At 34.0% G+C, this 1,153,433-nt stretch overlaps 18 protein-coding genes and 5 long non-coding RNA genes across 37 annotated transcripts; 11 read left to right on the top strand and 12 right to left on the bottom strand.

Annotated features, from left to right (window-relative positions):
* Window positions 1-63,653: 63,653 nt before the first annotated feature.
* LOC135839106 (uncharacterized) lies at window positions 63,654-79,414 on the top strand. The gene is made up of 8 exons (XM_065354981.1): window positions 63,654-64,125; window positions 64,214-64,417; window positions 65,165-65,307; window positions 65,394-65,943; window positions 76,315-76,466; window positions 76,970-77,534; window positions 77,638-77,835; window positions 78,012-79,414. Exons 1-8 carry the CDS (start codon window positions 63,654-63,656, stop codon window positions 79,250-79,252), a joined length of 3,525 nt encoding a protein of 1,174 aa, XP_065211053.1. The 3' UTR covers window positions 79,253-79,414.
* Window positions 79,415-182,008: 102,594 nt separating this feature from the next.
* On the top strand, window positions 182,009-196,097 carry LOC135839335 (procollagen-lysine,2-oxoglutarate 5-dioxygenase-like). Its single transcript, XM_065355326.1, has 16 exons — window positions 182,009-182,284; window positions 182,658-182,746; window positions 182,819-182,952; window positions 183,057-183,220; window positions 183,298-183,477; window positions 183,555-183,757; window positions 183,834-183,965; window positions 184,040-184,161; window positions 184,267-184,368; window positions 184,446-184,571; window positions 190,701-190,839; window positions 194,424-194,606; window positions 194,690-194,794; window positions 194,883-195,029; window positions 195,405-195,533; window positions 195,634-196,097. The coding sequence occupies exons 1-16, from the start codon at window positions 182,197-182,199 to the stop codon at window positions 195,787-195,789; spliced, it is 2,199 nt and encodes a 732-aa protein (XP_065211398.1). The 5' UTR covers window positions 182,009-182,196; the 3' UTR covers window positions 195,790-196,097.
* LOC135839336 (immunoglobulin domain-containing protein oig-4-like) lies at window positions 189,442-190,479 on the bottom strand. The gene is made up of 4 exons (XM_065355328.1): window positions 190,266-190,479; window positions 189,981-190,177; window positions 189,769-189,918; window positions 189,442-189,699 (listed from the first exon to the last, which is right to left on the bottom strand). Exons 2-4 carry the CDS (start codon window positions 190,170-190,172, stop codon window positions 189,541-189,543), a joined length of 501 nt encoding a protein of 166 aa, XP_065211400.1. The 5' UTR covers window positions 190,173-190,177; window positions 190,266-190,479; the 3' UTR covers window positions 189,442-189,540.
* Window positions 196,098-279,743: 83,646 nt separating the features above from the next.
* LOC135839960 (uncharacterized) lies at window positions 279,744-281,159 on the top strand. The gene is made up of 2 exons (XR_010557672.1): window positions 279,744-280,045; window positions 280,267-281,159. It is a non-coding gene; the product is annotated as an uncharacterized LOC135839960 (long non-coding RNA).
* Window positions 280,371-320,597, bottom strand: LOC135839963 (uncharacterized). Its single transcript, XR_010557675.1, has 2 exons — window positions 319,613-320,597; window positions 280,371-281,203 (listed from the first exon to the last, which is right to left on the bottom strand). It is a non-coding gene; the product is annotated as an uncharacterized LOC135839963 (long non-coding RNA).
* LOC135839512 (transketolase-like) lies at window positions 287,347-289,707 on the top strand. The gene has a single exon (XM_065355577.1). The coding sequence runs from the start codon at window positions 287,595-287,597 to the stop codon at window positions 289,479-289,481; it is 1,887 nt and encodes a 628-aa protein (XP_065211649.1). The 5' UTR covers window positions 287,347-287,594; the 3' UTR covers window positions 289,482-289,707.
* A 46,509-nt stretch (window positions 320,598-367,106) lies between the features above and the next one.
* LOC135839961 (uncharacterized) lies at window positions 367,107-379,864 on the top strand. 2 transcript variants are annotated; one of them, XR_010557674.1, is made up of 3 exons: window positions 367,107-367,549; window positions 377,942-378,287; window positions 379,653-379,864. It is a non-coding gene; the product is annotated as an uncharacterized LOC135839961 (long non-coding RNA). The 2 variants fall into 2 exon arrangements; XR_010557673.1 differs by lacking the exon at window positions 367,107-367,549 and adding an exon at window positions 372,712-372,824.
* Window positions 379,865-398,118: 18,254 nt separating this feature from the next.
* Window positions 398,119-400,356, bottom strand: LOC135840563 (uncharacterized). The gene is made up of 3 exons (XR_010557759.1): window positions 400,132-400,356; window positions 398,439-398,643; window positions 398,119-398,333 (listed from the first exon to the last, which is right to left on the bottom strand). It is a non-coding gene; the product is annotated as an uncharacterized LOC135840563 (long non-coding RNA).
* A 4,786-nt stretch (window positions 400,357-405,142) lies between these two features.
* On the bottom strand, window positions 405,143-409,186 carry LOC135838782 (uncharacterized). Its single transcript, XM_065354540.1, has 3 exons — window positions 407,478-409,186; window positions 405,811-406,054; window positions 405,143-405,726 (listed from the first exon to the last, which is right to left on the bottom strand). The coding sequence occupies exons 1-3, from the start codon at window positions 407,539-407,541 to the stop codon at window positions 405,624-405,626; spliced, it is 411 nt and encodes a 136-aa protein (XP_065210612.1). The 5' UTR covers window positions 407,542-409,186; the 3' UTR covers window positions 405,143-405,623.
* Window positions 409,187-420,950: 11,764 nt separating this feature from the next.
* On the bottom strand, window positions 420,951-422,149 carry LOC135841778 (uncharacterized). Its single transcript, XM_065358952.1, has 3 exons — window positions 421,691-422,149; window positions 421,333-421,546; window positions 420,951-421,225 (listed from the first exon to the last, which is right to left on the bottom strand). The coding sequence occupies exons 1-3, from the start codon at window positions 421,749-421,751 to the stop codon at window positions 421,120-421,122; spliced, it is 381 nt and encodes a 126-aa protein (XP_065215024.1). The 5' UTR covers window positions 421,752-422,149; the 3' UTR covers window positions 420,951-421,119.
* A 251-nt stretch (window positions 422,150-422,400) lies between these two features.
* On the bottom strand, window positions 422,401-458,183 carry Rim2 (replication in mitochondria 2). Its single transcript, XM_065358951.1, has 7 exons — window positions 457,804-458,183; window positions 457,412-457,699; window positions 456,929-457,107; window positions 436,852-436,976; window positions 426,439-426,670; window positions 423,243-423,513; window positions 422,401-422,878 (listed from the first exon to the last, which is right to left on the bottom strand). Exons 1-6 carry the CDS (start codon window positions 457,854-457,856, stop codon window positions 423,263-423,265), a joined length of 1,128 nt encoding a protein of 375 aa, XP_065215023.1. The 5' UTR covers window positions 457,857-458,183; the 3' UTR covers window positions 422,401-422,878; window positions 423,243-423,262.
* Window positions 458,184-465,162: 6,979 nt separating this feature from the next.
* On the bottom strand, window positions 465,163-828,854 carry LOC135840860 (rho GTPase-activating protein 20-like). Of its 5 annotated transcripts, XM_065357586.1 has the most exons (18): window positions 828,321-828,854; window positions 795,681-795,867; window positions 795,348-795,541; window positions 787,448-787,493; window positions 764,350-764,419; window positions 763,292-763,394; window positions 528,003-528,113; window positions 514,169-514,267; window positions 509,745-509,909; window positions 508,897-509,114; window positions 477,408-477,534; window positions 472,549-472,823; window positions 472,285-472,462; window positions 471,768-472,039; window positions 468,488-468,774; window positions 468,189-468,376; window positions 467,664-468,088; window positions 465,163-466,878 (listed from the first exon to the last, which is right to left on the bottom strand). In XM_065357586.1, exons 1-18 carry the CDS (start codon window positions 828,534-828,536, stop codon window positions 466,311-466,313), a joined length of 3,729 nt encoding a protein of 1,242 aa, XP_065213658.1. In that variant the 5' UTR covers window positions 828,537-828,854; the 3' UTR covers window positions 465,163-466,310. The 5 variants fall into 5 exon arrangements, with proteins under 5 accessions (XP_065213658.1, XP_065213662.1, XP_065213663.1 ...); XM_065357590.1 differs by lacking the exons at window positions 787,448-787,493; window positions 795,348-795,541; window positions 795,681-795,867; window positions 828,321-828,854 and adding an exon at window positions 780,057-780,093; XM_065357591.1 differs by lacking the exons at window positions 764,350-764,419; window positions 787,448-787,493; window positions 795,348-795,541; window positions 795,681-795,867; window positions 828,321-828,854 and adding an exon at window positions 780,057-780,232.
* LOC135840861 (uncharacterized) lies at window positions 568,821-601,003 on the bottom strand. The gene is made up of 2 exons (XR_010557793.1): window positions 600,184-601,003; window positions 568,821-573,744 (listed from the first exon to the last, which is right to left on the bottom strand). It is a non-coding gene; the product is annotated as an uncharacterized LOC135840861 (long non-coding RNA).
* On the top strand, window positions 625,046-626,096 carry LOC135838692 (deoxyuridine 5'-triphosphate nucleotidohydrolase-like). Its single transcript, XM_065354424.1, has 4 exons — window positions 625,046-625,349; window positions 625,443-625,579; window positions 625,662-625,807; window positions 625,878-626,096. The coding sequence occupies exons 1-4, from the start codon at window positions 625,267-625,269 to the stop codon at window positions 626,094-626,096; spliced, it is 585 nt and encodes a 194-aa protein (XP_065210496.1). The 5' UTR covers window positions 625,046-625,266.
* Window positions 828,855-832,583: 3,729 nt separating the features above from the next.
* Window positions 832,584-834,491, top strand: Vti1a (Vesicle transport through interaction with t-SNAREs 1a). 2 transcript variants are annotated; one of them, XM_065358013.1, is made up of 7 exons: window positions 832,584-832,737; window positions 832,882-833,078; window positions 833,157-833,215; window positions 833,298-833,439; window positions 833,514-833,719; window positions 833,798-833,947; window positions 834,333-834,491. In XM_065358013.1, the coding sequence occupies exons 2-6, from the start codon at window positions 832,970-832,972 to the stop codon at window positions 833,942-833,944; spliced, it is 663 nt and encodes a 220-aa protein (XP_065214085.1). In that variant the 5' UTR covers window positions 832,584-832,737; window positions 832,882-832,969; the 3' UTR covers window positions 833,945-833,947; window positions 834,333-834,491. The 2 variants fall into 2 exon arrangements, with proteins under 2 accessions (XP_065214085.1, XP_065214084.1); XM_065358012.1 differs by having other exon boundaries at window positions 833,508-833,719.
* A 786-nt stretch (window positions 834,492-835,277) lies between these two features.
* On the bottom strand, window positions 835,278-864,070 carry LOC135841174 (long-chain-fatty-acid--CoA ligase 5). Of its 2 annotated transcripts, XM_065358010.1 has the most exons (13): window positions 863,761-864,070; window positions 847,612-847,775; window positions 838,353-838,476; window positions 838,069-838,212; window positions 837,851-837,976; window positions 837,571-837,770; window positions 837,294-837,494; window positions 836,968-837,185; window positions 836,695-836,845; window positions 836,344-836,622; window positions 836,118-836,261; window positions 835,869-836,042; window positions 835,278-835,783 (listed from the first exon to the last, which is right to left on the bottom strand). In XM_065358010.1, exons 2-13 carry the CDS (start codon window positions 847,696-847,698, stop codon window positions 835,646-835,648), a joined length of 1,986 nt encoding a protein of 661 aa, XP_065214082.1. In that variant the 5' UTR covers window positions 847,699-847,775; window positions 863,761-864,070; the 3' UTR covers window positions 835,278-835,645. The 2 variants fall into 2 exon arrangements, with proteins under 2 accessions (XP_065214082.1, XP_065214083.1); XM_065358011.1 differs by lacking the exon at window positions 847,612-847,775.
* Window positions 864,071-871,916: 7,846 nt separating this feature from the next.
* On the top strand, window positions 871,917-952,825 carry LOC135841760 (facilitated trehalose transporter Tret1-like). Of its 4 annotated transcripts, none has more exons than XM_065358922.1 (5): window positions 871,917-871,956; window positions 936,417-936,496; window positions 947,612-947,759; window positions 950,570-950,755; window positions 950,838-952,825. In XM_065358922.1, exons 1-5 carry the CDS (start codon window positions 871,932-871,934, stop codon window positions 951,947-951,949), a joined length of 1,551 nt encoding a protein of 516 aa, XP_065214994.1. In that variant the 5' UTR covers window positions 871,917-871,931; the 3' UTR covers window positions 951,950-952,825. The 4 variants fall into 4 exon arrangements, with proteins under 4 accessions (XP_065214994.1, XP_065214991.1, XP_065214995.1 ...); XM_065358919.1 differs by lacking the exon at window positions 871,917-871,956 and adding an exon at window positions 879,344-879,405; XM_065358923.1 differs by lacking the exon at window positions 871,917-871,956 and adding an exon at window positions 924,839-925,139.
* A 152-nt stretch (window positions 952,826-952,977) lies between these two features.
* On the top strand, window positions 952,978-959,597 carry LOC135840946 (dynein axonemal assembly factor 1-like). The gene is made up of 6 exons (XM_065357703.1): window positions 952,978-953,437; window positions 953,506-953,597; window positions 953,684-953,905; window positions 954,148-954,290; window positions 954,388-954,483; window positions 958,588-959,597. The coding sequence occupies exons 1-6, from the start codon at window positions 953,298-953,300 to the stop codon at window positions 958,663-958,665; spliced, it is 771 nt and encodes a 256-aa protein (XP_065213775.1). The 5' UTR covers window positions 952,978-953,297; the 3' UTR covers window positions 958,666-959,597.
* Window positions 959,598-961,894: 2,297 nt separating this feature from the next.
* On the top strand, window positions 961,895-1,021,419 carry Gbeta13F (guanine nucleotide-binding protein subunit beta-1). 3 transcript variants are annotated; one of them, XM_065358595.1, is made up of 9 exons: window positions 961,895-961,989; window positions 993,490-993,685; window positions 1,005,607-1,005,752; window positions 1,011,917-1,012,087; window positions 1,012,252-1,012,374; window positions 1,012,474-1,012,603; window positions 1,012,797-1,012,868; window positions 1,013,053-1,013,269; window positions 1,017,932-1,021,419. In XM_065358595.1, the coding sequence occupies exons 2-9, from the start codon at window positions 993,629-993,631 to the stop codon at window positions 1,018,036-1,018,038; spliced, it is 1,023 nt and encodes a 340-aa protein (XP_065214667.1). In that variant the 5' UTR covers window positions 961,895-961,989; window positions 993,490-993,628; the 3' UTR covers window positions 1,018,039-1,021,419. The 3 variants fall into 3 exon arrangements, with proteins under 3 accessions (XP_065214667.1, XP_065214665.1, XP_065214668.1); XM_065358593.1 differs by having other exon boundaries at window positions 961,914-962,188; XM_065358596.1 differs by lacking the exon at window positions 961,895-961,989 and adding an exon at window positions 976,107-976,125.
* A 7,175-nt stretch (window positions 1,021,420-1,028,594) lies between these two features.
* Window positions 1,028,595-1,031,096, bottom strand: LOC135840265 (gastrula zinc finger protein XlCGF57.1-like). Its single transcript, XM_065356703.1, has 8 exons — window positions 1,030,577-1,031,096; window positions 1,030,409-1,030,505; window positions 1,030,236-1,030,338; window positions 1,029,828-1,030,165; window positions 1,029,535-1,029,755; window positions 1,029,290-1,029,453; window positions 1,028,961-1,029,224; window positions 1,028,595-1,028,872 (listed from the first exon to the last, which is right to left on the bottom strand). The coding sequence occupies exons 1-8, from the start codon at window positions 1,030,640-1,030,642 to the stop codon at window positions 1,028,638-1,028,640; spliced, it is 1,488 nt and encodes a 495-aa protein (XP_065212775.1). The 5' UTR covers window positions 1,030,643-1,031,096; the 3' UTR covers window positions 1,028,595-1,028,637.
* Window positions 1,031,097-1,031,541: 445 nt separating this feature from the next.
* LOC135840267 (uncharacterized) lies at window positions 1,031,542-1,151,557 on the top strand. Of its 2 annotated transcripts, XM_065356705.1 has the most exons (14): window positions 1,031,542-1,032,069; window positions 1,032,189-1,032,361; window positions 1,032,436-1,032,587; window positions 1,032,681-1,032,949; window positions 1,033,021-1,033,079; window positions 1,049,215-1,049,447; window positions 1,060,600-1,060,750; window positions 1,148,643-1,148,850; window positions 1,149,026-1,149,161; window positions 1,149,252-1,149,397; window positions 1,149,560-1,149,730; window positions 1,149,822-1,149,972; window positions 1,150,068-1,150,154; window positions 1,151,101-1,151,557. In XM_065356705.1, the coding sequence occupies exons 7-14, from the start codon at window positions 1,060,737-1,060,739 to the stop codon at window positions 1,151,226-1,151,228; spliced, it is 1,041 nt and encodes a 346-aa protein (XP_065212777.1). In that variant the 5' UTR covers window positions 1,031,542-1,032,069; window positions 1,032,189-1,032,361; window positions 1,032,436-1,032,587; window positions 1,032,681-1,032,949; window positions 1,033,021-1,033,079; window positions 1,049,215-1,049,447; window positions 1,060,600-1,060,736; the 3' UTR covers window positions 1,151,229-1,151,557. The 2 variants fall into 2 exon arrangements, with proteins under 2 accessions (XP_065212777.1, XP_065212776.1); XM_065356704.1 differs by lacking the exons at window positions 1,031,542-1,032,069; window positions 1,032,189-1,032,361; window positions 1,032,436-1,032,587; ... (2 more) ...; window positions 1,049,215-1,049,447; window positions 1,060,600-1,060,750 and adding an exon at window positions 1,148,335-1,148,531.
* LOC135840264 (metabotropic glutamate receptor 5-like) lies at window positions 1,034,448-1,048,667 on the bottom strand. 2 transcript variants are annotated; one of them, XM_065356701.1, is made up of 15 exons: window positions 1,047,931-1,048,667; window positions 1,045,069-1,045,207; window positions 1,044,687-1,044,987; window positions 1,044,323-1,044,581; window positions 1,044,015-1,044,241; window positions 1,043,742-1,043,899; window positions 1,042,849-1,042,931; window positions 1,039,531-1,039,765; window positions 1,039,326-1,039,446; window positions 1,038,841-1,039,229; window positions 1,038,431-1,038,754; window positions 1,037,827-1,038,017; window positions 1,037,641-1,037,747; window positions 1,034,685-1,034,770; window positions 1,034,448-1,034,594 (listed from the first exon to the last, which is right to left on the bottom strand). In XM_065356701.1, exons 1-15 carry the CDS (start codon window positions 1,048,188-1,048,190, stop codon window positions 1,034,526-1,034,528), a joined length of 2,949 nt encoding a protein of 982 aa, XP_065212773.1. In that variant the 5' UTR covers window positions 1,048,191-1,048,667; the 3' UTR covers window positions 1,034,448-1,034,525. The 2 variants fall into 2 exon arrangements, with proteins under 2 accessions (XP_065212773.1, XP_065212774.1); XM_065356702.1 differs by lacking the exon at window positions 1,047,931-1,048,667 and adding an exon at window positions 1,045,322-1,045,398.
* LOC135840268 (uncharacterized) lies at window positions 1,082,596-1,097,943 on the bottom strand. Its single transcript, XM_065356706.1, has 2 exons — window positions 1,096,707-1,097,943; window positions 1,082,596-1,083,592 (listed from the first exon to the last, which is right to left on the bottom strand). Exon 1 carries the CDS (start codon window positions 1,097,341-1,097,343, stop codon window positions 1,096,717-1,096,719), a length of 627 nt encoding a protein of 208 aa, XP_065212778.1. The 5' UTR covers window positions 1,097,344-1,097,943; the 3' UTR covers window positions 1,082,596-1,083,592; window positions 1,096,707-1,096,716.
* Window positions 1,151,558-1,153,433: the final 1,876 nt, after the last annotated feature.

The following is a 1,153,433-nucleotide window of genomic DNA, read 5'->3' as shown; positions in this document are numbered from 1 at the left end:
TTACAGCTAGGCTAATAATGGCAGCCACCAGCCAATATCTGTAGAATGGTAAAATGTTGACATTGCGTCATCATCTTTGTGAAAAGCCAAATGGGTAGCTAGATACTGGAAAAGCAATGAATAAGGAATAGAAACAGCTTAGAGTTGATTTAGTTTCTCTTTTCATCAAAAATCAGGTGTTTATCTAATGTCTTTTTATGAATGTCAAAAATTTCCGATATTTATATCGATATGAGACCTTCGGTATTTCAACGGTATCAATATCCTGAAATGTCGATAATATCCTATCACTATAATCAGAAAAGAGAAGAAGAGCACAAATTCACGATGATAGTTTGGAGAGGCCTCAATTTCAACAATAGAAGATCTCTACCGGCAATTGAAGGTTGTCTGGGGTTCAACAGCAAAGCCAATACAATATGCATAAACCCATTCACCATTACTACCTGGGAGAAGCTGGTAAGCCATTTTTGTTGTAATAAAGTATAGTGTTGCAATAATAAGCTGCTTCCACTGCATTTCATTTTTTAATTTAATTCACAATTCAGATCCAATTCAATTCCAAGTTGCTTAGATATATTATTCTAATGTTGATTTAATCCTACAGTTGCAGATGATGCAGAGGAATTTACCAGTAAGGAAGATTCCACAGAGGTCAGAGGATGATAAATTGATAAGGAACCAGCAGAATGCAGATGAGGAATCTGCAGAAAGTAAGAAATTTCATTTCATGATTGATATAATGTTAAAAAAATTATTCTAGTGCTAACCATCCACACTCCTCAGAAGTGCAGACATAACATTGACCAAAGAAAATTTATCACTTGATAGATTTACTCTAAAAACCCAGCTTCACGATTATATTAGCATGCTTGGAGATTCATTGGAAAGTAAGCAATTTCATTTCATAATTGATTTATTCTTGAAAAAATTACTCTAGTGCTAATTTATTCTATCTGCAGACATAACATTGACCAAAGAAAATTTATCACTTACTAGATTTTCTCCAAGAACCCAGCTTTGCGATTATATGTACTAGCTTGCTTGGAGATTCATCGGAAAGTAAGTAAGCAATTTCATTTCATAATTGATTTAATCCTAAAAAAAACTATTCTAGTGCTAATTTATTCCATCTCCAGACATAACATTAACCAAAGAAAATTTATCACTAATGTATTTTATCTAAGAACTCAGCATGGCATTCTATTAGTATGCTTGTATGGAGATTCATTGGAAAGTAAGCAATTTCATTTATTGATCAATTTAATCCTAAACAAAATTATTCTAGTGTAAATTTATTCCTACAGGTTAGAAAGTGATAGAAGATGATCAGGACATAACCACAACCCATATTATGGTATTATCATGGCCCACAATGTGAGTTGGGGAGCGAACAATGAAACAATTCAAGTTGAAAAATGGGGAACCGAATCATTATTGATTCTAACGATTCAACCATCATCATGTAGAAAATCACTGCAATGTTAATAAGTTGGAGCTTCGGCTGCAGCCAAATCAGGTGCAGAGCATTGCAGTTGGATGCATCTGGCGCTGCTGCTAATCTGCAGATGAAGGGAATGGTTTCAATTTCCATCAGAAATGGAACAGAAAAAAAGGTAACTACATAAATACAATTTTTAATATGGATTTTCAAAATTAAGTTTCATCATTTTAAGCAGGTAAGGTGAGCCAATTTTTCAGATACCTTTGTATTGTACGCTATATCAGGACAAGGGAGGGTGGTATTAAAAGATATCACCCAAGATGGAAATGGGAAGAGATGGATGATTTGCCTCTCATTTAAGGGAAGATTCACAATGAGGTGTGTACTCATTAGGTACTTTCTGAGGCTCCAGAGTTTGAACCGATTGCTAATAATGCACCCATAGAAATCTTACTGAATTGGAAGAAATTATTGTGAACTGATTGCAACTGGGATTTTGCTTTTTGCTCCGTTTTTCCCATCATTCTGCTACCACGCACTCTTCCGTTTAAATGAAACCAAGTTTGATCAAAACAATCTGTCCTGAAACACTTTTGCTCTGTAACTTTAATTTCAAGTCCTGGAGTTCATATTTGAACTTTTGGCAGATTTCTGAAATTTTAAAAAAAATTCAAAAGCTATTTCAAGTCAATTTTCAAACTTTTTCTGTTTTCATGAGAAATAAGTAAATTTTTTTCGAACAAAGTGAATAATGTGAATAATTTCTTAATTTCCAACTCCGACACCTTAACAACTTCTAGTTTTGGGCCATTCTGAAGCTGTCAATGATTTTTCAATTTCTTTAGAAAGTCCAGATAAACTTCAGCACCTGTACCTTTGGTTGCTGCTTACTGGAGCACTCCCTCTGTGGTTGAAGTAACTACTGTGTAATTCCAGAATTGTGAATTCAAAAGTGATGTTTTGATCAATTCCAAAAAGAGTAAAAAAAGTCGACTTTCCAAGGAAAACACATAAAAAGCAGGTTTTTCAAAAAAATATCATCTACCTAGTAGCCTAGTAGGTTTACGCGATCACCCGACTCAAAAACAATCTGAACAGAATTTGAATGTGACCTTCTTCCAGTGTGACTTGAAATTTCTGGGGATATACTGAAACCTCCTTAGAGCCTCCAAAAATGGTCAAATTGAGATTTTTTTCGAGTAAGATGATCACGTAAACACTACAAAATATTCCTTGCTGAAAAATTGCTCGTAATACAGGCCTACTTTTGTTTAAAAAGTTGATTTTTTCACTTTTTCAGGAATTTTCAAATTGTTGAAAAAATTCAGAATGATTAATAAAACGGCACCTCTTTCACTCAAATTAGTGACAGTTTAATTATGAATTTTTAGTTGTTTGTATTCTGATCTAATACATATATTTTTGTAACACTGTGGTTGTAAATGTCTGATTCTCTTTGGTTGTCTTGGGTAAATAATTTTTTATTTGGAGAGGTCAGTTTTTTTTAAAGTGGGTAATAATAAACCGATGTAGGTAATTAGAACTCATTCATTCGTGTTGTTATTTCCGTAAAGAAAGTACTCGTATTTACACACTGATAAAACCATGAGATGTTACAAAGTCTATATGTTCTTTTACGTATGTACTTAGGTATTCCATCTTTATTAGTTACAAATCTACGAGAGTTAATGGCAACACATTAACTAAATTAATACATATTTTGGGGTGTATTACCCTTTTGAACAAGCTGCAAAAATTTGACAAAAAAATCTCACTTAAACGCCACACATACATATAAACATGTTTAAAGTAAGTAATTTTTCATTTTGTTGGAAAACTGTATTAGGTACGTATACCTAACTGAAAATTCAATTGGTCATTCACGAACATTTTTCTTCAAAAAATAATAAAATAATGAACTACATCTTCATTTTCAAAACATATAGGTACCTTACCTATACCTTCTGCAAACATGTTCAAGAACCCATTCGGGGCAAAATTTTAGGGATTTTTGAATGAAAACACTTTTCTCTCTTCTTCTCGCCACTTCAATAGTAAATCTAAATAGGTGCCTAATGTACTTGAATACCAAAAACCAACACTGAACAGCTAGGTAATTCTGGCCCTGCTAATTCTCAACTGAAACCAAAACCACTCCTCTATTGAATCAGTTGATCAATTCCATGATACCTAATACAGATTTCTGATTGGCTAAGCACACAGGTAAGGTCATTCTAGTATTGGTTTAAGTTGGGCAATCTGCGGCATATAGCATATGTGTGATGCTGAACTAAATACGATCAGCAGTAATTATCAGGCAAACAATTTGAAGTCATTTTTGAAATTGAACATCGTTATCTGATTGCAAGAGGAGTTCTGCTTTATCCTTCGCTTCTTATTCTATCTTTCTGCTATACTGAGTTGATTATCAGTTCAGAATTATTGTAGATTAACACAACATCACCTGTTGAAAAAAAAAACGCTCAATTGGCCGTGTTTCCTTCCTCATTATCCGTCTTCACAGTTGAATAAAAAGCTAATGGGTATCTACTTGAAGGAAATCGTCTGAATGAACATATATCCATAGTTCAACTCAAATTAAGACGTTCAGAAACCGAACGATGCAGTGTTAGGCAAAGAATCTAACAAACTTTCAACACTACCACTTAGAATTCGTACCTACCTATGTGTAAATGTTAACTGCGGACTTTTTGCACGATTAAATTCAATACAATGTTTCATAAAAATGTATCCTGGAGTAGATATTTCATGTTATTCACATGTGTAGGTTGGTAACTGGCCTAGATGTACCAACCCTGACGAATTTGGGATAATTACTTACTCGTATGTTTTCTCCTATTTATTAAAATTATGCGAAGTGCTGGTTTAGACAGGACAGGACAGGACACTGATTTCATCAGAATTCAAAGCAAATGTCTTTTTTTTCAGGTACCTAATTATTTTTTCGCCATCTGAGCTATAGGGAACGATCAAGGCACATTTCTGTTTCCAGATTCCGAAGCTTCAGAGTTCTATTCTTAACTACCTATACGTTAAAGCTGTCCCAGTTTCAAGTTGCGAACTGGTTCTCTGCTCCTATAGGCAGATGCACCCGGACCTGGACGAGTGAAGTGAAGTTTTTTCAAGCTTATTCAATAATACCTCCTTATTACGTAAATTACCGCTAGGGCAAGTACCTACTGATTCAGTTACATTCCAAGAGATCGTGCATCAATTCGACTTCTTTGTAAATGCTGAATAGGCTGATCTCGTTGAAAAATTAAAAATCGGCTCAATTGACCATGTTTCCTATCTTATAAGGTTATCTGCATCCACAATTAAATAAAAAGATAGCTGAGTACTTGAAGGAAATTATCCGAAGGAAAATGTAGTTTGACTCGCTCTCAGATAAGGTTCAGAACGATACAGTTTAGGCAAAGAATCTAACAAACTTTCAACATCAGTGATTAAAAAAATAAAATGGGAGGGGGGATTTCAGCGAAATCACACTGACGAAAATTGGAATACTCCGTCCTGAAATTGTATTCATTGATTCTAACTGTGAGTGTTAGCCAAATTCTGTCGAAATTGATTAAAAAATTTAGGAACTTTTGATCGAAGAAATTTTTCTCTTTTCTTTCAACCACTTCCATAAGACAAAATAATATACTTTTTTGAAAACTTGAACATCGTTATCTGATTGCAAGAGGGATTTTGCTTTTTGTTCCGCTTTTTCTATCATTCTGCTACCTCGCACTCTTCGATTTGAATGAAACCAAGTTCGATCAAAACAATCTATCCCAGAACCCTTTGGCTCTGAAACTTTAACTCTTAATCTTGGAGTTCATTTTTGAATTTTTGGCAAATTTCTGAAATTTAAAAAAAAAGTTACCCACTTATTTTAAAGGAAATTTTCAAACTTTTTCATTATAGAATTAAATTTTTTCGAGCGAAGTGAACCAATGCGGATAATTTCTTAAATTCAACTCCCACACCTTAACAACTTCTAGTTTTGGGGCATTCTGAAGCCGCCAACGATTTTTCAATTTCTTTAGAAAATCCAGAAATGAACTCAAGCACCTGTACCTTAGGTTGCTGCTTACTGGAGTACTCCCTCGGTGGTTGGAAGTAATTAACGTGGAATTACAGAATTGTGAGTTCAAAAGTGAAGTTTTGAACAATTTGGAAATTCCAAAAAGAATACAAAATCAACTTTTCAAAGAAGACACATAAGACAAGCGGGTTTTACGGTAAAATATCATCATCTAGATTCCGTCACTTGGTAGCCCTGGCCGATGCAAATAAAAAAGCTTATGAATACAATGGTATTCATCTCATCATGGGAGAGAACAAAGTGTACCTAAAGTGTTCCACTTCCCTCATTTCTTTATAAATTAAGGACATACGTGTTCGGAAATATATCACGGAAAAAGAATTATGAAAAGATCAGGTTTCCAGTCCCCAAAAAGTGTTCCAAAATGAAGGAATGCCTTATAATTTACTTTTTTTTTTTGTTGAAAAACTGAACATCGTTATCTGATTGCAAGAGGGATTTTGCTGAAATCAAGTTCGATCAAAAGAATTTGTCCTAAAACCCTTTTGGCACGACTCTAACTTTAATTTCAAGTCATGGAGTAGATTTTTGAATTTTTGGAAACTTCAAAAGCTATTTTAAAGTCAATTTTCAAACTTTTTTAATGAGAAATTAATGTGCATCAATTCGACTTCTTATTGTAATCTTTCCAGCTATGTCGTCGCTGATTCTAATTGCTCAGTAAGGGACCAGGACCGCGATTATGAATAACATTCGTTAATGTTAACGAATTCGTTAACTCGTATTTTTTGTCTGTGACTTTTCGTTAACTTTTCGTTAAGCCAAGTTAAGTTTACGTGAGAAAACATCTCACGTTAAGTTAATGAATAGTTAACGAAAGTTCATAATTGCTGCCCAGGATGGTCGAATCCGCTGTAAATCTGAAACTGAAAGTTTCATAGGATGCATAGTTTTCTCATTTATTTTTACCAATTTGATGATGAAAAATACAAAAATGTAAAAATCTGATTGAAAATTGTTGATTTTGCGAGAAAAAAAAATTAATAACCATCAGAAAATATTATGAGTTCTACAAATTTAGTTTTATGCATTTTTTTGAATAGAATTCTTACTTATACGGTCTTCTAGTAGCCTACTGTTATAGCTTTTTATCGCAATTTAGAGTTTTATGTAGAAAAAACTGGGGAAAAAGTTGCATCAAGTACCTTAAACCTATTGAGAGTTGCAAACAAATTAGGAGTTCGAAAATTTTCGCTGAAAAAAAATGATAGGTCTGCCTAAGTACATACATAGGGGAAAATACATACCTATCAACTCTCGATAAAGCTGTTCTAATGATGGAAACATGAAAAAGATTAGATACATCTAATTTTTGCTTTTTTATAATGAAATCACGCGATCAACTTAAAACTCAGCAGAATAAGACTGATAGATGATCTTGACAATTTTATGAAAAAATCAAGTAAGAAATCTTGTTTTTTTTTTTTTTTGAGCTTCAAAGCAAAAATGTTTTTATTATTAGTTATCCCCCACTACAAAGCTCTCAATTTCGCCAAATTTTGTGTCATAAGTATTTCGGCCCAATTTTCGACAAGATTCTATGACTTGCTAAAAATCCTCTGTTTCTCTTCGCAGCCTAGATTCTTTTTGGTCAAATGCATTTCTTTCACTAAATTTTCATTTTTGCTCATCTAGGGAATACATAGCACATGACCTTATTTTTTTTCTAATCAATTTTCAAAAAATATATTCAAAAACTGCTTTCGACCCATGTTGTTTTCTCATGCTGTTAAATTATTTTTTGTTGGAAATCAAGGATTTGAGCTTTTCAAAACTTTCATGTTTCAAAATCTCTATTTTTTTGTAATTCAGTCAATTGGGCAAGATAGGTATCCTATTACACTCTTGAAAGCAATATGTTTTCCCAACAAGGGAACCTAGAGAACCTCCAAAGAGTTGAACGACGCGATAAAACTCCATCAGTGAATTGGACTCCGGGCCAGATCAAGGCCTTTGATAATGCTAAAGAACTGTACTCATAATTCGTCGTCGTCGTCGTAGTCGCGCTCCTTTACAGGAGATAGCGTATACTTCCATCTATATCAGCCGGTTTCTAGCGTATCTGATAGTTTCTTTCAGGGTCTTACAGGGAGAGTTGGTCGGTGAGTTTGTTGTTAACATCTCCGATCGTTTCCTCCCTCTTGTAGTTCTTCCTTGAATTTTCCCCTGTACCGCTAGCATGAAAATACCGTTTTCTCGTATTTTATGAGCTAGATACTTTAGCTTTCTGTTCTTTATATCTTCTACTACGACTTTCCGCTCCTCTCCTATTCTTGCTAATACTTCCTGGTTGGTGATGAAGTCCTTCCATGAGATCCGTAGTAGCCTTCGATAGCACCACATCTCAAAAGCAGATACTTTCTTCTCGCATTCTGCACTCATGGTCCATGTTTCACAGGAATACTTCAGAATGGTCCATACGTAGCATCGCATAATTCTCTTTCTCAGAGCTAGACTCATCGTTCGATTTCCCAGCACATTGGCTAGGTTGTTAAAGGCGCTTTTTGCCATTCCAATCCGTGATTTAATTTCTTTATGATCTCTACCATCATTATTTATCAGTGCTCCAAGGTATCTGAACTGATTTACATTTTCAATTTCTTGAGTTCCGATGTTGATTTTGACCTCCTTGAAGTCTCCTTTTGTAAATCTCATCACCTTGGTCTTGCCTGCATTTATCTTCATTCCATATTTTAATCCAGCACTGTTGATTTGGTTGATCATTTTCTGCATCTGCGCTTCTGTTTCAGCAAGGATCACTTTGTCGTCTGCGTAGCTTATTTCATTTATTCTCTTGCCGTTGATCTTGAATCCCATTTGTTTGATTCGCGCTTCTCTCATTATTTCTTCTGCGTACACGTTGAACAGCCTAGGTGAGAGGGGGCATCCCTGTCTCACGCCTCTCTTTATACCACATCTATTCTCCGAGTACTCAGTTCCAAACTTGATATTTGCGCTCTGCTCCCAGTACAAGTTCTTGATTATCCGCAGGTCTTTGTCATCGATATTGTATTTCTTCAGGATCTCCAGCATCCTCTCATGGTTGACACGATCAAATGCTTTTTCATAGTCGACGAAGCAAGCAATAATTTCCCTGTTTGCATTCAGTGCTCTTTGGATGATCACTTTCAGCAGGGCAATTGCATCTCTCGTCCCTTTTTTTGCTACAAAGCCATATTGTGTTTCGCTTAGATTTTCGTCTATCTTCTTTTCAATTCTGGCATTTATGATGGATAGTAGTAGCTTTAGAGCATGGCTCATTAATGCGATGGTTCTATATTCAGAGCATTTTTGCGAGTTATTTTTCTTCGGTATTGGTACAAAATTTACTGCTTTGAAGTCCTTAGGCAGTGTACCTTCATCGTATATCTCATTTATCATCTTCAGCAGTTCTTTTTCGTACTCAGGTGTTAGATGTTTAATCAAGTCTACTGGTATGAGATCTTCCCCCACTGCTTTGTGGTTTCTGGCTCTCTTCACCGCATTTCTCAGCTCCCACATTTCGATTCGTGGTGCCTCCTCTGTGGATGAAACTTCCATTTGAGCCGGACGTGTGTCATCTCCATACAGTTCCTGTATGTAGCTGATCCAGACCTCTTCTGTTTCTTGATTGTTAACACAATACTTTCCGTCTTTTCTTCGCATGTATGCTATTCCACTTCTCCTTTTCTTATGGGCAGCCATCATCTGCTTCACTTTGGTATGCATTTCTCTAGAGTTGTGTCTTTTCTCCAGTTCTTCTACTTCTCGACACTTCTCCTCATACCATTCATTTTTGGCCATTCTGCACATTCCCATGATCTTGTGATTTAGTTCTGTGTATTCACTACTTGGTCTGTTTGCATTCCTTCGTTCTTCCATCAGATCCAGTATCTCTTGAGTTATCCATGGTTTGTGTTTTCTTTTATCTTTGAGTGGAATAGACTTTTCTGCTGCTTTTTTAACCTTTCGCTTCCATTCTTGCCACTTCTCTTCAATACCTTGTTCTTCTTCCAACTTGTCTTCCTTTTGTTTTTCCAGTTCTTCTTGGAATTTCTTCTGCACATGCTTTGATTTGATCTTTGCAATGTCAAGACCTTATTACATTAGCCACGTGATGACGCGACATGTGGAAATTTTGTCAATGGAATTACACTGACAAAAATTCAATTGAGATACTTATTTCATCCTGAATTTTTTTTATTGATTTTATCATCATTTTGGTAATTTATACAATTGATTATCACCAATAACTGTGTGTGTTCGTCGAATTCTGTTGAAATCGATTGAAAAATTTAGGAATTTTTGATCAAAGAAAATTTTCATTTTTCTTCCTGCCTCTTCAATAGTAATGAATGTGAATACCAAAAACCGAAACTCAACAACTAATTCTCAACTGAAACCAAAACCACATCTTTATTGAATCAGTTTGTTGATCAATTTATTCAAATTCATCAATATTTCCATGATAATACGGATATCTGATTGCTGCCGCGTAATCTGTAGCATATGCGATGCTGAACAGACTGATAAATAGGCTACATCCATGTTCCAACTGTAACACACAACAAATTGAACATGATGGTTATCTGATTACAAAAGGGATTTTGCTTTTTGCTTCGCCTTTTCCGTCAATTTTTGGTACCAAGTTGCTCATAAGTTCAGGATTACTTATTAGGTAATTTGCAGATTATTAACACAACTCACTCCTTGAAAAAATCCGCTGAATTGACCATGTTTCCTGTCTTATATCTGCATTCACAATTGAATAAAAAGATGGCTGAGTATACTTGAAGGAAATTATCTGATGGAAAATGTAGTTTGACTCGCTCTCAGATAAGGTTCAGAATGATGCAGTTCAGGCAAAGAATCCAACAAAAGCTTTCAACATCATTTAGAATAATATGTTTAAACTGCGGCACATTTCTCCGTGATTAAAAAAATAAAATAGTAAGGGGGATTTTTAGCGAAATCACTCTGACAACAATTGGAATACTCCGTCCTGAAATTGTTTTCATTGATTTTAACTGTGTGTGTTCGCCGAATAATTCAGTTGAAATTGATTGAAAAATTTAGGAACTTTTGATCGAAGAAATTTTTCTCTTCTCTTCCAGCCACTTCCTGAAAACTTGAACATCGTTATCTGATTGCAAGAGGGATTTTGCTTTTTGTTCCGCTTTTTCTATCATTCTGCTACCTCGCACTCTTTGATTTGAATGAAACCAAGTTCGATCAAAAGAATCTGTGTCAGAACCTGTTGGCTCTGAAACTTTAATTCTTAGTCTTTGAGTTCATTTTTGAAATTTTGGCAAATTTCTGAAAATTTTAAAAAAATTAAAAGCTACATATGTAAAATTTTCAAACTTTTTCATGAGAAATGAATTTTTTTCGAGCGATGTGAACCGATGCGGATAATTTCTCAAATTCAACTCCCACACCTTGACAACTTCTAGTTTTGGGCTATTCTCAAGCCGCCAACGATTTTTCAATTTCTTCAAAAAGCCCAAAAATGAACAGAATGAACTTCAGCACCTGTACCTTTGGTTGGTGCTTATTGGAGCACTCCATCTGTCGTTGGAAGTAATTACCGTGGAATTCTAGAATTGCGAGTTCAAAAGTGAAGTTTTGATAGGTAAATTTGGAAATTCCAAATGGTAAAAAAAAATTACTTTTCAAAGAAGACATAAGACAAACGGGTTTTACGGCAAGATATCATCATCTAGAAGGTTTACGCGATCATCCGATACAAAAACCATCATCTGAACAGAATCTGAATGTGACCTTATTCCAGTTTGACTTGAAATTTCTGGGCACATACTGAAACCTCGTTGGAGCCTCTGAAAATGGTCAAATTGAGATTCTTTCAAGTAAGATGATCGTGTAAACCCTACAGATGATACCTTGTTGAAATAATCGCTCGTAATGTACCTAGGTAACGTAGAGTGCCCAGTAATCGACATGCCTCAAAACGTCGCCAGTAATCGACACCTAATTTCAATAGACGAAAAAACGAATTTATTACTGTTATTACCACTTTTACTGCAGTAAAAACGATTGATTAGGTCTCCAACTATTCATGCCTGTCAAAATCGTCTGTTTTCAAGACCCAAAAGTTAAAAAAAAATAATGTTTTTATCAGCTTGAATTTTGGTGGCATTTTTAGCTAAATTTTGGTGTTCAAATCTAAGGAGCAACGGCGAATGGTTAAGGATTTCTGAGTAAGTAAATCAACTTTTGGTGGCAAATTTTATTTTAAATGTATTTTATAAGGTTTCAAGAAGTGGATTTTGCTTTTGTTGATGTTCTGAAAGCCTTAATATTTAAATAATAAGTGAAAATATCAACTGTCGATAATAGGGTGTCGAATAATGCATATCATACCAGTAATCGACAGCTGTTGTTTCAATGCAAATTTCACTGAATTTTCAATTTTTGTTGATTTAGAGTGGTTTCAATACTTTTCTAGTCGGATGTAGTGCAAATATAATTTCTTTTAAACCATTCTAACACCAAAAAAAATTCGAAAAGTACGTACATTGAAGCAACCTGTCGATCACTGGTACAATCCAATTCCATACCTATTCAGTTCAGTACCAATCATCGACAGCGGATATTTTCACCTAAATTATAATATTATTAAAGCTGTGATTACGGTTTTATTATTTCATTGCTCCGAAGTTTCAAATTTTAATGCATAATTTAATTTTTCCTACATGAATCAATTTTCAAAAAGCAGTTTACATGTCTTATTTTATTGTGTCGATAACTGGCACCCTTTTTGTCGATAACTGGAACATGTGTGTCGATTACTGGTCCATGTATGATTTTGGACTTTATCATGAAAAAACGCAATTACTACATTAAATAATGAATAAAAATCTAAAGTAAAATATATTTTGTGTACCCAAATAGTGCCAGAAAGTACACAAAACAAATGCAGCTCAGTAACCTAAATTGTTTTGAAGATACATCAGTATTTGGAGGAAAAAATTCTTAGCACTGTCGATCACTGGGCACGCTACGTTACCTTGTTTGAAAAGTTGATTTTTTCACTTTTTCAGGAATTTCCAAGAAAAAAAATTTAGAATGGGTAATGAAACGTCATCTCTTTCGCCCAAATTGTGACAATTTAGTTATGGATACTTATATAGTTTCTGATCTGATCTGTATACTTACTTATTAGTAACTGTGGTTTGTAAATGCTTGGTTCTCACTGGTTGTCTATGGGTAAACAATTTTCTAGTTGAAGGGGTCAGATTTTTGTAATAACATATCTGTAGGTAATTATGTAGAACTCATTCATTCGTGTCGTTATTTCCGCAAAGAAAGTAAATAAATACTTGTATACATATAAAACCCTGAGATGTTAACAAAGTCTATGTTCTTTTAAGTATGTACTTATTCCGTCTTTATTAGTTACAAAACCTACGAAATGAAAACATCGTTGGGGGAAACTAAATAATATAGGTATCAATATGTTTGAGTAAGTAATTTTTCATTTTGTAAGACAACGGTATTATACCTACCTAACTGAAAATTCATTGACCATGAACATTTTTCTTCAAAAAATAACAAACTAGGTACATGATAATCAGTAAATAACTGAATGATATGCGCTGACAATTAGAAATGCTGATACACATACTGCAATCCTACATAAATATCACATTACGATCTCGTACAGTCATACACTTATTAACATGTACTTCGAGGGCATGAATCAATGAATCAAATACTCCACTCGTGGCAATGTTAAGTATTAATTTTTTCGCTTCAAGCGATCAAGTATCATCTAAATAGAGTGTATATCATCAAAGTTTCCGAGTATTCCGTCAGTTGGTAGCCCTAGCCGAGGCAATCAAAAAAGGTTATGCACACAATATATCATCCATCTCATCGTGGGAGAGAACAAAGTGTACCTAAAGTGTTCCACTTCCCTCATTTCTTTATGTAAATTAAGGACGTACGTATTCGGAAATAAATCACGGAAAAATAATTATGAAAAGATCAGGTTTCCAGTCCCCAAAAGGTATTCCGACCAGCAGATGATTTTTGGATCAAACGAGCGAAGCGGAAAGAGCTTGAAAAAATACACCATCAAGCCAAATAACAGGAGCTGAATTTTATTTTATTTGATTACCTATTGATGAATTATTAAAAACTAGCGGGAACCCGTGTGACGGGTACTGGGGCAGAGTGAACCTGTGTACCCATGTATCCGTAAATGACTGAGGAACATGATATTATGAGAAACAATCAGTTACCTAATGTCATTGTACAAGTAGAAATTGTGTAGTATAGTATTGACTGGCAGATGATTTCCAGTCGTTTTGGAGCTTCCAGTGACCTTTTGGAAATTACTGGAGCTTTCAGCGGACTATTCGTCAGTACTCGAAATTGAATTTCCATAAAATTTTACCTTTACCAAGCAGAGTTGAAAATCCAAAATGAATTCTGCACTCCAATTTTAACACAGTATCATTGTATCAAGTCTACTGCAGGTGGGTTCAAGTCATTTTGGAACCTCCAGCAAGTTTTTGAAAATTCCTATGGCCTGCAGTAAATTTGAGAAACTTGAAATTCCCACAAAATTTCATCAAATGGAGTTGGAAAATCGAAATTCACTCTGAAAACCAATTTCAATACGCTTTGAAGTTGACTACTGCCTACTGGACAATGGTTTCAAGTTGTTTTGAAGCTTCATGCTATTCAAGCTAAACCAATTCGTTTTGTTTGGATTTTGGAACCTCAAGAGGCTGTTTAGAAACACTACAGTTTTTCAAAACTGCCACAAATACCAACCGATTTTTTTGCGAATCTCCCCATCTCTGCACTCTGCACCTCACCCAACAGTCAAAACCATGTTTCCCCGTCAATTCAAACATCAGAATTCTTGAAAATCATTTTACCTCAGATTCCTGATGATTATCATTTAAAATCCTTTCACTAAATAAAATAATTTCCCCGTCAAATTAAATCAAGCACAAATTGTGGTTAGGTACCTATTATTACCTATTTATAATTTTCGAAAATCATCTTATCTCACTCAACCATGCCTAATTTCCCCGTCAAATAAAACTTGAATATGAATTGTGGTCATTACTTAATTTTAAAAAACCATCACATCTCATTCAATCTCCGTCAAATCAAACACTAATCCTAATAGGTAATTAATAATTTTTGAAAATCAGCTCATCTGACTCAACATGATATTTCCCCATCAAATCAATCAATGACATCAATCCTGGTAACATTAATTCATAGTAAGGTAAGTAGATATTTCTACTTTACTTAGAGCAATCAATCATACCCATTATCTACTTCAATGAACAAAAAAAATTGAATTGTGTGAGTAAGCCCTGCCTCCCTTCAAACCACCTACTAATCTTATTTGTAAGATAATGAGAAATGTAGAAATTCGTTGAAAAAAAATCAAAAAATGTGTTAAATTTTTTGTTAATTAGGTATTGATCATTTTACTGCATTCCTCTCCTTTCCACATAACCCTCGAAAAATCATTGCAATAAATTTTTGAAAATTGTCGGACTGAAAATGGGGCACCCTACTCCCCCCGTCCCCTGTCAAATCAAAAATCAATTGCAATAAATTTTTGGAAATTGTCTACTAAAAAGCGGACATCCTACTTCCCCATCAAATCAATAATCAATCATTCTGGTAATTAATTTTTGAAAATCCTCTCACTCATCGCCCATCGGAGAAGAGAACATCATGCTTCCCTGTCAAATCAATATAATTAAGTAAATAATAATCAATCCTGGTAATTTGAGTAGTTGAAATTTCGAATTGAAAAATATTTGCATTTTAAATATTTTCGAAACGAAAGTCGAAAATACTGACAATCAAAATGAGTACTTTAGACTTTAGTAACTGATTTGATGCAAAATGAAATGAAAAAAAAAAAAAAAAAAAAACAAAACTCGTTTGTGGGCACCTATTTCACGTACCTACTAAACGCTGTAAACAAACCAACGCTGGGTAACGTGACTAATCGTTAGCCGCCGCAAAATTGGATTTTACTCCGACCAATGAAAACGTGTTTTATGTTTCCATAACCTCTCACTGAAATTGTGATAACACTGTTGTGAGTGTTGTGTGTTATTTTTGTAAATTTCAATCTTCAATTTTAGAATTGTGAAAAAATAAAAAAGGAGAGTGAAATAAACGTCCATAACCGATTCACGAACTTCTTTGATGAATAAGTATATTTAGTTATCTCAGTTATCTGGAATTTTACTCAACGTTTTCTGAGTTGATTTTCCACAGTAGACTGATTTCCAGGTCTAGAAAGGAGAATACGTACCTTACCTATTATTAATTAGAAATTTTGGGAACTGAAAAACTACTTGTACTACTTTAGAATTAGATCTCGAGAAAAAACAAAATAAGTAATGAGAACTGAGAAGGAAATATAATAAGAGAGTGAGAATACAAAATCATTTTTTACCATAAGCCCTTCGGCATTTTGAAAAGTCAATTCATTCTAATCTAATCGATTTCTAGATTAGTGTTGGGCAAATTCGCGAATATTCTTTTTTTGCTTGCGCATGCGCAAGAATATGCGCATTTTCTTGCGCATATTCCGCAGATTCTTTTCAAAAAATAGAACATTATTGCTTAGTTTAGAGATAATAGGAAACTTTCCATGAAAAAGTTTCAAATTATCAAGGAAAATTAGAAATTTTTAAATAAAAGTGATGGTAAAACTTGTAAATTGTGGAAAATTCTAGAAAAATCTTCAAATTTTTTGAAAAAAGTCGTGATTTTTATTTTTTTGAGAGAATATTCTCCAAGCATTCGAGAATATTCGCGAATATTCGCGAATATTCTCAGATTATGCGCATTGAGAATATTCTCAGGCCAACACTATTCTAGATCAAAGTGATCATTCATATTTGTAAAATGTACGTAGATCAAAATTTATTCTTTTCAGATTGAAGAATTATCTGGAAATTTTTGACATGAGTTGTAATATCGCGAGCAAGATTTGCTAGTTGCTACAGTTATCAAATTATCAATTAAGTATTTATACTTTATACTTAATAAATGAAATGACATGATTGCATAGGTAGGTAGGTACTGCATAGAAAAATTACTCATTAGTCATTTGTAATGAATAATAATTGAAACAATAAATTAATATCACGCGAAATAGCAAAATTAGGCAGTTTGAATCTATTTTCAATAAAAATTGTAAGTTTGCTATACTGACTATATCCTTTTGTGTGTGGGGAATGCGTTTTCATTGGTCGGAGTAAAATCCAGTTTTGCGGCGGCTAACGATTAGTGGTAACGTGAAAAAGCCAACAAATTTACATACTTTCGCTACTGGGGTTTGGATTTTATTATAATTAGATTCTGAAAAATCTAAATTTGATAAAATCAAAATCCCAAAAGTTTAAAGCTGAAAGCTTAATGAAATATAGCTGAAAGCTGTTAAATTGAAAATATGTGAGGGCGCATACGGAAAGGGACCTACCGACCAAAAAAAAAAAAAAAAGTTCTCTGAAATTGTTTCCTACAACAATTTCAGAAAACTTTTTTTTTTTTTTTTTTTGGTCGGTAGGTCCCTTTCCGTATGCGCCCTCACATATAAGGGAAAGCCATTGGAAGCCGAAAGTTTGGCTAAAGCAAGCCTTAAAAATCGAAATAGCCGAAAGCTAAAGCCAAAAGTTTCAATTTTGAAATTTCAAGCTGAAAGCCAAAAGCTGAAGTTTCATTTTAAGGCTTTTCATCCTTGCAAATTGGAGTGATAAACGAGCAACTAAATTATCAACAATAATGTTTAAGTAAGTAATTTTTCATTTTGTAGGACAACGGTATTATGCCTACCTATTAACTGAAAATTCATCGATCATGAACATTTTTCTTCGAAAAATAACAAACTAGGTACCTACATGATAATCAGCATACCTATAACTGAATGATATCCACTGACTATTAGAATCGCTGATACACATACTGCAATCCTACATAAATATCACATTACGATCTCGTACAGTCATACATAGGTACACTTGTTAACACTTCGAGGACCTGAATCAAATACTCCATTCGTGGCCATGTCAAGTAATAATTTTCCGCTTTAAGCGACCAAAGTCTCATCGAAAGGGTACATCATCAATGTTTCCGAGTATTCTGTCAGTTGGTAGTCCTGGCCGAGACAAACAAAAAAGGTTAGGCACAATTCGTGTCCATCTCATCATAGAAGGGAACAAAGTGTACCTAAAGTGTTCCACCTCCTCATTTCTATAAATTAATTTTTTCGTAAACGAAGAAAATTTTGGGGAGAAGATATTAGGCCAGCTTTTAGCTTCAAAAAATCCTTTGGGTTCTGGTTTTTATAGCTTTAGCTTTCAGCTTTTCAAATTTTTTTCAAGGTGGTAAATTGAAAAGAAAATCAAAACTCACCACCGCAACGAAGAAAAAAAAATGAAAGAACTGAAAAAAGGAGAAAAATAAAGAGTGAAAATTGAAAAATAACTCAAACTAAAACTGAATTAAATGAATTTGCAAAAAAAGCTGAAAAATAAAGCTTCTGGTTTTTCAATCATCCATGCAGCTTTGGCTAGCTTTTGGCTAACAAAAAACGCCAAAAATCATCGACTTTCAGCTCTTAGCTTTCGGCTAGCTATTTTATCCCTACTTTTTTGCTTGTCCAAGTGAGATCTACTGTATCTACACGCGGTTCAATTATTTCGAAACTTCTCTAATTCTGTATAGAGAAATACATGTGTAGGTAGAGGTACCTACAGCTCGGTTCATCATGTGCTAATTTATCGTGTATTAGAACTTCAAAACACGAATCTGATGCACTTGCATCAGATTTGCTGATTGCAAGAGACTTTTTGAATTTACTTTTTGCCTAATGATTGCTTTCGACGAGCTTGCGATCTTGTCTTCTTGTTCCCTTCTCGCTTCTTTTTAAATTCTAAATACGTAATAGCCATTAGGTACCTATTACTAGTAGCTTATACTGTTAGTTTTATCGCAATTTCGAGTTTTGTGTAGAAAAAACTGGAAAAAAATTGCATCAAGTATGCCCCTTAAACCTATATTTAGAGTTGCAAACAAATTAGAGTTCAAAAATTTTTGCTTAAAAAAAAAAGGTATAAGGGTAAGGAGCCCCAAATCCGACCACTTTTAGTAAAACTGCCACCGATCGAAGACTATTTCACTTCAGATCATGGGAAATGGCTTAAAAGATAGGTTGAACCTTCCCCTAACTCATACCAAAATTTTGGCGTAAACGAATAATTCTTTATACTTTTTTTGAATTTTTTCCCGCAACGTCTCAAAAATGATTTTTCAAATTTTGGTGCCCTAATCCCGACCACCTCCAAAAGTTAGGTACCCTAATTCCGACCACATTTGAAAGTGCAGCAACCAATAAAATACTATTTCACATGAAAATACAGTAAGTGGCTTAAAAGATAGATTGAACCTTCCCCCAACTCATATTAAAATTTTGGGGTTATAGAATAATTCGTTATGGCTTTTTGGAATTTTCTTCTGAGGCACCTCAAGAATGACTGAATTTGGTACCCTAATCCCGACCACCCTGACTGAATTTACATGATCTTATGGGTGGTCGGGATTAGGGGACCCATACCATTTTACACTTACGTGAAAATTTTTTATACATACCTTTGATGGATTAAAAAAGCAGCTATATCATCGGAATCTTCAGTCAATAACCATTACAAAACGTATTTAAAACCATAAAATTATTCAAAACTAATTAAAAAATTTTGGCGACGAAAAATGTTGAAAAACAATTTTTTGAACATGGAATTTCTTCAACTTGGATTTATTTCGCGAGGTTTGGCTCTACAGCGGCCGGGTATGTCTCAAATTAATCGTCTGTGATAGAGGAACACGTTTATACCATTTTCCAATAGGTAGCGCTAAGAACAGACGAGATATAAAGGGTGGTCGGGATTAGGCACTGGTCGGAATTGGGCGTCCTTACCCTTACCTACTTATAGGGGAAAATATCAACTCTCGCTACAGCTGTTCTAATGACGGAAACTTGAAAAACGATTCCATCCAATTTTTGCATTTTTAAAATGAAATCATGGGATCAACTTGAAATTCAGCAGAAGTAAGTAGTAATACTAACTGCGAACAGTCCCTTCTTTAATTAAACCTGACAATTTTATTAAAAAATCAAATAGGTAAGCAATTCTTTTTTTTTTTTTTTGGATAAGAATTTGATGGAAAAAGAGCGGTTTTCCGCATTACATTATTACTTCAATCACTGAAATTTTTTAACAACTTGTTGCACGTAAGTTATGTGCCGATCAAATTCAAAAGTACCTGCAGAATTCTATTTTTTTGCCAAGAGAATTCGCGTTTGTGTTGGTGGAGGGCGCGAGTCTTAATTATTCTTTTTTGGAGACTTTTTTGGGGCCCCTGTCACAAGTCGAGTCAACTCGGTACCTCGGAATAATGATTGATTCCAAATTGATCTGGAAAGAACAGAGTTTATATTTACAAACTAAACTTAGAAAACTAAACTATTTGATTCGCTTCCTGGCACAACATTTTGGCACTCAACACATGGAAAAAATGTATTATGCTCTCTATCAATCTGTGCTCCAGTATGGCTTATTCATCTGGGGTGGAGCAGCGGACTGTCACTTAGAACCTATGCATATTCTACAAAAATGGGCAGTTAGGAGCATTGTAGGTAAAAAAAAGGGGGGAAGTAGGTACAAAAAACAATTTTCAAAAACTAGAAATTCTGCCTATTCAAAAACTCTATCAAGTCCAGGCAATTGACTATGTACACAGGAATAGGTCCAAATTTAGAGTTTATGTGAATGTGAGGGGGAGGAAAATTGATAACACCGTTGCCCCCCTACCTAGGTACTGATGAGACAGATCTGGTGCTCAGGCTCCGTGGTGTTTGGCAAAGCTGTTTAATGCAGTGATGAGTAGAGGTTTGGGCTCTCGGCTGGCACTAGTCTGGTGGTTACTGGAAAGCGAGAACAACATGACCTTACAGGCTACTGGGTAATATTACATCACATGTCTGCTCTCTGTTTGCTTATAGTTGTGAGGTCCTATATTCTGCTGTAGATGCACTTATTTTATATTCTAAGGATGATCAGTGTTGAAAAAAAAAACTTTTTTTTTTTAAAAAAAGGACAAAACAAACGGTTTTTTTGTTTAAAACATGGTTTTAAACTGCTGGATTCCCATGTGTTTTAAACGTGTTTTAAACATGTTTAAAATGTGTTTTAAACACGTTTTTAACAGAAATTCATTTGTTTTGGATTCATTTATTCAAATATACGTCATCCAGTCATCAACTTTTAAGATGTGATGTCATAAAATAGCTATAAGGCTCAATAAATATTTAAAAATTGAAATCAAAACACAAAGTTTGCCTTTAAAAAAAAGTATAGGAAGAATGAAAATCTAAAAATTCAGTTCCTTCAATTTCACTACAGTGGAAATCGCTTATAATGAGATCGGTTAGTACGAGATTTCGGATATAACGAGCAAAATGCTCGGTCCCGAGCACAACGCCATTTAAACATGTACAAAATGGTACCTGTTAGAACGAGCTCATTTATAACGAGAAATTCGGATAGTACGAGCTGAAATTCTTGAAATTTGGTTCATTTTATTGTTTTTTCTTCCGCTTATAACGAGTGTTCATGCAGAAAACATTCATTAAATCCCAAATTTCAGCTTTATAACTTAATTTGATAAAATTTTGAAATTCAGACAGATTTTGTGGCATTTTTTTAAAGCACAGAACTTTTTGAAAAGCTGCTGAAGGCTCTAGAACTGCTCAATACGAGTTGAAACCGTTTACAATCGACTTGACAAGTCGAAAATAGTAATGAAATTGACAATTTTTTTTTGCTACATGTGTTACGAGTATCATTTATAACGAGAAGCTCTTTCTTTAATACTCGGTTATTACAAGATACTCGTTATAAATGTAATACCTTTTAGAACGAGAGACCGGATACAACGAGCAAAATGTCTGGTCCCTTCAATCTCGTTGTAAGCGATTTCCACTGTACTTTTTTAACCAGAAATTGAAAAAAAACGTGTTTTTTTTTGTGAAATTGGACTTGAAAGAAAAACGTTTTTAAAACAAAAAAAAAAACCATTTAAACAGAATTTTGTTTTAAACACTGTCCGTTTTTTTCTCGACGTTTAAAACACTGTTTTAAACATACGGTGCTTGTTTTAAACTGACAACACTGGATGATACAGGGTGCCCAGAAATATCGAGTACCCCTAAAAAAGTTTTCTACTAAAATACTTTGGTTGGTCACAGTGAATGATAGTAATGATAGCACATGATTGGTTGATGGACTGGAGAGATAACATTTCACCAATCATATGCATCTATTTCACGTTGCCAACCTATATTTTTAATGAAAAACTTTCTTAGGGGTACTCGATATTTCTGGGCACCCTGTAGATGAATTTGTCGTTAAACTTTCCTGTGTGTTCATTATTTTTAGCTTTTAGTTTTGTTTTATACTCTATAATTTGCTTAATTACGTATTTATTTTTTGGTTTGTTTTGTTTGTTTTTTTTTTCTCTCCTCCTTCAATCTGTTAAAATTTTTTTCTCATATGAACAATGTTACCATGGAGGCCCCCTCGCTCGCATAATTGCACATAGGGGGGATATCTTGTAATTTCGAAATATTTTTAGAAATAAATAGGTAAATATTGATTGATTGATTGATTGAAATTGATTTTCAAACTTTCAGAATTTTAGTACCTACCCATCTAAACGTCTAACCAGATGTGGATCAATCAATCATTTGAGACTGGCCGAACATTCAACGAGTTTGCTGAAGAATTTGAAGTCGCCTGTCCCATCGCCGAGCCGGCACCTGAACCTCAATTATCGAAGCTATAGGGTATGTCAAGTAAGTAATTTATTTTCACTGGTCGATCAAAACAATTCCACTAAATTGTTACACCTCATAGGTATACCCTTGATCAAATCTGCTCAGAATCTGATCTTTTTCTGTCCTGCACAAAGATGCCCACAAAATGCACATCTACAGTAACTCATTATAATACAAACTACGACTTCAAAAAAAAAAAGTAAAACGACCAATCTACCCAACCACCTCTTACACATACCCAATACCTCATAAAATCCACAAACCCTTCTTCGCATAGCAATTCGCAAACACACATCTCGAAATACACAAATCACCACTCAATCTACAAGTGTATCTATACGCACAAGCAAAATCTACAATCTACATGCAAAACAAACAGAATCCAGCGCCAAAACCCTCGCTATCGTACTACATTCGAAAACTAAATAAATGTAAAAACCGAGCACAGCTCGCGAAAGAAGCGAAGTAAAATACACAGAAAAAAAAAGATAAGAGAGAAATCGTTGCAAATGGGAATAGGATAAAGCTCATTCATAACGAATAACCGCGAACCAATTAAAAAGGGCAACGAGCAAAAAGTTATAAAAACCGTAGCTTTCTCTTCGATATGGGTTCGTTGCCGTTACCCTTGTCCCTTCCTCTTTCTCTTTCTTCATCAGCATGGTACACTCGACACAGCATCCATTTCGCATATATATACTCGTACAAGCCGCGAGAAAGAAGAAAGATATTATAAAGATGGGAAAGAGAGTTGGTGTGTAACCGTATAGCAGAGCGAGTGGTACAACAAAATCTAATAAAATCGTTGGAAATAACGCGTGTGTATCTACATTATAAAATATATGCAAGCAGACACACATACACACACACACTGATATACGAGAGCAGCACTACATATATAGGTATGTACACGATAAAAGTATCCTATATGCTCTCTTATATTATGTAGATGTATTAGCAAGGTATATTTATATCGGATAAACGACCTATATGTATACACAAGGCGAAAGCGAGAGAAAAACTGGCCCAAGGAATAAGGATACCGACTATACCGACACCGAGCAAGGGATGAGGTAGAAAGCCAGCAGCGAAAAAGGATATGTAACCAAAAAGTATAAACTAGAGATATTTTTCGCGAGAAATCCTCTCTCTTTTTGCCCTCTTATATACCCTACATGGTATAGGTACCTGGTTACTAGTAGGTACGAGTATAACCAAGTCCAGCAACGGCTCGTAAAAGTTTTTGATTAATGTGGATTCAAGAAAATCATCTAATACCTCGAAAAGCCTCCTATTATGTATTCTCTCCTTCGTCCTTTCGCATTCCGTACCCTTCTCTGGTCCCTTCGCCTTCGTATATTCAACACGACGCCGCCGACCAAGTGAAGTAGTAACCGATGCGATAAAACTCCTCTGTCCGGCTTATAAATCCGAATACGCGCCAGGACGAAAAATATACGCGAAGGTTGCCAGACAGAAGGGGATTGGGGTAGCCTAGATACCCATACATGTTTTACAATATTATGCAGTGTGCAAGAGAGAGTGTTTTTTCTTTTCTTTTTTTATTATTGTATCTACACTTCATGTAAATATGTACGTTGAGATTGAGAACCCCACTGGTGGGCTATTTTGGATTCATAATTATGTTAATGTGTACTCGAAGATTGTGTACCTACTTATAACTTGAGGTGATTTCTCACTACATTGAATTTCAATGTAGAGATATTATACACACGAATCGAATTCCCATCCATGGAAATTGGAAACAAAATCTTCAAAATTTGAATTTCGAGTCTGCATGATCTTCGCAAGAACGAAAAAATCAGTTAGGAGCTCGTAAGAGTCCAGTACAGCGACATTTTCGACCGGGGAATAGGTACACATCTAGGTACACAGAAAGATACAGTATAGGTAACCCACCACTTAAATTTAAGGGATGAAAATCGCCCTAGAAAGGGTCCTAAATGGCTCGAAGAAATTATGAAAATCTGATAGCGGGGGGGGGGGGTTTCAGACAAGATACTACTTAGTCAGAGGTCCCAATTACACAAAAAAATAACATGTCTACTCGCCTATTTTGTTGAAACACATCAATAAATAAAAATTCAACCCGAATGCCTATTTTTTCCCCTCCCCCTTTTCCAAGGATCCACCCTCCCCCCGACTAGAAAATCTGTCTATCTCTTCAGCTACCGAACAAACGAAAAAAAAGTTCAAATAAAGATTGTTCCTTGAAATCTCCTCTACAACGTGGTTATTATCAATTCTTGTTTGGAAGAACCTTTGAGTTTGAAAACTCAAAAGGAATATTTTCAAAATCGTCAAAATCAGTTTCTTTGGTTTTCTGCCGAAATTTACAAAGATAAATTAAAAATTATAATAACAAAATGTGTTTAGAATCAGGTTTCCTTTCGAAAAACTCGTATCATAACCAACTTTCTCACCTCCTCCTCGATTATTTGAAATATATGTAATTAGGTAAGTACCCTATTTTACTGAAAGAAAATCTCAAGTCTATTATAACAAATTTTGTTTCCTTTTATTTTCCCCAAAAATCCATTCTCTACGAAGAAAAAATTCAATTCAATTTCGTATCTTCAGTTCTTCACCATAAAATTCCTCAACAGTGCAGCCTTGAGTACTTAGTTCTTTTCTTGGAGGCTTTGTTCAAAAATATCCACATTTGGAGCAGTAAAAAAATGAAATAAAATGATTATCCTGAACAATTTTTTTCAGTGCAGCTAAAAATAAAAATTTTTATAGGGTCCCTTTAAATTTTTTTTTTTTTGGTAAATGTCGATAATGCCTCAATGAAGCAGGTTTCATGTTGCGGTGCTTCTTATGGATAAAAGCTGTTCAGTTCTCTACCAGCCAGAAAATCGAAATTGAAAAAAAATCAAGCTTGAAAGAATATTTTTGCGAATATTTTCAAAATGAATGACACCCTTACTGTTTTTTTCCTCTAAAATTTGATTTCAGTCCTTGAAATTGAAAAAAAATCAATCTCCGAATTGAATGAAAACAAACAATTTTTTCAAGGTTTTTTCTTTAATTGTCACTGAAATCAAAAATTGGAGTCTTGGGAAGGGGAGGGGGTGGGTCCTATGGAATTGAAGGCGCGGTGAGGAAATTGGTTGTGATACGGGTCTTCTGAAAGGACATTTGTGAATGCTTTTTTCGAGCTTTTAAGCTCAATGGTTTCTCAAAATTAAAATTAATAATAATTACGTTGTGGAGGAGATTTCAAGGAATAATTTTCGTTCGAACATTTTTTTTGTACGACTATCTAATAGGTGAAAATAAGGACGGATTTTCAAAGGGGGTGGATCCTCAGAAAAAGGGGGGAAATGGGCATCCTGGCTTAAATTATTTGTATTGACGAGTAGAACAATAATCAGTCATAAAATTGCTTCAGAAATTTGATGAGGATACAATGAAGAAATATATTTTGCTTTTAAAAAGTGACTGTACTGATTTTCATATGATTTCCAAAAAACGCTTCTATAGGGATCAACAAACTGACAAATGTTCCAAATTTGTACCATTAGTATTTCTTTCCTGAACGCACTCCGAGAACTGCGGTTTGGGCCACGTGTCATTTTTCATCGAGATCTACTAACATGAAAAATGTTTTAAAAATCGCAAATCTCAAGGACATCCAGATCGGTTTTTGTCCTTATTGCATTTTTTTTTCTGTGTATCTACTTTTCTGTAGGTAAAAAAAAAAAACAACATTTTTTTCGATTCAATAAAACGATAACAACGTCCTCAACTTTATGCAAACATGAAAAAGATCGATCTTTTCATGTCGATCAGGTAGGACATTATTTTTATAATTTTTTTTTTTAGTTCATTTTTATGACGAGCATGAATCTCCATATGGACGAGAGGGGACGCGCCAACATAAGATTATTAGTGGAAAGACTTTAGTGCACAATCTCAGATTTACCTATTTCAGGGGTTTCCAAGATGATGGCTGAAAATATGAATATGTAATTAGAATAATAAAAATAAATCACTGATTCAGCGAGCGATTCTCATGACCTACTTTCAAACGTTTGTCAACAGACCATTATAATGTAGGCCCAACAAAGATCACTAACCAATTAAAATGCATGGAAGGAATTGAAATTTAATAATATCCATTAATTTATCGACGAAGAACCAGCGTTAATTTTTAGTAGAGCAATTTTCAAAGTACACAGATCTGTCAAAAAATCGTGTTTTTTCTTTGGTACATCCACTTCCAAGATTTAATTCCTGCAAAACATGTTGGACGTGCTTTGATACAAATGGAGTGGTGGAAAATGAGAGGTGGGAGGTTTCCAAGCTGAAATTTTTGCTAAAATTGGACGGGTCGTTTGTAGCAAAAAACTGTGAAAAAATAAAGCGTGCTTGAGCAAAAAAAAAAAAACAATAGCACAGTGATAATTGAAAGCTATTAATTTGCTCAAAAAATAATTATGAAATTTTCCAAACTGATCTGTTTGAAAATCAACTCATCTTTTTGAAAAATTGTTCTACTCAAAAACCGTGATGTTCTCTATCAACAAACTCACCTACATAATTATATATATTAATTAATACCTAATCCTCAACATTTTGATGGGTCAGCGATACATACTTGTATTTTCATAAAGGGTGCAGCTTAGCCTGTAATAAAAGTTTGAAAACGAGTTCCGAGAGACGCGACTTGCATTAATCCTTGATTCTCTGAATTTCATACGTACATAAAGGAATGTAAGTATATCATACCTGATTTTTTTTCTTATTTTATCACTAGCGTTTGAAAACCTTGATTTGTGAACTCGATCTACCAAAGCTTTCTTAGTTTAACCGTTTAGGTATACTTTATTTCACATAATATAGAAAGGTAGGTAATTATCTACAATGGTTTTCAAATTAGTAGGTAGTCTCGACAAGTTTTGACAGTGCCATTGTTGCATTTTTGAAAGGGGGATGTTTGAAAATTTTCACATTGCGTCACATGGAAGGCTGTTTGTTTTAATGGAATTTCTAAATAAATTATCGCGAAGTGTAATTTTTTTCAGCAATTGTCTATAGTTCAACACCCTACTTCTTTCATCTACAAAATGATAAGTAGGACTTCCTCATCATTTCACAAAAAATGAAAAAGGCAATATTATACCTATCCTTCTTTCACAGCTTTGGAAATTTGCCACCAGAATACGATTCTTTCAGAGCAGATTCCGAATTGCTTTAGTTTTCTTTTTTCTCGCGACAAATAATTTCACGAATTACACAGTTTAGCACTTATCCATTTCTTGTTTTCAGTTTCATAAAGATGTATGTATTTGTAAATCGATGCTACCCCTCTGGCTCACCTGCATAAGGCTCATTTATGAGTAAATTCATATTGTTATGAAAAATTTTTTTTTCTCGAATTATTACGTAGGTAAGTATTAATTATTCCGAGCCAATTTCAAAAAACAAAAAAATTCGAGTTTTTAAAATTGCTTATAATTAATGATCAGTGATTGGCATTTCTTCATTTTAAAATATTTTAGTGGTCGATATGAGGCAATCGATTTACCCTTACTCAAGAAAATTGTTCATAATTAATTATATTTTATTTTTATAGATGATAAAAGTAGGTACATACGATTCAGAATACGTATCAATGGTAACTATCACACGAAGTAGTGAAATATAATATTCTACGAGGAGTAGGTACGCAGGTAGTAGGTACTTTTACTTTTTTTTATGATTTTAGGAATCACATCATAGTACATATATGTCACGCGTCTGCTGGAAAAGATTCTATTAATAGGTACCTATGTACTTGCAAGAGGAAAGTCAAGACAAAGGTAAATTGCCATTTTTGTAATAAGTTACCTACTCATAGGTTTTGCAGATGAAATCTACTTATTTTTGTAACCACGATGTGATTACTCGAATCGCTTGAAATTAGTTTATTTGCTGCACAGCACGATCTCTATAGGATCTGTAACGCGACTTTTCGCAACAATATTTCAAAGTTATTAAAAGGGTGCAAATGTAGTAAGTGGGATAGAGCGAGGCACAGTTTGGTTCTGTCGCATCGAACGGAACTCCACGTCAACTACCCTTTTAGAAAAAGCAAAATAAAGGGAGACCTTTTCAAAAGCATCGAAAATGAGTAGGGAATTATTTACATAGATAGCGTAAGAAGTACCCTAGTTACTCTACACAGGTATGAATTTTTCCTGTCATTATGCATGAAATATCAACATGCCATTCATTCTTAGAATTATTGCTTCAAGATGGAGAAGTAGGTACCTTTAGATCTACCCTCTGGTTGAAGGACTTTATTGGTTTCTAGGTTAGATTATCAAACTCACAAAAAATTATGCGAAAGTGAATTGTGAAATCCAGCACCGCATTTATAGGTATTTTAAAAAATAAAAACGATTAATGATCGATATTCTCAAAGTATCAGTTTCAAAAGTAATTTAAATGCCTCAAACTTACTCTCAACATGTGTGCGTTACAAATCGGATGCACTAAAAAATCTTTAAAATTCGTCAAGTAAAGACGAAATCAGTAAGTATTCCAATAAAGTAAGTAAATACATTCATTTAAATTAATCGCTAAGGTGTCGAAATTAAAAATGCATGTACTAGTACCTCTACCTACCTAAACAAAAACCGAAACTTAAAATTCGTCAAGTAAAGACGAAATCAGTAAGTATTCCAATAAAGTAAGTAAATACATTCATTTAAATTAATCGCTAAGGTGTCGAAATTAAAAATGCATGTACTAGTACCTCTACCTACCTAAACAAAAACCGAAACTTTAAAAAATATATTTATTTTACCGGTGATCTGGTGCCATTGCCCAATCAAAATAGTGCATCGCAACATCTCAAATCGAGAACCTCATGTCCCTAAATTTTTAAACGTATACGTACCTACCCACTTAGTGGGTACTTAATACGTATACAAGAAAACAATTTCGTAAAACTGTTCATGAATTCAAAGTATTAGGTACTGATGCAAAAATACAGCATGCAACGAAGTCAGAATCCGGTACCAAGCGATCTTTCAGACAATTACCAAGTACTGGGGTGAGCCAATTTTCAATTTTTTGCACAATTTGATTATTGATGAAATCACTGGCAAAGAACTGTGGATAAAAAACCTCAAAAGTTTGATATTGCTTGATCACCAAAAAAACACGAGTGCTTAGGATATGAGTAGACCGGTATGAGTTATGGCATTCGAGTATATGACAGTGAAACTAAAATCAGAAATTACGGAAATTCCACTGATTGCAAGCAAGTTTTTCCATTTGATTTTTGCTCAGGTAGGTATATTGGTTGCTTGAATGCTTTATGCTCTTCAATATTTCTCAAACAACTCTTGATAGCGATGGCATCATGAAAAGAACCTCAATCATTTATAGCATATCAATTTGAAAATTTGCTTGTTACTTTTTGATATCTAGGTACTACCTAAATAGAAAGATGGCTGATTCTTACATGTAAGATTCATTTCAAAGAATATTTTAATCATTTTCAAGACAGAGAGATGTGAATTACACTAGTCTCATGTAGTAAAATACGTTTAGAGTTTTAATCGATTGCTACAGCTTTCTACTCGAAGAGAAAGCATAGAAAATTCGATTTCTAATTACTTACGTATCGGGTACATTTATAGTAATTCAATGTGTAGGTAAATTTTCTTTTTGAAAAAAGCCATGTATTTTTTTTTCAATGTAATCTTTATAATATTGCAGCATACCTAAGTAAGGGTAGAGGCACCAAATATGGACCACTTTTTTTTGGAGGATTGCCACTTGAAAACTATAGGAGGTAGAAACCTCCACAAAGGCTTAAAATGAAGTTCCATCCTTCCACTAACACTGTACAAAACTTCAGGGTTGAAGGTCAACTTTAAGTATGTTTTTTTTTATTGTTGAGTGATGAGTGTCAAAATGACAGTTCGAAATTTTGGACGCCTAATATGGACCACCTATAAAATGTCAAAATAAACATACTTTCACATTTTTCAAAAGGTCATATTTATTTGTAGAAATGAACAAAAAAACTTATTCTAAGCAGTTCAGGTTAATTTTGAATATTTTTTTCAAATTGTTGAATGATGAGTGTCAAAATAGGTCTTTTCGGGCAACCTGCACACGCTGCACGGTTTTGTCTAAAACGCAAAATCGGAGCAACCTGCACACTCTGCTGCAGGTTTTTCTCGCAGTGGAGTGTGCAAGGGACGTCGCTTAACTGGTTTTAGCTGCACAGTTTGCAATGTGTGCAGCGTGTGCAGGTCGCCCGAAAAGACCTAATGACAGTTCAAAATTTTGGACGCCTAATATGGACCACCTAAAGAATAATTTCAAAATAAACATATTTTTACGTTTCAAAACATCATATTTATTAGTAGAAATGAACAAAAAAAAGTATTTCAAGCATTCCCCTTATCAGCGGCTGTAAAAAATGAGTAAAAAATTCAATATCACAGGTGGTCCATATTAGCGCACCCCACAAAAAAAACTTTGCACCAAAAATTTCTGTACATACCCTCATCTTTAGCAAAAACTGATCACTCCAGCAGAAACTACATTCTTTTTTGATATTATAAACATCAATGACATTTAGAAAATTACACCACATATATATTTTAATAAAAGTTTAAAAACACACTAAAAAATTTTTTCAGTGTCTCAAAACAGTTTTTTGTAAATTTCTCAGCAAGTTTTGACTTTACAGTTGTAATTTTTGTCCCATTCGTTTTTTTGATGAAAAATACATCAGAATACACTTTTTCCTGACAGATTGCGCTAATTACCAACGAGAACGGGCGCTGGTCCATATTGCGGACTGGTCCATAATTGGTGCCCTTGCCCTTAGTTGTTTTTATTTTATCAGTGTTTTCGAATCGCCGCCACTGGAACTGCACATATGTTCGGAACGTGGTCCAGTCGGCATGGTCACCACGCTTTGAAATTACCAGAAAGACGGATAAGCACATTTTTTCTGAGAAATTGATTAATTGTTGGTGAATCATTCGCGAACGAATTGAATAATTTTTGTTGAACCAATCGCGAACGAATTGATTCATATAGGTGACTCTGACTCCTTCGCGAACGAATTGATGAATTAATTAATTCGTTCGCGAATGATTCGCTGAAAATGAATCTATTCGTAATGGTTCTTTCGAAAAGTAATCAATTCGTTCAATGAATGGTTCCCTTAAATGAATTGATACTCTCACGAACAATTCACTGAAAAATAATTCAATTACCTACTTGACACGTAATCAGTTCGTTCGAAAACAGATCATCTTGATTCTTGTTAATAAACGATTCCTTCAAAATAATCGTCGTCATGTCAAGTTGAGTCATACTATCGTTTAGAACACGCTGCTTGATGAATAATTCATCATCGTACTTATCAGTCACCAAACAAAACAACAAAATAGCCTACGTTTTATGACGTGGAAATTCGCTAATATGTCATTCCCAATTTCCCATGGTGTGAAATGGCATACACGAATAAATCATTAAAAACTGAATTTCTCAGGAATAGTTAGTTGAACCGATTTCGATCAAACTTGAAATTTCAATTTCACCATCATTTGGTATATCTTCATGCTCCAAAAATTCAAAGAAACTATTCAAAATTATTATTAGGTATAGGTACCTAGAAAACGACTGAGCTAGTTTTGAAGAAACTTGAAATCTCATCAGTCCTCCGTCGTTTCTACAATCGAGCGAATGTCACCATAAGTAGGTACTTACTTAATCTAAAACTTAACAGCTTTCGAGTTTGATAGCTGACAATCCACATGGGGTGAATTGGCACAAAAAATTCACTTAAAATTGTACCTACTTCTCAGGAACATTGGAAACGATTTTTATCAAATTTAAAGTTTCACAGGCTTCTAGCCTGATATTTCGTCATCATCATCGTGCTCCAAAAGTTTACAGCTTCCGAAGAATAAAGTAAATCTCCTAATAGCAAGAAAGTGTCTACTTATGGTTCAGAAATCATGTTTACTAAAATAAGGAATACAGTATAGGCCCATAGACAGGGAATACATTTTTCAAACACACCTACACACATTCAACTTCAACTTTTAGTTGTACTAATTTCAAAATAAGTACATGTAGAATTCGAATCACTGGCAAAGAACTGATGATGAAACAACCTGAAAAATAAACACGACTAAGAAAGGAAACTATTCTTTGATACACAAACTGAAAATTCCACTGATTGCAAGAAAGTTTTTCCATTTGCTTTTTGCTTATGTATTGATGGCTTGGATGCTTTATGCCCTTCAATTTTTTTCAAACAACTCTTGATAGCGATGGCATTACTTATTGAAATAACCTCACTCGTTTAGCATCGATTTGAAAATTCATTTCTTACTTCTTGCTACCTATAGGTATGGAAATAAGTCTGATTCTTACGAGTAAAATTAATTTCAAAATCCCCTATTTTAAATATGTATTTTCAAGACAAAGAGTCTCATGTTGTAAAATAAGTACTTTTGAAGTTTTAAAAGATTGATAGAAGCTTTAAAGTGTATTTAATTTATTACCTACTCTCTAAATTTGAAACAGTCAATTTCACTGCTTAGCAGTCACGACATTTTGCCTTTTTAAAGCAGTAGTTTTTTTTTTACTGCAAAACAGTGAAAAATTACTGAATTAATTCAGTAATTTTTCACTGTTTTGCAGTAAAAAAAAACTACTGCTTTAAAAAGGCAAAATGTCGTGACTGCTAAGCAGTGAAATTGACTGTTTCAAATTTAGAGAGTAGGTACCTATAATAATTTGATAAATTTCTTTTTGAAAAAGGCCACGTATTTTTTGTACCTACAGATATTATTAATTCTAATCGTTATGATTTCAGATTCTAATCGGTATGACTTCAGCACAATAAGTATAAGTAGGTATATTTTTGCCAAATAAGCACATTTTTTCTTAGATTTCTCTTTCATGTTTTTCCTTATAGTGAAAAATATTGTTCACTTTAAGTATACACACTCACTTCAAAGTGCAATAATACCTACAGGCGGGATTTCACAAACATAGGATAAATGTGTGAAACTACTGAATACACTATGGTGCCATTTATTTATATGCGCCAACTGATTGAAATTCTACGATTGAGATTTTCTTTTTTTCTAGGTATTCCTGGAGTTTGAAAGAAGAAAATCCTAAAGATTTTCAAATCACTACCTACCAAAAAAAAAAAAAGAGGAACGAGTCAAAGTGAAAAAAATAAAAAGTAAAATAACAACTCGGCGACTAGGAATTTGGCAAAACCAGTTGTTCTACTGTGCGATTTTATCCAGGTCAGTGATTAGCATAAAACCACCAAGGTGCACCATTGGAATTGATAATAAAAGTAAGTAATAAATTAACTCGAACCATTTCAAGCTTTTTTCAACACTAACTACTCCGACATCACTCTAGTCTAGACTAAAATGTTGAAGATTTACTAGAAAATGATTCAGCACTGAACTCGTTTCGATCGACCCTACAACGATCAACAGAAGAAGAAAATCTCCTGATTGAAAGAGAGTGTCTACTAATGGCTAAAAAAGAAATCATCATGTTTACTAAATAATTATGGAGTTCGCCCATTGACAGAGAATAAACTTCTCAGGGATATACCTACACACACTATTCAATTTGAAGGGCTAATTGTGAAAGTCGCCTTAGTCATTTTTTTGTTCACACAACTTTAAACATTTTTTTTTTCATATTTCATAAATTTTAAAGGGAAAAATAAGTATTGTAATGCATTCTTGGATAGTTGAAGATGTTTTTTTAATACTTGACCATAAATTTTTTACATTACCATTGAAGTAGGACAACAACGTTTTCATTGATTTGTACAAAAATTGCTTCTGACTAATAAGGTGACTTTCACAATTAGCCCTTCATTTTAACTCTTGGTTGAGTAATTTCAAAATATGTACATCGAATTCGGGTAAATTGCAAAACCTTCTTTCAAAATGCTTTTATGGAAATTTAATAAGAAAGAAATGTGCTCTGGAATCCGAGTCAAAACTCGATAGTGTGATAGATCACCGAAGGCGAACATGGGTATCTTTTATTCTTACTTACTGACCTGATCTTGTTACCTAATGACTTTGAAGTACACACAATAATGTACCTACTTGAAGTAATACCTATCTAAATAATTTCTGGACATTTTCAGACATATAGATAGGTAGGTAGGTAGGTACCGAATTCCATCATATCATTCCAGGAAACTAGAGAAATGAGCTGGACTATCTTTTGGACGATCTGGAAGTGAGATCGATTCCACCACAAAGAACATTACGACATATGGTCTAATATGCAGTTTAATTATAAAGTCATCATATGCTGATTGCGAGAGAATTTTTGCATTTGTTTTTTGCTTATTGCGGTTGATAAGTACTTATATGCGTGAAAAATGCAGTTTTGTTTTTTGCGCAACAGGTTAGCAGTTTTGGAATTTAGATCGAATAATATGCTGTTTTTTGATGAAAGAAGAACTTTCACTCAACATAAAAACGACCACTTTCGGTGCTTGTATTGTAATATTTATACCCTGCTTTCATTAATGATATAAGTATATGACGCGAGATGTCATAAACGATAGAGAAATCATATACCTAATCAATAATAAGGAGCTTCAGATCGTCCTTCAAAGGAACAAAAATTATAATTACCGAGCAGTTAAAATGGACTGGTGTAATAGGTAGGTAGGTAGTTATTAAAATGTGAGAAATCGTCCCGTGATGTATTATTGTAGGTGGCTAACCTACTTAATTTCAAGTCACATTAAATTCAACAAAAATTACATGCACATTGCACTTCATGAAAACTTCATGAAAAGTAGTAAAATTAATGAAGATTAAGAGATTATAGTAAGACCGAATATCAACGAAATCGTCGATAAAATCGCTATACGAATAATGCACAAAACAGAGTAGGTATATAGGGTGAAACTTGTCAAAATAACAACACGACGAATTATAAATTCTTGAAAATTAATGTGAAAATTTCACGAAATATCACTAGGTAAGTACATCTGAATGAATAAAATGTTGAAAAAATATCTCAAAAGATCGTTCAAAATTACTCACTTACGATGCTCACATCCAGATAACATTTATGTAATTGACCAGGGACAGGACAGGTTACCTATGCAACGATGAACGATCGGAAAAAAATACACGAACGCCGCAAAAACAACCGAAAATATCGCCAAAATTAATCAAAACCGAGAAAAAATACTACGTCGCGACAACTTTGCACTTTAGAACTTGCACAAACATAGTTGAAGAGCATTTTTTCGAAATTTAATAACGATATTAGATAATGAATCGGTAATAATTCACCACCGAACACGATTTCAAATTATACGATGCGAAGTACTTCACGCCAAATGCAAAACTGAACTGGAAGAATCGAAAAAATGACAGAAAATATTGCACCGAAACGATCATATTTTATTCTGCAATTATTATCTCTTCTTTTCACTAGCTGTCTTTCTACGAATTGCTTTCCATAGCGATAAAATCAGATAACAGATAAGACAAGTCGCCTCGTAACTCTATGCAGCTTACACGATAGACAGGGAAAAAAAAGGAAGAACGCAATGAAACCGAACAGGGCTTTCAGCAAATATGCAATGTAATTTCATGCATGTTGTAAACTTGAAACTACACAGACATACTGTAGGACAATCGGGTAGATTGTGAACAAAAAAAATATGGGAGGATTTTGACCAAATTCAATAGATACCTCAATTTTGAAATGAAATTCACTCAAAAAAAAATCAGCTTCGGAGAAACCATTCCTACGAACGGGAGATATGAGTCATGAGTCCTCAAAGTTGAGACATTTTCGGAAAAATCGTAACTTTTCGCTTCTGTCGCTACCGAACTTGTTTTGGGAAAAATTGCGTACATACTCGCATTTATTTGAAATTTTGCACCGTCCTAAGGTCGTTATGTCATCACAACCAAAGACCACCTTCAAGGTTGTACTGAGAGGTTGAAAATTTGCGAATTGCCAATTTTCTAGATGAATTCGTACCTGTAATATTTTGAAAAAAATTCTTCTCAAATTCTAATTATTTCTCGAATGGAGGAAATATTCTGGGACGCAGCAGTCGTGCAAATTTTTTGATTACTACCACCTACCTATTTCGAAAAAATCTAGAATAATATGTAGCCAAAAAATTAGTTCGTTTTTTGAAATTCGTAGTAAATGGTCAAAAAATTGGCACCAATGCGTTCCAAAATATTTTCCCAAATTCAAGAAATGATGACTTGATGTTTTAACGTAAGTACATCTACAATCTACATATCTACATATAATATGTAATTAATGTAAAACATTGAAAAAGAATACCTAGTAGTTTATTCAACTATAGGGAGTAAAAGTGATTTTCGACGAATTTTGAGGTTAATTGCCCGAGCGAAGCGATGGAAATAAACCTCAAAATTCGTCGAAAATCACTCTTACTCCCTGGTTGAATAATATATTTTTCATTATGAGGGAGAAAAACGCCAGTATTTACTTTCAAAAATCAGAAGCGAGAGCAAAAGCAGCACTTTTTCTTCCTAAATACCTACCTAACGAAAATGATATTTTTCAAAATAAATACGAATTTGTCCAAAAATGAGCGATTTGCAAATTTCTAGCCGCTTAGTTGAATCCTAAAAGTGGTCCAGAATTTTGATAGCAATTATGAGCCCTATGCTAGCAGAATGCCACATTATGTAGGTAGTTATACAGTCAGTAATGTGAATATTCGTATAGTACTGGCTCTTCGTCAACAGTTTTCGTTTCTTACTGATCTTGGAAATTAACGCTGACATAAAATAATTACTTATAGTGATTTCGAAAGCTCTATTTTTCTTCTTTTCAATGGTCTAATTACCATACTTTTATAATTTGTTGAAGTTATCATGTCGAAAAATGCATTCTTAGTATAACACGTTGAAGAAAAAATAGGTATTAAAAATATTCGCCCTCAACACTTTAATACAAAATTAGTTTTGGGCGAAATAAATTATTAATTACAAAAAAATGAGCTCGCTATTTTTTCTCCTCCCCCCCTCCATTTTTCCAGTGTTTTTAATTATTGTAACAGCGTAATTCAAAGTTTGCTCAAAAATGATGAATTAGGTGGGTATAATCATTGCATTATCATTGGTCTAACCATTCATTGCTTGAAAACAAAATTGACAAGTTGCATTGACAATTTATAAAAATTATAAAATTCCTGAACCACCTAGATGTTCGCGTTGTTTTTCACGAGAAACATATTTTCTGAGAATTTTTTACAGACAAAGGTGGTGAAAATTTGCTGTGAAAGTTCCTGCTCCAATTTTCTGTTTTCGTGTTACTGCTATACTCAAATAAGTATAGTTGGGTCTTTAATTTTGTACTGGTTTTTGTTTCGCTTGCTGTCATAGAAAACCTATATTTGAGGAGTAGATATCAATCATTTATTTGATTTATTCAATTTTTTTTTTGAACAATATTATTTACAAAAGTTCAATTAAATTCATATCACACCTTTAAATGGTCATCAGCGAGCTAAAATCCTGAAAATAGAGGGAGGGGGGAATTCAGAGGACGAAAATGAATGAGTTTTATATTTTTTCATCCAGCTATCCATGGAAAAAAATAAATAAATTGGGCTTAAAAAGTTCCCTATCTTTTTACCCCCTCTTAAACATTTTAGCAAACAATTCTGATGAAGAATAACTACCCAACTCATTTAGGTAAACCAGAGTGTGTATAGGTACTCACGAACTCGTTTAGTCATTTAGCTGGGAATAATTAGCGCTTCCAATCCTTGAAATCAAAACTCACTGTTTGACTTTTTTAAAATTTCTGTTAAGAAAATCGACTAAAATTCATATCACATTTTTTAAGGTCCCCTGAACCGGCTGAACCATGAACAATATGAACATTGAATGAGAAGTGAAGTTTTTCAAATGTCTCAAGAAAAGCAATGCTGTCGATATGATTTTCAAAATCAATTCGTGACTTTGGTATAAGGTTTATTTTTCATAACTTTTTTTTGGGGTGGGAGGAGGGGAGGGGTAAAAACCTGGGCCGTTATCCCTACCTAGTACCTACAGGACGATACGAATGAAACAGGTTAATAATTTTTTTGACAGGAAATCAAGATTTTTATTCAAAAGTATAACTTTTCATCTCTTGGAGCAGAGAGTAGCTTTATTCGTTTGATTCTAACTACTTTTTTTCAAGTTATGGGCGCGTTTTCAGTGAAATTTTCTTAACGATTTATATAATTTTTTTATTCTTGGAAATACTCGCCGATAGGTTTTAGGTACCTATCTAAATAGGTATACACGTTCTGATAGCGTCTTAATTGAAATCAATTTTGATGTAGCTGCTAATTGAAAGGAAGTTTTTGTATTTCCCAGCGTATTTTTGAGCAAAAATTGTACCTATTATATTTGAATGAAATATTGGACAGAGTATAAAACTTATCAAATTTACACATAAATAAGTACCTAAATGCTTACTTATTGTATTAAAATTTTCAAAAATTTTCCAACATTTAGCTGTCATCGTAGGAGTTGAACATTAATCTCAAGACCGTGGGGTATTTGGGGGGAGTGAATGAGGGTAAGTATAATCGAACCTCCCCTCTCCCCCTTCAGGTCCAAAAATCTACAGATTAAACAATTTTTTGAAAGTTTTCGTATACTTGCTTCGTTCAGGTCAAATTGTGTTTTTTGCAAATTTTTCAACATCGAAGTAAGTACATGGGTGAAAAAAATAATATCGCACCGGCTAATGAGGTAAATTTTGATGTAGGTAGCTGCTGATTGAAAGGAAGTTTTTGCATTTCCCAGCGTATTTTTGGGCGAAAAATTGTACCTGTAATATTTGCATAAAATATTTGACGGAGTTTAAAGCTTCTAAAATTTACACCTAAGTGACTAGGTACTTATTGTATTTAAAATTTTCAAGTGTTGTTTTACTTCCTGAGTTATGAATTTCCAATGCTTTTGATTTCCTTTTCTGAAATTCAATTTTCTGAAATGTTTTTATTCAAATCCGAGGATCCAGATATCATGAATCAATTTCACAATCAAAAATGATGTTTTTTTTACCCCTTGGATTGCTTTGCTCGAACCGATTTGAAATTTTATTATGGAAAATTTACTAAAGAAATTTCAAAACCCTTAATAAAATCAACACAGATGTCAAATGTCAACGAAAATTATAATAGGGAATCTTTTTTTTTTTTTTTTTTTTGATACTGGGGAATGGGGAATTTTCAGATGAGTCAGTTGGGAATTTTGGGACACCCTCTCTCCCTAGAACCCTAGAAATAGTTCTCTGCTACCTGACTATGCCTAATTCGTTACTCATACGAGTACGTAGGGAACCACAGGAGGATATTCAGGATACGAGCCTGATGAATTTAAAAATTTGAATTTTTTTTCACGCTTTGTTGAGATCATTCGATCAGACTTTTTGCCAGGTTCTATTAAATTTTGAAAAGAAAAAAAATTGACTCAATACTCACTGAAATAAAGATTTAGCTTACAACGAGAATGAAAACCCAAACCCACTTCGAAAGTTCACTAATCCACCACACCTTTCACTCAAACATCTCTCGAAAATGTCTCGTATAAAATTAAACAAGTTCTTCGCTTCAACATTTGCACACGTAGTTAGTGGGAAATTTACTTCCCCTTTAAAGATGATTGATTAGAGAAATAATGATGACATTCTACGTCGACATTCATTATGTACACGTAAACTTGAAAAATTTCTTCTACAATCTCCAACTTTAGGTAAATCATCTAACAGGACGATGATTCGCCTCGACGTTTTTGAAAATAAAATTCTCGAAAGCATACAGAGATTATTAGATACTTATATGTTGAAATCGAGCAAAGAGGGATGAAAGATGTCGTATGATCAAAACCAAAACCACAAACAGCAGCTTTGGCTCTTCAGGAATAACTTATATGGTATGAAGGTAAGCCACATTGTCACGTCACCAGTCACCAAGGCAAATGTATTGTTTAATAATGTGTATGGCATATCGAATTCAGATTCGGAGAATGGTATAGAATAAGTAAGTTGAGACGAAATCTTCGGTAATGGGGTTTGATTGTATCAGGCATTGTTTTCTTTCAATTTGAAATCTGTCTCGAATTATATTTCGAACTCTTAATAGCATCTCTTCAGTGAATTTTACTTCAAGAGTTATGTACTTACTAGAATAATAAACCAGACAACGTTTACCCAGGGTGTACTTAAATTTCATGCGATACATGTAGGTAAGATGAACTTTCCAATTTTTCAGACTTTCATTATGGATATTTCTGACGTAAGAATAAAATTTCAAAAATTCCCAAAAAACTACCTTTTTGAAAAAAACAAAATTTTTGAAAAAATTGGTTGTACTAGCAGTTTATTTTTTTCCCATCCAGAGTGATTTGAAATTTAATGAACCATCATAAAAATTATGTGGAATCGGGTAAACTCCATAAAATATTCTGAAATCATATTTTCCAAGTTGAAAAAACACAAATTTAGAAATTTGAAAGCTCCATTATGAAAATCCAGCCACCTACTTCTACACATACCTATCTACCTGAGCTATCATCATATACCTACCTATATAGCAATATCTTTATGGCACAAAAGACAAGCAGCATAAAGACGAGGACGACGATTGCAACATCTACCTATACCTACCAGTACGACGACGACGATGACGATAGCGATGAAGATGAAGCAGAAGAAGACGGAGCGAAACTTGCATAAAAGCTTTCAAAAGCTTTCAAAGGTTATGAAACTTTCCCATTAGGTTGGAATATAGATGAAAGATATAACTCTAAGGAAATTTAAATTACTCCGTGCACGGTCGAAAACTTCGGAACAATAAATTGGATACAAAGCTCCGGCTCGCCGACCATCTTTCTCTCTGTCGCTCTCTCGGTGTGCTGCGTCGTCGTCGACGACGAATATACAGATGCAGGAGGAGGAGAAAGCAACATACCTGCGAATTTTCTCCTTTGCTTTAAATCTTGGCAGCAGCCGTACCCGCTGCTTCTGCTTCGACTAGGTACATAGAAGATTTCGGTTGTGAAATCTTTACGAACTCTTGACATTTCCTGAACCTGGCTGCGTATAGCTATGGAGAAGTTGCCGGAGATGGCGAACGGAGAGGGTAAGGGGGTAAAAGGCTTAAGGTTTTGACGTATTTAATTTATTTTCGAAGCTTGTCAAAAACAAAATGCTTTACGCGAGTTTGTGTACGCTTCGGTGTGTATAAAAGAGGCAACTTCGGCCCCTCCTCCGTCTCAGCCAGTCGTCTTTGCTAGAATTCTACTCTTGTTTGCGTGGCTCAGCCCGGCTAGAGCTTCGTCGTCGTCGTAGGTATTACGATGAAGTATATACGAGGAGTAGTATACACGCCAAGTATTTGCTGTTTGTAAAGAGAAATTTCTCCGGCTGAGCGGCCTACGCTGCTGTGCCCGCTAATTAGAATAATTATTTTAATTAAAACAACGTTTTAATATGTAAATTCCGCCATTTTCGTACCGTACTACGTATATAACCATAATAACGAGTATTAAGAGAAAATAGCGTTTTCTTTGAACGCTGCGGCCTCTTGTGAGATGCGGTTAGAAGAGTTTTTCAAGAGATGGAACGAAGAGGTTTTGTGAAGCTGCGTTTGGATTTTTTGGCGAACGAGGTCGACTTGATTGAAATCTAACATGAGCCATCTGGATCCGCAATTCTAATTTGTACGTTGAAGAGCAATCTATTTATTTATTTTTCTCGATTAGGTAACTATTAAAAACTGATTCACTCAAATTTGAAAACTCAACTCCGACATGACATAAAGACTAAACAATATGTAATCGATTGAAACTTAGATAAGAAGAAGATCAAGCCAATGATTCCAAGAGAGCTTTTATTGGTTGCTTTGCACTATGCATCTGAATTTTCTTCAAACAACTCACCATTGTAAATGATTATGATTTAAAAAAATCATTCACACATTCATCGTCATCAATATATAGGTACTTAATTACCTAATTTTTATATGTACCTAATAGAAATATAACTGATTTTATAATGAGTACCTATCAAATTCAAAAGATTTTTTTGTTCGGTTTTAGAAATATGGGGCTATTTTTCAAATCGTTTCAAAATCCATCTGGGTCATTCCGCGTCAATTCGACCAAAAAGTGGTAAGGTGGGTCGGCGATTTTTTTTTAGGAATTTTCCCTGTGGAAAGACCTTCTGAAGGATGACTGGATGACCAATGGCGCAAATCGCAGCCCTCTAGCCCTTTTTCAAAGGATGCTAGGGGGTGTCAAAATTTTCTGTGAACTTGAAATATCATCCATTTCAGCAGTGGATTACTCGATAACCACGATACCTACCGAAATGGAACTTTTTTCAATGAATAGGGATTTTGATATGCTGTTGGGTGATATCGTAAAATTCAGTGTTGCCACTTTTTTTCGTACGAAAAATCAGCTCAAAAAGTTACAAAACGTAGTTTTCATATCATTTCGACTCTCAAAAATTTTGAAAAAAATATATTGTGGACAACTTTTTATTCTGAACAACATATCAAAATATTGAGTTGGCATTATTTCGTGAAGTCGATTTAAAAAAGTGAAAGTTATTCGCGAAAAAATGCGATCTTTCGATTTAAAACACGAAAAAAAGTTTTGACTGGCGAAGTTGACCCATTTGACCACTATTTTTACGTACCCGTTGAAAAAAATGAAAAAACCCCTTCACTCGATAAAATTAACTCATCATAAAAAAATCAAAATTCGAAAAAATTCAATTTTCAATTCCAAACATCAAAAAAAGTTTTTATTTAGTTGTCTTACCTATTTTGACCTCTTTATGGCGTATTTCATAAAAAAATTGATAAAAATTACACTCATAGAAAAAAAATTAAAATTTATTCAATTTTGAATTTTTTCAAATTTTGGTTTATTTGTGATGAGTTTATTTCTTCGAGTGAAAGGGTTTTCCAACTTTTTCAACGAATAGGTGTGTAAAAATAGGAGTCAAATGGGTCAATTTCACCCATAAAAACTTTTTTTCATGTTTTAAATTTAAAAATCGCACTTTTTCGCAAAGTTTAAATTTTTTAAAATCAACTTTGCAACATGGTACCATCCCAATTTTTTAATATGTTGTTCAAAATGAAAAGTTGTCCATAATATATTTTTTTCGGAATTTTTGAGAGTCGGAACGATGTGAAAACTACGTTTTGAAACTTTTAGTGTTAATTTTTCGTACGAAAAAAGCGGCAACACTGATTTTTATGATATCACCAAAAAGCTTTTCATAACCCTTGAATATTGGAAAAGTTGCATTTTGGTAGGTATCGCGGTTATCGAGTAATCCACTGCTGAAATGGATGATACATATTTTGAGTTCACTGAAAAAATTGATACCTCCTAGCAGCCTTTAAAAAAGGGCTAGAGGGCTGCGATTTGCGCCATTGGCCATCACTCCGAAAGGCCTTTCCACAGGAAAAATCTCAAAAAAATCGCCGACCCCCCCCCCTTACCACTTCTTGGTCGAATTGACGTGGAATGACCCAATAAAAACCCAATAAAATTCAATTGATTGAAATTTAGAATCTGATTTTAAATTTCAACACAGACGTAGAAAAAAAAACAAATTTCAACACTTCGCTATGGAAGCAGTACAAAGAAGAACAAGCAAATGATTGCAAGATAATTTTTGAATTTGCTCTGTGTAAGTATACAAATACAAGGTATTGGTTTGAATGCACTATGCTTTCAAATTTTATTCAAACAACTCTCGGTGGTCAAAAAAGCTTCACACATGCATTATCAATATGAAATTGAATTTTTTATGATGTAAAAATAACTAATTCTTATAATATCAATCAAATTCAAAAGATTATTTTGTTTGGTTTCAGAAATATGGGGCTATTTTCTAAATCGTTTCAAAATCCATCTTCCATGTACATTTCGAATAAAGCTTTGGCTATTTCAAAAAATCCACCAGAACTAGACCGTTCAAGAATTGCAAAACGAACGTAACTTATTGTAAGTAATGCCCAAAACTAAGTAGGTAATTTCAAATCCTCGCCGTCGATATATTGGTAACATAATTCAAAAATTCAAAAATATTCATTTTTTATGTTTCTTAAATTTCAACATACCTAGGTAGACTAGAAAGAGTAGGATTCCCCAGAAGACTTGAATAAGAAGCACAAGCCACTGATTGCAAGAGAGTTTTTGCATTTTCTTTGTGCAGAAGTACCTATTGGTTGCTCTAATGCACTATATGCTTCTGAATTTTCTCTAAACAACTCTCGGATAATGGCCTGGATGGTTACTAATGATTTAAAAAGCCTCACAGTCACACATTCGTCATCAATATAGGCTAAAATCGATTTACATTACAGAAAAATAACTGATTCTTATAATACTCGTACATATCAAACTCAAAATATTTTTTGTTTGGTTTTAGAAATATGGGGCGATTTTTTAAATCGTTCCAAAATCCATCTATTTCACCATCTCTGTTATTTCTGGAGCCTCTAGCACAATTTCTGATTCCTTCAGAAATTAAGTAATTTCTCCTGAAGATTTGGATACTTTGAAACGTTATTTGAACAGAAGTATGTAAACGCAATAAAAACACGGTAAATCAATCCTATACACATATACTTACTACAAAAATGGGCAATACAAAGTATTATGGGACTGAAAAAAGGGGACAGTACTATGGAGGCTTTTGTCAAATTAAAAATCCTGCCAGTCCAGAAACTTTATCAACTGTGAGCTATGGATTATGTACAAAGGAACAGAGGGAAATTTGGAGTGTATGTTAGTGAGACGGGTAGAAATACTGGGAATTTCAAATTTGGTGGCAAAAACTCCAGTTTCAGGCGGGTTTGGTCTGGCATGCAGGCCCCTGGGAAATTGCCCAGAATTTTCAACAGAGCCATGAGCTGCATCAAGTCCCATGCAGAACTCAATAAGTGGCTGGCTGGAAATAGTCTTATCTCTAAAAACTGAACTATACCTTTGCTCTAGCTAAAGCTTTCTCTCAAAATCTAGGCTTGGTTTATTTATATTATACTTGTAGCACCCTGTGGCCTATTTGTGTACCTTTCATTTTGTCATGTATTACAGTTGTGGTTGATTAGATGTAAGTAATGTCATACCCTTTGTTTTGTTCGATTTATAATAGTAAACTGTATTTACTGCTCCCTAGTAAATATTCCCTATGGGCAAAATAAATTGGATATTATGCGGCATCATGGACGAAAAAGTGGGCTCATAATGTTGCGCTCCTACAACTGTTTTTCAAAAAAACTAGGTACCATCTTTGCAATTATCAGCTGCAATGCCGCATATTTGTTTGGCGTTTCTGATAAAGACATCTGTAGTAGCAAATTTCTTGGAAACTCTTCTACAGCCATACTGCTGTTCAAAACTTATCAATATAACAATCTGCATGTATACCACGCGATTTCCAGGAATGAAGCTAGTCAGTAGTTATCTACTGATAAAGCACACTCTTAATGTGGAGATTTGGGTCTGGTTTACATGATACCTAAGTTTTCATCAATGGTTTTTTTGGTCAGTTCGTTTCTGTCGTTTGTTTAATGGTGATGTTTTTTTACTGCGAATATACTGCTACGAGTAGATTTTTTAAAATGTCTTATGATTCAATTTTTATGAACACTTCTTTTGTTGATCATCACATGTTACGTTGAGATTTGTTTCGCGCGTAATCTTTTGGTGTTTTTAGTTCAAAAATTGCGTAATTCGCGAATTCAAAGTGCAAAGTATGAGTATAGTGCTTGGGTTCGGAGATTCATTTGGCATAATGTATTTTTGTTGTTTTTTAGTTTGAATGTAATGTGTTTCTGTGTAGTGCTTGTTTATTCAAGTGTTCTTTTACTGATTTTGGGTGACCTGCATAGGTAAGTTGCTCATGTTACACACTGTGTGAACTGTGAAGTGTGCAGTTTGTGAGTTTGCTCTAATTACGTTTCAGACAAAACTATTGCAGTTCACCCAAAATTACCTATTGTTAGGTCTCGCTTTCAACTCGTTATGTCCGGTGAAATTGAATTATTCGAGATGTGACATGTGTTGTGTGCTAAGAAAACTGGTGGTAAACATCCTCCATAGTAAGCAGTTTTTTCTTTTTTCAAATGCTTTGATTCTGTTAATATAAATTTTTCGACCAGCTTCAATATTGTATAGGTAAATCAAATTGATTAGGCTCATTTTCAGAGTATCAATAATAATTCAACCCGAGTGGATCGCGAAAAAACAGTCGAAAGATTTTATCCTAATTTAGTAAAGATATTCATTCTGAGTTAAAAGTATGTAACACAGAAAAAATGTTTGATTTTGGAGGTGCCTCTAGAGAGAGAAGATACCTAATAGTCTTAAAAGAGGACGAATTTTCAAAAAAAAAACAAAAAAAACAGCAGCATTTTTGCTCCGGTGCTACTGCCTAACCAACCTGTTTCAGGAGAAAATGGTCCAGTTCCGAAAGGTAAAAGCCTGCATTTAAAATTCTGCATGGATCTGGGCCAATGCTGTCGATTATGCTGGCAATTGTATCCTTCAATATGTTTGGGAGAGTCTTGTATTACACTTCATGAAATACCTAAGTACCGTTAAACATTTTAGGAATATGAATCGCAAAAAATGACACCATTGGATTTATTTTTAAGCGACGATAAAAATATATTCATTGTATGTAAGATTGTAAGTACATCATACCTGATTTTTTTTTTTCGATGAAAACCTTCATTCTGAGTGAAAAATCGCTCAGAAAAATTTTTGGCTTCGAAGGTGTCTCTGGAGGAGAGATCAGGGTACGGGCATTTTCAAACAAATTGTGAGGTTTTCACTGTACTTCACATACTCAATCTGTTTCGGGGAAAATGGCTTATAGTTACGTAGTATTGGAGATTCTAAGTCGGTCTGAGCCATTTTCATTAAAATCTAACGATAACATGACAATTAGAATTCTACTGATTGCGAGTGATGGTTGCTTATTTTCATTTTTTTTGGGGGGAGGGGATAAATTCGTATCTCTGAATTTTCAAAATACTTATTTTCTTCTCACATATCACGCATTAATTTATACCAAAACACTGAAACATATTGTTTCTGAAATTAGAGAAATATTTTGGAAAACAGTGGTGCCAATTTTTTGGTAATTATTGACAATTTTGAAAAATAAAGGAAAATACGAGTTTTAAAAACATGAACGTATTATCAATTTTATTCGAATTTTTGAAATTGATACATAATTTAAGATCATGAAATTGGCGTTGCTGTACTCCAAAGGATTCTTTCAGTTTCAGAAATTATATTTTTCGTGGTATTGATATAATTAATGAAAATATAGGCGAATTGCAAATTTCCAACCGTTCAGTAGGACCCCAAAATAGCATTATATTTTGATGGAAATGGCTTATAGATTGAAGAACATTGGGGGTCAAATCCAAAAAAGTTGTGGATATTTGAACTTGATGTTGACTGCTCTTTAAAATCTCTAATAGACGAATAGACGTTATACGTCGTTTCTGATTTTGTGCTATTCTGGTCACGTTCAAGACACTGTAAGTGGTGGAGGAGTGAGGAAGAAGATAAATTAGAGAATTGGGATTTAAAGAATAGGTAGCTGTAAGCTGATATACCTATTTGAACTCGCGATGTCTTTAAATTTACAAGAGTAACGATCGTTTTCTTTATTCCTCGTTGAATTTTAATATTTATAGTCTTTAGTGGGGGTGAGTTGTTTTTCCATATTTTTTTTATATAATAATGGCTCACGAACGATGATACGAAACTTTTTGTTCAAAACAGAATAGCTAATCGATGCATAAATCCTTTCCCTTTTTCAGAGAGTATTTTGTGGCAAGAGGACCCTTCTTGGCTGTACCAAAGGGAACTCTGGCTTCAAACTCCAGAAACCGTGGCTATCGTAAATATAGGTACCTACTTAATCTTCGATGAAGGTTACATACTATATACCTACCTAAGGGCGTTCTAACTGATGAATTTGCAAATTCTTGGTATACTGCTTCTTGATTCGATATCGTCCATAATTCTGAGAAACTTATTTCACCACTATTGATTTCGAAATCGCGGCTGATGCTACTTAGAAATATGATCATCTGGAAACAGAATTAATCAAAGAATTACAAAAAAAAATATTTAGATTAAGATACTCGAATATTACGTAAAAATCAACAAACAATAGTATAATTCACTTGATTTATTTTTCGATAAAAAAGTGATGTACCCATCACAATAGATGAAAATCTCGGGAGAGAATGAAATAAATTTTTATCAGTTTTTTAAAACGTTACTTTGAAGAGTTTTAAGCTCAAAATTGGGTCATGATTTTCGAGATTTTTGAACAAGTGTCATGAAACTCATTAAAATGCATTGAAATTTCAGAAGAAAGTATAAGAATTCTCTCTCAAGTAATACTTTTCATGAGTATTTTAGCAGAATTTTGAGAGCCCAGATCGAGTAAATGCTTTTTTCTATAAGGAAAAATTATGAAAAAATGACACACGACCCATCAAAATGGGCTATACACTCGTGGAGAATTCAACGATACCATCAAGTAAACTGAACTAAAATTGAAAAATGGAGTCGATAAATCATTTCTGTTTATCAAGTCCCAGACATTGGAAATTTTCGAAAGAGATAAAAATTACTATAATTACGAAGATTACAACACTGGATTTTCTTAAGATGTGCCCCATTTTGAAGAGTCGCATGACACTCAAAAAAATGTATTCCGTTTTGGGCTCGAAATTCTTTAAAAATGCTTAGAATAAGTTTTGATAAAAATACTCGAATTTTTCACAAAATTGTAACTCATTTCAACAAGTTGTATGACACTTCTTTTAAAATCTCGAAAATTTACATTCATGACTCAATTCTGGGCTCGAAGGTCTTCAGAAATGTTCAAAAAACATTTTGATCACAATTTTTGAAATTATCAAGAAATTTGAATCCGTATTCGATATTAAGTATAGTAAGTACCTATCTATGAACCATCTATCATTTTCAGAGTGTTGCTGCGTAGCCAACAGATGAAGTAATGCAAGATAACGATGCAACCTATTCGTGGAAATTTGAGTGCTTCAAAAATATGTAGTTTCATTCGTATTCTGCCTGATCTAAAATATGTAAGAAGCAAGACAACTTCAAAAATTTAATCGATCATGGCTCCTTGGCCCTTCCCTTCAATTTTCAGCTTGGACCTTTGGAAAAGAACCTTCATGTGTTCTTTTCAATATCTGCAACACGTTGCAGCTGTTTTCATTTTGTTGAAAACATGCATATAAAGGATTGTGCAACATTGAAACTTCGAGTGCATCAGTAAAAAGACACTAGTTTCACGTTTAAAAGAAGTAAAGATTTTTTAAGAGGTAAAGATGATTTTTTATTTCTCTTCAGCAACTCAACATTGGTCACGTTATGTATCAACACCATTATAAAGGATAATAAATACTCCCGAGTAAAATTGGTGAGATGCTCCTGTCCTCGAATTATTCTTGAAATTTCGATGAAACATTGTAGCGTAATTCTGAAAAAAAATGTTGGAATCAAAAAATTTCCCCCGACCCCATTCCATCCTTCTTTCCCCCAATGGTGAGAAAAAAGATTTTTTCTGTAAAAAAAAATCATACTTTAACGACGAGTTTTGAACAAAAAATGTTGAATTTACCAAAGTACATATGTATAGGGAGGAAACATTTCCAAAATTTTTGGCGCCCTAGAAGGGAAATATATTGACATAAGAAAATTTGAAATCGTCATTTTCCCGAACCTAATTCCAGCATACGAAATTTTTTCTCCCAAAAATACGAATACCTGCATGAGTGCTACGAGTATTATTGGAATTCTTTCCAACTTTTTTCTCAAGGTGGGTCATCTTCACAAACTCAGAAAATCCTCAAAAATGTGTTTTTTGTGTCGTGGCATCATAAAAAAAGTGATACCATCTGTGAAATAGTTTTTAAATTTTGCATGCTGACCTCTAAAAACAGTGGAAAATCAAACAACTTCTTGAAATAAAAGCCCATTTTGAGCCCATGAGCAGTCGAGCACTCCATCCCAATTTTGAGACGAAAGAAGACTGACAATATGGGTACCGTTACATATGAATCGAACCCACTGAGCACGAATATGAATTTAGATTTGCAGTTGGACCCCTCCTAAGGGCCATATTGTGGAGGGGGGTTACAAAAAATAGAGTTTTTTTGAGAAAAAATTAATTTTGGGGCAACTCACCTCCTCAAATGAGGCCTTTAGAAGGGTTCAAGGGTACCTGAAAATAACTTCCTGTCCCACACTAAACTTCAGCCTGGAAAAAAGTACTAATCTGCGATAATTTATCATCTCACTTCACAGAAAATGTGATTCGTGCCTGCGGAGAATATGTGAGGGCGCATACAAAGACGCACCAAATGGTCAAAAAATTTTTTTTTTAATTTTCCTACGGAGGGTTCTACTGGATGACGTCAAGTTTGTCCCATTATTGCCCAACACAGCACTCACCTCCTTCAGTCCCTATGTTGCTTTCTTTAGACCGATAGAAAGTGCTGAGACAATATAAAATTGACCATAAGAGAGTAAAAGTTGCTCCAAAATGCGATTTTACAACCCCCACTTTAACTGCAGTGAGGTGAATGCCACAACTAAATATCATTTGCAGGATTATATTCGAAATATAGCTATTTATAGCCCAAAAACTTTATGGTAAGTACTTTCTTTTAAATTTTGAATTTTTGTGCCTAAGTACTGCTTGAACTGTTGTAATAGTGAAGATAAGAATAACTGAGGTTAGGTGATAATAGTGATAATTACATCTTAGGAAATCATGCTAATTCCCCTCATCCGAACTAGCTCAAAATAACGGAGAAACATCACCATTCTTACCTTCAGTATTAATTTAAATCAGAAGAGCACAATTATTAAATAAAAACACTCATTTGAAACAATTTATATCCTATTTAATCAATGTAATTTATAAATTTCTTTCAAGAACTATAGTTAGAGTAAATCTAAGTGCAATTAAAAATAAAACTTGACATAGACAAAACACCTGCATATATGCCAGTTTGGTTGCATAATCTAAAGTTACAAAAGATTATGTTCATCTATGTTAAAGGTACCTATTAAAGAAAATATTAAAACTATGAGGACATCTGATATAATTATGCCTTTCGCCTTTCTGCCTATGTCCATGGTTCACACTAAATCCCCATGTCCATAGGCAGGATTGTGATTAACATAAGCATTAAAAAGGTTAATCAAAAGAGGGTCTGATCGGGGTAAAATCCCAAAACAATGTACGCGTTAAACCTACTCACCTGTGAGACCCCTAATACTAGGCTCGATTGTAGGTTCTAGTTAGAAGATACACATTAATATGGGTTGCCTTTTTCCCAGCCTAGGCTCTGGTAAAAGGTCCGAGAGATATAAAGATATTTATTAATTCCCCCATTCGGGGGTTACGTTACGACATTGAAATAAATTACGTTAGCCACCAGAGGTGGTATAAAATATATAAGGCACTGGCACTGGCACTGGCACAACACATCCTATGTTAAACAGTTAGTAGGTCATAACCCAGACCTTGCCATCGCGAGTAGCAAAAACTGAGTAAAGAAGCGAGCTCTAAGATCTATGAAAGATACCTCGAGTTGGCGAATCATCTGTGATGTCATAGAGTTCATACATTGCCAATTACTGTAGGGTGAGAGGTACCCAGGGGGTGAGTATGATGGAATGATCTAGAATGATCAAAACTAGATGACCTTCACGAGGTACATCTTCGAATTATTGCTTAAGGGGATATTCTCAATACACCAAATTTTCTCATAGCATAACCAAAATGCCTTAATTTTACATTGGTCTTATGGGACGGAATGGGACAAACTTCATTGTTATAATTTAGAGCCGCGGATGCATGGAATGGGCTCAAATTTGAAATACATGTTTTTCAAGACATTTTGAACAATCCTGTGCATGCATTTGTCAATACGTTGAATAGTTTTTCAATAAATACAGTTTCAAGAAATGTTGGATTTTTCTCAAAAAGTCCAACATTCCATTAAATCGTATTTTTTCCAAAACTACTCAACGTATCGACAAATGCATGCACAGGATTGTTCTAGTGGTCTTGAAAAACATGTATATCAAATTTGAGCCCATTCCATGCACAAATGGCTCTGAATTATGTGTTTGAAGTTTGGCAGGCGGACAGATATACTACCATGTATTGAGAATATCCCCTTAATGTAATAAGTACGACATAGACTACCATAGGCAGTCAGTGCATATTTCCCCATTACACTGTGTATTGCACAAAAATTTTATCCTTTTAAAATTTTGAATTCTTGTACAAGTACCTATTGTTTGAAAATTGAAAATTATTTTTTTTAATTTTGAATTTCTTTTTTGGGTATTGTTTGAATTTTTAATTTTTTTAAATTAAAATTTTGAATTCTTGTATTGCTTGAACTGCAGTGTATTGCCTAAAAATTTTGAATCAGCACTTTAGGGCGTGTAATTTCAAACTCTACCAAAGTTATCCCATTTTTTATTCATTTTTTCACAAATTTTCAAAAAATTCTCATATCTTACCAAGATTTACTACAGACTTTGTTCTGATGTCAAAATGTAGAGAAAATATGGCTCTTTCAGAAAACAAAATATACTTATATATTAAAAAAATCTAGTTCGAATTTCAGGGGTTGAAACATCTAAAACCTGAAAAAAACGACGATTTTCCCATCAATGTCACCCCGTTTTATAGGTAAGTTCAGAGACACGCATGGCGGTTTCGAATTTCCTCTTGTAAATATCCCCCCCCCCGGGTTGCCTAAAAATTTCGAAAAATTCACGTGGCTATATATTGTATTTTGGGTGAATTCAAAATTTTTTGTTCAAAACTCGTTGAAGTATGATTTTCTCCCCCAAAAAACGCGTTTTTTCACCAGTGTGGGCAATATGTGAGTAGGGTGGGGGAATATTTTGTGGGTCCAACATTTTGTTCAAAGGTACCCAACAATGTTTCATGAAAATTTCAAAAATCCGAGGACAGGGGCATTTCACCTATTCTATCCTGGAGTACCCTTTCCTCCTCAGACGAGGAGGGCAGGTTAGATAAGTATCAGAACGTTCGTCTCTTTGGCTATAGGGAAACAGCAAGGTAGCATTTTTCCAAAAGTGAGTAAGCTCTCGAAAAAAACAGAGTAATGTTTTTATCTTCACTATCGAGTGGGGTTTCTCGAGAGAAAAAGAAACTACAGACAACCAAACTCCAAAACAATAAACAATCAAGTAGGTAATTTTTTGTTTTTTATTCAACTTGAAAAAAATTAGAGTAGGTAGGTAGGTAATGTCTTGGAATGAGTTTCAAAATACATTATTTACCTATGTAATAGAAAACAAACGCTTCGAAGTTGAAACTCATACTTTCGCTTTATTTCACCTCAAATTTCATCATTTTTTATGACAAACACCCATGTAAAGGTAACCTGAGAAAGGGTGGCAGATTTTGAAAAAGGTATTTTCTGAGGACGTGCGGAACGATATCTTTAGCTCTTTCGATTTTACTGCACATTTCAATTTTTCCATTTTCCTTGTGCTGCGTTTATCGCTGTGTATCGGACTACCCTCGATCGAGTTTCAGAAAGAGAAAACGTTCGGCACAAAGGCCGAGCGAAAAGATCGGTGGTAGAGAGAAAATATCTTAGCTTTTCTTTCTGGCGAGACACCGCGAAACGTGTAACAAGAAGAAAAGCGTGCGTTCGTGGAGCTGCGAAAAGCGACGTGCGGTGGTTGCCAATAAGAAAACAACCATCTTTACTCAGCGGCGTGTTTTCTGGCCGGGCTCTTTTATATTATGGAAACATCTCGTCCCCTATTTTAGATTTGGCGTTTTCTTATTGGTTGTGCGTCGGCAGCTCGCAGCGTTAAGATACTACATACCTAGTATTTTCTCTTCGTCGTCGTCGTCTCTGTCGTCGTCGTAGTTTCTCTCGTAGGGTGTACTTTTGTGTGTGCACAGGGGTAGTATATATATACGGTAGATATACTATAAGTGTTGGAAAATAGGTAGGTGTTTTCTTTCTGGACGTGCGTGCGTGTGAGCGGGAAAGTCGGGTGCGGGCGAGGGAGCTGGCATGCTAAGGCGCTCGGCGAGGCCTTTTTTACACGGTATAAGTTCGATTTTTTACGCGGTGCTTTCTTCGTCTCTGTGTAGGTCGGCGAGAGGGGGGCTGGGTGTACGCCGTTCGGGTACACGAGGGTAGGCGAGCAGGGTACAACAGTAGCGAGGATAAGTTATTCAAAAGTAATTTTCTCTTCTCCGCTGAACAAGATTACCGTGTGCCAGCGAAACGACGACGATGCTTGGAAAAAGATTGCTGCGCTGGGTCGTTTTTAGAAGCTAAGGTGGCGGTGTGAGGAGCAGTGTTGAGGTGCTTTAGTTTTTTAATACGACTACGACGACTACTACTACTACGATGTAGCGATGAGAAACCGTATAGAAGCGAAGAGATGAGAATTTCGTATGCTGTCGTAGGAAAGCATTAATGGAACTGCTTTTAATTGGATACCTATTTGTTTAATTTGACGACGTTTTCATTTTTATTCTCGGTAATGAGATTGATTAGAAGGGTTTCTTAGGTGGTGTATGGTGAAGGAGTTTGTGCAGCGTATTGATCGCTTTTTCGGCATACTTATCAGTAAAAAAAATACTGAAGCGAGTATATTCACTTTTGCTCATTGGTTGTTTTTTTAATGCTTTATGATATTCAAACGTCAAAGTTTTATACTTTCTTCAATCAACAGCTTATGGTAATTGCACGATCAGATCAAAAATGATTGATTAGATAATAATTTATCGAATGAACTTACTCCACGCAATTCACGATTTGCAATTACACCAATTTATAAAAATTGATTTTTTTACTTCTTCGTAAAGCAAAATGCCCGATTTCAATTAAAATTAGCTAAACTTGAAAATATAATTCCTAAATAAAAACTTGAAGGCGAATATTCATTTCACTTGAATTGATTCTCGTAGCTTCTCTGGATGCATAATCGAATTGATTCCAGCTCAAGTTTTTGGCCAAAGAAAGACCCTGGTTAAAAACAGTCACATACCTAGTATTTTTTAAAATAGGTAGATTTTCTTTTATGAGCGCAAGTAATATGAAAAGGAGGCCAAAGGAATAAAAGATTCAAACAAACACAAAGTAATATGAATAAAATTTACATCAACAGGGGCGCCGAGAAAGCATATTCTTGAAGACCAAGTCTTCAAACAGATTAGGAGGGGGGGTGAATTTAGGTGGTATAAGCAGTGTCCATTTTTGGTGCAATTGTTACAAAGTGTCCATTTTTGGTAAAGTTATCAAAAGGGGCCAATTATTGCCAAGTGTCAACTTCTGATGTTTCTTTGTCAAAATTCTTAGGTAGGTAAAGGTAGTTTTTTGATGAAATAGGTAATCAAATGGTCGTAATCTTTGCCAAAAATGCTAAGATGCCTTTTTTGGCAAAACGTCAAAAAAGTACAGATTTTCGCCTTGCATGCCTAAAAGTCCTCTTTTTGTTTCGAAGTTTACCAAACAACTTCATTTTCTTCGTTCATTCTGCTAAAAACTTTTCGTAGCGTCATAATACATATTTTTGTCGTTGTTTCTATGTAAGTAAGTAGGTAAGTATATTTATTTTTACATCGTCGTTGGTAACATTTTCTGTAGGTAACTAGGTGATTACTTTGAACAGCTCACTTATGCTCTCCAAACTATAGCACCTTATAATAATGTAGTCTGCATAAATAGATCGCGGACTGAATTTGGTCCTCCGAGCCGGACGGTTTCTTCATTTGTTATTTTCGCAATTACGCATAAGCATATTTTGGTCCTCCGAGCCGGATGGCTTTTTATGTTCGTTTTTTTCATGATTTTGAGTACCTATGACAGGTGTGAAATTATCGAAATGTATTTGAACAATAATTTAGTCGATTTCAGCCAAATTTGATTATTTTATAGTCATTTGGTCAACTTCTGACGAGTATTGAAAATTATTTCTCAAGTTTTGAAAATTTTGAATGAAATATTTTTCAAAAAAAATAATTGCGAAAATTGTTCAAAGTGCGCACCTAGCATAAAAATGGAAATGCACAAAAAATAATAATTTCGATGGAAATTTAAGAAAAATTATTGAAGATGTAAAAATTTGAATGATTATTGGTTCATGAAGGACGTTCTATTCATCAGGAAATCGTTCACGATTTGCAATTGCACAAATTTATAAAACTGATTTTTTTTACTTTTTCGTGTGGTAAGATGCCCAATTTTAATTAAAATTCAACTTGAAAATGTCGCTTTTAAATAAAAATTTGAAGGCAAATATTCATTTCATATTATATTTCTTTCCAAGTTTTGGTTGATTGTCGTTTTTCATTTAGAAAGAAAATTCATTGATAAGACATGACTTCGGCACTACGAACTTTTCTGTGAGATGAGCAGGCCTTTTTTGGTCACTTATTTTTTGGGGGACGCGAATTTTCGAAAGTTTCAAGTGAATAATTTTTTGTACCCCTCCCTTCCCACAATATCTAAAAAAATATATATGTTTTCGGGTTTAAAAAGTCCTCTTTCTGTTCCAAAATCGCCAAACAAAAGTCCTATTTTTTTGCCAAATTTTCTTTACCTGTAAGGTTCTTTTTTTTCCAAATTTGACCAAGTCAAAAGGTGTCAATTTTTCAAAAAGTTGTCAAAAAGTGTCAAAAAACGTCAATTTTTGGCAAAATTGTCAAACAGTTCTGTTCTTGCCAAGATTGCTTAAAAAAAAAACGGTTTTGCTAAAATTGCCAACATATTCCCTTTTCTATAAAAATTATCAGAGTGTCAATTTTTGAAAAATTGACGAAAAATTAGAATGTTTTTTGCCAAACAACTTCATTTTCTGTATTATTACCCTAGTGTATAAAATTCGCATAATTTACCTATACCTATCGTTCATTTATTTTATCTCGTGGGCATCTCTTAATTTATCGTAATGCGACAGCAAACTACCTACTTATTTACGTAATCTTAACATTTTTGTCGTTCTTTTTATGCATAAGTAAGTAAATATATCTAATTATTTATTATAACCCCAAAGTTCCAAATTTGCAATTTTTTATCCTAAACTTGAATTGAAACATGGAAAATAGAAAATCAAAATTAAAACACTACTTGCACTCTATTTCTGATCTCTTTGTACGAACCAAATTCCAAATTATTAGCTAGATTTTTTCGCATAAAAGGTACAACAATCAACTATCAAGTATGCAGGTTTGCAGGTCGACTGTACCAAGTGAGCAAATCTTCTACAGTAGGAGTATGTATTATGCTACAAAAATTGACAAAGATGCAAGTATATACGAGTAAGTAAGCAAGTAAGTAAGTAAGTAAGTAAGTACCTATATTTATTTTTACATCGTAAGTATGTAAGTACTTGTAATAATTTCTCTGTGCTTTGTACAGTCCACTTATGCACTTATGCTCTCCAAACCAGTAACTTATTATAAGCGTAATCTGTGTAAATTGATCGTGAATTGAAGTATACATACCTATCTACTATTTGTACCTACTTGGTTTGTTCATTCGTTATTATCGCGATTATGCGTGAACATTTTTTGATCCTCCGAGCCGGACGGTTTTTTCATTTTGTTATTTTCACAATTTATTGTGCATGAACATTTTTTAGTCCTCCGAGCCGGATGGTTTTTCATGTTTTTTTTGTGAGTTTGCTTGCCGATTTCAAAAAATAGAGAAAAATGTCCAAAAACTTAGTAGATATGTTAATTTTTTCGGTGTTTTAAAATCGTAAATTATGTAGATTACCTAACATTATTCATTCCTTGATGATCAGATATTCTGTACTATTTTGAATGATTGAAAACAGGCCACTGATTGCAAGGTAGTTTTGCATTCGCTTTCACCAAATTCCTCATCCTTTACCCCACATCCACATTGAAGTCTTTTCATTTGCAAATACCGCAAAAATTATTTCTCAAGGTTTGAAAACTTTGAATGAATTGTTTTTTCAACAAAATATCGCGAAAATTGTTCAAAGCATAATCATACTTGAAAGTATCAGGATAATGTTGGAAACATTGCCATATTTTTATTGAAACGTAGCGGAAAATGATTGGATTTGCGATCAGATCGGGACATTCTATACTAATCCAATTCAGATCAAAATTTGCATTGGATAAGGTAGATCTGTTCAGACTTGAACGCATCCAATAGGGAAGACTGATTGATTCTGCACAGATCTGAATAGGTGTAATCAAACCTGATTTCAATAAACAGATCAAATAAGAATATTTTCCGGATCAATTAGATCTGCCCAGATTCTACTTAGTTGATTGTACCAAGATCAAAAGTTTTGGTCGGATTAGATCTGTTCAAACCTGATGTATTTTAAATTGAGAAGGATTTTAAGAGAGCGTTAAAAAAAAAATTAACAAATAGATTTATAATGCAACTATACATGGTGTTCTACTGGTAAGTTATCTGGCAGAGTTTGACAACTCAAAACGAAGGAAAAAAAAATTTAAAAACCACACAAAAAACAAACAACGCAAGCTAGTTATTCGCTGATTGCAAGTGAGTTTTTGCAATTTTGCTTTCACCATATTGGTTGATATAAATTTCAACTTGAAGCTGAATTTTCATTTCTTGATCTTTTTTTTATAATTTATGAAGCAGATTACCGGACATTTCCCCGAATCCACTTCCCCGAAAGACATTTTCCCGAATGACAAAATCCCGAATTTTTTTATCCCGAATCCATTTTCCCGAATGCCGTGTACCCGAATCTGTAACCTGAACGTCCAAAATCCCGAATGCCTTTAACCCGAATGCATATATCCCGAACACCTACATCCCGAATGCCTCGGTGTATCCCGAATAATAGTACATTTACCATGGAAATAGAAATGATGAGGTGTAATGGTTACCTGTGCCGTGTAAGCACTTATGTTACTCATATGTATGAAAATTGAATTTTCTATTAGGTATAAAAAGAAATGGCCGCCATCAGTGCCGGGAAATTATTGTTGCAAGGGTACGTCTACGTGAAGTCAAAGAAAAGTCCAGATGGAACGAAAACGTATTGGGATTGCCGAAGAGTGAGGCTGTAAGAGTGCAAAGGGAGCAGGACGTCGTAAGTGGATGGAATTTCAACAGCGACTTCGCACAATTACCCTGAGATACGAGGACTACATGGACGAAGGTACAGAACTAGAATACCTCCGCTCTTTAGGTAATAACATCAATCTTTAAGATTAAAAAATTAAAAAAATTTTTAACTCAATTTTTTTTCAATTTTCGGGTGTAGGTCTTTCGGGGAAACGGATTCGGGGAAATGGATTCGGGATAAAAAAATTCGGGATTTTGGTATTCGGGAAAACGTCTTTCGGGGAAGTGGATTCGGGGAAGTGTCCGGTTACCTATGAAGCATATAATACTTATAGGTAGGTAATTTGACGTTCATTTACTTTTATCTGTCGTGGACATTGCCTAATTTATCGTTCATTTTGCTAAAAACGTCTCGTAGCTGATTTTAATAAATATTTTTTGTTGTTTTTTTTTCATGTATTAGTTAAGTAAAGTAAATAAGATACCGCGATTGTGCATGATAATTTTTTGGTCCTCCGAGCCGGACGGTTTTTTCAATCGTTATTTTCGCAAAATATGCATGAGCATTTTTTGGTCCTCCGAGCCGGATGGTTTCTTATATTGTTCTTTTTTTTCGTGATTTTCCAATTTCCATACACCTACATAGGTATGACAGGTGTGAAATTATCGAAATGAAAGTACATACATATTTGAACAATCATTTAGCCGATTTCAGCCAAATTTGATCATTTCATGATCATTTGGTTAAATTCTGACAAAATTGTTTCTCAAGTTTTGAAAACTTTGATGAATGAATTATTTTTCAAGAAAAATATCGCGAAAATTTGTTCAAATTGGGTACCATACCTTGCAGAAAAATGGAAATGCACAAAGAATAATAATTTCGATGGAAATTTTAGAAAAATTACTGAAAATGTAAAAATTTGAATAATTATAGGTACATGAAGGACGTTCTATGTGCATCAGGAAATTGTTTTAGAAAATTCACAAATCTTACTCGAAAATATCAGGAAAATGTTGGAAACACTGAAATTTCTTTATTCAAACCTATAGTGGGAAATGATTGGATTTGCGATCAGATCAGGACATTCTGTTAATCCAATTCAGATCGAAGTTTACATTGAATTACATTTGTTCAGAGTTAAAACCAGAACGCATCCAATAGGGGAGACTTGATTGATTCTTTCTGCCCAGATCTGAATATATGTAATCAAACCGGATCAATGAACAGATCATATATAGGAATATTTTCAGGATTAAATTAGATCTGCTCAGATCTAATATGTTCCACCAAGGTAAGATTTTGATCGGATTAGATATGTTCAAACCCGATATATTTTTCAACCTGAGAAGGAAATTACCGTTAAAAAAAGAAGAAAAATAGTTCATAATGTAATATTGTAAGTATAGGAGAGATCCCACTAGTAAACTGGCAGAGTGGCAGAATTTGACAACCCAAGGCGAAAAAATTTCACAAAAAATAGTTACTGCAAGAAAAACTAGCCATCAACTAAGTAGGTATTCGCTGACTGCAAAAGAGTTTTTGCATTTGCTTTCACCATTATACATATGTTGACGGTTGCAATGGTTGCTAAGCTCGCTTTTAAATAATATCAACTTGAAGCTGATTTTTAATTTCTTGATCTTTTTTATAATTCATAAAGTAGAATAGGTATCTTACTTAACTTAACCTACCTACTACTTATACTCTAATTAAAATGAAGTCGAATAAGTTACTCGTCTTGAATTAGAATACCCAAAGTACGAGTATAAGTATGATCATCTATATTATGGTGTACCAATGTGAATTAAACAAAATGTATGGAAAAAAAAATTAAAATTGAAGATTTTTTGTTTGGTTTTAGAAATACGTGGCCATTTTTTTATCGTTTCAAAATCCACATTTCATGTACATTGGGCAAATATATTTGGCTATGTTTTCATTATAATCACAACCATCATCACAACATAGCCATAGCTCACAAAGTCACAACATGTGCATGCGATCTCGTTTCAAAATGGCTCGAATCAGCTCATACAGTCACAAACAGAATAATTTCTGAAAATAAAAACCAATTGGAACATTTTTTGAAAAATTTTTTGAAAGAAATCTAGAGAAAATACTTACTTGAAAGGTTCCATGGAAAAGGGGCCTTAATCTAATTTTTTCGATTTTATGATTTTTACAATTCTGAATAGCTTGAGAATTATTTTCCCTCAAGTACATATTAATTCTACAAGTAGCTTCATGGAAAAAGAGCTTAGTCAATCTTTTTTCACTGATTTTTACAATAAGTTCAAATAGACTTAAAATTATTTTTTATGAGCAAACATTTTCCAATTCGTTTTTTTTTTTTTTTTTTTTTTTTTTTTTTTCATAGAAGAATTACTTCAATATCACTGCAATGTGGTGGAAAAGATGAAATTTTTTTCAAAATATATTCAAAATTGTAATTAAGAATCAAAAAAACCAAAAAAAATTGACTAAGGCCCCTCTTCCATGGAACCCCTCAAATATTCTCAAGTAACCATTACAAAAAAAAAAGAAATCAAGTTGAAAATTCCCTGATTAAGGCCCTTTTTCCTTAAAAATGGTATTTAAAACAAATTGAAAAATATCAAATTCAACACTACATTTTCATTCTCCTTTTACTCGAGTAATATTAAAGGTAAAAAACAGTACAGTAATCAGGAATGAAGTGATCACCATGTGTGTAGGTATGATTTGTTTACATCCTATTTTTAAGGAAAAGGGGCTTTATTAGTCGGCGAGTCGGGGAGTTTTCAACTTTAATTCAATTTATTTCCATATTTTACCCAGATTTGAGGTGAAAATAATGTTTTTAATTTTATCCATTTAATTTCCAAATCGTATAATAAAGCAACACTAATATTCCGTTTATTGCAGGATGTTACATGGGACAGTTTTTTCCCTATACCTACTGAAAAATTGATGGTAATTGACTAAGCAGGTCCCTTTTCCATGGAACCCTATGGAACCCCTCACTCGCACCCCGATGTTCAAATCTAAAATGGGCAACTTCAATTTCATCGCTTTGTTTACATTTACATTCGAGTGCGGAATTTCCCGAATCAGTGTGAACCCCTCTTTTATTTATGTTGTGGTTACGATGGAAAGTGATAACAATCGACACAAAATAATCATCATGCCATAACGAGCTGATAGTTATTAATTATACCTCTGTTTTAGATAAAAATAACATTTTTACGTGGTTGTAAACGTTTTTTTCAGTTACCTACTAATCCCATCAACGAATCGTTGTTGCACAATCCCATCTAGAAATGTTCGAGGTAAACCTTTACACACCAACTTTAGTCATCCACGATACGGAGATCGCTTCCATATATTTTTAAAAAGAGTAAATTGAATTGATATGCGACAGAAAATCGTTGAATATTTCTATTGGCTTATACTCATACTGATAATAGATACTGATGTGAATTTTCATAGGATTCCAGGTACGTACCTTCCTTCCTACAACTAACTTTTACCATTGATTGTTAATACTTATGGATTTAGACAATGATGTAAAGATTAATCTAGAACTAGATGAAATATTCGAATTCATCATCATAATCTACTCCAATCATTATTTTCCAGTTGGCTATTACTCGTGCATTGTAATTCTGGGAGCGATCTCATCAGTCGAATCTGCATCGAACTGTAGATTTTCGGAAGATGGTAAATCTGCTGACTGCAGTAATTTAATAATTCAACAAATTCCAGATGATCTGGATTCCAAGATAACTGTAAGTACTTTTTTAGCATTTCTATTCTCTCGTATTTTTGACACAAGTATTGAAGTAGAATTGAATCGAACCTCGTATTTTCTGTTCCACGATACAGAGTTTGGACTTATCCTCCAATCCGTTCACCGAATTGAGAGAGAACTCATTCAAGAAATACACTCAGCTGACCTCGTTAATGCTCAGAGACTTACAATTACAAACATCTGTAATAGATCTGTACCTATTTCGCCCGCTAAAAAACTTGAAAGTTTTAAATTTATCTGGATCTGATTTCACACCGCGAGCTTATTTTTACTATCCTGAAAATCTCCGGATACTGGACATAACCAAATTAGGAGTTAAGGACGCGGATATTTCACGACTGAAATTTTTACAACAACTGCATGCTAAGGATAATCAGCTGCTCGAGTTTCCAATACCGCACGAAAATGCTAATCTGACATTTGTTAATTTGGAAGCAAACATGTTGGAGACTTTAACTCATATGAGACTAGCGCTTTCGTGTAAACTTCTATTTTTAAATGTACGACTGCACCCAGATGCTAAAATAATTTCGAGTGAATCGAGACTCTGCCTTTGTAAGCGTGCGAATTTATGGATAACCTCGTTCAAAATAAAAGGAGAAATACTTCCGTGCAAACCAGCAGGTATTATTCTTTAATTGAATTGTAAGTAGGTATAGAGGTACAGATTTGATAAATTATGATAATTATTTTATTAATTCGTCGTTTGCAGCTACTGATGAACAATGTGATGAAAAATTTTCAGACGAAGCTTTATCGGCACTCAACGAATGCAAAACGAGAGATGATAAGAAGACTTCGAGTTCTTGGATTTACTTTGTGTTGATTGTAATATTTGTGTTAGCCTTGATTGGATCTTCAGGGGCTGGATATTATTTTTATACCACTAAAATAAAACCAGCTTCATCATCATCAGGTAGGAATTTTATTAGCGATTATAAAATTGGGCAGATTTTCATAAATAGATATTCATAATTCGATTCATTTTAGAACAAACTCGATCAGAACCAGATGGAAGTTCAAAAGTAGATATTGATGAAGATTGAATCGAAATTCGCACACCTTTTAGGAATGTAAAAACGGACAGAATCGAAGAAAAAAACGATGGATTTTTGTTTTATATTTTTTTTTTTTTTTTGCATTAATTAGCAAAGTAGAGTCAACATCAAAATATAATAACTTATCTTCAACGTTCTACTAGCACCATTCTGTTCGTTTGAGGAGTTTTTGAAATGATTTTTGAAGCAAATGATAGGAAATAATAAATTGTAATATTTTTTTTTTTTTTTTTAGATATTTTGCCTTCTTAATTTTCAACATCTTGAGGAATTTTTAGTTGATTGAAAAAAAATGAAATAAAAATAAATTCCAAACATAGGATTTTTATTTTGTATTTTTGCAACAAAAAAAAATCAATTTAAATCTTCTTTCCGATGAATTTTCTGTACTTACTTATCGTTAGCCATCTATTTTTAGTCAAAAGCTTCGAATGAATTGTGATAAGAGTAACTGTGTTTATTTTTTCGATATGTAAAATTTCAATTTTTGCCAAAAATGCTGCTTCATGAATCATCTTCTTTTATCGGTACGTGAATATTCTCGTATTTGGGTTGTATTTTTTAAAATAATGTACTGGAATCTGACTACCTGCATCTTGTAATAGGTTGTGGAATTATCCTGTTTTATTTCCCTTTCATCTTCGGTCATCGTTTCTGTTCGGTTACTTATATAAACGAAGTTTACACCGCGAATTGTGCATACAGAGGTCGAGTAGTAGTTCCTCGAGATTTAGATCCCAGCATCAAAGTACGTAAATTTAATTATTTTATAATTCGAGAAAAGCGTCGAGTCTTCTCTGGAAATAGGTACAAATAACTCGGTTTCTTTTTCAGGTTTTGATTCTGTCCCACAACAACATCGAACTCGTAGACGAAGATTGTTTATCAAATTACGAAAATCTAGTCGAACTGTACCTGAACGATAATACTTTATTGAATAATTCATTCCATAAGAACGCTTTGTTAGCTTTGACCAATTTGAGAATTTTGGATATCAGTTTTATTCGATATTACATCCCGTTCGATATAAATTGGCCTTCGTGGATTGAGAAATTATCCATAAATAAGAACAGAAATCAACACAGAATTGATCTTTCGGCAATTTTCGATCTAAGAATTCTAAATGCTATCGATTGTTCGTTATCGTATTTCCCAGTGTTTAACGAATCGGCTTCAGTTGAAGAGATAAATTTATCGAAAAATTCGTTGAATTATTTTTCCGTCGGAGATTTAGCGTCGTTGTGCCAGCTTCAAGTTTTGCACCTAAGGTGGACGGCGGAAAGCACTTTGAATGGATCGAAAAGATGGTGCGATTGTTTGAAAATTGATACGTGGGTAAAGCAACGACAGATACAGGCGACTGAATTGAATTGTTCGATTCCAGGTATGCATTTGTTTACTTTGATTTTCGTTGATGTTAAAAAAATTTACTAATGAATTTGTAAGTAGGTATTTTTTTTTTTTTTGAATTATAGGCAATGTTGACGTTTCATCTTGCGATGTATCATTTGGAGAAGAAAAGAAACTATTAGAGAACTGTTTCAAAAAATCGATTAAAACTGGTAAAATATTAGGGTACGTGTTCCTTTCGATTATTTCCGTTTCAATTATCGTTTATGTTTGGTATTCGCGGATGTATGCATAAATTTTGAAATATATTGATGTTGTACATTGTGTTTTTATCACACGTTTATCATACGATTATTACTATAGACTGCTGTTTCAATCAGGCGTGTCACTATATACAGGAGGAAGGGAGGTAGAATGGAGAGGTGTAAGACCCCCAGCCAAATTTTCATTCGACAATTCGACAAAATTTTTTACTTCTCGAAACAGAAATTTTTGAAAGCTTTTGTCCTTGCATCACTACTTACTCTGCAGGCGTGTCTTTTTTTAGCTAGTCGCTGATTGCAAAAGAGTTTTTGCATTTGCGTTCACCTTTCACCATATTGGTTGATTCGATTAACAATACTTACTCTTCAAATTTCAACAATATACGAGCCCAAACGAAATCACGCACTTTTGATAGGTAATTATTTTCTGTAAAATTCTTTATTATCTGTTCATTATTTTGGCAAAAGAATTACTCAATCAAACATTTTTTGTTTAGTTTCTGAAATGCGTACTAAGCCAAACAAGTATTTGTCGTTTCTTCTGGCTATTGTTGACATCTTATTTAAATTTATCAAAATAATCCTAATTTTTAGAGTTTTGAATCAAAAAAATAAACTGCTCGCAAAAAAACATCGTTTTTATGCCTCTGGAAGTACAATAGCTTTCACCTTCACTTAGCCCTCTTCTATTTTCTTTTTAAAATTCAACTTTCTTCAAAAAAATATCATTCTAATTTTAAAATTTTAAAAGCCAAAAAATAAACTCCTTGTTCTTACATTTGAAAAACACTATAAGTATGCATTTTATGCCTCTCGAAACACAAAATCGAGGATTCCATTCTTTTATGGCTCAAAATTACAGAGAATTTTATCCTCTTTCCGATTGTACTTACTAAAATTTTGAAATCCGCATAAGTCTTCTTGGAGATAATCGCGAATTTAAGAGCTGAAAAAGTCGAGTAGTGCGATTTAGATCACCATTTTGCCCACTTTGTACCTACTTTAACGCGCTAGAACTTTTAAACTACGCCGAGGACCCCATTATCTTATAGGTATGGCTCAAATTTGCAGAGAATTCTTTCTCTTTCTAAAGGCTACGTTTGGTGTATATAGAACTATGACTTGCCATAATATAATTTTTAGACCTTCTTGAGAAGTATGATTTTTGGGGCCAAACTGCGCCAAATTTAATCGAAATTGAGTTTTCTTTTAAATGGTCTCAAATTTATGAGCATCTGTTTAGTCTTTTCCTTCGTTTCAAGTTGTTTAGGTACCTAGTTGGCTGAAAAGCATAAAATTCAAAGAAATTATCTTTATTTCGAGTGAAATCCGAGTAGCCTAAAAAATTGATCTTTCAGGATCAACAATCTGATAGGAAATTTCGAGCTCTTTTCAAATATGCTAATGAAATTTCATTTTACGTAATCTTTCATACATTTCAGAGGTAATTTGGCACCTTGAAATCACAAAAAAAGATGTACAATGGTCCAACACCAGTAACAAGCCATCAACTATTCACTGATTGCAAGAAAGTTTTTGCATTAGCCTTTTGCTTATTGGCTTCTTTATGTTTTTTCAACGTTCTTGGTGGAATGATAAACATAATCTCATTTCTGACTGACATTTTCCATCAATTCGAAAATTCATTTTTCCAAATTCACCGTTTTACTTCTTGTTAACAGAAATAGGTAGTCTGCCCAATTTCTATAAAATTAATTGTTTAAGAATCCAATTTTGACCAGGGGGTCGCCGGTCGGTAGTACTTTGAAAAATGAACTAAATAAATTACTTATTTTGATTTTTTGCCTAACTTGCAAATTGAAGGCACTACAAATGATTTTCAAATTCAAAAAATTACGATGAAAAAAATAATACGGAAATACGTCATAGATAATTATGTACTACGTCAAAAAATAAACAAATTTTGTTGTGATCATTTTTCTTCTTAGATACCTACTTTAAAAATTTAAAAAAATTTGTGAAGCTCAAAAATTGTAAATTTCATGAAATTTTTAGTAAATCGAAAATTGTTGAGCTTCAAAAACATTTTAAATATTAGAGTAAGAATACAAAATAAATGATCATATACCTAACAAAGGGTACCCCCGGATAAGATAGGCAAAATGCCCTTAACCTCGGATTTCGATGAAACTCCCCTCAGGCAGGGGGGCCAAAAAACGCGTTTTTCAGGGGAAAAATTCTACATCAACGAGTAATTGAGATAAATTTATTCTGTAAACGAATATAGTTAGAGGATACATGGGGGTACCTCCCTGAATTTTTTCAGAATTTTTCATCGCATGGGGGGAGAAGGAGGGACAAAAGAAAACTTTAAATCGACATTACTCCGAAACGAAAAAACATACCAAAACGATTTTTTCGTCAAATATGTATTTTTAGGTCTACTTTCTATAGAAATCATCACCCGGCCATTTGGAGTGGTGGGTCAAGCTCAAAAGTTCAAAAAACTCTCAAAAAACCACGTTTTTTACGTTTTTCTCCAAAAATATGGACAAATGGCCGAAATCGAAGGGAACCAAGTTGTTCAGCGTGAAATTTTACCTCAGAATTGTGTAATTGAAAATTCATTTATACCGCGTGATCGTAAAACTACACGCGCAGAAGTATTTGTGCTTATATCAAGATAGCTAAAAGGGTATTACTGGGTAAATAGATGAAATGCCCCTGTCCTCAGATTTCTGAAACTTTGATGAAACATCGTTGGGTACCTTTTAAAAAAATGCTGCAGCCAAAAAAAAATCCCCCACCCCACCTCCCTTGCTCACATTAGCGAAAAAACGTTTTTTGGTGGGAGGGATCATGCTGCAACGAGTTTTGAAAAAAAATCTGTATTCACTCAAAATATGTACTTGAAGAAGATATGATTCTAGCAACCTAAATTTTTTCAAAAATTGTTGGCTCCCCAGGGGGAAGATATTGACAAAAGAAAATTTGAAACTGCCGTATCTTCAAACCTAATTCAAGCACATGAATTTTTTTTCAAAAATATATCAGCATGAGTACTATATACATGGTATTTTTTTTTCAAATTTTCCCTCCAGGTGGGTCATCTTCAAAAACTCAAAATACACTCAAAATTGTGTTTTTTGGGTCACGGCACCATCAGAAAAAAGCGATCTGTATTTTTGCATTCTGGCCTCCAAAAACAATAGAAAACCAACTAACATCTTGAAACTCCAATTTTGGCGCCATAGGCACCCCCTCTCACAAATTTTGGTGCGAAAGTAGATTGACAATAATTACGGGTATCGTTATCATATGAATCGAACTCGCTGAACACGAATATGAAGCTTGATTTGCAGTTGGATCCTCCTAACGGTCACATTGTGAAGAGGGGTTGCCCAAAAATTAGATTTTTTATTGTGCAAAATGCTTCATTATAGCGCAATTAACGCCATGTAACTTCTTAATCAAGATTTTCTTGAATTACAAGTATTTTTCAAGTACATACATTGTATCTAACTCAAAACTATCAGAAAGGTTTCTTTTTGGTGTCGACCATTAAATTTTCATGTGAGTTACCTACCAAGTACATTGAAAACACAATAAGTATACCTACCTAGTAGATTGGGTGGATCGCGAAATAACAATGGGGAAAAAACTAAATTTTTATCAATTACAGCAAAAACCGTAATTTTGAGTTGAAAGTCGTACAGAAAAATTCTAGCTGTAGAAGTGCCCCTAAATGGAAAACATGGGCCCTCAAAGTTGGGGGTATTTTCGAAAAAAATGCATTGTGTAGCCCCTGTACCCAATTTGTTTTGAGAAAAATGACGACCCAGTTCCAAATGAAATTATTTGAGATTCTGCGTCCATTCTATGCTATTATTTATATGTTATTGCCAATTTCGAAAAATTACCCACAAGTTAGGAATTTTTTGCAATTTTTCTCGATTTTTTGGCGTCACTGCGTTCCAAAATATTTCCTCAGTTTCAAAAATATATCTTTCAAGCGAAAAATTTGCGAAGAAAATATTTTCAGAACACCAAATACTAATACCCCCCCCCCCCCCCAAAAAAAACCGATTTGCAAATTTTTAACCGCTCAGTAGGACTCTAAAAGGTGGACTTGGATTTTTACGGCAATAGCATAGATCAACGCAGAATCTCGAATATGTACGTACTTTCATTATACTGTCTCCTCCATATATTTTGACTGAATTCAAAACATTTTTTTTTTCAAAACTCGTTGCAGCATGATCCCTCCCACCAAAAAACGTTTTTTCGCTAATGTGAGCAAGGGAGGTGGGGTGGGGGAATTTTTTTTGGCTGCAACATTTTTTTAAAAGGTACCCAACGATGTTTCATCAAAGTTTCAGAAATCTGAGGACAGGGGCATTTCATCTATTTTACCCAGTAATACCCTTTTAGCTATCTTGATATAAGCACAAATACTTCTGCGCGTGTAGTTTTACGATCACGCGGTATAAATGAATTTTCAATTACACAATTCTGAGGTAAAATTTCACGCTGAACAACTTGGTTCCCTTCGATTTCGGCCATTTGTCCATATTTTTGGAGAAAAACGTAAAAAACGTGGTTTTTTGAGAGTTTTTTGAACTTTTGAGCTTGACCCACCACTCCAAATGGCCGGGTGATGATTTCTATAGAAAGTAGACCTAAAAATACATATTTGACGAAAAAATCGTTTTGGTATGTTTTTTCGTTTCGGAGTAATGTCGATTTAAAGTTTTCTTTTGTCCCTCCTTCTCCCCCCATGCGATGAAAAATTCTGAAAAAATTCAGGGAGGTACCCCCATGTATCCTCTAACTATATTCGTTTACAGAATAAATTTATCTCAATTACTCGTTGATGTAGAATTTTTCCCCTGAAAAACGCGTTTTTTGGCCCCCCTGCCTGAGGGGGGTGGGGTGGGGAGCGGGTTATGGGCCCAAAATTATTTTTTGGGGGTACTAAACATACCCTGTGAGTTTCATCGAAATCCAAGGTTAAGGGCATTTTGCCTATCTTATCCGGGGGTACCCTTTGTTCATTTTTTGACATATAATTCATTTTTACGTTAATTCGTTTTGATCGCGATTTTTCAAAATTTGTATCCCCTTCAATTCGCAAGTTAGGCAAGAAGCGATTCATAATAGGTAATTTTGTTTATTTTTCGAAGTACTGACGACCCCCATGGTCAAAATTGAATTTTGCCTCTGGTTAGATTTTGAATATGTATTTTGCCCCTTCAATTTTGAAAATATACAGATTTCAACAATTTCAGTATCATCGGAAAGAGAATAAAATTCTCTATAATAATTTTAAGCTATGTACGTAATAATGTGATCGTTGAGGTGCTTCGAAAGTTCTGACGTATGAAAGTTCAAAGTACCCATAATTTTGTTTCAAAAGATGCACACTCTGGTTGAAATGGTTCTCAAACATACTCGTACTTATAGGTAAACCTTCATTTCCGAAATAGGTTCGGCAAAATCTAATTTTTTTCATGGAAGACTTTCGCGAATTTCAAAAACTTTAGATTAGAAAGAAGAGAAAATTCCCTATAAAATGGTACCATAAAATAATGGGGTTCTTGATGTGGGTTAAAAGCTCTGTCGGGACAAAGTACAGCGTGGACAAAACTAGTGACCTAATCGTAACTTTCTTCAAAACAAGACATTTACAGATTTCAAACATTTTTGTACCATCGGAAAGAGGATAAAATTCTCTATAAAATGGCTCCTTAAAAATACAAAAGCGGAGAACTTTACGTAATAGGCCATCATCTATTTGCTGATTGCAAGAGAGTTTTTGCATTTGCCTTCTGCTTATTGGCTGCATTAAAGCTTTATGCGTTTAATGTTTCTTCGACAAATCTTGATGGCATGATCAATATAATCTTACTTCAGACATTTACCATTAATTCGAGAAAAGCCAATTGATTTTTCTGAATTTGCCGTTTCACTTCTTGTACTTGTAGATAGAAAAATGCCACATTTCTATAAAATTGAATTCAACAAATGATTTCCATTTTTACCAGTTCATAGTCCAGTAAATAAAGAGTTTGACCCAAACAAAATTGCGACAAAAGATTTTTTTGCTTTAAAAGGTGTAGGATGATGTCCTAAACAACATATCCGGAGCCGCCCCCGATCCACCTGGTGCGTTCCCCCCCACAGTGGATTTTAGCCCCCCAAAACACGTTTTTCGTTATTTTCTCCTCCGCATTGCATTTTAGCGAAAAATGTGTGGATAGATTAAAAATCTACGTCAAATTTCCGATCTAATGATGTATCAACTTCCCTTGTTGGTACAAGGGGGGTGGGACTACAACCATTTAAAGAAGGGGGTTTTCTGAAAAATGCGTAAAGGCAATAGCCTCCTAAGAGGGGTGAAATGCTCTCCGAGAGCGTTTAGATTGATATTATCATGGAAGGTGGGTACCATTGAGAAACTTCCGCGTGGAAAATTTCAGATCCACTGCCCCTCCCCTTTTTGGGGAACCCCCCTTTTCTAAAATTTCAAAACCATTTTTCTCAGCCCCATGCGGACCGAATTTGAAAATTTTTTAGTATGTTGTACACATCCTTTGGAGGTACACCCACAAAAATTTTCAGCCTCCTCCCCTCATATTTACCCCTCAAAATGATGTAAAAATGTGTCGTAAGGAGGGTTGGGGTAAAATGGGAATTTTGCGGAAAATAACTAAGTATCAATAAATAGGCTGTCGTTTTCTTATGATTCGATACCGCTGAGCACGAATATGACGTCAGCTTTTTTCCTACCCTCATCTAGACCTCTCCAGAGCACTTAGCCCCTTCAAATTTGACTATTGTTAAAAAGCATAAAATAAGTTTGAAACGCCATTTTAAGGGGTAAATATGAGGGGAGGAGGCTGAAAATTTTTGTGGGTGTACCTCCAAAGGATGTGTACAACATACTAAAAAATTTTCAAAATCGGTCCACATGGGGCTGAGAAAAATGGTTTTGAAATTTTAGAAAAGGGGGGTTCCCCAAAAAGGGGAGGGGCAGTGGATCTGAAATTTTCCACGCGGAAGTTTCTCAATGGTACCCACCTTCCATGATAATATCAATCTAAACGCTCTCGGAGAGCATTTCACCCCTCTTAGGAGGCTATTGCCTTTACGCATTTTTCAGAAAACCCCCTTCTTTAAATGGTTGTAGTCCCACCCCCTTGTACCAACAAGGGAAGTTGATACATCATTAGATCGGAAATTTGACGTAGATTTTTAATCTATCCACACATTTTTCGCTAAAATGCAATGCGGAGGAGAAAATTACGAAAAACGTGTTTTGGGGGGCTAAAATCCACTGTGGGGGGGGGGGGAACGCACCAGGTGGATTGGGGGCGGCTCCGGATATGTTGTTTAGGACATCATCCTAGACCTTTTAAAGCAAAAAAATGTTTTGTCGCAATTTTGTTTGGGTTTACCTCCAAAAAGTGCTTTATTTACTGGACTATCAGTGAAGAGGAAATTTTTGGGGAAAATAAATTTTTTATTTTACATCACTCTCAATTTGCTAAACTAAAATTAGTAGGTATAGGTACCCTATGATTTTAATTTTTTTTCAAATATTTCAGCGTACTTAATATTTATGTGACATTGCAAAAATGTCCATATACCTACTATTTTGGGTGATGTCTTTGATGATCATTTTGCTAGGTACCTACATTTTATATCACCGGTAAGTCACAGGGACATCACACTGCAATATTACATATCTCCTCGGTGATATTGCATAATGGCATAGTGACATTGCAATGCTTACTGGATTTCAAGTAAAATCCGAGTAAAATTAATTTTTCAGGATCAACAATCTGAAAGGAAATTTCGAGCTCTTTTCGAATTCACGCAAATGAAATTTCATTTCACATTACCTACGAGTATGTATTTTTTAGGCAATTTGGCACTTGGAAAACACAAAAAAAAGATAGCAACCAGCGTTGGAAATACCGATTCCATGCAGTTACAAGCCATCATGCTATTCGCTGATAGCAAGAGAGTTTTTGCATTATTGCCTTTTGCTCATTGCAGCTGCTTTAATGTTGTATGCTTTCAAATGTTTCTCCAACGTTCTTGATGGAATGATCAACATGATCTCACTTCAGACATTTTCCATCAATTCGAAAATTGATTTTTCCGAATTTAGAAATACATCTTACGCCCTATTTTCACGGAAGTCGGTATTACTTTGAAATAATATGAACAAAATCACCTATTATGACTTTTTGCCCACCTTGCAAATTGAAAGGCCAAAAAATTATTTATAATTTTAGAAAATCGCAATGAAAAGAAAATGAATCTTGCGTAAAAAAATGAACAAATTGTACTATGATCATTTTTTTTTTCTTATTCTAAAACTTAAAAAGTTTTTAAGCTTGAAAATTGTAAGTAAAATCAATGAAATTTTTAGTAAATCGAAAATTCTTAAGCTTCAAAAACTTTTTAAATTCTAGAACGCGAAAAAAATGGCCGGATAACAAAATTTGTTTATCATTTGGCGTAGTATTTATTTCCGCATTCATTTTTTTCATCGCGATTTTTTGAAATTAAAAATCATTTTTAGCCCCTTTAATTTGCAAGTTGAGCACGAAGTCATACAAGGTAATTTTGTTCATTTTTCGAAGTACTAACGACTTCCATGGTCAAAATTGGATTTTGGCTTTTGGATTTCTAAAACGTATTTTGTTCCTTCAATTTTGAAGATACGAATTCCAAAAGTTTGGTATCATCGGAAAGAGAAGAAAATTTTCTATAATTTTAAACCACGTAATAATATGATCGTCGAGGTGGTTCGAAAGTCCTGGCGTATCAAAGCTCCAGAGTGGTCATAATTTTGTTTCAGAAAAATATAAACCTTCATTTTTGAAATTGGTTTGACAAAATCCAATTTTTTTCATGGAAGACTTTCGCAGATTTTTAAAATTTTAGTACCATTAGAAAGAGATGATAAAATTCTCAATAAAATGGTAGATACCATAAAATAATGGGGTTCTCGATGTTAATGCTATGTCGAGTCAAAGTACAGCGTGGACAAAACAGTGACCTAAATCGTAACTTTATCCAAAAGAAGACTTTTACGGATTTTAAAAATTTTAGTACTATCGAAAAGAGCATAAAATTCTCTAAAAAATGACACCTTAAAAATATACTATAGTCCTAAGAGGTGGTTCAAAAGTAAGTTATAGTTGTGGTAAGTCAAAGTTTGAAATGCGTAGTTACCTGGTTCAAAAGAACAAAATTGTATACTGCCCGATTATAATGATTGCAAGAGAGTTTTTGCATTATTATCTTATCTGCTTAAGTATTAGCTGCTTTAGTGCTTTATGATTCTAATACTTTTTCAACAAATCTTCATGACATTATCATTTTAATCTCACCTCAGATATTTACCATCAATTTACCATCAATTCGAGAATTGATTTTTCTGAATTTGCCGTTTCATTTTTTGTAGATAGAAAGATGCCAGCTTTCTATAAAATTGAATTCAAAAAATAATTTACCACAATTTAAAAGTTGTGAAGAAATTTTTGATAAATACATGCAGTGCTAAAATTTCAAAACATCACGGACGCAAACAACTGCTATAGTTACTTCTGCAAGTTTGGCGCCAAAATAAGCATAATAATATGATCGTAATCTATGATTGGCTATCCATTGAAATACTATTCGCTGATTTGGCTCGTAAACACAGCCAGCAGTTTCATCATGTCACATTTCAATACATCCATCTCGAAAAATAAAAGGCTGCTTTGAATTTTGATGTCAAAAAAATATAAACAAATTTCTTATCAAAAAAATTCAAAGTTGAAAGTTTCAAAACATTTGTTATCATGTAAAAAATTTGATATTTTTGCCAACAACTTCGATGTATAGTTCATCGTGCACTACCTTTGCTATACAAAATATCCATGTAGGATTCTAAAAAGTGATTCACCAATTTGTTGGTGAAATAAGAGGATTATGAAAGTTTTATTATTGAAATTCATAATCGGTACGTATTGTCAACACATCAAATGTTGATGCCTTCAGTCCTCTCACCTGTATTTTGGGGAACTTCAAAAATACAATCATTAAGTATTTTGGATTGTAGATGTTTGCATTATTTTAATGTGTACTTATGCTCTTAAATAATTTTTGTTGTAACAATAAAGGTTTCATATTTGAAATATTGATCTGGAGAAAAAGAATTTCGGCGAATAATAGCAATGTGTGTGATATCAGTGTGCAAACTGGATTTTCAACAGCAAACTGCTCATCTCGTCAACTGGCAGATGTGCCACAAGATTTAGACGATAATATCGAAGTAAGTTTTGTATCCAGAATAAAATATGTACCTATCACTGAAACTGTCAAAATTTATAATTTTCAATGTAGAAAATTGAAAAAAAAAAAAAAAAAAAAGTCAGCCTCAATAAATAAGTAGGTAAGACTTTCTCGCCAATTGTAAAATTTTTGGAATTTTAGAACCCATTTTTTTTACATACTTATTATTTTTAGATTAGAATAATAAGTTGGGAACAGAAGGGGATATTTGAGAAAAAAAATGTGAATATTCAAGATATTAAAATTCGAGTAAAAATTTTGAAAATTTGAAATATATTTCAAAAATTTGTGAATCATTTAATTTTTTAATAATTTTTTTCAATTGAAATAAGCATTCTGACATCACTTTCCCTTGCGTTTGAATTTTTGAAATACCCACCTACCTCAACCAAAAATCATTTCTACCTAAAAATCAACCACCACAATGAGTTGAAGAGAAAATTACCATCCTAATTTCTTTATTGTTCATTTCAATTGTTACAGTTTCTGTTTCTAATCAACAACACATTCGTACGACTGGACGAGACATCATTCTCCAGATACCCAAAACTAGTCCTTCTATCGCTACAAAACACCACATATCTCGATAAATCAGATCCCATAAATTATTACACATTTCGTCCTCTGAAAAAATTAGAATTACTCATACTCAACGAAATAACCACTCCGTTTAATTTCTCATTCCATTGGCCTCCTTCTTTGCGATTAATATCGGTCAACCATAACGAATATATTACCGATATAGATGTATCGGGGCTCAGAAAATTACAAGATTTACACGCCCTCACCTACACTCTACGTGATTTTCCTAAATTCCATACCCTTTCCCCTTTATCTTTCGTGGATTTACGAGGTAACCCGATGGATAGTTTGACAGCTGAAGATTTGGCACCTTTTTGTTCGTTGAATTTTATATCTTTGGAATGGCCCAAGAATGCTGTGATTAATGGTTCTGATAGATATTGCCAGTGTCAGCGGTTAGAGAAATGGATAGATCAGTTTCATATTGGTCATCATGGACCTTTGAATTGTACTCCTTCGTATGACCGTAAGTTTTTGTATATTTATTCCAATGTAGGTACAATTTTTCTACACAAATAGGTATGACAATGCTTTGTAAGAAACCTTTATGAATGTTTCAATATTTTTAGCTGATGCGGAACCTTGCGATTTAGAATATTCTGAGGATACATTAAGCAAACGGAGAGATTGTTTGAGTCGAATGGCAAAATCTTCGGTTTCGATTTGGTTTTGGGTCATTTCGTGTGTTTTGATGTTTGGACCTCTTATTATTGTAACTTTCAGAGAGACAAAAGCACATCGACGAATGAATCTGAATTCTACCACTAGTAAGAAATAATACTGCATAGTGCATACTTTTTCTATTTCCACCTATAAATGTCCATCTCAGTTAGAATCGTATACCTACCAATCTACCTACTAAGCCAATAAACACAAATATTCCCCATTTCCCACCCACGTTGACATATTTTTAATAAAAATCACACCTATTTCTGATTCACAGCAACTCGTCAACCTGGAAAATACCCCAACGTCGAACTAATGATCGACATCGACGAAGACTTCGTAGACGAAGACGAACAAGAACTCGAGCTTTTCGATATAAACACCTTTAACGAAAACCCTTCAAAACCAGACAAAACAGCATTGCACCTAAAACAAGGAACCGATCTAAAAGAACAATTCAATCTTCGTAAATTACCCGGCATCGGCAGTCACTTATTCGATAAAGACGAAGAGTCTGAAGAAGAAGAAGAAGAGGAAGAAGAGGAGGAAGAGGAGGAATACGAATACGAAGAATTTGTCCGAAAAGATGGTAAATTCGCTATAGAAAAATCGAAACCTGGTCAAAAACGCGTACCACCCAAAAAAGATATAAAATACCCGGCAAAACGTTCTGCAAGAGTTGAAAGAAGACCTTCACTGCAAGTAAAACCTCACGAAGACTTCGAAGATCAATTCGACGTCGAGTTACCAAAACCTTACGAACAACATGCTCGTAAACTTCCCAAAAAGAATGACAAAAGATCATCGCCATTCCAGATGAAACTACAGAAAGATTTACGATCTAAATTCGCCTTAGAATCTCCGAAACAAAAAAAAGGTGAAAAATCAGACCTCAGTGAGACAAAAAATACCAACGATGGGAAGAGAATATCACCTTTGTTGAAAAACTACGAGAAATTCGAGAAAGAATTTTCTTCTAAAACGACGAAAAAAGACGATAGACGCGATTCGTCACCGTTCAAGCACTTGAATAAATCAGGGATCGACGATAAACCAACATTGAGAAGACCTGAAATACGAGCACGATTTGTCGAGGTTCCATCACCGAAAAGTCGTAAAAGAGGTCATCTCGAGGGGTCGGATAATAAAGGTACTGCTTCGAGTAATCCGAATATTTCTGATGTTTTTGAAATACCTTCACCTTCGTGCATATCGGAGAGAAAAGAATCTATTAAAATTATCAACGAAGTTGCTGAATCGAGCAGAGAACGGTTGCCAGTTGGAGAAACTCGAGTTCATTCGGCATTCGAAAGTCCTATTATATCGGTTGAAGGTACCTCTAGAGCGTTTGGTTTCTTGAATATGCCGGCTGAATACGACAAGTGTTCGAAATGCAGAAAAGATCAACCGGTTGCAGCAAAACAGCAAATTGAAGAAACTCAAGCTGCGGAGAGTAATAGTAAGTTTGAAGAAGAAACGTCTCCGATTATAAATTTTACTGGGCATAAAAATAAATGAAGAAGATTTAAGCCAGCTTATATAATTGCCTTCGAGGGATGAATGCGTGTGTAAGTAATTATTGTTCTACATACGTGATTAGATAGGTAGTAAAACCGATCATCGACCTTTTCTGTTTGATTTTATTCCTCTTTTTAAAAATACAAATTTTAAAAATCGAAATTCAGAAAATTTTACACACATTTTCTTAGCACCTCATTGTGAGTAATAATTTTACCAACTTCAAGAAACGAGAAGCAAACGACACGAAAAATTGACCATTATGGCAAAAAAGTACTAATTTATCAGTTGCTTGTTTGTTTTTTATCTAAGCCTACGAATCGCTGGCCTTCAAAATACACATCTTTTTGTGATAGAAAAAAAAAATAATCTCACACATGCTCACACATGAAACGTAAAAGTTCTGCAAATAATTGATTATTTTTTATAATTTTTTTTTAATTTCCACGAATTAATGACAAGTTTATTTGAAATTCAAATCCAAATAATCATCAACACTGTTGAGTCCCCGTAAAAAAAAAATTTAGGGAAAAATATGAAAAAATTACTTTGACGATGGATAATAGGTACATACATACTCGTATAAGCTGAAGCTGTGCTTGGAATCAGGCAAATAAATATAAAATAATCCCTTTAATTACTCGTATCGAAGTATCGATAGAATAGGTAAAATATTTTTCATAGTTTATTTCATTTTCATCCAAAGGGAGAATCTTGCGATATAAATTATAACGATTTAGTGAAAGAAATCTTCGGTGATGAGAAGAAACTCGAACCTGAGAAATGTGCAAAAATTATAACCATGGTTCTGATTCCGCTAATCATTGTAACATTTATGGAAATTTTTATATCGACGCACATTATAGGTACATAATCAATTCCATGAAAAATCGTTTCGAGAGGAAAAAACAACTGATTCGGCCGATATAGAAGAAGGTAAATGAAGAATTTATATTTGAAACACACTCGGAAGTACTCGATAATTTTTCATTGGATTTTTCCTATGACTTTCATAATTGAGCTTTTTTGGGTCAAATTCTGAGATTTTACTTCTTTGAAATAGTTTTTCGAAGAGTAAAATCTTAGAATTTGCCCCAAAATACATAGCTCAAAATTATTAAAGTAACAGCAACAATCAGATGAAAAATTATCGAGCGCTTGCTAGTGTGTTTTCAAATGTAAATTCTTCAATTTAATCGAAGAAATATGCATAAACGCTTTAACTAGGGGGTGCCTAAAGTGGGGGCTCTAAAAAAAGGGCTCAAAATTACGAATATACAGAGAGCTCAATTGAACTTTTTCATCTAGTTAATACATGCCTTAAAAAGTTACGTTTGGCGCAAATCGCAGGTTTCTAGTTTACCAGGGGTACCCAAAATATTGAAATTACGAAAATTTGGAAAATTGGATTTTTGAGTACCAGCTCAAAATTTTATTAAGCTCAAATATGGTAGGATGGAGGTCTTATTTCAGACACTAATAAACCGTAAAAAGTTTTTCAGAGCGGTTCAAAGGGGTAGGTTCAGAATGATGGTTCCAAAATTTTCCAAAAATTGACCTCCTCCTCCCCACATTTCTGCCCCCGAGGGTCGAAAATAGGAAAGTCACCTCGCATGGCGTTTATCGGGTTAAAACAGACAATTTCCATTCAAAAATATTTTTTCGGACAGAACTCTGTAATGGTCAAGGATATGGCCACACTGCGGGTAATTCTCCCTTTCCCATGGGTTTTCGATATGCAACGTTGTCTAATCTAGATTTCGATACTAGAATTAATATTGTCACGTCCACGGTTGTGTACAGTCGTAGTCTTTCGGTCAAAACGTAAATCTCCGGTTAATTGTTAGATATTCGTTAATTAAACACTGTTCTATTCGCGATATGACGTGTTACTACTTTATTGAGCATGGTTTGAATGCAGTACGTTAGTGACTTAATTAGCTTTTCCACCCTTACAGCATCGGACTTATTAGTCGAGGTAATTAAGTACACGTGAGTTATCGATTTGATCTATTGGTTCTTATACCCAGTGCTAACCAGTATTGATTTGCGTGTCTGACAACTCAGTGGTTCCTAGAATTCTTCAGTAAATAATTTTTTTCCAGATTTTACAGTAGGTAGGTAAATTGAATTTTGTTTCGTAGAGTATCCAACTTAAAGAAATCTCTCTCAATATGAAATTCAAATGTCTTGAGACACCATTTTGATTATTATAAAATGGACCTTACCAAGTAAGATAGATCAAAGTTTTACTTTTTGGCAGCTTTCAATTCGGAATTGATCATAATAAGTTGAGCTATCGCTATGAATGTCTAGTTCCAAATTTTCCAAACTTTAATCACTTATTAATCTTCTGCTCATTCACTTTCAAAATTCGCTAACGGGTTTTCTCCAAATTCATCTTATCTCGCGATATGAGCCTTGAAAGTTCAGAACCTTCGTGAAAAATTGCACACGTGTTGAAAATTACTTACAAAGCTCCTCTCATCTCTCTCTCTGCAGAGTTGAGGCGAGAATGACGGTGATTATTGCACTGAACCATTACAGAAAAATCTTAAAAATTGAAAAAATGTGCGAAATCATTGATTTTTGGTTCTAGACAAGTAATAAAATCACGAAGAATGATAAAAAAGTTGATGCACTGCTTTAAACAGTCAATTGATCAGTTTTACTGTTTGAAACAGTGGATTTCTACTGCTTGAAACAGTAAATTCATGAGGATTGCAGTTTAAAGCAGCACCTAATTTAATAATAAATACTGATTACAACAGTTTAGATGCAGTACCTAAGAATCTGTTTAGCACTAGTAGGTAGTTTGACAACATTTAAAATTTAGGTACTGAATAAAACACTAATGATTGACTGTTTAAGATTTAGAGAAAGGATAAGAGGAAGGAAAATCTAATCGCATCTGCTTTAAACAAGTAAAATCAGGCGCAACCCTTATTCGCAAGCAAACATTTGAAATCAATGTCAAAAATACCTACAATGATAAAAATCAAAAAATGACTAAAGTGAAAAAAGAAGAGGAAAAAGTTCTTATAATATATTTCATACTTGGGATTTTTATGCTCGCATCCTTGTATTATTTTGGAAAACGTCAAAGTTGAAAAACATCCAAAAAGTGATGAAAAAAGCGTTATTTAAATTCTTTTCAAGAGAAACCACTAGTCTTGCAAGCAGTATAGATCCTTCAGTAAAGAACTTCCTCCCTCAAAATTATTGAAAAAGGGAATTTGAAATTCAAATTACTAATTTCTTTACTTATAGGGAACCTCATGAAGTGTCCCTCAGGGATTTACATGGAAAATGGTCTCAATGGTAGCCCATGGCCAAAGTACAACACTATTAAAATTTTATCTGCCAGTTTTGAATTCAGCTATCACAGTAAAATTTTGAATTTCAAATTTTCAAAAACCATTACCACTACTCCGACGCTCAGGTTTTTCACACGCACTCGACCAAGGGGCTTGTTACATTTTCCTTTTTAACTAAGTAAATTTTTCGTACTGTATTTTTCGAAAATTATTCGAATTCTTTATTATCGATGAAAATTAAAAAAATCCTTGAAAGGTCCAAGAAGCAAAATTTAATTGAATGGGAAAATGATGGAAATTCTTTGTGCAAGCGCGTGGGTCAGAAATTTCCCATGACAACATCGTGGAAAAAACCTGAGCGTCGGGGTAGCAATTTTTGAAAATTCAAAATTCAAAATTTTAGTGTGGGAGCTACCTAAATTTAAAACCACCAGTCAGAATTTTAATTGTGTGGTACTTGGGTTAAGGGCTAGGTACCAGTGCTACCACTGATACAATTTTCCATCCAAATCCTTGGTGGACACTTCATGGGTTTTCCCTCCATTCTACAAATAAAAACCTTCCTCAGCACCCTACAAAAGCTAGGTATAGTCCTTTTGCAAGGAGCCGTCTCCCATTTTAGTCGAGAGAAAAACAAAAAATGAAAGGAAAAAGTTTACAACTTTTTAATCTTTTTGTTAAAAAAATCCATTTCTAAAAAAAGACCTCATCTGCTAGTTTGTTAAATAAAGCCTTCAGGGTATGAAGAAAAATCCGAAAAATTGAACGAAAATAATTCAATTTTTTTAAGAAGGAGGATTCGATGGATTTTATTCTCTACAAAATCGACCATTAAGAGAAAGTTGAAAATGCTTGCAATTTTTTTTTTTTCATTTCATTTGTTTGCAACACGTGATAATTCGTAATTGTGATTTGTACGTAGAGTGTCCGTGCATGTATAAGAAAAGTAAGTATATAACCTTGATTACGGTATCAAACTGGTGGAAGTTTTTACTCGCAAATGAGGGTATAGATACGTGGAAGAATTCTAGCGCAGGAAGTAAAAAAAATGTTGAAAAATATCCAAATGAGTCAATGACTGTTTTACATATTCCCGTTGCGAGGGGAGGGGGAGTGCTCTGTACAACGGTCCAAGATTGCTGTGAAGACCATGGGAGATTTTCTTGTAAATGCGATCGTTTGAAGAAAGGTCTTTTGCAGAACTTCGTATCGAAATTATAGTTGTTTTCCGACTTTTTTCAACTCGGTAGGGAAGGAAAAAACATCCAAAACGAGTCAATGACTATTCCATTTCTTTGGGAGGGAGGAGGCCTCTGTACAGCGGAGCAACATTGCTATAGGAAAACCATATATATATATGGCAGATTTTCTTGTATGTGCGATTGTTTGAAAAAAGTATATTGGAGAACTTCGAAATTAATCGTTGTATCTTTCGACTTTTTTTCAACTGGGTAAGGGAGAGAGGAGAGATTCCCCTAGACCATTTTTTTGGGTAATCAAAAAATTGAGAATCATTTTCTCATGAAATGTAGCAAATTCAGAAAGCGAGAGTGTAAAAAATCTCAACTTGAAAATGAGGACCTCTCCAACCCATACATGATTTACTTTTTACACTAACACGATGTAGCTATTCTAACGTTTTATATGGAATAATTCTCGTCATTCATAAACTACTCGCTGATTGCAAAAGAGCTCTTGCTTATTGCTTTCTTCAAGAATTGAAGTTTGAACTTCTATTTTTCGACGTATTGTGCACTATTTTTCATTCGCTGATTGAAACATATTGAATGAAAGATGTTTGATTTCCTCGACGATGACATGGAATTCAAAATTATTTAAAATTGTAAAACATCGCAAATCATAAAAATGTTGTGAATTTATACTTTCTGCAACTCATCTCGTTTACCAGTAAATTTTGTAGGGAAAATGAAATTGCAGAAGTTGAATGGAACCGTAAATTGTGAGCGAATATTGATGAACATTCCATTTCCTTTGAACGACGTCCATTTTCAGAGCCCACGTCACAGTATCCCCAAAAAGGGAAAAAAGTAGAACCTTTTTTAATAAGTTTTCTTGAATGCAGTTCAACTTTCATTTTCAAAATGAGTGATCATAATCAACAACGAAGTAAGCACTATAATTTGCAAAAAAATTACCCACTTAAAAAACAACAGAATCAGTGCTTCGAAGAAAAAGAAACAAAAATTATTGGTGAGGGGGAGGATTTCAATTCAACTCCGCATTTTTCTCGCTCCATCTTTAAAAAAAAGAGGATGCAAAGTAGGCATCAAAAAACAAAGTTCGTCGCAGATAATATGCCTATTGCAAGTAGCTACTTTGGCATCCTTCACCACATTTTGCTTTTTTCTCTCATAATTTGACTCCTATACCTGCAGTAGAACAGGAAAAATGACAAATAAAATTGAGATCCTGATTCCCGGAAGGAGAATTGGTGGACTACCTTGAATTTTTAAAAATGCAACATGACATGAATTTTAAAATACGAGTATTATGATTCTGGAGGACTCCGTGTTGGTTTCTAAGTCACAATTTTCAGAATTGTAATCAGTGTCTTCGAAAACATTTCAACATCTTCATCTCTTCTAGGGGTGATGGTGATTTTTTCGAAAATAGTGAAAAAAAAGGCAATATACGAGCATGATGAGATCTTGAGAGACATGTGTACTCGAAGACGTCAAATGTACCTATACTTTGCTTCGCGGAGCTCAACGTTTTTAGAATTAAAACTGATTCGCTAGCCAATACAGCAGACACCAGCAACTTCTGTCAGTGATTATATAACCAAACCAGTGATAAAATAACGAATTCGTTTGCATTGCCTCTCATAAGATCATTTATAGAGTTATACTGAGCGGTTGAAAATTTGTAAACCTCTCATTTATGGTGGAATTGATTTATTTCGGTAAAAATTCTACAAGATAGCAAAATATGTATTTACGTATTTCATCGGAAAATTATTTTTTTGATTTCATTTGAAAAATAATTCTCCATTACTTTGAATTAAGTAGATACTACTCACCTATTCCAATAATAAATTATTCGATATTTAATGGAAATTCCAGTTTTATCATTGGTCTCAATTCTCAAATATTTTTGATGTTCAAAATACATGAAGGAGGTTTTCAGCTTTCTGAGGAGAAATTCGAAAAGTAATTTTCTTCTAAAACGATGAAAAAAGACGATAAAGACGATTCGTCGCCATTCAAGCACTCTTGAACAAAGCAGGGAGCGATGTTAAACCATCATTAAGAAGACCTGAAACACGAGCACGATTTGTCGAGGTTCCATCGGCTAAAAGTCGTAAAAGAGGGCATCTCGAGGGGTCGGATAATAAAGGTACTGCTTCGAGTAATTCGAATATATCTGATGTTTTTGAAATACCTTCACCTTCGTGCGTATCTGAGAGAAAAGAATCTATTAAAATTATCAACGAAGTTGCTGAATCGAGCAGAGAACGGTTGCCAGTTGGAGAAACTCGAGTTCATTCGGCATTTGAAAGTCCTATCATATCGGTTGAAGGTACCTCTAGAGCGTTTGGTTTCTTGAATATGCCGGCAGAAAACGACAAGTGTTCGAAATGCAGAAAAGATCAACCAGCTGCAGCAAAACAGCAAATTGAAGAAACTCAAGCTGCGGAGAGTAATAGTAAGTTTGAAGAAGAAACGTCTCCGATTATAAATTTTACTGGGCATATAAAAATCAATGAAGAAGAACTATAAGTCCACTCTACTTAATTGCCTTCGAGGGATGAATGCGTGTGTAAGTAATTATTGTTCTACATTATGTGATTAGATAGGTAGTAAAACCGATCATCGACCTTTTCTGTTTGATTTTATTCCTTTTTTTAAATACAAATTTTTAAAATCGTAATTCAGAAAATTGTACATAAACATTTCTTAGCACCTCATTGTGAGTAATATTTTTACCAACTTCTAGAAATGAGAAGCAAACGACACGAAAAATTGACCATTATAGCGAAAAAGTACTTTAATTAAATCCATCAGTTGCTTTTGTTTATTTTTAATCTAAGCCTACGAATCGCTGGCTTTCAAAAAACACATCTTTTTAAAATAGAAAAAATATCTCACACAATATGCTCACACACAAAACGCAAAAGTTCTGCAAATGATTGATTTTTTTTTTTTTAATTTCCATGAATTAATGACGAGTTCATTTGAACTCAAATCCAAATCATCAAAGACCAAAAAAAAAAAAAACACTGTTGAGTCCCCGTAAAAAAAAAAAAAAAATGTTGGAGTAAAAAATATGAAAAGACTACTTTGAGAATGCATAATAAGTATAAGCTGTGCTTGGAATCAGGTACACACCTAAATTAAATTCTTCCAATTACTCGTATCGAAGTATCGATAGAATAGGTAAAATATTTTTCATAGTTTATTTCATTTTCATCAAGAGGGAGAATCTCGCGATATAAATTATAAGTAAAGTAGGTAATTTAGTGGAAGACATCTTCTGATCTTCGGTGATGAGGAGAAACTCGAATCTGAGAAATGTGCAAAAATTATAACCATGGTTCCGATTCCGCTAATCATTGTGACTTTTATAGCAATAATTTTTATATCGACGCACATTTTTAATTAATTCCATGGAAAAACGTTTCGAGAGGAACAAAACAACTGATTCTGCCGAAATAGAAGAAGGTAAATGAAGAATTTATATTTGAAACACACTAAGAAGTACTCAATAATTTTTCATTTGATTTTTTCTGTGACTTTCATAATTGAGCTATATAGGTATTTTGGGTCAAATTCTGAGATTTTGCTTCGTTGAAATAGCGAAAACGTGATTTAAACAGTTTTTCGAAGAGTAAAATCTCAGAATTTGACCCAAAAAGCTCTATTATATGAAATTTACAGGAAAAATCAAATGAAAAATAATCGAACACTTGCTATAGTGTATTTCAAATGTAAATTCTTCAATTTAATTTGAAACTAGACAGCTGCGCCAAGCGCAGCTGTAACCGTGTGCGTAGCTTCTTTAGTTTGGAAAGCGCAACGCAATTTTGGAAAAGAAGCATAACAAAATTTCAAAAAAAGGCGCAACTTCGAAAAAAGCACAATGCGACTTCAAAATAATAAGCACAATGCGATTTAGAAAAAAATCACAACGCAAATTTCAAAAATAGAACAAGATTCCGAAAAAAATCAAAATACGATTTTGAAAAAAAAGCATAACGCAACTTTTTTAAAAAAAACGATTGGAATTTTGAAAGCAGAACGCAATCATGATTTTAAAAAAAATCACAATACGATTATGAAAAAAAAGCACATCACGATTTTCAAAAAAAGCACAATGCAACTTTGAAAAAAAGCGATTGGGATTTTGAAAGCAGAACGCAATCATGATTTTAAAAAAAACGCACAACGTGATTTCGAGAAAAAAAGCACAATACGATTTTCAAAAAAAGCACAAAGCAACTTTGGAAAAAAGCAATTGGGATTTTGAAAGCAGAACGCAATGATGATTTAAAAAAAAGCGCAACGCGATTTTGAAAAAAGGCACATCGCGAATTTTAGTTTAAAAAAAGCACAACGCGATTTCGAAAAAAAAGCACAACACAATTTTGAAAAAAAAGCACAGTGCGAACTTTGAAAAAAGATCAACGCGAATTCTCAAAAAAGCACAACGCCAACTTTGAAAAAAAGCACAATGCGACTTCGGAAAAAAAAGCACAATGCAAATGTTGAAAAAAAACAGAACGTGAACTTCAAAAAAAAAGCACAACGCGATTTTGAACGCGTTTTTGAAAAAAAAGCACCACGCAATTTTGGAAAAAAAGCACAACACAATTTCAGAAAAAAGCACAACGCGATTTTGAAAAAAAAGCGAACTTTGAAAAAAAGCACAACGCGATTTCAAAAAAAAGCACAATGCGATTTTGAAAAAAAACATGATTTTGAAAAAAAAGCACAACGTGAACTTCAAAAAAAAAAGCACAATGAGGACTTCGAAAAAAAAGCACAACACGATTTTGAAAAAAAAGGCACAACGCGAATTTTAGTGAAAAAAAAGCACAACGCGATTTTGAAAAAAAAGCACAATGCAAACTTTGAAAAAAAGCTCAACGTGAATTCTGAAAAAAGCACAAGGCCAACTTTTAAAAAAAGCACAATGCGGATTTTGGAAAAAAAACACCGCGATTTCGAAAAAAAGCACAACGCGAACTTCAAAAAAAAAGCACAACGAAATTTTGAACGCGATTTTGAAAAAAAACGCACAACGCGATTTTGAAAAAAAAGCACAACGAGATTTCAAAAAAAAGCACCACGCAATTTCAGAAAAAGAAGCACAACGCGATTTTTAAAGAAAAGCACGACGAGAACTTCAAAAAAAAAAGAACACAACGCGAATTTTAGGAAAAAAGCACAACGCGATTTAAAAAAAAAAAAAAAACACGCAAATTTTGGAAAAAAAGCAGGTGATTTTAAAAAAAAAGCGCAACGCGAACTTTGAAAAAAAAGGCACAACAAAATTTTGAAAAAAAGCACCACACCATTTTGGAAAAAAAGCTCAACGCAATTTTGGAAAAAAAGCATAACGCGGTTTTGAAAAAAAAAGCACAACGAGATTTTAAAAAAAAAGCACAACGCGAATTTTAGAAAAAAAGCACAACGCGATTTTTTTTTAAAAAAACAACGCAAATTTTGGAAAAAAAGCACGTGATTTTAAAAAAAAAGCGCAACGTGAACTTTGAAAAAAAAGGCACAACAAAATTTTGAAAAAAAGCACCACATCATTTTGGAAAAAAAGCACAACGAGATTTTTTAAAAACAAAGCACAACGCGATTTTGAAAAAAAAGCACAACGCGAACTTCAAAAAAAAAGAACACAACGCAAATTTTAGGGAAAAAAGCACAACGCAAATTTTAGAAAAAAAGCACAACGGGAATTTTGGAAAAAAAGCACAATGTGATTTTTAAAAAAAAAGCCCAACGCAAACTTTGAAAAAAAAGCACAACGCGAACTTCAAAAAAAAGGCACAACAAAATTTTGAAAAAAAAGCACCACACCATTTTGGAAAAAAAGCATAACGCGATTTTGAAAAAAAAAGCACCACGAGATTTAAAAAAAAAGCACAACGCGATTTTAAAAAAAAAGCACAACGCGAATTTTGAAAAAAAAGCGCAGCGTGATTTTTAAAAAAAAGCGCAACGCAAACTTTGAAAAAAAAGCACAACGCGAACTTCAAAAATCAAGGCACAACAAAATTTTGAAAAAAAGCACCACACCATTTTGGAAAAAAAGCATAACGCGATTTTGAAAAAAAACACGATTTAAAAAAAAAGCACAACGCGATTTTAAAAAAAAAAGCACAACGTGAACTTCAAAAAGAATAACAACGCAATTTCAAAAAAAAGCACCACACAATTTCGAAAAAAAAGCACAACGCGAACTTCAAAATAAAAAAACAACGCGAATTTTAGAAAAAAAGCACAACGCGTTTTCGAAAAAAAGCACTACGCAATTTCAGAAAAAGAAGCACAACGCGAACTTTGAAAAAAAACACAATGCAAATTTTAGGAATTGAAAAGCACTAGATTTCGAAAAAAAAGCACAACACAATTTTTAAAAAAAAGCACAACGCGATTTCAAAAAAGAAGCGCAACGTGAACTTTGAACAAAAAGCACAATGTGATTTTTAAAAAAAACAACTCGATTTTGAAAAAAAAGCACAACGCGATTTTAAAAAAGAAGCACAACGCGAAATTTGAAAAAAAAGCACAACGTGATTTTAAAAAAAAACTCGATTTTGAAAAAAAAGCACAACGCGATTTCAAAAAAAAGCACAACACGATTTTGAAAAAAAAAGCACAACGCGATTCCGAATACACTATGCTATGCTATTCTGAAAGCTCCGGAGCACAACGCGATATATCAGGAAAGCATAAGCACTGCAGTACTGAGAGATTGAGAGAACCTCTTGGGAGCACAGCAAAATCACAAATGACTGGAGGTTTTGATTCTGAAAGGGTAACCACCTGCTTTCTGCATCTACGTGTGTAAATGAAACACCTGCAGGTGTTTCACAAATGACTGGTGGGTTTTCATTCCGAAAGGGTAACCAACCACCTGCTTTCGGCATCTAGTCTAAAATTGAACAATGGGAAAGATAACACTGTAGATAAGAATATTTTAGGACCCCTGCAGTGTTACATTTTAAAACCGATGTCGGCTTCCCTTTTGATATGGCCCTTTTCCCTTTTTTATTCTTTTTTTGGTACAAATTTTCGTAATTAATTGCAATTACTCAAGAAGCTAATTGAGTAATTGCAATTATAATTACGACATTCCCTCCCTCAAGTTATGCCTCACCTACCTACGAAAGATTCAAAAAAATCGGCCCATTCCTCTAAGAGAACATTCGAGCCAAAGAATTTTTCAACTTTCGGAACGAAACCAATAGTGTGCTACGCACACTAAAAATACGCATGAACGTCTTTTTTAGGGGTGCCTAAAAAGAGGGGCTCTAAAAAAAAGGGTTCAAATTTACGAATATACACGGAGGTCAATTAAACTTTTTCATCTAAGTAGATGACTGAATAATATATGCCTTAAAACGTTACGTTTGGCGCAAATCGCAGGTTTCTAGTTTCCGAGGGGTTCCCAAAATATCGAAATTACGAAAAATTGGAAAATTGGATTTTTAAGTACCAGCGCAAAATTCTATTGAGCTCAAAATATGGTAGGACGGAGGCCTTTCAGATACTAATAAACTGTAAAAAGTTTTTTATATGGGTTCAAAGGGGTACGTTCAAAATGGTGGTTTCAAAATTTTCCAAAAATTGACCTCCCCCACATTTCTGCCTCCGAGGGTCGAAAATAGTAGTATCACCTAGAATCGAAACCAAAATACCCAGTGGTTCCTAAAATGCTCCAGTAAATAATTTTTTTCCAGATTTTATAGTACCTAAGTGATTGAATTTTGTTTCGTAGAATATCCAACTTTAGATGCAACGCATAAAGAAAGAAATTCCTCTCAATAGGAAATTCAAATGTCTCGAGACACCATTTTGATTATTATAAATGGATCTTAGGTAAGATAGATAAAAGTTTTGCCATTTAGAAATCATCAATAAGAACCCTCAAATTAGTCAAAATCAACATTTCATATCGCGCATGCTTCTGTAATTTTTCGAATCGAATTTCTCAAATCAAAATTGAAGCAGTTGGTTTGGGTTCTAAGAGATGAATCCAAAAAATTGCTGGATACTTCATTACTTCAACTCGAAGGAAGGAGGATCAATGTTGTCGAATACCAGAAAAAATAACACACGTTTGCACTCAACGTTTTTTGAAGTAGATAGTACGAGTAAGAATGAATAGGTATGTCTCTTCGCACGTTTCAGCTTTTTTTTTTTTTTTTTTTTGTTAAAAAATTGAAACCCTACTCTTCAAAAGCGCTACGCTGCTTTTTTTTGAATTTTTAAATGCATCCCTCAAATCTAACTCAACCCACCGACGATTAGTGGAGATTCTGGCCGAGATTTCGCTACCGTGTGCTCACGACTATGAGCAATGTGGTTGGGCTTTCAATTCGAAATCAATCACAATAAGTTGCTATCGATATGAAAGTCTATAGTTCCAAATTTTCCAAACTTCAATTACTCATTTTCAATCCTCTGCTAATTCTACTTTAAATTTCGCGAACAGATTTTCTCCGAATTCAACCAACGTCACGATATGAGCCTTGAAAGTTCAGAACCTTCGTAAAAAATTGCACACGCGTTGAAAATTGCAAAGTTCCTCTCTCTCTCACTCTTTGCAGAGTTAAGGCGAGAATGAAGGTAATTATCTCACTGAGCCATTAAAGAAAAATAATAAAAATTTAAAAAATGGTCTAAATCATTTCACCAGACTCGATTTTTGGTTCTAGACAAGTACGAGTAGGTACTAGGTACATAATAAAATCACGAGGAATGACACGAAAGCTGATGTACTGCTTTAAACAGTACTGATTACACAACAGTTTATCTAGGCAGTGCCTAAGACTCTGTTAAGCACTATTAGTTTGACAAAATTTAAAATTTACTGAATAAAACACCAATGATTGGCTGTTTCAGATTTAGAGAAAAGATAAAGAGGAAGGAAAATGCAGTCTCATTCGCCTAAAACAAGCAAGTAAGGCAGGCGCAACCCTTATTAGCAAGCAAACATTTGAAATCAATGTCAAAAATACCTACAATGATAAAAATCAAAAATGACTGACTATGACTTGAAATTTAAAAAAAATCATCTTTCCAGTATTGATTTTGATATAACTAGAGTCATATAAGAAAAGTTTCAAAAAAAAGTGAAAAAAGAAGAGGAAAAGAATTCTTATAATATTTCATACTTGGGATTTTTTTGGCGATTTTTATGCTCGCATCCTTGTATTTCGTAAATTGAGTGATGTTTAAACGTATCCCAAAGTTGAAAAAAATCAAAATAAAGTGATAGGTAATAAAATCGTTATTGTTAATCTATTTTATAAAAAAACCACTAATCTTGCAAGCAGTATAGATCCTCTAGTAAAGAACTTCCTCCCTCAAAAAAATTAATGAAAAAGGGAATTTAAAAATTCAAATTACTATAATTTCATTACTTACAGGGAACCTCATGAAGTGTCCCTCAAGGATTCAGATGGAAAGTGGTCTCAGTGGTAGACCTTGGCCCAAATACTATACCATTAAAATTTTATCTGCTGGTTTTGAGTTCAGCTATCACAGTGAAATTTTGAATTTCAAATTTTCAAAAACCACTACCTCGACGCTCAGATTTTTCCCACGGCATTGTCGTGGGAAATTTCGATCTACGCGCTTGACCAAGGGGTTTGTTTCATTTCCCCTTTCAACTAAATTTTTCGTGCTGTATTTTTCGAAAATTATTCGAATTCTTTATTATCGATGAAAATTAAAATAATCCTTGAAAGTTGAATTTTACTGTAGGAAAAAAAATAGGAGCTCAACTCAACCTGGCAGTCAAAATTTTAATGGTGTGGTACTTGGGCCAAGGGCTACGACTGATACAATTTTCCATCCAAATTCTTGATAAACAAGAAATGAAAAAAAAATTTTACAACTTTTTAATTTTATTGTTGAAAAAAAAATCTATTTCTAAAAAAAACCTCCTCTACTAGTTTGTTAAATGAAGCCTTAGGATATGAAAAAAAAAAATCAGGAAAATTGAACGAAAATAATTCAATTTTTTGGGAGGGAGGACTCGATGAATTTTATTTTATACAAAATCGACTACCTATTAAGAGAGAGTTGAAAATTTTTGCAAAATCTTAGCAATTTTATTTTATACAAAATCGACTACCTATTAAGAGAGAGTTGAAAATTTTTGCAAAATCTTAGCAAATTGTTCTTTCATCTCATTTTTTTGCAATAGGTTTAGCAATATAGAGTGTCAGTGCAAACAGAAGACAAATTACATTTGTGTCATTCCGCAGGTAAAGGGCCCATTTGGTCGATATTGAGTTAGGGGTGGGAGGGTAAAGTAGACCTCCGGAGCAATCATATGAGCTGGATAGAAGCCCAAAAAGTGCAAAAAAACCTCCAAAAAAAATCCAGAACTAAAAATTTGAAAAACTCAACTTTTGAGAAAATTGCCTTCAAAGTTTTTTTTCTGAAAAAAGCTGAAATTTCACGTAATCCGAAAACCTTCATACCTAAAATTGAAGATTATTGTTTCTGATGTCAAATATTACTACCCACCTGCAATAGCGATTTTTTTTACTCAATATTTTCATGTTTATGAGTATTTTAAGTCTGAAAAACAATGATTAATAAATTTAAATTTTGCATAAAAATTCATTACTCTGTTCAAAAGCAGAAAAAAAATGATTAAATTACATTTTCTATCAAAATTCAACTTGTAAAAATAAAAATCATGAAAAAAAATTTTCAAAAAATTTCATCCCCAGGCGCGATTCGAACTCAGACCTCCTACTCCGCGATCCGTTATCAGTGCCACACAGCTAACCTGCACCAACGTAACATGTGTTTTTGAATGGTATATATGTTGCCACTGGCAACTAGGTGCAGTATAATTTGTAGGGTATTTTTTTGGAAGTGAATTTACTGCTAAAAAGCAAAAACGACCAAATGGGCCCTTTATAGAAAAACTTTAGTTCTGTTTTTCTCTGCTTGGGGCGCACCTGCGGCCTTGATACTTCGACACGAGATAGTCGGATATGTAGTACATTGAAATCCATCAAAACCTCGATTTTCGATTTTTTCAACTGTTTCACTAAAAACACAATTATCTCGATCAATAGAAACGACCAAATGGGCCCTTTACCTACGGAATGACACATTTATGCAGCGATATCAATGATTCACTGTTAAAAAACGACCATTTCGTAAAAGAAAATTTACAAACATGTATAATAAGATATCGCTGTAATTTTAATGGTGAACAATCAATCGACACATTTTTCATCAACGGGGTAATGATCATAGGAGACGCTTTATGTCAGTAAGTAACTTTGATTACGGTATCGAACTGGCGGAAGTTTTTACTCGCAAATGAGGGTATAGATACGTGGAAGAATTCTGGCGTAAGAAGTATAGTCAGGTCTCAATTTGACAAAAAATGACGTCCGCTCGCGTATTCTGTCGAAAGCAATTTTATGACTGATTATTGTTCTATAGGTCACTACGAAAAAATTTAGCCCAGATGCCCTTTTTTTACCCTCCCCCTTTTCCGAGGGTCCACCCCCCTAACTTGAAAATCCGTCTATCTCTTCACCAATTGGTCTTACGAAAAAAAAGTTCGAATGAAAATTGTTCCTTAACATCTCCTCTACAACGTGGTCATCTTCAAGTTCTGTTTGGAACAACCGTTGAGCTTAAAAGCTCAAAAAAGCGCTCTCAAAATCCGTTTTTTTGATTTTCCGCCGAAATTTACAGATATACATTAAGAAATATAATAACAAAAAGTGTTTAGAATTAAATTTACTTTCAAATGACCCATATCACAACCAATTTTCTCACCTCCCCCTCGATTCCATAGGACCCACCCCCCTCCCAAAATTCCAATATTGGATTTCAGGGATAATTGAATATAACTTTGATAAAAATTGTTTGTTTTCATTCAATAATGCTGAAATACTCAGTTTTTGATTAGTATAAGACATGAAAATAGTCAAAAAGAAGTGGCCAATCCTCCCTATTGCCATATCCACTACTCAATTTTGAATTTTTTCCCCGCTACAAAATTACATTTTTTTACTCGAAAGGTTGAAAATAGGATAAAATGAATCTCACCGTTCTCATTTACATGCCTGTTCTTTTCTCGATTTTTGATGAATTTTCAAAATTTCAAATTTGGCTAATTTTCTTAAGTTTTATAAGATTAACCAGAGAAAGTTGAAATTTAATTGTACTCTACTCTACTCTAGATCTTTCGAGTCGATTAGTCATGATTTCGAACCATTTTTGATTTTCCAGCAATTTTTGGACTCTGGTTTTCTAAAAGATAGGTAAGTAGGTAAGTATATACAAAAATAAATAGGGACAAAATGTAATTCGATTCAGACATATATTTTCAAAAGCATTTTTTTAAAAAAACTTTTTAAAATAATTTCTTCATTTTATATGGCAGTGTTTAACACATTTTCTGTTCATTCAAAAGTAATCAGTGGATAAAATTTTGGTCTCAGGGTGTAAAGTTGTATAAAAAAATTTAAAAATTTTGAAACTGAGGTATAAACCAAATTTCACCTTTCTCAGTTACATGCCTGCATTCAGAGAAGCAACGATTATAATCGATGCTACATCGAGTATTTCGTCCCAAGTACCTAATAGGATATAATCGATTGATCGGCCAAAAAAATCTGCTGTTCCGTGATCGGTTAGAATTGAGTGACGTCAATCATCGCCATCATCTTCTCAGAACCATTATGTGAACCGTTTTTCATTCCAATTTTCAATGAAAAAGTCATTCTAATGAAAGGGTTGAAGTGAAAAAGAAAATATGAAACTGAACATAACAAATTACATAAAACCAAAACATATGAATTAATTCAAAAACTATGCGAAGATCTGATTAATCGATTATGGACGATTGTAAATAATCGATTATAATCGTATAATCGTTGCACCTATCTGTGTTTTCATTCAATAGTGCTGAAATGCACAGGTTTTGATTTGTGTAAGGCATACAAATAGTCGGAACTACATACGAGTACATAATATAGGTTTGTTCTGTAAAAATGAAAAGATATTATGATGGAAACTTCGATCGATTTTTATAAAAAATTTTAAAATTTATTTGTGCAGATTCATATCATAAGACTGAAATTTTCTCCAGTGATTTTTTGAATGATGGAAAGGAAAATGTGCTAAACACTGCAACATACATATAAGTAAAATGAAAAAATGACTGGAAATGAAATGTTTGTTATCTAGGTGTTGATACGTTTACGTATCTGCCTATTGTATGTAATTTAACTTTACTCCATGTTTTGAAACCTACCAATTGACCACTTCTTTCCTAATATTACTTACCTACCTATATGTAATTTGCTAATCAACTTTTCATTTTCACAGAACAAGCCTACAGTTTTGACTATTTTCATTTCTTATACTAATCAAAAACTGAGTATTTCAGCATTATTGAATGAAAACAAACAATTTTTATCAAAGTTATATTCAATTATCCCTGAAATCCAATATTGGAATTTTGGGAGGGGGGTGGGTCCTATGGAATCGAGGGGGAGGTGAGAAAATTGGTTGTGATATGGGTCATTTGAAAGTAAATTTAATTCTAAACACTTTTTGTTATTATATTTCTTAATGTATATCTGTAAATTTCGGCGGAAAATCAAAAAAACGGATTTTGAGAGCGCTTTTTTGAGCTTTTAAGCTCAACGGTTGTTCCAAACAGAACTTGAAGATGACCACGTTGTAGAGGAGATGTTAAGGAACAATTTTCATTCGAACTTTTTTTTCGTAAGACCAATTGGTGAAGAGATAGACGGATTTTCAAGTTAGGGGGGTGGACCCTCGGAAAAGGGGGAGGGTAAAAAAAGGGCATCTGGGCTAAATTTTTTCGTAGTGACCTATAGAACAATAATCAGTCATAAAATTGCTTTCGACAGAATTAGCGAGCGGATGACCAATTGAGACCTGACTAGTAAGAAAAATGTTGAAAAATATCCAAAACGAGTCAATGACTGTTTTACATAAGATTTCCTGTGCGAAGGAGGGGGAGGGGGAATGCTCTGTACATCAGTCCAAGATTGCTGTGAAGACCATGAGAGATTTTCTTTCAAATACGATCGTTTGAAAAAGGTCTATTGCAGAACTTCGAAATTATACCTAGTCGTTGTATTTTTTGACTTCTTTCAATTCTGTAGGGAAGGAAAAAACATCCAAAATGAGTCAATGACTGATCCATTTCCTTGGGAGGGAAGGGGGCCTCTGTACAGCGGGCCAACATTGCTAGGAAGACCATTTATATCTATGGGAGATTTTCTTGTAAGTGCGATTGATTGAAAAAAGTATGTTGCAGAACTTCGAAATTAATCGTTGTATCATTCGACTTTTTTTAACTGGGTAAGGGAGAGAGGAGAGATTCCCCCAGACCATTTTTTTAGGTAATCAAAAAATTGAGAATCATTTTCTCACGAAATGCAGCGAATTCAGAAAGCGAGAGTATACAAAATCGGAACTTGAAAATAAGGACCTCTCCAGTCCATACATGATTTACTTTTTACACTAACACGACGATGTAGCTATTCTTTAACTTAAAGCGCTTGAATTTATTCTCGTCATTCATAAATTACTCGCTGATTGCAAACGGGTTCTTGCTTATTAGATATTGGTTTCTTCAAGAATTGAAGTTTGAACTTCTATTTTTCGACGTATTGCGCACTATTTTTCATTTTCTGATTGAATCATAATTATATTGAATGAAAGATGTTTGATTTCCTCGACGATGACATGGAATTCAAGACTATTTAAAATTGAAAACATCGCAAATCATAAAAATGTTGTGAATTTATACTTTCTGCAACTCATCTTGTTTACCAGTAAATTTTATAGGGAAAATGAAATTGTAGAAGTTGAATGGAACCGTAAATTGTGAGCGAATATTGATGAACATTTCATTTCCTTTGAATGACATCCATTTTCAAAGCCCACGCATAGTATTCTCTTCAAAACGAAATAAAGTAGAACGTTTTTTGATAGGTAAGTTTTCCTGAATGCAGTTCAACTTTTATTTTTAAAATGAGTGATCATTATAACAGCGAAGCAAGTACTAAAATTTCCAGAAAAATTATCACTAAAAAACCAACAAAACCAGTGCTTCGAAGAAAAAACCACAAAACTTATTGGAGAGGGGGAGGGGATTTCAATTCAACTCCGCATTTTTATAGCTTGCTCCAAAAATAAAAACCGAATGCAAAGTAGGCATCAAAAAACAAAGTAAGTCGCAGATAATATGAGCTATCTTTAGGATCATTCACCACATTTAGCTTTTTTTCAAACTATTTTCAAAATTTGACCCCTATTCCTGCAGTAGAACAGGAAAAATGAAAAATGGTCCCGAAAAATTGAGATCCTGATTCTTAGAAGGAGAACTGGTGGTCTACCTTGAATTTTCAAAAATGCAACATGGACATATGAATTTTTAAATAGGTACGAGCAATTATCATCCTGGAGGACTTCGTGTTGGTTTCGAGGTCACGATTTTCAGAATCGCTAACAGTGTCTTCGAAAACATTTCAACATTATTTTTCTCATCTCTTTTAGAGATGATTTTCTCGAAAATAGTCGACAAGAAGGTAATATACTTACGAGCATAATAAGAGATTTTGAGAGACATGTGTATTCGAAGATATCAATGTACATACCTACACTTTTCTTCGCGGAGCTCAACGATTTTAGAATTAAAACTGATTCCATCCAGTAGACACACCTCAAACGCAAGACGATACAAGTCAAAAGCCACTGATTATATAACCAAACCAGTGATAAAATAACGAATTCGTATGCATCGCTTCTCCTACGTACTATTTTTTTTTCGTCAGGGTGGCTGGATTTGTTCTTAGTAACTCCCCTTCAATGAAAAATATTGAAAATTTCTACGTTCAAAATTGGACCACATACAAAAATAGGTCATGGTCTCGCATAACAAACAGGAAATCACGCTAGAATCTTCGCTAGTTTCAATACTTCTTTAGTAAAATAATATAAACTTTAAAAAACAATTGTCACTGATAGCAAGAGAGTTTATGCCTTTTGCTCTTAGTTTGTTTTTCTTAGTACAAAGGAAACAATATTCTGAAAAATAGTTAGTCATCAAATCTAAGGTACCATATTGAGTGATCCTAATAAAGCCACCTTAATTTTGAGACTATTTTTGAGCTACTACAGGTTACTTTTTCGCCCTTTGAGCAAATAAAGTATGTAGATTTCTGAAGTCAAATTTTAAAATGCAGATAGAAATAAAAAGTCAATTAAAAAAAATTTGCCAAAAAAATTTCACCGCTGAAAAATGTTTTGATGATTGTCTCTCAAATTGTTCTACCTAGTACCTACAGGGTGTTCCAAAAATTGTTTGCCAAAATTCAACTGTAATATAGTACTCGAGGAGACGAACAAAAACCATTATTAAAAGACTACCTACTTGCCTAAAAAAAATCATAAAAAATCAAAAAATGTTTGATTCATTCAAATGATGCTCATAATAACCCATACTTAGCCCTCGAGTGAACAAACAAAAAATGTCATTATGACAAATTGCCCATCTCCGAAATTGAAAGGGAAAACTTGATTCAAAATTTTCCAATTTGGGATGCTTCAAATTTTGGCGATTTCAAATTTTCAAATTGTTCTTGCGTCTTCAATTTTGAAGATAAGCAATTTGTCATGATTACATTTTTTTGTTCGTTCATTTGAGCAATATGGGTTATTGAAGTCATTTCAATGATGCAAACATTTTCTTATATACTAACTGTAAATTGAAAAGGTTACACTATTTTGGTCAAAAATTTACCAATTTTGAAAAATTCGCTAAAAATGAGAAAATGTTTGGAACATTCAAGTGATACTAGATAACTCATGGTATTTGAGAAGACAAACAAAAAAAATGATTATGACAAATTGCCTCTCTTTCAAATTAAAGGGGCAAACACCGCATTTGAAAATTTAAAGTTTTCAAAATCTAGGACACGAAAAATTTGAAAATCTTGAATCAAGCTTGCCCCTTCGATTTTGAAAATAGGAAATTTTGCATAATAAAAAATGTTATTCGTCCACTCGGGTAGTATGAGTAATGGGCATAATTTGAATGATTCAAGCACTTCAAAATTAGTAAATTTCAAGTTTTTCAAAGCACGTGACTCCTTCAATTCACAAGATAGACAACCAGTGACGATAACGTTTTTGTTCGTCTCATCGAGTACTATTTACAGTTAAATATTGGCAGACGATTTCTGGAACACCATGCATGAAAAAAAAAACAATTGTAGATACAACGAAGATTTTATTTTTATGTAGGCCTAAACTGCTTCATTAATATTAACCGATGGCTCAATGCAGACCAGCGACTCACCAGTATTCGATTAGGTACCTAAGATTATTTTTGAATTTACGGATAATTTCTAAATTGCAATAAACAAAATAGGTACTGTATGGTTTTATAACTGGTTTTCGATTACCGAATTAACCGAATAGATTGGTGTCTATTTTCGATTCATTCTGGAGCCCTCTGCGAATTTTTACATTTTCCAGTTTTGAATAAATTTCATTCAAGTGAATGAAATTCGTGATCCAAAACCTCAGATTAATTTAGTTGCAATAAATTAACAAAATCAGTTTCTCCTGGACCCCGTGAGCATCACCGAACATGCACAGATGAACTTTACAGGGTATCTAACGGATTATTTTTTGAAAAAATCACTACTTTTTCACTACTTTTTTCACTACCTTTTTTCAAACAAATTTTCAGAATGCCATCCACTCGTCCACCCCCCCTCCCCCCTTACACACAAAAAAATTAACAAAGTCAAATTTTTCACATGCCATTTTTTTTAAAACACCGAAACTGGAAGAAAATTTGTAATTTTAATCAAAATTATTGAAAAAAAGAATACAAATAAACGAGCTAAATATATTCGTTATAAGACAAGGTGTCAAACAAAATTTCATAATAAAAAATCAGGACTTTAGCAGGACATTTTTTAAACACTAGAGATTTTATTTAAAAAAGTAGCCGGAGGGAGGCAACATTTTACGTTAGAATTTTTCGCTTTTAGTTTTCCAATGTCTTCAACATCCCAAGATTTTTTTTCCAGCAAGCAGATGTCAAAAACATAATTTTATCATTTCAATTTTTGATTTTTTTTTCACGTTAAAGGTTCTTGCTGTTGTAATGAAATTGGGTGAATAAAAAACTTTTTTTTAACAAACCAAATTTTTTATTTCGAGAGAGAGGTACAAAAGTAAAAAACGATGATTTTTAGTGTGAGGAGTTGGTTAATTATAAGAAGCTTACCTATTACTTTGCTTCAAAATTTTGAAATTCAAATATTTTTTTTTTGAAAAATTCAAAATTGAAAAAAAAGCAAACGAGCCCGAGCGAAGCGAGGGCAGAAGCTTTCAAAAATTCATGTTTCGAGGAGTGAAAAAAAAAATTCTTCATGCAGGGAGGAGTTTATTTTTTCTGATTCAAACTTCAAACATTTCTTGAATTTGAACAATAGTCTATCACGGGGAAAAAGAGTAAACAGCCCGAGCGAAGCGAGGGCAAAAGCTTTCAAAAATGTGTAATTCAAGCTCTAAAAAATTCGACAAATGAGCTCTTTTATACGGAATAAAGATCGAGAAAAAGGAACGAATTTGAATTTTTTCATTTTTTCACTACCTTTTTAACAAAATCCACTACTTTTTCACTACTTTCACTACTTGCACTACCTGTTAGATACCCTGCTTTAGCATAAGACAATACTGTATAGGTATCCAATATTTATCCAGTTTAGCTAATTGCAAGAGACTTTTTGCTTTACTAATTTGCTTATTAGTTATTTTCAAACGTTTCTGTATTTGTATTTAATCGGAAAACAATTTTTTCGATTTCATTTGAAAAATAATTCTCTAATTACTTTCAATTACTTCACCTATTCCAATAAATTATCCGATATTGAAAGATGTTTTCAGCTTTCTGAAAATATCAGTTAGTTAACTATTTGGTTGAATTGAAGACTATATATATACTCGTAGGTGAGTACATAATTTTTTCAACGATTTCTTTGTTTTTAAAATAGTAATTTCACAACAAGAAGTCATATTTTTTCACTATTCTCAACACTCAAAAAAGGGATTTAAAAAATATATATTACACCACTCTGACTTCTCAACTCTCCCAGACTTCTCCATTGAATTGCAAGTTTACACTGATTAGGTAGGTACATCTTTGGAGGAAAATGAAGAAATAACGTAACGTCGTAACGTCGGCTCCGAAAAAAAAAAACCAAAACATGCAGCTATTAGCTAATTGCAAGAAACTTTTTGCTTTACTAATTGCTTATTGGTTGTTTTCAAACATTTCCTCGATTTTCAAAACATGTACATTCGGGTGGCACTTATTAACACTGGCAAAAGTTTTTTTGCGATGTTTTTCGCTCTTCCGATCCTCTCACGACACAGTATCGCCCACCAGATAGGAAAAAAATCTCATTTATTTAAAAATGTCCCACTTCAGCATCAGAATTCTTCTGAATAATACGTCTAAAAGGCTCTATCGGCCCCAAGCTAATTTAGAGCCCTTGTCTGGAGCCTCCTCCTTGTATAAAGTTGGAAAAATCAAGCAAAATGGAGTACACGAAAGTCGGTAATTTTTTTTGAAAATTGACCATTTCTCTGTCAGAATTTTTCTAAATAATTATCTCCATTTTCAAGAAAACACCTTCCTCGCTTCTCCAAACAACATCTGTCCCCATGCATGGAGTCCTACTAATTGGAAGACAAACATAAGTAGCCTAAAAATAAAATGAAAAATTCAGGTGTGTACAACTTTTTTGTAAGTTTTCCATTTCTGGCTGGACTCGTTCTTAGTAACTTCCCTTCAATGAAAAATATTCAAAAAAAAGTTTCCATGTTCAAAATTTGGCCACATACAGAATGTGGGATTATGGCCTTGCATAACAAACAGGAAATCACGCGCTAGAACACTTCATTAGTTTAAACTTCAAAAAACAATCATCGCTCTACATCTGCAACAATGCCGTTCTCCAAAAATTATATGTACTAAGTTGAAACTTAAGGTATTTAAAAAATAATAATCACTGATAGCAAAAAAGTTTCTGCATTTTGCCCATAGTTTGTTTTTCTTACAGTGGAAACAAATCTGAAAAATAAGTATTCATAAAATATAAGGTACCATTGGATAGTCCTAATAAAGCCACCCTAATTTTGAGACCATTTTTGAGCTACTTACAGGTTACTTTTTCGCCCTCTGAACAAATAAGAGCACATATGTAAATTTCTGAAGTAAAATTTTAAGATGCAGATTGAAATTAAAAGCCAAATAGTTTACACTGATTAGGTAGGTAGGTACATTGTTGGTGGAAAATGAAGCAACGTAGCCTACTAAAACGTCTTTTAGATGTAATAAACCAAGACATCTGCAGCTATTAGCTAATTACAAGAAACTTTTTGCTTTACTCATTGCTTATTGGGTGTCTTCAAACGTTTCCTCGATTTTCGAAACATGCACATTCGGGTGGCACTTATCAACACCAATATACATTTTTTGCGATTTTTTTCGCTCTTACCTACGATCCTCACACGGCACAATAGGTAAGTCAAGTCTCGCCGTGAATCCCACCAGATAAAAAAGAAATCTCTTTTATTCAAAAATGTCCCACTTCAGCATCAGAATTCCTCTGAGAATAATATTTCTCAAAACCTCTATCGGCCCCAAAGCTAATTTAGAGCCCTTGTCTGGAGCTATGTACCTCCTTACAAAGATGAAAAAATCACAAAAAATGTAGTAAATGATAAAATTCGATAATTTTTTTTTAGAAAATTTCTCATTTCTCTGACAGAATTCTTCTGAATAATTATCTCCATTTTCAAGAAAATACCTTCCTCGTTCCTCCAAACAACGTCTGTCCCCTCTCATGGAGCCCAAAAAATAAAATGAGAAATCCGCAGGCCTGTAAAATGTTTTTGAAAGTTCTCCATTTCTGGCTGGGCTCGTTCTTAGTATAACTCTCCTTCAATGAAAATTTAAAAAAAAAGTTGATATGTTCAAAATTGGGCCTCATAGGTTATGGTTTTGCATAATGAACAGGAAATCAAGCCGCATGAATTAAGTAGAGTGGCGTGGACTTATAAAAAAATAAACGCTGATAGCAACAGAGTTTCTGCATTCTGCTCACGGTTTGTTTTTCTTACAGTGGAAACAAATCTAAAAAATATTCATGAAATATAAGGTTCCAATCGGGTGGTCCTAATAGAGCCACCTTAATTTTGAGACAATTTTTTAGCTACTACATACAGGCTAGTTTTTTTCAAATTCCCATTTCTCTGTCAGAGTTTTTTAAAATACCTAATTAAGTACTTCCAGTTTTAAGAAAATACTTTTCTAGGTCCCCCAAACAACGTCAGTCTCCTTGCATGAAGCCCTTCTAATGGAAGACATAACTTGAGTAAAAATAAAATGAAAAATCCAGGTCTGTAAAACATTTTTGAAAGTTTTCCATTCATGGCTGGACACGTTCTTAGTAACTCCCGTTCAATGAAAAATTTCAAAATAAAGTTTCTACGTTCGAAATTGGGCTACATACAGAAGTTGGTCATGGTTTCCCATAACAAACAGGAAATCACGCTAGAATACTCAAAACCCATCAGTTTTAAAACTTTAAAAAACATTAGGTAATCACTGATAGCAAGAGAGGTTCTGCATTTTGCTCATAGTTTGTTTTTCTTAAAGTAGAAACAAATTTTAAAAATATTCATAAAATATATAGGGTACATATTGAGTGATCCTAATAAAGCCACCTTAATTTTGAGACAATTTTTGAGCTAATACTACAGGTTACTTTTTTGCCCTTTGAGCAAATAAGAGTTTGTAGGATTCTGAAGTCAAATTTTAAGATGCAGATAGAAATAAAAAGTCAAATTAAAAAAAATTGTCAGAAAAATTTCACCGCTGAAAAACGTTTTGATGATTTTCTCCCAAATTGTTCCACCTACAGGGTGTTCCAGAAATTGATTGCCAACATTTAACTGTAAAATAGTACTTGGCGAGACGAACACAAAACGTTAGGTACGTTATGACTGGTATGCCTATCTTGTGATATATTTACTCATTTTGAAAAAAATTTTAAAAAATAAAGAAACGTTTAAATTTTTTAAATGATGCTCATAACCAAATGTTATTATGACAAATTTCCCATCTCCAAAATTGAAATGGGAAACTTGATTCGAAATTTTCAGATTCGGAATGCTTCAAATTTTCAAATTGTTCTTGCGTTTTCAACTTCGAAGATAGGCAATTTGTCATGATACTAATTTTTTTTGTTCGTCCGTTTGAACACTATGGGATATTGAAGTCATTTCAATGATGCAAACATTTTCTTATTATTTGTGAATTGAAAAACTTACACAATTTTGATGCAAAAATTTACCAATTTTGAAAAATTCGCCAAAAATGACCAAGTGTTTGGATTATTTAAGTGACTTGACTAACTCATACATTTGAAAGGATAAACGAAAAAAGTTATTTTGACAAATTGTCTGTCTTCCAAATTGAAAGGGCAAACACAATATGAAAATTCGAAATTTTCAAAATTTAAGACACGAAAAATTTTAACATTTTGAATCAGGGTTACCTCCTCAATTTGGAAGATAAGAAATTTGGCATACCTAATATACAATTTTTTATTCGTCCACTCGAGTAGTATTGGTTATGAACATCAGTTAAATTATTGAAACATTTCCTTTTTTGATGTTTTTTTTCAAAATTAGTAAATTTCGAGTTTTGCAAAGCACATGGCTCCCTCAATTCACAAGATGGGTAACATAGCCACGGTACCGGTAACGTTTTTTGTTCCTCTCATCGAGTACTATACCTACAGTTGAATTTTGGCGGACGATTTCCGGCACACCCTGTATGAAAAAAAACAACTGTAGGGACAACAAAGATTTTATTTTTATGTAGGCCTAAACTCTGCTTCATTAATACATACCTACATATTAACCGATGGATCGATGAAGACCACTTACTTTCTACAAAACTACTGGTTCCAAAGAGATTCGCCAGTATTGCACCAGTAGTCCAGATACAAGTACAAATAGAACAATGTTGCACCAGTATTCGATTAGGTAGGTAAGATTATTTTTCAATTTACGGAGAATTTCGAAACTGCAATAAATAAAATAGGTACTGTATGGTTTTATAACCGGTTTTCGATTACCAAATAAATTGATGTCTATTTTCGAGTCATTCTGGAGCCTTCTGCGAATTTTCACATTTTCCAGTTTTGAAAAAATTTCATTCATAAGGGAATGAAATTCGTCATCCAAAACCTCAGATTAATTTAGTTGCAATAAATTAGCAAAATTGGTTTCTCCTGGACCCCGCGAGCATCACCGAAAGTCCACAGATGAATTTTGGCAGACGATTCCCGGAACACCTTATATGTATGTATGTACCCATATTATATTAGTGAGCAGGAACGAAGAAAAATCGGGGGCTTACCTACCACAAAACAATACATCCAGTTTAGCTAATTGCAAGAGACTTTTTGCTTTCACTAATTGTTTATTGGTTGTTTTCAAACGTTTCCTCGATTTTCAAAACATGTACATTCGGGTGGCACTTATTAACCCGATAAAAAAATTTTTGCAATGTTTTTCGCTCTCCCGATCCTTACACGACACATTAACTCAAGTAGTGCCAGGAATCACCCACCACATAGGAAAAAAATCACATTTATTCAAAAATGTCCCACTTCAGCATCAGAATTCTTCTGATTAATACTTCTCTAAACCACTATCGGCCACAAGCTAATTTAGAGCTCTGGTCTGGAGCCTTCTCCTAGTACAGTTAGAAAACTGCAGTGAACGAAATTCGATAATTTTTTTTGTTGAAAATTTCCTATTTCTCTGTCAGAATTTTTCTAAATAATTTAGTACCTCCAGTTTCAAGAAAATACCTTTCCAGGTCCCCCAAACAACGTCAGCCTCCTTGCATGAAGCCCTTCTAATGGAAAACATAACTTGAGTAAAAATAAAATGAAAAATGCAGGTCTGTAAAACTTTTTTGATAGGTAGTTTTCCATTTATGGCTGGACACGTTCTTAGTATACTCCCCTGTTCAATGAAAAATATTCAAAAAAAGTTTCTATGTTCAAAATTGGGCCACATACAGACAGGTTATGGTTTTGCATAACAAACGGGAAGTCAAGAAAGAGTGTAGTACCGCCGGTTTAGTTTGCACTTTAAAAAAATAAACGCTGATAGCAAGAGAGTTTCTGCATTTGGCGCATAGTTTGCTTTTCTTAAAGTAGAAACAAATTTTAAAAATATTCATAAAATATAATTATAAGGTACCTACATATTGAGTGATCCTAATAAAGCCACCTTAATTTTGAGACCATGAGCTACTACAGGTTACTTTTTCGCCCTTTGAGCAAATAAAGTACCTATGTAGATTTCTGAAGTCAAATTTTAAAATGCAGATAGAAATAAAAAGTCAAATAAAAAAAATTTACCAGAAAAATTTCACCGCTGAAAAATGTTTTGATGATTGTCTCTCAAATTGTTCTACCTACAGGGTGTTCCAGAAATTGTTTGCCAAAAATCAACTGTAAATGTTATTGAAGTCATTTCAATAATGCAAACATTTTCTAACAATGTAACTATCTGTAAATTAAAAAAGTTTCACCATTTTTGGGCAAAAATTTACCAATTTTGAAAAATTTGCAAAAATAAGAAAATGTTTGGAACATTTAAGCGTCTACACTAATTCATAGTTTTTGAAAGGACAAACAAAAAAGTTATTATGACAAATTGCCTGTCTTCAAAATTAAAGGGGCGAACACAATTTGGAAATTCAAAATTTTCAAAATCATGGGACACGAAAAATTTGGAAATTTTGAATCAAGGTTGCCCCTTCAATTTGGAAGATAGGAAATTTGTCATAATAAAAAAATTTATTCGTTCACTCGGGTAGTATGAGTAATGGGCATCATTTGAATGATTCAAACATTTCCATATTTTTTCATGATTTTTTCGAAATTAGTAAATTTCTAGTTTTTCAAAGCACGTGGCTCCTTCAATTTTTGTTCGTCTCATCGAGTACTATTTACAGTTGAATTTTGGCAGATGATTTCCGGAACACCCTGTACGAAAAAAATCAACTGTACAACGAAGACTTTATTTTTACGCAGTCCTAAACTCTGCTTCATTAATTAACCGATGACTCGATGAAGACCACTTACTTTTTACAAAACTACTGGTTCCTAGGAGATTCACTACGAGTAGTATGGTATTGCACCAGTAGTCCAGTATTGCCTCTCATTTTACAGTCCAGTATTGCACCAGTAATCGATTAGGTAGGTAAGATTATTTTTCAATTTACGGAGAATTTCGAAATTGCAATAAATAAAATAGGTACTGTATTGTTTTATACTGGTTTTCGATTACCGAATGGATTGGTGTCTATTTTCGATTCATTCTGGAGCCTTTTGTGAATTTTTACATCTTTCAGTTTTGAAAAAATTTCATTCAAGTGAATGAAATTCGTCATGCAAAACCTCAGATCAATTTAGTTGCAATAAATTAACAAAATCAGATTTTCCTGGACCCCCTGAGCATCACCGAACGTCCACAGAAGAATTTTGGGAGACGATTCTCGGAACACGTCTTGTACATAAAATGTATGTACTTACCCATATTAGTGAGCAGGAAGAAAGAACAATGAGGACTTAAATCCACCATAAAACAATACATCCAGTTTAGCAGTTAGCTAATTGCAAGAGACTTTTTGCTTCACTAATTTGTTTACTTATTGGTTGTTTTCAAACGTTTCCTCGATTTTCAAAACATGTGCATACAAATACACTCGGATGGCATTTTTCAACACTGGTAAAAAAATTTTCGATTTTTTTTCGCTATTCCGATCCTCACAGGACACAGTAACTCAAGTCGTGCCAAAAATCACCCACCACATAGGAAAAAAATCACATTTATTCAAAAATGTCCCACTTCAGCATCAGAATTCCTCTGAGAGTAATATGTACTTCTCAAAACCTCTATCGACCCCAAGCTAATTTAGAGCTCTTGTCTGCAGCCTTCCCCTAGTACAGTTAGAAAAATCAAGAAAAATGGAGTAAGTAAATGAAATTCGATAATTTTTTTTTTTTTTGAAAACTTCCCATTTCTCTGTCAGGATTTTTCTAAATAATTAAGTATGTACTTACTTGCAGTTTCAAGAAAATGCCTTCCCCTAAGTCCTCCAAACAACGTCTGTCGCCTTGCATGAAGCCCTTCCAATTGGAAGACATAACTTGAGTAAAAATAAAATGAAAGATCCCGGTCTGTAAAACTTTTTTGAAAGTTTTCCATTTATGGCTGGACACGTTCTAAGTAACTCCCGTTCAATGAAAAATACTCAGAAAAAGTTTCTGTGTTCAAAATTGAGCCATCATACAGACAGGTTATGGTTTTGCATAGCAAACGCGAAATTAAGCAAGAGCAGTCAACCATTTAGTTTGGACTTAAAAAAAATAAACGCTGATAGCAACAGAGTTTCTGCATTCTGCTCACCGTTTGCTTTTCTTACAGTGTGGAACCAAATCTAAAAAATATTCATAAAATATATAAGGTACCTATTGAATAATCCTAATAAAGCCACCTTAATTTTGAGACAATTTTTGAGCTAATATACGGATAGTTCAATTTTAAGATGCAGATAGAAATAAAAAGTCAAATAGGAAAAAATTGGCAGAAAAATGTCACCGCTAAAAAATGTTTCGATGATTTTCTCTCAAATTGTTCTACCTACAGGGTGTTCCAGAAATTGTTTGCCAAAATTCAACTGTAAATATTTCAGATTCAATATTTTCCTGCCTCCTAGCATAACTTCTTTCTTCCATCCCTCTAGTGCTTCTCTCATTATCCATTCTCCATATCCATTGAACAATATTGGACTGAGAATGCATCCCTGTCTCACTCCTTTACAGGTCTTGAAGTGATCAGTCAATTCCTATTCTACCTTTACATGTTCGTTGTTGTTTTTGTACAGGTTCTTCATCAGGTCTAGTAGGTGTTTTGGTACTCCCATTTTTTCAAGGTTTCCTCATAATATCTTCCACTTAACGTTGTCAAAGGCTTTTTCATAATCAATGAGAGGTAAGTAGATGATTTTGTTGAATTCTCGAGCCTTTTCAATTAAGTATCTGACAAATGTTGAGGATTTGTTCTCTTGTTCCTCTTCCTGGAACAACACCTGCCTGTTCTGGAGGTATTTGAGGAAGTATAAATGACTTAATGATGCATTCGTGTATGATAAGGGAATAGTCATAGTATTTGAGATGACAAACAAAAAAATTATTATGGCAAATTGTCTGTCTTCAATATTGAAGGGGCAAACAATTTAAAAATTCAAAATTTTCAAAATCTGGGACATGAAAAATTTGGAAATTTCGAATGAAGATTGCCGCCACTTCAATTTTGACTCGAGATGAAACAGGGTCAAATATGTACTTATATTGTGGGAGTTTCCAATATAGGGAAAATTTTATTTTGGAATTTTTTAGATTTCCATTCAAGCATACTTTTTCTATGCAGCATCAAGATTCCCTCGCAAAAAAATTTTCGCAATGAAGACTATTCGGTAAACCCAAGGAGGAAGTAACTATATCAGTTCAAAATTTTGGTAGGTGGGTAGGTAGGTAGGTCTATTTTTCTTGCAATTAATTTTTGGATTATTTTGTTTTGAAAAATTTGATGATTTCTCAACATTTACTTCACATATGAGACGCTTACCATCTCATTTTCTCCTACAAATTCTATAACCTTTAATAAAATTCAAACTTTTCACAATTTTTTCACTTTTGTTTCTAACACACAAGTTTTTATACTTATGTATCTGTGTAGCACTGATGTGATCGTTAGTGGCCTTGACAAAAGTATCGACATAATTTTACATGATTGTTGATTGAAAAAAGTCGGAACATTATCCACAAAGGGGTTAATCTGACTACGTTTAAGATGATTGATTAAAAATTGACACTTTTTTCAAAAACTATGATGAAAATGCTGACGCTCCTCATTGCTGTCTACATTTGTATCTACAGTCATGTGCAAGATGTCGATATATTGTAGATACCTTTGTAGACCCATGATCAATATCTAAATTCAGGTCGTCTGGTCAATCCGAAGTTGATGTCGACTATAAGATCGACAAAAGCATCTACAAAATTTTGATCTTGTATAGTTACTTTTGTCGATCTAATAATTGTCATCAACTTTGGCATCGGCAAGACAACCTGAATTTTGATATCGATATAGGGTCTACAAAAGTATCTACAAAATGTCATCATCGAGTAGATACTTCTGTAGATCTTGTAATCGACATCAATCATCTGGTTAATATTGATGAGGAAGTTGATGTCAATTACAAGATCTATAAAATATTTTTAGAAATTTCGAAACTGTGTTGCCGACTCATTTGTCGATGTCTGAGTCGACAATACAATAAGAAAAATTTTCCCAAGTCCAGAATAAGATGGACTGAATATTCTTTTAAGGTCTCTCCAGTCTCCACTCAACAGTGGCAATGGTCTAGTGGTTAGAGAACGTGGCAGAAGTGAATGGCAACCTAGGTTCAATCCCTACCCAGGGCAACTTTTTTTTTCAAAAATTTTTTTTAGGGTGAAATACTTTTGAGAATAATTTTACTTGAATCAAAAAAAGAGTTTTGGGCACATTTCGCACATTTTTCAATCAAAATTTGCTTCTTTTAGCCTAAAAAAAATGACACCAATGTCAAGACCTTGTCAAGACAAAAAATGAAGGGATACGACAGTCGATTTTGATATCAACTTCTCACTCGCCATTTATCGACATTGGTGTCAACAAATATTGTGTCGACAATTGACGGATTAGAGATCTCATCTCTTCCATCAACTTTGGCATCGCTTGTGCTACGCGGGATTTTTTCAAATTAAGAAAGGTTTCCTAAAATCTTTTGTTCACAATAAGGATTTGTAGAAAATTTCAAAATTATTCCAAAATGAATCTTTTTGAAAACTTGAAATTTTCACGACATTTGATAGTGTCTCATTCTAATTACATATGTAAAAATGAGACAGTTTTTCCTCAAGAGCAGTCAAATTTAGTCAAAAAAAATAACAACATTGATAAAAAAAGCTGTGTTCAAGTTTTTCCTTCATGGGTGTGCAAAAAAAATTGATGGAGAAATTGAAAAAATTTTCAGTTGATGAAATTTTAAGGCAATTTCTTATCAACTTGCGTCTTGGAGAACTTCAAACTCTTCGTAGTTATTTATTCATAGCAAATTACAAGATCAATGAAATTTACAAATACTGCACCAATCTCTACAACATCAACTTGGAGCCAGCCTGCCTATTTATGCCCAATAACAATTAATCAAATGGCAAGACTTTATCCTCCAACTACAACAACGAGAATTTCCACAAATAAATTCCAAACATGTAAGTTATTACGAAAACTCTCTCCAGCTTGTTTTCCAACTTGTTAATACGTATTTGCATCAAAAGAAGCAAAATAAAAAAGACACCGCGCTATGCTAATAGTATGATTATAACGGCCGCAGTATGCAGCATCTTGAATAATCGAAGATCGAACATTGAGCCATAAGAAGAAGACGAAGAAACACAGCAGCATAAGAACAAGTTTAGCTTTATACGACCATACTTAAATGAAGCACACAGCGAGCGAGGCAGCAAAAGGATACGAATCAGGGGAAAAAGACGAAGACGGAGGAATAAAGAACCGAGATAGAGAACGCACAACTCTATATTATATAGCACAAAATGTAAAATCTTCTGGTGAATAGAAAGTTTCCACAGAGTAGAAACATTTCCGAAGTATTTGAATTTATTGTGTATAAAGCGAAAGAGATCGCATAAAAGGCAACCGAACTTACGAACGAACTTATGGCGTACCTACTCGTTCATCCTCCCCTCGACCATCTCTGCCCCGCATACATTTGCGAGTAAAAGGAGACCGAATGAGACGCGCAGCGTCGTAGTAGAAGGCGGCGTCGTGACATGGCGTAGTAGAAGAATGCGGTTATATATATCTATAAAGTATGTATATGGTATATAAGTAGAGAAGAGAAAATCCAGAAGGTTTAGAATTCCTTCTGTTACATTATAAATTTCTACTTAGAAAATGGGCTTTAGAAAGAGAGAGGAACGCGCGAATCCCTGAGAAAAGGGTTTTGATGACGTCGAATAAATAATTAAGATAGAGCCGTAAGGTGAGGAGGTTATAGCAATCCGCCTTCCTTTTGTCTTTAAATCACATTTTACCTTGGCAGAATGTTAGTAGTTGTATCTCGTCGTGTAGAGAAGTAGATTGTAGCGAGTATTTTCGGCGGATTTCGTACGTATATACCAGTCCCTGCCCCGTCACACTTTGCCCATCATTCTTTAGTAAATTCCTCCCAACGGTAGATGAGTTTTCGTCGTCATCGTCGTCGTCGTTGTAGTAGCGAAGAAGATGGAAGAGAAAAGTGTCTGTGTGTTGGTATACTATGTATGCTATAAAAGATAGATATAGTACATAAAACGCTGAGATGTAAGGGCAGACAGGCAGGGAGAAGGGTTTATACTCTACATGTTCAACTTAAATCTCTCTTTGCCGGCGCAGGCTTTATCCTCCTCGCGTCGTGTCTTATATATTTATACATCTCCACCTCCACCTCCACCACCTCAACACATACACCTATTCCGCGTTGCTACGCTATTTAAATTGTCCCTTTTTCGCCGAGAAAACGCAGCAAATGAAAATTTCTCATTATAGTAAACGTTATAGTGCGACCCAAAGTTGGTTCTTTCCTTTTATACTTGGGTATATAATGTATCCAGCAGCTATCTTACCCGAATCCACAGAGTTAGATGGAAATAATATTAGATAAAAATGAAAATAGATAGGTAGCTTACCTAGAAAAATTAACCTTTGTGTTTTTAATCGGTGAAACTTATAGAATTCTTGAAATTTAGACGCATTCCTTTTGGGCTAAGATAATTGGTAGTTCGATTTGGAAGATGGATAACTTGTAATGTTGATTTGTCATTTCTTCCAATTTTTTGGATGTTTTGACTAAGGCACAGTAAACACAGGAACGAAAGAGGGAATTTCATGTACCTACTCACGGCGAATTGAAAAAAAAAAAAAAAAAAAAACAGAGTGTCTACTGTCTACCAAAATTTCATATTCGAAAATCGGGACTTTTCGCGATCTTTTTTCGCGACCTTTTTCTTCAGTAGGCTTACCCTCTCATTTTTTAACAAAAAAAACAGGGTTCCCATAAAGTTCACACATTTTTTAGGTTGTTTTACAGTTTATGTGACATGAAAAAAATTTATGAAATAGGTACATAGGTACTCAGTACTCTCTACTCTGTACTAAAGAAATCTGAAAAAAATTGAAAATTCAATTATAATTAACGAAATAAATATTATAGGTAAGTATCAATAGGAAGTACCTTCTTCAATAAAAAAAATTTAATTTAAAGCCAGGACGATTTTTAGCAACTTTTTGGTGATTTTTGGTAAAAATAGCGACTTTTTCACGACTTTCGCGACCTTTCTATTTTCAAAATCTCGACTTTTTCGAGACTTTCGCGGTCTGGTAGACATCTTGATAACTTAATGATCAATACCTATAAATAAGCTGAGGCAAAAGTCCCCACTTTTTGGGGAAATTGAGCCTATATGGAGCAATAAAAGTCCTCAGGGGTAATTTTGAGTTGAAAAGTATGTATGAAAATCGTAAATTAAATTTGTCATTGAATAAAAAACTGTTCATTAGGTGCACAAGTCTCCTCGCTCACCTTCTTGGTACAGAGGGGCTATCGCCTTCTAATTAATTTGTAAAGGAAAAAAGAATCCGAAATATCTATTCTATTCGATAAACAAAAATCACAAATTATGAGAACAAGGACTTTTGTCCCATATCGTCCAAAAATTTTTTAATCAACACTGTGATCGTAAAAGTTGATGATGGGATTTTATTGCATAATACCTATGATAGGTAAAGTCGACTACCAATTATCCGACTCCGAATGTCACCCCAAATTTTTTTTTCTGCCCCCCTTCAAAGTTTTCAATCCCCTCAAAAACTAAGAAAATGGAGGAGAAAATTTTCAAAAAATTATTGTGTGTAAGTAAGTACTTACCCCTACATGATGTACACAATCTGTGAAAATTTCAAAATTTTTCATCAATCCCTCCGAGAAACAACTCTTTGAAGTTTTGATGTTTAGGGGAGTTTTTACATTAAGGGTGATTTTTTGGACCACTTTCGACCCCACATGGATCAGGGGCCATTTCACCCATCTTATAGGGGAAAGCCCTGTATCCGACCTATCCTTTGACTTATCCGACCCACCAAAGTCGGATAATCCAAATTTCTAAATAAACCCCTTTATTTTTGATTTTGGAAGTTGTGTGTAGGTTTATGTTTGTGAATATGCAATACAAACATACATAGGTAGTAGGTAAGGTACGCATTTTGTTTTAACAACGTTCTTTTCCTGGAAAACGGCGCTAGCGCTACGCGCTACTCACTTATCGATAACTGATAAGACTACGAAAACAAATTCTTGGGAACAGACGAATGCATACGACTTCATCTCATCATTTGTTGGAGAATCATCAGTGCGGTTATTGCGATCATTATACGATGCATATTTAGTTTGCGTGCAAGTTAAATTTTTTTCACACGTTTTACGTTTTTGAATGTTTTAAAAATGAGTTCGAAACGGAAGCGTGTTTGTAGTATCAATTTAGCAAAAAGTGGAGGCAATTGGCCCTGTGGAAAAAGGCCAACTTATGGAAAATGTTACATTGCGGTATGGCGTTTCCAGAAATCTGGATGAAACAGAATTCTGTTTCTTAAAATTAGAAGAAGTTACACGTATTATGGAGAAGGATCTAGCTCCAAAAAATCAGTGAAAACCACCGCATTTTCTAAAACAAGTGAGGCTTTATATGTATGTTTGGTTTAGCATGAAGCGTAACGTAATGTTGGTAAGTATACCACTTTCTGGACCAACTTTGAGAGAAAAAGCAAAAAAAAATTTCAGGTCAGTTTCCAGAAGATGAGGATTTTTTAGCTAGCGGAGGATGGCTCAGTATAGGTGGAAGAAAACTTATGGTATAGGTACGCGAAAATTCGTAATTGTGGTGAAATTAAGTTATAGCTAACGAGGACGCAGTGGATTCTTTTTGTGATGAGTTGCAAAGTATAATTTTGAAGAATGGATATTTCTTAGATCAGATCTTCAATGCTGACAAAACAGGCTTAAATTATGAGATGCTTCCAGAAACGACATTGGCAATGAGAACTGACACGTCAGCTCCAGGTACAAAAAGAAAGAACAACTGTAATGACTTGCGCTAACGCATCAGGCACATTCCAATTACCATTATTGATGATTGGTAAAAGTGCCAGACCCGGTGCTTTGAAAGAAATGAACATGAATTCCTTGCCAGTTATTCACTTCAACCAAACAAAAGTACCTGAATGGACATTCAAATTTTCAAAGCTTGGTTCTTCGAAGAGTTTGTTCCAAAAGTTACATCTTTTTTGGTTGAAAATGGTCAACCTGTGAAAGCTCTTTTACTTCTTGATAATGCTGGTACTCACTCGCCAATAAACATGCTTAAATCTGAAGAAATTACAGTGAAATTTCTTTCAGCTAATACCACAAGTTTAATACAACCGATGGATCAAGGTATCATTGCAATGTTCAAACATCTCTACAGGAAAAAACTTCTGCAACAAATTTTGCTAACTTGCAATGACAATGATGATACGCCAAGTATATCTTGTTTGAAAAAAATAACCATGAAAAACGTTGTGTAGGTAAGTAAGTGTATTGGTCTTCGGAAGCTTGGGAAACAATTCCATCATCTACATTGCTAAAAGCATAGTCAACAATTTAGAGAGCTGGATTTTTGGATAAAAATACAATCGAACAAGATGTGAACTTGAAGCAGTATTTTCGCAGAATTCTCGGATGTCAACTCAACATGTAAGTACCTATCTGAAGAAAATATATTCAGAACTGGAAAGATGACAATGAATTTAAATTGAAGGATAGGGATATCGCTGAGTTGCTTTTTCAAAATAATGAGAAAATGAACCAAATGAGGAACATGAGGGCGATGAATTGAGCAGTGATCAGGCAACATTTGTTAGATGAAGCTTTTCTTGCTTTAGAAACATCGCCACGTTTTATTGAAACTCAACCTGAAGTGACATCCAATGAGTTGATTATGTTTGGAAAGTGGCGTAATTATGTGGCAGAGAAAAGAGTAGCTGTGAAAAATGGACAAACTTCAGTTATTATTTTGAAAAATTATAAATTGTGTAGGTAAGTAAGTAGGTAGGTATGTGTAATTTGTGTACATATTTCAGTTGTGTAAGAATTTGATTTTTGTTGATTTTTTCAATAAATGTAATTGCTTTTCTTAAGTTCATGCACATTAAAAAGATTGATTTTGGATTATCCGATTTTTCTGGTATCCAACGCACCTTATCACCTCCTCCTCCCACGATTAGGTCGGATAATTGGGAGTCTACAGTATTTTGGAATTTCAGCAAACTTCTGATCAAGCAGGGTTTAGGAAAGGGTTCTCAACAACCAACCATCTCTTTACAATAAACCAGTTGATAGAGAAAGGCAAAGCTAATGAGTTTCAAGTCCTCCTCCACCTCGCCTTCATCCACGTCCAAAGGCCTTTGATTCTCTAACCACAACTTCATGCTAAAAGCCATGTATAACCAGGGTGTACTAGAGGATTATCACTTATATGAGACTCTGTGTTGAAAACGTCTCAGAAACAAAATATTTGAGCTAAATTACTTATTTCATTTGAAAACAGAATGGAGAAAGAAATTTGTTTTTACGGAAATTAACGCGGCATCAATTTTTACATTTTTTATTGAAAATTTCAACGTTCAAAAAAAAAATCACATCTTTGATGCCGCGTTAATTTCTGTAAAAATTTATGATCCTCTGATCCGGATGATTTAATGATTCAATGTATCTTCCGATTTATTTAGTGTTTGTTTAAATTGCTGACAGTTTCGATTCGCCGGAGTGCGTTGTTCCGTCTGTATTTTAAATTTTTGATTGTTTAGATTTTACTTTCTAAAAAAGTTGATAATTTAAAAAAATTTTCCAACTCGTTAAAATCTTATTTCATCTTGGACTTATGAAAAAAAAGATTTATTTCACCAAATGAAACCTTTCTCAGCAATAGGCTACCAATCCTGAATTTCTATCAGACCAAATAAGTAACGAGAGTGTGATGGTATAATATGAAATATTATGTTTATCATTAATCATATAGATGTTAAACATTTAAAAATGATCGAAATATTCCCGGTTTTTAAAATAAAATGTTTCAAGTTTAGGTAAGTAAGTAACTTTTCACGAGTTGATTTTTATTTTTATGAGAGGAAGAGGACAAAAATGACGTATGCTGAAGACCTATTTTTATTCGTAAAAGCTCTGGATTCGTTTGAAATTCGTTGTACAGTAAATAAAATTTAATCACAGTACCTACTTAGACCTATTTACTTTTCCAAAGTAAACAATTTTTCTTACGAGGAATTTATCTTGAGCACAGATACATATTTCACTATCTGCACAGCGAATGAATGCACAATCAGCGATGCAATGTTATTGGTAACGGAAATGGTCGTCAACCTACCCCTCTGCTCCACTAACAAGTAACTAATGAGAGTGAAATTGACCTTGAGATCCTACTGACCTACTAACCAACATCTTCCATTCCCCCTGTAAGTAAGGTAATTCATCATAATGGATATAAAGTCGAATGTGTCCGCACTTCCGGGAAAAGTCAGCTATCCAAAGCTGGGTAATTTTCTTAAAAATGATGAGGCCAACGCAGTTACGCTATCCGTTAAAATAGAATTAATACTGGAAAAGTATTATGCTGCATTTCATAAAGCTCAAAATGAGATTGAAGGTCTTATCATTGTTGACATCGGTTTTCCAAACGAAATTGAAGAAAGTGAGTTTTTTGATGAATTGTAACTATTGCGACTTTGAAATCTGAATTGATTGATCTCATGCCTAAAGTCACTCCATCTGCCGCCAGTTCACAATTACCCACAGTCAACCAGTTTAGCATTGTCACAAAGAACGATTTTGAATGGACTTTATTTAGAGACATGTTTTAGTCCATGATAGGCGCTCATAGGAGAACATCCGATGTCGATAAATAGTGATGTACTGTCATAAATCTAACCATCCATGGGAACGATAAGTACGCGAGAGAAAATTAGGACCAACAAAACTCATGATGAGTGAAGAGCAGCACAGATCCGTAATGTTCCAATTCAACACACCAGAGGCGGATTTAGGGTTTTGCCGCCCCTGGGTAGTAAATTGAGTAAATTTGTGCCGCCCCTCCCCACCCCAAAATGAAAAATATTTTTGAAGCATATTTTTTGGTTTTTTGAAGCATATTTTTTGGTTTTATAAAAAATGAAAATTGAAAAAAAAAATTAAAACAAGAACATCTAGTTAAAATTTTTCAAAAATAACGTTTTAAATTACATTTTATTTTGGTTTCATTTTTTTTTTTTAAGTAACATTGAACACTTGGCTTTATTTAAAATAGTAAAGCAATTTAAGACGTATTTCTTATCCAGCTGACAACCTAATTTTTTTTATCAATCGTCATAATATTTACATCTCAAATTTAAAAAGTAGTGAAAAAAATTAGAAATTTGCCGCCCCTAAAATTTTGCCGCCCTGGGCTACCACCCACTCTGCCCATGCCTAAATCCAGCGCTGCAACACACCCAGTGTCCTCAAATGAACTGGAGCAAGTGTTCAATACCAAAAATTGTTTAGACCCAGGAGCAGAAGATTAGCATAATTAAAGCCCTGTAGGTCTGTGTGACGGATGTCGTGGAATGGTTTGGAGCTTTGGACGCAGTCACTATCGCTAATTGCAAGAGAGTTTTTGCTTTTTCCTGATAGGTTGCTTCAGTTAGTTATCCCAGAGTCAAGTAGAGTAATTCAAGAACGTTCATCTTACTGAAGAAATAATTCCATCAGTTCCATCTATTACGAGTAAGCCTACTTATCTTACAAGCGAACCTTTCGAACAGATCGACATTTTCTGATTCAAACGAAACCACACAAGATCGAAAGAGCATTCCCTAAGACCACCATAACCAAAATTTCAACAGATTTTTTACATCTACTTACGGTATGATACCAATCTTCAAATTGACTGTGGAGAATTGAGAGTTGTTTTTGAACCTCGAAGCCAATTGATCAAGAAGATTCAAAAACATTTCAGAGAGGAGGAATGTGACCGGGGTTCTGCATAGGTTAACGGTGTCCAAAAATGGCAAGAAACTTTGTTTGCTTCTGAAATTACCATATTTTGAATACTCCTGGCGCAGCTTCCTGTTCGCGGCTAAGGAACTCCAAAATTTTTCTGGGTAGTCTGCGTCTCTGCGACTCGAAGTAAACTTCTTCATCAATTTTTGCCAGAATCCAGTAGGTATATTTTTTCAAGGCATTAAAATGAATATAATACATATGTTTGGAATTTTCAGTGCTTATTTACTTAAAAGCGTCAAATTTCGACCTTATGCGATGTTTATTAAGGATTTCTTGGTAATGTCTTGACGGAATTCGATGAATTGTGGATATTTTGTACCTACATAATTATGCTATTTAACATTGGTAAAGAGCCCCTTTTTGATTTTTTTTTCAAAATTTTGTGGAATATTTGCATCCTAAGAAAATAGTGATAAAACTTTTCAATGCCATTTTCTAGGTTATAAATAATATTTCATATAATTTTGAAAAAATCCAAAAAAGAAATCTTTAGTAATGTTAATCGCATGGCAATGTACAACGAATCCAACATTCATCAATAAGTACGAGAACACACAATACTGACAGTCCGACACAAACTCTCGTTTAAGTTAGTTTAAGCAGTTGGTTGGTCTACTTTATTTGTAATTTAATTAGTAATTTGATAAAAATTGGGGGAGAGGGGTCTCGTCCTCTTTCCTAATCAGTGATGTGGATTTCACACTGCAAACAGTTAGTTGAAAATAGGGATGAAAAAACTCTTGGATGTTATTTTTTTGAAATTTTAAAAGATGGCTTTATACGTACGAGTACTTTGAAATTTATCGCAGAGAATAATTAAAAGCTCCGCTTAAAATTTAACGAAATCATTTTCATTTTTTCGTTTCAGGTTAATAAAGAATAAAATATCATAACTAGCGTACCTAATTAATTTGCATATTTACGGCAAACTGGTTACGCAATTATTCTTTCTGTCGAATTATTTGAGCGAAGAGTGAGAATTGAAATTAGTAAGTGAATTTTTTCAAATCGATGGCTCTCTCGTGAGTTAACATTATGATCGTCGAAAGAATGGAAACGCAAACGGTTGCAAACCAGTTCATTTTAACGTTGGTGTCATGTCGAGACACTAAACATTGACATAGTAAGATGAATTTTCATTTTCAGGCAGGTATCTACAATTTTCTTTCTTCCAGCATGTCACTTTCTTTGAGTATAAATATAATGATGATATGGAGGGATAAAAATCCAGGTTTTTCGCATATGTACGGTTTCACCTGCAGAGCGCGCAGAACGTGGTCATTTGCGTACCCAAACAAGAGAATTCGGGTGACGAGGAGTGAAGAGTCTCCACTTCCTTCACTCCTCGTCACCCGAATTCTCTTGTTTGGGTACGCGAATGACCACGTTCAGAGCGCTCTAGAAGTGAACCTCTGAAGCTGCGTTTTTATCTCTCCATATCATCATTATATTTATACTCAAAGGTCACTTTTCAGCGGATTTGATTGTGAAGGTATTCAGTAGTTCTCAAAATGAGGACCAGCATACCCACCTATTGGTTGAACACCAAAACCCAATAGATGGCGCTCCAGATTGAAGGCACTTTTACACGAGGTATCAAGTGAACAGATGGACATACGCTACTTTGCAACTTGGGCAACAAATTGTTAAAAATCCAGATACAGAAACACATTGGACGCAGTCACTATCTCTAATTGCAAGAGAGTTTTTGCTTTTTCCTGATTGGTTGTTTCAGTTAGTTATCCCACAGGTATGCACAGTAATTCAAGAAAGTTCATTTTACTGAAGAAATAATTCCATCAGTTCCATCTATTATACAAGTAGGTAAGCCTACTTATCTTAAAACTCTTACAAGCGAACTTTTCGAACAGATCAACATTTTCTAACGATTTAAACGAAACCACGCAAGATCGAAAGAGCATTTCCTAAGACCACTCAACCAAAATTTCGATAGATTTCTTTTATCTACTGTAGATACCAATTGTCAGTTGATTGTGGAGGATTGAGACTTGTTTTTGAACCTCGAAACCAATAGATCAAGGAGATGCAAATACTTTTCAGAGGAGAGGAATGTGACCAATGTTCTGCACAGGTTAACGGAGTCCAAATTCCAAAAATGGCAAGAAACTTTTTTTGTTTCAAAAATGAGCATATTCTGAAGACTCCAGGCCCAGCTTTCTGTTCGAGGCTCAGGAACTCTAAAATACAAACTTAACACAGCTAAAAATCTCCTCAATCGTATTTTGAGACTCACATCTTCTAAATTTCATGATGATATTAAGGCTCAGTTTTTGAATATTCTTAAGGATAACAATTTCCCTAAAATTGTAGCTAAACAACTTTTCGAATATGGTTACTATAATTTTAATCAGAATACTCCTAATGTTGACAATATTATTGATAAACCTAGCATTAAATATTTCTCCATACCATATATAGGTAGGTACTTTAACAGAATAAAACACATAGTGAATACTTAGTGATTCCACCAGAATTGCTGCCAAAAATTGCAATAGTAATAAATTTAAATTTTACTCTAAACTCAAAGATAAATGAAAAACTCAAATGTAGTAATGTAGTTTATTCTATAAAATGTAGTCAATGTGATAGCGTATATATTGGCGAGACAGGTACCTACCTATCAAATCGTCTCTACAGGCACAAATACGATGTACGTAATTCTAAAACATCTACTGCTCTTTCCGAACATTCGAAAATGACAGGGCATAATTTTGATTTTGACAATACTAAAATTTTGGCTTTTGAAAAAAACACCCTAAAAAGACGAATTCTCGAATGTATTTTTATCAATCAGGGCAAAAATGCGATCAATTTTAGGACTGATTTGTCTAATTTTAACGAAATTTATCGTCTGGTTATAGGTTAAGGTTGTGTGGAATTTTCCTGTCTTTTCTAGTCTCATTCATCTATTTTATCTATGTACTGCGTTTCATCTCTGTTCTGTACTTGCATAATTGTGTAATACTTTCAGTCTTGTTTCTACCGCTGAAGAAGGCAACGAGAGTGCCGAAACGTACGGTTATTTGATAATATCGAAATATAGCGTGAATAAAATCGACATGTGTTATATTTTTTTTCAATCTGTTTGTAATTATGAAGAGAATTCACTAGAGAGTATGTAAAGTTCCGTGTTTTACTACTCGAAAGCTAGTGTTTTCGAAAATGGTGAAGCCATGACTTCGTACACCATTGCCAGACGCTAACTCAAATTCAAAATAAGTATGGTAGGTTACTTATTATTATTTTTTTTCTTTAATAATTACTAGGTACCTACTTACTGATATTTTTATGTATGGTAGTGTACAACTACAGAAAAGTTTGAGTGAATAGGCACAGAATGTGACTAAACGAAGTTAATTGATACTCATCTTCTTCGAAGATGCCATTTAAGACCTTCGATGAGGATTGTTTTTGTTTTTAATAAATTTCTGGAGGGGGCGGGTGTAGCGAACAGGGGTTTCGGGAGAGCATCCCCACTGGGGAATTTGAAAATTTGGAAAAGTTGGCAATTTCCACTTTTCAGCTCACAAGTTGTCCGTTATGGCTAGTCGAGGAATGAAATTATTATCATCTATGCTGAAATGATTACTTGCCCCGTTTGCAACGCCACGCGCCACTAGATTTCTAACACATATTTGTACTAAGTAACTGCATAGTTATGATTATAAGCTGTGACTGTTCTTGAGATCTAGAATCTGTATATTTTCTATGTATGACGAACATAATGTCAAAACTCATTTCTCAAATAGTTCAACTTTTAATCAATCAGGTTCTGATAATATGAATGCTTAAACGATTACCTAATTGAGAAATATTAGAATTAAGACATTACCGAACATTCACGTGTAACTAGGTGAATTCAGCCTACCCACCTAAGTAAGTAAATTGATTGATTTATTAAAACACTGTTTTGGGAGAAGACGTCAGCTCGATCGAATTTCACCAAATTCTTAATCCTATATAGGTAGGTACTAGTGGTCTGCGCGGGTCGGGCAAGCCCGCGGGCTTACCCGACCCGGCCCGAGTACTTCGGGCAAAAAGCCCGACCCGACCCGAAAGCCCGAAAGCCCGAAACAAGCCCGACGGGCCCGAGCCCGACCCGAAAATAATTTTTTCAACACTTCCGATAAATTTCGTTGCAACGTTGGCGTGATGCGACGAGATGGTTTTCCCAACAATAGGCATTGTTGTGACGTGAACATGGTGCTACACTTTTTGTACTCACAGCGCATGCGTTGAGTACGAAACCTGAGCCCGAGAAAGCCCGTCAAGCCCGACAAGCCCGGCCCGACCCGACCCGACTTTTATCGGGCTCGGCCCGCGGGCTTTCGGACAGGCCCGTGCAGACCACTAGTAGGTACCTACCTACGTACGAGTATGAACACGAAAAATACTCGAGTGACAAATTAGAGACGTTGAAACACAAGAATAAGCTTCGATAGAACAATGAATAAATAAAGGAGAAATTTGAAGAACCGAATGAAATTCCCGGTGAATATTTCAAGACGATGTCTTAAACAAGAGACACGCGCACGTGTAAGTATCAATCGATGTCTTAAACAAGAGACACGCGTACGTGTAAGTATCAATCGTCATGACCAAAACAATATTAGGCTAGGTACACAAGTTTCCAAAAAATCCTGTGTTTCGAAAAAGATGGAAGAAAGTCCTTCTGATTTCATCTTTAACTCGAGATGAATACCTATACATATCGCACCTCGGGAGTAATAAGGTGACATCTCAAAAAAAATTGATTTTGATGTTTTTGCATTTTTGGGGTTTGTATGACCCCCCTCAACCAAAAATAACACTTTGAGTTGGGTACATTATCTAGATCATGTAAAAAACCCAAATGGGCTAACTCAAAATCCCAACAACATTGCAAGTTGTTTGGAGTTATAAGGTGACATCTCAAAAAACTCCACCTTTTTTGAGCAAATTTCATACATACAAAGTGTTAACAAACAGTTTTGATTGTTTTGAATGTTTGTCAGTTAGAAATAGTCACAATGAGTGCATTTTTTATTGGTTTGTACCAAATTGAAAAAATTTTTTAAATTGATCACTTTTCAGAAAAATGAATTTGCACATACAATGAAATTTTAGTTTTTTGAGAAAAACTCAAAAACTAAGCACTCTAGAAAAAAACTAACGACATTATGTCGATTGGAAATTTAATTCTCTACAACTTTGTTATAATGAAAATTTTTTTGGGTGCTTCTTTTCGCCCCCACATCAACTTTAATGAAAGGTGCTAACTCAAAATGTTTTCCAAACATTGAAATATTTTCTCTTTAAGATTTTATTTTTCAAATTATTCTTATGCTAAATGAAGGTAAGATACCCAATCTTTAAAATGAGATGCTATTCATTCCTCACAATTAATTATAAGTTGATAAAAATAATGATTCAAGTTTTTAAAAAAAAGAAAATCACTCTCCTGTAAAATTTCACTTTTTTGAGATGTCACCTTATTACTCCCGAGGTGCGATATGTACTTGTGTGCGATGCACATTTCAGTCCATCTTTTCATAAAAATAAGTTCTTCAGTGATTTCTGTTTTTTTTTTTTTTTTTTTTTTTTGTAATTCTAAAAACATACCTAAATATTGTGTGATGTTATTAATTTGTGTTCTGTGAATACAGAAACTGGTGAAACCAACAGATTTCGAGAATAAACTATTCCCACAAGAAATCTTCCAAAAAAATGTGTTCAAAATAGGGAATATGAAGATCAGAAATTTGAATAAGTGGAGATAAGTGTATTCTATTTTGAGTCGTTAACTCTGTTCGGTTCCAATTGATTGGTAAATGTGTGTTAGAGCAAACTGCAAAGCAATATTGGTCCATGAGCAAGTAAGATGAAAACCAATGTACCATAAATGAATTTACCAACTAAATGAATTTACCAACGAAATGAATCATTGCCTGGTGCCTGGTAGACTTGGCTAATGACAATGACAACATAAATGTAAATGTAATTACTGGTAATAAAAAACCACTTGGATTCGGAATTGGCACAACATACCTATTGTTCCTGGCTCATGTCCGGACTTACTCTATTGAAAGCCAGACTGGGTAAGTCCAGACACCTATCAAATCAGTGAATTAGGAATAAGTAAAATACCTTCTGGCTGAAAGTACATAGTGATACTTAGGTATCCATTGTAGGGAACCACCTTGACTCCCCCAGATAAAAATCTATCCTTCCCAGCCATTCTGAAGCCTTCACCCACCTTTCCAAAGTTTAACACGCTCATGTAAAAATTGACAAGACCTCAAGGTGTAAATAATATACATTATCTGAGTTCGCATTTTCATGTATCCTACCCAAGATATTTTTCACGTTGTAGGTGTTTGAATAATCACATAACATTTTTTTCTTTCAATTTTTTCTATTTCCCTTCGCGATTAATTTAATACACCGATGAGTTTTCCGGCTTCGCAATGGATTTTACCTCGCAATTAATTTTACCCGGCGATAAATTTCACATGAAAGATGAATTTTCACTTTTAGATATCTACCATTTTTTTCTTCCATCATGTCTTCCAATGGATTTGATATTGTAGGGATTCAGTAGTTCTCAAATGATTAATAATCTGTCGATGGTACAGTTCTTAAAATTTCGGTTACAGTGGTTTTAGAATATGCTATTTCCAATTTCCATCTTGCTTGTTTTTTTGTTTTTTTTTTCGAATTAATGAATACCAGTTCTGGAGGTTCTCTCCCATATTGGGAAAAAATAAATCACCTTTTCAATGAGAAATAATGTTTTAATCAAGTCATTATTTGTATCTAGGTAAGTACCTATTTTGAATGAACAAATTGAAGAAATCTGTTTCCGTTCAGTTCCAATTTCAGTTAGCAATTGCTTTTGACTTAATCCCAAGATCATGACATTCATGAGTCTCTTACCGTTTTGTCTTTTATTGAAATTTCTTTGCTGATCTTGTTCCGGCTTTGACTTATTTCTGCTTAGGTTGCAAGATCCACTAAAAATCATGAAAAGTTAGCTAAATACCTATATGCGAAAAGAATTGTTGAAATCATAAAAAAATTTACTGAAGTGGTGTGAAAATACTTAAGGTATGCACTAACTTGAACATATGATTTCATAAAATGAAGAGAAGCATTCGAGAACGCCGCCAAGCAGCAACAGTTGAGCTTTATTGTTGCAAGAATGAAGGATGTGAGGCGTTTTCCACATATATTACAGCTCACCTAAAAAGCATGAAAGCTACGATTCTTTACCGAAGATTCGCCCGTTCACGTGCAAAATTTGTTTGTAGACTACGCAATACAATCCGTGATGGAGGATCATGTAAGATAAATTTTTATTTCTAGTTATTTGATATTTTTTCTTTAGTTACAAATAGATCCTTTCTCAGTGGATTTGATGTTGTAGGGGTTCAGTAACTTTAGTTCTCAAATGATTTGTCAATACTGAGAAAATTGTGACTATTTTTCAGGGGAGCCCAGTACAAAAAGGAAACCTAAACACCACCTCCACAGAAGGCCTCAGCTCAGTTTTATGTGTCAGTATGGTGTAGGCTTGAGTTTGACATTAGCACCCATCTTATGGGAAATCATTTCTTTTTCATAATTATTTTCTACAAGTTGAAGAATTACATCGATATTTTAGAAGTGGAAAATAATCTACATAATTGTATTTCATGCGCTGTAGCGCTATAATCTTACACTCTAAGCGAAGCTCTTCCTTAAACGAGTTGATAGATTTGCAAGTTCGAAGTTCAGTGTATGTGAGTACTCACACAAATACTACATCGGAATAGAATGAAATTCTGAATGAGCACATGGGTATTTGAGGATGGAAACGTTACCCACAATTTTGGCTTTACGATTAGAGCTTTTGTTTGACTCTGTAGCCTCACCTGGTCAAAAGTTCAAAAAGTTGTAAAAGCTCAAACATTAAAATTTTATAACTTTTCACCAGTAAATAAAGTTACAGAGTCGAACAAAAGCTCCAATTTGTACAGGATGTATTGTAGATCACTGTTCCATCTTCAAACATCCATGTTCTTACTCAAAATTTCATTCTATTCCAATTCAAAACTAAAGTACTCACGCACACCGAACTTCAAACTTTCATATTTGCATAGACCCATTAAAGGAAAAGTTTGGATAAAGTGTGTGATTGTAGAGCATGAAACGCAGATTATTTTCCAATCACGAAACACATTTGTGCTTCCCGTACGGAAAAATACTATGGCGAACTATAGTATTTTCGCGAACTATAGTTAACTATAGTAACCATGAATTTTTTTTTCAATATTTTGGGCAATTTATTGGCTTACAATGCCTGAAAACACACAATTTATCAGTGCAATGATAAATTGTGTGTTTTCAGGAATTATAAGCCAATAAATTGTCCAAAATATTGAAAAAAAAATTCATGGTTACTATAGTTAACTATAGTTCGCGAAAATACTATAGTTCGCCATAGTATTTTTCCGTACAGGATACTACATTTTTTGAGTTATAGGTATATACTTACCTACTTACTAAAAAAATATGTACCTACAAAATACAAAATCATTTTAACTAGCAGCGCATATTTTCAATAGAAATAGTAAGTGATTACCTACGGTTAGCGGTAATCCTACTTTTGAGATCAGTTTGAGTTTATTATGATAGAATTAAAACTATTCAATTTTATAATGTCATCTACACTTAGGCGGGGGATCTGGGGTACATTTCAGTACCATCACTCCTCGTGATACATCACTTCGTCATGCCTATGATTTTAATCAAGAAATTCGAAATTGATATGAGCGTTTTTCTGTGTTTCTCATTGTCTTTAGCCAAGTGCTGTTTGTGATACCCATGGAGATGGATATGAAGAAAATGGCGAAGGAAATACTGGAGCAGCTCAATTTAAAATTTGCGGTATTGGATATGTCGAACCTGCTTCACAGATTTCATTTTGTAACGGACCAAGGAAAAAACCTGGTGAAGTCCTTGGAAAAGTTCGATAGTTCATTACGTGCAGCGCACCTGCCAAACACGGTTTTGAAAAATATTTTCAAATTCGTGAAAAAAAAAGTGGCAATCACTTGGAAAAAATTATCCATCAGTGCAAAAAATTGGCCGAGAATTTCAAAAGAACAGGCCGCAATGAAAAGCTTCCAAAAACCATCAAGCAAGAGGTCCACACTAGATGGGATTCGTTGTTTGATTTATTGACATCAATCAAAGAAAATCTCCCGGAACTCTAGAAAATTTTAAAAGAAGCATGAGAGAGCTACCTGCTTGAACTTGAGAGGTATAAAGCAAAAGGTGTTTCTCATCAGCTAAAAGACGATCTACTGATGTGGTGGCGTATTCGTGTGAACGAATTTCCACGGTTCAGTTCTTTAGCCAGAAGAAAATCAGCGATACCTGCCACCAGCGCTGGCAGCAACAGTTGTTTCAGCACATCTGGCAGAGTGATTGACAAAAGACGAATTGCGATCTCTCCTGAACACGTGGATGGTAGTGTGTTCCTGTATTCGTTTGCTCAGGACGCAAAAAGGTCTGAGACTGCGTAAATTATGAAAATAGGTATGTGGCCTACAAGCACTTTGGAAATTGAGAAGGTCGTAGAGATTTTCGGTTTTAACAGAATTCGATATTGGAAATTACAGAAATCAAATGAAATAGAAGACTTCTCTACGCCATCATTTGCTGAAAAACTTCAGAAATTTACCTTATTTAAGAAATTTGCCTGAAAGCAGTAAATAAAATCTCCGCGAGTCGCCTGAAGTGTAGGAAATTTTTCGTTTGTAAGTTTCATCTTCTTTACTCTTTAGTCGCGTCTCTATAGAGTTTGCATTAATTGCATGAAATCGAAAAATTCCACCTTCGAAGCACCCCTCAACACAGGAGAAAAGTTACTGTTCGAAGACTGCAATTTTTAAAAACATTGAAGTTCATGCATTTTACCTTTACCAAACGTTCAGTGATTCTTTCATTCACGAACGATTTTTTCGCTTACAGTAAGATAAATTTTTAATTTTAGTTCAGTATCTACCATTTTTTCTTCTGTTATGGTACGCCTTTCTTTAGTGGATTTGATGTTGTAGAGATTCAGTATACCTTAGTTCTCAAATCATTTGTCAATACTGAGAAAATTGTGACTAATCTCAACACCACCTCTACAGAAGGCCTCAACACAAGTTTATGTGTTAGCATGGTGTACGCTGAGTTTAACACACACGTCTTATAGGAAATCATTGCTTTTTCATGTTTTTGATTCTCTAAAAGTTTAAGGAGCACATATAGGTAGTTTGGAAGTGAAAAATAATCTATAGGTAGTTCATGCGCTTCAATCTTAGACTTTAATCGAAGCGCTTCCTCAAACGAGTCGATATACTTAGATATGAAAGTTCAAAGTTCAGCTTATGTGAGTGCTCACTCATACTTAATCTTCAAATTGGAATAGAATGAAATTTTGAGATAGCCAACGAATGTTTTGAGGATGGAAAAGTGACCTAAAATTCATCCTTCACGGTTTGAAATTTTTTTCGACTCTGTATAGTTCCACTTGGTGGAAAGTTCGAAAAATTGTAAAAGCTTGAAAGTTGGAAATTTCATAACTTTTTGACCTGTAAAAGATACAGAGTTGAACAAAAACTCTAATTGAACAGGATGTTTTGTAGATCACATTTCCATCCTCAAAACATCCATATGTGTGTTCACTCAAAATTTTGTTCTATTCCAATTTATAGGGAAAGTACTAGCGCAAACCGAACTTTGTACTTTCATATTATTTATTGACCCATTAAAGGGAAAGTTTCGATTCAAGCCTCTGATAGAAGAACATGAAACGTAGATTATTTTTCACTCATGAAACACCTAGGTATGGGCTCAAAGACAATAAAAATCAGGGTTTTCCCATAAGACGCCAATGCAAAATTCAGCCTACCGGGAACTTTTCTTTCAATATTCTCTTTTCTCATTTGAAAATTTTATGCGAAAATTTCAGCTAATTGTTGCAGAAATCATTATGAAATATGAAAGGTTGTAAAATATGTGTACCTATTTCGAAAATTGAATGAAAAAATTCTCAATTTTTTTACAAATTCGGTACATGTCATTTTTATTAACTTTTATGCCAATTACACCAATTTTTGTTGTTGCTTTTTGAATATTACCAATGTCTCTCGATGTTAAACGAACTGTAAAGTAGCCCCCCAGTTGGGTGAAAATCTGCTCTTACGTGACATAAAAACGTGGGCAGGAGATTTAACACTTTACGCCAATGCTTTTTCTGCCCATTAATCGGTGTGTATTTTATTTACGCGTAAAAATCTGCCATTGAACAATATTCTTGAAAATTTTTTTGGCACCAGCGGGGATCGAACTCGAGTTGCCGGATCTGTGAGCGGAATCCTTGCTACCTGCGCCACCAGAGCACTTGGTAGAAGTGACTAAAGATTTATATACTAAGCTGAAACACACGCGCAAAATACTACATTTATGTGCGTTTTTCAGCAAATATGCGAATAAATACGCTACGAAATATTTGCGTATTGTATTTTTGTGGCTAGTTTTTTCAACATGCAAAAATACGCCACTTAATTAGAAGCGTAGCGGCTTTACGTGATAAAAATACACTACAAAATACTTATTCTTGGGGCATGTTTATCAGCAGAAATTTTTTTCTGCTGTGCAGAAAATCGATATCGTCGTTGACATACTAATTCCTCGTAAGTCCAGCTTTTACCGAAAATCACTTTTTTGTATATTCTTATAGGAAAAAACACGAGGAATCGAATGGAAAAAACCTCGTAAGTCCAAACAACCCACAAGCGCTCCTACCGGACCGTTTTAAAATTTCAAATAAACAAAACCTCGTATGTCCAAATTTTTTAGGACAAAAACCTCGTAAGTCCTCTGGACTTACGAGGTTTTTGCCATGAATTACCATGGACATACGAGGTTTTTGTTACAAGAAAACCTCGTATGTCCACATTTCATTAAATAAAATTGAATTAACTGATGTTGAAGTACCAATAATATGTGTGACGAATACCATCCAGGTATTGCCATAAAACATAAAATTGAAAAGTTGCTGGAATTTTTATAAAATGAACGTTTTAAACAGTTTTTTGTGTCTCCTGAAAAATTTCACTTTTTGGACTTACGTGGAATTAGTATGTCAGCGACGATATGTGCGCGACTTAAGAGGTAAGGTTTTCTTTCATGAGAGGGATTGTGGTGCTCTCTGCTCCTGTCCAGCTCTCTTGGGCAAGTGGGTAGATCAGTGCTTAACGCGGAGGGAACACTGTTTGGTTTTGAGGGCAAAATTATCTAAAATTGTACATCTGATTTGCTACTTGTCTGGTTTGGTGTCTAGTGTTCATCTTCGGAGGTTCTATGTGGCTGTGTTTGAGGGTACCTTGAGGTATGGGATCGCAGTGTGGGGGGGGGTGCGGCTACATGCTGGATCCGGCTTCTACTGATGCTTCAAAAGCGAGCAGCTCGCTTAGTTGCTGGTGAATGCTGGGACGCTCCCTCTCAGCCAGTTTTCCATTCTTTGGGTATCTTTAAGGTGAGGCAAATTATTACATCACTGTGTTATCTCTGATGCACAGGTATAGAGATGCATTTGGCTATGCTGTGGGGGTGGGATGTACTAGATGTGCTGCGCCGTGTGTTGTTCCGCTCCCTGGCTGGAGAAAGTCAATGTCTAGGTCAGTTTTTCAATACTTTGCTGCCCATCTGTACACTGTACAACAGGTTAGCCAGTGGAATGTAAAACTGCGAGTGTAAATGGTTTCAAAAGAATGATTGAGGAATATGTGTTATCCATCCTAGATGAATGAATGTTAGTGTGGTGTACCGAGCTATTACAGCAAGTTGTTTGAAATTATTAATCCGCAAAAAAATCTTTGGGAAAGTGGCTAGATTGCATTGGATATCACCTTCCCTTGGCAAAATATTCTATTTGAGACTACTCCTATCAAGGTTTCCAGCTTATGGTTTTGAAGAACTTAGAACTGTGAATAATGAAGTGTTTGAAACTTTTCAAGAAGTTCTCAAATTGAAGAAAAACCAAACAAAATGCTGGAAAGTTGCTACGGCCTTTTCCGCGGATTTCCATGGAAATCTCGGAACAGGAGGGTGGGGGGGGGTGGCACGACCGTGCCGCTTAGATTGTAGGGTATTGTTCGCTCTCTGGTTTTCTATTTTCTAGTGGCTGAGTGTTGGTTAATTATCTATTTATCTACTTATCTATCTATTTGTTTCTTTGTTTCATTTATTTTTATTATTTTCTTATTTTTGTATTTTTGTTTCTGTCTGTGTAATGTGAAGAGATCCGATCCCCCACTCACTGAAAGGTACTGGTGGGGTCGTAATATGTATCTATTAATAAGATTGTACTGTACAAAAGAAATAAATAAAATGTAAATGTAAAAAAAAAAGTAAAAAAAATGCGACAACCTAAAAAGTTGCTTCAAATTACGCCCGTGAATTGAAGCGCGATTTTGAAAATTGTAAAATCTGCTGCATGGCAGCAGTTTAAAGTCGCGTTGAAGTATAAAACGCCAATTAAACTGCTCTTTACCGCGTATTTATTGGCAGAAGGGCAGATTTTCACCCAACTGGGCCATTTTCCATAAATTTTCCAACATTTTTGCATGTCAAATTTATTTATTTATGTATTTTAGGTATTTCATTTTTGTTACGGATCTGCAATTATTCAAGCATTTATTTATTTATTTAGGTATATCTATTACCTAATACCTACTTATTGCGAATTTTACTGTTTTTTCTTGTCTTTTGATAATTTTGCTCTTTGTTCATTTTTTGCGTAATCAAACGTCTTTTGTATTCATCGCTTCCAACTCGTTTTGAATAACTGTCAACCACTTATCACGATCTGGACCTGATATTGCCATCTCTACGAGACTTGCTTGTAAAGCATTAAACCGATGATAAAACGATGAAGTCGAATAAAATTTTGTGAAAATGTGCGTATAAAATTGCAGGTTAAAACATTTATGAAATCGATTTAAAATGACTAAAAGTTGATAAAAACAAAGAAATTTTTTTTTTAAATGTCTGAAATGGCAAAAAATTATTGAAAATTCAATAAAATTGATAAAATAAGATACAAAATTTCGAAAGTTTGTATCTACGTATCGAACACATTGTTCAAAAATTATAAATGGCACAATAGTAAGAGGAATGTTTGTTCTTTCGGTTGCCTATACCTAAACAAAATTTTTTTGTAATGTGCGTATTGCTTATACCTAATAATCAGTTTTCATAACAATTAATAACCCAATCTCCGATCTTCTATGTATAGTTTAATGAGATAAATAAGGTATTTCCCCGCCCTTTCCTGAATGAACATATAGGTAGGTACGTAATAATTTAGTACATATAATGATATGGTGGCTTGAATGATGTTAGGGAGGTGAAAAAGAGAAACGAACGAGAACAAAGCTTCAATACAGTATGTATTTATATTGCAAGAGAGCCTACAGACGATATAGAAAATCGCTGGAGGAATATTAAAGCGCGATAGCGTATACTCAACACAGCTACCTCGCTCGTACCTACTCATCCTACAAAAAGATATAGGACAACGAAGACGACGAGCTATAGCTTTATAAATGTATCACGACGACGAGTCGGGTGATGGCATAGCATTTTCTTATTTAACGTTCTGCCTCCACCTTTGTATCTTTCTCCGTGCGAGCTTTTCTCCTTTAAAACCGCAAACGAACGCGAATCTCGCTCACTCAATTTTCACCAAGAAGACGAGAAACGTACTCGTACTCGTAGAACAACTCTCATCGTATACTATCTCCCTCTTTTACGTAGTTATTTCTGCGTTAAGTTATTGTAGTAAGTGTATCGCATAGCACACTCGACGGAAACACCTCTCCTTTTCCTGTCACGTCGTCGTAGTCGTCGTCGAAGCTGCGGCTGTAAAGAAGAAAACGACAATCGTGGTAGCAGAAAGCTCTCTCTGCCATACTATACGACTGAAGTGAAAAAGAGATAGAACGAAGAGACGTCGAGTAGGTGTACGTATCTTTAGGCGACGCCATCTTGAATATTTTCCTCTGCTTAAATTTGTATACACGTAGAAGTAGATACACTATACCTCGTACATATACAGATACCTACACAGCACACTTCTTGTCTTACTATAAAGTGGTGACAATTCCAATAAGAAGACATTCGCAGGAAATGCACAAGTAGCTAAGCTCAGCAATCTGAGTAAATCTTTGCATTTTGTAAGAGAGATGAGAAGACGTGACGGTGACGCGACCATCTTATTCTCTACGTGTATCTATCTACCTACCTAGATATATTGTTTCTAGAGTCAACGAAGGAGAGGGGGGGGGGTTCGCGTCGTTGGCGTATTTTTTCTGCTTTCAATTCCGCCGTCAAGATATTTCCATCTTATATACCTTACTCTCTCGAGTGTTTCGTTAGCTCTTGAACGCATCATCGTCATCGTCTTCGTATTCGTCGTCAGTATACTCCAGAAAATAAGACGCGGATAGAATTAAGCATTCGGTTTTTGTTACCGAGAGTTGCTTGCGGGAGGAGCTGCCAAGACTTCATATCGTGTCACTTTTGAGCTCACGACGCCAACCAGCCTTACTCGTCAAAGTGACAAGAAAACGAATGAAATACAGCAGGAGTAGTTACTCGGTTTTCAAAACTAATTATATGTTTAATGATGTGAATGCTTCTGTGTGAACTTACTTCCTTCATGCATATGAGAATATTGAGGAGGAGGAGGAGGAGGAGGAGGAGGAGGAGGGTGGAAGAAGATGAACGTTGAGCGGCTGTATCGAGCAGCCTTTCAACTTGGGATGCTGGTAGGTTACACAGCTCTATGGAAATTATATACGACATCCTTCAAATTAAAAATTTAATCCGAGTTAAGTCAAATTTTTATCTGATATGTATAGTCATAGTCAGATTTCTTTCGATTCAAATTTCCTTCCACAATGTACATAGATACCTATAAGTAGATATAGTAAATAATTTTTCAATTTTTCAATTGAAAAGTGAACTCGAATATTCCGCCGAGCAAACTTTTCTGGAAATAGAAAATCTTTGATAAATTGAAGAAATCGTGATTTGAAATTTTATCAACGAGAATTGCGAAATTGAGAATTTCAATTCATACGCCTGGCTCTTAATTGATCAAAGCGAAAAAATAATTGCATTTTTGAGTTTTTTAGATCAAAAAAATCCAAACTTTGATACCCTACTCGGAAATTTTACGAATTTTTTTTAAACTCTCAATTCTGAAATTTCCGATTTTTTTTCAAAATCTCAATGCAGTCCCCCTCCACTGAGGGTTGAAATGAAAAAATAGTGCAATTTTTGAGTTTTCAAACTCATAAACCCAAGATTTCGATACCCCACTTCAAGTTTTCGGATTTTTTTCAAAATCTAAATAAAGTTCCCCCTCTTCTGTGGGTCATGGGAAAAAATTGACTAAAAGTTTGAATTCTGCGTTGAAAATACATCGAAATGGTGATTTTTGGATTTCAGGAATCTCTTTATATTTATAATTGTTGAAACAGATCATGGATCCTTTTTTTGCTCTCCTGGCCCACTGAGGGGCGTCTTAAGTATACTAAATGAGCAAAAAAAAAATGAAAAATGATCAAAATAAATACATTCAAACTTGGAAAACTTGTAGAGAATTTTTTAAAACTGAAAATTTGCAATTTTTCGCATCGGCCTACCTTCATTTTTGAAGGAACTATGCAACTTCGAAGTTTCGAAACAGATCCATTTCTGTAAAAGATGAAACTTTTCAGGAATTGATCTGTTGCAAAACTTTGAAAAAATGAAGGTAGGCCATTACCAAAAATAGCAATTTTCAGCTTAAAAAAAATGCTTTACAAGTTTCTCAGGTAAAATTTTTCATTTTCACAATTTTTCATGTTTTCTTCATTTGGTACACTTCAGACGCCCGTAGTTTCCTCCCATGAATATAAATGGAGGGTCTTATAAACCAGAAAAATAACTTTTTCGCTTCCCGTTTAAAGACTCATATTTTATGGAGCTCAAAAGCCCCCTCTTATCCTAAAATCTTTTTTGATTTAAACTGAAAGTGAAACTATTTTCACTATATGAGGATATATTTTTATATCAGACCCTTTTTTTCGAGTCAATTTACAAGCGATTTGTAGCATTTCACGTCGAAAACATGAAATCAAGACCAAATACGTAGAGACGAAAAACGAAAAAAATCAACCTCGAAATCGAGTTTTTTCAAAAATTGAGCAGAATAATAGCAAAAAACTGCATTTTGAGACAGATTAGCTCGCTCGATTCTAATTTCTAATACAGATATCGTTTTCAAGACGTCTTTAATCCGATGTTTTTCGCTAAAACAAGTAGTGATATGAGTCATGACTTCGTCATCAGTTCTTTTGACAAAACTTAAAAGCGTTGCTCGCGAATTACAAAAATGTTACTTTGTTCCTTAGGAGATTTTTTTACAATCTAGGTACATTTCATGTTGAGTAGATTTATTCATTAATATTGGGCCATTGAAGACACGCGACGAGTAATTTGCCTAGTTTTTGGCTGGTAGGTGGCAACCCAAGCTATGAAAGAGTGAGTTGGGTTGCCGATGCAAAAATTCACTAGGCAAAATACTACTCCATGTTCAATCCTAATTTCTGTTTTTTAAACGATGTTGATGCAATTACAGGACCATGTAGTTGAGTACATTGGGGTGGATATCGGGGTTGGAGGGTTTTGACCAAATTCAATGAGACCTCCATTTTATAATTTAAAAGTCATTCGGGAAAATTTTCAAATCCATAAGTACCCTCAGAGGAGAGATATTGATCTTCAAAGAGAGAACATTTTAAAAAATCGTGTTTTTTCAGTCTAGAACATATCCAACCTGTTTTGGGAAAACTGATTTCTTGTCAAATACCTATAAGTACATACTCGTATTTCACATTAATTATATCTACCGAAACATGGAAACATATTGTTATTTCTCCTTTCTGAAACTTGAGTGATTATTTCATTTTGAAACACAGAAATACCAATTTTTTCCCGTCATTGTTGCTAGGTATTTTTAGAGCTTGAAATTTTTTTAAGAATTTGGCTATTTTCGACCAAAAAGTTGGCACCACTGTGTTCCAAAATATGTCCCCAGTTCCAGTAATGAATTTTCTTCTACGTTTTGACATAGTTAATAGTAGGCACTTTCAACTGCCATGTATGCAAAAAGAATCAATTTCTTATGAATAATTTTCGGGTAATTTCAAGTTCTAATTGTATAACTACCTATGTACTTTGTATATTGAGTTTGTATGAACTATTGGCTGTAATAAATTCGAACCTATACCTAACCCTGAGTGTCTCAGCTTGTTACGTGCAAGGTGTACTCGTATCTGTCATGTTACACGGTGTTCTCCGACCACACGTTGCTAGTAATTCAAACTGGAATTATATATTAGAATGAAATTATTCGGTAGAAATTATGTAACGTTCTCAGAAATTTTTAAATTAGTGTTGAATAAATAAAGTGATGATCAGTTCTGTACAAAAAATCCTTAAACTTTATTTTAGATAATCGGTACTCGTATATAAATTCAAAAACCATCTTCTCTGATTGCAAAAAGATTTTTGCATTTACTTTTCGCTGATTAAGTGATTAAGTAGTCATTTTTAATATGTAGTTTTATGATCCTAAATTTTTTCCCTCCACACAACTCTTGATGGCATTATTTTAAAAAACCTTTTATAAAGCCATCTATGTACGAGTTTGAAAATTATTTTTCACTTTTTGTTGAAAAAATGGAAGATTTTTGTAAAATAAAATTCAAAAAGTATTTTTCAAAATGCCAAGTCAAAGAGATGAAAATATGTGACAGCTGTTTTATAATTCTTTTCACACAATACTTTTGCATTTTTGGAGTTTCAGTTGATTGCCTTTATTCTCTACCAGGAAAGCAACTTGAATATCTACTTATCGAATAAGTAGGTCTACTTCATTAATGATATTAAGTGGATGAAAATCGCATTAATGACAGTTAACAACATATCACAATTATAATAAATAATATTTCGCAGCCTAAACCCCTATTTTTACAAAATTATGGAACAGAGACAGAGTACCTCCTCCTCTTCAATTAATGCAAATAGGTTATTCAAATTTTCACCAGATATACTTACTAAGGAAGTAGGTAATTATCAAATATATGTACCTACTTACTCAAGATATTTTGTGGTCGTATTTCAGTTTTTTCAAAATTTTGGGAGGAGTGGAGAGTACAAAAATCTCAAAACCGAGGTCCCTATGGAACCAAATCAGTTCAAATTCTATATTTGAGATTAAGTAAAGTACTGGATATTTAGGAAAATAACGTTTATATATCCACGATTTTTTTCATTATTGATCAAATTCCAATTCAATCCGACATTTCGGTTTCTAAGATTAATCGCTGATTAGTATACCTACCTAAGGGAGGTTCAAAGTTCACTTTTTTTGAATTTTGAGTCGCTCACTCTCTCATATGTACTATTCCTTGAGGTTAGTGAGCGCTGCATGTTTTTAATGAACGAACGAATACTAACTAAGTAGATTAGAGAATTAAAGAAACGCATATGGCGCTCACATTGCAAGAAAGTGTTTGCATTAACGTTTTGCTTACTTATTGGCCGCTTTAATGGTTCATGCTTTCAAATTTTTCGTTGAACAATTGAAGGGTTTAATTCCAAGTCGGCCTAAGTCCATTTTTTCCGTTTCGAGAAAAACACAAATAAGTGTTTTTCTCGCCCTTCCGCTTCAATAATAAATGATGTGATTATATGGTTGTGAAGCTTGATCTTTCTGCTTTAAAGTACCGTATTGGTATTTTTTAAATTTTGCGTATTTTCAGCTCCAGAGCGCGTCAAACAGTCAGAAAAAGTGGACTTAGGCCCATTTGGAATTATCTGATGTTAAAAATTTCGAAAAAGAGCTGAAAAACGCGTTTTTTCAAAAAAAAATTCACGAATCATTAATTTAATACATTTCTGAAACAATTTCATTCAAAGCACCTTCAAATTTCGTCTCTCGAAAATCGTTGAAAAACTTGAAAAAAACCCGGCACAACCGCACTTGTATACAAATACTCTTAGAAAATGTATGATTTAGGCCACTTTGGAATAATCAGCTGTTTTTTTGAGCCGGCAAAACAGCGCTCCTGAGCGAAAAAAGTAACGCCAGGTGTTGGGACAAGGTGATAAAGGTGTTAACCGACCTGTACCACCAGATGGCGCTGCTAACTCAATAATGATAAAAATGGACTTAGGCCGACTTGGAATTAAACCCTTCAATTTTTGAATTTGATGGCATAACCAACAAGATCTTATTTCAGACATGTAAATAGGACCATATTCATAGACGTTTCTTATGGATCACTTGGCTATCTAAGTGGTGAATCTTGATTCAATTTTTCTCATTATTGAATAAAAATTTCGTATTTAAAAAAAATAATAGGTAAGTCCAATCTCTCAATTTAATAATGAACAAAAATTCAGTCACACCTGGAAAAATTGCTTCAAAATAGATGTCTGATTTTTATAAAATTGAATTCAAATAATAATTTATTGTACCATTAAAAAATTGCCATAAATTCCGTCCAAAAATCGGGAAAAATGCAGAACACTAAATTTAGAAATTCGAAGCTTAACAAGCGATCAGTTATTCGCTGATTGCAAGAGAGTTTTTGCATTAACTTTTTGCTTATTGGCTGCTTTAATGGTTTATGCTTTCAAATTTTTCGTTAAACAACTTTTGATGGCTTAATAAACATGATCTCACTTCAGACATTTATACATTTTAATCATTTTATAGCATTACTTACCTAATTTAAAAATTTAATTTTTCAGATTTTTCAGTTCCACTTCTTGTTGATAGAAAGATGTCTGATTTTTATAAATTGAATTCAAAAAATAATTTATTGTACCATTAAAAAATTACCAAAAACGCAAAACCTCCAATTTGTAAATCTGGAGCTTAACAAGCAAGATATCTGGAGCTCAAGAAAAGCGATCAGTTTCAGTTATTCACTGATTGCAAGTGAATTTTTGCATTAACTTTTTGCTTTTTGGCTGCTATAATGGTTCCAGCATTCAAATTTTTTGTTAACCAACTTTTGATGGCCTAATCAACGTGATCTCACCTCAGACATTTATGCAGCATCAATTTAAAAACTTTATTTTTCTGATTTTTCAGTTCCACTTCTTGTCGATAGAGAGATGTCTGATTTTTTATCAAATTTAATTCAAAAAATAATTTATTACCTTACATCTACCATTTGAAAATTGTTTAGCAATTTTTTATGAATCTCACCCCAAAATTTCAAATCATCTTGACAAAAACAACAGCTGGTAATTTTTTCGAATTTGGCAAAAAAATATTATTGCATTATGTACTACTCGTTAATTGGCTATCTTTGAAAACACTACTCGCTGATTGGCTATATGTTGACAATGATGTAAAAGCAGTTACCTGCTATAGAGTTTTTTCGTGCTTCACGCCAACAGCAAACGAGCGCCATCAGAAGCTTAACAAGCTATCAGCTATTCGCTGATTGCAAGAGAGTTTTTGCATTAAATTTTTGCGTATTCACTGCTTTAATGGTTCGTGAATCGTGCTTTTAAATTTTTTGCTGAACAACTTTTGATAACATGATTAACATGATCTCCCCAGTAAGCATGCTGTGACATTAATATCACAGTGATGTCATTTTCTGATGTGTATAGGACATTACAAAGTAATATTCCTGTGACATTTTTGCGACATTGCTTTGGAATGGAAAAAGAAATATTTGGCCGCAATGTCTCAAAAATATAACTTTGATGATATCACATAGACATCACTAAAAGATATTATGGTGACATTTTTGCCTCAAACTATACCTACCATTTTTACTTCTCGCAGATACAGTATGTTGACAATTAGTATATAAGAAAGATACTACCTCATGCGAATTTGCCCTCATTAATGATGGGCGCTGGAGACTTTGCCGAATGTGGCGGAGTCAACAGCCTCAAATCTCAACTCCAAACTTCAGGAGTTGAGAGAAGAGAATATTTTTGCAGAAAATACATCTGGAATGTTACCTGAATATGCCTACTGCAATTCAAAATTCAAATGAACCCCAATAATCGGTATTTCAACGACATTCAATGGGAATGTTTTAGAAATATTTACATCAATATTGCGTAGACATTTCCTGGTGATATATCTGTGACATTCTGTGACATTAAAAAATGTCACTGGGCCCTTCTGAGTGATGTCTGTGAGACCATTTTGCTGGGTACATTTTATATCACCAGTTAATCTCAGAGACATCACAAAGTGATATTACATATCTCCACCCGAGTGATATTATGTGATGTCACTGTGACATTGCAATGCTTACTGGGTCCCCTCAGACATTTAGCATCAATTAAGAATCTTCATTTTTTTTTTTTTTTCAGTTCCACTTCTTGTTGATAAAAGATGTCTGATTTTTATAACCATTTATTTCTTAATTGCAGCTAATTGCAAGAGAGTTTTTGCATAAACTTTTTGCTTATTGCCCGCTTTAATAGTTCACGCTTTCAAATTTCTACTCGCTGATCAGCTATGGGTTGACAATGATGAAAAAGCAATTACAACAAAGTATTCAAATTTGGAAAATATTTCGTTTCTATTCCGGTATGTGGACATTTCAGAAGCAATGTTTATGTCTACTGTTTGTGAAATACAGAACATAATTCAGCCCTCTTGGTGAAAATTCAAAATAAATTATTCAAATTTTAAAAATCGACAAGTAGAAACCCAAAAATTTTGAAACATTTTTTCAATCCAAAAAATTGCGTAGATATGATCCCGGTATTTTTGAGTTGAAATTAACAAACTAAGTAGGTGAGTGCAAAGTTAACATCTTTAACAGTCTCCCTCCACAAATTAGAGATGTTCATAACACTAAGCTATTTAAAAAAGCTCTTCATAAATGGCTATTAAAAAGGGCATTATATAATGTAGATGAGTTCCTAAACTCTAACCCTGTTTAATTATTTATATGTATTCATTACTTTATTTTATTTTGTTTTGTTTCAATCCATTTCATTTTATTGTGTATTTTTATTGTTGTAAAGTAGCTCAGTAGGCACTACCATGTAATAATATGTACCTAATATGACTTGTAAATGCCGCTTGCGGTCCCTTACAGCAATAAATTATGTATTTGATTTGATTTGATTATTACGGAAACAACTACGTGTAACAATAAATTCGAATTTTATATACTTAAGGTAAGGTATCATTTCTGATTTGTGTTATTTTGAATTTTTCCTCACGCAGGGCTGCTTAAAAATGTTTGTTTTGACTCAAATATACTCAGGGGCGCATACGCAAGTTTCTGGTTGGAAAAAAATTAAAAAATTTTAAAACTGCCCTTGCTTGGGCTTGGGCGAAGGGTTACTACTGAAATCACTTTCCATCAAAATCTCCGTGGGACACATCATGGGCTTTCTAGAGCCCATCAGGGCAATTTCTTGAGGATCACAATTAATTAAAGGGAAAGATCATGGGGTGATATTCTTTGCAATAATAACGAGCGTTACGAGAGCCAGTTGAAAATTGGTCCAAAGTCAACTTACTCTCCAAGGAAAGTCTTGAATCATTGGTACTTACTTATGTTTTTTGCTCGATTCGAGTCGTCAATATTTAGAAATTAAAATTAAATTTTTTTTGAAGTCAGCGTCTATAAGTGGATCAGTTTTTTTTTAAATGTCTGACATAATATCATGACCGCAATACCATTTTTTCCAAGTTTCAAAAAGAGTGCTCGAATGGAACGTGCCAATCGTGAAGATGCTGAATTGTAGCCCTGGCTCTTCATACTGAACATTCAGTATTAAGCCCTAGCGAAAGTTTTACGTAATCGTTTTACTTCTCTATTCAGCTTTATAAACGATCAACTTGTTGTATACCTATGGCATTGATAAAACTTCGTCAACTCGATATCATTCCATGTCGGAAAGTCAACTGAATTATTTTCCAGTTTTTCAAAAGTCAAGACGCTGATCAGCGTTTCACGAATCAGTGTACTCGTACTTCTGATTTTAGTCTTTACAACTTTTGACGCGTACATATACAGTATACACTCCAACTCAAAACTTAAGGTATTTCAACGCTGCTATACTTAGTGGTGAAGCCACGACTTATCACATCGGAATTACAATATCAAGTACACAACGATTTTCATGTACAGTAATGATGATCATTTGCTAATTTGCATCAATTTAGCAGAGTTCTTTGCATCAAATGCAGCCAAACGGAATTTGGAACGATGTTTGAAACAAAACGTAATTTCCAAGACGAGGGTTCTCTATAGTTGAGATCCAGGTAAGAAATCATATCATACACAAAATAGACGTTCCGCCAGTTTGATTTTGTATTCAACCATTCGTAATATGTAGTACCTATTTCAAGATCAAGTTCTCGTAATAGCTGTAGCCCAAATCTACGTGACCAAGAGCATGAGAAGCCAAAATTGAAAATCACCGTTAAGGTATACCTATCCGAAATAACGAACTAAAAGCTAGTTCAGAGAAAACGGCGATGGTCAAAATGACCGAAAAAACAAGAAAAGGACAAACGAGTGTGGTCGATCGAATAAAAAAACTAAAGAATAGAAATAATATAGGTAGTAAAAGCTATCCGATTCTCAAATTCGATACAATATTTTAATTAGGTGCACGGTATACACATATCTTTAAACTGCCCTTCATTTGCAAAGCTACCTCAATATTCCAGATTATCAAGATACATTTCTCACGCTAATTTTAATTTTCTCACACTTCGATAAGGATTAGATCGCCTTATATTATCACACCGTGGGCGCAATGAGTACCTATGCATATTTTAAAAACTTGTAAGGTATAAGTAAGTAAATGAAAAATTTAACCTTCGTTCGTCCCAAAAATCAAACATGAAATTAACATAGGGTAGACTACTTGATAAACATGAATTACTCGTCGCGTCACATCGACCAGCCTGACCGACCCCTTTCCTAAACAACTCGCAACAAGACATTAGGTAAGGACAAGAAGCGTGAACTACTAAGCACTACTTTACACTAGAAAGTGGACGCAGGTATGTATCTTATTATCGTAGGTACGAGTATGTATAATAATGTGGCGTCTTCGTCACTGATTAAGTATAGGTACATAGGAAGGTAGGTAAATGACCCATGCTTTTTATTCTTTTCGTTTTTCAACTGTTTGGTTTGTTTTATAAGGGATTTGGGTGGATGAGAAAGGATAGTAGGTACCTACGAATATGCCTTATACGTATTCCAATTCCATTCACTATTCAAGAATACAATTATCGCGTTAAGTATAAATATTTTAATTCGTATCAAGGTAAGTAACTCATTTTTTTTTGTTTTTTCTTCACTTTTTGGTACCCTTCCTCTCCATTGAAAAGATGTTCTTATTTAGTTTATTCGCCAACGATTTTGTTCGTGTTTTTCACAAAACATATTATTCTGCTTCAAGTGTTTGAAAATTTTTCATGACTCATGAGGGGATGAAAAATAGGTAACATTATTCCTTTCCCTTTTCTGTGTTTTTTCAACATCAATTACAAATTTGAAAAAAAAACTGAAACAGATAATCTCATTTTTTTTTTTTAAATGATTTTTCAAGTAGTACTCTCTCGATCTCCTCCTCCTTTTCACTTCAAATAAAAGAATAACTAAATCGTTCGAATCGAACAATTCTTGCAATAATTCAAATATATCTTTGAGTATAGGTACCTCAAAAAGCTTCTCGAACTTCATTTTTGAATGTCTTGAAAAATTGTAAACATATTCCTGGAAACTTGGAGAAGTCAGGAAAAGTGAATTCCAAGAGAATTTTTTTCAATTAAAGTGCCTGGTAGGATTGGTAGGATTTTCACAATTAGACTTCGACAGTTGTTGTAAACGTACCGAAGAAACGTTCGTATTGGCTGATTGTGATTTTGAAACCAACCATCAACGGAAATCGTTCTTTGTGATCTAAAACCCCAGTGAGAAAATTTATAGACCACAAAATCATCACCAAAAATTTCAAAATAGGTGAAATTGCAAATTCAGTTGGAAATTTTCAGCTTTGAAAGTTTTCAGCCGAATATTTTCCAACTTGTAGGAATGTTAGACACTATCGAGGTTTATTTATGGAATTTTTTTGAAATTTTTTCAATCATGAGAAGATATTGGAATACAGAATTTTACCTTGGAACAGACGCTCTTCACCGGCTCACAGTAGTTAATATGCATAGGTAAGTACTCGTAAGTAATTTTTTTCGCCATTTTTCCCGATTTAAGTACATACGAAGTATTCTGAATTCAATCTATTCGCCAATTGTTCATTTTAGCTGAGGAAGACTTACAATAATGTCAGGGCAGAATACATACCTATATTATTCAAAGGGGATAAAGTACTTACCTAACGACAAAAGTTTGGAAGTTTCAACAACAGAAAGAATAAGTTCCCAAGAATTATGCATTCGTGATTGACAATATAAAGGTACGCAAGTCTGTATATAAGTAAGTAATTTTTTTCAGTCATTTTTCCCGATTTACGAAGTATTTTGAATTCAATAATTTATTCACCGATGTATTTGTTCACGTTTTTTTTTTTTTTTATGAATCGATTAGCACAGTCCCAATCTCCTCTTCCTTTTTACAGCAAATAAAAGAATAAATATGTAGTTCGAATAGAACAATTCTGGCAATAAATTAAGTAGGTACCTATCTTTGGGAATAGGGTTAGGTACCTACCTATCTCGAAAAGTTTATCGAACTTCATTTTTTGAATGTTTCGAAAAATTGTAAACATTTTCCTGGAAACTTGGAGAAGTCATGGGAAAATGTACCTATTCTAAGAGAATTTTAGATATTTTTTCAATTGAAGTTCCTGGTAGGATTTTCAATTAGGCTTCGAAAGTTGTTGTAAACGTACCGAAGAAACATTCGTATTGGCTGGTTATGATTTTGAAACCAATCATCAGCGGAAATCGTTCTTTATGATCTAAAACTCATGTGAGAAAATTTATAGACCACCAAATCATCACCAACAATTTTAAAATAGATGAAATTGCAAATTCAGTTGGAAATTTCCAGCTTTGAAAGTTTTTAGCCAAATATTTTCCAACTTTGTAGAGATGTTAGACACTATCGAGATGTTCAATATACATATCAGTAGCAGTATTTACCGTAATAGTACGCATAAGTAGGTAAGTAATTTTTTTCGTCATTTTTCTCGATGTAGATAAGTACGAAATATTTTGATTTCAATTTATTCACCAATTGTTCATTTTAGTTGAGGAAGATTTATAATGTCAAGACAGAATACATTACCTATATTATTCAAAGGCGGATAAAGTAACGACAAAATGTTGGAAGTTTCAAAAACACGTATGCGTGAGAGAGAATATAGAGGTAAGTCTGTATGTATAAGTAAGTAATTTTTTTCGTCATTTTTCCCTATTTACGAAGTATTTTGAATTCAATAATTTATTCACAAATGTATTTGTCCCCTTTTTTTTTTTTTTTTTTTTTTTTTACAAAAATGTAGTAATAAGTTACATTTTTTTGATATAAAAGACGAAAAGTGACGTTTTCATTTTCTCCTTCTCTTTGTTTTTCAACCATATCTTGTAAGTATAATAAAGGAGGAAAATATTTTTTTCACTTGAAAAAAAATTATTTTTTCATCTATGTTTTTCTCAATCTCGCCTCCTTCTGACCACAAAAAATGAACATTATTTTTAACCATTTTCGCGACGAAAAACACTATACAATGAACCTTTGTTAGGCCAATGTTCCCACATAAATGTATTATTTTGGGAAATCTTTTGAGAAATTTTTGCATTTCAAGACCATGGTTTTCAAGCACATTTAGCTAGGTTTTTCATTTCCGGACCATTTCCTTAAAATGTAAGTAGGTAACCACATTTTTAATTATACAATGTCAGATAATTTGGTTTTACGCTAGCTGAAATACATAGGTACTAGTTACCGGGTAGGTAGGTACTTCAAAAAATATATTTTTGCTCTGAATGAATACCACGGACTTTATAGGAAATACGTAGAATACTTACATGTGAAAAGGTAAGCCAAAATTCTTGTTTTTTTTTTGTTTTTTTTTTCAAAATTATTCAAAGGTTCACTAGTACAGGGTATTGGAATCCAAAATTTAAAAATAACAACATAAATTACTCTGAATTTTTTTTAATTTTAATTTCACCGCTTGATGAATCAAGTATTCCATTACTACAAGATATCTGATATACTTATATGCGGGTTATTTTAGTTGTTAGTAAGTAACTCTTTTTTTTTTTGTATTTTTTTGTATTTTCCTCCGGGATGTTTTTTTGAATTTAATTCATTCACCAATGAATTTGTTCAAATTTTTCGCAGAATTTTTAATTTCAAACGTGTTTCATCATAAGTTTGCGTACCTATCTAGAAGTCAAATTCAAATATGTACAAAGGACGGAAAATCACATTTTCTCCTTCCTTCCCTATGCTTTTAAGCAAAAGTGTCTATAATGAATTTGAAGAAGAAAAAAAACTCAGCCATCAACTTTTTTTAAATGAAAAAAATACCGAAACAAAAAGTACACAATATTTATTTCAAGTAGTGGAAAAAATGATCAAAATTTATTTACTTATTGAAAATTTACACTATCACGACAGAATGAAGTAAGTAACTCTTTTTTTCTGTATTTTTTTGCGACGTGTTTCAAAATTATAATTTATTCACCTGTGAATTTGTTCATATTTTTCACGATTTTTTTTTTGTTTGAACATGTTTCCCAAGTTGACCTCGCAGTCACAATGTCACATTCAGATAAAATGGATGGAAAATAAACATTTTCTCCTTCCCACCTTCCTTCTCTATCCTCGTTTTTCAATTAGAAGTACATATCTATGACGAATTCAAAACACAAAAAACAAACAAACAAAAATGAAACAATCGAAAGTAAGGCATTTACTTTAGTATGAAAAATAATGAAAATTCTGTTTCTTTCGAAAGGAAAATTTGAGAAGTATATCACGACAGAATAAATTACCTACTTATGAGTATAGTAGAACTACACTGTTGAATTATAATCAAAATAGGGTGTTTCAACGACAAACAGAATAGGTAGGTAAGGTACCACAACAGTTCAAATTGTCAGCATCACTGAGTAATTATTAGAAAGCGTTTTCAAACGATAGGAAGTTGCACGACAATAATGGATATTTCCCCAAAAAAGGAACACAAATTTTCGAAGAAAAAAAATAAGGCTCCTACCCTAGGTCAATTTTTTTATCAAATGTGTTTGAATCAGAATTACGACATACCTATGGATAAGTTTTGATGAGTTTACAAACCAAATCATGGTATTTCGTGCATTAAAGTACATAATATACCTGCCTCAACTGCCAGCCCAACTGATGCTTGAAAGCGGACTAATACAGTGTACATCGTCACTACTTCACAAAATATCGAAAATATGTTAACATTCGTTAGGAATGAGCATTCTACTGCGACTAGCCAACCATCTCTGAAACATTGACCTGATAGGCCGTTCAGCATCCCATGTAATATTCTCAATTTTGGGTTGGTCATGGGTTCTATGAACCATAAGAGTTGAGGCTACAACTTACAAATATCATGTTACTAGAGCAATTATCACACTATCTACATGTCGCTTACCCCATCGCTAGCCGGATCTTTACAATCCTGAGTTCCGGAGAGCGCCATGTAGTTTCACAAGCTGCCCCTTGACGCGAAGATCGGGCCACTAGAGCAATATTATCACACTATCTACTTACATGTCGCTTACCCCATCGCTAGCCGGATTTTTACAATCCTGAGTTCCGGAGAGCGCCATGTACTTACATAGTTGCACACGGTTCCGTGCCCAATGAATACCTATTCCAAGGATGCTAGACAACAGATTGCAAGAATGCTACTGCTTTTGCTGTTTTAACTGGCAGCTGCAGCAGGCAAGTACAAATAAAGTATACACAGCATGTAATACTCGGATGTTAAATGCTTGTGATGTAGAGATTTTCACCTCAATACATATCATAAGTAGCTTAGATCTATAGCGGGATTCAAACCATACCTCCCATGAAACCTGATCTCATAAAATATTGTCATAATTTTTTGTTAAGTAACACATTTGTAGTTTTTTCTTTTCTGTTTTGTATTAGCAGGGTTACGATGTCGTTCATTAATCGCCCTTCGTAAAAGGACAATTTTTTGACATCGGAATTTTTTTTGTTGGGGAACCATTTCAGGTTGTTTGAAACTTACTTAATCTGCGTCCCGAAAACCTTCCATTTATGTCATTTTTCCCGCCATTCTGTTCTAAAAGCCTTTCATTTTTGTAGTGTTCCTTACCATTCTGTCGTGAAAATATTCCACTTTTGTCGTGTTCTCCGCTACGCTGTGTAGTGAAAACCTTTCATTTTTGTAGTGTAAACATTTCACAGTTCTGTTGTGAAAAGCTTCCAATTTTTGTCATTTTCCCCACCATTCTGTTGTAGAAGTTTTCATTTTTTGTGGTATTCTTTATCTACTATTCTGTGGAGAAAATTATTTCACTATTCTTGTCGTGGAAGCCTTCCAATTTTTGTCGTTTTCCCACCATTTTATCATTAAAGCTTTTATTTATTTTTTTTTTTATTTATTTTTTTTTTTCTAACTATTCTGTCGTGAAAGCCTCGCATTTTTGTGGTGAAGTTATTTCACTATTCTGTCCTGAAAGCATCCAATTTTTGTCGTTTTCCCCACCATTCTATTTCTGTCGTAACAGCCTCCCATTTTTGTTTAGCTCTTCGCTATTCTGTCGTGATACTACCTACCTATTCCATTTTTGTCATGTAGGTACTCTGTTGTTATTCTATCGCAATAATCTGCCATTTTTGTCGAACTTTTGAAGCAAGAACAGAACTTCAACTTTATTTTTATAAAACTATAAAAAGAAAAAATAGTTAAAAACCCAATAGTAGGTATAAAATGACCAAATATTTATAACAAGATTTTCGTCGTCGTAATACTTGCAGTGCAAGAAATGATTATTGAGGGCGATAATAAAAGATTTTGAAACTACCTAACTGTAATTTCTAAATACCATTGAGTTGAATGTTTTAGTTGATGGCTTGATAAAGATCTGCTAATTAAATCCTGTTATTTTCAATAAAATCCGTCGTTATAGTAAGTATAAACTACTATCAATGAATGAAATAAAAAATTCTCGCGTTCATCATTATATGTAGCTACCCTAATTTAGGTATTTTCTTAAAAGCGATGTCTATAATTTTATTCTATTTATCAAAAATTGAAGTAATAACTGTGGGAAAAAATTTATTAATTTATTTTTAGTGTATAAGTAAGTACCCACTTAATTAAATTTGTATAGATTACAGATTTGAGCGAACCCATTTCACCATGTTATGTACATTTATTAAAGCAGGACCAAAACTTAGCTTTACCTACATAAAAATACTAGGGGGCTGCGCCCCCTGGCCGCTTCGCGACCTAGCCCCCATACTTGTTCTTGGGGACTGCGCCCTTCCCTCACCCTTTTCTCTTTCAGAACTAGCTTTTTCAAGGTTGACCCCAAATCCCTTTCCTTACAACTTCCTAAGCAAAATGAATAATTAAAAAGAGAAATACTTGGCTGAGAAGTATAAGTTGGATTTTTTGTTTACTATTATTATAAAATGCTTAGCAAATTAGAAATATTCGGCCGAGAAATTTGAAGTTCAAAGTTGAAATTGTTTAAAATAATGTTTTTTTGATTTTTAATTTTCCATGCTTAAACTAAAAAATTTTGAATTCAAAATGTTTCATAACATATCTACACGTCATAAGGAAGATTTTAAAACAAAAATGAGCAAAATCGGTTCAGCTTTCATGAATTTTGAGGAGGGGGCCCAAAAATTGGTTTTTGGGTCATATCTCCCCCTGTATGGGATCAAATCGGTTCAAATCTTGGAATTCGGTTCAAAATGCTATTTGGAAGAAAAAATATTTCCAAAATTTTTTAAAATTGATTTTAGGGTCTCTTTTCCTAAATTTGGGGCTCTAAAAATCAAAATTTGGACCTCGCTATAGTTTTCGCATCAAGTACTCGTCGAGAGCTTCCTATTAAAAAAAAAAAAATGCTTCCTATGTGTAATTGGGGCTAAATGAGAGCCTGCTGAACTTTTTTTGCTTGTAGCTTTAATGCTTTATATGTTCTACAAGCAAAATTACCCGCCCTTCGGGCGAGAAATAGAATTGAATACAGCCGTCTTGAAGTAACTTAAAAAAATTGATAATTTTTGACATTTTTTCATTTTTTTGGCTACAACATAAAATTTACAATTTCACCCCAAGGCCCCTCTCTGCTGGACGTATCTCAAATTTGTATGGAATTTTTGAAAATCCAAAGTCCAGTGGACCATCTACATCCCAACATGAGTCTATAATGATCAGAATGAGAAATTGGGCGATTCGAATCCCGGAAATGAATCGCGAATCAATTTTAAATCGGATTTTGAATCAGACTCTGAATCGTGAAAATTGAATTCGATTCACAACTGTAGCTGAATCGAACGATTATTTTAATCAGTTTACCTATCTTTCCAATCGGTTGGTTCAAGTAATTTTTTGGCCTCCATCGAAATTTTAGAATTTTTCAGATCCTTCAGCAGATTTTTGAACCTCGAAATTTCCACAAAATCTCACCAAATGAATTTTTTTTGGTTCGGACCTGTTCGTTTTTTTTTGTTTTTTTTTTTCAAAATCAAACCTTCTAATTTTGAACCATGAAATTTCCACAAAATTTCATCAAATGGATTTTTTGGCTCGAGTCTGTTCGTTTTTTTGTTTTTGTTTTTTTCAAAATCAAACCTTCCTAAAAATCTATTATTTATTCAAATTCAAAAAAAAAAAAAATGATAAATAAACTTCCAACATTGAATTTTTTTTTTACTTCTCGAATTACAAAATTCTGAGAGCATTTGCCCTCACTTCGTTTGGGTCTTTTGCTGTTGTTTTTTAGAGCTGAAATTTCTACAATAAATCACTTAAATTTTGAAATTTTCCAGCCAAAAAATCAACTTTTTCCCATAACAAAAACGTTGTTCTTTCTTCGTTATCGAAATTAAAATTTTCAAATTCCATCTTGCATCTTTTCTGCCAAAGATGAGGGCAAGATTACCATTTACCTACATCAAGGCAACTTAGCAATTTTTGATTTAAAATTCCCTGGATTCAAACTGATTTTACACTGGACATTCAAAAAAATTAAACCATTCTGAATATTTATCAAATTTATTGCATTTAAACTGATTTTATGCAAGGTGTAAAAATTTTAAGTTGACAATAAAAAAAAAATGTAACCATTTTGGATATGCTTATCAAATTTCCCGTTTTTAAACTGATTTTTATGCAAGTAGTTGGCCAATGAGTTCACCCATACTTTTCGAGTTTCTTCAGGAATAGATCCACCTTCAATATCCTATTATCTATGTTAAAAATTGAAGCTTTGATGATTTTGTAAAATTCTTAGCAAATAGAAACTCGAATTTTTCCTAAATCTATTATTTATTCAATTTCAAAAAATCACTCAAATTTTTAAATTTTCAAGCCAAAAACTCGAATTTTTCCCAAATCTATTATTTATTCAAATTCAAAAAAATAGATAAATAAATTTCTCACATAAAAATTTTTTTTACAATTCTGAGATCTCACATAAGGTAGACATTTTTTTTTTACAATTCTGAGAGCATTTACCCTCACTTTGTTTGGGTCTTTTTGCTTTCGTTTTTTAGAACTGAAATTTCTATTTTCAAGCCAAAAAAATCAAATTCTTCCCTCCCATAACAAAAACATTGTTCTTTCAATTATCAAAATTATAATGTTCAAATTCAATCTTGCATCTTTTCTGCCATGCATAGTGGTGCATCTATTCATGAGATTAGGGCAAGATTAGCATTTTACCTACATAAAGGCAACTTGGCGATTTTTATTAAGTTTCGTGTATGTATTGAAATTGGTTTTATGCAAGGTGTAAAAATTTTAAGTTTACAATCAAAAAAAAATCTAACCATTTTGGATAGGTATACTTATCACATTTCCCGTTTTTAAACTGATTTTTATGCAAGAAGTAAAAATTCCAAATTGATTAAGTAAAAAAAAATTGAAGTTGAAGAGATATGATTGGCCAATGAGCTCACCCATACTTTTCGAGTTTCTTCAGGAATAGATTCACCTTCGATCTCCTATTCTCTAAGTATATAAGTACCTATGTTAAAAATTGAAGCTTTGATGATTTTGTAAAATGCTTAGCAAATCGGAAATATTTGGCAGCGAAATGAAAGCTCAACGATATTCGTGACGTCATCAAAACTTTTAAGCTTAATTACAGCTTTTTAAGGCCTCTAATCGCGAAAAAAATTCCAGTACAACCATCTACGCATCACGCTGAACATTTTGAGTATTTTTTCAAAATTTTCCGTTCAGCCGTTTTGCAGTGATTGCGTTACAAAGAAAACACCACTTCAATTTATTAAGTAGATAGAAGAGAAGAAAGAAGATATAAATAGTGAAATAATTTAAATCTGGTGTTATCGCATCCTCACCATTTTAAATTTCGGGAGAATAGGCTTTAATTCTCTGTCCATCGTACCAATCGAAATACCTACTCAGTGCAAAGGCTGTTACATCGAACTATAAATACATCTAGCACATTTTCCGAAATGATAATATTGTGATTCTCATTGTGCAGTTGATTACAACATCAGGATCATCACATTGGAAGTACATCCTACATAAAATACAGCATGACTCACATGAGTTAACATCTAGATTCTTATTCACTTGTTTGCGATTAAGTACAGCTGGATGCCAATAAACTCAAAATGTGATAGTCAAAGAATACAGATGAACATTGAAGATATAAATCCATTACTTAAACTAGCGGTAGGCAATTTCCAGTCATCATATTCCTTTAACCGCATTGATTAGTAAGAAAAATTCTTCAGAGAGGTCCTACTTGACAAACTTTACCACCAATATTAATTTTATTGTATGTTACTATAGTGTTTAATATTAAATGTTTGGTATGTTTCTTATTCAAAATGCCTTCATTGGTCGATTTTAAAAAAGAATTGGGGTCAATATTGACCCATTTTGAGAAAAATGTAACTGTTATAAAAATAGTTGTTCCTAGAAAACATTTTGAGAAGTTTGAAAATTTGATTTTACGAAATGGGTTTAGGTTTTCAACTCGTACTTAACTCTGAAAGTGAGTAAGCACTTAAGACTAATTATTATGAAATTCAACAAGAAAAAAAAACAGAAGGACATACATCAAATTATATACCCAGGAAAATGAGTAAGTATGTAAGTTTATTTATTTATTTAGCCACGCCATGTACAGTCATGTGTATATAGGTAGTTATAATATTCAAATTTTCAATTTTAGTAGGTCTAGGTACATACTTATACCAATTTTCAAATTTTGTTCCCAAAACTTGTGTAAAATATGTCAACTGTTCAGCAGTTTGGAGAAAAAGTAGGAAAATCTCCGCATTTCAATTTTTTATGGATTAAAATGTAAAAAAAGAAAAAAAATACCATCAAGTTAATTTAACTTACTTACCTAGTTTAAAATAAAATTTATCAAAATTTTCGTCAACTTAAAAAAAAAAGAAGGAAAAAAGGAACAATAAAAGTCTCAAAAAATAAAAAAATAAAAATTTATTTTTTTAACGTTTAATTTTAGTCAACAATGACGATGGCGACAAATGTGACAAATCAGAAGAAGAAATGATCTGCAGAAAGGCCTGTCATCTCATAATGCATCATCCACAAAATCAGTACCTGCTATGAAAAAGAAGGCAAAACATTAAATTAGAAACCCTGTGACCTAACACATCTGGGCATCATAAAATCAGCAAACCCTTTCTATGAGAGTTGCAACTGATAATGCAATAAAGTCACGTGCCTGAGTTTGATGGGAACTCGCCTTGGAGTTTTTTTCGACCCACCCGATATAACAGAATGTATGCTGGTACGATTCGCGAGTTTCCTTATACAAATTACTATAGAAAAGACGACGAAGGAGGTGCCTTTGGAAAGAAAATCGAATACGCAGGATGAAATTCAAGATAACAGGGCTGTGACTATATAGGTAACGAGGGGGGGGGGGTGTACATGTAGTTCACATCAGAAAGAACCTAGATAGAAAGCTAGCTACGATGAGGTAAGTTATATCAGTATAAGCAAGTATCGCGTAATATATTATGAAAAGTTACTTCGTTATATAGACACTGACGTGCAGATACGAAATTAAGAAAGACAGAGAAGACTTGACGATGATACAAAGCGAAAGAGATAGAACCGAGGTAGAAAAGATACGCTGTGACGAGGCAGGGGACCAGGGGTACACTTACGATATACGTTCGTACGAATGGAAAAGAGATATACTTTACCTACACTTGTATCTAGAAACACAACACTTTGGTAAAGAGAGAGATTTCTACGCTAGGTGTACTCGTATTCGTTCGTTGCGATGTTGTATTTATCATAAGACATTCGAATTTTGCGAAAGGAAACTTATCTTGGGATGGGGACATGGTGCAGTGTTAAAATTCCTTTTGAAGTTCTCAAATACACACCCTTCATTTCGTACCCTGTCACCCTTTTCTCTTATACCCCCCTATCTTTATCTCTCTCTCTTTTTATGCCATATAAATAGATATATGACGAAGAAGAAGAAATGGTATATTATGGTAGCAGTGAAGGAGGAATGGAAGGCAAACTAAACTTATATAACTTATTGCTTTATATATACCTTTTCGGCGCATATATTAAAAGCGAAGGAAGGATTTTCCAAGCCAAGTTATTTGATGAATTCCAAATCGCGCGCACAAGTCTTCTACAATAAATAGGCAGATGGGTAGGCTGAGAAATGTTCACAGTCGAGAGTTTTCTAGTTGTACGAATATGAGAGTAGAACTACCATTACCTAGGCTCGTAGTATGTATACTATATCGTACGAGTATGATAAGAGTTTTAATAGTTTGGTAAAACTTTTACGCGGGACGAACTCCAAGTATACGAGTAAGATAAATTGTGAGGAGTTGGAATGTTTTGCCATAGAAGTTTGGTCTTTTTCCAAGTTCCCAGGTATTGAAAATTTGCTCGAATAGAACAAAAGTACCTACTACTGGACTGAGTTGTGAAGGAGGAGGTTGAAATTTCAGATTTGTCTGTTTTTGGGTGCTCTTAAACTACGTATAAATAACTTTGATTGAACAAAGCTAGGCAATTTGTTTCGCAATGATCTAAATGTTGAAGTTGACAGAAGTGTTTTTGGTTGAGAAAGATGAATGAAAGAATGAAAATTTCCAATTCCATTACCTGTAAATTCAACAAAATTAAGCCATTCATATGAAGGGTCCTTGGAGAAAACCATGTAGGTAGGTCCAAATTTCTTAATTAATTCAAAATTGAGATATTGGTATCCCTAGATTTGTCTTGACGAGAACTAAAAGATACATTGTTCATTTTTCAAAAATAATATACCGAGAGCCCTTACAAGTAAAACTGGGTAAGTTTATTGTATCCAACACTCTCTACATTTTTGGGCCAAAACAACATCAGAAACTGATTTGGGAGGTCAAAAAACATGAACTTTTGTGAAATTTCATCGCCCCCTCCCCTGCAGGAGAGTCTCTGTTCGGTTTGAGGTCAAAATTATTACACCCTTTAAAGCAATTTGTTTTCCCAACATGGAAACCTACAGCAGCACCTCCAAAGGATTAATCAGGAGTTTGACTCGTTGTTAGCAATTTTTCAAAAGATGGAACTTCCAAAAAACTCAGTGCCCATTCTTGCATGGAATGTCAGGAATGTCAGACACAAATAGCTGTTCATCTATTCATAAATTTAAACGATAAATACCTATTGAAACAAATATACATTTTCAGAAGAAAATTTATCTAACTATTCGTTTTTAATTTCATGATGAGCAATAGGTTACAGATTACATGAGAAAGTTATTTTTTTTCACATGCTTTGGAAGTCAGGTGGCTCATTGTTATTCAGCTAAGAATTGGGTCACAAAATATTATGATGATAAATTAGAGGACTGCAAATTTTCATGACAGGGGTCTACCTGGTCGCGAAGTCGCGAATAGTCGCGATTTTGAAAATAGGTCGCAAAAGTCGCGAAAAGTCGCGATTTTCACCAAAAATTACCAAAAAGTCGCGAAAAATCGTCCCGAATTTAAATTTAGAAAAATTCTCGTAAAGTATTAGGTAATCAATGGTAGCGCTACTGCTAAATTGGTATTTTGAATAACCATAAAAATTCAAAACTTCAAAAGTTTTCGCCCTCGCTTCGCTCGGGTATACTATTATTTTTCTTTTTTTTAAACCAAAAACTGACCTCTCACATCAAAAATTATGTTTTTTCACTTGTGAGGAGTTGTGAATTCTTGTCTTTCAAGTGCTTTTGCTCTCGCTTTGTTTGGGCCATTTATGCGTATTTTCAGAATACCTACCTGTAATATTGGAATTTTATTATGGAAATTATTGTTAGATTGCTGGAGGAGCGAGGTTGTCAAGACTGTCAAGAGGGCGTCAAAAAGGGCAATTTGCCCCGGGCGTACTCATCATTCTGAAGGGCACGACCAAAGAACAGCCCGTGATGAAAAAAAGCATAATTTTTTTACTTCTTAAAACACAAATTTTCAAAATCGGTTGCCCTTGCTTTGCTCGGGCTTGTTTTATATTCTGTTTAGAAAGCGAAATTTCTAAAAAAAAAAAAAAAAAAAAAAAAAAAGGTTGCAAAAGTTTTTTTTTGTCACATGGGAACTATTGAAAGTTCGGCACCCCTCCCCCCCTCCCACAATAAAGTTTTAACTTTATTGAAAACCCAGATTTTTTTGTTAAAAAAAGGGGGGTACCTACTGAGAAAAAAATGTCGCAAAAAGTCGCGATTTTTAAGTAGGTATCAAATTTTGGTAGACACCCTGTTGAAGAATAGTAGGTTATACAATACCCATTGCATAAGTAAGTAATTCTTTTCACATGCTCTGAAAGTCAGGTAACTCATTGTTATTCAGCTGATTGATAAGCATTAGGTCACAAAATATTATGATGACAAATTAGAAGATGTCGCAGAATGTCATCATGATGAGTTATCGGTTACACATTACACATGGCATGAGTAAGTAATTTTTTTCACATGCTCTGAAAGTCAGGTGGCTCATTGTTACTTACAGCTAATTGTTACACATTGGGTCATAAAATATCATGATGACAAATCGGAAGATGCCGCCGATTAAGAGCTAGGTTTCAATGAACATGAAGTGCAACATTTACTAGAAGAAGCTACAATTGATCTATATCTACGAATTCAACTAATTGGCTAATGAAGATCTTCAAGACAGATGCGAACTGGAGGAAGTAGACATCTGCACAGAGGAAAACGTCAAAGAATTATTTTGGATGTTGTTTTCAGCTACCCTAATATATACCTACCCCTCATCCGAGGGCCATTGAGTGGCGGTTGGAGAACATATGGTGAATATAAATCTGTTATTCAAGTTCATGAAGAGCTATTTATGTATTATTCTTTGATCCCAATTAATAATTTTCCTAATACCAGTAAGTAATTTTTTTCACATGCTTTATCAGCCACACACTTCTAAACCTCGGTTCTCAACAATCTTCACCCACCATTCATTAAAATGTGATCAAGTATCATTCTCTTCATTGAGATGCAAGTACACTGAACAGTGAACGTTCGAAATAATTTACGCATTCAATAATAATTTCAAAAAACAAAAAAAACCGTGATGTACAGTACACAAGAAAGGGGGAGATACAATTCATCAAAATAACAGAATACCCATACTTGGAGGCTGGGCTTCACCTATTCATTATTTTGTTAAAAAATCATTTCACGTGTTCTAGTAGCAAAAAACTAGGCATCTGAATTTTTCAGTACCAAGTAGGTGGAAAAGAGTTTGGGTATCTAGGTACCTTATATGTAGCATACAAGGTGGGCAGAAATATCGAGTACCCTGAAGAAAGTTTTTTGCTAAAAATGAGTATAGTTTGGCAATGTGCTATCATTATCATCATTCACTATGACCAACCAAAAAATTTGACAGAAAACTCTTTTGGGAGCGCTTGATATTTCTGCGCACCCTGTAAGATGCATATTATTATGGTCAACAATTAGGTAAGTACCCACATAAAACACTGTAGAGAATGGTATACATACCAATTTCAAAAATTCATATTTTTTTAACAATTTACGCAACTGATATAATAGGCAAGAACTTTTTTTTGCTATAACTGAACAAGCTTTCAGGTATTCGCTGATTGCAAGAGAGTTTTTGCTGTTTGATGATTGGCTGCTATTCATTTTTTTTTTTTGACTAAACGTTTGAGTTTTAACATACCTCCTAGGTCAGATTCATTTCTTTAGGTACTGCTTCATATGAGCCACTTAAATTTTGCTGAGCATAGCCTATATAAAACATGATTCTAATTTCTCAAGTTCTCATTTCTTCATTTATAAGATAATGGATTTTTCATCACATATCCATTATTTATAACAAAATTATCCAGAAGAGTACCTGCCAAAGAAGATTATACCTAATAGGTGATTAATGTGCATAATTATATCGTAGCTACCTCATTCACATTCGTCTGATGTCGTTTTCTACAACAAGTAAGTAAGTTCAATTTTTTATTCATTTTATTTAATTAAATACCTACCTAATGATGAAGTGATAAAAATTCAATTTTATGTTGATAAAATACAACATATCGCACCTCGGGAGTAATAAGGTCACATCTCAAAAAAGTGAAATTTTACAGGAGAGTGATTTTCTCTTTTTTAAAAACTTGATTCATTATTTTTATCAACTTATAATTAATTGTGAGGAATGAATAGCACCTCATTTTAAAGATCTGGTATCCTACCTTCATTTAGCATAAGAACACTTTGCAAAATAAAATCTTGAAGAGGAAATATTTCAATGTTTGGAAAACATTTTGAGTTAGAACCTTTCATTAAAATTGATGGGGAGGCGAAAGAAAGCGTCCAAAAAAAATTTCATGTCAACAAAGTTGTAGAGAATTAAATTTCCAATCGACATAATGTCGTTAGTTTTTTTCTAGAGTGCTTAGTTTTTGAGTTTTTCTCAAAAAACTAAAATTTCATGATATGGGCAAATTAATTTTTCTGAAAAGTGATCAATTTAAAAAAAAATTTCCATTTGGTACAAACCACCCACTTGACAATAAATTCGCCGCTTTCAGCCGAAACGCCGGTTGTTTTTGCATAACTGCCACTTAAAATGCGCTCAAAAACGACAGTGAATTTGCCGGTGAAAAAAACGCCGGCTACTTTTAAGAAAACAGCTACTTAAACAGCCAGCGAATTGCAGTTTTTTTTTATTTGCCGAATCGCCGGTTAGCCCTAGTAAAAAGTCGCCGGCTACTTTTATAGAAACAGCCGCGTGTTGATTCGCTGATTACAATGCACATGCGCAACGTATGTTTCACAACTCATTTTCACAAAATTTAAAGGAAAGTACGAAGTGCGGTACATGTATACCGCTTGAAAACAAACATTTTAACGTTGCTGTGATAGCTGAATGGTGAGCGCTCTGGACTTCCACGCAGGAGTCGTGGGTTCGATCCCCGCTTGGGTTCAAAATTTTTTGTAGTTTGGTAGATTTTTCGGCGTTTTAATGAAATAAACAGCCACTTTAAACGGCCGGCGTTTTTTTACCAGCAAATTTACTGTCATTTTTGGGCCGGCTTTTTCACCGGCTTTTCAACCGGCGAATCTATTGTCAAGTGGGGCAATAAAAAATGCACTCCTTGTGACTATTTCTAACTGACAAACATTCAAAACAATCAAAACTGTTTGTTAACACTTTGTATGTACGAAATTTGCTCAAAAAAGGTGGAGTTTTTTGAGATGTACCCTTATAACTCCAAACAACTTGCAATGTTGTTGAGATTTTGAGTTAGGCATTCGCGTTTTTTACAAGATCTAGATAATGTACCCAACTCAAAGTGTAATTTTTGGTTGAGGGGGTCATACAAACCCCAAAAATGCAAAAACATCAAAATCAATTTTTTTTGAGATGTCACCTTATTACTCCCGAGGTGCGATATGGAGTGTTTTTACTTCATTTTAACACATTGTCAATTTTTACTGAAATCTCTTCACTTTTACGGTGATTTAACATGTTTTCAATGTATTTTATTTTCAGTTCTTTTTTTAAAGACTGTAGGTACCTATCGTTTCAAACGATTTTTATTTCAACATGATGTTTGGCATGCTTTTAAAAACTTTTTCTGTTGATTTTTGGTCCTTTCTCCCCTAAATCTGGGGTCCTTCAAATCAACATTGATCCTTCGCTATGTTTTTCCTGTTATTAATAATTAGGTAATCGATGAGAGCGCTTTCTACATAATTAGGCTAAAAGCAAGACTTTTTGCTATTTTTGACAAAAGCGACCTGCGAAAAAATAGAAATGGAAAAATCTGTTAGAAAAATAACCTTTCACACAATTCCCTGACTTTTGAGTGAAAAATGCTGTCAATTTCCAAAATTCTTCGACTTTTCCCTGACTTTTACAGACCGATCAAATTCCTTAACTTTTCCAGATTTCCCAGGCTTAAGAACACCCAGAAAAATGGACATACTTCATCAAAAAAACAAAAAAGACCTACCTGAAAAATCGCTGATTGCAAGAAATCTTTTGCATTTGCTTTTTGCTTATTGGCTGCTTTAATGCTTTATGCTTTTAAATTACTTACTAGTTCTTCAATAACTCTTGATGGCACACAGTGGGACCTGAGCAGAATTTAGGAGGAAAAAAGTCCCTTTGAATGTAGTAATTTTGGAATATGTCTGACTAGAAGTATTTTTTAGCGCTGAATCTGAATATGATATCAATTTTTGACTATGGGCATTAGGGGGGTGAGGGGAGGGGGTAAAATCATAAAAATAGGCTTAAAAACCAATATGGGTGTCCTCATGTATGTTTTTTGGGGCGCTGAATCCGAATTCGATGGTAGTTTTCATCTATGGTCATCAGGGGGTGTGGGAGAGGGGGAGGGAGGGGGTAAAATCATGAAAATAGGCTTAAAAACGAATATGGGTAATTGGGTATTCTCATGTATGTTTTTTGAGGCGCTGAATCCGAATTCGATGGTAGTTTTTATCTATGGTCATCAGGGGGTGGGGGAGAGGGGGAGGGAGGGGGTAAAATCATGAAAATAGGCTTAAAACCCAATATGGGTATTCTCATATATGTTTTTTGAGGCGCTGAATCTGAATCCAATATTAGTTTTTTGTCTATGGTCATCTGAGGGTGAGAAAAAGGGGGAGGAAAGGGGTAAAATCATAAAATTGGTTTATAAACCAATATGGGTATCCTCATATACGTTTTTTGAGGCGCTGAATCCGAATCCATTATTAGGTTTTGTCCATAGTAATCGGATGTCCAATGGTTTTATATTTTTTTTTTTTTGAATTTTGGCTGAAGAAGGGGCAAGGGAGGAGGTGGAACGGATAGAGAAGCCCAGATCGAAAAACTAAGTCCATATTCGGATTCACCGTCCCCAAAAACATAACAAACAATACGTCACATGGTATTATTTTTTTTTCAATTTTGGATCATAAAAGGTGGGGGGAGGGGGTGGAAAGGGTAGAGAAGGCCAGATCGAAAAACTAAGTGCATAGTCGGACTCAGCATCTCCAAAAACATAACAAACGATATGCCACATGGTATTATTTTTTTCAATTTTGGATCATAAAGGGTGGGGGAGGGGGTGGAAAGGGTAGAGAAGGCCAGATCGAAAAACGAAGTCGATATTCGGATTCAGCGTCCCCAAAAACATAACAAACGATACGTCACATGGTATTTAAATTTTTTTCGATTTTGGATTATAAAGGGGCGGGGGGTGGCGGTTCACCACGTTAGGGGTACGATGTTTCAAATCGGACATGAAATTTGCATTCAGAACCAAAAAAAAAACAATTTTTACCCCTCAAAAGCTGGATTACCATAGAAAAAGGTTTCGTGCCCCCTCCATTTCATTCTGATTCCACCATAGGGGGAGAAGTTGCAAACTTATCCCATTGGTTGAAACAAATTATGAGAAGGTATCAAATTTAGCATCTTTCAAAACCAAAATCATTACACCCCCGCCGGAATTCACCCTAAAAAATTTGAAATTAGAAAATTCAGGTACTTGAAAAATCACTAATTTTGATGTAATCTCTAGAAAAAAACGATTTTTGGGCACTTATTATTGGAAAAATCCAGTATACGAGAGGTGATTTAGAAACAGCATAAAATTTCGCGTCTTTTGAGCCCAAAACCATTTTTCTGAAAAAATTTTTAGATAGAAAAAAAAATGACTAAATATAACAGTTTTTTTTGCAAAATTTCAACGTTTTTGGCTGCTAAAACCAAAAATTGCAAACCAACTAAAGCTCAGTTGCAAAAAATTTTCGATTCTTTCAAAAGCCTACACTTGGTGTCACATTTTCTTGCATTTGAAATTTTTTTAACTTACACCCCAATTTTTGAAAGCCAAGTTTACCATTTTTTTGAAAATTTCAAAATTACAAATTTTTTCTCCAACTTCAACAGCTTATAATTATATTATAAATAATTGTAAATTCAAAATTAAGTACATTAATAGAATCTACATCCCTTCAGCTTTCATTTCCATGTTTCAGAATTTTCCTACCTACTATTTAACTCACGCAAACTTGAAATGTACAACACCGCGCACTTATCAACATTACCTTCACCATTTTTCACATTCCTAGAACATTGAAGTTCCTCTATCTGTAATTCCAGGAAAAGTGGGTGGGGCGAGTTTTTAATGATTGTATGTGTTACTCTAAAGTATTTTCAAGTAGAAAACAAAGGTTTTAGGTGCATCCGTCAATTTGACTTTTTTCCTCCTAAATTCTGCTCAGGTCCCACTGTGTGGCATGAGCAACATAATCAGTTACCGATGACATTAACCATCAATTCGAAAACTGAGTTTTATGGTTAGAGATGCCTACCTTTTATAAAAATAAATTCAAATAATAATTTTTTTTCACTATCCACCTCATTGAGCACACATACTCAAAGAGGTTACCTCGTTTTCATCTTTTAAAAACTCACGCCTTACTTCACCCCTTTCAAATTTTAATTTCCATCCCTAAACCTAAAACAATCCCAAGGAAATCGTATATATACGTATACCGTACCCTTGTACAAATAATTTATCGTACTCCTTAAAGACAAAAGGGAAATACAAAAAAAAAAAAACACCAGCTCTTCGCTCGTGTATCAAGACGACTACACATACCATACCATACACTATATAAGAACACAAAGGCATATAGTAATTTCCTCTCTTTGGTATAAATCTTCTCACTGTAGCAACATAATAAGTACATCTTAATCCTATTCTTAAACGCCATCCATCTCTTCCTCGCCATTACCGTCGTCGTTTTATACCTTCTCTATAGTGCCGGAGCACGCAGTGTAACTTATATACCTATTTGCACTAAAACATAGGATACATTTCGCAGCACCATCAGCTCGAGAAACGAGAATGGAAAAAAAACCATTATACACCATCTTTGAGAAGCTTTAATGTGGCGGTGCTCAGCGACGAGAAAATCCGCCAGAATATACAGAATAAGGTATACGTACTACGTACGTTTAAACGTAGTAATAGTACAGTAATAACCTCAAGAAAATAATATATACGCGCGAGAAGCTTTTCTCGGGGCTGCGTCGCCTCGCCTCGCCTCATCGCACCCTAGCCCAGCTCGAGTGAAGGGTGGCATGGCAGCAGCCGCGACGATGAAACACCTACCAACACCCCTAGCATCCAGCTGCACACAGCACGTACCTCTTACGGCGAATTTCCGCTATAAAGAAACTCGTCGCGGGAGAAAATTTCCTCCATTCGTTTCTCATTTTATACTATTGATTTTCTTAGGAAGGTACAAGTGTATATACGGGTGGCGGCTTTGCAAGGGGTAGCGAGAGGGTTCGCGGCACTCTTTTTGTACCCGTGTGTGTAGTAGTTGTGCTCGTAGCTATACTACAAGTATTACACATACACACGCAGAGATACCAGCATCCGAAAGAGTAGAATATACAACGACGAGTTAAGTAGGTAGGTATAGAAGGATGGCGGACAGGGAGACGTACTATATCTTTCTCGACACAGCTCTCTGTTTCTCTTTCTGCTGCTGCTTTCCTTCTCGTGTACAAATCGCGACCATTTTTCCGCGGCAAAGAACGCAGCACACGCTTCTTGGGAAAGCTCTTTCGTCGAGATAAACCACGCCCTATCAGATAAGGCAAAATACACGTACGAAGTCGTAATTCTGCTCATGTGACGAAGACAAAAAAGCTGCGAAAGTTGGCGAGGTTTTTTTACTTTCTCAGGTACACGACAAAAAACCGCTGCGCATTAAAAATCCGAAATTCTAAAATTGGTAGGTAAGTGAATGCTGAGCACTATAAATACTGGATGAGCACCGTACCAGTTTTGTTTCCATGTAGAAAAGGTCAAAATAAAATTCGACATCTAAAAACCCAGATTGTCTTCGTGACCTTTCAGATTAAGTTTGAAGCAATAAATTACAAAAATCTATTTTTCCAGCTCGTTCGAATCCAATTGCACGAGTATTGTATTGAATTTAAAGCTCGAAATTTTCAAATTGAAAAAGTAAGTGAATGCTGAGCACTAACACTGGATGAGCACGATACCAGTTTTGTTTCAATGTAGAAAAGGTGAAAATAAAATTCGACATCTAAAAACCCAGATTGTCTTCTTGACTTTTCAGATCAATTTAGAAGCAATACCTTAAATTGCGAAAATCCGTTTTTTTTTTAGCCACTTCGATTGCGAATTTTGACATTTTTTCGATTCACAAAGCTGAAGACTCTATAATAGCTCGAAACCATCATGAATCGATCTGAGAGATCGAAAATGCAGAGTTTTCTTTTCGTGAAAAATGCACCAAAAAAGTGAAATTTAAAAATTCCATAGAAATAAAAAAATGTTTCTTCACTATAAGTTCAAAAATATTGCTCTTGCAGTTGGAACAACTCCCCATTTAAATTCGATTTTTAAAAAAGCAGAATTATTGTATAGGCTAGTTTTGAAAATTTCGAATTGATTTTTGGAGCGGTCTTCCCAGAAATAGAAACTCACAAAGGAACCCTCCCACATGATAATCTCCGATTTGAATGAAACTTGGACCTCAAAAAAACGCCATCGCCCAATTTTCAGCTGCTGAAGTTGATTTTTCGATTTTTGGCGAGCGTTTGAAGTTTTGTGTATTTTTTATATCTACTTTTCCTCATGTTATGTGAAAAAATTTGATTTCTGGTGATAATTCCAAACTTGACCGACGGTAGTACTTATCGATTAGGTATCAAGCACAGACCCTTTGGCCAAAATTTCAGCTGTTGAAGTATACGTGGTATGGAGAAATGGCCATTTTTCGAATTTACGTACAAAACAACTTTACCTGTGTACACAAAACTTCAAATGCTCCTCAAAAATCAAAAAATCAACTTCAGCAGATGAAAATTGGCGGATGGAGGTTTTTTGAGGTCCTCTTTCTACCAGTTCAAGTTTAATTCAAATCGGAGACTATCATGTGAGAGGGTTCCCTTGTCAGCATAGCTCGGAAAAAATTTCACATTACACTAAATTAGAAAAATGTACAAATCTTCAGTGTTTTTTTTTTTTTTTAAAGCGTATATATGTGCTTATAATCATATGAAACCCAGATCAGGGGAGTATGGGGCCGAAATGCACTAAAAATAAACACACTATTCTTAGGTAGACCAAAAAAAACTTAAACCGTCCTGAAAGTTAATTCGCTGATTGTAAAAAGGTTTCCACGTTTCAATGTCTAGTCGACCTTTTGACTGACTTATGAGAAAGGGATCAGAGAAGAAACAACCGGTGGGTATGAGGGGGATGATTCGACCTCCCTGAAGGTAAATTTTCAAAAATTGATCGCATTTCGTTCCAAGTCCGCAAGTTTATCGACTTGGGTGAATTTTTTTTACAAATTTGAAAAACAATCAAAATACAAAAATCGGAAAATTTAATCAAACGTTGCAAAGAAAGTTTGAAAAATCCAAATTTTCAATTTTTTTCGAGTACTAAAAATTTTAAAAATTTGCTTCTCAAGACTCTACAAAAGATTGAAACCACCGGCAATCGATCCGAGAGATCGAAAACGTTGATTCTTGTTTTCATGGAAAATGCATCAAAAATATGAAATTTGAAAATTCCCAAGAATTCGTCTGGTTGGAATAACTTTCCATTTAAATTCGTTTTTTTCAAAGATGAAAAGTATTATAGGCTATTTTTGAAAAATTCAAATTGATTTTTGGAGCTTTCTTCTTATAGAAATCTAATTCTGCAAAGCTCTGGATAAAAATTCAAATATAAATCCCAGATCGAGGGAGTATGGGGCCAAAATGTGTTATAAGGGAAGCGCAATTTGAAAAAAAAAAAACAACTGCATAGCTGAAGACCAGAGACAAACGAATTAATTCGCTGATTGCAAGAAGGTTTCTGCTTTTCAATGTCCAGTCGTCCATTTGTCGCATAGTGAACTGCGTGACGGACTTACGAGAAAGGAATAGAGAAGAAACAACCTGAGGGATTTTAGGGGATGATTCAACACAACACCCCTCCCCCTACTTAAGGAAATTTTCAAAAATTGATCGAATTTCGTTCCAAGCCCGCAAATTTTACGACTTGGGTGACATTTTCATCAAATTCGAAAAATTGACAAAGCATAAAATCGGAAAATTTTATGATTTTGACGAAAAATTTGGTCTTGTGAATTCAATTTTTTTTTAGAATGTTGAAGTAAGCAAGCAAAATTTACGAATTTAAAAATCTGAACTCGGAATTCGGAAATTGAAAAATTTAGGAAGATTGAGTTCGATGAAATTGTTGCTGAAGTAAAACTGAAAAGTAAATTTTCATTTACTTTCATCGATGGATTCCATAAACTTGAAATTCTGGGGGTTTGCAATAATATTAATCCGCCAATTGGCATGAGCAATGAGAGTGTTATTTGGTCGACTTTTTGGAACTTATACATTACATATTAGGTAGGTATGTTTTTTTAAAAATAATTATCATGTAGGTATTTAGTTGAAAAAGGATCGAGTCGCTCAATGCCGATAACACTCCGGAGCAGAGGTCTTCGAAATCCAGAGTGTCTTCGAATAATGAAGTTTCGATCTCATTGGTTTCGTCACCGTCAGCAGCCTTGCCCATTCCGACTCCAAAAAAAGTGACTTTCGCTCCGGGCACTAAGTATAAGCAGCCATCAGTGTGAATTTACTGGGGTGGTCAAATCGTGACATTTAACAAGAAGAAATCGCCGAACTACGAGTCCTGCTCCTAACGCACATCCTGACCCACACCTAAACAAGTCAGCTAAACGCTGATTGCAAAATAGTTTTTCCGTTTGATTCTGTCTTTTGATTTTTACGTTTGGTTTTTATCAACCAGATAAATCCGTTGGTTAGGTTAATCATCATTAATCGGTTCGAGACGTCCAAATATGTTAATTATTTTTTCACAAAAAATAGCTTATCGTGATTGAAAAATTCACTAAGAATGAAAAAGTACCTAGCCAGGTATACCTACTCGAGGAGACGACTAAAACACTGTTATCATGACTAGTTGCCTAACTTGTGTTTTGAAGAAGCTACCTGCTTCGCATAACTGGAGGAAAATTACCCAGTTTGAAATAATCATCAAAAATAAAGAAATGTGTAAATCATTCAAATGATGCCCATAACCTGTAGTACTCTAGTGGACGAACAGAAAAAAATTCTCATGACAAATTGCTTATCTTCAAAATTGAAGGGGCAAACTTGACTCAAAATTTCCAAATAGTGTTGTGCCTTAGATTTTGAATATTTTGAATTTTCAAACTGTGTTTGCCCCTTCAACTTTGAAGACAGACAATTTGTCAAAATGACCTTTCTTTTTTGTTCGTCCATTCAAGTAACATGTTATGGGCATCGTTTGAATGATTCAAACACTATCTCATCTTTGATAATTATTTTTTTCAAAATTAGTAAATTACGAGTTTTGTGAAGCCCATGGCTCCTTCAATTCACAAGATAGGTAACCATTCATAATCGCGTTTTTTGTTCAACTCTCCGAGTACTAAGTAGTATCTACAGTTGAATTTTGGCAGACGATTTCCGGAACACCCTGTACGAAAAAATCAACTGTACAACGAAGATTTTATTTTCAAGTAGGCGTAAACTCTGCCTCATTAATATTAATCGATGGCTCGATGAAGACAACCTACTCTCTACAAAATTACTTGTGTGTAGGAGTTCGATAAGTAAGATTATTTTTCAATTTACGGAGAATTTTAAAATTGCAATAAATAAAATAGAATACTGTATGGTTTTATAACCGGTTTTCGATTACCGAATAATAGATTGGTGTCTGTTTTTTTACATTTTCCAGTTTTGAAAAAATTTCATTCAAGCGAAATTCGTCATCCAAAACCCCAGATTAATTTAGTTGCAATAAATTAACAAAATCACTTTCTTCTGTCGCTTCAAATCCATATTACATGACTTTTTTCTCAAGCACTAAAAAATTCAAAAATCTGGGTAGGCACTGTCAACTCCGTAAGTGACTTGAAATCATCGTCAATCGATTCGAGAGGTCAAAAATGTTAATTATTTTTTCACGTAAAATAGCTTATCGCGATTGAAAAATAGTTTTATTTTTGTTGCAATGAGTACCTATGCAAAAAGTAATAGAAATCACAAAAATACTCAACTTTGAAAGTTTGTGGTGAGTGAATGCTGAGCACTAATACTGGATGAATACGATACCAGTTTTGTTTCAATGTAGAAAAGGTCAAAATGAAATCGACATCTAAAAACCCAGATTGTCTCAGTAACCTTTCAGATCATCTAATTTAGGCGAAATAAATGGCAAAAATACGTTTTTTCAGCCACTTCGAATCCAAATGTTGAAATTTTAACGAGTAACTACCTACTGAAAATTTCAAAAATTTGCTGAAGACCGTATATAGCTCAAAACCACCATCAATTGGTCTGAGAGATCGAAAATGCTGAATCTTCTTTTCATGGAAAATGCACTAAAAAAGAGAAATCTAAAAATTCCCAAGAAATAAGTATAAAAATTAATTTCAGTGAACGAGCACGCTGTGTGAATTTTCCTTTGCAATGTTCAAAAATATTGCAGGTGGTTGGAACAACTCTCCATTTAAATTCGACTTTTTTTAAAGGGAACAATTATTGTATGCTATTTTTGAAAATTTCGAATTGATTTTTGAAACTTTTTTCCTAGAAATTGAACTTTGCAAAGCTCTGGAAAAAATATCATATTATACTAAATTATAGAAAAACAATACGAAACTTCAGTGTTTTTTTTTAAAGGAGTGTAGACCGTTGAAACAGTCTTATTAATCCAAAACGATCTATTAGAAGAAACCGGAATTACAAAAACTGTCCCGAAAGTTAATTCGCTGATTGTAAGAATGTTTCCACTTTTTAATGCCTGGTCGACCGTTTGACTGACTTTTACGAGAAAAGGATCAGAGAAGAAACAACCGGAGGGTATAAGAGAGATGATTAGACCTTCCTGAAAATAAATTTTCAAAAATTGACCGCATTTCGTTCAATGTACGCAAATTTTTCGACTTGAGTGAAATATTTTTAAAATTTGAAAAATTTACAAAGTAAAAAAATCGAAAAATGTAAAACGTTGCAAAGAAAGTTTGAAAAAACTAAATTTTGACATTTTTTCGAGAACTGAAAATTTCAAAAATTTTCTTCTTAAGACTCCACAAAAGCTTGAAACCACCGTCAATCGATCTGAGAGATCGAAAATGTTGATTTTCCGTTTCATGGAAAATGCACCAAAAATATGAAATTTGAAAACTCCCAAGAATTCGTCAAGTTCAAAAATATTGCAGCAGGTTGGAACAACTTTCCATTTAAATTCGATTTTTTAAAAGGGAAGAAGAATTCTTGCAGGCTATTTTTGACAATTTCGAATTGATTTTTGGAGCTTTCTTCTTATAGAAATTCAACTCTATGTGTCTCTGCAAAGCTCTGGAAAAAATTTCAAATTACACCAACTTATAGAAAAACAATTATGAAACGTCAGTGTTTTTTTTTAAAGAGCGTAGGGTATTGAAACTGTCTATTAAGACCCCGGACGGATTCATTTATATGATGGTATTGGTATAAATCCCAGATTGAGGGAGCATGGGGTCAAAATGATCTATAAAGGAAACGTAATTTGACAACAAAAAGGGATGGCCACATTCTAAACCCTTGACCCACTACTTACCGAATCGCTAATTGCAAGAAGGTTTCTGCTTTTCAATGTCCAGTCGACCGTTTGTCACATAATGAACTGCGTGATTAGACAAGAAACTAATGGAGGGGAATTTGGGGGGAGAGGGTATGATTCGATCCCCCCAGGTAAATTTCCAAAAATTAATCGAATTTCGTTCAAAGTCCGTAAATTTTACGACTTGGGCGAAATTTTTATCAAATTTGAAAAATTGACAAAGTAAAAAACTCGACAAATTTTATGATTTTGACGTGAAATTTGGTCAAAATTTGGAAACGTTGACTAAAAAGTTTCGAAGAAAGTTTGTGAATTCAAAATTTTTTCTCGAATGTTGAATTCGGCAAAATTTACGAATTTAAAAATCTGAACTCGGAATTCGGAAATTTAAAAATTTAGGAAGATTGAGTTCGATAAAATTGTTGCTGAAGTAAAACTGAAGAGTAAATTTTTTTATTTACTTTCATCGATGGATTCTACAAACTTAAAATTCTGGGAATTTGCAATAATATAATCCGCCAATTGGTATTAGCAATGAGAGTGTTATTAGTCGACTTTTTGGAACTTACATTATTAGGTAGGTATGTTTGTTTTTTTTTTATATAATTATCATGTAGGTATTTAGTTGAAAAAGAATTCGGTCGCTCAATACCGATAACACTCTGGAGCAGAGGTCTTCGAAAGCCAGTGTGTCTTCGAATAATGAGGTTTCGATCTTGTTGGTTTCGTCACCGTTAGCAGCCTTGCCCATTCAGACTCCAAAAAAAGTGACTTTTGCCCCGGACACTAAGCAGCCATCAGTGTGAATTTACTGGGATAGTCAAATGGTGACATTTTTTCAAAAAGAAATCGCCGAGTCATGCACCTGATCCTGATGAATCTGACTCACCTAAACAAGCCACCAGCTAAACGCTGATTGCAAAATAGTTTTCGCGTTTGATTCTTTCTTTTGATTTTTACGTTTGGTTTTTATCAACCTGATATACCCATTGGTTAATCAAAATGAAATTTTGAAAAAAATTATCATCCAAATTCAAAAAAAATATTGAAGTAAGCTAAGAAAACGAACTTCTTACATAAAAAACATTTGTTTTTCTACTTCTCCACGTAGGAATTTTCAATAACTTTTTTCATCATGACGCTGGGACCATTTACGAGGTTTCCCGATACAAAATTTCATATTTCAAGTTTCCAAAAATTCAAAATATGAAAAAATGAAAACTTTTTCAAGTCGTATAAAATATATAGGTACTCATCAATCGGCGAAATTACAATTTCGTCTCTTGGTCAACTTTAAAAACTTGCTATTTTATGCGACAAAATTTACGGAGAGTAATTATTTTGGAATATGTACAATAGTATCAATTTTTACTCACTATGGCCCATTTCAAAAAATAAAAAAAAAACATGTACCTACCTACCTACCTACCTACCAAAAAACTTGACAAATTTTTTCAAGTTTCTGAAACTAGCAATAATGCCTAGAAAAATTGGCACCACTGTATTTTAAAATATTCCACCAGTTTCAGAAATGATATATTTTCGATGTTTTGGCATAATTATTAACGCGTGCCAAAACATAGGGTAGGTACGATTTGCAAATTTTCAACTCTTTATTAGTGAAACCCTATAAGTGGTTTTAGTTTAGATTGACGGCAATGGCCTGGAGGTTGATGCAAAATGTCAGGTACTTAGTACCATCTTTTGGAACTGGGTCACTTTTTTCACAGCAAGTTGAAAGTGCATAGAAACCGAAAAGTCCAATTATCTATACAATTTTTTCCGATAATGCAAAGGTAAGATAATTTTTCAATTTACGGAGAATTTCAAAATTGCAACAAATAAAATAGGTATACCTACATATTTTATAACCATTTTTCGATTAACGAATCGATTGGTATCCGTTTTCAAGTCATCCTAGAATCTTCAGCGAATTTTTACATCATCCAGTTTTGAAAAAATTTCATTCGAGTGAAATTTGGCATCCAAAACATCAAATTAATTCTCTAGGTAAGGTACAATGACGTTTCAGTATAACCTGGTTGCAAAAAATTGTCACAATCAGTTTCTTCTGTCACTTCAAATCCCTATATGAATTCTTTTTGAGTACTGGAAAATTCAAAAATATACTCTAAACTCCATAAGCTTGACTTGAAATCATCATCAATCGATTCGAGAGGTCCAAATTTTTATTATTCTTTCACGAAAATTTGCTCATTGTGATTGAAAAATTCACAAGGTAAGAATGAAAAAATGAATTATGGTGCATGAAATATGGCCTGATAATGTGTTTTTGTACCCTATATCAATTTTTTTCACCCAACGAGCAACCTCAACTCCAGTTAACTTAAGAAAGTGGAAGAATAGGTACTTTTTTCAATTGAATGATTAAAATATGATCAATTTTTCACCACCATAAAATTATAGGTATGTACATACTTGGAAAAAAAAATCGAAAATAGAGTGTTAAAAATAAAAATAGAAACGAAAATACAAAAATCGCCATAGCAAATCATCCCAATACAACGTGTTCTGGGAATCGTCTACCAAAATAATTCAACTGTAGATTAGCACTCCAGGAGACGAACAAAAAACCGTTTACTTGACTGGTTGCATATCTTGTGATTTGAAGGAGTTATCTGCTTCGCATAACTGGAGGAAATGTACCCATTTTGAAATAATCATCAAAAATAAAGAAATGTTTAACTTTAAATCATTCAAAAATGATGCCCATAACCCATAGTACTCTAGTGGACGAACAGAAAAAATTCTTTCGACAAAATTGCCTATCTTCAAAACTGAAGGGGCAAACTTCGATTCAAAATTTCCAAATTTGTAGTGCCTTAGATTTTTAATTTTATTTTTAATTTTCAAATTGTGTTTGCCCCTTCAATTTTGAAGACAGACAATTTGTCAAGATGGTCGTCTTTTTTTGTTCGTCTACTCGAGTACTATGGGTCAAGGGCATCGTTTAAATGATTCAAACACTTTCTTATCTTTGATAATTTTTTTTCAAAATTAGTAATATTACTGGTTTTGTGAAGCCCTTGGCTCCTTCAATTCACATGATAGGCAAACAGTCACTATAACGTTTTTTGTTCGATTCCTCAGTACTATCTACGGTTGAATTTTGGCAGAAGATTTCCGGAACACCCAGTACCTATGAAAAAAACAACTGTACAACGAAGATTGTATTTTTATATGTATGGGCCTAAACTCTGCATCATTAATATTAACCGATGGCTCGATGAAGACCATCACATACTTCATACAAAAGTAAGTACGGGTTCATCGGAGTTGAACTGGCATTACACCAATGTTACGTATGGAAAATTAATAACTTTCGGCCAAATCCACAAAAACAAAAGTACCCGTTATGGAATCGAATGATATACCTAACGGTATATTATAGGTAAAATTATTTTTCAATTTACGGAAAATTTCAAAATTGCAATAAATAAAATAGGTTAGTAGGTACTGTATGGTTTTATAACCGGTTTTCAATTACCGAATAGATTGGTGCTTGTTTTCGAGTCATTCTGAAGCCTTCCGCAAATTATTACATTTTCCAGTCTTGAAAAAATTTCATTTAAATGAAATTCCGCATCCAAAACCTTAGATTAATTCAGTTGCAATAAACTGAAAAATTCAAAAATCTACTGTAAACTCCATCAGGTGACTTTGAAAATCATCGTCAATCGATTCGAGAGCTAGGTCAAAAATATTCATTATTTTTTGCACGAAAAATAGCTTATTGTGATTGAAAAATTCAAGTTTTATTTCTATTGCAAAGGGTACCTATTCAAAAAGTGATAAAATCACACAAAATACTCAAACTTTGAAAGTTTGTGGAGGGAGCTGCTAATTATGGTTCAATTCATCTCAATAGAGGGGAGGGAGGGGAAGTCAAAAGGAAAAAAACACCTACTGGATGTGGATCGTTGACGTTAACAGAGCACATACAAGTCGTATACCGTATAGGTTATGACTTGTATAGGTATAAGGTAAGTAATTTTTTTTCACGTATACCGTATAGGTTATGACTTGTATATAGGTATAAGGTAAGTAATTTTTTTCACATGCTTTTCCAGCCACGAGCTTCTAAACCTGCGTTCTCAACGATTTTCACATACCATTCTTCAAAATATGATTAGGTACTCGTATTATTCTCTTTGTCGTGGTCTACACTGAAAATTTGAAATATTCATTCATTCAATATCAAAAAACCAAAAAAAACTCACGATGAATACATACAAGAAAGATAAGAGTGAACATTTCATAAAAATAGCATAGGTAATTGTTGAAACTCACGTGCATATGTGCTATGCTCAACAAGTAGGTAGGTAAGTAAGAACCTACTTATGTAGAACGCTGTAAAGAAACGTACTTATGGCAAAAATTCATCTTTTTTAACAATTAATTCAACGGAAATAGTCGACTCAGAAAATGTTCATTCAGTGAATTCAGTGACATACTGAGACAAGTCGCTTTGCATATTTATCAATATATATATCGCCGAATGTTACTTACTTACTTACTTACTGGGTGATAGAAATTATTAGAGAAACTATGATAGCTAGAAAGCTCAAACTTGGGGTGTGGAAAGGTTGTGGATAACAGGTTGTCAGGAAAAATCTAAAAACTTTGAAAAGTTAATTAGGAAAGCTTCTAGAGCGAGTTGAAAGTTGAGAACTTATACAGCCGAATCCAGTAAAGCGACGTTTTGGAACGTTTAGGGATGTTCAACACGTCATCATGCACTAAAACCGGTTTGGTTGGCGAGTATTTTGTGGCTCTTTCGCGAATACCTGAAGGTGGTATCACTGGTATCTCACAACAATACAGAAAATCGCCTCTTCCTCTTCACCCTACATTTAATGATTTAAAGCATTTCACGATACAATGTATATTTTTTTTGCCGTTTCCAAACACTCCACAACACCAGACACATGCATCAATAATATGAATAGGTAAGACAATAATTAACAGCCAAGCCTTATTGTACACAATTTCCACGAAAACCAGATCACATAGGCTTACATACATTACATACATTACATACATACATACATACATTATGCACCAGTAAATCTGAATTTGCATTTCGAAGGAAGGAAGGAAGGGAGGGAGGGGGTGAGTTGGGAAACACAGAAAGGATAGATAGAGATATTAGATAAATCAGATTTCAGAATATTTTGTCTGCATTTTAAGAACTTGAAAAAACAATGTTTGAAATTTTATTCATGTTGAAATAGAATTTTACTTATCACTCAAGAAAAAAATCATTAAAGGGTACCCCTGTTGTGATAAGTGAATAATTCGGTGATGAGATATCGTGGGAAATTGTAAAATAGGAAAAAACATGAGAAATTGATTCTCAAAATGAGAAAAAAATGTAGGAAATTTTGAGATTTCGACCAAAAAAGTGAGAAAGTGAAGAGATTTTGAGATTTGAGTGGCTTTACTCTTAAAAAAATTATAATAATATCGGACCATTTTTTATACTAAAGTTTTAAAATTAGCAGTTGTGATTTTTATTTTTTCCTCACTTTTTTCTTTTTTTGTTTTTTTATAAGTAGGTACTTTTTTCGTAATTTTAATTTCAAAAAAATGGGAAAACCAAGGGAAATAATATCATGAATTTTTGTCGGAAAAAGTGGGGAATTTCCCGCTTCTAAAATCGAAGATAAGGGGGAAAACACAATTTTGATATCCCATCACTGAGTGAATAGGTTTTTTAAAGCCCAAATTTTGAAAATATTCATATGTTCAAGAATATGTTATCAAATTAATAAATCGCAGAGTATCTTTTGGGGAACCAAAAAAAAAAAAAAAAAAAATAGAATTTTAAACTTCTGTGGTATATAGAAATACGGAAGGTGAATCCGTAGATTTTTTACAAATTTCATGGACTGTATGCCAGGCAAAAAGCTGAGAAGAAAATAATTTCAAACTGCTATTACTTTAAACCTAAAAGTGGTGCAAACCAAAGTACATAGGTATTTTTTTCAAATTTTTTGAAGTGGTGGACCTCGGTTAAAAATCCAAAAAACTTATTTCTTGAGGGTTCTTTCATTTGTTTTCGAGCTTCTTAGTTACATTTTTTATTTTTTTAAATATTACTTCTAACAATGACTGTATGAAAACAAGAGTAAGAGGCTTGAGCAATGTGAAGATCAGGCGAGCAGCCCGAGCGAAGCGAGGGCGCGAGCTGTTGAGTGAAAGGAAGAGGCAAAGCCTGAGCGAAGCGAGGGCCATGCGAGCAGCCCGAGCGAAGCGAGGGCGCGAGCCGGGGGTTGGAGCCGCGAAGCGGCTCAGGGGGCGTAGCCCCCTAGTTGTTTATATCACCCTTCCTGTGCTACAAAGCAAAAAAGGGTAAGAGTTACCAAACTTAAATTTTTCTGGAGGGAAAAATCCATTTAAAATCACTCAAAATAAGTATTCATGCTTGAACTCCTTCAACTCCAACAGCGAAAAGGTCAATGGACTACGCATATTTTGAGAAAATTTCACTTTTTAGTGATTGCAAGAGAGTTTTTGCTTTTTGATGATTATACCTATACCTACGCTATTGAATTTTTTCAACTTCAACCTTGCAGTTTCAACAGATCTCCCTCGTCTTCCACTTCTGGTTACCAAAGATCTTAACGTTGATCTCATCCTTGGTAGATCAATTTAACGTGATTTTGCAATGTTGTTGGATATGAACAAGAATAAGGTAGCTGTCAAAGATCCTGCTACCGGTACCGATTTCGAGATTCCATTCCTCGAACATCAAACTCGACCAATCTAATTCGATCTCAATAAGAAACATGATGAAAGGTTACCAACAGTTAAACTCATCACGATGGCTGAAAAAACTTACGAATTCAAGTCTAGCAATGACGCCGCAGAAATCGAGAAAATACGACGAAAAATTGAAATCACCGAAGCCGTTGAAAATGCACTCGTCGCTAAAGAAGCATTAGGTGAGTTACAAAAAATCCTATTTAGTTGTCCAACTGTTTTTACTGATAGGATAGGCATGTGTAATAAATATGAACACACCCTTCGATTCAAAAACAATGAACTGCCTAAAAAAAACTGTGGTGCAAAACTCGACCAATTCCCAAGCGATTCGAAAAGTCTGTTGCTGAAACTATTGAGAGATGGAAGCGTGATGAGAAAATCGTTGAAGAAATGTCTCATTACAAATTGCCTATGGTTTTCGTTGATAAAGGTGGTAATCGTGTTTATACCTGTATCGAAGGTCGTCCGTTTTCTACCTACAGCAAGTAAGTAAGTTTAATTATTTATTAATTTTATTTAAATCCCCCCCCCCCGGAAAGCATTTTCCCCACCTTCAAGCCATTCTGGAACATCCAGCTGAAAGTTGACATTTCTCCAGCAACTTCAAATCGCTCCAGAAGGCGTTATAATCTTGTTAGCAGCAGTTGAAAATGCAATTCTTTCCTATTATGAGTTCAACATTCCGAATTGATTTGAGTATAGGTGAACCGTAAATCAGAGGTGACGAGTTGAAAAGTATTAAGGTTTGTACTTACATATTTTTTTACAAATTTATAATCTCAAATATGGAGAAATTCTCAAATATGTCATGTTTTATTTTTGCCACAATTTTTACAGAAAGGAGAAATGAGACCTAAGGGCGGGGGGATGATATCCATTATGCACACTAAATCCATTGAAGCGTTCGACAGCTGTCTCTCTCTGCTACAGGGTTGCCATTTCAGCGAATTTTCCGCTGTTCCTAGCGTTTTTAATGAGAGAAATCCGCTGACATTTTCAGTTTTAGCGGCTAGCGGATGTCCTGGCGGATTGCTTTTATTCTTCTTTCACCCGTTTTTTTCGTTCTTTTATACATAAATTTCAAGGATTTTATTGATTCCATCTTCGAATTTCTCAAAATTTTGGCGGAAAATCTAGTGAATTCTGATTACATCGAAAATTTTGGCGGAAAATCTAGCGAATTCTGATTACATCGAAAATTTAGTGGATTTTAGCGGATTTTCAGAGTCCATCTGGCGGAACATTGTAAAACGGCTCTGGCAACACTGCTCTGCTATTAATAAAATTCCAAACGCTTTTCTGCCCATTATTTTCGCCATAACGTTCCAATATATCCAGATAAAAATCATCGACATAAGAATTACTCGTACTAATTTAGGAACCATTGCGGCAAACATTTAAACAGAAATACTGAGAATCACTTTGTTTATGTTATCACTATAGCACACATAATCTGTCGAAGTCTATTCGCTTCATTCATTTTGTAATTATTCAGTACCCTGTTGCTGTATGCCGGTAATAACTTCTGTAATAACTTCTGTGCTGCACCTAAAACCGTTCGAATACTCTAGTGTGTCATTTTTCATTCGAAATAGCATTATATTTAAAAATAGTCGCGTCTTACAGTATTAGTAATCTGATAAGTGTTTATAAATGAATCTCTATGTGTATTTCGGTGTTTTATTGTTTTCTGGAATCTTCGAACAAATCGCATCAACTAACTTGGATAAATATGTAGAAAGTAAGTAATTTGCGACTATAGAATCACGTTATCTTCATAAGCACGTGTTACTTCGTAGAATTCTATTCAAGGAATATAAAGATTAACGTAAAATAGGTAGTCTGAATCGACGTTTGTTTGCGTGCGCGTCGCAAATGGGTGAGATTGTGACGTCAGTGATTCCAGAAAATGCACAACTCGCATACGTTTTGTGTAGCGAGACCACCTTTTACACCTTTGAGCTTTAGTAAAATTTGAACCATAAATGCTAGCACTTTCGGTAAAAAAACATTCGAAAGAGGATAAAATTCTGAACATTTTGATGTATTAAAATACGTACGTGTTCATTGAAAATTTCGCATAATTTTAATTTGAAGGTGGATTATTGTTTCAGATTTCAAAGCCTTCACGGTAGCGACCAACGAGACCGATGGCTACCGACAATTCATTAGATCTGCTAAATTTTATCAAATTCCAGTAGAGGTGAGTTCATAATTACATAATATCACAACAATGTTCGGAAAAATTTTCTACAACGCTGTTAATTTCATTCAGGTGCTGGGATTTGGGAGCGAATGGAAAGGAGGCGATATGAACGGCCCTGGTGGTGCTTACAAAGTTAATTTACTCAGAGAAGCTCTAAAACCGTACAAAGATGATAAAAAAAGAATAATTATCTTCACTGACAGGTATACGTACCTATATTTATCACCTATCTACGCACGTTTCTTGGAAATAGGTACCTATTTTATTTTCTTGACCATTAAAATTGAAAACGTATTTTCAAGTGCAGTTACGACGTCTTGTATTTATCACCGGTTCGAGATATCGTGTCGAAATTCCTATCCAAAGATGCTGGAATAGTTTTTAGTGCCGAAAAATGGATTTGGCCGAGTAGAGAAATGGAAGCTGAATACCCTGATGTAAGAGATGGGTATAGATTTTTAAATTCTGGAGGTAGGTAAAACTAATCTGAACTGATTTTTTTCTCTAATTATTCGACCTACTAAAGTATAGTTTGTCTGTAACTATAGGTTTTATTGGATATGCTGATCTGATCTATAAATTACTCGACACCAAGCCTGATATCGACAATACTGAAGATGATCAACTTTTTTATACTTCTTGTTACGTGAATCAAGAACTTCGCGATTCACTCAGAATTAAATTAGACCATACAGCTGAAATATTCCAGAACTTAAACGGAGTCTCTGGTACGTTTATTTAAAAAAAAAAAAAAAAAAACGCACATCAAATTTTTCTAATTTAAAAATCATTATTCTCATTTCAGGAGACATTCAATTAGTCCCAAATGGCAATAAATTGGAACTAGTGAACATAAAATATACCACGAAACCGCTGCTGTTACATGGGAATGGATATTCTAAATTTGTCGAATTTCATACCTTGACTAATTATTTGGCTGGCAGATGGTTGCTCGATGAAGGCTGTAAACATTGCGATGAAAGCAGAATCAATCTTCAGAGTTTATCCGTAAGTGTGATTTTTAGGTATTTCAATTTCAACCACGTGTGACTTCTTCAATGATCATTTCTGTTGACTTTCGTAGATCAACAAGTATCCGACGATCGTTATTGCTATTTTTATTCGAAAACCTACGCCATTTATTGAAGAATTCTTCGCAAAAATTGTGAATCAAAATTATCCTAAAAGAAAAATTCATCTATTTGTTCACAACGAAGTAAGAATTGTTTTCCTTCATCGAAAGTATTCTTCATCTGAATAGAAATCAGAAAAAATAAAATAAAATTACAGGTGCCTTATCATGTGCCAGAAATTGAAAAATTCGTCGCAGAAAATAAAGAGAAATATCGCAGTGTGAAACTAATCTCACCATCTGATCAAGTCGATACAGTGACAGCTCGAAATTTGGCCATGTAAGTAATCAGGATAATTCTCAGAAACTTCTATCATTTTTTCCAAATGCAATGCCTATTATAATTATAGCCTATCTATTGAAAAATACTTCGTAATTTCTATAGAGATTTATGTTTGAAAAAATCATGCGACGGATACCTGAATGTGGACAGCGATGCTCATTTAGATCTCGAAGATACTTTGGCATCTTTAGTCGAATTGAATAGGTATGTTCTTAATTCATTTTCAAAATTTGACCTGCCTATACTCTTATTTCTTATTCTTGTATACGTATGTATTTTAGAACTGTAGCTGCGCCTATGCTAAATATGCCTTACAAAGCATGGTCTAATTTCTGGGGTGCTCTGGATAAAAATGGATACTACAAACGGTCGTTCGACTATATGGATATTGTGAATCGTAAAAGAAGGTATGTGCCAATATTTACAGACTATTTTGTACTTTAAATGCTACAGAATCCGAATAATGATTTTGTGGTTTATTATTACCTACAAACCTTGTAGTAGTCGATTTCATTGTGTTTCATCCTGTGACCTGATCGAGAACTCGACCAGGAGTGTTCTCGACATTAAGAAGGTATTGGGTTTCAATCGGTTGATAATTAACTAATATTGATTTAATTACATTTCACTTCGAAGGTGTATTTGAACTCGTTGAGTGAGATTAGATAAGAAATGTAGGAAATTCGAATCACGAGAGGAGGAAGGAGGATTGATAATACTCGTAATGTGAGATAAGAATGTCGTAAATCTCTGCAACAAAGTAAAAAAATGGAAAAATTGTTGTCGAATACCTACATAAAATAATTATTGATAAACGGAAACGAAATGTAACGAAAACAGCCGATGGACAAAGAAAAGTTACAGATGAACATTCGTGATTTCTTCTATTTGTTTTTTCAACCTCCGAAAGGTAAGCGGAGTGAAAATGAAGGAAAATATTTTCAAAGTCGTGAATTACAAATTTAATTACTTATTGTAATAATATTTGTGTAGTTATTTCTTTCGTGGGAGCATGAAAAATGCAGGCGAGGCCTGTGAAAATAAATATTCAATTTTTCAATTTTTGCTCGTGATTTTTAAATTCATGTTTTTGACCTTGGAATTCTTCGATTATGAATTGAAAAATAAATATTTTCCCCTCAGGATGTCAGGATCGGAGGTGGAAAACAGGAGACAATGAGATCAGGGAAAAAATTGACAACTTGATAAGCTAAAAAAAAATCAAACTCAAAATAACAAAAAAAGTAAATGGTTCTTTGCGATCGAGCTGCCAAGTAGGTACTCATTTCAAACCATCAATTTTAAATGCACTTTCTAAGTAATCCATTGAGCGGGGGAAGGGGAAGGGTAAGAGATGTATAAGCCTATATGTTGAAATCTGTGTTTTTGAGGTCTTGGTTGAGAATAAACTGACCATATTTTTTCATATTTTAGGTAAAAGTGGAGAGATGGATTGAAAGTAGGCAATTTTTTTCGATTGATTTCTCTAAATCTATGTTTTATAAAGAAAAATGAACTGCACTTTTCAAAAAAAAAACAAAAAAAAAACTCACCGTATTTGAACAGCTGAACCCAACTCTCTTCAAAAGAGTTACAGTATTTTTATTCAAACTCTTTATCAAAATACCGAAATTTTGAGTTTAGCTCTTCTTCAAAAGTAGTTCAAATCATTTATGATTATTTTTGCTCAAAAAAAGTTTGAGGAATTCTTTTTCAGCATTTTTTTGGTTTTCTTCTAAGTGAAAAAAAAAAATCGAAAAGAATCAAAAAATGAACGAATTTTTATTTTTTTGTTGTGAGTGTAATTTTTATAAACTTTTTCATGAAATACGTCAGAAAGAGGTCAAAATAAGACCACTGAATAAATTTACACTTTTCTTGATGTTTGAAATTGAAAATTGAATTTTTTTCGAATTTTGATTTCTTTGTGAGGAGTTCATTTCATCGAGTGAATAAGGGGTTTTTCAACTTTTTCAACAGATACGTAATAATAGGGGTCAAATGAGTCAACTTAATCAATGAAAACTTTTTTTTATGTTTTAAACCAAAAAATCACATTTTTTCGCAAACTTTGAATTTTTTTAAATCGACTTTGCAACATGGTACCATCACAATTTTTTAATATATTGTTCAGCATGGAAAGTTGTCCATAATATATTTTTTTCAGAATTTTTGAAAGTCGAAACGATATGAAAACTACGTTTTAAAACTTTTTGAGCTAATTTTTTGTTCGAAAAAAAGCGGCAACACTGATTTTTATGATATCACCAAAAAGCCTTTCAAAACCCCTAACAATGGGGAAAAGTTCCATTTTGGTAGGTATCGCGGTTATCGAGTAACCCACTTCTGAAATGGATGATATTTTAGGTTCACTGAAAACTTTGACACCCCCTGGCTGCCTTTAAAAATGAGCTAGAGGGTTGCGATTTGCGCCATTGGTCATCCCTTTGGAAAGTCTTTCCACAGGAAAAATTTCAAAAAAATCGCCGAACCCCACTACCACTTCTAGGTCGGATTGACGTGGAATGACCAAATGTTTCTAAGATTTTTAAAGCTTTAAAAATCAGCTATACCTACCTCACTTAAAATGAAGTTCAAACTCTCTGTCTGTTTCAAACTTTTTTTTGGAAAAAAAAAGGAAATAAATGAAACTTACGAGTTCTTTGAAGAGCTGTTTCAAATTCAAATTCTATATTTCAGATATGTACATGCGGCAGCATGCTGCCATTATATCACGTTGAACATTACATAATTGAAAACTGTAAGATGTTGTTTTCAAAAACTCAGTGCCCGTCTCTGATTCCAAGGTCGCGTTTATGAATCTTCATCAAAGGTGTAAAGAGTCTAACGGTGAAAAAAAAATAACTGAAATTGCTTTGAAAATCCACAACGTACCTATGTAAAAATTCAACAGCAGCACACCAGCAAAATTCAATAAAAATTCGCCGAAAACGCTGCAAAAAATTGATACGATATTGCTAACATTTCGTAAAGTACGAGTACCCAAAATAGTTGACCAAATCTCTCAGAATGGCTATAGAAAATCAGTAAAAATGGAAGCCTTCATTATACGAGACAATTCAAATGAAATTGATAATGCGTCGCACAAGTCGTGCAGAAATGTAAAAGTTGAACAATTGCGAAAATTCAACATAAATTTAGTAAATTACCAAAAAATCAATGCGAAAATTGTTCAAAATTCGAAAAAATTGACACATTGCCTTTCTTTTAAATCGCGAAAAAAAAAGGAGAAGACATTAATACATAGAAATGAAAAACAAGCCATCAGTTATATTCGCTGATTGCAAGATAGCTTTTGCATTTGCTTTCACCATATTGGTTTGAAATATTTTTAGAACGAATTAGGACAAGTATTGAACCAGTTTCCAAGTACTTAGCCTAATTTTGAAAAGAATGATACTCGTAGAAGTGAATTTTTTGAAATATTGATTCATAGTGATCTCAGTGAGAGCTGTATTTTTGGAGAAAGTGTGTTATCCAAACAAAATCCAAAACTCGCATAACCAGAATTTCAACAAAGTAGGTTAAGTAGGGGTAATGGCCCTATAGTTTTACCCCCCTAAGGACATATCTTGAAATTTCTTTTGACCTAATGAAGCTAGAGAAAAACTGAAAAGCGCATTGAAATCAGCGAACATTTGTTGACAAGATTCAGTGTTTGCCAAAAGTTTAATTCCATTAGGTTCGCCAAAAAAAAATATTTTTTGCAAAAAAACGAGTTCGCAATTTTTTCCCCCCAATTTTTTTTTGTGTTTTCAATTAAGTATAACAACTTAATTCAACGTTTCCTAACAAATTATTAATTAACCACGCCAAAAAGTGTCCTTTCCGTTATCATCAGTGTATTCGTTGCTTGAAAACATAATTGAAAATAAAACTGAGAATTTATATCTCACGATTATTTGAGCAAATTTTCAACAAAAAAATTCAATACACGTATTTTTGGACTTTAAAATTCCTGAACCACCAGATGAACGCCTTGTTTTTCACAAGAAACTACTTTTTGGGAATTTTTTGCGGATAAAGGTGGTGAAAAATTGCTGTGAAAGTTCCTGCTCCAATTTTCTGTTTTCATGCTACTGCTATACTCAAGGTCTTCAATGTAATACCTACTCGTTTTTGTTTTGTTTGCTTTCATAGAAAACCTATATTAGAGGGGTATCATTCATTTATTCAATTTTTTTGGTTGATTGTTTACATTGATGTAATCAACTGTAGAAAGTGTTTTTTGGACAATATTATTTACAAAAGTTCAGAGCCGTACATTCAAATACTTCCCCAAAAATGAATAAAATTTATATCTCGCATTTAAACGGTCGTCAGTGAGCAAAAATTCTGAAAATTGAGGGGGGGGGGGGTAAAAAAATTAGAGAACAAAAATTAATATGGATTTTCTATTTTTTTACCCGGTAAAAAAAATAGAAAACTGGGCTTGAATCGTTCCCTATTTTTTTACCCCCTCTAAAAATGTTTAGAAAACAATTTTGATGAAAAATAACTAGCTCATCTAATAGACCAGAGTGTGTAGAATTCAGCGATGTACTCACGAACTCATTTTGAAGGAAACTAGCGCGTCCAATCCTTAAAATCAAAAGACACTTTTTCAAAATTTTGTTAAGAAAATCGACCAAAACTCACATCACATTTTTCAAAGTCTCCTGAACCATAAACATTGAATGGAAAATGCAGCTTTTCAAGGGCACTGTGTTCCAAAAGAAGCACAAAACATGTTAATATGGTTTTCGAATTGATTCATGACTTTGGTGGCTTATTTTTCAGAAAATTCTTGGGGTGGGGGAGGGTAAAAAAAACTGGGCCGTTACCCCTAGGTACCTAGATTTTATTTTTCATTTTTGATGAATTTTTGAAAATTTCATAATGACAATTTTCCAATTGAAAGTGACATATAGCTTTTCAACTTGATTCATTTGAAATCCCCCCTCCCGAAAAAAAGTACTTAAATGGTCAAATTCTTCAATTTTCAACAAGACTCATCTCTCTAATTCGGGATGACGGAGAAGGACAGAGTTAGACTCAAATCCCTAGTTTTATTGGACAAATGAGGAAGCATTCTGTTTAATAATCAATTCTTTGTGCTCGTATCCTTAAAATGCACCTTCGTGGTGAAGTTACTTACCTACGTCAATCATGTTTCTTTATTCTCATATAGAATTATTGGGCATCACATTGAAAACTTATTCTCACTAACGAGAAAATTATTACTTTCAATGATCAAAAAATAATTACCGCAAGCGATCACTTTTCAATGGATATATTAGACATGAGAAATACACCAAATTCTCTCATAGGTAGCACGTTAAATATTATCACAATACCAAAGCCATAAGGTATATATTAAAGAGTAAAAACGACGTAGTCAGTTCGAAAACCTCTTTTATCAAGGGCGTACTGATTATCCGCTTGACACTCGTAGTACCCAGCATCTTTCTGCGTTGTCGGATCAATTTCCATCTTGGACTTCAACGTATCATTGCCAATAGCCCATTCGTGCACCTTAACAAACCCCATAAAAACACTTGCAAAATTCAACCGAAAAACCAAAAAAAAAAAAAGGCAAGATACCTGAAAACATTTATGAGCGTAAAGCTCGACTCCGTCTTTGAACCAGGTAATATGCGGTCTTGGAATACCTTGAGCCATACAGAAAAATGTGATTTTACGCCCGAGCATGTAATCCAATTCAAAATGCGACGATTTTATGATCCTGGCGCCCTTAAATTAAAAGTCGAAATGGACAAAACGAGCGATTAAAAAAATCGAATAATCAGACTTACATTTGTATTATCGTAATAACTGGCACCATCTTGATTCCTCGGTATAAAGATTTGCATTCTGGAGCCTGCTCGGCTGCCGGATTTTCTCGAACCACCCCTCCGGCCACCTCCTCTGGCTGCATTTACGTCGTCGTAACTGACAGACAGCAAGAGTATCGCAATAGGTATCCATTTTCCGAGGCGTAAATCCATCGATTCTTTACAATAGGGGGATATAGTTTAAAACCCATTTAGCTTGTTTGTAGACCTATTAAAATATATATTGTGGCGGAGAGAAGTGCTTACCTGAAGACCTTTTTTTTCTCCTCCAGAATAGCTCAATTACGTAAATAGAAATTTAACCGATTCGACAACTCGCAGCACACGTGTAATCGCGATATGTATAAGCATCATATGTCGCCCTTCGTATTGTTTATTGTATAGAATTAGCTTCTTCCTTTTTTATTTTTGTTTTTTTTACCAAGCGACAACTATAGTCGGGTTCGAGGTGCCCCTTTCGTTCAAGTATAGGTATTAGCTGTGTTCGCGAGCTGCGGTTTGTCATATATCTCTCTCTCGGTGTGTGATGGCTCAATTGCCATTTGGTGTGTGTATTTAGCGAATTTTATTATCCTTGACATTGAAACGTATTTACGAGTTGATTGATATTTTTGTGAACGCGGTTTATACGAGTACGATCGGCAGTTCCAAAACGTGACGCATTTTTTTCTCTAATTTCAGAGGATTATGGAACGTGCCTTATATCAGCAGTTGCTATTTGATCAATGCAACGGTGTTGAACAATCCGGTATTGAGGCCTCAATACACGTATCGCGATTTGGACTACGATATGGCATTTTGCGCTGAAATGAGGATTAAAGTAAATACGTAATTCTAGTTTATTTGACGATATTAATGTTTTCTATGGTACCTAAATTGTGAAAAAAATCATCGTGATTGATCGAGGGAATTATTTCAAGCTGTAGCTTGATGTATGATTTTTGAAATTGATTAAATATCCTCCAAAAAAACTCTCCGCTCTTTCACGGTTCCTAATGAAGCTACTTCGTCGATTTTGGCCGAAATTCAACTTCGAACTTTGATAACAGCTTTCCAATTACAAAAGCTAGAGCTTTGCACGAAAAATTGAAACGAAGAGCAATAAAATCAAAATTTGAAAAGATTCAAAAAATAAACGAATTTTAATTTTTTTGCTACGAGTGTAATTTTCATTAACTTTTTGATGAAATACGCCAGAGAAAGGTTAAATTAAGACAACTGAATGAATTAAAATTTTTTTCGATGCTTGGAATTGAAAATTGATTTTTTTCGAATTTTGATTTTTTTTGTGATGAGTTCATTTCATGGAGTAAAAGTGATTTTTCAACTTTTTCAACGGATACGTAAAAATAGGGGTCAAATGGGTCAACTTCACCGATTAAAACTTTTTTTCATGTCTTAAATCAAAAAATCGCATTTTTTCGCAAACTTTCAATTTTTTTAAATCGACTTTACGAAATAATGCCATCTCAATTTTTTAACATGTTGTTCAGAATGAAAAGTTGTCCATAATATTTTTTTCAGAATTTTTCAAAGTCGAATCAATATGAAAACTACGTTTTGAAACTTTTCGACCTAATTTTTCGTACGAAAAAAAGTGGCAACACTGATTTTTATGATGCAATTACCAAAAAGCCTTCAAAAACCCCTAACTATTGGAAAAAGTTCCATTTTGGAGTAACCCACTGCTGAAATAGATGATATTTCAAGTTCATTGAAAACTTTGACACCCCCTAGCAGCCTTTAAAAAAGGGCTAGAGGGCTGCGATGTGCGCCATTAATCATCCCTTCGAAAGGTCTTTCCACAGGAAAATTTTCAAAAAATAGCCGACCCCATTTACCCCTTCTTGGTCGAATTTACGTAGAATGACTCGATAACTTTTTTTCTTTTCAAGTAGATGTGAAAAATTTGGAGTTTTTCAACAATTAATTTAGTAATATTTTGTGGAAATTTGAGCTTCGAAAAATCTGCTAGAGGCTCCAGAATTGCTCAAAATAGTTTGAAACTATTTCCAATCAATTTGAAGAGTCGATAAAATAAGTTACGTATGTACCTACAAAATTTCAGCTTGCCAGCTTGACTTAGTAAAATTTTGATTGTTTTTTAAAAATTTCAATAATTCAATTTAAAAAAAAAAACATAAATTGATGGAATATTTTGGTTGACCTTATCGTTATATTTTTGAATGCCTACTTCAATCTGGTGGGGTCTGAATACCAGTTAAAATGGAATAACTACCTCTTATGAAAAAAAAATTTCAAAAAGGAACCAAAGCCACCACACAGAACACGTATAAACAAGCCAATCAGCTATTCGCTGATTGCAAGATAGTTTTTGCATTTGCTTTCACCATATTGGTTAATGGACTGATGGTTGTATTTTGGTAGCTAAGTTTGCTTTTAAATAATATGTACATATCAAATTGAAACAAGAAGCTGATTTTCAACTTCTTGATTTTTTTTAATAATTTATTAGGTAGAATGTACCTAGACTTTCTACTTTTATTAAAACAGGGTGTCCACTCATTTCTGGAAATGATTTTCCCTGACTTTTCCAGGTTTTCCAGACCAATTTTTCCATTTTTCCAGACAATTTTTTTAAATTTTCTATGCTTACCCCACACTTTAATTAAAAAGGAATGGAGGGGGCGGTATAATTTTATTTCATACGCCTCTCTTCGAACTGGATACTTCTTTGGATATAAAAAACAGCTAAACTTTGATTATTAACTTTTTAAATTAAAAATAGGTAAATAAATAAGTAAATAAAACATGCATCAATTTTGGCCAATTTATACAATATTCATATGACATATAAATTTCTTTTTTTTTTGGATTTTTGAAGGCATCAAAATATAAAATTTGTTCATTTTAAAATGAGAGACAAATTGACCCGAGCGAAGCGAGGGCTAAACTTTTTAAAATTTTCATTTCGAGATCTCTAAAAACGATTTTTTTTTTTGAAGCAATAAAGAATTCATTTTTTGGTTTCTTAAATTTTAATATTGGAATGATGTTTTTTTTTTGAAAGAAGTTACTTTTGAAAAAAAAAAAGAGGACAGGCTCGACCAAAAGCTTCTGAAAATTTGCATTTCGAGAGGCATAAAAACGAGGTTTTTTAATGCAAAAGTTTATTTTTTGGTTTCTTAAATTTTAATATTGGAAGGATGTTTTTTTGAAAGAAGTTACTTTGGAAAAAGGAAAGAGAAAAGGCTCGAGCGAAAGCTTCTGAAAATTTTCATTTCGAGAGGCATAAAAACGAGGTTTTTTCATGTGAGGACAAGTAGTTTTTTTTGGCTTTTAAAATTTTAGAATTTGAATGATGTTTTTTTCGAAGGAAGTTGATTTTGACAAAGAAAACAGAACAGACCCAAGCGAGGGCGAAAGCTCTCGTAAATTTGTACTTCGAGAAATCGAGATACATAAAAACGATGTTTTTTTGATCGTGAGTTCATTTTTTGGTTTCAAAACTTGATTTTTATTATCTAGGCATGGTCTTCGTCATCTTGCCTTTGAAAAAGAAAAGAAAACAAGCCCGAGCGAAGCGAGGGAAAAAGCTTTTGAAAAATTGTTTTTTGAGAAGTAAAAAATAACGTTTTTCTTTCATCACGGGTCTTTAAAAATTTGTAATTGATCGTTTTTCCAAAATTCCAGGGATTTTGCGTGAAAATTACGAAATTCCCTGACTTTTCCAGACCGACCAAATTCCCTGACTTTTCCAGGTTTTCCAGTCTTGTGGACACCCTGTAAAATGAAGTCAAATAAATTTGTCGTAAATGAGAACATTCAACTAGATAATATCATTTGTACATAAATAAAAAAATATAAAAAATTAAATTCCAAATTAGTTTAAAATTTGGTTTTCATAAACAGTAATTCGCTGATTGCCTTTATGTCGAAATATACTGTTTGTTGATTGGCTATAAACTGAAAATTCATAAATTTTATATTACTGATAGATGCAGTGCTCTAATTTCAGAACTGCAGGTTATCATACAAAATCGTTCTTATTTCTGAAAGAACTTTGAAAAATAAAAAGAAATGAAAGTATTCTTACTTTTTTTAGAATAAATATAGGTAATTATGTATAGTTATTGCAAAAATTGCATAGGCGACATTGCCAATATCATGGGAGAAATAATTGGAGAATATTACTCGAACGCGTTTCACGACGCGTTTGGAACTGTTGAAGGGGGGGGGGGGGGAGGCAACGCGGTTTCGTAAATTTGCTTTCGAATTAATTGGTACAATAGAAAACATTGAACTTCCGTTTTACTATCTCATTTCATATTAAGTAGCCTAATTTAATGTGTCGACGAGTTAACGAAAAAAGGAAATGGCCATACATAAATCCGATAAGGTTTTCGTCCGGGTTAAACTATAGAGGAGAATTTTTTTCTATAGGATATCTACATGCATGTAGATAATCGCCAAGATTTTGGTCATTTGACCAATCTTGAAGGATTCGATGTGACTAAAATAAATCCAGAGGTGTATGAATTATTTGCCAACAAATGGGATTGGGAGCAAAGGTACTTGAACTCGGAATACTATAGAAATTTTGAACCAGAAGCAGAACTGTTGCAAGTAAGTTTCAAATACCTACCATTCATCATTTTATTGATTCATTTTTAATTTTAAAAATATCAACAATTGGTAAATTTTTTTAGCCTTGCCCAGATGTTTATTGGTTCCCAATTGTTAGCGAAAGATTTTGTAAAGAGTTTGTAGAAATAATGGAAGATTTTGGACAATGGTCCGACGGATCTAATAATGTACGTGAACCAGGCATAGAACGATTAAAGAGAAGGAAGATATGATAGATATCTTTATTTTTAATCAATTTATTCTTCAATTGTGTAGGATACAAGACTGCAAGGTGGTTATGAAGCTGTGCCCACCAGAGATATTCATATGAACCAAGTAGGCTTGCACGATCATTGGTTGGAATTTTTGAAATCTTATGTTCAACCTCTGCAGCAAAAAATTTTCATTGGATACAATAGCGATGTACGTATTTATTTATGTGTAAGTCTTGATGGGGGGAGAGATCTCCCTCTGAGAAAAAATCTTTCGAGGTAAAATTTGGATGAAAACAGGTAGGTAAATGTCACAAAATTGACGATATATACCTAAAAAAATGTGTAAATTTAAAAAGTGGTATAATACCTATTTCAAAATTTTTTTCCATCCTTTTAAAAATGAATCACAAGTAAAAAGTTCATTTTTTTTTTTTGAATAAATCTGGAGAGAGAAAAGGGAATTTTTCGATGATACATACAAAAAAAAAAGAAAGTAAATCCCTGCTCACCCCCTCTGAAGCTTATTTATTTCATGTTTTGTAACGAGCAATCATGTAAATACCCTCTATTAATGATTTTACAGCCCCCGAGATCATTAATGAATTTTGTAGTACGCTATAAACCTGATGAACAACCTTCTCTCAGACCTCATCATGATTCGTCCACATACACAATTAATATCGCTTTGAACAGGCCAAATATTGATTACGAGGTAAGCAATAAACTAATAAAATGAAGAATATTTCATCTTGAATATGATTTCTCTGATTTTATTATATGTAATTGCATTGTGGACCTATTTATACCTACAGGGAGGCGGATGCAGGTTCTTGAGATATAATTGCGAAGTAACCAAAATGAAATTAGGATGGATGTTGATGCATCCGGGTAGATTCACTCATTACCATGAAGGATTACTTGTGACTAAAGGAACCAGATACATAATGATTTCGTTCATCGACCCTTGATCTGAACAATATTGCAACAGTATACTGCCATTGCCATATCAAAAGACAGTTTGACGTATCAAATGTGTTAATCGAAGTGCCATTTATGACTTATTGAAATTAAGATTGCCTATTCGAACAAATTTCTCAACTTATGGACTTTCACATTATAGTTTTGTCTTCCAGGTGCTATTATCTTGCCTTTGAGAGTATTTTTAACCAACATCTATGTGTTTTATGTTGTTTAGTCATTGATAAAATTAGTCAATTTTATTTTAAATAGGTACTTATTCTTTTTTAGAAAACTTTGAAGAAAATTTCCAAATGTTTGCATTTATTTTTTTTGTGTTTTATGAATACTTTTTACCAATAAGGGCTGTATTACTTGATGATTGTTTTAATTAGGCTACAATCAAATTTTAATAATTGTCTTTGAAGTCAATGTTTATTATTTTTTTACAAAAAATGGTTTATCAAAAAATTCATTAAGAATGAAAAAATGAATTATACTGCCTGAAATCTGGCCTAATGATGTATTTTTGTATCTCATATAATTTTTCTTATCCAATGATCATCCTCAGCTCCAGTTGACCCAAAGAAATTAGATCAATAGGTACTAAGGAATTATTCTAAAATTAAATGGAATTTAAAACAGTGTGAAAAAAAAAATTGGAATATGATCCTGAATCCTAAATGATAGGAAAAAGGAAAAGAACACGTAACTTCGGAATTTAAAGTGCTCATTTCAATTTCAAAAAATGTACCTGTGGTACCTACCAGGTTAGGTTAGATTTTCACAGTTGTAATTTCAGGTTGACGCATCGATTTATACATAAATTTGTATGCAGGTAAACAGATTTGAAAAAAAACAAGCCATCAGCTATTCGCTGATTGCAAAAGGGTTTTTGCTTTTTGTTAGGTGTTTTTTTTCTCGTAAATTTGATCACAGCCAATGAGCCAAAAGCAAGAAGAAAATATTTACTGAGTAATGAATTTTGCAAAAAAATTTAAAGAAAAGTAAAACTGAATAAATAAAGCTTCTGGCTTCGGCTAGCTTTTAAGTTGCTTTGCTTTAGCTTTCAACCCCCCCCCCCACTTCCTCAGCTTTCAGCTTTCAGCTAGGGCTAGCTTTCTGCTTTCCTGCTTTCCATCCCTATTAATGTACATTCAGTTTTCAGTCATTCAGTGATAATTAATTAGTGTAATTATTAGCAAAACAATAAGGAACATCACACATTTTCACATTTCGTCAAAACGTCGCCTGTACGCGGCTATGACGTCACGTAGACTCTATGCACACTCGTATCCAAATCACAGAATTGGTCTCTCCGAAATACTGTTCACTGATTGGCTACAAATTGAAAATTGAAAATAATCAATTGCAATAGGGTTTATGCTGCTAGCAGCAAAAACCCTAAAAAGTTGATAATTCATGCAGTCTTCTCACAATCCTTATAATATCTTGAAGCTAGTGCTAGTTACTAAGAAAACATGACTTGAGGTTCACTTTTATGGATAAATGGTATGTAGACGCCTGATTGACTAGTCCAGCAAACGTTACTCTGTTATGCTTATGCTAATTGCAGTAAGTAGTCGCGTCATTGGCGATACAGTGCACTTGCAAGAACGATCGTTAATGATTAGGAAATTATCGTCCCATCGGTGTGATGTATCCTTATTATTGAAAAGAATTTTTAATATTGTAATTTAATATACCTACAACAATCAGATAGTAGGTAATAACATAAGGGATCGTGATATTCGATTGTATGTACTACCTTTTGCAAATGTCTCTATTTATATTTTAATCCTCAGGAGCGATTTAAAATTTCCGGAGGAAAGACATCTTTCTGCTGTATGTTCTAGATTGGTCTGAAGCTGGTGGCAATCCACGCAGGAAGGGGGGAGGGGAGACGTTGACTTGAATGCATAATTCGAGTTTCAGATTTTTACCCCAGGTTAGAAGATCTACAGAACTTAGGACTACCTCTGATTGCACCTCCGGCAGCAGAGAAGTTGGCTGCAACACGCTGAAAAGACGAGTACCTATACAATTTTTTTATTTCAAGTCCTTTGTGAGTATGCTGCGCTATACTCTAATTCAATTGTGTTTCTATGATATCAGAATTTGAGAAATTGAAACCGAATCTTCCATATCCAGGCGGTGTGTGCGGTGTGCTCCGTAGACGTTCACTCATTTCACTCATAGAGATAAAATATGTAGGTAAGGCTTCTTCATTTGCAAAATAAAATTATTCTTGCATTCAATCATATCTTTGCAACATCATGGCCACGTATTAACTAAATTACAAACCTGTATCATTGCCAGTCAATCCCAATTTTTTTTTACAATTTTTTTCAGTGTTGATGCCACATAGGGGGTAATCAAAACTTAAATATTAATTAACTAGGAATTATTTATTGACAATGGTCAGAAATTTGTGGAAATAATCATAGATTTATGTCTATTAAAATTAAATCAATATTTCAAACAGTTATCACGGTTATAATTTTCTTAGAAAAAGTCTTCGTTGCAAGCTTGTTGTAAGTTAGTATGGATAGGTTTTTATGCGAGATGTTTCAAAAAACACAAACAAATTTCTGAATTCTAAAACTTGGTACAGGGTTTTTTTTTACAACTTGGAGAAGATGAACAGGTACCTAAGCGATTCTAAAATTGATTGGAACTGTAAATAAAAAAAGCAAGAATTGTAAAATGTTTCTGAATGACAGAAAATAAACAACATCTAACTTCGGAATTGAAACATTTCCATTTCAAAAAATGTACCTACCTACCAGGTTAGGTTTTCACTGTTCGTAATTTCAGGTTGAGACATTGATTTATAAATTTGTACGCAGGTAAACCTGCATACAAGGATTTGAAAAAAAAAGGCAATAATTCATGCAGTCTTTTTACATAATCCTTAAATATGTACTTACATCTTGAAGCTTGCCTGACAAAATATTATTTAAAGGTCCACTTTTATGGATTATAAATGGTATGTAGACGCCTGATTGGCCAGTCCGGCAAAAGTTACCCTGTTATGCTGATTGCAGTCTTAGTCGCGCCACTGGCAAATACCGTGCACTTGCAAGTACATAACCCCAATAATAGTCAGAAAGGCAGAAACAACCATCTTGTAAATTGTTGTTATCCTGAGAAAGTCGAACGATTGTTTATAATAACGAAATTATCGTTCCATCGGTGTGTTGTATCCTTATTAGTTAATACTGAAAAGAATTTTCAATATTGTAATTTAATATGCCTACCACAATTGGGTAGTAGGTAATAAGGGATCGTGATATTCGATTGTATGTACAATCTTTTGCAAATCACTTGATATTTAATCCTCTCTTCTACGTTTTCCACAAAAAGATATGGATTTTACAAGGCTGTGAAGAAAGATGGAAAAATTCTGCTAAATTACCTACTCGTATCGTCAGCACCAGCAGAGTTGGTACCTATTTCAAGACATTATAATTTAATAATCGGTGCCAAAAGTAAGTTTCATCATTGATTATAAAATAATTTTTTTTAAAAGATGCATATCTGCAAATCAAGAAAGAGTTATATTCAGGGAAGATCTACTTAGGGCTATCTTATTGTACCTCTGGCAGCAGAGCAACAGAAGTCTACCACTGAAACGGCAGGTTGATACCTATTTCACTTTTTTTTCTCTTGACTCTAGTGAGACCCGGAGACATCTACTAGGTGGACTTAGACTCATGAAGTCAGAGATAAAATAGGTAAGATTTCTTTATTTGCAAAATAAAATTATTCGTGCATTTAACCATATCTTTGCAACATTTGACCAGTGTATCAACTATAAATTACAAACCCATATCATTGCTAGTCAACCGCAATTTTTTATACAATTTTTTTTAGTTATGAAGAGGTATAGAAGATAGGTAATCAAAACTTTAAGACTGAATAAACTAGGAATTATTGGTGGACAATGGTCAGAAATTTGTGGAATTAATCATAGATTCGAATTAAATCAATCTTTTAAACAGTTATCACGGTTATCATTTTCTTGTGGTTTTCCAGTGCAGTAAATACCTACTTATTCCCCTTTTCAACATTTTTTTGTTCTATAGATTTCATTTCCTGTGCGAATTTTCATTGTTATAAGTATCACTTCTGAACGATTTAATCACCATAGTGATGCCATCCAAATCTGGAGTGAAGCGATTAGAATAGAAACTGAAAACATTGAACAATAAGTAATTTGTTGTAAGTTAGTATTAGGTAGGTTTTTATGCGAGATTTTTCAAAAACAAAAAAAACTTTGAGAATTCTAAAACTTGGTGTAGGGCTTTTTTTACGACTTGGAGAAACGCCTCCTCGATTTACGGCTCTCCTGGTGCCCTTTGGAGGGTCTTGAAAATATTTTGGGCCCAGGGAGAGCCAAAATTTTGGATTTGGGGCTGCGAATTTCAGTTATAAAAGGTTTGGAAATATTTACAACGGGTTAAGAGAGTGAAGGTCTAACTCTTTATCATTATCGTGGTGTTTGGGCGTAACAACATAATCAAACCTTTACAACTTGATGCAAGTTGGGCACTATAAAGAAAATATTATGATTTTAAGAATTAATTGGAAGGAGCCCCTCCACCATTATACCAAATTTCTAATGGCTGCCTGTCGACTGTCAAGTTCCAAAATTTTTTGTCAATTTGTCATGAAACTGGATTCTCAGGTGAGTTTATAAAGCACACTCCAGCTCACTTTTTGACAAAAGTAGAAAATGTAAAATTTGGGGGGAATCGTCCGATCGAGCTGGAATTTGTGGCAGACAGGGAGCAAAATCGAATGTGAACAATTTTTGGGCCCTCAAAATGCAAACTTACCTTCCCCCTTCCAATCAATTCTGAAAATCACATTTCCTGTATCTGGTGAAGCTACTATCATTAATGAACCACATCCAAGATAAGGGTGTTTCAATTTACGGAGAATTTCAAAACCGCAATAAATAAAATTGGCATGGTTTTGACTACTTACAAATTCTTACATTTTCCAGTTTAAAAAAAATTCCATTCAAGTGAAATTTCGCATACAAAACCTGAGATTAATTTAGTTGCAATAAATTGTAAAATCAGTTTTTTCTGCCACTTCAAACCCCTACATGACTTTTTTTTGAGCACTGAAGAATTTAAAAATCTGTAAACTCCGTAAGTGGCTTAAAATCATCATCAATCGATTCGAGAAGTCGAAAGTATTGATTATTTTTTCACGAAAAATACCTTACCTATTGTGATTGAAAAATTCACCAAGAATGAAAAAATATAGCTGCAATTCTCCTTTGGTTACTGCGTGAGTATTTAGGTGATGTCATATTTTCAAGCCAAAGTGGTCTATATACTCGCATGTACGTAACTCGTTGCTGTTGGTTCGCAAGTATCCTACATTTCAGTTTCAGTGTGAATCACTCGTTCGCTCGTAGTTCATTTTTAATTCGAACGTTGTTGGTTTGCAAATGTTTCACTGTCTTTTAGGTTTTCTACATCACTTTACTTTTAGGCCATTAATGAATTCGACAAAAAAAACCATAATAACAATGGTAAGATAATTTTTCAATTTACGGAGAATTTCAAAACCGCAATAAATAAAATTGGTAGGTATGGTTTTATAACCGGTTTTCGATTACCGAATCAATTAGTGTCCATTTTCGAGTCATTCTGAAGCCTTCAGAGAATTTTTACATTTTTCAGTTTTGAAAAAATTTAATTCAAGTGAAATTCGGTATCCAAAACCTCAGATTAATTTTGTTACAATAAATTGTAAAATAAAGTTTCTTCTGTCGCTCCAAACCCCTACATGATTTTTTTTGAGCAATGAAAAATTCAGAGATCTACTGTTAACAGCGTTATGTAATTTCAAGTTGAGACATCGATTTATATGTTTGTATACAGGTAAACCTATGCACAATGATTTGAAAAAAATGCAATAATTTATGCAGTGTTCTTACAATCCATACAACTTGAAGTTTTTTTTTTTCAATATTTTTCTAGTGACTGAGAAAACTTGACTCAGGGTCTACTTTTATGGATAAATGGTAGACGTCTGATTGACTAGTCCAGCAAAGGTTACCCTGTTATGCTAATTGCAGTAGTCACGTCGCTGGCGACACTCTGCGCTTGCAAGTAGGTAACAACCTCAATAATAGCCAGAAACAACTAGGTATCTTGTAAATTGTTGTTATCCTGGGAAAGTTGAACGGCCGTTTATAATTACGGAATTATCGTCCCATACGTGTGTTCTGTCATTATCATTGAAAATAATTTATTGTTGTGTAGGTACTTTAATCGTATTTCAAGACATTATTATAATTTAATAATCTGCGCCAAAAGTAAGTTTCATCCTTGATTATAAAAATACTTTTTTTTTTAAAGATGCATATCTGCAGAGCAAGAAAGAGTTATTGTATTCTGGGAAGATCTATGTTCTTTTGGCTATCTGATTGTACCTCCGGCAGCAGAGCAACAAAAGTCAACCACTGAAACGGCAGGTACTTATTTCATTTTTTTTCTAGACTCTTGTGTGTGTGTGCCCAGGGGATGTCCATTAGGTGGACTTTCCTCTCATCAGTTGGCATGAGATGAAATAGGTAAGACTTCTTATAATTTGCAAAAGAAAATTATCCGTGCATTTAATATCATATCCTTTGCAAATATCTGATCAGAAAACCCGAGTGGACGAACAAAAAAATATCCGTATGACAAATTGCCTATATCGTTACCTTAATGCCAAATCCGAGTATGTCCATCAAAAAAAGTACGATTTTTTGAATCACTGATAAGGTTCGGATATGCTCGGAAGGGTTCGTTGAGTTCCGATTGAACATCGGTTAGCTTCGTGCATCTTCTGTGGTGCACTTTTACTGCATTCGGGTGAAAATTTTTCAATTCAGGGCATCCTAGAGTCTTATCAGTGACGCAAAAGACGATTTTTTTTTTCGGATGGACATACTCGGATTTGGCATTAAGGTAACGATATCTTCAAAATTGAAGGGGATGGCCTTGATTCAAAATTTACAAATTCGTTGTGCCCTAGATTTTGAAAATTTTGAATTTTCAAATTGTGTTTGAGCCTTCAATTTTGAAGATAGGCAATTCATCATAATAATTTTTTTTTGTTCGTCCACTCAAATACTATGAAAAGGATCAAGTACTTCCTTAAATTGGCTCTGTCAGTTCTGAGTATTTGGTAAAAAACAAATTTCAAAAAATTGAATTAGTGATTGAAAAGTATGAGTAGCCTAAGTATGTAAGAGTGGCAGCGGATAGTAAATGCTCCAGAAATGGAGCGAATGATGCTATAGCACGCATAGGTATTTGTTTTTCATTGACTACCAACAAAAATGAATTAATGGTAGGTATACTATAGATACCTAGTAATTGTTGCTTTAGACATACCTACTCGTATTACTGTACAACAAAATCAAAAAAATCAGTTATTTACACAGATTGGAAAAATAATTACAAACGCCATGTACCATTTGGATAGCGACCAACTGGAAAAAAGTGAGAAAACCTGGTAGTTACTCCACCAGAAAATTTTTGAGAAAATTCTGAAATTTAAATCCCAGTCCAAAACATGTATGTATGTGAAATTCAACACTTATATGTATAATATATTGTGGGTGGTTTTTTGTAGGTAAGTAACCATATCTACACTTTATGTTCCTTATAGGTTACGCAAGAATTGACCAACGCAAAAGAAAATGGTTTTGGATCGCTTTGCTTGACAAATAAATCAATCGAATATTCCGAAGAATCTCAACAATGACCGAAGATATTCAATACCGATGGAATTGAGATATTCAACTTGTAAAAAAATATGTAAGTACGTAACTATACCTACTTTTCAACTCGTTACCTCCGGGCTCTGATTTGCGATTCACCTAGGTACTCAAATTGATTTGAAATATTGAAAGCATGACAGGATTAAATTTTCAACCGCTGAAGAGATTATAACGCCTTCAGGAGCGATTTGAAATTGCCAGAGGAAAGTCAACTTTCAGCTGGATGTTCTAGATTGGTTCGAAGCTGGTGGGAATTCATGCTGGAGGGGGGGGGATGAGTTGAATGCATAATTCGAATTTCAGATTTTCATCTCTCAGGTTAGAAGATTTACAATACTCAGGGCTATTGATTGGACCTCCGGCAGCACAGAAATTAGCTGCAATAATAGTCAACCACTGAAAAGGCGGTCACCTATTTATTGTATTGCTAGATAGCGCTTTCTTATAAAGCCAATAGGTAATTAGGTTAAAATTAGTATTAATTTAGATACCTACACGTTATTCATGTGCCGAATGTGAATTGTTTGAATAAAAGTTTATTAAAAAACGTATTTAAAATGTGAAGTTCGAATTCGATAAATTAATCCGTCGTTGGTGTTAAACACTATATTTCATTTTGTTCCTTCAAGTCCTTTGTGAGTAGGTATGCTGCGCTATACTTTGATTCAATTGTATTTCTACGATGTCAGAATTTGAGAAATAGAAACCGAATCTACCGCAACCCGGAGAAGTATGCTAGGTGATAGACGTTAACTCATAAAGATACAATAGGTAAGACTTCTTCATTTGCAAAATAAAATGATTCGTGCATTTAATCACATGTTTGCAAGATCTAACCATGTACTTATAATACTAAGTTACAACCCCATATCATTGCTAATCAAGCTTTAATAGATCAATATTGCAATAAAAAGTCATCGATATAGCTCTTCGTGAAAGGAAAAAATTACGAGCATCTCAAATTACTGATAAATTCAAAATCGTCAGTTTTTGCTGCAAATACCTACATATGTATATCTAACCGAATTAGGCTATACCTATAATGGAAAGAAATAGGTAAAAAGAACTTTTGAACAATTTGTGGCAAAAATAAACAATTTTGAAATGGGTAGGTATGATTTATCGTTACGACAAAAAAGGGGGAATGCACGACAAAAATAAGGGGTTTAAGCGACAGAAAAAATAAATACCACGGCCCACAAAAAACACGACAAAAAAAATACTTCAACGACATCGACAGGCATTTTATATTGCACGGTAAAAAAATGCATTCAACGACAAATAATTATTTTACACGACAACCGGATAAGCGAAATTCACGACACAATAGTATCTAGGAACGACTAATTTTATGATTAAAAAACGACAATTTATACAATGAAAAAGAGGCTACACAGACTACACATTTGCAAATTGATAGAAAAAAAAAGTTTTATTGCACCAATAGTGCCCTTTAGGATTTAGCTGGCCTCCCACGCTTGCGTTTTTGGCCGAAGGAAATGGATTTCACCTCGGGGGGGGGGGGGAGCCCAAACCCATTTCTGACAACTTTGCATTCCAAGTACATGTTTACATGTTGTTCTTTTCATGAAATAAGGGCATGAACAAGTTGATAATTCCAAATTGTTCGATACAATGCTGATTTTCCAAATTCCATGCATGAGTTTGAGGAATTCGTCAAAAGTTTTCCAATGTTTGTCTGCAGATTTGAAGGTTTCGATCAATTTGGGAGTAATTGAGTGTTTGGCTGTGCTGGAGGTGGTGAAAAAAAAGGAAGCAGCGCTGGAATCGCCTGGAATTTGAATCACTTATTTGTTTTGAGCAGCCCATTGATACCCAGAGATCCACTCCTTTAAAAACACATCTGGAGAATTGGCAAAATGTAGACAGTTTTGAATTACAACTTTATCATATTCCATCGTACCAATTAAGTATGTGTAATTCAAACACTATACCCAAGTAAGTACAGATGTAGTTGTCGCTGAAAATCATACTTTGTCGTTCTAACACTCATATCTGTCGGGAGAAGTAGTCGTGATTCATAAACAAAAATAGTCGTGATGACGACCTGTTTAGTCGTTTAAAAAGTTCTGTTTTTAGTACCTAATTTGTCGTGAATACCCCTCTTATTGTCGTAAGACTTGCCTGTCGTTCAAACCACCTTTTTTGTCGTTCAATTAAATATTTCCCTTTTGAAATTTATTCAAATTTGAGATTTTCAACTTTTAAAAAAGTATGTAAGTAGGTCGAGGTACGGTAAACTTCGGATTATCCGAAGTCAATTGGGGCGGAGACGCGTCGGATACCCGGAAATTTTTCACTGAATTCCGTGCCAAAAATAAGTTTCATGTTTCATCATTGGTTATAAAAATATTAATTTTTTAAAAAGGCCCATATCTGCAGGGCAAGAGAGAGTTACATGCTAGGAAGATCTACTCAAGGCTGGATATCTGTTTGGACCTCCGGCAGCAGAGCAACTTGAAGTCAACCGTTGAAAAGGCACCTGCCTATTTCATTTTTTCCGCTCTCGACTGTTGTGTGCCCAGGAGACGTCTACTAGGTGGACTTCCCACTCATGAGAAGGTCAGAGATAAAATGGGTAAGATTTCTTCATTTGCAAAAGAAAATTATTTTTGCATTTAATCATATCTTTGCTACGAGTACATATAGTGTACTTTCAAGACACCAGAAGCACGGTGTGCATAAGTCGATCCCCTCTTCTCAATTTAATTTCAATTTCCAGCATTTTTGCGTCAAACTGTAAGCCTCCGGCAAAAACTGACTTCTCTTAAGCAATTTCAAAATGCTCCAGAAGGCGTTTTAATCAACTTCGGCATCTAAAAATTTAATCTCATCGATGAGTTGAAAAGTACATTTTTTACTAGTCTGATCGAATCGGACCTCCGGCATCCGAGCAATGTAAAAGTTAACCACTGAAAAGGCAAGTTCCAGTTTTATTTTTTTCCTCTCGACTTTTGTGTGACCCAAGTGAGGAGACATCCACTAGGTCGATATCTTCTCAGGACTTCTATGTACTTTGAAGAGTCTTGAAAAAGTTTTGGACCCTGACGGTCAAAATTTTGGATTTGGGACTGTAAATGTATGTTATATGTATAGGTACTATAAAGGTTTAAAAATATTTACAACGGGTATATAGAGAGTGAAGGTTCAACTCTATCATTATAGTGGTGTTTGAGCGTAACAGATGAATCACGCCAGCGTCATTTTAGTCCCCCCTCCACCACCATTCCAAATTTCTAAAAGCCACCTATCGAGTTCCAAAATATTCTGACCATTTCTCAAGAAATTGGATTCCCAGGTGAGTTTATAAAGCAGACTAGAACACTCTAACTCAGTTTTTGACAAAGTAGAAAATATCAAATTTGGGAAATAATGGTTCAACTGAGCTGAAATTTGGCAATGTGGTTGAGTGGGAGCTAAAACGAATGTGTTCACTTTTTGAGCGCTCAAAATGAAAAATTAACCCGTCCCTTCCCATTAATCCTAAAAAAAAAATTCTACATCTAATATAAACACCAATGGATCACACCCAAGGTAAGATAATTTTTCAATTTACGGAGAATTTCAAAACCACAATAAATAAAATAGGCATGGTTTTATAACCGGTTTTCGATTACCAAATCAATTGCAAGATTTCCGTTTTCGAGTCACTCTGGAGGCTTCTGCGAATTTTTACACTTTCCAGTTTTGAAAAAATTTCATTCAAGTGAAATTCGACTCCAAAACTTCAAATTAATTTTGTTGCAATAAATTTCTAAAATCAGTTTCTTCTGCCGCTTCAAAACCCCAACATGATTTTTTTTGAGCACTGAAGAATTCAAAAATCTACTGTAAACTCTATAAGTGGCTTAAAATCATCATCAATCAATTCGAAAAGTCAAAAATCTTCGTTACTTTTTCACGAAAAATAGCTTAATTATTATGATTGAAAAATTCACTAAGAATGAAAAAATTATTTATACTGCCTGAAAATCTGGCCTGGTGATATGTTTTTGTATCCCGCATCAATTTTTTTGCCAACAAGCATCTTCAACCCCAATTAAACAATGAAGGCAGATGAACATGTACCAAAAGGATTCTAAAATTGATTGGAGCAGTGCAAAAAAAACAATAGATCCTAATAAATACGTAAGGTATTGCATGCAGCGATTGATACTTCAAGATGTAGATATTCTTGAGAAAAATTTGGAGAGCACTTATATGTCATTTAACCAACGTGGGTTCAAGGAATGCAGAGAAATATATCCGAAAATGGACTACACAGTAAAGGTATCCAGACACCATATAATTTTCAAATCAATTATTTCGTGTAGGTAAGTTGTCATATAAAAGACTGTAGAATGTTTCTAAATGACAGAAAAAAATAAAAACAACATGCAACTTCGGAATTGAAAGTATTCATTTCTATTTCAAAAAAGTGTATGTACCTACCTACCTACCTACCTACCTACCTACCTACCTGCCTGCCTACCAACCAGGGTAGGTTTACACCGTTTGTAATTTCAAGTTGAGACATCGATTTATAAATTTGTACGCAGGTAAACCAACAACGATTTGAAAAAAAGGGAAACAATTTATGCAGTCTTTTTACAATCCTTAGGTCCTTACATCTTGAAGCTAGTGACAGAGAATATATCACTTAAGGTCTACTTTTATGGATTATACATGGTATGTGGAAGCCTGATTGACCGGTCCAGCAAAAGTTACCCCGTTAAGTATGCTAATTGCAGTAGTCGCGTCACTGGCGATACCATGCACTTGTAAGTGGTAACCCCAATAATAGCCAGAAACAACTATCTTATAAATTGTTGTTATCCTGGGAAAATCGAACGATCGTTTATAATTACGGAATTATCGTCCCATCGGTATGATGTTGTGTCCTTATTATTAAAAAGAGTTTTTTGTATGTGCGCCTATAATTTGCAATTCATGTACTCAAAGGCTTCAGGAGCGATTTTAAATTGCTAGAGAAGAATCAACTTTTAGCTGGATGTTCCAGATTGGCTCGAAGCTGGTGGCAATCCATGCCAGAGGGGGAGGAAGGCGATGACTTAAATGCACAATTCGAGTTCCAGATTTTTATGCCAGGTTAGAAGATGTAAGGTACTTAGGGCTACCTATCTGACTGGACCTTTGGCAGCAGAGAAGGTACGACTACCTATTTAATTTTTTCCCCCTTCAAGTCCTTCGTGAGAATGCTGCGCTATACTCTTAATTCAATTGTACATATATCCACGATATCAGAATTTGAGAAATTGAAACCGAATCTTACAGTTGCTCTTAAAGATATACAACGTTCACTCATAGAAATAAAATAGGTAAGGTTTCTTCATTTGCAAAATAACATTATTCGTGCATTCAATCATATCTTTGCAACATCATGACCATTGTATCAACTAAATTACAAACCCATATCATTGCTATAGTCAAACCCAATTTTTTTCTACAATTTTTTTCAATGTTGATTCCACATAGGAGATAATCAAAACTTCAAAACTAATAAATTTGGAAATTATTTGTGGACAATGGTCAGAAATTTGTGGAATAAATCATAGATTTATGTCTATTCAAATTAAATCAATCTTTTAAACAGTTATCAAGGTTATAATTTTCTTGTTGTGGTTTTCCAGTGGAGTAAATATTCCTCTTTTTAACATTTTTTTGGTTTATAGTCGCTTCGTCGCAGGCTGAATTGCAAGAAATTAATCAAGTTATGGATTAAGTTCTACATAAAAAAATATTTATTCATTCTCATTGTAACATTAATTTGTCAAATTAGAGTGATTTTTTTTTTGTTATTCAATTTATACTTACCTAATTTATGAATTTTAATATTAATCATCAATAATTGAGAATTCTAAAACTTGTTACAGGGATTTATTTACAACTTAGAGAAAACCCTCCCCGACTTGCGGTTTTCCAATTGCCCTTTGAAGGGTCTTAAAATAGTTATGGGGCAGAGGGCCAAAGTTTTGGATTTGGGGCTGTGAATTTAAGTTACCTATAAAAGGTTTGAAAATATTTACAACGGGTATAAAGAGTGAAGGTCTAACTCTTTATCATTATCGTGGTGTTTGGGCGTAACAACATAGTCAAAGCTTTACAATTTGATGCAAGTTTGGCACCAACTACATACAAAGAAAATATGATTTTCAGAATTGATTAGAACGAGCGAGAGGTGGGTAATTTTGAACTGTGAGCGCCCAAAAAGTGAACACATTCGTTTTAGCTCCCTCTACACCACAATGGCAAATTTCAGCTCGATGGGACCATTGTCCCCTTTGAAAATTTCTCCGTTGACAAAAAGTGAGCTAGTCTGCTTCATAAACCCACCTGAGAATCATTTTTGGAATTGTGGTTGAGAAGGAGCTAAAACGAATGTGTTCACTTTTTGGGAGCTCAAAATGCAAAATTACCCCCTCCCTTCAAGTTAATTCTGAAAATTGAATTCCCTGAGGTATTTATATGAAACTAGCGGACCACACCCATGTTGTGAAGAACTAGTGGCCACACCCAAAATACTGGTACAAGGTAAGGTAATATTTCAATTTACGGAGAATTTCAAGACTACAATAAATAAAATACATAGATATGGTTTTATAACTGGTTTTCGATTACTGAATCAATTGGTGTCCGTTTTCAAGTCATTCTGGAGCCTTCAGCGAATTTTTACATTTTCCAGTTTTTAAAAAATTTCATTCAAGTGAAATTTGACATCCAAAACTTCAGATTAATTTAGTCTCAATAAATTGTAAATGATTTTTTTTTTAGCCAAAATGAGCATCCTCACTGCTCCAGTTATAACCAATGCAAATAGATGAGCAGGTACTTAAGCGATTCTAAAATTGATTGGAACAGTGCAAAAAAAAAGCAAGAATCGTAAAATGTTTCTTTTTTTTTCAATCAATCAATCAATCAATTTATTATTTGGTTCAGTTTTTACCGCGACAGAAAAAAAAACAACATGCATGTAACTTCGGAATTGAATCATTTCCATGTCAAAAAATGTACCTACCCACCAAGTTACTAGGTTTTTGCTGTTTGTAGTTTCAGGTTGAAACATCGATTTATGTACCTACTTGTAAATTTGTACGCAGCTAAACCAACAATGATTTGAAAAGAAAGGAAATAATTTATGCAGTCTTTTAATCCTTAGATCCTTAGATGTTGAAGCTAGTGATTGAGAAAATATTTTTCAAGGTGTCTACTTTTATGGATTATAAATGTTGTTATCCTGGGAAAGTCGAACGATCGTTAATAATTACGGAATTATCGTCCCATCGGTGTGTTGTGCCCTCGTATAGTATGGTGGGAAGATTGGACCTCAGGCAGCAGAGCAACAAAAGTGAGCCACTGAAAAGGCACGCACCTTATTTCATTTTTTCGCCTCTCGACTCTTGTGTGTCCAGGCTGAATACATTAGGTCGACTTCGCACTCATGAGAAAGCCAGAGATCAAATAGGTAAGATTTCTTTATTTGCAAAAGAAACTTATTCGTACATTTAGTTAATCATAGCTTTGCAACATCTGATTATTATATCAACTAAATTACAAGCCCTGATCATTGCAGGTCAAGCTTTAGATCAAGATTGCAACGAAAAGTCATCAATATAACTGTCCATGAAAGGAGAAAATTACGGGAATGGGTATCACAAAAAATGATCTATAAGAGTGTACCTTCAAAGACACCAGAAGCATGATGTGCAAAAGTCGACCCCTATTCTCAATTCAATTTCAATTTCTAACATTTTTGCGTCAAACTGTAACCTCCGGCAAAACCTGACTTCTCTTAAGCAATTTCAAAATGCTCCAAAAGGCGTTTTAATCAACTTTGGCATCTAAAAATTTAATCTCATCGATGAGTTGAAAGGTACATTTTTTACTAGTTGGATCGAATCGGACATCCGGCAGCAGAGCAATGTAAAAGTCAACCACTGAAAAGGCAAGTACCAGTTTTATTTTTTTTTCTTTCGACTTTTGTGTGACCTAGGAGAAGTTTATTAGGTGGATATTCACTCAGGTCAGAGATAAAATAGGTAAGACTTCTTTATTTGCAAAAGAAAATTATTCGAGCATTTAATCATATGCAACATTCGATCATATTTATATCAACTAAATTACACACCCACATCATTACATATGTCAATCTTTAACAGACCAATATTGCAATAAAAAGTCATCAACATAGCTGTCCATGAAAGGAAAAAATTACAGGAATGGGCATATCAAAACGATTTGGAAGTGTACTTCAAGACACGGGGAGCCAGTGAGCAGAAGTCAAAACGTCGTCCAAAAAGCATCCATGACGAGTATCTTTTTAATAAAGCTCATGGAAATCCCACTCCACTTGAGGGGGTGATCTTGCTCTCCTTACTGAACGTAAGCAAACCAGTTTCAAAAAATGAACCACTGGAAAATTTAAGGTAAAATGTAAGGTCCATAGATGATATGAAGTATTACAAAAAACCTGTCCCAAGAGCTGTTTGGTAGCTCCAATAAGCAGAGTTTTAAATCGGTATAGGTATGTATTAGGTATATACGGTCTACTTATTGTACTTAAATTCTCCACTATTACACTTCTATGTAAGTATTTCACAACAAAGATACGGATTATATTGTACAAGAATGTGTAGAAATACTGAAAAATTCTCCCTCATTATTTCAAAATTCTCCAGAAGGCGTTTTAATCAACTTCGGAATGTAAAAATTTAATCCCATCTTATGTATGACATTCCGAATGAATCTGAGGTGATGAGTTGAAAATTGTAGGTATTTTTTACAATACGTTGGATCAAATCTCAAATTAAAAATAAATGCAAAATCGTACAAATTTTGTTCAAATTTTGAAAAAGTGCACCTTACTTTCTTTCCACTGACGAAATTAAGATGGTAGAAAAATCGAAACCGTCAGAAGGAAGATATATATGTTCACTCGTAGAGATAAAATAGGTAAGGCTTCTTCATTTGCAATTTTTTTTCAGTTTTGGTGCCATAAAACTGGGATTATTTTTGGACAATGATCAGGTGGAATTAATCATAGATTTATGCCATTCAAATTAAATCAATCTTCTAAATGAATTAAGCTAAGGAACAAATTCTAAATAAAAAACTATTTAGGTAGGTCTATTTATCAGTGTAACAATAATTTGTTAAATTGAGATCATTTTTTTTTATTATTATTCAATTTATACCTAATTTATGAATTTTAATATTGATTATCGATATAATATATAATAATATAAATGTAATGACTAATGAATGATTACATTTACCTATGTTTGAATTATTAGACTACAGTTTTTTTCTTTTTTTATTGAAAATTTCATGAGAAAGGTGTCTCAAAATCCATATATGATGTTGACTTTTAAGAAAGAGTGCTGAGAATTTGATAGAAAAAGGACAGTTTTTCATCCTTCCTATCATCACTTTTATCACTGAAATTTTTGAACAATTTGTTGTAAGTTAGTACAGATAGGTTTTTATGCGAGATTTAAAAAAAAAACCAACAAATTTGAGAATTCTAAAACTTGGTAACTACAGGGCTTTTTTACAACTTAGAGAAAACCCGCTCCAACTTACGGCATCTCCAAGTGCCCTTTGAAGGGTCTTAGAATAGTTTTGGGCTCGGGGGCCAAAGTTTTGGATTTGGAGCTGTGAATTTAAGTTATTTGTATAAAGGTTTGAAAATATTTAAAAGGTTATATTTTGTAGAGAGTTGAAGGTCCAACTCTTTATCACTATCGTGGTGTTTGGGAGTAAGCAATCATAGTCAAAGCTTTTTACAACTTGAAGCAAGTTTGGCTTCAAAATCAATTAGAGAGGGAGGGGGTAATTTTTAGCTCCTTCTCCACCGCAATGCCAAATTTCAGCTCAATTGGACCATTGTCGCCAAATTTGAAAATTTCTCCGTTAACAAAAAGTGAGCTAGTCTGCTTCATAAACCCACCTGAGAATCATTTTTGTGAGAAATCGGCGAAAAATTTTGGAACTGGACAGGCGACCTTTAAACCGTCCAAAAAGAGGCTCTGAACTATACCAGTGTCATCTTAGTCCCCTCTCCTTCTCTATCTCCATGCCAAATTTCTAAAGACCACTGTCTAGTTCCAAAATTTTTCTCCAATTTCTTTCAAAACTGGAAGCTCAGTGTTTCGCAAAGTATGAAACTATCAAATTTGGGGGAAATGGTCCGATCGAGCTGGGATTTGGCATTGTGGTTGAGAAGGAGCTCAAACGAATGTGTTCACTTTTTGGGCGCTCTAAATGCAAAATTACCCACTCCCTTCCAATTAATTCTGAAAATCGAATTCCTGCAGTATTTATATGAAACTACAGTGGACCACACAACACGGAAATTATATGGAACTAGTGGCCACACCCAAACATGGTAAGATGATATTTCAATTTACGGAGGATTTCAAAACCGCAATAAATAAAATAGGTATGGTTTTATAGCCGGTTTTCGATTACTGAATCAATTGGTGTTAGTTTTCGAGTCATTCTGGAGATTTCGGCGAATTTTTACATTTTCCAGTTTTGAAAAAATTTCATTCAAGTGAAATTCGACATTCAAAACTTCAGATTAATTTAGTCTCAATAAATTGTAAATGATTTTTTTTTTGAGCACCGAAAAATTCAAAAATCTACTGTAAACTCCGTACGTGGCTTGAAATCACCATCAATAGATTCGAGAAGTGAAAAATGTTCATAATTTTCTTCACGAAAAATAGCTCATTGTGATTGAAAATTCACTAAGAATGAAAAAATGAATCATACTGCCTAAAATCTAGCCTGATGATGTGGTTTTGTATCCCGTATCATTTTTTTTAAGCATCCTCACTCCTCCAGTTAACCTACCTAAGCGATTCTAAAATTGATTGGAACAGTGCAAAAAAAACAAAAATTGTAAAATGTTTCTTTTTATTTCAATCAATCATTGGCCCAGTTTTTACAGAGACAGAAAAAAAACAACATGTAACTTCGGAATTGAATCATTTCCATTTTAAAAAATGTACCTACCTACCAGGTTAGGTTTTTGTTGTTTGTAGTTTCAGGTTCAGACATCGATTTATAAATTTGTACGTAGGTACACCCACGATGAATTGAAAAAAAAAAGGAAATAATTTATTCATTGTTTTTACAACCCTTACATCTTGAAGCTAGTGACTGAGAAAATATTACTCAAGTGTTAAGGTGTACTTTTATGTATTATAAATGATATGAAGACGCCTGATTGACCAGTCCAGCAAACGTTACCCTGTTATGCTAATTGCAGTAGTCGTGTCACTGGCGATACCCTGCACTTGCAAGTAACCCTAATAATAGCCAGAAACAGCTATCTAGATAGATGTTATCCTGGTAAAGTCGAACGATCGTTAATGATTACGAAATTATCGTCCCATCGGTGTGATGTATCCTTATTATTGAAAAGAATTTTCAATATTGGTAATATTAATATACCCACCACAATCAGATAGTAGGTAATAAGGGATCGTGATATTCGATTGTATGAGTGCATGTACTATCTTTTGCAAATGTCTCAATATTTAATCCTCTCTTCTATGTTTTCCACAAAAAGATATTGATTTTACGCATGGCTGTGTGAAAGATTAAAAAATTCTGCTAAATTATAATTAGCACCAGCAGAGTAAGTATTTCAAAATATTATAATTTAATAATCTGTGCCAAAAGTAAGTTTCTCATCAATGCACATCTGCAGAGCAAAAATGAGTTATATTCAGGAAAGATCTACTAGGGGCTATATTATTGTACCTCTGGCAGTAGAGCAAGTCAACCACTGAAACGGCAGGTACTGATTTCATTTTTTTTCTCGACTCTTGTGTGTTGTGTGCCTAGGGGATGTCCATTAGTTGGACTTTCCACTCACTAGAAGGTATGAGATGAAATAGGTAAGACTTCTTTATTTGCAAAAAATAATTATCCATGCATTTATATCATTTCTATATCTTTGCAGCATCTGATCAGAAAACTCGAGTGGACGAACAAAAAATATCCTTATGACAAATTGCTCATCTTCAAAATTAAAGGGGCGACCTTGATTCAAAATTTACAAATTTGTTGTAGCTACCCTAGATTTTGAAAATTTTGAATTTTCAAATTGTGTTTGCGCCTTCAATTTTGAAGATAGGCAATTTTTCATAATAATTTGTTTGTTCGTCCACTCAAATACTATGAAAAGAATCAAGTACCTCCTTAAATTTGCTCTGTCAGTTCTGAGTATTTTGATAAAAAAAACAGATCTCAAAAAATTGAATTATGTGATTGAAAAGGATGAGTATGTAAGAGTGGCAGCGGATGTTGCTGGCTCCAGAAATGGAGCAAATAATGCTATGTATTTGTTTTTCATTGACTATACCAACAAAAATGTTTTGAAAAAAAAAAAAAATCTGAAATTTAAATCTCAGTCCGAAATACATATGTATGTGAAATCCAACACATAGGTATGTCATATGTATAATATTGTGGGTGGTTTTTTGTAGGTAACTTTATCTACACTTTATGTTCCTTATACTTAGGTTGTACGCAAGAATTGACCAACGCTTGAATGTGCTTCTTCGCAACGGGGTAGTAAAACGTCCTATTAAAAATCGTCGATAGTCTCGTGCATCCAAGATGTCCAAGGCCACACCAAAAATGTAGAGGAATAGGAAATTCGATAGAAAGGTAAGATTTCTTTATTTGCAAAAGAAAATAGTTTTGGATCGCTCTGGTTGACAAACAAATCGATCGAATATTCCGAAGAATCTCAACAGTGACCGAAGATGTTCAATACTTACTTACCGATGGAATCGAGATATTCAACTTGTAAAAAAATATGTAGATAAGTACTTAACTATAACTTACCTACTTTTCAACTCGTTACCTCCGGGCTCCGATTTGCGATTCACCTACTCAAATTGATTTGAAATATCGAAAGCATGACAGGATTAAATTTTCAACTGCTGAAGAGATTAGGTATAACGCCTTCAGGAGCGATTTGAAATTGCCGGAGGAAAGTCAACTTTCAGCTGGATGTTCTAGATTGGTTCGAAGCTGGTGGGAATTCATGCTGGAGGGGGGGATGACTTGAATGCATAATTCGAGTTTCAGATTTTCATCTCTCAGGTTAGAAGATTTACAGTACTCAGGGCTATCTGATTGGACCTCCGGCAGCAGAGAAATTATCTGCAACAATAGTCAACCACTAAAAAGGCGGTCACCTATTTCGTTTTGTTCCTTCTGAGCTCTTTGTGAGTAGGTATGCTGCGCAATACTTTGATTCAATTGTATTTCTACGATATCAGAATTTGAGAAATTGAAACCTAATCTACCACAACAAGGAGCAGTATGCTAGGTCGTAGACGTTAACTCATAAAGATACAATAGGTAAGACTTCTTCATTTGCAAAATAAAATGATTTGTGCATTTAATCATATCTTTGCAAGATCTAACCATGTACCTACTTATCTACTAAGTTACAACCCCATATCATTGCTAATCAAGCTTTAATAGATCAATATTGCAATAAAAAGTCATCGATATAGCTGTTCGTGCAAGGAAAAAATTACGTGAATCTCTAATTACTAATAAATTCAAAATCGTCAGTTTTTGCTGCAAATACATACTCGTATACCTATCCAACCGAATTAGGCTACCTATAATGGAAAGAGATGAAAAGAACTTTTGAAAAATTTGTGGCAAAAATAAACAATTTTGAAATTCATTCAAATTTGAGATTTTCATGTTGAAAAAAATATGTAGGTCGAGGTACGGAAAGTTCTAAATCCGAAAAAAAGTCAGGTAATGTCTTTCTTTAATTTTTCACTGAATAATGTGAATGGATACACCCAAATGATCTATGAGTGTACTTACTTCAAGATACTAGGGCACGGCGCTGTGTGCGAAAATCGGTCCCTCTTTTTAATTCAATTTCCATCATTCTTGCGTCGAACTTTAGCCTTTGGCAAAAATCGACGTCTCTCTAACAATAATTTCAAAATTCTCCAGAAGGCGTTTTAACCAACTTCGGCGTGTAAAACTGCAATCCAATCTTAAGTACACACGTCATTCTGAATGAATCTGAGGTGATGAGTTGAAGAGTGTAAGTATTACCTAATTTTTACAAGTTGGATCAAATCTCAAATTGAAAATAAATCCAAAATCGTCAGTTTTTGCTGCAAAAATAGGTAACTAAATTATGCTATAATGGAAAGAGGTAAAAAGAACTTTTGAAAAATTTGCGGCAAAAATAAACGATTTTGGAATTTTTTAAAATTAGAGATTTTCAACTTAAAAAAAAAAAAAAAATGTACATACGTCGAGGTACAGTAAACTACTGTGTATCCGAGGTCAATTGAGGCGGAGAGGCGTCGGATACCCGAAAAAGTCGGATAATCGATTTCTTTAATTTTTCATGCACTGAATATACCTACTCGTAATTTAATAAAAAATAATAAGTATAATCTGAGCCAAAAGTAAGTTTCATCATTGGTTATAAAAATAATAATTTCTTCAAAAGGTGCCTACCTATGTGCAGAGCAAGAAAGAGTTGCACGCTATGAAGATCTATTTAAAGCTAGGTATCTGTTTGAACCTTCGGCAGCAGAGCAACCAAAGTCAACCACTGAAAGGCCAGGTACCTACTTTATTTTTTTTTACTCGACTCTTGTGTGCCCAGGAGACATATGTTAGATCGCTTTTCCTACTCATGAGAAGGTCAGAGATAAAATAGGTAAGATTTCTTTATTTGCAAAAGAAAATTATTTGTGCATTTAATCATATATCTTCGCAACATCTGACCATATCAATTATACATAAATTACAAATCCATATCATTGCTAGTCAAGCTTTCGATCAAAATTGCAATAAAAAGTCACATCAATATAGCTGTCCATGAACGGGAAAACCTACACGGGAATAGATTGTACCTAAGTAAATGATTTATAAGTATACTTCAAGACACAGAGAGGCATGTAGTGCAAAAGTCGGCCCCTCTTCTTAATTCAATTTCCAAGCATATTTGCGTCAAACTAGAGCCTTCAGTAAAACCTGACTTCTCTTAAGCAATTTCAAAATATGCTTTAATTAGAAGGCGTTTTAATCAAGGGTACATGGTAAGATAATTTTTCAATTTACGGAGAATTTCAAAACAACAATAAATAAAATAGGTATGGGTTTACAACCGGTTTTCGATTACCGAATCAATTGGTGTCAGTTTTCAAGTCATTCTGGAGCCTTCAGCGAATTTTTACATTTTCCAGTTTTGAAAAAATTTCATTCAAGTGAAATTCGACATCCAAAACTTCAGATTAATTTAGTATCAATAAATTGTAGATGATTTTTTTTGAGCACTGAAAAATTCAAAAATCTACTGTAAACTCCATACGTGGCTTAAAATCATCATCAATAGATTCGAGAAATCAAAAAAAATGCTCATCATTTTCTTAACGAAAAATACTTAGCTTATTGTGATTGAAAAATTCTCTAAAGAATGAAAAAATGAATTATACTGCCTGAAATCTAGCCCGATGATGCGTTTTATTTGTATCCCGTATCGATTATTTTTTAGCTAATGAGCATCCTCACTTCTCCAGTTAACGTATGCAAATAGATGAACCAGTACCTAAGCGATTCTAAAATTGATTGGAACGGTGCAAAAAAAGGCAAGAATCGTGAGATGCTTTTTTTTCAATCAATTAATTTAATTGGTTTGAAGTTTATGCAACGACAGAAAAAAACATCATGTAAGTTCGGAATTGAATCATTTTCATGTCAAAATATGTACCTACCCAGCAGGTTACTAGATTTTTGCAATTTGTAGTTTCAGGTTGAGACATCGATTTATAAATTTGTATGCAGGTAAACCAACCATGATTTGAAGAGTGATATTCCAAAACTCGCTTTGTCCATTTTTATCGAAGTGCGTTTTTCAGCAAATAAAGTGCTAAACTCGCCTAAAAAGCCAATTTACCCTTTTAAAGGGAAACTGTTTTTCCTCTTTCCTGAAAAGTTGTGAAAATGGACAAAGCGAGTTTTGGAATATCACTCTTCATTTGAAAAATAAAATAAAATAATTTATGCAGTTTTTTACAATCCTTAGATCCTTACATCTTGAAGCTAGTGACTGAGAAAATATTACTTAAGGTCTACTTTTAGGGATTATAATTGATATGTAGACGCCTGATTGACCAGTCCAGCAAAAGTTACCCTGTTATGCTAATTGTAAGTGTAGTAGTCGCGTCACTGGCGATACCGTGCAGTTGCAAGTAGGTGTAGGTAACCCCAATAATAGCCAGAAACAACTATCTTGATAGATGTTATCCTGGGAAAGTCGAACGATGGTTAATGATTACGAAATTATCGTCCCACTGGTGTGATGTATCCTTATTATTGAAAAGAATTTAATATTGTGATTTAATATACCTACCACAATCAAATAGCAGGTAATAAGGGATCGTGATATTCGATTGTATGTACTATCTTTTGCAGATGTCTCCATATTTAATCCTCTCTTCTATGAAATTCTGCTAAATTAACATCAGCACCAGCAGAGTAAGTATTTCCAAACATTAGATATAATTTAATACCAGTACCTAATCCGTGACAAAAGTAAAATTCATCAATGCACATCTGCAGAGCAAGAAGAGTTATATTCAGGGAAGATCTACTTAGGGCTATCTTATAGTACCTCTGGCAGCAGAGCAACAAAAGTCAACCACTGAAACGCCAGGTACCTATTTCATTTTTTTTCTCGACTCTTGTGTGTTGTGTGCCTAGGGAATTTCCATTAGATGGACTTTTTCCACTCATTAGAAGGTACATATGAGATGAAATAGGTAAGACTTCTTTATTTGCAAAAGAAAATTATCCATGCATTTATATCATATACCTATTTGTAACATCTGATAAGAAAACTCGAGTGGACGAACAAAAAATATCCTAATGACAAATTGCTCATCTTCAAAATTGAAGGAGCGACCTTGATTCAAAATTTACAAATTTGTTGTAGGTACTCTAGATTTTGAAAATTTTGAATTCTCAAATTGTGTTTGCGCCTTCAATTTTGAAGATAGGCAATTCGTCATATTAATTTTTTTTGTTCGTCCACTCAAATACTACATATGATAAGGATCAAGTATCCACCTCCTTAAATTGGCTTTGTCAGTTCTGAGTATTTGATAAAAAACAAATTTCAAAAAATTGAATTAGTGATTGAAAAGGATGAGTGTGTATAAGAGTGGCAGCACATCGTGCTGGTTCCAGAAACGAAGCAAATGATGCTATAGTATAGCACGCATAAGTATTTGTTTTTCATTGACTGACTAGGTACGTAAGGTACCAACAAAAGTGGGTTGGAAAAAATTTTCCATTCCAAATTTTTGAATTCTATTGATTCAGTATTATACAACATATCGGTCGAAATAAAAAATAGCAAAGAAAACGCACAAAATAATCGAAAAACGAGTCGATCATTTGATACTGACTCCGATGACGATACAATAGAGCAATACCCTCGTAAAGAAACCGTATCGTCTCCAATAACATTTACTTCAACCGAAGACGAGAAAAAAATCGCAAATTTCGTATGTGGGCGACCAATTTGAAAAACAGACTTGACAAAAGCGAAGAAAAATACGAGACACTGAAAAGAAAGTACGAAAAGTTAAGAAATCATGTCGTACCGGTTGATAAAAAAATAAGATTACCGACAAGAAACTTTTCCAAAGCCAAAGGAACGAGATTCGTTAAAATCTATTGGCGAAAAATAGTCGGTAGGTACTGGTATTTTAGGTAAGACTTCTTCATTTGCAAAATAAAATTATTGGTGCAATTGATCATATCTTTACACCATCTGACCATGTACTTATCAACTAAATTACAAACCAATTTATCATTGCTAGTCAAGCTTCAATAGATCAATATGTGTTTGTAATCTCAAGTTGAGACATCGATTCATAAATTTGTACACAGTAAACCTATGCACATAAAATGATTTGAAAAAAAAGCAATAATTTATGCGGTGTTTTTACAATCCGTACATCTTGAAGCTGGTGACTGAGAAAACTTGACTGAAGGACTACTTTTGTAGATAAATGGTATTACGTAGACGCCTGATTGACCAGTCCAGCAAAAGCTACCCAGTTATGCTAATTGCAGTAGTCGCGTCACTGGCAATAGTGTGCGTTTGTAAGTAGGTAACCCCAATAACACCCAGAAACAACTATCTTGTACGAGTAAATTGTTGTTATCCTGGGAAAGTCGAACGATCGTTTATAATTACGGAATTATCGTCCCATCGGTGCGTTGTGTCCTTATTACATATTTTATTTTATTTTATTTTATTTTTATTTTACAATTTAGGTCTCTCCAACAGCTAAAGCCAATTACAGGAGAGACCATTTATAATTAAAGAGATAAGACTATGATTTGCTCCAGAGAAACAAGTTTGGGAAATACAAAAATAAAAAAGCGAGCAAAAAGGAGAAAAAAAACAAAAGAAATATTTACAAATGTAGTTCTTCCTATATAAAAGAGAAGGTAAGAAATAAGCAAAAAGGTGTAACACCAAACAGAAGAAATACTTATATAGAAAAAAAAAAACAAACAAACAAATAAACAAAAAAGATAACTAAAAATATAAAACCAAAGGAAAAGATACAGATTATGAAATGGTTCACAAACAGCCCCCATTGCACCCTCACTCCTACTCCCATGCCATCCTCACCGCACGCCTGAAAGCAGATCTACCCATACTAAAAATATCAGCATCTGCACACCTACAGAGGAAAGCGTCAGAGATACCCATGACATTGTTCATAGGAGACACCTTCATCCTAAATGTGTTGTAACTGTTTAAGGAGAATATTTTTTTCTGCCTGGAGTGGATTTTTGGGGCCCAGAAATTGATTTTTCCCAAGAGGTTACTGTCATTTATGTTGCAGTGGATGAGATCATATAGAAACATTAATGCAATTGTTCCTCTTCTTTTTTCCAAAGGATCCACTTCAAACCCTTCCAAAAGCTCTTTTTGTGATAGGTCATAAGGATAATACTCAAAAGTCTTTAGATATAGGTATTTCAAAAATCTAGTTTGAATTTTTTCAAGCTCTTTTATAAATTTTTTAGTATGAGGGAACCAAACTAGTACACCAAACTCCAGAATTGACCTGATGAAGGAGAAGTATAGGACTTTGAGTGTGCTAATTCTCTTAAAGTGCACTGAGTTTCTGACAATAAAATAGGCCATCCTCCTTGCCTTTGCTATCACAATGTTAGTGTGACACTTGAAAGTAAGTCCAACATCAAGGTTTATACCCAGGTCCCGAACAGTAGTTAAACGACAGAGTTCTTCCCCACTAACTGTGTACTTATACTCCAAAAGAGTTTTTTTCCGAGTAAATGTCATTGTTGCACATTTAGAAATATTAAGGGGCAGTTTGTTCTCAATACTCCATTTTACAAACATATCCAAATCTGCTTGAAGACCCTCACAATCCTTTATATCTTGGATTTTCTTGTATATCTTAGCATCATCAGCAAATAGCTCTATTTCAGAGTTACCTATCACAGATGGAAGGTCATTTACAAATAAAAGAAAGAAAAGGGGACCCAAGTTGGAACCCTGGGGAACACCCGATGGACAGGAGTAAATACTAGATATTTTATTTTTGTAAGAGATATATTGGGATCTACCATTAAGATAAGACCAGAACAAGTTACACAACTCATTGGAGAAACCAAGTCTGGCTAGTTTTTGAATCAGTATCCTATGGCTGACACTATCAAATGCTTTTTTAAAATCTGTATATATTGCATCTACTTGAGCACCACCATCTAGGGAGCTTAGACTATATTCGACAAAGTTCATTAAATTTGTGTTTATTGATCTACCCTCAACAAAGCCATGCTGGTTTGGCGAAATAATATTCTTAATTTTAGGATATAGCCTGCCATATATCACCATTTCAAACAGTTTTGCCGGCGTAGGTATTAATGAAATAGGCCTATAGTTTATAACATTTCCTGATGCCTCTTTTTTAGGAACAGGTATGACTTTTGAGCATTTCCACCCAGTCGGGAACTTGCTCTTCTGGATTATCAAATTGAATATATAGGTAAGGGGCTCAATTAGAAAATCAGTTTTTTGTACCTAAACCTATACTGTTATTTAATACCTGTCACTATTGAATAATAGGTGGGTACCTATTAAGGAATCGTGATATTCGATTGTATGCAATCTTTTGCAAATAACTTGATATGCAATCTTCTCTTCTGTGTATTCCGCAATAAGATATGGATTTTATATTGTATGAATGTGAATAGAAAGATTGAAAAATTCTGCTAAATTATATCAGCACCAGCAAAGTAAGTATTTCAAGACATTATAATTCAATAATCTGTGCCAAAAGTAAGTTTCATCATTGGTTATAAAAATAAGAATTTTTTTAAAAACTGCATATCTGCACAGCAAGAAAGAGTTACATTCTGGGAAGATCTACTAAGGGCTATCTGATTGGACCTCCGGCAACAGAGCAACAAAAGTTAACCACGTTCATGAGAAGGTCAGAGATAAAATAGGTAAGACTTCTTCATTTGCAAAAAAAAAAATTATTCATGCATTTAATCATATATCTTTGCAACATCTGATCATATCATACATATCAACTAAATTACACTGCAGCCATATTATTGCAGGTCAATCTTTAATAGATCAATATTGCAATAAAAAGTCATCAACATAGGTGTCTATGAAATGGTAAAATTCTGGGAATGGACATATCTAAACGATCTAGAAGTGTACTTCAAGAAGTCGAACCTTTTTCCGGGGGGGGGGGGGGGGTGGCGACTAGATTCAAACGACCAAACGATACCCATACTGGTACCCCATAGTACTCGATTGGACAAACAAAAAATACCCTTATGACAAATTGCCTATCTTTAAAATTGAAGCGGTGAACTTGATCTAAAATCTACAAATTTGTTGTGCCCTAGATGAGGCTAGATTTTAAAAATTTTGAATATTCAAATTGTGTTTGCGTCTTTAATTTTAAAAATGGGCAATTCGTCATCATAGCTTTACTTGTTCGTCCACTCACATACTATAAAAAGAATCAAGTAGCCACCTACTTAGATTGGCTCTGTCAGTTCTGAGTAGGTATTTGATGAAAAAATAAATGTCAAAAAATTGAATTGGTGATTAAAAAGGATGAGTATGTTAGAGGGGCAGCGGGTGGTGCTGGCTCCAGAAATGGAGCAAATTATGCTATATAGCACGCATAGGTCTTTGTTTTTCATGTTAATATGAAAAATTTTTAGAAGATGACACAGTCGTGCAGGAAATTTGATCGAAAGGTAAGATTTCTTTATTTGCAAAAGAAAATAGTTTTGGATCATTGGTGAAGTAAGTAATTGACAAGATACCAAGACCACCGCCGAAGGAATCAGCCATCGCTCTGCTCGACAAATAACTCGATCGAATATTCCGAATAATCTCAACAGTGACCGAAGATGTTCAATACCGATGGAATCGAGATATCCAACTTGTAAAAAAATATGTAAGTACGTAACTATACTTACTTTTCAACTCGTCACCTTTGATTTGCGATTCACCTATTCTACTCAAATTTATTTGAAATGTTGAAATCATGACATGGATTAAATTTTCAACCTCTGAAGAGATTATAACGCCTCCAGAAGCGATTTGAAATTGCCGGGGGAAAGCCAACTTTCAGCTGGGTGTTCCAGATTGGCTCGGAACTGGTGGCAATTCTTGCTGACGGGGGAGGGGGCGAGGCGATGACTTATGTGAGTATGCTGCACTGTGCTTTGATTCAATTGTATTTCTACGATATCAGAATTTGAGAAATAATTGAAGCGCATATCCGGTTTAGAAGTTCACTCAAGAGATAAAATACCTAGGTAAGACTTCTTCATTTGCAAAATAAAATTATTGGTACATTTAATCATATCATTTGCAACATCTGATCATATGTCAACTAAATTACACACCCATATCATTGCTAGTCAAGCTTTAATATCTACAAATACATAGATCAATATTGCAATAAAAAGTCGTCACCTTATAGCTGTCCAATTGTCCATGAAAGGAAAAAATTACGTAAAAATGGATGTACCTAAATGGTAAATGAGTGTAAGTACCTCAAAACATCAGGTGAACGGTGTGCAGAAGTCGACCTCTCCCCTCTTCTCAATTCGATTTCCAGCATTTTTGCGTCAAACTAAAGCCTCCAGCAAGAACCTGACTTCTCGTAAGCACTTTCAGAATACTCCAGAAGGCGTGTTAATCAACTTCGGCATCTTAAAATTTAATCCTACCGTATAAGTATCACATTCCGAATGAATTTGAGGTGATGAGGTGAGAAGTGTGAGTATTTTTTACGAGTTGGATTGGATCTCTAAATTAAAAATAAATCCAAAATCGTTTTTCATTCTTCTATTGTTCCTTTTTTTTTTGTTTTAAAAAAAATAATTTTAGTGTTTAATGTACCTTTGTAGAAAATCTTTTCTTTTGCAACTGTGATATTAAGCTATTTGTGTAAATCAAAATTGGCTTCTGTTGTGCCTACTTCGAAAATAGAAAAGATGTCCAAACGATAAATTACGAATTATTCCGCAGCACATACTTACTGGTACCTATCTTATTTGAAGGGAGGGATGGAGGGGGTAAGGCATCATTTTATGTTCCTTTTGGTTGACTTTTATTGTGGGTGAAATGGAGAAAAAATTTACCGGAGAAATTGCAAGTTACATTTGTTTGATTATTTTGTGATGCCGAAATTTAAAATGAGATGTGCATTTTAGGGTTTTTATATTTTAATATTAAAAAAAAAAAATCGGAATTATGCAGTGTTTTTACAATCCAAGTTACATCTTGAAGCAAGTGACTGAGAAAACTTGACTCAAGAACAACTTTTGTGGATAAATGGTATGTAGACGCCGCGCCTGATTGACCAGTCCAGCAAAAGTTACCCTGTTATGCTAATTGCAGTAGTCGCGTCACTGGCGATACCCTGCACTTGCAAGTAACCCCAAGTAGCCAGAAACAACAATCTTGTAAATTGTTGTTATCCTGGGAAAGTCGAACGATCGTTTATGATTACGGAATTATCGTCCCATATCGGTGTGTTGTGCCCTTATTATGAAAAAGAGTTTTCTGTACTGGAATTTGATACCTATCACCATCGAATAATAGGTATTAAGGAAACGTGATATTCGATTGTATGCAATCTTTTGCAAATAACATAATTTATTAAATTTTCTCTCCTATGTATTCCGCAACAAGATATGGATTTTATGAATGGCTGTGTATATTATAAAGATTGCAAAATTCTGCTAAATTATATCAGCACCAACAGAGTAAGTATTTCAAGAGACCGTAATTTAAAAATCTGTGCCAAATGTATGTTTCATCATCATCATTGGTTATAAAAATATTAATTTTTTAAAAAGCTGCATATCTGCAGAGCAAGAAAGAGTTACATTTTGGGAAGATCTACTTAGGGCTATCCAGGGATCGCGGGGGGGGGGGGGTCTAGTGCCTCCACCTCCAGCTCCGGCTCCCAAAATTTTTAAAAAAATACCTCCGGCTCCGGCTCCAGCTCTGGAGATTTTTCATGAGTACCTCCACCTCCACCTCCGGCTCCACTTGAAAAATTTCAAGTACCTCTTGCTCCGGCTCCGGCTCCCGGAGCAAGGCCCAAAAAAGGGTATCCTCCGGGGGGCTCCTGCCCTCCAGCTCCGCCTCCGGAGGTCAAGGAGGGGGGTTTTGAGCATTCCCCTCCGGCTATTTGAAAAAAAATACCTCCGGCTCCGTTTTTTTTTTGTAAGTGCCTCCGCCTCCACCTCCGGCTCCAGTAAAAAAATTTCAAGTACCTCTTGCTCCGGCTCCTGCTCCCGGAGCAAGGCAAAAAAAGGGTACCCTCCGGGGGCCTCCGGGCCTCCACCTCCGCTCCGCTCCGCGATCCCTGGGGCTATCTGATTGGACCTTCGGCTGCAGAGCAACAAAGGTCAACTACTGAAAGGCAAATACCTATTTCATTTTTATTCTCTTGACTTTTGTGTGAGTCAGGAGACATCTATTAGGTTGACTTTTCATACTCATAAGGTCAGAGATAAAATAGGTAAGGCTTCTTTATTTGCAAAAGAAAATTATCATGCATTTAATCATACTTATCAACTAAATTACACACCCATATCATTACAGTTGCAATAAAAAGTCATCAACATAGCTGTCCACGAAAGGAGAAAATTATGGGAATGGACACATCTAAACAATCTAGATATGTACTTCAAGACACCAGGGGCCAGTGTGTAGAAGTCAAATTTTCTTCCCAGGGGGAGGGGGGTGACTAGATTCAAACGATACCCGTAACCCATAGTACTCGAGTGAACAAACAAATGATATTATCCTTATGAAAAATTGTCTTTCTTTAAAATTGAAGTGGCGAACTTGATCCAAGATTTATAATCTTGTTGTGCACTAGATTTTGAAAATTTTGAATATTCGCCTTCAATTTTGAAAATAGGCGATTCGTCATCGTAGCTTTACTTCTTCGTCCACTCAAATACAAATACTATAAAAAGAATCAAGCAGGCACCTGCTTAGATAGGCTCTGTCAGTTCTGAGTATTTGATACAAAAATAAATTTCAAAAAATTGAACTAGCAATTAAAAAAGGATGATATGTAAGAGGAGCAGCGGATGGCGCCGCGCTGGCTCCAGAAATGGAACAAATGATGCTATAGCACTCATAGATATTTGTTTTTCATTGCGACTACCAACAAAAATGTTTTGAAAAATTTTTTCCAAGATGACGGTCGTGCAGGAAATTCGATCGAAAGGCAAGATTTCTTTATCTGCAAAAGAAAATAGTTTTGGATCATCGGTGAAGTAATAGTCTCAAAATACCAAGACCACCGCCGAAGCAATCGGCCATCGCTCTGATCGACAAATAACTCGATCGAATATTCCGAAGAATCTCAACAGTGACCGAAGATGTTCAATATACCGATGGAATCGAGATATTCAACTTGTAAAAAAAATATGTAAGTACATAACTATACCGACTTTTCAACTCGTCACCTCCGGGCTCCGATTTGCGATTCACCTACTCAAATTGATTTGAAATGTTTAAATCATGACTGGATTAAATTTTCAGCTGCTGAAGAGATTATAACGCCTCCAGAAGCGATTTGAAATTGCCGGAGGAAAGTCAACTTTCAGCTGTATGTTCCAGATTGGCTCAAATCTGGTGGAAATTCATGCTGGAGGGGGTGGGGGCGATGACTTTTATTCCAGGTTAGAAGATCTACCGTACTTAGGGTTATCTGATTGGACCTTCGGCAGCAGAGAAATTGGCTGTAACAATAATCAACCGCTGAAAAGGCGGGTACCTATTTCATTTTTTTCCTTCGAGTCTTTTGTGAGTATGCTGCGCTATACTTTGATTCAATTGCAGTATTTCTATAATATGATATCAGAATTTGACCAATTGAAACCGAATCTTCCCCGGCGTACTTATAGCTAGATATCAACTCATAGAGATAAAATAGGTAAGGTTTCTTCACTTGCAAATTAATAAGATTATTCGTGCATTTAATCATATCTTTGCAATATCTGACCATGCATCAACTCAATTACAAAACCTATATGATTGCTAGTGAAGCTTTAATAGATCAATATTGCAATAAATAAAAAGTCATCAATACAGCTGTCCATGAACGGAATAAATTACGTGAATGGACATACCTGAATGGTCTATGAGTGTACTTCAAGACATCAGGGGCACAGTGTGCAGAAGTCGACCTCTCCCCTCTTCTCAATTCGATTTCCAGCAATTTACCTACGTCAAACTAGGCTTCCAGCAATGCCTGACTTCTTGTTAGCATTTTCAAAATACTCCAGAAGGCGTTTTTAATCAACTTCGGCATCTTAAAATTTAATCCTATCGTATCTAAGTAGGCACCACATTCCGAATGAATCTGAGTGATGAGTTGAAAAGTGGAAGTATTTTTTACAAATTGAATCGAATCTCAAATTAAAAATAAATCCAAAATCGTCGATCGTTATTATGTTTTTATTTCTTCTCCTGTTCCTTTCATTTTTTTTTTTTTTTTTTTTTTTTTTTTTAATAAATAATTTTAGTGTTCAATGTACCTACCAAAATAGGTACTTGATGTATTTAAGAAAGCTTTTCTTTTGCAATTATGATATTAAGCTATTAGTATAAATCGAAATTGGCATCTGCTGTACCTACTTCGAAAATAGAAAAGATGTCCAATACCTACCACGAACTGCGAATTTTTTAGCCGCTCTTACAAGGCTTTATCTCATTTGGAGGGAGGGGGTAAGGCATTATGTTATGTTCCTTTTGGTTGACTTTTACTGTGAGTTTAAATAGAGAAGTGAAAAGTTTACCAGGGAAATTCCAAGTTACATTTGTTTGATTATTTTGTGATGTCGAAATTTCAAATGAGATGTGCCATTGAAACACGCTCACTTAATATTTTTCACTTGTTTGATGAAGGTTTTTAACTTTAATATTTTTGAAAAAAATTTCGGAGGACCAAGGAAGTAGTTTTTCAATTAACTAAATAGCTAACGTATCTGTGATTTTTCATTGTTCAAGAATTTGTTGCTTTTATTTGTATTGAATTATGTACCTATACCTATATACTTACAGGTAGAATTTTATTTTCGATGTTTGGGGGGGGGGGAGTCTCGATGAACCAGCTTGGCATAATGGTTCACTATAATTGATGACTGATGAGATGGAAGTGTCATCCCTTCGTTATTTTTTTCGCATTTCAAGTTTTCAGCAAAATCTGATTGGATTTTCACGTGTTTTACGAAGGTATAGGTAATAAAAACGAGTCTTATAATACTTAAGCATGACTCCAATATCTCACGATTATTGATTAGAATTTTTTCATGAAGAATATGGGGAGGGGAATTTACCTAAATGATCAATCTAATTCATCAGTTTTTGGTGGAAGACGTTTATAAAAAAATTGAATTCAGTTTTAATAAGGCGAAAGACTGGAGTTTCATCATGTGTACTTTTTTTTGAATTTTATTTCCATTTTCATTTTTTACATACATGTCTTTATTGGTAAATTTATTATTCGTAAACGCTGATTACCAGAGAGTATTTGCTTTGCTTATAACTTACCTATTGGTTGCTATTTTCATCTGAATTTTCATCTGAATTTTCATCATTGGATGAGGTAGCTTTTACTAATTTGGTCTCATCAATTTAGAACACATACGTTATAAAAAATTGTGAAATTCCTCAATTTTTAATTTCTTGATTAAAATATTATGGTCATATTTTTCACCACCATAAAAATTGAACTCGAAAAAAAATCGAGAATAAGAGTTTAAAATAAAACTAGAAACGAAAATGAAAATACATACAAAAATCTTCATTGCAAATCATCCCAATTCCCAACCATTTAAGTACAATCCTACAACAGCAGCTTCGGAATTGCGATATTTCTAATGTTATGTTAGAATCTGTTTCATTTCAAATTTATTTATTTTTAAAAATTCGAATTAGAATCGTGCACACAAAAATCTTTCCAATCTAATATCCTCGGGCTTAACTCATCGCGCCAAAATGAAAAAAATAATTCAACTTTCCATTATATAGGACACCCTGTATACCCAGGATATAATACACGAACACAACCCACAACGAAGAAAAAAAAGGTACAATGAGTACAAAAATACCCCTCCCCCCTTTCCGTTCATCACCCACATCCTTCTAAGTTCATCTCAACACACATGCGAATAGAATTCGCCACACAGAATCCTTTCTGCCGAAAAACTTCGAATCGATAAAAGTGAAAAATTAACGTAGCTGGGAAAAATTTTCTGCGGCGTGTATTCGCAGCGTATATATATAGGAGAGAAAGAGAAAGAAAACGAGAAAGAACGTATTTACATGGCGAGAAAAAGGCAGCAAGGCAGGCTAACAAGGAGAAGGTAACCTTTACACCAAACGCAGGCAAAAAATATCCTACGACGAGGACCACTGGTACCTACTAGAGTAGGCCTACATTTTACTTTACACACACAAACATACTCTCTTCTTTTCTTTCTGCTACTGTGCTGTAGTCGTTTTGTCCAGCTTTTTCACACGGTTCGGATTCGTTTGTTTTTCGTTACTTAGTTGAAAAATCCATATAATACGTGTTCGTGCTGGATACGAGTCCAGCCACCTCTCAGCCTTGTTAATCCCTTGAAAATCAGAGTGTCTACTAAAATCAAAAAAGCGAATTTCTCGCCTTTTTCTTGCTTTTTTCTTGCTTCCAAAAATGAATTTTCTTACCCCCCTTCAAATTTACGCATCTAGATAATCTTCGCTAACCCCTCTAACCTCCCCCCTCCCAAACAAAATTTCTCAAAAATTTATTCTTCAAAGCGGAGAAGTGAATTAATTTCTCAAATGAAAAAATAGTAATAAAAAAACGTGATAAAAACAGACGTTGAGGCATGTCTACTGAAGTGAATTCAATTCTATGATGAAAACAGTAACAAAATAAAAAGTTAACTCGAATGCGGATCGAAGTCAGGTTATTTGGGGGAGGGTGTGTAAGCTGTATGATGTCATTTTTCCAACAAAAAATAGTTATTTTTCCGAAAAAAATCAAAATTTTAACGTGCTAAATACCAGTGACATATATGTACAACAATTACAGGATCAAACCATAAAAGAGCTTATATTCTTATTTGTGATTGAGGGGAGAGCAAAATCAGAAATTTAGACACGAAAAATGGACATTTTAGGTAGTTTTCAGAAAACTCTTCACAATGAATGATCATTGTATTGAAATGAGGGTGAAATTACAGCTCGAGCGAAGCGAGAGCGAAAATTTGTTGAAAAAATTGGTGTAAAAAACGAAAAAACGACCATTTTGTATGCTTTATTTTACATTTTCAGCGAAGCTCAATAATATCAACAATTTTGAAAAGTTAGTCGTTCTGTTCAGAAAATGAAAAATTTGCACTTTTCAAATGGTTTGGGTATTACCTGGAAATGAAAAATTTCCTATTTAATTTTTGAATTCTTGAAAATTTTGAAAATAGCATCTTGAATGGCCCGAGCGAAGCGAGGGCAAAATTTTTGGAAAATTTTTAATTCGAAAAGTAGAACATCATCAATTTTAACAAAATAAAAACTTAAAATTTTGGTGGGATAACTTCAATTTTTCAGAGATTTTTGATGTGAATTCTTGGAAATTTTCTTGCTTTTCGAAGGAATTTCTACACTATTTTCTAACTTTCTTGCCACCCATGTGAATTTCTCGCCTTTTTCTAACTTTCTTGCCTTTTTCTTGCCAGTAGACACCCTGAAAATGTATATAGGTATTGTAGCAATAAAACAAGAAGAGTGGGTATGAAAGTTGAAATACAGGTAAAGAAGGGTAAGTATAAGGTAAAACAGAAAAACAGGCTGGGAAATTAATAATCGAATTTTACCAAATGTGTACCACTGTACCAGTACCTGTTACTGTGGCTATCGACTACCTGGGTATCATTCGATGGGTATTTTTTTTTTCTTTCTAGGAGAGGTTTTTGTTTAGTTACTCGAATTTTTTTTTGAAATCTCGTTGGGAAGATTTTGTTGTCATAATGAAAATTTGAAACGAAATCCAAAAATTCCCCAGGATTATTATTGCAATCGATGAGTAGATAACTCGAAAAAAATATCTGATTTTCAAAAACTTCGTTTTGTGTTTTTATTTTTCGATTTACTTTCAAAAAAATTATAACAAATAAAGACGAAAAATACATAATAGACCCACACGATATATCTGAAAAGTATGTCATATAGATGCAGGGAAAGTAAGTACATACGACCATAAAAACCATTTTGAAACAGAAACAAACCCATCTACAAAATAGACCAGACCCTAAAAGAAAAAGAAGAAAATACATCGCCTTACTATTAAAGGATGTACGTAAAATCGACGTAAGATTATTTCAGCATTCGTGGAATCCAACTCCCAAATGGAGTTTACTAAAACCAAAATTACTTTTGGAGAGGATACATTCATCTTATTACACACCAGAAGAGCAAACTAAAGAACCATCCCTTCCCCTACCCTTACTACCTCATGCATAAAGCTCATCTTCTTCGTCTGCTTCGCAGCATCTCTAACTCAAGATAGGAGCACCGTGGGGAGGGGGGAAGGGTGAAAGAAGACGAAGAAGAAAAGCCATCTTCTCGAGCTAACTTTCTCGCTCTTTTCGCAGCAGCGTTATATAATATAACATTGGCTTCTTCGCAGCAGCATTCGTTATGATACCGGTAAAACGACGATGGATGGTGGAGCAGGCAGGCAGGCGAGAGGTATAGCGAGCTGTTTTTCCTTATTCCACACCCAATTTCCTTCTCCGCGTTACTTTCCATTACTACAGCGTCGTCTTGGGATTTCATTTGAGACATATTAGGTTGCAAGATATACCTACCTACCGTACCTCCACCAGTCCTCCACCGTCCACGTCTATTATACGAGAAGATACACGTACAACCTACATCATGTACGAGTATACGGGTGCGATATACGAGACGTTCTTCGTTGCAGGATTAAACACACACCTAACCCCAGTATATCCTGCTAGTGCCATCCCTTTTTCATTTCGCCATGTCTTATGTATAATATAAGGTACCATAAGACGACGACGACGACGATGATGGTGTATTCTTACCATACTTAGTTATTTAGAGAAACGTTATACCAGAAGGTATAATATGTGCATAGGGTGGGTAGGTATATACGAAAAGGGTGGCGGCGTTTTCTTAATCTCTTTAAAACATCCGCACGAGAAAATTAATCTCGTGACCCTTTAACCGCGTTTATATCGTATATGTGCGATACGTCGTGTAGTGTAAGTATATATTGCAGCTTGCAAATATAATGTACCTACCAAGTGTATTACACCGAGCATACGAAGTAATGCAAACCATAGAGTCTTTATTTATGGGTGCAACTATGTTATACTTTCCTGTACTTATACTCCTCTTTTAATCTACAGTAGATACCATACACCATAGCACCAACATACCATCAAATAACTAGGACTACGTAATTTCTGAAACTACAGGAAAGGTATATACTTTGGTTACTTTGATTTCCAAAAATATCTCGCCCATAAGTCTCCCTCCTTCACCCCAACTTCTGATCAATAAATCAAAAATCTCAATATTCTCGTTACATTTTTATTTCAATTATTTTGCTAGGAAAATTTGAAAAATAAACATCAATCTCATTATTTTTAGATAGCCCATTAGTGATTTTCTAGATATTGGGAATCACTGATTACAATAATGTTTCTACTCTCAAGTGCATATAAAATTACTCACTTTTTTTTTTATCCACAAGTAGATTGCATAGTTAGGTAAAAATTATAAAAACAGTCAATACCCATTCATGTTCAACACGTTCATAAATAAATTTATTTTCCAATTTAATCTCACTTCTAGGTAAAGGTACATATACAGGGTGGCCCAGTTATGAGTGTGCTCATTTTTTTTATTAAAAAAATTTTTTTTTTATTATTTTAATTTTGAGATCAATTTGGAGGCGAAATGGAGCGTTCTACGAGAAAAATATATCGACTAAAATTGTAGAGAATTGAATTTCCAACAACCATATAAAAGATTCATTTTTCTCCAAAATGCATATTTTTTCCGTTTTTGCTCAAAATAAGAAAGTTTTACGAATATCATCGTAAGATTTTTGTTTTTTGAGAAAAACGGAAAAAATATGCATTTTGGAGAAAAATGAATCTCTTATAGGTTGTTGGAAATTCAATTCTTTACACTGAAAGAAATGATTTTCAAAACGCTTTATTCAGTCCCAAAATTGATGCAATGGTTACTGCACAGTACAGTAGTTTTCAAATTACCTCATTTTGATGTAATGATTACATAGGTTAAATCAGAGAATGCATCAAGTGATGGAATGAGTACATTGCCAGGATGGATTTATTGCATCACTTTTCAAAATTCATTACTATGTTCTCATTACATTTCTTTAGGGACCCAGTCCTGCAGACATGGTATTCAAAACATCATTTTGGTGGGTAATAAGTACATTGTATAGAAAGCAATGATTAGGTACATTCCTCAAACATGACTGAGAACCATGTAGTGATTTACTGAATACAGTAAACGATGTACTGAGTACATCACCGTACTGCAATGAAATCATTTTTTTCAAACAGTGAAAAACCTATAAATACTTTGAGGGCCTGAATCGAATATTCTACTCGCGGCCATGTCGTTAAGTGTAGGTAGTTAGGAACAAAAGGTCACAGGTTCGAATCCCAGTCAGGTAGGAAAATTTTCTTAGGGAAATTAGGTCTAGAAAAATTTGTTACAGTGAGAATTATATAGATGTGCGGAGAAACCTGAAATTGATAGTACCTATCTCCACTTTTTAAATATTGTTGAATAAAAGCAATGGAATGGTTACCGCACTTCTGTGTAATAGTTACTTATCTAAATATGTACTGATTAATGCGTTTCATTCCTATACCAAAATTATCACATTTTAATGCACTGAGTGCATCGTTTTAATGTAACTATTACTGTTTATTTATTTCAGTGTACAATTTTGGCCCATATATTTTTTCTCGTAGAACGCTCCATTTCGCCTCCAAATTGATCTCAAAATTAAAATAAAAAAAAAAATTTTTAAATAAAAAAAATGAGCACACTCATAACTGGGCCATCCTGTATATTACTTTGGTTACTGTGATTTTCAAAAATATCTCGCGCATAATACCCTCCCTCACCCCAACTTCTGACCAATAAATCAAGAACCTCGACATATTCTCGTTTTTTTTTCAATTTTCGAAGGAAAATTTGAAAAAAACACAGTTCTTTCTGACAGAAATGATTTGCTACATTGGGAATCACTGATTACAACAATGTTTCTACTTTCAAATGCATATAAATATCTCTTGGTTTTTTTTTTATCCATAAGTAGATTACATAGAATCATAAAGAAGTTGAGCTTTCAAAGAAAAATCATGTTGGAAAATGAAAGTTTTGAAAAAACTTAAATCCTTCATTTCCAATAAAATAAATAAATACAAATTGGACATTTTTTTTCAAAAATAATTCAACGACACGAGTAAAAAACCTTAAACAAAAGCACTTTTTGAAAATATTTCCAAAGAATTAATCAGGAAAAAATCTGAACAACACCCGCACCGAAGTCACCATCTTGCGTAATTATTTGGCCGATGCTGACCAAAATATAACGCGACCCTCAAGAAGCAGCTCGATGACGTCACCTGCAAGCTCCACGAGACCAAAACTCGGTACGATTTGTTAATCAAAACGCGCACTGACGAGTTTTGCTCCGTCAAAACCATCCCCTCAACGTCGCAAGGTATCCAGCTGCCGCAGAATCCCAAAACTGCTAATGTTGACGGATTCACTCATGAGCTTCAGTAACTGTACACAGACGAGTAAAGTAAGGAGTAAGTTGAGTAATCGCTTTCCTACGCAATACTCAGTTTGTTTCGTTGAAGAAAATGGTAAACTGCGAAGCAAGCTAAAGTAATTCGCTTCCCTTCGCAGACATACCACTTTCGCCGATGAAACGAACACTGGTTATTTCTCAGAGCTCAAAATTACCCAATTTTGAGTAAAAATATGACAAATACCAGTATCTCAATTAGACACAAGCGAGAATGAAATAAATAAACTCATAGTGGTTTATTATTCATTTTTTTTGTACACCCGAATTAGTCACGATTTCTGAAAGAAATGATTTGCTACATTGGGAATCACTGATTACAACAATGTTTCTACTTTCAAATGCATATAAATTACTCTTGTTTTTTTTTTATCCACAAGTACATTACATACGAGGGTGGTTCAAATATAACCCGGAAGTTTCCCACAGGCATGTGAGAAATTGAGTTTAGAAAAAAATTGCTGCACTGGATGATAGACTGGAATGTTATGAAACGTAAAGAACAGCTGGAACCGCGAAGCCTCACTTTTTAGTGTATTTTTAGCCATGCGCAAGAATGAAGTTCTAGTGTCCCTTGCGCAACGCATCATTTTTTGTTTTTTGGTCAAAAATCATGTAAAATCCGCGGAAAGTTATCAAAAATTACGCGAATAGTTTGTGGATGAGTGCCTTTATGAGAACCAATCGTATGAATGGTGTTCCATTTTCAGAAATAGCGGAAAAGTGACGATGAAGGGAGCGCCAATTGAAGCAATGGTCAGGGCTTCAGCTGGGAAGGTCGTGTATGGAGTGTGTTGGGACATGAGGGGGTAATCTCATGTGATTTTCTGCCTTAAAAACCAACTATGAACTCACTGTAACATAGTAGCCTTCTAAGAAGCACAATAAAATCCTCCTATACTGATCAAAACGATGAGAAATCACGATTCTTTGTGTGAAATTGCTGCAAAACAGTGCCAGGGCTCATACAGCTCAGCTTATGACTAAAAAATTGAACGAATTGGGATGAGAAATACCAGAACACCTTCCTTATAGTCTAGATTCGACACCTTGTTGATAATTACTAAATTGGTCCATCGATAGAGGCACTGAGTAAACATTACTTCAAAAGCAATAATCAAGGAAAATCATTTTTGCGCAAATGGCCACTTGAAACGCCGCGAACTTTTTGCAAAAAAAAAATTATAAAGCTCCCAAAGAGGTGGCAAATGCACACACCATATGAGAGAGACTACCAAGAATAACTGTACAAAATTGTAGCTCTGTAGGTGGATAGCAAAATTTTTTATGAAAAAATTCCGGGTTATATTTGCACCACCCTCGTAGAATCATAAAGAAGTTGAACTTTCAAAGAAAAATCATGTTGGAAAATGAAAGTTTTGAAAAAACTTAAATCCTTCATTTCCAATCAAATAAATAAATACAAATTGGACATTTTTTCAAAAATAATTCAACGACACGAGTAAAAAACATTAAACAAAAGCACTTTTTGAAATTATTTCCAAAGAATTAATGAGGAAAAAATTGTAATAACGGTAGTAAAAAAGGTCGTCTGGCAGCTCACAAGTTGAGCCAAAATAAAAATTTGGTGAAAGAAATGCCTATGACCAAAAAATGAAAAAACAAAAATCTATCTCGCCAAGAGATGATTTTTGATCAGTCATAAAATTTTGTTGGAAATCGGACCAAAATATGACATAAAATATGGCCAAATCGTGAGCTTTGTCATTGTGGGGGGGGGGTTGGTGGAACTAATAAAAACATTTTTGCTTTGAAGCACGAGATGTGGCACAGAATTTTATTTCATTTTGGATAAAAATAAGTACATATTTCACCACTTAATCGTATGCTGGAGTATGAAGATGAACATAGAGAGAAAATAGTTATGGTGATGAAAGTAAACAAAAATAAAAATTCATCTGCGAGTTCAGTCTAGTCATTTCGTTTACGCTATGGATGTTATGTTTTTTTCACTATTTCTCTCTATGATCATCTTCATCATATTCCAACATTCGATCGAGTGATAAAATACTCTAGTCCCCCCCACCCTTACAAAGCTCGCAATTAGGCCAAATTTTGTGTCATATTTCGGCTCGATTTCCGACAAGATTTCAAGACTTGATAAAAAATCCTCTCTTAGCGACATAGATTTTTCTACAAAGGCATTCTTGCAAACAAGATTTGATTCTCACTGAATTTGTGAACTGCCAGATGACCTTTTTTCAATATTGTTTCTTCATATTATTTTTTCTAATTCATTTTTTATTTTCATTTTTTAAAGAGTGCTTTTGTTTAATGTTTTTGACACATGTTTTTGATGCATTTATTTAAAGAATGTTTTGCATATATTCAATTATTTTGTTGGAAATGTCACATTTGTGCTTTTTGGAAACTTTCATTTTCCAACAAAACTTTTTATCGAAAGCTCAACTTTTTTGTGATTTGGCCAGTTGGGCAAGGCGCCCTATCAAACTCTCCAAAGCAATTCAATTTGCTAACCCCACAACCTAGAGAACCTCCGAAGGCTAATCTCACTTCTAAAGGTATGGTATATAAGTACGTCTTTGGTTACTTTGATTTTCAAAAATATCTCGCCCATAAGTCTCCCTCCCTCACCCCAACTTCTGACCAATGAATCGAAAATCTCAATATTCTCGTTGTTTTTTTTTCAATTTTTGAAGGAAAATTGGAAAAAAGTAATTAAACAAAGAATCATATTTTTTTGATACGTTAGTGATTTGCTACATACTGGGAATCGCTGATTACAATAAAGTTACTACTCTCAAGTGCATATAAAATTACTGTCTTTTTTTTTTAAATCCACAAGTATATTGTAGATTACATAGGCCTAGTAGGTAAAAATTATAAAAAACAGTCAATACCCATTCACGTTCAACGTTCATAAATGAATTGATTTTCCAATTTAATCTCACTTCTATTAGGTAAAGGTAGGTATATACTTTGGTTACTTTGATTTCAAAAATATCTCGCCCGTAAGTCTCCCTCCCCCACCCCAACTTCTGACCAATAAATCAAAAATCTCGATATTCTCGTTTTTTTTTCAATTTTTGAAGGAAAATTTGAAAAAAAAATAACTAAAGAAAAACACTCATTTTTTCTAAATAGCAATGATTTGCTACATTGGGAATCACTGATTACAATAATGTTTCTACTCTCAAATGCGTGTTAAAATAACTGTTCTTTTTTTTAATCCTCAAGATTACACAGAATCACAAAAAAGTTGAGCTTTCAAAAAAAAAAATTATGTTGGAAAAGAATTAATGAGGAAAAAAATCGCAATAACGGTAGTAAAAAAAGTCGTCTGTCAGCTCACAAGCTGAGCCAAAATAAAAAAACAAAAATCTATGTGGCTAAGAGAGGATTTTTCATCAAGTCATAAAATTTTGTTGGAAATCGGACCCAATATGACATAAAATTAGGCCAAATTCCGAGCTTTGTCTGGGGGGGGGGAGGGTAACTAATAATAAAACCATTTTTGCTTTGAAGCACGAGATGTGGCACAGAATTTTCTTCCATTTTGGATAAAAATAAGTATTTCACCACTTAATCGTATGTTGGAATATGAAGATAAACATAGAGAAAAAATAATATGGTGATAAAAGTAAACAAAAATAAAAATTCATCTGCGAGTTCAGTCTAGTCATTTCGTTTACGCTATGGATTTTATGTTTTTTTTCACTATTTTTCTCTATGTTCATCTTCATCATATTCCAACATTCGATTAAGTGATAAAATACTCTTTTTTTATAAAATGAAAGAAAATTCGATGCTACATCTCGCTAATCAAAGCAAAAATGTTTTTATTACTATGTAGTTATCCCCTCCCCCCCCCCCTTACAAAGCTCACAATTCCGCCAAATTTTGTGTCATATTTCGGCCAGATTTCCGATAAGATTTGAAGACTTGATAAAAAATCCTCTCTTAGCAACATAGATTTTTCTTTTCTTTATTCTTTAAACAAAGGCAGTTTTGCCAACAAGATTTTATTCTCACTGAATTTGTGAACTGCCAGATAACCATTCTCGTTCTTTTCAATTTTTTAAGGAAAATTTGAAAAAAATAACAAAACCAAAAACCATTATTTTCGTCAGCGATATTAGTGATTTGCTACATATTGGGAATCACTGATTACAATAATGTTTCTACTCTCAAGTGCATATAAAATTACTGTCTTTTTTTTAAACCCACAAGTAGATTGTAAGTAGATTACATAGCAGGTAAAAATTATAAAAACAGTCAATACCAATACCTATTCATGTTCAACGTTCATGAATAAATTGATTTCCCCACGAGTGGACGTAACTCATTTGGCCTGATTTTTTTTTTTTTAAGTAGAGGGCCTTAGGTTAGTTTACCACAACATTTTTATAGCCAACCAATCGCAAAAGTCCGGGTTCCACAAGGGTCTAAAGGGTATGAAAATTTGATTTTTGATACGTTTCGCGAATACTCATTGAAGAAAATGTGCCTATCAAGAGTCAAAAAGTCATGGAGCATAATAGGACACTTTTTAGACCCCGAAATACACTTGGAAAATTGCTCAAAAATGGTCGAATAATGACTACTAGAAAAGCTACGACTACGGAGAACATTTTTTACAGCCACTAGTCAAGTTTTTTGAAGGTTTATCAGACGCTATTTGGAGTGTGGGCAACTGAGAGGGTATTTTCGGGCACCATATTAGCCCAAAAATGACCAAAAAAATGAGATTGGGTCGCTGGAACTTGAGGAATCATCGTTTCCAGTCACAAGTCGAGTTTCGGACGAGTGGTAACAGACCAATCGCGATTTCGACCATTTTTGGTTCATTTCTCGAAAATTATAATGACGTGTCCAAAAATACTCTTTCGGATGCGCAGTTGATCTGAATCATTTTTCACAACTTGATGAGTTGTCATGCATACCTTTGGAATTTGAATCACAATTGAGGAGTCGGCCTGCAAAGTGACCTAACTGCAAAAAATTGATTTCGAGATAAATGAGAAAAACGTGTCCTAGGAAAATGAAGTCACATTTTCGAAATCTGTTTTCGGGAATCGAAAGGGTCAACCCTCACTCACTTAATCACCTTTTCGTTTCTGAAAAATATGAACACAGGTTCGCTACAGGGTGCAACAAAAATGAAAAATGCTGCAGTTAGGTCACTTTGCAGGCCGCACATACGTTTTTTTTTTGTTTTTTAGTGATATGTACGCAATTTTCTCCGGTTTTTCATTGCGTATGTTATTTTTTATGAAAGCAAAGATTTATTCATTCATTCAAGATTTTTTTATGTACAGGAAGCTGGGTAGCTAAAACTGGAGTTGTGGCTTATTCTCAACTTACGATTTTACCATTTCGAATCACTCTGGAGCCTCCAGTGCGATTTTCGATGTCTCCAAAATTTTTGAATTTCTTCAGAAGGGGTTAAAATTAATTTTGATTTCAACAAACAGTACTTAATGAAACACATTTTCGGAAAATCGTAAAAATAAGGTCACTTTGCAGGCCATGCTTTCAATTTTATCATTTTCAAGGAGGGGGGAAGGGGTGTTATGAGTGAAACTGGATGAAGGTGATATATTCCTTTTTTAGGGCATGTCCTAAACTATCAGATAGCGTTGCTATCTCAAAAATCATTTTTTTGCAGTTAGGTCACTTTGCAGGCCGACTCCTCAATTCATTGATTCTGTAAAATTATTCGAATCACGCAGTTCTCGTAAGAGTTCGCTGAGTTCAACCTCCATTTCTGAGCTCGACGATATTGATGAGATCGCAGCGAAAAAATTAGAAGAAAAGCTGTTAAATTCCGAAAGCGATGAAAACGCGCAAAAATCGCCGCCGATCCGCCGCCATTCTTCGCCGATGCGTGATTCAGCCCAAATTCCTGGTTCATTCAACGAATTAGTACCGGTCGTCGAACCTGAAACCCAAGGTAAAGTAAATTTTTCATTCAAAATTCCAAAAATCGTTGGAACATCGCCGACTAAAAAAAGAAAGAGTAACGAAAAAACATCTTCACCGGTCAAAAAACGCAAACTAGCGAAAAAAGAAAAAGGGAAAACCTCGAAAAAAGAAAAGTCTAACTCACCCAAAGAATCTACGAAAAAATCCGAACGCAAACCATCCGAGAAAACCGCCAAAAAAGCCAAAAAATCCGACGAACTGCCGAAATCAGCCAAAAAGCAATCCGTTAAAACTCCAAAGTCGCCAAAGAAAGTTCCAAGATCACCGGTATCACCGCCGAAAGCCTCGCTTAAAATCAAATCGCCGTCGCTGACGTCAGCACAAAAAAAGCACGTCGATTCAAAAAGAGAGTAAGTAGCACAATATTTCTCAAACTGCCTGCCTTCTAAGTTACATAGGTACGTTACCATAAATACGTAAGAAATCAGCCCTGCAATTGAGTCAAATTTGAGAAAATTCCTTTAAATTTCGTTAGAATGCCATAAAATTACAAGAAAATCACTGAAATTTGATAATACATCTCGAAATTTGAGTAAAATAGTTACCTATCGCAAAAAAGTCCAATGGTAAAAAATAACAAACCATTGAAAAATTATCAAAATTGAATGAGCGCGATTTCGCAAATAGGTTTCTGAGATTACTGTGAAATTGACATAAGAAAGTATAATAAGACCAAAAATTGATCAAATATCACACAACTTCAACAAAATTCACTCGTAAAGTGGACATGAAAACAGTTAAAAATTACCGAAAATTATAATCCGAAAATTCGAGTTAGATGCTGTAAAATCAGAAGTAAGTAACGTCATTCGATGAAAAGAACGAGAAGCGAAATATGATTCGTGAACATGATTCAATGGCTCATAATTGTCAGGAATCATGAATCAAAAATCACAACTTGAAAAAAAAACTCAAATCTCGAATTAAATCACGATAATTATTTCTGATCCGAAATGTTATTCGAATAGTCTACGTGTCCTCCCTGGTTCAGAAGTACCTAAATAAAGAGGTCGTGTTCCAACAGTAATTACCTGCTATTTGATTTTTTTCTCCACCGATTTATGTACTTTTTGAGCTATTTTACAAAATTCAAACCTCGTCGTCAGCATCTCGATTATTCAATAAATTGCTGAATTTTTATTTGTAAGCCACCCTTTACTTCTCCATGTTCCACTGAAAAACTGACAAACTTGACGAATGAGAGATCCAGAAGAATTCTCGTATAATAAGTACATACTTGAGCACCACCAACAAGCGGTCGGTTATTTTTTTTTCAAAAAATGAATAATTAAGAAAAGGTTTATCACTTAATAATAAAGGGCTTCAGATGTTTCGCAGAAAACTGCTATACTGACATCTTGGGAAACAGTTTTCATTTAAAACTTGACGTAGGCCTACTTCTTCAAGGTATTCTGTAAAAAGTTATGTTCGAACACGAACGCGATGATGGTGTTAGTTATCCCGTCAAACCAAAAAAGAAAAAAAGAAGAAAAAAAAGATTTTCAAAAAGTAAACGCATCCACTCAAAACCTAAAATCTGATTAACGTGTTCAAAAGAACCACAAAAGATATCATTCAGTTATTTCTGAACAGCTACAAAAGTTTCAAAAATAATTGAACCTCTGTTAATCGAAAATTGTCCAACTAATTAAAATTTATACATCGTGAACATTCTGTAATCGAAATTGAATAATATCTGGTACATATAGCCTTCATATTGAGCATTCATTATCAAATGAAAATATTATGAACCTCTAAATCATTATAATGAGATCACAATAGAAATTTTATTCGTAGGAGTTCTTTGTAATGCACCATGAGCGAGCCACAGATAGATGCTACATGCACAACATCACGATTTATTGGTTGCTTCAACTTTTTTTTCAATTTTTGTACGAGTATTCAAAAGTGAACATTTTTTTTACCTACAAAATAAGCTACTTTGTAATTCTTTTTTGATAAAAAACAATACAACCTTCGGATGTTTCCTATTCTCAGGACAATGGTGGAATTAAACAAGACAAATGTATTCATAAACAAGCAGCTAGCAAGCAAAAGAAGTCTCAGCCTGCAGTCTTGAATGATCAAAATACAAAGAAATGATGCAAGAATAGGAGTATATAGTTTATTAGATCAGGTCAGCAGCTGAAGCCTGATTTATAAGACCATGAATTCAACTGCAATGTGGAAGAGTCTAAACATCATTCAAAAATGTAAGGGTTGCATCACGGGAAGAGCTACGACGAAGAATTAAAGCTCTCTTGGACGATTTTTGAAAAGGTAAGCTGTTTTTTAAAAGATTCTAACACGTGCTTAATAACAACACGCCAAAGATATAGGATTATAGGATTACCATCAGGCAAGTCTTGGAATTCGCTAGATACTGCACTCGAGGAGGAAACTTCATGTTTAAATGCCAGGTATTGACTTAAAAGGTCCTCCAATTCACCACTGTACAGGAGTTCACCTCCAAAACCGTGTCAATAATATAAAAAAAAGCTACAATCAATGATTTTGGAAAATAATTACCTACTTTATTTAATAGGTATTGTGAGGAAAATATGGAATGATCCATATCAACCCGTACGATTACAACATTGGATTATAGTTTTGATTCAACATTTGAAAAACTGGTAAGCAATTTTCATTTCCACCCACAAAAATGACAACGCCAGCTTTGCATCGTAAAAAGCCTGATCATTGTATTCTATATTTTTTTTTACATCTCCCTCTAAATGTTGGTGGGAGAGATAAGGGGAGAGAAAGGCACCAACTTTCACATTCGATTCTCAGTACTGAAACACAGCAAAATAATACTTTGCAATGCTTATCTTCTGACTAAGGGAATTTAATCATGCGTCCTCTAGGGGTTTAGATGGAAAGTGGTCTCAGTGGTTAGTAGCTCTTGGCCCATGTATGTACTATACCATTAAAATTTTAGCTGCAAGTTTCAAGTTTAGCTCTCACAGTAAAATTTTTGAAATGTAAAATTGTCAAAATCCGCTACCCCGAATGTTCATGGTTTTTCCCACGGCGTTGTCGTGGGAAAATTTCGACCCACGCGCTCAACCAAGGGACATATTTTATTTCCCCTTTCAACTAAATTTTTCATATTATTATATTTTTCCAAGATGATTCAACTTCTTCATTTTTGATGAAAATTTGAATAATCCTTGAAAGATGTAATCTGAAAAATTCAGTTGAATGGGAAAATGAAAGATGTCCCTTGTGTTGGCACGTGAGTCAGAATTTTTCCACGGTGTTGTCGTGGAAAAAACCAGAGCGTATCGGGGTAACGGTTTATGGAAATTTTAAGATTCAAAATTTCACTGTGGGAGCTAAACTTGAAACAGGCAGCTAAAATTTTAAAGACGTACACTTGGGCCAAGGGCGACCAATGAGACCGCAGTGAAGAATTACCATAAACTTACTGATCAGAAGAGTAGAAAATATCTGTACCGTGGTAAATTGTTGATTGAAAAATTTAGCTATTTCTTCTGATTTAACTCAACAATTAAGTAGAAAACTGCAAAAAACGGTACGGCACTTTCACACAACTGCAGCAGCATCAACGTTTGCTATATTTACGTCACCACAAATAGATGATAAATCAGTATAATTGAACTAAATTTGAGAAAATTCCTTGAAATTTTATTGAAATTTCACAAAAAAAAACCTACTTACTTGAAAATCACTGAAATAAGAGCAGAATTTTTATTTGTGAGTCAATCTTTACGTCTTCATGTTCCACCAAAAAACTGACAAACTTGACGATAAGAGTTCCAGAAGAACTCTCATAATAATAAACAAGTACTAAGCACCACCAACAAGCGGTCGGTTACTTTAAAAAAAAATAATAATAAATAAGTAAGAAAATGTTTAATACAATATATTAAAGGGCTCTAGCTAAGCTTAAGCTATCTCGCCTATCTCGCAGAAAAACTGCTATACTGACATCTTGGGGACCATTTTTCATCTAAAACTTGACGTTAAGCCTACTTGTTCAAGTTATTCTGTAAAAAGCCATGTTCAAACCCACATGTAACGTTTGTAGTTTGTACACACTTATTGACTTAACCCCAAAAAATATATTTTTTCAACAAGTAAACGCATCCACTCAAAACCCAGAATCTCATTAACGTTTTCAAAAAAACCATGAAAGATCATTCAGCTATTTCAAGTTCATGCTTGAAATTACACGCAATCTTTCAAAAATACTTAATTGAACCTCTGTTACTCAAAAGTTTCCCATCTAATCGAAATTTAAACATCGTGAATATTCTACATATAATCGATATTACATAAATGATACCTGGACCTTTAGCCTATACTATATTGACCATTCATTCATCATTGTCAAATGAAAAGATTCTGAACCTCTTAATAATTATCTATTGTGAAATCACAACAGAAATTTTATTCGTAGGAGTTCTTTGTAATTCAGCATGAACTGCAGATTCTCCTCCCCTAAAATGCTTATAGGTACCTAATTCGAATCTACATTTTGTCGAAATACACGTTTTTTGTGGTTAAAGAATTCAAGTTTGAAATTATTTTTTAGTTGGAGAAGAACATGAGGCAGGCAGTGGAGGCAGGTGAAGGAAAAACAAGTTTGCATTGTGCACCGTGCAGTCTTGACGATTTGATTATTTGCACCAGTTACATATTTTTATAACCAGGAGTAACAAATTTTGAATTATTGTTTTTTTTTTGTTTTTTTTTTTTTAAATAAATTTACACCGGATTCTACACATCAGAGTAAGTATAGATGCACAACATCATGATTTGGTTGCTTCATCCTTGATCTTTTTGTTTAATTTTATATGAATAAGAAAGTTATTCAAAAGTGAACGTTTTTTTTTTTAAACCTCAATTAATTTACTTTATAATTCAGTTTTGATAAAAACAATGCAACCTTAGGACATTTCCTATTCTCAGGACAGTGTGAGAATTAAAAATACATGGGTACTTAATATTTAGGTATAAATAAGCAACCAGCGAATCAAATAAGCCTGAGCCTGAAGTCTTGACTGATCAAAATACAAATAAATGATACAAAAATAGTCAGGTCAGCGGCTGAACCAGATTTACATACAAGTCATCACAGATAGAAGAAGATGTTTTGGACGATTTTTGAAAAGGTAAGGTGTTTTTAATAAGATTTTAACACTTGCTTAATAATGACATGCCAAAGATGTAGGATTATGATTGAGTACAACAAGTCTTAGAATTGGCAATATGCCTACTGCACTCGAGGAGGAAACTCCATGTTTAAATGCCATGTGTTGACTTACAAGGTCCTCCAATATTCACCACTGTACAGGTAGCATTTGCCAGTGTATCTATCACATTTGTATACGAAGTTCTGCAGTTCTTCTTCAAAACAAGTCAATTTAAAAAAAAAGCGACAATCAATGATTTTGTAAAATAGGTAGGTACTTGACTTGTTCCATAAAGCGAGGAAAAAATGGAATGATACACACCTGAACATACAACACCAATGTTCTGATTCAACATTTGTGAAAACTGGTAAGCAATTTTCCTTTCCACCTATGAAAATGACAACGCCAGCTTTGTATAGTGAAAAGCCTGATCATTGTATTCTAGATTTTTCATTTTACATCTCCCTCTAAATGTTGGTGAGAGGACAAGGGTAGAAAATTGTACTAACTTTCACATTTGATTCTTAGTACATACTTGAACACACCAAAATGACTCAAAATATATCACAATTCTCATCTTCTGACTGAGCAAACTTCATCAAGTGTCCCTTAGGGATTTGGGTGGGAAGTGATCTCAGTGGTATGATATGGCCCTTGGCCCAAGTACCACACCATTAAAATTTTAGCAGCCAGTCTCGAGTTCAGCTCTTGCAATAAAATTTTAAATTTTCAAATTTTCAAAAACTTGCTACCCCGACGCTCCGGTTTTTCCCACGGCGTTGTCGTGAGAAAATTTCGATCCACGAACTTGACCAAGGGGCATGTTTTATTTTCCTTTTCGACTAAATTTTTCATATTATATTTTTCGAAGATGATTCAGATTCTTTATTTTCAATGAAAATGTGAATAATCCTTGAATGATGTAGATAATATGAAACATTTAGTCGAATGGGAAAATTATAAAGAATTATTTTTTGCAAGCGCGTGAGTCACAATCTTCCCACGGTGTTGTCGTGGAAAAAACCTGAACATCGGGGATAGTGGTTTGAGAAAATTTTAAAATCCAAAATTTCACTGTGTGAGCTTAACTCAAAACTGGCAGCTGAAATTTCAAAGGTGTGGTGTTTGGGCCAAGGGTTACCACTGAGACCACCTACCGTCCAAATCTTTGGCGGATACCTCATGATGATGTCCTTGAGAATAAAATGACAAAAGGAGAAAATATCTGTATGTACCATGGTAAATTGTTTATTTAAAAATTAAGCAATTTCTCCCGATCTAACTCAACATTTGAGTAGAAAACTGCAAAAAATGGTACAGTACTGTCACAATTAGCAACAAAATATGCCGAAATCCAACGAGCTGCAAAGTTACATTCATTTGTACCTAATTCACTTAAAAATTTCTCCTCGTCTTTCCAACGCAAGTAAACAAAAAAAAAGAGCTTTATTTTTCCCTTCTCTCGTTTATTTCATTCCTCTCCCCCACATCCTGCAACTTAGAAATCAGTATACGTACTCGTATCTTGAAAACACCCACCTTTCAACAACATCAAAACAATATACTTGCAGATCAAACTTTTGTTTCAGACTATACCTACTTACACGACATGTAAGTAGTAATCGAGTTCGTCGTCATTTTCCTTTCATAGTTCTCATACTCAAAAGTAAGCAAGTATAGGTAGGTATATAAACGCACCTTATGTAGATACGATATAAGTTTTAAGATACGAAAAGTTCTACACTCGCTACAAACGCGAAAGTAGAGATACTCGTACCTATACATGTTAAGTAATCACAACTCTAAAAAGGGATGTCGGTGTATGGCAGGGTGCATCGCGCACACGCGGCAAATAGAAAACGCCGAACGAACGCGAAGCAGCGCAGTCGAGAAAAACATGGAAAACAGAGGGAGTAAGATAATTGCTACTTTATTACAGCTCGAGGATGAAAATAGCGAGGTAAAAGAGAGGAGATGTGTACAAGAGAGAGAGAAAGAGATAGAAATACGCGAGAAGACGTTCGAAGATGCTGAATATATAATGAAGAAAGTTCAAACTCGCGTCGCGCCCTAGCTGCAAAAGAAGCATAAAGCCCCGAGAGCTTAAATTAGAAATTGAAATGACGGTAAAGAAAATTGGAACTATGCAGATTACGCAGATTTAAGTACCTAAATAAGTTTACCATCAGGATGAATATACCTATACTTACGAGTTACGACGCAGGTAGGTTGGTATGACGTGTAGCAGAGGTCACCTACCTATTGTGATGGGTGGTTTTGAGGTTTGAAAAAAAGTAAAAATGATGAAAATTATAAAAGTACTTAGCCGAAAAAATGTAGGTAAAACAACTACCATCATGGAATATGTAGAATGAAAATTGAGCATTGGCATGTCCTCAAATGAGTAACAGGTAGAGATCTATGGCCCATATTCAGATTTCTGTAATAGTCTTAATATAATGGAAATTAAAAAGCCAAGCAAAAAAAATCATTCACTAAGAAAGTCTGATTACTAAATTTCAGCAAAAACACACATTCAGTGAGTCGTTTTTTTTTCTTTTAGCGGCGGAAAGAAAATCTATCTAAAGACAGACTATCTTTCGAACATTTATGTATTGAAAGATCAATCAAATCTACCTGAAAATATTTGTATGGTAGATAAGTTAATTTTTGCCAAAATGTAGGAGTTCTCAAAATTCTCCTTTTTTCCTCAAAAATACGATGATTTTGAAATCGTCTCTTTAATATCATAAAATTAAAATTGAACAGCAGATTTACTTTGTACGTGATTAAGGGCATTAATAGGCCACCTGAGCCGAAAAAATACACTCGTAAAAAATTTTAAATTTTCAAAACTTCGAGCTCGAGCCACGGAGGGAGGGGGTCAAACGTTGACCAAAAAATTTAAAATTCATCTTACGCCTTATTTGGCACTAACTGCTTGAAAAATCGATCAAAGACGATCGAGTATGTCAAAATTTGAGCAAAATGCTGCAAAACTCGAAAGTAACGTCATCTAATGAGCAGAACAAGGATCAAAAAAATAATGTTAGATATGAACCACAAATCACAGCAAAAAAAAAATGATGAGTCGAGTGTTATCTGATAAATTCTATTTCCACTCATAGTAAGTAACCTTTATTTTTTTCATTCGATTACTACATTTTAAGAGCTTAGCGTGTGAAGAAGCGCGAATCAGCCACAGACGCAGTAGGAATTTTGAAATAAAGCATTGAAAGTTTGTTCTGAGGTCCAAAACCCTTGTGACCACTTTCAGAGCATTACATCAACCTTGGCCCTCCAAAATGAGTAAAACTGCAATTTTATAGTTGAAAATTTCTAGGTACTTATTTCATTAGTTCAGTTTTCAATCGTATTTTTGCAATCTTGAAAAAGACACCATCAAGGGTCATCTATGAGATTTTTTGTCCCATCGCCATAGGGCCATGTCGCAATTTCAGCAAACTTAGAAAACTTTAATTTTTTGGAAAAATTTAGGTATCCACTACAAGTAGGTATCTACATACCAAGGAAAAAATTCAAGTTTTTCAATACCCTAGCTAAGATTCTCTTATTTTGGGGTAAATTCATATTTTCAGAATATTTATTCTTTGCATACCAAGGAAAAAATTCAAGTTTTTCAATACCCTAGCTAAGATTCTCTTATTTTGGGGTAAATTCATATTTTCAGAATATTTATTCTTTGCAAATATTTTGCGATAATCATGCCAAAACCTTTGATAGATATTGTTTCAGAAACTGTGGAAATATTTTAGAACGCAGAATGCCATTTTTTTTGGTCATTTTATTGTCAATTTCAAAAAATCGAGAAAAATGGTCAAAAGCTTATCAAGTATTTTAGGCTTTTGAAATTAGCAATAATGACCTCATGATCAGCACCACTGTGTTCTAAAATAGTTTCCCATCGTCAGAAATGATATATTTATTCAATATATCAGCATAATTGTAGCAAAATATTTTCCAAGAAAAAATTTTCCAAAAATGAATTCGCCTACACCCAAAAATAAGCGATTCTCAAATTTTCAACTACTCAGTGCCCTAAAAGTGATCTTGGATTTCTATAGAATTGGTCCAAGATGATGCAGAATCTCAAATACCATCTTTTGGAACTGGACCATTTTTCCATCAATTCTCATCCAGTCTATGCAGATGCTCTAACAACGACGTTTACCTCTAGCGGATGCGGTCCCACAGTCAAAATCCGGTGTGTATGTGTACTAAAGTAAGAAATTTTTTTTTTAATTTTGAGTGAAAAAATTAGTTGTTTTCATAGTTACTTATGTTTTTCATTCATGTAGGTTAATCAGAAAAGAGAAGAAGAGCACAAATTCATGATGATAGTTTGGAGGGGCGTCAATTTTAACAAGGTTGTCCGGGGTTCAACAGCAAAGCCAATACAATATGTATAAACCCATACCATTACTACATAGGAGAAGCAGATAAGCCCTTTTTGTTGCAATAAAGTACAGTGTTACAATAATAAGTGGCTTTCACTGCATTTCATTTTTTTTTTTTTTTTCATGTTCTAATTTAATGCACAGTTCAGATCCAAGTTGGTCAGACATATTATTCCAACGTTGATTTATTCCTACAGTTGCAGATGATGCAGAGGTATTTACGAATGAAGAAGATTCTATGGATGATGTGCGGTAATCTGCAGATGAGGAATCTGCAGACATAGACAATACCTTGCTTGAAGAGAGTAGATTTTCTCTAGGAAACCTCGGTGACTCTGCAGAAAGTACCTAAGAAATTTCATTTCATAATCAATTTACTCCTAAAAAAAATTATTCTAGTGCTAATTTATTCGATCTCCAGACATTGGCCAAAGAAAATTGATCAGTTGATAGATTTTTCTCTAAGAACCCTTGGCAATTCTACATATTAGCATGCTTGGAAATTCATTGGAAAGTATACCTGGCTCCTCATTCTATTTCGTAATTGATTTAATCCTGAACAAAATATCACTGATTGCAAGATAGTTCTTGTATTTGCTTTCACCATATTGATTGATGGCTGCATTGGTTGCCAAGTTCGCTTTTAAATATCAGCTTGAAGATGATTTCTCATTTCTCGATCTTTTGTATAATTTATAAAGTAGAATGTACCTATACTACTTTTATTAGAATAAAATTGAATTTTCTCGTAAATTAGAACATTCAACTAAACAACTTCTGATGGCATAGATATTCAACATTTAGCATCAATTTAAAAATTTCATTTTTCTGATTTTTCAGTTCCACTTCTTGTTGATAGAAAAATGGCTGATTTTTATAAAGTTGAATTCAAAAAATAATTTATTGTACCTACCATTTAAAAATTGATTGACAATTTTTTATGAATCCCGCCCTAAAATTTCAAATCATCATTGACAAAAACAACTAAAATATTAATCGCTCAGAATTATAAAAATGCTACTCGTTAATTGGCTAATAACTAGGTTTTTTTTTGCGCTTCTCGCAAAAACTTTAAAAACTTAACAATAAACTGATACAATGACCTCTGCAAAAACTTCGGCAAGCAAACAGTACTTCATAGGTAATACATGTAATAAAACTGGTATTATTGTTATAAAGACAACGTGGTATCTGGTATCCGCGATTATACCGCATCAAAATAGCCCAATGTGGTCGAGAATTTTACCAGGCTACAGAAAAGCAAGACCAAGACAACCCCTAATTTTCTCGCGCTCGCTATAATTCGGTGGATAGACAGATACCTATATAGCGATGTACATATTACCTACATTTAGGTTGTCATACAATCACAAAGGGTTGGATTGAGGAAGAAGGGAAGGGCAGACAGACGCATACTTATTGACGTAGGTCATCGTACTTTGTTTAAACTTGTAATTTGTAGCCTATTCATAGGGTAGGTAATGATAATGATGATGTTGATGACGATGACGCTATACACGCACCCTTGAAATGTATTTCGCCATAAATCCCCACAACAACCGAACGAACGTGAAATCACCTCGTGCAAAACTGACCACTTTACAAACTGGACTGCAACTAATCGGTAGCGGAAAGAGACGAAGTACTACATTACTACCGTTTATGAGAGATGGGTGGTGGTGCTTTTCCTCTTCAAAGTAAGTAAATTTTTTCCATGTCTCATCGTCAGCACAAAGAAGTTTAGGCCATTACACTTTTGAAAATTTGTAAGTCGCATTTATTTTGGATAAATTCGTGTTTTGGAAATTTTCAACCACTCGGTAGAACTCTAAAAAGTGGTTTTGGATTTTGACGTCCTTCAATTGCATAGATCGACGCAGAATCTCAAATACGTGCTTTCATTTGAGACTGGGTCATTTTTTCCCAAAACAGGTTGAGTAACGACTGGAGCGAAAAAAAAAACGAAAATACATCCTTTTTGAGGATCGAAATCTCCCCTTCACAGCTAAAATTTTTTGTGCGCAACTTTCAACTGAAAATGAAGGTCTTTGCTGAACTTGATTCAACCCCCCTCTCCGTTTTTTATCCACCCAATGGCCAATATCCATGTGTAGGTCTAGGAACATTACAGTTATTTTTTCCACCCCCACTTTTGAATCATCGAAAATTCACTAGGTCCTTCAATTTTTTATGTAGAATGTTTAATTCAAGGAAATGGACAAAAAAATTGAAAATTCTTCACAATACAAGTGTTACAGCTTGTCTACGCTTTCAAATTCATCGATTAAATTTTTCTGTAAGTTCGTTCTACGAGTAGATGCAATCGGAAATTTGTTCACGATTACAGGTGGGTACCTACATTAATTTTTTTGTGTGTGTTCATTTTTTCATTATTTCAAATTTATGTGTGACAGAAATTTCCAACAACCTACAAAGAATTTATTTTTATCCAGAATGCATTGTTTTTTCGTTATTTTCAAAAAACAGAAACCTTATGATGATATCGTAAAATTTTATTTTATTACCTGGGTACATTTTTTTTTGAAAATAACTCAAAAACTATGCATTTAGGAAAAAATTAATCTTTTTTAGGTGGTTGGAAATTTAATTCTCTACAACTTTGGTTCTCTTTGCATTTTTCACGTAGAACACTTCGTTTCACCTCTAGACTGATTTGTTACAAGTTTAAAAATTGAAATAATGAAAAGAATGAGAAGCTTTCGAATTCAATTTTATTTTTTGAAAACAATGAAATTTTGGTATCTGATCGATATTATCATCATCGAGTCGTATAACCGCTATGTAAAATCCAAAAATGTTCAAAATATGAGTCGGAATTGTAATTTTTCAAAATATTTGACATTATACCTACATAAGAAAGAACATGTACAAGTTTAAAATAAGACAAGCTATCAGCTATTCGCTAATTGCAAGATAGTTTTTGCATTTGCTTTCACCATATTGTTTGATGATTGCATTGGTTGCTAAGTTCGCTTTCAAACAACTTTTGATGGCATAATCAACATGTTCTCACTTTACACATTTAGCATCACTTGAAAATTTTTTTTTTCTGATTTTTCAGTTCCATTTACTGAAGGTAACTTTTTCGAATTTGGCGCCAAAATAATTATTATTGCTTAGCATTATAAAAATACTACCTGTGGTACTTAATTGACCAATGGCCATCTTTGAATACTACTCGCTGATTGGCTAAGTATGCGTTGACAATGATGAAAAAGCAATCCACATACTAACCAAAAGACTTGATCAACTATGAATGACGTAGGTATCCAAGGAGGCTATCAAACTGCTAACGTAGTATGTACATATTTAATTTTCATTGAAAAATTGCAATACCTAACCTATTAATCTGTTTAATATTCTATAAAATTTTCCATTTATTTATTTAATATAAGTACCTATCGTAGGTATAAGAAAAACTACCAAAGATTTAATAATATGAACAATTTTGAATGCGATAAAATAAATACTCGCTATAATACTCGACGAAAATCGCATCGGTCAGCAATTCTCTTTCTCATTCAAAAGTAGGTAGGTACACCAAACTTCCGAAAAATCTGGTAGGTACTGGTACTACTTAGTCAGTGGCGAAAAAATCAAAAATGGTTGTAATTTATTCGTCATTGAAATTTTTTTATGATACATGGCAAAATACTACGTTTGACATGGTGTTGAACGAGAATGTAGGTAGAGGAAGAAATTATTTCGCTGAATAGGCAATTGAAAGGGGAAAAAGTTGTAGTAAAAAATGCTGATGCTGCAATAAATCAACTTCAAACACGATTCTGCAATCTATAAGGTAGCTAAAGCTAAACCACACCGAAACCATCAGCAATAATGCATGTCCATATGATATGTGTCCATTCAAGTAATTAATTTCAGACACTGATTAAGTCACGCTGTGTATGAGTAAAACCTAATAAATTTGCTGCCCTTTTTTAAAAAACAACTCGATAGAAATATTTTTCCAGAAAAAAATTGAGAATGGAAATTGGAAAAGAAAATTTCAAGTTGAGGGATCAAGCATAATATAATATTTGCAATTCATCAACATATTGTTTCTTCGACTCCAAACTGCGCGATTATTTTTGGTATTTTCCACATCTACTCTCTAAATTTAAAGCAGTCAAATTTCACTGCTTAGCAGTCACGACATTTTGCCTTTTTAAAGCAGTAGTTTTTTTTACTGCAAAACAGTGAAAAGTTACTGAATTGGTCAGTCAAAATGATTTTTTACTGACCAATTCAGTAATTTTTCACTGTTTTGCAGTAAAAAAAACTACTGCTTTAAAAAGGCAAAATGTCGTGACTGCTAAGCAGTGAAATTGACTGTTTCAAATTTAGAGAGTATGGTAGAAGACGTTGCCTTTATATAGGAGAATAAGTCAACTAGAAATCACATCGTAAAAATGAGAAATTCATCAAAAATTGCATGATTAATACAATACCTGTAGGATGATAATTCACTTTCCTTCGGTGATTAAGTCATCTTATTGTTAGAATCTACCAAGTACCTACCTATATGAATATTGTAACGTCTCCGGCCAAATGGCTTCATGAGTCGGAAGTCGACAATCTCAGGGATATATTTTTGCTTTCAGAGTAGTCTAAACTTCTTGAGAACAGCACTAACAGCAAAGTCCCTTGAAAAAAAAAACAAGCCATCGGCTAATCACTGATTGCAAAATAGTTTTTGCAACGTTGTATATTTCACAATAGCTTGAAACTTCTCAAAGTTATCTAAAGTAATATTCGCATCACTTATGGAAAATTTTAATCTGCATGCAAAGGTATAAGGTAAGAGGACACCTAGATTGAAGAGTGATATTCCAAAACTCGCTTTGTCCATTTTCACAACTTTTCAGGAGAGAGGAAAAACAGTTTCCCTTTAAACGGGTAAATTGGCTTTTTAGGCGAGTTTAGCACTTTATTTGGGTGGATTTATGATGTAGGAGTGTAGGTATACATTTCATCCACTAAATACTGCTGAAAAAAATTTCAATAAAAGTGGACAAAACGCGTTTTGGAACATTATTTTTTTTTTAATTTTTAGTGAATTGGCTATTTAGGTGAGTTTAACACCTCATTTTGGTAGGTTGATGATGTAGGAATGTGAGTTAATACTTCATCTACCAGGTACCAATGAAAACCCAACTTTGATAAAAATGGACAAAGCGAGTTTTGGAATATCACTCTTCATATCAATTTAATGGCAGTAAAAAAATGATAATTTAATAGATAATGATTCTAAAGTGAAGATTGTAAATTGGAGACGATATCGACCTAATTAGGCCACATAATAGTCCGAATTCGTCAGATATTATCAAAAAGTCAAATTATAATTTATGAATAAAGATAACTACATCAAATTCCTGGAAGATTCATTAGTAGAGGGTGTTCTGGGAGCGGAAATTATTGACCTGGTAGATCCATCAACCACCAGAAGTTTGGCAGTCAAAATCGCTGAAAAAAGAAAAATTTTCAGAAATTTACCGCCAACTCTGGTGCAGTTAGGTGGAATCCACTAGGCTGCATTTCCTCCTGTACCTGCAACAGAGGTAAAAACGATGAGTAAGTAATTTTTTACAATTTCTCCAGATTTTATCAACGACACAGCCAAGGAAAATTTACCATTCAACTTTCAACTACTTATAGTTAACTGAATGGAATTCGAACAAATTAATTTTTAAAAGAAGAGTCATGGTGTAAAACTCATTTGGTGTACCTACCTATACTTATTCCCATTATCTATCAATAGTTTTAGAAGACTCTGGACAGTCAAATTATTAATTTTTGAGGAGGAATAGATGAGGTGTTGAGATTGGGTAATTGGGTATATTTTACAAAAATATGTACCTCAAGTTGAGCAATAAAAACAATTTCAAACATATCACAACGGATGGAAAAATACGAGATTGTTGAAGCAATGATTGGAAAAGTTTCCAACATCGCTCACACAAAAATTTGTTTTGAGTAGTGAACCATTCCGATTTCAACAGTCCGAATTCGTCGGATAACAAAAAATCCAACATAATTTATAAATAACAACGAATACATCAAATTCCTGGAAGATTCATTAATGGAGGTTGCTCTCAGCTCTGGGAGCGGAAATTATTGATCTGATGGATCCGCCAGCCACCCAAAGTTTGGCGTTGAAAATCGCCAAAAGGAGAAAAAAGTTCAGAAATTTGCTGCCAACTTCGGCGCAGTTAGGTGGAATCTACTAGGGTGATTTGGCTTCAGGTACCTGCAAGGTAGAAAAAAATCCGACTAATTGCAAGAGTGTATTTACTTTTTAGGTTATGAAAGTTTCTTGAGAGTTTCATACTACATATAGCAATAGCAGTTTAGCTTTCGACTGCAGTAGAAAAGTTCATGCAAAACAATTGAAAATTGATTTTTTTTCTTTTTGAAAAAATTTTAAATCTTGCTTTGTTATTGAAAGTATAAATTTTAAAAGTTTTCATTTTTCCCAAGATGAAAAAGTTTTGAAAATGACGTTCTTATAGGTGAAAAAGGAAAATAGGCGACGAAGTGATTAGCTTTTTCTGTGACATCCATACTGCCAGTAAATAACCAGTTGGAAGCCAAATACTTTTTCACCGCTCGAAAAAAAATTTATGATTTGGTGAAAAATTTCACGAGAAAATTTCAAAGTAAATATGCCATATGCCATATCCATTCAAGTAGGTAAGTAACTTTAGACCCTGATTAAGTCACGCTGTGTATGAGTAAGACCTAATAAATTTGCTGCCTTTTTTTAAAAAACAACTCCATAGAATTATTTTTCCCGAAAAAAATTGCCTCTCATAAGCGTACCTACACTTCTCTGAGTACCGATTTTTTTTTTTTGTTGTATAGATAATTATTTTGACGCGAGGGTGACTCCACAGTTTACAAATTGTGTTTGCGCCTTCAAATTGGAAGATAGGCAATTTGTCAAATCGTCGGTTCGAATGGCTCCATGAGTAGGAAGACGATCACAGGGATAGTTGTATAACAATCTACATGGAGCTGATGCATATTATCGTTTCAAGAGTAAGTAGTCTAAACTTTTTCAGTGCCGCAGAGTATCTTTTAGAAAAAATGGAGATATGAAATCTGAACTTCAAGAGATGTATGACCAAGAATTGGTGGAAAACATCCGATTTTTTGTAAATCATCGAACCAGTATAGCACGTTGTATATTTCACAGTAGCTTGAAACTTCCCAAAGTTACCTATACATATTTATCAACGGCGTTCACAAAGAAAAATTTACCATTCAATTGAGTAAGTAATTTTTTACAATTTCTCCACATTTCATCAACGACATAACCAAGAAAGATTTACCATTCAACTAACACTCAAATGGAATTCGAACAAATTATACTTTTCAAGAGAAGATTCATGGTGAATAGTCAAACTATAGATTACGGTTTTAGTTGTTAATTCAATTATTTCTATTCTGTGTCGACTCTTATTAGTGGTTGCTTTATTGTAAATAGTGGTAATTGGTGGAAGGGAGCCGTTGGGTTTTTGTATCTATAAAAAGTTATATAAAGTATAGGCTAAATCATTCGTGTTGTAACTTTTATGTAAATACATAAAAACTATCCCTGAGATTAATTATCAAATGTTCATTCATTTATGCGTTATGAAATCGTATAGAGTACCCTGGTACACCAACATCAAGAGTTTTAGAGGGCTCTGGAAAGTCACATTATTAATTTTTAACGAGGAAGGGATAAGGTGTTGAGATTGGATAATTGGGTATATTAATTTTACAAATAGTTATATACCAAAAATTTGTTTTGGATAGTGAACCATTCCGATTTCAACAGTCCGAATTCGTCGGATAACAAAAAATCCAATCGTAATTTATGAATAAAGATGAATACCTACATTAAATTCCTGGAAGATTCATTAGTGAAGGCTGTTCATGGGAGCAGAAATTATTGACCTGATAGATCCGTCAGCAACCTGAAGTTTGGCAGTCAAAATCGCCAAAAAAAGGTAACATTTTGCAACCCTCATCCAGGATTAATAATAAACGTATTGTACTCGGAAGACGATCGCAAAGCAGTAGTCGTTGCTCCAGGTAGCACAAAGACGGATCAATTTTCACCATACGGGTAATTCTCAGAAAAAAGGTCAATTTTGATGTGCATAATTTTGAAAAATAAAAATCATTTTTTTGGAAAATTTCAAGTGGGAATCATTTGTATAGGTGTCCCAGATCCCTGTTCTAGTGTTGGCCTCAATTCAATCCCCCCCCAGTGTGGACCCCGGCCCCCCTAAAACAGCGATAATTAGGATTCGACCCTCATCGATGTGTAATATGTCGATTGATATGTTTTCGAGGTCGTAGAATTCGAATCTGGAGTTATTTTTTATGTAGAGGTGGAGGGGGAGGCGTGGGGAGGGGGAAAATGTCAAATTTTGCTTATATTATCGTGTAATATGTCAATTTATGTTTTTCAAGCCGCAAAGTTCGAATCTGGACTTATTTTTATGGTAGGGGTAGAGGTGAGGTGTGGGGAGGGAGAAAATGTCAAATTTTGCTTGTTTTATCGTGTAATATGTCGACTAGCGCGATAAAAGTACAGCTGTCTGAAATTTGGCCAAGTCGAAGGACAAATGGGCGCTGGACAAGCCGAAGGACAATCTCAACGTTTTTTCGTTTCTAGCCTTACCTACTGGACATTATTCGATTTTTAACACGTAATAAATGTGTACATACTTACTTATCATGTAGAATAACTTCCCTTTCTCAATTATCGTTTTTGGCGGTATCATCAGGGTAAATAAAAAGGCAAGCCGAAGGACACCGATTTTGCGAAATATCATATTTTCAGAGACAAGTACGATCAGAACGAGCCATTGCGTAGGTTATGAGAATAACATTGCGGGGTAACATTTTTATGAAGACAGTGAACCAGTGCAGCCACTCACCAGAAAAAAATATTGGATTGGGAAGCTACCAAAAATAATTGAAAATTGCTCGAAAATTTTCGCAAAAAGTGTGTGACAGTTTTCAAATGTGAAATGTCAGCTTCCTATGGACTTATTCCAATTGTAATTTGCACAATAATGGACCTTCGTGTTCTATGATAATGAGAACGTGCCAATTTTTCCCCCAAAAAAATGAAGTTCATGACACTTTATAACATTCATTTTCAAAAACATGGTGTGTGACAGCCAAGTCGAAGGACATTTGGGGTATAAAATCGAATGTACACCAATGAAAGGAGGGGCTAAAAATTTCAATACCATATGTGAAATGTGTGGGGGATGATCCTTGAATGGACCAAAAAAAAAAAAAAAATTCATGCTAAAACCTTTGAGAAATTTGCCATGTACACGATTTTTACCTTTTTCTGAGAATTACCCATACACCAAAATGTTCACGGTCCAGCTGAATAAAACAGCAAATTTGTACGCGCAATTTTGTTTACTGGAGTCAAAGTGGGTGGTACCTATTTGAAATTTAAGGGCCAACCAAGCTTTGAAAAAATAAATTGAGAAAAACATTTGACCTTGGGAATGGGTAGTATGTACTTTGGAAAATTAACAAAGTTTGTCAGTATGAATTTTTGTGTAACTTTGAAATTTATTGAAGGGGCAGAAATATTTCAACAGTAAAAAAAATATATTTCTAGCCACCGTTCAATTTCAAACTTGGGCAAAAATTCATAATGGCAAAATTTGTTTATTTTCCAAAGTACTACTCATTCCCAAGGTTGAAAATACGTTTTTCTCGATTTTTTTCCAAAGCTCAGTTGCGCAGTAACCCCTTAAATTTTTAATGATAGGCAACTATTTTATTATAGTAAGAATATAAGGACATCTATCAATTTAAAGACAGTAATAAATGATAATTTCATATAGATAATAATTCTAAAGTGAATAGTGTAAGTTGGAAAAGTCACCGACCTAATTAAGCGAGATAATACTTGTATTTTCAGTAAATGCGGAATTTCTCCAGTTATTGGCGGTCTTTTTACTTGATTTTTGTTATAAAGATGTTTATTATGTTCCTTGAAGTCGTTTGAGTCTTCGGCGGATCCAGTAAGTAATTTTTTTCCAATTTCTACAGATTTCATCAATGGTATGACCTAGAAAAATTTACCATTCAACTAACACTCAAATGGAATTTCAACAAATTAATAATAATAAGAAAAAAGATTCATGGTGTAGAACTCGACTCATTTGTTCTATTCCCATTAGAAGGCTCTGGAATGTCATATTATTAATTTTTCAGGGGGAAGGGATGAAGTGTTGAGATTTGGTACATTAATTTTACAGATACCTCAAGTTGAACGATAAACATATGAAGAGTCCAGGGAAAGAACCCCGTAAGTCACTTTTTCAAACTTCTGAGTTACGGCGTTTTGAAGTATCAGAAGGCTCCAATTTTGTAGCGAATTTGAATTTCATCAAGGTAATGACTGGAAATACATCACACAACATCCCACAAACACAACTTGAGGCATTGTAGGAAAAAAATGAAGAGATGAGCCAGTCACGACTTGAAAAGTCACTGTTTTCGTGAAAAAATCAAGCAAAAAATCGAAAAATCAGTGTTTCGCAACAACTTGAATTCGATGAAAATCGATTATTATGATGACATAATGAAAAATTTTTGTATTCTAAATAGTTGACGATGTTGAAATTTTCTTCCTGTCGCCTCACATTTGGTCTCGGCTCATTTTTCTCTTCTCCTCTTTTTTTTAAAGGCCATTTTAACCACAAAAAATCGATTTTTTTTCAAAATTTAAAATGGACTACATTTTTCTACTCCTCAGTGTGAATTTAATTCAACCCTAAACTCATTTTTGAAAAAAAGTGACTTACCTGGTTCTTTCCGTGGACTCTTCATATGTATTTTAAATATCACTTCAAACATTTCACAATACCTAGATAGAAAAATACGAGATTGTTGAAGCAATGATTGAAAATGTGAGTTTTCAAATTTTGATGATTGAGAGTCTTGAGACAACGATCCGGGTTTTCTATTGCTTGTAGGTATGTGATGTAATTTCAATTTTTAACAATGAGTAAGTCATTTTTTACAATTTCTACAGATTTTATCAATGGAATGACTAGGAAAAATTTACCATTCAACCATGTAACACTCAAATGGAATTCGAACAAATTAATTATAAAAGAAGATTCATAAATGGTGTAAAACAGATTTGGTCTGCTTTACAAATATCTCAAGTTAAACACTTGGAACATCATTTTCAAACATATCACAATAGATGGAGAAATATGAGATTGCTGAAGCTATGATTGGAAAAGTTTCCAACATCGCTCGTACAAAAATTTGTTTTGAGTAGTGAACTAGGTATTCCAATTTCAACAGTCCGAATTCATCGGATCGGTCGGATAACAAAAAGTCCATTCATAATTTACGAATAAAGATGAATATAGATACATCAAATTTCTTGAAGATTCATTAGTGAAGGGTGTTCTGGGAGCGGAAATCATTGATCTGATAGATCCGCCAGCCACCTCAAGTTTGGCGGTCAAAATTACCGAAAAAAGAAAAAATTTCATAAATTTACCGCCAACTTTGGTGCGGTTGTATACATACCTTTACCTATGTATGTATAATGAAATTTTTCAATTTTCAGGAGGAGTAATCCTTTGGGGAGTGGTGATACAAACTTCAGATTGGGATATACCTAACCGGGTACGATTTGAAAAAAAATGTAGAATGGGCAAGTTGCCTATATTCAAAATTTAAGGGCCAACCGAGCTTTGAAAAAAAATTGAGAAAAATATTTGACTTTGGGAATGGGTAGTACGTACTTTGGAAAATGGACAAAATTTGTCATTATGAATTTTAATCTGTAACGTTGAAATTGAAGGGGCTAGAAATATTTCAACAGTAAACCCTTCAATTTCAAACTTGGTCAAAAATTCATAATGACAAAATTTGTTCATTTTCCAAAGTACTGCCCATTCCCAAGGTCAAAAATACGTTTTTCTCGATTTTTTCCCAAGCTCAGTATTGCCTCTTAACCCCTTAAATTTCAAAGATCGACTTGTCCATCCCATGTTTTATTCTGTTAGGGTACCACAAAAATGCGATTTCCAATGTCCTGTAAAGGATAAGGAACCACGACGACGACCCATGTTTGTACCACCACACCTCGGATACCCTGGATTACACAAATACATCGAGAAAAACTAAGTCATTTCCAGTGTACACATTTTACTGTCGATCGGAGAGTATTAGATTGCCAAGCTGAATATTTCACAAATGCGAGCTAACATATTCGCTTTAATAAACGTGTTCATTAATAAAAGCATCCACCAGTAACGATTGAAAAGCCTCATGAAAGATTTCTACTCTACTTATGATTAGTAGAAGAAGAAAGCGATTTTCGACATATATAACATCCCATCAATAAGAATACATTGTAAGGTAGGATTTATGTTTATTATTATTATTTTTTTATCGTCAGTGTTTCTTGTAGTTTCATTTTTTTAAATGATTGCAATAGAGTTTATTTCTAAGTAATTTTATTCTAAGTACCTATTTCATTTTCTACTTCAGCACTTTCAGAATCAGAAATCGAATTCTCGCAAGTGATATACCAATCACGATACCACATATAGAAATAGGTACATAATACATGTTAGACCTACTCAAAAAGTAAACAGTCATTATGCCCGAATCCAAGGCATCAACGAACGGTGACCCTTCCACTTAAATAGGTTCTTAAACCTTTCAATTTCTTTCAATATGATTAGGAGACCAAGACAGTAGCAAAACACCGGAAAACTATGAGAATGAACTATACACAGTTTAAGGATACCTCTGTCGCCATTTTACCCACACATTCGAGAACCAAAACGCATAAAGGAACGTCTCCTCTATCGACAAAACGATCTCTTTTATTTCTACACCGCGAGCAGCACAGCAGCCAACAGCATCAGCACAGCATAGTCGAGTCGTAACAATAAAAGAAAGAAGTAGTGGCAAAGGACGATTTTTAATCGTCAACGATTCGACTATCCGTGTCTCACCCTGTTCTCTACCGAACCACCCTATCGAAGTTCTCTTCTACCCCGTTCGACCCTATTTTTCGAAAAACTCCACCCATTATAGTCGCGGCGACGATTGAATATCTAACAACAGCGAGGAAAAACGAAAGAAAAAAAAGTGTACAGTCACCACGCGTTTCCAACCACCCCTTTGGCAATAAGGGTGGTATAGAGTGGTCGAGGGTGCCATTACAGAAAAACGCGCATGTTATTCGGAACAATGGAGGCGCCTAGAGTAGTATGTGTGTGTGTGTGATTAACAAAGCTAACTGAAAAAAAAAACTGTGGAAAAGAGAGGCGAGTATAACAAAATGGTACGAGTAGAAAAAAGAGAAATGTATGTTGAGAGGTGAATGGAAAAAAAATCCCTTCTTTTTTAAAGCGAATTACTTTATAGGAGCTTTGAACGCCTCCACCATCATCATCGCCCTTAATGTGTCCGGCTTTTAAAAATGGTTCTTTACACAATGACACCCCTCGCCCCATTGGATCTTTGTTTGGTTTCTTTCTGGTTATACCGGCGAGTTTTTCCTTTTTTCGAAAAAATTCCAGTAGTTTTAAATACAGCGTTATGATGCGTAGAAGGTGTTATTTTTTTATTCTTTTCGGTAAATGTGAAAAGTTCGAAGAAAACGAGTTCATTTTTTCGATTTTTTTCAACAAGTGATTGGTGAAATGTTTTGAGGTGTTTCGATGGTGCGCGATATTCGGTTCATTAGAAGTTTCAAAACTGATTCTGACGAATGGGTACTTAGGTATATTTCAGGAGTACAAGATTTTCCATGAGGTACGTAGGCTATCTGAAATTGTTACAAAATTATAATCAGGCACATCTATCGATATGTTGAAAATTTAGCTGTTGGAGAACGTCTTTGAAATGACTCTCTCGCAACTTCTTTCCAAAAAAAGAAAAAAAACGTAAAAAACTGGCATTAAAAAATAGGTAATTATCTACATAAAAATCGAACAACTTCAATAATGTAGGCAGACGTCAACTTCTCATCAAAATCGAATATTTTTTCAACAAAGATACCTCGTCAACTTGTCATCTCCGATTTGGCTTGAAATTTGGCCCACTGAAAGTTCATGTCATTGAACCTCAGAACCCAACTTTTAGCAATCAAAGTAATTACAGCGATTTCTGGAGCGATTCTGGTACGCAGGAGAAAAAACTAACTTTTACTAGAGGCCCCAGATTGTCTCGAAAATGATCGAAATTCATTCGAGAGGTCGACTTGTGTATCCAAACTAAATTTCAGTTTTATCTGGTGGTTTACCATTTTTTTGAAAACCTTGTCACTTGTCAGTATAATGGGCTACTTTCAGCCATTTTCAAAAATTCGTCAAAATTTGAAAAATCAACTTCGGCAGCTGAAAATTTGTTCATGAGGTGCAAGTGATATGAACTCTCAGTGGAAATCGGAGGTGATAAGTTGACAATAAAGTTCCCTAGTTTATAAATAAAAAGCAAAGGTTATAAATCTCAGCATATCGAAGGTGACCCGTTGACAAGGTTCTCTTTTAAGTAAGCAATCTTCAATCGCTACAGCTTCAGTAGGTACATCGACGAGGATCAAATTTCATATAAAATATTTCCATACTCGTTACGTAAAAGGAAAAATTAAAATACAGGCAGTAGCGAGGTAGTCGAAGGCGATAAAAATTATCGTCGTTGGTAAAATAGCATTTTGTTCGAATTTTCACGTCGACGACGACGAAGACGAAAGCGTTTCGGACAACTATAGAAACCGCATTTATATCCTTATAATGTACGTGTACCCTAAAATTATGAACCATTCGACGATGTTGTTGTTACATCTTCCACTTACCAACTCATATAATAATATATTTTCTCGTTGGTTTTGATGGATGCTATGAGAGGACAGCGAGATTCCAGGGCGTAAAGGTTATCAAAAATGATCTCTCACTTCAAATGTTGGATGATTTTTGAAAAAATTTAAACGAAACCCTGATTTAAGAAGAGGTAAAGTCTGAGAAACGAATACGTAAAGGACGTGTTTCATTTTTTATTCCATTTGCAACCATTATGTAGGTAACCATCGTAATGCAATCCAGGTATACACCACATATGTAAGAGGCAGAAAAGAATCTTGAAATTTAATTTGGAAGAGGGTAAGTTGTTTTTTTCCAACATTTTTTTATGCTGGGCGTTTTTAATTTTTCACTTTTGATGTTTAATGAAGCCTAAGAAAAAAATTATGAACACGTGATCTCAAAAAGACGCGAGATGTATAGGAATAATTTCAAATTTTCAAGTCAATGCTTATAAATTCCCTGGTACTCGTATTAGATAATAACTTAGAATTTGGAACCTTTTTTTAAAAAAAATTTGTATCGAAAAATTGCTCCAATTTTTTAGGTTCTGGTGATTTTTCAATTTCTAACATCGCCTCATTGATTAAGCCTCACTTTCCGCAAATGGTTGATCATCTATATATACACCGAAGAGAGACTGGTACCTATGTATATTCGCGAGTAAGAAATTTCTTTCGCTGGATTTCATGTTTCATGTGGATCGTTACTCTAATTTTTTCACGATTAATGTCAACTCTATCGACGACGTTGCACTATTCTGAAACCTCCGGTGATTTTTTAATATTCTTCGGAATCATCAAATCCACCATGGAAAAGCCAATAATGAACCTTGAGCCTTAAAACTTTGATACGAGCTTTTATTCGACACCCAATCCATCTTTTTAGTTGACCTTCGCGAAATTCCAGGAGGGCAAGTTTAAAAGTGAATCTTCGACTGATTGGTTAATTCCTGCAGAAAACGAAAAAAAACATATCTTCGAAAAATCTGTCTGAAAAACCACCCTCAGGGTTTCGTTTTCCAGAATAGTATTTTTCAATATTTTCTGCAATTTACAAATTCGTCAAAAGTTTACTCTTGAACTAGCACTCTTGGAATTCTTTTTGCGGTAACTACCTAAAACGGTCAAAAGGGTGTCCAAGAAGCACTTTGGCGATTAACTTTAAAGGTACCTAAGTTGATTTCTGGCACTTCTCGAGCGATTTGAATTTTACGAAGAAAATTGAAAAATATTTTGGAGATTCCAAAATGACTAAAAACTAAGATCGTTGTTGATGTGTGGGAGTTGAATTGCAGAAATTATTCGGATTTGTTCACTTTAGCTCGCGATGAAAAGTTCATACTTCGTGAAAAAGTTTAAAAATCGTCCTCGAAGCAGCTCTTTTAATTTTTCAAATTTTCGAAAATTCGCTAAAAGTCGAAAAATGAACTTTAAGACCTGAACTTTTCATCATACTTATTATTCTATCTAGCTTGGTTTCGTTTAAATCAGAAAATGTGGGCTCAAATGACACCCTTGTTAGAAGAGTTTGAAAACAAAAAATTCCAATTCTCAACCACCTTCGCTATTTTATACAAATTCCTCCCCAAAAAATATTTTCAGTGGAAAATCGCCGGTTCTTGAACAATCATGGCATAAACCTGCTGACACGTCAACATATGCCTATTTTTATTTGAATCTTTAAATTTTTATTCATGAACACACCTGTTTTAATCAGACCAGAAAATGTCATACCTACATAGAAAATATTTATAGGTTGTAAGAGAGCTAAAAAGCCGTCAATAAAGTTCAGATTTTTTCATTTTCAATAATTAATGATGTTTTATTATCAGTTTGATTTCACTGGCTAGTTCTTAGTTTGGGGTTTTACAACGTCAGGAATAGATCCGTATTTTTGAACCCAGTTTGTATAAATATGTAAGTGTACGAGTATAAGTAAGCAATTTTTCATCATTTCACCAACCTCTGAAACCATTGTGAGACAAAATCATTAGATACATCTTCACAAATTTGGCGAAAAACTTTCCAACAGAATGAGCACTACAGTAATCACTTCGATTATCATCTTCAAAAATGAATTAATATCACTTGAATAACACAGTAACTAAGTACATACTTAATATAACGTATCCAAAGTTTGATATATCGAGCATGCAACTCTCAAGTTGGTGAAAAAACTCTACGAATAACACTAACCCATCGCAGAGAAAAGAATCGAAACGTGTTTCGTTTAGAGTCTACGAGGTAAGGTCCCTTTTAATTCTAATTTAATAACTTGACCATCGACGTCACTCCTCGCCCATTATTCGGATCTTGATTTTATAACCCTCGCAAAGAAGCTGCCGGTTTTGCTAGAGCAACGTGTCTTGCAATACGGCTAGTGAATTTCCCCAGTTTCAGTACAGATATCTTTCTGGGCGAAAAAAATTCAAAACACGAATTTAATTAAGAATAAGCTATTTGAAGATTTTCAACCGCTCACAGTAGAACCCTACAATCTTGGATTTTGACGGCAATAGCATAGATTGACGTGAGTACTAATAACGTATTTCAATTTGGGACTGGGTCATTTTCTCCAAAAAATGTTGAGTAGCGACAGAAGCGAAAGAACCGGAATTTTTTTTAAATAATGATGTCTCTTCGAGGACCGATTCAATTCCTCCATATGGGGCACTTTCAAAACTAAAAAAATTTCTGAGTCAACTTACAACTCAACGTGAACGTCTCATGCTAAATTTCATCAAAATCTACTGGCTTTTTTTCGCGATCCACCCTAACCAATTTTACAATTTTTCGGACCCTTAAAAGTATAAATTATCAACTACAATCAAATGGGTGGGGGGCGAAGGGAAAGGGTCCAATCTGGCGAAGCGGAGGGTGTAAATTTGTTCAATTCAGAATTTTTGGAGTCGAATCAATTCTCACTATTCCCAGAGAACAGATTGATAGAAATGAATGAAAAAAAGTAAGTAACCTTACATTTTTAATTTTTTCTTTTACTGTTTCTGTTTGAATTCCAAAACTAACTAAATTTTCAATTTTTGATTTTTTTTTCAATTCTATAAATGTAATACGATAACATGGAATTATACGAAAATATGTTAAATCCACCGGAATTATACCTAAAAATGAAAAAAATACAAATTACAATTACCTATTACAAATTTCAAAGAAAGATAAATTTTTTACTCGCGAGTAGGTATTCCAGCTTCATATTATACCGCATTCGGTTGATCAAAGATCTACGAGAGACTGGGCTTGGCCAATGGTGCAATGAAAACTTCCCTGCGTTGTGACGAGAACCCTCTGGTTGTTCCATTTCCGGACAAGGGGGGGGGATTCGTCCCCGAAGATCAGGTCAAAGTCTTCGGCCAAGGTGCGAGATTACTCTTGAGTTTTCTAGCACTGGGTAAAAAATGAACATTTCGATTGATGAGTTGTTCTTTTCTATCTTTTTAGACTCTAGTCGTAGCGACGAAATTAAAATATGACGATGCTGAGAAACATATCGATTGTATGTAAAAAAAAAAAAAATCGATGAGGTTAGTGGTACACCATACCTATACACACGTTCGTTCATTGAAGTCAGTGACTATAGCAGAAAACGTGAATTTTTGCAATCTCATATTACAAGTAAAAATTGAAGGTACTTTCTGCTAATAAGGCGGAAATAACTACCAGAATAGTAATAGTGTTAAAAGGTATTCATTCCAAAAGTTCTTGACATTTTACTGGAAGGAAATTTTCATCTCCTACAATTTTATTCATAATCATAACTATTTGTATTGTAGGACAATGAGTTTCTGGGCAAACGGTACATCCCACAGTAAAAATGGCAACGAACCAAATTGTGGAAGATGATTTTCTTTCAGAAAATGTCATTTATGAACTTCCGAATTGAATGTACAAGTACAACAAATGGATATTTATTTCAATTTCACTGATGGAAAAAACACCATTTTTTCTCGATGACGGTTAAAAGGATACCGTTTTGAAATTTTGAAGGGTTTTGGCACTTTTTGAGAGGGGTGTAGGGGGGATTTATCGCCAAAAGTTGTTGACGGATGTTGGAAGGCATCTTCAGTTGAAATTTCGTCCACTTTCATTGATGCTGTGAAGACCAAGATATACCTAGTTTTTTTCGATTAGGTATCTCAGAATACTTTTAGTGGAATGATTGCCTTTTAGGTAACAACTAACCATAGCCGCAGAAGAACTATTTATAGACTCTCTGGATTCAGTGGATTCCAAACATTCTGATTACAAGAAATTTTCTGACTAAACAACATGATGCCGGTACCAGCTCCTGATTGTATGTACTTCAGTGTTGAAGATCTTGAGGTAAACTAATTAAGAAAATTAGTACATCAGTAATTTTTAGAAGACGATTTTTGCAATAGAAAAATTCAATTTGAAATGAACTATTCTGGAGACAGGGCCATTTGGGACTCAAGGTGAGTACGTAAAAAATATACCTAAGAAATCTGAAATTGCCCAAAATTTGAAAAATCTGTGTTAAATTCATTTTCAAACATCTTGTCATCATGTTGAATTCAATTCTCATCTCCAAAAGCGAATAGGTAAGTAAGTATATAGTTATTAGGCTATATGACGCATGCGTTCCAAAAACACCGAAGAAATTTGGGAACACAAAAATCTCTGTTAGCAGCACACCCTAAAAGTTCCTAACCATTTTTGAATTTATGAAAGGAAAATCCTCAGACAGGGTGTGACTTACCGTGGCCTTCTGTAGTATTTGAGCACAATGGACACGCCATTTTCCTGATAAAAGATGATTTTTGAATTTGCATAAATTTTGGGAAGTTTTTTTTTTTTTAAGTTAGTAAGTAGGTACTTAAGTATTTTTTAAATTGTACAGTCAAAATTTTTTAGCGTAAAATTGTTGAGAGTGATTCCCTAATGCTTGAAAGTTACCTTTTTATACCACCTTTGCTGTGAATTCTTTCAAGGGGGCTTAACTCCCCTCCTTTTCTTCCTGGCTGATATTTCTTCTGGGTTTGTTTTTACGTTGAAAATAGATAGGTCAGTAATTTACCATCTGTAAGTATCAAATTTCCTACAACTATTGTCTTACAACTTTCCCCTCTAATCATTAAGAAGGGAGGCGGAGGATTAATTTATGTATTTCATGAAAAAGACTTTGTATTTACCAGTAGAGGGGCTGAGGGCAAGATTTGGGCATGATTTTCATCTAGAAACAAAGATGACTAAAGATGCCAAAAATGCAGTCCCCTGAATCAAATAGTAAATGGTTTCGATCAAGTAAGTGATGTTTGCTGTGGTGATGTAGAGCTCAGAAAAGAGTTGTTTAGAACCTAAGTGAGCAACGCCTTCAAGCCTTAGCAAAAGAAATTACTGTTGATGTACGGTTACTGTGCTCCAGTTCAACAATTATTGTACAGCTCGTTTAAACTGATTTTACTGTTATATGCATTTGTAAGTATACTTTCCCATTTTCACAGCCCTCTAGTTGACAAGCTCTCTACATGCTAGATTCATGATAAGACAGCTACATGGATCAGCTCTATTTCAACTGCCATAAACTGATTTACAATCTATCGAAGAAGAAGGGCAAGTGGTGGGATGTCTATAGTCCAGGTTTCAAAATTGATATTGTATGAAACCAATTGGACACAGCTGGTTCATTTACAGGAGATATCGACCCCTCTTCATCTTATACTTAAATCGGTGTGTCTCATTTCTCAAGTAAACACAAAATACCTATTCGTTTATTGTGTAAGTTGAGTAGGTAAGGTACGTAAGTCTAGGAAATTTGATACAAAATACCTATGCTGACGAGCTAATTTCAACACAAAATCAACCCCTAAGGAGATTACATCAGCAAAAAACCCATCAGAGGGAGGGTTTCAGCAGGATTTGGAAAGTTGCGACTTTCTGGCCTTCTTCAGGAGGCCATTCTTGACAATTTCTGGCAATAAAATCTCGATTTCATAACCGTGAATCGATTCAATTTTCCGCAGCCTAATTTGAAAAATTCTTATTCCAATACAAATGAGAAATATTCACTCATCCACGTCCACGTCAGTGACTTGCAAAACGCTTGTTGTTGTAGAAATAATGTAAATTGAGATACTATACGATACGCAAAAGTGGCAGCATCGGAATGATGTGGCGACGACGGCGAGAAAAAGCATATCTATGTAAATTATCCGCAGATATAATATTTCATGTTCGCGAATCGGCTATAACCTATTCAATGGTTGTTGTTGCCACCTCACCCAATAACGTATAAACAGACTATATACGAAACGATTCAATTAGGCGAAAATAATGATAAATTACCGTTCGAAGGTATAGGTACATATAAAGGTACATATTTATGTACTACAAGCTACAAACAAGATTGGCCATCGGCGTCCAACTCTTGTACCTCAATTTGAAAATAATGTAAGAGCTTGTTTTGAAATTATACAGTATTTAATTCGTAGGCAGGCAGGTACATTTTACAGTGTGTCCATCAAGTTATGTATTAGGTACCTAACCTACTTAGTTCATGTAGATTGCCAAAATACAGACAATTTAGAGTTCATGCGGGATATTTTCATTCTGATTCGTCATCCAAATGTCACTAAATTTCCCATCAGTGACAGATAACCTATACTTAAAATTTGATCTACGCCGGATAAAAAACATAGAAGTTTTTGAGATCTTAATGGGGCAAGGAAGTAGAGTACTGGGTATACTGAGCCAGATTATACTGAGAGAAGCTTAATTCTACAGACAAAATTTTCACAAAGCTGAATTTCGTTTTAGTGCTCAACATAGGCAGTGGAGTGCGGTACAATGTTTGATTCGAATAAGAAACTGATTACCGCAAATGGAAGCAAATCTTAAAACATTTTAATTTGGAATGGTAACATCCTAACAGTTCATGCTGTATTAGAAATTTCAAAAATTCAAAATTAGATAATTCTTTCAATGCACAGCTGACATAGACGATATTCTAATAGGTAGCACAAAAATCTTGCAGGTAAGGTAAGCTTTCATTCCATCTCACGATGAGCGTGTGTGGCAAAGCACCATCAATAGATACCTACATATAATTTTAATTGATGAGATATAATCATTGATCACGTTATTGTAATTTTTTCGTGTAAAAATAAATTTGACGATTTCAAGTACGTTTTATGAATGTTCGCGTTCATTTCAATACAAAAGCAAAATCTTCACATGGTAGCAGAGCGTGGTTTTCCGGAACAGTATCGGTTTTGTTGCTACCTTCCCACTTGATCAGAAAACAATACGTTCCATCATTCTCGATAACGCCCATGATTTCTAAAGGCGTCAGACCACGTGCAAATCCGACCTTTTCGGAATTTCTTTTCTTATTTTTTGGGCCTCTACTGCTATTCGAAGTCGATTCGTTCTCAGTCACAACGACGTTTTTAGGTTTCGTTTTCGATGCTGATGTATTAAGCGACACGTTTCCATTGGGGGGGCGGAAGGATGGCGGTTGCTTTGGGTGATTTTAACAAATTCCTACGATTATTCCGATGCCAGAGACTACAGATACGATGTCTCCGATGCCGGAAAACGCGAATAAGAAGCCAAGGCGTACCTCCAAAAAAGAGAGCCGATGGAAGACGAGTGGCTTAAAATTAGTTTTTATTATTTGATTTAATGTAAGTTCCTGTTACCTGTTACTTGTTACTATTAATTTTACTGCCGGGAGTGTGGCGAATAAGCGCCATTTATAGATAAAATTTCAATCGATAGGTATCAAGGATATAATACGTATTATAATCGTTGATCACGTTTTGTAATTTTTTTTCGTGTAGGAAATTATAAATACATGATGATTTTAACGTATGTGTTTCATCAATGTTCGTGTTCATTTCAATATGAAAGCAAAATCGTCACCGCGCGTGTGTACATACGTACGTATTTCATGTCTATGTGAATAGTTAAGCCTTCAAGACGAAATATACCTACCTACGACCGACATGCCCCTTAAAGGGTCACATTATATCTCGACGAACAGGTCAACAGGTCGATCATAGTCAGAACAACCTGTTCTTTTACACACGACCAAATACCTGAACCCTTCTTTGCACACAGAAAAAAAGGGTGATCGTGAATGAAGTTGAAAATTAATTCGCAGGTACATTTAGGTAAGTATATAAAAAAGCGAAGATATTATACCACCATAAATGTACTTGTATGATAAATATTCATACACTACATCTTATATATAAATATAGCATGAGAATTGATACCTGTTTGAGAATGTAGATCAACAGGTCATCATGAAAATTAATAACAAGTTATCAATGTTTGGGAAACCAAAAAATAGCGCAGTAAAAATCGAATTGAAAAATGTCATTGTTGTCAAGGAAATTATGTCATGAGAAAATATCAAAATTATTGAAAAAAAACTTCGTGTAGGTCTAGGTACCTATGGGTCTATTACCTAATTAGTGCCTCTATATCTGATTCCTACATCTTTCCATCCAGATATTGACTGCTTAAAACAAAGCATCAATATTCAATGCAATCTACGAGTCAGCTGGAGCCTGTAGCGAGCGACTCCAGCAGATAAAATTGGATGGAATATTATTTGATAAATTTACAACCGATGAGTAAAATGCAATCTCGGAATACGGGAACGCGATGAACTATTGCAAAAATTCTAAATAAACTGAATTCATTTTTTCTTCACCCATTGGAGGTGCTCTAGGTTCCCATGTTAAAAAACAATATCACAAAAAAGTTGAACTTTTCCAAGAAAAATCATTAAAAATTTCGAAAAAGCTCAAAATTCTCCATTTCCAACAAAACAAATTGATATTGTATATAAATTGGAAATTTTTTCAAAAATAATTCACCAATTTGAGTAAAAAAAACATTGGTTAAACGCACTTTTTTGTAAGTGTGTTTAAAAAGTGCCTTAGACTAATGTTTTTCATTCATGTTGTTGAATCATTTTTGAAAAAAATTTCCAATCGTATATTCATTTGTTTTGTTGGAAAATTAAGGATTTTAGCTTTTTCAAAGCTTTCATTTTCCAAAATTATTTTTCTTTGAAAGCTCAACTTTTTGGAATTTGGTCAATTGGGCAGGGTATCCTATTAACACTTTTCAAAGAAATTTGTTTTCCCAACATGGGAACCTAGAGAACCTCCAAGCTGTTTAAACATGATGAGTGTGGTCCAAAAATATCAGATGACCAGAATAAAATGTACAATGTACATCTACATATATTTGCAACCACACAGTAAGACAACATTTTTTTTCCAGTTGATTATTCGAGAAAACGATGGATTTGGACTGATATTAATAAAAACAAAGTTTTATTTTTAAATCGATACAAATCTGAAAAACTGAAAATTTTTACCTACTTATATATACACCATTGGACGGAGGATGATGAAACTTGCTACAGAATTCACTCACTTTTGGGTAGGTACTTGATAGAATATTACATTCATTTTGAAAATGTTTTCATTCTATACTAGGCTAAGAGTAATTTTTAAATCTCTCAACTGGAACGCTGAGATCATGTTAGCCCCAGAGTTGAACTATTGCAAGTTTATAAGGCTGACTAGAATTTTTTTGGCCATTTTAAAGAGAATTTTCACTATATCATAAGTTCTGAAATTCACTGGAAGACTCCAAGATGGCTCAAATCCTGCTTCCTATCACAGATCAATAATTTATATCGAAAAAATTATGAGAATTCAAACATTATAATATGTAAGTAGCTTTCTTTTTACCTCTCCATTGAACCTAATTTCCACGTTGTGTATGAGCCAAATAAAAATCTTTGATTGAAAAAAAAATGAAGTACCTACTCCGGAATCAGCAAGCAAAAATTGACGAGTTGAAGCGCGACTTGGAAAGAAAATATCGCAAGATTCGGACGTCGCGTCGGAGGACGAGGCGAGACGACTAAAAGCGAAAGCGTCTGAGACAAACGTTAGATGCTGGTATATATGAAAATAAAGTACAAAATACACGTAAAATAAGATGTGAGAAATCCACAATCATTGAAGTACTCGTACATAGAATCGTTGAGGTGTGTTATCAAAACCCCAAATTTCTCAAGAACACTTTACGTGAAAAAAAATAATTGGTAAATTCCAAAGGGTGACCGGGGAAGGGGGTGGGGGGGGGGGGGGGGGTTTGGCCATCGTACTCGAAAAAAATCATCGAAATATTCACATCTCTATTTCAAATACTGAAAAAAAATCAAATTCTCTTCACAGAAATGAAATGGTTTTCTTACCCATTAAAATTCAACGATGAAAAATTACTGTTTATGATCTTGTAAAGTTGAAACGATTACCTTATACCCCATCCCCTCTTTACCACACAAATTAAAATTTCTATTTTATCAAAAATCCAGGAGAAATTTGAAAAAAGTAAAAATTTTTGCATCAGTGCGTTCTAAACTGAACAAATTCGGAGACAGATTTTTTTTTGACAGGGAGATGGGAGGCAAGTTCAAAGTCCTAAAAATTCCGTAATCAAAATTCAAGATTCTAAAGTTGATTTGTGAATGTTTGACGAATTCTTGAAAACTTGAAAAATTCAAAAAAGTTGTTCAAGAGTAATATCACCAATTTTTGGGTTAGGAGATTATATGTGTACACATCAGGCGATAACTCAACGAAAAAAAACCGCTCGTGATATACCTACTGCTACCTTCTTTGAAAATGACTCGAAATTTTTAGAGAAAATTGAAACATTGTCAAGTTATAGGCTCCAGAATGGCCTGAAACTAGCGATTGTTGATGAAGGAGTTATTCACATTGGCTTACTTCAATTATTGAAAAATTTATGCTTCGAGAAAAAGTTTGAAAAATCACTTTTGAAATAGTTTTTTTTTTGTTTTCAAAAATTTTCCAAAAATTTAAAAATGAACTTCAACGCTTGAAATTTTGGTTAAGGGTACCTACGAGAATTTTATGGTCATGCTCTATTGATCTAGCTTGGATTCGTTCAAATCGAAGAGCTTCAATTTGAATGGTTCCCTAGTGAGACTTGTAATTGTTTTCTGTCCAATCTCTGGATCCACGACAATGCACAGCGTACACAGGTAATTTACGCTTTTTTTTTAGACAGCAAGTAATTTGTTTTACTGAATTGCATACCGACTAAAATTCACCATATCTGAACATACGTAATTATTATCTAAAATACCACGGAAGATGTCGAGGAAGAGGTTAAATTAGACCCATCTAGGTACACCACTTGGCATACACAATACCTACGCAAAGTGACCACTTGTGCATATTGCATAGTGCATACATAAATAACGTATCAATTCGAATTTTCCCACGCTACTACCAATCTACATCAAATCACCCCCGCATCCTTCTGCACCAAAAAATAAGTTCCCCATCGATCACAAGTCGGTTTATATGTACATTGAATAACGCGTGGCATTTCCATATTACGAGGTAGAAAAAATAAAACAGAAACATTCGCCTGTCGAGAAATTTCAAATGATATGCGCTCGCAAAAGAATGAAAAAGAAAATCAAAATTGAATATTAACGATACCTAAGTAAACCGAAGTAATGGAATAATTTAATCAGATCGCCGAAAGAATAAAGACAAGGAGAGTAGGTCTAGTCTCCTTTCCAGTTATCGCGGTTGAAGGCAGTGGCGATTAATTCAAAACTATCCTTTTCTTTCGAGTAGAATCGCGGGAAAGGTCATCAAAGGCTGGTGTGGTTCAGCGAGAAGGTTACATTATAGTGACCGGTGTGTGTGTGGTGATTATTATGCGAGCGACGACGAAGGGATTAATAAGGTATGGAAGATGATCGGTGAGAAGACGATGTTAAAATCAAGACTGAAACTGGTCGTGTTGTTTTTCGAGGCATATGACAGGAAAAACCAGTGTAGCGTATTTGTTTCGAGTTTTCATACCTATAAGTACTTGTATAATTCAGAGGCCAGTATATTAATACCTTTTGATCATCGAAATTCAGATCACAACAATTCCATTCAAATTGTAGACAGACAAGAAAGGTTCCCTTACCAATTGAGTGGACACCATTTTGATATAACTGACAAACTGAGACCCTCCATTGATAGGTCTAGGTACTCACTCCTAGAATTTTTAAACATCACATTTATTTGTTTTCACCTACCTACTTCAAAAAATTCTTCAAAGAAATCATACATAAATGTAAGTAAGAAAACTTCACGTGAAATAAGGTTACCCAACCTAAAATAATCAGCGCCCTGCACTCTGGTACACTTCCGAATAATCATTTCACTCTCATGGGTACGATGAATGTGCTCTAGTGTGATTTCAATATCAAAATACCTGATAAATGTTGCAAGAGATTAGAAAAATAATCTATCTTAGTCATTTATGTGGTACATACTTGTATATACATAACTGACGAAATGCCTTTCGAATTAATGTGCTTCAATTATTTCAAACTGCATATTTCCCAATTATTTCATCAAATCAAAATGTAAAAATGGCCCGGAAAATAGTAAGTAAATAATCCAACGATATTTTCTTAATTAAATTAAGCAAGCAGTAAACGAATGAGTTTCGCTTTCACATAGCCACCTGTAATTCAAATTTTTAAACTATCAACTTAAGTTACATAATTTCTTCGCTTGAAAAAATGAAAAATTTCATTAAAATTGATTCTATTCTTCCAATAACCTCTATCACAAAATAACACCCACCTATATTGCCTTATTGCAGTGATACCAAAAACGAAGAAAATGCTCCTAATCAGCCTGCTGACTTTTATTCTAATACAGTTGAAAATCATCAGCTCGAATTCTCTTCCAAATGATTTTGAAACACTGCTGGTAAAAAATGACCTCAAAAGCTTATCAACTGCACTTACCACCTCGAACCAAGAAACAAGAACCCTCTTGGAGACCAAACTAGTGCAATGGGTATCTGAAAAATTCCGTATAATACCGGATGAATTTCGTTCTTTTGTCGCTAGAATCCCTCAAGAAGAAATATACAAATTCCAAGACTCCTTACAGGTATATCTCGATACAGCTGGCAGTATTTACCCTCTGAATGAAACAACATCCCAACTATTCTATCCCAGTTTTATGTTAGCTGTTAAAAATGCATTATCGACCAGCCACACCATATCTCCGCCCGATCAAGGATTCGATAAAATGAACGATACGCTGTTTTTGCCGATTCTGGGTCAAAGCGATGCTGCCATTTTCATCACTTATAAGATAATCGCAGAAGAGCCAAATAAGTTGAAATCGACTGCTAAAGCTGGACTATGGGATATGTATTTCCGTCCTTATGATGACCGTTGGAAACCATTATCGCATATTAAAAAAATTATCGAAATATGCATGGCTTTCTGCAACGAAAAAGTTCATGTGCAATTCAGTATTGAAAAATTTAAGCAAAGTTGATTAATATTCGCGTACATTGTGTGTAAGGAAGAGAAAAGTGCAGACAAACTGGTTGATTTTTTTCAAAATTGTTGTGAATTTTAATTTTATGCAGGTAGGAGGAGGAAATGATGGGTTGAGAATAAGTATTTAATCAATTGTGTTATTACAATGTACCCATTAAGTAACAAATATACACTATTTTCAACATAAAATCGTAAACGATTGACTTACTCATTATCGTTAACACAAACATGGACACTCACCTGAAACAGAAACCAAAACAAAAGGTCAATTAGTGGATGGCCATTGATTCCATAGAACATGAATAATTCAAGATAGGTACCAATAAATATAGCAAATTATGAGAGTAAAAAATTAGCATTTGCTCTACCTTTTTCTTGCAACATCTCATCTCATAGGTACAATAAAATAAAACAGCTAATATGATGCCCAATAAGCGCCAACCAAAGTAGTAGGGGCGAAAGTTCAGTTTTGATCTTCTCAGCGTAATTTGCAATTTCTGGAGAAACGGTATAATTTGCTGAACGCTCCAGAATGGTCAAAATGGGTGGTTTTCATAGCGGTAGAGGAAAAGTGGTACTGCTGAACTGAGGTTGTTTTCACCCTGGTTTATTTCATTTTGTTTAAAAAAAAAAAAAAAAATTATGAACAAGTTGAAACAATTTTTAAATTTTTTTATTATTCAAGAATCCTTTGAAAATCAATTTTAGCCCCTGAAATGTTGGTTACGAAGGTTTTAAGACATATCATCTCGATCTAACTTGGTTTCGTTCAAATCGCAGAGTTCCAGTTCGAAAAAATCATCTCGTAAGTACATGACTTTTTTTTCATGATTGTAAGTTTAGTCTGCATGAAGTTATCAAAAAATTTTGCAAATATGAACGTTCTCTTCGAAATTGCGATTTTGTCTCTTCAGTTTGATATATTCGAGGTGTAACCTCCGCCCCTCCTTTAAAAAAAGTCAGTTTTGCTTCTAATGATTTTAGTAACGTTTTTGTTATTCGGCAGAAAGTTGTTTGAGCCTATGAAAAAGAAGTTTATGCAATTTTATACCTTGGTATCGGCTTATGTTAATCATGTTGCCTGTATATTTCATTCTAGGCGAAAAGAATGAGAAAATGTTTTACTACTAGTCTATACGAGCGCATTATCAGTAATTTGTTTAAAAGCTCTTTCAAGTGGAATAAAAGGATTCATTATTTTTTAGTTTTTTAACTACAATACAGGAAGCGTTTTCAACGTTAATACCTAGTACAAGTACATTAATTAATACATATTAATAAATTGATTATGAATCGCGTGAATCTGGCATGTATTGAAAATATGCAATGATTATCAATTTTCATATCCACTATAGCATTAAAAAACCAATTTATAAACGTTTGAATAATACTGATAGTTGTTTTACATGATGTAACAAAATGCCTAAAGCATAGTAGGTAGGTAGATACGTACTAGAGAGTACAGAGATTTTTGAAATTCAATTCCCTACTTTCATCATGCATTCTTGTGGGTATATTAGAATAAATCAATTAAACGTTGAGAATGAAGAGTTTATTAAAATTTACGAGTACGGATATCTTTTTTTTTTTATTAACTTAATAAACTCGAATAATCAATAAGTAGATTCTACCATTTCATTTTTGAGATTATATTACCTTAACTTCATCCTTCAATATTATGTGGAAGGCTTCAAAAAGACGTAAAATAAAAAATCGAAAAGAATCGCAAAAAATTTTTAAAAATATTAGATCAGATGATTAAATAAAAATTACCCTCAATTAAAATAAAATGATATAAAATTCCAATTTAAAAAAAAAAAAAAAAAACATTCTAGAATTATTCAAACTTTGATACAAAAAAATAATAAAATTTAAATTCATCTTCAAAAAAGAAAACAATAACAGAAACTGCAAAAGCACGACAAGACAGTGTCGATGTACATTAGGCAAGGCAAGAGTATAATTTAATGAACTCTGAATTCGAGAGATCGAAACGAAGAGACAAGAAAGGTTGTTAGCCAATCCCAATTTCAGGAAATCGACCTTCGTCAGTCTGCTCGATTTTGAACAAATACATACATAATAATATGTATTAACAAGTTTAATTTAAGGAAAGTCAATTAATCGAGCAAAATGCGAAGTAATGAAAGTAGGTTCAAAATGGAGGGAAGAAAGGGGGTATTGAAACACTATATTCGAGGAAAAAGTGGACTGAACAGAAATATTCTTTGAGATATGACATTAAATGCCAAAAAAAAAAAAAAAACAATATTCACATATCTATCTACATAAGTCTATTCAAATACTGACCAAAAATGAAAACCATTTCAGTAATGTAACGACTCCTGCTTTTCATCTATCAGATATGGAGGACGGTGAAAAATTATAAACAGCAATCAATCGAGACATTTTCGAATTACAGGAAAAAATTAGAACTTTTTTCATATGTTGGCTAAAAAAGCGTGACATTTTTCAAATTTCCGACAAAAATTGTCACCTTATTCATTAAAATTCTGAAAAATTAAACTGGCAAACATTAGGACTTTTTTTTAATTTTCGGGAAAAAATTTAAAAATTAGAATTTTTTTTCAAACTTTGATAAAAATTAGCCTCGATTACCCCATTTTTATAGACATCTAAAACAAAAAAAAAACAAAAAAACAAGAAGAATTGGACTATTGAGCCTTTTTCTGATTTCTGTTTTAAAAATAAGAACTTTTATCTACAATTCTTGCTAGAAAATCGGCGCTTTTTCAATAATGAATAACGAAAAAAAAACGTTATTTTAAGTAACTGAACCAAACATAACTTTTGAAAAAACTCAATTTATTTTATTTTTTTTTGGGGGGGGGGAACGAAAACGAAAAGATTTTGTTTTTACAACGCTGAAAAAAATCCAAATTTTCTTTGATGAAAATTAGCCTAGATTAGATACCCCATTTTTTTAAACTCCTGAAAAAAATAAAGTCGGTTTCAAAATTGAGACTTTTACCTATTGATCAATTTCTGTTTTAATAATGAGGACTTTTCTTCAATTTTTGCTAAAAATCGGGACTTTTTCAAATTTTAGACAAAAACCCGAAACTTTTTCACAACTTTTGGCAAAAAATCAAGACTTTTTAGAATCTCTCGCTTAAAAAGCAAGATTTCCATTATTTTCTTGCAAAAATTGGAGTTTTAAATGAAATTCTCTGTTAGAATCAAGACTTTTATCAATTTTTTTCAAAAAATCAGGACTTATTAAAATCTCTGATTAGAAAATCGAGACTTTTTTGCATTTCTGGCAAAAATCATAACGTTTTTCGAACTTTAGATTCGTGTTTAGCACATAAAAACACAGACCATAATATACCAAAATTTAGGTTTCGACCTCGCTTTTCTCAATGACCCCCCCCTTTTTTTTGACTAATTTTCCCTTGGCTAACTAGGAAGTTGAAAAATTGTAAAAATAAGCAGAATAAGATGAGTACTTTCTAGTAATTTAAAATCTGAAATTGTTATCAAGTTACAATCGAGTTCTAATTATTTTTTAACACCATTTTTGCAAAATTTTGAACATTCAATTATAATTGAAAAATTCAAGTTACAAATTACATTCGAATTTCGATGTGAAAATAGAAACATGCAATCAAGGGTAAAGCTTTTCAGCTTTCCCAATTTTACAAAATGTGAAAAAATCAAGTAGGTAGGCATTACACAAAATTTTTAAAATTGTGAACTATATCTATCTCATTCCAAGACCTCAGTCAAGTCCCTACTTGAGTAAAATCAACTCGTATTATCCCAATAGACTTCAATTTTTCATATGTTTTTTTCATGTTCCCGAAATTTCGGGGTGGGGGGAGGAGGCTCCATACAGAAGAGCTAACACCATATGCTGGTCCAACAAACGTTTTTTCTTGAAAATGGGGTTATGCAGAACATTAAATTGTAATGCGGAAATGAGATACCTATTAAAAAAAAAATTCGCTATAATTTTGATTTACGAGCATTCTCATTTTTTGTGATTTTGGCAACATTTAGGGGCACTTTATTGGGGGGTGGGGGACAATATGGTTTGAGGGGTCGGAGAAAGGAGGAGTATCGATAAGGCCATTTTTTGGGCCCGGACAGCTATCGACTCGATCATTCTTAAAATGTTGTAATAAATGTACCAAATAAGAATCCGTGGTTAGTTGACTCAAAATGACCATTTTGTGGACTCCAAGAGTTCCCAAAGTTGCGAATAAAAACATATTTTTAGGAACCACTGAGTATTATTTTCAAAAACTTTTTTAGCGTAATATATCTGTTTGAACCTGATTAACGTTATGCGAGGTGATTTTTTTATTTTTGACTCTCCGGGGCAGAAATTGGGGGGGGGGGGTTGATTTTTTGAAAATTTTGGAAGCACCATTTTGAACCTACGTCTTTGAACCCCGCTAAAAAGCTTTTTACAGTTTATGAGTATCTGAAAGACGTCCATCTTACCAAATTTTGAGCTCAATAAAATTTTGCGCTGGTATTCAAAAATCAAATTTTCCAATTTTTCGTAATTTCGATATGTTGGGAACCCCTGGAAAACTAGAAACCTTCTATTTGCTCCAAACGTAACGTTTTGAGGTATACATTCAATTATCCAAATGAAAAAGTTTAATGAAGCTCCCTGCATATTCGTAATTTTGAACCCTTTTTTTGGAGCCCCCACTTTAGGCACCCCTAAAAAAGGCATTTATGCATATTTTTTCAAATACATAATTTGAAGAATTTACATTTGAAACACACTAGCAAGTGCTTGATAATTTTTCGTTTGATTTTTCCTGTAACTTTCAAAATTGAGTTATTTGGGGTCAAATTCTGACATTTTTACTTCGTTGAAATCGTGAACACGTTATTTTCACGTCTTTTCGAAGAGTTAAATCTCAGAATTTGACCCAAAATAACTCAATTTGAATGTTTCAGGAAAAATCATATGAAAAATTATCGAGCACTTGCTAGTGTGTTTAAAAAATGAATTTTGAAAAAATATGCAGAAACGCCTTTTTTAGGGGTGCCTAAAGTAGCGTGCTCTGAAAACGAGGTTCAAAATTACGAATACACAGGGAGCCTAATTTAACTTTTTCATCGATATTATTGAATATATACCTCAAAATGTTACGTTTAGCGCAAATAGCAGGTTTTTAGTTTTCCAGGGGTTCCCAAAATATCGAAATTATGAAAAATTGGAAAATTTGATTTTTGAGTACCAGCGCAAAATTTTATTGAGCTCAAAATTTGGTAAGATGGACGTCTTTCAGATACTAATTAACTGTAAAAAGCTTTTTAGCGGAGCTCAAAGGGGTAGGTCCAAAATGGTGGTTCCAAAATTTTCAAAAAATCAAAACCCCCCAATTTCTGCCCCCGAGGGTCAAAAATAGAAAAATCATCTCGCATAACGTTTATCAGTATTTGAAGAGTTTATGAAAAAAACGAGAAAATAGGTAGATTTTAACTTTATAAGAAATTTTTATTTTCACGAATACACACACAACGTTTCGGCACACAGTGCCTTCATCAGGTGATGAGAAAAGACTTACAATATTGTAATACTTGATTTTTTGATGATTTTTTTAAATATTATCGTGAAACGTTTATCAGATTCAAACAGATATATTACGTTAAAAAAGTTTTTGAAAATAATACTCAGTGGTTCCTAAAATCATTTCTTTATTAGTATTTTTGGAACCCCTGGAGCCCAAAAAGTGGTCATTTTGGGTCAACTAACCACGGATTCGTATTTGGTATATTTATTACAACATTTAAAGAGATGGTCGAGTCGATAACTGTCCGGGCCCAAAAAATGGCCTTATCGATACTCCTCCTTTGTATCTTGAAAAAGGGAATTATTTTTTAAAAATTCTGACGCAGAAACAAAGAATTTTCGTAAATTAGGTAAACTTTTTTTCATTTTATTTTCAGATTGGGGGGGGGTGCACTGGCAGCACTTTTTTACAGATACGAGGAAAATAAAAAATAGAGAATTATTTTCTTTCGTTTTTGTTGACAAATAAGTTTTCTGAAAATATCTCATCGGGCTACATATGAATAGATACCTACCTACTGTTTTTTTTTTGTAGTCGTTGACTAATTGATTTGAATATGTTCATGTATTAATAATTCTCAATTTCTCATTCCAACTTCCAACCAGAGCTTCTCATTTTGTAGAAATTAAAGATTTCTACTTCACTTACCAGCTTATTATTTTTATATCGTAAGTACGAGTATATAAAAACTTGACCCTTGACCGTGTGTTTTCATTTTTACATTGATTATACAAGAACGGTGTTTTTAGTCGTTTTATCGTTCAATGTACCTACTTGTATGTACTTAGTGAGTAAATCGCTGCGCGCGCCCGATATCAGTCATGCCAGTCGCTTAATTAGTTATTGAAGGTTAGAATACCTGTTGCTCCGTTAACTGTTACGGTTAATGGTTAGTTCAATCTCTCTTTCGTACGATTTGGGTCTGTAGTGTCGGTGTTTTTCTTCTCGTGGATCTTTCGATTATTCGCGATAAGAAATCGTACCTACGTTCGTGTACTTATTTCAATTCATCGTTTAGTTATTCGTTTCAGTGTCCAGTTCGATACACTAAAAAATATACACCGATCAACATGACCAAATACCATAAACCGGAAGCTAAAGTACTACAAGAATTGAAAGACATCGCTCACAAGCTTCGGATCGATTCTATTCGGGCTACAAATGCGTCAAATTCGGGCCATCCTACATCATGCTCTTCCATGGCCGAACTGATGTCCGTTTTATTCTTCCACGTAATGAGGTACGATTTGAAAAACCCTCGCGATCCATCGCACGATCGATTGATCCTCTCCAAAGGACACGCTGCACCGATCCTGTACGCAGCCTGGGCCGAGGCAGGCCTGTTCCCGGTCAACGATATATTGAACTTGCGTAAAATAGATAGCGACTTGGAAGGTCACCCTACACCGAGATTGAACTTTGTCGACGTCGGTACCGGATCTTTGGGACAAGGTTTATCCGTCGCTTGCGGTATGGCTTACGTAGGTAAATACTACGATAAAGCTACGTACAGAACGTATTGTATTTTGGGCGATGGTGAAAGCGCCGAAGGTTCGGTCTGGGAAGCTCTGAATTTCGCTTCGTATTACAATCTAGATAACCTCGTGGCGATATTCGACATAAACAGGTTGGGCCAATCGGAACCTACTGCTTTAAAACACGACATGAACGTGTACCGCAAACGAGTCGAAAGCTTCGGTTTCCACGTCATTGTCGTCGACGGTCACGACGTCGAAGAATTATGCAAAGCGTTCCACGAAGCTTCCAATACGACCGGTAAACCAACCGCCATCATTGCTAAAACCTTCAAAGGTAAATATTTCCCAAATATCGAAGATCTCGTCGAATGGCACGGTAAACCTTTGGGAGACAGATCCGACGAAGTGATCAAATACGTCAGTTCGTTGATTAAAAACGACATCAATGCTATTCCTTCGATCGACCGACCCTCTCTCGAAGCTCCTTTAGCTCCGGTACTGCCAAAGACACCTGTACGATTGAATACGCCGCCATCGTACAAGAAAACCGATATCGTAGCTACCAGACTGGCTTACGGTACAGCTTTGGCTAAATTAGCTGCCAACAACAGTCGAGTCATCGGATTGGACGGTGACACGAAGAACTCCACTTACTCTGATAAAATCAAAAAAGATTTCCCAGACAGGTACATCGAGTGTTTCATCGCAGAGCAGAATCTAGTCGGTGTGGCCATCGGAGCCGGTTGCCGAGACCGGACCATACCCTTCGTATCGACTTTCGCTGCCTTCTTTAGCAGAGCTTTCGATCAAATCCGCATGGGCGCGATATCGCAAACCAACGTCAACTTTGTCGGTTCGCATTGCGGTGTGAGTATAGGTGAAGACGGTCCTAGTCAAATGGCTCTAGAAGACTTAGCAATGTTTAGAGCGGTTCCTGGATCTACGGTTTTCTACCCTTCGGACGCCGTCAGCACCGAAAGAGCTGCCGAACTTGCTGCCAATACCAAAGGTATCTGTTTCATCAGGACTTCTCGACCCAATACTCCAATTTTATACAGTAACGAAGAACCATTCGCCGCCGGTAAACATAAAATAATCAAGAGCTCGAGTAACGATGTAGCTCTCGTTATCGGCGCTGGTGTCACCTTACACGAGGCTGTCGACGCTGCCAACGAATTGCAACAAAAACACAATGTCAATATCCGTGTCCTGGATTTATTCACCGTTAAACCGATCGATGCGCAGTTCATCATCCAAAACGCCCTCCAATGTAAAGCCAAAATCGTTACAGTTGAAGATCACTATCCTGAAGGAGGTATAGGCGAAGCTGTCGCTGGCGCTGTCGCAGAGCAAAGCAACATCACGGTCAAAAGTTTGGCTGTCAGGGCTATTCCCAGATCTGGTCCTCCTAAAGTACTCCTAGATCTTTTTGGAATTAGCTCGAAATGTATCGTGAAAACGGTGTTGAGCATTCTGTAAGAGAACGCTCCTGTAACCCTTATTCCTGATTTTTACTTTCAAATACTTATGGATTGTTAGACAACGTGTATATTTTTGTTACCCCTACTTTTTTTTAAGCCACTGTGGGTAATCATTGTATTTTTCCAAAATTGAATTCTGAATGATTAATTTAAGGAGAAATGTAAATGAATCTAGTTCGTATATTGAACATTTTAATTGAAGTACATTTTTTTCGTGTCCGATATCTTAATGTAGTTTTATTCTATATTTCTGTCGTAGGTATTCCGTAAAGAAAAATCAACAAGGTTGGGATTTCAAATTAAAACACGTAGGTAGGTAACCAGGTATTCAAGTAGAAATTACTTTTTCGAATATTTTTAAGGCTCACTAATCATTTTTAGAGCCGTCGTTTTTTTTTTTTACTTCTAAAAACACAAATTTTCAAAAGCTTTATAGCCTTCGCCTCGCTCAGGTTTGTTTTCTATTATTTTTTAAAAGTGAAATTTCTGAAAAAAAATATCAAACATGATATCTAACGAATTTTTTTTTTTTTTTTTTGAAAAAGTCACTACTTTTTTAACTAACTTTTTTCAACCAGATTGTCAAAAACCTCCCCCATCAAAAAAAAAACAGGAAAATTTTTAAAAAAGCTTGAAATTAGAAGAAAACTTTGTGTAGGGTCATTCCATGTCAATTCGACCCAGCTTTTTGAGTCATGTCTTTCGATTTCGCTCAAATTTTTTTTACAATATCTGTCCACCCAGTAAGTGAGAAACCCGAAACCAGTTTTGTCCCACCCCCCTCAGGGGGCTGGTGGGGGTGGGGCTTCCATTATTTTCACATTGTCTCGAGGTACTCAACTTCAGCAGCGCATTCCTCCGAAGCTATGATACATTGAAAAAAACTGATTTCACAGTTCAAACGGGCATTGAATTTTAAATTTTTTAAGTATTTTGAAATTTGCAAAAGTTGAAAGTTGAACTTTCAAATTGAAAGTTCAAATTTAAAAATGGCGATGTAAGTGGGAGCTACCATTTAAAAATCTGAAAAAATTACCATCGATGTATCTTTTGATGTTTTTTTGAAATATCTTATTTTCAAGATGGGATCTCTCAATTGAGTGGGAGTACCCCCACCACCAATTTTGGGCAAAACTTTCGAAAAAAAACCTGGGGCATGTGACATATTGAATTTTATGTTTTTGGTAACGATGAACACGAATATGACGTCAGATTTTTTATTGGACCCCATCTACGGCCCCCAGCACCTCCCCAAAGGGGGTAAAAGTCGAAAAAAATGATTACATTCGTGTGACACATGATTTAGTACGGTTTTTGGTAACGCTGAATACGAATATAACATCAGATTTTGAATTGGACCCCATCCACGGCCCCCAGTGCCTCCCCAAAGGGGGTACATGTCGAAAAAAATGATTTCATTCGTGTGACATATGAAATAGCATGTTTTTGGTGACGCTGAATACGAATATGGCGTCAGATTTTGAATTGGACCCCATCCACGGCCCCAGAACCTCCCCAATTTTTTCACAATTTATTTGACTACCTTTTTTCAGCCCAATTCTTGTAAAAAGCTCACTCGACCCTCATTTTTTACAAAAAAATCACCATTTTTCACAATTTTTGTTCACTACCTTTTTTGAACCAAATTTTTGAAAAACTCTCCACTCGTTCCTCAATTTTTTGAAAAAATGACTACTTTTCACAATTTATTTAACTACATTTTTTCAGCCAAATTCAAAGCTTTCCACTCGACCCTCCCCCCCCCCCATTTTTTATGAGAAAATGACTACTTTTTCACAATTTTTTTTCACTACTTACCTTTTTTCAACCAAATTTTCAAAAAACTCTCCACTCGTCCCCCATTTCTTTTAAGAAATGACTACTTTTCACAATTTGACAACATTTTTTCAGCCAAATTCTTATGAAAAGCTCTCCACTCGACCACCCCCCTCCCCATTTTTTTGGAAAAAATCACTACTTTTTCCCCACATTTTTTCCAACTGAACATTCAAAAAGCTCTCTACTCGACCACCATTTTTTTCAAAAAAAAAATCATTACATTTTCACAATTTTTTTTCACTACCTTTTTTCAACCAAATTTTCAAAAAGCTCTCTACTTGACCCCCATTTTTTTGAAAAATCACTACCTACTTTTCACAATTTTTTCAGCCAAATTTTATTCAAAAGCATCCAATCAACCCTCATTTTTTTGAAAAAAATCATTATTTTTTCATAATTTTTTTCGCTGCTTTTTTTCAACCAAATTTTCAAAAATTAAGGCTCTCCACTTAAAACCCCCCTCCCCTCCACTCAAAAAAAACTACCAAAAATCAAATTTTTCGCAGGAAAATTTGAAAAAAAAATCGAAATTGGTGGAAAATTTGCATTACACATGTTGCCAGTTTCATCAAAATGACTTTTTCTTCAATTATTTGAAGGTTTTTGTTGTGTTTTGAATGTTTTCATTTTTCACCACTTTTTCACTACCTTTACTACCTGTTAGATACCCTTGTAAAGTGAAAAAATGAACTTTTAGCATAAAAAGTATCGTTTTATGTCTCTCGAAGTACAAATTTTCAAGAGCTTTCGCCCTCACTTAGGCTAGCTCCCTTTTCTTTTTCAAAATTAACATCCTAAAAAAAATCTTTCAATTTCTAAAATTTTAAAAGCCAAAAAATTAACTCATTGCATTAAAAACATCGTTTTCAGTTCTCTCAAAATACAAATTTTCAAAAATTTTTGCTTTTTTTTATTTTTTCCGAATAAACTTTCCAAAAAAAAACATCATTTTTGATTCGGGGCCTCTTTAAATCAAATTTTCAAAAACGTTCGCCAATTCACATTTGGCCCCTCCAAAAATCCAAAACAGAAAATGAAAAGTTTTATAAATCGTATGAAAATGATCGAACATCGGAATATTATGGTATTTTTCCCCCATATCAGTCGAACTCTCCCCCTCCCCCTCTCAAAGACTCTATCGTACCATCGTCCCTCAAAGTAGGACCAAATTACATTATATTTATCTACCCCGAGCCCGCATTGGCTCTCGACGGCCCCGACAATTTTAAACTTATTTGCTTCGATAAAAGTAAAGTTCGGTCACCTCTAATTTCCTTATTCAACCACATTTTACAAAAATCGCAATTTTTTCGAATATTTTTACTTATCAGTTATATGTATTGCTTCGATAAGAGTAAAGCTCGGTCACCTCTAATTTCCTTATTCGAGCACATTTTACGAAAATCGCGAGTGTAACAAAGTTAAAAAAGTTTGACCTCTATAGAAATTCAGTTTGATTAACGATTACGTAAAATTATTCGTCAAGTTCCCTACACAGATTTCATGATTATTGTATCTTGAAAAATACTGTTGTTATTGATGTAAAAATGCAGAAAATAGGTAAATAAGTACGCAGTACACCTATTTCATATCGCTTTACTGTTAGTCTATGATGAAAAGTCAAACTTCGAGTTCGATCGTGTTCCGGGACTCCGTTCGATGACTGATAATTAATAAACATTAATGAGATGGGTAATTTATTAAACAGTTCGTTGCTTAATAACTGATAACGTTTCGGAGTGGGAAATTTTACAGCTGAAGAATTTATCTTAGATAAGTACTGGAAAAGTGAGCTGAGGGTGAGGAGTGAATGACGTGAGATTGACTCGTGCGAACGTTACGTTTCTCAGAAAACTTGAATAAATTTAACCTTGAGGTGAAGAAAGTATCTCGTACGATATATAAAATACTGTCGAGTTCAACTTCAAACTAGTTTTTCGGTCTCGTACATTATGAAAACGTGGAACAGTGCAGTGCATTTAGTTTACCCATATAATTATTTATGTAGGTAGTGATTAAATTCGAATTTATCTTCGCTTTCCATAACGTGCAATGAATGATTTGACGATGACGTAGGACGTAAGAGGCGTAGGAAAGAAATGCACTGACTTGAATGGTTAGAGAACCAATATTACATCGCAGTGTTGCCGCAACGCTACCTCGTCGCCTTGATAATCAAGTATCGACATTCAACACTCGACAGCTTAATTAAAAATTTCGCTTAACCAACCCAAAAAAAAATCACGTCTTTGTAATTCTGGTTACGCTCAGATGGGAGGGGGGGAGGGGAGGGAAGGGTAAAGTATGGGATATCAAATAAAAAATGATGTTTAGGAATAGAAGAAGCGTTAGAGTTTTAGATTTCTATTTCATTTTTAGAAATGATACAGGACCATACCGAGGGGTGAAGGGAGCTGCCCCTTCCTCCCACTATTTAAAGGGCTCGTACTCAATTTTTTCCAATAAAAGTAACTTTATAATGACCAAAAATCAAAACAATTACAAAATGTGAACAAACATTTTCAATACAGGAAAAAAAATCACACAAAAGCTAGAACATTTCGTTTAAAAACTTGAAAAAAAAAGAATTTTTGTAAATTACCTACTTGCAAACAAAATGATGATTTTTCCAAATTTTTGTCTAAAAAGTGAACTACCTACCTATGTATTTTTTTTTCAAACCATTTAGGTATTTTTGTTCCAAACCTAAATGAAAATTTCTTTCTATTTCTGACAAGAAAGCAACGTGACAATTTTGGCAAAAAAAGCTGGACTTTCAAGCAATTTTTAAAATTTTTTATTTTGCAAAAAATTGATAATTTTTGTTGAAAAAAATGAAAAATGAAACTGTTCAGCAATTTTTTGTCAAAAAAGTGAAACTTTTCGGCAATTTGACATTTTTTCTTCAGAAATCTTAGCAAAAAACAGCACTTTTTGAGAATTATTGGAAAACAGTGATACTTTTTAGGGTACAATTCTCAAAAAAAGTTTAAAAATTGTATAACAGGTGGTTTACTTGAATAAGTACTACCTATTTACAATTAAATTTTTTTCGGTGGCGTTGTGTAGATATATACCAACTCGGGCATCACGAGCATATAGTTTCACGTCCCCCAACCCCCTCCACTATGGGTCAAGCCCCCCCCTAACCCCGAAAATTCCATCGTCGTGGCTTGTAACCACTTTCAATTCACTTTGTTCAGTGTGATATCCAGAGTAAATGATAGAACCAATAAGTACAAATTTTCAGAATGATACTCATATCCTGAAACCGAGCCCATAAATAGATGTAACCAGTTTTTGCTCCATCGCCGTGGCCAATTTTTGTTGATTTTTTCCTGGCTCCCCTATTCGATTTTTTCTTTGCGATGAAATGGCTACACTGTATTGTTTTAGTGATAGCAGTGCTGTGCCCATTTCACAACCATCAAACAAATACAGTCTGAAAATTGAACAGATTCCCATTTTTCAGATCCATCGCCGTGGCTTATCATTCTCACGTTAAAAAGACATTTTTTTAAAAGAAGAAAATATTCAAATGGTAAGTATTTGATGACCACAACTTTGAAAATTGAAAAATTATTGATTCTATTACCAGTAAAACAAATTTTAGTTCTTTTTTTCGTTCGTCGTGGATAGTACAGTTTGGTATTTCGTCGTGGTTATCGTGATTTTTTATCCACGGCGAAGGAGAATACCTACCTTATCAGGACTAATTCATGTTTGAATACTCCAATCAAAATGTACCTGGTACTGGTACCTACTTGATGACCTTTTTGTGAGCTAAATCTACAGCCTTTTTTTTTCAACAAGTGACACCGATTTTTTTAAGCCCCTACCCCCGCCCCTATTGGAGATGACTTGGGGCTGAAGTCATTTTAGCCATCCTGGGTATGCCTAGAATCAAGTCCCTTTTGAAAAAAATTTGAAAAAAGGTTTTCATTTTTGAAAAATCTTAGTGCTAAAATTGAAACTTTTTTTGAGAATTAAGTACCCTTTAGCAATTTAAGGAGAAAAACCAGTAGACATGGAGGCAATTTGGAATTTTTTTTTTTTTTGCAATTTTGATAAAAAGTGAGAATTTTTGTAAAATAAGCATAAACAAGAGTGCAAGACAATGACAATTTTAGAAAAAAGTCTGACTTTTTGTTAGGCAGGCAATTAAGGGTCAAAAAATTATATCAATTTTTTTCTGCAATTTCAGTCAAAAAATCGAGACATGGACAATTCTTGAAAAAATGCGAGGCTTCTTAGAATATTCTTCAAAAAATTAGCCATTTTTGCTAAGAAAAAATTTTTTAGAGATTTTGCTGCACTGTTTTTTTGTTTTTTTTTTTTATCACAAACGAGAACCTCTTTGAAAAAACATTTTTTGCTAAACGCAAGTTTTTGACGATTATTTTAGCAAGAAACAAGACCTCTATGGCAATTAACTGGGTATTATTCTTTTTTGCAATTTATAGTCGAAAAAACGAGAATTTGGACAACTTTGAATAAGAAGTGGGATATTTAAGAATTTTCTGCCAAAAGTGGCAGTTATTCGCGATTTTTTCCAAAAGCGAAAATTTCTGTCAATTTTTGTCAAGACTTTAACGATCTTAGCAAAAAGCAGAACCTTTAGTTAGGTACTCAACTATAGGAGGACAAAAAATGCTTATTTTCGCAGTTCCTATTAAAAAACGAGACTTTTGAACCATTTTTTTTTCAATAGTGTGAGACTTTCAGCATTACTTCATCTTAGGTACTTCAATTCATCAAGTTTCGTTCAACCACATGACCAAAAGGCAAAAATTAGCCAATTTGTGACTTGCTGGTGGGTAAGATGGCGCAAGATATACGTTATAAGTTATGAGGAGCTCTAGCAACGTCTACGTATAAAATTCAACGTATACTATACGATTAGTATACCTACCTTTGCGAATATTAAGAAAACGTAGCCGACTATACGTATTTGTAAATTTGTATCTTTTAGACGTGCGTTGCCTTATTATAAGAACACGGTATTAGTACTTGTATCTTCCATATATACTTATACACAGAGTAAAAGAGACTGATAGCTCTCGGTGGGTGGAGGCAGAGAGAAGTAACTATAGTAGCGTAAGGAAAACGTACTATAGGCGCGCGGACTACTAAGTTATGGCATATTTTAATTAAAGGGATTTTGACGAGGACGTATATACCGCCAAGTTTTAATGAAGGAGTTTACAGTTGGGTGGGTCTATACCCTTACATTAATTAAAGATGTCTGCGCGTTTCGGAAGAATGGTTGCTGTGATAGTTGTGTAAGTATGTGAGCTATGGTATGGTATACTACACATATACGTACGTAGACGTACGAGTAAATGTATAAAAAGAGAGAGAGAGAGAGACGACCTATGTAAGTATACGTAAGCCAACCTATCCTGCGCCTTGGAACGCGAAAATTTTCTAAGCACGATAGTCGAGATAATATTATAACAGAACGAAATGTGCCTGCTGCACACTTATCTTATTTGTTATAATGTAATTACACATACACACATCCACACAGTCATCTACCATCGTCTTCATCATCTCTGCATCAACTTACTCAACATATAAGTGGATCTGCTGTATAGATATTCTGCTTCTTGAAGAAGATGAAGCAGAAGTTGCAGATGGAGAAGCTTTTCCCTTATATATATTTCTCGTTTATTACACAGTACTAAAGAACATACCGTATATCTATGGGAGCTTTTGCGAGATATTTCTCTTTAACACCCGTTCGCCTACTCGGTCGTTTATCTTTTTAACTCTCTCTCTAGTTCGCTTACTATACAACAACAACTGATCTGTTCTGTTGTCTTATATTACAACACTTATTATCGTATACGTTAGACTTTGTATGTATATTTGTTATGATGTATACGTATTCGCCTCTCGTACATATTAAAATATACATAATATCTCGGCTTTTATACCACATAGATGGGTAGGAACGAAAGTATAGGTGGGTTAGTGCTGCGGAGAAGTATTCTGAACCATACATATACAGAAAGCTCTTCGCATAAAATTAATAACGTCGGCTTTGTCTTATAATATAACGAATACGTCGTAATTTATCATGTAAGAAATGAACGTCGTCGTTTCCCTGAAAAGGGATTGGGAAATCGCGGTACGAAGAGGCAGGTATGATAAAGATGGAGGCGAGGCGGTTACTAGATATCTTACGAAGGAAGCTTTAGAAAATAGAATAGAATTAACGTATAAATGTAGGGTGTTTTTTTTTCTTTTACAAAAATAAGTATGGATGTGAGGTAGTATAAAGGAAGGACCGGAGGGGGGGGGAGGATGATGTGAAAGGATGGTATTTTCGCAGGGAAAACGAGAATTTTGCTTCTGAGTCGAGACTGCATTGAAAATTACAAATGATGTCTGAATTCAATGTGCAACAGAATTACTCGAAAAGTAGATTCAATGTAGGTGTGAGAATATGCAAGAGCTTAAAGAGCAGCTAAAAATTGTATCCAACATTCAAAATTAGGAATTATTTTCGTAACAATAATTTAAAAGCTTCAGAGTTTGACTAAAATTTGAACTTTTTTCTGCTAACGATTCCTCGAAACCCCCTTACGCCCTCCTAAATAGGATAAAATTTTGAAAAGTCGCCGACAATTGTGTAATATATCGAAAACCTAGTTTGTATAAATTTTCAAGATCGCTGAACACAAATTTTCGGAATCCACAGCACAATTGATAGAGGGGAGATATGCCGGACCTGTAAGGGAATTGTAGGGCTTAATAGTAATTGGTAACACTGACGAGCGTCGCGATTAGGGGCTACAAGCCCAAGGAGCGGCGCTGCGGCCGACGTTATGTATTTTGAGTGCGAAGCGTACGGTCATGTTCGGGTATATAATCGTGGTGAATGTATAATAGCCATAATTGGCATGATAACGTATAATATAGTTTTAGAAGTTTTATATTAATTTAGTGATTAAGTGAAATTGTGTACGTGTTAACGTAAGTCTTATGTAAAGACATTTTGGTATTGTTTTATATATTATTTCTTGTGTTTTATTGTAATACATCTTGTTACACACGTGTCTTCGCGTATCATTGAATCTCTCACACTTGTGATATTGTGATCCTTGCCGGGGTAAGTCTATGATCTTATAGTTAATAGCTTTTGCCATACTACTGAGAGGTATAGATCGTCATAATATTTACATTGGCGCTCAACGTCATTCATTTTTATTTTGCTTATTGTCTAAAAGACAAAAGAGCCGCTCGAGCTCGCACACGCTTGCTATTTTTCTTTTTGGTGGAAAGATCCACGATAAAAGTTTAAAAAAAGTGGCTTTTAAATTATTCTAGCAATAAGTAGGAGCTTTATTCTTGCATTTCGCGTAGGTAAAATTTATTTTGGCCGTCAAGAGGCGAAGCAATTTAAAGCACTTGAATCAACGTGGTTTGTGCTGCCACCACCGCCCCGTCCAGCCGCCGAATTCGGAAATCGGAGCCGCAACCTCGTACGATTTTACCGTTGCAGCTGCTGCTGCACACCTAACGTATTTTTCGACACGAGGCAATTTCGCGCGCTTTTAGTGTGCGGCTTGTCACGTTAAAAAGATTATTTCGTATACATTACGACTATTGTTATTCGGAGCCGCAACCTCGTACGATTTTACCGTTGCAGCTGCTGCTGCACACCTAACGTATTTTTCGACACGAGGCAATTTCGCGCGCTTTTAGTGTGCGGCTTGTCACGTTAAAAAGATTATTTCGTATACATTACGACTATTGTTATTCACTGTTTAATTTTTACGAAATAAAATTTTGTACACTGAACTACACAGTAGTTATTTATTTTGCGTATGTCAGTACGTCAGAGTGAAAGAGGTGCACCGCGTGTGGACTATAACGAAATTACATTACAAGGAGGTACACACAGACGTAGTAAAACGCACAGTATACAACCAACAGCTGAAAAGCAGACATTAAAAGAGATAGAAAAATCTTTTGACAAATCGATTAATTTATCAAGTTCCGTCATGGAAGATAATTTTAATTACGAGCATCATAACTTGCAACTGCCCACCCTCCCGCCCAACGAATCAGGCGATGATAATATCGCACATTTAATTAATTCGTTAAAGAGCACATGGACGCACGAAGGGGCGCAGTTTAAACGTTTATATGAGAATCAAAGAAATCTTGCTACAAGCATCGAATCGGCTACACGCCTGGCTACCGAATCGAAAAACGTAGCCGAGACTGCGGCGCAAAGCGCCTCAGCATCAGCGTCACAGGCGATTGAAGCAAAAAACAGAGCAGATGAAGCTGCTGCTAACGTACAACACGTACGACAAACAGTCGACGATCTCAATAATTGGGCTCGTGACCAAGCAGGAAGACATGCAGCTTTAGAAGAAAGCTCAAAGGCAAAATTTCTCGAAAATGAAAAACAATTCGATAGAATTGAACATAGCATGTCTGAACATATGCGCGTTACGAAAGAGAACGAAATTACACAACAAAAATTAACACAAGAAGTGTTAAAATTACAAGCCGCGCCACAGCCGCGTGCAATAACGGGTGCTGATACACGACCTACTAAAATGGACTACGCTGCCATGAAAAATGCGGGGGTATACTTCAACGAACACAGACGTTTCTTTCCCCATGAATACATTAAAGCATTTGAAGATTACGTAATATCGTACAATATTAATGACTACCATAAGGCAGCAGCCTTTCAAGCAAACATTGATACAAAAGATCGTTGGTCTTTTATTAGCATAAATACGCAAACAAACACGTATGAGGAAATTAAAGAAAATTTCCTTGACTACTTTTGGAGTAGAAAAGCTCAAAGCGATGCGGAGGCATTCTGCGACAATGCTCAATATTGTAAAACTCAACCTCAAATGATGGGATTCCTTATCCAATGGCTTGAGAATTTTAAACACTCAACCATCAGGGACGAAGCTTTTATCATTGAAATGATGAGAGATAAAACACCAAAAATCCACAGACCTAAATTAGAAGTCGCAGATTTAACGATTGATAAATTTATCGGAATTCTTCGCGGTATACTAAAACAAGGACACGATCCTCGTCATAGGGAGCTAAAATATGCACCACCTCCACAACTAGACCAAGCTAAGCAATCGCTATTACAACAAACACAAATGGGTAACCAAATGGCCTACAATAATTATGTACAGCAACAATTACAAGCGCAAGCAATGGCTGGCAGACAAATAAATCAAAATCTCATGGGACAAAACAATGTACCAAACCCATATAACCAACAAAACGCCGGTCAACGCAGATACAACCAAAATTACGGAAGACAACAACGTCCACAAATTACATACCCGCAACAAGGTCAGGGGAGACAACAAGCCCAACAAAATAATCAAAAACCAAATAATGAAAGACAAATAGTAGTGTACAAACCACCAAATAATCAGGCACAGCCCTTAAAGATACCAGTAAAATACGTGAATATGGAAGGAGTGGAACAATGGTATGGATCAGACAATTCGTTATTTTGTGACAATTATTATGACCAATTTAGCGATCAGGTTAACGACCCATATTGGGATAATTTTGGCGAAACACAACCTGGTACGTTAACAGAACTACCAGCAGACTATTTTGACCAACAGGTGACGCAGCCACCCCCACAACCAGTTGTATTTCAACAACCTATGTACTATCAACCTCCTCCTATGGTTTTTCAGCAACCTACGTATTATCCGATGCCGATGCAAATGCCTGCACTTCAGCCTACAGCTGAACAAGCCACAGTTGCGACGCAACTTGCAACTCAAACAGAGCAACAAGCTGCTCCGCAAGCTACACTTACTGCACCGGTAAATGCGCTAAACCAAGCTGCACAGCAGCAAACCCAAGTTACAATCTTACCACCTCCTCAGACTAGAGCAGAAACAGAGGAAGAGAAGAAGAAACGTTTGGAGAAAGAAAAAGCGAGTAAGCTTACGGGAAACAAGTAGAGCTAGGCGACTCGGAGGCTTCGTCTAGCAAACCACTACCTCCCCCAATTATGCAAAAAAATGCATTTACGGAAGACTATATATGGATCGGTGATGGGATCGTACATTTCATTAGACGAGGAACGGTACGCAGAGCCAATCAATTACCCGAATATATTAGGGACCAAATAGACATACGAACATTAGCAAACATAGTTAACAAAACTAAATTTCCAAAAAATTCCAAATTTATACTGTCCGCAGGACAAATTGAATTTAACCACTTCAACACACCATACGAAATGGTAAGAATACAATTACGTGCAATCGTAAACATGCTGTTAGAAAAAGAAGCAGAAAAAATAGTGTTATTAATGCCAATCGCGAAACCACCGAAAAAAGGTGATCAAGGTATAAGCTTACATCGATACAAAGAGTATCGTAAAATGTTCCAAGAAATTGCAGATGACCACCCTAGGGTCACCTTCCACAAGCAAATAGCTTACGAATTTTTACGAACAGAAACTGTCGAAAATGACAAAAAAGGATGGTTCATTCAACCCGAAGAATCACCCAATAAGGAAATTATACCCATCGAGGCTACATTTCACTATTGTAAAGAATATGACAGGTATTATCCCGAAATGGCGATGTATCCCATTGTAATGGACTTACTATGCAGAATACTGCTAGATTTAGACGAATTGGGTGAAGAAATACCTAAGACTGATAATATTTTGAAAAAACCAATCGAGTACGCACGAGAAAACAAATTCGGCGAGTGCTGTCTACAAAAAACTCAGGATAAGATCCAACTTAATCGTAACATGATGAAAACCCTAGTAGCTGTTTTAGCTCAAAAAGTGGACATAGATCCAGCTACTGGCGAATACATGCGTAGAGAATTTCGATCACAAGCTAATGGAAAAGCTGAATTTGTAAGAATCACTTACGATCCACCTGCAAAAAGTGCAGAACTATCGAAACCATACAACGCAGAAACGGCACTAAAGCCGAGATCAAAGAAACACATATTAGACGATGACGAAAAAGTCATAAACGATGACAAAACTGACATAGAAAACGAAATAAAAACTTTCGAAGTAAAATCATTAAACATAAATGGTACTATACCACCTGACAAAATAAAATATTACGAATATTACGAATACGAGTCTATACTCGGACTAAAAAAGATAAGAATTGACAACCTTGGAAATCGAGAAATTTACGAAGATAAAGCGTTACAAATGGAACCTAACAAGCGTTTAAATGAGGCAATTCTAATGATGCCTGACATAATGGACCTAAATGACGTACAACTATCATTCGTAGATAATCTAAAAGATGACCCATGGATTAAAATATGTAGATATGAGCCAGACGAGGATGAAGAACATCCAAACCAAATCAAGAAAATTGAATTAACATTAGAGCAAAAAGCTCTAGACATATCGCACCTCGGGAGTAATAAGGTGACATCTCAAAAAAGTGAAATTTTACAGGAGAGTGATTTTCTTATTTTTTTAAACTTGATTCATTATTTTTATCAACTTATAATTAATTGTGAGGAATGAATAGCACCTCATTTTAAAGATCTGGTATCCTACCTTCATTTAGCATAAGAACACTTTGAAAAATAAAATTTTAAAGAGGAAATATTTCAATGTTTGGAAAACATTTTGAGTTAGCACCTTTCATTAAAGTTGATGTGGAGGCGAAAGGAAGCGTCCAAAAAAAATTTCATGATAACAAAGTTGTAGAGAATTAAATTTCCAATCGACATAATGTCGTTAGTTTTTTTCTAGGGTGCTTAGTTTTTGAGTTTTTCTCAAAAAACTAAAATTTCATGATATGTGCAAATTCATTTTTCTGAAAAGTGATCAATTTAAAAAATTTTTTCCATTTGGTACAAACCAATAAAAAATGCACTCCTTGTGACTATTTCTAACTGACAAACATTCAAAACAATCAAAACTGTTTGTTAACACTTTGTATGTACAAAATTTGCTCAAAAAAGGTGGAGTTTTTTGAGATGTCACCTTATAACTCCAAACAACTTGCAATGTTGTTGAGATTTTGAGTTAGGCCATTTGGGTTTTTTACATGATTCAGATACTGTACCCAACTCAAAGTGTTATTTTTGGTTGAGGGGGGTCATACAAGCCCCAAAAATGCAAAAACATCAAAATCAATTTTTTTTGAGATGTCACCTTATTACTCCCGAGGTGCGATATTAAGCTTTATGAAAACTAATGAGAATGAAGCTCGACACGAAACAAATGTTCAAAGACCAACAATAGATATGGAAGATTATCATTGTTCTATTCCAATTTTTGTTGACAATGTACCACTACCAGCTCAGCTGGACACGGGGGCATTGCCCAATGTAATGACCAAATCTGTAGTAGACTACTTAACAAGAGACCATCCTCAATGGATTAAGTACATAAAACTGGAACACCCAGTAAATTTAAAGCTAGCAGATAACAAAATAATACAACCTATGACACACATTGTTGAACTATGCCTACGTATAGGCAACCACATGCTCACAATGCCTTTTTACGTACTAGACACAATCGGTTACAGTGTGATTATCGGCAGATTATCACTACGATACTTAGGTATAATGATTGATTGCAAAGAAAATCAAGAACATGCCATTTGTAGACCGAAAAATGGTCGACCTTTCAATATTCCATTTCTCACAGAGGATGAACGTTTCGAAATAGAGCCTAGATTCGGCTATGGCGCACTACCACTAAAAGCGCTAATGGTATTTCCAAAAAATGTACACAGTACAGTACATATGATAAAAACTCACACAGAATACCTAGACGAAGATTGGGCTCACGAACAAGAAAAAGCTAGAGAGCTATACAAGAAAAATATGAAAATAGATTTAAATAATCTAGTAATAAAAGGATGGATAACACTTGAAGAAGCAAACAATGCTTGGAAAGAACTTGAAGAGTATTGTGACATTTTCAGCTTCAATGCTGGTAAATACAAGGGCGAACAAGTCCGATTCAAATTTTTACATGACAAAGAACCGGAATTAGGTAAATGGAGAGGTGAAAAATTTAGACCTTCGCAAAAAATTATCGAAGCGTTACGTAAAACGATTTCTAAAATGCTAAAATTAGGCATAATAAGACCTTCAAGGTCTAACTATATAAACACCACAGCTCCAGTGATTAAAAAATCAGGAGATATACGTTTATGCTTAGATGCTGACGAATTAAACGCAGTTTTACAGAAAGTACTCACGGAACCAAGTCCGATAGAATGGATAATTTATGAGAACTCCAGTGACAAATTTTTCTGTACCCTGGATTTTACGTCAGGATTTTGGCAACTAGTCTTACACGAAGCTTCAAGAAAATTTACGGCATTTCAAGTATGCGGACAAGTATATGAATTTTGTAGACTCCCTTACGGTTTAAAAATATCGAGTGGCGAATTCGTCCATATGATGAACAAAGTTATTCCGGATGAAAAAGGAATCACAAAATTTGTTGACGATGTCAAGGTATCGGGAATAACTTTCCAAGAAACGCTAAAAAGACTACTGTATGTATTTAAACGTATATGAGAAAATGGATTGAAACTAAATCCTACAAAAACACAATTCTTCCGCGAATATGCGGAGCACTTGGGATTTGTAATATCCAAAGACGAAATTTCTAAACAAAAGGAAAAAGTCACCAAATTCATGGAATTCGTAGACAAACATACGAACAAAAAAGGAAAATTTAATATCACGACAGTAAAACAATTACTACAATTAATTGGGCTTACAGGCCTATATAGGAATTCTATTCCCAACTACATGCAATTATTGCGACCAATTTATAATTTGACCTTAGGTAAAAGTGCTAAAGATGGCAAAATACTTTGGGGCCCAGCCCAGGAGGAAGCTTTTGAAAAATTAAAGAAAGAATTCTGCAAGGATTTCAAATTAAGGCCACCGCCGCCTGACGTCGAATTATATCTTGACACATACGTAAGCGAAGATGCAATGAACGCAGTTCTATTTTATATTACAAATAAAGACGAAAAAGATGAACAAAAGCATATATGCTTATTCGTATCGATTGCATTCGAATCACATCAAAAGAATTTTACACCTTTTGACAAGGATATGATGGCATTAGTCCAGGTACTTAAGCGCTTACAAATGTGGGTATTTGGACGCGTACTCCATGTAAAGAAAAGCTTGTTAGCCACAATAAATAAGTACAGAGATATGATGCAAACACATCGCAAAGCAGCGTATTGGATTACCATGCTGAACTGTTTTGATTTACAATTTACGATGACAAAATCGAATAAAATGCTGTACATGATGAAAGCACCAGAATTGGAAATAAAAAATTTCGAAACGATGATGTCAAGTTTTGACTTGAAATTCTTAGACGAAAATGTCCCTAGACTCTTTGACAAAATGTCAAACATATCTAAATTTCAACAAACTGACGAAAATTGCATCGCTATGATGAAAATAATGAAAGAACACCTACCGATTAGAAATAAGAAAGAATTAGAAAAAAAGAAACGACTATTAAAACGATACAAAATCGTACATTCTTGCAATACGAATATCGGAGAACGTACAGAATCCGACACAGATGAAGAAATCCAAGACACTGTAAAGAAAAAAGAAATTCTTATGAAGCGGCTAGATGACGATACATACGTACCATATTTGCCTACAGAGCTGTTTTACGACACAGTCGACTTTTTGCACACAGCTTATGGACATACAAGTGCCAACAAATTGGACGCAGCATTTCGTCGAATTTATTACCATCCAAATTCACTCGATTACATTCGAGAAATTACTAATGCATGTATAGTATGCAAACTTAACAAAAATTACGCGCAGCCTAAAGTGCTTGAATATGGCAAAATAGAAGCCTACTCAATTGGAGAGGTACTCTCCGTAGACATTTATGGACCAGTTCCAGCTATACAGGGGGCACCTAGGTACCTACTAGTTGCGAAAGACATTTTTACAGGAAGAAATTGGCTGAAACCGATGCCAGAAATAAAAAAAGAAAATGTATGTCGAGCAATGAAAATGATCTTACAAGAGATGGACAAAATGGGCATCAAGCCCAAGAAAGTAATCTCAGACAATGGGAAACAATTTATTAATGACGACTGGTACAACCTGCTCGAAGATCAAAACATAAAAGTGGCACATACGAATGCCTATAATCTGCAATCGTCGTCTGTAGAACGCACGATGCGCATTATTGGAGACAAACTCCGTACAAAAATCAACAAAATTCACGATCCCTTTACAACGCACGCATATTGGCACAAATACGTTCAAGAGATCGAAGACGAAATAAATAACACCCCAGGTCAATTTGGATTTAAACCCAATGAGGCCTGGGGCATAAGAGACTGCATTACAGATAAAATGCCACATAAAGGAGCCAAATACAACTTCAAACATAAATTGATAAAATTACTACAAAAATTGGCAAAGATCAAATTACCATCGGTGACAATCGAACAAAATAACAAAACTACACTGATCCCTGAAGAAGACGTATTCTCGGATCCAGATGGTTACGCCAGAGTAACAGCTGATGGAGCTTGCTCCAAAAATGGAGACGAAGATGCCGTAGCAGGCATAGGTATTTGTTTTTCACCAGATTGCACTAAAAATATTTCACAGAAATTAGAACTAGATGGCGAATTTAGCCTATCAAACAATTATGCTGAATTAAAGGCAATAATAGTGGCACTAGAAACAATGCTGAGAAATCATTTCAAAAAAGTGAAATGCTTTTCGGATTCAAATTATGCGATAAAGGCATTAAACTATACCGTCAAAAGATGGCAACAAAATAATTGGCTCAACTCTCGCAAAAAGCCAGTACACCACAAAACTCTATTCGAAAAAATTTTGAATTTAGTGAAAAAATTCACAAGTGTACAATTTATACATGTATATGCTCGCAAAATAGAGTATACTAATGTGATCGCAGATCAATTAGCTAAGAAAGCAGTATATACTGTCGAACACATGAAGTCCAAAGTTGACTCAATGACACCTTCTCAAATTATTGAGAACTACATACGTGAAAGGCGTAGACTACAACGTATTGAAGAGGAATACAAATACAACAAGGAGCATCCTGATCCTACAATCCTGCAAAAAGGAGACATGGTTCTACTTATGAACCACAAACAATCCAGTAAAGATAAAAGTACTGGAGAAAAATTCTACCCTAAAAAAGTGGGTCCTTACTTAATTATAAAACGAACAGGAATAAATTCCTACCTAATGGAGCCCACAGACGACTCAAACATTAATAGAGTAGCCAACATAAGGCAACTTACATTATTCCTCACTCAAAAGGAGATCGATAGAATGCAAAGCGATGATAAATTGCACTCATACATAGACCAAAGGGACATGATTACGAAGATTAAAGATTTCCTGAATAAACATAAAGATGACGATAAAAAATCGACCACAGATTCGGAAGAAGACATGCTGGAAAGGATTCAAGGTATACCATTGGCCACAGATGCTGATAAGAAAACACTACACGAAGGATCGAAAATGGTCATCAAAAAGCTCATAGATGTTGCCAGAGAGCAACGATTACAATTACGAAACAAAAAGAAACTCGAAGCACAGCTTCAACCTAAGCAAACACAAAATGAGGAAAAAGAGAGTACTCAAAACAAAGATACAACAGACGAATCAACTGGGGCACAAAAAGCTCGTAGAAAACGTAAAAAGCTGTACAAAAAGCGTAAACAAGAGAAATCAGACTTAGAGAAAAAGAAAACAGAAACTAAACCCAAAAAGCGAGTAAAACTCGCAGCCAATTTTACAAACAAGCCAACTAAGGCAAGTGATGAATCAAAAAATAAAGAAGCAAAAAGCTCAACTACAAAGGAAGTAAAATTACCTACAACTACACAAAATACAGGGGCACAGATCCCCCTACCCTCCACAAGTGGACTTAACTTACGACGATCAGAACGTATGGCTGCCTATAGGCAGAGAATGGGCCCTACAAAGCCTAAAAAGCTCAAAAAAGCTTCACATGACGTGATCGACGTAGACGCAATCAACGCAGTTGACTACACAGATGGAGAATACATCAACTATTTCGCGCCAGATCCAAGCGAATTACTAAAAAATGAGACTGAAATCTCATCTGAAGAATCTGAAATTGACTGGAGTAGCGACGATGGTCAATCGATAATAATGTCGCTCACAGACGATGACGACGAAATTCAATCAGTCATCGAACAAGAGAAAGTTTATGACGCATCTTCGGACAGCAGTTCTGACTCAGATTCATCAAATAATAACAATAAGAAACGCAGTAAAAAAGATGCTGACCTAAAGAAAATTACAATATTAAAACGACCTTCACAGAAGGAGATAGAAGATATGATAAAAAGAGATCTCGAATTTGACCCAACAGAGGTCTACGATAAAGCAAATGAAGCTGAAAAAAACAAAATCAAGCAAAAGTTTATCGAAAATTATACAAAATTGTCGAAAAAGATGAAACCACGTCTAAACATGTGCGTACAAAAAATAGTAGGAGACGCATCTATGAAAAGATACTTTAAAATTCAGGAACAACTTGAAAACTTAAAAAAGAAGGAAAATTACGAAAAATTACGCCAAGATATGGCAGATAGACGAGAAAAACGAATTCTAATGGAAAAAGCTAAGAAAAAGCTCGAACAATTACAAAAAGATGACTCAACGTAATTTATTACGAAAAAATCGGTAAATTTTCGATTAAATAGGTATCATACCTACCTAATAAAATTTGCATAAAAAATTTTCTAGACAATTTTCATTTATTCCTGAACCCAAAACTTAACCAACACAGTTGGAATTTTTCAAAATGGAGAATAATTCGCAAAGTTAATTTTTCCCTGTAAATTCCCTCGAAGGGAAAAAGGGAAAAATCTTATCTATTAAATGTAGACAAACGAAGAGCATTTCGATTTCGACTGTTTTCTCGCGAAATAACGAAGACGTAAATTTCAAGTGACCAAGTGCGATCGCGAGTGATTCGAACTATTTACAAGACTCAGCTATTAAGCTGTACTGTTTAATTTGTGAAAAAATTGCTATCGATCATCAAGAAGATGAACCAAATGGGACTATTGGTAATCCGCATCCATCCGAGAAATGGAGTCCAGGATGCAAAAATACCTATCACGATTCGATCAGCGCTAGGCAGTAAATCTCAAGCCGTAGTGGTATGGAAATTAACCCGAATTCTCGAAGGGTTAAAAATCGAAGATCAAGTGGATCTAAATTCGAACAATGCGACTGAAATACGAATTATCCGAAAAGAATGGACACAGGATCAGCTGAAAATCAAAATCACGATCAATGAAGTCACAGACTCGTACGCGATTTCAGAAGCCACTGTCCGACTCATCTATAAGGTACTTGGCAGATATTAAATTTTACGAATCGTAAAAAATTCGACAAATTTCTTAAAAGCGACACAGTCGCAACTATTTCGATAAATTCAGCCGCAGGCTTAGCTTACGTAGATATAAGTTTATATTGACTAGACTTTAAGCTGTAAATTTATTTCTCAATAAAATTTTTCGACTTAAAATTGACTCGACTATTTATTTGATAGAATAGACTTAAAACTATGGTAACTACAGGTAACGTGATTTGACTAGAATAAAACCGAATTTGAAATTCGCCTCCAAACTACAAGTTCCAGATACGTAAGTATTAGGTACCTAGAGGTAAGTACTACCTACTGAATCAAATTGATTGCACAGCGATACCTAAATTCGAAATGAAAAATTTTGAAACACATTTTGAAACCCAAATTCATGTACTAAATTTGCTACAAGCAGTCGTATTCGATTTCAAAGTCAAAATTTTCACATTTGAACAAACTAGCAAAAATAGACAGGATTTTTCTGAGAATTCGTCAATCACGACGAACACCACATTTGGCAACATAGCCAACAAAACACATCTGCACTCGAGCTGATTATATCAGCCGATTTTTGATTAGATTTTTTCACCTAAAACAACAAAAAATAATTAAAACGAGACAACATTAGAAAAATATTCTTATACTAAAATAATCACAGATTAATTACGAAGACATCTATCGAAGCAGAATTTGAAAAAATTGCTTCATTCTACATAAATTTACGCAAAAATGTGTTCAACAAGCACAGTTTGACAAGTTTTCGATTGGAAAGCAAATATTCCAAGAAATCAAACGTAGTTACAACTACAACGACATCGCTTACACGAACGGCTTGCAACCAGCCGCCTGACCGGCGCCATTTTCGCCAACTGAACGCTACGAACGTAGAGAGAACGGGTGGTGGGGTACAAAGATAAGCCAACACAACCGGCTGCATCGAGCGACACGCCGTACAAATCGAGCCATTAGTATTTGTTCTCTCGTGTGCCTCGCATCGAATTTTTACGCCTGTGCCTTTTTTCGGGTATTTTTATGCGAAATTTATTTTCAAAGCGTTTAATTTGTGCTGTTTATTGCATATAACAATCGTGAATGTGAAAATTCAAACATTTCGGGTAATTTTCCGTAGAATTTTTCATTTTTTCGCGATCACGTGGTCGTCGGTAGTGTATCGTGCGATTCGAGTCACGAACCGATTCCTTTTTGGTGAAGTGCGATTAATTTCTTACTTTTGAGCTCGAAAGCTCACATATCAATCGCGAGTGCGAATGTCGGAAGGTGAGAAAGTTTACGAATTTCCACCTATTGAAAAGCGACTCGCGGATATAGACCCTCAGTGGAAAGTATCGGAAAATCCTAACGTACCGGATTCCGACGTTTTAGCCGTTCAAAATCGCGATTTTTGTGCTTATCACACAAAGAAATTCGGGCTCGCAACCAAGCCCGGTGACTGGATCCGAGTAGCGCGAAAAATCGTGAAAGAGGCCAAACCTGGACCAGACGATCCAACTTCGAGTACTCAAGGTACAGATAACGACAAAAAAGGTAAGCTTTAGTCTTATTACAATTACTTTGCTTTTAAAATTGCATGAAATTTTTCAAAAACCGATCGTATCGTGTTGAAGTGTCGTTCTTATCGCGAATTTTTCTTTTGTTTTTGGCTATTTCAGATGTCAGCGTATCCGGCTCTAACGTGCGAAAAATGCAAAAAAGTAATTTACCACCCGTCGCCGTCCGGAAACCTCCAGGTTTCAGCCGCCGTGCTGTCCGTAAGTGACTGCAGTCACTGCTTCCATAGCGATTGTGTCGACGATATGTTCGTTGAAGCTCGGGCAAATGGATCGATGATGGTAATTTGCCCACACAATCGCTGCTCTGCGCGCTTATACAACAGCCAAATCAAAGTGCTGCAACCTTCGCTCCAGGCGATCAATCTACGTACGCTCGCCGATTCCACCGTGCAATGCGAAGCCCAATACTGGGAAGACCTTCATAACGTTGAAAAACAAACCAACGTTACTCTCGAGAGCCAACTTACGCGTTCGAATCAAGAAATCGAAAGATTGAAAACTGCACTCGCAAAAAGCGAGAAAATGTACCAATTTGCCCTAACAAAGGACAAGACCGACCGTTCTCGATCACGATCTACAGGATCGAATAAATCAGCGAATATTGCTGCTCAGAACGTAATTCCACCAACTGGAAGCTCAATTCCAGCATCTGGCACAGCCAGCATTTCGAACGTAAACGCCGGTGCGTCGACGTCAGCAGCATCTACGCCATCCTATGCAGCAGCAGCTGCCAAACCGCAAAACACGTTCGAGGATATAGCAAGGCCAAATCATGAGTACCGACCACCGCTAAATTCGATGCAAAACCAACTTTCAGGTTCGACCGGGCGCCCAGCGCCAAATTTCACACCAAATCCAGCAATTCGTGGACCACCCCCGACTCCAACATATAATTCTAGGCAACAAATGCCACCGCCGCCACCGCCAAATCAATCAACGGGACCGCGAATGAGTCGAGCATCACTATTTCGTACTCGGCAACAACCGAACGACGATTTAGCAGCGATGAGACCTCAACCTGTACCGCTAGGTGTACCTGTATTGGAGCAACAGCCACAATACGATGACCAAGGTGCATTGCTAAATCCACCGGAAAACGCGCCGCCAGCAGCCGACCCACCTCAAAATCGTAGTATCTTTCGAACAACTACGCCACAGGAGCGTAATTGACAAGAACGTAGAGGACCAATGGAGCAAAGCGCTCGCGGCCACAACAGATTTTTTAAACGATACGGCATCAAGTCGACAATTTTTAAGCCATTTTTCCCGCTAACGTTCTATCCGGTTAGATATACCCTACTCGGTGTATTTAATCGTCAAGGCGGCACGAATACGGCGATAGCCGCTCAAGATATTTTAATGATGGGTGATGGGTACATTTTTGGAATGGCCCAATATATCCTACGATTACGAGAAGAAGCGTTAAATGCTTTAAACCCGAATATGTACAGACGCAATCTCGACATAGTCGATTTAATCACGTATTTGACATCGCTCAAAATGCTACCGCCTCGTATCATGGTATCAATCGGTACATGGAATATGATAAACGGCATGACAGCGGAAGTATTCCGAGCTCACTTTACGACATTGCTACGACTTTTACGTAAATACAACGTAAGAGAATTATACATCATGCCGCTGGTAGTGTTCCCAGAACAAAACCCACAACTTGTCAGAAATTACACCAGAGTCTTCACAGACACCTGGTCTCGTACCTTCACTGGTATTATTGAAGTTCTCGCTCCAGAGAATTATTTCGGCTCAGTCCGACCTAACATGGATGGACATGGTCCATATTTCAACATTAACATCTTCGAAGACTACGTAATTGCACTACGCAATGAACTCATCATGGTGCCAAAGGACGTGAAAGAACGCCAGCAAGAAGAGGAAGAAGAGGACGAAGGTAATGACTATTACGATCGATACAGCGACACAGCTTCGCATCACTCAGAGTCATACGAAAGCGGACCTGGAACCGGAGATGAAGGATACACTACGTATCAAAACACTTTCGAAGACGTTTCGCCACCAGGCTCGAAAGTTCAACAAGAACAAATTGACATGGAAACCGACGAGAACATTAGCCCAGCTAAAAATCAAACGGTCCAGCGATCAGTACCGGTACCAGGAGGCGCAGTTTTAATGAATGTCTCTAACAATTTATTCAATAAAGCATACGATGAATTGGAGCAAACAAATGCACAATACGCGAACGTAGGAAATTCATCACAGATGAGCGTACCGGCAAATCAGCAACAGCTGCAACCTCCAATCATCAAGCCACCGGAAACAATTGAGAGTTTCGGTAATCAAACATTGAATAATACTGACGGATCAATTTCGAATACTTCGAATCAAAACTTGCAACAGCAAGAACAAATGGAATTTCAAACGTCAGAAAATACGTCGCAAATTGGATCTACTTCATGCCCACCGTTAACGCCAGGCACACCTCAGGCGATTGATAACTCACGTTTGCTAAATGCAGCAAATTTTGCGAATAGCACACCACTTCCTCCGCGCCAACAAGGCGCAGCGACCATCGACGATAGCAGTAGTAATGATAGCTCAAAAGTTACCATTACAGACGACGTCGCCGAAAATACGAAAAACTAACTCGATTACAATCGTAAGTTTTTAGAAGCAATTCTATTTTTTGAAACTGGTGAAAATTTTGAAAAATTGGTACAAGCAAACGACTCACAAAAAAGAAAAATCATTTTGGCAATTCTGAAACACAGTTTCGAAGTCAAAATTGTAGGTACCTATCCGAAAAAAAGTAGGTACTGAAAAATTCAAAAAAGGTTTGAACCTAGGGCTATAATCACCAGTATAAAATTATCCAAAATAAACCACTCGAAGTCTATTTCATTTTTTCGTAGTTTCGATCTTGTTTAATTTTAAAATTTTTCAAATCGAGTGGAATAACGTAAATATTTCAATTACGAGTCTGACTATTTATAACCAAATTCCACAGCGAATTTCAATTTTGACATTTTCGAAAAATTCGAATAATCTTACCCACAGGGTATAATTTGATCAACTTATTAATCTTCTTTGTGTTCAACAGTGAAAGCGAACGAGTATCAGCAATAAATCAGCGGCTATTCGGCCAGAGTGTCTTATGACTGGCGCATCGGTACCGAGGCGAGGCAAAATTCCGCCGATATGATCATTTTCCATCGTCGTCGTAATTTCTCGATTATCAACTTTAACATTCGACGTTATAATGTGGTTCGATGAATATTTCATTACGTTGTATTTTTCTGGTTGATGTTTTGTGCTCATTTGTTGTTCATAGAGATTAGTATGTTGTTTTCGGCCACAGGCTGTAATTTTTGTTTATTTTTCATTTTTATTTTCTCGTTGGACTAATTATTTTATAAGTTTGAATTTTGTGTTTATTTTTAGTTTTCGATGTGATATCGAAAGATTGTCCAACTTTTGTTTTTATTTTTATATTTGTAAAAGTTTGCATTTTTTCTTTACTTTGTATATTTTTCACCCGATTAGGTACGAGACATGCTACTACATGTAGCCACAAGCACGCGTACTCATTGGTTCACAGTAACCAGGCGTTCGGTTCGCAGCTCGCTCGCGTCTTGTTCAGTGTTATGCCTCGTAAATGTTTTTGATCGGGAGTTTGAAAAAATTGTTAGATTAGGGAAAAGTCTTTATTTAGATTACTTTTGGATTTTTTCGTACGTAGTTACGCAATACATACCCGATGTCTGAGCTTCGTTTATGTTGTACTTGTTGATTGTACGTATCTTCGGATTCGGCAGTGGACGGTATGATGTAGCGAAGTGAAGCATTGTGGGAGTGTTGCTGACTGGGTACGAGGGGCTAAAATGTCTTACTCTGCCTCGATTATTCCCACAGTGGAACACCACGGGGGGCAGACACTGTTCCCACAGGGACCAGCCTTACAGTTCCGAAATATCTTCTCTATCTTTATCCGTGCTTTCCCCGACTGGTTCTACTCGTTGAGTAAAGCCACGAAGGGGCATATGATAGAGGGGAGATATGCCGGACCTGTAAGGGAATTGTAGGGCTTAATAGTAATTGGTAACACTGACGAGCGTCGCGATTAGGGGCTACAAGCCCAAGGAGCGGCGCTGCGGCCGACGTTATGTATTTTGAGTGCGAAGCGTACGGTCGTGTTCGGGTATATAATCGTGGTGAATGTATAATAGCCATAATTGGCATGATAACGTATAATATAGTTTTAGAAGTTTTATATTAATTTAGTGATTAAGTGAAATTGTGTACGTGTTAACGTAAGTCTTATGTAAAGACATTTTGGTATTGTTTTATATATTATTTCTTGTGTTTTATTGTAATACATCTTGTTACACACGTGTCTTCGCGTATCATTGAATCTCTCACACTTGTGATATTGTGATCCTTGCCGGGGTAAGTCTATGATCTTATAGTTAATAGCTTTTGCCATACTACTGAGAGGTATAGATCGTCATAATATTTACACAATGGTTCTTTTCACGAAAAAAGGTAACGACATTTTTTCTAAAGATTTATGCCATTATTTTAGAAACAATTCTGAAAATATCATCTCAAAAACGCTGATTGGAGTTAGGTACTTTTGGAGGGAGGAGGGGAGAGGTAGAGGTATTATCAAGGTACATATTATCGGGATCGCTATTCAAAAAGTTTGAACGTTCATTTCGAAGAAAAAAAACACACACATCCAGTTTTTGATTTTTTTCAATAGAAAATAAAATGGAATTAGGATTTTTACCATTTTGTTGAATTTCATCGAAATAAGATGTACAATTGTACATTGATACATTGATACAACCATCAAAATGATTTATATTTTAAAATTTTGACAAAGTACTGTGCCACTGGAATTATTTTTTTAAGGAAAAATCGTCTCCTTTCCGAAAAAAAAAAAAAAATGAAATAAAAGTCTCAAGACCAGGTAAAAGATACTCATCAGTTACCTACTGATCGAGAAATCACTTGAAAAAAAAAACTCAAGTGTTGATAAAGAACGAAAAAACTTCAAATTAATTAAAATTTCCAAAAAAATAATTACCTAGATATTTATAATGTTTTTTTGCTTTTATAATATGTACTCTTAAATTAGTCAAATATTTCAAAATGAAATCAAGAAAACATCCCATTTACCTAACACGGAGTATATAACTTGACTTTTCAGATTTTTTCTAAATTTTGACCCTTTTTTGGAGCAGTTATAAGCTTCGCGGGATAGGGCCAAAAAAATACGTTCACATTCGTACTCAGCGACCTCAAAAACATATACCATTCGATATGTAACTCGACTTTTTCGTGAATTTTCGAAATTTTGGGCCCCTCTTCGGGGCACAGAGGGACATTGAGGGATTAGATACAAAATATAAGTTTATATTCGAAATCATTGACTTCAAAACCATACAAGTCGATATATCACTCGACTTTTTCATGATTTTTTGAAATTTTAGGCCCCTCTTTGGGGCACAGAGCGACATTGAGGGGCCAGACCGAAAATGTAAGTTCATATTCGTACTCAGCGACATCGAAAACATACCATTCAATATCACCCGACTTTACACGATTTTTCAAAATTTTGACCATTTTTTTGGGGCACAGAGGGGCTTTAAACGGTTGGGCTCAAAAATAATGTTCATATTCGTACTCAACGACCTCAAAAACATACCATTCGATATGTCACTCGACTTTTTCGTGATTTTTCGAAATTTTGGGCCCCTCTTTGGGGCACAGAGGGACATTGAGGGATTGGATCCAAAATATAAGTTCATATTCGAAATCAGTGACTTCAAAACCATATTAGTCGATATATCACTCGACTTTTTCGTGATTTTTCGAAATTTTGAGCCCCTCTTTAGGGCACAGAGGGACATTGAGGGATTGGACCCAAAATATAAGTTCATATTCGTACTCAGCGACCTCGAAAACATACCATTCGATGTATCACTCGACTTTTTCGTGATTTTTCGAAATTTTGGGCCCCTTTTTGGGGCACAGAGGGACATTGAGGGGCCAGACCCAAAAAATAAGTTCATATTCGTACTCAACGACATCGAACATATACCATTCGATATATCACTAGACTTTCTCGTGTTTTTTAGAAATTTTGGGCTTCTTTTTGGGACACAGAGGGACATTGAAGGGCCAAACCCAAAAAGTAAGTTCATATTCGTACTCAGTGACCTCGAAAACATACCATTCGATATACGCGTATCACTCGACTTTTTCGTGATTTTTCTAAATTTTGGGCCCCTTTTTGGGGCACAGAGGGATATTGAGGGGCCAGACCCAAAAAGTAAGTTTATATTCGTACTCCCGACCTCAAATACATACCAGTCGATACATCAATCGACTTTTTCGTGATTTTTCGAAATTTTGGGTCCCTTTTTGGGGCACAGAGGGACATTGAGCGGTTGGACCCAAAAAATAAGTTCATATTCGTACTCAGCAACCTCGAAAACATACCATTCGATATATCACTCGACTTTACACGATTTTTCAAAATTTTGACCATTTTTTTGGGGCACAGAGGGGCTCTAAACGGTTGGACTGAAAAATAATGTTCATATTCGAATTCAGCGATATCGAAAACATATCTACTATTCGATATATCGCACGTCCAGACACGTTTTTCGAATATATGATTCAGTTGTGTGTTATTTGAAAAATCAAGCACTCCCTTCCCTCCCATCAACCCCCGGGAAGGGTTGAAGAATAATCAATGGTGGTTTGATTAGTAGTTGGGTGAGTAGAATATGTGAAAAAAATTGAACGAAAACGAATGATAGTAAGAGTAGTATAACTTTGACCAATTTATTAGACTGATCTTTTGAAACACCTACTCTTTTCACCCCTTTTTCTAGACATCCCATCCCCTTTGAGGCAAGAGTATCCAACGAAGTATCAAATTATCGAGAATTTGAAGGGGGACTGTTTTAGTTATGGTAGTTTTTCTCGTAAACCTATTACTTTCGGAGTAAAACGCCAAAAACATGAATTGGGACAGGTTTTAGCCCACTGAAAAAATTAGCTCCAGGGGTAAGAGGGTCAGTTTTTTTTTGGTAGTTCAGAGGGTCCATCTAAACACATTACCGAAGAAAAAAATTTATGTACGAATTTTTACCTTTTCGCCCTTGCTTTTTTACGTTATTTTCTCGCTCACAATAGTTTGACTAAAAATTGGAAAATTTTCTAAAAAAGAAATCAAATTTTCAAACAAAAAATCTATTTTAATTGAGTTAAACATCATATTGAAATAATCGAGATGAAATGCTTTAAAACTGAAATGAAATTTTCAAAAATTCATTAAATCGAAAAATATTACATGAAAACAAAAATCCAACATCTCTAATATTTGAACAAAATACAATCCCGAAATCGTAGAACTTTGACCTGACGTTCAAGAAATGTTGAACAACAAGCTATTGAAGCCCAAACTTGAATTCTTGTTGTCAGTTGGGAAAAACTTTCAACATTTTTTGACTAATTTTCTATCTGACGAGCCAATATTAATAATACCATTCGTATATGATGAAATTCGAAAAATTATTCGTGATGTTGGAGACAGATTTTTTTAGTGCAGGTTACATTCTCTGAAACTGATTTCAAAATTGAGACATGTAGCATACTCGTATCATTGGAAATAAGCTTGTTCAATTCTGTTTCAAAGATATTATAACGAAAAAGTTGGAAAAGTGCGCAGTTTTGAAGATATGCACAATGCTTTATTGTAAGTTCGTCAAACCAGGAACAAAATGGCCGTCTGATATACCCGATTTTGTAGTACCCTAATTCGGTGTACCTACACGAAGAATGCTTAAAAGTAAAATTAAAAGAAGAATCTTCGGTCACTCGGTATATGCTTACATGCAATCGATAAATTTCAACGTTGAAAAATAAAAATTGGTACCTTAATTGACCAAGGCACGAGTTTTTCGTTTTCATCAGCGAGTAATAATTCAACGTACGGTACCTACTTAGGTACCTAATTTGAGAAAAATTGAGCAATCGCGAAAACAATTTTCTCAAAAGCTCTTCACAAGTTTTCTCAAAATTTCAAATAAAACAGTCAATAAGGACACATGAAAAAGTGACCCTTACAGGAATAAAAATTTGGTAGCGTATTTTCGGAGTTAGCCACGAAGGGACTAACTCGCAAAGGTAAAAGCTGTACTTAAATCCATCTCAATATCACATTTTATTCAAAACTTTCCTATTTTGGAATCTAAGGGTTCAAAAAACAAAACATAACAAAAAAAAACTCACCCTAATGGATTGCTATAGTAAGTCCTTCGAAGATTCGGGCGCCAAGCGTCGCGTCCTTTCAACTGCTCAAAGCTCAAGGTCGACGAATCGACGATCGAAGAACACCGAAGATCGCGAAAAACGGTCACAAATTTCGACACGACACAAGACGTTAAAATGAACCGATTTGCAATTGCAACACGGTTTACGATCATTTAAGACGTCAAATCACGAGTCATGATTCGAAAAAATTCACGTTACGACAACTACGAATAAGACGACAAAAGCCGAGAACGCTTTAAAATAGTTACTATCTACGAATGACCGATCACGAAACGAAATATCTCTAATAAAAATTTTCGATCATCACACATCACACCGAAGGAAGACAGATACCTACTCGACAGTCGACAAACTCACAACTAGAACTAATTCTAATTTTAATTCTCACTCTTCGCTCAAATAATTCGACAGAAAGAATACCAGCCTACGCATTGGATTGAGGGAAAAAAGAGATAAGGATTCACTATAGCATAGTCGTCACGTCGATAACACGTAAACTTGACAAGAATATTCGGGAAGGAATATTTTTGCAACCAAATCGAACGTACGAGTACCGAATGAAACACAAAAGATTCTTCAGGTCTGTCTAGTATTTCTTGGTAATTTTAACACAGAAAAGATAAGAATATAACATTTTCGTTTCCGAAACTACGCAATTATTATCCTGCTATCTTCACTCCTCGCCATCAAGGCACCAATCACCAGTTCTAACTTGGAATTTTTTCCATACGTATGGCATATTGTCAGAGTTGAACCAGAAATCAACTTGCTTTTTCGTATCGAAATTTTGATGCAATGATTTGGAATGCGATTTGACTTTTGAGTACCTAAATAATTTGTTTGTATCAATTTTGAAATAAATAATTTACCTCCTCATCATGAAAATACCTATCAAAATTTACCCAATGAAACTGCTGAACAATAATGCAATCCTCTAGCGAAATACTAACAAGGGAGGTATCCTAATTGGTACACACATTTTTGAACCCGACACAGCTATATTGAATGAGCATGTAAAAATATGTACATCATCAGACAAAATTTAAGATGCTGAAGTGCAATTTCGATTTTCGATGGATTTCTAAAAATCAAATTTGAGCTAAAAAAATGAAAAAAAATCTAAATTTTATCAAGGTAACTTAGGAACTTGAAATTTGGTGCGTGCCATATTTTGGACTCCCCAAATCGATTGAAAACAGTTTCGGACCGTTCTGAGCAGTTCTGGAGCCTCCAGCATATTTTTAAGAGTAGAGATTTCCATAAAATTTTGCCAAATACAGCTGAATGTGAATGAAAGCTTGGTCGGTTCACCGTGTATACCTTATGCCCAAATTTCAAAATTCCAAATTATCAAAGCGTACCACAAAAGGTATTTAAATAAACTTTAGTACACATCTACATAAATACATAAGTACGTGTGCTCGCAACTGGTGCTCGTTGTTTTAGAAAACTGAAATTTCCATAATGTTACCGGAGACTCAGAACGCCTTGAAACCACCTCTAGTCTACTCAGAATGTTGAAATTAGGGCACAGTACCGAGTGAATTTTAACTTTCAAATATCAACAATTTTCTAGAGGTTTCAGAACTTCCTGATCCATTTTGGGGGTCAAAAATACAGTGCATACCAAATTTCAGTTTTTTAGGTCAATTTTCTGAAATTTTGATTTTTTTTCATTTTTGACCTAAACTGGCTAAACTTGATTATTTTAAATTCAACTTCTCGCAGGTATTCAAGTAGAAATTACTTTTTCGAATATTTTTAAGGCTCACTCATCATTTTTAGAGCCGTCGTTTTTTTTTTTTTTACTTCTAAAAACACAAATTTTCAAAAGCTTTACAGCCTTCTCATTCAACTTTTAAAAACATGACATCTAACGATTTTTTTTTTGTTGAAAAAGTCACTACTTTTTTAACTAGTTTTTTCCATCAGATTTTCAAAAAGCTCCCCCATAAAAAAAAATCAGGAAAATTTTTAAAAAAGCTTGAAATTAGAAGAAAACTTTGTGTACAAAGTATTTTTCAATTTTAATTAGGTATAATTTTTTTTATTTTTTCACGATTTTTTTTGGGCTAAATTCACTACCAATTTTTAAAATTACTACCTACTTTTTCACTACTTTCACTACCTGTTGGATAACATGTCTCACGTTTACCCCTCCCCCCCCCCAAAAAAAAATAACGTACATGGAATTTGTTTCGAAAAAATTACTACTTTTTCACAATTTTTTCACCACCTTATTTCAACTAAATTTTCGAAAAACTCTCCACTCGCACCCCATTTTTTTTTTGTTGAAAAAGTGACTACTTTTCACAATTTATTTGACTACCTTTTTTCAGCCCAATTCTTGTAAAAAGCTCACTCAGCCCTCATTTTTTACAAAAAAATCACAATTTTTTCACAATTTTGGTTCACTACCTTTTTTCAACCAAATTTTCAGAAAAAACTCTCCACTCGTCCCCCATTTCTTTTAAGAAATGACCACTTTTCACAATTTGACAACCTTTTTTCAGCCAAATTCTTATGAAAAGCTCTCCACTCGACCACCCCCCCCCCCCATTTTTTTGGAAAAAATCACTACTTTTTCACAATTTTTTCATCACGTTTTTTCCAACTAAACATTCAAAAAGCTGTCTACTCGACCCCCATTTTTTTCAAAAAAAATCACTACTTTTTCACTATTTTTTTTCAGTACCTTTTTTCAACCACATTTTCAAAAAGCTCTCCACTTGACCCCCATTTTTTTTGAAAAATCACTACTTTTCACAATTTTTTCAGCCAAATTTTATTAAAAAGCGTTCAATCGACCGACCCTCATTTTTATATTTTTTCATAATTTTTTTCACTGCTTTTTTTCAACCAAATTTTCAAAAATTAAGCTTTCCACTCAAACACCCTTCCCCTCCACTCACAAAAAAAGTTCCTGCAAAGAACATTAAAAAATTGAACAGAAAAATTGAGGGGAAAAAATTTCAAATCGCAAAAGCGCTGTTTATCCTTAGAAAATGTTTATTGGAAACAAACTTTTCGCACACAAGTTTTTCATTGGTCAATTATCCAACTCATAAAACAGAAAGATTATGAAAATTTGAACACTGATGAAATAATGGTAGGTAGTGGAAATATTCAAGATGTAATTTATACCAAGAAGGTTATTCATGAACAGAAAATTAGGCCTTCTTGTACCTATCAAAATAATTTTCGTCTTGGTAAAGTACTAAAGTAATTTCCACGCCTGAAAAAAAATGAAAATAGAAAATCGAATTTTCACAAGAGTCTTCACTTCATATGTCTAACACGAAAGGAAATACTTTTTGAGTCTCATTGTCAGTTTCAGTTTATCAACTCATGTTAAGGACCAATAACTGAGATTCAAACAATACCTATTCAAGTTGAGACTACGTAAATTTTTACGTACTCGATCGTATTCGTATAAAAACTGAGATGAGTAGCTCAGCTGCACAATAAATCAAACCCAGTATAAAAAAAAAATGTAAAAATAATAATAAATAAATTTTCAAGTTCTCCGAAATTGCAAAAGAATTGAGTTTCCAAACTAAAGGACACCAGTTGTAAAGTTTTATGTTTTTTTCTTTGTTTCAGAGATTTCAAGTATGAAGCGATTCAATATTGTGCGGATTGCCTTTCCACCTGATATAACGTGGGGAACTGGGTAAGTGTTACTTGAGAGTTTAAATGTGCCTTGAATGACATTTTATCTTAGGCTACGTTTTAGTTGGAACTTAGAAGTACAAAATTACAACGAATTGACCATCAGTCAATATTTTTATCACTCTGTAGGTACCTAATATTATTTGGCATGAAAAATATCGAACAATAATGCAAGGCTTATCTCGGCATCGTTGTCAGGTGTTTCCTTTCCTGATTCAATATGCTCATAAAATAGAAACTTTCTCCTCGTCTGCCTTTGATTGTAGGTACATTTATTTTCAAATTCAGTGAGCACTTTTCATGAAGGGTCATTCAGTTTTTTGAAAAAATTTAATTCGTAATCAAAATAGACGACGATGTAAGTACATAATGTCTCAAAAATTTCTAAAAGTAGAAAGTGGGAAAAAAACTTGAAAACTTTTCTCACCTTTTGCAAAGTGCAAAATTCAGATGTGAGTACCTCTATCTACGTTGTCTTTCTCTTCAGTACCAGACAAGAATGTAAAAACAAATGTAACAGATGCTACGCAATAAAATATTTTTCAAAATTTCGTCACACTTACCGAATCGTTGCGATGGTAATTTATTGGACTGGGAGCATTCTAAACTGAAACAAAAAATAATACAAAGCTACGATTAATTAAAACAGAAACCATTAACCAGACCATGAGACCAAACATGGCAAAATATGTGTTGCAAGTATTTTTTTCCCTTGGCAGTCAGATTTAAAATTCAAAATATGTACGGACTAAAGATTCCTTATTTTAAGAAAAATAACATCAAGGTTTTTGAAATACTTCGGTAAACCGAATTAAAATCAGGTACGTCAATAGATTCAGTCTCTTGTAAAAATAACCATTGTCTATTCCACGTTTCAGAACAAAAATACCACGATATAAGTAGGTGGATTTCTTTCCTGGGTTGAAATTTAAAAATCGAATTCTCTCTCGTAGGTACAAAATTAAAACAAATGCTACTTCCACTTTCGAACGTACATAGCAGCACCTTCCGGACCAAGCATATTTCAACGAAAGGGTTAAATAAAGAACAATAATTACAGGGTAGAGAGAAGCTTCGAAGGAAGCACGACAGCAGCACTTTCCAGTCGAAGCATATTTTACCGAAAGGGTTAAACGGAGAACGAACGAAATTGAGCTGTAAACCCTTTATTTGTTCTTCGAATAGTCGAACTCATAAATCTATGTTGTTCTCTGTTTAACCCTTTCGTTCTTTCACAATTATAAACCCCAGCTTCGATGATTATTTCGAAGAGGGCGCTTGAATTTATCGAAAGGGTTAAAAAAGAGTACAAAATAATGCCAGGAATACTAGTGTTTCTTTTACTAGATGATACCAAGTTACCAACATATAAGTCGAATCGAGTCCATTTGAACATTTTACTTTACAGTTTACTCAATGCCTTCATGGCTTCGTGAGGTTAGGTTTGAAGTTAATCTGTAATTACACATCTTAAAAATACATACACACACAGTCACACACTCATATGGTTTTGCAACTAAAATCTGTAACCATTCAAATATTCAAACTCAATTTTTTTTTTTTTTGGAGGCAAATTGGAAAACACTGCATTTTTATTTAATGATACAAGTTTGAAACTTTTCAGTTTTTAGACACGTCTTTTCCAGTTTTTTACCCAATTTATTTCAAAATCACTGTAAATGATCAGGATTTTTGCTAAAAAAAAAAAAAAAAAAATGCATTTTGGATGATTTGCAATATCTAACATCATAGAACTAAAATGAAAAATGATTTTCAAATAGGTAAATCAAATCTAGGAAAAGAAAACGAAAAATTGAGAAAATTTCAAAAATCTAAGGAATAAATGCATCAAGTACCTACGTACCTACTCTCTTTTTTTGAAATATTAGAGATTTGGAGAATTTTTTGGCATGTACAATTTCGATTATTAAAAAAATCACAGATCCTAACATGGCGAAAATTTGCAATAAATTGGCCAAAAAATTGAACCATTTCACAATTTTGAAGAAAAAATAAAAATTAAGTGGTTTGAATAACTGTATAGGTTTGAAGCATATTCATAACCTACTTTTATATTCCAGCAAAAGCTACGAATCAGGAAAAAATAAGCCTAATCAAAAAACAATTGAAAAAGATGTTCTAGAGGGAACTTTTTGAACTGGCACTTCGTGATTTGAACGAAACAAAGTTAGATCGAAAGAGCAATATGTTCTAAAATCTAAAACCCTACTCGTGAGTTGTAACCAAAATCAAAAATGTCAGATCCCAAACTCCATTCTCGGATTTTAGGCGAATAAAACAGTCAAAAATCTGGTTTTATGCGAATTTTTCATTTTTTTTTTTTTTTAATGAAAAAGTTCATTTTTGATCCTTCTAGAACAGCTTTGAGATTTATGGAAGAATTCAACAGTTTGTGGGAGACCCCAAAAAGGTCAAATTGCAGAGGCGGATTAAAGAAGGGTAGAGAGAGTATCAACCCCCCCCCCATTATAATTGAAAATTTGGAATTTGTCGGCAAAATTGTTAATTTGCCAACAAAATCCTAAAAAATATTTTTTTTTCAAAAATTATTCTCTACAAATTGAATTTTAAAAATTTCAATTGTGGAAAAACTTCACTACTTTTCACATCAAAGTTACTGCTGTTTTGCTTCTTGAAACTATAAATTTTGAAAGTCTTAAAATTTCAAAAACCCATCGATCGAATTTTTAAGAAGTTAAGATCAGAAAAATCGAATTCTTACATTAAAATTGATGTTATTCTACTTTTCAAACTTTAAATTATCCAAAATTTTCATCCACGCTTCATTGCTTGTCCTATTTTTTTTTTTTTTTTTTTCAAAATGAACTTTGCCTTTGCTTTGCTCGGGTCCGTTTGTTTCTTGTTTTGAAATTTAAAAAAAATCGTATTCTGACCCTGAAAAATTCCGAACTGAAAATGATAATTTTTATACTTTTTAAGAATTTACCTATTCGTACGAAAAATTATCCATGATTAAGAAATTCCCATTTCTAATTCAACTCTCCTCTTTCACCCTATCCTGGTTTTGAATCTAAACGTAGGTAAGTACTCTTTTTAAAAAATAAAAAAAATATTTTTCTGTAGTTAAAAATTATTTTTTCCATGTTCAATTTTTTAGTTCATTGAGTTGGTCATCTCCATTGGAATATTATAATTTTTTTATTTCCCTACATGAAAACTACAGAGCATCTAAAATAGGCCAATTACTTTTACAAATTTCCGATATTTTGCCGTTATCCCTGTAAAGTAACCCCACCAGTACGTGATTCGAAAAAAAAAAATGATAATAGGACTCAGCTTGGGAAACATGGAGAAAACGCTGGCAAAGAAAAATCCAAAAACACCCTAGACTAAAACACGTAAAACGAAGGAACATCGCGAGAAGCAGCAATGCAAAAAAAAAACAAAAATAAAAAAAACGACAAGACAAAACTCTCCTCCGAACTATAATTTATCAATGAATACTTAAACTGAAACAATTTATTTCAAAAGAGGATTAAAAGTACAAACGATTAAAAAGGCAAATCCTTCGCGCGTCCTTTCTCTCTCTCTCACTCACTCCATTTCTGTCTCCGCTCGGAGTTTTAGCCTCGATCGGATGAAACGGGGGAACGGAAACGGTGAAAAAAACAAGCTATCCTTTGCCTTTTCTCACTGACAGAAGTACGTATTTCTTCACGAAAATGTGTACCTTCTTCCTTCTCGGCTGGCGTGCCATGGCACCGAGATAAAAACATTTCGCGATATTTTTCACTCTCGCGGGAATTATCGCGAAGATACCTACGTATTTGAATGTTTGTCCTTCTCCCACGTTCACTCGTTCTCTTTTTTTTTTTCTTCAACTTGTACTTTTTTACGCGAATGCCGCCGACGAAGCGACGCGACGCCGCCATCCACGGCGCTATCTTTCAAATGTTATTCGGCGTGTATCGAGTTCACCACCTCTGTATCCTTCCGGCCCTGTCCTACACGTTTGTTCCTTTTTTTGTGACTGAAAAAGTTCGCTTAGTTAACGTACCTACGAAGAGAAAAGGGGGTAAAACGCGACATTCCTAGACCATTCATCTTCACCGGTATCATTTCTTAAGATGTTTCTTTCGATCCCTCTACTGCCTACTTATGCATCGAGGTTTTTTTTCCCTTGGATAGTTCGTCGTGGAAAGAAGGAATAAATAAATAATCACGAAGGGAATTCTACTTACAATAAACCAATTACGAATAAATTTTTGCAAAATTTCGAATGCAATTCGCTATAATTTCCTCCAGAAACTTCATATCATTTTGGAAAAATCAAAAATGAACTAGAGCACCTATAACTCTGTAGGTACCACAAAATTTCAGCAGTTCCAGTTAAAAAGTAAATTTTGACCAATTTGTGAATCATTTCAGAAAATATGAGCCAAAAAGACTCGAAAACAATCTCAATTTGGCAGAGACGGATCGAAGCAATGCTGTTTGGGAAGTCGGGGGGGGGGTGTTGAATTAAAAATGTGAAGTTCTTAATCGTGAATAGTTTTTTGAACGAATAAATCCTAACTAAGAAACCTTTTTGAACTCGCAATCCCCAATTTGAACCCACATTTCAGCTCAAAGTTCATTCTTACACTTATGGTAAATTTTGCTTAACTTAAAAAAGCAGCTGTTTTAAGGGGGATTTTCAAACTTTCTCATGATATATAGATTTTTTGAACAAAGCGAACCAATAAAATTAGAATCTCCCCCTCGAAAAAAAATTCGAATTCATTTTCAAATGGGTTTGAAATAAGTATGTGAAAAAAAAATCCAAACAAAGAGACCAATTTGGTTTAGGAGGCCTAGATCGGTTGAAATTAGGTCATTTGAAAAAAATTTTAGCACATAGTGATTACTAGGGCTAGGATTTTTAAGCGCTATCAAACACGTTTTAAGCGCTATAAAAAAGCAATAAAAATGTAAGAAAAAAGCAAAAACAAGCGCTATCAAATCCTACCATGTTACGTATCAAAATGAAGGTTTTTTCAAACCGAGCAAGATACCTCCTTTAAATATATGTACAACTTGAACCAAAATGAACTAAAAGATGAAACGGAGAAAAAGAAGGAAAAAAACCAAAACTAAAAATTTAATAAAAAATAAAAATTGAAAAATGAAAACTGAATCTGTTATTTTTCAGTTTTTCCTCCCTTGTTTTTTTGAACTCATCTTTTTTTAACATTTATTTTTTTTCAAAAATGTGCAAAAAGTTGATAAATTTCTGTATTTTTGGAACTAATTTCTTCATTTTACCAATTTTTTACCAAAAAAAGCGCTAACGACGAAAAAAAGCCCCAAAAAAGCAAAATTTCCGCCTTTTTGGCCCAAAATAAGCATTTTAAAGCATTTACTCCCAAAAAAAGCAAAAAAAAGCACTATCAACTTTCACCATTCGCCTCAGAATGGAATGAAACGCAAAGAAAATATATTTATGCCGTATAGGGTGTTGCTACAAAAAAAAAGCATTATCATAAAAATCCTAGCCCTAGTGATTACTTTTCGAAACAGTTTTATCTACAAACTTTCAATTTTTTCATTTTTTTTTTCAATTTTGAAAATCATTATAAACGAGGAAATCATAATTTTTTTGGGAAACCAAGGAAAGTTTCTTCTTGAAAAGGATGCCATTTAGAATATTTTCGACACCAAAACGGAACAGGCGTGTTATTCATTTTTGAACATTTTTTAAATCATTTTTTTTTGTTTTTTTGTTTGGAGTGGGGAGGGGAGGGTAATAGTAGGTATAGAGGACCGAAAAAAATTTCTTCGCAAAATTTTTCCATTCTTTTCTGGAGGAGGGGGAGACGGAAAACGCTTTCTACAAGGAGATCAAAATGTTGATCTTGATAATGGGTTTATTTCGAAAAATTCTGAAACAAAAATGAAAAGTTTTCAACAAAAAAAATGGATAAATAGGTAGGTAGGTTGTAGGTATCTTAGGTACATGCTTCCTGATTGTTTGCGACATTGAAGTGCTCTATTCAAGGGGATTACATCTTTTTTTTGGGAGAGTGTAAAGAAGACATCATTTTTGAAAAGTGAAATATTTCAAAAAAATATGATCAGATAAATGGAAATTTTTCAGCAGTGTTTTTTTACATTCAATTTTTGATTTTGATTTTGTGTCAAACTTCTTTTAAGGAACTGCACTCCCTTTTCAAGAAGAATTCCTTCTCGGTCTTCCAAACAAAATGCTGAATTACTTGTACAAAGTCCCTCCCCTCCCCCCCCCCACGAAATAATTTAAAAACATGTACCTAATGAGAAATCGAATGTTTGTAAAATAATTGTTTGAACATATTTTCATTTGTGGTCAGAATCTTTCTAGAAATTAGAAGCTCAATAGAATATTTACTATGGAGGCAAATTGCAGAAGAAAGACTCAAAAAATGAACTTCACTGAAGAGCACTCAATATACGAAGGAAGAAACATAAAGTTGGATCTTATGATTTTTTGTTGCTTGCAACTCTCAAAGTAGTTAACTAGTTTTTATGGAAAAAATCTCTTACAAAATGAAAATATTAAAAAGTTATAATTAAGTAAGCATATCTACTTTGGCAAGGTCCCCGGAACACGAGGGAGTGGAAGATCTCCAACAAGGTGGACTGATACAGTCCGGAAAATAGTTAGTTGGTTCAGTTGCGAATGCGGCCACGCTAGCTCAAGACAGGGAGGAGTGGTGGTCGTTGTTGGGGGCACACTAGCCGCTTGCAACTATGACGTTGATGATGATAATCTAAACAATTTTAGTATTTTAAATTTCCACGTCAGAATTCATCGAAGTAACCATCACTTCAAGAAAAAAACTATAGATGTGTTCTTTTTACACGGATTTTGGCAGATTTTCGAGAATCTGGATTTTGGCAGATTTAGAATCCACAAGAATCTGCTTGGGTAGCAGCTTTTGAAAATGGATTTTGGATTTTACTTTGAAAAAGAAGGTTCGGGTAATTCTCAAAAATTTGGCAAATTTCTGCCCCACGACAATTTCTAGGAATTTCTTCAAAAGTATACAAGATATGTGAATTTTTTTTTCAGAACTTGATTCAATACCACCGGGGCATCTATTTAACTATTTAAACATGCTTAGACCCCCTCCCCCTCCCCACCTAGAATCGCTTGAATGGCCAAAAGTTCCTAGTCGTGTCCTGTCCGAGCACAGGTTTTTTTTTCAATCCCATTTTTATGATACAAATATGCATTTTATCAAAAAAACCAAAGTATGCAAAATTGTTCTACATGAAATTTTCTACATTTTGACACTATCAGTTGAACTCAAAACGTTTATCAAATAACTTTACTGGGGCTTCAAAGTCTGTCCCCGACTTTAATGTCCATCGCCGTGTTCATTTTTCAGATTTTTTTTACCAGTTTAAAAATATTTTTTTATGTGGGTAAATGGTCACACCGATTTGAATGGTTGATAAGAGTGCTATCCACATTTCAAAAGAGGAATGCCAATTAATTTAGCTCGTAAAAAAAATCGAAATACATGTGAAATGTTTACATGTCTCAAATTCAACTTCCATAGTCGTGTCTCAATATTTTCGCGGTAATATTCGGCTTTCTGTCCGAAAACAAGTATACAAATAGTTAAGGGGTATGTACTGTTACATTGATACAAGAAATTTCATTGAATGATATTTTCCAATGCCCTTTTTTTTGAGATTTTCTCACATTTTCCCTGCATAATTTTTTCCTCGTTGTGTCTTTAAGAAGTCTTAAAACCTTCCCTCACACTACCCCAGGGGGGGGGGGTTGATTGAGACCAATACCAAAAATGAGGTCGAGGGTATGTATATTTATGAGTCCAATTTTGAAAATTTCAAAAAAGTGTGTATTTTAAAATTTTCAAAATTGAAAAAAAAAATATTGAAATTTGCCAAATTTTTGAGAATTACCCGGCAGGTAATTCGCCTGACCGTTTGAATAATGATCAATTGTGTAATTTGTTATGCATCTTACATACCTTCTTAAATGTAACTAGTAGATAATAAAAGCATTTTAGTAGTCTTTACGAGTGTGTTTAGTGTTTTATTATTATTAGGATACTACTATGAATAGTTTGGACGGTTTTATCAACCTCATGGCTCATACCTCCTTTTGAGCTATCCAGGTAAGAGGTAATTATTCCCCTCTTAGGGAATAATTATAGTCCATGTCCAGTAGGAATAAATTACCAACCTCACTATATCATATTTCTAGTTTTTGAGGTTATTCTGATCACCCCCCTCTCCTTGAGAAATATTTTTTGAATAACCTCTTTTCAAGAAAGAAAACTCTTGTTGGTCTTCTTACTGTTTGAAAAAGAAAATAAAAAATAAAAAAAAAACAGAAAAATGAAATGAAAGAAATTTTTTAACATTTTTGGAGAGAAGTGGAGGGAGCTTTTTCTTGAAAAAAGAATAATTTAGAATTCTGACACATAAAAGAAAAATAAAAAAAGTACTCAGTTTTTCCTTCAAGTAAATATTTTGAGTACTTACTCGAGTACAAAATATATATTGGTTCTTTATTTCTTCAATTTTTTTGAGAAAGGAGGGGGGGGGTACTTAATTGGTTTGTTTGAAAATATTCCCGAAAAAAAATCCAATCCACCCTATAGCATCTCCCCTCAAAAATTTCAATTTGTTGATACTACTACGACGTAGGATATAAAATTGATGAAAAAGTCTATACAGTCAGCGTTTTCCTCCCACATCTCCTCACCGCATCCGCACAATATCTTCGCTATACCTTTTCTCGTGTCTTTCGTAATGATATGCAAATATTAGCAAAATAATTTTTAGCCAGAAAAGAAAAGCGGGAAAAAACTAACGACCGGATATTAGCGTAACTGTAAGAAAAAGAGGGTGCTGTACAAGAACCACGGCCAGCCAGGCAGGCAGGGCCACGTAGAGCGAGCTTAGTTTCGTCGAAACTCGTCCTCGAATACGTATTTACGAGTACGTTGAACAAAATCGACACAACCGAGGGTCCAACCAAAATCTATAGCTCATCAGATCGCTAATTTTACGCGCCGAGGGAAAACCAGCGACGACGTAGTTTTCGCATCGCATTTTGCTGTACAGTTCAATTCCGTCAAATTTGATTATTTATACAGTCGGTGTTCCCTTCTTTCAAAATGTTCACGTAGCATAGTTTAGAGTAGTACTTTACTCGATGTCGTGATGAAGTAAGAAAGAATGAATGATGCTCTGTGCCTACGTGGAATAAATAAGTATAATCTATCGAGTTTGAGTCCATAAAATCAGAATTCAGGCAGTTCAGAATTTCTGAATCGATCTGACCAAATTAAAAAACCCAAGACTTTTAAAACTGTGACCCAAGAAGCCAAAATATAAAAAATATGAGACTCGAATATGAATATTATTGCAAACTACGACTCCTCAATTCAGAATTCAATTCTATCATTTCTCCAAACTCAAAACAATTAGCAAAAAAAACCTGAACTTTTCGATCAAAAATAATAAAACTGAAGAATAAAAAACAAACCACGTGCAGACGTAAATTGAGAAAAAAAAAATGAAAAAAAATTCAAATAAAATACCAATCCTACGTAATAATAATAAAAAATACCTCGTCGTCGTACCTATACCTACCAATAAAACAACGTAATATATTTCGTCCTTGACGTTTTTTTTCTCATTTCATTTCCTTTTTGAAAATTTCTTTTCGCAATATAACAAACTATACGGCGAAGTAAATTGTTAACAATTCTTTTTGTTAGCGCTCGTTTTGTTAAAACTGTTGTTGTTGTTGTTTTTCGTACAACACGAAACACTTAGAAAAATGTTAAGCGCGAGTTTTTTATACACACCGACGACGAGAGAAGAAGAAGTTTTTCTATTTTAAAAACATTTTCCACTTTGAAAATTTATTATTTCGCAACACTTCGGTAATTTTCTCTCTTTTTCAAAGTTGTACCATATAATTTTTTTTTTACGTCTTTACACCCCTTTGAAGTTTTTGTGTTTCGTAATTGGGTTCTTAAAAATTATACTGAAATGGAAGGACGGACGTGGGAGAGAACGGAGACGAGAGATGGGGAGAAAGACGATGAAGGCGAGAAATTCTACACTGTATAATTTCCAATAATGAGAAAGCTGCGGCGTTTCGAAATGACGACGATGATGATGATGATGCTGAAGAAGAAAACTTGCCGAGAAAAAAAAAGTCGAGCAGTTTTTTGGCAATGTCTCGAAGCTATAAGGTCACGCGGCGAGGCGGTTTTTATTGAAAGAGTGCGAAAGGTGAAGTAAAAAGGGGGGTTTACTCGGTTTTCATTTTCGTTGCGGTGATCGAGTGTTGGAAAAGGGGGGTGTAAAGGGTTCGAAAAAGCGGAGAAAAGAGTTTGTTAAGGTTAGAATTTTCAGTGGAATTTTTTCAACCGATGTAAAAGGGATTTTTTTCGACTTTTATCGATTTTTTTGGTAGGTTTCAAATTAAAATTTTTGAACCTCCGAATCATACGCAAAATGTTCATAAATAATTCTCCATTTTAAAAAAACATATTGATCAATAAATTCAAGTTTTTTAAATAATTTAGCTCGAAATATTTCAAAAAAAGTTTTTTGAAAGGCTGATCCAAATTTCTTGAGGTGGGTAAAAATTTCATGTACTTCAATTTTGCTTCTTTTGATTAATTTTTGTTTAGCAGGACCTCGCATTTACCCCAAAAATTTATTGTTTTTGAAAATTGAAATTAAAAAAACATTTTGTGCTAAATTTTTTGCAAAAAATTATTTATGTCTCAGAAGGGTCATTCCATGTCAACTCAACCAAAAAAAGACGATTTTGAAAGTCATGTCTTTCGATTTCGCTCAAATTTTTTTTACAATATGTACCCACCCAGTAAGTAAGAAAGCCGCAATCAGTTTAGTCCCAGCCCCCTCAGGGGGCGGGTGGGGGGGCTTCCATTATTTGCACATTGTCTCGAGGTACTCAACTTCAGCAGCCCATTTCTCCAAAACTATGATACTTTGATCAAAACTGATTTCACAGTTCGAAAGGGCATTGAATTTTGAACTTTTTAAGCATTCTGAAATTTTCAAAAGTTGAAAGTTGAACTTTCAATTTGAAAGTTCAAATTTCAAAATGGCGCTGTAAGTGGGAGCTACCATTTAAAATTTTGAAAAAATTTCCATAGATGTACATTTTGATAATTTTTCGAAATATTCAGGTTTCGAGATGGAACTCTTCGACGGAGGGGGAGCACCCCACCCCCAATTTTGGGCGAAATTTTCGAAAGAAAATCTGGGGCATGTGATACATCGAATTCTATGTTTTTAGTGACGCTGAACACGAATATGACGTCAGATTTTTGATAGGACCCATCCACGGCCCCCAGCACCTCCCCAAAGGGGGTAAAAGTTCAAAAAAGCGTTTTGTTCGTGTGACACATGGAATAGTATGTTTTTGGTGACGCTGAACACGAATATGATGTTAGATTTGTGATTGGACCCATCCACGGAGCCCCAACATTTTTTTTTGGACTTTTACCTATTGGTGGAGGTTCTGGGGGCCCTGGGTGAAGTCGATTCGAAAAACTAAGGCAATATTCGTGTTCAGCGATATCGAAAACATACTATTTCATGTGTCACATGAATGTGACCATTTTTTTGGGGGGTCATCCCCTTTGGGGAGGTGCTGGGGGCCGTGGACGGGTCAAATCCAAAATCTGACGTCATATTCGTGTTCAGCGTTACCAAAAACATACTATTCCATGTGTCACACAAACAAAACGCTTTTTCAAACTTTTACCCCCTTTGGGGAGGTGCTGGGGGCCTTGGATGGGGTCCTATCAAAACTCTGACGTCATATTCGTGTTCAACGTCACTAAAAACATAGAATTCGATGTATCACATGCCCCAGATTTTCTTTCGAAAATTTCGCCCAAAATTGGGGGTGGGGTGCTCCCCCTCCGTCGAAGAGTTCCATCTCGAAACCTGAATATTTCGAAAAATTATCAAAATGTACATCTATGGAAATTTTTTCAAAATTTTAAATGGTAGCTCCCACTTACAGCGCCATTTTGAAATTTGAACTTTCAAATTTTGAAAATTTCAGAATGCTTAAAAAGTTCAAAATTCAATTCCCTTTCGAACTGTGAAATCAGTTTTGATCAAAGTATCATAGTTTTGGAGAAATGGGCTGCTGAAGTTGAGTACCTCGAGACAATGTGCAAATAATGGAATCCCCCCCACCCGCCCCCTGAGGGGGCTGGGACCAAACTGATTGCGGCTTTCTTACTTACTGGGTGGGTACATATTGCAAAAAAAATTTGAGCGAAATCGAAAGACATGACCCAAAAACGTTGGTTGAGTTGACATGGAATGACCCAAAAACAAGAGTTTTTTCTTGTGGATCTTATTTTGAAGGATCCTGACCAAAAATTCAACCATCAATGATTTTTCGCAAACATTCAATTTTTTTATTTAATTTTAAAATTTTTCTCAATTGGGGTAGGAGTGGCCTTTGTACAAGAAGATTACCTTAGTATTATTTGGAGGACAAAGGAAAGTTTTTTTTTATTAAAAAGAGAATTATTTGACAAAATTGAAAAATATTTTTTTAAACACTTTTCACATAATTTTTTAATAGTATATTACATACCAAGTTCAATAATGTGGGTGATTATAAACTCGTACGCGAATTGCAGTCCTCGCCTTCGGCTCGTCCTGCAATTCGCACTCGTTTATAATCACCCACATTTTTTGAACTTGTGTGTGTAATGTATTTTATTCAATACATGCATATAAATATACACAATTATACCATCAATGTTTAGATGTGAAGAAGCGTTCTTATGAGTCCACACGACAACCGAAGTATGCGTAGTGCGTACTCGCAGATAAAGTGTGTAGTGTAGCCGAAATGATTAAAGGAAAACAAGCTTAGGGCGTGGAGGGAGGGGGAGGTGGTGGATCTCCTGTTTCTGCTACAATTTTTTCCGCGTAATAATCGGACTTTGTCACCTTCCGCGTCATCCCAAACAATAGGATTCGAGCAGTGCGGCCACGTAATGAATGTTTATTATTTTCCTAGGACAATAATGTGAACATTATTTTCGTTTCATTTAGTCGCTCATAAAAACGCACTTTTCGCGTCTAGTATTGGTGGTATAATTGTGCGTTTATATGCCTGTATTGAATAAAATACCATGCACTTTTCAAGAAAAAAACCTTCTTTGCCCCCCCCCCCCGCCAACAAAAGAATTATCCTCCCTGTGTGGAGTCTTCAATGTGGGGAAAAATCAAGAAAAATGTATGTAAAAATTTTCTATTTCTGCTGCAGATTTTTTCTAATTAAGGTAAACTATGTACCAGTTATGGACCACTTTTTTACAATTAATCGCCAAGACATCATTTTATGACCCAATTTTGATTTTTTTTTTTTAAATAATCCTTGAAGCTTCCTCTTTCACTTCAAGGTGTTCAGTTTTGAAAAAAAGTAATTTTCATTTCCCTAATTCCTATTTGAAATAAGGTCTAAAAAAAGGCAGTTTTTGAGGAGGTACCAATTACAAATCATGCAAATATGAATGGAAGCGTTTAATTTTTTTTCACTCTGAGACCAGTTATAGTACCCTGAGCAGGGTTGTTATACCGTACCATGGTATGTACCGCGGTAAACTGGTATACCAAAAAAAAATTGTGGTACTGGGATTGGTACATGGTATCGGTAAAATTTAATTGTGGTATTGGGATCGGTATATGGTATTGGTATTGTTGAATTGTGGTATTGGGGATTGGTATATGGTATCGGTATAGATCAATAGTGGTATTGGTACTGGTATTTGGTATTCGGTATCTATGATTTTGGTATTGGTATTGGTATTTGGTATTTTGTACCCTCATCATAGATCTTGGTATCCGGTATTGGTACACTGGGAAACATCCAATTTTTCCCGGTACACGGTATTGGTATACCGGGAAGATGAACCATTTTTTACTGGTATCTCCTGGTATTGGGAATACTATCCCAATACCGCGGCAAATCCCCAGTTTTTGGGTATCCGGTCCGGTAATAGTGAGGCAAATATTTTTTTTTCTTCAAAAATCAGTGACTTGGGGTGGGGAGGGATCCTCTAGATGACGAAAATTCAATAAAAATGTACAAATAGAAGCACCTTTTGTTTGCAAACCAATTTTTTTGTTGAAAATTTTCACTATAGCATCTTTAGCAATAATTTTACCTGCATTTTTATGAAACAATTAGTACAAAATCTACTTAAAAATCTTATATTGTCTTTTATCCTCTCTCAAGTGAAATACAAGCCCCGCCAGCACCATACACCCTTCAAAAATTCCAAAATATCAAAAAAAAAATTTTTTTTGAACATTACATTACGGATACCGGTAAAATACCGGTAAATTACGCGGTATTGGTATGCAGCAGTTAATATCTGATACCGGTATTTGGTAATGGGGATACCATATTGAGTTTCTGGTATTGGTATGTGGTATTGGGTACTTGGTATTCATGTTCCCCACGTTGGTATTGGTATTCGGTATTTGGTATCTATGATTTTGCCATTGGTATTGGTACTCGGTATTTGGTACTCTCATTACAGAACTTGGTATGCGGTATTGGTAAACTGGGAAAAATCCAATTGTTCCCAGTATATGGTATTGGTATACCAGGAAGACATACCAGTTCCCATCGGTAACTCCCGGTATTGGGAATACCGCCCCAATACCGGGACAAATCCCCGGTATTTTGGTATCGGGTAATACCGGTATAACAACCCTGACCCTGAGAACCACATTAGAAAATTTTCATCATCAAAGTTCACAAATATTGAAGTTGAAAAACTACCAATTGTGGACCAGTCTGTAATTGGTACCTGACAACCCTTTTGAAATTAAAAAAATCATAGAGAAAAAAAATTAGCTACCAATTTCGAATCAAACCAATTACGGACCAAAACTGAATTTCACAATTTGAATGTTTATTCACCGGAACATGAAAATATATGTGGTATGCAACATAAATACATAAGACTTGGCTTATAATCATCAATTTTGAAAACATTACAGCAATTTTAAGTTTCAACATTGTCATTCTACCAAAAAGCGCCTAATATAAACCTAAAATCCACAAAAAAGTTTGAACATGCAAAAAAGTAGTTCTTGGTACTTAGCTTCACATATAGAAACCAAATGTTAGTCGAATATACTCTTTGGATCGATGTAATTGAAATTAATTAAAAACCTTTGTACAAATTTAACAACATTTTTGCCATAAAAATTTTTACTTTCTGATTACAAACAGGCCGAGCACACTGAGTGATAACACCCAACATCCAAAGACCATGCATTTCTAGGTTGGCTACACTCAGGGCAACACAATGCCACAATTGGCACTTCTATATCAGACAAGTTGCGAACTAGCCAGGCCGCACAGTGGGACCTGAGCAGAATTTAGGAGGAAAAAAGCCCCTTTGAATGTAGTAATTTTGGAATATGTCTGACTAGAAGTATTTTTTAGCGCTAAATCTGAATATGATATAAATTTTTGACTATGGGCATTAGGGGGGTGAGGGGAGGGGGTGAAATCATAAAAATAGGCTTAAAAACCAATATAGGTATCCTCATGTATGTTTTTTGAGGCGCTGAATCCGAATTCGATGGTAGTTTTTATCTATGGTCATCAGGGGGTGGGGAGGTGGAGGGAGGTGGTAAAATCATGAAAATAGGCTTAAAAACCTATATGGGTATTCTCATATTTGTTTTTTGGGGCGCTGAATCCGAATCCAATATTATTTTTTTGTCTATGGTCATCTGAGGGTGGGAAAAAGGGGGAGGAAAGGGGTAAAATCATAAAATGGGTTTATAAACCAATATGGGTATCCTCATATACGTTTTTTGAGGCGCTGAATCCGAATCCATTATTAGGTTTTGTCCATATAGTAATCGGATATCCAATGGTTTTATAATTTTTTTTTGAATTTTGACTGAAGAAGGGGCAAGGGAGGAGGTGGAACGGATAGAGAAGCCCAGATCGAAAAACTAAGCCCATATTCGGATTCACCGTCCCCAAAAACATAACAAACGATACGTCACATGGCATTATTTTTTTTCAATTTTGGATCATAGAAGGTGGGGAGAGGGGGTGGAAAAGGTAGAGAAGGCCAGATCGAAAAACTAAGCGCATATTCGGACTCAGCGTTCCCAAAAACTTAACAAACAATACACCACATGGTATTATTTTTTTCAATTTTGGATAATAAAGGGTGGGGAGGGGGTGGAAAGGGTAGAGAAGGCCAGATCGAAAAACTAAGTCGATATTCGGATTCAGCGTCCCCAAAAACATAACAAACAATACGTCACATGGTATTCAATTTTTTTTCGATTTTGGATCATAAAGGGGTGGGGGGTGGTGGTGGTTCACTACCTTAGGGGTACGATGTTTCAAATCGGACATGAAATTTGCATTCAGCACCAAAAAAAAACAATTTTTACCCCTCAAAAGCTGGATTACCATAGAAAAAGGTTCCCTGCCCCCTCCATTTCATTCCGATTCCACCATAGGGGGTGGGGGGAAGTTGCAAACTTATCTCGTTGGTTGAAACAAATTATGAGAAGGTATCAAATTTAGCATCTTTCAAAATCAAAATCATTACACCCCAGCCGGAATTCGCCCTAAAAAATTTAAAATTAGAAATTTCAGGTACTTGGAAAATCACTAATTTTGATGTAATCTCTAGCTTCAGAGCCTTCCAAATTATTGTTATATCTTTCTTTGTAACCCCCCCCTCCGCCCACACAAAAAAAATTGAAAAAAAGTTTCAAAAATAAATAACAACGCCTGTCTCTTTTCTACGTCAAAAATTTTCTAACTGACACACTTTTCAAAAAAAAAAAAAAACATTCCTTCGTTCCCCAAAAAAATGCTAATAAGGCACATACTTTGTTTGTATAAAACCCTTTGAAATTGAAAAAAAAAACAAAAAATTGAAAGTATGTAAAAAAAAATCAAAAATCAAAAATTGAAAGTATCTAAGCGTATAAAACTGTTTTGAGAAATCATCACTATGGTCAGAAATCTCCCAAATAACCCACTTTTCAAGAAAAACCCTATCCTAGGTCATTTAAACCAAATTTGGTCTCTTTGTTTACAGCTCTTCTCCCTCAAAAAAGTTCAACTTGAAAATGAAGGGTTTTCTTGAAAAGGGAGTTATCTAGAAAGTTTTTCACTACAACTGAAAAAATCTCAAAAAAATTTTACTGCCTTCAATTTTACATTTTTTTGGGAGGGGGAGAGGAAGGCTCCGTGCGAACGAATCATTACTTTTTGAAAACCAAAGATGGTTTTGCTTCTTCGAAAGAGAATAATTTTTTTAAATTCTGACACAGAAATAGAAAATGTTTCAAAATTTAAACCAATAATGTTGATTTATACCTTTTTTCAACTTCTGAGGAGAAGGTATGCTTACAAGAGGACCAAACCAGCTTGCAGGATCAGGAGTTTGTTTCCTTGAAAATAAAATTATTTGGAAGAATCCTGGTGCAAAAATGGAAAATTTTCAAAAAAATTGGATTTTTTCGTTTCCTTTATTTATTTTTTTTTCAACTAAGAGGCTTCCCAGCATAACTTTTTTTTTGTAGTTGATGAAAAGCCTAAAAATAGCGAATTATTTTCTTATATAAAATCCAACAACTTCAGGGGGTAAGAGCGAAAAAAAAGAACTTCAAAATCAAAACCATCCTGAGAACCGTAATTTTGATTTTTTTTTTTTTGTATAAAAATGAAATATTGTAGACCTGCCCTTCATCTTTCCCATAAAACGACATTACAAGATTGAAAATGATGCAAGAATTTAATTTTTGAACTATGGATAAAACTTGGGGGGTTTTTAGTTTTTTTTTTTTGTTTTGATCACTATAAAAGCACCTCAGCTGAAAAAATACGTTCTCTCGAGTAAAACTTATCAGCTCGAACCCCCCTCCCCCCTCCTGTCATTCCAATAACCAATCAGAGAGCCGAAGAATAATAAAAAGAGCACCAGAATGGGGGGTAGGGGCATCGCGAGGGAAAATATTGAATACACCGATACAATACACTCGGGTTAACCTTTTACTTTAAATTTCATTCTTTCAGCCGTGTTTATGTATACAACCGAAGGAAAAACTTTTAATTAGGAAAACTGGCGAGATTAAAAATATAGAAAGACAACAAAGGGAAAAAAAAGAAGACCCCGCGCTCGAACACTCCGGAAAGGCAGCAACGATACGAAAAATAAAAGGCCAGCTTGGCTGCGTCGCGAGTTACTGCGGCATGGCAGCCACGAGGCCGATGTGCGACCAACCGAGGAAGAGAGAGAGAAAGCAGCAGATAGGCGGCTGAAAAACAGCACGATAAAGGTTAAATTTTCTTTTAAACGAGAAAACAAAATGAGAACGAGAAAAAAATCGCAGCGAGAAAGAAAAAAGAAAAGCGCAAAAAGGAAAGCAACCTAAGAAACGGCCGGGAAGGCTATAATTTAGAAGTCGATAACCGAGCTGTACAGGGTGAAGGACGTAGGGCTCGCGTACCCGCGAATATAAGGGTAGGATAGATACGTTCTTTCTGATAATTAGTTTTTTGCATAGCACAAAAAACACGATGAAAGGCACCAACAACGACGACGTTTAGTCGTCGTCAAAACTGGTGCTGGTGTCGATGTCGCCGCTGTCTTCGCATTGGCGATGGTTTTAGACTATTTTCTGGGGAAGGGGGGGGGGGGTCAAAGGATGATATTTTTGTTTTGATTTTTTTCGAATCAGTGAGTGGTGAGTTATGAAAATTCAGCATTGAGTTTTTCTTTTGAATGTAACGATGGAAAATTACAAATAGCAACTTATGTGTAAAACGTGGTTTCTAAATCACACCTACTTATCTAAGGTACAAAATAGTATCTAGTGGAATTCAAGCTGCATTAATGTTTTTTCTCTATAAATAAAGATCAAATGAAAAATACGCAATTGAAAAGCATTTTAAACCCTCGAGAAGTTGAAAAACACATCTGAACGAGGCCACCACAAGCATATTTGAACGATAAACATGGAAAATTTTGGTGCTCTCTACTCGTAGGTAATTTATACCTCATATACAGCAATTTTATATTTTTCAGATTTCTTTTTTCATTTTGAAACTCACACGAATGGCCTTATCTTCTCTAAACCCAATCTCCCTCTCCTCTCGACCCTGAATGTTTACCATTCTCGACCATTTTGTAGCCTCTATAACGTAATTTTCGATTCTTCCAAAAGGCGTGAAGACATAAATGAGCGAAATTGATGCATTTCAGCATTTTCTCACTCCACTGCCTCCACTTTGTCCATATCATTGGATTCTTGCAGGTTTTTTACCTTATTGTCATATTCGTCCTTCGTTCAATATGAATATATTCTACAAATAAGTAGGTATACGCAAAATGTAAGCGCAATATTATGGGTTAATATACTACTTTGGCTCGAATGGACAGTGTAAGAAAATAGTAGGAGGCGAGATAGTAACTCGACGAGCTGAGCGTTTCGCTTGATATTGCCAATCTGCCCTACCACGTTACTTTTATTAAACGTTTTCAATTTGTTGCTTTTAAATTGAAAGGAAAATTCATTAGTTGAAAAGTGATAGTTAAAAAGTTTCTTCTTCTTTTGATGAATACTCAAAATTACGATAATTATTTTGTTCGAAGCTCTACTACACTGTACCGTGTATACTTACGCTTCTACATAAAACAGCACACCAACACCCAAAGTAGGTATTCCATTCCAACCCGTTCCAACATTCATCCCTCTGTCATCCCTTGGTGATTTGAACGTTTGGCCGCCAACGCGTATACTAATGAATAAACAACATCGAACTCGTCGCCATCGTCGAGATGAAACTCTTCCGTATTCGTCGACGATGTCTCTCAATTCTCAAGCCTTATCGTTTTTTCCCTTTTTAAAATATTTTTTCGAATAATTTTTATCAGATATTGGAGGGGTGATTCAGGATGGGTACCTACTACCTACCTACAGTAGGAAAACCAGCAGTGAAATATTTCGGCTTAGGTAATTTTTATGATATTTTTTTCAAGTTGGTCTCGACTTTTTAAACATGTAAGTACTAGGTAGGTAGTTACATTTTCAAAGTAAATTGGAAAACAGTCACCCCTTTCGTTTTTTTTTTTTTCATAGACCCTACAGTCTACAATAGATTAGGTGGAAAAAACACCCATTTTAAGCATAATTCCAAAGCCTTCTTTCCATTTTTTTTTAGTTGGAATCCCTTCAAAATACAACAACACAAAATATGATTTTCCTCAACTATGAGTGGTTAATTTCTTCAAATTTCTCAACAGTATCAAGGGACCACGTGGTTGAAAGAGATGGAAGTTGCTTGGCCAAAGGCAGTAAATTTACATCATTTTTAGTACGAACTTGAACATGAACCAGAACTAGTACTTATCTCGCATAATGCAGCTGTGATTCAGCCTCCATTCAAAATAGATTGTACTCAGTTTAAAATCCTCAACTACCTATCTACTTGATTCAACGTTGAGCTATATGAGAAAATGTCAAGTTGAGTGATACAGTGGAGTCTCAATAACTCAATCAAACTCCGTTAACTCGAAAACTCTGGTAACTTCAAGCAAAGTTTGTTTCCCTTCAACTCCCCATAAGACTCGATGTAAAATTCACTTCTTTACCTCGAAATAAAAAGTTCAAAACCTCTGATAACTCAAGTAAAATTTTTGAAAAATATAGAAACAACCTCTGTAAGTCGAACGTTGTCAACGTTTTGCCTCTATAACTCGAATTTCTTGTTGAAAAAACTTGTAAATTCAAATCTCATTGATGCAAACCTCTTTTACAAACACATCGGAGTTACTTTATAAGTACATTTACGTCCATAAACATGTACATTTCACTCAAATTCATAGGTAAGGGTAAGGGCACCCAAAACCAACCACTTTTTGTAAAACCGCCACCAATTGAAGACTATTTCACTTCAAAACGTGGTAAATGGCTTTAAAATGTAGGTAGGTTGAACCTTCCCCTAACTCATATCAAAATTTTGGCGTAAATGAAATGAATAATCTTTAATAGGTATGTTTTTTGAATTTTTTTTCCGAAACAACTCAAAAATGATTTTTCAAAATTTGGTATCCTACCTAATCCCAACGACCTCCAAAAAGTTAGGTACCCTAATTCCGACCACATTTGAAAGTGCAGCAACCAATAAAATACTATTTCACATGAAAATACAGTAAATGGCTTAAAAGATAGATTGAACCTTCCCCCAACTCATATTAAAATTTTGGGGTTATAGAATAATTCTTTATAGCTTTTTGGAATTTTCTTTCGAGGCACCTCAAAATGACTGTTTGAATTTGGTACCCTAATCCCGACTATCCTGAATTTACATGATCTTATGGGTGGTTGGGATTAGGAGACCCATATTGTTTTGCACTTTTGTAAAAATTTTCTATACATACCTTCGATTGATTACAAAAACGGCAATACCATCAAAATCTCACTTTAGTCACAGTCACAAATTATATTTAACACCACAAAATTAGTTGTAAAAAGTTAAAAAATGTTGGCGATAAAAAATGGTGAGAAACAATTTTTTGATCATGGAATTTCTTCAAATTCAATATTTATTTCGCGAGTTTTGGCTTTACAGTGGCTGGGAACGTCTCAAATTAATTGTCTGTGATAGAGGAACACGTTTATATCACTTTTCAATAGGTAGAGCTAATAACAGACAGGCCATTTTTTAACATATAAGTGCATGGGCAAATGCCCACCCAGTGACTTAGCTTTGCCCACCCAGTAAATTCGATTTGCCCAAGAAAATGTTTAATTTGCACTCAAAATCACCAATCTATTCTCTAAATTATTATTTTTTTCAAAAGCTTTTGCCCTCGCTTCGCTCGGGCTAACTTGATTTTCTTTTTCTCAAATTATTCATAACTGTGCTTGGAAAGCATTTTTTTTAAATGTCTGCAGTGGAGACTATTTACTTTAAAATTATTGTTGTTTTACTTCTAAAACCTATAAATTTTGAAAAACTTTTGCCCTCGCTTCGCTCGGGCCAATTCGATATTTACTTCTTTGCAATTAGAATTTCAAGACACCATTAAGTAGTAATGAAATTTAGAAAAAGTTGAAATTTGAAAAATCGAATTCTTACATTAAAAATTATGTTCTTCTACTCATTGAACAACGAATTTTCCGAAGCTTCTGCCCTCGCTTCGCTCGGGCCAATTTGATTCTCTTCTACACAATTAGAATTTCAAAAAATCTGTAGTTGAATTTGAAAAATGTTGACATTAGACAAACCAAATTCTTTCATCAAAATTGACGCTGTTCTGCTTCTAAAATTGCAAATTTTCCAAAACAAATTTGTAATGCGAAAAGCAGAAAAATTCTAGAAATACTCATAATACTCAAAGCATATGGAAAACGCAAATTTTTCATTTTTATCTGAACAGAACAACTCGATTTTAGAGGTGATTTTCTGAAAACCTTTCATGATGTGTAATGATTTTATAAAAACAGTAGTAAAATTCCTGCTTGAATAGAGCGAGAGGGAACACTTTTTGAAAAATTAGATCCCAAAAATGATAAAAAGGCCATTTTTGCATGTTTCATTTCAAATTTTTACTCGTGAGTGGGGGCAATGGCCTTCACCCCTCCCTCTGGCTATGCCACTGTCCCCTTGCCCACCCAGTGAACATTTCTTAAAAAATGGCCTGATAACAGACGAGATATTACATGGTGGTCGGGATTAGGCACTAGGTGGAATAGGGGTACTTTACCCTTAACATATGTTTTCCACTTCATTCTATGGTAAAAAAACATTCATCTAATTCAAACTTTGCGAACTCGAAAGATACAAAAAACGCGAAAACTCCAATAGCTCAAAGTCAACTCTTTCTCCCTTCAGCTTAGAGTTATTGAGACTCCGCACTGTATTGTCCAGAAATAAACTGAAGAAAAACTAGTGGATTATATATATTGACAAAAAATTATCCTGATATGACACAACATATTGCTCTTGCTTTATTTTGTAATTCTCAAAATACATATTATAAGTTGTGCTGGATGCTGGACGCTTAGTTAAAATCATGTCTCGATGATAATGTGAAGTTTCCCATACTTCTACATGAGAAGAATATTTCACTAGTTTACTAATTGAAAAAGTTCATGTTGATAATTAACATGTTGGTGTTTCGCATACTCATATGTGACCGGCTCTAACAAAATTGGCCATTTCAACAGAAAAAAGTTTCCAAAATAATGACGTTTAAAATGAATTTCAAGAATTGAAAGATCAGATTTTTGAAAAAAAAAAAAACATTTTTTGAAATTTAGTTGAAATGGTCACTTTTATTAGAGCGGTTCACATATCTGAAATTAGAAAACATTACTGGATCCCAAAAGGTAGATCAACTGTGTACTACATTTTAAAAAAATATGCCAACTGCAAATCGATGGCTTGGTTTAAAATAGCACGTAAGTCCAGGTTTTTTGAAAATGTTTTTTTGTGGTTTCTTTAATAGGTACCTAAAAACACTAGAGGAATCTGAATTTAAAAACTTTGTAAGTCGAAAATGCACCCTAGCGCTGTAATTGGCAAAAATCTAAGATTGAAAAACACGTAAGTCAGACATACTAGGTTTCTATTATAAAAACCACATAACTACAAGAATTTTATCAATTTTAGTCCTTGTTAAAAACCCTGTAAGTCCTATGTAAGTACGATGAAAACCTCGTACGACGTCTTTAGAAACCTCGTATGTCCTTTCAAAACGCTTTAATTAACTACTGACATTGATCAACCTATAAAATATCATCAGGCCATACCGTTAAGACCCCTAAAATATAATAATGCAATCTAAAACTGCAATTAACAACATCTGAATGTTTTAAACGTTTTTTTACTCTCCTGAAAAATTTACGATTTTGGACTTATGTGCTATTTAAACCAAGCCATCGAAATATTAAGATAGAGGTCCTTATGAGTGTTCGTCAATTCCTCCATGACTGCACGTGAATCAAAGCAGTTCATTTTCCTATTGTGGTGTCAACACTTTTGGTTCTTTATACCTACGTTAATGATAATGGAATCCAGAAAAAAGTATTAGTATTTTTGTTTTTTACAATTATTACTCCTGCAATTCATTTAGAGCTGTTGGATGATATGTCGACTCATGAATTTTTATTAGTTTTTCATATTTTATTGCATTACATACAATGCCTTAATTTGTAATCAGTGATAACGCTCCTCAGTTTAAAATAACTAAATCAATTTTCGAACAAAAACGAAACTATGTAGGTGTAGTTGAAGCCAGATCCGCAAAAAAGCCAGCTAATGAAATATTTTCAAGCTTTTTTTTTGTTGAAATTTCTCTATTCTTTTTCACACAAAAATTAGGTACATACCTACTTCTTTCTACTTCTTGATTGTTAAATTTTTGAAAGCTTTCAGTCTTGCTTTTCAAAGGCAAAATTGTTCTCTTTTCTTCTAAATTATTTTACTTTACAAATTTGATGATACTTGGAACTTTATAAAATACCAACTGATGAACTTGAAATTCTGATTTTATGCTCGCTTTGCTCGGACTAATTTGTTTTTTTCAACATTGGAATTTCTAAAAAGTTATCTATTGTTTAAATAGGGAGGAAAAATATTAGAGCCAGAAAAATCAATTTTACACCTACTTGAAGGTATAAATATTCAAAATCTCGAGGTTTCCATCTCCAATTTGAGTGCGATTTTTTGAGATAGCATAGCCCAAAACCCCCATAACCAAAATTTTATAGGTGTTCAAATTTGATTTTTTTAATTTTTGACGAATTTTTTAAATTTCAACATGGACTATTTTCGTTAATTTTATACTTTTTTTTTCTTTTTTAATAATTCAATAATATTTATGAAAAATTACTTGGTCTTGAAACTGATAAGTTTTGACTCCTTCGAGCCCAATGCCAAATTTCATCATTTTCGGCCACTCTGGAACCTTCAGCGTAATTTTCAATTTCTACAGAATTTTTGAATTCTGCATGAAAACGTGGAAAGTAATTTCGAGTTATAATTCATTATCTACCCGTTTAACGAGTTTATCTACATTTAGGTTAATTTCCAGAAAGGCATCTAAAATATTTTTTTGACCAGCATATTCACAAAAAAAATCAACAAATCAACAAATTTCCTATTCGTGGAAATTTTTTTGAAATTTTCTACAATAATTGTATTTTGTTCAACCACCCCCTTCTTTAATTCGAATGCTACCTACCCATTCGAGCTGTTTTGCCTTTGGAGCCAACGAGAATTTAAATTTATTCAACATTTTTGAATTTCTCCAGAATAAAGCGTGGAATACAATTTGGGCAGCTAAAATTCAAGTTGTTGATTATTCTCAGCTCGTGTAACCATAGTTACCCATATTTGGACCAATTTTCAGATAGGCACTTGAATGTATTTTTGACCAGCATATTATTCATTTGAAAAAATCAAAAAATTTCAGTTTGTGTAAAAATTTCAGAAATTTACATGAATTAGGTGTAAATATATCGTCTGACCAGCACCCCCCTCCTCCTCTGGAATTCAAATTTCACTCTTTCGAACCATTCTGGAGCCCTCAACATGATTTTTGATTCATCCAAAATTTTTAAATTTGTCTGGAAAGCTTAGAAATCAATTTGAATCGAAGGAGGACACCTTGAAAGGTTCCTTTGGGTCTAAGCCTATGATTTGATTCAAAGAGGTCTAATCAGAGATGTAATCTATCGAAACTTCGATATTATCAGATCTGATTAGATCTGGAGAATTTCTTTTGCCTAAAAACATATCTACGTCCATGTCCATGCAAATCATTGATGGAACTAGAAAAAAAAAAATATGAAACCAGAATCAAAAGCTCGTTGAATTAATACAGAATTACCCAACAGAAGATTGACCTACTTCAATACAGCATCAGGCACTCACACTAGAACTCCGATCTCAGAAACGAAACCCAATAGAGTTTTGTTAAATCATAACTTTTTAATCGAGACATTTAATAGTAAAAATTTCAAAATGGTAGGAAAAAAATTTGCATTTTAATACAGGGCGGTGACACTTCATTCGAAACAACAGCAACATCGACGAAATATCTCGTCGTTTTTTATTACTTTATTAAAAACGAGCGACGACGACGACGGCAGCGTTTTATAAGGGCCTGGGAGTGGGTGGGGGAGGGGCGGGGGAGGAAAAAAGAGAATCGGACGACAGAATAAGAGTACGGTGTGGCGGTACGGTGGTGCAAAAGCTGACAAAAATATAGTAATATAAAACTGGAGATTGGTGGCGGCAGCATAGGGAGGAATGGTGTAGAGGACAGTGCTATACGCCGCTTCATCGTCGAGAGAGAAATAATATACAAGAAGAAGAAGGGGCGAAAAAAAAATAGAATAAAATAAAATTGGAGAAGCGAAAAAGGAAATTATACTGATAGAAAGGAAGAAAACGACACTGCCAAGATAAAACCGGCGCCCGTTAAAACAAAAATAAATTTATTTTAATAGAGTGAGAGAGAGACGGAGTGAGGGCGAAAAAAGCCAAGTCAGAAAGAGAGCATCGTCGTCGAGGAGATACACACAGACACAGACACAGATACAGATACACACAACCGCGTGAAATATAAAGTAAAAAGCAAAAGAAAGAAAAAGGAGAAGAATAATATAGAATCGAAATAAATAATTGTTGTTGGAGCAAGAGCGATAGATGGGAGAGAGAGTGAGACAGAGGAGGCCAGCACCACGGCGCGTAAACGAGAAAAGAATATATAGAGGACCATGGCATGGCATGGCAGCAGCATCAGACGCGTTCCGGCAACGACGAGGCCAGACCCTGCGATGCCCCTGCCCCCGGCCACCCTGGTTACCCTGCTAACCAATTTTCCAAGACGGAGAAAAACGCCCGCGCCAGCCAGCCAGCCAGAGCGTCGAGAAAAGAGTGAAAATGAGAGATACTTTTATTCGTTAGGTGGTACACACAGCGTTGAACGCTGGTGAAGCGGAAAATTATCAGCGAAATATACCATTTTTCCCATTTTATTCTTTCTATCTTTTCTTTTCTTATTTCTTTCAATTTTTTTTTTCTCCTCTCGGGTTTTATTTTATTCTCCATCATTTCGTTTTTTGCACCGCTCCTCGAGCTGGGAAATATAATTCCCACGCCAGCAACGCGCAGAAAAGAACGCGCGACGCGAAAACGATGACGATAGCGAATCTGGTGAGGGGCAGGGGGCAGGGACGCCGCGGCCCAACATTCGCCGAGAAAAAGAGAGAAAAAAATCAAAATGGCTGCGCGTTGCTGAGAAAGTTGGTTTTAATTTCTTCATTTTAAAAGGGCGAAGTATTTAATTAATATTTCGTCTCCCTTACCCCGATCTCTTCGACCCCACCCGATAAGGCCGCCCCCGGCGTCCGATACAGTTTTTTCTATTCCTTCGCGAGTTTTCGTTTCGAGTTCTTTATTTCATATTCTTCTCTCTTTTTTTTAAAATTTTATATTGCTCGTCTCGGAGCTTTTGTTTCTTCTTTAATTTTTATTTTTCAGCTCTCGAGTTTTTCTGTATAGCTTGGAATTATGAACTTAATTTCTCAATTTACTCGACTATACGGACGAACTGAAGAAAAATTATGGGATCAGAAATCGTTAATTGCAAATTTCTGTTTTCCAAGTTTGAAAAAATTCTCAATTTGATTAGTTTTCGAAATGACGATGTCTCTATTTTCGACCCTCACAAGAGTGCAAATCAGTTTAAATCTTCTCAAAAAAACCAACCACCAATTTCTAAACTAAAAACATGAATTTCAAAATTCAAATTGAGAAGGACCAACATCCAGGCATTCCAGGCCAATAGAAGAAGTCCATATGCCCCACAGTCCTCAACAGATCAAGCTCACCACTTCAATCTTCTCAAAAAACCAACGACTAAAAATTCTAAACTGAAAACTTCAATTCCAAAATTGAGAAAGACCATCGTCCAGTCCATCTGTCCCACACCCCCCACCAGATCAACCTCACACCTCAAAATCTCAAATTTGTCACCAAATTCCTCGATAATCTCTCACCAATATCATGTGTTTTTCCTCGTTTTGTTCGTCATTAAGAAGAAATTACGTGTAATAGGTTACGACGACGATAATTTTCGGGGTATTTAACTCGACGACGACGAAGACGACGAGAGCGTCGACTATGAAGACTTTAGGGTTAGTATACGCTACTCTCTTTACACAACTGTAGGTATAGTTGTACGAGAATATAGTATACGTAAAACGTACACCACACCGCCACTTTGCTCTCAACTATCAACAAGTTGCCGCCGCCGTATACTATACAAAAGTTATCCGAAAACACAAACAAATCGCTATGTTTAGGTATGTAAACTGTACGCTGCGAGAGAGCAGAGAGAAAGACGTGGAAAAACTGAGCGCGTGAGACAGACAGAGACAGAAAAGTGCAGAAATACACGACGAGAAAGAAGGACAGAAAGAAAGAGAGTTAATACTACGCGAGCTTTTATAGCAGTACTTTTCGGGCGCCGCCTCGCCATCGTGTAATGCTACGTCTCGCGTCAAATATTCCTTCATTCATGGAACAAGTCATCGTCTCGCTCTCTCTCTCTCGTACACTTTTCATGCACTTGAAACTATAATACTAGGTACCTAATTCAATTGTTTGTTCGTTGGCTTTTTCACATAGTAAAGACAAAGAGTATATCTAACCGAGTGAAGAGCGATTTCCAAAAATAATCCTATTTTTTCCCCCTAAGAAGTTGATAGGAGGGAGATTAGACTCGAAAGTTGTGAAAGAAAGTCTTGAAAATTAGAGGGGCTCGGTCCAAAACTTCCTGCAATGAATGGTGCGATGTCCTTGACCTTAAACTTGGAAAATTATCGTGGATTGCTTTGTTTTGTGACACCTGATACCTTGAAAAAAATCAACGCCACAGGGTTCCCTTTCCCTTGTCCTTTCACCTGAAGTATTAGAAAAGCGATTTCGCTTCCAATCCTCCAATTGAATTTGAAGATTGAGGTACTTTGGAGCAAGCTGAAAATGGAGGAGGTACTTACCAAGTTGAATTCCTTCAAATTATTGAAAATTTATTTTTCAGGCAATTTCTCAAAACCAAAACATGCATACCTAAAAAATTTCACTGAATATTTTTTTTCTCACAGAGGCCCATTGAAGAGGAGGAGGGGGACCTATGGGTTAATATCCCCCCAATTTTCAAAGAAAAAAAAATCACCCAGTTCAAAAAATACTTTCGGCTGTAAAAAAAATTGATCCTGATACGAATAATTTGGGAGAATTGAGGCATGAGAGACCTGGGGCAAGCAAGGGATAGGGTTTCAAGTAGCCCCAAAATTTGGAATTACCTATAGTGTTTCAAAAAATTTTCCAAAAGCAGACAATAGGGTGAAGAATAATTTTGATCTCGCATAAGGACCCTTTTCTAAAATCTTCGAATAAATTATTTGAAGGGCTATATTGACGCATGAAGGACGTGAGGTAAATGAGGATAAGCGTAGGGGGTTTAAATATCCTCAAAATTTAGAATCAGTACCAGTATTTCAGTCAATGAAAATCCATACAATTCAACGGCTCAGAAAATTGATCAGAAAGTGAGTAATTTGGAGACATTTAGCCAGAATGAGGGGAAGGGGGTATTAAATTTCAATGCTCCCAAAATTTGGCACATCAGTATTTTATTATTTTTTTTAAACCCAGGGAATTCATGAAAAATTATTTTGACCTCGTAGAAGCCTATTTAGAAGTATTTAGGTACCCCAAAATTTTCAAAAACAAGAAATTAATTACAAAATTCAAGAATTTTCTGGTTAAAAAATTCGCATGAATAATCTGGAAACACGTGAGATATGTGGCGAGGGAGTGAAGGGGGGGGGGTAAATGTCTCGAAATTTAGAATATTATAGTACTTATCCTACGAGTAGGTAATTGAGTCAATTTCCTAAAAGCAAACAACACAATATGGAAATTGAACCTCAGAAAGTAATATTGGTCTCGTAAGAGCTTATTTGAGAGGGTTCATGTGCTCCAAAATTTTTAGAAGAAGTAATAATTCATCCAATCTAAGAATATTTTTGGCTCAAAAAATTAATCTGGGTAATCTGAAGACACTGAAGCACGAGGAATCTGAGGTGAGTGAGGGGAAATGTGAATTTCAGTATTTCAGTGCTTTTCTTAAAACTAGAAAATAAACACACGAAAAAAATGTTGATCCCATATTGAGGTCAATTTAAAAAAAATTAATACGTCCCAAAATTTTCAAAAGCAATACAAATGCATCCAATTCAAGAGTTTTTTGATGGGGAAAAAATAAATTTGAACAATCTGAAGACATTTTACATAATATATTGGGAAATGAGTGATCTGAAGTAAGTGAAGGGGAGGGAGGTTTTGAATCCTACCAAAATTTTGAATAGCCTACCAGTAATTACGAGTATTTTAGATGAAAATAAAACCTCAAAGAATAATATTCGTCTCATAGGGATTCCTTTAGGAGACCTAACGTGCACCAAAATTTGTAAAAATAGTGAAATTTTGAGAATTATATTGACCTTATTTGAGAATACATATGTAGATGTACATTTAAATCAGAAAATTGATACATATAAATATTCTAGAGATATTGGATTCGAGGAACTCTCGGTAAATGAGAGGAAATGGGGTTGAAATACTTCCAAAAATTTGGAGCATCATCAGCCAATATTTATTCATTTTTTTAAACAAAATTAACCACGTCATACAAAAAGTAAATCGTAGACTAGAAAAATTTTCCAAATTCGAGATTCGAGAATATATATTGCTTTAAAAATTGATAAAAAAATAATCTGACGACATTGAAGCATGCTCGACGAGCCTTGGATGAGGTGAACAGGAGTGAAATTATCCCAAAATTTGAAATATCAGTATTTTTAAGCAATTTCTTAAAACATTGAAATTGTAAACTAAACCTCGGAGAATCATATTGATCTCAAAATGACTCATTTGAGAGGGTTAATGTGGCCCAAAATTTTCGAAAAACGTGGAAATTCATCCAATTCGAGAATATTTTTAGTTGAAAAAAACAAAACAATAATTCAGAAATATTGAATCACAAGGAACTTGGGGGTGAAGGAAAAAAATGGGGTTAAATTTTTGTTTATTACTTCATCTGCTTATTTTCAATGATAAGGATGATTTTTTTCAGCAATAGTTTCTCGTTTCTCAAATTTCGTTGATGGGGGGGGGGGGGGTAATATGCTCCCAAAATTGGGAACTTGAATCTCAAACTCAATTTCGAACATTTTATCGGTGATTTCAAAACTAGGTATCCACGAAAAATGACTCTTGGAGATGAATTGTGTGATCTTGGGGATAGCTATTGGAAGGGGTATAACTGCTACTTGTACATTGCATCTCAAGTTTTTCAAAATTGCTTATTGTATTCTTGCTCAAACTTCAAATTATTGGGCAAGTTAGGCATCACAAGTTCGAAAAATCTGGGGGGAAATTATCCCCCTCCCTCCATCTTTCTTCTAATGGGCTTTTATGAGATGATTAAGTTTCTAAGGTAAAAAAATAAACATGGGTAAATGATTTTCCCTTATTTTGACTTCACTTTCGAAAATTGTAGCCTATCCTCCCCCCCCCCAATCTCTTTGAGTTAACATGCATCTAAGTAGAGCAGATTTTTGCCTTTAATTTTAAAAATAAAAACAGTCAATTTGAAATTATTACCTACGCAAAAATTGTATTTCATGTATTTTAATAAGCACCAATGCGACTCTGTGTTAATATCCTTTTTTCAGGACTTGAGGCAGACAATTAAAATTACTTTCAAATTAAAAGCTATTCTACACAATTGGAAAAAACTCGTTGACATAGTCAATAATTTTATCAGAAACAAAAACTAATGATTGAAAAAACCCATAATTACCTAATTAAAATTATCTTGACGTTCATTTTTCTGTTGCAAAAATTTTCAACCAATTTATTTGAGTTGTAAAAAAAAAAAAAAAAACAGAATTTAAAACAAAATTTTCTTCAAAAGATTTCCACCCATAGAATTTGCTTTTTTTCAAGAAAAAAGAAATGAAATGAATTTAGAGGTCATCCTCAAGAATTTTTCTTCACTTTTTGAATAAAAAATCTGGAAAAGTTCAGTGATTATACGTTAAAAATGGAATTTGACGTGTACCTAGTTGAGATAAAATAACAGTAGGTAAAATAGGTCCATCATTCGATCATATTAGGAAACAATTCGAAAGAAAAAAAAAAAAAAAAAAAAAACGGTCCTAAAAATATCGATTCCAATGTATTTCATGAAAACCCAGTTGAAAAATTATTCGCGAATTGGATTTTAGGAATCCCTGAATTTTTAGATTAAAGAAAAGGCAAAAGAACTCTGCTTAACGTTACTGTAATAATAATCTTTTTTATTCCTTTTTATCCTTCTGTTTCGCTAATAGTACGCTCACTATTATTAACCATCTGTCTATTTCCTTTTATTTAACTCTTTTTTCTTTTTCGTCTTGCTGGCGTTTCTTTTTTTTCCTTTTTCGTTCCTCTTTTCTCTTCCACGTCTTCGTTCTTTATCTTTTTCTTTTCGTCGTTAAAATATTCCCGAGTTCATTTACATTTTTTAAAACTTTAATATTCTGTATCTCCTCCGGCATCTTTTGTAATTGTTTTCTTGGCAATATATTTTTTCTTTACGTTTTACGTTTTATATGGTACCCTATTGAATTATAGTAAGAGGCTGAATTTCGTCCTTGGGATCTTATTCGTTGGAAAATCCACTTCGATGAGTAGGTAAATATTGATTTAAAAAAATCAAGCTCGATCAATTGAGATCAAATTACTACTTCAATCTTCTTTAGGGCGAATAAATGAGAAGAAATGATCGAATCTGATTAAAAAAAAAAAAAAAAAAAACACACACAAGTTTGTCGATTACAAAAATCGATAATCATTGATAAAAAAATCGAACAAATGAACTGCCTTGAACAATAACACAACGTTTATACCTACCCAGCTGTGTTTTGATCGGCGATCTAAGCCTTGAGCTTTGAACGAACAAACCAAGATAATTAAGTACGATACCCACAGCCACAAAAGCTTACGCAAGAACTTTGATATAATTAGGTAAAATTTTTAATTTCATCGCGTATAATTTCCAAGACAAAAGGAATTTTTTAGCATAATTTTTTTCAAGACGTTTGTATAATTTACAGAGTAGAAAATGTCGGAAAAACTGTAGAAATTTAATATCTCCGCTATAGCGTAGAATAAAATAAAACATAAACTAGAAGATGATAATAATAAAAGAACTGGAGGCGTCATTACGTCTTCTTTTGTTTTTCTTTTTTAGCGTCGACTTGGATATTGCATTTTCCCTTCCAAAAAACTGGCCGTTTCATTAATATTCGCCCGAAATATAAAATATAATGTTTTAGTATACAACTACACTTACAAGTGGCTTTTGTTTTGTTCAGGGGTTGGTAAAGTATTGGACGAGGTAGGATTTTTCATCGGAGTAGGCTTTTTTTTGGTACTGAGGGTCTTGAAGTGGAGAGGGGGATAGTTCGTTTCGTGTTGTTTTATCTTTCAACTCGTTAACGATCAATTTTGAAACATACGAGGGGTGTGGGGTGAGGGTGAAGAATTATAAAATATAAAATGAAACACATGGGTCGTTGATGAGCTCGGTTTTCAGCAATTTTCATAATGATGCGATCGTATTGATGAATTTGCACTTTGCAGATGAAAATTACACAATCTAGGTAGGTAGGTCTAGGTAGGTATACTTTAAATGCTCTTAGGCTATTTCTTAATCAACTATATCAATAAAACAAATGAATCAATACCTGGGTGGAAATTGAAAAATCCGAACTTGAAACTGAGTATTTAACTTGCGAAACCGAAACCGAAACCGAAACCGACACACGTAAAAAAACGAAAAAATTCAAAAAATCGAACACCCTATCGATTGCCCGAATATTCATATGCACACTTCCGACGATTTCGAAATGAAAACCGCATAAGAAATGAGTGTAAAATATTGTAAAACTGGCTTGAAAAATCAAGCAGAAATAATTCTCGTCATTCGGCAAAAAAGGAGATAAAATTCATACGATACGATAACGTCCCAATTCCTAGATTTTTCCAACCTTCTTATCTATCAACTCTGCGAATGGAGTTTTACGCCTGTTGCCATGTTGCCATTACTTTGCACGAAGAATAAGTGCAGCGTAAAGGTTGAGCAAACAATAATTGAATTGAACATGAAAAATCGAGCTCAAATAATTTCGATATACGAGATTACTACGTACTTACTTATGTAGCTATTTAAGAATGTGTACATAAGGGTTTAAAATCTTGCCAAAAACGGCGTCCAACTCGAAATTTTTCCAGTCGTATTCACAGGATGTCCGAAAAATTCGCAAAATAGGGGTTTTATATATCCAAAGATTTCGATATGAAAAGGGGTTTAAGTATTCGAAATAACGTTATTGAAGTGGTGCATACAAGTGCTGCATTTTGAAAAAGTGATTTAGAAGTTCTCAATCTCAGGTCTCTGACCTACTTATGATTTTCTTTTGCAAAAATTGAAGCACTCGAGTCAGTATCAGGATTCATGATACAGATTAAAAATAGGTAAGGTACTTATGAAAAAATGGAGGATTTGAAAATGAGAAAATGTACGATGAGGAAGAGGATTCTTAAAGTAGGTATTCAATACCTGAACAAAATTACGTTTCGAAAATTTCCCATTCCTCACTTTCACCCTCATCAACTACATAATAATAAATCGACTTTTTGAAAAAAAATTCATAAATTGACTAGAAAGGATGATGATGATATTGAATACAAGGTATAAATGTATTATGTACCTTCCTCCTACCTACTTGATTGGGCAATTAAAACTGCGTGATTAAAATTCCCCCAGCTCCCCTCTCCTCGCAAAGGAGTGAGTGACAAAGAATCCAATTTTTCTACAATATGGGAGGGGGGGGGTGAGAGGAAAATTTTGGGAAAAATGATAACGTTAACTGGGTGGGTAAGAAAATTTTGAATCCCTACTTCATTCAAATAATCACTCGTCATGCAATTATTCCATATCAACTTTACTCCGCCATTTTTCAATTTCTTCATGATTTTTCTTCCCCCTTTCCATTGTTGAAAAATTGGCGCAAAAATAGTGTAGGAGAAGAAAATTTTGATCATTCTGCTCACACAAACATTTTTTATTCAATACCTATCATTTCTTTCAGTCAACTTTTTAATTATTGCATTATTTTTCTCCCCTCCTTTCATTTTTAGAAAATGGGCGTTGGAAAAATTCCGAATCGGTAGGTAAAGTAGGTCATTTCACTCGTCCAGTAAATACATGTTGACCTATCAGGCTAACATCTTTCTCGCAATCAATTCTTGATTTTTTTTCAGAAAATTGATTTTCCATATTACCTATTGGTTGATATGAATTGATGAAAATGCTAATAAGGGGTGGGGTAAATTTTCAAAACGTTTAGGAACAGGATTTTGAGTAATTTCAGAATCGCCTTCCCCATGGCTCATTTTTTGTTTTTCAACTACCTATCTCAAGAGTTCTAACAAGAGAACGACTTAATTTGACGCATTCGTTAAAAAGGAATAAAAATAATCAAAAATGGTTAAAAGTTGATGAAATGTTCCAAAATTCAAGCGAAATATCGAAAAAAATAACTTCAAGTTACAAAAAAAACTCATCTAAGTATTAAATTATCAAAATGAAATGTAATTTTGCAAAAAATTGCATAAAGACAACTAGATAATTCATCAAAAAGTTTGAAAATCGACTCCGAAACTGCACTTTTGAATTTTTTGAACTTATCGAAGATACAAAATGAACTAAAGTTCCTGAAATTTTGGTTACTTGGCGTTTTAGAACATGCTCTTTCGATCTGGCTTGGTCTTGTTAACCCTTAAAAACCCCTGCTAATCCTGAGATGTTGTGTAAAGATGCTTTCAATTTCCTGAATTAGATCATCACAAGCATCACTTTAACCCACAGTTCACCCCCCAGCCCCTTAAAGCCGTCTCGTAAAAGAGGTACCGATTTTTTCAATTATCCTCAAAAACCGAGGAAGCAAAAACCCCAATGAGGTCAATCATGGAACTTAATGATAAAGTATCATTAGAGGTACTGAATGAGTGAAAGCATAATCCCAAAGAACACCCCACCCTTTTTTGCGGAGAAAATTTTGAAAAAAGTTGGGATATTATCTACTGCTATGAAAAGCTTTACACAGTCAAATTGCAGCAGTCTTTACTCTTTGGCATTTCATAACAGTCAAGCATTCATGAAGAGGTCACACCTCTCCTCGATAATAGATGGTGAAGTTCTACACCATGAAAATTGCATGAGCAGAAGTTGTTGTTTCCAATCATGAGAATGGGTCTAGTTGATGACTACTAGATTCAGAGGACGGTGCAGAACTTCACCATCCATTATCGAGGAGAGGTTGTGACCTCTTCATGAATGCTTGACTGTTATGAAATGCCAAAGACTGCTGCAATTTGACTGTGTAAAGCTTTTCACAGCAGTAGATGACAAATATCGAGAAAGAATATCTACGGATTGATAAACAGATTTGCTGGGTTGATTGTAGATTTTCTGAGCATCGGGCTGTTTAAGAGCATTTGTGTTCTTTTCAACTTTTTTTCCTGTCATTTCAAGCCTACTTGATAAAATTTCCATATTATGTACTCTGCGTATGCATGCTCTGTTTTTTCGGGTTTTTATCAAGACAAGCGTATTAAATTTTCAAAAAATCGCTCTGGTCCACCCTGCACACACCTTTCATGATTTCATTTTGTGAAAGCTCTACCATCAATATGTTCATCCAAAAATGGAGCATGGGTGCCTGTATTTTATCCCAACTTTTTTCAAAATTTGCTCCCCAAAAAGGGGTGGGGTGTTCTTTGGGATTATGCTTTCACTTATTCAGTACATCTAATGATACTTTATCATTAAGTTCCATGATTGACCTCATTGGGGTTTTTGCTTCCTCGGTTTTTGAGGATAATTGATAAAATCAGTACCTCTTTTACGAGACGGCTTTAAGTGGCTGGGGGCCGGGGGGGGTGAACTTTGGGTTAAAGTGATGCTTGTGATGATCTAAATCAGGAAATTGGAAGCATTTTTACACAACATCTCAGAATTAGCAGGGGTCTTTAAGGGTTAAAATCAAAAAGTGTCTGTTCAAAAGATTCCCTCGTAAGCTTGGAGAGGATTTGTGTACCTTCTATTTATCTTGCTAATATCCTTTCGCTCAGTGTTCTATTTAAAAGTTCTAAGTAATTTTGGAGCCCATCTCAGAGATTATCTTAAACATCAATGTCCTTTGAAAATTTGGCAAATCGAAATCAAACTCGTCGAGCATACCAGACCAGACACACACACACACACCCCCTCCCAATTCGATCGATTAACGTAATAAAAATCTAATAAAAATACACATCTTGGCACATGCAACTCTAAGTACTCCCCCCCCCCCACGTGACAGACAAAAATGACACAATAAAAAAGTTAGATCCGATGAAACATACCAAAACTATGCTATAAGTATAGCGAAGACAAGAAGAAAATCATTAAAAACTTGTTACAATTATGTGTTTATGATGGAAAACGGTAATTCACCCAGACTTAGTCGAACGTAATTTGAGTGAGAGAGAGAAGTCGTTCTAAAGGTATAGGTACACGTACCCAAAAGTCGCCGTTTTATTGTAAACAATTATGAACGTAATTACAACTCTTTATAAAGTAATCCAGGCAAAGAAAAAGTTGACTAGAAATACGTAGATATAAATAGCGACGACGATGGTTATTTCCTTTCGAGAGAGTCAGCGTACTCGTAAAATATCCATAGCTCGGGTAACTTTTCTATTAAATTTTACCCCGTGTTGGTCCCATTATTGGCGAACTTTTCTTCAAAAAGATAAGAAACATCGACGCGGAACTGAACCGAATTGAAGATGACGAGAGTTTATAATAAGTACTGATATTTTATAAATAGAATGAAAAACGTTATTTAAGCATTTTTACATCGTTTACACTTTTTCAAAAAAAAGGACAGGTAACCTAGTTCAATGATGGATTACACTTCAACATATACCTGTGAACCTAGCTTTTGTGATATACGATAAAAAAATAATCAGGAGCAGGTACCTCGAAACTGGGCTCTGATAACCGTACAGCTGGGCTGTTTCAATTGCTGTGTACGAGTATCTCTCACAAGTCTCTCAGCATTGTGAAGGAAGAAGAAGAAAAAGCCTAAAAAGAAAATACTTACGAGGTTATTTCGATGGAAAAAGATAAGTTATAGACGCGTATTTGAGGGGAATATTCTTTAATGGGCGTTCAAATCAGAAAGGACGAAGTATGAGGAGGTGCGGCGCGACGGGTCGACGGTGGTCCGGGAATTGTTTTAAAAGTTGTTTTCAGAGTTTTTCAAAAGAGGGTTTTTATGCAGATTGGGTGGCGTTAGCGGGAACACGGTTCTTTGCAAAAGAAAACCCCATGCTGCCCCTCTCCTCGGCTGTAAACGTTGGCACGAAGGAAAAACTGTTGGTAAAAATGTTGGAAAATGTCGCCTTTCTCAATACAAAAGGCTTCTAATATATAACAGTTATCCATTCTTTCGGTATAATTATTCGTTACACGTCCCCTTTAATTAATCTTTCTACGTGGTAGAGAAAGTGTTTCGTCTACAAGGGATGAATATAAAAGAAAAAGCGGTTTTCAGTTCGCCGAATTTTCAAGAAGTATTCAGTTTCTTCGATACATTTTTTTTTCAGCTTCTTCTCCAAAACTCGACTTTTTCCATGTTCTCTTCTTCCTCTTTTATTTATTTTTATTATCGTTGTGTGACGAAGCGAAATTGTTAAATTAAAATTAAAATTTTCTCGTACGATTGTTTTCAACTTTTAGATATGATATTCAAACCACATCGTGAATTTTTTCTGCTCCCAATGAAGTGAATTTTTCACCAATTTGAAAATTATCGTCGTTAAATTCTGTCTATAAATGACAATGTTTCTTCTTCGCCTGAAGCAAACCCCATATTTTCGTCGTATTTTTAATTAGAATTACCTAGTCGAGTAACTTCGCGTTGATGATGAACCGAGCCAAGTTAAAGTCTATGATTTTAACGAACATTTTTCATAAGATCAAGTCAGTCGTCTAATTCGGCCAGATTTGCCAATCTTTTTACCCTCTTTTTCGAGGTTTGAAATTCACTCGGAAATATTTAACTACGAGATTTTCGTATGGGTTAAGTGGTACCTTATAATTAATGCACCCCCACGAAATATAAAACCTAATGCAAAATGTTCTACGTAAAAGAAGGACGCAATATCTTATTATCGTCGCCGCCGCCGCCGCCACCGTAAAGAACTAAAGAACTTCGTATTTCATTATCATTCGAATTGTGACATTTTCAAGTTACTGGCGTTTATTAAAAGGGCGAATATTTTTAAATGGTGCGAATTCGAAGAACCATCGGTGGTTGAAATTCTTGGCATTTTGCTCGTTTAAATATTTTTTTCACGTGGGTTTTATGCGAGTGAATTAAATTTAGAAAATTTACCCGGAGTAATTAAGATAATTAGTGATCGACTGATTCATTCTGCGAAGTTTTTATCGATAAGTAAATCTAATTTTTTACCATCAGATTATAGTAAAAAAATTTTTAGAGGCCTGCTTCAGTTTTTTTTTTGATTTTTAGTAAATTTTTTAACTGAAAACTCTTTTAAAAAAATCATGAGGTGAATTTTCAACTTGAGACTTCCCCCCCCCCCCCTAGAAAATTGATAGATATTCGTAAAGGCCATTTTTTTTTTAATGTGAAAAGTGGCATAGGTATCATATTCTTTTATTGGTAGTGCAATCAGCCGGAACTTCTGTATTTTTGAAGAATTTTCCATGAAATGTGTATCAGTAAAATTGAACAATATTTTGTGAAAATGCCTAAAAAGTGATTTAAATGTTACCAACAGTGCTAAAAATAGTTAAAAGTTGATAAAATATTCCTAAAGAGCAACATAGGTGCTATAAAAATTCCTATAATAATAATAAATTACTTACGAAAAGTGACGAAAAATTAAGTATCAGAATAAAATGTAATTTTCCACGAAGCAAATTACGTAAGTATCGAAACAAGTGTAAAATTGGCATAAGACTGGTGAAATGAAGTAGTTAGTTGAGCTAAATTTTTACAAAAAACTCAAAATCAACAAAAATGGTACTGCAAAAAGTCACTCAATGATGAAAAAATTGTTGTAAAATTACCCCCCCCCCCCAAAAAAAGAAAATACTACTTACCCAACGTTAGGTTGAGAATCGTAACTCATAAGGCGGTTCTTTCGAACGCGTTTTTGAAGAACACCCTTAACTAGGTAGAAAATCATCAATCTCAAGGTGATTTTTCAAATGATAGACGTGTGTTTATTTTGGATATGTACTTGATTTTTGAAAAAAAATTTCAGCCGTAAGATGGAAAATTATAAATAAAATAGACTTGAGTATGATGTGGTTTTTCAAATGGATGATGATGGTTCATGTTTATTTGAGGCATTTTATTGTAAAACAACGTTGACTAAATGGAGAATCACTACTCATAACGTGGTTTATGAATTTTTTTGAATTACATTTAAATGGACTGGAACGATTTTTGATGGTTTTTGTCAACTTTTGTTCAATTTTACTGTTTTATTCATTTTTTTTGGAAATTTTCACTAAGTATCTTTTTTGTTACCAATTTTACGGTTTTTTTTTTATCAGTTTTCGTGTAATTTTTGCAACCTTTTATTCGATTTGAATCACATTTGATCAAATTTTTACAATTTTCAATTTTTTTTCAAAATTTTAAGCTTATTTTTTTGAATTTTCCTAGATTCTTTCAGTTTTTTTTTTTTTTTTTTTTTTTGCCAGAATACCGCATATTGTGTACACATGATCTCGTGACTCAATAACAGTCATAACTTGACCTTTTTGTAGCCCCCAGCGAATTTTTAAATTCATTTTTATAAAGTTTTATTCGTTTTTTATTTTTTTGTGGCATTTTAACAAAAATTTTAAATCTATTTTCGCATAATTTTGATCGATTTTGTTATTTCTTCCATTAATTTAATTTTATAACTATAATTTCAGTAGTGTTAGTGCTACTTAATTGTAATTTCATATGTATATATTTCATGAGAAAGTTTAAAAAATTCGTCAAAAACTTAAAAATCAGCTTTAGGATTAAATTAAGGACGTGGAATTCTGGTTATGGAGATTTCAAGACATACTTCTTCGATCTAGTTTAGTTTCATTCAATTCGGATAGAGTTTCAATTCAAAAGGTTCCCTGGTTAGGTTTCTTCAATCAACTGCAGATAAGTACATGGAACTGGTTCTCTAGTTTTTTGTAAGGGAAATAGACATTTTTTTAAACCATTAAAAGCTGAATAAAATAAACATAGGCGCTGAAAAGCTTTTTTCCATTTTTGGAAATTTTTTGAAAATCAAGTTCGGCCCAAAAATATAAAGAAATCAAAATTTTATCATTTTTTTACCAGAAAAATTGGAATTTGGAAGGCCTATAATTATGTACCAACCGTATTTTTGACACCCCCTCGAATCAATTGAAATCGGTTTAGAAGCGTTTTGAGAAGACGTATTGGAGGATTTCTGGAAATTGAAATTCCCACCAAATTTTTCCCAGTGAATTTGGAAAACTAAATTTGAGTATACTTTTTACTCTCATTTCAGCATATACTGAGTCGATTTCAGGTAGTTTCACGCTGTTCTGGAGCATCTGGTCAAAATTTGGAGGATTTCGGATTTTCAAAAAAGTGCCATGAAAAATCGTCGAAATCAACTTTTGTATGTGTAGTTTTTTTTCAAAAATAGGTTTCTGTCAATTTAAAAACGTATTATTTCTCCAGCTCGATTTCATGGTTGAAAATTTGAAAAGTGCTGTTCTGAACTGGCAGGGGCTGATTTTGAAAAATTAGTGGGTAATTGATTTGAAAGGTCACTGACATGTACTGAGGGTGTGTATCAAGGTGAGTCGTCTTTGACCTTTTTTTTGAGGGGGGAATGATTGGAGAGGGGATTTGATAAAAAGTTGTAAGGGACCTCCAATAACTGTAGGAAGATTTTTGGATCCACTACATATGTAAATAACCATCACTTTTCTACTAGGGTTAAAAATATTTCAACATTTATACTTACATTGAATGTTGAAGTTTTTTTGAAAAAAATTTTTTGGCGTTAATTAATTCATAAGCCTCAGTAGAGAAATGATGGTTTAACCTTCAAGTTGGGAAATCAACATTTTTTCTGCAATCTATTGAAGCTCTCAACATATTACCTATTTTCATCAACTCCTCCCTCAAAAACTCCCTCCCCTCCCCCCCCACCACAAAAAAAAACGACCAACTCCAGTGTGTATAAAGGTGCTTATAGAGTTCATTTCAACAAATGTTATGATTTCAGAAGAAGCTAAAATTTTTTAAAAATTACTGAAGGCTCCAAAACTCTCTAAAGCTATTTCCAGTCAACTCATCTACATAGATTTTACCTCTAATAAACTCAGCATGTTGAAATTATTGCATGTACAAAAATTAATTTCAGCTTTCCAGCTTCATTGAGAAAAATTTTGTGTAAATTTCAACTGTCAAAAATCTCCTGGAGACTCCCAAAACTGCTCAAAACAGTTTGAAACCATCCCTAATCCAATTGGGGCGTCATAAATGAGGCATGAACCAAATTTCAGCTCTTTAGATAAATTTGGTGAAATTTTGATTTTTTTTCACATTTTTGAGAATTCATTAAAATTGAAAAAATACACTCGAATATCTGAAATTTTGGCTGATAATGTATTTTTGCAAGTTTTTTGATTTTTTTTCGTCCCGTTCAATTTTTGTTGCCTGTTGAGTCATCTCCCATGGCAAATGTCATTGGAAATTAAAACCGAAAAGTAAATCCGAATCCATGAAAATAACGTAAGATATATCTACTCGTCTTAATTAACTAAAATGATTTCATTCATCACAATTCCCAATGTGAAAATGTCTGACAAACGCTACACCACTGACGTCTCGTCGCGTCGCGCCGCACTATTTTTGAAATATCTACATGACCCAATATCGCCAACCCTTTATCACGCATCTGTCCAGTAAACAATATCCTATAAAAAGAGGTACCTACTGGCGGCGTTACGGATATAAGACGAAAAGTGGTCAAACGAGTCGACGCAAACACTGATGGTTGAACAGCTGAAGCCGGGCAATCCTTTAAACAAAAGGTCAGATTTTTTCACTATAAATAAAATACTATACGAAAGACAATGGTCATTTTTTTAAAATTCACGCATCGTGTTGCAATACTCTCTGGCTACCTTTTAACCCCTCTTTTTTTCTTTCACGTCCGGCAAAAGAATATGTAAAATAGGTAACCGTTCTTGCGCAGGGTTGTGAGAAAACTGGACAAACCAGTTTCCCCAGGTTGGGGCTATCGTATACGAGTATGTAAGGGTTGTACTGTTACGTTAACTCTTTAAAACAATCAAGGAATTCGGTGCTGCGATTACCTATACCCCCTTAGAGAATAAGGTTTTTAAATTAATGACCAACTATTTCGGAACAATTGTCCGGTTTACGTGTTTCGTAATCTGTGTTGTGCATTATCTTTACTTCTTTTTTTTTTTTTGGCGAGCGATGGTTTGTTTGTAATATTCCGGCCGCTAAAGGGCTAAGACTTTATATCTATTGTAGCCTTTAGGTGAATGTGAAACTGAATAGAAGTTGGTAGGTTGGGTATTTCTAAGTTTGGCTGAGGTCGTACTTTGGCAAAGGGGTTGGGTAGTACGTATTTCACAAACTGGACAATATACGTACCTGCGTGTATGTCTACATAAGATCAGTTTATCTTGGTGATTTTAAGTTTAAAGAGGTGATATGTGCCTATTATTAATATGTATATACGGATGCGGGCCAAACCAACTCATCAGATAGATAGGTATTTAATTACTTACCTACCTATACGGCATATTATCGAATTTGATCAATTCGTATCATTTTCATTATTCTAGCATTATGAAATTTACATTTTCCAAACAGGTACGTTATTTTCACTTTCAATGATATTATATGTACTTAGGTACTGACCATTTTTAGTTTTTCAAAATTAAAAATAAAATCATAATTTTTTTTATCGAGGTTGAGCATCATTTTTTTTAAATTTCTCGATAATAAATACGTAAACGTGAATTTCTTCGAAATTGAATTAAAAAAATCATAAGAATTCGTGGTTTTTTTCAATCTTAAAATAGTTTTACTTTTGAAAATTTTGAATTTTGATTTTTGTATTTTCTCTATTTTTTTTTGTTTGTTTGATTAAAATTGAAAGGTGAACCACGTTCTTAAGTTGATAAAATAAGTGATAAATTTTAAATCATGCTGGAGGGTCCAGAATGCTGGAAAAGTAAAATTCATGTCTGGTATTTTTTCCTCATTTTTTATTCTGAAGTAAGATTTGGCTATTCACACAAGTTCCCAAAAATCACTTTACAAATAATTTTTTTTTGGAATTTTCGAATTTTACCCTTTATAAATAATTGGTCAAAAAAACACACAGAGGCTTGCCTGGAAATTTTCTCAATCGATTTCAGATCGTTCCAGAAGTCGTTGTGATGAACTTCGGAAGCTAAAAATTAAATCCTGTCATGAGTTCGACTTTTCTGAATTGATTAGGGTAAGTTAATTTGGAATCTGAGGAGGCGAGTAAAAAATTTTAAAAGTACCAGGGGGTTTCAACGTATCATTCAGCTTTCAAAAGCTAGGTAATATTAATACGAAAAAAACTTGAAAATCATAGGGAGCTAAAACAGTTTCCACATGTCTGTGCATGTTGGCGTTTATTCATTTTCTTTCCTGGAATTTTATAACTGGTGAATCATATGATCGTTCTATGTATTTAACAATTAGCCTTGTAAGATGTCTTACTCTGGTTTTTCAATTTGAGTTTTCCATGAAATAAGTAGATATGTAAGTAGTAGGGAAGGGGGGATTGTAATGCATTTCTTTTGTTGTTTATGAAAGGATTTGTCAAAATAAAAAATATGAAATTTTATCTGACTTGCTTTTTCTGCGAAAAAAAACGAAGCTGAAAATTATGAAAAAACGAGAAAGATCAGGCACTTGGACTTGATTTTGACTGCATTTTGGTTTTTAAAAATACTTATTTTCCAAAGTTGGAATTTTCCACTCCCCCCTCCCCCAAATAGTTACCTGGGGTAATATAATATCTCATTTCCATATTATTTTTTATTTTTTCCTATCTACAAAATGGTGGAATCAGTAACCCCCCCCCCAGGTTGAAAAAAATGAAAAAAGTTCAATGTATCGAAATATGTTGCTTCTGTGTCAAAATTGTTCTAAATAATCCCCTTATCAAGAAAAAGTTTTCCCGGTCGTTCAAACCATGTTGGCCTCCTAGAAAGGAGCCCCTCCTACAAGTTGAAAAAAATGAGAAAAATTATTGAAAATATCTCATTTTCACATTAGAATTCTTCTGCATAACCCCCTTTCTAATTGTACAAATTTTTTGAAAATGTTTCATTTCTAGGTAGAGTAACTACCTACCTACCTTTAAATAACCTTATTTACAAGAAAAATCCTCCTTGGTCCCCCAAATGATATTTGTCCCTTTGTATGAAGCCCCCCCCCCAGTTGAAAAATAAAATTGATGTACATGTAGGTAAATTTTTCATCTCGGAGCCGAATACTTCCTTCCATTTGCCCCCCCCCCCAACAATGTTGGCCAGCTACATAGAGACCTCCAAAATTTAAAAAATCAAAAATTCTAACAAAATCACCTATAGTTTTTTTTAAATGATAGGTACAGATTATCTGCAAATTTTTCATCTCTGAGCATGAATAAATACTTCTAGACAATTATTTTTTTTAGAAAAACCTTCCCTCAGCCCCCCCCCCCAAAAAAAAAAAGAAAAAAACTGGTAATCTATACGAAGACTTCCAAGGTTGAATAATAAGTTGAACAAATTCGTATTGGGGGAAAAAAACTCAATCTTCTTTCAGAGGTATTTTAAATGACTTCTCTTCAAGAAAAACCCCCTACTTAGTTGTTTGAAGTTTCATTTTCATTATGGGAATCAATCAACGCCAAAAAATAATCAATTAGGTACTTAATTAATGAAATCAATTCCTTAGTCTCCCAAGCAATAATCTCGTCTAGTTCAATTAAGGGTCATTCCCCGCCAATTGGACCAAAAAGTGGTAGGGGGTACGGCGATTTTTTTGAAATTTTTCCTGTGGAAAAACCTTTTGAAGGGATGGCCATGGCGCAAATCGCAGCCCTCTAGCTCATTTTTAAAGGCAGCCAAGGAGTATCAAAGTTTTCAGTGAACCTAAAATATCATCCATTTCAGCAGTGGATTACTCGATAACCGCGATACCTACCAAAATGGAACTTTTTCCAATAATTAGGGGTTTTAAAAGGTTTTTTGGTGATATCAATGAAAATCAGTGTTGCCACTTTTTTTCGTAGGTACAAAAAATTAGCTCAAAGTTTCGAAACGTATAGTTTTCATATCGTTCCGACTCTCCGATTTTTTGATTTAAAACATGAAAAAAAGTTTTGGTAGGTGAAGTTGACCCATATTGACCCCTCTTTTTACGTATCTGTTGAAAAAGTTGAAAACCCCCTTTCACTCGATGAAATAAACTCCACACAAAAAAATCAAAATTCGAAAAGATTCAAAAAATGAACGAATTTTCATTTTTTTGTTGTGAGTGTAATTTTTATCAACTTTTTCATGAAATACGTCAGAAAGAGGTCAAAATGAGACAACTGAATAAATTACAACTTTTTTTGATGTTTGAAATTGAAAATTGAATTTTTTCGAATTTTGATTTTTTTGTGTGGAGTTCATTTCATCGAGTGAAAAGGGGTTTTCAACTTTTTCAACAGATACGTAAAAATAGCGGTCAAATGGGTCAACTTCACCTATAAAAACTTTTTTTCATGTTTTAAATCAAAAAATCGAATTTTTTCGCAAACTTTAAATTTTTTAAAATCAACTATGCAACATGGTACCATTCCAATTTTTTAATATGTTGTTCAACATGAAAAGTTGTTCATAATATATTTTTTTCAGAATTTTTGAGAGTCGGAACGATATGAAAACTACGTTTCGAAACTTTTTGAGCTAATTTTTTGTATGAAAAAAAGTGGCAACACTGATTTTCATGATATCATCAAAAAGCCTTTTAAAACCCATAGTTATTGGGAAAAGTTCCATTTTGGTAGGTATCGCGGTTATCAAATAATCCACTGCTGAAATGGATGATATTTTAGAGCTTTAAAAACGGGCTAGAGGGCTGCGATTTGCGCCATTGGTCATCCCTTTGGAAGGTCTTTCCACAGGAAAAATTTCAAAAAATCACCGTACCCCCCTATCACTTCTTGGTCCAATTGACGTGGAATGACCCTTAAGGTAGTTCCTTAGTTCGATCCATCGACTATCGAGTTACAATAAAACTTGAAAAATCAAGATACCTACCTAGTTACCTACCATAACTTATAACTATGAAATTAATCTGTTCACGAATCAAATTACTGTTAAAAACTGAGTTATAGGGTGTGGTCAAGTTTCACTTTTTCATTGTGGAGAAGGAGGAAAGGGACAAATCGAAAACATTATATGTAGTGCTTTTCTGTTCTAATGAAGATGGACCAAATCCGAGGATTAAAATTTAGAACTAAAACGTGAAAATATTAGCAAACCAGGAAAAAATTGAGAGAAACGATTTCGCTCCACACTACAAAGCTCAATACTCTTCTTGCGTTATTTTTGACCTCAAAAAATGAAAAAAAAATGAATATTTTTACGTTTTATTTCCAAGTTTTGGGACAAATTCCGCTTTCTCATCATGTAGAAGGATCAAATAACAGTATTTTTTAAAATAAAAATGAACCAAGCTTGAAGACTAGAAGGTAAAAAAATGTAAAAATTTCAATGTTTCGGATTTCTTATAAGTACATATATTTCGAAAACTTGGGAGGGGAGAGGGCTTCCTTACCAACATAGCTGGAGAAATTTATCTCATGAAACCCAACAACTTTGGGGCGTTGACAAAATTTTTTTTCACAATCTATTATACTTTTCACAACTAATTTCACAGTCTTCAATTCACATTTCCAACGAATCACGACTCGAATAAAAAAAAATTCCATTTAAAAAAAAATACTCCAAACTTTTTAAAGCAAGAATAGGACAACCTGCTCACTTACCTCGTATCTTTAAAACTCCACTAAAAAAATAATTCAAACTGGAAAAAGCCCTCGAGAAAGCAATTTTCTAAAAAATAAAAAGGGATTTAGTTATACTCGGCGTAAAAACTGACGGGGTAGGTATTTTTTCCATCGAATGAAAAATTGTCTCGCTAAACGTTCATCTATTTTAGTTTTTTTTCTCCTCCGCAACGGTTTAAAGTTTCGTTTAAACATTGTGTTTAAATTTTGAGCACCCTTAAGCGACTGAATGGCTCCTGGTGTCATTAATCTTTCGAAACGCATTAATCTGGCCTTAATTTTTTCATTACCTATTTATTTTATCATTTAATACTTTTAAATTGCCATTTTAATATTTGAGAAAATAATTACCTAATACCTACCGTCGTAGTAGGTACCTACGAGTATAATTTCGCAGTTCAGCTGAGCTCGACGTATTTTTGTCCGATTTATTTTTTACCATTCTACCATGCCTCTGTGTCTGTGTTGTCCTCCTCCTTATAAATTCTCCAATGATTAATTCACTACTTGATAAGGTTAAAGGAAATAAATTCGAGTCTTACTTTCCTTCCTTTACCTTTTCGTATAATATTTAGTATACAACATTTATGTACCTGGCTTCATCGATGATGTGCCTAAGCGTACCTATTAATTACTTTCTCGCACTTGGTAGCAGAACGTTGTTAATTTTTTATTTCGAAAAACTTGTTCCGATGGGTATAAAAACAAAAGATTTGTTAGATTAGGTAACTCGTCAGCCGTCCAAGGGTGTTGTATATAGACAATTTGGCGAACCCAGGTAGTAAAAAAATGAATCCGAGTATTATCTCAAACAATAGGTATATTTACAAAGGGTTGTTTTAATTAAAAGGGTAATAAAAAAAGCCTAAATCGAGCTGATACTTGAAACATTTATACCTCTACACGTTAAAGTGCATATCATATTCAGTATTTTATCAGTATCAGTGTCGAACAGTCGTACGAGAGTTTATTTGCTCATCTTTAAAAATACTCGAAATTTAAAATATCTCGAATCGTGATTACAATCAGTGTTTCATTCGAGTATGGAAGTTTACAAGGGTAAGTTTAAGTTTACATTTTTCGAGTAGGTATTTTTCTCTCTGTTTTTTTCTTTTTCCCAAAATAAGACAACGCGAAGAAATACTCTACTCGCGGAAAAGAATAAGAAGGAAAAAAACAACAAAACTCTTATAGTACTATACAAAGGCGCAAAAATAAATGATTTTTCAACGAGTCAGACGGATGCTGGATGCTGGATGGTGGGCTGGCACGCTAGAGGGGTGTACTGGTCGCCATATCGCGCCGCGGATGAATAATCACTCTATTCCGCCAATCTTTCGAGAACGCGGAGCAGCCCGAACTGGAGCATGGATGGTGCGGGGAGGGGAGGGGCGCACACAGAGAGACGTAGAAAGAAAAGAAAAGAAAATATTAAGGGTGAAAATGCGAAATGAGGGTGGCCTGGTGATGGTAATGGCCAACGATAGACCGGAACGGGGCAGGGGTTTGGGGACGTGTATTGGGTCGCGGGGAAGGCAGGGGAGGGGGGGGTTACCGAAAAGAAAGATTAAATTTTTAGCAACCCTCTTTTTTAGACAGATCTTCCATTAAAAAGAGAGAAAAAGAAAACATCGCCTTTAGTTCCATTTTCTTTTCTCTATTTTTAATGTTTATCGGTTTCGTAACGAAGAAAAAACCTCTCTCGTTTTGCTTTTTCACCCCCCTCGCCCCCTCGCCTCCTCGTGCTCCTCCAGCACCCTTGTATATTCCTGCACCGCACACAGCGTTACAAACATTGCGAAAATTTTGATTTTTATTGATTTGCTCGCGAGAAAAACGGACCATTTAAAACTTCTCCCTTCGTCGTCGTTGTTTTTACAGAAATTGTTTTTTTTCTCTCTTCGCTATTACGACTTTTCTCTCTTCGCTATTACGACTTTTCTCTCTTCGCTATTACGACTTTTCTCTCTTCTTTTTCCATTTTATGCTTGAGATTTTGCACACAAACGATGAAAATAACGTTCGCGTGTTGATTTGTTCATCGACGATCGGCGGCCTTTTTCCAATTCGGTACACGTGATTTGATACTCTTGAATGGAAGCTTTTCTTTACTCGACTGAGAACTGATAAGTAGGTGGGGTTCTGAGTCTTGATTTTTTTTCTCGTTTTTCCTAATTAAAATTTTTAATTGAATTTTTCAACCTGACTAGAAAGTAAGTGTATAGACGCGATTCGAGGAACAGACGAGAAAAATCGACGAACGATTCGATTTGATTCGTATCTAAATTACGAGTTGTTGTAGGTACCTATTTTACATTATCAATATTGTGAAAGACGATGTAAAAGTATAGATAGGTACCTGTTTCCATTTAAGCTTTTTAAAACAATAGATACGAGAATTCGAAAAAGTAATTTCGATTTGAAAGGAAAAATAATTGAAATTGTAGTCCGTTCGAGAAGCTCGATATTTTTCTATTATGGTCGAACGATGAGCGTATCGTTCAGGTACTCGATTTCTTTTTCTATCCAAAGGAAATGGATGTCAGAAGGAAGTAGTCGGAGGGGCGGGGAGAGAAAAAGTATAATGTTGGAACCTGCGGCGGTGAGATTGCAACTTGAGACGATTTAAAGATTAATTATGCGAATTTATATAGTATAAAAGAAATAGAATTTTGTTAATTTTGAAATCAGTTGTTGGTTTTTTTTGCAACTCCGAAAAATTTTGAAAGGAACAATTCACCATAAGTTTGAGATTTAAACATAAAAAAGAGATAATGTACTAACTATCAACAGTTCAACACTACTATTGCAAATAAATACGTAGGTACATATTTAGGAACTTCATTACCATGCAGACTTATTTTTACGGAATTGAAATCTGAGGTTATCATTCTCAAATGGAAATTTTAAATGATTGAATTGAACTCGATTTGTTCGAGAAAAATTTATGTCGATTTTAATCGTTGAAATATTGATGCAATTCAACTGATCATTTTTCAATGGGCTTTAAAACGTACAAAAAATCATTCTTAAAAGCTCAGGCCATTCTGTATCCTGTGTTTGAAAGCCAGGAGGAACGGGAGGGAGGGACAGAAAATATAAGAAGTACATTTTTTGTACTTTCAGATTATTAAAGTTAGTCTCCTCCTCCTTCTCCTCCCTACCCCTAAAAAAAATTGACCGAATTTTTTGGTAGGTGTAAGAAAAATAGGTATACGTAACCTTACTGTTATAATTAATTTCAGGCATATTTTATTTCAACAAATTCGAATTTATGTTTTCAAATTTTAATTTTAAAATGAAGCACATCAATTGAAATAAAACCGTTTTTATCGTATTTTTTCAAAATATTTTTGTATCACCAATTTGATTTTCAAAAAAAAAATCACCTGAACAAAATTTTTTAGAAATTTTTTAAATGTATCTAGTTATCTCGAAAAAGGTCCTGAACTATAGACTTCGCTAAAATTGAAATGAACAAAATTTCATTTAAAAAATCAGATTACTTAGGTACTTGAACTTTTATCAGTTTCTTTTTTAAAAATCTCATAATTATGTTTCTTAACTTTCTTGATCATTTTGAAAAATTAGTACTTTTTTGGTACCTAAGACTTGTTTTCATCTAGTTATTTTTCGTACCAAATGGTTACCCTGGAGAGTGGAGACTGGAGCAGAGCTCTATATACATATATCATTCAAACAAATTAGTAATACAAAAATCAAGCACAAGGCCTCGCTTTCGATCTTTTTTCATTTTTGATTTTTTTTCGCAAATCCAGGGCTCCGTAGTGGCAAAATGATCTCTAATGAACTCCTAAAAAATTTCACTCCTCCAACTTACGAGAGAGATTGGATTGATCTGCACTCTTCAGTTACAAAAATTTTGAAAAATAGCTCTTTTTTGATAGGTAGGTAGGTATATTTTTTCAGTTCTTAGGTTGAAAATGAATGAAAACTAATCTCGTGTAGGGGGGAGGGGGGGGAATTCCCTCCAGACAATTCGAATTCAGGAATTTGGTAAATTGAGTGAAATTCCACAAAATGACAATTTTCTAACATCAGAAATTCTCCTTTTTTTTTACTCCTTGAATTATGAATTTTTGGATTAAACTTTTGCTCTTGCTCGATTCGGATTAAGTAGATGATTTACTTCTCTGTATTCATGCAAAGATTGAAATTTACGTAAAACTAGGTGCTCGTAACATTTGAAAAATGAAATTGGAAAAATCGGTTCTTGCATCAAAAATAATGTAGGTATTTTATTTTTACTGAATTATGAATTTTCAAAATCTTTTGCTTCTCTTTTCAAATACATACTATTTCTTTCAAAACTAAAATGTTGCTTTAATCTTCGAAATATGTAATATAATTTTTTTAAAGCTTTTGCTTTTACTTTATTGCGAGCTAATTTGAAATATTATTATTCAAATTTTTAAAAAAAATTCAGAAGAGAAAAATTGACTGGAGACATTTTAGAAATTCAGCAAAATCAATTGAAAATTGTTGATTTGACATCGTACATAATTATGTATAATCATGTTGTCAAACATTTTAAATTATTCGGTATTTTTTGCTTCTGACTATTTTCCTTTCCCTCTCTTCTCAACCCAAAGAAACGTATTTGAGACACCTCTGTCCTTTCAGCTCTCAGAAAAGTAAACAGAGATTTAAATAAACTTCAAAAATCTGCATTCAGTCAGTGGTTCCAAAAAATACGTCAAATAAATTGAAAAAAAAAATAATAATCTACTCAAGCGCAGCAAATTTTGAGAAACACACAAGTTTTTGGAATTTTTCTCCTTTATCTACTTTTTTTGAATCTCGAGGGTGGTTTTTTTACTCATTTCAGGTATAAGTTGAAATGTGTCGAAAAAAAAGAAAAAAAAAGTACAAAGAATTACCAATTTTTTTATAAATATTTTGCAGCCTCAAATTAAGTTCGAAATTTTAATAAGTATAGATAGGTACCCTTGAAAAGCCGGATTTTTGGAATCTTCAACGTGTTCATTTCATATGAGTCAATTTTCTAAATTAAAACTGAAAAATTGAAAAAAAAAGTCCATCATAATCTATTTTTTTTTTTTTACTCATTCTACAAAATTCTGACTGTCTTGATCACACATCACAAGTGGTATTTCATCTAGAAAATGATTCCCTTGCAATCCTACCAGATTTTTAAGATCCTCACACGATAGCTCTATTAATCTGAATGATGAATTGGGGTACTTTCCCCTGCCCCCTCCTATTATATTCGAAAAAAATTCACATCACGAGAGTTTCCAATAAATTGTAAAAATGCATACTGACGACTTTCATCTCTAGTGTAAAATAAAATAAATTTTTAAAAAAGAATATTCATCGATTTTTTTTTTTACATCAAACCATAAAAAAATTCACTCTTGACTTGACTAGTATGTTTTTAAAACCTTTAAATTCCGTAAGTATGACATTTAAGCTTAGTATGACCCTAGAAAAAAAAACTAAAGCACGACCACAATGAGAGCAAAAAGTGTACTTATTTTTTTAAAACGAAAAATTTTCTATTTTTTTTATTATTTTTTTTTTTTTACAATTTTTGCACTAACTTTGAAAACTTCCTTACCTTTGTAATCTTTTCAACATAGTAAATGGTCAAAATACATAAAAGTCGAAAAAAATATCGAAAAATTATTCAAAGATTGGGCTATCTCAGTTCTTAAACCAAAAGAACTCGATTTCTTTGATGATTTTGCAAGAAAACTTCAACAATTCATCAAATTAAATTGATTTTTATTACAAATGAATTGCCTTAGGTAATCATGATGACTATAACCAAAGGTTACTCATTCAAAAAATCAACCAACGAAAATGGAAACATTCAACAAAGTTTAATTTTAAAGGCCTTGCTTTTTTTTCAAATATCAATATTTATCATGAAGGAAAAGCTGAAATTTTGTTCTCATATATAGAGAAGATTTTTTCATTTGTGGACTGTGATGGATTTTCTGGCAGGGGGATACTTTGTTTTGGAAATGTTTCGAGTAAAAATGTACTTGAGGACCAATTTTTTCCATTGAACCCCCTCCCCCAACACCTACTGATATAATTATGGTGGATAATATATTTTTTTTGTCTTTTCAATTATTATTTTCGATACTAACCTATTAATGAAAATATTCAACTGTTTTTTGTTGCAGAAAATTCTTTATTAACCAAGAAGTGAGTGATATGCAACCGTAAAGATGTATTTACTAACCATTGCTGATGCATCAAACGAAATGGGAACGAAGTCGAATTTGCTCAGAAACAATATGCAACATGAATGCAGTTTTCCTATCGAGATGATCAATTGAAATCATGACCAAATGAATTGGACAGCACAGAGCATGGATCGATGATACAAATATTCAACAGTCCAGAATAGGAGAATTCCAAACATCTCAATAATCAGATCGACTACAGAACGACAGATTTCCAATCATTTTTTCCAATCCATACGAGGCGGAGAGGAAGATTAAAAAAAAATGACAAATGGACAGAAAGGTACGAGTACGATGATACAATAAACCTAATAATATCTATAAATAATGAAACTATAACGAACGAGAACTCGCCGTCTTCTACGTAAATTAAAATAACGTCGTGTGAAAAACAAATAGGTAGGTAAACATTTTCTTGCAAATAATTCAAAAACGTCTCGACTACTCCGACGACAGTTCTGTTCGCACAGCATCCAGCCACACGATGCAAAAAGTCAGAAAGGAACGTATCTAAACCTCGCAAGCAAAGCAGAAAAATAAAGAAAAACCCCCAAATGAGAGAGAAAAAAATAACTTTTTTGTTAATTTGACGTGACGACTACGACTACGACTACGACTACGACTACGACTACGACTACGACTACGACTACGACTACGACTACGACTACGACTACGACTACGGTACGAGTACGAGTACGAGAAGCTAAGGGATGAATAAAAAGTGCGAAATGTAAATCAAGCCGTATTATCGCGCAAAAAACGCGATTTTAAAAAGAAAACTGTCTAAAGCAGCCCGCCGTTTTTGTCGTTTTGCGGCGCAAAATTCTCTTATTCTTTTAATTTTCTACTTAAAAACAAAAAACTCTTCTCTCCGACGTCGTCGAGTTATTATTGTCGCCTGTTTCGTCCGCGTCCGCTCGACGCTCATCCTCACCCCGCCGCCGCGCCGGTCTCCCTAGTTGGAAAAATCTTCCACCCTTGTCACCGTTTTTAAACTGCATTAATTCCCACTAAATTAATACGAAGAAAATCAGCGATGACAGCCAAGAAAAACCGATAGTGACGCGACCACCGGTGTACCCTTTCGTGTGAACGCGCAAAAAATTTTCCTCGCGCCGACTAACTACCGCACCGCATTAAAGGATCCCGGCCTCGTTTTGTCAAAGATAATAGCTACAGACTTTCTTACACTGTACGTCTATTTTACCCCCTTTTTTATCTTCAGCAGTTTTATTATTTCGGTAATTTTTGAATTATCTTTTTTTCTTTCCTACTGTAAGTATATAAGAACGTCGTCGTCGGTGGTGGTGCTGGCTGGATGGATGGAGTAGGACTATAAGCGTTATAATTTAGACTCTCAAGAAGGGGGTTCTACACAAAACAGCCGAGCTGAGACAAAAACCAGCAGATAAACAAGAAAAAAATCATTTAAGCTGGTGTAATACCTACCCCGCAAGTAGGCCGAAATATAAGGGAAGATTCGCGAGTCTAATGGCCGGAATTCTTTTGCAAGATGAATCGCATTCTACTGTGTGAATAACTGTATAGTGAAATTGTGTATTTCGATTTGAACAACGAGTCAATGATGTTCTCACTATAGAAGAAAATGTGTGAAAATTATGATGTTTTTTTTGTTTCTCGTTTTTAGAATCGAAGAAAACATGTGCTTATTGGGTGAAATTCAAGGAGTCAGCTTAAGATTTCAGTTTTTTTGGGAACTTTTCAGCAACTTGCAGCTGATAGCAATCGTCTTCAGGAAATGAACGAACGCAGAAGGGGATATTGGAAAGAAAAAATGTACTTATTTTGTAAGCATATTTTGATCCTGTTATGCGATAATAAATTCCTTTGTTTGTTCAATTTTAGTGATCAAATATTGATTAGGTACGTTTTACTCATTTCTACTGAAATTAGGGAGGGAATTGTTCGAGGATACTCTTCATCTTACTTTGCAAAAATTTCTCACATTGAAGTCAATTTCAAAGTAGGCGACTAGACGTGTACACATATAAAAAAAAATAAAATAGAAAACATTTTTTTTTAAAATAAAAATTGCAGTAGCTAGAATTTTCAAGAGTCAAATGTTGATTTTTTTAAAATAAAAACTCTGAAAAATACTAATTATTGGATGGTTGAATTTAAAACTTTCAAAATCTATTTTTTTCTGGTAAGTGTCGAAAATTGTTTAAAAACGAAACATATTTCACTCTAACATCTTCCTTTTTTCCCGATTTTGAGAGAATAAGTAAGAAGAAGCAATATTATTAAATTCATTCAGTACATATTTCCTCATCAAATGTGACTATCCTTCCCCTTATTGCCTAGGTTATCGCTCAAATAACCGTCATCATAAATTGACAACTTTTTAAATCTTTTCAACAGTTGGATATTCTCTTTTGTTTGGAAGGGAGGTGGTTTGATTTCAAAATGATTCGTACTTTCACTTCAAGAATAGCCAAAAAGGATGAAGAGGCTGACGTGGTCCGTATATTTAAAAATTTTACTTTTTTTTTTTTTTGCCAAAATAATTCCCAGGTCCATGAAAAAATGTTTGTTGCTGGAATTCCTTTCCATCCTCCATTTGAAAAAAAAGTCAAAAAATTAATGTGATACAAAAGGCGTTACCTATTGAGAGTCTTGATTTTTGCCAAACTTTCTTTTGTGAAGAATATAACTCCAAACAATCTGTTCCCCTATTTAAAGCATTGAAGGTCCCAATTTTGAAGAAAAAAATTTGAAAAATTAAATATGTATGCAAAACAAAACTGGGCAGATATTTTTCAAAATTTTCAATTATGCCTCATCAATCATCATATCTAATTCTCCCATTAATGACCCTACTTTCGTAGAAAAAACTTCTCTGGTTCCTCAATTGTTACGTTAGTTCTTTGAAAAAACATCAGAAAAGTAGAAAAGTAAAATGATGGAAATTTTTTAAAATGTTTCTTCGCTGCATCAAACTGCTCAGTCCCTTATCATGAAAAAAAAAACTCATCAATTGTAGAAAACTTCCTTTAATTACATTTTATTCAATGTTGGGGGCTCTATTGTGTTCATATGCCTAAGTCATAAGGAGATTACCTTAGCAGAAAATATTTTTTCTTGAAAAAGAAGGGTTTAGTGGATTGAAAATGTTACAAAAATGTTCACTAAATTTTGTTTAACTGTACTCGTTTTATTTTTTTTAAATTTTCTACAATATAAGAGGCGTGTCAATTTGGGAGAATCAAAAAAGGGCTTTTCTAGAAAAATATCTTACAAATTGGCAATCCTTAGTAAACGTTTTTCGATGACATTTTTGATTTTTTTTTTCAACTTTATATAGGAGGCTTCTGACACAACAATTGTTTTTAGTTGAAGAGCTAAATCTCTCGGAGACTTCTTTTTTTAGTAAAGGCAAACCACTTCGGAAGAAGAAAACAAAGAAAAAATGCAAAAAAAATTAAGGAAAATAGATTAAAGACTCAGAAAATTATGCAAATTTGAGCTTCAGCAATTTTTTATGTATTTTGGCATCTCATTGACTCAATTTTGGACGCCAAAATAAAATAAAATACGTACATAAGAAGACAAATTTTGGAACATAACGAATTATGACCTCACAGGGTCTATATTTAGGACGATTTATTTTATTTTTTTTTTTAAATTAAATTTTACTGTTTCGAAATTTCAGAAATATTTAAACCCCTTCCCCGAACCAGACCATTCGAAGTCTTTCATGTCCAAAATCAAGTAGACAGGTATCTAAAATAATTCTTGAATTAGACGAATTTTTAAAAATTTTGAAAATTTTGGGACACTGATTTAAAGGCTACCCTATCCTTCTTCAATGTGACCACAAAAAAAAAACAAACGCGAAAATAACATTTTCAAAATTTTAAGAATTTATGTTCAATGTTAGGGCATCCCCTGTTTGAAAAAAGAGCCTTGAAAAAGTTCAAAAAGAATGAAAAAAAAATCATGAATATTTTGGTATCTTTTAGTCTTAGGTAGGTATATCTTGACCCTTGATTTTTTTTTTGCGTCCAGAAAAGACGCAATCCCTGGTTCCCCTAAGTAGGCTTTGGACTCGTACAGTATCTTTTATTATGTATAAATATTTTTAAATTGCAATAATTATACAGAATAATGCTCTCGAAAAAATTATGCAACACTTTTTGAACAAACTCTATTGTTTATTGAAAAAAAAGAGACTGAAAAGTCCTGACTCTTGAATACACCCACAGGTATTTTATGTTGAAAATTCCGAGTTTTAGGACCCCCCCCCCCCCCACAAGGCTCTCCACTCCAGGTTCAAGACCCCTCATCCCTACCAAAGTTACAGTAATTTTTCCATCAGCTCACGTTCTTAAAAATGACTTTATCTTTTAAAAATTGATGATTTATATTTTAATAAACCTTAAGCATTCAATTTTAATACTGTATTAATAAACAAAATTAAAATATTTTTTTAGAATTACCTACCTAGGTAAGTCAAATTAATACCTTCCTATTTGAAAGAAAAAAAAATTGGAGTATTTTAAAAATTAGAAAAATGCTGATTATGCATAATTAATAATTTATGTAATACTTCTCCAACAATTTTTCCCTCGCTCTGCTCGGCAAATGTTGGAAAAAAAATGGCATTGACTTTTTTCCTTAGTAAACGTGGATGATTCTAGTTTATATTATTTCTTTCAAATTTTTATTATTTTTAGTTCTTGAACGATTTTTCTGTTTTTGGGGATTTCAAAAGATAAGCTAGGTACACACTTCACATAGCTCAATTATTACCTTTACTTCTTAGTATTTGCCCTTTAAAAACTCCTTTCTTTCTCAGCAGTTAAAATTTTTATATAATCACTGAAGCTCTTTCCAATTAATCTGAAAACCCAGATTCTCATTTCAAGAGGGGGGGGGGAATATTACAGAGTAGCCAATTTTCCTACTGGATGCAACATTATAATAGATAATCGATTTTCCTATTAGTAAAATACTTTCAAGAGGTAGTATTTTTAGTACCTACCTACGTCATTTTGGTTCCAAATTCAAATCTTATCTATCTTCTTATTTTTTGGAGGGGGGAAGGGCATGTGATGAATGAAAACCCTGTTTTTTTTACTTTCAAAACATGAATTTTCGAACGTTTTCGCCCTCACTTCACTCAGGCTTCTTTTTTTTCTTTTTCAAAATTAAAATTGAAAAAAATTAAGTATTCAACTTTTCAAGTTTTGAAGTGAAAAAATAAATTTCTCGTATAAAAAGTATCTGTTGTATGCCTCTCGAAATATAAATTTTCAAAAGATTTCGCCCTCATTTGGGCCTGTTCTGTTTTCTTTTTCAAAATTGACATCCTAAAAAATCTTCAAAATTCTAAAATTTTAAAAGCCAACAAATTAATGAACTTGCATAAAAATTTGCCCTTGCTTCGTGTGGGTCAATTTGTCTATTGTTTTAAAATAGAAAAAAATCACATTTGAACCCCCAAAAATCCAAAAAAGAAGATAAAAATTCTGATGAACCATAAATCAATATGAAAGCGATCGGTGAAATTGGTATTTTTCCCCTAAATATTTCAGTCGAAAAATTTCCAGTCGGACCTCCTCCTCTTCCACCTCTCAAAAACCATCTATAGTTTCTTCCTCAGAAATGGGGCCAAATTTAATTCGTCCCGGGCCTGTATTGCCTCTCAACAGCCCCAACAATACGTACTTCGTGAAAAATTCAACGAAGTGTTTTACTTTACATGTACTTTCTTTTCCCACTCTGTACACTCGAATAATACTTTCGTGGTTTTTTGAACCTTCATTTACCCTATGCTTATAGTTGGAAAATACGAGAAAATTATATAAAAGTATTTTAGTGTCGACGTCTTGTAAACAAACGAACGAAACATGCAAGTAAACGTGACGACGACGATGACGATGGCGACGCTGCAATGAAAAAAGTGAAAAAGGGAAAAAAAGGGATACAATAAAATTAAATCTTTAATAACTCGAACTTCATCATCGCCACGTTAAAATTTCTTCGAGAACGTTTCGAGAGTGACTTTAATATTGGAGGAAAAAGGGTTAACATCATTACCATTGCATTAGGTTTAACAGACGTAGTAATTAACAAACATCGCATGGAAAACGTCAAGTGCACCTAAGTTGATTTTGTTTCAACCGCAGACTAACATAGTCGCGCTGAGGGAAATATCAAAACATTAAGGAAATATACTTATCGTCAATTAAATTGCAACAGATTGCTTAGAGTAATGACTTTATGGTTTGTAAAATTTACGAAAATTTTTCAACAAAAAAGTGACACAAAATAATCGTTTTTTTTTTTTTTTTTTTTTTAAATACTTAATAGTAAATTTGTTTTGTATTAATTGTTTACATTTTGTGTCAGAATCGTTGGATTAAGTATTGCTTTGGTTGATTTGTCGTTTCGTCAGAATTTTGGTATCGAATGGAAAAAATTGGTCAACTTTTCTGGGCATGATAATATTGGAAACGTGTCAAATTAATTTTTTGTGCCAAAAAAAGGTAGAAAAATTTACGATATACATAAATCCAAATTCGTAATAATATTGTAATTATCTATCCGTATTCGAATAATACGACCAGGGGGGGGGGAGAAAAATGCAGAGAAAAGGAGAGAAAAAAATGGACGTCTAAAAAAAAAACGTTGCCTTAAAAAATTCACTTCCAACTCGAGAGAATTTTAATTTAAAATTAATCTCAGAAAAATAAATGGATGCCAAAGCGTGGGGGAAAAAACTCGAGCTTTAAATCTACCATTCTGCCTTTTTTTTCTTCCAACCCCCGCCGCCTCGCCCGCCTCATAATCCTGCACAAAAAAAAACTCTCTAAAGTTGCCGAAATTTTATTGTTCATTTATTATTCAATTAAACGCCCGACTTCTTTTAAATTTATACGCAGTTAAATTGAAAAAAAAAATCATTTTCTTTTAAAACACTTTCGTTCGCTTTTCGACTGGCTCGAGAAGAAAAATTAATTGAAAAATTTTCGCTTTTTTTTTGTGCGTCATAAATTGAAACACTTATAATTATACATTATACGAGTTAGTTTACGTTGGTATAATTTGTCTCTTGCTGGAAATTTTACCTACTCTGTGAAAACTTTCTCGAACACGAGTTCTTTTTTTGTCTGGGAATAATGATTGTCGCTTTACACCTCCTGGCCCACTTCACGTTGACGATTACTTGCTGGCGAAAAATAAGAGGAAAAAAACTCGAGAATAAAATTAAAAATACAAGTTTTCACTTCGCCGAGGAAATGAGTTTATTCTTTCAAACAGTCGTTAATAATTTGAAATGAGAAATTGAGGCAGTATGGAAGAGGCGGTGACGTGCAGGGTGAAATTCTTCTTGCTGGTGTACAATGAAATGGAAAAATGATTGCGAATTTTATTTACTGTAATCGATTTTACCCCGAATCGAGTATTTCCAACTGTTTTGTGGCGATTGAAGTGTGAATTTTCGATAAATTGTTTTTCCCTTCTTGGGTTTTGTTGTTTATTTTTTCTCGAGTTGAATCGATGCGAAGGAATTATGGTGATTTTTTGTAGCTCGAGAGAAATTGGTTTTAGTCTTGGGAGTTGATTTGGTGCAGCTTGAGATGAGAATGTCTCACTTTGACCTCGAGGAGCCCATTTGAGGAGATTCATGCCCAACAAAAATAATCAAACCAGCCTGAAAATTCATCCAATTCGTCAATTTACCTACACCTTTGAAAAAATACCCCAAAAATTGGTAAACACTCTAACGAACGCTTCACCTCATCGTACCATCGAAGGGTAAAAAGAACCCAACGGGCCAACGTAGTGTACATTGGGAAGGCACGAAGGGTCGAGATGGAAGCAGTCGATGGGAATAAGCGAACAGAAAGAAAACTAAAATGAGGAAAAACGTAATGAAAAATCGAGCTGAGACTAGCAAAAAAATAAGAAATGCTTTCAGTCTTTTCTTTCACCCTTCACGTCGCCCCCCGCACACCCCCCTCGCCTCGTCACGATTCCACCTCGTCTGTCCCCGAACTCCCGAACAACGATGGCCGAAGCAATTAAAACTCTTAAAAAGAAAATAATCTCCCTTCTTCCGCATCTCGGTCTCGGTGTTCTTTCTTATTTCTTTTTCCCGACACGATATTTCCCTTCTGGAAAAGAAAAATCGCCCTTTTCGATGCAATATTTTCCACACCCTCTTTAAATATAGCGTCGTCGAATAAAGAAAAGAAAAGGAAAAAAAACACGAAGAAAAAAGCAGCAAAAAATCCTTCTCGAGAAAGATAAGTCCTATTAATGGAGTTTTACACGATGAAATCACCCAGCGATATTTCTACAAGGTGGGTTAAAATGATCCCTAGAGAGGTGTAGAAGGTGGTTAGGTAAGTTTTTCTTATGATCGTTAACGTTTTAAAGTAGGTATTCTTCGCTCTAAATACTCGAACAGGTGAGTATTTTGAAGTAATTGCTGTGGATTAATTTCTTGACCTTGAATATTTCAATTCACTTACGTACCTACCTAGCTATAGATCGTCAAATTCGAACATTCTCATCGATCTGTTTAAAAGTCTGGAATATGATGGAAAAAATAATTCAATTTCTTCGTTCGAAGAATGGAAAAAGAACCAACAAACGATTTCAAAGTTCATATATATACCAATATGCCCATAGATCTGATGTGTTTTAATAAAAAATACGAAACGAAAAGCACATTCGACGATTAGAGAAGAAAATGAGGTAAAAAACTGCAAGACTCTTGTCTGCAGACTCAGGCAGTTTCAAAGTACATAAAATTGTAGGTAAATACAAAACATATTACCTATCTATACTTAAGAAAAAAATAGTAATTCATGCATCAATATGTATGTATCTATCTATACTCAAGTAAAACACTTACCAGTAGTTGAAAAACAGATGCAACTTCAGCTCCAAAAACAGGATCACACGTCCCATCAACTAAAAAACCTTGATTTCGAACTCAAAATTTCCAACAAAAAAAAATACACGGACACGACCACCCAACGATTGATTTTACATCCCTTAAATGGAATCCGATTCCCAATTCAAAAGTATCAACATTTTCGAGGGAAAAAAAGACACGACCATTTGAAGGACAGATACAATTTTGAGAACGAATGAGTCAATATTACTCTTCAAAAATGTTCAATACGTAATTTACAATTTACATTGAGAAGAGCAGAAAAATACATAATTCGAGCGAAAAAACTGCGACATGAAAAATCTAGAAATGAGCAAACTGGCTCGTCTTATCGCTTCGAACACAACGTATTATTACTGGGAATTGGAATTCCTTATCGCTCAACGGCCGGAACAGAGAATACGACGAAAAATGCATCGTTACAAAAGGGCTACGTATCCATTTTAGACACTCTCTAACTAGATCTACTTACGTGGTAAAAATACCACAAAGAAATGAAAATATTCAACGGATATGATCAATCAAAGGTTTAGGAGGAATCAGGAAAAAAGTTATCTGAATGATGGATCACTAATCACTGTTTAAAAAAATCAAATCGAATCACTTTTGATTCATCTCAATCTCATGTAACATACTTTTACCTATTCACAAGTAAAAAATGCTTCAGAATTGATTCTTTTGCTTTACCTGATCTATAAAAATGTCAGAAAAAATGTGCTCAAGTTGATTGAAGAGCACTAACGACCGATGCAGGGGTCAGTCTAGTCTTTTTTTAAATACCTAGGTACTTAGTGTAGGTACATTACTGAAAATTTTACAAATGGTGTAAAGAATCCTCTTCGAGGAAAGTTTTGAAACACAAATATGTTTTCTGCTTGTAGGTCAACTCATTACTTGGATTTCCAAATAAACTGAAAAATCTGGCTAAATATTAGAATGCTGTTTGTTTGTTTTAAAAAAAAAAATGTTTTACATAAACTTACTTGCATTAGTTGTATTAGGACCTCAACAAAATGTTTTCCAAATGTCTAAAAGTCAAACTCTCTAAAGGTCGATCGAATTCCTTCCAATTTTTTCAAAGTCCATCCGTACTTGATGTCAGAAAGTTAGCTGTATTTTTTCCAAGTTTTTGAGAGTCAGCAGAGGTGGGCACAACGAGCACTCTCCGAACAGAAAAATTTAGGAGAAAAGTTAGGAATTTTTAGGTAAAATATAGGTGAGTTGCAAAAAGTCGAAAAATGTGAGAAAATGAAATTGTGTAAGAATAACACAATAACAGAAACGTGGGTTTATACTTCTTGAATTCTGGACCATCGAGAACCAATGCGAGCCCAGAGCAAATATAATTTGGTTTTATCTCTAGGGACGAAACTGTATAGAAGTTTTTTGAGGGGGGAGGGGGAAGGGTTCAACTGAAAATTTGAGGACTAAATTTTTAAACGGAAAAATACCAATTTTGCCAATTTATATCACATTCATATGACTCATGAAAGTTTTCATTTTCTGTTTTGATTTTTTGAGAGCCCAAATGTGAATTTTTAAATTTTAAAACAAGAAACGTTTTTGAAAATTTTGCTTTTGAGAAGCCAAAAAACAATGTTTTTTTTAGGAAGTTAATTTTGAAAAAAAAGAGCCAAAAAGGACAAGTCGGACTCGGAGCAAAATGACTAGTTTTTTTTTTTTTTTTTTTTAAGAGGGCGAAAACTTTTGAAAATTTGTATTCTGAGAGAACAATTAGGAACTATGTTTTTTTAAACAAGGAGTTAATTTTTTGGTTTTTAAAATTTTAGAATCTGAAAGATTTGTTTTAGGATGTTAATTTCGAAAACGAACAGAGAACAGGTCCAAGTGAAGGTGAAAGTTCTTGAAAATTTGTATTTCGAGGTGCATACAACGTTTTTTCACTTTAAAACTCAATCAATCAATCAATATTTATTAAAAACGATATTTCAAATTACAAAAACTTTAAAAATTAAATGATATTTTTCTTTAGAAATTTCAATTTTGAAAAAGTTAAGAAAACAAGTCCTAGCGAAGTGAGGGCAAAAGCTTTTGAAAATTTGGGTTTTGTGATGTAAAAAAAGACATGTTTTTCTTTCGCCATAGACTCTTTTTTTGCCGGGCCCTCCAGGCTCTTTTACGACTCTTGCTTGAATTATTGCCTCTGTGATATACTCACCTCAGAACCACATAACAAAAATTTTTTTGATCCAGAGTGATTCCTCAAGTTCACTGATTTCTATACAAAACCTATTTTCTGATCACCCTATAGTTCAAAATATTCTTAAAACACTATTTGAGCAACAAAATTCCCACTTTATTAATTTAGTTTATGTATGTTCCCAGCCACATTCGAATCACTGGAAACGAAATAGTTGATACTTATGCAAAATCTGCAACTACTTCTCCCCCCCCTACCATCATCACAGCTGACGACATCAAATCTTTTCTCACTCAAAATATATACATGAATTGGCAAAATTTCTGGTCCCAACAAACAGCCAACAAGCTCTTTCAACATAAAAAATTAGTTCATCCTTGGAAAAACCTCTCCCACTTAAATAGACTTGAAGAAGTTATGTTGACAAGACTGAGAATTGGATATACCAAAATCACACATAACCATCTTTACCTAAAAGCCCCTAAGCCCTCATGTCAATTTTGCTCATCTGAACCCATATCTGTTCGCAACACCTACTATTCTATTGTCCCCAATTACACCAAGATCGATTATCTCTTCAAATAGATGAAAACTCTACCATTCCTAACAGCCCCTTCGAAATAGAAAAATTTATTTATCTTGTTAAAAAACACAACCTGACAAATTCAATATAATCGGACGTAGGGTGTAATAATCCAGTAATTATAAACACCTAAAAAAAAAAAAATTTCAAAAGTTTTCGCTTCTTTCCTAAATCCGATTAAAATGTTTCCAATGCATTCCAGTCAAAACTGCCAGAAAGTGCCAACTTCTGCTGAAACCGAAAATTCACAAAAATAATTTCTAATTTTTGCCAAAATTGGTTGTTTTTGAAAATACCTACATAAGTATAAAATTTATGTTCTAAAACAAAAAATAATGAAGAATTGTGAATTTTCAGTTATTTTACTTTTCGAACCATCAATTTTTTTAAAGCTTTTGCTCTCACTTCGCTCGGGTAGATTTGAATTCTACTGTACAATTTTTCAAACATTTTCAAGAATGAAAAATTAATTTTAGAAATTTCAAGGAACATGATTTAATCAAATCGATATACAGGTTTGATACCGGTGCTATGTGTTAAAAAGTGTAAAATAACGAAAAAAATAGCGAAATTTTAATCGAAAAGACCAAAAAGCTCAAAATTTTTGCATTGAAATTTCTTATATTGAAAATGATTTTATTGTAACTCACAAATTGTAAATTTTCTGTAGCTCTCGTTCTCGATTTGTTCGATGTTCTGTTCCCATTAAAAATATGATTTTCCAGAGTTGCTAAAAAGCTAAAAAAAAAAAAACAAACAAACAAACGAAAAATAGGTACTTAACTTAATATCAAAAAATTGTGAATTTGGGATGCAAAATAGAACAATTCAAATCTTTTGTCAAGTATAAGAGCATTGTATTTGAACATTTAAAATTATTCCACGCATTTTTGTTTCGAACTCTCCTTTCCAAAATTTGTTCGAACCACATCACATCTAGCTATAATTAGCATTAATAATACTGAGAGAAGAAGGAGGAGGGACTGAAGGGTCTGAGGGTAGCAAGTTGAAAAAATCTGGCGAAAAAGTTGGGAAAATGTCAGTGTCACTCTCCCCCTCCCCCTCCCCCTCCCACGACACATCACTTCGTCACACCTCCGAAAGTCAGCGTCACGTGAGTCTTGAGTCATCGTTATCTAAATATAGCAAAACAATTTTGTTTCTCAACTTTGCAAAATTCAATTTCTCTAATAGTCGGTCACGCTTTCAATCTATTAGATAAGTATGTATAAATTTTAGAAATTTCAGCTTTCAAAAAAACTGCTGGAAGATTCAGAATCTACTCGAAATGGTTCAAAACGAATTCCATTCGATTTTGAAGTTGAAAATAGGGTAAGTAAGTACCAAATTTTAGCCGTCTACGTGACTTTGAAAAATTTTTTATTTTTTTTTCATTTTTCCCCAATTTTTTTTTTGAAAAATTCGCCGAATAATCGAAAAATGCGTTTTTGAGTTTAAAATTTCAGATGGCGATGGTGTTACATTCGTACTTTTTCGATCTAGCTTTGTGCAGTTCGAAAAAATTGTTTCAGTTTCAGTTGAGATAACTCTTTTGTGAGCTGAAAACACGTACAATAATTCGATTTCTTGCTATTATTCTATAAAAAATTGATTTCATCAAATCTTTGCATCTATATATAAATAGGTACCTGTAATAATAAGCATTAAAAAAAATTTAAAAAATGGGAAAAAAAGTAAAAAACTCAACCATTCCGCAAAGCTTTTAACGCAAACGCTCACGTCGTCGAGCCTGTTCAATACACACAAACTACACCCTTGTAAACAACCCCTTCGGAAACCCTTTACAACAGTGAGCTAAACATGCCAAACACTGCAAAACATTAATAAAACAACGATTCGAGACGATAAAAAATTCTCCAGCTTTTATTCTCTGTTTTTTTAGGAATCCTTAAAAATTCCTTTCTTTCAAATTAGCGCTCGCGAACTCGCGAAGCATAAAATTTCAACGTTGGCGCGATATTTCATATTATACAAGAGAGCTATTTAAAAATTGGAATAGTTTGTTGTTTTTTCACTTGTTTTAAAAAGTTATTCGCAATCTAGAATTTTACCAGCTATAAAAAACGGGCCAAGCATATTTTTAATAAACTTTCGCGAAAAAATTTATAGCTTATTATGAGAACGATAAATCGCGCAGAGAATGGCGCGTGATTTTTTTCTCTTCTTCGTGCTTTCGACTTTCGAGCTCACAAAGTAACTATATAAGGGTAGAAGGAATTTTTGAAAAAGCGTAATAAATACTCAGACGGGTTGAAAAATGAAGAATTTTAAAATTTCGATTTTCCATTGCAAATGATTTCTCTTAAAAAAAACCCTAATTATTGTGGCACGTGCGATAAGAGAAGGAATTGAAATAAAAGAAAGTTGAGAGATACATAATAAAAAAATTTCCTCTCAAAATTTTGAGAAAAAAAACCGTGGTCAATGAGTTTTTTGTAAGGTGTACAAGATACTTATTATTGCCAATTCTAGTATTGGGCATTTGCGAATGTATTCGTTTCTATCAAAATGCATATTATATGTAGTTTTTGACTCAACTTCGTATTTTTTTGGGTCTTTATTGATACCTATCAAATTTTATAACAATCATCGTAAGTAAATTTGATGCAATAATGTCGTTTTGAAGCAAAACGACTCTTCATTCCCCATCATCACTTCATTAAACCTCAATCAACATTCAAGGGATGTTCAACAATAAAATTTCTTGATGGCAATAGTACCCAGTAAATCTTCGAGATAGGTACGTGTGCTGCTATCTGTAGGTACTTTACAGTCCTCGAAATGATCTCGAGCAGATGTAGCTAAACGTAGGACATTTTTCAGCATTGTAAACTGCTGCCCTCAGCGGGCATTGTTTCAGTCTTCAGTCCGTCAGCGAACTCATTTCCAGTTAAAATTAAATTGTGCCTTGTGCGAGTATTTTTCAAACCTCTTATCTCTCGAAAGAAGGGCGGGGTGAGGTCACGAGCGAGCCATTGGATAATTTGCTTATTCTGAGAACTGCTTGTATTGCTTTTTTTTATCGGTTTCCGGTGGAGAAATAATTACTTATACAGATTTATTTTTTCTAGGCACCGATTCTTCGAGATAGGTATGCAATGAATTATGATTTTGTCGCAAGTATTCTATCGATAGTTTTACCAAGGTTGAACATTTTAACGTTCTTATTTCTATAAATAGGTGCTCGTGGATTTATCACTTCGCAGCAGCAAACCATTCCATCGTTTGAAACATTTTTTCCTGAATTGTTGTGGGTATTTTAAGGCATCTTGATCGTCACCTCGAGCCCTGAGAATTGCGTTAAGGGAGCTACACCAAGTTAGGATTTGAAACGAACAAAAAGGGAAAGGGGTATGCTGGATTAAAAGAGCATGCCTAAAAACTTCATTTTTTAATGTGGAAAATTTTTGAGAATTCAAAAAATTGAAAAAAAAATGCTAATTGTATATTTTTTCATGTGAAGCGAACTAGTGGAATAGAATTAATAGTGACTTCATTTCAATCTTCTAAATACCTACAATACAAGCACTTTTGAGCTATTCTGTAAAATCCAACAAGTTTTCAATTTTCTTCAAGAACTTAAAATTACCTACTCCATAAAATGAATCCCTGGTTCTCGTGATTTTTTGGCCTAATGCTGACTTTCCATTTGACAGTTTTAGGTCATTAAGTATCACAGACCACTGTATCACTTCAAAAACGACTAGAGGTGAACTGAGTCGGCTGGGGGCCCCTGACGGATGCACCGAATGGGGCTCTCAAAATTTTATTTCCTGTCTCTTAAGAATCTTTCTCGTCCTGTTTTTTTTTCTGAATCGGATACTTGAATGCAAGTTGTGCAATTGAATTTTATTGTTGCTTTTTTATTTAATTTCGCAAAAATTAACCCGAGTTTTTTTTTTTGGGGGGGGGGGGGTGGTTAAAAATGTTTAAAGTGAAATAAAATATGAAAAATTACAATTTTACCAATTGATAGAATTCGCATTAGGCTTGTAAAAAATTGTTATTTTCTCTTTTGAATTTATGGAAGTTTCAAAAATGGAAATTTCTTGGCTTAGAAAAGAGATCGAAATTGAGCCTAATTGACTCGAGCAAAGTGAGGGCAAAAGCTTTTAAACATTCGTATTTCGAGAGGTAAAAAAGCAATGTTTTTGTAAAAATTTGTTCATTTTTTCAACTCAAAATTTCAGAATTATTGAATGATGGGTTCTAAAAAATTTTAATTTTGAAAATGAAAAGCAAATGGACTCGAGCGGAGTCTGATAAATTTTCAAAAAAAAAACATAGACCAAAACGAAACTAGGATGAAAACTTTCGAAAATCAACTTTAAGCATTCAATTTTTCAACCCTAAATTTTAATTTTTGTAAAGGCAAAATTCATCAATATTTTTTTTGAGCCCACCACGATGAATGGGTAATTGGGTAACATGTGCCTTGAGAAGCATCTACATAATTTTGATAGAATTTTCATCTCTCATAAGTAGGTATTTATGGAGTACAGACGAGTGAGTCTCAATTGGTATGCTGACTCTTAAGTGGTAAGTATTTTATCCTAGACCTAAAATGGCTGAGTCGGTTCTCAATAGGTAATCATCAACTGAAATTTTAGATACTGAAGTTGGCCAGTCCAAAATTTATTTTGAACTGATACCTACCTACACATGCAATTCTTTGACTTTGACAAATAAGAGCTTGAAAGGTTCGAAAAAGCTACCTACCATTTAGCCTGACCAAAATTATATGAGCTATGGTTCATTTAAACTCTTGCAGAGTTTGATTTGAAATACCTGTAGACGATTAATAATGTTCGTTGATCGTTGATAACTCCAGAAAGGCTTAAAAATGCTCACTTTACAGTTGGAGAATTTGAAATACCACCGTATAATTCCACCAGTTCCTTTTGTTTGAGAACGTTCGAAAATCTATACCAAAAGAACCAAGAATGAACTTCAACTCCCCAAAATTTTGTTTACAGGGGCGTTGGAGTATTTTTGAAAAAATCGAGGTTTTTTCGCTCCCTTCACTACCCAGACTGTTTAGGGAAAAACGATCAGCTCCCGTCTCCCAGAGCCAAATGATGATAGTATGTGAGTTCGACGAAATATGATAGCTCTGGCATATCTAATCTTGGAAGTTATTCGTTCAGTGAGAGATTATTAATTGAATGATGTCACTAGCTGATGTCTCATTAGAGTTTAATTAACTTACTAACACAACAAACGGTGGAATCTGTGCAAAGACCAGAGGCAGAACTAATCATACCAAAATATTGAAAGATACCTATCATTCCATTTGGAACGCAACAGTAGTTCCAAGTTTTTAATAATTAATCCTAATTTCAAAAAATCTAAAAAATTTTATAAATTTTTGGCTATTTTTCCGATTTTTTGAACTCATTATTAAATGAGCAAATAAATTGGCACTACTGCATTTCAAACTATTTCTTCAATTTCAGGAATGAATGATACATTTTAATACTTCGGTTCAATTAATGCAAAAAATTTACGAAAAAAAAAATTCAAAGCAAAAATTTATCCAAAGTTTTTTTTTTTTTTTTTAAATGTCTCCTCTTTGAAGCCCTATATCTTCTCTCCAGAGGCCACTCCGGTTATGAAATTTTTTCTGACCAACTTCAACTCAAAATGAAGGTCTGAGCTGAATGTAGTCAAAATCTGCCGACATTTTTTTAAGCAGGCTACGAGTCAAGTATTTGAGAATATTTAAATAACTATGTTAATGCCTAATAGTAAAAAACTAGGTACTGGAGTTTTGTCTTTATTTCTATAAAAACTGAAAAAAAAAGGTACCTAGGCACACTTTGCAATAAAATTTAAAGCGTTGTTCAAAGAAGGAGGGTCATTATGGGCATTTTCGTGCCCCTCGCTACTTCGAGACTTGAATGGCCTCTTCTTATAGGGGATGGTCCCTAGTATTAATATTAGGCGGTATTTTCCCAGAAAAGCCCATAGGGGGGCTGTGGGGTGGCCCCAAGTCGAAAATTTCAAAAATTTTTAGAACCACTGCTCGAAAATGTAAAAAATTAAAAGTAGCGAATATATGTTGCTTTAAGGGTAGGCAATGCAGAACGTAACGCTTTTTTCATTTTTGACCTTTTTGGGGGTTGTGGTGGGGGTATTTCTATTTTTGAAAATTTTGAAACCCCCTTTTTTGACCCTTCCCGTCGAGCCCCGCTAATGCCCTTTTCATGGTTTATTGCTACTAGTAGTAAGTTCAATTGATATCATTTGCAACCCCCTCACCAACTTGGCTCATATCGAAAAATTCAATTTTTGACTTTTTTTTGAGGTCCATATTTTGGGAAACCATGAAAAGCTATCGAGGTCCGGTTTGCGGCAAATATGTTGAATTTTACTTCTTAATCGACTGGCATGCTTGAATTTTTATTTCAAGTCAATTTTTGACCTCATTGTTGCAGATCACTTTTGGGGGTGGCGAACTTTGAGAACCCCTGAAAAAAGTTGTAAAGTGAATTTTTTCAAACTTTGAGCTGAAATGGTCTTAAATACATGTGTTTAACCAATATAATATGCGAATGCGATATTTTAATACAATTTAGTCATTTTGGGTGATTTTATCAAAAAAAGTAGTGTTTTAACAACAGGCATAGCTTTCCGGCAAAAGTTAAGCTACATGTATTCGTGGTAGTCCAGTCATTAAAGACATTTTTGCAGGAAAAATTAATATCAAACCGATCTTTCGCAGATATTGTTCACAGAGGTCCCCTCAACAACCTACTAAAAGTCCTGGCCCCTACGGGGTCCGGAACCCCCTCAAAGGGGGTGGAACCTCGCCCGAAATCAGTTTTTCGCCATTTTCTCTCCCGCATTGCATTTTAGCGAAAAATATGTGGCTAGATAAAAGAATCTATGTCGAATTTCCGATGTAATGATGTATCAACTTCCCTTGTATGTTCAAAAGGGGCGAAACTGCAACCATTCAAATGAAGGGGTTCTCTGAAAAATACATAAAGGCTATAGCCGCTATAGGCTCCTAAGAGGGGTGAAATGGTCATCGAAATCGTTCGAGTTGATATTAGCATGGGAGGTAGGTACCATTGAGAAACTTCCGCGTGGAAAGTTTCAGATCCACACCCCCTCCCCTTTTTGGAGAGCCCCCCTTTTCTGAAACTTCAATAACACTTTTCTCAGCCCCATTCCAACCGATTTTGAAAATTTTTCAGTATGTTATGTATATCCTTATTAGGTATCCCCACAAAAATTTTTAACCCCCTCCCCTCATATTTACCATTCAGGTGTAAAAATGTGTCATAGGGAGGGTTGGGAGTAAAATTGGAATTTTAGGGAAAAAAACTAAGAATTAATGAGTAGGGTATAGTTTTCTTATGATTCGATACCACTGAGCACGAATATGACGTCAGATTTTTTGCTACACTCATCTAGCCCTCTACAGAACACTTGGCCGCCTCAATTTTTATTTTTATTATTGTGAAAAAGCATAATATTAGTTGAAATACGCCATTCTGAAGGGTAAATATAAGGGGAGGGGGTTGAAAATTTTTGTGGGGATACCTAATAAGGATATACATAACATACTGAAAAATTTTCAAAATCGGTTGGAATGGGGCTGAGGAAAGTGTTATTGAAGTTTCAGAACTTTTGTCGGAAAAGCTATGCCTGTTGTTAAAACACTACTTTTTTTGATAAAATCACCCAAAATGACTAAATTGTATTAAAATATCGCATTCGCATATTATATTGGTTAAACACATGTATTTAAGACCATTTCAGCTCAAAGTTTGAAAAAATTCACTTTACAACTTTTTTCAGGGGTTCTCAAAGTTCGCCACCCCCAAAAGTGATCTGCAACAATGAGGTCAAAAATTGACTTGAAATAAAAATTCAAGCATGCCAGTCGATTAAGAAGTAAAATTCAACATATTTGCCGCAAACCGGACCTCGATAGCTTTTCATGGTTTCCCAAAATATGGACCTCAAAAAAAAGTCAAAAATTGAATTTTTCGATATGAGCCAAGTTGGTGAGGGGGTTGCAAATGATATCAATTGAACTTACTACTAGTAGCAATAAACCATGAAAAGGGCATTAGCGGGGCTCGACGGGAAGGGTCAAAAAAGGGGGTTTCAAAATTTTCAAAAATAGAAATACCCCCACCACAACCCCCAAAAAGGTCAAAAATGAAAAAAGCGTTACGTTCTGCATTGCCTACCCTTAAAGCAACATATATTCGCTACTTTTAATTTTTTACATTTTCGAGCAGTGGTTCTAAAAATTTTTGAAATTTTCGACTTGGGGCCACCCCACAGCCCCCCCTATGGGCTTTTCTGGGAAAATACCGCCTAATATTAATACTAGGGACCATCCCCTATAAGAAGAGGCCATTCAAGTCTCGAAGTAGCGAGGGGCACGAAAATGCCCATAATGACCCTCCTTCTTTAAAAAAAAAAGATAATAGGTATATAAAATAATTATCGAATACAAAATAATTCGAACAAATTTTCATATTCAAATTATTACTTAAGATACAGATACCTAAATCAAAATATGTAGGTAGGTAATTACGAATTAAACAAACATTTTACGATTTTGATAACGCCATAGATGATCAACAATGCCGCTGCAATCCAAAATATTCTGTGTAAAAAAATCAGAAACAAAATCAGTCAACTGTTATATATCTAAGCCTAGAATAAATTATTTAGATAAGTATAAGTATGCTTGTTTTCCGTTATCACTCACCCATTAAGAAGATGCGTCTTTGAATTACAACAGAAAGGTCGACGCCTCACATCATAGCAGCAGTAACTCTCTTCCGCTGTTGTGAAGGGGCAAGCCAAAGAAATCCCAAATCCGATGTCCTCTTGACCGAAAGTCAAGAAATCACAAGTGGTGCATTGTACATGTTCTTTACCGAGCCTTGCGATATCACAGAGGAATGACGATTCTGTAATATTTCATACATAATTAATTAGGCCATCTATTGGATCAAGAATGACAATAGGTATAGGTAAAAAGTGTAATAAGTAAATATATTTTCTAATGCCTATTTGATGTGCTAGTTCTTCTCAGAACTTAGAACAACGACAATTCTGAGAAATTTTCCATCTTTTCATCGTTTGAAAAACATAGAAAAGATATTGGAAATATTTTGGCGACGCGACGTACGGGTTTCGATAAATTGTGCTTTTGTTTTGTTATACAACCTATACTTCTTGAGTTTGCTATTTCATCGAGAAAGACTTACTTAGAAAGATAGAAATATAATTCAAAAATTCCAAAGCTAATTAGGCTTGTTTTTTGGTAGATAATTAAAAAGGACAATCTGAGAAAAAGATGTTCTAAACATTCAATTTGGCTGGAATTTTTACGGTGCAAAAAATTTAGGAAATGCGAGAAAAGGACTTATTTTGGATTAACTCAGTAGCACAATAAGAGAATGAAGCCTAAAAGCCTTCAATTTTCGGAATGATCTTACGACAAATTTTCAAAATACGCAGATTAAAATTTTGCAAGAAATTCAAATAATTATTTCTATTTTTTAAAAGTTTTTGGATTATGGGAAAAATTGGGCCATGATTTTCAAGGTTATTTCACAATGTGTCATGCGATCATACGTCCGATCAAAATGACTTGAAATTTCGACAGAAAATCAAAAATTTATAGGTACCAAAACTTTTTTTTAGCACTATTGAAGAATTGTGAGCCCAAAATTGGGTACCTTATAATTTTCTGAGTGTTTTAGATGATAAAAAAAGTGCCAAGGCACTCATCAAATTCAAAATAGTTTATAATTCTTGGAGAAAATCAAAAAATGTCTGTACCTAATAATTTTTTCTGAGAATTCGTGAAAAGTTTTTGAGCCGAAAACTGCAGGGTCATTATTTTTGAGGTTTTTAAAAAAAGATGATACGCGACTTACTGAAATTTCGTGAGAGATTCAAATCTTCTGACGGAAATGTTTTTGAGCATTTTTGAAGAATTTTTAACCCAAAAACTGGATCGTGATTTTCGGGATTTTTGAAAAATATATATTTCAGGTGACTTTTAATCGATAATGAGTTATAATATTGAAAGTAAACCAGAAATTTCAATCAACATTTTTTTTGAGAATTTGAAAAAAAATTGCAGTTTTAAATTTTGGTTGATTTTTGGAAGCTATTAGTGAAGAGATATGATAGGCAGGCCATCAAAATGGGTTAAAATTATACCTAAACAAGAAGCTATTAGTGAAGAGATATGATATGCAGCCCATCAAAATGGGTTAAAATTATACCATAAACAAGAGAATACTTTTCTTCTCCTTCCTACTTTCACAAACAAATAATCGGGAAATGATCACTTTTGGTGTCATGAAAATAACTGATTTAGTCATTGGAATTGGAAATGACTGCTCGATTGTAAAAATAGATCATAAATTGGCGTAAGTACTCACCGGTTGAAGTGAAACTGATGATGAAAACGACAGCACACAACGCTAATGATTTAATAGCCATAATTTGTCTAATATTGGAAATCAATTGAACGCAAACCGTATCTATTCAAACAAAAAAAAATACACTAAAAAGAATTTAAACTTCTCAAGGTGCCGGTGCCACAGATGTAATTCAGTTTTTCAGTTGTATTGCTACATACAAACGTAGGTAGGTAATGCGTAAAGCTCTTTAATACAAGTATGGAAATAGATTATGCTCTCAAGAAAGTCTTAGCATTTTACGTATGTATTACGTACTGCGCATGGCAGGTTGGTGTCGTCACGCGGTGGAGGTGGGTGGAGCAACCAATGGGGTGCAACGTTGTACATGAACAGCTGATTTGATGCTTGCTCGCGCACTGCGCAGTACGTAAAACTTACGTAAAATCCTATGACTTTCTTAAGAGTATAATCTATTTCCATACTTGTATTAAAGAGCTTTAGTAATGCGGTAAGGTAATGTTCACGAATGCAGATTGACTACTTATCGTCAGTCTGGCCAACACAGCGTTAATATCGTTAACAATAATCGCTTCTTATCGAAACTATCGAAACATGGATAAAACAAAAACAACGGAACGCGTGATAAATTAGAAATGATTCATGCAGCCTACAAAATAATCATGATATCTGCATCGTATTCGTTAGAATTAGAAACTAAGAAAGTATACTTTTTAGTATGGAAAAACTTGAAATAATATTTTTAAAATTAGGTAAGTAGTTACTTACCGTACGCTTGGTTCATCTTGTTGAAATTCACTGAAATGATGGCTTTCGAAAAAAAAATGATTCAGCAGCTCTAATCAATTTCTACGGTTTTAAGAGACATTTAAAAGCTTCAATTCGAGCGATTAGAATGCGTTGAAATTGTAGGTATAAATATTTCAAAAATCGTTCTCAAAAGGAAATTAAAGGCAAAGACTCTAGAAATACATAAAAGCTAAAAGCCTGGTGACTTTAGCATTTCAAGGGAACCTCTCGAGAGATTGGTCGTTGATTTGAACGAGATAATGATTTTTGGGAAGCCGAAGCGCAAGATCTGAAACCTCCAATTGATTTTTCTGTTTTTGGTGAAGTTTTGATGTGAAAATCCAAAATAACCATTTTCGAAGATTTATGATTTTTTTTTTTTAAATACTAGGTACCTACTTTTTGTGATGACAGAAAACCGGATTGATTGAAAACTTTGGAAATTCAGTTTAAAAAGTTTTATTAATGTAAAAAAAGCTTACAATCGTTTAAAAGTTTCAAGTTCAAAGTTGATCAGTTGATCACGATCGGCATCACAGGCTATACGAAGGTTGCTACCAATTGGTAAGTATACAAAAAAATAAATAGAATGCTCTCACTGGAGAGATATTTCAGTCGCACTATTAAAAAATAAATAAAAATAGCATGGTATACTTTCACTAGAGAGATACCCTGCACATGTCATGTAAAATTAGGTATAACTTGTTTAAAGTCAAGTCAAATAAGTATATCAGGTATTCATTTGAGGTGTCCTTAAAATTGTAATACGTAGGTAATTGATAAAATCTTCTTGAATTTAAAAAAAAAAAGTGTTCACCACAAACGTTCAAACAAAGCTGACGATACATTGTTACAAAGTCCATCTACAAAAACGAAGAAGACCTCAACGAACTACTTAGTTTCGTAGAGTACACTCCAAATTTTCCATAAAGTAGCAATGCTGCAAGTGCAACTGCTGCAACGTTCTATATGGAACCCATCTTCCCTCTAGGTGGAAGCTGCGGGCGCATCCCTCCTGGTACAACACAATTTATCAAACATTTTATGAAGTTGATAACGCCATAGATGACCCACATTACCGCTGCGATCCAAAACAATCTGTAAAAAAAAAAAGACACTAAGCATATTCTCTAGGCCTCAAACATGGAATTTTTTCATTTTGTAAAAAAAAAACTACAAATAGGTAAATTAGCCTGAACATAGCGAGGACAAAAGCTTTTGGAAATTCCTTTTTTGATACAAATGATAGATAAGTGAAAGAACAACTTTTTTTCTATCTTATACCTATAGAAGGAAATCGATTTTTTTGTCTTAAGAATTTCAGAATTTGAATGATTTTTTTTTTGTTGAAATTTTAGCTCCATAAAAGAAAAGCAAAAAGGCCCGAACGAAGTGAGGGTAAGTCGGCAAATAAAGTCTCTTTATTAAGATTCAAAATGTTCAAAATTTTATCGACTTCGTCGAGTCTCTACTTTATAGTGATTTGACATGGGGGGGGGAGGGGATGGACCCTGCCACTGTCTGAAACTTTTACATATTATTATGTTTTATGTTTCTTTTCTTTTACACTTACACATTAAGGTAAAAGAAAAATAATATATATAGGTACAGTAAGCTAGATAAAAGTATATAATAGGAAACATATTTTTACGGTTGATATGTAGGTAGCCTTAGCCTATTTGATGATTCATTAGTTCTTCAGAACAGCAATAATTCTGAGAAGTTTTCTGCTGTTTGAAGGACATAGAAGAGGTAGGTTACCTATACCTATCTTTATGTTCATTTTTTTGGTACCTATATAAATTAATAGCCAACATGAACAGCCGAACAGACAAAAAGTGCTCAAGAAATGAAATTCAGCTGAATTTTCTTAGATATGGTGGTCTTCAAAGCGGGAAGCAAAGAAGTCACTCACCAAATTCACAGCATTGGGAATCGAAGCGGATCTTTGTGTGCTGTAAAACATATGTAGGTATGTGTGCGTAAGTGAACAATCTCATTTGGTCCCAACCTGCAGAAACGTTCCATAAGATTGCATGTAAATTTGTTACTTTTCAGTTTCAATTTTCTCTAAAATGTTGTTTAAAAAAGCTCGTTTATATTTGTAATATGGTATGTTAGAAAGTCTGAATTTTTGTTTTAAATAAGTTTTTTATCAACAAGTGTCTTATTCATTGAGAAATTTGAATGACAAGCATACCATTTTTACATGGTTTCTTATAGAACTACAGTTTTGTTTGGGACCAAATGAGAATGTGAAACCCGGTAAAAATGAGCTGTGACGTAATTGTGATGTAACACTTCGATTCCTAATATGCAACTTGATATGACTGACTGGCGAATGGCCAAAGGACTGGGTATAGTCGACATATGTCACTCTGTACAAAAAAGGATCTCCTGAGAACCGGGAGAACTACAGAACAATCTCTCTGATATGACACACCAGCAAAGTATGTAAGTATGTACCAGACCTACTATTGAAGATTGTGTACAACAAGTTATACTCACTCATGCACAGTCAAATCCCTCCAGAACAAGCAGGATTTGTGAGAGGAAGAGGAACTAGGGAGCAGATCCTCAACCTCAGATTGCTGATTGAGAAAACATGCAAATACAATGTACATATTAAACTGTGTTTTGTAGATTACAAGAAAGCGTTTGACTGTGTACAATAGCAGAAACTGAAGAGAATTCTACTCAAGATGGGTGCCCCAATACATCTGGTGTGGCTGATGAAACAGCTGTATGATGGGAGCATGGCAAATGTTCAAAACAGAGAAACAGTGTCGGAGAACTCCACCTAGAGAGAGGAGTACAAAAAGGCTGCATTCTGTCCCACGTTAAGCATCATGGTGACCTCGATTTTAAAAATCCATAGGTAGATGATAAATTGATTTACTCACCGGTTGAAGTAAAACAACAAACGATAAAAATGACAGCGCTCAACACTAATGGATTTAATATCCATATCTATCCAATATTGGAAATCAATTCCACGCAAAACGTGTCCAAACAAAGGAATTACACCAAAAAAAACTCCAACTTCTTAAAGCACAAGTCTGACAGAGGTAAGTATTCACTTTTTTTGTTGAATTACATACAAAAGTATACTTGCCTGAGGTATGTAATATGGTATTCACAATTCGAATGTTCACGAATACAGTAGGTACCGGTCTATGACTATAGGTAGGTACCTACTATAGATGAGGATGACTAAATTCTACAAATCGACCAAGCGACGATAAAAATCCCAAAAAACAGACAAAATTGCAATACGAATTGTGATTGCAATAATTTAAAAATGATTCATACTAGATGAGTAATCATGGTGTTTGATGTTTGTTGTCGATTTTAATGCGACCATGGCGATATTTGGAAAATACAAAGTCTGAAACCCAATTGCCATAAAAAGTGAAAAAAATGAAAGATTTGGAGAGCGAGATGAAATTTGACAAAAATAAATAAGCTTGTAAGAAACACTTTAATTGGGCATACCTACTTACTTTGAAACAAAAAGAGGACTTTTTTTTTAGACAGCCAAAGTAAAAATCAACGCTTTTTTGATATTTTGACCCAAAAAAAGACTCTTCTCAGCAATTTCGGCAACAATTACGATCATTTGACTATTTCATCTGAGAATTTTGACGAAATTTTGACAAAAAAAGAAATTTTTTTGATAATTTTTATAGAAACAAGATTCTTTGGGGCAATCTGATTGGCAAGAACAGAACTGTTTGACAACAACTTTTTGTCAACTCGCCAAAAATTGACATCTAATAATTTTGACAGAACGCCAAAACTGGAGCAACTTTGCCATAATAATAATAAAAAAAATGTTATTACCGCTGATGAAAGCACTCAGAGTTCCGAAACGTATTGTAATTTTTGAATGAAACGTGAAAAATTTGGTCATGAGAACAATTAGTTCTTTTTAACAATTTATCCAGTAAAAATTTTTTTCAGTGCATCGTCATAGTTTATCTGATCTTCCCAGCAATAGAAAATTCGTTGATGTAATTTGTACCAAGAAATCAGCATGATTCTCCCATAATAACACAATATGTTTAATACTTAATTATGATTAAAATATTCTAAAAAATTACTCATTCACACTTTTGTAACAACAAAATTAACTAGGTGCATCTGCATTTATGTTGTTAGCAATCTCTTGGAAAAAATAAAAAAAATAATGTACATATAAGATCATTAAAATTAACCAAGGTGTCTTATAATTGACCTTTATTTTATGAAAAATATAAAAACATCAGTATCTATGTACATGTCGATAATGTCTTCACTCGATAACGAAAATAATAATATTTTTTTTACAGTAAAAGTACATATATAGCTTACATAGCTAATTAGCTACATATATAATTTTTTTTCCTCCAGCGTGCTAAAAAAATCATTTTATGTTCATAATTTTTTTTTTTTTTTTTTTTAAATTATCGAAAACAGTTTTGAAATTATGTTTCTGGTCAAATAAAGGTGATAAATTGGAGATTTTTTGCCTCGAAAAAATCAAGAAAATTTGTCACATTTCAAAAAGAGAATGGAAACGAAAATGATCGAATCCGAGAATGATTTGCAATGTCGCTAATCTCTGCAAAACAAGTACATGTAAGTACCTATTTGGAAAGAGAATATTTTCAAAACATCAACGAGCAAAAATTAATTTTAAAAAATCACGACGATGGTATTCTCTATCTACCACGAGCCCGTTGGCTTGCTTTATGAATACAATAATATCGTAAAGCTGCGAAAATTCCAACTAGCATCATTCCAGTTACGAACAACCATGCACCTCTGTAAATCATAAATAAAATTAACAAACGAAAATATAAAAGCATGTTTTCATCAATTCCATTCCATTATTGGTTTCTTACGTACCCATTGACAATTTGACCGAAACGACTGCAACAGTAAGGTTTACGATGCCAATTATAACAACAGTAGTCCTCGGATGAATCTTCACTTAGGCCGCAGGCATGAGTTATTTCAATATCTTTTTTCAGTAAACCAAAAGGCAGTTCTACAGTATGGATTTGCTTTTCTTGGCCAAACGCAAGGAAATTACATTGTGTACAACCGTCTGTGAAATGTTTTGCGATGGAGCATAATTCTGCAGATGACACTGCAACATGATTTTACATTGTAATTAATTAATTCAGGAATTATTAAAATTTCATTTGAAAAAATACTGAAAATAAAAATAAAAAAATTATTTTAATTGAATATTGTAAGTAATTAACTTTTTTTTAATTTATCCCAAAATAGCTCAATTTTGAAAGTTACAGGAAAAATCGAATGAAAAATTATCGAGCTCTTGCTAGTGTGTTTCAAATGTAAATTCTTCAATTTTTTTGAAAAAATATGCATAAATGCCTTTTTTAGGGGTGCCTAAAGTGGGGTGCTCCAAAAATAGGGTCCAAAATTACGAATATGCAGGGAGCCTAATTAAACTTTTTCATCTAGATAAGTAATTATATACCTCAAAACGTTACGTTTGGCGCAAATCACAGGTTTCTAGCTTTCCAGGGGTTCCCAAAATATCGAAATTATAAAAAGTTGGAAAATTGGATTTTTGAGTACCAACGCAAAATTTTATTGAGCTCAAAATTTGGTAGGATGGGGGTCTTTTGGATACTAATAAACTGTGAAAAGCTTTTTAGCCGGGTTCAAAGGGGTAATGTCAAAATGGCGATTCCAAAATTTTCCAAAAATTGAAACCCTCCCCAATTTCTGCCCCTGAGGGTCGAAAATAGGAAAATCATCTCGCATAACATTTATCGGATTCAAACAGATATTTTACGCTTAAAAAGGTTTTGAAAATAATACTCAGTGGTTCCTAAAATTCTATTTTTATTCACAACTTTGGGAACCCCTGGAGTCCAAAAAATTGTCATTTTGGGTTAACTAACCACGGATTCGTATTTGGGACATGTATTACAACATTTTAAGAGTAGTTGAGTCGATAACTGAGCGGGCAAACAATTTTAAATCTTCAAGCGCGTTTTTTTATTAGAATTTTTTACAAAGAAATAGGTAAAAAATGAATAATTTCCCATTCGTGACAAAATTTTTGAAATTGAAACAAATCGCTGTTTTTTTTACTAAAACTAACCTCCGAATACGAATTTGTACCATTTGGAGCCGTTCTGATGTCTCCAGGGCGATTTTCCATTACACCAGAAATTTGAATTAGCTCCAGAATGGCGAAAAAATCCTTGTGGTGGCCACATTTTGACATTTTACCTACCTTGTTACAGGGTGCCCAGAAATATCGAGCACCCCTAAGAAAGTTTTTCATTAAAAATATAGGTTGGCAACGTGAAATAGGTGCATATGATTGGTGGAATGTTATCTCTCCAGTCCAACAACCAATCATGCGCTATCATTATTATTATCATTCGCTGTGACCAACCAAAGTATTTTGGTAGAAAACTTTTTTAGGGGTGCTCGATATTTCTGGGCACCCTGTAGTTGTTATACCTACACGCCACACTATAGAAATATTTCATTCTAAAGGTAAAAATTGAATTAATGTACCAACTCACCGAATGTAAAACTTGAGCCGAATAATATAACGGTGCTGATTAGTAAATATTTATTAATATCCATGGTACATAGATGCCAGATATGTACAATCACAAAAAAAACGTGAGTAAAATTATCAACATACAAATAAACTGTATGATGGGACAAAACCGAGAGACGTAGATGCCTTAAAAGTAAAAACACTCAAATTCTATTTAAATTTATATTTCTTTTATCTATTAACCAGATACTTTGTAGGTAGATACGCAAATAAAATAAGAAGCACTACTATAGGAGAATTTTTCGACGCGAATTTTGCATACTAAACAATTTTTCCGGATGTGTTGTAAAAAAAAAATTCATATAAATGTATACTTGGGTAAGCAAATAAGCAAATAAGCATCAGTTAGTATAGGAAACTACGCGAGTATGGCTGTACAATGTACGTTGATAACCGAACTGCATACATGAAAATACTGATGACTTGATGAGATCATATTAATTATCTACTTGCGGAACTGCTGCGCTGAGTCCTTATCTACATATACTCATATACTCGTAGGTACTTCGCGTATCCCAGAAATAAGATTTTTTTTACTCGTACAAAGGGTGCTGTGATATTATTGCAATCGAACAACTGATTCACAAAATAATTCAAGAAAACGTTGAAAAAAAAAGTCGAGACCTGGAAAATTTTTAAATTTTTGAAACTTGAAGCCTAGTTAATGAATCAGCAGGGGTTAGACATCGACCTAAGACTTTGAATTGGGGTTCATGCATTTGGCGATAATTTTTTGGTAGACCGTCAACAAATTGAAAAAAAAGTTATAAAATAGGTAAATACATGGACGATGAAAAACAGAAAAACGACTCACTCTAAGTACTTAGTATCACACCATACTGAAAAAGTATTGGGTCATATTCGAAAAAAAACCTTCGTGCCAATTTTATAAAATGCAGAGTTTCATTTTTAGATAATTTTTGAAAAGTCAAATCTGTTTTATTATCCATTTATACTAGATGACCTAGCAATATTTTTAACTTTTTTATAAAATATAATTTTTTCTCAAACAATAAAACAAACTGGTGGAAATCATTACTTCATTTCAGCTCTCCAAATGAAAAACATGCGCTTTAAAGTCCTTCTGAAACTTTTAACCGTTTAGGCCCCATATTGCAGAATTCCAAACAAATTACTTCGAAAATTAATTTTCATGATGATTCAATAATAAGTACAGAATTGGATTTAAAAAATCACATTTTGAATTAAAATACCTAATAACAGCTCAAAACGATCGAAAGGCTTCTCAGTCTAAACAGCCAGTGGCAAATTATTAAAGCTCAAAGTGCCAAAGTTGTCCCTACCGCAAGGTAATTTTTAATTGGTGGAAATTTTTTTGAATAGCCAATAGGTATATTAAAGCCTGAGCTCCGGCAAATTTACTTAAAATGTATAAAAAATTTGATTTTGAAAAGTTTTTATCTCAGCAGGCTCAACAATTTTTTAATTTCCTGAATTACAATAGCATCGAGAGAGATGATTCTACATTTGAAAATGTTGTACGACCAATATATTTAGCTGTCATCTCGACACAGGTAGATAGGTACCCATTAAAAATTATTGAAGAGCATGAAGAAGAATTTTCAATCCTATTTCCGAAGAAAAAAGAACCAACCTTACTTGAACTTTTGCACCAACGCAGCCTGCTCCGATGTACCGTATAGTCCGGCATATGACAATAGGAGTAATTGCACCCCCCCTGCCGATCCTCCGGGACAACTTTTTTCTTAAAGGGGACATCCTAAGGAACATTTTAAAGCAAACTTGCCGAAAAAAAAGTTGGCCTTACTTACAAAATGGCGGCCATTTGATTGACAGGTCAGCCGAAATCGCAGATTTTGCGTTTTAACATAGGACTTGCACGAACTTTTTCAAACTTTACAAAGATAGATCGAAAGATCATGCAAAAATTTATCACCTGTCAAAATTTCAAGTGCTAAAGTGAGTTTTTCGATTTTTGGTGAATTTTTGAAAATCCAGTTTAGGCCAAAAATGAGGGAAAAAATCAAAATTTTACCAAATTGACCAAGAAAGCTGAAATTTGAGATATACCCTATTTTCGACATGCCAAATCGATTGGAAACGGTTTCAACCCGTTTTGAGCAGTTCTGGAGCCTCCAGCGACTTTTTGAAAATTCCTGAAACCTCCAGCAGATTTTTGAAACATCAAATGGAGATGGAAAGCTGAAATTTACTCTACATTCCAATTTTAACACCCTCTGAAAACGACTTCTGGTGGATTTTAAGTCATTTTAGAGCCTCCAACGACTTTTTTGAAAATTACTGGAGCCTCCAGTAGATTTTTGAAACTTTAAATTTTCACAAAATTTCATCAAACTAAGATGGAGAGTCGAAATTTATTCTGCAAACTACCTAATTTCAATATGCTACGAAGTTGACTGCTGGTGAATTTCAAGTCGTTTTGGAGCCTCCAGCAACTTTTTGAAAGGTTGTATGACGTTTTTTTGGAAAATTGAAATTTCCTAAAATTAGCTGGAAGCTTCAAAACCATTTGAAACCACCGTGTAGTCTGCGACGTAAATTTCAGCTTACCAACTCCATTTGATAAATTAATGTTGGGGATTTCAAGTTTCAAAAATCTACTGGAGGATCCAGTAATTTTCAAAAAAGTCGCTGGAGGCCCTAAAATTACTTGAACCCACCTGAAATCGTCTTCAAAGGGTGTTAAAATTGAAGTGTAGAGTAAATTTCAGCTTTCCATCTCCATTTGATGAAATTTTGTGAAAATTTAAAGTTTCAAAAATCTGCTGGAGGCTCCAGTAATTTTCAAAAAAAGTCGCTGGAGAGCCTAAAATTACTTGAACCCACCTGAAGTCGTCTTCAAAGGGTGTTAAAATTGGAGTGTAGAGTAAATTTCAGCTTTCCATCTCCATTTGATAAAATTTTGTAAAAATTTAAAGTTTCAAAAATCTGCTGGAGGTTTTAGGAATTTTCAAAAAGTCACTGGAGGCTCCAAAACGACTTGAAATTCACCTGCAGTACTTCGTAGCGTATTGAAATTAGTTTTTAGAATAAATTTTAGCTTTACAACTCCAATTTGATGGAATTTTGTGGACATTTCGAGTTTCAAAAATCGGCTGGAGGCTCCAGAACTGCTCAAAACGGGTTGAAACCGTTTCCAATCGATTTGGCATGTCGAAAATATGGTATATCTCAAATTTCAGCTTTCTTGGTCAATTTGGTAAAATTTTGATTTTTTCCCTCATTTTTGGCCTAAACTGGATTTTCAAAAATTCACCAAAAATCGAAAAACGCACTTTAGCACTTGAAATTTTGACAGGTGATAAATTTTTGCATGATCTTTCGATCTATCTTTGTAAAGTTTGAAAAAGTTCGTGCAAGTCCTATGTTAAAACGCAAAATCTGCGATTTCGGCTGACCTGTCAATCAAAATGGCCGCCATTTTGTAAGTAAGGCCAACTTTTTTTTGGCAAGTTTGCTTTAAAATGTTCCTTAGGATGTCCCTTTTAAGAAAAAAGTTGTCCCGGAGGATCGGCGGGGGGGGGGTGCAATTACTCCTATTGTCATATGCCGGACTAGTAGGCCAAGTTATTGGATTTGATTCGTTCAGCAAGCAAGGTGATTTTTGTATATGGTAAAACTATTTTTTCTAAAGGACATTCGATAAAAATGACTACTTTATTTCAATATAAAACTTAAGTATCTATGTAGGTAACATTAAATTTGATAATGAAAAAATAAAATTGAAAAAAAAAAACAAATCAGAAGACAGAAAAATAAGGAAAATTCATATAAAATAATTTTATTCTCAATGATTAGCGCTTGTCGTGAAACCTGATGAAAATCCAAGGAGCCATGATCTCTGAGGCTATAATAAGCAACCATGAACTAGGTGATGAGTAAGTATATACCTGTTCAAAATAAAAATAAATTATAGAAATAATTTTAAGGCTGGATAATAAGTACCTACGTACAAAACAGAATAAAAAAGAGTATTAGGCATTCGTATTGAGTTTTGAGAGAAAAAGTTCCCATTTTTTTTTTTTTTTTGTAAGAAATAATAACACACGACATTTATTTGAAATCATTTTCATAGTGCCTTAAATATCCAATCAGGCAGTATATTTAATTATTAAGTACCTAATAGAATTTCAATTAGCATTTTCAAAACTTCAATTTTGATTCAAAACCACAGCATCGTGATCAGATTCAGATGCAGTCTTTAGCACTGTTGAGATTTAGATTGAATGTTGAGAAAAGTACCGAGACGTGCCAAGGGAGAGGAGGGTCCCTCGATAGAAAAATTTTGATAAAAAGTCAGGAAATTTGGGAAAACTTGGGAAGAAGATGTGTCAGCAGGGAAAATCAAGGAACCACCAAAAGTCATGGATTTTCACTTCTTGAATTTTTTCCAAAGCTTTCACCCGACCAAAATTTATAGAGGATAGGAAAAATATAAAAACTGACTTCTGACATCAAAAGTAGGAAATGTTGTTTCGATATGTCTAAAAAAGGCCTCTCCGATGGTATTCCACTCAAAACTGCCAGAAAATCTCAACTTTTCATTAAAATACTACCAAAAAAATGCCCTATTTTTCGCCCAAGATTTAAAAATATGAAGAAATGTGAATTTTAGAAAAACGTTTTGATTTACGTTTCGAATTTGGGCTATTAATTTTTTACAGCTTCTGTCCTCGTTTTGTTTTTATTTTCTCTGGTCGAAGTTGGAGGGTAAAAAAATTAACTTCTCACATCAAAAATAATGTTGTTTCACTTTTGAAAAATTATTAATTTTCGAAAGCTTTTGTCTTCACTTCGCTGTGAGGACGTTATTCCTATTTTTGCAAATACCTAAGTATTTGTATTTTATAATTTCTTGAAACCTATACGCATTGTTAAAATTTTAACATGTTGAAGCCAAAAAAATAACCCCCTCGCCCATCCCCTCCTTTAGTCCTTTACTTTTTTTCGAGGCACTTGAGTGTATTATAGGTTTATTCAAAATTACCTATTTTATAAAAAAATGAGTGTACGTCTTCTGATCGGACAAAAAACTTTTACGAGCATTGCAACACCGCATATTATTCCAATGAAAGCCAAGACCCATAACGTTCTGTAAAAAAAATAAAATCAATTGTAAATAATGATAGGTAAGTGGGCCTAAAATACAAATCTGAAATCTTAGCACGTTTAGGTACTTGATAAAAATCAAATTCAAATAAATAAGAAGTATGCTTATTTCACTCACATATTAATGATTTGATCTTGTTGATCGCAACAATAAGGTTTACGAAATGCATTATAACAACAGTATCCTCCGTTAACATGGTCAATGCAAAAAGGTACATCCATATCTTGTCCGAAAGTGAGAAATTCACATTTTGTTTGAAGTGATATTGACGCCGCTGTAACATCATGCATCATAATAAAATTACTCATCGTTCTTATCGCAAACTGATAATTTGTGTGCATACGAACTCATTATTTTATATTTACTGGCAGTGAGATAGATAGATTTAGATACCCATAAGTAAATTATATTTAAACAACAAATCTGTTCATTTTTGTAGTGGACTTAGAAATAATTTCAGTAGTCTCGGCATACTTTTTTTTTGAAAATTAAAAAAGGAATATACCTATTCCAAATATTACTCTTTTTTTTGGTGGAAAATTTCGATACAAGTATAGATGACAAAACTGCGCAGTATAGTTATAAACACGTTATTGTTACCTACCTATCGCAAATACAAACTGTTATAACTACAACTGGGTAACTAGTTAACTACCTGCCTTTAAAACCATTTACCTGTGCACACTCCTTACAGGCATATACCGTGCTGACTTAAGCCGCACCCTATTTCAGAATACATATCTACATATTAAATATAAGTTATTCAGGTACTTACCAAAAGAATTGAAACCAACGACAAAAACAACAGCGCTCAATAATAATGATTTTAATGCCATTTTTCTGAAAAATCTTAGGTAATATATTCTCGATCAAATGACAGACACTGCACAGGCACACCTAAAATATGACTTTTCTTTTCTTTCACAATGACAGACTACTGAAAATTTACAGTATTAATTACTCGTGAACGTTGAACTAAGCATGTCTGATGATAACTGAAGTGAATACATCAATCGAAATTCAAGAGGTAGTTGGGTACCTATTCGTGAAGAAACGAGTAAAACGTTATTTTTATATCGGTAAACAATGACTAATGAAGATTTTTCCCCCCTCGCTAACCAACCAACTAGTTAACTGACTGCCAAATGGCACTTCCTAGATCCATATCAGTTTATAATACTAATACTTTACTACGTAACGATTACCATTTTTACGAATTACTAATTACACCAACCAAATTTTAAACGAATTTTTCTCACGTAGGTAAGTATAGGTATAGTAGGTACATTATTATCCGTTCTGTTTTTTAATTTTCTGACGACTTCTTTCGTACTGTTCAACAGGCTAAATATATTTTAATTCGACAAGGGAATCTTTGTAGTTGTACTGATTGGTACTCTCCGATTCGAGTCAAACCAAGCTAAATCGAAAGAGTTTGTTCTAGAACTTCTTTAAGGTTGATCAAAATTCATTCTAACAGAATTTTATTTGCTGTTATGAGAATATTTTAAAACTAGTTCCAAAGGTTCAAACAAAATTATAGTCATGAAAAATATGTACGTAAAATGATGAGTATACCTAGTACCTACCTACCTCGTGCAATCTACTCGCATAGGTAACTTGCAAAAGTACCTACCTACTTGATAGACTGAACCTTTTTTTTTTTTTTCCCCCAAATAAAATGAGAGAACATAAACTTTTGTAAAAAAAAAAAAAAAAATTAAGCTCTTTTCAGTCAAGGAGAGAGGAAGTTGTAAACATGGACCTAAGAATACAAAATTTCTCTCATTCTCTTTCGAGACCATTTTTCATTTAGCTACGATTTTTCACAAGGCTCCATAACAAATAAAAATGTTAACCGTAGGTATGTGTTTGAAAAATTTAAAACAGCAATTACACTCACAATGGAAAGCTTTTGAACTGCCTGTCTCAGATACGAGTATAAAAGTAAACCAAGGCACATCAAAAGAGCACGTTCATTTCATATTATTTCAGAAAATTTTTGAAAATTTGAAAAATTAAAAAAAAAATAGTTTTGAGAGCAGTTTTTAAACTTTTTCATGCAACATAAATTTTTTGAGAAAAGTTGACCAATGTGAATAATTCATTCACTTCAATTTAGTTCTGAAACATTCTGAAGCCTCTGAGCGATTTTTTCTTTTTCAGAAATTTGAAATCGTTCTCGTGGGGCCAAAAATAAACTTTGTAATCTTTGATCGGTACTTATTGGGCACCCTCTTCGCCGCTTCAGGTGGTTACTCCGAAATAATTCTAGTGAATTCCAGAAAAAAAAGGCAAATGGCGCTTCCAGAACGGTTTGAAATTTCTCAAGAAATTTGAAAACCACAAAACTCACTGGAATCTTCAAAAGGCCTAAAGGATCAAATTGCGATTGTTTTCGAGTTGGATGATTGTGTACACACCCCAGACAATCATCTTCATGAAAAACTGTCTTCGTTGGATTTTTTTCACTTTTTCTGAAATTAAAAGTTCACTTTTGAACCGGCAGCTCTTAGAATTTCGCAGTGATCACCTAAAACTGTCGACAGGGTGCTCAATAAGTGCCCTTCGAAGTTATAGATTCTCAAGTTCATTTTTGGCTCCTCCACAGCGATTTAAAGCTTCTGGAAAAAATTGAAAAATCTGAAAAATTATTGAAGACTTCAGAATGGCTCAAAAGTACTAATCATTGATGTGTTAGAGTTGAATTGAAGGAATTAAGTTATTCACATTAGTCCAATTTGCTCAAAAAAAAAAAACTATTCCTACACGAAAAAGTTTTAAAATTACCCTTGAAGTTGAAACAGCTTTTTTTGAACGTTTTACATTTTCAAAAAAGTTCGCCGAAAATTCAAAAATAAACATAAGCGTTACAATATTTTGCTCCACATGATTTTAAAACCCCTCATTTCAAGTGTAAAATAAAGATTTGAAAGCCTCAGTTGGATTTTTATCAAAATTCTGACCGTTTCAACCACATGAGGCGCTGCATATTTTTTTTCGATGCATACTGAAAATTTTCAAATTTCTAAAACTCCGAGATCAAGCAGGAAGAAGGGGAGAGCGGAGGAGTCGAACGTTGACAAAAAAGTTGAAATTTTTCCTGCGTCTTATCGAGGTTATTTGACAATGATTTTTTTGCGTAGATTCCATAAAAATTTGAAAAAAGTTGGAAAACTACCAACCCTAATGTTCAACCTACATTTTTTTTTCAACGATTGAATTCAAATTGACCAGAAATTATTCAGTATTTCTTTTTCAAAACTTAAGAATTTTATAAACCCTGGAAAAATTGAATGATCGGTTGCCATTCCAGAAAAATTCATCATTAGGAACTTTTAATCGCAAATACATAGACGTTTAAGTAGGTATACATACGACTCATATACGAGTGTGTATCTAATCTACCAATCCAATTTTAATAAGGTTGGTAAAAATAAAATAGTAGGATGTGTAGATAAGATACATATTCAGGAAATGTGGTTAGGTAGGTAACTAATCGTACAAAAATAATGTAAAAAAAACAACAACAAAACAAAACAAAAAATACACCCATGTTGAAAGTGACCCTCAAAACTCGCTGGTAGTGAAGATGTGATCTACGTAGAAAGAAGATTTCCAAAGTTATAGCTGTCCAATCGTACAGTCATTGCAAAGTTTAGAGTTGTTTTGAGGGGGAAGGGGGGAGAATTTGGGCTCATTTTGGCAGTGGTGCTGTCCAATCACACGATTCAGGATTCTAAAGCATTTTTTTTTTTTTTTTTTTTTTTTTAATTGGGTTCCTAAAAACACTATTAATTCTCAATTTGTTAAATATTTAGCCCATAGAGTAATTTAAAATTCTTATAGAAAATTGTACACTTGCTGAAAACTCCAGAATGGCTCAAACGTGATTGTTTTTTGTTTTGAAGGCTGAAAATGATGTACTTACCTACTCGTAATTGCTTTCATTGTTTCTATTCGTATTGTTTGAAAAAAATACCTACATTTTACGAAAAAATTAAAATTGGCCATTCAAAGTATCTTTTTTAAAGTCTATGAATTTTCAAAAATTTCATTAAGAATTCAAAAATGAACTTTGGCTGCAAAAATTGGTTAGTTGAAATCAGAAGGTGTCTGCTTGGAATTCCTTAAGTTTTATTTTGCATTAGGCCAATACTTTTTACAGCATGTACAACAAACTTTGGTAAATTAAAATTAAAAAAAAAAAATTGTGAAAAATAGGTACATAGATTTCCTAGTGATTTTCTTCACCAACGAGCACGTCTTCTGTTTGCTCTTCGAATCATGATGTATCTTATTACAACTGCGATCACGCCAAGAAGTACTATAACTACCCCAATCAACCACACAAACCTATAAAGTGCAAATAAAAATTATATATGAAATTAGGTTTTCTCAATAAAATGCTTACCTATTAGAAATTTTTTAGGACGAGTTAGCTTACGCATTGACAATATGACCAAACATGCCGCAGCAGTAAGGTCGCCGAAACAAATTATAACAGCAATATGCATTAGAAGAATCTGAATCAGTTGTCAGGCAAATATTAGCCACTTCTACTTCTTTATTTTTGATTTGGAGTTTTACAGGTTGAATTTCCTGTCCGAAATTGAGGAAATTACATATTGAGCAAGGTTTTCCGTATGGTTTATTTATGTCTGAGCAAACAAAGTCTTCAGATGATACTGCAATAATGAATAAGTACCTACTCGTTAATTTGGTGAAGTAAGTAGGGCGGTACATCTATAGGTGCATTTATACATACATACATAAGCGATGGCTTATTCAACATAATTCTATCCATACAAACACCCATCGGAGCAGAAGAATTATGTATAATAAACTCAGGTTTTAATTAGAGAGGTATAGGTATTAAGCATTTGATAAGTAGGTATATTATATTTTTTCAAATTTTAAAATATTTTTTCCATAGGCTCTCGCACCCAACTTAAGTCATCATAGCACAACCATCAAAGAACTAAATTATTTCAGTGCTTGCGAATGCAATGGAAAATAGTTAATGGAGAGTGTAAGACATGTTAAACAATTCAAGATGATGAAGACAATAAAACTTCGTAAGTATTTAAGCACGAACAATAGGAACATCGAAATGATTTAGGTACTTACCAAATGAAGTAAGACTTGCAGCCAAGACTATGATACTCAACAGTGAAGATTTGAAGGTAGGTCTAATCATCATATTGCAATTTATTGTCAGTATTAATTACAGCACCAAAAATAAAAAAATTAAAAACTGGCAGGTAAAATAAAATGATACCTAGTCACAAACTGTGATGAAATATTTAATGTGTATTTAACATGAACCATACCGAATGCTCAATTCTCAAGTATGTACCTAGCACTGATAAGAAATTTTGCGCATGTCACATTCTAAAAAATACCTTCATAATACGCTGCAAATACCATACCTACTTACTTGAGAATATATTTTTTGGTTGAATCATTAGTTTATTACCTTATGAGTTGACATCATCGTTTTTTGCGCCCGAGCAGGAGGAATTGAGGACTTATAGTGAAGCTTATGAAAAAAGTTAAACAGCTCAAGCACTCAAGCAGAGGTATAGTAAATGCTGTGAGCAATTAAAAATTGGTACGTTTAGAGACCGAATTTTTAGGCGAAAGGTAGAATATTTTTGGGGGCTGAAATTTTTCAGAAAATATCGAAAAATAAACCTTTTCACCACTCATATCAGTCATATCATGTCAAAAAAGGATTTCAAAACAGGGTGGTACCGCTCAGAATATAGTCAAATCAGAAAAAAACATTCCCAGAGCTTTAATCGGCCTCACACATTTTAAAAAAATGTTTTAAAAAGATTTCAAACTGAATGTAATTAAAAAAACAAAAAAAAAAACAATAATGATACCACATGATTAGTCATTGGATTGGAGTGATAACACACCAATCATATGCATCTATTTTAGGTCTCCTGCAACCTGTATTTTCAATAAAAACTTTTTTTTGGGGTAGTATAGGCACTCGATATTTTTCTGAACGAACTCCTGCACATGTCACTATATGTAATTATGTATAATATATAATATATAATAAGTTGAATGTGTTGCTTACCTATTTAAGAAATATCTTAAGATTGTGACATTAAATCAGTCCAAAAAAAAAAAATTGAAAATATGTCCCTAAATCGACCGAAAAAATTTCAAAGATGATAAATCCGAGTTTACAGGTGCTGAATTTCATTTTCACCCAACTGACAGCGTGTTTTTTTTTCGAAAACTGAAGAATCCTAAAATTCACAAATCCAGCATTGGTTTCAGAACTGTTCGAAACTGTCACCAGAGCGAACTCGGGAGGTCAAAAATAGATTACAAATAAAATTTCAGCCTTATAGGTCAACCTGGTCAAATTTCGATTTTTCTCATGAAAAATGGTCCAAATTTGAATTTTGGGAAATTTATCAAAAATCTAAAAATGAATTTCAGCTCCTGAAAATGTTGCTGGTGATATAATTATATAGGAATCCTCTTTTGATTTCTTTTTGCCCGGTTTAGAAATTTGTTTGCTGGTTGGGGTACATTCCTGGGTAAGTGGTCAAGAGCTAAGTCCAGATTTAAGATACCTACTTGAATAATTATTGAAACAATTTCGGTGATTTTTGGCAAATAATTCTTGATTCAAAAAATTAAGGGGTGGGTTTGACGTTTGGTAAGTATGTAAATCTTGAAAATTCAAAAGTCTGAATCATTCCAAAATTTGATCCAATTGCAGTAGAGACTTTGAAAAGCTGATGTTTTAATTCACACACGTCGTATTTTAGACCTCCAGCCGAGAGGGGACAGTCTCCAACATCTGTTATGGCAGAAAAATAGGAATTTAAGTCAGTTTAAAAACGAACAAAATTTGGAAGAATTGTTTCCAAATTGATACAGGCAATCAAGACTCGAAAGTACAATTCATTCGAGTCTGAATGGCTTGGACTAGCTAAAATTGTACTAGGACTATCTAGAAAAACTTTCCTCATAGTTGCAAATTCAATTCATTGATTTTTGAGAAGAAAAAAAAATGCGTTCCAATAATTCGGAGTCAGAAATGAAGTTTGGAAAATACACAGAGTTGTGATTCCTCAGATGCACATTCAGAGATTTCATTTTTCAGAGAAAATTTGGACCCGAGAAATACCCTTTTCTCAACAAAGTCGAAAGTACCTAGCTCTCATAAGGAAATGTTCGAATATGACTTGAAAAAGAAATTCCTAGAGCATGCACCTTTCCAAAGTAGGGCCTCCAAAATAATTAATCAACATTAATGACTTTTTATTTATGCAACTTTTGGGACAATAGGTATTTTGGGGAATTCAAAAACTTTTAGGACGCGGACCCACAATTTTCTATTTGGGAAACTACGAGTAAAATATATTTCAGGATCACCTCGAAATTTCGATGAAAAGTAGACCACGTGGTGGCTTCGGAACCACACACTGCATCACCTGCTAGTTTTGAATTTGAATTTAGAACCATGAAGTAAAAAGCATCATCAAAATTGAAAGAATTGAAAATTATTTTCATCTGTAAACTGTAAAGTGCGAAGTAGTGACAGAATTTGCATATTTTTTCAGATTTGGTTCATTAAAATATTTATTAATGATTCGGAAATTATGTAAGTACCTACTTATTTAGACATTAAGTATGTGCGAATAAATACTATTAACGTTTTGTAGCTACATTCAATTTTTACTAGTTTTGATTCGCGGAATTTAGTGGTGCAAATATTTTTTTCGAAAGTAGAAGCCTCAAATTTTAAAAGTTTGGTGATAACACTTGGATCACACTTTTCATTAAAATTTTTAGTGAACAGTTGGTGAGGTTTCAAAGCTGTTCTCCACTGCTTTATTTTTTGAAGGGGGGATAGGCTTGAATTTCTTTGAAATGTTTTTAAAATTATTCGAAACCGAAACAATTCCAGCATTTTTGAATTTTATTCCAAAATATAGCTTCAAAATATTTTTATAACTCGAATTTTCTGTATCGTTTTGAAATTTTTATCAATAATTACAGCTCGAGTAAGTACTTTTATTGAAAATGAACGAACTCTCAGAATATAGGTAATTGTGTCTAAGGTGTCAACTCGAGAGCATCCTCAAATTATAACGATAAATTATTATTTTTTTATTCTTACTTAAGTAGGTACAAGTTTATTGAAAATTTAAAGACTCAGCTACCAATTTAGATCACCAAATAAAAGAATTTCATCAATGATAATAACAATAAACATGCTTCAGTTTAGAAAATTATTTCGAAATTATTTCCACAAGCAATTTAAGAACGAACAATTTCTAATTCACAGCCATTTTATTATCAAAAACATAAATTTAAAAAAAGTTTCAAAAAATTGTATTAATAAAATACTTCAACATTGATTGTTTGAAATTACGTAAATTAAAATTTCGGATTTTCGAATAAAAAAATACGATAACAAAACACAAGAATAAAACACGAATAAGTACATTCAGTTAAAACACAGCGTCCACAATTTATGGTAAAACCACATCAAGAATCCAGAAAAGATCCAAATCGAACAGGTTATCGCCGCAAACACTACTAACCAAACCAACCTATAAAAAAAAAACAAAACGATCAAAATATTTCGTATGTACGAAAAACAATAAAGCTTGATAAATGCGAGACTCTTCTAAACACATATTTTCCAAATTTCACATACCCAGTGGCAATATAAACAGTCCTATCGCAACAAAAAGGTCGACGTAACAGATCATAACAGCAGTATTTCTTTTTACCATTTGATTGTAGGGCATTGGGGCAATAGAAAGAGCGAAATCCACCGAAATTTACTTCTTGTCCGAATGAAAGAAATTTACACGGTGTGCAACGGTAATTCAGCTGCTGTTTGAGGTAACATGAATCCGGTATCGATACTGTAACATCACCAGCGTTTAAAAATTACATTTCATAGCAATATTCGAAAAGAAATATTCATCAGATCACCAATGACAAGTGACAGATGTAAAATTACACCATTTTTCAACATTTAAAAGTAATAATTAAAATAATTCACGTACCAACTGAAGTAAAACCAAATCCAAAGATGAAAACACCAAGTAGTAGCAATCTAATGGCCATTATTTCAATATAACCGAATTGGTCAATCGCAATCACGTACTCGAACGATAAAAAAAATCTGCACTTGTTTTCACCAGAAAAACTTTACTAATCATTCGAATAAAATATCGAGCAAGGTGATGAACGTACGATTCAACAATGAATAAACCTAGCTATTTCACGAATAGTCGAACATTTTCAAGATTTTACAAGCTAGCAAAGTTGATGAAATAATGACGAATAGCGAAGGCAGAAACTTGGGTAATTTTATCTGAAACTACGATTACATTGTTGTCAAAATATTGACTTCTTCTAGTTAAATATTTCAAACAGCAACATATTTTTTTCCCAATGAATAGAACATTTTCTTTTTTAAATTCACAGAATTGAAAAATTTGAGGTTAATGTTCTTTCCATTTTTAGCCTCTTTTTATAATAATTTTTTTCTGTAAAGTTTGTTTCTCAAAAACTTGTAAGTAAGGGTTTTTTAAAACAAAAAATTCAAATACAATCGTGATACTTTCGCTAAAAACATATTTGTCCCTAAATAAATAAATAAAATTAAAAAAAAAAACTTTTCATACTCGCAATTGAAATTATCCAAACGCAATTAAAATAAAATTCTCAACTCCCTTTATCTTTTACAACAATTGAAAAAAAAACTGCATAGTTATATCTCTAAAACGAATATATTTTTTCCTAAACTTACAAAAAAAAAGAATATGAAAAAAAAACTTTCAAACGATTCTATTTATCACAAAAATTACAACTAAATCTATCGCACGAGATATTCACTGGTGGAAGAAAATTCTCTTTAACCACAGAATACTAATTTATTTGGTAACGACTATTACAAATAGTGATACTAATAATTTAAAAAATTATAAAAATAAAGAAAAAAAGAGGGGGAAAACGAAACGAAACGAACGAGAAAAAAAACATGTATAAATCAGTAAACAAATATTACGATAATGACTACTGGAAAAATAATGTTTAAAAAAAAAATAATCATAATAATCAGAGAAACAATCTATATAATATAACAAATTCAGCTCGATCGATATCTTCTTTACTCATGAGTTATCACATTTGTAAAGCATCTTCGTGTACTTTATACCGTATAAGAGGAAGCGTAAAGCGAAAGTAATCTGAAACGAATAAAATTCGCAAATGTTAATATACTAGAATAAAATTCACAAAAATGTTGAAATATTTATAATGAAATCACATTATTGATCGGATCTGCAGTGAAATTAGGGCAAATGGGTCAATTGTCTCCAGTTTCGATTTCCCAGAGACGAGTGAACCCAAAAAATTAAGAGTTAGTTTGTCAATCGTATTCGTACAGGTGTTTGAAATCACCTCAGGTATAAAGTAATTCGATAATTTGAAAGAAGGGGCAAGATGACGTTTGCTCTAAGCACAATTTTTAGGCTTTGGCTTTCAATGACTCTGCTTCTGATTAAAATTAAGGGAAATTAAAAATAAAAAAATGCCCATATGTGTACTTACAACTATAATTATCCAAGAATTCATCCTTTAGTCGAATCCGGTTTGTAAAAATTATTATTCGCATCTCTGGAATCGAAATACGTAGTAAGTAAATAAACCACAGCTTCGTAGGTAGCCATCATGATGGCCGTATTCGGAATTTGTCTGATTAATTGTATCGACAATCCTTTGTATAGTCCACGATGACCTTCTTCTTGGTACACCAACGATAAAGTTTGCCAAAAGCTGCGATATTTCAGACCTTCTTCTCGCAGCCGTGTTCTGGCCACCTCTGAAAATCACAAAGAAAAAACCGATTATTAGATTATTTCATTCTATACGTAGAATTAAATTATTATTTTTAAGTACTTATCAAAATTTTCATGCATCTCATAAACTTTTTAGGATATTCTTGTTTTTTTTTTCAAGGCAAAATGTCAAATATTTTAAGTAAGATTTATTTTTATCAAAAAAAAAAAAAAAAAAAAAAATGAAATATTTTAACTATTTTAAGTACCTAATCCAATAAAAATGATTGATGATCATAATTTTAAGGTTTTGACTTAATTTACAACTACAACATTAAATAATGATTTGTTTCCAAATTTCAGTTTAATTCGACAATTTCTCATCAAACTTTCAATTTATTACAATCAATTTGTCCAACTCATAATTTTTTTCAAATTTTGAAAATGTATTATTCCAACAAAAATCTTTGAGAAACCAGCCAAGTCAAAGGAGGAACCTTTCAATATTCTGCCCTCTGAACTCTCCTCTCCATCCTGTCTAAGTTCTCGTTTAAAAAAAAAAAATGTCAACGAAATAACACAAAAAATATGCAATAATAAAATTTCAATACAATTCTCTCCTTCTCCCCTTACTCTATATTTTTCTAAAACCCATACTTTCAAAAAATCGATTTTTCCCCATTATTTTGAAAGCAACAGAAGAAAAAAAAATGAACAAAATCAAAGGAATCAAGAATCCGCAAAATTTCATCATCAAGTCGACTACTTTGAGCAAAAATTATCAGTACTTGAGTAAAATATGTCAGAATTACTGAAACAGTTTTTCAAAGAATTGAGAGCTGATGACAGAAACATCAGTTAAAAATCACAAATTTCAAGATAAAAAGTCTTGTTGATTTTTAGATAGATTAATTTTGTTCATTTAGGTACCTAGTAGACATTTCACTAATTCCATTGATTCATTAAAAAAAAAAAAAAAAAAAAATAGAAATGATCGAGAGTAATATTTTAAAATCAACAGAGGTGGAAATTTGATTTTCAGGGCACATAAAAATGTGAGAAGATGAACAAATTACACGAAATTCCATTTCATTAGATCTTCGAATAAAAATTCACAACCTAAAAATTAAGAATGAAGAAATTTGAAAAATTTTGATTTCATTATTCCTTTTACTGCAGATTAAGTATGGATAATTCGAATTTTCAAACAGAAAAAAAAATGAAAATCTTCTTCTCTATAAAAATAGAAAAAAAACTCAACAACAAAATCTGAAATCCAGTTTTTAAAAAATTTACGATTTTTCGATCACTATTCCACTACTTTGGTAAAAGCTCCAAGTTTCAAATTTAGATTTTTTTTCTTCGTGATTTTGAAATGGGCGAGTATTTTGAAAATCTCACCATAAAAATCGGTTCAAATTAATTGATATTTTTGCAACATACAATTTTTTTACGAGTTCACATTCTTATAAAATTTTTTAGAAGTTGATACATAAAAAAATTCGTTTTTTTTTCAATAATTCTACAAAAAAATATGTAAAGATGAGAAAAATTTCGAGAAAATTTGTCCTCACCCAATAACCTTATTTTCTGAGAATTCGCCTCTTCGTTCATTTTTTCAGATTTTCGCGAAAGAAAAAAAACACAGTTTGCAATACTTTCAAAAAGAAGTAATGGGTACCCAAAATTCATTGAAAATGAGCTTATTGAGTGAAAACAGCTGTTGTTCTATGTACTCCTAAATTCATATCAATTGGAATTTATTTTTTTATGTTTAAATTATTTTCTGAGAATTCGCCTCTTCGATCATTTTTTCAGATTTTCGCGAAAGAAAAAAAAACACGTTTGCAATACTTTCAAAAGGAAGTAATGGGTACCTAAAATTCATTGAAAATGAGCTTATTGAGTGAAAACAGCTGTTCTATGTACTCCTGAATTCATATCAATTGGAATTTATTTGTTTATTTTTAAAAATCCTTTTCAGAATGTTATTTTTAAAAAAAAAACAATCCTATCCTACACAAAATGGTATTTTCTTTTCAGTCAATTTTTCAAGCACTCTGTAAAAAAAATAAAATGAAAAGAAATACCTCCAGTATGGAAATTTTGAGAATTCTATTTTTCATTTTCATTTTTTTGAGACTCAAAATGTTTTAAAAATTAGAGCCTTTGCTAGAAATTAATATTGCAATAAAATATTTCTCTGTGAAGATGATAATTGGGTCTGATGGGCTTAGTAATTCATAAAATTTCCAGTATTTTGAGCCCTATTTTAATATTTATATTTTTAGCACGTTTTTCTGATTTTTTTGGGGGGGAGGGAGGGGGGAGATTTTCTCAATTTTTGATTATTTTTTTCATAATATTTTATTCATATGCATTTATAGAACAAAGAATTCGTCAAAAATCTAAAAATGAGAATGATTTTTTTAAAAATGATTTCAGTGTTGCTACATTTGTGTACTTTTAAAAAGTCAGAATTGCACATTTTGAGGGTTTTAAAATGCATATATTTTACACGTTTTGAGCAGTTTATATAGAGACAAACTTTTGAAATTTCAGTCCACATTAAGTCTTGCTTCAATTATTTCACAATTTTTCTAGCTAGGTTCAGCCAAATTTCACAAAATCGAAACTCAGCCCATTCTGCCATCTGCTCGATTCACATTTTGAAATCTCAAGACATTCTCAACGCTCATAATACGAAATATGTCCGCCTTTCTGTGTCTCACCCTGCTCCCTTTTCTCTAATTTCTCATAAAAATACTCGAAAACGTAGACCACATGATCACAATAAAAAAATCTAGAAAAAAATATACCGAAAATTTCATAGAAAAAAATAGGTACTTAACCAAAAATAATACTCATTTTTGTTTTTTTTCCACAAATTTTACAACTTCGATAACCTGTAACGTAATCATTCTTTCCATCACCTTAAAATCAACCCAAATAATATCACAAATACCCACCATGTGGATACGCCATGCATGACGCAATCGTTTTGGATACAGCACCAGCCACCATAAACTCGACGAAATCACGTGACGAACGTTCGTTCACATCTGCATCCAAAGCTGAAAGTCTTTGCATCCGTTTCGTCATCAGTTCGGCTTTGATCGCTTCGTAAATGACGAAATGTATCACAGTTTCCGAGATACCGAAATACGACGCCGTAATACCTTTGTAGAATCCTCTAAATCCCTGTTCAAAAAAAGAACAAAAATAATACCGAAATTAATACGAAACTCGGTTCTGCATAAATAAACACAAAAAATCAATAATAAGTACGTAGTACGTATTAGGTATAAATATCCATAATTCAAAAATAAACCAAGCCAGACAACTTTTACAAAAGCTCGTAGTATATTATGAATTAAGTACGTTAAAATATTAAAGCAATAGGCATTTTTTTCATTTTTATAAATAAGCTATGTACCTATCAATTTTTTGGAATTTTAGGAGGGAGGGAGAGGTGAACACTTTCTAGAAATCAGTCTAAAATATCTTTAAACAAGCAAATCATTCTTTTAAAAAAAGAAAAACTGTTCAATTTTTATATCAAATTAACTCTCAGATAGAAAACAATCCCTTTGAGAAACATTAATATTTTTCTCAGACCTCCTCAACTACCCCCTCACTTCAGAATATCATAAAAATGAGCATAAAATCGAATTTTACATCTCACGCGTCATTAATCGAGAATTTATTTTCCTCGTTCTGTTCTAATTTAAGCCCAGACCTTTATTATCAACCCTCCAAGACACTTACCGCATATCCGGTGGCGATTGGCGAATAAGAAGAGGTTGAAAGGTGGAAAGAATAACGGAAAAATTAACAGTATGACGCAACTTTCTATATTCGTGACGTGATGTCTGTCGTGAAATGGAGAAAAAATTGGGAAATACGACGCGACACAATGTCTCGGCTATTTTATTGACGTAAATTGTTCTAACATATACTTGGACTTTCTTGTATTTTTATCGCCGAATTAACCCTCGGCTCCAAGAAGGAGATTAAATCTGCACCACCGAATAATCCATTTTCGCGCTAGTTTTGAAAGTGGGCGATTCCTTTACTATTTCGAGAGAACTTTTTTTCAAAATACACGTAGATATTTTTTCGCTTTAATCGAAACGTGAAAAAAAAAATGCCAACTACAGAAGTATCATCTTCATCTTCCCTTACGCTTCGATGGCCTTTGTTTTTAAACATTATTTTCAGACCTCGATATTCGAATAGTATCGATTTTGAGCCACTTATTTCACCAATTCAAATAAGGTTTTTTCAAGCTCGATACTTCCTAAATCCAAAACAAGCGATACGTTTTACTCTATTTCAGAAACCAGGAAGAAATTTGCAATAAGTTTAATTCAAAAGTGCATGCAATCAATGTACAATGTTGAGAGGAAGGAGAAGAAAAGAGTGATAAAGGGAGGAGACAGGGTACAAACGAATTCCCAATCCCATGTTAAAATAAAGTTCACACAGCTTAAAGTGTACTCGACATTCGTACAATCATGAAATGCATCGTCTAGGTCATCGCAGACCATCTCCCTTCTTCCTCCCTCTTATTAACATGATTAGTGAACTTTCTGCAATTTTTTGGCTCAATTCCGATCGAAAAAAGCAGCCAAGAGTAGCACTTTTCCAACGCCTCGTAGTATTACGCTCCACAACAATGTACAAGTACAACTATCCTATAATTTAATTATACTCGTACGAGTATATTTATCGCGACTAGGAAGAGAAACAGAGTTATCTGGTAATAGGTAAACTTTTCAACCATGCATTAGAACACCTAAACAGTCCGAAAAAATAATAAATTCCGAACAAAGTACATCTACGACGACGATATATAGATATAGCATGTGCAAAGATAAAAATCACAGTTCGTTTCAAGGTTGATGATTTTATTAAGCTAATTTTAAAAAATGCAACGAAAGTAAACATCGTTACATACCCTGTTCGTTAGTTGGTTAGTAAAAAAAAAAAAAAAATACACACAACTGGACTAAAACGAGTAAAGTAAACACTCGTAGTAAGCCATCTTTTTATGGTAAAATCTGGTAAATATGTAAATATACTCGTACTCTCGTATAAATGTATGCATGCTCATCGTACATAAAAAATTATAAGTACCATATGTACACACAAATACATATCGCGAATTGATAAAATACTCGAGTTTTATACGAAATAATAACGTGCGAGGAGTTAATTTTAGACTTTAGATAAGAATTTGACGGACAAAGAAACCGATGCGGAGAGGGGACGAAATTTTCAACGGTTTAGAAAAATACGAATAATCGAGAAAAAAAAAACAAATTCAAGTGGGTGTTGCAAAATGATAATTTTTGATACACAAACACCTCACATCGTCAGGTGAGATTTCAGATTTCAGATAAAAATTTCGTAAATTGTATTAATACGGAAGAGGGGAAGAATACGAGAGAGAAAATAGGTGCTTCAATTACCTAATTGAAAAATAAGCTCAAAAATCGATACGTTTATTAGAAATTTCGCAGAAAAATCAAACAAATTACAAAATACCTACAGGGTGTCCTAAAAAAAAAATTTTTTGAAGAATAAACTCACATAAGTGATATACGTAGACAGGTAGGAAATGAAAAGTAATACTTGATAGATATTTTGATGAGTCGAGTCAGGTTCATAGATTGAATATGATCAATTATTTGATACGCAATAATCGGCCAGAATTTTCAATTGAATAATCGATCGCATTAATTGATTGTTTACCTAATTATAATTCATACGAGTACATAATCGAATAATCGACTGATGATAATCTTGGACTTGAGCCTAAAGCTCCCTCTCTCCCTTCAATTATTTTGCCAGTGGTCTAATTTTTGAAACGTTGTGTCAACATTTTGTTCTGAAAAATACAAGAAACAAAATTTCCAACCAAAAAAAAAAAAAATAGAATTTTGCAAATGCGCCAAAATTTTGAGCAAAATGGTAAGGAAGGGGGGGGGGAGAAGCTCTAACTTTTTAAAGGGGAAAAATTCAAACCGATTTTCATATTAAATTTCAAACGATCGCGAATAGCGTAAATTCTTTTTAAAAATGGCGAAGGGGAAGAGGGAGGGAGGTAGCTGGTAAGTATACCTAGTCCTTATAAGTAGGTACTGATACTTTTGAAAGAGTTTTACGATTTTTTTCTCGCTCCTATTCCAACTGTGGTGTATCTTGAATTTTCCTCAACCAAAAAATCAAGTAATGCTGAGAGCCCCCCCCCCTACCAAAATTGAAAAAATCAAATAATATCAATCAAAATTTCTTATTTGTTAAAATAACTTTTCTTTTCGAGAAAAATCCACCCTAGATGCCTCATACAATGCTGATTCATCTTCTTGTAAACAAAGGTATGCAAAATTTAAAAAAAAAATATATATCTAAAATAAAAGAGAAGTAGGTAAACTTTTTTTCAAGTTTTCAAATATCAGGAAAAAAAACTTACTCAGCACTTTTGTAATTCTTCCTCCTTCTCCTCACTCCCAACCAACCACGTTGAAAAAAATTTAAAAAAATTGAATGAAATATTTTTTCAACAATTTTCAATTCTTGTGTTCGAATTGCTCCAAATGATTTTTTCAAGAATCCTTCCCCCCCCTTTCTCCATTTTTTCAATCTTTTGAGAGCTCCCAGAGTTGAAAAACAAAATAAAATGAAATTAAAGGAATTCTAAAAAAAAGTGCGAAGTGGGAGGGGGAAGGGGAACTTGAAAAGGAGGTACGAGTACTTTGGAAAAATTCTGTCATAAAAAGTGAAAAATTTGATAACATGTTCATTGGCTTTTCGTTTCTTTCTTTCTTTCTTTCTTTTATTTTTTCGATTTTGGGCAGGGAAACTAGCACCATTTAGAAGACTGAGGGAGTTTTTTTTTCGATTCATTAGGAAGATTTTCATTCTAAAAATTGAAAACTGGTTTACTGCGTTATTCAAAAAAAATTCCAACTTTGAGGGGATTTCCAGCGCTACTTTTGAAATAATGAAATAATGGGAAAATCATTTAAAAATTTGACCAATTTGGAGGTGGCAGCTCAAAAAATTGAAATTTTAAAAAAACTCTTTGTATAGATACAAATTTTGCTCCACTCTTGGAATTTTTTGGTAAAAATGAAAAAAAACACGATTTTGATCATTTTTTAAAAGGATTTTTATCTACTTAATTTATTGGGCAAGTATTGCTTCAAATGAGATTTTCATAAAAACTGAAATAATGGAGCAGATTTCGAGGGACAATTTTAGTTTGAAATTTTTTTCCGAGGACCTTGACTGTTTTTTTTTTTTTTTTTGCAGGACATATATTAGAATTTTAGAGGAGGATGAGTTGACCTGAGGAGAAGAGAGGTAAAATAATGATTCCATTCTCTGACTATTTTGGATAGAAAATTCGGACAGAACACTCTTTGTAGATACAAATTTTGCTCCACTTTTGGAATTTTTCGGTGAAAATGAAAAAAACACGATTTCGATCATTTTTTTAAAGGATTTTTATCTGGCAAGTATTGCTTCAAATGAGATTTTCATGCGAGCTGAAATTATGGAGCAGACTTCGAGGGACAATTTTTTTCCGGAGACCTTACGAAGTGATTTTTTTTTTTAATTTGAAAATTGAGGAGGCAAACTTTCTGAAAAAAGGAAGGTGATATGAAAAATTGGCACAGTAGCTAAATTTTTTCGTGTCTACATATAATAAGAATGAATCATGAAATCGCTTTCATCAGTTCAATCGAATGGAATGTACCTACAATAATTAATGAGACCTCACTCAACTTTTAAAATACATACGAGTAATTTTTTGAAAAATTCAAAAAAGTGATATGTACTTTTGAGAACTCCTGAAAAAAATACTAGTAAAAAATTACTGCCAACAATATTTTTATACTTACAAGAATATTTATCCACTGAAATAATAATTTCAAACAGGTATATCAGCCTATTGTATCATGTACTTGGCAATTTTTTTCAAAAAATAATTTGAAAATGGAAATTTTGACCCCGAGGTGCTGAGTTTTGCAAATTTGAAAATAAAAACAATCTGGCACTTCTCATATATCCTTACTACTGAAAAAAACCTGCGAAAACACCATTTTGTCCGAATTCTCTCCTAATTTCATTTTACCAAAATTTTTAAATATAAAGTAACACTCAGCCTATTTTTTTCCCTTCGGCTGTACTATGGTAATGTTATTCAAATTTAGGAATTAATATCTAGTTTATTGACATTGTAGAAAAATCGATTGAAATTAATGTTTCTTCAGAAGTTTGGAAATCTAAAAAATTACATTTTTTTATGAATTTGCGTTTGAGAAAAAAGACATTACTTTGAAAAAATTACTTTTTAAAATAAATTCACAAAAATCATAAAAAGTCTTATTTCTTTTGCATAAATAATATAGAGAACGACATAATGAAGATTCATTTTGAAAATTTACGATTTTTGAACATTCGAATCCTCCAAGTCTTCCATACCACATATTATTGTTATGGATACGGATCTAAGGAATGATTATTTCATGAAACAGAATCAATTACTCATAGATGCATCAATATAATACTTTAGGAACCCCTTCTTTACCAAAACGCAAAAGATCGACAGCCAAAGGAAAAACGTAAGACGCATCAATAAGATACCTATACAAAACATAACGACGTAAATGTTTTCAATTTGAAAAAAAATAAAAATACCAAAATGTAAATACATGTAAAGATAATTAACAACGACTTCGAATAAATAAACACATCAAGAGCGAGAAAGTAAATAAATAGGTATCTAAATCCCGAATCCGAATACTGCTATCTTGGTTCAATTTCAAAATAAGCCCATTAAGATTACTTTCGACTTCGACGACGCGAATGTATCGATGAAGAAATACAAGTTTTTGAGACGTCAAATTTTCAGATAGCAAATAAGGGAAGATTTTAATATGTAAATTCAACATTTCTATTATTCTGCTTGAAATAACTTCGTACAAATACATTAGTCAAAGCTCATTAACCTCACTGAGAAACAACTGGCGATAATTACTCGTATGTACATTGGAGAAAACTCATTTGCAAACATTTAAACTTCAACGTTGAAAAAATCAAGCACGTTTTTTGGTTGGTAGTTCACTAATTCTCGATGTATGTAATTTCGTATACTTGACAAGAAAGAAAATTTGAGAAAATTTTGTACCTAATACGTCGTCCTTCAAACAAACCAGTTTTTCTTTCGTTTATAGTACGACAATTTTTCTAATTGCGCATACCGAATTGAGTACAATGTTGCATTGCTGCGTTGCAGTTTTTCTTCCTCTTTCCCCTTTATTCTTCTGTTACAGTTCACTTCGAAGAAATATGCTATTTACACAAGGTTATAATTCGAAAAGTACGTTAACTTCGTATGCAACTTGATTAGTGCTAGGAGTCTTATTTTTTTTTCAATGCGCCTTTCTCGGCATATATTGAATTTTTTTTACTATATTTGGAGCTCATTAAACTAATTAAATGACCAGATATGAAGAAAGATCTGACTAGGATAAGAGGAATTTTAAAATAATCAAATTTGGGTTCGACATCTAGAATCGTGTGAAAATTCAAATCTAGATTATTAGAACAAAGTGTAGACTCGAGATTCATACGATATCCCAAATCATCCACTCTAAAACCTGTTTTTAAAAAATCACTGTGCCAAGGACGAATATAGCACCCCTTTTCTTTCTAGTCTACATAATGCAACTAAATCTGCCTCTCCCTCCGAGAGCACCCTATTTTTCTAATCTACCATATTATATGTACCTATCCTAAAATACAACATCACAATTCGTAATATTCTAGTTATACTTCTAAACTTACCGATATTGCGATTCTATTACTTACTTAAAAAACTACGAGTAGGTAGTGTTAATAGAGAGCGAGAAGCGGACACGGGCGCGGCGACAAGCGGTTTTTTGGATAGTAATGTCAAATCTTTTACACGCGCATACATAGAATAGGTGTCGAAAGATTGAATAGTACGTAGTACGTGAGAGTTCAGAGATGGAGAAAGAGAGATCATATCGACTGTGTCTAGTTACTGTTACCAAAACACATTTACGAGACAGTATGGAATTTGGTCCAAGTGATATCCAAAAAATTAATGTATCATTACCTAATTTATTGAGCCCAGGGGTGAATTAACCTCACGTACGTGGGGTGAACCCGAACGTAATTTAAAGTACACGTCATTATGACAGGTTGGCTGAAATTCTATAGTTGGAATTTTATTTTCAATTTGCGAAGAATTTGAAAATAATGGAAAAATATTTCACCTCACACAGCAAAAACAAGTCTTCAAAACTACCTGCGAAAAAATCCCTTTCAAAGAGTCTCTCCATAAATTCTTCATTTTGAAAAAAAAAAAAACTTGAATGGGGTTGACACAAAAGGGTCAAATCCAAAAAATTGGCAAATATTCGAAATCAATGACCTTGAATTAGAGGGGATCAATACTTATATCATGCAATCGCCTCCCCCTCCACTAATTGACAATTTTTCCATCTTTCTTTCCAAAATTGGAAACTGCAAGGGCACTGAGGGGTCACATCTAAAAAATAATTGGACATTCGAATTCAGCATCCTCAAATCTGACAAAATTCTTGTCACAAGTAATTTCCAGTTTATTGCTGTTTGTGTGTTTGACCTCAAATTTGAGGGCTAAGCAGACGGATCAAAAAATGAGCATGGTTAGACCACTTTAATTTTGATTTATTTATGGTTTCAACCATAAATTTGGCCTTGTCGATTTTTCCAATCAGAGTTTTTTTTTTGTTAATTTAGACTAAAATTTGTATATGCATCCCCTAAGAATGTTAGATCCCAGTTTGAAAATTAGTTCGTTGAAAAAAAAAATCAAAAGCCTTTTCAATATGTTTTTATCAATTTTGTGGGTGGTTATTTTCACGGTTCTTCGATTTTGTTCAAATGATAGGACATGGAGGGTCATTGAAAATCAATTTATAAATACTCAATGGATGTTGAGACTCCATTTTGGAAATCAATTTTGAAAAAAAAAACAGAATAAAAAATGGTCCTGAATATAATTTCTTCAATTTTTTGATTTTTTAAGAAACGAGCTTCAACTTTTGTGTTCTTAAAACTTTTTTTTATATGTACACTTTTATAAAAATTTGGGATGCATTGAGTCAGTAGGGGTGTTGAGATCCCATTTTAAAAATCAGTTTGATTAAACAAATAATTTATGAAGGTTTTCTCTTCGCTGCAATTTTTCAATTTTCTAAACAGTAGCTCTCGTCAATCATTCTATTTTTCATTTTTCTTTCAAAATTTCGAAAAAAATCTGAGTCTCTGTGTCCTTGAACAGTTTTGAGATTCCATCTTAAAAATCAGTTTATTAAAAAATTTTGATTTCTTTCAGTACCATAAAGCTCGAAATTTGATGCTCATTGTTTCCTCCATTTATAGTGTTAAGATTTCATTTTGAAAAGAGTTTCAAAAAAATAGGAAGTAAAAAATGGTCTTCATTATGTATAATTATCTGATTTTTCTCTAAATGGCGGTCTCAACTTTTGTATTCTCGGATTTTTAAAAAAATTTCAATCGAAATTTGATTCTCTTCCGTCCACTAAAAGTTTTGAGATAGTTATACTTGTAATTTTAAAAATCGATAAAAAAAGAGAATGAAAATAAAGGGTCTTTACTGTTATTTTTTTCAATTTTCTAGACAGTAGCCTTCAATTTTTCTATTCGTTGATTTTTTTGAAGTTTTGATTAAAATTCAAGTCTTTAGTAGAGTTTGCTAGGTTAGGACATGGTATCTGACGGATTTTTTTTGTTGAAAAAAATCACTACTTATTTCATTACCTAGCTCATTTCAAAGCCAATTTTCAGAAAGATCTCCTTCTCCGCACAAACTACCCCTCCCCCCACACACCAAAAAAATCAACAAAGTAAAATTTATCATAGGAAAATTTTGAAAAAATTGAAATTGAAAGAAAATTTGTAACCATAGTAAGTATTTTTAATTTCAATAAAAATCATAAAAAAAACAATAAAAATGAACACTTTAGGTAATGAATTATTTAATTTCTTCACTAACTATTTTTTTGACTAAATTCACTACTTCGTCACTACTTTCACTACCCATTTTTAAAATCACTACTTTTTCACTACTTTTACAAACTGTTAGACACCCTGTAGGATGATCGAGACCCCATTTTTAAAATCGGTCCATTCAACAAAAAAAAAATATATAAAAAAGAATCCTCACTAATTTTTTTTGATTTTCTGAATGGTTATTTTCATAATTTTTTCAATTTTTTCCCCCCTTCAAACGTGTCACAAGTCATTTTCAATTTTTTAACCTCAACTTTGAGTGCACGGGGAGCGGGGGAAGGGGCACAGAAGTCGCATCGAAAAAGTAAGCCAGTAATATTCAAACTGAGCTTTTTAAATTTCAATCACTGATTTTGAATTTCATATTTGAGTAAAAAGAGCAAACAAGTTCGACCACTCTTGAAATTTATGGGACTTCAAACTTTGGCAGCTTTGTAAAGTAGATCATCGAAAAAAAACTCATTTTTGGTTAGAAACAAGAACAACTGGTATTTAAAAAAAAAAAAAAGGCGAAATCAAAGTGTTTCAGATCGGACTTTATTTTTGAATGAGTCAAGAATTATGGAATTTGTTCAGATGTAGGTAACTTTTGATACTATTTTCTATTTTCAAAAATACAGCTTTCAAGATGAAAATTTTCCCTAATGGTCAAATTGAAAAAAAAAAACATCATACAGACATATAATTATGATAAACATTGACTGGTATATTTCTGAATATGCTGAACTCGAATTTAATCTTAATTTTTTTTTTCTTCATTAAGTTCACTCTGAGGCAAAATTTCCCCTTCCCTCTCCTCCCTCGAGAGTCGAAATTTTAAAAATGTTCGTGATAGTGTGCCACATCGATTAGTACATACCTTCTCAAGGACGCTGAACACAAATATGACAGTTGTTTTCTAATTAGATTTCACTTTTAACCCCTCTTCGTGATTAAAATTTGAAAAAAATCATCTCATAAAATATGCTACATGAAAATATGTACCACATTTTTGATTATGCACTACGCGGCCCTGCCTCTAATTGCGATTATTTTATTCCTATTGTGCCCAGTTACGACTATTCTTACATTTTTACTCAATTTTTCGAATCCTAATTCCATTCCAGTGCTATTTTTCGCCTTATTTATTCAAAAATTGGGCATTTTTTGATGAAAAATTACGTTCGAGTTCACCTACCATCCGCCTGGGCTTTCAAATACTTCGCGTGCATCGCGATCAGCAAAAAGGTTGTACATTATTTGGAAAAAATTAAGATACATACCGATTGATTATATATTCCTCGGACACATTGGTAAGTAGTTAATTTATGACCGTTTTTAGCATTATCCAACTGTAACCTGGTCTTCACAAACCATATCGGATTAGTTAAGGAACTCGCTGAGAAGCCTGAAAAACAAATCAAAACAAAACAAAACCCATATAAAATTTGCATAATTTCGAGAAATACACAGTACATTCAGATATTATTATAAACTACAATAGGTAAGTAAGTTCGTATTCGTTGAAATTGTACGTATGATCTGATGATTCAGCATAGTCCTACTTTCTAGCCCCCCTCTCCTCCTCTGGCTATTCCACAATCTCCACATCAAATCCATTTTTTTTCTTCTACGCCGTATTTACTATTTTACCACAAATTACCTCCACGTAACGTATCGTACGACGACTGGTGACTGGTGCAGAAAACACCAACAACAAACAAACAAACAACATAGTAAACACGACGAGCCGACTACGACTAGAGCAATTTTATCATCAGGAAAAAAAAATTTTCATCGTTGAATCGACTATTCGTATAGCATACCAACGCAATAAGACAACAAGCTGTATAGTGTACAATACACATACACAATTCACATGGGTTCTTTCTGTCTCTCTCTCGAGGCAGTGTTTTTAATCAACAACAATAAATATCTATTGTCGCGAATAATTAGGGTAAAGAAGAATAAATCGAGAGACCAGGAAGGACAATGCGGAGGGGGGGAAATGATCACAAAATTAAACTCGTCTGCGCTATTTATAGGAGAACCCAGGCGTACAAATACAACAACGCTTCACGTTCGTGTATTCGTACAATAATTTCATCGGGTTCGTAAATAATTCGACCTTGAAGGTAAATCAAATGATTAATGCGAACTTTAAACATACTCGGACATGCAATTTGCCTTCTCATTTCAACTGGTTGCATACGTAAGCCTATATTAGTGTACTTAGCAGAGTGATGGAAGCAAAGTTGAGCTTATGGCGAGTTCATCGTGATATTTTCACGCTGCGAGAGAATCATGAAACTCCTAAACTTCTCAAGAATCATGCTTTCATCCACCTGTATCTGGGCAATTTGACCTTGCAGCAAGAGCTACCAAACATATCTAACGATATGAAGACTCGAGAGACCGACACATGCGTACAAAAAGCACTCGTACCTAGCAAAGAAGAGGCTTGGCTTTGGCTTGGGTCGTTGATGATGAGACGCAGACTAAAAAGTAACATCGTACATCGTAAATACGAAACGTTGCCAAATAAACGCGAAAATAAAAAATAAATACACTCCGCGTACGTATGTACATCTCGTACATCGACATACGTTCCTCTCTTCAGCTGCTCATTCGGGTTTAATTCAGTATGTCATCGTTGTTGTAGACTATCATCGCGACTTATCAGACGAGCAGATCTCGATTGATTAAATTAAAACACGATCTTTCACGCTTCGGCTGTTTCTGCTTCCTTTAATGCTTTGAAAATCGAAAACCGAAACTTCAAGATATTTTAAACGTATTTAAACCCCCCCTCCCTCCCTCTCACCTGAAGAAAGACTTTCCCAAAAGCTCGCGAAAGCTCCTTCGAGTAAAAATGATGGGATTTTTCATTTTTTTTTGTTTTTTGCGCATACCAGACGAACCGTACGTCGTTCTAGCCAAAATTTGATAACATGATGACACTTTAATGATAGGAAAATGAATTCTCTATAACTTCTGTCGTATGCAATTTTGCTTTAAAACACTTCGTTGTCGATAAAATTCAATTTTGGCTACTTTGATAAGTTATTCTGCCAAAGAGATAATATTGTCTACCACCAAATAATTCTAAAATGGAGTTCGTCATTCAATTTTTGAAAAACTGAGCCACAAGTTTCCCTTCCTACCTCACCCCATAACCCAAGATTTGACGATGACTGAAACTGAATGTCATGGTACAAAATGAGTCAATTCATTAGCTCGTTTGAAACCATGCTTGAAAGAAAGAGCTATACTCACTACTCTGACTTCAAAAGCAAAACAGCTCGAAAACAAAGCATTTCTGAGACAAAATTGCATAGAAAAAAATATTGTATATTTTTATTTGAAAGAGTTTCATTGAGCTTTCATATAAATTCCTTTTTTTTTGGTGCTAAAAAAATCTCATCGGATTTGGCTTTGTTTCAGAATGACCAGTCTTGGAAAAAAAATAATCAGAGATACCACCATAATGAAGACAAGGCTCATACCTACTCAATTTTTTCCAAAAAAGAAGTAACTTTAATAACCAAAAAAGTTCAAAAAAGTAACCAAAAACGTTACAAGACACAAGCAAAACATTTTAATGTAAAAAAAATGCACAAAAAACCCAGAACATTCATTATAAGATGTTAAAAATGACTTTTAGTCAATTATTGGCAAAAAATGACGTGTTTCCAAATTTTCGACATTTAAGTGAGAATTTTGGCAATTGTGGCAAAAAAGTGAGACATTGGAGCAATTTTTGAAAAAAAGTGAGACTTTTGGAAATTTTTGGCATTTTTGAGAAGAAACTAGCAAAAAGTATACTTCTTGGTTAATTTCTGTTGAAAAAGTGACTTTTTGCCAGTTTTTGACAAAAGTGACGTTTTTGTAAACTTTTGGAAAAAGTGAATTTTTTGTAAATTTTTGAAAAAAGTGACTTTATTGCAACTTTTTGAAAAACTGACTGCAATTTTTTGAAAAAATGAACTTTTTTTGCAATTTTTTGGAAAAAGTGACTTTTTTGCAACTGTTTAAAAAAGTGAATTTTTTGCAATTTTTTGAAAAAAAGTTGCTCTTCTGTAAATTTTTTAAAAAATGACATTTTTGCAACTTTTTGAAAAAAGTGGCTTTGTAATTTTTTGAAAACAATGACTTTTTTTGCAACTTTTTAGAAGTGAATTTTTTGCAAGTTTTTTTTAAAAAAAAAGTGGGTTTTCTGTAATTTTTTAAAAAAATGACATTTTTGCAACTTTTTGAAAAAAGTGACTGCAATTTTTTGGAAAAAGTGACTTTTTTGCAACTGTTTAAAAAAAGTGACTTTTTTGCAACTGTTTAAAAAAAGTAAATTTTTTGCAATTTTTTGAAAAAAAGTTGCTTTTTTGTAATTTTTCGAAAACAATGACTTTTTTTGCAACCTTTTAGAAGTGAATTTTTTGCAAGTTTTGAAAAACAGTGGCTTTTCTGTAATTTTTTCAAAAAATGACATTTTTGCAACTTTTTTGAAAAATGGACATTTTTGCAATTTTTTGAAAAAAGTGACTGCCATTTTTTGGAAAAGTGACTTTTTTGCAACTGTTTAAAAAAAGTGACTTTTTTGCAACTGTTTAAAAAAAGTAAATTTTTTGCAATTTTTTGAAAAAAAGTTGCTTTTTTGTAATTTTTCGAAAACAATGACTTTTTTTGCAACCTTTTAGAAGTAAATTTTTTGCAAGTTTTGAAAAACAGTGGCTTTTCTGTAATTTTTTTAAAAAATGACATTTTTGCAACTTTTTTGAAAAATGGACATTTTTGCAATTTTTTGAAAAAAGTGACTGCCATTTTTTGGAAAAAGTGACTTTTTTGCAACTGTTTAAAAAAAGTGACTTTTTTGCAACTGTTTAAAAAAAGTGACTTTTTTGCAACTGTTTGAAAAAAGTAAATTTTTTGCAATTTTTTGAAAAAAAGTTGCTTTTTTGTAATTTTTCGAAAACAATGACTTTTTTTGCAACCTTTTAGAAGTAAATTTTTTGCAAGTTTTGAAAAACAGTGGCTTTTCTGTAATTTTTTTAAAAAATGACATTTTTGCAACTTTTTTGAAAAATGGACATTTTTGCAATTTTTTGAAAAAAGTGACTGCCATTTTTTGGAAAAAGTGACTTTTTTGCAACTGTTAAAAAAAGTGAATTTTTTGAAAAAAAGTTGCTTTTCTGTAATTTTTTGAAAACAATGTTTTTTTTTGCAACTTTTTAGAAGTGAATTTTTTGCAAGTTTTGAAAGAAGTGAATTTTTTGCAAGTTTTGAAAAAAAGTGGCTTTGCTGTAATTTTTTTTAAAAAGTGACATTTTTGCAACTTTTTAAAAAAATTACATTTTTGCAACTTTTTGGAGAAAAGTGACAGTTGTGCAACTTTTTGAAAAAAAGTTGCCATTTTTTGGAAAACGTAAGTACAAACGAAAAACCTGATTTTTATGTAATTTTTAGAAAAAAGTGAGGCATTGGAAAAGTTTTGTGAACAAGCGACAATTTTTAGCAATTTTCAACAAGAAATGTTTCTCTTTGTTTCGTTTGGACATTTATTGCATCCCCCCCTAAATTTCTAAAAAGTTGTGGAAATGAGTATATATTACACATGTGACCCTGGTCTAAAACTAGGGGCCACAAGTCGGTTTTTTAATTTTCGATTTTTTGGCCATTTTGAAAACTAGACATCGTAAGGAGTCCAATAAAACCAATCCCAGCCTCAAATGTCATAATATTTATATCTTTTTTCATTTTTTGAAATCGCAGGATTGAAAAACAAGTTTTTGTTAAAAACACATTTAAAAAAAAAACATGAAAACTGACCAATTTTTTTCAAAAAGAATTTTTCGAGTCCACAAACGCTAACTTCAAATCCGCTTTTAACACACTTTTCTGCCAAATTACGTGTTGTGCCTTAACACATGATAGTTCACATGTCAAACAACCAAAATCCGCGAAAAAACGATTTTTCAAAATGTCGACCTCGTATTTTCACATTTTTGCCTCTCCTGTTGAAAAAAAAAATTTCCACTTATGACCCCTTTTGTCAAATCAGGTCACATACAAATATGTAAAATCAATTTCAAAATTCAAAGAACTCAACTTTTGCAAAACGTTTCGACTCCAACGTTTCCATTTTTCGAGATTTTTTTGCAGAAGGGGAGAGAGTAATATTCAAGGAAAAACTTGATTATTCTACATTTTTGCAAACCAGCCCCTTTGCTCCAAAATCATACGTTTATAGGAATTTTTCAAACAAAAATTACCACCTCTCGCGTACAATTCAGAAAAAATGACAATTTTTAAGCTCCCTCCTCATTTTTTCAAGTTTATATTTTGGTTCATCCAAAGTCCGTAGAGAAATGTACTCCATTCAGCCATTTATTTTCGAATACCTACCTAAAACAATGACTGTGATGATTGGGAAGAGAAATACGCACGACACGATATGTTTTTCACTATATTTCCCCTCAATTTTCACCAAACTGCATGAGATAGTTCGAGTGTCCCTTCAAGAGTTTTTTGCGTAGCGAGAAAAACCTGATGAACTTTTACAAGATTTTTTACTTAGGAAAAAATGTTGAAAATTTTAATCATCCAGTAAGTACAAAGCAGGTAGGTAGGCATGTATTTCAAAAAAAAAAAAAAAAAAAAAGTGTTTACTGGAGATTATTTGTAAAGTGGAGCAAACACGAGGGGAGAGGGAAGGTTAAACTACATACGACTGATTGAATCATCATTTTCTAAACTGACTGCTTACACGAAGTTCTCGCAGAAATTAATAAATTACACGATCCGAGCGATCAAATGTCTCTTAATGAAGCCACAATGAAAAGTATCAAGTATCACTTCACTAGTTCATCGAATAACCACCAATCAATTACCATCAGCAATAATAATAACAATTCGCAAGAATGAAAAAATTCAAGAATGAAATGAATTCGTGACCGATTACTCGTACCTTATAGTATACGATTATTATCTATTTATTTACATATGCAATTGAGATTACAAAATAATTATAAAAGTATATCTCTGCATAGGTGTTAAATTTCGTACAGCTCAAGTATCAACATTACTTTCCACAACCTTATCGAATGATAACATCGTTCAAAACAGATCATTCGTAGAATTATTTTTATTCTTCTTTTTATACACCTATAGATTAAGTTACAAAGTTATGTGAACGAATTCCACATGTGAGTGACTTGACCAGACAGAAGTTCAACAGCTCAATTACATCTAGAATGTAATGTGAAGTTTAACGAAAAAACTTGATAAAAAAAATTGCAACAATGTTCCGGTAAATTAGCGTTAATTTTTTTCGGAATTTTGTGTAGATTGATAAGACGATAGATAACGAGGAACGATTGATTTAAAAAAAAAGAATCGTCGAAAAATTGACATTTTAAAGGATTACCGTTTGCTTAAGGTGTAATCGATGGTTCCTTTTTACGTAGGTACCTTTTTATGTAAATATTTAACCGACGGATGAAAACGACAGCTAAGGCGCCAAACAACAATTTTTTTGGCAATAAGGACGATTGAGAGATGGTTAAATATAAATTTTTCCGGCGTTTCTTTTTTCTCAGAATATTGATCGACAAGTTGGACAAATAGAAAACCCTATAGAAGAAATAATGATATGAAAATAATCCAAAAGGAAAGCTCTTATTATACATTTTGAAGGAAGGAGAAAGGGAATGTTTTTGGACAATTTTTCTTAAATGCAAGAAAATTGTAAAAAATCTTTTTGAAAACGGTTTTTAACTAGTTAGCAATCAATTTTTGAACTAATTTTCGATTTCAAATAGAAGAAAAAAATTAGCCATATTAATTTTAATATATCAGTCAAATTAAAAAAATTCCCCAACATTCTCAAATTACCAATACCCGATAATTTCAACGTGTCACTGACATTTTCAAAAGGGCAAACAATTAATCGCGTCGACGACGAGTAGTCTAGATAAAAAAAGAGTTCATTTTCGTTCGACTCGACTATTTTCCACTTTAATTATCTAATACCCTCGACAGGGGGCCCGAAACAGGAGCCATGATAAGATAACCGTTTTCTACCGCAGCCAGGTAAGTATCCGATTACACAGTCAAACACTCGTGATATTTACCTATACTCGAGGTTGCGAGCATATATTTGGCCATTTTTGACATAATTATCATAATTTCACGTTTCGTATAATCGTTCAGCGGTAATAGATTAATGGGAGATTAACGTATCAATTTTTTTTCCTTCATTCTTGATCGCGTCGACATCGACAAAATTAAAATTAATTGAAAAACTACACGAGCACCGTTTAGGTACATAGAATCGTATCAGAGACTCTCGAGATAACTGATACACACGTCACTAAAATTTTGTTCCAATTTATCTATCAATTGGCGATGAGCTTGAAAACATGTACTCGTACGATCGATTCGGCGAAGAAATTGAAGAAAAAAATTTTTCCAACGAGTAAAAGTGAAAAAAACAATGACGCGGCTGACGCAGCACATACTCTCGGTTCTCTTGTCTCTCTCTCTCTCTCTTGCTTAGTGCTGTCTATTTTCAAATTTAGTCATCCGGCGTTCGATAATCTAATAAAATTGGCAACTTTCCCATTGAGCGCCGGCCGGTGTACATTTGTGAGTAACTAACTGTACATAATGCATTACATGCACGTCTTTTTCCTCCTCTTCGCATCCGTTTACTAGTTTCATAAATTCAATAAATTGGGATTTTGATTTCAAACCCTACAAGTGAATTATAATCAGGGTAGCTTTGTGTGATTCGAAACGAAATAAAAAATAATATGTACTATTAATGGGAAGCTTACGATTCTCGAAAAATATCATCAAATTATTCAGGAATTAGAAAGAATTAAATATAAATCAAAATCAAACTCCACTGGTTGAAAATTGCATGCTTTACAACTTTGTTTCTTTTTTGAGATGATGATCAAATTTTCCAAAGAATGTAATCAATTCACGGAAGTTGGACTTTTCAATTTTTTTTTCAAACGCAATCTCCTCTCTGTACAAGAAAATGAATCTCGTTTCATTGGTAAAAAAAATTAAACCCTCTACAATTTCGTTTCTATTGATTTTTTCCTCAAGGTTCTTTATGTTTTCCTTCGAAATATTTTTTTTATTTAAAATTTTTTTTTTGAAAATGAAACGAAATTTTAGTTAATAAAATGTTTTACCAGCGCAGAATGATCAGATTTTCTCTTGGAAGCTTTTCGAACATTTTGAGTAAAAATTAGAAAGCTCAACTTCTCTGATCAAATAAATCTTTTCATAGGCCATTGTGGTCAATTTAATCTGGTTTTGACGAATTTTGAACCTGCGAGAATCACTTATGGAAACAAAATAATCTATCACGATTACTCCAAACGTTATTGAAGAGTTGGTAGCTTCCTAATTACAGATTTTTTTTTTTTGGTTCCTGCTTCATAAAGTAGGTACATGGTTGGTTGTTATGAGAAAAAATCCCCCCCCCCTCAATGTGAGCCACTAATCCTAAAAGCCCTCCAAATTTGAAAAAAATCAAACGTTAACACTACTTCATAAATAAAAATGATATTAAAACATTTTCAATCTCTATGCATCAGAATCATTAAAAATAAGTTCTTTTCAAGAAAAAATTACCACTAGTCTCCCAGGCAATTCGGCCTCTTCCCTGTTCAAAGTCCTCCAAAAATTTGAAAAATCAATTTAAAAATTCTCGAGATGTCCACTTTAAAATTAGCTCAAATGTGGATGAATTAGCAAAACCGGTCGAGATCTCGAAAAAAAGCCACGAAGAAATCCGAAAAATCTGCGGAAATAGAGAATTAGAATGGCCCAAAACTGCAAGAATCGCATCCGGAGATGCTCATATTAATTTCAGAACTCCGAAAACAATTACTTTTATATTCTAAAAAATGTACTAAATTCGAAAAATCAATCAGACAGCTGAAATTTTGGTTATTGAGGTCATTCCAAAACTCACGGTCTCATTAAAAGCTTGAGTGGTTCTCTTGTTAGAGTTGTTAAGGGGAAAATGAAAAAATGGGAAATTATTTTCTCATAATACATATTTACCAATCACTTTAGAGAGTGAGAGCACGAAAAAACTCATCATTCAAAATAAGAATCATCCTACACCTTCCATAATCCACATCCCACTGTTTCAAAATTCATCAAAACTCGTTAAAATGTTTGAATTTTCGAAATGACATCATTTTGTCAAAAAAATTAATTAAATTTCATCCATCATTTTTCAGCGATTTCCCATCCTAATTCTCTGAATAAAACCAAGGTAAATTAAAATAACTGGAAAGCATGGTTAAATGATGACATTTTATAGAATTCGCCAATTTTTAAAAAGTCTGATGTCAGAAAGTCAACAGATTTTTTTTCCGAGTTTTCAAAAGTCAACCTCGCGATGATAGATCGACCGATTTTATCCGTTTTTAAAAGTCTGAAACCCCCCCCCCTTCCAAAAAAATAACAAAGTCGAATTTTTCACGGGAAAATTTTGAAATTGGAATGAAATAAAAAAGTACGTAGGTTTCAATTTCATCGAAAAGCAAAAACGAACTTTTTTTACAATGATTTGAAGGTTTTTGTTGCGAGTTTGAATTGTTTCATTTTTTCACTACCTTTTTCATTAAATTCACTACTTTTTTTACTACTTTCGGTATCTGTTAGATACCCTGACAAATCAACATTTTAGGTCATTTTTACCCCCCCCCCCCTCCCCTCAATATAAGAGTTCCTCAATAAAGAATTTAAATTCTTGAAATTTCAAAAAACATCATAAAGCTCGAAGTTCATTTTTCTTATCTGCAGAAGTTCCCAAAATTAGTGATTTCCTTTAAAAATTTATGATTTTGGAATTTAAGAAGTGACCATTTGAATTCAAAAAATTGAAGGAAGATGAGAATTTAAAACGTTTGAATAGGTACTTGATCTCCAATTTTTTTCAAACACTGATTTTTTGTGGGGAGGGAGGGGAGAAGCATTCACTTGAAAATCTGAAATTTTCCCACGTACTATTGCTCGGGTTCAAAAAAAAAACAAAAAAAAACACTGAAATTCCAAACTTGAAAAATTTGTTTTTTCAAATATTCATCTAATAATAATATAGGTAGGTATAGAAAAAAATCCTCAACCAAAAAAATACCAACTTGGAAAAAAGCACAGTACCAACTGCCAAATAAGAAAATAATTTAAATCGAACACAAACAGTTCTGAAAATTAACATAAACATCGACGTTACAAATTGATTTTCTGGAATAAAGCCACAACAGAAACAAATTATGTACCCACGAGAGAAAATTCTTCGAGTTTTAAAAACACGAACAACCTGGATAGAATAACCCCCCCCCTGCTCCTCCCACATTATATTTCACGTATTATTAATTCAAAACACTCGAACTCAAAATTCCCTAAATTTTATCAAATCTTGAAATAAAAAATGAAAAGTGTTATTGCAAAAGAAGGAAGACTCGCAATGAATTCAAAGAATCGCAGACTGGAGACAGAACAGCCCGAAAACCCCAAGCCTTCTATTTATATTGAGGAAAAAAATCACCATCTAAATGAACAGTTCAATCCTAAAACGATTTTTCGACCCTGATTTATATTACTCTCTCAATGGCTCATAAATACCACAAATATCATACTGTAATCCTTCAAACAGAAGAAAAAAAACCATTAGACTGTGACCAGCCCCAGTAACCATGGAAAAAAAACTACATAAACTAATGAGAGAAAATAAAAGATGCTGGCGCCATATCTCGTAATGCAATAATTACTCATCATACCACGAGATACCGCCATGGTAATTACCAATTACCGCGATTGACGTAAATGCCACATGTTTTTCTCGAAATGAAAACGAAAAACGTAAAGTGCAGAGCAGAGCGAGGTACTCGTACTTTCTCCTTCACCGTGAATTTCTTTTCTATCTATTTGAAATTTATCGCCTTTGCCTTTAGTTATCCTTGAAAATGCTCATTGAAATCAGGTAGTTAGAGAGTTGAGAGGTAAAGGTATAAATTTTTACTAAATGGCATGCAGGGACCTATATGAACGTACATAGACGACACGACAATTATACGAAATCGATTAGCGAATTACGTAGGTAAGCCAGGTAGTAGGTATTCGTGAATGCTCAGGTCATAAATAAAATGACGTTTAAAAAAATGTACCTCAACGGAATACTTTATTTTATTATACCGAAACACACAACACGAAATTCTCTCTAGCATGTATCACGTGACAAATAACATGTATTATACGTACACCTCTAGTACAACCTGGAGAATATGAAATTCACTCCTCACTCGTATGCATTTGCATTAGGTAAGAGCAAAAAATAAATTCAATGGTAGGTACGTCACAAATACGACCAACATGTTTGAAATACGAGTACTACTTAAAAATAGTAAAATCAACCACGTGACTCGTGTAGGTACTTGGACTTGCATAGTCGTACATTCTACGTGCATTGTACACCACTGTGTACCTTCTAATTTTGTATGTATGTATTTTCAAGAAACTACCTACATGCATGAAAAATATACTCGTAATCGTTGAAAATTATCTCGATTCTCAATCGTACATTTATGCGAAACGCGATAAAGACCAGCAGAGGCATTATACTGATATTTAACGATACAAAACGAGTAATTATTGGAATTCGTAATGAAAAAATGTTCACGTTTCATCTTCCATCGGACACTCTCCTACCGCAGCATCGCACTATCAATTATCATCTGAAATCTCAACTCGCTATACGATCAAAATATCTATACTCTACATATTATACGCATCTGCCGATATAAGCTCGCAGGTGTGAATGCGAAGTTGAAGTTGTATACGAGATAAACGGCCAGAGCTTTCGTATGGTAAATACGTAAGTATGATACTCGATACGATTAAAAATAACTATTATTACGTTCATCAGTTGGTCGGTCGATTAACGAAGCAAATTAATACACGTTATTATTATACATACATATTTTCTTGAGGTCAAATTTCGTATCATTAATTTCCAACGTAGGGTAAGTCGAGCACCGCACGACACTGCAACGAGCATGATTACGAATCGTGAACTCGTTATCAACGTAGGTATAGGCCTTACAAAGACGTAGGTATTTTTATCTCGAATTTCCTAAAACTAGAATAAGGGATTCGATTTCGATTCAATTTTTAAAGAAATGGTCGAGGAAATAAACAATTTTAATCGTGAATTTCCAAATAAATTTTTGAAAAACAGTCATTTCTGACTAATAAATTTAATAAATTCGAGTGTCAACAGGATATACTTATCAAAAATTCGAAATTATATTCCAAAAATTTATGATTCCTAAAAAACACCAAAAAAAAAAACATTGAAATTTTTCAACAGTTTTCAATAATTTTATGTAATGACCCCATTAATTTAGTAGTTTTTTACCCCCCCCCCTCCCAAGAATTTTGTGAAAAATAAGCCACCAAAGACATGAATCGATTTAAAAATCATATTAACATGTTTTGTGCTTCTTTTGGAACACGATGCTATTGAATAAAAATCTTCATTTTTCATTCAAAGTTCATCGCTTATGGTTCAGGAGACCATGAAAAATGTGATATGAATTTTAGTCGATTTCCCTAATAAAATTTTGGAAAAATTTGTTCTGATTTTAAGGATTGGACGCGCTAATTTCCAGCAAAATGAGTTCGCGAGCACATCGCTGAATTCTACACATTTCGGTCTACTACGTAGATGAGCTATGTAGTTATTTTTCATAAAAATTATTTGCTAAAAATTTTAAGAGGGGGTAAAAAAAATTGGGGAACGATTCAAGCTCCGCTTTCTACTTTTATTTCACCCAAGTAAAAAAAAAAAAAAAATAGAAAACCCATATCAATTTTCATTCTCTAATTTTTACCCCCCCCCTCACGATTTTCCAGAATAACCGAAAATTGGAGCAGGAACTTTCACAACCAATTTTCACCACCTGTGTCAGCAAAAAATACCCAGAAAATAATTTTTTGTAAAAAAAAAAAACGCATTCGTCTGATTGGTTCAGGAATTACGAAGCTCAAAAATACGTGTATTAAATTTTTTTGTTGAAAATTTTCGCAAATAATCGTTATGAATTCTCAATTTTGGATACCTACTTTTCGATTTCGTTTTCAAACAATGAATCCATAAATGAATTCAAGGGGCACTTTTTGGCGTGATAAATAATTGATAATTTTTTAGGAAACTTCAAATTATGTTGTTACAATTGATAATTCAGCGAATGGGAAGGGGAGGGGGTGAAAATTGGAAGACGAACGTAAAAAAAATAGTTGACTCATTTTTTTGCGATTAATAATAATTTTTTCCGGCAATTTCAACATGATTTTTATAGTTTTTTTTTAAATTCATTAGATGAAAAAATTTTCCAAGAAATGTTCTAGGGGGGGGGGGTCAAAATGGGGCCATTGCCCCCACAAAATTGAAATCAGCCTTTTTGGAGCTTTTCTAGCAACTTTTTGAAAATTCCAGTTTTCAAAACTAAAGTATCGGTTACACATCATTTCTCCAAAATGGGATTTTGCAAAAGTTCGAAAACGTTAAAAAAATGATTGAAAATTTGAAAAAAAAAAACGATTCTGAAAAAGCAGAAACTGATTTTGGAAAAATTATGTGAAATCGGTCAAGTAGGTCACTAATAAGCACCAATCACGTTTATACGAACTGAAGTTGATTTGGAGGGTTTCTATAGTGCCTGCTTTTTGAAAATCTGGAGTTTTCGAATTATGACTGGTGGCTCAAGAACGGCTTGAAACCACTTCCAATCGACTCAGAATGTTGAAGTTGGAGTATAAAATGAATTTTATGGAAATTTTCAACTACATATCAAAAATCTGCTGGAGGCTCCAGAACGGCTCAAAACAGTTCAAACGTTTCCGGGGGGGGGGGGGGGGGGTCGACAATAGGGCACATGCCAAATTTCATCTTTCTCAGGTCAATTTGATAAAATTTTGATTTTATACCATTTTTGTTTAGAAACTTGTTTTTTTTTTTAAATTCCTAAAAATCTAGAAATACGCTGAAATTTTGACTGATGATAGATTTTTTGCATGGTCTTTCAATTTCATTTATCTTCGTTCGAATGAAAACTTTTTCAGCCAGTTGGGATACATCTCTTGTTGAATGCATACTTAACACTCTGCACAATCCAGATTTCTGGTGATAGCATCACAAAAAAATATTTTCTTTTTCAAATACAAAAAATACATTCCAATTCAAGAGAAAAAAACACTACTTATGCCTTACTATCTCGTGACACAGCTCACATTCGTGTTCAGCAGATATCAAAACAAGTAAGTACCATCATACAAGTATTACCTCACCAGCCTCAAGTTCAAAAGAAAATTTCCTGTCACCGGTATATAGAAAGAAACTCACGTAGACACAAACTTGGTGCCCTGAGGAGAGATCCATACACAACCTTCTGACACTCCTACTACTATGTACTACGTACAACAACATAGTTTCATTTACGGTTATTTACATCACGTTCACGACCGCCAAAACATATTTAAAAACAACGTGGTGTGTGTCTGCGACCCATTAAGGTAGGACTTTCCGAAATCATAACCGTGGCATGGTGTATCGAGTACGCGAGCAATAACACGAACGCAAAATATATTACTTGGAGTAGGTAAATTGAAACGTAAAATAATGTAGTACATACGCATGTATCGTATGAATAGGTTTAGGTACATTACATATTATGATGAATCGCATTGGTCAACCTTTAGAATCCGATTATGTATGCAAATTCTAACCGTGATTAATACATACGTACAAAAATAAGGTTATTTTACTTCGACGTTTCATTATCAAAAAAATCATAAAATCATAAAATGAAACGTGTTCGAAAACAATATAAAATATAAAAATTATCGTAAAAATTACGTATTCTATTTTTTTTTAATTATCGTAAATTCGTAATTGTTTTTCTATCTCTCCAACTTCTCATTGCTCCCTCATTCTCGAATATTACAATGTCGCATTATCGCCAATAGGTACCTACCTACCTACCAACAGGGTGCCCAGAAATATCGAGCACCCCTAAAAAGTTTTCTAATAAAATACTTTGGTTGGTCACAGTGAATGATAATAATGATAGCACATGATTGGTTGTTGGACTGGAGAGATAACATTCCACCAATCATATGCATCTATTTCACGTTGCCAACCTATATTTTTAATGAAAAACTTTCTTAGGGGTGCTCGATATTTCTGGGCACCCTGTACATTTATAAGCAAATTCAGTACTTATCAAAGCACATAAAATGGGTAGGAACTAGATAAAAAAAAACTATAATTTTTACGTATTTTTCTACGAAAAAAATCAACTGTATTCGTGAATAAAGAACGTTAACATTTCCCAGATAACTTCGTACATACTGACTGACAGTTCTGCTAGATATGACAAAATGAAAAATCTTTCAAACTTTCGCGTTGATACTTCAACCTGCACTCGTCATTTTTACAATCCACTCGTTTCGAGTATAGTAAGGTGAAACGAGACATCGATAAACTCTCACAATCGTTTGAAGCATATGTACCAACTGTCCCGACAACTCGAAAATTTGCACACGAGTAGCTCAATTTCTCCAAAGTTAAATGAACCGAATAAGTACGACTTGAAAAATCAAAGAAACGCTGAAATTGAAAATCGATTCAAGAAAATATTGTCACAAACAAGAAAAGGAAAAAAGGACTACTAATATCCTCTGCTAAGGTAAGAACCCGGTTTTTTGGCTGGAGGGAGGGGGGGGGTGTTGTTGCTGTGAAAACGATATCAATATTATTGACCTGGCTTCATCTCAAAAATAGAACAGGGTGTCAAACAAAACTCCCACTCAAAAAATCATGACTTTTTCACGACCTATTTTTCAGATTTTTACCGCATGAAAATACTCCCCCCCCCAAAAAAAATCAAACAACTTGAAACTGCAAGGAATTTTTTTAAAATTTGTAGTAAAGTAAAGTATAGTATAGTTTTTTTCTGATTGTTTTGAACAAATTTTTCAATTTTTAATTTTTTTTATTTTATGGGCTTTTTAAAAAATTTTCAAGTGTGTTTCGAGCAAAATTAATTACTTTTTCATGAATTTCATGACCGTAAGACACCCTGTAGGAATAAGAAATAATTCTAAAAATGGTGTCGGGATCTCCAACTCTCCATTGCAAACTATCAAAAATTAATTTTTACTGAAAATTTTTGATTTTTGAAATAGAACTCCTCTAAATAATCCTCCTTCCAAAAAAATCTCCCTCGGCTTTCCAAGCAGTGTTGCCCCCCCCCCTGTACAGAGCCCTACCCAAAAACATCAAAACAGTTATAATTAAATATTTCAATAGATACAATCAGACGTTGATATTTTTATCGAAAATTCTCAATTTTTGCGTCAGAATTTCTGCAAGTAACCTAGAAAAAGCCTTAATTATTTCAAAGTCAGATTTCACAAAATAACTCTATTTTCAGAAGGAAAAACTTCCCCAGCATCTCCTCCAAAAAAATGTTCGAAAAATTTCCTTCATTATTTTGTTTTTTTTTCAACTTTGCAGGCTTTTTACAAAGAGGAAACGTTCATTGAAATAACAGTAAATGGTTTTTTTTTTTTTTTAAAGAAACGTGTTATTTAGAGCAATTCTAACACAAAAATGGAAACAGCGTTGCCAGACGGGTTTTCGCAAAATTACCTAGTTCTGAAAAATGATCTCGTTTTCCACTCCAAAAAACCCCAAACAGCAGAAATTTCTGGTCTGGAAGCTTGATAACCTGTTACACTTGATTTTCCCACTTCATTTGAAAGTATCTAAAAATCCCTAAAAATCCCTGCAAAATTTGAAAGTCGGCTGAATACCACTAAAATTGTAAAAGCACTCGATTCCGAACTTGAGGTGTGATGATTTTATGAAAAGGAAGGTAAAATTACTGCTCGAGCGAAGCGAAAGCAAAAATTTTTTGACAAAATGGGTCCCAAAAACCTCCATTTTTGCATGTTTTATTTTAAATTTTTGCTCGCAAGAATCAAATTTTTTTAGGGATTTTTTCCCTGCAAAAATGCAAATCCCTGAAGAAATCCCTAGACTGTTTCAGCGAAGTGGGAAATCCCTTGATTTAGTTAGAAATCCCCGAATCTGGCAATCCTGAATGGAAAACGTTTACAGAATTCTTCAATTCATTTTTTCTAATTTTTTTCAACTGTGGAGAGTAGACCTTGGACTATGTACCTACAGTGGACGGAAAATATTACTTGGAGGGCGCAGGGAATTCAGATACAAGAATCAACATTTTTTGAAAATTTGTTTAATTTCGTTATTTCTATTCAAATTTTGGGAGGTTCCTAACAGGAGGAGGGGGAGGGAGAGAACATTGCTTGGCAAACAGGAGGTGTTTTTTAAATAAAGGGGGATGTCATTTAGAAGAATTCTGATGCATAACTTGACAGTTTTCAACACAATTTTTTTCATTTGTGCAGTTTTTTTTATTCAATTTGGAGGGCTAGAAAAAATTTTTTTACATAAAAACGAAGAATTTCGAAGGCAGGGAAGCAAAAAAATGCAAAAAAATCTTCATCAATTTGAATATCCCCTTCCTTTTTTTCCCCTTCAAGTGTCACAGAGACTGACGGTTTTGAGAATAATTGTTTCAAATTAAAATTAGACCTGAAGGTTTTTTTAAAATCCATCCATCTTCAGAACAGATAAAAAGAGAATGCTTTGAAACAGGCGAATTCAGGCGGAAGGGAGGGGTTAATCGAAAAAAAGGACTCCATCAGACAGAAAAATGAAATGTTTCAAAGATTCCCCTCTCCCACTTTTCACCTCGAACTTACTAAGATCCTTTCCTTTCCAAAAAAAAAAAAAAAACACATTTACGAAATTTAAAATTAATTAATGTCAAAATAAATCATAATAAGTATCAAAAAATTAAAAAATGAAATCGTGAAAATTATCAGAAAAAAGCAGCACCGGTGAAGACTGGGGGACGGAAGAGCCCACGAAAATTTTATGGAATGCCACTCACACGAGTCTCAAAACATAAGCCAAAAATTGAGAAAATTCATCTTTCACAACTTCAGGCAATTTTGTACTCAGTCATCATTTCAAGAGAATCCCAGAAAAAAATGCTCATAAAAATTCATAACTTCGTTTAAAATACGAGTATCCTAAATGCACCGAAGAACATCATGATTCATACAAGATGCAAAATGAATCTTGCCAACAGAAAAAACGAAAAGAGAAATCATCTACTAATAATTAATGAGACAAAATAACCAAAATTTGCCAAAATTCATTCAATTTTGGTTCGATTTTACATTTTTTTAGCCAAATTAAAAGTGAAAAATATTGCCAAATAAATTTCTTTGAAAATTCTAACAATTTACTTTTTCACAGTGATAAATAAATTTCAAGTAAAATTACGAACCATACAATTTTTTAGTCTCCTGTTCTGGCTGTTCTCTCAGTTATATCCCGGATCAATTTTAGTGGGCAATACTTAAACCTACCGATCAAATATTCGAGGCCCTAAATCAGAGCAAATTTAACCAAACCATCTCGTCATTCCACGAATTCGAATATCATCATACGAGTACTTACCTATCTATCTCTAACTACAACAATAACATGTTTTATATAATCATGCAAAATGATTATTTTTAGCATGGAATTTTCCTACGAGGTGTATTTATAAACACATTTTTGCTACGCGAAATTACAAATTTCTCAAATTACACGAATAATACATAGATAAGACCCTGCATAGTTTCAATGTATTAGTAACTAATTACCGGTCGAACTGTATAGCTCACATTTAGTACGCATAATTTGAAAATATAACGTCAATGACTTTCATTCCATCGAGCTTATCTGTTCGAATCCTTATTACAAATAACTGGTATCAACCTGCCCTTAATTTTAAATCGCGAGATAGAGATGAAAAAAATATTAGCGAATGAAAACAACTTGAAATGCGCGATGAAGTTGATACAGATGGTTATAGTAATAATGAAGTTGAAAAAAATCTACGAGATAAAGTACATACAGTCGTTGAGATTACTCTAGAGAATAGAGATACGAGATACGACGTATTTTCTCTATTTACATTTTCATACGATTTATGATGAGAAAAATTAAGGGTTAAAAATTGAAATTTTCAAACCAACTGAGGATAAAATTCGATCCATTTTTCTCTTTTTAGTTTTTTTAAACGAGTAAGTATGTAAAATTTAACGCGAGCTTTCTTCGATCACAACAACTGACTCATACTTCAACCCATGTACTCTTTTCCAAGAAACACCACTTCTTCATCACTTTCACTCTCTTTTAACTTCACTGCCAACTGTTTCGATAAATTTTCAGACCCCATCCAACGAATGAGACCAGCTCAAACTCGATGCAAATTTGAATCCATGCCACAGACACACTATACAACACTTCATAAATTTGTTAATAACCTAGCATTGGGAAAATGTAAACATAAACACACCACACATCGTTGATATCAACACGTGGGCACAATACCACCACCAGGTCACCATCGAGCTCCCTTTACGTCTCTCGGATACCGGTACTCCTCATATTTCCACTCGTAATCAACGTATCTCATTAACGATTTCCTGCAGCAGCATCGTACTGTTTATAAACTCGATGGTATCGCAGGCTCGGGCTCGAGTTCGAGCTTCACAAATTCAATCCACTCTGCATATGCATCTTTAGACCTCGATATAAAACGACCATCCACACTCCACAGACTATACAGACAGTGTCAAAATAGCTCGTACTTTCCTTCTCGGTTTGAAAAAAAATGCAGAGCCTACGTGACTGAAGACTCGTAGCACACCGAAATATCCAAGCTTCGGAACCAGTTCAACCAAGTCGTCGAATGTGTTCCTCACGATGAGACAGCGACCCCGCGAAAAAGCTTCGTCCTCAAACAGGTTTACGTATACAGCGAGACAGTGGGAATTGGGAAACAACCGACTTATGTACGATCATAATGCACCTTGTCTTCTTTCTGTGTACGTAGATAATGCAAAAATCCACCGATCTCGTTATTAAAAACAACCTTGCCATCGGTATCTTCAACGTACGATATTAAAAATAGAGTTTAAAAAAGAGTTCACGCAGGCTTCGAGGCATCGGGGGGCAAGATGGAGTATTTGTTTACCGAGTTAACTGCAAAAACACCGTATTAAGTATCGTGTTTTCTGACCAATTGTAACCTTGTTTGATAAGAAAAGCGATGTAATTCAACGTAGGTACTTGTAGCACGTACGCAGCCGAAAATATCGTTATCATTAGACTAAACTTACCAGCAAACGAGGCCGAAAATATATGAACCGCAGCCGTATCTGGAGTTAGAATCTCGTTGAAAAATTTTTTTGATTGAGAATAAGCGCAAAAGTATATAGCTCTTGAGGGTGCTACGCCGACAATATTAGGACCCAAACCTCTAAATAACGATCTGGGACCTTCGTGTTCAATTATATTCCTGCAACGATAGAAGAAATGCAAAGATGGACACAGATTAGAATTAGAAAAATTGAACACATTCTTGTACGTAGCAAGCTACTCTACGAGTCTACGGAATTTCGAACGAATTGACGAATCGAAAGGCCAAAGCACCCTTTGTACGAACGATAAGCTAAGTTGAACTTGACCGAGTTGTGCTTTACGATGAGCTTTCGTCTGTCTACTCCTTAATTATCGGCTGCTACGTGCATCTGAGAGCAATTAACTCTACGTACATTTGTATAGGTACCTATAAATACACGAACTGGAATCTAGATACTTACTTAATACATTGTACCAGTCCCATCGACTGATTCGAGTGATAGGAAGGCGGCGTCGAATGATGTGAAAAAGATAAAACGTGGTTGGAAAAACGATGATTAAACGTACTAATATGTCTCCTCTGCTCGGAGCTGATAGTTTTGCAAGTAGTGTGACTAGTATTGCCATCGTTCGATGCTATTTTGGGCACTTGAACGTTATCATAGATGAAAGTATTCGTCGAAGATTGCAAACGTGTTTTGACTACTTCCAAAGGACATGTAACCACCGCACCGATCGTACCGGCTACGCTGTAAATGTGTAAAATTCGAACAAAAAATGTAATAAAATCCTTACGTAGGTACTCAAAGATCTACTTAAGTATACTCAACGTGAAAAAAAATGCTCATCTTACCCTCCGGCCACCAAATGGACAAGCGTGTCTCGAGGATGATTGCTTGTTGTCATATTTGCAAATTTATATCATCGCGTGATAAACACACTAAAATATACGACAGGAATTCGCGTAGGTACTGATTTACGAACAAATGTCACTAAAGCTCGAGTATAACTTTAAGCGATTGATAGTGTTAGAAGATCGACACTGTGAACTTTTGCGCAAAATTATACAGAAAAATTTCCACTTAGAACGACAAAGAGAGCACGAAAGCACGATGTTTTCAACGTCGATTCGATTACAGAAAATTCGATGATAGGAACTAACTTTCGAGATAACACAACGCAAAACAAAACATGAGAGGGAGCGAGTAGCGAACTGCTGCGAAAAAAAAATTTCAATACGAGAAACGTCTTTCGTATTACGCAATATAACGAACCGAAGTGGGAGAATCGATATAGGGGCAAGATGAAGTGGGGAAGACGGCGACTTAGTACATGACCGGCTAGAGGGCGCTGTATTGTTAACTCTTTGAGTACGTAATTTACCTGTAAAAAATAAATAAGAAGAAAATAATTGTACTTGCTACTCGTAAGTTGTAAAAACACATGAAGAAAAACAATAATTGTTAGAAAAAAAGTTGCAAATTGCAGAACTGCATGCAATAATTATTTACTATTTTTGTTCGTGTTCTCTGAATTTAGCATTATTTTAGTATTTACTCTGCAACGTAGAAAAATTGAGAAATAGATCATATTTTACTGTAGCTGCTTTAATTTTACGAAGATAGAAGGTTTCAATACGAAATAAATATCCAAATGAAGTAAGTGAGGCTTACCTGGCTTACTAATTTTTAATTAAAATATTGCAGAGTTTGGACGTTTAAACAACGCGATGTTTGAAATTTCAAAACTGTTCAATCAAAACAGCGTTTGAAACAACAATAAAAAAATTGATTGAATTTGAAAAAAAACGTAGAAAACACTCCCTTATTTAAAACATGTTTTTTTTTTAAATTTTTCCACCAGTTTTTGTATTTTTAATGGAAAAAAGCCATAAAGGTAGGTATTAAAATGGAAAATTTTCAACGTTTCTATTTTGAATAAAAAAAAACTGTTGTAGAAAAAACGAAAAAAAAAACTTTTTTTTCTCAACTCTGAGTCTGATGTAAAAACCAAACCTTCCAAAAAGGAGCTCATCAAACTAAAAATATTGTATGTACTTCATTCGTGACTCAAAAGTTTATAAACTTTTACATTTTCCATAACGAACAGTTGATACGTGAATATTAAAGCCGAAGGTTCTAAATTCGGCTCAATTTGAAAAACAACTTAAGCTAGCGAGAGAATCATCAGCATTAAAGTGGTTTTGTTGAATTTTAGGGTTTCAGAATCAATCAAAAACTGAACAGTCATTCGGTTCGTTCTAGGTTTCTATTACAGAATAACCACACGTGAATAAGACTCGGGGTGCATATCAGCGCAATTGCCAATTTCTTTTCTTCATTTTTCTTTCCATTGATTTTTATTCATTAGTTATAGGTAACTACTATGGGCCAGGATTATACCATCTATAACCAACATTTTAACACAGCCACAGCGAATGCATGATTTTGGCACTTCCATATTAATTTTATTATTTTCCTAAGTAATTTAGTGAGCAGAATTTCACACATGCTGAGATTTTTGCTATTTTTGGCAGAAAGCGAGACTTTGACAATTTTAGCAAAAGACAAGATTTTTGAAAATTTACAAAAAAAAAAGGCTTACTTTTGTAGCAGGGTCGTACAGAAACGTGTTAAAGATTAAAGAAAACAAGCATAAAAAAAACTTTTTTTGTTTTGTTTTAAAACAGTTTTAAACAAAACTAGGCAGATTAAAATTAGGTAAACTAAAAAACTTGACTACTGTAATTTTGATTGTTTATTTTCACCTTTTTTTCATGGTGTTATATTACCTATTTATTTTTTATTATTGAAAAATATGGAAGTAAAAGTGTTCAAGATTACCATGATTGACAGAATATTTTGTGCTCTATTCTCTATTTCTCAATAATTTCTTATATTTTCATCTCCAATTTCAGCAAATTGTGAATGTTTTTTCTTTCTAATTTTCCATTTTTGCCCTAAAAATGTGTAAATTAAAAAAAAAAAGCCGTAGCAGTCTGCCGGTACGTAAGAGCCAAATTTTTGAACAAGGAACTTTGTTAGCTTTTTAAACACAATGGCGATGTTAATCAGTATTCAAATAAAAATATGATGACATGATGAGTGTTTCAAGCATATGAAATTACAGCTTCGCTGCAATGCATTCCTACTGTTTGTGTTTTTCTTCACAAGCAAAATGTTCTTTTGGCATGTTCGCGGGGAGATTTTTATTTTGTCCCCCCGCAAAAAAATCAGGTTTTTCCCACCTTAAATGGGATGGGAATGACCTAGGAAGCTGAAATTTGGATATGTTGTTCACAATGGCGTTATTCATCAACGGTATGAATTTGGACCATTTTCATCAATTTGGGGCCAAATTATGGTTCTCTAAAAAATGACCTTTCTGTAATTTTCAACTTTGACCCTCCAAACTTCAGGGGTCAATTCTAGCTCCCGAAAGAACCCCATTCCCCAAATTTGACTTTATGTGATCGATTAGAACCGGTTCCACGTCATAAAATGTAAAAATTACTATCGTGCTGAAACTTATAAATAAATAAAGACTGCTAGCCTATCGCAAATAGCCCATTTTTTACAAAAATTTGACTAAAAACTTGAAAATTTGATTTTTTTAAAAACCAGGGATGAAAAGCCTTAGAATGAAACTTCAGCGCTTGACTTTTAGCTTGAAATTTCAAAATTAAAACTTTTGACTTTAGGTTTCGGCTATCTTGATTTTTACAGATTGCTAAACCAGTGTTTGTGACAGACATTGCTTAAAACCAGTGTTTGTGACAGACACTACTTAAAACCAGTGTTTATGACAGACACTGCTTAAAACCAGTGTTTGTGACAGACACTGTTCGAAACCGGTGTTTGTGACAGACACTGTTTGAAACCAGTGTTTGTGTCAGACACTGTTGGAAACCAGTGTTTGTGACAGACCCTGCTCAAAACCAGGGTTTCAGACAGACCCTGCTTTAAACCAGGGTTTGAGACAGACCCTGCTTAAAACCAGGGTTTGTGATAGACACTGTTTAAACCAGTGTTTGTGATAGACACTGTTTAGACCAGTGTTTGAGACATGCACTGTTTAAAACCAGTGTTTGTGACAGACATTGCTTAAAACCAGTGTTTGTGACAGACACTGTTTGAAACCAGAGTTTGTGACAGACACGGTTTGAAACCAGTGTTTGTGACAAACACTGCTTAAAACCAGTGCTTGTGACAGTCACTTTTGGCTGATACGCCATCAATTTACAAAAAAAAAGAAATTAAAATTTAGACCGGGTATATTGATTTCATAATTAGTGTTGGTAAAGAACATTCATTGCTAAATTATTTTCTTGTTTTTTTAATTTCATTAAATTGGATTAAAATAAAATTCAATGACATTTTTTTCATTTTTTTGTTTCTTCTGAATTTAGAGAATTCAATTATGCAAAAAAGCCTTTGAAAAGGCAAAAAAGAAATAAAACTTTTGGCTACCTTTGGCTTGGAAAAAAAGAAATGTGCAAAGTTTCAGCTTTTGGCTTAGTGCAAAAATATGTTTGCCTTTCAGTTTTTGGTTTTAAGTTTTCGGCTAGCTTTTCATCCCTGTAAAAAACACACGTTTTAAACGTTTTGTTTTTTGTTTTTTGTTTAAAACACTGCTTTGTTTTTTAAAATTTGTTTTAAACGTGTTTTAAACACGTTTAAAACATTCAGCCTTATTTTGTAGGAAGCTAAAATGTTGAAAAAGTAAACAAAAGTTACGTCAATACCCAAGTTTATAAACTTACGACTTACGATTCAAAATCCGATTTTTTTAAAACGCAAGGGGACCCCTAGCCCCTAGGGTAGTCCACCACAAAATTGATTACTGCCCAATCAGAAATTACGGGTCTCATTATGGTCCTAAAGGTCTCAAAATTTCGATTTTAGGCCAATATTCGCCAATAAAAAAAATGAAAAAGTACGCTTAAAACAAAGAAATAGTAATTTCCAGGACATATCCATCGTCAAAAAGTTATAAGGCCTGCAGGGTATTTTTTGGGTCTCAAAATTTTCAAAAAAAATGTTCAAAAATAGGTAGTCAAAAAATATGATTAGACAGGTACAACTATGGAAATCATCTTTTCTAGTGAAAAGTTGAGTTTTCTGAGGTCGAGACGAAATTTAGAACCCGCGCATCCAAATAGGGTATTTTTTGGGCAAAAAGTTTTCAAAAAATTGAATAAAAATTGCCAAAAAGTGTGACTGAGCTGCTATACAATTTTTGAATTTTGAAATCGTCTGAAACTTGATTTGTGACTAGAAGAGACGATTTCCCAAGCTGTAGGTGGCCAATCTTCACTTGTAAGAAAGTCACTATTAAGGAGCCTTGGGAAGTTATATTAACGGGCCAGTGACCTTAAGAGACCAGACAGGCAGACAGACACGGACAAATGATCATGGGAAGTTGTTAGAAGGGCAGGTCAATGACAGTGAGAAACCAGACAGAAATGCAAATGACCTTCAGCTGTAAAACAGATGAGTCAATGACCTTAAGAAGACAGACGAGCAGACAGATGACCTTGAGAAGCCTGATAGACGGGTCAATGACTTTGGAAGGCCAGACAGATAGGCCAATGACCTTAAAAGGACAGACAAGCAGACAGACGACCTTCAGCCGCAAGACAGATGGGCCAATGACCTTAAGAAGGCAGACAAGCGGTCAGGTAACCTTGATATACCAGGCAGACGGGTCAATGACCTTAAGATGACAGACAGATGGGTCAGTGATCTAGCAAACAGACAACCTTGGGATGTCATGTTGACGGGTCATGTCTGATCGAACTTCTACTCAACTTGACCGAAAGACATATCCATGAGAGTATATAAATTTTCAAAAATCCTACTTTCTGCCAAAAATAACAAAAAATCTACCATTTTTTAAAAAACTGTCAAACAGTTTTAGTTTCTTGCTGAAAGTTGTCGATTTTTCTCAAAAAATTTCAAAAAGCATGACGGGTGAGCTGTTGAGCTTATACGCAAATGACCTTCCGCCATTCGTCAAACACGTTTAGTTTTATAGGCATTCATTTTACACCTCTCTCTTGAAAGCTCTTTTGATTTTAGCCCTGACAAAATATCAAATTCGTACTGGGAATGTTCAAAAACGCAGGTATATTTTGATAGGTACCTCACTTGCTATTTGAATCCATTTTCAGATTTAAGCCACATTGAATGTTAACCCCGAAATAATATCAAATTCGCTTTGGGGAGGTTCAAAAACGTACATTTCGATGCACCACATGACAATCGAGCTCATTTTCTGACTTTCCATCACTCCTCTGAAGCCTCTTCTGAGTTCAACTTGAAAATAATATCAATTTGAGCGATGCTCGACGGTTCAAAAACTTCCATTTTGATACCTCACAATGGTAATGTCAGGTTCATCGTTTTTCAATGTATCTCCTCTACCTTTTCGGTACATCTCAAATATGAACTCAGCAATTCAGCGTCCTTAAATCCCTCATAAATACAAGTAGATCTTGAGAACTTTTTCTCCAGGATTTCGTGCAATCCGCGCTAAAAATCAAAAATATTCGTAATGATTTCAAAAGTATCCTTGCGCCTTATTTTGTAAAGTTATGCAACTCGAACAACTTCGCAAAATCGGCCAAACGGGTCTCGTTTCGAACTAAAATCGGTTTATGTTATTAGGAGAATATAAAGTATTAGGTGGTCTTTTCACCCCTCATGATAATACCAATTCGCCTTGATTTTACAGATATGCAACTTATTTGACATGGCTAAAATCGTCAAATGACATCAAATCGAGTCGAAAAACGGGTTATGTTATTAGGAGAATATGAGATATTAGAAGGTTTTCAATTTCCAAAACAGAATTAGTTCAACGTAGTTTCAACTTCATTCAGGGCCGTATTTACGTATAGGCAGTATAGGCAGCTGCCTAGGGCGGCACATTTTAGGGGGCGGCAGATTTTTGCTATTTAAAAAAAAAAAATCGTACGGATTTGGCAAAAAGTACCTACGGAAATGTACGAATTTCTCGATTTTTATTACCCTATAAAACATGCAAAAATGGACGTTTTTTTGTTTCTTAAACCCATTTTTTTCAAAAAAATTTTCGCTCTCGCTTCGCTCGAGCAGTAATTTTACCTTTCTTCTTCTAGAATTATTCGGGGGGGTTGGGCCGCGAAGCGGCCAGGGGGCGGAGCCCCCTAGTTTTATATAACGTGATACTTTGTTAATTTCCTCATAAGATCGTGGTACCTTTTTGACTCATCTCTTGATTTATCTGGAAATCAGGGATGATAACCCTACAAAAATGGAGCTACTAATCATACCTAAATAATACAAGTAACTACAAAACGTATTTTTATTGTAAACATTTTGCTCAAGCTGAGCTTAAGACGTCAACTTTGACCTCTCAAGTTTTTTGTTTACAAAACAGTTTTCAAGTTGGTAAAAAAACATCCATCTATGATACAAAAATTTGCTTAAGCAGCCATGTAAGTCCGAAAGTAAGCATAAGTAACGTTCTGTGATATGGCCCTCACACGCCGCGGAAGGTTTCGCTAATTTCAAGTTTTCATGCCTAAAAAATTGGTTTTGCACGCGGTCAAAATCAAAAAACGAGTTTTTAAAAGGTTTTTTAGTGTACGAAACCATATGAATTTCATTTTTCCTAAAAAATACGGATGTACATAGAATAGATTTTTTGGCTGCCAGCACTTCAGAAAAATAATAAACAAATGCAATGTTTCTGATATTTTAATTACGTAGATATTGATATTGTACGTACGTTTTTTATATTTTGATTAAAAATTGAATTATGGGTGGGTGAAAATTTTCACACAAACCAAAAAATGGAGGGAGGGAGGGGCGGCAGATTTTTTTCTGCCTAGGGCGGCCTAATGTTAAATCCGGCCCTGACTTCATTCTATAGATGGCCCTAGATATTTCAAATTCTATTTTCAAAATCTTGAGAATTATTTGAGAAATTGAATTTTCTTCATTTTCCAACTTTTCGCAGTCAAATGATGGAGGTTTCTCACACGCCGAATTCAATAAAAATGAATATTTACGGAGTAATTGACATTTTTCGGATCAAAATTGTGAATTTTTTAGGCGTTTCACACTTTGAAAAATTTCATTTTCTCGCCAACAATTCCAAATTCTTTGATACGAGACAATCGACTGTTTTTCGATCATTAGATCTCACGATAAAAACCCAAAACGCATTTTAAAAATGAAAACAACTTTATTATATTTGGTAATAAATTATGTACAAGATATAAAAACTTATATAAAGTATACAAAAATAAATGAACAAGTATTGCTATCAAAAAAAGAAAAGAAAAAACTGGCTTAAAAACTTCATTTTATTCGTACAATACCTAGCGATAGAATAATCTATATATCATATTCGTTAGTTCATCATACGATACCTAATCGTAACAATAAAAACAAAACAAAAACAACATCGACGATTCTATAAAAAATTATACTCGCTATTTCGAAACTACTTGTCAACGATCATAATTTTGTAATTTGGTTACAAAACTGAAATTCTGATTCGATTTCAAACAGAAAAAAATAAAACATCGAACCGAACGAATAAATAAATTGGAAAATAAAAAATTCAAATTTATAAAAAATCACTGAAAAAGTACTCGTCTGATTCGAGTGCTGTTAAAAACGATAAAAAGTAAGGGAAAAAAACGTTCACAAAATTGTTCCAATAAAAATTATTCAAAATCAACGAAGCAAATTTTCCGATACTCTATCAGCTTCGATAATGTAACGAAAATGCTCTGCGGATTTGAAAAATTACAATTATTTTGAATATCTAGGTATTAAAAACTTCGTAAAAAAATTAAATCTTTGAACGAAAGGCGATAAAACAAATTTCAACTAAAAAATAGTACTCAAAATAAATACAACGCGAAGTCCTCTAATTTAAAAAATAATGAAAAAAAAACATAATGGTCAACGAAATACACACACACAAAAAAAAGAGAAATACATTAATTTACATTTGAAAAAAGAAACAAAATTTTTTTATAATAACCGGTAACTTATATCAGTACATATCGATACAAAGTACACCAAAAAAAGGGCAACTCACTTTTAAAAAAACCTACTTCACAACCTGGAAATAAAATAGGGCATGCACTGGAAGTGTTTAAGAAAAAAATCACCGATACGACGAAATGACATAGAAGAAAAACAAGAGTGGAATTTACAAATACAAAACGTACCTAAACCAGGCGTATTGAAATCCTTTTCCATATGGAAGCCCTATATTATTATGAAGACTCAGGTTGGCGACCTTTTTTCGTACTTTGGTGTACTTTTAGCCTAACTAAGTAAAATACTAAAGCTCAACTTATACGTAGGATTCTTCATCCATATATGTTCGAGTAATAACGTACTTTTGGATTTGATTACAATCTCCTAAATAATATGATGTAATGGGTGCTCTACGACTAGTTGCAGGTGGTGGGGGACGATATGGCGGTGGGGGTGGTAATGATCGGCTACGATGAGCAGCTCGATCTTCTTTCTTTTTCAGCCTGCCTCGTACGACGCACGTTTCCGAATGTACGGCGGCCGGCGAATAGCGTAATTTGGTAACCACTTCATTGCCTCGAGAATTCGATCGAGATACGTGAGGTGTGCAGTCTTCGTCGCTCAGAGTACTCGAGTCTTCGCACTCTGAATTTTTAACTTCTTCGATTTGTTCTCGGACAGCGTAGTAGTAGTCTCCCGTTCCGAACGGGGTCGATGGTTTCTCTTCGACTGATCGCGTCTGAGACGAAGGCGTCGACGTCGAATTCACGCAGATATTCGAATAGTGATTCTCGATCGATCTCTGGTGCGGCGACGAATTAACGCTCGTGTCGCATTTCACCATCAATGGAGGCGCCGACGACGTCGCTGAAGGTATGAAACGTCTGAAAAATAGATTGAAAGTCGATTAGTAACGCAGAATTGGAGAGATTTACGAGCAAATCGTCAAAAAACGAAAAGTAACGCATTCAAGAAGGGGGCTAACAGAGGCCCAGAACCGAGATAAATTGCTAACAAAGAGATCGCTCATTCTTAATAACAATTTTCGACGCATTGAAGCACATTTTTCCTGAGATTCTGCCTTCATCATCCCTCTAGTTCATAAAGTTCTGGTTTAAAGTGAAAATCAACACCAAATTTGAACTCAGCGAGGTCGAAAACCATACAATCGATATGTAACACGACAAATTATCATTTTTTTGAAATTTCGAGTCCACCTCCCCCTGCCCCCTCTCTCTTATCACACTTTTTAACAATTATTTTGCTTTGAACTAAGTCTTCAGGCAAAGTGCTTCTAAATTGGAAAGAAGAACTATGAAAAACTGAACATTTCAAGAAATCTTGGAGCAACATATTTCAAGGAGGGGGGGGGGAATTTCAAAAAATGATAAAAAATCATCATGCATATCGATTTCAAGAGTTTTCAGGGTGCCAAATTGAAAAATGGAGTCCATTCGACGATTAGAAGCACTCCACTGGCAAAAATAACTGCCAATGACTAATTTTCACTATTTTTCTCATTTTTCCAAACACAGATTCAAAATTTAATTTAACTCATACCACCAAGACATTCTAAAATTCTGAATAAGAACTGAACATGCCACCTCCCCCCTTTCCCCTCCAAGCTTGAATGCGTCACAAAAAACATATTCAAAAACTAGATGGTTACCTTTCCAGCATAGGAACTGCAGAACTATTTGATTCTTTTCTATTATTATTATAACTGACGATGGCGTAAGACGAAGAAGACGTGTCGTTATCTGTGGAGCTGGCTTTACTATCAGCTTCGGATGAATTTTGCGATACGTCAATTCTTCTCGACACGACGGAGCTTTTACGAGGATACGCCGGAGTTTGCTCGTACTCGTGGACTTTACGTCTCGGAGGAGTCGGCGGAGGAGCCGTACTATCGAGCAGGCTCTCCTCAGAAGCACTCCTTCTGACGTCGTTTTTGGTCTGCGTCGATGAGGAGTTCATTCTACGCGACCGTTGCCTGAACCAGGCCTGCCTTTGGAAATAATTCGGATTCAGTCTTTCTTCCCAACCTCCATAAACGCGAACGTAATTGGTTGGCATTGATATAGAAGGCGAAACCTGTGTACAAAAATTTGAAAATTAATATCATTCCAACTAAAATTTTCACAGCACAAGTAATTTGATCAGAAAAATTTCGATTTAGAGAAAACGAACGTACCTTCGCATGAGATTCAAAAGCCGGATCATAACCACTCGAGCTAGTCGACCCGCTTTCTTCTTCGTCAGGAGTGTAAAGCTGCGAATCGGACATCGTCAGTCCAGAATCTCGACTCAGTGACATTTTATCTTTTCTCGGAGGTGGACTACATTCCAAACTATCTATCGATGAATCATCCCTTTTCATTGCTGTGAAACAATTAACGTTAGTATATTAGTCATGGCAAAGACAAGACGACGACGACGACAAAATGTACGAGTGAGTATGTCAATATAGGTATACGTATTTTGTATACTTACAATCAGATTCTTCGGTACCCGAATCACGCAAGTCTCCCAGAAGACTAGGTACATGAGATCCGCATAAGAATTCGCAATGGGTGATCAAGCATTCGACTACAGCTGGCACGACACGTAGATCATCGCCGACATTGGGACAATCGGACCAGAGTAACGAGGGTCCCACGCAGACGCCTAGATTGGCCGCAGACATCAATGTATGACACGATCTTCTGGCGATATGGTAAAGTACGCACAGGAAGTGTATCAGAAGTAAGTGATTCGGTTTCGGTAATTGGCCCAATACTCTGAAAGAAATAAAAATAAAAATATTAAAAAATATGAATAAAATTCAAGATACAAACATGAGTATTAACTACTTGGTGATGTTTTAAAAAAAATCGTATAGGGTTGATCAGAACTCGTTGGAAAGGGTACATAAAATATAATGCATTTTTTCGATCAATTATTCAAGTTGGAAGTAGCTACAAAAGGAAGAGCTATTTCTCGTTGAAGATGTTTTGGAAGGGAGGGAGGGAGGGAGGAAGGGAAGGAGGGTGGAAAAATTGAATGGTTCATCTCTACTCTAGAAGGCTAGGCTTTCTGGACATTTTGATTTGAGCAAAAGTTGAAAAAAAGTTGATATAAATCAAATGATTGTACTTGTGATGAACAATTCGAGTTTATTTTTTGAATTTGTTTATTTTAAATTCCAAAATTCAGAGATTTAAAATAAATCGAAAGTTATTTTGCTTTAATAAGTATGTTGTTAAAATTTAAAAGTCGAGGATTTTTTTTTTAAATTTCAAACATTTTTTTTTTTTAAATACAAAAAACCTCAAAGGCTCGAAAGTCATGAAGCATTGTAAAATTGATGAAAAATTACTAATGCTCAGAAATTTTTTTTATACTTTCAATTTTACCAATCTTTAGTAAAGTTTGTTTTCCAATTTCAATTTTCTTAATTTTTTTTTTTTTTAAATACCATCTATTTATGAAAACAAATTAAATACCATACTAATTTTTTATAAAATTACCTACTTTTAGTCAATTTTGACTATTTTTAGAGAATTTTTCCAATTTTGAATAAATTTGTCTAATTCTGAGTACCTACATTTGACTAATCTTGGGTAAAATATTGGCCATATTATAAGTAACTACCTTTTATCAATCAGTTTTTTCGGTGTACTCAAATAAAATTGTACATAATACATTTTTAGTAAACTTTACAAACTTTCAATAAATTTTACCAATTTTTTAAAAATTTTACAATTTTAAATATTTTTATGAAACAAAATGTACCAATTCTTCGTGAAAGTAAATTCTACATATTTTTTGTAGTAAATGTCTCCCATTTTTAGTAAATTTTACATACCAACGTTTTGTACATTTTTTCAGTGTTTAATCAATTTTACTGATTTTGAGTGAATTTGGCCAATTTTCAGAAAATGTTTACCAGTTTTCAGTCTGAGAAGGCAAACCTTACCAATTATTATCTGAAAGCAAATTTTACCCCTTCTTAGCAAAGTTCACAGACTCTCAATGAGTTTTACCAATATTTTATAGGGCATTTTACCCTTTTTTTGAGAAGTTTACTATCTTTTAGCACAATATTTAATTTTGATTTTACCAAAACATGATTCTGAGAGAATTCAAACTCTTTCGGAGTAAACAGTGAATTCTACTTACATATTTCAAGAGAATTTCAATTTTAGCCAATTTTTAGTAAAGCTACCAACTTTGTATATAATTTATCGATTTTTGACCAGTTCTAGAAGAATTTAACTAATTTTCAGTGAAAGTGAATTTTACAAAGGTAAGTATTATTTTTTAGTTTTAACAAATTTTTAGTGAATTTCATCGCCAGTTCTTGGGGATAAATTTCACCTATTTTTAGCCACTTTCATACATTTTTAATAAAATTTGTTACATTTTAATCAATTTTATTCAACTTGATGATTTTTTTTTTTGTAAATTTCATCAATTTTGAGTAAATTTGAACAATTTTATACTGAAAGCAATTTTTACCCATTTTAAACCATTTTTTCCAATTAGTGTTTTTTTTTTCATTTTATTCCCAATTATTAAATTCCACCAATTTTTAGTGAATTTTACCAATTTTTTCTGCTGTCAACGTTACCTTAGTGTTTTTTGCAAATTTAGAACATTTCTTCAAAATACAAAAAAAAAAAAAAAAAAAAAAATTACTCAAAAGAAAAAATTGAAAAATGTACTAAAAATTCGAAAAAAAAGGTTCCAAATCATGTTTTATTTAAGAATAGAAATCTGAAACTCTGTGAGACATACTTTTCCAACCTATCTTAAAACAAAAATGATCAAAATTTTGTTTCAATTGTAGATGAAAACTAAATCGTTTTATATTTTTGAAAGGTTGTTTCTTTATTGTTTTCTGAATTCAAAAAATAATAATTTCGTTCTGTTTGGTAATTTCAATATAGAATATTCTCTTCTCAATTTTAACCACCCCCCCACCCCAACCAGCCAGAAATATTCAAATTATTTATCTATATTTTTTTCAAAGTACTCATCCCCTTCTTCCTGCACTTTATTCCATCCATTTCAAAAAAAAAAAAAACTTTCCTCTAATAAATAAAATCAGGGATCCACATTGTAAAATTGCACCACGATTTTTAAATTGAAAAGACAACGAATCATGATTTTTCAAGCACCAGAAATTTATTTTTTTAGTTTTGGGACACTAAATAAAATACCCTTTTGAAATTCTGATCTTCAAATTATTATTCAAGCAGGCTAATTTTTCAGTCTGGTACAAACTGGATTCATTATCTTCTACCGGCCAATTACAAAGCAGACTAGACATGGACTATTGTAAATCCACTCCACATAGAGGATTGCAATCTTCAGCTATAAAAAAATACCATAGAGTGTACGATGTATATATTGCAAATAAGTACTTTAGTTCAAAACTGAAACAGCCAAAGCCCTCCCTCCTCTTTCCATATTAGCATTTACTATATAATTATCTCCCCACGCATCTAAACCGAACAATAATACAATTTTTTATACAACTAGGTATAGTCTGAGAACTTTGAACGATGATTTAACCAACAACCTAATCAATTCTCTAATCGAGCCGACCGAGTTCTAATCCACAGGATACTCGATATGACGAAATCCACCCCTTACACACTGTAGGTAGTCAGTATGAAATGAAATAATGACGCGATTACGCTGTCAAAACGCATCACTCTCGGTACATAAATGTACAACAACTACAAGTACCTAAACACATAAATGTACGCAACATATAGGTGCTCACCCTTTCATTCTATATAATTTCGTATTCAAATTAGGCGCTTCTAAAGCGGATCTCCATTGCGGGTACAAAGCGGTCGTCAGCAAAGGCTCGGGTAACGAGCGTAAAAAATCTTTGAGCAAAGCTGCCGTCACTAGAACTGGTACATGTTCCCAGGTAACCTCTTCTCCGGTATCGAGTTTATCTCGAAGTTCGCGTACTAGACGAGCGTTGGCTGATTTTCTGAATATACCTTGCATAAAAGGTCCTTTGGCGAACACTTGATACAACATACTCTGCGTAGGTAAACAAATAGTAAATCATTAGTCGAATGACGAGTATTCGTTCGATGATTCGATTCGTTTGGTACCTGGACCTGCTTTCTTTCTGATGAATTAAGCAGATGGGTACGTGCGAATTCGAATCGTACGTGTGTGTGAGTGAGTGAGTGAGAGGTGTGAGATGGACATTTAATAATGAATCACACACACGATGACAAAAAAAAGAAAAAAAAAGATGAGAAAAGAAGCATCGTACTTACCATAATAGGTTTAGGTAGGACTTCACCGTCGGTTAATTTACACAATGGGATTCCAAATAAACACGCTGACTGGTCTTTGCTTAAACTTCTACGAAAAACATGGCCTATTTTCATCGTTTTGGTACTAGATTTTTTGTTATTCTTTTTATTCTCTAGGACTGGATTTTTAGCTGAATTTCTGCATCGAAAAAAAAAACACAACGATCGATTAAAACATACCCTTTAGACACGAGTATTTTTGCATCAGCATCTCGATGTACTTACCTTAATATAAAATGACACCTGGCCACCGGATCGTGTATATTATTACAATGATCCAGATCGAATCCATCTTCGGAACTTAGACTATCTCTTAAACAGCTTAATTTTATGGCAAACGGACGTTCGTGACCGATCAAAGGATATGGCGCTTCGTCGCGAGCAGTCTTGGCCCAAAGTTGAAATTGATTAGAATCCAGGTGTCTCATTTCTAAATGTTCCAGAGCTAATTTAATACAATCACGAGCAGTTTCTTCCGGACCAACGCTGAATGTTTTGCACTGCAACAGAAAAAAAAACTCCATTAAAATTTGAAATTATTCTCGACTTCTTGAACAACAAAAAAAAAACCATCACTCTGACAACTTCATCCTCTCACTCCAGTGTTGGCATTTCGCTAAACGACAACGACCTTTATTTTTTTTCATCTCTCCCTTAAAAATCAATTATAGTATATCTGCATACAGAGTACCTATCTATATATTATATTGTGCATATTCAAACGAACTCCACTCTCCTAAAGTGTCCTCACCTTCTCACTCCTTATAGTATACATTATACAGCATAAAAGAGTGTTACAATGGCGGTTTGTATTGTCCTCAGCCACGTATCTGCCGTCCAACTATATTGTATGCGGACTAAGAATGATGAATTTATCTTTTGACGGAAACAATAACAAAACGAGAGACATCGCTAAGGTATTCTTGTTGTTTGCATTTGAATGTATTTCAACTGTTCCGCGTATACTATAATAATAATGTATACTACCTAATTCCTGGAAAAACTCGATCATTTAAAACAGATCTTTCACTTCGACTTGCTTTTTTTTTTCTTTTTCTCCAAGAGTCACTTTAGGCAAATGTCATTGATCGCATTTCTCCCCCGTCTCTTCCCAAAAAAAAAAGGTCCATATATTTCAAACTGCCGATTTTTCACGTTTTCTTGGTACTTGACTAAATGAATAAATTTTTTAAAGATGAAAAAAACCCCTCCCACTTCCCTTCTTTCGAAAACCAGGCGAAAAGAGATTAAAAAGTGATTCCGTGAAAAAAGGACAATAGTGGGTAAAAAAAAAGGTCTTAATTTGAATGCATTTGCGAAGGATAAAATATGCACCAATGCACCAGCGTCCTCGTATTTCCAAGTATTTGTTTATTAAAAGTCAGGTAAATGAAGCTAATTTCAAAGAAAAAGAAAAAAATGTCATGAGAAAATGAAGGAATAAACAATCGTATAGGAAATCTTGGAACCCGAAGAACCTACACTGATAACTCGGTAGAGTCGAGTGAAAAGCACTCGGATGACGGGATGACTCACAAACAAAACATGAAATTCCAACGACAGAACCGGATCGCAAAATGGCACAGTAGAAAGTGAAAATTACATCACCTTTTTCTCCCTCACAAGCCCATACTGGATTTGAAGGGATGAAATGAGATGTGCGAAAAGATAACAAAACAGACAAGCAGGTGGGTAAACTGGTCCAGAAATCGAGTATCTTATGTCAAAATTTGGCCATCCCTTAACCCTTGATGTAGTAGGAAAATATTATTTAACCCTTAAATGGCACAAGGTGGTGAATTTCACCACACCAGTTTTTTCGATGCGTTACGCTGGAAGGAAAGAGTGCTCGGGTGGGAACGACTATTGGTACATGTGTGTGTATGTCTTGCGCTTCAATTCCGCTGTTGAGCATATTGCATACTTTTTTATTTTAAGGGGCAGAAATTTTTTAAAACGAGTGAAATAATAATTATTTTTGAATTTTTTGCCCCTTAAATGAGAAGAATAGGCAAGTTGTTGTACATAAATTAGTAGAGCATGGATACATAAATATTTACCAGGCGGTAGTTTTATTCCAGTCGCTGTCGATTGGCTACGAAAAATTATCACAAAATATGAAAAAATTGTATTTTTTTTTCAAAAAATTTTGCCCCTTAAAATATGAAAGTAGGCAATGTGTCAAACATGTCAAATGAAAGGGTGAACATTTACGCACATGTATCAGGTAGCCATGATATCAAGTCACTCGTCAGTCCAGTACAAGAAAATCTTGAAAAAAATATAAGTGTGTCATTTGAGGGTTAAAGTTTTTGAAAAAAAGTAAAATATTAAAAGCACTATGGTTTTCTCTGAATGATATTTCAACAAAATACAACTAATTTTTTGCCAAATTTATATTTAAAAAAAAAAAAAAAAAAAAAAAAAGGTTTCTAAATAAGAAAAAAATTTCCTACAGCATTTCAAGTCAATATCATTACCCGGGGGGGGGCATTATCTATACTAAAAATCAAGTCACCTTGCAATCCAAATCAGAAAAAATTGAGAATATTGAGAAAAATCAGCCCCTATTGATGCCTGATGATAAATTGGAACTTGAAAAAACGAGGAAAAATATCCAAACAACAAAAAAATTAAAATCTAGATCAAAACAGCTTTTTAAAGTACCAAATCAGCCAAAATTTCAAACACTAACGTTCATTTCTTGAATTTTAGGAAATTTTTGAAAAACTTTATGCCAAGAATGAAAAAATGGTTTCAATCATACTTGAAAAGTGAAAATTGTACTCATCTACTTCATTTTTTACCCCTCCCCCTTCTTCCCCCCCCCCCAAGAAGTTGGAGGCATTTCAAGACCAAAATCACAAGAACTGAAATCTATTTTTTGAATTTTTGAAAAACATTGGGGCAAAACATGAAAAAAATGAACTAAAAATTGGAATGTATATAATTTTTGATCCTCCTTGCCCTTCCCTACCCATGGAAGCTTCTAAACTTCTGAAGCCAAAATTTGAGAGTAAAATGTATTTCTTAAATTTTTGAAACCAGAAAAAAGTTTAGATCAAAAATGGGAAAAATCAAATTTATTCAAGTACCTACATAATTCAACTGGGGAGCTGAAAATTGCGTGTATTTCATTTTTGACCCCCCCCCCCCCCGACAACCCACCGATCATACAAAACGATTTCAATCCCAAAGGTCAAAAAACTACGTCGATTTTCTGAATTTTGGGGAATTTTAGAAAAACCATCACGTATAATTAGCCAAGAAAGCTCCCCTCTCCAGCTCACTATTCTATCAAAGAAATTATAGCCTATAATTTTAAGGAGTAAACTCAATTTTTTCAATTTTGTGATACTTTCATGGGTATTTGAAAAAAAACATATTTTAAGCAGAATAATTCAACTGGGAAGCTGAAAATTGTACGTGCTTGATTTTTGAGGTTCCATTTCATCGCTTCCTGATTGCAAGAGGTTTAAAGCCCAAAAATTGTAAAAATTTGACATTATTAATTATTATACTTAAGTTAATGTCAAATTTTTTTCAGTTTTGGTAAATTTTTAAATTTTCACCAAAAAGTTGAAAAAAAAACCTTATAACTGAGCGCAATTCAAGTCAAAAATTTCAAGTCAACCCCATTTCCTCAATTTTTGGAAATCAGAAAAAAATCTTAATTTGGTCCAAAATTTAAAAAAAAATAGATTTCAAGTGCCTACATAATTCAATTGAAAACCTGAAAATGGCATGTACATACACCATTCAAGAACCCCCCCCTCTCTCTTCGTCAATTCAAATCTATTTAAAATTCGAAATTCTAAAGAGTGAACTCCATTTTTTGAATTTTGATAAATTTTTCAAAAACATTCAAGCCAAAAGAGAAAAAAAATTAACCTATAACTGAACAAGAAATCCGAAACTATCCCCACCCCTCCCTCTCTCCTACTCTACCTTTCCAAAGATTTCTTCTTAGAAGCAAGTGGCGCCCAAACCTCTAAAAAGTGAAGTCAGTTCAATTTTGAATTTTAAGAAATTTTTGAAAAACTCTAAAACAAAAAAATGGGGAAAAAATGACACAACTGGAGGAAAATCTAAAAGATTGATAAAGGTCTTTCCAGCACCAATTTGAAGCAGTTCAAGGCTAAAATTCCAAAACAAATGGAGCCTATTTTCAGAATTTTGGGAAATTTTTGAAAAACTTTGGCCCAAATTTTTTAAAAAATGAATAAAACAGCTGAAAATGGATATCTATTGTACTTCACTTTTGAGCTTCTACCCTTCCCAGAAAGAAAGTAGTTTGAAGCCCAAAATTCCAACAGGTCAAGTAAAATATTTTGAAGAATTTTTGTAAAACTTGAAAAATTAACACTTTAGGAAAATGATATCTACCTTGAAAATGAGAAAAAATTAACAGAATACTAATTCAGCCTACTTAAAAATAAAATTGTAACAAAAAATTAATCCACCTATTTTAAGTACATTTCAATAATCTCCCATAATTTTAAAAATTAATCACAATCTCAAAAAAATTTACAAACCCAAGGTCTTAAAAAAAAATCAATAAATCCATCACTGAAAACCACATCACGATAAATTCATCAACACCTAAAAATAATGCATTTTTTTCACCCACCAAGCAGTCTTCTCTTCGCGTCAAATGATACGAATACGACACGCAACTTCTCAGCACATAAATCTTGGTACCCATACACCTCACCCTTCGCCTCATTTACGCTCCGTACACTTCTAAAAATACAAATATCCCTCTCGATTTCTTCCTGTTTTATTCATCAGTATTTATAATTATTTACTTAACCTATAAAATGTTCAAAATACAAAGACGAATTGAATCGGAACTTGGAACTAACAATACATCAACACCTCACAATAGTACATAGAACGTTTCCTCCGGGTGATTTTTCTTTTCATCTGGGCACTTTTTTGTTTCCTTGTAATATTTTGCACCATGTACTCGTACTATATTCGAATAACGAGCGTACTTATTTGATCAACAGTTTAATAAATCACTTTATACTTTGATGAAATATTTTTAAAAAACGATTGGAAGCTCGAAAGATTCAACTTACGTATTCGATATTGGTGCTGGAATCGTAGTACATAACTTGGACATTCGTAGAACATGGCTCTTTTTCGTTTTCCGTTCGAAACACTTCCAGTAACTTATTCCACCAAAGATCTCTAGCCGCTTGAGTGCTAAAATCAAACAGAAAAAACCACATTTCAATATCATGGCAACGTGTAAAACATGAATTTAAATCACCATTACCATCGTCGACATATTGAAAAAAATGTAATAAATATTTGGAAAACTTTCACGACGAACTATAGAGGATAATTGAGCTATTATTCTGACACCTACGCGATTCGTACGTCGTATGTACCTATTTCATAATTTAACCGAAATAAAAATAAAAAAATACCTACGTAAAGGTACCTTCGAGTAGGGTATATTAGCGATAAACTATTAAATTATGCTGACAAACCGTACCCAGCATATAAACAATCGAGCTCGCAGCTCCGATAACATCTCAATTATGCAATTTGCGAACGTACAGTCGTACACATGTCGTCTGGACCATCGTACCGAACGATCGTTTTGCGAAAATGAAACCAGAGAACCGAGGCGTAAAACATCTAATGACTCGGATTCGAAATTACGCCATTATCCGCCCTCGTCGCCATCGAACTCGAAAGTACGACTAAGATGCACTTTCCTCCATACGTTAATCCAATTACATTATTTAAAAAAGCATCCGCATTTCCTATATGCAAATATTCGTAGCGACAAATTTCACCTTTTCACAATTGTCACCGTTCCAGATATGACAAGATAAGACGGATTCGTCCATGTGTTCTAGGTCCCTGTAGCAAATATCTAACGCTTCATTGGGTTCCGTTTTTTTCCGCGGAATTTTATTTACTCGTAGATGATTTTTCGACCAAAAAAAAAAAAAGTGACAAATGGGTTGAAAGGATGATTGTAGATTATTTCCTGCTAGGAAACAGTTGCGAATAATACCCCCGGTGTTAATATTTGTATCTACCTGAAGTTAACAGTACCTACAGCTGAGATATTTATTCGAATGGGTTAAATATGTATCATTTGCCAGGAAACAAACCTTCGAGCTTAATACCTTGGTAACGGGATTATTAATAGATGGGACTATTTTTGAGAAAAATAAAAAGAATTCTCGTGAAAACAAAAGGGGTAAATTTGGAAACAAACCGTAACAAAGTAGAACGAATTAAGATACGGATTAAGAGAGATTTAAATTTCCTCCCTGTTTTGTAAATTATCATTTCTAATTGCTGATTTTATGGGCTGAAATTTTAAAATTTTGAAAAATCATCTCAAAAATATTGATCTAGTTTTGATTGAAGTAAGAAGTTTTATTTCACAAAAATCAACGAACAAATTTACGAAGAATTAAAACTAAAGTGGGGCAAAACGTAGAAAAATTCATAATAAACGAATTCATTCACCTTGACCAATTTTTTATGCAATTGGCCATGGCCTTTGACAGAGTACAGAGTGCTCAAAAAATACACATATCAAGATTTTAATGAAAATTTAAAAATTTCAAATCAATTTGTCCTTTTCTCAAGGTATCAAGTACCTACACCTTTATAAACTCATTCGAGGCAATGAAAAAAGCAAAGCTCCAAAAAACAAATAAAATGAATTAATCTATAGAAAAAATCTATACCTAATTCATAACCTGTTCTCAAGGTGCAGACTATGCAGAGCTTTCAAAGACGTCAACGAAACAACAGAAATGAAAAAATACACACTCAGTTTCAAAGACCCAGCGTCATTCATTAAGTATGTACAAAAAAATTAAATAATGGATAGTTTGAAAAATAAAAATACACACGCTGCTTGCAGCTTTAAAAAAAAAAAAAAAATACACACACCGATCAAGTTTACAATAAGTATGTTTTTTAACGTGGATTTTCGAAAATCTGGTTTTTGAACTTTTTCCCAATCTCTTTGTTATAGAAATATGTAATCGGTTAAATTCACCAAAAAAAAAAAAAAATTGTAACATTTACAGAAAGAATTGTCGAGATTCAGTTTGTTAAGATGATCTGAAAATTGATAAAATTCATCAAGAGTTGGCGAAATTCACTCAAAATTTCGACCTCATGAAAACTGGTGAAATTCATTGAAAATAAGTGCCTTAAATTCATCAGTGAAATTCGATGAGAATATCGAGGAAATTCACTGGCAATTGATAAAGTTTCCTCAAAACTTATTAAGTTTCGTAAAAATTGATAAAATTCATACAGAATTTGTAAAATCTTCCATAAAAATTGGTAAAATTTACCAAAAATTGGTAAAGTTTTATGAGAGTTGGAAAAATTTAATGAAAATTGGTAAAATTACAATATTGCTGAATTTCAATGGTCCAAAAAAAATTTGTTCAAATTCATTAAAAAATTGTTCAAGTCTGAAAAAAATTTGTAAAAATTACTCAAAATTGATCAAATTTATGAAAAATTGGTAAACTTTGCCAAAAGGTAAAATTGACTAAGCATTGCTAAAATTAATTAATAAAAATTGGAAAAATTTACTAAGAATTTGTGGATTTTAATAAAAATATAAATTGAAAATTTATGAAAATGAAACATTTGCTATGGCAATTAGGAAAATTCATTGAGAATTGGTAAAACTCAAAAAATAATTTTATAAAACTTGATAAATGGTAAAATTGACCAAGAATTAGTTAATTTAATTAAGAATATGTATTGGACAAATTCGTCATTACAATTTGGTAAAATTCACTAAAAATAGGCGAAACTGGTAAAATTTATCAAAACTGGTGAAATTTGCCTAGAATTAGAAAATTGTTATACAAAATGCAAAATTTATTAAAAATCATTAAAAATGGTAAAGTTTTTGGAAAAATTGATAAAATCTACTCAGAATTGGTGAAATACTTTCGTTGAAAATTTGAAAAACTTCATCAAAAAAATGGAGAAATTTGATGAAATTCAGTAACAATTGAGAACTGGCAAAAAAAAACAATAATTCATAAAATCTGCTGAGATGCAAAAAAAAACAAATTATGAAATTTAGAGAGAATGTCAGTAAATTTCATTAAAAATTGTTAAAAATTCACTAAAAATTGAAATTCATTAAAAATTAATAAAATTTACGAATAGTTGGTAAAATCGACTCAGAATTGATAAAATACATTTAAAGTGTGCAAAATTCATCAAAAAAATAGTAAAATTCAACAACAATTGCGAGCTGGTAAAAAAAGCCCAAATAAAAAAATAAAAAAATGGTGAAATTCAGAAAGAAAGTTGCTAAAGTTCATTAAGAAATTGATAAAATTCACTAAAAATTGGTCAAGTTCCTGAAAATTGATTAAAATTGAGAATTTGAAAAATTCGATGAAAGTTGATAAAATCACTGAAAATTTAATGAAATTCGCAAAAAATTGGCGAAATTTAATAACCATATTGGCCAATTCACTGACGATAAAAATGGGTAAAATTCATCAAAAATTGGCAAATTTATAAAAAATTGACACAATTTAGAAGGATTTGGTAAAATTTACTAGAATTTAGTAAAATGACTGAAATTTACGAAAAAAAATTACCTAAGTACAATTTTATCTTTTGGTAATTCTTTCTTCTGCTCCTTTCTATTTTCCCTCCTGTTTATTGTACTTCAAAGTTGAGGAAAATTTGGTGTAATTTTCAGCCCAAATTATTTTTAAAACATAATAAAACCCTTAAAGAATGTTTTCTTGCACCAAATATTGATTTTCTGCATCATATTTTGAAAACGATCTCCACTGAAAACTTGACATTCTCAAACAGGAGCGAGCTGAGTGTCAGATTTTCTCCCCCTTCTCCCCATCCTCTTCCACAAAATAGCAACATTTAAATCCTCGAATTTAAAAAAAAAATCTAATTTTTCATAAACTATAAAATTGCCATTTCGAGTTGAATAAAAAGACAAAAATTGCCTTCATCAAACAGGCGAATTTTAAAATTACCACAAATTACCCCATAAAATTTCCACTTCTCCCTTCTGCAACACTTTTCTCAAATTTTCCTCGTAAAAAAATTAGAAAAAAATCACATCAAAAACGTCACTTTATTATTTTTCAAAGACAATGACGAAAAACACTTGAAATTTCCAACGTCATAAACACATTCACTGAGCTCATAAAACCTACAAAACCGGAGATAATTTGCAATAAAAATGAAAATTATCTCAAAAAAAAATCCACCGAATGTATCGTATCACAACACAATAACAATAAAAAAAGTGCATAATGAGGTAAGCACACACCCGAAAGAATAAAACCACAAAAAAATTAAGTACCTACTGACACTAAAAATAGCATAGCCAGAATACCTACCTAATATTCCACAAATCGAAATACATAATATATGAAATTTAAAAAAAATCTAATTAATTTGCATGGGTGAGCTAGTTAAACGAGGAAACTCTTTATGCCAAGGTTTCACGTACCTATACGTACCTACATTATCATCACAGGACGATAAAATTATATCCAAATCAATTATCTTTCTATGTAGCATCCGAATAGAGAGCTTTGTTCTCAAACAGGAAAAAAATAATTTTATAAAATTCAAACTGTGTATTCTCATTATTCAAATTCCTCATCTCATCTACAACATGCCATTAAAAAAATAGCCAACTAAATCTCCACATATCTCTTTCTCTATACAGGTAAGCTGAACTGAAATTCAATTCTAAACATCACCCAGAGATAGCTGAATAGTCACATGTTGTAAAATATGAACTCGTATACAATTTTTGAAAAACTGTCACACCGATGGTGGATCTCTACGAGTGAAATACACACCTACCTACCAACTCGTATACGTAAATACAACGACGATCAAAAATAACCCAACATTGGCACACAAACGACGAACAGTAAAGTTTTATTACATTCATAAAACATCTCTGGGTGCGAGTCGAAGTCGTCGAGCTATACACAACTAGAGTCATATACACAGCTATACGAGATAGCCTTAGCTGACAACGACAACTGCTGGAAATGTACACGAAATGAGCCATTAAAAAATACATTATAAGAGAGGAAAAACTTCTTAATCGAGAATACCCTCCGGTCTTATCAATAGAATTGGTGCAGGTGTGAACCATACAAGCGTACAGGTTAATTTAGGATGAAAAAGGGTAGGTCTTGGTTTTGATCTACTATAGGTAGTAGGTACCCTATACCCAGAGTTGAGTTTTTTTTTCCTTTTCAATTGCGACAGTTTGTCTATAAAGAATGCTACGATACGTGGAGCAGGAGCTGGGCTAGATTTAATACCTCGAGACCAAAAATATACTGCAGAGGTGCAGGGTGCTTGGGGCCTTTTTTTTTCTTCCTTACGTGATGCCATAACAAGAGCTAAATAATCCTTTTAGAAAATAGGTATTTTTTTTTTATTTTACAAAATAGGATATCGAACAACACAGAGTTTCGATCACCTTCACCCTTGTTGGACCGACGACGTACAAAGATAAAATGGCGGTATTACCGCGAAAATACGTGAGCGAAATGGTCCATCGAAGGATGTAGTGGCGGACATGAACAGCACCACGCCGGTATTTCCTTTCTCTCACTCGATCATCTCCGGAAACTGTGAGATTCCTGGTGAGGTGAACACGAATTTTGATCGAACCTGGATCCCTTGGGCTCGGCGAGCCGACCGCGACCGGCCAGTCGCCGCGAACCTTGTGGCTTATAGAAAAGCGACGAGAGACGGAACCGAAGTATGCGCGAATGGCAGCACCATCCATCGGCCATTATTTTAATTCATTCATTCGATCGTGTACTATATGGTTCATTAAAAGGTCTAGACTTTACTCTATAAAGATCCATCGGCCAGAGAAACGACGACGCGCGACGTGTGGTCGGAGACAATTATCGGTGATTTAGCATCAGATAAAAATCTATACCATAGTTGAGCGCGTCGATTATTATTTAACCTTTTCTTCTTGGATTTCTTTATATATACCTTATAGCTAGAGAGCCGAGTGCTGGATGCATATACTCGTATACGATACTAGTAGACTCGCACAGTAAGCCTTCGATGGTCAACCATCGTCCTCTCTATCTCTGCAGTCGCCAGCTGACCAAAGACGTATACTTATTCGTTGTAGAGTACGATTTACACGTGAAAAATACTACACAGGCAGACGAAATGTAAGTATATAGTGAGTTGGATAAAATTTCCGAGTCATGTTGCGATAACCGAGAGCTGAGACGATTTCGGTGATAAATATGATACTCGTATCCCCGTGGTGGACTTTCACTCGAGTCGACGAGTCAGCCTCCAATTTAATTCAATTCGAATAAAAATGGCTCGATTGTCGAGTCATATCTGCGGGGGCTGAAGCATGGTCAAGTTGAAATCCAACCGAGTCTGGTTATCTTTTATTTATAGAGAATTATTATATCGAAGGATGGGTAATATTTGTGATTTAACCAGCTCAAATGAAGCATACGTTTCCAAAACGCACCAAGTCCAATTTCAAACATTTTGAGGTTGCAAGGCCATCTAGCATAAAGTTGCTGCCCAAAATAGTTGATTTTTTGATATGTTGTGCCCAAGGGTCTTGGCTACAACAATCAAAAAATCAGCCAATTTGGGCCATTTCTACGTTTCCAAATTAGTATACTAAGTACTATGAATTTCTTATCAATAATTTTTTGGACTTAGTGCGTTTTGGAAACGTATGCTTCAATTATTTTTATAAGCTTATATACAGCAGTGATTTTTCGTTTGAATATTCATTCAACTTTGAAGCTCTATAAATTTATCTGCACAGATTTAAATGCAATTAAAGGGAGGTTCAAAATCATTTTTTGCAGATTTTGAAAATTTCAAGTTGAACTTTTTTTTCTGCCAAAGCTCGATTTTCAATTGAAGCCAAATCGGGGGTCTGATATTTTTAAAATGAGGAAAAAATTCATCGTGTTTATCTTCTTACATTTAATTGATCCGAGCATTTTTCACTCGAAGATCTCAGTACTTTGAAACAGGAATTCCCCCTCCCCTCAATTTTGGTCAAACTTGAAAAAAATATTTAAAATCACGTGGCATATCATTTGTTATGTTTTTGATAATACTAATAATTTCAAATTCCAGCATTATTTTTTGATGTGAGCCCTACAAATCCCACATCAAATCCCCAAATTAAAAAAAAAAAAAAAATGAAAAATTTGTCTGGCATATGAGTTGATGCGTTACTCGAGGTGCTGATTTCTAATTTTGACTCATTTTTCCTTTTTCAATACAGGCTTCCTAAGATTCACAATAAACCTCCAAATTTAAAAAAAAATTAAAAAATCTGTGACACGTGTGATTTGTTTCAACTTTGAAAAATTAATTTTATGGAATATTATTTCTGACTGGTTAATCGTGCTGATTTTGAATTTAAATTTATTTATTTATTTTAAATAAGAGACTCCTAAGCCTCATAATGAGCCTCCAACTTTCAAAAAATTAAAAAAATTCTTGTGGTATATGGTATTGTTCGGTTACTTAAGCTCCTGATTGCAAAAATTGAATTTTTTCTGTTTTTTTTTTTTATTATTATTAATGTGAGCCATCTCAATCTCATCACATGCCCCCAAATTTCAGTAATAAAAAAAAATAATAATAAATGAAAATTACGTATTTGTGATTTTTTTGATGATTCTGATTATGAATTTCAATTTATTTTTTCTTGATTATAAGATCCCTAGGCCCCACAATGAGCCCCCAAATTTAAAAAAAATTGAAATATTCTCGTGGCATATGATTTGTAGGGTTACTCGAGCTCCTGATTGAAAAATTTGACCTATCTTTTTCATTAATAAGGCCCTCCTAAATCTCACACTTGAGCCCTCAAATTTAAAAAAATAAAATAAAAATCATGTAGGCATTCGTGATGTTTTTGATATTTTTGATTTTGAATTTTAATTCAGTTTTTCTCGATAAGAGGTCCCCAAGCCTCGTAAATGAGTCCCACATTTCAAAAAAATTAAAAAATTTGCGTTTGTTGAGTTATTATGAGAGCTTTTTTTGAAGTTTTACCAATTTTTCTGATGATGAGGGCTTCCTAGACCGCACAAAAAGCCCCCAAAATTAACAAAAATTGAAAAATTCTACATGAAATAAGATTTGTTGAGTTATTCTAGGAGCTGGTTTCGAATTCTGACCTACTTTTTCAGTACGAGCCTCCTAAGCCTGACCACAATAGGACCCCAGATTTTTGAAAAAAACATGAAATGTTTTAACTATATAAAAATTAACTATACAAAAAATTTTCCATAATTTTCAAATATAAATCGATACTTCAAATTTGCCTTTCAGTAGTAGAGAGGCTCAGAAGACGGGAAAATTGGACTGTCGTCAAATGTTATGATTTTATATTTTTTCAAGTGATACGAGTTCATAAATGAGACGATAGAGCTCTTGTAAAAGCTTATATCAAAATTCTAAAATTTTCATTTTGGAAAAAAAATCATTTTCTTCTGACTTTTCCCTCAAAAATTGCAAGAATGTTTGAATCAATACATTTTTCTGCTTTCTCATAATATTATGTACTTACATTTCAAATAATTGGAGAAAATTATTCAACAAAATTAATGTTTGTGCCTTGAAACGATGTTTAAAGTAGTTATAGGAGGGGCGGGGGAGGAGAATTTAGAATAAATTAAAATGTCACTGTCCAAAATTGCAAAAAAAAGGAGAGAAAAATTTCCCAAGTGGACAAATCTTGTTTTCAGTCCTTTCTCACTCTCTTTCTCTTCTTAACTCAAAAAATTCAAAGCGATCAAATCATAATTATCTGTTCCCGAGTCAATGATAATGGAGTTATTTTTCAATTATTTCGATTTCTTCCCCAAATTGAGTTATTTTCTTCCCAGAACATTTCGATCCGTTCATTTTTCTTTGAATTTTCAAGCTGAAAGTTTACAAACGAACTGAGCTCTGATTTCAGAGAAAAATCAACTTCTAATAGGATCGAAAGAAATCATCCTAGAAATATGAGAAGCACAAATGTATCGTTTCAGAGTTAAATCAACTCAAATATCAGTTTTTCTAAATTAAAATCTCACAAAAAATTCACCTTTCAAATAATCTTTCCCTTTAAAGAAACTTCAAACAAATACAAGGCCATTGAACTGATCAAATTTTCCAATCTCATCCTGTGAACATTTCCACCGTACTTTGAACTTTGAATTATCAAACGAAATGTTTGTCAATACATAGCAAGCTCGACACATCGATAAGTCAGTCACGTATAGTTTGTCAACAAAATGAACAAATTAAAGTGAAATTAAACAGGTCTATCTTATGCCTTTGTTTTCGACACTTTTACAAGTGTAGGTACCTAAATATAGAGAACTAAGTGATAAAATGCATGTTTCATCGATCACCTCTGATATCTTCTTCCTCTCTCAAGTCTCAACATTCAATATAAGGTTCACAAAAAAGTATTCAATCTATCTCTACGAATGATATCTGCTACGTAGATATAAAAAGGACACAGGAAGTATTGCGAAATTTCCCCACACGAACCCAGAGTCTACTTCCTGTATCCTTTGGTGTATTTTCTCAACATTACGTAACCTTACAGGTACCATCATTTTGGCACCAATCAAGATACAAGTTGCCGGAACATTAGCCAATAATAATGCGGGTAGGATAGATTGAAAAACAGGTAGGTAAGTCTAGGAAATAGGTAATATTTATCACGAATCGTGGAGTACGACAAATTGCACGAATTCCACTCGAAAATGAGTTATACAATGAGCTTATCAATTTAACCATAGTACGTATGGAAGTACAATGAAGAACATGCCATAAAAGTACAAGTAAACAAGACGTCGTGGGTAATAATTCAGACAAATGAATCAAAAAATAAACTTATAAAACGATAACGTAATCGATAGTTCTGCAGTTAATAGATTAAGATAGGTAGGTATATTTTGCAAAGTTAAAAAATGTTCCCACTAAGGCGATAACTCACCGATAAATGGCTAATTCTGCGGGTTTCTTTTTCGAGTAATAATTTCCGATAAAATCCACCTCAGTGTTATAACTTTTAGAATTCTTGAAACACCAGCATCCGGAGTCGTATCCGACCGGATTCGAAGACACCATTTTAACCATAGTTTTAAGAAAAAAAAAGCACTATCGCGACGATTTAAATTTATATTTTATTAAAAAGTCGAGGGAACACCTCGATGGCTCGATTAATTAGTAAATAAAAATGAGAAAATGATCCGAAAACGACATGTTTTTTGTAATTTCAACGTGCTACCGAATATACATTACAACCGGTTGTATTCGACCAACAACACTACTGCTGCAAAGTGTCACAAACGACAAACGCACTGTTTCCCACACCACTGTAAACATCCGAATAAAATAATCACTCTCTATGCATAGAACGCCTCGAGTGAGGACTCTTGCTGTGACAGTGTTACCAACCTTACACCTATATTTACTCTCTACGACACGAGGCTCGAGATAAATGATTTGAAAATAACGTACTTTTAATTTTCTCTTTCCTATCAGGATTTTGAGATACCTCTGGAAATTTCTTTGAACTATTTTCTCTCTTTTTTTTCAAACCGAGCTGGTCTCAAATAACATGTATTTTTTTAACGACCAATCTGACCAAAGGAAAGAAGAAAAAACGCTTTAAAAATAGGTAACTGGACATAGGTCTAGGAGATTTTTCAATGCAACCGCACAATATTGTATTTCTCGCCTAAAAACCACGCCATTTATTCGCTATTTGCACATTTATCTCGACTGAATCATTTTACACTCGGTTGACTTCGCTGGACTGGCCAATTTTGCTATAAAGCTCGTATACTTCATACCAGCAAATGGGCCACATTATGATAATCATACCAAAGGTAGGTATATCCCGCATATCGAGCGCATAAATCGGTTCGACCATCTTAACACCTACAACAACACCTCATCATCATCATAATGGTCCATTGATAAAAACCACCTATACTCTAAGCTGTATTACCGCAGTACAATTACCTCGTTCTTAAACATGTATTTAATAAATCTGTCTCTATCCTAAACCTCTACACTCTTCCCTGTATCGTCTAGATGACGAATAGCTGGCTAGTCTTTGTGATTTTTCGTCTTATGGTCTCTTCTATAGGTAGGTATGGTATAGGTAATAGCTGCGTACGAATTTCAAAAGAGACACTACGATTAACCAATAATTTTCTGTAGGTATATTTTATTATATTATTATTATGTCGAGATAATATTTTTAAATCGATTTCATATAGCTTTGGAAGAAAACCCGCTAGCTATATGATCGTCTATGTACAATGTGCATGAATAGAGTGCCTAATTTGGATGAATTGCCTAGATGATGAAGGGAGTGGAGAGGGCGGATGATCCGTTCGAGATGTACAGTGTGTATCTACATAATGTAATGCTCTGGTACGACATATTGAATGGTAATTGGATATTTCGATCGAGTATCGATATAGTACCTCTACCTATTAGAATGATCTGTTGGGATAATTCGTCTTAATACATATTTGTATTCGAGTAGATTAGGTTTATCTACTCACGTATGCTGCAGGGATTGAATACGACTAATACGAGTAAACGTAGCAAAGTTATTTCAGATTATTCCCCCTCCCCCCAAAAAAAATCAAATTTGAAAATAACTATGACAATTATTTTGAAAAATCAGCAAATAACTAGCTATCAAAATTGAATGAACAAATTTGAAATAAAATTTAATTAGAAAGACACATTTAATTTATTCACGGTCAGGCTACAAAAGTAGACGAAAATTGAATTCGAAAAAAAACGACTGGAATTTGTTTTGAAAATATTTTGGGAACAAAAAATATTGAGTATAAAAAAATTATAACATGAAATAAATAGAAAACATTTAAAAAATTTCATTTCATGTTCTCTAAATCAACAATTTTTCAAGTTCAAAAATTATGTAGAAAGTTTGATCCTGCATTACAAAAAAATAACCAATAATTTTTCACATCAATTTTAAAATTATTCTGAAAATAGAAAAAAAAATTGATTTAATATTCCCAAAATCAACAATTTTGCAAAACTTGAAAATTAAGAAAAAAACAATCCCATGTTTCAAAAATAAAAATCTCCAAAAAATCATTGAAAACAAAATTCATAATGTTTCATACCTGCTTATTAATTTGAAAACTTTTTTGAAAACTTGCAAAAAAAAATGATTCAATAATAATCTCAAAATCAACAATTTATCATATTCTAAAATTATCCTGAAAATTGAAAAAAAAAAAAAAAAATTCCATATTTCAAGAGGAAAAAACTTCAATAAAATCAATCATCAAACTCAAATCGTCCAAAAATTTCGTTAGCCAACAATTTTTCAAGTTCAAAAATTATTTTGAAAGTTACTTCATTGAAAAAAAATAATCAAGAAATTTTTGGCATCAACTTGAAAATTATCAATCAAATCAAATCAAATCGTTTTTCTGAAAACTAACAAAAAATTTGATTCAATATTCCCAAAATTAACAATTTTGCAGAATTCAAAAATTCTTCAAAAATGAATCCCATGTTTCAAAAAAACCTTCAAAAGTAGGTATCGTTAAAAAAATGATTGATAATTTTTCATATTATTAAAATTTCAATTTATTATTCAAAACTTACAAACAAATTTATTCAATATTTCCAAAGTCACAAATTTTTCAAATTCAAAAATTAGAGGTGTTCTGAAAATTGAAAAAATTAATTCCATACTACAAGAGGGGGAAAAGTTCAATTAAAACAATTGAACTCAAATTGTCATCCAAAAATTTAGTCATCTAAAAAATTAAAATTTGTTTCAATTACTTATTCTAAAAAAACAGTGCCTCGGAAGTCAACAATTTTGAAAATAGGTATCTAATTTTGTAAATTTCTAAAAATAAACTGAGAAAACAAAAAAAATTTATTCAATATTCCCAAAATCAGAAATTTTTCTAATTCAAAAATTATCCTGAAAATTTAAAAAAAAAATCAATTCCATATTTCAAGGGGAAAAAACTCAAAAAAAGCAAACTAAAATCATCCAAAAATTTAGTCACCCAAAGAATTTGAATTTGTTTCAATTTTATTTCAAAAAATGACTTAGAAGTCAAAAATTATAATTTGACATAGAAAATAAAAATGTATCCCAAACACCTTTACAAATTTAACAAATGAATAAAGAATTCTTGATTTTATTCCCCCCATCAGTTCGACAGAAAAATGCTCATAATTTCAAAATTCTCAGTGAATTTTTGACCAATTTGAAAATTCTAGAAAAAGTAAAAAAAATTCATATCTTTAAAAATGATATATCACGAGTGATATTTTAGGCAATATTTCATCCGGAGTATTGACACGATCATAGGACTCGGAAACAATCGCAATTTGACTTTTTTGGAGCCTCCAGAGAGCTTTGAAATTTTTCCTGGAGGCTCCAGAATGGTTCAAAACTACTAGTAGCGTGTTTTTGAGAGTTGAATTGAAAGATTTATTCACATTGGCTCACCTTCCTCAAAAAATCTATTTTATTAAAAAATTTTACAAAATCACTTAAAAACATTTTTTTTGAGTTTTTTTTTTTCAATTTTCAAAAATTTGCCAGAGGTTTGATTTGAACGAAAAAAACAATCCAAAATAGGGCAAATTAGATGTAAGTATTCCAATTATTCCAAAAAATGACCCAAAGATTTGAAAAAAAACTGTTTAATAAAGTGAACCAGTTCGTGAATTGATCAATAAAAACTACAAAGTTTACCACTTTAAATTCATTTCTTCGAATTTTCAATTGATTGATTGATTGATTGACCGACCAACAATTTGAAAAATCCCACCACAATTCTTTCCCAGCATTTCGTTGCAAACCCCTTTCTAATTAATCAATCGTCAATCATGCAATAAAATTCATATCTAAACTGAATTCAATTTATGACTCTGCGATGAATATGATCAATCAACAATCTATTAAGTATAATCTGAGGAATCAAAAAAAAAAACTACTTTTCATGAGAAACACGATCAACTCGAGTCTTTTTCACATAACTTCAAGTTCAGTATCCTCCTCCCTGCTTTCCTGATAATCTTCCACAAAGAAAGAGGGCACCACACACCACTTTCTTCGTAACATATCAACAAGAAAAAAAAAACGATCTAGTAAAGATCATGTAACGAAACCACAAAAACACCTATTTTCAACGAACTCCATCCCAAAAAAAAAAAAATCAGGGTGGCTTCAAGTACAAGGCCTTAAAACCTCACATACGTACACAGATCTAGATCCAACGACAGATAAAGCGAACTCCTATGAAGCATCCATCGCTCGGTCAACATCATTTCTTGACGTGGTAATGGTAGGTAAAAAAAAGTTGTTACGTCGGTAACAGCCTCCTACTACATGTTGCACGTGCTCGCTGCTCAAGTACATACTTCGTGTATAGTACTCGACGTGAAAAAAAATCTTTATTAAAACTAATAAAATAAGATATTGGCCACCAACATGGATTATACCAACATGCCAGGCAGCCAGAAGCTTTATCTTTCAATTTCCGATCGTCCAGTAGTACGAGTATTTAATCTAAGAAAATCTATCGCAAGACAGGGAGCAAAGGGGTCGGATTCGACTTTCATTTGTATTTCCCGGCAGCGTATTACGAGAGCGGATGGAAGGTGCATCGATACCCATTAATCTGCACGCTCGTTGTATAGGTAAATTTTTCCGATAAAAATTAAAACCAGTTTCGACTTCATTCATCAAATATTCATTTAATTTACAATGTAATTATCTTTTTTCAAGGTAAACCTAAATCGTGAATCGCTTAATAAATTAACATAACTCGGAAACGCACCAGAAAGATGATCGATTTATCTCATCGGTCGCGATTGCGCTGCGCGAATTACGCGTATTATAAAGAATTCGATGCGAGAAAAAAATCATATTTTATAGGCCGATAAAACGTACTATCTAGTATATTATTTTCGCGCCAAAAAAACAATTTACATAATAGAAAAATATACATTTATAGAGCTCCAATAAACATGTATGTAGTTAATCAATCGTCGAATGAATATACACATTAAGCAATATAATTTGTGTATATCTCGCGTTTAAAATGTGTGTAGCAAGACACCTTGGCCTTGAAATAATAATTCTTATATGTTCCAGTAAAATATTATGTATTCTACGCTACAGGTAAGTATACAGCAACATTATGATTTTTATATGAAATTTACTAGTAGCTCGAGGCATCTTCTATGAAAACTGGTGCACGTTTTTCCCCCTCAAAATATTACGCAAATACGCCAATTACAAGATTGAAAAATTTTTTCTCGTAAATTAATTTAAATATTTACGATATCTCGTACCTACCTTACCTACCTAAAACTACACGACAAATAACGTAGCAGGTTTCAATGTCTTTGCTTGATTTAATCAGATATAAGAGTAGGTATCAAAAGAAAACATATTTTTCTCTCAATTTCGTGGAAAAAAACCTCAAAGAAGCATACTCCGCCACGCGGTATAGAGTTGATCTATACAGGATTGTTATTCGATACGTTAACCTACCTTGAAAGAGAGGAAAAAAATAACCACGCGACCTAAAAGTTCCATAATGTTTTCATAGATGATATAAATTATTGTCGAATGTCGACACCTCGTGCTAATTCGTTGATGCATAAACAACACACTGCACCGCCGCAATCATGTTTGATGAAAACATCTCGTAAAAAGGAAACAAATCAACCATCACGAGAGCATTGATCATTCATCTCGTCAGACAAGTTAACCAATATAACCACCAAAATGTAATCGGTAAAGCAGAAGCAGTCATTTGTCGGCTACATCGAACGTATTTCCGTTCGTCTGGGTCGCTATATCTGCGGATATTGTTATTATGGTGACATTTTTGAAAGGAAGTAATATGTGGAGTAAGACGATGATTGGAAAGAAGAGTATTATTGTTTCTGCAGAACACCAACACCTCACTCGTTCCAGCCCCCTGGAAGCGCAGAGCTTCAGAGTGAGAACGCAAACACCAGCACCTAAAACCTGACAAATTTGGCTAAGGGAGTAAATACCAGCACCTAAAAACTGACAAATTTGGCTAAGGGAGTAAATACCAGCACCTAAAAAACTGACAAAGGCTAAGGGAGTAAACTCTATCAGAAAATCATGGTGGAAGGCAACGGAAAACCACCATCATTACATTTCCTTAGAATTATATGGACATCAATTTAGCAATGGCCCTAAGTCTCCATCAGGCTAATCCTCATCTGCCATGACCAGGGCCAGACCCAAGACCACATGGCCTACCAAGATATCCAATTTTAGCACCCCTAATTTTGGGCTCCTCAATTAATCGGCCAAATTTTTTTCTCCCATTTTTAAAGTGCAGGACACTGAGCATGAAAATTCATTCAGAAATTTTTTAAGCAGTCCCGTTTTTACCTCATCGGCCCAAATAAGTCGCGGCCCACCAAGATTTTCTCAGTATAACTCAGTGGGTGGGTCTGGGCATGGCCATGACAGCCAGATAGGGTGCAAAGAATATGCAGAGTCAAAACAAGGTGGAACAGCATCAACATCGCAACCTGGAATGTAAAGCCTGGTACACACAATCCAATATACATATTTGACAAACTCAATTGGTCAAATCAATATTGGACCATGTGGATGCTCTGATAATTCAAGTTTTCTTCAAATTTTCAATGTTTTGTTGATCGGTGACACCAACTCTAAAAATATAAATTATTCATGTTTTCAGATACTTATATTATTAGAGTTTGTGTCACTGATCAACAAAATATTGAAAATTTAAAGAAAACTCGAGGGTATTATTCTCTACCTCTGTGAAAACATTTGAAATATGAAGCCGATTTGTTCGTTATTTTCATCATTCGTTCGTAAGATTGCATGTAATCAAGTGAACAAATTTAGTCCTACTTATGTCCCGCGACCCACTCCCATCAGAGAGTTGGGCAGAGATTTCTCCATGAATTTTCAAAATTCTTTAAATTTTTTTTTCACCAATGCTAATACTTTATCATTGAAAGCGAGGGTATGTAGTCATATTTTCTAATTTAGCTTTTCCAACTGAGATCTGAGCATCAATAGTACCTCAATTCAATTCCCAATGACGGCCACAAAATCACATAAATCCAAAATATTTCAATATACCCTCGCTTTTGAATGTTTTCTGAGTAAAATAAACCAAACGCCACAAAAATCTGTCCAATAGTTTTCGCACAATCCTCGACCAAAGTTTGTAGTTTTCATCAAAAATCACTACTGATAACAGGGTGTAGAGAATAGCCTTAAATTATCAGAGCGTCCACATGATCCAATATACGTATTTGACAAATTTGAAATGACCAATCGAGTTAGTCAAATATATTCAGGGTTGTACATGTTTAAAACAAAAATGTTTTAAACATGTTTAAAACACGTTTAAAACAAGTGAAAAGAAACAGAGCGATGTTTTAAACAAAAAAACCGTTTAAAACTGTGTTTTTTTTTGTTTTAAACGTGTTTTTTTTCAACTCCAATTTCCTTAAAAAAACACGTTTTTTTAGTTTTTTGTTGAAAAAAGGTGAAATTGAACCCACTGTATTTTTAGAGACAAATTTTGTGTTTTGATTCCAATTTTTCAATATTTCTTGAGCTTTATAGCGTTTTTATGACGTCACATCTCAAAAATTGATGTCTGGTGAACCCAAAACAAATGAATTTGTGTTTGAAACACATAGTTTCAAACACGAGAAAAAAACTGTTTTAAAACAAAAAAAACGTTTTAAACAAAAAAAAAAACGTTTTTTTTGTTTTTTTCAAAAAAAACACGTTTTTGTACAACCCTGAATATATTGGATCATATGTACCAGGCTTAAGAACTTTGTATCAAATCGGAAAACTTGCTAATGTAATTACAGAAGCCAGGAGATTACAAATCGACATAAATTAGGAATAAGCAAGACTCAATGGACTGGAAATGATAGAAACTGGACAGATAAAGACTAAGTAAGTATTTAGCAATTTAGCGCATAAAATACAAGAAAACAGTATAGTATCTTCACACTAGCGCACATTGTTCAGATTGGAATTTAGCGCGCCAAAAATCAAAAAATTAAGTCTTCAAATAAAGTTCAAAATCATGCCAAAGTATTAAGTATTGTCTAGAACCTACATATCCAGAGTATTGAGACTGGAAGTAGCGCTGTTGTTGTCTTATTTATGAGATAAAATCGTTACCTCAATGCCAAATCTGAGTATGTCCATACAAAAAAAGTACGATTTTACGCATCACTGATAAGGTTCGGATATGCTCGGAATGGTTTGTGGAGTTCTGATTGAACATAGGTCAGCTTCGTGCATCATCAGTGGTGCATTTTAACTGTACTCAGATGCAAATTTTTCAATTCAGGGCTTCCCAGAGTCTCATCAGTGAAGCAAAACGACAATTTTTTTTTGGATGGACATACTCGGATTTGGCATTAAGGTAACAAAATGTCACTACACACATGATAAAAATAGTGGTTACTTGAGCCTATTTTTAAAATCCATGTCTTTTCCCATCATCAAATGCAAAAGCAATAACCCAATATATCATTTTAAAGCTGAGTTTCTCTAGTTTTGCATGGTGTATATGTTTTTTCATTTTCATTTGATAAATGCTTCGATTTTGCAAAAAAAGAAGTACATTTTTTGAATTTTTTCTACTGATATTCTAGTGTCAAACTATTTCCGTCCAATAGATACCAAAAAAAAACTCATTGGCATTTAGACGGCCCAAGTGTCAGGTTTAAGACTATGCATGCACTTTTTCCACCTTCTTCCACCTTTGGCTCTTTTTACACATTTTAGATTTTACATAATACAGTCTAAATCATCAAAAAATAGGTATATTTTAGTCACCCCATTCGAAAAATTCAAAAATATACCACTCAGCATCTCTCTTTGAGGGCTTAATTTGGGGCCAGGGTACAACGAAATCGGAAAGGCAAAAGTATGTAAATTTTGACACCCTACTTGAAAAAAATCAAAAATTCACAACTCAGCATCCCTCTTTGAGGACCCACTTTGGGGCTAGGGTAAAAAATGATGTTAAAAACGAATTTGGAAGGCAAAAATATGTAGATTTTGACACCCCACACAAAAAATTCAAAAATTTGCCACTCAGCACCTCCCTTTGAGGGCCCATTTTGGGGTTAGGGTAAAAAATAACGTCAAAAATAAACTCAGCGCCTCAAATTACCCCTTATTACACATCTAGAAGTTTACAATACAGAAGCTTTGATTTTTGATGCGCTAAATTTCAATCTGAACCAGTGTGATAGCGGTACAAGGGAAAATCCAAGGAAGAATGATGAGAGGGAGGAAATGATTGGAGCTGTTAACAACATGCTCACTGGCCAACTCTCCCTGTTAGACCCTGAAAGAAACTACCAGATAGCCTAGAAACTGCAAATATAGATGGAAATATAATATGCTAAGTATCTCCTCTAAAGGAGTGCGACTGCAACAGCGACAAGTCCTATTACTCTATTTGAGATGAGTATTGATCAGCTTCAAAATTTCTCAATTTTTTTGGTGAAAAAAAAACCTGCAAGAATTTTGTAAGCAAAAATTTCTAATAAAAAAGAAATTTTTGACATTTTTTCTACGCGACTTTCAACTTAGAATAAAGGTCACTAATGAATTTAATCAAAATCAAAATCCTCCAACATTTTTGTTTAACTTCCACCCTAAAATTACCATGTCAAAATGAACCACTCTCTTTGAATTTTTAAGAATTTAAAATTTTTTATATGTAGGTACCTACTTACTATTTACAGGTAACCCAAATTCCTTCATCTTCGTTCCAAAAAAAAAAAAAATTAACGATTTTGATCGTGAGACCACGAACATGAGAACACCCGAACCTAATACAACCAATTATATAAAAAATATTTGACCCAAAGATACGCGATCCAATTCCAAAATTTCAATTAAGCCCAACACGAAACTCAACATTGAACATACCAAACTCACACAAAGCACCGCTCCCAAAAACCTACCTAGGTATCCCAAATTTTCACACGATTTTTTTCACAACTCGATTAGGTACATATTTTGTTAAGCCCGGTATCAAGTTCAGGTACGAGTATACCTATAAGATGCTCGACTGAGTAGCCCAATAACCGATAAAAATTTTCCGGTATTCGTTATCCGCATACCATGGAAGACTTGTCGTTCGTATTGCATTACTCGCGTAGCCTACCAATCGTGGGATGATTCACTAAAATGTACGTAACTCGACATGTTATTATCAAAGTTCAATGTTGGCAATATTGGTCATCTTTTGCGGAGCATTCGCGAATTCGATCCCAACACGAATATTTTTCCAGCTCGATCGTTCGTTGGGTTTTCAATAGCTGGGGAAATTCCTCGATGCAAATATCTGCTATGTTGATGCTCCTTGTTCGAAGAACCATAAAACAAAAATGTGCTTCGTGGTGGCAAATATGCCAGCATAATCGGTAAACAAGCAGATACCTATAAGGGAATACCTATACCTATAGTCTCTAGAGTCTCTATAAAGACGCAGACGGACGCGTAATTAATTTCTTCAATATCGAGATAAGAAGTACCTATACTTAAACCCTACATATTATATAGGCAGCCAAGCAATCTGCAAATGGACAAACTGCAACGGTAGCGTTTTAATGCTAGCTTTATAAATTTTATCATCCATCAAGTAGTTTTTTTCTTCTTCTTATTTCATTCTGTACGTATCAGCGTATTATGTATAATAAAAAACCCTATGTAAGCGCATTTCACGAGCTTCGAGCAGCCAATCAAATGTACATAAAAGGTATTGAGTGCGTAGAGGAAAAATATACATATAAAACCAACACCACGTTGAAATACTCGTAGCTGATTTTTCGCTACTAAAGTCTCAGCAGCATCTCTGACCATCAGAGTGTATGTAACGCCAGCAAAAAGACGCATAGCTAACGCCATTAAAACTGAAAATCAATTGAAATAGCCGCCTGTGTCTATACATATACTTATAATATGGTAAAACGTTCGCCAATGATACGATGGAGCAGAAGAGGAAACAGCAAAAAAAAAATTGATATAGCGTAAACAAACACAAAGATACCGTTTTAAAATAGCGAAATAAGTCGACGATTTGAAAACTCACTGACTTGTACAACACTTTTCTCTCTACAGCTCGCGAAGAGCTCTTCAACGAACCGTTATAAAAGTGTTTTTTTTCTCTCATCCGATCGCAACCATGAGGAGAGTGCAGCATCTTCCTTGGAACTCCGGAACCTCCCTTCTCATTCCCATTCATCTCTATGAGCATAATCGTTTCTCTAACTGTCGAATCTATCGCTTTAAAACAATCTGCATTGCCCCGTTAATTACTTATATACCGCAGCACAATGTATTTATGTAGGTATAATTTCACGCCGCGAATATCAATTTGTGATTTAATTACTTCGCTCCGTGTCGCCTTTGCTGATCGTTTAGCATAATTCTATGCATCGTAGCCGGAAATTCATACTAGGAACCTGGTTTCAAGACGTCGATGCGTGTGAGGTGAATTTTATACAAAAAACAAAAACAAATGCGGACAGGACAAACGCTGCAAACGGTGCCCGATTCAATGAACTATTACCTAATTTGACTAGGTCAACGTGACGCAGCCAGGTACCAAGATTAATGAGTTGTTTCCAACGAACCAACCTCTCGTAATGAAAATTTAAACTGTTCGATTAGGCACCTACCTATCCTGGTAGGTACTCGTAATAGAGTATAATCGTATAGATCGAACATAGGCCACGGCAATGGCCACGGCATCATAGTCTTTTCTTTATTCTTCAAACGACTCGACTGTATAGTTATTATCTTCGGTTATATCGAAGCAATTTCTTCTTCTCCTTCTCTTCTTTTTTCGGTAAATCGTAATTTATTCGACACCTTACTTACCAATAATAAGTTTACAGGTGTTCGATAAAACCCATAAATAAAGTGTAATTTAACCCCAGGCTATATGTTTACCTATTACAAGTTAAAAGAACCAGCACACCGTATAGGTAAATGATGAAATAAAGATAACGTAAAAAAAAAAAACGCGCAAAAACGTTTACACTATTATTACTGAGTGAGACGACGTTGAATTAATATTACAGTCGTTAAAAATCTGATAAATTACGATAATTAAGATATATTCACGAAATTTTTACTTCACTTTTTTCTTCTTCTTCGTGTTTTTATATGGATGATTTATTGTATTAGAGATTCGGCTCGAGCCTCGAGCGGGTTGCTAATGGAATACCTGTAGGCTGGACACCTTAGAAATCGAGAGTGTGGGATTGACTGCTGAATGAAAGTGAAAAATGGCGAAATTTTATGCCTCTCGGATGGCGAAATTTTGCTGATAATTTTGCTCAAAATTCACGATTTGTGATTTATTATATACCTACCAACAAGTGTTTTCTGGGCTTTTTACTTTGAGAAAATCATGATGATCTTTGGAGAGAAATCGTAGATTTTGCTGCTTGATTCAGCCACCTCGTTTCGCTCACGCCTGTCGTATTTTTTTTTTTCAAAATCAACTTTCTAAAAAAGACATCGTTTTTAGGCCTCGTCGAAATGAAATTTTCAAAAACTTTCGCCCTTCCTTCGTTCGGGTCAATTTGTTTCTGGCCTTTGAATAGGTGAAAAAAAACACATTTGGACCCTCGAAAATCAAAAAAAAAAATTAAAATTTTTATGAGTCGTATGAATCTGAAAGCGATTGGCAAAGTTGGTATTTTTTCCTTAGATATATAGTCAAAAAAATTTCAGTAGAACATCCTCTTCCCCCCCCCCTCCACCACTCAATAAACTTCCGTATAGTATCGTCCCTAGAAATAGAGCCAGACAAGTGAAAAAAAAAAATAATAAAGCCTTAAAAGACCATTTCAAAGAATTTTTACAGCTCAACTGATCACTTTAAAGTGAGCTCTGATTCACTAAATTCTCATAATATCAAGATTTGATCAAAATGGAAGATCCAGCTTTCATTCTCAGGACCCAAAAATGATCTTTGGAAAAATCGCACAATTTTCAAATTTGAAAACAATTGGCTCAAAATTGATGAAAATCACCACTCTAAATGATGAAAAATGATTTCAACGTCATTGAAAGGACTAGGAGAGGGGTAAGGAGGGGGAGGGGTCTATTAAATTTCATCAGTCAGTTTTCAAATCACCAACATCAATTTAGCTCTTACGATTTTCAAAATGCAGCCCAAGGGCTTTTTCAACAACCTTTTCTGACCAATGCATTTTCGATAAATAGTCTGAGGAATTTGCTACGGATCAAGATTTCAATAATTGTGATAAAAAATTGCAACGATTCTCAGCAGAACATAGGAAGTAATTTTTTTTCAAGTACATGCCGATTTTATGTTTAAGAATTCCAAAATTTTGAGAAATTTGAATTTAAGTCAAAAATTGGCAACAAAACATCAGGTAATTTTCTTTCAAAAATTCAAAAATTTATAAAATCAAAATTTGTATTTTTTTTTTAAATTTTAGCAGGATGGAAAGAGATGGATGGGGGATGTTTGTGAAAAAATCACCATTTTCAAAGCGTAATATAATTATTACAACACAACACCCCCCTCATAAGCGAATTTTTTCCATTTCAGCAGGTTCAAAAAACTTTTTACTTTCGACAGGCCATTTTTTCAAAATTTTAATCCTCAGAAAGAAAGCTGTGATAAAATCATATTTCAGATTTTCTCGAACTAAAATAGCTAATTTACTCCCCCCCTCTCTATCATTAATACTCCTCTGTTCCTCTTTCACTTGCCTGAAAGTAAAACCCCTTCGAAACTACTGAAAAAACCACTTGAAAAAATTCTCCTAAAAGGAAATTCCCAGCAAAACAATTTCACAGCAGTCATATTTCTATCTACAAGTACTTACAACTCACGTCAGATACCAGATACCTAGTCGACCTACGCCGTGCCTTAAAGATGAGTAATAATTCATCGTAGCAATAGCAGCAAACGTACAAATAATTATTTTTCATTACCGTCAATTTAAACGTTAATGAGGCGTTTTATGGTGTAAAAAAATCCGCGTAAATAGACGAATTTGTAGCGCAGAAAATTGGCAAAAGTAGAAGATACACTGATACGCGCGATTATTTCATTGAAGATTTCACAGCCAGTCGTGCCAACCGTACATCTTACGAGTTTATAACAACATTTCGCGTGATAAAAAATTTGCCCATTGATTTATGAGTTATTTTTTTCTCTTTATTTTACGACCATTTTCTATGTTAATGGAGCGAGTTACTCGTAGAAGGCAAATAATTAGCATTATAAAGAAAGGAATTTTCAAGTCGAGTTTATATCACTTGTGAGGTGAGTGTTTTCGACTTTTCGGAATTAATTTGAGCTAAAAAGCAGCCGCAGGTATAATGCTGAAGTGTATGAAGTATGAACCGTGATGAAGAATGAGGGGGGTGGTGGTGAAGAGGGAAGGGAGGAGGGTTGAGGGAAATGAAAGGATTCGATTCGCACTAAATTAAAAATTATTAAAAAATGACACGAATTGGTCTAATGAATAATTCATTTTCAAAACTGGAAATTCATTTGAAAAATTATGAAGGTGAGCCAGAGAACATTGACGATGACGATGAGCAGTCCTCATTTTTGCGACTTTAATTTTCATCAGGCAAAATAAAATGTTGAGGAAAATTTTTAGGGGTTAAAAAAATTATGAAAAATGGAACTAAAAATATTTTTAGGTGAATAAAAAAAAAGATGAAAAATTTTCAGGGATGAAAACTCACTCTGGATTATTTTCAAAAATATCTCGTAAAAAGTATAGAAAAAAAAAGCTAAAAATATTCACAAATCAATTCATCAGGCTAAATAAAATGTTGAGGAAATTTTTTAGGGGTTCAAAAAATTCTGAAAAATGAAATTAAAAATAGTTTTAGGTAAATTTTAAAAAAAATTGGGGGATGAAAACTCCGAATAATTTTTAAAAATATCTCGTAAAATGTTTAGAAAAATAAAGCCAAAAATATCCATAAATCAATTCATCAGGCAAAAAGAAATGTTGATGAAAATTTTTAGGGATTAAAAAATTATGAAAAATGAAACTTAGAATATTTTTATGCAATAAAAGAAGATCAAAAATTTTCGGAGATGAAAACTTAGAATTATTTTCAAAAATATCTCGTAAAATGTATATAAAAAATAAAACTAAAAATATTCATACTCGAATAAAAAAAAAAAAAAAAAAATTGAGAAAATTTTTCAAATGGCCCTTCAAACTATGAAAAATGTTGGTAAATTACTTTTTTAAAAATGGGGGGAAAATCCTATGCAAATAAGCCCACCCTCGTCAACCTCCCTATCTATCTAATAAAATCATCATCTCGATCAATCAACCCTCCTCAACACAATCAATGTATAAATCAACTCCACGAAATCCAAACACTCGTCTCACTCAATCACTTATAAACATACAATTGCCATTAAACACTCTTCTCCTCTCAACCCCTCCTACCAAATCTCTGGTTACTAACATCATCAGCACACACAATCAACCCACCTTATGGAGTAAAAAAAATCAAATTTCGATATTATTATATTACGATCTTACCCAACTAGTTCATCTACACGACTCGAAGTTGAAAAAAAAAGTAATTAATTATCCGGTAACATAAATCGGTCCAAGATTTATTCCGGATTAGGACAGCTCAGTCTGACAAATTTGTTCGTTGACAGGATAAAAAGCAGAAAGAATGAAAATGTACTACAACACGTGACGATAGATGAAGAAGGAAGAAGCGAGGCAAAAAAAAAACGAACTCGATGATGATAAAAAGGGGGATGAAAAATCTAAAAAAATTAACAAGATGTTGGTAAAAGCAAAGCTCTGCAGCCTCAGCTAATGATGGATTGTTCGTCGGTCGTCTGGGATGAAAAATTGATGCTTTGGATCGGACACGAGTACGTAAGCAAGAAGATTTTATATGTACATGGATCAGGGGAGAGGAGGAAAAAAGGGGGAATGCAGTTTAGCTTCGGCTTGGTCGATGGCTCGTCTGCATGGTATGGTGTAGTATGATAAATGACCTATTACGCGTACATATTTACCCTGGTAATTAGCGAATTAACGCCAATATAATTGGCCATCGTGGAAACAATATTAAAAACACGTTGAAAAATTACACATTAACGTTTATGGCGAAATAGCTCTCGAGGCTATTTGCGTATGCTTATGTGTTGGTTTTCTCGCCTCTCTCTCTCTCTCGTACGTACGTAGATGCAATTTATAGCATAGGATAGGGTATTTATAGTACATTTGTATGTACCATACACTTGTACGTTTTGCAATTACACTTGTCTCGAAGACTTCCGCGTCCAACTCGCGAAGGAAGAAGGAATTTCAAATTAGAAAAATCAACCAAGCAACGGGAAATTTTACACCATTAATCGTTTCTCGAACCGTAGGAATTTCATCGCGGCTGCGACATTTTCGCGTTGTACAACAACTTGAACTCCAACTCGTCGTCCATTCTCCAAGTCCAAGGCTTATACATACGAGCAGTAATCAGCTATGTATAATATATTTACACATAGGACATAATTCATGAAATTTAATTTCATCTTTTATCCTTTTCTATACGTATTTTTTTTTACTCTGGTACATGAAAGAAAACAAGCGCGTTCTTCATCGAACTCGAATTCGCTACGGTTGGTCTTCGTTTGATCGTTTCGCCTTCGTATATATATCTACGGCTAATAAGCAGATTACCACGTGTCCACCACAGGTCGAATCCAGGTAGCCATAGCACTGGCACTGGCCGAAGCTCGTGGGCGAACCGGCAACCGCTTTTCATGTATAATTAATCAACCGGTGGCAGACAATTTTCAACTATTCGGCTTGATACAGTTTGTACAGCATCTAACTATATAAGAGTAGGTAATTTTACAAAGTATCCATCCAGATTTACACGTTGGGTAGATATGACTACCTATACAGCAACACTGGGTAGTCGTGAACTTTTGAATGCGTGCCAAAATACACTATAGAATGGTATGGGTATCTTGTCCTAAGGTTACTATCCGGATTGAGTTTTTTTTTTCTCCAGTGGTCTTCTTTGCATTAGAGTATAAAATGACATGGGTATTAAAAAATAAAATCGTTCGAAAGATAAATTAAAACTTCATCGAAGCGTACGATGTACGAATTCCACCTGCTGACATCGAGTGGGCTACTGTAGAAGCTATAGAAGCGTAGGTGAATCGGAGATTCGTGATTATTATTTTTGTATCGAGCCCTAGCGAAAGACCTGTAGGGATATATTAGGATGGAACAGAGTTTTTGAATTTTTTACCGTTTGTACTAGACGAGCTTTCTTTTTGCCCTTGAACAGATGCTGGTTTCCGAAGTCGAGATTTATGGTAACTGATGTGACAATTTCTTCCTTTCGATATGACAGGTTCCACAGGTTGTAGAGTCGATAACTTGACAGGAATGTAATAAAATTAAATTTTTCTCCCCTCGACTCACTTTTAGAATTATGAAAAATTGCATTTAACTAGACAAAGCAGAAGGCATACTCTGAAAATTTTTTTATGAGAAATTGAATAAATACTTGAAACCGGTTCAATGCTATAGATTACTCCCTCTTCCTCTTCACCCCATCACTTCTAATGTTATGAAAAATTTTCCCTGAATTAAATATGCCAAAGTTATATAATTTGCGCACATTGGAACAATTTATTCAAACAAAACATTAAACACGAATATTTTTGAAACCGGTTCAGTAGTGTGAAATATATCCTCCCTTCCTCGTCATGATCTCGTTTCTATGGAATTCTTAAAATTATACACATTCCATGTAAATATATAAAAACAGTGTATTTTGACTATAGATTCTAGGAATTCGCATTTTTGAAACCAGTTCAGTGGTCCGTAAAAACCTGCTATTCATCGAATCAAAAATTAAGACACCTTTAGAAAAAAAAAAAACTTGGAAAATTATGCCTAACGTTGCATGTTGAAAATCAGAATTTTTTCTTCTGAGGTTTTTTTTTCTTTGCTCGGGAGTCACAGGAGATTGCTTTTTTGCAATCTAATTTTTACTATAGAAATATTTCGGAAATAAATCAAGCCTCTTAAGAAAAAGCTAGTCACATTCAAAAATGAGAAATTTCATGCTCTGGAATTTTTTTTCTCTTCGGTTTTTTTCGTAGGACTCTTAGCTTTCCTCGAAAATCAATTTTTCGAGATGAAGATTGAAATTGAAAACAAAATTTTTAAATGCATCACATAAACAATTAGGTAACTGAAGTTGAATTTTGTAATTCAGCTCAAAATATATTTCAAAACAAAATGAATTACATATTCCATTGATAGAAAATTTAATGCCCTATAATTTCGTTGTTTATTTGTACATATTATTATTTTTTTGTTGATGTCCTAGTTTTTTCCAAAAATTCTACATACGTTCTGTGATGGAATAAGTATTTCAAATTTTTTCTTGTTTTTTTCATTAGATACAAAAAGGCATTGCTTTTGAGATAGTCTGAAGAAAATTTCAAACGCTCAACCTTACAATTTGTTAATAGTAAAATACATATTCTCGAAAAACTAATGATCAAGAGACAATAGTAGAGGCAAATGCCCTCATTTTTCAACAAAATCATCACTTGTTAAAAAAAATCATTTTGTTTATTTCTCATTTCTGGCTAAAAATGATAATTTTTTTGTCTAGAATGTCTTTTTTTTTACCACAAAATGTTGCTTACTTTATTTATTTTTATTTTCAGACACAATCATTTCGTAAATCACGTTGTTTTACTTTTTTGTCAAAAATGTTCATTTTCAATCAAAAAAAAAAAGTCTATTTTGATAAAAAATGTTCTATGTTCAGTATTGGTTAATAATGTTTCGTTCTTAACAATCATTTTTTGTCACCTTTCTCCAAAGACAATCATTCCTGAATTTTTTTTAATTTTTTAAATTTTTTTTAAAATGAAAAATGTTGATTTAGTTCCCAAAAAAGTTAATTTTGTCAAAAATAGTAAGTACTGAATTAATTTTTCAAAACAAAATTTTTTTCCAAAAATTTATGTTTTTTAACAGAAGTGTTGATTTTTTCATTAAAAATGTCCACATTTTTTGATAAAATAATTTTTTTCAACTTTGTCAAAAATGTTTAATTTTTGGTCAACTTTTTTTGTAATGTTCATTTTTTGTCTGTCAAAAATGTTGATTTTTTTCATCTGTTAAAAATTATTCACTTTTTGTCAGAAATGTCGATTTTTTTAGTCAAGAATGTTCAATTTGTTTGGTCAAGAATGATGATTTTTTTGTCAAAAATATTCATTTCTTGGTAAAAAAAAAATGCACATTTTCTTGTCAAAATGAAAAATAATGTTCATTTTTTGTCAAAAATGTTCATTTTTTGTCAAAAATATTCATTTTTTTGTCTGTCAAAAATAGTGGATAGTTTTTGATATATATATTTTTTGGGGGTGTTTATAATTGCAGGATTATTACACCCGTGGAGAGAGGGGTTTAGATTTGGTTTATTAGGTTGGTGTTTTTTTAGTAGGGTCTTGAATTTTTGGATTTCAGAAGGGTTGTCTGGGATAGACATTGAATTTGGGTCTACTTGGAGAGATAGTAATTATTTCTTCTCTTCTGTTTAATGAATTTTGGAAAAGTAATCATTTTTAATTGTTTTTTTTTTTTTTTTTTTTTTTTTGTCAGAAATGTTGATCTTTTTGTTGAATTGTTCAACTTTTTAAATGGCCAGTTTTGTCAAAAATGTTTAGTTTTTGGAAAGAATGTTTTTTGTATCACATGTTTATTTTGATCTTAAATGTTGAAATTTTTTCCAAAAAAATTAGTTCAGCAAAAATAATCATTCTGTTAATTTTTTGCAAAAAATAATCATTTCTGCCAGGTAAGTACCTATTATAACTAAGTATCCATTTTTCACCAAAAAATATCGAATTTTAACCAAAAATTCAGTTTGTTTGAACAAAAATTCGAAAATTTAAAAACTGAAAAAAATTGGCAAAAAATTGAAAGGGATTTTTCATGGGTTTTTTGTTCAATAGGATTTCTTTAGATTCTCTCTAAAAAATTATTTTTGATTCAATAAGAAATTTCTTTCTCGTCATCTTATTGCAAAAAAAAAAGAAGTTTAATTCGAAAACTTTTAACATTAGTACACTAAAAACACTAAAACGATTCAATGTTTTCGTTGATATTGAGATGAAAAGGAAGAGAAGAGAGGACAGGACGATGCTTTTTCAGCTCAAAATTTTTCAGGCTTTTAATCAGACGAATTAAATCTTTCTAATGATACTCTGAGTAGGATCTAGATCTACGAGTACGATGGATATTTTTTCTTCAATTAATACATAGTTGTGCACTTTGAGATGATTTGAACTTATTTTCAATTTCCAAATGGTTGAAAACCAACAATAACGTAGAAATTTTATGAGATAAGAAAAAGAACGACTCTTCTTACTCATCTGCTCCACGTTTGGCAATGATTATTGAGGTTTAAAAATTCCGAAGCATTTCATTAGTCTACCACGCTACATTCATGTTAAAATTTCCACAACGAACGAAAAAAAAAAAAAATAGGAGGCGGAGGGATGAAATTGGCAAATCGTGATTTGGTCATTTATATACTCGACGCAATTGAATATTACTTCCAAGCACCTGAGATCGTAAATCAATGAAATAACGAATGGTAAAAATCACCCCTCTGCCCTTCCCTCCAACTTTCAATCCTCTACATCCATATTACTAAGTACCATTTCTCTGACATTTGAAAAAACACGTACTACCCACCTAGACCTACCTAATGCAAACCACACACACGCATACAATTGCTTGAAAAATTACGATTAAGTGGATGAAAATGGCAATCACGATGGGTATAATTTTGCTACATATTTATACACGAGATATACAGAAACAGATACACAACACAGGTGCTTGCGTTCTGCCAAGATATAATTCACGTTTGGCGCAATGATAATTTGTAGGTATTGGAAATACTACACATTACGGGTTCATTCATCTGGTTGTCGATGAGCACAATTAAATAAAATGTAAATTAACGATCTGCCTATAGCCTATAATAAAAGGTCCATTTTGGTGCATAAACATTCTCTCGCCATAGCGTGGCAGGAAACACGAATTGAAAAAGAAAAAGAACTCTAGGAAAAGAGCGAGAGAGAGAGTCGAGAGAGTGAGAAAAACATACATAGTTAGGGTTCGAACAGCGAACAATCATTAGTTATTGTATAGATAGGCACATACGAGTACGTTTGAATAAACCTAGCAATTTTTTCAAATTTTAAGAACAATATGTATAGTAAAGTATTCCAAGTCGCCCAAAAAAAAAATAATAAAGGAAGAAAAAAAAGAGCAGCGAACGAGCAAGCGAAAATATATAACAATAACAATGAATACCTGAAGGTAACTACAAGGTTGGTAGTAGGCCATCCCATAACAAAAGACGTATCTTCGGATTTGTTCAGTTCACTGACATCGTCCAGACAGCATTTCGTTAGCCATATTTCTGATATTCTGACTTTTTCCTTTAATTTGAAATTACCGCCAGAGCGTGCTTTCGCTATTAAAAGCAGGTCATTGAACAGAAACAGGTGACGGTCTTGGCTTTGCACACCCTGTGACAAAAAAAAAGAAGAAACAAATGACCAAAGTGGTATACTAATCGTTGTATTTGTACGTACATTATTCCTTCTATTCTTTTACTTTTCTAGGTAAGTAGGTAGAAGAATAAAAGGACCAGTTTTTTTTGAAATGTTACGAGTGTAAAGACCTTTGCGAAAAAATACTACGAATTTCTTTATTTTATTATTCAAAAGAAGAGGATCCTGGGTTCTCTTTATCAGGATCTCGTTTATCTCGAGCACGAGTTCATCAAACTTGACCAGAGAAGATTTAGTGCATCTGCATATATGTATATGCGAGAGCCTTTGCGACTGGAACAATCAACGTATTGAAAATACTGTCGGAGCCCGACGAGACTATGCAAACGAATCGAGGATTTCCTAGAAAAGTAGAAATCTCTTCTTTTACACCGAATTTCTAAATTCTTTTCATATACTCGTAGCTAAATATTCCGAGAAAACCCCGAAAAAAATCACATCTCCAGGCGACAGTTTTTTTTTTCAAACAAACTTTTGTCGTCCTTCTTAAGCGATGTTCTCTCATCATCCTGTTAATTCAGCGCAGATTTAACCTATCAATCGTATAAGTATAGCCTTGAAAATAGGTACATGGAAAATACTTACACTGGAGAACTGAACTGGAGCTTCCATCAAGAAAGTTCTCTGTTCGGATCCGTTCAGAGGTGTTTTATGCGAAGGAGGCGACTCCGATCGTAATGATTTGGTGGAAAGTGCTCTCTGAAGTCTGGCAGCAGCTCCGGATCTTTTTCTCATCAGGCCTTTGACCTTCTGCAATACACATAAAAGTACATACTAAATGAACATCTCTCAATTAACTCGATATCTTCATCGTCGGTAATTTCTTTATTATTTTGACATCACAAAGTACTACGATTCGTTTTGTGTACCTCTAACCCTTTTTTCCCTTTCATTCCAGGCTGACGTCCAAGACTTAAAATAACGTTCCAGTATGGAGCAATATTTTCTTAACGACTTTTCCCTTAATTACCCTCGCGATTTTTTTTTTAAATCTTTTGCTGGCGATTTGTTTCTACTGTCGTAAAAAGTGAAAAAAAAACACTCGTTCGCGTGTTTCTTTCGCCATATATTGGATTAAAACCTATTACCAAGTGAGCGAGTGTTGAATGTTGATACCAAGTATCTACTTCTACTTTTATCCCAAATTCTACATACATAAAAATTCCAATCAGTTGAGTTTATTACCAAAACATTACTACGAAACATCAACGAATCAATTTATAAGGTTCAATGTGTCCTACATACCTAAATGAAAGATTCGTCAAAAAACGAAAATAAACTGCTAGATTACCAATTCTTACTTTTTTCATTTTTTAGAATTTTCAAAACAGGTTTTTAGATTGAATTTCTATTTTTTTTACACTTGAAGTTTTTACTGATTTCAAATTTAGCTTTGACAACTTTTAGAATGAAGTAAGAATTCAGAATCCTTTATTTTGAGTCTGATTAGCTCAAAAAATTGAGACTTTGTGATTGGGGGGGGGGGGGTAGAGAGGAAAATGTTGCATAACAGTATGGACAATTATTTTTCTTCAAGCTCTATAGTGAAAATACGTTAAAGATTGCCACAAAAAAATGTTTTACAACATTTGAAAACTTTTTAAATCACACCACTGTAAAAATTTAAAAAATGTCTAACAATGATTTTGATACCAAAAAATTTTCACTTTCATTCTTTTTTCAGAAAATTTAGAAAAAATTCAGTAATAAAAATTGTTGATTAACGAAGATTCTATGATTTTTTTTGAAAAGATTCAAACGATAAAAATTAAATTTAATCCAAAGTTTAAATTTACCTATTTTATTAAAAATTGATTTGAAAAAAAAATATATTCAGTTTTTTGGTGACTTTGTCTCATTTTTTTTTCATTTACAGAAATCAAAATTCTTCGTAGAACACAAAGATTCCTTGTAACCCTTGAAAAATATTAAAATTTTCTCTGCTGGTCATGATGGATATGAATAGCAATATCGTGCTCAAATTTCCCTCTTCATCCCCTTAAAAAACTCTTTCAACTAAGTTTTGAGTATAAATATGTTTTCTAAAGTGAAAAATAAACGCGAAAAAACAACTCTGATGAAACTTTTGAAAATATAAATGTGAAAAAATTCTTCTAAAAGGTTATAAGCCCTACTGAAATCTACCAGCTTAATTTTTGAAAGTTTTTAGATGAAAAAAAAAAAAAAAATGAAAATTATTGCAGGTACTTGTACTTAATTTTTTTTTCAAAGTAGGAATATAAACATTTGAATAAGACGTACCTACTTTTTAAAAAATGTTTTTTTTCTCCAAAAAACAATAAAAACTGACAAAAATTGTTTTTCTAAGCAGAATTTGATTCAAAAATTACTTACTGAAAAAATTTATCGTTTTACTTCGATTAGGCAAAAAAGTTTCAAGGCTTGATGAATTATTCACAATAATTAGTCTAAATTCAAGGACAGTGAAAATTAATCGAAAGATTTATTGATTTTTCGAATCGTGATGAAGAAAAGCAGAAAAGGGAGAAAAATTTTGGATGCTTGATTTTATTCTAGTTCAGTAGTACTTTCAAAATTATTTTGATTTTTTTTCTTCAAATTTTTCGATTATTCTAGCTCTTATCTCCTTGAAGATTCGCTATTCTCATAATCGAGAAAGAGGGAGGAGGAGAATTCTGAATGCATAATTTCATTTTACTCACTTGGTAAGGTACCTACTTAAAACTTTTTTTCGCCACGTCCACGGAAATATCCACCAAATTACCATGAGGGGTGAAAGAAGGAAGGGGAATGGACAGAAAATTCCAAATAAATTTTATTCCACATGCCTACTTGTAGTTTTCATTTCTTTCAGATTTTCCAATCATACTCAAAGGGTTCAGCTTAAGCCAGATGAACTCAATTATCATGATAAGAGGTAAAGGACGAATGGGAAAGGTCGGAAAATTTTTAAGGGGTCATTTTACTCCCCTAGGTAAGTAATTTCGACATTTTCCGTTTCCTTCCTTCAAATTTTCAATTTTTTTCTTTTCTTGGAAGGTAAAAAATCATCATGATAGATGAGAGAAGAAAAGATGCCCTGAAGGAGGAAGGAGGGAGAGAGAGAGGGAGCAAATTCTCAAAACGTCACCATACTTCCCTGCTGAAAAAATTAATCGCATTGAATTATTTAAGAAGGAAACGAAATGCAGTAAGGAAAAAATCCTGAGCTTTGATTTTGCAATTTAGGTTGCCAAAATGGGGCTATGACTGATTTTTTGATTCCCCCCCCCCCCGTTTCTCTTCACTTATGCAGAGGATGATTAGCAAATTGAAAAAAAATGTAAGAAATAAACAGGTAGGAAAGTAGTTTTACTTTTTTTTCAAAAATTGAGGTAATTGAATAAAAAAAATCTCAATAAGTAAGTATTTATTTTTTTTTTTTGCACAAGAATAGTACTTACTGTTGTTGTTTTTTTTTGAAAAAAACACACAGGAAAATAAATTACTGATTACAGCCTATATTTTTCTTTATTTCAATTTTTTTCCCATTAATTTCTGATCCATGTACTCAAATTTTTCATTCCCATTTTTAAAATATTAATTTTCTGGAATTCTGGATCACGAAAAATACAGAAAAAAACATAAATAAATCAAAAAGGGTATTCCATTTCTTTTTCAATTTTAGAATTGAGTAAAAATTTCATCCATTTGATTTCATTCAAGTATTGAAAAACTAACCCTAAAGCTACGAATTCAAAAAAAAAAAATTGAAAATTTTCAAGAAAATCTATCCCTTTTCCCTCCCTCACCACTTGAAAAAAAAATAAAAACGCGTGAAAAGCTGAAATCAACTCGAAACTAGGTACTTAAGTATATCATTTATGCAAAATAATACCATCCCTTAAAAAATTTATAATCGAACCCACCATCAATTTCCCATCAAACAACATCAAACATCCACGCGCCAATATAGGCAGCACAGGTGAGCACAACACAGGTGAGAGGTTCCAGGATGTCCAGACTACTTTTCGAAACCGACTACACAAACACAGTGTGCATAGGCCTATAGAGAATGGAGCCTTTATTCTTCCACATCCACACATTTTAAATGAATTATCGAATGTCATCCTTCATGCCACAGCTTCCATTTCACAGATAAGAGTACACGAGTAGGTACAAAATAAAGATATCTAGCACCAGTATAGTATTATAGAAATGCATCTCTAAAAGGATGGAAAATCTACTACAGGATTAATAGTTGTATTTGCCTGGTTGTTTCTCTTATCCTCTTACATCAATAAATGGCACCTTTTTTTGAAACCTTTAAAATGTATTATTGAAAGGTCGAAAAAATCGCGCCACTTTGGATTCAATTCAAAATGTATAAATAATGATTTTCAGACGAAAGGATAAAAAGAGCTAGAGGTGTTTACTTTGCGATTTTCTGTATAAGTGAGAGTGAGGGTGCAAATATAAGGTAACATTAAAGTGACTCTAGTCTCTATGTCTAGCTGAAATACTCCTACTCGTGTACAATATTGCACACATTCCGGACACGTTTATAAATTTAGATATGTAGGTAAATATAATTGTAAAATCTTTCGAGAAAAATATATAGGTAAACGTAAACAACACCTATAAATGGCACCTTTAGATCGTTACGCAGGCACACGCCGGTTACATTATTACAATTAACAATTACTCGTTTAATAGTTGTAAACTCTTGTAAGTAATGTTACCTTCTGCCCCACATTGAGTAACGGATTATTATTGTTTCTTGTACGAGATGTACATAATATGTGCACTATACTACTTGTTTACGTATATTTTTGTATGTAGTTTCTTACCCAGGTACATGTATCAATTAAAACACATCTAGGTACTCTACACGTGCATTTTTAAACAAGGATGAATGCATCATAGACCATATTTAGTGGCGTAACCGAAGTATAGTGTAACTGATAAGGATATACGTTGTTGTACTTTTTTTTTAATAATAACTTGATAATGTGTGTCTAGAGAGAGAATAGAGATGCAGCACTTACCATTGTTAGAGCTTCTGTGTCGTATAATCTCAGACAGTCATTAGGGAAAAGATCTTGTATACGCTCCAAATCGCTTTCCCGTTGTCCTCTCTTCGTCGCCTGGATAAAAATACACACAAACGTTAGAGAGATAAATACACAAATACAAAAATTATACGTTATACCTTTGCTATACGTACACGATTCTAACTTATATACCTATAGCTGATATTATGTATAATAAATTTTAGTTAGATATTAACGCACCGCGATGATAATTAGGCGACGCGAATACCTCATGCCTATTGCTACTAAATGGAAGCCTTATCAATTCCACCATCGTCGTACTCTTGAACCATTTACCTATGCATTTAACCCGGCCACCAATGCTGCACTATTTTAACATCCTTAATAGATAATAGCAGGTGAGGTGCATGACATTCAGCATTTTCAAAGTAGGTATGTAGTTGGTTTTCCAGGCTCACTAGAGAGGTCATCAGAAGGGATTCCAAAAAGAAATTTTTCAACTGAGAGTGAGAAAGGGAGAGTGATTTTGATTTTTATAATTGGAAAAAATTACCAACAGGAATTTTTATTTGGATAATTTGGCCAAAAATTATTTTTAGAACTACATATATACTAAATACTTATATGACAAAATTATCCATAATTTTTGTTCAGTATCACTCCCAATTGATGACTGAATCTCAACTGGCATGGCGAGCCTTAATTGGTACTTTAGGTACCCTATAGATGATTTTCGAAGTTTGGAGGGAAGAGGGTTAAAATGAAATAATTATTCACACTTTGAAATTTGAAAAAAAATCCACAATGTAGGTACTTCTTTTATAAAAAAATTCACACTATAAAAGTAGCTTTATTTGAATTTTTAAATTTTCAAAAATTTGTTGAAACCCCAAAAATGAACGTTGGTTTTCAAAATTTTAGTTACCAGGATTTTATGACATTTTTTTTTTTATCTGACTTGTTTTTTTTTTAATTCAGAGAGTGTCAGTTCAAAAGGTTCTCTTATCTAATTAATAATCACAAATACCTTCGATGGAAAATTTCAATAAAATCATCCATGTTTCGCTTACAGACCTCGAAACTTCGGATAATATGAATTGACCTTTAATCAGAGGTCATTCAAGCTTACTGACCAACCAGGAAACCAATTAATCTTTCAAAAGATAACTTTTCTTCCAATCCTTTGACTACCATACGCTAAAATACTGCATTGTTTCTCCAGTTCTTGATTTTTTTCATTTTTTGAAACCGATTACCTAACTTTGTAGTATTTGAAATTTCTCTCCGTCTCTGATTTCCGATGAATAGTTTATTTTTATTTATTTATCTTTCAATTTAGGTACCATTGCACAAGATGAAGGCGATAAACGATATCGGTGTTATTATTTGTCTAAATATTAGCACGAGTAAGTGGCTCATGAGTTGGAAATTTCATTAAGCCTTGTTTTTTTCATAATGAAAGTGATTATTTTTGTTGACGTTGGAAAGTTGAGCTCATACTTAATCCTAATAATGTGTATGCAGTAGATTTACGCGCAGTAATAGCGCTGTAAATGTATTTAGCCAATAACAAAATCATGTAAGTTTTATCTGGTTTTCTAAAAGTACCTCAATTACCTTGCTTAACAAATAGATAAGCGAAGGGTGGAACATTTATAGTGATATTAGTAAAATTTAAAAGATAAGTTGTTTCAAAAAAGAATGAGAACGAGTACCTAGTTCTGATTTTTTTACAGTTGAATTAAATTTTGAAACACCTAAATTTAAAGGAAGAAGGGTGACGATGGCAATTTTTGTAAATAATACATATTAAAATTGTCGACATATCTACGTGACTTAAAATGTGCGATTTTGGATCTTCAAATCTAAAATGCGTGAATGTAGATCCTTAAAAATCAATTTCGTCGAGTTATTTTTGCCTTAAAAATTCAATCTGCTCTCATGTGAAAGGGAGAGTGGGTAAAAAAAATCAAAATTTTTCTCAATATTGAATTTGACATGAAATTTTACTTCCAACTTTTTAAATCTGTACAGGGTGTCTACCAAAATTTGATATTCAAAAATTGCGACTTTTAGCGACCCTTTTTCGCAACTTTTTTTCTCGGTACCTACCCAGTGCTTCCCATTTTTTAACAAAAAACAAAACAAAAAAAAACGGTTTTCCCAATAAAATTCACACTTGGGAGGGAGGGGGGGGGGAGTGTGACCAACTTTCAATAGTTGCCATGTTACATAAAAAATGTATAAAACTAAATATGAAAAAATTGGAAGTCGGGACGATTTTTAGTGATTTCTGAGGAAAATCGTGACCTTTTTCTCAACTTTCGCGACCTTTTTCTTGGCTTTCGCGACCTTTTTCTTGGCTTTCGCGACCTTTTTCTCAACTTTTGCGACCTTTTTCTCAACTTTCGCGACCTTTTTCTCAACTTTCGCGACCTTTTTCTTGACTTTCGCGACCTCTTTCTCAACTTTCGCGACCTTTTTCTCGACTTTCGCGACCTTTTGCTTGACTTTCGCGACCTTTTTCTCGAATTTCGCGACCTTTTTCTTGACTTACACAATCTGGTAAACACCCTGTTGTACTTTGATTCTTTTGCTCAAAAAATGAAAAAATAATAATGGAAAGAAGGGGGGGGTGAAATAAAAATTTCTTGAAATTATTGAGTTAATTTAAAACTGTTTGTTTCTCTCGAATCCATTTCTAAAATTCTGAGGTAGATCTCCCCTCCTCCTCTCCCTCACAAAAAAGAGTTCTTGAATAAGAGATGTGGAAAGGAAGAAAAATTAATTTTTTTCCAAAACACGAGTTTTAAAATGTTGCCCTATAATTTTCAAAAAATTTGAAAACGTTCCTCACTTGTAGCATGAGAGGATCCCTTTCAAAGTTTTATGCCAAAATTCACATTAAAATTTGGTTAAACTTTTTTCCAAAAAATCATGCTGCTGTCGAAAAATTTTTGAGATGAAGGTTCTTGATGAGAAGTGCGAAGAGTACATAAAGCTGGTATTTTAAAACAAATCGTGATATTAAAAGAAAGGATACCTATAATTATTCGTTCTCAAGTTTGATTTTTTTTCTCATTTTTTTACAATTTTTTTCTCAATATTTATTTGTTTCAATTCTATTTTCAAACTTTTTTCAATTTTTTTTTTTCATTTTTCATCATTTCTTTTATAACTCAAAGATCACTACAGAGTTTTTGATCAATAGAAAAACTTGAATTAATACTTTAAAGTTTGAGGAACCCAACGCATGTTCCTAGAATCCCACCACAAGTCTCCGAATCTTCTTTTATGCAACTTGAAAATTTTAAAACTACCTATTACGAATGGTCCACCCTGTATAACATTGTACTATACGTTTACCGATGATATCATTATGTAAACGTGATCAAGCTGCTAATCTAATCTCGCCGCGGTCTTCATTCTCTCTACCGGGTGTACACAATATTAGTATATTCAAGCAACAACGTTAAAATGATTCAATAATCGAAAGTACTACTCGGTAGAGCAGCTAATAGCACATTCGAGCAATTTAATACTCATCTCAGTTTCAACTCCGGAGGTAAAATTTGCATTCCAAGTATCGCGGGCTGCTTGTAGTTGTGTATGAGCTTGAGCCTCGAGCATAATCGATTAATTTTCCTTTCAGTTTCAATTTCAACCAAGTACATACGTAGGTACTAAACGATATAGCGATGAAGATGAGATTGGCTAATTAATGAGTTGAAAAAATATCACCGCGTGGTGATTGGTGAAGCTGGCCAATGTTTGAGTGAGTACCTAGTGCAGTGATGAGAATTAAGAGAGAGACAGAGGTATTGACGAATGATAACCTCGTTGCCTTTGTGTGTAATGTTACGTGATACTTATGGCGATGCACGTAGAATCTCGGTGTATTATCACACTCGGTTTGTAGGTACTTGGTGGGTATTGATTGTGGTGAAATGGCAATGTAGGACTGTAGGACATTGCTTCTCTAGTTCGATAGAGTAGACCCTATGTTGATTTCACGGTTTAGGATTACTTGGCGAAAAATTTTTCAAATTGGATATGACTAAGTGAAATTTAAGATTACGTGTAGTGTGCTATAGCTAGTTGACCGAGTTATCGGTTTTTTAAATTATGTCATAGAGAGATGACTTTTTTCTTTTCTTTATTAGGTGTATGCTTTGATGTTAAATACATATATTACACTCTTTTTTTCTTCTTTTTTTGAAAAAAAAATGAAGAAAATAATTACTGTAGTATCTTGTACATTTTTATATGTATGTTTTGCATAAATAAGTATTCATTTGCTTTTTGATATATGAAATATTACGTTAGGTTTTCCTTATTGTGTAGTATTGACTTGGTGGCGACGACGACGCGATGTTCGAGTGTATAATGTTCACTATTACCTATAACCTTTGCCTTCTATGGCAATGATTCAATATAAATGATAAGCTTTGGAATGTGTCCCGAGAGCCGAGGTTGTTAATTGAATGTTATTGTCTTGTAATTTTTCGATATGTAATGATACCAGACGTGATTTGTCGAGTGTTGCTGCTCGGTCGGACTGGATTAATTATGTACATTGATACATCTAGATGTACACATATAAATGACGCCGAAATGCTAAATACTCGATGTTTACATGTGGTATTATGAAGGTACCTGAAGTACAGGGTGTTCGGGAATTGTGGTTTTTGAATTTAAAAAAATTATCGAACACAAGAGCTATTTTTAAAAATAGGTACAAAACTACAAAAATATTATAAAAATGGAATAAATTGAGGCTTGCTTGAGAAATTGAAAAAAAAAATTTAAAAATTAGAAAAATTGCATTTTTTTTTTGAAATGATGTTCAAGGTAAATTGGGTCATTCCATTCCATGTCAAATCAGCGGATTTCTGCACGAGGGGCCTTCCTATTTTTTTAAAAATCAGATCATGGGTAGAGATCATCAAACAATGACAAATGACGCAAATCAAACATATTTTTTTCAATTTTTTTTGGCGGAGTATGGAGCTTAAAAGTTCTCCAAAATGGCCGAAAATGGAAAATTTTAGTTGCAAATTTCTCCGGTTGTACGTGATATAGAGTTTTGAACTTTTTTTCAAATTGTAGTACTTTGAGAGAGTTATCGACGAATGATGTCAAAATCAGTGTTGCCACTTTCAAAAACCTAAAAAAAATCAATTTAAAAACTTATAATTTAAATATAACCATGATCTTCATGGGTGTAAATTCTGAAAAAAATCTCAGTTTTAGTCCTTTTCATGTAAGATAACATATCGAAAAATTGGACTGGCATTTTTTTCCCATTTTCGAGAAAAAAGAATACAAGTTTTACACTTATTGCAAAAATACCATCAGAAACCTAAAAAATGGAAAATTTTGCACTTTTGAGATATTTTACCAATGTGTAGACGAACATGTGAAAAAAATCCCCCTCTCCTCCAATTTGTCAACGAATTGACGAGAAATTTTATTTTTCAAGCTATAATTTCAAGAGTGAAACATATTGAAAAAAATGTACCGCCGTTTTAAACAAAAGCAGAAACCTAAAAAAATATTATTTTTCACAAAATTGGGGGGGGGGACTAGAGAGGGTAAAAAAACTGGACCGTTACTCTTACTACAGTATGACACAAAAGTAGTGCTCGGTGGCTTTCATTTCCAAGTGGAAAGAGCAAGCGAAATGAATGAAACGGCGTTGAGTAGGGAAAAATAAGGGCTTTCATAAGCGACCTTGAAAATTTCATGCCCATGCACAAGGTGTTCACAAATTTAAAAACCGGTTTGGCCAAAAAATTCAAACTGGTTTTTATTGGGCCAATGTGTTCTACACATTAAGGCGACAAAATCCTGATATGAATTTTTTGAAACCGGTTCATTAATTTGCAACCAGTTGACAAAAAACACCCAAAAATTGTAGACAGAGAAAAACGCTTGAAACAAAAGTTGTAGAGCGTGAAAAATTACACAATTCTGTCTAATCACATTTTGAAACTGGTTCATTGGTTCGAATTTAGCAACCAGTTTGAGACAATCGCCTAAAAATTGAAGATAGAGAAAAAAGTTTGAAACAAGAGTTGTAGAGCTTGAAAAATTGAATCATTTTCATTGATCAGATTTTGAAACTGGTTCATTAATTTGCAACCAGTTATCAAAAATTACCTAAAAATTAGGGATAGAGAAAAAAGCTTGAAACATGATGAAACATGAGTTGTAGAGTGTGAAAAATTGAACTATTTTTGCTGATCAGATTTTAGAACCAGTTCATTAATTCGTAGCAAGCCATCAAAAATTACCTAGTTGCAAATTAATTAGCGATTTACAAAATCCAATCACCAAAAATAGTTCAATTTTTTACCCTGCACAACTTTTGTTTCAGGCTTTTTTCTCAATCTTCAATTTTTAGGTAATTGTCAAAAACTGGTTTCTAAATGCGAACCAATGAACCGGTTTCAAAATGTGATTGAACAGAATTGTGTAATTTTTCACGCCCCACAACTTTTGTTCCAAACTTTTTTCTCTATCTCCAATTTTTAGGTAATTTTTGATAACTGGTTGCAAATTAATGAACCGGTTTCGAAATCCAATCAGCAAAAATGGTTCAATTTTTTACGTTCTACAACTTCTCTTTCAAGCTTTTTTTCTCCATCTCCAATTTTTAGGCGATTGTCAAAAACTGGTTGCTAAATACGAACCAATAAACCGGTTTCAAAATGTGACAAGACAGAATTGTGTCATTTTTCACGCTCTACAACTTTTATTGCAAGCTTTTTTCTCTGTCTACAATTTTTGGATGTTTTTTGTCAACTGGTTGCAAATTTATTAACCGGTTTCAAAAAATTCATAACACGTATTTATCGCCTTAGTGTGTAGAATACATTGGCCCAATAAAAACCAGTTTGAATTTTCTGACCAAACCGGTTTTTCAATTTATGGACACCCTGTGAAGGGGGGGGGCATGAAATTTTCAAGGTCGCTTTTGAAATCCCTTATTTTTGCCTACTCAACGCCGCTTCCTTCATTCGTTTCGCTAGCTCTTTCCACTTGGAAATAAAAGCCACCGAGCACTACTCTTGTGTCATACCGTATTTTATGCCAACTTTCAGCTTTTTAGAAAAATGTTGATTTTCCCTTACTTATTTTTGGCCCAAATTTGATTTTGAAAAATTCATCAAAAATTTAAAAGTGCACTTTAATACCTGAAATCTTGGCTGATGTCATATATTTTTGCATGTTTCTTTAATTTAGCTTTATTAGGATAGAAACATTTCTGTCAGTTGGGAGATGCTCCTTTGTCCAAAGAATTCGCAATGACATCAGTCTGGAACACTTCAATTTTCAAAATTTGTAGATATTGAACCGCAATCTCAAACGTAATTTTCTCACAAAAACCTCAAATTAATCATTCACTAACCCTTATTTCTTAAAAAAATTTCAAAAATTCCTCCTTTAATTAGGCACATTTATGCACCAAAAGGGTTAATAAAATTACACGACTAGCGTTAAAACCCGACACAAGTCTTCCATCAGGAAGAGTGGAAATCAGAGAAGAGGAATATCATAAGAAAGTAGCCAGCCTTGTTAACCAATAACCATCCACACTCCACGTCCACATCGTTCAAATGTCGCTTCTAATGCTGCAAATAATAATTACACTGGAGATGAAAATTGAAGCCGAGCAAGCAGCTATAATATTTCCTCTTAAATGAATTCAGGGTTAAACGAGAATTTCTGCAAAACTCTCGATATTCCCAAGTGCGAATCTCGACTACCATTTAATAACACCGCTTAAGAACAGCTCGTAGTATCTCGTTCATTGATAATTTCACCTAAACTGGATCGACTGTATCTTTACCTACATACTTCATAATATAAGCGCGACTGGGTACAAATTCCTATATAATTTAATCCGATCTCGTACTAGAAGGTGTAATTACTCAGGTACCTATAAGCTTCGTTTAGATAAATTGCTCACACCACACCACACCGTAGAATAATAATATCACATCACACACTACACCACAACAAACGTGAATTTATCACCACCGAAGAAAGTGTCAGTAGTCGTATTAACCTATAAAATTGAAAACCTATATAAATTGCCGTAGTATAGCCCATAAATCGTGTCATGTGTCAATCAAGCGAGTTGAAAATGAAATAAAAACCTCTGCTCGGAATCCGTACAACTTTTCATTTCGTTCACCTGAATTTCTTACTTATTATAAGTACCTACTTATATAGAGAACAGCAGAGATGAGGCTCGTGTTCAAATAGATACTTTCTAATCATCGTAGTACACCTATTCAATTAAAAAGGTTAATTTTTCAAATTTCCAATTAAACGAAAGCTGAGACTTTTTTGTTCCTTTGAGTACGTAAGTACATGTACAAAGTTACCCACACACAATACCTTTCCTCTACGTCGAGTAATGCAAATAACTCGAAGCTATATGTGTGTATGAAAAAAAATCGAGTAAGAGTATAATATGGCAAATCTCATATCGCGTAGACCACAATGGATGATAAAAGATTCGGAGCAGGTATTTACACGACCCCGATTCGGCAGGCCAAGTCGAAAAATTATCTCAGCTACATCGCTATATGGTAACAAAATATAACAAAATGGTGTAATCGGATCGAGCTCGAGTTTTATCTAAAAATGTCATAAGGTCATGTCCTCTCCTCACTTCTTCGTGTCTCATGTGCCATGTGCCACATGCACAAGCACTGCAGAGTGCACTGCACACGCTTGATAATGCGAAAAATTTCCACTTCCACTTCCATCGGGTACAATAGGCTGATCATAGAGAGGCTAAAAATACCACCAAATATCAATCTTTTCAGATACCGAACAAAACATGATTTGCCACTTTACGCGCTTCGGTCAATTTACAGATGAATTGATAAACAAAAGATGACACTAAGGAGCGAGGGTAAGGGGTACGTGGTTCTCTCTGTCTTTATACTACATAGTACGAGTACGACACCTTCAAAGGTAGCTATCTTTACCTGTTCGTGTAACTTAACGTGTGCCTTGTGCCATGTAAACTCAGTCACGCTTTTCCTCTATGTCATCAACAATGACCTAGAAATTCCTATATTACATTCGACGACGATGCTGCTCGTACATATAATAATTTAGCCTCTGCTCATCAGAAGCCTCTGGTACAAGAGTAAACGTTCTCGTATTTCTTTTTCAAAAAAAAAAAAATCGTAATAAATATTTTAAAAATCATCCCATAATATGAGCTTGTTGTAGGGAACATTTGAAAAAAAAAAACACTGTTGACCCAGTTGGACTCTTTTTTTATAACCCTTCATTGAAAAATATTCCTCATCGAGGTGAACTACAAAAAGATCTGCTTAGTAAATGAAAAGACCCCGATACTTGAGAAAAATTGAAAAAGCACCGAGTGAGAAATGCTTTGCGTTTATTTCGAGTAAAAACTTGGAGTGTTTTATTATTTAAAGCTCATCGCGTAACGGTTAGAGAGTGAACGATGAAGCGGTAAGGGGGGAGGAGGGGAAAGGTTATTAAATGGTTCAGATACCGGTGTGTATTCGCTCATCGGTCTCTTCTGGTAACAAATCATTAAAAATTTACACTCGCTAGTTTGTAGTTTTTAATTCGCGTTTGCTACTAAATGGTGGATTGAAATTATAAAAAAAAAATTATAAAAACCACGTTGGTACTATTTTTTTTCCTCTCTCTGTGGAATGGGATTTTATGGGAAGCGAACCAGATATATTTGATGAGGATGAACTCGTCGGAAATTTTTTTCTATCCATCTGCTTTGGAGGGAAATTATAGAAAATTACCGAAGAGTAAAATTTTAAATCATAGCGACATGAATGTATTGAAAATAACGGATTCTGATACCTCAACTAGAGCAAAGGTAATAAAATTGATTTTTTTCACTCGTGAAATTACTTTGTATTAATGTAAGTATTCAAATTTTGAAAAATTAATCCAATAAAACGTACTATAAGGAAACACAAAATACTCGTACTCGTATAATTTATTCGATCGTTTTTGATTAATTTCAACGCCTAACGAAATTCTCTATGTATTTAATCATAATAACACTCCCCAGGTATGTGTAGTATAGTAGGTAAAATATCACACACAGGAATAATTTAATTTCACAATCGAAATTAAATTTTTCAATGTTACTATCTATCGATTTGCAAAAGAAAAAAGAAGTGTAAATAATTATTCAGGAAATCGGTTTCGAGTCCTTCGGAAATATATGTTACGATTGTACCTATTTATACGCTTGAATTATGTCACTGTTGAACGATACCGTGTTCGCAGTATCCTTCAAAAATTAAGCTATGCAAATTCGAAATGTAATTGTACGTTGAGTTGTTTCCACATCCAACGACAACGTGACGATTTTGAAACCGAACGTAAGTAATTGAACATGCACTTCGTTCAGTTCAGTTGATTTATTCCGGTGATAATGAACAAAACAATGAATAATTCCAGAAAACTGAAAAGTGTTGAAAGAGGAGAGGAGAGGAAATGATTAAAAAATCATATTATTTTGCGTTCATACGACATCAAGATGAAAACTACGCTGAACTTTTTTGTTTTTTTTTTCATGCTTCGAGTTAAAATTGGGCACATTTTGTTTTATATTCTTAACAGAAAATATTTTGTGATCAAGTTTACACGAAATAAAGAAATTCTGAAAAAAAGGTCATTTCGTACAATTTTTTGTTGAATGAATGAAAAGTGAATCACACTTAGAAATTGAATTGATCCGAAGAAGCAACAACCAAATTTAGTTTGAAAGGTCAAAATTGCAAAAAAAAAAAAAAAATGGGATGCAATAATGCAAACATTAAATTTGTACTACGATTGGATCAAATTCAAATTTTAATGCATTTTTTGAGATTGTTTGTATTTTGAAGTTTCAATATGTGAACTGAAATTCTCAATGTTTACCAAAATTAGAATTGAACTCCTAAGAAAAAAAAATCAAAAATTGTTTCCGTTCCACTTGTTTACTTTTTTTTTGATTTTTTCTGCCATCATACCATGAAGTAGTTGATTAATCGATCTTGTTCAAAATGAAAACCAATTTCAGCCCTAAAAATAATTAATTTTCTGATCAAAAAATTGATCATGATTGAAATTTGATTAATCGAACCCCAAGAATCGTTTTATTCGCAATTTTCAATTCAATATGATCGATTATGTTTGAAATTAAAAGTCAATATAATTGTAGTCCTAGATCTCTTGATCGAAAATCGAGCATGATCGGATGGATATTAAAATAATCGAACTCCAAAAGCAAAAATCGATTCACTTCCGATCTTCAATTTTATAGGTAGGTACTTCTTTATATGGTCGATCGTGTTCGAAATTATTGTAGGTATTTTTTTGTATTGTTTCGTTCCCTGATCCTTCTTTTTGTTTAGAAAAAATTGACCAAAATTACGTTTTTCTTCTCAAAGCGATCTTTTAAAACTAGATTTTTTCATTTTCGATTTAAATCTTAGTGTAAGAAGTGATCGATCTCTTCGAAGATGTTCAGGAGGACTACCTCCGGTCCCAAATTCACTCTGCTCCCAACAGAAAATCAAACGATGTTTGGAGCACCCCCCCCCCTAATTTGAAAAATTAAAAAACAATACTTGACGAAAAACATGTCACAAAAAGTTCTCACTTTATGCTTCAGAATTTTTTATAAATAGGTAGGTATGACACTTAAAAAACACCTTTAATCCTTTAAATCAAATTTGATCCCCTTTCGGGGTCAGAGCCCTCCTTCGAAAAAAAAAATACTTCGAATAAATGAATTAAAGAGAACTCGATAAAAAATAAACAATTCAGAACTCTATTTAAATAACTCACTTTCAAGAAAAATCCTCCCTTCTCGTCTCCATTGTTTAAAAAAATGAACAAAAAATTTCACTTACTTTCAATTTTTTGTGTTGAAATTTGAAATTGCTATAAATAATTTGTTTTTAGAAGAAGCTTTATCTGGTCTTCTAAACAATGTTGCCCTTCTACGCGAAGCCTCCTCCCCAATTTGAGCAAAAAATATTCTATTGGAAAGGGGCTCATTCAGAAAATTCTGACAACACTGACAATTTTCAGAGAATTTTCATCGAATTTTATTTTATTTAGAGCTCTGCACAGACACAGCAAGATTGCTTGGGGGACTAGGGGAAGAAAAGAGGTTCTTTGAAAGAATAATTCTGACGCACCAAGTAATTAGGAATTTTTGAAACTTTTACTCTTCATTTTTATGAATTTTTTGTGTTCGAGGTTTTGACTTACAGAGGGACTAACATTAATTGGAAAATGATGAGGTTTCAGATCAGAGGAGTTCTAATATGAAAATGGAAAGTAAACTTCATAGAATTTTTTGATTTTTTCCCCATTTTTTGATGGGGGGGGAGGGGTCTTCATTACAGCACTTTTTCGGATATCGGGGAAAATATAATCAAATGGAATAACTTTCTCATAAAATCTAACATCTTTACATTGGGGAGAGCATAAAAAAGCAAACATTCAAGACCATTCAGTCATCAAAAATTCACATCTAATCAAAATTCTTTTTTTCTGCCACAAAAAATACGAAAAAGGTCAATAATGTTTGTATAAAAATTTGGTTTTCGAGAGTGAACAGTCTGAATTGAAAAAAATTGGAGAACATTTTTCTTTTTTTTGGTGCCGGCGGGGGGGGGGGGGGGAGAAGAGGGATGATGGAGGGAGGAGGCAACAATTTTTATTTTGTCCACGCACACAACACAGTTTATCCAATATCTGTATCAAATCAATTTCATTAAAAATTCATTTTTATGTTCTTTAAAAAAATTCACAACTTTTGAATATGAAGGATGCTTTCACAATATTTCTATACCAATTTTATTGCGTGCACTTATTTCAGAATTTTTTCTCTTTTTTGTATAATTTACTGATAATATGTAATATCGATGAATTTGTATTACGTATTGAGATGGAAATAAATTTTGAAGATTTTGAAACGAAATTTTCGTAACGAACAACGACCGAATAGTTTTTAAACATTTCCATCAATTTTTCCAATAGCAAAATAATTTTGATATCATTTCAATCTAAATAAAGGAAAATTTTCCAAGAACATCATTCGAATAAAAAAGTATTTTCACCCGAATACAACAGAAAAAATACACCAAATTTCACCCTTAAAACCCGCTTCCCTCCTTCACCCCTTGCACGTATATTTTCAGCTTTAGTTTTCCTGAAACGTCAATCCGTTCATTTCCTTTTCGACTCGATTCCTCTACTTAAATATTACACCAAATCTATTTAAAAAAAGCAAAGCAAAAAAATATAAATCACAAACGTGAATCATCATAAAACCACTCGTTTTCTTACAACAACCTCTTCACAATCTTTGGAAATTCGTGTATATACGACTGAGACTGATGGTGGAATAATGGGACCTCCTCGACTCTGTAGAGAGTCTCGTCTCGAGACAACATCGACATCGGATTTTATTATTTTACACAAGTTAGCTGCGTAGTGTAGGTACTCGTATATTCCATAATCTCTCTAAAAGCTTTACACCATAAATGACATCAGACATCGTTTTTGATACTTTAATACTACACATAATAGAGGTTATTAAAGAACCCACGATTCTCCTCTTATTCAAAACCAGCTTCTTACTAACAACAACAACAACGGTTGCGAAATTCATCTCAAACTCCAAGTCTAAGGTAGCTCGATGATAGATAATGGTTCAGAAGGGGGGTGGGGAAGGGGGAGCTGAGACGACGACGATGATGATCATTAAACTCGCGTAAATCAAAACTTGGACATATCTTACCTGTTTGCATTTCGCTTTAGCTTTATTGACTTCTTCAACGTTGCACTGGTCTAGTCTCGATTCATTCAGTAAACTCTCGAAATATCGTTCGTATTCCGATAAACGTTGCACCTGTGATGGAAAAAGCATCGAAAAAATACGAATTAAAGTATGGTATATAAATTCGAAATAACTTGATATGGTAATATCGTCGTGAAATAGGTCTATGCTATAAAATAAACTACCTAAATATATATATAGTGGTTCTTATACAGATCAGCTTCTAGTTTGATAGCACAAAAATTAGATAGGGTCACAAAAGTTCAGAAACCGAGTTGCATTCCCTGATCAATGCAACATTTGGGCATATTTCTTTCTTCAAGAAAATGTACGAGTAATAGTATAAAAATTGGTCAACGTAAGGATAATTTTTCGCTGCAACAATAATACATTACCAACCATTCGATACAGAAACCGCAAACGATTAGCGTTAATAATTTAAATTAATTAACATGTAATTTGGATGCTGTGCTACGTTCATGGTCATTGGAACGCGACTTGGACTCACTCTTGTTGTATTGGAAAGAGAAGTTGCATAGCTTCGGCTTCAGCCGGCAAAAGAGAGAAGAGAGAAAGACCAGAGTTTGGTTCAGTTCAGAGAGATTACGTCATCGACGAGTTAAAAACACATTACCTGGATAGCAATAGAAGCAGAGAGAGAGAGAGAATTGGCGTACATGAGCCATAATTTTTATCCGATCAAACGAACCTGTTTACGTTATAGCAACGTTTAATGAACGGAAAACAAGTTGATAATAATTCGCGGTACAGGAGCGGCGCGGCGGCTTTCTCAGCAAGGTGACCAACATCTATAGCTTCTGTCATGAAAATTATACTCGTAAGTACTATGGTAGGTATACAAAAAACCCGGGCAAGGCAACGTTCCTTCATCATTCTACACTTGTTGACTTGTACAAGATTTTGTAGTATAGGAATAAGAAGGCTTCGTCATAGCTCTGTAGTCTGTACCTCTGTAAGAGGATAGGTAAAGTATAAGGCATCACAAGTCAAGTATACTTATAAGGCACCTGGCTGAAAATTTAGATATTTGGATGTCGAATGCCTGCCTATAAAGAATGTACGCGGATCTGTGTGATGTAAGGTATACCAGATACCTAGTCCAGTCAATGACACTGTACGTAGAATAAGAACCATTACTAATGGGTTACGAGAACCATGATGAACTAGGCAGAAGGCTTCAGCATATGCATATATTGTACAGAGACGGACTCAAATCAACATTCGTAACGTATTAGTAATCATATATTCACGCTAATTTACTCGTAATTCGGTTACGTACTCGGTTACGTCCGGTGCCGCATTCAAACCTACAATATTTTAAATATTTAAGAAGGTACATACTGTTCCAAAATACGATGAATAAAAATTTGCATGTCCCAGAAATGACAGAAAGAATGATTCAACTTTGAAAAAAAAAGGAAAATAATTATTAATTTATAAAAATACTAGAAAAAAGAAAAAAAAACGAAAGAAATGGGCAATTAAAATCAAAATGAACATTATTGCTATTTTTTTTTCTTCAAGTACTTGAATTTAATTTGCAAGGGAAGTAGATGAAATCACAAAAATGTAGAATATCGAAAACTTGGGGAATTTCTTTTTAGGGAATAACAATCTAAAATATCTACTTTGATTACAGAAAGTAAAAAAAAATCGAAGAAAAAAAACTAATGCTCACGTTTTGCCAAAAATTGCAAAAAAATGTTCATTTTCTGCTTCAAAAAAAAAAAAGTCAAATGATTTTTTTCCGCCAAAAAATGTACACTCCCTGTCACAAAATGTTTGTTTTCGAATTTTCTGACAACAATGCTTACTTACTTTTTTACCAAAAAAAGTTTATTTATGGTCAAAAAACATTTTCTACCAAAATTTTTTTGCATTTTTTACCAAAAAAAATTGTGCATTTTTTACCAAAAAAATTGTGCATTTTTTACCAAAAAAAATTGTGCATTTTTTACCAAAAAAATTGTGCATTTTTTTACCAAAAAATGATGCATTTTTACCGAAAAAAAATGTGAATTTTTTACCAAAAAAAATTGTGCATTTTTTTACCAAAAAAAATTGTGCATTTTTTACCAAAAAAAAACTATGCATTTTTTACCAAAAAAATTGTACATTTTTTATCCAAAAAATTGTGCATTTTTTATCGAAAAAATTGTGCATTTTTACCAAAAAATTTGTGCATTTTTACCAAAAAAAATTGTGCATTTTTACCAAAAAAATTGTGCATTTTTACCAAAAAAAAATGTGCATTTTTACCAAAAAAAAAGTGCATTTTTACCATATACAATTGTGCATTTTTTATCCAAAAAATTGTGCATTTTTACCAAAAAATTGTGCATTTTTACCAAAAAAATTGTGCATTTTTACCAAAAAAAATTGTGCATTTTTTACCAAGAAAATTGTGCATTTTTTACCAAAAAAAATTGTGCATTTTTTACCAAAAAAAATTGTGCATTTTTTACCAAAAAATGTGCATTTTTTACCAAAAAAATTGTGCATTTTTTACCAAAAAAATTGTGCATTTTTTACCAAAAAAATTGTGCATTTTTTACCAAAAAAATTGTGCATTTTTTACCAAAAAAATTGTGCATTTTTTACCAAAAAAAATGTGCATTTTTACCAAAAAAGAAATTGTGCATTTTTACCATAAACAATTGTGCATTTTTATCCAAAAAATTGTGCATTTTTTACCAAAAAAATTGTGCATTATTCAACAAAAAATTGTGCATTTTTTAACAAAAAAAATTGAAAAAAATTGTGCATTTTTTACCAAAAAAAATTGTGCATTTTTTACCAGAAAATTAGTGCATTCTTGACCAAAAAATTTGTGCATTTTCTATCAAAAAATTTCAATTCTGTGTTAGAATTTTAAAAATATTCATTTTTGAGCAAGATACATTCTCTACCAAAAAATTTGAGCATTGTTTGCCAAATAAATGTCAACTTTATGCAATTAAAAAAAAAAACATTCATTTTCCATCAAAAATACTTATTGCTTTTTCTTTGTACATAATTGTCAAAAATTCTCATTTTCTGCCACAAAACTTCATTTTTTTGACAAAAATTCTCATCATTGAGGAACGTCAAAAATGTTCAATTGTTCATTCTTTTGCTAAAAGTAATTTTTTGCTCAAAAAAACTGGTTTTCTGGCAAAAATATTCATTATTTTCTACTTTTTTTAAAAAATTCCCATTTTTGGACAAAAAATTTAAAAAATTGCCACTTCTGGTCGTAAAAGTTTAGTTTTTGTTGGTTAAAGAATATTACCAAAAATGCTAATTTTTTGCTTAAAATTTTTCCTTATTGTTCGGAAAGAAACTAATCATTCTCTATCAAAAGAGTTCGTCTTTTCACAAAAAAAAACTCAGTTTTAGATGATATGAGAAATCCTCATGTTTTTCCAAAAATTGCCAAAAGTGCTCATTTTTTGTGAAGAATGCTCATTTTTTTTGACAGAAAAATCATTATTTTCGACACTCTCAACCCAAAAACGGATTTAAGTCTCCAACAAAAAAGTTTTTTCTGTCAAAAAGCTCATTTTTTCTTGAAAAAAAAACTCACATATTGAAAAAGGTCGTTTTGCTCTAAAAATGCTCATTTTAGCTAAAAGAATGGCCATTTTCTGCCAAAAAATTGTTCTTTCTTTTTCAAAAAAAGTTCCTCAATAATTCTACAAACTTGACTATTTTCCCCAAAAATGTACTTTTTTGCAAGTAATTGCCACTGACAAAATTTTGGCAGAAAAGCTCAGTATTTTGACAAAAATGCTCACTTTTTTCCAAAAATTGTGAAAAATGTCGATTTTTTGGCCAAAAAAATTATCACTTTATGCCAACAAATTTTTTTAATTTTCTGTCAAAAATGCTCATGTTCTGCTCAAATGCTCATTTTCTTGTCAGTATAATTGATTATTTTTCAACAAAGAAGACACTCTTTTTACTCCATAAAATGTACTTCTCTGTTTTTTTTTTGAAAAGTGCAGGTTGTTGTTCCAAAAATTGATCAAGTTGTGGGGAGGGAGGAAGGATGAGCACTTTATTTGAAAAAATATCGTCAGTCTTGACAGTTCATATTTCGGATCTCAAAATCGTAACCTATTACCTACCTATATACAAATATGTGAACTATTCAATCAACACGGTCGACTACTGTAATCAGCAATCAACTTCGAGATGTCAACATTATCTGTATCAATATTCCCAGAAAACACACAAAGCATCACGTATTTTAACCGGAAAAACAATTAATTATTTCACTAGAAACGTGTCTCGCTCTCAATATCGTCAAATTGGGGAGGGAAAACTTAGATTATTAATTTACGATCACGGTTTTACATAATTCGATCGTTGATACATTAGGTAGTATTTTGATAAAATGAAACTTCGCAGAAACAGGTAAAAAATACCTGAAACTCATTCGCCATTCGATATGGATTAGTGATCCAATAATGACACGTCGTCGTAGATTCCGCTAACACATGCGATCAGCTGAGCTATATGGATTCGTAAAAATGTGAACTTATCAGACCAGCACGTTGTATTCTGAGTTTAGAGATTTGGATACAGATATATTTTAACCAATTTAACCAAAAAATGTATAAATTTTCGCGAAAAACTGCATTCGTGTAAATTTCAAGGTCGAATGATTCATTAACTTCTTCAACGATTTGAAAAAAGAAAAACAAACGTGTGGACAGTGGAGCTGTGAAAAATCATATGCTGCTTATTTTTTTAGTATTTCTTTCGTATAGGGTAATTTGAGCTCTAATTGAAAGCTATATTTTTTCCGAAACAATGATAAACATCGAGGTTTTTTATTCGCTAGACTATAATCCACCTGTTATGAATAATGGTGCACGTTTCGCTGTGCGCGAATATATTCGTATCCAAGCATTCTCGAGTACACTTATATTATTGATACACGATACACGCGACCACACCAGTTTTTTTTTATGTGTGCTTAGATTATTATCCGAGCTCAATGTAATCTTACAACAGCACATGAATTTTTCCAAGAATTCATCTCGTATAAGTACCAAGTTATAATCGTTAATGAGTTTGTCAGTTTTGAAACACACCTCACAAGAGATAAGCGACGAGATGTTGAATGACATGTTCTGTTGTTCCTCAAAAGTACCTCTAGATACTGAAATTTTTTGTTGTGGGTCATAAAATTTTACGGAAATTTCAATTTTGAAGCTCCAAACCCTTTTTTTCAGTTTGAATCAATTTCTATAGAACCTTTGAGAGAACTACCTACTCTTCCCCTCTCATACTTATTAAATTAATTTCGATCTACAACTGCGGAAATACCACAACCAGGCGAAATTTCCACACAATTTATTCGATACCTTACCTATACATCCAACGTTTGATCAAAGCTATAGGTATCCGATGATATTTCATCAAAACCGCCTAAGGCGATCGAATACCTCACGTAATAAGCATACTAAACGACGGCCAGCCAGATGGTTTTGTTCATAAATAAGAAAATATTATTAATCTTCTCGCCTCCCATGTCCTCATTGCTTTGGGTGCACCGCGAGATAGTGCGAGACGATCGCCCCGAAGACAATTCCGAATGTCAAATCACAACCATTTTTCGATTACCTTCTACGAATATAAATTTTTAATTACTATTGAGAAATTCATTAAGAGGTACGTGAGACTTAGCTCTATAGTATAGGGTATGTATATTTTTTTTTTACCAATGATAAACGTTCGATTTTATTAATCACATTTGCAGGACACGTTTGCATCTTGGCACATCTGTGTATGTATAAGTAAGCAATAAGTATTAAGTATATGAGGCAGCAAATTACTTAACCTTGTTGCGCGCGTTGTTGCGTAACCCTTTTTTTTTTCATAGTATGTAATAAGAGGTATGTCCATAAGTATGTATTAGTGAATAAAAAGCTGCCATTTTTTACAGGTGCGTACACACCTGCGTGATTTCTGGGCGTAACGTGTATGTTGTACTCAACTGTGTTGTAGAGGAAAAAGGAAAAGAAAAAAAAAAAAGAAGACATACACGCACATTTACAAAAATATCCGAGTACTACGTACACAATAGAAAAATGGTTATTGGTTACATGAAAATATTTCCACCAGCGATTAGTATCTATCAATACATTTATATGTTCGAACAAAGCACCTTAAGTTGTGTGGTAGTCACGTTTTTAAGGATGATTACGTTTATCGTTTATAATTGGCAGTGACAGGACAAATTAATGTTATCGTTTCCTCGTCATTAGAGGCTTTGCTGGTGATGTGATATGTTAAAGCGAGCACACGATCTACATTAAGGCGAGTTATTTTGACGTTTTGGCGTCTACGAATAGGTACTGGTAGGTACGAGTGCGGCGATGCCCTTTTAAATCAAAAAAATAAACGTATACGCATTTCTTCCTTAAATAGACATTCGGTAATGTTGCGCGATGAAGTTGAAGGACTTTTTGATGCGTTTGTCGAGAAGTCATTCTTCGTTTTTGTATAATTGTTCAGTGAGTTTGGTAGATAGATGGTACTTAGCTCATCTGAGAGACATGGGTTGAATTTTTTTTCGCAAAGTATCGTATGCTGTAGTCATTGCCTCCTGTAAGGAGCCAAATCAGTTCAAATTTTAAATTTGAAGTTAAAATACGATTGAGTAAGAAAAAAACACTTCATTTCGATTTTCGGGTCCTTATCTCTGAATTCAGGGCCCTTGAAATCAAAATTGCACTTTCGATGCATTTTCAGGAGCAAGTCTTTGTCGAGAGCTTTCGATTAAAAATAATATACTTATACCTATACAGGGTGTCCGAGGAGTGGCGATATAAACTTCAGATTTGGATACAACCGGGTAGGACTAAGAAAAAAGGTTATGTGAAGGTGTAGCTTATCTTCAAAATTGAAGGGGCCAAATACTTTTTCAAAATCCAAGACCTAAAACCCAATTTTGACCATAGGGATGGGTTGTACTGTTTTGAAAAATGAACATTGAACAGCCGTTTTTCATGAGGGGGAAAAATCAAAAAATCAAAAATTTTCTGATCACTACCTATAGAAAAATTTTGAAATTTGAGTGAATCATTGTATTTTACTAGTTTAGAAGCAACTTCACTACTAGTCCGAATATCGTCGTTTCCACCCATTCTGGAGTCTCCAGAACGATTTTCGATTTCTCCAGAAGGCGTGGAAATCAATTTGGGGGCCAAATATGGATATACTGGTTAATCAGGTCTAGTATAAGCCACAACTCATTTTTCAACTGCCCACACTAATTCCAAAGCCTCCTTCTAGAAGAATATCAAAATCTGGAGAAATCTAAAATCATGCTGGAGGCTCCAGAACGGCTCAAAATAGTGAAATCCGGAATGGGGGGGGGGGAGGAGTGGAGAAGTGTTGGTGTCAGTATCAACAGGGATGGAAACAGAAATTTAAAAAAAATATCAGTTACTTTTTAGCGGTTATTTTTATTCAAAATAATTGATGACTGTTACAGTTAAGGGAGGGGTTATGGTTATGACCAAAAAAAATTCAGGTTAAAGTTAAAAAATTAAAAAAAAAGGTTATGGTTTTTTCATTCATCAAAAATTATTTGCACTTTAATGTCAAAAAAGTACGCCTGCGGCCTGGGCGTGTGTAAAAGTATGCATGGGAAAAATTGGAGAAAGCAAAAAAAACACTATTTCACAGCCAGAAAATATGCATTTTTTGAGTTTAAAATAAATTTTAGACAAATAGTATGAATGTCATCTAAAAAAATAACCATAACTGGTGTCACCGAAAACAAAAAAATATATCGGTTATGGTTGAAAAATTTTAAATCAATAATTTTGGTTATGGTTACAGTTTTTGCCTCATTTCAGCGGTTAAAATCAGTGTTGCAAGAGTGGTGGTTTCAGCACTACTCTCACTCCTTACTCACTCCAAAGGAAATGTCAACACTCTTACTCCACTCCTACTCCACTCCTTACTCCCATTGTTTTTCATTATTTTTCAGGAATTTTGACCCTACAGATATTGAGTGATTGATTATATCCATAAATTAAAGGTGTAAGATGGTAAAAGTATATCAATAATTGATAAAATAGTATCATTGATGATAACTAATGAGAAAAACAGTAAAATAAACAACTAAAAAAAATTGAAAATACTGAAAATACGTGAGTAACAGCAACATTTTGATGTAATTAGTCACAAAATTAGGGGGAAAAAGAGGAGTAAGGAGTTTTGATTTGACAACACTCCAACTCCACTCCTACTCCTTTCAAAAATGCTCACTCCTTGCACTCCTTACTCCTACTCTTACTCCACTCTTGCAACACTGGTTAAAATTCAAGACAGTCCAATATATTTGACAAATTCCCAGATTTTTCAAATATATTGGACAGTCTGGACGCGCTGATTACTCATCAAATAAATTGGAAGGTGATTTGAAAACCAATTAAATTTATTTGATGATTTTCAAGTCCCTTCTGAAAATCATCCAATATTTCCATCAAATGAGTCGCATTGCGTCGGCGCGGAACATTATCATTTGATAATTTTTTAACATTTGATGAGAAAATCAGTTGAAGTGTGGTTTGAGATTAGAATTGAAGGGCCCAGTTCCAAGTCGGCCTAAGTCCATTTTTATCATTTTTGAGTTAGCAGCGCCATCTGGTGGTACAGGTCGGTTAACACCTTTACCACCTTGTCCCAACACCTGGCGTTACTTTTTTCGCTCAGGAGTGCTGTTTTGCCGGCTCGAAAAAAAAACGATTATTTTTTTCATTTTTTTTTCTTCAGAATAGACGAAATTTGAAGGTGCTTTGAATGAAATTTTTTCAGAAATGTATTAAATTAATGATTCGTGAATTTTTTTTTGAAAAAAACGCATTTTTTCAGCTCTTTTTCGAGATTTTTAACGTCAGATAATTCCAAAGTGGCCTAAGTCCACTTTTTCTGACTCTTTGACGTGCTCTGGAGCTGAAAATACGCAAAATTAAAAAAATACCAATACGGTACTTTAAAGCAGAAAGATCAAGCTTCACAACCATATAATCACATCATTTATTATTGAAGCGGAAGGGCGAGAAAAACAGTTATTTGCGTTTTTCTCGAAATGGAAAAAATGGACTTAGGCCGACTTGGAACTGGGCCCTTCAATTATATCATTTTATGAGTAAAATTGTTTTCTGGAATAGCTTACGTACCTACCTTCTTTTTTTTTGAATGAGAAATAATTGAGAAGTAATACTGAAATAATTCAACTTTTGTTAGACAACTTTCCTCACACACTTCTTGATTCAGTTGATTTCCATAACCGCCGAGTGTTTAAATTACATTAGAAAGATCCCTAACATCATTAAAGTTTATTATTCATTGGGAAAAATAACAAAAAAATAGCAATTTGAATGGGAAATTAAGAAAATCACTCAAAATTGAAGACGTCATAGCAAAAAGGACATATGTGTGAAAGTTGTGTTTTGAGAAAAACCTGTTTGAAAGTTTGAGTGCTTGTGAAGTTTAGAAATGTGCATATTTGAACATGGTGACGATTTTATCTTATTTTCCCACTATCTAACTATATGAAATGCTATGCACCATCAGTCTGGAGGAAACTGTGTGTTAGCGGTAAGCGCTCAAACATTTCGAATTATATGTCCTTTTTGAAGCGAAAAATTGGCCAATTTTTTTTTTTGATTTAAAAATGTTTTTGAGCAAATTTTTGGATTTAAATTAGGTAAATAATGGTTGATAACACAAAATCGACCATGAGTAACCCATTATATCTGTAAAAAGATCGCTATGTTGAGTAAAAAAAAAAAACAACAAAAAAGACAAATTTTTTTGGACAATTTTTTTTTAATGATTTAAAAATGTTTTTGAGCAAATTTTTGGATTTAAACCAGGTAAATAATGGTTGACAACACAAAATCGACCATGAGTAACCCATTATCTCTGAAAAAGTAAATTTTTAATCGACTTCGCAGTTTTAAAATGGCAATATCTCGCTGGTTTTTCAACTTTGTGAAGTGGGGGTGGTCTCATATGATTGAGAAAGGTCTGAAAAATAACAATATGGATTCGTCTCAAAAAGGACATATGTGTCATATATACCCCTTTTTGTTATGACGTCTTCAATTGCAACAATATCACTTTCTTATCACGTAATCACAGCACACTGAGCAGACAATTGGAAGTCTTGTCATTCAGAAATTTGACTGTATGGACGCTCTGACAGGCGTTCAAATCATCAAATACAGATTTGATCAAAATATTTGACAAATCAGATTTGTCAAATATATTGGACCCTCTCAACACAGCTTTATGGTTACCATCCCTGGAATGTTGATATCAGTTTAAGGACTTCCTTATCTTTATTTGACAGTCCTTAGGTACGTATTATGTCACCATTCAGAGGTTTATACTATTTCACACAATTATTTATGTGTTCTTGAAAATATAGCAACTTTATAAAAATTAAGTACATATTGGGATATTTGTGGATGCAGGTGTCTGTTCTGGGTTTTGGAAGTTAATTGGATCGATGAGTCTTGATTTTGCATCGTTAGAAGACATTTATAAGTAGATTTTGTAATGTATTCTTTGATGGTTTCTATTTCAAGCTCACAGCTTTGAGTTTCTTAGGAACCAAGGACTCTTAGTGATGATATGTAGTACCTGCTTTGTTTTGGAATGTTTCTAATTTTTTGATGTTTGTATTTGAGGTACCAATCCAAACAACGCAAGAGAATAAGTAGTAATTATTGAACGCAATAGTGTTAAGTAAAGTATTCTTCCACTGAGAATGCTCAAACTGGACTTACAGTTGATGAGTGGATATAGAAAACAAAGTTTGTTGCAGGCTGGAGTCAATTTTCCACCAATATGCTGGGTGAAGTTCAATTTGGTACCCAAAAGGGCTCCTAAATATCTTACAGCGCCTTCTTTCCAATTAAGAGTGATGTTGGTATTCTGTACAGATAGGGTTCGGTGTGTTTGAATTTTCTTGAGGCAGATTATTTTAGCTTTACTTTTATCAGTATTTAGCTTCAGCTTCCATTTTTTATACTAATGATAACATTTGATTATTGATGATTGAAGATCATCTATTGCTGAGTCCAGGGAAGAATGGCAAGTGAGTATGCAAACATCATCCGCAAACGTGACAAGTATTGTATTTTCATCATTTTTGCCAAATATGTACCTACATTTTTTTCTAAAAATGCTTGTAATCAGCTAAATTTGTGAATTTTGAATTTTCAAAAATTCATTAAAAATCGTAAAAATGAGTACGAGCAGGGGGTTATCTGCTCTTTCCTTAAATCTTTCTTCAGCTCAAATCGGAGGCGGACACCTCGTGAGGTTCCTTTTTTAGCACAAAAAATGCTGAAACAAAACGTGGCTTAGGTAGTTGGTCTTTATTATGAATTAAAAACTAAAAACGAGCTGTTATAGAATTGTTCAAAAGTGATGGGTTAAAAGTTCGCTATAAATCCAAAATATTTCAACAAAAATATTTTTTGAGCACGTCTTGAAGAATTTTAGACCCAAGATTGGGTCATGATTTTCACGATTTTTGAAATGGGCTTCATGCTATACTTATCAAAATGGGTTCAAATTTCGGCAGAAAATCCAAAAATTCGTTAAAAATAACGATCCCAGAACATATTGTTGATCCACTCTGTGTGTCGTTTCATTTTTTGAATTCGATAAACGAATTAATGAATCTATATTCGGACGGAAAAAATGAAAAATCAAGTTGATTTTACTTTATCAAGAAAGGGTGAAAACGTAGAAATTTGAAAAATTTCATTACGACGAATAAATAAAAGCACATATGTATCTATAATAGGTATTACTTCTTGTAAAATGATTACCTACATAGATATTTAATTTGAGAAATGATATCGAATACCTAAGATGAGATAAATAAATGCCCATCATTCCCAATTCTTCAGAGAGTTGTCTGAGGTCATTTTTTTAATACTTACATAGCACACGAATGTCTCAACTCCGACGTGAAAAGTCATTTTTTATTTTTTTGAATATTTAACAACTACATTTGATAAAAATTAACATGTATCATAAATTAATAATTGTCGTTCTGTGCATCAATTTCTTTCGCGTTAATCGAAGCACGCAGTTGTCATCGTCGTCGGAACGGTCAGAACTTGAAGAATTGCGCGAAAGATGTGAAATTCTAAAAAACCTCACACTAGCGCGTCAGGACCTCGCCTTAGTACGTCAAGACCTTTATGTTATGAAGTGTGCGGGAAATTATCGTAATGTAATTCGATTACTAGAAGAAAAATTCATGACTTCAAGTTATATCATCAGCCATCCAGAAGTACTCCATATTCGTGACACACTTGTTGACGCAGAATTTAACAGAATTTACGTTCAAAATACTACCAAATTTCCAGAGTTACGAGAAAGATACATAAATATGTCATCATACGGAAAAAAGATGATCTACAGGAGATTCAATGATTCAGAGTCGCCACTATATCATAAAGAACTACACTACAAATGGCAATTATTCCTGAATTGGTTGTTAACAACCAAATACTGGTGGAACGATAGTGGCGTTTGCCGAATGTTAGATAGTTTCCATCTAGAATTGCAATTACTTCTTTTCCATCGACAGTTCACTATCGATTTATTTGTCAGATGCATCCTAATTCACTGGGATAAGACAGACAGGAACGTTAAACAATGGGCATCGTACGACTATTCCGAAGATTACAAGAAGTTGAAAGAAGTTGAGAGCTTGTACAAGGAATTAATGATGATCGACGAAAGGTCGGTCATTGAAAATGGTTTGACCCAGGTACAGCTAGAGAATAACTTCTTCACAGCCAACTACTGTGCTGAAATGTTCAGAAACGCGTTTCTTTAAAGTAATCCGTTTTCTATATTTTGGAAAAAAAATCTAAAATTTTTTTCAAAATAGGAAGGCAACATTGATATATTTAAGGAATATCATAATGAGTTCATTATTGATATTCCTTAAATATATAACGTTGCTCTCCCATTTTGGAAAAAATTTCAGATTAGTTTTTTCTGAACTAGTGAACGGATTCGAAGAATTCAAATTATTGCCGTACATTGCTTTATACTTCCTGGTTTATAATTTTTTAATTTTTTTAAACCATTAAAATTCTCAATCTGAATCGAATTTATTGATTGAGGATTTAATCGTTTTCAATATATCAATGTTCGAGTCAGTTAATCAAGAAGCTCTTCATATCATTAGAATTTATTGAGAGAGTGTCGGCTCTAGAATGGTTCAAAACTTGTAATTGTTGATATGAGAGAGTTCAATTGAAGGAATTATTCACACTGGTTTTTTAAAAAATGGATATTGCGTGAAAAAGTACAAAAATTGCTTTTGAAACAATTTTTCAAATTTTTCAAATTTTCAAAAAGTCGCCAAAAATCCAAAAATGAACTTCAACGTCTGAAATTTTGGGTTACGGAAGGTTTTAGGGTATATGTTCTCTCGATCCAGCGGAGGGCCAGTTTAAAGAGGTTCCGTTGTTAAAAATTTGTTCTCACAAAAAAATGACCAAAATAATTTTTTTCTCGAAAAAGTCACATTTTACTCATCCCTGTACCTCTCTCTTCGCCAAGAAATCCGTAACACACCCTAAAATACCACATATATAAACTCGATCACAGACTAAACCCATATGGAAGCTTCTGTATAACATCTATCATCTGAAGCGATGCAACACCACCACCTTGGCCACGTCCGTTCAATCCATCGTGACGGGCAGACGAGTCAAGAGCGACGCGACATCGACAATATCTTTACGACATCGCGGCCCAAGTTACCAAAACAAAATCACTCGAGTGAAAAGTTAATTTAAAGAATAACTCCTTTTCCTGGTTCAGTGGGTTTTTTATCCGCTTCGACTGTTGTATCTACGCACTTCAAGAGCAACTACGCCATACACTGTACGTAAATCTATCAAAATACACTCGAGATTATAACATTAAAACGTATATACAGCCTACCGAATACAACCTTTACGTAATTTACGTGTCCTTTTCAGTCGTCTGTAAAAGAAACCAGTTCTATACCGAATCCTTTTTAGATGTAAAATACCTACATTTTAACCATTTCAGATGACAGTCGGTCTCATCTACTCGAGGAGGGAAAAAAACACACAAAAAGGGATTTATGTGAAGTCGAATAAAGTATTCTTAATTTCTCAGCGCGTACTACGCAGTTTAATCCTAGAAAATATACGAAAAAGATTGTAGGTATTATGAGGGGTGGTATAATTTTGAGTTTTTTTTCTTTTTTAAAAAAATATACGAGTATCTTGTATAGCGATTGTACGTACAATGGAGTGAGAGAGACAGAGAACTGGGTCCGAAGCAGCGGTCAAATAAGTGCTTGATACGATCCGATATGTACGAGTACGTCTTTGTGGTAAAAAAAATACGAGTAAATACGAGAAAGGTCAGCACGTTCTTTTTATTTGGCCCTATTCAATACAATACACGCGTTAATGACCGGTTTGTGTGAAATATTTTCAATAATGGACCTTTTTTTTTCGTTTGACTGACCGACCGAGTATCTATACGATGTTGTATTTTTTTGAGTGAAAATACCATCGCGTGAATTTTACAATTGGCTTAAAACTGGCAGATTTACTACCTACTCGTATTTGTAGTTGAAGAAAAGGTTTCGATGAATTAAATGGAAGGGTTGTTTCGTAATAATAATGGAAATAAAAATGTTTGTTGATATTCGAGAGCACCCTGGATTAGAAAAGAGAAATGGAATGTTTGCAACAAAAACCCAATCATCATCATTGAATGAACGAGGCAATTCCATGATCCTTTGAGAAAAAGAATCACGAGAAATTCATTGAACGAAGAAGAATCGTGGGATCGAAAGGTCGAGGGGAAATCACCCAACCCAAAAATAGACCAAATTCGACAAAAAAATAATAAAATGAGTATCTGACCCTCTTTACATCCCCTCTCCCAATATTTAAATCAACTTTTAAAAACTCAAAAATCACTTCAACTTTACACAAATAGAAAAAAAATTCACTTTTATTACTTCTCATGATGAGCTAGATGAGCTATTAGGTAAGGTAAGTACATTATGTATAGGACTCGTATCGTATTTTATTCCTCTATTTATACCTCAAACACGAGATCTTTTTTTACACCACAACAATATTTTAAACCATAAAAATTGAGTAAATGTGGCAACCAGGCACACTACATCTCGTCCAAGTGATCGACATACTTGATTTCATCCAACAACCTACACTAATACGAGTACATTGATATCGCGTATCCATCGATGATCGATCAAGCGTTAAGTATATTTTTTAAAAATCGACCCATAAGAATATATTTTTTTTACCTTTTTACAAATAGGTACTTGGACATATTTCATACGATTTTTAAATAGGTATTTTTGCAATCAACTGAATTCAACTTGGAGTGTTTTTTTTTCTTCTTCACTACTCTGCGTCAAAATTCTCTTTCATTCAGACAGCTACGATAATTTGTATAGTATTTTGTCGTGTAATATCGCAAGGATGAATCATCGTCACATAAGTACAAATTGTTCCTCTCTTCTCCTCTATGCTCCTCCGAGTTGAACAGCGAGTATTTGGATTGTTCCTTTTGGATCGTTATTTTCCTCATGTCAGATCCAAAAATAACAATCTATTTGGTAATTTAATAGATTCAAATATCGTCTTTCCAAGTCATATTCTAACTACTTTCCTATAATTTTCGATTTTTGGCGAATTTTCGAAAATCAAAGAGATTCAAAATATCAGTAAATTGACCTAGAAGGTTGAAATTTGATAAATATCCTGTTTTCAACCCGCCCTTCACCCCTCCCCTTCCCGCTCTAAATCAATTGGGAACGATTTCAAACCGCTTTGAGCAATTCTGGAGCCTCCCAGCAGATTTTTGAAAGTTGAAATTTGCACAAAATTTTACTCAGTGGAGTTGGAAAGCAAAAATTCATTTTATATCGTGATTGTAAACAAGCTGAGTCGATTGAAGACGGTTCCTCAAACCGCTCTGGAGCCTCCAGCTGTATTTTACAAAATTCCAAGTTTTGAAAAAGTTCCATAAAATCAGTCTAAATCAACTTTTTAGCACATTAGGTGGATTGCAAAAAAAAAAAGTCGGCGAATTTTGATCAAATTCAGCAAAAGGGTTCATTTTGAGTTTAAAATTACCCACAAAAATTTTCAGCTCCGGAGATGCCTCAAGAGGGCGGATTTGAGACCTCAAAGATGAGGAATTTTTGAGAAAAAAATTCTGGGTTTTTCGCTTCTGTCGTTGCACAACCTGTTATGGGAAAAATGGCCCAGTCTCAAATCAAGGTATTTGAGATTTCGCGTCGATCTATTTCGTATTTTAAAAATATTTTATCTGTAATTATGCCAAAATTTTGAAAGATATCATCACTTCTGAAAATTGGGAAATATTTTGAAACGCAGTAGTGCCAATTTTTCAACAATTTTCGCCAATTTCAAGCACATTAAAAAAATTTAATTCTCATAAGTTTTTGGCCATTTTTTGAAATTTTTTGAAATTTGTAAAAATAATTAAAAAATTGGCACCACTGCGTTCCAAAATAATTCCCTATTTTCAGGAATGATATTTTTCAAAATTTTTGCATAATTAATGCAAAATATTTGCCAAATAAAAATGTTCAAAATACATTATTACGAATTTATCCAAAAATAAGCAATTTGCAATAAATTATTGTTCAACTGCTCAGTAGAACCTTAAGGGTGGTTTTGGATTTTGGCAGCAGTTGCAGGCAATGGCATAGATCGACTCGGAATCTCAAATACTTCAATTTGAGACTGGGTCATTTTTCCTTTTTTCTCAAAACAGGTTGTGTAGGTAGTGACAGAAGCAAAAAAACGACAATTTTTTCAAAAATTCTCCTTCTTTAAGAGCCCAAATTTCCCTTCCAGAGTCACCTTCGAAGTTAAAAATTTTTCAGTAGGTATTTTTCAATTCAAAACTAAGGTTTGTGCTGAATTTGGTCAAAACCCATCAATTTTTTTTGAAGGGGGGATCCACCCTATTGTATCGAATGCAAATTTAAATAAAAATTACAATTTAGGAAGTTTCCAATGGATAAAGCTTATTGATAGGACACTGATCCAATTTTACCATCCGTGTACTTCTACTGATTCGACGCTGAATATTTCTCCATCATCTGAGTTTCCAAAAATCAGCCTGAGGCTTAAAAACGGTTTAAAACCACATTCAATTGACTCAACAGGTTGAAATTACAGTCCAAAGTAAATTTTAGTTTTCCAACGTCACTATAGGTAAAGTTTGAAGAAAATTCAACTTTCAATAATTTTCTAGAGGCTTCAGAGGTGCTCAAAATAGCTCAAAAACATTTCAAATCAATTCGGTGGGTCAAAGAAGGGGTAAGCTGACGTACCAAATTTCAACTTTCCAAGTCAATTTTGTAAAATTTTGATTTTTTTCACATTTTTGGCCCTTTGATCTTTAAAAATTCGCCAAAAATCCAAAAATGTACTTCCGCTTCTGCAATTTTGGATTGTGTTATTTTCTAGTATGTTCTTTCAATTTTTCTTCATTTCAAAAAAATTGCAGCCAGTTGTGATACCTCCCTTCATCCCTTGCGAGAATAATCTATGCAAAAAAATATGGTTCAAAATTCATCACACGAAAACCAAATCCAAACCCTAAAAAATACCCTCAACCTTCGTATCTTCTGTCCACATCAACAATACACGCAACCATCATGCCAATCTTACGAAACACTCCTAACACAATCGTATTTTTTCCCACAGACTCACCGTGTACTGTACACATTTACGACTCATAATGGCAAAAAAAGTGCACCTTGCGTAGGTACCCGCGTATTATTCGTCTAAATTATCATCCTGGTAATTTGCTCGCCGGTTTATTTACCTAAATAGTCGTTTTAGCGAGCGGTTTTCTTAATACGCCGTTAAAATGTTGACGTTTTAAAAAAAATTTTTACATGTAATTTCGACAAGAGTGCGAGAGAAGTAGGTACAATAAAAAAAAAACCACCTATATATATATATTCTTGTTATTGTTGCTGAAGTTGGCGGCCACTCCGAATATTATAATTTTATTGAAGTCGAGCCTCTCAGAGTCCGTAAATAATACCGTGCTTTTTACATATGTGTACTGTACACTCTTACACATTTGCATATAAAGAAAATGGAAAATAAAAAAAAATGTACCTAGAAAGAGAGGAAAAAAATACAATTACAAACACCGTTAGTATAATATACTTATTAACCGGTTTTTTTTCTCTCGATATAGGTATCTTGTGTCGTATTTATATGTATGTGTGTGACCTTGCTCAAAAGCTATTAAATTTTTTTGTGCTTTTAGTCACCATAAAAAAGATTACACAGTTGCAATGTGCGATAAAGTACCTGCTCGGAGGAAGAAGTATTATACGGTATCGTATCGTATCACGTCATAATCATAATTCTTTTCCTACCTGTTTAACCTCGCATACCTTTAAAAACCTCCCTGAGAGATCCCAACCTACCCAATTTTCAATAAAGAGAAAATTCACACATCATTTCTGGTATCCCAAACTATTTCCAGGAAACCTTCTCTATAATCACTCGATGGATGTGGTCATGCTAAAGTGTGGAGTGGTTTTCCAAAATATACCTAAACAGTTGGGTTCGTCAGAATCATCAATGATAATTATAAAATGCTCAGAAGTAATTAGCAACAGCAGCATCACCGAAAACAAATCGTAAAAAGCAGTAGAAGATATACGAACTCTATAGTCGGACAATAAATTTATCTCATCGCTAGATCATTACGTTGATGAGACGTTCGTTATACACACACACATCATACTTAAGAAGAGACCACTGAACGTGAACATTGAACACTGCCCAGAGATGTCTGAAAACATAAATTTTCAAGCTCGTCTACGCTCAAGTGGGTAATTTACTCGGGCTAAGTTGAAGATTTATCTATACCAACGATGAGATGACTAGTCGTAAAGCCTTCCTATACTATACCTATAAATAGTTAATGGCTCGGGTTAAATTTCACTTTTAATTTTTATCGTATAGCACGTTTCTTTTCGTTTGGCTTTGGTTTGGCGATTTTCAAAGTTGCGGTTTTTGCAATTTGCTCGATGATGAGCTTATAGTAGGTAGAATTATTGCAGAAACCACTTTCGTTGGATCGCGAGTCATGAATGTGGCCATAAGAGGAGGGGGAGGGGAATATGTGAATTAAATTTTGGCAACACGGATCAAAGATGGATGATTTGTATAATGAATCATATTGCACATCTAGGTAGGTTAACTCGAAGAGAAATTTGGCTTCGGGATAAACTAGTTCGCTTCTGTAGTTGCAAAAAGAGATGATCGGTTCGATTCAACAGTTCACAAATACGAGTACGAGTATTTTCCGGTACATCGACCCGCAGCTCAGCAGCCAAAAAAACTCGTATGTTTTTTAACAATTCCGCATTTTACTTTCATTATTGACGAGGGACCAGTTATTCGATAATACGTCTGACCAGTTAAACCTCCCATTATAAAAATCACATCATAGTCTCCAAGCTACCTGCCAAAGCACCAATACTTTGGCAACGTTCAGAAGAGAGGGGAGCGGAGTAACCTGCACTTGCAGGTGAATTTCCTCTAGATCGGGGTCGTTTCCTCATAATAACATAAGTTATGTATATACGAAGTCTGTCAACTGGACCAGCACTTTGCAATGATTCATTCGCCAACCTTATCATCGTGAAAACTTTGAAACCAGTTTCTCATACCGTTTAATTCCCACGCCGATTGACTGATGACGACGACATCGACATCAACATAACATACTCATGTGTAGGTAAAAAATTTTCTAACCTGTGCGTAAGATCCTTTCGGATACAAAACTCCTGTCGGTGGCCGAATAACAGTAAATGTGCAAAATTGCTCCGGTATGTGTTTATCGAAACGCTGCATCGAATATATCGGTATGAATTGCGCTTGCGCAGGCCCGAACATCTTCGAGGCATTGGCCTCTGCTGGGAAACCGCCGTTAGTGAAAAAGCGCATTTTTTTCACCACCATTAATCGCGCATTTCAATCGATCAAGCTATTCAAAAATTTCATCACTTTATAGCTCTCTGCTGGCCAAATGTATTAAAATGGCATCGCAATTCGCAGTAGCTCCTGTAAACGCGGTCATATATAAATACCATCGATATTTGCGAATTTTCAACGAGTTATTAACTAAGCTATATGTATGAGAGGAAAACTCGAGTATATTAAGCTTTAGGTTTGACTAATTAGTAATATAGGTAGTGATTCATGTGTGAATGAGGTAACGAGTGTACACTTTATGATAAGAAAGTAGGATATTGGTTGGTGATTTTTGTTTCGTAATTATGAGAGAACTTTATGTAAGCTCATCACTCGGAAAGCGTGTGTTTTTTTTTTTTGTATTCAAGAGAAACACAAGAAAGTCCACACAGTAGAAATTTAAGCTGCCCACAGTCTCAAAATTTAGAGCTTTACAGATTTTTGAAATTTCTTAAGTAGGTACCTGGCATTTTATACCAATTTTGAAAAGACAAAATTCGAGTTTGAAACTTGGTAGACGATCTTTTCTAGTAGTACATACTTCAATCTTTCCAGCTTTTTGTAACCACTTTTGAAACTTTCAAAATCTTTTTTTTTTTTTTTTCAAAAAACAGCAACGTTTTAAGGCTTACTTTTGACATGAGAAATTACAAGAAATATTGGTGAGATTTAAATATATATATATTTTTTTGTTGAAAAATTAGCATTAAGCAAGCTAAAAGTTCATTCAAACTTGATATTTTTTTTTTAAAAAAGCACTCCGACTGAGCATTAAAATACCGAGAAAATTGGAATTTGAAAAAAAAATCATGGACCTGTATAAAAATTTGTAGAAGTCTCACAGAATCCCCCAATTTTTTTTTGGTGCAAAATTTGCACAAAAATCTTTATTTTGAAAACTCTAAAATTGAAAAAAAAAATTATTCAATTTTAAACATAGGTAAGCTTACTTTTGTAAGACTTTCTTCAGAGCAGAAAGGTCTAAGACTAAAATGAGCTCAAAAAATCCCCCCCCCCCCAGAAAAAAATTCGAAATTATCACTGAATTGAGGTAGGTCAGAGTTTAATTCGTAAGTACCCAATTGTTTACCTTTTTTTTTTTGAATAAAAAATAGATCATTTTTTTTAAAAAACATAAAAATCATGAATTTTTTACGAAATTTTTTGGAAGTTCAGCATTCTGAGGACCTCTAACAGCTTCCTCTTCTTCATTGTGGTCAAAATAATACAAATTGGACTGAACAATGACCATTCAAAAAATTATAATATTTTTGAGCATAATTTCTAAGAGTCTCATATTGAACAAAATTTTGATTTTCAACCAAAAAATGACGAAATTCTGTTCAATATGATCGCATTAGGCTCTCTATACGCCCTTCGGAACGTATCGATGCATTTGGAGCCCCATAAAAAATGGAAACCCTGTATAAGTGCACTTCCTTTGCACCTTCCTTCTTCCTCTTGCAGGCTCTCAACAGCTGAAGACTTGAAATTTAATAAGTCATTGTTGATATTGACTCTTCATTTCTTGGATTCTTTTAAAAATTGGGTAGAGGCGAATTCCCCCCACCCCCTCCTCCTGCCTTTATAGAACCATGCGATATGAAAAAATAGATCAAATGATTGTGGACTTTGTATTCATGTACAGGGTGTTCAAAAAATTGCAAAAAAGAAGTTTTCCTCCAAAAATTTCACGAGGAGGGAAAATATTTCAAATTTTCAACGAACCAGTACAATTTGAAGCGTTCTTTGTGAGTATTTTTTCAAATTGGTTCGACCGATTCCTTCAAATTCCAACTTATTTTTCAAATTTTGACTTTCTTTGCGCTCCCAAATCTTGAAAAAAAAATCACACCCAATTTTTTTGCAAGTCAGCCATTTTTTTTCCAATTTAGGAAAAGTTTTCACAGTAAAATCAAGATGAATTTGAAAAATTGTTTGAAAATTTGAACTTGCATGCCCTCAAGAATGGGAAAAACGACGCATGAGCCTTCAATCTTTTTTTTTCGGGGGAGGGGGGAGGGGGAGGGGGAGACGCAAATTGGGTATTTACAGAGAAAAGAAAAGTGACTTGAAAGTGACTTGAAACCACAATCAGTCCTCTAGCATGTTAAAATTAGGGTATAAGAAAAAGTTCAGCGTTCCAATTCTATTGAGTAAAATTTTGTGAAAATGTCAATTTTCAGAAATCAGATGTAGACTCAAAAACTACTCAAAATGGTTTGAAAGTGTTTTGAATCAATTCAAGGGATGGGAAATACTGAGTACACAAAATTTCAGCTTTTCAGGTCAATTTGGTAAAATTTTGATTTTTTTTGCATTTTTAGCTCAAATTTCATTTTTAAAAATCTACCAGAAATCGAAAAATGAACTTAAGCATCCAAAATTTGGTTGATGATGTATTTTAAAATTATGGTTTTGTCCAGTACAAAAAAAAATTGTACAAAATTGAGATAATATTCTTGTAAGAAAAATGACAGAATTAAGTGTCAAAAGTTGAGTAAACCCTGACATGGAATTTCTGAGATTTTGAACTTTTTTGAAATTCAACCTACATAAATTGCTACCTATGCTTTTCATGGCAATTTTTTCATTCTACCTTCCCCCTCCACCCCTCAATTATTCTTGGAGGAAAACTTGGTACTAGTTGCAAAACTGATGAGCCAGTTAGCCTGTTTTAAAAGTTGGACTTTAGTGGTCTGAAAACTAGTGGACATTTTTCCAAACCAGTTTCAAAAATATTAAACATGAAAAGGGCTATCCAAGTTAGCTTTAAAAAATCCTTACCCTATTCGAATCTCTGCAAAAAATCATCGTATGATTTTTCAGACACCCTGTATCCATTCGATATAAAAAATATTTTTCATTATGTCGGAAAATCCTAATCATAATAAATCGAAAATAATTCAAACCATTTCACTATTTCCGTCTATCACATACAAAAGCACTTGACCATACTTGATACTTTTCTGTCACACTGTACATACAATGCCACACAAATAAATGAGTAGGTACTCGTACACTAATTGTAACAAGGTTACTCTTACGCAGACCTCCCCGTCAGACCATCCCATAAATTTACGTATGGTAAAAAATAAATACCTATAAGAGTATAAATGAAGCACCTTCTCTAAAAATTTGTCGTCTTTCGAACAGGCTCGTCTCAAAGATAAGATAATTTCTGACACATTCACCTACATACCTATAATCAGTCTATACTTTTAACCTTTCGTTGGCGAATTCTGTCTCCTCTGCCACAAAGGTCAGTACAAGTACTGCCTATGGTACGCCAAATACCCCGTAATTTCACCTGTTTTTTATTTCATAGAAAGAGAAAATAAAGTACCCATGAAGAAATTAACTCTGGCAAATCGTTCCTGTGTAGTCGTATAATTAACATATACTCGTATGCACATACTCGATCGAGCAAGGCTATACCATACACTTGTACACTGGAGTTGATATCGTTTTCACACTGCACATAACAAATTGTCCAACTAGTTCAACTACATATACCATAATACCTACTACGAGTACATAAGTAGCCTAACGAAGGCTATAGGCACATAAACTGTGTCTTTTCCCTGCGCTGTATACCTTGCCCTTGCTTAGTTAACGACGATATGTAGGAAAGTTCGCAGCTATGCTACCTGCTGCATTTATTCTGGTGTATTATGATTATTATTATGCTGAAGTGTGCGAAGCGTGAAATATTACGCGTTAAATAAATTATATGTAAACTATTTTGTTTATTAGTTTTAACACACCGATATAACTAAGTGGTTACCGGTTTATGAATATCTATTAGCTTAACAACGTTGCTACGCAGATATCGTTTTTCTTCCAATATTACGACGTCGCGTTTCGCCAATGGCTTCGATATTGTATATTTATCATTATCAATAATATCGATACCTACATCTGTAGGTATCGTTTGCGTGCATATTTAACCAACGTATATAACTGTACAGATTGATCGTATAGATTGTACTACAACTCGCAAGATACGAGCTGAATATGTACATAGAATTGATTAACTATACCAATCGAATCCAAGATATCGAGATCTTTCTCATACCATTCTCTCTCCTCGACTCGTTCATCTCTCAACCTTATTCTTGGTATATAGTAAATATACGTGAGAAGATTTGGTAAAAGAGGTAAACCTACAAGACGTAATAAAAATATACGAAATGAATTCGTTATCGAGTATTATGATAAATACCAACCAAAATAAAAAAAATGGGGTAACAAGTAAGCATGCACGAGTAGCCATGGTTTCGTTGGTCCCAGTCCAATTAATTCGATTATTGGATATCGATAGATTCATAAATTGATTCGTTTTTTACGACGAATTAATTTTACGAGTTCGAATTTTATTTATAACGTTTCGATGTAGAGAGCTTCTCCTCGTGTCAGGCCACCTCACTATAGTCACTGGTACGAGTTACGCAGTAAATAAATCTAGCAGAAGTGAGATAACCTATGAGATAAGTTGTCGAGCAGATTGCTTTCGAGGCGAATTAAGTTTTTACAAATGATCTAGTTTTATGAGAATTGGAGAGAAATCGGAGAAAAAAATGATGAAATGAAAAAATATATAAATTTAGAGATTCAAATTGAATCCCTTCTTCTATTTTTTTTTTGAGCTGAGAGACTTCGGGATGACTCAAAATTTTAATAAATTGTTTGGGGCAGTCCCTCTTATTGCATAGAATTGCAGATAATAGAATAATTCGGTTAATGGAATGAAACATGCTGGGACTGAACGTTTGTATCTTCCTAAATGCAAATTTTATTACCTACTCAACACATGAAAAATTGTGAATTTTCTGATTTGTGTTTTTCATAAATTTTTTGTAATTTTGAATAATTTTTATTACATTTAGGTAAATTTTTAAGGCGGATTACTTGAAAATATTTTTCCAAATTATTTCTATAAAAATATTTTTGAATGAATGAATGAATGAAAATTCATTATTATTTGGTTCAGCGCAGTTGCACCATTCACAAATTTTACAAATAGGATACTTACTTGAAAAATAACTTAAGAAAGAAAAGAGTTAGGGCTAAGAAACCTGAAAGAAATTTTGAGGAAGTTTTGGTTTGAGTCTTGAAGGGTGATTTTGCCCGATATCGAAGCAGGGAGCAAGGGTGTTTTCAGATAATTTGTTCAGGTATTTTTCAGTTACAGTTTTCAGAAAGTCGTTGATCATTTCAATTTTGAGTTTGCGTTGTATTTGGGTATTCCGGCAAAACCATGGAGCGTTAGTGGCAATTTGAAAAAAATTATTTTGGAATATTTGAAGTTTTTTCTTGTTTGTTTTGGAGGTACCATAACACACTGGAGCCTCATATGTAAATGTGGGACGAAGAATAGTCTTGTAGATTAGTAATGCTGTTTGGATTTTCAAATGTGAACTTCTGTTGATTAATGGGAAAAGTGTTTTGAGTTTGAAGTACCTAGGTAGCTTTCATTTTCTGTGAGATGTGACTTGTGAAAGTGAGTTGTTTGTCAAGGAATACTCCAAGATATTTAACGGCATCATCACTCCATTATATTGTAGTGTTTTCAATATTAATGTTTCTAGTAGGGTTGCAGTGATGTCTCAGCATGAAGATTTTTGTAACTGTTTTGTTTGGATTGAGTTTAAGTTTCCAGGATTTTAGCCAGGAGTTAGTGGTGTTGATACTTTGTTCAAGTTCGTCGATTGCACTGGAGAGATTATTACTTTGGGTGCATAAGCAGGTATCATCTGCAAATTGAAGGATTTTAGCATTTGATGAAGTTTTGATGTCATTGCAGTATATGTTGAAAAGTGTAGGGCTTAGAACAGCTCCTTGAGGTACGCCTCTGAAAATAGCTTTAGGGTCTGAAAGTGAATTGTTGATGCGAATCTGGAAGTAATGGTCTGATAGGAATGATTTGATAATATCGAATAAGTAATGAGGTACTTGAGTATTCTGCAATTTTTGTAGGAGACAGGAATGCCATAAAGAGTCATAACTCATAAGCATGTTTAATGTTGAGAAACGCTGTGGCGGTGTACTGTTTATTTTCAAAACCTTGATGTGACTGTTAAATATTGGTTTTAAATTTGACTTACCTATGTGTAAATGCCCCAAAAATTATTCAAAATGTCAAAAGAGTGATGGAAATGCTCAAGAAGTATCTGAAATATTGTAAAAATTTACTAAAACGTTCTTAAAAATAATTTAAACTGTCTAAGCATTTCCATCATCACTTTTTTGCCATTTTGAATAATTTTTGGACCATTTAGGTAAGTCAATTTTAAAACCGATATTCAACAGTCGAATCATTCTATCAGCTCCTAACATTTTCAACTTCGTCTCTACAAATTCTCATAAATCCTCCTCATCTCTCTCTCTTGCACTTCCCGTACAACAATGACCATGCTAATTTCGATGTGAATGTCGACCCATCCACATTTGTCACTTTTGGATGCCACATGTCGATGTGAATTTCGACTCTGTGTGGAGCCAATTGTTGATGTAATTGTCAACCAATGTTGATCGGCCTTTATGTCGACAATTGGCTGGACACAGGGTCGAAATTTACATCGACATGTGGGATCCAAATGTGACGGATGTGGATGGATCGACATTGGCATCGAAATTTACATCAACCTCCAGCTATGCAAAATTGTTGAATTTTAGTTTCAAAATTGAAATTTTTTTCCAAAAATCATTTTCTCTTACACACTTAGGTGGCCATTGCTCATGCTGAAAGCAAAAGCAGCATCAATGCGGAGGCCACTACCGAGAAGTACAGACAGAAAGTCCATAATCGGTAGTTGAACATTAAACTCTTTATACTGAAATGTGCAATAGGTTATCTAAGAGTACTAAACTAATACATTTTCATGTCGACAACATGTCGATGTTAATGTTGATGTGAAATTCGATATCGACAAATACATCCACAATATCAACTTAATTTTTCAAAATTTGAGAAATCTTTGAAAATTTGGTTGATGTTAGAGTCGATGTATTTGTGGACAATCGACTTTCACATTGACATAACATCGACAACTTCAAACTATGGAAAAGTGAATAATTTTATCAAGGCCATTAAAAATTTTTTCTCCCTTCAAACAAAGATCATATTTTTAAATGTTTACTGAACTTTTAAACACTGAAACAGAAATTTTAATTCTGAAAAATTGGTCGACATAGTTGTGGATGTAAATTTTGAGCATCAAATTTTACATCAACATGTCGACATAAAATGTCGAGGTATCAGAAATAATAGGAAAATTTCGAAAATTTTCATTAACCTGGCTTCTTTACGGACAGAAGATTCCTATTAAATAACTTAATGGTCACTTTTCCATCATCATGTTGGAAAATAAAGCGTAACTAATTCGGACCGCGCCTTATGAGTTTCTACTGCAGGTGAACTAAAAGGAGACAAAACATGTGTGATGTTTACCACGTAAAGACTAAGCCTTGACAAATGTTGGGGTTGCCTATACGTTCATTTTTCGCATTTAAAGGCTCATAAAATTTTTTCTATGGCACTTACGAACTCCAAATTCTTACTGTGCCGTCTTTACCATACTTCCGACCATCTGTGCAAATTTCAATGAGATATCATCATTAGGTCGCTTTTTATCGCGTGTACAGACATTTTTTGACACATACATACATACATACATACATACATACATACATACACACATCATCTCAAAATTGCTCAAAACAAACTTGTGTGAAGTCGAAATTCAAAAAGGAGTGTAAATTCCAAAGTTCATTTTCCGGCCGAAAACAATACTTTCCTATACATCGCTTCGCGCTGTTCGGAAAGTAAAAACATAGTCGATGTAAATGTCGACGTCGACAATTGTTGTACGGGTTCTTCATTGAGAAGATTCAATTCGTCTTCAAATTTAAAACCGTATCCACGCTTTAAAAAAAAGCTCACCACCGTATCCAAGGACTTTCCGCAAACTTGCTTCTTATAGGTATACCTGCAGTCTGAAAATCCACTTCTCGATACCTGTAGCATTAATCGATCGAACATACTACGTAGACCGATCGTCCTCGATTATAAGTCATCAGGCAATCGCCTATAAGAGGTATAATTTACGACGATATTTAAGCTCACCGGCGCGTATACAAAAACCATAATTAAAACAGTAGGGAAAAAATTACAGCTTGTTGGTGAAATTAAATCGATCAAGTTTACTATTAAGTGGTATTCAAAATGCTGGAAATTTTTCTCATCTCGATAAAAACATTCCAATTTGATACACCAAACATATTAGATCACACAGTCAACATCTCACACAAGACTTATTTTTGTGCAAATGGGCATTACGTAGTGGTCATTCATTAATAATTTAACTCTCATCAACGAACACCTGAATGCTAAAATCTGACAAAGAAGAAGTCGAAAAAAAATGCGCAAAAAGATCATATCCAGCCATCTTCAAGGTTACCAATAGGTTTGCTAGTAAATATTTGCCAAGTGAATACGTATTAGGATGGCGAGAGTAAATCATGACACGACTAATTATCAGGAAAAAGAATATACTCGGGATAAATATTGCGACAAAACAGGGCGTTGATAATGGCTATACGAAAGACTTATCGAGTAAACACTTCGTAGTTCGCATATTAATTATGTACAAAACGAATTTTAAAAAACGGGACGCGTATATATTCTCCAATAAGCAATACCTATCTTCGGTCTAACTTCACCTTATAATAATACGTACTAGAAATATCACGTATATCTTATAGAGAATTCAAGGAGACCTGAATGCTACACCTGTAAGCATACAACTTGGATAGATTTGCACCTTTTTGGACACCCCGGTGGACGGTGGTGTCTCGAAACAACCCAACTTTAGTATCTAGTACATTTTATAAGAGGAACGTACCATAGGTAGGTACTCCACGCAAAAAAAATGAAGAAAAAAAACAATCGCGGGTATATAAAAATCAGGTTTATAGCCGAAGGAGGTACAACCGGGATGATGGTCAATTTAGTAAGAAATGAATTTAAATCGAAACCTTCCCTCTCTCTTGCTCTCGTGAAATCTTTCAAAGATGAAGTAATACCTGACCGTTTGCGTTCGTTGGGTTGTTTCGGCTCAATAAAATATATTCAACCTTAATGACAGAATTGATTTAACTAATGCCCGGCCAATTTAGCTTCGAGACTCGATTTCGCGCAGCCAACTATTAAACCTCTCCTCAATGCTCCTATACATAGCTGCCGGCCTAGATGGATTCGGAATTACGAATTACGTTATTTAATGGATCTTTGACAGGCAGCATTGTCTAAAAAAGAAAAAAAAAAACTACATCAACTCGCAACAGTTAAGCTGACAAGTACAATTAGCTTTGTAATGCATTCTTGCGACGATGACGACCATCACCATCGTCATCGTGCAAAACCTAGTGTTGGTCGAAATCAAATTTAAGGCACGTAATTCACCATCCGTGGGTCAATTTTAGTTATTCGTCGCTAGAATACCATTAAGTAGATGAAATGAAAAGGCCTTTTTTCCGAGTCCATAGCTCGGTGCGCTTTTTTTCAAATACTTTTATTTGCATAGCTTGAATAGCCGCGCGCGACCATATTACCATCAGTACAAGGTCGATGACTTTATTTGCACGCATCAACGATGAAAATGAGTTAGTGACGGCGTTGCCGAAAAAAAAAAGAAGAGAAACAAAACAAAAGCAACACGTGCATGTCTTACTGTCATTAATTTTGCTCGTATAGGAATAACTATACGATGGGCAAGAAGAAGACAACAAAAAAAATGAAATATTTTTATATATAAATTATTTTAATTACTATAGACCAATGCTTAGGAATATGACTCGGTGGCCGGTGTGCTTTTTTGTTTTAGAGTGGAAGTGTTGGTTTTTTTTAATGTTTCTTTGTGAGGAAGGTCAGTGACCAATGCATTAGAACAATATTGGGTTATTTTTTTGCAATTATATCCAACTAACTATCTGCTTACTGCCTAGGAATTCATTTATGTGACTGAATGGGCTTGGCTTGAAATCTATTCAGTTTTACCCGAATGAGCAATGGAACAAAAATACTTGGTATTAAATGCTCGTTTTGAGGATTTGATTTTTATTTTGCTTCCACCTCAGCTAAGTTACAAAATATCTGATTTCTACAATGATATGATTTCTTGTGATTGTTGGCCTCGATTCGAAAATAAATAGTGAGAGGGCGTCTGTAAATTGGGGGGGGGGGACATTTAAATTTTCAAATTTTTCTGTACCGAGCTTTTCAATTAACTTCTGTTTTTGAGAAAATTATTTCACAAGGAATTTTTGAAACCTCACCCAAGAAATTAAAACTGATTCCAAGAATTAGAAGAATAAAGTTTCACAAATTTAGAACAAAAATTAGTTTGGATCATCGTCCCTTCATAAAAAATTACTCGGCGAAAGAAAATCATTGCTTGAATTGAAGTGGAAATGGAAATTCGAAATTCAAAAATTCATTAATCAACTTTCAAACGTGTTTTTCGAATATATTTTTCGAGATTCGCAATATTCTAGGACTCAGCAGCTCTGGTACATATGATGCTAAATTAAGATCAAAATACTCAAAATTGGCTACACTGGGGTGGACAAGAAGGAGAGGAAAGCGAAAAATATCAAAATCTGTACTTTTTTATTCACTTTGGATAAAAAATGGAATTTAGGAAAAAGTGTCAGATCGAATTGGACCCAAAATAAATCAAAAGTTTGCAAAATGTTCTCCCAATTGGATCAGATTTTCATTTAACTAGATCAGGTAGATCTAATCAGATTTACTTGCAATTAGATCAGATTTTATCCTCCCCCCCCCAAAAATAGCTCGATTCAAATAACAACAGATTTATTTTGATAGGTACGGTGTTTGATCTGATCTTATCGGGTCAAATCTTGTGATCTATTCAGATCGAGTAAACTTTTTGTATCACATCAAATTTGATTAAAATCTAATCGGATTTATTTAAACCAGATTTGGATAAGAAAATGTTCATCCAATTTTATCACAATAAATATCCAATGAAATCAGAATGGGTCAAATTCGGATCCTGTACGAGTATTGTATCAGATTGAATTTAAAATCGAATTGAATTAGATCTAATTAATCTGATTAGTGATCATGTCAGATTCGATTCAAGAAAATTAAAATGGATTTATACCAAGATCTGTTTGGATCGAGTTGTTTGTCTGGATCACATGACTCATCAGATCTGATAAAACGTGATTAGACCTAATTGGATCTAATTAAGTACATAATCAAATTTAGATACAAATTAAACCAAGTTTTAACAAAAAAAATTTCTGATTTGATCAGAATACTATATCCAATGAAATCAAAATAGATCAAAGTTGAATCCAATTAGATCAAATCAGATTTAATCAGGTCTGATTTGATCTCAAAAATGGTTTGAACCAAACACAACAAAACAAATTTAACAAGATTTGCTCAGATTAGGTCATTTTTTGGATCACATCAGATCTGATTACAGTTAGGTAATTAGATCAGATTTGAATATACTTACAAATTAAATAAAGCTTTAAGACAATGTTCATTCAATTTGATCAAAATTTATCCAATGAAAACTGAATGGACCCGATTTGAATTCAAATTGAATTAGATTGAATTTAAAATCTGATCTAATTAAACATAATCAGATTTAATCAGTCCTGATTTTATACAGAAAAATGGTACATGTATAATCCAAATAGACGTGAATAGATCCATTTTCATTTGTTAGGATCGAATAGGGTCCTGTTTGGTTTGATTCAAAATAGATTAAGTTATGTAAATCTATCGAAATCTCTTCGAATCGAGCAATTTTTTTTTTTTGAATCAAATCGAATCTGGTCAAATCTGATCACATCTAATTGCATTTAATTCGATTCAAATCTGATCTATTTCGATTTTATTAGATATCTCACAATCCAACTGAATAATTTCAACTGAGATCTAATGAACCTAAGACATTTTCCCTAAGATGACCCTTTTGTTTTACATACAAAGAACTCATTTAAAGAATTCAATATTATTTAGATATTTTTTTCATCCTACACTCGGGGATGAGAAATTTAGTGGGAATTCCCTCTCCCTCCCCCTCATAAAATTTTAATAACTTCGAGGATGATAGAACTAAAAAAATCTTTGTGAATGATGAACTTTACATGATAATCAAGCTCTTCAAATACCTACATTAAAAATGTTCAAAATCAATTTTTCAGCTACTCGTGGCTGATGCATAATTCGAAGAAGAGAAATATCCAGGTCTCAATAATTGAATTCAGAAATTATAAAGTCATCACAGAATCATCTATAAGTTTTTCAGGTATTCCCATTAGGACAAAAAAATATCTCTGGCACAAATTCAAGTCAGCGATGTGTACAGAAATGACGTATAATTTTTTCCCAGAAACTAGCAGTAAAATCAAGAACTTAAAGTTGCATTCCAAATTAATTGCATACCCGAACATATTTTCATTGCATTTTGAAATCGCAAATAAAATAAAAAAATGTTCATTCGAGTTCCTTCAAACATTTTTTTAAAGGGTAAAATCCACTTCTGGCGCAGAAATACTTTTAATGAAGTGGGGGGGGGGAGGTCAAGGGGAAAAAGTACGTAAAATATTACACCAAGTTAAGCAAAAATACAATCCAAAAAAAAAATTACCAATCGCAAGTACGTAATTTTTTTTACACCAATCTCATAAAAATAAATTAATGCGGAAATTTCAACGTCATTCATTCATTATACCTGACTCGAAAATTCTTATCAATTTCAATCTACGAATGTGCCACGAAGTGCACATCGTAATTTGGAATTTCCTTTTCGCAAAACATCTCTAATTCGTGATTCATTATAATATTATGTAGACTCGATACCTACCTACCTTAGTGATAATTATTGTTCATTGAAGAAATATTCTCTCATGAATTATTTTTACAATGAGAGGAAGTCAGCTGCAGAAGAAGGGTTGTGATCAAATTCTTGTCGAAAGGAGGAGGGGGAATAAATCACCATAAGACACTCGATACCTACCTTGTTATATAATTTGGTCATTTTAAATTCTGGACATGAAACGATGTAAAAATAATAAAATAATATGTGACATGAAATACCCATTTTTTTTTCTGTCGTTATCGTAAACACGACCTCGAAAAAAACTAATAATAATTTGACGATTCGAGTGCACGAGGGGGGGGAAGAAGGGAAATACCCAAAAATTATCCAAAATGTACCCAATTTCGTGTAAAAGGGAAACCATACCCAACCCCCTTCCCCCTTTTTGATAACACAATATACACGATCATGGTAGGAAAAAAAAATACCTACGATTTAAAAATGGTCCGAGAAAAAGAATTCCTTATATGCTTTTACACGTATAACCTGATCAAGGTTATTCGGCGAATGAAAAACTTTGAGGATGCTGGTTCGAAAACAATAGAGATTAAATAATACCCGTGATTCATATAATAAGAACGCCTGATTCAAAGAAACATTTACCGCGTTCCTAGAATACAGTTACGTAGCGATTCTTTTCAATGAATAAATGTGTTCGCTATAGCTGACGGATAATTATTGGAAATATTTGATATATTGTTCGAAATTGCAGGTAGTTTTTTAAACCCAGAAAAACCATAACGATAACGCGTTCGATCGATATAGCTCCTTCGAGATCGGAAATAACGTTGTGAAAAATTTGTAAAAATATGTACACTCTTCGATATTTATTCTCTCATTTTCTACGAATTGATTAAATATTCGATCAACTCATCGATGAACAAATTTACCTACCTATCTGTGATCTTAATCTGGTAGGTCTAGATACCTCGAACTAGAAACCTTAATCTTTTTAAAAAATATTTAAATTAATTCGACGCTTTAATTACTCGAGTTTTCCAATATACAACATATAGCTAGTTAGGTATTTCAAAATACTATACGATACCTTACCTATATTTATTACGAAAATACGAGTAAACCGAATATTTAGAGCCACATTTGGTATTACGACATGGTCATCGTCGTTTATCGACAAGTTGTACTTGAACGGAAACAGGAAAAACAGACGAATTGTTGGATTACTACGAGTATATTATGTATTTTAAAACACCGAAAAATACCACATTCGCGAATCGCTGATTTTCTCGAGATTAACGAACTAATTACTTAAACAACAACAACTCTGAATTCGTTGACAGAAAAATTACATCACCGAAGAATTCAGGAAGGTAGGCACTATCACAAAAAAAAATAGGTAGAACACAAACACTAACACGTTATTTAAAATTGAAAAAAACCACCGAAAAGATATTTTTGAGTGCACAATTAAATCGGAAATAGAAAAAAACCCCGAGCTGATTATGAAGAAAAAAAATAGATAGAGGTACAGCACAGGTAAGTACACGAGTATGAAATTTATAATACGCGAACAACACAAATGAATGAGCGAGCGTGCGCGATGTTCATATCGCGATATTATGTTTACATCTAAAACACATTTTGTTCGGAGACTTGAATGCGTGAACAAGAATCAATTCAACTACGTCATTGAAAGATAGCTTGGAACTTCGCACGGCGAGGTAATTTACCAAGACGCACCTGTTCTTCGAGCCGTTACAACATCGGACGCGAAACTACGAGTAGATAAAGTGATGCTGGATGTTTTGATGATGATGTTTTTCTCAGTTGATTTGTCCAGATTATGTATCATTATTTATTATTATTATCTATTTTTTTTTTTTAGGTGCGATGAATTAAATAATAGAATACGAGGTGCTTGTTTTTTAAACAAGTAATCGACTATATGAGTCTATGGACGACTTGGACGAGTCTTGTAAGGAAATAGCGTATAGTTGACTGATGGTCAGGAATTTGTGAATTTAGGTGGATTTTTTTGTATTTTTTTATTGATCATTTTTTTGGAAATTTTTGTTCATTTTGCACATTTTACTCGCGAAATTTTTAGAATTTTTAAATTTCTTCTCATGATATGTATGTACTCAAAAATTGACTTTATTTTTCATGTTGAAAAATTTTTTTTTGGGGGGGGGGGGGGGTTTGAGCTTCAATACTCACTTGATTAATTTTTTTCTACCCTAAAAATCACTCCCTTTTGAAAAAAAAAAAAATGAAAAAAAAATTCTCACAAGAAAAGTATTTAAGTAGACAAATTTTCTGATCTCACCAACGTGAAAACACCCAAAAGTACACATCTGGCAAAATTATACTCAATACATTTCATTTTTCGATTTTTGTCGAATTTTTGAAAATCTTTTGGTTCATTTTTACTGGCAAAAAAAAAATCAAAATTTGATCAAATTGAGACAGAAAACTCAAATTTGGTTCATATTCCATTAGGTATTGACCTCACAAATCAATTGATCAAAATTTTAAGCCATATCAGCACCCAAAACAAACTCTTCGTCTCTACAAACTCAAATCAATTTTCGTTCTATTTTTAATTAATTTGAACCCAAATTCTCAAAATTCGTTTCAGCTATTCCCCTCACCTCCTCTCGATCATTTATTTAAAAAACGAAGAAATTTGTTCTGCGCAGGTACATAAGGCTAATTCGATATAAAAATCTGGACTTGATTTCATGGTTTATTTCCACTTTTTCAAATTGATTAAACGAATTTTTAAACAAATTTGAGTCACAATAAACTTAAAAAGCTATACTAAGACGATCACTATTCGAGTTTGCAAGCGCTAAATTCTGTTTGAGCACTTTTTCGTGGAATTCTTCAAAAACTGAGAAACCTACAAGCCCATTGAAGGCTTCAGAATGAATTAAAATTGCGACCAATTGACTTTGACGTAATGAACTCTTTGAAGGGCAAGCGGGGGAAAGGGCTGAGAGGGTCAGGGTGACTGGATTTAAAAAATGAAGTTAAGTCACAAAGTAACAATGATGCTAAAGTGTAACAGGATGGCCTTAAAATTTCAAAGTTTTGCTTTTCTATGCTCCTAAACCTGAAGTTGTTCGATTTCGTGAGAAAATAACTCATAAATTACCTCTCTCCCCTCCCCCTTCCACCAGTTCAAAAAATGTGTCTCAGAGAGACTTCCAAAAGATGAAAAAAAATTAAAATGAAATGAAAAAAAAACAAAAGAATCCTCTCAAAGTATTTTCTAAACAATGTTGGTTCCTTTTATAGACCCCCCCCCTTAAAAAAATTAAAACTTAAAATAATAGTGAAAATTTGCTTGAATAAACACCTTTTTCATGAGAAAAAAATCTCTCTTCAAGAAATGCTAAGAAAGAACCTTGGAAAAAAATTCAAAATGAAATTCAAAAATTCGTGTTGAAATTTTTTTATTTCTGAGTTAAAATTTCTCTGAATAATCTCCTCGTTAATGAAGAAACCTCCTCTGGTTTTCAAGCAATGTTCTTTTTCCTGTATAACCGATCTCGCTTCCACTCTCCCTCACTCAATCCATTTAAATAATTTTTTTTTGACAATTGTCGATTTATTGCATCGGAATTCCTTCAAATTATTCTTATTTCATGAAAAACCCTTCTCTGGTTCTCAAGGAATGTTTGTCTCCTTGCAAAAAATCCCCCTCCCCTTCCTCCCCCAGTAGAAAAAAATCTAAACGAAATCTCAAAAAATTTGTTGTGTACAAATTCTTCCAAATTATCCTCTTTCCAAAGAAAACTTCCCCTGATCCTTAAAAAAATGTTTGTCCCTTTGCGAAAACCCCCCTCACCAAATCAAAAAAAATTATAAAAAAATATTTCAAAAAATTTGTCAACAGAATTTCTCTAAATTATCGTATTTTCAAAACAGAAACTCTCCTGGTTCTCAAAAAACATTAATCCCCTTGCACTTCACCTTCCCACTTGAAACAAAATTTTGAAAATAGAAACCGAAAATTTAATTTTAATAAATCTTTGCTCCTTTGTTGAAATTCCTCTACTTAATCCTTTTTTACAAGAAAAAAAAACACTCTCCAAGTTTCCAAGCAATCTTGGTTCCCTTATGTGGAGCCCTTCCTCCAGAAGTTCAAAAAAAATGAAAAATATGAGATATAAATAATCTAAAAGTATCAGAATCCCTCTAGAGAACCTCCTTTTGAAGAAAACAATTCCCTCAATCACTCAACGCGTTCAGATATTTTTTTACAAAAAACAAGAGTCAAAAAATAATAAAATTTGAGTTTTGCTGGATCCTTAAAAATTATTTTTGGGAATGTGGGGGGGGGGAGGTGGGCTTAAGGCTATGAGAGCAAAAATTTTGAACAAGAAGAAGAAACCAAATCACAAACATCAAAATGTAAAAAATGCAAAAATTTTGATATTTTGTTTCATTTTTTGTTTGTTTGTTCCTTATCTTTTTGCAAGGACTCATTTTTTGATGAGTGGGGTGGGAATACATTTTCCAAGATCCTTCCCCCCTCCCCCCAAATCGAGAGTTTTTCGAGAGAGCAAAAATATAAGAGAATTTATGTTGAAAGTAAAAAATAAATACATATCACCCTGGAGCATAAATCAAAATTTTTGTTTTCTATTTCAATTTTTTTCAAAATTGACCAGAAATTAAATTTACTTAGTATTTAAAATTTTGCTTGGTAATGCATTTTGGAGATCTTTTTCGAGCCCACTTTCACTCATTTTCAAAAATGTTTATAGCTCCTATTTCAAGTTGATGTCTTCTCATAGGTGCATAAGTTTAAGTACCTACTTCTTAAGCTTTTTTTGAGTCTTTTGAGGGGATTTGTGTATAGTTTTGTTGCTTCAAATTTAAACCATTTTGGAGGAAAAATAGTTTTTGGTAATTTCGACCCCCCCCCCCTTTGTTCACTTTCTAGAATACTTTTGTGCAGCAAAAATTAAAAGATTCGTTGTAAAAATGAACAGAGAGACTAAGATGGCTCAAAAATGGCAAAATAAGTTCTTTTTTTCAAAACAGTCTCTTTTAAAAATCTGCAACTTCCCTCCTTAGAAAATTCATGACCCCAAAAAGTGTTCATGGAAACTAAACTAGACATTTCAAAACTGGTAAAATCGATGACCACCAACTCTCCTCGATCCAAACTAAGTAATATTCGCGAACAATTTTTCATTATTCTTACTTCTTACCCCAGGTTTCAACCCACTATAAGTCGGAAGATGGCAGGCGTACGATAGGACACGGACACCCTATTTATTAGAATTATCGGTCAGATTACGAAGCTGTTTATAACTATACGGAGAAGTATTTGACAGATCATTTAGTTATGTATGTATATGACTGTGTAGTATACTTATGTATCTAATGTACCTATGTGTAATGTATCTACACGAGTAATGAAACCTACGCGATGTATTTTATCAATGGTGTTTGGTAATACGCTACGTACGAGGTCACCGATGTCCAAACGTGTATCCAAATGCGTAATATTCGGTTTTATAATATACACGGTATCTAAGTACATAAACTGCATACGAGCTTCGTCGAAAAGATGAATGAGAGCAAAATGAACTTCATTCATGATATTTCAACTAAAACGTAGGACGGTACAGGGTGATGATTTAGATGGATTTGGCATCGAGTTTACTGTACCTCTATATGTACCACGAAACAGGAGGCGTTAAAGGCGAAAAAAAATTGAGATCGATGGTTAGTATCAAGGATTTATGTAAATCGCGAGCCAAGTACAGCACAAAGCACTCGTTCTGGGTGGAAAAAAAATTGGAAAATTGTATCATGCACTAGTTATATACGTGGCTCGCAGTTAATTTACCTCGCTGAAATTAAAAACTTGATGAATTTAGGATACTCGAAGGTGGTGTTTCCTCGGCGTGCTGATATTTACCTACAGTAGATGGGATTTTTCAAGGATAACCGCATCGGTGGTATCCGATGCCCAGCTACTATAAGTAAGTTTATACATTTATAAAGAAGACACGGTGTAAATTTTTTTTTTTCAACATTTAGCTTAGCATTTCGCATACTCGAGCGTATGTGGGTGTGAATTACACAAAATGTACAGGAGTCATCGTGTCAAAGTCGCAGTCGCATTCCACACTCACACACGGCCGGCATCACCGGATAGTGGATTTATTAGCTGTAAATTACCGCATGGGAATTTTTTCGCTTCTTTACCTATATTTTATACTCGTGAAAAACGATACGAGCGTAGACGTTTAGTTCAGATAATCGTTACCTACACGTTGGTAAATTTAATAGATAAACATCTCGCACTCGTATAGTCGAGTCGGTTGCGCGATATACGAATGGTAATTATTCGCAAATCGCCATCGCTGATGATCCTATAGCTGTCTCGCAGTCTAAATGGAAAAATTTTCTTTTGTCTGGGCTCTGCCCCCTCTAGTCGGGATGTCCGATGTGTTCGGGGTGGAAATTTATGACGAACTGGTATCCGAGTAATTGAAATGTTTTGGGTGGGGCTCGACACTTTAGACGTCATGGTTCGAAGAATTTTCAACTATAAACTCGTCTCAGAGGTCTGAACCGAAGAATCAGGGGTCAACTTCAAAATCTGGTTTGGTGTAAAAAAATTTGCTGTTTGTTTGACGATGTGTGTGTATGTGTGTTTTTTTTTGCATGTCTGACGTGTGGTGTTTGTTTTCGATTGAGTGATTTATTTGGCGTTTGGAAAATTTAATTAATTGCCAAAGAAGAGGTTTCTTCCAAGTGTGTGTATTTCTTTTTAGCGTTTTTGTGTTTGCGCGATGTCTTAGCAGAGTTTTTTTTAGATGAGATTATCGTCGAGGTGTTTTCTTATTATATATTTTTTTTCTTTATTTAAATAATTATACTTTGTACTCGGAATTCTGAGAATCCCTGCCACAAGTGTAAATACCTAAGCAATTTGCAAAAAAAAAATGCAAATAGAGGCTTGTTGCTTTTATTGTTTTTACAATATCTTTGAAATCTCGTGAAAAAAATCTTGAAATGGAGGTCAGTAAGTGATGGTGGATGGAAAGGAAAATACAGAGGTCGAAAATGCAAAAAAAAAAAAAAAATTGAAAACGATCCTACCTTGAGAAGCATTTTTAAGGGATTCGAGGAACTTGACATTTGATGGAAATGTGTTCAAACTCAAAGTGAATTACCCACACTTAAACGTTCAATAATGATCGAAATCCACACTTTCAACTTTTTTCACATTTTATTCCGGTGAACAAGATGCCTACCATGAGATTTGAAGGGGCAAGGGATTGAAAAATCGAAAAAATGTATTTTTTGACCTTTCAGGAAGACTTTTTGAACTAACGCACTTCAATTTGAACGAAATCAAGATAAATCGAAAGAGCAAGTCCTAAAATCCTAAAACTACATAGTAACCAAAATTTCAAGTGCCAAAGTTGATTTTTGTGATTTTTGGCAAATTTTAGAAAATTCAAAAACTTTAGAAAAAACTTTTTATGGTAAATTTTCAACTGTTTTCAAATAAAATCAATCACAATGCATATTTAATTGCCTATTTAACACCCCCCCCCCCCGCCTGAATACACCCAGTTTCAGGATGTTTTAATAAAACCTCTGGTGAGTTTTCAATTTTCACCAATAATTTTCAATTGCGTTTGAAGGAACAAAAATGAACCTTGACACTTAAAAGTAGATCAGTAACTTTGAATGGTTCTTATGGGGAACCCTCGCGATCGTTGTTAAAATGTTTACTGTAAAATCGTGTTTTCTCATTTTTTTTTTTTTTTTTTTTTGAATTTACCTATACAAATTGATTAAAAAAATCAATTTTAGACTGACACACCTGGAATTTTGCAGTAATCACCTAAAACAGGCAAAAATATGTCCAATAAGGACCTGCCAAAGTTATAATTGCCAAAGTTTATTCTTGGTACTTCCAGATCAATTAAAAATTTCTGGAGAAAATAATTGAAAACTCGTTGAAAGCTCCAAAATGACTTAAAACTAGTGATTTTCAAAGTGAGGGGAGGGGAAGGGGTAAAAAAGACGTAATTATTCCTCCCTATCCTCTACTCCTCCATCCACATCGGGTAATGATTTTTCTCCAGAAATTTAAAATGGCTCTGAACTTTATTTTTCTCCTTTCAGAACAATTTGGAATTCATGAAGAAAATCAGAATGGCCCAAAAATGGTCGTTTTTGAAGTGGAGGGAGGGAGGAAGGGTGGGTGGGAGGGAGGGAGGGAGGGAGGGAGGGAGGGAAAGGTAGCAAGTATCAGTTTCCAAGCCTTCTCCCTCTCCTACTTCGAGTTCTCGATTTTCTTCAGAAATTTACCTAAAATTGCTCGGAAGCTCATTTTTTACTCTTTCCAGAGCTTTTGAAATTTCTGGAGCAAAATTGAAGACTCGTCGGAGGCTCCGAGATGGCTTAAATCTGGTAGTTTTAGTAGTGGGAAGAGTAGTGGAAAGGAAAGCTTACTTCCCCTCCATCTCCACCACTCCTCTTTGAATTTTCTCCAGAAATTTCAAATTGCTTTGAAATGAGAGAAAAAAATGAACTTGAGGCAATTTGAAATTTCTGGATAAAATTGAAGTAGTGCTGGGAGGAGTAGTGGAAAAAAAGTTCACTTCCTTCCCACCTCCCCTACTCTCCTTTGAATTTCTCCAGAAATTTCAAATTACAAATTACCCCGAAGTTTATTTTTTCTCCTTTCAAAGCAATTTGAAATTTCAGAAGAAAATTTAAAAATTCATTTGAGGCTTCAGAATGGCCTAAAAAATTGGTAGTTTTTAAATTGCTTTCCAAACCCCCCTCCACCTCCCACCCTCCATTTTGAGTCTTGAATCTTCTCCGTAAATTTAAAATTGTTTGAAGTTTATTTCTGCACCTTCCTGAGGATAGTTTATTAGAAAAGTGGGAGGGGAAGTGTGAAGAAGTACAGGCATGAAACTCACTATTTTATTTTTTTTAGTGACTTTAGTGACTGAAAAATAGCAAAAAAGTGACCAAAAATTTGAAAAAAGTGACCTAAATTTTGAGAAACGTGAGCAAAGTACTCGTATATATTATGTAGCAATCATCGAAGAATTTGTTTAGTACCCCCCCCCCACCATATGAGCGTAGCAAAGTGTTGATGTATACCCAGGGGCTGATGGGGCACTTCAAAGTTACCGGGATTTGGCGCCGGTGCTGATGCGATGCCAGTTTTTTTGGGGCGATGATTGGGGGGAGGAGATTTGTGGCGAAGAAATAAAATCATGTGTACTGTTTTAAAATTTTTTTACCTTGAATATTTTAGACAATGTTGTCATTTTGAGGACGGTTTAAAAATGACAAATTCTTCAACTTTTGAGGGGGAAAAACGCAAAAAGTTGCTGATTTCTTAAAAAATTGAACAATTTGACGAAATTGAAATGAGAGCATTAAGTTCATTTACTGAACTAAATTAGAATTTGTATGCTGAATTAAGTCAACTTAACTATGTATTCGTAAGAAGATAAACAAAATTTTGAAAAATTTACAGTTTTATGACTAAAAAATAATCAACTTGCACCTACACTACACTAAATTGAGCCGAATACGTTGAATAAAATAGGTCTGAAACAGTGAACATTTTGTCAGAGCGGAGCGAGGGCGAAAATTTTGGAAAATCCAAACTTGAAAGGTGTAAAAAAAATGTTATTTTCGTTACTGAACGTGCAAACTTTGGAGCAGATATCATCTTGGGTCCTATGTTCGAAAGAAAAACAAATTGGCCCGAGCGAAGCGAGGGCGAAAGCTTTTGAGAATTTTCATTTCGAGATGCCTAAAAACGAGGTTTTTTAAATGCAAGGAGTTTATTTTTTGTTTTTTAAATTTTAGAATACGACAAATCGTTGAAAAAGTGACCAAAGTCACTTTTTTTGGCCATTTTTGCCGAAATAGTGACAAAAAGTGACTTGCACGTGAAATAGTGACAAAGTCACTTTTTAAGTGACCTTGTTTCATGCCTGGAAGTACTTATTACTTCTCCCTCAACTTGACATTTTAAATTTTTTTCGAAATTTAAAATTACTCCGAAGTTCATCTTTGCTCCTTCTGGTGGAATTTGAAATTTATGGAGAAGATTAAGAGGTTTCAAAAGCACATAAAACTGGTATCTTCTAAAATGGGGGAGGGGGGAGGGGGGAAGTTCAAAGGAAATTATTAATACGTGAAAAAAATATATTTTGCGAAAAACTTTGAAAAATTAGTAAAAATACATAAGTAAGTAAATAACTTCCTCGATTTTTAAAATTCACAAAAAATCCAAAAATGAACTTCAGTTTTTGAAATTTGGGTGGGGGAGGGTTAGGACATGCTTTTTCAATCTAACTAGGTTTCGATCAAATCAGAGTGTGTCATTGTCGGTGCAAAATATTTCCATTATTGGCAGAATTTTTTTCAGAAATAATTACAAATTTTTTAGATTATTTTTCAACCTCCTTTAATTCGGAATTTTTGAAATTTTTCTGCGGATTTTTTTTTTTGATTTAACTCGAGCAGGTGGTTTTTAAAAATTTAAACAAATTATACTTATTATTATTTTTTTTTACAGTGAAATTTCAATACCTAATTACCTACATAAAACAATTGCTCATTAAGTGATTAGAAATTCAAAAGAGAGAATTCATATCAATAAAATTTTCAAACTCCTCCCACCCCTTAATGTATGTAAAAATTCAAGATACCTCAAACGTTCGACAGGACACCCTGTATATTAACATTCACCCAATTTTCAAACGCCCAGTATTCGAATCTGTTGTCTTCCTCTTCACCCACTCAGTACCATATCTCACAAACGATAAAATATTACAAGTACTTTGCAGAGCACTGATCCATCTTACATCTTTGTCACGCCTTCATCCTGATCGAGTGGATTTGAAACATGCACACATATGTAGGTCTTACCTAATAGTAATATGTACTCGTATCCCACGACGACGAACACTATCTTCTGCAGTTTTCAGTTACACTAATTCGCCAACTTCCCGCATCTGTTTCCCCGTTGCCTGTCATAACCCGCATCTCACCAAAGGATCTACTTACATCACTATACGTATTTCCTCCTTCAAAAGGTCCCATCACCACGACAGCTTCCGAGAACCTGTGTGTACTCTGCACCCTGTTTATATACTGTTTAGTGTTTAGATACCTGCAGAATCTGCTACTTATGTATGGCGGCTACTCTTCGCACGCTATTGCTGTCAAAGCGCGGCAATCAGCCAACAAATCGGTATATCCAGAGGCGTGATTCGATTCTATAATAGTTTTTTTCTTTCTTTCTTTACTCTTCATTTTTTCTACATAGTCTTCTTTTATTTTATTTTTCCATAGCGTATTATGCGTATATGTATGGCTACGTATGTATACCTCTCTGCCTATTTGTACGTACTCAAGGGCTCCTATTATATTATACAACTTTATAATAATCACTTCACGTAATATACGCGTCATTTTTTTTATTAGTTTAGAAGCATATAATATACGAGACCGTCTTCCAAATTATTATGTGTACTTTACTTCTACTAGCATAGGTAGTTGGGTACTTGTAAGATATTCCTCACAAACTACCTGCATTTACATTGTTTACTCACAGCTACATCAGGTAAGTATCAAGAACACATATTGGCTTATTATCTACAGGGTGGTCCACAAAAAAAGCGTAGAAAAATTGTGTAATTTCTGAATAATACAAATATATATATATATTTAAAACGAAACACTTTTACAAATTTCTCACGATTGCCGATGATAATGATGAATTACGATTTAATGTCCTCTTTTTTTTAGGTACATGAGGACACCTTGTATACAGCAAAATTCACATTACGAGAATGTCAATACGTGAGCTGTACGTGAAATTTTCCAAGTGTCACCCGCATCGTAATGTTGAAGAATTTCATTTTTATTGTTTAAACCTTCCTTAGATAACCTTCGGTTTTAATTAACTATACCGCGCCATGGTCGTACCTGGTCAAGTTCATAAAAGCTTTGTACACACTATATAAAGTGGGGAAAAAATTTCGAAGAAACGTGATAAATTTTATGCCAAAAATGACCGCATACAGGTACATATAATAGAAGAACGTAGCATTAAACTGAGAATGAAATTAACGATGTTATAAGTAAGTAGGTACTATTTTACGTAGGAAAAGAAACAGAGGAGAAGGTGATTTATTGGATGGTTTTAGTACATGTTTTTTATTTAATTTGTACGAATTTTGGAAATTAAAAGAGCTGAAATTAATTTTAATTTCATACTTAACAATGAGTATTTCTATTATTTTTTTTTATTTTTATTTTTATTTTTTGGTAATAGCGTCAAAATGTAATCTGAAGGTCAAAATTCATCACGTCTTACTACAACATGAAAAAATTATCCCAATGTTTTGGGATACTTAGTGGGTATCATCTCTTTGTGAATTCTTTTCTCGAGATAAAAATTCAATCTAAATAAAAGCCATTTTAAATTCATGGTTTTCCTGGGTCAAAATCACGATTTCTGGACCATAAAATTCAGAAAATAAATTGCCTTAAAGTAGGCAATAAAAAAATGGAGAAAGAAGAAGCTGATCTGTAACACTTACCACTTCCAAGCTTTACTGAAGCTCAAATATTTCATTTCTATTTTTCACTTACCTGCAACAAAAAATATATATAAAACATTAGTTATTATTTTAACAAATTATTAAGCTAAAAAATTCAAATTAATAAAAATTTATTTTCAAACTTGCAAGTCCTGAAATGTAGATACAAGAGCTTCAAACCTCATGCCTATTTTTGAAAGGGCGAAGGTTGTTTTAGAGTAGAATCATCTCCTAGGTCCAAAATAAAAATAAGTTTTGATGGGGGGGAGGGGAAATTGTATTTTTCTGCTTTTCAGGAGATTTTTTTGAAAATTTTTGGAGATCGCTTCACTCGAGCGATAATTTTGCATTCACTTTTGAAAAATAGCTAATACATAGTTTCAGATGAATTATGTTTTGAAAACTACCTCAAACTTGGACTTTTTTTATTCCTATGAATTTATTAAATAAATTCGTATAAGATGGCTTAAATTGAAGTTTGGTTTTTGATCCCTCAAATTGATTTATTGTACCTACTTTTGAGCCCTTTCAGATCTTCTAAATCAAAAGTGAGCAAAACCACCTCCAATCAATTCAATAGATCAAAGATCAGAGCCAAATTTCAGGATTTTTTTTTTTGATCTTCATAACGGAAAAGGAACTTGGTAAAAATCGGTAAATGATATTCAAATTCTAAAATTCGGTTTAATGGTGTATTTTTTGATGGTCTGACACGTGCAGACTCCGGAATTCTCTTCCCTCTAATGTAATATTGATCCTGGTCCCTCCACCTTCATAAAAAATCGACTCAAAAAAATTAGCTGCTTTCATCAATTGTGTAGACTTTTTTTGAAGAACAAACACCAACATACTCATAAATTAGTAAGTATTAAAAATTGTAAAAGTCAATATTGGTACATGTACTCCTGTAGGGTTAATAATTCATTATTCATCTCAAGCCTTTCATTTCCGAGTCCTTCCAACAAATGAAGGCTTGGAGAAAATTGCCCCCTTGGACAATTCCTCTCAATGCCCTCCTTTTATTCTTGAAAATAATCAAATCACTTCTTTTCCAAATCAGCCCTTAGCCCAAAATCACAGTCACATTGAATAATTATTCCAACAAAATATCACATATTTTTTTAGTCCAATTTTGTTTTTTCCAACTTTTTTGAACAGCTCTAAGAAAAATGTAAATGTACCAACTCATCGTTCAGCTGTTTTCTTAATATTATTCAGGCAAAAAATAATTACTTTTGAAAAAAAATGTATTACTCGTGCCTACCTTTTTTTTGAAATCTTTACAACCATTCCTAAATGTGTACAAATTGTAGAATTGTACATTGTAGAAAATTTTTTACAACAATCCCTTTTTCTACTGCTGCAATTATCATTTCTGGTTTAAAAAAAATAAAGAAAAAAGCTGCGAAATTGTGTTTGAGCTGTTTTTGATTAAACAAAAAAATAGATTTGTAATTTTGAAAAATTAATTTTTGTGATTTTTTGAAAAATTACTCGTAGTTGATTTTTTTCGAAGAATTGAATTTCGGTCTTCTTTGAAAAATTGATGATTAGCTCACGAAAACGTCAACTATACTCAATCAAAAAATTGAAGGGTTCGAGAAAAGTTTACATTTTTCAAGACATTGAAGTCTACTTGCTCCCCAAACATACTTTTTGAGATCTCAAGGAATTCTTTCGAGAAATTTGGTTCTAAAAATAACAACTGTAGCCTGTGTATCCTCCCCTCTCACCATTTTGCCGCTGTTGTCCCCAGATTATGTAACAAGAACTATCATTGTGGTTCTTTTATCGATTCGTTTCAATTTCTGATGTGAAAGAAATTAATTTCAGCCAGAACATATTATACACAAGGTATACTCAACATTAAAATTTTTTCAACAATTCTAAAAATTTCCACGGTGAAACCATCATTAAATTTGATAACCAGATGCAAGAATCCCGCAACAATACGACAAGCTCCTTTAACAACTGAAAAAACTACCTGCAATTCGCACGTGAATACTAAAATGCATGTCGTTACGATGTCATTTCCTCGCTTCATTTACCCTTCCATCAACTCACCTATAGTATAGGTACTTAGACTTACAAGGTAAAATGCACATATGCACCTTGTGTTTATGCCACCGATACCCTGCACCGCGCCACATCCCATATTTATACGTCTATCGTCATCGTCTACGTGTTCATGCATATAAGGTGGATTGGAAGACGAACTGCACGAAACACCGTTATAATTGCGTGGAATGCGGAATTCTCTTTATAATATATTTAAATGGCGAATAAAATACCGAACGGGGGCTGCCCAGTACCGATTCCAGTTTGCGATGACGTGATGTTTATTGGTAATTTTTATGGACTTTTTTTTTAGGTACTCGTTAAATAGGTAGGTAGGTACTTTTATGGGTAAGTTGTAAATAAAATAAAAGGAAAAAAAACACAACACGATACTCGGTCGATAAAATTGTTTGAAAGTGAAATTAATTTGAGTGTGGTTATGATTGTATGCGAGGGATTTGTGGGGCAAATAATCGTTTGCGCGTTTCCCTCAAATTTCGTTAGTATAGCAAGGGTTCCCAAAATAGCATTAAAATGTCAAACACCTAATTATTTTATTCATTGTTCGCTCTGACAGTGTAATATTCAAAAAGTAGATAAGCAACCAATTTTTATGAAATTTTCAGGCATGGTACCTGACGGAATTTTTTTTGGAAAAAAATCACTACTTTTTTCAATTAAATTTTCAGAAATCTCTCCACTCAACCCCTCCCCCTCCCAGGTCATTTTTTTAATTTTTTATACGTACGTACGACCCCATATTAAATACTCGTATTTTCGAATTTTTTCCTATCTATTGATGCCATTACTTCAATTTTATGATTAAAAGTATATCTCAAAATTTAATTTGTGTCTCAAGGGAAGATCAATGTAAGTTAGAAGGGCGGATTCCCCCCCCCCCCCAAAAGTCAGAAGATTTTGACCAATTCTGCAGAAATCTTCACTTTTTAAGCTGAAAGTCACTCAGAAAATATTTCAGCTCCGAAGATGCCATTGGAGGGGAGAAATGGGCTCGCAAAGAACAAGTATTTTCGAAAAAATCGTGATTTTTTTAGTCCTGTCCCTACCTAACCTGTTTACAGAATATTTCCCATTACTCATGCCATTTCAGAATCTAGGGAAATATTTTGAAACGAAGTGGTATCAATTTTTGGATCATTATCGCCAATTTCAAAAATTCAAGAAAAATTTTCATTTGCCGAACTGCCGGTTCTCACAAATCAGCTGTTTTTTATTCACCGATTATAGTGCACATGTGCAATGGGTATTCACAACTTCTTTTTAAAAAATTGAATAAAAGTACAAAGTGTGGTACATGTATACCGCTTGAAAACAGAAATATTCACCTTGCAATGATAGCTGCGTGGTTAGAGCATTGGATTGTCAAGCAGGAGTCCTGGGTTTGATCCCTGCTTGGGCTGGAAATTTTTTGTAGATTTCAGGTTTTTATTCAGCGATTTAATGCATTAGGTATTTGAACAGCAGCCGATTTTTTCCTGGCGTTTTTTTAATGGCAAATTTACTGTCATATTTGAGCCGGCTTTTTCACTGGCTTTTTTTATCGGCGAATCTATTGTCAAGTGGGTTAGCTCTTGTACAAATTGTCATAAATGTCAACTTTTTGCCTTGAGAAAATATTAACGTTATTCAAATTTTGGTTTTTATCAATTGAAATGGTCGAGAGGGCGAAGGTGAAAACATGAGTCTGGAGCCATAAAAGTTTCAAAATTTGACATTTATGAGAATTGAATTATCGTGTGAATCAGGGGTGGCTGTGGGAATCGACGAGCCCACAACTATAAAATTTTACTGTTTATTAATTGACTCGAAAACTGTTGGTAAGTGTTTGATTTTAAATTTACAACGCTTGATGAATTTTGAAAGCGTGAATACTGAATACGTATTTTAATTTTGAGTTAGGGGATGAATTCAAATTAAACCAAGCAATGGCGCAATTAAAAGTTAGCGGATGAAAGTACTGAAATCTATACTGAAATTCGGCAGAATATTACACAAAAATAAATGATTTGCAAATTTTCTCAGTAGAGTAAGTGGTAGTAAAATGGACCACCTAAGCCTTTTTTGAGATTACTCTTCACCAAATTGACCATTTTTGGTCATTGAGGGCTTAAATGATAGATACATGTGTCTAGTTTAATAATATTTAATAAAACTACCTCACAATTTATATACAGGTGGAGCAATTTTCATTTTGGCGAAAGTATCAAAAAAGGGGGTCTGACTTTGTGGGGTAGTAAAATGGACCACAGCAAAAAACACCTTAAAAAACGCATGAAAACACTTTAATGGTAGAACAATAGCGCATCTTAGCTTTTTTTATTTTTGTGATTACTTTTCACCAAATTGGCCATTTTTGGTCATCGAGGGCTTAAATGATAGGTAAATATTTCTAGTTTAAGAAGATTGAATCAAATTACTTCACAATTGCCTAAATCAAATCAAAAAATAGGAATTATTGTTGTGGTCTATTTTACTACCTCACAAAGTATGACAGATACAAATACATTACACATGAATTTCATTATGAAAGCTCGAGCCAAAAAAATATGTCCAATAGATGAAAATAAAGCTGAAAGTATGTACTACTTAACTCAAGCTATCGTTCAGCAAGAAATAAATTTAAAAAAATACAATCTGCATTCCAATCAAAATGTTTAATTTTTTATTGAAAATGAGAAATTCACACATTTCAAACAAACTGCCTTATCACTTCGAAAGTCGGAAATAATGAGTGATGGTCACCTAAAATGAAGTATCAGGTACAAATAACACCAGTTTCTGTCATTTCTCACCAGGTTGCGCTAGTGGATATCACTGAAACTACTGGTGGTCCATTTTACTACCCTGGTCCATTTTACTACCACTTACTCTATAGAACCTTGAAAGTCCCAAAACAAGTTGGGTGGCAACTGGAGTGAAAAAACCTCAAAGTTTACAAAAATTCCCTCTCCTTGAGGGCCCATTTCTCTCTTCCAAAGGTATCTCCGGAGCTAACATGCTGTATGAGTAACTTTCAACTCAAAATGAAAATCTCTGCTGAATTTGGTCAAAATATGCTCACCTTTTTTTGGGGCGAAAAATACAGATGAGGGAATTTTTCAGTCATTCAGTCATTCAGTCAAGGATTCCGCTCATTAACTTCAAATTAGAGCATGTGAGCTTCTCAAAAAAAATCCAGAGCTTTAAATTTCCCAAAAATGGTCTAAATAAATTGAATGGTTCCACCAGAAAAGGGCCTAACTGAAAAGATGGCGATTCGAGAAAAACGCATTTTAAACATTTTAATATGAATATCATATAGAAAATATTAGAATAACATGCAACTTATTATTTTTTTTCATTCCGCATACATTGAAGATTCAAAATCATTCTTTACTTTTACTTTTCTGCAATAAAATACAAAGAAAACACTGAAAATACAAAGTGGACAATTAGGCCCTTTCTTGTGAACCTACTTTTTCGATGAAAAAATGTGCTGAATCGCGTAATTTTATCATGTAAAAGGCAATATTTTATAACATTATAACGAAGTTGGGTTAAAATAGGTCATTTAAACGTTCTCAACAACTATTTTGTAGAAATTTATTTTTTCCTTAAGAAATTCTGCACCACTGAAAAATTACGAAAAAGTTACTTTTGTCTGTAAAAAATGGCGTACCACTGATAAGTTATGAAAACCAAGTGCAAAACATAGTAATAACGCAAACCACCAGACTCTCAGAGACAATTAGGTGAGAAATCGGCGGTGGTGTCCGACTTTGACGTTCAGTTTTGAAGGCGTGACTATACGTAGCGCTAAGTAACGAAGTGTGCTAGGTTGTATTTCCACTGTAGAATCCATTTTTGCGATTTATTATGAAAGGGCCTAACTGAAGTTAGGCCCTTTTCTGATGGAACCATTCAATTGTTTTGAATAAATCTTGAAATTTTTTCAACTTTTCGATCATCACTCATCAATATTTCAGCGCAAATTCTTCGACAATAAATATCAAAATTTATCACAACTTTCAATGTATATCTACTTTCAATTTTGTATCCTCTAAAGACACCTGTTCATAAAACTTAATTTTAAAAAAATCCTTTAAAAAATCCCAGCCTTCTAAACATGACCTTTAATCGTTTTTTTCAACCCAATTCCACCAACTACAATATCGAAGAACCGAACCAAATCACCCTGTACTTAACGACCTTTATGGACCTGCAGTAAAAAAAAAAAAACAAAAAGATCCGGACAGGTATGCGGATTACGTAAGATAGCCAGCAGCGACAGACTGGACCTATGCAACATGCAGTGGACACATAACGGATGGGTCGATTTGTTTCAAAGTGGCTATTATTAAAAAGTCATAGGTAGGCCTCATCAGACTGAACTGAATAGCATGAGGACATACTATATGTATAGAGTAGGAGAGAGATACATGTGCATAGCACAAATGCACTGCAGTATATAAACGGTTACACCGCAAAAACCAGAACGCGCGCCTTGAATACACAAACACGCTCGTTATCGTATCTATGACAGATCGAGATTTTTTTCGAGATTTTTATAAGTTCGTTAACCGGATAACTGCTCCGTTGTAAAAGATCAACAGTACAACGGATTCCAGCTAGTCTAATTTAATGAGCTATCGCCTCTATCTTCTTTCTTTTCATTCACTTATCGCCTATGTAATTTTTCGCATTCCACGTACTTGACATTTTGCTGTGCTGCTTCGACTTCCCATCGTTCATATACTTTTGGACCAAATATGTGCCTCTCTCTCTGACCCCTCATCGCCATCTACGGTGAAAAAAAAAGGCCGCCTGATGAAAAATGAATCGAGACGGGCTCCTCGTCCTCTCTTGTATAGGTCGAGTGTAATCAAGATCGATGTTGCTATGCTTTTAATTAGCGCCGGATCGCGCTATCGATCGCGGTCGAGCTGTTCGATTTTTTAATATCATATTCGACGTGTCCGAAGCTGCACAACTTATAGTGCTTGTACGTACCTTTGCCTTCATAAGAAACGGTTTTATGACGGCTTCGCGTATCGTCTAACCCATCTTTGTCTATCGCAAATCGTACGTATAAGCTATAATCGTATAAACTTTGCCATTGCCTCGGTGTACTTTACTATGCATATATGATGGTGGTAGTAGTTACACCGTCATCATCATCGTGGCTCAGGCACAGGCGGGGTTCGTGATCTTTAGATATTTTATTTCGATCTAGAAATTATAGGTACCTGCGTACCTACATACACATGGAGCATATGTATCTGCAGTCGACAAGATAACCGTATATTGACTGCATAAACACCGCCTGTGGCTACAGCTCAGGGTTCAAAAATACCATAACTCTATACAGAGTCGGGAAACAAATCGACGAATAAAAATGACAGAGTTTTTTTCCCTTCAAATTATCGACGAGTTTTAGGGACAGGAACGTTGCCATTTTCTTGAATTGACCCTTCTACTCCTTTCTTTAAAACCATTCCCACATTAAAAAATTGAAAAATTTCATTCATCTCTGTAAGAACGAGGAAAAGAGAAAGGAAGTAAGGAAGAGATACCGTTTTAGAGAATCCAACGCTCAAAAAACCAATTTGACCTGTCAATTTTGCCTCGTGAACTTTGAAAAGAAAAAAAGGAAATATGTAATTTTTTACATCCAAAAAATATTCGCACAACTCTCCCGAGGCAATTTCTCACACTCGCAGAAGATGGCAGGTTTGTCACATAAACGCCCAAATGGTCCAATGCCCATATGGATACTAATTGAAATATGACGGGGACGTTTAAAACAACAAAACCACTGACAATTGTTCTTTTGTAGGCACGTCTATGTGTAATTGTGTATGTACTTTTATGCCCGAACAATTCGGGTGATTGAACTTGACTAAGTATTTGTTTTATTTTTTATTTTTTTTTCGCAATAAACGAAAATATTCGCAGTCAGCCAACACCACCAACGCTTAGATTGTACGAAGATAGACAAGACACATTTATTCGTAATAATATCTCTTATCTGCGGTTGAGATTTTTTTCATTCTCTTTCTTATATATGTAGGTATACCTATAAGTAAGTACCTACATATGAGTACTTATATACAATTCGCCTTCTTTATAAGATCTCTTTTTAGTATATATAGTTGCGTTTTATAGATTTTTTGCACCATGTTTGCATTTTTTTTTTATTGCGATTGTTTTTCATTTGGTTGTACTATAGCTGCGCTACGTGCATTTTTCATGTAGGAGGTCTTACCAGTTGTACTTCATATATCTGTACTTAATCCAAGTTGCGCATAAGTACAGAAATGGGAATGAAAATATTGCGAGGTTGTTGAGCTATAATATCACGTAGGGTTCGCAGCTGGATCGATAAGGGTGTGAGAGGGGCGGGGGGAGGAAGCTCTATTCGCTTCTCAGTACATTCATAAATTATCTACTTATCGGAAAGTCGAAAAATATTTTGACTATTGTTACAGTAATGCGAGGAAAAAGTTCAACTGACGTTGTGGAAACAATTTTAAACAGGACGAAAGAAATCGAAAAATGATTCAAAAATACACCAAAATTGGCAAAAGTTCAGGTGCTGAATTCCATTTTTTGATTTTCTGGCGAATTTCCTAAAAAAAAATATGTTTGACTCTTTTCTCATTGAAAAAAAAAAGAAAAAAAAAGGAGGATAAAATTGATGTAGCTGGACAAAATCTCAAACACCTACTGAGCTTCATTTTGCAATTTTTGGCAATTAAAAAAAAATGGCTCATCTACCTCCCCTCTCTCTCTCCGCTCAAAAAAAGACAAATGATAGAATTGGCATTAAAAGCCAGGGCTGCAAAAACGAAACGAAACGACGATTTTTTCATTTGGAAACAATGGAAACATTACGAGAAACGTAACAAAACGATTCAAAAAATTGAACGAAACGCAGCAAAATAAAAAAATGAATCAAATTACTGTCGAATCTCATCCATCCAAAGTTTTTCTCGCCTGCATTTGTTACTAAATAATGAAAATTTCCAGAATTTGATTTGATTTTATTGAGAATAAAGAAAGCACACGTAGAGAAGGTTTAGTTTTCAATCCAATCAAAAAATGGCCACTTTTCTCACTTTTTTGTCTTTTTGGCTGGAACGAAACCAAACGAAACAGAACAAAACAGGTTATCTTAGAGAACAAAATAAAACTGAACGAAACAAAACGTTTTGTTTCTTAAAGTCCCGTAAAAAAAAAACTGAACTTCGGTTCATTACACTTTGAGAAATGAAAAAAGCTAAATTACTAGTAATTTACTAGAATTTACCAATAGTAATTTACTAGAAATCAACAGTAATAATTTACCAAAAATTACCAGTATTGATTAAGCAAAATTAGGTACCAGTAATTTACCTAACCGGGAATTACCAACAATATTCAACAAAAAGTACCAGTGGAAATTTACCAGAAATTACGGGTGGTAATTTACCAGAAATTACGAGTGGTAATTTACCAGAGATTGTCAGTGGTAATTTACCAGAAATTACCAGTGGTAATTTACCAGAAATTACCAGTGGTAATTTACCAGAGATTGTCAGTGGTAATTTACCAGAGATTGTCAGTGGTAATTTACCAGAAATTGTCGGTGGTAATTTACCAGAGATTGTCGGTGGTAATTTACCAGAAATTGTCGGTGGTAATTTACCAGAAATTACCAGTGGTAATTTACCAGAAATTACCAGTGGTAATTTACCAGAAATTACCAGTGGTAATTTACCAGAAATTACCAGTGGTAATTTACCAGAAATTACCAGTGGTAATTCACCAGAAATTATCAGTGGTAATTTACTAGAAATTACCAGTAATTATCTGTGGTAATTTACCAGAAATTACCAGTAATTACCACTGGTAATTTACCAGAGATTGTCAGTGCCTAGGTAGTAATTTAACAAAAATTATCAGTAGTAATATACCAAAAAATTACCATAAGTAATTAACAAGAAATTACCGGAAATTACCACCAATGATTTACTTAAAATTACCAGCATTAATTTACCAAAAATTACGAGTAATTTTTAAAAAAATACCGTCACTGAATAAATTACTAGAAATGATCAGAAATTTATAAAAAATTGTTGGGAAATTACAAATAATTTACAAAAAAATTACACAGAAATTGTGTGTTTTTTTTTTTGACTTTTTATACTCAAGTTTGACAGAAATGTCTGACATATTAATTTCAAAGACTCGCGACAGCATTTTTCCAAGTTTTTAAAAGTTTGATAAAATTTTATAAAAATCATTTTTTGAGAGTCTGACATAATTTCTGCAAATTCATAAACTGAAAAATAAACCTAAATGTGCATCATTCTCATTCAACGAACACTCAGTACTCAGAACTGGGAATATTTTGTTTCGCAAAAAATTCATCCATTTATTTCACTGATCACGTACATACATCTCATGATCATGAGTGAAAAAAAATCAAAATGCATAAAAAATTCTACTCCAACTTTATATCACACATCATCGATCATAATTCCAGATATGGAAGCCCTAATATCGCACATTAGCTACACAGATGTATAACTTCAACGAATAAACGTGACAAACACTACTATTCGCATCATTCTGTACGTCCAGATCCAATTAGCAAATTTCCACACACGTCAGCGAATAATAATTACGATCCTATAGGTGAAAAACAGCTCTTTGTTACGTGATCCACACCAAGCAACCGAATCGAATATCTCAAACAGCAGCCAACCCCCCTGGAGCTGATGTACGTTCAAATTAATTTAAGATTTGAAAAAAAAACGAAAGAAAAAAACTCCAAAACGAAGTACGAGTAGGTATACGAGAAACACCATCGAAGATTTCGATACTTCATCGTCAAGTCATTTTTCAACTCGAATATGAGAGAAAACAATCTGTTAAATGAAAATTACCCATCATCAAAACACCTCGAGTAAGTACCAGAGATATAGATGCAGTGAATTTCATCGTATTTAAAAACCAGTTTCGTAATCTCGGATCAGATTTTTCAAATTTTTCATACCCTGTGGAACCTCGGAGTGAAATTTCACACCTTTGGTGCTGCATCGGCCGTCGACGCATCATAGCTGTTTAGGCAGAGGTACATTGCTCGCAAGAATACCAATATGCTTTCGGTACAAAGGCGGAAAAAAATTCATTATTAATTCCGTCTATGAGTCGAAGTCGAAGCACGCCGTATAGAGGTACTCGTAAGTAACCAGAACCACACCTTCATTGTTCAAAGTCGATGAACATTCATAACAATTATGCTCATGTTACCGTTTGGTCTCTCGTTGGGGTCTCATTTCAAGCGGAATTTCATCTATTACAATCAGTATATGCTTATTTTCATTTTCACAAATCTATGTACCCAGAGTATCCTTTTTCTTAAAATAATGACGTGATTCTGTGCGCCATCTTGGACAACTTCCATGGCAAGATAGCGCGTTTGAATTTTTTTTACAATGGCTAAAACTGCTCCCATTCTGGATGGGAAATTTCATCCAAATTGGTGCACTTGATCCCAATTTATAAACGTTTAAAAACCAAGTGCGTCATCTTGGGCACAGATTCCCTATCTGACGTTCGATAAATCACACATCGACTTGGTATATTAAGTAATCTTAAGCTTCGACGCTTCGTCAATCTTACTTCCATCAACAATACAAACCATGGCGCCTCACACATCTCATCGCAAAAACGCCAATTAATCGACCTACAGTCCAGATCGTTGAGATCGTCGATCGACGTTAATTTAAAAATACCTTTAGCTCGATGCTGATCCATCGTTTATCGGCGACTCCCGCGATGATCGCATTATTGCATTCTTTACTCACTTCGCCTCTCTTAACCCTAAATGCCAAAGTGTTATGTTAGGTTCAGTTAGCGTGCAGTCCATCTTCGTCAAAGATCGTGGCTTTATTTCAATGATGAATCAGATTTCTTAAAACTGTTCCATGATCCGCATGGAAGTTGATCGACTGATCGTAATGGTTTATTAAATCTATGACACCGTTTTTGAAACCTTCAACTTCCTCATATCACTTGCGGTAATTTCAAATAAGTAGGTAAGTATGACTCGAAAATTTGAAGAAAAAAACAGTTTCGAATAATTAGAACACTTGAAGTCACATTTTAAAAAAATACCTTGATCAATTCGTTAACTTTTCAGAACTTCAAAAAAAAAGAAATAATTGTTAAAATTACCCATGTCAAATTTTCAAAAATTTAGAAAGTCAGGTATTTCAAAGTTTTACAGGCAATGTCACTTAAAATGTCAACTTATGACCTATTTTCAGGAGCTCAACAGGAATTTTTCTAAATTTTTAAAAGTCAAGCAAAACGTAAGGCGATATAATTTTTGCATGAAATTTCGAAAAACTTAATTTTCAACAATCAACTGATTTTTTTCCAAGTTTTGAGAAGTAAAGGATATAATTTTAGAAAAATCATATTTGATTTTTGGCCAAATACTGAGAATTTCTGGTAAATCACTAGTATTTTGACATGGATATTTTTTTTGAGGTAGGGCCTGTCCAAAATGTTTAAGAAACTGTTTTTCGTCACGCTGATGAGTGATGATGAGTTATGAGTTTTCTAGATTTTTTCTCGAAATTTTTCAATCATTTTTTCACACTGAAACGTACAATTTAACGTTTTGAAAATGTACTTTTGATGCAATCTATTCCCAGCAAATTGTAAAAATCAGAATTCTCGATCTTTATTGTGCACTGTTTCTATCATTTTGTTATAAAAATCTCACCATTTTTCAATTTTCTCGTGCTTACCTACACCCTGGGCCTTTTTTCACTATAAACGAAAGAAATTCTGGAAAAATTCAAAATGAAACCAATAACCAACTTAAGGAATTACCAGAAAAAAAACGAGCCAATTCAGAGAGCCAAAGCTAACATTTTTCAAGAATTAAAATTTGAAGCCAAATTCTCAGCCATTTTCTGGCGACTGCAATAAAAATCTTGTAATAGCAAAGAAAAAATATGTGCGACAAGTTGAGGCATTGAAGTATACAAAATCCGAAATCCCCTCCTTCTCAAAACCTCAACAGCTTTTTCTATTTCAAAATTATGCCAAATGTGTTACAATTTATTCACAAGTGCCGATGAATTTTAATTTATACTTATCCCTAGAGTTGCCAGCTTATCAAGCTAAATTGTGACACCTTGTATAATGCAAAGTGAAATTCATGATCATGAGTAGGTATCCAAAGAGTAAAAGGTAAAATGAACCACAAAAATGGGGCACGTAATTCTAAAAATAGTGAACATTATAAAATCAACTCCAAAAAGTTACTTTAAAGATGACTTTTCAGAAATAGAGGAGGAGTAGGAGGATAAAAAAATTCAAAAATTTAAATTCGGCTTGCCGAAAAAAAAAATTAAAAACAAGAAGAGGAAGATAAAACCAAGACCTGCAGTCTTTTTTTGAATTTCACGATAATTAGCTCTGTTTATTTTTTATAATCATATAAAATGACTTACGTACTCATCGTGATTAGGTTTTTTTTTCAAATTCTTACTCACCTAAAACAAACAAAAAACAAAGCATTGATTAATGGTTTGTTGAATACAAGTGGTTTAAAAAATCATAATAAGTATATTAAATTATTGTACATAACTAAGATCCTGAAAAAAAATACATTAAAAAAATATCAAAAATGCAAGAAAAATAGTAGGTAAAAATTGAAAGAAACTTGATGAAAAATAAATGTCTCTTAAAAGATGAATCATTAATGTAAAGTAAAGAAATTTTCTGAAATGAAAGTAAAAATTATGAAAAATTATTCAATATTATAATGAAGCAAGTAAAAAAAAAGCTACAAAATTTCACATTCAAGGGATTATTTTAAAATCTATAATTCAGCACGTTAAAATTAAGTTATTTGAAAGAAAGGAAAAAAACTACATTATAATATCGATGAGATAATTATTGTATTTTAAAATTTTCATTTTGACATTAGAAAAGCATGTAGACCTTTCAAGAAAGTTTCTTATCATTTTTGTCCCTTTGTAATAATATTTTCTTCTTTCTCTTGACAATTCTTCAACATTTCTTCAACGAGATTGCTTTAATCAACGTTTTTTGCAATTTTTGCATTTTTTTTCTCGAATTTTTCGGTAATTTTGTCAAGTTGCCAGCAACTACCTTATCAAGTTGCATACGTACTTTCATACACACGTATCTCATACATTGCATTTTTTAGTGCATTTTCATTATGAAACACTATATCATCCCCTTTATGGCTCTTGTTGCAATATAAATATAGATATGGCCAACAATAGCTATATCACCCTGTCAATCTCTCAAATAACGACTATTTTCCAAGTAATTCCAATACATTTACATTTTTTCCTTTCGAGTTGAATCAAGTCTATTTTATAGGCAATAAAACACTATGGTATAATTTTGATTTAGCCTTTTCCTTTCTCTTCTGTCTTTTCTTCTCTCTTTTCACCTCTGTCTATTTCTTCTCTATTTACCCCTTTGGATGCATTTTTCTTACAAATCATGATTCTGGGAAAGAGGAAAGAATCGTCGTTGTCTGTACTTGAGGAGTGAAGGGAGTCTTCACTTAAAGATAATAAGAGAATTTGTTCGATGACAGTTCTCTAGTTGATTTTTGACCATATAGTTGTCGAGTGATATCTCGTGTAACATAAATTTATACAGTTAGTATTTAGTAACTTATACATCTCTCTCTTCCTTTCTAAATTTTTATAAGTGTATCATTTTCAAGTTTTATCATAGGTATGTATATTTTCATTTAATTTAATATTAGTGCGAATTTCATTTAACCATTTTAAATTTTTTCAAATTACTAATTTTTATTCTAGTTCGTGAATTTTCATAACACTTAAAATATTATTTTGTAACGTGTTATTTTTGCGAATTGTGTGTAATTGAATATTTACTCAATTTATGTGAATTTTTTATTCAAGAAGTTCAATTATTAATTAACGCATTTTTATTTTAATTATTATCGCGAGTGTTAAGTAAATATTGTCATAGAAAATAAGGTTAATTTTTATGATTATATTAGAAATGTCATAATATTCATAATAAAGAGCTTCAAAAACTTTATCATGTTACAGTGGAGTCTCGATAACTTGAAGTTGAAGGGAGAAGGAGTTGACTTCGAGTTATCGGAGTTCGAGTTATAGAGGTTCATTTTGGTATATTTTGAGTTGGCGAAGTTTTGAATTAGATGAGTGTTTTTTTTTACTAGAATGAAATGGAAACACGTATTATACCTGGTCGAAAAGATTAAAGTACGGAGTATGGAATGAGATTGTACAATAGGTACCATTGAAGATAACTGATATGTGAATGTGAAAGAGTTTTGTATCAATGAGATTCGAATTTACAAGTGTTTTCAACTAGAAATTCGAGTTATAGAGGCAAAACGTTGGCAACGTTTGACTTACAGAGGTTTTTCTTGTCTTTTTCAAAAATTTTACTTCGAGTTATCGGAGTTTTTGGACTTTTTACTTCGAGGTAAAGAAGTGAATTTTACATTGAGTCTTATGGAGAGTTGAAGGGAAACAGACTTTGCTTTGAGTTATCGGAGTTTTCGAGTTAACGGAGTTTGAGTTATCGAGACTCCACTGTATTTGGGAACATAACAATTTTTTTAATTAATTGTTTAAGCTTGAGTTGCACTCACCAACAATATGTTGAGACGTTTCTGTTGCCTTTTACATCATTCCTAAGTACTTAATTTTGCACAACATTTTTCAGAATTTCATACTTTTTCGTTGTACTTGCTTATGAAATTTTAGCAATTCAAAACACATAGGTATCAAGGGATTTTCGCGATTATTAAGATATACTTATTTAAAGATGTTCCAATTTTTCGTGATGAACACAGTGCTCTCGTACTCAAGACCGAATAAAATTAATTTTAAAAAAAACCTTCCTTTAAAATTCCAATCTGAAAAAAAAGCAATTCTAGATTCATGCTCAAGGAGTCAAAAGACCTCGATCATCATCTATACCTTTCAAGATAATTTTGGTCAAATTAAGAACAAAAATTAACTTTTTTATTCAAGTGAATAATTCTAAACATTCAAGAAAGTTCATCTTATCTACATAAAAAAAGATATAAAACTTTTTTGTTGCACTTCTAGTGTATTATCAGAAAATCTCCACATTTCCTGAAAAAGAACCCATTGTTAGGATTTTTCCAACAAAATGTGAAAAGTTCACGTCTTGGATATCAAATTTTCACTTTTCATCCATATTTGTTCAATATGCCCTTCAATGGACTCTCCAAAATCACATTCAGAACTACTGTTCAGGTCATCAGAGTGAAACGGAAACAGAGAGACGAACCCTCTAAAATTTCACCAGTTCGTTTCAAAATACAGTGATCAAGTTGCTCGGTATCCACGTCTTCAGTTTCGAAATTCGATTCATCATAATATTGAAACCTGGCCACGCTCTTACTTCATCTCTTATTCTAATATCTTTTGAAAACGAATGACAGACAAAGCGAGAGCCAAGATACTCGTAAAAACACAAGCCATACCGAGAGATCGTGTCACAATAGGACTTGTAATTATAATATTTATACAAAGAGACCAAAGAAGAGAAGACGAGCGAACAAGACGTAGTCGTATTTCGATGGCACGTGGAAAAACTTAAAAGATTCTTAGCGCTTCGATACGCACCAAAGTACGTATAATAATTTATCAACTCTCTATAAGTACACAAGCAGTACACAAGTACCTACATTACAACTAATAGTACATATACAAGCCGCAGCCGCCGATTGATTTCAATAAAAACAGCTCTCGGTCTTTCTTTGTAGTATAATATGTACTACACAAGAATAACATATAAATGCTGGTGTTGTACATACATATTTTCCAAAACAACTACATACGAGGGCTGGCAATGGCGATGGCGGTGTTGTACTCGCTCTGAATACGACTCGGTCTAATGAAAACATCACTCGATGACTGATGAGGCCACCCATTTGTCGAGCAATGAAAACTAAAGGCATACAATACATCCAGAGCCAGAGTTGGTGTAAATCGATACTCTCGACACAAGTGTACATACGGTGTTGAAGAAAGAAGAACACACAACCTGTCATACATATTTTACACTATACGAATCTGCACTCTCGAGTCTCGATATGTTTAAAACAAAACATCCCGCACTGGCTAAGCTACCCTAATCTTTCAACTCTGCCCAGATCGCCACAGGGTGGAGCACCATGTGTAAAAAATATTTCCACTATTCGGTAGCACGTTCCACGAAAGAGGAAATCGTCATTCGCTATACCGCCGAGCAGAAGTAGAAATATAGCTACCACATTCCGCTCGTATTGAATCACCCATCGGTGTTGAGATTTTCACCTTGAAAAAATTCACTCCATGTGGAGTAATTGACGTCTTTAAAAACTCCAACTCGATGGTTAATGCGTAAGTATTCGAAAACGCTAAATTTATTCCATTTGTGGTAACCGCGTCTCAACTTTTTATTTTTATACGGCTGCATTTTATAATTCGACTGGTAGGTAGATCTTCTCCATCGTCTATGATTCGAAACCATCTTGGTGGATATGATAAAATACATACATAGAGCTACCATCAAACAACCGAGGTGCTTCTGTTATTACGAGTGGTATAGCCTACCATCAACATTAACATCATCGAGCAGACATCGCGCAGTGGCAGGAAATTACTATGCAAAATTTACACACAGATACAAATTAAAGCAGAAGCGTAAATATTAATTACGCGCCGCTTACGGCGATAAAGCTTGAATCCGGTTTCCTATCTGCACGCTCATGCGCAAACATATACCAAACTTACCTACCCAGCCAGGATGATGAAGAGGATACCCTCCCTGTGTAAACGAGTAATAATAACGCCAAAATATCAACCAAATAACAAGTACACAAGCTCAAGCACAGGTATATCCTCTGCCTGCCTCGATCCTTCCTCACCCATTGACTGTTGATCTGTCTCTCCTTCTCTCATTATATGTATGGTTTCCTCTTATAAAAGATTGAAATAATCATAAACATAAATATTATTATCTTATATACGTACCAGTTTGATCGTTCAATGACGATGTAAATAATATCTATAAGCATAAGTAAGTACCTACTATAAGACGACGAAACGTATTCACGAGAGGATAGGTATAGGTTGATACGTAATAAGATTTCTGAATTGTGAGACGAATGGCGAACGAGGGTCGGTGGAGGAGAAGAGGAATATAGTAAAGAAGAAGGTCATTATCGAATCTAATTTGACAACTGAACAAAATCGAAATCATGGAAATCTTATTTCAATACCTAAAATGTACTGCTTGCTTCATTGCTTCCTTCCTTCCGCACACAAATGAATCAATCGTAATTCGTAATCTACTTCATTGAAAAAAAAAAAATCAAACGAGAATCTTGTACGAGGACCAGATTTACTTGAAAATTCAAATTGAAATGATTGATTGGTTAGGAAATTCATGTATCCACCTAAATCTCTGAGTCAGAACAAAATTTTTTCCAAGAAATTCGAAAATATTACTAGGTACATAATTAATAATTCGTCATAAATTGATTATATCTCACTGGAATAATATTACGAATCTTTCATTTTAAAAACAAAAAAAAAAGAACAAGGGGCCCCAAAAATATTTACTTTTTAATTTTCGAAAATTGTAGGTATTCGCAGAGGATGCTTCAAAAATATGTACATAAAATAATAATTTTTTTTCTAATTTAGTTCTTTGGCTTTTTAATTTTTTTCTCATTTTTTTTTAGTTGAGAAAAAAAAATACTTACAGGGAACCTCTTGAGGTGTCCGCCACCAATTTGAACGGGACCGCAATTTTTGGAAAGAGCATGTTCTAAAACCCCCAAATCCAAATTTTCAGCTGCCCAAGTTCATTTTTCGATTTTTGGCGAATTTTTGAAAATCCAAAATTGACTATTTTGTTGATTTATCATTTTTTTAAAAAAGTACGTACTTGATCAGTAAGAATGTTCAAAATAAGTCCTAAAACTGATATTAACCCCCCGAATACAAATTTCGCCATTTCCAGCCATTCTGGAGCCTCCAGTGCGATTTTTCCATTTCTCCAGAATTTTGAATTTGCTCCAGAAGGCGTGAATATGAAGTTGGGCAGCTAAAAATCGAGTTGTGTGTTATACTCGACCTCTTTAACGAATTTATCCACATTTGAGCCGATTCTGGAGCGAACACCTCATAAGTGGTTTTTCAACCAGCTTTTTTTCAAAATAAAAATATCCAAAAACCAAAAATTCCTCGTTTGTGAGAAAATTTTAGAAATTTGGGCGAATCGCTGTATCTCGACATTAATTAACCACACGAGAGCGAATTTCGCCATTTCCAGTCTTTCTTGGGCCTCCCTTTAATTTTTGGATATTTTTATTATGAAAAAAGCTGGTCAAAAACTCACTGTTGAGGTGTCCCCTCCAGAATCGGCTCAAATGAGAATAAATTCGTTAAACAGTTCGAGTAGGTATAACACACAACTCGATTTTTAGCTGCCCAACTTCATATTCACGCCTTCTGGAGCAAATTCAAAATTCTGGAGAAATTGAAAAATAGCGCTGGAGGCTCCAGAATGGCTGGAAATGGCGAACTTTGGATTCGGGGGGTTAATATCAGTTTTAGGACTTATTTTGAACATTTTTACTGGTCTTGTTAGGTATAAGTTACATACAAAGGAATCTTTTGAACTGAAACTTTGGTTTGAAGGAAACTAATAAGCTAAATCGTAACTTGAAAGGGCATGTCCTATAGATAAACTACAGTTGGCCAAAATTTTAAATACTCGAGTTCATTTTTGGATTTTCGGTGAATTTTTGAACATTTTAAAAAATTCCAGAAATCGCAGTTATTACGACGATTTTTCAATTTTTTCATCAAATATCAAACTCAGAGAAAAAAAGTGACCGATTTTCTTCTCTTTCTAATTAAAAAAAATTGAACTTCATCATATCTCAAAGAATGAGCAAAATTCGTTCAAAATGATGAATCGAATTCATCGATAAGATTTTTCTAATAAAAAATTGAATAAACTCTATTTCTATAAATGTATGCCTCACTCAAAAAAATCTTAAAATTATTCAATTTTTCTTCGAATTTTTTCCCTCAAAGGTTTTGAAATGAATCACTGCAGCAGCTCGAAAATGTGATTTTCTTCTGCTTAGGATTTCGAAGTACAATTCTCAGAAAATTGAATAAATCTAATTTTATTATTTTCAATGTTTATTAAACGGGTAGGTACCTATCTACCTATTTATTTTTGAAACTCGTAATGTGCTAAAAATCACGTTCGAGATATTCGACTGAAAATTTTGAAAACAGTAGATTATCCTTTTGAGGACCATAAAAGTCTAGAAAAAGAGATAGTAATACAGCATTCGGGAATTCTAATCACATTTTCACACCTTTGTGGAAAAAATTGAAAATCATGAATATTGCTAAAAGCTCCTGATTTGCTGAAAATGGTGAAATATCATTTTTTGGAACATCGATTGTCAGGTCAAAAACTAATTTTTACACATTTTACAGAAAGTTAGACCTTATATGGTTTCTAAGATGTTTAAAACATTTCTGAGAGGTTGCAGAAATTTTGGTTTCGATTTCAAAGAATCCAAAATACGTTCATCGCAAACATAATTGTACATTCATTGAAAAAAAGATGAAAAAAATCTTGATAATTGTCGGAACTTGAACTTACATAAAGATCGTATTTTATATTAAACAGAGTAAATTGGGGGGGGGGGGAGTTATTGAAGCAGGAAAAAATGAGGAAAACATCGTTCACTTTCCAATTTGGAAAGCAGCTCTTTAAAAAAATGCTCTTCAACAGCTTTGTCTCGCAAAAATAAGGACAGACCTTTCAGAAAAAATTGCTTCAAAAATGGTTTCAATTACTTCATTTGAAGCAACTCTCCTTCGCCCACACAAATTACGAAAATTGTCACTTTTTGACCATTCTGGAGCCTCCAGTGAGTTTTAAATTTTCACCGAAATTTTAAAACATTGGTTTATTGTTGCCCCAAGCAGAGCAATTTAAAATTTTTAAAGAAAATTGAAAACTCACTGGAGGTTAAAGAATGACCTCATTTTGTTTAAAAAAATAAAAATTAGACATAAAAAATTACCATAATTATTGTATTTTTTAATTTTTTGAATTTTCAAAAATTCGCAAGAAATCCAAAAATGAACTCTAGCACCTAAAATTTTGATCATCACAGTGTTTTAAGACATGCTTTTTCATTTAATATATAGCTTGATTTCGTTCGAATTTGAATCTACAAATATTTAACACCATGAAAATCTTAATGATACCTTTAAATATTACAAACTGAAAAATTTAAAGAAATCCCATTCCTCTACATACCTCTGGAAAACGAGGAAAGAGGTCATCAGTGTGACCCAAAAATCGAGTCTTGAAATTAATCAATCGAATAAAAATAAATACATCAAACTACAAATACGACGAGTATATACGAAACAAAATGTAAGAGCGAGTACGATGACGTCTGACAACGTAATTTTCAGTGAAAAATTATAGCAATATTTCTCTCGCGAAATACGTACTCGTATTACGACGAGACTATTTGTACCTACTCGTATTTAATCCATGACTACCTATTTTTCCCAGAAAATATGCATTAAGTAGGTAAAATAAACGTGAAAAGCGTTCGCGTCTATTATGATGATAAACAATCAACCTGAATACATTTATTGAGGCAATTAGGAATTTTTTCTCTTTGAAAAGAACAAAAAAAAGAGGTATTTACTGAACTTTTTTAATAGAAAATTTAATGAAGACGAAGAGTAAGTATGTAAGTACTTCAAGTAAAAAGAATAATAGGCAGCTTTTTTCAAAAAAAAAAAAAAAATATTCAACGAAAAGTAAGTATTTTTGGTCACGATTCTTTATTTTAAAATTTTTAGATGTAAGGAGATAAAATGTAAGTACTAAAAAAACAAGTACTTCATGCTTCAGGGCGCGAAACACCCGTCACACATGAGCAGATAATATTTCGGGTGCAAGCAGCGTGGGCGAAAACGTATAGAAACAACCTACCATAGGTACCTTATAGATATTTCAAAACAACTTTCGAAAAAAAAGTAAAGTAATAATAGAAATATTTTTTTTTAGAAATTACCTTATTGATATTTTCATCTCTGCCCACAACGATTTTTTTTTCGAAACTTAAAAAAGTAGAACAACGTTTTAAAATAATTCAAAAATTCACCGAAGGAAAAAAAAGTAAAAAGCAGAACTATTTCGAGATCAGGAGTTACTATCAGCAGGACTGTTAGACCTAGTTTGACTATTTCTCACCAAAAATGAAAATAAAAACAACCACACAAAGCATACCTATACGTATAGGTATAGGTATGGCTATTGTTTGAAGCATCTTCTATAGGCAAATACGTGACTAGGGTTTTCTCAGGAGGAGGCAGGAACGTGACAGAAAATTAACAAGAAGAGATCCAAATGAGAAGCAAATAGCAATCGAGAAAGGGTGATTTTCTTCACAAAACCACCCAAAATACAGAAACGTTTTACTAGGAAAACGAAGAAACACACGTGTATAGTACATACCTAGGTACTTGATAATGCTGAAAATTTCTCATCATCGAAAAAAGATGTGATTTGAATGTCAAATTATCAATTTGGTCAGGCGTCGGTTTCAATTCTGAGGATTGTTAGACCCGAAATAAAAACATAGGTGCCTTAGAGATGCATGGAAACCTGAAATTTTGAAAATACACTCGGCTAATAAAATTTTTATTTTCAGAGGCACTGAGTTTTTTATTTTGATCACTGTTCGGTTTCAATATAAATAAACTGGGCCTCCAATGACGAATCAAGAAGGTGGGCAAGCCAGATGAATATTGACTCGAGTGAACGAATCTCGAGATCACAATTATCCAAGCCCATCAAAAAATTGAATTTTGATGCACTATTGGCTGAAGCTTGCTGAAAAGAAATTATTTCAGAACCGATGATTTTCATAGATGTTTTTACCAAGATTTGACGACACGACTTTGAAAAATTTTTAGTTATTTTTTTTGTCTGGAACAGGAATTTTAGTTGTGAATTTTAATTTTTTCCTTATTTTTAGTGAATTTTTTTAGTCATGCTGAAAAGAAATTATTTCAGAACCGATGATTTTCATAGATGTTATTACAAAGATTTGACGACATGAATTTGAAAAATTTTAGCTTTTTTTTGGCTGGAACAGGAATTTTAGTTGTGAATTTTAATTTTTTTCCTCATTTTTAGTGAATTTTTTTAGTCATGCTGAAAAGAAATTATTTCAGAACTGATGATTTTCATAGATGTTATTACAAAGATTTGACGACAATATGATTTTGAAAAATTTAAGCTATTTTTTTGGCTGAAACAGGAATTTTAGTTGTGAATTATTTAATTTTTTTCCTCATTTTTAGTGAATTTTTTTAGTCATGCTGAAAAGAAATTATTTCAGAACCGATGACTTTCATATATGTTTTTACAAAGATTTGACGACATGACTTTGAAAAATTTTAGCTTTTTTTTGGCTGGAACAGGAATTTTAGACGACTGTGAATTAAAATTTTTTCCCTCATTTTTGATGAATTTTTAGTGAATTTTTTTAGTCATTTTCACAAATTGATTTTACTGATTTTTTCTGTGTTTTTCTTCTGTTTTCAGTGATCATCGCTGATTTTTCTTAGCGTTTTTTCAGATTTTCAAAAATTATTTTCACTCATTTTGAGAGATTTTTGTCATTTGATTTCACTGGTGATTTTTTTCAGGGATTTTTTTTTCAGAATTTTTGTAGCATTTTTCACAGATTTGTAAGAAGTGATTTTTATTGATTTTTGTGAGCAATTTTTATTGCTGAATTTTTTCAGTAGGTAGATAATTTTTGCCTTTGGATTTTCGTTCAACTTTTTTCATTTCTGCTGCAAAGATTAAAATTCAATTTCTCCAGCTCACGTTTGTGCCCATGAAGAAACAATGTAAGATCCTAATAAGTCCCCAAAATATTGAAAATGCTGTACAGATGTTAAAATCTCATTCTTCTGGGCAGCTCGAAGCTAATTTTGGGGTCAAAATTCCTCAGATTCAGAATCTTTCGACAGTATATTATCTTCTTCCTGATGAATCAATTTTCCAAAAATATTAGACTAGAAAGCAGCAAAAAAAACACTCCACAAGCTTAAATAACTCATTTATCAATCTACAGAAATTTCAAAAAAATTAAACATGCATCAAACACGTTTATAAACACCCAAGTTCATTCAAGCAGATTTTAGAGAATTTTTTTGATACCTTAGATTTCCAAAATTTCACTGGGAGGCTCCAGAACTATCGAATCTATCTCCAATTTCGATCTGGAGATACCGAAAGTGTACCATAAACTATCCAATTCAATCGGATGAAATTTCATGGCTTCCCAAAATTTTTCTACAGGTTTCAGAACTCCTCAAAATGACTCGAAACACATCCTATAGGTTCAGGAGAAGGGGAAGGGGGGGTGGAAGGTCAAAAATGAGAAATTCATTAAATTCCAGCTTTCTCACTCGGTCCTTTGATTTTTTTTTTCAATATCACCGAAGCTCGAAAAATGAACTTTTGCAAAAATGAAATTTTGACTGGTGGGGTATTTTTGTATTCTCTTTCAATCTACTAATAGCTTTGTTTGGGTCCAAAATTTTTTCACCAAATCAGATTCTTTAATTCTTCGAAAAATGTAAAATATAAAATAAAACACTCAAAAGTACACTGATGTGTCTCTATCTTGAAAAATTCACAGCCACAAATTTTGAAATTTCCTTGCACTAATATTTAAAAACCTCGTCCAAAATTTAAATCCCCCCCCCACTTGCTGGATTTTCACCCCCGCCCCTGGCAGAAAAAAGTTCAATCAACTAAATCACTAATAATCCCATCCACGATCGAGTATCCATCGTACAAGTACATGCATAACCTTCATCCAGAGGAGACCTACCACACAAGATCCAAATACGTGTGCGTGATCACCAAAATACCCATAATTTACACCTCATATTGTCTTATAGTCTTCAGTCTTCTTCTTAGTATATTCGAACCATTCTCTAAAATTACACCACACCCGATCCAATAGGTAAGCCAGATCCCTCACCCTAGCAACATTCAACATACTACGACTCAACACTTCAAGAAACCCATCTCTATATACTTAAACCTCGCGTAATAATACATTTTAAAAGATAAGTTTCATTAAAAAATCAACCCGGCTGGTAATTGAATATGCATAAATTTAGACCAGCTCTCGAAGCACATGCTTCGGGCCAAATAAGAAAAATATTTTAACGAGCGAGTGGTTCGCAAGAGTAAGTATACGAACCGCGAGAGAAAAAAGAACAAAAATACGTAACTTATCTTCTCTTTTACGTGAATATTTTGCATAAATAAATCATTAATGGGTTTTCGCAGCAGCCATATTTTTATTTGATGTTGAGGTGCTCGAATCGCGATATGTGTATTTTCTTTTCTCGTTCGAGAATTATTTTTGGTGTTCGTTTAAAAACCTCAAAACTGTTTAGCAATCCAAATCGTATCTCAAAATCTAGAAAAATTTGCAGCATTCTATATTCTGTCGTATATGCTACAATAAAGATGAACAAATTGCATCGAGGATCATTTCATAATAATATTATACAAAGACACGATCCAAGGACTTGGATGCATCTGCGGTTAATTCGGTTTATCAAAGATGGGTGCAGATTGCAGATGCATCGAATATTAAATAACATAAAAACGTAACAATAATTATTGCACCATTGCAATTCTCAAACAGCACACGTAGATAAGTACGAGTATTTGCAGGTACATTTGTACGTGCATAATATTTTCTAATTACATTTATGTTATCTATTATGCTTGGTTCATTCCACGAATGAATTTATTTATACGTGAGAGAACTTCTAGTACGAGATATTTTTTATTTTTCTTAAGGTGTAAGAAAAACATCCGCATTATGCATATTGCACCTTTGTATATATATAATATATATGGCCAATATGGTCCTCGAAATATAAGGCAACGTAGGAACAAAGGGGTTGTAAAAATTGAAATAATAATACGAGACTTGGGTATAGGATCGGATGGGTTGTCTCTTCCTGTCTCCCAAAAGTATTCAAGGTATATCCGCATCTCTTCGGTGTATATACGAAGAGCGGAATCAAATCAACCATATAAGTATTTGCTGGTGCGACTAAGGTCATATTTATCGAAATATACAACATAGAGCACTGATTGTAGACGTTAATTACGATGCTAACAGTAACAAGTATTTATTAACGACATCATATACTTAGGTAAGTACACTTCGCATCTAAAGCACGTCTTTTCTTCTTACCTTCAAAAGTTCATTTATCCTTTTTTGGGGGCCGATGAATGTAGAAAGAAAACAACAATCCTATAGCAACACACAACACTACTGGGTGCTAATAGCCACTAAAGAAGAAGAAAAAAAACCGTACATGTTAATTAAGCACTTTCGATAGGTACACGCGGGGTTGTCGAGTGAGAGGGAGGGGGAGGGTGGAGGGACACACCGAATAAATACACGTTAACGCGGCACTTTTGAGGTCTTGTAAAGTGAAAAAAAACTCGATCGCGAAAACAAACACCACCACCGAAAACAAAATGTAAAAAAAATACACGAAATAAAGAACAAACTCAGCACGCGAAAGAGTAAGTATTTTATATACGTAGATGCAAATACCGCATTACCACAATAGTATGTTGAGCTTCTGCATCTGTGTTGTTTGCTCTCTCTGACATAATCTTCTAAGCCATCCACTTGTACATGCCCATGCCGGTTTACCCAACTACTTAAACAACTCACGCTACCAACCGGTACAGCCGAGAACTACGAGTAAATCGTCTACATTAATTAAACTCGTTACCGGCTCTCTGCTCTCTCAGTCTCAGTTTCCTCTGTTGTTTCTGTTTCGCGGTTTCGATGCGTTTATTCGGTTTAATTCCGCCGACATAATATACTCGTACATACATATAAGACTCGCAGGCACAGGCTGGGCTGGCGTATGCCGATGAAGCCGAAATTACCAAGAATATAAATGGAGGAGTTGTGGAGTTGATTGTGAGTGAAGAAGTCAAAGGGTACCCACGCGACAATGTCCGGTCAATTAAATTATGCTCATCGCGATTTCCTCCTCGAAAGGGCATCGCCGCGCTGCTGCGCTGTGATCCACATAATTACAGCGGCCAACTTCCGTGCTCGGTGCTCTTAGACATTCCGTAGATTGTTATCTGTGCGTCGTTTAGGAGCTGAAAAGAAAAGGGAGGGGTTTTTTGGATGGTAGATGGTGATGAAGATGATGAAGGTGGTGATTGCTGGAGTGTGTGCTTGTAAGGGAATTTTTTGAGGTTTTTGGTTTTGATTTTTTTGAGAATGGTAGGTTCGTGATGTTTTTGGAATTTCTAGAAAATTTTACCTAATTTTTCAAGTTTTGACCAAAGTTCTTAAAATTATTGAAAAGCTCTAAAAAATGCTATTTTCAACTGAAAAATACGCGATATTTTTGAAATAGAAGGGTCTCACTTTTTAGTGTGCGTAGCACACTATTGGTTTTGCTTTGAGAAATTGAAATTGCAATTACAATGAATGTTCTCTTAAGCTATCCAACCGTTTTTCGTACCTATTGGACACCATTTGAGAATCATTAAGGCGGAGGGTATAGATTTATTTTCATGCAATTCGGATGGGTAATTGCTGAGTAATTGCAATTTTAGTTTATTATTTTAATGCATTAAATCCTAAAAAAAAGGGAAAAGGGGACTTGTAGAACACCAGCCGCTCATTGTACCCTGTTATACCCCCAGTCTATTCCATCACCAGCTGTGTTTCATTGTACCCTGTTACACCCCCAGTCTGTTAGCTGTAAATTCCAAGTGGGAGTGGTTTGGTGGGGCGTTTACCAAACAAATATATTATTTTAATGCCCTAACCCTGGTAGTGAATTTGTGGTTGAGTGGTTAGGGCATGTAGGTAGGAATAGGAAATTTAGGGACCCAGGTTCGAATCCCCGTGAGGTAAGTAGGTAGGTAGGTGACAGATTTTTCGTAGGAAAATTGGATAGGTAAATGCTTTGGAGTTACCTATGTAGTACATGATAATGGGGCAAAAATAATGCTGAAATTGAGTTATGAATTATGATATCATTTGCTAATTAAAAATTCATTTCATTAATTTTTTGTCTACCTATAGCCATAAGTATAGTAAGAATTACCTTGACATGAATAATTTTCAACTTTTTACTTATAATTTAAAAATTACTTCAAAATGAGTAATTAAACTAATTTTTGTACAATTGAAACATGTAATTTTTATTATCATGATTTAGTATAAATTATTAAAACAAAATGATTTTTACTATTGGTACCTATAGCAAAATTTATTAAAATGACAATTTTTACTATACCTACGATTAGAGTAAAAATTATTGAATGGGATCTGGTACTTAATTGTGCTAAATACCAGTATTTAGTTAAATTTTTTTGTAAAAATTACCCATATTTTTTTTTGTGTAATTTAGAGGCAATTCAAATTCTTAACATATTTTATAAGATTTAATTCTTAATTTAGAATAAAAAGCAAGTTCTGAAAATTGGTTTGAAAATTTATAAATTTGAAGACAATGGAAATTCTAAAAAAAATTATATGAAAATTTGTATTATTTAGAGACGCTGAGAATTCCAAAAATTGATTAAAAGTTCTGTAAGTTGCAGATAATGTGAACTTTAAAATTATATGAAATAAGTATTGTAATATTTATGAAGAAGATGAGAATTCTGAAAAATTGGAGGCAATGTAAATTCCAAAAATTGAGTAAAAGTTTTACAATTTGTGGACAATATGAACTTGAAAATTGAATTTCAAATTTTTTAATTTAAAGACAATAAGAATTCTGAAAAATTATTCAAAATTTGACTATTTAGAGGCAATGTGAATTCTAAAAATTGACTGCAAATTTCCTAACTCAGCAGCAATGCAAAATTCTGAAAATTTATTGAAAACTTTATGAAATTGTAGCGATGGGAAATTCGGGAAATTGATTTGAAATTTTGTAAATTTTAAAACAATGCTAACTATGAAAAACAACTAGAAATTTCTTAATTTAGAAGCAATACAAGCTTATAAATTATTCTGAAATACCTATTGTAATTTGGAAAATATGAAAACACTGAAAAACAAATTATTATTTTGAAGCAGTGAGAGTTTCAAAAATTCTCATTACTGTGACATGGTTGATTCACTTATGCACTACCTAGATGTAATAACGGTTATAGCTGTAGAAAAGGCAGCTAGCTACGCACACTTTGCAGCTAAGCTTTGCTTAGCTGTCTAGTTTTTCTACAAAGGAGGTATTCCAACTAATAGAAAATCTTTGATCCAAGCAGAGTTGAATGGAAAACTCATGAAAAAATACATCACCTGCCAAAATTCCAGAATCTAAAGAGAATTTTTCGACTTTTTAATAAATTTTTGAAAATCTATGGGTTGAAAATGCAAAAACTCAAAATTCTAGCAAATTGACTGAGAAAGCTGGAATTTAGTATGATTTCTACTTCGGACTGCACGAATTGATTGGAAACGGTTTTTAATATTTTTGAGCAGTTCTGAAGCCTCCAGCAGATTTTTGAAATTTGAAATCCCCACAAAATTTTACCAAATGAAATTGGAAAGCTAAAATTTACTCTATACTCTAATATCAACATGCTGAGTCGACTTAAAGTGGTTTCAAGCAGTTTTGGAGTATCCAGCTATATTTTGGAGATTCCAGGTTTTCAAAAAATGCCATAAAAACTGTCAAGATTAACTTCAGAACGTATATGAACACGATTGGAGCTTGTTAGTGACCTACTTGAACAATTACACACCATTTTTTCACTTGGAAAAAAGTACGATTCTAAACCGATAGCAACCAGTGGCGTAGCCAGAGCATATCTGTAGGAGGGGGGTTGGTTTTATTATGAGAAAGGTACATCTTATGATTTTAGGAAGAGAAAAAACAAATCAGCCCGAGCGTAGCGAGGACCTTTGATTATATAATCAAAGGCGAGGACAGAAGTTTTTGAAAATTCTTATTTTAATATGTGAAAGGACAATGTTTTTTTATAAGAGGAGATTGATTGTTTGGGCTTCAAAATTTCAGAATTTAAATGATTTTTTTTTTTAGAAATTTCGAGTCTGAAATAGAAAAGCAAAAATACCCAAACAAAGTGAGGGCAAAAGCTCTGGAAATTTCGTGTTTTGAGAAGTGAAAAAACATCAGAAAATTTTATTTTGAAAAAGAAAAATCAACAGGCCTTAGCGAAGAAGCGAGGGCCGAAGTTTTTGAAAACTTATTATACTTGAGCAAAGCGGGGGCAAAATATTTCAAAAATTTGCTATCAAGTTCCAAAAAGACCGAAAATTTTAAAAATTTATTAATAATGTCATATTTTTATCAGATCTGTGAGTGCGAAACGATTTTGGGATAGGTTCGGTTTTGGGATCAAAATTTATTCATTTCGTGCTTGGATTTGTTTTAGTTTTGTTCCTCTTGATTTTTATTTCGGTTTCGGGATTGGAAACATTTTTTTCGGTTCCAGGAAGGATAAATCGGTTCCGGTTTCGGGATTTTCATTTCAACCAATTTTAAGCTCAAATTGACTGATGAACCATATAAGGGGTCCAAAAAATGGGAGTTTTTGAATGCATGTGCACTGTGCAGTGGAAAAGTTTTAATTGTCAAATTTTAACGGCGACCCCAAGCTCAATCTGGGAAGGGGGTCCAGACCCTCCACTTCCTGACTTTGCTTCTGAGCAACAGACTTAAAAAATTGGTGTCCAATTGGTCAAATGGGTCAGAAACATGCACCGAACGAGTTTAGAGGCATCAAAATTCATTTCAACAGATTTTATGGCATTTCTTTGGGAAACTGGAATTTCCATGAAAATTGCTAAAGGCTTCAAAATAGCTCAAAGCCACCTCCAGTCGATTCAGTATGAGGAAAATAAGACATCAATTGAATTTTAGCTGTTTTCGACAAGTGACACAGTAACAGTGAATTTTTCAAATTTTCAATTGTGAAATCGCTGGAGAAATTATACAGTTCTGAAATGGTGGCAATTTATTTTCAAAAAATGATGAATAGTCGGTCAAATGGGTCACTAAGAAACTACAAAATCACTTTTATACGCGCTAACGTCAATTTGGACAATTTTATAGCACTTTTTTGAAAATGTTGAATTTCCAGAATACGACTGGAGGCTCCAGAACGGCTTGAAAGCAGCTCAAATCGACTCCAGCGGGTCAAAATTAGGGTACAAAGTGATTTTTTGCTTCTCAACTTCATCGAGTTGTAGAAATTTCAACTTTCAAAAATTTTCTGGAGGCTCCAGAATTGCTCAAAACGGATCGAAACAGTTCCCAATTGTTTTGAGTGGTTGAAAATAGGGTTCATGCTAAATTTCATCTCTCTGAGTCTGTGTCAATTTGGCGAAATTTGGAGTTTTTTTTTTACATTTTTAGATCAAATGATTTTTAAAAATTCACCAAGCCAAAAATTGAAAAATGCACTAGCAATTGAAATTTGGGTCGGTGATGAATTTTGCATGATTTTTTTAGCTTGGATTTCTTTGCTGGGAGAAAAATTTTATTCTTAGATATAGGTAAATTTTTTATTCTTGCTTCATGTCAAAATGTTCTAAAACCTAATTCCAACACTTCAAGTCTATTGGAGCCTACCATGAGAAAATTTTACAAAAATTTTCGCTTTAAAAAAGTACAGAAAAACATCGAATTTCATTATTTTTTTTTTTGAGGGAAAATTTTATTTATACTCAGTGTATACTTTGAAGAAAAAAAATTCCCCAAAATATCAATTTCTCTCTTTTTTTTTGTAAATCAAAACAGAAAAACAAAGACTCATAGAACCTCCCCCCCCTCCCAAAAAAAAAACAAAATCAGTTACTCAAGCGAAGAATTACGAGCCCAGATCAAAAGGTTCCAAGTTCTCCAAACTAGATCAAAAATTGTGTAAACTGATGAAAAAATTGAACGTTCAATTCGTTTATGTGTATATCTCAAAAAAACACGTTTCTGGTCACACTTGAGTTACATTCTCATTTGAAGGCAGCATCTAATAGAAGATAAGGGTATTTTCGGTCCAAAATCCAAAAAAAGGTGCTCAAAATCTCTTAATAAATAAAGAGACGAGCAAAAAACAACTCTAGGAATCTTTTTTCTATCCCAAATGTCCAATTTTCAACCTATTTCGGAAACTTAATGATCTCGTAAAACTCACAATTTTCTTTTTGAGTACCTGAAATTTCTCTTAGAAATTGCCAATAGAGTCTCTACGCTTTGGTAAAAAAAAAAAAAAAATGAAATCGTCGACTGCGTGATCAAGCTCACGTGGAATTTCGATTTCTATTACCTGGAAGAAGCTGAGTTTGAATCTCAACCGGGTGATCCTAAACTTCACCCACCAATAAAAACCAAACTGAACAGCTCCATGCATTTTGACATTTTGATACGTACCTATACCTATAATTTAATTCAATTTAAAATAATTTCCACACACACATTCGTGGTTATTTTCATCTCATTACCTCACAGAACTCTTTTCGATACACCGACCAAGTCCGCAATAAAAAAATCCCATCTTCCAGCTACACGATATAAACACGAGAAAACTAGTCTAAGCGATCTAAAAATACCAGCATTTAGTACATTTATATACTCGCGCGCTGCGAGGCGATCTTAAAAATAGAAAAAAATGACATTTAATTTAGCGGTAATATTGTATTTAAAATATTACACAGAATTACGTAAATATCTAACTTCATTAACTATACCTATACCAAACACCTTTTTCTAAATTTTCAATCTCTCTCAGGAGCCGAGTGTCATTTAACGTATAATTTGTTTTGAGACGCACTGTGTGTGCCATCGAGCTCGCTAATAGAAAAAAATACCCAACTTCTCTCTAAACGACGTCCAGGAATCTGCTAACACCGGCGACCGGCGTATACAACCTGTTCGGCCACGATGTAATATCAAACGCGCGCTTATATATTTTAGCAATTTCATCGAAACTACATCTCATTATATAATCGAATTTGAATGTTTAAATTATCCGGTTTTTTCTCTTTCATCCTTCTCTATCTCTACTGTCTTGTAAGTGACTGAGCCAGCGAGCCTGTGTAATAGATAATCCGAAAAAATTATGTTTACTGCCTGCTGCTAAGGGAATTATCATTTTTTCCACGATGATAAATTTCACTCGACGATATAACAACGGAGAATTTGATAAACGGTCCACACACGTACGTGTTCGCAGCATTATTCGAATAGAATTATTTTTGGGTAAAAAAATGACTAAAAAATCATAATGAAAATCTACCTATTATTTTTGACAAGTTGAAAAATTAAATGATTTATAAGATAACGTTTTTTCGTACGTGTGCGAAATTAAAGGCAATTATGTTGAATTTTTAATTTTACGATTTGGTGGAAAATTTTATATACGTTTGTTCGATGATTTGTGGAAAATATCCACTTGTAAGAAATCTTACTCGAGTTGTGTGTTTTCCATTAGAATTCTTCGAGTGTGATTCTCTAAAATAAGATTTCCAAAATTTCGTGTTGTAAAGTGTATTTTTTGATTTTTGGTGAATTTTTGAAAACCTTTGCAGATTTGTATGAATGGTTTGTAATTGATCAAGTGAATCAGGGTGTCTGATAAAAAATTGTAAAACTTGCTACGAAGTTGTTGAAAAGTAGATCCCAAAAATTAAAATGATGAAATTTTAAAAAAAAATCAATAAAATTGATCAAAAGCTGAATAAAATTACAACGAAAAATTAAAAAAAAACAAAAGTTGAATTATCATCTCTATACAAATAGAACAAAGCTCTCCATTCATTCCTGACGACCCCTCCAAAATAGAAAAATTCATCACCTTAATCAATCGAAATAAAATGAAACTTCGCAAAAATTGTAAAATTGGCGTAAAAATGACTGTGATTTACCAAAAATTGATGAAAATTCGATGAAATTGAATCAAATTAATCAAAAAATTCTGATAACGTTGTCAAAGTAACAAGAAAATGTTTAAAAATGATCAAACGCTGACAAAACACAACAAAATTTGAAAAAAATAATTACTTATAGTAAAAAATGTTTGAAACATGAAGAAAATGGTTAAAATCAAAAGGGAAATAATACAGCAAAAATTTCACAAAAAATCATATCAAACTGCATGAAAAAATTTCTCAAAATTTGAGCAAAAATTATAAATAATTGCTTCTAGATTGAAAAATGATGAAAAATATTTATTATAGAGTACTTCCAATCCTCTGGAGTGTGATTAATTTTTTATGACAAAATTAACTCTTTTAAGCTGACCCTCCCTGAACTGATCAAAATCATGCTTGATCGAAAAAACACGTCCACCTTCCAGCCTCCTCTTCTTAATCAAAGTTGTAAATGCTCAAATTCGTTTTTGGTTTTCCACATTTTTGAAAATTAAGAAAATTAAAAAAAAAACGTTTCAGTAGCAATTTTCCAACTTCCTTATAAAAAATGCACAAATATTTTTTCAAATAAATTCAACCAGAGCGAATAATTTCTTCATTTACCCCCCCCCCCCGCTCCCCAGCATTCTCAAGAACATGGGTGGAAAAGTAAAACGAAATAGGTATTTATTTACACAAGTAAATTTTTATTTTTAAAAAATGTCTGAAAAATGTTTAAAAAGTCGTCTTGAAACAGATTTTTTGAATTTTTAAAATTTTCCAAAATTCACCAAAAATCCAAAAATGAACTTCAACACTGTAATATTCTGGCTAGATTTCAATTTTATCAGTATTTTCATCCGCTAACTTTAATCACATCACTAATTAGTTCAATTCAAATTCATCCCCTAACTCAATTAAAACTCTAAATCAAATACTTACTCACGCTTTCAAAGTTCTTTAAGAGTTGTAAATTAAGAATCAAAACACTTACCCATGGTTTTTGAGTCCATTAATAAACAGTAAAAATGTATAGCTGTGGGCTCTTTGATTCCCACAGCCACCCCCGAATCACATGATAATTCAGTTCTCATAAATGTCAAAACTTCAAAACTTTTATGGCTCCGGGCTCACATTTTCACCCTCACGCTCGTGACCATTTTCAATATGATAAAACCAAAATTTGAATAACATTGATATTTCTCATATAAAAAGTTGACATAATTGACAATTTGTGCAAGAGCCAATGAGCTCCAAGTACTTTTTAAACCCCTTTAAACTTAACCACAAGTACCTACATTCAAAACATTAACATGATATTTACGACTTTTTTATCACTTACTAATTATTTAGAATTGTAACCCTTTTTCATTTGTCGCTTACATGTACCCTCCAAATTGCAACTTTACGATGTCATAAATGTCACCTGCATTTCAAAATCGCGCATCATTTTTGATCCTTTCCTAAAATAAATTTAAATCAAACTGTTTTACCAATTTGCCCAATTCGAAGCCCTCCCTCTCAAAAACGAACCAAATTTTACTATAAATACAATTAGGGTGAGTTTACAAATCCTCAGTTGTTTTTGGACTACCAAAATAGATACTTTGAGTTCTGTTTTATGGTTTGTTTCTGGACTACCTACTTTGTTTATTTTTTTAAAAAGTTTGTTACTGAATTTTGTCATTGTCGAGTTCACAGTTTTAATTATTTTGTTCACTAATTTTCAAGTAGGTATCGTTTTTTTCCCAGACATTTATTGAATGTATTTGCGAGTCAATTTGAATCGGTGGGTGCAGAAAGGGAACAAGTAGAGATGTGCAGTCTGAAATGTGAAAAGTGAAAAGTACTTTTCTTTCAATGAAAAGTTGAAAAGAAAAGTTCCCACTTTTCACTTCACTTTTCAGTTTCCACTTAAAAAAAAAAGCGAGTGACCAATCAATTTACTCATCAGAGATCACTGACCTCATTTATGAAGTCAAATATCAAGTTTCACTCTCTCCACTCCTCCACCTTCGCAATTCAGCACCCATTTTTGATATTTTCACTACATTTTTTTCAAAACTGAAAACCCCAAAAATGTAAGAGGCTCTAGAAAGGCTCAAAACTACCACTATTCGATTAATTAGGTGGAAAAAAATAATTTTGTTTTTTGTGTGTTTTAGATAGGCAAAAAATACACCAATTTGAAGCTCTTACAGAGAGCTTTAAAATGAGACTCACACAATTTACTTTTCACACATTTCACAACTTTTCACACTTTTCAATGAACTTTTCACTTTTCATTTCACCAAAATTACTTTTCTGAAAAGTGCACATCTCTAGGAACAAGTCACATTTTTGGAATTTTTTTTTTTTCACGGATATAGGGGTTTCAAAGTATGGCGGATCGACTGGTGATGTCAGATTTCTGCAAAACTGCCGGGAAAGTGGTATTTGGGCGCAGAAAAAGGGCGGATCCGCATTTATGACTTTTGTGTAAAATTTTTTAAATTACTTGAAACATAACTAACATTTTTGAGAAGATCATTTTTTGAAATTTAAGTTAATCTCTGAACTGAAAAATGATGAAAAAATTAACAACTTCGGCAAAAAGTCTTAGAACTCAAGGGGTTTTTGGTCAATTTAAACGAGATAGCAATCTAAATGATGTACTTAGATGTAGAATCAAGCCCCATTCGTGCCCAAGCAATTTCAAAAAAAAATTTGTCGATTGGGTGCAGAAAGGGTCTAAGTCCCATTTGTTTAGGCAGCAACAGCGCCGGCGCACGTGAATATTTTTTTTTCTAAACAGTGCTAAAAATTGTGTCTTGGGGTCCTCTTTCAATGACCTTAAGCATGTTTACCAAAAATTTTTGATTTTCAAATAAATCAGTTTTTTGTTATTCCTGAAAAGTGCGAAAATGGACTTGTTCCCTTTCTGCACCCACCGATTCATTTATAGGTCAATTATTTTTACTCTCTAGTCAACAAACGTTTTTTATCACACATCTTATAATTTTTCACAAGATCATTCGATAATTTCGATTTTTGGTTCACAAACCCATTTATGGCACTAGAGATTTCCTATGTATTTTACTAGTTCAATTTATTCGACAATTGGTAAGTCTCCCTTTGGAGTTTTATTTATTTATTTATTTTTAGTTTATTTTTCCTTACTTCGCCTAAACTCAATTTCAAATTTTTGTATTTTGTTTTGTGTGAAGTAATGATTTGAATATTTTCCGAATTTAACTGTAAATTTAGATTTTCATAAAATTAGATTTTATTACTTTTTATCCAAAATTTTGTAAATTTCTACTCATCTTGAATTTATCAAACTAAATTTTGAAAACTTGAATTTTTGAATTTTATTCAATTAAAACTTGAGGAATACATTTAACAACACCTGAAATTTTAACTACCAAGGTTTTAGGTCATGCTCTTTCGATCTACTTGTAGCTTGGTTTCGTTCTTCAAGTCAGAGGATTTGCGAGTCTCTTGGAACAGTAAACTTATGATAATTCCAGTACCCAAGTTTAGCCCAAAATTTGAACCCTTACATTTTTCACAAATCACAAACCACGCTAACAACCTTTTCCGTAGCTCGTGTCGAGTCTCACCACTTCCACTTCCACCAATTAAATCACCCACCAAAAAAAAATAAATGATTTTCATAAATTCACGCATGCGATAAACAAGCTGCACTTGCAACACCGAATTCCACGTTTAAAAAAACCACCTGTTACAATTAGTTAGCAGCAAAAATCTTTTCTAGCATAACTATCGCTTCGATCTCGCCTTCTTTTATGTTCCTCATCGTGCATGAAAAAATCTCGTAAATAATGAAATTCACCATCACCAAGCCGACCATTCAGTACCATACCTACGCCTGCATAGTGTACAGTGTAGGTACAGGTACCTTGCTTCCTCCATACACGTTTGTTTGGTGCAACAGATCGATGGTCGAGTCGAGGAAAGGGAAACCACGTGCTTGGCGGAGTTCGGAGTACGCTGCGGCTGAACGGTAGCCATCTGTTACACAAAAGAGAAGCCCATCCAGATCCATTGAAATCTAACCAAAGTACAACGAGTACAACGAAGGCAATCGTTTGATCCAAGGCTGCTGCCACTGCCAATAATCACATAATCATCTATATGCGCTGGAATGGGAGTGGTTACGCGATCAATTCTCTTATCACATGTAAATCTTGTATTCGCTTATTAAACGTTTTCCAAGAGTTATGAAAAGCGAAGCAGCCCTCTGCGATGATGATGACCTTCGCCGGGTCAATTACAACTATGATAATAATAAAGAAAAAAAAATCCATCTGAAAAGGCTACTATGGCTTGAACCAGCCACAAAAATTCTTTCGACCTAATCCAATTAATAAGAAAGCCAGGTTTGATGACTTGCGAATATGCCTAAAGCATCGTAAAGGAGTTTCCATCCATGTTATATGCTCTCCTACTCGTCTCTGGTCTCGATCTCTATATACATGTTACCACGAGTCTCATGTAGCATGCGAAATTCAACTTATAAATATGTTATAATTTATTCGTGTATTGGCATAGTCACTGCCTCGCTGGAGAGTCTCGATGAGCAACATTTTACACAAATGTAAACCTCTCATCGGGTGCGTGATTGCCATCTCTGACATCACTTTCCGATTACGCCAATATCGATCTTCTTCAATCTACACTTCGGGCTACATTTCTCCTCCTCGTATATGAAAAATTTCGACCCGAGCTAATCACACTCAGGTCAGAGCCTACCACCACCGTGTTAACAGCATATTTCAAGATGTACGCGATAACATCACATCGAACCCTGCCTACAGAGGAACAGCGTGGATCAATATGACGCCCAAAGCCCAGTCTCATTTCACATCCTAAAACATGTAGGGTGGATTTTTCGATCACCATGATGATTGTGTAAACATTTGACGTAGACTCTTCAAAATAAAAACACAAAAACAAAGCAGAAAAACATCATTCATCATTGAATCCAACTCCGCCCTTTCGGTTGAGACTGTGAATCTTCCAAATTCTTCGGATAAAGATACAAGAACCAGGATACGTACAAATGTGCTACAGGTATTGGTTTATATAGTATGATTGTAGACCTCGAATTTACGCATCAACATCCGTGAAAATTATTCACAAATACAACATGTGCAATTGTGAATTGTGCTTCTTTATATCAAATGGAATACGGAGCTATATAGATAGGTAAAGATTGGGACAGTGAGAGGGGGGGGTATGTATTCTTTCAATATAAATCCATTAGCCATGTTCGACCAGAAACGCAGACGACCCTAACAAAAACCTCATTAACACTACAATATGACATTATTTGATGCTTTAATGGATTTTTGATGATGGTACCGTATTCCTCCTATACCTATGTGTATAGCAGTATTAAATCCACTACTACATTATAATAATAAGATACCTACACACAATCAACACACAATCGTTATATTATACCTATGGCAAACGTATCTCTATCTATACTCTCGTAGTTGTTGGTATAATAGTCAACTATACAAGATACACGAAGATGAAAGGGACAGTTTCTTTTCGAAGGTTGGCTTTATCTTATACTGAACCAGACCTTCAACTTAACCCTAATACATTTTTAACTGATAGCTAACTAGTATATAGTAGTAACTTTAACTACCTATATGACTATCTATATCTTCTGTAGTAAGAGTTCAACAAATAACACGTTAACACAGTTCCACAACATAAGTATGTAGGTATTAATGAACCAATTAGTGACCTTTAAAACATGGCGCGCGCGAAAATGAGTTACAGAATCTGTGGTATTATACATATTATGTTATATGGATATGGAAATGGATAGGTAAAGTCGTGGCGTTAATTTTCAACGAACGATTAAAACGTAGATGTGTGACTGTACGTAAAGGATTATGATTGGGTCGTCGAGTCAAGATGCCATTTCCTGAGTCACATAGAACCAATTAAGATGAGTGTGCTTTCCGATATCATGGAAGAAAAAAACGAGCCATAAAATATTCCAGCAACAAAGCGTGATTTTTTTTTTGAAGATTTACTTTTTGAGATAATTTTGAGCCAAAATGAAAAAGCTCGACTCGAATCGATTGTGCTGAATTTTTTTTTATCTTTCAATGTTTTTATTACAAAAAAATCAATTTTTGAAAAAAAAGTTTTTTTAGTTTTTTTTATCATTTACAATTTTTTCAAGATACTCTTTTTTTTGTTCCTCGTAACGAACAATTTTTTTTTTCTGAAAAGTCAACATTACTGCTATAGTCTGTAGGTACGTCTATTACGTATTTTAATTAATTAGAACTGCTTCACAGTTTTCCAATTTTGCCAAACCTATCCAAATTTTTGGGATTTTTCAATCCTCAAACCTGACCAAATTTTCAAATTATTCCGAACTTGATCAAAAATTTTCCAATGTTACCAAACCTAATCTCTCATTATATAAAAATGATACAGGGTGGACAAATAGGATAAATCCGAATGTTTTTTGAATTTTTTCGAATCAGAAATCATGGAGAACAATTTTCATTCAGAAATTCCAAAACGGTGAACAATTTCTTTGGTTAGATTTTTTGAAATACAAAATTAGATTCAATTGAGACAGGGAGGTGAAGTTTGATTTTTATATTCTATTTTTCATAAACTCCAAAAAGATTAACAGTGAGAGGTTTCGAGTCATTCTAGCAATTTTTTTGAATTTTCCGACCCTCCCCCATCCCTTCCCTCACCCCAAAAAATGAAACAAAGTTTGGCGCCTACAAACTCGAATTTAATCATACAAAGTCGCTCGTTTTTTTAGTTTATTTGCACACAAATTTCCAAAATCTGTTACTAATATTGGGGGGGGGGGGCTTTAAAATAATCCTCCCGAATCGATTGGCAGCTCGATTCTGAGATATTTTGAAACTTCCAGAAAATTTCTAAAAATTCCGATTTATAAAACCTTTATTTAAAAAGGCTCAAAGAAAATCCAAAGCAAAGGGGTCAAATTTCTGGGGGGGGGGAAGTCTCCACTGTCTAGAGAACTCAAAGTACACATAATCATATGAAACGTCCAAAATACATATAAAAACGAATTTTCAATAGTTCAAGTATTCAAAATTTATGTTGGCTTCTTTTGTGATTTTTTTTAAGGCTTATTGGTGAATTTACCTATAAATTACGAATCGTTGAACTGTGATTTGATCTATTTACAATTAGTATTCAATTTTTACTGAAGGAGGCTAAAATGACATTCGCCTTGGGTCTATAGTGGCTCTCGTCGGCTTTGAGATCGGATCAATCCTCGTGGTTACCCTCTCCCCCTTTTTGATAGATTCAAGTACAAGTCTTGCAAATCCATTTCTAAATGTTCTTTATGACTTACAAATTGACCTTTTTAGTCGGAAAGAGAGAAAGAAGGGGGAAGGAAGAGGAGTCATAGTTCCTCCAGCATCGGTTCAACTTCTCAATTTCTCATAAAATTGATTTAGAAGCTTTACACCTCCACCTCTGAAGAAGCTTAAAAAATACTCTCATCGTTTGCTTCTAGACATACTCGGATTTTTTTTGTGCCAGCTTCTGTGAGGTCTCTCCACAGACTCCAAAGACTTTCTGAAAGTCATTGTTTCCAAAAGAATTTTATGAAAAAAAATTAAATACAAAGGAGGACTTTTGGGAGCTTTTTTAGTTCCACATCTCAAGAAGGAGATAAAAAGAGCCAAGTTCACTCTCTGATCGTTTCAAAAATTGTCCTTCGTATAAAATAGAAATTTATTTAAATGAATAATTTCAATTCAACTGCATTTTAAAGTGACCTTTTTTGAATCAATCATCAGCGATTTTTAGTTGAAAATTTTCCCTCTGCTGGATTTTTTGCGTTTGAAAACTTGTTATCAGCAGCTTCAACGCCTGTCAGATTATGCCCTTGTCTGGATAGTTTCTGAGCGTGCCACTTGATCCATCTATATAAAATACATAAGATCGTATACTTAGTGCACCGGGCTCTAGTTCCTCAATTTTAGATTATAGGGCCTTTGTCTCCGACTTCAGTACCTAAATTTCATCAGCCAAAATGTTTCCAGCTCCAGAACATTTTTTCTGAATGCCCTCCCCCTCTCCACCATTACTCCTCTCAGACAAGTGCTATTTTTAGAAAATCGGATAGTCATAAATCTGTTAAAGACTCTAAAATACCCCAAAACTACAGCAATCGATCGAGAAGAAGAAAATTTGAAATCTCAAAAAATGCAACATGGGTGAGGTTTGAATAATAGATTTTCAAAGGCGCTGATTCTGATTCTGAAATTCCGTTGACCATTAAATCGAAATTTAAATATACGTAGTTCTCTCCCTAGACCCCAAAAGGAGAGCTTTGAGGCTCAAAATCTCAAAAAAATGCAATATGATCTGAAATGTTCACGGATATTGCAGCTTTTGAGGCATATTTGCGCTTGGAATTTTATTAATGGTAAATAGGTATGTAATTGCAAACTTTTCGATTCGAACATGATGAACTTTTTGGACGTTGAATTATTCAAAACAAAAAATACATAGAGAAATTGAAGTAATTTTTAATAAAAACACGAAAAATAGTTTCGTTCAAATGTCGATAGATAAATTGAACCCTCTTTTGGTATTTTTAAAAATCATAAACGTGAGATATTTAATCTTGTTGAAGTAAAAAATTGAAATAGGTTTCAGATTCGAAAAAAGACCATCCAATGTAAGTATATTTTGTTGAAGGAAATGAAAAATATAAAATATCTACTTATAGGGCACTTCTCTGCGTCATCTCACCAATTACGTTAGTGCAAGATTCTACGTAGGTATCATCAATTATCCTTAACATGACTCACTTATTCTGTATGCAAATTAATAACGTGGATACTCATAATCACATTACTCTTACGACAAAAATTTGAACTCACCTGAAACATACAAAAAATACAATGGATTAGTTGGTTTGAATTAAGTAGATAGTTAATCACTTTACGAATTTCATAATTAGCAACAGATACAATCAGAATTTAGGGCAATCAAAATTTTCTTCGGCTTAATTAAGTATCAAGTATCACTTCAATAGGAGAAACGTGTCCTTTAAAAACAGACGAATTTTTCCCATTTTTACCGCAGGCAATAACTCAACCCCTTTCACTCTGTACCCTTGTTTCAGAACATTTCCATCAAATTGATCAATTTGCAATCTCTCCATTTCTCATACTAAGTACAAGGACATAAGACTCGCGAATACCTACTTCAGACAGCAACAATCATAAAAACGGTTACATTTCTAATCACACTTTCAAGAAGCATCTATAGTACCTAGTACATACATCATCAACACACAAAAGTAAAAGTGCTCTCAAAAGGCTCTTCACGCGATACTCGAAACATAAGAGAAGAAAAAAAAACCTATTAAAAGGGTACCGGGGCGATAAAATTTCACCATTTAAATTGAAACTCGTGCGTCGGCTCTGGCGACGATTTTCGCAAATGTCTATCACACGACGATGCACCATTTCTCCATTGAAAATGATTATCTCTTCTTATGGGCAGCCCGTTTAAGAACTATAAGGCGGCAATATTATTAATTGCCGTATAACCACTCGATAATATAATATAACCTATACTGGTATAGTTGATGCGTCTGAGAGTATGAGTATGAGTCGTATGCAGCTCATCGAGACAATGAATGATATCCGTTACGATGCCTAGTGCCTCTGCCTACCTACACACATACATACCGCAGCAGAAACTAATTTGTCCTCAGGCCAAATATTACCGTTATCATTAATGAACTTCTCTTTATAGAGAAATGGTTCGAAGCGAATGCACACTCGTAGCTAAATCGCCATAGGTACTCGTACGCGTATTTTTCGTCGCATTTGTGAGCAGCAGCCTGATGGCTGATCGCGCAAGGCACGTAGGTAACTTTATAAGGTGCCAGATCGATAAAATGGAAGAAACCTTTTTATCTGTTTTGTTCTATCGAAGCAGAGCGCCATCCTCTTGTAAGTACATGCCGCAAAGAAAAATTGTACCAGTAACACCGTTTCTGTACCGGATTTCACGCCACAGAAAGGGGCAGAAAAAACCTCACGCACATAATTAGCCCATCGCCGTCGTCGTCGTTGCGGAATAAGCGATAGGTACTTGATAATATTAACGCCATTAATAATTGGTCGCGTGTATAGGTCTGCCTTCAATATTCTTATTGCCTACCACAGATAGAATATTTTATTATACCTACTAGATAGTAATAGTAATGTACAGTAGGGTGTACCTTATTTTGCAAAGTTGGAATTTTCCACCTTTCATCGCCCAAAATTGTTACCTTAGGTGAGAAAATAATTCCCTCCAAAACAAACAAGAAAAAACTTCAAATATTCCAAAATAAGTTTTGTCAAATCGCCACTAATGCTCCATGGTTTTGCCGGAATACTCAAATACAACGCAAACTCAAAATTGAAACGATCGACGACTTTCTGAAAACTGTAACTAAAAAGTACCTGAACAAATTATCTGATAACACCCTTGCCTGCTGCTTCAATATCGGACAAATTCGCCCTTCAAGACTCAAACCAAAACTTCCTCAAAAAAAATTTTATTTTCCCCTATCTGCAGAAAAAGTTGTACCAAGTAGCCCCTTCCTAACTTGAAAAAATCAAAATTAAAAAAAAATCAATTTATCAACATTTTTTGTTTTTGCATCAGAATTATTTTTAACAATCCTCTTTTCAAGAAAAAACTTTCCCCGGTCCTTCAGACTATAGGTATTGGCCCTCTACAAAGGAACCCTTCAAAGTTGAAAAAATGAGAATAAACTAAAATCAGGGATATTTTTTTGGAAATGTCTGATTTCGCCACATTAGAAATTGTTAACATCATCATCATCATCATCATCATCATCATAATAACGTAACACCCCACATGAGTGTACGGTGACCATATGTGTCATTTTGCAGGTAATGAGCCCACTTGGTCGATATTGAGTTATGGGTGGGGAGGGGTGAAGTAGACCTCCGGAGTAATCATATGAGCTGGATAGAAACCCAAAAAGTGCAAAAAAACCTCCAAAAAAATCCATAATTAAAAATTTGAAAAGCTCAACTTTTGAGAAAATCACCTTCAAAGTTTTTTTTTCTGAAAAAAGCTGAAATTTCATGTAATCCCAAAACCTTCATACCTAAAATTGAAGATTATTGTTTCTGATGTCAAATATTACTACCCACCAGCAATAGCGATTTTTTTTACTCAATCTTTTCATGTTTATGAGTATTTTAAGTCTGAAAAACAATGATTAATAAATTAAAATTTTGCATAAAAATTCATTACCTACTCTGTTCAAAAGCAAAAAAAAATTAAATTACATTTTCTGTCAAAATTCAACTTGTAAAAATAAAAATTGTAATTTTTTTTTTTTAATTTCTTCCCCAGGTGCGATTTGAACCCATACCTCCTGCTCCGCAATCAATTACCAGTGCCACACGGCTAGCGCCGCAGCTAGCTGAAACGTGTTTTTGAATGGTATACATTGCCACTGGCGACTAGGTGCAGTATAATTTGGAGGGTATTTTTTTGGAAGTCTTTGAAAATGAATTTACCGCCAAAAAAACAAAATCGACCAAATGGGCCCTTCTTGGCAAAACTTTAGTTCCATTTATCTCCGCTTGTGGCACACCTGCGACCTTGATACTTTAACATGTGATAGTCGGATATGTTCTACATTGAAATCCATCAAAACCTTGATTATCAATTCTCTTGATTTTTTCACTAAAAACATGATTACCTATCTCAATAAATAGAAACGACCAAATGGGCCCTTCTTGGAAAAACTTTAGTTCCATTTTTCTCCGCTTGTGGCACACCTGCAACCTTGATACTTTAACATGCGATAGTCGGATATGTTCTATGTACATTGAAATCCATCAAAACCTTGATTATCAATTCTCTTGACTTTTTCACTAAAAACACGATTATCTTGATAAATAGAAACGACCAAATGGGCCCATTACCTACGGAGTGACACTTATATGTAACAGTTATGTAATCCTGCAGGTAAGCACGTGCTATTGCTCCCTGTCCTGTGCACTTCTCACACATTCAGCAGAGCTGAGACCAATTGCTTTGCAAATAGAGTCAGTCCACTGGGTCAACATTTGTCCTCTTGCTCTGGATCCTTCTACTCTGCCTTACACAGAGATTGTCTCCATGGCATCCACTCTTGTGACCTGTCCAAAGTACAACTTGAGTATTTGTCCAAGGACCACTGCAGATAGTCGTTTGGTCATACCAATTTCTCTTAGTATTGAGGCGCTAGTTCTTTTTGCTGTCCAATGTGCTCTCAGCAGCCACCTCCAGCACTACATTTCCATTGTGTCAATCTGTTACTGATCTTTCACAAATTGTTACCTTAAAGCCAAATCCGTATATGTCCATCAAAAAAAAAAATAAAAACGTCCTTTTGTGTCACTAATAAGACTCTGGGATGTTCTGAATTGAAAAATTTGCATCTGAGTGCAGTAAAAGTGCAGCATGGAAGATTCACGAAGCTGACCATCCAATGTTCAATTGGAGCTCAACGAACCCTTCTGAGCATATCCAAACCCTATCATTGATGCATAAAATCGTACTTTCTTTGAATGGACATACACAGATTTGGTTTCAGGGTTATAATTATTAATGGTCCAAGTTTCCAATGCATAATAATTATAAGAACACTGATAGTGAGAAGACCAACACATTCGCCGGTCAAATTTTTAAGGGTCCTGCGTATCGACAAATCACTTCATTTTTGTATCAAACGAGTCATTACAATCAATATTTATCATTATCTTTTATTTGTTTATTTTTTCTTAAAAATTGGCTGAAATGCCAAAACATTCACAAAAAAAAGTCAAAAACCAAAAAAAAATCAAAAGCACAATATCAAGTTTGGATCGATACATATCGAAATCGATACTACCATATGCTGATCTGATACATATCGATAACTATCATGAATATCAGGTATCATCCCATCAATACCAAGCTGAAAAAGTGAAAAAATTGAACAAATAAGTAGGTTCCTATTGCTTTTTTAAATTCAATTTCCTTTCAGTTCTACCAACATTCAATGGTGAGAGATACTTTAGCGTGATCTGTAGAACTGATTAAACAAATTTTTGGAAGCATTCACAGTTAATCAATGAAATTTTTAAGCCTGCGTTGATTGGGAATAAATATAGGTAGGTACGATGTTTTTTGATAATCTGGTGTAAGTATCTGAAATGAAACTAATTTTCCGCAAGCCCTTCCTTCTCCTCTCCTCTCCTCTCCTCCCCTCCCCTCCCAAGAGTAGTTGACGCACAAAACTCACCAAAATATCTCCACAAAGATTATAATGATTTTCAATTTTTTTATTTTGAAGCAATTTTTTGTATTTTTTGTATTTTTTTTTTGCAATGTTCAGATTGTTTTTGATCAATTTTTCAATTTTTGACTGTCGTAAGATCCACCTAAAACAAAATTATCGGTTAATTTTTTGTAATTTTCGAATTTTATCGCAGGGTAAGGCAATAATTTGAATTTTTAGAACATTTTTTTTTTGTAATCATTTAATATGTTTCTGAAGCCAAAAATTTAGATAAAAATCACAGGGTTTTGGTGATAAAGATAAAATCATAGTTGCGTTCAAATTCTGTGAGAAATTTTCATCTTTTGCACTCTATTTTAACATGTCACAAGTATATTATACAAATATTAAAATGGATATGTTTTTGATGGAGGTGGGGGGGTCTTTCCAAAATTTGCATCACGCTAGTAGACTTTTGAAAATTTTGAAGAAAAAAGAACCCGTTGATTTTCCGACAAATGACATAATGTCGAGACATTTAAAAACTTGGGAAAAAATCATATTGATTTGATGACATTGTGGCAGAGTTTCGAAAACTTGGAGAACAAAATCATGTCGATTTTCTGACAATATTATGACAGATGGGGGGGGGGAATCAGTGAATTACCAAAATTGTAGCTATAAAATTTCCAAGAAAAAACTTTTTGATATTTTTGAAAAGTTTTTTTAAATTTAGAATTCTCATTTTCGCAACTTTGACAGTCGCTCCTGACCACAAAAACAACTCAAAATTTAAAAAACTCACTCTGTTTTTTGTTTTAGGGTCTATATAAACTATCGATTAAGCCCATTTTCAACCCAAACATAAAAAAAAATTCAAAATAGCTGCCTAGTGTAATTTTATCCAATAATTACCCAGCTATGCGGAAAATTAAGCTACTGCAATCACCAGCACACCACATATCGTCGTATAACCCCATAAAAGACCACTCCACTCGGCAGGGGGCGATGTATACTCGTATTTACACGACAGGATCGACGTCTCGGATTATTTCATTGATAAATCCTCAGACTGGCGACATTCGCCACCGTCGATAAATCCTTACGACGATAATTTTAATCAAGGTAAGAAATAATAAAGAATCGAACAGGTTACAGGATTCGATTGTTGTCTCTTCGGGGGGTGTGCTGACCGGAAATGGTCATTTGAAAAGGATTCGCTGTCTCGGAATGCGTAACAACACGATATGTAGATAATCAGCATCCTTTCCTCTTCACAGACAGACTCCGCGGACTCGTGTCTCTGCTCTCTGTTCGTGGTAAATATGGTGGTATTCTTATAAGGCTCCGGTCAGCCATAGCGAGAGATCGTAACAAGGCTTATAAAATAATTAACGTGTCTCGTCCGTTTGTTTATTGCCAGTTGCTAGTATACTTGGCCGAGAGACAATCTCAGGGTAATCGATATTACTCGTACCTATATCCAAAGTCGAATAGATTGGAGCAGAGGAAAGGAAGAACATATGTGGGAATAATTACCTGTATAGGTATACTAATGCTCGTGTAACATTTTGGTCAAGTGCATACACATCACGAATCTTCATCATCGTGGCGTTTGCACAATACCAATATTCCAAAACACCAGCATCATAATGTACTAGGATAGGATAGGTTAACAATGTTGGATTTTTTAAAAATTCTTACTTAACAAATTAATTTGCATCGAGCACGTTTTCTCTCTTTAAGCACAACACCGAACAGTGTGCACGAATCAAACGTATTGGCAAAGGTAGGTAGGGTGTCTATAGTTTACAATTGCACTGGCACGATTTACGAGTACTACTCTATACCCATATTATATAGCCCGTCCAACACTGCTAACAATTTGATTTCAAGTTCACAAATCTGCTATTGAGAATATGCCGCAGCCAGACTGCCCCAATGTCCGATTATTTTACGCTAGGGTATTAATTAATAGCGTAAATAAGCCGCGAAATAATATTATTTTTTCGCCAAGTTATTATAATTCTTTTTCTATTGGCTCTTTTTTTATTCCCCCCATGTTCTTCTTCTTGTTCTAAGAGTATAAGTAAGAAATCATAGGGTGTGCAGAAAATAAATATCGTTGATTTGTGGTTTTTAATTTCCAATTTCTAAGGTGTGTAGATGATTATAATAATAATCTCATACGCGCGGCCAAACTATAAGCATTCTTTTTTCCAACCGTACGAGAGTCTGAACCGTGATCACCTTGAATCTTCGGCAAAAGTAAGAAAAGTGATCCTACGCGTGATAAGTGGAATACGTGATCGGAATTACGAACGCGTAAATGCTGTCAATAATAAACAAGACGTGAAGAAGGGTGCATGAAGAAGAGAATGAAAAACGCCTTGTTTTCTTCGCGCTTTGATCATTCCCAACTTGTCCAATGGTATGGGAGACTCGGACGTGCGGCCAATACGGTCCAAATGATATAATTTTCAACAACGTTATGCATATAGGTAACCAAATTCCGACCGAACGATAGAGCAGGTAAATGGTACGTTATTACGGCGTATTTACGTATTTTCTTGCCTATAGGTTGTATGTACTTCATTATAGTATCCATCAAATCAACAGAGTATGATGTCAAGGAGGCGCAGTTCGAGAAACGAACGAGGTGACTCGATGGTGGAAATTTTTACGAGATTTTTCAGCATCTAAAATTAGTAGTACAGACTACAGGTGCTAGTCGTGGATCGCAGACCTTCCCCCTTTTTTCGTGTAATTTAGTATAATGAGAACACGATTACTATTGGTGAAGATTACCATTGGGTAGAGTTCAAGGTTTTGTTATGGTAATGATATCGTATTAAAGTTGATGGGTTGTGAAGCTTTTGATTTACGAACATCGATTCGTATAGATGGGGTTGAACTGAAGGGTGAAGCATAAAACCCTTTGATCTTTGTGAAAGATGAAGTTGGGAATAGAATTTAACAAAATTTATGGCCTATCAGGCCGGCATATGACAACAGAAATAATTATACCCCCTCCTCCGATCCTCTGGAACAACTTTTTTCTCAAAGGGAACAACCTAAGGAACGTTTTAAATCAAACTTGCTAAAAAAATTTGGCCCCGCTAACAAAATGGCGGCCATTTTGATTGATCCACAGCCAAAATTTCAAGTGCGAAAGTGCATTTTTTAATTTTTGCTGAATTTTCAAAATTCAAATTGATGCCAAAAATGAGGGGGAAAAAGTAGTCAAAATTTTACCAAATTGGCCTAGAAAGCTGGAGGAATATACTTACACTATTTTTGACCTGCCAAATCAATTGGAAAGGTTTGAGCAGCTTTGGAGTCTCCTGCAGATTTTTTAAACTTGTCCACAAAATTTTATCATAATGAAGTTGTAAATCCGAAATTCAATCTACACCTGAAACACGCTATTATGGACATTTCGAGCATTAAAAAATCTGCTGGAGGCTCCAGTAAGTAGTATACAAAAGGACGCCTAGGCATCCTCAATGCGCCCAAGGGTACTTTTGACCCTCCCGTTTGAGGCTCGAACTCAGTTTTGAGGCTATCCGAGTCAAGCTAGCTCCGTTTCAATGTACTAATAAAAAATAAAAACTGCATTATGACGTCATGCGCACTCCATCCAACCACCAACCAGTTCTGTGTGCTGCTGCTGGTTCCAAAACGTGCCACATAGAGCGCGTTCCAGTAGTCAGCAAGCAGCAGCACACAGCAACCAACCAGTCAGCTGTTTTGTAGTGCTTCCATTTTCCGTCACATAGAGGGTGCTTTGGTAGTTGTCATTTTTTTTATTTTTTTTTATTTTTATTTTTATTTTTTTTTTACTCATAACCTCAATTCTTGTGTAAGAGATGGGAAACAGTAAAAATAATTATTTCTTTTTTCATTAATTAGTGGAAGGAGAACATTTCCTTTCACCTTGTTTTAGAGAGCAGATTTTAGTTGTATATACCAATCAAGTGTAGTGAACAGTGTAGTTGTGGTGTTTTTTTTTTCAACAATTGAGAATTTCAATTTTCATATTTCTCATTCAATTGAAAAATATTTTTTCATTTTGAAAAATGTTGAAATACACAAAATTATCTAGTAATGCTTTTATTCCAACAAGAGGTTCTGAAATGTCAGCTGGTTTTGATTTGTACAGGTATGCAGTATTTTCTATTATAATTATTTTTCAAAAATGAAACAAAAGAAAAATAACAACTTATTTATGAATTTATTTATTTTTATTATTTAGTGCATATGATTATGAAGTTCCGGCAGCTGGTAGAAAATTGATAAAAACAGATTTGCAATTTTTATTTCCTGAAGGAACTTATGGACGTATAGCTCCTAGAAGTGGTCTAGCTTTGAATCATTTCATTACTGTTGGAGGTGAAAAAAAATTATTAAATTGCATATTAAATTATTATTTTTTTAGTTGAGAAATTTTTTTAAAAATTATTTATTTTCTTAGGTGGAGTAATAGACCCTGACTACCTAGGAGATATTGGAGTGATTTTATTCAATCATGCACATGAAAAATATATGGTTAAAAAAGGAGATCGTATTGCTCAAATCATCATTGAAAAAGTGATGTTCCCAGAGTTGACTGAATGTGATGTGAGTATATTTTTCAAATTCATTCATTTTTTTAAATAATCTTTTTTTAATTTTTTGTATTTATTTATAGAAAATTGAAATGAATACAGAAAGAGGAAAAAACGGATTTGGATCTACTGATGAAAATAATAATAATCAGAATGATGATAGTGCTGGTGTTGGAAAAAAACCGAATTCTGTACTTGAGTATATTGAAGATCTTTCAAAAAAGAAAAAAATGGATGATGAAGAACAGAAGAAAAAAGATGAAAAACAATCGTTAACAGAGTCTGAGTGTTCAGATTCATAGTAAAATAAATTATAAAATAATTTATCAATGTAGAATTAATTTCAGTTAAGTTTTGTCATTGAAATCTGTTGGTTGTGTTTTACCTACCATTTTTAATCGACTATATTGAAAAAAAAATTTGTAAAATGCATATTGTTGAAACATATAATTTTCCAAATAAAAGTGATATTTCATGTCATAATCAAAAAAGTAAATCATTTCGTGTGAATATTTTTATTGATGATGATAATATTGATTGTATCTATTTGAAAACAAATATTCTACTGCATTTGATGTCTACATGTCGTTGCAAAATTGAAGATGAACTTTGGGTGTTCAATTGGGAAGATATCAAAGATGATGTCAGTAAAGGAAGTGATATATGCAGATCCTCCAAACACAAGTTTATTGAAGAGAGTGAACTGAAAAGAATTTTAAAATTTGATCTAACCTCATCAAGAGGCGAAATACGTAAAGTTAAAGATTTTTTGAAATGGCTGGATGAAACTGTTGAAAAAATCAGAAAGGATACCAACATAGTGCATAATCAAACAGATTCAAATTTTTTAAAAAATACTGAATAATAATTACCTACCTATGCATGTAATAATGTATTAGAAAATAAATTGTAAATGTTGTTAAGATATCAAATAAAAGAAATTCTATTAAATGGTTTACATATTTATTTAGAAAAAAAAAAACACACATATGGTTTCATTAGTTTAATTAACTAAATCTTTAGCATTTATCCATGAATTCTCACTGGTAGGTAAACCCATCCACTTAACTCGTATTTTATTCCCCTTACGTTTTACAATTTTTTCTATTAAATGTACATCTGGATGTCTGGCTAACATTAATTCTTCCGGATAAAATGCTCCAGTAATTGATTCTCCATTCATTGCTTGTAACAGATAGGTAGTAGGATAGGATGTCTTGATAATTTTTCTAATTTTGTAGATTTCATTGCTCCAATTCTGATGATATGATTTATCAAAAACACCTTTTTGTTTACTAATTCTCACCAAGTCACCTATTTTGAATTTATCTGACATTAGATTATTGAAATTAATTTTTGGAGCAGTACTTTTGAGAATATTTTTCAACACAGTTTGTTCATTTTTTTCATTCACATTGATGGGTTTATGTTTAGTAGTTCTATGAACTGTATTATTATATTTTTCTACAATGCCAGAGAGTATAGGTAAAAATTTATAGGATCCTTGTTTGGCAAATTCTTTGAATAATAATTGTTTCAAGGTACGATTTACTCTTTCCACAATTGAACTTTTGATTACAGAGTATGTTTTATAATGGTTGATTTTGTATTTTTTGTAAATTTTATTACAATGTTGATTCCAAAATTCTGTGCCATGGTCTGTATGAAAATTTTTTGGTGGTTTAGCTTTGATGAAAATTTTTTCAAGTGCCTTAGCTACTTCCAGGCCTTGTTTAGTTTTTAGAGGTTCTGTGAATAACATTTTAGAAAAACAATTTATAACTACTAAAATGTAAGAATGATTTTTATTTACATTTTTATATTGACCCATTTCAATTAAATCCCCTGCATATAAATCATACAATGAATGAATTTCTACTCGTTTTCGTTGATAGTTTTTTCTAGCTGGACTGTACAGTTGATTGATAAGATCTTCTTTCAAATTCGGCATCACTTTAGATTATTAATAAATATTACGTTCTTGTAATTCTTCTAGTATGGCTTGAATTTCGTTTGATATTTGAATTGAAGTATTGCCAGCTAATTGTTCACCATATAATAATTTCAATCGTTCAACTATTTCATTAGGATCATCAAAGTAAATTAACTGGTACTGGTGTGTGAGGTCTGGTACAAGAAAATGATTTCCTAGTAATGATTTATTTCGGCGGACTGTCCGTTTATTTATATTACTTTTATTTCTCCTATTTTTTTTCTTTTTCACTAAACCAGATCCTGTTTTCTTGTGAGATGATCCAAAGTAGGAAGATTGAGAAGGTACCTGTAATGTTGGTCCAGTATCATAACTATCTTCTGGATTTTTAGTTGGTGTATAATATGGAGTAGTTGATAAATGTACGGGAGAATGAGCAGGTGATTGATAATCAGGATGATCACTTGTAAGACTTTTTATAAATTGAAATTTATCACGTCCTCCCGTAATATTATTCCATGTGTTATTGACTTTTCTAGCTGCATTTGTTCGAATCATAACATCTCTGTAATTGTCCAAATCTTGTTGTGTGTACAAATTTTCATTTTGATTCACTTGTTGACAAGTCAATAAATATCTTAAACCTGGTGTCAATTCATATTGAGTGGAATCCGCTGTTATCAGAGTGTTTATATCTGGTATGGCTACATTTTGCTTTCCAATTAAAAATTGATCTTCTCTTGCATTGTACTTCAATCCGTAATAAATATCATTCAGGTTAGGTAATTCTTTCAACACTGCTGCATTTTCTTCATTTATATCATTAAACTGTTGCTGATAAGATAATGAATCAGATAAATTAATATATTGTTCATCCTCATCTCCATCTTCGACATTATCGTTTGGTAATGAATTTGACTGCTGTATTTCAAATGGTTCAGTGTCTGGTCCACCTTGAGAAGGAAATGACAATATGCTGTTATCTACTTGAGTACTGATTTTATCGTCAATGTTTTTGGTAGATTTTTTCTTTTTTTCCAAAACTTGTTTTAAACTTGATCCAATATTGGCTATAGGTTGTATCAGTGGTAGTAGTTGTTCTTGAGTTTCATTTGATCTATTTTTCAAATCATTATATTTTTGTCTAATGTTGCCCACAATTTCTACAATTTCTTTTTTTTCAGCAATTTCTCGATTGATGTTCTCTTGAATATCAGTTGATGGATGGAGTGTGGTAGTAGCCATGATGATTTGATTTTTTTTTATTAAACACACTGTTACACTACGTTCGTCTTTCTTTTAAAATTATAAAATGATGGAATGAACACTTCAGTTTCCCTTTATATAAGTTTCTTTCTGTATCAATTACTACAAATCCGAATGAAGTTTTGTTCCAGGCATATTTGCATATGTTTTGGAATTTTTCAAAAGTTATGTTATCTCCACTCAAGTGATCATCATACACATGTTTCACATTTAATGCATCTTGTCTAAATAGAATGATAAAATTTGCATTATCTCGAATTAATGATTTACTGATTCTAGCATAACTTTGACATAGTAGGAAACAAGAAACTTGTTTGTGACGAGCCATTGAGAAATATTGTCTCAATTTTTCATTTGCCTCATTAGTCGCTGAGACATCATCAAATATTACAATACTGTTTTGTTTACAATTTTCAGGACTAGGTAAATCATTGCAATTTGTGTAGCAGTATAAACCAATTTGAGGAATTAGCTTGAATATTTTTCTGAGCTTTTCATATTTTGTTTGATATAAACTTTTACTTACTAGGTAAACATTTGCAAATTTTAAACCATTTTTATGATGTAATAATGTGATCATTAAATTAGTTTTGCCACACCCTGATTTCCCCACCACCAACCCACGTACTGAATCTGGGAACAAAGGTCCGTGAATATTTCGAAAATTCTGCTTAGGATTGTTCAATTTAGATTCAAAAATAGGTTTGTTTATTGGTAGTTTGATGGTTTGTTCAATTACTTTGAAATCTTGCTGGTCAATAGACGACATATTTAATCAATCATATATTCAAAAAGTATAAATATAGGTGTATAAAATATAAATTTTCATTCGTATGCATACCTATTTATAGTATAGTAATGTGAAATATCACACCCCTCTAATGCATAATAAAAATCGTAGTAAACGTATTTCCCAAAAAAGGAAAAAATTTCAATCTGGTAAAGGACTGTTGAATACAATCATAGATAAACTTCCATTTGAGCTACATGTACCAGGATATAGATATCTTGGTCCAGGAACAAAATTAGAAAAAAAACTAGCAAAAAATATTTCAGGTATAAATCCATTGGATGAAGCAGCAAGACAACATGATATTGCCTACTCTCGTTATCACGATCTAGAAAATCGTCACAAAGCTGATCAAGAACTTGAGAATAGAGCATGGGACAGAGTAATAAGTGCAGATGCAAACATACCAGAAAGAGCAACTGCTTGGTTTACAACAAATGCAATGAAATTGAAGCGTAAACTAGGAGCAGGTGTAAACGTAAATAAACATAACCACCGTCATCCTTCCAAATCAAATAAGAAATCACACCATCGAGGTCGTGGTAACCAGGAAAAACAACCAACTGTAGAGGTGAAATCTAGAGATGGTCTTACATTCAATCAGCTTGTACAGAAGATTAAGGAAAAAGTGAAGGAAGACCACAGTCATTCCCATCTCCCAGTGAGTGGAAAGAAACAACGTAGTGCATCAACAAGACGGAGTAAGGTGGACAAGGATATATCAGCTCTGGTAAAGAGTTCATTAACTGCTATTAAGAAGTATAAGGTGAATAAAAATCCACGTATTAGTCGCATTATTCCACTTCCCAAAGTTGGAGGTGCCATTCCACTTATACCAATATTAACAGCTCTATCACACGTTGGAACACTAGTCGGAGGTGTGTCATCAATTGTAAATGCAATTAAAAATATTAAAAGTGTTAGAGATCAATATAAAGCTCAGCAAGGCAGTGGTATACATTATATTGATGGTAAAAATCTATTAATTCGTCCTCATAAAAAAGGTTTAGGATTAGAAATTGTTTCATAAAATCATGTTATCGAACAGAAAGCAAAAAACAAAATTTCCTAGATTACCTTCTTCTAACAAACCTCTAGATTCAATTCAATTAGAATCTCTTGTCAGAAAATTTAAAATTAAACATTTCAGAGGTATATTTTCACGAGATTCATTGCCTAAAAAACCAAGAAAAAAAGAATGTGCAATTGTCAACTTGGATAGTCAAAGCGGTATTGGTACTCATTGGGTGACTTTTTTCCGTCATAATAACATTTCTCTATACATGGATCCCTTGGGAAATTGTGGGCCACCTGCAGAACTTTTTCAGTATCTTAAAAATACTAAAATTTTATACAATCATGAAGCTTTGCAAAAACCTAACACAGTTAATTGCGGACACATATGTTTAAAATTTTTAATTGAAGTCAATAAGAATCCAGAACAAATTTTACAAAAATGTCTACATTCCACTACTTTGAGTAGATATTAAATGATATGAAATTTTGTATTGGTTCAATTTTAAATTGTACTCGATGTATGAGATGGTTGTATTCTTTTTATTTTCCAAATAAAACTTGCTGTACCTACAAACAAATGATCAGTGATTTTTCAATATTCACAGAGTGCAGTAGATTTCTTTGTTCTGTTCGGTTAATGTGAAGTTATTAATTTTTTTTCAAATAATTATTATGATTTTAAAATCCTACATATTCACTAGTTTAGAAAACTATTATGTGGAAACTGGTTTGTTGAGTGACTTGAATTTTTCACCAATAATACTGATTGCATTTCGAACAAATAATGGAAATAATGCTGCTATATGGACAATTTCCACAGACGAATGGTTTTTACTTATGCGTGGAGAATATGAAAAAATTATGAAATTTTTCAGTTTTCCAGATATGAAAATTGAAGATGAACAAATTGGAAGGTATAAATTACATTTTAATTCTGAAAATGGAGAAATAATTATTTATGAAGGAACAGCATACAGTACTCAATCAATGATCTTGACACAAAGTTTATTCTTAGAATTGATTCATTATTATGACATGTTGACAGTTCACTTGGAAACCTTGAATAAGTATCATTTATTTGCAAAATTTGCATTTTCACAATTAGTCAATTTCTTATTAAACAATAAATCTTTCAAGAATATAAATGAAACTACTCCTTCTACTCTTACATTGGAAATTGTATCAACTGTTGCCACATCATGCAAAAAATTGAAATTGTTCAAAAATTTGGATGACACCATTTGTCGTTTGATTGTAGCACAAATTAAAACCTTAGCAACTAAAAAAGTATATAAGCAGGTATCCGTGATGAAAAATTTTTATTCGACTTGTTGGAATAGTGGTGAATACTTCATCAGTTGAAAATTTTTACATTGAATCAGCTTTAAAAAAAAACCATGTGTTTCAAATCGTTTAAAACTAATATTAATGGTGGAAAAAAGGTTTTATTCATTGATTTTAATTATTACTATGGTGTAAATCGCGAAGTGATTGTCAAAGAAATTGCCTGTCTTAGTTTAGATGGTCAGTTCAGTCTTCATGAAATTTTACTCCCTCCATACTTGCATTCTACTGTTGATTCAACTTATCAAAACAGCAATGAATGGGTATGGAGAAATATGGGGAATGTTCCATGGAATTGTGGATTAAAACCATATGATATTACAATGTGTGAAATCATAAAAAAAATTGTAAAATACAATCCAATGTTGATCTATGTGAAAGGAATTGAAAAATGCAAATTTCTGCATAGTGTGCTCTACAACAATAGAGACATTATTGATAATAGTTCACTTATACCAGAAATTGGATCATCTTCAACACGTTTTTCTACTTCCAATACCTATAACAGTAACAGTAGAGGTAGCAGCAACAACAACTGTTGGGAAAATAGAGGAAATACTATTATAAAAGAAATGCAGTCTGAATTCATAGATATTCCAACATTTCGAGAGCTACGTCGACAATATCCAGGCATTGCTCATCTATATGGATCATGCTATTTTCACACTGATGGATGTGCATTATTGAATTTGAAATTATTAGTATTTTGGTTTTTTATGACTTGGTATTTCAATCAATAACAGGTTTATCTGAGTTTTCAACTATAAATAAGTTAAGATATGTAATTTTAGTTCAATTGTAATGATATACTCTTACTCACATTGTTTATAATCAAAATTTCAAAATAAAAAAAAATGTATTCACAAAGAATTGTTCTTAATTACAATACTCCAAATATAGATTGTAAAATTCACCCTCCAATCTATTTAAAACCTTATAAAAAATACGAATTGGCTCTAATATCATTGACATACCTTGATTCACATGCTGAACAAGGCAGAGATGACAGTTATGGAAATTTACCCCTAACTCCACCATCTTCACCTCCTCTCACAACCAATAGTTCTTCTGGTTATATTCCAACACCTATTCCCCCTGCTACTAATACTGGTACAAATAATACCAACAACAATGACACAAATTCTCAAAGAAGAAATCCTCCTCCTCCTCCTCCTCCTCCTCCAATAAATACAAATAATAATGCTCCTCCTCCACCAATAAATACAAATTCTCAAGGAAGAAATGTTCCTCTCACCACTACTGCTAATGGTACAAATGTAAATAATACACCTACATTTACATCAAATAATAACCCCGCTCCACTTCCACCATCACAATCTCTACTAAAAAAAACTGTCTATCAAAGCACAGTTGAAAAAGTTGAAGAATATGCGCCTATTATCAATACAAAATCAATAAAAAATTCTAACAACTCCCAAAAAACAAAAACAGAAGAAGAAGATGAGTGTGCTGGTAAGGAAATAAAAATTGATGCAGAAGGTCGAGAATACTGTGAATTTCCTGAAAAACGAACTAAACGTCAAGTACCTACAGGTCTTCCTACATCAACTCAGTCCTCTGAAAATAGGGTCAACATGGAAACTATATATATAAGGTGTGATTTGATTTCTCCTCATTGTTGTTATAGAAACGAAAAGTCTACCAACATACTCTACTCCTTTGTTTTTAATTCACATCCTACATCACATCCTGTACGTCTAGTCAAAGAAGAACCTAGATACCCAATTTACCTTCCTTTAGCGTCAAATTACGAAAATACAGACAGGGAAAAAATTATTCAGCGATTCAGTCTCACAATAACTCGCTACCATCCAACAGATACAGTTCGTGATTTTGGTTATTTCACCATTGTACTTCATTTACGTGAAATTTCAAAATTTCTCTCATGATTGTATATAATAATAAAACTCATATTAACCAAGAGCAACAGCAGCCTACAGTGAGATCTTCATTGAAAAAAATTAATAAAATTAAAGTGCCTGCTGTTTCTAAACGTGGTCGTCATCCTCGTAGCTATCAAACACCTTCTCAATCAACAAAACCAAAAAAATTATCTCAAGTCAACTTGAAATTTTTGAAATCACTTGGAATAAAACCCCGATCTCGTCATAATTAATCACATATTTACCACACTAAATCAAAAAAAATGACAAGTAAGCATATTAATGATATTTTACAACCAACTCAATTTGATAATTCAATTGAACAATGGGAATATATTACATACAAACCATTTTCTCCAAGCATGACATATGGAGATGAAATACGAATTTCTATCAATAGTAAAGATGTTATATCCATACCTCATCGTTCATACCTATACATTGCTGGCCGAATTGAAAGAAATAACAGCACTACATATGTCCATCAAATGCCCTATAATGCACTAATGAATTTATTTAATAGCATTTCCTACGAACTGAATGGACATGTTATCGATCGTACACTCAACCCAGGTGTTACCACTACTATAAAATCTTACCTAACAAAATCATATTCAAATGCGAAATATTTAGAATCTTGTGGATTTCAACATAGTACAACTCCGTACAATTCATATAAGGCTAGCAGTAGTGGCTACTTTCAAGTTTATATCCCTTTTTACATGTTGATGGGATTTGGTGAAGATTACAAAAATCCAATAATTAATTCAGTACAAGATTTGATTTTAATTCGTTCTAGAGATGATAGTAACGTATTTATTCATACTGGAGCTGCAGCTGATGCTGCTAATACTCACATAACCTATGTGAATCCTACTATTTCGCTAGCTGAAATTTCATGGAAAGTACCAATTTTAAAATACTCAGACTTCACTCGTATAAAACTACTCAATATAATTAAAGAAAATCGACCAATTGAAATTCAATTTCGAACTTGGGATCTTTTTGAATACCCCACACTACCTCAAAGTACCTCAGTAAGTTGGACTATTAAAACCACTCATTCTCTATTGAAACCAAGATATGTAGTAGTTGTTTTTCAAACAAATCGTCGAAACAGTTATTCTGCTAACCCTTCAATATTAGATCCAATTGGTTTGCAAACCATCAGACTATCTTTAAATGATCAACTTTATCCTTATGAAGCTCCAAATTTGAATTATACATACAATTTACGTGAATTGCTTTATCAAATGTTTGCGGAATTTCAAGTTTCTTATTATGAAAAACCTTACCCAGAAACTTATTTTTCCTCCAATGATTTCTTTGATGGTACTTATCCGATTCCAATGGTGGTGTTTAATTGTTCCAAGCAAAAAGATACTATTGAAGCTAGTGGTATAGCTCCAATGAATATTCGTCTAGATTTTACTTGTAATACCAACATACCAGCAAATACAGTTGCTTACTGTATGATTATTTATGATCGCCTGTTCTCCTATAATTCACTTCACACTTCTAATGTAAAACAAATATTGTAAATATTCTGAATAAAATACAAGTTTTTTTTTTTTTAATAAGTTTATTTTTTTTCTTACAACACAACTTAATGTAAATTTCTTACATTCTTAATATACAATTATACTTTTCCTCCTATTTCCCAATGAAAAATTGCTTTACTTGGAAAAAAAACTTATAATTATTCAATTCAAATTTATTTTTTTTAAAAAAAAAATGAAAAAATAAAATCAAGCATCAGTCATGAATGCATCTTCACCTTCACCTGATCCACCAGCTCCATTGTCATTATTACGATACTTAATAAGCAATCTCTGTATCGCATTTGAAATATCATCATCTTCGTAATCTGAATCTCTAGTAATTTTTATCATGATGTTGATTGGGAGCCCCGTTTTTTGTGTGATCAGATTTGCCAATTTATCTGCACTAATCATAAATGGAAATCCTAGAACCATTGTTCTAGTATCATGATTCTAAAAAATAAAATAAAAAAACACTTTAAAAATTGATTCCTAGGTAGATACTTGAAATTGAAATATTACTCAAAAATGAAAATTTTATTCAAAATCAAAGGAAAAAAAATAGGTAATTCATCATTTTTTTAAAAATGAAATTGTTGGGTACTTACTGTTTCTTGTACTTTTACTCCAGCATATTCTCGAAATATGGACAGCTTAAGTATTTCATTCAAATCTTCCATGCTTAGTCGGGAATCGATCATTCTTATTCTGATGAAACAAGCAGTGAATTTTTTTGAATTATCAGAAGTCATCTTAAATAATATTAATTTTTGTACTTGAACAAAAAAAATAAAACACTGCAACGAGCACGAAAATGTGATATTAACAACTGAAAACTGCACAATGTATGATGTACAACATTGTATGCCAGTGTACAGTACAGTACAGTTTTCATCTCCTACCTTCTCTTTTAATTTTTCACTTTTTTTATTACCTATACAATAATTATCAACTTGTAATAAAAAAAAAACTGACTCAATAAAAATATAAATTTTTATTACAATATTTTATTAACTTACATCTTTGTAATTAAGTAAGTAGATTGGTAGGTATATTTGTACATCATTGTTATAAAGATTAAAAAGAGTCATTAATCAACGTCCACTTTTCATATGGTGAAAATTTAATGTTACCTTTATACCAATAACTATCTAGACCTAAATCTTCGGCTGTGTATTGTAAATCATTGTCTTCCTCACAGCTACTACTGTTTCCTTCTTGTTCATCTTCAGATACAAATGATGCAGGTAAATTCATGAATTTCAAAATAATATTGTCTGTTAAAATTGTTCGTCCCCGTAAATTATATCGATTCATAAACTTAGTATTTTCATGTTGATTTATACACATTAGGAAATTTCTCATTTTTCTTGTCATGCAAGTTTGACCAACACGAAAATGATTCGAGGTATTTATAAAATTCTGTAAACGTTTGCGTACTTTTCGGGAAACCTTCTTTGGATCATATGGTACAAAAAAACTCCATGTTTCTCTTTCCCATTCGTTCCATTCAATAATTTCCATGTATAAAATATGATCATTTTTAAACAAATGATGTACAGGTATCATTTTACAGAATGAAAAAACTCTTGAAAAATATTTAAACCACTTCACAATGCTATACTAGTCATAAAAAAAACAAATTGTAATAAATGACCATACACAAACATGCCCACAAATGAACTAACTGAATACAATGTATTTTTATATTATCAAAATATTGCTACTCAAAAATATTATATCTGGTTTTCATCCTTCTCCTCCTCCTCCTCCTCCTCCTCCACCTCTTCCTCTTCAACACTTTTCAATATGTAATTAATACAGTTTATCAAATATTCCATTACAGACTGTTCTCCACCAATGACAGTTTTAGAAAAACATTGATCTTCACCAACAAATAAACTATTGAATACATCAACATTCATTTTCTGACCTGTTTCATTTAATAAATTAATTACCCATTCCCTTTCTTCAGAAATTTCCAATTTTTGCAATTTTGGATCTATCCATTCATTTTTAAACATATTAAAAAATTCAGTACTGGGCAAAATTTTTACATGTACATCTATACAATCATCATAATCAAATTTAGGTAATTGAAATAAAATATCTATTGTTTCTTTTTTCAATTGATCAACATAAGCATATTGAAGACAATCACAACTAGCATTTGTTAAATAATCTTTCACAAATATATATAATATTTCACGATCATATTTTTTCAAAATATCATTTTTGAAATTTTCAATTTCATGCAAAGTTTCTTGCAAATTTTCACTATTAACATTAATTAATTTCAAAGTGAAATTATCAGTTCCCATTATTGAATTTAAAACAACAAGAACAAAAAATTCACAATTGTTGAAAAAACACAACTGCACTGTTCACTGTACCTAATTGGTATACAACTAATAACTGCTCTTGAAAAAAAATAATAATATTTTCCCTCCCACCAACGATGTGAAAAAGAATTTTCTCCTTCCATCAATTAATGAAAAAAAAAAAATAATTACAATTGTCATCTTGAATAAAAAAAAAAATAAAAAAATAAAAAAAAATGACAACTACCAAAGCACCCTCTATGTGGCGGAAAATGGAAGCACTACAAAACAGCTGACTGGTTGTTGCTGTGTGCTGCTGCTGCTGGAACGCACTCTATGTAGCACGTTTTGGAACCAGTAGCAGCACACAGAACTGGTTGGTGGTTGGATGGAGTGCGCATGACGTCATAACACAGTTTTTATTTTTTATTAGTACTTTGAAACGGAGCTAGCTTGACTCGGATAGCCTCAAAACTGAGTTCGAGCCTCAAACGGAGGGGTCAAAAATACCCTTGGGCGCATTGAGTATGCCTAGGCGTCCTTTTGAATACTACTCCAGTAATTTCCAAAAGTCGATGAGGGCCCAAAAACGAAAAAAAAACGACTTGAAATTTATCTACAGTCGACTTCATATCGTATTGCAATTAGTTTACACGAATGAATTCCTGCTTTCTAAGTGCATTTGATGAAATTTTGTGAAATTTTCCAGTTTCAAAAATCTACTGGCGGTTCAAAAATGACGCCAACTCACCAGAAATCAACTTAATAGCGGTTTGATGAAATTTTGTGAAAATTTCAAATTTTAAAAATGTACTGGAGGCTCCAACAATTTTTAAAAAATCGCTGGAGGCTCCAAAATGGCTTAAACTCGCCAGAAATCAACTTGATAGCAATTTGATGAAATTTTGTGACAATTTCAAATTTCAGAAATCTACAGGAGGCTCCAAAAATGTGCAAAGAGTCGCTGGAGGCTCCAAAATGATTTAAGCTCGCCAGAAATCGACTTAATATGAGTTTGATGAAATTTTGTGAAAATTTTAAATTTTTAAAAAGTCGCTGGAGGCTCCAAAATGATTTAAACTCACCAGAAATCAATTTAATAGCGGTTTGATAAAATTTTGTAAAAATTTCAAATTTCAGGAATCTACAGGAGGCTCCAATAATTTTCAAAAAGTTGCTGTAGGCTTCAAAATGACTTAAACTCGCCAGAACTCTACAGGAGGCTCCAATAATTTTTCAAAAAGTTGCTATAGGCTTCAAAATGGCTTAAACTCGCCAGAAATCAACTTAATATCAATTTGATGAAATTTTGTGAAAATTTCAAATTTCAAAAATCTACTGGAGGCTTCAAAAATTTTCAAAGAGTCGCTGGAGGCTCCAAAATGACTTAAACTCGCCAGAAGTCGACTTGAGATAACGGTTCGATGAAATTTTGTGAAAATTTCAAATTTCAGAAATCTACTGGAGGCTCCAAAAATTTTCAATAAGTCGCTGGAGGCTCCAAAATGACTTTAACCCGCCATAAATCAACTTAATAGCGATCTGATGAAATTTTGTGAAAATTTCAAATTCCAAAAATTTACTGGAGGCTCCAGCAATTTTCAAAAAGTCGCTGGAGACTCCAAAATGACTTGAACTCACCAGCAATCGACTTTATAGCGTGTTTAATTTGAAATGCAGCGTGAATTTTGGATTTCCAACTTCATTTGATGAAATTTTGTGGAAATTTCAAGTTTCAAAAATCTGCTGGAAGCTCCAGAGATGCTCGAAACGGTTTGAAACCGTTTCCAATCAATTTTACAAGTCCGAGATAGAGTATATCCCAGTACTCAGCTTTCTAGATCAATTTGGTAAAATTTTGATTTTTTTTCTCATTTTTGGCCTGAATTTGATTTTTTAAATTCACCAAAAATTGAAAATGCGCTTCAGCACTTGAGATTTTCACTGGTGATAAACTTTTGCATGCTCATTCAATCCAGCTTTGTCCAGTTCAAAAAATTTCGTACGAGTTTTATAATTGGAAAGTAAAATCTGCGATTTTGGCTGACCTGTCAATCAGAATGACCGCCATTTTGTCAGTGAGGCTAACTTTTTTTGGCAAGTTTGCTTTATAATATTCCTAACGATGTTCCCTTTAAGAGAAAAATTGGCTCGGAAGATCGGATGGGGGGTGGGGGTGCAATTATTCCTATTGTCATAAAATGCCGGGCTATATTTATCGTCAAGGTAACGATGGTTCAGTGTTTCGTTACTAAGGGCGTTTCTCGGTTAATTTTACACTTCGACTAAAAAGCCAATAGCTACTGTAGTTCGAGATAGTCACCCTTCAAATACTTCCAATAAGGGTAGAATTTGAGCCATTAATAAATGTTTTCGTTCAATCGAATTGAACGATAAATACGTCGACGAAAATGGAGTTGATAATACTCTCCGCAAATGGGATTATTCTAGCATAAATTTTTATTTTATTTAGGTACTCAAACCTACCCATTTTTTAAACCTCTCATCTTATAAATTTCCTATTCCAATTCCTAGTTGACCATTCTATTCAATTTGTTTAAAATGAGCAATGAAAAAGCTAATGACGTCATGTAACCGAATAAGTGACAAATGATGTCATCAAATACTTATCTGATCATGAAGTATTCGTACTCCGATCATGCGGTGCATAGTTCAAATAAATTGATGAGTAATTCTACATAATACTATATTATAAATAATATTCCTAGTACCTCGCGTAGAATATACGCAATGAATAGGTTAGGTATAAGCGAATTACAAATTTTTAAAGAGACGAGGCTGCGTGAGAGAAACATTATTGAAAAAAATCGCAACCTAATAATTCAATTTTTCAGCCACTAATGATTGAAATTTTTTATATTTTTCAAGGACAAACGAAACATGTACGAAGAAAAATTCAATTTTTTACCTATTCGAATTAAATTCTCTGGCATTTTTTTTTTTTTACTTACCCACCATGCAATCCGTTGAGAGAGGAAAAATCCGATTAATTTTTTCTCAATTTAATTGCCCACTATGGTATCACCAATCGTGCTATACATTATAAGATACCCCTATAATATGCCACTTACTCGTCAACTATAACGAGAACTCGCAGTGAGGTAGTGAAAAAAATCTCAAGACGCCGGCCAGCGCCACTTCAGTTTGATAATTAACGACCCCGTCGTATAAATCACATCAGTCAAATATTACAAATACGCATCGATATATCAATCGGATGTAATAACGTCGATAATTAGACACGATCGAGGATCAAATAATGTCATTTCATTACCAGTTTGCGGTCTGCTAAAAGACACCGCAAAGTCTAAGATTACTTTCCAATCAGTCAATATAGCTAAGGTATAGGCATCGCGTCGTCGTCGGCCACACGTGCGTTTCAAAACTTTTTTAACCACACGTCAGAATCTAAACTAAGTACCTAGTACCTATACCTATGTGTAAATACTTGAGTTTTTTTTTTATTTTACAGTAAAAAGCTATTATTTTGAAAGTAACGAAGCATCTTACTTCACTACCTACTGAAAAAAAATCGTTAGAATGTTTTCTCCGGCACAAAAATGAAAAGAATAATTCCAAAAAATGGACAACCAATTGAATGAGATGAACTTGTAGATGAGTACTGAAGCAAAAGCAACCTACACAAGTAAGTCAAAATACATATGTGAACAGCATAGATTGCCTATTCTTAATCACTCGTCAATCATAAACCGACTATACATTTACTCGTATTTTGAATTAAAAATATTCAATCAATCAAAATTATTCATAGAACCGATTAAAAGTCTAAAAAATAAACTCTAATAACCGGAAAAGGGGGGGGGGGTAGATGTATCCAAAAAAAACTTCACATTTAAAAATAGGTACTTACAGCTCATTTTGTCAAAAAAAAATCTGAGGGTTCAAAAAATATTTTACGAAATTTAAAAAAATGGGACCAAAATTGATCAGTAAGTTTCTTTTTTAAAAAACTACAAAAATACAACAACGACAACGACAAAAAGAAATCAAATGAAGAGTGATATTCCAAAACTCGCTTTGTCCATTTTCACAACTTTTCAGGAGAGAGGAAAAACAGTTTCCCTTTAAACGGGTAAATTGGCTTTTTAGGCGAGTTTAGCATTTTATTTGGGTGGATTTATGATGTAGGAGTGTAGGTATACATTTCATCCACTAAATACTGCTGAAAAAAATTTCAATAACAATGGACAAAGCGCGTTTTGAAACATTATTTTTTTTTTAATTTTTAGTGAATTGGTTATTTAGGTGCGTTTAACACCTCATTTTCGTAGGTTGATGATGTAGGAATGTGAGTTAATACTTCATCTACCAGGTACCACTGAAAACCCAACTTTGATAAAAATGGACAAAGCGAGTTTTGGAATATCACTCTTCAAATATTGATTGATGGGGTTAAAAAATGTTTGATTGAATAATCAATTTTCACTCAAATAAATCGTGTGAACTTTTCTTTTTCGGTGCTGGCTAAAAATGTAGAAACTTTAGACCAAAATTTAATAAATTAAATATAAAAACTTTGAAAAATATTTCAGGAGCAAAATAAGACATCGAAATGGGGTCTAAGAGAAGAAGATTTGGAATTAAATTTTAGGTTTTTTGGAGCCTCGTTCGTTGAATTTTGCCCCCAAAAAATTGGAAAGCAACTCTAAAAATGTGTTTTTCATTTTTTCATATTAATTATCAATTTTCTGACGGGCTCTATAAATAAATGATAAATTATTCGAATGATCGACCAGTTGTTTAATAGCAACTGAGTCAAAAAATTACTTTTTAAAAAAAGAGGGAAAATTCATCTTGAAATAGCAATTGATTTACTCCAATATTCATAAAACGCTCGAACCCATTACCTTTATCTCAAAAAAGTTCATTTTCAATCAGGTCAAGTCATTTCTTAAAGACTCATTATTTCAAAATTTCAAATAAAGTATCAATTAAATATGTACCTAAAATAAATGTTTGTTTATTTCTCTCTCCTAAAATCTTATACAACCAAGATTTCTTAACTTCATTTTACAATCAACAATTTTTCTTTTTTCTTTTTTTTTTGCAGAATCTTGGGAAAAATGATTGCAAGGGATTCCAAAATTGCGCAAATTTTTAAAAGGAATTTACTTAAACGTAAATTTTAATAACAAAAAAAAGTTCCAAAAATGAAAAAAAAAAAATTTTGGAAAAAAATAAAAAATAAATCAAAATTGTTTGAATACTTATCAATGTTTTTATGTTTTTTTTTCTTTTTTTTGGGTGTTTTTAATTACTAATAGATTATTACACCCTTTGTAAAGAGGTTTATATGGAATTGTGACGAATTTTTCTATTTCAGAGAGGTTTGTCAGGAATGTAGGGGGAGCCTTCGTCTATTTGTGGAAAGGGCCATTCTGTGTAATTTTTCGTTTTCATGATTACATTCGAAAGAAGTCAAAAAAATCTTTTTAAAAAAATGTCTTTTTACTTCTTGAATTGCTCGTAAATTTTTGAAAACTTTCGCTCTCACTTCGCTCGAGTCTGTTAGCTATTCTTTTTCAAAATTAGAATTTCTAAAAAACTATCATTCAAATTCAAAAAATTTCAAAGTCAAAAAAATGAACTCCTCACAAATAAAAAACGCGTTTTTTTCAAATTTCCAAACAAGGTACAAATTTTTGAAAGCTTGGGATCAAATAACTCTTTTTTTAAACATGAAAAAACTCCTGATTTCAAGTTTTCAAAAATTTTAAAGGAAGGATGCAATTTTACTCACCAAATTTGTACATGGCAAGTTTTCAGTCAACCCCGCCCCCCTCGCTCCTGAAAAAAATCTTTCTAGTTTTGTCACTGCTTGAAGTTCAAAAACTGAATTCACTATTGCAGGGTATGAAATTACAAAATTTGAATGTAATTTTTTGATTTTTGACTATGATTATGAAAAAGATCAAAATTTGGTACATATAACTTGGAGCAAATAGCTGAAATTTTATTTAAGTATATATGTCCTATTTTTGATTTTCTCAATCGATTAGCTGTATTTTTGAGTCTTTTTGAAGCTTTCGAGAATTTTTTACATTTTTCAATTTTGGAATTTGCCAAAAAAAAGGGTCAAATAAAATTAAGCATTTTCACAACATAGAAAAACCAAAAATCCGCAGGAAGCTCTAAAAAGAGTCGACACTATCATCAATCGATTTGGAAGGCCAAAAATAAGATCTAAACCTAAACTGAATATTTATCATGCGTTCGTTTCATCTCAATTTTCATCAAGTTTGGATTATTTTTCTTTCGAAATTGAGTCATTTTTAAATTTTCAAAAACATTTTCTGCTGGTTGAGGTAAAGTAGGTAATTCAACTGTTCCTACCTTTGAGTACTTTTTTGATTCAAAGGAAAGGGATCGTAGAAGGTAACTTTGTCTGAAGCAAAAAATACATGAACACGACTTGAAAAAATATCTCCATTGTAACAATTTTCATTTTTTTAAATAATTTTAAATTTTTTCAAATTTTTCAACAAAATTTCTCAAAATTTAAATTGTTTAAAAAAAAGTCATGAAATTTTGAACTGAATTTGGAATACCTGCGGCCATCGTATTCTGACCTTACATCACAACTATTTTCCATCTCACACTTCGACTTTTTCTCTAATAACCTCAGAACCTTCAACCCCCGCCTCTCCCCCCCCCCAAATCGAAAGACAACCCTCCAAAATGCATATTATTATTCAGAATTTAGATACAGAAAATGAAAAAATGAAAAAAAATCTTCACCAGCAAAACCCACAGTCAATTTAACATTCATTTCTACAACTCCATCCTTCCACACTTTTGGCGGGTAAAAATTCCATCTCCACCGAACCGACGGTTATTTCAAACCGAAATAAATACTTCGCACTCGAATTAAAATTCAAGTCGTGAAGACCACGCGCGTTTCTTCATCGAGAAACATCAATTTAGTAAAGAGCATCACGTACAAATAAATATACGTAAAGGTAAAGATGCTCAAACACGTTGCAAGGGCAACAATGCTCGTTGCAAGTCTATTTACGAAGATCTCCTACCTTCTCTTCCCAATCCCAAGTTCCTATAAGCTTACAGTACACCATCGCAATGCACAGAGAGAAGATATCAAACACTGGTAGATACACTAGATGAATACTATTTTGTCATTCGATACTACATAGGTACTACGATAACTCATCGATGAAAAATCGATTTCTATAATACGATGAATAATATATAAAGTTTCAATTTTCAGCAGTCTCGTCGTAGGTTTTAAAGGATGGAAAATTTCACAACTTCGACTCAACAATAATCAATATGAAGCGAGTGAACACGATAAACACCTTGTTTTAGTTTGTCGTCATCTGCGCACGAATTTATAAGACAAACAATCAACAGAATTAACTTATTTGTTTACTACTAATACGTAAGCTACGATACATCCATATAGTTCTACACAAATAAATATGTTCAATGTCTCTCAATACGTCGAACACATGGACCTACCCCACCTTCTCGATGATCTCACGATTAAACCATTCGATCGCAATTTACGCAGCATCTCATATACTGTATATCTCAACGGGTTAATCCAAGTAGAAAAAAACATGCAACCGGTTCGATCAAGTACAGCAACAGTTGGGGAAAAAAATCCCAAACACGAATCCCTCACATAATATTAAGAGCTTCCGAATGACGATCTCGAATTCTAAAATCTCTCTGCGTTCGTCGTATTAATGGCAGGAAATGTACGAGCTCGCGAGTTGACAGTTGACACCGCTCCAGCAGAATATCAAAATGCAAGGAATACTAATAAATCGACGATCACGTACGAGTATCGGGAGAACTACTGGTCAAATGCCACGTACACCTAGAACAGAACCCTTGACGTACGAGTATTTCTCGGTCTATCGAGCCAAATCGTTGACAACGATAAAATTCCGATAATAAATTTACGTCCGGAGAATCGTAAGGCTGTTTTTTCGATCGTAAAAATAATACACGCGTCGTCACCTCTCTCCATGCGATGAAATAATGATCAAAACCTATTAAAAATTCGACGCTTAATTAAATCATAAGCGCGGTTTTTTTTTTAGGGAAGCGCACGTTTAATTTTACGATCCAGATTATCAACTTCTCACTTTCCATTTCACACCCCCCCCCTCCTTTTTAAAACCATTTTTCGTTTTTTTTCGTCATTTTTTCTCTTCTATTCTCGTCATAATCTTTTAATATATATTTTTTTTTTCTCGCTCGTATTATGTAAAGAAGACCAAGGGGAAAAAAAACCTATATTAACGCTCCGAAAACAAATCAATTCGTCTTGTAATAAATTACCATATATATTTTTTTTCAATCTACGATGTGTTTCGTGCCAAGTAACCGGTTTAGTTATCGAAATACATCGAAATTTATATCGAATTCTAAGCGGCCTGTAATTCGCGACGTGGTCTCAGAGCCGAGCACGTTTCACAAATAAAAAATTTTTATTTCGCAATCGTAATTAATACATCGATTAAAGTACATACTTATTGATATACGTATAGCATTTATCGCCAATAAAGTCGTTAAAATATTAATTTTTCGATAAAAAAAACCTATTGTTACGACGATGGTTATAAAAAGGTCACCCTTTTAATAATTTTCACACCACAACGCCTTTCAGTGTATTCGTTAATGGGTTTTTTACAATACGAAGGGGGTAGGGGGAGGGGAAATGAAAGAGAGGAATGAATCCAACGAGAAATCTAGGAAAATAAAAAGAGAGAGACTTTCTATCGCCTAAGTCCAGGTCCTCCCGGGTCATTCGCCGAATGTACGTGATTCATGAATGACAGCAGCAGATTGTCGTTTATCGTATATATTAATTACTCGAACCCGAAAAAAAGAACACCATCCATTGAATAAATGCTGACCTTTTGCTATACAATAGCGGAGAAACGTGCTGCACCTGTATACAAGATAGACTATTCACTCAAGTAGGTATATACTAAGAGTAAGAGAGAATTATTTATATTGTCAATGTACTACAAGCTTCCCTTTCGTCTTCTCATCGTACATGTATAATAAATGCTACATCCCTTCAGACAAAGGACCAAGTTCCGGTCCGAACTGCTCCTTTGGCAGGCTGCGGAAAAAGGTATTATTTTTATTGGGAGGTCTGTGAAGAGGTTCGGAAAAAAAGCACCCAAGTCCCAAGAATAAGGTATTATTCTTTATTAGGTGTGATGTGTAATATAGTATTTTTTTCTGCTCTGTCCAGGTTTGATGGTTTTATTGACGTTGAAATCGTGCCGATCGATCAAATTCCAGTATAAATTAAACCGTAAAACGATTCCAAGGAAAATACCGGTATTCGAAGAAATATTGACTGACTACCTACGCCTCGAATTATATTCAATAGGCAACTTAACGTACACTTTGACTGATTCCTGCAACGATGGCAGAAGAGGAGAGGATAGAGGAAGAGGAATATTATAGGTATGAAAATGAATCAGCTGCATTTTGAGAAATGGCCACAAAAATCGTACATATGTAAAGAACGAATAATCGTGAGAGAAAAAGCACGCAGATGGTGTTTTAAATCATTTTGAACCCATTAATTGGACATTTTGATAAAGATGCTCGACAAACTACGACTATGCAAGCCGATGCGATGGAACCAGGAGGATGCGGGTTATTATATAGTGTTTAATGGAACTTATTTTTTGGAAAGCTGGAAAAAATAAATAAAAGAGCAGAGTACATTTTGTCCGTCGAATAAGGAGTGAAGAAATTACCATATTGGAGAGATGAAACTGTGCTGGAACGTACATAAGTTTGTATGATGGTTTAAAAATATCTTATTTCATGACGATAATATAGATAATAAAGACGTTGCTTACATAAAAAAATTATGGAAAACTGGTTTTCGCGATATGATTTAGACATTTCGTCGGTTTCCAATACAAGGGTGATATGTCCATTTTTTTCGTTTCTGAGGTTTTCAACGTTTCAGGTACGGTTATAGTAGGTCTTTAAGTAGGTACTCATCAAAAAACAAAAAGTTGGTTTGTCACGAACCACTTTTTTTTGTTTTTTTGATGAATACCTACTTGAAGACCTACTATAACCGTACCCGAAATGTTGAAAACATGAGAAAAAAACGATGGACATATCACCCTTGTATTGGAAACCGACGATTTCGTTGCTTTATTAGGAAAAGGTCGTAACTACATGAAAGTTGATTTCTCAGAAAACGCATTTTAATTTTTAAAGAGCATTCTATCAAGTACACTTGATAGTTTTAGATGAGGTAAGAGAACATTTGGTTATTGCAATCATTTTCCTGCTAATTTTCAAAATAAACATCCTGGTAGCACTGATTTTTCATTTTTTTATTTGAGGAACTCTGAACTGAAAAAAGTAAAATTCAACAAAGGAACTTTCACCTTAAGTCAAGCTTTTTTCATCAAAAGCCCATAAGAAATACACAGGAACGATATCCTTAAGGTGATGAGGTTGATTTTCTGCAATTTATCAGTGAAATTACGTGAAATTATGTGTTTATAATGACTTTTCTTACCAACAAATTACAAAAATCAAAAGAAATAGGTTCAATCTGAGAAACAATATCATTTAGAACCTTTTCATTGTAACGGTTTTGAAAACGTGTATTTAAAACCATTTGTTTTCGGCTATTACGAGAACAAAAAACATTGAAATTCAATTTCAAGTGTTGCATCATGTAGAGGACAAAATTCTCTTTCCAATGATACCACTATCTCATTTTTTATAAAAATTGTAGTTACGACCTTTTCCTAATAGAGCAACGATTTAGTCATTTTAGATTATATTTTTGGAAAATTCGCGAATAATTAGCCGAGTACTTGGGCTGGAATGGCTACTGGCGACTACTGTTTTACCTAAATGGAGTTATATTGTAAATAATTCGGCGCCACAGTTTTGGCAAATGCGAATAATTTTTATTTTTTTTATTTTAATAATTATTGCATCTGGTTTTTTTTCGCAAAAATTTTTTAAAAAGGAGTTATAAATCTAAAATGCAATTTAAATTTAAAAAAATGAAACGTAGGTATTTTTTCTAAACGAAATTATTTAGGAGTTTTGAACAGCATTACAAAACAAGACATTTTCATGTAAAATTAACATGTTCACTGTTCAGAAGTAAGTAAGTAGTATGGCTGATAAAAATCTTCAAAAAGTTGAATTTTCCACTAAAAAAAAAAAAATAAATAAATTCCAGGTACGTTTCGACTACCTATAGAGAAACTCTGAATTTATAATTAAGAACTCAATTCAACCATACTAAAATTATTTTGAGATTTATGCAGAAAAATGAGATCCCCTCTTTTCCTCCAATGAAGAAAGTGAATTATGTACCAGAAAAGAAACATGCTATGAGAAATATTTTTTTGAATATTTCAACTTATGCTTTTTTCATTCTCCCCCCCCCCCGATTTACTGATAACCAACCTACCACAATTTTTTGTAAAAAATTTGGAATAAAAATTGCACCGTAACATTTTATTTTTTCGTTATTTTTTAGAATAAGAATCTTTTGTAATTAGTTCCTTCGTGAGAAGGTGGATTATTAAATGGCTTTTGATTTTTTTTTCTCCAAATCAAAATTATGACTTGTTACCCAAAATCAAGACATTGAATAATCAAGTCAATAAAACGTGAAATTATGATCAAAATAATTGTATTGAATCAGAATAGTGCTTTTTTCAATGACCTATTTTGATGACTTTTGAATCAAAATCAAGACATCTAATAATTCGAAGGCATTAATTTTGTATTTTTTTGATTTTTATCCTCATTTTACAAAACATAGGATATCGTAGAAACCAAGTAGGTAAATTGACTCGTGTGAAAATATAATAGTACTTTTCGAAGTATTTGGGGTGGGGTGTCTTCTGTGCCAGGAGTAAATTTCAATTTTTTTAAATGAGGACATTTAAACCAAAATAAAAGCTTATTTTACGATTTTTAAAAATGCACCAGAAATTCGTTGACTTTTGACAAGATATTTGGATTGAAATTAAGCCATTTTTTTTTGAATAAAAATAAAAACTTTCATAATTAACTTTTTAATCGAAATCAGAAATTATTTCTCAGATAAAATCGAGAGTTTCTTAATATTCAAGTAAATCAAATTCATGACTTTTTCGACGTTATACGATAAAATTCAAGGAAAAATTGTGACATTGAAGACACCATTCAAGTATTTCATGAAATTGGGCAGGAAAATCGATTTAAATTTAAACAACGACCTTTTGCGACATTCAAGTCAAAAAAAGTAAAAAAAAAAAAATCAACAAGGAATAAGAGAGACTTTTTAGGTTTTTTTTTTTTTGCAAAAAACGACAACTTTTAGCAATTTTACCAGAAAAAGAAATATTTTTTTTTACTTTTAAAAAACGAAAATTTTTGTTGATTTTTGGCAAAAAGCGAGACTTTGACAATTGTAGTAAAAAGCAGAACTCTACGACAAAAGTTTTTGGCAACTTTTGGACAATTTTTTGAGAAATGTGACACTTTATGGAATTATTTTTGCAGTAAAAATAAAAAATTTTTGTCAATTTTTGTAAAAACGAATTTTTTTTTGCCAAAGCAAGGTTGAGAATTTTAGCAAAAATTAGGACTTTTTGGAAACTATTGACAAAAATATACACTTTTGGAAATTTTTTAGAAAAAAAGAAAAAATGTTTGTCAAAAAGGCAAAATTTTTACAATTTTAGCAAAAAACAGGACTTTATATGGCAATTGTTGGTAAAAATGATGCTTTTTTTGCAAATTTTGTCAGAAAACCGAGTTTTTGGCAACTTTTAGACAATTTTTGAAAAAAAGTGACACTTTTTGGAATTTTTGCAAAAAAGAGACAAATTTTTGTAAATAAAGCGACTTTTTTTTCTCAAAAAGCAAGGTTGAAGATTTTGGTAAAATTGAGACCTTTTGGGAACAATTGAGAAAGAATTACATTATACTTTTTGGCAATTTTTTTTAGAAAAAAAGCGAGAATTTCGGAAAATTTTTGGGGAAGAAGGGAGACTTACCAATTTTGCCAAAAAAGCGAGAATTTTTGACAAGAAGCAAAGTTTTTACAATTTTAGCAATAAGCAGGATTTAATGGCAATTAATTGCAAAAAATTATGCTTTTTTGCAAATTTTGTCAGAAAACCGAGTTTTTGGCAACTTTAAGACAATTTTTGAAAAAAGGTGACACTTTTTGGAATTTTTGCAAAAAAAAAGACAAATTTTTGTAAATAAAGCGACTTTTTTTCCTCAGAAAGCGAGGTTGAAAATTTTAGCAAAATTAAGACTTTTTGGGAACAATTGAGAAAAAAGTACATTATACTTTTTGACAATTTTTTTTAGAATGAACGAGACTTGAGTAGGTATGTAATTTCAAGATCTAAACGACTGAAGATTCTCACGGTCACTTTTCAAAAATCAAAATCATCACAAAGAGCAGTTGTGATTTTTTTTCAACCTGAATTTGACTTGAAAAAAATTTTTAAAAATCAAAATCTTTGACTTTCACAACTTTAAATTTGTAATTTGAATCAAAATGAGGAATTTTCAAAATTTTACGTTTTCAAGTTGAAAATATCATAACTCGCAACAATTTTGATGACTTTTGAACTAAATTTGAGACCTTTGGAAAAATTTTTATTCAAAAGCTCTATTTTTCAAAATATGTAGGTAGTTGAATCGATACAAAATTAAGATTATAATTTCATTTCAAAATGAGAGTGAAAAATGATGAATTTTCCAGAATCACGATTTTCTCAAGCTTTTGATGCTTTTCAATCACATCAACCGTATTCCTGAATCAGAATTAGATATGGATTTTTTCAGATAAAATTCCTCTTGAACCAAATTTATTTCGTGGGTCAATTGAAACTGTTTTTATCGTTTTTCATTTTGTATATATCAGCATATCAATATAGATCATCACTCAGCTTAAAATAATAAACGTTGCAATTATTGAAAAAAAAAACAACAAAAAAAACAGGAAACTGATCTGCAACACTTACTCTTAAATACAGTAACATTTGCTCGAATAAATTTCATGATTGTCACTCACCTGGAAACAAAAAACAAAAACGAAAAATATTAATAAACAAATCAAAGGAACCTAAGAACTAAGAAAGTATATTTTGGCTCTAATGATTAATATATGAAGAGTGATATTCCAAAACTCGCTTTGTCCATTTTTATCAAAGTTGGGTTTTCAATGGTACCTGGTAGATGAAGTATTAACTCACATTCCTACATCATCAACTTACCAAAATGAGGTGTTAAACTCACCTAAATAGCCAATTCACTAAAAAATTTTAAAAAAATAATGTTCCAAAACGCGCTTTGTCCATTTTTATTAAAAATTTTTTCAGCAGTATTTAGTGGATGAAATGTATACCTACACTCCTACCTCATAAATCCACCCAAATAAAGTGCTAAACTCGCCTAAAAAGCCAATTTACCCGTTTAAAGGGAAACTGTTTTTCCTCTCTCCTGAAAAGTTGTGAAAATGGACAAAGCGAGTTTTGGAATATCACTCTTCAATGTACTTCGTTGTATTAAACATACCTACTTAAACATGAAATAAATCAAGCCCAAAGCTCAAATCAGTTAACCAAACTATTCGTATGATGTATCTTTACGCCTTATTCTACAAACACTACTACCATACAACACATCAGTCCACAAGGTCGAACAAGTTGCCTACACTTCAAACTACAGACCACAATGATCAACTTTCTCATCTCTAAACGCGACACCTTGCACCTTGCACACTAATCTACTACTACGTTCGAGGAAAGAACACGCGGTATTTTATTACACCGATTATAAAACACGATGCAGTATAAAATAAGTGAAGAAAAAAACCACCTCAATAAAAAGAAATGTATATCTAGTCCTGATAAACCACTACAGCACCCACTTCAATGGAAAACTACCGGCGAAGATGCTCAAAATCACCGTTAAATACCACTTACGCGTTAGAAAATCATAACGGTTAGGTGAAAAAAATAAAGGCGTGTAAAAGCGTACTTCTACACCTTTTTGCACTTTTCTACGTTGGTACTTTTTATCGATAAATTTACAACGATGGGATTTAAATATACGTAGTTAAAAAGGAAAAAGTAAAAAAAGCTACGTATTGAAAACGACGTATGCGGAAATAAGTACATATAACAACTCGTACTACAAATAAATAATATACAGAAAGTTTCGATGTCACACCCGTATTTATTTCATGTGCCAACTGCCAAGTAAGCTCATGATCGAGTTGGATGTGATTTTTGTCGTGTTTGGGTGATACTTATGGTACCTACATATAAATTAGGTATTTATGTATCTTTATACGCATGCAGAATACATGTAAGTGTATTAGTCGTGGTTGCTGGCTTTATAATCGCTGTTGTAAGTAACTAAACTTCACACTTTTTGGTAATTTGGTGCCTGGCTATATATCGAAAAACAGAGAAAATATTGCGACAGTAAATCTTAAAATGAGTCAAGCGTTATAGGTAAGTATTCAATAAACGTGCTGCCAAGTCGAATTATTTTCGCGTATTAATCACGTTTATTGTTTCCATTTCTACATCGGAGCTGAGTTATTTACAGTGGTCGTAAATGGTGGTCTAAATTTGTATGGTTGGAATTTAGACGAAATATGCGCCTTGTGATCTTTACGAGATTTTAAAGCACGAAACTGTTCGCTTTTTTTTATCTACCTTATACCCTTTTTGTAATTCTTTTGGATGAAAATGAAAGTACAAACGTTCTAATTTAGTACTTATTCAAAATGATCATTTTTTGCCATAAATGTAGGTATATTTTCTGCCAAAAAATGTTCATATTCCGCCCAAAAGAAAAGTTATTTTCAGCCTCAAAAGAATGTCAGCTTTCTGCCAAGAATATCTAGTTTTAGTTTTAAAATGCTACTTTTCTTTTAAAAAATTAACACTGGAAAAAAAATTTCAGATAAAAAGCACATTTTCTGTCAAAATGTTAATAATGGCTAAATTGTGCTCCATTCATAAAACTAAGAACCATTCCTATTCAAAATTGACTTATTTCTGCAAATTGTTTTTCAATTTCTGTCTAAACTAGGTAGGTATTTACTTTCTGCATTAGCTCAAATAATAATTTTTTCCCGAAATTGTTGATTTTCTGCCAAAAATGTTTGTATTCAGCAAAAAATGTTCAATTCTACCAACAAAAAAAATGTGCATTTTCTGCCAAAAACTGACAAATTAAAAAACCAATCTAATTTTTTTCACAGATGCACATCTTTTGCCAAAACACCCATTTTTAGCCAAAATAGGCTATTTTTGGCAAAATGTTCATTTTTTTAAAGCAAAATTAATACCTTTTCAAAAATTGACTTTTCGCAAAAATTGTTCATTTTCTGCCAAAAAAAAGTTCATTTTCTGCCAAAAAAATGTTCATGTTCTGCCAAAAAAAATATGTTCATTTTCTGCCAAAAAAAATGTTCATTTTCTGTCAAAACCTGTCAATTTTTACAAAAAAAAAAAATGTTTTTTTTTTACAAACATATTGTTTATCAAAACGCCCATTTTTAGCCAAAATAAGCAATTTGTGGCAAATCGTTCATTTTTTTTTTGAAAACTGACATTCTGCAAAAATTGTTCAATTTCTGTCAAAATCAAAAAAATCTTCTGTTTTTGTAAAAAAAAATCATTTTTTGCATCAGCCCAAATAATAATTTTTTCCCATAATTGTTCATTTTCTGCCAAAAACTGTCAATTTTTACCAAAAAAAAAAATGTTCTTTTTTCACAAATGCACATCTTTTGCCAAAATATGCAATTTCTGGCAAAACGTTAATTTCTTGGAAAAGTTGTTCATTCTTTTCAAAAATTGACTATTATTTTTCAACTTCTGTCAAAAATCTTAGGTATGTTTTTGAAAAAACCTTCATTTTTTGCTTCAGCCCAAATAATAATGTCTTCCCAAAATGTTATTTTCTGTCAAAAATGATAATTTTCTGCCAAAAACATGTCAATTATTATTACAAAAAGAAAATGTTATTTTTTTCACAAATGCACATCATTTGCCAAAACATCCATTTTTAGCCAAAATAAACAATTTCAGGCAAAACGTTCATTTCTTTCAAAAACCGACATTCTGCAAAAATCTTCTGTTTCTGTAAAAGAAACCTACCAATTTCTGCATTAGCCCAAATAATAATTTCTTGCTAAAACTGTTCATTTTCTGCCAAAAATGTCCATTTAAAAAAATGTTATTTTTGGTCACAAAATGCACATTTTTTACCAAAACACACATTTTCAGCCAAAATAGGTACAGGAATGCAATTTTTAGCAAAGTTGTTCATTCTTTTCAAAAATTCATTTCCTGTAAACATTTTTCTATTTCTGTCAAAAATCTTCTGTTTCTGTAAAAAGAAATATAAATTTTCTGCATTTGCCCAAACATTAATTTCTTCCCTAAATTGTTTATTTTCTGCCAAAAATGTTCATTTTTTGCCAAAATTGTTCGTATTCTGCCAAAATGTTCATTTTCTACCAAAAATGTTCTTCTTATTACCAAATGCACATTTTTAGTCAAAATACATTTGTTTAAGTCAAGGTGCTCATTTCTAGCAAAAACAATGCATTTTTTTAAAAAGCAAAATCTCAAGAGTATATTTTTGACAAGGATGATAATTTTCTGTCAAAAAAATGTTCATTTTTTGCCAATGATACCTAATAAGGTATCTTTAGCCAAAAAGCCAAAATTATCATTTTTTGACCGAAGCGTTCAACTGTTCATTTTACCCAAAAATGTTAATTTTCAGTCAAAGATACTCCATGGTTGCCAAAAATTGACATTTTTTACTCATTAATTGTTTGTAAAAATCAATTAATTGAATTATAAGTAGGTATTAAGTACACAGGTCTAGAAATCTAACCTATTAGAAATAGTACACACGATACCTTTGTAAGCAGTACACCTCAACGAATAAATTTCCAGTCGTTATTTTTCCTCACTCTTATACGTAAAGGTCTAGACCTTGATATACTCGTACATCGGGTAGTTAGATACTTGATTGAGTATATAAAATCACGCTTAAGGTACGATTATTATTTATTCTACAACAACGGTTAGGTTAAACGTCGTAATCATGATTATGTTACGAGATTATATTGGCATTAAGAGTACCCATACCCACCTATAGGTCTAGAAGCAGCTAAGCAGGTACACATATTATATCGGTGCAATACACCATAGCAACGACTACGAGTACTTTTACAATAAAAGTACTCTACGCAGAGGTCTCACTATATACCTATAAGATGGATTTTTCTCGAACTTAGAAAGTACCTATACCTAAGCATAAATGTACGTATAGTACGTACACATTGTGAAGTCGTCTACTTGAACCGAAGGACGTTCGGCTTTTAGTTTCATTCAAATAATTGTAGCCTTAGGCTGAATAGTATTTACTCACCGATGCAATCTGTACCATACGTAATTTTTCACCTATTCGTAGAGATTTTTCAAAGCCTCTCGATCGAGACTATGTATAGGAAATGATTTGTGAATTAAAATAATGTACGAAAAAAACAACAATAATTTTCGTAACCTTACAAGTAAATGTCAAGGTTGTTGAATGATTTTAATTCGTAATTTTAAGCATAGTTCACGAATAAGTACTTCGGTTTAGTACAATTTACTTATCCAGGTACAACAAATGTAACAGTTTCACACTGCGATGAACCTGGACCTGGACGTAGATTAAATGTACAGCATTTTGCCACCGACCATGCGACCATGCTCACCTTTCGGCGTAAGAAGTGTTTCATCGAACGATTATCGTATTAGTTACACTTTCATTTTGACTACTCGAAACGTCGCGTTGGATGTCGATAAACATTGATAATTTGATAAGCTGTCAGTGGTAGGGCGCTAGATCTTGTGTTTTTTTTGGCTGTTTCCTCGTTTCGAAGAATTCTACAACGTTATTATGTAATCCGCTATACTAGCTACCTAGAACGTAGGCTTTTGTTGTTACCGTAGCAATTCGGAGGTTTTTTTTGGCTGTCGTAATGAGATTATAAAACTATTGTAATGAAAAACTTGACTTGATTACTATAGATTAATGTGTGAGATTGTGGATCATTTGTTCGACCATCGTTTCAGGTTCATCTGATGCTACAGACCTACAGTACCACGACAGCGCAGTGGTGATTGAAGGCGATGATTTCTTCCAACCTTAATGACGTATTTGTCGGCTGCGAAAGACTAAAATTATTATTAGAAGATGAAGATGTAGTAATCGAGTATAAATTAATGCTGCTCTGGTACCAATTGCACATAAGACGAATGTGTTTGAAAAAGGTTCGATTCTTGTGTGGGGTCTGCAGGGTTATTATTATCATTTTGTAGATGACTAGATGGGTATTTTACGCGCATTAGAACAAATTGATGAGCCAGCTTACAAAAGAGCTATTTGTACTCGTATAGTTGTGCGAAAATAGGCACTGGTAGTGTGTGTAATATTTTGCCTTCGTGTTAGGTTGAAGGCGAAATCAATAATACGACTTTTGACTTTTGAGGCTATAAGGTTGATTTGTGGATTGTCATGAAAAAGGACAGTTCAGTGTTTGATAAAATAGAAGCTCTTTTCCAATCGGAAAGAGGATTTCTTACATTTTTGTGCCAAAATTTGACTCTTTTTACCAAAAAATTAGTTTTCTGACCAAAAAAAAAAGGCTTCACTACTCTAAAAACACAAAAAATGTTTTGTTAAAATCATCATTTTCTCATCAAAAATGCAAAAATTAGAAATCATTGTTCATGAATTTTCTGCGAAAAATTAAGCCATTTTTTTGTACTTCATACTTCAGCAGAAGTTGTGACTTTCTGGCAGCTTCTGAACTGGAATGCATTGGAGAGGCCATTTGGGGGAGGGGGATTTCATGCAAAACAAAATCCAACATTATTTTTGATGTGAGAAGTCAATTTTTCTTACTCTGCAACTTTGGTCAAAGAAAAAAAAGGAAAATGATCTGGTAGTGGTTCGAGCGAAGCGAAGGCGAAACCTTTTGAAAATTTATAATTCAAGAAGTAAAAACCCGTGGTTTGGGTCAATCTGTGATTTTCCCAGCTTACACAATTTCTTCCCAACTTTTTTCAACTCACCAAATTTTTCTCAAAACTGCTCAACTTTTCACCAACATTTTTCTGTTGGTGGTGGTGGTGGTGGGGGGGGGGGGAGGTGAGACACTCTCACACCCTCCTTTGGCACATTTAGGGCTCCAGTTAACAGCAGGGATGTTCCTTTACATGTACATAAAATAACTTTTTTTACATTTACACGAAAAACGTGTAAATTTACACTTTTTGCGTAAATTTACGCCAAATAGGTATATGTAAAATAATTCAATCAATCAGAAATTAGGAATAAATGTTGATAACAGTGATAAAGTGAAGATTGTGAACGAATTTAAGAACATTTTGAGTTATTAACACTCTATAAATGAGTATAAAATAAAGTTAAACTAATTAAAAACCTGGTAAATTGTTCCGGAGCCGGCATTATCACATTATATAGGCCTATCCCTATCTAAAATCAAAGAAGATGGCAATTTTTTATTCTAGTTCAGATTCAGACAAGGTTTAGACTTAGCATAATGCATGCATTGCATTATCATTATCATTTATTCAAGATTCAAAGATTCATAACACTAATAATAATGTACACATCATTTGATTTTTCGATTTTTCATGTTTTTTCACATTTTTTTTGGCAAAAGTGTAAATTTACACTGTGTAAAAAAAAGGGAGTTTTTTTACACGTGTAAATTTACGTAATTTTACGTGTAAAATAAAGGCAAATTTACATGTGTAAATTTACGGAACATCCCTGGTTAACAGTTACAGAATTTAAAAAAATAAAAAAAAAACAACAAAATGTGGTATAAGCAAAAACAAAAAGCAGAAATGATTATAGACATGTTACAAACTACAGTAGTCCCTGCTTAAAGTAGTTGCACTTAATAGAATAATTCGGATAATACGAGTAGAATCAAAATGGGGTGGGATGGAACGCTTGCATCTTCTTACATGTAAATTTTATCACTTATTGTAGTGAAAAAGAGCATTGAGTTTGGTTAATAGAATTGATTAATCTTCAAAAGTTGGAGAAAATCACAGAAATTTGTAAAAATTTAACAAAAAGTGGATTAAAAAGACATGTTTTAAACATGTTAAAATGGCATAAGAATGCAAAATGGAGATTATTTTGTAATGAGTGAAAATTGGCAAAAAAGATGATGAAATTATTGTAAAATTTTATAAAAATTATCCAAAAAAGTGTTCAAATCATATTAAAAGACTAAACGTACCTAACAAAACAACCAAAAAAGTACTGAAATCGACTCCTAAAAACGTCAAAAAAAACTAAAAAGTGATGAAATTTCAACAGAATTTGGAATTTTGTGTGTTTTTATGCTTCAGTTTTATCTGGTTTATAGAATGAAACATAATGTACCTACCTGGACCCAACTCGATTCTAATAAATAAGTACGAGTAGAAATTGGAAATTTGTTTGTGAAAATGATGGAAATTATGCTGAAGGAAGTCCAAACTTATTTATGGCCAGGGGAAAGCCCAAATACGAGTAGGATTCTTGTAGTACAAGGTTATAATGCTATAAGCAAAGATGCAGGATACATTTTTATTGGACTGCTTATTAGAATATCCCAGTTAATCAGGGTTGTACAAAAACGTGTTTTTTTTAAAAAAAACAAAAAAAACGTTTTTTTTTGTTTAAAACGTTTTTTTTTGTTTTAAAACAGTTTTTTTTACTTGTTTAAAACTATGTGTTTAAAACGCGTTTTAAACACGTTTAAAATGTGTTTTAAACACAAATACATTCGTTTTGGGTTCATCAGACATCAATTTTTAAGAAGTGACGTCATAAAATAGCTATACAACTCAAGAAATATTGAAAAATTGGAATCAAAACACAGAATTTGTCTCTAAAAATACTGTTTGATCAATTTCACTTTTTTTCAACAAGAAATTAAAAAAAACGTGTTTTTTTTAGGAAGTTGGAGTTGAAAAAAAACACGTTTAAAACAAAAAAAACACTGTTTTAAACGGTTTTAAATGGCCTTTTTTGTTTAAAACATCGTTCTGTTTTTTTTCAGTTGTTTTAAACGTGTTTTAAACATGTTTAAAACATTTTTGTTTTAAACATGTACAACCCTGCAGTTAATAGAATTAAAAGTACCTCAGCCCAAACCAAATCCATTAAGCGGGGACTCCTGTACATAATTAGAACAACAAACAACGAAAACAAAAAATGAAAATAAGCATAAGAGATTGGAAATACACTTATTTTTAGAATAAATCAGACTGTACTGAACAGGTAATATTTACTAGGGAGCATTAAATACAGTTTACTATTGTAAATCTAGCAAACAAAGAGTAAGACACAGCGGTGGCAGCCTAGATTTCGCCTGGGTGTAGTGAAACTGGGGTTGGTAAAAAAGAACAAAAAAGAGAGATTTTTCACTGTTTATTAACTTTTACCATAAAAATTGTACCTGTGTAGGTAGCCAACTAGAGAAATACGAACAAAACTAATATGTAGTTATTGCTAAAAACTTGAGTTATAACAATGTAAAATTGGAGGATAATTTTTTTTAAGGGTGTAGTGAATCTTTTCTGGGCATAGCAGCTCGCTACACCCTCAATACAAAGGCTGCCACCGCTGGCTAAGACATTACATCTAATCAACCACAACAGTAATATGTACCTACCTATATAACAAAATGACAAAATGAAAAAATGAAAGGCAGACAAATAGACAAATAGGCCACAGGGTAGTACAAGCGTAGGCAGGGATGGAAAGCTAGCCGAAAGCTAAAAGCTGAAAGACGAAGGAAGTTTGGGATTTTTGAAAGCTAAAAGCTAAAACCAAAAGCTTCATTTTTTCAGCTTTCTTTCAGCTTTTTTTGCATGTTTATCTGGTTTGGTTTCAGTTTCAGTTTTTTGTAATCATAGCCATTTTCCCGTTTTTGTTTTCATTTTTTCCATCGTTTTGTTTGATTCAATTTTCTATTCTCACTAAAGTACACATTTCCTATTATGAATTATACTCATATCTCATTTCAATTATCCATGGTGTACTTTTCTGTATTGTAGCAATGTGTGAAAATATTAAAAGCCAAAAGCTGAAAGCCAAAAGCTGAATAAAAGCCGAAAGCCAATGGTTTTTGGAAGCTAAAAGCTAGCCATTAGAAAGTTTCATTAATTTGAAGAGCCAAAAGCTAAAGCTAAAGTTTCATCTTTTAGCTTTCCATCCCTGAGCGTAGGTAATATAAATAAAAATAAACAAAACCTAGATTTTGAGAGAAACCTTTAGCTAGAGCAAAGGTATAGCTCAGTTTTTATAGGATGAGACTATTTCCAGCCAGCCACTTATTGGGTTCTGCATACATTTGCAATTCATTAGATTAATTATAGCAATTCCACTCTAATTTCTCAAAACACACTTACCGTATTGTCCAAAAGCTCAATTTTGGACTTTTAATAGAATGATCAATAAATCTAACTGACCAGAAAAATTGAAAGGGCATTCAATAAAATCAACAGTCTGAATTCAGCGTCTCAATTTAATTAGGTACTAGATAACCCGTTTTTCGCGCATACTGCGCTCCTCTTCTAGACCTGAATTGTTCATTTTGAAAATTTTGAAACTATCTTTTTTCGCCTATAATTCCCAAAAAGTCTTGCTTTTTGCTAACATTGTTATTGTTGCTTTTTGCCGGAAATTGTGAAAGGTTATGGCTGTTTTAATAATAATTGACAGAAAAAAAATTGTTTCAAAGCAAAAATTCCAATAATTCTTACTTTTTCATCAAAAATAACCCAAAGTGTAAATTGTTCTCTAAAATATCCTAAAAAGCATCACTCTGTCATCGCTTTATCATTCATTAAAATAATGTCCTACATTTCTACAAAAATTGAGAAAAAGTGTCATCTTTCTTATAACAATTGCCTGAAAAGTCATGGTTTCATTTTACAAAAAGTTGGCAAAAATTTCAAGTTTTAGGCAAAATTGCGAATTAGGCTACCCACTTATCACTTTTTTAGCAGAAGTTGCTGAAAAATTCCAAAAAGACTCGTTTTTTCCTACAGTTGAAATGAAACTAACACATCGGATTGGATCTTACACTACATGACTGAAAATTTCAAACTTTCACTCAACTTTGACCGGGAACTTTTTTAAGCTTTCTTCAAAACTGCGAATGTGTCAAAATGTATTTTATGGCAAGCTTTTTCTAAGTAGACTATGAGTACTCTAAATATTGGTTCGGTACTGAAGAATACTTCAATAAAATACTTACCTACTTGACACAATTTTAGAAATATTCCAAGATTTCCGAGTCAAAAATGCAATTAGGAATTTCCTTAAAACGTGATTCTAATTTTGTCAAGAACTCACAAAAAAATTAAACCCCTCAGATTTATGAGCCTTTTGCACTAAAGAAAAAAAAATTTAACAAAACACTTGACAAAATTTTAGAAATATTTCAAAATTTCTGAGTCAAAAATGCAATTAGGAATTTCCTCAAAACGGATTCTAATTTTCTCAAGCATAAGTTGATGAAAAAGTGAGATGCTAGATATAACCACTCCAGAACTCAAAAAAATGAAACCATGGTTCGCGGATTAATTTTGATACCCAATGTGCTAAAAATAGCACTTTTTCATGTGTACATCAACACCGTTGTTTTTCTGTTTTGAGCTTTTTGAAAACTTTTTAAAGCTCCCTTTAGAAAGTTTTCAACTTTTGATAAAAACCATCACAACTAAAGTTTAAAAGCTATTTTCAAATTAAAATATTATTGAGTAGCAGAGAATACTGATTGTATGAAGCTTTTTCATGTTTTTTAAGCTTTAGGATTTCATTTAAGCTTTCTTCAAAACTGCGAATGTGTCAAAATGTATTTTATGGCAAGCTTTTTCTAAGTAGACTATGAGTACTCTAAATATTGGTTTGGTACTGGAGAATCCTAATTTTTTATGTCATATCTGAAGCTTTCTAAAAAATTTTCAGCTTTAAGCTTTCTTCAAAATTTCACGAATATGGTCAAAACGTATTTTTTGGCAAGCTTGATATAGGTAGACTATACATACTTTAAAATATTCTTTGGGCACTGGAGTATTCTCATTATTACATCATATCTGAAGCTTTTTGAACTTTTTTTCAGCTTTAAGCTTCTTTCAGAATTTTGCCAATATGGTCAAAAAGAATTTTTTGGGGAGCTCTTTTTAGGGAGACTATACATACTTAAAATATTCATTGTACACTGGAGAATTTTAATTGTTCTTATGAAGTAGGTATGACGCTTTTTGAACTTTTTAAAGCTTTAAGCTCCTCCATGACTCACCCCACAACCTCACCAAAAAAATGACTCCAGATTCGAACTCTACGACCTTGAAAACATATCAATCGACATATCACACGATAATATAAGGAACATTTGACATTTGAGCTTTTTTGAACTTTAAGCTTTTTTCAAAACTTTACAAATATGGTCAAAAAGTATTTCTGGCAAGCACATTCTAGGTAGACCATACATACATTAAAATAGTTATTGGGTACTGAAAAATTCGGATTGCTTATATCATGTATAACGTTTTTTGAACTTTTTTGAGCTTTGAACTTTTTCCAAAATTTTACAAATATGATCAAAAAACATTTTTTGGCAAGCTCTTTCTACGTAGACTATACGTACTCGCGCGTATACATTGACACAGTCATTTATACTGCCTTGAACTTTTTGAGCTTTTTGAAGCTTTTCAAAGCTTTAATCAGAACTTTCCGAAGTTTTGATACCACAACCCCACCAAAAAAATGACTCCAGATTCGAACTCTACGACCTCAAAAACATATCAATCGACATATTACACAATAATATAAGGAAAATTTGACATTTGAGCTTTTTTGAGCTTTAAGCTTTTTTCAAAACTTTACGAATATGGCCAAAAAGTATTTTTTGGCAAGCACTTTCTAGGTAGACCTCTTACGTAATTTAAAATGTTTATGGGGTATTGAAGAATTCTAATTGTTTATGTCATGTACGAAGCTTTTTCAACTTTTTCAAGCTTTAAGCTTTTTATAAAACTTAACAAATATGGTCAAAAAGTATTTTTTGGAAAGCTCTTTCTAGGTGGACCATACGTACTTTCGCATATATATCGTCACGCTTATTTATGCTGTATCAATTTTTGAGCTTTTTGAAGCTTTTGAAAGCTTTATTCACAACTTTTTGAACTTTTGACCAAAACCTACACATCTACGGGTCAAAAGCTTTTTTTTGAGACATCGTCGAGCAAAATCAGTTCGGCGGTTCTTCCAAACGAACGATGACAAAAAAACAGCCTTGCTATCAATATATAGATATTGAGCTTTTTTGAGCTTTAAGGCATAACTTTTTTGTAAACTTTTTTTTGACATTGGACTTCTTTCAATGCTCTTTCAAGGTATAATAGACGCACTTCTCTGTATATGTCAAATGCTGTATGTATAGGCTAAAATCAATTGTTAAAATCAATTATTGAGCTTTTTTGAGCTTTAAGGCACAACTTTTTTGTAAACTTATTTCTTCGACATTAGACTTCTTTCGATGCTCTTTCAAGGTATAATATACGTACTTCTCTGTATACATTAAATGCGCTAGATACAGGCTAAAATCAATTATTGAGCTTTTTTGAGCTTTAAGGCACAACTTTTTTGTAAACTTATTTCTTCGACATTAGACTTCTTTCGATGCTCTTTCAAGGTATAAGATACGTACTTCTCTGTATACATTAAAAATGCGCTAGATACAGGCTAAAATCAATTATTGAGCTTTTTTGAGCTTTAAGGCGCAACTTTTTTGTAAACTTTTTTCTTCGACATTAGACTTCTTTCGATGCTCTTTCAAGGTATAATATACGTACTACTATGTATATGTCAAATGCGCTACGTAAAGGCTAAAATCAATTATTGAGCTTTTTTGAGCTTTTCGGCGAAACTTTTCGAACTTTCAATGAAAACCTGCACATCTACGGATCAAAAGCTTTTTTTTGAGACATCACCCAGCAAAATCGGTTCAGCCGTTCCTGAGATCTCAGAGTCAAAAGAATCTTTTTTGAGCTTTGAACTTTTTCCAAAATTTTACAAATATGATCAAAAAACATTTTTTGGCAAGCTCTTTCTACGTAGACTATACGTACTCGCGCGTATACATTGACACAGTCATTTATACTGCCTTGAACTTTTTGAGCTTTTTGAAGCTTTTCAAAGCTTTAATCAGAACTTTCCGAAGTTTTGATACCACAACCCCACCAAAAAAATGACTCCAGATTCGAACTCTACGACCTCAAAAACATATCAATCGACATATTACACAATAATATAAGGAAAATTTGACATTTGAGCTTTTTTGAGCTTTAAGCTTTTTTCAAAACTTTACGAATATGGCCAAAAAGTATTTTTTGGCAAGCACTTTCTAGGTAGACCTCTTACGTAATTTAAAATGTTTATGGGGTATTGAAGAATTCTAATTGTTTATGTCATGTACGAAGCTTTTTCAACTTTTTCAAGCTTTAAGCTTTTTATAAAACTTAACAAATATGGTCAAAAAGTATTTTTTGGAAAGCTCTTTCTAGGTGGACCATACGTACTTTCGCATATATATCGTCACGCTTATTTATGCTGTATCAATTTTTGAGCTTTTTGAAGCTTTTGAAAGCTTTATTCACAACTTTTTGAACTTTTGACCAAAACCTACACATCTACGGGTCAAAAGCTTTTTTTTGAGACATCGTCGAGCAAAATCAGTTCGGCGGTTCTTCCAAACGAACGATGACAAAAAAACAGCCTTGCTATCAATATATAGATATTGAGCTTTTTTGAGCTTTAAGGCATAACTTTTTTGTAAACTTTTTTTTGACATTGGACTTCTTTCAATGCTCTTTCAAGGTATAATAGACGCACTTCTCTGTATATGTCAAATGCTGTATGTATAGGCTAAAATCAATTGTTAAAATCAATTATTGAGCTTTTTTGAGCTTTAAGGCACAACTTTTTTGTAAACTTATTTCTTCGACATTAGACTTCTTTCGATGCTCTTTCAAGGTATAATATACGTACTTCTCTGTATACATTAAATGCGCTAGATACAGGCTAAAATCAATTATTGAGCTTTTTTGAGCTTTAAGGCACAACTTTTTTGTAAACTTATTTCTTCGACATTAGACTTCTTTCGATGCTCTTTCAAGGTATAAGATACGTACTTCTCTGTATACATTAAAAATGCGCTAGATACAGGCTAAAATCAATTATTGAGCTTTTTTGAGCTTTAAGGCGCAACTTTTTTGTAAACTTTTTTCTTCGAAATTAGACTTCTTTCGATGCTCTTTCAAGGTATAATATACGTACTACTATGTATATGTCAAATGCGCTACGTAAAGGCTAAAATCAATTATTGAGCTTTTTTGAGCTTTTCGGCGAAACTTTTCGAACTTTCAATGAAAACCTGCACATCTACGGATCAAAAGCTTTTTTTTGAGACATCACCCAGCAAAATCGGTTCAGCCGTTCCTGAGATCTCAGAGTCAAAAGAATCTTTTTTGAGCTTTGAACTTTTTCCAAAATTTTACAAATATGATCAAAAAACATTTTTTGGCAAGCTCTTTCTACGTAGACTATACGTACTCGCGCGTATACATTGACACAGTCATTTATACTGCCTTGAACTTTTTGAGCTTTTTGAAGCTTTTCAAAGCTTTAATCAGAACTTTCCGAAGTTTTGATACCACAACCCCACCAAAAAAATGACTCCAGATTCGAACTCTACGACCTCAAAAACATATCAATCGACATATTACACAATAATATAAGGAAAATTTGACATTTGAGCTTTTTTGAGCTTTAAGCTTTTTTCAAAACTTTACGAATATGGCCAAAAAGTATTTTTTGGCAAGCACTTTCTAGGTAGACCTCTTACGTAATTTAAAATGTTTATGGGGTATTGAAGAATTCTAATTGTTTATGTCATGTACGAAGCTTTTTCAACTTTTTCAAGCTTTAAGCTTTTTATAAAACTTAACAAATATGGTCAAAAAGTATTTTTTGGAAAGCTCTTTCTAGGTGAACCATACGTACTTTCGCATATATATCGTCACGCTTATTTATGCTGTATCAATTTTTGAGCTTTTTGAAGCTTTTGAAAGCTTTATTCACAACTTTTTGAACTTTTGACCAAAACCTACACATCTACGGGTCAAAAGCTTTTTTTTGAGACATCGTCGAGCAAAATCAGTTCGGCGGTTCTTCCAAACGAACGATGACAAAAAAACAGCCTTGCTATCAATATATAGATATTGAGCTTTTTTGAGCTTTAAGGCATAACTTTTTTGTAAACTTTTTTTTGACATTGGACTTCTTTCAATGCTCTTTCAAGGTATAATAGACGCACTTCTCTGTATATGTCAAATGCTGTATGTATAGGCTAAAATCAATTGTTAAAATCAATTATTGAGCTTTTTTGAGCTTTAAGGCACAACTTTTTTGTAAACTTATTTCTTCGACATTAGACTTCTTTCGATGCTCTTTCAAGGTATAAGATACGTACTTCTCTGTATACATTAAAAATGCGCTAGATACAGGCTAAAATCAATTATTGAGCTTTTTTGAGCTTTAAGGCGCAACTTTTTTGTAAACTTTTTTCTTCGACATTAGACTTCTTTCGATGCTCTTTCAAGGTATAATATACGTACTACTATGTATATGTCAAATGCGCTACGTAAAGGCTAAAATCAATTATTGAGCTTTTTTGAGCTTTTCGGCGAAACTTTTCGAACTTTCAATGAAAACGTGCACATCTACGGGTCAAAAGCTTTTTTTTGAGACATCACCCAGCAAAATCGGTTCAGCCGTTCCTGAGATCTCAGAGTCAAAAGAATCCGGTCATAATTTTAATATATAGATTGCGAATTTTCAAACATTCAAATTTACTAATTTTTTTTCAATTATCAAAATAAGAACTCTTGTTTAATGAATTTCGCTCCATGGTCCATTTTTAATTACTTCCATCGAAAAACCTTCTCAAATAATAAGTTCTCCAGCAGAAATGTTCAACAAAAAGCATAAATTATCAAAATTTCTCGGGCTAATTGCCCACTTTCAGCAAATCAATCCAACAGTAATTATTTCTAAGACCAGTTGATATAATGCTGGCAGCTTAATCAGCTCGGATGCACCTCATCACTGTTTTTACCACTAATCCTACCCAGAAAACCAGATTACCTATTCGATTTATTTAAAATGTTTCCCAGATATATTACTCGGCCATACAACGATCAAAGCTGGAATTCTTCACAACATGAAAATGTTCGATCGAAACGCCGTAATTAAATCATATTTGTGTTTAAAACTCATCCATCTTATCGTCACCTAATCAATTCGATGATCTGCCTATTTCAGTTTTCAATCATCTCCGTCGTCGTAGGAGCGAACATGTAAATGAACGGTACCTCGTCCGAACGAATCACCATCTCAATCTGTAAAATGTCGATCGAGGGACCATAAGAAAAAGAGGAAAGGGGTGGTAGGTATAAGTATACGAGCTCGACGATGTTGAAAAATAATACCCAACTAATCAAGGGGGTCACCACGTCGCGTACTTAACGGTTCAATTTTCAATATTTCCAGCTGCGTGTGATTGAACGCGTTCGGTATGTTGAGAATCTACATACTATTTATAATGTGTTGAAGAGCTGGCATCGCATAGCAGTCTACGATTAGTTTACGTTAGTCGAACTGTGTGAGTTAGATACTGTAGGTAGTTTGAGAGAAATGTAGCATACGAGTAATATACGAGAGAAATGCCACCTAATCTGTAATCATTACCAATGATGTAAAAATATTTCGATTCGTTGGAACCCATATCGATCATAGACACTTTACGACTTTGGATCGTTGATTCGAATACCTCAACGTTTGGTCAACTTGGTCCAGTAGTCCTGGTCTAAATATAAAGCTCGTCGTTCAGTTCAGAATCGTGCACCTCGATGCAGGATCAATTAAAATTACTTCGTATCTTCGTATCTTCGTATCTATACATCTACCAAACTGTAGAAATTGGTATAGGGTACATTACGGTTTTGTTTTACGTTTATGGATTCTCGAAATGACCTAAATTAAAGTGAAAAATTCCATCGGCGACGTGCTATAAGGTATTACCACAAGCTGGAAAACCACTAAAGAAAAGCGTAGGTTTACTGGTGACTTTTATGGGTTTAAATTCTTCGTTGTTCCGATACACTGGCGTGTGTTTACAATATTATTATGTTGAAAGGGTACCTTACCTACGGTACAGAGTATCTACTATACTAATACTTGACCCGAGCAATTTTAATAAGTGATATTTCCCCTCCCACATGATGTACCTAAGCGTTGTCTAGGCTGCTTTGCTTTTGTCTTTATAGGTAGACGCCGACGCCATATACCGACATCGTGAAACAGACTTATTTGTATATCGCATTTCTAATTCAAGTATCGTGTTTTATTTACCTACTAATCGAGCTTTCTATAGCTGGGTAATTATGTACCTATACTCAGTGCTATACTTATAGTGACCAATTGGATTGAGATTTTGCAAAAAATCAGTTCCATACGAAATTTGGAACCTGAAGTATTCCTCAAAATATCATCATCATCATTGAACTTTGACCCGGTGAGCTGTTCAGTCCTCAAAATAGATTTTCTAATTTTCAGGACAAAAATTCTAGACCATAAGTAGATTATATGGCAAAGATTGATCTTGAAATTTCTTCGGTAATTATTGAATTCATTCTGAAAAATTTCTTAACGTCAGACCCAATTTGAAATAATTTTGCTGGAATCTTCATCTATAATTCCTCACTTGACCCTGTTTTATGATTTTTTTGAAAATTTATTCGTCTTGAATTGATTTTGAACGTGGGGTGGGGGTGGGGGGGATAAATTTCTCAACATTTATTCCTCGTTCAGCTTTTAGTAGGTATAAATATTTCTATATACGCAATAGTTCGAAGATTATTTATGAAAATCTATACCTCAACAATTGAAACCAAATAGGTCGATCAATCATAGCTCACTCGAAGTGATATATGGTAATTGGATAATTTTTTAGATGCTCGTATATCGGTAGGAGTTACAAGACGTATACGTTTACCGAGATACCGTTACACCTGTCGATTGTATTATTACGAGAAGACTATCTTTACAAATTATCTGTATTTGTGTTTTCATTGGTTGACTCTTTAGGGTACCTATCTGAGATACGAGTACTACAACCCTTGCTGTGTAATACATTAAAATGCAGTACCTACCTATTAGTTTACTTTATCTACATTTCTAAGCATAGTTAGGTAGATGAATCTTTCCAGTTGTCGAATATAATTGCATTTAATTTGTGATTCCATTAATTAATTCGAATTTTCATGTAGGTACCTTGTACGTATCTACCTACCTTAATAAGTTTGGAGGTAAGATGCTACCTTAATTACTACCTGCATTGTGCAGGTAGATACGTATGTACTTGGTACTAGTAGATTACAATTTTAAAACATCAAGTAGGTACCTATTATAAATTTGGGGGTTTCTTTTGTAGAATTTTCAACTTGCAGATTTGCAAAAAAAAAAAAAAAAAATTAAGACACCCACGAGTCGAGTTAATGAAAAAAAAATGTTACTTACCAGTTTCGAATTATGCATTGCCTAATGAGAAACAAGGTCAAAGCTGATCGAGTATCTTGAATGTAATTTGGGATTACCCTGAGACTGAGAAGTGAGAGAGTATAATGTATGTGGTTGTTTATGAGAAAGTCAGTTTTTTAGCATATAGGTAGTTTTTGAAGGACATGAGAATTTATTTTCAACTTTATATTACGCCGGTAAAGATTATTTTCTGTGAACTGCACAAAAAAAAATGCACCATCACGTCAAATTTAAGGGGATATTTTTGAATTTTTGACAAACGTTGAAATAATTCAAATGCTTATTTTCCACGAAAATATCAATACCTAATTGTAATTACCTATTGGTTCGTTCAATTCTTGACAGAAAATGTGGATTTCGACAAAAATAAATTTTTGCTGCAAAAAAAATATGAACGGGTTTCTTCTGCAGAAAATGAACACTTTACACTAAAAATAAACATATTTCGCAAAAATCAACATTTTCGACAGAAATATGAATGAGGATTTTGGCAAAGGTATTTTTTGGAAACAAATGAGCACTTATTGCAAAAAATTGAACTTTTTTTTGCAGAAAATGAAGACATTGGGTGTACAGAAAATTAACATTTAACAAAAAAAAGTGTATTTCGGCGGAGAATTTGTAGGTGTTTTTTTAGAACAAATGAGCATTTTACATTTAAAAATAATAGAGCATTTTTTTACATTTTTGGTACAAATGGTGAACATTTTGGGTAGAAAATGAACGTTTTTTTCCTTTCTTCTTATCTTTCTTTCTTCTTTTTTTCATTTTGAAGAGAATGACCAATCTTGCCAGAAAATGGACTTATTTTTTGCAAAATCTTGCCAAAAAAATAAATAAAAAACATTTTATCAGAAAATATGTAACTTTTATTTTTAAAAAAAGTGAATATTTCCGAAGAATTTGCAGGTACATATTTTTATGGGATTGCTGCACTTGAGCAAAAAAAGATTTTTTTGACAAAAAGTGCCAAAATTGGTTGTTTTTGAAGGGATAAACATTATGTCCTGAAAAAATTGAAGAATTGTGAATATTTGAGAGCGTTTGCCGCCGCCTCGCTCAGGTCCCATTCATATTTTTAAAAATATTATAATTTGCATGAACTGAAAATTCTAAATTTCATTCAAAAATACCTATCACTACCAAAAAGCATAAAATTTTCCAGTGTTTCAACTTCTTATATTAAAAATGATTTTTACCTCACAAATTATAAATTTTCTAAGGAATTCACCTGTGTTTAAATTTGATTTTCAAAGGCCAAAAGGCTAAAAAAACACGAAAAAAATTGCAAATAATCTTTTGTGAGAACAATAGAAAGTTTGAAATGAAATGGCATAAAAAAAATTTAAAAACAACAAAATTATGATAATTACAGTAAGAAAACGACTTATTTTATCTAGCTGCAACATTTCTTCAACACTATAGAACGCATATCTCTGTAACCAATATTTGAGTTCAATTTTAAAAAGTTTTTTGGATACTATATTTTTTAGTTCCTGTGGTATTTTGTTATAAATTTTTGAGGTCATGAAATCAATGTTATTTTGCATAATATTTGTTCTCAAATTTTCATTTATCTATAGCCAAATTTCTAAATCACGTTTCATAATTATGTATGAGAAGGTACCTTGAGATTTATTATTCCATTATTTACCATAATACATAATTGAAGAATGTACTCACATGGAGCTGGCAGTATGTTATTTTCAATGAAAACTGGTTTACAGGATTCTCTTGGATGTTTTCAAAACATTATTCTAAGAACTCTTTTTTGTATTAGAAGTACTTGATAGAGCAGGCTGTGATTACCACCCTAAAAGCGCTATTCCATAGCTCAGATTAGTGTGAAAATGCGTCAAACTGTAACAACTGGGCATAAAGGAAAGGCAAAAAACAGTCATCAGGAGACGAATACTGCGCTACTTTGGACACATCATGAGACAGGACAACCTGGAAAAATTGACAGTCCAAGTCCACATAGAAGGCAATAGGGGAAGGGGAAGATCACCCACCTGATACACTGACTTAATCAAGAAAACTGCCAAAATGTCACTGGGAGAATGCATGAGAAAGGCAAAGGACAGAGATAGCAGGAGGGAACTAGTCGAGGGGATTTTGTAGTCCCAATGTCTGGATATGGGCAAGCAAGGAAGAAGATGAAGAAGGCCAAAGTATGTGATTCTTAAAGTATGGGAGCGAGTAATTTCTCAGAGTTGTCTTATCAAATAGGTATAGATAGGTGGAGAGTTTTTTGATTAAATGGTCAACTTGGTTATTCCATTTCAAGTCAGAATCTATTGTAACTCCCAAAAATTTAGTCGATTCGAGCATCTTGTAAATGTTCATTTATAGAGGGAGGACCTTCCCAAATCCCAAGAAATGTGTTTTATTTAAATTTAATATAATTTTATTTGCTGAAAACCAAGCTATCAACTTATTTATAATGGCCTGAATGTGATCCTTATCAACACCTTCATTAATTTCTAGTAGAGCTGTTGTATCATCAGCAAATTCTGTAAGACTATATCCAAAATAGGTTGATAAATCATTGATATAAATAATGAAGAACAGTGAACCTAAGATAGATCCTTGAAGTACCCCTTGCATAATAGGTTCTACATCAGAAAATGTGCTATTGTTAATTTTCACCATTTGGACTCTATCAGATAGGTAGCTTTTGACCCAATCTGATAGTGATAGTGTTCCTCTAATACCATATTTTTCCAATTTTTCTAGCAGAATTTTGTGGTCCACCCTATCCAAAGCCTTGGATAAGTCACAAAGAATTGCCAATAGGCTTTTCTTCTGTTGAAGACCATTCAATGCCTCATGAACAAATTTATAGATTGCAGAAGTGATATTCATATTTTTCTGAAAGCCAAACTGTGATAGGTAGAGTAAGTTATATTTATCAAAAAAGGCGGCTAATCTTTTGTGGAATATTTTTTCAAATACTTGAGAGAAAACTGGGGTAATTGATATTGGTCTGTAATTATTTAATTTATCTTTCTCTCCATTTTTGAAGACAGGCGTTACTATGATAGTTTTCATTTCATGTGGATAAACACCGTCTTCAATGGATTCGTTAAAAAGTGTAGCCATGGGGTATAAGCAACAAAGGGGGCAGAGAGCTTCAGTGTGTTAACATCAATACCAAGATGATCTTTTGATGTGGAATTTTTAATGGAATTTATTATACTGAGTACTTCATACATGTTGGTGGGTTCACAAAAAAAGAGGGTAGTGTGTGATTTACTAGGGGGAGGGGGTCCAAGTCATGTGACATTTGGGGTTGATCTGGTAATTTTGTGAAGAATGAGTTGAAAAGTCGTTGACTGTATATACTTAATGGACAAATATTTCAACATGAAAAAAAACGGCCAAAGTTGAAGCCGACTTTTAAGATGCAGCATTCAGGAAACCTGCTCATGCGCCAAACATGATGCTTACAGCACTGGTGGAGAGACGGTTCACTGGTTGAACAATTGAACTGTCTCTCTCTTCACTAGTGCCATAAGCATCATGTTTGGAGCATGAGCCACGAGCAGGAGGTTTCCTGGATTCTGCATTCAAAAAGTCGGCTTCATATACACCGATTTGAAATATTTGTCCATTATATGGTCGACGTGAAAAGTTGAGTAATTTCATAGGGTTCTTTCGTTGAGATAAGTATAGCTATTTGCAATAATTTCAACTGACTGTGGATTTGGTCTATGGTTTATAATTTTCCATGCTGTTTTGTTGTAGTTACACGAAGCTAAGATTTTACCATCAATTGCATGTTTTGGCTGAGGCCACTAAAAGTTTGTACTCAGTTTTTTTTCAACTTTACATCTTGTAATAGAACAATTCAAATTTTCTGTTAAGTATAAAAGTATCGTTTTTGAATATCTAAAATTATTCAACATTTTTGTTTCCAACTCCCTCTTTCAAAATTTTGTTTGAACCACATCTGGCTAATTGGCGTGAAAAATACTGCAGGTGGAGGGGGTCTGAGGTGAAACGTTGGAAACATTTTAATCTCATTCCCCCCACCCCCTCACGAAACATGACTTCGTCATGCCTCTAGTCTCAAATGAGTGAAAAATGAACTACTTAGGTATATTTGATATTTTTTCAGTCTTCACTTTACATATTTTCATTTCAAGTTTTCCAAAAATTATTATCATGTTCTCGATCATATGAACTGATCACACTCAACCATGGTACTCGTGAATGATTTTTACTCGACCGTTAACTAATGACCCTGTTTTATCTCGAAGACCTACACTAACCAATCTTTAATCATTCAAAACAGGAAATTCATCAATCGAATTTGAATGATTCGTAATAAGAACAAATCTTACAAGTACCTATAGCTATACTTACATACCATTGAACAAATCTATACGTACTTATTCCATAACATGTAATTTTTTTCCAGTACCTACAACTGGATCGTCTGCTACGTGACGATGGTATTGAAATACGTACACATAGAAGTACCTACACGTGCGTCGGATCAAGCTCAGCATAGCTGCATCTACATTCATATTGTAGCTTAATGTTGTACTATAGTAGGTGCTTTATAAGCCGACACGAGGGAGGAATGAAAATAAAAAAACCTTCGCGGAAAACATCTTCTCAGCCATGATCATCCTCCGACGCGTTCAAATAGATTCATCTCTCTCAACATTACAATTAACCATAGAGTACGAATAAATTAAAACGACATCGGTTTCATCGGCGTACCGGCCCACTATCATTAGATAATTTTATAAACGCCGCATTAATTATTACATCCGTTCTTTTATATGTACTTGTAGTAAGTAAGCGACGAGCATACGGCCGCGTTGAAAAGTTAGCATAATTCCATCAGACTGCAAGGCGAGTAGCACGTAATCATGGCGAAGATTGTACACAATCGGTACAGTACAATATTGTAGAGGTAGGTATGTTATGTGTGTGTAATGCTCGAATGCAAATTAAAGTTTCACATTTGTAACTTACAAATGTGCACGTTTAATTATCGCAATGTTCTCGTATTTACGTAAAAGATCTTCTTACAATATACACAGCTGATTAACTGGCTGCTGTACGATAAATTTTATTTCATCAAAAGTGTTACCTACTTGGTAAAATTCGCAGTGATGTGGTTGGAAAATTGGAGCGTTAATGGAGATTAAACGTTGAAGATTTATGCTCGTTTCGTTCGTTCAAACAGTTCATTTCTAAGATGGACAGAACACTGATGTTGGGAGGAGGGCACAAAATTCGAAAAGATGCAGAAAAAAGACCTTCGAAATGGACCTTCTGATAGCTCTCCCATCGAGCCCAAATATCAGAAGATCTCTTCGTAATCCTCAATCCTCCTTCAATCCATCTCAAGCCCATCGATACGTATCGACTTTCGGAGAAACTCTCAACGACGAATATTTGTCAAACTGTACCTTAGGTACTTATTCGTCCACCGAGAGGTTAATTTTTGTTAAATCATCGACTCATCTACTCACAATCCTATCCTCGAACAGATGCAATTAATCAGCCCAGATGTTCCCACGATTACGCTTCAACGTGTATATTTATGTACGTACGATTGTTAAGAAAGTGATTTTTTGCCTCTTCTTGGCTAATCCGATGTACACGTTTTACCATTCAATTCAGTATTCACAAACGTTATTTTTTTCTTCTTCTTCGATACTCGTACGTGTAAGATATGAGCGCGGAATTTGACAATGTTGCGGAGAAACTGCTTCTGCGACTCGTCGTTATTCGTCGTTCGATTAATAGCTATTTTCTTTTCTTTCTTTCTTTTTCCGCGTAAAAAGATTCAGTGTAGGCAGGTATTCGTGTTCGACTTGGAATGAAATCGAAGTCGAACAACCACGAATGCACTTTCAATTCAGATGCTTGGTATGTTTCGGAATCGGAAATTCACCGAGAGTGAGAGATACCTCACTCGCTCTATATGAATGACGTACTCGTACTCGTATATAAGCGTGAAATTTTAATTCATTTATATATTTTTTTTATCGAGTCGAGCGCGCGCCAACGATGACGAAGTCGTCGTATAAAAATGTAATTATGTTTACTCATTAAAAATAAAAAGTTGGCGATAAAATTAGATGAAGACGAAATCTTCTTCGCGCGGCTGGAAAACACTTACTCTCGGAATCGGCTCGCGGCCATTTTACATATAATATTCTATTGTACTGTGCTGACAATAATGAGAAGGGTTTTGAAAATTGAAAAAAATTACGTTTTATTTCGTTTCCTAATTTGTGAATCGTCGACGACGACGCGATGATGATGGCTCGATAAATTAGCTTAATTGAAAATTAAGAACCGACGAGGTGCTGATTGTGAGGTGTTTAATTGCGTGTGTGGACGAAAAATCGCCGTACTGTGTGGTGTATTGTTTCGTCTGTTCTGACTGACGTGCGTACAAGTACATAAATGGCTGAGATGACAATTATTATAGCATGATATTTGATACTATACTATATGGTTGGTCAACTCGAACAAAAGTTTATCTTTATCGATAAATACTCACATGCTCTCACGTACACTCAATTAAGACAGCACGCAGAAGTAATTACGTATGTAGATGGATAGGTAGGTAATAGACATCATAAAACTTGGAGAATTTATCGGAAAAAAAAATTAAAGGAAAAATCACCTGAATTATTTGCACCTCAAGTCATTTTTCGGGATTGAGCAATGAACGATGAGGATCGTCATTCCAGCCACCCAATTTTGAGAACTGACACCCCCAAGGACAGAAATCCAAAAAATGGACAAATATTTGAAATCAGTCACCCCCCTCCCTCCAATCAGTAGAAATCGATCTCGTATCACAACACATTTTTATAAATTTTCCATTTTCCCCTTGAAGTTGAAGGAGCTGGAGGAAGACTGATGAGTGGTATCCAAAAAATTAGAGGATTAGAACTCAGTAGTGGGTCATTTCATATCAATTTGATCACAATTTCAAAGTTGGGTCTTTCAATTTTGCTATTTATTATTTTTCTTTTTTCTATAATCTACTTATGTGCCTACCAAACACCCAATCACCAACAAGGGAGTTGTTCCAATTGACATAAAATTTTTGAGAAAAAGCATACGAAAATACATCACCAGCCAAAAAAACATTGATCAAAAGCATTGGTCAAAAGCACTTTTTCAAAACAAATTAAATGAAAAAATTAATTCCAAAATAATATTTTAAAAAATTCAAAAAATAAATAAATTTTAAAAACATAAAAAAATAAATTCAAAAAAAATAAAAAAACAAAATTTAAAATTTTTTTCAAATTTATTTTTTCATTTTTTTGAAAAGTGCTTTTTACCAAATGTTTTTGAAGGAGGATTTAATGAAATTTTGTCGGCTCCAAAATTCATTTTCGTTTCCTCAAAAATATCATATTGTGAATTTTTTCAAAATCTGAGCCAAAATCAGAAGGTCATTTTTGAAAGTGTGATGGATTTTTTCCAAATTTTTATGAGTCTGGCATAGAAAATCAACAAGTTTCTTTTCAAGTTTTCAAAAGCCAACCTCACACCGATTGATTTGTTTTCTTCCAAGTTTACAAAATTCAGTGTCTCTAGAAGTCGATCAATTTTCTTCAAGTTTTGTAAAAGTCTGACACAATATCAAAAAGTAAACTAATTTGTTTTTCAATAACGTTGATGAAAATTAGTTTTAAAGCTAACAAAAGGTGGAACGAATTTTCAAAAATTGATTTTTCAGGCATTGTACTCGAGCAATGAGCATGTGTCAAGCTTTGACTCATTCAACCAAAAAAATCGTCAAGATTCAGCTAAAAAAAGTGGCAAATGGGTAGGTATACTTGGTTCTATCAATTTTATACTATTTCAAAGTGCCTATGTCTCCTCGCCAAAAAAAAATGTGTGGTGAGAAATTATACTCGAGACTTGATTGATAGTGCTGGGCCCGATTCATATACGTTAGGGGAGGGGGGGGAGAACCATTTGAAATTTTCCATCGTCGTGGTCGGCTATGACGATGGAATTTCATTGCCCGTATTTGACCACAACCATAGAATTCCGTTGATTTAGCTTACCACAATAAATGAAAATTTACAACTCGGAGGGAGGGGGTGAGATCATATGAGGGAGTGGGCCTATTTTTCACAACAAATTGACACGTATGTCAAAATATTATAGGTTTTCGAGGGCGCTGATTTCGGAAATTATGCCGATTTTCAATTTCGGTCAAAGCCAAGGGGATGATACTGCATTCAAGGGTTGGCTGATGAAATTTTTCACAAAAAATCGACATGACACCATGGATTTGAACGATTTCCATGAAAAAATCCCTACGACTTGGTCAAAAAATTAGTCCTGCCATGGCGAAGGAAATCCCATCATTCCCCACGGCGGTGGACAAAACGTTATTAAATAGAGAAAAATAAGTGTAATATTGTTATTCATGTTTTTTGGTGTAATTAGCATCAGTACTCACCACCAAATATTTTTTCAACACCTTTCAGTTTTTCTCTATTTATGTACAGCAGAGCTGATAACCCACGGCGAAAGAAGCAGAAAAAGATAAACAATCATATTTTCATAGATTCGCATTCGTATTCTGGGTAGTGGTGTTCGGATTTGATATTTTATTAGGGGACATGATTTGATGAACTACCTAAGCAGGGTTTTCATCTTCAGACACCAAAATATGTAAATAGTCAGCCGTCTGGAATGCATTGAAAATTGACCACGACGATGGAACAAAAAATTTAAGACAATGGTTTGAGGTCACTCCACAGCATATAGGTGTCACTGAAGTGAATTGTGTTCCTACTACAATATGCGTGCAGTTTTAAGGAATAAAAAAACAAATGTCAAAATTGCAGAAAATCGCCACTCTTTGCTAACCAGCCACATAACCATTTAGAAACAAGATGTGAGACAGCCACGGCGATGGAACTTTTGCTCATATAAGGAGGTCTGTTGCTAAGGAGGTCTGTTGCCCCGGGGGAAGGGGTAAATTCATGGTAGTGCCTGAGAATGTTAGATGGGGATGACTTTTATTGACCAAACCATTCGCCATTACTTTTCATGTGCATACTACATATGTATAACGAAATTTTACACGGATGTGAAGTAGTGTAAAATTAATATAACTACCCGATTATGCATACATTCTATGTTCCCTTTTCATGGCGAGGACATAGATGCTGAAGATGGACTCTGAAATTTGATACGGTATCAATGCAAAAAAAAGGGGTAACAATTTTTTTTTAAATTTCATCATATAAAAATTTTTATATTTTATCATTTTCCAAGGTCTTGCTTCGTTTGACTTTTCTTCCAATACTTGACAAATTTTTAAGGGTAGGTAAAAAAAATTATGACAAACTAAATCCAGAAAACTAGCAGCAGTCAACTTTGAACTTTCAAAATGAAGCCAATTTGCATATTTTCTACATCAAAGTTGAATTTCGTTTCAACAAAAAATACACTCAGGTCACAAACTACCTATTTTAAAAATACGTGGAATGTTTACAAAAATAGCTCTAGTTGTAAAAAAAAACACCGGCGTATTTTCCGTTTTATGTCTCCTTATAAATACCAAATATTGCCAACGATTATATTCGTTATGTTTTTTTTATTACTCGTACTCTCTTCGCTCGCCATCGCCACCCACTTCCTTTCCATGTTTTTCCTAATTATAGCTTCGACTTCGCCGGTGTTTCGACACATTTCCCAAGAAATTTCCTTTTTTGGATGACACTTCCCGATACGTTAATTTAGATTTTTAAAAATACGAGTGAAAATAATTGCGATAAAATAAAAATAATGAATTGAATAGGTACACCACTCTTACGCAATTCGCATTGTTTTTATTTTACTGCATGAAATTACACTTGATATTTTACGTTGAAATGAAGATGACTCAAATTTTTCATCATTTTGTCCTCTAATTTGATTTGATGGAAATTGGTTGAGAGGGTTACCGAGTTAAGGAGTAAAAATTAATCGTCGAAAGATGGCTCTCGTATAGAGTCTGAAAATGTACATACATGGCAACAGGCTGATTAAACTTGATCACGTGCATGTGACTGTTATCAATGCACCACGATCGATAATAGCCTACAGAGAGTGACTTCCGAAACTTGACCATATTTAACACAAACGAGCACTCGAGATGAAATAAATGATTGCCAGGTTTCAGTTTATTTATTATACGGAAAAGTACGCTATGAACGTGGTCCTGTTGCATGCTGCATGCTGCCTACCGACGATCGCCAGTTGCTTAATTATCGAGCATCGAGCTCGAATAGAGAAGTCGTTGAAGGCGTCATAGTTCCGGTCTAATTGCGAAAGGTAACTTTATAGTAGTCAGGTGCATAGTACTACGTATCTGCTTCTGCTTCTCTGCAGCCCTAGACTCACAGTCTTGGAGGATTCGTTGTCGGTGAGACGTTACGAGGTACGAATCTCTGGTTAACTTTTATTCGTGTACCTACTCGTACAATGGCACTAGGTTACTGGGCTTGACCAAGCGAACATCGCAGATCCCAGATCGCGTTTTTACTACACTACTAGTTTTTAAAAACACGTTAGGTGGTTATGTTCGCGACGCCGGCCGACGGCCTGGCCCTCTCCATTGGCGCTTATGTGTGTGAGATGGCCAACTTAATGAAATAGTAATTAATTACAGGAATCTGCTCCATCTTCCGTGGTTTATTTATGTGATATTATGCCTCGCGAGATATTAGATTTGGAACGGATTTTTAGTCGGTAGGTACTCGGTAGGCAAGAATTTTCAAAAGGTGTCGCGAGATGGCACGCGGCAGAGAGGAGGTGGTAATTGACCTATCCAGAATACTACTAGTACATTCGCCCTGGTACAATTCCAGGAAGTTAAGACTCCAAGCGAATTGGGCGGATTTTATTCAATTTGGAATTCAAAATTGAGCTTTTGGAATATCTGTTTTGAAAGACTGAAATTATATCTAATTAATCGATAGGTACTATTGTTGAATAATTCTTATATCAAGCTGCAGATATTCGTTATTCAGTCTGATTGAGTGTAAATCCAAACGTAAAAGAAGCGAGTACGGAGAAAAATTTCAAACCGAAAGTTCTTCTGTTTTTTACAGCATTTTTCACCTTTAGGTGGGATCTTTTTATCATGATGCATATTTCCGCATCTTCTGGAGAAATTAAAAAAATCCTGCAAAAATTGAAAATCACCCTGGGGAGGCTCCAGATTCCAGATTAGCTGGAAATTACGAAATTCGGCCCGGGGAGGTATAGGTAATATTATTTTTAGAACTAAGTAATTTTCATTTTAAAAAAAACAAACTAGTATGTACCTACTTATCTTTATTTTCAAAATTTTTTGAATTACGAAAAATTTTTTAAAAAATAAAAAAATTATTAGGACAGCTGAATCTTGTTTGAGTGTTTTTTTTCATCGTTTTTACACAATTTTTATACATTTTTGATAAAAATCATCGAGCGTTTTCCTAGTTGAAGAGAGATTTTTGTTTCAAATTTTTGACCACATAATGTAGATGGTGAAATCGGATTGATGAGGGTCAAAGGAAGGCGGAAGAAGGGTTCCAATGTAAAAATGAACACCACCAGTCAAAATTTCAAACGCCAAGGTGCATTTTTAAATTTTTGGTAAATCTTCAAAAATCAAATTTGAGCCAAATATACAGGAAAAAAATAGAATTTTACCAAATTGACCTAGAAAGTTGTGATTTTGTGTGCATCCTATTTTCAACCTCACAAGTCAATTGGAAACGGTTTCAAACGATGTTTTGAACCATTTTGAGCAGTGCAGAAAAATGTTGAGGAAATCTCATTTTTCAAAAATGCACTAGAAACTCCGGAACATGCTCAAAGCTGTTGAAAACCCTTCTCAAAAATGCCGCTGAGAACCAATGTGGGCTCAGGGCAAAAATGAGGGCCTCCTGAAAATTTTTCACATCCTCTCCCTCCTCCAAAGCTGGTAGGTATGTTTTTTTTTTCTAAATTGGGATAGACAATGAATTGTTTGCAAAACCAAATTTTTTCACAAGTTCTTCCCAATATAGAAGTCCACCCCCCCCCCCACAAAAATGAGAACTTTGTTTTCCAAAAAATTCTAATAAAAGTTTTTTTTAGTGAGTTTTCTGAAATTTGAAGTTTCCGTTTCTAGTTCAAAAAAAGTAAGATTATGTATATTTTTTGTTCCGAGACAAAATATTTTAGAAAAGATATTTGTTCTCTTTTGGAAAAAGTTTTCACCAGAGAATTTTTTTCAAATGCAAAGTTGAATTTGTCTTTTGTTCTGTTCCTGGCATTTTCCGTTTTCCCTTCAAAAATAAAATTTTCATTTTTCTTTAAAAATGAAGTTTTAATTTTCTCTCTTAAAATACAGTAAAAGCCGCGTAATGTTATAACGTTTGTCCCAGCCCAATTTATTAGCATTAAGCAACCTATAACACAAACGAATTGGAAAAAAAGGAGAATTTTTTTGTCAGAAATTTTTACATGATCAATCTTATACTAAATACATATGTACCTAGTCACTGAACTAAAATGTTGCAAAAATTGTGAAAAAATAACTGTTGAAAATAGGAATGAAACTTCAAAAAGTTATGAAAAAAGTATTAAAAATTATGTTGATCGCCATAAACTTCTGAAATTTCAGAAAAATTAGGCAAAAACTGGATGAAAAAGTGTTAAAAACATATAAAAAACTAAGTATATAAGAATTTATATAAAAATGTGTAAAAATGCATTAAAATCAGTTAAAAGTTATAACATTATCCGATGCTTTAATTACAATAACCGATGGAATTTCAATGTAATGAGTTATGAAAGATTGGGACCGAACGATTTTAATAGCATAAAGCGATTTATAATAACATTAACCATTATAATAATAAGCAGCTCTTACTGTAGTCTGTATACTCCCTTCAAAAACAAAATAAATTTGAGGCGAATTGCCCTATTTGCTTCCCTGTCAGTGACACTGCTATTACTTGAAAATGATATTTTTATTCTTGACTACGGATCAATTATTCATAATTCAGCTGCCAAATCAGAACAAGACAGATAAAATTCCATCAGAAATCATGCTTTTTGTCTCTGCATAGGAGCTTTCTGCACAAGTCCCATCTCAAAACTTATGGCAAAAATAGCCCCACCATATTACAAGAAAGAAGAAACTGCCTTGCTCTAAAAAAATTGATAAAGATCACCATGAATCCATGTCGCATGATATTACTTCAAGATTTTTCATTCAAACCTTGAAAAGCAGTACTTACTCCACCTACAAACCTTTTGGAAACCATACTAGGGAATTGCTAGCCTCTGATAATATTGATCCTACCAACTTGAATGCTATTAAAGAAAGAATTCAGTCATATAAAAACACTATACCACCGTCACCTCATACTGTTCAAGCAGTCGCGAAGAAGTTATTTTAGTCAGGATAGGAATAGGCCATTGATTTTAGCGTAAAATCAATGGAATAGACCACACCCCATTTACTCACAGCTCACTTTTCACAGAAAAATCTCTAAAAAAAAAAAAAAAAAAGTATCCATGTTGCAATATAAACAGTAATGATTCAACACATATTGGACTCATAATCTAATATATATAATCAAATGTTGAAAATACAATGGAACCTCGATAACTCGAAATCCAAGGGGAATGGTCATTCATTCAGCTTATAGGAGGTTTTCGAGGTGAACAGTTTCGAGTTATGCTGGTAAGATTTTGAGAGTGTGTGAGTTATAGAGGTCTTATGAAATGAATGAATTGAGAGTTATGTAAGTGCATGAAAGATAGAAGTATGAATTGAAATGAAGAGCTCAATTCCAAAATGTGCCTTGTCCAATTTTTTCAAAAATGCGTTTTCAGTGAATTCCGTTAGATGGGACTGTTACGCAGTTAGGTAGGACGTCAGATAGCCGAAAATTCGTTTTTAAACGCGCTATCCAGTACATTGAATGCAGAATTTTATGTAAAATTCGTTTTATTCAACACTATTGAACCAACCTACCACTCCAAAATGTGCCAAGTCCAACTGGGTGCAGTAGTCTGTTACCTAACAAAACATTGTACCAGTCCAAAATGTGCTAAATACCACATTTCATCGTGATAATTTTGGAAAATAATCTGCATGCAGTGCCAAAACGTGCTTAGTCCCATTTTTGGCGACTTCGTACACAGATTGAACAAATAGGTGTCATTTTGAAAAAAAAAAATTGCAGGGAAAATATTCGAAATACTTTACACTACACTGTCTGATATTGAAAATTGACATTAAAACATCTTTGTGTGTTCACGAATTTTGTTTTTGATTTGCCAAAAACAAAAATCTGGGACAAAGCACATTTTGGAATTGAGCTCTTCAAATATTTGAGTTATATAGAGGTAAATGCCCCCAACAATGTACGACTTATAGAGGCTTTATCGATATTTTCGGCAAAAGTTTAGCTTGGAGTAACGACTGAGATGTGTAAGTGCATATAAAAGATATAGAAGAGTATGAATTGAAATTTTTGAGTTATAGAGGTAAACACTCGACAACGTACGACTTATAGAGGCTTTCTCACTATTTTCGGCAAAATTTAGCTTTGAGTTACCACTGGTTTGTGTAGCCAATTTAGACTTACCTATCCGAGTAAAGTTAACATTGAGTGTTACAGAGATTACAAGGGGAATGGAGGTTGGTAGTTGGTACGGCTAACAGAGGTTTTTGAGTTGTTGAAGAGTTTTGAGTTATCGAGTTTCCACTGTATACTGGGAAAAGGCTTTAAATATACGAAGATTTGAAAGAAGATGATGAAGATCTATGTAAAAAATTATTCACTTTTTTGAAAGTTTAAGTTCAAGTTCAAATTCAGATGAATTGCAATTTGTTGAAAAACTTGAAAATTGAAGCATTTTTTTGACATTTTTTTCAATTACCTAAGCATATCATATTTAAAAGATCTTAGATTCTACCTTCTTGAATGAATAATGATAGTCGATGATGTTCTGAAGAATTTTCGTTTATGGGTTCTATTTTTATTAATTGTGACATACATTTTTTTGATATTTATTCACTTTTATCAATCTGTGTATGTTTTGCATGAGTACCTACTACATACCTACCTACCACCTGAGTATGTATTTTAGGACTTATACATCCACATAGAGTCTTGTTAAAAAATAAATAGAGCGTCTACCAAAATACCAAAAGCCACACATATATGTACCTTTAAACATAATTTTTTCACCATGCATGAAGGCGTAAAATAACTTCTGAAGATTTCACAACTCAAAAAAAACCTACCAAATATTGAAAAACGTCATTTTTTTGTGGTTCGCATTTCATAAAATAAGCCTAGTAAACTAAGTCTTGAGAAAAAAATCGACCAAGTGACCAAGTTTCTTATCGAATATGTTAAAAACCCATATCTATAAATCCAGTATAGGTCAATATATCACTGTACTGGTATTGTCTACTTGAAAAAAAAAAAAAAAAAATCGCAACTCATATGCAGGAAAATAATGCCGGCATTACACAACAAATCTGCATTTTTTTCTCTAGCAAAAAATCAGAATACATACGACCAAGTACATATACCACATATATACTTCTATAGGGTCCAGTTGCCTACATCCATTGATCACAAATCAAACAAAACCCATCACATCCTATTATATTGACAAACCCAACTAGGTAAACTAACGTCAGCACACGTCGTCTTTTTTGTCAGTGCAGCAAGCTCTCCTCTACATTCGCTACAGCCGATTGAAAATTCATTTTTCCATCGTAACCCCGCCTGCGTTAACCTACTTTTACTTTTGGCTAATTGTGTAGAATTTCACTCAGATCATCACATGTACACCTATACCTATCTATCCATACCTAGAGCTATGTACCTAATACTCACTCGCAGTCTCTCGCGTAGGCATATTGGGAATTTATAGGTATATTTTGGTGTAATTGTAAATTGAAATAGTTTGGTATTTATTGTCACGGTGTTGTTTACTCATTGTTATAAGCGAGGAGCATGACGTGATAATGCGTAAATGTCCATCACGCGGCGGGCGTGAATTTCTATCCATAAAAATAACCTAAATACTCGAGCTAATTTTTAATATTTATGTACTTATTACAGGACCTACTCGAGTAAATAAGGTAATTGCTTACAAATAATCGTAATCACTCTTCAAGAGAAAAATTCACTAATTCTTAACTCGAGATTAAGTCCACAAGTGACATTTTGCGATACCTCATCCAGTGAAAACTTCTTCGCTGGGTACTTTCTCAGCACGTTCAAAGTTCTCAAAATGCCAAGTCCACACGATGGCTAGCTCAGCAGTCGACAAATCATCGTATCTGCAATGTTTTCATCTAGTTCGCGGATGATAAAGGAGCTGGTAAGACAGAGCTAAAAAACCAGATAGAGCGGACAAAAAAAAAACGCATCCGAGTATTCGGTATGTAACATTTAGTACGTGTTTAATGCAAAAAGCACGTTCTACGACACATTCTTTCGCGACTTATCTCCTCGCTCTTCGTACATGGTACCATACCCGCGGCTGACCAACTCCTCGGACATTTATCAAAATGATTTTTCGTTCGGTATGCCATCTCTTTGCGTTCGCAACCCAAGAAGAAGTTTTAAACTGTCTCGAAGAAGCAACGCAAAAAAAATAAAAACTAGTTTCAAAACATATTCGGACGAGGACGAGGACACGACTTGGTATACCAAGAATCACCATTACGAGATTCTTTAACAATAAAACTATAAATTGTAAATAGCCGCCGCATCTTTGCCTCGCAGTACGTCGTCTTACCCGCCGTCCGGCTTATGGTACCTAGGTATATTTTGACCAACATCTAAATTCGGTTTCGTACAATGCCCTTCCTTCCTTATAGTGTTATACCTAGACCTAGACTACCCATCTCTAGTGCTGGTTTTAGTGCCCTGTGTGTTGCCTTGAGTATCCGTTAGGACGTCACAAATGATTTGGTCTATGGTGGAATTTGCCCAGTTACTTAAATTGTGTCTTTTGTGGTACCGTTAGTATGTGTATGCGAAATATTGGGGAAACACGTATTCACCAGTCATGATTTCTTCGTATACGAGAGATGAATTTTTTTTTCCGCCGACGACGTTATTTGCATATTTTGTTGCAATATTACTTAGATATGTGCATATTTGCATACGGTGTGTTCCATGGTATGGTAGGTATACCTAGATGCATAACGAAGGAAGAAATTTTTTGCATTCGCGTGAGCCAGATTATAAAATATCAAACGATCTGATTCTATCTGAACTGCATTTACTTATTCCAAGTTTGCGACAATTTTAAAACCATGAAAAATGGATACAACTTCACTAGTGAACAATTTAATGCAAGCAATTTAAATATACCTTTATACCTATCTACGTACATGTATCATTTTTTTTTTAGTATTCAACAACTGTCTGCATTCATCTGATCAATTTTGATCAGACTTTTTTTTGCTGGCATAGTCTATCTAACTCAAAACACGTTAAAAATTCGGAAATGAAGGAGAGATTTTATCAAAATTTGAAATTGTAAGCAAAAACGTGGAAATTTTAATTTAAACACAATTAATAATTCAACTCTCATTTTTGCCCCAAAATGTTCACATCATTTCCTCATCCCTACAAAAAATGTGTTTTCCTAACATTTTTTCTAATGGCAAAATTCAGATATTTTTTCAAAAATGGATTTTTAGGCTGAAACTAGGGGCAGAATGTATAAAATCATTCGAGAAATTTCTTATAGTTTCTTTTGGCTGAATTTTTGTAAAAAATTGTGTTTGGAGCACCAAAAACGCGAGGATTTTTTTTTCTAATTTCGAAATTCATCACATCATCGCAACAAGTTGCATTTAAATATCGATTTGCACTTGGGTACAAGATGCAGGGCCATTGAGAGCCAACGTGGGCCCTGGGCAAATATAATTTGGCTAAATTTGTAGGGACAAAACTATGTGAAGTTATGAGAAGGGGAGGGGGAGGGGATTCGACTTGAAATTTTCCGAATAAGACTTACAAAATTTTCATTTTTTGTTTTGAATTTTTTGGGGGGCCAAATGTGATTTTTTAAATTTTAAAACAAGAAAAAAAACTCCCGACTTTTCGTAAAATAGAAATTTTTTACGAACGAATTGATCCACTTTTTTTACACATTCATTCGCGAACGAATTGATTCGTATAAAAGTGACTCGTTCGCGAATAAATCGATTCGTATAAGCGGTTCGTTCGCGAACGAATCGATTCGTACAAGTGACTCGTTCGCGAACGAATCGATTCGTACAAGTGACTCGTTCGCGAACGAATCGATTCATTTACTCAATTTTTGGTGAATCATTCACGAACGAATTGAATTATTTTTTTGTGAATCATTCGCGAACGAATTGATTCATAAATTGAAGAATTGATCGATTCGTATAAGCGGCTCGTTCGCGAACGAATCGATTCGTACAAGTAACTCGTTCACGAACGAATCGATTCATTTACTCAATTTTTGGTGAATCATTCACGAACGAATTGAATTATTTTTTGTGAATCATTCGCGAACGAATTGATTTTTGTTTGTGAATCATTTGCGAACGAATTGATTCGTATTAGTGACTCATTCGCGAACGAATTGATTCATAAATTAAAGAATTGATCGATTGGTTGGCGAATGGTTCTTTCAACAAATTGATCAATTCGTTCATGAATGATTCACTAAAAATTGAGGGTCGTATTAGTACTTTGTAGGAATCATGCAGACCTAGTGAGATTTCAAGTTCCATCGAAATCGGTTCAGCCATTTTCTAGGTAATGAGTTTTAAAAAATGTTGAAAAAAAAATTTGTCGCTCGATATATAACTTGGAAGCTTTGAGCTTTTGGTATCAAAGATGAAGCATTAAAACCAGATCAAATTACATATTTTTACATCAAATGATCAAATTTATGAAAGGAGATGCGAAGAGATCAAATTACCTAGACGGTTTTAAAAATTAATAAAATTGATGAAATTTTTGCTAATTTTAATTAAATTTTTTTTTTTTTTTTTTTTTTTTGTTTTGGGTGTTTATAATTACACGATTATTACACCCGTGGCTAGAAGGGTTTAGATTTGGTTTATTAGGTTGGTGCTTTTAAGTAGGGTTATAAATTTTTGGATTTCAGAAGGGTTATCTGGAATGGTCATTGAATTTGGGTCTATTTGGAGAGATAGTCTTGTTTGCTGTAATTTAGGACAGGTGAATAGTAAATGTTGGATGGATATAGGTTCATTTTCACAGAATTGACAGGGGGGTTTCGGAATTTTTTGGTAGAGGTGATTGTGTGTGATTTTAGAGTGACCTATTCTTAGACGGGTTATAATTATTTCTTCTCTTCTGTTTAGGTGATTAAGATTTTTCCAGGGGTAGATTGTTTTTTTGTGTTGAAAGAGTTTGTTTGATGTCTGTGATGACCAGAAATTTTGCCATTTAGAGTGAGTATTTTGTTTGAAGAAGGATTTTATATCGTCAGGGGTGAAAATGGTGAAGGGAGGGGGGATAGTGGCTGATTTTGCATAGGTGTCAACAATTTCATTTCCTTCAATGCCGACATGACTAGGAGTGTACATAAGGTGGATGGTGTGGTTTGAATTTTGGAGATCTAGCAGAATTTTGTGAATATTTTGAACAATAGGGTGATCTGAAAAAATGTTTTGTATGGATATCAAGGAACTAAGAGAGTCACTTTGTATTAAAAAGTTTTTGTTTTCGAGCTGAGTGGTGGATATGTTCAAAAGACAATGGTAGATTGCAAGAAGTTCGGCAGTAAATATTGAAGAGACCTCATGAATTTTAAAATTGAAAATTTTTTCATTTATTGAAAAAGCATATCCTGTATGTAGGTTAGAGATTTTGGAACCATCAGTAAAGCATAAATTGAATTCTGTGTAGTTTGATATGAGTTCAAGATAGTGGCTTTTGATTTCTAATGGGGAATGGTTTCTTTTAGGATAATTTCTCAGTTGAAAATCAATTTGTAAGGGTTTTAATAGCCAAGGAGGGTATGTTATGGGTTTTTGGATGAGATTTTTGAGATCAATTTCAAGGTTTTTTATTTCTGAGATGAACTTAGCAAGTGGGTTGTCATTTTGTTGGAAATGATGTAAGCTGAATATTGAGATAAGATTTTGAAGGGGATGTGATGGATTAGCTGAGGCTGATGTAATGAATTTATTTGTTACTAGTGATTTTCTGAAATCTGAGGGTAGTTCCGCAGCTTCACAGTAGATGCTATCTATGGGTGAGGAGTAAAGAGCTCCAATGCAAATTCGTAAAGAAGAATTTTGAACAGTTTTTAAAATATTGGCGGTTTTATTGGAAATTTTTGTAAAGCATGGACTGCCATAGTCAATTTTGCTGCGTATGAGAGATTTATATAGATGGATTAATAATTTACGGGAAGGGTTATATTTAGGATTTTTTATTATTTTTAATAAATTGATACGTTTCAAGAGTTCTGATTTTACGTTTAGAAAATGGGGGGTCCAAGTTAGTTTTTCATCAAACGTAAGTCCGAGAAATTTGGTAGAAGATTTGAACTCCAAGGAGCGACCTTTAAATTTTAGAGTGGGTTTTGGGTTGATTTGATTTTTTCTAGAAAAAAGTAGACAATGTGTTTTGGATTCTGAAAAACTTAACCCGTTTGTTTCAGCCCATTTTTCAATTTGGTTTAGGGTTTCCTGAATTTTTTCTACAATAAGGTTGAGGTTTTTAGTTTTGAAAGTAAATTTCTAAAATTTGTACACAATTTTGGGAGCTTTAGTTCAACGGTAGGTAAGCAGTAAGTACCTAACTTTTTATCAGGAGTTTGATTATTGAGAAATCAAAAAATTACAAAGGAATGTATAAAACTGACTCATTTTTCAATTCAACGATACCTTGATCCATCTTTTCGACCCATAAATATTTGTATATTATAAAATAACTTACTCATTTTGATTATCTTGTGATATTCTTTAGCAAAAATTCTGAGTACTCACCTAAAACAAAACAAAAAGAAGACATCAATTAGTGGATTGTTAAACCTAAATACCTACATAAATACCTAAGTAAAAAATCTAAGGTAAGAAAAATAGCAAAAATTGAGAAAATATGCATTGAATTTAAAATTCAATACATCTTTAGGTCCGAGGGGAAAAGATTAGGTATGACGATCAGATCAGGAAAATTACCATATGACTTTACGCTTATTTGAACAAATAAAATCATATCATTCTATACCCAGAGGAAATCGATCAGATGTATTCAGATCTATTCAGACTTGTTCGATTAGATCTATGGATCCTGCATATTCTATAAACTCAACCAGACCTGACTATAGACTTGATTAGAGTCTGACCAGATCAACAATTGGATCTGATCTGCTGATCGAATTCGCTTAATTTTCTGTAAGTAAAAATAAATAGGTAGCTAAATGTCAATGAACATTTTAAAATTAGAAAACATGAGAAAACTACTTGAAAAAAAAATCACTGCTAAGGTTATAAAATACTTTCAAACCATTTAGAAAAATAAAAAAAAATCGCTTTTTCATTTTTCTATTTCAAAAAAAAAAAGTCAAAAATTTGACACATCCATTTTTTAGTTTTGATGATTTTCGACCATTTTAAGTGATATTTTATCTATGTATTTCGAGAATTTTTTGATCGTAGTTTTAAGAATTTTTACACTTTTGAGTTTTTCAACGATATGTTTTAAAAATATGTTTATGTGATTTTTCAGCAATGACCTTACAGAATAAAATGGACAAAAAAGAAGCAACAGATCTTTCCCATATATTGAGACAGATTGATCCTCTAATTATTAATAATAAGGAAATTGGATTTCGTTTTTTGTCTGAAATATTATTGAGAAAAATAAAAATCTCAAGTTTGAAATACTTGATATGAAAAATTATCAATTTTTATTCATCATTAATCCATTTCCATGGCCATCCACACTGCAGAGTCCCTTTCATTCGATCTCTATCTGAATAAGTAAATATAAATACCTATATTTAGATCACCTCTCATACCTTCAGCAATGATATAGAAATTCTTATCGATCAGCGGTATCACCAAAGGAGAGCTCTAATTCGTCGCATCGATAATATACATAAAGGTTACCTCGAAATCGAATGATAAATTCAATGGAAAAACGCTGGGTCATCTTGTTTTACGCAGCTTATCAATTGAATTAATAATTTTATCTCGGAATATGCGCGGCCGGACAAATGGATGATGTAATAAAAAACTACGACCTTTTTATCAATCTATTTAAAATATATACAACTGGATGCAAATCACAAAAGCGTAAAACGTTGTAGACATAACAAGGAGATCAAGAGCAGTTATCGATACTGCCCATAAAGAGGACAAAAGAAGAGGAATCATGGTTCAATTCAAACTTCAAAGCCTCCTATAGTTCAATTCCATAAACAAATACCTACCTATACCAAACCAATCCAATATTTCATCAAAAAAATATTCTGAATCATATTCCCAACAAGTCTGAAACCATCTCAAAATGCTCTCTGATAATTTCCCAAAGTACCATTACTCACTCATTGGTAGGTACTCGTATCCGGCTACAACTTCCAGAGAAATCCGAAAGGGCAAGGCGACCTCATCATCGCGCAGTGAATGAACAAACGATGAGAAAAGTCCACCTTCATCGTATGAATGAACCGAATCGACCATTAGCATCGAATTAATGAAACTGTGACAATTCGGTTTGTTTTCTTCTTCTTCTTCTGCCCACATTATGATATTCTCTGAGTTCGCGAGTGATTAACACGGTAAGAATGTCGTGGTATTCGCCCGTTTCGTTTACCTGACTCTGAGTGCAAGGTTTTTACGTGTGTTTATCATGCCATATATCTGTGAATACCTAATACTGAAAACTGAATACTGCTGCCTGTTGGATTGTTATACGGCGCTATAAAACTTCCGGTTTGGCATAGAAAGAAAAAGAAGATGCGATGGTAATATTTTTTCCACTTGGCGTATTCAAATATACACACTTTTGTTCTACTTCTTCGTATGTACAAAAATATATACTTTAAAAAAATGACAAAAACAAAAAAATCTGCGTCTGGTTATGGAATTTTTTACGACAGTATGAAGAGGATGATGGCGATGAACCACATTGCAACGTATGTATAGGATATTGCTATGGAATAACACTACCTATACAATATACTGTCATGCAAAACTTCATTAACAATTCAGTATTTTGTGTGTGTGTTTTTTTTGGATGTTTGGATGTTTATTTTTTCACGCGATATACTTGTACGTACAAAAATGTTGTTAGCATGATACGACATATACAGAAGGCCGGAACTACGGATTGTTGTTACGATGGCCGGAAACTGAATGATGTCGGTGAAAGATAGACAAATTTTCCGATCGGCGATTAACCACCATAGGTAGGTAGAAGCAATGAAAAGTATATAACGTTCACTGTATGATGTTGAGAGCAGCTCTATACGACAATATGGCCTATTTCGAGGTGTAGTTAGTAGTTACAGATGAGATCTGTGTTTATAAATTAAAATGAGGCGATGTCTGTAGCTCTGTAGATAATATATATATAAGAATTAGTGTGGTTGTAACTACGTATAATGAGGTCATTAAATATTTAGGATGCAAAAAATTTTTGCAAATTTTACAATTGGAGTAATAGTTTTAAAAATTACAAAATGGCCAACTTTTTTACACATTGGGGTTCAAAATGAGACTTTCAAGCCCCTCACAGTACACAAGGTACAATTGTTTTTTATCGACAGCTGGGGACTTTAGCAGGATTTCTGGCAGAAAATTCTTTAATCACTTGAGATTTTTTTTATAGTCGAGGGAGGTGAGGTTAAAATTTGACATGTCAATTTTTCACTTTTCCAATACCTTCGTTTTTAAGATTTTTTTGCGAGAGGGGGGTTTCAAAAATATCTTTACTACTTCAATTTTTTGTTGAAAGAATGTTTTTCAAAAACTTCAAAACTTGACGAGGGGAGAGTGATCAAATCTCCACAAGCAAATTTGTTTATTTTGATTTTTTCTGACACTAAAACTCATCTTGATATGTAGCCTATGACACCTTCTACAGACATTCTGAAAAGCATGACCCAATCTTCGACTAAAAATTCTTCAAGTGCTCAAAAAACATTTTTATTGAAATATTTTGAATTCCTCGCAGAATTGTAACCAATTTTGGTTAGTCGCATGAGTGACACATTTTTTAAAAACTCCAAAATTAATTACCCAATTTTGGGCTCAGAATTCTTCAAGAGTGTTAAAAAAAATAATCAAAATGAGAGATAGTGATAGAATTATGGCTGAAGGGACTTGATGGGATATAACTAGCAACAAGCACACGGATTGACTCCTGGAATTATTCACCGGGAATAATTCCTCAAAGGGGCCAGACTAGCTCAAACAGCAATAAATTATCAACACTCTCGTAAATATACAATAAATAAGCAAACACCGTAGTGACTCACCAAATACCATATATTTTGGAATAACAATTATGAACGATTCAATTTAATACACAACTGATTGTTACCGAAAAGATTATAACAAAAACACCTTAACTCTAATGAAAGAAGGGATCGAATGAACGACCTTAAGGGTCAGTTATTAACAGCACTATTTGTCCGCGAATTACACTACTCTGCGTCGACTCAGGATAGCGAACTGGCTTGGGATATTTGCTCATATCCTGGTCTAGGACCAGGACATCGCGAATATCCCAGTGTTACCAACCTGTGTCTCCTAATATCCCTCACGTAGACAATGTAGGCATGGTAGTATATCACAAAAATTTTTTATTTTCTCTTAAAATTGTAAATCATGCTGATGGGTTGCCAAGGACATTTCAAGACCCCAAAAATCATGATTCATGACAGTAACTTTGGACTAAAAAATTTTTCAAAAATGCTCAAAAGATATTTTTTCTGTTGAAATGAGTATTTGAATTACTTTCAAAATTTCAATCCATTTTGGTAAGTTTCGTCATAAGTGACACTTTTTTCAGAAATCACAGAAATCATAGCTCAATTTTAGGCTCAAAATTCTATAGGTACTCCATTTTGATGAGTACAAAATTCGAAAGTCAGAACCCAATTTCGGACTCAAAATTGTTCAAAAGTACTCAAAAAAAGTTTCAATGGAAATTAGGTAATTTGATTTTTTTCTCGAGGTTTGAAATGCATTTTTATGGATCGTGAGGAACTTTATTAAAAATCCTGAAGATCCTGACCTAAGTTCTGGGCTGAAAATTTTATCAAAAGTGCTCAAAAAAAGTGTTGATGGGAATTTTTGAGATTTTTTCTTGAAGTTCGAAATCCATGTTGGTGGATTGTCAGAAACTTTTTCAAAATCCAAAAGATCTTGATCAAAGTTCTAGGCTTAAAATTCTTGAAAAGTGTTCAAAAAAAGGGTTGCTTGGAAATTTTTGATTTTTTTCAGAAATTGTAAACTATTGTGATTGGTTGCAAAGCACTTTACAAAAATCCCGAAAATCAGAATCAAATTTTGGGCTCATGACTCTTGCATAGTACTCAAAAAAAGTTGTCATGAAAAATTTCTTGTTTTATTTTGAAATTTTAATCTACAATATTTTGATGGGTTAAGAAGCTCTTTTTTTCAAGAATACGGAAAATATTAGTCAAAGTTTGGGCTTAAAAATTCTTCAAAAGTGTTCAACAAAAGTTTTAATACTTGGGAATTTTGAATTATGACCCAATTTTGTAATTAAAATTCTACAGAAATGCTTGAAAAATATTTTCTTCAAAATATTATTGTATTTTTCATCTTAAATCCATTTTGATAGGATCGAAAAAAATTTCTTTTCCTCGAAATTTTAATTCCCTTTTGATAATTGATTTGACACGTTCATCGAAACCTCGAAAATCATGACCCAATTCTGCGATTAAAATCCTTCAGAAATGCTTAAAAACATTTTCTTCAAAATATTATTGTATTTTCATCGAAATTTTAATCCATTTTGATAGATCGTAAAGCCTTTTTTTTGGTCTAAAATCCCGAAAATCTTGACTCAAGTTGAGCTGAAAATTCTTCAAAAATGTTCAAAAAAATTTCCAGTAAAAATTTTAGATCTTCATTTGGAATTTTAATCTCCTTTGATAATTGATTTGACACGTTCGTCGAAACCCCGAAAATTACGACCCCGGGCTCAAAATTCTTCAAAAATGTTCAAAAAATAGTTTCGTAAAGATTTTTGAATTTTTTTTCGAAATTTTATTCCATTTTGATAGGTCGAAGACTTTCGAGTAATTCTGTAACAGTTCACTTCTACTCCTCAGACTTGGAGTTTGATTTTAAGGACCCTTTTGCCATGTTGAACTATACCTATAGACTATTGGCCTACATAATATAGTTTTAGAATTATTTTCAAAATGACCCCAAAATTATGCATATAGATGCAAGTAAAAACCTAATGGATGGTAACGTCGAATGGCAGGGGGATGGGAACATTTTTCAAAATAACTATGCTCATTTCAACCTAAAAAACCGCTATTAATTTTTCTCTGCCAAAAATGTCCATGTTTGCTTGAAATTTACATTTTTTTTGCCAATAATGTTCTTTTTTTTCTGTCAAAAAATTCTGATTTTTTTCTGTCAAAAAATTCTGATTTTTTTCTAAAAAAATTTAATTTTTTTCTGCTGCGAAATTATTTATTTTTTACCCAAAAAAGTTCATACCTCCTCCCCATCCCTATTTTACAGAATGATGCTTCAACTTCATAAATACCTACCTAACAAAAGTTTGTGGATTAATTGATAAAATTCACTGCGAATGACAAACGGTTGAGAAAATTCACCACCCCCTCTTCCTATATTATGTAATTTTTTTTGAGAGAGAGAAAAAATGGCAAAGAATAATATTGAATTGGAAAAATCAAAACACCTTTCATCAAATGTACATACTCTGGTCCAAAAACAGTTTTCTTTTTGGTGCATTCGCTTTTACTCTTCCCTCTTCCTTCGCTCTTCGCCAAACTCGATTTAATTGCAAACAAGCCTGTATTATGAGACTGAAATGCAAATCAATCGAAATAATAACCTCACAGAAGCAAATCAGAAACTAAAAAAAAAAAAAAAAAATGCCTAATAAGTATCATCTTCATTCAACAACGCGAATTATGTAATTGAAAGACTACGTATGCCTCGAAGGGACACGTGTATTAGGCGTAGGTAATATGATTCAAGGAATGATAAATTGATGATCTTCGTAGACTCGAATATAGTCTACGAAAAATTACACTGCTGTACGATTAAGTCCACGAGTAAGTATACTCGTACATTGCCGATGAAAAAGAATTAAAAAAAGAACGAGGTGAAAAAAAAACTACACGCGATAGTTAAATTGAAAGTCTCTCGTGGACTAATTACATATCACGCCCGGAGCTGTCAAATACCTAATTAATTTTATATACTTTATCGAGCAACGTACGAACTCGTGTGATCACCCGCACTCATCTCTTCTCTTCATCATTTTCCTCATTATATTATACGCATATATGTACATACCTATAGTCCTACATATTATATGTAGTATGAAAATCACAAATCTAAACAAAACAGTCACAGTGAGACAGTATAAGTAAAGTACACGAACACATACGACGATACCTATTGGGGTTGGCGAACGGGGGAGAAGGGGGGTTCAAGATCAGAACGATCATGGATCATGCACACACAATGCTCACGAAAATTGTTACTATTTTATTTTCGTTTTCAATTCTTTAGAAGATGACAAGTCATTCTCCAAGTGGTCATTATCGTTAAGATTAAAAATAAATAAATAAAAATCTAAATGCGGACCCGGAGACCGGACTGCGACTCGCGCGCCATCGTGTATAGTATTACTCGTGAAAATATTTCTATTTTATAACGACGACCGCTAGATTTCATAAACAACTAGTCTTCCACGACATTACCATAAACATTTAAACGTCTAGACTGCGGTCATTTTGTAGAATTATTTTTTCTTTCCTTCCATTTTTCCATAATAATAATTTTTTAACACGAACTTGTATACCTATGTAGTAGGTCTGTGCATGTGCTTATAACCTCTCCTCTCTCTCCATTTGCTGCTACTTGGGCTTGCTGCGACGAGTACTTCGAAAATGAAAAAAAAAACTTACCTACACGATAGGGAAGTAATTGTTTAGAGAATGTGTGAAGTCTGCGAGTAAGTATAAATAAAATTACTCCCTTTTAATAGTCTTATGGTCAGACCCTTCGCATGCTCTCTTCTATTTTACTCGTCGTCGCATCAGCAGATTCTAAAGAGACGTTTGAAAAACACGACGATTAGCATTTCATAATACATAATTTCATTCTATATACTTATACTCAAGTATATACGACTTATTAGCTGCTTCTCACAATCAGCCAACTTATTACATGGTTTAAAGTTAAAGCAGCAGTCGCATAACTGCTAAGGTTATACCTACGTACGTATTACCATAGCACAACAAACACAATGTGTTTTTTTTTCGCATACCTTTGTAACCTCTGTTCGTCTTCACATTCACGTCATCTCATATATACTATATACTCGTACCGCAGAAGTACCTACCTACCTAAGTACCTAAGTACTCTTCTTATAACAGCGACACGAAAATGATATGATGTAAGATGAAACGACGAGCATCTCGCGAGCACGCATCCAGCATCCACATGTACCTCGGTAGTCGTGATTTTTTTTACTAGATTTTTGCAAATCAACGAGATGAGACGGTTTTTCATCTTCTTTTTAACACGACCAGCGACGAGTGAAAAGAAAAATAGCTACGAATGTAATTCCTATTACTTATTACCTGTGTACTACACACGAACACAATATCCTCCGGTGATACGTTGCTTGCCGCAGCAGATCGTCGTCGTCGCATCATGACGAGCCCGAGCCTCTGCCTCTGGTGCGAAATAATAGCGTCATGTATTTCGAACAACACAACAACAACATATAAGAAAGTTGATACCTATACCTCTCGTAAGTACGTAAAATTCCTGCGGACAAAACGGTCATAATACCGCATTGCCAATAATAATAATAATAATAATAATAATAACGATAATAATATATTTCACATAGTTCAGTTCGTATTTTCCACTTCGACACGTACCTGTAAACTCGTCGTATATATGCTATTACGGTTGCTCGAAGAGTACCTCATGGGCCCCCCCTCTTGCCCCCTCATCTGTAGAGATACGTATCTTTCATCCACATGTGCATTGTTGTGTGTGAAGTGTGAATGAATTAATCGAACATGAATGAGATTTCAGAGACGGTAAGTTTAAATGATTCGGATATCTGCGAAGCGGATCAGAGCATACGAACGTAGAAGATCGATTGAGAAGTGAATTCAATGAGAAATACGATACAGCTCACGATGATCAATTTTATCAGAAGCAGGAATGATCCATAGGCAAGGAGAGGGGGTTAAAAAGCAGCATTTTTGAAAACGTTTTTCATCCCTCTGTTCATTGGATTTCAAAAACGATTTCTCTAAAAATATAAGTAGAACAGTTGAATTCGATTCTTCTTACGCACGAAGTGTCATTTTTAACCAAAATTTTATTTTTCACGACTTATCTCGGCGTGTCAAACCAACTGTCAAAGTGGATAAAAATTTCGGAAGAAGATCAAATATTTCGATTCACAATTTTTATAAACACTTTTGACGAATTTGAAGCCCAAACTTAGGTTAGGATTTTCGGGATTATGAAAAAAAAGGCTTCACGACCCTATCAACATGGATTAAAAATTGTTGATAAAAATACAAATGAGTATTTTAAAGAACATTTTTTTGAGCATTTTTGAAAAATTTAAAGTCTAAAATGGGGTGATAATTTTTGGGTTTTTCGATGAGCACGTTTCGTACAATCTCTCAGAATGGGTGGAAATTTTGGAAGATAATTAAAAATTTCCATGAAGTACAACTTTTGTTGAATATGTTCTTTATGAAGAGTTTCAAGCCCAAACTTAGGTTACGATTTTCAGAATATTTAAGAAAAAAAGAGCTTTACAAACCATCAAAATAAATTGAAATTTCAAAAGAAAAACTTTGTTTGAGCACCTACTAGTACATATAAGGAAGAGTCATGAGCCCAAAAGCGGATTATGATTTTCAGGATTCTTGAAAAAACAAGCTTCACGTTATCACGTTCCATCAAAATAGATTAAAATTTCAACAAAAATCGAAATCAAAAATTTCCACGAAAACTTGTTTTGAGCACCTACTAATGTATAAGGAAGCGTCATGTCATGAGCCACAAAATTGCAATGCGGTTTACAAATTATTGCAGAAAAAAAATCAAAATTTCCCATCAGAACTTTTTTCTGAACAATTTTGAAGAAGAAAAAGTTTCATAAGATCCATCAAAATGCATTATAACTTCAAAAAAAAAATAAAAAATTTCCATTAAAACTTTTTTTGAGTAATTTTGAAAAATTTTGAGTCCGAAATTGGGTTCTGATTTTCGAATTTTGTAAAGTACTTTGCTACAAATACTCATCAAAATGGTATACATACAATCTCAGGAGTAAATCAATTTCAATAAAAACTTTTGTTTGCGTACTTATGAAAAGTTTTGTGACTCAGCGGAAAATTAGCTCATGATTTTCGGAGTCTTGTAAAAAGCTTAACAACCCATCAGCATTATTCACAATTTTAGGAGAAAATAAAAAAATTTTATAATTTTTTTTGCATTTTTGAAAAGTTTTGAGCCTAAAATTGAATTATTATTTTTGGAGTTTTCAATGAAGGGAAACTTGAACATAATTTATAATTGAGAGTCATTTTTTATTTTTTCCATTATGATTGGTTGCCACTTTTGCAAAAATTCCGAAAATCATGACACAATTTTGGAATTAAAATTCTTCAAAAATACTAAAAAAAAGTTTTGTCGAAAGGTATTGCGAGGTTCTCAAAAAATGTTAACCTATTTTCGTGATGATTCATGACGCTTTCAAAAATTCCAAAATTAGTCATTGACCCAACTTTGAGCCTGAAATTCACCAAGAAGTCTCAAAAAACATTTTCAACGGTATTTCTCACAAAATCTTAAGCAATTTTGGTAGTTTAAATGAGATGTTAAGTTGCCAGCAACTACCTATTAAGTTGCATAGTACTGTCATACTTACTCACATATCTCATACATTGCATTTTAGTGCATTTTTATTTTGGTACAAATGTATCATCCCCTTTATGGCTCTTGTTGCAATATAAATATAGATATGGCTAACAATAGCTATATCATCCTGTCAATCTCTCCAATAACTACTATTTTTCCTATACGTTTGCATTTTTTCCTTTTAAGTTGAATCAAGTCTATTTTATAGGCAATAAAACACTACAGTATAATTTTGATTTAACCTTTTCCTTTCTCTTCTGCCTTTTCTTCTCTCCTTTCACCTCTGTCTTTTTCTTCTCTCATTACCCTTTGGATGCATTTTTCTACAAATCATGATTCGGGCAAAGAGGAAAGAATTGTCGTCATCTGTAACTTGAGGAGTGAAGGGAGCCTTCACTCAAAGATAATAAGAGAATTTGTCTGATGACAGCTCTCAAGTTGATTTTGACCAGATAGTTAGTAAAGAAAAGCTCTTTGAGCAAGTTCTCTGTAATATAGTTGTATAGAGGTAAAACTTAACGTCTCTTCCTTCCCAATTTTTCTGTTATTTCTAATAATTTTTTACAAGTGCGAATTCTTTTGTTATATTTTTTCTTGGTGTTAATTGTCAATTTCTCGAATTATTAATTCACATAATTCTTATATTATTTTGCGAATTTCTCATTTGAATTTATGTAATTTTCTGTGAATCAATTCTGATTTTCAATTCGGTATCGTTTTGCGAATTTCGTATTTGAATTGTATGTAATTTTTGTGAATCAACTCAATTTTTATATATGTACTTGCTTTTATTATAAATCGAGAGTGCTATTAATCAAATATATGTGACGCGGCACAACAAAATCAACCTTCGGACCTAAAAAATTATTTTTCACTTTTTGACGGATTTTTGGTCCTCGGACATTCAAAAATCATTTAAAACCACCCAGAAGTCCCTATGATTTGCATAGCTCCATATACATGGTAATCCAGTCAGAAGTGTGCTCATTTTTTTGATTTTTTTGATTTTTAAAAAATTGTTTCATTATTTTAACTTTTAAATCGACCTGGAGGCGAAACAAAGCGTTCTACGAGAAAAATACATCTAGCTAAGTTGTAGAGAATTAAATTTCCAAAAACCTATAAGAGGTTTATTTTTCTCCAAAATGCATAGTTTTTCCGTTTTTCTCAAAAAACAGAAACCTCATGATGATTGCCATAAAATTTCTGTTTTTTGAGAAAAACGGAAAAACTATGCATTTTGGAGAAAAATAAACCTCTTATAGGTGTTTGGAAATTTAATTCTCTACAACTTAGCTCGATGTATTTTTCTCATAGAACGCTTTGTTTCGCCTCCAGATTGATTTCAAAATTGAAAATAATGAAAAAATAAAAAAAAAATTGAAAAAATGAGCGCAATCATGACTGAGCCCCCTGTATCAATGTAAATAACCATTTTACCCAGTGATATTCACACAAAACAGGCAAGAAACGTTATCCAAGACTATGTTTAGCTCAGTTTAGCCGGAGAACGTGATTAGAACGCAAGCGCTTCCGCTAAACGAGCAGAACTGGACTGAAAACTTTAACCCCCCATAACTCAAAAACTTATTTTCAGTTCGAAGGTCGATTTTGTCGTGCCGCGTCATATATGTATTTAACCAAAAGAACATATCAGACACTTTTTCAAAATCCCAAAAATCAAGATTCAATTTTGTGCTCAAAATTCTTCAAAAATGCTCAAAAAACATTTCTATCGAAATATTTGAATTTTTTCAAAACTACATATAACTCATTTTGGCATGTCGCATGATAGTTTTTCAAAAATCATGACTCCATTTTTGGCTCAAAATTCTTCAAAAATGCTCAAAAAACATTTCCATAAAAATATTGGAATTTTTTCAAAACTTTAATTCACTTTGGCAGGTTGTACCTAGGATAGTTTTTCAAAAATCCCAAAAATCATGATTCAATGAGGAGCACTGAAAATTGACAGTTTTTAGGCCCCATAAAATTTTTTCTGAGAGATACCTACTCTGAGAGCAGGGATGAAAAGCCTTAAAATGAAATTTCAGCTTTTGGCTTTTAGCTTGAAATTTCAAAATTGAAACTTTTGACTTTAGCTTTCAGCTATCTCGATTTTTAAGGCTTGCTTTAGCCAAACTTTCAGCTTCCAATGGCTTTCCCTTATATTTTAAATTTAACAGCTTTAAGCTATATGTATTTCATTAAGCTTTTAGCTTTAAACTTTTGACTTTAAGCTTTTGACTTTCAACTTTTAGCTGATACCCCATCAATTTACAAAAAAAAGGAATTAAAAATTAAATCAGGTGCATTGATTTCATAATTAGTGATAGTGGAGAATATTCATTGCTAGAATTAATTTCTTTTTTTTTTCATTTCATTAAATCGCATTAAAATAAAATTGAATGAAATTTTTTTCATTTTTTTTTGTTTCTTCTGAATTTTTTAGAGAATTCAATTCTGCAAAAAAGCCTTTGAAAAAGTCAAAAAAAAAATGAAACTTTTGGCTAGCTTTTGGCTCGGAAAAAATAAAACTTGCAAACTTGTAGCTTTTGGCTTAGTGCGAAAATCTGCTCGGCTTTCAGCTTTCGGCTAGCTTTTCATCCCTGTCCGAGAGACTCCATGCTCCAGTAAGAAAAAAAAAATGGGTAAAAATCAATGACTGAATGACCAAAAGATTCACTCATTGATTAGATTTTTCAACTCCAATCCCACTATAATGAAGTGCGCTCGAAGTCTTCCTACAGCATCATTAACTCCGCTACGATTCCATTCGGAAATATGGGTTAATTTGCAAACACACAATTATTATGTATTTTAGCACAACAAACGAAAGATGTGAAAAATCATATACAGAACAGAATCTGCATCGCGTCGAGTCGAGTCGACTTCACGTAGCTTCATATTTGCGATAAATTCGCTATATTAATAATACGAGTCACGATTTTAATTAATGGAAAACGGTTTTTCTTGAAAAGCGTCAGCGTCACGCGTCCACCTTTCGATTCTATGCACTAGACGCGCGTTCGCAGGTATTAATAAGTGAAAAAATTATTGGTGCGGATATATTCGGTTCGGACCTGCCGCGCCCTCTCCTTCTCATGTCTGCAACCGGCTTCTGTATAGGTATAGGTAAGGTAACGTTGAAAATATTTGGCTATGGAATTTTATCGAAATGTATATGCAAATGATAGCACCATCCATTGGCACAAGGCACATAAAAACATATCACCTCGAGTAGATCGACAAAACACCACCGGTGGTCGGTGGGAAGAGAGAAAAGCGGTAGAAAAAAGGTAATGACCGGAAAAATAAAATTAAAATTGTTCTTCTGCAATAGCTCGCGTATCGGTTACGGTTCCAGGTTTTCTGCATGCTGCGGATTTAAATAACGAAGGTCAAGACACTGTACAATAATGCTCCGGTATGCATATGCACCACATGTAACCTGATCGTAACCTCATATAGTGAGAAATAAGACGTGTACAGGGTGTCCCATTGGACGTCAGTAAAATCTGTGCTTCGAATTGGACAGATATGAGGAGCAAAAAATCCGAATATCAGACTGTCTCAGTCTATGCCTGAAATCCCCATATTAGAATAGTGTTCGATGGGACACCCTGTGTACAGTGAATGAGTAGAATTCATGTGTTGGTTACCACGAAACTCACGAAGATCTGCACCAACAGGCATGGAGGAAATACCATTAGGACATTTCACCGAAACGATTATAGCATCAGAATTTGCATCAATAATAGTGAAAGGTTTCCAGATACTCGAGTAGCCCGAAGACTCGAATGGTCTCCGGAGATACCGCGAAAGTCAACATGAAATCGTTGACTCACCGACACCGACACTCGTTGACCATAGTAATCATCAGGTATACTCGGAGCAACCAGTTAGGTTGCTTTTAATGTCAAAACAATAACTATTCTGGCTTTATTAATGCACCTACAATAAGAAGCCTGCTGCTGCTGCTAAGAATTCGATACCTACCAACCAATGCTGCGATGATTCTTTTACACAAAAGTCAGCTTGCTCGATTCACGACTATCAATCCTACGTCACCAAATTCATATTTTGGTTCCAGCATATAAAGGGAAAAAAATTAGACATGTTTTTACCTAATCTATGCAACGTGCCTGGTGTATGATTCATGTACCTGACTGAAAGATCTTCGACCTGTAAACCACTGCACCATCGTCCATCGGTCACCACTCGCCAGTTTGCCACCAGAGTTGTATGCACTCGAACGAATACGAAACTCAAGTTTGGTCTTTTTTTCTTTTTTCTCGCTGGTACTCGTATTTTCATTACCTTGTGTTCTATGGTCTTTTGGTCATGACGAAACATCGATTTGTTTCCATCTTCTTTCGGGTTCGATACTCGCTTTATAATTAACAATTCACTTTATTTACGCTGCTCGACTGCGCTTCCTCGAGGTATATTTTCCTTTTTTTTTTTTCAACTCCAACACGCGGTCACAATATGGGTTTACATTGAATATCCGTATACTTTGTGGTTAAGCCATCGATGCGTCCATGTTCGCGCCTTTCGTACAGGTACTAAAGAGAGCCTACAAAGATCGTATATGAATTATTAACCGCCAATCGTAAATAAAACCTCTCACCGTATAGTCGTCGGTTCGTTTCACGTCGCAAATTAGTAAATATCTTTCGACTCTCTAAGAAGAATAGATACACGTTAATAAGCCGTGAAAAAATATCACTTGACCACGTTTAATTAAACTTCTCGTTGCGATGAGGATAAAACCACCATCGAGCCGGCCAACTACGTATAAGTTCAGATACCTCTTCTCTCCCCCGTTTTCCAGCGTGTCTTAAAATCCTATAGCCTATACAAAGGTAATTACTTTTTGATGGATATATTTTGCCTGGTATTGTAACGTGATACGCAGGTAACCAGGATTACATACGTTCGATCAAGTTGATAGAAGATGAGATGTTCATCGAGTTGGAAGATGTACTTCGTATAAATGCTTTGTTATATACCAGATAGGTAACATTGACTGACAGAGAGAAGAAAACAAAGTTCAAGAATAACGTGTGATTCGAGTATATGACAATGTGTTCTATGGTTGTTGTGACAAAGACCAGAGAAGAGCTGCAAATTGGTTCGACATTTTGGCAAAATATTAGCTTTGATCTTAATTTCGATTTTCAAATCAAGTAGGTATATGGATACTTTTCATAGAAGGCAGAATTTTAGTTTTATTTTTATAAAATACTTAATTGTGTACTCTTAATATGAAGGATTTGTAGAAAGTCATCCCAAATTTTACATTTTCTGGTAGGTACCTATTCAAGAAGTTTCGTTTTGTCCTCCCATTAGAGAGTGAAAAAAGAAAAAATGTTAGCCAAGCCAGATTGTACAAACGACATGTCCAAACGAAATATACAATCGCTGAGGGCCAGTAGCACAATGCAGGTTTAAACCAGAGTTATACTTAGGTTAACTCTGGTTTAACTATTGAATGACAAAAAACAAGAATAATATTGTTGAATGTAAGATTTTGAATCACATTACCACCATACTGAAAAATTTGATGACTATTGTTCAAAATTGGACATTTTACCTCAAACAAATTAATTTTCTGCAGCAAAAAAATTAAATCTAGTCAACTATTCATTCTAGAATATACATTTTTTTTAATTTATTCAAAAATTAGAACTTTGTTTCCAATCATAAGATATTTATAATCATTAAAAATATGTTATTAAAAATCACTCCAAAACATTGATATCACAGACATAACCAACAATAATTGCGACAAAATTTGGTCAAATGACGCGTTATCAAACGATTAGTTAATCTAAACTTGAACTAATGTTGTGCAACGCTACAGAAGTTGAACCTGGTTCAAGATTCAAACTAAGTTCAGCTAAACCAAAATTTAAACCTGCATTGTGCTACTTGCTCAGAGTAAGAAATTTTAAAAAAACCAAATCTTGCACATAAAATTTTTATGGAAAATCTACGAAACGATTTGCGAGAAGCAGCAAATAAAGCACAAATCACGCAAGAACAAGCAAACAACGCATTTGATAGATTACAAAAATTTGAAGACATTTTCAACCTGAATCCAGGAAAATACAGAGGCAAAAAAGTAAAATTCAACTTTGAAGGAGAAGAACACCTTAAACCCTGGAGAGGTGAAAAATTTCGCTCTAGTAAAATGTTGCTATCAGACTTACAAAAAGCAATTACAAAAATGTTAGCTCTTGGAATCATTAGTCATTCGTATTTGTGTTACATAAATATGTTAGCTCCTGTTGTTAACCTTTACACTGCTAAGTTAGGAATGATTTTGCACACCCCCTGTGCTAAGTTAAGAATAACCCACAAACGGAGGAAAAAATCAAAAAAATCAAAAAAAAAATGAAAAAAATTATCAACACAGGGGCGAACTATGGACAACAGAATCACCTAACGTATGGAAGCAAGAAATACCAGAGAGCGCGATGTTGACAAGTTTTGACATGATGAAACGAGGAAAAATACCCTCTGTGCTAAGTTAGGGTACGAAAAATGACCAAACACGAAATTCAACCAAATTTTTTTTGTTCTTTGGCGCATGCAAGGGTACAGGAGGGTTTATTTTCATTCAATTTCGTGTATTTAGGTGTCAGTAAGGATACTAGTTCATTAAAAATGATATATTTTTCATAAAAAAATTAAAAACTAAAAAAAAATCGAGTCCAATTTGAAAGCCACTATAGTGGCTCGTAGCATGACAGGCAAATTTTTTAAAAGCCACTATAGTGGCTCGTAGCAGTGAAAACGTTAAAAAGAACGGAGATATATGTACGCCTTTGTCTGGACACAAATGAGCTCAATAAGTACCTGATTAATGTCCTTACTGAACCTAATACCAAATACTATCAACTGACAATACTGGCAACTCCATTAAAAAATGATGTTTTATCCTCCTAGCGGCCTGGAGTGAAACTAAATTATACCACAAGCATCTGATTTGCCATTACCCGATTTGCTGATTTGAATCTCGCAGACGCAACCAATCATAGCATTTTTGATAAGAATTAGTTTTAACCTAGACTGTTCAGATCATGCTATTACTGCGACAAAAACGCTCAATGTATTTTAAATGGAGTTGCCAGTATTGTTAGTTGATAGTATTTGCTAATGCCATCTCCAGCATCCCCAGTAATTTCAATTTGCCTTCAGCTCAATACTCGCATACTCCTATTTTATTATCCTATTACAAATTTTAAAATTGCAAATTTTTCTTCGCAAAAATTTGATTTTTGGAAAACTCTGACAAGGGAACTTTTTGAACTGACACCTTTCGATTTAAACAAAACCAAACCAGTGACTTGTGAGACTGTGAGAGAATGTCCCAACCACTCTCCTCCTCTCCCCCCCCCCCATCAAGTGTCAAAGTTCCTTTTATAATATTTGGCGAATTTCTGATTTTTTTAAATTAAAAAGATTTTTTATAGTGATTTTTCAACTAGAATGTGAAAAATTACTTCATTTCACCTTCCAACCATGGAAATTAGCTGTTTTAATATATTCTGGAGCCTCCAGTAAGCATTAAATCTTCTTCATATTGTTCTAAGAAGGCTCAACAATGAAATTTATTAGCACTTGTAAATTTGGTTAATGCTTTTTGTTCATTTTTTTTCTGTCAAAAATGCACATTTTCTGGCAAAAAGATTTGTTTTTTCAGGCAATTAAACATGAATTTTTTCTGCTAAAATGTTCAAGTTCGTCAAAAATACATTTCTGCCAAAGAGCTTAACTTTTCATTTTTTTGCTCAAAAATTTGAATTTCTCTTTTTTTTCGACAAGAAATACCGTTTTTTTTGTCGAAAAGGTTCACTTATTTCGACAAAACAACTAGTAAAGTGCTTTTTTTGAACTAAACATTTGTATTTTCATCTGATGCAAAATGTATCTACTCATATCATCAGTCAACCATGTAAGTTTTCTGCCAAAATGTACATTTTCTGTCAAATGTCATATTTTGTGCAAAAATTTTCATTTCATGCCAAAATGGAAATTTTCTGCCAAGAAGGACATCTGCCCACAGATATATTTTATGCCAAACATTCTAAGCCAAATTGAGAAATTTGTGAAAAAATGCCCATTTTATGTGCCAAAATTACTATTTTATGATAAAAATGTCCATCATCTGTCAAATGGCACATTCTGAGCCAAAATGTTCATTTTATGCCAAAATGTAAATTTTTTGCCAAAAAAATACATCTACCAAACTGCACAATATTTTGAGCCAAATCAAATATTTTATGCCAAAATATACAGTTTATGACATATTGAACATTTTAAATTATGCCAATTTGCAAATTTTCTGCCAAAAGATACATTTTATGCCAAATTTAACATTTGAGCCAAATTGAATATTTTATGCCAAAATGTACACTTTATGACAAAATGAACGTTTTAATTACTTATGCCAAAATGTACATTTTATGCCAATTGCACATTTTGTGGTAAAAATGTCCATCTTCTGTCAAATGGCACATCTTGACCCAAAATGCCAAAATGTACATTTTGAGCCAAATTGTCCACATTAAGGTATGCTAAAATGCCCATTTTATCGCAAAATGCACATTTTTTCTGGCAAAAATGACCATCTTCTGCCACAAAGGACATCTTCTGCGAAAACAGACATTTAATGGCAAAATGCACTTTTCTATCAAATTTTATCATCAAAATCTATCAATAAAAACTATAAAAAGGTATTTATTATTATTTTAAAGAGATATTTTTAATCAATTTGACCATAATAGAACCAGGAATATTAAAAAAAGCTTGGAATTTTACGTTTTCACTCCACTTTAGCTCAATCTTAGATCTTAAATCAGCTTCCAGTACAATAATCTGTTTCAAATTCCGAAACTGAATTTTCTAAATATTCTAGAACAAAGGTAAGAGAAATTGACTCGATGGCGCCTTCTATCCATATCAGTCGAAAGAATGCTTACACACAAATGGTATCTATATGAATTCTTTTGAAATCGACTACAAAAATACGATAAATTAGTACAATGATGGGTGTATCTGTACACGTAATGATACGTTAATTACTACGAGTCGACGCTATAAGATGACTCATCGTAGTGTATGCCCGCGTATCTTCACTTCTTCAGATTATAGTTATGCAGATACGTAGAAACACATCTCGCCCATCATTAATATTCCTCTTTCGCCTCTTCACTCTTTCGGTCGACAAAAACTCGATTTTTGCTACGACTGTAAAGCCTCCATCCTCCATCTTTCATCAGCTCAGGTTCTAGTACAACTTTGGTAGGTACCTAATACCACTTTTTATGCATTTCGGAAAGAATACCTAAAAAATAAAAAAAAATGTATCTACTCGAGATACCGGCTCTTCTCAAGTCTCAAGACACTAGAAGGTATTAAAATTTACAAACGTATAAGTTTAATTAATGTATAGAAACTGAGACTGGCCCGAACTCGATGACATGATTTCCAAATCTACTATAATCTTATAATTATTTACATTTCGTCGATGGATGGCTTTTTGGTTCATCTTCGTGTGAGCTCACGATCGCCATTTTTTCCTCACATACACAGATACACACAGATATAGATATATTTATAAATCGAAGAGAAAAGAAGACGACAAGAAATTCACATCATTAATTTTAACCTGGCTAGATAGAGCATTCTTTTTTTTTTTTTTTTTGGTTCATGAAGCAAAAGCGACCGCAACAAATATCCATTAACGAGAGATTTAACATTAATGAATGATGGAATCGAAAAAACATAACGTATATTTTGAGACCGTCGGTTGGTTGTTCGTTGTCGCGAAGTTTCGAAAATAAATAACTAAACCATAAAGAGAACCATTTTCTCAGAAGTGTTCGGAAGATGAGGGAGAAAAACACACACAATGGAAAAAAATCGTAATAGAATCGGATGCAAATGTGACCGAATATTTATGATTATATGTAAATGCTGACCTTTTTATTTTTATTATTATTATCATCATCGTTATTATTATTATTGAACGTATTAAAATTATATACTGTAACAATAAGCCTGTTTTATACTGGAAATGGCGCGAGTAAAATTTAAATTTCAAAATGCTAAAAAGCTTTGGAAAAGAATCTCATCGCGGCAACGGTACAAAAACCATACTCGTACAAACAGCAATCTGGAAATAATACAAAATGTAAATTCGCCTTGTGCTCAATAAAATCAGCTGAAAATTTATTTCCAGCCTGTGGATCGCTGGCGAGCAGAGGTGTAAAGGCGCAGACAACACCGTGAGCGAATTATCTTCGGTAATATATGAGATACCTTTACCTTTACCTATATATTTTATGAATATAAGTACCTAACTCGATTGTTATACACCGAAGACCGCGAACCAACAAATAACGCGTCATTTGGCTCTTTTACTCGGACGCTAGGTTATGATTTACATTTCCGTACATTTAGACCTTTAACCTCGCTTTTTTTTTCAAGTAGTTTTACGAGATTATCTTCTATTCATTGTAGTAAGTGTATTGAAAACGATATGTAAGGTATCTGTGTAGCTTAGCTGATAATTGATTTCGATTATACTCGTGTAACCTTTTACGAGCTATATTTCATTATTTTATTACCTGTTTTTATGACTTTTTTTTTTTTTGGTCGGAGCGCCTATGTAGTTACCTAGGTTAAGTTAAATGCTTTGGCTAATGTCTAAATTTACGCTGAATTTTTATAAATCGATTTTATTGTCGGATCGATATTGTCGGATCGTTGGAGGATCTCACAAGGTAGATCCAGATACATTGGTGTTGTGTAATCGTAACACCATACAATATATATAATGTGAATTATTTACATTTTTTTTAGCTTCAGGTGTCAGATAATCAAGAGATTGGTAGATATAAAAAATTGAAGATAGGACTGAAATCTACTTACACTTAAGGAAGGGATTTCTGTTCAAAACGAAGTTTTCAAGTAAAAATGAAGACTTTTGTACAGCGACCTTTTGAAAATTTCGGAAAAATCAAGAGCACAATACGTATTTTTTCAGATTTCACCTTGTCCTGCTCTTTCGAAAATTTACCCTTCTACTCCACCTCTCGTCGTGTTCTCATTATTTGGAAACATTTTTCTGATGTTTTCATCTTTGCCTCTATTTCTCAAGTAATTTATTCCTGAGGTGAAAAAAATTTTTCACAAATTTTAATGCACATAGTTGAACGAACTAAAACCATATACCTATCGAAATACTGAACCAGTTTTTCAGAAAAAAATATATTTTTGGGGGCTTTTCCACAAGGATTTCCATTGCTCCAATAATACATATTTTTGAAACAAATTGAAGAAGAAGAGGGTTAAATGCTCATAAAATTTTGAAAGTTGTAGATTTCCATTACAATAAAATTTTACGAGCATTTATTTTAACCCTCTTCAAAAGTCCTCATTTTTGTTTGAGAACTTCGTTTTAAACAGAAATTCCTTCCTTGAATGTAAATTTTTTGCAATCAAGAAAGTATATTTTCAAATTATTATTTTAATATTTACCTTTGTAGATATCCCTACACCGTCACAGCGTTTCTCGACATTACACAAGCTTAAAACTCTATATGGCATTCCAGTCTCCTACAAAAATTGCAGAATACTCAAGTACCTCGTTACTTATTTGATATTATCAAATTGTTCTTATCAGACCGTTACTTCCACATTCACATAAATGATTCACTTTCGGACCCTAAACCTATCTTCAGAAGCATACCTCAAGGAGCTGTTCTAAGCCCTACGCTTTTCAACATCTACTGCAATGACATCACAACTTCATCAAAAATGCTAAAATTCTTCAATTTGCAGAATGATGATACCTGCTTATGCACCCAAAGTACTAATCTCTCCAGTGCAATTGACAAACTCGAACAAAGTATCAACACCACCAACTCCTGGCCAAATACTATCAACTGACAATACTGGCAACTCCATTTAAAATACATTGAGTGTTTTTGTTGCAGTAATAGCGCAATCTGAACAGCCTGGGTAAAGACTAACTCTTATTAAAAATGCTCTGATTGGTTGGTTTATAACTGGTTTGAATCTCAGAATCTCACGCGTCCGCGAAATTCAAATAAGCAAATCAGATGCTTGGGGTAGTTGTGGTAGTAAGTAGGGATAGAAACCAAAATGAAAAAAAATATCGGTTATTTTTTTAGAGGTTATATTTTTTTAAATTATTTATTATGGTTATGGTTAACAGTTACAGTTATGACCCAAAAAAATGAAGGTTACAGTTTTTTTTTTCATTTATCAAAAATTAATTGCACTTCAATGTCAAAAAAGTGTGCCTGTGGCCAAAAATGCAAAGAAAAAACACAATTTCACAGCCATTTTTTTCTCAAAAATTGTAATCAATGTCATATTTTACACAAAAAAATGTGAATTTTACTCAAAAAAATAACTGCTGTTAAGGGTAAGGTGCCCGAATGTCGACCAGTACCCTAAATCCGACCACAAGCCTATCTCGCCCACTAATGCCTTGAAAATTCGGAAAAAAATATTTTCGTATGTATTTTTCACAGAAAAAACGATTAAGACCAAAATCACAACCCAAAAGCCAAAACTCGCGAAAATATAGCTAAAAAACGAAATTCAAAAAGGTCAAAATTAACTTTTCCCGCAACTTCAATCGCCTGTTGCGCAAATGTGTGATTTCTCGTGAAAAAAGTTTTAATTATTTTTTAAAGTACAAAGTTCGACGAATAAAAGCTGATAATTATTTTTTGGATAAATTACAGGCAAGTTTGAAAAGTTTCCCATCAAATTTAATTTTATAGGGTGTCCTAATTCCGACCACCAATGATTTGGCTGTATACTTAAAATTTTTATTTTCCTGGATTTTTGAAAAAAACGTCAAAACGTAATAAATGGTGTGCTGATGCAATGAACAAAGCTGTAAAAGCTGTAAGAAACTGAGAATGTGGGTATCTAAAGGCGTCCAAACAATTTTCAAGTGTTTTAAATGGGGACATGAGATTTGTGATACGACGTCAGAAAAATGTAAAAAAAATTGAATATTTGTTCCCCTTTTGCTTAAATAATTAATTTCCTTTCTATTGGTGTCATTTTAATTCATAATCAACGATGTTGAGGTATTATTTACCTTCTTTTTTTCAATTTTTTTGGGGTGGTCGGAATTAGGACACCATTTTTGCAATTTTCAATTTTCTCACTTTTTGGAAAAAACGCCATGAAAAATCAGCGGGGGGGTTTTAGGTTTAGTGACTTTAGGGCATTAAACTAGAGGCATGTGGCTATCATTTGAGCCATTGTGCGCGAACCTAGGTCAATTACAGGTCTTTTTATTCCAAAAATAAACTAGGTGGTCGACATTCGGGCACCTTATCCTTATGTATTTAACCAAAACAAAAAAATGAAACGGTTAAGGTTATGGTTAAAAAATTTCAAATCAATAATTTTGGTTATGGTTACAGTTAGGGTTACAGTTTTTGCCTCATTTTAGCGGTTAAAATTCATTTTGGTTATAGTTACCATCCCTAGTAGTAAGATATAGTTTCACCCTAGGCTGCTAGGAGACTAAAACACCATTTTTCGATGGAGTTGCCAGTATTGTCAGTTGATAGTATTTGTCCAGGCTAAAATCCTGGAAACTTGAACTCAATCCAAACAAAACAGTTACAAAAATATTCACGCTGAGACATCACTGCCACCCTGCCAGAAACATTAATATCAAAAACACTACAATAGAATGGAGTGATGGTGTCGTTAAATATCTTGGAGTATTCCTTGACAAACGACTCACTTTCACAAGTCACGTCTCACAGAAAATGAAAGCTACCAACTTCAAACTCAAAACACTTTTCCTGCTAATCAACAGAAGTTCACACTTGAAAATCCAAACAGCATTACTAATCTACAATACTATTCTTTGTCCTACATTTACATATGCGGCTCCAGTGTGGTACAGTACCTCCAATACAAACAAGAAAAAACTTCAAATATTCCAAAATAAATTTTGTCTAATTGCCACTAACCCTCCATGGTTTTGCCGGAATACCCAAATACAATGCGAGCTCAAAATTGAAACGATCGACGACTTTCTGAAAACTGTAACTGGAAAATACCTGAACAAGTTATCTGAAAACACCCTTGCTTGCTTCTTCGATATCCGGCAAAATAGCCCTCCAACTTTTAAGACTCAAACCGAAACTACCTCAAAATTTCTTTTAGGTTTATTAGTCCTAACTCTTTTCTTTCTTATGTTTAAAAAAAAATCCTATTTGTAAAATTCGTGAATAGCGCTAAATTGCACTGAACTGAATAATAATAAAATTTTCATTCATTCAGATATCCCTTGGTTCAGGCTGCAGACGAGTCCTTTCCCTAACAGGAATCTCGAGCTGCTAGAGGCTCCAGAACTGCTCAAAACGATTCGAAACCGTTTTCAATCAATTTGAGAGGTTGAAAATACGGTACACACCAAATTTCAACTCTTTAGGTTAACTGGTAAAATTTTGATTTTTTCCAAAAAATTTTCAAGAATTCACTAAAAATCAAAAAATGCACTTCAGTGCCAGAAACTTTGGCTGGTGATGTATTTTTGCATGCTCTTTCGATTTTACTTTGTCTGATACAAAAAATTTTCTGCCTTTTGAGATACCTCACTTGTTGGGTGTGGCTTTTTGAAAAAGTGACATAAATCAGTATTTTTGGACACCTTATACTCGTACGTTATTTTCATCGTCTATCTTGATTTCCTCATTTTATCAGTTTGTTCCAGATGAAAGGATGCCTTCGTAGCATTTTCACCTCCCAAACTATTTAATTTCTGGTACTAAATTTCCATTCCCACGCCACAGCTGTGTCTCTATACTCTCTTTCATCCCTTGTATCGAAACTTCAGGCACTTATTGGTCACTACACGTTCAGGGATGACTAGACAAACCTCGTCTAGTTCCGGTTTTAGGTAGCCAGACGAACGTCCGCTTCCTCTATCAGTTCTACTGTTGCGGGTTGAATTCGACTAAGTCGCTAAAGATTTCAATACCTACGAGTTCAAAAAGAACGACGCGACGAGCGTGCATCAATTTAAAAACGTATCAAAAACCTAATTCGATAGGCAAAAGGTAACCTAGAAACGTGTATTCTTATTTTCGCATTAGAGAGAAGAGAAGAGCTAGGCAGCGACTGGTGACCAAAACACGTCGTAGACTCGTAGTGTATACTCCAGGGTACCTTAAAACTGTTTCTCATTACTCGGTAATTTCGTAATAAAAACGTTGAAGTGTATACGCGCGCACTTAACCCGTATTCATTATAATTTTTTTTTTATTCCAAGCCAAACAACTATATTTATAGTACTTTGCTCAGGCTCACACATATACGCATTAAAGCGTTCACTCTCCCACGTGGTTTGGTTCATAACTCGATTATAAGGCACATGGTCTCTCTCACCACTCTTGGAACTGAGCACTGAGCGACTACGAGTACGTGAATAATCAATCGGCCAGTCATTAAACTACTTCCTACTGATGATGGCGAATTTACCTACGTCGTTAAAAAAGAATAAGAGAGAGAGAGTACCAACGAACGCCTACAAAAACAACCCAAATTCGTCGACTCGCGTATTGATGATAATCCTGCTGGATTTTTCACTCGAGTGTATTCCTCATCTTCACAAACTCGAGGTTGATGAGATGCCTCCTTCTAGTCGCTAATAAAACTTAAAATTGAGCCGAATACACTCTTCAACGACCATAATTAGAGAGATCTGCGACAAACTAGAATACACTTTCGAGTTTCGAGCTACGAGTATCAGTATACTATAAGGTGTGGTGGTCGTGGTACATGACAAAAAAAAAATTTACTGTCACCAAATTATGCCTAACGCGTTCTTCTTCTTCTACTCCTTCATCATCGTCTATTGTTTCAAACCAAAACAATCATTCTCTATTACACATTGTTTCTACGTTGCTTTCTTTCTTTCTTTCTCTCGTTCTATGCTTTCTTCCTCTCCTACAATATCTAGGTAGGTGCTGCTTACTCGTGCTCAATTCGTAATACGATCGCTCATCTTGCACCTCACAGAGTCCAAGTGCACGCAATTCGCATCCACATCGAATTAATATCCGCCGACGATCACCCATCGCGACCATCTTTCTTCGCCTCATCGTCTTACCCAGACTGGGGAATAACATTAATTTCGTCACGATGTAAGTACTTATTATCAATTTGTGACGTATTATGAGCTCTACAAAAGATACGTCGAGCGATTCCTTAAGTATAACATACACGTTTCAAGTGCCAGATTCGTGTTAATCTGTGTGACGATGGATGGGGTGGTGAGGTAGGGGTGTTGAAAATATTTGTGAGGATGGAAATTGGTCTATTTTTTGGAGTTGGAAGAGAGCTTGAGATTTTGGTGTACATATATTTGAAAATGTTTTCTCATTCTTGTGCGAGGGGATGAGGATGGATGGGATCATTAACATGACCCAAATCCCTCAAATTTGCTCAAATTTGATCCAAATTATGATCAATTGATCAAGTTTGAAGAAATTTTAGTAAATCAGCTAACCAAATAATACTTTTTGCATCACTTACCCACATCAAATTATGATCAGATTCTTGCACATGAATGCATAATAATAATTCTACACCCCTAAGGCGAAAATTTGAACTCACCTGAAACAAACAAAAAATACAATTCGAATTAGTTGATGCTAATATGATTAATCATTCCACATTTCTACTTATTGTTGTAAATTAGAGCCTATTATACTCATTAAAATTAAAACCAAGAATTTATAATTCAACGAAACGAATATCTTCACCTTTTTTCGCACCTATTTCTTGTACCTGCCTGACGAAAAATCACTAAAAAAATTCCAGTCAGCGAAGAGATCATGAAGACCTTCCTGGGTAAAATATCTAGACCAAACTTCACGATGCAAATTTATTTTTTTTATTGATCGACTGTTGTTCTCGTAATCATTACACGAGTGGAACCGTTACATCTTACATCGAACGATCCAACGATTGAAAATATTTTTACACCTAGCTCGATTCCAAGTAATTATCTAATATCGACGATACTTTTCACTACACCGAGTATAGGTACCTCGATGGTGTTGGCAAGTTCGATGTTCAGTTATGAGAAATGCGCGAATTCGTGATGATGGCCAGCTCATTCGCCTCTCTTCCTAAAATCAAGATTATGAGTCGTAAAATTATGAAAGTTATGCGTAAAATTTGCTCGCTATGACGTCACTTTATCGCCAATATAAATGTGTTTGTTTGCATTTCGCGTGTGTTGAAGTTGATTAAGTTCATTTTATTATTTTTATCGTTCAAAAAAGATAAATACGATGCGATGAATGGCCAAGATTTGGGTTTTATTTGCTTCTATAGCATGTTTTTTTTCTAACGAGGAAAATTTTCTTTAGACATTCATTCATTGATTTTGCTAAATTTTTTATTCATATAGCAGAATATGGAGGTACCCGTAAGGTAATTTTTAAAAAAAATTCAGCAAGCTGAACATAAAATTGAGAGTGTTACTGAGTTTTGAATTTTTATATTTTCAGGAAATTTGAGGGGCTTATTGGCGCAGAAGGTTCTAGAGGGGTCAAATCAAAAAAAAAATAATTGGTATTATTGTATTCAGCGCGAGATTCCAAAAACTTGATAACACCTTCAACCTTCATATCATACAATTATTTCAATTTTCAGAATTAGAGGGGCCGATGAGAGATATTGAAGGAGCTGAATCGAAAAAATGAATTGGTATTATTCACATTCAGCGTTCTTCAAAATGTATGAAATCATATTATGTTACACAATAGATGTTTTTTTTTTTTTACATTTTGATCAATATTCGGGTGCTCTGCCCCTCGTATTATAGTTTTGAAAATCTCACAATGAAAATTTCATACATGTAAATATCATAAACTTGCATTATTTTAGTCCCTGGATTTTTTCAAATGTTCAAATTATCGCTCCGAAATTTTATATGATTTTAGAAATTTTTCTTTCAAAAGAAGATGTACTTTGAACAATATTGAAATTCTCACTGAATATTTGTGAAAAATCACTCTCAACTACAACAGATTGTCTCAAAGTTGCATCAGTTTCCAGTACTTGAATTTCAAAGTTGGGTATTATGACAAGAAATTTTATTACTAAAAAAAAAAACCATTCCACTCTACCTGCCCCAAAGGAGTTCGGAGCCAGATACCTATTAAGAAACCTGCAAGACATTGTGGGCAAAATCCAAAGACCTGCACTGAGCCAGTCCAAAATTTTCAGAAAACGTGTTAAAATGTTGAAAAATACTTGCATTCTTCTTCAGACTTCATTCACGCCAAAATTGGCCTCCAACCCGTGTTGGTACTTATTGTTAGTTCGAATATGATTTAAAAATGAGATTCTCGAAGTTGTAACAGTCCGTTCATAAACTTTGTAATTGTTTGAGAATTTGTAGGAAAAAATTTGGTCCCAAAAAATACCTTACACTTTTTACCACTTAGTCAAAAAATGTCCTCAATTGACTGGGTAAAATGCTGAGAAAAATTCAATTTTCAGAAATCTGCTGAAGACTACAGAATTGCTCAAAATGTTTTGAAACCGTTTCCAATTAATTTGAGGAGGGGGGGTTGAAAAAAGGGAAGTTTTACAATTTTTTGAGATATGTACTTCTTATTACCCCGCAAGGGCACGGGTTGTTGTTGCTAGAGGTAGTCTCTAGGTAGTAGCTCGCATCATCAAGAGGAGCCATCCAGTCCCCCAGGGCAGATGAGAAGGTGAAGACAACACCAGTGGTATTCTGCGCGTCCACGTACTGGGTGGGGTGGTAACATGTTGCTGTTCCATGGACTCAGAATCAATAAACATGGCTAAAGCCATCGACATTTTAGTAACCTAGACCGCTAATTATACACAAAAGAACTCCACTGGTTTTGTTGCCAACTCTGAGTAATAAACAAAGGTAACAGCACATGCATAACACAACTACTATCAGCAATGCAACATACACACATGTACACACACACACTACATCATCAGTTGTTGACACATGCGCTGTTGCGTTTGTTTATTACTCAGAGTTGGCGACATAACCAATGGAGTTATTTCACGTATGAGTAGCGGTCTAGGTTAACTAAAATGTCGATGGCTAAAGCAGAATTCTCCAGTTGGTGGAACAATGGAGAGGAGTGGCAAGTCGAAGGCCAAGCTTCTACATAAATACGGTTTACAAACAAAAATGCATAAGAGCTGCTGAACACCAACAACTCACTTGTTCTAGCTATAGTTCTAGCCTTAGGGAAGTGCTAGAGCTTCAGAGTGAGAAAATGAATACCAGCGTCTAAAAACTGGCAAATTTGGCTAAGGGAGTAAACCCCAACAGAAAATCATGGTGGAAAGTAACAGGAAATCACCACCATTACATTTCCCTAGAATTATATGGACATCAATTTAGCAAGGGCCCTAAATCTCCATTAGGCTGATCTCATCTGCCAAGGCAGCCAGATAGGGTGCTAAGAATACGCGGAGTCAAAACAAGGCGGAACAACATCAATGTCACAACCTGGAATGCAAAAACTTTGTATAAAATTGGAAAACTTGCTAATGTAATTATGGAAGCCAGGAGATTACAAATCAACGTATTAGGAATAAGTGAAATTTGATGAACTGGATGACACGGTGGAAACTGGGCAGATACACTATCTCCTGTAAAAAGTGCTACTACGACAACGACTTCATACTTATTATGTTTTGATGATATTTGATCCATTTTTGGTAGCTTTTTCTTGCAAGATTTTTTCAATTTCTATACTTTATTTGTTTGATTTTTGATAATACAGTGGAGTCTTGATAACTCGATCTAAGCTGAAGGGAGAAAGAGTTGACTTCGAGTTATCGGAGTTTGAGTTATGGAAGTTGTTTTTGGTATATTTTCAGTTAGCAAAGTTTGAATTACATGAATGTTTTTTTTACAATGGAATGAAGTGGAAACACGTATTATGCCTGTGTATTTGAGTGAAGTGTACATGTTTATGGACATAAATGTACTTATAAGTATATAACTCTGATGTGTTTGTAAAAGAGGTTTGCATCAATGAGATTTGAATTTACAAGTTTTTTCAACTAGAAATTTGAGTTATAAGAGGCAAAATGTTGGCAACGTTCGACTTACAGAGATTTTTTCTATATTTTTCAACAATTTTACTTCGAGTTATCAGAGGTTTTGGACTTTTTACTTTGAGGTAAAGAAGTGAATTTTACATTGAGTCTTATGGGGAGTTGAAGGGAACCAGACTTCGCTTCGAGTTACCGGAGTTATCGAGTTAATGGAGTTTGAGTTATTGAGACTCCACTGTATCTTTTACAGATTTCTACATCAACTTAGGGAGATGATACTTTGTGCAATTTTTGTAAAACATCGTAAGGTAGTATTCAAAAAATACCTACTGACTTATTTCATCAATTTTCCATAATTTTTATCATGTTTTTTGGCATTGTTGACAATTGTATTAATATTATGCTCTATTTTTTGCAATGTTTCAAGTCATTTTCAAGCATTTTTACAACACTTGAACAAATTCTCGAGAATTTTTTTTTTAGTCAAGTTTCACTCAATGTGTTTGAAAATTGAAATTTCAACAACTTTTGGCTATTTTTAATATTTTCCTGTCAATTTTTGCAGATTTTTTTCTTCTTTCTTTTACAACAGGTATGTCATGTGATTTATGCAAAATTTCTTTCTAGTTTAATGATGTTTGGTCGAATTTTAGAAGTTTTCAAAAATGCAATTTAGTATATTTTTGTTTATAACTATCTAAAAACTTGCTCTTGTGTCATTTTTCTTAAAATTTAAATACCTAGGTAATATTTGATTGTTTTTACCGAAATTTCATCAATTTAAAGTAAACTTCAGCGTCTTTACGTCAACTCCATAATTTTTCGTGCTATTTTGTGTAATTAATACTTTCAAAATTTAATTCAGTTTCAAAAATACTTGATTTATTTTCATCTATATTTTTTTTTCTTATCATAGACACTCTTGCAATATTTTGTACTTTTGCAATATCCCACCAATTTTAAAATATTTTCATGGCATTTAAACAAATTTTAAAATAATATTTGCTCAATTCAACTGTTAGTCGTTCTCGTTCATTCTACTTTTTTTTTGTTGTTGCACTCACAAGAACCTTGGTTGTTTTTGAGAAAATGCAATGAATTGAGATGAAAAATTTGAATTTTATTCAATAATAGGTGTATTCTAATGGATTCGTGACATTAAAACCTGCACAAGATTGTCTATCAAAAAAAATTTGATAGCTTCGTCACTCGGCTCATCCAACACTTAATTTTTCAAATTCCTCTTCAAAACCAGTTCAGCTTCATAGCTTTGGTAAGTGGCAAGTGTGGATTTTTTCAGCTCTATTCCATCCTCATCCTCAATCACTGAAAATCCACCACCGAAACGATTAATTCCCCGAATTCGAAGTATATACCAAATACTAACATGACCGCGATACTTGACCTACGAAAGCTCGCCGGATACCTAAATCCAGCAGCCCATAGACTAAAGGAAATCGGTTCTATTCTCTAGTCAGAGCATTATAGTATAGTATAGTGTTGTGTGTTACCTAATTTAAAATCCATGAAACCTCATCAATACTTAACTAGGCGATGATTTAGTACGCGAGCGGAGTTGGTTGCTGCTGCTGATACATTAATACATAAATGTATTTGTAATGGAATATTAGTCGTGTTGGTGATCTTTACAAGTTATACTTTTTCTGTCAGGTATTATGACAAACCAGTTTTTAATGCACGACAACTGAGAGTCGGTCGCTGAGTCGTAGGTTCGACATACTTTTAAGTGATACGATGTGTAATATCGGACACAGGTCAAACGAACGATGCTATTATATTCCACCCACCGTATGTGCCATAGTATGTATCTTGGCTAGGTACATGGTACATACATACAACCTATATTATTAATTAATACTTATAACGTTCGATCAGATGATGAAGGGTTAGATGGTATTAGGATCGCGTACAAAAGGTCTCCAAACCTACGTAGAAAATAGAAGATGGAGCTCGCAATCAGTCGGTTGTTGACAATCGTCTTTCGTCTATGGTATATTTTCGTAAATTCGTGAACCTTTTTTCCTCTGGTTGTTTTTTTTCCTCATTCGTATGGTATGGTGAATTTATTGCAGACTGTGAATGAAACCGATACTCGACTGAGGCCGGGTGGAGATTTTCGACTGCTAAACTGCAGGACATTAGGTAAAATTTATTTCACATTCTTGGCAAGCTGCAGCAGTCATAACGTGTTAACCGGTCTCTCTGCTCTATCCGCGAATCTGCCAACATCGGTATTATTGGTGGATCGAGTCGATGAAGAAAAAAAATAAGAAAAATACTCGTGTAGAAGTCTCTTCGTATAATATTTAACCATTTTTTTCGCCATTCTTTCGCCCTTAAATTTTTTTCCACTTCTTGGACGGTTTGCACGAGCATCAGAACCGGCTGCTCGATCGTATATTACATGCTTCAAAATAACATCACTGCAGTTGATTGTGTTGGCTCGATAGTGGTTTGGCTTTAGCTTTGGCCATTATAATATACATAAATACATACGTGCGTGTATTTATACTAAATGATGCCTTCTTATATACGAGCCGTGCTGCTCTTCCAAGTCGTCTGTCGAGCCGGTTAATATTTTTCCATTTCTCACTGTTAATAATCTTGTCGTCGGTCAAGGACGAGTTCGGCATTTTCGAATTCGTTTTCCAATGCACAGAGAAGCATTTATAATTAGCAATCCGCCCGAACCGGCTGCTCAGGCTGCGGATGGTCGATCGCAGATCATCGTCATAGACTATCCAGTATCCACTGTACCTCTAGTCCTCTAGCTACAAATCGGTTACGCTTGATTTTGCCAACAATTGTTTTACATTATTGAAATTTATATCCAACAACCTGTACAGTATATTTACCCGCTGAACAGGATGTTTTCGCTTCATAGAACCTGTACGCGTAAATCGTTTGTTTATAAATAGCCTCTAATTAGCGTACGTTTTTTTTTTCTTTTTTTAATTAAACCAAACTCGACTCGATTGTCTCACGTTGTTGTATTTTGTATTGTTGTTATAGCTAATACATAATCGTGTATATATCTCTATCTGGGTACCGTTTCCTTTGGTGTATTAGTAGGTATCTAATGTGAAGCCTTGCGCGGGTGTAATCGATTTTAAAATAGGGAAAAGTTGATTTTATTGAGCCATGTACCATATTATACACTATGCTGAGGCTACGGTGGCTTGGCCTATGTTACATATGTGCACTACACGTCTATCTATCTATCTACCTAGTGTACCTATATCTCGATGAAGGATGCTGAAAGGTGCCTTAATACCCTTAAGCGATCGAACCGCAGCTTATAGTACAAGGCGTATACTCTTGTACTCGTATGTATAGTGTAGAGGTGCATACTGCATAGCATAGCTAGCTCTTCGATGTACTGAAAATTACACGAACCTTTTTTTTGACGGCGGCAGCACTGATACATAGAATAGATTAATATATTAAGGTTATCCTCGATTTATGACTCGGGTTCACCTAAACGGCCCGGTCTGCTGCTCTGCTCGAGATGTAATTAGTACCTGTGGCTTTGTATATATATGTAGAGCTATGCAGTTTGGTTTACCTGAAATAGGTAAAGGTTTTGAAATTTGGGGTAGTTAGGAGCTACGTAGAAGCATCTACGAGTATGACACCTTGAAACATAGGAGGGTGAGATGAAAAAAGTGTTGAGTATGCGATGAAGATATTCGCTGGAAAATATATCGATTATAAAATCATCTGATTATTATTTTGTTTTTTCAAGTTATTAAAAATTATTTCAAATTGTAAATCAGTCCATTCTCACAAGTATCCACCATTTACCTTAAACTGGGATGATTTTGCAGGGGAAAACGATAGGATGATGATCATCATCACATTCCATGAATTCAATATGATCTTATCAGATTCAATCAGATATGGTCAAATCAAAGTTTTGACCGAATTAGATTCAATGGGGGGGGGGGGGTTGGGTATGATTGGGTCTTACTATCAGAACCCGCAGATCACTCAGATCTAACGAGCTCGAGTTAAATTTATTGAGGTCGAATTACATCTCAGAGTTCAGGTCAGATCAGATCCAATGATTTTATCCTGACTTATCACGTTTTACAATATTTTTTTTCAGCTATACAGAGGTCAATGTGGAAAAATTTTTTTTTTAATACGATTTAAAACACCCCCCCAAAAGCACTAAATCGAATGGCAGAAAATTTTTAGAACTAAAAATCAAAATATTTGGGCCAAAATAGGGAAAATACAAAACTTTATCAAATAGATCTACAAAGCTGAAATTTTTGTTAGCATAAAAAATGTTGATAGTCACAAAAAATCGATAAAAATTTCAATAAAATTGAAAACAAATTCAAAATTGTTCAAAAATTTTCATAAGTGTAGTGAGAATATTGAAAAAAAATGATTGAAAGTTGATGACACATCGTAAAATTTTATAAAAAGATCGTAAAAAATGCATAGAATAAGCTCATCGAAAAGTTATTGGAAATCATCAGTTTATTAAATTTTACTGAATATGAAACGAAGCATTGGTGAAAATCACGAAAAATATCATGAAAAAGATGCAAAAATGGAATAAAAATGGAATAAAAAATAACTAAAAATTATTCAAAATTGAAAAAATGTCTTTAAAAAAGATAAAAATACGAAAAACTGATAAAATTTTACCAAATTGACATAAAACTAGCTAAAAATTACAATATAAATGTCACGAAAAGCTGTAAAAGTGTCGTGAAAATATTTGAAATTTGATGAAACATCGTAAAATTTCATCAAAATAGGTACCTGCCTCAAAAAAAAGCATTAAAATATCAAAAAATTATTGAAAATCTTCAACTCATCAAATTTCACTGAATCGAACGATTTGGTAAACGAAAAATACATACGATGCAAAGCAGTAAAAAACGGAATTAAAAACGCTGAAAATAACCAAAAATTGATAACGTGTTTTTGGAAATGATGAAAATGACAAGGAACTGAATAAATTTTACAACATTGAAATGTCACGAGGTAAAAATTACGAGAAATATCAGAAATAGCTGTAAAAAAATGGGATAAAAACTACTAGAAATCGAAGAAATTTGAGTAAAACGATCAACATATTTTAGCTAAATTGCAAAAAAGTCTTTAAAATTTGTAAAAAAAAAAGCTGAAAACGAGTTGATAAAACATGGGAAAATTTCAGCAAAATCTTGTCAAAATTGCCTAAAATATTGAAAATTGTGAAAAATTGATCAAAAAATATTATTTTTTAAAAATGTAATATTTTGCAAAAACTTGATAAAATTTCATGAAAAACTGTGAAATCAACACAAAAATCACTGGATACCTGTTTCCAAAAATTTAATTTGGCATAGGTAAATACTTGATGTTAAGATTGTTAAAATTTCTATGAAGTTGAGCAAAATTAGGTGAAATTTGTTTAAAAGTCATGAAAATATTGGATAATGACTGAAAATTTATGCAATATCGTGAAAACTGTTTGAAATACCAAACAATATGATGAAATGAAACTTACAAGAAGTTGACCAACTACTTCTGGAAATAAACTCTTGGAAAAAAAAATTCAAGTGAACCAAATACCATAAAGTACTGTAAAATGGACAGAAATATCAGTTAGAAGCATTGAAATTTCAAAAAGAATCGAGCAAAAATTGCATAAACATTGTTATTAAAAATAAATTTTGATCAAATTATATTAAAATAATAAAATTTCGCTCAAATTGATAAAAATTCAATGATAAATTAAGCACAAAAATTGCAAAAAATTGCTTCTAAAAATGTATAAACTTTATAAAAATGTTACAAAATAATTGAAAGTTGATTAAACTTGACGAAATTTTCAACTAAACACCACAAAAATTGTTGAAAATTGCATCAAAAAATGGGTAATGTCATTCAAATGAATTGATAAAATCTTACATAAATCACACAAGATATCGTGCAAGTAAAATTGTAAAATTGGCAAAATCATCAAAAAGTATCCGAATTTTTTTTTCATGAAGAAATTTCAATAAAATTGAGAACAAATTACGTACATAGTAACTTAAACTTTGTTAAAATTCAGTTGAATTACACAAATGACAAAACTAATTGAAAACGATTGAAAATTGATGAAGTGTGTCGAAAAGGGAGGGGAGGGGGATTGAATTGAAATATCTTCAAGAAGCATCTCACAGAAACATTATAAAAATGATATTTTCCCTTTTGCATTCCTTCTGCTACATGAAAACATTTTCAAAATGATCTGGTGTTTTAAAGTTTTTGAAACTTGAAAACAAACTTGGAATTTTAGGATTGAGTAAGAGTCTTAGAATTTTTTGGCCATGATCTTCAATAACTTTCTTCCTCAAAAAAAAATGATAAAATACAATTTGGTTTACAGAAACAAAAAAAGAAAACTGTAAATTTTGACCCATTTCGTCCAAATACAATTTCTAAAAAGTAGATGTAGGTACACAAATGAGATGACCTTTCTGAACAATTCTAAATGATTTCTATTCATCAAAATACACCTTCTTGCTTCGATACCCTTTGACCTGCGATTCATCAAAGAATTATCCAACACTTTGCGTTATGATGAATTTGTTCAATTAACAAATTATGGAACATTAACGATTACCAAACATCTCGTATAACGGATCCTGATTGACATTGTTGATCACATACTCTCGTACTCATGCTCCCAGTGGCATATAAGCTACTCATCTGTTCGATAAACGTCAAAAGGCGCCGTACCATAATAATCTTAATATTTCATAAGTTAAAATTTATAAGTCAACATCGATATCGTGGATCGTCGACGTAATAATCAACAGAATAAGTATTAAAAAAAAACAGATGATGCCAGAGCTCTGCACAACATTAATGACAGCATCGGAATCTCATCGATTCGAGAGAAGGAAACGAGCCATCGATCGAGCAGCGTCCTGCGTCTCGTTAATGACTCTTTGACAAATAACTCTCTCTGACACAATTTTCAACAACATATTGTCGAAATATGGCGAGGGTGGCGAGGCGAGATGATAAAAAATGCGTGATTTCTTCACAAAATCATCGATTCGGTTTAATGATAAAATTATACCTACCAACATTGACGAGAGAAGTGAAGTGCTCGAGTATTATAAGCTACACGTCGTCGTCGAATTAAAAACCAATAAAAACCAGGTCCGTATTACCTATACTCTAATATGATGCGGCGTTGTTCGCATTCATCGTCTTCTTCTCATCTTATACGAGCAGTCGAGCACATAACCATGAACCCAAAGCATTATGCGTATTCGCATACCTGCGACTCGATACCGGTTAAATAATTCGCAATCGATTTCGTCGAAAGTGAAAAATCATCAATTAAACACACGTCGAGTTAATTAAGTTGGGAAAAAATTTATTCCATATCATGGTCGAACAAATGAACGAATACCACGTAACCAGCTACCTATGGCGATTTATCGATAAGAGATGTCTGAAAAGGATCATCTTTTCTTTTTCTTTTTTTTTTTTCAACCAAAGGTACGCATCTCCAAATATAGATATGATCGAAAAAATTTCACAATAATCTCGATATATGCAAGTACAACATGTAATATGTCGTCAGTTCCGCATTCGCGAACACACATAGTACTTGCAAAAGTATAACTGTCCAGGGAGACTTTCTACTCATGAAATTTACCCATCATCGTTAGAGCACACAACTCGAGTCAGCGAAGAATTTCAAAAATGTCGTTTTACTAAATTACACATGTACCTATATCTGCATTTAGTTAACTGCTACGTAGGTACATATAATATAAACAATAAAACACATTTATGAATTTTGCAGCGGTATAATTTTTTACCCAAACTGTCGAGAAATTCGCCTCCGAGTCGTAAAAAAATGGGGGAAAAAAAGAACTTGGTACATCGAGTTTAAGATTAATTCGTTGACCGTACAATAAACGTGTAGCCGAGATTTAATCTCGTCCCCATATGCACTTGCTTTCAAAGCTCTAAACGATGGAATTAGGTTAGAGTACCAGTTTATCAGGCTGGTCAAATGTCATACTTGCATAAGTTGATTAAACAAATTACTATATATCGTCTCGCTGTCTCAATTAAAATTAAAATAAAAAAGAAACATATGTACCTACAGCTATATAGCTACCTGCAGGTAGAAAGGGGAGAGAAAAGGAGGAGAGTTCTCCATCATCTTTATTAGAGTTTGTATTCTTTACGAATCGTTAACCGGTGTTTTCGAGTTACAATGTAGGTATAATGTATCATATTCATACGAGTCGACCCGAAGACTTTTTTTTTATTATCGTATGGGTAGCTTAGGAGCATTTTAGTGATGCTTTTCGCAGCCTAGTTCGACCCATTCGTCGGTGATTATTCTCGATGAAAATCGTAGGTAATTATTTCTACTACTGCTGAGGTATCTGTGTCTTTCTCTGTTTCTTTCTTAACGAGAATTCGTAACATATTTATTTATTATTTAAAACCTATTACGTAATCGAGCGAAGCTATGTGGCAGATACCTAAGGCAACTGATACGGTATCCCATGGTATCGTAATTTCTATTTATGATGAATACAAATACACGCTGAATGCTGCTACTTATTTCATAAATATCGTATAGGTTTTCAAAATCGGTATAAGAGTATGTGTAATAGTGTAGAAGGTACTGAATTTATCGAGCTTATTGATCGAGAGTATGCTGAGTTGGAAGAAAGGGGTTTTTGAAGCAAATTTTTGGAAAAAATGGGATGTGATCGGTCAATTAAGTCACTGACCTGCTCATATCGAGTTTTCAAGAAGTCGAGTTTATTTGGAAACATTTCAGGGTATTTTTTGAAAAATTTGGAATTTGTCAATTTTTTTTTAGAAAGTCCAGAACGGTATAAAACCACTTTCAGTCAACTCAGCATCTTGAAAATAGGAAATTAAGCTAAATTTCAACTTTCCGTTTTGACTGGATACAATTTTGGGGAATTTTAAGTTTCAAAAGCTCAAAATGATTTTTATTTTTTGCCTCTTTTGACCATATTACTCTAGTTTGATTTTTATAAATTCGCCCAAACTTTAAAAAAGAACTCCTTTGAGCAGAGGGGGGGGGAGAAGGCATATGCCATGAAAATAATTTAGAATACCTAACTGAAATGTGATAAAATATCTTACTTGAAAATTGAAGAAAATATTACAAAAATGCCCAAACACTAACAAACTGCAAAAAATTACAGAAAATTGATCAAATAAATATAATGTCATCTTTTGAAATTACCTAGATGAAAATTTATCAAAGATAACGTGTCACACAAAAATTGGAAAATAGGCATAAAAATGACAAAATTGATGGTTTTTGATTTTGAAAATCACGAATTACAAATCATGAAGCAAGTCTGAAAAAAATACAGAGAGATTCAATCCGAAAAAATAAGCCAATATTTGAACTCAACCCTTTGGAATAAAGTAGTTGATAGCAGTAGTCAGGCCACTTTACTTTCAGCGAGGTTTTGAAATTTCTAGAGGTCTTATTTTTGAGCGATTCTCAGTATCGATCCATCTATATTTTTCTCCCAAGTAGGTATCGATAATATCAATAAATATCAATACTTTTCAATTGACTTCAATGACCAACAATGACCAGTTATTCTGCTCGTAATTTATTATGAAATATGGGAATGAATAGCAGCCAAGCCAGGCAGAGCTTGATAATGTAAATATAATTTTTTACTTGTCAGAAATTACATCATTACCATCAAAAATTGATGCTCAAGTGCAAATTACAAACCAAAAAAAGGCGGATAATGTAGATAAGAACATCAAAATGTAAATATCGATACTCATTTGATACTACCAGGGCCAGACTCGCAAGAACACAGAAAATTTAGCAGGCCACTGAGATATCCCATTTTAGTGGCCCTGATTTTGGGCTCCTCATTTAATTATTGGCCAGATTGTTTTCTCCCATTTTTTAAAGTGCAGGACACTGGGCATAAAAATTCATTCAGAAATTTTTCAAGCGCCCCAGTTCTTACCTTATTGGGCCAAATACGTCGCGGCCCACCAAGTTTTTCTCGGTAACTCGGTGGGTAGGTCCAGGCCTCAGTTCTGCAGATTAGTATCAATACCTTTTGATATTGTGAAGTATCAATATCATCGATAAATATAAATACCCATAAGACCTCTAGAGATTTCCGCTTCTGTGCTTGTTTGGTATTCTTTTATGTGAACTATATGCTATACTTACATCTTCAAACATGGCAATTGAGAACAGACTTGACAAAGTTGTGATCTTTGCAGATTCACTAAATTTCATCTCTCAACTAAGATCTAAATCTAAGCAACATCAAATTGCCTCAGAAATCTCATCTCTCCAATGTGACATGGATGTTAACATCATTAACCTTTTAGTTATATATATGGCTGTACTCTAAAGCAAAATTCTCCCACTGCTGTTGTCGCCAACTCTGTCGATTTCAAATTGGAAACAAATGCATCTGTGCATGCCTCAGGAATTGATGTGAGTTAACACTGTTAACAGTAAACGCCACCAGTACTACCACTAATCCACTCCACTAATAACAAAATACACACACATATTTCCTGACACATGCGCAGATGCATTAATTGTTTCCAATTTGAAATCAACAGAGTAGAAGGTCGATGATTAGTTGGTTTTGGTTACCATAGTCTGGATTCTGGCCCACTCAGGAATTTTGGGAAATGAAACAGCAGACTTAGCACCAAAGCAGTCACTCGAGATTTCACCCCCACCAGAAACACCCATCCCTGAGTCTGATGTGATAGAAGCCACATGTTTACAGTTACTTCCTAGCCAAAGTCACACCACCAACATCCAAGATTTACCCAGAAAGCAGGTTGTTGCCTTATGCCACCCTGTACATACAGAATTACAGACCATACCCTCCTCACAAGGGTGGTTCAAAGAACAATAGAAAAAATTTATGCTTTAATTTTTTGAGCTTACCCCCTAGAAGTGTTCCATTTGGTCAGAAAATACTTGACAAAAAATTTCAGGTCAAAAAAATAATATTTAGAGGTTGCGCATGAGAGTTAGATGTTGAGAAGGTATGAGCGCGTCAAGCAAAAACTTCCCACGGTTGCGCGCCGGGGAACGCAGCGTTACATCCCTTTGTTGGATAGAAGCAGAGCAGATTACAACACGTTATCCCCTCTACAATGTATGATAAGTAAGTCTAGTCCTTGGTGGGCTTTTTAAGATGTTATTAATGATGAGTCAACAACAATTTTTCAATTCCAAAGATCACTGAAGGTGAAAATACATGTGAAAGATTTGAAAAGTAAAGAAAAAAGTACAAGTATCAATTTGAGGTTGTATTATTCTATTCTACTTGGAAACCAAAGGGGAAAAATTTATGGGATAAATTTAACATTGAAATATGAATATTTTATAAGATTCAGCACTTCAAGTTGATGTTTTATCAACTATCATCAATTTAAGAGCTATTAGTAGGGCAGAAGAACATATTCTTTGGCATATTTTTTTCTGTGCTATTAGGTAGAGAATATCCAACACATCTTTGCGAATCAAGAGATTTCGAGTCGAATAAGCCAATGTTGATTGGCATATTTTAGCATATTTTGACCATAAATGCACGTTTTAGCATATTTTTACCTGTTTTAGCGCATATTTCAGCATATTTAATCAATTTTTACAGTTTTTCCCTCTTTTTGGGGAATATTTTCAAAAAATTTCAAAATTTCACTTCTTTGTATATTTTTGAACACAAACTTTTTTGAGTGGATTTTTTTGTAATCTTTTGTAATTTTTTGAACACACATTTTTTTGAATGTAAAATGTCAACACTGCATAAAAAACTGCCTCAAAATATAAGATTTATCACTTTATCAAAATTATTATTGTTACCTTCGAATTCACTTTGTTTTTCCCTGTAAAATGATACCCATATTGTGTAGGAAATGATGGGAATATTTTGGCATATTTTGACTTTTTAGGGAATTTTTTGGCATATTTTTGACAAAATTAGCGCATAAAATATGCGCATATTCTAATTTTTTTTGAGCATATATTTTTCTGCCCTAGCTATTAGGTACTTACAATTAGTAAAAATGGAATTTTTTGATTTCTAAATTCCATAATTCGGGTTCAAATGAATTCTACAGCCAAGTACAGTTCGTAGAATCAACCCCATTGAGCTTCGTTGCGTTTCCCGCAGCGCCATAGTGGGAGGTATTGTGCCTGCGAGCACTCGTAGCTCTCAACATTCAATGCTTGTGCGCGACCTCTAAATATTATTATTTTTCAACAAAATTTTATGGTGTCATTTTTTCATCAAAAGGAACAAAATTAGGGGGTAAGACCTTGAGATTTCCAAAAAGATGTTACATGAATCACCCTACTCCTCACCCACTCTTACCTCTTCAAAAAAGAATCCCCACTAATATGCTCTACATGCATAGTCCAGCTCACTATCTCTCACATCTTACTCACCTCACCTGTCAAGATTACACTAATTTAAGAAAGTCACTAAACCTTCCTAAAACTCTACCTGAAATAGCTCAAAACCCTTCAGTCTTACTATCCTTTCTCCAAAAATCCAACCTCCTTTCAGTAATGATAATAACCGTAAAAAATAGCCTACATGGCAGGATGACCAACCAACAGGAAACCGGTAACATTCATTTAAATTCAGATCAAAATTGAAAGCTCTTGTACCTCTCATGGGTGTTCAGATGCCATTTTGAGTATCAGTTAATTAAAAAGTGGGCAAATAAAGACTTCCGTAGAAACATTTTCCAATTTTTGAATGATTGCTTTCAATTTTTGTACTCGCAAAATTTTGAGCTTATGCTTTAAAAGTTCAATTTAGAGTTTTTCAAATTATTAATCAATGACTTCAAAGCTCTTGATAATTCTCTTGAAACCCCCAGTTCAAACAGATTTTCAATTCGTCTTGATATACGAGCTTCCAAAAGTTAGCAGTTCAGTAAGAATCTCAAACACGTGAGAATCACGAGCCCCCTTCCCCTGCATCGTAGGACCCTATTTAATTTTCGATTCTAGCCGATATTCGTATTGAAATATCGCACCCTTTTCCTCTCTGTTGCGTACGCATAACGGTACCAGATAAAATCGTACAAATATTTTATGGTTGAAAAAAGCTTTCAATTCCTATATATCCACGAACAGCTGATACAAATTTCACAAATTGGACAATGCTGAGAGCCAGTTAAATTAATCGAACCTGATATAAAATCAACTGCACTTAGGAAAAAGATACGCAGGCGGTGCACAAAGACTCCGGTATAATAATACACAATTTCCGACGAGTAAATTAAATAATTGCCAGTCGTCGGCGTCGTGGTACTTAAAACGATAAAGTATATTTACAAACAGAAGCGGCCGCGAGCCATCGAAATTAATTCCTTTTTAAAACACACAAAGTTGCGAATCCGAGAATACGAGTACCTAAATATTTAAATTCGTGGCAATTTCCAAAAGTGTATGAGTAGAAAGTTATATAGGTACGAATGTGAGGTGTAGAGCGATCTTCCATAAAAACGGACAAGTCATCTCGACTATGCCATAATTCATAACACACCTAAAAAGATTATACTACGAGTATCAATCAGAATAGGAAAGAGAAAGCATCATGGAACGGATGCAATCGTGGATTACAAACGCAATAATAATAATTACCTCATATCCTTAATTTAAACAATGCTAAGTACGCGTCAGCTTCGACTCTGGTGTCGGCCACTCGATACCTGGCCAAGTACAGGTAAAAAGGCATCCGTCAAAACTAATCGAATAAAACTTTCTCGATTGATTTGAGCCGTCCAAGGTAAGAAGAAAGAGAGAAAAAAATCCATTAGTTAAATTTTTCATACGTGAGGTAGCTATTGGGTCATTCCATGCCAAATCGGCGGATTTTTGCACGAGGGTTCTTCGATTTTTTTCAAAATCAGATCTTGTGTAGAGGTCATCAAACGATGACGAATGACGCAAACCGGACATTTTTTCGATTTTTTTTGACGGAGCTGTGGCGCTTCAAAGTTCTCCAAAATGGCCGAAAATGGAAAATTTCAGTTGCGAATTGCTCCAGTTGTACGTGGTATAGAATTTTGATCTTTTTTTCAAATTGTAGTACTTTGAAAGGGTAATCGACGAATTATGTCAAAATCAGTGCTGCCACTTTCTGAAACCTAAAAAACTCGATTTGAAAACTTATAATTTAAATATAACCACGATGTCCACCAGTAAAAATTCTGAAAAAATTCTCAGTTTTAGTCCTTTTTATGTAGAATAACATATCAAAAAATTGGAGGGGCATTTGTTTTCATTTTCGAGAAAAAAAAATTAAAAGTTTTATTTTCATTGCAAAAGTACCATCAGAAACCTAAAAAATGAAAATTTTTGCATTTTTGAAATATTTTATCAATGTGTAGACGAATATGTGAAAAAAATCCTCCTCACCCCAATTTATCAACGAATTGACATTTTTCGTGCTATAATTTTATTTTAAGAGTGAAATGTATTGAAAAAATGACGTCGCCGTTAAAAAATTGGGGTGACGGGGATATTTTTCACACATTCGTCCACACATTGATAAAATATTTCAAAAATGCAAAAATTTTCATTTTTTAGGTTTCTGATGGTACTTTTGCAATGAAAATAAAACTTTTAATTTTTTTTTCTCGAAAATGAAAAAAAATGCCCCTCCAATTTTTTGATATGTTATTCTACATAAAAAGGACTAAAACTGAGAATTTTTTCAGAATTTTTACTGGTGGACATCGTGGTTATATTTAAATTATAAGTTTTCAAATCGAGTTTTTTAGGTTTCAGAAAGTGGCAGCACTGATTTTGACATAATTCGTCGATTACCCTCTCAAAGCACTACAATTTGAAAAAAAGTTCAAAATTCTATACCACGTACAACTGGAGCAATTCGCAACTGAAATTTTCCATTTTCGGCCATTTTGGAGAACTTTGAAGCGCCACAGCTCCGTCAAAAAAAATCGAAAAAATGTCCGGTTTGCGTCATTCGTCATCGTTTGATGACCTCTACACAAGATCTGATTTTGAAAAAAATCGAAGAACCCTCGTGCAAAAATCCGCCGATTTGGCATGGAATGACCCTATTTGATATGAACCGAAGGTAAAAAGTAGATTAAAAGGTGATTCGTGGAGTAAAAAAATCCAATCTTTGGTAATTTAACCGACTTCTAACGGTGTTGGTTTGTTGTATTTTTTTCTCCTTACCTAGATGCGTATTTTTCTCAACTGCTTCGCGTTCGTGTAATCCGCTAATTGAGATTTATTTTTCGCGCACTTGTTTATTTTTTTCGACGATTTTGTTGCCAGAATCGGTAGTATGAGTTCAATACTGTCGTCGTAAATATTTTTACCTCGTGATGATAAAACCCACGGTGCTTTATCTCTCGTCGTCGACGCCAAATGAACCCGAATAATGATCGTAGAGTTGTGAACCTGTCTGGATAATTTTCCGTCATAAAAGTGCCTTAGTTATTGTACTCGTATAGATTCACAATATTCAGAGTCACGTTTATGAAATGTAAGAAAAAAGCCCAACGAGTACCCACGATAATAATTCACCGATCGTCGATCGAAGAGCCAAAATAACCACACCGAGTCTATTTACCTTTTTTACCTGTCTCTTCTCTCTCATCCCTCGATAAAGTTGATACTCTCGCTCAATTATTGTTAATCAGTCGAAGCCGTTAGAATGCACTAAGCCGTAAAATCAAGAAGTGACAGTAATACTCATTTAGCTTTTCGATCGACTGTATCGTATCGTCGTCGCCTCTTGTTGTAATTTTTATTTGATCATCGTCAATATTTTGACGTCGAAAACGTGAATGAGAACGAGTACGACCGGAATACAATGCACGTGAAAATCAGACAATGAAAAAAAAAGGACGCACCGACGACGATGCATCAGTTGAGTCGATTTCAATTTCGCACGTGTTTTAATTCTCCAAGTGCACGTGAAAATTTTTCAACCGATAGAACTACTTAGATGATTTGTGATGAGAGGAAAACTAGAACAAGATTTTGTCGTCAAAATGAAATGGAATTTTCCTCCATCTTTCATCTTTATTGAACTGACAATTCCAGGTCCAGATCCAGATTCATTACATGCAAACGTATGGCTCGAAAATTCCTATCTATTCTCATCATCATCATCATCATCATCATCATCCCTTTTTCTGTGAATGTTTCAACACACCAAAAAAAAAAGAAGAAAAAAAGTACATAGTAACATTTGTTCGAGGAAACGTCAGAATGTCAGGACTCGTTTCACGGTTAAAATAATCTAAAAATAACGTCCCCCTTCGATACATGTCAAAATGAGCAGCATCTGGTCATTGTTTTATGTATACAACATATTCGAGTAATAGTCTCTTCTTCCTCTCCTCCCTCGTTCGCTCTATCTCGCTCTGCTCTCTGGACTTATTCTATTCTTGCCCTTGGTACAGAAACGGGAAATGGTTTGTGTTTTTTGTTTCAGTCTCTAATTATGGCACCCGGATTGCGTATAATTACTCGCTGTGGTGGGAATTTCACGTTGCAATTGCGCGATGAAATTATTTTCAATGTTTTTTTTTTATCTCGATAGTTTTTCGATAAGTAATTGGAACATTGATGATTCGATTATGAGTCGTTTGTTCATTATTTGTATATGTAAAGGGGATCGATTTGTGAGGTAATTTTTTCGATTCTGCAAGAATATCGATACCTAGCATTACCTACACAGTGTTGCCATCTCGGAAATTTTCATTATGCCAGATAGAGGTAAAAAATATGCCAGATGCGGTCCAAAATGAAAGAAAATTATCTACGTATGCCAGATTTTATTATGCTAGATTTCTAAAGCCATCTTTGCTAGTGTACGTTGATTTTAAAATTTTTCAACCATTTTAAGTGAAAAATGTGTACTTTTCTCGGCAATAAAATATGCCAAATTATGCTAAAAATTATTCTAAATAATTATGCCAAATTTCTGTTCGGTTTTTTCGTGTAACCAGTCATGAAATAGGCAAAGGCAATTAGTAACAGGGCAGATATTCTAAAAAAAACATGAATTTTCTTCTGTAAATGGTTGAAAAGGACACCTAAGAAATCTTTGCCCTTTGTATTAAAGACTAAAATGAATGAAAAACATCAAATTTTTTGTTCTGAGCGCTCAGTTTTGAGGTTGAATTTATGCCAAAGTATGCCGAGTTGAAAATGAATTATGCTAGTAGATTTTTATTATGACAAATGTAAGATCATGATGCTAGATCAACTTCAAATTATGCCAAAACTGGCATCATGATAATTGATAACTTCTACTTTTGGTATCAATTTTGTCAGTTTTCTCATTTTTCATAATTTCAGGTCCTGTTTAAATTTTTTTTATGAATTGCCATTTTTTAAATCTTTTTCAACCATTTTAATGTATGTAATTGAGGCCAATTTTTCGGAAAAAATTCAATTGAAAAAATTAGAAAATTCTTTGTTTTAGAATTTTTTGACAATTTTTTCGATTAAATTTTAAATTGAGGAGTCTGGAATTTTTTTTAGATAGGCAGGTAAGTAAGTAAGTAAGTATATTTAAATAAGAATCAAAAAAGAAAATTTTTTAAAAATAATTTAGTGGAGATTTTGGCATAATTTAATTAAATGTAATAGGTAGGTAAGTATACAAAAAAAAAAAAAAATTGCGATGGCATCATTGGGGCAAAATGACACCTGCTTTTGTTCTGTTTTGACTTTTCTATGACTCTCCCTCAATGTTCGTGTCCATTGAGAATAGTTTCCAGTCGAAATTCTACGTAAAAAAATTACTTGATAATAATTTGAGCTTTTTAACAGTAAGTTACGTCAGAAAAAAACTAAACACATTCCACAGGCAAGAAATTTTACCTTCTACAGTTTTATTCACCTTCATTTTTCTCGTAGCGTTTTTAGTTTTTCTCAAAAATTGATTTTATGTAATGGAAATATTTTGAAAATTTCAAATTTTTTCATCATAAACGATCAATAATCCACGTTGAACTTTCTGTATTCGGCTCAAAATGCAAATCTCAAAGATGAAAACTTCCGAAAAAAATAAGTCCTATCATCGATGGGTTTGTTTCCCTTCAATTCTTCAAAAAACTTTTTGTTTTTTTCAAACACTTACGAGTCAAGTTTCTTCGATCCAAAAATCTAAATTTTGAGAAAAACTGATGATTTTTTGAATAAAAATTGTAGAGCTTGAAATTTACGGTAGATATTGAAGTGTAAATAGGTCTTTCTTCAAACAACATTGTTTTTGAGAAATTTCGAGTACCTATACAATTAAACATTACTAAGTAATTGTAAGTTTGACTCACAACTGGACGATTTATTTTTTGATTAAGTGATTCCAATACAAAACGTGAACCACCCTTAATTTGTTAAAATTAAGGGGGAAATGCACAATTTTTTAATCCACTGTACACTCTCTGAAGAAATATAATGCTGAAGAGGGAGTAGCAATCATTTCAGGATCTCCACACCCATAATTTTTTCTATGTAAGTATTCGTATGTACGTCTCAGCTGTACAAACACAAGTGTTGATAGCTTCAATTTTTTCAATGTAGAATATAATTTTTATCATCTTAATCCAACATCACAAGATAATAAATTGGGGTTTCAAAAATTATTCCCCCCCCCCCACCTCCACCACCACTCAAAGTCACATGATAACATTTTCTAGCAAGGGAAAAGTCTCCGAATTGAACGAAACCATGCTAAAAGAGTACGTCAAGAGCTAAAGATTATTTTTGAATTTAAAAAAAAAAATTTTTGAAGGTAATTTCCAAACTTTTTTATGAAATAAGTATAATTTTTTTTTGAGAAAGGTGAACCAATTTTATAATGCTCCAGCAATTTTTCAATTTTCTTCAGATTTATTCATCAAATCATTCTAGAAAAGCTGAAAAAATAAATTTTTAACCAATTTGTAAACTCCAGAAAAAATGAAAAAAAATAATTCACTGCTGAACTTGCACTTCTGGGATTTTGTGCACACCGATCAAAGTTATATGCCCAAAAGTTTACTTTTATAGCCTTTCGAGGGTGGTTCGGAGTTTCTGGAGAAAATTTCAAAATTGCTGGAGACTCCAGAATGGTTCAAAACTAGTAATTAGTTGTTGATAAGTGAGAGTTGAATTGAAGGAATATTATTGAAATTGGTTCACTATGCTAAAAGAAATTATAATTATTTTGTAAAAAAGTTTTAAAATCGCAGCTTTTTTGAATTTTTGCTGAAATTTTGGTTAACGAGTCTTCAGGACATTTGTACTTATTGGAGAACCCCCCCCCCCACCACCTTGAAAAATGTCAGTTCAAAAATTTTTCTGAGAAGAACTAGAAACAAGCAACAAGAAACAGAATACTGAAGGCGACTAGAAGCAATAATTCAACATGTCAGCTAGAAAAACAATGTGTAATATTCTGGCTAGATTTCATCAGCTAACTTAACTTTAATCGCAAATAATCGGTTCAATTCGTTTAATCGCATATAATCAGTTCAATTAGTTCATCCCCTAATTTAATAAAAAAGTATAAATCAAATTATTTACTCACGCCATCCAAGCTCATTAAAGGTAGTAAATTAAAAACAAGACACTTACCCACGGTTTTCAAGTCAATTAATAGACGATGAAATTTTGTAGCTGTGGGCTCTTCGTTTCCCACAGCCACCCCCGATTCACATGATAATTCGGACCCCCGATTCACACGATAATTTGGAGCTCATAAAAGTCAAATTTGAAATCTTTATGGCTCCGGGCTCACGTTTTCGGCTCGCGCTCTCAACCATTTTTGATATAGCAAAAACTGAGATTTGAATAACTTTGATTATTTCACATAATAAAAAGATGACACTTGCAACAATTTGTACAAGAGCTAATGAGCTCACTAATTATTCAGTATTGAACCCTTTTTCATTTGTCGCGCACACGTACCCTCCAAATTGCAATTTTATGATGTCGTAAATGTCACCCGCATTTCGAAATCGCGCATCCCTTTTTGATTCTTTCCCAAAATAAATTTAACCAACTGTCTAACCAATTTGCGGACTTCGAAGTCCTCCCTCTCAAAATCGGACCAATTTTGATTATAAATACAATTAGGGTGAGTTAGCAAATCCTCAGTTGTTTTTCGGATCTTCTAATAGATACTTTGAGTTCTATTTTGCGGTTTTGTTTTCGACTGTCTATTTTAAAAGTTCGTTACTGAATTTTGTTTCATCGAGTTTATATTTTTGTTATTGTCGAGTTTGCAATTTTTGTCAATTGTCGAGTTCAGTTTTACTAATTTTTTGTTCAATAATTTCTGAGTTGATTTCGAAGATTTTAATCGCCAAATTAATTCGTGAATCATTAATTGAAATAATTTTCATTCTCAAATTATTAACGTTCTTTTAATCGCGCATTTTGTAAATTTTACTTCCGCGATATTATTTGAGAATTTCGATTCGCGAATCCAGCGGCACTTGAGATTTCCAGTTTTATTTTCTGATTATTTGTAAGGTGCACCCGGGGAAGTTGGAATTCGGGGTAAGTTAGAAAACTTGCTCTAGCACCTAGAGGTTTATATCTGGCGAAGTGCCACTAAAGGTGACTTGAGGGTACTACCCCTGCTTCATCACGGCATAAAAATTTTCGCGATTCAGTTTTATTTTAGATGTGTTTGGTTCAATTGTATTTTGTTGTTGTTTTGAACTTGTTTTGAATTTGTTCTAAAATACAGACTTTCTATCTCTTAGTTTTTCGCATATAGCGGACGAACCGTGCGTCCTAGTGAAAATCTGATGAGAGTGATCTCAAAGAGAATTAAATTCTCTACAATTTTGTATCTATGCATTTTTTCTAGGACGCTCCGTTTGTTATCTACACCTCTGCAAAGTTTAGCCTATTCTGACTTCCCCCAATTGGGGAAAGTCAGAACAGTTTATATTTTATTCCACTGAGCGAAAGCTACTGTGTCAATCGCGCTCAAATTTTCGCCATAGGTTAAGAACCCTTATGGGAACCTACATAATAAATTTGATCCATATTGGTTCATTAGAAGGGGAGTAACAGCTGGTCAAAGTTGAAATTGCGAAAAATCATTCTGACTTGCCCCGGTGCACCTTATTGTACAATTTATTCTACTTACTTGGTGAGTCTCCTTTTGGAGTTTTATTTATTTATTTATTCAGATTTTTGTAATTAAGTATTTTTCCTTTTTACTTCGCCTAAACTTAAATTTCTATTTTTTTGTGTGTGTAAATAAAGATTTAAATATTTCCGATTTTAAAACAGTAAATTTAGATTTTTTATTTTAATTAGATTTTAAAATAATTTTCTTATCCAAAATTTTGTAAATTTATATCTCGAGTTTATCAAATTAAAATTTTAAACTTTAATTCTCAATTTTATTGATTTCAAACTTGAGGAATATAACAAATGTTTAAGTAACTTTCAAGACTATTGAAGAATTATACAGATTTGGATCGATTGTTCAACCACCATTTTTATTACCTAATACCATCATCACAAAATATGTTATCATTGATACATTTTCAAAGGTCCATAGCTCTTTCAATACTCTTCAAAATATACAAACTGCTACATAAAAACCATCATATCTCCTCCACTTTCTTCGTATCTCTCAAAATTCCCGCCGTTCGACCCCAGGAATCCACACTGCTCTCACTCCATCCTAACACTTCCTATGTACTTCATTAAAGCTTCACACAGGCCGTAATTAAATTTGAGAATAAAAAATAAAAATCTGCTCGCGAATCGATTTATCGTATCGGAACGGTAAGCTAAGGTAAGATTTTGACCTATACCTCGACCTTAGGTTATACGAACGGCTACTAAATCTCACCGGCACGATTACTACATAATTCATAAAATAGCCTTCTCTGCAACATCTATCAAGAGTAGTTAAATGTAAATTTACATTTTCAAGAACACTCCGCAGCTACACAGAGGTGTACACGATGGCGATGTCGATGGCGCGCTTTCATTATAATACTACAAGTCTATACCTAACATATAAGTCGATGGTACTCACACTCACACATTAAACTGGCTATAGGTTGTTACGTGCCCATCAAATAGCTATGCAAATTTTCCAACTTGATACAGTTATATTTGATGGAAAGTAATCTGAATTCGAGAATTCACCTCGAGACAAGATTTTTTTTTCTTCTTCTTTTTCGAACGCTTCGAAATACTCGTACGTATGGATTTCATTCGCACGAATCGATATACTCGTAAGGAGTAGGTAAAAATTCCAATGCGGTTACTAAGTAAGTATGGAATCGATATTATAATAGGGAGACTTTCACTACATAAAGGATCAAAAAAATCGAATTAAAAATAGTCAAAATCAGATAAGGGAATATCGTGCATATAGCTGGGTAAGCCTTACACCGAGCATCGAGAAGTATTTTCAATTAGTAAAGATTTATATAGATCTGGATCGAATTTACGATCATGTTATGAACAAAACACCATCATAAAAAAGCTAAGGTACATTCTTAGGAGGTTTTTAAATATAATTAAATCTTCAACCAGTGTATACAGGTATAGGTATAGGTACATCTGGGGATACACGAAGATTAAAATAAACACTTGTCGGAGCTACCTTTACGCTTGGTAAATCACTGTAGTAGCTATAGTTGGATCACGAACAATGTTCGAAAATACTGCACAAATTACACAAGTGCCTATACGACGAGTAGGTAAGTACTTATTTTAGTTTGTTATTCTATTCGTTGTTTGCGGATAAAAGTTTTGCATCGATCTAAGGTACTGTCTGAATCTAAGTACCTATTGAAACGACCAATGCACATTCCCTTTTCATAAAATGCCGATGAGCAAAATTATCGATAAAACAAAGGTATAAGAGTATAAAGAAGAAACTAGTTTGTTGATAGGACGTTGTCGCATACGGCAATATATCTGTCTAACTAGTTTAATATGGAAGTAAATTAACGATCTGGTTAAAAACCTCCGACTCTGGACTCTCAGAGGCTGGTATCGTATACCTATACTTCCTCTATCTACAGTCCAGTCCACATAGCTTTTATATTAAAGTCGTATGTGATATTGTGAGATGCAGCAAAATTCTAAATAGTATACTTTCTACAGACGATGAGAGACGTACCTCTAGACAGCATTTCAAAAATATCTGATGTAATCTACACAAATGAAGTCATCAAAAACCACTTTTTTTTCGGTAGGTGAAACTGAACCGTCGTTACCATTTGTTTTTATATGTATTAAAAACACAAACACGCAAACCGATGATATTTTTTTTTTTATTAAACGAAAATGAAAGTACGTATACGTTTTATTCATCAAAGTTTTTATAACGTAGGATGCGAAATTTCTCCCCATGTCTATAAGACAAAAACCTGCACATTTTAACAGATCATAAGCGAGTATTAATAGGTACCAGATAGGTAAAGGAGGTATATAACACGGAGCTTGTTAGTAAATTGAAAAATTGGTGTTTTTTTCTACTTTAATAAGGTTGTAAAAGTTCAATATATTATAGATATTTCTTTATTCGGATTGCAAACAGATGTAAAACCATGCTAGATTTTTATTGAGTTTGTTTACGAGCAAAATACACATGTTGTACGTCTACTAAAATGGATAGGACATGAATCGAGATAATTCTTTAGACAAATCCATCTTTCCGTAAATGTAACCCATAAACCAATACCGTCGAGTTATTTTACAGGTTTCTCGAGTTTACATTCAAAAGCTGTTGTAGATATTCATGCGGAAACGAGATCAATTAAGTTGGCAAAACTGATAATATTTTGATGCGAAATTGCAAATGCGAATAACCCGAGAGTAGAAAAAAAAAGGAATTTGCTAAGTGGATGACCTCTTTTAAAAGTTCAATTCTGATGGATTTGAAAATCTAGAAAAAATGCACGTACCCTGTAACTACTTTAAGAACCCCTAATTCAGCTCCTTGTCCGGCCACTGGGCACAAGTCTCCTGCTGAAAATCAACTTCCTCGTCAATTTTGGTCAAAATCGAGAACTTTTTTCAGTTGACCCCCCCCCTCCCTCCTCCTTACTGGTCATACTGATCAGAATAATATATTAATTATGAATCAATTTTTAGCAATATTACAGTTTTAGAAGTCAATTTCAAATGCAGTTGAATTTCAAAATGTGGCAAAAAAAATTCAATGCACGATTTTTAGAGCTTTTGAAGCAATTTTTTTTATCATGATTAAATTGAAAATCTATGAAAAAAAACTATCCATGATGATTCAATCTACCACCTTGAATAATAATATACCAAAAATCAATTGATCAATAAAAATAAAGTTCAATGACACCCAAACTTGAAACTGAGGGAACAAGTTCTCGATTATTTTAATTGATTTTATTGACAAGATCGCTATACTTAGGTACATTTCCAGTTTTTGGGACCGAATCAAATAAATTCTGGCTTACTTTTTGTGGGGTGGGAAGGGAGAAGAGGCAGGAAGAGGTTCTCTCCAGGAGCCCAAATTTAGGGATACACATATTTTTTTAACGTGTAGGGAAGATCATATCCATAAAATTACAATAAAAAATTGTTTGATCAGAGCATTTTTTTGAAAAATGGAATAATTTTTTATCACAGTCGATTTTTGTTGACTTTCCAATTTCAACTCAAAATATGTAGGTATCTCTAAAACAAAACTTTCCGGAGAAAAAAAGACCTGAATTATCTGATGAAAAATTTGATGGGCAACAATTTTATTTCTCTTCACTTTTTCCTTAGTTTTTCTCAAAAATTAATTTTTTTTTTGCGGATCATTTTTTTTTAAAGTCACGATTTCTCATCACAGTCAATTTCAGTTCACTTTACAACTTCAATTCAAAATATCTTAAAAACAAAACTTCCCCAAGGGAAACACAAAACTCTTTTTTTCTTCATTTTTGTCATAAGATACATACTTTCTCCTTAAAATTGAGCTCTTACAGTACAGGCTAACTTTTTTTTTTAATGCTCTCAGAAACAAATCATTCCAAAGAAACATAAGTTCGATTAATGGGAAAATTTGTGCTCGTTTTTCTTCAGTTTTTTGCTGGCAAATTTCTGAAAAATGACATAATTTTTTGTTGAAATCATTTTTTGTGGAATTTTTCAACTTTCACTAAATAAACGAAGTGCAATTTTTGATGAGGAATTTTATGCTCTACAATTTTGTTTCTCTCTTTTTTTTCAAATCTTTATTTTTTTCAAAAATTGATGTCTTGTGCAGATAACATTTTTTAAAAATGACATACTTTTTCATTAAAATCAAATTTTTGTTCAATTTCTTCAACTTCAGCTCAAAATATTCCAAAAACAAAGTTTCCTAATGAAACACGAAACACAGCTTTTTATGTAATGGAAAATTTTTATTTTTACTCTTTTTTTTCTTTATTTTTTGGTACAATCCTCGATTTCTTTCGAAAATTGATTTGTTGTGCAGATCAATTTTCGTTCAACGCTCCAACTCTTGCTCAAAATATTTAAAAAACAAAAGCTTACCGAGGAATATGAATCTGACTTTTCTGATGGGAAATTTTGCAATTCGCATTTCTGTTTCTCTTCAGTTTTTTTCAAAAAATCATTAGTTTCCTCAAAAAAAAGATGTTTTGTGATGACAAAACTTTGAAAAATGTCATAATTTTTAGTCAAAATCAATTATAAAAATTATATCTAAACATTCAATTTTTTTTAAAAATATAAAATTTAAAGAACTAAATTCTAAATTTATTCCAGAAATTAATTCTAATTCACTTTCTAAAAAATCAAAAGGAATACGATTTAATTCCACTAATAAAGATTATTCTTAAACTTTCCAAAATTCAACTCAAAATATCTAAAAAAAAATGGTTTTTCTCAAAAATTGATTTTCTTGGGAAATCAAAAAGTCATAATTCTTCAATCGCAATCAAATTTTGCTCACTTTTCAACTTCAACTCATAAAATCAGAAAAAACAAAGTCTGCTGCTGGAGGAATTCAAAACATAACTTTCTGATGGAAAATTTTGTCCCAAGAATTGGTTTTTTGTGCAGATCAATTATTTTAGAAACAGTCGTGATTTTTCATCATAATAAAATGTTGCTGAATTTTTCAACTTCAGCACAAAGTACTTCGGAAAAAAATCTTCCTAGAGGAACACACAACACATCCTTCTGATGGGGAATGTAGTGCTGTACAATTTTGTGTTTTTTTAAAGATCCTTATTTTCTTCAAAAACTGACGTTTTGTAAGAGTAAATTTCTGAAAACCTCAGAAGGGCACAGGAGCAAGTCACGCTCTTTCTTTGATAAACTTTGTACTCTGGAAGACGTCTATTTCACTGCATTTTTTAAAATGAGATTCTTAGTTCTCAATTCTCTGGAACAACTATACATATTTTATGCAGGTCAATTTTTCAAACGTCATCTGTTAATCGCTGATTGCAAGAGAGTTTTTGCGTTTCTTAAACACTCCAAATTAATTTTGAGTGTTTATCCTATGCATTTTTCGAATTGTTTTTCATAATTTCTAATACAGAAAACAATATTTTTATCAACATATTAAATATGTATCGAATGAATTTCTTATTATATTTAATCATTTGACATAAACAAAGCATTAATATAAGTACTAATAAAAAATTAAATGACATAATTTTTCATGACAATCAATTTTAGTTGGAACTTAGAAAAATTGAGCTCAAAATATCTCAAAAACGAGATCCTCTAAAAGGAAATTTTTTCCCCTCAAGATCCTTCACTTTTCCAAAAAAAAAAGAAATCAATTTACTACAATTAAATTCCATCAGTTTTTCCCCATAAAAAATGAATCTTGAAAAAAAAAAAAGTTTTTACGAGAAAAATGAAGAAAACCAAAATCTATGAGCATAAAATTCTCCACCAAAAATGGTGATTAATTTTTCCAAACAGGTTGCCTTTGAAGCTATTTTGAGCAAAAATTAGGAAACTCGACTAGATTTCCTTTTTTATGAAGAGGTGGGGGGAGGGGGGAATTTCCAGACGTACGATGCTATGCTTTTTTACGCCATTGTACTTTGTTCGTGACATGAAAATGATTCCATTTTCTTCTCATTTCTTTCGAACACTAAAATTATCGAAAATCGAAGTTAAAGGTTATCGTAAGTGGATGAAATTGTCATCAAAATTGAAACAGTCAAGCTGGAAAAGATAGGGACAAAAAGAATGATTTTTTCGATTCAATTTTCACGAGTAATTCTGTCAATTTTTGAAGAGATCAAAAGCTACTGCCTTTTTCTCTTTCACTCAGCACTGTAATTCTGGTGAAAAAATCTCAAACAATTATTAGGTACCTATGTGTATTTTTTATCGATGAATTTTTGGATTTCTGTAACGAAAACAACCGTAAAAAAAGTTCAGACACCCAAAAACCATTCTCATCGTCATAGAGAAAAATCAACCCAACGCATCCCAAATCCTCACTCACTCACTCGAGGAAGTCCATCTTCACCTCAAATCCACACACTCGAAGAAAAAGGTATCCAGATCCACCTCATCCTCATCGTCTTTACGAGTTCAACCTCTTGAAATACTACGACATCCCACAAGACAGCTGATCTTACAAAAGACTGAAAAGACCCATCATTCCAATATTTCCAGTAGTATGTACTCGAAGACTCTCTATTGCTCGAACAATACGCTGACAAGCCCGCTTCTTACACACGAGAAGACGCGTACTGCAGAGAAAGGTTATGAAAACATATTGAAAAACGCACCTGCTTTAATCCATCCAAACGACTCATTGATTTGGAATTTTGTAGATGAAAGGGTGCAGATATTTCCAGCTGTCTAACGGTGGTCGTACGACCTTTGTCAATTTTTTTCTTGATTTTTGATTTCTTGCCGTCGTAGTTACCTCCCCCATCTTCGGGTTCGGATTGCACTTCTCGGTACTCCTGCTTGAGGGATCTTCGTTGATTCGGGGTCTTCATGTATTTCCTTCTGGACGCTTTGGGCGAAGTGATGGGCGACGAGACCGGCGACGTTAGCGGACTTCCGATGATTTGGAACTTTTGCACCAACGAGTTGAACATAATAATGGAAATCGATTTAAAGATGATCGATTAAAGGTATGTACTGTATGTAAATACCGGCGAATTATCCGTATCCATATTCGAACTACTAAATGGGGGTACAGCACACGTTAGTTTTCAGCGAGTAGGTACATTCACCGTAGACCTAGACGACGACTCGTAGGTAGTAGGTACATTGCACTCGGTTTTCCAACATCACACGTGCACCGAGTCACCCTTTATTTACTTATTTTTACAACTCGAAAAACACTCGAAACGAAATAATATCTTCGAATAAACCGAAACCAAAGTGAAAAAAAAACGTATTATAAAATGGTAAAAAAGTAGTGAAAAAAAAACACACGAACTTCGAGTACTGTAGAGTAACGAAACAGAGCGCACTAAACTATCAACATCACACAGGTAGAAGCTACACAAAACCAGTTACCACGTCGCTTAGATCGAAAATGCCTTCGGGAGAACCACGGAGATATTAGACGGACGCATGGTAGGTCTAGGTAGGAAGGTACGTCGGGTATAAATTGCCGATTGCGTACACTACACAGCATAGTCAGAGCTACACAGACGCATACCAGCGCAACACATGCTTCGACATCGGCTGATCCGATCCCCGCACAGACCCGGACGACTCTGACGTTCGTTGCGCTCTCGGTGCCCAGACTGCGGTGTATCGAACGCAGTTCGCGGTCCTGGTGGCGCTGGAGCTGGAGCTGGAGCTGGAGATGGGTAAAGAAAGGGTAAGGGTACGTACGACGAGTATGTGAACCACTAACCACTATATAATGTACGAGTATTACTCTATGTTAGACAGAGCAAGCCGCCAATATGAGATTGGTCCAGAAATGCAGATTCCACAACAGGGATGCAGGAGCAAGAGCCAAGGAATTCAGGCAAAAATTTGAAAAATCCAAGTCTGCGGAGTTTTTTGTGGCAGTTTTTGAGAAATTGAGACCCCATAGAGGAGATCATGCTTGGGAACAGAGGTACGATCTCGAAAGGAGTGAGAACAAGTACACAAGGGCATTGAAATTGAAGGTTATAATCGACGAATCGATCGTAATATGGGTACAACTGCACTTCGATGACCTGACAACGTTGCACTTGAGGAATTTTTCGTTTGTTATCAAATTTTCTGATATGCACATTCCATCGTCTCGAATTCCCTTCAATTCCTGAAGGAGATTAAACAGGGAGTCAATTTTTACCAGCTTATAGCTGTGCTCAAGTGCTCTCTTATTACATACATTCACCTTGGAAGTTAGAACTCCTCTTTGTATTTTCCTCGCGACCTATAAAAACAATTTTTCGATGATTTTCCTGTTATTATCAAATCAATCATTGCAAAAAAAAAAAAAAAAAAAAAAACGAGAGCTGAATGAGTCATAATTAATTATGATCGCATCCCAACAAAATAACACAAATTAAAAATAAGAAAGGAATTGATAGAACCAAAATAGAAATTGGGGAAAATTGTCTAAGAGACAAAAAATGAAAAATGCCAACTGTATCTAGATCTCAAATTTTCCAACTCGAAATTAAGTTTTCTACCACAAACTCGTGAGGAAATTTTACAACGCAATTTATTGGCTCGAGGACAGTTAGAGGAAAATTGTTAAAATCCCAAAAAAATGGAAATCTTCAACCGTCAATTTCAATTTTTTACTCGGGCGTGTTTTTTCAAATTTTTTAAAAAGTAATCACTTCGATAAAAATAAATTAATAATTTTTTCAACTGAAATCCAATTTTTTCAAGATGAAGATCAATTTTAGTAATATTCGAGACTTGAGCTACCCCCCAACTTCCCATTTCGTTCAATTGACTTCTGTTGGTTTAGAAATTGCAATTTTAAAGTCCAAATTTCTCTATTAATATCAATCAATCAATCAATCAATCAATCAATACATTTATACGAAAATTCAAGGCTAAGAATCTCAATTGAATATTTATGTAACTATATAAGCAGCTATAACTCAAAAATCGTATGCATTTCTCTCTGTTCTCTCAATTTTTCTGAATTTTAGGAGTTTTCAGACACCTCCCCTCCCCTCCCCATAGCCCTCAAAAATTGACATCCAATGTTTATCAAGAAAATTAGACCAAGAAACTACAACTCCAACTTCACAAATCATCTTAACTCCTTTATTAGTTTTTCAATATTATTTTTTCAAAAAGAATCATCATTTTGGACAATGTTAGATGATTTAAAATTTTTAAAATTAATGTTTTAGGTGAAAGAGAGGGGAAAATCCTGCCCCCTCCCACTGACTTTGGTCTCTCGTCCAGTATAAAGTACATATAAACTGTCTCACAGATGTATAAAGAGAAGGGTGAAAGTTGAGAGATACCTAAATTTGTTCGTTTTAATAAGAAATTTTAAAATGGATCACAAAATCAGAGTTCTTATCAAAAAATCGAAGCAGTTATTTAGGAGGTCAGGGTGTCTTGTCTACTAAAATCCAGAAAGCTAAATTCGTGCTGTTTTCGTACTCTCAAAATGAAATTTCGTACCACGTCAATGTCGTCAAATACCCCCCCCCCCTCCCCAATCATCTTGAAGGTGTCCCCAGATTTTTTAACCAAAAATCTGCATTTTATTTCCTTCCTTTTTTTTCTATCTTTTTTTGTTTTTTTGGTACCTAATTTTAGGGAAAATTTGGCCCAAAAACTGCAACTCCATAGAAAATTACTTTCAATTTTTACAATTCCATAAAATTTTCAAAAATGAGCATAACGAAATTTATGCTGTTCAATGGTTATAATAATTTATACGATCCTCAAAAATTAGAAATCAGTTTAAAATTGAAGAATTCAATGATCTCAAAAAGGACCAGAATGATAAAAAAAATATATTAAAAAATACCTATAGGTGAAGAACTTGAAAAATCCCCTTATAGATAATATAATATTTGAAGTATTAAAACTCGGAGCCTTTATCTAAAACTTGCATTTGAATAAATGGGGAAAAAAAGAAAAAGTGAAGAATCGTCCAAAAAAAGTCACTTCACAAAATGATATTATTGTTTCTTAAAAGCTTAGTCTTTATTCAATAGGTAAACAAAACGAAATTTATACGAAATCAGTCGAGACTGCAGACTTTAAATTTGAAAATAACATAAAATGCTCAAGAAAATTGAAAAAATGAAAATATTGAAAAATCACTTTGGATATAAGATTTGAAGTGTCAAACTTATTAATTGAATTAACGAAGTGAAAAATAATTAGTCCAAAAGAGCATATTATTGTTTAAAAAACTTCATCTTCATTCATCAGGCAGTTGAAAAAAATGTCGTTTGGAAGAAACTGATGAGAAAAATAAATCAAGAATATACATATGTGACCCGCTCTGACAAAATCGACCATTTCGACAAAAAAAGTGTCCAAAATAATGACGTTTAAAATGAATTTTAAGAGTTGAAAGACCAGATTTTTGAAGAAAAAACATTTTTTGAAATTTTGTCGAAATGGTCGATTTTGTCAGAGCGGGTCACATATAGCTAAAACACAGATATTATCTAAATATTTAATCAACATAAAAGTCATTATAAAAACTTTTTTATTCTGGTACCTATCACGATAGAGGAGGAGCGAAAAATTTTCTCAAAATTATGATCCGGTTCAATTTCGTAAAGATAAAGATACCTATAAAAGGGTAATCAAATCAATTCCAAGCCTCGATTTCTCGGAGGGCTCTACGTACATCTTATAAAAATGAAAATCCTAGGAAATTGTGAATTATTAATCAACAGTTGTTTAATTTTCATAACTCTACTTTCGAGTTGATGAATTTGATCATTTTTCCCAAAATTATTTTTTTGGAAGAAGGGGGGGATGAAAACCCGTTTGTTTCAGTTTCAGACAGATATTTTTTGGATCTCTATCATGTCTTTTTTGGGGGTTGTATTTTTCAGATTTGGCTCAACATTTCAAATACTTCTACAAAAGTTGACTTACCACGAGTCTTGATGGTTTTTTTTTTTTTTTAAACAAAAATTGAAAATGTAAAAAAAATAACGTTTGAAAACTGATACAACAGCGCGAAAAATCTTTTTAAAAATACTAATAAAAATAATACAGCCTACAAAAATATCAAAATTACAACGTAAAATTTGTTATAAGTATTTTCACAAAGTTGAAGAGAAAGAAATTCGCCTTGGGCTTGAATTTCCTGAAGGGTTCAAGAAATGGAATTCTGAGATTTAGATAAATAATGAATTGTTAATTCTGCAGGAATTCCGCAAGCCTGAAAATTCATTGTAAGCGTCCAATTTCAATATTCTTACGAGAAATAATTGGTCAAATAAATGAATCTTATCTATCCAAGTGTGCATTTTTTATTGAGGAGGAGGAGGAAGGGCCAAAGTGATATTTCCTCAGGACCCCTTTTGACTTCCTGCATAAAAAAGCTCTTCATTTTTCTCGTCTCAAAAAACGTCCAAAAATATTATTTTAAAAAGTTCCAAAAACCTGCTGGAGGCTCCAGAGCTGCTCGAAAAGGTTCAAAAACCATTTCTAATCGATTTGGTTGGTTGAAAATGAGGTGTATCCCAAATTTCAACTTTCTATCTCTATTTGGTAAAGTTTTGATTTTTTCTCATTTTTGGCCCAAATTTGATTTTTAAGAATTCGCCAAAAATTGGAAAATGTACTTCAGCAGTTGAAATTTTGGCTATAGTGATATATTTTTGTATGCTTTTCCAATCTAGCTTTGTTCGGTTCAATAATTTTCCTGTGAGTCTATATTGGAAGAAAAAACTGAGATTTTGGCTGACCTGTCATTCAAAATGGCCACCATTTTTTTTAGTAAGGCCAACTTTTTTTTGGTAAGTTTGCTTCAAAATATTTCTGAGGATGTCCTTTTCAAGAAAAAAGTAGGTGGAGTGGATGAAGATATCCCTATTGCCATATACTGGAGTTCAAAAATCATCTCAATTTAAGTTTAATAATTTTTTTGGAAATATAATAGTACCTATAACACCTTCAAAAATGGCTATACCTACCTTAAAAAGTTATACTTATGTCGGCAAAACGTAAATCCCGCACCGAACATTATACATTTGTGCAGTCAACAAATTACCCTCCCCCTCCCTCTCCCCCTCCCCACTCATAAAAACCATTTCAATCCATACCTCGACCACATTATTGCTAAATTTTGGGAATTCTCCACCACTGAATCATATCTCTACTCCAATTTTTATCACCTAAGAAACCATCAAGTACCGCAATTCATAATTATTCGCATCCATTCGTCGATTTCCACAACATAAAAAAACACACTAATATTAACCCAAGTTATTACAAGCAAGAGGAAAAAAAGGTCCATCTAACACTTTCGAGCAAACAAACCTGCATCATCTCAAGAGATCCCGATCACTTTACTCGTTCACCGCTATATTATGATCTCGCTATGAACTTCTCTCTCACCGCTGCCGTGAAAATTCACTCCAGTGAGGAAAGATGAAAAAAACATGCGAATAAAGAACAAATAAAAACAATGAACCATGAACGATATCTATCAAGTGCCCTTCTGTTTAAATAATAACGTAGGTAATTGATGATTTACGTAATTTCACGATTAAGTACAACAGTACGAGTACATAGAAAAAGAGTACGAGAGTGAGAAAGAGAAAGAGTCAGAACCGCAGCCATAAGATCATGTCAGCGCATAGGTACCTATAGGTAAGACCTGGTGTGAAACAGCGCGAATAAATTACTCGAGATTTATTCAATTATCGAGATAAAAGATAGATAAAACGATTATATGTATACCTAAGTTAGTATGTAAATAAATATTAATAAGAATACGTATTTAATAAAATATCAAACTGACGAGTAATTCGAGCAAAATAGCCATTCGTATGTTACTATAGTCATTTACCTACTCTACTATACTAGAATCGTAATAGATCTCGTCATTTGACGACTGACTGACCGACCGACTGACGTATGCAGATAATAAAAATCAAGTCGGAGAAATGTTACAAAACGCACATAATCAAGAGCAATTATGGTCTAGAACAATGGCCAATAATACGAATACAATTACCGATTCGTTTTTATAGGTAGCATAAAATTCGCAATAATGAGAAAAATAATATTATCAATTTATCCAGCAGAGCAGAGACGTGCCGAAGGGGGGTTAGAGGGTGTTTCATCCACCCCCTTCCCCCACAGAAAAATTTGGCAAAAGGTTGAGAATTTTTGGGATACATTGGATCATTCGAACCACATCTGGCCAATTGGCTGAAAAAATCTGTGGGGAAAGGAGGAAGGCAAATCTGAGGTAAAAATTTGAGAAAATTTCGGTCTCCACCCTCCCCCACCCCCTCACACCTCAAGAGACATCTTTTCGTCACGCCTCAGCAGCAGAGTCGCAGAGACGAGATGTACCTAGTAAGGTCTATACAAAACTTTACCGTTTTGAAATTTATTGTTTTTTTATCGGTCGTTGTCTCATTATTGGTAGGTCTAGAGAAGACATTACGTGTTGTAGACCAAGTCGATAGTCGAAGGAGGAAGAATCAGGCCCATAAGATCAATTGCATGGACCAATGATGCGAAGCGGTCCAACAAAAGGCGAAGTACAGTATATTATAAAGAAAAACTATCTGGCTCGTTTGATCGACTGACCAAAACACAATTTGTATAATATAATTCATTAACCAAATTCTCCGTTATATCGAAGTACCTACTCGTATACTACTAAAAATATACAGCATTGGCAGTTTGGTGGAGGGGAGGGGGAGGACATCGATGTTTCTGTGTAAGTAGTTAAAGCAATTACCGTAACTTAGATTAAGTTTGCTTTGCTTCGAGTATTAGTGATGAGAGGCTGCTCTCATGTAGATAAGATACTTTTAAGGTGTACCTGTGTTTACTGTTTAATATGAACTATGTCGCCTAAGCTATTACGTGTTTTTTTTTCTCTCTTTCTCTACTCATCTGTCGTATATACCGTTTTGTTAGTGTTAGCTGGTTACAATGATAAAAAAAAAGTAATCAAAATGATGTCACGATTTTGTAATAATAACACTCGTAGAATAGGTAGGTACTTCGATGGTCGGAATTATTGTACGGTCTTAGTTGGATGATGCACGGTTGTTGATGATGAGCTCGTTTTACAGGCTCATAGGCTCATCCGAATGATAAAATTAATTTTTATTTCAAATACGACACGTATTTGAACATCTTTGAAGTGTTTCTTTAGTTGTAATGATGTATAAAGAAAGGTAGGTATACGAGGTACGAGGTACATAGTATCGTTGACTGCGGTGTGGCGTTAGCGAAATAAGACTTTTGATTAAAAACTATGCAGGTACTTGTAGTGATGTAGAAGTACATTTATGATGCAGATTACCTGTAGACGCGTGCTGGATTGTGAAAACGATGAAGCGAATGGCGAGTTCCCATTCAGGAATTCAAATATGTAGCTATACGTAACGACTATGCAATCTTAATAACGACTATGCAAAACAGCGTATATAATTTCGTATTAGAAGGGAATATTCTCTATTATTTCGTATCAGTCGTGTGTGTGTAAACTTATTTATACTGGGTTATTGGCGTAGAAAATTTGGTTTTTATTTATACTGATTTACTTATTCGCCATTTCTTTCTTTCTTTTATTTACATAGAACTTCTACAATTACCTAAGCGCTCTACGTTGTTTGCAAAAAAATTCGTTTCTTTGTACTTGGAAAAAAGTTTGGTAAAAATTGTCATAATTCAAAATTTTAGCTGCCCAGTTTGATTTCTTGATTTATGGTGAATTTTTTAAAATATCGAAATATTTGACCCAAAAATTGAAGAGGAATATCATAAAATTACCGATCTGGATGTTTTCCCAATTTTAAAATATGTTCTTACAATTTACATGCTCATTGCTCACAAAAGAGATACCGATTTTGAATGACAGAAAAGTTCTGGATGTAACTTTCATATGTATCATTTTTTGAATTTTAATAAATTTTCTAAAATTTTAATTTGGTTTATCTTTTTAAAAAGTCAAAATTTTGAATATGCTAGAAATGTGAACTCTGAACTCTTGAACATCAATTTACATCTCATTTTTACCCTTCCAAATCAAATGGGGTAGCTGTTTCAAGTCATTTTAAAAGCTTCGGCTGATTTTTGGTTTAAAAAATTGCGCAAAAATACCGAAATAAATTTCAACACATAAAAACTCGAATTAATCGTATTTTTGATGTAATGATATACTCTTCCAGATAATTTGTATAAAATCATTTTCCAAAAACTTTGCTGTCACTTTAATAGTTCCCTTTCAGATTTTTTTACTTCTAAATGAGTTATACAATGCAGCTGGTTGTTCAAAATCTAAAATAAAATTTACATTTGAACTTCCTTTTATTACCTACGCTTTTTTTGTTTTAAAATGAGAGTTCAGGATATTACGCTCATCAGCATTAAAACGAGACTTTTGCTTATAGCGTGCTTTTAACGCTCTTTTTTCAGTCCCTTGAAGAGCGTTATAACGAGCTTTTACTGTATCTAGGTACAGTAGTCCCCGCTTAATGTAGTCGCGGTTAATAGAATAATTCGGATAATGGAATCAAAATGGGTTGGGACGGAACGCTTGCGTCTTCTTACATGTAAATTTTATCGCTTATTGTACTTAGTAATTTTAGTGAAAAAGAGCATTGAGTTTGGTTAATAGAATTGATTAATCTTCAAAAGTTGGAGAAAAACACAGAAATTTGACAAAATTTAACAAAAAGTGGATGAAAAAGACACGTTTTAAACGTGTTAAAATGGCAGAAAAACACAAAATGAAAATTATTTTGTAATGAGTGAAAATTGGCAAAACAGATGATGAAAATTATTGTAAAATTTTATAAAAATTGAGCATAAAATTTTTTAAAACATAGGTATTAAAAGACAAAAAGTACTGAAATTGACTCCTAAAAACATCAAAAAGTGATGAAATTTCAACAGAATTTGGAATTTGGAATTTTGTGTGTTTTTATCCTTCAGCTTTCTCTGGTTTATAATACCTATGTAGAATGAAACATACCCAGTCCCAACTCGATTCTAATAAATAAGTACTTTCGAGTAGAAATTGGGTTGTTTGTGAAAATGATGGAAATTATGCTGAAGGTAGTCCAAGCTTAATGTTTATGACTTTATGACTGAGGGAAAGCTCAAATACGAGTAGGATTTTCATAGTATGAGGTTTTATTGCTATACTTAATCAAAGATACAAGATACATATTTTGAAATTTTTTCTGCGTTTTTTTATTGGACCGCTTATTAGAATATCCCGGTTAATAGAATTAAAAGTACCTCAGCCCAAACCGATTCCATTAAGCGGGGACTACCTACTGTATATGAAATCATCAAAAATGAAACACTTGGGAAAATTTTTGAATACATGCAGGTACATAGGTATTATGAAGATGAAGAAGAAATGTGTGAAAAGTTCTTCCTATTCCCAATTTGTGTAGGTGTAGGGGCTTGTAATTTTGTCACCTTAAAGCTGAGACCGAGTATGCCCATGAAAAAATTGTCTCTTTCTTGCATTACTGATAAGACTCTGGGAAATTTGCATCTTGGTATAGTAAAAGTGCACCATGGAAGAAGCTAACTGATTATGATTATAGACACTGCAACTGAGCCCTCTGGGAAGACATCAACCTGCAGACAACAGGGAAAAGGGACAGTAGTAATATTTTGTGTCATGCCAATTTCTCCCACTGGATGCTCTTGGCTGCACTGTACTTCAATCTGCAGGCATTGGTAGTGATATTTTGTGTAGTGCCAATTTCTCCCGCTTGGTGCTCTTGGTTGCGCTGTATTTTGTTCAAGAATTTGACAACAGCGCAGCCAAGAGCACCCAGTGGATGAATTTGGCATGACACACGTAGGGTAAGGTTGCCGAAATCGTACCAGCGCCCAAATCCTACCACCCCCCTCTATTGCAAAAACTATCCGCAAATAGCACTTTCTACTGATAAAATATGTTACTAGCTTGCATTTTGAGGCCCCTGATACCAATATTGGGCACATTGAATCATTGGTGTTTTTTTATCATGTTTTTTTTAGAAAAATTGCATCTTCCGTTAAAAAAACAGTCTGACCTGTTATGTAAGGTAATTGCGACAAAACAATTTTGAAAAGCTAAGTTACGTTTAATCCTCACAAAAGTATGTAATGTTACCTGCATTTAGAGATATTTATGAAAAATTTTTATCAACATCAACCTGAGTGAGAGAAGATTGATGTTAAAATATGTGAGTTGCTCAAATCGTACCATGATTTCAATACAGATATGTAATGTCATCGAATGTTGAGAAGAAAAAATATGGAAAATGGTCTGCTGAAGATATGGAAGGGCTCTTTGTAGGAATATATTGAAAATCAAATTGATTTGAACAAGTGCTGCTCTAAATGAATTGGTGGGTGCAGAAAGGGAACAAGTCACATTTTTGGAAATTTTTTTTTTCACGGATATAGGGGTTTCAAAGTACGGTGGATCGACTGGTGATGTCAGATTTCCGCAAAACTGCCGGGAAAGTGGTATTTGGGCGCAGAAAAAGGGCGGATCCGCATTTATGACTTTTTTGTAAAATTTTTTAAATTCCTTGAAACATAACTAACATTTTTGAGAAGACCATTTTTTGAAATTTAAGTTAATCTCTGAACTGAAAAATGATGAAAAAATTAACAACTTCGGCAAAAAGTCGTAGAACTCAAGGGGTTTTTGGTCAATTTAAACGAGATAGCAGTCTAAATGATGTACTTAGATGTAGAATCAAGCCCCATTTGTGCCCGAGCAATTTCAAAAAAAATTTTGTCGATTGGGTGCAGAAAGGGTCTAAGTCCCATTTGTTTAGGCAGCAACAGCGCCGACGCACGTGAATATTTTTTTTCCTAAACAGTGCTAAAAATTGTGTCTTGGGGTCCTCTTTCAATGACCTTAAGCATGTTTACCAAAAATTTTTGATTTTCAAATAAATCAGTTTTTTTGTTATTCCTGAAAAGTGCGAAAATGGACTTGTTCCCTTTCTGCACCCACCGATTCAAATATGAAATACCCAAGCCCACCTTTCTTTGACAATTTAGAAGCATTGTAAAAAGTGGATCAGATGAAGGAATGAAGGTCAAAAGGTGGGGGAAACATTATTTGGCCACACAGGGAAAATTAAAATTTGATTTTGAGGTGGTGGGAGGTCATAAGAGCTTTATTTCTATCAATTTCATTCATGGGTACGATTTGGGAAACTGGTGGTACAATTTAAGCAACTAGGTCCCTAAATTGTACCTTTTTAAGACTTTTGCGCGGATTCAAATAGCCCCTTTACTATTTGAGATGCGATTTTCATTTTTGCGTTCAAAGGTAGGCAAAAGACTAAAGTACAATTTGGTGCATGAATGGTTTCCAAAAAATAATTAGAGTGCAGCCCAGGTTGAAAAAACTAAAAAGTGGTACGATTTGGGCAACCTTACCCTAATTTAGCCAATATGGCTGATAGTTCAATGTCTTCCCCCAGGTCCAGTGTCTACATATACGTATAACTGATGTTCAATCAGTACTCAACAAACCCTTCTGAGCATATCTGAACCTTATCAGTGGTGCGTAAAATCATAGTTTTTTTTTATGGTTTCAGCTCTTAAGGTAACGATTTGTTAACTTATCTGTTTTGCTTTGTTAAAATTTTAGTATATTTTTGTTGAACTTTTGTTATATTTTTGTGAATTTTGCTATACTTTTGTTGAGATTTTGTCATTTTGTTGTTATATTTTTTGCTATTTGTTAAAATTTTTTTGTTAATTTAATTTCTGTATTGTTGACGTTAGAGGCCAAGACGCCGGATGTTAAATAACTACCTACACTTTTGATGATATTTATTAAGTTCTGCAAACTTGTACAAAAAATCCAGCATAGGCTTCAGGATGGCTTGAAATCGTCCCTGGTCCATTTGATTCACCAAATTTTAGCAATTCCTACTTCATTTTAACTGATTTTGATATTTTTCATTTACGCTGAATTTGATTATTAAAAAATTAACAAAAATATAAAAGGTTTCTGAAGCTTTTGAACCATTTTTTTAAACGAATTTTTGAAACATTTGATAATTTCAAAAAAGGGTGAGAGAAGGGGGATATCAGTTCGAAAGATTCAAACCCTTTCCTCAAGAATTTTACATAATTTGATTTTGGTGAAACCCTAATAAAAAAATAATAGAACTTCAAAAAATCGAAAATTTGAGGAGCAAAGCCTTTCCTTGGAGAATCTTGATTGAATGTTTTTAAGGCTCAAGTTTCCACCCCTTCCAACCTGTCACCATCTGTAATACTCATTTTAAAAACATCCTTGACACGTTGAAAAATGCCAATACACCATCCTTGCTTCTTGCAACATCTCATCAAAAGCTACTTTTCATAAACACATTTGGTAACATATCACAGCCATCTTGAAGGTTTCAATACCGCAATATGAGTACTCAGCTACTCAGCACTCAGATCTTTAATAAATCAGACGTAGCAAGTATATTCGTTTGTCTAATGTAGTGCCGACAGTCAACGATCTGCATCGAAATATATGTAATTAATTCGGCAACGAGAACGAATCTGGCTGAGATACCATTTAAAATGATAATTCACGAACACGTCATCTATAACTAGGTAGGTACCATTGGTATACTTAGATCCGTAAGGTATGCACATTAATGAATAGACAATATGACATCATAGAAAAAGGCCATCTCTATCTAGTAGAATACCTGAGCATAGAAACACCTCGGGTTTAATAAATTTGACCCGGTTAAATATTTATACGAGTACAACTTTTACAAGAACCCAACCCTATATACGCGAGTATCATCTTTAAGCCATCAGTTATTGCATAATTTGAATTGTGCAAGTTGTAATAGTTAAGAAAGTTTAATAAATTCGATTAACGAGGAAAAAAAATCTTACTTACCGCCGATTAAAAAAGTATCAATCGTATAGGTAAATAAGTAGAAGTACTCGTTCGCGAATGCACATGAGGCATCGCCATAGGCGTATTTGTTGTTAAATAATCGCAATAATGAGCGTAATTTTATCTAGGAAGAAAAACGTGTCGCTTACCGGAAAATCGACGATTTGTTCCAGCGAATACTTGGCTGCACCTTGTCGTAATCGACATATATTTACAAAATTCTCGTCTTCAGATTTCTTCTGTCGGATTATCCTGTAATAATGAGCATAAGAGATCAGAATTATAAGAACCCAGCTCTCAACAGAAGTAGGTATGGGTAAGTCTACCTAGTACATATAAAAATGCTAAAAATAATTTTTCACGATTCCAATCCAATCGGACATGACAGTATGAGTATATTAAATATGAAAAATAAATATAAAACATACAGCTGCGGGCGAATTTCGTAGAAATGATCGGTGTAATATACCTTCTATACATATTGATTGATATCGAACATACTTATCATTTTCGAGGGCACGTATTGACACAAATAATTCTAATCGGGTTAAAAATTAAAATTTCTGAATGTTTTTTTTTTTTGCGAAGAGAATATAAACTAGCAAAGCAGGTTTGCCAACCTGTACAGCTTGTATAAATAAAGACAAGAGAAAAAAATGCAGTTTTGCGGAATACGTATATTGGTCCGCTGCAACAGGTTGCAGGTTGCAGTCATCGGTGTTTCTTAATCGTAGGTAGGTGCACGAGAAAAGTGCAAGTAATACGCGTCAATTACATTTGTCATTATTTAAATACACGTTTTATCTAGTGGGTTGTTTAATAGAGATATCTATCTCGTGGATTAATGACGGTAGAAATTTCTTAGATGAAGAAAACTGACCATATAGAAGAGGGTGTTTAGGTAAAAGGTAGTTAGTTGATGATACTGTTTTGTAATCTTTAATTGGTCGAAACTCCTGAAAAGTATTTTAAAAATTGAATAAATTGGGCTAAAAAAATTCAATTTTTGAGTAAAAAATTTCCAAAATGATTATTTTGAGCAGGTGTAGGTATGCTGTTGTTTTTTGCCATTTTTTTCTATACGATAGAAATTTTTACTCATTAAATATTATTTTCGAGGATTTGGGAATTTTTTAGAATTTAATTGAGACATAATTGGTGATAAAAATGAAATTATTTCTCTTCTCCTCATAAAGCGTAAACTTACCTCTTGAAAGTTCTGTAATTTTCCAAATAATCGTCGTACTCTGTCCATAATTTGTCGTTGAAAATGCAACCTAAAAATTGAATTGAAAATTCACACTATTTAGACTCAAACAAGATATCAGACCTAAGTGTAGGTCAATTAGATACAATATACGACGCTCGAGCAAATGTATTCTCATAATATTTAGATGTGGTATTGATTGATAATGTATGTCATCGACCTTTTAGTTAACCTAGACGACTACTCTAATGCAAACTAAGGCCACTGGTTTTGTCGCCAACTCTGTGGATTTCAAATTAGAAACAAACGCATCTGCGCATGTCTCAGGAATTGATGCTTGTGAACAGTAAACGGAAACACCACCAGCACCCCCACTTCCACCACTAATCCACGGACAACAAAATACACACACACGTTTCCTGAGACATGCGCAGATGCGTTTGTTTCTAATTTGAAATCAACAGAGTTGGCGACATAACCAGTGGGATAATTTTGCATATGAGTAGCCGTCTAGGTTAACTAAAAGGTCGATGATGTATGTACCAAGATATGATGCTAAAGAAGTATGCCTACTAAATTATGGAGAAATGCACCCTCCCCCCCCCCCCCCCCCGGTCGATCCTTCGGGACAACTTTATTCTTAAAGGGAGAGTCCTAAGGAACATAAAAAAAATCTTATAAAAATAATGTCTTCTGACAGCCATTTCCGGCTAGAAGCTTCATTTCTATCCAGCACCGCGAGATTTGACTGAAATTGGATCCAGATTTTCGACCAAAAATCCATATTCGATCTAAATTGAGTCAAAAAAGTAAGCAAGTTTTCCAACTCAGCGCCTTCAAATTAATAATAATAATCAATAAGGCACTTGATTTTCTAATTTTTTTGGAATTTTTGATAAAAATTGGGAGCTTTTGAGCTTCCCAAAAATACATACTGACAAAGAGATCCCGATGATCCTTGATCCCGTTATAAAAATTAGTTTATTATAAACAGATTGGATCAATGAAAGAGAATTTTTACCTTGAAAATTCAGTTTTGATCTTCTAAAATTTAATGTAATTGCTGATTTTAGATTATCATAGTCTGAGTCTGTTCTCTTTAAAACCCAGCAAACATCTTTGCTTCAAGTTGAACCCGTTTAAAATACCATTATGAGCCTTCAAAGTTTGACAATAATCTTGCAAGATATTGCAAATGCACGAAGATTATCTCCCCCCCCCCCCTCTTCATTCCCATCCCCGAGATTAGAACGGACACAAATTGATGCCATTCATTTTAAGTATTTTCAGTTTCTGATTGTAAGTTTAGTTTTTGATCTCATTTTTGGAGACTCAGACTTTATTTTCAGAGCTTTAGATATTACTTTTGGAGTTTTATATAGGTACTTATTTTTACTTCCAGTTTTCAATTTCATTTTCAAAGTTTTCGATTTTAATTTCAGTTTTTCATTCAATTTTCAGAATTTTTAATTTTATTTCAAATTTTTGACTTTTACGGAGTATTCGACTTTATTTTTAGAATTTTCACTTTTGTGTTGAATGTTCAGAATTTTCAATTTCACTTTCAGTTTTCAATTTTATTGAAACTTATTTACTAGTTTTTGATTCTACTCGTATTTCCAGTTTTTCATTCACTTACTTATTTTTCGGTTTTAAATTTCATTTGATGTTCAAAATTTTTTTTTAATAATTTTAATTTTCAGAATATTTTTACTTTACTTTTGGAATCTTAAATTTGAGTTCCAATTTTCGTTAAATTTTGTAAACTTTTCAATTTCATTTCCAGGTTTTCGATTTTTAATTTCCAAATTTCTGTGTCTTCTTCTATTTTTCATTCTATTTTTCATTTTTTGCTTTTGTTTTTATCTTCATAGTTTTCAGTTTCATTCTCAATTTTTAATTTCATTGTCAACCAATTTTTGACTCTATTTTCATTTTTAATCGCTTATTTTTCTCATTTTCTGAATTTTTAATTACATTCATTTTTAGAACTTTTAATTTAATTTTCAGTTTTTGAAGTCATTTTTCAGATTTTTGCTTCATTTTTCGGGATTTTCTTCAAAAATCCTAATTTCAATTTCAATTTCAATTTTCGATTATAATTGGCAATGTTACCTAATTTTTCTATTTTCAATTTGTAATTTTATGTAGGTACCTTACCTATCTATTTCAGAGTTTTTCGAGTTCATTTCTAGTTTTCAGTTTTCGAATTTTATTTATTCATTTTAGCTTTGTATGTTTACGATTTCATTTTCTGGGATTTCAGTTCTATTTCAGGTACAGAGTTTACAGGTTTCAATCTCATTTTTGGAGTGTTTTACTGTCTAGTTCATTTTTACGTAATTTCCAGAATTTCCTCTTTTTATTTCAGTTTTTCATTTTATTTGCAGAGTTATTGTCTCTACATATTTTCAATTTGTTATTTCATGTATTTCCAAAGTTTTTGGAGTTTGTTCTCAATTTTTCGTTATTTTTGAAAATTTCAACTTTATTTTATGTTTTTGATTTTATTTTCTAGGGTTTCAATTTTATTTACAGAGTTTTGATTTCATTTTTACTAATTTCATTTTCAGAATTTCCTTTTTCATTTTTTCAGAATTTTCAATTTTCATAACAGTTTTTCATTTCGCATTCGCAAAGCTATTGATTCTGTTTTTAATTTGTAAATTTGTGTACCTATATTTTTAGAGTTGTTGAGTTTGTTTTCAGTTATTTTATTTTCCAAATTGTCAATTTCATTTTCAGTTTTTATTATCATTTTTTTTTAAATTTTAAACTATTTTATTTTATGTTTTTGATTTAATTTTTTGGATTTTCCATTTTATTTACAGAGTTTTGATTTCATTTTCATTTTTATGTGAGTTCATTCTATCATTTTTTTTTCGCAATTCCTAATTTGATAAGTACAAAATTTCAGGTTTTTATTTTTTTTTGCGGTATTATTGATTTCATTTTTCAGTATTTGATTCTATTTCAGAATTCGGTTATATTTGGGAAATTTTCAACTTCATTTCGTGTTTTTGATTTTATTTTCCAAGGTTTCTATTCTGTATTTACAGAGTTTGGATTCTATTTTCAGTTTTTAATCTCATTTTCAGTTCCGTTTTATTTTTACTTTTTATTTCTCCAATTTTTCAATTTTATTTTCAGCTTTCATCCGAGTATTTTTCAAAATTTCGATTTCAATTTCAGTTTATGATTTTTCTAGCTAAGTTTTTCATTCCATTTTCAAATTTAGATCACGTCAAGTACCTACATTTCCAGAATTTTCAATCTCATTTCCAGATTTTCAATTTCATTTTGAGAATTTTCGATTTTATTTTCAGAACTTTCAATTTTCAATTCAAGTTTTTGAGTTTTTAGTTTCATTGTATGATACCATAAAACTGTTGATATTTGTTTATTTCATACCTACCTTCAAGGAGCAAATATTTAGATCGAGCAGAAAAAAATGCACGAAAGTTGAAAATCGAACCAAAATAATTTGGTCAGTTGGCTTAGTTTGGCTTAAATTCCAAGTTCATTGCAACCATCAAGTTTCCTCATTCGAGTATTCATTTTCCTGTAATAACCTTCAATAACTTTACATTCTCGAAATTAATTATTCGAAATTAATCTTCAATTAGCATTTTTATACACTCGACTCGACGTGTAACAATCGTATAAATGATTTTTAAAAATTCAATCTGTAGATACAGCAGCCATAAAGCTGTACTCTTTGATAATTTATATCCTCGGTAATTCCATAGGTTCACCTATAACTACCTATAACATCTCGTAAAGTACACACATAATATACATACAAGACATAGGTAAATGTATAAAAGGTATAGGTATAAGGTATACACTATACACCTAAGGTGCACATAGCTATATTATAGCTCTACGAATTTCAGATTTTATTTATCATTTGAAAGTCTATACGAGCAGCTTTCGATTTCTTAACAATCAACTTTTCCTTTCTATACGGCCCAAGATTAAAAAGAGACGAAGAAAAGAAAGAAATAAAGAAAGAAAGAAAGAAAGAAAAAAATAATAAAATAAAGTAAAAACCAGAATGTTGTTTTGCATGAACGCCCGAAGCTAGGTTGCAAGTTTAAAACAGTAAATCAAGGTTTACTTAATGGTACAAAACGACAACCTAATCTAGCATCGACATTGTATGAAATAGAAATTTTCTCAACATCTGTCTGCTCATCTCTTCCGGTGATCATGTGCTATTCCGTCGTTGCGATAGGTTATCTATTAATCATTTTAAATTAGCGATTATTCTGAAAATAAAATGAAAAAAAAAAATGGGAATAAACCAGACACGTACGGTTTCAAGTGGTCAGATCACTTTTACTAATACACGAGTAAGATATACACATATCCATTTTTTTTTTTTTTCAAAGCGGGAAATACTTTCATTCATTCCGGTGTAGGTCTGTTGTGTGGTCAATATAACAATGTAATTTTTACCTTTTTTGGAGCAACAAGTGTGGAAAACGATAATTACGCTTTTTTCCGCGCTCAAATGCATCGTCCGGTGTCTTTTGTCGGATCGCATTTGGCAATTTTATGTAATAGGGAAAGTTAACGGTTAAGTTGTTCCATTGTGTGACGATTTACGATTAAGTATCGCTAACATGTCCTCAGGGTGACGACAAGTATTTTCGTTTCTGCTATATACGTGATATGTAAATGTAATACATGTCGTATTATCTGCTTTTGCTGTCTTTGACGCCAATTTATACTCCGCAAATGAAAGTCTAAGCTGTGGGTACCCTTTGAAAACTCTTAGTACATTATTTGTTCGAGTCTTGTTAAACTTGACGGTATCCTTCCTCGTTTAATATCTTGATAAGGTGGTTTTTATTTACCTACGTACTCGATCGTATGGTTCGTAGTGTAATTTGAGGTTTTTGTTCGTGGTCATGGGTTCGATGAATTTTTTTTGCAGTTTAATGGAGGGATGAATTTTTAATTTTGATATCATTTGTATCAATATTTTCCAAAAAAAAAAAAAAAAAAAAAAAAATGGTTTCAAGTTCATGTCTGTGTGAGTGGATGATTCATATCGAATAATTTATTCATTTTTTTGAAAAAATAACAATGAAAGCGTGATTTGCTCCATTTGCCTTCTTTTCCAATTTTTTTTTTTTTTTTTTTTTTTTTTTAATGAAACGTGTGCCATGCTTTAGTTATCTTTGTTCTTTCTCACATTCACTTTTCTTTTTCAATTTTTTTTTTTTTTTTTTTTACAAAAAAAGAAACACTATTTTCTAACACTTTGCAAACACACAAGATGGAATAGAATAATACTATTATTGTACCTACCTACCTAGTAAGTACAGATATACGTGTATTTTACAAATGTACGCAACATATTCACATATTATACCTACTAAAATACCCCGAGGTTATTTTTATTAGCAGCAACTTTCTCTATTAACTGAAAGCTCGAAGCAAAGAGTTTTGTTTTATTAAGACTTACGGTTGTGGTCGAATTACGCGCGTGTTCACGCAGCTGCCATAGAGATACTTAACGTGCTAGTTGGGTGCGGCTTTGGCTTTTGCTTTTCTTATTGTTGATGTGCATCGAATATATGTACGTAGGTACTTATAGCTTACTCACTTACTCACATCACATACATATACATACCACAGTATACCTTATACCAATCGGAGATACCGAGCAGTAACAAATAATATAGCACGTTTGCAAATCTTCGTGAAACGTTACATTTATGAGGTATCAATTACGATAGTATCGTCAGACAGACAGCAACACGAGTATATTTGATCTGGAGTAGAGTAGAGTAGTGTTTTTTTTATTTTTTATTTTATTGATTTCAAGTATCTTCTTTCATCTAGTATAGAGGTACTATATACTTGCGTGAAATTTTCGAAATTATCTTTGCTTTGAAATGTGTAACTAACTAACGGAGGGAAAGTGGTTTCGTGGTCGCGTGACTTGGTACTTGGGAGTAGATGCTTACAGAATTCACCAAGGTGGTATGTGATGTCCTCGAAGATGAAATGTAAAAGCAGGAGTTACCAGATGAGGGCTGCTGAAGCTTGGATAGTACCGAGGTTATCTCGAGTATTTAGGTATGAAAATGTATCAAATTCGAATCTTTGTTCGTGTTTTGAGGGCATATAAAACCAAAAGGAAAATATATCAAATTATGATTTTGTTTACAATATTTTTCTGAGTCTGGATAGAGAAAAAAACTAATAAGGGTATTTTTAGAACTAGCACTCTCCGATTCAAACGAAATCAAGCTGAATCAAAAGAGCACATCTTAACACGACCTCCCTCCTCTGTAAAAATTTAGTACCACAGTTCACTTTTGTATTTCTGAAAAATTTTATGGAAATTTAAAAAATTTGAAAAAGCTGTTTAAGGACAATTTTTAAACATTTTTTTTTTTTTTTTTTTGAGCAAAGTGAATAATTCTTCTTTTCTTCAATTCAACTCCCATACATAAACAATCAACAACTACTAGTTTTGGGTCATTTAAAGCATTTGGAGCCTCCAGCGTTTTTTTAGTTTTCTCCAGAAATTTCAATTTGCTCTGGGGTGACCGAAAATGAACTTCAGAACTAAAACCTCCAATTTTGGATGACGCTTACAGAATCTTTTTTTTGTTTTTTGTTCACAAAAATAGGTTTCAAACGTTGGTACCTGCTAAAAATAGAACTTTAAAAGACTGGTTTTAACTATAAGTTGAATCAATTCAATTTCCTTTCATTTCAACACAATTTTCTTCAAAGAAATTAACATTTCATCTCATCGTGAAGTGAGTTTATGAAATGGTAAAAATAACCCATTAATCATCATTCCTGATAGGTAGGTAGGTCTAGGTACCTAAACATTTTTATTCATGTAGACGATTTTTCAAAAATATCACCACTGATAAGAAATTCACTCAAAGTATTCGATTTTGATGACAATGCAAATGCAGTTTTTGGAAACATCACGATTTTGGATTTAAAACCCCACAATCAAAATTTCAACTGCTTAAATTAATTTTTTCAATTTTTGGCAAATTTTTGAAAATTTAAAATGGCGATTTTCATGCATTTATTACCTATATTTTTTAAAGAGAAATTTGTTTCAAAATGATGAAAATCAATTTTGAAGCTAATATTGACTCTACTACACCAAATGGAATTCTCCCATTTCCAATCATTCTGGTTCTGAAGCCTCCAGAGCAATTTTTAACTTTTTCAGCATTTTGTATTTTTTTTTTAAATTGTCAAAATCTATTTGAATTGCCCAAAATTGGATTGTGACTTATCCTCATTCTTTTTCGACGAGTTCATCCACAATTAGAGCGATTTCCAATGTTCTGTTCATATAGAAAATATTTTTTGAATTTTTCGTGAATCGTTGTGTTTTACCTAAAACCAACCTAAACCCACCCCCCCCCCCCGGTTCAAGGGTCGTGTTTCTTAATAAACAAGTCCAAAAGGTCGACTAAAGCGACAAAATTGAAGGGCGGTAGTATTTTGAAAATTGCATCAATTTACTTGTAAGACCTGTCAATATTGTACTTGTAGTTTCTTTCACTTATTGCAAGTAAGATCCAACTAACAAAATAAATGTTCAGATCAATTGAAAAAAAAACCTGAAAGAGCATGTAAACACACAAGCTCTTCCAATTTCATTTTTTTTTTGAATTTTGGCGCCTTTTTGAAAATTCATGCTATACCAATACCTACCTATACCTACTTATTTTCAATGGAAAAAGTCAAAATGTGATAAAATTGATACAGAAGGCTAAACTTTGGTTTATGCTTTTATTTTTGATCTTCCAACTCGATTAGTGATAATTTTAAGCCTTTTTGGAGCATCTTTCTGAATTTGTAGATTTTTCATTTGTGCAAAAATTTTTCTAAAAAAGGGCAAAATCAGGCTCAACGTCTTTTCAACACAGAAAAATCGAAAAATCTGGTGGATGAAGACTCTAAAATGATATGAAACCACCACCCATCGATTTGAGAAGCCAAAAATTACACCTACCTAAATACCTTTCTACCATTCAATTCAACTTGATCAAATTTTGGTTTTCCCTCAGAAATTAAACTTCTGAATTTTTCAAGATACTAAAAATTTTAAAATGAAATTCATTACCTGAAAATTTGACTTTATGATATATTTTGTAAGTTCTTTCATTTTTTTTTTTTTTGCTTTTTTTTGTTCGAATCTTCTTTCTTGGATTGAACTTTGAAGGAGAAGGAAAGGATAAAAAAATGTTCGTCTAAAGTAGAACATACTGAAACACGGCCCTGCTGGGATTCGAATTTCACCCTTTCTGAATATTCTGAAGCCTTCAGTTGGATTTTTGATTTCTCCAGTATTTTTGAATTCTTTCAGAAGGCACGGAAATTCACTGAGATAGCTAAAAATCGAGTTCTGGCTTATTCTTCACTTGTTTAGCGAATTCATTCACGATTGGAGTCAGGAGTGATTCCAAGTAAGACATCTCAAATCTGTTTTTTGACCAAAAATTTTATGTTTTTCGAATTTTTCGTCTCGTAAAATACGCTGGTCAAAAAACTATACTTAAGGTGTCCATCTTAAAATCACCCTAGAGTCAGACCTTAGATGTGGATAAATTCGTTCAGGTTAATAAGAGACAAAAATTCGATTTTTAGTTGCCTAAGTTGAGTAATTTTTGAATCTTCTCAAGATGGAAAAGTTTTCAAAATTCAAAAAATAGTTTTTTTTGACGATTTTTTCTTCTCAAAAAACTAAAATTTTGATGGAACACTCACATAATATCTTCACAATCGAACTGGATCTGGGTCAGTTTGGTAATTTTTCCATAGTTTCATAAATTCTATTGAAAAAATTGGGAACCTATTCACACGCCATTTTGAGTGAGAAGCCCTGACAGTCCTTTCAGATGACCTACTGGGCAAACTAGTAAGCTTCATGTTTGGGTAAGTACCAAATCAAAGCAGGTGGTCGAATTTTAGATCGTGATGGAGGAGGGGGGGGGGAGAAACAGATCGAGAGTTTGATTTCAAGGCTGGTGTAGAAATGTCCCAAAATTAAAACGTAGATATTAAGATAATTTTGGACCATTGATAATTTTTCGTGATTAAAATTGAGATTTTTTTTCAATTTCTGTTTGATGAATAATTTTCTTTTCAAAACTTTCTTCGAGCTAGGATTTTCAACATTGAAATTTGAATTCAATCATGTCCTCTTTATTTTAAACTAGGTATCGTAAAAAGTTACCAATGAGTATATGAAATGAATGGAGAGAACCAGGCAAATCATCTTTGGTTTTTGGTTAAATGAAATGAAGTCATTGAAATTCTCAATACCGCGTAGATACTCTCGTATCTAATTTCCAAAAGTAAATCTCTATCATTACTCGATAGCCGATCAGAAAAAAGTGATCCTTTTCGCAGGCTTCTCAATCCGGTTAATTTTATCCCCACTCTGGAAATTCTCCCATAGACTTACCTACATATATAGGTACAAGTATTAGATAAGCTTTTACTCTTACTTTACTCATATATAGGCCTATTTTCACGAGCAAATTACAAGGGAGCGGGTAAAAAGAAGACATACATCCTTGACCTTTCTTTCTAATTTTCATGGCAATATAATTAAATTATCATCAGTGGGCCTAAATTATAGGTTGGATTGCGGACCTGTTCTTCAATAATTCGAAAAACAGTCGGTAGGTATGTTTACAGACAGCTCTCATTACATTTATAATACTTATATACCTAATAAGCGAGATTATTTTCGAATTTATTTCTTAATTATCACACCAGAGTAACTATAATTTCCAAGTCTAACGTGTGTAAGAAGTTGAAAGAATGAAAGATGATCAACCTAGTGTATCTACAAAGTACCTACTGGAAGAGGTACCACCTCTCTTTAGTACGCTATATGGACGCGTTAAAAAGTGATAATTTATCTCGTTCGAAATGCCAAGCTATGGAATTCATAGTTAGACTATACGCGACCGTCGGAATAAATTAATTATAAATTTTAATTATTCGACTGTTTCTCCTAGTTTATATTTCTTATTCCATCGAGATTTTTAAAAAAATGCGTGTACAGTTAATCTCGTTATAGGTTAGATGATTTAATTCGTTCGTCAAAAAAATTAGACGCTTTGTTGATTACCATTTTATAACGTTGCGTAGCAGAGGCTTGGTAGGTATTTTGAAATTTCAAATTTGTTTTTATTTATAACATCCATCATAGTGTTGGAGGAAATCTCTTGGCCTACCTTTTTTTTTTCCTACTGGTCTGATGAACTTTCATATATGATCACGCTATCCGATCAATATGATGACTGGTGCGGGTTTTTTGAATAAATATTTTTAAGTTTTGCTCTCGCTAGAATGGGCACACAATACTATAGGTAGACGTCGCGTCGCGTATTATCAAGTCGATGATTCTTACTGCCCCTCATCCCCCTCCCTAACCACTGGTACTTCTGTCGACTATGCCTAAGACTAGGTACGTATAAGAGATCGATTTTTATTTATGAAATATGAGACTGACCGCTCGTGATAAAGCAGATGTTAATCATATAAAAGGATAACTAGAATAATGATTTGTGAGGCATTCTAACTGCATGATATCTACGAGTATAAGGCTATATGTATAGCATATAGGTAGAGGTACTGTATATGCTTATGCAGCTAGTGCCTACGTGCAACAGGTTTTTAAATAGGTGGAACGAGACGAAATGAAAAAAAAAAGTAAAATTTCCTTTAACAAGGGTTGCTCTTCGTCGCTATATACAGATAACGTTTCACATTTGTAATAATACCCAGGGTTGAACTGGTTTTTGTATTCTTGCCTGTATCATTAAAATCATTATTGAAGAAGCAAATTACAGGTTATACAATAAAATAGTCTACGGCATTTTTCAAATTCACCGTAAAAATCATTTACCTACAAAATAACATCACATAAATGGAAATCGACGGACTATTGCATTTTATGGTAAAACTATATTATATTCTTAGCTATAGTTATATGCATGTAAGAAGTTACCTAATGTCGTAAAATTTATTCGGTAATGTGCATTTTGGTACCTCTATATTAATCGTAGATATACCTAGATATAGGAATTCACGTAGTAGGTTGAAGTATTGTAAGTATAGTTTCGGGTGCAGTGATTTTAAGATTTTTTATTATATTTTATTCACCCACTGTGATCAGATTTTATAACTTTGAGTTGGTTGTATGTTGGCTCCTTCTGTTACGTCAGGTGTATTTTATTAGATCTTGCGATAATGATGATATTAAAAGGAAATCACTCGAAGAAATACCTGTTTTGATTTTCAATGGGAATACAATTTTTGAAAAAAAAACATGATCTCAAACCCCCATAACTGGAGGACTAATCTGAGGAATTTTTGGAGGAACACAAATTGAAAATTGTTATCAGTTCCCTTTCGATTCAATAGTCTGCCTCATTTCTCCCTCTCCATTCAAAAAAACATATTTTCGTTTTCTGTAATTTCGAAATGAAGGGTCGGAGGGAAAAAAGTGACTGAACTAAAATTATTTTACGCAAAATTTCCTACAAGCATGACCAATTCAGTTAAAATATATTTTTAACTTTTTGATAAATTTTTAAAAATCAAATTCAGGCCAAAAATGAGAAAAAAAATCAAAATTTTACCAAATTGAGCTATATAGAGCTGAAATTTGGGTATACTCTATTTTCAACCCGCCAAATCGATTGAAAACGATTTCAACTCGTTTTGAGCAGTTCTGGAGCCTCCAGCACATTTTTGAAACTTGCAATTCTCACCAAATTTTATCAAATGAAGTTGGAAAGCGGAAATTCATTCTGTAAACTAATTTTAATACGCTATGAAGTCGACTGTAAGTAGATTTCAAGCCGTTTTGTAGCCTTCAGCGAGTTTTTGGAAATTACTGGAGCCTCCAGTAAATTTTTGAAACTCGCAATTTCTACAAAATTTCATCAAATGGAGTTGAAAAGCCGAAAGTTGATTCGGATAGATTTTGTGGCATTTTTTTTTTTAAAACAGCAGTTTCTAAAAATCTGCTGGAGGCTCCAAAACGGATTGAAACTGCCTGCGATCCACCTCAGAGTAATGTCAAAAATGGAGGTGTCCCTGTTTGGTAAAATTGTATGGAAATTTTCAGCATTGAAAAATCTGCTGGTGGCTCCGGTAATTTCCAAAAAGTCGCTGGAGGCTCTAAAACGACTTGAAATCTATGATTAGTCGACTGCATAGCAATTGAAATTGGTTTACAGAATGAATTTTAGCTTTCCAACCGCTTTTGATGAAATTTTGTGGGAAGTTCAAGTTTCAAAAATCTGCCGGAGGCTCCAGAACTACTTAAAATGGTTTGAAATAGTTTCTAATCGATTTGGATGGTCGAAAATAGGATATGTTTCAAATTTCATCCTTCTAAATCAATTTGGTGAAATTTTGATTTTTTTCTCATGTTTGGCCTAAATTTGATTCTCAAAAATTTACCAAAACTTTAGAAAAATACACTTTTGCACTTGAAATTTTGACTGCTGATGAATTTTTGCACGCTCTTTCGATCTAGCTTTGTCTTTTTCTAAAAATTTCGTTCGAGTTTTATGTCGGAAAGCAAAATCTGCGATTTCGGCGGACTTATCAATTAAAATAGCCGCCATTTTGTTAGCAAAGCCACATCAAAGTTTCTGAAACGAATGTTGAGAACGAGAGTGAAGATGATGGTGGTAATACAGATGACATGGAGTCTGTTGCTTAAGTGCTAACATATACATACTTTGAATTAAAAATTCGCCACCCTCCCCCCCCCTCCCTCACCCTAAAAGACTGAAATTGCAATTTCGCGACGAACAACTGAACTGGTCAATTAGTTCAATAATTTTTTTTCCGACCTTCATTTCGGCGCGATATAGCCGAAAAACGTAGATTGACAAAGGTTAATGACCTCTTGCGGGGGTTGCAGACAAGTTGCGGTGTGCAACTTTGGTCAAAATATTTTCGAGTCTACTGTGAATCAAAATCACGTTTTAAATCGTCGATTTTCATTTTTTAAAACAATTTTCATAAAATTGACAACTTTATCCCCTCCTTAGTAAGGGTGAAATCGCCATTTTGAGAAATGCTGAACTGGTCACGCTGATAGGAAATTTTGCGTAGAACAATTTTTGTTCAAACATTTTCCCTCTCGGACCCTTTATTTCGGCGATACAGCCGAAAAACCTGTATCGGCAAAGGTTAATGACCTCTTGCGGAGATAACGGTAAAGTTGCGGGGTGCAACTTTTGATGGGTTGTTTTAGAGACCAATCTGAACAAATAATGTGAAATTCAGCTTTTCCCTAATTTTTCCGAGGTTCGACTAAAAATTTTGCTAAAATGACTGCACCATCAAAAAATTTCTCACTTTCCACTTCTCAAAAAAAAAGTTAAATTTTTGGCTCCTTACCTCGCCCTTCATCCCTTCAACAAGAGCAAAATGTCTGAAAGTTGAAAAATTCTTTGGCTCGTATGTTCTCTTAGAGGACTCTCCATTGTTGTATTTATGACCAATTTTGGAGGAATTTTTGGAGGGTTCAGAGGAGCAAGCGATATAATAATACTTCAATTTTAATTTTATTTTTACAGTTTGACCAAAATTGGGTACACAGGACTTGGCCTCTCAAGGAATTTTGAGATCCTATTTTTGAAAATCAGTTTAGGTACCTACTGAAAATTTCAATGTGATTTTTTAAAAAGGTTTTAAGCAGTATCACGTTTTTCACTAGATAATAACGAAATTATCAAACATTTCAAATCATTTTTAAAAAGCCTTCAAAGTTCGAAAATTTCACAAAAAATCGTAAAAAAGTAAAAACTTACATAGGAATTTTCTTGGTGAGTATCTTGAAAAGGAAAGCTGTACTTTTAGTAAACCTAGACGGTTTCCAAATTTTAGGAAAATTTTGAAACGTTTGCAGGGCTTATCTATCCTTCAGAAAAAATCAAAATCTCACAATTTTAAAGTTTTCAGAATACATTTGAAAATAATTGTAGTTATTTGAAAGAAAAAAAAATTGAAATCTGACTGAAAGCTCCAGAATCAAAATTTGCTGAAAATCATGAACTTTCGTTTGGGAAGATCGATTTTAAGTTGAAAAAGTATTTCATAAATTTTTCCAAAAAGGGCTATACATATTTCAAAATTGCATAGGTCTTTCATATTTACAAAAAAATATCTGTCTTCATTCATTACAGCTGATAAAAAAACTCTAAAAATTGACTAAAAGTCAAAAAACCAATTCAAGAAGCTGAAATTTTGATTTTGAAAATTTTGGAATTCTAATTCTTTATTTTTTAAGTACATATTCAATTTTTGTTGAAATTTTGAGCCAGCGGTTTTAGGTAGAGTCCTTCAATTCTCCAATCCATCTTATATTAGAGAGATAAACTACACAAATGAATTCGAGATGGTACAATTTTTAGTTGATGTTTAATTAATTTTCAGACTGAAACTTGAATGACTCGGCAGCAGAGTTGAAGGTCAATTAATGGTGGTCTCGTTCAATTTTTTGATCACAAAAACATCCAATTCGTCGAAAAAAATTCAAACTTGAGAGCAATTTTTTTTAAATAAAAAATTGCTTCATTTTAAAAAGTTGAAATTTTTCCAACAATTTCAAAATTTCAACACGAGATTGGTAATTTTCATTTCTCAAACGCTCAACAGATTTTCCCTTTCCTCCCCAATCTCTTCGGTATCTTCAATCCTTGACATTTTTAAAAGACATTATAATTATGGGTAAATATAAAAGTCAGTTTTTTCTTCCTTTTCTTTGATTTTCCAAAGTAGGTAGGTATCCACTTGACACTGTGTAGGTGAAATTAAATTCAGCCATAATCTTGGGTATTTTTTTCCAGCATATTAATTCGGGAGGGAAAAATCCTTCGATCCTTTCTCTTTATACTTTGCAATTGATATTAATGAGAAATATAATAAGGTAAAATAAGTAAACGGTAAATGTATAGGTATGATTTTAAAACGTGCACAAGTCATAATTCAAGGATCAATGGGTATTAGTTCCGGGATTATTAGCAATATTTTCCTAACTTTGCGAAACATTAACCATTGTTCTACGAATTCAAGCGTAAACGATTTTAATTAATTTTTTTACTACATTAGATTGATATTTCCTACTGTTTGAATAATATTGAAAGCATGAAACTACACAGGCAGAATATTTAATCCACCTCGTTACGTTTTTATCAAACACGGTGGTTTTTGGGGGGAGGGAGTTTCGTAATCAATTAAAATTTGGCACAAAAAAAACGAAGGTATCCAAAAAACAATATTTTATCATCTGAAAATATTTCGAAATTATGATCAATGATGACTCGATGAAGTTAGATTTTGACTATATACCAATTGAAAATTCTCTCGACACCCTCGTCTCCCCTTCCCCTTCATCAAAACAGGAAACCATCATTTAGTAACCCTAATACCTACATACCTCGACAGATGAGACAACAATGTGCATTCAATCACGTTATCAAAACACCAATACAGGCAATATAGAGGCGCTGGCTTTTGACTCAGGACGTGTTAATTTTCTCCAGAATGCAATTGCCATTCGAATATTAATTCCGGAAAAGGTAAATAACTTTCTTAGTCGAGAATTCCGAGGTTGACAAGACAAAAGAATAGAACACAGGTACCGATTGTTAATACAAATGACAAACCTGCTGAACAAAAATGATCCATGAGTGGAATATTTCATGTTATGAATATTAACCGAACATTGTTCCATGTCCCAATGTACTGTACCATCCGACACAATCACATTTTTTTTACACTAACACTTTTTAAGAAAAAAAAAATGCCGCACGATGTGAAACGCAAATTATCGCCGTACGCACTTCGAACGAAATAAAATTCGAAACGAAAAAAAAAAAAAATGATGAAATAAAACACGCAGCTTAGCACTACACAAATTTCTAACCGGGAGATATCGAATGTCCAGCTGGGCATATAGTACCGACGACGCGGCGTTTAAGTTTTATGAATAAAAAACAGGTTGAACTTCACATTGCCGATTTAATAGTAGGGTTACTCAACAGTCCAGCTAAACGGTTCAGCTTTGATCTAATGTATGTAAGTGAACATGTAGTAATATGATAAGGTGTAGCTTTTTATTAGGCGGGTAGTAAATAAATTTTAACCGAAAAAAATTAAGTTACCTTGAAAAAAAAAGGAACATGGAGTAATTTAAACATTTTTCAAATATTTTTAAATCATGACTCACACAATGTGAAAGTTTTCTCTTTTTTTCCTTCTTTCCTTCTACTATATATTAAACTACAAGTAGTTACCTATAGTAGTCGCGTATTCTAGATTTTATATTTACGCATGTATATTTTGTGATACAGATCAAACGACAATGTTACAATAATTCAAATCCTAACTAGGCGGTACATGTTTATAAAATGGTCAAAATTTAGGTAAAATTTATATTTCTTCATTATTTTCACCCAAGTATATTTATTCCAAGACCAACCTAGGTATATTATGGATAACAACGTATAAGTATAGGTATCCCAATATATAAGTATTTCAAAGCGAAAGCGACACAGATGCTGAACCCTAATCATTAATCAACTGAATAATCGAAAGTATATGGGAGAAGTCCGCTGGTTTGGACTCTGGAGACTGGACCCATCTTATATACGTATATACATATACTGTATAACGGCTAAAAAATCCTTAAACTAACCATATTCAATGGTCACTTTCTATTATGCAATCGAGAAATAATTAATTTTATGATATGTCATCGCGAACCGAACCGTGTCTCCGACAATCCAGCTCCACTCCTCTAAACTTCTATGTACCATGATTATCAATGACAATGTCACTAATAGACATATTCAATGCGACTCGATTGCGACGTGTATTCCGAAAGTAAGATGTTTCTTTTTATTTATAATATTTTTTTATAAATAGTGGGATATTAACGATGGATTCTTACGTGCAGATATACCTACCAAATGGTGTATATATTTTGATGGAGTTTCTATCATGATATTTCATCTGAACTATAGAATCAAAGAAGTTGCCTAATCATTCGCACAGATTCATATTGTTGAAAAAGATTAGATAAGTAAGTATTGTGAAAAGGTCAAAAAAGACCATAAAAATAAATATTTTGTTTGAGTTTCCTAAATTTTTTAAAATTCATTAAAAATTCAAAAATGACTTTTAGCGTTGAAATTTTGTTATTTTTTTTTAATCCAGAGAGATGTTAGTTCAAAAAGTTCTCTTGCCTGTTGAAACGCTATAAAAATGACTAAAATTTGAAACAAACAGAAAAAAAATTCAACATCAATAGTCGAAACTTCTGTAAAAATCACTACAATTTCGATCATTAAAAAAAAAAAAAAAAAAAAAAAGTTGTTCACAATCTTATTAAAAAACAAAGGTACTTTTGCACACATTCGTTAAAATGAGAAAAATTATCCAAATAACAGTTGAAATTTTTTTTAAATGCCATAAAAATAATTCGAAGCATCAAAAAAATTGAATATAATGAAAAATTGGCAAAACTGGCACAAATGTCACTGAATAAATATTACAAAAAAAAAAACAGGAATTTTTCAAAAAAAGTATCTATACCTACAGCAATAATGTAAAAATTCAAGGGAAAAAAACTTCATAAAAACCTTTCAACCTGAAATGTTGCAAAAATAGTTGAAATCCAAAAAGTTGATCTTAACTCATCATAACAAAAAATACAATCAACTTGAATTATAAAAATCAATCAGAAATTTCAAAAAAAATGATCTTATGCTTAAAACGTTATAGAAAAATTGTATACATAAAATGCAACTGAAACTGAAACTCTGTTAAAATTGACGTCCAAAAAATTTCAAAAATAATTCAGATTTTGCAAACAAAGTTTCGTTTTTACGATTGTGCTTTAGCATTACCTATTTTGTTGATATTTTCATCTATGTAAGTATTCATTTTGAATTTTTGACAATAATTTTCAACGATTTTTATCAATAAGTAACTCAACAAACTTCAAAATACCTAGTTCATTAGCTAGGTATGTACGTTCTACATTTTTAGTAATTTTTCTGCAAATTTTTTCAATTTTTTGATTTAAATTTTTTCAAAAAATATTTAACATTGCTTTGAAGTCATTTTCATAGATTTTCATGTTACTTGAGCCGTTTTTTAATGAGTTTTGAGAGAAAATTTTTGCATCAATTTTTTGATTTTTCAAATTTCAATTTTTTTACATAACTTTTATAACACCCTATTTTTTGAAATTGCAACAAAATACTAGCGAAACTTGACAAAAAAGTAATACAAAATTATCTTAAAATTTCCATATAAACGGTAACGAAACGAGAGGTTTTCTTGGGAAAGGGGGAGGAGGTGTCAACCAAACATTTTTCGACTGATCTGAAAAAAACACCAATTTTTCCGAATAAAATGGCAAGTTTTAAAACAAGGGCAATTCAGATTTCAAAAATTCGTATTTTTAAAGTTGAATTTTTAATGAGGAGTTCTTTTTTTTGACTCTGATTTAAATGATGGTTTTTTTTTTAATTTTCAATTTTTAAAAGAAAAGCAATCAGGCCCAAGCGAAACGAGGCCAAAATTTTGCGAAAATTCGTGTTTTGAGAAACAAAAACAAATTTTTTTATAAGTACGAGAAGTGTGTAATTTTGGTTTACACATTTTTTAAATTTGAACACCTGTTGGATTTTTTAAAAAGCTCTACTTGTGAAAAAAAAGCAAAGGAGCCTGAGCGAAGCGAGAGCAAAAGCTTTCAAAAATTTGTATCTCGAGAGACAAAAACAAAGCTTTTTCGTTATGAGGACTCTACTTTTTTAGCTTCAAAATTGTAGAATTTGAAAGTTTTTCAAAATTAAAAATTTTTAAATGAATGAAATGCAAACAGACTTGTACGATTCCAGGACAAAATCTCGCAAAAATTCGTGTTTAGAGAAATTGAGAAATGTATTTTTTGGTTTAAACATTTTTTGAATTTGAATAAGTAATCGATTTTTGGAAAATCCAACTTGGAAACAGAAAAAAAAACGAGAAAAGAAGTTTCAGAAAATTTATATAATTTCAAAAGTAAGTACGCGTACCTAAATGATTATTTTTTTTAAATGAAAAGTAAATTTTTCTATCTTTTCCATTTTTTAAAATTAAAAGTAGGAACGGATATATTTTTCAAATACATTTTCGTTCAAGTTCGGTCCAATTAGCATAAAAAAAAGGCCTCATAATTTTCTTCTCGGAAACAACTTTTGTATCATGGAACGTTTTTCAAAAAAAGAAACTGTGTAAGGTAAAATGTGCAAAAATTGTATTGGGTTACTCCGCATCGCTGCCATTCTGGAAATTTTGAATTTTGATCATTGAGATACGCTTTCGACTTCCGGGTAATTCTCAAAAAAAAGTCTAAATTTCAGTGCTAAAATTTTTCAAAAATGAAAACCTTTTTTTGAATTTTTTTCAAAAGGGAGTTGATTCTAGGCATACCCAGGACCCCAATGACTTCAGGCTCAAGCCATCTTCAATAAGGGTGGGGGTATAGGGGCTTCAAAAAATCGGTGTCACGTGTTGAAAAAAAAAGCTGTTCACTACTTTTGGGTAGGTAAAGGTATAGGTATAGCTGGAGCAGTTATTAATAGCTTTAGCTCACAAAAAGGTCATCAAGTAGGTACCAGCTACAGGGTGCCCAGAAATATCGAGTACCCCTAAGAAATTTTTCATTAAAAATATAGGCTGGCAACGTGAAATAGATGCATATGATTGGTGGAATGTTATCTCTCCAGCCCAACAACCAATCATGTGCTATCATTATTATCATTCACTGTGACCAACCGAAGTATTTTAGTAGAAAACTTTCTTAGGGGTACTCGATATTTCTGGGCACCCTGTACATTTCAATGGGAGTATTCAAACATAAGGTAAGTACTTTCCTTCGTCGTGGACAAAAAATCACGATAGCCACGACGTAATACCAAACTGTACTATCCACGACGTAAGAAAAAAAGAACTAAAATTTGTTTTACTGCGGTAATGGAATCAATAATTTTTCAATTTTCAAAGTTGTGGTCATCAAATCCATTTGAATATTATTTTTTTTCAAGAAAAAAAATGTCTCTTTTAAACTGGCTCTGAAAAATGGTAATCTGTACAATTTTCTCAGATTACCATTCGGAGAATGGGTGACTGTATTTCCTTGATGGTTGTGAAATGGGCACAGCACTGAGTCACTGAAACAATACAGTGTAGCCATTTCACCCCAAAAAAAAAGTCGAATAGGAGAGCCAGAAAAAAATAAATAAAAATTGGCCACGGCGATCGAGCAAAAACTGGTTACATCTTTTTATGGCCTCGGTTTCAGGGTATAAGTATCATTCTGAAAATTTGTATTGGTTCTATCATTTACTCTGGATATCACACAATGATATGTATCTATCCTTTTTTTTTCTCAGTAAAAGTGAAAGTGTAATTAATTTTTGAAAATGATGTTGAAAAATTGAAAGTGGTTACAAAGCCACGACGATGGAATTTTCTGGGTTGGGGGGGACTTGACCCACAGTGGAGGGGGTTGGGGGACGTGAAACTATATGCACGTGATGCCCGAGTTGGTATTTATACCATGCCACCGAAAAAAAATTTTCCATTGTAAATAGTATTCAAGTAAACCACCTGTTATATGATTTTTAAACTTTTTTTGAGAATTACCCTTCCACGAAACTGAAAAACAGTGGATTCTTACGATTATAGACTCAAAATTCATCAAAAAAATACAGACCCCCCCCCTCCCCCATCTAATCTGAATGGGAAAGTTGATCTAAAAACATGATGATGATGCTCAAAATATGTGTATTGTGTACCCAACCAAAATATAAAAGATTTAACCATGTTTTGGAAAATTTTACCCCCCGCCCCCTCCCTCCCTTCTCCACCGCCCTTACACAAATACTAACTATTTTCCCCGCCGATAATGAAATTGAACTTTAAAACTTAACACAAGGAAGTTGATTTTGCGTCATTTTTCATGTGTTTTGTGCAATCACTGGAGCCTCCTCGAATGAACCTACGAAGCTGTAATTTAGCATAGTACAATCTAGAGGGTTCTCTAAGTGTGCTTTTTAGGAAGTGTTCATAATTTGCACAGTTTTTATGGCGTTTTTTGAAATTATGGAATTTCCAAAATATGGCTGGAGACTCCGGAACCGTTTGAGACCACATGAAATCGGCTCAGCTTGTTGAAATTATGGTTTAAAGTAAATTTTAGCTTCCCATTTTTTAAAATCCATTGGGTATTTGTGGAAATCCAAAGTTTCAAAAATCTGTTGGAGACTCCAGAACTGCTCAAAATGGTTCGAAACCATTTTCAATCGTTCAGGGGTTCAAAAAAATAGGGTACATGTCAAATTTATGCTTTTAAATATCAATTTGATACATTTTTGATTTTTTAATTTGATAGGAACTCGAAAATTCATTAAAAATCGAAAAATGCATTTCAGCAGTGAAATTTTATCTAGTTGATGTATTTTTGTGTGCTCTTTTAATTGAGCTTTGTCCAGATCAAAAAATTTTACGTCAGGTGGAGATATTTCTCTCTGAGTCCCTCGTTGATAAAAAAAAAAAAAATGAACGAAATCGATAACTCAGCCACGAGCCTAAATTTCTACAGCATCGAGGTGTAAAAAAATATCACCCAATACGTAGCATAGGTTACTAAATTTACTCGTTCATTTCCTCATATCCAACCCTGACCCCATATAAATTGGAAAATTACAGGTTACCTCGTGAATGAATCTCTCCAGCACCATTCCCTTTAGCTGGTAAATGGTAATCCACAGGAGAGAAAAAATTGCAACCATAAAAATACCTACTCGAGTTTACACGAAGGTATCACTACAGCACGAAGATTTCACAACTCGTAAAAGACTTAAAGGCGTTAAAATTTTAGTACAGCAGGCTAATTGCATTTTTAGAAACCGAACTTTCTTCGGGTAGGTACAGGTACTTTACTCAATACTCACGTATAGTAAGATAGGTAGGTAAGGTACTAGGTATATGGTAATTCAGCAAAAGCGAATTCGAATCACGAGTTTAAAAATTCTGCTGTGTGTAACTTAGACGTACGTACGTACATTACATATTTTGAAAGGAAGAAAGCAAAGCTCAATGGTCGTAAATTAAAATAAACCTAGCTCATCAGTACGCAGATGCAATTCATATCTTTTTACACGAAGCTCATTAAGCGCATGATGTGAAATGGTCACAATTACGGCCAATTCTGCACTGTGAGCAGAAAGTTAGAGCCATTCGTATAAGCCTTACTGTACCTGGCTAATAACTCGGGTATAATATTTTTAATATAATACTTGTTACGCCTTAAACGCATAACCGCCAGCTATTAAGATAATAATTTATCGAATTGCTGCTAACTATTTTTTAAGTGAAAGTGACTAGTGTAGTATTCGTTTGGCAGTGTAGCGACATTAACCTTGTGAGCGATTTGTTAGGCGTAAGTACGGTCATCGACCGTGTTACCACCGGTCCAAGTCCCGGTCTAGTCTGTCTTTAAACAGCTCGTACCAATGATGAAAATTTTACCAGCTTTTTTCTCCATCTCTTCCCACACTCTCGATTACAACTTCTCTCTCTCTTTTTCTCTGTCTCTGAGTGAATTTCGAAACTTTATATTTACTGTGTTTTTTTTTCCTAGTACTTTGGAATCAATAATGCGTGAATTATTACGTATGGATGTTTAAATTTCGCGCGTATTTTAGCCTTGCGTTGTCCTATAGGTACTATCGGTATGCGTATCTTATTCGATAGATTTGCGATATAAATTATGGATTTCGGGTGCGGATTTATTTTGACGAAAAATGCGGCGATTACCTTCGACGAATTACTCGACTAAAATGTAGGTAAATTATTCCGCACCGTGAACAAACTTTTCGAGGATTTAGAAATACCTGAATCTTACCTCAGATTATAAGAATACATTTGCTCGACATCGATGAGTATTTTTTTTTCGCAGAAATGCTTATAGTTGAAAATAAAATAATTTCACAACACTTACGAATATCCAAAGACCAACTATTCTCCATGAACAAGGCAGACGTAAGCTGCAAAAAAAAAGTCGTATATTAGTACGAAATTTTAACAAAAATCTGTCACAGGTACTTATAGAATATATATACCTAAGTACAATTATTATTACGATACATTTTACTAGCTTTAGATTATACTTCGATTGGTTCGAATACCTTTAAGAATACGTATAACCGGTTCAAGTACGCGAGCTCGTGATTGAACGAGGTAATTCGTTCGATCGAGTGAGTAAACTTACGTGTGTATGATGATGCTATTCGATTCGTCGAATAGTACATAGAATTGCAAACTAGTGTGACAATGTGGAAAAGAATAAAAAAAGAAAAGGAAAAAAAACTTGAAAACTTGTTCGCATTTCTTCAAATTACTACTTCGTGATTCTGCATGTACTTACGATAGTACCAAGGTAAGTATATTGTTAGGTACCTCTACCTACTAGTGTATGTATTGAAAGACAACGAAGCATGTCTCGTTGACACCGAGCAATGTGCTCCGAGCTATCGTCCAATTCTCGATTTATTTAGTGCACAAATTATTAAACTTGAAACCATTTTTAACACACGTACGTCTACAATTCGAGGGTAAGTATACCTACATTAAAGTACCTACTCGTAGGTATTATAAAGGAACACGACCAATTGAGAAACGATTTTCTTTACTAAATATTACACTTTCGGTACCCGAACTCATTAATAATTGTCATGTAACCAATGGACGCGGTTTTATGACGGTTAGCCAATAGGTTTTTTTTTACCACATGCAAATAAAAATTATCTATATACTACCTATGCCTAATAGTATAGTGAACCTATATCGAAGAAGAAAAAAAAAACTAGAACGTGTTTTCCTACTGGCTGTTGTGTGAGCTTACTTATGTAGTGCCTAAACTCGTGTTAGTCTGGTGTTTTTAAATTAATCGTGTTTACCTAATAAATTTGAACGTATTTTTATTCCAATCGATTTCCAATTATCTTGTGAGAAGATAAGAAAAGCGAAATTTAATTTACCAAACGTGTACGCAAATGCACGTGGTGTGTTGGAGGGAAACGTGTTTCAATGTACGTATAGATGTGTATCGAGTTGATGAAGGATCCGCACATGGCTGTTGGGATGTTAAATGAGTTGCATAGTCGTGTTTCATCAGGAGCTGAATAATGATTCTTTTATATTGTGTGTAACTGTAACATTATCCCTTTGGAGGTTCTCCATGTTCCTATGCTGGGGAAATGAATTGCTTTGAAGAGTGTAATAGGGTACCGCGACGACCGTGCCCAATTGACGGAATCACAAAGAAGCTGAGTTATTACAGAAAAATCATTGTGGAAAATGAAAGTTTTGAAAAAGCTTAAAATAATCCTTAATTTCCAACAAAACAAATGAATATAAATTGGATTTTTTTTAAAAATAATAATTCAACAACATGAGTAAAAAAGCAGTAAGGCTTTGTCAAAAATGTCAAAAGCACTTTTGACTACTTTTACTTGTGTTGTTAGATTATTTTTGAAAACAATTTCCAATTTATGTACTTATATTCATTTGTTTTATTAGAAATTGAAGATTTGAGCTTTTTTACGACTTCAGGGTACTCTATTACACTCTTCAAAGCAATTTTTCCCCCAACATGGAAACCTAGAGAACCTCCAAGGAGATATTTATGGGATAGAAACCGTACGATGGGACTATTTGGGAAGTTTTTGGTAGTTTTTTTCTCCATCGGTCAACTCGGTCATTCCTGAATGGACCAAGATTTTTCAAATTTTCGACATGGATAGCCCTATGTAGGTATGTACATACAGGGTGGTCAAAAATATCGTGGACCCCCAACTGAAATATTTAGCAGAAAACTTTCTTAGGGTTTCACGAAATTTATGTCCACCCTGTAGGCACATCTTAAAAGGAAAATTTTTGAACCAGATCCCTCGAATTTCAACGAAACCTAACTAAATGCTCTGAAACCTCTATATTCAAAATTTTAGGAGCTCAAGTTCATTTCAGAATTTTTGAAAATTTTAAAAATTAAAAAAAATGTTTTTATTGTGAATTTTCAACTTTTTCATAATTTTTTTTTCAAACAAATTGAATCAATATGAATAATTATTGTCTAATTTCTGCCCTCTCTCCTCGCCTCTTCTCCCATCTTTCAAAACCTGTCAATTTTAGGCCTTTCTACATCCTCCAGGCTCCAGGGAGTTTTTAATTTTCTCCAGAAATTTATTCAAATTACTCTGAATGGGGAAAAAAATGAACTTCAGCTCCCACAACTTCGGTTGATGCTTATTCGACACTTCTTTGGCGTTTTAAAGAATGGTTTCAAATGATTTCCATGGAATTCCAGAAGCGTTAGTTCAAAAGTGAATTTTTGACTGATCTGTAAATTCCTGGAGGGAAAATCACTTTCGAATGGACAAATCTAGAATTTTATAATCACCTCGTAAGACAGCCAAGAGAGTGTTTAATAAACACCGAACAAAGTTATAGGCTCGAAAGTTCATCTTTGCCCCTTCAAAAGCAATTTGAAATATCCGGGGAAAATTCAAATCTCACAGGCGGCTACAGAATGGCTTGAAATGGGTAGTTTTTGGAGAGGGAAGGGAAGGTAGAGGTGACGAAGGGCGTGAAATGAAAGAATAACCATTCTCACCGGAAATAAATACCTAATGGATAAGTTGAAAATTTGCAGCCAAAATAACTGTTTTGAATTTTCAAAAATTTGACAGCAAAATTAATTAAACATTACCTTTACCAATTGGAATTTTAGTTACTTACATGGATTTGATTAAGATATGTTTTTTCTATGTAGCTGGGGTTTGCCGAAAACGTTGAGTGTCATTTTAAGAGTTCCCTTTTGTGAGCATAAGAACTTGTGTTTTTGAAATAAAATAATTTAGATAGGTTTAGGTACATATGGTACCTACATATAAAGTTTCAAAAAGATTTCAAGAATGAAAAATTAAAAAAAAAAAAAAAAAACAGAAAGTAGACTACCTACCTAACCTATGTATTGAAAATTCAATTTTTTATCATTTTGTTTTTCATATTTGTTTAAAAGATCCTTCGTTTAGATAGCTTTTAAGAAACCTCCAAGTTTTCGGTGTTTTTATATCAATTTATTTCTCAAATACTTAACCTTAAGATTAAAATTCAAGCATTTTCCAAAAAAAATTAAAAATCAAAAATTGATGAAAAACAATCGCAAAATCAGATATTTATATTGACAAGGGAATAAATGAGACAATTTCCCTAGGGCTCGAGTTTTCCAGAGTATTTTTCAAAGAAAAAATGCTATCGTAATTTTTGAGAATTTTTTTTTTTTAATGAAAACTCTATTTGATTTTTGAATAGATGAGTACCCAAGTATGCCAACTTTATTTTTTGAGAGAACATGCAAACTTCATTTTTGAACACAAAATATAGACCACAATCCATACACGAAAAAGTGCTCTAGAAGTTGATTTTGTATTTTTTTTTCGGGAACCAAAAATACGCGCTGCCAAAATGAAGGTACTATGTGCCCCATTCAGAAAAGTGCAATTTTGAAATTTTTCCCTTGCACAAATGGGGGGTGGACCCTCAAAAAGGTGATTTTGGGGACATGGTCGGAACCACAAAAACTCGACGGGGTTGTGTTGGGGGACTTCTCCCGATACCAAATATGTGATTTTTTTCCGTGGCACCCTGCACAACTGCATACTGTGGCACTTTTAATGCGATTTTTATGCATTTTTGGCCGATTTCGACGATAAAACGGCTCTGATGACCAGAGTATGGCCTGAAACCAATGGATTCTTGGACGTGTGTTGAACGGGGATATTTGAAGCCCAACTACGCAAACACGGTGAAAAAATACTTGCACAACGCGATTTTATGTGCACTAATAGGTTTGTTACCACTCCCCTCCCCCCGGTATTCAATAATGCATTGTCTATTTGATAATATCGATGCGACCCATCAAAGTGATATGAAATTTCGCGCTGAACTCAAAAATCGTAATCATTTTCAATTCTGACCTCCTCGCGGTGGAGTTTTGACTCCCAAACTGAATATAACGACGATATTAAACAAGTTTACCACATTACACGTCGATACTGAGGATTTATGTGTACGCAATAAGAATTATTTCTCATATTCGTTGCTGGGAATATTTTTGCTTCAAAAGTTTTCATTCAATCTGCACCCCCTCCCCTCCCCTTCTAAGACTATGTTTGAACATGGATTTGAAAACTTGATAATGACCTATCAAAGTGGTATAAAATTTCGCGCTGAGCTCGAAAATTGCATTCATTTTTCATTTGCACCCCCTCGGTGGAGTTTTGCCCCCCTCCGACCATAAATCTAACTACGAAAATGAAAACGTTGCACATTACGTGTCTGTACATGAGGATTTATAAAAAAAATATTAGTGGAAAAAAATACAAAAATGAAAGAAAAAACAGAAAAATGGAAAATACAAAAAAGAAAAAAGAAAAAAAGGAGACGAAATGAAAAAAAAAACAGAAAAATAAGAACGAGAAAAACATTCAATGAAATGAGAAAATTGAAAGAAAAAATAAAAACAAATCAGATAATGAAATAAAAAAAAAAGAAAAAACGAGAAAAAAATACAAACAAGAAAAATGGAACAACAATGACAGATACAAAAAATGTAAATGAAAAAAAGGAGATGAAATGAAAAAAAAAAAAAAAAAAAAAACAGAAAAATAAGAACGTGAAAAAATATACATGAAAATAAATCAGATGAAATAAGAAAAAAAGAATAACGAAAAAATAATACAAACAAGAAAAATGGAACAACATCAAAAGATACAAAATAGGTATGAAATTTCTTCAATAGTTTCCATTTTCTTATAATGTAAAATACGGATAAAAATCAATAAAATTAATATTTCGATAAAATTCATTTTTTCATAACTAACACGTACATGTTGTGCAATCCGAGCACAATTATTCACAAAAGTTTTTATGAAATTAGCTGATCAAATGGTGTTACGAAGTTACCTGATCAAATGGTGTTATGAAATTAGCTGATTAATGGTTCACTAGAGTCTCACTAACCATTTATTTGTGGGTGTTTTAAAAACAACAGAAATACACGAAAATGTTTTCTCGAGCTTCGTCGTTTCCAAACTTCGATTCAGTCATGAGAAACAACAATCGATCGACTGTAGGGAGAGGCGGGAGGGGTCAAAATGAAAAACGAATGAGATTTTCGAGATCAGCGCTAAATTTTATATCATTTTGACGGGTCGCGTCAAGTTTTCAAACCCATAAGGTAGGGGGACGGAGATGGGATGAGAAATTTTGAAACAGAAACATGCCCAGATAACAAATGTGAGAATCATTTGAAATACGTACCTACACATAAATCCTCATTTATACAGACACGTAATGTGCAACGTGTTCATTTTCGTAGTTAGATTTATGGTCGGAGGGGGGCAAAACTCCACCGAGGGGGTGCAAATGAAAAATGAATGCAATTTTCGAGCTCAGCGCGAAATTTTATACCACTTTGATAGGTCATTATCAAGTTTTCAAATCCATGTTCAAACATAGTCTTAGAAGGGGAGGGGAGGGGGTGCAGATTGAATGAAAACTTTTGAAGCAAAAATATTCCCAGCAACGAATATGAGAAATAATTCTTATTGCGTACACATAAATCCTCAGTATCGACGTGTAATGTGGTAAACTTGTTTAATATCGTCGTTATATTCAGTTTGGGAGTCAAAACTCCACCGCGAGGAGGTCAGAATTGAAAATGATTACGATTTTTGAGTTCAGCGCGAAATTTCATATCACTTTGATGGGTCGCATCGATATTATCAAATAGACAATGCATTATTGAATACCGGGGGGAGGGGAGTGGTAACAAACCTATTAGTGCACATAAAATCGCGTTGTGCAAGTATTTTTTCACCGTGTTTGCGTAGTTGGGCTTCAAATATCCCCGTTCAACACACGTCCAAGAATCCATTGGTTTCAGGCCATACTCTGGTCATCAGAGCCGTTTTATCGTCGAAATCGGCCAAAAATGCATAAAAATCGCATTAAAAGTGCCACAGTATGCAGTTGTGCAGGGTGCCACGGAAAAAAATCACATATTTGGTATCGGGAGAAGTCCCCCAACACAACCCCGTCGAGTTTTTGTGGTTCCGACCATGTCCCCAAAATCACCTTTTTGAGGGTCCACCCCCCATTTGTGCAAGGGAAAAATTTCAAAATTGCACTTTTCTGAATGGGGCACATAGTACCTTCATTTTGGCAGCGCGTATTTTTGGTTCCCGAAAAAAAAATACAAAATCAACTTCTAGAGCACTTTTTCGTGTATGGATTGTGGTCTAATATGTAGGTAGAGGTACACAAAATCTTAATTTTTGAATTAGAAACTAAAAACTTCATATTTTTGAAGGGAAAATGCTGACTTCATGAAACAGAAGCTGTTAAACTTTGCTCTAAAAAAGTCTGGGGCGAAAAAATTTTTCTAAAAAAACTTCACTACAAAAGAAAACACCTTTCCAAAAATTGTCTCCTCAAATTTCAAAAATGAAAACTTCAAGAAACTTTTCAGAAAACTTCTTTTTGAAAAAAAAATTTTCAGAAGAGACTTCTCCAATAAACGATCTTTGAAAATAAAAACATATTTTTTTTGGAGAGGAGTGTCATTTTTGTGAGGTAAATCTTGAGAGAAAATTGTGTTTTTGGTAAACAACTAATTTTGGACCTAAATTTTTGAAAAAATACATACTTGTTTTAGAGGAGGTTCGAAAATGAATAAATTTCCAAAATAACTTCGCTGAAGAGTGAAGCAAAAAAAATGCACTTTAAGAATCTCATTTCAAGAGTGAATCAATTTTTGATGCGCTGAATTGATTTCTCACTTTTTTTTGGAAATCCTTTCAAAGCCCCTTCAAGGATGAAGGAAGAACCTCGAGTTTTTAAAAAATAAAATCGACTTTTGCGTTGAAATCATGATATTTCAACATGTTGAATTCATTTTTCACAATACATTTTTTCCGAAGTCCCCCCCTCATCATCCCCTTCTTCGTCAAACTTCCCCCTTTAACTCATTCTCAGATTTTAAAAAAAAAGTTTTGCCAATATTTAGAAGCAAGTGCCAGAGGGTTTCAGAGGTAAAGAATAAAAAAAATTGACCAATTTTTGAACTCACATCCTTCAAATCATCCTTCAAATCAATAATAATATCAACTAAAGTTCGCCTTCATTTTTTAGATTTTTTTGAAATTCTGATCAAAATTTTGGGCTCTTGTACCTACCTTCTAAAAAATCGAAAAAAGAAATGCTGAAGAATTGTGATACAAAAATGTAAATTTTGCTCCCATATCAATAGATTCTCGAAATATTCCATCAATTTCTCATCAACATCGATAATAAGTAGCAAAATTGTCATCATCATTTCAGGCTTTCTCGAAACTTCAAATCACATCATCAAAATGACGTCTATTTGAACATAAAACTTTCTTACTTACACGTTACGTCATTTAAATAGCAAAACAAGCTAAATTACCCAGAATAATTATTTTTAGGTCACAGAACTAGAATTCCATACTCGATCAATGCGCTTCAATTATGGAATTTTATTGTAAATATGTACATAATAATTACGCGAGATTAGCATACGCATTTCTCTGTTTCTTTGGTTATTTTCTTTTTTTCTCCGACGCGCTATTAATAAACCAATAAAAGCAGGCACGAGTACGATATACGTTATTTATAAATTATGTAGGTACTCAAACATAGTGAGATTCTTTTCGAAAATCATTGCTCAACTTGATCGAAATCATTTTACTCGTATAGAATGCAAACGTAACCTAATAGTGTAAAAGAAAAATATATACATGATTATTAGCTCTTACTTCATTCACAACTCCGCTACAAACAGCCGAAAGGTTATTTAGACTTTGAAAGACAATGGATAATTCACAAATGGAGTTGGTATCGGTGGAAGTCGGATTATCGTATAGTTCGGCCGCCGATGAGAGTACTTTCACGAATTCCGATTCTTCATTCATGATTTTCTCAATCAGCTTGTAAAAATTCATCGTGATACCTGAGCAAAAAAATACGCCATTAGATTGAATCTGCCTTCGAAGAAAGAAGTATGTGAAAGTAACAACGTCCCGATGCGAAATGGTAGACGTTCGTTGAATTGAAGGCGTAGAAAAAAATAGATAATGTGGAAAATTTACCGTCCACTTGTGAGGTTGATTCTCGATGTTCGATAATTAGAACATTTTCGTATAAGTAGATACAATCTGCTTCGGGCTGGACCAGAGCTTGAGAACCTCCTAGATAAAGTTTAGGCAAAGAGATAGAGAACTCTTCGAGAATTGGTGTTATCACTTCAACGATAGGCTGACCTCTTGTGCATGGTAACTAGAAAAAAAATCAGATAAAATTATTATTTAAAAAAAAAAACACATTACGCATAAATCCTTACAGTAAATAACATCCTAACATACGATAGAAGAGATGACATTATCAATTTGTTATTCACTTTTCACCCTATGATATGTAGGTATTCGGTATTTCCTTTTTCACAAATGTTCATCGATATTGTCATTTCAACGAGAACAGATAACTACGTTGATAACAATGGAATTCTTACTCGATGATAATTTTGATTTCGCTTTAAAAATGTCACAGCGAAGATAAAACTACGCCTTTATTCCAATAACGTAAAAATAGAACAACACGATAAAAAAAAATTTCGAATAGAAGCAATTTTTATATACCTAATAATTGGTACGAATCTTTTCAAACGATCCCCGTATTCCGTTTAGTAGGGCTTTGAAAGGAAATTCGAATAATTCATTTGTATCTTGGTAATTTATTTGCTCAAAGAACAATCAACTTTAAGGTGTATCACTCTAGTAACATATTTTCATTTTTTTATCGAGTGTTTTCCTGTCTAATCGTCGTCGCAGTAATTTGGTTACCGGTACCTTATACCTACTCTATCGAAAGAAATAAGGAAGGAAACTGAATATTACAGATACGCCCTTTTTCAACTTATAATCGGTTCGATGAACAATTCATTTTGTAAAATTAAACCACGTACATACACATATATAAGGTAGACTAAAGACTTACACCTACGTAATACCTATTTAAATAATATCAAGACTCTAAATACGAGTATCTGCCCAAAAGAGGCGTAAACAGGTGGTAAAAAAGGTGAAGAAATGAAAGACGGATGAGCATGTGAGGGTAAGAGTACATAAGTACGTGCGGGTTACACTTGTCTGAAATTACATAAATATATTTTTTTCTAGATTCAAAGATACTCGTATAAATTAAGATGGGAGGTTGAAAAAGGAAGATATTTAAATTTTAATCTATTTAATGTCATAAAAAAATACTAACTGGTAATTAACCAGTAAAAGTTCATTAAGACTATGTATGAGTTACTCTCGCTCTCAAAAAAAAAAAGAAAAAAAGAAAATATCTACAACAAGACGTGATTTTAAAGACCAAAAAAAATAACCATTTCTCTAGAGAATTTTACACATGAAACTTTTATTGGCTCAGGTTTTCCCCAAATAAATTATCAAAAATTATTTTAAAAAATTCACAATTTTCAAAAAAAAAAAAAATGTTTTATAGAAATCAAACGTTGATTGTACATAATACGTAGAAGATATTTAATACATAATGCACCCAACAAGAATATTAAGAATCGTTTTATCATTATTTTAGTTTTTATTTTATTTATTGTTAAAAAATTTGAAAGCAAGGCAAGGTTTTTTTTCAAAAAACAGGGGAAAAAGTTTTCGAATTATGGATGCTTTTTGAAAAAATTAATTTAATTTTTTTCCAGTTGCTTCTAATAATGTGGTTTATATTTTGTTATTTTACGTTATTATTTTATTTTTGACAATTATTTACTGGAGAACTACCTACCAGAAAATTTAGCAACATTCCGAGCATTTCTACAAAATACGAGTACCTATTTTTCTTATTTTCTTCAACATAGGATCCACCATTCTTTCATTATTATGCTTGATAAATAGAAATAGACTCGTACAAAAAAAAAATAATTAAAAAACACTCAATTTTTCCTGTATTTTAATTTTTACAAAATATTTTTTGTGGGGAGGGGGGGGGGGGTAATTGGCATGTACTCGTATTTGAAAATTGTTTACACTTTTCATTTTTTTTAAAGTTATCTCCAGTAGGTACTTATTTTCCTGTTTTATGAGTTTTTAATTAAAATATATATTTTTTTGTTTATTTATACCAAACTTTTGATACAAAAATTAGGTAGGTAAGATTTTTCTGGTTTTCTGGAACATTTTTAAATGAATAATCTCAGAAAACATATCTATCAGTTGATCATGCAGTTGTCCATGTTGAAGCATTTTAAAAATTTGTGCCCAATAAAATTTATGAAATCTGGCCCATTAACTTCGTAACCCTTCAATGAGTTAAGGGCGAGCCTCCGCCTCGTAAATCTCACGTATTTGCGAATTCTTGCAAAAATGTCAAACTTAGAGGACTTATTTTTCAAGACTGGTGTACTTGAACAAATCTGTTCACGATCGTTCAAAGCGAGTAGAAAGGAGATTTGAAATCAATAAATATAATTCAAAAACCTTGAGAATTTCAACTTTTAAAGTAAAAGCTTATATTTTCATGATAAATATAACGAGTAAAAATTTAAATAAATTACAGTAAAGACTTAAAAAAAAATCAAAATAGAATCTCAATTCTTCTTTTCTGGGGAGTATAGATGAAAGAAGGATTCCGAATTCTGATCAAAATTAAATAAAAAACTAACTAAAGAGTCATATCGGATTAATCATTTTGAAAATCCCAAGTTCCCTGCATTTTGGATCATTTTGGAGTATTTCAAATCAGTAGTCTAATTAAAATTTGAAAAACTCACAAAACTGAGCTTTTAAAGTAACAGCTCAAGTTTTTGCATATAAATTTCAGAGTTCGTCAATTCTCATCAGCAACTTTCAATATCGAAAATCACTTCCCTCTATTGAAATTATATAAATTGTTGAAGGCTCTTGTCCTCGCTTGGCTTGGGCTTAATTGTTTTCCTTTTTCTAAACTGCTGCAAGTTGAGTACCAGTGGTGGGTCATTCCATGTCAACTCAACCAACGTTTTTGAGTCATGTCTTTCGATTTCGCTCAAATTTTTTTTACAATATACACCCACCCAGTAAGTAAGAACCCCGCAAGTAGATTGGTCCCAGCCCCCTCAGGGGGCGGGTGGGAGGGCTTCCATTATTTTCACATTGTCTCGAGGTACTCAACTTCAGCAGCCCATTCCTCCAAAACTATGATACTTTGATCAAAACTGATTTCACAGTTCGAAAGGGCATTGCATTCAGAACTTTTTAAGCATTTTGAAGTTTTCAAAAGTTGAAAGTTGAACTTTCAAATTGGAAGTTAAAATTTCAAAATGGCGCTGTAAGTGAGAGCGACCATTTAAAATTTTGAAAAAATTTCCATAGATGTACCCTTTGATGTTTTTTTGAAATATTGAAGTTTCGAGATGGGATCTCTTAATGGAGGGGGAGCACCCCCACCCCCAATTTTGGGCTAAACTTTCGAAAGAAAATTTGGGGCATGTGACATATCGAATTGTATGTTTTTGGTGACGCTGAACACGAATACGACATCAGATTTTTGATAAGACCCCAACCACGGCACCCAGCACCACCCCAAAGGGGGTAAAAGTTCAAAAAAGTGTTTTGTTCGTGCGACACATGGAATTGTATGTTTTTGGTGACGCTGAACACGAATATGACGTCAGATTTTTGATAGGACCCATACACGGCCCCCAGCACCTCCACAAAGGGGGTAACCCCCGAAAAAATGGTTACATTTGTGTGACACATGAAATAGTATGTTTTCGATATCGCTGAACACGAATATAGCATAGTTTTTTAAATCGATCTCACCCATGGCCCCCAGAACCTCCCCCAATAGGTGAAAGTCTAAAAAAATTGTTGGAGGCCGTGGATGGGGTCCAATCAAAAATCTTACGTCATATTCGATTGTAAAAAAAAATTGACCGAAATTGAAAGACATGGCTTTCAAAATCGCATTTTTTTGGTTGACATGGAATGACCCTGGTTTGAAATGTCAAATAAATTAGATGAAAGTCCGAAAAAAAAGATCTTTTACAGCAAAAACAATGTTTTACTTGTTGAATGAATTTTTGAAAGCCTTTGCCCGAGGTACTTTGCTCTAGCTAAATTTCAAGAAAATTATAGGCAGATACATAACTATATAAGTATAGTTGAAAAATGTAAACAACAGAAAAATGAGCATTTTTGAAGATAGAAAAATTGACTTGATAACGACAAATTCTTGTAGTGGAACAAAGCCAATGATTGATGGAAATGAGAATTTGAAAAAAAATTCAGCATCATAGTCCTTCATTTCCTTCCAGTTCATGAATTTTGTTCATCTTTGAACACATCAGATTGATGAATTTTAAATTTAGAAAATACAGAGAACAAAAATAAAAAAACGTTCGAATTTTTCAATTAAATAATATCTCTTCTCTCTCTCTCATGAGCTGAAATGTTCGAATTTTTCACAAATTTTACTTCTATCAACATAAAATAACGTTGAAAAAATACCGATCGATTTACCTACATATCGTGATTATTTATCGTCTACGAGTATTTTTCACACAAAATTAAATAATCGACGAGTCATTCTCACCATCATCACTACAGACTTACATCACTAATCTAACCATTACCTACCTAGTTAAACTTGGAAACAAAAGATATTCAAAGTAGCCTACTTTCGCTCTTCGCAATTAAACGAGCCATGCAATCAATGAGCCAAAAAAACATTAACAAGTGACACCTGTTTAATTACAAACTCGTAATAGCGTGAAATTTTCAAACCGAAGTGCTGTGCTAGGTATTACCTATACCTACCTATAGAATCGTGAAAATTCCATCGATTAAGAACACCTAAACTAAAAACCGTTATTCTTAGGAAAAAATCTTAATTATTGCATTGTACGATTTTATAATACCTCATTTTTCTGAAAAATTTTACGCTTCATAATCGCAGAGCAGACCGCAGGTATATGTACATAACTTTAATGTATCAACTTTAGGTACCTGCGCAAGTTTAGTTCGTAGGTATTGCTTTCATTGTTTATAAACTTAGCAGCTAATAAAGAGTTTCAATAAAAAATCGTAAATAGTCGTACTACGTATCAGGAAATTGATTTAATTTCTGAATTAAATAAGGCGGGTAGATACGAGTACGTATTGTGCACTTGAGCATTTCGTGAACAATGCAAATAGCTTTGGTTTACTTCTAATATGGATTCAAGATAAGATATCGTTTTAATATACCTACTCGTAGAATCATATTACATTAAAATCCATTTTAAGAGCTTTTTTAATTTCAAAAAAGGAGTCTTGGAGATAAGAATCGCCAGGTAGTGATAACATAAAAATGTACCTACGAGTCGTAAAAATCTCAACACTCGAGAACAGGTATGCTACCTAATTCGAGCTTTACACCTCGATGAAATAATCAAGTACCTGTGAGGCTGTAACAAAAGTAAAAATTGAATCATTTCAACGATACCCAACAATATGCATTAACAAGTTGTTAAAAATCGTATCTGTCATTTTAATCTCTATCAAAAAATGTAGATCAAACATGATTTTGTTTTCTGTTTTCCATTTGTCTTTTCGGACACGTGTTACGTATAGATATCTTTATCAGAGAAACACAAAATGGTACATGTTTTTAGCAACTGTTTTCTTATCACCGATCTAATCCACCCACTATATTCCCTAATAATTTCCAGACACTTTGCACTTAATGCAGCATGCAGCTAATTTTTTATTTCTTTTTTATCGAGAATGGAAAATCAGACCGGAGACATTTTTTTTGTTCGATTTCTGCGTCGTCTATGATACTTGCATTATAATATGTAGGTAGTTTGGCTTTGGTTTAGACTATAGATTTATTTCTTCAGTCTACGTGGTGGAAAAAATGTCTCAAAAGCACAATATCTCTATCTATACGACGAAGTTGATTAAATTTTGAACCAAAGATATACCAAATTCGAATAACTTTTACGAAACCAAACAGGAAAGTAAACAACACTTGTTGCAACGATCGTTTAAATTGCAAATATGGGTGCTCATGAGAAGGTACGAGTACCTACCTAACATTACAATGCAACTCAGCTTGTTTTAAAGGACTTTGTCACGTTCGTTTTAAACAAATTTTTCAATTTAAATGTCGTATACTTATATGCGCATCAAACCATGAATACTCATGCGTATTAGCTTTCACTATATATAACCAAGTGATAGCATTATTAAGAGATAGTTTTAAATGTTTACATGCACAACATGAGTAATAGGTATGGGTAGAGGTACTAGGTAGCTGGTAGATACTAGCTATGGGTACCAACACTTTCGATTTACGATGTTGTATTCGCCTTATAAATTACGTACCTATCAATACTGGCTCGCGATATGATTTTTATTTTTCCACAGCTTCGTTCATCGTCCTAACGTCATTTCATTTCCGTAGATACTTGATGAATATTTCAATTTTCTCGATGGATTGTAATAATATGTACTAGGTAATAATAATGTTAATAACAATGTGTGGTGTTGATACGTTATACAAGATACGCGTATACGATCGAGTAACAGGTGTTACCTCAGAGTAGCACTATTGATCTAGATTATCCCTATTCATTTCCATATCAAATGAGGAATTCGGCGAATATGCGTTGATTACTTACGAGTAGATTACTATAGGATTAGGTGTTCGTGAATTATGAAAGGAGAAGTAAAGACTGAAGAAAGTGAGTACCTGATAAATGGACAGCACTGAATTAGGTATAGGTCATTAAACTCGATAAACACGTACATATGAGTTCATTATTTACATGGGATTACTCATATGTACATACAATAGTGATCCTTGTTCGCAGGCAGGTCTGAAAACGAGCAATTCCTGCGGCATACCAGTATTTCGGAAAAAAAGATCAGTTGGCCAAAATAATTTTCATGTTTCAAAAAGAAAAAAATAATTTTAGGTGTCAGGAAGAACTCGAGAATCGAATTGAATCAACTTGAAAGACAAACCATAAGATGACTGAATTTTCGTCTGGGAGTGACCCCCCCCCCTCCTTTTAGTAGGTAAATTACGTTACCGGTCGTCTGCTACTTTTTTTCAGGAACGTTCGGAAATGACTGATTCTGAGAACAAAAAAGTTGATCGGTCAAAAATATTTTTTCTACTCTAAGGAAACCAAAAAATGCAATCTTGAAAGGCGTAATGTTCTTCAAAAAAAAAAAAAAAAAAAATCAAACCAGTCTAGAAATATTAAAAAAGCATCCATTGAAGTGCTTCATTCAATTGTATGATTTCTGGTGGAATTTTAAAAATTCAAATTCAACCCATTTTCCATGAAAAATCAAAATTAGTGGGTATTGGTATATTGAAATATAGAAATCCAAATGAATGTCCTATTTTTGACCTTTCAAATAGATTGTGATAGTTTCAAGACATTCTTGGAGCCTCTGGCGGAGTTTTAGATTTTTCGATTTTGCAAAAATTGTCATGAAAAAGGACTAAAAGAAATCCAGAATCAGTAAACTTGAATTAGAGGTCTTTGTCATTTTAGAAAGAAAAAATAATTTTGAACTGGCTGAAACAAATTTTGAAAATTTGATGAAAAATCAATCTAAAGGATCACAAAGACATATTATTATCCCAGTCCCAGTCCATAGATGCTGAATTTCATTTTAGGTTTTTTCGATTTATTTGTAGCGACTTAGATAAAATACATTATTTGAATCCCAAGAAGTCCACTAAAACTCGAAAAATGCAATTCAGCTTCTAAAATTTAGCCTAGTGGTCGTGGTATATTTTTGAACGCTACTTACAAAAGGCGGGGTAAAAGTACTCAGTGCAAAATGTAGGCAAAGAGTTGCCCTTTCACTGACATGCATTTCCACCCGTCAACTCATAATTGCCTCCCCTCTAGAGCGCTTCAAACACCAAGTGCGTACTCTTGCCCCCCCCTTACTCTGTCTCTCTAGCGAAATACTTGAAGAAATTTTTGAGATTCAGTCCAAAAGACATTTGCGTCATCAATGAGACTTACTGACACTGGTACCCAGCTTTTTTCAACTTGTAAGCGAAAGTTTACCTTTAAAATATTTGTTCAGATATCAATTTTTTATTTTTTGTCGTTTTTTTTCGACTTTGATTGGAGGCTTTATAAATAAGATAGAGGAACCAACCTCATTTGGAAGACCTCTACGGAGAAGTACTTTTCTTGAAAAGGTGCTTATTTAGAAATATTTTCCCCATACCTAAATGAAAAATTTTCAACAAATTTTTACAAACATCAATTTTTTATATTTTTTTAAATTTGGGGGAATCCATACAAGAGAGTCAACATAATTTGGGGATTCCGATGAAGGTTTCTCTATACTTCAATGGGGGGTTATACAGAACTACTCTAAAGTGGAAATATGATTTTCAAAAGTTCATCCTGATTTTGATTTATTCTCATTTTTTAAAACATTTTTCTAGATGGGGGTTCCTCACTAAGGGGCCAATTTGATTTGAAGAGCTGGGGAAATTTTTTTCTTGAAATGGGGATTACTTATTTAGAAAAATTCTGACTCAGAAACAAAAAATTTTGATAAATTATCATTCTTCTGGTAAAAAGAACATAGCTCGATTTTTCACTATTGATTTTAATTCTCCAAGTTTGACATCATTTGTTTATTGCATTCAAGTTGTTTTGTAATTTGTCCATTGGAACATCTGGATCAAAATCTTGTGTGGTAATTGCAGTGTTGTCAGCAAATGTTGTCATTGTGATGTCGATTGTCGAAGGGATGTCACCCATGTTGAGAAAATATAATATTGGGCGCAATATGTTTCCTTGTAGTACTCCTGCTCAGATTGTTCTGAAGTCAGAGACAGGGGTGCTAACCTTGATTATTTTAATTACAATTATGGTTTCACTCCAATTTTTCCTTGAAATTTTTCGGTTTTCGGTTTTCAGTTTTACATATTTTATATATTTTTTAAATTTCTTCAAAATTTCTCAATCTCAGAAAACAAACTGTAGTCATGTCATAATAATTCTAAAATAGTATATCTATTAGATTTTTCAAGAATACTAATTAGTAAATTTATCAATTTCCCTGGATTTCGAGTCTCAAAAGTCAAAAATGTGAAAAAATCTCCCCAAAAAAATTTAAAAAAACTGAAAAAACCCAAACTGAAAGCCGAAATAAATTATATCAGTTTAGGTTTCGGTTTCACTCACACTGCTTCATTATGTTTGTTATGGTTTTTAAAAAATCTATGAAATTTCAGTTTTTGTTTTCAGTTAGGGTTTGAAAATGGCTAAAATAATGGATCTTGTTCGGGTTTCGGTTACAGTTTTCGGTTTTTTGCGATTACAGTTAGCACCCCTGGTCAGAGAAAGCACTGTTGTATTTGACTCGGAATTTTTCATCACTTAGATAGAGAGCCAGAAGATTGAATAGTATGTCCTAGAAGATGGTTTTTGACATCGACATTTTAGTTTAACCTAGACGGCTACTCATATGCAAAATACAAGTAACTCCACTGGTTATGTTAAGGTACTATAGCTTCACTCAGGTGAAATCGGTGGCCATCTTTTTGGCCATCTTTGGTGCAAAATAACAATGAAACGTCACAGTTAGGTCACTTACCGAACAGCTGTACTGTGCTGTGATTATGGCTGACGTCATCATTTTGCACCAAAGATGGCCGAAAAGATGGCCACTGATTTCACCTGAGTGAAGCTATAGTGCCTTAGTTATGTCGCCAACTCTGAGTAATAAACAAACGCAACAGCGCATGCGTCAACAACTGAAGATGTAGTGTGTGTGTGTGTGTGTACTGTGTACTAGTGGTCTGAGCAGGTCGGGCAAGCCCGCGGGCTTACTCGACCTGGCCCAAGTACTCAGGCAAAAAGCCCAACCCAACCCAAAAGCCCGAAACAAGCCCGATGGGCCCGAGCCCGACTTGACAATAATTTTTCAACACTTCCGATAAATTTTGTTGCAACGTTGGCGTGATGCGACGAGATGGTTTTCCCAACAATGGGCATTGTTGAGACGTGGGTGCTAGGTGCTACCAGTGCTGTGAGAACGCGGAAGTGCTCGTTCCCGTTCCCATTCTTTGTTCTCACAATAAAGAATGCCGTTCTTTGTTCCTTATCACTCCCAAAAATCTAACACCTCGTTCCTGTTCCTAGTTCTTATGCTTCATAAGCAGAAGCATTCCCGTTCCCGTTCCCGTTCTCGTTCTCAATCAAATTTCCAAAATTTACGTTCCTGTGTTCCCGTTCCCGTTCCCAATAGGGTTCTGTGGTACAAGCGAAGCCATTTTTGATGGAAATTTTTTCATTTTCTTCTATTGTACCCGAAAACTACTAAAAGTTTGTGGAAAAAGCATATTTTTTCCTATTTTTCAGAGTTTTGGGAGGTAATTTGAGAACCCTGAAAGAACATCTAAGAATGCCAAATTAGCACTCCGTTCCCGTTCCCGTTCTCGTTCTCACAAATTTAATGTTCTTGTTCTCAGTAAGAACGTTCTTCAAGAGGATTTGTGTGATTATCCGTTCGTTCTTTGAAGGAAATTTGAAAAGTTGCGTTCTTTATGCGTTCCCGTTCCCGTTTTCGTTCGTTCTCACAGCACTGGGTGCTACACTTCTTTATTTACGAGTACTCACAGCGCATGCGTTGAGTACCAGTTACGTACTGAAACCCGAACCCAAGAAAGCCTGACAAGTCCGACAAGCCCGGGCCGACCCGACCCAGCTTTTATTGGGCTTTCGGACAGGCCCGTGCAGACCACTACTGTGTACATGTGTGTATACTGCTGATAGTAGTTGAGTTATGCATGTGCTGTTGCTGTGCCTTTGTTTCCCGGGGGAAAAAGTTCAAACTTGGCCATACATGATCATGTATGGTGGATGAACTCGAGCATACATGATCATACATAAACCGAAGTTTCCATACATGCTCATGTTACAAAATTGTCCCCCACATGATCATACATGTCATATATGATCAATGATCATGTATGATCAAGTATGATTTAGTGTAACCATGATCATGTGTAAATGCGGGGATTTTTTTTAACATGAACATGTATGATCATACTTAAAATTCGAGAATGTATGAATTTTTATAATAAAAATATTGTCAGTATAAAATATATGGGATGATTTGCTGAATGGTATAAGTACATAAGATGTGCTAAGAATGCAAGACAAATGTGAATAAATGAATTTCAGACATTTTTCCAGATTATAGACACTTTTCCAGATTATAGAACAAAATGTATGATATAAAACATGCAATTTCATACAAATGATCCATACATGAGCATGTGGGGGACAATTTTTTAGTATGATCATGTATGAAGTCGTCATACATGATCATGTATGGCCAAGTTTGAACTTTTTTCCTCGGGTTATTACTCAGAGTTGGCGACAAAACCAGTGGCGTTATTTTGAGTATGAGTAGCGGTCTAGGTTACACTAAAATGTTGATGGTTTTTGAGTTTCATTAAGAGACAAGCATGCCATACTTGATCAAAAGCTTGGCTTACATCGAGAAAATCTGCAGCGCAAATTTTCTTATCTTTACCAGAGTTAGCATCCGAAAATGCCAAAATATTTGCTGACCACCTTAAAAAACAATTCAAACCTCATCCACCTTGTACAATATCTTCACCAAATGTGTCTGCTACAGAATGTAACAACACTCAAATACCAGAAATCACAATTGACAAAGTTAGACGAATTGTTAAACAAATTAAAAACAAGAAATTACCCGGATATGACAACATTGATGGAAAAATCATCAAAGAATTCCCCCCTCAATAAACCTTTTTTCAGTGGGGGAGGGGAGTTACTGGAACTCTCTTTTTTTGGAAATAGTAAGAAAAATAAAAAATATGGAATAATTTTCTCACCCGAGCTAACAACTTTGGAAGGGGGTGGGAGATGGAGAATTTCAACTTTGCAAAATAAGGTATACCCTACTCATCCGCCATCCTACATACTTACGTAAATTTCAAATGTTCAACACATACTTACAGTAGGTATCTAGATCTACAATTGATTATTTTATCCCTCTCGTCAGCTTCATTTTTCGGGCTCTTCGAGAAATTGACGACTCCAAGTTTAAACAGATTGCACCCCTTCTTTTCAATCTCAACAGTCTCCGTCTCTAAACTTACTCTTACCTACATCCCAATCTAACTAAAAATCATCTCATGAGTCATAATTACAAGCACGTGACAAATTTCTTCAAAATTTCCCCCTTATCATCATCTCGATTCGTCGAAAAATAATTGGCATCTGTTTGAAATCCGCGAAACCGGTTTCAAAAACGTACATCTATATTTTGCAAGAACACTTCCACATACTCATTAAGTCATTAAACAATTCATCAGCAAACGAAAATTTCCTTCTCTTCCGGAAATTCATGGAGAAGATGAACGTGCTTACGTTGAGGAAAAAATTAGCTTCGTTATCGCATTAAAATTCTAGGCGCTGGATGAGTAGGTACCTAGGTATGTAGTTACTAGGTACCTACGTAAGTAGTCTAAACATCAACGAAAATGAAAACAATATTCGTCTTCGTTTTCTTAACCCAATACTGGGCGTAAAATTATTGTTCTAGCGGACAGTACATTATATTATAGGCTACGAGTAAGTACTTTCAGCAAAGTGTCACATTATTAATCACTCGAGTAGACTGCATCTTGTACAGGGTGTTCCAGAATAACCTTTCACATTTGTTTTTCTTATTACTCTGAGAGAAAAATGTTTACAAAAATTCTTTTACAACCAAAATGAAGTAGAAACATGCCGTTTTTAGACCGTATATTTGAGTTTCCATTAAAAATTAAGTTTTAGAAATTTTTCCATCGAGATATTTTCCATCATTTTTGACACATTCAACCAAACATTTTTTCGAATTATTGAACACTTCTCTTCCAATCAGTCTCGACTCACGATTAATATTACCTAGAAGATGTTTTAGAGTCCTAGATTCATCCTGATACACTTTTGACTTGAGGTAACTCCATAAAAAAAATCATAGGCGGAAAAATCAGGGGATCGAGGTGGCCTTTAAATTTCTGTGTTCAACAAAATTATTCAATGACCAAAGTGCTCACGCGCTAAACATATTGTGATGGTATCTGAATGATAGGTAGCTCCAACATGTTGAAACCAAGTAAGTAACTCTATATTATTATCGTCTGCCTTTCAGTTCAGGAACAACAAACTTGTTCAACATTTTGCCTTACCCCTCACCGTTACTGTTTCATTAAACACACATGGTCCCACTACACCAACTTTAGCCACGCCCAACCAAACAGTCAACTTGACGGAGTGTAGAGGTTTCTCGAGTAGTAACAACTGATTCTCTGTACACTTGAAGCGCACATTCTGTATATTCACTTCACTGTTTAGATAAAAATGAGCTTTGTTACTGATGAGTAAAGAGTAAAGGGGTCCAGGAGTCTTTATTTTTAAAAAAGACCTTCACAGTAAAAGTATACTGTACAGCCATCTACTTCTCCAGGGCAAAAAATAACTTTTGAAACATAATTCGGCATGCTTTGGCTACCTAGAACCGCCTTTACCATTCCCCTAGCTCCACTTGAACACAGATCAGTGGTTACCAAAATGTGAAAGGTTATTCTGGAACACCCTGTATATTCAATAGTCGTAGTCGCGTATCTGCTACCTACCTGTAGAAATTAGAAAATGATAATTCGTCGCATATCTATAAGACCATAGGTAAGCTTTATACCCATGCAGATTTTTCTAGCTCCAAATAAGAATACCGAATGGACAATTTCTAGAGTGTGACGCGAATCATTAACATGATCATTAAAGGAGGTAGCATGTGAAGTAGATGCGGCGGTTCGCGGATCGAGGATCGCTCGGTTCGTGGATTTTTCCTAGTCCTACATACTGACCCGGTTCATATTATATACCTTTACCTACCTATCTATCTAGTTAAGTATAGTTACTAATCTAACGAACAAATCAGTTGCAAAAACGACAAGCTGAATTACTACCTTGAATACTATAAGTATGTAAACAAATACTGTGTTCGCGGAAAACCGAAATCAAATTTTATTCAAAATCGTTTTGCAGTAGGTAACTATACTACGACTACGTTTTGCCCTACTTACTCAGAACATTGATTTAACGCAGTTGACTGAATGTGTACGCGAACTGTAAGTTATAAGTAAGCACGCAACTAAGAAATCTAGTAAAAAATTCATAGGTACCTATGTAGGTAGGTATAGTGGTAGGCATAAGTACATTTTATCGCATAATAACGATGTAAGATTGTTCGAATTTTTATAATATAATTTTACGCGTACGTACTGGAATAATTACTGCAATGTCATTCCAACGTAGACCTATACTAAAGTACACTCAACACTGTGTATTCCGAACAACTTTCGCAATAAAATCATTCATTTTGATAGCATTTACCGAGGCAGAAAGTATAAAATTACCTTCATCGACTGGTATTCAACCAGTAAAAATGAAAAAAAAATTGAAATTTTCAAGGTGTATCTCGGAAAATACTGCGTACCTACACTTGGAACTTGGTGTAACAATACAGCTCGTCATATATTTCAAACAATGTTAAACACCAGCTAAACTTAAACGTTTTGTTTTTCAAAATGTACTATAATATAATGAATTAGAAATGTGTGCTAAGTACACGCGACATGTTTTAAAATTAGCATTCTATAAAAGAGTATGTGGTACTAATTACAACAAATACTATATACGAGCTATACGTAAGTATACTAAATAAATGCCAGTCAATTTTCTCATTTGTAAAAATATCCAACTGCGATTGATACAGCGAGCTGACTAAATGGCAAACTTGGCTCAGCTCAGATGAATATTACATGAATAGGCTACGTTGTATTGTTATTTAGGAACGAAATCTTAGACACTGTGGTACCTAAAGATTTTCTTCAAAATGAATGGAAATTCGCAAATCAACGCTATCAACCGTAACTAAAAACGAAGTATTCCTTGTTGTGTGTTGACATTGAAACACTCGAGCGATGAAATTAGGCGAAAATTAAAAACAAAAGCGATCGGCTTCGTGTTAGAATAAATTTTCGGAAATTATCTATTATCGTGAGTTGTGACTGAAACGTTTAAGTAGAGATGCTTCACTACTCAATGAAATCTAAGAACTTTGACTATTGTGACATCAATTTATTTATACATTATCAATATCGAACCAATATTTCACAGAATTCGTAGATCTAACTAGTTTAAATACCAACGAGATACCTATTAACCTACCATAAGCGGTAATTAAGGATTTACTTAACCAAGTTTAATACAATATAAATGGCACCAACATTTGCCCGTATTGGAAACCTGCATCAGCGTCAAAGTTCGCGGTATTGAAACTGATTAATTAATACCTACGTCGTTTGCCATCGTGATATGTTTTAATATCAACTAAGAACCGGTTGAATACGAGTCTATAAACGAGACTTTTATAATAAGATACATAAGGTACCAAAAAAAATGTCATATTACAGCTTTATAATTATTATCAGATCATTGTGAAATCGGTTGCTTTGTTGTATTTACTTGTTCGAATTTTGGCTTAATTGCATCTACGTATGGGTACTTTGTTGCATATTTCCTCTTTGTCTTTTTCCGATACCTGAGGGAAATAATAAGCAATAGGTACAACTATTACACGTCTAACCTCTACATAAGTATCAACATAATTTTGAAATCTGAGCACTGCAAATCAATACAGATCCCCCCGTCCTCCTCCTTTTTCTCCTCCTCAAAGTCGAAATGAAAACTACCACACATTGAAATCACGTGCGTAAAATATAATGTCAAAAACGTTAAAAAATCGACTTGAATCATCTGAAAATCTCTTTCACCTCCTCCTCCTCCTCCTCCTCCTCAAAGTCGAAATGAAAACCATACCACATTGAAACCGTATGCAAAACCTAATCCTAAAAAGTTTGAACATCGATTTGAAATCATCTGAAAAAGACTGCGAGAAGTCATTTCTGCCAGGAAAACTATCTGAATTTTCTGGCTCTGATCTAATTTAAAAATAAATTGTGAAGTTTTGCAAACATGGAGTCCAAAAATTTCTACATTCAAAATTGATTCTTTGTCGACTTTTTGAAAATTTACCATTTTTTGAAATTAACGTGTGATATATTTTTAATATTGTGTACTTCCTAAGTACCGAATGTGGATCGATACCCAAAATCCATTTTGAACATTTTTCTATATAGCCAATCTGAAACGTTCGCAGGTTTATTTCGATTTTCTTTCCAATATTCGAATTTATCCTGATTTCAAAAATCTTTATAGAAATATGAAGCACTTAAGTATTAAAAACCGAAGCACTTTTCCAAAAATGCCAAGAAAATATTCAGAATCGTTCAGAACGCCATTAAGAACCAAGAAATCACTGCGAAAAGCCAGACAATTGAAACCGACTAGAAATTTCTTTGAAATTATTTTATGTAGATAGGTACTTATGCCTACAGCAACATAAAATCTATTTCACATCGAAATCATAGTGAAATTATCTAGAAATCTCTTCAAAATCGTAATAATTTTCCAAAATAAGGGAAAAAAACTTAAAATTATCATCCAATAAAAAAAAAATTAAAAAAAAAACATTTTACATCTGAAGCCTTCCTTCCAGAGTTTTGGAAAAATGGGGCAAAAGTATTAAAATTCAAAAATATCCTATTTTCATTTTTTAAAATTCTTCCTTGGATTTGATGATGATGTTGAAAAAAAACGCCCTCGTTTAATCAGAAAATACTGTTCTTTATAAAAATAGTTCTTTTTTGATTAAGTATAAAAGTTTTTTCAAAAATAATAATTCTTTTAACCCAAATCCAACCATGAAAAGATGCATTTTCTAAATAAACGTGCTTTCTTGATTAGAAAAAATGTCTTATTTCTGATAAAAAATATTAAAATACTTATCTCAAGAACAGGCTAATCTGACAAGTGTTTTTTTCCTCATAAAAAGCATTTTTCATCAGAAATGTCCTATTTGATTTAAACATGTTCTTTTTTTTCAGCAACAGATACCTACTTTACTTACTTAGCCATCTTTTTTCTATTAAAAATGGTGATTTCTGATGAAACATCCCTTTTTGATATTTCTCGATTATATAATTTATAAAATAGCCCCATCCTAATTAATAAAATCACCATTTTTTGATAAAAATGTCCTAATTTTGATAAGAATTTGTCCTTGTTTGATTTTTCAAAGAATGTTCAATTTTCATCCTTTGTTTAAAAGTGACATATTTGTAGAATCTGAATAAATTGAAGGCAAATAAAACTAAAGCAGATGCTCTAATTCATTCAAGTAAGTACATAGTACATACCTAATTACAAATAAATGAGAAAGAAGATTCCCAAAACGGTTGTTGTTCATTTGCATATATACTACCTGAAGAATGTACTTAGGGAATTTTTTTTTAAATTAATGAAATCCCCAATGGTGGCCTCCCAAATGAATTTGAAATTTGGAATAAGGACTATAAAGAGAATTTCTAGAGTTGTATCTAGTAGTTCGAAACTTTGAGATATTTTTATGAGAAAATTTGGACTTGACGATAAAATAAAAATATGTATTATTTCACTCAAGTCAAAAAGTGGCTTTCAAAACCTTATATACATACTTAGATAGAGCTTGACTTGAAAAACATTTCCGGAGTTCTATAGCCATATACCTATCGCACATTTAGGATTTTTTTAGACATTTTTTACTAGGGAGATATGCGCAGAACGTATCAGAAGCCAAAATTTTAAGTAAGTTCGATTTTTGATGAATTTTTACGAATTAATTTTGTGCCAAAAAAAAAAAAAATACAAAAATTTTACCAAACAAACTTAGATAGCTGAAATTTGAGATATATCCGATTTTCCACCAACGCAAATCAATTGGAGTCAGTTTCAAACCATTTTGAGCAATGCTGAAGCCTCCCTGGCAGATTTTTGATCCTTGAAATTTCCACAAAATTTCACCAAACGAGATTGGAAACTCCGCAGCTTCATTTCAACATGCTGAGACAACTGGAGGTGGTTCCAGGTTGTTTTTGAGCCTGAGATGAATTTTGTAAATTCGCATTTTTCAAAAAAAACTTAATTGATGAAATTTGTCCAAATTAACTCAGATTTTGGAAAACTGGTATAATCATGTTATCAGTCATGTAAGTAGGTCGCCAACGAGTACCAATCACAAGCATACATGCTAAAGTTAATACCTGTAGACAGATTATTTTTTTTTTTGGAAAACTGGAATATTAAAAAGTCACTGGAGACTTCAAAAGGACTTGGAATCACCTTCTGTTGACTTGGCCTGAAGAAATCAAGGCGCAAAATGAATTTTGGCTTTCCAATTTCGTTTGGTGAAAATTTTCAAGCATTAAAAATCTGCTGAAGATCCAGAACTGTTCAAAACGGTTTGAAAACATTTCCAATTGATTTGGCGGGTCGAACGAATAGGGTACCTAAACATATGAATACCAAACAGATTTTCAGGTCAATTTGATAAAATTTTGATTTTTTCCCATCCTAAGCCCACATTTGATATCTATTTAAAAATTCAACAAAAATTGAAGAGCTCTAATCCAAAGTGGGTCAAGTCATTTTTTTCACCAAAAAATTCGTTCAAAATTTTTGTTGCTAAAATTTGTTCTGTTTCGAAAGATCGGTGCACATTTCCTTTCTTTGGACATAGAACAATAGCTTGTTGAAAAAATCACTTGGAAAGATCGATGACTTAACTCGCTTTTGAAGTAAAAATCTCCGTAAAACGTGCATTTTTTTAAAATGACTTAACCCACTTTGGAATAGAGCTCTTCAATTGAAGAATGCACTTTAGCACCTGAAATTTAATCCTCCCACGTTCTACATACATTCATGTCAAAATTGGTCTTCCGAATGTGTTTGTAATTTAGCATTTACATAGCTGTTTGATTTTCCCATCAATTTACGCAATTCTAGTGCTTCTTTTGAAAATTGAAAATCTCGAAAATTTCTCAATTTTTCGTTTGGCTAGTTTACATTTATTTTTTATTTTTTTTGGTCTCAGAATTGTCCTACAACCTCTCATGCTGTGGTAAAAAAAATAATTCCCAACAAATTGTATATGCCAAGTAGGTACCCTAATCTTCTGATCAAAAAATACGTTTCATTTTTAGATTCAGTTTGGCTCAATTTTTGCCTCCTCTGCATTGGTAAAATCTTGTTTTTTTGTCACCCTTAGGCATGCCGAACAAGCCTTCAGACAGAAACATTTAGGCGAAAAGCTGGGAATTTTTGGGAAAAATTGAGTGAGTTGAAAAAAGTTGAGGATTTTGGGAAAATTGGAAAAAATTATGTAAGCAGAGGAAATCAAAGAATTATCAAGTTCGAACCGATGCTGGCTAATTTGCTCGTATAAAAATACTGGTGGGGGGTTGGAGTAAAAATTGAGAAAATTCCAGTCTCACCCCCCCCCCCCCCCCCTCCAAGACACATCACTTCGTCACACCTCTGTTATCAACTTCTCTAACAACTCATTCAAAAATAAATTTCAGTTTTTCCCTACAAATCAGATAAAAACTAAAACCATCCTAGATAAATTCATCTAAGAAAATCTTAGAGTAAAAATAACCACACAGATTTTATTTCGTAATAGACAGATGTCCGAGCAAATCAAATCGAAAAAACCTTCAAAACCGAACAAGATTATGAATCAATTAAGTAAACCATGAAATTTGAATTAAAAAAAAAAAAACAACAAAAACATCTTCACTTCAACATAATCGTGATGATAACAATATGGTACAGCAACAGATTGTGTAATACATATTTACAGACTCGAGTACCTAGACCTACCTAGTACTACCTAATACCTAAAGTACCTAATCGTAATGATGCATAACAAAAATGATCATCACATCGAATAAAACTACCGTTAAAATACGATTTACTAGTAAGTACAAATAGTAGGTACTATATATATACTCGTACCTCTTACAACTAGTCTATAAATCGTCCAACAATTTATATTAGTTTTATTTCTACACTTATTACCGTTAGATATAGGTAGTAATGCAGCTAGGTAAGAAGAAACAGAACTTGCTATTTTTGGTGACTGCAGTCTACGAACACGTTGAATGGAAAAATTCATTGCCAGTATTACTCGACTGTTCATCCATTTAAAAAAAAATACTAGTGTAGGTACTTGCCTCTAAGCACCGCATCCATATAGCGGTAAAGTTTAGTTTAGGTATACGTGTATTAGAAAGTTTATTTATCAATTAAACACTGGTAGCTGTTAGGTAATAATTTATAAACCCCTTGCACTAAATAATTTTCTTTATATCTCATACACCAGCTCAGCTGTTTTAGTTGGAGAAAGGTACCTGTAGGACCGAATTATAAGGCAATATGTTAAAGGTTTTACAAGTTCACCTGCGAATTATTAAATTATACACCTCGGATCGTGTATAGTATCAAGATTAACTCTTCTAAGTCAGCTTGTTTAAAATAATTCAGATCCGATGCGCAACCGGTTAGCGAGTAAACCGCCACCATAGATCGTAGGGAATTACTGGAAAGTAATCTGATGCGTAATCATCATCTGGAGTGACTTAGACGTGTTCTCAAAAACACCATCTGAAGTCATATAATGAATCATTTAACAACTTTAACGATACCAACGACGATGTGTTTAAAAATATCGCTGTTTTGTTTTATAAAAATGACCATTAAGCGAAAAAAAAAAATTAAAATCATGTTTATGTTCCTGTGTACAGAAGTCTCTAGATGCCAAAAATAAACCCTCGAATCGATAAATAATCGATTATCGATAATTCATCGTCATCGTACCTACTCTGCGTACGAAAGTATGGGCATTTTTTTTTTCCAATCGTTATAATGTGTTATAATGGATCCTGCGATAGAACCTTGCATCTTTAATAAACATCTAGCAATATTATAGAGTTCAATGTCCAAATTTCCAAACTCCAGGCCAGGTCCAGCTGCAGGGCGATGAGCCAAATGAAGGGGAATCGATGCAACGCGAACACAATTTTCATAGACGAGCTGAATGGATGGGAATTGGGAAGGGTGAGATGAATATGCGTAAGAATTCATCTAGGAAGTCAAAATAAAGCGTAACGATTATTACAAAATGATGGTCCTTGTACTCGCTAATAAGATGTTATTATAATAATAAATTCACAATGAGCATGGTACAGTTGAGATGCGAGAGCAGCGCCATGAATAGAATGGATTAACAAAAGCACTCTCTTTAAGAGGACGAGGTCGATAGTATCGGTGTGAATAGCACTTTTTTTTCTTTATAGTCATCATGTCACCGGTCATATAAACGTTTTGCATATAAGAATGCTGTGTACATCTCGACGACTCGAGTGATAACCTATTGCTGCAATATTGTCAGCGAAAAATATCACCATAGATTACTGGCGATGGTGAAGGTTTGGTACTCACGGTGTGTGGACTCGAATAATACAATGACAAATGTTTATATCTTCACTTTTGCTCATTGTCGTCGGTATACTCGTACATGTGTGAGAGATATAGATAACCATGTGTAGGACTAGGTACCAAACTGTTTTGATTTTTAAATAGGTTAAGAGATGTGTTTTACTTTCATACTCACTACTTACTAGATATATAGGTAGATAGATTCATCATTCGAATAGACTGTTCGAACTTGAATTATTTACGCAGTTTATACCAAAAGTACTTGTATTAGGTACATTAGTTGATGTTTTTCCTTGTATGAACAATAAGAGTATGAGTATACAAAATACAAATACTGTACAAACGAAACGACATTCGTAGATATACCTCTAAAATGACAACTGTGACTTATTAACGATGATTTTTCAATTTCCGCCTGTGGTTTGGGCTTATCTTGATAATTGAAAGCGGGGGAAACAGAAAGTAAGTATGCTTAAAAACATCAGAAAGTCATTAGTGTAGAATTTTCTAAACATTGCAAACTTGAAAAAAAATTTGAAAATGTATTCTTGATGTTTTTAGGTAGGTATCTTGACAACTATTTGGTAAGTCTAAGTACGAAGTAGATAGGTACCTATTTTATATTGGATTTTATTCGTGACAATATGCTACTTATGCTGTAAAGAAGGTCAAGGTAAATGTTTTGATATGAAAACGAAGTGAAAAATTATTCATTTCCAGTAAGAAACCACTTAAAGGATTTACAAAAAAAATCATCTGCCTGACTTCAGTGATTTTTCAATTTCTAAGAATTAAAAAATTGTTTTTTCTCATTTAAATTTGAAAATGGGTAGGTACTTTACTTACATACTGCATCATTTCTCTCAAAAAGTGAAAAAGTAAAAGTCTCAACATGTTTTTAAAATGGAGTAGGTAGGTATTTGCCCAACAGAATTGATTGAAATTTTTTCCTCAACTGAATTTGGTTTTTTAAGACTAAATTTCATCATTTTTAGTCAAGTTTCAAGCATTTGTACTTGAATGGATAATGGATTAGAGCAACTCCTCTAGCTTTATTAGGTGTAAAGGGTGAATGTCCAAGAGTAAGGTGGTTTTGGCATGTTTTGATAAGCCAATGGGAAAAAACCCCCCTATATAAGTGAAGAAAATCTAGAGCAAAAGCAAGTGTATTCTCCCCTCCCCATCCAGATCTTCTTCCTCGCCTGCCCATATCCGAACATTGCGACTACAAAATCCCCGCAACCAGTTCCCTCCAGCTATCTCTGTACTCGGCCTTTCTCGTGCACTCTCCCAGTGACATTTTGGCAGTTTTCTTGATCAAGTCCGTGTATTGGGTGGGTGATCTTCCTCTTCCCCTCTTGCCTTCTATGTGGCCTTGGACTGTCAACTTTTCCAAGTTGTCCAGTCTCACGATGTGTCCAAAGTAGCGCAGTATTCTTCTCCTGATGACTGTGCTTAGCCTTTCCTTTACACCCAGTTGTTGAAGTATTGACGCATTTGTTCTTTTCTGGACCCATGATATCCTTAGCATGCGTCTGTAGCAGTACATTTCGGATGCGTCAATTTTATCTTGATCTGCCTTGCGTATTGTCCAGCACTCTAACGCATACAGGAAGATGGAGAAGACTAGCGTTTTTACTATTCTCAGCTTTGTGGCCTTCGTGATGTTGTGGCTTTTCCATATCTGGTTGAGCTTTCCCATTGCTGTCTTTGCTATAGCCGACCTTCTCCTGATTTCTTCGGCTGAGCTTCCCTGATTCTTTATTAATGAACCAAGGTACACGAAGTCCTGCACAACCTCTATACCATCAATCTCCAATATTTCAGGTCTGTTCTTTTGCTCCCTATCGATTATCATTATTTTCGTTTTTCCTTTGTTGACCCTCAGGCCTACCTCATTGCTGGCTTCGAACTTCGATTTTCCTGAGCATTTCCTTTATCTCATCTGGTGTCTCTGCAAGCAGGGTTGTGTCATTGACATATTGTAAGTTTGACAATGTCTTTCCTCCAATTCTGACTCCCTTTTCCCAATCCTCTAGGGCAGTTCTCATTACCCATTCTCCATATGCATTGAAGAGGATTGGGCTTAGTATGCATCCTTGTCTTACTCCCTTTGCTGTATGGAAATAATTGGTGAGCTCTCCTTCAACTCTCACCTGTGCCACATTGTCCTCATACAGACTTTCCATAAGACTGACAAGGTGCTCTGGTACTCCAAGCTTTTTGAGGTTTTGCCAGAGGATCTTCCACTTCACATTGTCGAATGCCTTCTCATAGTCAATGAAGCACATGTACATACTCGGCATAAAATTTGTGAGAAATGATTTTTCTTTACCAGATCACAAGAGCTTGTTGTACCAACAACAATTCTGAAAAAAAAAGTGAAATGGCTGAACAAAAAATTTGAGAGGTTTATGAGATTTTGAATTTTCAAAAAAAACTAGACTTGCGTAAATTGATGGAAAAATCAAACGCCAAATTACAAGCATATTTAGAAGCCCATGGAGAACATGGTATAGGATATTTAGACCTGAGACTAATTTTTACTAACAAGGGCACAAATATTTTTAAACCGAACGAAACTGGATCGAAACTAAAGAGCATGCAAAAATATATCATCAGCCAAAATTTCAGGCATTAACAAGCATTTTTTGATTTTTGGTGAATTTTTAAATATCAAATTTGGGCTTAAAATAGAAAAAAATCAAAATTTCACCAAATTGTTGAAATTAAGCTGCGGAGTGAATTTCGGCTTTCCAATCTCATTTCGTGAAATTTTGTAGAAATTTCAAGGATCATAAATCTGCTGGAGGCTCCAGAACTGTTCAAAATGGTTGGAAACTGATTTCAATTGATTTGGTTAGTGGAAAATCGAGTACCTACGTATATCTCAAATTTCAGCTTTTTAAGTTAATTTGGTAACATTTTTGTTTTTTCATTTCATTTTTGTAAAAATTCGCCAAAAATTGAAAAATGCGCTTTAGCATCTGAAATTTTGGCTTCTGATATGTTTTGCATGATTTTTCAATACCAGCTTCCTTCACTTCAAAAATGGTTGCGCAAGTTGAGATAGGTACCTCCCACGTAAGAAATGTCTTGAAAAATTACCAATTGTGCGATTGGGCTGTTGAACTCTAGGAATTTTTTTTTTCATGTCAAATTCTATCAAAATATACGAGTACCTACCTATTTATGTTTTGAGAAGGTTTTGAGAACTACTTTCGACTTGAGTGAAAAAGTGTATATTTTTATTTTCATTTTTAAGTTCGAATTTTCTCATAAAAATATCCTAAAGTTTTGAAATGAGCGATTGGGCAACTATACAACTATTGGAATTTTCTTTTTAGTCTTTATTCCAATTTCAAATTCATTTTGGAAGCCACCACCACTGACATGAGTAAGAAAAAGTTAATTTTTGGAGATTTTGTCAATTTAAATTTAAAAAAAAAATTGTTCTACATTCTTGAGGTGTGCAAATGAACAGCAACCATTTTATAAATCTTCTTTCTCATCTACATATCAATAAGTACAGTACCTATATTTCAACGTCCAACGCGATTTGAGAGCCACTTTCAACATGAAAGAGAACAAGGGTCTTTTTTTAGGAACCAGTTTATTGAGATGAGCAATGGGGCAGCTACAACTCTGGGAGTCTTCTTCATGATTCATACCTACAATTTCCAATACGAGGGCCATTTTCGAAACAAACAAAATAAAATACATAACCAAAAAAAAATTGTATTTTATTAAGCCTAAATTTGTTCATAATCATAAAAAATTCCATAAAAATATGTCGAAATGTAGGTACAATTGGCCAGCCTCAATTCTAAAAATATTTTTTCTAGTCCAAATTTCCAATTCATGGTGTGTTTTGTAGGTCTCTCTCAACATGATTGAGAAAAAAATTTTTTGAGCCAAGTTTTTTCCAATGAATGTCCTAAAGAATTTTGAAGTGTGCAACAGGGCAACTGAATACCTATACCTATCTTTAGTTTTTTAGGCAGTTAAAAAAGAGAAAAATAAAATAGAAATATAAAATACGTGATTTATTTTTAAGGCTAGCAAAGGTAAATAAAATTTATGCAAACGAGGCTCAATTGGATTTAAAAAAAAAAAAATTTGCCAAAATTTGAATAGCATTAAAAAACCAAAGAAGAACCCAAAACAGGTACCTATTTCTTGCAGGAGTACAAGGTATTTATCTAAATTGTACAACTCGACCACCTCCACTCTTTTTAGCGGGTTTTTTATTTTTATCAGCTTTATGCTGAGCTCTTCGCAAAACTTTGTTCTTCTTATCTCTCTGAGCTTTCTTATCCCTTTGGTATTTGAGTTTATCTTGACGTTCTTTCTCAGCCCTGCTCAATACCTTCTCCTTCTTGGTCTCGTACACTGCGTAGATGTACTCAGTAGTCATCTGCTCAGCTTCGGTAAAAGTGATACCTTTCTTCTTCATCCTGCCTTCTTTGATCTCCTTCCTACGAGCCCACCTTCGAGCCATTTCTTCGGCTATTTCTTCGTGAGTTTTGGTAGTCTTATTCAAAGGTATGCCCAGAGCGATCATTTCAGCTCGTTCTTTTTTCTTCTTAAGCCTTTCAGCTTTCAATAACGCGTACTGTTCCTTCTTGGGCTGCTCTCGTTCCAATCTGGCTGCTCTTCGTTCTGCCATTTCAAGTTTTTCTCTTTCTTTACCTTTGGCTTTCTTCATTTTCTCTTCGAGTAGTTCTCGATCTTTCCTTAACTGGTATTTCGATTTGACTGCGGTTGTGGGTTCGAGGGTGGTGGTTTCGGGTAATGTGGTCCAGTCTTCGAATGTGTCGTCCCAGTTATGAGTATTATCAGCCCAATCCCTGGTATTGATACGATAAAAGAACGGGTCTGGGTAATCTGGTCGGATATACACCCAGGAAGGTGTAGTTCTGGGGCTTGTGGGTATTTTACGTCTTTCTACTCGTAAGGAATGCCATTCACGGTGCTTCTCCCTGATCAGCTTTCTCCTGATGCCTCGTCTGGCGCTGATATCGTACGTGGTGTAGTTATCATTCCATACCCACCATTTACGTTTAGGGCATTTGATAAAGTAGGTCTTGGCGTATCTGTGGGCAACCAGGGTCACTCGAGGGTACTTCAACCAGGTGGTTTTCTTTTGGGGTTGTTTTTTTACGTGAGAATACGTAGTGATTGTGGTCGGACCCCATGTTTCCACTTGTTTCGTACGTTCCAAGTTCTTATTGAAGGTAAAAGTATCGTAATCTCCGCTAGCCTCGGTAACGCTGCCATCAGAGTCGCTGGTATCATCACCATTCTGAACTGAGTCCAAGGGAGGTTCTTCTAAATTGATATTGATGGTGGATTTTTCCGTAGTCGACGTCAAAGGTACGAAGAACTTGGCTATGAAGTCTTCAGTCTCATGTTCGGGGGTTGATTTACTCCTTGGCAAATACGTGGGTAGTTTTTTCTCGTATGTGATGTTGATGAAGGGCAGCCATGGGTCTGGGGTTGTGTATACGTCAGCTGAGACCCAACCTGGGCCTGATCTTCGACCGATATCAAAAACAAATAATACTAGGGTCGCGATTAACGATGGTTTGAAAATCAGGTCACATTTACGCGCAAAATCCAAGACATTTTTAAACATTCTGAGAGGATTATTTTAGTGTAAAAATTCATCAAAGATTTACATTCTGACTGCCATATTTGCTATCATAAGATGATGATAAATAGTTTCGGTAATTAGAAATATCTCTGTACCTAGAGATTCGAGATAGGTGGTTGATAGCTTATCAATGGGCAAATATTTTTATTGGTTTATCGAATTCCGAGTTGTATTTCCCTTTTTTTTTCAGCTAATACATTGTATTAAATGTCAAAATATCAAAAGATGTAGTTGAATTGGTGAAAAATCTGATGTTCAATTAAACTGAAATGAAAACCAGGCACCAATTTTAGGTAAAAATGTGAGGTATAGGTTCTCTTACATAATTATTTGTCGAGCCGAGTCGTAGTTTCCAGCTTGAAATTTCATTACCAGGGGCAAATTTGGACAGATAAATCAACATAAATCCCGAAATTCTTCACATAACAGAAATTATTGGCACTGTTCGCGTTTTTTGGAAAAAAATTGAAGCCACTTTAATCGTTCCTCAATATATCAATGTGGTAGACTATATTGCTTTTCGAGTTCTCAACTGGCGATTTGTTGTACGCGCGAAAAATTCTAGGTATCTTTTCGATCGCAATTCATCCCCTTCCCTTCTTCCCTAATCTCACCTACATTACTTAATTAGTTTGCATTTTAATATGAAAAACGAACTCAAAAATCAAAATTAGATAAAATTAATATGGAAAGTTCTAAATTTGTTGATACCTTCTTTATTTTGACTTTTCGTATCAATTTATAATTTTTTGAAGCCCTTCAAGGCCGTTTGCAGATTTTTATATTTTCCTACGTTGAAAAGATGCTGAATTTTATTTTGGTTCTTTTTGAAACATTTTGTTTTGGAAACTGGTCTCTCTAGAAATTCACAGAAAGAGAATGCAAAATGGCTTGAAATAATCATCAATTGATTTAAAAGATCAAAAAAAAGGCACGAACCACACCTCAATTTTATTTCACTTAAAATTAAACTCAATTCCCAAAATTTGGCTTCGCAAAGGCGAACTTGACACAGGACACAAAGGTAAGTAGCCGGTTGATCCTCCATGAATGAAACAGTGGGCAAAGTTCAGCTTTTCGCCAAGATTGCAGAAAAAACAGCTTTTTTGCGGTCAAACCTGAAATAAAAAGTCTTGCTTTTTGCTTTAGGGGTTCAAATTACCAAAAAAAAAAAATCATTTAAGAACCATTTTTTGTCAAATTTCTCAACAAAAAAAATTAATTCTTCATTAAAATTACCTACCAAAAAGTCTTGGTTTTTACCAAAAATTAAAGAAAAAAACCATTTAGGTAGACAAGTTCCCTGAGATTTTGCTTTTTGTGACCAAAAAATTGCTCTTTTTATCAAACTTTGGAAAGAATTACCTAGTCAGTTTGTTTAATAGGTAAAGCTTCCTTTAGTTCCTATATATAGTGACAATGGAAAAGTTCCACAGAAAAGTTAAATGCATCGATTTATGTAAAACGGAGGTATTTATAGTGACCATGGAATTTTTCTAAGTAAACATAGAAATATTTTGACTTTTATTACCTAGAATGGTGAACAAAAATAAAAAATTAAGAACTATTTATCAAAGTGAATAAGTAATCATCATAATTTTATTTATAAAAAATGTTGTTATTTAGTAGTTCAAAAGTGTATAAAATTGAGTTTGAAAAATTTCATGTTTTTTCTGTAAAAATTATCTATTGCCAGCTCATTGCCACTATAAAGGAAGCTTAAAATATTGACCTTTTTCGTAAAAAAAAAAATGCAAAAAGTTGTACTTTTTAATAGAAACTATAAAAAAGATCTCGTTTTACAAAATTTTCAAAAAACACTGTTTTTGCTAAAAAAAAAAAATGGTCAAAATTTCCAGAAATTCTAGCTTTTTTATTGCACTAAAATTTGTATTTTTTTTTGAGTCAAATTTGCAAAATAAGATCAGTTTTTCATCAAATTTCCAAAAAATCTTGTAAAAACTGTAAAAAAAAAACAATTTACCAAAAATCTGGTTCTTGAAAATTAAAATTTCCAAAAAGCATTATTTTTTGCTGAGATGGCAGAAAAAACTCTTTCTGATTGAAAATTCCAAAACTATAAAACTTTTTTTCGACAAAATTTCCAGAAAGTCTAGGGTCATTCCATGTCAACTCACCCAACGTTTTAGTACGTAAGAACTCCGCAATTAGTTTGGTCCCATCACCCTGAGAGGGGTGGGTGGGGGGGGGGGCTTCCATTATTTTTACATTGTCTCGAGGTACTCAAATTCAGCAGCCCATTTTTCCAAAACTATGATACTTTGATCAAAACTGATTCCACAGTTCGAAAAGGCATTGCATCTAGAACTTTTTAAGCGTTTTTAAATTTTCAAAAGTTGAATGTTGAACTTTCAAATTGAAAGTTCAAATTTCAAAATGGCGCTGTACGTGGGAGCTACCGCATTTAAAATTTTGAAAAAATTTCCATAGATGTACCTTTTTATGATTTTTCGAAATATTCAATTTTCGAGATGGGATCTCTTAATGGAGGGGGAGCACTCCCACGTCTCCCACCCCCAATTTTTGGGCGAAACTTTCGAAAGAAAATCTGGGGCATGTGATATATCGAATTGTATGTTTTTGGTGACGCTGAACAAGAATATGACGTCAAATTTTTGATAGCACCCCATCCATGGCCTCCAGCACCTCCCCAAAGAGGGTAACCAAAAAAAAAATGGTAACATTCGTGTGACACATGAAATAGTATGTTTTCGATATCGCTGAACACGAATATAGCCATAGTTTTTTAAATCGACCTCACCCATGGCCCCCAGAACCTCCTCCAATAGGTGAAAGTCCAAAAAATTGTTGGGGGCCGTGGATGGGGTCCAATCAAAAATCTCGTGTTCAGCGCCACCAAAAACGTAGGTAATATTCCATGTGTCGCACGAACAAAACACTTTTTTGAACTTTTACCCCCTTTGGGGAGGTGCTGGGGGCCATGGATGGGACTGTATCGAAAATCTGACGTCATATTCGTGTTCAGCGTCACCAAAAACATACAATTCGATGTATCACATGCCCCAGATTTTCTTTCGAAAGTTTCACCCAAAAATTGGGGGTGGGAGTGCTCCCCTTCCATTAAGAGATCCCATCTCGAAAATTAAATATTTCGAAAAAGCATAAAAAAGTACCTCTATGGAAATTTTTTCAAAATTTTAAATGGTAGCTCCCACATACAGCGCCATTTTGAAATTTGAACTTTCAATTTGAATTTTTAACTTTCAACTTTTGAAAATTTCAAAATGCTTAAAAAGTTTTAAATACAATGCCTTTTTGCACTGTGAAATCAGTTTTGATCGATGTATCATAGTTTTGGAGGAATGGGCTGCTGAAGTTGAGTACCTCGAGACAATGTGAAAATTGTGAAAATAATGGAAGTTCCCCCCCCATCCGCCCCCTAAGGGGGCTGCGACCAAACTGATTGCGGGGTTCTTACTTACTGGATGGGTATATATTATTGTAAAAAAAATTTGAACGAAATCGAAAGACATGACTTTCAAAATCGCCTTTTTTTTATTGAGTAGACATGGAATGACCCACTATAGCTTTTTTTGCATTTTTTTGTCAAAACTGCAAACTAAAACAAGTTTTTCTATCAAATTTCCAAAAAATCTTGTAAAAATAACTGTAAAAAAATCGTTGTTTTGTCAAAATTACCAAAAAATCTGGTTTTTGAAAATTTAAATTTCCAAAAAGTTTCGTTTCTCGCCAAGATTGCAAAAAAAACTCTTTCTGGTTAAACGAAAAAAACTGTTTTTTTTTTAGTCAAATTTGATAAAAAGTCTATCTTTTTTTAAAATCCCAAAAAATCCTTTTTTCTATTTCTTTAAAAGTGTAGGTACTTTTTCTGTGGTAAAATATTGGGAGGGAAAATCCTACTTATTTATGTACCAAAATTGCAGGGGTAATAAACACAAAATTAAAAACCGAAAGTACAACATATTTGTCAAAGATCTAATTTGATTTTTTTGGCAGAACTGGCTGAGAAGTCCTCGTTTTGGGAATTGAAAAATTCTCAAATTTCACACCTAGATAGTTTCCTGGTTAAAAATCTAACCAAATGAGCCCTCCAAAGCCCAGTATTTTTTGATTTCAAACAACTTGAAAATGATTTACGAGGAAACTCAACTCTTATGGAAATTACTTAGATACTACCATCGATTTTGCTTATTTTTTACGATAACGTGAAAAGTTTGGGGACCCATAGACTCACTCACAAAAAATTCCACTTGTCAATCAAACAGTTGGAGGTTGATTCCGTTAAACAGGGGTTTGAAAATTGAATTTTTCAAAAATGGTCATTCATTATTTCAAGAATCATCGTCTCCGAGTCTGATCACATTTCAACCATAAGCACATTTCAGAGCTCAATTTTAAATCACTAAGAAAGCAAGCGAAGGAAGGGTGTTTTTGAAGTACGGAGGAGGGGAGGGGGGAATTGAGACCCAAGGTTACAAATTTTCTATTTACGAAGGTTCAGTCGCAGAAATTTCATTATTTTAGTATGATTAAGCAGATGGAGCTGTCTTTAAATTACAGTAAAGTCAGTTTGAGGATAATGATGTTTACAAAATCGTCCTTAGTGGAGGTTAAAATCAACTTTAAAAGAACATTCTGCGGGAAATAAGAGTAAAAAAAAATACTTAAATTCAATAGGTAGGTATAGGTAATGTAGTTTGAAGTTTAAATTAAGTGTAAAAACGTTTCTAATTAGAGCAGCCGTTTTTACAGCTTCGACAGCTCGAATAAAATGCATATAAAAAACGGTTTTATTATTCTCAAGAATAATGCACGAACACCCAACGTAGATGTATGATTTTTATCACTTACTCGTAAGGTGGTAAGAAAAAAATACCTACCTAATACTTCATGACAACGAAACGAATTTTTATTAGGTATTCAATCAACGGATTATACTTGTATTTTTCTACTTTTGAGAAATTATGATAAACATTATTTCAAGTGAATATTATTTCGGCTGATGTTCTCACGAAAATAAAATTTACCTAGTCTGAAGGTCAATTTTCGATTAGGAGGTACACCTATTGAAAAAATATCTGATTAAATTGTCGATTTCAGATTGATTGTTGTTTATCAATAATTACCTACCAAATGAGTCGCGGAGTTACGAGGAAATTATTCCCCGGCCAATTTCCGATAATTAGTGTATTTTATAGCTATGAGTAAGAGTATTAATAGGTATAGTGTAAAAAATATGTACCCAACTTTTAGACCTACGAACATTTTATCGATTTATCGACATTGTTATTTCCGTCAAGTAAGACAAGTAAGTACCTATCATGATGAATACAAAATTTCCATCGTTATTGTGCGAATAATATCGAAGGTAATTACTTAGTTAGTACATTGAGATATGATCTCATTATGGAAATAGAAATCTGGTAATGTGCTAAACCTTTCAGATGTCACCATAAATGGCACGTCCTCTCAAAAATGGCAAATTAGGTAAAATAATGACTAATTGCTAGGTAGAATAGGTACTTAAGTTGTATTTAAAAGTAAATATAAGTAGGTAACTAAAAATCAACTCACAACTCGTTGAGTCTTATCCGGAGCTATACAAATCAAATCAAAAGATTTAATTCCTGATAAATGTTCAGATCCGTTCGAACCGTTGAACATATCTTGCTTAAATTTCGCATTTATCATCCAAGGAACCTTAGCCACAATTGAGAGCCTTCGACTCAATTTACGCCCCAAATTTGTGGTCGGTTTTTTCTCCACGTCTTGAGATTCCATATTCGTCATTTTTTCGAGTAATATTTTCAATTAAAACCGCACTAAAAACACAAATATTATACACAATTCACGTTACCTACGAAACTTTTATTTAAAATTAGCATCGCGTCGTCGTTAAAAAATTGAAATTTTTTTCGAAATTTGAAGTAAAACACTATTCGCGTATTCGATGAAAAAAAACACACATCGCGAAAGAAGTACGAGTAAAATTCGCGCACGAAATTATCGTAAAATGAAATTCTCGATGATCGAAAAAATAAGCACGAAGGAACACGAAAAATACATATAACGTTAAATGAAATAATCGATCCGTTTGAGGTAACCGGTTCAAAACGCGCTGATAACGATACTAGATCTACCGGGCTTTACCGTTTCATTCCAATACATTTTCAACGCCGGATCCCCCTCTTTTCGACGGGCCTTCGTGATGGTGACGATGATGACTAATATGCAGTTCGTAGACTAAAATTTCGTAATGCTATAAACGCGTGCTATGGCCGATTCGAAAAAATGAATACAATACAATACAATACCTGCTGAATGTTTATCTCACTTTTGGGTATATTTATTTACACTCGTTCAGAATTAAACAGGAATAACGAAGAGCTACGTATTGCGAGTTTCATCTTTCATTGACGAACAGAATAAATGATGGCAATTCTATTTATAAATAATCGATAAGATGTCGATAAGAATTGTATCATGCTTCCCTCCTCCAGGGACCAGGGAAGATTAAAAAATACCTCCCAGGTTTCAATTTTGAAAAAAAGTAGCCTATTTTCAATGAAAATTAAAATTTTTTTGTGAGTAAGATATGTAAGTACTAAGTAGTTTGTAGATGTACCTAAGTACTTACTTATGAACTTTTTACATTTTTTTTACTCTTCAAAATTTATAGACGAACTAGTACTGTCTCATCTTTTAATATTTCTCATTAGGGAAGATTGGACATTCGGCCTTCTAAAGTAATTCTAAGCTAAAAGGCCCAAAAGAAGAGGACAGACCCTTTTTGGCTTAAAAAATTTAGGAATTGAATGATTTTTGTTTTAGAAATTTTTAATTTCCGAAAAAGAAAAGCAAACAGGCCCAAGAAAGCGAGGGCGAAAACTTTCGAAAATTTGTATTTCGAGAAAAAAAATAATACATATTTGTCATGTGAGGAGGTTATTTTTTTACTTCAAAATTTCAGAATTCAAATGATATTTTTTTCGAAATTTGAAATTTGAAAAAGCAAGTGAAAAAGCTTGAGCGAAGAGATGCAGGGATGAGGCCCGGCCCAGGACCAGCACCCAAAACCCGGAAAAGCCCCGATTATTTCCTTGAAGCCCGAATGTCCAAGCCCCAAAACCTTAAAAACTGTAACCAACAAAGCCCTGACCCAAAGCCCGAAACCTTTTCCTCTGAAAACCAAGCCCAGAACGTGAGCCCCGAAACCCAAACTGTGATCAGGGCTAATCGGGGCTTTTCAGGGCTTGTAAATTTTGTAAATTTCTATTGTAATTACCGTTCTGTGCATATCAAAAGTCAAAAGTCAAAAAAGATGATTTTCAAAAAAAAATTTACAACTTCAGCAAAAAGTTTAATATTTAAACTTTCAAGGGGTTTTTGATACATTATTTTATATTCCAAAGCCCAGAACGTGAGCCCCGAAACCCAACTGTGATCAGGACTTTTCGGGGCTTGTGTGAATTTTGTAAATTTCTATTGCAATTACAGTGTTCAGTGCATCTCAATAGTCAAAAAAAATGATTTTCAAAAAAAAATTCAGAACTTCAGCAAAAAGTTTAATATTTTAAGGGGTTTTTGATACAGTATTTACTTATATTCTGTAGGTAGTTCATTGTTCTTTGAAAAATGATACTTGAAAATATGAAAAATTTGGACAATAATTTAAAATTCCAAAAAATTTAATTCTGATTTTTAAAAAAAAACTGTTTTATTCAAATAATTCTGAAAAAAGCAATCGGAATCTGCCCTTGAAATGTTTTTTTTTTTTTCAACAGAAAATCAAATAACATTTTACTTTATTCTTAATTAAAATTGCAATTTCAAGCCCCAAAAAGCCTCAGAAAGCCCTGAACACGTCATTCACAAGCCCTGGATACTGAGCCCTGAAGGCTGAAACCCAAACCCAAAGTTTCCTGGGCCCCAATCCAAGCCCAAGACTTAGTAAATTTTTGATTGAAAGCCCAAGCCCCGGAACCAGGAACCCGAAAAAAAAATCGTTCGGGGTCTCGTCCTTGAAGAGATAGTAAAAGGTTTCAAAAATTTGTGTTTCAGGAAGCACAAAATAAAATGCTTTTTATGCAAGGAATTTATTTTCTTACGTTCCACATTTTTTGAATTTATGTAAGTGATTTGAGGATGAATAATTAATCATCGATTTTTAAATTACCTACCAAATTCGAATTTTCATCAGACGACTCCATCATTTGACGAATTTTTTTGAATTCAGCCAATTTTTAAAGTTTATATTCGAAACGTTTGAAGAATTTTTCAAAATTTCGTCAAAAGCAAAAACTTTGGCGATTTTTGTAGTCAATTTCTCAAATTTTTCGATAAAATTTCACTGAAGTTGTCAAAGTTACCAAGTTAATCAACTTTTTTATGAATAATGAATAATTCTTTATATTAAGTTTTTTGAAAAGTTTCACTTAGCTAAAATTTGAAGCCTCCAGAAAATTACTAGAAACAGCAATTTCCACAAAATTTAAAATAGGTAAGTAATGAATGAAGCTGAAAAGCTGAAATTTGGTACGTAAGTTGGTACTTGAATGCTGTTTCCTGGAGTCCTGTCTGGCCTCCTAAGGTCATTGACCTGTCTCTTAAGCTCCTGAAAGCCGTCTGGATTCCGAAGGTTATTGATCTGTCTGTCTGGCTCAGAAAATTTGTCCATTGAGCACCACCCTGACCAATTACGCGTCATTTTTCCAAAATCGATCTTTACATTGACAAAAAGGTACTATTCATTTTTTAGACCTCTAGATTAAGAAGCTATCCACAAATTCGTCAATATTCTGAGTCAAGTAAATATATAATTGATTGCTTTGCTCTCGTAAGTAATACTTACTGCATAAAAACCAATTACATTTTGAAAATCACTGTAGACATTTTTTTTATCTGCACTTTGCAGTAGGTAGTAGGTACATACTTTCAAATTCTCACTCAATCAACCTACTGGAAATATTATGTAAGAGAAGTAGAAAACGAATGACCAAATCACCTATTTTAAATTTTTATTTCATTATTAACGAAATGCAACCAAAAAAGTACTTACATATCAACATCAAAAGTTTTATCATTTGATGATTGATAAAAGCATTTGGGAAATCTCCTTTGAGAAGTTTAGGGTTAGACCTAACATGGACCTAATCTAACTGATCGATAAAGAAATCAGAATTATCGGAAATGAGATAGATGTACTCGTTGGAAAATAATCGCAACGAGGCGAGAAATTAATTAGTTAAATCTAAATTGAGAAAGATAGGTTTTTGAACTTATTCCTTTAGAGTAATATGTAGAAGTAGTGATTCGTACTTCTGCCTCATTCATAGGTATCTACATCTAGTTGAATTTCGAGTTGATTTGAATTGAAAAATTTAATTTCATATTTCTCGAGATTCGAATTATTCGATTACTCGACTAGGTACTCGTTTAGTGCGTTCAAACTGTTCCTCAGAGTGCATGGTCATTATCCCATGTTGAACAAGATTGAAAGTGAAAATAATACATCTATTTTACTAATTTCATCTTCGACAAAAGGTTCATTCAAAAACTTGATGAAATTATAATTAGGTAGGGTACGATATGATATTGGTGAAGAAACACGATTTAACCTAACCTAACCCTACCTAACCTAAAGACTCAATTTGAATGGAAGTATAATCCTAAAGGCTAAATATAATCTTTCAAAATTTAGTTCGCATTTTTCGCTTCAAAATTTGCAAGAAAGAACATCTAGTAAATTAAAGTAAAGTAAAAATAATTGAATAATTAATCGGATCTGTCACTGTGAAAAAAAAATACAAAAACGTTGCGCCGGAAACGATTTCAGCGGTGAAAACTAGAAGTAACAAGTTCATTCACTCATTTCATCATTTACCAAAAGAAATTACGGTCATTACAGTCTTTCGTTATCAAATTATTTTTATTTTCAATCGTAAAATTTTGTGAAAAACAACAAAATAATCCGCGAACAAAGTATAATAAAGTAAGTAATGAGATTATTTATTACTCTGATAGTAATTGTACGAATCACTTGGACAATTATCGTCCTTGCTTGCTCAATTTTCTACTACAACTTCTTTACATCTTATCTACTTACGAAATACCAACGGTGTTATTTTTTGTTTAGTGGGCAGTCTTCGAAACGAAGGAACGATGTTTCAATATGTTTTGAAATAATTTACATTTAACAAAGTGTTTCGATTCTAAAAATCACGATGGATGCGAGCACTTCGAGTAAATCCTTACTGGAGAATCACGAGCAGCAATATGCCATCGTTTCAGCTGAAATAACATCTAAAATCAATAAGCTTTCTACAGGATCAGGTAACTCATCGTCGTAACATATTTCTCGTTCAGTAATACGTATTTGTTGATCAATTCGCTATTTTTTTCACTTTACAGAAGATCGCAAACAGCTATGCTCCGATATCGAGAAATTGATCGAAGACGGTCAAGAATTGGTCAGTTAGAAGATCCACAATCTCACATAAACATCGTGTCAATCGGATCATATTTCAATTCTCCATTTTTTTTAATTTACAGATGGAACAAATGGAACTAGAAGTTAGAGATGTGAGCTCATCGTCACGTAGTAAATACACAAATAGGATAATGTGTTACAAAGCCGAACTTTCCAGACTAAATAAGGATTTTTCTAGAGTTAAGAACGAAGTACGAATGAACCGTGAGTATTAATTTTCCATATGGTTCGTTCGGTTCACGATACTATTTTTACGTATGACTATTTTCTAGAAACAGGCGATACCGGCGGATTATTTGCAGAATATAATGATATTAATAGGGAGCAGAAGCAAAGACTTTTGGATACAACCGAAGAAATAGAACAGACCGGTAAACACTTATCGAATGGGTATAGAATTGCCATCGAAACCGAAGAATTGGGATCGAAGATATTAAATGATTTACATTCTCAACGAGAAACAATTCAGCATTCGTTGAACCGAGTAAGCTTTCGATTCAAATCCTGCTATTCGATTTACGTCGAAGTGTTTTAACGAATGATTTTTAAAAATATTTTGCAGTTACATGAGACCAATTCCGAAGTTAGAGAAAGTTCGAATATTTTATCTAATATGGTTAATCGATCGATCAAGCATCGCTTAATATTAGGAGGAGTTTTTACCACGTTCGCTTTAATCGTCGTCTGTACTATTTATTATAAAATTTAAGAGGTGAGAATAATAATACTTTCATTTTAATCCTGGGTGGGATTTTAAAGCTTATATTTTTGGTCAATTATTATTTATTCATTGGCTTCTTGAAAGCTGTAAAACTATTGCTTGGATATTTTTTCTCTTTTTGTTTTAATTTGATTTGAACGATTCTTGTCATACTTCGGTTCTTTTTCACTTTCGAAATGAATTCTAAGCTGATTTTAAATTGGTTCAGCTTCATTAATAAGTTCGGTGTTTTTATTCTTTTTTCCAGCCTAACTAAAGCTTCTGCGCTTATTTTTGTGGTTTTTTGTTGCTTTTTCAATGTTAACTTGGGGGGAAAATTATGGTAATTTTATTGATAACTTTCGTCAAACTTTTTCTTTCTTTTTCTTCCTTACAGAATTGAATGTTCGTAAAAATTCTGAGTACTGAGTTGGCAATGAATACTTCATCTGTGATTTATACTTTCCAAGCATCGCTTAGCGTTGTGAGGAAGGTGTTGTTTATTGATAGGTTTGTTAATCGTACAAATACGAATATAGGATTGGTTATTAATTTATTCAGGTATATTTTCTATTCTGTTATTGAATTACGTACCTAAGATTTGAGTGTCTTCTCTCAAATGTTCTATAATTAGTTAGGTACTGTCTTCTTTAAAACCTAGGTAAATATTTCTCTTTTTTTCTCGATTGCATTCCCCAAAGCTAGTCAAGATAAATTTCTATCTAATATTAATATATTTTCATTACCTACTGGAGATATTTTGTTCTCTTCATAAAAGATTTTTCCAAGTTTCTACGAAATTCATGAATAAATAATAGTCTACAGTTCAACTGGCGAAAAGTTTTCTAGAAATCGAATTTGGCTGGCTTTTTTGCGGTTCTCATGATTTTTGAGATTTCTGAAAAAGTTTCATGTGACCTATCAAAATAGGTTAAAATTTTGTGAAAAATTGAAAAATTTTCACAAAAATTTGTTTTGAGCATTTTTTAAAAATTTTGAGCCCCAAAATTGGATTATGATTTTTGGGTTTTTGAAATAGTGCCATGCGACCTATCAAAATGGATTAAAATTTCGCGAGAAGATGAAATATTTGAATGAAAATCTATTTTGAACATTTTTGAAGAATTTTTAGCTCCGAAATTGGGTCAAAAATTCGTAATTTTTGAGACTTGAAATAGTCAGCCAATTTGACACTTTTTTCAGTTGGACTGACGACTATAAATCGCTGTTTTTTTTAAAAAATCCTATCGTTACCGTTATGTGTATGTAAATATTCCAATTCGATGCTAAGTTCTACGTAAAAATATTAATTTTAACGAAGTGATGTATCAATATAAGCGAATCTTGTTAAATATTTATTCATAATGGATATTACAACACCGTTTCCTAATAATTATTAACTATTCATAATTCTATAATTTTTTTTCTCAATGTACCATATAAACGAATATATTCTGCGACCAAATGATTTCTCTTTCACTTCGATTGGCTGACGAGATCAAACGGCTACGAATATATTCTCCGCTTCGCGAAGTATACGAAGACAATTTTAAATATATACACGAAAATATATAAAATGCAGTAAAAAAAGAATCGAATTAAAAGTAGGTACTCGTAGATTGTAAAAAATTGAATCGAATTTTTCTTCTGTATGAAATTTCAGGTAACTATAGGTTGCTGCTGAAGGAGTTTCGATGAAGTTGGTCTAAATTATCCTAATTTTTTGTACATGTCTTCGATCTGCGGCTTGAAGTACGATTTTAATTGGAGTCGTTTGTACTTGAACGTCGGTGTTAGTAACCCATTCTGGACGGAAAACGGATCTGGATGTAAGTAAATATCTTTTACCTGGAATTTTCATCGGTATGTGTTATTGAAAATTGTATTCGAGTAATTGAAGAAGAAATGATGGGGATATTTAATAAATAATTACTTGTTCGAAGGATTTAAGTCCGGCTTCTTTAGCCCAGACTGTCATATCTTCTAAGATGACCTTTTTGACTTCTTCGTTTTCGCATAAATCTGATAACGTGTTGGGTAAACCTCGCTCTAGAGCCCAGCTTTTCACTACGTGGACGTCTGGGATTACAATAGCGATTATACTGGACTGTAAAAAATTTGTAAAGAGTTAGAAAAAAATGGATAAAATAATTATTTTCGATAAGTTGTGGAAAATGCTTACTTTCAACGATTCTCCATAAACGAATATTTGTCGAACGTATTGACTTCTCATGTAAACACTTTCGATTTTATCTGGTACAACGTACTCTCCTTGAGCTAATTTAAATATATGTCTTCTTCTGTCAATAATCTTCAATGTTCCATTCTGCAACAGGTTCCATTCGAATGAAATCATTACCGAACATATCTCAAAAGAGAAGTTCCATTACTAGAAAAGAATCATTTACCGGTAACCAAGTTCCAATATCTCCAGTATGATGCCATCCACTTTCATCTACAGTTTGTAAAGTTGTATCGAATTCTTTGAAATATCCTAGGAAAACATTGGTCCCTTTCACACATATTTCTCCTTGATTGCACGATGAAAAGTACTCCATTTCCGGTACGTCGGTTAGTTTGATGGCATTACAGGCGATAGGTGGACCCACGTGTTCGGTTGTACAGTCGCCATTTACGGTCAAGGTGATAGGAGCTACACATTCAGTTTGCCCGTATCCTTCTAGAATCTGAAATTGGAAAAAATAATGATTGAAATGTCTTTTCGAGTCAACGATCGAAGAAAGTAGCAGAATAATTACCATGCATCCTAAAGCACACCTCATGAAAGTGAGAATGTTTCCGGCCAAAGGTGCAGATCCGACGATCATCAGTTTCAGTCTTCCGCCCAAGTTTTGTTGGACTGTTCGAAATACTAGTTTATCCCATAAACCATTTTTCTGTATTATTCCTCTACAACAAACTTGAAAATGTCATGCGTTGTATTGTTAATGTTGTGATATTAGAAAAAAAAATACTCGTATCGAGTCCAGTATCTTGCTATAAACGAGTGTACTGGTCAGAATCGTACTCACCTTTTTAATTGATTGTGTTTAACGTTCATGGCGATATTGAATAGGAGTCGTTTTATAAACGAGGGTCGTATTTTGGCCATTTCGTTCTCGTAGATACGATTGAGGAGTCGAGGAACAGCCGGCATGACTGTTGGTTTGAGGATTTTCAAGTCTTCCGTTAAGTATTTCATGTTACCGTTGAAAAATCCTACTCTGCCTCCGACCAAGTACATGCCATTCTGAGATATTAAAAAAAATAACGAATCGATTTTATTATCGTTGTAATTTATGGATAGGTATAATAATGGGTAAAACGAGGTGAAAATGACTAGAAAAAATACAATTACCTGACAACAACGTTCTAGCATATAAGCCAATGGTAAATACGAGATCATTAAATCAGAACTGATTGGTTTATAATCACCGAGTTGTAATAGTACGGCTGATATGGCTGCCACGACATTCGCATGACTCAACATTACACCTTTAGGATTTCCTGTCGTTCCAGACGTATAACAAACTGTACATAAATCCGAAGGTTTCGGAGGCTGGAATAGGTATACAACGAAGATTAATTTCATTTCCGGGAGATTGTACTAGTGTTCAAAGGAGTAATTTTCGTACTCGTTCTGGATGAGGTCTAGCTGCTCCTTGTTTTTCTACACTCTGGTAGCTGATAATATCGATTCCTCTGCTTTTAGCTCGCTGTACGGTTGGTGATCGAACGTCTCTGGTGGTGATTAATTTTTTCAAACATTTGGGTGCTCGATCGAGTAACTGGTTGCATTTCGAATCGCTGTCTACGACTATGACGCTGATTTCAGCTGCATTGAGAGGAAAAATAATTATGATATTGCAGAAGGGTTGTTGGAAATTGTGTTGGTTGGTCTACATAGGTACATACCTTGATTTATTATAAATGCGCAAGCATCTGGTCCTAAAGTATCGTTCAAAGATACCAGTACCATTGAGTAAGAATACGCTGCGTGTTCGGTGATCACCCATTCTGGACTGTTGTCGCTGTATATTCCTGTAATATTATAATATGTAAATCATTGAAACAATCACAAAAGTGTAAATTACTATATTGAAACCAAAGGAGGAAGCATTCGTGAAACTTACCTAAGAAGGTCTGAGGCGATGGTTGTAATCCTAGCAGGATCAAACCAGATCCAAAATGGTGGATTCTTGTCAACATATCATTGTAACGAAGCCAGCTGTAAGGCTTTGAAATACTATCTCTGAAACCGACGCAATGTCCATTTCCTAACGAGACAAAAATAATCATAAGTAAATGATTTGGATAAAATATCGATTAATTTTTGTAGGAAATATTTGAATGTCATATTTAAAGCTTGGTTACTTCATACTTGAACCTAGTTAGTTTAATAGCTGCATATTTATACCTGATAATTTGGCCCCTTTGCGGAATGTTTCGTAAACTGTCTTCGCGTCATCGTACAAATGACTTATGAATTTACCATCTACAGCGTCTTTATAGAAAGTTGATACGTGGATGACTCCGTGGCCCTTTTGAAAGAAAAAAAAAACCATTTTAATCATTAGCTAATTATATCTAATATTGATTTTTTTGTGCATTTAAAAATAAATGGTAGTGAGTGTGGGTTCAGTTTTCTATTGAAAAGGAGCTCGACATCCTTTGTAAATTGATTACCTACCTATTTCAATACCTATCTAACTTGAGCAGTTGCCCATTGATAAGTGAGGACTTTTGCGTAAAATTTCAACCACCCCAAGACCCACCTACATATTATTTTTTGATTTTTTGGTCATTTTTAAAGAGAAAAGACTTATTTTTTAAAAAATTAATTTTGCAGTAAAATTGTGTGATTTTTTGTAGCTATTTTGCTAATTTGATCAGTGGGATCAGAAAAATATTCTTAAAAGAAAAATAATGAAGAGGAACAAAAGGGAACTATTGACCCCCCCCCCCCCAAACGAATAACATACGCTATAAAAATATACGAAAATTTGCCTTTTTTTGCTTTTTGATCCAGTTTTGTGCAATGATTTTCACTCGACTGAGCAATATAGATGAGTATAATTTTCATATCGTCATCGTAAAATAATCTGATGATTAAGGATTTTTGTGAGTAAAATAATTCCAAATTTTGACTTCTGCATCCATAACCGTCTCAATTGTTTTGCCTTCTCCTTGGAGCAATCTAGAAATTCACTTTGACTGCCCCCCCCCCCAACATTTTAGTAACAGGATCCAATAAACTAAAAGATCTTTTTTTCAACTGAATTTTGTTCTACTTTTTTTGCTAATTTAATATAATATGTATATTTTTTTTGAAGGGATAATCTCTCATTTTCCTCCTTCTGAGAAGTCGAAAATTTAAAATTTAAAAAAGAATTAAATGGAAGTACTTTGTTCAAAATAACTTGTGGTAAAAGTAAATTCTAAATGTTAAATTTTAATTCGTTTTTTTTTTTTTTTTTTTTTTTTTTTTGTAATTTAATAATCAAAATATCAAAATTTTGAAGCTTTCTAGGTAGATTGATGATCGAGCAGTCATTGCGAATATTTTCAAAGACAAGCTTGATAATTTTTTTGGAATTTGAAAACAAAAGTTGGATGTGTGATGTGCTATATTTTTTAAATTTTGAGTGAATTTTGTGAACAATTGAGAACTGCTGCATCAATCCTCCCCCTCCCCCTCCGATCAATTTCAGTATTTCATTTCAGCTTCCTGTAAAATTTAATTTTTGGTCCAAGGTTGTAAAATTTAATTTTTGGTCCAAGGTTGTTTTTTAAAATCAACTTTCATTATTTTCAGGGATCCAAAAAATTGTCATTTTGAATTGGATACTTAATGTTTTTCAGCAGTGATGAAAAATTAGCTATATCTGTGTGTCAACGTTTAATTGTCCTGTTGAATTGAAATGTTGATTAAATTTCTATAAAATATATTATATCGAATTTTTTCAATGTGACCTGCCTTATGATTGTAATTTTTTCAGGATGCTTGGATAGAATGGTTAATTTGTGAAAACTTGACCCGAATTAGATCATTTCATTTCACTTCGTGGAATGCTCTGATACTTAAAAAAGACAAAAAAGTAAATATTTTTTGAAAATTTTTATAATTTTTACCATGACTTTAAAAGTTTAAACGTCTCAGAAAAATTCGATGAATTCATATTCCAAAAATGTTCATATAAATGGTTGGACAGAAAAATGGAACTGTAATATTAGGGGAAAAAATTGAGTCATCACTCACTTTGGAAATTAGCCCCAAAACAAAATCTAAAAATTCAGATGTAAAAATCCAAATTGATGAATATTTGAGAGTAGGTAAGGTAATGAAATGAATATTATCACCATGAACCTGGAAATTTCTTTTATTCCCTCTCTCTCTCAATTTTTTAAGCTTCACAATTAAAAAATGGAATGCCTCAAATCACTTTATCTCTTTTTTTTAACCGTTCTTCAGAAAAATTTTCACCAGATCCCTTCAAAAAAAAAAACTAAAACGTTTTGAGAACCAAAAAAAATTATTTCTTTTAAATTTCAAATTTTCAATGAATTAAGGATTTTTATGGCGATAAAAATATGGAAAATTTTCAGATTTTGTTGAAATTTAATTTGAAAGTGAAAATATGGCGTTGGTATCACATTTTGGCAGGAATAAGTAAACATATTTTCCATACTGAATTTTAAAAATCAAATTTCAGGAATAAATTTTAAAACCACTCAAAATTATCCTAAGAAAAATTTTGATATTTTATTTGACGTTTGAGTTCAACTTTTCGTCAATCAGAAACATTTTTTAGCATTTCAAAATTTCATGAATTGAGTTTAATGAATCAGATGACTTTTTGTTTAATTCGACATTTTTAGATTTCACTTTGGAAATCCACCCCTCATCATTTTGAGTGAATCTTTAGGTAATTTTCAGAGAAAGTGATTAATCAAATCCATTTTTTTTTCAGTCAACCTATCTCTGAATATATTAATCATTTTTTTTTGCAAAAAAAATACATTGATTGTTGTGGCTCTTCCTCCCTTGAAAAAAAAAATTAAATAACTTTGATCGATATTCAGCTAAAACAATATTTTTTCGTGTCTCGTATCCCCCCCCCCCTTTGTTCTCTTTGTTAAAACGAGCCCATAAGTCGAGCTAAAGTCGTCAATTCGAATAAAAAACCATTCTTTAAAACGTAGTGCACAACGTGCATCTTTAAAAAATTGGAAACTCGAAAGAATAACGAAACATACACATCAACGTATATTTTAATAATAACACGTTGTAAAATAAACAGTCGGGAGCTTTTCTAAAAGCTCAGAAAGTTACAACCAGTTTGAGATACAATACGTTATAACCAGTAAAGTAACGAAAACAAAAACGGAACATTACAGAAACGTATTAGTACCTATCGACTCTTAAATTTATAATACCTATCTGACAAAATATCGATAGTTAGCTAAGTCGATTAATTTGTGACAAAACTACGACACTCCTCCGTAAAATTGACCCGTACAACGGGGAATTTTAGCAAACTCGAGTTACATAAACAATCACTAATCTAAAGCCAAAAAACTTCTAAATTTTCGAATCAAAACAAAAACAACTTTTCATTTTCGAGCTTTCACTCTTAAAACCGACTAATTAATTCTAAATAATACTAAAAATATCAATTAAAACATGAACGTTAAATAAACAACGCGAATAACATCGAATACCGAGCAATTTAACACCAATTATCATTACGCTCAATTACAGTGATGCGAAGATACACACTAAAAACAAACTTCAAAACATTGAAAATTTTCAAACACCAAACGGTGCAATTAATACAGGTAAAATAATAATAAAATAAGCTAAAATAGCCGTAGAATTAAATAAAACATATACGTAAAACATTACACAATAAAAAATATAAAAATTCATCAATAATAAAAAAAACAAAAAAGTAAAATACACGATGAAAATGTTTCAGATCGAACACTACGAGTTTCCGGTTGATACATATGAATAATTCAACACGAATAATAAAATGCACGATAAAAACTACACGACAAATAAAGTAAGTACTAATTACAAGTGCCTAAGCACGATAAAACGATCGATTAAATTAATTTTCAATTAAATTAAAAAGACAAAATCGGGTGATAATTAATGCTGTCGAACTTCGACATCGAACAGCATAGACACTAATCGAGTGAGAGACAATAGACTACGAAGGGAACAAGTCGTCGACCAAAATAGACACCATCAGATCGTTAATTTTGGTGCCGGCTAACGATTTTGTAAAAATGTCAGCAATATTTTGCTCCCCTCTAACTTTAACTAATTCCGCCTCACCATTTCTGATTACCTCTTTCGTTAGGTGATACGAGACGTCGATATGGCGAGTTCTCTTTGACTCCATGGTGTTAGAAGCGATATTCATGGCGGAATTGCTGTCCGAAACGACAGTGGATTTTTCAACGACAAACCCCAACGACTTTAGAAGATTACGCTGAGCGCGAAGCTCTGTAACAGCGTCAGCGAGAGCCAAATATTCCGCCTCGGCCGAGCTACGGACGACTCCTCGCTGTTTGCGCGACTTCCAGTGGATTGCACACCCGTATAAGAATACGATGTAGCCAGTGGTAGAAATACGATCAGCCTTATCGCCAGCATGATCAGAGTCCGAATAAACGGTGAGCAACGAATTATCAAGTGCCTCGTAGCACAATTTTCGATCAGGATAGTGTTTTAAATACTTGATTATCCTTTTACAGGCTGAGACGAGCGAGGCAGACGGTTTGGACTGGTACCGCGAAACCAGATTGACAGCGTAGGCTATGTCTGGCCTGGTCCAGCCAGCAATGTACGAGAGGCAACCGATCATAGACCTACAGAGAGTTTCCAACGTCATATCAACTACGACTTTAGGATCAGCAAAAGAAACGTCCTCCATTGGCTTCACTACACTGTCCGCGTCCGAAAGTCCAAACTTCTCACAAATCTGAGCAATGTATTCATTCTGATCCATATACATACAGTCGTCGGTACGCTTGAAACGTACGCCAAGGTAATGCTCAACTGGGCCTAAATCTTTTACCTCGAAATTGAGTTTCAGAAGATCGAGCACTTCTTCGATCAGCTCGTTATCGTAGCCGGTGACCAGCAGGTCATCGACGTATACTGCTACGATGCAACGAGTAGGCTCTAACTCAAAAATAAACAAAGTGGCACAATACCAAGACACAACAAGACCGACCTTAATTAAAATCCGTTTTAATTCCTCATACCAGGTAACCGGACTTAAACGTAGACCATATAACGAACGCCAAAGCTCGAGCACCGGATCCTTCAAGCGGCCAAAGTAAACGAAGCCCTTTGGCAATGAAACGTAGACGCGGTACGGTAATTTGCCGTATAAGAAGGCGCCTGTAATATCGCAGTGTCGAAGCTGCCAGTTAAAACGAATAGCTAACGCGACTAGAGCTCTAACTACGTCAACGGAGACAACCGGTGCGTATACCTCGATATCTGTAAGCGCCAATCGCTCCATGTAGCCCAAGACTACGATACGAGCTTTATACGTGTTGTCGCTCTTTTTTCTAAAAACCCATTTCAGACCTAATACTTTCTCTTTTACAGGACGTTCAACGACTTTATAGGTACCCATTCGCTGAAGGTTCGATAGTTCGGCGGCGATAGCCTCTTTCCAGTGCTCAGACTCATCACCGGTGACAGCCTCCTCATACGTCAGCTGCGGTACACTCGTCGCCATCAGCGCAGCTTCCTGCGGTCGCTCGTACTCCTCGGCCAGGTACTCCTCCGTGACGTTGACTACCTCGACAAAATCTCCATACACGATGGATTCGTCGACCTTAACGTGAGTCGCCGGTATCGTCTCGTCGGTGAAAACATCTAACAGACGATATCCGGTTTCAGTATAACCCACCAACACCATATCGAGCGACTTCTTATCAATCTTTTTTCTCTTTTCAGGGGTAACAAACGATCGAACGAGACTACCAAAGATGCGAATCTGATCCCAATCAACAGCGCGATTATTCCAGATCTCAAATGGAATTTCTCCGGCGATACCACGCGAAGGTAAGCGATTTACGATGTCGCACGCCATGTACGCTGCGTATGTCCAGTATTTAGTCGGCATACCAGCATCAAATAACATGGCGCGCATTTTCTCTACAACCGTTCTATTCAAACGCTCGATTTTTGCATTGTGCTCGTGCACATAGGGTTCGCTCGGCTGTTGAACGATACCCTTCGCCTCGCATACAGACCTCGTTAGGCCTCGAACAAATTCGAGGGCGTTATCGCACCTCAGTTTATGAATCTTGACACCGAACTTAGCGGTAGTGACGAGCTCATAATTCTCGAAACACTTACCGACCTCACCTCGATTCTTTAGGCAGTACATTACTGCAAAATGCGTAAAATCGTCGAGAAACATTAAAATATACGAGCAACCGTCCACCGACACCGGCAAAGGGCCGACCGTATCGGTGTGAACTAGCTCGAGCACTCTGTTGGCCGAGGTACGCTCAGTGCAGCACGGAAGCCTACACATTTTAGCTCTCGAACATACGCCGCACGTTGTAGTGGTCAAAAGTTTATTCGATGGAATTTTGTTTCCAGGTACCGAAGCGATAGTGTCACCGCAAGCGTGCCCGAGCCGGCGATGCCAGAGACGGACTTCATCATCGACGACGACCGCGGCGGATTCGTATGCTAAATCGTAGCGAAACCTAAACTCGTGCAGCCCGTCCTCATTCAGCTCGCCCTTCACTATCAACGTACCAGATGGATCGTACAAGCAGACTTCTTCGGCCAACTCTAACTTACAGCCCTTCTCACGAATACGTTGGCTCGAAAGTAAGTTAGAAGCGAACTCCTCAGAGTACTTAACGCCTTCCATAGTGTACCTACGATTTTCGGCATCGTACAAAACGATGGTACCTTCCCTAGTAACGGTCACGAATTGACCCTTTTGCGCTGTACGTACCAGCTCGCGTATCTCTCTCGATTCGACAAAGTAATCAAGCGAATTGACGAAATGATTCGTCGCGCCACTGTCCAACAAAAATACAATCTCGCTCGAACCGACAGATTTTTTCAAACCAACAGAAACACCAACAGAATCACCAATAGCCATCAAGGCAGTACCCGAAACGTTATTAGGACGACGAGCCTGACTCGAATTGTCGCCCCATTTGTTGCAATGAGCAGAGATATGCCCAATTGCTCGACAACGATAACAGCGAGGCGGATTAGGATCGTTAGGACCCTTCCAATTTTGATTATTCGGCGTACCGGAGTTGGTGCCCGAACCTCCGGCAGCGTTAGCCTGCGGCTGAGCATTACGCTCATTCGAACTTGTCCCCTGATAGCCCTGATTATTTCTAGCGCCACCGTTATTCGACCCTGATCGGCCATTAAAGCCACTAAAATTACGATTCGTATTGTTAGGCCTACCGTTACGATTACTATTATTATAAAAATTATTATTACCTCCGTTTCTACCATTATTAACGTTACCGTTACCATTACGCAGGTGGCACTGGCGAGCAATATGTCCAGGACGATGACAATAATGACATGTTGGCCTGGAATCGGTGGCGGACATAGCGGACGCTCTTGGCGTAGACGACGACGACGATTCACTGTTTCGGTAGGCTTCGCAAATAGCCTCACGGACGCCGGTGGTGCTGTTATTCACAATCATCGCGGTACGCACCGCTATTCGAACATTATCGCCAGTAGCATTTTTCGGGAGACCATTCAAGAGCCAGGCAGCTTCGTCAGTTTCGCCGGCGTCGGCACACAGCTTCTTGACGGTATCGCAGAACTCTTCGGGCCTCTTGAAATGCCCCATCTGTAGATTAGCGAGTCGAAGCTTGACCGCGCATTTTTGCGCCGCCGACTGTGAACCATAACGCGCCTCGAGCGCATCCAGCAGCGCTTTCGGAGTCGCCTGCGGAAACAGCACCTGCATCGGCTGTGTCATCATCGAGTAAATGGTGTCGATGGCTTGCGCTCGCTTTTCGAGAGTCTCAGCGGTATCGGAATCGTAGGTCTTTGATAGGCCTAACGCAGCAAGCCTCACTTTGACACGTAGTATCCAGCCTTCATATCGAGCGCCGTCACCGTCGAAACGTTGCGCATTATCGAGCGGTGCCGGTACGTAGGCAGCCATAGCGACAGGTGGGTCAACTAGAACCTCTTCTTCGTTTTGCTGGTCTTCGGCCAGCGCAGCTTGTTTCTTCTTGCGTTTCTCACGCTTCTTGAGAATTTTTTCAGCCTTTCTTTGGGCAGCTAGAGCGGCGTCGCCTGACGATTGAGCCAACTCTTCCTCTTCCTGCTTACGAGTCTTTACCATTGACTGGCGAGACTTTTACGGCGACACGTGTTCGGCGGTCGATTCCACGAGCGTTGGGCGAATACGGTCAACCCACTACACCCTCGCAGAACGAAAAAAAACGGCGTGAAGCAGCGTAACGGTCGACAGAGCGAAATCAGTCGCGTGAAAGCGAGAAAAACGGTCGTTGAATAACGATAACAGTACTTACACGTAGGCTAGGCCTGTGGAACATAACGGTCACACGACGGTGAGCTTTCGGCACGACAAAAAGAAAATTAGAAGTTTTTTGTCGCGAATTAAAAACCGTAGCTATGCTACCATGTTAAAACGAGCCCATAAGTCGAGCTAAAGTCGTCAATTCGAATAAAAAACCATTCTTTAAAACGTAGTGCACAACGTGCATCTTTAAAAAATTGGAAACTCGAAAGAATAACGAAACATACACATCAACGTATATTTTAATAATAACACGTTGTAAAATAAACAGTCGGGAGCTTTTCTAAAAGCTCAGAAAGTTACAACCAGTTTGAGATACAATACGTTATAACCAGTAAAGTAACGAAAACAAAAACGGAACATTACAGAAACGTATTAGTACCTATCGACTCTTAAATTTATAATACCTATCTGACAAAATATCGATAGTTAGCTAAGTCGATTAATTTGTGACAAAACTACGACACTCTTCATCAAGATGATCTTCCTAATATAAAAAAAAATAACGTGTTAGGCAATTTATTATACATTATGAACGTGGTTGTTGCAGATGGACTCGGTGGTTAGGACGAAGAATAAAATAATTTTCACTTTGATTGTAACGAATACTTTCATGTATAATTACATGATCGAAGCATCCTTCCCCTCCTTCTCCTTCGGCTCCTTCTCTTCCCTATCTTCTTGTTCCCCTGTTTCAATTATTGTTTCATAATTACCCAGAATGCCAAAGTGTGTATTTTTTTGAAGATTTTGATCGTTCTATGTAAAATCACCCATTAATTTTCTCATCTATCAACACGTCTTGAAAACATAAATTTTATCTGCATTAAAATTTTTTCAACGAATAAAATTCTCTTTGAAAAGCTGGCAAAAAAATACTTATCAACATGCGATAAATTCCAAAGCACACTAATGACAAACTTTGATCACGTTCTTGCGATCCACCGAGCACTGATCATTTATCATCACATCAAAAGCATATTATCATCTTATTATCCAAAGACTTGTAAAAAAAAAGCAATTATTCCAAAAAAAAATTTGCACGTATTAAAAAAACACTCAAAGCATTCGCAAAAAAATTACATCGACATCTCTTACCTTGAGTAAATTCGACTGCTGGGTTAAATCGGCCGGTATTTTTATATGCTCTGTGTGGCAGCACGTTTGGCAACAGTTTAAAGACATTGTTCGACGAACAATTCTAGCAAATCATAAAATCACTTTATGATTTCACTTTAGAATCATTCTTTGATACTGCGAACCTGTAAAAAATAAAACGAAGAGTTCATCGAATATGCGAAGCGAAGTACGACCAAAAAACAGCATAAATGATATAAAAATAACCGCCGGAGTGGAGTTTTTATAATAAAATTTCGAAAAAATTGGCCTTCGTCGCCTTAGTATTTTTATACCTTGGAGTTTGACGTACGTAAGTAGGTACTTCGCGAAAAAAAAAGGGTTTTGTGTATGATGTTTAGTCTCTGTGTATTCTTAAAATATACACGTATTTGTTTTTCTTTTTCTTATACTTTTTTGATTTACGATCCCAATTGAACACTGTGGATATTTATTTTATCAGAAAAACATAATGGATTTATAGCGTAGGTGGTTTTCTTTTACAATGATTTATTACGTGGAGGAGCCAGTGGTATGTTTATAGAGAGTAAAAATTTCGGTGAAGATTTTTCCACCATCGTGTCTCGTTATATTTTGATTTTTCGAGCATGGCATTCGATAAATAAGCTACGATGATTTTTTTTTTTTTCAAATTTCACGAATACAATGTTCAATGGTAGGTAGGTAGGTAGGTAGTTCGTATTCCGGTAATATGTACGTGGTACGGTTATGGATTTTGGATTCGATCCAGATCTACTCTGGGTACCTATTCGAAGCTTTACGTGGAAGTTGCGAGTTTTTTTAAACGAAAGTTGCATTTTGGGTGAAAAAAATCAGGTGATTTTTGTCTCTTCTGGTGCTAAAATTGAAGCTTTTGACGTTGAATTCGAGAAAATGCTCGTTTTGAAAATATTCGCGGATGATTAGAAAATTAAAGTATTGAAATTTACATTCGGAATTGCCTGACGTGACCTAGTTATGCGGAGTATTAGCGAGTTTATCAATGTTTAAACTACATTATCGCTGTATATATGTGTAATTGTGTATACTGCAAATGACCCTAATGGTAGATTAAATAAAAACATCGGCCTCATCAATTATTCCATTAATGCTCACGTTTCCGATTGATCTGCATGCCTATTTCGTATTTCGTACCATACGCATGGTGTAGGTACGAATATAATCTAGTGTAGGAGGGTTACTCGAGGAAAGGGGATGATGAAAAAATATTATAGAATAATGTTCTTAGTATATTTAACTAAGTAACTAAGTATAATTGAGGTAATTTTATTAGTCGTTTACGAGTGTCTATGGCCGGCAACGCGTTTGCTCATTTCTTTTACCACTTTAATGAATATTTTGGCCAGAGTTCAGTATTTATACTCGTATATTCGAGTATACGAGAGGTTTTCTTTTCATTCGGTTTGAGATGTTTGTAAGTTACGTTGATGACAAAAATATTGGAATATTCGCAAGTTATTCAACCGTGATATTTATTTTGACTCGGTGACTGGTCCTTGTCAAGGGTATTGATACACGTTTGAAGAGAAAAGACGTGACACGCCGGACCGTGATAAAATGTATGAAAATTTTCACGATATAGAGTCTGCCGAATGCCCTGAGCCTGTCTATATACTACAGCAGATTATTGTGTGCCTTTGCTCTTTCTTATTTACTTCCTATAACTAGACCTAATACGACTAAAGCACCCTATTCTTGTACATAAATGTACGTCGTTGACCTTATAAATTTTCAAATTCATGGTGTCAATTGCCGAATCTATGATATATAGGTACTAGGTAGAGGTTTCCTACATGAAATAACAATAAAAGCGATGTTTTTCGATGGTTTTTTTTATTTCGAATGTGATGTACTGGTTTGTGTCAGCTGAACTTGATTATATTAATCAGCTTATCAAATTATAATGCATTCGAGAATTTGTAAGTGAAGTAAACCAACCTTAATAATATTCTTTATCGTGGTTCATATCGAATACGTGTATACTGTTCCCTTTCAAATTCGGCGGTATCTTTTTTTTTTTTTTTTCATTGTATTAAAATAGCGAAATGATAGCGTAGGAAAGCAAACAAATACCTACCTAGTTTTCTTTTGTCACGTGTTTGATACGTTCGTGTGCATCGAGAAAAAATTTTCCGATTGTTTTACCAAGTATTTGATGTGATTAAGTTTGAGGATATTTTTTTTCATAGAATTTGGAAATGGAATAGAATTTTGAGGACCTGCTTATCAATTCTGGTTTTTTAATAGTAGCTGAACTGCAAAATCGTTCGATGATCAAATAAAAGAAATTTATTTTTAAAAAAAATACTTATGGAAAGAGAGAAGATTCGAAGATAGACCAAACCGCTGTAAAAATATATTTGTTACCTATGATTGAAAATTGATTTGTGTTGAGAAAGGCGAAGAGATCAGGGGATGGGAGATGGGGGGATGATTTTTTCTTTTCGATATTTCGAAACTGTAAATCTTACACGAGTTCGTGTTCAAAATTGCGTCTTTTTTCAACTTCAAAGCTCACAGGGTAGCTCACTGTGAAAATTTGAAGAGTTTAATCAAAAATTTCCTGAACAATTTTTGCAAAAAGAAAGGAACTAAAAATTTAACTTAGGTGGTTGAAATTTTGTACCTACATATTATGTACCTAGGCTTTTCTTATTTATTACAATTTTTCTAGCATTTTGGAGCCCACTTTCAACATACTCGTAAATGTACCTACTGTTTTTGTGAAATTGAGTCACAAAAAATGTTCTTGGTCATGAAAGTTTGCCCCCTTTTCTTTTCGTCACCACCTTGAGGAGGTCCTGATCACGCTATGGCGTTCTAGAGCCATTTTAGACTTGAGTAACAAAAAAAAGACAACTTTTTTTGAAGGCACATTATTTTTGAAAAAATTTACAAAAATCAAAAACCAAAAAATAATGGTTTTCTGGTGTGATTTCAATTTTTTCTAAAAATTGCGAAACTTGAATATAAATTGTACAGCTCTCATTTTGCAAATTAATCATTTTATTTTTTTGTTGAATTTTTCAAGCATTTTGATGCTTACTTCAAGTATTGAACTTTTTCGAAAAAATAATTGTAAAAAAATTATTGAGTTGGTCCAGAATTCGAAATGCTAAAAAAATGGAAGTACCTACGTATAAACACTATCTGAACCTCCGAACATGTCAAATTGACAACTAACATCAAAAATAGGCCTTGAAACGAAAGAAAAATATGTATATTATGACTAGAAAATCCCATTTTCAAAGTGTTAGCCTCCCAATCGAAGGTTAATTCATTCACGTATACTTATTTCTATCGTAGAAATCAAGAATAAATCTCTTAAATTGCTACCTAAATTTTTTAAAAAATGAAATTTTACTACTTATTTATGATTTTTCTTAATGTGAACAAATTTTTTTAGCAGGTAGTTTTCTCAGACTTATTTTGTTTGACGAATTTTTTTTATTCGACGTTCGAGTGCAAGGAATTTTCTAACAAGGGAATTTTTTGAATTGGCGCTCTTCAATTCGAACTAAACTCAGTTAGATCGATAGAGCATGTTCTAAAACTCGAGTACCTAGCCAAAATTTCAAGTCCTGAAGTTCATTTTTGGATTTTTGGCAAATTTTTGAAAAATCTGAAAAACTTGAAAAAACTGCTTCAAGCGTGATTTTAAAACTTTGTCTTGAAAATATAGATTTTCTTGAGCAAAGTGAACCAATTTGAATAATTCCTTGAATTTGAATTCAACTTTCACGCATCAGCATCTTAACTGGTCTTGGAAAACTTCAGAGTCTCCGGCTATGTTTTTAAACTGTAGGTAATAAAAATTTTAGGTGCTAACGTTCGTTTTTGAATTTCTGAAATTTCAAAAAGCTGACTTTATGGCAATTTTTCCAACATTTTTTTACTCTTTAAAAGGGGAAAAAACGAATCATTGCTAATGATTACTTTACTTTTGCCTTCAACCCCCCTCCCTCCCATCAAGTTTTGAGAATTGCCAGTTTTCGGTCATTCTTCAGCCTCCAGGATGATTTCAATTTTCTCCAGATATTAATAGATTTCTTTTTGAACTGACATTTTCTGAAAAATTACCATCAACTTCCTAAAACAGTCGAGGGGGTGCCCAATAAGCGCACATAAAAGTTATTATTAAGTGATAAAGTTTATTTTTTGGTCTTCCTAGACAATAGAAATTCCTGGATAAAATTGAAAACTGACTTCAGAGGCTCCAGAATGACATATTTCTGGCAGGGCTGTCAAGAGGGGGAGGAATGAAGGACCCTACAAAAAATGGGCATGTGATGAAAGAAACCCCTGTTTTTTTACTTCTCAGAACGCAAATCCTCTAAAGCTTTTTTTAAAGTTTTAAAGCAAAAAAATTAACTTCTCGCGTAAGAAGACGTATCGTTATTTTTAATGCCTCACGAAATACAAATTTTCATGAGCCTTCGCCGTCACTTGAGCCTGTTCTCTTTTATTTTTTAAAATTAACATCCTAAAAAAACAAATCTTTCAAATTCCAACATTTTAAAAGGTAAAAAATTAACTTATTGCATTAAAAAAACATCGTTTTTCGTTCTCTCAAAATACAAATTTTCAAGTTTTAAAGTGAAAAAATAAACTTTTCGCATAAAAAGTATAGTTTTTATACCTCACGAAATGCAAACTTTCAAGAGCTTTCGCTCTCACTTGAACCTTTTTCTCTCAATTTTTTTTCAAAATTAACATCCTAAAAAAATCTTTTAAATTGTAAAATTATAAAATCCCAAAAATAAACCCCTTGCATTAAAAAAAAAACATCGTTTTTGGGGCTCTCGAAATCAAACTTTTGCCCTTGCTTCGCTCAGGCCAATTTGTTTCTTATGTATTTTAAAATAAAAAAAAATCACATTTAGGTTCCCCGAAAATTCGAAATAGAAAATGATAATTTTTATAAATCATTTGAATATGATATGAATCAGCACAATTGGTATTATTTTTCCATAATCAGTCCGCGAATTTTCAGTCAAATCCCCTCCCTCTCTCCATCCCTCCCTCCTCTCAAAAAACTTCTATATATTTCATCACTAGAAATGGGGCCAAATTACATTTGCCCCAAGCCCACATTGGCTCTCGACGGCTCTAAAAGCTGGCGATTTTCGAAGAGAGAATATGAAAGAAAGTAATCATTCACACTGGTTCATTTTGTTAAAAAATAAATAAAATGATATAGTTAATTCAAGCGTAACTGCGTCAATTGATATAGAAAAGAATCCCTTCCTATAGTGGTTAGATTTTTCCAATTATTCCCTAAGGTAGAATAATTGTACTATTGCATGGATAGCTCAATTGAAGAGGCTTTTTAGACATTATGCTGAACTAGTATATGCAAAGTTATCTTGTAAAGAAAGAAATCAATTCAGACATTACAACAAATTAAAATCATTTTATTGGACCGTTTTAAGGCAGAGTTACACATTTTTACATCTTAGTACAATTATGTAGCCGTTGTTGTATCGTAACTATAAAAGCCAGAGAATAGTTCCAATGAGTAAAATTATGATTTTCCAAAAGAAACAAGATGTAATTTTGTCTAACTCTATTTGAGTAAAATAAATAAAATAAATTATATTGATCAAGTCTATAGCCCTCAGAGATTGTAAACTTGACCATTAGCACTAATTTAATCGCTATGGTTAAATTAATGAGAAATGAGTAAGTTACTCGAACTTACTTACCAAACTGTACACTTTTTCCATCGCTTTCCTGGGCCTTACCAATACTAAAGGCATTGATGGAACTTAACTAAATGAGGCACATTTTAATTCTTTGCATAGTCCGTACCTGACCGGTTCAGGGTGAACTACCAAAAAGACACAAATTATTGATCATCAGATCCATGATCAAATTAAACACGAATCAACCACACGCGATGGTGGTTAAGCTTAAAGGGGTAGGTCGCGAATAAAACCATCATTTAATGAAATATTTCTCCACTTATGGTTCAAAATATTATGATTAAAAACGCGACTGTATGGACATTGCGATGAGGTTACCATTTACTGCAGGTTCAGGAGCCAAGTGATTTTTGGCGCTAAAACGATTTCTTATATGGAAAAAGGGGTCAAATAGGCACCTCCCCTATGGTCACATGGTGTAAAAGGCATAGAAATGCTCGCAGTGTCGGCAAATCTCAAAGAGATGCCGCGACCTGTCAATAAGCGAGCATTATTTGCAATAAATTTACATAATTAATTGCCTATTTTCCCTATTTCGGACAATAAACGTCATAGGGGTAGCAGAACCCTGTCAAATAAATAATATTGAAAATAAGAAGGGTTCTCCTACCTCTGACGTCAAATGTACAAATATGCGAGTATTTGTACATTTCTAACTCTTTAAAATAGATACACCCGTTTCCATATTATAAGGGGTAAGTAAAGTAGGCATCCCTCTAAGGGGTACTTAACATAAGAACCACCTTAGCAGATGCGGGCCAACCACACTATGTCAAAAAAACGTGAAAAATTTAAAACCTGTCGTAAAAACAGATTTTTTTTAATTTTTGAAAAATTAGCTGAAAATCCAAAATTGAGCTTCAGCAACTTGAATTCTATAGATACCTTTGGTTCGATGCAGCTTGGTTTCGTTCGAATCAAAGATTGCCTTGCTTTTTATTATACTCCTCGTCAGAGGAAACGTTATTTCTTCCATTCCATCTCTTTTGAGAATCTAAAACCTTTAAAAGTCCTTTCACATAATAAAGATTAGAAGAAAAATTTCTGGGTAGGAGAATTTTAAGTTTTAAAATTTTACAAACAAATAACGAGGAATTCGCATGTAAGTACTAAGTACTAAAGGCTTAGTTGAACTTTTTCCTCATCTATACATAATATATCTAATTTATGGCAACGGTTTTGAAAAATGTGGGGAGGGGAGTTGAAAAAAACTACCAACTCTGCAAAACTCAAATTGACTGGTATCATCAGCAACTGAATTTCTGTATCCCAATTTCTTTTAAAATGATGGGGAGAGGTGCCTTTCTAATATTTATAGGTACCTATTATTCTATTCATTCAGCTAGAAAACTCTCCACTTCACCTCTCATCTAATTAAATAAAAAACGTGTTCGATGCCAAATAGTTAACTTGAAATACCATCGAATAAACCGATAAGGGAACAAATTGATGGGTCAATTGAATTGTGCCTAAACTATTTATAACTACATTTAAGAATTTATACTACATACAAAAAATCGTGGGCAAGTTCTTTTCTGTAAATGTACCGGAATAGGTCGCTGACCCCCATGCCGGTAATATTTCAACGTGAAAGACGTTTATCAGATATGTACACATTATTAATAAATACACGAGCCATCGAATCTAAGTATGAAAAGAATAAGACAATATTATACACAGTGATCTTGAGTAAGGTATTGGTACCTGCGATTTTGAAACATTCGAGTATGTATACGTATTTGTAGGTAAAACAATCGCTAGCCACTCAGTAGGCTAGATACGTCGAAATGATACGTACTTAAGCAGATAATGAGAGAAAAAAAATGATTAGTCAACCGACTGGATCAGTGTTGGACTAACACTTAGGTAAAGTGCAACTTGAAAACATTTATGGGTTAGCGAACAATAAATACGTACCTAATAATCAAACAAGTTCGCGTTATGTAATCGTCGTCGTCGTGACGTCGACGTCGTCACGTCACATCGTATAAAATTTTACCATTTGCCACCTGTCACGCGACGTGAGCGCGCCAGACTTGACGAAGATTTTATTTTCCAGTAATTTTACGCTTAGTGTGGTTTTAATTGCTTTTTAAGGATATGCAAATTATGTGCGAAAATTATTATGTTTTCCAATGGGAAGTACATATTCGTAAATGGGTTAGATGTGGCATGGCGGATTAAATTGACCAATTTTTAACGCTTGTTTGGCCGGATACGGTGTAGCTGTAATGGGTTTGATGAGGTTTTACCCCTTTCCTCTCGGTGCTCAAAAAATTTTCAAGTTTTTCATGTATGTAGGTGTGAGTAACACAGGTGTAATGTTAAAAGATCACATTTTTCGGTGGAAATTTTTTCACCTAAATTAAATACTCTCGTAAAATTAATCACAGGGTATGATAGGAATGCGTGTTAAAAGTGTTCTGTTGTTGTTATGGTTTTTTTATCGCTAGTTCGTTTCATTTCGTAACAAAGAAGAGGATTAACCTGGTGAAAGATGAGCTGCGATGGTAATTATTCATTTACATGCACTTGAACTTCCGTATTCTGCAACTAGATTCTTTAAGTTGAAAATTTTCTAGCTCAATTTCGTAGGTAGGTAGATATAGGTGAGATACCGTAAAATGATTTAATCAAGGTTCGAAGATTGTTGAAGCAAAGGAAACCTGGCAGCTCGACGATGACCTTGACTTGGTAATTAAATTCGGAAAAATACACCATAAATTTGATACAAGTGGACTTTCGATGTACCGTAGAAGAAACCATTATTATTCACAATGATGTATTTCGAGCTGAAAGCTTTGCAACGTGATAAGATCTACAATTCTTCGTAAGCTACCAACATTAGGTACCTATACTTCTTATTGTGCAGGGTATTACGTAAATTTTTTCAAAATTTATCGAGTCATTTAACGGTAAATTCGCCAAGACAAAAGTACCAGAGCTAGGAAATGAAAACGTGAGCAGCGAACACGTGTTGAAGAAGTACTCGATATATTTTATGTTCGCTCATGGCTGGGCGAGTTTGCTTTTTATTTCATTATTTTATTGTGTTAATGCGTGACTGCTACTAAATGCATTAACGAGTTTAATTTAGCAAATTAATAATACAAGTTTTTCGTTTGTTAATTCATCGGTATACTAATCTAATCCGACGAAACATTGTATACTTATTACTCGTAGTCTTGGCAGTTTTGTACTCGTACATTTGAATTAAATTTACGTGTAGGAATCAACCAATTATTTAGTTACGAGTAAGTGGTTGCATGTGGAGAAAAAAAGGTGTTATTTGCAAATTTTTGAATTATTTTATCATTTTTTTTATTCTGTATTTCGAATGGTATTATTTGTTACTTTGTGTGAACAAAACGAAAATATGTATGTTGCATTAAATATGAGCTCTAGGGAAGGGGGTAAAAGGAGATATTTCTGCAAAACACGATTCCTTTATTAATTTGAATTACCTTGGTGTTATAAGGCTACGTATATTGTGATAATGGGGAAATGAGTTATTTTGTCTTTCGTTCCTGTTTTAAATTACACCCCAAATCACCAAGGGGTGCAATGCATGTTTAAATTAATTAAAACAGGTGAATGCAAAAAAATGATATCGAATATTTACGCATCAGTGCCTCTGCTTAGTATTAAATTTATAATTTATAATTTTCTATTATGGCAAAATAGAGTAGACTAAGTATCAAATTTTACAAATTTTTCAAAAATTAAAAAAATGAATAGGTTTTTTTAAAGAAAAAAAATATATAAAAAATTCGAACTTTGTCGACAATTGAGAATTATTCAAGCACCTATGAATCCAGACTGATGGATAATAATGGTCAATTAGAACCATAAATTAAAGGTTGGTTGTTTTAATTGATCAGTTGGTAATTATGAATCAGTAGCTGGTGAGTAGGTAGGTGCCAGACAGTGAGTAATGGTAATGGTCATCTATTTACCATCATGATTACAAATTTTCGAGTTGTGACTAACCAATCATCTGTCTAAGTTTATGATTCAGCGATCAAAAGTCTAGAAATCATAAGCATTCGTAGATACTTGAAAATTGAAGTTATGAGTCAATAATTTGTGAATTGGGGCTTTTAAACTATGAGCAGTTGAATACTTTGATTGAAATTATTGCGAATAGTACTTGAAAAGACCATTTTTCCACAATCGTACATAGTTTTTTTTTTGTTTTTTAGAAAATTTTAACATTCAAAAACGAATTACTCACTTTTGAAACTTTAATGATTGTTGAACTTTTAAGAAAATTATGTTTTCAAAAAAAAATGAAGCGTTGAAAAATTATTTTTAAAAGAAAAAAGGAATGTTTTCTTTTTTTAAAATTCCTCCCTGCGTAAAAAAAAGTCTCGGAAATTCCAAAATCGTCCCCCCATTTCCTTATCTTGAACTCAAATAAAGTAGGTTTTTGTAACTGCTTTTTAAAGCTTACTATAATCATAACTTTCTTTTCCTGCTATTTTTTCTAGGGTTTGCAAAAGCGTAGTTTTCAAGGGTAGCTTGAATTTTTGATGAAACGTGAAAAAAGATACAAATGATCAATTGTGAATGGCGAGGTCCACCATTATTCTCTTTTCTCCCTCGGGTTTCTCTCGATGGTACAGTAAAATAGCCATCATAATTTCGATCCCAACACGTCAGGGAGAAGAAAAAGACGTCGAGCCTCATGATTTTCACAAATTTACTTTGACGGCTCATATTTTGAAACTAGTTTTGCAGGGTTTCAAACAGAAAATATTGAGATTAAAAATACAAAACCAATAATAAAAATTTATAAGCCCAAAATTGAACTTCGCTGTGAAAACTAAACTTTGCATAATCATTGCGAAACCAACGATTTGAAAATGAAAAAAATAATAAGTAATAAATAAATAATGCAGACACGTTCTATTCTTTTGTTTGACAAACCAGCGTTCAAAATGGGATTTCAGCCTCTCTGAGGGTACAAAGGTTCAAAAATTTTCTGTAAATTTTGAAAAACTTCAAAATTGAAAAGGTATGTTGATTGTTGGGTATGATTTAAAAACGCCGAGCTCACATATTTGCTTATTTTTTTTAATCCAACTCAACTCTCTTCCTCCCACCAATGCTCCCACATGACCATAATTCAAACCGAAAGTTTCAAATTACCCGTGGTACATCGTTTGTGATGCTTTCGAGGGTGCTGAGTTTGAATATCTAGGCCTACTCATTTTTTGAATACGACTTCTCAGTGTCCCCAGGGCTCATTCTCTCTCCAATTTGAAGAGAAAATGCAAAAAATTGTAATACTTACATCTTAATTTTTTGAGCACAGTCCTCTAGTTTCCAAAATTTTAAGAAAAATGAAAAATTGCGAAAATTTGGCGTGGCAGGTAGATTTTTAGGAGAGGAGGATCAATTGAGAATGAGGTCGGGAGTTTGACTCTCCGAAATTGAAGCAAATCAGTGGATACTGGATATGACATGCAAAATTTTTCTAATTTTTTATACTTATGCAAATTTACATGTAGAAACAATTTTCTATCGCGGTTTTCTTTGTGAATGCTTCAAAAATCTTAATTTCACATCAAGTTTGCCATTTTTCAAAATTTGAGTTCCTTTAAAAGGTAAAAGAGAGAACCATGGTAAAAAAATCGTATTTGATGATTTTGGGCCTCTTGGGTGAGCATGAGGTGAGTACAATCTATGCTACAACTTCCAGTCCCAGGAGTAGAGAAGACAAACCTTAAGAGAGGTTTGGAGCATCCACGTGGCAGAAGCCTGTAACTCATCTTTGGCAGGATGGAAGCTGAGGACGAGGCTAAGACCAAACCTAACACCTTGGCATGTGGCCAGCGTCAAAGCTGCAACCTGAATGGGCTACCACATCAAGATGTCTCAGGAAGCAGGGGAGAGGAGAAAACAATTGGAAAATATTCCTGAAGCAGCAACAGGAAGAGCAGCAAAGCTTGCAAACCCCGATACTCAAGAGTCATAAATACTGCTAGTGCTAGACACAAGTCCTGTACAAAAGCGAGAATTCAGCGCTATAACCAAACTTTGGGAAAGTCAGCTTGACGGCGCAGAGGGCAGCCCCCTCATCAAGCTATACTTCCTTGGGCTAGAAACCCATAGAAGCAAAAGAAAACAATTTCTTGAGAAAACAAGAATAAGAAGAAACCGGCTGGAAAATATGGGAAACCTGTTGGGCAGCAGGCAAAAAAGCCCACGCTATGGAAGAAACAACACCGGCTGAAGATTGCTACCTGGAATGTGCGAGGAAATAAGAATCTACAATACGCTGGCAAGACCAATGCTGCTGTATGGAAGTGAAACATGGACAATGAGAAAGGATATAAAAGGTAGAGTAACCGCAGCGGAAATGAGATTCATGCGAGCCACAGTAGGATATACTAGACGAGATAGGAAAAGGAAGGAAGACATCCTGAAGGAGCTAGGAGCAGAGCCAATCATTAGACGAGTGAAAGATTACAGAAAGAAATGGTGAAAACACGTTGACAGAATGCCTGATGAACGGTCCCCTCGAAAAGTCAAAGAGTACACTCCAACTGGCAGGAGGAGTACAGGAAGACCAAAGAAAAGACTTGATGATACATTGGCGAGCAATTCTTCTACATTTTCCCAGACGAGCTGAACAGTTTACCGGGTCAAAGTTCAATGATGATGATGATGATTTTGTAAAGTTGATGTGGTTACATTACCTTCTCCCCTTCCTAATTTAAACTTTTTCACAAATCTTAAAATTTTTCAGAATTTTTTCAAAAATGTGGAAAAAACTTGAGGAAATGTTATTTTTGGACACTTTTTGATAGATAGGTAGGCAAATATGTTAAACATACAAGATATTAGGAAAGAAACCCAAGCCAGAAATAAATCCTTTCCAAAAAAACTTAAAGCATCCTAATTTGTAAACCTATTAAATATTTCAACATTACCCATTGAAAAAGACCTTTAGGTACCAGGAATCATCTCTTGGTCCCTTGAACATCCAAATTACACAATTTTTTTTACCATAATATGAAAAATTCTAGGCTCAATTAAAAAATTAAGGATCTCACAGAAGTTTAAATCTTCCAAAATAGCCCAAAAATTCTAAATTAAAAATGGAAAAAATCATAAAAGTTTGCTTAAATTTTTTTTAAAGGTATAAAATTTGGAATAAGGTGATTGACCAACGTGCAGCTTTGATAACCTGGGCTACTTTCAACATATTTATGGCATTTTTCTGGAAAACTCTGGCCTTATAAGAATACACTATTTCCATTTCATGTCAGAAGTCGTATGGCTCAAAATGCGATGATGTTGACCAAAATAGAAAATTTTCAGAGTTGAATACAGTTGCTCGTTAGCCTTTTTTGACATTTCGCACAGTTCTCAGGAAATTTTGGACCCTTGAAAATATTAGTCTATAAGGAGTACCTCGTACCTCTACATACCTAGTATATCATTTTGGCTCCCTTTCTAAAAAAAAAAATCAACTCGTGAAAAAAAAAGGATGAAAATCAAGTATTCCTTTGATAAGAAAATTAAAATTTTTAAATTAATTTTGCAAGTTCAGTATTTATACTTCTTCCTTTGGTACTTCTTTCCCTACCTATTTATCAAAAGACCTTCATTTTTTTGAATCTTTCAAAAATATCTCATGAAAACCTGAGGCGAATTGCCCTCTTTACCTCTCTCTCTCTTCTGAAAGGCACTAGAATGAGGATAAAATCAGATTGATTTTTAAACGATTTTTTAATAGAATTTGTTTTTGAAAATATGTATTATCTTAATTTTTTCCAAGAAGCAGAAAATAGCCCATAAGAATAGAACAAAATTTCAATTTCCCTGCTTTTTTGACATCCCTAGTATTGGTAGGTATTTGATTCTATTTATATCAATCAATTATTTCGGTTTTAAAATGAAAATAGTACTTGTAGTTACGAAGGTAGCTGAAATTCATTTAAGCAGGTACCTACTTATTAATTTTTTGTAAACTTTTAAACATAGCTACGCCATCAGTTTTTGCATCGCGAATTCAAAGAATTGAAATAAATGGACGTTTTACGAATGTAAAAATAAGTACATGAAAATTTTTTAATTGGTACTTGCAACTATGGAAAGTATTCTAATGCGTCATTCATACGAGTACAAAGTTAGTAGGTATCATCAGGACAGGTGGTGGAATGCAGTCATTAAAAATACTGCAAATCCGCAATGGCAGTAAATTGGGATTTGTGTAACTGAATGGGCTAATTTTTGAATTATTTAAAAGCCAGAAATGCCATGAAAGGAGGTTGAGAAAAGTGTGTTGAGACTTATTCGAGAGTTTAACACCCAGTTTTGAATTCGAGACGCTATAGGTATTTTGAGAATGAGCGATGAATATTTCAGAGAAAAAGAGATGAAATTTTTTTTGAAAGACTTCTTCGAAGAAGTTCGTTGACCTGAAACTTTTAGATTTTCTCTCAACATAGACATCAAAAATCAAACGACACAATTCTCTTCTTCACGTTCTAATTTTTCTTCCAGCGATTTGGTTCCAGAATTTGAGAAAAAAAATCCATTTTTCAAAGGTCAAGTTACCAAATTGAACTGAATACGATTTTTTTCATTCATATGTGCTCCAAAAATTTTCTTAATTTTTTGAATGAAGTGTCAGATTTTGAATGAGAAAAATGTAGGGAAGATTATCAAAAGTTGGGGTCAAATATTTCGAAAAAATTTTGAATTTCCCAATGAATTTGTCGGTTCTATTTTTCCATTTTTAGAATGATCTTGTTAGATGATTTTAGACGAGATGTTTTTACATCTCTCCTACAGCTCATATCGTCTGCATTACTCATTACTGAAGTCTGAAACAGGAACCATTTGCAAATCTTGTACACGTGGCTGAGTAGTTGAAAATTTCAACTCATCCCAGAGCATTAATTTTCTCTTCATCTGCCTACTCTTCATTCTCGTCTTATTCGATAAAATAAACAAACATCAATCACATCTCGCCGAATGTCTGTTGAATTAAAAATTTTAAAAATAAGTTGCGTGAAACTGTGAATGATATCGAATAGTTTTTATTACACCTGAAGTTGGCACCCGATATGAAGTACAGCTTACGTGCGTGTGATGTTCAATTCATCATAGAAATCTATTTTTATTTTCGTTATATCGCCCAAATGGAATTACTTTATAATTTTAGCAATGATCTTGATCGAGTTTTTAATCGATTTACTTATGTTAGACAGAGAACGTGTCGAATTAATGGGAGAATTATCGGTTTATTTAAACTATGGGATTCAATTATGATTCTAATGGACTGTGAAATTTTATCTATAATCAAGTAGGTACCTAGTAAAATTGGTTCAATTTTCTAGAAACGTCTCCAATTTTGATAAATTACGAAAATAAAATGTTAATACATAATTATTATGATGTAAAATGTCACCCAAATATTCCTCGCCATTTTCCCCACTGCATCTAAAATATTATGATCATGTACGTAATGTAAATCATAATGGATACTTGAACACGTCATTGTGGATTTAAATTCACACATCGTCACTTGAAATAATTACTCGGATCGTGCTAAATTTCCATCTGTTTTCTTATACCTACTCGTAGCATACGCTATGACATGTCCCAAGTTCCCAACTCGTCAATGTAATTGTAATTATACGACAACTCTCGTTGCATTTTAACGAATTGGAATTTTTTTTCAAAAAAAAAAAATGATTAATAGATGGTATACATTTGTATCTAAATATTCGTGGCGTGGATGGTCGGCTCGATTTGTACTTCAACGCGATCCGAGCTAGAGTAAATTTTGATTAAAATCCAAAAAAGCGCCGCACTGAAACCAAACGAGTACAAGGCGTGTATAATTCATCATTTTTAATTGTACAAATACACACCAGAGGGTTTGTTCTTGAACGTATTTGTGTAATGATTCAGAATAGCTTGAATTTTTTCCACCCTTTGCCAAAAATATCCGCATAGAATACCTTGGACGACGAAATTCATTTTTAGAAAAGCATCGTTGTAGGCTACAAATTACGTGCAATTTTCTAAATTTATTTCAATTTCGAAAAAAAATCACAAATTTCTAATCATTCACGTGTTTTGAAATCGCGGTAATTTTTTTTCACGATCGAGGTAAATTTTGCTTCTTTTTTTTTTGACGTAAATGGCGATAGAAAAAAATACATTTTAATAAAACGTTGCGGCGAAATGGTTAAAAAATAATCACATATCTTATCTAACAATGGTAATTTCTTCGACAGACTCGAATTAATTGAAATTACACGTTGATTAAATAGCTACACGCAGCATTATGATTTTGACAGAACCGAGTAATTACATATTTGTTAGATAACGTGAGTCTCGAGTGTATTCCACTTTTATAAATTTAATTCGCATTACTTACGATTAAAATAAATTCACGGATTACGAGTTGGTTTTTCAGAAGCACTTTTAAATAATTAACCACACTCAACACAAAAGTATACGAATTTTCACGTCGAAAGAAAAATCACAGCGAATAAAACGATCGTTCTTTGGTTGATTTAATTTTTACACGTTTGAAAAAAAAATGTCCAGTAGTGTTTAATCGCGAGATAAACGACACACGCGAGGACTAACGGTAGAATGATCTTTTGAATACGTAGGAGTTCCAACGTTACGTTAGATACGAAATTTTTTGAAAGCTTACTTCACACTAATATGGATGCTGTGTACTCTCTATAGTATAGTCTATTTTTTATTCTTTGCGGAGAGATCCGAAGGGCTTATGGGAGGAGTTGAAATTTTGGTACGAGGAAACTCATTCGGTGTTGTGCATTGTTTTTCAGTGTGAAATTTTTTTTTGGAAATTTTATTCGTGAAATGTGAACATTTTTTAATCATAAATTGCAATCTTTTGATTGGTGGTTCGATAGTTGGGATTTTTTTTACGTATCTGTGGTGCAGTGTTTTTGAACTTTATAGTTTGGATTTGAATAGCTAATGATGCGAGGAAGAAGAAGTCAATTTGCATTTTATATCGAATCGAATCTTGGAATAAAATAAAAAAGATGTGCTGAGGTCGTTCTGAACGAATGATGAAATTTTCTAATCTTCTTTCAAATGTTGTGTATTCGTCTAAAATTACATACCCACCTGAATGGTGAATAGGTACTTCTTTCTAGAAAAATTTTAAAAAATGACTCTCGCTAATCCTTTTTAAATTTTAATCAGAGGATTTTTTTGAGAAATTGTTTCGAAAAAAGCACGTTTTAGTAGAATTTTTTATTTGAACGTTACTATTTGAACCCACCTTAAAGTAGGGGCAGTGTCGAACTTATTTTCGGGAGGCATAAGAGGGATATTTGATTACGAATGTACGTCTATTTCGGTCTTGTCGAGCGTTATTCGCCTTGACGCCTGACATTTGTCGTAATTTTGGGCCAGGCGGAAGGTCGCGACATGCTTTTGTTCAGCGGAACAACATCTCACGTATGTTAGAGAATGAGGTAGTAGGAAAAAAGATGATGTGGTAATGCTTCATTTAAACATTTCCTTAATGATCCGTATCAAAGGCAAAAGTAAAAGTGGGCAGGAATGTGTAATTATTATCAGCCAAGTAGAGTCGTTCGCGAATTTATGGAAAATTAATCGATGAATTTTATCACCCATTTTTTCGAGTCTGATAGAATGATTAAGTAGGTATAAGGTCAATGGTCCTTGTGAAAAATTTAAAAGTTTTGAATTCCTACCTAAGCTATGTAGAAAATATTTTAAAACGATAAATATGTATTCCAATGAGATTTTCTTGGAAAGAGGGGGAAGTTCAGTACCAAATTTCAACTCTACATTCAGAGCATCTTTTGCAAAATTTTCAATAATTCGTATAAAAACCATAAAAACAAAGGTTTGAACTCTTGAAGCATACTTAAACTATTTCTTGATTTTTATTTCAAAATTTTCCACAGATAGGTAATTAATTACTGAACTGGTTCCAAAAGGCAATGAATTAAGGGATGGGGGTTGTTTAAGGTGAAAAATACATATCGCATTTTCAGCTCAAATTGAGACGAAGGGGGGGGGTAGGGATTATCGTTACAAATAAGCGAAATTGGAGAGAAAAATGAATATGTACCTACTCGTATTTTCAAGAAGCTGGTTGCAAGAAATTTTGGAATTATTTTTAAAAAATAATTGTCACCTGTACTCATTTTTCTTTTAAAATTTCAGTCTACTTACAGAGAAAAGATGAGTTCACCAAACGTAGCTGAAAGAACCACATCTTATCAAAATCTTTGATTTCAACTTTCTTTTGTGAGACTTTGGAAAAGTTCTACTACGATTTTTTTAAACTGTCTTAAACTATGAATTGTTCGTTTGCAACGTTTTAAAATGTTACATTCGCTCTTAAAATGAAAACGCACCTTTTCCATTTGAATTTTTTCAACCAAAAAAAAAAAATTTTTGAGACACCGTGTATACTGTGTACATGTACAATATATGTATCTACATACTCGTAGATAAATAAAACACAACTGAAATTATTTCTCTATATGTATTTTTACAATCAGGAATCATTCAGAGCAATCAGTACTTCTAGAAGTTGAACTTATTTTCTAGCTCTTCATAAGAAATTTGAAATTCCCAAAGAAAAATTTCAACGTTATGAGGTTCTGCGGAAAGGCTCAAAAGTGATTAGGTATTATTGTTTTAGAGTTTAATTATGGCAAGTGTTTCTTCACTAGGAAAAAAATGACCAAAAAAATTGAAAACTCGTAATGAGAGATTTTTTGAACTCCTGAAATCTTAAAAAATCTGCAAAAACACAAAAAATGAATTGTTTTAGTTCTGGTAGTTTCTTTATTATACCTAAATGTGAAAAATTAACTAAATGCTAATTTAATTTACGAAAACTAATTTTAATCCTAACTCTGGGTCGAAAACACCACTTTTCCACCCTCTCATGAATAACTCGAGTGTAGAAATACCTACCTAAGTAAGTGTTTTCCTCCCTCAATTTAAAATGATTTTACGAACTCAGAAGAGATTTGCGTACAGCAAATATACATTTGAAGAATTGAAGAGGACTCTCGATTCAAAAAAAATGTTCAAAATAAATTTTAGAAAGTGTAAAATACCTCAGAAAGTGCTCGCAACATATTTTCAAGGTAATTGTACCTACTATTTGGCACTCAAATTTTGAAAAAATAGATACGTTTTCTGGAAGAATTTAAAAATCTGGAAAAATGAAAGACCCTTACTTAAAAAAAAGTCGAAAATCGTGCTGGGATGATCCAGAATCACCTAAAATGGAGGTAGTCGATGATATAGTTTCAGGACTAACTTTGATAATTTTCTCTGAAAAAGTATTTTTATAGAAGGAGAAACAGTTGCTGAAAAACCATATTTTGGTGAATTTTTAACAATTCACGAAAAATTGGAAAATTTATTCGGAATTCAGACTTTCAGCTTTTCTAAATTCACACTTTCGTTCAAATCGAAGGCGAACTTCGAATGCTTCCCCTGCGAGTTTGAAAAAAAAAAATCGGTCAAGATACATATAAAAAATATCCTAAAAGAACATGATAATTTTGATTTTAAGAAATTGTTTCAATTTTTTTCAATGTCCTTTATTTTGCTGTACATTTTTGTTTTTTCAGTGCTTTTTATATGAATGGGGTGGAATTTAGGAACTTGGCTGCGGGTGCAAACCTACCCCCTCCCCTCCCCTCCCCTCCCCTTCCCTTCCCTTCTGGTACAGCTTTTCTAATATGTACGGCGAGGCGAGTTAAAGCACGAGACCAAACATTCTTCACGTCGCTTCTTGTATTGTAATATGTGACGTGACGGGACAAAATCGACCTTCGGACCTAAAAAATTATTTTTCACTTTTTGACGGATTTTTGGTACTCGGACATTCAAAAATCATTTAAAACCACCCAGAAGTCCCTATGATTTGCATAGCTCCATATACATGGTAATCCAGTCAGAAGTGTGCTCATTTTTTTGATTTTTTTGATTTTTTTTTGATTTTTTCATTATTTCAACTTTTAAATCGACCTGGAGGCGAAACAAAGCGTTCTACGAGAAAAATACATCGAGCAAAGTTGTAGAGAATTAAATTTCCAAAAACCTATAAGAGGTTTATTTTTCTCCTAAATGCATAGTTTTTCCGTTTTTCTCAAAAAACAAAAACCTCATGATGATTACCATAAAATTTCTGTTTTTTGAGAAAAACGGAAAAACTATGCATTTAGGAGAAAAATAAACCTCTTATAGGTTTTTGGAAATTTAATTCTCTACAACTTTGCTCGATGTATTTTTCTCGTAGAACGCTTTGTTTCGCCTCCAGATTGATTTCAAAATTGAAATAATGAAAAAATAAAATAAAAAATTGAAAAAATGAGCGCAATCACGACTGAGCCCCCTGTATGTAAATAACCATTTTACCCAGTGATATTCACACAAGACAGGCAAGAAACGTTATCCAAGACTATGTTTAGCTCAGTTTAGCCAGAGAACCTGATTAGAACGCAAGCGCTTCCGCTAAACGAGCAGAACTGGACTGAAAACTTTAACCCCCCATAACTCAAAAACTTATTTTCGGCTCGAAGGTCGATTTTGTCGCGTCGCGTCACATATACTAAAATTAAATTTTTTCAGGCACATTTTGTCAAAAGGCGATGTTTGAATTTTTAACAAAAATACATTTATACCTATCAGGGTTTTGTTTGTTTGTTTGTTTTTCTTTTAAATTTTACTTTTTTTGTCCTTGTTATTTTCAATATCTACATAGAAAGTATTCCTTTTCAAGAAACTTCTTTGATTCTCTGGGAACGTCGATATCCTCATCGCCTAAAATACCGTTTACTCTCCGTCTAATCACAAGTAAGAGCATTAAATTCTTTGCAAATCAACAAAAAACGATAGAATTTTGCTAAAATCCCACAAAACTTACAAAAATAGCGTTTAAAATTGTTGAAACTTTTTCTAAACACAAATAAAAGCATTAAAAACAAGGTAAATCACTGACAACTTGAAAATTTTCTGTAAAAGTTGGCACAAGCTGCATAAAAAGTGTTGGAACTAATTAAAAAATGATTGTTGAAACCGTTCCATGCAAAAATAAAAGTATTAAAAACCTCTTAAATTACTCAAAATTTTTGAAACGCCAATAAAATTACCCAAAAATTGCAATAAAAAGTATTCAAAACATGTCAAAATGATGTAAAATCACAAAAAAAAAACAGAAGAAACATCAAAATTAATAAAAATTGATGTAAAGTAAGCTGTAGATATTTTGGAAAAATTGAGCGAAAAATGGAGAAGATTGCGCGGAACATTGCTGAAATTGCGAGTAGACTTCCTTCAAAACATGAATGAAGTACGAGTATGTATGGATCCAAATTACAGAAAATCAATAAAAAATGACAAAATTTCTGTAAATTTAACAAAATTTTTAGCAAAAATAAGTAGGTTGTAGCATGAAATATTTTTCAAATCTTTTCTTGAATTGAAGCATCACAACTCTGTAAATTACTAAAAAAATGGTGAAATTTCTGTAAAACTTGACAAAAATGTCTAATGTAAAATTCCAAAAATAAAAAAAAACAAAGAAAAACAAAACATTGAAATTAATGAAAAATGCCAGAAACTGGTGAAATTTTTTTGAAATTTGATAAAACAGGTTGAGAATTGCCAATAATGGTTATTAATGGGACTTGTTAAAAGGATACTGTAGGTACCAATAAAAAATTAAAATAACTACAAATCAAAAAAATAAAAAAAAAAATGAAATTTCGGTTAAATAGAATTCGACAAAATTCACAAAACATTGTTGAAACACTGTTAAAATCACCTACTCCAAAATGAACTTATTTTAATAAATTTTCAAAATGTTTGCACTTCTGCTCTCTACGCGAATTTCAATTTCATCTAAAATGGAAATATTTTCAAATGCATAAACATTAAAATTTTTTCCATTGTGTAAAATTCCCAACAATTTCATGTTTTACCAATTTTTTTCTGAATTTCAATACCGCAAAACGAAATTTTTCAAAACTGAAAATTTTCGCGATTTCTGATCCCAATTTACGAGTATCTCAATTTTTGTAGTAATGTTCCCTCGTGTGGTGTGCTGTCAAAGTTGTAATAAAAAGGGAATGAAATGCTGCGTTCAAATGTTTGTGCATTGGCTTTTAAAAAATTGAAGATGGACGAATAGGAAAATTTTCTAAGTGACGAACTTCGTATTAGATTTTCATCAACTTGGCATTATCGTTTCCATATGATATGTGCAGTTTAAAATTCATATTTGAAAATCAACATAGCCTAGCTAAGTAATCGTTTTTAGGAAATTGAGTGAGGAATCCTTATTTTTAAAATTCATTGGTGGCTTGAACTTGATTTTTTTTTTTAATAAGTAGATATCCCAACCAATTTTTCAGTCCAACTTCCTGTTCAAAAATTGTTGAAATCCATCCTTATTATCAACTCTGGAACCTCAAAGAGGAAATTTCGCAAACCCTCCGAATTCGTCACCGATTAAAAACATCTTCACCAATTTTTACCCCCCTCGAAGCGAAGCTCTATGTAAAAAAAAATTCTCAACTTAGTCATGACTCATAATAATATTTATCGAAAGAGAAATTCCCCAGACACAAATTCGCACACATCTTGTTCATACTTTCATCTCATTAAATATGACAGTTTACGTTCAAAATGAATTCACCTAGTGATAGATATACGTTTAAAAATTTTGTATCAAGTATCCGCGGTAAATATTTACAAAATGATTATTTACCTACTTAAGACTTACAGTTATTACCGTTGGCAAAGGTACAAAAATATTTGCGACAATTTAAACGCGAGTCTACAATCTACATGCATTAAAAATACTCCACTGCGCTAGTTCCATTTTGTATATTATATAGGTAAGGTAAGGTATACGTATTATAATTTACGATATCGTAAAAATTATAAAATTTTGCACCTATTATACCTATGTCGAGTTGAATGATAAGTGCAGTATTTTTTTCAGCCTATTTGGCTTATATTCGAATTCGTAACACAACGCAATTTTAATTCGTGTTGTTTGCCGAATTGGTCGAATGTACCTACGTATGTAAAAATTATGGAAAAAACCAAACTAATGCAGGTACATTTATGTGCGTGAGATGTACGGAGTAATTTTCATGATACACGAGGGGTAATAATTACAGACACGATGTAGTTATAATGTGGATAATTGAAATTTAAAATCTAATTGTAGGTATATTACTTTGAGACGGCGCGTAACGTATTAACATTTTTACGATTGTGTTACCGCATGGTTTGTTTATACGGATTAACAAAGTATTCGTGTACTGAGGTCATAAACATGGTACAAGTACCAGGTATATCGTGCCAGTCTTCGTAGTACCAGAGCATCTGGCTGGATGCAGGAAATTAACAGTATGGTTTCCGTCTGCGACTGTCTGTATTAATATGATGTATCTTATACCTAAGTATAATATACCTACGAGTGTTAATTTTTTTTCATACCCAACGGATTAAAAAAATTAATACTCGGATATAGGATTAAAAATATGTTGTAGTGAAAAAAAAAACACAGAAAAATCAGAGCATCGTACCACGTAGTGTGACCCTTATGTCATTATTTCGTCCAGGATCACCTTCCTCTAAGGCTTTTAAACGAAGAAGTCGAATAGAAAGGAAAACGTGACCCAGCTTTCTCATCAAGGTCTTTATTATTTGCACATTGGAGCTTTTCAAAAATCCCTCTTATTTCGAATTATCATCAAATTGAGATATATATTTTTTTTTGAAAATTCAACTACCTGTGTCCAGAAGACGTGTACGATATAAGTACTAGCTCGTTACGAGTAAATCTAGTAGATAGATTGCCATAATTACGTAAACCCCATCGCATGTAAAATAGGTAACTAGCGTAGCGTCGTCGACGATCAGATAATCAGATCTGTGGCCATCTTCAGTCGTCGAGGTAATTTCGGAAACCGCCGCATTGAAATAGCACGTATAATAAAAAACCGAACCAGTATCCGTTAAAAACGAATAATTATCGAAGGGAATTGGGAAATAACCTTGAACTTGAACTTGAAATATTAAATAACAAAGTTGAAAAATTTTTAAGTGAAAAAGAGTGAAAAAACACGAGACGTCTAGATTTTTCCATGTATACGCGAAATAATGTAGTTTACCTGACTGTACCTGTATATGCAGAGGTAAGTAATCAAAACGATGGCTAAATTTGAAATACCTACTGGCACATAACGATAAAGTGGATAGGACTATGGAAACGTACAATTTAACTCGCCACTTAGACGTCTAGTTAACTTACTATTATCATTGTTAAGGACATTGCGCCAGGTTAATAATGCGTTTACCTAAAAAGAAAAAAGAAAAAGTCCAGTACTGAATTGGATTCGTACGTACGTGAAAAAATCATCGATCGATCGTTAGATTTCTTTCGCGATTTTACGACGTGCTCTATTTTCATTTTCTGGTTTTTCTCTTGGTGAGCATTGTTTGTAATTTTGACTAGACTACGAGTATAGTGAATTGTATTGATTATTGATGATTTTTCCAGACAATCTTCGAGGTATGTAATTTTGGTATTCATTTTGCTAAAATACCTACTCCTTAAGAAGTGTTTGAAGTGTGCTCAAATTATCTACATTGTTAACTCCATCGAGACTTTGGTTCTCGAAACTGGAATTTGTTGAATAATATAATAGGTAAAGCAAATGCATTTTTAATGAATGATTTTTCGCTTCAGATTGACTTGCATTTTTTTTATGTATTTAAAATGTTTTCAAGGTCCCTTGGACCATGCTATTTGTATGTATCTATGTAGTATGTAGATGCTCATATCTGCGGTTTCGTATGTAAAGTACTTACCTATTAATGAATAAGAAATATTCTAATGAATGTAAACTGACACCAAAAGTACAGGGTACGATTGAGGAAGAAGATGAAAACTTCGCAAGTAAAATTCGTTTTCTTGGAGAATCCCAAAAAATACGTTAATTTCCAAGGTTGCATTTTCGTCTAAGATTTACATCTCTTTATAGTTTTATGCGGTTTTTTTAAAGAGTATATCTCTTCAAATATGAATTATGCACGGTATGGTCATTTAACGAAGTCGTGTGCTTGAAAAGGATCTAAAATCGAGCCATTTTATGAAAGAATGATAAGATTTTGGCAGAGATTGGTTGTTTTTTCTTGATGATTTTTGATTTTTTTTGTTGTTTCTTTTTTTTCAATTCCAACATTATGTGAAAAACATGCATCTTACAAGGGAAGGCCCCCCACATGAGAATCTCCGATTTGAATGAAACTTGGAACAGTTGGAAAGAGGACCTCAAAAACCACCCATCCCCCAATTTTCAGCCGCTCAAGTTGATTTTTTGATTTTTGGCGAATTTTTGAAGTTTTGTGTACACAGGAAAAGCTGTTCAACTCACAAAATGGGAAAAAACTACAAAAAAATATCCATCTTTCCCGCGTATCAACTTCCGGAGCTCAAATTTGGACCAAAGGTAGTCTTTTAGATACCTGATCGACTCATACCACCATTGGCCGGATCCGGCCTTCCGGTCAGAAAACAAAATTTTTTACTTTTTTCCTCATATTTTTGGTGAATTCGAAAAATGGCCGTTTCTCCCCATCACATGAATTTGAGCAGCTAAAATTTTGGCCGTAGGGGTTATGCTTGATACCTAATCGATTAATACTACCGTCGGCCGGATCTGGAATTTACATCAGAAAGCATATTTTTTGTGCATCTGGTTTTTGATGTCAGTCATTGGAAAAATTGAAAAATCTGTTAAAGCAGCTCATCTAATGCACTTCCAGGGCTCAAATTTTGGTCAAACGATCTGTACTAGATACCAAATTGACCCATGCTACCATTGGCCGGATCCGGCCTTCCAGTCGGAAAACAGAATTTTTTACTTTTTTTCTCATATTTTCGGTGAATTCGAAAAATGGCCGTTTCTCTCCACCACATGAACTTGAGTAGCTAAAATTTTGGCTGAAGGGTTTATGCTTGATCCCTAATCGATTAATACTATCGTCGGCCGGATCTGGAATTATCAGCAAAAATCTTTTTTTTTGCCCATCTTGTTGACCTTGGCTATAGACACTGGTTGGCATAAAAAACCAGATGGACAAACAATATGATTTCTGATGATAATTCCAGATCCGGCCGACGGTAGTATTAATCGATAAAGTATTAAGCATAAACCCTTCGGCCAAAATTTTAGCGACTCAAGTTAATGTGGTGGGGAGAAACGGCCATTTTTCAAATTCACTGAAAATATGAGGAAAAAAGTAAAAAATTCTGTTTTCTGACCGGAAGGCCGGATCCGGCCAATGGTGGTATGAGTCGATCAGGTATCTAAAAGACTACCTTTGGTCCAAATTTGAGCTCCGGAAGTTGATACGCGGGAAAGATGGATATTTGTAGTTTTTTCCCATTTTGTGAGTTGAACAGCTTTTCCTGTGTACACAAAACTTCAAAAATTCGCCAAAAATCGAAAAATCAACTTGAGTGGCTGAAAATTGGGGGATGGGTGGTTTTTGAGGTCCTCTTTCCAACAGTTCAAGTTTCACTCAAATCGGAGATTCTCATGTGGGAGGCTTCCCTTGTTAGGACAGTTTCCTGTATACCTACGTAAGAGCTCCTTTTGAACTGGCATAATATGGCACCTTCCGATTTGAACGAAACAAAAATAGATCGAAAGAACATGTCCTGCATAAAACCTCCGAAGCCCAAATTTCAAGTTCTGAAGTTCATTTTTGATTTTTGGCAAATTTTCGAAAACTTGAGAAATAGAAAAAAAAAACACAGTTTTAGGGCGATTTTAAAACTTTTTCGTAAAATAAGTACGAGTTTTTTGGAGCAAAATGAACTAATGTGAATAATCTCTTGAATTCAACTCGTAGGTTCACATCAACAACTAACTGGTTTTAGACGATTTTGGAGCCTCCTGCGATTTCCTAATTTTCTCCAGAACTTTCAAATCGCTCTGAAGGGGCCAAAAATGAACTTTAGAACGTACAACTTTTGATCGGTGTTTATTGGGCACCTTCTCGATCGTTTTTAAGAAATCACGCCGAAATTCCAGGAGTGCCAGTTCAAAACAGAATATCACGAAAACAATATCAATTTTTTTTCGGAGACTCCAGCAGGTTTTAAAATTTTTTCATAAACATTAAATCGTTCTGGAAAGGTCAAAAATGAACTTGAGCACTTATTATGAATGTTATCGATGGTAATTAGACACTTTTTGATCAGGTGATCTAATCCGATCAAAGTCTAAATCAAATTAAACTTAGGGAATGTCCTTTTGTTGATTTAGGGAATCTGATTCTCGTGATCAGATTCACAACCTTTAGAAGTCGGATTCCATTTGCGATTCCAATTCCTTTTTTATACTTTTTTTTTCTCTAGATGTAAACAAAAGTTTATCGTTCAATGTCTTTACATTCAGAAGGGTCTAAAATAAGTGGGAAATTTATTTTAGTACCAACAAAAAAGTTTGGATTTCTGATCTATGAGGGAAAAGTCCCATAAATGGTGGAGAGAGGGGGGGGAGTAACGAGAAAATTCAGCTAACCAAAATTTTGAAAATCAGCATATAGGAAAGATTTTCGAGTCATTGTAACTTATCCATTTTTCACATTGATTTCATTCCAAACTCAAAATTGTGTCCGGAAGAAGAAAATCTTAAAATTTCCAAAAATGTAGTGCAAGGTGGGAAAATATATAAACCTCCTGAATATGCTTCTGAAGCTACGAGTATTTTTACAAAACAGTTGCAAGATTACAAAATATTCAAAATTTAACCATGCAGAGGACGATTTTTTGAATTTTTTAGTCGGGAATCGCGAAAAGAATCGTATGGGTGCGATTCTTCAGGAAAAATAAATCAGTTTTTGAAAAACACGATTCGTCTCCAAGGAGAATCCGATTCGAATCGCAACAGGAATTCAATTCTCACGATTTTTATGCGATTCTTTTTTGCGATTCGAGTCGCTCCATCTCTGGTTTAATCAAATCTCAATTCTCAATCAGCAGGTCTGAAAATATTTGATTTCATCAATTCAAATCCCATCACTCTTCCCTGAATGGTGAATAATGATCTATTTAACATTTAAAAAGTCAGACGAAATTAAGATAGAAAACAGAAATTTGATTTTTACCTCAATTTTTGATTTCCCAATAAATCGATTGGTAATGATTCCTTGCCATTTTGGAGCTTCTGATTCCAGCAGATTTTTAGACTTTTCGGTTTTGGAAAAATTTTTGATGAAAAATTCCAAAATGAAATTCAGTATATTTTAACAAAGATAACCTCAATCATTTGATGAAAGCTGTGGAAAAGTTCGAAATCACTGCAACAATTCCTTTGAGAGGTAAAAGTAAGATCCTAAGATGTCTTCAATTTTAACAAATTTTGATCTTTTGTGCATAGAAATTGATTCAAATTCCAATTCTTAAAAATTAAATTCACTGTCTGAAATTAAGCTTAGTGATTTATTGAATGCTCTTTCGATTTTTTTGATCCGAAAATTTTTCGTGGGTTTTGGAAATCCTGTAAGCTTAGCTCAAAAGTACACCATTTTAAACTGGGAATTTGTATAACTCTACCAAATCCTTATTGAGAAGACATTTTTGAGAAAATGGGAGATGATATTTGAAATAAACTGCCGAATCTAGTGGATTTGTGTTTTAATGTGGAGATTTTATCAGAAACCCTGATTAAGTCCAAAATTGATCAATATTTTTACCTCTTTCTAGGTAATTCCTGAATCTTGAATAGTAATTTTTTTCTTTTGAAAACGTTTTTTCCAATACGAATTTCCTGAAATCTCATTGAGGGGAAAGAGGGGTTTTTGAACTCATAATTTTTTTAATTTTTAAACATTTGTTCTGTGAGTGACTCTCAACGGAACTCATCTGTAAAGATTTATGAAATGTTTTCATCTTGATTTGTTCCTACTTTGCAAGTCCTGCTTTCGTCCTGGTTTTTTCTTTTTTTCGAACTCACAATTTCTTTTAAAAATTTGTTTTGTGAATGATACTCTCAACTCATCTGTAAAGATTTTTGAAATGTCTTGATTTGTTCCCATTTTGCAAGTTCTGTTTTCGTCCTGGTTTTTTCTTTTTTTCCAATTGAACTTCAAATTTTCTAATTCATTTTCCTCGTATATGGAATTTTAAAAAAATATCATTGCGAAAATTCTCTATAGGTATTTACCAACTTGTAACTCTTGATTCAAAATTTATCAAATTTTCAGAACTTCTCATTCTGCAAAATGAAAAATTACAAATAAATTTTTTTCCTCAGTTACGACTGCTGTGTTTTTAAAAAATGTCAATGCCTCGCTTCGATCGCTCGAACGAAGACATGATCTCTTTCATTTTTCAAAAGTTTAACATTTTTGGTGGGGGGGGGGGGGGGTGGAAAGGGATAAATACTTGTAAAAGTCTGTTGAAAATGTCAGTAAAACAGCTTATAAAACGAAAAATTGAAAGATGAAAATAAAATATTGTCAACATTCCCGTCTCCCATCAAAAAAAAAAAATTAATAATAGGATGTTCAAAGACGTTCAAAAAGCTACGAAAAGTCGACAGGTAAAATTTTCATACCTCATTAAATTCGCAACGTTAATTTTTTTGGTTTTGTTCCATTTTTTTTTGTGAAATTTAAAATTTTCTTTAAACTTGTTTTTACTATAAATCAATATCGTGAATTGGAAAATCTGTTGGCACCCTCTCCCCCTCCCTCCTCTAATATCAAAAGTTGTACTTTTTCTTACGATTAATTTCATTTTTCCTGCGTACTCGAATTTTCAAAAAATCCTTCTGCAAGGCTGTGATCTTTGATAGCAGAAATGTCAGGATTCCAATCCAAAAAATGTCCCTACCTCTGGAATTCTCTCTAGACGTAAAAACATGCCTCTATTTCCATTTGAGAAATTCAACTTGTAGAGTAACCTATTCACGTGCTTATATTTGAGTTAAACTAATCTTGAGGAAAGTAGAATGGGAGAATTTATTGTCTAGCTCAAAGCTGAGAGTTCTGAAATAACCTCATATCCTTTAATACATACGTTTCAATTTCAACATAGGTAAAACAGATTGGTTCAATTTTTTAGCTGCGTACTTCTTCAATTTTATCTGCTGCACTGAAGGTGACTTTTGGCTCGAGAAATAATATACCTTCTTCGGTTATTATTTTACGCGTTTCCATAATGAATCCTCTTTCAAGCTATACATATAATCACTCGCTATAAAATTTAAGTTTTGCTGAAAAAATTTCGTATACCTACCTAGCTAAGTTAATCATAAGAGAACTTGCACTCGGTTGCTCAACATTGAGTCAACGAGTAATAACAATAAAGAAAATTGACGAAGTATATACGAAGTAGCGTGGAAAAATTTAGTTACCACAATCGAGCGTAAGATTATTTTAATATACGCGTTTTGGTTATTTACGAGACGAGGAAAAACTTGTAAAAAGAAAAAAAGTGCATTACGTTGTAAATTGTTGTAGGTATGTACTAGGTACTTCGTACTTTTAGCCAGTTAGCAGCTATACGAGCTGATTTGTGGCCTCAGTATACTTTTTTCAACTAATATATTATGGACTAGTGTCGCGATTACTTCGTATCTTGAAAATTTAGTCAGGTGTCGTATGTAATAGGTACCTATTCTGACCACCAGTACCTGAACTTATGACTCAGATGTCGCATTTAATTGACAACAGAGTGCCGAAATTTTCCTCTATTGTGCATTCGTAGTAGGTACATATGTATTATTTAGGTGCTAGAAAAGTCCACACTCCACTGAAGGGTGAATGGAAAACTACACGTTGCCCAGAAGGTGTGAAGATAATTTTTGGCACGATGTGATTATGCGGCGTTTTGTATTGCGTCGTTATTGTTAAATGATTTTGAACAAATTATGATAAAATTTTCCACACTGACCAATATTTACCTATAGCACTTTTTTACCAACTCGATTCGAATAATAAGACGAATTTGTAAAGATAATTTTCAAATATTTAACGCTAATTACTTACTTTATATGGAGCTAAAAGTATGGTACCTACCTAGTAGTGAATGATGCATTCGTTAATTAATGTGCGAAGTTATAGGGCATTCGCAGAAGGTTATCTTTTGTTGTTCCAATAAATAGTGAAATAATGCGCGGAAAAGAAAATGGTCCAAATTTTACGAGACGTAGAATTTCATTGTGGCGATAGATGGAAAATAAAATCGTACGAAGAGTGGCAGGAGTAAGAGGAAGATGATCACGAGAGTTTGAGGGATGATTTTGATGAGAAGAGGACTGGGGGGGGGGCGAGATGGCCGTTTTAAAATTCAAATTTTAATCATTTTTTTTCTCGTCCCAAGTACCAAAAATATTGATCCAAGGTGAAAAATCTGACACATATCTTTGTGAAAAATGAAAAAAGTGATGAAATACGATTTTTAAATTTGCAAAAAATTATACTTACCACAAATGCAATGGACGAAATAAAAAATTACTATTTTATTCGTAGTACGTTGGTCTAAAAGTACGTGTACGACGTACATATTACGTAGGCTATTTCAAATTTAATAGGCATGAAATTATTTAGTACCTATTTTAAAAAAACACGAGTTTGACCAATGACGTCACAAATCTAAAAACATTCATTTTCATTCATTGCAATTATGTGTTAGCCCAGCCAGACGATCAATTAAAAAAAAAATCACGATATTAAAATGATAAAAGCTGCTAATCGCGAGAGGAAATTTGATAAACTTTTATTACTCGTTGAGATTTTGCTATACTATTTTTGGTACAATATGTATAGATGAATTACTTACTATGGTGATTTTTGTGTAGGTAAAAGGAAGTCTTCATTCAATTATCTCTAATTTACCGATGCTATTTTTTGTTGGGAAAATTTTATTATTAGATTTCTTTTTTCGTATATGATTCAGATTTGCTGGTGTTTATTGAGATGATTTTTCAGCATTATTATCTTAGTAAGTACACATTTTTCTAGTTTGATTTATGCGTTTGTTGTTTTATTTGGCTGTGCTGTGAGTAGGTAACTATTTGTTTGAATAAATACACAGTCGAAGTATATCTAATGGAAAGGTGCTCATTGCGTAGGGTGAATAATTTGGCAAAATGATCAAATCTCTGGTTTAGATTGAATGTACCTAATGGCCTCTTTATTATTACGATCTCGAAGAGTTTTATTGGATGAAAGTAATGGTATCCACTAATTCGCAGAAGGGATAAAAATATTGAGAAGGAAAAAGTATATGTGATGAGATTTTTGAACCGTTTTTTTTTTTTTTTTAGAAACATAAATATGAAAAATGAGCTTTTGGAGAAAAATTTGTGTATTGATTAAGGAAGGTGACAGTGAGCATATTTTCGTACTTGAGATATTCTTCATTGTAAGGTTCGAAAATTTGATCCGGAAGTTTAACTTGGCTACAGGCTGTAAAAATATTCTGAAGGATCATTTACAGCTGTTATCTATCGGCCATCAGTACCTATTTACTATGTTGGCAAATAAGAATTTATTTCATTAAAAATATTTACATTATCAGAATTGCATCAATCAATAAGGAACCATTAATATACAAAATTATTTCATCAGAATCTAAAATTTTCATTTCGATGCCCGTAGATAGTGTAGATACCCTATGCTTTAGTTTCAATTTTCAACGCGTTATTAAAAATGAATTTTCAACTTTCATCATTCATCTCACACGAGTTTTTAATCACGTGACTCGAAAAGATAAATGTACAATGTTATTATTTATGTATTGAAAGGAGTTTATGCTTCCCATTGCCTTCTGTTTGCAATTTGATTTATCTACTTATCCAAGTCATGCAGTTGTTTCTTTTTTTTAAAGAAACTTTCTTTACAGAATTTGTGCTCTATATATTCCTTGTGAAATGATAAAATTTGGGGTACCTATTACTCAAGTATGTTATCGAATATGTATTTCATGTTTGATTTCATAGCTACCTGCCTAATTAAATCTTATCAATTTTGATAATTTTTTCAAAGCTGTCCATCTGCATGTGATCACAATACATAAAAAAAAAGTCGTAGCAGTCTGCCGCTACGTAAGAGCCAAATTTTTGTGCTAGAAACATTGAGGGCTCTTGAACTACTCGCACCCTCGCTTCGCTCCTGTGCTTCGCTTGCATTTGGGGGGACGTTGTCCCCTCTGCACCCCCCATGGGCTTCGCCCAAATCACTCCTTCCACAATTTCTTTCTTGTGTTAGCGGGGGGACTTTGTCCCCCCTGCACCCCCCTTGGGCTTCGCCTAATTACCTCCTGCTGCTGTCTTTTTTTCGTATTCTGCGCTTCGCTTGAACTACTCGCACCCTCGCTTCGCTCCTGTGCTTCGCCTGCATTTGGGGGGACGTTGTCCCTGCACCCCCATGGGCTTCGCCCAAATCACTCCTTCCGCGCTTTCTTTCTAGTGTTAGCGGGGGGACTTTGTCCCCCCTGCACCCCCCTTGGGCTTCCCCCAATTACCTCCTGCTGCTGTCTTTTTTTCGTGTTCTGCGCTTCACTTGAAGACGCCTTGAACTACTCGCACCCTCGCTTCGCTCCTGTGCTTCGCCTGCGTTTGGGGGGACGTTGTCCCCCCTACACCCCCTATGGGCTTCGCCCAAATCACTCCTTCCGCAATTTCTTTCTTATGTTAGCGGGGGGACTCTGTCCCCCCTGCACCCCCCTTGGGCTTCGCCCAACTCTGTCCTTCCGCTGTTTCTTTCCTATATTCGCGGGGGGACTCCGTCCCCCCTGCACCCCCCTCGGGCTTCGCCCAACTCTCTCTTCTTCCTATCTTCCTCCTTCAAAAAATGTGGTAACAAACCTGTCTTGACCCTGAAACAGGTCAAATGGGGGTGGAAGGTTGAAACTGGCAAAAGGCACTTCGGGTACATCCTCCAAATGTACTGTGAAAATTTGAGCCATCTAGGTCAATTTGGAGGGGCTATAGGCTTTCCTAAATGTCAAAAAAACACATTTGACCCTAGAAAGAGGTCAAATGGGGTTGGAAGGTTGAAACCTGCAAAAGGCACTTCCGATACATCCTCCCAATGTACTGTGAAAATTTGGACCCTCTGGGTCAATTTGGAGGGGCTGTAGGCTTGGCTAAAGGTCAACATTTTCAAAAAACACGTAAAATCGATGAAAAAATCCACTTTTTTGACCCTGGAGAGGAGTCAAATGGGGTTGGAAGGTTCAAACCTGCAAAAGGCACTTCGGGTACACCCTCCCAATGTACTGTGAAAATTTGGACCCTCTAGGTCAATTTGGAGGGGCTGTAGGTCTGGCTAAACGTCAAAAAACATGCAAAAATCCACTTTTTTGACCCTGGAGAGGGGTCAAATGGGGTTGGAAGGTTGAAACCTGCAAAAGGCACTTCCGATACATCCTCCCAATGTACTGTGAAAATTTGGACCCTCTAGGTCAATTTGGAGGGGCTGTAGGCTTGGCTAAAGGTCAAAATTTTCAAAAAACACGTAAAATCGATGAAAAAATCCACTTTTTTGACCCTGGAGAGAAGTCAAATGGGGTTGGAAGGTTCAAACCTGCAAAAGGCACTTCGGGTACACCCTCCCAATGTACTGTGAAAATTTGGACCCTCTAGGTCAATTTGGAGGGGCTGTAGGTCTGGCTAAACGTCAAAAAACACGCAAAAATCCACTTTTTTGACCCTGGAGAGGGGTCAAATGGGGTTGGAAGGTTGAATCCTGCAAAAAGCATTCAAGGGGCACCCTCTTATTGTATGCTGAGAATTTGGACCCCCTAGCTCAATTTTAGGGGTGAGGGGGTCAAAAATAGGGGTAAAATGTGGTTTTTCCCAACTAAAATGGAGTGGGGATGACCTAGGAAGCTGAAATTTGGATATGTTGATTACAATGGAGGTAGTGACCTATGGTATGATTTTGGACCCTTTTCGTTCATTTGGGGCCTTTTTATGCCCCTCCAAAAAAATGACCTTTCTGTAATTTTCAACTTTGACCCTTGAAACTTCGGGGGTCAATTCTAGGTCTTGAATGAACCCCATTTCCCAAGTTTGACCTTATTTGATCAATTAGAACAGGTTCCAGGTCATAAAATGTAAAAATTCAAGTTTCGGTGAAACTTATATCTATATAAATATATATCTATATATATATATAAAAACTGACACACCGGGAATCGTCTAGTTTGAGCTCAAAACGTCGAGAACTATCAAAATTTTTGACCCCCGACCTTTTTATCCAAAGTTGGGCCTACCGCAATAGCCATCATTTTTTACAAAAATTTGGCTAAAAAGTATACAGCTGTTGATATTCATGAAAACCATTCCTCCTCCCCCCTCCCCATACTTTTATTTAAATTATTTTTTTGCTGCCAATTTGAGAGATTTCTTTTATGTAATTTCAAACTTGAATATTTGAGTGAGGTGAAGATAAGAGAGTAATTTTGTTTTCATTGAGACAGACTTATTTGGAGATGAAATTATGTGTCTCAAAATTTTTGAAAAAAAAATAAACGTACTTAAGGTATTTCAAATTAAGGAATTTTCGTGTGTAGCTTATAATATTATAGCATATTTTAAAAGTTACGGAAAATTGGAAAAATTGGTCTGGAAAACTTAGAAAAGTCATCTGGAAGATTGAACAAGTGGACAGTGGCACTTTAGTTGAGCATCTTGAAAGTTTGCAAAAAATAAAATTTTGAGCTACCTTTAGGTAGATATGAATTTTCACGTTTTCGGCGAGAATACGAACATTTGTGGAGATGATCAAAATTTTTCTGGGAGCTCCGATTCGACTATAAAAACCATGAAATTTGAATATTGCAAAAATTGCATTTTTTTTTATTTTAATGAAATATTCTTTCATCGGTGTCTTTTAAATTTTTGCTTTAACAAAGGAGAAATTTTTAATTTACAAAATGATTTTTCAAAAATTTGTCAAAAAATGACAAATTTATGCGAACAGCTGAAATTTTGGTCGTGGAGGTTTTGGAGGTTGTTTTTAAAACTAAATTTTGCTGAGTAGAGATCAGACTCGGAAATTCATCATTTTTAGGATGCATACTGAGTTACTTTTCGATCCCTCAATGATTTTTCGATTTTTTTTCTCGTTTGATCTACACCATGATTCACAGTAGGTGTTGAGAAATTTTATTTTGGGCGATATCAAAATAATTTAGAATATTTTTAACTTTTCTTTTCACCTTCCAAGGGCTAATTTTGAGCCTGCGACGGCGAAATGGAGACAGGAATCCTAGAATAGGTAAGTACCTAGACCTACATTTTGATACTCGTATCGAAATTTCCCCAATTTTGAATTTTCGAACCTCCTCAAGGGTCTATTTTTGGATATGAAAGCAAAATAAAGGTCAGAATTGGAATATCTAACTAAATCTACGTGTAATGATAACTATCCGTATCAAAATTCACACAATTTTTTAATTTTTAAACTTCTTTTTGGGGACACATTTTGGATCTGAAGCTAATGAACGAAGATCAGAATAAAAATCAACATCCTCAAACTAAAAAACACTCACGCATTTAGCGTGAGAAAACCGACTTTTCTTTAACTAAATATTTTTTACGAACGAATTGATTCACTTTTTTTGAAACAATTGTTCGGCAATTGATCTGTTTACAATCGAATCGAATCATTTTTGAACAATTGGCGATCAAGTAAATAAATTGATTGATTTCTTGGTGAATCATTCGATTCATTTGTGGGTAAATCATTCGCGAACGAGTTGATCAATAGTTACTAAATCATTCGCGAACGAATTGATTCGTATAAGTGACTCGTTCGCGAACGAATCGATTCGTATAAGTGACTTGTTACTCGTTCGCGAACGAATCGATTCATTTATTCAACTGATAGAGGGGAGATATGCCGGACCTGTAAGGGTAATATAGGGTTAAGTATATGTGTTGGTAACACTGATCACGCGTCGCGACACAGGGCTACAAGCCCACGGAGCGGCGCTGCGGCCGATTGTTATATTGTTGAGGTACGTAGTGATCGGACGTGTCGACGCGGTATAATCTCGGTGGTGTATTATAGCCATAATTGGCAAGAAAGCGTATTATATTAGTTTTAATTGTGTTTAATTATAAGTAATTAGTGTTAAGTGTAAAGTATCGTGTTGATACTAAAAACCTTCTAAAAGGTAATTAATTGTGTTTATTCTTATGTGTTTAATACATAGTGTCTTACACGTGACTACATTTTACTTATTGTGTGATATAATTGGTATAGCCTTTTGCCGGGGTAAGTGATATTCTCAGAGTATTCAGCTTATGCAGTATCACCAAGTGGTACATAATATCATTATATTTACATTGGCGCCTAACGTCAAGTACTTTTTCATTTTTTGCTTATTGTCTACAGACAAATAGAGAGCCGCTAGAGCTCGTACACGCTTGCTATTTTTCTTTTTGGTGGTAAATCCGCAAATAAAAGATTAAAAAGTGGCTTTATTAATAATCTAGACATAAGTAGGAGCTTTTATTTGCATTTTCGCGTAGGTTAATTTGAGAAAATTAGCCAAGAAGAGGCGAACCAAAAGCACTCGAATCAACGTGGTACGTGCTGCCACCGCCGCCCCGTCCAGCCGCCGAATTCGGAAAACGGAGCCGTTGTCGCTGCCGCAACCTCGGACGATTATACTGTCGCAGCTGCCGCTGCACGTAACGTATTTTTCAACACGAGGTGTTTTCGCGCGTTTTTAAACAGCGTGATCTACCACGTTGCGTATATATACGCATTTAATTGTACATATTATTATTTGTGACTTGTATTACTTGTAATAAAATTTATAACTACACAGTAGTGAATTTATTTTGACGCGTATGTCAAACTTGAGACGTAGTGAGAGAAGTATAAGCCGTGTAGATTACAACGAGGTAACTCTACAAGGGGGAACTCATAGGCGCAGTCGAACACAAAGTGTCCCGAAACCGATTTCTGAAAAGCAAAATCAGAGAACTTTGGAAAAATCCGATATCGTATCAAACGAAAACATGAACGACAAATACACATTCACTCCTCGTAGCACGAATATTCCCGCCCACCCTCCCGGTGAGGACGATGATATAAAACACCTACGTAATTTATTACAAGAGTCATGGAAATATGACAATACACAAATGCAAACAATTTTTGATAATCAACGCGAATTAGTATCGCATATCGAAACAACAAAATCGGTAGCAACTGAAGCGAGAAACATCGCTCAAACCGCAGCTGAAAGTGCGTCGACATCGGCGTCACACGCACTCGAAGCATGCAATCAAGCGCAAGACGCAGCTACAAATGTACAATACGTACGCCAAAAATTAGATGAACTAAATGATTGGGCAGTTAATTACTCAAACAAACACACGACATTAGATGAAAGCGCTAAAAAGAAATTTATAGAAAACGACAACAGAATGCAAAGCATCGAACAAAATGTAGCTGAACAAGTACAATTAGTGAACAATTGCACTATCAACCAAATGGCACTTACAAATACAGTATTAAAAATTCACGATTCGCTACAAGCAAATCCACATCAACGTGCGATCACAGGCGCAGACACGCGACCAACGAAGATCGACTACACAGCCATGCGTAACGCTGGCGTGTTCTTTAACGAACAGCGACGTTATTTCCCATACGAGTACATTAATGCGTTTGAAGAATACATTCTTGGATTTAATGTGACTGAATTTATGAAGGCCGCAGCCTTCCGCGCGAACATAGACACGAAAGACCAATGGGCTTTCAAAAGTATTAACTTACAAGTTCATGTATATAACGATTTACGCACGAATTTTTTAAATTTCTACTGGAATGCAAAAGCACAGCAAGATGCTGAAAACTTTTGCGATGACACAAAATACTGCCGTTCGTTACCAGAAATCATTGGATTTATGATACGATGGTTGGAAAATTTCAAAAATTCCACTATTAGAGATGAAAAATTCATCGTTGACATGATGAGAGATAAGACACCAAAAATGTACGCATTATATGTCCAAAAACCGGACCTAACGATCGACGAATTTATTGAAATCTTAAGACAAATCTCGAAAAAAGAACATAATCCCAAACACAAGGAACTAAAATATACACCCGAAAAATTTACGACACAAAATACTAACATACCTGATTTACGCACAGCGCAAAATAATCTATTGATGCAGCAACAGCAAATGCTACAACAGTTCCAATCTAGATTTACACCGGAGCAATATGCTCAATTCTACAATCAACAAATGAATCAAAGATTCAACAGACCTCAAAATCAAAATAATTGGAATCAAAATGGTCAAAGATTTCAAAGACAACAAAATAATAACCAATCAAATGGCGGCCAACGCCAACTACACAATAGATTTCAACAAGGTACACAGAGACCACCCCTACCAATACAAGGTAGGCAACAACAACCTAATACAGATACGACAGTAGCTATCTACAAACCTCCACAAGGAGGAAACCAACAACAAACATTACCAGTGAAACAAATGGAAATGGATGGCGTAATGCCAGACTACGGTCAAGAACACACCCCCGATTACGGGTATGATAACTACGGCAATTATGTCGATTTCAACAACACAAATTATGATAATAATTTGGATGATAGCTACCCAGACACAGCCTCTAATTCATCGCAGAATTATTTCGATACATCGATGACCCAAACACAAGCACCTATGACATATCCATATCCACCGGTATTTCAAGCACCCACATATTATCCCTACCCGCTAATGCAAATGCAAATGCCGACTTTCATGCCACAGGTAGATCCAAATGCGCTCGCAGCTCAACAAGCAGCACTACAAGTGCTAAATGAACAACAAGCTGCTCAGCAGCAATCATCGAATGTAACTCAAGGTACACTCACAGCGCCGGTAAACGCGCTAAACCAAACGAATGCGCAAACACAAGCGCAAATTACGATTTTACCCCCTCCGAAGAAGGAAACTGAAGAGGAGAAGAAGAAACGTTTAGAAAAAGAAAAAGCTGACAAACTTACGGGAAACAAGTAGAGCTAGGCGACGTGGAGGCTTCGTCTAGCAAAATGCTTCCTCCACCGATTATGCAAAAAAATGCATTCACAGAAGACTATATATGGATAGGCGACGGTATCGTACACTTTATAAGACGAGGAACGGTACGCAGAGCCGAACAACTACCAGAATATATAAGGGACCAGATTGACATTAGAACATTACTAAAACTAGTTTGCAAAACCAACTTTCCAAAAAATGCCAAATACATATTGTCCGCAGGACAAATTGAATTTAATCACTTTAATGCGCCTACTGAAATGGTAAAAGACAAATTACGTTTAATCGTAAACGCACTGCTAGAAAAAGGAGCGGAACGAATAATACTATTAATGCCAATAGCAAAACCACCGAAGAAAGGTGAACAAGGCACGAGCCTACATCGATACAAAGAGTATCGTAAGATGTTCCAAGAAATAGCAGACGACCACCCTAGAGTGACATTTCATAAGCAAATAGCTTACGAATTTTTACGCACTGAAACAGTTGAAAGTAACAAAAAAGGATGGTTCATTCAACCCGAAGAATCACCAAAAAATGAGGTTATGCCGATTGAGGCTACTTTTCACTATTGTCAAGAATACGACAGGTATTATCCTGACATGGCGATGTACCCCATAGTAATGGACTTATTATGCAAAATATTGCTAGATGTAGACGATTCAGGCGAAGAAATGCCCAAAACAGGTAGTCTATTGAAAGAACCAATTAGCTACGTACGAGAAAATAAATTCAGCGAATGCTGTACACAAAAAACTCAAGACAAAATACAACTTAATCGCAACATGATGAAAACTTTGGTAGCTGTTTTAGCCCAAAAAGTAGACATAGATCCAGCTACTGGAGAATACATGCGAAGAGAATTTCGATCACAAGAAAACGGAAAAGCCGAATTCGTAAGAATAACTTACGATCCACCTACAAAAAGTGCACAGCTTTCAAAACCCTACAACGCAGAAACGGCAATCAAGCCGAGATCAAAGAAACATATCTTAGAAGAACAAAAACAGATCGAAGATGAAGATAAAACCGACATAGAAAATGAGATAAAAACATTTGAGGTAAAATCCGTAAACATGAATGGTACTATACCACCGGACAAAATTTTACACTATGACTATTACGAATACGATTCGATACTTGGAATGAAAAAAATTAAAATAGACAACCTCGGAAATCGAGAAATTTACGAAGACAAAGCATTACAAATGGAACCTAACAATCGATTAAACGAGGCAATTTTAATGATGCCTGACATAATGGACTTAAATGATGTACAACTATCATTTGTAGACAATTTAAAAGACGATCCATGGATCAAAATATCCAAATATGAGCCAGACGAGGATGAAGAACATCCAAATCAAATCAAAAAGATTGAAGTGACATTAGAGCAAAAAGCTTTAGACATTTTAGAATTTATGAAAACAAATGAGAGTGAAGCTCGTCACGAAACAAATTTACAACGACCAACAATAAACACAGAAGATTACTACTGCGCAATCCCCATATTTATAGACAATATACCTATACCAGCTCAGCTGGACACGGGGGCATTGCCCAATGCAATGACAAAACCGGTAGTAGATTACCTAACAAGAGAGCATCCTCAATGGATCAAATACATAAAACTGGACCACCCAGTAAACTTAAAATTAGCTGATAATAAAATCATAAGAGCAATGACACATATTGTAGAGGTATGTGTACGCATAGGCAACCATATGCTAACAATGCCATTTTTTATACTAGACACTGACGGATACAGCGTCATAATTGGTAGACTTTCACTAAGATACTTAGGTATAAAAATTGACTGTGAAAATGGTCAAGAACGAGCTATCTGCAACCCTAAGAATGGTATACCGTTCACAATACCTTTCCTCACAGAAGATGAACGTTTTGAACTAACACCTAGATTTGGTTATGGTAGCTTACCATTGAAAAACATGATGGTATGTCCACAAAATGTACACAGTACAGTACGAATGATAAAAAATCATACACAGTACCTAGATGAAGACTGGGCTCACGAACAAGAAAAAGCCAGAGAGCTTTACAAGAAAAATATGAAAATAGACTTAAACAATCTCGTAGTTAAGGGATGGATTACTCTTGAAGAAGCAAACAATGCTTGGAAGGAACTAGAAGAATATTGTGACATTTTCAGCTTTAATGCTGGTAAATACAAGGGCGAACAAGTCCGATTCAAATTTATAAATGACATTAAAGAACCTGACTTGAAAAAATGGAGAGGAGAAAAATTCCGACCCTCACAAAAGATAATTGAATCTTTACGACGAGCAATATCAAAAATGCTGAAATTAGGCATAATTAGACCTTCAAGGTCAAACTACATAAACACCACAGCTCCAGTAATTAAAAAATCTGGAGACATACGTTTATGCTTAGACGCTGACGAATTAAACGCAGTTTTACAGAAAGTACTCACTGAACCAAGTCCGATAGAATGGATAATTTACGAGAACACAAGTGACAAATATTTTTGTACTCTTGACTTTACGTCAGGATTTTGGCAACTTGTTCTACATGAAGCTTCACGAAAATTCACAGCGTTCCAAGTATGTGGACAAGTATATGAGTTTTGTAGACTCCCTTACGGTTTAAAAATATCAAGTGGAGAATTCGTCCACATGATGAACCAAGTTATTCCTGACCAGAAAGGAATCACAAAATTCGTCGATGACGTGAAGGTATCTGGAGCTACATTCCAAGAAACACTAAAAAGACTACTACACGTATTCGAACGTATTCGTGAAAATGGATTAAAATTAAATCCTACAAAAACACAATTTTTTCGCGAATATGCGGAGCACTTAGGATTTGTAATATCCAAAGACGAAATTTCCAAACAAAAGGATAAAGTTACCAAATTTATGGAATTTGTGGATAAACATACAAACAAAAAAGGTAAATTTAATATCACGACAGTAAAACAATTACTACAACTAATTGGACTAACAGGTTTATATAGGAATTTTATTCCAAATTACATGCAATTATTGCGACCAATTTATAACTTGACTGTAGGTAAAAGTGCTAAAGATGGCAAAATACTGTGGGGCCCAGCCCAAGAAGAAGCTTTTGAAAAGCTGAAGACAGAATTCTGTGCAGATTTTACACTGAAGCCACCACCTCCTGACGTCGAGTTATACCTCGATACGTACGTAAGTGAAGATGCTATGAACGCAGTTCTATTTTACATCACAAATAAAGACAAAGATGACGAACAAAAGCACATATGCTTATTTGTATCGATCGCATTCGAAGCTCACCAAAAGAATTTTACACCTTTTGACAAGGATATGATGGCGTTAGTCCAAGTACTTAAACGCCTACAAATGTGGGTATTCGGACGTGTAATTCACGTAAAGAAAAACCTATTAGCCACAATAAATAAATACAGAGACATGATGCAAACGCATCGCAAAGCAGCATATTGGATTACAATGCTCAACTGCTTTGACCTACAATTTTCAATGACCAAATCAAATAGGATGCTCTATATGATGAAAGCACCTGAACTTGAAATAAAAAATTTCGAAACGATGATTTCTACTTTTGACTTAAAATTTTTGGACGAAAATGTCCCAAGACTTTTTGACAAAATGTCAAATATATCAAAATATCAACAAACTGATGAAAATTGCATTGCAATGATGAAAATAATGAAGGAATATATACCTGTGAAAAACAAAAAAGAATTAGACAAAAAGAAACGGTTACTAAACCGATACAAAATTGTAAATCAAGGTAACACACACATTGGAGAACGTAATGAATCCGACACAGATGAAGAGATTCAAGACAATGTGAAGAAAAAGGAAATTCTTATGAAAAGACTTGATGACGATACATACGTTCCCTACTTGCCAACAGAACTTTTTTACGACACAGTCGATTTCCTACATACTGCCTATGGCCACACTAGTGCAAATAAATTAGACGCAGCATTTCGTCGCATTTATTACCATCCAAAATCACTCGATTACATTCGAGAAATCACTAATGCATGTATAATATGCAAACTCAATAAAAATTACGCTCAGCCAAAAGTGCTTGAATTCGGAAAAATAGAAGCCTACTCAATGGGAGAGGTACTCTCTGTAGACATTTATGGACCAGTTCCAGCTATACAAGGGGCACCTAGATACCTACTAGTAGCCAAAGACATTTTCACGGGTAGAAATTGGCTAAGATCGATGCCAAAAATCAAAAAAGAAAACGTTTGTCGAGAGATGAATACAATCCTAGATTGGATAGACAAAAAGGGTATTAAACCTAAGAAAGTAATCTCAGACAATGGGAAACAATTTATCAACGACGACTGGTACAACCTGCTGGAAGACAGGAATATAAAAGTGGCACACACGAATGCCTACAATCCACAATCGTCGTCGGTAGAGCGGACGATGAGAATTATTGGAGACAAACTCCGGACTAAAATCAATAAATTACACGATCCTTTTACAACGCACATATGGTGGCACACATACGTTCAAGAAATTGAAGACGAAATAAATAATACACCAGGTCCATTTGGATTTAAACCAAATGAGGCCTGGGGCATCCAAGACTGTATTACTGACAAAATGCCACACAAAGGAGCCAAGTACGATTTTAAACATAAACTGATAAAGTTATTACATAAGTTAGCAAAGATTAAACTACCTTCGATGACAATCGAACAAAATCACAAAACAACATTAATCCCTGAAAAGGATGTATACTCGGATCCAGACGGCTATGCGAGAGTGACAGCTGATGGAGCCTGCTCCAAGAATGGAGACGAAGACGCCGTAGCAGGCATTGGAATTTGTTTTTCAACTGACAGTACAAAAAATATTTCACAGAAATTGGAATTTGACGGTGAATTTAGTCTATCTAATAACTATGCCGAACTAAAGGCAATTATAGTCGCACTAGAGACAATGTTAAAGAACAACTTTAAGAAAGTAAAATGCTTTTCAGACTCCAATTATGCGATCAAAGCATTAAACTATACTGTCACAAGATGGCAACAAAACAACTGGCTTAATTCTCGTAAGAAGCCAGTACACCACAAAATTTTATTTGAACGAATTTTGGAGTTAGTGAAAAAATTCACAAGTGTACAGTTTATACACGTCTATGCTCGTAAAATCGAGTACACAAACGTAATCGCAGATCAATTGGCGAAAAAAGCAGTCTACACGACTGAACACATGAAGTCCAAAGTGGAATCAATGACTCCTTCTCAAATAATTGAGAATTACATACGCGAAAGGCGTAGACTACAACGTATTGAAGAAGAATACAAATACAATAAGGAGCATCCTGATCCTACTATCTTGAAAAAAGGAGACATGGTTCTACTCACGAACCACAAACAATCCAGTAAGGACAAGTGTACTGGAGAAAAATTTTACCCTAAAAAAGTGGGTCCCTACCTAGTAATAAAACGTACAGGAATAAATTCCTATTTACTAGAGCCCACAGACGACTCAAACATCAATCGTGTAGCCAATATAAGGCAACTCACTCTTTTCCTAACTCAAAAGGAGATCGACAGAATGGAAAAGGATGACAAATTACATTCATACATTGATCAACGAAAAATGATTGACAAAATCAAAGACTTCCTAAACAAACATAAACATGATGATCAAAAATCATCAACAACGGACTCGGAAGAGGACATGCTTGAAAGAATTCAAGGTATACCATTAGCAACTGATGCAGAAAAGAAAATTTTCCACGAAGGATCAAAAATGGTCATAAAAAAACTTATTGACGTTGCTAGAGAGCAAAGACTTCAATTACGTAATAAAAAGAAATTAGAAGCGCAGCTTCAGCCCAAACAAACACAAAATGAGGAAAAAGAAAGTACTCAGGACAAAAATTCGACAGACGAATCAACTGGGGCACAAAAAGCTCGAAAGCTACGCAAAAAATTATACAAAAAGCGTAAACAAGAAAAATCAGACAATGAAGCTAAAAAAGCTGAAATTAAAAAGAAAAAGCGAGTAAAACTTGCAGCGAATTTTACGAATCAGCCACCTAAGACTGACGACGAATCGAAAAACAAAGAGGTAAAAAACCCTACCAAAAAGGAAATAAAATTACCCACAACTACTCAAAATCCAGGGACACAAAACCCCCAACCATCCACAAGTGGAATCAAATTACGTCGATCAGAACGCATGGCCGCTTACAGGCAAAGAATGGGCCCTACAAAGCCTAAAAAACTTAAGAAAACACTAAACGTCATAGACGTAGATGCTATCGACGTAGTTGATTACACTGATGGAGAATACATCAACTATTTTGCACCGGATCCTTGTGAGCTAATCAAAGATGAAACGGAAATGTCATCTGACGAATCTGAGCTTGACAATAGCAGCGACGACGGTCAATCGATCATAATGTCGCTAACAGACGACGATGACGTAGATCAGTTAAAAACTGAACAAGAAAAAGTATACGACGCATCGTCAGACAGCAGCTCTGAATCAGACTCAAAAGACAAGACCAAAAAACACAGCAAAAATGCGGAGCTGAAGAAAATTTCAATCCTAAAACGTCCTTCACAACAGGAAATAGAAAACATGATCAAAAGAGATCTCGACTTTGAACCCACTGAGGTTTACGATAAGGCTAATGAAGCTGAAAAACACAAAATCAAGCAAAAATTCATTGAAAATTACTCAAACTTATCAAAAAAGATGAGACCAAAATTAAACATATGCGTAAGCAAGATCGTAGGTGACGCTTCAGTAAAAAAATACATAAGAGATCAAGTACAACTTGAAAAACTAAAGAAAAAAGAAAATCACGAAAAATTACGACAAGACATGGCGCATAGACGAGAAAAACGAATTACATTGGAAAAAGCTAAGAAAAAGCTTAATGACCTACGAGAAAGTGACGATACGTAAAAAGTTTCGGAAAAATCGCGAAATTTCGACTAAATAGGTAACATACCTACCTAACAAAAATATGCATAAAAAATTTTCTAGACAATTTTCATGTAATCACAACTACCGCATTTGACCAACGCAGTTGGAATTTTTCAATTCGGATTAAAATTCCCGAAGTTAATTTTTCCCTCAAAATTAGGTAAATTCCCTTCGAGGGAAAAAAGGGAAAAATAACCTCAAGTAAAATTTAGACTAACGGAAAGTATTTCGATCTTGACTGTTGCTTTTTGCGAAATATCGAAGACGTAAAATTTCGAATAGACAAAGTGAAGTTATTTCCAACGACGTGCGTGCATATACGTAATACGGATTGATAAAAGACAAACCGATCGCAGATAATCGATTTTCGAGACAGTATCACGTTCAATTTTGCATCTAAGCAAAATCACTGAGTGTATTTTCGCGATAAAGTCGAAACCGATTACCTATAGACGCGAGTGCTAAACGTAACGTATTTAACAATGGCTATACACAGCTTCATACTCGAAGTTCGTCAAAGACGTCAAGAAGCGACCATCAGCATTGATTTTATGAGCGACTTCGGAGACGCCTATAGACAAATCCGAATTTCGACCTTTTTGAATTGGATGCGCAGCCTCCTGATCTTCGACGAGCCAGAAATTTCAAGCAGCGATGGGTACGTGATCACGGTAACTCGAATTGCGCGAAGAGGAGATGAAATTCGTACGACGGTGAAAATCAATGGACAAATCCGTACACGACCCAACATCCCGGTATCCACATTTCGAGAAATTTTCCGCTCGTTTGGAATCCGACGACCTTAAATAAGACTAAAATTTACCTACGAAGAAAAAATCTTCAACTTCGAGTCGAAGACTTAACATATTGCGACACAGTCGCTACTTTCGAAGATTTTTAGCCAAAAGGCTTAATTTACAATTAAGATTGACTAGAATAATAAGACTAGAATTAAGATTGTAAAATTTTCGAATAAAAATTCTCCACGACGTTAAAATGACTAGACTTTTATTTAGGTAAAACTAAAAAACAAATAACAAGCTAAAAACAGGTAAATAAATTTATTTCAACAAGAAGAAAACCGAATTTGAGAAATTCGCATCAAGACTACAAGTTCGATACGTAAGTATTAGATACAACATAGGTAAGTAATACCTACGTAACTGAATAATTAAATTCAAATACTCAAAACTATTTTCGCGTAGCGAATACCTAAAACTGATTTTTCCAAAATTTTGAAACACATTTCGAACCAAAATTGAATTTTTAATATTGCGACAAGCATCACTTTTTGATTCGAAGTCAAAATTTTGCCAAAACCAACGAATAAACAGAAGTAGACGAGTTTACTTCGGAGAATTCATCGAACACGATGAAAGCGACATTTGGCAACATAGCCAACACAAACCAATTCGATCGAGCTGATTGTATCAGCCGATTACATGACTAGATTTTTTCACATAAAACAACAAGTTTTTATTAAAATTACATAACAAAGGAAAAATATTCTTATACTAAAAGATGCACAGATTTATTAGGAACATTTCTATCGAAACAGAATTTTGAAATATTAATTAGCAACTGAAATATGACGTAAAATTAATCGAAATCGAGCATAGCTCGACACGTTTGCAATTGGACAGCAGAAATTCCTAGAACTTATCGTAGTTACCACTACAAACACATCACTTACACGATCGGTTCGCAACCAGCCGCCCGACCGGCGCCGTTTTCGCCAACCAAACGCTACGAACGTAGATGAAGTAGGTAGGTGGGGGATTCAGATAAGCCAACACAACCGGCTGCATCGAGCGACACGCCGTACTTTACTAACATTATTGTTTTGTTCTCCGTTCGGGTATGTGCTTGCTCGTGTACTTTTGCTAATTTCTGCTTCTTTAAGTTGAAAGTTTTTATAAAACGTGTCTCTTTTGACGTGTAATTGTGCGAATTACTTCGCGAACTAATTGGTAACGTGATTTATCGAAAAATCCAAACATTTTTCGCGACCTTGTGCGAAAGTGCGCTCGGTAGTGAGACGTGCGATTCAAGTCACGATCATACTTTTGTGTAAAGTGCGATTTATTTCATACTCTTAAGCTCGAAAGCTTAATTTCAAATCGCGAGTGCGAATGTCGGAAGGTGAGAAAGTATACGAATTTCCACCGATCGAAAAACGGCTCGCGGACATAGACCCACAGTGGAAAGTGTCGACGAATCCGAACGTTGACGAATCCGAAGTGCTAGCGACACAAAATCGCGACTTTTGTGCATATCACACACAACGATTCGGGCTTGCCACCAAACCTGGTGATTGGATCAGAGTAGCGAGAAAAATCGTGAAAGAGGCCAAACCTGGACCAGACGAGCCAACTTCAAGTACGAAAAGTACTAATAACGACAAAGACGGTGAGTGTAAATAATAACACATATTTATTCTGCTTTTTAATGCATGACTTTATTTACGTAAAATCGAAACATCCGTGAACAAGTGCCGAATTTATCGCGTATTTTTTCGTTTCATTTTGCTTCACAGATGTCGGCGCTTCCAGCATTAACGTGCGAAAAATGCCACCTCGTAATCTTCAAACCGGCGATCACGGCAGACCTAAAGGAAGCCGCCACCGTACTCGCAACAAGTGATTGCAAACACGTATTCCACGCAGCATGCGTAAGAGACATGTGTACCGAGGCAAGCGCCAACGGACAACAAATGGTCCTTTGCCCACGTGATCAGTGTAACATGACACTTTACGCCTCACAATTTCATTTAATGCAGACAACGCTACAAGCGCTAGACTTACGTGCGCTGGCAAACTCGACGGTGGAAATTGAAGCTCAATTCTGGCAGGATAGTCATGCCACTAGTGAGCAACAAATCGCGCAAACCCAAGCTTTAGTAGCGAAGCTACAGGCAGAACTTACGAGTACGAAAACTCAACTCGCTAAGACTAAAAGTCTTTACCAATTAGCTTTATCTAAAGCTAATGAGAGGCGATCACGATCAAGATCGACTACACCAGCGAGAAACGCTGACGACGCATCCGTTATTCTCAGCACAGCTGCGAACGTATTATCAGTTCAATCTGACAACACAAACCAACCTGGTACATCAACATCGTCACCAGCGTCCTACGCAGCTGCAGCCGCAATCCAACCGGACTTCGAAAATATTCAACGTCTGATACACGAATACAGACCACCGCTAAAAAGTACACAAGGTCAAAAATTGCCAACAGGCAATATTCAGAAGAGTTTTGCTCCAAACCCAGCGATAAGAGGCCGAGCTCCGACTCCAACTTACAATTCACAACAACAGATGTTACAACATCAAATGCCGCCGCCACGACTACCAAGGGGAGTATCCCCCGGCAACATTCGAATGTCGAAAGCAAATCAACAACGTGCCGCAGCAGCACAGCAGCAAATGGCACCAAATGCCAACGTAAATCTGGCAGCAGCCAGACCTGACCAGGTACCTCCTCACGTTTCGGTTATGGACCAGGTACCACAATACGACGATCAAGGCAAATTGATACCACCTGCGCTACACACGCCATCGACACAAACACGCAGCATTTATCGAACTCAACAGACAAAAAGTCGAAGCAAACAAGAACGTGAACGTAAAGGACCTTTCGCACAGACGAAACGAGAACACGATCGATTTTTCCGACGATATGCGATAAAAGCAACGACTTTATTTCCATTTTTTCCACTACAATTCTACCCTTGTCGATATTCACTTCTTGCGACGTTTAACAATCAAGCCGCGAACGGCGTATACACTGCAATTGCAGCTCAAGACGTCCTAATGATGGGAGATGGGTATATCTGGGGAATGATCCAGTATATGCTACGACTACGAGAGAATATGCTACAAGCATTACATCCAGGACTATACCGACGTGATTTGAGTATCGTTGACCTCATCGACACGTTAACGAAGCTAAAACACGCACCACCGCGAGTCATGTACTCGATTGGAAACTGGGATATGTTTAATGGCATGTCTGCGAGGACTTTCCGCGATCATTATGCGGTACTACTAAGACTTATGCGAAAGTATAATGTAAAAGAAATTTACATTATGCCACTAATGTATTTTCCCGACCAAAATGAGCAGCTCGTAGAGGCTTACACGAAGGTATTTACAGACTCTTGGTCTAGAACCTACAATGGTATCGTAGAGATAATGGGACCTGAAAACTTCTTCGGCAACATGCGACCAAATATGGACGACTTTGGACCCTGGTTTGAACCAGAGGTCTATCACGATTACGTATTCGCAATCCGCGACGATCTTATCATGCCGCCGAAAGATCCGAAAGAGCGAGAACGTGAAGAGAACGAAGGAGAAGAAGACGCCTTCCAATATTACGACGATGATAATTCTTCGGAATACTCGCAATCATCTCAACACTTCGTTCAACAGGACGATGAATTTCCGGAGAAACAAGCCGAATTACAATTCGAAAGTCCAGGAACGGATTACATACCGATTGGTCAGCAACAAGCTGGAGCTAACGACAATACACTCGTAAAAGCTGGACTTAGTCAAGCCAACTTGGAGCAGTTCAACGCTCAACAAGCGCAACAAGCGCAACAACACGTTGCAATGGAAGGTATCGAAACCATACCGGAAACTGTACAAAAGATGGTTGAAGTACCTGGAGGACAACAAATGATGAACATTTCGACTACCAGATTCAATCAAGCTTGCGACGAATTGAATCAAACTATTCAGCAACATGCTGCTGAAACAAAACAAATGCAACCATTTGGAAATAATCAAGTTGCAAAACACCAAGGGCTACCCCCAACGATCGATAAACCAGCTTTCACCATTTTGCGAGATGGAAAAACTGAGTACACTGGACACAGCCCAAATACACCTGAAAAAATGGAAGAAGGAGTGGAAACGACTGTTCTACCAGGAACGGTTCCCTTTTCAGATTACCCTTCAACGTCAAACCCTAGTACGCCACAGGCGCCGATAAACACGACGCAAGGATCCACAGGATCATCGCCGAATAAGTCGCAAAATGCAGCAAACTTCCTTACTAGTACGCCGAAACCTCAACGCCAACAAGGCGAAGCGAATAGCAACAAAGATAGCGCAAACGCTACAATCAACCACGAAGATGCTGACATGCCAGAGAGCTAATACGATACAATCGTAAACACGACTTAGACACAGTCTAATACACAAATTCTGGTGAAAAATAACAACTACGTACGACTCAGAAAAGATAGAAATTTTGGCCATTTTTGAAATATAATTTCAACTTCCAAATTGTAGGTACCTATCCGAAATAAAGTAGGTACTGATAAATTCAAAAAAGGTTTGAACCTAGGGACCAATTTCACCAGGATTTTCATTAAAAATTTTCCACTCGAAGTCTTATCTATTTTTCATAGTTTTGAACTTTGTTTAATTTTCCAAAATCGAATGGACTAACGTAAAATTGCAAAAAATGAGTCGAAATTACTTTTTAACCTAATCGCGCAGCGATATCAAATTGACATTTTGTAAAAATTACCCACAGGGTACATTATTAATCAACTTTCTCAACAGCAATCGTCGAAATATCATCGTAGTCGCCACTGACTTGGCATCATTGCAACCAAGGCGAGGTAACATTCCGCCAATGTCTTCAACGTCGTTATCTGTATTCGAAGAAGTCAACTTTAACATCCGACGATAATCATCTGTATTTTGGTTCGATTATTCCGCTACGTTGCATTTTTTTCGATTGATATATTATTGTGCTGATTGTTATAATTTGATTACATGTAATTTTATTCGGTCACAGACTGATTAATTTTTGTTTATCTATAATTTTGTTTTCAAAAGGACTGATTAGAGTTAGTTTTATTTTGTAAGAATTTGACAAATTTGTTTTCACGATGCGTAATTTTGGACAGTTGTTTTTTATTTTCATAAGTTGTGTATTTTTGACGCATCGAACAGTCCTATTTCATTTTGTAAAATGTTTAATGTTTAGAAGCTCTAAGTTTTGCGTAATTTTTTCATACTCGACGCACGACACGACATACTGCCACAGGCAGACGACACGTACCTCCTACGTTGGTTCACAGTAACCAGACTTTCGGTTCGCTTGTTCGATTTTGTATCGTCTATCCTTTTTGATTCGGGAGTTTGAAAAAATTATTAGTTTAGGGAAAAAGTCTTTATTTTTGTATTCTGTCGCTAGATAGTACATACTTACCCGATGTTTTCAACTTCGTGTATTCTGTCCTTATTCGTTGCTCGTATCTTCGGATGCGATAGCGGGTGGTGCAGGGTCGCGAAGGGGAGCTTTGGGGGTATTGCTACGTGCACAGTGGGCTGAAATTGGATTTACTCTGCCTCGAATTTCCCGCAGTGGAACACCACGAGGGGCAGAGACTGCTCCCACAGGGACCAGCCTTACAGCTCTGACATATCTTTCTCTCTCTGATCCGTGCTTTCCACGACTGGTTATACTCATTGAGTAAAGCCACGAAGGGGCATATGATAGAGGGGAGATATGCCGGACCTGTAAGGGTAATATAGGGTTAAGTATATGTGTTGGTAACACTGATCACGCGTCGCGACACAGGGCTACAAGCCCACGGAGCGGCGCTGCGGCCGATTGTTATATTGTTGAGGTACGTAGTGATCGGACGTGTCGACGCGGTATAATCTCGGTGGTGTATTATAGCCATAATTGGCAAGAAAGCGTATTATATTAGTTTTAATTGTGTTTAATTATAAGTAATTAGTGTTAAGTGTAAAGTATCGTGTTGATACTAAAAACCTTCTAAAAGGTAATTAATTGTGTTTATTCTTATGTGTTTAATACATAGTGTCTTACACGTGACTACATTTTACTTATTGTGTGATATAATTGGTATAGCCTTTTGCCGGGGTAAGTGATATTCTCAGAGTATTCAGCTTATGCAGTATCACCAAGTGGTACTTAATATCATTATATTTACACAACTGTTGATAAATCATTCGCGAAACAAATTAAATTATTTTTTGTGAATCATTCGCGAACGAATTGAATTATTTTTATGAATCATTCGCGAACGAATTGATTTGTATAAGTGCATCATTCGCGAACGAATTGATTCGTATAAGTGACTCGTTCGCGAACGAATCGATTCATTTACTCAACTGTTGATGAATCATTCGCGAAACAAATGAAATTATTTTTTGTGAATCATTCGCGAACGAATTGAATTATTTTTATGAATCATTCGCGAACGAATTGATTTGTATAAGTGAATCATTCGCGAACGAATCGATTCGTATTAGTAACTCGTTCGCGAACGAATCGATTCGTATTAGTGACTCGTTCGCGATCGAATCGATTCGTATTAGTGACTCGTTCGCGAACGAATCGATTCGTATAAGTGACTCGTTCGCGAACGAATTGATTCGTATTAGTGACTCGTTCGCGAACGAATTGATTCGTATAAGTGACTCGTTCGCGAACGAATCGATTCGTATAAGTGACTCATTCGCGAACGAATTGATTCATAAATTAAAGAATTGATCAATTCGTTAGCGTTTGGCGAATGGTTATTTCAAAAAATTGATCAATTCGTTTATGAATGATTCATGAAAAATTGAGGGTCGTATGTATTAGTACTTTGTAGTTTGTTGGAATCGTGCAGGCGTAGTGAGATTTCAAATTTGATCAAAATTGGTTCAGCCGTTTTCTAGAGAATTAGTTTTAAAAAAAGTCGAAAAAAATTTTAATCGCTCGATTAACTTGGAAGCTTTGAGCTTTTGGAGCTTGATGATGATGGTGAAATATGCAGCTAGTAGCCTAGTTGATTGAGTAAAATCTTGTAGAAATTTGAACTTTCAAAAATCTGCTGGAGGCTTCAGAATTGCTCAAAACGGTTCAGAACTGTTTCCAATCGATTTGAGGAGTTGAAAAGAGGGTAAAAGTACATACCAAATTTCAGCTTTCTATATCAGTTTGGTAAAATTTTGATTTTCCATTATTTTTGACCCAAATTTGGTTTTCAAAAATCCTCTCAAAATCGAAAAATTCAGGCACAAATTTGGTTTTCCAAAATCCTTTCGAATAAGGAGTTGTAAACTCGAATTTTTGAGTAAATCTCAAATTTAAACCTACTTTATTACCTTTACCTAAGCCTATAATTATAAGTAGATTCTTTAATTTAGAAGATGAGCATTTTGTCATTAAATAGGGGGTTTTTCGCTTTCAAAAGTTACCTGTATCGAAATTAATTTTCAATTGTTCTTTCATCTGCAATGGGAGTCAAAAAAATTAAAAAACCAAAGAGCTTGGAGCTTTAAAATTTTGCTGACGAAGGTTTTTTTACCTCTCAAGTGCAAATGGAAGGACAGTTCCAAATGTCAAAAAATGAGTACCTATAGATAATTTTCGAAAAAGGGGAGATAAGTAATCTGCCAAATACGAAAATTGCTTAAATTCGCCAAGAAAGTGCTTGACTTTCCTAGTAACTATTTGAAAAATTTCAAGGATCGATCCTAACATAAATGTTGAAAACAAACGGAAAAGCTCCTGAGCCAAAATTACCTACATCTGAATGTCAAAGTTTCACAGACAGTTGAAAATTCGTCAAAAAAATTGAAAAATGTGCTACAATTACAGACGATAAAATACACTTGAAAAAAATTTCATCCACAATGATTCACAAATACCTTGACTTTGTCTGGAAATCGATCACCGAAGCCTTGAAAACATAGGTACAAAACCCATTCACAATACAATGTTTTCTCGTCCGGAACTACATTATTCCCAGAATCGATCTCTTCCTTCGTAAAGTTGGCTTTGTTTTTATCGTCGAGAGATCCATCCCACCCACCAATTCTTAAGTACATTTTCATGTCATAAACTCATACCTAATTGAAATTTATTTCTTGGAAAAATTGATACATTGATAATATTTTAGAAAAAATTTACATAGTCACCGATTAGCGTCAGCAATCTTCAAGTGAATCCACTCGATCCCACAGCTCAAAAGCACTTTGCTTTTTAATCAAATTTCAAATTTCGATACACTTATCGATTATGTATAGATGTAATCCGAGTAGATGAAAAATTCATTGATGATTTACAAGGTGAAAAAGATTTAAGGAAGTTCGTGTCCTTTATTATAAAGATGAAGTCGCCTGACCTTACAGACATAATACAGGTAGTTGACCATCTGTGAAAAAAAAAATTTCATGACAAATGCTTTACAATAATGGGTAACTTCTCATCAAATATATATCAGGCTTGTTGATCTGTTAATCAGGGTTACCACGAGACGCCTTTTATAATACCAGATTCAAAACAATTCCATAACATATTGTTTACTTACTCTTCATGATGACCTCTCTATCATATTTTTCAATCGCTGATTACGATTACGAGATTAAAATTTTGCCAATTTTATCTGGTGCATGGGAGTATTTCGCATACGTATGGAAAAAAATGGAAATTTCATCAGCCTTGCGATAGGTTACCCGAGGAGATGCAAACTGTGAAAAAATGACTTGAGAAACACTGGCTGGTGGTATCATTGATACGAACGTTTAACTGTATTCATAATCTACGTTCAACGATATGAAGCAAAATATGAATAAGGTAATGTTTAAGTTGACCATGAATTTGTGAAAGCTGCATTTCCATTTATATAAGCGAATTAATCATTAGAATACTATGACTGACGTCTCCCTCGCAATTTTCGCATGATTCGTGTACCTACGAGTACACTAGGTACTCACAGTATTGAAAAGTCGTTCAGAGTTGCCAACAACAACAACAACAACAACAGCAGCTACTAATAAAACCAGTTCTATGGTCTCTCCTCAGTCCTCGTGTCTTTCTCTCTATCGATAATCGTTAATCGTAAGGTAGCAAAGTATCTCTAGGTATTTATGAATTATTTTTTTAAAAAACTACCTCTCATTAAATATTACAGTATAGTAATTGTTCGATTTAGTATCTCGATACGTCGTATTCTGATAACACCAGTCGTGCTTTATCAATTGACTAATGCGAGAGCTAAATTTATACACGAGAATGGGACACTTTGCCAAATTAATTCACTATACACTTCTCGAACGTGATCAAATTTATAAATTCGTATTTATAGAGCAACCTTTTAACAAAAAAAACAACAAAAAAACAATTAACACGATAAACGTAAAGTAAATCAAAGGAATTAAATACGATGTACTTTATTTAGCGAGGTTGATTTAAATATCTTTGAAATTGTTCTATATACTCGTAAAATAGGTACTAGGTGTTCTATACGGTTGAGAAGCCCGCTATTCTATCTCTCAAGGATATGGACGCGTCATAAGAGTTTAAGTACATCATGATTTCTTGAACTTGAACCTTTATAAGACGTTTCCGTTGAAATTTAAGTGCCCAGATTGCTTATTATTGATATTAATTAAATTACACGTCGCGTTTTAGGCTTTACATTGTGCAAAAAACCTACGTAAATGTACTTTCGCGCGATATACACGCTAATAAAGTGTGAATGCAGCGAATCATTTGTAGAAAAGAAAAGGTCATTCGGCCGTTTTTAAATTGTACTATTTTTCTTTCGCCGGTTGGTCAATTTAAATTACATCAGGATCTGCCGATGCTGGGTTGAAATTGGTCAATTTATTAATCGAAATGAGATGTCCGAGTTGGCTGGCAGACAGCCTGACGCCGTGATGTCATAAGCGCCTTTATATAGGCACGTACGTTTGTTTGACGAGGGGTTTCCTTTTTCCGTTTTTTTTTCTTTAGTGAGAGATTTAAAGAGTAGTTTTCCTAGTATTGAATGGGTTTTGGCTTGGACTAGAAGAAGACTATTTTTATGGAGGGATGAGAAAGGGAAAGACGAAGATGGTTGGAAAATGTGTTTTAGCTTCCTCCTCCGCTTTTCCAATCGTATTCTGAAATTAAGTTTTTGGATCGGCTACTCATTACTTGAAACCTTCGAAACTGGAATTGAATTCATTTTTAAAAATTTGGAAACTAAAAATTTTCCAAAAAAATTTAAAAGCAACACGTCTATGTTTGACTTCGTAGATTCTAAAGCTTTTTAATACTCGTTTTGAGAAACTAATCGTGCAGAAATACCTACTTTTTTCAAAATTTTCGCGGAATAAGTTGTAAATTTAAATATTTGTAGAGTACCTTAGAAATGGGCTTCATTTTGCTTTTGAAGGTTTCAAGTGATAAGTTTAAAATTTTCAGCACTTTTCTGACCTCTACTTTCATCCCTCACTCTCCTTCCCCCCAAAAAATCAAAGGCCTTTCTGAAATCCCAGGGGTTCTGATTTCTTAATTTTTCATTCGAAACTTTGTATTTTTAAATAAACCAGACCTCTAGTCTATTTTCCCCCTCCACCTTTTTGTACACTTGATTACGTTGAACTATATTTTTATGAGCAACTGAAGTTGACAAAAAAAAATGTGTAATATTGAAAGAGGAGATTATTTCTAGTTCTACAATAAAAACAAATAGCTCTAGAAACATTGAGCTCCAGCATTGTGATTCATCAAGTTTTGGAATTGACTTCGATCCTTCTTTTCGAAAAGGATTTTGAAGTCGATGATTTTTAACATGTCTGAGCAGAAGTGGGGAGAGAGGTGAGAATTTGATGTTTGAGTAAACAAAAAATTTTCGAAACCATCGAAATATTCGTGCACATTTTCCATCTTTTGATCTTCCTTCTGCTGACAGGGTTTTCCGAACTCGAAAATTAACAAACGAGCAGACGAATACCAAACATAGCGTTGCTTTTTGAACTCGAAAATCAGGATTCTTTAAAAACATTCAACTTTAGTGAAATCCACCCCATATTGGCCTTTGCTCTTTTTTTTGGAGGGGGGGAGATAGGGAGGGGGTGAGTAGAGCTGAAATCACTTCAGAAATGGGCTGGAAGAAATAGAAAAATATTTGTGAATATTTTGGGAAAACTTACGTTGCAATTGCCCTTCCTGAAATTTTTGAAAATGAAATTCCTAATTGAAGGTAGTTACTTAACTTACCTATCTCGAATTCTCGAATATTTCTGTGGAACATTTTTTTTTCGCGTAATTGACTTTTATGCATGAGCCCCTCCCCCTCTTCCCTAAGCCTCAACGACTTTTCGGTGGTGGGTTTTGATTTCAGAAATTTTTGATCAAAAAGTTTCAGAAAAATTTTGAATAATTTGATCTTATTTTTTGAAACTTTTTGCATTATTTTTTTCAGAACTGGGAGGTGAAAAATTTTCATCAAAATTTTTTACTCATCCTAGTCAACATTTTGGGCCGAATCCTGCTTGAAAATCCGCCAGGGGCCAATTCGACCCTTTGACCTGCTGTACACTTTTTTAAAAATCTTCAAAACTACCTACTTTTATGTTTTTTTTAAATGCTAGAAACCTGCACGAATAATTATTTCATTCAACCAAATCCCCTTCCTCTCATCTAAAACTACAAATTTTATACCGTTTTGAAGCCTCCGGTGTGATTTTCATTTTAATTATTTATGGAAATTTCAAATTGCTCTGAAAGGTCAAAAATACTTCAAAATCGGTTGTTTTTGAATCGGGTGATTTGATTTATGCAGACTAATTAGATAATATCTCAACGGAAAACCTACTCGTGGTACATACTTAATCTACCATTTTTAAAATTTGATTTTGAAAATTTTTTCTGGAATTTACAAATAGGTTCAAAATTCTTTTTGAATTAACGTTATTCATTCCCGGAATTCCACTTGAACCACTTTCGTATGCAGAGGTGTGTTTAAGTATGTATTTTTTGCTTCAGAGGAAGACTTTTTGCCGCCGACTCCTTCCGTCCCACCAATCAAAAGAAGTATTTGAACCAACAAAAGCCTTTTTTTGGATCACACCAGACAATACATCATCAAATTAAATTTTTTGAGCTGAATTTCATTTTTAAATTTTCAATAAATTTCTATAAAGAGGGTTCAACTTTTATGAAAAACTCAAAATTTTCAAAATTGGTATAGAAATCTAAAATTTGTTTTATGTTTTCGAGCCCTTTTAGAGCCTGTAGCAGATTTTTAGATTTTACTTTGCTTTAAAAAAATTCTGAACTCCATTTTGGTGTTTTTATGACAATTTTTCTTAGAACTGAAAAATTTAACAAACATTCTGAAAGTTTTAGAAGTAGATAGATGCTGAAAACCATCATCAATCGATTCAGGACATCAAAAACAGCACACGGATCAACTCTCAGCTTTCTACTACAATTTCTACATTTATTTTGATATTTTTCATGGAAAATGGTTCACATCAATTTCCAAAAATTTCGCCAATATTCCAAACATTATAAATTCAACATTTTGACTTGATGGTGTACTTTTGGGTATTGTTTCAGTTTTTTTTTATTTGGTCCAAAAATTCTTCTGACATTTGGGACACCTTATCTTTGATGAAAAATTTCATTCTAAAAACAGAAATTGTGAGTTGTTGTCGTTGTTTCCCTATAAGCGGTAGGCCTGTTGGACTATCTGCTATGGTGTGGAATTTGCTGAGGATGAGTTTGAGGTGTTGGTGAGTTTCCTCCTCGGTCTCCCTCTGCATCTTTTCCCCGTTGGTGTATATTGGAGGACCTGTTTTGGGGATCTTGTATCCTGCATCCTTTTATGATTTCTCCTATCTTTCCTATACTTTTTCATCCTCTTCATGACTGTGTTCACCCCGAGATCTGCTATTATTTTCTCAGATGGGACTCTGTCTCTGAGAGTCACCCCTGCTGTTCTCCTCATGAATTTCATCTCTGCTGCTGTTATTCTTTTTTTATCAGATTTCTTCAGTACCCATACTTCACTTCCATAAGTCATCACTGGTATTGCAAGAGTATCATACACCTTCAATCTTGTTTCTTTTCACACCTTACTACTTCTCAGGGTCCTATTTATCAGTCCTGTGACTCTCAGGAACTTTGCAATCTTTCCACCAACACCTACTTCTCCTTGGTATGATATACTGCCCTCTGTAGTTGTTCATAGAACTCTTTGCTTTGTTCCTTTTTTCCCTCTTTTGGTGCATATACTCTTGTAAGAAAGTCTTTTTTCAATCGCATCCTTGCTGAGAATACAATTCTTTCATACTATATGTTGTATGAGTCGATGTTTTTGCGGTGTTTATTATGTATGTGTAACATCACTCCGCCTACAGCTCTGGTTTTCTTGTCGACTCCGCTGTAGATAACGATGTAATTTCCATTTCCAGATTCGATTGTTCCACTTCCTTTCTTCTTCATTTCAAACATCAGGGCAAAGTCTATATTTCTGCTGCTTAGAATTTCCTTTATTTCTGCTTCCTCGGCTGCATATCCTCTTACATTCCAGTTTCCAAATTTGTATTCTCTTTCATTAGCAGGTGTTTTATTTTAACCAGAGATTCACCTCCGCCTGGGATCCCATAGTTTCATTGGTTTCCTGTTGTTTGCGGATTTTGAGTAAGGTTGATTTTCATCTGACTTAGTTACCAGCCATGCCAGATATATCACGTCCGCCGAACATTTTGTGTCATTTTACTGTCACCAACTCGCCAAAACATCGTCAATTCTGTGTCAAGGAATTTCAACCAATCAGAAAAGAGGTGGCTCCGCCTACTTTCCAGTTTCAGGTTTGACGAAGATTTGACGCTGTCAGTAAATGGTCAAATTTGCGTCAAATTCGTGTCATGCAATCCATGACACAAAATTGGCAAAAAAATGACATAGTATTGACAATTTTTCAAGGACACTGAATTGACAATTAATGTAGTGAAACAACAACAAGTCTTTGACGTGATTTTGACGCTTATGTAACAGTTTAATGACATATCTTAAAAATTGTCATTTGTTGAGCAATTTTTTTTTTGTGATAATTTTTGAGTTACAAAACCAATCAAATTTTTTCCAAAATAAGTTTTATACCTACATATAAAAAATGTTACACCCCTATCAATGCATATTTTTGAAAATTATGTTATGAATTGCAAGTGGGTAGGTACTTTGAAAAAAAATAATAATAAGAAATTTTTGATACCTATTTTTAAAAAAAAATAATAATTGAAATACCTACGACCTACCTATGTGCATTCAATTTCTTATAAAATTGAATATTACCTACCTATGCAAGAAATAACATTGATTTTTTATTAGGTATGTAAAATTGATAGAATAATTTAATGGGCCTAAATTATGTAATTTCAGATCTAATCGAGGGCAATTTCGCGGAATCTACAAATAGGTTTTTCATTTCCAAGTATTTTATTAAGTATATTAGGCCTACAAACCAATTTAAAATTTTATGTGTATTTAATTGACACTTTCGCGCTCACTAGGATCGCTACCATCGCCGGCTACTGTGTGACGTATAGAGGGGATCAAATACATTGGTTATATGGGAGAAATGTAGTTTTTCGACTTTTGAGTAGAAATGAGTGCATTTACGTAAATTTTGAATAGAACATTTCTTGAAGAGAATTGAATTTCCCGTCGAATGGTGTAAAAAACATTCATTTTCGTGCAGAAACAACGACTTTACGAAGCATTTTCATTCACGGATTTTCATGTAAGTGCACTTTAAATTAAAATTACTCGAAATTTTGATCGAGCACATAGGTTTTTTAGAATACCAAAATGTTCACTATTTTATCCTCTTCAAAATGGTTGTTTATCCAAATCGCTAGCGTTTACCGTTCAGAAGCAATTAAAGCTCAAAGTTGTAAAAACTAGTGATGCGGAGTAAAAATCGATCTTTGAATTGGAATTACATATAAATGCCGGCGAGCATGTAGCTGTGTTAATAAACCAAAATACGCGAAATTTTGTCCTCTTTGCGTTGGTTTTTTACTCAAAACTTTAGCTTCTACCGTTCAAAAGTTCTTCTAGTTTAAAGTTGCTGAAAGTGATCAAAAGTGATTCTTATCACCTTATCACAAGAATGTAAACAAAAGACAAACATCACGCGGATCCGCCACTTTTCATGACTTTGAACTGCAATTACTTTTGAACGGTAAAAGCTAGAGGTTTGAGTAAAAAACCAACGCAAAGAGGACAAAATTTCGCGTATTTTGGTTTATTAACACAGCTACGTGCTCGCTAGCATTTATATGTAATTCCAATTCAAAGATCGATTTTTACTCCGCATCACTAGTTTTTACAACTTTGAGCTTTAATTGCTTCTGAACGGTAAACGCTAGCGATTTGGATAAACAACCATTTTGAAGAGGATAAAATAGTGAACATTTTGGTATTCTAAAAAACCTATGTGCTCGATCAAAATTTCGAGTAATTTTAATTCAAAGTGCACTTACATGAAAATCCGTGAATGAAAATGCTTCGTAAAATCGTTGGTTCTGCACGAAAATGAATGTTTTTTACACCATTCGACGGGAAATTCAATTCTCTTTAAGAAATGTTGTATTCAAAATTTACATAAATGCACTCATTTCTACTAGAAAGTCGAAAAACTACATTTCTCCCATATAACCAATGTATTTGATCCCCTCTATTTTCAGTTCATTAAACTTCCGATAGATGCCAGCCACTCCGCGCGAAAGTGTCAATTTGGGTATATGTGCTTGAGCATTTTTTACACTGTTTTTATTGTTATTAGGTACCTACTTAACTTACGTAGATGCAGAAAAATTATTTAAATACCTTATATGCAGAAATTCTCTCAAAATCAAATATTAATAATTGGGTACTTATTTTAATTTATTATTCATGTAAAAAAATTTAATGAAATTGGTAGGAAAAATTTACTTATCTGCTATGCAACATTTTTAAAAAACACATTAAAAAATTATAGGTATCCATAATTTTACACAATATATTGCCTTTAATGTCTAAGTCAAAGACAAGTCGGCGTAGCATGTTGGTTAGGTATAGGTTGTAGGGTAGATAGACATGTAGGGTCCCAGGTTCGAATCCCAGTTAGGTAAGGAATTTTCGAAGTTGAATTTGAATTTCGGTGATACTAATTGATTCCTATCTATACCAGAAGGGCAATGAAAGTAGAATTGCATTCGTCAATTAATTATTCAATTTTTAAAAATTAATTTTAATTATTCAAATTTGTCAAAAAACAGTCAAAACATCGTCAAAATATCGTCAGGTATTTGCCAATAGATCGCCAAAACAACGACACGTTGTGAAGTAGAGTCAGTACTTTGTCAAACGCTCTAACGTAAAACCGGTTTGGTGGCATGGTATTGACGCGTTTTCGACACTTTCAACCTCTTCCTGATTGGTTGGAAATTGTCAAAATAGTGTCAAACGCACTGTCAAAATTATCACGCCAAAAAAGTGTCATTTTACAGTCCTGCTTTGCACGGTGGGACGGTGATAAGGCTGCTATCTGGGCCTCTGTACTTGCCTAGTCCTCTTTTAGTCGCGTTTTACAACAGGCAGAGGGTACCATAGGGATATTCTTGACCCATCCCTACACGGGTTGAGAAATTTTGAGTGTATGCACAAAATTAATTGAAGTTCATCATCTTTTGACCAAAAACAACTCTTTCTTACTACTTCTAACTACATCAGCTAAAAAAATTCCACTTCCGCCAATTTTCATACTCAATATCCATTTCAAATCACACCTACGAGTTTAATAAGGAACTTTATGGAAGAAAAAATTGGAAAATGATATAGTTATGTGAGTAGGTACCTTAAAATACATCTGGAGTATGACTATCTCTAAGATGAGTATAATTTTCGCAAAATGCGAATAAAAATCAAGACGCACATTCAACCTATCAGCTTCATCTTTCATTAAACCATATTCTGGCGTAAGTTTTCTTTCACAACGTGATAATCCACTCTAATACCAGATTATTAAAAACAAAACAAAAAATTATTCGCAACCAGAGCATATCGAATAAATATACGAGTAGGTATATTCTCTTCTCAGACGATGAAGCTGTAATACATACTTAACGTGTCCCTTTGAGGGAGATGTGCGAAATTTTAATAGGACTTATCTCGATATGACCTAGCTTTCAAATGATCCATTCTCGAGGAGTGCTTAATACAAATTCATCGATTATCCAAGAGCAGCTGAGAGTTCCGTTATTACACAGTCTCGTTGACTAAAAAACCATAGGTAGTGGTACGAGTATAAAAATTGACTAGATTTCACCTTAACAAACAATACTCTAGAGCCTATAATACGTACTACGAAGAATAGAGAAATCGATGTGTTGAAACCTATAGTAATAAGTAACGTAGGTATTAGATAATTAACAACAATACTATGTATGTATTATGCAGTATTTATCTAGTCGTATCCTATAGGATTATTATGTCAACTTTTAAAATTGTTTTTCAAATTTCAAAAAAAAAAAAAAAAAACAGAACTTTGACGTTTCACACATTTTGAATCATTATTACAAAATGGACCATGTTATAAAACTCATTTAGAATAATTTTTCGTATTTTATTTTTTGTAGATAATTGCTTTTTTTTCGTGTACTAGTGAAAATTACATAATTTTATAAAGATGCCAGATACTTCAACGTACGCTCACGCATCTTCGAAATGGTACTCATCACAAGTTCACCGCACAACTGTGCTAATCTATTTATAAAAGTTTTCACTGTTCTTAATTATCACCGACTTAGCGATTTTAATTTTTTTTTCAACGGTGGAATAATGTAGTAAAAGAGGGTGGGGTGGGCTCGTAAATGCATATTTCGATTACGTACCATATTAAATTATCGTAGCACGATTTTTTACTCAAAGTTGACTCGTGTGCCGTAGACAAATAACTTATTTAAACAAATGACCAAATGTTTGGTTGTTTTGCTTAATGTACGATTACATTAAGTGACGTCACGTGTATAGGGTTGATTATTTCAATAAATCTAAGTACTTACTCGATCAAATTAAATGATTAAACGAAGTAAAAATTTACTATTATTAATCGCAATGATTTCGCAATACGGTAAATGAAGTGGTAAAATTGGAAAAAAATTTTCAGTTGTTAAATTAATTATTTATTCGAGCGTTGATTAGCGTTGTTGGACGTATTTTCCTGTATGGATCGAAAATTACGAAGTGGCTTGGTTAATTGTGGTGAAAAGTGATTCATATCACATTCACTTTGTATTCTACCTACTTAATGATCGTTAAAATGGAGAAATGTGTGATGAAATCGTCTTTTCAGACCTTCGACGATCGCTTGGAATTGTCTCAAATAGCTCATCTAGTTGGGTAGAATGACGATAGGTACCAATTAGGACTTTCCAGGTACACAGTATAATCAAATCAAAGGTCCTATTCTGATATAGGTACATTTGATGGTCACATATTGGTATTATACCAAAAAGATGAAAAATAGTTGACCACAAAGTACACAGTCAATGTATTAAACTACCTATCTATGAAACAAATCAGCACGAATTTTGACTGAATCATAAGACTCGGAATACTCGCTGAAAATCTTATCAATTCGTCATATATTATGTCGTGCAGATCACCTATAAAACACACAGGAAACCCTAAATCCAATCCAGTTACCCTTGATAGAAAATAAATCAAACCAACCAGCTGCATAATGATGAAACTGGCGAATCGAATTAAGCTTTGTTTACGGAAACCTGCGACAAATCGACACCCTCTAAAGTTGATGACACACTTTTACCACCATCGAACCTTAACTAAGAGACTAGGAGTATTTCGCAGACCATTAAAACAATCGGAGGAGGCGATAAAAAATTACTATTCGACGCAGACATAACATTGGTCCTTGACCTAGTACAATAACTTGCACTTGGTTGCCTGGCGATTGGATCGTTTCTGCACACAATTCCTTCTAACGTTCCGAGTAGGAAGTAACCAGTCATTAACCTCAAGCTATTGTTTATCTTGTATACTAGTACCCGTATACATAATATGTAATGTATTGGCGACGATCTTGATATTTATTAGAGTATTGGTAATGTCAAAATTGTTATGCTGCAGCTTTGCATCGTGCAGATTATTTCAAATATAGATAATTAAATACGCTAGAGCTTCGACTAAAATGGACCTAACGTAATTTACCTTATATCATACCTTCCCTTTGCTCTCTTGATTCAGATTCATTCTATAGTAATGTAGGTATCTTTACGTTATTATTTTTTCTGTGTTTTCAAATTATAACGCACGCCTGACGCCGCCTGTTTGATTAATTCCACTTAATGCCGGATAATTAATGTTTTAAAATGTGTTTGTTTTTTGTTTCTCAACTCAACATTGCATTAGGAATATATTTACGTTTGTTATGACTCGGTGTACCGAGAATAAATTGCAACGAATTTATTTGTTCAGCGGATTCGTTAGCCCTTTTCCTCAAATGTTGTCATTAATTCATTATGTGTACTTATACTCGCTACAATGATTAGGCCAAGAGGAAAAGATGCGCAATTTTGCTTATACAATGGAAGCATTGTATTTTTCAAAAATTTATTTAGGATGAGAAATCAGATTGAGGAAAAATTCATAAAGAAATTTTATATTGAGGAAATGAAATGCTACGTATATTTTCATTGAGCCTTGGACGTGGATAGAAAAGTATTACTGGCTGAGGCCTTTTCAAGGAGTCTTCTTTTGAATGTAGATTAAATACTTGGTCGTCTGTAATGAAGATAATTTTTGCATGTGTCAAGATTTTATTTATTTTCAATTAAGCTAATTAATTTTTTTATTGCTAATTTATTAGTTTTCACTGTCAGCTTTGATTTCACCGGACCGTTCTCTAGCTCTATGAAGGATTCAGATGGATACCATGTGATCATGGTTCATGGATATTTTATTGGATAATTTTGTTCTTAATTCCTCAACTTACGAGTATTAATGTCTCATCCATGGTTTGGTTCAAGTCTACAAAAAAACAAAGATTTTTTTCTCCTTTAAAAACTTCCCGTTCGTGGGCTACTTTTTCAAAGTTTCATGTCGGAAGTTTTTTTGAAATTTTTCTTGACATTGACTTACTTTGGTGCGTATATGATTCTGCTCTTCATATTTAGAACAATTTTAAGGATGAGAAGTTTCTTATTTGATGCAATTTTTTGTTGAAAAATAAAAAACAAACTTGTGTGTTTTTTTTTGCCAAAAACTTTTTTTTGAGGTGGGGGGGGGGGGTGAAACGAAAATTGTACGCTTGTTAAAAATTGAACTTTTAAAACTTGTTTGAAACGTATGTATTTTGAACATCATTTCAATGTTAGTAGGTTTTTTATGCTGAAAAACGAATTTTTTTATTGCAAAATTGATTTTCTTTTTCTGTCAGGTAAGTATGTAGGTAGATGGTAAAATGTAATGATCAACGGATGTCATAATCAAAATTGTGTGGAATTTATTCAAAAATTCTACTAAAATGAAAAATTAATAAAAAATGAGATTAGAAAGTTTCTCAAAAAATTAAAGAATTAAACATAACATAAAGCAATAGGTACTTTTTACGTTGCCAGGAAAAGGAGCGCTTTCGTACCAGAACAGAGGAGTGGGAAAACGCACTTTCACAGTATCATTATCAGTAATAAAAAAATCTTTTACGAACGAATTGATTCACTTTTTTTGAAACATTTGTATACTTAGCTATTGATCTGTTTACAATCGAATCGAATCATTCACGAACGATTCGTAATTAAATAAATTGATTAATTTCCTGATGAATCATTCACAAACGGATCAACGATTGATTCACTTTTTGTGAAACTATTGTGTAGGAATTGATAAGTTTTCAAGCAAAGAGTGAATCGAATCAAATCATTCACAACCGATTGGTGATTGAACAAATTGATTGATTTCCAGGTGAATCATTTGGGAACAAAATATTCAATTTTTAGTGAATCATACACGAACGAATTGATTGATTGTTGGTGAATTATTCGCGAATGAATTGATTCGTATAAGTGACTCGTTCGCGAACGAATCGATTCATATACTCAATTTTTAGTAAATCATTCACGAAAAAATTAATCAATTTTTAGTGAATCATTCGCGACCGAATCGATTCATTTACGTAATTTTTTGGTGAATCATTCATGAACGAATTGAATAATTTTTGGTGAATCATTCGCGAACGAATTGATTCCTATAACTTGACTCGTTCGCGAACGAATCGATTCATTTTGCTCAATTTTTGGTAAATCATTCATGAACGAATTAAATAATTTTTGGTGAATCATTCGCCGAACGAATTGATTCCTATAAGTGACTCGTTCGCGAATGAATCGATTCATTTCGCTCAATTTTTGGTAGATCATTCACGAACGAATTGATCAATTTTTGGTGAATCATTTGTGAACGAATTGATTCCTATAAGTGACTCGTTCGCAAACGAATTGATTCATTTACTCAATTTTTGGTGAATCATTCTCGATCGAATCGATTCATTTACCTAATTTTTTGGTGAATCATTCATGAACAAATTGAATAATTTTTGGTGAATCATTCGCGAACGAATCGATTCATTTTGCTCAATTTTTGGGAAGTAAATCATTCACGAACGAATTTGATTAATTTTTGGTGAATCATCTGTGAACGAATTGATTCGTATAAGTGACCCGTTCGCGAACGCATCGATTCATTTACCTAATTTTTGATGAATCATTCGCGAACGAATTGATTCGTATGAGTGACTCCTTCGCGAACGAATCGATTCATTTACCTAATTTTTGGTGAATCGTTTACGAACGAATTGAATAATGTTGGTGAATCATTCGCGAACGAATTTATTCGTATGAGTGACTCGTTCACGAACGAATCCATTCGTTTACTAAATTTTTGATGAATCATTCCCGAACGAATTGAATAACTTTTGGCGAATCATTCGCGAACGAATTGATTCATATAAGTGACTCGTTCGCGAACGAATTTATTCATAAATTAATGAATTCGTCGATTCGTTGACGAATGATTCTCTAAAAACGAATCTATTCGTTCGCAAATAGTTCTTTCAAAAAATTAATCAATTAGTTCCTGAATGATTCCCTTGAATGAATTGATACTCATGACGAACAATTCTCTGAGAAATGAATCAATTCATACGTAAACAATATTCTTTTGAAAACAGATCAACTTGTTAATAAACGATTCGTTAGGAATGGTAGAGACTTTGTGAGATTTCAAGTTTCCTCGAAATCGGTTCAGCTGTTTTCTAGGAGTAATGAGTTTTGAAATTTCTCGCTCGATAAACTTGGAAGCTATGAAATTTTGGAACACGATGATGATGACGAAATGTCAGGCTAGTGCCCTAGTTGTCAAATTTTCAATTTGATCAAAATCGCTTCGAAGGTTCCTGAGAAAATTAATTTTAAATAAATTTTTGTGCAAATTCACCCCATGCGGATTTTTTACGTGCGTGTACTTGAGTAATGACTTAGCACACAAAATCAATTTACCCCCCAAAAAAAGTATTTTCAATCTCATATTATACCTACTTATCCTTCGAGTCAAAAGATCACGTTTTCTACATCGTGCACAAATTTTTATTCTAAATTTTTTCGCCAATTTTTATTTCAATCTCTTCCTGAACAATCATCGTGGATCGCCTCGGGCACTAAATTTAATTAATTATAAGTTCGTTGCGCTTTTACGGGACCGACGTACGAGTATCAAAAACCTACCATACTATAAAAATGACATACACACGAAACATTGACCTAAAACAAATTACCTTGAGGTACCGCGTTCGGCGCGTTTGACACAGCAAGGAAATCGAAGCAAAATTTACGAATACGAAAAGAGACAATAGCATAGCGAAATAAGAGGTAAAAAAAAATACTGCACATAATTTACCTGTAGAGTCTCGAGAAATATCTGTATATAAGTTTAAAATTTATAGTAAAACATTCGTATGCCTAGTCAACGATTTGGATCAAGGTTAAATTTCATTAAAAATCGAGTACCTACGATATTACGAGTAAATTAAATACTCGATCTGCGCTCGTTTTTTTCGGTATTGTTTTTAAATGAATTATTAATGCAGAATAGCAGATTTTTTTTGCTTTCAAATTGAAACGTTATGGAATAATTTCTGCAAAGATGCGTGGGGTATGGAATATGGATACCTTATCCTATATGTTCGTCGCCATTAAGGAGAGTATTATTATTGTATTTTTGCATTTCAATATTTCGAAATTAGTATATGCATATTTAGGGCGGCATATGCATATCAAGGTGATGTTTTTTTTTTGCCCACGATGTGCAGACTTGGCAAAAAGTCCATGTCATTGATTGCTCCTGTCAAGACAACGATGCGATGGTGTCGTTAAACTCGCCCAGGTATTATCTGCGGATTAAGATCATACTCTTGTTGGTACGCAGTACCTAGGTATAGCCTTCGAGGCATGACTTCATTATCGTATTGGAAACATCTCCAGCCATCAGCAAAATTCGTTGATAGGTACTTTGTTAGAAATTCTGTTCATTATGCAATTTAGTCGCTTTGAACTCTGAAGTAATCAAACGTTTAGTACAATAAAAGGTCTCGGGTGTGTGATTTGTAATTAATGGTAATGACTAGGATGAAAAAAAATTTTCGCCAAGAGATCTCTATACGTAGGTACGTTGTGTGTGCCCTTGAAGCGTGCCAGTTAATTTTTATCGAATTAAAAATATACGTAATGTGGAGGAAATCGAAAAAAAAGGGGTTGTAAAAGATCAAAGGTCCAATTTTGTGAATTGATTTGAAGCTGTTCTTTTTTCAAATCCGACATAGAAAAATATAACGAACTCGAAAAGCTCGGTAATTTTTTAATAACCGTTTCCCGATAAGATAAAATTTCAAATTTAAATATTTGTTCTTATATAAATTCAAGTAAATTGTTTATTAACCTCTTTTTTCACGTTATTTTATTTTTATCTGCTCGAAAAATTTCCTCTACGAGATTCTATCTCCTCGTATTAACAAGCACGTGAAAATATTGGGTAAAAAATAATCGCAAAGGTTAATGCCTCGCTTCTGAATGACTTGTTGGGTAGCATATCGATTCTGCTTATCGAAATTACTTTCATTGTCCAGATTAAATTTATGGCAGATATACTCGCACATTCGAGCTATACGCAGCAGTGGGTTCCCGGGTACGTGAAATGATTCGAGTAAACCGTGAAAATGTAACCGTGACCTTTACCAGCATACGGTGCAACTACCTTTAAATTGTACTCCATCTAGGTTAACTGCGATTTAATAAATTATTAATCGATAACGTACCTATACGTCTTAAGCATCTGATGTCTAGATACGAGTATAGCGAGGCGAATTTATATTATAGGTGTCATTTTTCATTCACATCGAACGATTCTAGGTGAAAAATGAATTATTTTCAAGTTCACCGAAGTATAATAAATGCGAATAAGTGCAGTGTGTTTCGTCGTCTAGTAATTGATTGTTAGGTATTCAGGAAGTGGTAAGGGAGGTAGAAGGGGAGAAGTACATAGTCAATTACTCTCGATGGAATTTGTTTACTAGTATGTTATGATGGTTAAATATTTCGAAAATATTTAGCATCGTGTGTTTGTTGATTTAGGTCGATTGATAAGATTTTGAAGAATTTGAATGCGTGATTTTTAATGAGTGAAATAATAAAATAATGATGTTATTTCGTGTCGTTATTTCATGTCCTCATCCTCACAGCTCCTTGCTTCCTTTCGTCTGAATTTGATTTCGGGACAAATAACAAAACAGGGTTCACAACTTTAAAACGTGGCTAAAAAGAGACACAAAAAAATTCAATTTTATTATTATTAATTTTGTTGAAATCTTTAGAGTTCATACTTATTAAATTTTGCAGGTTACATGCTCGCCTCTTAAATTTTAATGGGTAATAATTTAATCTCAAATTTTTTTTACAATATTGCTGGAGTATTGGGGTAAATAAATTCAAATTTTAGAGGCACGTTTGTTCTTCACTCTTTTAATAGGGAAGGCTGATAAAAAGAATTGAATTTTGGAAATTTTTGCTGGTTTTCTAATACCCATAAATCAAAATAGAAAGTTTTCGTTGTCCATCAATTATTCAAATTTAGAATTACTTTTATTCACAACCCCAATTTTTGAAATTTTTGATGTTCCCCGAATTTAAATCAAAATACTGAGTTGGTATTTGAGATCGATCCCTCAATATGTAGCATTTTTTTTGGTTACTTGTGTTTTCAACTTATTGAAAATGAAAAATAGAACTTATGACGAGCTCTATGTCCTTCATGAAGATTGAAGGATTTAAATTCATGGAAACTGCGGAAGGCCTCAGAGTTGTAGTGCTCTGAGTCTGATCTTTCGACGTTTAGAGACCCAAATCCAGAACACCTTTCCTGTTTATTGAAAATGATTTTTTGAAGAGCATGTCACTTGCAGGGCTCAAATAATTCATGAAATTCTTTCAGAGCTTGTAAAAATATAAACTAAAACAGAAACGATCCCAGTATTTGAAATTTTTTTTGAAAAATAAGGAAAATTTTTAATTTTTTTTTTTTTTAATAATGAAAAAAGAAAGGTGAGTAGGTAATTGTTGGGTAACTGAAAACATTTTTTCAAAATTTTTCCCTTCGGCGTCGTCTCTCTCTCTGTCATGTCATAGGTAGTTTTTTTTCCAAAGGGTACTTTTATCAAAAAAATAGGAGAAAATATTATGAATTTCATGTTACTCATGAAATTTAAAGAACCCAAAAGATGTTGAAGAACAGTAACTTTTTAATTCAAAGTCTAGCATTTTTCAAAACTTTTGAGAGAATGGGGAGGATGAGTTAATTTTAAAGAAAAAAAATGTATTTTTTCTGCATTTTCACAAAATGAACTCTCCTCACCAAAAATTTTTTTCAGACAATTGCCTTTGCCAAATTCAAAGTGACCAGTGAACTTTTGTAAAAGTATTTTCCCACTTTTTTGCTCTTCAGCCTTCCAAGGGTTGAGACTTGAGAGAAAGAGCTCAGAATTTTTAGAATTTTGAATGTTTTTCTAATAAATATGCCAATGAGAATAAATGATGAAATAGTTTCTGGGGTAAATAAATTCCAATTTAGAGTTTTTTTTTGTTCTTCAGTGGCCCAATGAGGTTTTGGAGAGGGATCCCAATTCATATCAAAATGATGCTTTTGCGTTTAAAAAAATGCTAAATTTAGACTTATCTCCTTTTGTTCTTCAGCCTTGTATATTTTCTCTCAGTCTAAGCTAAGAATTGCCAGGGTGGAAGTGATGGTGGAAGAGGGATTCGTTTTTAATTATTTGTATACGTGCGTGGGTCAGTCCTGGAGATCGAGTCAGAAACCACATAGACTACATACTTGTAAAAGAAAGATTTAAGAACACAGTGAAGAACTGCCATACATATCCTGGTGCTGACTTTAACTCTGACAATAAGCTATTGGCTGCAAAATGTCAGATAGTTGTACTCATACAAACAACTTGACATTGCAAAAATCAAATCAAAGCATGTGCAAGAGAAATTCCAAGAAGAACGGGAAAAACAAAGTGAAGACAACTTGGAAGAAGAACAAGGTATTAAAGAAAAGTGGCATGAATGAAAGCAAACGGTTAAAACAGCAGAAGAAAAATCTATTCCACTCAAAGGAAAAAGAAAACACAAACCATGGATCATCGACTTTTTAGTTTAACCTAGACCACTACTCATAAGTAGGTATGCAAAATAACTCCACTGGTTATGTCGCCAACTCTGAGTAATAAACAAATGCAATAGCACATGCGTCAACAACTGATGATGTAGTGTGTCACGTGTGTGTGTAAATATGTGTATATCGCTGATAGTAGTTGTGCTATGCATGTGCTGTTGCCTTTGTTTATTACTCAGAGTTAGCGACAAAACCAGCAGAGTTATTTTGCGTATGAGTAGCGGTTTAGGTTAAACTAAAATGTCGATGCCATGGATGACTCGAGAGATACTGGATTTGATGGAAGAACGAAGAAAAGCAAACAGACCGAGTAGTGAATACACAGCACTAATAATAACAAGATCATGGGAATGTGTAGAATGGCCAAAAATGAATGGTATGATGAGGAGAAGTTCCAAGAAATAGAAGAACTGGAGAGAAGGCACACGTGGCGAAGAGAGCCAGAAACCACAAAGCAGTGGGGGAAGATCTCATGCCAGTAGACTTGATTAAATATTTAACACCTGAGTATGAAAAGGAGCTACTGAAGATAATAAATGAAATATATGATGAAGGTATGCTGCCTAAGGACTTCAAAGCAGTAAGTTTTGGACCAATACCAAAGATGCTCTGAATATAGAATCATCGCATTAATGAGCCACGTACTGAAGCTACTATACTCATCATCATAAATGCCAGAATTGAAAATAAGATAGATGAAAATCTAAGCAAAACACATTATGGCTTTGTATGTAGCAAAAAAGGGGGATGAGAGAATTGAGAGATGCAATTGCCCTGCTGAAAGTGATCATTCAAAGAGCACCCACAATGACAATATGGTCTTAATACAAATTAAAGTACAAGCCTTTTGCATTTGATGAATTCAAATTTAAGGTTTGTTTCGTTGTTCAGTCTTCCAAAGGGTAGTTGAAAAGAAGGTCAGAATTTTGAAAAATTTTCATGTTTTCATAACTGACTTGCATCAAAATGAATGATTTCTGAAGTGGGGGTGTTGTAAAGGTGTACTTTTGTGGAAACACTTCTTCATTGAGGATTTTTTTGAAGAGGCGAGTTTTTTAAAAAGTAATAATTGTGTTGGAAAATGGATAATTTATTCAACAACATGCGAAGAGGTGAAACGAAATCCTTTCGAAAAGAACAAATCTCTGTTCTCTGTTTTCTCCTCACTTTTTTTTTTATTGAATTCTCCAGAGACTTTTTTTTTTTTTTTTAAATCCAACGTAAATCAAATGATGGGTACCCAGTGATGAAGAATTTTTTAAAATTTTTTTATTTCGAGATGTCTGTCAAGTATTTGAGGAACCCTATACCACAATTTCATTAATTTTTGAACATTTCAAATGGAGAGAGTAGTCGTACGTGGTCGATTTTTGGGGGGGGGCTCCTCGTAGACCTAGAGAGATTGCTAAATCCCTGTGCGAAAATTGTGTTGTTCTTCAGTCTCTCTATGTAGAGAGACTGGGAATGATATCTGATTTCTGAAAAATTTTTATGTATTTTTTCTAATACCTACTTATAGAAAGGTACCTACAAAAAAAAAAAATGAAATGGTTTGAAAAATGAAAACAGTGATTTTGACAACTTCCATGAAGTCAAGTTTTTAAGCCCAAGATGAGGCCACGAACTTCTTAGCAGCCCATTCATTCACTTTGTTTCATTTCTTGGCTTCAATTACTCGCAGATTGAGTCGTCTTCTTGCTACTACTTGCCTATTGAAGCATCTTGAAAATAGAGGTTTTTGAATAAAAAGCTCACAGTTCTTCTTTTCGTGCTTCTAATGACTTCTATTAAGGTATCACATATTTTCTTACTTTTAGAATTTCCATAATATTTTCACAATTTTTACAAGAATCTTTCAATATTATAATTTTTTTTCAATATTTTTTTTTATTATTTAGTTTTACCAATAAATGAATTTTTTCACTCCAAAATCGTCCATTGGATCAAAACTTAGCTTACGATGAAAGAGTCTTTATCAAATTCTCATCTACGCATCAATCTTCAACCTACTGAACTAATTTTTTGATTTTTAAAATTAATATAAAAAAAATTTTGGGCTACTAGAAAGTGAAGAGAATCATAAGCTATTGAAGGTGGTTCAACAGATCATTTTTAATAATTTACAAAAAGAAAATGTTTATCCAACAAAACATGCTACTTTTCTCTCTTCATTTTTTTTTTTTTTTTTTTTTTTTTTGTAAAAATGCAGTAGATATTCAGGTTAGGTGTAGTATTTTTTCTAAAAAACTTTCAAACAATAATTTAATTTTTTTTTAAATATCTGGCAAATTTTATTATTTTTTTATTTGTAAAATTATTTTTCACTGTAGCATTTTTAAAAAAATGCTACGACCATAAATTTTCCATAATTTTTTCTTTTCATCATCATATGAAAAAAGTATGAAAAAAAGACACGTTGATGATTCTAGTCAACATGGATTTTCAATTTCATTTTCTTTCCTCAATTTCTCCTCGCGAAAAATAAAATCAACTCTATCCTTAAAACCAACAAACGTTTCTGTGCACGAAAAAAAACCCTAATAAGAACGTAAAAAAATTGCACATTGACGAAAACGCAAAGAAAAAATTTTCCAACCTGTTTAATAACTATAATTTTACGAAATACATACAACGTCGATGTATCGAGACCGAGAGGTACGAATACAGCGAAATGGATTGAAATGTACTGTCGATAATAATTAAACAATTTGCGAATCGCTGTTGGTTGGGAGGAGGGGAGAGGTTCACCTTCCCGCGGACGTAGTCTAACGAATAGAGTTACTTGATTGCAATCGTTCATTCACGTTCTGGACAATACTGATTTTAACCTCGGCTCAAGTTTCACTTGTGCGTTTTCTTCTGCGAAAGCTTCTCACACGTGAATCAATTTTTCGGCACAATACACTGAAAAAAAAGTGATCGAGTGCTTTTTATAATAGTTAAAGTGTTGTAAATGAGCTGACGTGTTTTCGCGAGTTTTTTTTTGTTGTTAATTTTGATTGTTTTTTTTGAATTTTTTTTCCTAGTTTTGTGTATTTTTTGTGCGCCTACTTAGATGGTTGTGATATTTATTATTGAAAGAGAGTACGTATTTTATTGAATTATTTCATTTCATGTTCGTAGTATTATTCGAGTTCTCGTTATTTTTCGTAAAAAATTCCAAATTTTGAGAATTTTAAAATCAACGCTTGGTCCATTTTTTTTAGCTCGATTATTTAACGAATAAATCCCGCCTGCGTTTGGTTATTTAGGCAAGACTATTCGCGTAATTGTACATTAATATATTATTATTGTTCCTGCTATAAAAATATGCTGCTTTCTACAAAAAAATATTTCCGGTTCGTGTTGGAAGCGTCCGCGTCGTCGTTGCTTCGTAATATTGCATAATTTGGCAGAATATCACGTGGAGAAAATATTTCGAAAATTAACCAGTCTAGATGTATTCGTAATTAGCCTTTTTTGCGCGTGTCCTTGAGGACTCGAGTTCTTTTCTCGTTGAAAAAAAAAATTGTATTTCGTTCGAATTTGATCGAATATGTGTAATTTTTCACCTTGATTCGTCTCTCCGTCTCACTCGCACTCTCGAAACTAATACATAGTTCGATTAATTATATCACTTTCATTACACTAACATAACATCGCATCGACGCTATCGTAATTTAGATTAATGACGAAAGATTCGTTCGTATTAGAAAATTTAAACGTATACTAGTTCGCAATTTTCTCACGAACGTAATATGTACTTGTACCTATGTGTTGGTATTTTACACCAAGGTTTTTTTTTCGAAAAAGTTGAATTTTCTTCGAGCTAGAAGCCTGTAGTAAGCTCTATGCGAGTTTTTTCTTTTAATTTTATATAATATAGCTCGATGAAATTGTATTCACGTGGATGATAAAGATGATGTGAGGTAATTTTGGAGAAATTTCCTCTCTCGAATTGTCTTGCTTTGGTATAATTTTATTCGTACTGGAGTGTCGGGGAAGGGAGAGTTAATCGTGCGTGTCGTATGGTAATTTTTTCCTTCATTCTGGTACGTGTCGGATTAACCTTGATTATGGGATGAGGATGAATCGGAAATCGTATTGTGTATTTGATGAAATGGGATGTAAAATCGTGCACTTTATAATCAGGAGGTATCAAATGAGGAATTATGAAGATATTGGAATCTACGATGGAAATTCGATTTCACTTTTTTTTTTTATCGAGTTTGAGAAGATCGTTTTATTTATTCTCTAGTTGTTTTTCCTGATCTGATGGTGAATTTTTCTGGATCTCGATGTTTGAATCCAAGACTACCAAAAAATGCTGTCCGATTCTCCTACCGATTTTCATTTTACTCTTTAAAATTTTGATGAATGGAGTGACTGTGGTACAAGTATGATGATTGTTGATGTGAAATTGTTGAAGGTGGAGGGATGGAAGGTGGGAGGGAGAGGGGGAACTTCAAACGTTTATACTTCAAAAAAACACCGTGAAAAACATTAAAACCTGCTCACTTTGTCTTTAAATTTTCAACATTTTAGAAATGTTGTGGGAATAATCTTTATCATCTCACCTTGTTCCAAAAATTGGTGAAAAAATGTCACAATTTTCAAACTTTTGAAACTACTTATAGTTAGTTTTGTGAAAATTGAAAAAAATCCTTTCAATGTTCTTCAGATCTTCATTTTAGAGATAGTGAAGAGTTTGAGGGACACGAAAGGAATTGAATTAGAAAAATGAGCCGGTATTCGAATTCAACGAGCTCGAATTAGTAAAAATTGACAACTCGTACCTTATTTTCATTGATTTTTTTGAATTTATTTACGAAGGGGGGGCTGCTAAAAGACATTCAGAGGTTTTTGCAAAAATAAGCGAATATTTGAACCTACCAGGTTCAAAGACTTCAAAAAGGACGTGTCACACTTCATTTTAGATTTTTTGGCACTAGTGAGGAGGGTTAGAGGTATCAAGTCGAAAATTTAGGTCAATATTAGAACTCAGGACCCTCTAATTAGTAGATAATAATCTAGATGTCACATCGTTAAAAAATTTTTTGGATTTTGATTTAAATTTTAGAGTCGTTTGTGCCTTTGAGAGGTGTTGAAATCCCATTTCAAAAGTCAGTTCATTGTAAAGTAGATTAAGTATCTTCACAGTAATTTTTTCAACTTTTGTATTCATCATGATAAGTTGAACTTTCACTTTGGAAGTTGAAATTCAAAGTTTTTAAAACATTGATCGCCAATTTTGACTTTTCCATTTATTCTCTTTGAAAATCCACGAACTAATTTGTTCCAAGTTCAACCTGTTTGAGATTCGATACTTCAAAGTTTGACTGTTTCGTTTCGTATAAAAATCTCAAATGTGTGAAAATTACAACTCTTCCCCAGTCAACTTTTTTGGAATCAATATGGCGGTTTTAGGGGTAACTTTACTAGATCCTCTAAGAAATTTTGATGTTCCTCTTCCTCCTCTTTTCGGAATTCATTTAGACATTCAGGACAGTTCAGAACTTCCAATTGAGGTTGGTGTTTTTTCCAGTAAACTGGATTGCTCCAGAAGGTGTCGCATTCGCTTTCGATATTATATTTTGAGACTCCAAGCTAGCTTGGAAAAGCCACAATGGATTAGTGAATTGAAGGAAAAAAGGGGGGATAAATCTTGGGATGGAGGAAGTTCCTGGTAAATGCGATCCTGCCGACGTTAATCATCGCTACAGAGGGTGGTGAGGGGGTCACTTCGAAGTTTCGCTTTTTCTTGTTCCCCTTCCTTCCCATAAAGTTGTTGGATTTTATGAGGAAATAGTTCCCCTGTTTTTCGATTTTCTTCAAAGTCCAAATAAGTTGTGGCAGGAGCCTCCTTAAGTTGAAACAAATCAAAAAACGTTGTAAATTTTTTATGTAGGTGGGTATAAAAGTCCCTTTTCGATAAAATTCAAGAAAAACCCTCTCAATCTATCTTCCAAGTTCTGCTTTATGTTCGCAGAATCCCCCCCCCCTCTCCCTTGGAAAAAAAATCTTAAAAATATAATCGAGGATGGGTTTTTGTAACTGTTTAAAAATATTTAATTTCTGTATCAGAATTTTTCCAAACAAAGTGCCTTTCTAGGAAAACTTCTCCTAGTTCTCTAAGCAGTCTAGCCCCCCTCCCCCCCTCATTTTGAGTCTTCAGAAAATAGAAATTACTTTAAATAACGTGAACTAAAAGAGAAATTGATGAATCTTTTCTCAAAAATTGTAATTTCTGTTTCAATTTTTTTCATGTAACCACTTTTCAAAAAAACCCTCCCAAATGACTTTAAAAAATGTTGAAAATTTTAATTTTTTCAATCTTTTGATTTTGTTCTACTTTAGGGTTTCCACGTTGTTCAAGAGATAGCGTTTTTTCCCCTTTTTCTTCTTCTTCGAAAGAGTTGATGATTTACCTAGAGCTATTTTGACACAGAAATTAAAAATTATTGAGAAAAGTTTCCACTTTATAGATATTTTCTGACTATTGCGGGGGAGGGGGAATCTCTTATGGAGGGACAAAATTTGATTTTTTCTGTAGCTTTCATAATTGAGCTTTTTTGGGTCAAATTCTGAGATCTTACTTCGTTGAAATCATGAAAACGTGATTTCAACGAAGAATTTAAAATCTCAAAATTCGACCCCAAAAAGCTCAATTATGAAAGTTACAGGAAAAATCAAATGAAAAATTATCGAGCCCTTGCTAGTGTGTTTCAAATGTAAATTCTTCAATTTATTTGAAAAAATATGCATAAACGCCTTTTTTAGGGGTGTCTAAAGTGGATGATCTATAAAAAGGGTTCGAAATTACAAATATATGAAGGAGTTTAATTAAATTTTTTCATCTAGGTGATTGAATATATATAATATCTCAAAACGTTACGTTTGGCGCAAATCGCAGGTTCTTAGTTTTTCAGGGGTTCCCAAAATATCGAAATTACGAAAAATTTGGAAAATTGTAGATATTATTGAGTTCCAGGGCAACATTTTATCGAGCTCAACATTCGGTAGGATGGAAGTCTTTCGGATACTAATAAACTGTATAATGATTTTTAGCGGGGTTCAAAGGAGTAGGTTCAAAATGGTGGCTCCAAAATTTTCAAAGCATTCACCCCCCCCCCTCCCAAGTTTCTAGAAATAATACTCAGAGGTTCCCAAAATTCTTTTTTTATTCACAACTTAATGAACCCCTGGAGCCCTAAAAAATGGTAATTTTGGGTGATTCAACCACTGATTCGTATTTTGGGTCATTTATGTATTACAACATTTCAAGAGTAGTCGAGTCAATAACTGTCTAGTGTCAAAAAAATTGCCTTATCGGGACTCTTCCTTTACAGGAGGATTTTTGGTTTATAAAAACAAACAATTTTACAGGGTGAACGCAAAGAAAATAGAAGGAAAAATTTCATGAGAATGAATAAATTAAGCAAGGGAAAAGATTAATTTTAGAATAAGTTGTACGTTTTATAAACCAGTTTTCAGATAGACTATTGCCTCAATTTCCGAAAATTCGTCAAAAATGGGAAAAAAATTTCGATTGCTCAAAATTTAGTCTTGAGGTTTGAAACTTTGAACAACATGAACTTTTAGTGTGCCAAATTTCAGCTCAATTTAAGTCCTCTTGAAAATTTCTAATTTTCAAGATTCCAGCATGCCCCTCGACAAGCTGATCATCCCAACCAACCAATACACTCGTATTTAGACATTTGATCGAGTAAAATAAGCCGATTCATTGCCAAGGTCATGGTATAGAAAATAAATCTGCAAACACAATCGGTATGCTGGACACTGTCCAAAGTGATCGCAGGGCGAAAATTTTTAATTGCTGTTTATCTTGGATGGAATTTTCCTGCAACTTTTACCATTTCGAGCCCACGAAGAATTTTTTTTCATCGCGTTAATAATTGAATTCTTTTGAAATGGAATTAATGCGCCTTTTATACTTAATTATTGTCATTTGAATGAGAACCTATTTTAATTGAATAACCTTGGAGCTATTTCGCCGGCAAATAATTGTCGGTCATTGATTATTTATTTCCGGTATTCCGAATCTAAACCGTCGTCGTATAGTACATTCTAATTGGGCGATACTTGGAAGTGCGATATTTTTCACTTTGATCTGTCGCAAGCGAGCCTGACTCTGCGAGTCGAACGTAGGTGGTTAATAATAATGCTTCGTTAGGAAGAGAAAATATATCTGTAGTATTCGAGAGATAGGTTGACATACACTGTAATTAGGGCTGATAACGTGTAATATAAAATGCTGTCAGATGGCAGGGTATAAGTAGGTACGTAAAAATAAGCAAGTATGATTTTGGTACCTGGAAAGCCTCGAGTTGGTATAATTTTGACATTTGTGAATTTGTTTAGAGGACACACAACACGATGTGATATGAGAGACGAAGATATTGGAGAAACTGCAGAAATGAAGACTGCATGAGATGAAATTTTTCCAGTTGAATGACATATGTTTGATATGATTATCCGTGTCGATCGACCATAAAAGATATTTTGCATAATATCGACGCTTTCATTTTCACATTTAAAGGTTATCTCGAGTCGGCAGTGGCGAGTCCTCGCTAGCGAATTATTATCTTGGTGATAGTTTGACGCGATTATCCGCGATGACGCGTGTCATCAAATTGATAGAAAAAAATACCTGAAATACCAACAATGACCTCCGCGGTATGGTACAATTTTCATACTGTAGTCAATGTGCTGAAATTTTGCTTGTTTTTTCTCTATTTACTTATTTATTATGATGGCGAATGCACTTTCTCGTTTCAATTTTGGGCATGGTTCAAAACATGACAGTGTGTTTATTTGGCCAAATAATATACGCGTGTCAATATTCCTATATCTGAGATAGATAGATAGAAAGATGCAAGTTTTATAACATGATTCGCGATTCGCGATCCTCATAGAATTTATCGTTTCTTTTGATATGGATTTTCTGATTTTAGCATATGAACTAATAATAACCGAGCGTGCCTGATTATTTATACCCGGCAACAGGCACAGAATGTGTATCGATAAGGTTGCTTTAGGTACCTACGAAAAATTTTTGTAGTATGATGAAATTTATTTAGCTAGAATTCTGCATTTATCATCTCACAATTCAGATTTCATAGTAGGTAGGTACTTATCGAAAGTAATCTTGAAAAACGTGAGGTATACGCAGAGTTTTTCTTAATTAATCAGAGAAATATTGCGAAATTGGAAGGTAATACAGCGTACAAGTCGTCTAGTAAATATCTGAGTTGTTGGTGTGATCGCTGTGACAGTTTGAAGCTTGAGTAAAAATAAGTATAAAGGTGTAGTATACGTTGATTTTTTAATTGGTGAGCTAGTTTTTTCGCGTTGAATACGTTTTTTGAATTTTGATGGTCAATGTTTACTCGAAGAGAATCATTTTTTGGAATTATTTGACGTGTGTGTGAGGTGGATTTTTCAATCAATATCAAAAGCTGGAGAAGGTGACAGTTTTTTATACGTGAGTAATTTTTCATCTGATTTTTGTTCCACGATTGGAGAAAAAGGTTCGGTGTTTTCGAATTTTTTTGTTTGGTTGAAGATGATAATGATTTTCATTTATTATTATTATTATTATTTTTCAAAATTACGAATAGAAAGAGGAAAATTAATTAATTATTTTTTTAAAATTAGATCCAATATCTTGATAGAATTGTAACTGTTGCCATGTTTTTCAACCTAGCGACTTTTTTCTGACAAATAACCGCACTGGAATAAAATTTGATTTCAATTTTTCCAAAATTTCAACTTGAACTCATTTTATTTTATGTTTTATGAAAACGTCACGCCAGACGAATTGAGAAAAAATTTCTCAAAAGTGATTTTCAAACGCTTAAAAAAATGAGAAATAAGTTAAAATTCAACTTAGTTACTTCATTCAAGCAACAGAACGATTTCATTTATTCAAACAGAAATTCAATCCTAATATTTTATGAATTTTCAAAACATATTTTTTCAGCATTTTATTACAAACTTTCTTGTCATCTTCATTCGAAAAACAGACCTAATTTTGAGTTTTGTTCTAAATATCAATTACACTAGACAACGGTGAATTTGTGTTCGGGTTTAAAATGGGCTCAGTCGATAGTTTGGACCCAAAAACAAAAAACAGAGTGGGGGTTTTGAATTTGAGTTGTTTTTGTGGTCACTTCAGAAGAGAAATGATCAAAGTTGCAAAAATGGCTGTTTTTGCCCTACTTCACAAGTTTTAGTGACATCGGTATCGTTTTGCGAAAAAACCCAAGGTCATTTTCGGATTCTACGCACTTTTTTAAGTAAACTACTTTCCCCGATTTTTGATTTTTGAAGTTTCAAGCGCATACGGAAGATTTTTATTTGTATGTATAATGTTTTAAAACTGGCAGCGCGCGACGCTAGCGTTACTCCACCATGTAATCGTGGCGCGGAACTGTGTTCACCCGAAGCTCAAATTGAATTTTTCCTATTTAGAAAAATTAGTCTTATGCGCTTGAAACTTCGAAAATAAAAAATCGGGGAAAGTAGTTCACTTTAAAAAATGCCTAGAATCCGAAAATGACCTTGGTTTTTTTCACAAAACAATACGGATGTCGCTCCGAACTCTTGAAAGGCAAAAAGGACCATTTTCGCAACTTTTGCAGTCTCTCCTGACCACAAATACAACTCAAATTCAAAAAATTCACTCTGTTTTTTGTTTTAAAGTCTAAATTATCGATTAAGTCCATTTTCAACCCAAACACGAGAAAAAAGTTCAAAATTTGTATTGTACTGGGCGGGGGGGAGGACCCTCGAATTTGAACGAAAGCCAGACAGATCGAAAGAGCATGTCCTAAAACCCATTACATTAAAATTTTAAATACTGGAGGTCATTTTTGGATTTTTGGGGACATTTTCAAAATTTAAAAAATTCAAAAAAGCTGTTTCTATGGCGATTTTTTAACTTTTGCATATTTTTTTCTTTCAAAGAACACGAACCAGAGTGTCAATAATTAAGCACTTCATTTCAACCACCAGTTTTATACCATTCTTGAGTCTCCAGCAAATTTTATATTCTCTCCAGAAATTTCAAATTGCTGTGAGAGGTGCATTAATCAACTTCAGACTTTGGTTGATGCTTATTGAGCATCCTATGGATCATTTTAGAAGGGTGCCAGTTCAAATGGTGAATTTTTGACCAATTTGAACCTACTACAAGGCGTTTTTCTGTCAAGATATTGTCATGGCGTGCCTCCTACAAGATCACCCGATTCGAAAACAGGCTTAATCGTACAACTTTGGAGCCTCCAGCGAGTTTTTCATTTTCTCCAGAAACAAATTGCTCTGGTAGGGTCAAAAATGCACCCGTGGTCGGTTCTAAAGTTTATTTTTGCTTTTTCCTGAGTCATTTGAAATTATTAAAGATGATATAAAATTTTATGGAGACTTCAGAATGGCATGAAATCGGTGGTTTTTAATGACGAAAGAGAGTGATGGGAGTATAAAGTCAATTTGAGTCCCTTTCAGAACAATTTTGACTTTTGACAAAAAATTGCAAATTCATCGGAGGCTTCAGAATGGTCTAAAACTGGGAAGTAGTTGAAATGAAGTACTTAGTATGAAACCGCCGTAAGCAAATTTTCAGGGGCTAAGAGCTCATTTTTGAATTTTTTGGATAATTTTTCAACATTAAAAAAAATTTTAAAAGATTTTTTGGAGCATTTTTTAAACTTTTTCTTATACTTAATCATTTTTTTTCAAATTAAAAGTACCTATACCAGTGTAAGTAATTGTAATACTGGGGGAACCCATCGTGAAAAAATAGAAAAATTGCCACAAAATTTTTTGAAAAATCCATCAAAAAATTCAAAAATGAACTTGAGCAGCTGAAAACATTTGGTTATGGGGGTTTCAGGACATGTTCTTTCGATCTATCTGCGTTTTGTTCAAATTGTAGGGTACCAGTTCAAAGGTGCTAAAAAAGTAATTCAATTTTTATGGTGTTCAAAGGCTGAACGGAGGGGCAGGGCGGGGGGGGGTCAGAGGGGTCGAATCGAAAATTCAAATTAATATTGAAATCCAGTAGATATACCTTCAAATCAATAGCAATTAATATGGCATGCCACATTATTCTCCCCCCCCCCCCCTTAAAAAATAGAATTTAATCAAAACTGTAGGCTTTTGTGCCATTTTGAAAGTTAGTTTTTTGCATAGAAAATGAAAATGTGTCTTAACCGTGATCATTGTTAATTTCATGTGACAACTTTTCAACTTTTGCTCTCTTGAAATGTTGAGCTTTCACCTTGGAAGCCCAATATCAAATATTTCAAATTTAAATTACTGATTTTAATTATGGATTCCATCAGATTCCATTATTTATTCTCAATTCACTAATGAATCCATTCTAAAATAAGCCAGTTTCCAGTTTTGAGATATGTGCCTGTTCGTTCAAGGGAATTTTTGGAAGAGGAAGGGGGAGGGGGTGGGAACTCATATCAGCGCCTTCAACTTGATGAAAAATTATTGCGCAGATTCATTTGTGAAATTTTGGTCAAAATTATTGATAACCCTTGTGCCTTAATTCAAGAGTATCGAGGTAATTTTCTGGATTCGTCTACCTATTTAATAATTAGATCGCGAGAAAAAAGTCTTCGCTGCAGTTTTTCGAATTGTTGAATGGTAGCTTGAAACGTTCAAGTTTATCATGATGAAGTTGAGCTTTCACCTTGAAAATTCAGTTCTGAGATGTTCTAATTTTGATTACCAATTTTTGATCTCCTACTTGCTTACTTTTTCAAGCAGCCATGCGAACAGATTTGCTCCAAGTTCAATTAGTCTTGAAGTATGAGGCTTCAGAATCCGGAGCTCTCATAGAAAATTACAAATACCTGCATGAAAATGAAGAGCTCCTTCCCCCTCCGACCCCGTGGATTATTTGGACGATAATAATAATGGCGTTTAACGGAATAGGAAAAAATAAGTAAAATTACTGGAGGGAAGTTCCCAATTTAATTTTTATTTCAAGTTTAGATTAAATAAAAATCTCCTGTGAGATTCCATGTTCATTTTCTCCAATCTCCAAAATTACTATAATTGTTCAAATATCGCTGTAGGGTGTTCTAATTGATCTTCAAAAAAGGTTTTTCTTTTTCTGAAGGAGCTTCGATTCGAATTCGTGAATTTCATGAAAATAATCAACGGAAAAAGTATAGGGAAAAATAATCATCTTACTAAAAATTGCAGTACGAATTGATCAATCAAATCGGTATCATTCTTAACTGAGAAATTTCAGATAAAAATTATGAAAAATCGAGAAAATGTTCAAGACTGGTGCATTTTAAAGCTGAAAGCTCGAAATTTTTTTTAAAAAGTATGTACATCAATAAATTAAAATTACCCACTCAAAATTTTGTTTTCGCGAAAAATTAATACTATAGGTGGAGTTTTTTTAATAAATAGTTAAATTGAAATCACTTGTTCTTAAGTGACACTTTGTAAAAGAGGTTGTCTCGATAAAATTTCTAAAGCTTCGCCGCATAATTAAAAATTATCTGAAAAACTTGACGCAAAAAAGAAAAAAATATACGTTTTAATTTTTTAATTGCGATCGTATGTATTACACATACCTTAGGCTATATAAAAAAATACACGACATATCGCGTGCTGAATTTGACTGAAAATTTTGACATTTCAACTCGAGTTGCAAATATTTAGGTAACGAGAATTTCCTGTAATTTTATCTTCTCATATAAGCGTCAACAAGTACACATCTATAGACCTACATGCTCTCGGTGTTTTTATTTTTCAAAAAAAAATAAATAAATATTACATCTATGTGTAGGTATACAATCGATTTGGTAATCGCAAAGCTCGTAAATTGTGGCGACGAGTTATTCATCCGCAATAAGGGAAGGAAATGAAAACACATACGCGTAATTTTCACTCATTAGCCTCAATTTTATTGGTCTAGAATGTGGAAGCGCCATCCTCGTATACGTAAACAAGCGTTGAGGTTGCGATTTTGAAAAGAAGAAATTTTTTGTTTATCAAAACGCAATGAACGTGTAGTAAACAGACTAGTATCGCGTCAATAGCAATAGCAGCGTAAACTTATTTGTATTTTGGCAAACATTTTTTAATGTGACATCGTTTAAGAGAACTATACGATTGTTTAAATCTTACCTCATCATTGATAATAAAGTTCGCGTATTGCGCGCATTTTTTTCTAATTAATTATTATTTTTTTTTTTTTCGTTATCGTATTTATGTACAATTGATTCGCGAAGTGCGAATTGAAAATCGTAGTGAAGAGGTTTTCACTCGACTATCGAATGTGTTACGATGAAAATGTTAATTGGTTGTTTTAAATTTTTTTCGTTGCAGAATACTTTTTAGCGTTAAATAAAAATATGAAGCAGATTGTATGCAATACGAAAGAATCAAGATGGAACGATTATCGAGCGGTGAGTTGATTGTTTTTAATTATTAAAAAAAAATTAAGATTACTCGATTAATTTTATTATATGGGGGAGTTTCCTCTTTAAGTGCTTCATGGAGTCGATTACCATAATCGATAGGTACCTCGAATCTTTCCTTCCGGTGTTTTAAATTCATCTTATATTTGTACTAACTCGTGACAATGAACTTACATTTTGACAAAACTGAATCATAAATCTCGAGTTATATTTTTAGACGTTTGAAGTTTTTTTTCTTCGGTACGTGTGCCCTCGTTGATCTATTTTTATCCCGCGAGAAGCTCGAAAACATCGAAACAATTTTTTTTTTCGAAAAAATTTCATAAAATGTATTCGCGTTGGTAAATATGCAGTATACGAGTATATGGGCTGAATTTGTGTTTTTTTTTGACAGAGATGCGATGTACTTAGACGCACACACGCGTTTCGGGTATATTTGTTCAGGAATGGTGGCGATAATTAAGTATAATTATGGTTATTATTTTTTACGCGTCAGTGAAATGGTAATCATTAAAAGTTCGAATGACTTTAAATTATACCCGCGCTTGTTTGGGAGAAAATTTTTATTCGACAGCTTGAAGCGTAAATTTGTAAACAGAATTTGACGTGTGGGCTTTGGAATTATCTTGTGCCCTTATAATAAAGAGTATATGGCTAACAAAGTGGAAATTATTTAAGCTAAAAAATATACCTACGTTCGTACTAATGTATCATTATAAATTGCAAGGGTAAAGAGGACAATTTTTTTTATCGTTTTGAAGATTTTTTTGAATCGACTTAATGCAGAATTATATGCAAATGGTGGTGTGGTGTGAGGGGGGGGGGTTTTTAAGATTTTTAAAAATATTTAAAAAGCTGAAATTTTGTAATTTTTGATTTAAAAAATCGTTAAATTTTTCTGCGAAGATGGTGAAGTAAAAGGGGTGAAATTCATCATTTTGAGTTCAAAGACATTTGATGATTTGAAGTGTAGTTTTGTACTTCTGAATTTCGAAATGAAAGAAATGAAAAAGTAGAGGAAAGAGACGTACGAAAGAGCTGAAAAAAGTGAAAAAAAATTAAAGAAAAATTAATTAATAAATAGGTACTAGAAACTATCAGAATATGGGCAGCCTCGTTTAGTAGGTAGATCTTATGCTATCAAAATTATATTTGAGAATTTCAACTTCTGTCCCTTCAATTTCCAAACCTGAATTTGGATTAAAAATTGAATCGGTTGGAATGAAAATGGACCAAGTCCATTTCTGGCGATTTTCACTTTTTCATCGATATTCACGTATCGAAGCTCAGAGGATCGACTGGCGTTGTCAGATTTTCGCGAAAGTGCCGAGAAAGTGATGTTTGGCAACATCGCATCAGCGTTTTGGGCGTAAAAATGGAATTTTTTCAAAAAAAAATTGAAAGATGAATTTTTTTTAAAATTTGTTGTATTGCGAAAAAGTAGGTATCTATCAAAAAACTTCGAAAAGTATCATTTTTGACATTTAAACGTATTTTTGTATTAAAAATAGACGATTTTCAAAAAAAAAAGAACAATTCAAAATTTGTAAAACTGCGATTAACAAAATCTTCAGTTTTTTCGACGTGTTCTGAAGTTCTGATATTTTCAATCGGGGTAGCTGGAAAAGTGATTTAATGTGATTTGGGTGTAAGTCCCAATTGAGTCTGAACTAAAACGAAAATTTTTTTGGTGATTGAGAATAGAAAATTCGTGTTTTGGGGTCCTTTTTCAATGACCAAAAGCGTTTACCTCGAAATTGTTTGGTTTTTGAATAATCAGTTTTTTGTGTCTCCTGAAAACTAGAAAAAGTGGACTTAGTCCCTTTCTATTCTCATCGATTCAATATCCCTTCAAGTGAATCGTGTTATCAAAATAATAACCCAGAAGCTCAGAACTGATAAAGAGAGGAGGGGAACGTGGTTGGATGGTCATTTTTTGGTTGAAAGAAGAAGTTGAAGAATTTAAAGCCTGTTATCAAAATTTTATCATTTTTTTTAACGAAGTAGGACTTTGAAAAAATAGTACGAGTATTTTCACACTTAGCTCTACATTGGACATTTTTTGGCCCAGTGGTACGAAATTTGGAATGCAAGTGAAGGGGACTCCCAGTAAGTAGAAATATCTCCAAAATTTTTTCATTTTTTTTTTTAGATTTTCTCAGGATAGGACTAAGAGGGATGGGGGATACGCTCACATTTTTTGCCATTGAAAATCAAAATATGCTTTATGTCTATGAAGCAGATATTTTTTGGAGAGCTGGGGGCTTGGAGGGCACTAATTCATGGGAACTTAAGAAGTGTTTCAGAGTTTTTTAGAGCCCTGAGTTATTAAGGTTCAGAATCTCAACCTTCCCGGACCAGAATTATTAATGTTTTTTTATCATTAGGTAACGATTTTAAATTAATGATACAGAAATTCTTTGAAGCCTACAGGTTCACATTTTTAGAACTCTTTGAAAATTTTTAAGAATTACATGTCAAAATTTCGTTCATTTTATGTTTTATTTTTTTAATTAAAAAGCCTGAAAAATGTTAAAATTTGTCAAAATTTCGTCTCATTTCACTGGGGTATCTACTATAATATCTAATTATTTTCACAATGGGCACGTTTTTGAAAAAGTGAGAGAAAATAATTTAAAATTCAAATTCAAAATTTTCAGAGCTTGATTTTTTTTGACAAAAAATGTGTTTAAAAAACCGTACATTTTTTGACTCGAACACTTTCATTTTAAAAGATTTTTTGTGAAACGATGAAAGGAAAGAAATATATATATTTTTTAAAAAGCTGATTCATTCGGCATATCTGTGAATTTCCAGCACCCCCCGGCCCCCTTCCTTCATATGGCTTAAACGACCAAACAATGGGTTCTTGTCAAAGTTTTTATCTATTAGTCTTAAAAACATCGCCTATTCGCTTTTGAGACCTTTCTGACCTCTGAAATCGATTTTGATGATTTTGAAACTGATTCTCACATCACCAGTGTGTTACGTGTTGATAAAAATTTTATTTATTGAAAATAAGTATTTTCAAGTATATTTCCTACCTTTATGTCAATTCACAGAATTTTACAAGTGGTAGGTAAAACCTGTCCAAGTGATGAAAAATCGTATTTCGACAACATTTTTCATCCTAGAGACAGCTCTATTCGTTAATTCTTTTATTTTCATTTCCATATCCAAATTTGGATTTGACGAATTAAATTACTTCAATTTTTACTCTTTTTGCAATGATTTGGCTAAATTTTGGAAAGCGATATCCCTTTCATAATGAAATCTGCCAAATCCCCCCTCCTCAGGAGTCAATTTTTTTTGAAAAAATTAAGCATTTTTGCGCTCTTGTTTCACACAGGCTTCTTTCTTCTTCTTAAACATACATTACCTATTGCTATATTCGTACACTATTCACTCAAAATACTACCTTCCAGACAAATTTCAGTCGCCGAAGTGCCTATATTTTTAAAAAAATGAATAAATAAATAGGTAGGTAAATGACATAGTTACATATTTGGTTTCTGCCGGCCGGAAAACTCGATTTTATCCCCCTCCCCTTACCTAAAAAACTGGGACAACAAAATTACTTGGTTCGGAACCAATTATCTCCCCCCCCCCCCACCCCTTCCTAGGAAAAATCCTGGGACCGCAACTCAGAAATTCAGTCAAAAAATACAGGTTTGAAAAATTTGGCAAAATAATTGCAAAAAAGTGCATTTTGAATCTATGATCCGTTATATCCACTTTCCAAGTAAAAAAGTGTTTTTTTTTCTAAAATTCGATTTTAAAAATTACAAAAAATTTTATGAGTAATTTTGAATCTTAAAATGGGTAATAACAGATTTGGATGAATTTTAACCAACTTCATTGCATAAGAGTTTCCAAGTTCCAGATACATTTCAGACCTCTTTTTCAATCTTTGGATTGACAGATTAGAAGCGAAATTGTATGGCACCTATCTACTACCTAGTTCTATAAATTTCTCAGATTGGGTAATCTGCTATAGAATTTTAACCAAAATTGAAAGACTTTGGGACAGAAATGGTGCATCTTTGAATAAAATGACCCCCCTCCCCCCCACAAAAAAACACAACAGTTTTTTCAATACATTTATCGAAAGGATCTTGAAAATGTCAAATCTGGATATTTTGCCCTGCTGACTTCAAGTTCAGTTAAAAATTTTATTGATTTAAAAGTGCAAAAATATTGATGAATGATGAACAATCGAAAATGTATTTATGAACGTTTTTCTCCTCAATTGATACTTATGTAGGTATGGTGAATCCACCCAAAAAACACATTCTTATAAAATTTTCACGGAGTGACTGAATTTTGCTATATTGAGACTATTTTCATAACAGAAAATTTAAAATGACCAAAATGTCAACAAGAAATGAATCGAAAAAAGAATTAACACATTTCTCAATATCCTTGATCAAAAATGAAACGATCGTGGCATGTTATCTGAGGAGGAGGAGGGGGGGGGAGGGGGTAAATAGTCGAAACATGATTTTTTTCGGATCAAGTTACACGTACATGACACCTGAAGTGCATTAGAGCCCTAAATCACTTGGAGGCGTTAATTTTTTCACAAATTTGGGGTGAGAAAAAAGGGATTGAATTTTTTGAAAAACTCTCGATTTGGAAAATAACAAGTATGATTTTGTGAGATGAGAAATAACTGAAAAAAAAATTGTAAAAAATAGATTCCTGAACATCACAATTTTTATCTATGATTTTCAATTTGCTCATTTTTTTGCAATATTTTGCAATTTTTTGTTTAATTTGAGCCCTCATAAGCTTCCTCTTGTTACTCTTATCGCAAAATTTACATATCCAACTCGATTCAACCCCAAATTTACGTAATGCAATTTGTTATTTTCAAGAAGACCCTATTTAAATTGCAATGTTTTCAAGATAGGTTCTCGAAACTAGGTCATCTTGCTATCTCACTCGAGGTCTCTCGATTTATGATCCAAATTAATCTTTCGAGAGATAAGGGTGAAATCTGGATCAAGATCTCTCGATACCATTACGACGACGAGAAGAAAAACAAACTCGTGTAGTCACATCTCATTGCTTTTGAAAAAAATATGTACTTACTCGCCTAGATACCAAATTGTTGATTTCGAGTGCGCCAACGCCACGCCGTAAAATGAATGTTATTAAATTTTCATTTCGTGTCCCGTTTACAATACTTATTATACGGAATGCGCCGTAAAAATACTCATTAATTATTATTTGGCAAAGATGATAACCTATCTATTCGGTAATACGTTATAAATTTTGCCATATTGTAAGTACTTGCGTATGTGACTACGTCAATAGTTCGAGCGGTGTTGCAAAACTAAAGCTCAAAGCTTCACCTTTGAAGTACCTACACCAGTATCTATGTCTATGTTCGACGTGTGCTGCATATTTTAACTCGTCGAAATCGTCGATTAGGATTAATTAATTGCATATAGTGGCACTGGCACACACGAGTACAGATACGATCGAAGCACCTACCGACCTACCTACTGAGTATTTTCTCAATGCAAATCGTCCCCTATCAGTGGCAACGTGCTCGATAAAATGGAATTTTATAAAGTGATTTTACGAACGATGGGGTTCGGGTATATTATAATGGATCCTCTCGAGGTCAGTTCTGTTTCATTTTTTTTTTTTTTTTTTTGAATAGGGTATTCGTCCGCAGTGGATTTGAAAAAAATGTGTCAATTTTTTTCGTCTTTGATCTTGGTGGAAATTTTTAATTAAAAAGTTCGTCGACTTCATAGAAACTAGGAAGTGACGCGAACATCTCGTAATACCTTAACTTGAGATATTTTGTCGTCTTATTACGGGGACTACGCGGTTACAAGTATATTATCTTATCGTGCATTATGTGAGACAGAAACGAGAAAAACAAAAAGAAGAAAAATAAGTGTATTTTTATAAACTACGAAATGAAATTTTTACTACGTCAACAAAATTATATTTCACGTTGACACACCTTCTTTATGTACTTACTACTTACAGTGTGAGTACTTGTGCCATATTTAAAATACTCGTACGTATGAAAAAAAAACCAGCTGAAATCTTAATACCCTACTATGAAGTGTATGGTCGTAAGCCTACTTTATCAGTCTACATATCAAATAAGAAATAAGAAATATTGTTATCTAATCGTCGTCAACGTCCCTGACGTCACTCTTCATTAAGATTTCAACAAGTTTCGGTATTTTGATTGAAAAATTTTTATGCGTATGAGGTGTGTGTTTGTTTTGATTGTGACGCTGATGATGAGTGATGAGATGGATTTATTTTCTCTTCGTCTCGTTCATTTGAGCTTTAAAATTATTGATTAGAGTACATATCGGTTTCTTGTATTCAATCGAGATGATTCAAATGTTATCAAAAAAAAAATAGTTTTTTTTCCCTGTTTGATAATTTTTTTGCATTTTTCTTCCGGTAGCGTTCAGTTGATAGAGATCTCCGATCTCACGTGAGACTTTTTTTTTCTAGTTAAGAGACTCCTTCGAAGCTTGTTTTCATTTCATAAGGAAAAGTGTAGGTACATATTAACAGATAATTATACTTTTAGGAAATTCGATTTCAAATTAAGCCTATCCTCCTACAAAAAAAAAAGAAACAAAACAAAACAAAAATTGGAATAAAGTCTCGTACTCTGATTTGGAGCATGCAAAATTTGAAATTAGGTACTTAGTTCAAAATTAAGCTTATTTTTTTCTTCCCAAAATGGTCGTTTGGAGAATAGGTATAGTGATTTTAAACGGTCGAAAAAGACTTCTGTGAAACTGATCGAAATACTCACATTCGTAAAGACCACTAATTATTCAAGTTTACACATTCTGAATTTCATTTAGACCATTTTTATGACAATTCCAAAATTGGAAAATCTAAAACTTGCCCAAAGGCTCCAGAATTACTTGAAATCATCACAAATCGATTTAGAAGGTCAAAAATAGGGCATAAAGAAAATTTTGGACTTCCTGTATGTATTTTAATTTTACTGATTAATATTTGATTTTTCGTGGAAAATGGGTCAAATTCGAATTTTCAAAATTCCACCAGAAATCATGAAATTAAATGAACCACCTTGAAGAAGTTTGAGCCTTCGCACTTTTGAATTTCTGGTGATAATTTCCTTATTCTTTAAAAAGTTCATTTCAAGATGTTTCAGTAATTCTTGATACTATTTCAAAGTTCTAAAAGAAGGAGGATGTTTCAACATTCCCAAATTTTTCAATGAATAATGTGTAAAGAGAAGAATGACTAGAATGAGAAAAAGAGCAGAGATGGTAAAATTTATCATAAGCACTAGGTAGGGATTTTCTAAGAATTATTCCCTAGGGAGGGAATATTTCTCTTCTACCTGACTAGCTCCGAGAGTAGGCTTTTAGATCCTTAACAGTCTCAGCGACATCAGAATGGTCTCAAAGTGAAATAAAACACCTTGACAGAACAGTCTATACACATTTAATGATGTAATTATTAATTATAAACACTAAACAGTCTTGCAAAAGTAAACTAAATAAATATTATATTAGAATAAATATTTATCTCGTGTGTGAGCAAGGCGAATACTACCTTGCTGACTAGATAAATTACAATGTTCACAGGAAAACCTGGCAATTGCACAAAAAGGTATGGCAGATCAATTGGAGGTACATTAAAATCATATCTCTAGCCTAAAATATTGAATTAATGACTGTTAAACACACACCATTTCAATATTTTTACGAGTAATTGAAGATGGGCGAATGCAACTCATTGGAAAGGTGTTTCACCCCCCCCCCCCTACACTGTACACGTTGACTGTCTCTCCCTTGCATCCCCTAATACTAGATGAAGTAGCAGCTATTAGTAGAAAGACAACATGTAAAAATTGGGTACATCTCTTCTATGTCTGGATGATAGAGAGATGATCCGAGAAACCATAAATTAAATTGACATCACGTTAATTTACGTTAATTCAAACACATTAACCAATAAATAGAAACACCACTATTAGGGGATGAGGGTGGGGGTGGCCCTCGCCTGCCTTCGTATTTTCACCACTGACAAAAAGCATTAGCTTACTTGAGTCACTAAACTAGAAGTGGTTCTCGTTGGTCTTGGATCTTCGCATCGGACCAAAGATCTAAAGAATTTAACTACAGTAAAAGCTCGTTATAACGCTCTTCAAGGGACCGGAGAAAAAGAGCATTATAAGCCGAAGCGCGTTATAACCAAAAGTCTCATTTTAACGCTGATTAGCGTTATACCGTGAATTCTCGTTTTAAAGCGAAAAAATCATTATAAAGGAAGTGGAAACGAGAACTTTATTTTGAATTTGAACAACTGTTCCAGGTGGAAATGAAAAAATCTGAAATTTCACTGTGATTTTGATATAAATGATTTTTTGGCAAAATTTTGCCATAAATGATAAAAGTTCTTTTTTGCTTTTTTAAAAATCAAAACTACAAAAATTGCAAAAAAAACTGTTGTTGCGGCCCAAATTTTCAGAAAGTGATAATTTTTTACACATGAGTAAGCTGTATTTTGCAAAAAATGGGTTTTTGTTGCTAAAATTATGAAAAAAATGTGATTTTTCCTGAATTTTTGAGCGTTAAAACGTGATTTATAATCGCTCATGAGCGTTATATCCCGATTAATTTTACATTGGTTTAAATGGGGATGTCAAGGGACTGGAAGGAATCAGTGTTATATCTGAAAGTGTTATAACGAGCTTTTACTGTAGTATACCTGTTTTTCCCACTCTTATGGAAGAATTACACTAATATTTCCCCCAGAGGAATTACGCCACTAACCACCTATGGTGGTTAAGGCACTCCTGCTCATCACAAATGAAGTTATGATTTTTTTCAAATTATATGGTACTTAACATTTCAACCCCTTCCCTCCCCTCTTCTCATCAATTTTGAGTCTCAAATGTCTTATTGAATGGTACTGTTTTTTTTTGTTGTCGATTCCTTTATAAGCAGTAGGTCTGTTGGCCTGTCTGCTGCGGTGTGGAACCTGTTGAGGATGAGCCTGAGGTATCAGTGAGTCTCCTCCTTGGTCTCCCTCTGCTTCTCTTCCCCGTTGGTGTAGATTGGAGGAGCTGTTTTGGTGATCTTGTTTCCTCCATCCTTTTGACATGATTTCTCCAATCTTTCCTATACTGTTTTATCTTCTTCATGACTGGCTCCACTCTGAGATCTGCTGTTATTTTCTCAGATGGGACTGTGTCTCTGAGAGTCACCCCTGCCGTTCTCCTCATGAACTTCATCTCCGCTGCCGTTATTCTTCTTTTATCAGATTTCTTCAGTGCCCATACCTAGCTTCCATAAGTCATCATTGGTATTGCTAGGGTTTTGTACACCTTCAATCTTGTTTCTTTTCGCACCTTACTGCTTCTCAGGGTCCTATTTATCAGTCCTGTGACTCTCAGGAACTTTGCAATCTTTCCACCAACATCTACTTCTCCCTGGTATGATATTGTGTTTCCCAGGTAATTGAAATTATTGACCTGTGATTTTTCCATTTATTACAATCTTGCTTCTTACTGGCTCCTCTCCTTTGAAGGCCATTGTTTTTGTTTTCTCTGATGATACTTTTTTAATGCTTCTACTGACTAAAAGACCAAATAATTACAGCATGATGTCAAACAGTCCTGCTAATCCTGCTACGACTGCTTTTATCTTTCATACTTTTTATCAAAAAGGGTTGTTTTTTTTTCTGCCGGACTTTGAATTTTTCGATTCATCTCTCTCCTTGTGGAATTTTGAAAAAATTTGAATGCAGAATCCTCAATTTGTCAACTCGCAATTCTGAATTCAAAATTTCCAATTTTCTGAAAGTCCTCATTTAGAAAATGAAAAATTACAAAAATTTTCCATTCTCGCTTTGCTTGGTTGAAGACACTAGCTTCTCCTCTCTTATGAAGTTATGAGTCATTTTAGAAGAACAAGATTTCATAAATTTTATTGAGAAAATCCTGATGCTCTAATCCGAAAATTGTTCAATTTCAAGAACATTTTACGCCCTTGTTTTGTTGAATATAAACATATTTCTTTCCAGGAGGAATTTTCAAGGAAGACATTTTAATATTTTTTCTCAAGAGAAATTGAAGCCCCTGCGATAAAAATGCTCATAGATTTAAAAAATTTAGAAAAAGTAAAATTGCATTGGTAAGGCTTGAAATGTCTGAAAACACCGGAAAAATCTTCCACCCACACTGAAAAAAAATCAAAAATTGCTATACATTTTTTTTATCGAATATCTACCTTTCAAAAATCTTTTGAATAAGCTCTTTTCATAGAGAACCCTTTTTTAAATGTTGGCCGTTACCGGTATGGAGCTCCTAAACGGGGAAAAATGAAATATGAAAGAGGGAACATTTTTCAACAATTTTTCGTGCAAGACATATCAAGTATTATTCGTATTTTAAATTATAACGAAAAGTGACGGTTTTCGTTTAATCCGGAGATGATTCTAAAACCCAACCAAAGACCATTACTCTCATACAGAAGGTCAATAAACGGGCAGCACCGCCCGCGTGCTTTCTTCATTGCTAAAATAAGCCGTTTATCGGTGTTAATTGAAGACAGCACGCTCGTGCCAAAGTGATAATCGCTCGAAAGAAGTAAAATTGGCGTAAAAATTAAAATTTCTTTTATCGATGCTTGTACATAATGTAGGTGCTATACATATTTCTCTCTCTTGTTAAATTATACGATTACGCCTACATTCCTATACGTGCGTACCTACTTATGCACGCTAATCTCAAATCAGTAATTTAGCGTGTATTACAGACGAGAGATGCCTGATGCAACCTTCACGCTGACGAAGAGTCGCGTCGGTTCAATAGGCGATTTAAATAGTTATCATTTTTAAGAAAAAAATTTGCTTTTCGATCAATTAATTATTGGTAGTATGATAGGAAAATGGGACCTTGTAATGTAAAATTTTATTCAATTAGGTACCTATCGTAGGTCTAGGTAGATCGATGTATTAAATATGTAATATATAGATAAGTAAATAGGTACCTAGATATACTTAATTTGCAGTGTTTTACAGTTGGTATATAATTGCTAATACTTAAATTTTGACGCTTGTTTGATGCAGGTCATTGCTACCTTTATAACGCATTTGAATTCGATAAATGTTGGCATGTGTCAAGGATATTCGGCTATTCTTCTTCCTCAGTTACTTAATCCTATCGACGATACAGATGATGTGTTGATGATCAATTCGGAAGAGGCATCTTGGATAGGTAATTAATTGATTACTTATACCTAGCTATAATAATGGGATTATTTGAACTCAAGAATCACAAATATTACTCGTATAGTTTTTAATATTGAATGATTCATGAACTTGAACGATGCTCGCAATAAACTTTATAAATTGAAAAAGAAATCTGTGTAGGTCCATCGTAGGTACCAATGTCGTGTTCCAATAATTTTAAAAATTTTCTTTCGGTTTATCTCTTGTCAAGGATGACATGAGGGAGGGGATTTGTTCTTTTTCGGCAGTAGAAATTTCTGGTCAATATTGCTTGAGATTGCTGCAATTTGGAGAAAACCTGTTTACAATGTTTTAATGATACCTACTTGGGAGTAGGGAGTAATTTCAAGAATATTTGCCTAAAATTTGGAAAGTTCAAAATCCAGCTTTTTTGAGAGCTCAACTTTCAAAACATTGCCCAATTTTAGACCTATATAATTTAAAAATTAAAAAAAATCAAGGAAACATACATTTTTATGATATTTTTTACAATCATGAACTTTTCGTGAAATATGCAAAACCAGGAAGGGGAAGGGACGGATGTAAGATCCAAAATTTCGGTCAAAATGAAAAAAAAATATCAAATAAGTGTCATGGAATTCAAAATATATTTTTTCATAAGTTTTTAAAAGCGCTTAAAACTAATATCGACTCGGTTTTTTGATTTCATTCCTTCGCCGTCTTCCATTGGCGGCCAGAATTTCCTGAAAATTGAAAAGTTCAAAATTGTTTTTTTTTAGAGATTAATTTTTCAAGAATTTACCAAATTTCGAAGCTATAGGTAATTTGAAAAGTTGAAATAAAAAATCCAGGAAATATACATTTGTATGATACTTACAAACAAGAACTTTTCGTGATGATATTCGTAAAATCGATGGAGGGGGAGGGGGGTACAAAGTCACAAAATTTTGGTCAAAACGCAAAAAAAATGTCAAATTTCGGTTTTTAAGAACGCAGAATACGAATATCAACTCATTATTTCGACTTAATATCGATTTATTTTATTGATTTGATCTTCCCAATGCTCCCAATCAGCCTCAAAAAGAATTTGTTGAAAATTTAAAAAATTGTGACATGATTGAGTAAGTATAAATGGGGATTAGGGTGCGCAGTGAGGTATTGGAGGGGCCAAATCAATAATAAAATAAATTAATATTCGTATTCTGCAGCACCCTCAAAATCCTGATGAAACATACGTCACATGATTTTTTTATGCAGTTTTCAGGAAAATGGAGGGGAAGGGAGGGGGGTCATTAGGGAGGTCGAATCAAAAAATCGAGTTGATATTCGCATTCAGCATCCTCGAAACCATAAGAAATGATATGTCACACGATATTTTACTTTTTTTAGATTTTGACTAAATTTTTTGGACCAATGGCGACTTTGAAGGAGCCAAATCGAAAAAATAAGTTGATATTCGTATTCAGCGCTCCCGAAAACGTAACAAACCATGTGTCACTCGATTTTTTTAAATTTTTAAGTAATTCAGGGTGATTGGTGAGGGGGTTCGAGGGGTCAGATCAAAAAATCAAGTTGATATTCGTATTCAGCGCTCCCGGAAACGCAATAAACCATATGTCACACGATTTTTTCGATTTTCAGGAGATTTAGGGTGTTTTGAGAGGGGGTTCGAGGGGTCAGACCGAAAAATCAAGTTGATATTCGTATTCAGCGCTCCCGAAAACGCAACAAACCATATGTCACATGATTTTTTCGATTTTCAGGAAATTTAGGGTGTTTGGAGAGTGGTTTGAGGGGTCAAATCGAAAAATCAAGTTGATATTCGTATTCAGCGCTCCCGAAAACATATGAAACGATATGTCATACGATATTTGGTATTTTTTTACTTTTTGGCCAAAATTTTTGGACCAATGGTGACATTGGAGGGGTTAAATCGAAAAATCAAGTCGATATTCGTATTCAGAGCTCCCGAAAACATATGAAACGATATGTCACTCGATATTTGGTATTTTTTTACTTTTGGCCAAAATTTTTGGACCAATGGTGACTTTGGAGGGGTTAAATCGAAAAATCAAGTTGATAGTCGGATTCAGCGCTCCCGAAAACGTAAAAAACCATATGTCACACGATTTTTTCAATTTTCAGGAAATTTGTGACAAATGAGGGGGGGAGTAGTTGAGGGGTGAGACCGAAAAAATAAATCGATATTCGTACTTGAAGCTCTCGAAAACGTGTAAAACGATATGTCACACAATATTTTACTTTTTTTTACATTTTGACCAAAATTTTCGGAGTCGCGTGCCTTCTCCCCCCTCCCCCCCCCCACGGTTTTGCGAATCTCATCACGAAAAGTTCATATTTTTAAATTTATAGCTCCAAAATTAAGCTAGCTTTTGAAAATTGAGCTTTCAAGAAGAAAGGTCACCTTTAAATTGAAATTTTTGAAATTATCCTCAAGTACATACGAGTAGGTACATTGAAATCGCTGAAAATGGATTTCCTTCAAGTTTCAACAATCTCGGGCAATCAGGCTCCAAATTTGAGCTTATGACAAGACGTTTCAACTGCTAAAAAAACAACCTCCCCCGTCCCACCAGCCCCAAGAGAAGTTGGGAGCCAACGGTGACAATTTTCCTTCTTTTCTAGTACCTGAGAAACCTAGGTACAAAAAAAAGATGTGGAGCAAAATCGGAGAAAATAATCCCAAAGGCTAAAACGTGTCTGATTTGACCTGGACGATCCTTTTGTGATTCTTGAGATTTTTTTCATCTTTTTCATACTTGTACCTACATTTTATCTCCGGCAATTTCATTAATATTTTTTTTTTCGTTACAGCCAGTTTGGGAGTATTATCAAATCCAGTCGGAGCCCTGCTATCTGGACTGTTGATGGACGCATGTGGTCGAAAGACAACGATTCTATATACAACGATTCCTTTCGTATTCGGATGGACAATCATAGGCTTATCAGAAAATCTTTATACGTTATGTTTAGGCAGATGCATATCCGGCTTAGCAATAGGTACGGTATTCGAGACCCTCCTACTTCAATTCCCCCCTCTGTGGTTATTTTCTTCATTAACTCGATGAATTTTCGTTTATAGGTATGTCATCATCGTGTTACGTTTACGTAGCGGAAATCAGCACCCCATCTAGTCGTGGTTTTCTCTCAGCATTTGGTCCTGTATTCGTATCATTGGGTGTACTGGCGGTGTACAGTCTCGGTTACATCCTGGACTGGAAAACATTAGCGTTCATATGCTCGATAACGGCTGCGTTATCGTTCGTAGCCATTTTGTTCCTACCAGAATCTCCGTCTTGGTTGGCAACAAACGGATCGTTGGATGAGGCGACCAAAGCTCTGTTATGGTTCCGTAAAGATCAATCGGCTACCGATAATGAGCTAGCGGATATTCTGGAGACGGTGAAGATATCTCGTAATACTAAACCTCGGTCTGTCAAAGAACTCGTACAGTATTGTCGACGAGGAGCTGTTTGGAAACCATTCCTTATTCTGGTGGCTTTCTTCGTCTTCCAAGAGTTATCTGGGATCTATATCGTGTTATATTACGCGATCGACTTTTTCGACCGAGCTGGTACACATTTCAACGACTACATTGCCTCGATTATGGTAGGCTCGCTCAGGTTCCTGGTCAGCATTGTGGGCGCCGTTTGTATACAGCATTTTAGCAGGAAGATCATGGCTACTACGTCTAGTTTATTTATGTCGATTAGTATGGCTGTGGCGGCCATGTACGAGCATTGGTATTCGGAGATGGAAATCGATGCCAGGCCTTTGGTGTGGATACCTTTGGTGAGCATTTTAATCAACGTATCGGCCAGTATGTTGGGTATGCTGCAGTTGCCTTGGTTAATGATTGGCGAATTATTCCCGTTGACGATTCGAGGCACGATGGGAGGTTTGGTGTCTTCGTTAGCGTATCTGTTCATCTTCGTGACGGTGAAATTCTATCCGGCCATGTTGCAACATTTGAAAGTCGATGGAACCATGTGGATGTTCTCGATAGCTTCGTTTTTGGCCATCTTTTACGTCATGGCGTGTCTTCCAGAAACCAAAGATAAGACTTTGTTTCAAATAGAACGCGCTTTCATGAAATCCGAATCGGGCGAAAGCAAAGAAAACCTACCCAGTAGTATAATTACTCAAAATACCGTACCAACGATCAGTATATCGGTAGAATGTAAAAGGATATAAGTTCATTAGTACAGTACTCGTACCTAGAGAGCTAGGTAGTCGAAAGTGATTAATTTTTTTTTTAAATACGTCACGTATATCGTGCGAACTGATTTACTTTATACGTGTCTGTGTATTTAAAATTTAAAATTCTAATGCGTATGGATCTATAACAACGATCGTCATCTGTTGAGTAAATTATTTGAGCAAACATTAAGGTATTTGCGAAATTTCTATACCTACACAAGTATGAAGACTTGTACACAACCATTTTGGTTCATTTGCTTCCTTGTTTCGAAGTTATTATTTAAACAACACGTTGCCTCTTTCAAACATATTTTTTTTTTGGTTGCATTTTTCCTCTTTTTTTCTACGTCATAAAAAGTGTTTATGGTTACAGGGAGCGTGAGACTTGAGAGAATAAGGAGAAAATTGTGCGTGAAGAAGATAGGTATGAGTGTTAATTAAAAGTATTGTACGTAAATGGATTATGTGCATTTTAAGTGTTTATAATTTTTATTTATTTGTAATATTATTTTGGGAATTTACGTATCCCATTTGGTTCCTATTTTTATATTATGTACGTAGATGTAGCTTATGTAGTCGAGATTTATGTAACTGTTAATCATATTAAGGTATACTCGTACGTTGAAATTAGAGCAAAAAATATAAATGTGAGTACTCGTATGATTAATGGTTACCTTTTTGTAGCGTAATACCAAGCAACAAATGTGATAATATATGGTTTATTTATTTGTATTACTTGATAATATTCTAAGTGTAAGATTTGTTATTGTAATATTTCATAAGTCATAACGTACATAAGAATTATGTACATTTTGTTTATATATCTGTGTTGTGTATGCGAAACTTTAATTAAAGATTTTTCAATTTTTATGTCCTTCGTCAATTTATAATTTCCTAATTTAATCAATTACGATTGTAATACACTTGAGTATTCGTTCTTACAAACAGTAGCCAGGAAGTTTTGAACGAATGAGAAAATCTGATTAAATGAAATCTGCGTCGATCCCCTACCTATTTTAAATTGTCAAAAATTCGCACAAATCAAAAATTAATTTGGCCAACTGAAATTCTAGTTTTTTGGGATCAAACCTTGCTTTTTCTAAAAATTAGATACCTCGAGAAATTCCCTTGTCAATTTCGATTGCACAGTTTCGAATACGGTTATCTTTTTATGAAAAAAAAATTGAGCTGCATTACACCTGTACTTGATATAAATGAGCTCAAAAAATTGCATACTGACGAAGAATGAATTGCAAGACATTCTTGCAATCCTACCAACTAGTAAGAGTGATAATATATCTCCTGCATAGTATCCAACTGCTACTTTGATTATTCTGTTGTTATGGTAATCACGTATGTTTACATTGGAAGGAGCAAGTCTTCTTACATTTCAACAATTAATAATAATTCCAATATGTCACTTCGTATTACAGAAGATTTAGAAGAAAATGAAACCGAAGCAAAAAAAGGATTAGAGTTAAGGTATCAAATACATTTTATTTATTTATTTTTTATAAATCTGTACGATTTGTGTTTTGAATTTGTTTCAGGATAACGAAAGAAGTTCTACGTAAGCACTGCATAAAACACGATCTGTACACAACACCTCATCTAAACGACGTTCTCTATTTACATTTTAAAGGTAGTTAACGATATTTTACTTTTTATTTTTTCAAGTCAACTTCCACGTAGAACATTATATTTTATCAACAATAACTTCATTTTCAGGATATAAATACATAAAGAACTTGGAAGACTACACCGGACTAAAATGCCTGTGGTTGGATCACAATCGAATCGAAAAAATTGAGAACCTCGATTTCTTGAAAGATTTAAAATGCTTATATCTGCATTCGAACAAAATCTCCAAAATCGAGAACTTATCCGGCTTGCAGAACTTGGACACGATTAACCTATCGAATAATTCGATCGCTAAATTAGAACACTTGGGTAATTTTCAATCACATTTAGAATATAGGCTATTAAATTTTATAATGGAAATTGTTCAAAAGTCCAAGGGGTGCCTATTAGATGCGTCAGCTCGTCAGGGTTAGAAATAATAACTCGGTATCATTTTTCATCGTATATAATTATCGACTGGGACTGAATAAAAATAGAGCATTGTTCTATGCGATGGAAAATATTTTATAGCTACACTTGTTTAAATCTAAATTTGCATATTGATGTTGCAGACTCGTTGCCAAATTTGTGCTCGCTGTACATAACGAATAATAAATTACGAAGTGTTGAAGATATTACAATTCTAAAAGATTGTAAAAAGTTGAGTATTCTTGATGCGGCCAATAATAATCTGGAACATGAGGATATTTTGCAAGTAAGTATAATGACGACTGTAGTAGTTCTTCGGGAAAATAAAGGAATCTAGAGAGTGGGTAAAAGTTCGATATTAAAATCTGAAAACAATGTTTTAGATTTTTAGAGTAATGCCAGCTTTGAAAGTGCTGACTCTTATTGGTAATCCTGTTGTATCTACGAAGAATTATCGAAAAAATTACATCAAATCTTGTGTAAGTTCTTTTTTTCCTTCAAAAAATTAATTTAAATTAAGATTAAAAATTTTAGGTAATATAGCTGTGGTTTTTGGCTACTGTAGTAACTCGAGCATAAATTTGACTTTTTTATCTCGTTTTTTTCCCTCAGCTTTCACTTTGAGTAAAGTAAAAAATTATGATTTTTGTTGTCAGGGAACTATGAAAACTTCCTTTTACACTTCAAATTCAAATTCAAATTCTTTATTTGAGATACATGCGGCAGCATTACTGCCATCGTATCAAGTTAAGCATGTAAATACACAGAATACAAATTTCAGCTTTAAAATATAGGATAAAAAAACTTGATTAAAACATAAAAGATGAAGATTTAAAACTATGGGTACATAAAATCTAATCCAGGTTATTTCAAAAAATTTGAACTCTTATTGATCCGGGGAGCTGAGATATTCTTCCAGGGTATAATAAGCCCTAGTTATCAGCCATTCTTTCAGGACATGTTTGAATTTTTTTGCAGTTGGCTGGTTTTTTACACTCCCTGGAATCCGATTATATACTTTTGCAGCAGATGATACAGTGCTACTCTGGAGAAGTTTTGTGCGGTGGTGGGGAGTTATGAGGTTACCTCGTGATCTGGTACTGTATGGATGGGTAATTTTTGGAAAGGTTATAACCCCAGTATAAACCATGAGAGATATGTCCAGAATATATTGTGATATTGTAGTGAGAATTTTATTATCAACAAAAGTGGGTCTGCATGTTTGTCTTAGAGGTAGTTTATAAATTGTTCTTATCGCACGTTTTTGTAGTGTGAGTATTTGCTTGACATAAGATGCATTACCTCCCCAAAAAACTACCCCATAGGCCATTGTAGAGTGGAATAGTCCAAAATATGCAAGTCTGCGAGTTTTTTGATTTGTAATTTGGCGTAGCTGAAAGAGTAAAAAGTTTATAGATGACAAACGACTGGTTAATTTAGTGATGTATACATCCCATTTTAAATTGCATTGAACATCAACCCCTAAGAACTTTGCAGCACAAGAGACATTAGGTAGAGTTGAGAGAGTTTCTGCTACCAGGTCTGCCTCCTTGGGGGTTACATTGAAAGGCACTGTTACTGTTTTTTCCAAGTTTAAGCTCATGCAATTTGCGTTAAACCAGCAGACCAAGTTTTTGAGAACATGTTCTGTTTTTTTAAGCAGTGTGTCCCAGCTACCACCTTTTAAAAACATAGTTGTATCATCTGCAAACTGGGTTAGAAGTGCATTAATGTAAGTTGACAAATCATTAACATAGAGAATGAACAATAAAGGTCCAAGTATGGAACCTTGGGGGACTCCTTTGTCTATTATTTTCTCTTCAGAAAAGGTGTAAGTCTCACCATTTTGGATTTTGACTATTTGTACCCTATTTTCAAGGAAGGATTTCAGCCAACTGTGGATTGGACCCCTTATTCCATATTTTTCCAACTTTCCCAGTAGAATTCTGTGGTTCATGGTATCAAAAGCTTTCGATAAGTCACAGAATATTGCCAATGAATTTTCACCCTCTTGGCCAGCTTGGAGAATTTTGTTCAATAAATTAAATATTGCTTTGGTGGTGTTTTTTCCACGACGGAAGCCAAATTGTGTTTCACTTAGAATGCTGTTAGCTGATAGGAATCGTATCAGTCGATTATACAACAGACGCTCAAAAATCTTTGAGAATACTGGTGTTACAGAGATGGGCCTATAGTTGTTTAGATTTGATTTTTCTCCTTTTTTATGTACAGGGGTTACAATACTTGATTTCAAGCTTTCTGGAAATTTTCCCTGATCTATGGAGTCATTAAAAAGTTCAGCAAGTATATGAGATATGTAGCGATCAGCTTGTTTGATAATACCTACATCTAAACCATAACTATCCCTAGAGTTGGAATTTTTGAGACCTTGTATGACATTAGAGACTTCAGCTGCAGTAGCTGGTAACACAAATATTGAGGAATCATTAGCTAGAATAAGGGATAATGGGTCCAATGTTTGAGAAGAATTAACTAAGGGTAAGGACGCCCAATTCCGACCAGTGCCTAATCCTGACCACCCTTTATATCTCGCAGGGTTGTACAAAAACGTGTTTTTTTTAAAAAAAACAAAAAAAACGTTTTTTTTTGTTTAAAACGTTTTTTTTGTTTTAAAACAGTTTTTTTTCTTGTTTAAAACTATGTGTTTAAAACGCGTTTTAAACACGTTTAAAATGTGTTTTAAACACAAATTCATTTGTTTTGGGTTCATCAGACATCAATTTTTAAGATGTGACGTCATAAAACAGCTATAAAGCTCAAGAAATATTGAAAAATTGGAATCAAAACACAAAATTTGTCTCTAAAAATACCGTTTGTTCAATTTCACTTTCTTTCAACAAGAAATTTAAAAAAACGTGTTTTTTTTAGGAAATCGGAGTTGAAAAAAAACACGTTTAAAACAAAAAAAACACTGTTTTAAACGGTTTTAAATGGATTTTTTTGTTTAAAACATCGTTCTGTTTTTTTTCAGTTGTTTTAAACGTGTTTTAAACATGTTTAAAACAAATAAAACATTTTTGTTTTAAACATGTACAACCCCGATATCTCGTCTGTTCTTAGCGCTACCTATTGGAAAATGGTATAAACGTGTTCCTCTATCACAGACGATTAATTTGAGACATACCCGGCCGCTGTAGAGCCAAACCTCGCGAAATAAATCCAAGTTGAAGAAATTCCATGTTCAAAAAATTGTTTTCCCACATTTTTCGTCGCCAAAATTTTTTAATTAGTTTTGAATAATTTTATGGTTTTAAATACGTTTTGTAATGGTTATTGACTGAAGATTCCGATGATATAGCCGCTTTTTTAATCCATCAAAGGTATGTATAAAAAATTTTCACGTAAGTGTAAAATGGTATGGGTCTCCTAATCCCGACCACCCATAAGATCATGTAAATTCTTCAGGGTGGTCGGGATTAGGGTACCAAATTCATTATTCAAACAGTCATTTTTGAGGTGCCTCGGAAGAAAATCCCAAAAAGCCATAAAGCATTATTCTATAACCCCAAAATTTTAATATGAGTTGGGGGAAGGTTCAATCTATCTTTTAAGCCATTTACTGTATTTTCATGTGAAATAGTATTTTATTGGTTGCTGCACTTTCAAATGTGGTCAGAATTAGGATACCCAACTTTTTGGAGGTGGTCGGGATTAGGGTACCAAAATTTGAAAAATCATTTTTGAGATGTTGCGGGAAAAAATTCAAAAAAAATATTAAGAATCATTCGTTTACGCCAAAATTTTGATATGAGTTAGGGGAAGGTTCAACCTATCTTTTAAGCCATTTCCCATGTTTTGAAGTGAAATAGTCTTTGATTAGTGGCGGTTTTACTAAAAGTGGTCGGTTTTGGGGCTCCTTACCCTTACGTTATTCGCAACAGTTGCAAAATGTTGGCTGAATAACCTAGCCATATCAACTGAGTTGGTATATTTGGTATCTTGGAATGTAATATGATCAATGGTTTGTTTGCATGGTTGATATGAGTTTATTATCTTCCATGTAGTTTTGCAGATATTATTTGAGATTGCAACTTTGTGAGAGTTTGATTCTATATTTGCCCAATTGATCAATTTTTTATATTCCTTTTGACAGAGCTTGTATTCAATTTTATCATCTTCAGACCCACCAAATTTCCAATTTGAGTAAGATTCTAATAGTCTAGTTTTTAGAGTGCGTATTTGGGTTTGAATACTATGAGGATAATGTAAGTGGTTAGGGTTATGATTTGTGTAAGTTTGAAGTGGGAAAAATAAGTTGTAGTGGTTCAAAAAAATGTTTAAAAAATTAGAAAATTTTGAATTAATATCACCTATTTTCAGTGCATCCCAATTTTCAGAATCCAGAGAGTGGAAAAATTTTTCAAAATTTGTTTTAGAGAACATACGTTTTTTTAAAAGAGGTTGTTTTGCTGTATTCACAGATTTTTTGACCAGTTTCACTTCCTTTTTAGGTAGTGTAAAAAGAGCAAAAAAAAAAGTAAAAAGACTCGGAGCTACTTGAATGTAACTTATAAATTTCTAATTTTTTATTATTAATGATTGATATCTTTGTTTGATTGCAGAAATTATTGACACATTTGGATGAATGGCCAGTTTTCTCAAACGAACGTAATAAAGCTGAGCAAGAAGATGTAAATTGAGCTTCAAATACATAATTATTAGGCCTATATAAGCGAAAAGTTTACCTATCTTGGAGTATTTTGAACCGGTGATTATCAAACCTACCAAATCGAAATCAAATTGAGAACACTTGTAGTCCAGTCATTCTAGGCATTTTTACTCTAAAAATCCCAACGAAAAAAATTTTTAGAGGTAAAAAACTCCTCCCTCAATGAGTATCAAAAAGTCCCTGTAAAGACACTCAAAAAAAAGATTTAAAATCGCTAAAAATGACCAAAAATGATTCAATTTTGGTAAAATTTGATAAAAATGTGCGAAAACAAGTTAAAAACGTGTTTAATAGGTATGATGTAAAATTGTAAATACGAAAAAAAAACGATAAAATTACAAAAACTAGGTACAATAAAAATGAAATAATCAGTCAAATTTTCCAAAAACATTAAATAATGTTGATAATGAGTTGAAGTGATTTAAAGACATTGAAAAAATTATAATAAGAAATGAAATTTGGAAGAAATTTGCCAAAAATGCAAGAAAAAAATGTTGAAAACGAGTTGAAATGTGAAAAAAATCATTAAAATCACTACACACCATCAAAAAGTAATGAAACTTCAAGTCGATTTAACAAAACTGAGTAAGTTGCTTGAAACATTGTTTAAACTTCATTTAAACACATGTAAGTCTTATAAGCACTATAAACCACTAAAAAAATAATGAAATTTGCTGAAAATGGACGAAAAAGTGTTGAAAAACGAGATAATGACGTACAAACAGTCTAAAAAGCATTTAAAATGCCCCTAAATCAAAAATCACCATAAAAGAATTACATTTCAGTAACATTTTACAAAAATTGTTAGGGAAAAAAAGTTGAAAATATTTTTAAATGATGTAAGTAAGTAAATAGTAAGTGTACAAATAGAAATACAAAATTAAAAATAAAATTATTTTTCAAAAAACGCCTATAAATTGTCATAAAAAGAAGAAATTTTGTAAAAATTGAACAAATTGTTGGAAAAATGTTTATAAAACATGAGAAAATGACTTGAAAACATGTATTACTACAGCATTAAAAATTCTAGCTAAAAAGTGTTGAAAACTTGTTAAAATGATGGGAAAAAAATGTGATAGAAAAAAGGGTCCAAATGGGCATCTGACTGAAAATTCGTTTTCAGAAGGTTCGATTCATATGAAAACGACACCAATATCGGCGACATTATTTTTAATCAAAATAACCATTTTGAGGGAGGGGAGGGGGGGAGAAAAAGGGTCCAAATGGGAATTCGACTGCATATTCGTTTTCAGAGGGTTCGATTTTTATGAAAACGACGCCCATATTGGCGATTTCATTTTTCATCAAAATAACCATTTTAAGGGGGGGGGGTGAAAGGGGTCCGGGAGGTTTGGACCCTACATAAATATTTTCTGTTGGTATCAGAATGAAATGATTTTATAAAATCAATGGTTAATAGCTGGTCTATCCGTAACTTGTATCCATGTATGTATAGTAGGTGCGACTTATGGTTAATAAAGCCAGGGTTTTTATTTAGTTTTGACAAACTTCCACTACTCCAAAATTTTTGCAATTTTTATAGTATGTTTACGGATAGATAACACGTGTTTGGACTAGAAAAATTCCATTGTTACTTTGACCCTTCATTACAAAATGGCGGCTCAAAATTTTCAAAAGGGCAGACCCCCCCCCCAAAATCAAATTTCGGACTCTCTAAAACCCATCTAATAAAACACGACATTTTTATCAGCGTTGGGTGAAAATTGAGAAGATAAAGATAAAAAAACACATTTTAGCCCTCTCCCCCAAAATACTTGCCCCAGGGGTCCAAATTCCAAAATTTTCATCACAGTTTGTTCTCATCATGGTTGACCTTTTAGGGTAGGAGCGGTCAATAACTGTTTCAAGGGCTAAATCACCATACTTAACCCGCTATGCCCTTTGCCAAAAATCCGCATGAAAAAGTACCTATTAAAAGAAACAACCTGTTAAAATGGCATGAAATTGCGATCTCCCAGCTTACCTGTTGTAGCTAATGTAGCTACTCTTCAAATGAGGCTGAAATGTCGAATTGATAGGTACTCAAATTAGAAAGCTGGGGTCTCGAAGTTTTGATTTACAGAATTGGCTTATCGATCAAATTCTTCCTGGATGAAATGAATCGGGTTTGTTCTCTGTTTTAGTTTTGTTAATATTCAGGATATTATTCACAACTGTTCTGTTCTGGTATTGATCGTCTCAATTTTCATTGTTTTGTTCTCATGTTCTGTTTCTGTTATGTCCGTAAACTTTCTTCTGAAAAAAAAATAGAAAGAAAAAAAATACGGATGAAATACGGAGTCAGCAATTAAGAATTTTTAAAACGACGAGTCGACGATTGAGCATTTTTCTATCTTCAATCCTTCATAATAGGTAAGTGAAAAAGAGGATGAAAATGATTTGAATTTGATCATTACGTTCTGTTTAGAATTTAGAATATTTGGATTTGTTGCTCTCAACAGTCTCAACCTCATGCTCTATTCTATTCTGTGATGGAACGACTGTCTACTCGAATGTAGAAGAGATTGAGAATTTAAAAAAAGTAGAAATCGAGCATTTTACCCTGAAGAGTTATTGTTTCCTATAGCATTCGTTATTATACTTATTCATTATTTGGATTCAATGGGAAACACACACGTTATCATCTATGCAATAAAAATCTTGAAATACTTGAAGTTGGAAAAACTGAATTTTAGCTGAAAAATTGCAACATCAATGAACTATAAATGAAATGAAATGAACGAAGACGCTATTTCTTAAATTGACCAGGATACACCGCACGTTTTTTAGTGTTCAAAATTTGATTTTTGAAGTTTGAACTTTTAAGATTGAAATATAGCTGTTGAATAATAATTATTATCTTCATATTTTGAACAAACTGCAGGAAGCGATGCAGTCATTAAAAAATAAACGAGTGAGTAATAATTGATTATTTTTATTTCATTCAATTCAAATTAAAAGTTGTGTCGAATTAACCCAGAAATTTTAATTTAATTTTGAAAAAAAAACACGAAACCCTCAAAAAACCAACCAAACAAAGAAAAACCACGAGAAAAACGCTGAAAAATACGTAATTTACGGTAATTTACCGTATTCCGGGTGTTGTTATTCGAACACTTTGCCCGCACTCGGTGTTTTGGCGCTCCGGTCGTTTTATAACATGGTGGAGGCAGTTCTTTGAAATAATTTCGGTTTTTTCCTTTCTTTTTTCATTTTTTTTTGTTAGTATTATTTTGATTGCAAGTGTGAAAGAAGATAGCCGCGCCCTGGTTGTGTCTAGTGAATTATTTAAATGGTAATTAATTAATTAATAAATAATCGCGGTGTAATAATAGTTGAATTACTTATTTCGTCGAGTATAGTTTTAATAATATCGGCGCAATGTTTAGTATAAATGGTGTGTGCAGTGTTAGTGCTTGATAGTGAATACACGGCAAGAACGTTACCTCGCCTTAAAACGAATACTGACAGTTGGCTTCTACTCCATAATTAAGGTAATTGTAATTAAAACCCGTAATATGCGATATAATACTGGTAATATTGAATCTACTATTCGATGTGATCTGCAGTGTTCTTATTTTGTTTCTCGTCTTAGTAATTATCGTGTAGCAAATGGCCGAATAGTCTGACATAGGTATCGCAACAACGACGACGACGACGTTCTCTCTAACAAGCTGGAATTAACGATAATCGTCGTTATTTTTAATACTGCTATCCATTTTCATTGCTTAAACGTGCCCATTTCAACGTACCGTAGTCGAAATGCATTTCATTTTTCATCGATTTATTGTACATTACACTGTTGTGAGATGCGATTAGTAAGTAGTTGGATTTCCACGTTAATTACCTCTACGGTACGGTGTACGAACGTCGAAGCTCGATATGACTACATTCTGTTTATCTGATTGTTTCATTTCCGTAAGATTAACACCGTTTGTTATCTAAAACGTTGAACAAATTTCACGTATTCTTCTTGTGTATGTTTGTGTTTGTATTGCAGTGTGCTTTTTTTTCATTTCGAGTGTTTCACTTTCTACGACCTCATATCCGTTTCATTTCATCGTCAGCGAGGTGTATTTTTCACCGATTTTCCTAACTATGAAACGACGATCGACGTTCCGATGCATTTACGTGTTCGATTCTTCGAAGCTGATTCGTAATTTGATCCATATCGATTGCCGATGTGTTTTCCCTATTTGCGAACGATGTATTTGGTCTTTTGTATCTGGTGCGATGTTTCTGTGCTTTGATTTGTCTTGCGAACCAAATACTTGATAATGTTATCAAGTTTACGGCCGTTGAGCGATTTATTTTTAATGTTTGATAAGCTTATTTGAGGTAGTTGTTGTTACAGTGACTGATAATTTTCGCTGCGGTAGTCTTAAACGAGCTCGTTGATGGATTTGTCCTAGAAATTTTATCGTTTTGAAAAAAATACTGTTTTTTTTCTTTTGCTGAGACCCCTCAGTTTCATGTTCGAGTGATACTTGAACTTTAGATCGATATTAATCGAGTTATTCGTGCTGTGTAAAATTAGTCTATATTCTGTTCGATGTGTATTAGATGAGTAGAGAGAGGCACCTACACTCCTACAGTCTATTTTATAATGAAGTTTTCCCTCTTGTGAATGGTTTTGGAGAATTAGGACGTACGATGTATTTTCATCAGTATTCTAATATTTTTTCTCAATTTGATAATTTTTTCTTTCCGAAATGTCGAATTTTCGTATACTCGTATTTATCACAAAAAATGGTCCATAATTCGAGAGGAGTCGAGAAACGTAAACTTTGCAGAGCGAAGCAGCATTAACCAAGTTGACGACGTCGGGGGCAACATACTTGATGAGGCTGAGTGATGCTAACGAAGGATGAATTTCGGCTCTAAAGGGAAAAATTGTAAGGAAAAGTGACGGCCATTCTTCTCCAGTGCGGCATGTAAAACTGTTTAGCACTCTGTCCTAAAAAATCGATTTGAGTACGCAAGCGCGTACCTTTATAACTTTTGCGATGACGTAAGTCCAGTAATGACGTCATTACGTTTTACGAGGTCCCTTAACGTATTAAATGAAGTAAAAAGAAACCATCTTCTTCCTAAAAGCGTCGTATCGCCTTGTAAGCTTTCGCCGTTTTCGTATAATAATCGCTTTAAAGTAATAGATAATGTAAGAGATTTTTTTTTCTCTTCCTCAATTTGTTGACCTTCTTTATTTTTGGCTGGATTGATTTTTGACATGTGTGTTCTTCTTACGCCGAGGTGTCAATTTAGTACCTATATGGATGTTGCAGGTTGATGATCTGCGAAAGATGAGACGTCAGGTACAGAGAGTACAATAGCTCGAAGACGAGGAAAGTGAAATGGTCTTTGAGCAGGTGGGCTGGTGTTGGAACTGGGTAAAAATTTGGTACAGTTTCGCATTCGAAAGAATTATAGGGTCAATGAGGGCGAAAAAATGTACTTTGGGAACGCTTCAATGGAATTTTTTCTTCTTCTTCTTCCTCGTTCATTATAGTTTAATGATCCATGGACTTTGACACAGTTTTGAAAAAAAGTACTGCAAGATTATTTCGCGCAGATGAGGTTTTTTTTTAGTCTTTTTAAATATTTTGTAAGTTGTGTCAGTATGTTTTTTTTTTCTTCTCGAGAATTTGAAATATATTTTTAATGAAGTTTATCTTAAAGGTCATTGATGGGCTATTGGGTGGTTGATAAAAATAAATAGCGTTTGGTGTAGGTATGTTTTTTGACGTATGTAGCTTAAAATGGAAAGTGCAAAGTTTTTTTTTTTTTTTTTTTTTCGAATCAAGTTTGTTAGTTAGTAACTTTGATTCTTCTTGTGGATGATATTTCATTATTTTTAAACACGTTTGAGTGACTAATTAGCGGAATTTTATCTGTGATAGGTGTGTAAGTGTATGATTATGAATGTTGCACCAGAACAGGAGCTTGAAGCATGATGAGAAATTAGTCACTGGCACCAGACACCAACTGATTCTGAGGTTGATTACTATCGTTTTGTTGCTGCCTTTTACATAAAATAAATGTCAATATTGGAACAAATCAGTGTGATTGATCGTTGAATTGATTTTTATTTTTGGGGTTTTGTGTCATGAATGAATTGGAATTTTGAGATTTAATCTGCACTCCTTCAAAGCTCTCGACTATGGTGTACTTGGATGAAATTTTATTTTTTATTGCAAACTTTGGTGATGTTGACATGTTCAAATAGAATTGTTTGATTGTGAGAAAAATTTGCGATTTTTTTTTCCATTCATTCTTCAAATAGCTGTAAAATGTAATTATTTTATTAAACAGGCATTGTTTTTCAGACATTTTTAGTAGATTTGGAAAGTTTGAGCTCTCAAGCTGCAAGTGCGACGAAGCAGAACAGTTTTTTTCATTTTGAAACCTTGCTTTGTTCCATCCCTTTGAGAGTTATAGCGATTATTTTTTGGTGCAGGGAGGGGGGTATTTACTCTCTACTTACGAAGGAAGTATCTCAACTGGTAGAAAACTTTTCGAACCGGACAGAACTAAATCGAAAAAGCATACGAAAATACATCAGCCAAAATGTCAGGTGCTAAAACAGATTTTTTGATTTTTGATAAATTTTTAAAAAACCAAATTTGGATTAAAAATTGGACAAAATCATAATTCCATGAAATTGACCCAGAAAGCTGAAATTTGGTGTGTACCATATTTTCGACCTTCCAAATCGATTAAAAGCTGTTTCGAAACGTTTTGAGTAGTTCTGGAGCCTCCAGCAGATTTTTGAAAGTTGAGATTTTCCCCAAAAATTTTCTCCAATGAATTTGCAATACTGAAATCAACATTACACTCTAATTTTAACATACTGAGACGTTTGCAGGTCATTTTGAACCATTCTGGAGCCTCCAGCCGTATTTGAAAATTTAAAATTTTTCAAATAGTTCCCTAAAACCATCCAAATTAACTTCAGCACGTATAAACCTGATTGGTGCCTGTCAGTGGTCCATTTGACTAATTGAACACAATTTTTTCAAAATCTGTTTCTTTCAGTTTGGTACCTTGTATTTCTCCAGCGATTCACATCTGAAAATTTGAAGAAAAAATGTAGGTGTAAACCGACAGAAACAGATTCTGAAAAATTATTATTCAATTGGTAAAGTGAGTTACTGACGTGCCCTGAACGTATTTATTGGCGCTAAAGTTCATTTCCACAGATCTTGTAACATTTTTTGAGATACTAGAATTTCCAAAAAAAATTCTGGAGGCTCCTAAATTGCCTGAAACTGTCTCCAGTTGACTGGCAATGTTAAAGATTGAGCATTGGACCGAATTCGAACTTTTTTTGTCGAAGAGCATCCGGCTGGAGTAAATTCTTCAAATTTTTGATATTGTAAATTTACTGGAAAAATATGAGGGTCTGACCCGAAAAAATCCTTTTTTGAAAAAATTATGTGTAATCAGTCAAATAAGTTATTAATAATGATTAATCACATTTATGCATGCTAAAGTTGATTTAAACGATTATCATGGCACTTTTTGGAAATCTGGAATTTCCAGAATGGAGCTGGAAGCTCCAGAATAGCTTGAAACCAGCTTTAATCGACTCAGCATGTTGAAATGGGGGGAGGAGGGGTTGAAGTAAATTTTAACCCTCCAATTTCATTGAATACATTTTTTTTGGGGGGAGATTTAAAATTTCGAAAATTTACTGGAGGCTCCAGAACTGCTCAAAACCAGTTCCAATCGATTGCGGTGGTTCGAAATGAGATACATATCAACTTTCAGCTGTCTATGTAAAATTTCGCACAATTTTGATTTATTTCGTATTTTTTGCTCAAATTTGATTTTCAAAATTTTACCATAAATTGATAAATCTACTTGAGCACTATAAATTTCCGTTGATGAGGTATTTTGCATGATTTTCAATTCAGCTTCGTCCAGTTCAAAAATATTTCTGTTAGTTGAGCCAGTTGAGATTCCTCCCTCGTCAGAATTTATCATCTCGTCGAGTTTCATCCAAATTTTAAGCGATTTCCTCCCCTTTCTGCCTTATCTTGTATTTTAGTTGCTGATTAGTGATTACGGTAATTGCTTCAATTTCGATCCCAGACAAGAATTAATTGTATTAATTTTTTGTGCAAAGTCTGAAATGAGTGGAGGAAACAGATTGGATTTTCAAGAAATCGATTTTTTCTCGAAGGACCACATTTGATGGTGATAAATTGTCGAAATATCGATTTTTTAGTTCAAACGCATTATTTTTTGCCAGTTCTATTTTGGCCAGTATCATTCAGAAACACGAGCACCTCGTTTGGAAAAATCCTTTTCTGAAATCTCGAAAGTTTTCTCATCAACTTCTTCAAATTTCGAAGCAGACACTACCTCAGTTTGAATTTTTTTTTGCAATTTTACCATCATCGCAGAACGCAAATCTAAAACATAGTCATCTGGTACATTGTACATTCCACTGGACACCCTGTATAATACCACATTGTATATACAGATACGTATATGCGTGCGAAACGCTATTATATTATTTCAGACGATTGTGTGTAGCCGGAGAGACACAAAAACGTTAAAATAGCTGAATCGAGTCAACCCCTTGTTTTCCGCTTTGGTCATTTTTATTACATTCTCAGAACAATTTCCACAGACACGCCCCTGACTAAAAAATTCATCGATTTACTTCGTATTCGTCGCGTTAAAGGAGAAAAAAAATAATAAATAGAAACAAAAACAAAAAAAGTTGGAAAGAATGAATAGACGAGAACGAAGGGAGGAAATGCCGAGAAATGGGTTAAATCGAGGCATATGTGTTGGTATCGCCGCCGAATGACGACAACGATGAGTGAAAAGTCGGAAGGTGCTGCTAGGGAAATGTTGGCAGGATGGTCGAAGGGACGAAGGGGAGAGAATAAATGAATGTACTCGCTGTACATGTGCATCTTGCAAAGACCTCGAAAGTATACGTACATGCGAGAGACAGAGACAGAGAGATGGTCGTCGTCGTCGTGTAGAATGCAACACTCTGTAATTAATTTTACCATATTAATCGATTAGTGGCCGGTGTAACTCTTTGGTATCATTTGTGGATATGTATGCGATGCGGTGTACGATTCTAAGTAGTTTTTTTTTTTTGCTTTATTAATTGCGCACGTTTGTTTAGCTGATGGGTTGGCGAAGGTGTATTTATGATTATGGAATTTACGTATGTACTTTAGCACATCTTTGAAGAGATCCGCCGACAGTTGACACCTTTTTTCAGAGTAATTTTTAATGGGTAAAAAATCCGTATTAAGGAGTACACCCCCCCCCCCACCACTTAATAGGTGAATCAATCCTTGATCAGGATTTTGAAAATATTCTCGGGGTATTATTTTTGGGTGGCCAAAAAATAATTTGAGAGCCGGCCAAATTTCGTCCACACCACTCCCCTCGCTCCTTTTCTGAAAAAATCGTGTTTTTCTCGCGGAAAATTCCTATTCATTAGCCTGTGGATCAAAAATTTTGAAATTTCTGTGGTCTGTAGAGGAACTGAAGTATCCATGAAATTTTTCCAATTTTTTTTGCAACGTGTTCTTGCCAAACAGCTTAAAATAAAATTTCAAACTGCTATCACTCTGAACCTAACAGTGTTGCAAGTTAGATTTTTTCGACAAGATATCGACCTCATACCATTTTTGGATTTTTTTTCAAATTTTGTCAGGGTTATAAATTTAGAAAACCAACTTTTTGAGGGTTTTTTCAGTCGTTTCGAGGTTCGAGCACATGGAATATTGGTATTTGTATCAATTTTGACCGCTGATTTGAGATTTCGTTGTTGTCTCCCCCCCCCCCCTTCCATCAATTTCACTGATAATTTTCTATTCAACGGTAAACAACTTTTATCATTTCGAAATCATATTTGATCCGAATCATCACAAATGTCGTTATTTGATTCGTGATTCGAGTCATTTTTTAGCTGTGAAATGTGATTCATATCTTATGTGTCATGAATCACGTTCACGAATCATTGTTTTTTTGCCTTCTAGCTCTCTTGATTACAATACTTTTGATTTTTTCATTATTTTTTTCATTTTTTATGGGATAATTTATCCACTTGGAATGATATTTCAAGTAATTGACGCAAACTTACCCCTTTTTTTGGACGATTTTCATCAATTTTTGGCAGTTTTAAGTCATTTTTACGCTCAGATTACATTTTTCCATTTTTGTGATACTTTGTGTAATTTTTACCGAATTTCATTCCACTTTAATGATGTTTTATCGACTTTATTGATCATTTTTGAGAATCTGCGCAATTTTCACGAAATGTTTCTCATATTTTGAGATATTTCAACATTTTATACTAGTTTTTAATGATTTTTACGTCATTTTAACGAGTTTTAACGTTGGATTATGCAATTTTGTTCAATTGTATCAACATTTGACCACTTTTTGGTAATTTTGAAGTTTGGCTAATGCAGTTTTGCAGAAAATATTGAGAAAGAAAGGAGCAACATTTTAATCTATTTTTAGGCACTTTTCGCAAAATCATTTCCCAAGTGTTTTCGATTTTGTGAATGTTCCACTCACCCTTCTCCCCCTCACATTGTCCAAGGAGGCTCAAAATGTATCATGCACAATTCGATTTTATGTAATTGCACTAGAAACCGTCCACCCCCCTTCCCTCCATTGTCCAAGGGGGCTGAAAATTTGTCATGCGCAATTGTAAATTTGGAGTACGCCAAGAATATGCCTTTTGGGAAGTTTTGACTCTTCAACCTCTTTTGAGTAACAAAGTCATTTTGATGAAATTTGTTTAGTATTTTGAGGAATTTTTTGCTACATTCTTAGATGCATTTTATTTGAATGACTTTTATTTTATTCATAACAATTTGACTGCCTTTTGTAACTGACTTAATTTTCAACAAGTTTTGCTGAATTAATTTTGTGTTTAGTTCAGATCGAAAATGTTTATAAATGAAGAAAATGTATCTCAGAAGCACTAGGTTTGTTTTTTTTTTACACGAATTTTGTCAGATTTTCGAGAAACTGGATTTTGGCAAATTTTAAATCCACGAGAATCTGCTAGAATAGTAGCTTTTGAAAATGGATTTTGGATTTTACTTGAAGAGAGAAGACTTTGGATGTTTTGAAAGTTTGTGGTGGGGATCTAAAAAGTGTTTAAAAAAAGAGATTGAAAAAACGTCCTAAAACCAGATTTTCAAGAATTCGTGTAAAAAAAAACAAACCTACTATAATGAAAAGGCTTTTTCAACTGAGTTACTTATCTTCACTTTTTAAGAGCGAAAAATTGTTGTTCTTGCTTCTTACATTCCAATAAAAACTGCATCTGTTAAACAACAAAGCTTCAAAATGGACGTTCTTGACTTATCCTGGCCTTTTTCTTGACCCCTCCCACTTATTTTTTTCAGAAAAATACTTTGAAAAGGTAACTATGCCCTTCTCTCTCCCTGTGATGGAAAATTTGAAAGAAAAATACAAATTTTTTGCCAAAGCTGCCGCAATACAGCTGAATAAAAAGTATAAACAAGTGTAAATGTGATTTTCTAGACACTTTTTTTTTATCAAATTGAACGTCTGATGATTTTTTTTGAACAATTTCTCGACTTTTCCATGATTTCTCAATCGAATCTTAAAATCAAACTCAAATGATGAAAAACATGAAAATCAGACGCTTAAAAAAAATCCTCAATTCTCATTTTTCATTTAAAATTATGTACCCCCAGTTTTATATTTCTGATTATGTGCTCTAAAAAGACTGAAAAATCCCTCAAAAGGTCGACATTTTGCAGGGTTCTTGACCCCGGTCAGCCGTTTTAAGAAATTCTAAAAATACTACTAGCCTGCCACGCTTTTAGGTCCCGAGTAATTGCAGTTTAAAATCTTCTGAGCTCTTTTGGCGAGAACTCGATGGAAACAAATTTTTAAAAATTCCATGCCCCCCCCCGATCCCTCCACACACCACAGAAATCTCGTAATTTGTAGTCAACAAGCAGATAAATAGGAATTATTTGAGTGAGAAACACGATTTTTCGCTGAGGAGGTGAGGGGAGATTTTCCAGCTTCAAAATTCTTCTCTGGTCGCCCAAAGATATCCTGTGAATATTTTCAAAATCCGAGTCAGGGACCGATTCGTGTTTCATAACCCGGGAGGGGAAGGGGAAGGGGGTGTATCCTTTTGTCGGAAAATTTTTTGACGAAAGGAGTACCTTGTTTTACTCGGCGTCATCCAAACTGACATTAGAGAACCTGCGCTGATTCAGAATTTCGTCTGATTGTGAATAGAAACTCCATCGAAATACCTACGAGATGAATGAAGTACAGGATGAAAGGATGATAGAAGTGTTTTGGAAGGCAGATTTGAAAAAATGGTTCAATTGATCGATGCTCCTAACGAAAGTTGTCATAGCTGTGATGATGATAAAACTTTGGTCGGAAATGTTGTCACGAGATCAAAAAGTTGAATTATTTTCAAAATTTTATGTGCAACAGTCTTCAATGGTTGACCACTCGACCACTTTTCCATGCATTAGAAAAAGTGTGGCACGTATTATGTATGTACTAAGGTTGCAGTTGCGTGAGTAAAGTATCGCTCGAAATATACACACGCATACTTCACTCACTGTGGCGTAGCATCATCATAGATAGGAGAAGAGACCGACTAGTAGTGCGAATGTAATGGTGGCGGCGTCGTCAACGTTGTCGGGGGCGGAGGTGGCGGCAAGATTTAATCTGTACGAGAGTAGAGAAAAAAAAAAAGAAGAAAAAAAGGGTTATCGGCACACAACGGATACCATAGGTGGTATAAGAAGGGAACCCTGCGATCGCATCCGTGCTACGTGTTGGCAATTTTGGCGTCACTGTACGGGCAACACTGCCGATGGAAATTTCACTTTGCGCAGGGAAAGTTTTTCGCGACACGACTGACGAGGTGCAAAAGAGAGAAAAGAGAAAAGGGGAGCCGCAAAAAAGGGCAGGCGCGTTAGGAATTTGGTCGGATGGATGTGCTAGATGGGAGAAAAGCTGTGTGGTAGAGAAGAGAAAGCTCTCTATAGAGAGAACTCGAATGTGTATAGTATTTCAGCATGAGCACGGTGCTTTCGTCGGCATGTTTCAGTTGTTGCGAGGGTGTGGTTGGGTGCGTCGCCACCGCCACTACCACCAGAGCACAATGGTAATGCTGAGAGTGCAAATATAGGTATACACAGACACGGAGGCAAGACGGCTGTGTGAGTGATCCTGGTGCGAGGTGGTGGTTTTTTTTCGCTTTCCTTCTTCCTTTTGGCTTGGGTTGCTGGTGTCGGCGTGTGTATCTGAAGTTGTACGAGTAAATGAGGTGCGCGCGCGCCCAGGGACCACGACTAAGGGGGCTGAAAGCTGGGGGGCCGCGAATTGCCATTGCCAGTTGCCTCTTGCCGGCGAGAGTTGCGTTAGTGTGCGTGTGCGTCGACTTTTCTCGACTGTGTGTGTGTGTGTGTGTGTGTATTTCGGTGCGATTCGTTTCGATTATATACGTACTAGTACGGTATATACGTATATACTGTGTACTGTGTAGTCGAGTTGGCAAAAGAGAGAGAACTGTGGGCATATTTTTCAGCGGCGGTAGTGACGGCGGAGGCTGCCGTTTTTCCGCGACCGCAACCAAACCACCCATCGACAAACCGGCCGGCGGTCCACGGTAAAGTTTCACTAGCTGTGTGAGTGTCTCTCTGTCTCATTCTAGCGCACTCTGCCAGTACTTGGAATTTTCTTTTCGCCCTTTTCGCGAATGTATCCTGTGTACGTTAACCCTCTTCTCGCGTACAGTCGTCCGTGTACCTCTAGAATACGCCCCTATTGTTACGCGTTATATACGCGCGTCGTATACGTGTAAATTTACCTACCTCTCGCTCGCGCTTCTCGTATACGAGTAGGTACAATTTTCGTGGGGGCACAGAGGCACACACATTGCGTACTCGGTGACCAAGCTTACTCGATACTCGCGTGTTTTTCCGGCCGCAGCGACGGTGGTGCAAGTGGAAAAAAAATTGGAAAGGTGTCCGGCGGTGTGGTCCTAGTCGCGTTTTGGGACCTTGCGGTGATTTTTTTGGTTGGCTAAATAAGGCCTTAACGCCGAGTGCTCGTCGTGCCATCGTCCAAAAGGCCAAATTCATCCCCCGAATCGAGTTCCTCCTTCTTGATCGGTGTAGTGATTTCGCGAGTGGGCCATTTGACGTGTGTGAATTGAACATAAGGTGTTGGAAACTGATATCGACAGACTACAGATTGTCTGGAAACGGAAATTTACTCGAGAAGTGCGTGTGCCGGTATCATTGCACAATGATCCACGTGTCGTGATTATAATCGGACCACCGCCATTCGTATATATCTGAATTGCTCTCCTAGAGAGAAACGATGGCCGAGTCGTCGACGTGGACGACGACCACGAGCTCAATTTGATGACCAACGAGTCGACAGCAGCAGTGTCGATGCTGAAGACGAGGCTTACTACATTCAGTACGTTAGTGTTGATATCGCTTTTTGTGCTTAGCAATTGTTGATTTGAGGGGATTGATTGGTGAAAGAATTCTAGAAAGGTCTCGCCGAGGATGAGAAAGAGATAATGCATCGGAACTGGAAGTTAGAATGGACGAGCATTTCGTCCATTGATGAGTAAAACTGTACGAGCGAGTGTTTTGTATGCATAGGCAATTTGTGAATTGAAATGCCGCATAGGTTTCTCGCGTCAAGAAAATCAATACGTGAGCTCGGTGATGTTTCGCTTATTAATTTTCACCTCTTGGCGTGATTACTTGTTCACTCGTTTGGTTTGTTAATCATCATGTGACTAAGCTGTATCGTCGAATATGTTCGTGATGAGCAACGAATATCTGTATGGATGGATTCACTCATCGTAAGATTGAAAAAGTGAAAGGGATGAATAGAGAGGGATGAAAGTATGGAACAGAAATCATCTTGTAAAATGAACCCACATTTGCCCATCAAAAAGAAATGTGTTTCTGGGATAATATTTGCAAGATTTTTTTTTCCACAGAAACGTAACGACGAATTTCTCGATGAACCATTCTGCATTATTTATGATAATTTTGATAATTGACGATTTAGTATTATGTACAAGTTCCTGGACTTATAATATAGGTCTAAAATGTTGAAAAGATACATCGTGTAAAGCTTAAACTACCGTACGGTGAATTCTATTGTAGAAATTGTGCGTGAATATATGAAATTATACGCGAAGAATTAGGCGTGTACGCGTTATCGATTAGTAAGAGCGCAAACGTGTGAGAATTTTTTTCGGCGAATTTTTTCATCTTCTCTCTTCTTTTTTTTTATATTTTCATTTTGTCGTCGTTTTCATTTCAGTATAGTATAGGTAGGTATACTATATGCCTGCAGCTGTTTTTTTTTTTTCGTGCTAATACTTTGTAGTGTGCGGCATTATACACATCGTGTATATATATAGGCGCGGAGAAACCAAGTTGATGGGTTTTTAATGAAGTTAATAGTACATTGAAGATATGTAAATAGGCGAGGTGGTGATCCGGAAGAGTACACGTATTTGAAGATGCGTCGCAACCAAAGCGACGATATCGATTTTAACACAACTGACGTGAGTGTGATGGATAATGATGGTCGAGTTGGAGAGGAATGTGTACTATAATAATTTACAAACGTGAATATGTAGAAGAAGTTTGGGAGTATGGATGGGGGAAGATGAGCTTTTGAGGAATGAAGGTGGATGAATTGATTGGAATTGTGAGGATTGTTGGTTCGATATTGAAGATCAGAGGATGGTTTTGAGAGAATACATCTTTTATAAGTATATGGGAAACTAACGATCCCAAGGAGTAGGAAAAAAAGCAAAGATGAGCAATCCTCAAAAACTGAGCGCTTTATGTGAGAAAAGAACAAACTATTTTGGATATTTATGTTTTGAGGAGATGTCCCAAACTGAAATATGAAGCTCAGAGGGAGATCTCCAGTGAATTGTACTCACTATGTCTTGAACCGATTGAGATCAGTTACAGGGATGAGAGCCATAACTCAATGATGATGAGTGTCGAAGAGCCTTGTCAAACCGTTGGGATTTTAATATTTTGCTTGAAGGGCGAAACATCTACAGAGAAAATCATGCAATTTTAAAGCCACCCTTCAACTTGCACTTAAAAATTTGTTTTCGTCAAGTTTTGAATGAATATCCATTTTATTTTATTCGAATACGGCGCTGGAAAAATGATCTGACGACATCGCTGTTGAATTAAGAAGCTCAAAAAAATCATCCGAGATATCCTCCATGAAGGGAGTATCTCAACTGGGACTGAAATTTTCGAACCAAACGAAGTCAAATCGAAAGTGCATGCAAAAACACAATATCACCAGCCAAAATTTCAAGAACTGAAGTGCATTTTTTGATTTTTGATAAATCTTTGAAAATCAAATTTATGGGTCAAAAATGAGACAATCTTAACATTTTACAAAATTGACCTAAAAAGCTGAAATTTAGGAGATCTTGTATTTTTCTCCCCCTCCCTCTCTGAATAGATTAAAAATTGTTTTGAACTCTTTCAAGCAGTTCTGGAGCCTCCAGAGATTTTTGAATTTTGAAATTTCCTCGAAATTTTGGGCTATGAAGTTACTCTGAATAGATTAAAAATTGTTTTGAACTATTTCAAACAGATCTGGAGCCTCCAGAGATTTTTGAATTTTGAAATTTCCTTGAAATTTTGGCCTATGAAGTTAGGAAGGTATTTACTTTATGCCCTAATTTCAATATCCTGAGTTCTAGACTTCTAGATCATTTGGTCATACTTTAAAAATGTCAGATTTTAAAAATTTCCATAAAAATTCAGTTTTTCTGGAAAGCAGGTTATTTGGAAGAATGCTGACGCAGATGAATAGAATTGAAGCATGTGTTTCCAAAACGCACCAAGTCCATTTTCAAAGATTCTGAAATCGCAAGGCCATCTAGCATAAAGTTGCGGCCCAAAATGGCTGATTTTTTGATATGTTGTGCCCAAGGGTCTCGGCTACAACATACCAAAAAATCAGCAAATTTGGGCCATTTCTACGTTTCCAAGTTGTACTAAGTATGTACCATGAATTTTTTATCAATATTTTTTTGGACTTACTTAGTGCGTTTTGGAAACACATGCTTCAATTTTTATGAACTTTTTTTATCAACTATCCAACTATGTATTTGTAAATTATTTTCTCATTCTCTGATACCAACAGAGAAAGTACAGAAATGTATGTAAATAATAATGTTGAGATATAGTGTGAACCAAAGATGGTCTTTATATAAACTATATTATGTATGTCTATGTATACCTTTACCTATTCAACTAATCTATAACGTTTTTTCGTCTTTTTGTTGCAGGTTAGTATCAAAATGGTTTCCATATACTAATGAAACATACGAATAAGAAGGGGTACCATATTAGTAAGTCACCTGCTTATTTTACTTGAATTGCCATTTCTCTGAATGGTTTTTTGTGTGTGATTTTTTTTAAATATTAAAAGCAAACAAAATGAAAAAAATTCCTACAAGAGAGGTTTTCAACTGGCAGAAATTTTTTAAACCAGTAAAAAGCTAATTCGTCGAAAAAACATACAAAAATATATCACCAGCTGAAACACATTTTTTTCGATCTTTAATAAACTTTTGAGGATCAAATTTGGTCCAAAAAAATCTAAATCTTACCAAAATGGCCAAGAAAGGTGTAATGTGATGTATATATTCTATTTCTGACCCCCTCCTTCCCTCCCTCCCAATTGAATACGGTTTCCAGCCGTTTCGAGTAATTCTGGAACTGTCAGCACATTTTCTAAAACTTGAAACTTCCACAGAATTTCACCCAATGATGTTGGAAAGTTGAAATTTACTTTGTACCTTCATTTCAACCATCTGAGTCGACCGGAGGTGGTTTCAAACCGTTCTGGAGCCTCCAGCTATATGCTGGCAATTGTTACAGATTTTTATAAATTACCATAAAAGCTGTCTCGAGTGACTTTAACACGATAATCTTGATTGATACTTTTTGCCTGGTCGATTGAAGATAATTTTGTGTCATTGTGGAACCTCCTGCATTTTTTCAGAACCAACAGTTTTCAAAAAAAAAAACATCTTAAAATTCATCCATGAGTACCTAACTTCGATGCTAAAGTTTATTTAAACAGATTTTATAGAATTTTTGGAAAAACTGGAACTCTTCAAAAATTACTGGAGGCTCCAAAATGGTCAAAAACCATCATCAAAGCACTCGGCATAAGAAAAATAGAGCATTAACTGATTTTCAGCTTTTTCGTCGAATGACTCGGCTACAGTGAATTTTTCAAATTTTCGATATTGTAAAATCTCTGGAGAAATGGTTTTCAACTGACAGAAACAGATGTTGGAAAAATGCTGTGCAGTCGTCGGTCAATTTGGATGGTTTTTATGGTACTTTTTGATAATCGAGAGTATTCAAAAAACAACAGGAGGCTCCAGAGCGGCTCAAAACCTCATCCAAACGACTCAGTATACGATTGAAAGTGAGCTATATTGTGAATTTTGGATTTCCAACTTCATTGATTGAAATTTAGTGAAAATTTCAACGTTCAAAAATTTGTTGGAGGCTCCAGAACCCCAAAAATAGAGTAAATACCAAATTTCAGTATTCTGGGTGAATTTCGTGGAATTTTCATATTCCCCCTACCCCATTTTTGGGTCAAATTTGAGTTTTAATACTTAATTCTGCACCTAAAATTGAAGAATTCCCTTAAGTCCCTGAAATTTTGACTGCTGATGTATTTTGATATGTAAATTCAGTCAAATTAACCTAAATTTGGCAGTATTTTCCCCCATCTTTTCTTTCATATAATTATTTATTTTTTCTCGGCCGGATAAAGTATTCAACTTGATACGAGCCAGTATATCGTCAAAACAATACGATATCATATTATTCTACTGTTATTGATTTTATATTTTCGTTACTGAAGGGTCAACAATGCGATGGAATAGCATACCAAGGTTAATGACTTTTGACATCAACGTCGTCGTCGTCGTCGTCGTCAAAGCCCATAGACATATAGGGTATTACTTGTATGTACATGAAAAAAATTTCAGTAATTTTTTAAATAATGTAACAAAAAAAATTATCATCATATAAAAAAAAAATGAAAATGAAAAAGAAAAGCAGATTAGAAAGAGGGGTAAAATTTACGATTCCGTGGCGCCAGGGAGTGTCGAAATATGGCATGTTCTAGCGTTAATCGCACGTGTCTCGGAGGTTGTAATTTTCAGTGCATGCAACGTTGTGTCGGCTTCGAACTGGCTTTTTTTCCACTAGCAGTAAATTTACGGACTTTCATCAGGTCGATGGGAAAGCTCGGTTTGGAAATTGGCTTTCATTTTTTATTCATACATGTATAGGTATACACGTCTGTTGTACGTTTTTCTTTTCCTTTTTTTTTTCTTCTTCTTCTTCTTAGATTTCGTATGTTTTATTTTTGTTTAGCTACTCGTTGTATATGTATTGCGTTCTTTTGGAAATTCTTTTTTTAAGTCTTATTTTTATTTCCTAATCGAATAAATTGGGCTAGACTCGATGAATCAATGTCAATTTGTAAAACTTTCAAGTGGAAATTATGGGGTATGAAGCTCGCAGCTTTGGAATTTGTTATGATACAATGTGGTGTAGGAGGATTTTTTATACGTTTGTATCACGTGTACCTGTATGTTTTATTTTTTTCTGGCGTATTGGTTTTAAAATTATTAGTGTATTGGGGTTGTAGTGAGGTTTTGTCGGATGCACGCTGTTTCTATTATGAATGTATGCTCTATATTTTTGATCTGATATTTCTCAATTTCTCTGATTTTTTAAAAATATTTTTCGTATATTTTGTCGACTCGGTAAAAAATTTTGCCATGAAAATGCCCAAGTACCTCTTCAGTTTGAGAGTACTTTTCATTGGAATTATGAATGAGAAGTGAAGAAGAGTTGTTGGTAACATTTTTTCGAGCACGATTTTCCAATAATTATGACAGGAGTGAATGAATGTAATGAACGATATAGATGCAAAAATTGAGATAAAAGTCATCCAGTATCCTATTAATCGTATTATTTGAAGGAGGAATGGAATTTTTATGCGGAATATTTGCAGAAAATTATCGTCAACCTGTGCTACGTGTTTGACCAGAATGAAAATGCAAACGATGAAAAAAAAAACTTTCTATATAGTTTGCTGTATACTTAGATCAATGAAGATAATTAGTATCTCGATGAACAAATTAACTTTACGAAGATGAAGACCTGTGTCGTGCGCATTATCATAATAATCATCATCTCATCTGATTCGAATATTACAGTAAGAACTCGTACTACTACTAGGTATGATAAAAAAACCGTGAATATGAAGATGCAGATGAACCCGAAATACACTCTTGGAAACAGGGGGCTAAGGGAGAATGAGAGCTACTAGATGGAATATGTGTCATGTTTCATGGTATTAGTGAGATGATTACGCGGCGATGATAATTTCTGGACGGTTGTTTCGGTTTTTTGAGTAGTTTTTTATTCCTGGCAAATATTCAAGACTAGTTTTAGGTTGCCAAATTTTATTAAAACGTGCTGCACTTCGTATCTTGTATGTTGTGTACTGTATGGCATTTGGATGCGGCGAAAAAGAAGAAAAGAGAGAATGATCAGATCACGCGAGCGTAAAGCGCCGCTCCGAGCCGATGTTATAACAAAGTGAGAGTGAGCTACTAATACGAGTATATATGTAGTTAGAGATGGAGAACGAGATGTATATGGTACTTTTTTTTTAATGCCGAATTTCGCGCAAATATTTATGGTACGATTAATGACGCGGATGAGGCTGATTCCTCCTGTCGTGGTGAAGTGTGCTTGGATTTTGAAAAGAGGTAGCTTTGAGGTAGAGTAATCATGTGATGATGTGTATACGAGACGAGCAGGGGAAGCAGGGTTGTAAATGTTTGTTATTTATTGTATTCGTGGTTTTCGTTTGTTCGCTGCTTTGAATTTTATTTTATTTTTATTGTATTTAGTTTATACGAGATTGATGCGTCGGGTTGTATTTTGGCGAAAATTGCGCCGCGTTTGGTTCATTTGGTCTTGTTTTTGTGATTCTGTATCTGTGTGTGTATATGATCTATAGATAAGGATTCTTAATCGCAGGGTATCTGATTGAAGTATGAAGTCAGTTGTGTAGAGGAGAGGAGGAGAGAAGAGGGGCAGTGAATCTATCTCAAAGGAGAAAACTGAAAATCCTCAATCTATCTCTCCACCCCCTCCCAACAAGTTTCAATATTGCGGAGTAAAAAACACCAAAGTTCATTTTCAACTTCATGAATTGATCTAAATTTGAAAAAAAAAATTAAAACTCATCCTAAATTTTCAAAAACTGTTGAAGTAAATGTTTTACCCATAAGATATTATACGTAATATTAATAATGTGATGAAAAAGAGGACTGTTTTTTTTGAGATTTTCTAGAAAAATGATGGAAATGGCCAATCTTGAACACATTTTTTCTAATCTTTCGTCTTGTGTGAGTCTTCCTGATCAGTTAGCTCAATGATCAACCTTGAAGTGAAATGCAAAACAAAAATCAACTGTTTACCTGCCATGATTCTTGAAAAAAAATTCATTTGAGTATAATTCAGTCCCTTCAATCTCGAGATATGATTTATAAGGAGGGGAGAGAAGGTTTGTTTGTTTGCTCAAAAATTGACTCGAAATTTCAAGAAAATGAAAAATATGCATTTTGGGACGTCAACATTTCAACAAATTGAAAATTTTTGTAATTGGCTCCTCACAATTTTTTGGTTCTCATATTTGAAAGGTTTGTTCATAAAATCAATGGAGTAAATTTTCAAAAAAAAATAAAATGAAATAAAAAAAGATTGCATTACTTTGTGAAAAGAAAAAAAATAATTTTACAAAAAAAAAAAAAAAAATAGGTCTTCAACTTGTGAATTTTTTTTTCAAATTTGCAAGTGCACATTTTTATTACATTTTTAAAAACCAAGATGAGCAATGCTTTTTTAAGAAAAAAAATACGTACTTTTTCAAAAATATTTTTTTTGCTTTTTTACCGTTTAAAAGACCCTCCTCCTCCTCCTCTTCCTCCTCCATAAAATCTGATTAATTCATGGTACGTTGACCTCTTTTCTCTGACCGAAGTTGAAGGGTAGAAAAATATGACTCCTCAAATCAAAAATAATGCTGTTTTACTACTCAGGAATTGTGAATTTTCGAAAGCTTTTGCATTCATATTTTTAACTATGATGAATACCTATGAAATTTTCTGAAAACTTTTAAAATTTGTAAATTTTGAAGCTATGAAAATCCAACTTTTTGCATAAAAAATGATGTTTTACGTTTTGAATTATCAATTTTTCATATCTTTCACCCTCGTTTCGCTCGCTCAGATTGCAATTCTGCTACAACAATTTTCAAACATTTCCTAGAATGGAAAAATCAACTCGAGAAATTCCAAAAACATAATCCAATCATTGAAAAATTCAAATAAATTTTTTATTCTACATTTTTGTTTCCAACTTCCCTTTTTAAAAAATGGTTCGAACCACATCTGGGCAATTGTTTGGAAAAAACCGTGGTGTGGAGGAGGGAAGGGGGAGTTTGGAGTAAAAAATTTTTTTAGTCACGTTTTGATTACTTTTTGGTTTCTAAAGTTATTTTTTTTTAGAAAAATTTGAATACCATCCCTGATATTGAAATTTTTCATCAAAGTAGTTTCCCTTACCTACTCAATTTTGATGTCTAAAAAGTAAGCGAGGATACGTGAGGCGTGACAAAGTATAACTTGAAAATATCTCGTAAGTATGAAAAAAATATGAAAAAAGTACGAAATTTCGTTTTTTGGATTTGGTAGTCAATAGACAAGAAATTTATCAGGTCTATTTTAATTTTTTTGTTTCTTTTAAAAATTATAAATTGTTGAAGTTTTTTAAAGCAATTTTTTAAAAATTAATGAGGGGGAGGGGCCAGTAGGTGAATTTTTAATTTTAAAAATGTCCTTTCAAGGTCCTTCTTTTTAGTTTTCAGATTTTGTTAGACACCCTGTGAGTGGTTGAAAGTTTTCAAATGACTTATTTTATGGTAAATTCGTGTTTTGAAAATATTTTCTTTTGAAGTATTTCGCATTAATTATGCCGAAACATCAAAATTGCCAATTTTTTGGTCATTATTTGCCATTTTCAAAAAATTGAAAAAATTTGGCAAGTTTTTGGCTCATTTTTCTCGATTTTTTTAAAATTGGTGTAGTGTGTGACCAATACGTTGGTACCGCTGCATACCGTTTCAGAAATGATGTCTTTTGATGTTTTGGCATAATTAATGCGAATGATTTGAGAAGAAAATATTTTCAAACACGAATTTACCTTAGAATGATAGATCAATTCGCAAATTTTTAACAACTGAGCTCACGTCAGTAGGACCCTCGAAAAATCCACAATTTTCTGAACATGTCCTTTCTTTAAGGACCCATATTCTCTCCTCCAGGGGAACCGCCGGAGCTAAAACGAATTGGGTGACTTTCAATTCAAAATGAAATCTTTTTCTGAATTTGATAAAAATCCTTTGAATTTTTTTTCGCAATCCTTCCAAAGTGCGTATCATTTCAGTATCTTCAATAAGTCTGATTATTCTTTCTGATTGCAGTATATTTGCTTTAAATCCATATTCTTAATTCATTGACCAGAAAAATCACATTGAATTCGATGTAGAACATAATTTATTGAATGAATTCTTTAATTTACTAACTGTCGTATAAAAGTCTGTACTTACGAGGTCGTGTTCTCTTCCCATTCAATATGACCTCTTATCAAAAAATGATATCCGAGGAAATGTTTTATGAAAAAAGTAAATTTTCTGCTCTCTTACACGCTCCCTTCTGTGAAAAAAAAAGAATAAAAGTTCACGCATACGATACCTCGATACGACTGAAAAAAAAGAGGAAAAATTGTAGGCAGAATAATATTCGAATACTTTACAGGCGACGACATCGTGTGTCCATACCGTTTTTTTCATACTTTCGAGGGAAATGAATGGCGGCCTGGTGGTTTTTAATTGCGAAGGCTGATAATAGAATAGGTTGCGTGTTCGGTTTCTCTTTTTTTTTCAAATTAAACGAGCGAAAAAAAAGTCACGTTAAAATGGGAGTTGGCCGAATTCATTAATTAAACGACGCGATCAAAGTATGGAAAAAATACGAGTTCACGTACCGAATTAATGCGCTTGTCCTGGTCCTGGTGCATATTTCCTCTGGAAAAAATATGTGAAATGTACAAAATCCTGAGAGGATTGAATTTGCATTGAAGAGGATGTACTTGTACTCGGTGGTATGCCAGATATTGGAATTTTGTAAACAGAATGGTGGAAAAGTGAGGATTGTGGAGGTAATTTTGAGTTGCAATTTGTTTGAAACGATCTGTCTGGAATGACTGAATGAGAAAAGTTTTATATTTTTATTTGAAAGGACAAAATTTTGAAAATGGTTCAAAACATTGGCCGTTGATTGGTGGTGCATTGCTCGTGATCTCTTTATCTGTTGTTGACATCACATTTATTCGCATACCTAAGGGTGGCTGTGTCGTCAACGTATTACCTGTATTGTTTGTTACGATTTCATATATGTAGAGATGAATGTGAGAAAGATTATCGAGTATTGACAGTGTATTATGTTCATAAAATGACGCGTGTCACAATTGATATGGAGTGTATTGTGCATATAATCAGAGCTTTATAGCACGTACCATTTTAATACGACACCCATTCTCGTATAAATGTACATATAAACGACACATACGGAGGCAAAGCTGCCATTATCATTGATAGAAAATATAAGAAAATAGCACGCGAAAATGCAAGGTTGAAAGTTCAGGAAGTGCCAAGAACAGTGGCAGTGATTGTTTGTAGGTGGCTAGATGGCATGTGTAGGTGTAGTAGGTACTCTCGTAGCTCGTCAATTGTTTCAAAAAGTCGAGTCGAAAATGATCATGTCCGGTGGGTTGGCGGTGATGAAATCCTCACTTCATCACCAGACAGGATTAAATTTTAGCCCGAGTCCTTGTACATGCAATTATTAACGACGACGTCGTCGTCGTCGTCGTCGTGGTAGATCGATAACGCTTAATTAGCATTTTTCATGTACCGCTGCCGTGTGTTAGGTAGTTGTCGTCAACGGTTGTGGTTCGTCATTGTTACTGACTCAGTACCTGTGTAGTAAAACGATGAAAAAAAACCACACTTGATGGAAATTTGCTTCTTTCATATCAAACGATGCGAAAAATTAACCGACCTGTTGAATTTTTTATACGGTACTCGTAGTATATGTACTTGTACAAGTGAAGAAGCCACGAACCTGAGTGGCTGAATGACGATGTCGGCTAATTTGAAAAGAATTACGTTTGTAATTTGTATAGAAAGCGAAGAAGAGTCGTGAATGGTGAAATGATCAAAAGACGTGATCGAGGTGCTGGATTGTTGAATTTTGATCTAATTTTAGAAGAAAAAAATTGATCTTGTTTTGGAGGGGGAAATTTTCGTGAATTTGGAGTGTTTGAACGGAAAATTTTCTATTTGCGGGGTCTACTTTGAAAATTTTGTGTAATTGTGTATTTTTTGAGTGAAAAATTGAAAAGAATGAATAATTTCAATATAAATGTTGGTGAATCGCGAAAAAAAAATTTCCAGAGTATTTTCTCTAAATTCAATAGAGACCTTTACTTCGAGTGAAAGTCACTTACAATAAATGTAGATTTGAAGGCGTTCCTGGAGGAAGAGGAAAGTCATGATCCCTCAAAGCAAAGGCATTTTCGAAAAAAAAATCTTGGTTTCTGGTCCTTACCCATTGAAGAAAAAATAACCCAGTTCCAAAAGATAGTATTTGAGATTCTGCGTCGATCTAGGCCATTTCCATTAAGATTCAAGACTATTTTTAGGGTTCATTGAGTGGTTGAAATTTTGCACATCGTTTGCTTAGAGAGGTGAATTCATTTTGAAATTTTTTTTTCAAATATTTCGCATTTATTGTCTGTGCGAAAACATCGAAAGATGCCATTTCTGAAATTGAGGACAAATTTTGAAATGCAGTGGTGCCAATTTTTTGGTCATTTTCAAAAAATAAGTAAAAATTCATTAAATTTTTTCGATTTTTTGAAATTTACAATAATGGCGTAGAAATTGGCACTTCTGTATTCGAAAATTACACACTATTTTCCCACTATTTTCAGTCCAGTTCTCAAAATCTAGGGAAGGAGAAGTGTTGAAGAGGTCCTTTGAGAACGTATTCAAAAAATAGACGAATATTCGAATTGTTTGATATCAATAATCTAATAAACGAAATGCCACATGTCATTTTCAGTTGTTTTTTTTTTTTTTTTTTTTTTTTAGCAGAGTCGGTGGCAAAAGGGCTAGATTGAAAAATTAACTTGATATTCGAACTCAGGGTTTTAAAATGGTCAATTCTTCTGAATTTTGGTCAATGGTGGAGGGGGGGGGGTCCTTTTACTCTTAGTGATGTTGGAAACCCATTTTGAAAATAAACCAATTCGTCAAATACATAGGTAATGATGTTCATTACAATTTTTTCAAATTTTCAGGATGTTTACAGATAGTGAAAGTGGTGAAAATGGTGAAAAGGTAGTGATTTTAAGCAATTTTGCTTAGAACGCAGTGAAAAATGAAAAAAGTGGTCATAAAAAATATACCTAGGTAAAAATCACTGCAAAAAATTTAATAAAATCCTTCATCATTCTTTCATATTATGTATTTTAAAAAAAGTAATTTTCAAAATTTATTTCAAATCAATGTAAAAAATTACAAAATCCAAACCAAAAAAAAAAATGAAAAAAACTGGGGAGGGAATTGGAGAATTTAAAATTTTTTTAAGTGATTTTTTTTTTTTAAAGTAAAGGAAAAGTAGTGAAAAGGTAGTGAATTTCGTTCAACAAATCCCTGTAGACATCTTGATTTTTGAATAGCAGCTTTCAACTTTTGCACATGTTATGAAATGTTGAGCTTTCACCACGAAATTTCAGATTTAAGCTTTGTAAAGTGAAATTACTGAGCTTTTCCTCGTTATTTTGTTGGCCATCGTTTCTGAAAAAATTCAGAAAAAAAATGAATGAGCATTGGTTGATTGAGAGATGCAAGAGCAGAAGTATCAATACTCAGTTTCCGGATTTCACTGAGAAGGCAAAATACCTACTGAATTTTGGGTGATCAAAGCTCCTCTTCCTCCATCTTTTTTAGTTTTGCTCTATTTGATCGAAATTACTGTGGTTTCAATAACTATTTTTTTGTAGAATACTTTCTATGAATGAATTTGTAATTTTCTGAAATTTACGAATCGTCCTGTTGACTCACCCTATAACTTCTGGAAACGTTTTTTTTTCGTGCATAAAGAGTTGAGAAGTATGTGGAGTAAGTACAAATTTTTTTGTCGAAAACGACACGTGATCTTAAGGAAAACCCCTTCAGGGTTCGGGATCTTTAGTGAAACGATAAAATAGTTTTTAAGAAGTGAAGTTGGCATTGCATGCGAAATGAGCCCTGTAAATTTCACTTTTTCAGTGAAATAATTCTTTCTTCGAACCATAAGGAACAATGTCAAAAAATATAAAAAGCCACGTTCCCCTGTTCAAAAAGTTATCAATTTTATTCTGATGTAGGTACCTACTAGGTAGCAAAAAAGTAGCGAAATTAGCCAAAAAAAAATTTAAAAAACAATGAAAAAATGAAGAAAAAACGTGTAAGTATATTTTTGAAGAAATAATTGCTAAACTGTTTTTGTATTTTTGAAAAAAAGTGGACATTTTTCATGATTGGGCAGCACTGCCTAAAAATGCAACATGCGTTTAATTTTGTTTTTGCCATCTTGTTGATTTTTGTGATGGAGGATGGGGGAGGGAGGAATTTATGAATTTCTGGTAATGCAGGATTAGCGATTTTTCTGTTGAAGAAATCCGTTGGATGATAGGTAACCTGTGATTAGGAACCGAATCAGTCTCCTTTATAAAAATAAATTCCTGCCGCTGCAATAACGATTATTAATTTGAAATCCCCTCTCTGTGTCTGTACCATACGAAAAACATTTCCAATTACACTGTACGAGAATCGATTTAATTCATAATTCATTGAAACCCGAGCTAATATTTACCCGGCTCCTGGGGGAAAAAAGTCGCCCGAAACTAAACTCGAATACCTAATCAAAAAAAAAAAAAACGGAATCTGAAACCAATAATACAACGGTGTATAATGCAGGAAAAAATTCGGTACAGTTGGTTTTTTGCCTACTAGCTTCGGAATGGAAGGCTCGTCGAGCGTATTAATAATGCCAAGGAAAAGCTCACGCTGAATGAACTCTTCTCTCGTGACCTTTGTACCATTCAACGATGGTTTGTGACGTGGCATTTGATAAATAAAGTACGAACAGCCGAAAACGATGGAAAGGGGCATGGTTCTCAGTTGTATGTATTTGATTCTCCGACGATTGGGATTTGGATTGAGAAAAAAATAGGTATTTATCGGGTTTCAGGGTAAAATTCACGTTCACGTTTGCGAAATTTTTTTCCTGCTGAAAAGAATACCTAGTGTTGTTCTCGACCTGTCAAAATACATGTATGTAGCTTTCGGCAACGTATCGAGTTCGGTGAACGTATGTGCCTTTAACTCGGATGTCAGGTATTCTTTTTTTTTTTATCTTGAAAGAGAAAAGATCGTAGAATTGTACGATATTGTTGGAAAAATTGATAATTTAATTTCTCGTCGTGTAGTCGTTGAAGCAAACGATGAACAGGGAGTGAAAAGACATTCGGGGATGCGTTATACTGTCACAGAATGGGGCAAGGAAAAAAAATCAAACGAGTTGAATAAACCGGAGAGAATGCACTTATTTTCCAAAGACTTCAAGAAGAGGTTTTCTATACTTATTAGAGAAAGAGGAAAGAAACTGGGGCCTGTTTCGTCTTCTATTTGTTCGTCGTCTGAAAATTTCACCTATTAAAAGTCGATGGAAAAACCCCGTGAAAAAACAATGGCTGAAAAGTAAATTCAAAATAACCACAGTTTGTGATTTGGGTCGGCTGTTGATGCGTGTTGTGTGCGTTGTGATGAGGGGTATTTGCCAATTGAGAAATGGAAGTTGGTTGCTGGTAAAACGTTAAATATTAAAGTACGCATCGGATTAGGTCGCTCAGGCGGATAATACACCGTTCGCCAGAGTCGGCAGTGGTACGTAAAAGCTATATGCCATGGAAAGCGGTATAAGAAGATGAAGAGCAGAAAAGGTACAGGGGGAGAACCGTATGAGAAAAAAATTAACTCTCGTGTTTCCTGCGGAAATGGGATTTTTTATCTTAACATCCCGTTGTACGTAGTGGAGCAATGCGTCCCACTTTTGAAAACCTCTTCCTTATTCGGCAAGAAAATAATGCCAAGGTGATGCGGCCGAGATGGTTCGGGGAGAAAAATTTTCCAAAATAATGGAACAGTTGATGAAATTTTTGGATTTTTTTCCATCATGATTGTGTGCTCTATGTGAGGATGACTAGTACATACGAGGTCAATTCGCGAATAACGAGCATATTGTAATTTATTGGAAATTGGCCAGTTGCTTTACTAGATATTTGAAAGCTGCGAATTTTTTCGACCATGCGTGTTTCAGAAGCGATGGGGTGGGAAATGAAAAGGATGTGAATTTTTTTTTTCTTTTTACGAGTGTGGCTGGCAATGACGTCGAGTTGACGCGATTGAATTAAGCTAAATGGGGGTAAAGGAAGGAAAATGAAAGTGGGTGCGATGATGATTTTCATTTCAATAGATTGCGCGTCTTGATGTGCGATGAAAAATTCGCAGATAACGATGAATATTTGTAGTTTCGGACGGCGACTCGCGGATATTGCCCGGTGAAATGAGTTTAGTGGGAGTGGGGGTTTGTGAGCTCACTGTTACGTATGTAGTATGTACAAGCCGATGTACGAGTATAGTATGACGTAATGGTGAGTTTTTTTTTTACATTGTTTGTGTGTGTTTTCAGTGTACCTGGTAACTGGTGTAATGATGATAATTATGGCGAAGTGATAATTACATACATGTAGTGTAAGAGATGATTTATTAAATACGATGATGACGATGAACTGAAATGAGAATTGATTCGATTTAACGTGTGGGAGAAAAATCGGATACGAGGGTGTTTCTTACGAAGAATTCTATAATTGTGCTTATTGTGGAATTCCAAGATGAAAAATTCTAAATGTTATTTACCTAGATGCATTTTAAATTTACATAAAATGCACGTATTTGTGTAATTGTTCCAAAACTAACGAAGATGGTTTTCAAACTGGTATAAAAACGTGAGGTCCAAACACAGCTGCATCAGAAACATGCAAACTTACCTCACTATTATAAATTTTTGGTCCTTAAAATGAATTCCTCGAATTTTGAAGAATCTTGAAAATCAGAAAGTCAGAAGAGAAAAGAAATCAAAATTTTACCAAATTGAGCTTGGAAGCTTCAATTTGCTGTGTGCTTTATTTTCAATCTCTGAATTCGATTGGAAACAGTTCTGAGTCGCTTTGAGAGATTTATTGAAATTAAACATCGCGAAATTGCACCTAATTGAGATAGAAAACTGACATATTTGGTTTGTACTTCCGTTTTCAACCTCAGAAATCAATTGGAAGCGATTTCGAGTCGTTCTGGAGCCTCCAGCCCATTTTTTGGAAATTCCGATTTGTTAAAAATGCACCAAAATCCCCCTAAATTCATTAAAAATTGGTTGAAGTGTGGCAACACTGTTACATTTTTTCCGAGATTTTTTATGAATAATCAGTTTGAGGTAATTAATTTTTCAGGTGTGCATACATTTTACTGCTTTCAAGCGTTATTGGGAAAGCAAATAGGAAGGGGGGGGGGGTAAAAGTAAACTTTTTTGGGAAAAAATTCGTGCGGTTTTAGATTTTTCTGAATAGGTAATCAAAATTTAAATCTAATTAGGAAATGTTGGTCTTGTTGACTGAGATTTAACTGTGATTTTTTTTTGGTTTTTGCTGTTGGGGGGGGGGGTGAGATTTGAAATCCAGTTTTTTTGTTGTAGACCCCTACGATTTCTGTGATTACGAAAGAAGGGAAGAACAGAAAGTATCTTCCTCGTCCAGTGCTCAAATCATTATTTATGCAAATACTTGAAAAAATATATTTCATTCCTCCACGTCAGTCACTTCCTATGTACATCCTTAACTTCGACCCAGTTTCACCATTAACCAGTTGGATAGAGATTATCATTTTTTGTTTTCTTTTGATATCGATGAATTTAATTTTTCCACTGTGGTTGTTGACTAATTCGTCATTCTTAAATGTCATGAAAATTCGCCGAATAACTTCACCTATGACGAAGTGGAAAATCACTCAACCGAAATGTCAGACTATTTTCGTGTGAATTTCAGATTGATTGAAAGTGAATTTGGTTACTACTTACCTAGTACGTACACAGCTTCTGCTTGAGACCATGTTGAGGAAATTTTCGGAAACAGACTACCTATTGGGGTAGGTACAGATTTTTTTCAGTGAATCCTCAATTACCCAATGAAAATTTGAAGACATTTTTCCCAAAATCTGTTTGATTTTTAGGGATTTCGGATGAACCGCACAAGTTTTAGGACCCTACAACCTCATTTCAGGTGTGGTGATCAATCGAACTAAAATTCGTGTTCAAGGACCTCAAGTATCAAATCGAAATAATTAATGCATACCTACTATTAAATAAATTGAAGATGATTTTTAACTTCGCTGGAATTGCCAGATAGGTCTCCTGAAAGGTTTTTATGCAAGGGGTTCCCAAAAGGGATGATTCAAATTTTCAAATAAAGATTTTAAAATCGGGAAAAATTGTTGAATTTGGTTTAAATTCAAGTTCATGATGTGTTTGGACGTTTTTTCAAATGCATATTGCGAAGAAACAAAATTTTGACCAAAATTGATCAATTTTTTAGGAGGGGGAAATCTTAAAAAAATTGTTTTTCGCATTTTTTGAAGGTTTTTTTATGCACGCTGGAAAAATTTTTTATAACTTTTCGATTTTTAGTCTCCTTAAACAATCTAGGTGTTCAGCATCCTTGCAAGTCTGAAAAAAATCAGTTTTAAACCTCCAAAAATGATGATTTTCAACTAAAGTTGCAATGTCACCCCTCTTAGATTACATTATAACCCTCAAACAAACGATTCTGTAAATCAAATCGGGGAATAACTGAAATGTTTTGCTCGGAAAATAGGCTTACGGACGAACTCTTGCAAAAAATGTCAATTCCCCAGAGTTGGACCTACTTATTTTCGAGATTGGGGCTCAAATGGGGCCGATTTTGGGTCCGTAAATCATCCGAACAATATTTGTATTTTTTTGATGGGGTGGCTGGGTTCACTAAGATGAGAAAGGGGTGAGGAAAATTATCGGTATAGGACTCTTTCGAAAAGTAATTTTATTCTGAGCACATTTTGTTGCGTTGAATTTTGCTCCATTTCTCAGTAAACTTTTCGTGAAAACCGAAAAAACTGACAAGAATTTTGATGTTTTTTTGAGAGACATTTTTCTAAATTGAGTTAAAACCAGTGCCTCAAATGAAAATTTTGTACGAACCGTGTATTATCTACTATTGTCTATTCCCAGTACTGAGTAGTGCAGTCTCAAATCTGACTTTATATTCGTCATCAATGTGGTCGTTTCATATGAAAACGACACCAATATCGACGATATACCTCAACTTCAAATTGGCGTTGGGGATGCTCCTGCAGCCCCAATTGGGGCTTGGAAAACCCCAAACTCGCCTCTTCGTGCCTTCATCAGTTAGTGTACAAAATTTCATCCCAAAGTGTAGATTTCTCGTATTTAAATGAATTTTTATTGAAAAGTCGAAATTTTGAAAGGGAGGATGAGCCTAAAATACGCGCCGGGAGGTGGGGTTGGGGAAGTTGCATATTTTTCGTCTACGATACGAACAGTATCCGAAAATGCGATTTTCCCACACTTCCATCGGATGATTTATGGTCCCAAAATCGGCCCCATTTGGGCCCAATCTTAAAAATGAGTGGGTTCAGCGCTGGGGAATTTGCATTATTCGCAAGAGCTCGTTCGTAAACCTATATTTTCCTTGCTAAACATTTCACTTCCCCGGTTTGATTTACAGAATTTTTAGGGTTAGAATATAGATAGTCTATTTTGGAAAAATAAGGGGGGGGGGCTAGCGATTTCAAAATTTCATCATGAGAGAAGTCAGACCATACAGAACAACTTTCACGTGTAAATTTCAAAAACGTCGATCATAATTCTTAATTGACTATGCTCCATAAAAGCTTAACATTGAATCATTTTTTCGGGGGGGAGGGGGCTTTCTTGTGGACCTTCCTGAACATCTATTCCGTCATTCGTGCTCTTCGGGCTGTGTAATAGCGAGGGAGGTAAAAGGAGAAGTCTGCAGGTTGAACTATTCGCACGTGCTCTTTCGTACTACAATTTATTTGCCCAGCGACTTAGCTAGTTGAACTCGGCAGTCGGCATGGTTGGTTTCATTTGTTCGTAGAATAGAGTAGGTCTTCGCACGCGACGACCTTAAGGCCAAAGATGCCGGATATCACGGCTCGAAATATATATCTTCGACTGCTCGGTGCTTATTCATATGCATACGAATAAGATCCGAAGTAGCGGGAAAAACTCAACGACAATGTATACTTCGATAAAGCGATAATAATTTGTTATATACGAACCAGTATTTTGTATTTTGTATGTGTATATATTTGGCACATACGTAATGCGAGAAAGAAAATTACCGCAGCAAAATGAAATTTGTGCTGCACAAAAATACACATTATTGTACCGGGTAGGTAGAGGTACAACACGTATATGAAAGTAAAAGTTGTCGTCATTTGTCGAAAGCAACAGTCAGTTTTCGTTGTGTTGGGTGGGTACTACCTATCTACAATAATATGCAAACATTGCTGCGGTATTTTTTGTGCTATCTAGTAATTTTTTATTTTACGAGAACGTTGTATAAGTTAATTATCGCTTAATAATAATAAACCTGAAAATATTCATCGATCGTGTCGATGTGTCTTTGTCTCGTTCTCGTTTCTCCCCCCTGGATTTTTTTGTACAAAATAATCGTAAGCTGAGTGTAAATTATCGACTGGTGCAAATTTACGTACTCGTAGCTGTATTTTAGTGTACGCGATCGAGAGAGGTGAACGAAGTTGCGACGAGGGAAGCTAACGCGGTGATTAACGACGACGATGGCGGTATCGTTATCGTCACAAGGAAGGGATTACGTGAGTCGGGAGTCGACGATTAACCAGAGAGAAGAGTTACGCACGTTATGGGAGGAAATGGTTGATTTTTAGCGAGTAATTTGTAGGTCAGATTTGAACCATCGAGGCATTAAATCGGAGAAGTGTGTATAAAAATTATTATGTGTGTTCGGTTCGGTTGGGTTGTTTATGGTGAATGGTTGCTTAGCACCCACAATAAAATATCAGCAGGTGTTTGAGCCCTGATTAAGCGTGTACAGAACGTAAAACGAAGCGTATAAAAATTGGGTGCCGTTACGGCTGCATCGAAGTACCTGCTGAGGGGGTGGATTTTTTTCCACATGTGTATGGGGTAGACGAGGGTGTAAAGAAAAAAGACAACGAACGACACGAATATGTGATTAATTATTAAATAGGACGATGGTATTTGAAATAATGTGATTTTTAATGCATGTGTTTTTTTTTTTTGCTATTTGATTCGCAGCGTTCAAAGTGTTGTGGGCAGAGGTCTTAGCTAGAAAAGCTGGAGCTGCCGCTTGATTTGGACGTGCAACACACTGGATCAGAAGAAGACGGAAGATTGAAGAAAGCGGTGCTCAGTAGCCAATTCCCAGACTGACATTATGAATGAGTTGGAGGCGCTCAGACAAGAAGCGGAAACGTTAAAAAATGCCATCCGAGTGAGTCTCTTATACTTATGTATATATGAGCCAAAAATAATCGAAAATTTATCGATCTCGGAATTGACGTTTCTATATACTCGCGAAAATCGCCGAGTGGTTCCAAAAGGTCTATAAGATGGTATCATCGCGTGTTTTTTTTTTTTTTTTTTGAAAAAAAAAGTTTCGAAATATTTGAAATATTCTTCGTTTTGTGTTTGTCTTATAAAGTCGTAGGTATATTTTTTTATTTGATTAAGAACGCGAAAATTTACACAACGCTGTTTCGAAATTCGTTCAAATGTCAAAGTCCAGGTTCGAATATTCAGCCTTTTTTTTTTTTTTTCGTAGTAGAAGTACCTACGTACTTGTACGAGGGATGGGAGCTGTAAATAGACTTACGTCGTCGTCGATGGATTACGAAATCGAATGAGAGAGTTGGGTTTATTCTCGAGAAGTGTTGAAGAGTTTCGGTTTAGGTTCGTTGATTTAGAAAGAAAAAAATGAAATTAGGTCGAGTAGAGGTTCACGTTCGAATATGTACGAAGGAGAAGACGAGTATAGTCGCAGGAAGTGAATTATTGTGATTGTTTTATTGAGGTTTCTTTTTTTTATTTTATTTTCATTTCGTCTCTCTAATTGGATGTTGGACGTGAATGGACGATGTCTTCGATTCAGGAAGCAAGACACATCGGTGGAAATTTTCGTTCCATTAACACACACTCGGCTACGAGTATAATACTGTGTGGAAATCGAAACGATAATTAAATTTGTACGACGAGTTAATCTACTAGTAACATGAGTTGTATAAGATGAGTAATGTTTCATTTCGATGAATTTCAAATGAGCAATAATGTATTGGATATCTTGTTTTCTGTAAATTTGATGTTGAGAAATCGATACCTACGATATTTTATTTACAATTTTCTTCTCATCTATACGTGTCTTTCCCCCCTTCAATCTATTGTTAGCATTTGCTAATTTTCCGATTAAAATGCAACGAGATCTCAGCTTGTAAAAAATATGGAAAATTTCGTATAAGAGCGCAGTGTTGCCAAGTTTTCCAGATGTTCAATATGAAGGCATTGGTTACATAAGAAGAACGAAGAAGCATTTTAGGGTCGGAATCGGAATAAAATTGAATGACGCGGTCATAAAACTCGGCCCAAGGCTACGCGTGGCATTTCATAAATTTAAAACTGAAAATTTTCGTTTTTACGATTTCAATGGCCAGTTTTTGAAAAATCGAACTATCTAGCTCTTCTTTTTTTTTCGTGTTTGGGAACACAGTTGGCTTTTTTTTGTTCGAAGTCTTCGATGAGGGTGTTCATTAAATTAGTTCGGCCCAGAATAATCTAATACATATATTTCGAGTGTGTATCCAATTTGAAAATTACATGTTTTGAGAACAAAATTTGAAACTATTCATTTAGATGGAGAAATTGAATTAATTCAAAATAAAGTACAAGTTTTAGTTTTTTCCGAGCGTTTTTTCTGAGTTTGTATTGAGTAATTTTTATTCAATTTGGGGGGGGGGGGGGAGAACAAAAATTTTCTTCGGGAGTTGAATATTTTGAGAGATTCGGTTGATAATTATTGCAAAGTGTTTGTTGGTTATCTAAAACACACTTTCAACTTTGAAGAAGTTCAGCAAACATCTTGAGTTATTAAAATTTTGATGTTGAAATCAGTTGTTTTTTTTGGCTTATTAAATTCATTTTTGATGATCATCCGCCTCGTCTCCTCGAAAAAAGGAGAAATCAGTAGATAACACGTTCCTTGTATTTTGGACGATCAGAAAATAAAGTTTGAAACGAATTCGCTCATGAAAAATTTATGTTTTTTGAAAGCCTTTCCTTTAAAGGAATTCATTGGTCGAGAAGGGAACCAGAATTTGTATTTGTACACCTATTAACTCGATGAATTAATTTGGTGAAAATGTACTCTCTCCCCCTCTCGTTGCTTCTCACTTTTGAATTTTCTTGCTGGAGAATTTTTTGATGAAGTATTTCGAAAAATTTTGCCATTGATTTACAAATTGGTTTTATTCAATATTAGAACAAGAATTCTTATTTTCCTAATTTTTTTTTTTTTTTTTTTTTTTGAAATTTTGAGTAGGTATTCTTTAGGAAAATTTTCATTTGAATTAATCTCCATTGTACATAAAAATGTTTTTCATTTTTTACAAAATACCTGTTTTTCCCAAAATTGCCTAAAACCCCTGCTTTTTTGCGAAAATTGCGAAAATAAACTTTTTTTTTTGAAGCTGTGATTTTTTTCAGCTTCTGAAATGATTCATTCATTTGTTTTCATCTTTCAAAAATTCGATTTTGAAAAGCTCACTCGAGTTCACTTTGGTAAAAGAAAATATTTTGGCTTGAATAAACATTGACGACCCCTCCCCCTCCATTCCAATATTGAAGCTTTTATTGAAATTAGTCGTGTTTTTTTGTCAAAATTAAAAATGAATAAACTTTGTTTTTTTTTCAACTTTTGAAATATTTTTCTTTCATTATTTTTATATTTCAGAATTTTAATAATTTTGAAAAGTCCATTCTAGTTTACTTCGATAAAAGAAAAATTTTGGTTTGAATAATTTTTGACCTGCACCCTTCAAATTATTGAAGTTTTTGATAAAATTATTTGCCGAAATTTCTGCTTTTTCACAAAAATTGACACAAACTCCCAATTCATGTCGAAATTGCAAAAAATTGTTTTTTCAATTTTTTTTGACCTGTTAATTATTCATTTTGTTTTCTTTCCAGAATTTGAAATGAGATTAAATTTTGATTTACATCCTTCCAATTTAAAAATTTGATGAAATTTCCATTCAAAAAGTATGCTTTTTGCGAAAATTGCGCAAAAAAGTCGCGCTTTTTTCATTTTTGTTCCCAAATTGAAATTCTCCATTATTCTCTTTTTCTTTCACAATTTTGAGTTTTTCATTTTTTCTTGGTTCTCTTTCATGATGATTTTGATTCGAAAAAATCTCGTCTCAGTCAAATAATTGTAAGCATCTCTCCATCCCCCCTCCCCATTCTCCTTCAGCACTGAAACACTCAGGAAAATATCGTATTGGGTAAACTCCTTCAAGCATTAAAAGTGCAACTTGATGAATATTGTTGACCTGTTTATTTGAAACTTTGGCGTATAATTTTTTCAATCTTTTTCTTCTGATTTTTGCTCCTTCAATCGTGTCGTGATTTTACTCTTCTTTGGTATTTTTTTTAGCTCGTTACCGCGAATCTTGTTTACAAATGTGCCAATTAATACAGCTATCGGTATAATTCTATTATGGTACGTTTAATGACTGTGACGTGCGTCGGATTTCCCAATGTTCGAGAGAAGGAAAAGATCTCCGTCTGCATAAGTATAGTATAACTTATGATGATATCCATCACAAAACATCGACGTGAATGTAATTATAGTGCTGAATGGCTCGATCGTCTCGCGCTTCTGGATATTTGTACTATTTTTAATCGAAATATCCCTGCGAATAAATCAGAATCTGAACTCGTGCTGAAAGAAAATTCCTAAACAGGGAACAGGGAATTGAACAATCCATCGGTTGATCTCGCAAGACGATACTAAACTTGCGTCGAAATGAGGACAAAATACGAACGTACGAACAAGTTTTTAATATTCGAAAAGGACACACACACCATCATCATCTCACAAGTATATACGTCCGAGAAAATGATTGAAAAAAAAAAGAAAGAAAGAGTATACAAAAACAAACCACTCAGCGAAGCGAAAGAGAGAATGAGAAACGAGAGGCGCAACGCGAGGCGAGGCGAAAAAGCGAGAAAAAATGTAGATCATTGAGTTGTTTTTTTTTTCTATATCAATGAACGAAAGAACATGCTAAGGTCGTTCATGAAAATTAATGAAAGTAAGAAATTGAACGAGGTAGGGTGGATTCAGGTAACGCGAACAACGGTCTTTATTAGGACGAAGGGCGGAGGACGAAGCAGAGTGAGTGAGAGCGAAAGAGATGCTCGATGAGGCGGTTGTTGCTGCGCGGCCGTATAAAAGCTCAGTGACAGTGTTACCAGTAGACATGTGGAAATTTGCTGACGTAGAATGGAATATTTCGCTCATCTTTAGCCCCTGACGGCGGAGTGAAAAATGTATAAAAGGAGTATCCAGTATGAGGGTGGAAAATTTTTGAAGAAATTGAGGCGTTTGCTGATGCGATTTGTGTGATGAAGGTGCATTTCGAGTTTGCCATCGGGGTGGTTGTGAAATTTCAGTCGAAATGATCGGAAATTCGGTCGACTCTTCCGTCTGTTTTTCGTATGGTTCGAAAGCAGGACCGTGGTAAAGGGTTAAAGGCCGAAAAGAGCGGCGAGAAATACCTTAGCGAAATTAAAATATAATTTATGAAGCGAAATTTGTGAAACTATTACTATCGATTAGTAGAAGCGCCGCCGCGCCGTTGCTTATGTTACATTCTAATCTCGCCGTCGAATACTACGTGTTAACGGCTCGTAAAAATGAAGGTGGTTTTTTTTTCTCTCATTGGTCTGCCAGGCCTTTTCACTCCCTTTCTGCCTGTGAACGTTGCTTTTTCGTACTCATTCTGTTGTAATGTTTTCTCTGTCTCACTCTCTCACTCTCTCGACATCGTGTTCCTTTACCACCCTTAAGGTTAGCTCGTTTTTTTTTTCACTCGAAGATATCGTTAAAAAATACATATTACGAGGTATAGGACTCGTAAAACGGGGAAAATGAGAAGTTGAAAAGGAAAAGTACAGGTGGAAAATTTATTATAATGCAAGTGTATTTTTCAACAGTTAGGTGGATATGTAGATGTATAGGAGTACGTAAGGCTGCGATTTTCAATTTACACACGTACAGCGAGGCCGAGTATCGGTGGTGGGTTCTGGATGTGTGCGAAGGTAACTTTAAAAGCAGCGATAAGCGTGAGCTTTTGCGCATGTCAAAGGCTTCCACGCTCTGCCATACCATGTCGATGTTCTGGCTCTCTTTTTTATTCATTCAAACACACACACGGTTTTTAACCGAGAACGACGAGGACGAGGACGAGGACGACGACGAAAACGACAGCGACTACGACGACGTCGTCTGTGTCATTTTCTCGTTCATTTTGTTTTTGTGAATTCTGAAATTTACGCGTGGAGAGAACACCGTACCTTGTGAAGAGAATGGCAGCAATTTGAGTCCGAGGTAGGGTACGATACGTGTGAAGAAATTCAACCCTCGTTCGTACGTATAGGACGAATAAAAAGTGGACGAGCGAATACTTGCTCTATTTATGCATGAAAAGGTAATCAGGTGTAGGAATTTTTCGAAAAAAAGGCAAAGCGAGGAGAAAGTGGTTAAATTGCGCACGTAAGGAAAAAAATATGGTAACGAGTGAATACCGTGTACTTATGATAAGTAGTATTTTGGCCATGTTAACTTGACCCTCCGGGCCTTGGAACGGGGTAAATTTAAATGATGGCGGATTGTAAGGTTTCCATGGCTAACTGTTGCATTGTCGAACAGAGATGGCGCGAGAGACCAGCAAAGAGGGAGGATTTTTTCCATTTTATGGTAACAAATCTCGTCGTATTCGTCGAATATGACCGCACAAAAAAAGGTCATGCTGGCTTAAATCAATATTTAAGACGTTCGGCAAGTTTTCGAATCTACATAGCGCCTGCCATAGGGTGAGTTATCGAAGATGGACGGATCGTTGTTCCCATATACGAAAGGAATGTAGGTAGTTTAATAAATATCTGGTGTGTTTTTTGATGGATTAATGAAATGGTGTGGAGTGGCAGAAGTGATGATATGGCTTGAGTAGTCTTCTTTGGTACAGGAGATTGTGGGCTGATTTGAGGCGAATGGTGTCTTGATACGAGTCCAAGGTTTGGAACTGTTTTGAGCAGTTTTGGAGTCTCGAGCAGATTTTTGATTGTTGAAATTGACAAGAAATTTTATTCAATGAAACTGGGAAAGCTGAATTGTACCCTATTTACAACATGTTGAGTCGATTAAAGGAGATTTTGAGCGGTTCTGGAGCCTGAGCCATATTTTGAAAATTCCAAATTTTCAAGATACGTTTCCAAACTGGCAGAAATCAAATTAGAAATAATCATGGAATTTTTTGAAAATCTTGAATTTCCAGAAAGTGACTGGAGGCTCCAGTACAGCTCAAAACCATCTCCAATCGACTCAGCATGTTGAAATTGGGGTTAAAAGTAGATTTTAGCTTCCCAGTTTCATTAAGAGTAAAATTTTGCAAAAATTTTAATTTTCAAAAATCTGCTGGAAGCTCCAGAATTCCTCCAAACAGTTCGAAAACATTTCCTATCAATTTGAGGGCTCGAAAATGGAATTCGTGCCAAATTTAAGCTTTTTAAATCAATTTGGTGAAATTTTGATTTTTTTACACTTTTTGCCCTTTACCTAATTTTTAAAAATTTATGTACTAAAAATCTAAAACTGCACTTGAGTATTTGAAATTCTTACTGGTGATGTATTTTTGTATTCTCTTTCGATTTTGCTTTATCTGTTCAAAAATTTTTCTGCCAGTTGGGATACCTCCCTTATGAATTATTCGTAAAATGAGAGAAATTTTCTGTCTCATTCGCCAATTTGTCTAGTAAGAAACTCACCAACTGAACAAATTTTGGCCAAGCAGTTTTCCTCGTTGCGTTGACTTATTAATATTCATTGCCATATCAAGTCCCTGAAAAAAGCCAAGAATTTCGCAAAAACTGTCTCCTGTTTTTCTTGTACTGTACATATAATTTTAAAAATGCATATTTTTTGAGAAAAATTTCAAGATACAAAATTTGATGTCTGAAATTTGAAAAACTGTTGCTCTTCGGGATTTCAAAATAGGCCATTTGTTCTTACGAAGGTTTTTCAGGCGCCAAAAAAGCGACGAACGACTCGAAAGTCGAAAATAGTTTCAGTGCCTTCGCGGTATTGATCTTACGTTAACGAAATTTCGCATAGAACCCTTTTTTGTTGTTTTTCTGTTGCAAGCTACGTACTATATGTATGTATTATGGTTAAGTTGAGAGCATCATTTTGAACTGGCTCGGTTTTTTGTTCATTTATTGTTAAATATTTTTAGATCATCTTGTGTGGTATTTTGTTCATATTTTGTGTGGCCTTTTTTGATTGAATTATTTCTGGGTTTTTAAAAAACGGCCAAGTAATTGCTGCGTTGCCAGCCATATAAACCGAGTTCAATTACAATCGAATACACGATCATTTAGGTGTTACAAAAGGAATTATTCGCGTATGCCATTTCATTTTCAAATTTCATTACGAGAATTAAAAACACGTTCCTATTACAAATTACGTGGAAGTTAATTATTCATATGAGGTTTTGATCAACATTTTATTTAAGGTCAATGTGGGCTAATTGTAAACAGGGGGTGATTGTAAACAAGGTAGTTGATAAATATTAATGATATGGTAATCAAGCCTAAAACACTCGAACCATCGTCATCTGCTGAATCTGTTCACGATGAAAAAGCATTCTGAAAAATTGATTCTCGAATTTCCAGTGGCCTAAAAGGGAGCAAGGAGGCATTTTTAGAGTAGCTCGGTAGTGAAGGGCTCCAGAGTGGGGGATGTAGACAATAGGAATCACAGCGAGGTTATTTTTTCAATCAGAAACACATCAACATTTTTTCCCAATGAATCTGATTCAGGATTCAGTGTCATTATGTTGAAAAAAAATCTACGAAAGTGTCGTAAGTGTTGCAAATGGATCCTTCGGGTCTATTGAGAGAATAAATACTGTTGTAAAGAAAAGATCATAAAATTGCAAAAAATCGCTCAAAATGGGTTTTTTAGACTTAAAAGAAAGGTCTGGAAGAGTTCGAAAAACAAAAAAGTGCTATATTGATATCGGTGACACCTTTTTATCGAATCTACGTTGTAAATTTAGAGAGGCTGCAGGCTATTCTCAAGGTAAAAAAATTGCTAAGAAATCGACTATTTCGTACCTGAAAAGGAGTCAAACTGTTTGATTGTGCAAAATTTGGACCGTGTAGGTCAATTTGAGTTACCTGGTTGTCAAAAACGAGACGAAAATTATTCTGCCTTTAATAGAGTGGTGATGATCTAGGTTGCTGAAAGGTCATCAAAGTCATCATAAAGTCATTATTTTAGACTCTGGGTCACCAAAGTCATCAAGAAGTCATCCTTTTTGGCCAAAAATTGATCGAATATCCTCAAAATCGAAAGATATTTGTAATTTGTCAAAAATGCAGAAAGTATAATAAGTATAGTAATATTGTTGGATTGAGCCAACTTTTACTGAAAGTTACACAAAATTTGGCGAAAATTGCTCAAAAGTCTGTTGAAATGCCAATTGGTTAAAAATTAAGAAAAATATTGTAAAAATGCGCAGTTATGAAAAAAATTGTTGGAAAATTATGAAAAAAATAATCAAATATCGAAATAAATGAAATCATGAAAAAATCACATAGAGCATTCAAAAAACGTAGAATTATCATCAAAATCTTTTGAAAGTTACCAAAAATTTATAGAATTTCAGTGATAATAGTGTTATTTGGACTTTGGAGTTGATGATGGTCGAATTACCCAATTCCCAGATCGTTTTTACTGATGTAAGAATTGATTCCCATCTTGTTTCTACTCATGTATGGATTACTTGTTACCTGTTCGTTGGTCACGTATCGTGTACAGCTACAGGGTGCCCAGAAATATCGAGTACCCCTAAAAAAGTTTTCTACTAAAATACTTTGGTTGGTCACAGTGAATGATAATAATGATAGCACATGATTGGTTGTTGGAATGGAGAGATAACATTCCACCAATCATATGCATCAATTTCACGTTGCCAACCTATATTTTTAATGAAAAACTTTCTTTGGGGTACTTGATATTTCTGGGCACCCTGTACAAGGCTATAGACACAGTGACGCACGGGTTATTTTATACTGTTACATTAATGAAAAGAGGTTAGATTTTTGGAGAAAGGAGAGTAAGACTGAAAGGGTTCGAGCAATTTCAGATAGCGTTTGAGGAAGGTTTAGTGACTTTCTTAAATTGGTATGATCTTGACAGGTGAGTAAGATGTGGGAGATAGTGAGTTGGACTTGACTTGTAGACTGTAGAGCATATTAGCGCGGTTTCTTTTTTGAAGAGATGAAAGTGTGTGAGGACTGAGGAGGGTATAGCCTGTACATACATACACAGCATAAGGCAATGGCCTGCTTCCTGGATAAATCTTTAATGTTGGTGGTGTGGTATTGGCTGGGAATTAACCGCTAACATAAATGGCTTCCATCACATCAGACACAGGGACAGGTGTTTCCAGTATAGGTAAAATCTTGAGTGACTGCTTTGCTGCTATAGTCTGCTGTTTCATTTCCCAAAGTTCCTGAGTGGGCTGGAATCCAGGCTATGATAACATCCATGAAACATTGAAGAGATAAGATTTCTGAGGCAATTGGATGTTGCTTAGTGAATCTGTGAAGATCACAATTTTGTCGAGTCTGCTCTCAATTGCCATGTTTGAAGATGTAAGTATAGCCAGTATAGCGTATAGTTCTCATGGAAGAATACTGAACAAGCACAGAAGAAGAAATCGCAAAACCTCGCTATCACAAATGACTGACTAACCACAACGATCCACCGATTTCGACCCATTGGTGTAAGACAAAATGGAATCATTGTATGTACTGAGCAATAAAGTTATTGATGACTTGAGTGTTGAGTTGAAAGTGTTCAAGTAATGATGAATCAAATGAGAGAATATTTTTCTTAGTTTTTGTAGGATTTTCTGGATAGAATGGAGGAAGAGGATATACTGGATGGACAGAAATATTGTGAACCACAAAGAAATTTTTTATTAAAAATATAGGTTGGTAATGTGAAATAGGTGCATATGATTGGTGGAATGTTATCACCTCAGTCTATTAACCAATCATGCATATCATTATTATCATTCACTGTGATCAGCCAAAACATTTAGCAGAAAACTTTTGTACGGGTTCATGATATTTCTGCTCACCCTGTAGCTAAATAGAGTTTAGAATGGAAGAGGCGTTATGGAGATATGAATCATAAGCATACGGGAGATTGGGATCAATTTTTGAGTCAGTGGTAAAAGGGAGACAGTCAACAGGTTTAAGGTGAATGAAAAATTTGGAAAGGATGAGTTTTGATCATATACAGGGGAGGATTTCAGATGCTTCCTGATATAATAAGTGTATCGAGGAATTGTGAAATGGAATCAATCTATACACAGGAAAAAAACGACATGAGAATCAATTCGACTAGTCCTAATTCCTGAAAAATCATTTAGGAATCAACTTATGTACCTATAGCTGTATCATCAGCTCTGAAATTTTGAAAAATCTCAACGTTATGGCATTTTTTCATCATTTTTCCAGTGATTGATGCCAAAAAATTATATAAAAATCACCCATCAAAATTGAATTTCAAACCCCCCCCCCCCCCAAAAAAAAAGGGTGTCCAAAAGTGGAAATTTGGACATTCAAAAGTCATCCAAGGGTGGGGGGTCGTGCTTTTTAATTTTTTTTTTTTTTTTTTTTTTGATTTAGTAGGCAAGACAGTGGACCTGTCAAAAAATGATTGAACCCATGTTCAGTTTCTCGAGCCATGTTTGGGCAATCGGGTCCTTGCAAAATAATAAACTGGCCTACCACTGAATTCACCCGTAGTCTTGCCTCGAATGAGATCTGTTTCTGTACCCAACACGGGCTCCAACAGTTTTTTTGTGTCTGTTTGAAGAAAAAGAAATTGTACATACGAAGATAAACAAAACAAATCAGCAAGTGACCCCATAAAGTACGCGTACAACATTACGAATAATTTAGTAGTATCGAAATCGAGAGTAAATTTTCAAATTGCTAACAGAAACGCAGCTCGAAGATGCTCCGGTATCTCGGCGCGGAAGTAATAAGGAAAAAACTGGCTAAAAATTGGCGCTCGACCAGGGCACATCGTTACCACTTGTGGGTTGATTGCTGCAGTTTACACCACGCTTACCCATTCGGCTTTTTTTTTCCATCGAGCTAACGACTTATCCTAGATTCTACGTGGATTTTGAGTTGAAGAGTACGTACGTATTATGGGACGAGAAAAGACAGAATCTATTTGTATGTACCATATGATTATTATCATCATTATCGCATCGTGATCATTAAATACAGTGAACTGGAATCAATAATATACAAAACGAACTATTGCGAGAAATGCTACCGATATAAATTTATCGATAATTCGCCGAGTATCGATTCTGGTGTTTCTATTAATACGAATACGAATACGATTGATGCTATATATTCACCGACGTATTAATTAATTTGTTAACGATTCTTCGGCTCACCACGCCGCGTTCACCTTGACTATAAAGAGATTTGTTTTTTTTTTTCACGTACGTGTAAATACGCGTGTAAAGTATTTTTATATGTATAGTATAGACAAATAATATATAACGAGAAAAACGAACGTTGAGCGGAAAAAAATTAGTGGAAATAGGGAATTTATACACAATACGATGAATTTACACGTATATTAGCCCGAGAGTATGAGCGAGACAGAGATGGAAGGATGCTGGAACGATGCCAGAATTACTATTGGTTTTTTTCCCTTCTTCGTCTGCCGCTTCGATCGGCGATTTACAAGAATGTACGTAATTTGACCAAGACTAGTTTGGTGTTCACTGTTCAGTATAATTGTTTCTATTAACGTAGGTCGTGTTTGGTTTCGTAGAAGAGGTATGGATGCGAATAGGGGTTATCGGTTTAAAAATAGTTGTAACTGTTTTGTAATGTAGTTATATATCGATGGCAAAGTGCATAAGAGATTAGAATGTTTTCATTTTTATGTTCTATTTTAGTGTGCTTTTTGTTTGAAAAAAAGAAAAAAAGATATACGAATAAAATGAACTAATTGTAACCGTTTTTTTTTTGCAGGATGCTAGAAAAGCAGCATGCGACACCACACTGGTGCAAGCGACCAGCAATTTGGAACCTGTTGGTCGGGTTCAAATGCGCACCAGACGAACACTCCGAGGACATCTTGCGAAAATATACGCCATGCATTGGGGTTCCGATTCCAGGTATATTATTTAATTAGGAGAATGTTGATTGATTAATGGTTCGATGTGTGTTTCATGTATGCTTGAAGAATTAGCAGCGATCGGTCAGATCACTAGATGAAATTATTGTGATGTTTATTGAGGTTGAAAAGTAGATTAGGTTGAAAAAAACTCATTCCTTCGAAATATCGAGGTGCCTAATGAGCATCGAAAGAAGTTATAGATGCTGAAGTTCATTTTCTAGAGGAATTCGAAATTTCTAGAGAAATTGGAAAACTCTTTGGAGGCTCTAAAAAGATCGAATTGAGATTATTTTTGAGTCGGATGTTCGTGTAGAGGACGCACTGAAAGATATCTTACAATGTACTTTCTTCAAAAATTTGATTTTTTTACTTTTTTTGGAATTTACAAAATGGTCAGAAATTTACTTTTGAACTCACGCTCCTGGAATTTCGCGGTAACTACCTAAAACTGTCCAGAGGACGCCCAATGAGCACCGACCAAATTTATAGCTCCTGAAGTCCACTTTTGGCCCTTCCAGAGCGATTTGAACTTTCTGGAGAATTTTGAAAGCTTGCTGGAGAGTTCAAAAAGGTCATCGGATCGAGTATAGATACACCAGATGACATCTTGCTGAAAACCCCGCTTGTTGCACCCTCTTTGAACATCTGCTTTTTTTCACTTTTCTAAATGACCAAAAATTCAATTTTTGAACTCAAACTCTTAGAATTTTGCGATAACCGGCTGATCATCGGCCTCTGAAAAAGCTCTAGTAAATTATACTTTTTGATATTTTTGAAAAAATGATTTTCAAAAATTTTGAATAAATACAAAATTATTTTGGAAATTTTCAACAACAAAAATTTCATATTGTCTAAGTATGTACTTTATTAGTAAACATCTACTTTGATAAAACATTTTAATGCAGAATTTTTTTTTCAAACTTTGATCGAGGTTTCGATATTTATGTAATTTTAACAAAGAAAGGTCTTCTTGGCAATTTCTGAGGGGGGGGGGGGACGAAATTTGGGCAACTTTTGGAAAAATGCGAGGCTTTTTGATTTTTGGAAGAAGAAAAACGTTGACAATTCTGGCAAAGGAGAAAGCTTGTAGCAATTTTTGGCTAAAAAGTGAGACGATTTTGCAACATCTTGGCAAAATGGCAGCATTTTTTGGAAAAAGTGAAAATTTTCAACAGCTTACGATAAAATGTGAGACTTTGAAAATTTTGGCAAAGGACTGTGCCTCTTAGAAAAAAAGTTGAACTTGAGGACAACTTTTGGAAAAAAAATACGTTTTATAATTTTTTTTACTGAAAAGTAAGAATTTCAGGCGACTTCTGACAAAAGCAAGACTTAATGTCCATGTTGAGTAGTTGACAAAAGACGAAACTTTTCTCTATTTTTGTGCAAAAAGCAACTGACAATTTGAACCAATGGCAGAGTATCTTTTTTTTTTAGCCATTTTGGCTAATGAGCAAAAATTCTTGACTATTTTTAGCCAAAAAAAAAAAGAAAAACGCTAATTGGAAATTTAGGATGAAAAAAAAGTGAAAATTTCTGACAATTTTTGACAAAAATGTGATATTTACTTTTTCACAGTTTTTTGTGGGAGTAAAGTTTATTTTTGGCTCCTTCGTCAGAACGATTTAAAATTTCTGGAGAAAATTCAAAAACCGTTGTGGAGGCTCCAGAATGTCTAAAAACCAGTATAATGATTGATATGTGGGAGTTGAATTGAAAGAAATTATTCAAATTGGTTCACTTTTCTCAAAAAATTTTCATTTCATTAAAATTTTGGAAAATCGCCGTTGAAACAGATTTTTGAAATTTTCAAAAAATTGATTACGTATCTAAAATTGTGGTTATGATGATTTTAAGACGTGCTCTTTCGATTTAGTTGGTTTGGTTTCGTTCAATAAATCGGAGTGTGTGAATTCGATCAACTTTCAAAAGTTACTGAACGTGTTGAAAAAAATTTTAAGACGCAAAAGTTTTATTTGTTGGAGCTGGATTATTTTAATAACTGTGAAAAAGGATTGCTGAGGAATTTTACTCTTTTCATTCCAAAATCTGAATTAAATGAATGGAACATTCTCATTTTAATCAATGTTGAATTATTTCCCTCGTTGAGAAAATTTCTCTCGTCATTCGTATAATACGATTAAGATTTGTCCAAAGGGACCAGGTAGATGAGCTAAGTGCCAGATTTGAAGACCAAAAATTTCCAAAATGATGCGAAAGATGTAGAGAATTTTTTTTTGAAATTATGAAGATTCTCCGATGAGTTAGTAGGTAAGTGTACCTACTCGTATTTTGCAAATGATGCGGGGAATTGTGAAAATCGTGATGGGTAGGAAGATGGCGATGGTCTGGAATCCTTTGAGTAGGTTTAGGTACATTATTGTATTATGTGCTGTTTACATGATTTTAAAATACATACACAAAAATAATATGTGTAATATAATGCAAAAGCTCGCGTATTATATGCAGATATAGGGATTAGGTAACGGTGGCGGTGGCGGCGAGTTAATTTCAAATGAATGACGTCAACTCTGTCGGGAATCAATGTAAAGTATTTTCTATTTATTCGAATATTTATACATGTACACGTATCTAGGCGAATAATGTATTAGCTTGTAACGTAACACACGGTGCTCTTGGTCGTATTCAAAAGTGCTCGACGTTTTATTAACAGTACCCTACACCTCGCCGCCGCCGCCGCGCCAACCGAAGTATATCTACTTGTATTTGTATGGTGTGCTTACATTATGTACATTAGTAAGTGTATGTAGGAGAAAAAGACTGATGTATCCGAAACCGACGTACATTGTAGAGATTGTAGGGTAAGATGAACGAATACAGTTCGTCTACTCTACTTACATACGTAAACTGTAGCTGCGGTTATTGCTGGATTGGAGGAAGGCGGTGGAAAGCAACAAGAGAGGGTTTTCCCAGTATGATGAATTTAATCGCGATAATCTCTTATTGGTTTATGTGTAATATTGTTCGAATTCGCGGAAGTTTTGACTAGAAAAAAAAATGAATAAAAACAACCGAGTGATACTATTACTTAAATTCATTCGGAATTTTTCATTTTTTTTTTTTTTTGAAAAATGAAAAAAAAAGTGATTAAAGGGATTTGGTGATGCAGGTTAAATTCACGACTAAAAATATTGGAAAAATAATTCGAATCTTCCTCCAGTTTTGGAGAATTTTATTGTCGACTCCAAGTTGAATTTAAAATCGCCAATGTCCTACAAAACGACTGAAAATCATTGGTTTGAGTGAGTTGAAAGTACATATTTTAAGATTATTTGGAAGATACCTAGCTAAATGTATGTAAAAGAGTTGGCGAAATTTTTTGTCCCAAGTTTAGAAGTAACTAATGATGAAATTTGCGAAATAGATAGGTACGTATTCCGGTCACACACCGGTAATGGACTGAAAATGGTGGGAATTTTCTATTATTGTAGTTTTTTGTTTTCTTTTTTTTGGATATGTAATTGCCAGTTTAATTTTAGCTAGTTAATTGGCCAAGTCTTCGGATCAAAGTTGGAGAATATGTTTTTCAGTTAACAGAACAGAAGATTAATTTTTGGAAGCATTTTTTGTACTACTTCATTTTTTTAGATTGTTTTTCTTCACGTCGTGTCTGTTGCATTTGTGTTCTGAGTACCTATTTTTTTTGTAACAAGTTTAAAAATGAGGAAAAAACAATGTTCTACGTATTAATATTGCCACTCTTCGTGATGTGAAATTTCTCAAGTTTTTTACCTTGGAATTTTGACGAGATTATTCTTCGAAAATCAGGCTGAACTTACGTTTTTTTCTGATTTTCCTCAAGTGTTCGAAAATTATTGAATTTGTTTGATTTTTTTTTTTTGTTAAAATTATGATACCAAATACGAAGTGATTCTGCTGATGAAATTAGTTCTAAAGGAATCTTGCATTTGACTCTGAAGACGGAATTTTTCATGCATTTTCCATCAACACTTGGTGTTTGAAAAGCTTTGCACTAATAAATAGTAAAAACTGAGAAGCAAGAGTTATTTCTTCCTATTCTAATTTAGTGCTTGAAATATTTGAAAAAAGTGATCAAAAATCGAGCGAATTATTCTCATTTTTTGATCAACTAAACTCGATTTTTATTTTTTGATCTAAGACGTTTTTTTACTTTCTTGACATATTTGTAGGATTTGAGAACACCTGTTTTCATTTTTTCAAGAGAGTATTTTTGGGGGGGGGGAAGAAAAAAGTGAACAGTACTTTCCCAAAGACGTTCAAAAATGCTGGAAAATTCGCAAGAAGGGTTGGGATTGAGAAAAGGTATCTTCCAGGTCAGCCTTTGTTTCAAGACATGATTTGAAATTCGCCTCGAAACATATTCCATTAATGAAAATGGCAGCGACGAATAATCCACATCCTCATTCTTATGACGCTATCCTTTGATTCGAATCAGTGCACTTTCAGTCCCCCTTCTCCCCCCCCCCCACTCCTCTAGGACCTAGTAAATACATCTTAAAATCATTTGATGGGAAAATAGCAAATTGATGTTCTTCCAAGAAACTTTTGTATCAGAATAATGATTTTGCAAGACATCGATCAAAATCCGATTGAGGGAAGGGAAGTGGTAAATCCAAAAAAGCGCTAGTCAACTTCTAGAATTAATTTTTTGGCTTTTAAAATGGACGAGAGTACACAAAATCAATTTATCGTCCAGTTTTTCTTTGTTCAGTGCGAGATGCCTTAAAATGCCTACATTTGAGAGTGGATTGCGAAAAAAATGTCATGGGATTTTGATCAATAATTCAGTCGATATATTTATTTTGAGTTGAAAAGTCATCCAGATGAAATTTTAGCTCCAGAACTGCCCGGAGATGAAGATATGGGTTCCCAAATACCTAATAATTTTTGAAAATTTATGGTTCTTTCGCTTTGACCTCTGGTTAATCTGCTTTGGAAAAAATGGCCTAGTTTCAAGAGATATTTTTCAAAACTCGATAAAAAAATTGATGAATAAAAAATTAGGCACCACTGCATTCTAAAATATTCCACGTCCTGTTCATCGGGATGAATTATTTTTTCCATAAAAATCCTATTTTACCACCCCCTCTCCACATCTGCATTCTTTTACAATTTTCTACAGCAAAGCGTCTTTGGCAAAAATGTTGGAAAAAAAAGAAGAAATTGGACGCCAAAAATGCCTCTGAAAACACTTTTCCGAAGTTGTGTCAATTGGAGTGAAGGGAGGGGGGGCCTGAAACTTGGCTGAAGAAGTCAATTTGATACTTGGTGGTACTCTGTAAATAAATATTTACCCCTCCTCTTGCTACCGACGAAAGGTCAGTTTTAAAATTTGAGTCATCCCTTAATGGGCTCAGTATACTCGCAATTACCACGTGTTGATCATTAGAAATACTCAAAGTTGAAATTTTTCCAGCTCAGGAGATCTCAAAATATTACTTTTTTTCTTCGAAATTATGATAATTTTGCGATCATTATCGGTGGAGTGGTGAGAATTGGGAACGAAGTTGAATATTGATTAAAAAGTTTAGAATTTTTCCTACGTCTTGTTGAGGTCATTTTGGTCATTTCAAAAAAATGAATACCTAGGTAAATAAATTGAAAAATAAAATAGACTCTAGTATTCAGTTCGAGTTTCACATTTATTGCGAAAAAAATCCCTTCAGTACTCAAATTTTTCGTTAATTTGTTCGCAAACTTAGCGGTGAGGTAAAGGACTGTTTGTTTTTCTATTAATAAACTCGTAAAACATTGTGAAAATCCGAAAATTACATCGGTTTGAACCGAAGTGACCCACTGTGCATTATATATATTTTTTTTAAAATGTTTTTCACTCTGTATCGTTCTCACGGAGTTTATTTTTATATTTTTCTCACCAATTGTCGGGAAAATGGTATTTTTATTCGTTTAAATATTCATGATTTCTTATTCGGTCTTCGCTGTTGGTATTTTTACTCGAATTATATTTTCTCCTGTGATGATCTGTTTCAGCGTTATTGTTGATTTTAGCTTCCCTTTTTCTCTTCGAAATGATAATTTCTTCGATTCTCTGCTAATTCTTCATCGTATCGCATCGAACTAATGAAATTGTTTAATGTATTCTGAACTTTATTTTTTGTTTGTTTGTGAATTAATTTGTTGCTGTTTTTATTTTTACAGAAATTTAGTATCAGCTTCACAAGATGGTAAATTAATAGTATGGGATAGTCACACTACGAATAAAGTTCACGCTATACCGTTAAGATCTAGTTGGGTTATGACATGTGCGTACGCTCCTTCCGGTAGTTACGTCGCTTGTGGTGGCTTAGACAACATATGTTCCATTTACAGGTGAGCAAAACACCCGACTTTATATAAAATTACTTGCTCGGATCCCCGAGTGTGGGATCCTTGCTGCTTGAATTAACACTTGTATGTAGAAAAACACTGTAAACGAATACTTAACATATGTGTGCAATTTTTGTAATAAATAATTGTTATGTTTTATGTTACAGTTTAAAAACTAGAGAAGGTAATGTCAGGGTTAGCCGAGAACTGCCAGGACATACAGGATATCTGTCTTGTTGTCGATTTCTTGATGATAATCAAATTGTAACTAGTTCCGGAGATATGTCTTGGTAAGTAGAGCTGATTTTCTATACTCGTAGATGGCGTCCATTTGTAGCCTATGAGGTTAAGATTGACGAACTGATTAAAAATGTGTGATTTTTTTCCAGTGCTCTTTGGGATATCGAAACTGGACAACAAGTTACGTCGTTTATTGGACATACAGGAGACGTTATGTCATTATCTTTGGCACCTGATATGCGCACATTTGTTTCGGGAGCTTGCGATGCCTCCGCCAAAGTGAGTTTTTCTGTATAAATGTTTGGCTGTGTGCGTTTATATTACGTATACGTATGTCATTTTTCTACATACGCCATACGCACGACGTGCTGTCTCACAGATGATGGATAATCCTCGGTTGTGTGTGTTTTTTTTCCTGAGGTATTCTTCTTTCTAATGTTTGCGTATTTTTTTTTCTTGCCCATTTTTCTAGTTGTGGGATATCAGAGAAGGTGCTTGTAAACAAACGTTTCCTGGTCACGAATCAGATATTAATGCTGTTACAGTAAGTGTTGTTAATTGTCGTCAAATATTTTATATTTTATACGCATCGGTATCACTTTTTTTTTCTTCGATATTTTCGAGAAAAAATAGAATTTAATAAATTGCCTAAACGATGCGTTGTTTTTTAATTTGTTTTTTTGGTGTATACCTCGTATTAATGTGAGCTTGTGTGTGTTTTTTTACAGTTCTTTCCTAATGGTTGGGCGTTTGCGACTGGATCAGATGACGCAACGTGCCGTTTATTCGATATTCGGGCTGATCAAGAGTTAGCCATGTATTCACACGACAACATTATCTGCGGAATTACGTCCGTAGCGTTCTCGAAATCCGGACGTTTATTATTAGCCGGTTACGACGATTTTAATTGTAATGTTTGGGATTCGCTGAAAACCGAACGAGCAGGTGAGTTGGATTGAATATTGTGTAGGTAGATGCGATATGGTATCGCCCAGTTGTAAAGTTGTCTCCGAAATGTCTCTGGTTATTTTATTTTATAGTGGAGATTTGATCGGAAGGCACTGAAGGTATCTCCCTGCTCATGAAAGAGTACTTCAGGTCAAAGATTTTGAAAAGAATAGATTTTTAGGCCCATTTCCCCCCCCCCGCACTGTGTCTTCCTTTCGCATCCTAAAGATCAGAAAATTTTTTTCCATCGAACTAATAAATTGAAGGGGCATAAAAAATACACCACCAGATGAAATTCCAATTGCTGAATTTCATTTCTAAATTCGTAGCGAATTTTTGAAAATTCAAATTGTCCTTAATTTCCTTGGAATGATGAGAATTTTATTAGGTTGAGATGAAAATTTCAAGACTTGGTTTTACCTTATTTTTTGATGACTCAAAATTATTCGATGATGGTTTCGAGCTCTTTTGGAGTCTCCAGCAATAATAAATTATTGGATTTTCTTGCGTTGAAAATATGCTGAATGTCTTGTTGGTCTTTATTCGGCTGTTTTTTCAAAACTAAAAAATCTAAAAAGTTGCTGGAAGTTTAAAAAGGGTTCTAAACTATTTCGGGTCGACTTGGAGATCAATAATAGAGTGTAAGCCAAGTTTCAGCCTTGTGTGTTGATTTGATCGAATTTTGGTATTTTTCAAAAAAAAATTTGTCTTTTTTGATTTTTTAAAATTCGTTCAAAATTGAGAAATAAAATCAAACGGTTGAAATTTACCTTATAATGGTGTATTTTTGGTTGTTTTTTCATTTTTTAATCTTTCGGTTCAAAAATACTTCTTTTAGTTAGAATGTGAATGAATAAGAAAAACCGAAATATTGGTTATTTAATATTGAATGTATTTAGAAAGAAAAACTTCTTTTCTTGGAAAGATTTTAATTAGCTTTTTGAAGGTGTTTCAAAATTTCCACTAGTCTCATGGAATTTCTGAAATTGATATTTCTGACTGGATTTATTTGGGTAAGGGAAGCAAAAAAAGACATCTCTGTAGCCAAGTTTTGTTTCTATCAGTTCTTGGTAAAGTGTCTATGCTTTCTGAACTTGATTCAAAATGCCAGTTTTTACTTTTTAGGGGGGGGGGGAGGAGAGGAAAGGCCCGCGTTTTTATTTCTTTCTCAAGATGATTTCCCTAAAATTTTCTCAAGTTTTAAATCAAGAGTGAGTCTGAAAAAAATTATATCATGAAACTTCGAGATTTTCACTGCTAAATTATCGAAATTTTGATAAATCAGATCTTTTTCAAATTCAACAAACATGGGAATTACTTTCTGATGATGAAATTGGTTTGAAAAAATGGTATTTTTAGAAAAAATATTATTGTAATATTAACGTAAATTCGTTTTCAAATGCTGTACTTTCACATGCCTCAAACTGATTTTGTATTTTCACAAAATACCTCTACCTACCTAACTTATTTTATGAAAATTTTTTGAAAAGTACTCATTTCTTAAAATTGTTCAAAGCATTCGATTTTTCTAATTGTGGAGGGGGGGGGGAGACTTCGCAAAAACAGAAAATAAAAATAATATATTAAATTTCAACTCGGAGTAATCAAAAATCTGAAGAAATCAACACCTCAAAATACATAATTTTAATTTTTTTCTCCGAAATGACGAATTGGAGAAAAGAAGTGTTCAATTTGGGAAGTTGACTAAAATCCAAACTCATTTTTCCTGGTTCTTGAATCTTGATTAACAATAAGCCTCAAAACTTTTTTTTTTCAATTCTTGACCAAATTGAAATGTTTGTGAAAAGGTTCAGCTCAATAAATTGGAAGCATCTAATTGAAGGTGTAAATTTTTCGATCACAATTTGAAAATTTTCTTTCCAAAAGTAAAGTGGGTGCTGGTACGAAAAAAGAACGAGATTTTGACATGGAAATTTCTCACATTGACCATAATTTATTTTTACTTCGCGAATTATAAATTTTCGTAAGTTTTTGTACCTCGTTTTCTCTCCGGACAAATAGTTTTGTTTTCTTAGATTGATCAGTGAGTAATGTAAATTTATAATTTGATGTTATGCAATTATTAGTTCTTGAAATATCAGTTGGAATATTGAGATTGGTCGAAAACCTTCACGTCTTGTGGGGGGGGGGAGGAGGGTAGAAATACGTTCTTAGAAGTTTCAACGTTTCTAGATAAACCTGACTCACCTCATTAAATTTTGCTTCGTTCCAACGGATTATGCTTTTTGTAAGCTCGTAATTTTTTGTTCAATCGACTTTTGTATCTATTTCATTAATTTAAATGAGAAATTTTTTTCAAGAGTGACCTTTTTATAGGAAACTAATTATCCTTGATTCACAACAGTGACCTCTTTGGAGATTGCCTATGAATTTTTCCTTCGGATCAGAGATTTTTTCAAACTAGAGCTAGCTCAGTGAATAATGTTATGTCTTTCCCTTTTGCTCAATCAAATAGTCCAGCACCTGCACACAGTGGGCCACAGACCCCCCAAAAACGGCGATAATTCGAATTCAACCCTCATTGATGTGCAATACGTCGAATAATATGTTTTCGAGGTCGTAGAATTCGAATCTGCACTCATTTTTTTGTAGGGGTGGGGGGTGAGGCGTGGGGAGAGGAAAAATTTCAAATGTTGCCTATATTATCGTGTAATATATCGATTAATATGTTTTCGAGGTCGTAGAGTTCGAATCCGAAGTTATTTTTTTGGTAGGGGTGGTGGGTGAGGCGCGGGGAGGGGGCAACTTCACATTTTGCTTATATTATTGTGTAATATGTCGATTGATATGTTTTCGAGGTCGTAGAATTCGAATCTGCACTTAATTTTTTTGTAGGGGTGGGAGGTGAGGCGTGGGGAGCAAGAAGATTTCAAATTTTGCTTATATTATCATGTAATATATCGATTAATATGTTTTCGAGGTCGTAGAGTTCGAATATGGAGTTATTTTTTTGGTAGGGATTAAAAGTGAGGCGCGGAGAGGTAAAAAATTCCAAATTTTGCTCATATTATCGTTTAATATGCCGTTTGTTATGTTTTTGAGGTTGTTTATATCGTTGATTTGAAAAAATCATTTTATACCTCAAATAATGTATTTCAATCAAAATTGAATCGAGCATATCATGATTCGATCCTAAAATTGGGATATATCCGCAATTGTGAAGAAAATTGATGTATTTTTAATAGAAAAATGGACCTGCAGAGCAAATGTGCAATTTTGTGCAAAAAATCGCGAAAGCATAGTATACACCACTCCAAAATACTCCTTCCTATGCAGAAGAGAGCACACTGTCTTGCCTTGTTCTATAAGTTTTAGACCAAAATATGTTCCGATTTTGTGTAAAAAACTGTAAACATTGAAAATCAGTGGTATAAAAAAACATCAAAAAGTGAATTTGGAATTTTTCACTTCCCCACGCCTCACACTCACCCCTACAAAAAAAATAAGTGTAGATTCGAATTCTACAACCTCGAAAACATATCAATCGACATATTACACAATAATATAAGCAAAATGTGAAGTTGCCCCCTCCCCGCGCCTCACCCACCACCCCTACCAAAAAAATAACTTCGGATTCGAACTCTACGACCTCGAAAACATATTAATCGATATATTACACGATAATATAGGCAACATTTGAAATTTTTCCTCCCCACGCCTCACCCCCCACCCCTACAAAAAAAATGAGTGCAGATTCGAATTCTACGACCTCGAAAACATATTATTCGACGTATTGCACATCAATGAGGGTTGAATTCGAATTATCGCCGTTTTTGGGGGGTCTGTGGCCCACTGTGACCCGGTAAATTTCTAGGTTGATACCTCGCTTTACTAGGGTGGAAAAAATTTCTCAATTTTCCCATTTTATTCTACAAATTTTTTGAATTGAACAATTTTTGCAGAATTTTTATCAATTCACGAAATTAAATTCCCTGACTTTTTTCTCAACTGTTATTTTCTGCTGAAGTTTTCAGTTTTGCGGATTCTTCCTCCCTCCCTTTTTTTCATCCCACATCGAATATCATTTTACATTCGATTCAGTTTAATTTTGGGACAATTTCTCACAATTTTTGATATTTTACGAATATTGATTGGCCCACAGATTGCTATTTGTGAAGCATTCATTTTGATCGTCGATTTTGCTCGATTGGAAAAAATCTTCGATTTCTTAGTTGAATTCTGATTTTTTGAAATGCGTTTTCAAGCAATTTCTTTTCGATAAATTTATGCCTCTCCCTCCCCTTTCCTTCTTGAAATTTCAAATTTATGTTTTTGTCCCTATTTATGTTATAATTCAAACAAATTGAAATAATCCTATCTCAAGGCCTACCTCTGTTTCTTTTGAAAAAAGTCAAAGCTGAACCCCTAATTTGAACGTTAAATTGATGCCTCTCCCTCCCCTTTCCTTCTCGAAAATGTCAAATCTATGTTTTTGTCCCTATTCATGTTGTAAATTCAATTTATCCAAATTGAAATAATCCTAGCTCAAGGCCTACCTCTGCTTCTTTTGTAAAAAGTCAAAGCTGAACCACTAATTTGAAGAAAAAAAATCGAAAAAAGCCATGAAGAGTCGAAGAAAAACTTTCAAAAAAAAATGATACATAACTAATCAAACTTTTTTGCTCGATCTGTTCACAGGTATTCTTGCTGGACATGACAATCGTGTCAGCTGCCTGGGCGTTACTGAAGATGGTATGGCTGTGGCCACCGGATCCTGGGACAGTTTCTTGAGAATCTGGAACTAAAAAGTATTCGCCTGTATTCGCGCAGCTTTCGCAGCCGCATCAGCAGCGAAAATCAAAAAAAAAAAAAATTCACAAGAACAACAACAACCTTCAAAACAAAAGAAAAAGAATCCTATTGTATGTATCTAGAGTGTTGAACAACAACAAGTAAACAAAACGAAAATATCCAGATAACATCTATATAAATATATGTATGTATTATAATTTTATCTTACCTCTACCTACTCTTCTGTGTATCTATTTATATAATTTCGTGAAAAAAAAACCTTCCCCTCTCGTGTGTAGATAAAAAGTATGTATTTGAGAAACAAAAAAAAAAATTCGTCGCGCGTTCGTATTCGTGTTATAAATTTCCAAACCGATTAACTAATACGATCGATTATCGATTAGGTCGCGATGATTTTCAATTTCGTGCTAAAAAAAAACATTTCTCGCGCTCACTTCCTGCCCTGTTGTGTGTACTTTCTCGCCAAGAAAAAGGGGAAAAATCTAGAGATGATTTTTTTCATCTACGAGTATATTCTAATTAAGATGGTTGCTGGTCAACGTATGATTTTGTACATATAAATTTCTGTACATACACGTTTACTACCTACTACGTATAAAAGAGGCGGATCAGTTCGAATTCGAAGATATCTGCTCCTCTTTTGTGTCGAAGCCCAATATCCCCTTTTATTTCGCCAAATCTGCCATTTTGTCGTCGGGGATCGTTCAATTTACCTATTCCATTAAGATCGGACCAGCTCCTCAACGAGGGAGAGATGTTGAAACGGAATAATGAAAATAGGGATTTTTTTTTTTTGAAAAGAAAAAAAAAAGGAAAATACCTACCATAATACATATACTATATATTATATAGATACATCGCAAACTACATATTGTGCGTGTGTACTCGAGCGTTAAAAAGTGTAACTCTTCAAAGAACACTTGCTCATAATTTTAATGCCTTTATAACTGTTTTTTTTCCTCACGGTTCGCGTGTAATCCCGAACACACATCTTTTTATTAAATAGTATTTCTTATACATAATTTTTAACGTGTTTTAATCGAATATACATATTATATATAAATACGTGTGTTTAGTAAAAACAAATGTCGTCGATTATATATTGAATTTTTAATTTATATGTGAAAGTTTTTTTTTTTTTTCGTTCTTCTCCAATTTTATTAACGAGAGAGTTTACAAATTGTTGTAAGTTAGCCCAAGAAAAAAAAAACGATTTATTTTGCGAAACACCCTCTATATTTTTATATTTGTTGCGCGATATTATATTGATCGATTTTTTTCTTCATTTTTTTTTCTTTTTTTTATGATTATATTATATTTAATATTATTATAATTATATATTTTACTTTACTCTTATAACGTGTATACAATTACTTGTACATAAAAATTTTACGTATGTTGAAAAAAATTATTATTGAAAACAAAAACAACAACAATTTGTTTAAAACTAAAAAAAAAAGAAAGGAAAACCACGCGTTTTTTTGGTTTTTTTCGAGTTTTTTTTTTCATTTTAACGAATTTTACTCATAATCTTGATAATTAATGTAGAATGTAGGTAATTTATATAATGGTAATAATAATCAATGATATAATTATAATTCGGTATTTAAAGGTAATAGTAGGTGAACTTCGGTAGAACGGTAATGAATTTTTTTCTATTTTGAAAATTTACTTCTACATAGTTTTGTTGTGTTGTAAATAAGCCGGCTTGTATTTTTTTTTTGTCATATCAGGTAACGGAGTGAACGAACGTGGAAATACCCCCCCAAGATATATAATTTTTCGTACTAAAATTTTTATTCTCGTTTTTTTTTCGCCATTTCTCTTTCGTCGAAGACTGATTTATTAAAAAAAAAAAAGTATATTTCCGCAGAGGTTTTTTTTTCGTTGAAAAAAAAATTGAAGGTAAAATCTAGGCCAGAGTTTGGGAAATTTATTGTAGAATACGAGTGTAGGACTTCGTTACCCATATTAAAAAAAAAATCATAATACCTATAATGTTACTTCGATGAGGATGTAATTTTTAAACCTCGGATCTACGTTTACGATACTGGGACCATTTTACGTACGTAATTTTACACAAAAGTAGGCGAAAGAGTGGATTTTTGAACAAAGTTTGCCCGTAATTTTTCTCCTTGTTGTTTTTAGTTCGTTTATACAAGTATAATAATTCCGCGATCGAAATCTTTTTTCTATGGGAATAGGTTCAATTGAACCGGTATTAGCCGGATTCGCTGCAAGAGAGTTTACGCATAATACGTTAATCACATTCCTGTAATTTTTTTTTATGTTTTTTATTTTATTTTTCAAATTTCGTTACGAAGCAAAAAAAAGGCACGTCTCAACACCAAGAAAATTTCATCGATCCCGAGAGGGGTTGATTTTTCTCCATCAGACGTATTAGGCAAATTGTTCGAAAAGCACATCCCCCTCCCCTCTCTGATTAAAGTATTACGATGTACTTCGACGACAGTTCTGTTGTTGTTGGTCGAGTACGCGATATTTTAAGGCTAATTTTTTTTGTTTTTTTACTTCTTCCTATATTACTACGTTTGGATTAAATCTGTTTTCAATAAAAACCGAAGTACCTATTGCTATCAAAATCGCGCTTCTTTTTCGGTTTTTTTCATTTTTCTGTCTGCCCTCTCCTCTGAAATTATATACGTATGTTATTACATGTGCGGTAATGAAAGGTATTTTTTTTTCTATGTATTAATTAATCTTTGTACGCTTTTGATTTTTATTAAATTATTATTGTATTTATGTTATTGTATAAATTGTCGAAGTGTTTGGGGCTCGTTGGAGAGCCAGAGGATTTCTTTCTCTCGCGCACAAAAAAATAGCGTACAATTTGTTAATATTTAACACAAAGCATCGTAGACATTTTTTTAGTTATATTGTATAATTTATTATGTTAGTGTTTTTTTTTCGTTTTTTCCTGTTTTTTTTTTCTTTGTTTTTACTTTTGAAGATGTGCACGAGTTATTAAAGAAATAGTCAGTAAGTAAGAAAAATATTATTGTTATTCGAAAGAAATGACTTTTTTCCAATTATCAAAAAAAAAAATCGGATATTGTAATCGTGTACTTATTATTTATTAGGTTTTTTTTTCTGTTTCTTTTCGGAATGTGTGATTGAATTGGCCAATGTAATTGTATACAGCTTTTTGAACTTTTTTATACATTAAAAGAAATAATATGGCAACGAAATGCGTTTATTTTGCAAGTACGCGTGGTTGTGGATTGTGTTTTTTTTTCGTGTTTTTTTTTCTGTTTCTTTTTTTTTTGTCTTGATTAAAGGCCCAGTGTTGCCACGTTTGTCGCTTGTTTCGTGTTCAATTAATGCACAAAAAATAATTATAAATGTTAACACTACGTGAATTTGTTTTTATTGTTTTAGGGTGTGAGTGATACCTATAGTCGGATATGTTGTAACCTGTTTAACCCTTTCGCGATGGACCCTTGTATTTCGCGCGCGATCTCTCTCGCTTGCAGATTACCGGATGAAAATTCGACTTGAACGCGGTGTGAGTCTCGATATCGAAGGTATGTTTTTTTCGTCGTCGTATTCGTGGTGTTGGGATTCGGTCGAGATTCAGTCTTCCTCTCGCATGAAAATCGTATTATCGGTTCAAATACCTTTTTTGAAAAATACCGTAGACTTTATTTGTGTACCTATTTTTTGAAAATTTTATTTGCATGATTTGTTGGTCTCTTTTGGGATGTTTTTGGATTCTCATTTCGATGAGGAAAGTTACCCCCTCCCCCTTCTCCACTTTCACAATTTTCTCGATTTTCAGAGCATCGAAACACTCGTGAATTCGTCGGGTTTAAACGAAGCTCAATTTTCCACATTTTTTCAAATTATAAAAATTGAGCTTCAATTTTAAAATTAATAAAATGAGTTTTTTGACCAAAAAAATCAAAAAAATTAATGAAATTTTGAATTTTTGAAAGAATCAATTTCTAATTGAAATTTGTGAATGTGAATTCGGTTAATTTCATTTTAAAATATCTGATTATTTCTCCATCTTTTTTTCATTCGATTTGTTCTTCAAGTTCACTTTTTTTTCAAACTGACAAAACAAGGTTTTAAACGTAGATTTCTCAATTTTTGAGTTGGAAGGTCCCCATCCTTCATCAGATACTTACCAAAATTGATATTTTTCGAATTCCAAACGTGTTTCAATTCGATGTCTCAAAATAATGACTTTTAAAACACTTTCATCCAGGAATTTTAATCCTCCTTTTCCTCCCCCTTCCCTCTCAGTCGAAATGTGAGCATTTGTCGAAATTAGTAGTGCATTCGATTCTTTGGTTTGGATAAAAAATTTCAATCAACGTCTTCTTGTCATTTTCTTTTAAAAAATTTTAAATTGTAAACTCCCCCCCTCCCAACCCTCTAAGAAAAGAAAAATTTGAAAATTTGGTACAAATAAGTAGTGATTTTGATTTTTTAATGTTGATAAAATTTAATTATTTGGGTTTTTTAAATTTTTATTCCAGAAATTGGAAATAGCAAATCCCCCTCCAAAAAAAAAAACGAAAAAATTAAACATCCAGTCTGAATATTACTACCCCCCCCCCCCCCCCCAAATGAAAAATGAAAATTTTGTGGAAATTTTCTCGAAGAGACCATTTTTATTTCAAGATGAAGAACAGCTGACTTCTCCACCTGCCTCCCTCCCCCACAGTAAAAAGTCCATAATCCCCCCCCCCATCACCAATTGAAAAGTGAGCATCTGTCGAAATGAGTAGTGCATTCGATTATTTGGCTTGGATGACAAATTTCAATCGACGTCTTGTCGTTTTCTTTTCAAAATGTCGACATAGCAAAATCCTCCCCCCCTCTTGACCCACCAAAAAAGGAAAAATTGAAAATTTAGTCCAAATAAGTAGTGATTTTGATTGTTTAATGATGATAAAATTTGATTAATTTGGTTTTTCCTCTTTTATTTCGAGAATTGAGAATAGCAAATCCCCTCCCCCCTCCAAAAAAAATCAGAAAAAATTGAACATTCACTCCAATTATTTCCCCTTCCCCAAAAAAATGAAAAATGGACATTTTCTCAGAAAAGAGACCGTTTTTATTTCAAAATGTGGAAACAACCGACTTCTCCCCCCTCCCTCCCCCATCCCCACAAAAGATCCATCAACAAAAATTGATAATTTTTCCAGAATAAAATCAGGTTTTCGGTTTATTATTAAGCAATTCAAATAGAATTTGGTCGATAAAGTTGCGAGAAGTAGATGTAACAAATACCTTCCCCCCTCCACCTCACCATTTCAAAAATGATGACGTTTCTCGAAATGATTGGCGACTTGGGTTTCTAAATTTGGATGAAATTTCATACTAGTTTTTTCATTTCAATTTCAGAGCGTCAATATAACGACCCCCTTCTCTACCTCTCCCCCTCCTCCCCTCCTTCAAAAATTGAAAATTCTGTCGCAATGGCGAGTTCGGTTCATCTATTTGACTAAAATTCGGTTTCTTCATCTATTTTCCCATTTCGTGTGGTCAATTCTACCCCCCCCCCCCACCTCTTTAAAAACACAAAAAAATTGTTCAATTTCAAATTCGTGATTTTTCAAATCTTCAGTCGAGTGTGAGAGGGAAGTTGAATGTGTTTTTGTTTCGAAATCTTGGCCTTCCAACGATGAAAATATTCTCCAAAGGGCGAAATACTAATGGGAGTTTTCCATTCGCGAAAAATTCTCCATTTTATCCCCTCTCTTGTCCACTCGAGCTCCAGCATCTCTTCAAATTAGGAAAATCTCAATTCGACCGCGATGATAACAACTTCTGAAATATTACGATGAGGTCAAAATGTGAGATGACGTTTTAAAAATACTGCCAACAAGTTGATTTTGAATTTTGTTCTGCTTTTGACATTGAAACTAGGCAATTTTTAAACGTACATAATTTTCCACAAGTGTTCATTTTTACTGAGGAAACGAGTAGATGAAAATTTTGCCTAATTTTAATAACGAACGAGCTGCTACAATTAGTTTGCTGTTAATCAGATTGGTGCGTTGATTGAATAGCGTGGTTTGAAAAAAATAGTGCGATAGTGTTGTGTAAGTGCCATATATAGTTTCACAGTTACCTTATTATTTAATCATAACGAATGAAAAAAGCTCGGATACACGATTTATGCCAATTGCCAATGCCTAAGAGCTTTTCCAAAGGTAAAAAAAAAAAAAAGGCAAGTCGTCGACAGAAGATCGAGGTAAAACTATCGCGACGATTTACAATATCCGATTAATTTATAATAATATTTTTATTTGAATTTTTTTATTTTTTATTGTTGATATTGATATTTTTGTTAACACGTTACGCGGTGCAAGAGTTAAGAATTTTGATAAGAATATTGAGTAAGGTATTATTAAAGTATTGGAAACAGTGTGGCAAGTGGAAAAAAAAATTATTCATTGTAGACCATCGGACGAATCTCCCTAGTCTTTCGCTTCTGTCGTACTGTGTATACTAGTCAAGTAAGAGAAATCTAATTCTAAAAAAACAAAAAAAGAATCAAATTTAAATCACGATATATTTATATAGGCGTATAGTACAAAAAGTATGTATTTAAAAAAGAAAAAAAAGAAGACGCTTCTTCTCGTTCGTGTATTTATAATGCATTTTCTGTTCTAATTTTTAAAAAAAAAATATATGAAATGGTTGTGTCTGTGTAGCAAAACCACAAATTAACGGGTCGAGTTGACCAGTATTACATAATATTAAATCGTGCGTCGTCGAGTCGTACGTGAAAAATTATAGCTTTTTCGAAAAATCAAAATCTCATTGGCCAATGCGCAACTCGAGCCCCCCGTTATTTTCATGTAAATTTTGTACTTCTGCAAGCATTGTACAAAGAAAACGATCAGATATTTTGCTACTTTTATACATAATATACAAAGTGAAGATTATGTTGTGTAAATTTTTCATTTTAATCAACATAATATGTAATTTTTTTTTGTTTTGTTAACATAACGATTAAAAAGCTTCGTATAAAATTTTTATAACGTTAACGCATATTTTTAAAAATATATTAGAATTAATTTATTTGAAAAAAAACGTTATTTTTTTTTGTTTTCGTTTTCGTTCCGTTTCGTTTTGTTTTTTTTTGTTTTTTTTTTTTTTGAAAAATTGTCATTAAAGTTTAATAATCACGAAATTGCGCAATGAATATAATGCAAATTTTGTCACAATAAGGTTAATGTAAATTAATATGCTTTTTGTTCTTTTCATTCGTCGAAAAAATTTCCATCATAGCTGTACTTTTTTTTTATTAGAGTAAAATATTTAGGGTTAGGATTAGTATTTGTAATAATTGTTTTAGTCTTGTCTAAGACTCAAGTTTTATTCTTTTTTTTCCCCTCGGTTACAGTACTGTAATATTTGTGTGCCTAATTTTAATGTTTTATTTATTATTTTTACAACTTAAGAACGTCTTATATCAAATAAAATTTATTCACTTTACATCGCCGATTATTTTGCAAAAAGTGTGAGGCTTTTATTACGAGTAATAGGCTCCTCCATCTGTCTGAAGAGGTAGAAGAGAGCCGGAGTTCGAGACGCTGGAGTGGATTGGTGCAGAAGGAGGTGAGGGGGGACTCACTAAAATTTGGGAAATCACTAAGTATTTTAATTGTTCTCAAGTACAAATTTTTTTATAAGGTCAATTTTTTCAGCTCTAAAACTAGATATTGTGTAGAGTGAACCTTGGAGAATAATTTTATGCCCAGAGATGGCTAAAAAAAAGTTGTGTCTCTCTAAGATTGCAGAGACTACGAAATTTCGTTCCAAAACGTGGCCAGAATTGTGGCAAAAGAGTACAAATTCAATTATAGGTGACTGATTTGCTAATATGAATTGAAAATTGATCCCTGGTTTTGTGAGGAAGGGGGGGGGGTTGGAGGCTGACGAATTCATTGCAGTAAATAGCAGATCACGAAGTTGCCATCTTTTCATGGAACTGTAGTTCGAATTCGATTTAAGGACCTTGAAAAAAAAAATTAATTTTCTCATGCACTTACCTACCTGCCTACCTACCTTATCTTGAGAGAGAAAAAAATTTGGATGATTACAAAATATGTAAATGAAATAATCATAAGTATACCTACCTAATTTTCAGCCAAAAATGATAAAAAATCGAATTTTTTGTCCAAATTGTCAAATAGTCTCGTTGCTTACTAAAAATTGTTGATTTTTCGCAAGAAAACCCAAGAAGTCTTCATGTTTTTCAAAAAAAAAAAAAATCCAAAAGTATCGCCCTGATTGACTAAAAATTGAAAATTGAAAAAAACTGTCAGTTTTGTCAAAAATTGCAAAAAAAGTCTGCTTTTTCCTGAATTTGACAGAACTTTTCGTTTTTTAGAAATATTGTTGATAAATCTCAGTTCGTTTCCAAAAATTGCTCAAAGGTTCGCTTTTGTCTCACCTTTTTATCAAAAAGTTGCAAAAAAGTCTTGCTTTTTTTGGCAAAAATTATGAAAAGATATAAAAAATTAGGACCTACCCCTTTTTTTCAAATTTACTTGAAAGTTTTGTTTTTTTTTTCCAGAAAATTGTATCTTAATTTTTTCCATAAATTTGTAAAAAAAATTGCTTTTCAAAAAAATTTATGAAAGGTTGTTGCTTTTTCAAAATGGTTTGAAAAAATTTTGATTTTTATTAAAAACCACTCAAAAACCCTGACTTATTTACCAAAGTAATTAAAAATGTCAAAAGTTTCACTTTTTTTACCATCAAATCGAATTTTTTGAAAATAATTGCCAAAAAGTCTTGGTTTTGCTAAAATTGTCAAAGTTTTACTTTTTGTCTAACTACACTATGAAGTTTTGCTTTTTAGCAACATTTCAACGTCCTGCTTTTTTAGCAGAAGTATCCGAAAATTCCCAATAACTTATAAATCTCGTTTTTCACCATAGATTTGAAAAAAAAACTCATTTTTTAACTAATATCGCCAAAAAAATAAAATTTTTACCATGAATTCCCAAAATATCTTACGTTTTGCTAAAATTATTAAATTCTTGGTTTTTGACAGAAATGCTCTCTGTTTAGCAAAATCACTTGGGATTTTCAAATTTTTTCCAATAATTACCTACCCACAAGTTTTTTCTGTCTTTGGCAGAAATTACCAAAAAATCACATATTTTTGCTGATAACTTTCGAAAAGTTTTGCTTTTTTCTAGAAAATTGTCAAGCATTTTCGTTTCGTTTTTTTTTAGTTGACAAGAATTTTTGCTTTTTTGCCATAAATTGTCAATAAGGCCCTTTCTTTTGCTAAAAATCTGAAAGTCTCACTTTTTGCCTGAAATTGCAAAAATCTCACCTCATTGTCAAAAATTGCCAAAAAGTCTGACTTTTTCATCAAAAAGTTGCAAAATACTTGATTAAACTTTTTAAAATTGGAAACCAGAACATTTCAATTTGTTTTTTTTTTTGAGGGGGAGGGATTTCTTATGCATTAACGATGTTTTGGTATCTCAAGTACGAGCCCTGCGTAATTATTTTCTAATAATTTTTTAGTCAAGGAAGTCGATGAGATGACAAAATGTGTTAAAATAACTCAAATACTGAATTTTTAACTTATTTTTTTTTGAAGCATATGCCCCTGTCTTTCTATCATTTCATTTCATTTTTCAGTCAAAAAAATTCTTTTGGTTGTATTGCTAATTTTGAGTCACTTTTGCTTCTCTCCTTTCTACTCTTTCTCGTCCCTCTCGCTCAATTTTTTCATTCTTTTCGAGTTCATAATTTTTTAGCCAAGAGAATTCTTCAAGTTTTCTTGGCTTTCAAAAATCTTGAGGCTCACGTCCACTCCCCCCCTCTCCGAATGAAAATGATAAAATTCCAGTCTGTGGATGATGGAGCATCTTTTAGAAATGGTGAAAATATCAGAACCAAGAACCACTGGGTAGTGTAAGATCGACTCAGTAGCCAGACAAAACGAAGATGAATTTTAGCAACAACGTATTTATTTTTTAAAACTATCGATCGATTTACCACCGTAACGAAAGTACTTGTAAGATCGATAAATTAACCCGAAATATAAACACAATTTGATAATGGTTAACATAACTGTACAGAAAAATTTCACGTATTTGAACGCGCAACTGGAAGCGTATCGAATATGGGTGGAATTAAACACAGTAAACATAGACTTAGAAATGTTCAACAATCTAGACACGTCAGCGAGTTCTTCGGCCGGATGGATTCTGCATAAAAATGCCGAATGAAAGAGAGGGTCGAGATCTTCGTCGCATTCTGTATCTCTACTTTCGCTAGTACAAGATGAACTGTCCGCTTCGGAATATGGTATGTTTTCTGTGCCTTCCAACGGCGGTATGTCGTATTGATGGTAAATATCTTTGAGAGTTGAATAACGATGTTTTTTTTTACTCGACGGAGAAAAATTCGATGATGACATCGTAATGTTTGTGGGTTTCAGAGTCACCGGGTAGCCGAGATGTGCGAATTTTTCAATTTCTATGGAAATCGGAGCGGTAATTTCAGAGGTTCTGGATCATTTGAAAAGAACGAACGATTAAAAATCAAGATTTTATTCGAGAATATCACAAAATGAAAGGTCAGTTTAAGATTTCATTTACGTCTGGTAACTTATCGATTATGTTTAATGTGTCGGTTTTCTTTTCAGCAGTTTTTTTTTTTTTTTGTTGAACGTATTGCTCTTTTAGTTGTTCGATGGTTAATGTTTGATCTTGATTTGATAAATTTTCCAGGTACTGGTGAGTAAATGGTTCGGCGTTTTTGATCCATTCTTCTCGAACGACTTCGACTTGACCGAGCATCATTTTTTTATACCTGGAAAAATTCATTCGAGTTACGTCAAGCTGGATTTAGAAAACAACTCGAGGACCGTGATTCGTGAGGTAAGTCGAATTGAAATTACTTCGAATACGAGAAATCATTCATCTGATGAACTACTTTTACGTGTTTGTTTAAATTTCCTTGAGTATTGGACGCGTAATTGGTGCAGTAAGGACACGAGAATGGTTTGATTCTGGTATGGATTAAAAAATGACGTTTCAACTTGTGCGAAGTTTTGAAAGATTTATCGCAGATTTCGCAAGGGAATTTCTTCTCTCCGTGAACGTTGTTTAAATGATTGGTCAAACGACCGCTTCGAATGAAAGCTGCGTTACATAATTTGCACCTGTGAAAAGAGCTTTATTTAGGTACAAATCATTACGTAGAAGTGAACGAATTCGAGCCACTTACTGGTATGGTTTTTCTCCTGTATGAGATCTCAGGTGTATTTTAAGCTCAGCTCTGGAGATGAAAACATTCTTACATATAAGACAGGCGTACTTTCTGTATAATTTATCGTGTTTCACTCTAACGTGCTCTTTCAAAGTGTGATTAGAGAAGGTGAAGTAATCGCACTGGAATTAAAACGAAATAGGTAAAATTAGTTCGGGAATATTGAATCCGATCGAATGCATTGGCTACCAAAATGAACGTACCTTTTGACAGAAATATTTTTCATTTTTTTCATGGATCACTTTCATATGATTCTTGAGCCAAACATTGCTGACGAATAGCTTGGAGCATATCGAACATTTGAAATTCTTTTCCGAAGCATGAGTCTTTAAATGCTTGATAAGATCATCTTTTACGTTGAAACGCAGCGAGCAACTGGCACATTCGTATTTTCGATTATTCTCGTGTCTTCTTAAATGTGTTTCTGAAAATCGACACACACAGTTTACTAAACGTACAAAATTGGACGGATTCAAACGATACTCGAAAATCGTACTAAACAGTTTCTTCCTTTCGTATTGCTTCCCACAATAGTTACAGATTAAACAAGTCTTCGGTTTCGGTTCTTTTACAGCCTTTTGTACACCGAATGTATCATTCTGTTGCAGTGGTTCGGTCGGTGTGACGATAATAACATCGTTTTGATGAAGTGGTTCGGCTGGATGAGTAACAATTACAACATCGTTTAGTTGAGATGGTTGGATCGAGTTGACATTTTCTTTCTCGGATTCGAGGTGGACAGTTTCAATTGCTGGGAAAAAATCGTGAGCTGGGTTATCAATGGTTGCAGACTCGCAGTAATTTTCTAGGTCTTCGGTTAGCTCGACAGGTAATCTGAAAATTTTAATACGTGAGTGAAGAGAGTTTGGTTGAATTTTAGAGAATCATGAAACGTGATCATTACTCGATGATGTTGGCATTTTTGGAAGCACTGTCGTCAATGATAGTTGCGTAGGAGATTTCAATAACGTTTTCTTGATTTATGTCACTTTCTTGAAGTATGAAATCTGTATCAGAAAAGGATTATTTTAGGTATTATTCTCTTGTGTTTGAGGATATCTCTAGAGCAGGGTTCACCTTTGAATTCTTCGAGTAGTTTTATCTTCAGTTTGGCTAGTATTATGGCTCTCGATTCTTGGGTCAATGTTCGGAATCTTTCGAATAGTTCCTCGATCTAGAAAGTGTGTTTATTTGAAGTGATGAGAGAAATGAAGATGAAAACTAAACGAGTGTTCAGATTGTTACCTCCAAGAGCAGAAGTTCGATATCGAATTGAGTTGTGGACATTTTTGAGCTGGTGAAAGAGTTCATTATGAAATTGAAAAGTGGTGGTCCATTTTTATCGAGCTTTTTCTTCAATTATTAATCAATTCTTTTACAATTATTCGATTCTTTAGTTACTCCACTCTGCTATCATTTTTCCAAAATTTCAAATTTTTCAGGTGATAAGAAACGAACGTTTGGAATCGAATTGGTCGATAGTAAAGAGAATAATCGTTCTTTCACTTCAAAACGTCGTTCAGCGCATGCGCATCAAGTTCAGTGTACCGCAACCGCAAATATGAGGCAAATTAGACGCCATTTTCATTTCATTTTCCCGGATTTTTGCTCGACCATAGACCCCGACCCGTACCCAAACAATCAGCCATCCTTATCACCAATTTTGGACTTGTACAAATTTACATCGTTGATCCAATCGCAAGCAATAAATGATGAGTTCTGAGTAATTTTATTAAATTTAATCACTAAATCATACGGAAAGAAAGAAAAAACGAAGAAAAATCCTATAATGAGTAACTTGAAAAATTCCAGTTTTATGTGCGATCTGTGGTGTTGAATTCGCTCAAAACGAGTCTGAATCGTCACACCTGCGAAAAGTTCATGATTTCCCATTGACTATATAGATATACTACGTATATGGACTGCTGATTCTTATCAATTTAACGTTGGTTATATGGAGAAATCATGTAAGCAGATTTTCAAAAGTCCACTCAACGAAAAACGGTGTTCGTTGCCTGAAAACGCTGCTCATTGGCTCTCACAGTACGGAACCTTGGATGCGCGCGTCACCTCGCGTCATCCTCGCATACAATTGCACGTAATCTTCGACTGAAACCCTGGTTTTTGTTGCGTGGACTTTTATGTTTACATTTTACACTTTGATAAGGGTTAGCAGTCCATATACGTAGTATATCTATATAGTCAAAGTGATTTCCCAGCAATTGTTTAAAAAAATTCGATCACATGGTCATAATGCGAAGACTCACCGCTGATGCTGAATCTTCGAAATCACTACGTAATAACACAACACGAAATGTACAACTGATGGAAGAGAAAACTTTGTATTTTGAAGGGAAAAATTCTTTCTATGTAAGTGTTTATTCATGGTGTTGCAATTTCAATCACTTGCTGTTGAGCAAACTCAGTGTTTTTCTAAAGATGGAGTCAGCTGAGTATATCTAAACAAAAAAAGTACCCAATAAATTTATGTATATGTTTTTGCTGTTTCATTACTCATTATAGGATTTTTCTTCGTTTTTTCTTTCTTTCCTTATGATTTAGTGATTAAATTTAATAAAATTACTCAGAACTCATCATTTATTGCTTGCGATTGGATCAACGATGTAAATTTGTACAAGTCCAAAATTGGTGATAAGGATGGCTGATTGTTTGGGTACGGGTCGGGGTCTATGGTCGAGCGGATTTTTTTCCTACGAATTCGAATGAAGATTGGTAAAGTGAGTAATAAGTTATGGTGTTTTAAATTTAATTGATGCATTATGAAATATTAGTAATATGTCGAAACATGTTAATTTGAAGCGGGTTAAGTAATTCGAAGTGTTTTCTTTTCTGTAAGCTTGGCTGTAACTTTGACGGTATGACGTTGAGTCATCGTTCGTGATCATGGTCAAGCTGTTGCTTGCTCAAAATGCTGAAGTAAATTTCCTTGCAAAGTTGCAAACGTATTCCGGTATTCTGGAAAAGAAGATCTTACTTTATTATCGTTACTAATATTCGTTATAGTTATTGGTAAGTCAATTACGAATTAATTGTTAATTTATTGAAACTTTTCGTTCATCAACATCATTTTGTTTACATTTCAGCCTTTCAGGCGTATATCGTCACCTATGTAAACACATTTCCGGTGCATTTTATTATCCTGCTCTGCATCCCTTCGAAGATGAGTCGATATACAAGCGTTGAAAAGCAATCGATCTTTCCATCTTACGAATTTCAATCGAAGTTGAATCCGAAAGTAAGTTGAAAAATTCCGTTTCAGTCGACTTTTATTCTATCATTCTACGTACCTATCAAATGAGACATAATCTCCTACTATTTATGTCTACAGATCTTGTGAATTGTGAATGATTAGTAACTATATGTTGGAACTGGAAGTTATCGAGCGGTTAGTTTTAGTCACGGAATCGAAGTCCAACGAAGCATTTTCCACCGTATGCCTCGAAAGTGATATTTGAAGTTCGTATTGCATCGAAGAATGGAAAGTTAGTTTTCAAGAAATTGATCTATGTGAAGCTGTGTACCTACTAGATTTCATCCCAACTGATCGTCATGTCATATGAACATCGTTATCCATTCGAAGATGATGTTACACGCTAGGTAACTTTACTTATTCGTTATTATTCGAGTAACGAGTAACTTGATAGTAATTGTCTGTTTTTTCTCGTTAGACAGATCCGGCTTGGAATTCAAATTTCGGAATATATGAATGAAGAAACTGATCTAAATGGTAAGTCATCAGATCATTCCTCGATATCGTTCGTTTACATGTCACAACGGGACTATTGTATGGGTTGATGGATATTATGCTGCTGATTACGTTGCAAATGAACCACACAGACTTCCAAGTGAAGCAGTTGGACTCTGAAATAATCCAGCACAGGGTTTGGACATTCTGTCTGTCTTGGATTTATTCTTGAGTGATACTTTTAAAAAGCTGCTTCATCTTTAATGCTCTGGTCAGCAACCGGAAAACACACAATAATGAATAAAGAGTTATTTATTCATTCATAGACTATTTAAATGATAAATTTTTTAAAGTGGCGAAGATAATGTGATGCTTTTAATTATTGCAATTTGGGATACGTGTTATATTAACGAGATTAAGTAAGGTAAATGAATTCTGCATTTCGGGTTCCGGCCATAAACTCACTTTGTATGATAAGGTTACGGTGGATTTTTCAGTCTTGGCTTCAAATTTATCCGATTTTTGATACGTTTTTGAAATTAAAGCTTCGTAAACGAAGGGGAGTAAAATCGGAGGATATTTCGGGTTTGGAGATACATACTTGTTATATTAAACCATGTTTTTTAAATTTCTACCCTGTCGTCTTACTTCTCATTGATATTTCTTCGGTTTTCGTTGTTTCTATCGATTGGGAAGTAGAAAATTGGCGAATAATTTGATGAAATTGATCATAGTTTGGTTCGTTTCGATGACTTGTCACTCCCTCCCCTTCCTTAATATTTTTGAATTGCTAATCTGATGTGATATCATAATATGATACAAAATGCATTCTCATGATGTAATAAATTAGGTATAATAATCACTAAAGCAAAGATAAGATGTGTTGGTTATCTTATCTCATATAAGGTTGTAACTTATCAATTTTATATTTTGAAAGAAGAATTTTATGTGATGTCAATGATGTTGAATAAATTTGGAAATTGAAAAGATCCATTTCTAGATGCTTCCCTAAGAGGAAAAAAAAAAATACTAAGGGAGCGAGTGGAAGTTGGATTGAGATTAGGATGTAAATCAAGTACCTATGGATTCGAAGAGCTGAAATGGTTCATACATTATTTTGAAGGTTTATTTTAACGGTATCTTTCATTTTTAATGCCATTTCACGTCTTTTGCTTACACATTTTGATTTCGTTGATTCAAAGATTTTTATTTTGTCAATGATCATTTTTCAACGCTTTTGTGAAGTTGAATTTTTCTAACGATTGGTGTGTTTTTTGTATCTATACTTCTAAAAGAATTTGAAACGAAATTTTGTTCGTATTTTTATTATCAAGTGTTCATTTTGAATGTGTTCCTTTTCGGCAACTATCCGGTCAATCCGGTGATTTCCAAGTTCAAAATGTCAAATAATTTTATAATCAACTTCTCAGATTTATTTCTTGCGTACTCTCAAAACATAAGAATAATTCGATTAAAGAAAAAATGCTTTTATTCATCCTTTGAGACTTCTTTCTGTAATCTGTTCAGTTCCATGTGGCATAATTTCAATTTTTCAATCTGTAATTCGAAAAATGAAATTACATTATGTACAATAATGTGAAAAATTGGTATTATTTGTTTCTGTAGCGCTTAAATATTCAACTATACCATTTGAGCATAGGTTTCCTCGATAATGTTCATATTTTTGTCATTTTGCGATTCATTTTCTGAGGTTGACCTGGTTTCCTGTCCATCTAAATACGATATTAATGAGTTTTAATGAAATTAATGCTATCACTTTTTGCCCGTAATTTTCAAAAAAATTTGCTTTTTGCCTTATTTTTGCCAAAAAGTGACAAAAACTTTTGCTTCTTAAAATTGCTTAAAAATCTTTTTTTGTCTAAGTAAGTTACAGCATGAAAAATTGTCGCTTTTTGTCAAGGCAAACATTTGGTAAAATTTGATCCTTCAAATTGATAAGTCTGCAAATTCATTTACATTATGTTATTTAGATTGCTGCTTCACTAGGTAGATGAGAGGTGCTTTCTAGGATGGGTCGACTTTGACCTTTTTTTTTGAAAAATTGAAGGGGGATTCGATAAAAAGTTGTGGAGGGTCCTCAAAACACTGCAGAAAAATGTTTGGATGTGTCCCCAATTTGAACCATAATTTTTCTACTGAGGTTTCAAATTTTAAAATTTACATTGAAAATTGAAAAAAAGTTTTTTTTGGAGAAATTGTTTTGTGTTAATAATTTTACGCTTAGAACTATATATAAAAAAAAAAATGAATTTTTTTCATCTTTCCAAAGGTTTGGTATAATGTGAAAATATAATTTTGGGGCATAAGTATTCAAAAGTTGTTTGAAATAGCGAAAAAATCTCAAAAACAGTTTTCTTACTTCTTAGTGGAAATAAAACATAATTATGATCGATTGAAAAAAAATTTCTTTGTTCAAATTTTTTTCTCAATTTTTTATTGTAAATTTTAAAATTTGAAACCACGTTAGAAAAGGAATGATTCGAGTTGGGGATCCAAAATTTTTCCTACAGTCTTTTGAGTTCCCTTCTCAACTTTTTATCGAAACCCCCCCTCAAATTTTCCCAAAAAAGTCAAAGTTAACCCTTAAAGACCCAGGCTAATCCTGAGATGTTGGGTGAAAATGCTTTCAATTTCCTGAATTAGATCATCACAAGCATCACTTTAACCCACAGTTTGCCCCCCAGCCCCTTAAAGCCGTCTCGTAAAAGCCGTACCGATTTATTTAATTTTCCTTGAAAACCGAGAAAGCAAAAACCCCAATGAGGTCAATCATGGAACTGAATGATATAGTATCATTAGGTGTACTGAATGAGTGAAAGCATATCGCCAAAGAACACCCCACCCCTTTTTGGGGGGCAAATTTTCAAAAAAGTTGGGATAAAAAAATTAGACCCGTGCTCCATTTTTGGATAAACATATTGATGGTAGACCCTTCACAAAATGAAATCATGAAAGGTGTGAAAATGGTGGACCAGAGCGATTTTTTGAAAATTTGATTCGCTTGTCTCGATAAAAACCCGAAAAAACAGAGCATGAATACGCAAAGTACATAATATGGGAAATATTATCAAGTAGGCTTGAAATGACAGAAACAAGAATTGAAAGGAACACAGATGCTTTTAACAGCACATAAGTTCAGATAATCTACAATCCACCCATCAAATCTGTTTATCACTCCGTGGATATTCTTTCTCGATATTTGTCACCAAATAGTTACATCCTACAAAGGTTAGCAGTACGATTGTTTTTCTGCAGAAATTTCGAAATAGGTTTATCTACCACTTTGAAAAGCTTTACACAGTCAAATTGCAGCACTCCCTGAAATATCATGATTGGAAACAACAAATTCTGCTCAAGCAATTTTCAAGATGTACAACTTCACTATCAATGATCGAGGAGGGATAGTGACTTCTTCATGAATGCTTCAACATTATGAAATGCCAGAAACAGCTGCAATTTGACAGTGTAAAGCTTTTCAAAGTGGTAGATAAGCCTATTTCGATACTTCTGCAGAAAAACAATCGTACCACTAACCTTTTGCGGGATGTAACTATTTGTTGACAAATATCGAGAAAGAATATCAACTTCAGCAGGAATTTCTCAAAACATTCAAAAGTTCAGAGTTGTGGTTGAACAACAGTTGAAAGCTTTTTACTGAATCTCAAATCCCCTGAATCCTGTAGTCATAAGCTAGACACAATCTCATGATTATAAACGACGACTTCTGCTCGTGCAATTTTCATGATGTAGAACTACATTATCTATGATCGAGGAGGGATAGTGACTTCTTCATGAATGCTTGAACATTATGAAATGCCAGGGAGTGCTGCAATTTGACTGTGTAAAGCTTTTCAAAGTGGTAGATAAACCTATTTCGAAATTTCTGCAGAAAAACAATCGTACTGCTAACCTTTGTAGGATGTAACTATTTGGTGACAAATATCGAGAAAGAATATCCACGGAGTGATAAACAGATTTGATGGGTGGATTGTAGATTATCTGAACTTATGTGCTGTTAAAAGCATCTGTGTTCCTTTCAATTCTTGTTTCTGTCATTTCAAGCCTACTTGATAATATTTCCCATATTATGTACTTTGCGTATTCATGCTCTGTTTTTTCGGGTTTTTATCGAGACAAGCGAATCAAATTTTCAAAAAATCGCTCTGGTCCACCATTTTCACACCTTTCATGATTTCATTTTGTGAAGGGTCTACCATCAATATGTTTATCCAAAAATGGAGCACGGGTCTAATTTTTTTATCCCAACTTTTTTGAAAATTTGCCCCCCAAAAAGGGGTGGGGTGTTCTTTGGCGATATGCTTTCACTCATTCAGTACACCTAATGATACTATATCATTCAGTTCCATGATTGACCTCATTGGGGTTTTTGCTTTCTCGGTTTTCAAGGAAAATTAAATAAATCGGTACGGCTTTAAGGGGCTGGGGGGCAAACTGTGGGTTAAAGTGATGCTTGTGATGATCTAATTCAGGAAATTGAAAGCATTTTCACCCAACATCTCAGGATTAGCCTGGGTCTTTAAGGGTTAACCCACCCTACTGCTTACTGCTTCGAAGTGCTTACCTGTTTCTAGTACTTTGGATATTTCTGAAGAAGCAGTACTGATTGAACGCTTCAGTTGTTCTTTTAGGACATTCGGATTGTTGGTTTTCTGTCCCTTTTCCTTCATTCTGTATCGATTAAAATCAGATAAAAAATTCATTCATTTACCTATTCGGATAGTTAAATTTTGATATTAGATATTCTTACTTGATGGAATGTTGCTGTTTAGAATGTGATCGTTTTTCATTCCCTTGGTAACTTCGAATATCAGTTGTGATCACGAAATTTCCTTTAGTGTTTCTCTGAGGTTTCAACAGAATGATGTATAATTTTGGCGCGAACAGAAAAATCAGAACTATTGACGAGCTTATCGAAACGCTCAGGTTAATTGCCAGCATCTGCGTTGGAAGAAAATGATTATTTTAGAGGTTCGTGGTTTTTTATGCTCTATTTAATGCAGGGTCTTGAATTGCAGTGGTGTTTTTTGAACTTTGAGTCTTTTAAAGTGCTTCATAATTTTTGAAAAAGTGTTATGCAATCCATAGATATAGATTGAAAGTTTGAGAGAAAATCATAAATTTTCTATTAGAACTTTTTAAAATTATTTTTGAAAAATTTTGAGTCAAAGTTCTTCAAAAATGCACAAAAAATCGCTAAAGTCTTGTTGCTAGTTTGATTGAGAAGCGATATGTGGCAAACTAATTTCAGAAATCAGTTCCTTTGATCAGATTCTAATTAGATTTGAAAAGGTGAATAGTTCGGAAAGGGCACATTTTTGTTCTAGGAGTCTGTTCTTGGAACCATTAGGTACCTTTTTGTCACTATTGAAGTATACCAATGCGAAAGCCATCCCAGTTAAGACAGTCGCATACATAGCAAATCCGATATATTTCGCTTCGTTGAAATTCTCAGGCACATTTCTCGTTTTGACAGCGTATTTTGTGCAAAACAAAACCAGTAGAGCTACGAAGACGAACGTTTCAATGAGAATGTCTTCGTCGAAATCACAAGTTTCTGATCCAAACCACGTGTTATTTTCTTCCCTGTAGTTGATCACTGCTTCTGGTTGTTTGAAATATAATTGGATCGAACAAATGAGTACCTCTATGGCAATTAGTATAAAAGTAATGGTGATCTGAAAACAATACAGCCGATGTAAAATTTTCAATTTGAGGACTCGAAAGTTTTTGGGAAAAAAAAACTATACCTAGTTGTGATTACCTGAGATTTCAATGACATAAATTTCGGATTCATATTGGGAAATTTCTTCTTGGACATTGCCAATAAACGAGCTATTCTGTTGGTTTTTACCAGTAAAGATGCGTAAATCATGGTAAAACTTATCGCTGGTACGATTCTGATCATAGCGCAAGTGATTTCATTTAATGATAGAATCGAAATGAACGGAGTAATATTGGCTAAAACCATTCCTGCGAACATGAGATGGCATAATTCTCTCGTAGTTGACTTCACAGCAGGTGTATCTCGATACTTGATGAATACTCCAGAAGTGAAGATCGTTAATGTGATGCAAAGTAAAGAAAAACACGTGGATATTAAGCTATCGATATCGTACCATTTAGATCTTCTGACTAGAATCGGTACGCAGGCTGTAAATGGGATGTTTTTAATATATTGTGTAGCTAATTTTAATTTAGATAGGTACTTAATTGCAAGTCATTTGATTAATGAAATAGGCCACTAACCAGTTTTGTTTTCATTCGACATATAGCCGTGGTCGCATTTGGTGCACATTGAAGTATCGTTCAATATTTCCAACGAATCGCACGGATCGCATTTCCAGCAACATGTGTCATTTTGTTTGATCTGCGAATGAAATTTAAGTCAAATTCCCATCAGTTCTTTTGTAAAATTGTGTTTCGAGTAACTAAAACTCGAGTGAAAATTAACCGTTGCATGTCCAGGAGGGCAAGGCTCGCTGCACGAATGTTTTATATTCGTTGGAAAAAGAGCAGCACTTTCATTCATCACCAATGTACCGCTTACTCCAAGTGTCCTTCTATGATACAAAAACGATTGTGCGTTTTCTCCTCTGTTCTCATTTATGAAATAACGGTATCCTGTTTTGAAAAATTCGCCAACTTTTGACGGAGTGAAGTCTTCGTGGAAACAGTATGCTTCAAACCTAAAACAGCAATTTGTACCCATGTTACGATTGATACTTAGAAAATGTCACAAAAAAAATTCAAATTACCTTCCTATTGGAAAAAAAAATCAAAATTTTGTGAAAGATGAGTATTTGTAAAATTTGTAGAATTGATTTTGTTATTAAATTTCCACTTTCGCATTCCTTCAGGGCCCAATGCGACTGAATCGAAAGCAAAACCAACGAGAAGCTTCGTAATTTTGCATTTTTGCTCATTTTCTATCTAGGTAAATTGAAAAAGAAAGACTCAAAAGACTTTTGATGAAAGAATACCTATTCAAAATGAAAAGCCATTTTTGAGATCATAGGTGCAAGGTCCAGTTATTTTGAAAAAATGATGGAAAAAATCGATTGATTCACAAGTGTTTTTGGGGGTCCAGTTTTTTTGAAAAAATATTCTTTTACATAGTTACTCACATTAAAAGTAAGTCTTAAATCGACTCAAAAATTAAAATTTGTCCAATTCACATCAGACCTTTAATATCAATATAGGGACGAGCGAATCGTCAAAACTTCAGATTTGCATATAATCAGATACGACTTGAAAAAAAAAACATTAGATAGACAAGTTGCCTATCTTTGAAATTCGAGGGGCAACCGAGCTTTGAAAAAAGAATCGAGAAAGATGTATTTTTGACCTTAGGAATGGGTATAGTACCTTGGAAAATAAACAAATGTTGTCATTATGAATTTTTGCCCAACTTTGAAATTGTAGGAGCTAGAAATAATGAAATATTTTAGAATCGAGAAAAACGTATTTTTGACCTTGGGAATGGGTAGTAACTATGTATTTTGGAATACAGACAAATTTTGTCATTATGAATTTTTGCCCAACTTTGAAATTGAAGGTGCTAAAAATACATATTTTAAAAGAAAAAAATATTTTTTTAAAAATACATATTTCTAGCCCCTTCAATTTCAGTCTCTTTTTTAGGAATTTCAAAATTTTCTAGATTACATCATCATTGGTTTTATAAGACTTTTATAGTATTTTATGAATCACAATCAAAATTTTAGGATATGTAACAGGAATGTTCTTTTCATTTTCTTCATCGTCTCAGAAAACGAGATGAAAGTTATGGGTGGTAAGTCTCATTGAATGTACTTATGTGTTATTTAATTGCACTGTAGGTATTTTCTGCACCGCTTCAATTATTTATTTTTTTAAAAAATGCTTCAAAATTTATTAATAGATGTGCTTTAAGTGAAAAATTTCTACTTTCAATCCATAGAATTTTAGTTTGCAATTTTGATTGAATTTCCCTTCATTTTCTAAGAAATTGGCATGATAATTTTGGTTTTCTACTTTAAAATGGCATACAGGCCCATTGGAAAATCAATTTTTGGGCCAAATTGTCGTTAGGTTGAGTGAGGGAGAGCAGAGGGTGGTTGGGTTGACGTCTCGGATTGTTATAGGAAAGTAAGAGGAAGATTCAAAAAAAGTTGTGGGGGTCAATCAAACGATTCTGGGGAAAATTTTGGATCTCTGACTTGAACTGTCGCATAATTTTTAGGTATAGTTGGGTTTCAAATTTTAATTTGCGGTCATTTTATTTATTTATTTATTTTTTGTAAATTTTTAGTGAAAAATTACGATTTGAAGTAAAGTAAGTTAATTTTCCTGTTTCAAAAATCAAATGAAATTAATTTGAAAAATGGAAAAATGGGAAAAAACTGAATTAATACGTACGATTAATTGAACTCAGTGACTTTTTTTAATGTTTACTGCTTTTTAAAATGAAATTTGAAAAAATTAAATCATATTTTTTGTCGAAGATTTTCTTTTAGTTACTATGTAGGTATTCGCCATAGACTCAAGAAGTTAAGATTGGCTCAAAAATGGTTGCATCGATTCGAGGCATCGATTTTGAAAGGGGAAGGATAGAAGAGGTTTCACAGTAATTCTCTACTTACATGAATTGGTGATTTTAGATTTTTTTATTTGGCAGATGTGATGAAAGTCATGAAAAAGTCATGAATTTTCGTAGGTGGTCATGAAAAGTCATGAATTTTGCTCGAAACACACTAAAGCCCCTCAAAGTGAAAGAAAAATCAATAAATGAAAAATTTGTTCAAAAAATCAGAAAAATAAAAAAACTGATATGCCTACAAATTGAAAAAAATTTTCTCGCAGTTTCAAGTTATTTAATTTGGGGGGGAGGGGAGGTATTTTCATGCAGTAAACATCTAAAAAATAGCCAATAGGTCTTGAAAAAGTCATGATTTTTTGTCTAAAAGTTTTGTAAGACATCCTGTTTGAGATTTTCAACTTTTATAAAAAATACGTTTTCGAGAGTCCTTCATCTTGGATTTACGATTCACCTGCTCTTTGACTGATTCAAAATGTCGAACTGATGACAGGATCCGAAATTGATTACGATGTCTTCTGGAGCTATTTAAAACTGCTGAAGAAAAGTTAGCTTTTGATGAAGGCTCCAGATTGTTTCTAAAAAAGTTGCAATCGATTCGAGGGACTGGCTTCGACATAGATTTGTTTTCTTTGTAAAAAATTTATTGTTATGCTTACAAATGTTCTACATTAATATTTCTGGAGTTTTCAAAAATTCTTCAAAATTGAAAAAAAAATCGACGGCTCTTAATTTCACTCTGAGGTGTGGTAGAAATGTGCTCTTTCAGAGTGTCAAATTTTATAGCTCAATCAAGAGTTTAAGTACGGTTTCCGAAGAATGTTTCCTTGTAACAAGATTTTGCGTTAAAGTTCACACACGTAATATTTTTGGAAATTACGGATTCGTGGAATGATTGTGTAGAAATGAAGGTGTGAAGGTGTGCTTTTTACTTTGAAGAACTCTTGCGCAGATCCTGCAAAAGTCCTGTTCTTTGGTTTTGAAATTCTATCTTGAAGAATGATTTTAATGACTGGGAATGTGACCCTTTCCAAAAAAATAGTTATTTTAGCTCAAAGAGTGAAATAAAAAATTCATTTTTTGTTGTCAGTGATGTCGACATCAATCTATGAAGTTGTCGGAAAATGGAATTTACATATAAAGTGGAGAAGTGTCGATTTAAATATGAGTAGATACTAAATATTTTTTACCAACGTTTCAGTTCGAGGTAATCCATCATAGGTGAAGCTGACTTCATCTCCAAACAGAGTAAAATTCACTTCATTAACGTAACTTCTCTGTTGAAAACAATAAAATAAAATTTTCAAAAACATGATACTTATCAATAAATTGAATAATTCATCTGCATTATAAGATGTATTGTACTCACAAGGAAACCTTATCAACTCGTCACCTCCGATTTGGCTGAAATTTGGCACACTGAAAGTTCATGTCACCAACAACACAGAACCAAATTTTCAGTTGCCGAAGTTGATTACAGCGTTTTCTGGAGCGATTCTAGTGTGCTGGAGAAAAACTAATTACTGCTCGAGGCTTTAGATCGGCTCGAAAATGGTCGCAATCGATTTGGTGGGTCGATTTTGGGGTGTAAGGGTAGTTTTGGACAGTTTTCTCCAGAAATACGCTTTACTGGAATTTTTTAAAAATATGGTATATTCAACTACGAACTCGTCATCTCGGATTTGCGATTCAACCGCCCTAATCGATTGAAAATATCAAAATTATGGGAGGATTAAAATTTTATTCGCCGAAGTTAATTACAGCGCATTCTGAAGCGATTCCAGTGTGCTGGAGAAAAACTAATTTCTGCTGGAGGCTCCATGAACGTCTCGAAAATGGCCACAATCGATTTAGATGGTCGATTTGAGTATTCAAATAAAATTTCTGAGTTTTATCTCATGGTTTACCATTTTTATGAAAACCTTGTCAGTAAATAGGTTATTTCAGCCATTTTCAATAATTCGAAAAATCAACTTTGGCAGCTGAAAATTTGGTTCTGAGGTGTGAGTGACATGAACTTTCAGTGAGCCAAATTTTAGCCAATTCGGAGAAGACGAGTTAACGATGTTCCTTTGTCAATTACTCACTAGCATATTCCAAAAATTAGGATATTCTTTCCAATTATCATTGCTCAAAGTATCGTGCAGACTGTGAGCCAAAGTGTACACGGATTTCATCACATTGGCTACCTCAGAGTACTGTTGGAATAGCCATAATTTCGCATCATTTCTTCTCTGCATAGTTCCTATAAAATAAATTGAACGAAAAAAAAAATAATACCTACTCGTAATACTAAAATCACCCTATAATGGACGATCTACGATTTTTATGGTAAACTCTCGAAATATAAGAATGGTTACCATTGCATTTTGTCTCGTTCTTAATTGGTTCGAATTTACAAGCGAAATGCTGCTCCCAAAACTCTTTGTACCACGGATTTCTTTGGTTGTTTTCTACGGTTTTTGAAAAATAGTAATCGTTGAATTCTTTGACTGTAGTCGCCTTTGGAATTACGTAATTCATATGAACGACATCTTTGTTCCAATTTTGTGTCGTGTATAGATATCTGGGCAATCCTGCTCCGTTTCTTTTTACACAAATACACAAATTTTGAAAAATTGAAGTATATCAGAGTGCTCTGTTTGGAAAAACATTCATTTATACCTACCCATTGGCTACGATAACTATGTACGTATTGTTTTTTCTGCCATTCCCGATCAACACGTGTTGCAAATACATGAGCTCTTTTTCATCGCATATACAAACGATCACTTGAACCGTATTGTAAGGTGGTATTACCTCCCACAAATTCTGCCTCCAGGCGAAAATTTTCCATAGACTCTCGCTATCCATGATATGAGCTATGCAGATAGCATTATCGGCTGCCATGTCTTGGAAACGTTTCGCGTAACGAATGCCTTGGTAACCTTGCCATCAAAAAAATTGATCGTCGATTAAGAATGATGTCTCTGGACGATATCTTAGGCAAGGTCAAGGTGCATAAATGGACCTTGAGGGTACACTACACTCACCAACTGAAGTATATACAAGTGCCACGTATGTCCAGTTGTAGTGTAACAACATTTCAAAAATTATGTCGATGATGAAAATGCTCCCCGATGAGATCGCATTAAATGAACGTAATTTTCCGCTGCGTTCCAATCGAAGATTCTCATTGACGAGGATTCCTTTCGGAGGGCCGGAGTAACTGATATGAGGAATCAGAGGAAACGATTGCAAAAGTGTTTGAAACTTGGGTTCTATTTCCATGTCGTCTGAATATATGACCCCTATCAGGTGTGAAGTTTCGTTTTGTGGGCACGATAGACCGTCCTGTTGGAGAACGAAGGGATCAGTTTCATTGATGGAGTTGTTGGATGCTTATTTTTGTTGGAAGAAATTATGATAAAATACCTTTATTGTAATCCAATTACCAAACCAGCACAGTTCTTCGAATAACGTTGAGTCGATTTTTTTTACCCCATTTTGCGGAAAATCGCCGTAGTCTTTGACAACTATTTCCAAAGTGATATTTGGCAGTAGGTTGGGATCTCTGTTGAATTAATTAATCGTGTATATAATGATAGGTACTCTCTATTCTTGCATTTCATGATTGCGTGTTCGTTAGTACAAAATGACAAGAGTATGTATTCTTAAATTGAATTACCTAACTACATAATTGTTCGTATGAGGTCCAGAGTCTGGCATGATAAACGTTTATTTGATTTTGTTCTTATTTTCTAAAGAAATACGAGTAATTCAGATTAGTTTCTTATTCTGAGGTAATTAGAGGTGAAGAAGGAGTGATCTGCTCAGGATTTTGGAGACCCTAGAATTTTCACGTTCGCCCTCATTTTTCAAGACCAAGCGAAAAAAGTACTAAGTATTTATAGAAGAAAGCTCATGCAAAAAAAAAGGTGAAAATTCCAGTTCCAAAAATTCTGCTTTTTTCAAAACTTCAATAGAAAAATTGGTGCAAAGTCTATCTCCAAGGAAAATTTTAAATCATGGAGAAGATTTTTGCTTAATTAACTCAATGTTTGGAATTCCGAGTTTTAAAAAAGTTGTTAAAAAATATCAGAAATTCTTTTTTGAGATAGGAATAATTTTGGTAGTGAATTGATCCTCCCTCCCCCATCTGTTATATTGTCAAAAAATCCACTAAATTATTGATCAACATTTTTCCAAGTTTTAAAAAATCTGACATAATTTATTATGAAAAATTCAACAAATTGTTTTATAAGTTTTCAAAATTCAACGTTACATGAATTTTGGACACCCCCCCCCCCCCTGGAAAAACATATCCATGTGAAAATGAGAAAAAAAATTAGGTGTTTATTTTCAAGGATGGATGCACTTTTTGGAGTGACCTGAGGAAGTTACAATCTTACGGCTTCGTCAATTGATTGGAGTAAACTTTTAAAACTACCAAAAACTGATGGAATTTCAAGAAAATTTAACCAAGTTCAGCGAAAATTGCATAAAATGTCATTGAAACATGTCAAAAATGACATAAAAATAATTGCAAAGCATTAAAATTATCAGAGATTTCCTAAAACTAATGAACTCTTGAGATAATTTGTCAAAAGTGAGCAAAAAGCGTACAAAAGTCATTAAAAAACGTTTAAAATGACATGAAAATATTCTAAAAACAACAAAGTTACTAAAATTCTGAAAAAAAAATTGATGAAATTTTGAACAAAATTGTGAAATTTGGTGAAAAATGCAAAAAGCATCTTTGAAACGTGTTGAAAGTGACATTCTGGAACACTTGACAAGACCATAAAATCATTCAAAATCATCAAAAATGGATGAAATTTCAGTAAAGTTTGCATAAATAAAAAAACCATGTCAAAAATGAAAAAAAAAAAAAAAACTGAAGTAAGAATTTAGTAAACTACATATTTGAAATGACCAAAAACTAATAACATTTAAATAAAATTAGGCAAAATTGACAAAAAAATTGCGTAGAACGTCTTTGAAACATAATGAAATAGCATAAAAACACTAAAAAAAATATTGAAAAACAATTAAAGATCGCCTAAAACTGATAAAATTGGAAGCAAATTTCGCAAAATTCTGAAAAATATGTTAAATTGATAATTTAAAAGCGTTAAAATAATTAAAAAAGCAAAAATTGCAGCCAAAAAAAATGGAAAAATTGCGTAGAACATTATTAAAAACATATTAAATTAAATTTGCATAAAAATTATCAAAAACTTTAGTAATTTCGAGAAAATTTGACAGAATTCAGCAAAAATTACTAAAAAAAAAAGGTCATGACTAAGCACATGTTAAAAATGACATAAAAACACCCAAAAAGTATCTTTAAAATCATAAAAAATTACAAAGAATCGACGAAATTACTGCAAATGTATAAAAATATCGTGAAAACGTGTCTGAAATGACATTGTTATAAATTATCATAAACTGATGAAGTCCGGCTAAACAAAATATTACATCTTAAAAATTTAAAAATGATAAAATTTAAACGACGTTTTTCAAACCATAAGAATTATTTTGCCTAAGCGAAGCAAATATGCAAAATTTTCTGAAACATTTTCAAAATTTCACCTTTGATTGAAAAAGAAAAAAAAAAGGTTGTGATAATTTTGTTTTGAAAAAAAAAATGAAAGAAAAATTCAAATTTAGAGTTAGATGGCAATCTTAAAATTCACTCCTGATTATTTTGAATGACCGAAGGGAACGATTTGACCCCCCTCCCCCTCTCCTCTCGCATCGCTGGCTCAGAATGTTTTTATAGCGATTTTACAACTGTTTAATTTTTTTTTTCAATATGAATCCGTGTGTATGAATGCTTTATTTCATTCCGCCTCCCTCCCTAACCAAATCCTCTTCAAAAATGACTAGTTTCAGACGATTTTGAGGCCTCTGGCGATTTTTCAATTCTCTCCAGAAATTTTAAACTGCTCTGGTAGGGTCAAAAAAAATCTTCACATAGCATTCGAAGTTACAACTGATGTTCAATTTTCCTGAAACATGCCTATCTAGAAATTGATGGGACGAGAGTATGTGAATTCTCTAAAAATTAGGTTATGATTATGAATTTATGACTGTCGTTTCTGGCACAACTTTTGAAGGCGAACAAAAAAGTTTTTTTTTAGAAAATAGCCCATCTGTAAAAGTAAATTGCTCCAGGTAATTTAATTTTCAAAAAAAAATTCTCTCATCAAGGTAAGATGTTATTAAGAGGAAATTCGGCTATAGACCCTTTGAAAATTCAATTTGTAAAATTATCTATTAAGCATCACATACCTTTCTATCAAATCTTTGGCATAATATGCAGCTTCTACCAATTGCAGCATGGGCTCCTGAATGAATTTTCCTCTACTTATCGACGTGGTATTGTCTTCATAGGAAATATACACCATTTGGTGAACTGGAAGCAAAACTGCAATTATGAAGCGTTGATCGTCGAATTTCCCTTTCAGGCTCTGGCAGTTGCATATTATAATCCATTGCTGTAAAATAACCAACAAAAAGAAAGCCAAGTTTGCTGAGTGGTTGTTTTTCATGTTTGTCTGTAGATTGATTTCTTATTTCTTTCAGTCGCCTCCTTTTGATCTAAGAAATCAATTGCGCTAAATGACTTCATATAAGCTGATCAGCGAATTTCCAAGTATGAGGTAGGTAGCTACATCAGAAGCTTGAAGTTGGAAAGTCGAGCGAAATACGTTCGATGGCTCAAAATTGCACTTCGTAAGAGAACTGTGGACATTATACTTCATCTTCGGGCACAACTTTGTACGAAACTAATCACCAAAACTATAAATCTGCTCATTAGTCATTTTGTTAGCGAATCCAAAAAAGAACAAATTCTCAAATTCGACCCAAATTTTTTTTTGCACGAAAAAAAATAATTAGTGAACTTATACCGAGTAAAAAATCGTATGTATCAAAACGTTGTTTACAAGAGCAACCGAAAATTAGGTGAACCCGCACAATATATTTAGCTTCACGCGTTAATACATATGAAAAAATATATACGAAACAACGGCTAAAAAAAAAAAGTATAATAAAGAATTATGGATAAAACCTTGGCAGTGTAATGATACGACGAGGTCCTCTCTCACGGTACCCCTTCCTAAGGATTGTACATATATACCGCAAAGAATTGGCTATTTGATTCAAGTACTTGGTACTCTGCATTGATATGTGTCAATTTAATACGATATACATATGTATTTGATAAATAAAGTACATACGAGTACAAAGTATAATATATTTTAGAGAAGCCAGTTTCAATGTCGTAGTTTTTCCTATTTTTGGTATTGTAATTGTTATGAATTTCGAGAACTTGATACTTAAACGTACTCGTACCTCATCTACTCTCTGCTTTATTTATTCGGATTATCTGTGTGTAGCTTGACTTCGTACACAGGTACAGAAATTTCATTTAGGTAGTCAATGATACGATTTCCTGTTGTGTTGTGGTACTAATTTCGTATAGCTGTGTAATTACTAACATACATACATATGATAGCGTTGAAATATAGAAAAATTTATGCAATTTTGTCTTTATTATTATTACTGTTGCAGATTTAATCGTTGTTGAGCGTTTACCACCCTGACAGATTTTCGTTCCGGTCTGTTGAATTGATTTATTATATAATCGTGGACAATTTCAAAGTCAGCTAATAATGACGCGGAACATGCTGCTATCTATGATGAATTTCAATTTTTCTTTGAAATTTTCAACCAAGCTGATTAAAAGCAGAACAGAATTTTACATCGATGGAACGATGGATACTGCTGCCCTCTTTAATAAACAGGTATGCAACTTAACTTACGTACGTGCATTATTAGTACATTATTGCTATGTTGCAAGGATTCTGGCTACAGGTGTTTTATATAGATGGAAGTACAAGTGGTTTGTCTTTTTGCCTATGGGTCCTTCTTTTCAAAAAAGTCAGGAAAATTCCTTCTTTTTGCCCAAAGGTCTTTCTTTTTTCCGAATTTTCAAATAATTCTGTTAGAAATTGTATCGAAACTAAGCGAAAAATTAAAACTCAATTTTTCAGACTCTTTTGTTTTTTAAACGTCAAAATAATTAATAGGTAATATAATTGTAAAAAATTAAATACATATTTTATTAATAAAAACCAATTTGATTATTTCCATTGTTTGATGTATTTTCGTGATTATTTTTTGTTTCTTTTAAAAATTATAAATTTTTGAAGCCTTTTTTTGGAAATCATGTAAAAATGTACATATAAGGCGGCGGCGGCGAGGAGGGGGTATCAGTACATTTTCAATTCCTTCCAAAAGATCCTTCCAAGATCCTTCTTTTTATTTTTCAGATTTTGTTGGACATCTTGTATGTATCATTAGGACAGCTTTTATTTCAGAGTTTTGTTTTTTTGAGCTTCCAACACGTCTCGAAGTTGTTGTATGAATTATTGACTTAATATAAAGATGGGGCTTTCTTGAGGCTCAAAAATGAAAAATTGGTCATTTTCGTGTTTTTTTTTTTTATTTACTTTGCTTGAAATTTTATTTTGTCCAAAAATGTTGACCTTGAAAGTCCTAACACGACAAAACATGACGAAAAAACACGTTTTTGGCAAGATTTTGATTTTTCGAACATGTTGCACCGATTTTTGAGCTTCACAAAAAATATACGTGACCTGGTCTGAGACTAGGGACCACAAATCAAATTTCTCATTTCAGATTTTTTGGCCATTTTGAAAACTAGACATCATAAAGAGTCGAATGGGACCAATCCTAGCCTTCTATGTCATATACGAGTAGGTATTTCCTTTTTTTTTTCAATTTTTTGAAATCCCAGGATTGAAAAACAAGTTTTTGAGAAAAACATTTAAAAAAACAGAACAAAAACTAACCAAAATTTTGTTTTTAAAAGAATATCAAACCTTATCATTGAAAACACAGAGACACAGAAAGCGACTTGTGACCCCTTTTTCAAGTCCACAGACACTAACTTCAATAATTGCGCTTTCAACACACTTTTCGGCCAAATTACGTGTTTTAGCTTTGCCTCATAATCAGGGATGAAAAGCTAGCCGAAAGCTTAAAGCCGAAAGCTGAAAGCCGAGCAGATTTTCGCACTTAGCCAAAAGCTAAAAGTTTGCAAGTTTCATTTTTTCCAAGCCGAAAGCTAGCCAAAAGTTTCATTCTTTTGGCTTTTTTCAAAGGCTTTTTTGCAGAATTGAATTCTCTAAATTTAGAAGAAACAAAAAAATGAAAAAATTTCATTCAATTTTATTTTAATGCGATTTAGTGAAATGAAAAAAAAGGAAAATAATTCTAGCAATGAATATTCTCCACTATCACTAATTATGAAATCAATGTGTCTTGATCTAATTTTTAATTCCATTTTGTTGTAAATTGATGGCGTATCAGCTAAAAGTTTAAAGTCAAAAGCTTAAAGCCAAAAGTTAAAAGCTAAAAGCTTAATGAAATATAGCTGAAAGCTGTTAAATTGAAAATATAAGGAAAAGCCATTGGAAGCCGAAAGTCTAGCTAAAGCAAGCCTTAAAAATCGAGATAGCCGAAAGCTAAAGCCAAAAGTTTCAATTTTGAAATTTCAAGCTAAAAGCCAAAAGCTGAAGTTTTATTTTAAGGCTTTTCATCCCTGCTCATAATAGTTCACATGTCAAACAACCGAAATCCGCGAAAAAACGATTTTTCAAAATGTCGACCTGTTTTCTTATGTATTTTTGCCTTTCCTGTGAAAAAATGTTTTCTAACTTGTGGTCCCTTTTCTCAGACCAGGTCACAATTTTATATCTTATAGTGTAACTAAATCTCTGAAAAAAATTCGCAGTGGGCTCCTCCTCTTTTTTTTCTACAAATTTTCGAAGTCTTCAACCCCCCCTCCTCCTCCCCTAAAAAACAAATATGATTTTTTTGAAGAAACTTCCACATACCCGCCTACCTAGTGACTTATTATCTATGAAAGTTTCAAACATTTTTGGCCATCCCCTCCAGGGAACGAGAATTTTGAATTTTGAACATGTATGGGCAGATTTCTCTGGTTGGAGTGGATGAGGGGAGGGGAGGGGGTCGACTAAAAAAATTGTTGGAGTAGTTTTACAATTTCAAAACTAACATTTTGAGTGAGTTTCGTCAAAATTGGAGAAACTGTCGATTTCACTATTTTTTTATCCTGAAGGCTCATTTGTTACCTATAAGTAAGTACCTACCTACCATAAAAACGCCATAAAAATTAATTTGTGAAGTTACAGCAGCACATTCAAAGATACCTATTTCTAGTTGAAAAAAAAAACTGGAAAGCTAAGGCGAGCTTAGGTACAAAAGTTTGCGTAACCTTCAAGCATAAAGTTTCAACGTTTGATGTTTTTCAATCAACTTGAAAAACTGAAATGTATTTTTTTCAAATTCTAAAAAAAAAACAATTTTTGATAAATTTAAACACAAATTTTTGAAGCATAATATGGCTTGTAAAAGTTGAATTTTTATGTAATCATTCTACAATTTTTCCTCTCAATTTTAGTATAATATTCAAAGAATCTATTCCATGAATTTTTGAAAAATTCATTGAATTAAAATAAAATCAGGGTGTCTAACAGGTACTGCAGGTACTGCAAGTACTGTAAAAGTACTTCATTGAAATCCTCGGTACTGCAAGTACTGCAAAGTACTGTATTTTTTCTGAGAATCATTGATTTAAAATTGTTTAAAAACCTCAAAATGAATTAATTGGTGAAAATTTAAAAAAATGTTCATTTTGTACCTCAAAAGATGGCAACACTTGTTAAATTAATACTTGTAAAAATTTTATCGACAAATTCCAACCGGTTCATTTTTTCTGAGAATCATTGATTTAAAATTGTTTAAAAACCTCAAAATGAATTAATTGGTGAAAATTTAAAAAAATGTTCATTTTGTACCTCAAAAGATGGCAACACTTGTTAAATTAATACTTGTGAAAATTTTATCGACAAATTCCAACCGGTTCAAAAATATTTTTTTTCTTTGGGGGGGGGTCGGTGTAATCTAGATAAAAAAACAGTAGCGTAACTCGACATTCCTTCTGGGGGGGGAGGGGGTTGTAATCAAGATACAAGATATTATACAAAAAAGGTATATTTTATGCCGTCGCGAGCGAAAAATTCATTTTTTCAAGGTGTCTGGGGGGGTTTTGTCCCCACCCCCCCTCCCCCGTATTTCCGCCACTGAAAAAAATAAGGCAATGCAAAAAGTACTGTAAAAGTACTGCATTTCTTCGGAGAAATTTTGTTAGACACCCTGAAAATACAAAATTTCAAAGTTCTAAAAATTTGTCAAAACTTCAAAAAACTGCAATTTTGGATAAATTTTTACAAAATTTGATTACTAGAGCTGTGGAAATTTGAATTTTCATTTCTCATTTGTATTTTTTTTACAATTTCATTATTTTCATCAACAATATACGTACATACAAAAAAAAAAAAAAAAAAAAAAAAAAAAAAAAAAAAAAAAGAATAAGCAAGGAATCGAAAAAGTCGTAAAAAGAGCAAACAAAGTGACCGTAATAAGGGTGAGAAGCACGGTTCGATGACATGACTCACCATGAATCATGAAGTCATTTCTCTCGAAGAATTACCCGTGCTTATTCATCGAGTGACCACCCAGCCTGGCATTGGTTTACATAGACTGGTAATGAAAATACTTTGCGTACTCGTATCTCTGTAGCTGTACCTAACTTGCATTATTGCAGAAGCAACGATGTTTTTTTTTCTGAGACGCAGTGACGTCAACGTAAAACAGTACTTTATGTGTAATGTACAAAATAAGTTACTGGTCTTCTAAAATAGTAGCGTGTAATTGAGTAATTAGCGTTGTTGCGGACGTGCGAGCGTCGCGACGAAGAAATACTTACGTACAGCCTACGCAGGTATGCAACTGTCATTATTTAAAGAGTCAGGTGTGGAAAAAACACGAGCGATGTACTTGCGTAGGAAGGTGTGTGTGTATTTAACGGCTTGTACTCGTACTACTTGAGAGTACCTATGAGTATTTACCTACGTAAGAAACAAAGTAGTTACCCATGTTGGTCCGACGAGTCTAAAACAATGCACTGAAATGCGTAGGTGGTGGTGGTCGAATAATTTGCCATTAACTTCGAACGTGAAATTTTTGATATTGCTTCTCGGCGTGTAGACTGTATAGAGTAGGTACTCGGACTCTCTAATGCGATAGTAATCGAGTTATAGATTTCTGAAAAGTTGTGTGAAATGTTTCGAGTCGCCAAATGCGAGGAAAATTTTGAAATCTGCTTTTCGTCGTAGAAAATTGTGATTAGATTTTGGAATCAGAATGAAAACCAATCAAGTTGCGAATTTTTCAATATCTGTTTCCATGGCCTCAGAATTCATAAAATTTTTATCACATTTTTGGAGCTTGCATGGCCCATAAATTACCAGAAATTTCGAATCAATTTTTAGAGCTTGCATTGGATATGTAGTAAATTACGAAATTTCAATTTGATTTTTGAAGTTTGAATGACATCTAAATTAGGTTTATACCGGGTGCCCATTTTCTGGAAAATCGGGAAAAGTAAAGGGAATTTCGTAATTTTCACGTAAAATTCCTGGAATTTTGAAAAAACGATCAATTGCATAATTTTTAAGTTTTTGCTCCATTTGGACGATTTTTTCCATTTTAAAGTTTTGTAAGAGTTTCTGGCTTGTTTAGTTTTTTTTTTTTTAATAAAAAAAGTTGATAATCAAAGTTTGGTTGTTTTTTTATATCCGAAGAAGTATTCAGTTTGAAGAGAAACATATGAAAAAAAATTACCCCTTCCCCAGCGACTTCTTTAATTAAACCCTATAGGTTAAGTATAGAAAATTGGAAAACATGGTTTGGAAAACCTGGAATAGAGAAAATGACTTGTCAAAAATTATGAGCACCTTGTGGGCAATTTCAAGCCCATTTTTGGAGCTTGGATGGCCTCCAAATTACAAAATTTTGAATCACCTAGGTTTTTTAATCACTTCTGGAACCAGTATGACCTCCAAATTACGGAGTTTCAATTCGCATTTTGGAGCTTTGGGAATCCAGACAAGCAGACAGATGACCTTGAGAGGCCTGAAAGGCAGCCGACGACTTTGAGAGGCCAGACATATGGGTCAATGACCTTGATAGGCTGGACAGTCAGGTCAGTGACCTCAAGATGTCTCACAGCCAGAAAGACAACATTGAGAGGCCGACAAACAGGTCAATGACCTTAAGAGATCAGACGATCTTGAAAATTGAGAACCCAGACCGCTGGGTCGATGATCTTATGAAGCCAGACAGGCAGAAAGACAACCTTGAAAGGCCTGACAGACAGATCAATGACCTTAAGACGCCAGACAGAACCATAGATTATCTTTAGAAGACAGGCATCTGGGTCAATGACCTTTAGAGACCAGACAGACACACAGACAACCTTCAAGAGGTCCGACAGACAGGTCAATGACCTTAAAACGCCCGGTAGGAAAACATATCGATGGGTCAATGACCTTAAGACGCCAGGGAGACAGACTGACCATATTTAGAAGACAGACTGATGGGTCAATGACCTTTAGGGATCAGACATACATACAGACACCCTTCGAGAGACCCGACAGACAGGTCAGTGACCTTAAAACGCCTGATAGGAAGACAAGCCGATGGGTCAGTGACCTTTGGAGACCAGACATACAGGCTCACAGACAACCTTGATAGGCTCGACAAGCAGCCAGACGACCTTGAGATGCTGATCAGATAGGTGAGTGACCTTGGGAGCCCAGACACACAGGTCAATAATCTTGAGAGGACATACAAAAAGATGACCTTGGACAGCCAGACGGACGGGTGAATGACCTTAAGAGGCTAAACAGACAGATAGTCATGCGACATCCAGAGGCCAGACATGACAACTTTTAGACGCTAGGAGGTCAAATGTCAATGACCTTGAGAGGTCAGATAGGCGGACAGACGACCAGGTCGATGACCTTGGGAGGCCAGACAGACGGACCAACGACCATGAGAGGCTATAGACCCATGTTATGGGTGTTTAAGTTGATTTTTTGGCATTTTCAGAAACTCCAGAATGATTAGGTATGTAGTTTCTGGAGAAAATTGAAAAATCACCGGAGGCTCCAAAATGACCCTTAACTAGTGATTGTCAATTGTTCATGCACAGGAGTTGATTTAAAGCTTTTTTAAATTTTTCAAGTTTTTGAAAATTTGCCAAAAATCCAAAAACGAGCTTTGGGACCTGGAATTTGGTAAGGAGGGGGGGAGGGGTTCCAGGCATGCTTTTTTGATCTTTACTTGGTTTCGTTCGAGTCGGAGAGTGTCATATCGAAAAGTTTCCTTGTTAGAATTGAAACTTGAGTGGAAACAAAATCTTTTATCAGCATCAGTGTTATGAATTCATCAAACCTCCTGCCCTTCCTCCTCCCACCCAAAAAACGACGAGTATTTCTGTACATATTTTTTCAATGTTCCTGAAGTTAATTCATTGAACCAACGAATGTATAACCGGGATTCCCCTCTATAATCATGCATTGTTACCATTAAATTGAGCGTGCATCTGCATTGTTCTATTACGTAGGTACTATAATTATTAATTAGACTCGTAGAGTTTTTTTAAAAAATCATTCTGAAATTCCTAATTATGTGGAAATTTCGCGAATTAATCAACAACCCTACTCGTATTCCTGTAGGTATACATAAAACATGTATTTATGTGTAAAAATTGTACCTGCGATGTATTCTCACTTATCTATAGCAGTAGGAGGACAGAAATAGAGAGGCCTAAACTAGGGAAAATTCCATTTAATATAGTTTTCGCGATAAAACCATCACGTTTAGGAATTTCACGAGGATGGCGATTTGTACACATGTCCATATATTTTTTTGGTACACAGATAAACGTTCAAACTGTGTAGTCTACACAATAGTTATATTATGTTAGTTTTACTTATATGGACGTAAAAGTGTAAACATGCCTCGCAATATACCTTATAGTCTGTTTCATATTGTATTTTATAAGGTAGAAGTATACCTACCTACCTGTGTGTCGAACACTTCGTTTGACGATTATGAAAGTCCGAAGAAAGAGTTGCGTGCTTTTATGGGATATCTGTTGGCTTATGGAAAACTTTATGGCGATTGTTAGCTTGGAAACGTGTAGACCTTTTGCTTTCGAAGGAGTTCTTTGCATCGAATGAGTTTTCTACCATCTTGATAACAAGCGGTTTTATACTTTCCTAACAAGAGGTGTAGGTTGGCTAAGAAAATTCGAAATCGCTTCGAGCACTTAGTATTAGGTATACTAGAATAGCAAAGGCGTAAAATTAATCAATGCTATGAAAATCGCCAACGGCTGAATTGTTTCGTCCTGTGTGTATTAATGGGATAGATAGGATGAGTTTTTTGATTTGAAAATTAAATTTTTATGGCGTATTTCCACGAACTGTTTGAACTGCTCGTCCAGTATTAAGTAGAGTGAGTACCTACGAGTCAGCGTTCAAGGAATCAAGTTGTATGTTTATTTGTACATTAGGTACCGATGAGAGCATGCGATGACGATCGCGAAATAAATTACACCCTGTAGTGACAGACGGAATTATCGAATGGCGAATCAGATTCTGATTCGCGAATTTGCGCGTCGCTCGTATAATTACATCAAAGGTCGTAGTTGGCTTATCCGACGCACATTTTCTTCTTATCGGTTTATTTGCACAGTCGAAAGTAGGTAAAATGGATTAATACTTATAGACGTGTAGTGTAGGGTATTCGCTGTACAGCGTATTTCTCCCTGTGGCTCGTTGGTGTAATTTTTGGCAAACTCGGTTTATAGTAATTCGCGAGCTGCCTCGAATAATTTATTACAAATTTCGACGTATTGTTTACATTTACGAATTACGAGCTGCGATCGAGTGAGTGAGCGAGCGAGCGAACGAACGGAGTAAAATTTAATTTCACTTTATTCGAGGTTAAATCGGCCGGAAAGAAGAGTTTAATTTTTTCTAAGTGCTTTTTCGAGTAATAAGCCGCGGATATAATGAACGTCCGTGCGCCAGCGTCGCCACTATAAACACGATGTGCGAATTGTTTTCCATTTCGTATCTCTTCTCTTCCACTCGATAGACATGTTTTTTCAATGAGATACTAATTCGGTATTTTTGTAGGGTTTTTTTACTCCTCCCGATGCTGGTTTTTTTTTATCGCCTTGGCTCGTATATGTGAAAATATTTACCTACGTAAATAGGTCCTTTTTTTTCTCGCTCTTCTCTTCATCCCTGCTACGCAGGGTGAAGGGATTAAAACGAAGGTATCTCGGGTTCCGGATATAGCGTATATTTATTTGTACCTAATCGTACCCGTACGAGTGATTCTGGAATGTAGCATTAAATGGATTTTTTTAGTTTGAAAACAGAACGATGGCTGAGATGAGCGGAAGGACGAAGAAAAACGCGAATTTATTGTGACATTTGTGACGTATGTACGAGATGTACTACGTATGTATATTTTCAGGTGAAATATGAATTTATAAACAATACGAGGTAGTTAAGTTACACTGATGAATCTAGTCGTATACCGATGATATTAATTTGGTTGACGTGTTGGCTATACATGAATGCTCATTGTTTCATCATTGCTTGATACCTATTCACTTAGATTTAGATCAAAAGTGCTGAGATATCTGTGGAAAACCGAGAAAAGTCAAGGAATTTCACCCTTTTAGAGAATCGGGAAAATGTTGAAGAATTTTGTAAATAAAAAATAATACCAAACTACGATCCGATCTTTTTCTAGCAAAAAAAATTGCTCTCGTTGCAGCCAAATTTCATTAAAAACTCTCTGAAGAAGTTTGGGAATTTGAAAAACGAAAAACTGATATGGTAAAGGTATTTTTAGGACCCCCCCCCCCACCTCAACAAAATATCTACTAGAATGTCCGATATTTGTATGTATAGTAAAATTTTTAGTCGAACCTCGAAAAAATTGGGGGCAAGCTGAATTTCACATTATTTGTTCAGATTGGTCTCTAACATTTTACCAAATTGAGCTATAAAGCTGAAATTTGGGACATACCTCATTTTCGACCTGCCAAATCGATTGGAAACAATTTCAAACCGTTTTGAGCAGTTCTGGAGCCTCCAGAACATTTTTGAAACTTGAAATTTCCATAAAATTTCATTAAAAACAGTTAGAAAGCTAAAATGTATTCTGTAAACTAATTTCCATACGCTAGGGAGTCGACTGTAAGTACATTTCAGGTCGTTTCGGAGCATCCAGCGACTTTTTGGAAATTACTGGAGCCCCAGTAGATATTTCAATGTTCGAAATTCCCATAAAAATTTACCAAACAGAGTTGGAAATCCAAAATTGACGGTGTACTCCAATTTCAATACGCTATCAAGTTGACTGCAAGTTGGTTCAAGTAATTTTGGAGCCTCAAGCGACCTTTTGAAAATTACTAGAGCCTCCAACAGATTTTAGAAACTTAAAATTTCATTAAAGGCAGCCAACGACTTTTTGGAAATTACCGGGCAGTTTCAATCCGTTTTAGAGTCTACAGCAGATTTTAAGAAACTTCTGTTTTTCAAAAAATGCCACAAAATCTATTCCTTTTTATGAAGTTTTGTGGAAATTTCAAGTTTCAAAAATGTTCTGGAGGCTCCAGAACTGCTCAAAACTGTTTGAAATTGTTTCCAATCGATTTGGCAGGTCGAAAATGAGGTATGCCCCAAATTTCAGCTTTATAGCTCAATTTGGTAAAATTTTGATTTTTTTCTCATTTTTGGCCTAAATTTGATTTTCAAAAATTCACCAAAAATCGAAAAACATATTTCAACTGAACTGACCATGTTTATTGGAAATTTGACGTAGAATAATTTTAGTCCAATCACCTTTTTTCCCTCCGATCGACCCTTCATTTCGGCGATATAGCCGAAAAACGTAGATTGACAAAAGGTTAATGACCTTTTGCGGGGGTAGCCGACAAGTTGCAGTGTGCAACTTTGGTCAAAATATTTTTGAGTCTACCGTGAATCGAGTTCACGTTTTAAATTGTCGATTTTCATTTTTAAAAACAATTTTCATAAAATTGACAACTTTACCCCCTCCTCAGTAAGGGTGAAATCGCCATTTTGCGAAAAGCTGGACTAGTCATGCTGATAGGAAATTTAGCGTAGAACAATTTTTGTTCGAACATTTTTCCTCTCGGACCCTTCATTTTGGCGATACAGCCGAAAAACCTGTATCGGCAAAGGTTAATGACCTCTTGTGGTGGTAGCCGGCAAGTTGGGGGGTGCAACTTTTGATGGGTTGTTTTAGAGACCAATCTGAACAAATAATGTAAAATTCAGCTTGCCCCCAATTTTTTCGAGGTTCGACTAAAAATTTTGCTAAGATGACTGGACTAATAACGTTGAGAAGGCGAAAAATTGACGTGCGAAATATTGACCCCTCCCTTCCTCGCCCTCGAAAGAAGTCGTAAAGTGATTGCAAAATGTTCTGCTAATGAAAAATTTAAATGGCAAAGGTATTCTTGTATCCTCTCCTGTGAAAAAAATTTTGAAATATACAAAGAAAATGGGAAAGTGAAGATTGAAAGGTAAAATTTTGGCTCCTCCCTCTTCCTGAAAAAAAAACCATCAAGTGTTCTTCCCGGTAAAGGTCCTGCTAAAAAATTTGATTCGGAAACACCCCCCTTCCCCCCACCATTCCGTTTTTTACTCGTGTAGCTGATATTTGAAGGATCTAGCAAATCGGAAAATTTTGGTTGGAAAACCGAGAAAAGTCGATTTATTTTAAATATTTACAATATTTTATTCAAATAGGAAGTTGTTTTGTTTGTGTATAGGTACTTTTTAAAATCGTTCACCCTGTGAACCCATTCACAATAATTTCCTGCTATAGCAAATTGTTAATTATATGTAAAAAAAAATTAACATAAATTTAATTTTTCTGTTACAGCTGCTCTTGACAGAACTGCCTCGAATTTCACCATATCGTACTTTGACCCCGGAGATGTTGGAAATATCGAAACAGCGCTTTGAAGAACCAATCCTCCAAAACAGTGTTGCCAGTTGTGGTGAATACCTACTCGGAATATGCAGAATTCAAGGTAAGTTTTTGTACTTACTCACTCGCAAGCATTTTTCTGTAATTAATATTGCATTGTCTGAAGATTTTGAAAGAGCTATAATTTTATTTTTTTGGCTTTTTAATTTACGACTTTCTTTGCTGTGATTATGTCTGTTGATGAAAGTATCGATTGAAAATAAGCTCATCAGTGTCACGGATTTATGTTTTTATTTTTTCATGTGTTGATTAGTTAATCTAATTTGAAATTTTGAAGGAGTGAGCTGTAATGTTTTATCGAATGTAATTTTTTTTCTGAGAGAGATCCCAATTTCCAGAACAATTCACGTCCAGACGAAAAAATTGAAAAATCATTAAAAAATACCTACTTAGTTATATCTATCATTTATTATCTACCTACGTAAAATTTCAATAGGATTTTGGCCATAGGTATTCAAAATTTAACCTTTTGCGTATCAAAAATTGGGAGATCACTTTTTCTTATGACTCCTTTGACCAAAAAATTCAGAAATCTGAAAATCTGCTGGATGCTTTGTCAGAACGACTCAAAAACTAGCTCCCACTAGTCGAATCTAGAAATCCAAATTAACTGAATAGCTTCTGTAGGTAGTAGGTAAGTACTTCAGTAGTTGGATGATCAAGTTCTGATATTGTTTATTCGAATTTAGATTTTCTGAAATTTGTCAAAATTCAATGATTGAAATTCAGTTTCTAAAATTTGAGGTGGTACTGTATTTTTTGATTGTTTTTTGACCCGACCGACGCGAATTTTGGTGCCGATTGAGATACCTGCCTCATCACTTCATCACATTATTTGATTTCAAAAGTTCAAAATTTTGATGCAAAAAAATATTTTTTCTCCAAAAAAAAAATCGCTTATAATGATTTTCCAGCTTTTCGACGTTTTGAGAAAGAGAATGGGAGGAAAGAGGATGTAAAAAACCGAATTGTTCGTATTTTTGTAATTTTAATTTTTTTTAAATTACGAATTGCGAAAAAATCTCGCTTTTTTACCTAAAAATGTTAAAAACTGCATAAAAGTCTTACTTATTTGCTGAAAATTTCCAGAAAGTTTCATTCTTTTTTTTGCCAGTTTGTCAAAAAGTCCTGCTTTCTGCTGAAATTGTCAAAGTTTCAACCGAGTTTTATTATTGGATTTTAATGGGAATGTTTTGTTGATTCTGTATTTTTTCCATCTTTTTAATGAAATGTTCAGGACTTCGCTCTCGTCTTGTAGTTTTTTTAGTCATTTTTATGAACTTGATTTTTGGTTACTAAAGTTACTTTTCTTGAAAAAAAAAGAGTACAAGTCCTGAATTAATGAAGAAAATCCATTTTCAAAAAATTTCAAATTTACTAGTCTGAGGAAGCTATGTACTTACAGCTGTTTGAATTCATTTCACCCACAATAAAACATGTTCAATTAATTTCTTGGGGTTATGAAGTATTTCGTAATTTAGATACTTTGCTTATGTAAAGTTATAAAAGGTTGTTTAAAGTTTTGAAAATCGTCTCTAATGGATTTCAAAAAAATCAAAATAACTTCGAACAGAATGTGTACGGAAAGGAAACATTTTTTTTGCTCCCTTTCGTAAATTGCTCAAAAAGTGCTCAAATAGGCGGTTTTCTCCTTCTTTTTTTTCTTCTTTCTTTGGGTGTTTATAATTACTTACACGATTTCTCCTTCAATCGAAGAAAAATATACTTTTTACTTTTACCTCATGCAGGTTTGTAAAACTGAAAAAGTGATAAATAGCCGTACATAATCATCTATTGATATTGAGTGAAAATTAAACCCCCAAGTTGATAAAATAATATTGTGTCGTAGGTACCTACTAAATATACGTTCGTATATTCGATACCTACTGACTAATTACCTACTCGAATAAGCAGGTAATCGGATACGGAGAATGCACTGGAGTAATCGTAATAAAGCTAATTACTTACCTCGGCTAGGGCTTTTTGTACACTACCGAACACAATACAATATCATACGCAAAGTTCGTGTAAACGAATGTATTTGTCAATAAAGACAACTTAAAACCGACTCGGAGCACTTCAAAGGGTTCAACACAACGATTATTCGGGGGGAATTACAAATTACGTTAACACTACTAAATTAATACTAAATTATAAAATATACAAAAACACTTTAAACCTAGGGCCGGAGCTCTAAAGAATTAAGGACATATTATCTTGGCAACTCGCTTGCTTCACGAAAACGAACTACGAGTTGGTCCAGTTGCCAAAGAAGCTGGAAGGCTCATTTGACACCTTGACCACTCATTGTTACCAACCACATCACCGAACGGTGCTGGAAGGGTTAAATTACCTGTTTATACACATACGTGTTACCATTAAGGCATATCCGTCTAACATATGCCCTCCGAGGTTTACTCAGCTATGACTCAGCGAGCTAAGTTCCCAGCAGAGGAAATCACGGTGTGAGACATAGACATGACTTAATGATAACACTGTCCGTACGGACCCTGCTGCCCCCCATGAGTTTCTCGGATGAGAAATTGGTGAGCAGAGAAGAAAGAAGAAAATTCTCAAATTTGGAACCACAGCGCACCCTAGGTGTTGGCGCAGGCGCGTACGTGACCCACTGAGCCATCAGAGATCGATCACTCGAAATACAATGTACTCAACAAATACACGTAACTACCTAGCTCTAGCCTAGGATACACGACATCGAAAAAGTTGCCAGTTAGCAATAATAAGATCCTTTTTTGTTTCAGATATCCGTCCAAAAAGGTGAGAATATGGATCGATTGAAGATAAGCCGCCTGAGCTCTGAACGATGACGCGAATAAGAGCTACGTACGTAGCTGCGAGTTCGATGTCCAAGTCAACATGTCCAAAACAGGTGAGAACCGGTTACCAGCTATTGCTATTATTTCGATGTAACTACTGTGAATAATAATCAAAATAAAATAACAACAAAAAGAAAAAAAAAAAAATATATTAAATTTGGATTTAAACTAGGCTCGTAATTATACACCTTGTATACTAACACAATTGTTTCTATTTTTATGTTTCAGGTTTATGGGTCATTAACGCCTCCGAGCCGGTTTATATTTACGTTCGTATTCATTCTTACGATTAAGTGCAACGTTTAGGAAGAGAAAATGTGCAAATTATAGAATAAGTTTGTACTTTTATTCGATGTATAGATTACAACATGCATTGTAAATACTGATTATTGTTTATTGATAAAATAAAAAAATAAATACCCAAAATTGTTTTGTAAATTATTACGATACTCAGTCTTACTTCTTCAGACTTATACAGTAAAGTAACGTTCGTTAAATACAAAAAAAAAAAAAAATTATTAAGGAAAAAACAATAAAAATTAAAACAACATCCTCGAGATAAACGAATTACAGTTATGTAACGGAAAAACTGCAAAAAAATTCAACAATTGGTAAGAAAGGATAAAGTAAAATAATACTATTTAGTACAAACTGGTATGAAATAAAATAGAAAAGCACTTCGAGGTTATTGATCATAAAGATCGCAGATGGCACTACTCGTGCAGAAATGTAAAATTTAAATTCCAAAATTTAACCTCGATAAAAAAAAATATCAAAAATTTGGCTTAAATTTAACTCAAACAACTACATAACATTGTAAAAAACTTAAACAAATACGCTTTTTTAGGCTTACGTCACGATTCGGTGGTAAATATTTACAGAAAAGTCACAATTGGTAATTTTAATGGATACTCCATTATGTCAAAAATTGGGTAGTATTCGAACGAAGGTAACGAAATTTATCACTTTCAAACTACACGAGAGAAATTTTGAGCAATTAAGAAAACATGTTGCATCGATAAAAAATCCTTAGTTGCCAAAGTTCCAACATTTATTACCAAAAGATCGATGCAAAATTACTCGTACGAGTATTGATTTTGAATAGAATGGGAAAATTCCTCTTTTTCAATTTTTTCTGGTCTACATTTTTCCAGCAGGAGCTTCATAGTACCATGCAAAAAGTAAGCAATAACAATGACGTACGTCAATATCATGCTGTTAGATTGAAAGTGATAAATTGTACAAACGAACCTTATTCGAGCATTTCTTCGTCCGTGGTTAGATTTGGAGCGGTTGTCGCATCGCCGTCGGTTTTTCCAGTATTTTCAGCTTGCTGATTTTCATCGTCGCTCAGATCTGAGACCGTGGTAGATAGCGATTTCATGTCTTCGTCAATATGGAGTTTGGAATCGACGGAATCGTTATCGGCATCGTCGTTGTTATCCGGCTGAGGCGTTGTTGGCCGTGCTTCCTGTTCGTTCGCTCGAACGCCCGAAAAACCTTCGCTTTCGTCAATTTTTTCTTCGGCCGTTGAAACGTCGTCGTTGGTAAGGTTTTCGGAGTCTTGGCCGGCGGTAAGGTTTACCCAACTCTCGGTGTGTGCGGCTTTCGTCGATGGGCCAGGTTGGGCATCGTCTTCAGTCAAATCGTGGACGGCCTGGTGCGGCTGAGCGTCGCGCGACGTCGAAGCTGGGCCATGCGTTAGCTGGCGGTTGTCAGTCGTCGACGAAGATTCATTTTCGGATTGCGATTCTGCCGTCGGGTTGCGAAGAAGATTTTCGGGTTCTCGATACCGTTGATGTATTGCCTCGCTAACATCGTTGGTCGGCGGAATGAACGTGTGCCGTATCCATACCGCGAACTCCTCATGTTCCTGTATCGTGTACATGGGAGGTCGTTCACCTACTGTCGGGGTGTAGTTCACGAACCACGGATAAGGGTCGATCAATGCGTAGCGTCCGCCGAGCATGGTGCTGTAGTTCACCTCAAACACTGACATGACCGAAGCGTATACCGTTTCATCTTGCTCCGCGTGTTGAATAATTGGCACAGCGTAAATTTCACGCACTCCGCGGTCGCGGCAAATCTTGATTAATCTGCGAAATAGTTCTTTGAATTCTTCGCTGTCGAAATTATCGAACGCATCAAGATTACCAATGGAGATGATGAGGCGAGGCGGTAACCGTTTGAAACTTGCAAGCGTGCTGATGAATTCTCGAATACGAATCTCGCGTCCATACAGACCGGGATGCATGTATTCGCGTATATCGCGTTGGTACATAATCCATTCAGCTACACCTAGCACAAATCCATCACCAGCCAATAACACGTCTTGTGCGGCGACCGCCGATCTCGCGTCATTTTCGCCGACGAATACGCCAAGTGTCGTAAACTCGTGAGGTAGGGCGTTGAGCGGATAGAACGGCTTGAGCATTTTGGAGTCGATCTTGAATTTTTTGTAGAAACGATTGTGGCTTTTCGAAAGATTGGCCATGCAGTGCGGTCTTTGTTTCTCGGCAGGTTTCGCAGGCTCGGTGATGAATTTGCTCGTTGGATTGCGTGCGGTAGGTGGAATCGCCTCGTATCTGTCGTTGCTTGGCGCTGGACCAGATCGAAGGGGTCGGAAGCCCATGGTTGCGATCGATCCATCTGCATTATATTGGGGTAGATCTCGCATCGGCGTATCGTATTCGTAGTTGGACAGTGCGGCAGCAGCGTGCGAATTCGTAGGTCGGCGGTGAGACGTAGCATTATCGAAAGGCCGTACGGTCGCTACGTTTCCAGAAGACGTACCAGGTGTCGGCGGTGTCACGTTCGTGGCGTTGGTCGTCGAAGTTGTAGCGTTTGTAGCGGTATTTGCCGGAGTCGTATCGGTATTCGTCGAAGTCGTCGAAGTCGTGGATACACGTCGCTGATCGGTGGTACTAGTAACAGCTGCGTTACGATTAGGCATATTGCGACTGGCTACATTGACTCGCGGCGGCCTGGTAGCTTGGTTACGATTTACGAGCGTAGCGTTCTCGTTACGTAGTTGGCGATTGACTTCTCGCTGGTGCTGCAATTGATTTTGTAAGCGGCGAATCGTCGCATCTCTATCTTGCACTGATTCGCGATAATTTTCCATGATGTATTCATACCTCGAAATTCGCTGGCGGGCCGCGTCGAGTTCAATTTGTGGGTCCGGACGGGCAATTGGAGCTGCGGCGATTTGATCGGTTGCCGGACTAATGAAATTCGCGTCGAGTGGCCTTATCGCTCGGTTACAATTCAGCTCTGGGCATAATACAAAATTGCCATTTTCGTCGGAAGCCATAGACTCACCTCGCATTTGGCTAAGGCAAAACGGGTGGAAAGCGTGGCAGTGCGTGGCGGCCAGCGTCGGTAAATTATCATGACTTACTCGTTGGTTTGGGTCGAAAATCGGTTTGTGACATTTGGAGCACAAGATTACCGTAATTTGGTCGTCGGCCATGGTTGAATTCACTCGCGATCGGTAAAGTTTTTCCACGAATCGTACACACGTACCCGAGATGTCGAACACTCTGCGTTCGTAGATATATAATTCGCGACACACCGACACTAGAGGATTATCGTACTCGCAGTATTTACACATATAACACGTAATGTACGCACAAAAAATTCATATTATTCGCGCAATTTACAAGAATGGTAATAAAATACTCGATTCATCGAACACTGATACTTCGCAAAACGTTCACACACGATAATAACATACATAAAAAATACAATGATAATTTTAAAAACGTAAAGATCGAACTGTAGCCGGGCGGTAGACAGGAATATAATGGAACCGATTACAATATGTGCAATAGATAGTAATTCGAATCCGTCTGCGCGCGTCGCTCGATGCCTTTTTTGTATAAATATAATTTAGAGGAGGGTGGAAAGCATCTCTCGAACGAGAGCAAGTATTTCTTTGATTATCAGTAAAATGCGCGATAACGTTTCGCATTCTTCCAGCGTAAGCATGATGATAACACGAGCGACTAGAAGAGAATAATCATATCAGTAGACAGAAATGAGCTGCTAACGCAAAAACTGCCCTTCTCCCTCCCTTAGGTGACTGGTTGGTGGCGACCAAGCGGCGTAGTCAAAATTCTACGAAAAGCAGAAGAAGCACGTTCGTGCAATGTGCGTATTGTTTCATTTTATTACGCACTAGAAAGCGGTCTTTTGGACATCTTATTCGGTTTCAAGTTGATTTTTTATAGGTAATAAATCCGTAGTTGTCACGCTAGTGAATATTTGGTCCTTTGAAAGGAATTTGATTGTAATTTTAGCCTTGAAACCGAACCCTGAGATGTGTTATATTGTTCGTACGAACCTATTCGCTATCATCACGTGTGTAGAAAACATGTTTGGTTCAACGCACGTGGTTGTTTTTCGCTTAGCAGGGCATCGAACGATGCATTAATTACCATTTTAATGGTCGATGAATTGTTACCGAAAAAGGTTCGTATTCATCGTACGATGATTGTTTGAGTAATTTGCAGCAAAAAATGAACCTTTTTATGGTAATTAGTCACTCCGGTGGGCGTGGAGTTAGAAAAAATAAACGTACGTTTCTAACTGGCATTTCTTATGTATTATTTCAAGGCAAGTAGGTACCTACCTATTTCTTCGCCTTCTCTACTCAACTCACCTATTTCTGTCTCAAATATACGATGTTTTATATGTTTTCAGGAATGAAACTGTACGAGTAATTTGAGTGAGGTGTGAGTAGGTTAGTGTGAGGCGGAACGAGCGTTTCAGGTTTTTTTTAAAATAGTAAATCAAAAATGTGTACGTTTTCGTACATGTATAGATTTTTCAATCATTCGTTTCTACGTATTTTCCCGAGCTAGGTATAATTGTAAAGTACTTACCTTTCGGTTATTTGCACGTAGGTGCATTTTGTGTTCATATCACAACTGTGATACCACCTGTGGAAAATAATGATTTCAATACAATTGAAACTTACCCATATCTATTCAGATAATAGTTACCAAGTTTATTTTTAAACTCTTATCACGTTGGTGATATTCTATTCGAAGCATTTCGTTAAATTTTTACTCATTTTTGAGTCTGTTAATTTTATCCCCTGTTACCATGTTTGCCCTTCCTATAATTTTGTTGATTCTTATGTAAGCTTTTACCTATTTGTTCGAACATAGTTCCTATTTATTTTGCCCTGGTAGGCATGGACAAATAATACGTACACGTATATCGCTGGACTAACCGTACAGTTTTATTCGTTGAGAAATTTTACATCTTAAAATTAAATACCGAGGTACAAGTTACCTATATAACAATTACCGGACGGGTTCTTACTTTTTCGAGTGTATAAAACTTCAAATTTTACGCAAAATCCGCGTAATTTAATCTTAATAGCTGCAGGAACTCGTCTATGATCGCCATTGGTCGATAGACCCTTGTCGTACGATCTCTTCGCCTCGCAATGATCAGCTGCGCACCTTCTTCATTAAAATGTTGGTGAAATTCGATAACGATTGCTGAGTTTCCGTGCGCGAAATCTGTAAGATTTTGAAAAATTAGCTCATTTAGCCGTTGGTCGAAGTCGTTGATATGGAGGAATCGTATTATATTCCGCTCATTGGCAGCGATTGTTACTACGATACGCGGGCGTCGTCGTACTGCGTGTCGAGGTCGCTGGAATTGTAAGAAGATCGATCGGAATGGTGGTCGCATTTCTGGCGGTCGAATGGCCGCAAGCGCCGGATCTAATCCGGGGAAAATCGGCTCCTGAGCCATTGTACGAACGTAGAAAGATTGCGTAGCAAAACACTCGTAGATTAACCGTACGGTAATATTATAAACGCGATCACTTTACATCAATTTACAGTACTCGATATACGCACGCTGCCTCCCTTATACGCTCGAAATATTATGCTTTGCGAGAACGCACTTAATCGAACTACTGGCACATGGGTTGATTTATCAAAATTTTGGTTTGATAATCGTACGAACGCACATTCGAATTTTGCTTAGCAAAATATTCTCCGATCTAGAGCGATGTGATATTTCACGATTGCGATATTCAAGAGAATCAATTTCACTTACCTGTTACAGTAGTTATTCTCTGGCTTTGTACGTGTGTCAATTTGTTCATTTATTGTACTTTAAGTAAAATAAAGAAGTCTATACGTGTGTACATTAATTATTTTATTCGAAACGAAAAATCGAAAGAAATCAGAAATCAGGTACATCTTGACTTAATACTAGGTGGTACGTACGTATCCTACTTAATCTAAACATCTTAAAACTTACATAAATTCCGCCGGGATAAAGCCGAAAGTATCGAGGAAGTCATCGACGACTGCTATGGGTATGCGTACCCGTGCCGTACGGCTTTCTCTGCGAATTACCAATAATCGATCACCATTCGCGAAGTAGAAATTGTGAATCTCCATGATGATTAGTTCTATTGGGTTATAGTCAAAATCGAACAATAAATCTTGATGGAGCAGCTCGCGGATCATGTTTCGGAGATCAATTCGGGAAAATCTTCTTGTGCAGGCTCGTCCTCTAGCTCGTACGTTAACGCTAATCGCATCCGGTATAATATGATCATGGACCATTCCGTTTAGTCGTATCCGAACGGTAACATACCCAAATCGTAGGTTCCAGGGTCGACGTCTGCGTAATGCGGGAGCCAGGTATGGAAATGGTCGATTGTTATCCATTGCGATCGTTGAAATTGCCAATAGCACTGTTTTTTTATCACCGTAAGGTACTTGTATAATTATACGTACGCACTTATCTTACATTAAACTATATTACCGCACATGTACTGGTTTCTCGCGAACTTATACTTCACCGCATCAGGCGCTAAATAATAAAAATAGCCACGTTAGCTCTGGTTACGCACAATTACGTCCTTTCGATACTGATCTACACAACATAATAGCCTTTCAATCGATAGATGACGCGTGATGTTTCCAAAACTGAACGGCTGATTCTCGCAAAATTTCCTGGAATTTTACGAGATCGGTACGAAAAGTAGCGAGAGGGTGCGGGTGAATACGAATGATAGAACGACGAGCGTCGCTGAATTGGCTAATTCTAATCTTTTTTGTTCGAACCCATCAACCAAAGCGCCAATTTTTTAATCTTCGATTTTGCTTTTTTACCTTTCTTATCACTTTTCTCCGTATCAGAGTTGTTTGGCGAATTATTTAATATGAATTCTAGTGAGTTTTCTTCGTCCGAAGACAATTCAGACGAGTCACTTTCGCTTTCGCTAACTGATACCGAACGGTCATCTTCGTATTCAGTTTTTGGATCTGGATCAGTACCGTAATACTTGCCGTAGAATTTTTGTTCATTATCAAGCATTTTAATTTGGTTTACCGTTTTGGCATTCTTTTTCAAAATTAACCGTTGTCCCATTCGAAGGGCGGTAGCTGCGAGACGTTCAGATCTTCGAGTTTTCTTTTCCTTTGGTTCTTCATTCGCAGCATCTTTCTCCTTGTCATCCGTGGTTAGATCTATGACAGGTACTTCGTTCGAAGTATTTTCCTTTTTCTTTTTCTTCTTTTTCTTCTTCTTCTTCACAGGTGTGTCCAATTCTTCGTATATTGGCTCTTCACTACTAGTGCCAGCTTTACTAGCTAGGTACTCCGAACGTTTCTTAGCTCGAACGGCTTGTCTTTGATCTCGCGCGATTTTTTCTAATTTTGACAAAATTACCTTCGTAGCATTCTTGGTATTTTCATCATTTTTGTCCGATCTCGGAACCTTGATTTTTTGAATTTTTTCGACCATTTCTAATTCATCCTCCTCCGATGATTCGTCGTTGTTGGTTTCAATTTTATGGTCATTCAAAAAATCAGAAATTTTCTTCTCTAACGTACGTTTATCTAGCCACGAACGTAGGCAGGGATCTTTTTCCATTTCTGAAATTTCAGCCTTTTTTAAAAACAACGTCAGTTGTCTAACGTTCGCAATGCGATTCACGTTTGAACCGTCGGTTGGTTCAAGTAGGTACGAGTTGGTACCTGCTCGTTTGAGAATCTTAAATGGACCAATACGCTTTTGGTACAATTTTTTCGCGGTTTGCTTGTCCGAACTAGACAATTTATGATTTGTGAGCAAAACCATATCTCCTTCCTTAAGCGTGTCTGGATCCTTGTGCTCCTTGTTGAACTTGTACTCCTCTTCGATCTTTTTTAATCGTCTTCTTTCCCGAATATAAGTTTCAATTATTTGACGGTCAGTCATTTTATCGATTTGGAATTTCGCCAGTTCAATCGTGTAGACAGCTTTTTTGGCCAAGTGATCCGCTATCACGTTCGTGTATTCGTATTTACGTGCGTAGACGTGGTGAAATTCAATGAAATCGAACGATTTTTTCAATTCCAAAATTTGCTCAAAAGGCTTCTTGTGGTGGACAGGTTTTTTCCTGGCGTTAAGCCACTTGTTTTTCAACCACACGTTAACCGTATGGTTCAGAGCCTTAATGACGTAATTCGAATCTGAAAAAAGCTTAACTTTTTTCACGTCATTAAATTTTAAAATTTCCAATGCTTGAATAATGGCTGATAATTCAGCAAAATTATTCGACAGTTGGAAATCTTCAGTAGGTGATATCCGATCGGATACATTTCTCAATGAATCTGGTGCAAAGCAGATTCCAATCCCTGCTACCGCGTCCGCGTCTCCATTCTTCGAACACGCGCCGTCGGCGGTTACGCGGGCGTATCCGTCTGGATCTAAAATTAAGTCGACCGTAGGGTCTAATTTCTTTGTGAAGCATTCCGATAAAGGAATTGAAGGAGCTTTAATTTTGCTCAAATTCTCTTTCAATTCGATTAATTTATGGGTAAAATCGAATTTCTTTCGTTTATGAGGCATTTTCGCGTTTATAGCATCTACCATGCCCCATGCCTCGTTCGGGGTGAATCCGAATGACGTAGGTGTATTGTTTATTTCAATTTGGATTTCTCCAATAAAGCCTTGCCATCCCGTATGGGGTTTATGAGGGTTATGAATTTTATTTAATTTCACCCTCAGCTTATCACCGATTACTCGCATCGTACGTTCGACCGAAGACGATTGCGGGTTGTAGGCATTGGTATGGGCTACCTTGATATCATTATGTTCAAGTAGCTTATACCACGATTCACTAATAAATTGAGTACCGTTGTCGGTAATTACTTTTTTGACGGTTACGTCACGACGTTCGATGTCCGCAAGGACGGTTTGCATTGCGTTGCAGACATCCTTTTGTCGCGTATGGCACATAGTTTGGATCCATGTTTTACCGGTAAAAATATCTTTTACCACCAGTAAAAATTTAGGATATCCTTCGATCGCAGGAATTGGTCCAAAAATGTCAACTGACAAAACATCGCCAATGGCGTACGCCTCTATTTGTCCGTATTCTAAGACCTTGTGGTTGGTGTAATTTTTATTTACTTTGCACACAATGCACGTATTACATATTTCGCGTATGTAGTGCATAGAGTTGGGATGATAATACATACGACGAAATATCATTTCCAACTTAGCTGGGCCCAAATGGCCATATGCATAATGCAGGTAGTCTACCGTATCGTAGAATAGGGTGTCTGGTAGGTAGGGTACCAGCGAGCCGTTATCTAGCCTTTTCATTAGCATAGGTTTCTTGATAGGTGTGAGGTCGTTGACCTCCTCATCATCCAAGTCCATTTCTTCCCCTGAATTTTCATATACGAGCGTATCTTTAATCGCGAATTTCTTAGCTTTACGCTTTTTTACCTCGATTTCTTTTTTGTCCGTTTCCGGATAATGCGTAGTTAAAATCTTCATGATCGCTTCACATTTTTCATCTCAGTTTTGGAACTTAGGAATATCGTTCAGACGATTATGAAGTATCGTGATATTTTCTTCAACAAATAACACTTCCAAAGGTGGTATTTCGGTCGAAAAATTCTTTAATTCCAATTCTGGCGCTTTTACACTGTACAAGTGCTTATTGGATTTATCCATAGTCCATTGTAGATCGAAACAATTGAACCAAGTAATCCAATGAGCAGCTTTACGATGTGTTTGCGCCATCTCTCTATACCTATTAGCGATCGCCAATAAATTTTTCCGAACGTGAATTTTTCGTCCAATGACCCACATTTGAACTTTCTTCAAAACTTGCACCAGTGTCATCATTTCACGATCGAAAAGCGTGAAATTCTTCTGATGTGTTTCGAAAAGTTTCGATACAAATAAGCAGATATGCTTCTCTTTCGATACCTTATCTATGTAGAATAACACAGCGTTCATTGCATCTTCGGATACGTACGTATCAAGATACAAATCACCATCTTGAGGCGGTGGTTTCAGTTTGAAATCTTTGCAATACTCAGCTTTCAATTGCGCAAAAGCTTTTTCTTGCTCCTTGCCCCATACGACCTTGTCTTCATTACCCTTGGTAAGGTCATAGATAGGTCGCAAAATTTGCATATAATTAGGAATAAAATTCCTATAAAGACCGGTTAGTCCTACCAGAGTGAGAATTTCTTTCACCGTTTTTAGTGCAAATTTCCCTTTCTTCGTGTGTTTTTCAACAAATTCCATAAATTTCTTTATTTTCTCACTCTGTTTGGCAACTTCATCTTTTGAAATAATGAAGCCCAAATGTTCCGCGTATTCGCGGAAAAATTGCGTCTTATTAGGGTTTAATTTTAAACCATTCTTTCGAATTGCTTCGAATACTTCTTTTAGGCGATCTAAAGTCTCTCTAAACGTAGCGCCAGACACTTTGACATCGTCAACAAACTTAGTCACTCCTTTCATGTCAGGAATCACCTGATTTATCATGTGAACGAACTCGCCACTTGATATTTTCAAACCGTACGGTAATCGACAAAACTCATAAACTTGTCCGCATACTTGGAATGCGGTGTATTGACGCGATGCCTCGTCGAGAACCAGCTGCCAGAAACCGGCAGTAAAATCGAGAGTGCAAAATAATTCATCACCTTTGTTTTCAAAGATGATCCATTCAGCCGGGTTCGGTTCTGTAAGCACTTGTTGTAGTTTTTTATTGAGTTCGTCGGCATCTAAACACAATCTAATGTCACCGTTCTTTTTTATTACCGGCGCCATCGTATTAATGTATTTTGACCGTGAGGGCCTTATTATACCTTCTCGCAACATTTTTGCGATCGTCTTTCTCAAGGCTTCCATGATCTTCTGTGAAGGACGGAATTTTTCACCTCTCCAAGGACCCAGTTTTGGGTCAATGTCAAACTTGAAGTTGACTCTTTCGCCAACATAGCGACCTGGCGAGTTGCTGAAAATGTCACAGTAGCCTTCAACTTCTTTATAGGCATCGTCTGCCTCTTTCGCGGTAATTTTACCCTTGAGAACGAGGTTGTTTAAGTCATTCTTCATATTCTTTTTATAGAGCTGTTGAGCCTTGAATTGCTCATCGAATAGCTCTTGGTCGAGGTATCCCGATTTTCTGTGTAAGTTGTGCACCATTTCGTGCATGTATTGTGGTTCAACTTCACAATGGTAGACGGACAAGGCGTCCCTATATTCGTCCTCACGTAGGTAAGGTATTTTGAACGGTTGTCCATTTCGTGGTTTACATAAAGCATAATCGTGCCCCTCTTCTAGCTGAGGTAAAATACCTAAGTATCTCATGGCCACACGGCCCATTATGCACGATTTGGCGGGAGTATCCAAGATGTAAAATGGTGAGTAAATCATCTGAGTACCTACTCTCATACAAATTTCCACGATATGAGTCATTGTTTTGACTAATTTATCATCAGCCATTCTTAATAGTACCGGACGGCGTAATTGGATATACTTAATCCATTGAGGGTGTTGTCGAGTAATATACTCGACGACAGGCTTCGAAATTACATTGGGCAGAGCCCCTGAGTCCAATTGCAGCGCCATCGGTTTTAATCCAATCATAACCGGGATTACACACGCTGGATCGACCGTTTGGTGATCAATAAATTGATCACGAGTCATAGATTGTATCTCATCTTCGTTCGAAGCAGGGTGTGCATACTCGATTGCATCAATCGCATTGACTTTCAATTTAGGTGTTTTATCCACTTCCGGGTTCTCGTCATCAGAATTGGCATCTTCCATAATCACCTGGTTATCACCTTTGCCAAAAATCTGTTTTGGCGGTTTTGGTGAAAGAATGGTCAATTCTTCAAAGTTCACCGGTTTGGATAAGTGGCCAGCCTTAGCTGGCGGATCATATACAATTTTTGCAAAAATTGCATCGCCGTTTGGCGTTATTTTTCGACGTAAATAAACACCCGTATTTGGACAGCAATCAATTTTCATAGACAACGCTTGGATTAATTTCTTCATCATCGAGTTGTTTATGTAAATTTTCTCGTCCATAGGGTTTTTATTTCGGTCGATATTCGATTCGAATAATGTTTTCAGACGTCCTAATGCAGCTTCCCGCGGCAGGGCCTCTCTATCACGTTTGTAATCAAGTACAGATGTTTCCCATTTATCGAGAGCGTGCACAACCATCTGAAACACGTGCGTGTACATCGACATGTCTGGGTAATATCGATTGTACGCTTTTGAATAAAAGAATTTATTCTGTAATGGTATTACATTATTTCTTTGATCGATCGCAGGTCGATCAAATTCATCGCCATTTTCCGTATGGATCTTTTCTAATTTTAGATATGCGTACGCCATCTGGCGCCAAAATGTGATACGTTTGTCGTCTGTTAGTTTTACTAAAATATTTCTATACGCAATGTACCTACTTAAGCTTACTGGTTTGTCACCTTTTTTACGAGGTTTTACCAGCGGCATCATTAAAAATATATGCTGGACTTTTTTAACGTCCAATAGCAAATTAATAATGCTGTTAATTTGCTTCTCTACGACCTCGTAAGGTTTCCTTGAAAAATTCAATTCTCGTTGTCCTAGCGACAATACTACCTTGGCATTAGGTGTAAAAGTCACCTTTTGAAGGCTCGCATAGAGCTCTTCTAGGCCTATTTGATCACGTACGTAATCTGGTAATTTTTCAATTTGGTCAACATCACCTCGTTTGAGATGATGGACCAAACCATCTCCGATCCACACATACTCGTAAAACATATCATTAGGGATCTCTATGTGGCTAGGTTTATCCCTCTCTTCCCCTAGCTCTGTCGGTTTCCCGAAGTCGCCGTGGTGGCTGCTGGTTGAGTCGTCGTAGACGCTGTATTCGTGGTGCTCGTTAGAATACTAGTAGCCGTAGGAGTAGGCGGGACGTGCGGGCTGTTTACGTTCGTGGCCACGTGCGTGGCGGTAGGTGCTGGATGCATAAGCGTGGCGTATTGAACTTGCATCGAATTGTCAACGGTTTGTTGCTGTTGCGGTAATTCGGTAATTGTCGCTTGGTGCATCTGTTGATTTAAACATGCATCATACCAATCATTGTATTGTTTTTGTATTTCATCATACAATGGTTGGTGTTCATCGCTATAATAAAAATCATCATCGTCATTATATTGGGGTTGAAGGGGTACTTGTGTACCAGTTACCATTCTTGGTATTCCGTTCGGGTCTATCATCATAAACTTAGCTGGCATTATTGGCAATGGAGCATTCTGTGCTGTGGGTGGGGGCATTGGAATTGCTGCATTGGCGTTCGCATTATTTTGCGCGGGTGGTGTGTAATACACATTTTGGTTGTGATTTGCATTCCGATTGTTTCCTCGTTTAAATATGTGCCTGGGTATCCACCCCTGTGGATTATCTTGGCCTCTAATTAATGGGGGATACCGGAATGCATTCGGGCGTACCGGCGGTACTGTTGGAGCTGCAAATAGTGGATGTTGCATTAATGGGGGTGGATTGGGTGGGAGCGGTCCCATCGGTCCCATTTGGATCGTTGGGGGTGCGTGGGGGGGCCATACACCACTCATAATCATTTGTTGTTGCAACGTCCATTGGGGGGTTGGTTTGGATTGCACGTTCGGCATAATCCTCACCTTCTTATGTTTCGCAAAATCGATATTGATTTCACTCAACGCACGTAGCTTTTCGATAAATTGCTCTATCGTTTGGCCTTTCTTTTCAACTCGCATCTGGTACGCACCAGGAAGTTTATGCGCGATCGTATCGATTATGTAGGACGTACTACGGTGGTCAGAATGGCTTAGCGCGATAGTAAATCGAATCAATTGCCCAATTACGTCTTGTAGGCTGTTTGCACAATCAAAATTGTCGCACGCTCGTTCGAGCATATCTTGGGCACGTTCATTCCAATAGAATCTCAAAAAACTCTCCTTTGTACGTTCGTACGTATCATCTGGCGATAACGTCGTCATCCAGGTCTCGCGATCATTCGTAGCTACTACTGTAGTAAACACGTGCGCTTTATGCGCATCAGGAGCATTCGTAGCGTTTGTAAAATGCTCAAACTTTTGAATAAAATCGTGTGGAAATAAACGATTTTGTTCCGTGAAAACTATATTAGATGCTTTTAATAACATCACGTCGATCTTATTAGGTTGGCGGTTCCCGCCACCTCCTCCTCCGCTCGGAGCGTTATTAACACGTTGTTCGAGGGTATTGACCTTTTTGGCAAGGTGTTCGGTAGTAGCATTTGCATCCTGCAATACCTCTGCATGTTCCTCAAGCTTGTGATCCAGTTCTTGTATGTCATCAAATAATTGATGCATCTCATCATTTGTATCACTTATAAGTTTATTGGTGGTTTCCTGGAACCTGTCATTTTTCTTGACGTATGCCGCAGATGCTTTGTTGATTTTATCAACCTCTTTCTGGTTCGCTTTGGCTATATCATTGGCCTTTCCAGCCATTGACAATGCACGATTTGCCGCATTGCTCGCCTGTTGTGACGAAACGTCAATTTCATTGATCCTATTTTGCATCTCTTTTTGCTTTTTAAATACCTTTTTAAAACGACCATCGACATAGTTCCAGGTATACGTAAGTCTTTCAGCAACCACATCGAACGATAAATCGCCGGGCGGCATTGTGGGAGGGTTAATTACCTCACCGTCACTCGCGGTAAGGTCATGACTTTCGTCGCCAAAATCGTTCATCTCGTGTAGTGGACCTAAGTTGTTTAATGATGGATTTCGCGACGATTTTTTACTACCTACGTTGCTTGGTTTGCGACCTTGCAAATCTCTCTCGTTTAGGCTTCGTCTGTTAGGCCTATTTCTTAGTCTGTCTTTAAGTTCCGACATACGAGCGATATATTGGAACGGGTATTAAAACAAATAAAATTACTAGCTCGTAAAACAGTAGGCGTTGACAGACAGCAGAAATGCGTGAATGAGTCACACACGCACCGCAGATATAGTTGTTCTGTCTGGGACAAGTTTCGCGCCTCGGACGTTGTACAGAGGTTCCCCTCTGAGATCAAGCGTGACGAGGTCAACTAAGTATGTAGACGCGTTCGCGCCTTTTTTCACACCTAATTGCACACGTTTACAAATGTACAAATACCTACACAGGTATTTGTTATCCGAAAGCAGAAGCGAAGCACAAATTAATTAACTTTAAACAGATTACAGTAGCTAACTGTATATTAGGCGCGTTTTTCCGTAAGGAAAATCAAGCTCACTTTGCATGCAATAAAGATTTGCGTTGAGGCGCCAATGATAAAATAATATTGTGTCGTAGGTACCTACTAAATATACGTTCGTATATTCGATACCTACTGACTAATTACCTACTCGAATAAGCAGGTAATCGGATACGGAGAATGCACTGGAGTAATCGTAATAAAGCTAATTACTTACCTCGGCTAGGGCTTTTTGTACACTACCGAACACAATACAATATCATACGCAAAGTTCGTGTAAACGAATGTATTTGTCAATAAAGACAACTTAAAACCGACTCGGAGCACTTCAAAGGGTTCAACACAACGATTATTCGGGGGGAATTACAAATTACGTTAACACTACTAAATTAATACTAAATTATAAAATATACAAAAACACTTTAAACCTAGGGCCGGAGCTCTAAAGAATTAAGGACATATTATCTTGGCAACTCGCTTGCTTCACGAAAACGAACTACGAGTTGGTCCAGTTGCCAAAGAAGCTGGAAGGCTCATTTGACACCTTGACCACTCATTGTTACCAACCACATCACCGAACGGTGCTGGAAGGGTTAAATTACCTGTTTATACACATACGTGTTACCATTAAGGCATATCCGTCTAACAAAGTACATATTTTAATTTAAATTTTCAAAAAAAAAATATGAAAATTTTTGAGTTTATTGGAGAATTTTTTGATCGAGTTGAATTTCAAATTATGCTATTTTTACCCCTTTTTTTGGGGCAAGGCAGAAATCTATGCAGAGGAACAAAAATAATTTCATCTCCCTTCTTTTAAGCAGTAGGTACAAAATTTCTAAAATATACGACCCCCCCACTCCTTCTACGTAGTCCACGAATTTACCCAAAATCTTCAAATTTAGAGTCACAATTTTTTTTACAAATATCTCATGTTAATACTACGAGTATGTGAGAAAATAACACTTTGTACCTCATTTTTTCACAAGAAGTGACGACTTTTTACTCCGTATTAGTTTTTTTTTTGGTTCAAATTTCTATTTTAATGAATTTTTGAAGAAACTATGGTTTTAAAATTTTAAAAAATTCAGATTTTCATCAAGGTTTTCGATGTTCCTGTAGGGTCACGGGTGGTTAGTTGTCAATAATTGTTAGTTGTCAAATTGCGTTTTTAAAAGGATACATGAACGCCATCTCCACGAAACCTTCATATTAACTTCATGCTATACTTACTAATGTTCCAACATGCAAAATTGGCTACATAGCTTTTTATTTGGGGATACAGTTTTGAAAAAAGCGATTTTACAGGTGCGAAGTTACACATGTTAAATTGTAACTTTTCGTTTTTAAACATCAAAAATATGTCAAAAGTAAATAAATTATACATCAATTTAAAGGAAATTTTATCACGGATTCAGTAATCACAAGTTCAATTACAAAAAATTTTGAAATGAAAAAAATTTTTTGGTACAAAGATGAAAAACGAGAAGTTGTTAGTTGTCAAAAAAGGGAATATTGTTAGTTGTCAATGAGATAGTTTACCAAAATATGCATCAAAGTGGGAAAATATTTTTAGAAAATTACCTATTGCATTATTGAATCATTTTTTTTCTGCCTTTCATTCTATAAAACGAATAAAAAGTTGCATTGATCGATTTACCTACGCAAAAAAAAATTCAAAGAATGTACCAGTCAATTTTTAAGTCGTTTATGGATATTTTTTCAAGTTTTTGGGTTTATCTAAAAGTGTAGTCCTTCTCACGTGTTATCTTTTTGAAAATTTTCGAAAATTGAATTGTAAGTTTTTTTTAAATCAATAGTGAATGCGTGTTTGACAACTTACAACAGGGGTGGTTGTTAGTTGTCACAAAAAAGTATCTCACTAAATCCACCATTAACTATTCATCACATGAACCAAAATTCAATTTTAAAAAAAGAAAACATGCGCAAAAAATCAAGCTTTCAAATGAGCCCAAAACCGCAAAAAAATATTCATAAATGGCTTCAGAAACTTCAAAAAACTTTTTTTTTTGACAACTAACCACCCGTGACCCTACATATTTTTTTTTAGAAAATTCCTCGTTGTTAAAATTTTTTTCTGCTGAAAATGCTTCAAAAGATTAATAGATTTACCTTGAAAGTTGACTAAATTTCAAGTATCAAAAATTTTGTGAATGAAAAAAATGAATCTTTTTTTAAAAAATGCAATTGCTTAGAATTCCTTCAATTTAGAGATGAACTATGTGTTTTGTAAAATAACGTTTTTGTTTGCCATCTCAGAAAATTAGACAAGAAACTGCGACTAGAATGTCAAATTTTGTCAATTTGGGGACCAATTCCTTCAATTTCTGGAATAGGCAGGTTATGAAGTGCAGGTTATTCCTCTGACGATGACGACGACGCGACAACGTGAGTTATCTAAATTGGCGAAGTTTCATTCAAATCGTCGTGTGACTGTATATCCTGATCGTTCCCCTGTGATAAAATTTCCCGTGTTTTTTTGTTTTTTTATTTTCTAAATTACACTAATACCTAATTAATGATGTTAAAATTTTTTTTCAAAATTTTGGATTTGTTGTCTGTAGATTTTTCAATTTCGAAGTAAGACCATTTCGGTTGAAGAACTTTTTAGTTTTTTGTTCGTTTTCAAAAATTATGCTGTAGGGTTCATGTTTGAAATTTTCATTCTGAGTGTTTTGAAACAGTATAGCCTCTTCAATAATTAACAAACAGACAATTTCAAGAAAACCTAGTGAAAAAAATGTGTTACCTTTTCGAGTACTTACCTTGGACAAAGTTTCGTCCTAATCGGCGACCATAACTTCTGGATCGTTTAACGTTCGTTCATTAGCATCCAGTAAGTAGTAAAATTCTATTTTTAAAAACTTTCCTTTCTCGTTCAATTATTCAAATGAAAAATAAGGTATACGTTTCGTGGTTCCTTCCTAGTTCCCTTCTTCGAAACACTTCCTCAAACTCGCTATATTATAAAAGCACAACTTTACGAACCCTCTTTTCTATTTCCTTTCCTTAAAGTTGACTATTATTTACGATCGTTTTAATATCGTAATCAAATCGAACCCTTCATGTATTTGTATACCTACTCAATTCTTAAAACTTCCCATACATGACATTCGATTCGCGTGCACAATCGATTACCTTACCCTACCCTTTGTCATCAAGCCTCCAGGTACCCTTATCCATATCCAATATTCATTCCCTTCAAGTACTCGTTCATCGTTGATTTTCATTTTGTCTCTATACGTACTCGTATAAGGTATGGGCATAGGCTGATATATAAATAATGCAGATTCTAGCTGCTCGCTCTCGGTGGTGATTTTTCACGAAATTCCCACATACCTACGTATAATACTCGTAATATATGTAATGTACCTTCACAGTTCATAGTTCGTACGCACAGCAGACACGCGGAAAAACATTACGTAGGTACCTAGACCTAGCTAACGCGTAAGCTCTGAATACACATGTTCATTCGGTTCAACACTAACGTCATAAAAACACGGCTTCTTTATTTTATTATGAATCATCGTCGTCGACAAACGTACGAGTAACAATATAGAACATACAACAAACTGCATTATTATGCTACGTAAACGCACAATACTCGTACATAAGTAAGTACATTACGCTTACACGCGGTTTTTCAAAAGTACAAGAACACGTAAATACGCGAGTAATTACGCACAACACGATACGATACGATACAGGGGATTACATTATTAATAATAATGAAAATAATATATACCTATAGTCGAACTCGAAGGTTGTCGCCTGACGACATCGATGAAAACCGTAATAATCGCGTACGCAATTTACCACCTCCTGTTCTTAACGTCGATTCGAATAAGGAAAAAGGGCATTATTTTTATCGTACATATTAACGTAACATAACTATTCTTATAAACGTATAATATTTATATCTTATGTAAATGTAAATACTTACTCGTATCTTATAGCTTATCGTACATGAAATAATATCAAAATAATACATTTTAACGAAGCATTTAGACTCGATCCAAACCCTAAAAAAAAAACAAAATCGGAGAAAAGAGATGTTTTGCAGGGAAAATAGACCTACGAACGAGCTCTTGCTAAAAAATGCAATTTCCTCCAGCACTGGAGTCGCTTATTTTCGAGATTCGGGCCCAAATGGGGCCAATTTTGAGTATAGGGAAGTGAGGAGAAATTGCATTTTTCAGCGAGAGCTCGTTCGTAAGCCTTTGATTTACAGAATTGGTTTGTTTTGAGGGTTAGAATGTTGCAGTCTAATTAAAATAAAATGAATAAAAAAAAGAGAGAAAAAAAGAAAATGCTTAAAAATGAATAAAACAAAACTATATGAAAATAAATTTGGAAAAAATGAAAGTTGCTTCGAAATAACACACTGAGACCGATACTCGCGTAGGCATATTTGGTACAAATTCCTCCTTTGCTTTTTCATTCTACGAAAATGGAATACGTCTTCCCATCGCAACTTTGTTGTTACCTGTAACATGAAAAAAAAAGAAGTTTTTGTATAGGTAGGTAATGTGCGAGTCGATGACAGTATATGATCTAAATTGATCTACGTCAGTAGAAATACGAGTATGTCTTTATATCTGTACATGTGTTGCACGATGCATGTACCTTGTGTCAAAGAATTATTTGTGAATTGAAAAATTAACGCGAATGTTGAGGCTTTTACGCGCGTAGGTTAATGTTTGACTCGAAATAACACGTTAACGAACAGCTGTGTTCGTAGAAAAAAAAAATATTCCTATGACGAAGTTTTCAATTTACACGATATCGTATAGGTAATTCGCGTTATGTGCGTAAATTTTTGATTCCGTGTCGAAAATGAAATGCTGTATTCGGGAAACATTCGATTCGTGTTTACCTGGCTTTGACGTAAATGTCCGAAAAAATAATTTACTGGGTGGTTCTGAAGGAATGATGACGTACGTAACACTGTGTATAGGACTAGTAAGAATTATTATGTGTGGTGTGTAGGAATAATATCTAATGAGGTGGAATTTGTCGAAACGAGGAAGGGAGGAGGAGTGGAGTCTATTAAGCAGTCGTTGTTGGTTTTCAGCATTTGAATATACTTTTTGGATGTATGAAACCTTAAGTATGAATGATGGAAAAAAACTATTGTTTTTTGCTTAAAATCTGTTAATAAAATGTTTACAGGTTTAGCGAAGTATATTGAACTTATGTTTTTTTTTTCGAAGTTTAATGAAAGAGCGAATAACGTTAATTTGTGTAGAATGAGGAATAATTGTATGGTAAACGGCTAATGAGATGGAATTCTCAGTCGAGGGTGAAAATTGCCAATTGAAGGGTGGCCCTGGATGGAAAAGGTAGATAATTTTGTGAAGAACCAAGCCCTTTAGACAACCCTGTATTGAATGATGTGACCTTCAAACGAAAAAATTTATACTTACAAAATTTTGAGTAGGTATGATTTATTATTATGAATATCTAGGGAAAAACATTACTAGTATAAGTATACAAAAAATAGAGACAGACTGAGAGACGAATTTTGAAAATCAGGCACATGTCTATCTGTATTTTACAACATTTCTTTGTCTATATAATTACTGAAAACATTTCAAGGTTGATATTTAATTAATGAAAATTACTTCCTCCGGAACAAATTGTCAAGCAGGTGAGACAAGCCCAAATCATAGCTGTGTATTTTTCAATTAAATAAAGAGACAGATCGAAACGATCGACCTGTACTGTGAACTTGTGGAAGGTGGAATGAATTTTATGATAGGAAATTTTTCATCAAATTTTATAGTAGGCCTATTTCGAAACACGATTTAGGAAATTTGGAATTTTCATATAAAATTTATCGTTTTTTCTGAAAGATGGAAAAATGTCCTAAAAAATAGGTATTGCATATTTTGTATGGCCCTTTCAAGAAAAACTGAAAAAGACATTCTCCAATTATTTGGATTCCAATTTTTAAAAATGTTGAAAAAAATTGCATCATTTTTAATAGATGTAGGAAATCTTTGCACTGTCAAAGTTGATTGAACCCGGTGGTTCATTGAAAGAGCATCGTCATACCGCACTCTGAGTAAAATTTCGAGTTTCTGAGGTTTATTTTTGACGAATTTTTTAAAATGGTTAAAGTAGTTTTTTTTAAAATGGCGAGAATCTCTAAGTTGAGATTTCGAAAACCGATACTCAAAATGAGGTCAATCAATTGAGGAAGAGAGGGGGGGGTCAATTTTCGAATTTCAAACTGTTTTTACGATTTTTATCTCACGATTTACCATTACCTATTAGGAAAAATCAAGGTACGAATATGTGACAACAATTTTTTTTTTCAATTCTCAAAAAATCGAAAAATTGGATTTGGAACACTCGAAATTTGGTATGGAGGTTTGGGCTGAACTGCTCTTTTAATTTTAACCTAGAGTCTGTGAAATGTGTAATTTTGGAAGTACATTCATATATGTAATTTTAATAAATTAGAACGTTTTGAAATTTTCGGAAATTTGATTTATAAGTTCTTAAATTGTGATTCTTGAGAAGGGAAAATGATTCGAGTCTGATCAGGTCTGAACTGATTTAATTTAATCAAAACTCTGATCTGATGAAATCTAATTGGTTCCAGGGAATGTCCGGATGTGATCTTATCTTATCTGATCTATTTATACCGGGCCCTTCTCTATTGGGTCAGGTAGATCTAATCCGATCTAAGCTTATTATTAATGTCGTTTGAAACCCAATTTAATCAAGAGTCGGTAAAATCGACCCTAACAAATCAGTTTTTTTCGATTTTTAATGGCTGGATTTTTTTACAATCGATTTTATTTTGATGAAAAATTGTCTGAATTATTTCAATTTTTCGAACCCATTGCTCAAAATTTTTTGACAAAGCTAAAGTGGGTGCCTAAAAATGTATAATTTTAGCAAAATGGGTGTAAAATTCTGTCCAAAAAATTTGTAAAAATTGAAAAAATTAACGAAATGAACACCATGAATGATGGTTTTAATATTTTGAAATTTGTAGAATTCATAAACTTTGATTTTTCATGAAAAACTTACCAAAAAATTTGCAAAAATGAAAAAACGAAATGATCACCATAAATGGTGATGGATATCAGTAATCACCTCCCCTTCGGACCTTGAACGTGCTAAATTATACAGAGATTGAAATGATTTTGTTAGAATTCAAAAGGTTGCTCAACGAGAAAAAATCTTCATAGTTTCTAAATTTGTTTTGTTGTAGTTTTTTTTTGGAAAATTAAAAATACTGCCGAAAGAATAATGTGAAATGGGCCTAATTATATCGAGAAAAAAAACGAAGTAAAAAATACAAATGTAGGGTTGATTCAAAAGCTAGCTCTGTCAATTTAAAATTCATTCTGAGAATTGATTTTTTCAAAAACTCTGGGGAGACAGAAAAAGGCAAAATGGAAGTATCCGAAATACTAAACTATAGGTATCTTGGTTGTTGATATTTTAATTACCTACTTCAAAATTTTGGAAGAAGGGTTAAAAAATTCGGTTTTTGGGTCACATCGTCTCTCTATGGGACCAAATCGGTTCAAATTTTGGATTTTTGGTTAAAATACAATTTACAGTAGGAAAAAAAATCCAAAATTTTAGCACCTCCCCTCCTCTAAATTATGGGTCTCTAAAAAATCAAAATCGAACCTTCGCTGTACCTTTAGGGGAGCTGACAGAAAATTCAAATTGGAAAATTTTTCAGCACAGGCATTCTAGATGCTTCATCTTTTTGACTTCAGGGTGTCCAACACTCCTATTTATCCTATTTATCCTACAAAAGTCCTTTTTTTTGCCTATGACACCTTTTTGTCCTTTTAGTGTCCTTTTTTTCAACAATTTTATCCAAAAGTCCTCTTTTTTCAAAATGACTTTTTCAAATTTTCAATTTTTCCCCTTTTTCCCCGGAATTTTGAACTTGTGGAAAACGGCTCATTTGTCGACTTTTTTTAGAACTTGAATCACACCTTTTTGTGAGCTTCTGCCCTCGCGTTCGCTCGGGCTATTTGCTCTTTCTTTTTCCAAATAAGTGACTTATTGTTCAAATTCAATAAAGTGTTCAAAGTTTGAATCAGAAAAATAAACTCCTCCCTTACACATTTTTCTTTACTTCTCAGCAAAACATGAAATTTTGAAAACTTTTAGCCTTGCTTCACTCGGGTTTGTTTGCTTTTCTTTTTCAAGTTTGAATTTCTTCTTTTTTTTTTTTTTTTTTTGAATTATTGAGGTGTTGAATCATCATTTGAAGAGTGATATTCCAAAACTCGCTTTGTCCATTTTTATCAAAGTGCGTTTTTCAGCAGTACCTGGTAGATGAAGTAGTAACTCACATTCCTACATCATCAACCTACCAAAATAAGGTGTTAAACTCACCTAAATAGCCAATTCACTAAAAATGTTTAAAAAAATAATCTTCCAAAACGCGCTTTATCCATTTTTATTGGAATTTTTTTCAGCAGTATTTAGTGGATGAAGTGTATACCTACACTCCTACTTCATAAATCCACCCAAATAAAGTGCTAAACTCGCCTAAAAAGCCAATTTACCCGTTTAAAGGAAAACGGTTTTTCCTCTTTCCTGAAAAGTTGTGAAAATGGACAAAGCGAGTTTTGGAATATCACTCTTCATTTAAATTTCAAGATTTTGTAGCAAAATATAGGTAACTTATTTACACAAAAAAACATCATTTTCATACCTCTCAAAATACTGATTTTCTAAAGCTTTTGCCCTCGCTTCGCTCGGGCCCATTAGCTTTTCTTTTTCCGGTTTTAAATTTTCAAAAAAAAAATCATAATTCAAATTTTATAATTTTGAAGCCAAACATAAATAAGTAATTCATCACACAAACAAACTTTGTTTTTGTACCTCTCGAAATGCCGATTTTCGAGAGCTTTTGCCCTCGCTTCGCTCGGACCCATTTATTTTAATTTTTTAATTTTGAATATCATTCGAATACCATCGTTTTTATGCCTCTCGGAGTATTAATTTCCGAAAACTTTTGCCATCACATTGCTCGTGGCCTCGTGCACGTTTGCTTTCCTTTTTTCATTTTCAATTTTTCAACAAACAAAATCATCATTAGGTATTCGAATTTCAAAATTTCGAAGCAAAATAATATACTTAGTATGTAACTCATCATTATAAACACCCCCCCCCCCCAAAAAAAAAGCACACAAGATGACATAATTTTTCTTATGTGTATTACCCAAAATACCTTCTAATTTTTGAGAGCTTTCGCCCTCGCTTCGCCAGAGCCAGTTTGTTTCTCTTTTCCTTAATTAATAAATTCCGAACTTGAAGCAGAAATCTCGCCTACTCCCTCCCCCTTCTCTCCTTCCCATTAAAAAATCCCAAGTGTTCAAAAACTGCCCAGTTAAAAGTCCTGCTAAAATACCTTTGGCTAAAAACTTAAATGAAAATTTTGAACCTCCCACCTTGAAAAAAGTGTTGACCCCCCCCCCCAACCTCAAAAAATTCCATAAGTGCTCGAAAAATGACCTGCTGAAAGTCCTACTAGAAGTCCTTTTTTTTCATTTTGAAATTTTGTTAGACACCCTGGACTTTTTTTCAACACTTTTTGATCACATTTCACCAGATCTGAATTTAACTAGTCGAGGCATCAGTGGCATCACAATTTTCATTTTTTTTCGCAGCGTTGTAAATTTTGAGTGGGGTTTCCGCTTCATAGTAAGTAAACTCTTAGTCTGCAATTTTTCGGGAATAATTTTGTCAAACATTTTTTTGTTGGAAATTGGGGTGAAATGACCGCGAGCAGAGGGCATTTCGCAAAATTTCAACTTTTTGCATAAAGAATCAGTTTTTTAATTTCTAAAGCAAGTTTTCTGTGTATTTCAGCTTTTGAAAATTATCATTGAGGTTTTTCATTTTCCACTTGAAAATTTGACTAAAGAAATGATTCAAAATTAACATACCTATATGTAAATCACTTGAAAAAAATGGTGAAAATTGGGATAATTTTGCTCGTTCAATCTACATAAATCCAGCAAAGTAAAGTTTTTTCGATTAAATGGAACCGTACAAAGACTTCCAAGAGTGAAAACACGTTCTGTTTTTCGAAAAATGTTGAAAATTGCAATGGAAGCGACAAAATACTAGGTACTTTGAGAAAAAAATTCACAAAGAATTGAATTTTTGATAGCTCGTAATCGAAGGTGGGGATGTGAAAGTGATTATTTAAACATCGATTTTTAAGGTCACAAAAATGCAAAAAATTTGGTCATACGAGCTTTTACTAGAATGCCAAATTTCAGGCTATTCGATCAAAATTCAGTCAAAAATAAAAAATCATAATTTTATTGTCAATTTTCCGCAAAATTCTAATTGAATATTTTCTCAAATAAAATGAAATTTATCCAAGGTAAATTTGAAGTTGAAATTTAGGAGTAATTTTTCTTGAAATTTCGCCAACTCGTATCCATTCTCCATTCATAAAACAACCCAAGTAAATAAAAGTTTCAAATTGAAAATTTTTCAATACTACGCAGTGATGGGTACGTATACGTTTCACAGCTTCGTTCATGAACTACACTCGAACTCATCAAATTAAATCGAACGTAGTTAGTTTGTCGAATTGGTGCGAAACAAAATTGTGAATTTGATAAAATTTAACCCTTCGTCCTCGAGAAGACATAGATAGATACCTGCCAGTCTAAAGAAACCGCAACGTTACCGATATTGTAAAACTTTGGACGACGACACATTTTCGAAACATCCGGTACAAATCGTAGGTAGGAAACTTTTCCGTTCGAAATGGTTCATTTACGCGTACGAACGCAGAAGAGTGAAGCGGCGAGGGGGTGGGTTTCTTTTGAAAACGCGTAGGCTCTCGAAGAGGTGTCCTGTCCCTTTTATGGTGTCAAATACACGAATTTAAACCCAGACGACGACGACGTTGCATCTTATTATGAATATTTTCGTCATGTGGTCAAATTTGACACTTGAAATGGCTGTTTTGACGTTATTTTTCCCTTCCCTCTTTTGGACGGAGCAGGAAAGCGAAGCTCGATTTGTGTATACGCGATGAACTGACGTACCTACTATACGTGTCCGAGTGCGAAAATAAAAGCGTCGTAGGTTTCAGTTTTAATTTACGTCCAAAAAAGTTGCGAACACGAGCACGTGTGAAAAGACTCGACTCGAACGATGAATAGGAATTTTTTGCTACCCTTACAGACGACGAGTCGACGATGGCGTTAATCAAACATTTGCGACGAAAACAGATGTTTCGTTTAGTTTATGCCTAACAAAAAGTTATTAAATTTTGAAAAAAAATTCTTTAATTTAAAAAATAAAAAAATAGCTGATATGGTAGTGTCGTCATCGTTGTGTGTATTCCATCAAGGGTTTATGGTATTCATTTCCTTTTGAATCTGTCACGCGTTTGGCGCGAATTTCGAGCTTTTTTTCCTTCCGTTTGGTAAGTCTCTCCTTTTTTTTTTACGGTATCGTCAAGTGATGTGTGCTGAATCGACACTGTTCGAGGATTTACTGGAAAAATAACGAGGAATTGGAGAAAAGTGCTCATTTTGTGCTCTGAAGTATTATTTTCTTCATTTATGCGGATCGAGATGGTTGAATATAATGTTGCATTGCATCGCAAGTGTCGAAAATCGAGTCGAGAAATTCCTTTTCGTCATTCTGGACTGTAATAGTTTTATTTCGGCGCATGTGCGATGAAAAAAAATACATTTTCTGCATTTTAGAAAACCCATTTCACGACTTGGATCATTTTTCCGAGTAAATAAAATCGCCATATTTCATTTCACCCCCCTCCCCCCACTTGCAGGCTTTCTCAAAGATAATTTTCTAACCTGACTCGAAAAATTCGACGCATTTGAAAGAAACGAATTGCGAAGGTACGACTAAAAAAATCATGTTCGCTAAATTGTAGTTGTTTAGGTCTATTAGCTCCCTTTCACGAGTCTAGATTCGAAAATGATCTGCGAATTCGACGTTGAAAAATTGACGATATTTAGACCTTTAATAGGCCATCTCGATGGCGATGACGACAGCGACGAAAATTTGTAAGTATATTTTGTCTATTGACAAGAAAAATTAAATCGAAAAATAACCATCCTGTTTCTTCATCGAATCGTAATATGTATCATTCAAAAAAAAAAATATAGGTATATTAAGCCAAGTATTTACGATGTTTATTTGATACTTTGTGTTTTGCAAATTTTTCATCCGAAAAAAAAAACTTTAATAAAAAACAAAAAGCAGCACGTACTAAACCATCATCAGAAAAGCTGCATTCGAGATGAGAGACGGGGGGGGGGGGTGAAAATATAAAGAACATGGTTCGCTTCCAAAATTATGTTTGAAAAAATTATGCGTCGATGTTGTTTTGGCTGTAATGAAGAAAAGAACGCTCTCCTCGTACCTTTCGCTTGCTACCATAACCTCACCTCGTCATGTCTGAAAAATTGTTTTTTTATTTTGCCTCGCTCGCGCGGAAACGATTTGTGATATTTGAGCGAACGTAAATACGATGGCAATTTTTTTGGCTGATGAACAAGGAAGCGAACCATCGTTCTGTATATTTTCACCTCCCCGTCTACTCGTATCTCGAATGCAGATTTTCTGATGATGATGGTGCGTGCTGCTTTTTCGCGAATGAAAAGTTTGCAAAACACCAAGTGTCAAATAAACATTATTTCGCGTTTTTTTTTTTTTTTTATTGAAAAATAATGGGAATTATGTCGTAAATATTTGGCTAAACGTACGTATTATTTTTTGAATGATATTACGATTCGTGGAAAAAAAGGATGGGTATTTTTTGTTGATTTGATTTTTTTTTTTATCAATAGAAAAATATTTTCTGGATTTGGGGTCATAGATGTGTTATATGGTGCTAGATTTTGATCAAATATCAGCTTAATTTCTACGGATTAAAATGCTGTCTGGATGAATGTTGGTGCATATTTTTTAGAGCATGACTTTTAATGGTGTGAAATGGAACAATCAGACCTGTTTTGGACTCGGTGGGACTGTTAAATGTATTCAATTTTTAGGTTTTCGCTCATATTTTGAAAGAGACAGATTCATTTGAAAAACATCCTGAATTTGGAAAATTGGATTACACGTATGATTGTAAATGTAAACCCACATTGGGCTAAATGAACAAATTTTATCTCCTCAACTCAAAAAAATTTCCCCAAGAACGAGGAAAACAAAGATCTTTACGCAAGCTTTTCTGAGTTGAATCACGAGTGAAAAAAATCTATGTTTTTCAGAGACGAAAATTCAATTCAAATATTTTTTTCGAAAATTGCTGCCACAGAAAACAAAGTTTAAAAGTGAAATTTTTTGAAAATTAAACTTGAAATTTTAGAAAAAAAAATTATTTTTGGGGAAAAAGAGAAATGAAAAAGTAGGTACCACGAATACTAGGTAGGTACATTAAATGAATGAACGAATGAGCGAATGAACGAACGAATGATAGAGTGCCAAATTGGCCTAATTTTTTCATCTCAAGCTCGTATGTACTATCAGTTGAAATAGGTAAAAATTCTAAAATTTTATTCAAATCCTCCAAATTATTTCAGGGTGCCTAACGGTCATGAAAGTCATGAAAACGTCATGAATTTTGCTCGAAACACACTTGAAATTTTTTTTGAAAGTCCATGGAGAAAAAAATCAAAAATTTGTTCAAAAAATCATAAAAATGGAAAAAACTAAAATAGGTACTTACTTGCCTACAAATGTTGAAAAAAAAATTCATGCGGTAAAAATGTGAAAAACACGTTGTGAAAAAGTCATGTTTTTTTACCTGGCAGTTTTGTTAGACACCCTGTATTTGAAAAAAATCGATTTTCAGTGTCCAAATTGCTAGCATAAAAATTTACTCTTGTCTCGAAAGTTGAATTTTTGAAAATAATTTGAAATTTTTTCCTTTTGATTGGCCTTTTGCCTGAACCTAAGTTCGAAAACTGGAATTAGGAATTGATAATATTTTTGAAATTCATGACTAATTTAAAAATAGTGGAAGTACTCAGAATTGGAAAATGATAATTTCACTGCAGATTTACTTAGCGAAAGGAGAGGGATTTTTTTCAAATTGCAGTCGATTTTTAGCGATCGAACTTTGAGAGTTCGAGAGTCTATACCCTATTTATCTATTCCTCTATAAACCGTAATACTTATTTAGGTTATAGAATTGTAAAAAATTATTCGAAATTTATCTTTTGAAATTTCGGTTTATTCAGGTAATTATTTTATTCAAAATCAAAAATGGAATCCAACAGCTCTGCTAATCCTGCAATCGTGTTCCTGTCCTGTGTTTTGCTTGTGTGTCCCAACTTCTTGTTTATGTCTCAACTTTTACGAGTATCAAAAAGTTACATTTTTGTTTCTTTTTTCCGATTGCGAAATCCTCAATTTGCCAACTTCTTGGAACTCTCCATTGTTGCAAATGAAAAATTATTATCTACTTTCTGAAATTTTCAAACAAATTTGTACAATGTACACCCTCGATTCGTTTTTGCAGTGGCTGGCGTGTTCTCTATTTTTCATGAGTCATTTTCAAAGAATTACGTTACGAGACATTTTTTGAGAGATAAAATATTTAGGAAAAGTAGGTATGTACCTACGATTGAAAAGTTTTTCAAAATAAAAAATTAGAACAGTAGAGGTATTTTTGATGTCCCCCCTCCCACACGCCCTCATTGTCAGTTGAAAATCTGATGACGTATTGAAAAAGCAGAATTAATTTACCTGCGAAATTTTGATCCTCCACCTTGAAAGATCATGAAGTATTTGAAGAATATCCTGCCAAAAGTCCTGCCAAAATATTGCTTTTTTATTTTGAAGTTGTGTTCGATATCTTGCAAAAGTTGAGGGAACTTCTCACTTCTCAGTCCTATTTTTTCATTATTGGAGCGTAAAGAGACCCATATTTCGAGCATCCAATCAAAAAATCGAGGATTCCACGATTAATTAAATTTCCCAATTACACCGAAGATTTGGTAAAATGAAAATGAAGAAATCAATGTACCTACAGATAATTTACTCCAGGAAACGTCACTGTTTCGTAATCACATTTCAACTAAGATCATTTTTTGAGGCATAATTTTTATGCCAATGCTTTGAATAGATTTTTATATGGAAATCGAGAGAAAGTGTGTTTTTTTAGCCCAAAAATTTTCAAATAAAAAAAAATACCCTAAAATTTCGAGGTACGTATTCGATGGATTGAGCTGCTACTTACAAAATCTTCCTTCTAGGTCATTTTCTAACTATACCTTCGCGTTTGGAGAGCAACTTCAGAAAATTTGTATTTTATGAGTTCCAATAAATTCTTCAAAAAAAAAAAAAATAAATTTCGAGGTACGTATTCGATTGACGATTGATCGAGCTGCTACTTCCAAAATCTTCCTTTTAGGTCATTTTCTAACTATACCTTCGCGTTTTGAGAGCCATTTCAGAAAATTTGTATTTTACAAGTTCTAATTCTTCAAAAAAAAAAAACATCTTTTGGCATAAACCATTTTAGGTGCTCAATCACATTTTTCGTCATTTTACGCGACGTTTTTATACAATTTCGGTCTCTAATTGAATGCTTTTTGAAGCTCTGGTATCAAAATTAGTCATAGAAATTTAATTTCACCTCCTTGAAAAATGTGACCAAGAAAGATGTTTCTTAAAGCACGAATTCTTGATCAATCTGTCCATATTTGGTGTGTTTCGGAAAATTTAAACCTCTGTAAGACCCTGATAATTTTTCAATCGGGTAGCTGGAATTTTTTTATAAGCTACCTTACGAGTTTCTATGGTTTACTGAAAAAATGAGCAAAATTGATAATCATAAGTGACTGATAAGCTCCCTTGACAGTTGGAAAAAATCACCATTTACTTCTTAATCGTGAAAAAATTCCATTAGAATGCTTTAGCTGTGATTTTCATCCATTTGAAACTTCTTACTTAGTGGAATTTTCTCATCTTAGCACACTGTCAAAAAAATATCTACAAAAAAATCCCAAAATTTTTTATGTACTTTCCATTGTTGATTTTTTTTGTGACGATTACTAATAGGTAGGGCTAGGATTTTTATGATAATGCTTTTTTTTTGTAGCAACACCCTATACGGCATAAATATATTTTCTTTGCGTTTCATTCCATTCTGAGGCGAATGGTGAAAGTTGATATAGTGCTTTTTTTGCTTTTTTTGGGTGTAAATGCTTTTAAATGCTTATTTTGGGCCAAAAAGGCAGAAATTTTGCTTTTTTGGGGCTTTTTTTCGTTGTTAGCGCTTTTTTTTGGTAAAAAATTGGTAAAATTGAAGAAATTAGTTCCCAAAATACAAAAATTTATCAACTTTTGCACATTTTTGAAAAAAGATCAGTTTAAAAAAACAAGGGAGAAAAAACTGAAAAATAAAAGATTCACTTTTCATTTTTCAATTTCTATTTTATTTTTTTTTCTAATTTTTAGTTTGAGTTTTTTCCTTTTTTTTTTCATTTTCTTCTTTTCGTTCATTTTGGTTCATGTTGTACATATACGCGTATTTAAGGGAGGTATCTTGCTGGGTTTGAAAAAACCTTCATTTTGATATGTAACATGGTCGGATTTGATAGCGCTTTTTTTGCTTTTTTCTTACATTTTTAATGCTTTTTTATAGCGCTTAAAACGTGTTTGATAACGCTTAAAAATCCTAGCCCTACTAATTGGTAATTTTTTTGAGAAAATGATGATTTGCGGGCATTTTTAGAGCACGAATTTCGGTCAGTAAACAGGCAATAGAAGAAGGAAATACCTACGTAATATTTTTATTTTGTTAAACAATATTTTTTAAAGTTATGAATTATGATTTTTTGGCATTTTCTCAATTTTGTTTCGTAACTTCTATTTTTTTTTCTTGATTAATTAGCTACTGAAAAAATTGAAATTCTAATGAGCTTGATAATTTCTTTTTAGATTTTCTCGGTTCATTACAAATTGTTTCCTGCTAAATACACAAGTAGGTACCTAGATAATTCTCGTAATTTAGAGCAATTTTTTTGGCAAAATGATACCGAATTTTTGAATGTAAAAAATTGGACAATAGTTTGGTCGTTTCTGTTAATTTTTTCCCCATAAATCAAGCACTGTTGGTTTATTTTTATTTAAAGCTGATTTAAATCATCGCTGTTTCCAAAACTGTCCCTCTGTGAGATAATTTTGGGTAGATGATTTTTTTTTCCAGTCCGGGCCATAAACCAATTTGAAGCCAGTTTGCTCAACAAAGTCTGTATTTATTCCGAAAAAAGTTTGGAAATTTCCTAGTTTTGATTTAAATTATTTAATTAATATATTTTCTTCCTGATTCTGTGTTGAGGTCTTAAAATCGAAAATTCGAGTGCTAAAGGAGCTTAATTGAATCTGATGATTTTTTTTGAATTACTCGTAAAATTCAATTTTTCATCAAAAATTTAGGGCACTTTTTTCACTGCGTATTCATTGATTTCTAATAACTCGATCGAAAAAAAAAATTGGCGGTTAAAATATCCAAAACTCCGGCGTGTGTCCCTCCCTCCCCCTCAACTTCACACGAAAAACCTACAAATGAACAAAAAAAAATTGACAGCAATAATTACCTCGAAAAATTCACCCATTTATGGGCGGTCTCATCATCTCAGTGCTTATATCTGCGAACTCTACGACAGGAACTTCTAATAACGGGCTAGACGATCCGGACGATGCGGACGGCGGCCTATCCGAACTCCTGGAAGAATGGAACCTCTCGTTCAACTCATCGTCGGCCGATCGAACCGGAGTAAAGGTGATGATCGGTTTGGCTGGTACTTTTTCGTGTCTACCTGCACCACTGAGATGGCATTCCTTCATATCTTTGGTGATCTCGGAGATCTCGTTATTATCGCACGAATTCTCGGACGAGAAACTGCTCTCGGAAGCGTAAGTGTCGATGTCGTCTTCCGTCTCCATGGATTTATCATCGGCTGCGTATAATCCTTTTCTTAAATTAATCCTTTGTTTACGTTTCAACTTAATGGCTTCGTTTTCGTTATCGCATAGTAATTTATTCAATTTTAGGAATTGGTTTTCGTGCAGGTGGTTATACGTGTTACGTAGGTAGGCCATCGAGGTGACGTCTTGGTTTGTGATTTGCGCTGAGTCCGGATCTTCTTTATCGTTACACGATCGTAAATCGTAGTCGATTTGATCGTCTCGGTCGTTGAGTTCGTTTTGAGATTCGGGATCAAAATTAGTCATAGCGTTCGGATAGGTGATCTTACTCAAAGGTAGAATCGATCTGGCCGAGGGTAGAAGTCGTTCGGGGGATGATCGTAGGCGAAGTTTTTTACTCGGTGGTGGTTTCTTCTTTTCTGTTATCGAAGCTCTGTAAACGCCGCCGCTGGAAGGCTTCACCGATAGTTTATTTTTACGAATACGAATCCTAGGCGGTTGCGATAATAATCTGTCGGAATTTGGTACGAAAGTCGATTCGAAATGTAATGCGGATTTCGACGAAGATGACGATTGACCTGGATCGATTTTCGATTCGCGATCTAGACGATTTTTCAAATTTATCTTGTTACCGATTATTTGCAAATTGGTTTTAGTAGCAATTTTTCGCGAGTTTTTTTTCCTCTTCGGTTTTTTTTAAATTCGCGAAATTTCCAACTCTAGTAAATTTTTACTCGACGCATTACGCACTTCACGAAAAAAAAAACACCGGTACCGGGATCGAGTTCGCGAATACGAGTGCTATGAGCATTCTGCGTCAAAGCTCGACTCAATCTGACTAACTGGTAGCTCGTCGTCGATTCGCGACACAGAATTGTACGAGTCGGTATTTACGTTCGAATTCAGTGTTACCATCGTCGTTTACAATTATCCGGCTAGTTTATAGCTCCGAAAGTTGACAGCTGGTGTGTGGCGTATATGCAGAATGTAGACGTATGTGAACTCTTTCTTACGTCAAGTGCTCGTCAAAACAATTTAATTAAGTTTTTACGACTCGTACAGCTCATTAACATTTTTCCTTTTTTTCACTCCTCTCTCGTTTCCTCCTTTACTGTATCGGCTTTCGTCAACGGTGTAATTATTTTTCAAAATTTTATATGTAATACTTACTAATTACTAAAAAGCGTTGACGTGTTTATGGTTTAGATTTCAGAGGTGTGTAGGTTACATGTGTAGTATGTAGTAGTAGTGCTTTTTTCCCCTTTCTTGGTTTTCGAACGAAAATTATCGTGTCTGGAGCAATGATTACGACGTGCAAGTTTTTAAAAAGTTAATGAGATGTCGTGTGAAAGACGAAGGAGACATGTCGAGGGAGTAGGAGGAGGGACGAGGTCGATCGAAAAATGTAATATTTAGTCGTGAATCGTATCGAGTTGTGTTGGGGCAGACGATAAGCTGCGGGGTCGACTTGAAAATTGAATTTTGATGACAAAATGATGATCGAAATTAGGTACATTGCGATGAATGTATATTTAAGAGAAATTTGTGAGATGCGAGAGGGACGAAGGGGGAAATAAGAGTATTACTTTTGACTGAGAATTTGTTTTCCATCGATCTGAAAAGTGTCTTCATGTGACGTAATGAAATCCATCAATTTTTTCACGCTATATTGATGAGTTAGCATGGAAATGAGGCTTTTCCTAATCAATTTACGCGATAATCGAAAATTGGCTGCAAATCATTGAACTACCCTATGTCAAAAATTACTTGAAAACCGTACAAAAAAAGGGGGAACGATTTGATAGAATTGTGCAAAGTGGTACAAAATGACGAAATTTAAAATTTTTGAAATACCTATTCGTGAAAGTCGTTTTGAAAAAAAATGTAAAATTTGGTAAAATACATATCAAAATAAGGAAACAAAATTGCTGAAGATATTGTTGAAAATCGTAGATGTAATGGATGAAATATTGTTGTAATTTTGTGAAATAATGAGGAAAAAATTTAATAAACTGAAAATTCATTGAAAATGGTGAAAAATTGATAAAAATATTGTTATTTTATGAAGTTTTGAGATGACAAAATAATGTTTCAAATTACAAATATTACAAAATTATTAAAAATGGTAGCGTTTAGTTGCAAATTGAAACAAAGTCAAAAAATATGACATACTTACTTACCGTCAGGCGGGGTCGCTTTGATAAAAAAAAATGTTTTCTGTTCTCGGCGTAGAAAGATGTTTTCGAAAAAATTGCACCACTCAGTGTGTAAAGTACGTCAAAACGCACCAAATGACCTTTTTGTTTTTTTTTTTGTTTTTTTGTTTTGTGCCTCAAAATTGCCCTCAAAGGCCGTATCAAAGTCACCCACAAGATCGGATCACTTTGATAGGGGTACTTTTTTTTTCAAAAAATGATTTCTCACCACCTTTAGACCTACCATACAAAATTTCATCAACTTTGGCCGAGAGGAAGTCGTCATATTATTGAAAAAGTGATAAAAGCCCCTGTATTTCCTCAATTTTTTATAAAATTCATTTTTTTAACAAAATTTTTAGATAGGTATTCAATAAAATACCTTTGCAACCTATGAAAATGGGATGAAATTTCACCCTGAATCCGAAAATGGCATTGATTTTCACTTTAGTCTCAAAACCTAAATTTTTAGCCTCAAAAATGAAAAATCAATAACATCCCACTGGAGAACAATGGGCCAAGGATCGGAGGCACCTCAACCTAGAAACTTGAAATTTTCGGTGAAAGTTCCCAAGGAGTGTACCTTTACAATAAGCTATCAGCCAATGTTCTATCACTTACCTGAATATATTAGAACATCAACTTAAGTTGAGTAGTTGAAAATTTCAGAAATGTAGCGTTTTTAGAAAATGTGATGAAAAATGCGGTAAAAAATATTTATTTACAAAATTATCACTGGTATTGTATGAATTCAACATCAGAGTAACCACTTCGCTTGGGAAAAAAATGTAATTCGACGTTTTACTCGCTCCACAGATCAAAACATGCAGAAAAATAAGCACTATCAAAGTCACCTCGCGAAATCAAAGCGACCCCACCTGACGGTACTTATTGAACTGGTGTAAAATTATGTAAAAATTGATTGAAAAGCCGAAATTGGCGCCCCATGTTGGGCGCCAATGATAAAATAATAATGTGTCATCAGCCTAGACTATACGTACGTATCTCTGACTGACTTTGTATTACTGCGTGTACTACTTATATACCTGCATATGCTAAGTACTTACCCCGGCTAGGATTTAACACACACAATACACTCAATAAATTGTCATAGACCAAATTGTGAATAAAGAATGTTTATTGTCAAATACTGACACAATTACACTTAAATTGACTCGGAGTTTGGATGGAATAACGAAGTATTAATTGGGGGGATTTATGTTAAACTCTAATTGAGGAGCTGAGAATCAAAACTCACATTTGCCAAAAAAAAAAACTGTTTTATGGCAGATTTGGATATACCGTTTTACACTCTATAATGTGACATATTCGGTTTTTTTGGATCAAAGTCATTTTGGTGTGAAATTCACTTTCAAAACCAAGGGTTAGAATCAAAACTCACATTTGCCATTAGTTTTGTTTGCAAAATTCCATAGGGAAAAGTTTGATAACAAGCTGAATTTTGATACACGGGGGTTTTTTGATACGCTGAATACGAATTTGGGGTGTCCAGGTGAATCCGGTGTACGCTTCCCCCTTTTTTGTGGACCTTAAGCCCCCAAATTTGTTTTTTTGCGTTTAAGTCCGAAAATATGCAAATTTATGCAAAATTTATGTTTTTTGGGTCGCAGAATACGAATTTGACAATATTTTTTTGTAGGGGTGGGGGATGAGGGGGTGAGGGGGGTGAGAAATTCAAAATTTGACTATAATGATGTGTGATATGTCGAAATGTATGTTTTTGAGGGTGTAGATCACGAATTTGACAATATTTTTTTCGTAGGGGTCAATGGTGGGGGCTGAGGGGTGAAAATGGTTAAAAATTCAAAATTTGACTATAATGATGTGTGATATGTCGAAATGTATGTTTTTGAGGTTGTAGATCGCGAATTTGACAATATTTTTTTCGTAATGGTTGATGGTGGGGGATGAAGGGGGTGAAAAATTCAAAATTTGATCATAATGATGTGTGATATGCCGAAATGTATGTTTTTGAGGGTGTAGATCACGAATTTGACAATATTTTTTTCGTAGGGGTGAATTGTGGGGGATGAAGGGGGTGAAAACGGTGAACAATTCAAAATTTGACAATAATGATGTGTGATATGTCGAAATGTACCAAGTATAAATAATTCAACTGAAAGTGAGTAATTTTCATCAATTTACTCGATTTTAGTTGTTATAAAGTCATTATAGAGGTTTAATTTACGTTAAAACTCCGTGTTTTACCTACTCTGCTACATAAATAGGAATAGAACAAATTTTTGCACGTAGATGCACGGGAAATCCCAGGAGCTAGTACTAAAGATAGTGTATTTCAAGATGTCACTTGCCATTTTTGCCCCCGAATGCCCCGGCGACCACAACAGTCAATTATAGTGAAAAATCATGTTGAATTTTGTTTAAATGTTCCAAATTTTTTCTTCCAGGGACTTTGACGGCTCTCCAATAGAAAATTCTTCATCCCCCACCCTTCACCTTTTCTACACCTTCAAAAACATACATTTTGACATATCACACATCATTATGGTCAAATTTTGAATTTTTCACCCCCTGCATCCCCCACCATTAACCCCTACAAAAAAAATATTGTCAAATTCGTGATCTACAACCTCGAAAACATACATTTCGACATATCACACATCATTATGGTCAAATTTTGAATTTTTCACCCCCTTCATCCCCCACCATCAACCCTTACGAAAAAAATATTGTCAAATTCGCGATCTACAACCTCGAAAACATACATTTCGACATATCACACATCATTATAGTCAAATTTTGAATTTTTAACCATTTTCACCCCTCAGCCCCCACCATTGACCCCTACGAAAAAAATATTGTCAAATTTGTGATCTACACCCTCAAAAACATACATTTCGACATATCACACATCATTATAGTCAAATTTTGAATTTCTCGCCCCCCTCACCCCCTCATCCCCCACCCCTACAAAAAAAATATTGTCAGATTCGTATTCTGCGACCCAAAAAACATAAATTTTGCATAAATTTGCATATTTTCGGACTTGAACGCAAAAAAACAAATTTGGGGGCTTAAGGTCCACAAAAAAGGGGGAAGCGTACACCGGATTCACCTGGACACTCCAAATTCGTGTTCAGCGTATCAAAAAACCCTCAAGTACCAAAATTCAGCTTGTTATCAAACTTTTCCCTATCGTCGTAATTAAAACAGTGAAAAAAAAATTTGATCGCAAATCTTGGAGTCAAAACTCACATTTGCCATTCTTTGTCTGGATATTAAAGCAGAAGGGAGCTAGGTGAAAATCAGCCAACACACGGAATCGTGTGCTAGTAGCGCTATCTAATGATTCATTTTGGTATTATAAGTTTTTTCAACTGGCAACACTACTAACTCAGTTTTTCGCGTTTTTCTCAAAATCGTTTATGGTGGCAAATGTGAGTTTTGATTCTCAGCTCCTCAATTGAACAATAAATTAATACTATACAAAAACTTTTAAGCTGTGGGCCAGAGCTCATGTTGTTTAAGGACACATTAACTTGGAAGCACAAAGACTTGCGAAAACGAACTACGAGTTGGTCCAGTTGCCAAAGAAGCTGGAAGGCTTATTTGGCACCTTGACCACGTCATTGTTACCAAACACATCACCAAACGGTGCTGGAAGGGTTAAATTACCTATTTACATAATTAGTGTTGTTACCATTAAGGCATATCTGTCTAACAGCGAGAAACATTGATCAGACTTTGAATGTCAAACAAAGGGCTTATTTTGGATTTTCGCAGTTTTCAAATTATAAAGATTCCCCTCTCCCCCTCCCTAATCAAGAGTAACTGTTTTAGAATTATTCAAAAGTGACCTTGTAACCTCTCGAAATAAGACTTAATTTTCAGGATTTTGGAATGTCAAAAAAAAGAGCTTATTGTGGATTTTCGCAGTTTTCAAATTAACCCCCCCCCCCATCAAGAGTAAAAATTGACTGTTGTAAAATTATTCAAAAGTGACCGTGCCACCTCTCGAATTTTCTGGATTTTGGAAAATGCTCGAAAACCATGACCCAATTTTGAGTTCAAAACTCTTCAAAAATGCTCTACAAATAGGTACGTATTTTAGTGATAATGTTCGAAGTTTCCAAAAGATTACAATCCATTTTGATAAATCACATGACACTTTCAAAAATTTCATATAAAGTAAAAAATGACCCAATTTTGAGCTCAAAATCCTTCAAAAGAGCTCAAAAAAAAGTTTCAACAGAAATGTTGATTTTCTGGCGACGTTTTAATCCATTCACAGATAGCTCAAATGGCTCATTTTCAAAAATCTCGAAAACCATGGCCAAATTTTGGGTTTAAAACTCTTCAAAAATGAAAATGCTCAACCAATATTTCAATGAAAATGTTCGAATTTTCCGAAAAATTAAAATCCATTTCGATAAATCATCAAAACGTGTTGAAATTTTGCTAGAAATTCAATTATTGTGACGAAAATATTTTTTTAGCATGCCTGGAATTGGATCATGATTTTCGGTTTTTTCAAAAAAGAAGTCGTGTGACCAATCAAAATGTGTTAAAATTTTGCTAGAAATTCGAATATTTCGACGAAAATATTTGTTGAGAATTTTTGAAGAATTTTGAGCATGCCTGGAATTGGATTATGATTTTCGAGTTTTTTAAAAAAGAAGACACGCGACTAATCGAAATGGGTTAACATTTTGACAGAAAATCAAAATTTTCTATCGAAAATTTTTTGAACGCTTTTGAAGAATTTTGAGTTCAAAATTGGTTTATGATTTTCAGGATTTTTGAAAAAGGGTACCATGCAACTTATCAAACCAGCATAAAATTTCAGCAGAAAATCGAAAGTCTCATTCAAAAGTTTTTTGATTAATTTTGAAGAATTTTGAGCTCAAAATTTAGCTCACGATTTTCGCGGTTTTTGAAGAAGGTATTATGCAGTATATATTGAAATGGGATAAAATACTTTTTTTGAGCTATTTTGAAGAACTTTTAGCTCAAAATTGGGTGATTATTACTTAATGCAATTTTTGAATGGATTGTAGCTAATTTTTCGGAAAATTCAAACATTTCCACTGAAATATTTGTTGGGCATTTTTGAACAGTTTTGAACCCAATATTTAGTCATAGTTTTCGAAGTTTTTGAAAAAAAAAGCCATTTGAGCTATATAAAAATGGATTAAAATGTCGCAAGAAAATCATGATTTCTGTTACTTTTTTTGAGCTCTTTTGAGGGATTTTAAGCTCAAAATTGGGTCATTATTTATGACGTTTTTGAAAAACTGTCTTTGTGACTTATTGAAATGGATGGTAATTTTTCGGAAAATTCGAACATTTCCTCTGAAATATTTGTTGAGTGTTTTTGAAGCGTTTTGAACACAAAATTTGGTCGTTGGTTTCGAGGTTTTTAAAAAAAGAGCCATTTGAGCCTATCTAAAGTAGATTAAAATCTCGCCAAAAAATCAAAATTTCTATTAAAACTTTTTTTGAGCTCAAAATTGGGTCATTTTTCATTTTATATGAAATTTTTGAAAAAGTGGCATGTGATTTATCAAAATGGATTTCAATTTTTCAGAAAATTCAAACATCCTCACTAAAATATTTGTTGAGCATTTTTGAATAGTTTTGAACCCAAAATTTGATCATGGTTTTCGAGTTTGAGCCTATCTAAATGGATGAAAATGTCGACAGAAAATCAAAATTTCTGTTCAAACTTTTTTTAAGCTCTTTTGAAGGAGTAAGGAGTTTTAGCTCAAAATGGGGTCATTATTTTCGGAATTTTTGAAAAAGTGCCTTGTAACCTGCCAAAATGGGAGTTGAAATAATACGATCAAATTCTGTTTCAAGAAAATTCTTGGGAAATTCGGTTGTGTTTTTGTCTTTTTAAGGGCCACCAAAGTTACTAATACTTTTCATGCTTTTTGGACAACTTCGAAGAAAATTTTTTTGAATTTTTTCTATGTATTTTTTAGAGTTGAAACTTTTTATAGTTGGCTACATTACTGATGAAAATGCCTGTTCAGTGAAAGGACACCCTGTATAATGTTTCTGAAAATGAATACCCACTCGATAAAAATTTTCACGATATATCGTGCCCCAATCCATTAATTAATGGGTGATCATAATTTTGAATAATTTTGAATTTTGTCAAACTCGTATTGTTATTCAAAACTTATATTTATTTGAAACAAACCATCATCGGTTGATTTCCATTTACAAAATTCACCAACGCAAAAAAAACAAAAAGTCAATTTAAACCGTTGAAAAGGTCATTTTCTAATTAATAGGTTCTTAAAACCTTGTAGACCTTTCAATACCCGTCTCAAATAGTTTTTATTTTTAAATATAATACTAAAACCACTCTTCGGCTATCGTACTTTTCGAGCATTTATTTTATTATTGATTTTGACTCGGTAGAGTGGGTCTGGACTGGATATACTAGGTGGGTAGCAAAGTACTACCTTAGTTACTGTTTATGACAAAATGATATTATTTTTAATATATTTGAAACATTTTTTTTTCCATCGTTCCGTTTCTACTGAAAAGGTAATCGTCTGATGTCAGGCACATGTCAGCCAATGTACTCGTATATTGAGTGAATTTTTCTTATTCGAGATAAAACGAAGAACAAAAGGGAGAAAATGAAAATAATAAAAGTTTCCAAGTCGGGGTTGCTTTCAGCACCATTGAAAGCAATCATACGTGAGCTTTTTATAGTGATAACTCAGAAATAATGTTAAATAAAACGGAAATAATTTAAATTACGATTTTCACGCTGTGTTTGAAGTTGAACCGTAGAGGCAGAAATCAAGCTCGAGGAAATTTTTGTGACCTCAAAAAGTTGAAAACTTTGCGAATTAGAGTCGACTTTGACGTCACTTTGGAATAATAATAATGTGTATGATTTCTTGGAAGTATGTAGTGCATGAAGTGTTCCTTATATGTACATGTAATACCAGCCTATGTGGTGGAAAAAATTTGAATAAAGGATAGGGTATTATATTAAGAAAATTGTAGAGAGAAAACATTTCTGAATTATGAACTTATTTTAGATACTCGATGAACGGTAGTGAAACCCGTAAAAGTTTCAAATACAGGAATAATAAATCTTTGTTCTTTTTGAAAAAAGGATACTATTTTAAGACGTTTCGTCATTTTGCAGCAATAAATTTTATACTTGAAATGGATTCGTGTTTTCGATTTCTTTATATTATGTACTCACTTCATTGTGTGTATCTTTTGAGAGAAGATGGAAAGAGACAGAAACACGTACGAGTATTTCATTTATAATCCATTAAAAAACGAGGTACGAAGGAGGCAAGGAAATGCTTTTTCAAAATGACATCTTTTTTACTTGGAAAAAGAAAAAAAGAAATTTTATTTAGTTCGAGTCAATTTAATGGTATCTGCTTCAAATTTCTTCCTTTTTTTGTAGTCTGACATCAAAATTTGGGTGTACATAATTGAAGAACATCTTTTTTTTTTTTTTTTTTTTTTTTGCAAGGACATTAATGTCACTTATTTTTTTTAATTTAAGGTTGCAAGAATTCAATTAGTTTAATCCGAAAGGGAAGATTTTTTTGTTAGTACCTACTACCTAGTACCTACCTTACCTACAAATTTTTTCTCGGGGGCTCATGCCGAGGAATTGAGCTTCTACTCGGTTACTTTTTCAGAAAATGTTGGTCTTACCCTGATATAAATATGTAGTCGAAGTCTCATGCTCTCTGCCAAAAACACCAGCAGGTTTCTACTTTTGCCAAAATTGCCAAAAAATGTTGTTTCTTGCCAAAAATTGCTAAAAATTATCATTTGTTTGCAAAAAATTTCAAATGTATCAGTCTTACATTTTTTGCTAAAAATTGCCAAAAACGTTGCTTTTTTGCTAAAATTGTTCGAGTTTTGCTTACCTATATTATCCAAAAAAGTGAGTTTTTTTTTACTGAAAAGTTGCTAAAAAGCATCATCACTGTTTTGCCAGAAATTTCCAAAAAAGTGTTGATTTTTAGCAAAAATCAACCCAAAATTCTTGGATTTTTACGAAATTGCATTAAAAAAACTTGTACTTATACCTATTTTAACCAAAAATTTCCAAAAAGCCCAACTTTTTTGATTTTTGCCAAAAATTGTTGAAAAATTTAACTTTTTTTGCAAAAAATCCTAGAAAGTGTCAATTTTTGCAAAAATTGCTTAAAAGTCTCGTTTTTCTGTCAAAAATTACCCAAAAAGCTGAGCCTTTCGCTAAATTATCAACATTTCATTTTTTTCCCTCTTCAAATGTCCAACTTTTTTCCATAAAATGGGTTTCTAAAAGTCTCACTATGTTGCCAGAAGTTGTACAAAAGTCTCGTTTTGTTGTTGACAAAAATTACCGAAAACGTTGCTTTTTTGCTAAAATCATCCAAGTCTTGCTTTTCGCTTATCATTTTTTCTAAAAAAAAAGTGGCTTTGTGCCAAAAAGTTTCAAAAAAGCATCATCACTAAGTTTGCCAGTAATTTCCAAAAAGTATTGCTTTTTGTCAAAAATGAACAAAACTTCTCGATTTTTACGGAATTGCTAAAAAAAATTTTGCTCTTTACTTGAAAATGCCAAAACTTATCGTTAAGCCTCACTTTTTTGGTAAAAGTTGCTAAAAAGTTTCTTTTTTTGCGTAAAATTAGAGCTACCTAGAAACTGTTGCTTTTTGCTAAAAATTCCAAAAAGTCCAAATTTTTTCCAAAAATGGGTTAAAAGTCGCGCTTTTTAGCAACAAAGTTCAATAAAGTTGTCTTTGGTTAGAAATAACAAAATCTCACTTTTAAGGCAAGAAATTGCCAAATATCCTCGCAATCTATGTCAAAAATGACCCAAAAGGTCCTTATTATAATGAAATAATTGCGAAATAGTCTCACTTTTTCGACAAAAATTAGGAAAAATAATCATTTTTTTGCCAGCTATTGCCAAAAAAATATTTTTTTTGTACTTTTTTTAAATGAAATTTTTTTGGTTTTTTGTGATTTTTTTCTGTATAAAAATGAGAAACTTCATGGAAAAGGGGCCTTGATCAATTTTTTTTCACTGATTTTTACAAGTTCAAATGGACTTGAAAATTTTTTTTACAAGCAAGCATTTTCCAATTTGTTTTTTTTTTTCATGAAACACTGAATATGGTAAAATTAATAAAAAAAAAATTTCTAATACATTCAAAATAAATTGTATGTAAAAGAAAAAAAAACAAAAAAAATGACCAAGTTCTCTTTTCCATGGAACCCCTCAAATGTTTTTCTAATGTCTTGAAACTTTCTTGGTTACATCTTGATTACGTTTTTTTCAACTTGTTTGGCTACAGAAGTTGCTTTTTTTCGAAAAAAATAAAGAGTACGAGCCTTGGGGACCATTTTTTCGAAAAAGTTGGGTTGGGGCTGGAGCGAAAGCCCCACCTTTGAGGATCAATATCTCCTTTCCTGGGCAGCCTTCGGAGCTCAAAATTTTTCTGATTTACTTTCAACTCAAACCGAAGGTCTCAACTAAATTTTGTCAAAATACTTTTTCAATAAAGCCTCCTCTTTAAGGACTCAAATCTCTTTTCCAGAACAACATTCAGAGCTAAAAATTTTCTGATTGAATTTCAACTCAAGATAAAAGTTTCCTCTAAAATTTGGTCAGAATCCGCAGATATTTTTTTTTTTCGCGATCCACTCTATTGGACACCCTGATTAAAATTCGTCAAATACGTAGTCACAGATTTTGAATTTGAGATGAAAATCAAATCACTGTTTCCAATTATTCTTATTATGTACATTCTGCGTAGGTAGGTATATAGGTAGGTAACAGATAATTCCTGCGATGATTTCACGCAACGAAACATGAATGAAAACGACATTCTGTCTTGTTGTTGGCAATCTTCGTCGAATTTGTAAATAAAACTCGACGAAACAAATTCATTGAAAATTTAAAACCCTTCCACACACGCGCACGTCAAATTGTATAAAATTCACTTTCGATATATACAGGTAAAGTAATTTCTCTTATTTGCAAACTCAAACAAACATCAAAACAAACCTTGTAATATTTTTTCTATACGGGTTTTCCGGTAGATTTTTTTTCTTCCTTTTTTTTTCAACTTGGCCGTAAATTCGTTAAAAGTTGACTACGTTTCGTCGTCGATCGAGCGTGTAAAGATGAAATGTGTTCAAACAGTAGAGAAATTTGCCGTTTGGTGAATTCTTCATCGTGTAAAAAGAACAGAAGCACACAATACACGACGAGTAGGTACGTAGACATAGTATTGTCGTAGGTATTTTTTTTAAAAACAACTTTGTCCGTTATATTGACGTCATCGAGAGAGAAAAAAGAGAGAGCATTTAAAAAGTACCTACACAAAAAAATTTTCAACGTATCGGAAATTTAATTCGACTAGAAGGGAATGTGCGATAGTTTACGATGGATAGGAAGGAAGTATGGCGAAGGGTGTGCAGAAAGCGGGATTAAATCGGGGAGAAATGAGCGATAAAAGGGTTAAAGCCACGACCATGGAATCGGACGAGCGACCGCGGCCGCGTCTTAAAATAACCTCTTATCATATCTTTTATTTGCTGGCGAAATTAGCCGTTAGGTACTTGGAAAATGAAAGTTAATTTTGGCAAAATCCGACATTTGACGGAATTAGACGAACGATATTCCAGGAATTTGTTAATTAAATTTAATTAAAGGATTTTTTTCGCATCCTTTTTAAACTCGACTCTGCGCGTCTGGCTGTGTTTACAACGACGATGGGATTTTATCTACATTACGTCGTGAAAGACTTTTTCTTCATATAAAAATGCCATCAGCGATGAGGTGTTCGAATGCGCGAATCGTCCCGAGAAATGGATTTGAAATTTAATACGTAAATGGAATTTGTTTACTTTTTGGCAATTAACGCCTGACGCTTTTTCCAAAGGATTGAATTTCATCGCAGTGTAAAATCTTAATTGGATCTTGTTTTTTTTCCATCGGTAATTATATCCGAGCGAGGTTATAATTACTGTGAAAATTTCTGTAGGTACTAGGTACTAATGCGGTTAAGAACACGTGCATATTGCCGAATCTCCAGGCTCATCGTATCGAGAGCCCACACAAAAAAGCCTTCGACATCGCCCGCCATTCTCCATGTTCGCGGCGGCGTATTTCTATTTACATATGCAAAGATTTTAATGAAATAATCAAAACTTATACACGTATCCTTTTTGTATAATTTTTGGCGTTTGCTGTGCCTCCGCCTCCTGGCCCCCTCGCAGTCGCACAATTGTACAGAAAATTATAACGAGGTGAATTTTTCACGCTCGGATACGACTTGAAAATTGGCAATTTTATTCGAGCATCGGGAATTGCGTGATGGGAATTTTATATTACCAAGTAGGTGTGTGGTTTTTAGGCATAGCAACGCTCGGCCTTAGTCGTAGAAGCGGAGAGGAAGTGGTAATTCATTGAAAATTTCTCTCTGTGTAAAAGATAATATGGTTTAAATTCAAAGGGAGCGAGACGTGCGATTCCAGTTTTAGAATTTTTTTTCAGCGGATATAAGGTCACTTTTTTTTGCAATTTTTTGTGAGCTTTTGAAAGAATTTGACACGTTTATTAAAAGTCGTTTAGTAAAGAATTTTAGTCTATTTATACGTAATGTAAGGCTCTGTGACGTACATTTTTTCGAACTCTTTCAGGTTCAGCTGTAGATATGTAAATTGTGTGGCAATTTTTTCGACGAAAAAAATGTAGTTTCGTTGAATAAAATTGGTTAAATAAAAATTGTCTAAAAAAGGAATCTCTCGAGATGTCTGCCTTCTGTTCTGAAGAGTATCACGATTTTTAAGTAGATAAAGTGTGGTCTGAAACCTTCATAACTGAAATTTCACCTGCCCTTATTGATTTTTCCATTTTTAACAATTTTTTGAAAATTCAGAATTGATCATTTTCGAGAATTCTGTTTCTTCATTGATCTTAAGTTGTGTGTCAAGCTCTCCTTCATAAGATAGCTCGCACTCGAGATATTTAAAGCTTCTGACCTACTGGCAGTCCATTTCTCAAAGGCCATCACTTTTGTTTTTGACAATGAGATTCTCATTCTGTATTTATCAGCTACTTTCTGAATGTTGTGTATTGCTCTCTGCAAGTCATCTTCGTTGTCAGCAAAGACCACCTGGTCATCAGCAAATTGCAGGGTATTGCCATGGGTCACATGGGTGTCATAGATGTCTAGCCCTTTTGGCTTGGTTTTCAGCCATTCTTCAATCATTTTGTCAAAGTAGATGTTGAACAGACTACGTGACATTGGGCATCCCTGTCTTACTCCTCTTCCTATCTTCATTGCTTCCAACATGTTTCCAGATCTTACTCTTATTACATTATCTGTGTATATTTCTTCAATTAAGTGTACTATTTGTTTGTTCACTTTGATTTTCCTCAGGATTTCAAACAACTTCTTCCTTCGTACTAGATCATATGCCTTCTCCAGATCAAAAAAGCACATGTGGGTTTCTAGGTTATATCGCACCTCGGGAGTAATAAGGTTACATCTCAAAAAAGTGAAGTTTTACAGGAGAGTGATTTTCTTTTTTTTTTAAAACTTGATTCATTATTTTTATCAACTGATAATTAATTGTGAGGAATGAATAGCACCTCATTTTAAAGATCTGGTATCCTACCTTCATTTAGCATAAGAGTTATAACCTTTCATTAAAGTTGATGTGGAGGCAAAAGGAAGCGTCTAAAAAAATTTCATGTCTACAAAGTTGTAGAGAATTAAATTTCCAATCGACATGATGTCGTTAGTTCTTTTCCAGAGTACTTAGTTTTTGAGTTTTTCTTAAAAAACTAAAATTTCATTATTATGTATGTGACCCTGCCTGACAAAATCGACCATTTTGACAAAATTTCAAAAAATTTTTTTAATCTGATCTTTTAACCCTTAAGATTCATTTCAAACATCATTATTTTGAACACTTTTTTTTGTCAAAATGGTCGATTTTGTCAGGTGGGGTCACATCATATGTGCAAATTCATTTTTCTGAAAAGTAATCAATTTAAAACAATTTTTCCATTTGGTACAAACCAATAAAAAGTGCACTCCTTGTGACTATTTCTAACTGACAAACATTCAAAACAATAAAAACTGTTAGTTAACACTTTGTATGTACAAAATTTGCTCAAAAAAGGTGGAGTTTTTTGAGATGTACCCTTATAACTCTAAACAACTTGCAATGTTGTTGGGATTTTGAGTTGGGCCATTTGCGTTTTTTACAAGATCTAGATAATGTACCCAACTCCAAGTGTAATTTTTGGTTGAGGAGGGTCATACAAACCCCAAAAATGCAAAAACGTCAAAATCAATTTTTTTTGAGATGTAACCTTATCGCTCCAGATGTGCGATATTCTCATCTCTTCTCCATCAGCAGCTTTGTTGCATATACCCCATCTATGCATGATCTTCCCTTTCGAAATCCATTTTGGCATTCCAATATTATTGGCTCCGCATTGCTCTCAAATCTTCTCACTAGCATCTTTGCAAGCATTTTGTAAGCAGCATTTAGTAGACTAATTCCACGGTAGTTTCCTAGGTCATTTTGGTCTCCTTTTTTGAAAATGGGTATTTCAATTGCAGTTTGGAAGTCTTCGGGTATGGTAGCTCCTGATAGTATATTATTATTGTGGAAAGCTAGCAGTCTCTTCTTAACAGTTATTGTAGCGTTTTTGAATAAGTCTGTTGGTAACTTATCACTACCTGGGGCTTTTCCATTTCTGGAGCTTTTCAAGGCTCCATCTAGCTCTTCTAAAGAGAATGGCTCATACTTGTTCTCCTCATGGTTTGCCACTTCGACTCAACTGTCTGGATCACTCCATAGGTAGGGTAAGGTTGCCTAAATTGTACCTCTTCTTGGTTATTAGGACCTGGAGAGCCCAATTTTCACTCTTTTTGACTGATTTTTTTTTTTAAATTGTAGCTTGAAACCTTGTCTATCGAATGATGTATCAATAGAGTAATTTATTCTTCAACGAGAAGAGATATTTCAGTTTCCACAAAGGTCTTCAAGTGGTACAATTTGGGAAACTAGTCTCCTAAATCGTACCACCAGTTCCTCAAGTTGTACTACCCAGTCATTTTAGTCATACTTTGAAGGAAGTAGATGAAATGAGGTAAAAAAAAATCAAGAAAAAGCATAAGGTTTTCATTTGTATTCATTATAACGCATATTTTGATTTGTAAAATGAAAAAAAATCCAACATGTTTGTCTTGATGCTTTTTATTCAGTTTTCTTTTAGTTTTTACCTGGTACGATTTAGGGAACTCATTGCATGTAATGCAAATGTAATGGTACGATTTAGGAAACCTCAAAGTGGTACGATTTGGGCTACTCTGGCATTTTTTGAATTACTGGCAACACTGTCATAAAATATACTTGCAACTGACATCTGTGTGTGATGAAACAATTATAAATACATATGTGTTTCAAGTGATCCATTGAAAAAAATTCCACTTGATTAATCCTATCCGGGCTCCAACACCTTACATACATCAAAAAAAAATAGATCCCAACCACACATTTTCTTTAAATTGTGATAAGTTACGCAAACATTAGTCAATCTGGCTGATTTTTTTTTGTATAGTAGTTGGCAACACTGACACTTTTCAGTTAATACCCCAAAAAAATTATAGGAGTGCTACTTCCATGAAAAGTAGCAGGTGGTATGATTTAGGCAACCTTACCCTATGTGTAGTATTTGACCATTTTTTCACAGTCTGGTAAGGCAATGTTGGCTCTGTATACCTCATCTTCCGATATTCTTTTGATTATTTTGTACACTTTTGGTTTCAGTTTATATACATACATCCCTCTCCATGTTTGCCACAAACCTTTCATATTGTTCCTGTTGTGTTTCTCTTATCATCTTTCTTGTCTTGCAGCACTGTTCTTTGTTGCTTCCTTTGTCTTGTTCATTCTTTGAACTCATCCACTTCCAGAAAAGGTTTTGTTTCCTCTTCACTTCTCTTGATAGTTTGTCGTTCCAGATTTTCAGCTTTTTGTGGTTTTGTCTACTTGATCTTTTTCCTAGCGCCTCCTCTGCTGCTCTCTGTACAATAGTTTTCAGGCATACCCACTCCTTTCCTACATCCTCTTCTATTGGTAGGCCTTTTTTAATGATTTCAGACATTTAGTCTATATCACATTATCCAACCCATGGTGCGCTGGGTGGATGTGATCGACTATGTCTTTGGGTTATTGGGTAGGTGGGTATATATTAAGGTAAGTGCCGCTAATTATGCCACCCTAAGGTTTGAGGTCATTTAGTGGGGTTAAAATGCATCTTTGGCAAAAATGCGACTGAACTACCTCAAAGTACATCTTATTGGCTACCTTTCACGAAAAAAAATCTTTCTTACCCCTCCCTCAATACCGCCTATCTCCTTCTGAAAATTATTCACAAAAGTGACGTAATTATCAACACGTGCAGTTAATTACGCCACCACCCCAAAAAACTATTTAAAATCTATGAAAACATTGGTAAAAATCATTTGGCATTTTGGGCATCTTATTGGCTACCTTTCCCTAAAAAAAAATTGTTCCTTTACCCACACATCTACATAGCATAGTCTTCTTGGCATGGATGTTTGCCACCACATATTTTTAAGAATCAAATTTAACATAAACATGACGAAAAAATCAAAATGTTACCAAGTTGATCTAAAAAATTTAAATTTGAGATATGCTGAATTTTTTGACCCACAAAATCGATTGAAAACAGTCCCAACGTGTTTCGAGCAGTTCTGAAGTCTCCGCAGCACTTTTTTGAGGCTTGAAATTTTCACTATTTATGAAAAGGGCTGACAGGCCGACAGACGGGTCAATGACCTTGAGAGGACGGACAGGCGGACAGATGACTTTGAGAACCAGATAGATGAGTCAATATGGCCTTCAGAGGCCAGACAGACAGGTGACGTAAATCCTCAATATTACCTGAAAAGCTTTAACCTACATAATATCCCCCCCCCCTCTACTCTTCAAACAATACCTACTACTTGTTACTAGAAAATTTTCTCATTATCTAATCTCAGCATCCTCTACCCTATTTTCACTCATACCACCCTACTTGGCATATTTCCGCGTAGATTTTTCAATCAAACGAGCTTATCGGTTAAAAGTTCATTATTACTTTTACATTACTGGTTGTACAATAAACGACATTCCAACAATGGAAAAAATTTCCAATTAGAATCTTAATGAGAAATCGAATCGAGGAAATTTCTCAACTCGCATTTTTAGTCGACGACGATGATTTTTGTCGAGCCATCGTCATCGTCATAATATCGCATCGTTTATTGCGCGGATTCGCGGGCGCATTAATTAAAATCTGGTCGACTAGCGTTTCTATAATACGATTCGTTCCATGTTGATATTTGATAAAATGTCAGTAAACATAAAAATAATACGGTGAACTTTACCAGTGGGCGATTTTCGTTTACTTTTCGAACCCGAACCTTTTTAATTTTTACATCGAGCTCGCTCTGTCTTTTACTCGTCGTCGTCGTCTCCTTGAGAACGAATTAAAGGGCTGTACCATCGTGTAATATAATCGAAGCCACCGTTCTCTCTATGTTGATACAGGAATACACAAAAAGCCCGTGAATGTCACGATTTACACAAGTGGCTCGTCCGAAAAAGCTTCACATTCGGTGGGTGACGTAAATGGCCGGTTAACAATTATTATGGCAACGTTGCCTGCGTGCTTTAAAAATTCACACCCGAATCTACTCGAAGTCTACGTCGTCGTCGTCGTCGTGGGAAGTTTTCATTAAAAAATTCTTTTCAAACGGCAGCTTTTCTTTATTTACATATCGCGACAATCGAAATTCTACGTGTATCTTTTGATCTCTTTCTCTCGTCTTCGCCGGAAACCTTTTCTCAAACCAATACAAGAAGAAAACTTTCTGCGTATAAGACGGATAAAAGCCGACGCAAATCAATTTATTCGAATACACGTTATTTCAATTAGTTTATCCGATTTTCAAATTTTAATTACACCCACACGCCGCCATTTTTCGCTTTCTTTTACGCTTTGAGAAATTATTTAACGGGGTTTGGGTCGCCTCTCGCGAGTAGGTAGCTTTCTAAAGTACTGCCTGTTTAATATTTCCAACAGATTTTCAACCTTGACAGTGAAATTTTATTCATATTCAAATCGTCACCGTATCCTTGAATCAAATAATCCACTTTTTTTACCAAAAATTCACGCGAATAATCGACAAACGCGGTTAATTTTTTTACTTACAGTACCTACTTCTACTTACACGAGTCATTCTGAAAGTTGAATTTTGCGTAATACGTGTCATAATGTTGATTGCATATCAAAGTATAAGAGAAAGTTTACACGCGGAAATTTTGTCAACGTTTAATATCGAAGGAGCCACCTATGTGACGTTTAAAGCTTCTGTTATTAATAATAAAAGTTTCAAGATCACGAGTCCTTGAGAAAATCTGTCAATTGTATATTCAGCGTACTCTGCAGTGGTGCGCAGTTTCTTTCAAGGTCGATAATTACAATCTAATTTACTTCCGCGCATAAAGGGTTGCTTATTATTTAAACGACAGGAACAGAAATCGCGTCAATATTGCGTTTTATAAATTATAAGTAGGTACCTACTCGTATTTGCGTTTTAATCGTGGGTATTTTCCGTAGATTTTCTCGATTATATATGACTGGAGGTGCAGAAAAGAGAAAATAGAGAATAGTCTGCTTATTTTTAACGAAATGACATGCTAATATACGATTGTATTACGAAAGGGAGACTTTTATCCAGCCAAAATCGAATTTCAAATGGAAAAAATTCAAATATGATAAAAGTTTATCATTCATAATTTTTCAAATAAGAGAAATTCTGCATTACTCAGTCACCAATTCAACTCATTTTTCAACCGAAGCATTACGACCACCCATGGAGGAGTAGCTTATGAAATTAATTAGGCAGCCTAAACGGAGAATTGAGGATCCTACGAGTTTTTAAATTCTCAAAAATAGCACATTTCAATGAAAAAATCTAACGACTAATTCCTCAGTAAGAAAACAGCGAAAACGTGGATATTTTTTTTACCATGTGAAAAAAAGTGCGAAAAGAGTACAAAATTCTAAAAAAAAAAACACGAAAAAAAATTTTAAAATTTGACTATCTAAATAATGAAAGGAAAAAAAGCAGGGCCAAAGAAGTACAGCAGGACACATAAAAGCAAGATAAAGATCTTACCCCTGGGCTGATTAATACATAAAATAAGCATAAATGTGATGTGCTCTGAGAAAAGGGACCTAGTGTGTCAAAAAATGGGTTTTGACTTAAGAGTGGATTTTGGCACCTAAAAGTGTGTAGAATAACATGGAATGAGCTAAATTTCTGATAAGAACATTTTAACATTATAAAAATGTAAAAAAATTCTATAAAATGAGAAAAAAATTATTTAAAAAATTTGAAATATTAGCGCTCAAAACTTTTAAAGCTCTCTGGAGGCGGATCGAAGCACTCTACGGAAAAATGAAGTCGAGAAAAGTTGTAGAGAATTGAATTTCCAATCGACATGATGTCGCTAGTTTTTCTCTAGGATGCTTAGTTTTCGATATAATTGCAAAAGAACGTAAAAATCGAAAAATGTTTTTTTCTATTTTTTCAATTTTTACTTTCTTTTGCAATTATATCGAAAACTAAGCATCCTAGAGAAAAACTAACGACATCACGTCGATTGGAAATTTAATTCTCTACAACTTTCCTCGATTTCATTTTTCCGTAGAGTGCTTCGATCCGCCTCCAGAGAGCTTTAAAAGTTTTGAGCGCTCAATATTTCCAAGTAGTGCACTCAAAAAATCGAGCACCACAACCGCCGCAATGAGACAGAGTAGGAGCAACCGAAGACATTGTCTCAGCAATACTTTTTAAAGCGAAACGACAGGCGAGTGACGTCACCAACGTTGGTATTCACAGCTCTTCTCTCAGCTGAAGGCGCATTCACAGTAGTGAAACTTCAAATGCATTTTTCTCAGAACTTCATTTTCGCACACTAGGTCCCTTTTCTCAGAGCACATCACAAATGTCTTGGAAGGACACTTTTGATCATTGATTTAACTCATTTTTTGGGGGGGGGGAGGGGGGCAAGGGAACTAAGCACGTATTACGTACAATAAACTCACAAGCTCACAAAAACATTTCAACTTTCAGGGCTGATCGATAAATTTAGTGTCCTGCGAAGCTTTGAATTTCCCAAAATGTCTAAAAAATTGCAAGAATAATTTATGGATACATGAACAATTCAAACGACGGATTACAATCTTGGAAAACGTGGTTTAAGGTTATATATATATTACATGTATGTGTATGTATTTCTCCACAAAAAACACATCTCGAGTTGGAAGTTCCATCAATTTTTTTTTAATATTTCTCCGAGTATAAAAAAAAGTAGTTTCCGAAGCCCCCAAGGCCTCAAAAAGTTGTAATCGTAACATTTTTCCAAAACAAAAAAAAATTGTGTCAAGTTTCCTCTACAGGAAAAGTTCAAAATTGTGGATATGTTTTCTGGTCAAGGTGACTCAATGCTTGATCATGACACGATAATCCGGACTAAATCTAAACTATTTATACTGACTAAGATCTTCCGCAGCCAGACGCCCCGCCCGCGCCCGGGTCCGGTGAGATATGTCCAAGGTAGTCTGTCTGTATATCAGGTCTGTTTGGCTTCTCAAGGTCGTCTGTGTTCATGCCTGCCCTCCAAAAGGCCATTGACCTGTTTGGTTGCCTTCCTGAAGTCATTGACCCGTCTGTCTGGCTACTCAAGGTCGTCTGTCTTCATTTCTACCTTCCAGAGGTCATTGACCCATCCGTCTGGCTTCTCAATGTTGTCTGCTCGGCTTCTTGAGGTCATTGACCCGTCAGGCTAACTTCTCAGGGTCGTATGTTTACCTGTCTGGCTTCTAGAGGGTATTGACCTGTTTATCTGGCTGCTCAAGGCCATTTGGCCAGCTTCTTGAGGTTATTGACCCGTCTGGCTGACTTCTCAGGGTCGGTCGTCTGTCTTCATTTCTACCCTCCAGAGGTCATTGACCCGTTTGGCTAACTTCTCAGGGTCGTATGTTTAGCTGTCTGGCTTCTACAGGCTGTTGACCTGTTTATCTGGCTTCTCAAAGCCGTTTGCCCGACTTCTTGAGGTTATTGACCCGTCTGGCTGACTTCTCAGGGTCGTCTGTTTACCTGTCTGGCTTCTAGATGTCATTGACCTGTTTGTCTGGTGATCATTGACCCGTCCGTTTGGCTTATTCTCAAGGTAGTCTGTGTTCATGCTTGCCCTCTAAAGGCCATTGACCCATATGTCGGGCTTCTCGAGGTCATCTGTACCGTGTCTGCCCTCAAAGGTCATTGATCCGTCTGTTCGACTTCTCAAGGTCATCTGTCTGAGGTCATTGACCTGTCTGTCTGACTTATATTTTTAAGATCATCTATCTTCACATCCATACCTACTCCAGATTCAGTATTATGTTTTCTTCATTAATGTTGACAGAAATCTAAAAAAGATCACTTCTCATCCCCTCACCCTTCAAAAATTGCTCGAATGGTTGGAAAATTTTAATAGCCCTGCGTATTATATGAATTTTGCAGCCGCACGATGAAAAATTAGGAATTCTCTGCTGAGAATTCAAGCTTGGGGGAGGAAAGTGGGGATAACGTGTCTCAGATTTATGTATGTATCCTTTGTTCCCTAATGATCCACTGTAGGATTCAAATATCCATTACTATATCCTCTCCAGATTTCCCGTTTTAATTTCCATGGCCGAATCGGGTAAATTTTCATTGTGAACGTGGATTTCAGGATTTGGATATGTTTTTTGGAGTGGGGTGAGGAGGGGGGGAGGTCTGTTGAAAATTTTCATTTTTCAGAAATTTTAGTAGGTACACATCGAATGAACTATGTGAGGTCAAAATTATTATCCAAGGTTTGCTTTCATATTATTTTATAGTTTTTGGGTCGATTTCAATTATTTGAACCCTATTTTGTAAAAACGCACTTCTCACTCATGTTGAAAGTGGACCTAGAAATGAATCGAAAAGCAGATACGATTAGGCTGCTCGATTGATTTTTCGATCGTTTTTTAGCGCAATAATGATTGATCATTTGATTAATTTTTTTCACGCAGTTGTGCATTTCTTGAGCTATTTTTAAAAATTCAATAGCTAGCGAGGACTTCAATTTTTCAATTGATCTGCTGATATTTTTTTTGGTGAACTGCTCCGTATAAGTCCTCTTGCTGCAGTAAAAAAAATCTATATAATACGTATTATGAGGCAAACCCATGACTGAGTGAGTGAGTGCCCGACAGCGACAGCTTCTCTTGATAATAATTTTGTGGAAGATTTTAGGTCCTTTGGAAGACCCTCGTTAGACAATATTGATAAATATGTTTCGAAAAAATGTTTTTGAATATTTTAAAATTTGTGTAAAAGATCATGTATGTAAATACCTACGATAATAGAAATTGTAGTCAATCCTCTAATCGACTGTTTATTTTATTTTTTGTTTCAGGTGAGTACACATTTCTGTCATTAGAGTGAAACAAACGAGTAAAGTGAGTTGATGGTTTTATAATAATTTATGTAAAAATCTATTACGTATTAATTCACGAATTGAAATAATAATCCTCCAATTTCCATTCAATCGATGCTTCACGGAGCAAGGAGAATTGAATTTTCCATGCTCAAAACTGAAATGAATCGCGGTATTTCACGTTTTTTAGCAGCTGTTTCCCTCCTGGCTCCTCCCGAAGCATGAAAAATTTGGAAAAAATTAAGGTTTTACCTTCGAGTCTCCGGTGAAAAATTTCTTTCATTTCGTTGACGAAAATGATGAAAAAATGTGATTTCTCCCGGATCTATGCTTCAATTGGGAGGGGGGGATTCACAGAGTGATTTTATGATTGGTTTTTATTACATAAATGTACAAAAAAATTTAGCTACAGTGTCCATTTTTCTTTTACCCAGGTCCCTTCTTTCGGAGGGTGCACTCCCAAATTCTGTATGAGGCACCTTCTTTGCGATTTCTCTTCTTATAAAAATCACATTTGTGGAAATTCCTGCCCCTCGAATTATCAAATTAGAAAAACTTCTATGGGTCTTACGAAAAAAATTTCAATCCAAGAACTGTATTTGATACCTTTTCTACAGTTTCTCTCCTGATAAAAATCGTATTTTAGGCAATCCTTGTTCCTCAAATTGTAAAATTGGAAAAATATCATCGCTTGAAAGTTAAAAAGTTATTACTGTTGATTTTTTTCTTCATTTTGAACGAAAAATTTCACAAATAGAGCAAAATTTGTTCAATTAAAAAAAAAAGATTCATCTATCGATCAATTTTTCCACCTTTTCTTCTCTAGTTTTGAGGAGGACTTAATGTCACGTTTTTTTGAAGTCTAGACGGATTTTGTAAGTATAAGAAATGTTTTTATGAACACAGTAGGTATTCCTGTAGTGAAACCCCAAAAAGAAAAAAGAGAGAAAATTTCGTCAATGCTGTTGTGAAAAACAAAATTCCGATATTTTTGCTGGAAAATTCCTATTCCTTTGTTTCCGATACTTGCGAGTGAATTCGAGTAAAAAAAATCAAAGTTTGGTAATGCTGCTGGAAAATTCCTATTCACTTGTCACCGATAATTGTGCGTAAATTCGAGATAATTCAGTAGCCAGCGTGGCGAATTTTAATTTCCAAATGACGCACGTTAACATTTGGGTGATTTTTACGATAATAAAGTGTACGTACGAACAAAATGTCAGAAAAATAATAAAAATACATAACGAAGTACGCCTTTATGAGAATTTTACGTTTAAATGATTTGGCAAACTTTTCCATACTTATTTCATTGTTTTTTAAAAGACCATCGTTGTGGGCATGGCGTGAGAAAGGGCGAGATGAAGTGTATTAAAGTGTACCACGATATGTACTTGTACATTTTGTACATACGTATATCACCTACTGTGTGTGTATAGCTTTCGTATTTTGAAAAATGAGAGACGTTGGGTAGTAGCCAAATGCGATGGAAATTGTAAAATACCTCTCTATACTTGTACAACTTGTATAGTGTCTGTTTACTACACAACATACTAACTCTAAGTACTGCACGTATATTTTTACTTATATGTTGAGATATACGTACTAGTCTTGTTGTAATACGTGTAGAGCGTTTGACAAGCGAGCTATCAATATTGCACAAGCGATTACTTACGTTTGAACATTTTTTCTTGATCAGAACATCGGTTGGATGTTTAAAAATAATACTTTTGTTGATCGATTTTTTTAGAATAGGTGAGAGAAATTTTTCCACTTCTAAACATTCCAAAACGATTACGTGGATTGAATAGACGTGCTACTGCTACGATGTTGTCTCAGTGTCACTGTCACTGTCGCCAGGACGGAATTTATTTGTTTTTAGAACAGAAGTAGCCGATGTATGGCTCATCTTTGAGGTATTTTTTCGTCCTAAAGTTTGAGATGATTGAAGTAGACAAGTGTTCAGGAAACAGACGTTGAAAAATGTTGACTTTAGAAATAATTACGAGATGAGGGGATGAAACGAGTTTGATTCTTATTGGTGATATTTGTATGTGTAGTAGATGAGATGACTCTTGAGCAATGCAAAAAAGAAATAAAATACTAAAAACGTTCCAAATTTCGATTTTTCGAAAGTGGCAACACTTGTGTTCCAAAATATTTTCATAGTTTTAGAAATGATATGCTTTTATCTTTAGGCTTGATTATTGGTTAATGCGAAACATTTGAGTAGAAAACATTTTTTAAAACACGAATTTACCCAAAATTGAATGACTTGCAAATTTTCAACTGATCGCTCTGGAATCCTGAAAGCGGTCTTGGATTTCGTTGGCAATGGCCCTAGGTCGATGCAGAATCTCACTATCTTCTGGAACTGAGCCATTCCTCCAAAATAGGCTGGATAGAGAAGCTAGAGCGAAAAAAACACGATTTTTTATGAATTGCTACCTCTTTGGAATCAGATATTTCCCCTCCAGGACCACCCCTGAGCCAAATTTTCTTTTGAACGACTTTCAACAACATAAATATGAAGGTCTCTACCGAGTTCGATCAAAATTCGCCGACCTTTTTTCTCACGATCCACCCTCCATTTTGGGTATCGAAAGAGCAGTTTGAAAATCTTCAATTTTGTAGGGAAAAAATACGCTTCACAAACTTTTCTGCCGAAGAATCAAATTCTATTTTTTTTTGTAATTTTTTCAAAAAACGAGACTTAAGTACTTATTTGTATTTCTGCGATAAGAAAAATATTTTCTGACAATTTTTGACAAAAAGCGAAACTTTTGAACAATTTTCGGAAAAAAGTGATACTTTTTGGAATTTTTATGTACAAAAAACTAAGTATGATTTTTAGAAATTTTGTTAGTAAAACAAGAATGTTTTGTCAATTTTTGAAAAAGCGAAATTTTTAAAATTATTTTTGGTAAAAAGCATGACTGACAATTTCAGCAAAAAGCAGGACTTTTGACATCTGTTGGCAAAAAGATGATACCTTTTATCAATTTTTCTATTTTCCGGTTAAAAAGCAAAACTTTTTGGCAAAAAAGTTGGTCTTTTGCGTAATTTTTATTAATTAAAAAAATGCTTTTTGGAATTTTTTGTGAAAAAGGAACAATTTCTTAGCCTGAAACGAGATTTTTCGACAATTATGACAAATAGAAGAAGATTTTTTGCTATTTCTGCCGGAAAGCGAGGCTTTGACAATGAAAAAAAAATCAAGAAAATGGAATAAATCAAAATCTGTTTTCAGTATCAAAAATCTTCCAAATGACCATTTTTTCAAGACAGAACCTTCATTCATCCTCCGAATAATGTTGATCCTGTGATAATGAGCAAACTCTCCTCCTCATAAAAAATTTGAAATCGAAAAAATGAATGATAAAGTCTGTACACATTTTTAAAATATGATTCATTTCTCAAGAAAAAACTTATTTTTCCTCTTTTACAAAGCATCCTCTTTATCATTCTGAATAAGTATCTCATTCTCAAGAAAAAATCTCTCACGCCCTTGTAAACCCTATCACCCCCCCCCTCCCAAATTAAAAAAAAAACAAAAAAGGTTGAAAATACTTAATTAAATTTTTATAAGAAAATCTCCCTCGGTCCCTCAAATAATTCCGATATTTTTGTGCCCTCTCTCACCCCCTACCCTAATGAAGTTGGAAGAATAAAAATAATAAAAAGTGGAATTGTGTGGAGATGTTTTGAAAATTGAAGACATTTTTTAAATGCGATCTTAATAGGTATAGGGTGTCTGTAACAGTCTTTTTCCAATCCAGAAGGTCAGGAAAAGTTTTTCTTTTTGCCTATGGAAACTTTTTTTCAAAAAAAAGTCCGGAAAACGTCTTTCTTTTTTTCGAATTTTCAAATAATTACTTATGTCATTTAATTTAATAAAAACTCAATTTTTCAGAATTTTTCATTTTTTTTAAACGTCAAAATAATTAAACATGCATATAATAGCAAAAAATCACAAATAAACTAAGGTGCATCAGGGGAAGTCAGAATTCGGGGTAAGTTGGAAAACTTGCTCTAGCGCTTACAGGTTTATGTTTATATCTGACGAAGTGCTACAAAAGGTGACTTGAGGGTACTATCAATACCACCTATAGTAAAAGGCCTGAGCGCTGAATCGTTATCACCTTCTGACGTCACACCTAAAGGGGACTCGATTGTGTTTACCATTTGAATTTTAACGTATGATTAAATGGCGAATTCGTGAAATTGAATAAAACTTTCGTTGAAAAAGTTATTAAAATGATCGACTAATTAATTAAATTCGTTCTAAAATGTGGTACAGTGATGAAATATTGTTGTTTTCAACTACTGGTGGTGTTGGATTACTTTATTTTTGTACAAAAGTGAATTTTTCGTGATCTGTTTGTGTTGTGACTGTTGTGTGATTTGGATGTGTAGGTAGATATCTTGTGAAGTGAATAAAAATGAAAACTGATGTGTACTAGTGCCTGTGTTTTACTTGAATAACGTTGCAGTGAAATGAATAGTGCACCATAAAATCTACAATGAGTTTTAAACCTGCATAGTGAATACAAGTTACAACCATCCAACTACAATGGATATCTGATCAAGAAACCATCAAAATCTCAAACCAATTTGCTAAAAGTGTTCGAACTTCGAATCATCAATTTTATCACTCAAGTTGGTCAGCAAAATCAGAGAAATTGTTTTTATCGATCATATCACTGCTGAAGAAACTAAACAGTTATACCTGTCCTGTGGTTTTTTACCTGTAAGTAGTTGAAAATGGAAATGGAATACACACATTGGAATTAGAGTTGAGTGGGATTTGGACAAATTCGACAATTATTCATTATATTTCACTAGTGAGTTTTGTAATATCTTCCGAAAGGTATAATTTTGTCATGTGTATGCATAACTTTCATCTTCAATGTTGAAAAACAGTGTTGTTTATCACCTCATTTTTTCATTTTGTTCATTTAAATCATTCCTTAGTGATCTTAAATTCATTATTCATGTGAATAAACTATGAAAAATAAAAATTTTCACAGGAATTGATTCGTTGGAGTGTATTTTTCATTCATATCATAGTGTATTTAGATACAATAGATACGTAAGGCCTGTAACACACTACTGCGATGCAATGCGATGCGATGCTTTCAAAAACGTAGCATCGCATCGCATTTCAACATAAGACAACACACTACATAATATATCTCCGTGGTGTGCATGTTTTCAACGTTATCATGTACCCATCACCCGAATTAGATTAACAATTTTGATCTTGTAAATAACGTAGAAGAATCATAAATTTGTGGTTTGTCACTAAAGAATAATAGCGAGAACTGTATTTCCATTGTAGGAACTAGGAAGTAATTTGGAAGTCAAATTTTGTGATCTTGGCCAACTCACTTGCACTTCAATCATTCGTCTGTGTGCTTAATATTCTCAAGTGTTGCTATTATTTTTCAATAATACTTATGTGATGAAGAAATCTTTTCAAAAAAGAATAGAAAATAAATCACAATAATAATTTTTTCGTTCATGTACTGCTAAAATTACAAGTGCATCTCTCTTATCAGATTATCACAATTCGTGGAGGTAAAATCAACCAATCACAGGAAAGCATCGCATGCGACGTCTCAGACTTTTGTACATCAACTACAAACCTTGCAACGCGTTGCAAGGATTTAGCCTTCTGAAAAACGTCCCATCGCATCGCATCACATAGTGTGTTGTCCGCCATATACTTCAATGCAACTAACATTGCGATGGGACGTTTGAAAACGTTGCATCGCATCGCATCGCAGTAGTGTGTTACGGGCCTAAGTAAACCCTCATAGCGATGACGTCACAAAACAGCGCTCAGGCCTTTTACTATAGGTGGTATTGGTACTACCCCTTACTTCATCACGGCGTAAACATTTTCGCGATCCAGTTTCATTTTAGATGTCTTTGGCTCAATTGTATTTTGTTGTTGTTTTGAATTTGTTTTCAAATACAGACTTTCTATCTCTTAGTTTTTTGCATATAGCGGACAAACCGTGCGTCCTAGTGAGAATCTGATGAGAGTGATCTCAAAAAGAATTAAATTCTCTACAATTTTGTTTGTGCGCAATTTTTCTAGGACGCTCTGTGAGCTACTTCTCTGCAAAGTTCAGCCTGTTCTGACTTCCCCCAATTTGGGGTAAGTCAGAACAGTAACAGTTTATATTTTATTCCACTGAGTGAAAGCTACTAAGTCAATCGCGCTCAAATTTTCACCATAAGTTAAGAACCCTTATGGAAACCTACATAATAAATTTGATCCATATTGGTTCATTAGAAGGGGGGAGTAACAGCTGGTCAAATTTGAAATTGCGAAAAACGCATTCTGACTTGCCCCGGTGCACCTTACTACTATTTTTGAAAAATTGTTAGTGGCAACCCTGCTAGCGATTTCGTGCTACATAAAGCTCTTTAATACAAGTATGGAAATAGAGTATGCTCTTAAGAAAGTCATAGCATTTTTGTAAGTTTTACGTACTGCGCACGACTGCGCACGCATCAAATCAGCTGCTCACGTACAACGTTGCACCCCATTGGTTTTTCCACCGCGTGATGACACCAACCTGCCATGCGCAGTACGTAAAATGCTATGACTCTCTTAAGAGCATACTCTATTTCCATACTTGTATTAAAGAGCTTTAGTGCTACATTGTTGCTCTGTGGTTAGAGAGATTTCATTTTCACCAATATACAAATGATAAATAAGGAATGAGAATCTCGTTATCAAAAACAAAAGTGATGGCTGATGGCCTTTGAGGGAAAAGAGCCAATACACAGTAAAATTGTTGTAAATGGACTGCCAGTAGATGTAGAACAAGTCAGAAGCTTTAAATATCTTGGATGCGAGCTATCTTATGAAGGAGAGGTCGACATACAACTCAAGACCAAAAAATTCCTGAGAGTAAGCAGGGCGATAAACTGAGGCATCCCTCCAAGAAAAGTCAGAGCTGAAACTCGAATAAGAATCTACAATACACTGGCAAGACCAATGCTGCTGTATGGAAGTGAAACATGGACAATGAGAAAGGAAAGGATGTAAAAAGCAGAGTAACCTCGGCGGAAATGAGATTCATGCGAGTCACGGCAGGATTTATAAGACATGATAGAAAAAGGAATGAAGACATCCTGATGAAGGAGCTAGGAGCAGAGCCAATCATTTGATGGGTGAAAGATTACAGAATGAAATAGCGAAGACACGTTGATAGAATGCCTGCCGAATGGTCCCCTTGAAAAGTCAAATAAAATAATACACTCCAACTGGCAGGAGGAACAGAGGAAGACCAAAGAAAAAACTTGATGACAGGTGATCAATTCTTCTACGGTTTCCCAGAGGGGCTGAACAGCTCACTCCATGGTCAAAGTTCAATGATGATGATGATGATGGTGATGACATATGAAACAAAAGATAAGACAAATAATAACTCATTACTTTAGTTCTTGGAAGCCATAATCAGTATTTTTTGCTATCACATTTAATTTAGTAATTTTGCCTCAATGAGCATTTTTTTTTTTAATTCTACGGAATTCTCGTCAGTAAAATTCACCAATAGTTAATCACAAGAATTGAAATTTTTCCTCTTCGTCTAGGTACATGTATAAATTACTTCAAATTAATATTCTGTTCAAAAAATTCTTCTCTATTCAAAGTATTATAGTTTAAGCTTAGAAAGAATAACGATGACCCTTTATTCATGGAAACTAAAACCCATACTTGAAACTTATTAAAATTTCGCATTTAGCCAATTTCGTACCAGCAGCGTATCTATACTTAAGCTTTAACAGCAAATATGCAAATTTCGAAAATTTATTCTCGTTCAATTTTTTTCGCTTTTAAAACCTCCATTAATCCGAGATAAGAAGCCGATAAATTATACGCTAATCGATTAATTAAATTCTTCTCTTGTTGCTCGAAAATTTAAAAAAATTCTTCTCTCAGAACTTATTGGCATACTAATACATAATCGACTCGACGAAATTCTTGAATTCCACGAGCAACGCCTCATTCGTGCGATGAAAACTTTCGGCTAAAAGTTGATTTTAAAAAATTACGACATCCAAAAAAAATTCTAATCGAGTTTCAAGTCGAGCAATCGATAGGTATAGTAGAGGTATACGCGACTACTTTTTGTATCATTTTTCGCGATAAGGAGCGTAGGTGGAAATGTGAAATAAGACTCCATAGACTGAAATAAGTTATGGATTTTCGTACGCGCGCGGGGATGATGCGGTGGCTTCGGCGGCGACGTTGAAGAAATATAAAACTCTGTTCGTTGTCGTCGAATATAATATAGTGTAGTATATACGTAAGTATAGCATAGTCTATATAAACCAAATCAATCGTCATTTTTCTTTTTCGTTATTAGAGCAAATAACAACTGATATCAAACATGGCCATGTTACCATAGTAGCGTCTCGATTCTCGAATAGCCTATCGGGGAAAAAAATCAAGTTTTAATCAAACGATGACGATAGAATGGCTTTAAGAGAACAAAGCTAGGTTAATCGAGTAATCGATGCCAACGAGACTGCATTAACTTACATCTGAATGACGTGACGCGTGAAAATGAGCTTTTCTGAGTAGGCGGTTTGTACACAAAAATACATAATACTTTTATATTGTACGATGTAGGTCATGATGTGAAAACAAAAACCATGTCGAATATATTGTAACTACCCGCTTCGGTGATCAACGATGACGGAATAAATGGGGAAGGTGAAGGGAGGTAGAAGGGAAGTCGGAAATTGAAGAATTTGTTTTTAAAATAACAACGAATATCGAATATACACAAATGTTTGAGTAGGTAATCTTTAGGAATTGCTTCTTTTCTCGAATTGCATTAGGTAATTAAAATGAGACGATAGTTGGAAAAAACCTGTACTCAGATTCAAAGATTTCAACATCTTCTGCCTTGCAATATATGCATTTATGTACTAATGCGAGATGACTCAAAACATACTACATAAATCATAGGTACCAAAAATCTAGAAAATCTAACAAGAGAACCTCTCAAAGTGCCCACCTCCGATTTGAATGAGACCACGATTTTTGAAAACGGCAAATTTTGAAACCCCCATTATCAAAATTTCAGCTGCCCAAATTGATTTTTCGTTTTTTGGCGAATTTTGAAAATCTAAATTTGACTAATTCCGGCGATTTACGTATGTTTTTTTTAAAAATCTGATGAATGATTACAGTTTATTTTCACACTTTCAAGCCATTCTGGAGCTTCCAGAACGATTCGAGAATTTTGAAATTTCTTCAGAAGGTATGGAAATCAGCTAAAAATCTAATTGTGGCTTATACGAGTACTCGACCTGTTCTACAGTTAGGGAATTTGGTCGGTTTGGACATTTGACAAGTCAGGGCATTTTGGTTTAGGGCATTTTGGTTTAGAGCATTTTTTACTCAGAAGTCAGGAAATTTTGTGAAAGGTTACTTGAAACAGATTTTTCCATTTCTCATATTGATGCACCTTCGCTATGCTCAGGCAATTTTTTCGCTGGTCGGTTTTGTCATAAATTGATAAATTCCCAGAAAGTCATGTTTTTTTGCAAAAATTGTTGAAGTCTTGCATTTTATCAACTTATCAGTTATTATGAGTCTAAAATGTTTCGCTTTTTTGATAAAAATGGTTGAGAAGCCCTGCCTTTTACTGAAATTATTGTGGAAGTCTCGCTTTCTGTCAAAAATAGCAAAAAGTCTCGTTTTTAGCCTAAATTCTCAATAATAGTTCTAATGTGTCGTTTTTTCACCAGAAATTGCTAAAAAAAATACCCTTCTCTTTTGCTGAAATTGTCAAGTCTCTTCACTTTTAGATTTAATTAAGTTAAGAACAAAAAATTCTGTTTTTTTGATAATTTTTTTTTGTAATAAACGTGTATTGTCTTTGTTTTGTCACTTTTTTGGTTACTTTTTGGTTACTTTTTTGAGCGTTTTAGGTTACTAAAGTCAATTTTTTTAGTAAAAAAATGTAAGAGCCCTGGAATTTCAAAAAACTTTTGATTAAATTTGAATAATGTTGACATTAAAAAAATATATTTCTTTATGAAGTCAAGAGCTTTTCCCCTCGCTTTGGTTGGGGCCATTTCACAGCAAAAAGACGAAAAGGCAAAAAGACAGAAAGGCGAAAAGACAAAAAGGCATAAAGACGAAAGGATGAAAAGACAAAGAGATAAAATGACAAGAAGATGGAGATGGACAGATGGAAAGACACCCATGTGAAAAAATACCAATAGTTTCAAAAACGAATAGGTATTTTCATCATACACTGAAAGAAATAAACAGTAATAGTTACATTGAAACGATGCACTCAGTGCATTAAAACGCGGTAATTTTGGTACAGGAATGAAACGCATTAATCAGTACATATTTAGAGAAGTAACTATTACACAGAAGTGCAGTAACCATTCCATCGTTTTTATTCAACAATATTTAAAAAATGGGGATAGGTGATATCAATTTCACGTTTCTCCGCACATCTAAATAATTCTCACTACAACGAATTTTTCATTTTTTCTAGACCTTATTTTCCTAAGAAAATTTTCCTACCTGACTGGGATTCGAACCCTCAACCTCTCGTTCCATAACTACCTACACTTAACGACATGGCCGCGAGTACAATATTTGATTCAGGCCCTCGAAGTATTTATAGGGTTTTCACTGTTTGAAAAAAAATGATTTCATTGCAGTATGGTGATGTACTCAGTACATCGTTTACTGTATTCAGTAAATCACTACATGGTTCTCAGTCATGTTTAAGGAATGTAATCATTGCTTACTATACAATGTACCTACTTATTACCCACCAAATAATGTTTTGAATACCATGTCTACAGGACTGAGTCCCCAAAGAAATGTAATGAGAACATAGAAATGAAGAGCTCAATTCCAAAATGTGCTTTGTCCAAAGTTTTTGTTTTTGGCAAATCAAAAATAAAATTCGTGAACTCACAAAGACGTTTTAATGTCATTTTTCAATACCAGAAAGTGTAGTGTAATGCATTCCGAATATTTTCCCTGCAATTTTTTTTTTCAAAATGACACATATTTGTTCAATCGAGGAGCGATATTCCAAAACGCCCTTAGTGCATTTTTTTCGAATTGCGTTTTTAAAAATAAAAAGTGTTCCAAAACGCACTTTGTCCATTTTTATTGAATTTTTTTTAGCGGTATCTGGTGGATGAAGTGTATAGCTACACTCCTAACATCATAAATCCACCCTAGTAAAGTTTTAAACCCGCCTAAATAGCCAATTTACCAGACTAAAAATTAATTTTTCAAAATGGACATAGGGCGTTTTGGAATATCGCTCCTCAATCTGTGTACAAAGTCGCGAAAAATGGGACTAAGCACTTTTTGGAACTGCATACAGATTAGTTTCAAAAATTATCACGTTGAAATGCGGTACTTGGCACGTTTTTGACTGGTACAATGTTTTGTTAGGTAATGGACTACTGCACCCTATTGGACTTGGCACTTTTTGGAGTGGTAGTTTGGTTGAATAGTTGAATAAAACAAATTTTTTCATGACATTTTGCCGACAAAAACAACAAATTTTTAATTCAAGGAAAATGTTTTTGGTCTGTATTTTAGTAGGTACGTAAACATTTATGGAAAAATAATAATTTTTTTTTTAGAAAAGTACAAAAATTTTCAATTTTTGGAAAAAAATCATTTTGAATAATTTAAATTTTGCACAAAAATTCATTATAATTATATTTCAAAAGAAAAAAACTTTTGTCAAAAATCAACTTCAAAAAAAATCGAAATAGTAAAAAAAAATTTGAAAAAAAATTAAAAATTTTTTTGCCTGAGGTCTCAATCAAACTGCCTACTTTCCATTCTGCAATCCATCATCACTGCCACAGGGCTAGCGCTACGGATTTTCATTCTGCGTTTTCGAACTGTATACAAGCTACCAAACAGTGACAAAAACTACTTTCTCATCGTGCATAAGCATACATGTATGTACATACGTATAAAAGGTGCCCCTTTCGCTGCGGATCGACGATTTTGATCAAAATATTGGACTAAGCACTTTTTGGAATTGTAAAAAAAAATGAAGAGGTTTTCGATGCCCTAGATAGAGGCGTTGCAGGCTAATTTTTGGTTCGTTGACATCCTACCTTTGTGAGTAACGATCCAAACTACAGAATTCCGTCAAAAAACGTATTTTTTTTTTTTTGGACAAAGCACATTTTGGAATTGAGCTCTTCAAATGAATTTTGAAACGTGATGCAATAAATCCATCCTGGCGATGTACTCATTCCATCACTTGATGCATTCTCTGATTTAACCTATGTATTCATTACATCAAAATGATGTAATTTGAAAATTACTGTACTGTGCAGTAACCATTGCATCAATTTCGGGACTGAATAAAGCGTTTTGAAAATTATTTCTTTCAGTGTATGGTTTACAGTATTGATAACCTATGGTATTTTAAAAAGCATTGGTATTTTTTCACTAGGGTGGAAGGATGGAAAGACAGAAATACTGGATGAAAGAATAAAAACATGAAACAAAATTTCAGTATTCAGTTCAGTATTCTGTCCAGTTCATCATTCGTTTCAAGTTTCAATGAAAGATAGGTATTTGGGAGTTCAAATAAAAATTTTAAAAAGTTTTTGAAAAATGATGGTTGGTCTTCTTCCATTGTGTCTATGCTTGAATGCGAATTATTAATACAACTTTTGTTCCTTTAACAGAGCGCCTCTCTTTTTAAAAATTTTGATACCATCAATTGAAAGTCTCGCTTTTCTGCCATAAATTATATGTACTTTTTGCCAATAATCCTCGAAATTGTCAGTCGACTTGCTTTTGGCATAAAATTGTCAAAAAGTTTCACTTTTATGCCAGAAATTGCCAAAAAGTATCAATTTTTGCCAATAATTTCCAAAAAGTTCTGCTTTTTTTGTTCGAAAATCAGGTTTTTTGCCAAAAATTGCAAATACTTACCTTTGTTTGCCGAAAATTGCCCAGAACTTGTGCTTTTTTATCGAAAGTTTCAAAATGATTTAGCTTTTCAAAATTAAAAACCAGAAAATTTCAATTCGTAATGTTCATGAATCAATTCGTTCGCGAATAATTCCAAAAATAATTCTATTCGTTCGTGAATGATTCTCCAAAAATTGAGTGAATGCATCGATTTGTTCGCGAACGAGTCACTTATACGAATCAGTTCGTCCGCGAATGATTCACTAAAAATTATTCAATTTGTTCGCGAATGATTCATCAAAAATTGAGTAAGTGAGTCGATTCGTTCGCGAACGACTCACTTATACGGATCTATTCGTTCGCGAATGATTCATCAAAAACTGAGTAAATGAATCGATTCGTTCGCGAACGATTCACTCATATGAATCGATTCGTTCGCGAACGAGTCACTTATACGAATCGATTCGTTCGCGAACGAGTCACTCATACGAATCAAATCGTTGGCGAATGATTCAGTAACTACTGATCAACTTGTTCGCGAATGATTCACCTAGAAATCAATCAATTTGTTCAATCGTTCGTAAATGATTCTATTCGATTATTAACAGATCAATTACTGTACAAGTGTTTCAAAAAAGCGAATCAATTTGTTCGTAAAATATTGTTATTTAGAGAAAAGTCGGTCTTCTCACGCTAAATGCGTAAGTGTTTTTTTTTTCAAAATGTTTTGTTCGCATCTTCTTGTTTGGTGACTGACTTCTTGGTTAGTTTTTCGCGAACTTTTTAGATCCGTAAAGTTATAGTCCTTTTTTTGGGGGGAGGGGGGGTGGTTGAGTATGATCTTTGAATAGGTTAACGTAATCCAGGAAGCTATTTCACATCGGCTTCAGTTGAAAAATTAGATTTCAAAATTTCTGTAACTTATTTCATAAATATCTACGAGTAAGTATAATTTCCAATTTTCCAAACATTGCTAAATGATTCGAAAAACCAACTTGGGCCGCTAGCATTGTGTTTGAAATCTCTTTAAAAACACAGATGAGTTTAAAATTAGTATGGGTTGGAATAAGTAGGTATTGCAATAATAGCCCTAGCCAATGCGGGAGATGAAAATATACATATTTCTATCTCTGGCTCTCTAATCTGCTGATTTAAGTATTCGACAGTGTTCGCTAATTATCTCATTCTTATAAACTTTGAATAAGTAATTCTCTAATTACTTTATTCTTAGAAGTGAGAAATTGATCAAGCCCGAGCGTCGCGTCGTCGCGTCGGATCAAGGAAGATTACCAAAGATATGTAAAAACTTTTTACCTACGTCATCGTCATTGTGACTCGTACAACCACCTACGGACCTATACCAACGTATATGTGGTTTCGAATTAAAAATGTAAAACATCGACTCGAATTTATTTGTTTGTACGACTCAATTAGTACACATCAACAAACAACACCACCACCACCTCACCAGAGACGAAACAAAGCATCAATAATGAACGTTTCACGCAAACAAACCTACCCATTGAGACATTGTACATTATTTTTATGAATAGGAAATCAAAATGAATAGAAGAAAAGAGAGAGAAAAAATCACTGGATCGAATTTTCGATTACTCTATTAAGCGTATAGCTGTATTGTACATAATATTATGTATATAGCCTATACGTGTATTTTAATAAACATGAGTCGTCGGTCGTAGAGTTCGATCAACTTGCGGTCGAGTTTTTCAACCCTTTGCTTTGGTAAAAAACGTAAAACGTTGCGTTTGCTTGATTGAATCGTCGATTACAATGATTAATTTTAATTGGCTGGGCCGCTATGTGAGAAATTTTTCATTGTAATAAACGATGACCCATAATGTTGGATTTTTCTCTCTCGACAAGGCAACAACGCCGGCGGCGTGGTGCGGTGTGCAATGACGTAAGTTCGTAAGTTGCTCTAACGTTGTATTGCGAGACGATCCGGCAATTGGCTCGGATATTCAAGAATCGAATGACGTTAGAAAAGAGTATGCACATTCTTTAGTAATTTGTTGAAAAAGAAGAGAAAAAAAAATACAAAACGCGGACACGTTTTGAAAAAATTATGCCACCTGTGACGTAGGTACAATGTTTTAGTGAACCTAAATAAAAGAATCCGTATAAATAGATAATCTCTCGCATTGTTTATCTATTATATGGTGGTCGATTTATACGAGTTGGTAGATTCGTTATGACGTAGGCAGATGCTAGAGTTGGGTTTTTCGACTTCAGGTATTATACAAGGTGTCCGGCATTGAAGCTAAGTGTTAGATTGAGTTGCAAAAAGTCTTAGTCGGGGAGTCCACATAAGGATCTATTGCACCCCCCCCCCCCGATCGATCCTCCGGGACAACTTTTTTCTTGAAGGGAGCCGAAAACCGTACAAAGATAGATCGAAAGATCAGGCAAAAATTTATCACCTGTCAAAATTTCAAGTGCTAAAATGTCTTTTTCGATTTTTGGTGAATTTTTGAAAATCAAATTTAGGCCGAAAATAAGGGAAAAAATCAAAACTTTATCAAATTGACCAAGAAAGCTGAAATTTGGAATATACCCTATTTTCGACCTGCCAAATCGATTGGAAACTGTTTCAAACCGTTTTGAGCAGTACTGGAGCCTCCAGAAGATTTTTAAAACTCGAAATTCTTCCAAAATTTCATTGAATCAAGTTGAAAAGCCGAAATTTATTGTGCAAACTAATTTCAATACGCTACGAATCGACTGTAGGTAGATTTCGAGTAGTTCTGGAGCCTCCAGCAGATTTTTAAAACTCGAAATTCTTCCAAAATTTCATTGAATCAAGTTGGAAAGCCGAAATTTATTGTGCAAACTAATTTCAATACGCTACGAATCGACTGTAGGTAGATTTCGAGTAGTTCTGAAGCCTCCAGCAGATTTTTAAAACTCGAAATTCTTCCAAAATTTCATTGAATCAAGTTGAACAGCCGAAATTCATTCTGCAAACTAATTTCAATACGCTACGAATCGACCGTAGGTAGATTTAGAGTAGTTCTGGAGACTCCAGCGACTTTTTGAATATTACTGGAGCCTCCAGTGGGTTTTTGAAACTTGAAATTTCCCAAAATTTCATCAAATGGAGATGGGAAAGCCTAAACTTATTCTGCAAACTAATTTCAATACGCTACGAAGTCAACTGCAGATGGATTTTAAGTCCTTTGGAGACTCCGACGACTTTTTGAGAATTACTGGAGCCTCCAATGAATTTTTGAAACTTGAAATTTTCCAAAATTTCGTCAAATGGAGATGGAAAGCCGAAATTCATTCTGCAAACTAATTTCAATACGCTACGAAGTCGACTGCAGGTGGATTTCGAGTCATTTTGGAGCCTCCAGCAACTTTTTGAAAGGTTGTATGCCGTTTTTTGGGAAATTGAAATTTCCAAAAAGTGGCTGGAAGCTTCAGAACCATCTGAAACCACCATGCAGTCGACTTCGTAGCGTTTTAAAATTAGTTTGCGGAATAAATTTAGGCTTTACAATTTAATTTGGATGAAATTTTGTGGGAATTTCGAGTTTCAAAAATCTACTGGAGGCTCCAGTAATTTTCAAAAATTCGCTGGAGCCTCCAAAACGACTTGAAATTCACCTGCAGTCGACTTCGTAGCGCATTGAAGTTAGTTTGCGGAATGAATTTCGACTTTCCATCTCCATTTGATGCAATTTTGGGAAATTTCAAGTTTCAAAAATCCACTGGAGGCTCCAGTAATTCTCAAAAAGTCGCTGGAGGCTCAAAAATGACTTGAAATCCACCTGCAGTTGACTTTGTAGCGTATTGAAATAAGTTTGCAGAATGAATTTTGAGTTTCAAAAGTTTACTGGAGGCTCCAGTAATTTTCAAAAAGTCACTGGAGGCTCCAGAACGACTCGAAATCCACCTGCAGTTGACTTTGTAGCGTATTGAAATAATTTGCAGAATGAATTTCGAGTTTCATAAATTTACTGGAGGCTCCAGTAATTTTCAAAAAGTCACTGGAGGCTCCAAAACGACTCGAAAAATTGAAAAAAATGACTAAAGATTGTTGTTTTGTTTTTTCTTACAGAAAACATCAAAAAGTCCTGTTTTTGCTAAAAATGTAAAAGGCTTGCTTTTTTTCAAAAAATTGACAAAAACTCTCGCTTTTCACCAATAGTCCAGTCGGTAAAGCACTTTATGGAGGCAAACCCAAACAAAATTGCTAACAAAGATTTTTTTGCTTTAAAATGTCCAGGAGGGTGTCCTAAACAACATATCTGGACCCGTCCCCGATCCACCTGGAGCCTTTCCCCCCACGGTGGATTTTAGCCCCCCAAAACACGTTTTTTGACATTTTCTCCACCGCATTGCATTTTAGCAAAAATATGTGGAAAGACAAAAGAATCTACGCCAAATTTCCGATCTAATGATGTATCAACTTTCCTTGTACGTTCAAGGGAGGTGGAACTAAAGCCATTTAAAAAAGGGGGGTTTCCTGAAAAATACATAAAGGCTATAGGCGCCCAAGAGGGGTGAAATGGTCTCCGAAAGTGTTCGAGTTGATATTAGCATGAGAGGTGAGTACCATAGAGAAACTTCCGCATAAAAAATTTCAGATCCACACCCCCTCCCCTTTTTGGAGAGCCCCCCTTTTCTGAAATTTCAATAACACTTTTCTCAGCCCCATGTTGACCGACTTTGAAAATTTTGCAGTATGTCATGTATATCCTTAGTATGTATCCCCACAAAAAATTTCAACCCCCTCCCCTCATATTTACCCCTCAAAAGAGCATTTTTTCATTTTTTCATGCTTTTTAACAATCGTGAAAATTGAAGGGACTAAGTGCTCTGGAGAGAGTTAGATGAGGGTAGCAAAAAATCTGACATCATATTCGTGCTCAGTGGTATCGAATCATAAGAAAAGGACACCCTACTTATTAATACTTGGTTATTTTCCCCAAAATTCCCATTTTACCCCAACCCTCCCTCAGACACGTTTTTACACCATTTTGAGGGGTAAATATGAGGGGAGGAAGTTGAAAATTTTTGTGGGGATACCTACTAAGGACATACATAACTTCCAGAAAAATTTTCAAACTCGGTTGAAATGGGGCTGAGAAAAGTGTTATTGAAATTTCAGAAAAGGGGGGCTCTCCAAAAAGGGGAGGGGGTGTGGATCTGAAATTTTTTATGCGGAAGTTTCTCTATGGTACTCACCTCTCATGCTAATATCAACTCGAACACTTTCGGAGACCATTTCACCCCTCTTGGGCGCCTATAGCCTTTATGTATTTTTCAGGAAACCCCCCTTTTTTAAATGGCTTTAGTTCCACCCCCCTTGAACGTACAAGGAAAGTTGATACATCATTAGATCGGAAATTTGGCGTAGATTCTTTTGTCTTTCCACATATTTTTGCTAAAATGCAATGCGGTGGAGAAAATGTCAAAAAACGTGTTTTGGGGGGCTAAAATCCACCGTGGGGGGAAAGGCTCCAGGTGGATCGGGGACGGGTCCAGATATGTTGTTTAGGACACCCTCCTGGACATTTTAAAGCAAAAAAATCTTTGTTAGCAATTTTGTTTGGGTCCAACCCCTTACCGACTGGACTACAAAGTTAACGAAAAATTCTATTTTTTCCAAAAATTGCCTGAAGGTTTTGTTTTTTTGTACCAAAAATAGCCAAAAAAAAGTTCCTTGTGCTAAAATTGTCAAAATATTGCCAATGTTCAAAAGTTTTTCGTTTTCTCAGAAGTTTGAGCTTTTTAGCAAAATAGCTCAAGATTATCGTTTTTTTGCCAAAAATTATAAAAAGTTTCTCTATTTTCACAAAATAAATATATGCCCAAAGGCCAAATGTTCTGCTTTTTAGCCAGAAATTGCTAAAAAAAAAACCTTTGCTTTTGCTGAAATGGCCAAAATCTTGATTTTTGCCAAAAATTTTTACATTTTAGAAAATGAAAGAAATTGTGCTTTTTAGAAAAATGGCTTGAAATTATCATTAAAATAATTGTCCACATTGTCCCGGTTTTTTGCGAGAAATTTCCCAAAAAGCCCTTCCTTTTGTTAAAACTGTCGGTTTTGCAGCCTTTTTTATCAGAAATAGCAAAAATTCTCTCTAAAAGATCTCGCTTTCTTTAAATATTATGTTAGACTTTTAGAATAAACGAAAAATTTCGGTAAATTTTCGACATTAAAACGCAGACTATCAAAGACTTTTCGGACATTTTGATGTCTTCAGACTGTTGAAAAATTGGGAAACACGTTTGTTTGTTTTATAATCTGATTTCGAAGTGTTCTCTCTGACTTTTAAAAACTTGTAAAAAAATTTCTATGGATTTTTAACATTATATCAGACTATGTGTATTAAAAACTTTGAAAAAAATGCCCAATTTCTGAAATTTCTAATGATTTAAAACTTTTCTTGAAGAGAAAACTTTACACTCATTTTTTGGTTATTTTTTTGTCAAAATTGATGAAAATTCTGGTTTCATGCCAACAATTGCTTAAAATTGACGTTTTTTTGAAAAAAAAAAAAAAAATACAATAAGGTCTCAACTTCTTTGACGAAAATAATTGCTTTTTTGACAATAATTTCCAAAAAGACTTGATTTTTGGCAAAATTTTCAGACCTGCTTGGTGCCAAATTTTTTTTTTCATCAAAAAATTCCAATAAGCTTTACTTTTTTGCTAAAAATTTCTACAAAAGTTTCGCTATTTTCGCCTGAAATTTCTAAAAAAGTCTTGCTCTCGTCTTTTGTCAAGTGAACGTTGCTAAAAAGTCTCATGTTTGCGAATAATTGCTCAAAGTTTTCGCTTTTTGGCAAAAAAAATTCCAAAAAGTCTCACATTTTTCTTTAAATTGGTCAAAAATCTCGTCTTTTTACAGAAATTTCTATAAAATGCTCATTTTTTCGGTAAATTGATCAAAAAGTTTTAATTTTTGGCAAAAATTCAACATTTTGCCAAAAATTATTGTTATGTAAATGCAACCAAGCACTTTTTTGTCAAAAATTTTCTGCGAGCTTCTCTTTCAATTGCTTCAGAATTTCGATTATTCTGCTGCTAAAAATCAAATAAGTAGCACTTTTATCCAAAAGTTGCCCAAGTATCAATTTTTTGCCAGAATTGCTTAAGAGGCCCCGCCTTTTGCTAAGTCAGTCGAGCTTTTTGTCAAAAATTAGGTATCGAAAAGTCTCTTTTTTTTTTACTAAAAATCCAACTTTTATGGCCAAAATTGCGACAAAGTAGGTATCACTTTTTTGCAACATTTTTCAAAAATTGATACTTTTAGCTGAAATTTTCTCTCACGATCATATTTTTTGTGTATTTGTAATTTTTTTGATTAGTTTTCGGTTCCTGAAGAGTTTTTGAGGTACTGAATTTATTGCAATAAAAGCCAAATCACGAAATTTCCATCTTCATAGTATGGAAACGTACGTATCGTCATAGTAGTAATGAAGCAGGGGACACCCTGTATAAAACGTTGATACGAATGGAGAAACGAATCATTGTGAGTAACATCTCTCTATTAAAATCCTCGAAATTAGTTCTTTATTTAATAACTATACCGTACGTTTATAAATAAAAATTTATGACGTATTGAATTCATCATTCACACAGCGAGTCAGCGAAGACTCGAGGATGAAAAATTGCGAGTAAATTTACCTAAATAAAAAATTTATTACGTTGAAATTAAGTAGCATCTTGGTAAAGTTACATAGCCTTTAGGCGACTTACCAATTTTCGTGAGAATGATTTATATCAAATTACATACTACGTGTAATTCGCTCTCTCTCTTTTACCCTCTTCTTCGTGTGCTTCTTTATACAGTGTTGTTAAAGTACTTAATTCGTGTTCGTACGTCAGTTGTATATTATGATAGTAATTTTCGTAAGAGTTTAGCACGAATTATATGTCAACTGGTAAAAAACAAAAAACGATATGCTGAAAGTTATTTAAACTTATACTTACGTAAATTAACAAGTTGCTTCGCGAGGTACTTTTAAAACTTTCAACTCGGTCACGAATAATATTATTGTGTTGTTGTGTGAGCTTAGGTACCTGAAAAATGTCCGATGTTATCATCGTAAAATGTAGACTATAAGATAGGCAGGCGTCGTCGTGTGGGTATGGGTACAAAATGTTGCATCGATTGAAAATTCATTTCCTGTGTACTTTTTTTTTGAGGAAAAATTTCCAAATTTTGTTTAGAGTAAGGCGTATTGTATAGTGTTATACGAGTGAGTAGGTATATACCTATGGAAGGATTTCCGTGGGTGTTTGTTAATTTTCCAACTCGTAGAACAATTTGTTTTAGCTTAGCGGGGCTTACTTATGTCCTTTTGGATTTTTCAGTAAGTAAATGTAAGTATGTAATATTTTTGTGTGGAGGTATTATTTGGACGACATTTTTAGAACGATTGAAATGATTCTTTTCGAAACAAAATTTTTATACTTATGTTCCTTTAATTTATTCCGTGAACTTGAAATGCTACGATGCCCACGAAACTACATATAGGAATAGGTATACATAAGGTATGGGTACAATTATGTTCGTATTTTGTTCAAGTTCAAAATTAAATGAGTTGTAAAGTTTTAGAAACTTATATAAATTTTATAGTGAGTCAATTTTACTCGTGGTTGGATTACGTAGGTAACTATTTCTTTTCAAGTTCAAAATTATTAAAGAAACCATAAGCCTTGAAAAATTATTGAATGTTCGTACCTATCCTATACCTATCTTATTTAATGCAAAGCGTGAAACCACTCGTAATTTATTTTGTGGTTACTCGAGCTCGAGACGTAGAATCTGCTATTAATATCGACAGCAAAATTAAATGATGGAATTCGACAGCATCCCAGTAAACTTTTTTTTTCAGTTTTCGGTACTTATTGAAAATAGTCGAAGAAAGAAGAAATTTTGAGATAATTTGCAGGGTATCCAAGAGGTAGTGAAAGTAATGAAAAAGTAGTGATTTTAAAAGCACTGAACAGTATTCACAACACAGCTCTTCGTCTGGCAATTGGAGCCCTCAGAACTACTCCTATACCCTTATTATATCAGGAAGCATCTGAAATCCTCCCCTCTATACGATCAAAACTCATCCTTTCCAAATTTTTCATTCACCTTAAAACTGTTGACTGTGTCCCTCTCACCATAGACTCAAAAATTGATCCCAATCTCCCATATGCTTATGACTCATATCTCCATAAAGCCTCTTCCATTTTCAGGGCTGAACCCAAGCGCCTCAGCAGAGCTGTGGGATCAAAACGATTTTGGGATTTAATTTCGGTTTTAGGATTGACATTTTTTCATTTCGAGATTGGATTCGTTTCGGGATTTGTTCTTCTAAATTTTCATTTTGGTTTTGGGATTGAAAAAATTGTTTCGGTTCTGGGTTGAATTGGTTTCAGTTTCAGGATTTCCATTTCAACCAATTTTAAGCCCAAATTGACTAATGGACCCTGCAAGGGTTTAAAAAATGGGAGGTTTTGACGTGAAAAATCCAATGGTGTAATTGGGACGTAGAATAGGTATGGAGCGCTAGTGTGCATATTGTTGAGTAGGTAATGAAAAGGTGAACAACAAGCGTCGACAACCAATCACAACATTGTTTTGTTCAGATATAAATGGTTCCATTTGTTCTTGAGGAGGGCAGAGAGGATGGCGGAGGGTTTGTTGTTTGCCTTTTCGCACCTTTTCAATTTTGTCACCAGAGTTCAGCCACTCCACGCGCTATGTCATAATTAGTTCAACATTATAAATGATGTAAAAATTATCATTTATCAAAATAAAATCGCGGGAAAAGGCAAAACTTGAAATCCCAATAGTTCCAGGATTGTTTCGGATTCAAAATTATATCGGTTCCGGGATTTTTTGGTTTCGCTGTTTCGGGATCAAGAAAAATAATGATTTTGGTTTCAGAATTTGTTTTGGGATTGGATTTGAATCAGGATGTAATCAGTTCCAGTTTTGGGATCGTTTTGGTCCCACAGCTCTGTGCCTCATGTGACAAGACAATCTTGGTGGGTGGTGGCAAATTTGGGCCTGTTGGTACCTACAAATACATATTTGTATTATTTTTTTCATTTTTCAACAAAGTACCATATTATTTTGTTCAAAAAAAATATGTACTTACTAGAGCTGAAAACTGTTACGCTACCCACTAACAAGTATCTGGTTAAAATACCGGCTAAACCTGCTAGTGGTTGCATCGGGTTGATTCGGATATAGATAGTAGCATATAGCGAGTACAACCCGAATGTTTTCGCACTTGGTCTGCGCACGCACCCCAAAATTTGATAATGCATAAGTGGGAAGAGTTACGCTTCGACACCTGTCGTTCGTATGTGTGATTGACATTTGACATGATTGATGACTAGGGTGCGGCATTATATGCAAATGCATATTTTGCAGGTGATCTCAGATTCTAAAAGTAATGGAAGCATTTTACGTTTCAGGGAAATCCCTGCATTTTAAGCCCAATTTCATTTTACATATTTTACATATTTTGGGAAAAAACGTGTATTTTTACATATTTTGAGTATTTTTTATACATTTTTCACACATATTTTCACATATTTTGTCAAATTGAAAAATTGCTCAAAAAACGGTCATTTTACACATTTTTACTCTCGGAAAAAATTGTATTGAAAAAAAATTTTTAATAAAAAAAATTTAAAAAAAAATGTTTTCTCTGCGAATTTGAATTTTTGTTCTTTTTTTCATTTTTCTTTGGTGTTCAGACTTTGAGTAAAATTTGGACAACAATTTTGAACGCGGTTTTCGAACAGCTACGAAATGACACCCATATCAGAGTTGCATATTTTTTACATATTCCAACAAAAAACGCATATTTTGGCCATATTTGGGGTAAAAAAAGTCGCATATTTAATGCATATTTGAGCCTTTTTACTCACATATAATGCCGCACCCTATTGATGACAATGATGATGTCATGCCGGTACACCGGCTACTCATTCAATGCGCTACTAGTTATATTGTGAACCGGTGCGACATTTTTCCAACTCGCTACCCGCTACTAGCGAGGTACAGTAGTTACCTGCTGTCAGCGAGTACCGTTTTCAGCTCTAGAACTTACAATCTTACATAAGTATATATCTGTACCAACCTGCCCAAATTCGCCATGGCCCACCAACATTTTCTTGGTGCCTCGGCACTTGGGTCCAGGGCTGTTCATTTTAAACTCCATTCAGCTATATCCTCTTCCCCCATTCTATCCAGAAAATCCTAAAAAAAAAATAAGAGAAATATTCTCTCATTTGATACATCATTACTTGAACACTCTCAAGTCATCAATAACTTTATTGCTCAGTATAATGATTTCATTTCGTTTTACACCAATGGGTCAAAACCCGTGGATTGTTGTGGTTGTTTGGTCATTTGTGATAGCACGCCAGCACAGTTTTGACGAGATTTCACTGCAGTGCTTGTTTGGTATTCTTTCATGTGAGCTATACGCTATACTTACATCTTTATCACACTTGACAGATTCACTGAATTCCATCTCTCAACTAACAGATCTAAATCTAAGCAACATCCAATTGCCTCAGAAATCTCATCTCTTCAATGTGACATGGATGTTACCATAGCCCGGATTCTGGCCCACTTAGGAATTTTGGGAAATGAAACAGCAGACTTAACAGTAGTAGTGCAAAGTTATCGACATCGATGTAAGAAGATTTTGATGTGCATTGATGTAGCATTTTGATCATCAATGTACATCGAAATTGCAACAGTTTTGTGAACTGCAATTTGGAGTTGATTTTATGAAAACCAGAATGCTTTTGAAGCACCTTGGCTTCGTGTCACCACCATTAGCGAGAGAAAAGGAAACTAGATCTTTTCGTCTATACATTTATTTACTGACTGACTTAACCTAACATCTTAAAATCTATACAAGGTGGCAGTTATTTGCATTTTGCCAAGGAGAGAAGTCAAATACCAGGGCAGAACAATACACAGGAAAGAGAGAAGGCAGGCGCAAAGGGTAAGTGAGTATGCAGGTACCTAAGATGAGGGGTGCAGTGGAGAGCTTTCTGAAAATTAGGTTGAAAAAATAATTAGTGATTTGTTCAAAAAAAAAAGTCTGTTTGATACCATGATTTGATAAAATTAAGCAAAGATAGCTTAAGATGTCATTAATTAATTTTTGACTCGGTGAATCTGTAGTGAATCTGTCACCAAAGAGTCACTTATAGAAATGTTTTTGTCATCCTCACGGGGAATTGTTGGTGAAATAGTCACCAGGATGTCTCCAGAGCTCTCAAAATTTTTTTTGACAGTCTGTTGGCTGTTTAGTGACAGATTCACCGAACAGTCATCACGTTTAATTAATTTTTGACTTCATGAATTAGTGGTGAATCTGTCAACAAAGAGTCACCACAAGGTTTTTGTTACCCTAATGGGGAATTGTTGGTGGAATAGTCACCAGAAAGTCCTCAAAACTCCTTGAATAAACTTGCATGGGGTATTGGAATTTCATTAAAACCTGTTGAAATTGTTTAAAGTGTATTGTAGATATGTAGTACAATAAGTAGTTCTAAAAAATGAAGAAATTTTATGATAAGCAATTTGGTGAAATTCAACGACCGCCTTTCTGGTCTCTAAAGGTCACCGACCTACCTAACCGGCGTCTCTCATGGTTGTCCATCCACCTGTCTGTCCTATCAAGATTATTTACCCATCTGTCATGCTTTCCAAGGTCATCTGTCTGGTCTATAAAGGTCATTGACTCGTCTGTGAAGCCTCTCAAGATGGTCTGTCTATCTTTCTGGAGGTCATTCACCCGTTTGGCCGGCTTCTTAAGTTCATTCCTACCCGTCTGAGGTCATTGACCCGTCTGTCTGGCTTCTCAAGGTCGTTTGTCTAGCTTCTTGAGGTCATTGATCCGTCTGGCCAGCTTCTCAGAGTTGTCTGTCTATTTAGCTGGCCAGTGGCCTTTAGAGGTAATTGACCCATCTGTGTGACCTCTCAAAGTCGTCTGTCCACTTGTGGAGATTCTGGAGGTCATTGACCTACATTTTTTTTTACTAAAATCGCTGAGAAACATAATTTCTTGCCGATTATTTCCAAAAAAATTTCTTTTTATTAAAATTGTCAGTCTTGTGTTTTACCAAAATATAATAATTGTGAAAAATTTTCTGTTTTTTGAAAAATTGTAAAAAGTTCTCGGAAAAAAATCTATAAAAGTCGTGCTTTTTTTCTAAAATGGTCCAAAAATCTTGTTTTTTGTCCAAAATTCTAGCTTTTTAGTAGGTACTTAAAAAGGTTTGCTTTTTTAGCTAAAATTGTCAAAAACTACCAAAAAGTCTCGTTTTTTCTCCCGAAAATGTATTTTTTTGTCAATACTTAATAAGAAATTCCCAAAAACTGTTAATTTTTGCCACTCTACTCTCAAATTTTTGCTTTTTGACAAAAATTGTCAAAGATTTGCGTTTTTTTAAACAAACTTACCCAAAAATTGTCGATTTTGTCAAAGAATTCCAAAACATCTCATTTTTTCAGTTCCCAAGAATCTCGAATTATTGTAATGTTTGTCACTTTTTTTGTTACTGGAGTTTCTTTTTTTTTTTTTTTTTTTTTGTGAAAAATTGAGTACTATACGAGTTTTGAAATTTATTAGAGAGAAAATGAATAGAAGAACGTCATTAAAACATATTAAAATGGAATTAAAATACCTAAAAAGCAATAAGATTCTTCAAAGTACGTACTTGCAAAAACTAATGAATTTTCATTAAAATATTGATCAATTGATCATGTTTACGAGTACATGAAAAAAGTATATAATCTCATTTAAGACATTTCAAGGGTAGAAACACAACAGTACCTTTGAAGCTGAGAAAATTTACTACTCCTTTAGATCTGCGGATCGGCAAAGTTTCTAGCAGTCGTTCAGTTTGAGCTGCCTGATAATTTCCAAGCGAATAAATCAAAATTTCAAATGGACCGATTTTTGAATTTCATCCTTCTTTTTTTAGTCGAGTATTGAGATATAATTTTTATAAGTATTTTAACATTGTTTTTCTTTTTTTTTTTTTAGTTACAAGGCACATTTCATTTACACTTGAACAAAACTTTTTTCTATCAGGCAACAGTGAATTAATCAATTTTTGAAATAAAAATATTAATAAAGACGCTCAGGATCAATTCACCAGGAAATGGTGAATTTTGATCGGAACATTTTATAAAAACTTGTTATCTCAAACTGATAATACCCAATACATACCTTGATTAAGTAGGTACTTATGATTTTGGAAAATCTCGATTCGTTTATTTTACAGACATATCCACTTTCTCATCCACTTATGTAGGTACCTACCTAATCTCTGCCATGGCAGTGCAAATATAGAAAAAAACGCTGAAGATAAAAAAAAAATGATATGGATAATTTAAGCATCATTTACATAAATCACGCCACTCGCAACCGAGTTGCTAATCTACTTTGTTAATCTCTCGAAATGAAGTGGGAAAATTACTAATTTACACAGTTGCACATCGTCGTATTGGTATCAATATTAATTATCATCTGACTTCAAAGACATACTACATATAAGTATCATTCACCTACACTTCTCATCGTTTCTTATCTGAGCATTCGATTATGAAAATTGTTCGAAGTCGAACGCGTTTTCGTTGCTAGTTATTTTCAAGTTGAGAGCATTACATAATAGTTTTCCGTAGACCTAGTATAGTTGAAAATTGAAATATTAATTGTGCAAATATGAGTAATAATTTGAGGTACCTACTTGTTGATCTGATTTAATTGTTACATTTTTATTATTATTATTTTAATGTAATCCCTTCTCTTGCCTAAATTATTTAATTAATTCTGTTGTTTTTTTTTTTCAGACCTGGTATGTTGCTATGTATGGGAAACCCCCTGCTAGATATTTCAGCCCAAGCTGACGATCAGTTCCTGAAAAAATACGACTTACTGCCAAACAACGCTATTCTAGCAGATGCCAAACACGAACCTCTGTACGAAGACTTGATTAAAAATCACAAAGCCGAATTTACAGCCGGCGGAGCAGCTCTCAATACAGCTCGAATAGCTCAAGTATGCGAATAAATGATACTTTGTACCTTTCGCTTCATTAGCTGTTAGGATATCTTCGAAATTAATTTTAATGATAACGCAGATTAACAATAATCCCCTGCGGAGTCACTTACACTAGTACAATGGCAACGATTATGCGATGGGAATTATATCAAGTTATTTTATTTATATGTAGATTATCCTCAAAACAGTGAATGTGGTTGTTTACATGGGTTGCATAAGTGACGACGAATATGGTAAAATATTAGAAGAAAAAGCTAGATCAGATGGTGTCGATACGAGATTTCAATATACCCACGAGAAACCTACCGGTGAGATTAATGTTAGATGTATTTATAAAACTTACACTTCAGTTATATGTAGATATCGATTGTCATTGAACTAGTATGTCCTTTTTGTAGGAACCAGCGCTGTGATCATTTCGAAAGATGGAAAATCTAGATCAATAGTGGCCAATCTGTCAGCTTCCCAGATGTTCACAATCAAGCATATAGAGACGCCAGAGAATAAGAAAGTTATCGAAAATGCTCAGTATTTTTACATCACTGTGAGTGTATCAGATTTATTAATTGATCTTTCTTTTTTTTTTTTTTTTTTTTTTTTTTTATTGAGCCAGATTTCAGCTTAATCGAAGTCGACGAGCTTGACTTGAAAAGATTCTCTCGTCAGTACATTTATTTTGTATAGGTAATTGTTTTTTATTTTGCAGGGTTATTTCATCTGTGTAAGTCCTGATACCGCGCTGAGTGTGGCTATGGAAGCTTTGAAAAATAAAAAAGTATCTGTGTTGAATTTAAGTGCTCCTTATGTATGCGAATTTTATCACGAAAGTCTGACTAAGTTGTTACCTTTCGTTGATATCGTTTTTGGAAATGAAAGTGTGAGTATTTTTTTTTTTTCAAAAAACAAAAACTTTGGTTAATTTTTTTTTATATTATTTATAAATAATTTATTATTGCTTTGATTTTCAGGAAGCTCTAGCTTTTTCCAAGCAATTCAGACTGGCTACCGAGTGCATATCAGAAATAGCATTGAAGATGTCCAAATTGCATAAATATAACGAAAGTAGAAAAAAACTAGTGGTCATTACCCAAGGAGATCTTCCAGTTATCGTGGCTGATGGTTCGTTTGTGAAAATTTTACAAAAATAACTTTTACTCTTTGAATAGGTGTTTTGATGTTTTTAAAATGTGAATTTTTTATGTGTCCTTACTCAGGATCACGTGTTAGAGAATTCGAAGTTATGAAATTACCACAAGATAAAGTTATCGATACTAATGGTGCTGGAGATGCCTTCGTTGGTGGTATGTAATTTATTACTGGTTTAATAATTAATGGATGAAATGAATAGGTCACAAGCCCACGAGTATGTGTTTCGGTTTTGGTGGAGAGGAGGAGGGGGCGTTGGAAAATTTGACCAACGTGCAAAAGAATCGTTCTTGATGAGTATTATAATGATATAAATTGAAAGTTCAGGGGACCCAGGGGAATTGAGTAGATTTTTTATCATTTAAATATTGAAAAAAAACACAGAATTTGAATTTTTTTACCGCCATTTTTTTTTTTTTTGAGAAATTTAAAATCCCATTGGTCAATTTTGTATTGTTATTTTCTTTTCAAATTTTTATTTTTATTGCAATTCAAAATCGTTCGCGAACGATTCATCTGTTCTAATGTATGGCGAATCATTAGCGAACGTCTGTCTCGTTTCTGACATCGACCGACGTTCAGTTGCAAAAAATTTCGGTTCAATCGATCAACTCTTAAAATGCAATTTAAGCAATTATTTTGAATCGTTTGCGAATGATTCAGAATTTCAGATTCACTCATGAATTGATTCAATTGTCGAATTGTTCAATTTTCAATCGTTTGCGAGGAATTCGTTCGTGAATTGATTCGGTCGTTCGCCATAAATTGAAATGATCGATCGCGAACGACTGATTCGTTTCTACAAGCAACGTTCAGTTGCCAATTCTTGATTTTTTTCAACAAACTAGAAAAGAGCAAAAAAATTCAAGTTTCTTTTTCCCTTTGCAAAAATTGAATTGAAAAATTCTAATTTGAAATTTGCTCTCTGAAAAAATGAATATTTAATTTATTTTTAAATTAATTAACAGAAAATGTAAGATGAAATAAAAATCAAAAATCCAGGTACTAATTTTGAACATTTTCCTTTAGAATGAGAATTTTCTTGAAAGGTTTTTAAAATTCAGTCAATATTAAATATTGTTATTTTTTTTAATGTTACAGGTTTTCTATCTCAGTTGATTCTGCAACAACCATACGAAACTTGTGTGAAATGTGGAATATGGGCCGCGTCCGAAATTATACAACAATCAGGCTGTGCTCTTCGTGCTGATGCGGAATTTTCTATTTAAAATGATCGAATTGATGGCTTCGTAGTTCGTTGATTCATGTCGACTGATCTATTTAGAATTTATTGATTCATTTGATGATACTTAACTGTATTATTATCATTACCTACCTATTGCGTTGAAAATGTCGTGGAATTATCGCTGTGTAAATTTTTATAATCGATATTTTGGAATTTTTGTATAAATTATTGGTATTCATCTGTAAATTTTAAACGATTTTGTTTTCATTTTCTATTATTGTCGTTGTTTCTATCTTGAATTTGTTCGTTTGCAACTATTTGGTTATTAAGTAGATGTGATCGAAATGTAAAAGAATTCTTCTAATTGTGTCATTTTTTGTATTTTTTTTTTTTTAACGAGAACGTCATTCGAGTAATAAAGCTGCAATTCGAGCTGTTTCCACAGTTATCGCAGAATAGAAGGGTTTTCGAAACAAACGATGCCCAAAAATGGATTCTACGGATTCAAAAACCTATTTTACGACAAAAATTTTTTAAAAATACAAAAAATCTGAATTTAAAATGGTGATTATCTCCAGAAATATGCATTTTATTGATAAAATAATCATTCTATCGAATTCCCAGTGCCAAGAAACCCCCATTTTGACTTTTTGTTCGGTCAATTTCACTTCATAAGTTTAAAAATCGTTAAACATTAATAAATTGAATGGAAAAATTATACCCCTTCGATAATCACGATAGGCAATTATTTTAACAGTTACTAAAAATTGCAATCGAATTTCAAACGGACACGCAGCGCCATCTATCGAAATAAACAGGAAACTTTGTTCTGTTTTTTAAAAAAAATCGCGTTTTAAATTTGGCGAAATGAGAGCTAGATATGCGCGTGGCGCTATCTCTCGGAATATTACGGAACTACGTCAAATTCGAGTGATAGAACGCGGTTTTCGATGTTCTCTCTGAAGTAGTTCCGTAATATTCCGAGAGATAGCGCCACGCGCATATCTAGCTTTCATTTCGCCAAATTTAAACCTTCGATTTTTTTAAAAACAGAACAAAAGTTCCGTTTTATTTCGATAGATAGCGCTGCAGGTTCGTTTAAAATTCGAACCACCGTCGTCTGCCACGGTCTAAATAGTTGCCTATCGTGATCTTTGCAGGGGCATCATTGATTATTCGTCCGCAATTCGTGTATTTTTCAAAAAATCAACCGATTCGATTCTTACTAATTCGAGGTCGCTGATCACGATTTTGATTTAATAATTACATTATAATGAGATTTTATGCTAATTTGAGGACGCTAATTACGAATTTGAGGTTATTATGATGTTTTAATGAGCCACAGACAGGATTAAGAGCTGAATGATATGGTGTGAGGTATCAAATTGTATGTTTTCGGACCTCCTCAGCACGAATTTTGCATTATTTCGGCGCTAAAATGAAAAGGGCCTTCAGGAGGAACTTGAGGCATAAATTTATACCTACATTTTTAGCTTAATTATCGTGTGAGGTTTCAAGATGTATGTTTTCGAGCCTCCTCAGCACGAATTTCATATAATTTCGGTGGTAAAATGAAAAGGGCCTTCAGGAGTAAAGGCTCAAATTTAAAAATTAGATAAATCATCATGTAAAGTATCAAAGTATAAGTTTTTGAACCTCCTAAACACGAATTTCATATTATTTCGTCGCTAAAATCAAAAGGAGTTTCCGGAACGAGGAACAAAATCTAAAAACGAGCTCGTATCACCAGGCACACCAAAATAAACGTTTTTTGAGGCTTCGATTTGACGTTACCTCGCCGAAAACCTCACCAGGGGCTCGTAGCATCATCTTCGAATGAATTACTAATAAAACATGCAAACTCACCTTTTAACCCAATTTGCTCAAATAGCAAATTCTAGCTCGCTGTCTGTATTTCTCCATGGAGCTACATTAACTAATATTTTACAAGTGAAAGGGAGTCAGACGAAGTTCTCGAATCAAAATCGGAGATTTTTTGAAATTTTCGTTTGTCCAACTTTTCGTGACAGTAAGTGTTCTCGAATTCGATGCATTTTCATCAATTTTGTCTGCTGAAATGAAAATATCGTTCAATCAAGATGAACAAGTGATAATCAAAAATCAACATTTGATGTTCTTCACTTTCTATTGTCGCTATGCTGTTTCGGTTCCGTTCAATGGCGATGGTGACATGTTTCATACTTTTGCATCTACCTTTAATATCTCCAATGCTTCAACTTCTAACTAT

This window comes from Planococcus citri, chromosome 3 (assembly GCF_950023065.1).
Source record: "Planococcus citri chromosome 3, ihPlaCitr1.1, whole genome shotgun sequence".
NCBI classification, from domain to species: Eukaryota; Metazoa; Arthropoda; class Insecta; order Hemiptera; family Pseudococcidae; genus Planococcus; species Planococcus citri.
This window is presented reverse-complemented; position numbering and strand designations above follow the sequence as displayed.

Excerpts from the sequence above, each read along its gene's own strand:
- LOC135841760 (XM_065358922.1), top strand. The coding sequence starts at position 871,932 with ATGATTTTTCCAGACAATCTTCGAG. Across the intron at positions 936,497-947,611 it reads GATGGAACGATTATCGAGCG|GTCATTGCTACCTTTATAAC; the intron begins GTGAGTTGATTG and ends TGTTTGATGCAG. Across the intron at positions 950,756-950,837 it reads CATATCCGGCTTAGCAATAG|GTATGTCATCATCGTGTTAC; the intron begins GTACGGTATTCG and ends TTTCGTTTATAG.
- LOC135840267 (XM_065356704.1), top strand. Across the intron at positions 1,149,398-1,149,559 it reads CTCAGTATTTTTACATCACT|GGTTATTTCATCTGTGTAAG; the intron begins GTGAGTGTATCA and ends TTTATTTTGCAG. Across the intron at positions 1,150,155-1,151,100 it reads TGGAGATGCCTTCGTTGGTG|GTTTTCTATCTCAGTTGATT; the intron begins GTATGTAATTTA and ends TTAATGTTACAG.
- LOC135840265 (XM_065356703.1), bottom strand. The coding sequence starts at position 1,030,642 with ATGAACTCTTTCACCAGCTCAAAAATGTCCACAACTCAATTCGATATC. Across the intron at positions 1,030,506-1,030,576 it reads TCGAACTTCTGCTCTTGGAG|ATCGAGGAACTATTCGAAAG; the intron begins GTAACAATCTGA and ends CACACTTTCTAG. Across the intron at positions 1,029,225-1,029,289 it reads ACAGGAGAAAAACCATACCA|GTGCAAATTATGTAACGCAG; the intron begins GTAAGTGGCTCG and ends CTCTTTTCACAG.
- LOC135839336 (XM_065355328.1), bottom strand. The coding sequence starts at position 190,172 with ATGGATTTACGCCTCGGAAAATGGATACCTATTGCGATACTCTTGCTG. Across the intron at positions 189,919-189,980 it reads GTTATTACGATAATACAAAT|GGCGCCAGGATCATAAAATC; the intron begins GTAAGTCTGATT and ends TTTTAATTTAAG. Across the intron at positions 189,700-189,768 it reads ACGCTCATAAATGTTTTCAG|GTGCACGAATGGGCTATTGG; the intron begins GTATCTTGCCTT and ends GGGTTTGTTAAG.
- LOC135838692 (XM_065354424.1), top strand. The coding sequence starts at position 625,267 with ATGTTGAAATACACAAAATTATCTAGTAATGCTTTTATTCCAACAAGA. Across the intron at positions 625,350-625,442 it reads GCTGGTTTTGATTTGTACAG|TGCATATGATTATGAAGTTC; the intron begins GTATGCAGTATT and ends TTTATTATTTAG. Across the intron at positions 625,808-625,877 it reads CAGAGTTGACTGAATGTGAT|AAAATTGAAATGAATACAGA; the intron begins GTGAGTATATTT and ends ATTTATTTATAG.
- LOC135840860 (XM_065357586.1), bottom strand. The coding sequence starts at position 828,536 with ATGACGAATATGGAATCTCAAGACGTGGAGAAAAAACCGACCACAAAT. Across the intron at positions 787,494-795,347 it reads GTAGCGGAGTTGTGAATGAA|CTTACGTCTGCCTTGTTCAT; the intron begins GTAAGAGCTAAT and ends TTTTTTTTGCAG. Across the intron at positions 466,879-467,663 it reads GCAGTTCCTATGCTGGAAAG|ACGTTTCATACCTTCAGCGA; the intron begins GTAACCATCTAG and ends TCTATTTTTCAG.
- LOC135839512 (XM_065355577.1), top strand. The coding sequence starts at position 287,595 with ATGACCAAATACCATAAACCGGAAGCTAAAGTACTACAAGAATTGAAA.
- LOC135840268 (XM_065356706.1), bottom strand. The coding sequence starts at position 1,097,343 with ATGACTAATTTTGATCCCGAATCTCAAAACGAACTCAACGACCGAGAC.
- Vti1a (XM_065358012.1), top strand. The coding sequence starts at position 832,970 with ATGGATGCGAGCACTTCGAGTAAATCCTTACTGGAGAATCACGAGCAG. Across the intron at positions 833,440-833,507 it reads GAACGAAGTACGAATGAACC|AAACAGGCGATACCGGCGGA; the intron begins GTGAGTATTAAT and ends ACTATTTTCTAG. Across the intron at positions 833,720-833,797 it reads TTCAGCATTCGTTGAACCGA|TTACATGAGACCAATTCCGA; the intron begins GTAAGCTTTCGA and ends AATATTTTGCAG.
- LOC135838782 (XM_065354540.1), bottom strand. The coding sequence starts at position 407,541 with ATGGATATTAATAAATATTTACTAATCAGCACCGTTATATTATTCGGC. Across the intron at positions 406,055-407,477 it reads CGGCTCAAGTTTTACATTCG|TGTCATCTGCAGAATTATGC; the intron begins GTGAGTTGGTAC and ends ATCATGTTGCAG. Across the intron at positions 405,727-405,810 it reads TTCGGTCAAATTGTCAATGG|AGGTGCATGGTTGTTCGTAA; the intron begins GTACGTAAGAAA and ends TATGATTTACAG.
- LOC135839335 (XM_065355326.1), top strand. The coding sequence starts at position 182,197 with ATGAATCTCTATGTGTATTTCGGTGTTTTATTGTTTTCTGGAATCTTC. Across the intron at positions 182,747-182,818 it reads TTTATCAAATTCCAGTAGAG|GTGCTGGGATTTGGGAGCGA; the intron begins GTGAGTTCATAA and ends AATTTCATTCAG. Across the intron at positions 195,534-195,633 it reads GGCCAAATATTGATTACGAG|GGAGGCGGATGCAGGTTCTT; the intron begins GTAAGCAATAAA and ends TTATACCTACAG.
- LOC135840264 (XM_065356701.1), bottom strand. The coding sequence starts at position 1,048,190 with ATGAAAAACAACCACTCAGCAAACTTGGCTTTCTTTTTGTTGGTTATT. Across the intron at positions 1,044,242-1,044,322 it reads ATAGTTATCGTAGCCAATGG|AAACGGAGCAGGATTGCCCA; the intron begins GTAGGTATAAAT and ends TTGTGTAAAAAG. Across the intron at positions 1,038,755-1,038,840 it reads TTATGTCATTGAAATCTCAG|ATCACCATTACTTTTATACT; the intron begins GTAATCACAACT and ends TATTGTTTTCAG.
- LOC135840946 (XM_065357703.1), top strand. The coding sequence starts at position 953,298 with ATGGTAATCACGTATGTTTACATTGGAAGGAGCAAGTCTTCTTACATT. Across the intron at positions 953,438-953,505 it reads AAAAAAGGATTAGAGTTAAG|GATAACGAAAGAAGTTCTAC; the intron begins GTATCAAATACA and ends AATTTGTTTCAG. Across the intron at positions 954,484-958,587 it reads AAAATTACATCAAATCTTGT|AAATTATTGACACATTTGGA; the intron begins GTAAGTTCTTTT and ends GTTTGATTGCAG.
- LOC135839106 (XM_065354981.1), top strand. The coding sequence starts at position 63,654 with ATGCTCAGAGACTTACAATTACAAACATCTGTAATAGATCTGTACCTA. Across the intron at positions 64,126-64,213 it reads ACTTCCGTGCAAACCAGCAG|CTACTGATGAACAATGTGAT; the intron begins GTATTATTCTTT and ends CGTCGTTTGCAG. Across the intron at positions 77,836-78,011 it reads GAATCTGAATTCTACCACTA|CAACTCGTCAACCTGGAAAA; the intron begins GTAAGAAATAAT and ends TCTGATTCACAG.
- LOC135841174 (XM_065358010.1), bottom strand. The coding sequence starts at position 847,698 with ATGTCTTTAAACTGTTGCCAAACGTGCTGCCACACAGAGCATATAAAA. Across the intron at positions 836,262-836,343 it reads ATATTGGAACTTGGTTACCG|AATGGAACATTGAAGATTAT; the intron begins GTAAATGATTCT and ends AACCTGTTGCAG. Across the intron at positions 835,784-835,868 it reads GACTTAAATCCTTCGAACAA|GTAAAAGATATTTACTTACA; the intron begins GTAATTATTTAT and ends TGAAAATTCCAG.
- Gbeta13F (XM_065358595.1), top strand. The coding sequence starts at position 993,629 with ATGAATGAGTTGGAGGCGCTCAGACAAGAAGCGGAAACGTTAAAAAAT. Across the intron at positions 1,005,753-1,011,916 it reads CATTGGGGTTCCGATTCCAG|AAATTTAGTATCAGCTTCAC; the intron begins GTATATTATTTA and ends TTATTTTTACAG. Across the intron at positions 1,013,270-1,017,931 it reads GCTGAAAACCGAACGAGCAG|GTATTCTTGCTGGACATGAC; the intron begins GTGAGTTGGATT and ends ATCTGTTCACAG.
- LOC135841778 (XM_065358952.1), bottom strand. The coding sequence starts at position 421,751 with ATGGCCATTAGATTGCTACTACTTGGTGTTTTCATCTTTGGATTTGGT. Across the intron at positions 421,547-421,690 it reads ATTTGGTTTTACTTCAGTTG|TATCGATACCGGATTCATGT; the intron begins GTACGTGAATTA and ends GTGATGTTACAG. Across the intron at positions 421,226-421,332 it reads ACTGTTTATATTGCCACTGG|GTTGGTTTGGTTAGTAGTGT; the intron begins GTATGTGAAATT and ends TTTTTTTTATAG.
- Rim2 (XM_065358951.1), bottom strand. The coding sequence starts at position 457,856 with ATGACAACAAGCAATCATCCTCGAGACACGCTTGTCCATTTGGTGGCC. Across the intron at positions 457,700-457,803 it reads GTCCATTTGGTGGCCGGAGG|CGTAGCCGGTACGATCGGTG; the intron begins GTAAGATGAGCA and ends ACACATTTACAG. Across the intron at positions 423,514-426,438 it reads ATGCATGGCGTATCCACATG|AGGTGGCCAGAACACGGCTG; the intron begins GTGGGTATTTGT and ends TGTGATTTTCAG.